Here is an 893,554-nt window from a genome sequence, read left to right on the forward strand (position 1 = left end):
AGAGGGGAAGGGGGTGGAGAGAGGGGAAGGGGGTGGGGAGAGGGTTTGGAAGGGGGTGGAGAGAGGGGAAGGGGGGTGGAGAGAGAGGGGAAGGGGGTGGAGGGAGGGGAAGGGGGTGGAGAGAGGGGAAGGGGGTGGAGAGAGAGGAAGGGGGTGGAGAGAGGGGAAGGGGGTGGAGAGAGAGAGGTGGAAGGGGGTGGAGAGAGAGGGGAAGGGGTGGAGAGAGGGGAAGGGGGTGGAGAGAGAGAGGTGGAAGGATTGGAGGGAAGGGGAAGGGGTGTAAACTGAACGACTGACGGGCATGCAGCTGGGCCAGCCGGAGGGCAGGACGCAGCGCTAGCGACGAATGGGGCGAGAGGAGGCGGGCCTGTCGGCATCTGGGGAGCCCCTGGTTTGCCGAACATGACAACCAGCGCCGCTTGCGGAGCTTGGATCAAGCGGTGACTTCAGCGCTGAGAGTGGAGGCAGCTTTTCGCCTTGGTTCCTCTCCCCCCCCCACCCCCCCACCTCATCTTCTCGCTGTTCCCGCACGAAGCACAAGAGGGGGAAAGATCTCACCATTTCCTCACTGGGTGAATGACTCTCTCTACACCCCCCCCCCCTCCACCCCCCACACTCTACACCCGCCCACCCCCCAGTCACTTGCCAAGACATCGAGGAGAGTGGGGGGAACTCAGTGCAATTTAACTTCCCAAACGCCGAGGGGCTGTGAACATACTCCCTGTGTTTGACAGAAAGCGGAGGGGATGGGGATTGGGGGGGCTGACTTTCAAACTTGACTGAAACCTTTGGCTTTTCATTTTGCGTTTACTTATTATATGGGGTCCAATTACTTTTTCTCTTTCGCACTGACCAGCATCTGCCGAGTCGCAAGGACTCAAGAGGTAGAACGAGGAGCGGCGCCCGGCGACTGACTACAACCGCGATGTGTGATATGATTTCAGACCAATCGGCTGAGAAAATCAGCAGAATGAAAAAGTTGAGGAGAACTTTATCGGAGAGTTTCAGCCGTTTGGGTGAGTGAGTGAGTGAGTGAGTGGGTGAGTGAGTGAGTGAGTGTGTTAGTTACTCAAAGCGTAGAATTAAAAAGACCAGACTTCACAATTTACTTCCGCTTTCTGAAAAGAAAAAAAAAATGTGTTCATTAGTTTTTAAATGATCTTTTCTTGGGGATTTTTTTTCTTTTCCGTTCAAAGAAAGACACTTTCACCGAGGTAAAGCTAGCTGGCGCAGTAATCACAGGGTTTAGCGGGCTTGGATTCTAATGCAAGCTCACAGACTGATGTGTAGCAACGTTAAATGAAGATTATTTTTTTGTAAAAAAATATGCAAAACGCTTATTATGTACGTTTTGATCTCGCAGCATCGTTAACATATTTCAGATCATTGTTAGGGTCATTTGGTATCGCTGGAAAAAATGTTCTATAAGATATTTCCAAAAACGAGAACACATACAACAAAGCAATTTAACCACTACAGTTTAATACTATTGCAAACGAAGTTTACAGTTGCGTTAGATTTATAATTTTCTTTTGTCTGTTTTTTTTTAAAGCCTTGAAGAAGGAGGACAATAGCTTCGATGAGGTAGGAATCCACCGAAACGGCACAGTGTGTGGGTTTGTAGTGATAGTGCTGAAGACAAGTTACTGGCTAGAATCTATTCTCTTTGTGCAATTGGATAAAAAGACGCTGTTATTTTGCCTGAGTCACCAAGGTTAAAAATTGGAACAGACTTTTATTACCTGAAATTATTTTGAGTAACACAGGCCATGTTAAAATGATCTTTAGAATAACTTTTATTGCAGCATTTAACCATCAGCACCAAGGGATGTTAAATGTAGCCATTCGTGCATTTAGTCAGTGAGAGTGCTTCAATGTAAATCCTCTTCCTTTCTACACAGTGACTACAAAGTGTAATCAAAACATTTCTCAGTTGCAAGCAAGTCTCGTTGCAAATAACAATGCGTTGACACCCTAGATTATTTGCAGATGGAAATTTATAATAGACTTGTAGTGGGTGCCGCCACAGACTCATGAGCAGTGTGTTTTACAGAATGTTCTGTTCAGATACTGGGACTGAGCCAGAATTGTCTTGGTTCCATATGAATCAAGAGATGATATCAATAGGATGCAAGAACACGAGGCATTTTTGTGCATATCATAAATATTAACTGTCATCCTCCTGAGAGAATCTGCATTCAGAGCTAGATTAAGTATAATTACTAGATTGTCAGTCCATATTTCAGTTTACCATCTTCATGACAATGTAACCAAATGGATAAGATAACACAAGTTCATCATGATTGAAATACTTATAGCAGAAAACGAGAGTGTTAATTTTAAGATAAAATAGTAAAAATGTTGCCTGTGGATAATTAAATTCATGAATAAAATGCACAAAATGCACAGAACTTGAATACAGTGAAACAAAAGTTTGTAAACATAGTTTGTTTACTGCTAACATGTGTAAACGTGGTCCAAAGTTAAAAGGTAAATAGTTTTTGCTCAGTGAAATCTATGATGGAAATAAGGTATACAAATATTATATATGCAACATTATCTTTCTTGGAAATGTATTAATATTATGACATTATTCAATGGGTTCAAAAACTAACACTTCGTGTCAATGAACTGAAATTAGAAGCAATGTTAATTTAATGCCACAAAGGGATGCCCCATAATACTGGGTTCAGAATGACTTTTTAAAATTCCATGCATGAGCCGAGTTTGTAGATTTGATAGATTATGGTGAGCTTCCATGCAATGGTCAGCAGGATAGTGTATCTATGCTATCTTGTATGGTGAGTTGAATACTCATCAACTATGTGTGCACTTTTGTTTTTTTATTGTCGGGACCCAAAAACATTAGTCACCGTGTAAAGTTGGTAACTGGCCTCCTAGGTGTAGAGATAAAGTTTTTGTTTGGAATGCTGGTGGCTTGTGGATTATCTGGTTGCTAATTGAAAATTGATTCAGAATCGAGACTTCCTGTGGAATTGTAAGTTGATACCTGATGCGGCCAGGTCTGCTGTTCTCCAAGGTAATGATGATGGATTAGTCACCCCTGGCTGATTGATGGAACCTGGTGGTGTTGAAATATCACTTTGAGGTCGGATTCTTGCTGCTCATCTCTTGTAAGGTGACACAGTGACACGGCTAGTTGAGCTGCTTCCTTACGGCTCCACTGATCCACGCCCAATCCTGACCACGGGTGTAGTCTGTGTGGACTTGGCGCATTCACCTTGTGACCTGTGGGTTCCCTCTGGGTGTTCTGCTTTCCTATAATATCCCAAAATATGTGGGTCGATACGTTAATTAGCCTTCATCATTTCCTCCTAGTGTATAGATGAGTGTTAGAATCTGATGGGAGATGATGGAATTGCGGGATGAGTAAAAAATGATTGCTGTAGGATTAGTTTACAAGCTTAAGGAGACAGAGTGCTGGAGTAACTCAACGGGTCAGGCAGCATCTCTGGAGATGTTTGGGGTTGGGATCCTTCTTCATTGTTTGTGTCCTTTAGAGCAAACCAGCATCTGCAGTTCTTTGTTTCTATGCTCTATAGTTTTACACACTTAATGGTCGGTGTTGACTCAGTGAGATGAATAATCAATGATTGCCAGTGCTTGAGTAATATTCTTTGAGGATCACTCAATGGGTTGGTTTGGTGAATTTTTAAAAAAAGGATCTTTTTGATTTGTCTTTTCTATGAAATTGGATATGTATAGGAGATGACTTGGAGCAATTGGTGTAGCCAGATGGAATAGTTAAACTTGCTGTGTTTGAAAAAAAAATTGTTTTGGATACAAAACTTGCCGAACATATTGTAACGTTCTTGATTTTTTGCAAAAGGACACATTAATTAATAGCTCTAAAGTTGCAGGTGCAATTTGTATTTCAAATCCCATCTCCCATGTGTAGATAAAACTCAAATAACATTTGATTGGTGCTATCTCCAATCTGCATTAGGTACTTGGATTATTAAAAAATGTGGATTTTTCCAAATACCTTCCTTTGTGCATCATTATTTAAGTGTAGACTTCAGCACAGCATGCTTTCTATTTTGCAGCTCTAGTACAGTTTTAAGGTGAGGTTTATTTTCCCCTCTTTTAAATCTTGCGTTAGAAGGGGATGTTGTGGAATAGTTTTAAATTTTAATATCCTTGAAAAAATCTTTTTTTTTCCGATGTCTTTTTTTGACATTTTAGAATATCAGAAATGGTACATCTAAGTCACTTTCTTCTTTGCAAACTTGCCAAATACAGCCGTTGTTGTTGTTGGAAGTTGTCCAATCAGCTTCCCATAGAATCTGAGTTTAAATATTGCCGAATTGTTTTGCAGCAAAGTGTTTCCAAGGTAGAACAGCATTTGGAGGTCTTAAGGAAAGTTATGTCTTATCTTTAAGGCAATTGTTTATTAGAGCCGTTTTTGTCATTGGTTAGAGATTTCTTTGTGACTTTGATTTTCACCACCAGTGCAGAGAAGCTGCTGCTGGTGGCCTTTTGTTCTAGCTGAGCATGACTCGTGCTTCCTTTTCAATGAGAAAACCAGATAGAGAGAATAAATCCCACATTTGTAGTATAATATTTCAGATCTGTGAATTAAAACTAATTTGCTTGACATTTATCTGTACATTAAACATTCTATAAAATGCTTGTATTAGTGATCAAAACAACGCTGTAGTTGGTATAGTATGCAAATATTATGCAAATGAGAGCAGCATGAAAGCGGTATCCAATCCAAGGTCTTGCATGTGATGAGAATATAATGATTTCCTATGTAGATCTCTGCCAAGACAAGGAATTTGAGATATAGATCACTTAAATAACATTATGTATTCTTTGTATGACAAGTTAAATCAAATTATGGAACTCATCTGTAGTTCTACATATTTGCTTTGCAAGAATATGGTGCACATTTCTGATTTGATTGTCAAATTTCAATTTTGTCCATAGACCGCATCTCAGTCTTACTGCTTCCATGTTACACACACATTGGTGCTTGTTGAAAAGTGCCACTAATTTAACATGTGTTATTCACTGTCCTTTCAGAAAATGGTCATGCCAATAATGCCTAAATAACCATGTTTTAGATATAAATTCAAGAATTATGGTGGAAGTGTTTGATTATTGGTAATTGTGTGAACTGTTCAAAGCAAGGGTAGTTTAAATGGAATGTATTTTGTTGTTATTCTATTAGTGGTTTTAAAGTGTTTTTGATATGGGCATGGTATTAAACAATTGTTTTAATATTTACCTCACTTGATAACATTCTATTTGGTAAGGTACATTCCAGTACAAATAATTTGTTTGAGCGCTTTTGATACAATACTTTTGCAAAATAGGTAATTCACTATTTTGTTTGAAACTTGAATTGATCTTTAATCTTAACAAATAAAACGTCAACAGGAAGCTCTGATTTATTTTGACTTCTATTACCGTGTACAGTTCTGAATATGTCAAGTTTTCACTTTTTTAAATTATATGCAGAGTTGGGATGTGGCAATTCTTGAAGGGTAGAATAAAGATAATTAAATTGTTCAATATTGTACTCTACTCAAAAAAGATTGTCTAATATACAGAGCAGTAATCTGTCAATGATTAAATGTTGATTTTAAAACTATGTCCCTCGTGTAAATAAAGCTGACATAGTCTTGAGAGGAAGTGCCAAAGGAATGTCAGCAATCCCCTGCTTAGGCAAAAATGTAAAGAATTCAAACAGATGAAAGATAATCTTACCATGGTTGTGTATTTGCTGCTTAAACTTGCTGAAGTCTCAGTCGAGAGTTTGTCCGCTTTTTCAAATATATTTCTCCATTATAATTATGCACTAGACACATGCAAATCTAGTCACAGGTGAGGTCCCGGTGGACTGGAGAAATAAACATTGTCCTTCCTTTGGCAAGAAAGGAAATAGGAATTTCAGGGCAAGCCATGTCTTACAAACACAATTGAGCTTTTTGAGGATTGGATGAGTGCTTGATGGGTGTAGGGCAGTGGATCTTGACTACATGCAGTTTAGTGAGGCATTTGACAATGTCTCTCATAGCAAGCTGATCCAGAGGATTAAGATACATGGGATCCACGGTGACTTGGTAGCTTGGATTCAGAACTGGCTTGACCATGGAAGACAGAGGGCAGTGGTGGAAAGGTGTCATTTTATTTGGAGGTCTGTGACCATTGGTGTTCTGCAAAAATCAGTACTGGGTCCTCCATGATACATAAAAATAACTTGGATGAAAATGTAAATGGGCTAGTTGGTAATTTTGCAAATGACACAAAAAAATCAGTCTAAGGTAAGGGGAAAACATACAATTAATAGTTGGACCCTTCACAACATTGTATAGCTGGATTTTAGGACCCAAGTATATAGAGCCCTGGAAGTAGCAACATAAGTAGAAAGCATGGTAAAGAGGTGTATGGTGTGCTTGCTTTCATCAGTTGGGTCATTGAGCACAGTCGTAAATCAAATTGCAACTTTAGAAAATTTTGGTTAGGCTGCATTGGGTGTATTATGGTTAGTTCTGGTTGTCATATTACAGGAAGGTTGTGGAAGCTTTGGAGAGGATGCAGAAGAGGTTTACCAAAATGCTACTTAGATTGAAAGGTCGTACCTATGAGGAGAGTGCGTAGACAGGAACTGCAGATGCTGGTTTATACCAAAGATAGACACTAAATGGTGGAGTAACTCAGCAGGTCAGGCAGCATCTCTGGAGAAAAAGAATGGGTGAGGAACCCTTCCTCAGGCCCACAAGGAGAGAATGGACAAACATAGATTGTTTTCTCTGGAGTGTTGGAGGCTGAGGGGAGACCAGGTAAAATTGAGAGGTAAAATGTTCAGATTCTTCTTCCCAGGGTGGTAATGTCAAAGAATAGAGTGCATAGCTTTAAGGTGAGAGGAGGAACGTTTAAAGGAGATGTGTGGAACAAGATTTTTGTGACGGGTAGTTCCTGGAATGTGCTGCCATGGGTGCTGGTGGTGAAGGAAGGTACAATAGTGGTGTTTAAAAGGCATTTTAATAGATACATGAATATGCTGGGTTTGAAGGTTATGGATCTTGTGCTGACAGAAGGTATTGGTTTAATAGGTATCGTATTGAGCAAAGACGTTGTGGGTCTGAAGGCCTGTTGCTGTGTTGTACAGTTCTACAAATCGGTACCAATGCTGGTCAACAGAAAACATCACCTATACCTTTTCTCCTGAGGTGCTCCCTGACCCACTGAGTTACTCCATCATTTTGTGTCTATTTTCTCTGCTGTTATATCATGTTGCAAAAAATGCATTTTAAAGTTTTATGTTAATTTTTAGTTGTTTTTTAATTTGTGTGCCTTGAACGGGATCTCCTGCAGCATCATGATAGACAATAGACAATAGGTGCAAGAGGAGGCCATTCGGCCCTTCGATCCAGCACCGCCATTCAATGTGATCATGGCTGATCATTCTCAATCAGTACCCCGTTCCTGCCTTCTCCCCATACCCCCTGACTCCGCTATCCTTAAGAGCTCTATCCAGCTCTCTCTTGAATGCATTCAGAGAATTGGCCTCCACTGCCTTCTGAGGCAGAGAATTCCACAGATTCACAACTCTCTGACTGAAAATGTTTTTCCTCATCTCAGTTCTAAATGGCCTACCCCTTATTCTTAAACCGTGGCCCCTTGTTCTGGACTCCCCCAACATTGGGAACATGTTTCCTTCCTCTAACGTGTCCAACCCCTTAATAATCTTATACGTTTCGATAAGATCTCCTCTCATCCTTCTAAATTCCAGTGTATACAAGCCTAGTCGCTCCAGTCTTTCAACATACGATAGTCCCGCCATTCCGGGAATTAACCTAGTAAACCTACGCTGCACGCCCTCAATGGCAAGAATATCCTTCCTCAAATTTGGAGACCAAAACTGTACACAGTACTCCAGGTGCGGTCTCACTAGGGTCCTGTACAACTGCAGAAGGACCTCTTTGCTCCTATACTCAACTCCCCTTGTTATGAAGGCCAACATTCCATTGGCCTTCTTCACTGTCTGCTGTACCTGCATGCTTCCTTTCAGTGACTGATGCACTAGGACACCCAGATCTCGTTGTACGTCCCCTGTTCCTAACTTGACACCATTCAGATAATACTCTGCCTTCCTATTCTTACCACCAAAGTGAATAACCTCACACTTATCCACATTAAACTGCATCTGCCATGCATCCGCCCACTCACACAACCTGTCCAAGTCACCCTGGATTGGCCAGTGCAGCTTAGCATGTGAGATAGTAGTTGCAAACCAACAGTGTGGTGCAACATCTCAATACTCCAATGTGTAGGTCTCCACTTCGTGTTCCCAGGAGCACAACATTTTTAAAGTCGCCAGCAAAATAAAGTGATTTAGATTATGGTGGACATCAAATAATATTGTAATTGAGAAAATTACCACAATGTGAAAACTGTTTTGGAGGTGCTGATACTGAGATACTGAGATTGTTAACCAATTTCTAATTTGTTCTAATTTCTAATTTGTTTCATTGGGTTGTTTAAATTAATACTGATTAGCTAATTGATTTATTGCATCGTATGGGAGGCGCATTCCCAATCTCGCTGTACCCCTGTACAATGACAATAAAGATATATTGTATTGTATTGTATTTGTGTAGCAAAGAAAACTCAGATGCTGGTTTAAATGGAAGGTAGACACAAAATGCTGGAGTAACTCAGCGGGTCAGGCAGCATCTCTGGAGAGAAGGAATGGGTGACATTTCAGGTCGAGACCCTTCTTCAGCCGTTTCGGGTCGAGACCTTAAAGAAGGGTCTCTCCAGAGATGCTGCCTGACCCGCTGAGTTACTACAGCATTTTGTGTCTACCTTGTTAACCAGTTTGCACAGTTCTAAAATTCCTGTAAAGAGTGAGTGAGCAAGGGAGGGAGAAAGAGCAGGTTATCATATCCTCGTTTTGTTTAAAGCCCAATCTTTCCAAAGTTATATGCTTTGATCACTATGATACACGGAAGTAGTTCAAAGGAGGAATTTTTCAATCATTTATTAAAATAAAGCCTCATCTTGGATGAAGGCAAGAGATTCAATGGCACTGTTCAAAGAAGAGCATTTTCTTGGTGTCATTTTTCCCTCAATGGCATCAAAAAATGGATTAATTTGCTGGTAATTTAATTTACTGTGACAGTAACGGTTAATTTAAAAGTAGCACACCAGATTTCAATTATTCCAAGATACCATGACTTAAATGCTTTTCCAGTGACGGTGGGAATGCGATGTGTTTACAGATGAAATTCCAGACAATCTGTCACCACCAGTTGGCTCAGAAGTGTGCTGTGAGGCCTGAGTTGCAGAAAGATTTGCTGTTATTGTTAATGGCTTTGGTGAACATATCATTTGAAAAACTTCTTGTTCATTTTCCGTTTCCATTTATCTTGGAGTAGGTTCATTGTAAACTCACCAGACACATACCCCCTCCCCCCCCCAATCCTTTCCAGTCATGTATCTGTCAAAATATCTTTTCAATGTTGTTATTATATCGGCCTCAATTACTTCCTGTGGCAGCTCATTCCATATACATTTTACCTTCTGACTGGAAAAGTTGCCTGTCAGTTTCCTATTCAATCTTGTCCCTCTCATTTAAACTAATGGCCTCTAGTTCTTGATTCCGCAACCCTAGGTAAAAGGCTGTGTGCAGACACCCTATTCATGCCCCTCATAATTTTATTCATCTTTATTAGATCATCCCTCAATATCCTATGCTCCAATGAATAAAGTCCCAGTTTGCCTAACGTCTCTCTATAACTCCTGACAACATCCTCGTAAATCTTATCAGCACTCTTTCTGCCTTAATCCTATAGAAGGGTGACAAAAACTGAATACAATGCTCCAAGTGCAGTCTTACCTATGTCTTATACAACATAATGTCCCAATTTGTATATTCAGTAGCCTAACTGGCAAAGGCCAGTGTGCCAGAAGCCTTCTTCAACAAACTGTTCACCTGTAAACACACTTTCAGGTAATTATATACTTGTACCCTTACGTTCCTCTATTCTGTACCATTTTTTGGCTGTATTTCGAAAACAAATATACCAATAAACACACCCACAAATATACAAGATGAGAGTTTTAGTAATATATATAGATAGATTACATATTCTAGGACGGTGGAGCTGCATTCAACTTCAATCTGAAAAACATGAACTTTTTACCATTAAAAGAGCAGGAATATGGGAAAATAGGAGCAGGTCAGGATCATTTGGTCCTTCAAGCTTGCTTCATCGTTCAATAAGATCATAGCTGATCATTCAAATTTAGTATTTGTGTCAGCGTTCTCACTTTGTCTCCTCATCTCTCCAGCCCCAAGATGAATATCTACCTCTTGAATACGTTTAATGATTTTAGCCTTTAACTGCTTTCTGTTGCAGCAAATTCCACTGGTGCACTGCTCACTGGGGGAAGAATCCTTTCTTCATCTCACTCTTTTATGGCTTAACAACTATCCTTGACCCATGAGTTCCCTTACACCCCTAGTCTTGTACTCATTCACTATCAGGAACACCATTCATCCTCCAACCAATCCTGTAGAATTTGGCAGGTTTCTCTGTGAACCCCTTTTTTAAACTCTGGTGAACGGAAGTCTAGTTAATCCAATCTGCCTTCATACATTAGTACTGCCTTCGCAGAAAGCAGTCTGGTGAACCTTCAATGAACTCTCTCTTTAGCAAGGGCATTCTTCAGATAAGAAGTTTAAAATTGTGCACAGTAGAGATTCACCAAGGCTCTGCACAATTACAATGAGACGATTCTACTCCTCTGGTCAAGTTCTCTTGCTGTGACAATAGACAATAGGTGCAGGAGGAGGCCAGTCGGCCCTTCGAGCCAGCATTGCCATTCAATGTGATCATGGCTGATCATTCTCCCGTTCCTGCCTTCTCCCCATACCCCCTGACTCCGCTATCCTTAAGAGCTCTATCTAGCTCTCTCTTGAATGCATTCAGAGAATTGGCCTCCACTGCCTTCTGAGGCAGAGAATTCCACAGATTCACAACTCTCTGACTGTGACGGCAAGCATACACCCTTCTGCCTTTTCCTGCTGCTTACCTTCAATAAACGGTGTTCAAAAACACTCTGGTCTCTTTACACCTCTGTCATTCCCCATCTATTGTGTCAGATAATCTGCATTATTGTTATTGCCACCAAAATGGATAATCTCATACTTATCCATATTATGTGGGCACCCAGTGGGGCAGCTAGTAGAGCTGCTATCTCACCTCCCGTGTTCAGGTTCGTTCTTGACTTTTGGTGCTCTCTGTGTGGGGTTTGTATATTATTTTTGTGACCATGTGGATTTCCTCCCACATCCCAAATATGTACACGTTGGTAGGTGAAATAAGTTGCCCCAAGTGTGCAGATGAATGGTGGAATGTTGGGAGAGTTGATGGGAATGTGGAGATAATAAAATAATATTAGTGCAAATGAGTATTTGATGGTCAACATGGGCCATTCTTCCTGTTGAATGCCTCCATGGTATACTGCGAACCTCCTCAAGACTTGCTCTTAAACTTGTATTTTGAAATATTACGTTGAATTCCCTCTCATTCAAATCATTGAGAAATATTTGAAAGATCTGGAATCCCAGCATTGATCCCTGTGACATCCCATTATTACTGATGAGGTTGACTTGTTTTGTTTCGTACATGCTCCTATGTGCAAAGTTGGTGAGGCTGCTGCCACACTGTTCCAGAGCCTTGGGTTCGATCCTGTCCTAGTGCAGGAATGCACAAACTTCCTGCCACATCCTAAAGATGAGCTGGAAGGTTAATTGGCTTTGGAAATTACACCTTTGGTGTTGATAGGTAACAAAATAATTGTGTTTATGGTTATGTGAGATAGAATATGTTGCAGAATACAAGGAAATAAGGAAGAGAAGGAATGGGATTGACTGGGTTGCCCTGCTGGGATCTCGCAAGGCCCCAATAGGCAGAATGATAATAACTAAGTCAGTCAAGTTGCATTGTTCGATGTTATACTTTAATGTAAGACAAAACCATCTTCAGAGATCTGGGGGTGATATGTTAAAAACAAATATCTTCATATGCATTCACAGTAAGCTGCATCCTTTGTGCCAAATTTACCATTCTACCTATTTTGTTCTCAGGTCTTGTCATAGACATATTTGCTATTGACAATGTTGCCAAGGTTTTGTATCATTTGCATTCATCATAATGCCATAAGACATAGGAGCAGAATTAGGTCATTCAGTCCATTGTGTTTGCTCTGCCATTCAATCATGACTGATCAATTTTTCCCTTTCATTCCTATTCTGCCTTCTCTCTGTAGCCTTTGATGCCCTTACTAATCAAGATCCTATTAATCTCCGCTTTAAAACTACTCAATGACTTGTCCTCTACAACTGCAATGAATTCCACAGATTCACCCTCTGGCTAAAGAAATTCCTCCTCATCTCCATTCTGGGGATACGCCCATGAATTCTGAGGTTGTGCGTTCTGGTTCTAGACTCTCCCACAACTGGAAACATCCTCTTCACATCCATTCTATCTGGGCCTTTCATAATTCGGTAGGTTTCAATGAAATTCCCCCTCCTAAACTTCAGAGAGTACAGGTGCAGAGCCATCAAATGCTCCTCATGCATTATCCCAATCTCCCAGGATCATTATTGTAAATCTTCTCTGAACCCTCTCTAAAGCCAACATGTCCTTCCTAACATATGGGGCCCAAAACTACTCAAAGCTTTCCACGTATGTTACCTTAAAAAACCTCAGCATTACGTCCTTGCTTTTGTATTCTAGTTCTCTTGAAATGAATGCTAACATTGCATTTGCTATTGACTCAACTATTGCTTACTATTGACTCAACCTGCAAATTAACTTTTTGGTATCCGGCACCAGCACTCCCATGTCTCTTTGTACCTCCGATTTCTGAATCTTCTCCCCATTTGGAGAATAGAGTCCCTTGCCCAGAGTAGGTGAATCGAGGACCAGAGGACATAGGTTTAAGGTGAAGGGGAAAAGATTAAATAGGAATCTGAGGGGTAACTTTTTCACACAAAGGGTGGTGGGTGTATGGAACAAGCTGTCAGATGAGGTAGTTGAGGCTGGGACTATCCCATCGTTTAAGAAGCAGTTAGACAGGTACATGGATAGGACAGGTTTGGAGGGATACGGACCAAACGCAGGCAAGGGGGACTAGTGCTGCTGGGACATGTTGGCCGGTGTGGGCAAGTTGGGCCAAAGGGCCTGTTTCCACACTGTATCACTCTGTGACTCTAGGACTCTAATAGTCCACACCTTTATTCTTTCTACCAAAGCGCATGGCCGTACACTTTGCTATACTGTATTCCATTTGCCACTTCTTTGCCCACTATCCCAACCTGTTCAAGTCCTCTGCATTCTCCCTGCTACCTGAATATTTCCTGCCGCTCCATCTACATTTGGATCATCTGCAAACTTGGCCACAATGCTATTAATTCCTTTATCCAGATCATTAACATATATATAATGTGAAAAGTAGGGTACCCAACAATGACCCCCGTGGAATACCACGCGTCACAGGCTGCCAACCAGAAAAGCCCCCCTTTATTCCTTCTTTTTGCCTTCTGCCATTCAGCCAATTTTCCATACATTGACAGTACCTCACCTCTAATACCATGAATCCTACTTGTTTAGCAGCCTCACATATGGCACCTTATCAAGGGCCTTATGAAAATCTTGGTAAACAACATCCACTGACTCTTCTTTGAGTATCCAGCTTGTTACTTCCTCAAAGAATTCCAACAGATTTGTCAGGCAAGATCTCCCCTTCACAAAACCATGCTGACTTTGGGCTATTTTATCATCTGCTTACAAGTTCCAAGTCTATTCACCATGATCTGTGCAGATGTTTTTAACTTCCTGCTGTGTATGTTTTTTGACACTTATGCAACCAAGTCATTAACTGTTGACTGCAAAGGTATAATTTTGGCAAATTACACGATGAGAAACATGCCTGTGCATACAGTATAAATATAGGAGGAACTTGTCATTTGTAAATGCAAGTGACGTATGAGTCATGTTTCTGTACAGCAGTTCTTTGAATTGCTACTGGGTTATTCTGTCAACCCCTTTTAAATAGACCTTTCTTCCCCAACTGATTCATGGTGCTTTTGAAATTTTAATAATAAACGCCGTAATCATAATCAAGTGATTGTGCTTCAGTTTGTTGTGCCTGAGTCTCATGGCCTTGACTGTTGTATGTGTTGTTTCCTACAGTGCCCTCCATAATGTGTTTCTGTTCACAAAGTCTTCTGCGGACAGTGGTCATTGAGAAATTCACACCTGACTCCTGAAGAGCGTTTCCGATCTGTCGGACTGGTGTTTCAGCATGTAAAATCTGACCAAGTGCACTTTAACCACATGTGATTTTTTCTTTTACAAATCTCAAATTGTGGAGTACAGAGCCAAATAAATAAATTATATGTCTTCGTCCCAAACATTATGGAGGGCACTGTATTTTGGTGCCAAGATAACAGCGTGCTTTATGGTGCTCATCATGACTGATGCGTTTGTCATCCGACAGTTGGTGGCAAGGAAAAAAGAACCCGTGAATAGGAAATTGGCAGAATTATGGTCATTTGATCCAGGGCAAAAAACTAAATTGTCTTGAAGATAGGAGAGGGGCAAGGTAAGTAGGCTCAGAGGTTTCCCCAGGGTAGGAGAGTCTAAAACTAGCAGACATAGGTTTAAAGTTAGAGAGGAAAGATTTGATAATAAATTGAATCACACACAACAAGCTACCAGAAGAAGTGTTAGAGGCAGGTACAATTGCAATATTTATGTCATACTCGGACAGGTAAATGGACAGGATAAATATAGAAACACAGAACTGCAAGTGCTGGTTAATACACAAAAGGACACAAAGTGCTGGAGTAACTCAGCAGGTTGAGGCAGCATCTCTGGAGAACATGGATAGCTGACCTTACAGGTCAATACTCTGCCTCAGACAGGATAAATCTGGAGAGGATTGCTATGGGCCAGGTGCATTCAAGTGGGATTGGCTCATTTTGGCAAATTAATCGGCATGGACCAGTTGAGCTGAAGGGCTTGTTTCCATACTGCCTAGCTCTATGACTCAGTCAGATAATGCAGCCCTCCACAATCAAGCAAATCATTGGATTGTCCTAACTAGTCCCGTTTACTCATACTTGATCTGTAGCCTTCGATATCTTTCCACTGTACACGTGACAATAAATTAAACTAAACTAATTCAGGTGTTTGTTTGGGTGCTGTTTCATTACTTCATTCGTAACAGTACTTACAGTTAAACCGAGCACAAAGTTTGGCTTGTTACTTAATGCATCAAGTACAAATTAAGGAAATTTATGTTCTTCCAATGTTTCTCATCTTTTTTTCAGCCCAGAAAGGGAACAGCATAAAAAGGGAATGGTAAAATTAACAGCATGGAGGGCCTGTTTCCATGCTGTATACTTTGACTCTCGTATTGTTCGACAGGTGCATGGATAGGAAAGGTTTAGAGGGAAACGGGCTAAACGTGGGCTGATGGGACTAGTGTAGATGGGGCATCTTGATCAGCATGTTGGGCCAAAGGGCCTGATTCCTTGCTGTATGGCTCCATGACTCTAACTGTGAAATCACATATATTATGGCAGGTGGATTCTCTAGATGTTTTTGTTTCTTGCAAACATCCTTTCTCTCTTTAGTTAGTTTCCTTAATGTGTATCTATTTTTATTTCTTACCCCAATCTTCCGAATCTATTGCCGAATCTTCAATTGGTATCATTATTTGAGACCAAAAGGCAATATTACTATTGCTACACTATTATTAGTTCATGGTTTTAGTAGCTAACAGCACAAACATTTTGAGCTGAAAGGCTGAGGGAAAAAGGATAAAGGGCAATGTGAGATGCCCTGTCCAGCAAGTTACATGTCGATATGGGATGCTTGTTTCACTGTCAGCATCCTCTGTTATCCCATGTTGGTTGGTGATGTATCAACAGTTTGGGATTGTAAGAGTCTATAATATGTTTCTGTTGGTTTACAGAATTGAATTCTAAGATTTTATGAGAATTCTCTTGTTGTAACAATTCAATTGTTGTAAGAGCGCCGAACAATCCCGAATGGGAACAGGCTGGCACCAGATCCACTGACCACCCATCAGTTATGGCCAGGAGATGAAAACCAAGCATTGGACTCCCTGCAGATATAAATGAGGGTTAATGCCAGACTTAGCAGCATTTTGATTGTATGCAAAGTCATTGTTACAAAGTCACACCAGCATTGTGTCAGTCAGTTGTTGAATGTCGTCAGTCCAATTTGCAGACTGGAAAACATACACAATAATAGGGCAGCTTCTACTCTGCCAGATCAAACCATTTGAAGCAATTACTGCTGTAGAAAGACTTTGAATTTAGCTTGCATATATCAGTGGAAGAGGGGTACAGTATTCTAAAATACTGCTTTTTTTGCTTCAAAGCTGTAAATGTTTTCAGTTTTTAACAGTTTAAAATGGTAGTCAGCTGAAATCCAAATTTCTAAATTTAAAATATTAATCCAAAATAAATAAATATATTTTTATTTTAAAAGATTTGCCTTTCCACGTCCTCCGGCTTAGTAATTCCCATTGAAATCCAGCACAGAATATGAGACCAGTTTTGTTTTCATCCCCACACCTGCATGAACTGCCACCCTCACACCTTTTCCACCCCAACTTAACCTTCCTCCTGTGGCAGCAAATGAAATTATTTGTCTCAATGATGCTTTGCACTGCCGGGAGGCTGGCCACCTGGTGAAGGAATGCACTCATTTTCCACAGGGAAAATGATAAAAGTGTTCCCTCCAGGAAGAAGCTTGTTTGATGCTTTGTGCACAGAGAATTTATTTGACATGTGTGTGTTGCGCAGTAATGCAACACTTCAGTCGCCTTCATGGCCGCTGGGTACAACTGGCCAATGGTAAAAATGTATTGGGAGGTTGGGCTAATAACCCTCATGAATCATGCACAATTAAGGTAAGTATCTTCTAACAAACTTTAGGCAAATGCTTTTGGGCATGAACACGTAATTGCTGGCACAAATACGTGAGGTGCAATTACACCTGTGTTTTATTCACCTGCTTTAGTGGTTCTTTTAATTCTCTCCAAGTCGTGTGTGGAAAGTGGATTGAGTTGAATCTTGTGGGAATGCTTATTCTGAGCAATCTGCTTGCTGCGATATAACGGCATCAACAACAGACTCTCACAGGGAAAAGAAATAGGGTGAAACTGTTGCAAAAAGATTTCACTAAGGATTTCACGAGAAGCAAACCAAATTGTAGAACTGTTATTCAAATGTAAATTTAAGTTATCATATCATATCATATATATACAGCCGGAAACAGGCCTTTTCGGCCCACCAAGTCCGTGCCGCCCAGCGATCCCCGTACATTAACACTATCCTACACCCACTAGGGACAATTTTTACATTTACCCAGCCAATTAACCTACATACCTGTACGTCTTTGGAGTGTGGGAGGAAACCGAAGATCTCGGAGAAAACCCACGCAGGTCACGGGGAGAATGTACAAACTCCTTACAGTGCAGCACCCGTAGTCAGGATCGAACCTGAGTCTCCGGCGCTGCATTCGCTGTAAAGCAGCAACTCTACCGCTGCGCTACCGTGCCGCCCTTGTGATAGACCAGTAAATAGTACAAGTATTTATCTTAATAGGATAGTGGCACCAGTCGACTGAAAAAGCTGCTTTCTGCCTTGCGTCCAGTTAGCAACCTGGCATTAGAAACAAAATATTAAATAAAAGGTATTATGTCAGAACTAAGACCCGGTGGCTGAACGAACGAAGAGCTAGCGGGCTGTGGCCTTTAGGGGGAAGCCGCCGAGCCCCCCACTATCACGCACGGTGGCAGGCTTGGCTCGCCGCCACGAAGAAAAAGCCGGCAGGCCACTGCCTGTTGGGGGAAGCTCAAAAGCTGCCGAGCTCGGCCCTGAAGACCAGAGAGTTGGGGAGGAAGGAGTCGCTTCGCACAAGGAGAGGGCTGGTAGGAGAGGGACCGGGGCATTGCCTTCAGCGCCTTCAAGTTTGGCTGCAAGAGGCCTCCTTGCAACATGAAGGTGGTTAGACGAGAGGACGGATGTCGGTTCGCAGGTCGAGGTCAACGGAAGAGGTCCTGCAGCAGCCTGGGGCTTACCTGTAATGGGAGCTGCCCCAGTGCATTGAAAGTGTGGACGGGACTTTGGAAGTTTTGTAAATGGCGCCAAAATATAGCGATTCGCGCATGTGTGATCTCTGCAAAAAGTATTTCACTGTTCAATGCACACGTGACAATTAAGCACCATTAAACCAATGCTAAGTTCGGTAAACATCCTGGGTTATAAGATTCCACATGAGTGATTGACAGCAAAAATTAGCTTGCAGAGAATTGAAGGGAATGGGGTTGTGGGGAATTACTAAGGAAGTAGGAAATTAGGAGATGAGCAATATCCCCAGGCAACAGACCTAAATAGTTTTTCACTGTTCATTCACAGATAGCAGTTAATCTGTTTCTAGATTACATTGTTAGATGGGAGGGAAAAAATAGGGTATTATGAAATAGAAAGTGCAAAGGGGCATTGATAGATTAAGAAAAACAGTGCAGAGAGTGCTGGAGATGGGACACTTAGGACTAAAAGGAGATAACATTACATAAAATTGGAAGGAGCTAGAAACTCTGAGCAGAGACAAATAGTGGCTGAAGGACCAAATTGCTAATCAAAAAAGCCGATGGTACATTAACTCCATGCAATTTGCAAATACTATTTGAACAATTAAGTAAATTCATATTTCCTTGAGCACAGAAAGTTAAAGGTAAGCTGAAGTACTTAAAATGAATGAAGTATTCATCACAGCAAGTAATAATAAATACTACTTTTGGGAAGGTTAAATAGGTCAATGACAGAACCTAGATATTGGAGCTAGGTTCTGTCATTGACCTATTTAACTTTACCAAAAGTAATAATTTATTGTTACTGCGATGAATACCTCATTCATTTTAAATACTTCAGTTTACCTTTAACTTTCTGTACTCAAGGAAATATGAATTTACTTAATTCATACTTGATGATAATTTTTTGAAGACTTTTCTTCACTTTGGGCACTGGCTTTGCAACAGGATGTGGAAGAATGTAAGAGCTTTGATCTCAGCTATTAAGATTATGTTAAATTATTTATGATTTACACCACCATCTCTGTGGTGTTCTTATAGCTTAGAGTGCCTTCATCACCTCCCGTCTGGACTACTGCAACAGCCTCCTCTATGGCGCACCCTCAAAAATCATCAATAAACTTCAATACATTCAAAACTCCGCTGCCCGTCTACTCACACACACCTCGATCCGTAACCATATCACCCCCGTCCTTTATAAACTCCACTGGCTCCCCATCCCCCAGAGAATCCAGTACAAAATCCTCCTCATAACCTACAAAGCCCTCCATAACCTGGCCCCATCCTACCTGACCGACCTCCTCCACAGGCACACTCCCACCTGCACCCTCCGCTCTGCCGCTGCCAATCTCCTATCCCCCCACATCCGGACTAAACTCAGATCCTGGGGGGACAGGGCTTTCTCCATCGCTGCTCCCACCCTATGGAACTCACTACCCCAAACCGTTAGAGACTCCCCCACACTCACCACATTCAAAACATCGCTGAAGTCTCACCTGTTCAGTACTGCCTTCAACCACTGAAGGTCACCTCACCTACTGTCTCCTTTCTCTGTTCATTTATTTATTTACTTATTTATCTATTTATTAATTTCCCTATGTTCTCAAAATCTCTGTAAAGCGTCTTTGAGTATATGAAAAGCGCTATATAAATAAAATGTATTATTATTATTATTATTATAGAGTGCATGTAATCCTCTGTTATATCTTGACCAGGTGATATTTCCTCTTTATGCGCGATCTTTTGCATTTCTCATTGAAACAATGTCCAACAAAAATGCACATCAAGAGCTTGTGGAATGACACTTCTACAGTATCTTCTTACTTGCACAATAGTTACCAAGCATTTTGCATTCTCGGAATGGGCTTCTGTTTCTTCTGCAAGACATCATTTATAATCCTGCTGGCTGGGTCTGGTTCCTGTGAAAGCAGTAGTTCTTGTCTGGATGGAAACGTCTGGGTGGAAATGTCACAGAGAGGCAATCTACTGGCTTGAAAATAAGACAAATAATCATGCTTGACTCGTAACTATGGGCCGTGAGGTTAGAGGTTGCGGAGGAATGCAATACTGCTGCTTGTGGCTGTGCCAGTTTTGAACTGCTGGATCTATTCTGGATTTCTTCAGCACAGTGCCGTGCGGCACAGAGCCTGCATGAGGACCTTGGGTGGATGGTCATTTCTATCGGTATTGTCAAGAACAGTTCCATGTTCCTAAGGATGAAGTGAAGTATTCTTTTCCCCATCATGTTGATTTTTCCATCATTTATTGGAGGACCAGTTTGATAGTTGTGTGCAATCTGGGTTTTGGCTAGGTCCATCAGTCATTCTGTTCATTTGCAATGAACATTGAGTTCCATCGTTCAGAGTACATTGTGTAACCTGTCTTCTCTGTGGGCTTGAGGGGACACTGATTTTGTTACGTATTTACGGGGACTGTGCGGGTCGGTCGGGGACGAGCTGTCTGTCCGTGGGCGTGGGGAAGAGAGGGGAAGTTTTGTTGCCTCCATCACAGTGAGGGGGTGTTTGGAGTCACTGTGATGGACGTTTGTGTTGGGGTTATGTGTCTCGTGTTCTTTTTTTTTTCTTTTTTTTCTATGACTGCTATGTAGTTTCGTTCGGTACTTCGGTACCGAACGACAAATAAAGCTGTTATCAGCAGGAGATTGAACTCATGCCATGAACCTTTGTGTATATTGAACAATTTCATTCATCCCAGGTCAACTGCTACCTGATTGTATATTGCAGCCTTACTACTATGACATGTATGTATTGCCATTGTATAGGATGTATCAAGGAGTTATGACGATGGAGCCAAGAACACTGGCTGAAAAGTAAAGCTGTTGCTTGACCAATTTGAGATTGGTCTGACAATTCAGCATGTATTTGGTTTAAAAATAAACACAATTTTGTAGAACTATATGCCTTGCTTGTGCTCAAAATGATTGCTGACATAAATGTTGAGTCATTCTTAGAGTTTTATGATAGTATTTTATACTCGTGCAACGTAATGGCTTGCTATTAACTCTTAACTATTAGTTAAGTTACTACGAGTCTTACTACGAGTCTTGCATCCTGCATCATCAAAATCAGGTAAAATTGCCCAAGTTTTCACTATAATACACTTATAATTGACTTTAGAAAAACCAGTGTAGATTACGACCCACTCTACATCAATGGGGTCTGTGTGGAAAGGGTACCAGCTTTCAGGTTCCTGGGTACGCACATCGCAGAGGATCTTACCTGGTCTACCAACACCATCACCACAGTAAAGAAGGCACAGCAGAGACTCCACTTCCTGAGGATCCTCAGGAAAACCAACCTGCAGGAGAAGCTCATGTTGTCCTTCTATCGCTGCTCCATCGAGAGTGTGCTGGCATACTGTATAACCACATGGTATGCCAGCTGCTCAGAAAAGGACAGGAAGGCCCTTCAGAGGGTCATCACGACGGCCCAGAAGATCATCGGCTGCTCACTGCCCTCCCTGGAGCACCTGTTCAGCCTACGCTGCCTCAGTAGAGCAGGCAAAATAATAAAAGATCCATCCCACCCCGGCCACCGTCTGTTTGTTCATCTGCCCTCTGGTCGACGTTTCAGGTCGATCAAATCCCGAACAAACAGACTTAAGAACAGTTTTTACCCCAGGGCCATACGAGAACTGAACACTACCTTTGCACTAGGCAACACCGTTAAAAAATTTTGTACTTAATATAATTGTATTTAATTGTATTTATGTATTTATTTGTTTTTGCATTTATTGCATATATGTTTGCACGCACCGTCAGGATTGGCTATTTTTTAATTTCGTTGTACTCGTTGCAATGACAATAAATGAATATTATTATTATAACACATGACTTATTCTGATCATCCTGCAAATATTTAGCTGCTTTTAATGAATCTAGATATTTAAAAAAATAATAAACCTAATTAATGAATTCAGCTGCAAGACCTGAATTTCATTGTTATTCTAGACATCTGGATTAGTAGACCAGGAACATCTATTATGCCACCATTCTCTATTACCAGAGCCTGCACTACTTAAAGCTAGCCAGTGCCTCTCAACAGGGGCACATTGTGGCTGAAGTAGTTGCTTGGTATCATTCCACTTTTGTATCTAACCTGTCATCCAAAACTATGCAGCCTTGTCTAATAAAGGGCAGCATGGTGGCACAGTGGTAGAGTTGCAGCGTTGGAGACCCAGGTTCTACGGGTGCTGTCTGTATGGAATTTGTACGTTCTCCCTGTGACTGCGTGGGTTTTCTCCGAGATCTTCAGTTTCCTCCCACATTCGAAAGACGTATGGTTTTGTAGGTTAAGTGTAAATTGGTATAATTGTAAATTGTCCCGAGTGTGTGTGGGATAGTGTTAATGTGTGGGGATCGTTGGTCGGTGCGGACTCAGTGGATCGAAGGGCCTGTTTCCGGCTGTATCTCTAAACTAAAAAAACACACAATAATTGAAGCTGAAGGGACAGCATTACCCAATTCCACAGTTGCAGTCATTTACCACGATAGTGACATTGTGTAATTTTGATGATATCTTAGTAGTAACTGTTGATGATATTCTGTTCTGAGTGTCCTGCACAGAAAACAGGAACAAGAATGGTACATTAATCAACTTTCCAGAGGATTATACATCACGTTGTTTTTAGCAGAGGATTTTGATGGAACCGTTGGGAGAAGAAGGAAGCCTATATTTCAATGGTAAGAAAATGGATGAGTAGAGCGCGAACATTACACGTGACTTTGTGCAGAACATAATTCCATACTTTCTAGGTGGAAGTGAGGCCTAGCTTTGGTTTCTCATTTCTGAACCGAATCAGGATACAGAGTCTGATGGTTGCCATTGCAACCTTTACTGTGACGTTGTACATGTGTGGTGGTATATCAGAATCATGGACTGAGGCCTTGAGGTTTTAGTTATTTAAAATATTTAGTTATGGGAGGCGGATAAGCACAGTTTTGTGTGAAGGTGTGGCATTCTGTATTTGTCTCCATGAAGTGTCTTTTGAAAGCAGTTTTAAATGGCTAGTGTGGTATGGGACTATGCACAGATCAAGAAGGTTCAACAGATCAACAGTTCAGAGCTTTATTTGTCATTCGGTACCAAGGTACCGAACGAAATTACATAGCAGTCATACACAAAAAAGAATACAAGACACATGACCCCAACACAAACGTCCATCACAGTGACTCCAAACACTCCCTCACTGTGATGGAGGCAACAAAACTTCCACTCTCTTCCCCACGCCCACGGACAGACAGCTCGTACCCGACCGACCCGCACAGTCCCCGCAAGGGGATGGAAGTCCCCGCGGCCGAGCCGCACCGGGCGCTGAAACATCCCGCGGCCGAGCCGGGCGACGGAAGGCCCCGTGGCCGAGCCGTGCGCAGCTAAGTCCCGCGGCCGAACCGCGCCGTGCGATGTTAAGTCCAGCGGCCGAGCCGCGCCGTGCGATGTTAGGCCCCGCGGCCAAGCCGCACCGGGCGATGTTAAGTCCAGCGGCCGAGCCGCACCAGCGATGAAAAGTCCCGCAGCCGAGCCGCGCCGTGCGATGTTAGGCCCCGCGGCCGAGCCGCACCGGGCACTGTTAAGTCCAGCGGCCGAGCCGCACCAGCGATGTTAGGCCCCGCGGCCGAGCCGCACCGGGCGATGTTAAATCCAGCGGCCGAGCCGCACCGGGCGATGAAAAGTCCCGCGGCCGAGCCGCACCGGGCGATGTTAGGCCCCGCGGCCGATCCGCTCCGGGCGATGTTGCGCCCCGCGGCCGAGCCGCACCGGGCACTGTTAAGTCCAGCGGCCGAGCCGCACCGGACGATGTTAAGTCCAGAGGCCGAGCCGCACCGGACGATGTTAAGTCCAGCGGCCGAGCCGCACCGGGCGATGGAAGGCCCCGCGGCCGAGCCGCGCCCCGCACCGTGAGGAAGAGACCTAAAAGAGAAAGGTTTCCCCCCCCCCCCCAACACACCCCCCCCACCCACACCACCACCTCCCACACATACACAACCAAAACAAAAAAAAAATCATCCCAACACCGACACACAACAAAAAAAAAAAGGAAAAAAGACGAACAGACTGCTAGCGAGCCGCAGCCGTTAGGCGCCGCCACTTCCACCACTGGAGGCAAAGAATGTTGACCTGGTAGAGTAGTCAGTTGTGGTTTTGCCCTTTTCAAACAGTTAATTGCAGTTTTAAGCTGCAGTTTTGACCATGAGATCAACGATTTTGATAATGTAAATAGGAAAAATAGTTTCTACTTGTGGGAGAGTCAGTAACCAATAGGTATAGAAGAAAATTTGCAAAGAGGCAGTTGCAGGTGGGGGATTGGGAAATAATATGTTTTAATGGTCAGAAAGGGTGATTTGAATCCTCTTCCAAATCTGTTTGAAAGGGTTGTGAAAGCAGATTTGCTTGTTGGTATTGATTTATTATTGTTATATGCACCAAGATGCAGTGAAACACTTTATTTTGCATACTAATTAGGCCCATCACACCATATGTGAGTATAAAAGATAGTGCAAAAGAGGAAAAAACAGAGTGCACAATATAGAAACATAGAAAATATGTGCAGGAGTAGGTTATTCGGCCCTTCCAGCCAGCACCGCCATTCAATATTATCATGGCTGATAATCCAAAATCAGTACCCCGTTCCTGCCTTTTTCCCATAATCCCTTGATCCTGTTAGCAAGGTACAGGTACAGAGAAATTGTAGATAAAAAAGTGCAAAGGGCGCAATGAGGTAGGGAATCCAGCCTTAGCATTTGAGGGGACTGTTTAAGAGTTTGATAACAGCACAGAAGAAGCTCTTTTGAATCGGTGGTATGTGCTTTCAAGCTTTTGTATCTTCTGCCTGATGGAAATGTGGAGAAGAGAAAACGATCATGGTGTGAGCGGTCCCTGATAGTGTTGTTTTCCTATTACTTTTGTGAGCAGTGTGGATTGAGGGGGGGGGGGGGGGGAGGAATTAGGGAGGAGATGGGGATGGTTTGTGTGATGCATCAATGACTCAGCATTTTCTTGTGGCTGGTCAGACCAGTTGACATACCATGGATCTGGATAGTCTCCTCACATGGTGTATGTGTACAAATTGGTAAGTGTGTTTGGGCGACATGTCAGTATATTTAGAATGACAGCATTGCACAGTGTATTTACTGGCTTTTCACCTCACTGGTCTATACTGACCATTATACCTATTATGTTAACTCCACCTGCCTGCCTTAACTCTACATCCATCTATGCTTTGCTCGTTCAAGTACCTGTTCAGGTGCCTCTTAAATACGATTATTGAACCCACCTCTTCCACCTTCTCTGGCAGCTTATTCCAGATAACATCTGCTCTTTATGTGAATTATTTATCTTTCGGTTTCCCTTTAAACTTTTGCCTTCAAGTTTTAGATTCTCGGTTAGCTACCTTATCTACGCCTTTCATAATTTTGGATACCTCTTTTATGTCGTCTCTCGGCCTCCTTTGATCCAGGGAAAAGAGACCAAGCCTATCCAAACTCAATTAGACTTTTTTGAGGTCCTCAGCCAAACATTGTGGAATTTGTTTAAGATGGTTTTTTCTGGTTGAATCTTGTAATCACAAAGTGCTCTGTTCTTTCCCATCACTCCCCAAACTTGGTGCTAGTATCTAACTCCTTATTTATCCAGAGCAATGAAACTGAGCATCTCATTACTCAGTGCTGCAGTGATTCCACATGCTACTATACTTCGACACCTTTCAGTTTATTAGCAGCTTTCCACATTATTATATATCATTTTTGAGAAAACCTATGAGGCATGGTGCATAAGCAATGGATAATGTTTCGATAAACTTCCTCATAAGGTAGTTAAATAGACTGGAAATGAGATTGAAATCAAAGCCAGGTTTAGAATGAGATCATCTATTTCAGATGACATGATGGCTTAGAATTCTTAAGGATGGATAGCCGTTTTATTTCCTTGTGCAGCGAAAGTCTGACTTTGCTTCATTACAGGTTAGACCAACTAGTAGGATGTCCCCATATTTTTGTGAGTAGAGGTATATTGAATGGCCAGATGGCCTTTTCTAGCTTGATGCCATTCTATTTGGTTTGTGGATTTACTGGCTGAACACATCTGATGATTATAAAAGGAAAATTATTGATTGCAAGTAGTGCTGCACTCAGATTTTAGCAGAGCCTTTAAACTGAAAGTTTCTTAAAAGAACAAATCTCACTTTTGATTCAGTATTAGCGAGTTTAACTATTGGAAATCTCATCACGTTTGCCAAGAGTTGGTTGATTTAGTCAAGGCAAGAAAGTAAGTCAATATTCTTTTTGTTATATAGTGTTTTTCATGATCCTCAAACAATACAGAACGTTCATCTCCAATGAAATGAAGTTCTTTTAAATTTAGGAAGCAAAGTACACAATTTATCCACGGGAACTACCTCCAATCAGCAATGTGATAATAACCAGGTTAGTCGGTTTGATGAAGGTTAAATTCACTAGCACTAGTTGCCGTCTCTTCGATATTTTACATTCACCACGGACAAAAGACGGGATCTTCTGTAGATTGGGATTTCTAACAGTGCATCTCTCCCTCCATCCTGAACTGGAATGTTAGCCTAGGTTTTTGAACTTTGATCGTTGGAGTGCGATTTGAACCTACAACTTTTTGATTTATAGCCCAGCGTGTTACCATCTAAACAAAAGCTAGTAATGTCACTGTTAACTTCAGTACAGACTTTTCATGTTAGCACAAATGGTATATCAGACCAAAGCAATCCTTTTGGTTACAATTTATGTTTCGGCTGCAGCAATGCTGCAGGGTTGCTGCTATAGAAAACATTTACTTTGGCCGATATTTATATTTACCCAAGAGATCTAATTACATGGTGTGAAAGTTATGACTTGATACAAGTCAGTACATTAATGGACTGAGTCCTTGTGAGACAACATGCTGAGCATAATATTTAAAAAATGCCTTTTTTGTGGGAAAAAAACCTGAGCACTCTTCTCAGTCTGTGGGAATTTTTGTCTGGAGGACCAAGTATACAAACCCATTTATACCATTAAGTAGAAGGGCTCCCAGAGCCAGGATACAGACTGAATGGAAGTGAACAACTGTCTGTACATGACCAGAACTCATAACATGAATCAAGTCCTTTTGGAATTGGTTGCCATGCCAACAATTTGAATTTTCAATACACAGTTGTGAGCACACAAGCTTTCTTTCCATTGCAACTGACATAAACACGCAGAAGAGTGGTGACTGCTGCTCATGTGTTGATTTGAAAGCTTGCCTATAATGCTGGCATTATTCCTCTATTGTGAGTCATTACCTTCAGCCAAGCAAGTGCAATTCAAATTGCTACATTAGGAAGAAGTGGTACCATTAATCAGTATTGAACTGTATGAAAGGTTGATGCTCAGAGAAGTAAAGTTCTAAATATTTTTTAATAATTGAAGATTGTAATTTTGGAAATAGATTGGTTTAAAATGTGTCATAACCCCAAACAGCCTTTTATTGCTAACAATCTGTCTTGGCTAGCTTCCCCACTTGCACCTTGTGTAAACTTAAGCTTGTGCAAAACTGCCCCTAATCTAATTCCTGTCAGGCCTAATTTTACCCATCGCCCTTCTGTTCCCACTCCTATTGACTCCTATTCCCACATGAGCGTAAATTGTAACATCCTCACCCTTGCTTTGGATCCCTTCATGTCCATGCATTTATTAATGGGAAAGTTCTTGATTTCAGGAGTGTTTTCAGCCAAGCCAGGAAGGGATAATCCTGGATCTAGTTTGGGAAATGAAATGGGGTTACTGATGCACATTTTAGTGGGGGAGCACATGGGCAATGGTGATCAAAAAATCAGGTTTTATAATAACAATGCAAAATAAAAAAATGCACTTATTCATGAAATTACTTCTAGTTGAGGCTAGAAAACTGAATAAGCATCTGACCTGGGTGAGTTGGGATTAAAATTTTGGAGTCAAAACAAATAATTAAATGATGATGAACATTCAAAGAGGAAAGTGTTCTGGTATAATTTATAGGCACATTGTTGAAACAAAAGATGCACCTTCAATGCGGAAATCCCCGGCTAACGACAGAAATAGAGAAAAAGAATGATAATAATTTTAAAAAAAAGAAAATAGGAGCAAGAGATAGATGTATAATTTGTATCTGCTGTATCTAATGTATGTGTGTTGGCTGAGTTTATTTATGTGCCTGTGATACTGCTGCTGCAAGCAAGATTTTCATTGTACCTGAACCTCACCTTATTTGTGCATATGATTATAAACTCGACTTGATTTGCTCTCTTCAAAATTTTTTTCTTCTATTTGTCCCTTTTGAGCTGTTTATCAAGATTATGGCTGGTCTTCTACCTCTGCTATTTACTTGCACTATCCACAGTTAATTGATTCCCAGATGATACAGAAATTCCTTGGTCTCTGTTCAGAGTGAACTGAATGGTGGAATCATTGTGGCTTCCATAGTAGGGGGACATAGCACTCTGCATGGAGAAATTTCTCTTCATTTGCATCCTAAATGGCTACCCCCCCCCTTTTTCTGTGTGTGACCCTGAGTTCTAGTCCTCGCCTAAGTGAAATGTTCTCCCTGAGCTCTGTCAAGCTCTGTAAGAATTTATTAAGCTTCATCTGTCTCTAAAGGATGGAGGCCAAGACTCCTTGTAGGGTAAACCCACTGTCTCAGGAACCACTCTGTTGGAAATGATTGATGTTCCTCACATTTGAAAAAATAGTTTCTCCAGGCATAGGTATTAGTAGCCAGAAGGTACAGTTTTAAGGTGATACCCAAAATAAACACAAATAATTAAACTACAAGTTATTACGTGTATGCAAAACTAAAAGCCCATGAGAACGACAAAAATTCCGGTTCCCCAGAATAAAGTGATCAGCTCATTCAAACTAAGGAATCAATTTGTTTAAATGTTTCCTTGCATTCTGTGGGCATTTTCCCGCAGCCTTGAGAATAAAAACATTACATTTATTTACTTTATCGGGTCAGTAAATGGATGGCAACATCTGTAAATGTGATTGCCTCACAATTCCATTTTCCAGCTTGAATATGTGCACAAGCCTGGAAATTTGTGCAGTGTGCAAAAAATATGAATTGATACCTTGGGAAATGTGAAGAATGTTTTATCGATAATTAGAGAAGGTTAATGTCACCAAACCTATCCTGTAAATTTTAACTTTGTGCAGATCTTCTATATATTGTATAAATCAATATTTATGTGGACTTGATTAGTATTCTATGCATATGTGACCTGTACATTAAATATCTAGTGTTGCATCAAATACATTGAAGTACATTTTAGCATGTGATTGTCTTTTGAAATTTGATGTTGCCTCTGATTAGATGTTTCACTTCTGCTCATCAATGGGAATATTCTGTAGCTGTAAAATCATTTTATTGAAAGTATCTTAACGATATTGTTAAATCAACTCTAGGTTTAATAAACTTAGTTAAATGAATTTGGTGGCACTGTAGTTTAAGAACTGCAATTTGGAGGAAAATTCTAGATTAAGAGGTTTGAGAAGCTAATCTACATAATTGCTGTCAGCACAGGATGTCTGAATTGAGCTAAATTCATTCAACGAAGAAATGCATGTGGTTAAGTAGGTTCCTGCCTGAAGTCTGGTTAACTTTTGGTTTCCCTCTCTGCCACTGGGATCCTGCCAATATTGATATTTTCAAAGTGCGAAGAACACAAATCTGCAGCAGGAAACTAAATCTTGAATTAGTGAGATTATGAATGTTGAACATCCTGTAATTAAAATGGGAAACTATAATTATAATTAAAATTTAACCTTTAATTGGAAATTTAGATTCATACAACATGAAACTGATTTAAAGTTAGTTTTTAAAAATGTATTAATTTTCTTTTATCTGTGCCTTGTTGGCACGACCAGTATTAGTAGCTGCCCTTGATGACGGAGGTGGCAAAGCTGCCTTGAGCTATTGCAGTGCTTCTGGTGAAGGTAGTCTCTCAAAGATGCTGTGCAGGAAATTCTAGGACTTGGTTCGTGAAATGATGAGGGAACACAATATGTCATGGCCACAATAGATGATTTTGTTCACATCCACTCACTTTCCTTGTCCTTCTTGGTTGTGCTGGTACAGTACTATCAATACAATGAAATTTAACGTCGGAGTGTGATCAGGATACGAAGAAATACAATTTTTATTTGAATATTGGATCTAGCCAATATGTAAACCCATCCTGTAACATGTGTTAACAAAGATAAGTTCTCTTTGCTTTGATTGGCACTGAAAAATAATATAATATTTAAGAAAATGGCATGACCTTTCAAACGACTGAGATGGATAAGACGTGTCACGAGGGCCTTAAGTCTTTTAGTTTCTGTTTCAAACTTGTCAGGTCACACGTGGCCCTACACCAATCCCACATGGCAAGTTTAGACTCCCCCCCCCCGTCGTGAACCAATGCTGTGCCCTGAGCCCCTGGAACACAGAACAGCACCGAATATACACATAAAATGCTGGAGTAACTCTGCGGGACGGGACAGCATCTCTGGAGAGAAGGAATGGGTGATGTTTCTGAAGAAAGGTCTCGACCCAAAATTGGTATAAACTAGCATCTGCAGTTCCTTCCTATACATAGAACAGTACAGCACAGGAAAGGGTCTGTTAGCACCCAATGCCTGTGCTGAACATGATACCAGGCAGACGTGATCTCCTCTGCCAGGACATGATCCATATCTCTCCCTTCCCTGCAAATCTATCTTTCTCTTAAATGCCACTATCTTATCTGATTCCAGCACTTCTGATACCCAGTACTCTGTGTTTAAATAAATAAACTTGCCTTGCATATCTCCTTTAAACTTTCCCCCTCTGACCTTAATTCTATCCCCTTTAGTCTTTGACATTTCCATTCGTGAGGGGTGGGAGAAGGGGAAAGGTTATGACTGTCTACTCTCCCCAACCTCTGACGCTGCAGAGAAAACAAACCAAATTTGCTAATCTTCTTCTTAAGCCCTTGGCTCTTCTAGGGAGCATAGGCCATTGACAAATGTCCTCCACCTCACTCGGTTGTTGGCGGTTCTTTCGAGATCTCCCCAGTTGAGCCCATTCCCAGACATTTCTGCCTGGACACCTCTTCTCCAGCTGTTCTTGGGGCGACCTCTTTTCCTTTTTCCTTGGGGGTTCCATTTCAGGGCTTGCCGGGTGATGTTTGTGGCAGGTTTTCTGAGGGTGTGTCCAATCCAACTCCATTTTCTCCTTCAAATTTGTAAGTCAATGGGATCCTGGCTTGTTCTTTTCCACAGGTCCACATTGCTTATTTTGTCTCTCCACCAGATGTTTAGTATTCTCCTGAGGCAGGCGTTAATGAATGTTTGCAGCCTGTTTGTTGTGTGTTGAGCGAAGAAAATTTGCTAATACCTTCTAATCCAGACAGAATCCTGGTAACCTCTTCCCCATTTTTCTCCAAAGCTTCCATATACTTCCTGTAAAGTGGTGGGAAGAACTGCACTCAATTCTCCAAAGGCGGCCAAATCAAAGTTTTAGAAGGCTACAACATGACTTCCTGACTCACACTCGATGCACTGATCGATGAACAGCAGCATACCACACACCTTTTTACCACTCTATCTACTGCCTTGTCACTTTCGTAAAGGCAGCACCCGTAGTCAGGATCGAACCTGGGTCTCCGGCGCAGTAAGGCACCAACTCTACCACTGCGCCACCGTGCTGCCCAAATGATTTTTCTCTGTGATTGCTCACTTGGATCTTTATTGCTTTGCTGCTATATTTCCATTACATTTTATTAAATGTATTTTTCTTGGATACTATGAAGAGAACTTGCTAATGAAAGTGAAGACCTAAAGCAGCTTGTTGTTCTGTTTTTGAAGAATGAATCTCAAATGTCTTGTCCCTGGATTGACGACAACATTTACTGATGTAATTTTCAAAAAACAGTTCAGCAAAGAAATGCAGCTGCTGACTAAGATGCATTTTGATGTGGATTCTCTTAAAATTCTACTGCAAATAAATAAACTGTTGGAACTTGTTGGAAATAAACTTGTTGGAATCTCCAACCTGTATTTGGAGTACTGTACTGGTTTAGCAACTTTAAGGTAATGTTATAAATAATTTATAGTTTATAACATTATCATGAAGAAGGTATGTTATTGAAAATTGCTGTTCGAAGTTTGGGATGAGTTCCGGAATGTAAATTGGTTTTATAGAGTGAAACATTTTATTTTATCGCTATTCAATTAAAAATTATTGCATGTTCAGAGAATTAAGTTCAGAAATTATCCTCTAAGGACTAGTAAAGTATCCGTATTTTTATTGGAAAAACATTTCTAATCTCAGTTCCGCAGTTTATTGGAAATGATAAGAGACATTGACATGTATAATTGATATAATTTGCTCATTCTCACAAGTTTTGAGTAATCTATTGAAACAACATTAATCACCCTGAGGAAAGCAGTTGTATTTTACCCATGAAACAGATTAAGACCACCTCTACTGGAAGTTTGATTTGGTCACAATTTGGATCCCTATGTTCATTAAGTCACAATTCATTAGTGAGAGCTCCACACATTTTACTGTAACTTTTTGTTTGCCGTAAATTCTTAATTCATTGTTCTTCACACAGATGAATGTTTTTACTTACTTTGAAACAACAAACAATGCATATATGGAGAGATATTGACATCTATGTGAATGAACAATACAGCGTTCCTCATTTAATATAGCTTCATCAGCTCAAAACAAAAGCATGCTTTGGAGTGGTACTTGTGATTCAGTAGCCTTTGATTTGATTGTGAAATATGGTGTAAGTGCAAATTGCTACCATTTTGAGTATACAATTATTCTCAGTAAGTGGGCATTGCTTGATAGGCCAGGTCCTTTCTTTCTACATCCCCACGACAGCCCAGTTGTGTGTGTATGTGTGTGTGTACGCACGCCAATTGTGAGAATGTGGGTTGATGTTGAGGCCAAGTTACATTTAGCGCAATGTAAGTGTCATTCCTTTCTTTTCTAAAGGAAAAACCATAAACCAGTTGGGTGTTTAAAAATAATTTAAGTGTTATACTCACTTATTTTTAACTAATACTAGTATCCTTTCCAGGTTTCGTTCTTCAACTGGATTTGGAAAAAAAGTATCAGTGAATTTAAAATAGCATTTTGCCAGATCTCTACATGACCAGTCCAATAACCTAACCATTACACAGTTTGACAGTTATACATGATATTTACGATAGTGGTGGATTAATCTTGTCATACTGTTGTGTCAAAGAAGGCGAAAGGCAAAGAACCGACTAACGACTGTAGTGTAGAAAATATTCCATTCTCCAACGGCTGTCACTTTTTGAAATGTTAAATTAGATCGCTGACAGCAATAGTCAATTTGGAAAGAAAGGCTGACCTCGCAGAAGGCCACTGAAAGTCGAACAGTCAATTTAATCCCATAAATTATTCGTATGTTCATGAAATTGGTGAGAGGTTTGGGTCAGTATCTGCAATGGAATTTCCCCTCATAAGCAATATTTATAAATGCTTAATGGACATCCTTGACAGCTTTGACTACGATAAGTTAAAAAGGAGTTTGACAGCTTTGGGAAGTTGCAAAAATTTGCATGCGGTCAATTCTGCTTTTATTATTCTTAAATAGTTCTTAGAATCGTAGAATGGTTACAGACTAGAAGCAAACCATTCAGCCTATGTTAAATTCATACCACCACCATAGAAGAATAATCCAGCCAGAATTTCTCCCCATAAATGTGCACGTTTCCCTTTGAGGTTTTTGGCCATCTCTAATTTGAATGCCACAATTGACTCTTCCACTGCCACGATCCTTGGCAGTGCACCTTTGACCCTAACTGCTCTTTAGAAGGATGAGGAGGGACCTCGTTGAAACACACAGAATAGTGAAAGGCCTGGATAGAATGAATGTGGAGAGAATGTTTCCACTAGTGGGAGAGTCTAGGACTAGAGGCCATAGCCTCAGAATAAAAGTACGTTCATTTAGGAAGGAGATGAGGAGGATTTTCTTTCATCAGAGGGTGGTGAATCTGTGGAAATCATTGCCACAGAAGGCTGTGGAGGCCACATCAATGGATATTTTGTAAGGCAGAAATTGATAGATTCTTGATTAGTGAGGATGTCAGAGGTTATGGGGAGAAGGTATGAATGAATGGTGGAGTAGACGATGGGCCGAATGGCCTAATTCTGCTCTTATCACTTATGAACTCTTTAAAAAAAAGATTTTATCTTCATTTCAGCATTTTGACAATTGATTTCAGATGCCTCCATCAAAACCCCATAACCACCTCTGTTCTAAAGCGTGTAGGAAGGAACTGCAGTTTACACCAAAGATAGACCTAAAATGCTGGAGTAACTCAGCGGGACAGGCAGCATCTCTGGATAGAAGGAAAGGGTGATGTCGGGTCGAGTCTCGACCTGAAACATCACCCATTCCTTTTATCCAGCGATGCTGCCTGATCCGCTGAGTTACTCCAGCATTTTGTGCCTATCTGTTCTAAAGAGAACAGCCAGCTTCTTTGGTGTATCCACATAACTGAAATCTTATCATCTCTGGAATCAATTTAGTTGCTCCTCAGTGAAGGGCCTGTCCCACTTTGGCGATTTTTTTTAGGCGACTGCCGGCGACTGTCAAAGTCGTAGCAGATCGCCGCAAAAAAGTAACCGTATGACAATGACCACGACAATGACCACGACAAGCTAAGACAACCTAACACATAGGCAACGGCAAGCTGACGAAAACTGGCTACTCAATCTTCGCTACCTAGGACGTCCACTACAAGAGGGACCACGGCAAGCAAGACAACCAACGAAAACCTGCACTTATGTGGAGGTGTCACAAGCACAACTCACACGTGAACAAACTGACAGCAAGGTCCGTCCAGTGACATTTCTAGGTATATTTTGCATTTGTTTGAAGTGCCCGTTTTAAAAAAAAAAAAAAAATTTTTGCATGCAGTTACCCATCTTTCATAGGAATATGTTGTTTTTGAATAAAGTTGATTTTGTTGATTTCTTTAAAAAATAGCTGTCGAAATTTATTGAATTTCTAAGTACTTTTTCATGACATGTCATTCACAGATTCTCTTCGCATTCATTTTGACCATTAAAATCAAACGCTGACACACGCGCTGCGCTATGAGAACTCTTTTCATTCATTCATTTAGATCAATGAGGCAAGCACTTCCACAGGCATTTCACGACGTTTATTAAAAGCCAAAGCTCATGCATAGACAGACACTACTAAAAAGATATACTGAGTTTTGTAGGGGAAATGCTGTTTGTAGGGGAAATGCACGCATGACCATGAGGACAGCAAGGTCCGGCCAGCCCTTTTCACGTGTTAATGCCGCCTCCGAGCATGACTTCTGTGGTCTAAACCCGTCCACTGAAAAGCAGCTGCAACAGTCAAGTGTGCATCGCGGATTCCGCACACAATCCACACCTGGCTGTTGCAGCTGCTTTTCAGTGGACGGGTTTAGACCACAGATGTCATGCTCGGAGGCGGTATTTACGTGTGAAAAGGGCTGGCCGGACCTTGCTGTCCTCATGGTCAGGTGTGCATTTCCCCTACAAACAACACAGCAATAAAACTCAGTATATCTTTTTAGTAGTGTCTGTCTATGTGTGAGCTTTGGCCTTTAATAAACGTCGTGAAATGCTTGTGGATGTGTTTGCCTCATTGATCTTAACAAATAAAGAGTTCTCATAGCGCAGCGCGTGTGTCAGCGTTTGATTTTAATGGTCAAAATGAATGCTAATAGAATCTGTGAATGACATGCCATGAAAAAGTACAGGCGACAACCTTGCATACCTGGGGACAGCATGTGACCATGCCCGCAATAAGCTACGGTACCGGGCGACAAGCCAGCTGTCGCTGAGAAATTTCAAACCGGATGAAATCTTTGCGCCGCGCCGAGATCCACTACGATTCTTTGAAGACTCCCCACGATCATGCCAGCGACACCCTGGCGAACTGTGGGCGACAGCCTAGTCACCATCAGTCGCCTTAAAATCGCCTAAGTGGGACAGGCCCTTGAGTCGCTGGTTTTCGTCAGCTTGCCGTCGCCTATGTGGTAGGTTGTCTTAGCTTCCGCGGCCATTGTCGTGGTCATTGTGGACATTGTCGTACGGTTATTTTTTTCGGTGATCTGCTACGACTTTGACAGTCGCCGGCAGTCGCCTAAAAGATCGCCAAAGTGGGACAGGCCCTTTACTTTCAAAACCTATCCGAAGGTCTGCTGCAGAGAAAATATAATAAATATATACCCCTTGTGATTCAAAATTTCCTGTAGCTAATAAGGTAATCCTGATTTTTCTTGGTTGTATTTGTCAAGTTAATTGAATAGTATTCCATAAGCTCCATTAAACATATAAAATAGAAGAAATAAAATAAAAATGTATTCTTTAAGGGCATAAATTTCCTTTCCTTGCATCTGTTTTCCTGGCGTATCCTTGATTTTATTTGATAAAGCATCTTCCTGCCTCAGCTTTTTTAGATTGTTGCTACTGCGGTTATTGAAAACATTCAAAATAATTCAATTTCCATATATTTGGTCTAGCTTGTGTTATTTGGTCTAGCTTGTGGAATTTAGAAGGATGAGGGGGGATCTTATTGAAACATATAAGATAATTAGGGGATTGGACACATTAGAGGCAGATAACATGTTCCCAATGTTGGGGGAGTCCAGAACAAGGGGCCACAGTTTGAGAATAAGGGGTAGGCCATTTAGAACGGAGATGAGGAAGAACTTTTTCAGTCAGAGGGTGGTGAAGGTGTGGAATTCTCTGCCTCAGAAGGCAGTGGAGGCCAGTTCGTTGGATGCTTTCAAGAGAGAGCTGGATAGAGCTCTTAAGGATAGCGGAGTGAGGGGGTATGGGGAGAAGGCAGGAACGGGGTACTGATTGAGAGTGATCAGCCATGATCGCATTGAATGGCGGTGCTGGCTCGAAGGGCTGAATGGCCTACTCCTGCACCTATTGTCTATTGGTACATTACATCTTTCTTCTATGTTGTGACTTTGCCTTGCACCAAATTCCCTTCTCTTGTGTTTTTTATTCAACTAGAAAAAAAACATATTATCACCAGACAAATGTAGTGAAAGAAAATAACTTTTTGTGTAAAAGTGGTTATCAGATATTATTGTTTCTTTCTTAAATTTTTTTTTTGGTGAGGTTTTTGGGACGAAGGGCCTGTTCTTCCCCTGTACTGTTCTATGAGATTAGTAACAATTGTGGTACATTCATTCAGGTACATTGCTGAGACCTTGAACATTACTTAGTCTACCAACTCCAAGCAGCTACCTCCCCTGGCTAGCTGTTTGCCGTTCTCACCATTGCAGCTCACCGCCTATACACAGGAATATGATAAGTTTTAATCTGCAAATTGAGAGGGAGAAGGTGCTGCAAGGCTCGGTGCTCAATAAATATTATTGATTTAGATGATGGAATTAAAAGTAACACTAGCAAATTTGCAGATGACACAAGGTTGGGTATCAGTGTGAACTGCGAAGAGGATGCTAGGAGGTTGCAGGGTGACTTGGACAGGTTGTGTGAGTGGGCAGATGCATGGCAGATGCAGTATAATAATCTAGATAAATGTGAGGTTATCCACTTTGGCGGCAAGAACAAGGAGGCAGATTATTATCTCAATGGTGTCGGATTTGGAAAAAGGGAAGTGCAACGAGACCTGGGTGTCCTTGTACACCAGTCACTAAAAGTAAACAGCAGGTACAGCAGGCAGTGAAGAAAGCCTTCATAGCGAGAGGATTTGAGTATAGGAGTAAAGAGGTCCTTCTGCAATTGTACAGGGCCCTGGTGAGACCACACCTGGAGTATTGTGTGCAGTTTTGGTCTCCCAATTTGAGGAAGGACATCCTTGCTATTGAGGCAGTGCAGCGTAGGTTCACGAGGTTAATCCCCAGGATTGCGGGACGGTCATATGAGGAAAGATTGGAAAGACTGGGCTTGTATTCACTGGAATTTAGAAGGATGAGAGGGGATCTTATAGAAACGTACAAAATTATAAAAGGACTGGACAAGCTAGATGCAGGAAAAATATTCCCAATTTTGGGGGAGTCCAGAACCAGGGGCCACAGTCTAAGAATAAAGGGGAGGCAATTTAAAACTATGAGAAAAAACTTTTTCACCCAGAGAGTTGTGAATCTGTGGAATTCTCTGCCACAGAAGGCAGTGGAGGCCAATTCACTGGATGAATTTAAAAGAGAGAGAGCTCTCGGGGCTAGTGGAATTAAGGGATATGGGAGAAGGCAGGCGCGGGATGATTGTGATTACTGATTGTGGATGATCAGCCATGATCACAATGAATGGCGGTGCTGGCTTGAAGGGCCAAACGGCCTCCTCCTGCACCTAGTTTCTATGTTTCTATGTTAAGAAGGAGCACAGCCAGGTGGTCTGATTTCCCAAAAATGAGAGCAACACATGGAAAAAATTGGCATAGTTGATGGTGGAGTAATAATGGTTGAGGGTGTTTGTTCCTCTGAGGCTGCAAGACACATGCTGGTGGTGGTTAGGAAATGACTTTCTCAACCTTGCCGTGTTGAAGTCCCTGCTATGATGGGAAAGGCATCGGGGTACGCAGTCTGATTTTTGCTGACTGGAATGCAAATGTATCTTTTTGTAATATATCTACAAAACCTATCAATTCAACCAGGATAAACTATCAAGGTGATTTGGAAATGCTATTCTGTTGAAAAAGATCTAAAGCTTTAAATTTAAACTTCGTGAGAATTCCCTTCTGAAATCTTCTCTCAGCCAGTTTCTTCAAGTGATTCTACTGATTAATTTCATATCAAATTCTGAGATATTTCTTCTAACCAAATACATTAAAATACTGGTTTAGTTCTCGACTTTAGCATAATCTTCAGTATATTATTTATTTTTGTTCATTTCCATTCTATTTTGTTGCATAGTTTTCATCATTGAGCACTATTCAAGCATTTTATTGCAGGCATGTTGAAATTGGAATACATGAAACCCTCGTTTTAACAGACCTCTTTCTAACGCATTTCATTCATGGTGAACCAAATCTGTTGTAGACCGTCTTCGTTGTTTCATGGAATGGCCACTGGATGGATGGAACGAATGGTGTTTTTGAACCATTTTAGCTTTGGTTAGTTTAAAGATACAGCATAGAAACACTGAGTCCGTGCCGACTAACGATCACCCATTCACTAGTTTGATCCTAAGCTGTCGGATAGAACTGCCGATGTGCTTCGATCTTACCTCCCACATAACTACCGTAGTGGTTCTGCTACCTATCGCATTGCAAAGACAACAACATTGTGTACTTTTCTTTACTGTACTTTAATCTAACCATAGGAACAATTGATTAATTTATCCATGTTTTTTCCTTTTGGGAATGATCCAGATCTAGATCTGTGCTTGGAGCAATGATTCTCTTATTAAGGTCAATGGCAAGGGTATCTCAGAAACAATTCCATTGCAATCTTTCTTCGAAGTAGTTAATTTGTTAAAGGAACAAGCATTACAATATTGCACTCTGAAATTCATTTTTCCATTAAAAATATTAAATTTTAATGTATCAAGCATTTTGGACGATAGATCTTTAAATGAAGATGGATGTTTATGTCAAATTGATTTTTCTTGTGCTGCCAAAATTACTGCCACTCTAAACATGATCCATTAAACTAAACCATTCATGTGAAAGTCTTTTATCTGCAGAACATCATGACTTTTTCCAGAGACTATACTTTATTAAACAAAGACTGGTGTCTTGCCAACTAGCTAAATTACTCCTGTAAATATTTATTTTGTTGGATCCAGAGTTTTTGAACCAAATTTTAATTGTTTCTTCATTAGAAAACCACTGTTCCCATTCTCTTACTTTGACCTTTGTGAAAACTAGTGATCACAATTTGCATGTACTAATTTTGAGTAATTATGCCATTCATTTTAGTTCCATATTGGTGGAAGATGTTCAATAATATTACTGAGTTGACACTCTACTGGGTGGCGCTGTCAGCGATGGCAGCCTCGCCAACGGTCTGTCTGTTTTTTCATCTTTTTTGTTATTTTTAGTGTGTTTTAAAAGTTTATGTAAATGTTTTATGTGAGGGGTGGGGGGAAACTTTTTTTCAATTTCTTACCTTGTCGGAGATGCGATTGTTTTCCGGATCGTATCTCCGGTCGCTCTAACATCATGGAGTTGGCGGCCTTGCTTGGGACTGACTTTGAGCCCCACCCCGGGGCCGTGGACTTACCATCGGAGCCTGCGATCCCTTGCCTGGGATTTGCCTACGGATTTCAACATCGAGGAGCTCGCAGTCTCGGGTAGAGACCGTTGTCGGGAAGCTCCAAAGACGCAGAAAATTCGACTAGCCTCGACCCGGGGTCAGATCGCTCGGCGCAGGGGAGCTGAGATCCCCCCCCCCCGATGCAGGAGCTTGTTCGCACCGATGCGGAGGGCTCAAACGCTGCCGGTTATGGGAGTCAAGATTATCCCGTCAACGGAAGGCTCGAGGCCCCCGACCAAAGAACAAAGAAGGCAAAAGATTAAACTTTTTTTCGCCTTCCATCACAGTGAGGAATGTGGAGGAGTCGATGTGGTGGATGTTTATGTTAAAATGTATTTTGTGTGTTCTGTTGCTTTTTATTGGGGGTGGGGGGTGGGGGGGGGGGGCAGTTGGAACAAAGATAGCTGAGGTGACATTCACAGCTCACTACTGTAGAAGTTGGTAAGAGTTGTTGGAGACAAACGAAACCTCCTTAATATCCTGAGGTAGTAGAGGTGTTGGCGTGCTTGTATGGCTGGAGCTTCAATGTTGTTTTTCTAGGGCAATTGTTCACGATATTTAACTTTAAGCTCTTGACCACTTCCATTGATGCTGAATTGGGGCACGTACTCTACATTTCTTCCTGAAGTTAATAACTAGTTTCGTCATCTTGTTGACATCGAGGGAGTCGATGATCAGCACAGATATTGAGCGCTGAAGGGTTTGTCCTGTTCTGTCCTGTTCTATATTTTATGTTGACTGTGTACCCGTGAAATTCTATGACTTGAAAATTTCTGCACTTACCCTGAACAGATCCTTGGGCATCAATGTATTCTGTCAACCCTACCATTGCTAGAAAGGCCTTGCATGGTGCTAAGACCTTGCTTGCAGTATAGTAGTTTGCTGTAAAAAGCTTTCCTTCAGCCCAGTTGGAAAATGCTGATAGCTGGCATTGCTGTTAAACACTATAAATATTTCAAAATGAGATTGTTGTTAAAGCATGCTCTTAAAAGCAAAAATTCAGCAAACCACCTGAACAATACCTTTACATATTGTGCATTTACACTGAAATCCCAACGTTGCTGTTAGTTACTGAAGGATATCTTGGAGATTGTTTTGACCATATGAAGGCCAGCAATGTGTTGCAGAGTTTCTTCTGTAAATGTATGGATTTAAATAAAATTATACTGTTGGCTTTTATTTCGGAAAGTATATTTGGCTTAATGCAGCAGTACTGTGTAGAGGGAAATATTAATAATTTAGGATAAAATATGTTGTTACTTTGAATAGGAAATTTGCTATTCTGAAGATTGCACTGTTTAGGGAATGCCTTTTTATAAATGTAATTTAAATGTACCTAACAAAGTCAATGATTGAAAGACCAATGGAAAACAAATTGGATTTCAGAATCTTTAAAAACCATGATTATTGATTAAATCCAATTTAGCTTGATAAGGAACAGTGTGTTACTTGGGCTCTGTGTGGGTCCATTCCATTAGATGTTTTATACATTTTATTTTTAAGAGTTCCAGCCTAAGGCTATACTTATTGATGGCGTTTCTGTATAACAGATAAAAATGAGGTGAAAGATTACGTACAGATGAGTCTAAAATTCAATCAGAATGGTTTTGCTAAAGGCAGTTTTTGTACTTTTATTTTTTAAAATGGTATCCATTGTAGATCCAAATGTAGATGAAATCTTTCCATTTTAGCTTCGTCATTAAAATAAATGTTCAATCCTTTGACATTCAGTAAGTACTCTTTACTGATAGAAAGGTCATGAGTTTTTGGGCCATGTTCCAAATAGTTTATTTTACTGCTGTTCATCATTTGTAGCCTTCTCTTATACTTAACAAAAAATCCTTAATCAAATGACCAATCATCTGATCATAACTCACTTTGGCAGATATTTTAGCATTACTCAAGTTACGCGTCAGTGTGAAATTAAAGTAGCGCAGAGATGATAACTTCTATAACCTAACGAATGATGGAGTGCAACATCTCGTCACCAATATACAACAGCATAAACTGCCTGTGGGCATGACCTGTGCTTGTCTGTAATTGACCACATGCAGAAACATGAGAAGATGTTACTTTTTTAATACAAGAAGCAATTTGTTATATCCAATCAGTCTATATTAAAACTGAAGGTAGACACAAAATGCTGGAGTAACTCAGCAGGACAGGCAGCATCTCTGGAGAGAAGGAATGGATGTCGTTTCGGGTTGAGACCCTTCTTTGGACTGAAGAAGGGTATGACCCGAAACGTCACCCATTCCTTCTCTCCAGAGATGCTGCCCGTCCTGCTGAGTTACTCCAGCATTTTGTGTCTACTTTCGATTTAAACCAGCATCTGCAGTTCTTTCCAACATATATTAAAACTGATGTAACATTATTCTGAATGACTGGTGGTCCTTCAATATAAAATCTCTGACGTACCAAAAAATTTGCAGAATACTTTGTCACTATTAAATACAATCATTGCAAAACTATGAAATGTGGTGTCTTAACCAATTCTTTACAGATGTTATTTCGCATTCAGAGGCAAGAGCCATCATATTGCACCCAATGATGCACATCCATTTTATTCAAAGGAGAGATTCGCCATTCAGCTCGCGTCATATGGGTATCCATAAAATAGTAAATTTTGGATAATAGAACATAGCACATGTAACACAAGAAAAGGTATGTCAGCCCATGTGCTTGTGCCAATTTAAACTGACTCCATCTTCCTGAAAATGGTCCATATTTTCTGTTCCCTGCCTGTAATGTGGCTGTCTAAATATTCTCCAATATTGCTCTGATCTGCATTGGCAGTGCCTTCCAGGCACCTTTAGAGATGCAGCGCGGAAACAGGCCCTTCTGCCCACCGAGTCCGTGTTGACCAGCGATCACCTGGTACAGTATATTCTACACTTGGGACAATTCACAATTTTTTTATTACCAAAGCCAATTAACCCACAAACCTGTACATATTTTGAGTGTGGGAGGAATCCGAAGCAGGAGGGAAAACCCACATGGTCACTTGGAAAGCATCCAAACTCTGTACAGACATCACCCATAGTCAGGATCGAACCTGGGTTTCTAGTGCTGTAAGGCAGCAGCTCTACTGCTGCGCCACTGATGCTGCCCCTAAATATCAAATATGAGAGTGTACAGGCACTTGGCATCTATTCTCTGTCCAAAAAGAATCTTGCCTTGCAAATCACCTTTTAACTTTTCCCTCTCTCATCTTAAGTCTGTGTCCTCTAGTACATGACATTCTTCTACCCTTGGGTGGGGTAGACTCCAACAATTCTCTAATCTATGCCTCTTATCATTTTATAAAGTTCTATTAGGTTGTTCTTCAACCTCTGGTGCTCCAGAGAAATCAGTTCAAGATTGTACAAATTTCCTTATACCTAATACCTCCAATGCAGGCAATTGTCAGATGAACCTTATCTGTACCCTCCCTAAAACCCCGACATCCTTTCTATAATACGGTGATCAGAATGGCAAACAATACTCCAGCCAAAACCAAAGTTTTCTTATCCAACTGTAACAAAAGATCCCAACTTAATTTACTGCCATTTACTGTTTTCTTTCCTGTTAAATTTGTCCTCCAAATGCAACACCTCACACTTGATTGGATTGAATGGAATTCACCATTTCTCTACCCATATTTCCGACTTATTTATATCCAGCTTTGGCAACCTTCCTCACTATCCTTAACTGTAATTTTTTTAAATTTCAACTGCCAACTTAAAAGAAAATAGCCTGAAACTGCCTATCTGTGCCTGATCTGCAGTTACTGAAGCACTTTTTTTTCTACCTCTCAAAGTAAAAAATTGTTATACAAGGACAAGACTAATGTTACAATTAGACTGCAAAAAATGTCATGAATAAAAGCTTCCAAACATTTCCAGATTTCCTGAAAATAGCCCAATTTGCTATAAAGAATGCCAAATATAATGTGTTAGGTTTTGATGCATTATGATTCATAAAATTACCACAAGGGTAACGTCACTTGTCTCTGTAGTCTGTTTAATCGAGAACACAGAAGACATTAGGTATTGTGCACAGTGTATAAGAAGGGGCTTTGTTATTTTGACCAAATCTCCAGTGCTCCTTGGGAGTCAAATTTCTTCGAAGATGAAATTTATGGAAATGGCATGACTAACAACTTTCAGGAAAGGAATCGCATTTCTGACTCACTGGAGCAGAGCTGGTAAATCAGCTAAGTTGACCATGAATCGGCCACAATTAATATGGTGTTTGAATGTAAATTCAGCTTTGCAATATTCACAAAACATACAATAACTCAACAGTAACCAAATATTTTGAGCTTTCATTGTTTGCTTGTACTTCCCTGGCTACAGCATAACAATTGTTTGGATCAGTTATACACGAGTGAAAGAGCTTTAAATACTAGAGAAGCATATGACTATAGGATTTTTTTCCTCCAATTTTTTTAATTAACGCCCTCTGAAGGCTCATGTGACTGTATGGCGAGTCCGAAACTTGTTGGTTGTAGAAGAAGTTTATTGCAGCCGCAATATTCGAATACAGAGTTAAACAACAAGGTAAAGGACAACCATCACAAACTTACTGTCTTCCTTGAAGACTTCGCCGAACTAACTAAATCGGGCGCCAAACGCGCACATGACATCGCTGGCCAATCAGCGATGTCGCTCCCTGGACCAATCCCCATGGTCGCGTTCCCACGTGACCTCGCTGGCCAATCCGAGGGTTCGACGACCTGGACCATTCTCTATGGTCGCTACATGACCCCCCCCAGAACCCGAGGTGCGGAACCTAACAGGGAGCCGGATTTCGCGACCATAACGAGTACGGAGAGGGACAGCCTGAACCACAGGAGCCGGAGGTTCCGGACTTGGCGGAACAGCCGGGACGGGAGGTTCTGGAGGAACTACCGGAACGGGGGGTCCTGGAGGAACTGCCGGAACGGGGGGTCCTGGAGGAACTGTCGGAACGGGGGGTCCTGGACTGAGCGGAACTAACGGAGGTCGGCCTCTCCTAGGGGTTTGACCGACCAGGACTGGTTGATCCGGATCCAAATGGGCAGGTTTGAGCCGGGACACCGAGACGAGCTCACTCTTGCCGCACATGTCTAAGGTGAAGGTAGCCGTTCCCTTACGCAAAACCCGGAACGGCCCTTGATAGACCCTCTGCAACGGGGCGCGATGGGCATCTTTACGCAAAAAAACAAACTCACAGTCCTTCAGGGAAGACGGTTCATGTACCATGGGACACCCATGACGTGACGTCGGAACTGGAGCCAGGGAGCCCACCCGTTCCCGGAGAGATGCTAACACTGATGGGACTGTAGGCAGCTGGTCTGAAGGGTCAGGAAACAGATCTCCGGGTACTCGAAGTGTCGAGCCATATACTAGCTCCGCGGACGACGCACCGAGATCTAGCTTAGGAGCAGTCCGGATGCCCAAAAGAACCCAAGGGAGTTGGTCTACCCAGTCCGGGCCTTCAAGCCTTGCACTGAGGGACGCCTTAAGTTGGCGGTGGAACCTTTCTACGAGTCCATTTGCCTGGGGGTGATAAGCAGTCGTGGGTTGTAACTTGGACCCGTACAGTTCTGCCAGCGCGGCCCAGAGGGACGAAGTGAACTGTGGCCCTCTGTCAGTGGTAATAACTGCCGGGACCCCGAAACGAGCTACCCAATGAAGGGCCAAAGCCCTAGCACAAGACGCGGACGAAATATCAAACAATGGGAAAGCCTCTGGCCACCGGGTGAACCGATCCACCACCGTGAGGAGGTGGGTGTAGCCCCGGGAGGAAGGTAAAGGCCCGACCAAATCCACGTGGATGTGGAAAAAACGAACAGCCGGGACCTCGAAATCCTGTACGGGGGGCTGGACGTGGCGCTGGACTTTAGCGGTGTGACAGGGCACGCAGGAACGTGCCCACCCCGCTACCTGTTTCCGCAGGCCATGCCAGACAAACCTCGCTGCTACCAAGGCAGAGGTGGAGTGGATAGACGGGTGCGCCAGCCCATGAATGGCATCGAAAACCCGGCGCTGAAGGGAGGGCGGTACTACCGGCCTGGGACGGGGAAGAGAAACATCGCACCAGACTTTCGTGCCCTCCGACCCACAAGCTACCTGGGCCAACTTCAATCCCGAAGTGGTGGACCGGTAAGCCGAAACGGTATCCGCTAGGAGCTGTGCCTCCGCAAGCTCCTGGGGATCCACTTCGCAGTCCACCGCCGAAATAGGGGGAAAAGCAGGTCTAGACAGGGCGTCAGCAACGGCATTAAGCTTACCCGCGACATGACGGACATCGGTGGTAAATTCGGAGATAGCAGTCAGATGCCGCTGCTGGCGGGCCGACCATGGGTCAGACAATTTCAAAAAAGCAAATGTTAATGGCTTGTGGTCCGTAAATGCCACAAATGGGCGGCCCTCGAGGAAGTACCTGAAATGACGAACAGCTAAATAGAGAGCCAGAAGCTCTCGGTCAAATGCGCTATACTTCAGCTCGGCCGAATTTAGTTGCCGGCTGAAAAACACTAAAGGCTGCCAACGGCCACCGACCTGCTGCTCCAGAACCCCGCCCACCGCCACGTCAGAGGCGTCAACCGTCAGGGCCGTGGGGGCGGAGGGGCTCGGATGGACCAACATGGTGGCGTCTGCCAAGGCTGCCTTAGCTGCTGTAAAAGCCGACTCAGCGGTCGGGGACCACAACAACTCTACCGGATTCCCTGCAAGGCATTGGAAGAGTGGGCGCATGACTCGCGCAGCTGCCGGAACGAACCTATGGTAGAAATTAACCATGCCTACGAACTCCTGTAGCCCTTTTACTGTGGTGGGCCTAGGAAATGCCCGGATAGCCTCCACCTTTTCGGGCAAAGGGGAGGCGCCGGCAGGGGTAATTCTGTGCCCTAGAAAATCAAGAGCAGGAAGGCCGAATTGACATTTGGAGGGTTGGATTATGAGCCCGTGGTCTTGGAGCCGCTGGAACACGGTCCGCAAATGGGCCTGGTGTTCCTGCACGGAGGGACTGGCGACCAGGATGTCGTCTAAATAAATAAACAAAAACGGTAAACCCCGGCCCACGCGGTCCATCAGTCGCTGGAAAGCCTGTGCCGCGTTCTTTAAACCGAAAGGCATACGCAACCACTCAAACAACCCGAACGGAGTAATTGTTGCAGTTTTCTGTATGTCCTCCGGTCGCACCGGAATCTGATGGTATCCTCGCACCAAATCGATTTTGGAAAACACCACCGCTCCTTCCAGCCCAGATGAAAAATCCTGTAGGTGCGGTATGGGGTAGCGATCAGCCGTGGTGACAGCATTGAGACGCCGATAATCGCCACATGGTCTCCACCCCCCAGATGCTTTGGAGACCATGTGTAACGGCGAGGCCCACGGGCTGTCAGACTGACGGACAATTCCCATTTCCTCCATTTTCCTGAACTCCGCCCTTGCCACCACCAGTTTGTCTGGCGGTATTCTCCTGGCCCGAGCGAAAACGGGAGGGCCTTCGGTGCGGATGTGATGGACCACACCGTGCTTAGCCGAAGGCGTGTCAAAACGTTGGACGAGCAGCTCCGGAAACTCTGCCAGAATCGCAGCATACGAGTCGGGGGCCGCGACGACGGCCTGGACAGTAGGGCTGGGCGAGGAGGCGATTGTCGGAGCGACGTGCTCATCTTCGGCGGAGGGTCGGAGGTCGTTACCGCGGACATCAGGAACCAGTGAAAAAGCCCAGAAAAAATCTGCGCCCAGGATCGCTTGTTTGACGTCGGCTATGATGAATGGCCATTCGTACGTGCGGAGGCCTAACACAAGGGACATCTTCCGTGTACCGAAAGTGCGAATTGGGCTGCCATTAACCGCGATGAGGGTGGGACCTGTCTTACCCGATCTGGTTTCGAGGTCGGTCGGCGGCACTATGCTGACGATGGCTCCCGTGTCTACCAAAAATTCTGTGTCCGTGAATCGATCATGGACATAGAGGCGCCGGTTCTGGCCAATCGTAACTGCCCCTATGTACGATCGGCCGAGGCATTTCCCGCGAAGGTACAAGGCAAACGGCAGTTGCGGGATTCGTTACCCCATCGTAGGTGATAATAGCACCAGCCGCGCATGTGCGGATGTTTTTGGCGGGCTTTCGGAGATTTGGCGGGAGACGTGGCGCCATCTTGCCGTCGCTGTGGCGTGGTCACTGATGTCGAGACTTTGTTGATCGAACCACTTGCCTTGTTTTTTGCCGCTATGAGCGCGTCCGCTTTCGCTGCATATGCTTCGGGGTCCTTAAAAGAACAATCCGTGAGCAGCAGCCTCGGGAAGTTTCTCGCGGAATGCCTGTTCGAACATAGGGCAATCCGTATGCTCACCGGCTAGCATCATCATTTCGGCCATGAGGACGGAAGGCAGTTGGTCTCCAAGATCTGGTAGGTGCAGAAGTTTTGCCGCACCGCCATGCTTATTAAACCCGAAGGTTCGCAGTAATACTTTCTTCATGGCCTCGTACTTGTTTTCCGCAGGTGGATTCACGATGAACCGCATCACGCGCTTGTTTGTGTCCGGCGATAGAGCGTTGACGAGGTAGTAGTACATCGTGGATTCGTCCGACACCTTCTTTATATGAAATTGAGCCTCGGTGTGGATAAACCAAGTTTGCGGTGCGTGCGTCCAAAACAACGGAAGATGAACGCTTCCGGCGCTTGACTCCGGTGTGCCCGGCTCGGTCATCGTCAACGAGGCGTCGGGTTCCTGCTCAGTCGGTGATCGTCCAGATCACGTCGGGGTCACCAATATGGCGAGTCCGAAACTTGTTGGTTGTAGAAGAAGTTTATTGCAGCCGCAATATTCGAATACAGAGTTAAACAACAAGGTAAAGGACCACCATCACAAACTTACTGTCTTCCTTGAAGACTTCGCCGAACTAACTAAATCGGGCGCCAAACGCGCACATGACATCGCTGGCCAATCAGCGATGTCGCTCCCTTGACCAATCCCCATGGTCGCGTTCCCACGTGACCTCGCTGGCCAATCCGAGGGTTCGACGACCTGGACCATTCTCTATGGTCGCTACAACTGAATGTTTAAAATCAGACCGAGGATTACATTTTTAATGATACCATGGTAGTGGAGTTTTTATTGAAATGAATGTGTTTTTAAATTATCCTAATGTTGATAAAATGCTGTTAAAACTATTGCAGAAAGGAATCTTGTGTAAACTCTTAATCAGTGCGGTTCAAAGAAAATATATTCTCTTAAATGTTGGCAGACTACTCATTGAAAAGACCTTTTCTACCCAACACTACTTTTCTGAAGAAGGGTCTCGACCTGAAGCATCAGCCATTCCTTCTCTCTCGAGATGCTGCCTGTCCCGCTGAGTTACTCCAGCTTTTTGTGTCTATCTTCGGTTTAAACCAGCATCTGTAGTTCCTTCTTACACTACTTTTCAGCAGCTGTTTTGTCTTTTCATTAACAGATACTAAGGCAAGCTGTCGTGTCAGCGCCACAAATTATTTATTACTTATCTTGGGGCCCTTTATTATTCTTTTTTACACTGTTTATTTATTACTCTGTCCCATTAAAGTAGCTTACTTGTCCATATTAAGAGATCTTAATAGATCAAGGTTTCCTTAAAATTATATCCAAAATGGCTACATAATGCAGTATTAATATCCAAAATGGCTACATCATGCAGTGATATCTAAAAAACCCTCTATATCAGGGGTGTCAAACGACTGGCCCGCAAAGGGGTCTAATCCGATCCACGGGATGATTTGGGGGGGAAAAAGTGCTGTTAGATTATACACAGAAAGTGAGCAACATGACCGCTTAAACTCGCAGGAAATATGAATTTTGCGCAGAAGGAAAATGCAAGTCCGATCTGCAGCTGTCACCTCCCTAGCTCCCAGGGGTGAGTGGAAACTACGCCCATATCCGGCCATGTGGTGACGCGGGCAGGAAGAGGCTGGCGCTGGGTAAGGTGGGGAATCTCAGCGTTGTTGTGGACACCGGGAAGTGCCTGGGCCGCCGCCACAGAGACCGTCACCATGTACCTGAGACCCAGTGAGTGCGTGGATAGAGGCTGGTGGGAAGTCACCACACTGTGAATGGAGCCGCAGCCAGCGATCCAAAATCTGAGCTGCTCTCCAGGGTGGGGGCTCTAGGTTTGGGCTAAGGTTAGTTGGGATGTGAAGACGTGCTGGTAGTTATGCGGAAATAGGGAAAATAAGGGAGAAGGTGGTAGTAAAGGAAGGGGAGGGGGAGCAGATGAGGGTAGGGAGGGTTTTTAGGGATGAGGACGGTAAGAGAGGGTGTCGAGGGAGGGGAGTGGGGGAGTAGGTGGTAAAGAAAGGCAGTAGGGAGGGAGGGGGTGAGGAAGGGAGAAGATGAGAGAAGGAATGGCGTTTAGGGATGAGGGAAGGGAGGGGATTTAGGGACAAGGTAAGGAAAGAGAGAGGATAAAGTAAGGGAGGGGAGTAGTTGGAAGGAAGGAAGTGGGGATGAGAGAAGGGATAGGCTGAGGAAAGGGAGAGGGCAGGTGAGGGAGAAGGTGAGGGTAGGGAAGGACATGAGAGGAGAGGGGAGAGGATGTGAGGAAGGAAGAAAGACAGGGAGCGGGGCCTTCAGGTGAGATGATGGACAGACCATCTTTCACCATGACAGGTAGCTGCTCTTTGGCTGTTCACCACCCAGCCAGCCCATTGTGGGCAAAACATAAACACTGCAGGAAGACTATAATTCAGGGGAACAGAATTAGGCCATTTTGCCCATCAAGTCTACTTTGCCATTCAACCACGGCTCATCTATTTTCTCTATCAACCACATTCTATTGTCTTCTTTCTCCCTGTAATCTAATCAAGACCTAGCAGTCTCTGCCTCAAAAATACCCTTGTCTTGGCCTCCACCGCTGTCTGTAGCAATGAATTCCACACATTCACCACCCATTCCTCCTCATCTCCATTTTGAATGTGTGACCTTTTATTCTGATGCTGTGACCTCTGGTCCTGGACTCTCCTGTTACTGGAAACATTATTTCCACGTCCACTCTATCTACGGACTAGATACCAATCATAAAAGTAATGCTTGCTAGGCAATCTTTTTCATAAGAAACAAAATTCGTAAAGTGAAACACTTTGTAGTTATAGCAGAGACTGAGACACATGAGAGCAGATGAAAAAACAAAGGCAACGAAAGGTGTGGGAGCACGAGCACGTGCATTCGTGCGTGCACAACTGATCCGGCCCGCATGAAGTCGCATTTTGCCCATTCCGGCCCCTGACCGAAAATGAGTTTGACTCTCCTGCTCTAAATCAAGCGAAGTTCAGCATTGAGAGAGGATGAGAAATAACTCAGCAGACTTAACTAGCTTATAGTGCCTATGATATTTAGCAGAACAAATTCTATAAAAGGAATTAGATGGAAACACAAGAACAAAAGAAATACTGAAAAGCCATACATGGACATTGATTCGGGCATTTTCCGTGCTTTGTCTGTGTTTGTGGTTAGTGTTGTGGCCTCCAGCCAAAAATTGTGGAATACCTTTCATTGAATTCTGAGTACAGTTAACTTATGGTGATAAGTTTCAAACTGCACCTTCAAACATTCAGTGTAAGGTCGAAATGCCATCAAGAATATTGAATATTGTAGCTGTGTTGTTCTTTACATAAATGTCCATACAATCTGGAGCACAGAAACCAGCCTTTAGCCCTGGTGGTCTAGTGTGAATGTTCCACAGGCTTCCACTTACCCTGTTCTCACTTTGCCCCCATAACTTTTCTCTTCTGAGTGTACATGAAGGTTTCACTTACCTTTTGACTGCTCTATGTGGCAGAATTTGCTGGCTCGAAGGGCCGAATGGCCGACTCCTGCACCTATTGTCTATTGTCTAATTTTATGTTGTTATAATTTTTATTTTTATTATTTTAATATATAACCAAATGATTTCTTAAATCCATCAACTTGCATTGTTTGTTTTCATGCCCTCTCGTTCCACACTTGCATATCAATCTGAAGACCTTTGCTTGCTAGGCAGTGACGCCTGGTAGAAGTAACACAAAGGTGAATGTCACGTGAATACGAGGTTTTGTGACCTCCATGTTACTTGTTGATGCTTGTAACCCAAATTACTTAAAGTATTGAAGGAGAATGAGGATCTGTGTATGACAAGACCAGCTCTGACCAAATAAATGAAGTGGTTGTGTCAAGACCAATCCTGCTGTTATTTACCAATTTTGTTCATTCCTCCTTTGACCAAAAATAACCGAGGATAGCATTCAAATCATGCACACACAAGTCACAAGATGATAAAGAAAATAAAGAAGACCATGTAGTCTTCTCCGATGATCTTCTGTAAAGAACCCAGAGCCCTTCGCTATCATGTTATGCATCTGTTAATTGACATATTAGTTTTGTTAGTTTCTTAAAATTGGTGTCTTCCACATCTAGAAACTTGTCTGTTCTGGCAAAATCATATTTATGGAGACACAAGGAATTGCAGATGTTGGAATTTTGAGCAAAACACAAAAATGCTGGAGTAACTCAGTAGGTCAGCCATCATTTGTAGTAGGATTGGATAGGCAATGTTTTGGGTTAGGACCTTTTAGTTTCAAGAACCCTCCTGGCCCGAAATGTCACCCATCCAAAATCATATTTATGTTAGTGACTTATCTGTTAATTGACCTTTGTGTTATTTAGTTATTGTGTACTTTGCAAGACTTGTTTTTCCTGTTAATGATTGAAGTTAAATCCTATTATGCGGTTAAGGAGGTATTGTTTTTGGAGAATAAAAATATATTGAATTTGAGGTGATGAGTACCAAGTGGCAATGAAATCTTTCTTTCTCATCTTTTGATTAAAAATGACATAGTCTTGTGTAATTTACTGATATGATTTACCTGTGGTACATGATGACCCAGTATTATTGATATTGTACAGAATGTATTCGACACCTGGAGAACAAATGACACCATTCTATACACTTACTTGGTTAAAGGTGGAAACGGGATCACTTCAAATGAGCTGGACCATTTAGTTTCATTGAAGTTTAAATGATTTCAAATGATTTAGTTTCATTGAAGTTTACACCGTTTGTAAGTGTTTGTGCAACTGGGCACATAAGCCAAAACAGTCAATTATTCATTTTGCGTATCACAATCTTGAGCAGATCAAATCTCTAGAAACTTAAAAAAATTATTTCAGTATATAATAAATTGGATTATAAACCCATGAAATAAAAAGAAAGTGACGTTATTTTTACTTGGGCAAGAGAAGAAACATGAAGGGTCTCGACCCGAAATGTCACCCTTTCCTTTTCCCCAGAGATGCTGTCTGACCCGCTGACTTACTCCAGCTTTTTGTGTCCTCTGTTTAAACCAGAATCTGCAGTTCCTTCCTATACGTAAGAAACAGAAAGTCCTTCTATTGACAAAGAACGTGCAGAATTTAATTGAAATTAAGATTTGATTTGATCTCTTGATTGTCATAAGAATTAAAGCTTTATTGGTTGCAAATGTTCTTCTTTTCATCCGTTCTGCCATTTTAGGTTTTTCGTTCAATGTGATGACTTTGGTGGTAATTCTTTACATCTTTCTGTGTAGGAAACAGATTTGTCCAAGTTGTTTGCGGGAATGGAATGAGGTGAATGGGAGAAAAGATTAATTGATTTGAAAACTCTAATCCTTCCCCTTGCTTTGGCATGTTTCTTTTTAATTTCCTTTTGTGTATGTGCATTTAGCAGTATTTAATTTTGTAACATTAAAAACCAATCAGAAGAAGCAAGACAGTATTAAGCTGTCAAACTTTCAGAGGTCAGGAACGAATAACCAGACTGAAGTATTTAGCATACATTGGGAATTCTGAGGAAGCCAGCATTGCTGCCAGATCCCAGTCCCCAAGATGCATCCTGTCCTTTGAATTCAAAGTAGATAATAATTTCTCTATGATTGTAGTGCCTGTGTGAGCACTCTATTCTCTAATGATCATCAGATTGGGAGATGTGGCAGAAGTTTGCTGGAGTTATTTAGAAAGATCCTGGAGCTAGGAAGTTGATTATCAGCATGAGCTTCACCATAATTATCCCTCAATGCCTGGATAAAGATCACCGAATCATTGTGTGTTTAAGATGAGGTGACCTGTTAGACTCACCCAGGTCTGCATTTGGTGGTAGTTTGCCAATTGTTTTATCGTTAATTCTTTCACATAGGTATTTTGCATTTAAAAAGCTATCTTTTAGTTTATGCAGATTTTGCTTTTTCCAGCTATTTATGCCCGTTCCTACTCTATTCCTATTCTCTCCTTCCTGTGGATCTATAATATAAATTGCTCCTCTTCCTTTGCTTCCAACAACATAGCTCTTAGGGCTAAGGGAATCAAGGGATATGGGGAAAAAGCCGGAACGAGGTACAGATTTTTGATGATGAGCCATGATCATATTGAAAGACGTTGTTGGCTCGAAGGCCCAAATAGCCTACTGCACCTATAATCTGTGTTTCTATGTTTCTATAATGATGATAGCAATCTGGCCTCTATTGTCAATTAATGTAGACAATTGATTACATTAACAGATATTGCATAAAATGGCTAAGACAACAAAGAAGTATTTCCAACTGAGTTGTGCAACATCTTGGGTAATTACAAACCCCCAAATCCTTATCACAGTTAACAGAACTTGTGTGGGTAAGATATATTATTGATTTTATAAACCATTAGTTTAGTTAACCAAGCTTAACATCCTCCCTTATTAAAACTTGCAATTATTCACAAATTAAAAATCAAGAGGGGTTCATTGAATAAGCAAGGTTTATTTAAGATAAACATTAGTCTGGCCTCAGCTGGTACAGTGCATTTTGAAAGTATTCAGACCCCTTTTCTTTTTCCACATTTTGTTACGTTACAGCCTTATTTTTAAATGGATTAAATTCTTTTTTTTTTATCATCAATCTACACAAAATACCCCAGAATGAAGAAGCGAAAACAGGTGTTTAGAAATTTTTGCAAAGTAATTAAAAAGAAATAACTGAAATATCACATTTACATAAGTATTCAGACCCTTTGCTATGACACTCAAAATTGAGCTTGGGTTCATCCTGTTTCAATTGATTATCCTTGAGATGGTTCTACAACATGATTGGAGTCCATCAGTGGTAAATTAAATTGACTGGACATGATTTGGAAAGGCACACACAAAGGCATAAGGTTCCACAGTTGACAGTGCATGTCAGAGCACAAACCAAGCCATGAAGACGAAGGAATTGTCTGGGGACCGCCGAGATAGGATTGTGTCGAGACACAGATCTGGAGAAGGGTATAAAACAGTTTCTGCAGCATTGCAGGTCCCGAAGAGCACAGTGGCCTCTGTCATTCTTAAATGGAAGAACTTTGGAACCACCAGGACTCTTCATAGAGCTGGCCGCCCAGCCAAACTGAGCAATCGGGGGAACTGCCCCAAGTTCCTCTGTCCTACTGTAAATACAGAGGAGAAATATTCATTGAGGACCTTGCCCGTCTCCTGTGGGTCCACACAGAGGTGACCGCTTTGATTCCTGAAAGGTCCCTCTCTCTCTCTAGCTACCCTTTTCCCCCTTTTTGGGATTGTCCTTAACACCAGCTGCCAGAGCTATCTCCTGGCCCCTTTTTGCCCTTCTGATCTCCTTTTTCAGTTTACTCCTTAGTGTCCGAAACTCCTCCAGGGATGCACTTAATCCCAGCTGCCTATACCTGTCCCATGCATCCTTCTTGTTTTTGACTAATGCCCCAATTTTCCTCATCACCCCAAGCTTCCTTACGTTTGCCTGCTTTGCCCTTCACTCTAACAGGGATGTACATATCCTGAGCTTTCGTCAGCACACTTTTAAAAACATCCCACTTGGCTGATGTTCGTCTCCCCTGAAATTACCTGCTCCAGTCAACTTGAGCGAGACCTTCTCTCATACCCTCAAAGTTGGCCTTACCCCAGTTGAGCATTTTAGCATGTGGGCCCTCTCTGTCCCTATCTTGTATACACTGGAATCTTGTATACACTGGAATTTAGAAGGATGAGAGGGGATCTTACCGAAACGTATAAGATTATTAAGGGGTTGGACACGTTAGAGGCAGGAAACATGTTCCCAATGTTGGGGGAGTCCAGAACAAGGGGCCACAGTTTAAGAATAAGGGGTAGGCCATTTAGAACGGAGATGAGGAAATTTTTTTTCAGTCAGAGAGTTGTGAATCTGTGGAATTCTCTGCCTCAGAAGGCAATGGAGGCCAATTCTCTGAATGCATTCAAGAGAGAGCTAGATAGAGCTCTTAAGGATAGTTGAGTCAGGGGGTATGGGGAGAAGGCAGGAACGGGGTACTGATTGAGAATGATCAGCCACGATCACATTGAATGGTGGTGCTGGCTCGAAGGGCCGAATGGCCTACTCCTGCACCTATTGTCTATCCATAACCATCTTAAACCTAATTAAACTGTGGCCATTTGTCGCAAATTCCTCCTCCACAAACACTTCATTAACTTGCCCTTCCCAATTTCCCAATACAGATGTTCCCCGCCTTACGATGCTTCGACTTACGATATTTCGACTTTGCGATGGTGCAAACGGCAGCGACCCATAGCGAACTGCAACTCGCTTCCGGCGCGTGATCACGTGTATTCAAAGCATTTCGACTTACGATATCTTCGGTTTCCGATGGGTTTCTCGGAACGTAACCCCATCGTACGTTGATGAGCACCTGTACTAGATCCAGTGTAGCCCTCTCCCGTGTGGGGGCCTCTACATACTGCTTAAGAAAACTCTCCTGAACACGTTTGAGGAATTGCACCCCATTTAAACCCTTCACACTATGATTGTCCCAGTCAATAATGTGAAAGTTAAAATCCCCTACTACAACACCAACCTTATTTGACTTGCAGCTGTGTCTGCAATCTCCTGGCATATTTGTTCTTCTAATTCCCATTGACTATTATGTAGTACACCCCCAACCCGGTGATCATCCCTTTCTTGTCATAATGATTGAAGGGAGAGAGGCAGACTTGATTGAGCTATACAAAATTATCAGGGATGTGGGGCAGATGCTAATCCCATTCTCCTGCCTTCTCCCCATAACCTCTGGCACCCATACTCATCAAGAATCTATCTCTGCCTTAAATATATCCACTGACTTGGCCTCCACAACCTTCTGTGGCAAAGAATTCCACAGCATCACCACCCTCTGACTACAGAAATTCCTCCTCCTCTCCTTCCTAAAAGACACCCTTTAATTCTGAGGCTATTATCTCTAGTTCTAGACTCTCCCACGAGTGGAGACATCCTCTCCACATCCACTCTATCCAAGCCTTTCACTATTCTGTAAGTTTCAATGAGTTCCCCCCCTCATTCTTCCAAACTCCAGCGAGTATAGGCCCAGTGCCGTCAAATGCTCATCATAATTTAACCCACTCATTCCTGGGATCATTCTTGTAAACCTCCTCCAGACCCTCTCCAGAGCCAGCACATCCTTCCTCAGATTATGGTGCCCAAAATTGCTCACAATACTCCAAATGTGGCCTGACCAGCGCCTTATAGAGCCTCAGCATTACATCCCTGTTTTTGCATACAAGCCCTCTTGAAATAAATGCTAGCATTGCTTTTGCTTTCTTTACTACTGATTCAGATGCATGCCTGAAACATCGTGGCATAGAGAGCTACGGACAAATACTGGCAGAGTAATGCGTTGTGTGCAGATAAGTGATGGCCAGATATTGACGGCCAAAGGAATGGTTTCCATGCTGTAAGTCTCCATGACAGTCTTTCTACAACGTTTCACATATATTTATGTAATGATAACCTTGGAAAACCTGAGGCTGTGAATGTATTTATCAGAAAGTCCAGGCAGAGTATAGTGTCTCTGTAAACTAAGTACAAGCTGTTTGCTCTTGGCCATTGGTTTTCCTTCTGCCTGTGGGTCCCTACCCATCCTGAGTGGCCAGACATAGTCATAATGACAGTGGTATTGCTACAGGTGCAACTCTCTGATGAGTGTCTCAGCAGCTATGTATTGGAGGGAGCAATCATTTAGTTTCAACACACTGCTTGACTTGCCTTCTGTTAGTGAAATCCAGTTTATTTCAGGAGAGCGGGAAATGGGATAAGGTCATAAGCTAAATTGGATCATGCTCTGGGAGATGTCGAGAAAGTATTCCAGCCAAGCGAGAGGCTCTATTCAATTAGGCAGGTCTGCGACTGTGGCAGGTCCTGAATAATCATGGGCGACAAGATGAAATCAGGGGCAATCACTGGTAACTACGCATCTCTGCTGGATATGAACTCAATGCCTCTTATGCTTGTATTAAGTAGCCAAGCAAAGATCCACCTTATGGTGTTCCTTCCCCCCCTCCCCCCCCCCCCCCTGATGTCCAGACTTAAGAACAGCCTCTTCCCCACAGCTATCAAACTCCTGAACCAATCACCTCTTTCATACCCCCTTCCTTCGAGGCAATGCCACATGCTGCTATTCTTAACCCTACCCTATTAGTTTATACAGTTATAGCTCTGCCAGCATTTATTCTTAGTCCCAAATTGCCCTAGAACTGTTAAATGGTAGTAATGCGCATAGAATATAGAACAGTACAGTAAAAGGACAGGCCCATCTCATCTGCTTGCACATAATCCATCTTCTTCCATTCGCTGCATATCCATGTGCCTATCGAAAAATCACTTAAATGCCGTTATTGTATCCGCCTCCAGCACCACTCCCATATAATTTTGTATTGCAAGCACCCACCAACCTCTGTGTAAAACAAAAACTTGCCCTGCACATCTTTAAACTTTGCGCATCTCACCTTAAAGGTATGCCCCCTAGTGTTTTATATTTCCACCCTGGGCCGAGAAAAGGTTCTGACGTTCCACCCTATCAATGCTTCTCAGAATTTTATATAATTCCAAGTTTTCCCAACTTCTCCTTATAACTAATGTCCTCTCATCCAAGCATAATTTAGGTTAACCTCTTCCACACCTTCTCCAAAGCGTCTAGATCCTTCCTGTAAAGGGGCAACCAGAATAGCATGCAATACTCCAACTGAAGCCTAACTAAAGTCCTGTAATGCTGCTTCATGACTTCCTGGCTCTTATGCTCAAAGCTTCACTTATTCACCTGTTAATAAAGTCAAATAAATAATGACACAACTAAATGCCAAAATTTGTTGGAGTTGGTGCAGTTCATAAAATAGGTTAATGTTGGGATTAAAAATTAAAATGACCGGTATTTTGTTAGTCAAGCATTTACTTACCTCCTACGCTCTCAACAGCCTGTTCAGGTAAAAAGAGAGCAAGAATTTCTGCCCACTATTTCATCTTTAAAAGTATGAAAAACAATCTTATTTATTCATGTTGATGACAGGAGAATATCAGGGTAATGTGATGGTTGGGGTCCAGCATGGACGACATTTCAATTTTAGCACCTTAATATTTGCATTGCTAATCCCCTGCAACAAAATGTAATGGTGACCATCAGGAAGGGCTCCCATACCTGATTGAATGTGTATGTCCACATTAAATTTCATCTGATATATACTTGTTTTTCATGGATCTTATGTCATTATTAAGAAGGCAGAAACAAGATATCACAAGTATAATTGTAAGATGATCGGTTGAGTTAATTGAGTTACAAAATAACATTCTTAGGGGTATAATTGTCAAGGATAGGCAGTTTTTAACTGGTTATAATACACAAAGAGCTTAATTTAAAGTGTAGCACATCGATTGTTTCAGGAGGCCATTGTGGAATAGAAGATTTTCTGGTTTTTACTTATATTCTTAAACAATTTTTCGGTAATGCATTGCTTATCAAATTTCTTAGTGACAGGAGTTCTATAAAAAAACCTATTAAGCCTCTCAATGTTGACATCTCCCTGTATAATTTTAGTGCCTGTGTGATTTAGAGTATAACTTGAAACTGATGCCTGTAATAATCTGGAGATTATGTGCTTAAATTTCATTTTGCACTAACGTGCAATAACTGGCCTCATGAACAAAGCTTTGATCATTTGTCATTTCATTGAAATCGTGGGGCCTTGCTTGCTATGGCCTCATTTTCTTCTACAACAGATGTACTTTGACTTGAAACAAAATCAATGTCTCCTTCATATGTAGATGGTCAGATAATGAGGTTTAGCACTCATTTAAAGAATGCCACACATGGGTTTTCTCCAAAGGCTTATCCAAATGATATGGAGACTTTCAATGCTTGACCCAGAATGACATGTCAAAATCTGCTAGGTTAAAGGTCAGTTTTGAGAGATTATTCATGTATTTGAAGTAGAAATTTTGAGAAGCACTCACAGCATGTTGGAAAAATAATACAGAGAAAAAATATATAACTTGTGCATTAAAAAGGTTTCTTAAAGCAAAGAATGTGACCTTATAGCTTATTCATTGGTTTCATTGCAAGGGACGTGTTTAATGTTTCATTCATTTAAAGATGCCTTAGGATTTGCAATTTACAAAACCTTCAGATCATTTAAATAGACTATTTGACCCAACAGGTACGTGTAGGTAGATGTGATCCATATGTTTCACATCTGACCAAATATATCAACGGTAAATTGTGAAAGAAATGTATTATTTCATATTTGAAATATTCATTTATGCAAAATAATAAGAACTTGCAGTTATGTATCCTCATCCATTTAGAATGCAGGAATAAATGTCTGGCAAAGAAAACTTGGGAAATGAACCATAAATTGAAGAAGGTTAATTAACTAAGGAGAATAGGTTAGTATAAGTGTTTTGTGATGGGTAGGTACAAATATAATTTCACCGTTCATTTAAAATGTTGGCATTCGTGTGACTTTTTAAAATTACATTTTTTCGCTTCCAAAATGTTTCTCCTTTGTCTTCAAAAGTCTTTAGCTCTTCTCTGAACAGGTAATTGTGTCAGTAAATGCGACATAACCTGATACATGGGCTTCTCTCTATGTGGTGTGCAACTGTTAAGTCACCTCTGCTCTAACACAAACCATCCCAGTTTTCCTGCCTTGTCTTCCTATCGACATGCCTCATACCATACCTTATACCATGTTGCTTCCTGATTTATAGACAGATAATATGGGGATGCAGGTCAGTTAGCAGCTTTGGACAAAGAATCAGAGTTAATGTATCAGGTCGAAGACCCCTGAAAGCTGGAAAGGTGCAAAGACAAGTTGCAGTGAGTGAACGCATGAAGAGAATTAAAATAATGTTTGTGATCGATTCATGTGTCACAATGTTCATGGTGCTATCTAGTTAATAACCGACTAGGGTGACTCTTTCCCCTGACCTCCCCCTCCTCCCCTGCGCCCCGTGTAAACTTGCTCCTTTCCTCTCTTCCGTATGCTCATCCCTTGCCCCCGAGTCCAATATTGCCCTTTTTTCCCCCATTCCTTCCCTTCCCCTAGTCCACATCCAGCCATATCCCTCCCTCTGGCTGTACATTTCACTCCTCTTTACGTATCTGACACCCTTTCATTTCCTTTTAACCTCCAGCCTTTGTTACTTACTCCACTCATCTGCCAGTCATGTCCCCTCACCTGTATCCACCCATCACTTGCCAGGTTTTTCTCCACCCCACCTCTCTTTTCCAGATCTCTTCCCCCTACTTCATCAACTGAAGAAGGTCCCAGTGCAAAACCTCGTCTGTCCATTCCCTCCACAGATGATGCCTGACTCACTGAGTTTCTCCAGCACTTTGGCGGATGCTGGAAATATTGTGTAGATCAGACCGCATCAATGGAAAGAAGAAAATTAACCTATCGAAGGTGGATGATTTGGCATCCGATCTGGAGGATTATCAGTCAAGAGAAGAGGCATGAGTGTATTATTGCCATACGTCCTGAAACGGAACACAACTGTTATGTAAACGTAGTATTCTATAAAACCAATAATAAACAACAACAAATAAGTTCAGTATATTAAAAAAACACACAAATAAATAGACAATAATAGTGCAAAGTCAAAAATAAAGCCCTCAAATCTATGTAGCTCAGAGCCTATTTGGAGGTTGTAGAGTTTAATGGTTGTAGGGAAGAAGCTTAGCTAGGGAAGGACGGCACGGTGGCGCAGCGGTAGAGTTGCTGCCTTACAGCGAATGCAGTGCCGGAGACTCAGGTTCGATCCTGACTACGGGCGCCGTCTGTACGGAGTTTGTACGTTCTCCCCGTGACCTGCGTGGGTTTTCTCCGAGATCTTCGGTTTCCTCCCACACTCCAAAGACGTACAGGTTTGTAGGTTAATTGACTGGGTAAATGTAAAAATTGTCCTTAGTGGGTGTAGGATAGTGTTAATGTGCGGGGATCGCTGGGCGGCACAGACTCGGTGGGCCGAAGGGCCTGTTTCCGCGCTGTATCTCTAAAAGCTGCTCCTGAACCTGAATGTTACATTTGTCAGGCTCCTACACCGTCTTCCCGATGGCAGAAGTGAAATGAGAGCATGGCCAGGGTGGTGTGGGTCTCTGATGCTGGCTGCCTTTTTGAGGCAGTGACTCTTAAAGGTCCCTTTGATGAGGGGAGGTCAGTTCCCGTGATGGACTGGACAGTCCCATCGATGAAGACAGGTTTGTGGATTCCTGTTCTTCCTCTTCCAAAGTCCACAATCAGTTCCTTGGTATTACTGACATTGAGGGCAAGGTTGTTGTTCTGGTACCATTTAGTCTGTCAATTGATCTCCCATGACACAGTAGTGGAGATATATTGAACTGCAGATGCTGAGACTTTGAGCAAACCATAAAGTACTGGAGGAACTCAGTGGGTCAGGTAGCATCTGGGGATGGAATGGCTCGGTGATGGTTTGGGACGGGATAATTCAACTTGGAATAGTTCACAGGTTTTGTGTCAGGCATGTGAATAATGTGATGTGCCATGACAGGCGAAAGTATGTAATTAAAATCTCCATTACTGGGGATGCTGGCCGAGGGGAAGACTCTGACACTGTTTCACTAATCCTTCCAGTTGAGTTGGAGGATTTTGCAGAGACAGCTTTGGTTGTACGTTTTCAGAGGCTTGAGGTGCCCTGGTGTAAAAACTTCAGGTATCAGGAGGGAAAGAAACACTGCTGCCTGTAAACAATCCAAAGTTTGGTAAAAACCTTTTCTATTTTTGAATATTTAGAAAAAATAATGAGGTTGTGGTTTCCGATCTGAATCATAGATGGGGGATTTACAAAAATAAATTTGAAATCCATTTCAAAATAACACTTTGATTAATGAAACAATATTGGTAATATACACTGTAACATAAATTATTGATAAATGTCAAATGTCACCTACCCATGTTTTCGTTGCCTGGCCCATTGTGCTACTCCAATGCTCTGTTCTTTTGTAATCCAACATCTGCATTTCCTTGTTTCCACCAAGCTTATTGACTTCTAAATCGAACTGTCATTTAAAGAGAACTAGAAAGATGCTACCCAGTTTTCACAAAAAGGATGGCGTGTGTATGGAACGAGCTGCCACAGAAGGTAGTTGAGGCATGGAATATCCCAATGTTTGAGAAACAGTTAGACAGGTACATGGATTGGACAGGTTTGGAGGGATATGGACCAAACACAGGCAGGTGGGACTAGTGAAGCTGGGACATGTTGGCTGTTGTGGGCAGGTTGTGCCAAATGACCTGTTTCCGCACTGTATGACTCTATAGGTTGCACATTTGTGCGCGTGCCCAATAACTGTCATTTATCTTCTTTAGCAGTCTGAATGTAGTGTAATGACCTTGAGCTAATTTTTCCTCTTGGCTTAGAATCTTGCCAGAAATACAGTCAAGGTGGATTGGTGCCAGTGTGTCGTTTCTGGTTTTTGACTGGGTGGATCTCAGAGCTCAGCATTGTTAGCAATGATGTTCTGGTGATATTTTGGCTGGCTCTGGATAGTCGGCTATTGAGTGTTGGTGGGATGTGATTAGTTGCATTTTGGGCAGCTGAGGATGTGATTGCAAATCTGCTTCCAAACCATGTAAAATTAAAGCAACTGCTTACATTTGTGACTAGATTTTCACTAAAGCTGTGTTATTCAAGATGGGAAAAATCTTTGACATACTCTACCTGTAGCTGGGCTGACTTGTTCATCATCAGTTCTAAGTAGTGATAAAAATGTGCAGAAGTGCTATGTGTAAATTGTAGTTACAGTTCAAGATGCTGAATGTAATAGCATAATCAGTAGTGGAAGGTTCCAAATAGAAAGAAGAGTTGATCATCAATCAGAAGAAATTGAGTTTAATTGAAAAAGTGCAGCAGGACAAAGATGGAGTTCAGAGTGGTAGTAGGTGAATGGAAATTAAACCATAAACTTGGAAAAGAAAACTACAGATGTTAGAAGCTTTAAATAAAAATAGGAAATGCTGGAGGTAATGAGAAGGTCAGATAGCAGCCTGCTTGAGTATTTCTAGCTTTTCCTGTTTCCATTTTAACAAGTGTTTGAATTCAGTGCCAATGGAGGTGCTAAGCAAAGATATCACCTAATCTCTTGCATTTTCCAATGCAGTAGGAATGGTATTGGGGGATGTCTGGACAATTGAAGTTTTTTGAGGTAATTAATTCATTCCTATCATCTCTCAGTAAATTTGGGATGTTGTGCAGTGCCATTCGGGGAACATTGACATGGAGGTATTGCTGCATGTGAGAAATGTTCCCATACATTTATTCCCCTGTTCTCGTGACCGGTAGAATTTATAGGTTGGGAGTTGCTCTGGTGAATTTTGTACATGCTGCATACCTCAGTCGGAATGCGCTGGTGGTGGAAGGAGAGGAAGAAGGCCCAAATAAGCAAACTGTTTCTTGCTGGGTGATTTTGAGCTTCTTGAACAGCATTCATCCAGTTAATTGAAAAGTCTACCATCATACTCCTGGTTCTTACAATGTTAGAGGTATAGCTTTGAGAGACAGGTATCAGAGATTATGGGGAGAAAGCATGAAAATGGGGTTGAGATAGATCAGCCATGAATGAATGGCAGAGTGAACCTGATGGGCCGAATGGCCTAATTCTGACCCTGTCACTTATGATCTTATGAAAGACTCTTAGTGAGCCACAGGATATCCAGCCTCTGACCAGCTTTTTAGGCCAGTTTTTATGTGGTTGGCCCATTTAAGTTATTAATTGCTGATGACACACAGAGGTTGATAATGGGAACATGCAATGGTAATAGCAACTTTGAATATTCACTGGATAGTTACACACTCTTGTTAGTGAACAGTGAAAGACTTGGATAGAGTGAATGTGGAGAGGATATTTCCACTAGTGACCAGAGGTGAATAGCATCAGACTTAAAGGATGTTTCTTTAGGAAGGAGATGAGGAGGAATTTCTTCAGTCAGCGGGTGGTGAATCTATGGAATTCATTGCCATAGAAGGCTGTGGAGGCTGTCAATGGATATTTTTGGTACAGGTGTCAGGGGTTATTGGGAGAAGGCGGGAGAATGGGGTTGAGTGGGAAATATAGATCAGCCATGATGGAATGGTGGAGTAGACTTGATGGGCCAAATGGCCTAATTCTACTCCTACCACATGAATTTGTTACAGATATTCATTGTCTGGCAATTGTGGTCGGTTATTGTGGCACACAGGCATGGACGGTTTTACTTAATGAGGAATTGGGAATGGGGCTTTTCATTTATCCAATGCCTACTTCTGACTTTACCATGGAAGGGTAGGCACGGAGGAGCATAAATACCTGAACTCCAGGTAACAGTTTGCGATATGATGGCCTGCTGTTTGTTTGTGAGGCCATGGTTAAGTGGTAGGTATGAAATGTTGAATCTTTGCTCCATTTCATTGTGCCTGTAATTCTCTCCTATCTTTATGTGTCTTTCCCCCAGAGACTCTATTTGGCAGTGTGATTTTCATCTCAATTCCAATTACATGAAATTGAGAATAGAGGTTTGGATCTACTTGTCATGGTGCAATCTAGGTCTGTTAATACCATTCTGCTTCAGAGGAGATTTCTTATGTAAAAACTAATCTTGCTGCATATTTTCCAAAGACCTTTTAAAGACTTCTGGGAGTCTTCCAATATAAGCCGGAAGCTATATTCTAAAGGGAATCCAAGACGTTTATAACTAGTTTGTGTGCCAATATCAAGATTAAAACATGTTACAATGCTGGGCAATACAGAGTTATCCAACCTTTTTGTGTCCTCGGGCATTTGGAATACTCTACTGAAAGTCACAGTAAGGTGAAATTGTTTCGTAAAGTTATAAGTTGTAGAAACTAACTGCCAAAATAAATTTTATTTTTAAACCTTCATTGTTTTGTGAGAGGAAGAGATCCAAACACAGATTGACATTAAATTTTCATCTACTTTGTGAAAGGCAGAAATGCTCTCTTAGGCTGCAAAACTGTTTTTTACAGCTTTATTGTGATAAATAAAAAGAAATAAGGTGGAGTCGATCCTATGTATGTTTAAAAAAAAATCTTTTCCAGATGTCTTAAACTGCATTGCAGTTCTTTTATCTTTTATCAGTTCATTTATCTTTTATGTTAACATTCACAAGCAATCTATATGGGTTACATCAGTGAAGGCTGCTGCTGTTCTTCATTCATTTGTGACATCCATATAGGGGTTATGAGTTTATTTGGCAGGATCTTGCTTTTTTCTAAATATTCGCTAGCCCGTTTTTTTATCAATACACTTGTGACTGCTGCAGACTCTTGTTTAATAAATATTTTTTGCTGAATGTTCATTCACATTCGCTTGCTAACATGTACTGTGCTGGTGGGATCTGGGAGTGCAAAGATGAAATTGAGTTTTACCACTAATGTTATCTCAGATAAAGATGGAAAATGCTGGAAATGCGTGGGAGGTCAGGGGGAGTCCAGAACCAGGGGCCACAGTTTAAGAATAAGGGGTAGGCCATTTAGAACGGAGACAAGGAAAACAAATTGCACTCAGAGTTGTAAATCTGTGGAATTCTCTGCCTCAGAAGGTAGTGGAGGCCAATTCTCTGGATGCTTTCAAGAGAGAGTTAGATCGAGCTCTTAATGTTAGTGGAGTCAGGGGGTATGGGGAGAGGGCAGGAACGGGGTACTGAGTGTGGATGATCAGCCATGATCACAATGAATGGCAGTGCTGGCTCGACAGGCCGAAAGGCCTACTCCTGCACCTATTGTCTATTGTCTAGTGTCATCTGTGGAAAAAACAAGTTAAAGGTTCATGTCGATGTTCTGAAAGATGAACCCAGTTCCTCGCTGCTTACTTTACCTGACTATGAAGCATTTCCAGCAATTTCTGTTTCTATTTGTTTTACAGAATCTGAATATTTTGCATTTAGATTTGAATAGTTGTTTTTTTCTGAAGACTGATTGTGTGAACACAAGGTGCTTCATTGCCTGGATTCATTCAATAAATTGCTGTATTTTAATGGAATTACTTGAAATAATCCTGAATCATGACACAGGCAAGTCTTCGGTTTTCTGCTTGGAATAGTTTCCATTACTTATTAAACAATATCTTTTGGAGTGCTTTCTAAAAATAAGGATTGAGGATGTCCAGGCATTTTTATTTCAACCATGCTGATTATTGAGCCAAACACCATTCCATTTCTCTGTGGAATATTGGCATTGTATGTTGGAAATTATATGCATTTATATTTTGACAGGATTGAAGTGGATTTGAACTAATCTGCCTTGTAAAGATAAACATTTCATCTAATTGTAACATAGGAATAGGTTCAGATATTTCAGAGATGCATGTCCAAAACTAGATATGAAAGGTAGAGTTTCCTGAAGCTTGACCAAAGAACTAGATTTTAAAGAGAAAATGGAATAGGGGGAATGGAAGAAATGTATCAGAAATAAATTCATGTTGGGCTCACATATCTGATACCAAAAATGGGGCCAAATGCAGGATTCACAAAAGATCGTTTATATAAATGGGAGGTAAAATCCCATTTTCCTGATAAACCTACAGTTTGGCCTCTTGAGTACATGTCCAAATAGTTTTTACAAGTTCTGAAAAATATTCTCCCAACAACTGCGCAACAGTTCCCGGCCTTAACAGTTGTGTGCCCATTGCTCCTTTTGCATATTTTCCTCCAATTTTACTACCTTGCTTTGGATCTTTGCCAGTTTGTCCACTTTTCATTGGGAGTGAACACATTTACTCCACTAACAAGTGTATTATCAAGTTTTCAGTCAAGTGTGATCTAAGTTCATTTAAAATGATGTGAGAACTGGGAACTGTTTAGAACTGAGATGAGGAAAAACGTTTTCAGTCAGAGAGTTGTGAATCTGTGGAATTCTCTGCCTCAGAAGGCAGTGGAGGCCAATTCTCTGAATGCATTCAAGAGAGAGCTAGATAGAGCTCTTAAGGATAGCGGAGTCAGGGGGTATGGGGAGAAGGCAGGAACGGGGTACTGATTGAGAATGATCAGCCATGATCACATTGAATGGTGGTGCTGGCTCGAAGGGCCGAATGGCCTCCTCCTGCACCTATTGTCTATTGTCTATTGATGTCAGATCATTAATAAATGGGTCATACAGTAAACTAAACCTTGTACATTTTCCTCCTGTAAATACCTCATTCAATATTTAATTTATGTGGCATAAAGAGAGTTGTAAATAACTAGATTGAACATGTCTGGTGAGTGATGGACAGCAATGTAATTCAAGAACATTATGGCAGAGTTGTGAATCCTAGGCAGATAATCAAATCTATGATTTTTGAATCTAAAATTTTGAATCGGCATAAAAATATTTATTAAAAAAAATCAGGAATAGACTCTTGTTTCTCATTTTTCAGGCATCAAAGTTTTATCAAAGATTTAATAGTTTTGAATAAATATCCCTTATGCTTGTGATATGTAACACAAGGTGCATCTTGGAGGGTCAGATGAAACACTAAGGAGGATATAGCAGACAGGGCATTTCCACAAATGTTTGAATGAAAACAGATACTTATAATAGGACAAGGTAATTTATTGTTTTGGTTTATCTTTTAGATATTTTATACTGCAGTAAGTACAAGGTTCAAGAGAAAGTAATTTAAACATGTTGGGTACATGTTGGTGACAAATTTCAAACAAAGCACAAAGTGTGACCTGTTCTCATTTATTTTAAAGATTGCATTAATTTAAAGATTTATTTGTAATAGTTACATGAGACATAATGGCTTTGGATTGAATGTGTCAGAAGGAAGTCAAATGCAGCAGAAGGAAGACAGCAACAGTCACAGTGGGCCTGAGATGTATTCTAAGCACATTGATGCAAACAAGTAAACATTAACTTAAGGGGACGTAACAGCATTAACTTGCAAATGTTTTGCCATCTCAGTGATTGGGGAGACAAGAAAGGGAAAAGAACAAAATAAACTGCATCAGTATATTATGCCACGATCTGCCTGTGTATAATGTATAAATATGTTTTTTCCCTCTTGGCCCACTGCAGGAGATGCAGATGCTAGGCTTACAAAACACTTTGGTTCAACCAATGCAAAGTCACAAGCTGAAATCCCAGCATGGCAGCTGGGGGTATAAAATTATGTTGGTGAAGTAATCCGGAGTGGTAAAACAAGCCATGTATCTATCAGATTGTCATATAGATGAAACAAATTCATTAAATCCCTGAAAGAAGAAAAACTGTCACCCTTAATTTGGCCTTTGTGATTTCTATTAACGTTCAGTAGTCCTTTAAAGTGGTCTGGCAACTATTAGCTATTGAGTTGGCCTTTAAATGGCAGCTGTATTGGTGTAACCCACGTGTTTTGAATGCCAAACAAAGTGCAGAGATTGAGTGTCTGTGATGGCTAAAGACTATTTTTCTGCTCTACACAGTTCATTTCAGTTGGTAGGTGGAGTATTGGTGACCTGCTGTGTGCTTTCAATCTACATTCATAACTGAAAAGAAAAAGTTATTCCTCACCCTTTTTAAGAGCTGGATCAATTGAAATTGTTCTGGAAAGGACTCTTTGTTTTTTGGTCATTTTGGTAGACTTGTGGCTGGAATTTATAATTTTTAGTGTGAAATTGAGAAAGTAAATGCAGGTTTAATTTGTATCCAGAACGGACCTTTGGTTTGGTTATAAACATAGCACAAAAAGTAAGGAAATTTGTGTTTGGTAGATTATTTCTTTGTTGTAACAATGCTTCTTGGCAATAAATCTTATACCGTTGGAAAGCCTGTTTATTTCCCTTTTAAATGGTGCCACATTTGTAAGGAACATGCATTTGTGGGATGAGCAGCAGGGCTGAGTATGTGGGTTGCGCCCATGAAAAATCTGCCAAATCTTCTCTGCCAATGCCAAACAGCTTATTCTGCCATTGACTCTTGTTCGGTGTTGTTTGGTGGATAGGATGATTGAAGTCTGAAGAAACAAGACATATTGGCAATTTAACAATTTATTCATTTAATAAACAGGAGCCTCAGTAGCGTGTGGAAGAACCATACACAGCCACAACAGCCTGGCACCTCCTCCTCATGCTGGTCACCAGCCTGGTCACACACTGTTGTGGGATGGCATCCCATTCTTGTCAGCACCTGGGGGTACCAGAAGCTCAAAACAAGAGTCAACAGCAACAGCAGAATAAGCTGTTTGGCATTGGCAGAGAAGATTTGGCAAATTTTTCATGGGCGCAACCCATATACTCAGCTCTGCTGCTCATCCCACAAATGCATGTTCCTTACAAATATGGCACCATTTAAAAGGGAAATAAACAGGCTTTCCAACGGTATAAGATTTATTGTCAAGAAGCATTGTTACAACAAAGAAATAATCTACCAAACACAAATTTCCTTACTTTTTGTGCTATGTTTTATTTCTCAATTAACATTTTCTTCTGAGTTCTACAAAAAATTGCTCTTTTTGTTATGCGTTTTCTAACATACTGCCTCATGTTTCTACAAACTGCCAGAATTAATATCTGAATACAATTTAAATCACTAAATTATTAAATATATACAAATATTTATTATAGGATATTAAATTGAGTAACCTGAGTAGGTTAATCTATGATGAGCGTTTGTCGGCACTGGGCCTGCACTCGCTGGGGTTTAGAAGAATGAAGGGGGACCTCATTGAAACATGCGGAATAGTGAAAGGCTTGGATAGAGTGGATGTGGAGAGGATGTTTCCGCTAGTGGGTGAGTCTAGGATGAGAGGTCATAGCCTCAGAATTAAAGGATGTTCTTTTAGGAAGGAGGTAAAGAGAAATTTCTTTCGTCAGAAGGTGGTGAATCTGTGGAATTCTTTGCCACAGAAGGCTGTGGAGGCCAAGTCAGTGGATATATTTAAGGCAGAGATCGATAGATTCTTGATTGGTACTGGTGTCTGAGGTTATGGTGAGAAGGCACAAGAAAAGGGCTAGGAGAGGTAGATCAGCCATGATTGAATAGTGGAGTAGTTTTGATGGGCCGAATGGCCTAATTCTACTCTTTATCACTTTTGACCATATGACCTTATAACTTTGCAATTAGTGCAGTTGCAAGAATGCAATCCTTAGTTACATTGCAGCTGCAACATGTTGGTTCTTTCAAAGGCAATGTATTATAGAATATTAAATTGAGGAGTCCTGTTATATTTGCTGTCCATGGCAAATGCAATCTGTGCTTTTAGATCGTGCCACCTAACGATGTACCAGGAGAAACCTGCATGTAAGCCCATTGTTTTGGTACTGCTCAGTTTTCTGAAAATGTATACATAACAACTTAATGCTGATATTTTCATAAAACTAAGATGTATTTTATTTCTAAACACTTCACAGGCTAATTGTGTATAATAGATTTAAGTCTATCATGTATGGTAACCCTTGACTGAGAGTTGGTCTAAATTGTGATTGTGTTGCACCTCCTGTGGTCTATAAATAACTGTGCATCCCTTTTGTGACCTTCCGTAATTCTTTGAGTTTCTGTAAACTGTGTTCTTTTCAGTCCATAGGATCCTAAATATTTTAGGAGATGGCAAGTTTACATTCATTTATTACCTTAATTAAAGTGGAGATACTGCTGTCTCTACAATTTCCGACCGCAATGTTAAAGTAGAACAATAAATTTCTCTCCTCATTTAAATTAATGCAGAGGTGTAGGATTATCGGATGTGACTTTTTGCCAATGTGGCTTAGTTGGCACTTTTGCCTCTGGTCACGCAGAAATTTGAGCACTGAGATTGTACTGCTGTATCTCCATTTTAACAGTCTTTTGAATTGCACAGTAAACAGTAGTTCTTCATAGTGATTTGGTAGTGATTGAACATGCATGAGACTTTTTAAAGACCTTGGGGTCCGTGGTCAGTATTCCTCCCTTAATTAATAGCCCCTGAAATAAGGTACTCCATTAATTCGTTTTGTTTCCTGCTTATGGGTCTACTTTTGGTACAAAACAACAGTGACCTAGGCTTAAAATATTTAATTGGCTTATAGACCTTCAGTGAAGCAATTTTTGACTCATCAGCAGATGGGGCATTATATACAGATGTTGTTTATTTGTTCTTTCCTTTTACCACTCTCTTCTCTCCAGTGGCAAAACATTTACAAGTTCCTGCTGTTATTTCCTCTTAATTTAATAATCGCTTGTTTGCATCAGTCTACTTAGAATACGTCTCAGACCCACTGTGACCATCTTTATCTTCCCTTTGCCTATATTTGACACTTCTATCTGAAGCTATTATGTCTCATGCAACTGTTACATAGAAACTTAGAAAATAGGTGCAGGAGTAGGCCATTCGGCCCTTCGAGCCTGCACCGCCATTCAATATGATCATGGCTGATCATCAGCTCAGTAGCCTGTACCTGCCTTCTCTCCATACCCCCTGATCCCTTTAGCAAAAAGGGCCACATCTAACTCCCTCTTAAATATAGCCAATGAACTGGCCTCAACTACCTTCTGTGGCAGAGAATTCCACAGACTCACCATTCTCTGTGTGAAGAAATGTTTTCTCATCTCGGTCCTAAAAGACTTCCCCCTTATCCTTAAGCTGTGACCCCTGGTTCTGGACTCCCCCAACATCGGGAACAATCTTCCCGCATCTAGCCTCTCCAACCCCTTAAGAATTTTATATGTTTCTATAAGATCCCCCCTCAGTCTTCTAAATTCCAGCGAGTACAAGCCCAGTCTATCCAGTCTTTCCTCATATGAAAGTCCCGCCATCCCGCCATTACAAAGACATTTTCAAATCATTCAATTCTTAAAAACAATTGAGACGAAGAAAAGGTCATTTTTGTGCTCTGTTTGAAAATAGTCATGGAGTCATGGAGTGATACAGTGTGGAAATAGGCCCTTCGACCCAACTTGCCCACACCGGCTAACATGTCCCAACTACCCTAGTCCCACCTGCCTGCATTTGGTCCATATCCCTCCAAACCTGTCCCATCCATGTACCTGTTTAACTGTTTCTTAAATGTTGGGATAGTCCCAGCCTCAACTACCTCCTCTGGCAGTTTGTTCCATACACCCACCACCCTTTGTGTGACCAAACATGCACCTAATATGCTGAAATTACCTTGCTTAATCTTTGTCCTTGTTGCAGTTTGAGCTATCTTGATGGAGCCTTGACACAAACTAATTTAACAGGACCAGAAATGTAATCTTGGGGAAAATTCCCCAACAAAATTACACCCTGTTCTGACCAGTCATGTGACGTCATACAGAATGTGAACATGATGAGAAGCTATTAAGTAAAAGTGTAAATATTTAGAAATTGACCATTCTGGTCAGATATACTTTGATTACTGAGAAGTAATTTACAAAAATTATTGTGAATATTCCTTACATTAATGTTGTCTTTTGGAATCAAAAGAAGTTCTGACACAAAGCAGATACAAAACTACCACATTGCTCAAGTATCATTGACCTATGGGAAGAGTGAAGCTGGAACAGTACCATTGTCTCATTGAACAGTCGCATAAATGGGAACTTGAACTCATTTCATAATTATGGATCAGATCAACAGCAATAGAACCCAAGAAGTACATTATTGATCGTCTTCAAACAATTTGCTTTAAAAAAAATCATTCTGCTGTTCAAGTGTATTTTGGTGAGTCTGGAAGTTGTAATGCACCGAAAGTAAACTATGATTGCTTTGACACTTGAATGACCCATACTTGATTTTTCCATCATTTTTAAAGATTTGATCAATTCCTTGGCTGTATGTACTTCATCAGTTGTCAAGGATAAGCTATACCTTATTATTTCCATCTTTGGTTTGGATTGGTGTTTTTTCAAAGATCGTGTTTAAAAGTTTCATCTTTAAAACTGCCATGGCTGTTCTACTTAACAATCTCACTGCTTAATAAATCTGCCATGGGTTGTGAAGCTATTATTGTACAGTGTAAAGTAACATTAGGAAACTGAGAAAATAAGATCAACTGTCCAAGCATCTAATGGACAGCTCATTATATGACTTTAACAAAGTGTTTGTTGGAGTGTCTCTCCTCCATTAAATACATTTAATTATTTGAATAGGTCAGTTAAAGTGACTGACAAATGAGCACATTTCTGAACCATTTCAGGAAAATGTAATTTTACAGTGTCCAAGTTTTTATAAAAGTTGCCACTATAATGAATAAATTAGATATTTGAGTTTTTATAAGGGGACACATCCATTTTTGTATTGATTTATTGGGGTTGCTGGGATAGTTAATTTCTCGTGAAAATATAAGAAATAGCAGCAAGGGAAGGCCTCATGTATTCATGTAATCATGTACTGTCTTTCTACTGACTGGTTAACATGCAACAAAATCTTTTCACTGTACTCGGTACATGTGACAATAAACTAAACTAAACTAGGCCTTTCAGCAGTCACGTTCTCCCTGTGACTGCGTGGGTTTTCTCCAAGATCCGTTTCCTTCCACACTCTAAAAACATGCAGGTTTGTAGGTTAATTGGCTTGGTACAAGTGTAAATTGTCCCCAGTGTGCGTAGGATAGTGTTAGTGTACGGTGCGGAATCGGTGGCTAGAAGGGCCTGTTTCCGCGCTGTATCTCTAAATAAAACTAAAACTACACAATAGATCATAACTAATCTTTCAGGTAGGCACCATTTTCTTGCACCAACCCACATTTTTTTATGTTTCTTACCATCTAAAAGTCTTTCAATCACTGTCTTGGTCTTGAATGTACTTAGCGTTGCCTTGATATACAAAATGGTTCCGAGAGGGATGACATTTTGCATGGAGCGTGCAGGAGAACAACTGTATGATCACATTTTGACCTTTTAAAATCTGAAATCTGCAGCCAGAGCAAATGGGTTTTTACGCCACGATTAACCCATGGATTCAGCATAAGCACCCTCTGGAATGTGAGCACAGCACGTGGATGTGTCAGGAAGGCTTCCATTGTGCCAGACAACATGGTCAGCGGGTCGGCCATCAGGTAAGACTGGAGCATCTAATCACCTGAAGAGCATGGACAGGTGAAGAGGACTGAAGATTAGGTCAGGAGAGGCAGATGAACAGTTTGAGACTGATTGGAATCGGTGCATTGGGTCATCTTTGAGGTTTATCAGCAGACATGAATGAATAAACCGCTATCGTGGCTGACTTCATATAAAAACGCTTGGGTGAGTGTGCACCCTCAAAAGTATTCTGAATCTTCCCGAACTGGAAGCCCTGGATGAACCCTCAGATTCTTCATCTGGTAAAGGCTGGATCTGTGGCATTTGGGGCTAGTGAGCCAGAGTTATAAAGAAGTCCAGGTACGACATCCTGAATGCCATTGCAACATCACGAGACAATTCCAGGCCAAGCAAGTGTCACCTTTGGACTCTAAGCAGCTGTGACAGGAATTAAAGCATGCTATCACCTCCTACAAGGGGAAACTAAGGAGCATAAGTGGCAATGATGCATCACGTCTGGATGGATCCGATATCATTTACATGCACTTTGAAAGGGAAAACAATGTCACGACTACACAAGCCCCCACAGCCCCTGGTGACCCTTTGATTTCAGGCCGAAGTGGGAACATCTTTCAAGAGGGTGAATCCACATAAAGCATCTAACCCAGACAGTGTACCTGGTAGAATGCTGATGGGCTGCATGGTCCAACTGGCTGGATTATTCAAGAACATCTTCAGCCTCTTGTTTCTGCGGTCTGATGTTCCCACTTGCTTCAAAATATCTATTGTATCGCTGCCCAAAAAGAGCACGATGACCTGCCTCAATGGCTACCGTCCAGTAGTCCTTTCATCCATCATAAAATAGCAGGAAGAATGCAGCTGTGCGTTGGCTGGCTTCCTATATTCTATTACACTCATTACATTAACTTATGCATGATCTTATCTATAGTTGTCTGTAATGGATTAGGTTATTCAATCCAGTCGTCTTGATTTACAGTGCCCTCCATAATGTTTGGGACAAAAACCCATCATTTATTTTTTTGCCTCTGTACTCCACAATTTGAGATTTGTAATAGAAAAAAATCATATGTGGTTAAAGTGCACATTGTCAGATTTTAATAAAGGCCATTTTTATACATTTTGGTTTCACCATGTAGAAATTACAGCACTGTTTATACATAGTCCCCCCATTTCAGGGCACCATAATATTTGGGACACAACAATGTCATGTAAATGGAAGTAGTCATGTTTAGTATTTTGTTACATATCCTTTGCATGCAATGACTACTTGAAGTCTGCGATTCATGGACATCACCAGTTGCTGGGTGTCTTCTCTGGTGATGCTCTGCCAGGCCTGTATTGCTTATGCTTGTTTTGGAGGCTAGTCCCCTTCAATTTTCTCTTCAGCATATAAAAGGCATGCACAATTGGGTTCAGATCGGGTGATTGACTTGGCCACTCAAGAATTGACTATTTTTTAGCTTTGAAAAACACCTTTGTTGCTTTAGCAGTATGTTTGGGGTCATTGTCTTGCTGTAGAATAAACCGCTGGCCAATGAGTTTTGAGGCATTTGTTTGAACTTGAGCAGATAGGACGTGTCTATACACTTCAGAATTCATTATATTAACTACCATCAGCAGTTGTATCATCAATGAAGATAAGTGAGCCAGTACCTTCAGCAGCCATACATGCCCAGGCCATAAGACCCCCACCACCGTGTTTCACAGATGAGGTGGTATGCTTTGAATCTTGGGCAGTTCCTTCTTTCCTCCATACTTTGCGCACCTCTGGCACCTAGAGTATAAAATGTATCATGCTGTTAACTTTCAAATTTCCTGGGGTTGCTCTAATAGAAGTCTGCATGGACTCAATGGGCCAAGTTGGATCCTCCTATGCCGTGGCAGTTTTATTTTATGATCATTGTGGTGCTAGCACTTGTCTGAGCTTGTTGCATGCAAATTAGATGCCATGTTTTCCTATGTTACACTCGTGATTGCCTTCTGAGATTGAGTTTTGAAACACTTTGGTTCATCTTGAAAAATGGAGATTCAGGCAGTTTTTCTCTTAAAGCAATTATGACACAAACGAGTCTTCCACTGTGATGTATTTTGTTGGAACAGGGTCTGAGCACATGAATAAGCTGGCAGAGTTGTAAAAGTTTAAAAGTTTAAATTTTCATGACATTTTGTTTTGGCTTTTGTTTGCAACATGGTACTGATCAGACGAGGTGAAGTGATAGATAGGTATTATTTATAACTTGGCATGATCGTAAACAAACCATCTGTTGTACATTTTGAGTTTGAAAGTTATTCCTGTGAATAGAATGATTTGAAGTAACATTTTAAAACTATGAGAATGGGGATGTTATCAGTATGAACTGCATGCAATACATGTTTTGTGATTTGTACGAAAGGAGGTTCAAATTATATTTAGCAATCGTGTTGTGCATTAATATTGAAAAATGCATTCTAATTTATATTCTTTTCACCTATTTTTTAAACATTGATAAGTTTTTGAATTGGAAAATGAGTGAAAGGATTGTCCATTGCATCGAAGATTCTGCCACATGGATTGCCGTAATGAGTTCTTGGGGCTCACCTATATGCTTGTGTTCAACTTCAAATTTCTGTTGCACTTTCATTGATGATTATTGTGGAATTAAATTGCACACTTCCTGGGTGAAGGGACAAAAGAGACATTGGTGAGAGGAGGGGAAGAGTGAGCATGACTTGAAGACAAATGGTGTAATCATGGCCAAAATAAAAAGTATTAACTTGATTTCTCTTTTTATTTGGACATTCTCTGACCTTCTACCAGAAGGGCCTTCTACCAGAAAGTCTGACTAGAGCTAAGTTTACTGGCTACTCATTGCAAATGTAGGGAAGGGGGTTCAGGAACTAAAAAACGTTCGGTTGCAATTTCAGATTGGATGTTCTTGAGACTGTATTTCCAATTACCGTATCAGAATTTTCTGTACAAACACACTGGTTTATTATGTTTTAAATAAAAGTTCTTTAAATTACTCACACAGTTCAGCTTTGTTCTTTTAAATGTTAATTTTATGCGAAATTATTAGCAAATTCGAAACAAAAGATTAAAGGGAGGAATAAGTGATTGATCCATTGATTCTTATCAGATTGAATAGTGTATGCGAGTTCACTGTCAAACTCTGGAAATTAGGCATATAGCCGTAGGCGAAGAGTGTGGATGAGCTCCTAAGTAACCGTTTAAGCTGCTGAATGCTTTTAGCAAGCTTATTGTAGAAATGGTTTACCATAATTTGCAAGCCAAGCTTTTATTTTAGTTATTCAATACACTCATACTGACCACAGGGGTCTTGGCACTTGCATGCAAATCCATATCTGAAGATCATTTCAGTTCTTAAATTTAAATCATTTTTATTGTATTGTTATATGGAGGATGAATATTGTTTTTAAACTCATCACTCCAAAATAAAATCACCAGGAACTTGTTTCTGGCTAACTGACTTGAGCTGCCAAGACCCAACTGTATATTAAAAAAATAAAATAAAACTGTCGAAGCTGGAAATCTAAAATACACATAGAAAATACTGGAAATGTTAGGCAGGTTGACTTGCATCAGCGGGAAGCAAATTAGAGTTAATATTTCAGGACAATGGCCCTTCAGCAGAAATGGGGAGGAGACAGATTCTACTATGCTGCAGAAAGGGTGGGGGAAGAGAATGTTCCTGATGGTGTAAAACTGGGGTTCCCATTGCGAATGAGCTGCAAATGGTATAATCTGGTCAATGAGCAAATGGTATAATTTGGTCAATGAGCAAATGGGAGCAGTTGGAGAGTGAGAACACGACAAAGGCAGTAGGTGTTGCAAACTGCGGAGCAGGAAGGCATGTCTGGCAGGTCAGGTTGATCATGTTCTTCATTCCCAAAAAGTAAAAAGGATAAGGAAGAAAGGGGGAATACCTAGCAAACTGAACCTTAATGAATGGTACAGAGGGAGAAATCAAGATTTCAGTATTGAATCCAAAAGACTGAATCGTGCACAGACAGAAGATGAGATGTTGTTTCATAAGTGACAGTATAGGAGGCCACAGATCAATAGGTCAGGATGGGATGGAGCATTAATGTGGCAGGCAACAGAAAGCTCAGGGTCACCCTTGGAGACCGAACACGGGTGATCTGCAAAGTGGTCACCTAATCTGCATTTGGTTTCTTCAGTGCAGTGGAGATGGTGAGAGCCAATCAGTCTTTCCAGGTAAAGCAGTGATTCTCTTGCACCTCTTCCAATCTGGTGTTCCACATTCAATGTTCACAATGTGTCCTCCTCTATAATGGAGAAATAAAATGTAGATTGGGTGATTACTTTGTGGAGCAACTGCATTAAATGTCCAGGGTGACCTTGAGTTTCCAGTTGCCATTCTTTGTCCCACTCTAACCTGTAGGAAAGGACTGCAGATGCTGGTTTAAATCGAAGGTAGACACAAACTGCTGGAGTAACTCAACAGGACAGGCAGCATCTCTGGAGAGAAGGAATGGGTGAAGAAGAGACTCCACCCGAAACATGGGATGCTGCCTGTCCTGCTGAGTTACTCCAGCATTTTGTGCCTGCCCACTCTGACCTGTCTGTGGCCTCTTGTACTGTTATAATGAAGCCCAATGTAAGCATGAGAAATAGTCCTTCATTTTATATCTGAGCCCGTTGTAGTCATCTGGACTCCCTATTGAATTCAACTGCCTCGAGTAACTTTATTTTCCGAACCTTAATTCTACATTATAAGTAGAGTGGGTGCATCTACTTGCCTTGGTTGTGATTCTCGGGCCAACTTTGAGTCACAATGTCAGAGTCATCGCAGAATGGAAAGGAGCCCTTAAGCCCAACTCGTCCATGCCAACCACAGTGCCAACCCCCATCTAATCCCATTTTAGTCTTATTTACCTGTGTTTTCCCCCCTATCCCTCTGAACCTCTCTGTGTACCTGTCCAAAAATATCTTTAAAATGTTGTTATTGAGCCTGCCTCTGTCAGCTTGACAGACTACAGGGCAATGATGGTCAAGATTGGAAGTTATTAAACGCTCTTGTTTGCTTGGATTCAGATCAACTGTGGTTTGCTCAGGTTCAGAATGATCTGCAAATTTGTATCTAGGCAGATCATTGTTAGGAAGTAAAGGCAAAAGCACAGTCAGCGATGCTTTGGGACTGCAATGGGTAAAATATATTGAATGGAGTCCAAATGCATTGTGCTGTCTACAAATCTGGAATATAACAAATTCTTTGCTTTTTCTTTCAAGTATGACATTTTGTATGACAAGTTACTGAAATGAAGCGGGGACCTGCTGGACTTGGGCGAGCAGTATAAGCAACTATATATTTCCTTAACTACCAAATATAAAGATTGAGAAGGAAGTGTAAGTTACAGTGTGGAAAAACAATGGCAAATTAGATACAGAGGAAGAAAGTTTGGATTGAGGAAGCAAAGAGGACTGTTGAAAAATCCAATCTGTAAGAGTTGGGATCTTAAAATATGCATATATTTGCTATTTTTGTACATATTGAGTTTGGTGAAAGGGCAGTTGAGTGGTACTAATCAACACTATTATACCCTGAAAAGATAATGAAATTACGGTGCAAATTACCAATGCTACGGTGGTTATGGGAGATTTCAACATGCAGGTAGACTGGGAAAATCAGGTTGGAAATGGACCCCAGGAAAGAGAGTTTGTAGAGTGCCTTCGAGATGGATTCTTAGAACAGCTTGTACTGGAGCCTACCAGGGAGAAGGCGATTCTGGATTTAGTGTTGTGCAATGATCCTGATCTGACAAGGGGACTAGAGGTAAAAGAGCCATTAGGAGGCAGTGATCACAACATGATAAGTTTTACTCTGCAAATGGAAAGGCAGAAGGGAAAATCGGAAGTGTCAGTATTACAGTATAGCAAAGGGGATTACAGAGGCATGAGGCGGGAGCTGGCCAAAATTGACTGGAAGGAGGCCCTAGCAGGGAAGACGGTAGAACAGCAATGGCAGGTATTCCTGGGAATAATGCAGAGGTTGCAGGATCAATTTATCCCAAAGAAGCGGAAAGACTCTAAGGGGAGTAAGAGACACCTGTGGCTGACAAGGGAAGTCAAGGACAGCATAAAAATTAAGGAGAGGAAGTATAACATAGCAAAGAAGAGTGGGAAGACAGAGGATTGGGACTCTTTTAAAGAGCAACAAAAGTTAACTAAAAAGGCAATACGGGGAGAAAAGATGAGGTACAAGGGTAAACTAGCCAATAATATAAAGGAGGATAGCAAAAGTTTTTTTAGGTACGTGAAGAGGAAAAAAATAGTCAAGGCAAATGTGGGTCCCTTGAAGACAGAAGCAGGGGAATTTATTATGGGTTACAAAGAAATGGCAGACGAGTTAAACCGTTACTTTGGATCTGTCTTTACTGAGGAAGATACACACAATCTCCCAAATGTTCTAGGGGCCGGAGAACCTAGGGTGATGGAGGAACTGAAGGAAATCCACATTAGGCAGGAAATGGTTTTGGGTAGACTGATGGGACTGAAGGCTGATAAATCCCCAGGGCCTGATGGTCTGCATCCCAGGGTACTTAAGGAGGTGGCTCTAGAAATAGTGGAAGCATTGGAGATCATTTTTCAATGTTCTATAGATTCAGGATCAGTTCCTGTGGATTGGAGGATAGCAAATGTTATCCCACTTTTTAAGAAAGGAAGGAGAGAGAAAACGGGTAATTATAGACCAGTTAGTCTGACATCAGTGGTGGGGAAGATGCTGGAGTCAATTATAAAAGACGAAACTGCTGAGCATTTGGATAGCAGTAACAGGATCATTCCGAGTCAGCATGGATTTACGAAGGGGAAATCATGCTTGACAAATCTACTGGAATTTTTTGAGGATGTAACTAGGAAAATTGACAGGAGAGAGTCAGTGGATGTGGTGTACCTCGACTTTCAGAAAGCCTTCGACAAGGTCCCACATAGGAGATTAGTGGGCAAAATTAGAGCACATGGTATTGGGGGTAGGGTACTGACATGGATAGAAAATTGGTTGACAGACAGAAAGCAAAGAGTGGGGACAAATGGGTCCCTTTCGGAATGGCAGGCAGTGACCAGTGGGGTACCGCAAGGTTCGGTGCTGGGACCCCAGCTATTTACGATATACATTAATGACTTAGATGAAGGGATTAAAAGTACCATTTAGCAAATTTGCAGATGATACTAAGCTGGGGGGTAGTGTGAATTGTGAGGAAGATGCAATAAGGCTGCAGGGTGACTTGGACAGGTTGTGTGAGTGGGCGGATACATGGCAGATGCAGTTTAATGTAGATAAGTGTGAGGTTATTCACTTTGGAAGTAAGAATAGAAAGGCAGATTATTATCTGAATGGTGTCAAGTTAGGAAGAGGGGATGTTCAACGAGATCTGGGTGTCCTAATGCATCAGTCACTGAAAGGAAGCATGCAGGTACAGCAGGCAGTGAAGAAAGCCAATGGAATGTTGGCCTTCATAACAAGAGGAGTTGAGTATAGGAGCAAAGAGGTCCTTCTACAGTTGTACCGGGCCCTGGTGAGACCGCACCTGGAGTACTGTGTGCAGTTTTCGTCTCCAAATTTGAGGAAGGATATTCTTGCTATTGAGGGCGTGCAGCGTAGGTTCACTAGGTTAATTCCCGGAATGGCGGGACTGTCGTATGTTGAAAGGCTGGAGCAATTAGGCTTGTATACACTGGAATTTAGAAGGATGAGGGGGGATCTTATTGAAACATATAAGATAATTAGGGGATTGGACACATTAGAGGCAGGAAACATGTTCCCAATGTTGGGGGAGTCCAGAACAAGGGGCCACAGTTTAAGAATAAGGGGTAGGCCATTTAGAACGGAGATGAGGAAGAACTTTTTCAGTCAGAGAGTGGTGAAGGTGTGGAATTCTCTGCCTCAGAAGGCAGTGGAGGCCAGTTCGTTGGATGCTTTCAAGAGAGAGCTGGATAAAGCTCTTAAGGATAGCGGAGTGAGGGGGTATGGGGAGAAGGCAGGAACGGGGTACTGATTGAGAGTGATCAGCCATGATCGCATTGAATGGCGGTGCTGGCTCGAAGGGCTGAATGGCCTACTCCTGCACCTATTGTCTATTGTCTATTGTCTATTGTAAATTGAAATGAAGATGGCTTAATTTTCAGCAACATTTCTGTGTATATACAATGATTTGCTGCCAGTCTGCTGTTTTCAAGGGTGAGACTGTCAATGGGATGCTGTGCTGATAAAGATAATGTCAGGACAGCACAGCTTGGTCAACTCCATTTGGATACTTGAGTTGAAGCACACAGCTGTCCTTAAAATGACAATGCTGTCCCATTTACTTGTAAGTATCAGTGAGTGCAATCTGGCACCACTGTTATTTTGACTTTAATTTGTGGCACACTGTCAGAATATTAACATTTGGATGTTAGCCCAGTAGTTGTTACTGGACTGGCAAATTAATGATCTGAATCTTGATCTACAGGCTTGAGTCCCCACTGCTACAGCTGGGGAATTTAAATTTTGTTAGTTAAATCTGAAACCGATATCTTGTTCAGCAAATGGTGACTATGCAATTACCAGATTATCAACAAAAAAAAAGATTCTGGTTCATTCAGGGATGAAAATCTGCTGTGCTTGCACACTCTGTCTTTGTATGTGCACTGACTTAACTGTGTAGCCATCCATTCAGTTGTAATAAATTGATGTGTCAAAACACTGAAGTAAGACTAAACTCCCCAGCATCAAACCGGGTTCTGTAATCACAGAAAGCACAAAGGGTTGTCCTATGCACTGCATGAGTTGTGGAAGAACGTGACTAAATGCTCCCAGACTTGTAACTTGGCAATGTGACAAACCCCGTAATCATGTGTAGGAAGGAACTGCAGCGTGCTGGTTCACACCAAAGATAAACACTGAAGAAGGGTCTCGACCCATTCCTTCTATCCAGAGATGCTGCCTATCCCGCTGAATTACTCCAGAATTTTGTGCCTAACCCCATTATCATATTCAATTTATTTCTCATCTACCTTTTGTATGAGATGTAACACCAGCTAGTATATGAAGCTTGGTAAGACCTATGTCTTCTTCTTGCATTTGAGGCAGCAGAAATTATGTAATGCCCTCCAGGTGCTGTAGCCAATTCAATGTGCTGAAGTCGAGGGCCGTGAGGTCTACCCCTCCACCTGGGGGACGGAGGACAGGGCAGTCGAAAATGACGTGCTGCGCTGTTTGCTGGTCTGCTCCACATACGCAGGTTGCTGATGAACGCAACCCCCAACGATGCATGTTGACATTGAACCGGCCGACCCCTGTGCGTAACCGGTTCAGGGCGACCCACTCTTTGCGGGGCTTGCCCGAGCCGGTTGGGGCTGTGTTGTTCGGTGCGACAGTGAATTGAGGAGGTCGTGATGTCTGTTCCCAGCTGGTTCTCCATGCTCCTAGTATGTTGAAACCGGAGCCACAGAGGGTCGATGCATGACGGGAGAAAGGGTGACGAGATGACAGGCGTTGAGGTCCCAGTTGCTGTGAATCCTGGGCGAGGTGGTGCAAAGGATGTTTAGCGTCCGATGGGGCCTTGCCCACCAGCCTATGAGTGAAGAACTCTCTGCGAAGCTTGGCGGATGCGATACCTGCGAGCACCGGCAGGAGATCCGTTGGAGTAGGGCGTAGGCAGCCAGTGATGATCCGCATGGTGTCGTTGAGGGTGGCGTGTAGCTTGCTGGTATGAGCGCTGGGGCGGCGTACTCTGCGGCGCTGTACATGAGTGCAAGAGCACTGGTTCGTAGAGTAGATGTCCTGGCAGGCCATGACGATCCGGCCAAGCAACGCGGGAGGTTGTTCCGTGCCGAGACTTTAGCATGGAGAGCTTCAAGGTGTTGCTTGTAGGTCACCTGCCGATCTAGTTTCACCCCGAGATATGTAGGAAATGGGTTGTAGGGTAGGGGTGACCCATTGAGGGTGACGGTTAGCTGGCGTTGAGTTTCCTTGTTATTCAGGTGAAAGACCGTTGTGGTGGTTTTTGCCACACTCAGTTTTAGTCTTCAGGTCTTAAGGTAGCCCACGACAAGTTCCATATCCGCCGAGAGCACATCCTCAACATTTGACCAACTCTTGTCCGAGTGCAGTAGGGCCAAGTCATCTGTGTATCCATACTGGCGCGAGGTCGTGCTTGGCAGATCGCTGATATAGAGGTTGAAGAGCACGGGGGCCAGTACTGAGCCTTGGGGGACTCTGTTTCTTAGGCGTCACAGTCGGCTAGATTGTCCGTCGCTGGTCTTGAGTACAAAACTGCATTTGGCAAGGATGTTGGCAAGGAATCGCACTAAATGACAGGGATGGTTCGGAGGAGCTTCAAGATCAGGCCCTGGTGCCACACAGTATCATAGGCGGCGGTGAGGTCCACCAGTGTGATGCCCACCTTGTGACCTTTTTCAAAACTGTCTTCGAGGTCATTGGTCAGCTTGACTATTTGGTGGGTGGTGCAGCATCCACGCTGATATCCGGCTTGTTCAGTGGGTAGTTGAGGGTCAACGATTGGATCGAGCCGGGCCAGGAGAAGCCGTTCGAGGAGCTTGTATGGGACACAGAGGAGTGAGATGGGCCAATAGTTGGTGGGGGTGGGGATGGGAAAGCTGCAGAAGAATGTTGAAAATACGATGCGTAGAAGATAGGAAAATCAATGTTGATAGTGAGGAGACTAGGCACAGGCTTCAGGATGATATTGATGAGTTACTCAGATGGGTAGAGCAGTAGCAAATAAAATTTAATCCTCAGAGGTGTAACTTGTCATACTTTGGGAGGGCTTTGGTAGAGCCTATGCAATAAATAGTGGGGCTAGGGGAGTGTTGAGGAATGGGGGATCCTGGTTTACTAGTTCAAGCGTCTCTGAAGGTAACAGGACAGTGGCTCAATGAGGTGGTGAAGGTGGCATACAGGATAAATTAGTTTCATTAAAGGTTTCATTAGGCAGGGTACAGGATACATGAGTCGAGAGGTTATGGTACAACATTTATAAAACATTGGTTAGGCTCAGCAGGAGCATTGTGTTTAGATCTGATCGCCATGGTGCAGGAAGGATATGATTGCACAAGATAGGGTGAGAAGGAAGTTTACCAGGATGTTGCCTGGGGTGGACCTTTCCAGTTATGAGACATTGTATTTGTTTTCTTTTGAGTGGAGGAGGCTAAGAGAGGTATACAAAATATAGACATATACAAAACTAGAGGATATGGGTTTATGCTTGTAGATAAGAGAGTAGAAGGGGTATGAAGAAGAATATATTCACCTGTGCAATGAGTGGAGTGCACTGCTGAGGGGTTGGGGAGGCAGGCACTCTCCAACATTTAAGAAGTATCTACGTGAGAACTTGGAATTGTTAGGGAACGTAGGACTGTTGATCAAGTGCTGGTACAAAGTTCCATTGTAATAGGAAATTTGTTGTTGGTTCTGAAATGTCTTCTTTCTTTCTGAATCATGACTCCCCCTCAACTAGTGTTAACAAAGCCCTTGCTGCAATTCATTTATTTCCCACACTTCTGCTCTCAATTCTTTCCCTCCAGGCCAGAACAAAGTTAGAATATCCCAGTCCTCGCCTTCCAGCCTTCACATTCAATGTCATCCTCCACAATAGATACAAAATGCTGGAGTAACTCAGCGGGGCAGGCAGCATCTCTGGAGAGAAGGAATGGGTGATGTTTCGGGTCGAGACCCTTCTTCATCCTCCACAATGTTGGCCACCTCGGAGATGCCACCACCAGGCACAACTTTCCCTCTCCTCCCTTCCACTTCCAGAATTTTGTTAAGGATTGTTTTCTTTGTGTCTCCTCGGTCCACTCTTCCATTCTCACCAACTATCCCCTCGCCCCTTATTGTACTTTCTCTGAAGTAGTGATTCACTTGCACCTCTTCCCATCTAGTGTACTGTCCAGATGATTGTTTTGCAGAGGACTTGCGTTTGGTTCGGAGGGGTAAAACTGAATTCATTTGTCTATTACTTTGATGCATCATCCTACTCTCACTCTGATCTTTCTGAGAGTGGCCTCCAGCATTGTTACAATGAGGCCCAACATCAGGTTGCCAAATGGTATCTAATTTTCTATACAGTATTCCAAGTGCAATTTTGCTACATCTTATACAACTGCAACATAACATCCCAGCTTCTATAAACAGTACTCTGACTGATGAAAGCCAGCGTTACAAAAGCCACCTTCACCACAAATCTTTGGTTTGAGCCGATATATTTTTTAAAACCTTTAGTTTCAATAGCACATATGCAGTTATAGTTCCCTCACGGATCCAATTATCATTTGAAGCTTTGGTATAGTCATAAAGGAAGGCAGAATTAATCAGAGCTTTTTCACTGATTTTTGGTAACATGACTGAACAGATGACTGCAGAGGTACAAAGATGTTTTTCTGTTTCACAGCAGGAGGAATAACTCTAAAGTAATTAAGAAAGATAAATGAATGTATCAAAATGACTCTGTGGGCTCATTTTACCCTGTGTTGTACTGCTTGTTAAAAAAAATGCAGCAGGAGGTCTTCCTGCAAAGCCTCATTCACATCAATTATTTTTTATGAATCCAGGCTATTTGAAGTCAAATCACTAAGTTGGTTTCTGCACTGGGATATTGAACAATAACCTTGGTTTAAGGCTGTTGTCCACCTACCTCTCTCCCTTTCTCTCCTCAACAATCCTGGGTCCATCACGCAAAAGAAGCCCAGTTAATGTGAAATATATTGAAGTGGGCACATTTGAATAATTTTCCACTCCATTTAGGAATAAGATTATATTTAGCACTTCTTGTATAATAATTGGTCCACTTTTCAGCAAATGATCAGAATTAGGAGGCTGCAAATTATACAGTATCAACTTCATTTCTCCCAAATTTAAGTTTTTAAGTGGTATTGAATTAACTTGATACCTCTTGTACACAGTTAATTTAAACCAGATAATTTGCTGTATTAAGGGTGCATTCTTGAGTGAATTGAACAAGCTGTTTGGTTGCAGCAAAATGTTGCTGAAAAAGCTTAAATACTGTGTGCAGCTTTGGTCTCCAAATTTGAGGAAGGATATTCTTGCTATTGAGGGCGTGCAGCGAAGGTACACTAGGTTAATTCCCGGAATGGCGGGACTGTCGTATGTTGAAAGACTGGAGTATGTTGAAAGACTGAAAGGCTTGTATACGCTGGAATTTAGAAGGATGAGAGGGGATCTTATTGAAACATATAAGATTATTAAGGGATTGGACACATTAGGGGCAGGAAACATGTTCACAATATTGGGGGAGTCCAGAACCAGGGGCCACAGTTTAAGAATAAGGGGTAGGCCATTTAGAACAGAGATGAGGAAAAACTGTTTCAATCAGAGAGTTGTAAATCGGTGGAATTTTCTGACTCAGAAGGCAGCGGAGGCCAATTCTCTGGATGCTTTCAAGAGAGAGCTAGATAGAGCTCTTAAAGATAGCAGAGTCAGGGGGTATGGGGAAAAGGCAGGAATGGGGTATTGATTGTGAATCATCAGCCATGATCACATTGAATGGCGGTGATGGCTCGAAGGGCCGAATGGCCTACTCCTGCACCTATTGTCTATTATCTATTGTAAAATGTAGTTCTTAAAAGAAAACGATATTCAGTAACTCAGTTATCAAGATAGATAGGAAACATGCTCCTGGGCTCTGCTTGTGGCACTCGGATATCCTTTTCTGTACTCGTTCCGTGAGGTCAATGCTACCATATTGCGTTTTGATATGGTGGTGATGATGGGCCATGTTTGTGAACTAGTGCACTTGTCATGCTGATGGTATGCCCAGAGTGATGCCAGATAGTGATCGTGGGAGCATAACAAAATGTCCACGTCAAATGATAATTTTGAACAGGGTTCTCGATATGGTGATATTCCCATGACCTTGTTGGTATGTGGCTCGTTGTAACTCTCTGGCTCTGATTTTCTCCACCTCTGTGGTTTCTGCTCAGTATTTTGGCCAGAAGGTTTGATTTGTGATTAGGAACGCCAGTGAATTGAAGCAGGAAACACATAAGCACACTGCTGTGCCATGATATAGCTGCAGTATGTTTTATAGTTCAAATGGCGCTGCAGTAATTAAAATGCTTTCCTATTTAAGTCTGCAGACTGCCGTACCTATGAGATTTATTTGTATCTCGCCATCTGTTTTGAAGTCATTTCACATTACATCAGAGAGTCATTGAGCTGTGTCTTTTATCATTATTGGAATAAATAATATTCTTGGGGCAGATTCGAAAGCTCGTCACAGAAACATACTTTGCATAACTCTTCACAGTTGATTGATGTAATTTGAGGTCTTAATTCCTTGCATGATGGGTTTCTGGTTTCAGCCAGACCATTGTGAGAAAGAAGAGGGTGAAAAGGGATGACTTCTGTAGGAGGGAAGAAAATATTGATGAACCTGTCAATTTAGACTCATCATGCATGGTCCATCATCTGCCTGAAGCAACACTCTTCTGTCATCAATCAGAGATCTGACTGGGGTTGGAGGGACCCAAAAGAAGATGCATTTCATTGTTTGAAAGTTCAGATTTTGTTTAATTAATAATACAATAATTTGAATTTTATGAACTTTTCCTGAAAGCGCCCTTGTCTTGGATTTATTCACCTGTATTTCATCTCAAACTCATGGATGTTTGAGGTTAATTTCTGGCAATACGTTATAGTACTGCTTTCCATTCTCACTGCTCAATCATTATGTTGTTAGGAAACTTACAGAATGGGTTTAAAAGCTATATGTCTATTTGTATTTTGAACAAGAAACTTGCTTATATTTTGCCCGCACAGCAGAATTTACTTTGAAGCACCAACATAGTTTATAAACACACAAAGTATGGTTTCAAATGTATGCGTATACCAGCACTAGTAAGTTCTGATGTCTATCCACCATAACCTGTATGGAAGATTGTCAGGAACTGCAGGGTAACCACTTAACTCATTATGTATCTCATTTAACTACAGTATGTTTTACTCAGTTTGCTCAAGTTACAATGGGTGATTTGTGATCTTCCACAGAAATTCACTGTGGACCTCATTGCCACATTGCGTTTCGGGTTGAGACCCTTCTTCAGACTGACTCGAAACGTCACCCATTCCCTCTCTCCAGAGATGCTGCTTGTCCCGCTGAGTTACTCCAGCAGTGAAATGTTGACCAATGCTTCCGGTATTTCCCCATACTACTCATTGAAGAAGCCACAGCATGTCTGTCTTCAGTAAGGAATTTCCTATCTTATCTTCCTAAATTTTCAATGAAGGGGTTGGTGAATGTCTGGGATTGACACAAAAGAGGAGATGAGGCCTGTGGCAAGTCAGCCATAATCATAATGAATGGGGAGGGGCAGTCCTGTGGCCAAGTGACCTACTTGTGTTCTCAAAAGCACCAACAAGACCATGAACAACTCCCCCACTTGCAGGTTGCCTTCCATGTTGTGCAACATTCCAATTTGTCATTTTTTCATTATCACTGGGTCTAAATTCCAGTACTCCCCACGCAAAGGCACTTGTGGTTAATGACGAAGGATGTCTAAGACTGCAGTAGAAAATGGATCATTTGGAAAGTTGGGTGGAACATTGACAGATGGAATTTAATCCCAAAGTGTGCGACACGATGCATTTTTGGAAGTCAAATAGGATCAGACATTTGCAGGAAATAGTAGGGAGCGTAGGAATATTGATGAACAGAGAGAACTACATGTCAAAGTAAATAATCCCTGAAAGTGGTCAATGAGGGAACAGAGAAGGTACATGGCATGCTGGCCATCACAGATCAAGGCAAAGGATATAAGAGTGAGGATATTTTGTTGCGTTCACAAATCACTTATTAAGCTATATTTGGAGAATTGTGTGCAGAGTCTGCCACCACACAATTGGAAGGATGTACCTGCACTGGAGAGAGTGCAGAGATGTTGGCTAGATTGGAAGACTTTATGAGGAGATATATTGTCGAATGGGCATGTTTTCCCTGGGGTGAAGAAGGCTGAGGGGCAACTTGATAAGAAACTTAGAAACAAAGAAAATAGGTGCAGGAGGAGGCCATTCGGCCCTTCGAGCCAGCACCGCCATTCATTGTGATCATGGCTGATCATCCACAATCAGTAACCTGTGCCTGGCTTCTACCCATATCCATTGATTCCACTAGCCCTCAGAGCTCTATCTAACTCGGATAGAAGTATATAAGAAGTATAGATAGGGTAGATAGTTAAAATCTTTTCCCTTGGTAGTGATGTAAAACACAAGAAAACAGAGGTTTAAGGTCATTTAAAGGGGATTTAAGAAGCATTTGTTTTACACAGAATGGTTGATATCTGGAATGTGCTTCCAGCGATGGTGGTGGATTCAGGTAGAATTACTGACTTTTACATTGACTAAATGCCTCTCCAATTAAAGAGACTTTAAAGAGTCATAAACTGTGCCATTTTTTCCTAAATATTCTCCTTTTTTTTCTTATTCTTATGAGCATTGGTGTAGATCAAGAGCCTCCAAACTTTTCAGCACGAGGGCCACATTATATATTTGGCACATTTTTGCGGCCCGTCGGAAAAAATAAAGAAATGTCAGTTTTATAAATTTAATGAGGTTTATATGGCAACAAATAAATAATATTCAATTTTTTAAAAGAGCTTGAAATATTGGAATATATATATATACCGTAGGTGTACAATTATTAATAAAACAGAAAAAAATACAGTGACCACCAGTGGGCATGCAGACAGTATAGAAATATCATATATAATGGCGGAATGACCACATGAGCGTCACCGTCACAGTGACTCACGGGTGGGCACTCCGCTAAGAAAGCATTAAAATTTAAAATGATTATTAAGTCGGCAGCTGCATACAAACCCTCAACGCGATAGCCTGCCTGACGTGTAAGTTTGGAAACTGTTGCGATCGGCCCTGAAGACCGGAGAACCGAGGAGGAGGGAGCCGCTGGCGATGACGGAGACGATGAGTGGGTCAGTAGGAGAGGGGTAATGCCTCCAGCGCCTGCAAGGTCGGCTGCAGAAGGAATTTCCCCCGGGACACAGAGGTGGTCAGTCAGGCCAGGAGAGGGATGTCGATCGACGGGCTGAGCCAGTCGAGGGCGACGGAGGAGGCCCTGCAGCAGCCTGGGGCTCGCCTGGATTGGGAGTCCTCCAGTACATCCAGTGCGCGGACCCGACTTTGGACTTTTTGTAAACGGCGCCAAAATATGGTGGTGATTCGTACATGTGATCTATGCTAAAATAATTCCATGGTGCAGTGCACACGTGACAATAAACCACCATTCATATAGGCTGCTAAAAAATATATATATATTCCCACGCTACCACAGAACCCGCAGCACGGAACGTGTTTGCTGCAGGCCGGATAAAATCTTGTGGCGGGCTGGATGTGGCCTGCGGACCACAGTTTGGAGACCGCTGGTGTAGATGATCAAAATAAGGGTTTGTTATGTTAATAGTGGCAGGGATCCATCGGGGTGTAGCATCCCATGAAGGCTGGGAATCTGTGCTCCTGTATCCCACACCCTAAACACTGGGCACCAGACATAATTGAAATAGTATACATCAGGGGGAAGAGGGGGGTATACATCCGAATTCTGAATACTAGTCTCCAAATTGTATACATCTGGGGGAGGAGTGGGTTGCCATGATCAATGCAGTGGTGCGTGGCCTACTGCAACCGTGAAGGAATGAAGGAGTTTAGGACAAAATGATTTAGTTCCTGCTTTTTCTGATGTACAAAGAGATCATGGCTGATTCATGACTTTATGTACTTTGCCATAAGTATTGTTTGGTTTGTAATGTGAGCTAAATGTTTATGATGCCTACATGCGATTCTTCGACTTTGTGTGGGAACTCGAGTCAGCAAAAAATTGCCAAAGAATTTTAGTGACTTATTATTGCTGAGAGGCCCTGAATATCTGATGAGAAACGTTTTTTAAAGCTAATAATTCTGCAGCGATAAGGTAATGCAATAGACGTTAAGTCCCTTTGGGATATATCTTGGCCCTGATATTGAATACTTGCACCCGGAACACATGGTGGTTATGACTGAAGCAGATGTTTCTTGCCATTGATCTGTGCACCATTTACTTGAAGTTCCTTACATGAGTCCCACTCATTGTAAAAATCACGTCTGCAAAGTAAAGAAAATATGATTAATGCAACAAATCCAGAAACACATTCTCCAATTTGCTACTGTAAGACTCCTTGTAAATTAACTCCAAACTGGAACATGCACACCATGTGTAACACTATCTCTGGTTCCTCATGAACATCACTGTGGGTGATCACTTAGCATTTATCTATCCATCTTGTTCTATCCTTTATTTTTGCCTCTATTGCAATTGTCTGGCTGTTGGAAAGGATGCTTGTTTTTCTTGCAGGATAAAGATAGCATTGTTAATTCCCTGCCACCCAGGTCGATGTGCAGAATGCATCACTGGAATGAGAGTGCTATTGGAATCTGCACTGAAGGCCATTGAGAAGCATTACTGGCAGCACCTCTGTGCAGGAAAGCGGGCACAAAATGCACAATGGCTCATGAGAGCTGGTGTTGGGTGGGACTGGCATGTGGTCTGGCTGTTCAGTGCTGAGAAGAAGAGCTCAGAGTGTGGGCCATTGCTGGGACCATCACTACCTGTGCCTTCAGTACACAGACTGCCTTGATCCTACAGTCTCTACCATCACCTTCTGTTGTTTGCAGGGGAAGCCATTGCTCTTTCCATTTATTTGCAAGGCCACACAATTCTCTTCAACTCAGAGATTTTTCTGTGGTAAACCAGTCCAATGGCCACCATTGATCTTGTTACAGTAGATAAATTTCCAGACTGGGGAGGGAATATTTCCATCACAGGAGGTGATGAGAGGGGACGTATGATCTGGGCGGTCTGGTGCCTCTGGTCATCCCTCACTGTGCTGGCCAGGGTTACGCGGTGGTGGGGAGGGCTTTTAACGGTGGAATGTTTGGACCCTGTTACCAAGGACACAGCAACAAACTTGTGCGATAATGTTAAGTGGGATGCCAGTGCATCGAATGTCAGTGAAAGCCTTGCCTACATGGGATCTTAAATATTCCTCCCCTCCTGTGAAAAAAAAAGATGGGGTTGCAAGTCCTTGAGAAAATAGAAGAGTAGCACAGGAATCATCTCTTCAACCTGTGATGTCTCTGCTGACCATGATGTCAATTTTAGTCAATCCCATCTGCCTGCACACACTCAGGGTATCCCTCTATTCCCTGATTGTTCATATGCCTGCCTAAATGCCACTTAAATATTCAGGGACTGATGTGTAAGAACTTAGAACTCGGAAAAGAATTCCAGATATGAACGGAAAGTATTGGTTTAATAAAAGCGTTGCAACAGAAATATTTCACAACATTTGAATGTTTTCCTTAGTTCTTTCTTGATTTTGTTAGGTTAGTTTCCAGTTAGTACTTCTGTTACCTTGTTATGCAGCTTTTAAGATTGTGATTTCATATTATTTCACAACCTTATGTTTTCTGTGAAATGCACTGGAAAATAATACAATCATTTACAGATTGTTAATTTTTTTTGTGGATGATATAATTTATATCCATGTCCTAAATTGTACAAATGCTGTAATGCTGTAAATTATTTTATTTGTACCTGCAGAACATCGCTAGTGTTTATTTTGACAAAAATTAACATTATTGGGTATAAAATGTTAAAGCTCAGTTTAATTTTATCTGTGTCTTTATATGACACTGCAATTTAAAATGTAATCCCAAAGCAGTGATTAAATGTACTAGAATCAGAAAATGTCAAAATACTCAGCAGGTCAGGCAGCTTCTGTAGAAAGAAAAATGGAGTTAACGTTTCAGGTCAAAAACTTTTTGTGAGAATCGATTAAATGATTTATCAGATTTGTGCATATCTTCTGGTACTTTTCATTTTGCATACATTTTGTACAGGCGTCCTTTACTTTTCGTTTGGAATGAATAGATTTTGAAGCTTCCTGATATAAATTCAAGCTTTTATTTGGCTGTTTGTGATTTATTCATAAAGCAAATTTAATGCAAAAAAATCAGTTGCCAAGCATGATTGCAAGAGATAAAGCTGCCAGAGGAGATCCTCTTAGATTACAAATTTCCAGTTGCACATAAGATTGTTCGATGTTTTGTGGCGTGGTCATGCTTGATTGGAAGTTAGTAACCAATTGTATTTTTGGCTGCTGATATTGCTTTCCAGTTGCTGACAAAACTAATCTGCCTTGTTCTAATGAGGAGAGTTTTATTGTAAAAAAAATATTGTTGTACGCATTTTCAAATATAATTGCTCGCCACAAATAATAATATATAAAATATATGCATTACTCATTACTAATGCATATGTTTTTTTTTACAAAATGGACTGTTGTGAAGTTATGATCAAGGTCTGAAAGGATATTAGTCTATTAATGGAACACAAAGAGCACTTGCATTAATTATTTCCTTATTGGCTTTGACATAATTTGATATGGATTCAGATATATAGAGGTGAGTGGAGTCAAAGGCATTTTAGTTAAGCATCTGTTAGCACTGGCAACCAAAGAGACATTCTCCCTCACATTCTCATAAATAAATGTCAATACACTTATCCCAGAGAATTGTAATTGTTGGGAACAAATAATTGTTTTGTGTATTTCAGAGAATCTCACTTTGTGTCTACCATATGAATTGTGAACAGGAATAAAGTTACAGAATTCTTGACTATACTTGCTGTGTATTAAAGAGCATTTTACTGTGCTGGAGAGTGAGGTGGTCGCAGAGACATCAAGACAGAATCTCTTTGGTTAGTACTAAGAAATGATAGTGGGAGCATGACACTGCTGAGTGTTATCGATAGGTCAGCAATGAGTGGGAGAGAATAGCAAGAGCTAATATGCACAGTAGTTAAAGTAGTTATGCTAAACTTTAGTTACCCCAATGTAAAGCAGAATAATAATAGTGTGTGTGTGTGTGTGTGTGTGTGTGTGTGTGTGTGTGTGTGTGTGTGTGTGTGTGTGTGTGTACTTCAGCAGATAGGATGTGTCTATACACTTCAGAATTCATTATGCTACTACCATCAGCAGTTGTATCATCAATGAAGATAAGTGAGCCAGTACCTTCAGCATCCATACATGCCCAGGCCATAACACCCCCACCATCGTGTTTCACAGATGAGGTGGTATGCTTTGGATCTTGGGCAGTTCCTTCCCTCCTCCATTGCTCACCATCACTCTGATATAAGTTAATCTTTGTCTCATCTGTCCACAAGACCTTGTTTCCAGAGCTGTGGTTGCTCTTTTAAGTACTTCTTGACAAACTGTAACCTGGCCATCCTATTTTTGCGGCTAACCAGTGGTTTGCATCTTGCAGTGTAGTCTCTGTATTTCTGTTCATGAAGTTTTCTGCCGACAGTGGTCATTGACAAATCCACACCTGACTCCTGAAGAGTGTTTCTGATCTGTTGGACCTGTGTTTGTGGATTTTACTTTATTATAGAGAATTCTTCTGTCATCAGATGTGGAGGTCTTCCTTGGCCTGCCAGACACTTTGGATTGATAAGGTCATCAGTGCTCTCTTTCTTCTTAATGATGTTCCAAACAGTTGATTTTGGTAAGCCTAAGGTTTGGCTGATGTTTCTAACAATTTTATTCATGTTTCTCAGTCTCATAATGGCTTCTTTGACTTTCATTGGCACAACTTTGGTCCTCATGTTGATAAACAGCAATTAAAGTTCCTAAAGGTCATGGAAAGACTGGAGGAAAGACTAGGTTCATAGAGCTCTCTTATACCTGCATGAAAGAGGAAATTAAACACACCTGAGCAATTACAAACGCCTGTGAAGCCATGTGTCCCAAACATATGGTGCCCTAAAATGGGGGGACTATGTATAAACACCGCTGTAATTTCTGCATGGTGAAACCAAAATGTATAAAAATGGCCTTTGATAAAATCTGACAATGTGTACTTTAACCACCTGTGTTTTTTCTATTACAAATGTCAAATTGTGGAGTACAATAAATAAATGGTGGGTCTTTGTCCCAAACATTCTGGAGGGCACTATATATGAGCTTCTGGTACCCCCAGGTGCTTCTTGGCAATAAATCTTATACCGTTGGAAAGCCTGTTTATTTCCCTTTTAAATGGTGCCACATTTGTAAGGAACATGCATTTGTGGGATGAGCAGCAGAGCTGAGTATATGGGTTGTGCCCATGAAAAATTTGCCAAATCTTCTCTGCCAATGCCAAACAGCTTATTCTGCTGTTGCTATTGACTCTTGTTTTGAGCTTCTGGTACCCCCAGGTGCTGACAATCAGGTGCCTGATTGGCACCTGATTGGCAGCATCTGTGAGCATGGGCCCTGCTACAGTGGTCAGTAGGTGTCTGCTCCAAGAATCGGCATGCCACGTTTGACTGATAGGGCCCTTGTGATAGGGCAACTTCAAGCTGGTGTTCCGCAAAACCAAGTTGCGGCATTATTTGGAGTGAGCCCTAGTACCATCTCCAAAGTGAAGGCCAAGTTCCATATAACGGGGGATGTCAGAGACAGGCCGCGAAGTGGGCGTCCCAAGAAGACGACACCCGAAGAAGACCGTTTCCTCACCCTGTCAGCACTTAGGAACCGTAGGCTGTCTTCTACAGATTTGCAGTCAAGGTTTGCAGGACGATATGGCCGACGGCTCTCTGCCCAGACAATTCGGAACAGACTGCAAGCAGCTGATCTCCGGTCTCATAGGGCTACCAGGAGGCCTGCCATGACTGCCCTTCACCGTCAGGCCCGTTTGCGCTGGTGTCGGCAACACGTGCACTGGAACCTGAACATGTGGAGGAACGTTATGTTCAACGATGAGTCCAGATTCTGCCTACGGCAGTTGGATCATAGGGTCAAAGTGTGGAGAAGACGCGGAGAACGCTATGCTGATTGCTGCACCGATAGAGTAACATCTTTTGGTGGAGGCAGTGTGATGATGTGGGGCGGCATCTCCCTCACTGGAAAAATGAGGCTTGTCATCATTGGAGGCAATCTCAATGCAGAGAGATATCGAGATGAGATTCTGCAACCAGTGGCAATCCCATATCTCCATAGACCGAACTCTATCCTCCAAGATGACAATGCTCGCCCCCACAGAGCAGGGTTTCTCAGAGACTACCTCCAGAATTTGGGAGTGGAGAGGATGGAATGGCCTGCCAGCAGTCCTGACCTCAACCCCATTGAACACTTGTGGGATCAGCTTGGGCGTGCTGTTCGTGCCAGAGTGACCAACACAACCACGTTGGCTGAATTGCGACAAATGCTGGTTGAAGAATGGGATGCCATCCCACAACAGTGTGTGACCAGGCTGGTGACCAGCATGAGGAGGAGGTGCCAGGCTGTTGTGGCTGTGTATGGTTCTTCCACACGCTACTGAGGCTCCTGTTTATTAAATGAATAAATTGTTAAATTGCCAATATGTCTTGTTTCTTCAGACTTCAATCATCCAATCCACCAAACAACACCGAACAAGAGTCAATGGCAGAATAAGTTGTTTGGCATTGGCAGAGAAGATTTGGCAGATTTTTCATGGGCTCAACCCACATACTCAGCTCTGCTGCTCATCCCACAAATGCATGTTCCTTACAAATGTGGCACCATTTAAAAGGGAAATAAACAGGCTTTCCATCGGTATAAGATTTATTGCCAAGAAGCATTGTTACAACAAAGAAATAATCTACCAAACACAAATTTCCTTACTTTTTGTGCTATGTTTATATTAGACCAAGTGGACCCGTTGGACCTGTTGGGCCCAAACCTCTCCTGCATTGGTGCAGCACCCTCTCCTCCCCCTCTCCCTTCCCCCCACCCTCCACCCCTCGCCTTCCCCTCTCCCCTCCCCCATCCTCCCCTCTCCCATCCTCCCCTCCCGCCTCCCCTCCTCCCTCCCTCCACTCCTTCCTCCCTCCTCCCCCCTCGCCCTCCCCCTCTTTCCCTCCCCCACTCCATCTCCCTCAACCCCCCTTATACTCCCTCCTCCCCCCTCCCTCCACCCCACTCCTTCCCGCCTCCCTCCCTAGGAGATAGATTTAAACTTTAAAATGTGAATAACTTAAAAAATATAACACTGATTTCAATGAAATTTCTTCCATTAGCACCAAAGGGATGACGGTGAGTAAGTTGGGCCTAAAATTGTTGCGCTATCGTGCACCGTTTTGACTGTAGTTCAAGAACAAACAAACAAACGAGAGTTTTAGTACATAGACACACACCACACACACAGATACACACCACACACACACAGACACACACAGACACACACAGACACACACACACACACACACACACACACACACACACACACACACACACACACACACACACACACACACACACACACACACACACACACACACACACACACATATATACATATATACATATATATATAATATATAAAATAACTCAATTTAGATATATTGAGGGTGATGAATTGGGGAACACTGTTTAAATTATCGGGATTGGGTTGGTTATAACACAATGTCGATCAAGATCTAGTGCATCATTTAAAAGTTACTTTGGAAATTGACAATTTAAAAAAACTGTCTTGGATTTAAATAGTACAGTGGAAAAAAACTATTTCCATGTAATCTTCCCACCATTGTCTCTTATGAACGCAGCTGCTGCTTAAGTAATCGGTGGCCATAGAGAAATTCACAAACAATCACTTCTATTGTCACTTGTGCAATGATACTCTATTGAACAATGTAATCCACCATCTTTAGTGTTTTGAGTTTGCAGTAAGAAAAGTGCTATTTCTATTGATAAGACCATTATTTTTGGAAATCCTACAGGGAAAATAACTGTTAAATCTGTCTTAAACTCGCAAGCCCCTGATCCCTTCCTCCCCTTTGACATCATTGTCCTTACAATGTGATTTTCTAGAACATTTCTTAAGAATGCAACTGTTGCGTGATAGCAGAACTACTTGTACTAGAGTATGTTTTTTTTGTCCAATGAGGAAGGTGGGATTGGTGAATCTGATGCAAGCAACAAACTGCTAATAGAACTCAGCCGGTCAACCAACATCTGTGGAGGTACAAGGTTGCATTAGCGTTTTGGGTCGAGATCGTATGTCAGGAAAGGATTACTGAATTGGTTCTGGGAATTGAGATGGGCCAAGTGTACAAACTTTCAGGAGAAGCAGTGATCATCACAATTTAAGAAAAGAAACAGAAAGCCAAGACAAAGTAATAAATTTGGAGGAAGACCAATTTCAATGGGATGTCAGTGGATCTGGCCCAGTTAAATTGGAAGCAATATTTTGACAGGCATCAATGTGATAGAATAACAGGCTGCCTTTAAGGCTCAGGTGTGGCTGAGGCACATTCCCGTGAGGGCCAAAGGATGAACAAACAAATCTAGTGTTCCCTGGTTGATGAAAGAGACTTGGAGGAAGATGGAGCAAATAAAAGAGTGTTTCTGGTAAGTGGTTGTAATGACAGCAAGAACCTTTCTGTTGGAAAATGAAAATGAAATTAAGAGGCATAAGTGAATATTATCTATGCCAGCACAAATGAAAATTGATGTGTCCTTTAGACATATGTGGTAAAATGGCAGGAAAGAGAGGAGTGGGGCTGTTAAAACTTAAAAATAGGAACTTGTGCATGGATGACGAGGCGACATCAAAGTACTGCATCTGTTTTTTACCAGGAAAAAGTATTTCCAGAATGATAGTGAGTGTTGAGATAAATAAAAAAATAATAGTATGGAGGTTTTAGGAAAGTGACTGAGTTTAAAGTATGTTTGTTACCTGATGGGGATGCATCAGAGAAATTTGAAGGAAGATTGGGAGGAACCTCCAGGGGCACTGACTATAATCTTTCAGTGCTCTTTGGATGCAAGGATGGTGTCAGGGCTGGAGAACGGTTCCTCCCTTGTTAAGATAAAACCCAGCAACCCCAGCCAGTCAGACCTTCCTTTTAGAGGAAAATGGGTTAACCTAGCAAGCTAACGTGGATTTGGTATTGGTTTTGGTTTATTATCATCACCTGTACCGAGATACAGTGAAACTTTTTTTTGTATGCTATCCAGTCGAATTATACATACATAAATACATTCTGATAAATCCACAGGGCCTGATGGTCTGCATCCCAGGGTACTTAAGGAGGTGGCTCTAGAAATTGTGGACGCATTGGTGATCATTTTCCAATGTTCTATAGATTCAGGATCAGTTCCTGTGGATTGGAGGGTAGCTAATGTTATCCCACTTTTTAAGAAAGGAGGGAGAGAGAAAACGGGAAATTATAGACCAGTTAGTCTGACATCAGTGGTGGGGAAGATGCTGGAGTCAATTATTAAAGACGAAATTGCGGGGCATTTGCATAGCAGTAACAGGATCGTTCCGAGTCGGCATGGATTTACGAAGGGGAAATCATGCTTGACTAATCTTCTGGAATTTTTTGAGGATGTAACTAGCAAAATTGACAGGGGAGAGCCAGTGGATGTGGTGTACCTTGACTTTCAGATAGCCTTCGACAAGGTCCCACATAGGAGATTAGTGGGCAAAATTAGAGCACATGGTATTGGGGGTAGGGTACTGACATGGATAGAAAATTGGTTGGCAGACAGAAAGAAAAGAGTGGGGATAAATGGGTCCCTTTCAGAATGGCAGGCAGTGACGAGTGGCGTACCGCAAGGCTCGGTGCTGGGACCGCAGCTATTTACAATATACATCAATGACTTGGATGAAGGGATTAAAAGTACCATTAGCAAATTTGCAGATGATACAAAGCTGGGTGGTAGTGTGAACTGTGAGGAAGATGCTATGAGGTTGCAGAGTGACTTGGACAGGTTGTGTGAGTGGGCGGATGCATGGCAGATGCAGTTTAATGTGGATAAGTGTGAGGTTATCCACTTGGTGGTAAGAATAGGAAGGCAGATTATTATCTGAATGGTGTCAAGTTAGGAAAAGGGGACGTACAACGAGATCTAGGTATCCTCGTGCATCAATCACTGAAAGGAAGCATTCAGGTACAGCAGGCAGTGAAGAAAGCCAATGGAGTGTTGGCCTTCATAACAAGAGGAGTTGAGTATAGGAGCAGAGGTCCTTCTGCAGTTGTACAGGGCCCTAGTGAGACCGCACCTGGAGTACTGTGTGCAGTTTTGGTCTCCAGATTTGAGGAAGGATATTCTTGCTATTGAGGGCGTGCAGCGTAGGTTTACTAGGTTAATTCCCGGAATGGCAGGACTGTCATATGTTGAAAGACTGGAGCGACTAGGCTTGTATACACTGGAATTTGGAAGGATGAGAGGGGATCTTATCGAAACATATAAGATTATGGAGGGGTTGGACACGGCAGGAAACATGTTCCCAATGTTGGGGGAGTCCAGAACCAGAGGCTACAGTTTAAGAATAAGGGTTAGGCCATTTAAAACGGAGATGAGGAGACGAGGAAAGACTTTTTCAGTCAGAGATTTGTAAATCTGTAGAATTCTCTGCCTCAGAAGGCAGTTGAGGCCAATTCTCTGAATGCATTCAAGAGAGAGCTAGATAGAGCTCTAAAGGATAACCGAGTCAGGGGGTATGGGGAGAAGGCAGGAACGGGGTACTGATTGAGAATGATCAGCCATGATCACATTGAATGGTGGTGCTGGCTCGAAGGGCCGAATGGCCTACTTCTGCACCTATTGTCTATTGTCTATTGTCTAAACCATACACAAGTTCAACAGGGAGTGCAAAGAAACAAATAAATATATAGAGTGCAGAATATAGGGTTAAAGCTACAGAGAAAATGCAGATTAAAAAAGTGCAAGGGCAGCAATGAGGTGGATTGGGACTGTTGCTTATGAGAGGTCCATTCAATAGCCTGATATCAATGGGGAAGAAGCTAACCCTGAATCTGATCGTGTGCTTTCAAGCTTCTGTATCTTCTGTCTGACGGGAGAGGGGAGAACGAATTACTGGGGTGAAAAAAGTTCTTGTTTGTTTGCTGCTTTCCCAAGGTAGAATGAAGTGTGGATGGATTGGATGGGGAAAGCTGGTTTGCATCATGGACGGGCTGCATCCACACTCTCTGCAATTTCTAGTGGCATTGGACAGAACAGTTGCCAAATTAAACTGTGATGCATCCAAACAGGATGTGTTCTATGGTATATCTTTAGAATTTTTTAATAGTCATTGGAGACATGCTGAATTTCAATGGATATTTCAATGGATATTTATTGTCACATATGCAATTAAACATTACATATTGAAATACCTTTTTGCATATAATGCCGGTTCCGCCATGTTTGGCGCCATCACGCCTGGCGGGTGTCCTCCGCCGCTGTTCCCCCACTGTAGGCCGCATCCGGTCCACGTGCTCGGCCTCTTGGATCGGTGCCTGGTCCAGCCGAGCCCCAGGCTGTTGCAGGGCTTTCAGCGGCCCACTCCACCATCGAGGCACTACACTGCATCCCGCAGCCGGTCAGCTTATCAGCCCTCCGTCCAACTCCTTACACTCTAGACGGGCGAGCCGGGCTTCCAAGTGGGTCCCCAGTCAGCTGCGGGCGAGTTCCCATTCTGCGGCGGGCGAGCTGGACCTTCTAGGCAGGTTCTGGTCACTAAACATACTGAGGAGGAAGAAGAGGTGTTGATGTACTTTCTTAGCCATTGTGTCAATGTGGTTGGATCCGAACAAATTGTACGCGATATTTAGACCTGGGAACCTGAGGCTGATATGCAAGGGCAAACGGTGTTTAAGCGATTTGATAGTATTTTTTGAGGATGTAACAAATAGAATTGATGACCATAATGCAAACACTGTGGTGTACATGACATTCTGCAGCCCCTTCCAACATATTTTGAATTCTGTACATGAGGTGCTACGCTGCAGACTTAACAGCAAAGTTAAATCATATGATACAAAAGGGACATTGACAGCATGGACATCAAGTTGCTGTGTGGTAAACAATAGAAGATTGGGGTTAGACACAAGAAGCTGGAATAACACAGTGGATCAGACAGCATCCGTGGAGAAAAGGAATAGGTGACGTTTTGGGTTTTACGTTTTGACCCTAAAAGTCACCTATTCCTTTTCTCCAGAGATGCTGTCTGACCCGCTGAGTTACTTCAGCTTTTTGTGTCTACTGTATCTTCGATTTAAACTATCTGCAGTTCCTTCTTACACAGAAGATTGAGGTGAACGGCTGTGTTTTGGACCAGTAGAAGGTGATTAATGGCATTCCCCAAGATTCAGTGTTGGAGCTATTCATTTTTTTCATCTATATTAATGGCATGAATGTCAGGGTGCAAACCATCATTTCTAAATTTGATGATGACGCCCAACCTGGCAATATTATGAATTCGGAATTTGATGGTGGATTGTAGTAGGATATAATTAGCATGGTGGAATGGGCAGATGCGGTGAATTGTGAGGAATGAGGATGAGACACTGTTCTAAAAGAAGCAAAAGAGGACCTGGGCCATAAATCAATGAAATTGGCAGGGCAGGTTGAGAAAATGGTTAAGGCATACACATCCATGGAACAATTCAGCACAAGAACAGGCCCTTTGGCCCACAACGTCCTTGTCAGATATGATGCCATGACTAAATCTTATCTGCCTGCACATAATCGATATCCTCACGGCTGGGCCTTATCAATGGAGGCACAGTGCAGAAAATGCTGAACTTTATAAAACACCAGTCTGCCCTCAGCTGGAGTATTGTGTTCAATTGTAGTCATAACATGATAGAAAGGATATAAAGGCAATAGAGTGAGTCAAGATAAGATTTGTGTGAATGGTTCTTAGCAAGAGGGACTACAGTTACAAGGGTAGATGAGTGATTTTTCTTTGCTTCTTTTAGAGAAGGCTGGGGAAGATTTAACAGCATTTCAGTAAGTCCTGTACCGTTCTTGAAACCCATTCATGAATTGATTTGTTCACAAGCTGGAACATGTTGTGAATGTCAATGTTCTGTTCTCCAACAAAAGTAGTACTGAAGTCGAAAGAAGTATTCTTGTATAAATAATTTTAATAATGTGTTGCACTTAATTAAGCAGACCGTTTTAATATTTGTACAGGAATTGAGGGATGCAGTAACCCTTGTGGAAGAAGGGATGCAGTAACCCCTCAAAAAGGCACAAAATGGTGCCAAAACCAATCTGTAAACAATACTTGGTTGTACACACCTTGGCATTGTATTTCCAGATAAGTGGAAATTAAGGTTTAATGATGCCCTTGAGAGACCTTGGGTTCTGCGCAATGTAAACAAGGAAAGGTTTTAATTTGCAATTGACAAACTGTTGAATGGTTTAGAATTAAAGCGTACCAAATAACTGACAGTATTTGACCTTGGTCATGTTGATTTATGATAAATGTTTCATTTTCTATTTAAGGACACAGCATTTCTTCCATTTAATTCACCTTTTCACATTTGTCTTGCATTGTTGGGAACAGTACAACAAATTAGCAGCAAACAAGACACTGGTTTTGTGAATCCATTTTGTGAATGCAGCATTTTATATATCAATCCACTGTGCAAACTAGCTTTTAATTTTCAGTTCGAACTCGTGGCTAAAGCACTCGTGAACTAGAATGGCGAGGTTAATTAATGGTTTCTTATGGACACCTTGTTCAAAAGTGCTGGTGATCATATATCAGACATTCATATGCCAAGGAGTGAGTTCACATAAAATAATGTGGGGTCTGGACAGAGTAGATAGATGGGTGCTGTTTCCTTTGGAGGAATCAAGAAGAGATTGTAGGAGTAAGTAAAAGGGATGAATTGAGAATGAGAAAAAACCTCTTTACATATTAGGTTGTTAGAATTGGGAAAGCATTGGCTGCAGATCTGGCAGCGACTGATTCCATTTTGCCCTTTTAGAGGCAATTGGATAAATGTATGGATATCAAAATTTCGGAGGCTATGGAGAAAGGGCGGTTGGTGCAACTAGAGAGGGGCACAAAATGCTGGAGTAACTCAGCGTGACAGCCAGCATCTCTGGAGAGAAAGAATGGGTAATGTTTCGGGTCGAGACCCTTCTTCAAACTAGTGAATTGGTTTGGTAATGAGCTGCTGCAGACACGATGGCCATGTGCCCTCGGTCTGTGCTGCAATCAATGTTCTGGGCTTCTGACAGATTTGTGTTGCAATTATTTTCTATGGTTACATATTACAGTGAAAAATAAATAAGCGGGTATTTGGCAGACAAAGATAGTTATGATAATAACAATTATTTCTCAGATGTGCCTTGTGCATATCTTTCAGGAGTTGAACATCCTTGTCCACCATTTGTTCTTATATTTTTCTGAAACTCGATAAATCTCTCTGAAAATGTTCCAGTCAGGTAAACCCCCATTTTAACTGACTTCTTTATAATGGATTTTGGTTTAACGGACGGACCTGCCGACCCACCCTGTCTCGCACTGACTCCCCAGCCCCCGGCTCGCTAGGTGCACCAGCGAACCCTCCTTCACACACAGGGTGCCCTTCTTCACCCACCGCACGGTCCAGTTGACGTGGCTGTTGTTGCTGCTCACATTGTAGCCACTGGGGGCAGCGCTTTCTTCAGGCTTCCACCACTATCAAGATGCATTTGGTCACCAAGGAGCTCCCTCCTCCTCACTAGGTGCTGCTTCTTCCCCTCACCCGTCGCTTTGTTTCTCTATTAAGACCCATGCAATAATTCTCCTTGAAAGAAGCAGCAGCTGGTGAGAGAGGAGGGAGCCCCTTGGTGACCGCGCGCATTCTGTCCGCGGCGGCACGCTGAAGGAAATGCTGAGCCCAGGGGCTGCAACGTGAGTCACAACACAGCCGCGTCAACAGGCTGTGCGGTGGGTGAAGAAGAGCTCGCTGGTGCAGACCAGCGACATTGGTGCCTCGTTTTAATGTGCAACAACTCAAATTGCTGGTGTAACTCAGCAGACTGAAGAAGGGTCACAACGTCACCTACTCATGTTCTCTACATTATGCTGCCTAACTGACCACTGAGGTGCTCCAGCACTTTGTGTCCTTTTGTGCATTAACCATCATCTGCAGTTCTTTGTTTCAACTGCATACAATGATAATACCTTACTGGGTTGTGGTGGACAATCGGCAATAACGGACACCTTTCCCCTCCCATTGTCCATTATAATGAGGGTTTACTGCATTTTCATTCTCGGGGTATTCATTTCCAGTGATTTTTTGTGAAGTTTGCCTTGAGCTGCATCATCCTAATGTAGTGCCGAAAAGATTTTTAAGTGTTGTATTGCAACAAATCACAATACAGGGAATGAAGGAATTCAACAGAAATAGTCAAACCTAATTCACAAAAAGAATCAATAAGGATTCAAAAAGATGAGGATGGATTATCAGGGGGGTTGACTAGAATAATAATGAGCAAGAAAAAAGGAACAGGTATGAAGAAGGATTGCATGAACACACCTGGATGAGGATGGTCTGGAAGTGATGCAAATGAAGATGTGTAGAATGTATGGGATGAAATGGCTACAACTTTACATGTGACTGGAAATACTGACAAAGTGTGAAGCAGAAGACCTGTGGGGAAAATACAACTCCTAATTGCTGCAATGAAGAAACTATACCAGTGGGCCTTAAATATAAAGTCATTGAGTCAGAGAGTGATACAGTGTGGGAAACAGGCCCTTCGGCCCAACTTGCCCACACTGGCCAACAATGTCCCAGCTACACTAGTCCCACTTGCCTGCGTTTGGTCCATATCCCTCCAAACCTGTCCTATCCATGTACTTGTTTAACTGTTGTCTAACCAGCCTCAACTATCTTCTCTGGCAGTGTGCTCCATACACCCACCACCCTTTGTGTGAAAAAGTTACCCGTCCAATTCTTATTAAATCTTTTCCCCTTCACCTTGAACCTATGTCCTCTGGTCCTCGATTCCCCTACTCTGGGCAAGAGACTCTGTGCATCTACCCGATCTATTCCTCTGATGATTCTGTACACCTCTATAATAATAATAATATAATAATAATATTCATTTATTGTCATTGCAACGAGTACAACGAAATTAAAAAATAGCCAATCCTGACGGTTCGTACAAACATATATGCAATAAATGCAAAAACAAATAAATACATAAATACAATTAAATACAATTATATGACCGATTTTTTAACGGTGTTGCCTAGTGCAAGGTAGTGTTCAGTTCTCGTATGGCCCTGGGGTAAAAACTGTTCTTAAGTCTGTTTGTTCGGGATTTGATCGACCTGAAACGTCGACCAGAGGGCAGATGAACAAACAGACGGTGGCCGGGGTGGGATGGATCTTTTATTATTTTGCCTGCTCTACTGAGGCAGCGTAGGCTGAACAGGTGCTCCAGGGAGGGCAGTGAGCAGCCGATGATTTTCTGGGCCGTCGTGATGACCCTCTGAAGGGCCTTCCTGTCCTTTTCTGAGCAGCTGGCATACCATGTGGTTATACAGTATGCCAGCACACTCTCGATGGAGCAGCGATAGAAGGACAACATGAGCTTCTCCTGCAGGTTGGTTTTCCTGAGGATCCTCAGGAAGTGGAGTCTCTGCTGTGCCTTCTTTACTGTGGTGATGGTGTTGGTAGACCCGGTGAGATCCTCTGCGATGTGCGTACCCAGGAACCTGAAAGCTGGTACCCTTTCCACACAGACCCCATTGATGTAGAGTGGGTCGTAATCTCCACTGGTTTTTCTAAAGTCAATTATAAGTTCCTTTGTTTTGGAGGAGTTCAGGACCAGATTGTTCACTGAACACCATGCTGCCAGCCTTTGGATTTCATCCCTATAGGCTGTCTCATCTCCTTCTGAGATGAGTCCAACCACAGTCGTGTCATCCGCGAACTTGATGATGGTGTTGGTGGGATGGGTGGGGGCGCAGTCGTGAGTGTAGAGGGAGTAAAGGATGGGGCTCAACACACAGCCCTGTGGTGAGCCGGTGCTCAGTGTAATGGTGGAGGAGAGGTGAGGGCCTATTTTGACTGTCTGGGGGCGGTTGGTCAGGAAGTCCTTGATCCATTGGCAGATGGTTTGGGAAAATCCAAGGTCGGAAAGTTTGGTGACCAGTCTGCTCGGGATGACCGTGTTAAAGGCAGAGCTGAAGTCGAGGAAGAGCATCCTCACATAGCTCCCCTGGTGTTCAAGGTGGGTCAGTGCAGTGTGAAGAGCAGTGTCGATGGCATCCCCTGTAGACCTATTTGCTCTGTAGGCAAACTGGTGTGGGTCGAAGGTGGGTGGGAGGCTGGCTTTGATGTGCTGCAGGACCAGTCTCTCGAAGCACTTTGTGATGACCGGTGTGAGTGCTACCGGACGGTAGTCGTTAAGACCGCTGATGACAGAGATCACCCCTCATCCTCCTGCGCTCCATGGAATAGAGACCCAGCCTACTCAACCTCTCCCTGTAGCTCACACCCTCTAGTCCAAGCGCATCCTTGTAAATCTTTTCTGAATTGTTTCAAGCTGGACAATATATTTTCTATAACATGGTGCCCAGAATTGAACACAATATTCTAAATGCGGTCTCACCAACATCTTATACAACTGCAACATGATCTCCCAACTTCTACACTCAATACTCTGACTGATAAAGGCCAAAGTGCCAAAAGCCATTTTGACCACCTAATCCACCTGCGAATCGACTTTCAAGGAACCATGCACCTGTAGTCCGAGATCCCTCTGCTCTACAACACTACCCAGAGGCCTACCATTTATTGTGCAGGCCCTGCCCTTGTTCGATGTCCCAAAATGCAACACCTTACACTTCTCTATATTAAATTCCATCAACCATTCCTCTGCCCACCTGGCCAATCGATCCAGATCCGGCTGCAATCTTTCACAACCATCTTCACTGTCTGCAAAACTGACACTTTTGTATCAAAGATTGTATATTTGTGGACGGAAGGTGTTTTTCAGTGATGGTTCAGGATCAACATAGCCAACCAGTTCGGAGATCAGTTGGCGAGTCGGTGATAAAATGCCACATTGACCAGTTTGTCAAACATCCTGAAATGATGATGCTCTGGGATTGTTTCAGCCACTAAAGTGCATCCAGTTGACGGAATTATGAGATTGGCGCAATACATTAACGTATTACAGAGAAGAGCGGTGTAGGAGATAATGAAGACTTGTCCAGATAGATCTGGGATATTCCAGCAAGACCTTGCACCGTGTCACACAACAAAAATGGTGACACAATTTTTCTAGCAGAAGATTATTTAGATTATTTTCTAAATGGAGAGAGAATCCAGAAATCAGAGGTGCAAAAGGACTTAGGAGTGCTGGTGCAGGATTCTCAAAAAGTTAATCTGCAAGTTGAATCGGTAGTAAAGAAAGCAAACTTAATTCTAGCATTTATTTTGAGAGGGCCTGTATGCATAAACAAGGATGTAATGCTGAGGCAGGTCAGGCCGCATTTGGAATATTGTGAGCCATTTTGGGCACCATATCTGAGGAAGGGTGTGCTGGCTCTGGAGAGGGTCCAAAGGTTTACAAGAATGATCCCAGGAATAAGTAGGTTAACATATGAGGAGTGTTTAACGGCACTGGGCCTGTACTCCCTGGAGTTTAGAAAAATGAGAGGGGACCTAATTGAAATGTATGGAAGAATGAAAGGCTTGGATTGAGTGGATGTGGAGAGAATGTTTCCACTAATGGGAGAGTCTAGGACTAGAGGTCATAGCCTCAGAATTAGACGTTCTTTTAGGATGAGGAGGAATTTCTTTAGTCAGCGGGTGGTGAATCTGTGGAAGTATTTGCCAGAGAAGGCTGTGGAGGCCAAGTCAGTGGATATATTTAAGGCAGAGATAGATTCTTGATTAGTACAGGTGTCATTGGTTATGGGGAGAAGGCAGGAGAATGGGGTTAGGAGGGAGAGATGGATCAGCCATGATTGAATGGCAGAGTAGATGACGGGCCGAATAGCCTAATTCTGCTCCTATCACTATCACCTTATCTAACGTTTCCAATCACACCAGGAACCGCTAGTACATGTCCATATATCGCTGCACAGATCAGGGCATCGTCATGATGGGAGCAAATTCCATCCTTTGAGCCCAGATTAAGTATTACTGCAGTACTATTTTCAAAATAATAAGTAATTGGATATGTTCATCAATAGAACTACATGTGCATATTTTTAATAACAACGTTTTCACCCTGCCTTTCAGAGATTTTGATGGAATGGTTCATTTTAGTTCAAATGTTACTCAAACTATTTTTTTTAGGAACAGCCATATAGATGATGAATTATTATTGATTATTTGATTTCAGTGTTGCTCTGTGTTTGCTTGGAAGCATAGCATAAAAATCACTGTGGCATATAATTGTAGAAGCTGGCCATGACCTCCTTGAATGTGTTTTGCTTTTTCATTTGCTCCTGCTGGTTTTTGCCTCATTTATGCATCTTTATCCGTGTGACCTTAAATACCCCTGCCTTACAAAGATCTGTCCTTCTTAGTCCAATTGACTGTACCAAAACACTTTCCCTTTTCACGGAGGTGTATGGGTGGAGGGAAAGGGGACAGTTCTTTCTTCCACTACCCTCAGTATGAATAAATGTTTTCTGACATCCGCCCTGAATGTCTCTACTCTTACTTTAAGCTTGTGTCTCTTGTGTTCAGGACTCTCCACAGAGAAATGTTTTCAATCAATTTATTCTTTCATTTCCTTAATTCATCGTAAATAGCTTAGTTAAACCTCCTCTTAATTGGCTATGTTCAGGGGAATGGAAACCCGGATTTTACAAACAGCACACATAATTTAAACTTTGTTAGTCCTGGTATAATTTTAATGAATGTCCATTATGTTTCCTGTGAGGCTAGTGTTCTTCCTGAACTGTGGTACCTAGAGCTGAATGTGGTACTCTCTTCACTGTTTTACATAACTATAACCTAATTTCCACTTTTGTATTTCAGGATTCATGAAATAAAACATTTCACTTGCAGGCATTTTTAGGTCATGCGAGTTCTATGTTATTTCAATAGACAATAGACAATAGGTGCAGGAGGAGGCCATTCGGCCCTTCGAGCCAGCACCGCCATTCAATGTGATCATGGCTGATCATTCTCAATCAGTACCCCGTTCCTGCCTTCTCCCCATACCCCCTGACTCCGCTATCCTTAAGAGCTCTATCCAGCTCTCTCTTGAATGAATTCAAAGAATTGGCCTCCACTGCCTTCTGAGGCAGAGAATTCCACAGATTCACAACTCTCTGACTGAAAAAGTTTTTCCTCATCTCAGTTCTAAATGGCCTACCCCTTATTCTTAAACTGTGGCCCCTTGTTCTGGACTCCCCCAACATTGGGAACATGTTTCCTGCCTCTAACGTGTCCAACCCCTTAATAATCTTATACGTTTCGATAAGATCTCCTCTCATCCTTCTAAATTCCAGTGTATACAAGCCTAGTCGCTCCAGTCTTTCAACATATGATAGTCCCGCCATTCCGGGAATTAACCTAGTAAACCTACGCTGCACTTTCTCGTCCACTCTTTACACACTACGGGCAATAGACCTACAAACCGGCACATCTTTGGGACGTGGGAAACGGGAACACCCGGAGGAAACACCCGCAGTTGCTGGGAGAACATGCAAACTCCACACTGACAGCACTCGAGATCAGAATCAAGCCCAGCTCTCTAGTGCTGTGAGGCAACAGCTCTACCAGCTGCACCACTGTGTCGCCCTGTCATGTAATTAATCTTCATTCCATGCCACAACCTTATGAACCATTTTTAATGCAGAAACACTTCACAGGGCACTGCTTCCACAGAGTCCATAGAGTTATGATGCACAGAAAGAGGACCTTCGGTCCACTGAGGCCAGGATTTGACCAGATTCAAGAACTGTTTTTACCTTCCATTGTCAGACTCTTGAACGACCTGTCATATGCTAAGGATGAATTTCTGATCTCTCAATGACCTTCCCATCAGCACCACTGTGCTAGCCTAAAACAGCACATTGTGTTCCTTTTGAAAACTCGTATTCTGGGTTTCCCTCGTCCACATTCAAAGGACTTCAGTTAATTTGTTGACAATTAATACATTTCATAAAGTAAGGCAGCACGGTGGCGCAGCTGGTAGACTTGCAGCGCCAGAGTCATAAGTTCAATCCTGACCTCGGGTGCTGTCTGCGTGGAGTTTGCACGTTCTCCCTGTGACTGCATAGGTTTCCTTTGGGTGCTTTGGTTTCCTCCCACATTGGTCGATAGGTTAATTGTTTTTTTTAAAATGCCTCTAATGTGTAGAGAGTGGATGTGAAAGTGGGGTAACATAGAACTAGTGTGAATGGGTGATTGATAGTCAGCATGGACAGAAGGGCCTGTTTCCATGCTGTATCTCTGAACTAAACTAAAGGTGTGCTGACTTTGCCTGGTCTTTTTATAGTTCCTTAAATGCCTGGTTCTTCTGTCAAAATAATTATCTACACCATTTTCTGTGTATGTAGTCCACTATACTTTTTCTCCTACTTTTTAAGGTTACATATTCAATCCAGTGAGTCTTTTCCAGAGTTGAGGTCATGTTGGGAGATCACCATTGTTCAGTGATCATTTCTGCAAGGACCTTTGTTTCACCCTAGTCTGGGGCTTGGGTCAGGTCCCTGGGATTGCCTACCTTCATACCATTCATTTCTCCAGTATATCGCCTCTACAAATGTAAATTCCTTTTCTAAGTTTCTCATTCTTATTTGATAAATGGTTCCTTGCTATTTCAGGATATTTGTGACTTCTGCTGAGAACCCAGTTACAAAATAATGGTTTAATATGCAAGTTATATCTTCACCACCTAGACATTTCAGTCTTTGCCTGAAAGGAACCCATGTTTACATTTGCCATTCAGCCTTGTGTAGAAAATAACTGCAAAAGGAAATCATTGGGATTAAGAATGGAAGTAAAATGGAAATCCATATACATGCAAAAGAGTTGTTGAAGAAGATACTGGATAAATTTAGTGCAGGCTTGTTAGCTAATTCACTGCATTTGCAACAAGTTGTGGCAGTGGAGTTACGTTGGGCGTATAGGTCTTTTTTCATCCCTCAATATTAATTGCTGTACCAATTTAAACACAGATTATACAATGAAGCCTAATTATTCCTGGAGTCAGTTTTATCGGAGTGAAGAATATTTGCATTGAAAACCCACAAAATTGGATTTTTAATTAACTGATAGAATATGTTGAACACTAGCCAGTTGACTGTGTGGGTCACTTTTAGCTTCCAGCTGGAAATTCAGCAGTTAGACCAGTAATGAAGGGGACGTGATTAATCTTACAGCTGCTAACCCAAGATGCTGAGACACGTTCCTGGTTTAATTTCAGTCCTACTTGGGAGATTAGCTTCTCCTTATGTCATTACATACCATGGCAAATTTTCACTCGAATTAGCATTGTTTATAGTGTTTCGAAACAAAAATGACTAACCTTTCACATGTGGTACAATTCCACTTGAGCAAGACAAGAGAGTCAAGAGTGTCCTATTGTCATATGTCCCGAAACAAAACAATGCCATTTTTACTTGCAGCACCACGGGTTTTTAAACATAGTACTCAATTAATAATATAATAAAGAAACATAAGAACAGAAGTTCAATAAATTTTAAAAAAAACACAATACAGTGGGAAAAACAAAGCAAAACGCAAAGTCCCTTGTGCAACTAAGGCAGTTTGGAGTTTAGTTGGAGTGAGTAGTGTTCAATAGCCTAATAGTTGTTTGGAAAAATCAGTCCCTGTACATGGACGTTCCAGTTTGCAGATTCCAATACCACCTTCCCGATGGCAGGAGTGAAATGAGAGCATGGCCAGGGTACTGTGGGTCTTTGATGAAGCTGGCTGGCTTCTTCAGACAGTGCTTCATCCCTTTGATGATGAGGAGGTTAGTACCTGAGATCGACTGGGCAGTGTTCACCACTTGTTGTAATTTCCTTCAATCGTGGGCAGTCAAATTGCCGAACTAGGCCATGATGCAACCAGTCAATATGCTCTCTATCTTACACCAGTGGAAGTTCAAAGGAATATTCGTCAACATGCCGAATCTGCTCAATCTTCTCAAGAAGTAGAGGCGTGGGATTTCTTTATGATTGCATTAATGTGCTGGGTCTTTAGCGATATGCATGCCCAGGTATTTGAAGTTGTTGACACTCTCCACCACCGACCCACTGATGAAGACAGGTTTGTGTATCCTCGGCCTTCCGCTTCTAAAGTCAGCAATCAATTCCTTGGTTTTACTGACATTGAAAGCAAAGTTATTGTTCTGGCATCATTCAATCAGTCGATCGATCTCCTTCCTATACTCTGGCTTGTTATTATCTTCGGATTATTCACCTTGTTGTGGTGAAGAAGGTTTTGTGCCTCCATGATTCCGAGAGCGAAGCCATCGGAAGCACTAACTTCTGGTGCTTGGCGGTAAGGTCGAGGATGAGGGTCCAGACTAAGAATGATCCAATGAACAAAACCTCAAAGGCGGACCAGGCGGACAAAGTTATCTTGAACTCAACGGCTGTGAAGGCGGATGAAGGCTGCAACAAATCTATCAGCTCCAATCGTCTTGGTTCCCTTGCCATTGGAATTAGTTGTTTGATTTGTGAAGGACCGTGTGCCTCTTGGAGTGCAACATCAAGTACACGTTAAACAAACACACGCACAGGCATCTTCGTTCTGACATCGGAACGTAGACCATCATCCTCAACCTCGAGGGACAACCACGACGATTATCTGTAATTTTTCCATCAATGGTGGTGTCGCCTGCGAATATAAAGGAGTTGGAACTAGGGTGGCACAGTGACGCAGCGGTAGAGTTGCTGCCTTACAGATCCTGAGACCTGGGTTCGATCCTGTCTACGGATGCTGTTTGTACAGTTTGTATGTTCTCTCTGTGTGACCGTGTGGGTTTTCTCCGGGTGCTCCTGTTTCCTCCCACACTTCAAAGACGTACAGGTTTGTAGGTTAATTGGCTTTTGTAAAAATTGTAAAATTGTCCCTAGTGTGTAGGATAGTGTTAGTGTACGGGGTGATCGCTGGTCGGGTGTGGACTCGGTGGCCGTAGGCCCTGTTCCCACGCTGCATCTCTAAAGTCTAAAGTATCTGCCTCCACTGGCATGGGTGCAGAGTGATTCGAGAAGGGGGGTGAACACACAGCCTGAAGGTGCCCCTGTGCTGGTGGTTATCAAGGAGGAAATGTTGCCAATTCATACCGTATGTGTTCTGTTGATGAAATTGAGCTGCAGTTTTTGAAAGGATTTTAGAATTATTTATTTATTAAATTAAGTTTCAATTCGACCCCCATAAGAGAAAAAGTTTGGCTTAATCAATCACTTGAATGCCGAGTGATTTGTGTGTATGAATGGGACAGAAATCGGTTCACAAATTTGAACAAGATTAGTGTTGATTATTCCTTGGTATTACTTCATTCACACACACTACATATTACAACTAACCACAGGAATGTCAGCTATGCACTGAATGCTCATTAGCTGAGATGTTTATGTTGAATTGTTGAAATGTGGTTTTGTGTTAGCTAATGGTAGCTAAAGGGAAAATAAACACTGCTCAAAGCAACTTTATGCAAGTTTCAGTGATGGTAATTTTTGCTAATGGATCCTTTAATGTATATGCAACCTGTCAAGAGAAATGAGCTTTTAAATGGGGCTATTTTAATAAGGGAAAACTTAATACTGCTTTTCAGCAGTGTCTAGCCAGAGGGAAGGGCAGAATCAGAAATGGTTCATAGAAACATAGAAAATAGGTGCAGGAGTAGGCCATTCTGCCCTTCGAGCCTGCACCGCCATTCAATATGATCATGGCTGATCATTCTCAATCAGTACCCCGTTCCTGCCTTCTCCCCATACCCCCTGACTCCGCTATCCTTAAGAGCTCTATCTAGCTCTCTCTTGAGTTCATGTAGTTCTTGGCAACATTTTGACGAAATTGATTCAAGTGTGAGTGAATTTTACAAGGATGAGTAATGCTTTTGCTTCTGAGATGAACTTTTATCTCACTAGTTTCTGTGAGACTCCGGCCTTAACTTTCAATAGGCTTCTTACTGTAAGTGAAATGTTCAACTTGCATTCCTCTGTGCTTCAGTGAACATATTGTGGGTTCAAACAATCTTTTTGCGTTTCTACGATACCACAATATATCCTGACCATTTCAGTGCTAGTTGCAGCTGCTGCTGATGCTGGAAATCTTTTCTCTGTTGAGATTGTGAGCAGTGTTCCTGACCCCATGCTATTCATGTGCCAGCTTTGCTTGTAGGTTTCCGGAAAGCTGATGCCCATTTCACTGCACGGGGTGTGTTCTGCTTTATTTTGCTGCAGATATTTCCCACATTCTTACATGATTACTATAAGCTGTTTGACGCTGTGCTGCAAATTGAGCTCTAATTGAATTCGGTAAATGAGTGAATACTGTAGAGTGGCTGTCGGGGCAAAATCCGCATGGTTACTTCTGGCTGCATTCACACTGCAGAGCCAGATTCTCAGCTTTCCTGCAACTGTACAGACCAGCTCATCTGATCACCGGGTTGATTTCTTCAGAACATAGTTGCAACGGATGTTATATTTTTTAAAAGGTTGTGTTCCTTCTCTAATGCATTTTCTATTGATTGTGTTTGCTGGCTTGTAAATTAAGCTGAACTGGGGTTGATTTGACTTCAGAGAGAATGTTTAGTTCGCTCTCTTTTCCCCCCCCCCCTTTGCAAAAGTAGTACAACCTGCACTAGCAAGCTGAAATGGTCCAGGAGATATTTTGAGTTCATTTATTGAACGTGATTGGCCTGTCTAGGTTTCTGCAGAATTCCTAGATATTGGAGTGCATGCGAAGGAACCTGGTAAAGTATCTGGGACTTAAAGGTAAGACAGATGGCTGTTTACAATGTGAAGCATGACTGTAATGGAACAGCTTGAATCAGCATTCCCAACGTAGATCACAAGTGCAACACCTGGGAATGCTGTGATGTTGATGCAGTTCATGCCTCTATCTTTGAACTGGTATTGATCTCCATTGAAAGCAAAATTCTGCATTGATTCCTAATGCAGAGCTGGAGATGACACTGGTGTCCTGTTTTGATGGGTGAAAAATAAAAATACAGCGCTTGTTTTGCAAGTATGCTTTGTTGTGGTCTGTTTATTCTCAAAATCTGTTGATATGCTGCTTGAGACTGCATTGCCAGGGGATGTTTAGCTAAATCTACAGTGGGTTAAGGTGGCTAAGTAAATGAGGGGACACTTTCCAATACAATATATACTGTATGATTTTTATCTATGAAATGAATACTCTGCATATACATTGCTAATCAGCATAAAGTTCTGTTTGCAACATAATTATGATTTGAATTAACTGCATTTGAGGAGAAGATTTGAAATGACAGAAGCTGTCACTGGAGAGTTGCTACTGTTGAAGCAGAATTAAGCAGAGACAGCAGCTGCTGCCCAGTATTATGGCTGACTTCTCTATGATTGCTCAGCAAGTTGAAGTCAGACTGCATCATTTCTATCCTATTAAAATCATATCCACAAGTTTTTGATGCAATGTGCGGTGCTGACAGAACTGTTCTTAAATAGTTAATGTTGTGGTATTAAGACCATTAAAAAATATGAAGTAAAATAATGCTGCACATCGCTTCTACCCAATTGAGTTGCAGTTTCTAAGATAATGATTCGGTCTGTGCCCTCATAGAGCTCAGCATTCAGGCATTAACTGATAAGTACCAAATGCCATATATATATATATATATATATATATATGAATGTGACTGTGCCTTTAAGAACTATGTGTATCCACAGGCACAATCATAAGATTGGATGGCACAGTGGTGCAGCAGGTAGAGCTGCTGCCTCTCAGTGCCAGCGAATCAGGTTTGATCTTGACCTTGGATGCGACCTTGTGGAGTTTGCACGTTCTCCCTGTGATCGTGTGGGTTTCATCCAGGTGCTCCAATCTCCTCCCACATCCAAACGATTTGTGTATTTGTAGGTTCATTGGCCTCTGTAAATTGCCCCTAATGTGCAAGGAGTGGATATGAAAGTGGGATAACAGAGAACTAGTGTGAACTAATGATCAATTGTCGTTGTGGGCTGTAGGGGCTGTTTCCATGCTGTATCTTTCAATTAATCAATCAATACGATGATGCACACAAGTGCCAGCCAATGACAATATTCAGTAAGAAATTGTCTAATCATTTTTCAATAAAACATTAGGCAGTGTTGCACAGGACCAAGTTCATGAGTTTATAGGAGCCAAATTAGGCCATTCAGCCCATCAAGTCTACTCTGCCATTCAATCATGGCTGTTCTCTCCCTCTCAACCCCATTTTCCGGTCTTCTCCCTATAAACCCTGACACCCATACTAATCAAGAATCTATCAATCTCTGGCTTAAAAATATCCATTGATGGCCTCCACAGCCTTCTGTGGCAATGAATTCCACAGATTTACCACCCTCTGACTAAATAAATTACTCTTCATTTCCTTTCTAAAGGTACATCCTTTTATTCTGAGGCTGTGGCCTCTGGTCCAAGACTCTCCCACTCGTGGAAACATCCTCTCCACATCCATCTTTCCAGGCCTATCCCGGCCTTTCATTATTTGGTAAGTTTCAATGAGGACGCCCCTCATCCTTCTAAACTCCAGTGAGTACAGATCCAGTGCCTTCAAACGCTCATCATATGTTAACCCAATCATTCCTGGGATCATACTCGTACAGGGCGGCACGGTAGCGCAGCGGTAGAGTTGCTGCTTTACAGCGAATGCAGCGCCGGAGACTCAGGTTCGATCCTGACTACGGGTGCTGCACTGTAAGGAGTTTGTACGTTCTCCCCGTGACCTGCGTGGGTTTTCTCCGAGATCTTCGGTTTCCTCCCACACTCCAAAGACGTACAGGTATGTAGGTTAATTGGCTGGGTAAATGTAAAAATTGTCCCTAGTGGGTGTAGGATAGTGTTAATGTACGGGGATCACTGGGCGGCACGGACTTGGAGGGCCGAAAAGGCCTGTTTCCGGCTGTATATATATGATATGATATGGTAAACCTCCTCTGGACCCTCTCTAACGCCAGCACATTATTCCTCAGATATTGGGCCCAAAATGGCTCACAATACTCCAAATGCCGTCTGACGTGCCTTATAATGCCTCAACATTACATCTCTGTTTTTATATGCTAGTCCTTTTGAAATAATGCCTTGGCCCAACATGTCTGTGCTGACCATGATGCTAATCTAACTGATCCCATCTGCACATGGTCTGCATCTATCTATTCCCTGTCTGTTCATGTGTCTGTCCAGATGCCTCTAAAATATTGCTATTGTATCTGATCCAACCAACTCCTCTGGCAGAACTGTGTGTTTAAAAAAAAAATACTTTGCACATCTCCTTTAAACTTTCCCCCTCTCACCTTAAACCTATGCCCACTAATATCTAACATTTCCATCCTGGGAAAAAGGCTTTGGCTATTTATCTTAGCTTTGCCTCTTATCATTTTATACACATCTATCAGATCTGCCCTCAGCCTCCACTCCTGAGAAAACAATCTAAGATTGTCCAATCCTTTTCTTATACCTATACTCTCAAATCCAGGCCACACCCTGGTGAGACTCTTTTGCACCCTCCCAAAAGCCATCCTTGCTCAATTAGGGCAACTTGAACTGCACACAATATGCTAAATGAGGCCCAACTAAAGATTTGTGCAGCTCCAACATGACTTGCTTACTTTAATATTCAATAAAATGCTATTGATGGATGCAAGCAACTGGAGATGCTGGTATACAAAATAGACACAAAGTGCTGGAGTAACTCAGCGGGTCAGGCAACGTCTCTGTAAAACGTGGATGATAGGTGACGTTTTGAGTCGAGACCAATATTCAGACCGAGTCTGAAGAAGAGTCCTGATCCGAAATGTCACCTATGCATGTTCACCAGAGATGCTGCCTAACCTGATGAGTTTTTCCCAGGACTCTGTCTTTTAAAAAAAAATGCTATTGATTTTGTTTACTCCCTTCCCTTTACCCCCACCCTTTCCCCCCTCCCCCCTCCCCCATATTGTTGGCAGCATGGTGGTACAACTGATATAATTGCTAAGTCACAGCACCAGAAACTTGTGTTCAATCTGATCTGACCTCAGATCCTGTCAGTATGGAGTTTGCACTTTCTCCCTGTGACCACACGAGTTTCCTCCAGATGCTCTGGTTTCTCCCCATGTTCCAAAGACTTGCAGATTGGTAGGTTAATTGGCCACTATCAATTGCCAATAATGTGTTCGAGAGTGGCAGAATCTGGGAGAAATTGATGAGAATGTGGGTAGAATAAAAAAGTGTTTTATGTCGGTGTAACGTAAAGGGCAGTTGATGGTTGGCACTGACTTGGTGGACTTGAGACCAACTTCAGTACTCTGATATCACCAGTAAACTCTGTTATCACCAAGATAACCACTTATGAGGTGTTTGCGCAGTAATCAACCAGAACCAGAACCAGAACCCACCGTTGACCAAAACATAACTGGACCACCCATTTTAATACAGTGGTTGGAAGACTAGGCAGAAGTTGGGTATTATATCACTTGTTATTCATTAATCTGCTATTTTAGAGTTTAAACCAAATCACTAATGCTTTCAACTTAGGTTATGAGGTTATTTTACTGTATGTTCTGTGCACATTTTTGATTTGTGTATTATGCAGATCTTTATGACAATAGACAATAGGTGCAGGTGTAGGCCATTCAGCCCCTTGAGCCAGCTTCGCCATTCAATGTGATCGTGGCTGATCATTCACAATCAGTACCCTGTTCCTGCCTTCTCCCCATAACACCCTAACGCCGCTATCATTAAGAGCTTTATCTAGCTCTCTCTTGAAAGCATCCAGAGAATTGGCCTCCACTACCTTCTGAGGCAGAGAATTCCACAGATTTACAACTCTCTGACTGAAAAAGTTTTTCCTCATCTCCGTTCTAAACGGCCTGCCCCTTATTCTTAAACTGTGGCCCCTGGTTCTGGACCCCCCCAACATTGGGAACATGTTTCCTGCCTCTAACGTGTCCAATCCCTTAATGATCTTATATGTTTCAATAAGATCCCCTCTCATCCTTCTAAATTGCAGTGTATACAAGCCTTGTCGCTACAGTCTTTCAACATACGACAGTCCCGCCATTCCGGGAATTAACCTAGTGAAATTACGCTGCACTCCCTCAATAGCAAGAATGTCCTTCCTCAAATTTGGAGACCAAAACTGCACACAGTACTCCAGGAGTGGTCTCACTAGGGCCATGTACAACTGCAGAAGGACCTCTTTGCCCCTATACTCAACTCCTCTTGTAATAAAGGCCATAATGCCATTAGCTTTCTTCACTGCCTGCTGTAACTGCATGCTAACTTTAAGTGACTGATGAATAAGGACACCCAGATCTCTTTGTACTTCCCCATTTCCTAACTTGACACCATTCAGATAATAATCTGCCTTCCTGTTCTTTCCACCAAAGTGGATAACCTCACATTTATCTGCCATGCATCTTTGTGTCATCTGCAAATTTGCTAATGTTACTTTTAATCCCTTCATCTAAGTCATTAATGTATATTGTAAATAGCTGTGGTCCCAGCACCAAGCCTTGCGGTACCCCACTAGTCACTGCCTGCCATTCTGAAAGGGACCCGTTAATCCCTACTCTTTGTTTCCTGTCTGCCAACCAGTTTTCTATCCAAGGCATCACAAAATGCTGGAGTAACTCAGCAGGTCAGGCAGCATCTTGGAGAGAAGGAATGGGTGACATTTCGGGTCGAAACCCTTCTTCAGACTGATGTTTTTTATTTGGATCCATGTCAGCACTCTACACCCAATACCATGTGCTCTAATCTTGCCCACTAATCTCCTATGTGGGACCTTATCAAAGGCTTTCTGAAAGTCCAGGTACACTGCATTCACTGGCTCTCCCTTGTCCATTTTCCTAGTTACATTTTCAAAAAATTCCAGAAGATTCGTCAAGCATGTTTCCCCTTCATAAATCCATGCTGACTTGGAACGATCCTGTTATTGCGATCGAAATGTTCTACAATTTATTATTTTATAATTGACTCCAGCATCTTCCCCACCACTGATATCTGGCTAACTGGTCTATAATTTCCTGTTTTCTCTCTCCCTCCTTTCTTAAAAAGTGAGATAACATTTGCTATCCTCCAATCCACAGGAACTGATCCTGAATCTATAGAACATTGGAAAATGATCGCCAATGCGTCCACGGTTTCTATAGCCACTTCCTTAAGTACCCTGGGATGCAGACCATCAGGCCCTGGGGATTTATCAGCCTTCAGTCCCATCACCAACACCATTTCCTGCCTAATGCGAATTTCCTTCAGTTCCTCCATTACCCTAGGACCTCTGTCCACTAGTACATCTGTGAGATTGTTTGTGTCTTCCTTATTGAAGACAGATCCAAAGTACCTGTTCAACTCATCTGCCATTTCCTTGTTTCCCATAATAAATGCACCTGCTTCTGTCTTCAAGGGACCCACATTTGTCTTAACTATTTTTTTCCTCTTCACATATAAAGAAGCTTTTAATATCCTCCTTTATATTCTTGGCTAGCTTATTTTCGTACCTCATCTTTTCTCCCCGTATTGCCTTTTTAGTTATCTTCTGTTGCTCTTTAAGATAGTCCCAATCCTCTGGCTTCCCGCTCGTCTTTGCTATGTTATACTTCTTCTCTTTTATTTTTATACTATCCTTGTCTTCCCTTGTCAGCCACGGTCGCCTCATACTCCCCTTAGAATCTTTTTTCCTCTTTGGAATGTTTAGTCCCATTGCAATCTTTAGTCCCATTGTTTTTGCATTGAGTTGTCTGAATCTTGTTTTTTGCCAGCATTGCTCAGGATCTGTCTTCCCGAGGGTCCCAGCTTCCATCTCAGTGAGAATCAGGGCCACTCCTAAAACAAGTGGCCAACTGCAGTGACAGCATGGTGTCCTTACTGCTGCGGTCTCACTGCTGAGGTCTCACTCCTGAGGTCTCACTGCAGACTTGAAAGCTATCAAAATTGTTGTTTAAATTGAATTTACAATCAATTGATAATCATAATTAGCTGTCCAAATTAAAAATGTCACTTAAATTATAATGGTTTAAAGATAATTTAAAGTGTGTGTGTGTGTGTGTGTGTGTGTGTGTGTGCGCAGGCTCACATCCATTTAAAATATTGCAGCCCTTTTCTTATTTTCTTCCAGAACTTGATTTATCCACTGATTCAACTTGGGTGGGGTTCTCTTGGTGTGGGATCAGATTTCCTAGTGTGAAAGCACAGAAGTCCTTCAGGTCTGTTGATAAGTGTAGGAAATATTAATATTTCAGTAATTGAAAACCAAAACACTGGAAATTGAAATAAAACTGGAAATGTTGGGAACAATCAGCAGGTCAGCCAGCGAATGTGGAAAGAGAAACAGAATGATTATTTTGGGTTAAAGACATTATATCAGACCCTGTATGTAGGTAAACCAGTTGAATTCAAGTTGTGGAGAGGATGAGTGAGCATTGACCAGGCCAATGTGATATCTCTGATGGGATGAGGCTGAAGCTGCTCAGGTGATTCTAAGGTTCCAAAGGTCATTTGTTCATGAGGTTAATGAGAGAATTAGGGAGAGAGGGAACAAAGGCTCATGTTTATTGCTGGAACCAGTTATCAAAGGGAGAATGTGTAGAAAAGGAACTGCAGATGCCAGTTTATACCGAAGATGGACACAAAGTGCTGGAGTAACTCAGCCGGTCAGGCAGCATCTCTGGAGAAAAAGGATTGGTGACGTTTCGATTCGGGATCCTTCTTCAGTTTTGAGTCTGACAAAGAGTCCCAACCCAAAATGTCACGCATCCTTTTTCTCCAGAGATGCTGCCTGACCTGCTGAGTTACTCCAACACTTTGTGTCTATAAAAGGGAGAATGTTGGAAATGCCCAGCAGATCGGGCAGTAGCTGTGGAGCGGGAAAAAAACCGGAACTAACCTTTCAATTATTGACAGTTTTCCTGAACTGGCAAAAGCATTTGGCAACCAAGGCAACCTTTTGAAGTGCAGGCTCTGTGGTAAGACCACAGGCAGTTTGTAAACTGCTATGTGTAACAGATGGCAAAAACATGAATTGAAAGACAGAGACACAAGAGACTGCAGATACTGGAGTCTAGAGCAAAAATGAAAGTGCTGAGGGAACTCAGCAGGTGAGGCAGCAAGTGTGGTGGGAAATGTACAGTTGCTGTTTCAGGTCAAGATCGTTCCTCTGGACTGAAAGAGTGGAGGGGAGATGACCAGTGCAAAGACGTGAGAGGTGTGAAGGCAATAGCTTGCATGTGCTTCGTGGATCTGCATGAGGAAATGTGGATGGAGTTAGAGGACAGGGGAGTGAAGATAACAACAGAGGCTGGGATGTGATAGGTGGAGGTACCAGAGGCTGCAGATGATAGAATCTGATGGGAAAGGAAGAGAGAGTATGGAACCAAGTAAGGCAGGTGGGGTAGGTAGATGAGAATGTGGGGGGAGAGGACCCGGTGGGATGACAATGTGGGTGATGGAGTGGGTGGGTGAGAGAGGGCAGGTATAAGTAGGTGTTAAATGCAAGATAAATCTGCTTTTTGCAATAAGGAGACAACCAGGAGATATTCTGCCGAACCCGATCAGATCTTTTATGAAGTGGGGTCCTGACCTGAAACATCACCTATAGACAATAGACAATAGACAATAGACAATAGGTGCAGGAGTAGGCCATTCAGCCCTTCGAGCCAGCACCGCCATTCAATGCGATCATGGCTGATCACTCTCAATCAGTACCCCGTTCCTGCCTTCTCCCCATACCCCCTCACTCCGCTATCCTTAAGAGCTCTATCCAGCTCTCTCTTGAAAGCATCCAACGAACTGGCCTCCACTGCCTTCTGAGGCAGAGAATTCCACACCTTCACCACCCTCTGACTGAAAAAGTTCTTCCTCATCTCCGTTCTAAATGGCCTACCCCTTATTCTCAAACTGTGGCCCCTTGTTCTGGACTCCCCCAACATTGGGAACATGTTATCTGCCTCTAATGTGTCCAATCCCCTAATTATCTTATATGTTTCAATAAGATCCCCCCTCATCCTTCTAAATTCCAGTGTATTCAAGCCCAATCGCTCCAGCCTTTCAACATACGACAGTCCCGCCATTCCGGGAATTAACCTAGTGAACCTACGCTGCACGCCCTCCATAGCAAGAATATCCTTCCTCAAATTTGGAGACCAAAACTGCACACAGTACTCCAGGTGCGGTCTCACCAGGGCCCGGTACAACTGTAGAAGGACCTCTTTGCTCCTATACTCAACTCCTCTTGTTACGAAGGCCAACATTCCATTGGCTTTCTTCACTGCCTGCTGAACCTGCATGCTTCCTTTCATTGACTGATGCACTAGGACACCCAGATCTCGTTGAACTCCCCCTCCTCCTAACTTGACACCATTCAGATAATAATCTGCCTTTCTATTCTTACTTCCAAAGTGAATAACCTCACACTTATCTACATTAAACTGCATCTGCCATGTATCCGCCCACTCACACAACCTGTCCAAGTCACCCTGCAGCCTTATTGCATCTTCCTCACAATTCACACTACCCCCCAACTTAGTATCATCTGCAAATTTGCTAATGGTACTTTTAATCCCTTCGTCTAAGTCATTAATGTATATCGTGAATAGCTGGGGTCCCAGCACCGAACCTTGCGGTACCCCACTGGTCACTGCCTGCCATTCCGAAAGGGACCCATTTATCCCCACTCTTTGCTTTCTGTCTGTCAACCAATTTTCTATCCATGTCAGTACCCTACCCCCAATACCATGTGCCCTAATTTTGCCCACTAATCTCCTATGTGGGACCTTGTCGAAGGCTTTCTGAAAGTCGAGGTACACCACATCCACTGACTCTCCCTTGTCAATTTTCCTAGTTACATCCTCAAAAAATTCCAGTAGATTTGTCAAGCATGATTTCCCCTTCGTAAATCCATGCTGACTCGGAATGATCCCGTTACTGCTATCCAAATGCTCAGCAATTTCGTCTTTTATAATTGACTCCAGCATCTTCCCCACCACTGATGTCAGACTAACTGGTCTATAATTACCCGTTTTCTCTCTCCCTCCTTTCTTAAAAAGTGGGATAACATTTGCTATCCTCCAATCCACAGGAACTGATCCTGAATCTATAGAACATTGAAAAATGATCTCCAATGCTTCCACTATTTCTAGAGCCACCTCCTTAAGTACTCTGGGATGCAGACCATCAGGCCCTGGGGATTTATCAGCCTTCAGTCCCATCAGTCTACCCAACACCATTTCCTGCCTAATGTGGATTTCCTTCAGTTCCTCCATCACCCTAGGTTCTCCGGCCCCTAGAACATTTGGGAGATTGTGTGTATCTTCCTCAGTGAAGACAGATCCAAAGTAACGGTTTAACTCGTCTGCCATTTCTTTGTTCCCCATAATAAATTCCCCTGCTTCTGTCTTCAAGGGACCCACATTTGCCTTGACTATTTTTTTCCTCTTCACGTACCTATCCATGTTCTCCAGAGATGCAACTTGACCTGTTCAGTTACTCCAGCACTTTGTGTCTTTTTTTGTAAACCAGCATCTGCAGTTACTTGTGTCTTGATCTTTTGTGGACTTCTGAGTTGGGGTATAGAGTCTTGATTAAACAAATCAAAATCCGAAAGTATAGCAGCATGACATAACTGTGCGTAATTATTCATTTTTCCAGAAGATTGTAAAGTTAAACGACAATAACCAATATATTTAAAAAAACATAAACTTGCTGCATCAATATGTAGCAGTGGTTCAAAACAAAAGTTGTGCTATTTTGAAAAATAGATATGTGATTGGGGCTTAAATGGTTTCTGCAAACGGAAATTGATAGGTTAGCAGATACAAATGGATTAGAAATGGTATGAAAAAATAACTGAGAAACTGTAAATATATCCAAATAGCAACATTTCATAAAACAAAACTTTGGAGTGTTGGTTGATTGAAAACAAGTGTGGGGGAAATCTCTGCTTTGAGTTGGTAATGTTTGTGAGTGTGTGATGAGATAACTGGGAAAATATGGTTGAAGGTTTACGAATAAATAGACAAGCAAAGAAAGCATTTTGTAGGCAGCATTGACATTCCTATGGAGATGTGAAGTGAAGTGAAGCCCGGCAAGTAATGGGAATTCAATTTAAAAGAAATATGTGAATATCTGACAGAAAATGTGACAAGGTGTTGGCCAAATTGATTGAAAACTCCACAGATCAATGCTGCTGAGAATACAGTAGGTAGGGGAATAGTTTATAGAGCTAACCAAGGATGAGCAGTTGAGATGTATCATTGCTTCCTTTCCATTTATGAGACATCTTTAATAAATGTGCTTCTTCAGGATGACGTTTACTTATTGCCTTTGTGGGCATACTTCTGCAGCACATTATGTAAATCAAAGCACTGAGGCCACAGCCAGGTTTTGTGTGGTGTATTAATGTTGCGGATAATGTGCTGACTATCTTTTTATTCTGTAATTTTTCTATCCTGCTGCTTGGTATTTTATAGTTTAAACGATAGTTCATCCGAATGAACTGTAAGATTACTAATCTTCAATTGCTTTTCACTGTACCTCCGTACACGTGACAATAAACTCAAACTCAAACCCAATTACGCTGGAGAAATAACATTTCCAGAGCATGAACCTGTCCAAATTTCTTTTAGAAACTTGCTAAGGTTGCGCCAGAGTGTGGCGACTGTTTGTGAACTGGTTCCTGTGGAGTATCTACTATTAACCTAAACCTAAAGCATTCTGTCCACCTTTGTCACCCTTTTCAGGGAACTATGGACATGTACTCCCACACCTTTTTTCTACGACACTCCCTAGGGCTCTGTCATTTACTGTGTATATCATGCCCTGGTTTAACTTCCTAAAGTGTATCACTTTGCATTTAATTGAGTTAAATTCCAACTGCCACTCCTTTGCCCAAATTCTTAGTTGATCTAAATCCATTTGTAATCCAAGCCAACCTTCTTCACTGTCCATACACCATCTATTATCTGTGTACTTACTAATCATGCCAACTATAGTTTCATCCACATTGTTAATATATGTGACAAGCAAGAGGGGACCCAGCAATAATTCCTGTGTCACACTGCTGGTCACAGGCCACCAATCTGAAAATCAACCCTCCACTACAACTCCACTACACTCCAAAGACGTACAGGTATGTAGGTTAATTGGCTGGGTAAATGTAAAAATTGTCCCTAGTGGGTGTAGGATAGTGTTAATGTACGGGGATCGCTGGGCGGCACACACTTGGAGGGCCGAAAAGGCCTGTTTCCGGCTGTATATATATGATATGATATGATAACACCTTCCACCAAATCAATTATGTACATATACATTTAGCTGGCTCGCCCTGAATCATAAGATTTAAATGATCAGAAGATGAGTCACTCATTGAAGAGCACTTATTTTCTCCCATGGATAGGTCCATATTCTCCAGTGATACTGTCTGATCTGTTGAATTACTCCAGCTCTTTGTGTCTTTTTGTTTCAAGTCAAGTCAAGTCAATTTTATTTGTATAGCACATTTAAAAACAACCCACGTTGGCCAAAGTGTTGTACATCTGATTAGGTACTAAGGAAAAAATGAAACATACAGTAGCACGCAAACATAACTGCACATACAAAACAGTTCACAGCGCCTCCTCAATGAGCCTCAAACGCTAGGGAGTAGAAATAGGTTTTGAGCCTGGACTTAAAGGAGTCGATGGAGGGGGCAGTTCTGATGGGGAGAGGGATGCTGTTCCACAGTCTAGGAGCTGCAACCGCAAAAGCGCGGTCACCCCTGAGCTTAAGCCTAGACCGTAGGATAGTGAGTAGCCCCAAGTCGGCCGACCTGAGGGACCTGGAGTTAGAGAGGTGGGTTAGAAATTTTTTGATGTGGGGGGGGGGGGATGTCCATTTAGGGCTTTATATGTGAATAGGAGGAGCTTGAAGTTGATTCTGTACCGTACAGGGAGCCAGTGGAGAGAGGCCAGAATCGGCGTGATGTGGTCCCTTTTACGGGTACCCGTCAGGAGTCTCGCTGCGGCGTTTTGGACCAGTTGCAGGTGGGACAGGGAAGATTACCATACCATACCATACACATACAGCCGGAAACAGGCCTTTTCGGCCCACCAAGTCCGTGCCGCCCAGCGATCCCCGCACATTAACACTATCCTACACCCACTAGGGACAATTTTTACATTTACCCAACCAATTAACCTACATACCTGTACGTCTTTGGAGTGTGGGAGGAAACCGAAGACCTCGGAGAAAACCCACGCAGGTCACGGGGAGAACGTACAAACTCCTTACAGTGCAGCACCCGTAGTCAGGATCGAACTGATTGGCTGATCCCAGTGTATAGGGAGTTGCAGTAGTCTAGGCGGGAGGAAATGAACGCGTGAATGATTTTTTCAGTGTCATCGAATTGGAGGAAAGGTTTGATTTTAGCTATGGTACGAAGTTGGAAGAAGCTGGCTTTTACCACAGCGTTGACTTGCTTGTCAAATTTTAATGCAGAGTCAAATATCACGCCAAGGTTTTTCACATGCGGTTTGACTAGGCAGGATAGGCTTCCAAGACTGCCTGTTATCGATTTGATGGATTCGGGGGGAGGGGGGGGGGGGGGGGGGGGGGGGAATAGGATGACCTCAGACTTGCTCTCGTTTAATTGGAGGAAGTTCTGTGCCATCCAACATTTTATGTCCTCAAGGCAGTGTAAGAGGCTGTTTAAATTTGACTGGTTGTTGGGTTTCAGGGGGAGGTAAAGCTGAGTGTCATCGGCATAGCAGTGGAAAGAAATGCCGTGCCTTTGAATGATTTGGCCAAGGGGGAGCATGTATAGAGTTTGTCTTAATAAAGTTGGCTCAGTTAAGCTTTTGGTCAATGATGACCCAAAAAGAGTTAAACGTGGAAGATTCAGCAGTAATGTTACTGAAAATTGAGAGGTGATACCTGGGTGTCCTTGTTTTCCAGATATTTACACCCTACCATCAACATGAATGTAACCTGCTATTTGTTGCCTTGAAACTGAATGTTTTCTGGATGTGGTAATGACTGGTTTATTATCTGATGAACTTTGCAAAGAACTAAATGCAGGAATTGTCAACAACTAGCACCAATCAATGCCATGAATGAAAGGTTCAAATATGCTGTGGCTAAGGGTTTTCTTGCTGTAAAGTCATGAGGCAGTGATGCTTTTCCTTGTAGTCATGAATATATATTTTACTCTGTGTGATTCCAGTCACTACAGAACTCCTCATTTAATACCTACTGATTTCAGTTTTGCTCTGCCTTATTGATGTTTCAGAACAAATATGAAGGCATTCAGCCTGTCCCTTCCTGCAGGTGGGGTTTGTGTTCTTTTAGTTTGGACCAAATTATTTCCTCCTCTGATTGCTGATGGCCATTTAAAGTGGTTTAAATTGTTGCTGTTTGGGTCATGCACCTCTACCATATATACCATAGCGAATCATAGCTTCATACAGCACCAAAACAGGTCATTTGGCCCAACTCAAAATGCCCCATCTAAGCTAATCTTAGGCCTAAGACTAAGACCTATATCTCTTTAAACCTTTCCATCCATGTTCCTATTCAAATGAATTTTTGAGATGTTATAGTATCTGAAAATGTGTGAAAATGTTGTTCTCAGGTTCCAATTAAAATTTTCCCCTCTCACCTTAAACCTATAGTCATAGTCATAGTGCTGGAGTGATGAAAGGCATCAGGAAGAATCATAAACTGAGCAGTCTCCCTCAACCCCATCACGGCCATCTGTCAGTCATATCAATCACATCCTGCTACCTAACAAATTGTTTGCAGCACTCTTTACAGGACAGCTTGACACATTGAGTCATCTATATTGCTTTGGTTGACTATTGTTTGGTATGGAATGTGGTTGTGAATCATAGCTTCCCTGCTGCTGACTGTGAATTTTCATAAACTCATCATCAGTTAATACTCTCCACTTCTGTTGCTGTGCGCCCACCACAGGATTGTTACAGATTTCCTTTCTCATGCTGACTCTTCCTCCCTGGCTGTCTCTTGTTTAGCTCAGGCAATTTAGTTTTGCAGCAGCTGATTGCAACAGTGTTGTGATGAAAAAGATCCTGCTTTACTGGCACTGTACCCTATCCCAAACCATTCTGCATTGGTGGTGGTGGTGATAATATAATTCAAGTACTTGCTCTGACTTCCGATCATCAAACTCCACTTCTTAAAGTTGAACCTACCTGAAGTTAGAACCTGATCTCCCGGTTGCTAAACAATTTAATTCTGCTTCCTATTCCAACACTGACCTTTCTGTCCTTGGTCTTTTCCATTGTCGGAGTGAGGCTAAATGCAAATTGGAGGAACAGTATCTCATATTTTGCTTGGGCAGTTTACAGCCCAGTGGTATGAATATTGATTTCACCAACTTCAAGTAACCCCGGCATTTCCTCGCTCTCTATTCCTTCCCCACCCAAGTCGCACCAGCTTCTCGTTTTCACCCAACAAACTGCTAACAATGGCCTGTTTCCTTTATCATAACTTTTTTGCATATCTTTAGTTGTTCTTTATTTCTCTACATCATCGTCTATATCTCTCATTTCCCTTTCCCGTGAATTTCAGTCTGAAGAAGGATCTCAACCCGAAATGTCACCCATTCCATATCTCCAGAGATGCTACCTGTCCCGCTGAGTTACTCCAGCTTTTTGTGTCTATCTTCCATTTATTAAAGGCAGTTTTTGGTTTCCCAATATGGTCACTGGCTCCATTAGATGTCACATTGAATCATTCCTGCCAGTGGGCCACGCAAAGTTCAGTTGGTGGCTCCACACTCGGTGCAAGAGAATTTTGGGGTAGTGCTGGTGGCCTACTTCAGCTTTCTTGAAGGTATTTGCTTCTGGTGACTTTTTTCCCAATTTGGAAATTTCAACTGGAGTTCTGAGCAATATCTTGTCCTGCAAAAAAATCATTCATCCACTCCTATTGGAAAGAGGAGGAGCAATGAAAAAGCAGCAGCAAAGTGGATGGGGAAAACTTCAAAAATAAGATGCGATGAGAAGAGTAGTAACACCATTGGAGATATGAGTAATTGGTGGATCCTTTATTACTAATTGTCCAAGAAATGTTGCCCTGATGGAAGGTCTGCTTGCAAATTAAAGTTGGCAGGATTGATTATTCTGCACAGAAGGGGGAAAATTAAGTCTACTGTCATGAAAAAATTAAAAGTGCATTATCTAGTCCTTTATTTGCAAATTATAGGCCACCTCAATGCTCCTTCCCAAACAATTGATAAGAGCAGCGGTAGAGTTGCTGCCTCACAGCACCACGCACCCGAGTTCGACTCTGACTACGGGGTGCTGTCTGTATGGACTTTGTACATTCTCCTTGTCACCCTTTAGGTTTTCTCCGGGTACTCCGCTTTCCTCCCACACTCCAAAGACGTACAGGTTTGTAGGTTAATTGGCTTCTGTAAATTGTAAATTGTCCTAGTGTGTAGGATAGTACTAGTTTACAGGTGAACAGCTAGACTGTGGGCCAAATGGCCTGTTTCCATGCTGTACCTCTGAAGTCAATTGTCTAATCCTGAAGCACTGAAGACCTGATGCAGCCAGATTTGAAAGGAGTGGACCACCAGTTCTGCATTGTAATGAGATATCCAGGAAGTTGTTAAGTGATTCATTTCTGGAGAATGTACAAGTCTTGTTTATTTGATTACAGCTAAGCATCTTTGTCCATTTATGAGCATTTCACTGTCAATTTCAATTAGTAATACATGTCAACAATTGAAGGACAATTCTGGTTTTGAGCTTTATGTGATGTATTCAAAGGAACTTTTGATCTTTAAAGTACGTGTTACAGGAATACAATCCTCCAGCACCATCAATACATTAGTGAATGCAACATGTTGGAATTTTTGCTCCTAATCACCATTATCTCGTGACTTGTACTTGAACAAAGCACGAATACTGATTGGGACCTCTGTGAACACATGATAGCATAACTGCAAAGTTAAATCTAACAAACACAACTGCAAAATTAAGAGCATCATCTTTACTCATATTTTGCACTACTTTGCATTGAGAAAGACACAAAAATTGGGACAGCAAATTTGTGTTCACATTCGTTTCTATTATATTTATACACATTAGCACCCGCTGAGTGCATTTTCGTTATCTCCATTGTTTTCTTTCATTTATCTCTCTTTAATGGGATAATTATGTTTCGGTAAGGCACCACGGATGCCCATATTTTGTAATCCAGATCTAATTTTCCCCTGAAATACAAAAACAAACTGCTAAATTCACAAAATGTAATGTGTACCTTGGCATATTATTGTTTGCAGTCAGTTATCATTCTAATTATGTGATTTTCTAGAAACAAATTTAAGCCTGTGTCCACTGAGCCTTTATGAGTGGAGCTCAAAAATAAAAAGAGGCACAATCGCTCTAATGGGATTAAACTATCAGCCTCCCAATAGCAAGTGGGAGATGGAGGAATAGATATGTGACAGATAACGGAAAGATGCAAAGGCAATAATGTTGTGTTCGTGGGTGACCTTAACTTACCCAATATTGACTGAGACCTATTCAGTGCAAAAAAAGATTAGGTGGGGTAGAATTTGTTTGGTGTATCCAAAAAGGTTTTCTGAAACAGCATGTGGATAGTCCAATTTGAGGAGGAACCATTCTGGATCCTGTGTGCGGGAAAGAACTGCAGATGCTGGTTTAAACCGAAGATAGACACAAAATGCTGGAGTAAATCAGCAGGACAGGTAGCATCTCTGGAGAGAAGGAATGGGTGATGTTTTGGGTCGAGAACCTTCTTCAGACTGATGACGTTTCGAGGACGAGACCCTCTTCAGACTGAGTTCTCAGTCTGATGAAGGGTCTCGACCCGAAACGTCACCCATTCCTTCTCTCCAGGGATGCTGCCTGTCCCACTGAGTTACTCCAGCATTTTGTGTCTATCACACTAGATCCTGTACTAAAAGTGAGCCCGGCCAGGCAACTGGTGTTTCAGCAGAAGAGTATTTTGAGAACATTGATCATAAGTCGATATGTTTTGAGATAATCATGTATAGGGTTCACTCTGCACCATGGCGGAAGGTACTACATGCAAGAGTAATAGTCATAATGCACGGAAATGGCCTGTCAAGCCCATGATGGCCAAGCAGCAGCTCCACTGGTTACACCATTGTACAGCCCACATTGCCAGATTGATAAACTGCATGTGGTCAAATGACTGGCAGTTTGGGATTCTGAACACAAGTATACTTGTGGAACAAATACATCTTTAATTAGCAGCGTTAAGTAATTTTGCTATGTTAATCTTTTCAGATCCACATGAGATAATACTTTGTGACTGTCAAATGTGCATATTGAATGACAGTGTTACACTATCTGTGAATTGGATCAACCTGATGTGTTAAATCATGCATGATTTAACATAATTCTTAAATATTAACAATTGAAACTCGAATCGTTTTTGAACAAGGCCTGTAGCAATGTCAATGTTTCCTAATTTGGTGGAATGCAAACCTATCGCTAGACCAGGCCTTTGCTCATTACCATTGTTTAGATCATCATTCTGGAAGAGTAATTGAAGGCTGTTATTCCATAGCAGCCTATTGTATAAATTATAAATATTTTATACTGAAGGAAGCTCCGGAGGACTGGTAAGGTTTTAGTTTTCACACAGCTACTGGCAAGCTGTGTAGTACCAGAATCTGAATGTACGACTACACAATAGAGTGAACAAACGACAACTGTAACATGTTAACCTACTGCAAAATAATTGTTTTTATGCAATAAATATCTAAATTTTTCCACAGATATGCGTCGCAAAGATGTCTACAAGAAATTCTCAGGCTGTGGATTCTCTCATCAAACCATTGGATACCATTCCTGAAGACCGAAAAGTCAGAGTACAAAGGACTCAGAGCAGCTTTGATCCATTTGACAAGCCAACAACTCAAGAGAAAAGGGTCCATTCCGAGAACAATGCGTGCATTAACTTTAAGAGCTCTTCCAGTGGTAAAGAATCTCCAAAGTTCAGACGACATTCCAGCCCCAGTTCAGTAAGTCGTAGTTTCTGCAGTGCTGCCCCTCTTTATTGGTATGGATTTGAAATGCATTGTTTTATGTTCTTGATGTGGTTTTCATTTAAATGCTTTTTTTTTGCTCTTTGGGGAATGAATATCTTTTCAATATTTATCGATATAATTATGCTTATCCTTTGCGCATTTTATTTCTTGAGTTAGTTCTAAAAGATCGGCAATATTATGGCGAGTCTGGAGGCTCGTTCTTTGTTAAAGAAGTTTATTGCGACAGCAACATTCGATTACAAAGTATAACGAACGAGATTACAGACAACCATTAATTCTAACTGTTCACTTCGAAGAACTCTCCTAACTGACTGGTTTTGGGCGCCAAAACCACACGTGACGCCGCTATCCAATCAGCGGGCTCAACTCCCTGGACCAATCCCTATGGTCGCACCCACACGTGACCTTGCTGGCCAATCCGAGGGTTCGACTCCCAGGACCAATCGATATGGTCGCTACAATATCTTACAGAAATGAAGATTCTGAATCAGTATTTGTAGTGTTGACCTTTACTGGGGTGGGCACACGCTACTCATACAATGAGTAGATGAGAGGTGCATCATAAGAGAATGTTGATAAATGCAGCGGTAGAGCCGCTACCTCACAGCACCTGGGTACAGTCCTGACTACGGGTGCTGTCTGTGCGGAGTTTGTACATTCTCTCTGTGGTTTTTCTCTGGGTGCTCCAGTTTCCTCCCACATTCCAAAGAAGTACGCGTTTGTAGAATAATTGGCCTCTGGAAATTGCCCCTAGTGCGCAGGATGCAAAAGTGGGGATAACATGGAACTAGCATGAACTGGTGATGGATGGCCGCCGTGGACTGAAGGGCCTGTTTCAATGCTGTATCTTTGAAGTAAACTAAAATATCTTGGTTTGCAGCAACAATTATGTTGTGCATTTATAGCTAGATTTGATTTTAGTTTCTCAGTGAATTGTTTCTGTTTGCAACTTTCAGGTGGCATGAAATTGTCCTCAGTGATGTAATTATTACTTAAATTCTTTCTGTGCCATTGAAAATTAATAATATTCACAGTTAGAAATTTGGATTAATACAAATTAAAACATTAGATTAACTGCATTGTTACAGGTGGATAGTTACATGGAATTAAGAAAGTCCCAAAGTAGTTGGAGTTAAATTTCAGCTTGAATGAAAGTCAGTAGATAGGTCACATTGGGAAGTCATCTTTCACTTTAATTAATTTCTCTCATTCATATTCATGTAATGAACTTTCTCACTTGTTTGCCAAAGCGCTCATAAATCCTTAATACATTTAATTCCTCTATTTCATTGATGTTCTTTGCACCAGACTCCTGAAACATGCATTCTATTCCCATTGCTGTCATGGGGAGAGATTACCAGGCAGTCAGAGAAGATTCAAGGATGTGTTCAAAGCTTCCTTGATGATATGCCCCACTGGCTCCTGAGGATCGCTGGCATACGACTGTTCAAGATGGTGAAGGAACATATGATATGTATAGATTCCTGATTAGTACGTGTCAGAGGCTATGGGGAGAAGGCAGGAGAATGGGGTTAGGACGGAGAGATAGATCAGCCATGATTAAATGGCGGAGTAGACGATGGGCCGATGTGACTCCTATCACATGACTCAAGGTGGTGAAGAGAATCTCAGGCTCATGCATTGGGAGCATACGAAGGCCGCAAGAGGATCACAAACTACCGACACCGTTGATCACTACCTGCTCCAGCTGCGCAAGAGTTTATGATCTGTTCCCAAGATGAGATATTCCATACTAGAACATCAGAGATGTCCTAATACTTTAGGGAACAGGGGTTACCCTCTTCAACTACACCACCATTGTTGGACCAGATGGTGATGAGTCAGAGTACAGAAGTGAGATCGATCAATTGACCAAATGGTGCCAGCACAACATCCTGGTTCTCAATGTCAGTAAGACCAATGAACTGATTGTGGACTTTGGAAGAGGAAGGATGTGGACCCACAATCCTGTTTATAGCAACAGAACGACGGTGGAGAGAGTCATAAACTTCAAATTCCTGGGCATGCATATTTCGAAGATCTTTCCTGAACCCAGCACACTGATGCAATGATAAAGAAAGCACATCAACGCCTCTACTTCATGAAAAGATTACGGAGATTTGGTATGTCAGAGAGAATTCTCTGAAACTTCTACAGGTGTACAATAGAGAGCATATTGACTGGTTGCATCACGGCTTGGTTTGGCAACTTGAATGCACAGAAGTGAAGAAGACTGCAAAAGGTTGTGAACACTGCCCAGTCCATCACCAGCTCTAACCTATGCATCATCGAAAGGATTTCCCTGAATCGCTGCTTCAAAAAGGCAGCGAGCATAATCAGAGACCCACACCACACTGGCCACACACTCATTTCACCCCCGCAATCGGGAAGAAGGTGCAGGAGCCTGAAAACTAAAGTCCAGGTTCAGGAACAGCTTCTTAGTGAGGCCACACGCAAATTGGAGGGACAGCACCTCATATTTTGCTTGGACAGCTTACAACCCAGCGGTATGAACATTGATTTCCCTAATTTCAAGTGCCCTTTGCATTCTCTCTGCCCCTTCCTACGCCCACCTAGTTGGCCTACAACTTCCACTGTTCACATCCCCGTATCCCTTCATTATCACCACTTCCCTAGCTAATATTGTTCCATTATTTGCTCCACCCTTCCTTCCATGGTCTGTTGCCAGCCCTGCTTTGTTCTGGCCTTTTCGTACCTCCAGTTCCCTCCCCTCAACTTTCAATCTGGAGAAGGGTCCCTACCCTATCCAGAGATAATGCCTAACCCGCAGAGTTGCTCCAGTACTTTGTGTCTCCCTTCAGTGTACACCAGCATCTGCAGTTCTGCAGTTCTGCACATTTATGATTTCCATATTGGCCTTGTTAGCCATCTCAGAACCAATAAGCCGTGTGGAAGAAGGCCATCATCTTCGATCTGGAAGAACTTAAATAGACAATAGACAATAGGTGCAGGAGTAGGCCATTCAGCCCTTCGAGCCAGCACCGCCATTCAATGCGATCATGGCTGATCACTCTCAATCAGTACCCCGTTCCTGCCTTCTCCCCATACCCCCTCACTCCGCTATCCTTAAGAGCTCTATCCAGCTCTCTCTTGAAAGCATCCAATGAACTGGCCTCCACTGCCGTCTGAGGCAGAGAATTCCACACCTTCACCACTCTCTGACTGAAAAAGTTCTTCCTCATCTCCGTTAATTCATTGTTCATATGTTGCTCCGTTGTTCATATAATAACAAAAATATTTTTGCACAAGACCATAGTTGGACCTAATTTGGAATACTGTTTTCAGTTTTGCTTCTCTTACACAGTGGCAGGTATTGATAGTTTGGAAAGGTTGCAAAGGAGGAATACATGACTAAAATACCTTATTCAATCTGTTAAAGAGCTGAGGCCACATAGTTCAGAAGACGTGTAGTGTTGGGGGCAATCTGATCAATTAAAAAAGAAATTATGAACAAATACATAATTATTTAAACTGGGTAGGTTAGCAAGGATTGGAGGTCAAGATCTCAAGTTATATCAATGTAACACTATAAGGAGTTAGCACTTTTTTTGTAGAGTAGGAGATTGTGGACAGCAAGAGAAATAACTGCAGATGAAATAAAAATTGAAATAAAACAGAAAATGCTGGTCAGCAGATCAGACAGCATGTGTGGAAAGAAAAATTGAATTTACATTTCAAATCAAAGATCTTTCGTCATAATTTATTTTCTCATCATACAGAAGCTGACTGATGTGCTGTGTGCTTCAAATTTTCGGCATCAGCTGTTTTTAGATTTCTTTCCATATTCTGTTTACTTGTATCCAGTTGTGTTGAAGGCTTCGTTCGTAGCACTACTTTATACATTGATTTAAGTTAGTATTAGGCATATTTAAAACCCAAGTCAGGTATCTGTATTTTCTTTTATTCTATACTAGCTGGATTTTAGTCCTTGGAACTTCTAGTTTTCTCCCCAAATTGGAAACCTCACTAACAGTGTTTGATAAAATAAAGCTTGCGTTGGTTTGCCAAATGTTGAGAATAAATTTGATCTACTTTTGAATCTCCCATGCATTTTAAATCAAACTAAAGAAATAAATTGCTTTATATTGGATTTTTTTTCTTGCGTTGTATCTGGTTCGAGCTCGTAAATGGCAGGAGTTTCAAAATAAAGGGAAAAAGTATTGTAGACACCTGATTAAAATGTATTTTGGTGGTGTATAGAAACTGCAGTTTTACAAAAACTGTGGAGGATTGCAGGCTGCAATGTCTGAATACATGATGAGATCTTTTTCATCCTCCTCCTTTTCCAAATCTATACATCCATTGTAATATTGTACTTTTAACTTTAAAAAGTATCTTTCAGGCACAGAGTATAAATATAGATTTCCTGTTAAACAAGTTGAAATATTAGCAAATTAAAGGACGGATATGGGCTGAAGTCAACATCCATATTTTCCTGAAGATGCAATTGAAAATGAAGTAAACATTATAGCATTGATTCAGTATTGATCACATGGCAGTAGTCCATTTTCCACCACTGTATGTGCCAAAAATTAACAGATGAGACATACCTATCAGCATGAAATTTTGAAACATGAAGGTGTGAACACTCTGATAATTGGAATAATCACGTCAATGGTGGAAGTTTTGGGAAGTAATTTTCCTCAATTGTGACTTGGTGTCTTCCATGTGAAGGTGTAATTATAACAACAATTTTATGTATGCATTCGTATATGTCCCAGTCGCAGCTTTGTAATGAGTATTTTTAGCAAAATTGCATAATGAAAGCTGGATTCCAGTTTAAATAATTGTTTTTTCATGTACTGGATGTTGTGGTACACATATCTGACATGGTAAAAGCATTAAAAAATATATATATAAATTATAGAATTTAGAAAAAACTTGTGGTTTTCTGTTGTCTTGTAACGCACGTTTTTACTTATTGTCTATCTGCTGAGATGAACTTGCTGAATCTAAGCAGCTTCACCCTCAGCAGTCAGACTCTGAGCTGTGGCAGGTCCCTTTGTGAGTAGATTCTATTGCGTAGATGGGCCAGGGAAAGAGATGGGCATCACAGCCCTGCACACAAGTGTTGACAAGCAGCTGTCATATTCCATCTATTTAAAAGTATAAATGCTTCTGAATATTTCTGATGTTTAGAACTTTCAAGATATTGAATAAAATTAAATGCTAAACATCATAAAAGTTAATAAATCAAAAATATGCATAAAAATAACTTTTATTTCCGCATCTTTCTATGATGAATATTTCTGCTACAGTTGGTTAATCACCATATAGCAATGGCATTGATACCTTATTGTGCGATAAATTGTATGACATTTTTTATTATGGAAGAAGACATCCTGTCAATTACTATAAGGGACAATTCCAAAGCTTACATTAGTTAAAGCAAATGTTTCTGTCACCATTCAGGAATAGGGAAATGTAAAGCCTCTCTTTTAAAATGTTTAAAGATGCTTTTCAGCAATGGAAGTATTCTTATTGTGGGTCCTGTGTATGAATTAATCCAGTGTTTCAACAGCAGCTCCACTTCAAAATCACGAGGGATAAATCTTTATAACATTTTATTTTCCCAAAGCTTCAGATAATTTGGTAAAATCAATAAGAGCAATGAACAAATGTAAATGTAATGTAATGTTTTCCTTCAGCGGCAAAATATTGTGATTCAGATTCAGATTAGTTTATTGTCATATATAGCAGGTGCAATTAAATTCCTTGTTCACATGACAGAGTAAATAGTATACATACAGTAATGATAAATGCAACATCTATCCTTCTAATATCAGAGCCTTTGTGTCGATGTACTTTTTGAAATCAAAATGAGCAACACATACGCTTTCATGTCTGTCAATGTAAGAAGCTCTCGCCAGCAGATATTTTAGATTTATTGTGCCTTAAATGCGTACTTCCCTGATAACTGGAACATTTGTGAATGCAATAAGTATCTTATGTTTATGGAAGTAGTTCAGTGGCTTAGGCATCCTGAGGTCCCATCCTGGTAAATTGTGAAATGGATTTAAATGAATCTGATAATTTGCTGGCAGACGTGAGAAAATAATAGCTTTAACAGCTGCTGTTCTGTTTTAAAGAATGTAACTAGTTAATTTATTGCTTTCAGAAAAAAAAAACTGTCACCCCTTTCTAGTTTACCTACACATGATTTCAATTCCAAAGTATATGATTTTGTTGTGAATCCTTCAGGGAAACTTGTAATAGGAAATAAATACTGCATTGCTGCCATGGCCTAGATCCCAGAAAAAAATAAAGAGGTGACAAATGGTTTCTGGTATATCTTGGTGCAGATAAAAGTATCATTTAATATTATTTTTCGTTGTTTTTTCCCCTATGTTTTGCCTGTAATTTAGTTTTTACTTTATTGGAACAAAATGAAAAATATCTAAGTATTGTAATATTTATCTTTGATGGCACAAAATAACATTGAATTTAGTCTTGTTTGTCTCAATTTGTATTAATTTAAATTTTAAAAGATTATTTTGCAGTCATTTCTTAATTGATTTTAGTCATATGGCAACTGAAGATTATTTATTAAAGCCAAAACATGTCTCAACTCCAAACACCTCACCAATGTAGCATTGATTGCTTACAGCCAAAAACACAAAGTACTGGAGTAATTCAGTGGGTCAGGCTGAAGAAGGGTCTTGACCTGAAACGTCACCTGTCCATTCCCTCCGCAGATGCTGCCTGACACACTGAGTTCCTCCTGCACTTTATTTTTTGCTGAAGATTCTAGTATCTGCAGTTTCTTCTGTCTCCATTGAATGTGAACTGTTTGGGTTTTTTTTTGCATTATTCCATCTGAAGTTTGTACATTATGGTAAATTCACACCGATTTCTTGTAAATATTTAAAAAACAAACAACTTATAAACTTATCAGTTAGGTTTCATGTAAACTTAAATGTGGTCTGAAAATGTGCATTTTATAGGATAGCTTTCAAAAATTGCCCTTTATAGAAAAGAACAGGTTAAACAGATCACCAAAAATAATGAGCAATTAATCCATTTTCTCAAAAGCATTTTTTACAGTTTTCTCTTTTATATATTATTGCAGGTAATTGGTCATGCAGATGAATCTGTCTATTTATTTTGATTTTAAATGCTAGAATGTTTTTAATTTATTTTTATTAAATGTCTAAATTTAATGTTTTTACTCCCTATATTACCCAAAGTACATCTATCTATAAACCCTGTGGCAAAATCTGTATCGAGATTACAAAGGCTCTGATATTAACTAGTTAAGCACTCAAGGGTTTGGAAGAAGTAGACTTTGCTCATGAGCAGTGATAGTTCTTATGCATTGTCAACAATGTGTAAGAAGGACCTGCAGATGCTGGTTTACACTGAAGATAGACACACAAAGCTGGAGTAATGCAGCTGGACAGGCAGCATCTCTGGTGAGAAGGAATGGGTGATGTTTTGGGTCGAGACCCTTCTTCAGACCCTGTCCAGAGATGCTGCCAGTCCTGCTGAGTTACTCCAGTACTATCATCAGTGATGGATTTTATTTGTTTCTCTCCACCCAAACCCTAATTCACATCTCTATTATTCCTAATCCTTTTTGCTAGCTCAACTACCCCTTTAATATCTCTCCAAACTCAACCTGCTTTCTTGGCTGATATTGATTCCAAAATTATAATTGATCAGAATAAGTAAGATTTTCACGTTCACAAGTTCAGGAGTAGAATTCAGCCATTCAGCCCATCGAGTATATTCTGCCATTCAGTCATGGCTGATCTCTGCCTCTTTATCCCATTTTCCTTCTGCTCCCCTTATCCCTTGACACCCGTTTTAATCAAGAATTTGTCTATCTCTGTCTTAAAAATATCCACTGACTTGGCCCTCCACAGCCCCCTGTGACAATGATTTCTGCAGATTAACTATCCTCTGACTAAAGAAGTTCCTCCTCACCTCCTTTCTAAAAGAGTGTCCTTTAATTCTGAGGCTATGACCTCTGGTCCTAGACTCTCCCACCAGTGGAAACATCCTTTCCACATCCACTCTATGCCTTTCATTATTCTGTAAGTTTCAATGTACCCCCTCAACCTTCTAAACTCCAGCGAGTAGAGGCCCAGGGCTGTCAAACGCTCATCATTTGCTAACCCACTCATTCCTGGAATCATTCTTAAAAACCACCTCTGGACCCTCTCCAGAGCCAGCACATCCTTCTTCGGATATGGGGCCCAAATGTGCTCACAGTACTCCAAATGCGACCTGACCAGGACCTGATCAGCATCACATCTCTGTTTTGGTATTCCAGTCCTCTCAATAAATGGTAGCATTGAATTTGCCTTCCTTACTACCAATTTTCTAGTGGTCTGATAACATAGCCTCTCTCATTATGGAGTGACGGGATGACAAAGGTACACAATGTTTTTCTGATCGCCAAATGCTTGTGCAATAATAATTGGATTCTAAGATGGTGTCCTAAGTAGCCTTCTCTTTGTTTCTTATGATCTGCCGCTCCAATGAAGCTATTATGGTAAGTGTTGGCAGGATATATTTTGTGTCTGCCAAAATCTAAAAGGAGACAAGATGGGTTTTAGTTTTGATTCTTTTGACATCTTCGTAGTTAGTTTTGGATGTAGATATTGCATTAACATTGTATGGGCAATGAGTTATTTAGTAAAACAGCAAAATAAAATGTGGGAAGGGATGGTGAGTTGAATGAGCTGGTTTAAATAGCTGTAAATTATGAACAATATGGTGTGTATATGTGTGTGTAGGTGTGTGTAGGTGTGTGTAGGTGTGTGTGTACGTGGTGAATTGCTTAAAATGTATTAATTAAAGCAACAATACCTAAGTGAAGAAGTGAATTAATGTGAAGAAAAATCTGAGGGAGCGACACCTAGTTGCATCTGAAAATAAAATACTGGCATCTGAGATAATATACCAAAAGTGCTTTCTAGTTGAATACCATTAGGAATCTGCAGCGTTTATTAAGAAAAGTATTTTTTGTGTTTTTTTGAAAGATTTATTTAATTTGGCAGACTGAAACTCAACCTCTGATGAACCAACAACAGAGCAATTACACTATTCAGCTTGAATCAGTTCGCCTAAAGGGCCTGATTCCATGCTGTATGTCTAATGGCTCAAGTAGCCAGTTTGTGGACCAATTTGCTAACTTTGTTATAGTCATTGACACTCTCAGAGTAGTTTCTTGCATTTTTCATGTGCTATATGGCAGCACCTTCAGCCATCTGAACCAAAACTTTCTATATTGTTGTTTTTCTGAAGGTCCTTTAAAAGTTTTGAACTACTTTAACTTTGCTTTTGGTCCTTTCTTCTGACACCGAACAGGTTAACATCAATACTGATGTGAAGTTTGTTGAAATACTTCATTATATGAATAAAGGTGCAAATAATTATTTGATTGTAAAATGATTGTTGTTATGTGATTCAATGAGCCTTAGTACTGAATAAAATATAATGACTCTGATATTACTGACAGAATCACTAAGTAGTTATATGGAGCACAGATGTGAGTTGAAGCCGAATTCTCTCCAATGTCAACTGTATTCTGAGTTATTCATATTCACAAGAAAAATTAAGGATATGGCAGGCTGCCAAAAGTGTAACCCACGCCAAATCAACAATTATTATCCCAGTTTCTCTTAACTCTTCCTCTTGCGATTTGGCATCAACTCTTCGATTTACTTTTGTCTGCTGCACCTTAACTTCCATCCAGTAGGATTAAGTCAGTCATAGAGAGATATGGCACAGAAATAGCCCATTGATCCAGCAACCACGCACTGACCATCAACTAACCATTTACACTGATACTTGATTGATTCAATTTTTTTAAATTCTTCCTCAATTCCCCTCAGATACTACTACTCACTTAAACACTTCGGGCAATTTACAATGGCCAATTAACCTACCAATTCTCATGTGTTTGGGCTGTGGGTGAAAACTGCAGCACCAAGGAGGAACCCACGATTCACAGTGACAATGTGTAAGCTCCACACAGACGGGACCTGAGGGCAGCATTGAACCGAGGTTTTTGGCTCTGTGTGGCCGCGGCCCCATTGGCTGATCCACTGTGCCACTCCACTGTTGCTATTGTACTCCAACTAAGTTGCTACTTTTTGATGCGTTGAAAAAAGAATTCAAAGAGGAAAATGTTATGATGCCCAAGGGTGCAAGTTTTATAAAAGACTAAAAACACATCGTGGCCGTGGCCGTGGCCTCAGTGAAGTTGACAGGTCTGCAGTATTGCAAGCATAGGTGTACATTTCTCTCAACTTGAGAAAATTGGCCAAAGATACAGAACGAAATATGAGCTTTGAAATACAAACCGAATAAATTTTAAGAGTGGATTCTAGCTCTCTGCACTTCAGTGTTTGCACCTCTAAGAAGGATTACGCCACATATATTTTTGCACTCAATACACAATTCTTTGAGTGTAAATAGGATGTTATTTCCTCCACTCTTTTCAGTACTATTAAGCCACAATGATTTGATGGTAATCCTTGTGTTGGGAGCTTGAGATTCTCCTCTAACTCGAAATGTTACCACTGTTTCTTTGTGCTTTGTGCTTTGATATTCCATTAGTCAAAGGGTTGTTGGGTTATATCTTGAAATGTTGAGATTGTGCTTCCTGTGCCTGGATCCCACTGTCCAGAATTAGCGATTGCAAATCAAAGCAAGGAACAGATGTACAGTATCACTGATAATACTCTAAACTTCTGAAATTACATTGACCTGTTCATGCATGACTGCTTCATGTCTTTTAAAATCCTTCATAATCTAAGTGGAAATGTTAACCTGGTTGTTTTAAATGGTCTTAATGCTTCAATTAAAGTAGGAAGGGAAAATTAAGATAAATGTCTTGATAATTTTAACTTTAAAGTGAAGATGGATACAAAATGCTGGATACCAAACTCAGTGGGACAGGCAGCATCTTTGGATAGAAGGAATGGGAGACCCTGAAGAAGGGTCTCAACATGAAACATCACCCATTCCTTCGATCCAGAGATGCTGCCTGTCCCGCTGAGTTACTCCAGCGTTTTGTGTCTATCTTCGGTGTAAACCAGCATCTGTAGTTCCTCTCGACACATTTTGTCTAACTTTAAAGTCATTGACGACTGGGTTTACAAAAGAGTTTCTTAAATGGCTTATTTGACTGATTTTCACAGTTGCAACATTGGGACCTTGTTCTCATGTGTACATGGTTTCTAACAGATGTACATCAGTTATGTAATAACAAAAGTGCAATGGGGGAATCTTCTTAAATTTACACTTGAATATACAATACACATCGACCTTAAAAAAAAAAACTGCCTTCACTGATATGTGGAATTTCCTTTTCTCATGGTGAACTTCTATGTTCTCTGAACAAGATTTGTGAATAATTGGCAAGACTTTGATGGTTTTTGAGCTGTGGATGTTATGTCTAGCAGAACGTGTAACTGAGACAATATAAAGCCTTGAGATCCGTGACAACTAGTAGACAGTGGATATCTGTTCTATTGAAGCAGCCGAATAGAAACCCAGATCCCAGCTGTGGCTTATATTTTGTTCCACTGGCCAATTAAGTTCCTTCACAACCCATTTAGTGGATAAATGACATCCAGATTGTGGCACAGTATCGATAGCAAAATGTTGTAGGATTTTAAGATCTGAAGAAGGGGATAAAGTTATATAATTCCAACAAGTCATCTGTTTGATATGTCTTTCCCTTTTAATGTATATAATGTCAGCAGTACTCATATTTCACTACAGCAAGAATGAGAATAAACTAGGTCTTTTGGGACCCCTTTGCTCTCAATGATAAAAACACATTCTTTGGCAATTGAATGTAGATGTGTTTTGGAACCGGATGATCACTTTTACTTTATTTTTTCCTTCCTCCACCTCTACCTATTCTTCATTCGACTGTTATTGCTTCTCAGGCATTGGGGAGTATTTTCTCATTTGGGGCCATAACTCTATTGACAGAACCCAGTGATATATTTATTTGTGTATTGCCATTGCCAGTTGTGATCTATGTGGAGGGGAAAGAGAGAATGGGTGTGGATGTGCCAATTGAATCTGATTCTGTCTGTCCTCATCTGACTTCTTGCATATGCACTTATGGAGTAGTTAGTACTGGATTTCTATTGGCAGAATGGACAGAGCGCAAAGACAGATGGTATATTTGTGAAATAAATCATTGTAATTAAATGTTAGATTGTAAATTTAGGCATAGCATGTTACTTGCATGGAACTATTAACACTCGCACAATTGTAATATAGATACATAGGAATTTTAATTAGAATATTTTAGTGCTGACTTACTTTTTATATTAGCTTGACTGGCAATGGTGGTATTGCTAGAGGTTTGTACTCTGATATGTAATGGGATTTTGACTCTTTCTCATTTCAAAACCAAATTTCTAAGCCCAAACTCCATGGGCAGCTGTTATATTCGTGTGTGATTAACACACGCAGTCAAGGAAACATTTCTACCTTGTTTGACTCTTGCTGAGTGTGCTTGCATGGATGTGAGATGAGAACAGAATTTGCTCAACTGTGATACCTGCTGCAGTTGAAAAGCTTGCCGACATTCATTGATTCCTCTTATCAATGTCTTTGCATCAACGTGGAATAGTCCAGTGAATGACGTGTCTTTGTGTGTACTGATCAACTCAGTCATGTTATGTGAATCTGTGGAATTCTTTGCCACAGAAGGCTGTGGAGGTAAAGTCAGTGGATATATTTAAGGCAGAGACAGATAGATAGATTCTTGATTAGTGCGGGTGTCAGAGGTTATGCGGAGAAGGCAGGAGAATGGGTTTATGAGAGAGAGATAGATCAGCCATGATTGAATGGTGGAGTAAACGTGATGGGCCGAATGGCCTAATTCTACTGCTATCACATGATCTTATCCTATGAGACAGGTTTGAAGAGTTGCGGATTGTAAAGGCAGAGAGAGAAAACTGGCGGGGGAGTAGGGAGAGGGTGAGTGGAGGGGAGAAATATGTTGGAGTCCAGGTGGGGCACATGAGGGAAAGGTGGGGGGGGGGGGGGTGTTTGAGGCAGAAAACGGGGGAAGATTGTTTTGTGAGGTAACCTAAAATTGGAGAATTCAATGTTCATACCATTGAGTTGGAAGCTACCCAAGTGGAATATGTGCTGTTGTTCCTCCAGTTTACATGTGGCCTCACTCTGGCAATGGAGAAGGCCCAGGACAGAGTGAGAATGGGCAGGGAGTTAAATAGTTAACAACCGGGAGATCCAGCAGGCTTTGGCAGACTGAGCACAAGTGTAGGCAGGAATACCCCCAAAGAATGTCATTTTCAAATACTCAGTTATCAATTCATTTCACAACCATAGTCTATCTTCACTTAGAATCATAAAATTAAGTTCAATAGTTGTTGCAAAAGGTTTACAATGTTTAAATGTTAAATTACCTTTATAGCTTTCTGTTCAAACAAATCCTATATTAAGATTCTGTGGCGGCTCCCATGGGTCGGGCCATACTTCTACCGACCCCTCGGCACGGGAATGGACCAGTCCAGGGAGGCGGTCCGGTACCAGGTATATAAGGACAAGGTTTTGGGCGCGAAGCCATTCCAGCAGACTCGACCCGTCTGATAACCGAGGTACAATAAAATATAACGTCCCCGAAATACCTGGCTCCTTGCCTTTATTTCGGGCCTTTATCGACGCGCCACAATTCACTTTAGCAGATGATCTGCTACCTTTTTGGAATTTGATTTTACTAGATTTGCAATTTTCTTTCTACCCAGAGCATTTTAGCAAGGCACTGTTTTGTGTGCGAATATCTTATAAAATGACAGTGGAAAAATGATTCATGCTGATGAAAAATTCATGAAAACCTGAACCACACAGCCCTCCAAGGAACTACCAGGTCACTACAAGTCGTAATTTTCCATTAGGATTCACTTTCACTCAATCAAGCTGTGATTCGTGTGGATTGTAATGAAATGGATCGGTGTTACACTGCAGAAAATATTTTGTACTGTGATTGCTATCAAAAGAATGACTATATGTCAAAAATATCTACTTCTATAACAGCGTCTTCCAAAAAAAGACATGTTGACATTTAGCTCGCTGCTGATAATGTGAACAGTGAAAGTGTGCTGATAACATTCACTGCTGAAACTTGACAGTAGGTCTATATGATCATACGATCATAAAAGATAGCAGCAGAATTAGGCCATTCAGCCCATCAAATCTACTCTGCCATTCAATCATGGCTGATCTATCTCTCCCTCCTGACCCCATTCTCCCCATAATCTCTGACACCCATACTAATCAAGTACTAGAAACATAGAAAGTAGGTGCAGGAGTAGGCCATTCGGCCCTTCGAGCCTGCACCGCCATTCAATATGATCATGGCTGATCATCCAACTCAGTATCCTGTACCTGCCTTCTCTCCATACCCCCTGATCCCTTTAGCCACAAGGGCCACATCTAACTCCCTCTTAAATATAGCCAATGAACTGGCCTCAATTACCTTCTGTGGCACAATCAAGGTTGAATCAAGCAAACATTTTGGGAATATTTTGAACGAGGAGTTGGAAATTACTGATTTTCATTGCATTCTGATCACGGTGTTATTTGGATCGAATTACTGGTACATCTAGGGAGTGTATTTTTTAACCAAATTATAGAACATGCAAGATTACATTTGCTCTTTATTGCAACTCCATATGGGATCACCTCTTTTTAATGTGTACTATTGTTAATGGGTTAAATTGAGGCAAAGGGATGGTAAATGTTTCAGGTCAAGACTGTGCATCAAGTTCTTTTGCTTGCCTCCGCAGATGCTGCTTGAGCCATTGATTTCTTCCAGCAGTTTTTATTTACCCAAGATTATAAAAGGGTTTAAATAGGATAAATAGTGGAAAGCTTTGCCATTAGTGGATAGCTCAAGGACTAGGGACACAGGTTTAGAATTTGGGAAAGAGAATAAAGCCATTCCAATTGATCAAGATCCATCTGTAATCATAGAGATTACTCTCTATGTCTGCGCTCATGTCTAAGTTGTTAATATAAATAATGAACAACAGTGGATCTAGCACTGATACCTGTGATACACCACTTGTTACTGGCATCCAATCTGAAAAACAACCCTCTACCATCACTTCTGTTTCCCAGTCTCAAGCCGATTTTGAATCCAATAATCAAGCTTGTCCTGGATCCCATTTGATCGAACCTTCCAGACCAGCTATCCATGTGGCACCTTATCAAAAGACTTGCCAAGGACCACATAGACAACGTCTACCACATCGGCCTCATCAATCTTCTAAGTCACCTCTTCAAAAAACTCAATCAAATTCATGAAATACAGTTTCCCAAGCACAAAACCATGCTGCCTATCCTTAATCAGTTTTTATTTTTCCTAATGCATATATTGTGGCGGCTCCCAAGGGTCAGGCCACTCCTACATCGAACCCCTCGGCACGGTGATGGACAGGTCCGGGGACGGCCCCCAGCTATGGGGTTAAGTAGCAGGGGTTTTGGCGCGAGAGGTGTCTTCAGTCTCTCACTGAAGCAGAGAGTAGTGTGTTCATGAGCAATAAAAGCTTTCACGGAATTTACCTGGCTCCTCGCCTTCATTCTGGGCCCTTTTTGCTCACCCACTACCAATGGTGACCCTGACGCTCCGTTATTGTAATGATGGAGCCGAACAAGACGCTCGCCAAACCATCCCGCCGCGCCGCTCGCCACAACCCACCGCGCCGCCCGCCTCACCAGCCGACCAGGCCCAGCTCAATGCGATCGCGTTGAAACTACCCACATTTTGGACCGCCCAGCCTCACGTCTGGTTTCAACAGGCAGAGGCTCAATTTCAACTGCGGGGCATTACTGTGGACACCACCCGGTACAATTATGTGGTCGGCACCTTGGTCCAAGAAGCGACCAGCCGCGTCGTCCCTTACTTGCGCGACCCCCTGGCCGACGACAAGTACCACCGCCTTAAGGAGCTCCTGCTCCATACTTACGGGCTCCTCCGGATGGAGCGCGCGGCCAGAATCCTAAGGATGGACGGGCTAGGCGACAGGCAGCCATCAGCCCTGCTCAACAAGATGCTCGTGCTGCTAGAGGGGCGCACGCCGTGCCTTCTCTTTGAATATGTTTACCTGCAGCAGTTGCCGGACGACATCCGCCTGCAGCTCGCCGAGGCCTCCTTCGCCGACCCCCAAGCGGGCGGCAGGCGCGCTGACACGCTGTGGATGGTGCGACGGAGGGACGTAAGCACGCTGGCTGGTAGCCAAGCGGCATCCGATGTCCATCAGGGCGGGGGAGCCGTGGATGGAGTTACGGCCGCGCCCCGAAGGCCCGTGCGACCACCCCTCGCGGCTGCCACGAGTTCGCCCTCCGCAGTCCCGCCCAAGCAGGCTCCGGGCGCTGGTGCTTTTTCCATGCTAATCCAGCATCCGCAGTTCCTTGTTTCTAGATTTTAATGTTTTCCTTTTCCTTGAACGTGATAGGACAGGTAGTGCTCCGATTGATTAATTGTATCACTTAACTCAAAGATTGTTTATCTATATTTTTGAATTCCCCCCACACAGAAACAGCGTTTCCATGTCATTTTTTTTTGTCTACCACTATTATTTGGAATTCTGTGTTGTAAAATAATTTCAGAATACCTATTGCAGTTAGAGTGTGGATGAATCTCCTGGACTGAAAAATTGTTGGAAACATTAAAAAGATGATTTGGGATAACCATTGAATTCTTTTGGCAATCTGGATTTACTCTAATATTTTGAATATCAACCTTTAAGGTTCCCCAGATCCTTGGGTTGGTAATCATTTTCTCTAAAATCATTATTCTTGAACTGGAGTCAATTTTGTTGCTCTCCTGATGTGTTTGCAACTTTACAACATACTGACCATATTCAGATGTAACATCCCAACCATAGCCCCTCCAAAGACACCATATGTATAGCTTTGTCGTTACCTCTGTGGATATCTATTTAACATTTAGTGTCCACGCTAACCGACCATCACTCCTGTATGCAAGCATTATCCTACACACAAGGGACAATTACGATTTTTACCAAAGCCAATTAACCTACAAACCTATGTGTCTTTGAAATGTAGGTGGAAACCGGAGCGCCCGGAAAATGTGGGAGGAAACCGGAGCGCCCAGTTTATGGGATTTTAATTTTTAATTTCCACTCCACACAACAAATTGCTGAAAGCTTATCTGAAACGCTTTTCATCAGTTCAGACTCATTTGTTGAGCACTCATGACAGGCACTTTTGTGGCTGATGTCCGTTTCATCAGTTTATATAAATTTAAATGATCATTTGTCCTCCCAGTTATATGACTGATTTGTGTTCTTCAGTAAATTGTTCATTAGATTATCTACTTGTGCTCCTCCCGCTCTTATTAATGCCCTCACTTTTTCCACACTTGCACTGATTTTCCTTGGCTGGATCAGCAGATGGTTTGTGCCCATCCAGGTTGCATTGTTTAATTTGCAGACCGACCACTTATTCGCAGGAGGAACTACTTTACATAATCCACCTGACTAAATCTACCATTCGGAGACACAAAATGCTGGAGTAACTCAGCGGGACAGGCAGCGGGAGATGCTGCCTGTTCTGCTGAGTTACTCCAGCATTTTGTGTCAACCTTCGATTTCAACCAGATTCTGCAGTTCTTTCCTTTAAATCTACCGTTCTCTCAGTCCACCTCACTTAAATATGTAATAATATCCAATTGTATTATGTAAACAAAATATGTATGTGGGAACGAGTAGAAAATGTGTGTAAGATAGCAGAGAAATTACAATGCCATGAGTAATGGGATTTGTAATAACCAACTGTTCACCTTCAAATGTTGACAGAAATGCAGTATAGTCCAAACATTTTATTTTTCCTCCGCAATTCTAGAACTTATAATCTGCCTTGCATTTATTTTACAGTACTATGTTATCTTTCACGTGCCAACGATTTTCATATTAACTAAAGTGCATGAATGTTAATGTCGGCACAAAATCACAAAACTAGTGCCCTTGCAAACAGTTCCTCTGGTTAGTAAAAAAAACTGATGCTTTTAATTAATTATGATGCTCTGTGTTTATTTTTAGCCAACAAGCCCCAAATTTGGAAAAGCCGACTCCTACGAAAAATTGGAAAAACTTGGCGAAGGGTCCTATGCAACGGTGTATAAAGGAAAGAGCAAGTAAGTGTTCTGGCATTATATCATTATTAGAGTAAACAGCATTTTGACATTACTTTGTTTTTAATCACATTTGATCTCAAATTTTAATTTATTAAGATGATCAGCAAATCATTAGTGGAACGTACAGGTAGTTCCTAGGTTATAAAAGCCTGACTTAAGAACTTTTGACTTTATAAACATTTTCTGATACATTTTTAAACAATTTTGTGAAACAAATTAAACTTTCTGAACTTTATGGCAGAGCTTCACAGGTGAGTCTACGAGTTGGGGTTAACCAGTGTGATTGGCGTCAGATCATGAAGTTGTATCCTGCTGAGGTGGAGGTGGTATTTTTGGCTCGAATTAGTGGTTTGAGAAGCTGTGCCAGCTGTTCAGAGGTCTTTATGGGGATTGATTTGCCAGCTGCAGAAGGGTTGCAGTTTTTTTTAGGTTGAGCTAGGTATTTCCCTGGACATTTGAGAGATTGGCAGGATTCAGTTTGGTTTATTTTTGAGATACAGTGTGGAAACAGGTCCTTTGGCCCACCGGGTCCGTGCTGACCAGCGCTCACCCATACACCAGTTCTATCCTACACGCTAAGGACAATTTAAAGAAGCCAATTAACCTACAAACCTGCACTTTTTAGGAACGTGGAAGGAAACCAAAGAAAACCCAAGTGGTCACAGGGAGAATGTACAAACTCTGAACAGTTAGCACCCATAGTTAGGATCAAAACGGCGTCTCTGGTGCTGTAAGGTAGCAACTCGACTGCTGAGTCACTGTGCTACACTAAGGATGGATTTTCTGGCTGCTGCAGGGCAGCACACATCTTCTGCTGTATGGGAGAGGGGCATTTCTGCATGCCCTCTCTCTCTACAACCATCAACTCATTAAGTCACAACAGTCGGGATGTTGGGGAATGGAACCTCTTTTGTAACCCAAGGACTGCTGTGACAAGAAAAATATCATAGTTGTGAACTTCTTCAGTCTGAAGAAGGGTCTCGACCCGAAACGTCACCCATTCCTTCTCTCCCGAGATGCTGCCTGACCTGCTGAGTTACTCCAGCATTTTGTGAATAAATCATAGTTGTGTTGTTTGTGCATGTTGGTTTTGAAGTATTGGCAATAACAATGTTTAAATGTCAGTGTCAACAGTACTAAAAAAATGTCAATGAATTCTAGTGCTTATGTCTCGAAGTATTTCATTGATATGCAAACACAATGGAAACATCAAGTAAGTAAATTAGTTAAACTGAAACAGAAATAGAAATCTTGGAAGTCTGAAGTGATTATAAAACAAATCAAGGTAAAAAGCAGAAGAAACAATTCTTACAAAAACGTGATTTCCTTTCAGGTTGAGTTTATTGTCATATTCACAAGTACAGTGAAGTACAGGCACAAAGTAAGCATGCAGGTACAGCAGGCAGTGAAGTACAGGCACAAAGTAAGCATGCAGGTACAGCAGGCAGTGAAGAAAGCTAATGGCATGTTGGTCTTCATGACAAGAGGAGTTGAGTATAGCAGTAAAGAGGTCCTTCTGCAGTTGTACAGGGCCCTAATGAGACCACACCTGGAGTACTGTGTGCAGTTTTGGTCCCCAAATTTGAGGAAGGACATTCTTGATATTGAGGGCGTGCACCGTAGGCTCACTAGGTTAATTCCTGGAATGGCGGGACAGTCGTATGTTGAAAGACTGGAGCGACTGGGCTTGTATACACTGGAATTTAGGATGAGAGGGGATCATTGAAACATATAAGATTATTAAGGGATTGGACACATTAGAGACAGGAAACATGGTCCCAATGTTGGGGGAGTCCAGAACCAGGGGCCACAGTTTAAGAATAAGGGGTAGGCCATTTAGAACGGAGATGAGGAAAAACATTTTCAGTCAGAGAGTTGTTAATCTGTGGAATTCTCTGCCTCAGAAGGCAGTGGAGGCAAATTCTCTGGATGCTTTCAAGAGAGAGTTAGATAGAGCTCTTAATGATAGCGGAGTCAGGGGGTATGGGGAGTGGGCAGGAACAGGGTACTGGTTGTGGATGATCAGCCATGATCACATTGAATGGCGGTGCTGGCTCGAGGGGCTGAATGGCCTACTCCTGCAGCTATTGCCTACTGTCTATTGTCTATAATTAAAATCTTGCTTGCAATATTTTATTGCAAGGCATTGGCATCTGAAAAACAATCAATTTTCAATTGCATGTAACTGGGGAAAATCCTTGTTATATAATGGAAGTTTTTGCCAGTAGTATTCCCTGGTGCTTTACGGGGGTTACGAGGTTAATCCCTGGGATGGCGGGGCTGTCATATGAGGAAAGATTGGAAAGACTGGGTTTGTATTCACTGGAGTTTAGAAGGATGAGAGGGGATCTTATAGAGACGCATAAAATTATAAAAGGACTGGACAAGCTAGATGCAGGAAAAATGTTCCCAATGTTGTGCGAGTCCAGAACCAGGGGCCACAGTCTAAGAATAAAGGGGAGGCCATTTAAAACTGAGGTGAGAAGAAACTTTTTCACCCAGAGAGTTCTGAATTTGTGAAATTCTCTGCCACAGAAGGTAGTGCAGGCCAATTCACTGGATGAATTTAAAAGAGAGTTATATAGAGCTCTAGGGCTAATGGAATCAAGGGATATGGGGAGAAGGCAGGCACGGGTTACTGATTGTGGATGATCAGCCATGATCACAATGAATGGCTGCGCTGGCTCGAAGGGCCAATTGGACTCCTCCTGCACCTATTTTCCATGTTTCTATGTTTATCTGGGTGGAACATTCTCACTTGGATGTTGTTGAATTTAGCATAAGTTTCCTTAGCTCAGAATTATTGAGATTACTGATAACCCTGCACTCCAAATCAGCTAACTCTTCAGTCTTTCAATTCAGTCTTTACAGATCAGTTTCAAACTGGGATTATCAGGTAAACCATCAGAGAAAGAGATTCATTTTTAATTACAGTGAGCTCAGTTTTATTTACACGGTCGCTGCAGTGATCATGGATATGGTGAACTACCGTTGGTTGTAAGAATAATTGACAAGCAAAAATGCACAGACATCTGGTTCTCTGAACTCTAATTGCAGTTTTCAGCAAAGAGATGGACTTGGAGTTTGGGGAAGACACATACTTATCCCATGTTGTTATCTCAGAGAAAAGTGGCAGAGTTCACTGTTCATCACCCTGAAGCAGCAGATCTAAGAACTTTCTCGGTCTTTCTAGGAAGGTTGATACCTTATTCAATGGTCAGAAAATAATGAATTGTTATAGCCTTAAACAAAGAATCAGAGCAGTGAAAATCAGTGAGGTAGTTATGTTGCTATCTGTGATGTCTAAAGTGTGTTTTCTCGTCTATAAATTTAGCTTTTGATCTTCTCAATGGGAGATGAAAGCCAGAAATTACAGTTGTTGGTAAGATTGAAAACCTCCCCAGCAGATGAGCAATTGTAATTGGATTAAATTGTAATTGGAAAATGTAGGGAAGAAAGATTGAAAATTTAGAACCTGTTGCCATTGGAAAGTAGGAATTATTAGATTTCTTAGAGGGCAGGACCAGAAGAGATGTCTCATTGGTTGCTATGGGAGGCAAATGAAATGTCTGGGCCCTGAATGATTTTTCAATCATTACTGACCACAGATAAGGTTTGGAGCCCATGTGATCCAAAGCTAAATTGGGGTTGTATTAGGAGTTTGAGGATCTGGGTGGGAGTTTGGTTTTGTGATTGGGAGTACTTGCTGGAAAGGCTGTGTTTGTTTTCCTTTGAGTGGAGAAGGCTGAAAAGGGGACTGATAACAAAGGCATACAGAAAAACGAAGGGCATTAAACGTGGAAGATTGCAGGAAACATTTCCTCTTAATAGAGATATCTAAAACTACAGGGTGTAGGTTCAGTGTAAGGAGCAAGAGGTTTACAAGGGATTTGAGGAAGAACTTTCTCATCCATAGAGTCATTGGAGTCTGGAAGTGGGGGAGGTTAGTATTCTTTCAACATTTAATATCTAGACGTGCTTGAATTATGAAGGCTATGGACCTAGTGCTGGTAAATGGATGTTCATAGATAATGTATTTGATGGTTGGCATTGACATGATGGGCGAAGGGCTTGCTCCCGTCTCTCAGTGATCACAGAGAAGTAAAGGGTCCTCTAAAGGGGCTTGACAGGGTGGATATGGGAGAATCTAGAGCTAGTGTCACTGTTTAATATTAAGGACCTACCCTGTTGACACAGAAATGAGTTGTTGAGTCACTGGAATTCTCCTCTTTAAAGGACAGATAAAGCAGAATCTTTTTATGGCAGGTTTAGATGATACTTGGTGGGAGTGAAAGCTTAGTGCAGGTAGATGAAAATGTGGAAATCTAGTTATGGTCAGATAAGTTAGGACTGAGCAAGCTCGAGGGACCAGACCATTGCCTCCTCCCAAAATCAAAATGCTGGAAACAGGTCAGGATGCATCAGTAGAAAGAAGTATCAGGCTTCAAGGTGATGTTGATGTATCAGGGCTTCAAGGTCTTTTATCAGAACCGCTGCTCCTTGTTCATATGTTCATAAATCTGACAAAAAGGGGAGTGAATTGAGCTGGATTTTCATGATTAGTTCTTGATTAGAATAAGGCAAGGAAATGGTGGAAAATGCAGCAGCAATATTCGTTGCAGTTTGTCCCACCCTAAGCACCTATCTCAGTCCTAAGGCATATGGATGTACTATATGGGAGCAAATGTCAAGATTTATAGTTGTCAGCTGCACAATTTCATCATGAGGGCTCAGTTCTCGCCCTTGCTACCTGTGTGGAGAGATTGGCCTTGCAGTAGGGAGAAGAACACCAGAAGAACTGGCCTCTTCCTGGGCAGGTGACATGTGACCCACTTCTTTGACTCCTCTATCATGTTCCGTTCAGTTCAGCTTTGGTTTATTGTCACGTGTACCGAGGTATAGTGAAAAGCTTTTGTTGCGTGCTAACCAGTCAGCGGAAACAAAAAACGTGATTACAATTGAGCCATTTACAGTTTTTTGATACATGATAAGGGAACAACGTTTAGTGCTAGGTAAAGCCAGCAAAGTCCGATCAAAGATAGTACGAGGGTCACCAATGAGGTGATGTCATGATAGCAGCTCCCCATATTCCAACAGTTCCACATCTTGACTTCCCTGTTGCTGATCATCACAGCCTCAGTTTCGGCAAATTAAAACCACCACAAAATAAACATTTCACACTAAATTTACAAATGAAATCACGTCAAACTGCACACAAAATGTGAACAAATTATCCTTGTGCATTCTATTAGTGCTTGTTTCCTGTACGTTTTTACCTGTCTTAGCATTTCTCAATGCTATCCCTGCCGGAGTCTGCTAGTGATTTGTGTAGGAAGGAACTGCAGATGCTGGTCAAGACCCGAAACATCACCCATTCCTTCTCTCCAGAGATGCTGCCTGTCCCACTTAGTTACTCCAGCATTTTGTGTCTATCTTCGGCTACCGATTTGTACACTGCAGGTTTTTGTGAAGGATAACCTCGAGCAATTCCGGGTCCAGAAGCCCAGTGTTTGGATTGTACTTTCTCAGTGAGCAGCAACATCAAGGCAGGCTGGCTAAAAGAAAGCAGGTGATGTTCGTGGGGGAGGACAGTAGATTTGTGATTCGTTAACCTGCAACAACTCCCCTGAATGATTTCTGTGGAATCCTGTTAGTACTTTGCAAGATCAATTCCTTTCCAACTGTGACACTTTCCAAACACCTTTCATTGATATTCATGGAGATGCTGTCTGACCCGCTGAGTTGCTCCAACGCTTAGTGCTTTAATTTTTGTAAGACAGTATCTGTAGTTCCTTGTGCCTACCTTTCATTGATGTGATCAGCCATGATGGGAGCATTCTGAGCCCCCACTGCAGCACCCCGATGTTACATTATTTCAGCAAGCACTCCGTTGGAAGCAAGGAAGTTAACTAAAAGATGCTGCAGGATGGTTAGGCCTGATTGCGTGTTACCTACCCCTCTCCAGCTGTCAGGGTTAGGTTTCAAGCTCCGTGCAAAACCCACTGCGATGCTGGTGCTCTTCTCTCTGTTTAGTTTTTGTTTAGTTTAGATTAGAGATACAGCACAGAAACAGGCCCTTCGGCCCACCAAGTTCTCACCGACCAGCAAATCCCACATATTAACACTACCCTACACACATTAAGGGCAATATTTTACATTTACAGGAGAGAAGGAATGGGTGACGTTTCGGGTCGAGACCCTTGGTTATGCGCGTTTATCTTGCAATAAGTAGAATTAGGTGAGCTGCCTGTATTGGCAGCAATGGATGTTATATTTGTGCGTAATATTTTCCTGTCTCTTTATCATGAGCTAGCCAATTTTATCTGAGAATCACAGTGTTTACAGTACAGAAACAGCCCAGTGCATTTATGCCGACCATCATGCTCCCACTCACCTGAATTAATTCCCTATTCCTCTGTGTCCTGCTCATTTAAGTGCCTGTCCTGAAGCCTCTTAAATGTCATTACTGTTCCTGTTTCGACCATCTCTGGCAGCTCATTCCAGCCACTTGCTACTCTCGCTGTGAAAAATCAACCCTTTGCCAGTTACACCTTTGCCCTTTAGTTTTAGATCCCTCTACTCTGGGGAAACAGACTCTGACTATCTACCTTGTCCAGGCCATTTTAAGATCATGTCAATTATGTCAATCATGTTACTTCTCAACTTCCGTTGCTTCATGGAAAACAGATCTGGTCTATCCGATCTACTGCAGTAACTCAAGCCCTGAAATCCAGATGACATTCATGCAAATCTTTTCTGTCCCCATCTTTTATGTCCAAATTGATTTTCTTTGACAAACTTCATAAAACAAAAATGAATTATTTTGGGTCTACCTATTACATACACAATGTATTTGTTTCTAAGGTTGAGATCCTCTACCAAGAGCATAAGGAACTATAAAGAAAGTATTAACAAAGTGTAGATGTTAATAAAGAACAGATGTGTTGTTTGGCAAAATAATCCTTTCATTAAAGGCTTTTTTTTTGTTCCTGCATGACTAATCGTCCTGTTTTCTTCTTAAATCAGGGTGAATGGGAAATTGGTAGCTCTGAAGGTTATCAGACTGCAGGAGGAAGAAGGAACCCCTTTCACAGCAATCAGAGAAGGTACAATTTTACTGTTAACCATTGTTTTTCTGGGGGAGATAGTACATAAAATACCAGACAAGCTAATTATGTACTTGTGTGCTGTTTAGTTCGGCAATTAAAGTAGATACAGTCTCATCTGTTATGGAAGTTGAAAATAAGAGAGGTGATTACAGTCATTTAAAAAATATATCAGCAATTAGAATATTTCAGGTTGTAATAGGTGTGCAATTAACTCAAAGCTGGGTTCTGTTACTGATGATGCAGATGGTTGGAAAAGTAAGAAACACATTTAATTAATCTCAACTAATCCAAATAGAGGACAAGGAACAAATAATTTTGAGATTTATATCTTTGGTTTTCATTAATCTTCGACTCTGCACTCGTGGAAAGGAATCATTCCAACATTTATGTAGCTCAACAAACTCTGTTCCTCTGCATTTCTGTAAGTGAGGGGTGTTTGTAACAGTTAAAGAAATTACCTTGTCCATATGATTTAGGATGGGGTGAACATCCTCTGCAGCCAAAAGCTGGAGTTCTTGCTTCAATGCATTTCAACAGTGGAGTAGTTGCGCCATAGTTCTTTGGCTTTGGTTTCAGAATCCCAGTGCTAACTAGTTCAGTAAGATGGGCAATATAATTAAAAACCCAAATAGAAGAAATTACAAAGTGAGCAAGAATAAACACGAGAGAGACACAGGAGTGACAACAGTGATGTATAGCATTTAAGGGCCTGTCCCACCTAGGCGATTTTTTAGGCGACTGCTGGCGACTGTCAAAGTCGTAGCAGATCGCCGAAATGTTCTTTTGCCCGACGACAATGACCACGACAATGCCGAGTCAGGTCGAGATTACAGCGTCTTCGGAAACATCGCGAAATTCCAACGCTGTCAATGCTTCTCCGGCATCCTAATTTTCGCTGAAATCACTGACAAGTCGGTAAGTACTTGAGAGTTTTGAACTATAACATCTTGTATGGGTTACTTAAAATCCAAGCTTCACGGTAACAAGGCATAAACTGGATTGACTTCCAGTTTACTAATGGCAGTATTAAGAAATTTAATTTTAAAAGTGGTTAAATGGATTTTTGTGAAAAGTGGGTGGGCATTCTTTGAAAATGTACGGGAGATGCAGATCTGGTTTCTGGGTTGCATATCTGGGTTGGGAGCCTACTTTAAATGTGATCGCTGATGGCCATAAACATCACGAAAATTCCCACGCTTACCTGACCATCAAACTGTCGCCTCCAATCTACCTGTCAAATGCCCTGACGGTAAGTAAATTGGTTAAACACAAGTATTTTAGGGTATCTTGAAATAACTTTACTTATTTTAATATTATGTGCTTCTAAATGCATCTAAGAGAAACTAACAAACCTGGGGACAGCATGCGACAACGCCCGCAATAAACAACGATACCTGGTGACAAGCCAGCTGTCGCCGAGAAATTTCACTCCGAATGATTTTTCAGCGACGCGCCGAGATCCACTACGATTCTTTGAAGACTCCTCACGATCATGCCCGCGACACCCCCGTGAACTGTCGGCGACAGCCTAGTCACCGGCAGTCGCCTTAAAATCGCCTAAGTGGGACAGGTCCTTTAGTGTACGTGATTCTAATATACAGCACATGGGAATAAAAGTAGGTGTGCACATCATGGTAAAGGTTGAACCGATTCAGAATAGATTTTGAAGAAGTCTGAAGGTTTTGGTAGGTTCAATAGTTTGTGGTGCAAATTCATTATCCCCTTTTGCAGTTTAATGAAATCAATCGTGTCACACTGAGGAAACAACTTAACCTTCTTCAAACAAAATCAAATCAAATTACATTCAAACAGCATCCACAGTGATATGTTTCTCCCTGAAGGACCTTTCCTATTCCACCATTTCCATCACTATTCCAAGAAATAACCAAGGTTGTTCGTGCCCAGTAATTGGTGATTTAAAAATTTTGATGACAGCAATTTTTTTACCAAAAATTGTTTGGTAAACAGATTCTCTGTTATAAACATTGTTAGTACAAGTTTATGAATTTTATACCAACACTTCCAAAATCTCTCATATTGCTGTTTCACAATCACCATCGAAGTGCCTTGCTGCAGATCAACTTCAGGGGTGTTGCTTGTTTTGACCAACCTATGATCACCAATACCATGTCCAGAAAACCAAAACTTCGCTTCATATCTTCAAATATGAATTGTAGTTAACTGGAGTGGTTAAGAAAAATGCTTGTGGAACCCACTGTCGATCCATTGCTGGGGATGTGTGTGTGGGGGGGGGGGGGGGCGGAGGGGGGGAGTGGGATGGGGGGGAGGGGGGAAGGGGGAGGTGGGGAGGGGGATGGGGATGGGGAGGAGGTGGGGAGGGGGAGGAGCAGGGGGGAGGGGGGAGGGGGGATTGTCCTGTATTAGAGGTCAGGGAGCAAGCAAAACATAAAAAATATATTTCAATTAACAAGTGTAAATGTGACAAAAACATTTCAAAGTGGGTCAAAGAATAGAACTAGAAACTTGATTTATGTTGTCGAATGGACTTCCATTTTCTTGGCTTTTCGCATGTATCCTGATGCTTCACTTTGCCCCTTTTTGCCACATTTTTTAAAGGAAACTCGACGAATAATAGTAGTTTAAACAAAAAAAAATCACGAATAAAAATATTTGTAATCTGTTAAGATTAATGTAAATGATCTTTTCTGGGGGTTTAAGGAAAGGATATAATTAAGAAAGGAAAAAGATATCATTAAGAGTTGAGTGTTATTGATCCACAAGACTTGATCGTAGTACATGGGTGTCCCAGTGGTTCAAACAAATCAGAGGTCATCAAATTGATTGTTATTATTTTTTTGTGTCATCACACAACTGTTTGCCAATAGCGAGCAAATTTTAGTGCCACGTCGTTGGCCTCTGCAAAGTCCTTTACAGTGCATGTGTCATGCAGCATGTCACAGCTCAGAAGATGTTCCATAGTCTGGAGGCCCCGTCTGCACTCGCAATCTGCCGCATCCCCACTTCAGCATGTTCGATTTGCTCCTCCCCATGTCTGTCCGCAGTCTGTTGAGACTGCGCCAGGTTATCCACGGTTGGGCGTAACCTGGTGGGAGTTTCTCAGAGGGATCGATTGCCATGTGAATGTCTTCCGGAGATTTCTCTAGTCTCTCTTCCCAGTGTTTGAGCCTTCTGGATGATGCACTGCAGTCTAGGGGATGGATAGAAGAGAGGAAACTTCTGCGTGATTTCAAACGCTGAGGTAGCAAAAGGTGGTCTTGTAGCGGGTGTCTTTCATCCTTTGATTGTCTGAAGCGTTTTTTATGACTGGCTACAGCTCTTCAAACACTCTTAACCACACACAGTATCCATCAAATTGATAAAATTGGTAGATTTGCCAAGCTATTGCATTTGACTGACTTTGTTCTTTTGAAATAAAGTTATTGACTATTGATTTGATGATGTAAATTATTAAGGCTTCCACTCTATCCACGTATTGATAATCTCTGATCTTTGAAAGGTTCTACTAGCTGAAAATATATCCTATGGTCTATCCCACAATACTTTCATATCAGTCGATATGCTCGTGTCACTGGAAGTCAGCCTGCAGAAGTACAACTTGAGATCATTGATAAAAAAAACACACTGCAATACACAATTTCAGCTGAACGCTGGAGATGTTGGTTTTGGAGATTTAAATCTTGCCTGCTTTAAGCACACACAGAGCATTTTTTGTCTGCACCAGTAAACATCTAGAAAAGGAAAAAAATCCTAATAATGGCACGAGATTAGTAATCTTTCATTGGGGCCTTAATACTTTCATTCATTAATATTTAACAATATTTTGTGCAGTGTTTGATCATTTCGGATTCACCTACAGCTTGACATTGCTATCATTGTTTAAAAAGAAAATCGAATCTACTATGTTCATTTGTTTTACAAAACCCTGAAATTTGGGAAGACATGCAGATATAGTGTATATACATAAATTGTGGAGTCTAAAGGGCCTGTCCCAGTTAAGCGATTTTAAGGCAGCTGCCGGCAACTAGGCTGTCGCCGCACGTTCGCCGGGGTGTCGCGGGCATGATCGTGAGTAGTCTTCAATGAGTCGTAGCAGATCTCGGCTCATCGCGGAAATAGTTACCTGTTCAAACATTCCTGCTGATTTTTTTGAAGGATGGACAACATTAGCGATTCTCCAATCTTCTGGGACTCTGCTATGGTGTACAAAGAGACAGCTCTTTCTTTTCTTGCTTTCTATTACATACAATCATACTATAACATACATTGGTGATGGCTTACGATTGTCATGTGTACCAAGGTGGAAAAACTTTGTATTATGTGCTGTCCAGGCAAATTATACCATACATGTGCACAATCAACTCATACACAAGTCTAACGGGTAGTCCACAGAGAAAAATAGAGTGTAGAATATACTTGTTTTTTTTTCATCTTCTGGAAGGAGTTGCAGACCGAGGTTCTTTAGCAATCTAAATGCGAGAACCTTTTCATGACCTTGGAACAAAAAGAAATTCAGCAATAATGACAATGTAAATAACTTGAACAGAGAGACTTCATTATAAATATTAATTGTTTTGTTTTAACAGCATTTTGGCAGCTTTAGGTGACAAAAAAACAAGTCCTTTTACTCAAACTTCCAAACACTTCCCCTATCCTTAATTAGAAATATAAGTTTTTGAGGTCTATTTTGACCAGCGAGAATATGCACATATAAATAATGGACGACTGGAGAGCAGCTAATGTTGTAGCTTTGTTTAAGATGGGAAGTGGAGATAATCAGGAATTTATAATCCATTGAGCCTCGTGGCAGTGGTTGGAAAGCCATTACGGAGGATTCCTTGGGATAGGATTTACTGTCATTTGATAGAGATCAGGACAATTAGGGATAGTCACCCAGGTTTTGTCCATGGCAGATCATGTCTTACCAACTAGATAGAGTTTTTTGAGAAGGTGACAAAGTGATTTCCACAGAGATCTATACTGGGACTTGTGATACAATGACTTGGATGTAAATGTTGATGGGTTGGTTAGTATTTTTTCAGACAACGTCAAAATTGATAGGGTTGCAGACAGTGAAAAAGGCTATAAAAGGCGATTTTGATTAGTTGCAGATCTCGGCAGAGAAATGGCAGGTGGAATTTAGTCCGAGCAATTGTATACCCAATATATTCCCAATCTATACCCTATAGATTCCCAATCTCGTTGTACCCCTGTACAATGACAATAAAGATATATTGTATTGTATTGTATTGTACAGTTAATATAATTCTTAACAGAATTGCTGCATAGTGGGTTCTGGGATCCAATTCCATAGTACTCTTAAAATGGCAACACAAGTAGAAACCAGAACCAGAAAGAGTTGTGAAGAAGGTTTGCATTGAGTATAAGAGTCAGGAAGACAGGATGTAGCTCTTTTTAAACTTTGGTTAGGCTGAATATGGAGTATTGTGTGCAGTTTTGTTTGCCCAATCACAGGAAGGATGTGGATGTTTTGGAAGAGGGTGCAGAAGAGCAATGCTGCCTGGATTAAGGGATATTAGCTATAAGGAGAGGTGGGACAAACTTGGATTATTTTCTCTGGAGCTTCAGCAGTTGAGGGGAGATTTAATAGAAGCAGGTAAAATTATGAGAGGCATAGATAAGGTAAACAGTCAGAACCTTTTTCCCGGGATAGAAATGTCAAAGACAATTAAAGGAGATGTGCGGGACAAGTGTTTTTACATAGAGTAGTGGGTGCTAGGAGCATGCTGCCAGCAGTGGTGGGAGAAGCAAATGTGACAGTGGCATTTAAGAGGATTTTAGATAAACACGTGGATATGTAGGGAATGCAAGGACACAGAACACGTGGAGGTAGAGGAGATTAATGGCATCATCTTCAGAACAGGCATTGTGGGCTGAAGGGCCTGTTCCTGTGCTGTACTGTTTTATGTTCTATGTAAATGCCTTTATGGAAAGTGCTGGAAACAAAATATTGTAGACGATCAGATCAATGGTGGCTTGAAAAATACATTTAATGTCTGTCCCCAATTGTCCTTCGATGTGCTTGGCCATTCCAAGTGGCATTTAAATGCCAATTGCTATGTGGGGCGGGAGGTGGAACAGGTCACTATCCTTGGAGGAGGTTAATAAACCATTTGGAATTTTACAACAATTGAGTTGTTTTATGGTCAACTTTACTTCTAGCAACGCTTTATTCCAGGTTTAGTTAATTATTTGAATTGAAGACAGCTGCACTGAAGTCAGATATGGAGATGAGGCAATGTCAGATCAGAGAAGAAAATGTAAAAAAAAGAGAAAAAAAAGAAAATGCTGGAAGAACTCAGCAGGATATCCAATCAGATTCAAAGGACACAGTTTATTTTTGAAGAATTAGTGCTTAAGCATTTCTTAACATGCCTTTCTACAAATGAATGCATGTGCCTAAGCAGTTTTTGCTGCCTGCACGAATCTAAGCAGTTTTTGCTGTCTGCAAGATATTTTACAACCAATAATGTACTTTTGTGGTTTTACAAATACATGGTACAGCTAACTTTTATTCAAAAAATCAGATACAGTGAGTGAATTAACATGGAATATTAAAGTTGAAAATTTCAAAGCTGCGCAAAAATATTGCTACTAAATAACCAACGCAAATGTATTTCAGAAATTTGATTTACAACTTTCTATCTCAAGACAAAAAAAGGTGATCTGCCAACCAAAGTGAACAAATGTGTTTGCAGAACATATAACAAAATAATATCCAGCCAAAACCAGAGTACTGAGAAAACATCAACAATATGCTTCATATGTTAAAACTATGTATAGTCATAGTTTGAATCAAAATGAATCAAAATTTCATGTGAGCCGTTCGAATTAATAATTTAATTCCAAATGAAATTGGACATTCTCAACAAATTAGACAATAGACAATAGACAATAGGTGCAGGAGGAGGCCATTCGGCCCTTCGAGCCAGCACCGCCATTCAATGTGATCATGGCTGATCATTCTCAATCAGTACCCCGTTCCTGCCTGAGAATGATCAGCCATGGTGATTTTTTTTTTCTGTCCTTAATTTTCATCATTACTGACAAATGGCATTTTAGTAACTGCCAAAAACTAATTAAGAGACAGATGGAAGTATAATGGAATACCATTAGTCAACACAGTCTAATTTGGTGAATCATGCATTGCTTTATCATTTCTGGAAGTGATGCATCAAAAATTAAGATTTCATTATTGACTACACTCTCACAGATCATGTAGTGTTCACAATAGAAACATCCTGCAGATAGACCCAAAATGCTGGAGTAACTCAGCGGGACAAGCAGCATTTCTGGATAGAAGGAATGGGTGAGGTTTCGGGTCGGGACCTTTCTTCAGACTGACGTCAGGGGAGAGGGAGTTACTGAGAAAAGGAAGCGCAGGAGATCAAAAGAGATGCAGATCAAGGAAAATGTAGAATTGACCATTGTTAGCGAGGAGAAGGTGACAACAAAGCAAACAGAGATATAATGTAATAAGAGGGCCTGCCAGACTGGTTGGAGAACTGGGAAGGGGGAGGGATGGAGAGAGAGAGAGAGAGAAAGCAAGGGTTTAGACTGTCAGGGTCCTTGGACAGAATCGAGGGAGGAGGTATAGGGACAGGTGTTGCTGTGTATCTCACAGTCTATTTCCTGTGATGGAGACGGTGAGATCAAGAAAGAGTAAGGAAATGTCAAAGATGGTCCAAGTGAATTTGATTGCAGGATGGAAATTAGTAGTGAAGTTAATGAAGTCAGTAAGTTCTGTTTGGTTGCAGGAAGTAGCCCTATGCAGTATCCAGACTATCGACTGACATTTATTATAAGCCTCCTGACTCCCACAGCTATCTAGACCACACTCAAATTAAAGTGTTGTATTTAAATGCGCGAAATGTAATAGAGTCCCCTATTACTACTGCTCTCCTCTTCCTTTCCCTACCCTTCTGAGCAACAGGGCCGGACTCCTTGCCAGAGGCCCGGGCACCGTCGTTGCCCCCAGGTAGGCTGTCCCCCCCAACAGTACTTAAACAGGAGTACTTATTTCCAAGGGGTACAGCCACCGGGGTACTCCCTAGTCCCTGCCTCTGTTCCTTGCCCCCCCTAACAGTGACCCACTTGTCTACCTCCCGTGGTCTAGGAGTGACCACCTCTCTGTAACTCCTATCTATAACCTCCTCACTCTCCCTGATCAGACGGAGGTCATCAATCTGCCGCTCCAGGTTCCTAATACGGTCCCTTAGGAGCCCCATCCCGTCACACCTGGCACAGATGTGGATGTCTGGAAGACTATCAGACTCCCAGATTCCCCACATCCGACACCCAGAACAAAAAACTGCCCTGGCAGTCATACTCTCCAAACAAAGCCCCGCGCTCGGTTACTAAACCTACCGCCCGGCCGCTACTCCAAACGCTCCAACCGCCCACCCAAAAGAACTGAGTGATCTCCTGGGAGAGGCGAAAAACCGGATAAAAAACCCAGGCCAATTTGGGAAAAAATCCGGGAAATTCCTCTCCGACCCCAAGCTAGGCGATCGAAACTAGTCCGCGAGATCACACAGGTCTTACTCCTTACTATCCCCACACAATCCCCACTCACTACTTCCCAAGCAACACAGCTTGGTGCTGCTTGCTGCTGCTTGCTACTGCTTGTTGTTGCTGCTGCTGCTACTGCTGATTGCTGCTGCTACTGCTGATTGCTGAAAAAAAATAAAAAATTGGTCCATTAGAGAGTCAGAGTGGACAGCTATGTGCTGAGCCGGAAGAAATGGGGGAGATATTAAACAATTTCTTTTCTTCGGTATTTACCGAGGAGAAGGATATTGAATTATGTGAGGTAAGCGAAACAAGTAGAGTAGTGATGGAAATTAGGAGGATTAAAGAAGAGGAGGTACGAACACTTTTGAAGAATATAAAAGTGGATAAGTCTCCAGGTCCTGATAGGATATTCCCTAGGACATTGAGGGAAGTTAGTGCAGAAATAGCAGGGGCTATGACGGAAATATTTCAAACGTCATTAGAAACAGGGATGGTGCCGGAAGATTGGCGCATTGCGCATATTGTGCCTTTGTTTAAAAAAGGTTCTAAAAGTAAACCTAGCAATTATAGACCTATTAGTTTGACGTCTGTGGTGGGAAAATTAATGGAAAAGATACTTAGGGACAATATATATAATTATTTGGATAATCAAGGCCTGATTAGAAACAGTCAACATGGATTTGTGCCTGGAAGGTCATGTTTGACTAATCTTCTTGAATTTTTTGAAGAGGTTACCAGGGAAATTGATAGGGGCAGGGCTGTGGATGTTGTCTATATGGACTTCAGTAAGGCATTTGACAAGGTTCCACAAGGAAGGTTGATTAAGATGGTTAAATCGTTGGGTATTAATAGTGAGGTTGCAAGATGGATTCAACAATGGCTGAATGGGAGATACCAGAGGGTAACGGTTGACAATTGTATGTCAGGTTGGAGGCCAGTGTCTAGTGGAGTGCCCCAAGGATCTGTGTTGGGTCCACTGTTGTTTGTCATTTACATTAATGATCTGGATGATGGTGTGGCAAATTGGATTAGTAAATATGCAGATGATACTAAGATAGGTGGAGTAGTTGATAGTGAGGTAGATTTTCAAAGTCTACAGAGAGACTTGGGCCTTTTGGAAGGGTGGGCTGAAAGATGGCAGATGGAGTTTAATGCTGATAAGTGTGAGGTGCTGCATTTTGGTAGGACAAATCAAAATAGGACGTACAGGGTAAATGGTAGGGAATTGAGGAATGCAGTGGAACAGAGGGATCTGGGAATAACTGTGCATTGTTCCCTGAAGGTGGAATCTCATGTGGATAGGGTGGTGAAGAAGGCGTTTGGTATGCTTGCCTTTATAAATCAGAGCATCGAGAATAGAAGTTGGGATGTAATGTTGAAATTGTACAGGGCATTGGTGAGGCCGAATCTGGAGTATGGTGTGCAGTTCTGGTCGCCAAATTATAGGAAGGATGTCGACAAAATGGAGAGGGTACAGAGGAGATTTACTAGAATGTTGCCTGGGTTTCAGCACTTAGGCTACAGAGAGAGGTTGAACAGGTTGGGTCTTTATTCTTTGGAGCGTAGAAGGTTGAGGGGGGATTTGATAGAGGTTTTTAAAATTTTGAGAGGGACGGACAGAGTTGACGTGGGTAGGCTTTTCCCTTTGAGAGTGGGGAAGATTCCAACAAGGGGACATAGCTTCGGAATTGAGGGACAAAGGTTTAGGGGTAACATGAGGGGGAACTTCTTTACTCAGAGGGTTGTGGCTGTATGGAATGGGCTTCCGGTGGAAGTGGTGGAGGCTGGCTCGATTTTATTATTTAAGAGTAAATTGGATAGGTATATGGATAAGAGGGGATTAGAGGGTTATGGTCTAAGTGCAGGTAGATGAGACTAGGTCAGGGAGAATGGTCGGCGTGGACTGGTAGGGCCGGACAGGCCTGTTTCCATGCTGTAGTTGTTATATGTTATATGTTATATATGAAGTATAAAAATAAAGTGGATGAGCTTGAGGCTCAGTTAGACATTGGCAAGTATGATGTTGTGGGAATCACTGAGACATGGCTACAAGAGGACCAGGGCTGGGAACTGAATATTCAGGGGTACACAATGTATAGAAAAGACAGACAGGTGGGCAGAGGGGGTGGGGTCGCTCTGTTGGTGAGGAATGATATTCACTCCCTTGCAAGGGGTGACATAGAATCAGGAGATGTAGAATCAGTATGGATAGAAATGAGGAATTGTAAGGGTATAAAGACCCTAATGGGAGTTATCTACAGGCCCCCAAACAGTAGCCTCGACATAGGGTGTAAGTTGAATCAGGAGCTAAAATTGGAATGTCGCAAATGTAATGCTACGGTGGTTATGGGAGATTTCAACATATCATATCATATCATCATATATATACAGCCGGAAACAGACCTTTTCGGCCCACCAAGTCCGTACCGCCCAGCGATCCCTGTACATTAACACTATCCTACACCCACTAGGGACAATTTTTACATTTACCCAGCCAATTAACCTACATACCTATACGTCTTTGGAGTGTGGGAGGAAACCGAAGATCTCGGAGAAAACCCACGCAGGTCACGGGGAGAACGTACAAACTCCTTACAGTGCAGCACCCGTAGTCAGGATCGAACCTGAGTCTCCGGCGCTGCATTCGCTGTAAAGCAGCAACTCTACCGCTGCGCTACCGTGCCGCTAACATGCAGGTAGACTGGGAAAATCAGGTTGGTAATGGACCCCAGGAAAGAGAGTTTGTGGAGTGCCTCCGAGATGGATTCTTAGAACAGCTTGTACTGGAGCCTACTAGGGAGAAGGCAATTCTGGATTTAGTGTTGTGTAATGAACCTGATCTGATAAGGGAACTCGAGGTAAAAGAGCCATTAGGAGGCAGTGATCACAATATGATAAGTTTTACTCTACAAATTGAGAGGGAGAAGGGAAAATCGGAAGTGTCAGTATTACAGTATAGCAAAGGGGATTACAGAGGCATGAGGCAGGAGCTGGCCAGAATTGACTGGAAGGAGGCCCTAGCAGGGAAGACGGTGGAACAGCAATGGCAGGTATTCCTGGGAATAATGCAGAAGTTGCAGGATCAATTTATCCCACAGAGGAGGAATGATTCTAAGGGGAGTAAGAGGCACCCGTGGCTGACAAAGGAAGTCAAGGACAGCATAAAAATAAAAGAGCAGAAGTACAACAAAGCAAAGAAGAGTGGGAAGCCAGAGGATTGGGACTCTTTTAAAGAGCAACAGAAGATGACTAAGAAGGCAATACGGGGAGAAAAGATGAGGTACGAGGGTAAACTAGCCAATAACATAAAGGATGATAGTAAAAGCTTTTTTAGGTATGTAAAGAGGAAAAAAATAGTCAAGGCAAATGTGGGTCCCTTGAAGACAGAAGTAGGGGAATTTATTATGGGGATCAAGGAAATGGCAGACGAGTTGAACTGTCTTGATCTGTCTTCTCTAAGGAAGATACAAGCAATCTCCCAGATGTTCTAGTGGCAAGAGATCCTAGGCTGACGGAGGAACTGAAGGAAATCCACATTAGGCAGGAAATGGTGTTGGGTAGACTGATGGGACTGAAGCTGATAAATCCCCAGGGCCTGATGGTCTGCATGCCAGGGTACTTAAGGAGGTGGCGCTAGAAATTGTGGATGCATTGGTGATCATTTTCCAATGTTCTATAGATTCAGGATCAGTTCCTGTGGATTGGAGGGTAGCTAATGTTGTCCCACTTTTTAAGAAAGGAGGGAGAGAGAAAACGGGAAATTATAGACCAGTTAGTCTTACATCAATGGTGGGGAAGATGCTGGAGTCAATTATAAAAGTCGAAATTGCGGAGCATTTGGATAGTAGTAACAGGATCGTTCCGAGTCAGCATGGATTTACGAAGGGGAAGTCATGCTTGACTAATCTTCTGGAATTCTTTGAGGATATAACTAGGAAAATTGACAGGGGAGAGCCGGTGGATGTGGTGTACCTCGACTTTCAGAAAGCCTTCGACAAGGTTCCAATTAGAGCACATGGTATTGGAAGTAGGGTACTGACATGGATAGAAAATTGGTTGACAGACAGAAAGCAAAGAGTGGGGATAAATGGGTCCCTTTCAGAATGGCAGGCAGTAACTAGTGGGGTACCGCAAGGTTCGGTGCTGGGACCGCAGGTATTTACAATATACATTAATGACTTGGATGAAGGGATTAAAAGTACCATTAGCAAATTTGCAGATGATACAAAGCTGGGTGGTAGTGTGAACTGTGAGGAAGATGCTATGAGGTTGCAGGGTGACTTGGACAGGTTGTGTGAGTGGGCGGATGCATGGCAGATGCAGTTTAATGTGGATAAGTGTGAGGTTATCCACTTTGGTGGTAAGAATAGGAAGGCAGAGTATTATCTGAATGGTGTCAAGTTAGGAAAAGGGGACATACAACGAGATCTGGGTGTCCTAGTGCATCAGTCACTGAAAGGAAGCATGCAGGTACAGCAGGCAGTGAAGAAAGCCAATGGCCTTCATAACGAGAAGAGTTGCGTATAGGAGCAAAGAGGTCCTTCTGCAGTTGTACAGGGCCCTAGTAAGACTGCACCTGGAGTACTGTGTGCAGTTTTGGTCCCCGAATTTGAGGAAGGATATTCTTGCTATTGAGGGCGTGCAGCGTAGGTTTACAAGGTTAATTCCCGGAATGGCGGGACTGTCATATGTTGAAAGACTGGAGCGACTAGGGTTGTATACACTGGAATTTACAAGGATGAGAGGGGATCTTATCGAAACATATAAGATTATTAAGGGGTTGGACACGTTCGAGGCAGGAAACATGTTCCCAATGTTGGGGGAGTCCAGAACAAGGGGCCACAGTTTAAGAATAAGGGGTAGGCCATTTAGAACGGAGATGAGGAAAAACTTTTTCAGTCAGAGTGTTGTGAATCTGTGGAATTCACTGCCTCAGAAGGCAGTGGAGGCCAATTCTCTGAATGCATTCAAGAGAGAGCTAGATAGAGCTCTTAAGGATAGCGGAGTCAGGGGGTATGGGGAGAAGGCAGGAACTGATTGAGAATGATCAGTCATGATCACATTGAATGGCGGTGCTGGCTCGAAGGGCCGAATGGCCTCCTCCAGCACCTATTGTCTATTGTCTATAATTAAAATTTTGAAATACAAACAAATAAATACCAAATGAATCAGGTTCTTGAATACTCAAAATTATTGCGATACATTGGATGCTACTGTAATTTGTTCTGGCATTCTGCTGCTTCATATTAATCTCAAAATCTGCTCATTGTTGCGTTCGTGATGTGGAGTATTTATTTTTGGTTGTTTTAAGGGATGTTTTAATAGTTATTGATGCGATAAATCAGCAGAAATTGCTGCTGCTATTAGGATCGTTGCTAAGATGTTGATTTTATATAATTAGCAAAACAAAAATCTGAAGAGTTAATCTGTACTGCATGCTTGGAGGTGAAATACAAGACTTGAAAGTGCAGTGAAAGCAGATTCAACAATTGGTTTCAAAATTGATTTTATCCACTCACTTTTTTCGTTTGCCATCTTTCTGTTAAGATGCGTGGAATAATTAATGCATCATCTTTGCTATTGTCATCTTTGAGAATTGAAGTGGCTGAAGGATTGTAATCTTTGTTGAAAACGCTTTACGGAAATCTATCTCTTGTTCCTGGAGACAATCTAAAAAATGAGAGGAAAAGATCTTGATAACAATTTTCCAAAGGTTGTGAAAGAATATTAAGTGAAACTGGATAGAGCTCTTAAGGATAGCGGAGTGAGGGGGTATGGGGAGAAGGCAGGAACGGGGTACTGATTGAGAGTGATCAGCCATGATCGCATTGAATGGCGGTGCTGGCTCGAAGGGCTGAATGGCCTACTCCTGCACCTATTGTCTATTGTCTATTGAACCAATGGTAAGGGCTGAGCTTCAGGTTAAAAAAGTATTCTGGAAATCTATCATTATCTGTCAATTGTTTTAGGCTTTAGAGATGCAGTGTGGAAACAGGCCCTTATGCCCACTGAGTCTACAATCGTCAGGGATCACCCAGTACACTAGCACTATCCTACACACTCGGGACAATTTACAGTTTTACCAAAGCAAATAAACTACAAACCGGTATGTCTTTGGAAAACGGAGCACCCGGAGAAAACTCAATCGGTCACAGGGAGAGTGTACAAATTCCGTACATGCAGCACCCGCAGTCAGGATCGAACACAGGTCTCTAGTGCTGTAAGGCAGCCACTCTACCGTTGCACCATTGTGCTGCCTGATTTTAAAAAGGAAATGGTAAGAATTTTTACAAGTATATGGAATTTAGTGTGTATCTGTTCAATAATAGTAGTCGATTTTAATTCAGATATAGATTATTTTGTTGACATGTACACCAGGGTGCAATGTTGTTAGTATGATACTCACAGTTTACAGTGTACATGATAATGACAGATACAACAATAAATGCAATGACAAATGCAAAACAGCAGAATGGTGCAAAGATTGTGGTGCAATCTGAAGTAGTGCAATAAAAATACTGATCGGAATGATGGAATAACCAAATAAGTGGAGTTAAGAGTAAGAATACATGGCAACACCTTTGGGAAGGGGGTGTGAAAGAGGTGATCAATTTAGGAATCTGATTGCAGTAAGGAAAAAGCTGTTCTTAGGTTAGGCGTCTGGACTTTCAAACTCCTGCTTCTTCTCTCAGAAGGCAGAAGAGAAAAAAAGAAATAGCCAGGGTGGCAGGTGGCATGCCACCATTTTCCATCATAATTTCCACAGGGTTCAAATCTGCAGTTCCTAATGTACAAATGAGTCTGGCCATAGAAAATGTCCATTAGAATTATTTTGTTTTACAAATGGGGATAAGACAGCAGTAAAGAAGACAAAATTATCCAAAGCATATTCTCGGAATGAATTCCTGATTTTCCAATCTACCTCATTGCTGCCTTGCAATTTTTTAATCGGCACTTTCTTTGTAGCTGTAACATGATATTCTGCAATCTGTTTTTGTCTTTTACACTACCGGATGTACTTATGTACGGCATGATTTACTTGGGTAGCACATCAAACCATCAAGTTTTTCCAGTGTCTCTGTGGAAACATCACCTATCTGAACCTGAAGAAGAGTCCTGACCCAAAACACCACCTATCCATGTTCTCCAAAGATGCTGCCTGACCTGCTGAATTCTTCCAACACCAAAACATGTCCAATGGACATGTCCTGTCCAAAACATGTTTTCAAAAGCGTTGACTGGTCAATCCCTAATTTTTTGTTTCTTTCCAGTAGGACTTTTCTGGAACTCAAAATTTTAATAACCAAAACAGTCTTGAGTTTTAATCAATGATTTTTGATTATTTTTCATGATTTCTGTATTACAATGCAGTGGGGAGATTTAGTGAGTTTTAAATAGGCACTAATTACTCCAGGTTTTGTTCTTCATTTGCAGTATTGTGGGAAATTTGTAATGACCAGGTATGTTGTGGCATTCAATAATGTTACAGGGTATTTTTGTTGGTGTCATCATAAATATCACAGACAAATTTGTGGGCTTAAATAACGAGTTCATCAATTGAATAGAGTTAAGACGCATATTTTTGTATGTTGGAAATGTTTAAAACATCTTTTGCAATGTATGAGTATCTTCCTTAATGCATGGGATACTTTATTGGGAAGAGGGAACTTTGAAGGGGGCCATAATTAACATTGTGCGTGGTGTGTGAGATGCATTGCAGACAGTGCCACAGTGCTGGGAACTAATGCAAGCTTCTACCTAACCGCTGCTGTGCCAATTAGCTCGTGCTCTCACAGCACTCGTGCCTCCATGTGGAGAGGCTGCCAATGAGAGCTGGTCATGGCAGAGTTGGAGCAAATATTTACTGCTGTTCAGCAGTGAAACGTGGGACTCAGGGCTACACCCTGGCCACAGGATCAGTGCAGCCATTGCTGAGAACTGGCAGGCCGGATCCACTCGTTGACATGCTGCTCATATTTGACGGTCTCTCTCCTGTTGGATGTTGTGGAAGTTGTTGTCTCCCTCTATTTATTTGGCTATAGGGTTCTCTCTTGCCCAGCCAGAGATTTTGCTATGGTAACAAGCTCAAAACTGGTTGCTGGCCTTTGAGCTTGGCAACCAAATAAGGAGAAGAGGCAACGGCAGCTTGCATCACATCCAGCAGAAGGCAATGAGAGGGGTGGTAGGATCCAGGTGGTCTGTCAATATGTGGTGCAGGTGCTGCCAGTCTCCAGCAATGCCTGTGTTCACTGTGCCAGCCACGATGCAGCCCTGAGCCCATTGTCTCTACATTGAGCAGCCAGACTGTTCATCTTGGCACATCCAACACCACAGGCAGCCTCTCTGCAAAAAAACAACCATTGGTGATTCGGCGTGGTGAGAGTGGCAGCAGTGGGCAGGGTTTCAAGCTCGGTTCCTGACTCGGCAGTGTAGAGCTTGCATGGATGATGTTAAAGAAGAGTTGGGGGTGGCACAATGGCGCAGCGGCAGAGTTGTTGCCTTACAGCGCCAGAGAGGTGGGTTCGATCCTGACTATGGGTCCTGTCTGTACAGGATTTGTCCCTGTGACCATCCGGGTTTCCCCGAGGTGCTCCCGTTTCCTGGTTAATTGGCTTTGGTAAAAATTTGTAAACCGTCCACAGTGTGTGGGTTAGTGTTAGTGTGCAGGGGTGATCACTGATCGGCGTGGTCTCGGTGGGCTGAAGGGCCTGTTTCTATGCTGTATCTCTAAAGTTTAAAGTTAAAAGTTGGGTGCATACCTGTGAATGCTTGGACTGGAGGAACAAGAGCGTTACAACAAATCTGTACTTTGCAGGGGACTAGCAAGAGGGGTGTTTATGTACAATGAATAGTGTCAAACTTGAATAAATTTGGTCAATGATACTACGGGAATAATAGATTTGAAAATAAATGGTTATGTTAAAGCATGAGTTTTTCATTTGTTGGCTATTCTGTTCCCTGCTTAAAAATGGTTCCAGTGCTCAGCGCCTAGATGGGGTAGGTAGGAACAAACTACAGGTGGCACAGGAATAGAGCATTTTGCCTACAATGTCTGTCAAACATCATGCCAAAATAAACTACTTTCATTTGGCTGTACGTGATCTACAGTGCCCTCCATAATGTTTGGGACGAAGACCCTTTATTTAATTATTTGCCTCTGTACTCCATAATTTGAGATTTGTAATAGAAAAAAATCACATGTGGTTAAAGTGCACATTGTCAGATTTTAATAAAGGCCATTTTTACACATTTTGGTTTCACCATGTAGAAAATACAGCACTGTTTATGCATGATCCCCCTATTTCAGAGCACCATAATGTTTGGGATACAGCAATGTCATGTAAATGAAAGTAGTCATGTTTAGTGTTTTGTTGCATATCCTTTACATGCAATGATTGCTTGAAGTCTGCGATTCATGGACATCACCAGTTGCTGGGTGTCTTCTCTGATGATGCTCTGCCAGCCCTGTATTGCAGCCATCTTCAGCTTCTGCTTGTACTGGGGGCTCGTCCCCTTCAGTTTTCTCTTCAGCGTATAAAATGCACGCTCAATTGGGTTCAGATTGGGTGATTGACTTGGCCACTCAAGAAATGGCCATTTTTGAGCTTTGAAAAACTCCTTTGTTGCTTTAGCAGTATGTTTGGGATCATTGTCTTGCTGTAGAATGAACCGCCGGCCAATGAGTTTTGAGGCATTTGTTTGAGCTTGAGCAGATAGGATGTGTCTATACACATCGGAATTCATTAGTATAAGAAAATAACTGCAGATGCTGGTACAAATCGAAGGTATTTATTCACAAAATGCTGGAGTAACTCAGCAGGTCAGGCAGCATCTCGGGAGAGAAGGAATGGGTGACGTTTCGGGACCCGAAACGTCACCCATTCCTTCTCTCCCGAGATGCTGCCTGATGTAAGGGGTTTCTGCGCCGAGCTTTCGCCCGACCTAAGGTCCCCGTGCCTTGCTCTGATCCCTTGACCAGGCCGTGCACACTGGTTCCCCGTGAGTGGTTCGACCCACTCACCCCTTACGGTTCTAGACACTGGACTTAGATGCAGGAGCTCTTATAGTGCAGAAAAAATTCAACCAGACCAGATTTGAAAACCAGGGTTTAAATGAAAAGGCTTTTATTCAGCACTTGGGACTATTGTCCATGAATACTTATACAGTTCTATAATACCTGTCTATGAAACACATACCGAATCACACGAATACTTATAACCCGAATGCCTTTTTCGCTGATCTTTTGAAACACACAGTTCCACAAAACATATACACGAATACCCTTTTACTTATGAATTCTTAGACACACTGTTCTACAAGACATACACACGACTGTAAGATGGGGAACGTACGACGCATCGCAACCTTGACCAACACATATTTTAATACACACCCAACGTTTATTCACAGCCACCCTCCCCTCTACACTAAACTATGTCCAGGATATGTAGGATTTGGAGTACATGCTCACCATGGGGCTATTACTGGGGTTACTGGCTGTTCGTTCTGCAGTATTTCTTCTCGAGTTGCGTGCCTGTTCCTCTCTCTTGCATCCGTTCTTCTTGCCTGTCGTTTCTTCCTCCTGTATTCGTTTGACTTCCTTCTGACTCTCTTCTTGACTTCAGTTGACTTCAGTTCCGACTCCCCTCCGACTTAACTCTTTCACCCAAAAGTAGTGGCCAGTTATACTATTTCTGACCCGTCCTATCTCCCGCCAGATCTTGGAATCTCTTTGTTCAAAAAGATATGTATGAGGTTTTCTTCTGATCTGCGCTTATGTTCGGGGATACCGGGGATGGCCAGACGGTGATAATTGGGATTTCGTTGTGAGGTGATGGGTGTTAACTGGTTTCCCATCACCTACCACGTAGTTTTCTATGGGCTATTGTGCCCCCTCAACGAGATGAACTGTTTAGGTCGGCTTTGGGGCATTGTGAGTATGCTGATGTCAGCGCCCCAGTGTCTGGACTCCGACCTGGTTTCGTAGGTTTCTGCATGGCCAATACCCATCCTTTGTTCTGGCCATGGCTTTGCAGAAAACCTAGAGACTGGGATGTAAGGTTTTTACCTTTTGTGGCTGGTCACGAGGTCCTGCGGCCATTTTAGGATTGTGACATCCTTTGTTAATCTGACCGCAGCCTTTCTCCGCTATCAGCCCCAGTCTCTTGTTTAAAATGTCCAAACTGCGGCTCTTTGGTTTGGTGTTGCTTTCCAAATGAGGGAAAACTTCTCAAATCTTACACTGACCTGCTGAGTTACTCCAGCATTTTGTGAATAAATACCTCAGAATTCATTATGCTACTACCATCAGCAGTTGTATCATCAATGAAGGTAAGTGAGCCAGTACCTTCAGCAGCCATACATGCCCAGGCCATAACACCCCCACCACTGTGTTTTACAGATGAGGTGGTATGCTTTGGATCTTGGGCAGTTCCTTCTCTCCTCCATACTTTGCTCTCACCATCACTCTGATATAAGTTAATCTTCATCTCATCTGTCCACAAGACCTTCAGACCTTTTTTTCCAGAACTGTGGTTGCTCTTTTCAGTACTTCTTGGCAAACTGTAACCTGGCCATCCTATTTTTGCAGCTAACCAGTCATTTGCATCTTGCAGTGTAGCCTCTGTATTTCTGTTCATGAAGTCTTCTGCGGAAAGTGGTAATTGACAAATCCACACCCGACTCCTGAAGAATGTTTCTGATCTGTCGGACAGGTGTTTGAGGATTTTTCTTTATTTTCGAGAGAATTCTTCTGTCATCAGCTGTGGAGGTCTTCCTCGGCCTGCCAGTCCCTTTGCGATTAGTAAGCTCACCAGTGCTCTCTTTCTTCTTAATGATGTTCCAAACAGTTGATTTTGGTAAGCCTCAAGTTTGGCTGATGTCTCCGACAGATTTATTCTTGTTTCTCAACCTCATAATGGCTTCTTTGACTTTCATTGGCACAACTTTGGTCCTCGTGTTGATAAACAGCAATAAAAGTTTCCAGTGATGGAAAGACTGGAGGAAAGACTAGGTGCTGAGAGCTCTCTTATACCTGTATTAAGGAGGTATTTATTATGCACCTGAGCAATTACAAACACCTGTGAAGCCATGTGTCCCAAACATTATGGTGCCCTGAAATGGGGGGACTATTTATAAACACAGCTGTAATTTTTACATGGTGAAACCAAAATGTATAAAAATGGCCTTTATTAAAATCTGACAATGTACACTTTAACCACATGTGAATTTTTCCTATTACAAATCGCAAATTTTGGAGTACAAAGGCAAATAAATAAATAATGGGTCTTTGTCCCAAACATTATGTAGGGCACGGTATATGCTTCTATTCCCTGCCTATCCAAAAACCTCTTAAATGCCACTATTGTGTCTGCCTCCACCACCATCCCTGGTAGCGCGTTTCATGCACCCACCACCCACTATATAAATAAAACGTCCCATTCATCGCCTTTAAAGTTTGTCCCTCTCATCTTAAAGCTAGGCCCTCTAGTCTTTGATAAGTCCACCAATGGAAAATGGGTCTACGCCTCTTATATTTTTATAAAACTATAAAGGGCCTGTCCCACTTTAGGCGATTTTAAGGCGACTGCCGGCAACTAGGCTGTCGCCGACAATTCGCCGGGTGTCGCGGGCATGATCGTGAGGAGTCTTCAAAGAATCGTAGTGGATCTCAGCGCGTGGCTGAGAAATCATCCGGAGTGAAATTTCTCGGCGACTGCCGGCTTGTCGTTGCTTATTGCGGGCGCTTTCGCCTGCTGTCCCCTAGGTTCTCTTAGATGCATTTAGAAGCACATTATATTAAAATAAGTAAAGTCATTTCAAAATACCATAAAATGCTTGTGTTTAACCAATTTATTTACCTTCAGGACATTTGACAGGTAGATTGGAGGCGACAGTTTGACGGTCAGGTAAGCGTGGGAATTTCGTGATGTTTATGGCTATCAGCCATTACATTTAAAGTGGGCTCCCAACCCAGATATGCAACCCAGAAACCAGATATGCATCTCCCGTACATTTTCAAAGAATGCCCACACAGTTTTCACAAAAATCCACTTAACCACTTTTAAAATTATTATTTTTAATACAGGTATTAGTACACTGGAAGTAAATCCAGTTTATTCCTTGTTACAGTGATGCTTGGTTTTTAAGTAACCCATACAAGATGTTATAGTTCAAAACTCTCAAGTACTTACCGTCTTGTCAGTGATTTCAGCGAAAATTAGGACGCCGGAAAAGCATTGACAGTGTGGGAATTTTGCGATGTTTCCGAAGACGCTGTAATCTCGACCTGACTCTGCATTGTCGTGGTCATTGTCGTCGGGTAAAAGAAAAGTTTGGCGATCTGCTACGACTTTGACAGTCGCCGGCAGTCGCCTTAAAATCGCCTAAAGTGGGACAGGCCCTTTAGTCTCCCCTCAACCTCTGGCACTCCAGAGAAAACAATCTAAGTCTGTCCAACCTCGTCTTGTAGCCAACACCCTGTAATCCAGGCATTATTCTGGTAAACCTCTTCTGCACCTTCTCCGATGCCTCCAATCCTTCCTGTTTTGGGGTGACTAGAACTGCAAGCAATACTCCAAATGCAGGCCTAACCAAAGTCCAATAAAGCGTTCATCATGACTTCCTGATTCTTATGCTCAATGACCCGACCGATGAAGATAAGCATATTGTAAGCCTTCTTTTACTTACTTGCGCTGCCTCTTTCAGTGAGTTGTGGACTTGGACCAAGATCCTTCTCTACATCAATGCTGCTGAGGGTCTTGCATTGTCCTTGTAGACAACAAATAAGGCCCTACACTCATCATTCATTTTTGTCACCTCCTCAAAAAACTCGATCAGATTAGTAAATTCATTTTTATTTGGTTCACCGTGTGATATCAGGTTGGTGCAAGAGTAGGGAATTACCTACTTCATGTAGAAAATGAGGAAGAAAGGGTCTGATGATGAGTTCCGACCTAAAATGTCGCCTATCCAATTTCTCTCAAGATGCTGTCTGACCTGCTGAATTACTCCAGCATGTTGTGTCTATCTTTGGTATAAACCAGCATTTGCATTTCCTTTTATTACATGAGGAAGAAAAGTTGCGAGTGAGGATTTGTGGGTCAGCTCTGCAGCTTTCCTCATCCACATGGTCAGTGCCCTTCAACACAAATAGGTCAATGATTTTCCCTATGGACACAAACTGCTGGAGTAACTCAGTGAGACAGGCAGCATCTCTGGATAGGAGGAATGGGTGACGTTTTGGGTTGAGACCCTTCATCAGACCTGAACTTCCCTATTACCCTGCAGATTTTGTTTAAATTGCACAACATTACATTTTTGTACATTTTTACGAATTATTAATCTTTTCCATTCGTTCAAAATCTGAGCTCAAATGGCATTGTTTATTGCTGATCCCCCATTGTCCTTGAAAGGCAGGTGCTGAGGTGATGATTGAATTGATGCAATCAGTTATTATTGTTTCTCTGGAAGTTTAATGCATCAGATTGAATCACAAGGTCATTATGAAGAACAACAAAATTACCCACTTGGCTGGTTAGTACTCAGTCTGGGTACACAGGACACATTTCCTTCCCTAGGAAAAATGTTATTACAAGAATGCAGTAATCGTTGGTATCTTTTTTATTCCAGATTTATTTAATGAACCCAATTTAAGTTCCCCAGCTGTTGTAGTGAGATTTGAACGTGTCTCCAGATCATTAATTCAGCCCCCTGGATCACAATACCAGAAGCATAACCGCTAATTAACCGTGCCCTTGAGTAAATTGCTTTATATCATTGAAATAATGGACTGTAGGCTGATTGTTTATGGCCTTGAAGAGGAATTAGTCATAATGTATTTAGATTGAATTTAATGGTACAATTGTTTTTGAAGAAGATATCTTAATCCCAAGTTAGTCGCAACAAGCTGGAGTAACTCAGTGGTCAGATAGCATCTCTGGAGGAAAGGAATAGGTGATGTTTAGGGTCGGGACATTTCTTCAGCAGGGGAAAGGGAAACGAGAGATATAGAAGGCGATGTAGAAGTGTTTGGTGCGGGTGGGCAATTTAAAGGCATTACAAGGGAATATAGCCTCACAAAGGTTCTACAGTGCAGTCATGTTCAGCACAAGCATTGTGGGCCAAAGGGCCCTTTCCTGTGCTGTACTGTTCAATGTTCTAGTACACTATTTCATGTTCAAGGAATGTATGCAGTTGCTCCCTCGGTTACAACAGCTCTCTGTTCCTAAGAGCTATTCGTAATCTGTTTGTAGCTGTTTGTAACAGTGTGTAGTTAAACCAAGGTAATTAATTCAACTATTCAGATATTGCCATGAACTGTGTTTCCCACATGGCAGATGATGCATGCAGCCCCACAATGTGCAGGCCAAGACTGTGCCGATACTGAGGAAGAACGTGGTTTATTTCAGTCACAGAGTTACACAGCACGGGTAAAGGTCATCAGGCCTAACATCCATGTCGACCAAGTTATCTAACTGACTTAGTCTCATTTGCCTGCGTCTGGCCCATTTCCTTCCAAAGCATTCTCCCAAATGCTGGTTCCGGTTATGTTCAGGCTGTACAAAAGACAGGCTTTTATAATCTGGGGAGGACTTGCATTGGGAATTTGGGTGTGAATCTGTTCACTTTACAGAATGGTCTATTTTTAACTTTTGTAAGATCATCAGAGAATGATATGTTTATCAATTCCATTTCTGTACATAGGGTGAAGCCCTGCCAGATCTCAAATTTGTAAAAGTGGACCTATAATGAAATTAACTTTTTAAATGTTTTATTCTGTTTTGTTATTTTCTTCTAAGTATATAACATCTAACCATGCCATGTAAACACCATGGTATACAGTGTATGCACGATGCCATTAGTTTAAGCAAGGATTGACCAGCGATTACTTCATCTTTTCCAATTGGAAATCTTGAATTCAATGTTAGCTGTCATCTACGTCTAGCTCAGAACTGATAAATTAGGCAATTAATTACAATGATAGGCAGCTGGAAGATTCATAATTCACATGGGATGATCTGGAAGAATTCAGAACTGGGAGGGGAGGGGGGAATGTGTTCTCTTTAGGATACATGACAACGTAATGGCATCTTGTGAACTCAACTGGAATTCCCTTCTGTTTATGCGCATAAATCAGGATAATATCAAACAGAAGCAGTATATTCATTATTCAAATTATGAATAATGATTCGTCATTTCAAGACCGAGTTAGATTTAGGGCTAAGGGAATCAAGGGATATGGGGAAAAAGCCGGAACGGGGTACTGATTTTGGATGATCAGCCATGATCATATTGAATGATGGTGCTGGCTCGAAGGGCCAAATGGCCTGCTCTTGCACCTATTTTCTATGTTTCTATGTCATTATTCATGACAAATTGCGTGCATTTCTTTCGATACTATTTTGTGCATCTGCACTGTTTATTTCAATGGAAAGTTGTGAAAATTATGTACGACCATATAGTTAAAATAGACACAAAGTGTTGGAGTAACTCAGTGGGTCAGGTAGTATATCTGGAGTACATGGATATATGACCTTTTGTCATCAATCTGAAGAAGGGTCCCGACCCAAAATATCTCCAGAGATGCTGCCTGACCCATTCAGTTACTCCAGCACTTTGTATCTTTTCTTATCATATGGTTAAATCCTTTAAACAGTTCACTTATTGTTTTTACATTAATTGATGGCTTTGATTGCCTAATTGATTGTTTGGGCCAAGTCTAACAGTCTGAAAGTTTTCCCTTGGTTCCTTTGCAGCTTCTTTGTTGAAAGGGTTGAAACATGCGAACATAGTACTGCTCCATGACATCATTCATACCAAGGAAACCTTGACTCTTGTGTTTGAATATGTGGTAAGTACTTTCCTCCTTTTAAGAGCAGCTGGTTGCTGATGGAACTGTTTGGATTATAATTAACATGCAATTAAATTTATGAATGATTTTACCTTCAATGCAATCAATCTTTGTCACAGTCAAAGTATGTTTTCCTTGTGTCTACACACATCATAAGTGCAGACTACATCGTCTGGGGCTGACCTCATGGATTTAAAACATTGACTGGTGGTAGATGAGAGGATCAGTAACCTGAAGCTGCTTTATTTCTGAATCATTTTAACCAGTTTGATTTTTAGTTGTGTTCTAAATCAGAAATGGTGTTTTCATTTGGAAAAAAAATCAACTAATACAATTCAAATTTTCTTTTTTGGATTGGTTTGCCAATGTGTCAATTTAATTCAGACTGATTACCAGCAAAAAAATCAACTATGGTGGCTAATGCTGCATTTTGCTTTATTTTTTTAAAGAGGTCATCTCATTAAAATGCTCATTTTTAAAAAAAAGTTAAATTAACAATTCTACTGTTTTCTTTTGAATCGCTAGTTGGAATTCAGTCATTTTAAGTTAGGAAATAACTTGCTAAGATATTCTGCTATCATTCTGCTATGATGTTTGGGGTTTGGTACTGGTTGTTTCTGGAGATGTATTCCTGGAGATATTGTCCTGTGACTATAAACAAAATATATATTTCCTATATCCTTGTCCTGCTATACAGGTAGGAGGTTGTGTTTGAATTTGGACCTGAAGGAATACTCCTGAAGAGCATTGCAGGTGTTGAACAAAAATGTGCAGTAATAAGCTGGTTTTCTTAGTTTGATAGTTTTTAACCACTGCTTTGAGCTTCAGTTGGGGCCTCGCCAGTCAGCATCCTCTAGGAGTATGTTCCTAAGGCCAGTGGGTGATGTACAATGCTTTCCAACTCATGTTTCATGTCAGACTTTTGGATTGATGCAGCCACTGTACTATTATGTTTTCAGAACAAAATGTGATGTTTCCTTCAGGCAATGCTCTGTCATGTAGTAAATAGCCACGAATTATTAACATGAAAAGTGACTGACCCATTCATTTGCTGTTTTATTTTACTTGAAAACCTGATTTATTTCTGTTATATTTTTCTTTGCTTTAATGCTGCTTCGTTCTAGTCACTGTATGTATACTGTTGAGCTTTGTAGTGATATCTGTTAGAGGATTTTAATATTCTGATTAAAATTAGATATTCAAGAATTACCCAGTCATTTTCTGATGATAATAGCAACGTTTGCAGGTATAAAATACTAACGCACTTAAGAGGAGTGAAATCAAACAAAATTTGACATTGAGCCAGATATTAGGTCAATTTTAAGAGGTTTTTAAACAGTATCTTAAGAAGACAAACAAGTTTGTGGTCACATTTTCTTCCGCCTTGAGCGAAGGACACTTTGGCCAGCAAATCACTTAGACGAGCAAATCACGGAGATGCTACAAGATGAGGAAAGAGATTTTAAAAAATGAGCGATTGTCAGAACGGGAACTAATGAAACTAAATGTGCGTGGGATAACGATGAATATGGCGGTGCATCGTGGAATATTGGCATTGTGTTTCTGAAGAACCTCAGTTAACAAGTGGTGGAATGAAGGAGGCTCCCAGGAAAAGCTGAATCTGCTTGTTGTGTTATGACTTTAAGGTTTAAGAAATAAATGTGACCAAACATTATGAATATGGGAATAAAATTATCCCATTATGAATTTTTGTATTGTTAATATGTGTACTGTTAAAATAGAATAATCAGTTATACAAACATAGGTTAAGATATAATATTAAGATTAAGGGAAATATCGTAAGAATTTAATTGCTCCATTTTGGTAGAGAAGACAAAACACCCTTGACTCTCTCTTGACTCGAGATTCTAAATCATTGGAATACATTAGGGATCTGTAGGATATGAAATAAGGAACAATGTAGCAAGAAATTTAAAATCACTAAGAGAATGTTATTTTCCCCATTTCTAATTCAATGCACTTTAACGAGTTCTGGTTTTATTTGACTGCAGCAAGTCATTGATCATCTTGCTACAAACAGTAACTTTTAATACAACTTTGTATGGATTTCATCACAATGGATTTTTCTGAAAAATATTCTCTCAGTAATATTATTTGGGTACATTAGGTGCATAAAACGCATTGCTTTCCTTAATATGTGCTCCTTTTGGGTGCTGTTTTAATTCTTTGCCTTCCATGTGATTTTTATTCACTGTACTCGCGTTCTGTTGCTCATTTCTTTAATTGCCCATCATGCTCTCACTTTTCCTGTTCTGATAGAGGATCATTGACCAGACATTTTAAAATTTCTTATCTGATCCCACCTGACCTGCTGAGTGTTTCTGGCTCTTTTTAAAATTAATTAAGCTTGTCCTGCCACTATATATTGTTTTATAGAGGTGTTTGTGGGGTGCGGGGAGGATGAGATGGGAAGGGAGGCGAGGAAAATGACAAAGAGACACCTATTAACGACACTGAAGAAGGGTCTCGATCCAAAACATCACACATTCCTTCACTCCAGAGATGCTGCCTGACCGCTGAATTAGTCCAGCTTTTTGTGTCTATCTTTTCCTATTAACGACACCCAGATTCCACCACTCAGACACATTAAGAGCAATTTGCAGCAACCAATTGAGCCACCGATCCGCACGTCCTTCGGATGTGTGTGCAAACTGGAGCACCTGGGGAAAATCCAGGGAAAAAATGCCAATTGCACATGGACAATATTGGAGGTCAGGTTTGAACCTGGATCACTGGAACTCTGAAACAATGGCTCTACCAGTTATACCACACTGTTACCCACATTCCGATTGTGCATGACTGCATTTAAACAGGCAGTCTGATGAGGTAGTGTTTTCCGGTGGTGTTGTATCCTGATGACATTGTGTAAACAGACAGGAAGATGCTTGAATTGCTCAAGCTCCCCACAAACACCTCTGTACAACAATTTATGGAACTGGAAGATCAACCATTATGACTGGTTAATGCAATGGCTCATCTAAACAGACTCTAGTATTTCCACAAACATCACAGAAAACCAAAGATAATCAACTACACAACATTGTATTTAGACGCAACAGGTGTTAGATGCAATAGGGTTTAAACTAAATAGTGGGGGGGGGGGGGGGGGAAGAGACAAGAGACAAAGGATGGAAATACAAGAATGGAGTCAAAGGGAAAGAGAGTATAGGAAAAGTTAAGAAATATGCCAGAATTGACAGCACAGAAAGCTCACGAAGGGATAGGAAAGAATGGCCAAGTGAAATAGGAATAGATGTGAAAGGTGAGGTGAGTAATGGATTAAAAGTATTATATAAAACATAGCACAAAAAGTAAGGAAATTTGTGTTTGGTAGATTATTTCTTTGTTGTAACAATGCTTCTTGGCAATAAATCTTATACCGTTGGAAAGCCTGTTTATTTCCCTTTTAAATGGTGCCACATTTGTAAGGAACATGCATTTGTGGGATGAGCAGCAGAGCTGAGTATATGGGTTGCGCCCATGAAAAATTTGCCAAATCTTCTCTGCCAATTCCAAACAGCTTATTCTGCTGTTGCTATTGACTCTTGTTTTGAGCTTCTGGTACCCCCAGGTGCTGACAATCAGGTGCCTGATTGGCACCTGATTGGCAGCATCTGTGAGCATGGGCCCTGCTACAGTGGTCAGTAGGTGTCTGCTCCAAGAATCGGCATGCCACGTTTGACTGATCTGGATAGGGCCCGTGCGATAGGGCAACTTCAAGCTGGTGTTCCGCAAAACCAAGTTGCGGCATTATTTGGAGTGAGCCCTAGTACCATCTCCAAAGTGAAGGCCAAGTTCCATATAATGGGGGATGTCAGAGACAGGCCGCGAAGTGGGCATCCCAAGAAGACGACACCCGAAGAAGACCGTTTCCTCACCCTGTCAGCTCTTAGGAACCGTAGGCTGTCTTCTACAGATTTGCAGTCAAGGTTTGCAGGACGATATGGCCGACGGCTCTCTGCCCAGACAATTCGGAACAGACTGCACGCAGCCGATCTCCGGTCTCATAGGGCTGCCAGGAGGCCTGCCATGACTGTCCTTCACCATCAGGCCCGTTTGCGCTGGTGTCGGCAACACGTGCACTGGAACCTGAACATGTGGAGGAACGTTATGTTCAGCGATGAGTCCAGATTCTGCCTACGGCAGTTGGATCATAGGGTCAAAGTGTGGAGAAGACGCGGAGAACGCTATGCTGATTGCTGCACCGATAGAGTAACATCTTTTGGTGGAGGCAGTGTGATGGTGTGGGGTGGCATCTCCCTCACTGGAAAAACGAGGCTTGTCATCATTGGAGGCAATCTCAATGCAGAGAGATATCGAGATGAGATTCTGCAACCAGTGGCAATCCCATATCTCCACAGTCTGGGACCGAACTCTATCCTCCAAGATGACAATGCTCGCCCCCACAGAGCAGGGTTTCTCATAGACTACCTCCAGAATTTGGGAGTGGAGAGGATGGAATGGCCTGCCAGCAGTCCTGACCTCAACCCCATTGAACACTTGTGGGATCAGCTTGGGCGTGCTGTTCGTGCCAGAGTGACCAACACAACCACGTTGGCTGACTTGCGACAAATGCTGGTTGAAGAATGGGATGCCATCCCACAACAGTGTGTGACCAGGCTGGTGACCAGCATGAGGAGGAGGTGCCAGGCTGTTGTGGCTGTGTATGGTTCTTCCACACGCTACTGAGGCTCCTGTTTATTAAATGAATAAATTGTTAAATTGCCAATATGTCTTGTTTCTTCAGACTTCAATCATCCAATCCACCAAACAACACCGAACAAGAGTCAATGGCAGAATAAGCTGTTTGGCATTGGCAGAGAAGATTTGGCAGATTTTTCATGGGCGCAACCCACATACTCAGCTCTGCTGCTCATCCCACAAATGCATGTTCCTTACAAATGTGGCACCATTTAAAAGGGAAATAAACAGGCTTTCCAACGGTATAAGATTTATTGCCAAGAAGCATTGTTACAAAAAGAAATAATCTACCAAACACAAATTTCCTTACTTTTTGTGCTATGTTTATGAATGCACAAAGTATAAGAAGTAAAGTGGTTGAGCTTGAGGCTCAGTTAGAGATTGGTAGTTATGACATTGTGGGGATTCCAGACATGGCTGCAGGAGGATCGGGATTGGGAACTGAATATTCAGGGTTATACGTCCTATAGAAGGGACAGGCAGGTGGGCAGAGGAGGTGGGGTAACTATGTTGGTGAGGGATGAAATTCAGTCCCTTGGGAGGGGTGGCATTGGGACTGATGATGTAGAGTCGCTGTAGATAGAATTGAGGAATTATAAAGGTAAGAAGACACTAATGGGGGTTATCTACAGGCCCCCAAACAGTAGCATGGATATAGGGTGCAAGTTGCAGCAGGAGTTAAAATTGGCATGTAACAAAGGTAATGCCACTGTGGTTATGGGAGATTTCAATATGCAGGTAGACTGGGAAAATCAGGTTGGTTCTGGACCCCGAGAAAGGGAGTTTGTAGAGTGCCTCCGAGATGGATTCTTGGAGCTGCTTGTACTGGAGCCGACCAGAGAGAAGACAATTCTGGATTTAGTGTTCTCTAATGAACCAGATTTAATAAACATAGAAAACATAGACATAGAAAATAGGTGCAGGAGGAGGCCATTTGTCCCTTCGAGCCAGCACCGCCATTCATTGTGATCATGGCTGATCATCCACAATCAGTAACCCATGCCTGCCTTCTCCCCATATCCCTTGATTCCGCTAGCCCCTAGAGCTCTATCTAACTCTTTTTAAAATTCATCCAGTGAATTGGTCTCTACTGCCTTCTGTGGCAGAGAATTCCACAAATTCACAACTCTGGGTGAAAAAGTATTTTCTCATCTCAGTTTTAAATGGCCTCCCCTTTATTCTTAGACTGTGGCCCCTGGTTCTGGACTCCCCCAACATTAGGAACATTTTCCCTGCATCTAGCTTGTCCAGTCCTTTTATGATTTTATACGTTTCTATAAGATCCCCTCTCATCCTTCTAAATTCCAGTGAATACAAGCCCCGTCTTTCCAATCTTTCCTCATCTGACAGTCCTGCCATCCTTGTGAACCTACGTTGCACAGTCTCAATAGCAAGAATGTCCTTTATCAAATTAGGAGACCAAAACTGCACACAATACTCCAGCTGTGGCCTCACCAGGGTACTGTACAACTGTAGAAGGACCTCTTTACTCCTTTACTCAAATCTGCTCATTATGAAGGCCAGCATGCCATTAGCTTTCTTCACTGCCTGCTGTACCTGCGTAAAGGAACTCAAGGTAAACGAACCGCTAGGAGGCAGTGACAATAATATGATAAGTTTTAATCTGCAATTTGAGAGGGAGAAAGGTAAATCAGAAGTGTCAATGTTGCAGTTGACCAAAGGGGACTGTGAAAGCATGAGAGAGGAGCTGGCCAAGGGTGACTGGAAAAGGATCCTAGCAGGAATGATGGTGGAACAGCAATGGCAGGAATTTCTGGGCATCATCCAGAAGATGCAGGATCATTTCATTCCAAAGAGGAAGAAAGATTCTAAGGGGAGTAAGATTCAACCGTGGCTGACAAAGGAAGTTAGGGATGGAATAAAACTAAAAGAAAAGGTGTATCACATAGCAAAGAGTAGTGGGAAGCCAGAGGGTTAGGAAACATTCAAAGGACAACAGAAGGTAACAAAAAGGGCAATACGGGGTGAAAAGATGAAGTACAAGGGTGAGCTGGCCAAGAATATAAAGAAGGATAGTAAAAGCTTCTTTAAGTATGTTAAAAGAAGAAGATTAGTAAAGGCAAATGTGGGTCCCTTGAAGGCAGAAACAGGTGAAATTATTATGGGGAACAAGGTAATGGCAGAAGATTTGAACAGGTACTTTGGTTCTGTCTTCACTAAGGCAGACACGAACAATCTCCCAGATGTACTATAGGACAGAGGATCTAGGGAGACAGAGGAACTGAAAGAAATTTGCATTAGGCGAGAAATAGTATTGGGTAGGCTGATGGGACTGAAGGCTGATAAATCCCCAGGGCCTTATGGTCTGAATCCCAGGGTACTCAAGGAGGTGGCTCTAGAAATTGTGGATGCATTGTTATCTTTTTCCAATGTTCTATAGATTCAGGATAAGCTCCTGTGGATTGGAGGGTAGCTAATGTTATCCCACTTTTCAAGAAAGGAGCAAGAGAGAAAACAGGGAATTATAGACCAGTTAGCCTGCCATCGGTGGTGGGGAAGATGCTGGAGTCAATTATTAAAGAGGTAATAACGGCGCATTTGGATAGTGGTAAAAGGATTGGTCCAAGTCAGCATGGATTTATGAAGGGGAAATCCTGCTTGACTAATCTGGATTTTTTTGAGGATGTGACAAGTAAAATGGATGAAGGAGAGCCAGTGGATGTAGTGTATCTGGACTTTCAAAAAGTCTTTGATAAGGTCCCACACAGGAGATTAGTGGGCAAAATTAGAGCACATGGTATTGGGAGTAGGGTATTGACATGGATAGAGAATCGGTTGGCAGAGAGGAAACAACGAGTAGGAATAAACGGGTCCCTGTCCGAATGGCAGGCAGTGGCGAGTGGAGTGCCGCAAGGCTCGGTGCTGGGGCTGCAACTATTTGCAACATATATTAATGATTTAGATGATGGGATTAAAAGTACACCAGCAAATTTGCAGATGACACAAAGCTGGGTGGCAGTGTGAGCTTCTCAGAGGATGCTAGGAGGTTGCAGGGTGACTTGGACGGGTTGAGTGAGTGGGCAAATGTATGGCAGGTGCATTTTTATGTAGATAAATGTGAGGTTATCCACTTTGGCAGCAAGAACAAGGAGGCAGATTATTATCTCAATGGTGTTAGATTAGGAAAAAGGGCAGTGCAACGGGACCTGGGTGTCCTTGTACACCAGTCACTGAAAGTAAACATGCAGGTACAGAGGCAGTGAGGAAAGCTAATGGCATGTTGGCCTTCATAACAGGAGGATTTGAGTATAGGAGCAAAGAGGTCCTTCTGCAGTTTTACAGGGACCCGGTGAGACCACATCTAGAGTATTGTATGCAGTTTTGGTCTCCTAATTTGAGGAAGGACATCCTTGTTATTGAAGCGTAGGTTCACGAGGTTAATCCCCGGGATGGCGGGACAAAGATTGGAAAGACTGGGCTTGTATTCAGTGGAATTTAGAAGGATATGAGGGGATCTTATAGAAACATATACAATTATATAAGGACTGGACAAGCTAGGTGCAGGAAAAATGTACCCAAATGTTGGGGGAGTCCAGAACCAGGGGCCATAGTCGAAAATTAAAGGGGAGCCCATTTAAAACTGAGATGAGAAAAAACTTTTTCACCGAGAGAGTTGTGAATCTGTGGAATTCCCTGCCACAGAAGGCAGTGGAGGCCAATTCACTGGATTAATTCAATTTAGATAGAGCTCTCGGGGCTAGCGGAATCAAGGGATATGGGGAGAAGGCAGGCACGGGTACTGATTGTGGATGATCAGCCATGAGCATAATGAATGGCAGTGCTGGCTCGACGGGCCAAATGGCCTCCTCTGCACCTATTTTCTCTGTAAAACAAGCATTACTACATAACTATAATGTATCCCTTTCATTACAAAGGAAAAGAAAAGTTACACATGTTTATGTTACTAAAGTTACATATGTACATTTGCAAATGTTTCGGCTCACTCACCTCACTGGACTTTGCACTCTGGGACCTTCTCAGTGATGTCGGTGTGACTGACGTTGCGTCAGCATACAAGATGGATACTGACTGATGGTTTAATTCAAGGTTTTGTGAGATCTCTGTCTGGCTCTGTACAGCTGTTCAATCTTATCTTTAAAAATACTCAATATCTTGGCCATCACAGCTGTCTCACAGATTCACCAGCCTCAGGCTAAAGAAATTCCTCCTCTTTGCCATTCTAAAGATAAGCCTTTTTATTCTAAGGCTGTGCCCTCTGGTTCTAGACTCTCATATTACTAGAAACATCCTTTCCATGTCCACTCTATATAGGCCTTTCAAGGCATTTCAGTAGCTGGTAGGTTTCAATGAGATCCCTCTCATCCTTCTAAATTCCTGCAAGTGCAAGTCAAGTCAAGTGCAGGCCCAGAGCCTTTAAAAGCTCCTTGTATATGAACCCAATCATTCTCGTAAACCTCCTCTGGACCCTCTCCATAAACCGGTACATCTTTTCTCAGATATGGAGCCCTAACTGTTCACAATATTCTAAATGTGGCCTCATCAGCACTGTATAAAACTTCAGCATTGCTTCCTTGCTTTTATATTCTAGCCCTCTTGAAAACAATTCTAGTGACAATAATCAACCTAAACCCAAGGATGATCAAAACTGTACACAATACAATGCAAGTGTGGCCTGACCAATATATTGTAGAACTGCAATATAACGCCCTTACTCCTATACGCAATGCCCTGACTGATGAAGGTTAGCATGGCAAATGCCGCCTTCACTACCTTGTCGTCTTGTGAATGAATGAATGAATGAATGAATAAGTTTATTGGCCAAGTATGCATATACATGGAATATGCCATGTAATGCCATGTTCAGCAATACTTGTTCTTGTTGGTCCCTCTGGTTCTACAACACTCTCCGGGACCCTATCATTAACTGTAAAAGTCTACCCCTGATTTACCAAAATGCACGGGCTCACACATCTGAATTGAACGTGATTTGCCATTCCTCGACCCACTCGCCTAGTTGATCACTATATTCTCTGACAACTTTCTTCTTTGTCTACAAACCAGCTACTTTAGTATCATCTGCATACTTAGTAACGAGGTCTTGTACACTCTCATCCAAATCATTTAAATAAACAATGAACAACAATGAGCCCAGCACTGATCCCTGTAGCACACTACTAGCCACTGGTCTTCTGCTCGATAAACAACCTTCCACCATCACCCCCTGCTTCCTCCCATTAAGCTAATTCTATATCTGAAGGAGGGTCTCGATCCAAAACGTCACCTATTCCTTTTCTCCAGAGATACTGTCTGACCTGCTGAGTTGCTCCAGATTTTTTTTGTCTATCTACTATATCCAGTTAGCTGGGTCTCCTTGGATCTCGTACAATCTAACCACCCAAGCCAACCTACTGTTTTACCTTTCTAATTTCCATATAGACAATGTCCACTGCCCTGCCCTCATCAACCATCTTGTTTATGTTTTCCTGTGCGCAAATCCATGTTGACCATCTCTTATCAGTTCTTGTTTATCCAAATACTAGCAGATCCTGTCCCTCAGAATCCTCACCATTAAAAGGCCCACCACCTGCTTTGGCTTGTCATTGCTCTCCTTTTGAAATAATGGTACAGTATATTAACCACTCTCCCATCTCCCGGAACTTCACCTGTGGTTAAGGATAAAGCAAATGACTCTGCAAGGACCTCGACAATTTCTTCCCTAGGCTCCTACAAGTTGCGAGGATGCACCTGGTCAGGCCATGAGGCCTTATCCATCTTAATGCACTTTAAGACTGACAAGACCTCCTCTTTGGCAATTTGTATGTGGTCCAAGACATCCCAATTAATTTTGCCTCAATTCTTCAGCTTCTATGATCTTCACAGGAAAACTGATGACAAATCTTCATTAATATTCTCACCCAAGTCCTTTGACTCAACGCATAGACATCCATGATGATTTTTAAGAGAAGCTGTTCTATCCTTGGCACCATTTTAATATTACTATGTTGGGATCGCTTGGGATTTTCCTTTACCTTGTCTGCCATTTCCATCTCATGCCCTCTTGTGTTCCCAATGTTGGGGGAGTCCAGAACCAGGGGCCACAGTCTTAGAATAAAGGGGAAGCTATTTAAAACTGTGAGAATGAACTTTTTCACCCAGAGAGTTGTGAATGTGTGGAATTCTCTGCCACGGAGGGCAGTGGAGGCCAAATCACTGGATGAATTTAGTTTAGAGAGTTAGATAGAGCGCTGGGGGCTAGTGGAATCAAGGGATATGGGGAGAAGTTGGGCACAGGTTACTGATTGTGGATGATCAGCCATGATCACAATGAATGGCGGTGCTGGCTCAAATGGCCGAATGCCCTCATCCTGCACCTATTTTCTATGTTTCTATGTTTTGGCCTCCTGATTTCTCTCTTAAGTATATTCCTACACTTATATATTGAGGGGTTTTCTTGATCCTGATTGCCTAAACCTGAAGTATACCTCAATTTTCCTGATCAGAGCCTCAATATTTTGTGGCAGTCTTACCCTTCATCCTAACCGGATTGTGCTTTCTCTATTGCACTTTTAAAAGCCTCCCTCTTGTCATTACTAGCACGTGGCACTGGGAGTAATCCAGAGATTACTGCCTTTGAGGTGCTGCTTTTTAACCTCTTTCTACCTCCATATCTTCACTCCGCAGAACCTCAGCCATTTCTCCACCTATGTTATTGGCGCCAATGTGCACAACTACCCTTGCTGCTCCCTCTCCCCCTTGAGAATGTCATGTAACCACTCTGAAGCATCCTTGACCCTGACACCCAAGAGACAACTCACTATTCCGGGTCTCATTTGCAGCCACATAATCTTCCATCTGTCCCCCTATCCATTTAATCTCCTATCACTATTGCTTTGTCTGACTCCACCTATCCTTGCTGAGCCTGAGGAGTCACTGTGCTGCTTTAAAGTCATTTAGTCAACCCCGCCCCCTCCCTCCCAACATTATACAAAGGCACACCATTACTGAGAACACTACATTGTCTGTCTGCCCCGTCTACCTTTCCTGGTTGTCACCAAACTACCTGGAGCCTGTAGCTTTGTTGTGACCATGACACTAAAACTTGCATCTATAATGCTCTCAGCACCCTAAATGTTCCAGCTCCAGTTCCACTTCCATTTCCTTGAGGCAGCCAAGGAAATGAAGCTGGGCACACTTCCTACAAGTGCAGTCACCAGGGACAGAGGAAGTTTCCCGAACCTCCCAAATCCCACAGGAGGTGTACACCATTCCCCTAATTGCCATCCTGATTGCACTGCCTGAAGAATAAAGTTAAAAGATCTTACCTGTTTTTATCTATAACTCTGCTCAGCATCTTTGCTGATGCCTCACAAGCCAAAGTCTTAGTACTTATTACTCAAACACTGCACTTGCCCTCACACATGGCCATTCTTGCAATGACCACTCCACAATGGCTGTACCACTAAAGTCTAACTCCCTTTTACTCTGATGCTACCAATGCTACCCTGACCTTAATGGCTGTTTTTTCAAATATCCCGCACCCGTCCTCTTAGTTTTAGTCTCTTGGGAAATTATCAAGCCCTGATCTTGACCAATGAGTCAGTTTGTCATCAATTTTTGTATCTTAGTTCTTTCTGTTTTTGGATCTCAAGAGAATTGGCGACTGTTCAAGGTCAGCATTACACTGGGTTCACATTATCAGAATCAGAATAACCTTTATTGTCATCCAAAAAAAACAAGTCTTTTGGATGAAATTCCGTTACCCACAGTCCAACAATAAGAGCAATAAAAATAAGCAATAACACACACAATCACAAACCAACACAAAACAAAAAAAAGAAACATCCATCACAGCGAGTCTCCTCCAGTCACCTCCTCACTGTGATGGAAGGCCAGAATGTCTTTCCTCTTCCCCTGCCGTCTTCTCCCGCGGTCAGGCTGTTGAAGTTGCCACGTCGGGGCGGTCGGGGCTCCCGACATTGAAGCCCCCGCCGGGCGGAGAAATTCCCGCGGCCTGTTTCAGGCCGCGCCGGACGGTGAAAGGTCCGCAGCGGGCCGACACAAGCCCCGCGATTCGGGGCGGGCAAAGACGCTGCCGCTGCCGGAGCTCCCGATGTCGGCCCCCACCCAGGGGCCTGCAAGCTTCCGATATCCACGCGGCCCACGGCTGAAGCCTCCGGAGCCTCCAAAGGCTACTCGCAGCCGCACTCGCAGCGCCACCACAGCCTCCGAAGGCTGCCAGCACCGCAGATGGTAAGTCCGGTCCGCGGGCTCTGCGAACCAGAGCCCAGGTGGTCCCAGCTGGAGGCCGCCAGCTCCAGGTGTTTGGCCAATGGTAGGCCGCAGCGTAAACGGAGACACGACTTAGAAACAGTCGGGTCTCCGTTCGGAAGAGACAATTTTACATTTTTCCCTCCCACACATAGTACACAACCACAAATAACACTACATCACATCTAAACATTACAATTAAGACAAAAAACAACAAAAAACACTAAAGACAAACGGACTGCAGGTGAGCCGCAGCTGCTGCGCAGCGCCGCCACTTCCATTACGCTGGATGTGGACAAGGGTCTAATTGACTTTGATGTTCTGTAGGAATCGTTGACTGGGTCTGGATATCAGAATGATATCCAGACAGGGATTCGGTATTTCCATTTTTATTTTACAACAGAGGTGGCGGTAATTTGGCCAATCAAGTCTTTGCTGGCTCTGAGTATTCCCCATTCCCCCACTTATTTCCCTTTTAGGCTATTCGCCTTTACATACCCATCAACACTCCTTAATTTCCCAGTCACAAACCAAACTCCAGGAAATTAAAGACTGCCAATTATCCTGGCAGCAAATCTTTGGGTTGTGGGAGGAAATTGGAGCATGTGGAGGAAACTTGTAGTCACAGGGAGAACATGCATGCGGAGGTCAGGATTGGCATTGAGCTGCTCAAGCTGTGAGGCAGCAGTCTAATATGAATAAAATCTGGTAAGGAGGCTGGGACAGGAATCGTAATTAAAAAAATTTAACAGCCTGTCGTCCGATAATAGCTCGTGTAGCTCATGAGAATTCAGCTCAAAACGTCTGAAAATGCAGTTAGTATTGCTGAGTGGCCTGCCCAGACACAATTTAATCTGTGATGCTTACACTTCACGATGCACCATCTGATAGGTTCCAAAGAGTGGACAGACAGCAGAAGGACGTGAGTCCACTGCAGAGGTTCTGTGCCACATCTTGTGATGTAGGGCTTCAGAGTAAATTGGATCATGACCCATCATCTTTTTTAAGGATCTATGGCCATCCTTAGTATTCCTGGCCTGCGTTCATGATGTTGTTAAAAATCTGGCATCCTGTATCGTTATAATACATGACCACCAATTTTACTTTTGGGTGCTTGCAATCTTCTGCAATGTGAAAAATGACAGTCAAACTGCCCTTGAAGAAGTCTGAAGAAGGGTCTCGACCCGAAACGTCACCCATTCCTTCTCTCCCGAGATGCTGCCTGACCTGCTGAGTTACTCCAGCATTTTGTGAATAAATGCCCTTGACTAATGCTTAGTCATGCAACCTAAACCTGCAATCTGGAAGTCCACCAAATGAGCCTAACGCTAGAAGTACCAAACTCCTGGACTTAGAACTCTTCCCTTCATCCACCCCCACATTGCTCACAGACCAGACACTCAGCTGGATCTTCAACCTCATGACATAGACCACAATCAGTAAGGACAGGCAACAAAACATCCCCCACAATGATTCTCTGCACTAGTGCAATGAAATTTTGCTCTGTGCCCAATTGTAAGATTGCAAATGATATGACCATAGTGGGCCGGATCTCAAACAATAATGAGAAGGTAGTACAGGAAGGAGAAAGAGAGCTTACTAGCATGGTTTCAAGACAACAACTTTAGGAAGCCGAGTGGATAATGCCCAATTCTCTATCAATGGTGCAGAAGTGGAAATGAAAAGGCAGCCAACATCATCAAGGACCTGCACCACCCTGGCCAAGCTCTCATTTCACTCTTGGCATCAGGAAGAAGATACAGGAGTTTGAAGCCCATAACCTCCAGGTTCAAGAACTGCTTCTTTCCAACAGCCGTAACACACTTGAATACTACAAACACCAAACAAACACCACCAACCAAACATTGTTGCACAATGGACTTCAGGGTTTCGTATTGCATTGATTTTGTATAGATTTTTTTACCTTTATTGCTTTTTCTATGAGTACTGTGTTTACAGACCTGTTTTATAAGCAATAATTTCATTGTTCCATTTTCGGTACATATGACAATGAATCATTCTTGACTCTTGCTGATCAACAGCTTCAAATTCTTATGTGTAAATATCACCAACAATCTGTCCTTATCCACTACATTGGTACCATGGCCAAGAAAGCACACCAACACCTCTACTTCCTCAGAAGTCTAAGGAAACTTGGCATGTCTCCAATGACTCTTACTAATTTCTACAGATACTTCATAAAAAGAATCCTATTGCGATGCATCACAACTTGGTTTGGCAATTGCTTTGCAAAAGACTGCAGGATATTGCAGAGTGTTGTGGATGTAGCCCAGTCCTTCGTGTTGCTTTGGGAAAGCAGTCAACCTAATCAACAACCCTATGTATAAGAAAATAACTGCAGATGCTGGTACAAATCGAAGGTATTTATTCACAAAATGCTGGAGTAACTCAGCAGGTCAGGCAGCATCTCAGGAGAGAAGGAATGGGCGACGTTTCGGGTCGAGACCCTTCTTCAGACTGATGTCAGGGGGACGGGACAAAGGAAGGATATAGGTGGAGACAGGAAGATAGAAAGAGATCTGGGAAGGGGGAGGGGAAGAGAGGGACAGAGGAACTATCTAAAGTTGGAGAAGTCAATGTTCATACCAGTGGGCTGCAAGCTGCCCAGGCGAAATATGAGGTGCTGTTCCTCCAATTTCCAGTGGGCCTCACTATGGCACTGGAGGAGGCCCATGACAGAAAGGTCAGACTGGGAATGGGAGGGGGAGTTGAAGTGCTCAGCCACCGGGAGTTCAGATTGGCTATCGCGGACCGAGCGCAGGTGTTGAGCGAAGCGATCGCCGAGCCTGCGTTTGGTTTCGCCGATGTAAATAAGTTGATATCTGGAGCAGCGGATGCAATAGATGAGGTTGGAGGAGGTGCAGGTGAACCTCTGTCTCACCTGGAAAGACTGTTTGGGTCCTTGGATGGAGTTGAGGGGGGAGGTAAAGGGACTGGTGTTACCATTCCCTCTTCCACCCCTTTCCCATTGGGCAGAATATACAAAAGAAATTGAAAGCTGTACCACTAGATTCAGAAACAGTTTCTCCCCTGCTGTTGTAGATTCATTGTGTCAGCTAAGGATGTAATCCCGATCTCCCAACTTACTTCTTTGCAGCCATTTCACTTTTTTTACCTGCACTTTCTCTGTAGCTATACACTGCTGTTTATTTTTTCTTCGCGTTAGCTGTTGTACTTGTGTACGGTTTGCCTTTACTCATGTATGGTATCATATGACTGGATAGCATACAAACCATACAATTTTTTCACTGTATCTTGGTACATATATTCCAATAAAACAATATCAATACTGAAATGTATTGCAATAATGTAAACTACATGGAAACAAGTAAATAATCTGTGCATTTTAGTTCGAAGAACCATGCTGAATTACTGTACTCTTTGCCAAGGTCTCTAAAAATGTTGGGTGTATATCTTGGAGGGATGCATGGTATCTTCCAGCTAAGAGTTAGCTGTATGTGATGCTGACTTGTTCCGGTGGTGTCAAAAATTGAAGAAAAATCACTGAGCCGCCATAATTGACTGAAATGTTTGAAATTGCTGGAAGATGTCAAATTTACTATAATGAGAAAGGAACATTTTTGGTGGGCTGTAAATATTATGCTCTCTTGGGTGGATCCATTGAAGTTTGCAGGGCTGATTGAATTATTGAAGAACATATTTTGTCATTGAATTAGTCTTTTAATAATTTTGATGCATTCATTGCTTCAGGCAGTTTCCTTTTGCTTGTTTTCTGTGTACTTTTTTCTTGTTGGAATTGTTAACGTGATGGTTGTCAAAATACGAAAATGGAATAAATTCCCATTGTTCGCAACTGTCAGCTCCAAGTTCAGTCTTAATGCAGAACCTTCCAACCTCAATTCATCAACCCCATTCTCATCTGAGTAGCAGGAAATGTGAAAGCTTCTGGCACTGAGCCAAATACAAAACAAAGGCTGTTCTACTGGCCCTTTAATGATATGTGCTCCAGCCTTCCATACACAAAGCCAACGAAAGCCTTTATTATTATACAGCCGCTTGTTTTGCAGACGTTTTGAAGGCAAATTCAGCAGCTCCAAACAGATCCCTCTATTCTTATTGTAATATTGGAAATTCTTCCATTAAAACATATAAAAGCATTGGTTGAAACAATACAAATTAGGTGTCCGTTAGTACTGAATTCTGGCTTATTTTGAGGAATTGGTTGACAACTTTAAAGGAATTTAGTTCAGTTGAGTTTAGTGATAAAGTGCGGAAACAGGTTCTTCGGCCCACCGAGTCCATGCTGACCAGCAATCCTCGTTACACTAGCACACACTACAAGCTAGAGAAAAAATACCGTTTTTTTCCATAACCAATTAACTTACAAGCCTGTATGTCTGTGGAGTGTGGGAGGAAAACAGAGCACCCTGGAAAAATCCACGCGGTCACGGGGAGAACATACAAACTCCGTCTATTGACAGTACCCGTAGTCAGGATCGAACTTGGGTCTCTGGCGCTGTAAGGCAGCAACTCTACTGCTGCACCACCATAATTTTCCATTGGCACAATTATAAAAGTCTAGATGTATAAGGAAAAACCTGCAGATGCTGGTTTAAATCGAAGGTAGATACACAACTCCTGAAGAAGGGTCTCGACCCGAAACGTCACCCATTCCTTCTCTCCGGAGATGCTGCCTGACCCGCTGAGTTACTCCAGCGTTTTGTGTCTACCTTCATTATAAAAGTCAAAATTTGTAACTTTCTCATCCAACTAATACCTCAGAAGGGTTCAAAGTACTCCTGTTTCTCATCAATACGGTATGCAAAAGGAAATATACTTCACAGAAAACAGGAACCAAAATCTAAATAAAATTACAGGTTAAACGGGAGTTAATTAAAATATTTCACTTTAATGTAAAGTTTATTTTACTTTTTAAGAGTTCCTTTCAACAGTGCAAACCCTTTAATTAGAAGATTGGTCGGGGACTTGTTTATGCATTAAATATGCATCGTGAATTCCTCTTTCCTTTTTCTTTGTTTCCTTGTCATCCTGCCACAGCTGGTACTGGAAAATCAGGGGCTGAAAACAATGAGCTGCCACTTTACAATTAAAAAAAAAAGAAAATGATGAAAATACTCAGCAGCAAAGGTATTGGAGAAGGACAGAAGTGAGTTAACAGAATGGCGGATAGAGGCGGGTGCAATTATAATGATTAAAAGATATTTGGATGGGTACATGGATGGGAAAAGTTTCGAGGGAAATGGGCTAAACAAAGGCTAATGGGACCAGCTCACATTGACATTTTGTCGGCATGAATAAGTTGGGTCCCAGGGTCTGTTTCTGAGCTGTATAATTCATACTCAGTAAATGAGTTGTACTGTGCCCTTCCCAAGTATCAACATTTTCAGAAGGTCCCAGTCTGTACATTGAAATACAAATCTACTAAAAACACAAGAGGTCAAAAGAGAGTTAGATAGAACTCTTCGGACTAGCGGAATCAAGGGGTATGGGGAGAGGTCAGGAACGGGGTACTGATTGTGGATGATCAGCCATGATCACATTGAATGGCGTTGCTGGCTCGAAGGGCCGAATGGCCTTCTCCTGCACCTATTGTCTATGTATCTATGTATCAGCCATGATTGAATGACGGAGTAGGCTCGATGGTCCGAATGGCCTAATTCTACTCCTATAACTTATGAACTTATGAATGTCAGCCATTCTTTCTGTCCAGAGATGCTGCCTGTCCCAGTAAGTTACTTCAACATTTTGTGTCTACCAGAGTGATGTGTTTCTGGATGATATTATAGGGAGGGTTTGATCAGACAAACCGCTCCGCTGGATGCTGACCTCTGCAGCTGTCTAATCGCTGCACGAACAGCAGCCTCAAGTTTACAGTGGTCATCCATTGACATTCTGGACTGTAGCCACTGCCCGCACAAAGCAGCAATTCATTCACTCAAATGTTTCTTTTTCTTTTGCATTGCCGACAATCCTATCAAGAACGATTGAGAAAACCAAGAATAACTCATGGTTTGGGAAGTGCGACATATTCTCGTTTGAGGAGCAGCTCCGGTACAAGTTACAATGCAAAAGAAAATCGTCATGATCTCGCTCACTCACCGAAGCATAAAGCAATAAAACCGACAAAATCATTGTATTTTTTTACAAATTAACCATAAATACACCTAATTAATAGTTTTGAAAGCAGTATTTTCTTATCTCAAAGAAGCAAAACTGGAAAATGCTGATGAAACGCAGGTCTGTATAAACGCAGCAGCTCTGCTGGCGAGAATGTTTAGCACAAGTGACCTATGACCTGCGCATATGCGGTCGAGATACCAAACTCGCTTGCTGAAGGATAAATATATTTTTTAACTTTCATGGTATAAAATTAAGAGGGGCATAGTAGGATAGGCAGTCACAACCTTTTTTCCAAGGTAGAAGTCACAATTTGGAAATCTTCAATCCTTTTGTCTTGCATGTATCAAAAACCCTGAATCATCTGGAGAAGGGACACAACTCGAAATGTCACCTATCCATGTTCTCCAAAGATGCTGTATTACCTGCTGAGTTATTCCAGGACTTTGTCTTTTTTTGTAAGCCAGCATCTGCAGTCCCTTGTGTCTCCGTGTGATAACAATAAATATATAATGAACATAACACAAACAATTATCAATAATACTAAATAACCAGACCATATGAGAGCAAACCATAGTACCTTGGGCAAACTGCTACAATTAGGAAGAAGGTGTAGGAGCATGAGAATGAGTATCTCCAGGTCAAAGAACAACTTCTTTCCATCAATCTCTTGACCACACTGTACAACCTCAGCAACTATGGACTTTATTTAGGTGGAGCTGCATACTTCGGATTCCACTATTGTGGTCTGGTTACCAAGTATTGCTGATAAGTTAGTTACTTTAGTCTAGTGATAGGGCATGGAAACAGGCCCTTTGGTCCACTAAATCCACATCAACTACCTATTCAAACTGGTTTTACGTTATTCCTCTTTTGCATCCATTCCTTACACATCAGGGACAATTTTACAGAGGCCAATTAACCCATATGTCTTTGGGATGTGGGAGAAACCAGAGCTCCCGAAGGAAAACCCCATGCTCACAGGCAGAATGTGCAAACTCTACACAGCATCCGAGGTCAGATTAGAACCTGGGTCTCTCGAGCAGTGAGGCAGCAGTTCTACCAGCTGCGCCACTGTGTCGCCACTGTATTGTTGATTATTGCAAGGCTGCAGCAGATAAAAAAATAATTGCTCCATTCCCAGTGCAATTAAATTTGACTCTTGGCCTTCTTCAATCAGATTATTGGTCTCCCACCTGTTCTCTAACTCATCATTACCTGTTATTCGTCTAAGAATGGACAACAAATTTAAAACTGGTGTTAGAGCTCTGTCTGGCTACACAGTCATGGATATTGAGAGAGCAGAGCAGGGGACTGAGCACACAGCCTTGAGGTGCTCCTGAGTCGATGGTCAATGAGGAGAAAGGGTTGTTGCCAATTCATACTGATTATGGTCTGCCCAAAGGAAAGTTGAGGATCCAGTTGCATAAGAGATGCGTAGAGACCTAGTTCCCCGAACTTGATAACAATTTTGGAGGGGATGATTGTGTTGAACACTGAACTGCAGTCGATGTACTGATATTTTCTTATTGTCCAAGTGGCCTTGTGCAAAGTGGAGGGCCAGTAAGATTGTATCTGCTGTTGAAGTATTGTGGCAGTCGGCAAATTGCAGTGTGTCCAAGTCCTTAAGAAAGTAGGAGTTTATATGCGTCGTAACCGAACTCACAAAATACTTAATCGCAATGGATGTTGGTGTCCTTGTCCGCAGTCATTGCAGCGTGTCACCATTACGGGTGAGGAGGTAGCAGCTCTACCTGTTGTGCCACCAACACGGGTGCCAGGGGTTATGGGGAGAAGGCAATAGAATGGGGTTGAGAGGGAAGGATAGTTCAGCCATGATTGAATTGTGGAGTAGACTTGATGAGCTGAATGGCCGAATTCTGCTCCTGTGACTAATGAACACGAACCTTTTTTTGGGTCCTCATCGTGGCTATCCCTCGAGGTCGAGGATGATGGTCTACGTTCCATTTTTATGAACTCTCAGGTGGCTTATGAGTCCAAAGTTGAGCAATTGAATCAAGTATTCACCGCTTCCATGCCGGTTCTTGACTAGGAGCTTCCAGCCACCACGTAACCTGCTCCTGTCACCCTTCCCCGATCGCCGAAAGTCTTGAGTGAAGTTTTGTGCTGCTCACAGAATGTGTGTGTTTGTTTAACGTGTACTTAATGTTGCACTCCAAGAAGCACACGGTCCTTCACAAATCAATCAACTAATTCCATTGACAAAGGAACCAAGACGATTGGAGCTGATAGACCTGTTGCAGCCTTCATCCGCCTTCACAGCCATTGAGTTCAAGATAACTTCGTCCGCCTGGTCTGCCGTTGAGGTCTTGTAGGTTCGATCGTTCTTAAGGGCCTGTCCCACTTAGGCGATTTTAAGGCAAAAAATTTTGCAATGTTTCCGAAGACGCTGTAATCTCTACCTGACTCGGCATTGTCGTGGTCATTGTCATCGGGTAAAAGAAAAGTTTGGTGATCTGCTATGACTTTGACAGTCGCCGGCAGTCGCCAAACAAATTGCCTAAGTCTGGACCCTTATCCTCGACCTTACCGCCATGGGTGGCCCTACCAGAAGCTAGTGCTTCCGACGGCATCGCTCTCGGAATCATGGGGACACGCAAGCCTCTTCACCATGACAAGGTGAACGATCCGAAGATCGTTTTTTGGGTACTGTCCATTTAAAGCAGTTGACAGGCATAGGTTACAGGTAAGGAATAAGAGGTTTAGTGGAGATTTGAGACATTCCTCGTCTCAGCACAACACTGCTTGAGATGAGTCACTGTTGAGGTTATGCTATGACTCGCAGACACCTTCTGGGCATGGAGGGTCAACTACAAGTATTTTGTCATTCTGTTGTTGGCACCATTCATGTCCTTTATTAGAAACTTGACATCGCTGCTATTTTTCATGCCAGTGCCTGTGGAGAGACTAGATAACACAAATTACATCCTGTGGAGCTTTATGCTCCATTGAATGCTTCCATTCTTGTGGTCCAAACTTCAGCCAGACAGTTTTGTTTAGTATGTCCATGTCAATGTGCAAATGAAAGAAAATTGGAACTTTGAGCTAAAGTAATTTTTTAATTTGCAAAGTATTCATTTGAGATTGTTGTTCAGTTTTGCTTTTGAATGCTGCACGGAGCCTTCTTTTCTTACAAATTAAATGTTAATCATATTTCACAACAATGAAATCTTCTGGTTAAATAATGTCACTGACTGTTTGGTATTGACAAAGAAGAATGACCTCTCTAGTGTGATTCTGAGTTAGTGCCTTTGAAATTTTAGTCCAGAATGAGTCAGTCCCTCAGGAAAAATTTTGTCAGGAGAAATACTGGCAGAAATAGGATTCAAATTCAGATTAATATTTTAATCAGTTTTCATCAATGCTACATATCCGAGACCTAGCTATTTAAGTTAAATGGATTATCACCGATACAATAAAAAATGTCTGAAATAGAGAAATAATTGAAGATAAACGCACATTTTGTTGTTAAAAGCCTTATAAAATCACAGCTGCTGTGGTGAACCTTTGGGAGCGATCTGTTAGTTAGGGAGTAAAATAAAGTAGAACAGTGACTGAAACTGATGGGGCATGAATGATCTGTGCATTTTAATGGAAGAAAATCTAAAGCAGGAAAAAAAACTGCAACATTCTCGGTTTTCACTGAGACTGTTGCCATGAAGTCATTGCCAGAAGCCAAATAGCACTTCTTGGTTTTATTGAAAGTGCGTTTCATGTTACTGTCTTCATGATGGGAATGAGGTTAGAAGGTTCTGTAGCCCATTGGGAAGCTTCAGGCTGTTCGCCCATTTGAACCTTATAAGTGGTAGTTAAACAGAATTATAAGCAACTGGATTGAAAGTACTTTACTCAGACATTGGACAGGGGAGTGATTTGGATCTGATTCTGTTGTGAAAATGGCATTTAATATGTGCATCCCATGATTTTGTGATGGTCTTTAAAAAAATATGTTCTGCAAAGAGGACAGTGAAAATGAACCAGGACAATAAAGTAACCGAGAGAACACATTCTGAATGAAAGTCACAATGGAGCACAATTCACCTGTGGCATTCAAAGGGACACGTTGTTCTTTTCTGTGAAATGTTTGATTTTTTTTGCTGCAGCATTACTTTGCCCATTGCAAAACAGTTTGCCTGCATATTTACTATCCTAATGATGTCACACTCCATTTAATCTAACATTTAAATCGTACTCATTTTAAATCGGCTTACGCTAGCATATTTTTGTGAATAGAAAAATATTCTGGGAAAATCTTGAAAATCAGTGTTGCCATTTAGAGTCAACCTGCCTCTTTTAAAATTAAGGTGAATTGTTATTGTTCTGAGTTTATGTCAATGGACACATTATAAGTAGAACACAATGAGCTGGAGTATCTCAGTGGGTCAACATATAAGGGCAGACATTGTGAATGGTGCAGGGATTCTGTGATACACCGTGATAGAGTAGATATATTCACTGCTGGGTCAGGCAATTTGTCTTAAAGCTCAAAAAATGCATCTGAGAATGGATATATCACCTTTGACATCAACTAATCCTGCTGCACCACGTCCTCCACTCGCATCTGGAGCTTCTGGTGCCCTGACTGATGGCTGATCCGCCAGAGTATGTGGTATGATGGAGGTTGCTGTGGTGATTGCATCCTCCTGTGATCCACCAACTCAATACTTGAAAGTCACCGTGACATATGGCCTAGATTCCTGGAAATGATATGAGGGTAGACTTCAATCAACTGTATGTCATCTTGTCTGCTCCACACAATCTGTGTGGTGTTTGAAGCTATTATCAGATTCAGCTAAATCACTTGATATAAATAAAGCAGCTATGAATTTGGTCAAAAGTGCTGGTGCTTTTCTGTGGGATTAGTTGATGTGGTAGTGACCATTGCTGGCTGGCTGCCCCTCTCTGGGTGATTTGCGGGATTAGGATAGCAACTCACCTGCCCCATCAGGCACCTTCTGACCTATCTCTGAAATTCAGAGTCATACAGCACAAAAACAGGCCCTTCAGACCAAGATGCCCTCACTACACTAGACACACCTGCCTGCATTTGGCCTGCATCCCTCCAAACCTCACCATAAGATCAAAATTAATTGGGGGGGGTGTAGAGGAAGAGAGGTCTGAAGAAATTGAACATTTGTTATGCCCTTCATTAATTATACATTGAAACTATGTTAAATCATCATGAGCTTGCACATTGAATACGGGAACTTAATAGTTTGGGTAATAACCATATAATAGACAATAGACAATAGTTGCAGACGGAGGCCATTCGGCCCTTCGAGCCAGCACCGCCATTCAATGTGATCATGGCTGATCATTCTCAATTAGTACCCCGTTCCTGCCTTCTCCCCATACCCCCTGACTCCGCTATCCTTAAGAGCTCTATCCAGCTCTCTCTTGAATGCATTCAGAGAATTGGCCTCCACTGCCTTCTGAGGCAGAGAATTCCACAGATTCACAACTCTCTGACTGTGCACATATGTCATATGCTCTGTTTGCAGAGGAAGGCAAACCAAAAATGTACCACACTCACACAAAATGGTTAAATTGGTCACTAGCAATAACAATTCACCCATTCCTTCTCTCCAGAGATGCTGTCTGTCCTGCTGAGTTACTCCAACATTTTGTCTATCTTCAGTGTAAAACAGCATCTGCGGTTCCTTCTTACACATAATAATTCATACTTTACTTAAACATCATCTCATATGCAGAAACATTGTGACCAGTTTTTTGACAAGGAGACATATGCAGACATGTATCAGCATCAGAGATATCCTCATTCTTCAGGAAACGGGGCTTCTCCTCTCCCATTATAGATGAGGCTCTCACTAGAGCATCCTCTATATCCCGCAGCTCCGCTCTTGCTCCCCCACCCCCCATTTGTAACAAGGACAGAATCCCCCTTGTCCTCACCTTCCACCCCATCAGCCTGTGTATCCAACAAATCATCCTCCAATATTTCCGTCACCTCCAACGGGACCCTACTACTGGCGCATCTTCCCATCTCCTCCCCTTTCTGCGTTCCGCAGAGACCGTTCCCTCTGTAACTTCCTGGCCCACTCGTCCCTTCCTAACCAAACCACCCCATCCCCGGGCACTTTCCCCTGCAACCGCAGGAGATGCAACACCAGTCCCTTTACCTCCCCCCTCAACTCCATCCAAGGACCCAAACAGTCTTTCCAGGTGAGCAGAGGTTCACCTGCACCTCCTCCAACCTCATCTATTGTATCCGCTGTTCTAGATGTCAATTTCTCTACATCGGCGAGACCGAACGCAGGCTCGGCGATCGTTTCGCTCAACACCTTCGCTCAGTCCACCTTAACCAACCTGATCTCCCGGTGGCTGAGCAATTCAACTCCCCCTCCAACTCCCAGTCTGACCTTTCTGTCATGGGCCTCCTCCAGTGCCATAGTGAGGCCTACCAGAAATTGGAGGAACAGCACCTCATATTTTGCTTGTGCAGCTTGCAGCCCAACGGTATGAACATTGACTTCTCTAACTTTAGATAGTTCCTCTGTCTCTCTCTTTCCCCCCTCCCCCCCCCTCCCCCCCTCCCCTTCCCAGTTCTCCCACTGTCTTCCTGTCTCCACCTATATCCTTTCTTTGTTCCGCCCCCCTGACATCAGTCTGAAGAAGAGTCTCGCCCCGAAACGTCAACCATTCCCTCTCTCCTAAATGCTGCCTGACCTGCTGAGTTACTCCAGCATTTTGTGATGCCTTTGATTTGTACCAGCATCTGCAGTTATTTTCCTACACAGGCATATATCATTCTCATTTGAGACCTGGTTGATCGTGAAGGTTATTGAAAAACATGGACTAGAGTGGACTGTTTGGCCTCCTTGTTGAGAGGTGGAAGAATCTATTGTTGATTGGATCTTGTTATGAGAGCTGCTTTAACAATTGGCAAATATTTGCAGAAAGCCATGATGTAAATCAGTGTACACTTATTCAGAATAAATTTGGAAATTGATATGCATAGTTCTGGGATACAGTAACAGTAATCTTAGTAACCTGTGAAAAAGCTGAGATGTATCGGCCTACATGAGCATGCACAGCATCCTTGTGGTGTGAGCACATCAGACTGCCAGGAGCTTGGTATGTGCATTGGCAGAAGATGTAGAAACAAGTTGCAAACTCACCTAATGTTGTATGAGTATTTTATTTAAGGACCTACTTGTAAGTAAAATGAATGCAGAGTGAGAAAGGGTTGTTGGTATCTAACAAGAACATTTGTGGAATGTCTTATACTCAAGGTTGCCACCTTTGCTATTTTGCTTGAGTTAGGCAAGTTACCATAGAGAATGATCGTTCTTATAATTGGATTTTGCTCACATGGAAATATCTACCTTCTCATTGCAACACCCATTTGGTTGGTAAAATAATTTCTTCCATTGTAGAACCTCGAGTCATATGATCACACTTGTGAGCAAAACCTTCCTGATATTAGTCCTAAATATGGCGACTGTTGGTTTGAGACCTGCTTATTTTTGACCTGTCCTTCTAGTTTAATTTAAACTAGTTTTTCAGATTTATTTCTACCTCTAGGATATCTATAGACATCATGGGTGCCTATTTTAAAAGCTCCAAATCACTACTTTTCTGTGTTTTCTCCAGTGCTGGGGACCTTTACATGCCTTCCACCTTTTGTTTTAATGCTTTTCTTGGTGAAAAAATTAATCATGTCCATGTAAACTTTCCTGAAAGGTAATAGCCCAGCAAAATTTAGGACAGCTTATCAATATTTTATGTCAGTAGTAAGATTAATTGATAACCTTCATAACCTTTAAAAGGCACGTGCGTATAATATATGCCAAAAACATGTGGTGATTAAGATTATTAATGATATGTGCCTTTTACGTTTACCAAAATCTTGATATATTTCTTTTTTTAAATGTTACATAATGTTTTTTACATTTTCAGTAACATAGCAGTTTAGCAAACAAATAGCATGTAATGAGCTCTCTTATATTAACTTTTGACATGTAATTATGGAAGTAATAGAAGCAATAGACCACTAATTAATATATTTTAATGATATTATTGTGCATGTCATGCATGTGAAACTATTGCATAATAAAATGCTATTTGCTCTATGATGACAAAGTGGCATTATTCATTTTGAGAAATGTATCATCAAGTCACCTCACAATCACTACTGCCTGAAACATTCAGCAATCTGTGTGTGTGTGTGAGGGGAAGAGGGGGAAAAAAACTTTTTTTGTTTGGGTTCAGTTCTGATTTAACCTTGAAACCATTAAATGAAAATTAATTTGAATTATTTTATTTGTGAAAAATGTTTTTATTATTTGTTCACATTTTTTTTTAAAGTGAAAAATAAAACAAAATGCTGCAGATTGTAGGATTCCAAAGTAAAAACAGTCAGCCACTATTTATGGAAGGAGAAAAAGATAATGCTTCAAGTCAAATACTCGGTCACAACTGGGAAAGTGACTAAATGAATTTGAATTTGGAAAGAAGGTAGGGATTAGGATTAAAAAGAGACATAAAGTGTCTTTCCCAACCTGAAATGTCGCCTTTCATTGTTCTCCCGAAATGCTGCCTGACCCTCTGAGTTACTCCAGCACTTTGTGTCCTTTTTTTAAAATAAACCAGCATCTGCAGTTCCTTGTATCTCAGGTATTGGTGCATTATTGCCATGTACCAAGATATAATGAAAACTATCGCGTGTTCTGCAGTCAAGTCATACAATACATGAGTAGGATCAAGCTATACACAAGCACACCTGGTAGTGCAAGGAGAAAAGCACTATAACACTATAGTGTTAAAGTATCTGTAGGAAGTACCTGCAGATGCTGGTTTAAACCGAAAATAATCGCAAAATGCTGGAGTAACTCTGCGGGACAAGTAGCATCTCTGGAGAGAAGGAATGGGTGACGTTTTGGGTCGAGATCCTTCTTCAGATGTCTATAGTGTCTATAGATGGTATATGTCTATATGTCTATAGTGTTAAAGTGTTACAATTATAGAGAAACATGTGCAGATAAGTGGAGGGATGGAGAGAACAAAGAAAATGACTGTTCGTATGAGGCCAAGGTTATTAAGAATACTCTACCTGCTTAGCGGTCTGGTTGTTAGATTAAAGTGGGAAGTTAGTAAATGGAAGAGAACAAACTGCCAAATTGTAGACACTGTGAAATGCAGATCAGAGTTGTTGCTAAAACCTGAAACCAAAAGAATAATGTTGAAAGTGCCCAGCAGTTTGGCAGGTCAGTTGAGAGAGAATAAAACTGGGTTAATGTTGTGGATGGGAAAACGATGCAGACCAACTGGCCAGTTCTGATGCAGACAGAAAAAGCAAATTATCTGAAAATTTTGAATTTGACTTTGCGTTTCAAATGAAAACCATTAAATTATAATAAAAGTGAATTAATTAAATTAATTAAAATGAGCTCAGTCTGAAGAAGGGTCTCAACCTGAAACGTCACCTATTCCTTTTCTACAGAGATGCTGTCTGACCAGCTGAGTTACTCCAGCTTTTTAGAAACAGAAACATAGAAAATAGGTGCAGGAGTAGGGCATTCGTCCCTTCGAGCCAGCACCGCCATTCAGTACCCTGTTCCTGCTTTCTCCCCATATCCCTTGATTCCGAATCTTCGGTTTAAACCAGCATTTACAGTTTATTCCTGCACAAAATAAAAGTGAAATTGTATACCCCATTTGTATTGAGAAAATCTAGTGTCTATTAATCACATATGAAGTTGAATATAGTTCATTTGTATTCCAACTGCATACATGGAAATTAATGCTACATTAGGGAACTCCAAAACAAAAAAACTCAAATCACTTTAACTTCAGGGCTTGCATTTCCCGAATATTTCTTTGCCGGTTAAATTTGATTTTATAGTTAGGCAAATTGACTACTGCACATGTCTCCTATTATGCCAATGAGTGGTGGAATCTGGGGGGGGGGGGGGGGGATATAATAAGAAAATGGAGAAAATAGTGTGCAGGGAAAATTAACAGGGAATGGAAATTTTCTTTGAGCGGGCATTTATTTAATGGCGAGACTCCACGATTGTTTTCCTGATGCTAGGGTCAAGACTATCTCCGGGCGTTCTCAAGGCAATCTGAGGGAAGAGTGAGCAGCCATAGGTTATGGTCCACATTGACACTGATGACATGCATTCAAAGGAAGACGAGGGCCTACTCCTGCGTTGTACTGTTCTATGTCAAGAAATAGGGTCGAGCACAAGATTCAGATGAAATATATTCTAGGAAAGGGGGACATTGTGGGGGCTTTGCCCCCACAATGTCCCCCTTTCCTAGAATATATTTCTTGACATAGAACAGTACAACACAGGAGTAGGCCAAAGGACTGGGGATCTGCAAGCATCATGCTGCTCCTTTAAAAGAGAAGAGGAGATAAGCCAAGTAATTAGAAAGCTGTTAGTTAACTTTGGCAATGGAAAACATATTGGAATCCATTCTGGGAAAGGGTATAATGCTTTATTCAGATTCAGATCAGTTTATTGCCATATACATCAAATGCCATGAAATTCTTTGTTAACATGGAGCTCATAGAGTACACACTATATATAGTGAAGGAGCAACATGCAAAGCCTTGCCACTCTTTTGCACCATTTCTGGTCATTTAAAATGTTGCCAATTAATAAAGGACTGTCAGAGAAAGATTTCTTAAAGAAAGAACATATCTGAGTAACTTGATTGAACGTTTGGAGAAGGAGACTTGGAGAGTTAATTGGGTCTGTGTATTTGACATAGTCTACATGGATTTTAGTAAAGTTATTGACGAGCTCTCACCTGAGAGGCAGGTCAAGTTGTAAATATCCATCGGATTCAAGGAAGAGTGGGAAATTGGATCCAATATTAGCTCAGTGGTAGGAAACAAAGGCTCATCGTAATTGATTATTTACATGAATAGAAGGCCATTGCTAGTGGAGTTCCATACAGGTTCGTACTCAGTCCCTCGCTTTGTGTAATGAACATTAACAATTCAGATTTGACCTTGGGTTGATTGTGTGAACTGCTTTAGACTGCAGGAATGTATAGGTGAGCTGTCTGAACAAATTAAGAAGGCAAAAAAGATTGCAAGGTTTAAGGGGAAATTGAGTATAGATTAGGTTCACCATAGCTTGAGCACTGCACGCAGTCCTAGTCAGATTACAGAGAAGATATAATCGCAGGATACCGTGGACATTTAGGAAAATGATGCCAAGGTTGGAAGTTGTAGCAACAAGGAAAGATTGGATGAATTGGAGTTATTTTCTTCAAAACTGAGGAGATCGGAGGGTAACTTAACAGATGTTTAAATTTATGAATGACCCAGATAGATTAAAAAGGAAGGACCATTTTCTGTTAAAAGATAGGCCAGAAACCATAGAGCTTAGATAGAAGAATTAGAGGGAATTCCATATCTTCGGTTTGAACCAGCATTTACAGTTTATACCTGCACAAAATAAAAGTGAAAATATACAAGGAAATGGATTTCACATAGAAGGTGGTGGGGGTCTGGAACTCTATACCAGAGAAAGGATCATGGAGGCGCAAACATTCAAAACACGCTTGCTATATGTGGATGTGTTCTTGAGCAATCATGACCTGTAGGGTTATGAATCTGATGCTGCATGGTAACGGTGGGATGGACTGGATAGCTTATTTACCCCCCCCCCCCCCCCCCCCCCAAGGTCATGGTTATGAATTTTTATGGTACAGTTGTTTTTACTGTAATGTTAGCCTGGGAAAGATTTTAATCAAAACGGTGGATCAGTCATTAATAAGGCTATCAATCTCTATTATGTGGAGGGAACTCTGCAGCCATTTCTGGATACACACATGTACAAAAGCCATTTGTGATGCTCGGACACTCCACAGGTTGTGCTGCTGCAGTGTTTTTGGTGTAATTGCCAGTCGGTGAATTAGAACTTTATTATATCTGCATGCTCACCAAGCAGTGACCTGGATATGTTGGACATTTATTGAATGAGCTGTACGTACGCTTTTATCAATAACCTGACTCTGTAACCGCATTTCTTTATATATTTAAAGAAACAAGGAACTGTAGATGCTGCTTTATTTTTAAAAAACACAGTAAATGGCTTTCCATTGGAGGATATCAGAGGTGTCCACTTTCCTTAGTAAATGTAGTTCCCCCATTGCTGTCATTGATGGAACCACTCACCCATGTCTCCTCATTGTGCTGAGTTACTCCAGCCATCTGTGTCTTTTTTTCGTTATATGCATATGTTTTAAATGCCAATAGTGTAACTTACATACTAATATCAGGTGCGTACACCAGGGCACATGTAAATGTTGTGTATAATATGTAGAATGATGGAACTGGATGCTTTGTCTGTAATTGTTGCATTAAGGCATTCCATCTATATATGGTAGATAAGGTGGTCAAAAAGGCCTTTGGCACATTGGCCTTCATCAGTTAGAGTATTGATTACAGAGGTTGGGAGGTCATGTTGCAGTTGTATAAGATGTTGGTGAGACCAGATTTATAGTATTGTGTTCAGTTCTGGGCTCCATGTTATAGGAAAGATGTGGTCAAGCTGGAAAGGGCACAGAGAAGATTTACAAGGATGTTGCCAGGATTAGAGTGTCTGAGCCATAGGGAGGTTGACTATGCTGGGACTCTATTCCTTGGAGCACAGGAGGATGAGGGGTGATCTTATAGAGGTGTATAAAATCATGAGAGGAATAGATCGGACAGATGCACAAAGTCTTGCGCAGAGTAGGTGAATCGAGGACCAGAAGACATGGGTTTAAGTGAAGGGGATAAGATTTACTAGGAATCTGAGGGGTAATGTTTTCACACAAAGGGTGGTAGGTGTATGGAACAAGCTGCCAGAGGAGGTGGTTGAGGTTAGGACTACCCCAACGTTTAAGAAACATTTAGACAGGTACATGGATAGGACAAGTTTGGAGGGATATGGACCAAGCGCAGGCAGGTGGGACTAGTGTAGCTGGGACATGTTGGCCAGTGTAGGCAAGTTGGGCCAAAGAGCTTGTTTCCACATTGCACCACTCTATGACTCAATTTCCAAATAAAGACAATTTTCATAAATTAATTCTGTAGTGCACAAGAAAGACTACTTGTTAAGCTTCATGATTTTAGAAAGGTGTACACTTGCTGAAAATGTGTATATGCTGATGAATATATATATAATATATATATCCAATGTAACCATAGAGGCTCAAAACTGGTCAAATAATTATGCCAAATCACATGTAACCTAAGTTGAAAATGCTAAGTTATCAAAACCTAATACGTGTAAAATAATTGCCCTTTCTTCTCTTCATTGTCTAGCATACAGATTTATGCCAGTACATGGATAAACATCCAGGAGGGCTTCTTCCAGATAATGTGAAGGTAAGAAACATACTACTTAACGGGCCAGGACCAGTGACAATCTCATGCTAAAGGTTTGTTCCAGCTGGGATATGGCTCCATAGACATACTGTTGATCCCGGAACTTGTCCAGCTGACCGTTAATTATTTGTAAAACTTGGCAGTGTGTGGTAGGTTACTTCACATAGAGTGTACCAGTATTAAAATTCACATGCTGTTTGAACAGTATTAATTGGATAGTGTTTGGGTTTGAGAGTTTTGTTTTCTCGTATCCCTTGGATACTGAGATCTATTGAGTTCACTCATACTTTCAGTGGGATCAGTTAATGAGGTACGTAGTAAAGTTTTAACGGAGACTTTAGGCCATTTGGTAAATCGTCTTTGATTTGAACAATGCTCAGTTTTATGTCATCTATGAAATTAAGTTATTTAGCGTCATACAGTGTGGAAACAGGCCCCTCGGCCCAACTTGCCCACAATGACCAACATGTCCCATCTACACCAGTCCCACCTGCCTGCATTTAGCCCATATCCCTCCAAACCTGTCCTATCCATGTACCTGTCCAAATGTTTCTTAAACTTTGAGATAGTACCTGTCTCAACTAGTATAAGAAAATAACTGCAGATGCTGGTACAAATCGATTTATTCACAAAATGCTGGAGTAACTCAGCAGGTCAGGCAGCATCTCGGGAGAGAATGAATGGGTGACTACCTCCTCCAGCACATTGGTCCATACAGCCACCACACTTTGTGTGAAAAAGTTTCCCCGCAGGTTCCTATTAAATCTTTCCCCCCCCCCTCCTCGCCTTAAACCAATGTCCTCTGGTTCTTAATTCCCCCTCGATTTTGTTCATGTTTGGACAAAGAATTGAGTGAGCAATGGAACTGATTTGGTCCTGACAAAATTAAAGCTAAGCATCAGTGAGCAGGTGAGTAAGTGTTATGTGATTGCACTGTCAACAATACCTTTCTTCAGTTTGCTGATGATTAATAAGTGCCTGGAAGGGTGGTAAATGGCTGGATTATATTTGTCTTTGTTTTAATGCACAGAATGCACACTGGATTATTTTAAATTGCATTTTGGTAAAAATAAACCAGGGTAGGACTTGCTCTTTAAATAGCAGGGCCTTTGGGAGTGTTGTAGAACAGAGGCCTTTGGGTGAAGGTACATAAGCCAAAGGAACATATTCCTGTTCTTAATTTGTATGTTTCTCATACACTCCTCACTGCACCTCAGTTCCTGCCTTCTGTTCTACAATATTGCCATTAACATTGTATGGTTTACAGAACATAGAAGGATAATTGAGAATGCAGTTACAATTGATACCGGGTTATCAGAAGTGTTTCTTATATTATATGAGTATCCAGAATGAGAAGATGGAGGGGGAATTAGAAAGAAAAAAACGACAGCAGTGTGATTATTGTCCATGATTGGCCTCATGTTGGGGTACGGGTGTCAGGCGTTATGGGGAGAAGGCAGAAGAATGGGGTTAGGAGGGAGAGATAGATCAGCCATGATTGAATGGCGGAGTAGACTTGATGGTCTGTATGGCCTAATTCTGCTCTAATCACTTATTATCTTATGATGTTCCTTTTCTAAAGATGGAGACTGCAATTTTATGCATTTTCTTCTGGCAGGCAGCAGCTGTTGAGATAATAGACAATAGACAATAGGTGCAGGAGTAGGCCATTCAGCCCTTCGAGCCAGCACCGCCATTCAATGCGATCATGGCTGATCACTCTCAATCAGTACCCCGTTCCTGCCTTCTCCCCATACCCCCTCACTCCGCTATCCTTAAGAGCTCTATCCAGCTCTCTCTTGAAAGCATCCAACGAACTGGCCTCCACTGCCTTCTGAGGCAGAGAATTCCACACCTTCACCACTCTCTGACTGAAAAAGTTCTTCCTCATCTCCGTTCTAAATGGCCTACCCCTTATTCTTAAACTGTGGCCCCTTGTTCTGGACTCCCCCAACATTGGGAACATGTTTCCTGCCTCTAATGTGTCCAATCCCCTAATTATCTTATATGTTTCAATAAGATCCCCCCTCATCTGGGGAAATCTACAACAGTTTGTCATTGCTTTGTGCTTTCCATGGGAAGTTCCAAGACCAGTTCTGCATTGACTTGTATTTTTGTTTGCTGAAGATAGTAGAAGCCCCAAGGGAGGCAGATTTGCTGATAGAGCTGCCAAAGATTCATCTTCCTGTGACTTGAGTGATTGGTTATGACTGTCACACATGAACAAATATAATATTAGAATGTGACAGCTGGGCAGAAGGGAACCTGTTGCTGATGACATTTGCTCATCTTCATATTTCATTTCATTGACTGAAGTCAAAATGCGATTTTAAAATATTTAAATGGCCCCAGTAATGCATTTATGATTCTTTTTATAATGTGGAGGAAATTGCGGTGTTATTTTTTTGTTTTTGCTGCAATGACAAGGGTTGAAATTATGCAAGTATTTCCCGTAAATAATGGAGTGTTTGCTCACAGAATTGCGCAGGTACATGGGTGAGAGAAGTAGGACAGAAAGTTGAAAATAACGACTTGAATATTAATTTACTGCTGGTTTGATTTAGCAAATCTGAGGTGATGATTGTTTTGCTTTGAAATAACGTAATGAATAAGTGTAAAGGTGGAAATTTACAGCTAATGGCATGTGTATCTTTACACAAAGCTGATCCAGCAAGGCAGCTTATAGTTGGGGAAGGAACACCATAGAACTAGTGTAGGGGTGATCGTTGGTCAGTGCGGACTTGGTGGCCTAAAGGGCCAGTTACCACGTTGCATCTCTCATCTAAACTAATCAGTAATTTGCCATGGATAGTAATTGTAGACAGGCCAAGAGACATGAGCTATTCAGAAAACAACACAATTTCTCTATCTTCATGAATTTACAGCTTATCCTCTGATAGAAATACTTGAATCCATGTCAATCCCTAGCTCTTTATAATGTTCTTTCTATCTCTTGGCAAATTAATGTTTAGTTTAGTTTAGCTGCAATGGTTGCAAGTTTCTTGACAGCACAAAATTTCAGTTCAAATACAGGCTGGAGATATGTGGAGAGAAAAGAAATGCAAGGTTCTGAAGCAAGCTCAGAGTCACAGAGTAATACATCATGGAAACAGGCCTGTCAGCCCAGCTCTTCCATGCCAACCATGATGGCCCATCTAACTTAGTCCCATTTGCCTGCATTTGGCCATTTAGCTTCAAAGCATTTCCTAACATGTACCTAATATCTACATGTTAGGAAACATGTAGATATTAGGTGTCTTTTAAATGTTGGTGTCTTTTAAATGTTGTTATTGTACCTGCCTCAACTACCTCCTCTGGCAGCTCATACACACACACACACACACACGCACATGCGCACGAGCATGCACAGATGTGTGTGAATGTGTATGTGTATGTATTTGTTTGTGCATATTTATATTTTTTCAGGGGAGGGGAGTGGGGATTAGGGGTGGGGAGGAGGGAATGGGGGTGGAGGCAAGGCTTGGGGGGTGGGGGCAGGGGAGGACCAAGTGGGGGTGGGAGGAGGGGGGATAAGGGGGATTGAGGGTGCTGCACCAATACAGGAGAGGCTTTGGATCCAGGGCTCACTCAGTCACACCCTCTCCCCTTCGCTGTTCCCCCTCTACGAGGAATGGACCCAACGGGTCCACTTGGTCTAGTAACAATTATAAATGTCTGTATAATTATTATCTATAACCTAATTCCAAATCTATTAATTCAAATATTTTGAACATTAAACTCAGCCCTACGATGATTAAGGATTTTTTTTGATTAATTTAACAATTTCTTATTCTCGTGCCAAATATCCTGAGTAGACTACACAAATTTTATATTATCTGAATAATCTACAATTATGTACTTTATATTGAGCGCGTGTTTGACAGAAACATTTGTTTCTGGATTTTTCGGAGGGAACAAATGAGGCATTGATGGAGCAGGCAGTCAGAACTGTTTTTCCCGGATGGAAAAATAAATTACTGAAGGTCATAGCATTAAGGAGACAAGGGCAAAATTTAAAATAGAGGTACAGGGCAAGTTTTTTACACAGAGGGTGGAGGGTGCCTGGAGTTTGCTGCTGGGGATGGTGGTGGAGGCAGATACTATAGTGTCATTTAAGAGTCTTTTCGATAGGCACATGGATATGCAGGGAATGGAGGGATATGAATTATGTGCAGGCAGATAAGGATTAGTTTTGGCACCATGTTCAGCGCGAACATTGTGGACCAAAGGGCCTATTCCCTGCGCAGTAATTTTCTGTGTTCTATGTTAAATAATAGAGCAATTCTGATATCCTCAAAATAATGCACTACTTTTAAGTGTTTAAAAAGGGAAATGTAGCAAGCTGTATGGAGCAATTCCCTACAATTTGGTGTTGGTTGAGGGGTAGGTTGTGGCTAGGGCAACAGTGCATCGTGATAGCTGAAGAAAACCTTAAAAAATCTTTGGAAGAGTGGATTTAATAACTGTTCTGAAGGATGGCACCTCCAGCAACACACCGTGAGTTTAGTATCGGTGGTGAGGTGAAGTCAGGTAGGCCTCAAGTTGGTTTCTGTATGTGTGTAGTTTATCGTATCAGATACCATGCATATTATTTTGTTAAAGAAAAAGTTATAAAACCTGATCTGAAAATTTAAAAAGATATTTAGTTGTCTGAATATGCAGAAATGTTTCAGATCAGGTTTTCCGAGATTGATTCCTGGGATGCCAGGACTGTCATATGAGGAAAGATTGAAAAGACTAGGCTTGTATTCACTAGAGTTTAGAAGGATGAGAGGGGATCTTATAGAGACATATAAAATTATAAAAGGACTGAACAAGCTAGATGCAGGAAAAATGTTCCTAATGTTGGGCGAATCGTAGTTTGAATGCCCGTTAATCTCCAACCTGCATATATTTGATAATTCCATCACCAAAATTTGCAACAGTAGAAAATTGCTGAGTTACAGCCGTTGCCAGACAAAATCCTCATCTCCTTCGGAAATGGCCAATTTCTATTTCCAGATAACTGCACTATGGAGACCTGCTCTCTCAGTGCTCACCCTGTGAATCATACATGTTTCAGTATGATCACCTCTCTTTTTTCCTAACTACAACCTGTTGGACATTTCTTTGCATAGTAATCCCTTCAGACCAGGGGAATTAACCTGGTGAATAATTCCTGTATCACCCCCAGTGCAAGCTCCTCCTTCATTAAATACAAAAGGCTGAAAATGCTAGCATCTGCAGCAAAATTCAAACTAATGGGGAAACTCCAGTAATTTTGTTTAGTTTAGAAATACAGCGTGGAAACAGGCCCTTTGGCCCACCAAGTCCGCGCCGACCAGCAATCCTTGCACATTAGCACTATCGTACACACACTAGGGACAATTTACACTTGTACCAAGCCAATTGACCACAAACCTGTGCATCTTTGGAGTATGGGAGGAAACCGAAGATCTTGGAGAAAATCCATGTGGCCACGGGGAGAACGTATGGACGCATACAGGCAGCACCCGTAGTTGGGATCGAACCCGGGTCTGTGGCGCTGCACGTGCTGTAAGGCAGCAACTCTACTGCTGCACCCGCCCCTAAGTAGTCAAGCAGCATCTGTGGAGTCATGGGACTGGTTGCCATTTTAGGTCAAGACTGTATCTGGAGTAAGGGTGTAGAGTAAGAGTGTAGAGGGCAATGCAGTTAATATTTTTAATAAATTTGCAGATGATGCCAAAATTAGTGGTATTGTGGAGAGTGAGGGAGGATATCTAAATTTACAAAATGGTCTGGATCCAAAATTCTAACAAGTGTGATGTCTTGCACTTTGTTATGTCAAACCAGGCCAAAGCTTACACAATAAATGGTAGAACCCTGATGAGTGTGGTGGAACCAAGAGATCTAATCATGCAGATGTGTCAAAAAGAACTGCAGATGCTGGTTTAAATCGAAGGTAGACACAAAATGCTGGGGTAACTCAGCGGGACAGGCAGCATCTCTGGAGAGAAGGAACGGGTGACGTTTCGGGTCTGAAGAAGGGTCTTGACCCGAAACGTCACCCATTCTTTCTCTCCAGAGATGCTGCCTGCCCCGCAGAGTTACTCCAGCATTTTGTGTTTGGAGTGCAGGTGTATGGTTCTCTGAAAGTGACAATCCAGGGGAACACAATGGTGAAAAACGTGTTTGGCATGCTTGCCTTCATCAGTCAGGTCATTGAGTACAGGAACAAAAACCAAAGTGCATAATTGTGAGGAAAGGTGGTTGATGTGGGTACAATTTTAACATTTACACATGGGTAGGAAGGATTTGGAAGGATATGGGCCACGTGTAAATGTACTTATCGGCTTCCAGCCTCTGTGTTGAATTTTTTCCTCCTCTCTTCTCACCTGCCTTTTTTTGGATGAATCTGGACTACTTATTTCCCGCCAGACTTTGTCCTCCTCTACCTGGCTCCATCTGCCCACCGTCCCCCAATTAACCTCTTTCCACCTACCTGCCTCTGTGTAACCCCTCATTTGCACCTCTATGTCCTGGTTATCTTCCTTCCACATCCTCAGTCCTGAAACATCCCTTTCTCTCCACAATTGCTGCTTGACCCACCAGCATTATATTTCCTTCCAACATTATATTTTCCTCCAGCATTATCTTGTCCCTCCAGCATTATATTTTTGGCTGTTTTGAGCATCACTGTGCCACTGGTGCACATTAATACATCAAATGACACAGTGATCCAGATAGCAAAGTGTTGGGAGATCTTTTGGCGATTATGTTGTTTGCCAATGTCACAGAGATTGGAAGGAAATTTTGATTATCATCATGGAAGCAGCTGCAGTGATAGTGATATAAATCTATCTTTGTGAACTGACCCAAAGCTTATTGATTAACTGCTCTGAAAAAGTTGCTTGGATAAACGACACAAAACCTGGAAAGTCGGATAAATTGTTTGGGCTAATTAGTTTGCTTCACCTTTTAAAATCTTTGTCAAGCATTTCCCAAGCAATTTTGAATTTCCTCTTGATCTGCTATCTGGCCAACATTGCTCTATTTACTTATGAAACAAAAATTAGTCCATTTATTTTTGAAATGTTCATTTTGCTGCTGTTGTGGCAGCTTTGTACAAAGTTAGCAGGAGGGAATCAAGTTAATGTATTTTTATACATTATCCCTTTTCAGTCAGGTGTGTACAAAAGGTACATTTTATTATTTTCAATCATGGCTTCAAAAATAAATTTTCTTCTGGTTTTACAATTTTCCAAGGATAAGTTGCACTATATTAATTTGTTGTCTTCTTAACAACAAAGCCTAACGGCACTTTTTTTTAACAACTATACTTGCAAATGGATTTGTTTAAATTTCTGATGTTGCCACTTGCAGTGTTGAAATGCTGAGTGATGACCATTATTTTCGCCTGGAGCAGACGTGGAAGATGGTGGAGGTGGTGGGAGAAACCAAATCTGAAAGCCCATTATAATTGATGTCTGCAGGTGTTGAACAAATGTCATTGTCCTTTCAAGACATTGCTTGATTGCCTCAGAGACCAGGAGAAGTCGGCAGAAATTTATTCTGAATGTACGTCAGAGACTTTTCCCTTTTATTGATTTTTCCAGGCCAATGTGTGACTGCACCATGTTCGAATGATTAGGGCATGATAGACTAAATTATCACCCTGCAGAAAGAAAAGATTTATATTTATATCACACCTGTCATGTCTTTTCAGAAGCTGAAAGCACTTTAAGGCCAATTAAGATTTTTTGATTTATCACTTCTGTTGCACCGGGGGCCACATAGCATCCAATTCTATACAACAAGGTCTTTTAAACTACAATGTGAATGGTTGGTGAATCAAATCAACCAGGATTCCAGGGGTCACTTTCTTGCTTTCAGAATAATGCTTTAAAATCTTCTGCCGTCACTTGAAGAGGCAGTTTGGCCTTGATGCAAGGTCTTGTGTGAATGTCAAACTTTTGACAATGTAGTTTTCACTCATTACCACATTGGACGGTCAGCTTAGTTATTGTGCTCAAACCTCTGGAGCAAGACATCAACCCAGAAAGTTACTTAAACCATAAGAACATTATCAACAGAGCTATGGCTAAGGCATAGTAATTGAACCTGAATAACATTCTAAGTCAGAGAATAGTAATTTTAACACAGTTTGGAGATGGGACACACACCAGGTGGACTAGTCTGGACTGGAAGACTTTGGTCATGAGGTGAAATTTGATAGGCTGGGCTTAAGTAAAGGAGATGATCTGATAAAGAGGGATAAATTTGATAGGGGTAGATAGCCAGAATCTTGTTCCCGTTGAAGGGATGCCAAAAAACAAGAGGGCATAGCTTTAAATGAGAGGGAGGAATATCAAGGGGGATCGGAGGGGAATGTTTTGCATAAGGTTTGTTGATATCTGGAACACGCAGTGTTCTGGTGGAGGCAGTAAAAATGAACAAAGTTTAAAAGGAATGTAGATAGGCACCTGAATAGGCTAGGCATAACAGAATGGAGACCTAATGTGGGCAAATGGGATTCCCGTAAATTTGGCATGGATGTGTTGGGCCGAAGATCCTGTTTCTGTGCTGTACAATTCTAACTTGATAATAAGTCCACTGGCATATGGAAGTTAATGTAATCTGTGACCTCTACAATGATGGTCAATGAATGGTGGCATTCTGTTGCGTACAAGGCCAGATTCAAAAAGTAGTGGAAGGAAAGATGTCTATTAACCAAGGAGCCGGTGCTGTGAATATGAGTAAGAATTTCAAATTTTCAAATTTCAAATGACACAAGTATTATTAAGATGGATTGGCTAAAAAATCTTTTTTGGAAAAATAATCTGAAATTCAAAGTTTGTGTACCCAAACAGCTAAATCTGACTTGATGTATGAACATTGCAAAACATACTTTTAATGTTTTAAGAAAAAAAATTGTGACTGACATGTTGAAATCCCACAGTGTGGAACCCACAGTTTTCTTATTTGTGATGCCAGAAGACATCCATGGTGGTTTGAAGTACAAAATAAACACACAACATGTGGCATGGCCAGTAGGTCAGACACTATTTGTGGAGGGAGAAATAACCAGTATTTCAGGTGAATAAACTCTCATGGGAACTACCGGAGAAAGGTTCCCAAATCCGAAGCATCAATTTCCCTCCACAGATACTGCCTGACTCGCTGAGATCCACCAGGAGTTTGCTTTTACTAAAAAGGAGAAAATTCATGTAAGTTCCAAATGTGATCAAATGTAAGTGGAACTGCAGGCCAGGACAGCACTGAGATAGAGTGGTTTGTTGATTTTGGAGGAAGCAGTCTAGAGAATTCAATGGTTCAATTATTTCTTTCTTGTCAGGTGTACGAACATACAGTGAAATACTTGTTCTGCATGCTATCCATGGGATCTAACCTTCCGGAACAGCCTACCATGCGGAATCTTGTTGAATGTCTCACTAAAACCCATGTATACAACGTCTACAGCTCTGCCTTCATCAACCTTTTTGGTCACATCCTCAAAATCAGATTTGCCCTCCCATGTACAAAACCATGCTGACTATCCCTAATCACCCCGTGTTCATCTAAGTGCTTGTATATCCTATCCCTCAGAATGTGCTCTTTAGTAGCTATCTGACCACAGATTTTTTGTTACCAGTTACCTGTTTTCCCTTTATGTGCTTATAAAATCTCTTGGGATTATACTTAATACTATCTGCCAGAGCTATCTCCTGTCCACTTCTTGCCCTTCTGATTTCCTTTCTTAGCTTACTCCTTAGTTCTCGAAACTCCTCCAGGAATACGCTTGATCCCAGCTGCCTATATCTGCCCATGTCTCCATCTTACTCTTGACCAAAGCTGTAATTTCCCTCTTCATTCAGGCTTCCTTACATTTGCCTGCCTTGCCCTTCATTTAACAGGGACGTGCATGTCCTGAACTCTTGACAGCATGATGAATAAGTGGCTGGAATGGTTCAGTAAGGAAGGATAAGTGGCCGTGGAAGACGAGCCTGTTTCCGCGCTGCCTTACTCTGACTCTAAATTGGGAATGTCAGCTCTCTCTTTGTGGTTTCACAAGTCCTCTTAAGTAACATGGTACTATTATGAGTTATCTAAAATATCTGAAATCAATTCCATGCTTCAGGTTATTTAAACCTCCCAGCCCCTGAGAGTGATCCTCAGTTGATTGCTGTCTTTCTCCAGGTGTTAAGTTGCAGAACACCTTCGCTTTTCATTTACAACAAAAAACAGATGCACAGGAGACTAAGAGCTTAGAATATTAATCATTCCCGAAGCAGCAACACTCAAAAGAAAACATGAAATTACAATGCTATTAGTCAACATGATGCTTTGTGCCATAAGCGCATTAACTCAAATACATTTTATGAACTTGAATTAGAATTGCATTATGAAGGATCATCCAGGGGTACGGGTCCATAGTTTGTTGAAAGTGGAATCACAGGTAGATAGGGTGGTCAAAAAGGCTTTTGGCTCATTGGCCTTGAACTTGAATTAAAAAAGCAATTAAAATTGCTTTCGAATATTGACCGTATTTTTCAAGTAAAGGATATGAAAGGCATAATTTGAGCTGCAGCATGGTGGCACAGCAGTAGAGTTACTGCTTTACAGTGCCAGAGACCCGGGCTTGATCCTGATTACGAGTACTGTCTGCATGGAGTTTGTACGTTCCTCCCGTGACCTGCATGGGTTTTCTCCAAGATCTCTGGTTTACTCCCACACTCCAAAAGCGTAGTGGTTTGTGGGCTAATTGACTTGGTAAAAATTGTAAATTGTCCCTTGTGTGTGTAGGATAGTGTTAGTGTGCGAGGATTGCTAATCAGCACAGACTCGGTGGGCCAAAGGGCCTGTTTCTGCACTGCATCTCTAAACTAAACTAAACGAGAGCTGATATAAACAGGCACTACTCTTCACAGTTTGAGGTTTAAAAAAAACCTGTTGTTCAAGATTGCAAATTGCTTCTGTGCAGAGTGCTTAGCTCCACTGCCTTCTGAGCTGAACAACTTTGATGGGAAGTTATATCTGACCAAGCATGAATCCAGTCTATTTTGGATTTTATTTGCTTCTTGAATGGCCTTTCCAGACACATTTTGAAGCTGTCATTTTATAAATGGAATGCATTCATTTATGTCTTGACACCATTGATGTACAGAGGGATCTTTGGCTCCATAGTCCAACTCCATAGTCCCCCAAAAGTAGCAATACAAATAAACAGAGTGGTAAAGCAGGTGTATAGTATGCTTGCCTTTGTTGGCCGGGCAATGAGTATCAGAGATTGGAAATCATGTTGCAGCTTTATAAAAGTAGCTCTATGGAGAATCTTGACACACTTGGATTGTATTCTCTGGAGCGCCAGAGGGTGATGGTAAACCTGAAAGATATTCTGAAAATTCTGTTTAAACACCGTTCATTATCTATATCCTTGCTTAAATATTCTTTATCTATAAGGTTGATGGATGGCTATCTTGTCACCTAGTTATCGTCTGTGCCTTCTCATTGTGTACAATCCATGGGTTGAAAGCTGATAGAATTCAATATATCTGTTGGATTCAGAGCAATCTAACATAGAGATTTCAATACATAATTACAGTGAGAGATCTGAACTGATGACAAACTACTGTAAAACTTGTATTAGATATTTTCGGGTTATCCACAACTTAATCTTTCATCGTGTCCAATTCAGCGTAACCTTCTGTTTTAACTTTTCAGGATTAAAATTTGTATTTTTCATAATAAATGAACGTTATAATGCAATTTGGAATTAGAACATATTTGACCCTTATGAATACACATTTAACAGCTTGTGTGTTTCTGTTATTCATGGTTCCTTTATTGCCTGGAGCTCTAAGAGTTGCACCATGCTATAAGCCCACATAATGACTGGAACATTTGGCAGATGGGGCATATAATGAAATGGCAGAGTGGGTGCTGGAATGGAACAACCTTTTCCCTGATGCAGTTGATATGCTAATTGGCCCTCATAGCAGTTAAACAAATTTCTATTTTTCATTCACAGGCCAGGGAGCAAGCAGGTGTATTACCCGTAAATGAATGTCATGCCAAATTAAGGGCCTTTTTTACAGATGGTGGAGAGGGAAGATTAGAAAATGAGACTCTCATTGGGTGGTACAAATGCTGTTAGAATTAAATGGCATTTCATTTCCACATTGCTTTAAACCATAAGATTGTCTGCAGTCTTTCCTGCCTCCCTCTCTACATTAGGTCATTTAATGACAACTTTTGGGATATTTGCTTTTGCTAAATATACTCAATTAATTTATTCAGTACTCATTTTTTTCAGACTGATATATGTGGTTTGCAAATGCCTTTTTGCACTTAAATAATCTGACAAGATTTTGTTCTTGTGCATTGATTAAAATTGTTTATATTTTTAATTACCTGACACCAGAAGTAGAAAAATAAACAGTTCTGAAAATTGAAACTTCAGATTTATAGTTTGTAGCTGGCAGTTAGCATAGTAGTAAAAAATAGTTTCCAGCACAGCTTTATTCATGTTGGCATCAACTGTAGGTGCTGGTCATAGCTATCGGTTACAAATTCAGGTAGAAGATTACAATGATCTGAATTTATTTATAAAACATTTGCACCGGATGCTGCTCGGCTAATTCTGCAGTTCCTTTCACTTGACAGCGAGGTGTGTCTGGAAGTAAATGTAATAAAGTGAAGATTTTCTGATATAAATGCAGATCACAGTTATGGAAGGGCTGAAAGGTATAAATACGATTATTTTTATATAGCAAGTCAAAGAGTCATGCAGCATTGAAACAAGCCCTCTAGCCCAACTTGCCTACACCGACCAACAGGGTCCATCTACACTAGTCATCAGGTCATAAGGAATAGGAGTAGAATTAGGCCATTCGGCCCATCAAGTCTACTCCGCCATTCAATCATGGCTGATCCATCTCTCCCTCTTACCGCCATTCTCCTGCCTTCTCCCTGTAACCTCTGACACCTGTACTAATCAAGAACCTATCTATCTCTGTCTTAAAAATATCTACTGACTTGGCTTCCATAGACTTCTGTGGCAAAGAATTCTACAGATTCACCACCGTCTGACTAAAGAAATTTCTCCTCATCTCATTCCTAAAAGAACGTCCTTTAATTCTGAGGCTATGACCTCTAGTCCTAAACTCTCCCATCAGTGGAAACATCCACTCTATCCATGCCTTTCACTATTCTGCATTTTCAATTAAGTCCCCCCTCATTCTTCTAAACTCCAATGAGTACAGGCCCAGTTTTTGCCGACAAACGTTCATCATAAGTTAACCTACTCATTACTGGGATCATTCTTGTAAACCTCCTCTGGACTCTCTCCAGAGCCAGCACATCCTGGTGAAATCTGACTTGGCAATTGACCAAACTGAACAGATGCCTACGTTAACAATGGTGAACTGAGGACAATTATCTGCACGATCGAGATTTATTGAAATAACAATCTTTAATAGGAGAGAAGAAGTGGTATTGACAAGGTTGGCTCTGCCCAAGTCAGTTTCAATACACATCATTGAATGATTTAACTTCAAGGGAAACATGAGGCATATGTCACAGGTAAATTGTTTGGGCAAATAATATTGCTTCAATCAGCATTTCCTCAACGTTTAAGAAACATTTAGATAGGTACATGGATAGGGCAGGTTTTTAGAGGGATACACACCAAACGCAGGCAGGTGGGACCAATTGTAGATGGGACGTGTTAATCGGTGTGGGCAAGTTGGGCCAAGGGGTCTGTTTCCATGCTGTATATCTTTATCACAAGGTTAACTATCTTGTGCATAATAGGTTGCAATCTAAGGCTTCTGGGTATGGATGTCATTTTACTAAAATCTTGAATCCTCGGAGATGTGCAAAACTAAAAATTGTCTACAGTACTCTTTTCTTTTAATCAAAGTAACTGTCCCTTGAGATTTTGTTTTTCATTAGTCAGAGATGTACAAACACACCCTGAGAAGTTTAATTAGTATTTGAAATACCAGTTCTCGTGAGACGTTTGCATGTCCGGTTTACGATCAAAGAGCTCTCTGTAGCAAGTGCAAAGCACACTTGGTCTTTTTCTTACTCTTCAATTGTTTTATACATCATCTCGTGAAGATATCAGATGATGTTCCTCACCCTCACACCAAAAACCTGGAGACTGATGGGAGCAGAACGTGGGGGGGACAGCAGTTAAGGCCAGAATCACTGGTCTAATGCCGGTACAGAATCCCAAGGAAGGGGAACCTTTGCTAAGTGCCTGCCTTGGATCATAAGATACTTGCCCAATACATCCATTTAACAGAGCTGAAGCTGGCCAGATGTTTTAATAGATGAGTTTATGAAATGGACCATTGCAATTAATAGGCTTGAAGTCTGATTTTCAGTCAAATTAGCCAAATGCAAATAAAATACACCACTGGATTTGAATTTGGAAATGTATACTGGCAGGTTTCCGCAGGTTTGTATGTGAGAGATTCCATATTAATATTGTGAAATTGGATTGATAATTGACATTTCCACTTGCTATATTACAGTTGGAAATACCAACACATAATGTTGAGTTAGATTGACCTGTTTTCCTTCCGAACATCTTATTAAAGAGAATATAACTTGAGTGACTGAAGGAAGTGATTTCCTTTTTTTTTGTAAATACTACGTTCTGTAATAATTCAGAACCTTTTGTAATAATGTATCCATGAACCTGCATGAATTCCAGAGTCAAGAGTGTTTTATTGTCATATGTCCTGAAACAGAGCAATGACGTTTTTACTTCCAGCAGCACAGCATTCGTACACACATAGTACTCTGTAAATACCATAATAATACCATTAAAAAGATCTATATATATAAAAAAATAAACAAACAATAACAGTGCAAAGATAAAAACAATTCTCCCCAAGCCTATGGAGTTCCGAGCTTAGTTGGAGGTTGTAGCATTTAATAGCCTGATGGTTGTTGTGAAGAAGTTGTTCCTGAACCTGGACGGAACCTGGACATTAGAGTTTTTAGGTTCCTTACCTTCTTCCCAATGGCAGGAGTGAAATGAGAAAGTGGCCAGTGTGGTGCGTTTCCCTGATAATGCTGGCTGCCTTTTTAGGGCAGCGACTCCTGTAGATCCTTATGATGATGGGGAGGTCAGTACCTGTGATGACTGGGCAGTGTTCACTCCTTTTTGCAATTCTCTTGTTCCTGGACATTTGAGTTGCCAAACTAGGCTGCAATGCAACTAGTCAATATGCCCTCTACTGGACACCTGTAGAAGTTCAAGAGAGTATTCAATGACATACCAAATTTCTTCAATCTTCTCTGGAAGTTGAGGCATTGATGGGGTTTCTCTATGATTGCATCAGTGTGCTGGGTCCAGGACAGATCTTCAGAGATATGCACATCCATGAAATTGAAGTTTTTGACATCCTCCACCATTGTCCCATCGATAAAGATAGGTTTGTGGATCCTGGGACTTCCACTTCTAAAGTCAACAATCAGTTTGTGGTTTTACTGACATTGACAGCAAGGTTGTTGATCGGGCATTCGATCATCTCCTTCCTATACTCTGACTCGTCATCATCTGTAACTCGTCCGACAATGGTGGCAAATTTGAAGATGGAGTTGAAACTGTGTCTGGCTGTGCAGTCATGGGTTTAGTGTGAGTGGGGCAGGGGGTTGAGCACACAGGCTTGAGGTGCTCCTGTGCTGATGGTATCAAGTAGGAAATGTTGCTGCCAATTCGTACTGATTGTGTTCTGTTGCTGAGGAGGTTGAGTGTATTCTGTGCACTATTCTGTGAATGTAGAACAGTGAGAGTGGGGACCGGGGAACACTGAATGACAAAAAGGGATTGGCTTGTCAGAGGGAGAACGGTGAATGCTTATTTATCCCAGTTAATCTTTCTGGAAGAATTGTAAATAAAAGGAGATTAATGAGGATAAAGCTGGAAATTTGAAATAAAATTGGGCCTTGCTTGAACAGTGTAAAAGGCCAAAGAGAGAGACTAGATCTTTCAATTTCCTGTCAACTTTAATTTTCCACCCCAGTCTCACACTGATCTCTGTCCTTGGCATCTTACACTGTGCCAAATAAGCCTAATGTAATTCAAGGAACAGTCTTCCAGTCAGGCACATTAGAGCCTTCTCGACACTGACTTCAATTACTATAGATAAGCAGTGACCCAAAACATCACCCATCTGAATCTGAAGATGCACCCCGATCCAAAATGCCCATGTTCTCCAGAGATGCTGACTGACCCGTTGTGTTACTCCAGCAATTGGAGTCTTTTTTTTGTAAACCAGCATCTGCAGTTCCTTGTTTCTATAGATAACAAGCCTTTTGAGTATTTGTCACATAGGACAGATAGTTGGTCAGCGTCTTTTTTTCTCATCGTGGGGGTATCAAAAATGAGAGAGCACAAGTGTTATAGGTGAGAAGCAGGTGCTTTAAGGGGATTTGAGGGGACAGTTTTATTTATAGACAGTGATTGATATCTGGAATTTGCTGCCAGAGGAAGAGGTGTAATCAAATGCAATCATTGTGTTTAAGAGACATCTAGATAGGCATTTAGGTAAGCAAGATGTAAAAAGAAAATGTGTCTAATGTGGGGAAGTGGGATAATGTGGATGGGTGAAAAGATTGGCATGGAAGTGGTGGGTAAAAGGGCCAATTTCTTTGCTGTACAACTCCATGATTATAACTGGGCAGCTCTGGTCAAAATTAATCCATCTGTAACTTGAAATTAGTTTTTCTCATTCCACAGATGCTGCCTGACCTGCTGAGTACCTCCAGCATCCTTTTGTTTCATATTTCCAGCACCCACTATGTTCTCCAACTAACAGTTGCAACCTTGTTTTCTTTCCCCCTCTCCTCTGTTCTCATGCACCTGCTTCTGTTCACACCTTCTCCAGACAGAATAGCTGCTTTTGCTAAGTCACTACCATCTTCTTTAAGCTTTGATCTGGGGAGAAAGCAGGAACCGGGTACTGATTTTGGATGATCAGCCATAAATGGTGGTGCTGACTCATAGGGCTGAATGGCTTACTCCTACACCTATTTTTTGTATGTTTCCGTTGACTGGTTAGCATGCAACAAAAGTTTTTTAATGTACCTCAATGTACACGAATAAACTAAACTCAAAATTATTGAAATAAGGTTTACTGTGCAATTACCAGAAAGGGTTTTCCAGTTGGCCTGGTTTCTAAAGCTACAATTAGACACATCTAGCTTCCAAGGTATTACAATTACTCGCACTTTTGTATGCAAAAATGACCACGAATACAAAAATATCCACCTTAAGCGATTTATGATCAATTTTGCGCAAATTTACACAAATCAATCAATTTACCAATTCAAAGATGTCCCTTGCTAGGGTAATAAATTATTCTAAAAAAGGACACAAAGTGATGGAGTAACTCAACGGGTCAGGCAGCATCTCTGGAGAACATGGATAGGTGATGTTTTGGGCTGGGAACCTTCCTCAGACCTTTCTGATGAAGAATTCTGATCCGAAATGTCGCCTTTCCATGTCCTCCAGAGATGCTGCCCTGCCCGTTGAGTTAGTCCAGCACTTTGTATCTTTTTTTGTAAACCAGCATCTAATTGATTTTTATTTTTCCCTTTGTTACATTTCTAATATGTTTTGTAAAAGAGTGAACGCATGCCTGTAAAGAAGTACAATTAAAATAGTATCCATGTCAAATATTGTTATTGCAATGCATTCCCAGTGAATTTGAAGGCAATGCCCAATAAATCTGGTTAGAATGGATGATGGTATCGCAAATGCCTTCAGCATCTGTATCATCTACTGCAAGCACACCCGCTTGTTTATCTGCCTCTGACAACCATCTGTCCTGACTCTTTAACAGGATGAAGTGGGTAACAAAGTACCTGGAAATATTTCCTCAGGCTGAATGCTAATTAGTGTAATGACTGTAGATCAGTCTCTTTAAATTAGCAGTTGTACATTTTTATGTTTGTATGGGATTAATTTGTTGGAGATTCTTTTGTATACAGCTTGGACGATTTATCAATAAAGCTTTTCTACCATTGTCTCTGCACCTGCATAATAGGAGGGCATCAGTAAATAAGGATAAGGATCTTGATATTTAAATGTTTTTGTTACTGAGCAACTGTATATCAGTCTCGAGAAACAGTTATCTCTATTTCTAAACTAGCATGGATAAATTGGTAGTTTGTGTTGTCAAGGTAACTGGTACAAATGTTAGTGATCTTAGTATCTTTTAACCTTTGCACATTCCTCTCCCAGCTCACTTTTTCATCGCGGCTAATGGACAGATGGAATAATAATGATGTGCATTGGAGGGGTGACTATAGAGTGAGAGGGTGGGGCGCATAGGGCATGTAAGGGGTTTTCTGCGCCGAGCTTTCGCCCGACCTAAGGTCCCCGTGCCTTGCTCTGATCCCTTGACCAGGCCGCGCACACTGGTTCCCCGTGAGTGGTTCGACCCACTCACCCCCTACGGTTCTAGACACTGGACTTAGATGCAGGAGCGTTTATAGTGCAGAAAAATTCAACCAGACCAGATTTGAAGACCAGGGTTTAAATGGAAAAGGCTTTTATTGAGCGCTTGGGACTATTGTCCATGAATACTTATACACAGTTCTATTAGACATATGCACAACTACACGAATACTTAGACACAGTTCTAAACGACATATGCATAACTACACGAATACTTAGACACAGTTCTACTAGACATATGCACACTTACACGAACACTTTTGACGCAGTTCTAAAAGACATATGCATAACTACACGAATACTTAGACACAGTTTTATTAGACATATTCTTGACTGTAAGATGGGGAACGTACGACACATCGCAAACTTGACCAACACATATTCATTTACACACCCACGTTTATTCAAACCACCCTCCCCTCTACACTAAAACTATGTCCAGGATGTGCAGGATCGGGGTACATGCTCACCATGGGGCTATTACTGGGGTTACTGGCTGTTCGTGCTGCTTCTCCGCTGCTTTCCGTGAGGGTCGTGCTTGTCCCGTGAGTTTCTTCCTTCCGTTTCTTGCGTTCCTGGCCAGTCGTTGCGAGCGTTGCTGTCCCTGTTGCGAGCGTGTCTTTCTTGCCCGTCTTTTCGTCTTCTTCCTCCTGGCTTGCGTTCCTTGCAGGTTTTCTTGCATTATTTCTTCTTGAGTTTAAAACCCAAAAGTCGTGGCCAGTTATACTATTCTGACCCGCCCTATCTCCCGCCAGATCTCGGGATCTCTTTGTTTAAAAGATATGTATTGAGTTTTCCCTTTGTCCTGCGTTATGTCCGGGGGTACCGGGGATGGCCAGACGGTGTTCATTGGTATTTCGTTGCGAGGTGATGGGTTTAACTGGTTTCCCATCACCTACCAGGTAGTTTTCTATGGGCTATTGTGCCCCCTTAACGAGATTAACTGTGTAGGTCGGCCTGGGGCATTGTGAGTATGCTGATGTCAGCGCCCCAGTGTCTGGACTTCGACCTGGTTTCGCAGGTTTCTGCATGGCCAATACCATCCATTGTTCTGGCCGTGGCTTTGCAGAAACCTAGAGACTGGGCTGTAAGGTTTTTGCTTTTGTGGCTGGTCACGAGGTCCTGCGGCCATCTTAGAACCCACGGATTGTGACATCCCTTGGTAAACTGACCGCAGCCTTTCTCCGCTATCAGCCCCAGTCTCCCGTTTAAAATGTCCAAACTGCAGCTCTTTGGTTTGGTGTTGATTGCAGAATGAGGGAAAAATTCTCAAATCTTACAGGCACAAAAGGTTTGTGTTTGTGTAAGAAGGAACTGCAGATGCTGGTTAAAACCGAAGATAGACACAAAAAGCTGGAGTAACTCAGCGGGACAGGCAGCATCTCTGGAGAGAAGGAATGGGTGATGTTTCAGGTCGAGACCCGAAACATCACCCATTCCTTCTCTCCAGAGATGCTGCCTGTCCCGCTGAGATATTCCAACTTTCGGGTCGAGACCCTTCTTCACTCTGAAGAAGGGTCTCGACCCGAAATGTCACCCATTCCTTCTCTTCAGAGATGCTGCCTGACCCGCTGAGATACTCCAGCTTTTTGTGTCTATCAAAGGTTTTCATCTATTTTGTGATGGACATAACCTCAAGTTTTCAAAAAGATTTGCAGCTGATTGAGTACTTTTGAACGGTGGTTATTTTTATAACATCGGAAAATTGGCAGTCGATTTGTAAACAACAAATTGCAATGGAATGCTGAGTCAAAAATATTTTAAAAGTTATTTTACATGAGTAGATGGGACAGCATGGAACAAGTTCTTGTCCTGATGGCCAAAAAAGTAAATTACCATTCCTGAGCAAAATGTTCAGTTGGTGTGATGAAGATGTGGAGTGACCTCTCACAAGTGAAGTTGATAGTCTTGTCTGCAAATCCAGCAGATGAACATTGATTTTTCTAACTTCAAGTAACCTCTGCATTCCCTCCCTCTCCTCCCTCCTCCACCCCAGTCAGTCGTTCCACTGTTTGCATCCCTGTATCCCTTCGTTACCACTGCTTCCCCAGCCAACTCTGGGTCATTATGGGCTCTACCCTTCCTTGGTCTTCTGTTGCTGGCCCTGATTTGTTCTGGGCTCTTCCTACCTCCAGATCCCCTCCCCCCTCCCTCCCCCCTCCCCGTCCCCACTCCACTTTCAGTCTGAAGAAGGGTTCCAACCCGAAGCGCCACCTGTTCTTTTTCTCCAGACATGCTGCCGGACCCGCTGAGTTGCTCCAGTACTTTATGTCTAAATAGTTAATACAAGTTTGAATCCTTGGTGGACATGTCACAAATTAGGTTTAAATTCATGGTAATTGTTCTACCATTCAGGAATATCAAAATCTCTAGATCTTTCCAGAATTGTTCCTTTTTATACATTGTATTTTGCACGGATGTCAATGATAACCAAACTGCATATTTCTAATTCCCATTGAGAAAAGGGAAGTGAGACTCCACTTTGAACCTCTGGTGAAGGAGCATACAGTTGATGTTCCCATAATATTATTGAGTGCTTTTCAAATGCTCTTGCGTTTCCAATATTTGCTGTTTTGAAAAGTTAGCCTTCCTCGTGTCCTTATGTTTCTAGGCTTGCAGTTAGTTGTAATATGTCCACACTAGCACGAGCTGCTGTGTACCATATTTGATAAAGTTAATTAGGTGTAAAATTTAATTTGATTCTAACTTTCTTCAATATTGTAACAGACCTGTTACTGAGTAGCTACAAGAATGGGCTTTTGTGTGACCAGCTGAAGTTTGTTGAAGCAGTTTGTGTTTCCATGATTTATTTAGAGCATGGTGATGTTTTAATATAAATCATAGGCTTTCATGTGGTTGGAAAGGAATTTTCAAATTTATTCAGACTGTTTCGAATTACATGCTGGATGAACAACAATGCTGTATGTAATCCGGTCTGATTATTTGTGGCTGCAACATTTCAGTGATCAGTATAACTATGTCTCTCGAAAGCACAAAATGCGTTACAAACTGAACCAAATCCGGTGAAGACAGTTCCTACAATTTGCCAAATTATTTGTATTCTTCACAATTTGGTCTTCTTAAATATTGAAATTTCTGGAATTTGTGGAATAATAACATAACTTTAAACAAAAGATTAATAGGCAAATAAGAAAGCAAAACCATTTTCCTTGCCTAAGTGATTCCCTTTATTGCCATTTAGTTCACGTGGCAATCATCATGATTAACTGGATGGTATATAAAAGATATCAATACCTCAAAGAAAGAAAGTGACCCATTTTGAAATTTTGAGACACAGCGTGGAAACCATGCCGACCAGCAATCACCCCACACTCTAACACTATCCTGCACACACCCAAGGAAAAATTTACATTTTAGAGAAGCCAATTAACTTACAAACGTGTACATCTTTGGAATGTGGGAGGAGACCGAAGCACCTGGAGGAAACCCACGCAGATCTGTGGGAGAACGTACAGATTCTGTACAGACAGCACCCGTGGGTCAGGATTAAGTCCGGGTCTCTGGCTCTGTAAGGCAGCAACTCTACCGCTACGCCACCATACTGTGGTGAAGACAGATACGATAGTGGCATTTAATAGGCTTTTAGATAGGTACATGGATATGCAGGGAATGGAGGGATATGGATTACTCCATTCCCCGTATATCCATTCAGGCAGAGGAGATTAGTTTAATCATGTTCGCGCAGACATTGTAGGCCAATGGGCCTTTCCCTGTGTTGTACTGTTCTATGTTGTAAGTTCTATGTGCTAAGACAATCGGACCTGTTCCTGCATGCTCTTTGATTAATCATACAGTCTGTTGGCTACTCACAATAAAAGTTCACTCTTATAGGGTAGTGAGTCAGCATACATGTCAAATGAAGAAAAAAAAGAATAAAACCGAATGTTTAATGGAAAAACTTTGTTTTAATGTATGATAAGTACATCTACTGGTACGAAGTGATTTGAATTCAAACATATGACATGAGTATTTTTGAATATGTATCATTGTTTACAATGTTCAATTGAATGATGAAGATTTCTGATGATCTTGACATTTCGTGCCATATTGCTAAGTATCCTTTTCTTGCCTTTTAGCTCTTTCTGTTTCAACTGCTGCGGGGTCTCTCCTACATTCATCAGCAATACATCTTGCACCGAGACTTAAAGCCTCAGAACCTGCTGATCAGTGATACCGGAGAACTGAAACTGGCAGATTTTGGTAAGCAATTACATTTTGCCAATTGGAGGCAAATAAGATGACAGTTACTTTGTCAGATGATTAAATTAAAAAATAAATACATTGCCGTGTGCTTTGCTACTTGTACTGAAAGCAGAGTACTGTGTATAGTTCATATAATCTAATCAGAGGGGAAAAAAGTCCTTGCAAGAAAAGAGAAGCTATGTACCTAATGCTGCATATCAGGAACTTAACTTATAAGACGTTGCAAAAAATGTTGGGATTGTTTTCTATGGAGGAGTATATTATGGCTGGATCACCACTGATCCAGCCTTCAAAAGCTTGCAATTTACCTGCCTTTAGACCACGCTCTGTCTTTTGGTGTGGTTTGTAATGCTCTTATCCCCAGGGGGGCTACCACAATGCAGGATGTCACTGAGCACCTGGTCTCCTCTGACTCCAGAAAGGTCACGACAGCCTGGTGCTCAGTCCTCAGAATTGGTTCTGTAGCCACTGAGATCAAATGTTTATGAACGTCTTTGACATTTTAGAAATCCTTTGGTCCACAGTGTCCCTTTTAGGCTCAAAGCAGCTCAATGTTGTCAGGCCAGCAGTTAACTGGAGCAGAAGACTGCTCTCTGGTTTGCTTTCAGGAAACCCAAACTTCTGCTCAACTAAGTGCTTAAAAGTATTCAAATCCAAGTAGATGTATTGGGCTTCAAACTCTAAACTAATGATTAAAGGTAGGTGGAAATCAACAAAATGTTGGGAATCTCAACAAAAAAAAATAAAAACAGGTGAGATGCTCAGAATATCAAACCGTGTCTGTGGATAAACAGTCAGCTTTAAAAATAAAAGAACTTTCATTGGAATGGGAAAAAAAAAGAGAAAAAGGAGTTTTCTTTACATTGCTAACAAGGGGGGGGGGGGGCTGGCGGTAGATGGAACAGCAGGCGTGTTTGTGATTCGGATGGAAACTAACAGATGCATGCTGTTGGTGCTATCTAAAAGCAGGTGGTGAAAGCTTGTTAATCAAAGCTAGTCTGGAGAAAGTTTGAAGAGGTATAAGGGGAGAGCAGACAAAACAGGCAATAATATCCATGGAATGGGTGTATGGAACATGCTGCCAAAGGAGGTAGTTGAGGCAGGGACTATCGCAACATTTAAGAAACAATTAGACAGGTACATGGATAGGACAGGCTTAGAGGGATATGGGCCAAATGCAGAGGCAGGTGGGACTAGTGTAGATGGGACATGTTGGCCGGCGTGGACAAGTTGGGCCGAAGGGCCTGTTTCCACGCTGTATGACTATGACTCAATGAATAGAAGTATGAGGTGCAGGTTATTGTGGTTGCTGGAAATCTGAATGGAAAGAAAAGAGAATGGTGGAAATGTTCAGCAGGTCAGGTAGCTTCAGTGGAGAAAGAAACTGAGTTAATGTAGCAGAGAGTGTTTAACTGTTACATGCACCAGGAATGGAAGAATAGAATTCTTACTTGCTGGATTTTTACAGGCACATTAATGCAACATGCTAAATAAAAATACAGTAAACAATAATACAATAAATCTGATACAAACGCCAGAAAAGGACTGGCATCTTTAGCTCCTGGGTACAAAAAAGGTGTTTGTGGCAGGCTCTGTAGTCAGTTCATAACATAAACAGGAGTGGTCCATCTTTATGTTGCTTATGAATTGAATTTGTATTCATTTATTTTTGAGTTTCTTTTTACCAAATAAGCACTGGACATGACAGAGTTGAACATTTACCGAGGAAATCTTGGAAAATGATTGACTGTTTCAGTATTAGTTCATTGTTTGAAACCACCGTGATCATCGGCTGTGTTTACCGAGTGCGTGGTATGAAATTATGGTTTGCAGAACTACAATCTTTGTGATGCTAATTGCTAAATTGCAGAGAGTGGGATAGGCATTTGATGACCTCGTAGAACTTTCTCTACAGTTGACTGAGTAATAATTGAATTGTATTTGCCTTTGTGGATTATAACATTTGCTTTATGTTCTAAAGGTGCTGTAATATTTCAAAAAAGTAATGTTTTTGTGATGAGAAAAATGTGGCGTGAAGGTGTTACACACGATTGCAATGTGTGGGAGAAAATCATCTCCATTTCCATCTGCCTGCCTGAAAATGTTCCTTTCCATTATAAAAAAACACAAAGTACTGGAGAAACTCAGGGGGTCAGGCAGCATCTCTGGAGAGAGGTGGGGGGAGAGAGGAGGGGCAAGATGGGATGGGCAGGACAAAGCCTAGAAGGCAATAGGTGGATACAGGTGAGAGGGGGATGGGGGGTGGGGGGGCGTTGATAGGCAGATGGTTGGATAAAGGCTGCCAGAGGTGCTGAGTTACTCCACCACTTTCTGTCTTTTTTAGAGTGAAGGGCTAGGGAGGTAGGAGTAAGGAACCTGGATGATGAGAGAATTGAAGCTCTGGCCAGGAAAAAGAAGGCGTGGTTCAGTTATGGGCATAGACGAAGTGTATCCCTGGAGGAGTTCAGGTACTAAGGAGCATACTTAAGAAGGAAATCAGAAGGGCAAAAATAAGGGCATGAGAAAGTTCTGGCAGACTAGAATAAAGGACTCCCAAAGAGATGTTATAAGTATACTAAGGGAAAAAAGGTAACTCAAGAGTGATAGGGTCCCTCAGAAACCACATTGATCATCTAAATGTGGAAAGATAGATGATTCAGCTCATTCATATTCAAACCATCCTTTGTGTGAAAAAGCTGGCCATCAGGTTCCTATTAAATCTTTCCTCTCTCATCTTAAACATAAGATGCATCAGATGCATAAGAAACATAAGGAAGACATAACATGCAAGCAAAGAATTTCACTGTGACTTGTCACATGTGACATGAAAGTATTCAATTCAATTCATATGTCCTCTGGTTCTTGATTCCACCACCCTGGGGAAAATACTCTGTGCATTCACCCTATCTATTCTCCTTGTAATTCTATACATCGCTACAAGATCACCTCTCAGCGTCGTGTGTTCCAAGGAATAAAGTCCTAGCCTGCTTAACCTTTCCCAATAGCTCAGAAACATAGAAACATAGAAAATAGGTGCAGGAGTAGGCCATTCGGCCCTTCGAGCCTGCACCGCCATTCAATATGATCATGGCTGATCATCCAGCTCAGTATCCCGTACCTGCCTTCTCTCCATACCCCCTGATCCCTTTAGCCACAAGGGCCACATCTAACTCCCTCTTAAATATAGCCAATGAACTGGCCTCAACTACCTTCTGTGGCAGAGAATTCCACAGATTCACCACTCTCTGTATGAAAAACAGAGACCTTGAGTCCTGGCTACATTTTTGTAAATCTTGCCTGTACCCTTTGCAGCTTAATGGTATCTTTCCACTGTGATCAAAGCTAAACACAATACTCCAGGTGCAGCCTCACCAGCATCTTGTACAACTGTAACATAACGCTTGTATACACTGGAATTTAGAAGGATGAGAGGAGATCTTATCGAAACGTATAAGATTATTAAGGGGTTGGACACGTTAAAGGCAGGAAACATGTTCCCAATGTTGGGGGAGTCCAGAACAAGGGGCCACAGTTTACGAATAAGGGGTAGGCCATTTAGAACTGAGATGAGGAAAAACTTTTTCAGTCAGAGAGTTGTGAATCTGTGGAATTCTCTGCCTCAGAAGGCAGTGGAGGCCAATTCTCTGAATGCATTCAAGAGAGAGCTAGATAGAGCTCTTAAGGATAGCGGAGTCAGGGGGTATGGGGAGAAGGCAGGAACAGGGTACTGATTGAGAATGATCAGCCATGATCACATTGAATGGCGGTGCTGGCTCGAAGGGCCGAATGGCCTCCTCCTGCACCTATTGTCTATTGTCCCAACTTCTGAAGAAGATCCTGACATGAAATACCACCTATCCATGTTCTCCAAAGATGCTGCCTGACCCGTCGAGTTACTCCAGCACCTTGTGTTCTGTGCAAGATTCCAGCATCTGCATTTCCTTGTATCTCAACTTCTATTCTCAATTTGCCTGACTGATTAAGGCTGGTGTTGCAAAAGCTTCTTTCACCACCCTAGCAACCTATAAAGCCACTTTCAGGGAACTATATATGTGTTTTCCTTGTAATCAACCCCAGTCTTTCCAAATACACAAATGTCTTATCCCTCAGAATACTGCCCAGTGACCTTCCTATCATGGATGCTAGGTTTACTAGTCTATTATGCCAGCTTTTTCTTTGCAGCCCTCCTTAAATAGAGGCAGAACATTAGCCATCCTCCAGACCTCTGGCACTTTACACATGTCTAATGACGATTCATATATCTCAGCTGGGTCCATTGCAATTCTTTAGCGTTCCACGGTGTCCTTGGTATATATGATGAAGCCCGGGAGATTTATTTTCATTTGTAAATCTTAGAGCATGCAGCGCCACCTCCACTGTAATATGAACTGTCTCCAAGACATCACCATTCAATCTAGTAAGCTCCATCTCATGCTGCAGAGTGACCTGCATTCATTGATACATACTGTGACCGTGTTGCAAATGGTAGTTGGTGTCCAAAAAAATTATTGATTCATCATTTGGATGGTGCGGCCAGTAGCAGTCAAAGCAGGACTTCGTTTTTCAATGCCCTCGCTTGCCCACTTTTTGTTGTTCTAACCACAGAATGTGTAAACCTATTGTTTACTGCCTGTGAAGAGAAACTTGACTCCCTGTAGTATCAAAAGACACGTTGTAAAGCATAATGTCTCGGCACAGTCATTGGGGGTCAATAGGGTCTGTTTCTGTGCTGTACTGTTCTATGCCTTCATTAAAATGTGATACATATTGTGTGTGGAGTGGTTTGATCCACACCACTGCAATATATTCATTAATAATTCTAATTAAAAATAGGAAGACATTTTGCTGAATGGTACAATGTGTAGACTCCTCCTAATAAGATATGTAAATGATTGAAATATTGCAAGGACTTGTCACTAAAACTGAAGTTTGCCTGACTGCTATTATTGGAGGCAGACTCGTTATTTAAGCAGATGTATGAATACATTTAGAATGAGAATGAAATATCAAGGGACTTTTAATAATTTATACATTAACATCATACAGCATGATTGTTGGATCTAGGTGGAAAAATAAACAAATATGCATATCAAACAATAAAACTGCAAACTCTCTGACAGACACATAGTTCTTTTAGTTTACCCTCTTTAAACCCTGTTTTATTAACTTACATTTATTCCAGAGATTTTAATTTGGTTAGAACCTTTACTGTTTTCTTAGGTGACCTGTCCATCACTTGTTTCAATAGTCAATAGTCAATAGTCGTTTATTTGTTACATACACATAAATGTGTAGTAAAATGAAACATTACCCGCAGTTGAACAATAAGACCAATAAGATTAATCAATAAAAATGCAATAACACATACAATCACAACTAACACCAAACAAAAAGAAACATCCATCACAGTGAGTCTCCTCCAGTCCCTCCTCACTGTGATGGAAGGCCAGAATGTCTTTTTCTCTTCCCTGCCGTCTTGTCCCGCGGTCAGGCTGTTGGAGTTGCCACGTCGGGGCGGTCGGGGCTCCCGATATTGAAGCCCCCGCTGGGCGGTGAAAAAAAATCCCGCGGCCTATTTCAGGCCGCGCCGGATGGTGAAAGGTCCGTGGCGGGCCGACCCAAGCCCCGCGATTCGGGGCGGGCGAACACGTTGCCTCTGCCGCTGCCGGAGCTCCCGATGTCGGCCCCCATCCAGGGGCCTGCGGGCTTCCGACGTCCACGCGGCCCGCGCCGGAGCCTCCGGAGAAGAGTCGCAGCCGTTCCCGCAGCATTCGCAGGCAGCCAGCGCCGCAGGTGGTGAGTCCGGACCGCGGGCTCTGCGAACCAGAGACCCAGGTGGTCCCAGGTGCATGGCCGGTGGTAGGCCGCAACGGGAACGGAGACACGGCACAGAACAAAGGTCGCGTCTCCGTTCTGGAGAGAGAATGTTACAGTTACAGTTCCCGTTCCCTCCCACCCCCCCCCCCCCCCCCCCAAAACATAACATACAACACTACATCATATTAACACTACAATTGAGACAAAAACAACAAAAAACACAAAAGACAGACGGACTGCAGGCAAGCCGCAGCTGCGACGGCAGCGCTGGCTCCTCCATATATTTAGCAAGACAATAAATGTAAGGAGAGAGAGATACAGAGAAGACCGACACAAAATGCTGGAGTAACTCAGCGAGTCAGGCGGCATCTCTGGAGAACAGGAATAGGTGACGTTTCGGGTCAAGACCCTTCTTCAGACCCGAAACATCACCTGTAAGAAAAAAAACTGCAGATGCTGGTTAAAATCGAAGGTAGACACAAAATGCTGTAGTAACTCAGCAGGTCAGGCAACATCGCGGGAGAGAAGGAATGGGTGACGTTTCGGGTCGAGACCCTTCTTCAGACTGATCAGACTTCTTCAGTCTGAAGAAGGGTCTCGACCTGAAACGTCACCCATTCCTTCTCTCCCGAGATGCTGCCTGACCCGCTGAGTTACTCCAGCATTCTGTGTCTCGCTTGGTGTAAACCAGCATCTGCAGATCCTTCCTACAGAGAATGCAGAAGCAAGAATCTTGAGTGATAAACAAAGTGCTGGTGGAACTCAGCAGTTCAGGCAGCATCTGTGGAGGGAAGGAACAGACAATATTTCAGGTGGGGAACTTTTTCAGAGTGAGCAGTCAAAAGAAGCGTCCCGATCCAAAACGATGTCTGTCCATTTCCCTCCACAGATGCTGCCTGACAAGCTGAGTTCCTTCAGCACTTTGTTTTTTTCGTTCAATGAGTATGAGGAAATATTCTAAATCAGAAAAACACAAAGTGGTGAAGGAACTCAGTGGGCCAGGCAACATCTGTGGCAGAAATGGACAGGTGATGTTTTAGGTCGGGTTCCTTCTCAGCTATTGTTATAATCTTCAACACTACCTTTTACAGTATCAGTGTAATGCATCTTAATAAATAATTAATTCATAATCCCACATCATTGACTTGAAAATATCACTAATCTGCATTGTGTCCACTGTAACATAGAACATTACAGCATAGGAGTAGCCCTTCGGCCCATAATGTCTGTGCCGAACATGATGACCATTTCAACTAATCTCTTCCTGCGTGTGATCCATAACTCTCTATACCCTGCATATCCATGTGCGTGTCCAAAAGCCTCTGAAATGCCACTAGCATATCTTTCTCCACCACCACACCTGGCAGCACGTTCCATGCATCCACCACCTTCTGTGCAACAAGTCTTGTCCTGCATATCTCCTTGAAACTTTGCCCTCTCTCCTTAAAACTATGCCCTCCTATCTTCGACATTTCCACCCTGGAAATAGGTTCTGACCATCTAGCCTATCCATGCTTCTAATAATTTTTCATACTTTCACATTTCTCCTCAATCTCCAAGGCTCCAGCAAATAAACAATCCCAAGTATGTCCAACCTCTTCTCACGAATACGTTTCAATCAAGGGAGCATTCTGGTAAACTGCTTGTACACTCTCTCCAAAGCCTCCATATCATTCCTCCAAACAGTGAATGGATGCTGTGTACTTCAGATAAGGATGATACGAATAAGAGACTGCACAGGGAAGGCGATGCATATTAAATAACTGCTTGTTTTATTTTTTGAGCGTGCAATAGGAAATTACATCATGTGAAATTAATGACACTGTCATTAACATAAATTGATATTTGCAATTCTATTCTTTGAAATTTTCTGCCACAGATAAAAATCTAAACCAATATACTCAATGGGCTGGATCGTGTTGGCTACTTTTGGCAGTTCTGATTGAAACTAGTCGTGTTCATCCATTGAAACCACAATAGCATAGAGATTTTCTTGCCTTTGCCATCAAGATGTGGAAGTCTGCAATTTATTGTTGGATGTGGATGGCTGCATCTGACAACCCATTCTACCATTGGTCTTTATGTCCAGTGTCTCTAGAATTCCTTGCCCATGATCCATTATCCCTTTGATCTTAATGGTGATGGTTGAGTAAAGAATTGAAGCAAAAGGAAAATAAAGCAAATTGCCTTTTTCTTTTGGTTTATATCATTTTACGGGTATTTTTAGGTCTTTGTGGTAGATTTTTATTTTGAAAACAATATTTTTATCTCAATAGTTTTGAGCTTGTAACAAAGTGTATTAATTACAACAGTGTAGTAGGTGTTGTTTACATGATGTAGCAGGTGTTGTTTACATGGACATTGGTAAGGCCTTTGACTAGGTCCCACATGGGAGGTGGGTCTGATCCATGGTATTGGCAAATTTATTTTGGTCATAGACAAGACAATAGACAATAGGTGCAGGAGGAGGCCATTCGGCCCTTCGAGCCAGCACCACCATTCAATGTGATCATGGCTGATCATTCTCAATCAATACCCCGTTTCTGCCTTCCCCCCATACCCCCATATCCTTAAGAGCTATATCTAGCTCTCTCTTGAATGCATTCAGAGAATTGGCCTCCACTGCCTTCTGAGGCAGAGAATTCCCCAGATTCACAACTCTCTGACTGAAAACGTTTTTCCTCATCTCAGTTCTAAATGGCCTACCCCTTATTCTTAAACTGTGGCCCCTTGTTCTGGACTTCCCCAACATTGGGAACATGTTTCCTGCCTCTAACGTGCCCAACCCTTTAATAATCTTATACGTTTCGATAAGATCCCCTCTCATCCTTCTAAATTCCAGTGTATACAAGCCTAGTCGCTCCAGTCTTTCAACATATGACATGGGTCCCTTGAAGACAGAAGCAGGGGAATTTATTATGGGGAACAAAGAAATGGCAGACGAGTTAAACCGTTACTTTGGATCTGTCTTCACTGAGGAAGATACACACAATCTCCCAAATGTTCTAGGGGCCGGAGAACCTAGGGTGATGGAGGAACTGAAGGAAATCCACATTAGGCAGGAAATGGTTTTGGGTAGACTGATGGGACTGAAGGCTGATAAATCCCCAGGGCCTGATGGTCTGCATCCCAGAGTACTTAAGGAGGTGGCTCTAGAAATAGTGGAAGCATTGGAGATCATTTTTCAATGTTCTATAGATTCAGGATCAGTTCCTGTGGATTGGAGGATAGCAAATGTTATCCCACTTTTTAAGAAAGGAGGGAGAGAGAAAACGGGTAATTATAGACCAGTTAGTCTGACATCAGTGGTGGGGAAGATGCTGGAGTCAATTATAAAAGACGAAATTGCTGAGCATTTGGATAGCAGTAACGGGATCATTCCGAGTCAGCATGGATTTACGAAGGGGAAATCATGCTTGACAAATCTACTGGAATTTTTTGAGGATGTAACTAGGAAAATTGACAAGGGAGAGTCAGTGGATGTGGTGTACCTCGACTTTCAGAAAGCCTTCGACAAGGTCCCACATAGGAGATTAGTGGGCAAAATTAGGGCACATGGTATTGGGGGTAGGGTACTGACATGGATAGAAAATTGGTTGACAGACAGAAAGCAAAGAGTGGGGATAAATGGGTCCCTTTCGGAATGGCAGGCAGTGACCAGTGGGGTACCGCAAGGTTCGGTGCTGGGACCCCAGCTATTTACGATATACATTAATGACTTAGACGAAGGGATTAAAAGTACCATTAGCAAATTTGCAGATGATACTAAGTTGGGGGGTAGTGTGAATTGTGAGGAAGATGCAATAAGGCTGCAGGGTGACTTGGACAGGTTGTGTGAGTGGGCGGATACATGGCAGATGCAGTTTAATGTAGATAAGTGTGAGGTTATTCACTTTGGAAGTAAGAATAGAAAGGCAGATTATTATCTGAATGGTGTCAAGTTAGGAGGAGGGGGAGTTCAACGAGATCTGGGTGTCCTAGTGCATCAGTCAATGAAAGGAAGCATGCAGGTTCAGCAGGCAGTGAAGAAAGCCAATGGAATGTTGGCCTTCGTAACAAGAGGAGTTGAGTATAGGAGCAAAGAGGTCCTTCTACAGTTGTACCGGGCCCTGGTGAGACCGCACCTGGAGTACTGTGTGCAGTTTTGGTCTCCAAATTTGAGGAAGGATGTTCTTGCTATGGAGGGCGTGCAGCGTAGGTTCACTAGGTTAATTCCCGGAATGGCGGGACTGTCGTATGTTGAAAGGCTGGAGCGATTGGGCTTGTATACACTGGAATTTAGAAGGATGAGGGGGGATCTTATTGAAACATATAAGATAATTAGGGGATTGGACACATTAGAGGCAGATAACATGTTCCCAATGTTGGGGGAGTCCAGAACAAGGGGCCACAGTTTGAGAATAAGGGGTAGGCCATTTAGAACGGAGATGAGGAAGAACTTTTTCAGTCAGAGAGTGGTGAAGGTGTGGAATTCTCTGCCTCAGAGGGCAGTGGAGGCCAGTTCGTTGGATGCTTTCAAGAGAGAGCTGGATAGAGCTCTTAAGGATAGCGGAGTGAGGGGGTATGGGGAGAAGGCAGGAACGGGGTACTGATTGAGAGTGATCAGCCATGATCGCATTGAATGGCGGTGCTGGCTCGAAGGGCTGAATGGCCTACTCCTGCACCTATTGTCTATTGTCTATTGTCTATTGACAGTCCCGCCATTCCGGGAATTAACCTAGTAAACCTACGCTGCACGCCCTCAATAGCAAGAATAATGGTATAATGGTAGATGGGTGGTTTTACGACTAGATGCCTGTGACTGGTAATGTTTCACAGGGATAGACGCTGGGCTTTTGGTGTTTACAATATATGTGGATGATGTTGATGTGGTTGCAGGTTGCATGATTAGTAAGTTTGCAGATGACATGAACCAGAACTGGTGCAGCAACATCACGGTACCGTCTAACATCTGTTCCCCCAATCTAGAATCTTTCTTTATCAACTGCAAATCCTTTTATTCTCCGAGGGATTTTACCTCTTTTATTCTCGCTGGAGTTTACATCCCCCCCCCCCCCAAGCCTGTATATGTGAGGTGCAAATGCAACTCGCTGACCAGGTATTGAGGGTAGAGAGTGACTTCCTGGACTCCATGGACATTGTTTTGGGGGACTTTAACAAGGCTAACCTCAGTCGTGAGCTCCCAAAGTACAGACTTCATGTTACCTGCCCCACCAGAGGGGAGAGGACACTTGATCACTGCTACTCTTCAATCAAGAACGCCTATCGCTCTGTTCTTTTGGCGGCTCTGGGTCTCTCCGATCATTGTTTAGTTCACCTTATTCCGACCAACAGGCAGCAACTAAAATGTGCTAAACCTGTGGTCAGAACAACGAAAAGATGGACAGGCAAGGGCATTGAAAAACTACAGTCTTGCTTTGACTGCACTGATTGGAATGTGTCCAGGGAAGCAACCACAAGCCTCAATGAGTACACAGACACTGTGACATCCTATGTCAGCTTTTGCGAGGACAGTTGCATTCCCACGAAGACCCGGATCTGGTTCAACAACGACAAGCCCTGGTTCACAGCAGAACTCAGACAGCTCCGCCAGTCAAAAGACGAGGCCTACAGGAGCGGGGATGCAGACCTCTGCAGGCAGGCCAAGTACAAGCTGAGAAGAGGAATCAGAGCTGTCAAGGAAAGGTACTCTGAGAAGCTGAGGAGCAACTTCTCAGCTAATGACACTTCTTCAGTTTGGAAGGGCTTGCAAGAAACCAGCTACCAGAGGACCCCCCCCCCACCAATCGTTGTTTGATCAACGACCCGAATGTGTTCTACTGCAGGTTTGAGAAACATAACCATGGGATCCCTGCCCCCTCCCCCCCCCCCCCCAATCGCCACTTCACACCTACACACAGCCTGACTCCGTTCTGCAAAGACTGGCCCCTTCCCCCACCCCTCTGCACCCCTCTGCAATCACCACTTCACACCCACTTACAGCCTGACTGCAGTCTGTAAAGACTGAAAGACTGGGCCCTCGTCCATTACCCACCGCCTCCTTGCTGCCCAACATCAGTCTGGCCACTTCTCCATCTCCAACAATAGAAATTGCGGAGGTGGAGAGGCTATTCAGGAGACAGAAAAGCCGGAAATCTCCAGGACCGGACAATGTTTCCCCCTCTACCCTCAAGCTCTGTGCTGAACAACTGGCCCCAGTCTACACAGATATTTTCAACCAGTCCTTGCAAACCTGTACTGTCCCTGCCTGCTTCAAAGTCTCCACTATTGTCCTTGTACCCAAAAAGACATGGATCACTGGTCTTAATGACTACAGGCCTGTCGCACTGACCTCTGTAGTCATGAAGACCTTTGAAAGACTTGTGCTGGCACAGCTGAAAAACATCACAAGCCCCCTGCTGGACCCTCTGTAGTTTGCATACTGGGCCAATAGATCGGTGGATGACGCAGTCAACCTAAGCATGCACTTCATCCCCCAGCACCTAGTCCGCCAATGGACCTATGCAAGGATTTTGTTTGTGGACATCATCTCTGCATTTAACACCATTGTGCCAGAACTACTACACTCCAAACTCTCCCAGTTGACTGTGCCTGAACCCCTCTGTCAGTGGATCATCAACTTCCTGACAGACAGGAAGCAGCATTTACCCCATTTTTGTTCAGTATTTGGGGCAGCACAGTGGTGCGACGAGTGGAGTCTCAGCCTCACGCAGCCAGAGACTTGGGTTCAATCCTGACCTCTGGTGCTGTTCATGTTCAAGTTTGCACATCCTCCCAGTGACTACATGGATTTCCAGCTGCACCAGATTCCTAGCACATCCCAAAGACATGGGTTGGTAGGTTAATTGGCTGTTGTAAATTGATCCTGTGAATGATCAAGTGGAAAAATCTGTACGAAGTTAATGAGAATGTGGGCTGAACAAAAAGTAGGATTAATATAGGATTAGTGTCATTCGGTGGTTGATGGTTGGCTTGATAGGATGAGCCAAAGGATGTATTTCCAAGGTACATGGAGCCTGTAACTCTATGACTTAATTTTTTTTTATAACAATCAATTATAATTTTACAGCTGATTAAGCTGTGCCTCCAGCTTCTTTGTCCATTAGAAGTCATTTCAAGGAGATTCTCCATATTATTTTGCTAGAAACTCAGTTGTCGCACGGTGGTGCAGCGGTAAAGTTGCCGCCTTACAGCGCCAGAGACCCGGGATTGATCCTGACTACTGATGCTGTCTGTAAAGAGTTTGTACCAGGAGGGTTTTCCCCGGGTGCTCTGGTTTCCTCTCATGCACCAATGATATACAGGTTTGTAGGTTGATTGGATTTGTTAAAGATTGTAAATTGTCCCTAGTATGTAGGATAGTGCTAGTGTAGATTGCTGGTCGGTGCAGACGTAATGGGCCAAAGGGCCTGTTTCCGCGTTGTATCTCTGAACTAAATTAAAAACGAAGTTACATGCTAGACATCAGGACACCCCAGGGCAGCAACATAGAGCCTCTGCATTGAGAAAAGCTCAAGGAGGGCATAAGGGAATATGGATGGTGATTTCTGAAGGGGGAATGGGAAAACTAGGCCAACAAGGTCTATCCCGTTGTAGAAAAGATATTGTGGTCTTGCAATGGATTTTGCAGCAGTTAGCTTGTCAGGAAGTAAGAAAGAAACTCAAAACAATGTTTGACAATAGACAATAGACAATAAACAATAGGCAATAGGTGCAGGAGTAGGCCATTCAGCCCTTCGAGCCAGCACCGCCATTCAATGCGATCATGGCTGATCACTCTCAATCAGTACCCCGTTCCTGCCTTCTCCCCATACCCCCTCACTCCGCTATCCTTAAGAGCTCTCTATCCAGCTCTCTCTTGAAAGCATCCAACGAACTGGCCTCCACTGCCTTCTGAGGCAGAGAATTCCACACCTTCACCACTCTCTGACTGAAAAAGTTCTTCCTCATCTCCGTTCTAAATGACCTACCCCTTATTCTTAAACTGTGGCCCCTTGTTCTGGACTCCCCCAACATTGGGAACATGTTTCCTGCCTCTAATGTGTCCAATCCCCTAATTATCTTATATGTTTCAATAAGATCCCCCCTCATCCTCCTAAATTCCAGTGTATACAAGCCTAATTGCTCCAGCCTTTGACCTGTAAATATTTTCACTAACTTCTCATGTATGCCTTTATCACATACAATGCTGGTGGCATATAGTCTGAGGTTTTGGTTTTGAGCAATAATTTATTTCCCCCCAAAAAGATGTAAAGTGTTGGAGTAACTCAGCGGATCAGGCAACATTTCTGGAGAACGTGGATATGTGAAGGAGGCTACCAACCTGAAATATCGTCTATCCATGATGCTCCAGAGATGCTGCTTGACCTGTTGAGTTACTCCAGCACTTGTGTCCTTTTTTGTAAACCAGCAGCTGTGGTTTCTTGTTTCTACATTTATTTTCCCATATTTTCAAGTTTGTTGGAGAAAAGAAATGGTAAGTTTTCCTATAAGCTGCTCGTTAAATGTGCTTATGCTCCAAAAATATAAAGTGCAACAGTATCGTTTGCCTCGGTAGGGGTCGAGCTGCCTGTCCGTGGGTGCGGGGGGAAGAGAGGGGAAGTTTTGTTGCCTCCATCACAGTGAGGGGGTGTTTGGAGTCACTGTGATGGATGTTTGTGTTGGGGTCGGGTGTCCTGTGTTCTTTTCTTTTTGCTGTATTTTGTGTGACTGCTGAAATTTCGCTCGGTGTTGTGCCGAGTGACAATAAAGTGTTGTTATGTTAAATGTTCCGTATATTTGAAATATTCAAAGTAATTACATTGGAAAAAGCCTCAAGCAAGTACAAACACTGTACTTTAAGAAAATAGAACTTGATTTCCATGATTATGTGAGTGTACAGTGAATTATCTAATTTTGTTAACTGCTTTAAAATATATCAGCTTTTTAATTTATTACAGTACAAATCACATTAAAGGCTTGAAGCATTTGGCTGTTCTATTGCTCTATTTTGAAGTCAATGCTTCAAGAACAGAACATCTGGAAGTTTATATCAGGCATTGTTTCAATTATATGAGGCATGGTTTAGTTTAGAGATACGGTGTGGAAACAGGCCCTTTGCCCCACTGAATTCGTGCCGACCAGTGATCCCTGCCTGCACACTAGCATGATCCTACACACACTAAGGACAATTTACACAATTATATCAAAGCCAATTAACCTGCAAAATTACAGGTCTTTGGTGTATGGGAGACTGGAGCGACTAGGCTTGTATACACTGGAATTTAGAAGGATGAGAGGGGATCTTATCGAAACATATAAGATTATTAAGGGGTTGGACACGTTAGGGGCAGGAAACATGATCCCAATGTTGGGGGAGTCCAGAACCAGGGGCCACAGTTTAAGAATAAGGGGTAGGCCATTTAAAACGGAGACGAGGAAAAACTTTTTCAGTCAGAGAGTTGTAAATCTGTGGAATTCACTGCCTCAGAAGGCAGTGGAGGCCAAGTCTCTGTATGCATTCACGAGAGAACTAGATAGAGCTCTTAAGGATAGCGGAGTCAGGGGGTATGGGGAGAAGGCAGGAACGGGGTACTGATTGAGAATGATCAGCCATGATCACATTGAATGGTGGTGCTGGCTCGAAGGGCCGACTGGCCTACTCCTGCACCTATTGTCTATAAACCGGAGCCCCCGGGGAAAACCCCACACAGTCACCGGGAGAACGTACAAACTTCGTATAGACAGATTGAACCCAGGTCTCTGGCGCTGTAAGGCAGCAACTCTACCATGCTGCCGTTTTAGTTGAAAGCTATGGGTGATGGGCTTGACGATGCAGATGATTGCTTACCTCTGCAATTTTTGTACATGTGGCCTTTAGAATGAATGGAAAATACCCTCATTTGTCTTATATCAGGATAAATGATTTTTATTTTTACTTTGGATAAAATGAGACCTTTTATGTATCTTTCAAGAGACCTTTCAATTCAAAAGAATGTGATTTAAGCACAATGTTTCAGCACATAATTGAAGTTACACAGCACTAATGACAGTTCAGTGGGCATTGGAAGCACTGTGAATTATGTAAACATAGTCTCAGAATTTGTAGGCTGGGATTAAAGTAAAAAGGAATCCATTGATATTTATTTTTTAATTTGAAAGTGTGTGAGTGTTTTTATGAAGAGTTGGCAATATTTTTTGTTTGCATCTGCTTAGTATGATTTTAAATTATATCAAAATCCATAACTTGTGAGATTATTTGCTCATTTTAAGATGATAACTTGTTGACTTCATTATAAACAGATGCATTATTTTTCTCCCTCTTCCATTCAAACTAAATGAAAGTTAGCAAAATCATTTTTTTCTATGGTCACAAGGTGAGATCTGCACATCTCCAGAAACCTTTGTAAAGATTATCAAATGTATTAATGCTGATTGCATGTTAGAAAACATCACGAGCTGCACTAGCGTTTCCTTAACAAAAGGGCTCAGTGAACCATCACTTTCATATTTTGCTTCTGAAAAGTTTTGTGAGTTATGTGTTGCATTTGCCATTTACAGTGTGCAGATCCTTGATTCTTTGTGGAACAAAAGGAATTTCACGGACATCTATAAATAGTATAATTTCTTTATTGAAACAATTAGTTAACTTTCAGAAATTCTGTAGGTTTCAAGTAATATTTATTTAGATCACTTTTCAGTAATTTTCCTCAATACAATATGTCCAGAAATTTATTTGTCAGGTATTTTAAACTAATATGAAAGCCGAGCTCCATAACATCTACAAATTAAAATTATTTCAATTTTGAGGCAGAGAAATATTTGCAGAGGGCATTGTTCATATATATGATAATATCTTCCAAAAGCAATAATAATACACACACATTTGAATTTTCTTTATTTCATTAGGCTTATGACTAAATTCCATGTCCTTTATTATTAATATTGTGATAAATAGAAGTATATTATGCCCTCTGAGTGCTTAGAGTGAAGTTATCTTGATGCAGTGCAATTATACCAAATAAGTAATGCACTCAAATTTGGCCTCATTTGCAGTCTCTACTATTTCCCTGTAGATTTGAGATTAATGGCTGCATGTTGTGTTTTATTGATACGGTTTCCTGATGGAATACTGCCGAGATGTTCAGCCTTGTAATACTGTATACTTGTAGTACAAAGCAGCTCAATTGGAAATACACTCTGAAGCTTCCCCATCCCCATTGTTCTATCTATTTGCTTGAGTTTGAACTGATTGTATCCATGTATAGTATATCTGTTCTGTTTGGATAGCATGCAAAACAAAGCTTTTCACTGTGCCTCGGTACATGTGACAACAATAAGCCCAAACCTGAGATGTCTTCTTCACCATTTCCAGGAAATTTTAAGTTTCTCTGGATAAGTATTGTGCATTTTAAGGCATGAATTCAGCCAGCATACCAAATGTGATTTTCTTTATACGTCAAATGCTTCCCTAATGATATTATTACCTATTTCCCCATACAAGTGTTTCTGTGGAAATTAATGCATATTATCCAAGGAAGACCAGTCTTTGGGCATTCCTGGTCAACTAGGGTTTTGATGCATAGTGCTAAGTTTGGACCCCTCAAAGTTAAACCCATCTTATTCTGTCACATCACTCATCAATTCCCCTTGTTACCAATCATTATCCCACTGCAATCACCAATCTCATGCCCTGATGGAGATCTTCACTCCCCCACTTCTCAAATCATCAACCACCATTCTGACAATCATCACAACCCCAACCCTTCTGTCTCAACCAGTTTCCAGTGTACAAGCCCCTTCCCCAACCAGCTGTCTGTGAATTTTCTTGGCTGTTGTGCCAGCTAGTTCATATTGTAGCTGCTGGATCATCTTGAAATGACACCTGACAATAGCAAGTATTGGACAAGGGAAGTGCTTGTAGCAACGATTTTAGATTTTTAGATTTAGATTTTTAGATTTAGAGATACAGTGCAGAAACAGGCCCTTCGGCCCACCGGGTGCGCGCCGCCCAGCGATCCCCACACATTAACACTATCCTACACCCACACACCCACTAGGGACAATTTTTTAAAACATTTGCCCAGCCAATTAACCTACAAACCTGTACGTCTTTGGAGTGTGGGAGGAAACCAAAGATCTTGGAGAAAACCCACGCAGGTCACGGGGAGAATGTACAAACTTCGTACAGTACAGCACCCGTAGTCAGGATCGAACCTGAGTCTCCGGCGCTGCATTCGCTGTAAGGCAGCAACTCTACCGCTGCGCCACCGTGCCGGTGCAGATTGCTGGATCTGTCTGCCATCCTTTCCTTCTGCTAAATCATCGGCTTTGCCACTAACCATAAATTCTGAATCATTAATTAATTTGAATTTTCACCTGTTTTTTCCTTTTTAATATTTAAGAAATACTTATAGAGAAATACCTATGCTTCCATGTTTGACATAAACTAATATATGTGCATTCTCTAAATATTAGTAATACTTATGCAATTACAGAATAAAGCCTGAGATTATTGAGCAGTTATTTAAGTCTTGTAATTATGTTCCTATGAAGCAGTCCCTTCTCTTACTTTTCAAATATGACAAGGAAATTATAGTTTATGAAGTTAACTATATCTAAGAAATACAGAAAGGACACCAGTTCAGTTTAGTTTAAACTAAACTAAATTAAACAAGTGTCCATTCAGTATTATTTTGATATAGTAAACTTAATAATTTCCTTCAGATCCTGTATGTCAAATGTCTGCCTTTTGCAATAAATTGATGAACTGAGGAAAATGTACACCATATGTTTTGCCTCAATGGCTATTGTGTTGGTATGCAGCGTGACCATATTGATGTCAGCCTCGATCAACTGGATTGTTGCACATCCATTTTAACTTAAGTCGAATGTGACAGATTGAAGATTATTTTAGGCAGTCCATTGGAATTGAGAATGACTAGCTTCGACCTTCACTTTGAGGACACCCTTGAATCATTTCAATCAATTCACCTATAGGACTGTGTTCAAAATGGATGGACACTTTCTGTTAAGCAGAACAAAATGGTATCAGCGGTGAATGCAGGAGGATTTGAGATATAGAAGAGGTGAGCTGGTTGAGTTGCCCGGAAAGACAGAGGGTGCCAGTTGCCTATTATGGTACAGGCCTGAAGCATGTGCCAGCAATCGCAGATATAGATTAGATTGAATTGATCCATTTGAGGGACCATATATCAGAAAGAATCACAGTACTGGGCAATAAAGAGGGAACCAGGAGCCACTTGTGCTTTAAGGTGGATTGGCCCTGTCCAAACATTACTGTCAGATGGGCATGGCTGGTCCCAAGAAATCAATAGCTGACATACTGGTAAAGTTGAATTATGGGCCACAGCGCCAAGGAAATAGTTAGGGACAAAGAGGGATTGATGCACACCATATCAGTGCCTCAAACACTGCAAGGAATTGTAGCCTAGGATAGAATTGGAATGAATACAAGCAGTTCTCTCTGCATGGGCAGACATATTGACCAAAGTACAGATAATGAAGCATTAGCACCATTGCATGTAGAACTTGCAGACTATTGAAAGAGGAATGTAAAACTTGGTCTAAGAGTAAAAATACATAATTAAATGAAAGAACATCCTGATAGGATGTAAGCCAGTTGTCTGGCTTATGCAGGCAGAGATTGCAAGTTAACAGGATTAAGAAAATATTGAGCAATTACGGAACCAAGGGTGGTGTTAAATGGGAACCAATGGGTCCAATGGGTCTGATTACCTATTTAAATTGTTCAATAACGTGGAATGGTAATAACAATCATAGTAATATAAAATGCATTTGTAATATTTGTAATATTAACCACCCTTCATATTTGGAGTAATTGACAACTCTAGTTATTGTCAATTACTTTTTATGAAATAATTTATTGTGTTATTATTGAAGTGTGTGGTGCATATTGGGAATCAAAGAATATTAATCCTCTATTAAAATCTGAAATATTGTTTCTGCTATTACCAATATATATATTATATCTTTTCTATTTTCTATTATATATTGTACAATTTTACCTCTCCTGGGGACATCCTACATACTGCTTTTGTTTTGAACAATCCTGTGTTCAGTCTCCCTTTTCCCCCCCAGGATAGTCTGATCATTGTCACATTGAACCAGGTGGTCTACATATTTTTGATGGTAGCAGGAAAAGGATGTGTAATGTTGAACTGAAGGTTCATTCATTCAAACAAAATTCACCTTGAATTTTATACAGTGATTTTGCATCTGTCAGAATGTAGGAAACAGATTGAGCCTTTCAAATGACTTGCCACTATCAATATCTGTAAGTGATTTATACAATGTAATCTCCTATGCCGAGCTCCTAATTTTATGATAAACTGCATAATTTGTAACAGGTACAACAAATATGTTAAACAAGTCCTGAAAGGAACACCTGTATTTATATACCAGGTACATTATTTCATGACCTCTTGGTGAGGCCTTAAAATCTCCACTTCTGGGGTATCACATCAATTGTCAACTGTTTAAATCTAATCTGAAGAATTTCACCATTATGCAGTAATCATCTGAAGAAGAAAGACTATTTCAGAATTTGCAAATGAAAGCAGCCAGCCGATAAAGCAATTTACATACAAACCTATAGCGCTATGTATCAAATTGGCGTGACTTTTTAAAAACAGGTACTATCTCCAGTATTTTTAAACGATTTTATTACCCTGTGCAATGATAGGAAGCATCTCAAATTTTGATTTTTTTTTTGCTGTTAAATATTTCTGGTTGGAAGAAGCACAGATGGTATTTTGCATATTGTGCAAATTACAAACATATGAACCAGAGTAATAATTCAGCCCATCAAGACTGCTCTGCCAAGTAATGAGATAATGGTTGGTTAGCTTACATCTATGACACTGTCTTCACATTCTTTCGCCCTCTTACTTGCCCTTAAAAATAGAGAGTTTAGCAAATGACAAGGAAGACTGTGAAAGATTTATAACTGCACTGAAACTTTAGTGAAAGGGCCAGGCAGATGGAAGATAGAATTAAACAGGGCAAAGTAAGGTCAAATCTTAAGGGAGCAAAAATCCCAATTGAAAGACAGTGAAGAATGAGGAGAAGCACTGAATTTGATATTTAAGTACATAATTCACCAAAATGACAACTCATGGTTTAGAAAGGCATTCAAAAACACTAAAATAATTTTTGGTTTATAAACGTAGGTATTGATTGCTGGAGCAAGGAAGTACGTTGTTTGTGAAAGCAATGGTTAGATTATGGTTCAAGTTTCGTAAACAATTTTGACCTTTCAATTAGAACAAGGAATTAAGATCATAGAGAGAACTTGGCATATACTCAGTTGATTGCCTTCATAAATGAAAAATGATACAGCTATGAAGAAGGAATTATGTTATTGAGACATTTCTAGTAGGAAAGAAGCTCATTTGAAAGTATACAATGATGTTTAGATTATGAAGGACAGAGGAAAAGATTCTCATCTGACGGAAAGATATGTGGGGAGGCTTCCTTAATTTGAACTTGGAGATGGTGGTGGGAGAGGGTGAAGGGGGAGGGTGTTTAGAGTTTAGAGATACAGCGCAGAAACGGGCCCTTTGGGCCTCTGATATCGGACTGACCAGCGCTTCCTGCACATTAACAGTATCCTACACAGAAGGGACAATTTACAATTATGCCAAGCCAATTAACCCACAAACCTGTATGTCTTTGGAGTGTTCGAGGAAACTGGAGTTCCAGGAGAAAAACTACTTGGGTCATGGGGAGAACGTACAAACTTTGTACAGACAAAGTCAGCAAGACAAAGTAGCTAATTATCGATCTCAGGAAGCATGGTTAATTACATGGCCCAATCAGCATCAATGGTACCGATGGTGCTGATTTAACCAGTGGAGATGGTTGAGAGCTTTGTTCAATATTACCAACGATCTGTCATGGACCAACCATATTGAATTGACAGACAATAAAGACAGACCAACACCTCTGCTTCCTCAGAAGACTGAGGAAATTCAGCAAGTCTCCAAAGACTCCAACAAACTTCGACAGATGCACCATAGAAAGCATACTTTCTGTTGGCCAACTGTCAGGTTGCATCTCAGCTTAATCTGACAACAGACTGCAATAAATTACAGAGAGTTGTGGATGTATCCTAGTCCATCACACAGACCAGACTCCCCACCATTGACTCCATCTACACTTCATACTGCCATGGAAAAGCAGCCAACATGATTGGAGACTTGTTCCACTTCAATTAAACCTCCTCCTCCCTGCTCCCATGAGGCAGAAGATGCAGAAGCTTGAAAGCGCACTCCATCAGAACCAGTAACAGCTTCTTTTAGTTTAGTTTAGTTTAGAGATACAGGGCAGAAACAGGCCCTTCAGCCCACCGAGTCCGCACCGACCAGCGATCCCCGCACATTGACATTATCTTGCACGCACTAGGGAAAATTTATACATACACCAAGCCAATTAACCGACAAACCTGTACGTCTTTGGAGTATGGGAGGAAACCAAAGATCTTGGAGAAAACCCACGCATTCATGGGAAGAACATACAAACTCCGTACAGGCAGCACCCGTAGTCAGGATCGAACCAGGGATGCAAGCGCTGTAAGGCAGCAGCTCTACCGCTGCACCACCATGGCTGCCCTTCCCATCTGTTCCCATCTCTTCCCATCTGTTATGATTCTGAATGGTCCTTCCATAATCTAGGGCACTGTCTGATTCACCTTTACCCCTTTCCAGACATTAGTCTTTGTCTCTGGAACTATACCCATTGTACTTGGGTTTGGCTTGATTGTATCTATGTTTAATGTTATCTCATCTGAATGCGTAGCAAGCGAAACAAAGCTTTTCAATGGACCTTGATACACATGACAATAATAAACATAAACCTAACCTCTAGCTTATTTAGTTATTCCGTTATTGCACTTTTTGCACCATAAACACCATAAGTACACCATATTGAATGACACAGTGGCACAGCGTGAGTGTCACAGTGGTAGAGTTGCTGCCTTACAGCATCAGAGACCCGGGTTCGATCCTGACTACGGGTGTATGGAGTTTGTATATTCTCCCTGCGACCGCGTGGGTTTTCTCTGGTTTCCTCCCACACTCCAAACACCTTCATCCCATACTTCATTGGCTTCTGTAACTTTTAAATTGTCTTTAGTGTGTAGGATAGTGCCAGTGCTCAGGGTGATTGGTACTCGGTGCAGACTCGTTTGGCCGAAGGGCCTATTTCCATGCTGCATCTCTAAAGTTATAATCTTGCCCCTTCCTGCTGCTTCTCGCCCATCATTGTATTTATTGTATTTGTCAGAAATAGTGATTTACTGTGTGTGATTGAAATTGTCTTTTTAAACTTGTTAACTTTATTTTTTTTTAGAAATATAGCATATCCACTTCCACAACTCATTCTAATGTTCCTTTCTGGAGAGAAATTATTATCTGAGAAGATTTACCTTGCCCTGAATATAGTGTAGTTATGTGACATTTTCCCTCAAGCAGTTCCTATTTATCTCAAATGTAATTTCCATTGATTATAGTCCTCTCATCATTTTGAAAAATTAAATGTCTCCCTTCCATTTTCTAATGTTAATGGCGAGTGATATGAAGCCCTGCTAAATTCTATCTTCCATGCATTTCCATATCTGTCAAAGAAACTATGTTAACAGAGACCTTGAAAATGAAATGCCTCAGCCCGATTACAGCAGGAAGGCATGGAAGCTAAAGAATATAAAATAAATAGTCTTGGGGGATGGGGGGGATGGGGGGGATGGGGAAGGAGAGAGACCTGCAAGCCAGGGCAAATCTTTGATACTGGTCCTATAACATGCTGAAATCTGGTGGGAAATTAATCTACCTTATGCCGCACATGTTCATCCATAAATATTCAATTCTATCACAAAAGTGCCAAAAAATACCTCACTATATAATATTATGCTGTCAAAAACGGATTTGATAAATCAAGGTGCACAGTGAATGTTGGCAATAGTAAAGATAAATAGGAGGTTTCATTTTGCAGAGAACCAAGACTGGATATGCCTGTGATGATCAATGGACAGACTGACCAATATAATAGTTTAATTGACTGGAGGAAATCTTGGTTATGGCACAAATGAATAGCGCTGTTTGGAGCTTTTGTATGTTGTTCTTGCACTTTTTTTAGTTCATGTGAACCCTTAAAACATCAATTTCTAATGTCAGCTGAAGATCTATCTTTTCAACAGATAAAGCGTATTCTCCTGCAGTGTCGTCATGGCAACAATTCATGAATCAGGGTGCGATGTTACTGCACCTACTGTGCAAAATAATCACATTTTTTGCTCACCTGTGGCCAGGTGTTTTGTTTTGAGTAGTAGCTTGTGCTCCACTCTTGGATGTTTGCTTAGCTGTATGGACAAAAGGTGTGTGAGATAAAGTCAGCGTCTGCATCTGTTAATGTTATTGCAATTTAAATGTATAAGATCTTACAGCCTGAATTGTCAGATGTCAATTGGCACAAAGGGCCATGTTGGAGTCTGGAAAATCTCAAAGTAGGACTGCTATTACTGATTCATTCTTTGACCTTCAGATGCTTTTTGATGTTATATGTCAGCAAGATTTCGTATTCTGCAGTTATTGATTATAGTTGTGTGTCCCAGCAATGAACTATTGCCCAAAGGTTACAGAAGTGATTTACATTAAAAATATGAAAGAGGAATTGAACACTTTAAGCCTGGTCTGTCACCTGGGTGTGAATCATCTGCTCTGAAATGGAGAGAGAAAGACGGTAAATCTCTCTCAGAAAGCACTTTTTGTAAAATGGAAATGTTTTGATCCATCCTCTTCCAGGGTGGCACAGCGGCACATTATTAGAGTTGCTGCCTTACAGTGCCAGAGAGCTGGGCTCGATCTTGATGATGGGTGTTGTCTGTACGGAGTTTCTACGTTCTCCCTATGACCGTGTGGTTTTCTCCAGGTGCTCCAGTTCCCGCCCACATTCCAAAGATGTGCAGGTTTGCAGGTTAATTAGCTGCTGTAAATTGCCCCCAGCGTGGAGGAATCATGACTGGGGTAACATGGAACTAGTGGGTGGTTGATCGTTGATCGGCACGGACTTGGTGGTCCGAAGGGCCTGTTTGCATGTTGTATCTCTAAACTAAACTAAAACATCCCAATCAGACTGACACAGACACGTGAAAATCAAAGCATGTAGCAATTTGCACTCCAAATTGGAAAGGTTTGGAAGTGTGGTACAGAAGTGATACTGTCCTATAGTGAATGGATATTATTGTTTAGAATATTATTTGGAGTTATGGATGAGTAATTCAGAAAACATAAATTCGAATTTGGTTTTTTTCCAGAGAATATCAGTAATAATTGGGAATGAGAAGCGGCCTAATTGTTTGAAAATCATACCTAGCACGCTTATGTCATTTAGGAGGGAGACCTGCTCTGGACAAGTATGTCTTTAGCCCAGAGCAGTATACTTTTAGTTCAGTTTAGTTTAGAGCACAACGCAGCGACAGGCCCTTTGTCCCACCGAGTCCGCACTGACTAGCGATCCCCTCACATTAACACAAGCCTGCACACACATGAGGGACAATTTACATTTATACCAAGTATACAAACCCAAGCCAATTAACCTACAAACCTGTACGTCTTTGGGGTGTGGGAGGAAACTGAAGATCTCGGAGGAAACCCGCGCAGTCACGGGGAGAACGTACAAACTCCGTGCAAACCACACGTAGTTGGGATCGAACCTGGGTCTCCGGCGCTGCAAGCTGTAAGGCAGCAACTCTACCACTGCGCCACAGTGCCGCCCATGACGTTTAACTGCCAATTAAGGATATCTTAAGGAATTCCTGGACCCAGGAGTCAGCAGTCCCCTCTATCACTGGAGTGTGGTAGAGTGTTGTGTGAGAACCCACCAGGGCCTTGCCAACTGGAATCAGAGTGCAAACAAGTTTGGTATCGTAACAAGTTAATATGGGAGGGAGGCTGGGGAGAGAAATAAGGTGTTTCAGCAACAACTGAGGAGAGACCACATTCCAGAACAGTGATTTCTCTCCAGTCTTTTTGTTTTGTGGAAAGGATTGGGGATATGCAAAGATTGGGGAGGGGAGTCAGTCTCAATCTATCCCATGACAGAAGGGGGAGGAGTTGTACAGTTTTTATAGCCACAGGGAAGAAGGATCTCCTGTGGCGTTCTGTCCTGCATCTTGGTAAACCAGTCGGTTGCTGAAGGTATTCCTCAGGTTGACTAATGTGTCATTGGAGGGGGTTGTCCAGGATGCTCTGCAGTTTGAGGAGCATCCTCACCTCCAAGACCACCTCCCATGAATCAAACTCCGCCCCAGGACAGGGCTAGTCTTCCTGATGTGTTTGTTGATCCTATTGGTGTCCGCGGGCGGCCTTTGCCCTGCTGCCCCAGCAAACGTCAGCGAAGAAGCTGGCACTAGCTACCACCAATTGGTAGAACATCTGCAGCATTTTTTGTATTTCTCAAAAAATACAGTAGGTTCTGTCCCTTCTTGTTCATGGCCTCAGAGTTCATGTACCAGTCCAGTTTACTGTCCAGGTACACTCCAAAGTATTTGTACTCCCTGGTAAACAGCACATCCAGACCATTGATGGGGATAGGGGTGTTCCTCTCCTAAAGTCCACCATTATCTCTTTAATGGGGTTAATGAAGGACGGTGGCCTCTGTTTACTCTTCCTAGGACAATGATTAATTGGCATCAGTAATAATTGTTAAAATTGTAAATTGGCCCTAGTGTGTGTAGGATAGTTTTAGTGTGCGGGGATCGCTGGTCGGCATGGACTTGGTGGGCTGAAGGGCCTGTTTCCACGCTGTGTCTCTAAACTAAAAATCTAAACGGATTGAGATAGAGTTAAGAGGACGTGGCTGATCCTCCAGGAAGGGTTGCCTTCTCTCAAAGCAAAACCTCCTTCACGTCTTTTTAACAAAAAGCTGGAGTAACTCAGGCCCCCTTCCTACCTGCACATTCCTTCCTACACATCATGTCTATTTCAAATCTTTCACATTCAGGACATTGGGGAACTATTGCAACTTGAAATAAATGACTTAAAAAATATTTTTTTAAGTTATTTATTTACATATACTTTGTTCAGTGTTTCTCATGATTTCCAATTTAATTTCCTTAACTTTAAAAATATTTTTCAAAGTAAAGGAAATTAAATTGGAAATCATGCGAAACACTGAACAAAGACAAAAGCAACATACTTTTCCCTTTTACTTCGAAACTCCTGGCCTAGAATCCTTGCTGAATGCATTGGCATCTGCATAATAATTCCCCCAGGATACAAAGTCCACTGAATTGCTCCTTGGTGGAGAATCGGCAGATGTGTTTGAGTCTGGATTAACTTCACCTCTAATGGCTGAATGCCATATCATCCAGCACAATTCTACAAAATATAAAGGATATATTAGTAGGTCTGCAAAATTATTATTATGGATCTAATTAATAGACAGTTAATTAGATATTTAAGTAATTAATCGGCTAGCACAAAAAAAAAGGATTGATTCAATTTGTAAATATTTACAAACCTTCATGTCGTCTTCCTAAAACTTCAAAAAACACAAGCAGTATATGTGATAGTAATGAAAGTTAAATATTTCTGAGGCTTGATGACATCAATTTATATTGTGGTTTATAAAATCAAGTTTGTGAATTGCATCTCTGTTATGAATGGAATCTCAGCTGAATTTTCATGATGAATTTTTACTACAGTGGAATAGTTAAAGGGGTATGGGGAGAAGGCAGGAACGGGGTACTGATTGAGAGTGATCAGCCATGATCGCATTGAATGGCGGTGCTGGCTCGAAGGGCTGAATGGCCTACTCCTGCACCTATTGTCTATTGTCTATTGTCTATTAATAAACTATTTATTTGATACTCCATCTTATTCTTGAGTTACATTTTGTTGAACATTGCTGCGAATGTTCTCAGAACAATAATATAAGAGCTCTTCATTAATGCATTATTATTATCACATGGTTGAGAAACAATTGACAAGTATGAGCTTAGGTTTCAGTGCCCGTACAATTTAAATGCAGCATTTTGGATGAACCCTTTTTCAGAGGTGCAGCTGGAAAACATTATTTCCATTTGGGACATAACTGTCATGAACAAGAATGCTTTATTAAACTTCTGGGAATATGCTTCAGCCCCTTAATTCATGTTTAATTTGAGGCAATGTTTAATTAATTAAAATCCTCTAAGCATATTATATAGTGCACTACCAGGACTGCTATGGTGGCTAAGCGCTGATTAGTCCTGTTTCAGAAGCAGTGCCTGGTTTTATATGAAATGTTAAGAAAAGCAAATCTCCTTGAGAATAACGTTCACTGAGCTCACATCTGATTTTCCATTTATTTTCAGGACTTGCCCGGGCCAAGTCGGTACCCAGCCACACGTACTCCAATGAGGTAGTTACCCTGTGGTATCGACCTCCAGATGTCCTCTTGGGCTCCACAGAGTATTCCACCTGCCTCGACATGTGGTAGGTACAGTGCCCTGCGCAAGTGTGATCCCTTTACCTGCATTTCTTTCTGCTCTTTGGCTTGCCAGGTTAGCATTACAATCGTCATAATGTCAATGTATAGGCATACGTGAAATGGTTCACAGAGATCACAGGTTTATTCATATGACCAAAACTTTTTTGTAACACATTACAGACAGATCAGAGAAGAGGACAATTATTCATTATTTCCATTATTATTTAGTCTTAATGTGTGTTGATTATTCTAGTTGTTGTAATGGACATTGCCAAAAGTTTTACCATTCAACATTTGCTTGCTTTAAATATATTTACTATTTTCAGTGGCTTTAGGAATTTTGTGTCACTCTTGAATGAGAATTTTCTATAACTGATTTTCTTAACAACTGTGCAAGTAGCAGTTTGGAAGGTACTCATCTGAGATGAACAGTGCATGTCTGGGAGGAGACTTGAGGGATTTCCTAGATACATGATGGATGTAGTGAGAGAGTATTCAAGGCTGGGGCACTGGTACATTTCACCAGCTGCTCAAAACTGCAATTAGTGACTGCAGGGAAATGGCGGGACACGACTAGAATATGGCTAGAGGTTATGTTTATACTTCAGTGAGCCCTTCAGAGAATTTAGACAGTAACTAAAGACTAATGTTCCTTAGCTAATGATGTGTAGATCAATCAATTAGTCTGTCATATTTGCAGACAACTGGTTTTGAAGTGAAAGTGGGTAAACAATTACAAGAGTACAGAAATGTTAACAATTCCTCCCTCATCGCAGTTAGTTATTCTTTGGCACTATTCCTGAGGATATCCAAGAAAAAAACCCAAAATTGAGTGCTGTTAAGAATTTTATTACATCTGCTGCATTCTGCCCTAAATAGTAGGAAGTATGGATGTGGGTGAAATAGTGTCATTCAAATGGCCAGATTTGTGCCAAAGTTCAGTTTAGTTTCAGTTTCAGTTTAGTTTATCGTCACATGCACCAAGGTACAGTGAAATATTTTTGTTGCACGCTAACCAGCCAGCGGAAAGACAATACATAATTACAATCGAGCCATTCACAATGTACAGCTACATGATGAGGGAATTATGTTTAGTGCAAGGTAAAGCCAGTAAAGTCCGATCAAAGATAGTCCGATTTTTCGCAGCTGGTGTAATGTAAAAAAAGATTAATGTATAAATATTGAATATTTGGCTTATGACCTGAAGGCTGCTTAGTTGCCATTTTCTGTTTAAAGGGCACATGCTTATTTCTTTTTTTTCTCAAATTTAAAAAACAATCTCATTCTCTTGCTGTTCAGCAGTGCTATGCATTACCGCTTCTTGTCTGAATATTTATGTTATTAATAGTTGATTAACTGTGCACATGGGATCCATCAAGCAGGTTGCATCTGTGCTGAGATCTAGAATAGTTTACAGAAAATTCCTATGGTATCTATTTTCTGCACTATTCTATCTTATGCTGTTATTGACCCATTTCCTTTCCTGAGTCCAGACATTAACTTGGAGACATAAGCAACTGCAGATATTGTCATCTGGGTCGAAAAAACAAACTTCTGGAGGAAATTGATGGTCAGACAGCATCTGTGGAGGCAGAGGCATGGTCAATGTGTTGGGTCAAGACTTGAAGCAGGATCTTGACTTGGAATGTAATTCATTCCTTTGCCTCCACAGATGCGGTTTGACCCATTGAGTTCCTACAGCAGCTTAGTATTTTCTCCAGACATTAATTTTCTTGGCATAATACAAACCAATACAGAAAAGTATAGTATAAGAAAATAACTGCAGATGCTGGTACAAATCGATTTATTCACAAAATGCTGGAGTAACTCAGCAGGTCAGGCAGCATCTCGGGAGAGAAGGAATGGGTGACGTTTCAGGTCGAGACCCTTCTTCAGACTGATGTCAGGGGGCGGGACAAAGGAAGGATATAGGTGGAGACAGGAAGATAGAGGGAGATCTGGGAAGGAGGAGGGGAAGGGAGGGACAGAGGAGCTATCTAAAGTTGGAGAAGTCGACGTTCATACCACCGGGCTGCAAACTGCCCAGGCGAAATATGAGGTGCTGTTCCTCCAATTTCCGGTGGGCCTCACTATGGCACTGGAGGAAGCCCATGACAGAAAGGTCAGACTGGGAATGGGAGGGGGAGTTAAAGTGCTCGGCCACCGGGAGATCAGTTTTGTTAATGCGGACCGAGCGCAGGTGTTCAGCGAAGCGATCGCCAAGCCTGCGCTTGGTTTCGCCGATGTAAATGAGTTGACATCTAGAGCAGCGGATGCAGTAGATGAGGTTGGAGGAGGTGCAGGTGAACCTTTGTCTCACCTGGAAAGACTGTTTGGGTCCTTGGATGGAGTTGAGGGGGGAGGTAAAGGGACAGGTGTTGCATCTCGTGCGGTTGCAGGGGAAAGTGCCCGGGGTTAGGGTGGTTTGGGTAGGAAGGGACGAGTGGACCAGGGAGTTACGGAGGGAACGGAATCTGGGACGAGTAACATATTCGCTTAACTGATTTAAGATCTGATTTTAAAGGTTACTGCTGTTTTTGATCTTTGTGTAAATCGGTGTTACATAAATATGATCAGGTTTTTGATTTTCATGCCTGCAATGCCACATGATGCTGATATCCTAAATTTTCTCTTTCACTGCTCACGAATTTACATTCGTTTTGGTTGAGGTTAGCGAATTAAATGTTAAAATCATAGCAATTCAATTCCATTCACAGTGAACAAACAATTTGCTTTCTATATCACATTCCTGGATCACCTGGAGTGCAGTTTTTCATCTTTTCTTTTGGGTTGAAAATGTTCAATTATATCACTATCTGACATCAACACAGATTCATTGCCAGACTTATTAAATGAATTAGGAAATACTGTTTGTTGTTATCTGACATCTCCACAGACACAAAAAATATTTGTTGTGTATTTGGAAATACTTGTTTCACGGCAGTTCAGCTCTTGTTTGGTGAAACTAAACAAATCTGGCTCACATCCTTTACGTCAGGCAGAATCAAACAACATTGATCTGTGTTCTGATGGCGACATCCGAAGTAGAGAAACATTGTGTTTCATGCCATTCAAAAGTAGGGATTCTGATTCCATTGAAATATTTCTGAAAGCTATTGGGATTTTTTTTAAAAGTAGAACAAGTTATTATGGAATTTCTGTTGCTTAATTTTTGACAATTGTGCCTTTGAAGTCTCTGGGCCTGTAGTCACTGGTGTTTAGGATGCGGGGGATTCTCAATGAAACCTACCAAATAATGAAAGGCCAGTACAGAGTGGATGTGGAATGGATGTTTCTAGTAATGGGTGAGTCTAGAACCAGAGGGCACAACCTCAAAATAAAAGGATGTACCTTTAGACTGGAGATGAGAAGGAATTTCTTTAGCCAGAGGATGGTAAATTTGTGAAATTCATTGCCACAGACAGCTGTGGAGGCCGACATTGATATTTTTAAAGTGGAGGTTGATAGGTTCTTGATGAGTAATGGTGTCAAAGATTACGGGACGAAGGTAGGAGAATGGGGTTGAGAGGGAAAAATAGATCAGACATGATTGAATGACAGAGCAGACTAGATGGGTCAAGTGGCCTAATTGTGTTTTGTGTCTTCTGGTCTTGTCAATAGACAATAGACAATAGGTGCAGGAGTAGGCCATTTGGCCCTTCGAGCCAGCACCACCATTCAATGTGATCATGACTGATCATTCTCAATCAGTACCCCGTTCCTTCCTTCTCCCCATACCCCCTGACTCCGCTATCCTTAAGAGCTCTATCTAGCTCTCTCTTGAATGCATTCAGAGAATTGGCCTCCACTGCCTTCTGAGACAGAGAATTCCACAGATTTACAACTCTCTGACTGAAAACGTTTTTCCTCATCTCCGTTCTAAATGGCCTACCCCTTATTCTTAAACTGTGGCCCCTGGTTCTGGACTCCCCCAACATTGGGAGCATGTTTCCTGCCTCTAACGTGTCCAACCCCTTAATAATCTTATATGTTTCGATAAGATCCCCTCTCATCCTTCTAAATTCCAGCGTATACAAGCCTAGTCGCTCCAGTCTTTCAACATATGACAGTCCCGCCATTCCGGGAATTAACCTCGTAAACCTACGCCGCACGCCCTCAATAGCAAAAATATCCTTCCTCAAATTTATCATGGTTAAGAATCTCTAAAACATATTTAAACTGGTTAAAAATGATATTAATTTTATGAGGTGTGCCCATTTATTTCATTACAGACAGTTAATTTAGTTACAGACAGACAGTTCGTAAGTTAATTTAATCATGTGCAGACTATATCTGCCAGGTATTGTTGCCATGTTGTTTGTGCAGAAGCAGGAGCAGTAAAGACATAAGATTAAAAGTCATTAAAATAAGGTCATTCAATTAAATGTGATTAGATTAAGTTTGTTGTTAGAATAATCTGAACTTCACATTTGTGCAAATTAGAAAACTAGCACAATTCTCACACAACTCTCTAAAATGTGACTGCTGTAAAATATTGTTAAAGCTGACCTTGTAGCTCATGAAGTAAGACAATATAAAACGGGATGTGGGATTGCTATTGTCAGCTGCACATTTGTCCAACCTCTCTTCGTTGCTTAAAAAACTGCACTGTATTTTGTGCATTGCTTAAAAAGGATATATTTTTAACCAGTTTAAATATGATTCTAACATCCTCAACCATTACATTATTCAATTTATTTTTGCTCCATAATACTATCATGCAGTGTCAATTGTCAAAACTAGAACTGCCTTATACGTCGGGGAAATAAAAGCTTAAATTCTTTGGTAGCCCAATTTGATTTGTCCAAAAAGAAGTGTAACCTGATTTATTCCTGGTAATGGACTGTTGAATATGAGTTATAAGGTCCATCACTTCTGGATGCTCTTCCAAATTAATACATTCTTTCCAACTCCCCTGTTTGTATTGACCTTGTTTTGACTTGCCACAGGAGTAAATGTTCTGGCCTCCTTGGAGAATCAAACAAATGTATAAATGAGGAGCAGGAAGAAGTCACTTGGCCCTTCAGGCCTATGCCTCCATGCAATAAGATTATGGCAGATCTGATTGTAATGCTAATTCTGTATTTCCTATAGTCCCAGTAACTTTTCACATCCCCATTGTTAAGAACCTATCAACCTTTAAAATTGTTCCAAGTTTCTGCTTCCTCTACACTTTGAGGAAGAAATACTTTCTCCTTATCTAAAATGGTGACTTCTTACTTTTGAACAGTGGGTCCTTTGTTTTAATCAAGTCCCTTCTCACTCATAAACTCCTGCAGATACCAGCCTACACAGCCCAACTTTTCCTCAGGATAAAGCCGCCTCTAATCTGCTCATCAAATCCTCGGCATATTCCCAGAATAAAGGACTTTTATTTTCATTCCATTTCTACATTCCATTCCATTTCCTTAGCTTTCTTAGCAGGAAGAAATTGGGCGCCTTATTTTTTTATCTTTATCCATATTCAACCTTTTCTAAATTATGTTATCTAAATTGCCTTTTTTTTGTAAATCCCTACATGGAAAATCATTTTGACATTCAATTGCATTGCCATCCTTCCCAAACGTGCTAAAAACTGTAAACAGCAAACTATTTATATTGCCACAACAATAGCTGTCAAACTGTTCAGAAATGTACAAACGCACCAATCCTTTTTCCTTCCTCCTTGAATCCAACATTCTATCCCCTATAACCATATTTGACGATACAAGGCCCTACATATGTTCTTAAACTTGTTCACTCTATTTATGCTGGCATGATTAAAAATTAGATAATGCGCAATGAAAATGTTTCCCATTGTTTCCATATTCTTTTGGATGGGGAAGAATATTTAGAATATGTGATATTAATCATATTATTGGAATATCAAAGTTAAAGGAACCATTCCAAATATAACAACCAATGTCTGAAATGGACAAAATGCAGATTCTGATATTAAATACTGAGTACGATTGATTTTCTCTGTCTCCCATTTAAAATGTTTAATGAAAGTAAATGATGTGTAGCAATTTGGTCGATAGATCCTCCTTTGTTTGTTGACAACATGGACACATTCTAACTCTAATAATCCCTTTTGTCCTATATAACTATTCAAGGGGTGTCATAATGATCTACCCTGTGCATGCTGTTCAGTACAAATTACGATAATGGTTTGTCCTATGCACAATGCTAAATACAAATTACAATCATGATTTTTCTTCATGACATTCAATTAAAAAATGCTGAAAATTTGATACGCTTTTATTACTACTTATACAATGGTGCTATAAGGGAGTACACTTGTAGTCAGTTCCGCTTCTGTTTTACTGTGCCTTTAATTAAAAGCTGTTGTATTATTTAAAACGTCACATTTGGTCTTTCCTTCTTCAATGTACTCGTACTTGACTAATTTAAAGTGAGCTGTTCATCAAATACTTGTTGTCCTCTTTTCCAGGGGTGTGGGTTGCATTTTTGTCGAAATGATTCAAGGAGTCGCTGCATTCCCTGGAATGAAGGATATTCGGGATCAATTGGAGCGAATATTTTTGGTCAGTATTTTTAATCAGAAGATTTTGTATGCAATTAGCATATTAAATAAGGGAAGATAGTCACAAAAAGCTGGAGTAACTCAGCGGGACAGACAGCATGTCTGGAGAGAAGACCTTTCGGGTCAAGACACTTCTTCAGACTGGTTAGGGATAAGGGGAACGAGAGGTATAGATGGTGATGTGGAGAGATAAAGAACAATGAATGAAAGATATGCAAAAAAAAGTAACAATGATAAAGGAAACAGGCCATGGTTAGCTGTTTGTAGGGTAAAAATGAAAATCTAGTGTGACTTGGGTGGGGGAGGGATGGAGAGAGAGGGAATGCCGGGGCTACCTGAAGTGAGAGAAATCAATATTTATACCACTGGGCTGTAAGCTGCCCAAGTGAAATATGAGATGCTGTTCCTCCAATTTGCACTGAGCCTCACTCTGACAATGGAGGAGACCGAAGATGTGGTCTCTTATACATCGGCAAAACCAAACGCAAATCTGGGCGATTGTTTTGCGGAACACCTTCGCTCAGCCAGCCTGAACCAACCTGATCTCCCAGTTGCTAAACACTTTAATTCTCCTTCCCATTCCTACACAGACCTTTCTGTCCTCAGTCTCCTCCACATCACCATCTATATCTCTTGTTTCCATTGTCCCTAACCAGTCTGAAGAAGGGTCTTGACCCGAAACGTCACCCATTCCTTTTCTCCTGCTGAGTTTCTCCAGAACTCTATCTTCAGTTTAAACCAACATCTGCAGTTCCTTCTTGCATATTAAGTAAGGGAACTGGTACGTCTTTGTAATGATGGTTTTACCAAGATGAAAGTTATGGCCTTGGTCTTTGTGAGTGGGACCAGTTGCTCGTGTTCCCTGAATTTATCTCTTCCAGGCCCAATCTTGCTGATGGCGAGGATACCAGCAGTATGAGGTGACATGAGTGGGGCAAAACAAAATTCACTGGAAAACCCTCTCTCCACCTACCCCTCGGCTTTGCTGTCAGTGATATCTGACAAAGAGATTCAATGTCTCTAAATGTTTGAAGTGAAAGAAAATATTAAATTTAAAATTAGCTTTTAAATATCGCTTTTGAACAATGAAGTAGCTCGAGAGTCTTGACCCGAAACATCACCCATTCCTTTTCTCCAGAGATGCTGCCTGTCCCGCTGAGTTACTCCAGCATTTTGTGTCTACCTTCGATTTAAACCAGCATCTGCAGTTCTTTCCTACACAAGTAGCTCGATTGTTGTGTCAACCTCAGCTCAAAATTAGCATTCTTAAGAGTGCCTCTTCTGAGCATTTGGACTCATGGTTTACACATAAATGTACAGATACTTTAAATAATTGAAAATATTAAAGACACACCTTTCAAATAAAATTTTGGAAATATATCATTTTTCCTCATGATCTTTTAATCCCCGATGAAGTCGATGGGCTTTCAGATCTAACTCATTTGGACCAAACTTGGTGTCACATTGAGAAATGGCAGCAGTCATGTGCTTACATTTTATGACGTATTGTTTTGAAATGTGGTCTTCTTTAGTCTGATAATAGGAAAGAAACGGAAATGTTTCTATTTTTTAAAACAGCTGATTAAATGGGAAGAACCTGGAATGAAAATCTTTTCTGTGACGTGTTAATATGGTTTGGAAATTACTTGACATAATGCATATATTATGTGGATTGTGATACTGAGATATCTGATGCAATTTAATAGTTTTATAATCTGGGATTATGGTTCATAAGATTCAGTTATATAGGTGCAAACAGAGAAGAACGGCAGTAATGGTGTGATTCTCAATGATATGATATATGAGTATGTTTTCAGATATTCCTATGAAATATCACCTGAGGGCAACTGCATTGATTGAGGCTTGTATTTCACTCAGCTGAAACAAAACTATAATCTGAACAAAAATAAACAAGTTTTACACAAAATGTATAATTTGAAAAATCCATTGTCACTGTGCACCCTCTGTACCTTGAAGTTAAGATTATCAGGATATGACTGATGAGAAAAACCATTCTGGAGATCCTTTCAATAGCCACAGTATAATAATAATAAAACCACAAAATGTTGGCATTAGCTCAGTGGGTCAGGTAGCATCTCTGGAAGACATGGATAGGTGATGTTTTTGGATGAAAGCCCTTCTTCAGACTAATTGTATTAGGCAGGAGAAAAATATTATTTTCAAAAATTTCTTCTGCCGGTTTGAGCCAATATACTCACATCCACAAGTTTTGGGCAGTTGTTATGTTTAGTTCAGCCTTGAAGTGTATGTTCAAGAGAAAGAAAGGAGACAGCACAGTGCCGTAGTTCTCTTTTAACAGTCCCAACTATAAAATGACTTCTACAGGCTTCTAATTCTGCATTTGTTCCCACTCTCTCGATTACATGACCTCACTACACCATGCCACATACTAGTTTCAATTGTAAAAATATAACAGGCATCACCTATCTGAGTGTAAATCCCCCACTCCAGTATTTTATCACAACCCAGCCTGATGTTCCTTCTCTGACTAGATGTATTATAAGTCTGTAGTCTCTCCAAAGTTAAACACAGTTTGAACATTGCCTCTTATAACTTGTATTCTGCTTAAGAAGGGTTTGAAGAAGGGTCCCAACCCGAAAAGCCACCTATCCATGTTCTCCAGAGATGCTGACTGACCCGCTGAGATACTCCAGCCCTTTGTGTCCTTTTGTGTAAACCAGCATCTGCAGTTCCTTGTTTCAACTATTTGCATTCTGTTGTTATGGCTATGTCATTCAACACCACGTAGATTTTTTTGATCACCTTTGTGCATTCGTTGTAAAGTCCCCCAGTTTCTAGGCTGCTTCAGGTACTTAGATACTTAACACTTTGGTCCAGCCTGATGACATACCTGGATGCCCATTGGGTTGATACTTATTAGATTATGCAGGAGGGGCCTCTGCTTTTAGATTATGAGTTAGAAATATGGTTATGATTTTAAAACTATTTGTAAGAAATTGTTGAATTCTATTGTAATAAATGAAATTCATCAATCCCATACAGGGGAAACAAAATATTTTTGTAGTTGTTGATTTACAGCTTGTTGCCTTTCTAGTTTTCAGCAGGTGGAGTGACTCAGTGTAGCATTGTGTTGTTGTAGCCATCTCACTTTTATTTAGTTTAACTATGGCAATTCCTCTGCAATCCAAGGAATATGATTGGAGGTCGGTATCCGAATGTCTCTTCCTACTACTCTGTCAGCAAGTTTCATTTCATTGCCCATCCACTCTTTAATAAAATTGATTCTATAATCATACCACACTCACGTTGAATTTCTGTTTTGGAAGTGAAGGTTCATTTAGCAAACAGATGTTACAGCTGATTAAATGTACTACTTCGGCCCCAGAACTGTTTAATAGTAAATACTAGTAATCATCGTTCCACTCAAAGTTGTCAAAATTTAGAAGAACTTTTGAAAAGAACAAAAGAACATATGTTGCCTTCCATCATATGCTTTGAATCAACATACTGTTTTGCTTTCATTTTGATTACCTCTGTTGAATATTGATCATGTTGATTGCCAGGAAATGGCCTCTTCCCAGCCACCCAACATTATGGTTAACACTGCTCACTGCTGATCCATGATGCAAGAGTCCAAAACGCAGGAACAGAAATAGGCCACCTGACTTCTTACAACTGCCCACTGAGTCCGCACTTACCAACGATCACACTAGTTCTATCCTACACTCTAGGGACAATGTACAGAAGCCAATTAACCCACAAACCCGCTCGTCTTTGGAATGTGGGAGGAAACCGGACACCTGGAGGAAACCCACGTGGACACAAAGAGAACGTGCAAACTCCATACAGACAGCACCCTCGGTCAGGATCAAACCCGGGTCTCTAATGCTGCAAGGCAGCAACTCTACTGCTGTGCCACTGTATCGCTATTCCAATTCTCCATAGCACTCAGTTCTCTAATCTTTGAGGAATTTATAGACCTCCTTTAAATGCCCCCAATGATGTAACCTTCATTATCCTCCAGAGTATCGAATTTCTGAGTTCACCACTCTCCACAAGTAGAGATTTCGACCTCATTTTTAAATCACTGCATACTCATCTTGTAACTGTATCACCTTATTTGAGATTTTCCCATTAGTGGAAACTTTTCACTATTGGTCTCCACTGCCTTCTGTGATGGAGAATTTCACAGATTCACAACTCTCTGGGTGAAAACGTTTTTCCTCATCTCAGTGCTAAATGGCCTACCTCTTATTCTTAAACTGGGACCCCTGGTTCTGGACTCCCCCAACATCGGGAACATTTTTCCTGCATCTAGCCTGACCAATCCCTTAAGAATTTTTTATGTTTCTATAAGATCCCCTCTCATCCTTCAAAATTCCAGTGAATATTAGCCCAGTCAATCCATTCTTTCATCATATGTCAGTCCCGCCATCCTGGGAATTAACCTGGTGAACCAACGCTGCACTCCCTCAATAGCAAGAATGTCCTTCCTCAAATTAGGAGACCAAAACTGCACACATTTCTCCAGGTGTGGTCTCACCAGGGCCCTGTACAATTGCAGTAGGACCTCCTTGCTCTTATACTCAAATCCTTTTGCTACGAAAGCCAACATGCCATTTGCTTTCTTCACTGCCTGCTGTACCTGCATGCTTACTTTCAGTGACTATGTACAAGAACAACCAGTTCTCGTTGCACCTCTTCTTTTCCTAATCTGACACCATTCAGATAATAATCTGCCTTCTTGTTCTTGCCACCAAAGTGGATTACCTCATATTTATCCACATTATGCTGCATCTGTCATGCATCTGCCCACTCACCCAACCTTTCCAAGTCACCCTGCAACCTCATAGCATCCTCCTCACAGCTTACTCTGCCACCCAGCTTTGTGTCATCCGCAAACTTGGAGATGTTAGGTATAATTCTGTATATTTACATGATACATTTAATTCTGTATATTTAATATAGTTAACTTTGGAAGAAATAGCCTTTTACCCAGAGTAGGGGAATCAAGAACCAGAGGACATAGATTTAAAGTGAGAGGGGAAAGATTTAATAAGAACCTGAGGGACAACCTTTTTACACAGGGTGGAAGGTATATGGAATGAGCTGCCAGCAGAAGTAGTTGAGGCAGGTGCATTTAAAAGACACTCGGACAGGTACATTGATAGGAAAGGTTCAGAAGGATTGGGCCAAAAGTGGGCAAGTAGAACTAGTATAAATGGAGCATCTTGGACGGCATGGGCAAGGTGGGCCTTAGGGCCAGTTTACATGCTGTGTGACCCCATGACTCCAAGAGAAGGCACCAAAGATTTGATATTGAGTAAGATATTACTTAAAACCAAAACGGAAGGGTAAAGCTGTGTACTGGTTAGAACAAAGTATTGCATCATGTCAATTCTTCTACAAAAGACCTGTGAGTTTCATACCATAGTAATCAAAAACAAGTAGATTAATTTCAGAATTTGTGGATTATGTGCAGACTTAGCGAATGAAGTGTCAAAATGATCAAGACTAAATATTTAAAAATATGAAGCTCGGTTGGGTCAATTATGATCAAAAGATACTTTAGTGGATAATGAAAAGTAATCCATTTAAATGTGCATAATTTGAAAGGTTAGGTCAGAATAATCTGCAAGAAATGGAAACCAATCTTTAAAAATCTGTCTGCAGTATAACAAGGCAACTAATAATATAAAGCATTGTTAAATTGCAGTACATGAACCAGGGTGTGCTGTTAATGTATAACTGAAACCAGTGACAACTGTATTCAGTTTATCCCTGTTCCCTCTGGCAGCATATTGATACATTGGTGAGGTTTGCAGGAGTGCAACAAGAGGGTTGCCTGCAGAAAGAAAGAAACAGCGTGGGAGATCAAAGAAATTTAATACAGCAGTTTTTTGTCTGGAAGCATGTTAATTATCTGGTGGTCATATTGGTAGTGTGTAAAAAATTGATGCATGGTTACAATCAAATAAGTATTCTTGAAAATATGTCCCCTCTGGGTGTACGTTTTTGAAAAGGTAAACTGCCTCTGGCTCCTATTGTTCCTTGTGAGAAGCAATGTTCACTCACCTTAGCATGATTAGAAATGGAACCTGGTTTCAGAAAAAAATAGCTGACATATTGTGAATCGAATGGCAACTTACTGTCCAAAACACCTTTTACTGTTACATTTCTTTCTTTCATAAAACCAATGTCTTTTCTGGATGAATAGGTGTACTGCAGCACAGTGATTTAATTTATCCTCTACCAGGATAGTTACTCTGCAAGACATACTTTGCAGTAAATTCAATGAAATTTAGCATGACAAAAGTTCTGGCACATTAGAAAATGTATTGTTGTAACATATTTTTATCCGTACAAAAATCAGACCATAAATGATCTGTTTATGCGTATTGTGTGTCGTATGCCAAGCTTTCCGGGATTTGGCGGCATATTTGTATGCCTTTATTATTTTTATTGATTTAGAGTGGTGTGATTACAGTGGCAAATTATGTCACTTTAAATATAATTATTGCTAACATATAATTCACCCAGACATTTAATTAATCACTCTTATACTACACTGAGTTAATAAAGAAGAGTGAATTATGCTTTAATTTTATCTCTGGGTGAATTAAGCCATGTATGCTTTGTTAGTGATGGCAGAATACTGCGGTGACAATGCTATCAAGAAGAATCATTTTGATCTAACAATGGTTCTGCAATTGGTAAATCCATCTTATCTTGTGCATGCGCATCAGCACACATTTGACAGTTTTGTTAAATCCCTTTGGCTCTGCAAATGGGATATGCATCCCTGGCATGTGATGTTAGCAAACAATCTGCCTTTCTTTTTCTAGTTGCCACCAATGTCTTTACTGCTTGAATTTAGTTATTTGCAGCCTGAAGATTTCAGGCTTCAAATTGGATGAATTTGGGAAATGAAAGTGCAGTTATTCAACTGCAACAAAATGTGATCCCTCACTATTAATCACATCTACTTTGATAGCCGTGCATCTGCATTGAACCACATTACATCTGCACCATTGAATAAACTCTTACTTAAGACGACACAGTCAAACTCTCAAGTCATGTTGGCCTTCATGAGTCAGAGTATTGAGCATAGACGTTGGGATGTTATGTTACCATTGTACAAGATACTTGTGAGGCAACACTTGGAGTATTGTTCAGGAAAGATGCCATTAAGCTGGAAAGAAGACAGATAAGATGCATGAGGATGTTGCCTGGACTCAAGGGCCTGAGGTGTAGATCGAGGTTGGGCAGACTAGGACTTTAGTATGGAGCACAGGAGAATGAGGGGTGATTTATAGAGGTATATAAAACCATGAGGGGATGAGTGAGTGAATGGAGTATCTTTCCCAGGGTAGGGGAATCAAAAACTAAATGACTTGGTTTAAGATAAGAGAGGAAATATATTTAATAGGAACCTGGGGTCCAGCTTTTTCACATAGATGGTGGTGCGGATATAGAATGAGCTGCCAGAGGAAGAGTTGAGGCAGGTAAAATAACAATGTTTAAAAGATGCATTGACATGGATAGGAAAGGTGGAGAGTGGGCAAATGGGTCTAGCTTAGATAGGACAGCAAGGACAAGTGAGGCCAAAGGGACAAGTTTCCGTGCTATATTACTCTATGTTAATGTCCCCAAACTCTTTTCCAATCTCTACCTTTATTTTCTGGATTGACAGTAGAATCCTTGCCCTCTTCAAACTGAGTCATTCTCTCTGTTTCTCCCTTTACTGCATCCTTGAATGGAGATTCGATATGGTTGGTTTATTCATCAATTTCTGATCTGACTGGACCTTTGAGGTTTTCTGCAATCTGTCTTAATTCCTTTGAATCAAACTAATCCTTGATCCTTGATTACTTTCTCACCTCACAGCCGGCTCTTGAAAGCATTCTTAATTGCGTGTTCATCCTTAACTTTAAGAGACAAGTGAAAAGACAGCCTTAATGAAGCTGTTAACACAAAGATTGCAAGCAGCTTTCGGTTGCTGCAAAATCATCTTGCCCTTAGCCTTAAATCTCACTTATTTGACATACTCCTCTGCCCAATTTAAACACAACTTATTTTCATAGCCACGTACTAGCTGATAAATAAATGGGTTAACCTCCTAGGACACTGTTCTATTCTTTCAAACCCCATGTCGTTTCCCCATTCTTAAAAATATAACCTCTCTTGCCTTGCAAACACATCTTGGCATGGGGGTGAAGCTGGTACACCTATCGGCACACCAGTGCAATTAACCGATTTTGATCCTGAACTCATCTGCTGTTGCTGTGGACTTTGCCCATTCTCCCCTTGTCTTCCCGGGGTCTCGTCTGTGTGCTCCAGTCTTCTCTTTCCCCCCTCCCAAAGATATGCTTGTTATTTGCTGTTCTATGTTACCCCTTAGCAAAGGGAAGCAGAAAGAGAATCAAAGGGGAGTGAATGGGTGTGTGAGAGGGAATACGTTCAGTAGGAATGGGACTAATGGGATCGATCTGGGAGCTGCTGAGGATTTTATGGGCCACATAACCATCTTCTGTGTTGTGATAAGTAAACAATCACCTAGTTATTCTGGCCTCCCTTCTCAAGTCCTTCAACATTTATATTTCCTGTATTTCATGTTTTGGTTTTTGAAATGGAGAGTCCAACTCTGATATTGTGCTGAGGCACCCCAATTAAATCTAAAGTAACATGGACAGATTGTAACTCAGATCCTGTGCACATTAGTTTCATATTGTCTCATGCCACTATGCAGCCTTTCATACGAATGCACATTTTACATCTGTCTTTTCATCATTGTCACACTCAATGGTTTTCCCTCACTTGATTCCACATGATTGCATCATAGCCCTTTCTGGAGTTCCCAAATATCTATCACTTACACAAGGGTACTTGGGCAGTAGTTGCTCGTATCTGCCAGCATAATAGCACCATGGATTCTCATGGTCGACATTGTATTATCCAATTGCTTGAGAAAACAGCCATCATCTTTGGTCATATCAATGGTTCCAAACACCTCACGCCAGTACCATACTGTCTGTAACTTAAGCAATGAATTTGAGTTCAAGCTGAATGAGACTATTATGAAGAGCTGAAGCTTTATCTTTGTTAAAAGTGGAGTAAAAAGGAAAATCATACGATTTTTGACAATAGTTGAATGCTTGATACCAAGTCCTCTTTTAAAAATAATTAAATATTTTAGATAAATGTTGGATTAAATCCAGTGGTCATGATAGAGTTAGCTTTTATTATTCTATGCTAAGTTAGTTTGATATTCGGATTGCTCACCTTGTCGTGGTGAAGAGGCTTGTGTGCCCCCATGATTCAGAGAGCGATGCCGTCGGAAACGCTAGCTTCTGGTAGGGCCACCCATGGCGGTAAGGTCGAGGATGAGGGTGCAGACTAAGAACGATCGAACCTACAAGACCTCAACGGCGGACCAGGCGAACGAAGTTATCTTGAACTCAACGGCTGTGAAGGCAGATGAAGGCTGCAACAGATCTATCAGCTCCAATCGTCTTGGTTCCCTTGCCATTGGAATTAGTTGATTGACTTGTGAAGGACCGTGTGCTTCTTGCAGTGCAACATCAAGTACACGGTTAAACAAACACACGCACAGGCATCTTCGTTCTTCGGAACGTAGACCATCATCCCCGACCTCGAGGGATAGCCACGACAACGAGTTTGACATTTTTCATCTTTTAATTCACCAAGCAAAATAGAAAATCTGAGCGATTACTGGTAACTTTTATCTAACTCACCTTCACTGGTTTTTGGGAAATAGTTCTCTCAATAGAGATCCAGAATTATGTGTACATTATATCACAGCATGTGGATGGCGATAGGCATTGCCCAGAGAATGATGTATTCGAGGAACAGCTGCAAGCAAACACTTCCTAGTTAAACTGGTGACATAAATGATTTGGAATCCTTTCATTTAACCAAACCATTTGCCTGGCACATCGCAGAACTAATCAAAGCTGTAATTGGATTGGTAACAAGATAAAATAGCTAAAAATGCAGGGAAGACACATTGGTATTAAAGGTGATGCATAAGTGCTTCCAATTCAATTAGATTTCCTTGCAGACAGTCATTGTGGACATTACCAGATTGTGTTGTTTAGTTTTTAACAAAAAGGTTCACATTCCATTCTGATCCTGAATGTCCCAGCCCAGAGAGGCCAGTAAATCTGTGGTGTTAAAGTTGCAGCATTCACGATGAAAATAGATATTTCCACGCCTCAGCAACTCTGATAATCATAAGGGAGTGTGAAGTCGGAAAGGTCTCAAAGGGAAAAATATCCAGCATTGATGAGAGCTTAAAGAACAGAACAGAGCATTCACTGCAGATGTTTCATGGTTATGTGATGTAGCTTACAATTATCCCAATGGAAATGACAAATGTAGGTAAAAGTCCACTCTGGGGACTTAAGCTTATAATTCCATTTGAGAAGTGCCATCGTGAGGGGGTGATGTAGTGTCAGACATCCAATTCTTTAGGAGAGAAATAATCAGGAGCCCCACCTGCTCTCTCAAGTAAACCATTTAAAATAACTCAGTGACCTGGTCAATATCTATTCCTCAATCAAGATGGCAAACACAGTTTGTCTGTTCTTTTCCATTTTGGGGAGTCTGGTGAGCACACACTAGTTTCCATGTTTCATACATCACAATGCTGTCTATACTTTGAAAGAACATTGTTGGCTGTGAAGTACTTTATGCACCTGGGTCTGTGAATGATGCTTTAATGTTCCTTTAAATTCTGTTAACATTGACAACTCAATATTTAAAATAAAAACAACAAATTTCCTTCCAATAAATGCACGAGTTACGTAGAACACAGACACAGGAACAGGCCCTTCGGCCCACAATGTTTGCGCCGAACATGATGTCAGGTTAAAGTGATCTCATCTGCCTGTACATGATCCACATCCCTCAATTCTTTGCACTTCCACCTGTCTATCTAAATACCTCTTAAACGGTGTTTGATTTCAAAACAACTACAACTTGCGTCTTGCCAAGACAATGGTTTGATCAAATGAAATCTATCCTAATCATTTATGTCATCAGTTTAACTAGGAAGTGAGTCTGAAGAAGGATCTCGACCTGAAATATCACATGTCCCTTTTCTCTAGAGATGCTGCCTGACCTCCTAAGTTTCTCCAGCATTTTATCTTCCGTGTAAACCAGCATCTGCAGTTCCTTCCTACAACTTCTTGAGATGTCCTAATTAAGTTGATCATTAGTCAGCGTGGACTTGGTGGGCCGAAGGGCCTGTTTCCATGCTGTACTTCAAAACTAAACTAAAAGATGCAAAGTTGTTTATTTTGTTTTGTTATGTTTTGTTACATTGCCATCCACAGTATGATCTCTTTTTAACCTGCAGAAAAAAATCAACGGACTCCCTTATTTAGAGGGAAGCTGAGATTGAGAATTTGCTCTCCAATTAAAGCTGGAAAAAGATGCATCTTCTGCTCCTGCACTGGAGATTTATAGCCATTATCCAAATCAGGCCACCTGCATCTTTACTGTGTGAGAGCAATGGACCTTGACATTGCCCTCACTATGTAATTACTTTCAATGCAATGCTCCATCTGGTGACCGAAACAAGAACTAAACCGAGACACCAGGAATTGCAGATAGTGGAAAGCTTGACCCGCTGAGTTATTCCAGCTCTTTTGTGATTTGCTAAACAGAATTACTTAAATAAGCATTGATATTGAAATATTAACTCGTATGGGGGAAAACAGTAAAACCAATTTTCTGTGTTAAGCGGTCCGTTAACTTCACCAGTCAGATTACTTCCCTCCTCAATGTGTATATTTACTTTAGAATCCAGATTTTCTTTTATTTTTATATCAGTATTCAAAAGATTTTTTGTTCAAAATATTTCTGGCAAGTTGAATAGAATGAGTAAATGATCCATTCATAGTTGTTCAACTCTGGTTAGATCCCTGGTAAGGACCAGACAAATACTTACATGGCACAGAAAGAGACCATTTCACCCTTTCAGTCCATGTCTGTTCCAAGGGCGCAATCCCGTTAATCCCCTTCCCTCCCCCTTATTTCCAAGTATTGCTGCAAGAGTTTCTATCTTCCCTTTGATACCTTTAGGCATTAATTGCACTAATGTGTACTTTACAGTAGCCAGTTAACCTCTCTGTGTGCCTTTGGGGATGCATGAAGAAACTGGAGCACCTAAATGAGCAGTAATGGAGACAAATTCTGCCCAAGCACCTGCGGTCAGGATTGGAAGAACCCAAGTCCTAAGAGCTGTGAGGCATTAGCAAATAGGTTGGCAGTACTTGTTAAATGGAATATGTGTCGGAAGGAACTGCAGATGCAGGTTTATATCGAAGATAGGCACAAAATTCTGGAGTAATTCAGCGGTACAGGCAGCATCTCTGGATAGAATGAATGGGTGACATTTCGGGTTGAGACCCTTCTTCAGACTGAGAGTCAGGGGAGAGGGAGACACAGAGAAATGGAAGGGTAAGGTGTGAACACGAGACATCAAAGAGGACGAAGCTTAAGGAAAATGCAGAATAGATCATTATTAGCTAAGGGAAGGTGACAAAGCATATAAAAGATAACATTTAATCAGGAAGATAGTCAGACTGGTTGGAGAACTAGGATGGGGAGGGATGGAGAAAGATGGAAAGCAAGGGTTACTTAAAATTAGAAAAGTCAATTTTCATACCCCTAGGTTGTATGCTGCCCAAGCAAAATATGAGGTGCTGTTCCTCCAATTTGCATTGGACCTCGCTCTGACAATGGAGGAGGCCCAGGACAGAAAGGCCAGTATGGGAATGGGCGGGGAGTTAAAGTGTTTAGCAATTGAGAGATCGTGTAGGTTTAGGCAGACTGAGCGTAGGTGTTCAACGAAATGATCGCCAAGCCTGCGCCGAGACTGCCGATATGTAGGAGTCCACACCTGGAACACCAGATGCAGCAGATGAGCTTGGAGGTTAAATGGAATGATAGTAATGGGAATATAAAGAAATTAATTTAATTGGAGGAGATTAAAGGAAAGGAAATGGGGAGAAGGTGATAATGTATGTTGTGGGGACACGGAGAATGAAAAAAATCTTTTTAAAAAAATTAGAAAATACAGGAAAGATTTGGATTTGTCTAACATCAAAACAATGAATAGATGATAGCAAATATTTCATTGCTAAATACACATTTTTTCCTATCTAAAATTTTCTCAGCTGCAGGAGAGATAAAACGTATTGAATTATTTAAGTATTCACCTTACTTACAAATGATTGCAAACTATGACAACATAATGGTTCATCAGTGTTTCAGAAATAGTGCAAATTTCATCCGTTTTAAATGTATTGCAGAGATTTGACTTCCTTTTGGTTATTTTTCAAAATTATGTAAAGGAAAGCTTTTATGAAGATAAACATGAAGATTTATTTATCTAGTTAGGTGGCTTCAGAGCAGAAATTCCAAATTGAATTATATAGATGTGAGAGAAGGATGAGCTGTTTGCATATGTAAGATGAGGATAGTTATACAGGAGACCTTCACACAAACATCGTTTTTCAAAACTGAGTGAGCTCAAAGCACAGCTTTCAATAGAGACTTCAATGCAGTCTGGAAGTGAGGGGGAGCAAAATAATTTAAGCTCGAGGATCTTACAAAAGAAAACGATAATTGTGGATGGATGCAAAAGATGCAATAAGGATGAGAGAATTTTCACAGTAAAATAGAAGATTTTCACTAATCTCAGTGGAAAAATACAGATCTCTTAAGACCCCAAATAATTTCAGACTCTGAAGGTAGACACAAAATGCTGGAGTAACTCAGCAGGTCAGGCAGCATCTCGGGAGAGGAATGGGTGACGTTTCAGGTCGAGACCCTTCTTCAGACTGAAGACTCTGAAGGTTGGCTACAGAGCTTCAGATAACAGTATTGTATCCACAGAGAGATTAGGAAAACATACAGCAAAACTTGTGACACAGATTTGGTGAAGCAGAAAGCAGAATAGCTCAGGCAGTAATGCCAATGATTTTCCAGAATATATTTAGGACGATCATTTAAAACCAATCTTTTAGAAGTGGCAAAGAGAGCAGTCATACTAGATTAAGTGATAGGTAACAAATTACAATTAGATAACATTTCAAGATTTGGAGGGCATCATGAAAACAATGACCATATTATGATTAAATTTTATATTTCGTTTGAGAAGAAGCAGAGAATGTCTTTAGTAAATGTTTAATATTTAAACAGGCCAACATTTAAAAGAATAAGGCTATTGATAGGGAACTATTGATAGGGAAAGCTGCAAATAAACAGTGGGCAGTTTTAAAATATTTAGTATAAGGCAAAAGATTCACTCTTGCAGTTGTGCATTGTCAAATGCTTACAAATGCGATAAGTATTGATTCTTGATTGGTACAGGTGTCAAGGGTTATGCAGAGAAGGCAGGACAATGGGGTTAGGCGGGAGAGATAGATCAGCCATGATTGAACGGCGGAGTAGACTTGATGGACCGAATGGCCTAATTCTGCTCCTATCACTTATGACCTTATGACCTATGACCTTATAAAATTTAAAACTTGAGACTGAACAAAATGGAAAGGTAGAAAACTATTAGAATTGCAGGCTATTAAAAAAATCAGGGAAAACAGAAATATGTGGCATTAAAAAGCAGATAATAAAAATAATTTCCAAGGTAATTTCCCCTCCCCCAAGGTGTCCCCCAAGGCTCAATCCTTGGCCCCCTCCTCTTCATCCTCTACCTGTTCCCCCTTGGTCAATTAATCCGCCGTCATGGTCTCAACTTCCACTGCTTCGCCGATGATATCCAGCTCCTCATCTCCACCAAGTCAATCTCCCCCACCACACACTCTACACTGACAAACTGCATCACTGAAATAAAATCTTGGCTTCAATCAAATTTCCTCAAACTCAATTGCAACAAATCTGAAATCATCATCATTGGTCCAAAAACGCTCACCAAATCCACCCAAAACTTCATCCTCAACATTGATGGTCTCCCAGTATCCACCTCACCTCACATCCGGAATCTTGGAATCATCTTTGATCAAACCCTCTCCTTCGACAAACACATCAAACACATCACAAAGACAGCCTTCTTCCACCTCAAAAACATTGCCCGTCTCCGTCCATCCCTCTCCTCCACAGCTGCAGAAACCCTCATCCACGCCTTCATCACCTCCCGTCTGGACTACTGCAACAGCCTCCTCTATGGCGCACCCTCAAAAATCATCAGTAAACTTCAATACATTCAAAACTCCGCTGCCCGTCTACTCACCCACACCCCGATCCGTGATCATATCACCCCCGTCCTTTATAAACTCCACTGGCTCCCCATCCCCCAGAGAATCCAGTACAAAATCCTCCTCATAACCTACAAAGCCCTCCATAACCTGGCCCCATCCTACCTGACCGACCTCCTCCACAGGCACACTCCCACCTGCACCCTCCGCTCTGCTGCTGCCAATCTCCTATCCCCCCACATCCGGACCAAACTCAGATCCTGGGGGGACAGGGCTTTCTCCATCGCTGCTCCCACCCTATGGAACTCACTACCCCAAACCGTTAGAGACTCCTCCACACTCACCACATTCAAAACATCGCTGAAGTCTCACCTGTTCAGTACTGCCTTCAACCACTGAAGGTCACCTCACCTTCTGTCTCCTTTCTCTGTTCGTTTATTTATTTACTTATTTATCTATTTATTCATTTCCCTATCTATATAATACTAAAACTCTGCGTTCGTATGTATGTATGTATGTGTGTATGTACGGAAGATTCCGAAGTTTAACTTACAAACCCTACTCCTCCAAGACGGTACACCAAACTTGTGACGGCTACATTGTTTCGAAAAGCTTCCAAGAAGTCTTTTTTGTTATTGCAAGTCAAGTCAAGTCAAGTCAAGTCAGTTTTATTTGTATAGCACATTTAAAAACAACCCACGTTGACCAAAGTGCTGCACATCTGATTAGGAAAAAAAAAAAAAACATCTGATTAGGAAAAAAAAAAAAAAATGAAGGCTATAGTGGTCACTTGACATACACAGATCAGGAGGACGGGCCCAACGGGCACACTTGGAGAGTAAGAGTGGGGCTGGGGGAGGAGAGAATGGGGGGTGTGGGGACGGGCCCAACGGGCCCTCTTTTCTAGTGTTCTCTAAATCTCTGTAAAGCGTCTTTGAGTATATGAAAAGCACTATATAAATAAAATACATTATTATTATTATTATAAATAAGGTTTACGGTAACAGCTTTTAAAAATATTAAAGAAAATGACAGTGATCTGGTGGAATGTGGTTCCATTATAGAAAGAAGCAGCCAAGACCATAACGGACATGGAGCAGATGACAGACTTGCTAAATTAAAAAAATCTAAATGAATAAATTAGTCTAAAGAAGGGACCTGACCTGAAACGTTGTCTGTTCATTCCCTGCACAAATGTTGCTTGATCTGCTGAGTTTCTCCAGCACTTTGTTTTTAGCTGAAGATTCCAGCTGAGGGTCCTCCGGTTTCCTCCCACATTCCAAGGATATGTAAATTGTCCCCAGTGTGTCGGATAGAACTCGTGTATGGGTGTTCACTGGTCAGCATGGACTCAGTGGGCCGAAGGGCCTGTTTATCTAAAACTAAAACTAAACTTGACAAATTTCACCTCAAGGCCACTAAAGGAATTGCAGATGTAATGGGCTTAATTTTCAGGTGTATTAAACATTTTAAAAAAGTGCATTTTTGATTGAAAGGTTGTGTGTCAATTCCATTGATTGAGGATAAGTTTGATAACTACAGATCTGCAAAAGTATTATTAAATACAGGAAAGTTTCTGAAATCTTATCAAGAATAATGAGCATATGTATCAGCCAATCAAAGTGAGCTGGCAAGGATTTGTGCAGGGTGGGTTTTGACTGACTAATAGATGTGTTTATTGATTAGCCTATCTTGGCTCCCAACCAATATTCCATTCCACGTCATAATGTTACCTTGAAATCTGAAAGCATAATTTCAAGGTTTCAAGGTCAGTTTATTTTCACATGTACCAATTAAGGTACAGTGAAATTTGAGTTACCATACAGCCATACTAAGTGAAAAGCTACAAGACACACACCCACATAAAAGTTAACATAAACATCCACCACAGTGGATTCCACATTCCTCACTGTGATGGAAGGTAATAAAGTTCAATCCTCTTCCTCTTGTTATCCCGCGGTCGGGGCAGTCGAACAATCCGCAGTCGGGGTGATCAAAGCCCCCGCAGCCGACGATCGAAGGCTCCGTCAGAGTGATCGAAACTCCTGCGTCGGGGCGGTTGAAACTCTCTCTGCGGCATGGAGCTCCCGAGTCAGCCTCTTCTTACCAGAGACCTGAGGCTTTACGATGTTAAAGTCTGCAGGATGGAGCTTTGATCCCCGACAAAGGGATCACAAGCTCCGCGATGTTAAAGTCCCGCAGCTTGGAGCGGCCATCGGTCTCCAGGAAAGGCCTCCAACTCCACGATGTTAGGCCGCAGTGAGGACGGAGATACGATACGGAAAAAAATCGCATCACTGTCGAGGTAAGAGATTGAAAAAAAAATTCCCGCAACTCCCCCCACCCACCAACCAAGGAACACAAAAACATACTTTTTAACACATACTAAAAGTAACAACAAGAAGAAAGGACAGACAGACTGTTGACGAGTCAGCCACTGCTGGTGGCGCCACCCGGTGTCAAGCTAAAACCTCTTACTAGGAGATTAAGTAAGAGAATGGACAGATGATGTTTCGGATCAGGACCCTTCTTCTGAAAAAGCCTCCTGACCTGAAACATTGCCTATGCATTCCCTCTAGAGATGCTGCCTGACTGATTGAGTTATTCCAACACTTCCTGTGATTACTGCAGTTGGACGTTTTAAACTTTAAAATGTGAATAACTTAAAAAATATAACATCAATTTTAATGAAACTTCTTCCATTAGCACCAAAGGGACGACGGTGAGTAAGGTGGGCCTAAAATAGTCGTGCTATCGTGTACCGTTTTGGCTGTAGTTTAGGAACAAACAAACAACCAAACGAGAGTTTTAGTATATAGGCAACAAGCCTGAACTGGAGAAACACAAGGTTCTTGAAGAGTTGCATGACAGGAGGAGGTTAAACATAAGGAGGGATGAAGTCATGGCAGGATTTAAAAATTAGGAATAGAATGTTACATTTGGCATGTTGCTGGATTGGTATCCAGGCCATGTTTGTAAACCAAGGCAACAGTTGATGAGGGCTGGCTGTGGGCAAAGATATAAGTGGCAATGATTTTGGATAAGCTGAGGATAACCTTAACTCAAATGATTATGGAAGATGAATGATGAACAGAAACCTGGGAAATTATTGGAAAAAATTAGGGGACAAATCTTCCGAACTTCCCACAGATATACCAGAGCCAGGAACATCCATTAGAAGTTCCCAAGAAGGAACCCAATAATTCCATTATTCAGTTCTGGTCAACGCCAGATATCTACCTCCAACTATTATAAGTTTCACAAGGCACTTTTGTCTCTTAGACTGAATATCTCTAACTAAAAGAATTTGTGGTATAAAATGGAAGGATTATTGGTGACTTGGCAGAATAATGGAACTAATTCCCAGAGGCGCAAAAATTCATTCATGCAATTTAAAGTAGTTGGAGTTTGACTGATTCAGTCACTCTATCAGTGACCCTGAAATTATCCCCTACATGTTATAAAACTATTGTAATAAGCAGTCTGTCCTTCAACTCTGCTTGAAAATATAATAGCTAGTTCAAGGGTCTCCACTAACTATGGGTTTCAACTGATGACAACAATCTGCTTGAGATTGTTCTTTTGTTTGCCTTTGTTTAAATCCTCAATTACACTGCACCCCTTGTGCTTCTCTCCTCAGTGTTCATTATTTTATTCAAAATGTGAACAAGGATCTTTAAATAGAGCATCCACCTGCTCATAGCAACGTGATCTCTTCAAATAAATGCTTTTGTTTCTGCGCAAGGAGCTGTCATTCTCAAACTTGGAACATTCTGTGCTATGTGCCTTGTAATTATCATTGCATAGAAAAAATACACTCAGCGTGGGTACGGTTTTTAAATTATTGCATGACGGTATTTTTTCTCCCTCCCTAATCCTGAAAGGGAAAATTGCTACCTTGGATCCAGTTGTCATACAATGATTTATCCTTTTAAAGTCTGTGACAAAATACAGCAGAAAACACAATTCAAATGGGGCAAATTCTTATTCAAATAAGAATTTTGTCTAATTAAGTTTTATAAATGTAGGTATTAATATTCACAAAATAAATGTGGGAAAACTCTGAACTATATTAATCACGCCAATTGCAGGATTGTCATATTTCAGGAGTGTTGGCTGGTGAATCAGGGATCTGGTTTGCAAACCATTTAAGCATAAGATCTCTCCAGGGATTTTCTCCTCCAAATAGGAAAATCTACCCCTCGTGTGAAAGCTCAAGTACTATTGAGTGCTAAAAGGGTCAAGGGAAATATATCGAACTTGTCAACTGTTTGACATGAAAATGAATAAGCAGAGGCAGATAAGTGATTGAGCAAAACTTCTCACGTAGATCCAGGGCAACAAAGGAAAAAAAGGTTATTCTTTGATTTTCTGCACATATTTTTCCTGATAATTAAGTACATTCATTGCTGAGCGCTTTCATTGTGTAGAAAATATACTCATGGTTATATAATTAGCCGTGGACACCACCGTCACTTTCAGGATGTTCATTGAGGATAAAGATAATCTTCATGGTCATACCTAAATATCCATTCCAGGCTGTTGGGCTGACAGCACTGCCTGAAAATCAAGGGCTGCATGTGACTGACTTTGGCTTTCTTTAAAAAAGAACATTATTTGCTATCTTGACAAGCAGGGTTGATATATAATTGGCGGCAGTAAATGACATCTAAAAGATATTGATCAATTTAGGTTGTGAGCAGTCAAGTGTGGTGCAGTGTATGCAAGTAATTAGTCAATCTCCTGTGGCAGCACAAAAGAGGATCCCAATGAGAATTGCAGGAGAGGAGTAAAGAGGGAATATTAGAGTAAGGGGACAATTGGGTCAGTGCAAAGAGCGAAAGGTGGGGAAACGTCAATAAAAATGAAATTAGGTCTTAAAAATGGGGAACGAATGACAATTTAAAAATAGGAAGTGTAGGAAAATAACTGCAGATGCTGGTACAAATCGAAGGTATCACAAAATGCTGGAGTAACACAGCAGGTCAGGCAGCATCTCAGGAGAGAAGGAATGGGTGGCGTTTCGGGTCGAGACCCTTCTTCAGTCTGAAGAAGGGTCTCGACCCGAAACGTCACTCATTCCTTCTCTCCTGAGATGCTGCCTGACCTGCTGAGTTACTCCAGCATTTTGTGATACCTTCGATTAAAAATAGGGAAGTAAGAAAAAAAAAATTGTGAAAAGAATAAAGAGATCATCAGTTATGTTCCCAATTATATTTTGATGAGGCAAAAAGGCTTCAAATAAGGCAATAGACAATAGGTGCAGGAGTAGGCCATTCGGCCCTTTGAGCCAGCACCGCCATTCAATGTGATCATGCTTGATCATTCTCAATCAGTACCCCGTTCCTGCCTTCTCCCCATACCCCCTGACTCCGCTATCCTTAAGAGCTCTATCTAGCTCTCTCTTGAATGCATTCAGAGAATTGGCCTCCACTGCCTTCTGAGGCAGAGAATTTCACGGATTCACAACTCTCTGACTGAAAAAGTTTTTCCTCATCTCTGTTCTAAATGGCCTACCCCTTATCTTAAACTGTGGCCCCTTGTTCTGGACTCCCCCAACATTGGGAACATGTTTCCTGCCTCTAACGTGTCCAACCCCTTAATAATCTTATACGTTTCGATAAGATCCCCTTTCATCCTTCTAAATTCCAGTGTATACAAGCCTAGCCGCTCCAGTCTTTCAACATATGACAGTCCCGCCATTCTGGGAATTAACCTAGTAAACCTACGCTGCACGCCCTCAATAGCAAGAATGGCAAGGCAGTATTTTCTTGAAGGGTGTAAGTTGAATGTGATTGATTTATCATGTCGACTACTACCTTATGGAGATGGGAGGGCGTGGAATCAGAGTTTTGCTTGTTTGCAGAGATCTCAATAAATCAAAAGTTCTGGAAACTAATTGCTATTGGTATTTATCATATCAGAATAATTACACAAGGAGAGATCCAGAGACAGGGGCAGCTTCATTCCCAGAAACTTGTCATAAAACAGGAAATGCTATATTTACAGAGATCCCTTTGAATATAATAATCTTGAAGCTAATGGGACTTGACCTGCCCCTTGATCTCCCTGATAACAGTGACAAACATCCACCAGTAACTGAAATCTCACATTAATTCCCCAGTTCCGCCCCATCTCTTTCTTTCGTAGTTGCTCTAACGACTTGTCTTTTCCCAAGTGACAGCAGTAGCTCAACTGGTAATTACTTTATGATGTCTACTCCAATGACCTATGCACAAAAACATAAGTTGCAAACTCGGACATTTCTGTGGGAGTGCATTTTTAAGCCCATTTTGACCTTTTAAGCCACAGTCTCGTTTTAGGAAAACCAAAAATATTTAATTTAAAAGTCTTAAAGAAGAGCATCGGATTTATCCTAATATTCTGGCCCATTTTTATCACTGAAACAAAGTTATTACAACAAATTGATCGATCATTTTTTATTTGCAAGAACTTGCAACACACAATGAATTATCACATTTCTTACATACAAAAGCAACTGTACATCAGAAGTGTGTCTTTGGCTGAAAAATGCTTTGGAATCACCTGATGTTGTGAAACTAGCAATATTAATGCAAGTCCATCTGTCTTTTAACTCCAAATTATATCAGATCAAATCTGCACATCTACTTTCATACTTCTGCAACCCCAATAGTCAAGCAGATCTGAGTTCTATCAAGTGGTAATAAAATTCAGGATTGTTATGAATTGTGCATATTTCGTATCCGTGTGATTCCCAGTATTAATGATATCCACTATTCATCCCCAGTCTCTATGCTTTCCACCACTATTCTGTCATATAGCCAGTCCACCTTTGAATTAATATTTTTTGAAAAAAGTACATGAAATTCTTTCATTTACGATTTTTACAGATAGACAAATTAGCAAAATCAAATCTCAAAATGGCAATAAAGTCAATGTTATTTGATAAATTAGCTTGACATTAGTGTAAATAGACAAATATATCAGCAATGTCACGATGACTGTGGAGCTCTTTTCTGTGCAGTAGGTTTAGGCTTAAGTTTCTTATTGTCAGGTGTACCAAAGTACAGTGAAAAGCTTTGTTTAACCAAACACATCAGGTATACCATAAATATCATCAATTGGAATTCAAGTAGAGTCGATAGAGCAAAGGGGAAGGTACTGAATGCAGAATAGAGTGCTCAGTATTGTTTTGCATTGAGGTGTATCAGTTCCAAAGACAGATGGGGTAAAGGTGAATCAGACAGTACCCTAGCTTATGACTTAATGATACGTTACTGTAAATACATATGTATACCTTTCTGGCAAAAAGCATCCATGTTTTTCAAAGATGGTGAATGGTGACTACATGAAATGCCACCTGAAATCCTGTAATGTATTAATATTGTGTGTGTGTCACTCGTGTCATCTTTTACTTCTAAAGGTTTCTATGTTGAAATTTATCTCAGAAACTGTTAATTTGTGGGAAATGCACTCTGCGTCCATCACTGGCTGAATGTTGGGTGGGATTCATGTTGATTTGTTGATTAATTAACTCTTCGTGCTTTTCCCACAACTGCAGTTACCTTTTGTAGCTTCATGGAATCGATTGGGCTGGAGCTCTACATTGTCTCTAGAATGCCCCAAAGGCCATTTAATGGCTTGTGACTACAAAAGCTCTATTCATCTGTTTCTAAATGCCGTTGATAATGATTTAATATTTTAACTCATTAGAAATATTATTAAACATCAGTAAGTTTACTTAAGTACCTTAAATTGCTGAAAATTAATTAACAGCCAAAAGAGAATGAAAATAAACAACGTGGCTCTGTGATCAAGGGCGACACCCCATTTCAAACAGGGAGCATTACCCTAATTATACCAGCCATGGATGAGTTGAGGCTAAGAGGCTGGATATGATGTGTAGCCAGCCCCTCAGCATGGTTATACTTTGCTGATGGGTTTGGTGATTGGTCCCTTGGTGGAGTGGAGGCCAGATGTTTCAGCTGTAATTAAACAAGGATGATTGTACAGCCGTTTCTGTTGTAAATGCGGATGTAGAACTTACAATGAGAATAGTATTCATCTGTCTTTGAGAACTGGAAGGTTATCGTGAAGGTTCATCAAGCCTACTAATTTGAAGAATTTTAATCTTGCGTCATCTGCCTGCATTTTCATTATACCCCATGAAGGTTTAATTTTCAGTTAACTTATATTGCTTCTCGTGGCATTCCTGGAAGCCTGTTCCAAAACGATGTTACATCTTTTGCGTAAAGAGGTTCTGGCTAACTTCCCTTCACAGTCCACATTTTTAAAGCTCTGTCCCTTGTAAGCACTCTCTGCTATATCGATAAATTCACTCAGTTCATACTTTTCTACTTTTTTTATGGTCTCAAAAACTTAATTAAGTTACGTTAAAATCTCAATTTCAAAGATTATTTACGTGGAAGCTGGTTTGTAATGACCAAAGCAACTATTTAGCCACATGGTTCGAATGACATCAGAGCATTAAACACATTATTTGGACCCTATGGATATCAGCAGGATATTAAGCTTGAGCCTTAATCACACCGGCACATAAATGCTCTGTTATAATTAATTAATATTCTTAATGGTTTATCCACAACCATTTAACAAATGAAGAAATTCCCACCCCATGACCCACTGTCTGTTGCTCACTGTGATGGCTGTTTGTGTTAAAATTGTAATTGTGTGTCTTGTGTTCTTTATTGTCTACTGCCGGACCCTGACGTGAGAGGACGCTGGCGCTATTTGTTCGCCGCTTCTCCGTCAGGACAGTTCGTTTGTTTGTTTTTATGTCTTGATAGCGGAGTGAGGGGGTATGGGGAGAAGGCAGGAACGGGGTACTGATTGAGAGTGATCAGCCATGATCGCATTGAATGGCGGTGCTGGCTCGAAGGGCTGAATGGCCTACTCCTGCACCTATTGTCTATTGTCTATTGTCTATTGACTGTATTGTAAAGCGTCTTTGAGCATTTGGAAAAGCGCTATAAAAATTAAATGTTTATTATTCATTGTAGTTTATCTTTCACCTTGTTCTCTGTGCATCTCTTTGCCATCTATGTCTCTGTATCTTTGTCACATCTGTTTGTTTTCTTTCATTCATTACGTGCTTCCATTCACAGGCAGATGTTTATTTGCCTTTAGCACATCAAGGTAACTGGAGGTTTGAAACAGTTGTTGCTTTTATAAAACAAAATAACTTTTTTTTCCCCACAAGAATTGCCAAATGCTTATTTTGTATTTATTTGACTTCTGTTTCTCTGTTCTTCTCTCCAACATTGAATTTTTCATTTTCTTCTTAATCATGATATGGAGTGTAATGTTATGTTAATCATGTTATGGAGTGGAACCTCCTACCTTTTTGGTTCATGTAGTTATAGTGTTTGCAGTTTTGCCTGGGTAAGCTGGTTCAATGAAGGCACACAAAGGTTGCTGACAATATGTAAATAACAGGATGAATTGAGCAAAAGCCTCAGGAATACCAAAAATAAAAGTAAAATGTGAATATTTGGGAGCACATTGAGCAAAGAATTCTGAGGCAGACTCTCAGGCCACACAACAATCTTAAAATAAATATTTTTTTTTGCTCTCATATTAAACCTCATTGAAGCACTAGCTCCTGGGAACTTGAGTGCGTACGTTGGAGATGGATTCCTGCACATTTTTTAGTTTATTTTGAGAACATTTTTCTTGCTTTGTCAGCTGTCTGGCATGAATTATGAGGCATGCAGAGGGAGATACAAGAGCGTTCAGGATGTTTAGAGACCCAATGAGGTATATCATACCAAAAGAGGAGTTTCAGGGAAATTATTGTTGCCAAATCCAATGTTTTTTTTTCCTGAATTAGTGATTTATTTGTTTCTTGCATACTTTTTTTGGAATGCTTATTATCGAGATACTTGAAACTTTGACGTGGCTGTGGCACTACATTGATTTTTTTAAGTAAAGTTCGAGTTTAGTGTAGTTCCCCAAAATCCTTTGGGGAATATGAGATCTGATCTGTTTAAAGTGATAGCAGCCTGAAATTTCTGGAGTATTCAGGAAATGATTCATGGGTTTGTACAGGTAGACCACATGGCCATGCCATCTCATGTCTCATTTAAGTTAAAAAGATTTTAAATATATAAGAGGATTTACGAGGATGTTGCCAGGACCTGAGGGTTTGAGCTATAGAGAGAGGTTAGGCAGGCGAAGACTTTATTCCTTGGAGCGGAGGAGGCTATGAGTTGATCTTGCAGAGATGTATAAAATCAAGAGGAGAATGGGGTGAATGCAGTGTCTTTTACCCAGGATAGGGGAATCAAGAACCAGATATAGGTTTAAGGTGATAGGGGCAAGATTTTATAGGAACCTAAGAGACAACTTTTTCACTCAGAGGTTGATGGGTCTACAAATCGAATTGCCAGAGGAGGTAATTGAGGCAAGTACTATAACAACATTTAAAGCTTGGACAGGTTCATGGATAGGAAAGGTTTAGATGGATATGGGACTAATGCGGGCAGAGGGGATGAGCTTAGATGGGGCATCTTAGTCATAACGGACAAGTTGGGTCGAAGGGCCTGTTCCCATGCTGTTTGATTCTATGATTCTATAATAATAATAATAATAATATATTTATTTTATATAGCGCCTTAACACATGCACAAAGCGCTTTACAAATACAATTAACATAGAAACAAACAGACAAACTATCCTGACGGAAAAGCGGCGAATAATCAACGCCAGCGTCCTCTCACGTCAGGGTCCAGCAGCAGACATTAAAGAACACAAGACACACAGATACAATTTTTTACACAAAACAGCCATCACAGTGATTGCTCTAGGCATACCCTCACTGTGATGGAAGGCAAAGTCTTATCTCCTCCTCGTTCTTCTCCCGTGGCGCCACGAGGTGATCGAGGCTCCCAACCCCTTGAAGCCCCCACCGGGCGATGGAAAGTCCCAGGGCCGAGCCACGCAGGCCGATGAGAGTCCTGAGCCCCCACCGGGCGATGTAAAGTGCTGCGGCCAGGCCACGCAGGGCGATGAAGGGCCTGCGGGCGGGTTGATCGTGCCTCGTGCTTCGGGGCGGTCGAAGCTGCTACGGCTGGAGCTCCCAAAAGCCGGTCACCAGCCAGGGACCTGCGAGCTCCCGATGTTGCGGTCTACAGGGCCCACGGCCGAAGCCTCCGAGATGGTAAGTCCAGGCCCTGCGACCGGAGTCTTCGAGGTCGATCCCAGCTGGAGGCCGCCGACTCCACGATGTTAGGCCGTTGCGCGAACGGAGATACGACACGGTAAAGGTCGCATCTCCGTTGAGGAGGAGATTTAAAAAAAGGTTTCCCCCAACCCCCCCCACCACCCCCCTACATACACAGAATTAAAAATAAAACAAAACGTACATTTAACATCAACAATGACAAAAAAACACCAAAAAAAAAAACGGAGAGACTGCCGGTGAGCCGCAGCTGCAGAACACAGCCACGCCCCTCTATGACTCTGTCAACTATGGGGAACTGCTTGGCATCATCCCACAGTGAAGATAAGTGCATACATTTGAATAACAGACAATGGGCAATTGGTAAAGAAAGGGAAATTAAGAGTTGTGGAAGGACGAGGGTGGAAGAGAGGTAGAGATTGGGGATTTGACCATTTGGTGGGAGCCGAAAAGATGGGACAGCCTGCAATAATCCCCTGGAATCCATGGGCACCATTTCAATAAGATTTCAGATGTTTAGCTCTGCACCAAAGCTGTAAATGGTTGACTGTCAGGAAGTCTATCAAATTTCCATCTCCCTTTTGCTGGCTAATGGAAAAAGTGAATTACTGGCCTCGTTAAAGCTTTCTGCTTCTAATTGAACTCTAACTCAAGTTTAGAAAAGAAAACTGCAGATGCTGGTTTAAATCGAAGGTAGACACAAAATGCTGGAGTAACTCAGCAGGTCAGGCAGCATCTCTGGAGAGAAGGAATGGGTGACGTTTTGGGACGAGACCCTTCTTCAGTCTGAAGAAGGGTCTCGACCTCAGCTGCATGACCCGCTGAGTTACTCCAGCATTTTGTGTCTACCTTCTAACTTAAGTTTCCTCGTCCTACCCTCACAAATTTCACATTTAACATATTCATGGGTTTTACAGTCAGTTGTGATGACTGTTGGCCAGACACTTCACTGACCTGTTAAGATACACATTAGAGAAGCTTGGGGGAAACCATGAGGAGATTCTGTGTGGCATGTTTTAGGAAGCAATAAGTGGGGTGATCAAATCTGTCCACATACACTAAATTCTACTCTTGCTCTTCTTTTCTTTGTTGCTATGGGATATGATGAGACAGCGGGAATAAAGCATTGAAATAGATGATCAGGTCTGACTGTATTCAATGGTGGAGCAGTTTTGAAAGGATGTATGGTTTACTCCTTCTCCATTTTCTTTGTTGCTAAGAGAAAAGGAGCATGTGACACAATGTCCATCACACAACCGAATATCAAAATTATTATAACAATCAGTGATCTCGATTGCAACACAATAATTCTTGTGGAATATGCCAACAGTCTTTCTTATTCTACTTGCTGTTAATTTTGAGATCGTATGCAACTGTGCTGCAACTATCTTAACTTTCTCCAAGTGCTGTTTCTTCTCACCAGACCTTGTGACCATTGATAACATATGAAACCATAAGATTCCCAACAAACAGCCAACAGAAATAATAATTTTAAAACAAGAAAATCAGCTGTTGAATCAATAACAATGTATATTGATGTGTTTTTATCCATTTGTTTTAGAAAGTGAAACGTTTAACTACCAAGGCGATAATTTCACAAAGTAAAAATGGTATATCAATAAGATTTATTAATTGATAAATCTAATGATTCTATCATTCTTTGGTCTAATTTCCCTAATAAATTATTGGAATTGAATATGACATTCTTTATAAGCGGTGAAAGGTTGGCTGAAGGCTGATTCTGCCAGATGAGGATATGCAGTGAAATTTCACATGATGCCAAGGCAGCATGAAGTGATCGAAACTGCTGCAAATGTGGTTCTTAAAAGGAGGTTAGAAAAAAACATATAAACATAGAAAAATAGGTGCAGGAGTAAGCCATTCGGCCCTTCAAGCCAGCACAGCCATTCAATATTTTCATGGCTGATCATCTAAAATCAGGACCCCCTCCCTGCTTTTTCTCCATATCCCTTGATTCCTTTAGCCCTGAGAGCTAAATCTAACTCTCGCTTGAAAACATCCAGTGAATTGGCCTCCACTACCTTCTGTGGCAGCGAATTCCACAGATTCACAATTCTCTGGGTGAAAAAGCTTTTCCTCATCTCAGTCTTAAATGGCCTACCCCTTATTCTTAAACTGTGACCCCTGGTTCTGGACTCCCCCAATATCGGGAACCTTTTTCCTGCATCTAGCCTGTCCAATCATATCATATATCATATATATACAGCGCGGAAACAGGCCTTTTCGGCCCACCAAGTCCGCGCCGCCCAGCGATCCCCGTACATTAACACTATCCTACACCCACTAGGGACAATTTTTACATTTACCCAGCCAATTAACCTACATACCTGTACGTCTTTGGAGTGTGGGAGGAAACCGAAGATCTCGGAGAAAACCCACGCAGGTCACGGGGAGAACGTACAAACTCCTTACAGTGCAGCACCCGTAGTCAGGATCGAACCTGAGTCCCCGGCGCTGCATTCGCTGTAAAGCAGCAACTCTACCGCTGCGCTACCGTGCCGCCCTTTAATCCTTTAAGAATTTTATATGTTTCTATAAGATCTCCTCTCATCCTTCTAAATTCCAGTGAATACAAGCCCAGTCGACCAATTCTTTCATCATATGCTAGTACTGCCATCCCGGGAATTAACCTGGTGAACCTACGCTGCACTCCCTCAATAGCAATAATGTCCTTCCTCAAACTAGGAGACCAAAATTGCACACAATACTCCAGGTGCAGTCTTACCAGGGCCTTGTACAACTGCAGTAGGACCTCCCTGCTCCAAAACTCAAATCCTCTCGCAATGAAGGCAAACATGCCATTAGGTTTCTTCACTGCCTGCCTTACCTGCATGCTTAATTTCAGTGACTGATGTAGAAGCACACCCAGGTCTCGTTGCACCTCCCCTTTTCCTAATCTGACCCCATTCAGATAATTATATTATTCACAAAATGCTGGAGTAACTCAGCAGGTCAGGCAGTATCTCGGGAGAGAAGGAATGGGTGACGTTTCGGGTCGAGACCCTTCTTCAGACTGATGTCAGGGGGGCGGGACAAAGGAAGGATATAGGTGGAGACAGGAAGATAGAGGGAGATCTGGGAAGGAGGAGGGGAAGGGAGGGACAGAGGAGCTATCTAAAGTTGGAGAAGTCGACGTTCATACCACCGGGCTGCAAACTGCCCAGGCGAAATATGAGGTGCTGTTCCTCCAATTTCCGGTGGGCCTCACTATGGCACTGGAGGAGGCCCATGACGGAAAGGTCAGACTGGGAATGGGAGGGGGAGTTAAAGTGCTCGGCCACCGGGAGATCAGTTTTGTTAATGCGGACCGAGCGCAGGTGTTCAGCGAAGCGATCGGCGAGCCTGCGCTTGGTTTCGCCGATGTAAATAAGTTGGCATCTAGAGCAGCGGATGCAATAGATGAGGTTGGAGGAGGTGCAGGTGAACCTTTGTCTCACCTGGAAAGACTGTTTGGGTCCTTGGATGGAGTTGAGGGGGGAGGTAAAGGGACAGGTGTTGCATCTCGTGCGGTTGCAAGGGAAAGTGCCCGGGGTTGGGGTGGTTTGGGTAGGAAGGGACGAGTGGACCAGGGAGTTACAGAGGGAACGGTGTCTGCGGAACGCGGAGAGGGGAGGGGATGGGAAGATATGGCCAGTGGTGGGGTCCCGTTGTAGGTGACGGAAATGTTGGTGGATGATATGTTGGATCCGCTGGCTGGTGGGGTGGAAGGTGAGAACGAGGGGGATTCTGTCCTTGTTGCGAGTGGGGGGAGGGGGAGCAAGAGCAGAGCTGTGGGATGTAGAAGAGACCCTAGTGAGAGCCTCATCTATAATGGAGGAGGGGAAGCCCCGTTTTCTGAAGAACGAGGACATCTCAGAAGCCCTAGTGTGAAACACCTCATCCCGGGCGCAGATGCGGCGTAGATGGAGGAATTGGGAGTAGGGGATAGACTTTTTGCAGGGGACCGGGTGGGAAGAAGTGTAGTCCAGATAGCTGTGCGAGTCAGTGGGTTTATAGTAAATGTCCGTCACTAGTCTGTCTCCTGTGATGGAGATGGTGAGGTCCAGAAACGGGAGGGAGATGTCAGAGATAGTCCAGGTATACTTAAGGGCAGGATGGAAATTGGAGGTGAAGTGTATGAAGTCAGTGAGTTCTGCATGGGTGCAAGAGGTAGCACCAATGCAGTCGTCGATGTAGCGGAGGTAGAGTTCGGGGATGGGGCCAGTGTACGTCTGGAACAGGGATTGTTCGACGTACCCGACAAAGAGGCAGGCGTAGCTAGGGCCCATGCGAGTGCCCATTGCTACGCCTCTGGTTTGGAGGAAGTGGGAGGAGTCAAAGGAGAAGTTGTTGAGGGTAAGAACCAGCTCTGCTAGGCGGAGAAGAGTGTTGGTCGATGGGGATTGGCTGGTTCTACGGTCGAGGAAGAAACGGAGGGCTTCCAGACCATCCTTGTGGGGGATGGAAGTGTAGAGTGACTGGACATCCATGGTGAAGATGAGGGAGTGGGGGCCTGGGAACCGGAAGTTATCAAGGAGATGGAGAGCATGTGAGGTGTCTTGGACGTAGGTGGGGAGGATTTAACCAGAGGGGGATAGGATGGAGTCGAGGTAGGTATAGATAAGTTCGGTGGGGCATGAGCAGGCAGAGACAATGGGTCTGCCGGGACAGTTATGTTTGTGGATTTTGGGTAGGAGGTAGAATCGGGCCTTGCGGGGCTGGGGAACTATGAGATTGGAGGCACTGGGGAGTAGATCGCCGGAGATGATGAGGTCAGTGATGGTGCTGCTGATAAAGGTCTGGTGTTTATCGGTGGGGTCATGGTCCAGGGATAGGTAGGAAGAGGTGTCCGATAGTTGTCGTCTGGCCTCGGTCCAGTAGAGGTCAGCACGCCAGACTACCACAGCCCCTCCCATTCAGATAATAATCTGCCTTCCTGTTCTTGCCACCAAAGGGGATAACCTCACATTTATCCACATTATACTGCATCTGCCTTGCATCTGCCCACTCACCCAACCTATCCAAGTCACCCTGCAGCCTCATGGCATCCTTCTCGCAGCGCATACTGCCACCCAGCTTTGTGTCATCCGCAAACTTGGAGATGTCACATTTAATTCCCTCGTCTAAATCGTTAATATATATTGCAAATAACTGGGGTCCCAGCACCGAGCTTTGTGGCACCCGACTAGTCATTGCCAGGTTAGCTGTTTCTGTGGGAGACAGAAAAATAGATCAATTTGCAATGTTGCTGACTCTGCTGAGCGCACTTTATTGGTTTTGTCTGACATAATTGGCCAGATATTTCCACAGATCACTTCATTCTCATTAACTGCCCATCTGCTAAACCCACTGGACATGAATGGTTCCAGCAGCAAACCTGTCAAAAAGCTTGATTGTTTATCAATGTCATTCAAAAAATCTACAAAAAATTATATTTTTCATAATTAAAAGTTAGACCAACAGTTAAAGGTGCAAATCAATACCAAGCTAATAACCACAGTCAAATTAACAATTAAATCATGAAGATTTAGATCACCTGAATCTATCTTCTATTTTTCACATTAGTTCCTTTCCATTTAACTGACTGCATTTTCTGAAGTGGTGACAGGTTTAACCTGCCACAAATTTAGGAGACAGATTCTGCATCAGAAATTTATCTTGCAGGATTAGAGAATTGGCATTGACAGCAACAATCACTTTCTGCACACTTATGTGCATATGTGTGCAATTTATGTGCATATTCACGGTCATTTTCTTTGCCATTAACTCATACAGCGCAGACACCGGCCCTTGAGATTCAGTTTTTATTTTCTTGTCACATGTACTGAGGTACAGTGAAAAGCTTTTGTGTGCCAAACAGTCAGCGGAAAGACAAAACCCAGCCAAGATGCTCCATCGTAACTAGTCCCATTTGCCCACACTTGGCCCATATCCCTCTTAACATTTTCTGTCCATAAACTTACCAATGGATTATGTTTTTCTGGAATTTCAGTTTTATGTTGTGAAGATCTGGATGTCGTTTATAGTTGTTATTTTATGGGTCAAAACAAAGTAAAACCATTAGAGGATGGGAATGGGAAGAAGTGCTTATTAAAAGCAGACTATTTTGTGTTACATTTTTAGAGTGCTTAATCATGCAGGAAATAGTCAGGAGGTCAGCCAGACAAAGAATTAATATTAAGAATTAATATCAGCCAGAGTTAATATTTCAGATCAATAATGTTTGTTTCTTTATCCCCAGATGCTGCCTCAGTATTTCCAGAATGTTATCATTTTTATTTGGGATTTCCAGCAACCACAGTAATATCCTGTGATCTTGGTCATTCACTTAAATGCAGTAGTTCTAGTTTCTCCACTGTAGGGGTATGACTGTATAGAGTTTGGGATAGTTACATTCTGCATCTAAATGGAACTTTTGCAATGGTGCAGCAACAATATAGCCTTTTGATACTACTTTTTAAAATACCCAGTAATCTTTGGCAAGGTGAGCATTTTCTGACCATCTCTAATAACCCTTGAAAAGGCAGTGGTGATCCACACACTTGACCTGCTGCAGTTTGCTGGCAAAGGAACCCCCCACAGAGCTGTTTGGAAGGGAACTCCAGGAGCCAGCAAGCCAAGACCTTGCAAGTAGCCTTGGGAATTGTGCTGGTAAAGTCTTTCCAGCTGCCTGCAGTCCTTCCCCCATCTTGGTGGTAGAGATAGCAGGTTTTGGAGATGCTACCTAAGTAGCCATCGGTTGAGTAATTACAAAGTATTTTGTAGATGGTACACATTGCAATCACTGTGCACTGTTGGTTGAAAGAATGAATACCTAGGGTCATTGATGGTCAAAGCTGCTTTGTCCTGGACAGCGTTGAGTTTCTTGAAAGCTGTTGTTCCACTAATAATGGGAAATAGAGTATTCCTGACTTGTGCCTTGGGAAGTAAGATATTTACTGCAGGCTACCCAAGCCTTGACCCGCTCATGTAGGGTTGCCAGCTGTCTCGTATTAGCCGGGACGTCCCGTATTTTGGGCTAAATTGGTTTGTCCGTACGGGACCGCCCTAGTCCCATATTAGGCTTGGGGAGCACTCTAGATCCAGATGCTGTAGGTCTGGACACTGTAGGTCTGGACACTGTAGGTCTGGACACTGTAGGTCCGGACAGTGTAGGTCCGGACAGTGTAGGTCCGGAGGCCCAGATGCCGTCTAACAGAGGTTGCACAGCAACCCGCCTCCTGGCCCGGGCGGCCGCCATTGGTGAAGCGGGAGCATGTGGCTGCTGGCTGGTCACGTGGGCCGCGTGGCGGTGACATCACCTTGTCCCTTATTTGGGAGTGAGATAGGTGGCACCCCTACGCTCATGTGACCATGCTATCTCTATGGCTGATTCAGTTGAGTGTTTGGTTTAATGATGATGCTCAAGATATTGATGATGGGGAACTCAGCAATGAAAATGCCATTGAATGTCAACATAAGTGGTTAAATCTTCTTGTTGGAGATGGTCAAGGCCTGGAACTCTTTGTGTACGAATGTTGCTTGCCATCTATCAGCTCATGCCCAAATGTTGCTGAGGCCTGGCTGCTAGCAGGCACTGTCTGTTTTATTTGTTGAGCAATTGTGAATGAAATTAAAGATTCCGCAAACATTTCCACATCTGATCTTATGATAAAAGGAGAATCATTACTGAACCAGCTTAAAATGGTTGGGCCTACGGCAACTATTGTGACTGACAATCATTGCAGTGTATCACTTGAACCACGCTGGTGCTTTTCCCTTTGATGCCCACTGACTTTGGTTTTACCAGGATGCTTTGATGTCACACTCAGTCAAATGCTGCCTTAATATCAGGGTCAGACACTCTGACCTAACCTCCAAAGATGTATATTAAGGCATGTCCTGTGCATTGCTCTTCGATTCACTGGAAGGCAAATAATGATAGGCTTGGACAGATATGAATTACAAAGCTACACTTCACAATGCATGAATATTAAATCACCAATTTTATACAACTCACTCTTTCTGTTTTTATCAGAACTAGCTATCAGGGCAATTTACAGAGGCCAATTAGCCTACAAATCTGCCTGTCTGGTATATGGGAGGAAACTGGAGCACCAGAGAAAACCCACGTGGTCACAAGGAGAACATGCAAACTCTGCATAGACAGCATCCGAGTCAGGATCGAACCCAGGTCAATGGAGCTCTGAGGTAGCAGCAGCTCTACCACTGTGCCTCGGTGCCACCCTATGCCAAGCAGAGAACAGCTTTATTTCTACTCATTGAACTAAATGAATAAGATCTTAAAGTGTTATATGCTAGCTGACATCAGCAATCTGGATGGATTGATTCAAACTGTATTGTTCGTCCTGCATTTCTACCTTCTAAGCCCAGCCTGAATGAACTGAGCAATTTGCACCACATGGGTCGATTCTGATTTTTGCTGTCCTGGGCATTAACCTGCTGAGTTGGATCAGCTTGATTTTTATTTCATTGATTTTAATGCATTGATCATCAAGTAGGATACACAAATGCAATGATTCATCTTGCCAGAATATTGCCCAAGCAGTCAAGATGAACATCTACTCTTAAACTACATGAAAACGGAGTAGTTTATTATAATTTCAAACACTTACGACCTCAGGACATCTTTCTAACCTTGAGTGAAAGTCCTTTTTCAAGGAAAAGATTCTGAAACATTGAAACGCCACTATCGTAACTGCCTCCACAACAATTCCTGAAATACCGAAAACGTGATAGGCAATATGAAATGTTGTTTTCAGAAACAAATCCAGTCTAAAATAATGAGGCTTCTTATGTTTCCCCTGTCAACAATCTAGGCATAGATTTGGAATAGCCTCTTGCATTGTGAAGCAGCAGGTTTGTTGTCAAAGGTCTCTAGCCAAAAGATTGTTCACAGTATTAATTGGCAGCTCAGCAGGTGAACGTCAAACAGATCACAGAAGCAAATCAGCAAAAGCACCTATTCTTACCCCCCCCCCCCCCCCCAGTGATTCAAAAAGAACCATTCCCAGTTCACCTAAGTCACCTTCCATGGATCTACCAAGCTTGAGATTAAACTTCACAATGAAACATTTCCTGTCTACTGCCACCCTCCCATCTCAAACAAACATTCTAGCTAATACAATATCTACACCTTCCTTGAAGGATGCAACCTGCAATTCAGCTTGCGATAAATCTCTACATCAAAAGCAGTAGTAGAATAAAAATCAATAAGTAGTTATGGGAATAGATCGAAACTAAATATCACCTGTTCCTACAGGAAAATGGGTAAAAATTGCACTAACAGTCTCAGGATAACGTACCACAATTTGTCCTCCCTCTGATTTGCATGTTGACCTGTCTGAAAGTGAGACTGTGGAGTTTGGATCCATGATCCATAAATTTATTGGAGATGTTAAGGAGGGAAAAGTATGTCTCAATACATCAGGTTGAAATGCAACTGATTTCATGTAAATGAAGTTTGAAGAAATGCATAGATTGTAGGGTTTTCATAACACAAAATGCTACAAATAAATATTTCTGTAAGGGGTAAAAACATTGAAATAAATCTAGAAATTGATTTATTGAGAAAGCAATACTCTTACTGTAGAGTTACAAAATGTTTTTAAATGGACAAAGCCTTATTATGGCTTGGAAATATTGAAGCAAAGCTAAATAAAAATATATTTAATGATTGATTGAAGGAGATATGCGTGCAAAGTTTTTACATAGAGGGTGGTGGGTTCCGAGAATGCACTGCCAGGGATTGTGGTGGAGACATTAACGATAATGGCATTTTAAGAGGCTTTAAGAGGTATGTGCAGGGAATGGAGGGAAATGGATCGTGTGCAGGCAGATGAGATTACTTTATCTTGGCAGCATGTTCTGCACAGATATTATGGGCATAAGAGCCTCTTCCTGTGCTATACATTTCCATGTTCTTTGTTCTAACAGATCTATAATTTAACAACACATCTTGGAGAAATGACTTCGCTCTGAAGCACTGAAGCCAGTAGGCAAAACACTGGAAACATTATCTAGTAATACAGGGTGTTTAGAAAATAGAGTTGAGCAGAGTCCATATCGATGTATAAAAGGAATATATGTTTAACAAATCCATTTGCGCTTTTATGTTGTAACTAGCAGAATAGCCACGAGGGAATATGATGTACTTGGACTTTTAGAAGACCCTCATGGAGGTGCCGCATAAAAGGTTATTGGTGCAAACATGGATTGAAGCCTTGGTTACTGGCAAAAAACAGCATAGGAATAACCAAGTCAATTTCAATTTGGAGGTTTTGATTAGTGGTGTGCCACAGGGATTGGTGCTGAAATCTCAACCGTTCACAATCTGAATCAATAATATGGACAATGGTACCAAATCGAATATAATCCAACTTTGATGATGATATGAATCAGGGTGGCAATAGGGGCTTGCAGAAGAACAGTAGAGTATATTTGAAGTGATGATGAACTGAAAGGTGTTTTGTGTTCAGAGGGATCTGTGTGTCTTTCTACATGAGTTACTGAAGGTTAATGTGCAGTACAGCAAGCAGTTCAGATATATTGACTTTTATTGCATTAAATATAAATGTACCGTACTGCATTTATTTAGGGTCATGGGAAATTCATTTGGAATAAGGGAGGAAATATTTGCAATGGAGGGGCAGGCATAGATGTGCCAGATTGATTCCTGTGTTTATGTATGAGCACAGATTAAGCAAACTGAATGTATATCCCTCCCCCACCCAAGTCGCACTAGCTTCTCGTTTTCACCTAACAAACAGCTAACAATGATATACACAAAATACTGAAGTTACTCAGCGGGACAGGCAGCATCTCTGGAGAGAAGGAATGGGTAACATTTCAGGTCGAGACCCTTCTTCAGACTTCAACAGCTAACAATGGCATGTTTCCTTTATCATTACTTTTTTTGCATATCTTTCATTCATTGTTCTTTATCTCTCTACATCATTTCATTGCCTATATCTCTCATTTCCCTTAACCATAACCAGTCTGAAGAAGGGTCTTGACCCGAGGCGTCACCCATTCCTTCTCTCCAAAGATGGTGCCTGAGTTACTCCAGTTTTTGTGTCTATCTTAAGCAAACTGAACCTGTTCTTTTGTGTTTAGTAGAAGGATAGGTGATCACATTTGAAACATGCCCACTTTTTACAGGGCTTGATAGGGTAAATGTAGAGTTGATACTTTCCTTGAAAACCAAAACAAAAACTGCAGCTGCTGGGAATCTCAAATGCAAACATGCTGGGATTTCTCGGCAGGTCAAGACATCAGTGGCAAGAAAGACAGAGTTATTGTTTCAGGTGAAAGACGCTTCATCGGAACTGGCAAGCTTGTTAAACTGCAGAGGGGAGAGATTTGATGGGGTGAAACCAGGGTGACCAGGGGGATAAGCTGTCAACAAGACGACCTGGTGAATGAGTGAATGGGATCATTTAGACAGCAATTTTTTTCTCTGGCTGCGGTATTTCACACTGTCTTGAATTAAGGTCCTTTGTGACTGACGGGGAATTTGTTTTGCCAGAGCATTATAATTCGTAGAATTTCCCTACTGAAGGTACTGTGGAACCTCAGTCACCAAGGGTTCAAGACAGAACATTACAGAATTGGATCTTTAGGAAATCAATGGAGTTAGTGCAGTTAAGTGGCACTGAGGTAACACATCGCATTGAATGGCAATGCAGCAGTGAGGGGCTGATTAACCAACTTTTGATTACATCTTAGATTTTCCAGGTGCAACAGGAGGTGGTGAAATATTCAAGTTCTGCAAACCATATAAAAGGTTTAGATAATTTTATTTTATTTAGAATGCTGTGATGATTACTGCGGCAGCTGTTTTATGAAATGGCATGAAATTGCGTTATTTACCTGAGCGGAATTGAGAAACTCATCATAGGTGGCAGCAGGGGTTGAACATGGAGCAATTTTACAAATATTCAAATGTGTAAAACTGAATGCAATTATCCTAAAGAGTTACCAACTTCGTTCACTACAGCACGTCTCCCTTTACTATTTCAATCTGCATCCCACTGCCCAAAACCATGTTTATTCCAATTATTTTCTTTTTCCAGTTCAGATTTGTAATCTGATATCCACACATACATATTCCGAGCAAAGTAAGCTGGGTTGGGATCCTTGGCTTTCAACTTTCTCTTCTCAAAGCTTTTGTGGTCCTGAGGAAAATGACTTGCCTAATTCCCGAAAGGTTTTCCACTTTCAGCAAGGTAAACTCACAGCTGTGAATGAATACTCTTCACTTGCCTTGGGGTGTGCAGCTCTGAATCTCAAGAAGCTTGACATAATCCAGATGATAAGACTGGCACCATATCTTTCAGCAACATACATTGGCTGAAGTATGCATCGTATGTTGAAAGGCTGGAGCGATTGGGCTTGTATACATTGGAATTTAGAAGGATGAGGGGGGATCTTATTGAAACATATAAGATAATTAGGGGATTGGACACATTAGAGGCAGGAAACATGTTCCCAATGTTGGGGGAGTCCAGAACAAGGGGCCACAGTTTAAGAATAAGGGGTAGGCCATTTAGAACGGAGATGAGGAAGAACTTTTTCAGTCAGAGAGTGGTGAAGGTGTGGAATTCTCTGCCTCAGAAGGCAGTGGAGGCCAGTTTGTTGGATGCTTTCAAGAGAGAGCTGGATAGAGCTCTTAAGGATAGCGGAGTGAGGGGGTATGGGGAGAAGGCAGGAACGGGGTACTGATTGAAAGTGATCAGCCATGATCGCATTGAATGGCGGTGCTGGCTCGAAGGGCTGAATGGCCTACTCCTGCACCTATTGTCTATTGTCTATTGTCTATAATAGAGTGACAGAATCACACTGCTTGGAAACATGCCATTCATCCCAACTCGTCCATGCCAACAAGTGGGCACCATTCCATATTAATCCCGTCTCCCAGGATGTGGTCCATAGCCTGCTGTACCTTGAGGATTCCAGTCTCTTCCAGACATCTGGTGTCAGCAACCCAGCATCATGTACAAGATATGGTAAAGAAGGCGTGTGGTATGCTTGTCTTCATCAGTCAGGAATATGAGTCAGGAAATCATGTTACAGCTCCACAAAACTTTGATTAGGCTTCATTTGGAATATTGTGTGCAGTTCTGATTGGCCCATTTTTGGAAGGATGTGCAGGCTTTGGAGAGGACGACGAAGAGGTTGACCAGAATGCTGCCTGTCTTGGACGGTGTTAGCTATAAGGAGAGATAGAACAAACTTGAATTGTTTTTTCTGAAGCTTAGGAGGTTCAGAGGGAAACCAGATAGGGTAGATAACCAGAGTCATTTTCCCCAGGGTGGAAATGTCAAAGACTAGAGTCTTTAAGATTAGAGGGGGAATGTGGTGGAAGCAGGAATGAGAGGGACAAGTAAGAGGCTTAATATGCAGGGAATGGAAGGATATGGATTACAGGCAGGCAGAGGAGATTGGTTTGGCTTGGCATCATATTTGGCATGGGCACTAGGCCGAAGGGCTTGTTCCGGTGCTGTGTTGTATTGTTCACACTTCATCTTACTGAGGATTTATTTTAACAAAAATATATTTTAATTATAGTTAGGCTTCAAATAGTATATTTATCAATTATGTTTACAAATTAATTTCTAAAACGTTGTGTCTGACAACTGCATTGTTCTTCCTTGTTATAGAAAGTTACATTCCTGACTCTTGATAATTTCAGTGACAATACTTCATTGCTAGTAAATTGTCTGTCTTTTTTTTAAAAAAAGACATGGTGGCCAAAGCCTCTGAATTGGACATTGAAACATTCTGACTAGTTATGTCAAAATAGAAAGGATGTGGAAGGATGAGAAGGTGGTGGAAGGTTTGTAGAGGGCGAGGAAGAGGATCACCAGAATGCTGCATGGATGGGATGATATCAGTTATAAGGAGAACAAACTTGAATTATTTTTTCTGGAACATACGAGGTTGAGGGAGAGCCTTGACAGAAGTATATAAAATTATGAGAGGCATCGATACGGTCGATAATCAGAACCTTTTTCCACTGGGTGGAAATGTCAAAGAGTGGACATTATGGCAACTGCTCTGCTTTAGACTGCTCGAACCTGCAGAGTGTAATGGACATACCCCACTGTATGATGCTGGTCACTTCCTTCTATCCGGTCATTGCATCAGGATGGTGAGAAATATTCCTTGAAACATAGCCATTCCCTTTTCTCTCTTCTATCTTCTGGGAGAAGATGCAGGAGCTTGAAAGTCTACGACATACAGACTGAAGAACAGCTTCCTTCCCACTGCTGTCAGACTCTGAACCAATCACCGCTTTCCCACACCATTCCTGGAGGTGCTGCCACACCACTGTCACGGTGGTGCTGACTTCACACATCATGAAGTCCCTGGAGAGGCTGGTGCTCACTCACCTGCGACCCCTGGTTAAACCATACCTGCACCACCTGCAGTTAGCTTAGCAAACAAAGATAGGAATTGAGGACACCATGCTTCATCCACCTGCTTCATCGTTCCTATACTCACTTGGATAAGCCGGGAAGCATTGTGAGAGTCATATTTTTTTTACTTCTCCCGTGCTTTTAACACCATCCGCCTGCACTGCTAGGGAGCAAACTGACGAAGACGCGGGTGGATGCTCCAATGGATGCTCCATTGGTGTCCTGGATCACCAACTACCTGACTGGACGACCACAATATGTGAGGCTCCAGAACTGCATCTGGGACAAGGTAGTGACCAACACAGGCCCCCACAGGGGATGGTCCTCTCTCTCTCTTCCTGTTCCTGTTCAGACTAAGGAGTTCATGGTGGATTTTAGGAGGAGAGGAACACCCCTGTCTCCTGTCTCCATCAATGGTGTGGATGTGCAGTTTACCAGGGAGTACAAATACTTTGGGGTGTACCTAGCCAGTAAACTGGACTGATCCAGGAACGCTGAGGCCCTGTACAAGAAGGGACAGCGCCGGCTGTACTTTTCAAGAAGGCTCCGCTCCTTCAACGTCTGCAGTAAGATGTTGCAGATATTCTACCAATCGGTGGTAACCAGTGCCATCTTATTCGCTGCCATGTGCTGGGGCAGCAGGGCGAAGGCCACAGTCACCAATAGAATTAACAAACTCATCAGGAAGGCTGGCTCCATCCTGGGGGCAGCGATGGATTCTTGGGGGTTAGTCTTGGAGGGGAGTTTGCTCCTCAAACTGCGGAGCATCCTGGACAATACAGCTCACCCCTCCAAGATACACTAGTCAACCCAAGGAGTGCCTTCAGCAACAGACTGGTTCCATCAATATGCAGGACATAACGCCACAGGAGATCCTTCTTCTCTGTGGCTATCAAACTGTACAACTCCTCCCCCTTCTGTCATGGGATAGACCGAGACTGACTCCCCTCCCCAATCTTTGCACATCCCCAATCCTTTCCACTCATCACTTTAATTTCATGTTTTATGTATTTTGTGTTTTTATGACTATTGGCTAAACTTTGCTTCCGTAATAGCTCACATAAATAACGTTGGTCTCCATCATGACGTTCCGGGGATTTAGTGCGAGCACGTCCCTGCTCATCCCTCGGTTCATGAAACCCTGTCTTCCTACCTTGATGAGGATGTGGGGCAAAGAGTGCCGTACCACTAGCTTTTACCAATGGTTTCCAGGTTGTTTGCTTTGATCTAACAACCTGTGGCTCCCATTCAGGCCAGGGTTCAGTCGCGGATGGTTCCCATCCAACTGGCCACTGGCTTTGGACAGCTCCTCGTCCTGAATAAGAACTCATCCTATCGGATACTATCGAGCTGCTTCTTCATCTTGGGGCGCTAAGTACACTGAGTTTTGTCTTGGCTGCTGCCATTTTAGACTCCAGCTCCAATCGTTCTTTCTCTCTTTTCAATTGATCACTCCTCTTGTAATCTAATTGTCTTCTCCTCTGTTCTTCTTCTTCTCTCAGTTGTCCTTCTTCTTTCAGTTGTCTTCTCTTCTGTTCTTTTTCTCCTCTCTTCCGTTCTTCTTCATCTTTCAGTTGTCTTCTCTTCCGTTCTCTTTCCCCTCTCTTCCGTTCTTCTTTGTCTTTCCTTTGTTCTTCCTCCATTTGACCTTCTAGCTTCTCAATCTCGTGCTTCTGTGCCATGAACGCAGCTTTGTTCAGCAAGAACAGCCAGTTCCACCTCAGTCTCCTTACGAACAGAAAGCGTCGAAGATGCACGAGATTTGATGCTCAACCTAGAGGTCGAAATATTTGAAGCACTATCTCCAGGTTTGATGGAGTCTACATCATCGCCACCCCTCGCATAAGGCGCCCTCAATATTGGAGGGTGCGGCCTCATAACCTTCTTTGCTTAGCCATTCAACAACATCTTGGATAAATCCATCTAAATTTTCGACCACCTGCTGCATCCATTTCTCTTGCGCATCCTTGTCTTCTGGTGCTAACTGTAGCTCTCTCAATGTTCCATAGATGCTGTAGATTTCGTCTTTGAGGTGGTTAAGTTGATCCAGATTGAGCTCCACCTCTGCCCTCTTTCCTAATTTTATTAGCTTTTTGATGTTTTCCATGGTCTTCACAACCATCTTATATTTACGTTTCTTCAGCTTCTCATTGTTTTCATAAGCCATTTCTTTGCCAATTTGAGTAAGCTTAATGGCCCTTTTTTCCACTTTAGGCCGTGTTACACTATCGCCACCTTGTGACTGAACATCGGATTTAATTTCAGACATTCTGTGGTTTGTAACATAAGCCAGATGTGCTTTCCTTTCCACTATCTTGGTATATTTTTTAAACAAGACTTGGTAACCAGGGACTCCCAAGGTCGTTGCTACGCTGTCCGCATTCCAAGCTCTTGATCATTTGAAAACGGCCTTTGTTTTCTCATACAGAAAATCCAAATTTAAAGCAGACTACGATTTCTGCTGTTTGTTCCCACAGTCTCTTTCCAAGAGCTAATTCTCTTCAAATAACTCTAAGAGACAGATATAATCCTTCAACTTTTGACAATAAATCTCTCCCAGGTCAGTAAACTTTTGTAGCCTTCATCTCTTGCGAAGATAAACTTTCTGAACTTTCAGAAGAGTAAATTCCGATAAATCGTTCCAGCTTAGGCAGATTTCACGATGAATCACTCCAGTTCACATAAGATCTCACACTTCATCTCTTGCGAAGGCAAGTTCTCTGAACTTTCCGAAGGAGTAGATTCAAGCTGATCGCTTCAGCGAAGAAGGAATTTTACACGATGTAGCGGCCAGCTTCTCGTCTATCAATTAGCTCCCAAGCTGCCACTTGCATAGACTACGTGAGCGATAAGCATAATGACTCGAACAAATAATAACAGAGATCCTCCTCGACATTTGATAATTAGTCTTCTTTATTTGAAGGTGCAATAAACATATTGGCATATCTCTTGTCATCGACTGGTTATTAATTTGCTAGGTAAAATTCCATATCTTATCACAGTCTATGCGATCGAGACGAATTGCCAGATATAACTTCGACACAGTTTGTATTAATCTTCTTGTTAATAAAACAGGCGATTACATCTTGGCTAATATCTATTGGCGGAGCCTCTGTCAGCACCTCCTTGGCTCACACAAAACTCTCTATCCCCACCTGCCCGCCCTCTAGCTCCGTCCAGCCCCTATGTAAGCATTGCATTCACTCTATAGTGTCCAGACTACAGCAGGATACAAGGTAATAATATTAATAAGAAAAAAAACCTAATAACTGCAAAATGGCTCCTACAAATTTCATGTTTTATGTATTTTGTGTTTTTATGACTATTGGCAGATCAATTTCCCTCCTGGGATAAATAAAGTTCTATCGCATTGTATTCTTAACTCTGCCTCATTCTATTCTTACATTATTGTATTTTAATTTTTTCCTTGCTGCTTCAGATTACACTGCAATCTTTGCATCATTCTGTTGCTTTGCATTTGTATTTATTGTTGTATTTATCATTACTGCATGAATGCTATTTACTCTGAGAGTGTCATGTGAACAAGGAATTTTATTGCACTCTGTTGCAAACTCACATGAATCTGAAGGAATCTGAATCTAGCTGGACTGGATCTATACCAAGTGAAATTCATGTCAGATTAATGCAAGGCAATGCACATTATCGACAAAAATGCGAGGCCTGTTTGAATAATGCCGTTGAATAGACCCCGAGATATCTGTGAGTGATGTTCAACTCAACACTAACAGTGCCGTTGACTGACAGAGTCGTAGTCAATGAACCAAATCACGCTGGCCTATATTGCTGTCGGTGGAGTACAAATTGTCACTGAGTTTATTTTGTGCTCTTAATCAGTTTGTGTTGAATATTGTATTGAGTTGTGGTCAGTGCAGCTCAACGGAATTGATGCATGGAGGAGCCTCTCAGCTAATCTCTATTGTCACAGCAGTGACCCATACATAAAGATATTAATAAAAGACTAAACACTAATCACCATTGTGCCAGAGTAGTCCTTGAATCCAATCTTGTGCCTCAGATGTACTGAATTTGCACACACTACTATAAGATTAGCACACACTACTATAAGAAACCTCTCTGTCAGTTTCTATGTGCAGTTAGACTTTAGAGATACAGTGCGAAAACAGGTGCTTTGGCCCATTGAGTCCATGCTGACCAGTGATCACACTGTACACGAGCACTATCCTGTACACTGGGGACAGTTTAATTTTTTTACCAATGCCAGTTAACCTACAAACCAGTATGTCTTTGGAGTGTGGGAAGAAACCGGAGCACCTGGAGAAAACACAAGTGGTCACAAGGAGGATGTACAAACTCTGTACAGACAGCACCCATAATCAGGATCGAACCTGGGTCTCTGGTTCTGTAAGGCAGCAACTCTACCATTACATCAATGTGCTGCCCGCTATTTGCTTGTCACAGAACCCCCCATCCATGGGAACCGGGGTATCTTGTCAAAGAGAGGATGCTTCTCTATCTGGCTGAGCATACATTGCATCTTGGCTGAAGTACATCGACACACTGTGGACAAATACAGGTCCAACCCACCTGCAGCAATGGTGGAGATGTTCTTAAAAATGCCAGCAACCCAAATCTCTGGAAAGTATATGTCAGTGGATGTTCCTACTGAACCAATCCAAGAAGTTTCACTGTATCCTAAAGCTGCAACTTAATGACAGTCTCTGATTGCCCTTCCCAAATGACATCTGCATCACGTGTACAAATACGACCTCTCTCTCTCTCTCTCTCTCGCTCTCTCTCTCTCTCGCTCTCTCGCTCTCTCTCGCTCTCTCTCGCTCTCTCTCGCTCTTCCATTTTATCCTCAGCCATGACTGGGGCTGATTGATTCCTCCTGCAACGGAGATCAGTCAATTCAATGCAGATTTTAGAGTAAGTACCAATTGGGATAATCAAGTTTGCCAATTACTTGTAAATTGATCAGAGGGCATGCTGTGATGAGATTACTTGCTTCTATTTCAGGATATAGATAGGTTGAGTGAGTGGCTGGAAACTTGCCAAATAGAGTAGAATGTGGGGAAGTGCGAGATCATGTACTTCTATAAGAACAATCCACTCGCTGAACCGAAAAACATTTCAGATAAATGAAGTACAGTGAGGTCAAAGTGTTCTTTTGCATGAACCACAAAGCGTTAGTAGACAGGTGTAGCAAGTAATTAGGAAGGCAAGTGGCATTTTGGCCTTCATCACAAGAGGGTTAAAGTTTAGAATGGGGAAGTATTGTTACAATTGTACAGGGTAAAGTGAAGATGAGATGAGAAAACATTTCTTCACACAGAGAGTGGTGAGTCTGTGGAATTCTCTGCCGCAGAAGGTAGTTGAGGCCAGTTCATTGGCTATATTTAAGAGGGAGTTAGATGTGGCCCTTTTGGCTAAAGGGATCAGGGGGTATGGAGAGAAGGCAGGTACAGGTTACTGAGCTGGATGATCAGCCATGATCATATTGAATGGCGGTGCAGGCTCGAAGGGCCGAATGGCCTACTCCTGCACCTATTTTCTATGTTTCTATGAAGGCATCATCTGGAGTATAGTTATGTAAGAAAGGATACGCTGACCATTCTGTTGATTTTAGAAGAACGAGAACTGGACTTATTGAAATGCGCAAGATCCTGAGGGGGCATGATGGTCCAGTGACAAGATGCTTCCACTTGTGGGAGAACCTCCAATAAGGGAACATCAGAACAAAATAAAGGAGCAGTCATTTAAAACTGAGGAGTCTTGGAATTTGGAGTCATAGATGAGAGAGCAGGGAAACAGGCCCATTAGCCCAGCTTGCCCATGCCGACCAAGGTGCCCCATCTACATTAGTTCCCACCTGTTCACCTTTTCCCTATCTATGACTTTCCTTTCCATGTCTTTTAAATGTTATTATAGTTTCTCCCTCAACTACCTCCTCTGGCAGCTCATACCATGTACCCACCCACTTCTGTGTGAAAAAGTTACCCCTCCAATTCCGATTAAATCTTTTCCCTCTCACCTTATCTTTCCGCTCTCACCTTTCGTCATGCAGTGGGTGGTGAATTTCCGGAATTCCTTATCCCAAGGGTGATGGAAGCCAGATCATTAGGTCTGTTGAAAGAGGAAATAGTTAATTTTTTGAAAGATCAGGTTACTGACACAGACAAGATGTGGTCTGGAGAAGATTAAACATAATCACATTGAATGCTGAGGCATTCTCCTACTCCCAGTTTCTTATATAAAATATATAAATCTGAATTATTTGAGAAGTGTATTTTTACGCAATAAACCTGTGGAGATGGTTACTTCTATCACTTTTGTGCCTTTACGTGGCATGCTATTTTTATAACTCCAAAACAATTTGTGTTAGGTTTTATCTCTGGAAGAAAATAGAAAATATTGCATTTAGCATTATATTTAATGCAACAATGCTGCAGAATTTCTATAACTTGTGTGGGTCCAGGATTGAAGACTATTATTTGTGTCTTGAAAACATTTGCAACTGATTACATAGGAACCACTGTTATCGATGAAGGTGACAAATGCATTTGGATCATGGAAATAATTATATTTAAAGTTCCATTCTATCATGGTGTTAATCATTTGTTTGCACCGGATCATTTTGTTTGATTTTAATCTCATGCCACTTTTAAATCTAGAAATTTATCTTCTGTCTGAAATTCCAATTTATTTTCATGAAATTGATTTAGTTTTCTTAAGTCTCTTATTTTATTGTCACATCTGTTTCTCGCTCTGGTTTGCTCTTTTGCTCTTTCTCTCACTTCCTCCCTTGGTGACTGTTGGCCGAGGTTCAGTTGTTGAGGCTTTCGTTTTTTTTTTTCCAACGAATCTGACATCTGAGATTAATTTCCTGACTTGAAAGTTTGATTGCTGTTAAAGTTTTGGTTGAGTCAGATGTTTCTATGTTTTAGTTTAAATGAAAGTTTCTTGAATAAATTCTGGCAGTCCAAATGCTTATTGATTTCCTGTACCCAAACCCTCAATTCGAGTGAAATAAGTGGCTGGTCTGAGGTCAATAACTTTTCCAGCTGACACAGAGCTATTGTTGTACTTGCTCTAAGTATTTTTTTATTGTTGCTAATTACTAAATTGGTAAAACTATCACCGTGACTGCCTTCGTGCCTGAAGTACATCACTTTAGAGTATATTTATTCACAAAATGCTGGAGTAACTCAGCAGGTCAGGCAGCATCTCGGGAAAGAAGGAATGGGTGACGTTTCGGGTCGAGACCCTTCTTCAGACTGATCAAGGAACTGCAGATGATGGAATCTTGAGTTGATCACAAAGTGTTGGAGTAACTCAACGGTCAGGCAGCTTCTCTGGAGGTCATGGATAGGTGGGTTTCAGACAATTTATCCACTGTCAGAACAAGCAAGGCAGTTAAAATGTAGAAACAAAGAACTGCAGGTGCTAGTTAATTGCACAAGGACACAAAATGCCGGAGTAACTCAGCAGGTCAGGCAGCATCACTGGAGAATGTGGATAGGTGACGTTTCAGGTCGAGACTCCTCTTCCGGCAGTTATGTTGTTTGTTGTGCCGGTAGTTTTTCTGCTCATTTTTGTAACACCATTTTACTAATTCTATTTTTGCAAAAATGGGTTAATTGGTCAAGTAAACAAAAGTGTCAAAAGTGATATGCTGTGGTTGTTGACTGAATGGATTGTTAAGTCACTTGATGGACTGGTCGGTAGAACACATGATGAGATTAAGGCAAATAGTCTTGAAGGAAATTGAGATAGCATTAAGAAATTCGGCATAATATAAAATCCTAATGCGAAGACAAATAACACTAACAGAAAAAGTTAGTAGACCCAAGGTTGGATAGTGGATAGGCTGAATGGCCTCCTACTGCTTTTTTTCTATGCTTCATTATTCCTTGCTGTCCTTAAGAGCAATTTGATAATGTGGACTGGTGCTGGATAGTATTACAGCAGATTAATCTATTATAGCAAGATCGAGTACCTCTCAAGATCTGAGATCTCTCGTACCACAGCCGGAAGTCGATGAGGAGCCAAAGAGTGGAACTGGCTGAAAGTGTTGTTCTGCATGGCCGATTAGTTTAGTTTGGTGATATAGTGCGGAAACAAACCCTTCGGCTCACCAAGTCTGCACCGACCAGTGATCCCCGCACATTAACACTACCTTACACATACTTGGGACAATTTAGTTGTACCAAGCCAATTAACCTACAAACCTGTATGTCTTTGGAGATGTATGAGGATGTTGCCAGGACTAGAGGGTGTGAGCTATAGGGAGAGGTTGAGTAGGCTGGGTCTCCATGGAGAGCAGGAGGATGAGGGGAGATCTTATAGAGGTAAACAAAATCATGAGAGGAACCGATCGGGTAGATGCACAGAGTCTTTTGCCCAGAGTAGGGGAATCGAGGACCAGAGGACATAGGTTCAAGGTGAAGAGGAAATGAATTAATAGGAATCCGAGGGGTAACTTTTTCACACAAAGGGTGGTGGGTGTATGGAACAAGCTGCCAGAGGAGGTAGTTGAGGCTGGGACTATCCCATCGTTTAAGAAACAGTTAGACAGGTACATGGATAGGACAGGTTTGGAGGGATATGAACCAAGTGCAGGCAAGTGGGTAGCTGGGACGTTGTTGGCCAGTGTGGGCGAGTTGGGCCGAAGGGCCTGTTTCCACACTATATAACTCTATGACTCTATGTGGGAGGAAACCGAAGATCTCGGAGAAAACCCACTCAGGTCACGGGGAAGACAGCACCCTTAGGGATTATTGTGGATCAAGGAGAAAGTAGTTCATTTCAATGTTTTCATCAGATGGGTTAAAACAGCCACATGATATGCAGAATTAAAACCTACATATTAAAAGTTTGGTTGCTAATAATTTCCAGAATTTGAAGCATTGTCATGGAAATGTTGCCAGCTACTTTACAGGTTGAAATATTAATTAGCTCTTTGACTTGTCTCGTCAGTTTCAGAATGTGAACTTCTAAGGAATTAACTGGTGTGGAAAATGAGGCTTTATAATCTGGACGTTATATTCCATCTCTCTGCTACTTGTCTGAGAACCATGTTGTTTCTTCATAGCCCTTGTTCATGTATATTAAAAACCATGATTGTCCTCAACCGTCAATGGGATTATGGCTGTGTGCATCATAATGAAGATACATGAATATTAGTCAGCTAAACCAGAGATGTTTTAATTGTAGTCTCAAACGTAGACACGAGCAAAACCACCGGGTGGCGCCAGCAATGTCTGCCTTGCCAACAGTCTGTCTGTCCCTTCTCTGTTGCTTTACAGTATGTGTTAAATGTATGTTTTAGTGTTTTTTGTCTTTTTTTTTGTCAGGGGAGGGGCTTGGGGAAACTTTTTTTTGATCTCTTACCTTGACGGAGATGCGATCTTTTTCCCCATATCGTATCTCCGTCCACACTGTGGCCTAACATCGAGGAGTTGGCGGCCTCTGCTAGAGACTGACTTCGGGAGCTCCAACCACGGGAGCCTGCAGGACTTAACATCATGGAGCTGGAGATCCCTGTCGGGGATCGACTTCGGGAGCTGCAACCGCAGGAGCTTCGACCACCCCGAAGCGGGAGCTTCGACGGCCCCGAAGCGGGAGCTTTGATAGCCGGCTGCAGGAGCTTCGATCGCCCCGACTGCGAATGGTTCGATTTCCCCGACCGTGGGAGAATAAATGAAGAAGAAGATTGGACTTTATTGCCTTCCATCACAGTGAGGAATGTGGAGAATCCGCTGTGGTGGATGGTTGACTTTTATGTAGTTGCGTGTCTTGTTGCCTTTTCTTTAGTATGGCTGTATGGTAAATCGAATTTCACTGTACCTTAATTGGTACATGTGACAATAAACTGATCTTTGCACCTAACTGGTGATGTAACAATGTATACCGTAACCTTTACTGATGGTTTGTAAATGTTTTTCTTTATGGGCAGTGCAATACAGCTGCTTTCATGTTTCCCTGGTCCCAGTTAGGTAGCAGGGCTCCAATTCCAACAAAGGGATCTACAGGAGGCTCTGTCTCAAAAAGGCAGCCAACATCATCAAGAATTCACCTCACCCTGGCCACACTCTCATTTCACTCCTACCATTGGGAAGAAAACAGTGACCCCAAGGTTCAGCTTCTTCCCAACAAATATCAGGCTCTTGAACACTACACACACCAAATAAACCATAAACTACAAACTGTCTTGGTTGCACTAAGGACTTAGGGCTTTTATACTAATATCGGGGTTTTTAATTTATTGTTTTTTTAAATATTATGTTGTGAGTACTGTTTACAGACCTGTTATGCTGCTGCAAGTAAGAATCCCATTGTTCTGTTCTCAGTACAGATGGTAATTAAACATTCTTGATTCTCTCCTGCTAACTTTACCCTTTTTATTTAACAGCAGAATTGCATTAAGATGCTGCCCCTCCATGCCCAATGTCAATTCTACTGCTAATCCCCTGCTGGCTTGTTGGTCTGGCAACCTACTGGCTTGTAGGTCAGGTGTGAATTCCTTCTCGGAATTCACACCAGGCCTGAGCGCATCAGAAGGAATGTGTAGGAAGGAACTGCAGATGCTGGTTTAAACTAAAGATACAAAAAGCTGGAGAAAAGGAATAGCTGACATTTTGGGTCAAGTCCCTTCTTCAGACTTCCTTTTCTCCAGCAATGCGGTCTGACCTGCTGAGTTACTCCAACTTTTTGTGCCCAAACCTTGCGTCAGAAGAAAGCTAGTTGCTGCTGCTCCATCTGCCCTCCACTGCTTAGCATCCCGGGAATAGTTTTGCTGTTCCATCATTTTCCTCAATGTGTACTTGATTCATTCATTTATTTTGATATTATTGTTGGTGCTGTGTGAGGATCGTATTAATTTGTTAACTCCATGTCTTTACTGAATTGCATTTCATTATATTATTCCCAGTCATTGCAAACTTATTTACATGGTGCATTTCTAACATTGAAATTATGAAGTTTTGTAATGTGGATGAATAGTCCCTCATACTTCAGTTTAGTTCATTCCATTTTATTCTCGATTGCCCCATTCTCTACCGTTGCTTGTGTTCTCATTCATCACACCCATCTGCTGCTTTTGTACCTTTGTGGTTCTGTCCTCTACCCTCCTCCCTGTTCTCATTTTCCATTTTCATGCTGCCATTTCATCACTATTCCAATTATTTCCATCCTCTAACACTCCTTGATGTGAAGAATGCTTTGAGTTGAGATACCTGATCTGAATAGCCAACGAGGATCAAAGAAATGGTTTTGAAAAATGAAAATAATATTATGGGACATACATCCTATCTTACATGTCCCTTACTGAATCAACAGATGCAATAAATATGAAATAGAAATGAAAAAAGTAAAACAGAAGGAAAAGGAATGAAGAAGTAACCTCATGAAAACAAAGACGTTAGTTCCTCTGCTCCACTGCGAGAGATGAGTCAAGAGTGTTTTATTGTCATATGTCCCAGATAGAACAATGAAATTCTTACTTGCTGCAGCACAACAGAATATGTAAACATAGTACACTATAAACAATATAATAAACGAGAGAAAAAAAGGTTCAGTGTGCATTTACACACATACTCACAAGTACACACACATATGTGTATATATATATGTATATATATATATATACACATGCACACATACGTACACACAAGAAACAAACAATAGTAGTGCAAGAATAATAATAATAATAATAGTCTATTGTAGTTAAGAGCTTAGTTGAGGTTGTAGTGTTTAATAGGCTGATGGCTGTAGGAAAGAATCTGGACGTTCCAGTTTTCCGGCTCCTGTACCTTCTTCCCGATGGCAGGGGTGAAATGGGTGTGTGGCCAGGATGGTGTGGGTCTCTGATTATGCTGGCTGTCTTTTTGAGACAGCGACTCCGATAAATCCCTTTGATGGTGGGAAGGTCAGAGTTAGTAATGGACTGGACTGTGTTCACAACTTTTTGCAGTCTTTTTCGATCCTGGGCGTTCAAGTTGCTGAACCAGGCCGTGATGCAGCCAGTCAATATGCTCTCTACTGTACACCTATAGAAGTTCAACAGAATCCTCTTTGGCATACCGAATCTCCGTAATCTTCTCAGGAAGTAGAGGCGTTGATGTACTTTATTTATAATTGCATCAGTATGCTGGGTCTAGGAAAGATCTTCGGAAATATGCGCACCCAGGAATTTGAAGCTTTTGACTCTCTCCACCATTGTCCTGTTGATATAAACATGATTGTGTGTCCTCATCCTTCCTCTTCCAAAGTCCACAATCTGTTCATTGGTTTTACTGATATTGAGAGCCAGGTTGTTGTGTTGGCACCATTTGGTCAATCGGTCGATCTCACTTCTATACTCTGACTCATCACCACCTGAAATTCGGCCAACAACGGCGGAGTCGTTGGCGAACTTGAAGATGGAGTTCGCATTTCAATTATATTCAAATATAAATTAAATTTGTTTTCTTTAGCAGTCCTTTCAAGTCTGTCCCTGTCTGATGTGGGTTTTCTAATGGATCTGTAGCTCCATCTTGTATTTTTTTCAGTAGTACCATGGTACAAAATGTTTCTGCAGATGAAAGGGAATGATTGCTGCGGATATAGTCTGCTGACCAATTTGGTACAATAGCACCCTCTAGGAGTAAATGGGCCATCCTACAAATGAATGGAAGTGGGTGTGTAAAGCATACTTCTATGTTTCATTGCTTGATTTCATTTGTTTCCTATCAATTTATTATCCTGCATCATTTCTTATTTTGTTTTGTGTGCATTTGTCTATTACCTGGCATTTGGAAGATGAGAATGCTGGAAATATTCAGCAAGTCAAGTCAATATGGTCAGCAGTAAGCAATTGAAGGTGGCAAGTGCTCTAACATTCTCTTAAATCTTTTCAGGAATATTTCAATTATATATTGAATTATAAAAATTATATTTATTTATTCCATTTTCATGATGCAAAGGCCAGCATTTTAGTTTGGAGATACAGCGCGGAAACAAGCCCTTTGACCCACCAAGTCCACATCAACCAGCGATCCCCGCACATTAACCTACAAACCTGTACGTCTTTGGAATGGGGGAGGAAACCGAAGATCTCGGCGAAAACCCATGGGGAGAATGTACAAACTCTGTACAGACAAGCACCCATAGTCAGGATCGAACCCAGGTCTCTGGCGCTGTAAGGCAGCAACTCTACCGCTGTGCCATCATGGCCGCCACATTTATTGCCCATCCCTAATTGCCTTTAAGAAGGTGGAGGTGAATCAAGCAGTCCTTCTTGTGAAGCGACTCTCACAGTGGTGCTGGGAAGGGAGTTCCAGGGGGTAGACGAAACGAAGTAACACATGTCCAAGAGAGAATAGTGTGTGCTTTGGAAGGGAACCTGCAGATGGTGCTGTTTCCATTCACCTCCTGCCCATGTCCTCTTCAGTGGTAGTTTGCAGCGTGGAAGCACTTTCAATATAAACAGATAAGAATTAATACACAAGAAACTATGTGACTGGAATGCTCACTCCATCTCTTCAATTTCTTCAATTTAATCAGGTCAATGAATGGTAGAAGAATTGATGCCAGTATCACAAGGATATTTCTGATTTTTTATTGTCTTAAATTGTACTTGATGTTATGGACATGTTGATAGCAGCATGCAAGTTTTGAACTGGCTAAATGTTTTAACTTCCGTGGTAATGTAAATTTATAAAGCATTATTATAAATACAGTAAAATCCCCCAAATTTGTTTCTTGAATATTGTGACGAAAACATGGAAATTACTGAGAATGCAAAGTGCTAGAGTAGACACAAGAAATTACTCTTACAATTTAAACATTAAACCATGAGAAAGCTGCATATATAACTAAGCTGGAAACAAATACCTTGCATGTAAGTAGCATGGGTGGCTAACCAATGTTATGAAGTGTGAAAGATGTAATTATAGATGAATAACAGCTCTTTCTTTTAATTACAGGTTCTGGGAACTCCAACAGAGGAAACCTGGCCTGGAGTTAGCTCTTTACCGTACTTGAAAACAGGTATGCACTTACCAATTTGCAGCAATCAGAGACTACTTCCATTTTAAAAATTCACTCTGAAAGCAGCTCACCAGCTTTGCGATACCTATGAAATGCTATGAAATGTTGGAGAAGGGATAGAATGTGTTCGGGAGAGAATCTAAGAGCATATAGAAACATAGAAAATAGGTGCAAGTGGAGGCCATTTGGCCCTTCGAGCCAGCACCGCCATTCATTGTGATCATGGCTGATCATCCACAATCAGTAACCCGTGCCTGGCCTTCTCCCCATTTCCCTTGATTCCACTAGCCCCTAGAGGGCTATCTAACTCTCTCTTCAATCCATCCAGTGATTTGGCCTCCACTGCCCTCTGTGGCAGAGAATTCCACAAATTCACAACTCTCTGGGTGAAAAAGTTCTTTCTCACCTCAGTTTTAAATGGCCGATCCTTTATTCTAAGACTGTGGCCCCTGGTTCTGGATTCCCCCAACATTGGGAACATTTTTCCTGCATCTAGCTTGTCCAGTCCTTTTATAATTGTATATGTCTCTATAAGATCCCCTCTCATCCTTCTAAACTCCAGTGAATACAAGCCTAGTCTTTTCAATCTTTCCTCATATGACAGTCCTGCCATCCCAGGGATCAATCTCGTGAACCTACGCTGCACTGCCTGAATTACAAGGATGTCCTTCCTCAAATTAGGAGACCAAAACTGTACACAATACTCCAGATGAGGTCTTACCAAGGCCCTATACAACTGCAGAAGAACCTCTTTACTCCTATACTGAAATCCTCTCGTTATGAAGGCCAACATGTCATTAGCTTTCTTCACTACCTGCTGTACCTGCACGCCAACTTTCAGTGACTGGTGTACAAGGACACCCAGGTCTCGCTGCACTTCCCTCTTACCTAACCTGACACCATTGAGATAATAATCTGCCTCCTTGTTTTTGCCGTCAAAGTGGATAATCTCACATTTATCTACATTATATACTGCATCTGCCATGCATCTACCCACTCACTCAACCTATTCAGGTCACCCTGCAACCTCCTAACATCCTCTTCGCAGTTCACACTGCCACCCAGCTTTGTGTCATCTGCAAACTTGCTAGTGTTACTTCTAATTCCTTCCTCCAAATCATTAATATATATGGTGAATAGTTGTGGCCCCAACACCGAGCCTTGCGGCACTCCACTCGCCACTGCCTGCCATTCTGAAAATGACCCGTTTACTCCTACTCTTTGCTTCCTGTCTGCCAGCCAATTCTCTATCCATCAACACTCTACCCCTAATACCATGTGGTCTAATTTTGCTCACCAATCTTGTCTCAAACCTTTTCATTGAGTTCTCCATTTAAACTTTATGAAGACCTCAGTCACAATTTCCAGCCCCAGCACAAACTGTTTACCATCCTTTCCCTTTTCAGAGCAACAACTCAAGCTAACTAGACTTTTCACTACCTGAAACTATTATTTGACCTTGAGTTAAACTTCGGACCCCACATATTCCAATTCACAAACCCTGGTTATTTCTATCTTTGTTAATATTGACTGTCCTCTGACCTCTTCAGCTCTTCTCTTCCAATGCCCTCAGGCATGCCTTCATCACCTCCTGCAGTGTTTTCCTGTGAATCTGAACATCTTCCTGTTTGCATAAACTTTATCTCTGCCAAAACTCTGCTGGCAACAAATTATACACAAAAACATTCCTCGTCTATTTGTTGGCTAACTGCGCCATAGTCAAATTTCCAATCTGTGGATTTGTATTTAAGTCTCAATATGTTTTTGCACCTCCATTTCACTGTGACCACAGTCAACTCTTCAACCCTTTGCATCACTGCTGTCATCCAGCTTTGGCCACATATATTTCTTTCAATCACCACTCTCAACCTACAAAACATGACAGACCTCACTGAGGCATGAGCAACTATAACCTCTGGAAAAGCAGTCTGAAGAATGGTCTCTTTGCCAAATCCTCCTCAGGCAGCAAAGCTCTCCCCCGCTGGCTCACCAATTTCCCCTGACTCAGGGCACTGTTCCCAACACCTAGGGATCATTTACAATTGCCAGTTAACCTTCCAATCTCTACATCTTTACAATGTGGATGGAAACCCACACAGTCATGGAGAAAATGTTCAAACCCCTCACAGCCAGCACCCGAGATGTGGTTTGAAAACGGATCCTCTTCTCCAAGAGACAGCCCCACCCAAAATCTGTTTGCAGTGTTCCATTATGGACAAGATGGCAGCTGAGAGTGTTGCTGGAAGAGTGTGTGCCATTCGCGATTGTAACATAGTGGCTGCCTTAAACAATGACAGTCAGCCAGAACACCTGTTTTATGAGTGAACAGCCTTACAGAGGTGGGGGGGAGGGAGGGGGGGGGGACTACAGATAAGTGGTCTTTGCACATCCGCAAGCTAAAAAATCTGCGGGTGGGCAATTGCTAAGAAAGGTCGTGAGCAACAGGAACTATCTTTGACTGTGTTTCCAAGTGCTACTATCTAAATTAAAGCATCTCCTGCTGACTGAAAAAGATTAAAGTATCGAACTCAAGCTAACTTAAATCTATTCCCATCTTAATTGAATCAAATTTCAAACTATGACATGGTTCCTTTCCACAATACAATCCTCCTTATTTCGCTGGATCCCTGTGACTTACTTTCTCTAGGCATAAATATAGAGTAATAAATGTCAGTGTAATGTCATATCAAAATGATTAAAAATCATGGTTTTTTTGTATCGCCATGGGAAATGTGTTAATTATGCTGCAGCAGAAGAGAATATTCCCAACGTTTTGAGTGAATGCCCCAGTGGTTTTACATTTATGTTTATAAACCTAGTTTTGCACTACGTGAATATTTCTGATTCTGATGGTGTCCCTGATAAATATTTGGTACAGTGGCACAGCTGGCAGATCTGCTGCCTCCCAGCACCCGAGCCCAGGGTTTGATCCTGACTTTGCATGCTGTCTGTGTGGAGTTTTCACGTTCTCCCTCAGACTGCATGGGTTTCCACCCATATCCCAAAGATGTGCGAGTTTGCAAGTCAATTGGCCTGTGCAAATTGCCCCTCGTGTGTAGGGAGTGGATGAAAAATTGGGATAACAGAGTACTAGTGTGAACGGGTGGCTGATGTGGACTCAATGGGCCTTTTTCCATGCTGTATCTCTAGAACTAATTCCTGGAAATGGCATAACATGTAATAACTAGGAACTGCAGTTGTTGGTTTATACCAATGGAAGATACATTGAAAGGTCACCGATCCATGTCCTCCAGAGATGTTGCCTGACCGGCTGAGTTACTTCCAGCACTTTGTCTCTTTCCTGGAAATGGTGTTGCCAACAATCTGGGAACTGTGCAGTACCTTATATTAAGCAGCAGGTGGCGAGAAATACCATAAAATTCAATAATTTAAAACTGATGCAGCATTAAGAGTTTTTGATTTTGTGATGAGTTCTCAAAAATGTCGTTTTATCATTAAATGAATTGAAGATGAAAGTTACCTTGAGTGTCAAAACAGTTTGTTCTGTATAAGCACTTACAAATTAAAATTGGAATCCAATTATCTTAAAACAACTGTTTTTTTAATTGAAATTTCTTGAATAATTGAATAATTCTTCAAGGTCTCGCACCTTCATTAACTATTCACCAAATCCTAACGTTCTCTGTTTATTAGGTTCTTTCCCACTTTCCCATGCATACACACACATTTTCCATTTCTATTTGTACTCTTCTGATGATGGTTCGATTTGTCTAAATGACTCTCCAAAGGAATTCCAAAGTGGTGTATCTATGGCTTTTGTCAGGGAATCTGAGGTATAGCATTATACTGTGCAAAAATAGACAGGAATTCATTGCAGTTTTGTTTTCTATTTAAAGTCAAATACATTAAGGCATTACAAATTGTATCATTATCCATGGGGCTCCAATCTTCTTCACTGATAAGTGGAACACTTGAGATGCCGTGCTGGGTTTCAGCATACATGCAAGGCAATCGTGTGGAGTCTCCTCTTGGATGTGGTGAGTTTCATTTTTAACAGGTGAGCACCTGTGAAAATGGTTCAGAAGGCACTACTGGGGTTATGGGAGAAGGCATCTCTCAGACTTTATTCTGAACCATGATTTGGCTGTATGTTAGCTGTTATCATGATTCATTTCTCAGCAGGCCACAGTAGACACAGTTTCCATGATAGCTAATATTCAGTACAGCACTCTACCAGATATCCATGCAAGATGTAAATCAAATGAAATGTCTGCAGTGCAGAGTACTGGACTATTGACTAGTGTGACTACCGGCAGGGTTGGAACTGAAGGAGTTGCTCATTCACAATTGAAAAATATACAACCCCAAAGGGAAATATAGTTTCCTCCTCTACTGGGAACAACACTCTATGTAGAGAGAGCTTATAATGTTTTACCAATTTTTATTTTGTCATTAGTTTTTGCAACTCTCTCTTGGTGGTATTCTGTTCCCATTTAATCAACTCAAAGAGAAAAGGTAATGGAAAAGTATTCCTTATGTTTCTTACCTTATAAAAGGCCAGTGCAATGTTTCCTCTTGTGACTTCTGTCTGATTGAGACCAGGATGATATCATACTTTCTTCTGAATCTTATTTTCTTTCAGTCAGAGTCTATTAACAAAATGGTGGCAATATCAATTTGCAGGCAGGGTTTTTTTTTTCTTGGTTTTACTTGTATGAAGGAATCAAGGTGCCAAAATTTAGTTCCTACCTGGTGTTGAAACAAAGTATAACTTAGTTCTCCAAAAACAATTGATCCTTGAGATTGGAATGTTGTTAATTTAGGCTGTTCCTTATTTCTTCTTGTGCTTGTGGGGAAAACATTTGTCTGGCGTCAAAAGCGTTGTATAGGCACTTTGATAGAGAGGAACTGGAGACAGCAGATCACTGTTGTGTTTAGTTTATTGTCATGTGTACCGAGGTATAGTGAAAAGTTTTTGCTGTGTGCTAACCAGTCAATGGACAGACAATACATGATCACAAACGAGCTAGGTACAGCATACTGCAGATGCTGGAATCTCATGCCAATAGAGGAGAGTTGTTGGAGGAACTCAGTGGGGTGGGCAATATGCGTGGAGGGATGTGGACTGTCAACATTTCGGTTGGAGACACTTCATCTGGTCTGAGAGAGTAGAGGGAAAATAGCGAATATAAAGAAGTAAGGGAGTGGGCTTGGGGGTAAGAACTGGTAAGTGCAGGTGGGTACAGGCAAGGGGGGATTGATTGGCAGATAACACTCAGGAGGGAAGGGAAGGGTAAAGGTAGTAACAGAAGCTGGGAGGTGATCATTGAAAGGGAGGGAGAGCATTGGGGGAGTATGAGAGCATCCAATACGAGGAGTATTTGGGTGATGGAATAGTTGGGGAAGGTGAAACAAACAGGACGATATGGGGCTGGTTGGTATTGTGAGAAGAAGGGAGTGTGCGTGGTTGGGAGGAGGGAGAAAGAAGCAGAGGGGATGCAGGTTACCTGAAAACAGAGAATTCAATGTTCATGCTATTGGGTTGTTGATGAGGCAGAATACGAGGTGCTGTTCCTCTAGTTTGCATTTGGTCTCTCCCGGGCTGAGAACGGGCAGCTTGGTGTGGGAATGGGAAAGGGAATTAAAAGGGCTGGCATCCAGATGACCACAGCAGACATGGCATTGCTGCTTGGCAAAGCAGTAGCCTGGTCAGCGTTTGGTTTCACTGATGTTGTAAATGCCCCATTTAAAAGCACCAAAAACAATAGACAGGGTGCAGACAAGTCTCTATATCACCTGGAAGAACTGTTTAGGTTTTTGAACGAAGGTGAGAGGAGAGGTGCAAGGATGGGTGTTACGTCTCATTTGGTCACAGGAAAAAGTCCCCAGAAATGGAAAGGATTGGACAAACCAACATGTCAATGAGAGAGTAGACCCTGTGGAAAGTGGAAATGGGGGGGGGGGGGGGGGGGGGGAGAAGATGGGACTGATTTTGGAATCATGTTGTCGCTGGTGGAAATTTCAAAGAATAGTGTGAAGGATGTGGAGGCGGAAGGGTGAAAGTAAAGATGAAGGGCACTCTACCCCTGTCTGTCTAGTGGGGGGGGGGGGGGGGGGCTGGTAGAGTTGGTGTGAGAGCAGAAGTGCAGGAAATAAATGAGATACCAATCAGGGCTTGGTCAATGTGGGGAAGCTGTTCTTTCTAAAAAAGGAGGACATTTCAGATATCATAGAGTCATACAGCATGGAAACAGGCCCATTCGGTCCAACTTGCCCACACTGACCAATATGTCCCACCTACACTATTCCCTTCTGCCTGCATTTGGCTCATATCTCACCAAACCTGCCCTATCAATGTACCCATCTAATTGTTTCTTATATGTTGCATTAGTCCCTGCTTCAACTACCTCCTCTAGTAGCTCGTTCCACACACCCACCACCGTTTGTTTGAAAAAGTTACCTCTCCGATTCCTATGAAATCTTTTCCCCCTCACCTTAAAAAAAGACAAAAATTCCAATGTCCTACACAGGACAGCAATGGTTTATGGGGCTCTGATCTATTTTAGACAATAGACAATAGACAATAGGTGCAGGAGTAGGCCATTCAGCCCTTCGAGCCAGCACCGCCATTCAATGCGATCATGGCTGATCACTCTCAATCAGTACCCCGTTCCTGCCTTCTCCCCATACCCCCTAACTCCGCTATCCTTAAGAGCTCTATCCAGCTCTCTCTTGAAAGCATCTAACGAACTGGCCTCCACTGCCTTCTGAGGCAGAGAATTCCACACCTTCACCACTCCCTGACTGAAAAAGTTCTTCCTCATCTCCGTTCTAAATTATTTCAACTAATTAAGAAAAACAGAAAATGTTGAAAATACTCAATAGCATCAAGTAGCATTAGTGGAAAGAGAAATGAAGTTAACAGTTCAGGTCAAAGATCCTTCGGCAGTTCTATCAATTCTGCCTAAACTGTTCAGAATTGTTTTAGATTTCCAGCATCAGCATTACCTTTTTTAACTAATCATTCAGTTGGTGAGCAGATAAATCTATGTCACCCAAGAAGAGTAGCAGCCAATTTTAATATTTTTGTAGATAATTCGGAGGTATTAATTGATTGAAATTTCAAGATAATAAGAAAGCAGTGTCAGATTTGTGTTTCTAAGATCAGGATTGACCAAGACACCTGGGGAATTGTATGCGAGTGCTGATAAATTCAGCCCATCAATAAACCATAAACAGCATTGCTATTGTTGTCAATGGCTCTGTGCGCTCTTGTATTTTACAAGATAAAAACAGAAAATGGTGGAAGCACACAGCAGGTCAAGGTGCATCCGTTTGGCAGTAACTGCTGGACCTGCATAGTGTTTCCAGCAGTTTTTGTTTTGTGTCAGAATTCCAGCATCTGTGATATTTTGCTTACATTTTCTAAGCAAAACTGATGTTTAGTTCAGTTTATAAATATAGTATGGAAACAGGATCTTTGGCCCTCTGCGTCCATGCCAACCATTGACCACTCTAGTTCTATGTTATCCCAATTTCTCGTCCACTCCCTACACACTAGGGGTAATATACAGAGGCCAATTCACCTTCAAATCTGCACATCTTTGGGATGAGGCAGGAAACCAGAACACGCGGAGAAAAGCAATGAGGTGACAAGGAGAACGCACAAACTCCACACAGACAGCACCCGAGGTCAGAATCGAACCTGTGTCTCTGGCGCCGTGAGGCAGCAGCTTTACTAGCATCGCCACTGTTTCTTCACATTATTTCTTCGAGTCCATTCCTATAAATTCTAGAAACATAGACGAGTAGAAAAAATGGGTGCTGGAGAAGGCCATTCGGCCCTTCGAGCCTGCACCGCTATTCAATATGATCATGGCTGATAATCTAAAATCAGTACCCTGTTCCTGCTTTTTCCCATATCCCTTGATTCCTTCAGCCCTAAATCAATCTCTCTCTTGAAAACATCCAGTGAATTGGCCTCTGCTGCCTTGGCAGAGAATTCCACAGATTCACAACTCTCTGGGTGAACATTTTTTTCCTCATCTCAGTCCTTATGTAGCTTCAAATAAAAACCTCTGAGATACAGTCTTATTTGGATGAAAATATATACACAATTAATTAGAACAACATTTTAAACATTTAAGAGTAGCTATCCATTAATTTGAAAGTTTAAAAAAATGCAAAAGCTGGAAATCTTAAAATAAAAATGGAAAATTATGCAAATTCTCAACAGTTCAGCCACATCTGTGGGAATAAACCGCACCAGATGACCACACAATCTTATTTACGCCTTAGTCACCTTGTCAGAGACACAAAACAGTACAGTGCAAGAACCAATTCTTTAGCCCACCATATCTGTGCTGAACATGATGTCTCGGCCATCACTCATCTACCGGCACATAACCCATATCCCCCCAATACTGCATATCTATATGCCTATCCAAAAGTCTTTCATATGCCACTAAACGTATTTTCTTCGAACACCACTCCCGGCAACATGTTCCAGGCACTTGCCACCCTTTGTGCAAACTAAAATGCCCTGCACATGTCCTTTAAATTTTGCCCCTTTCACCCTCTCAGCTGGAAGCCATGCCCTCTACTATCTGATTTTTCCATCCCAGGAGAAATGTTCTGACAGTCTACCCTATCTATACCTTACATTATATACTACTGGACCAAGTTGGGCCCAAACCTCTCTTGCATTGGTATCGCACCCTCTCCACCCCCACTCCCCCCTCCCCTCTCCTCCCCCTCCCTCCCTCCCTCTTCCCTCCTCCCTCGATTCTCCAAGATTCTCCAAGATTGTTCTTCAGTAAAATAATCAATATGTGGATGAATAATTTCAAGGATTCGTCCCAGTGGTAGAGTAGGAGTCAGACTGTGTCAAGTTTAAACTAACAAAATTACACATTGCTCATCATTGCAAACAGAAGACAAGAATGATGATCACAATTTTTTTTTACCTGATGTAAGTAACAATCTCTCAGAAACCCAGTCAATAGAATGAGTTCTTATTAGAAAAAAACCCTATTCATATGACTCTTAAATTAATGTGATGAATTGTTAAACCACATTTGAACTTTGACAATAGAGAACTTTAATCAATAATTCCAGTTTGTCAATCACTGCAAATTAAAATTCAGAGCACATGCAATACTGAAACTGTTTCCCACAAGTATATTGTTGCATGCCATGAAATCAAGAGAAACTTTAAAAAAAATGAAATTATAGAGGAAATAGTTGTGTGATAGATCTGGTGTTTCACTTAAACTGAAATGTAATACTAGACTATTATTTACTGTGGATTATAATTTCGCATATTGACTTTGAAGGTCACCACTGCTTGAACCTGTCATTGGTACATGGAGATTTGTTCACGTTTACAATAGTAATTATTTAGGCATAGAACTATTTTGTTATCCAACTTTGAATTACTTTCTGTTGCTTGTGTTAGTGCCATTTGGTTTGGACGACAGTCAAATTATAATGTGATTCTTGGGTGAATGTAGAAGAATCTTTTTCCCAGGTTAGGGGAATCAAGAACAAGTGGGCATAAGTTTAAGGTGAGAGGGGAAAGATTTAATAGGAACATGAGGGGCAAGTTTTCACACAGAGGGTGGGGAAAATATGGAATGAGCTGCCAGAAGAAGTAGTTGAAGCAGGTAAAATAACAGCTTTTTAAAGACATTTGGATAGGTACATGGATAGGAAAGGTTTAGAGGAATATGGGTAAATGGGATTAGTTTAGATGGGCAATCTTGGTCGGCATGGTTGATTTGGGCCAAAGGCTGTGAGACTCTGCAAGGCCTAAATAAAATGGAGAACTGTTCTAACGTTGTGGAGGGGTGGTCAGTATCACCATCACAGGTATTTTCAAATGCGTTCAAGTTACAATGCAGTTTCAACAAGGGCCCAGATTGTGTAAAGTGGATCCAAACTCTGTCACGAAATCCATCTGATATTTTCTTCCTTTCCCCTCCATGTCTTTCATTGAATTGGGGTCGAGTTAAACATTTGCATGGAATTGTGGTTTAACAATGGCTTCCGTGTGTGTTTGGAATGTGGTCAACTAAACAATTAGAAAACTCATTATTACAAGGCTATTTTCATTGCACTAAACTTGTTAGGTGATTATAAAGTTGAAGAAAAGAATTGTATTTGGGCGACAGCTTGTCACCGAGAGCCTCATGCAATTAAATACTTATAGTTTGGAAGCAGTTTTGGGTAGCTTAGAAACAGCAACAATACACAAAATTATTTACAGTTGAAATTCTAGTATATAACTACTCTAAAGATTTAATTAACAACTTAGTAGTGCATAGTTTAGATTAAATTAATTATTTTTTTTACATTATGGTGTTTACACTAAAAATAACTGAAGAAATATAAATAAGCATGCAGTCCAATGATTGACCCATTAGAAACGTATATTATTTCCAAGTTAACCTCAACTTGCAAAGATTTTTATGATTACATAGTTCCCAAAAAATAATATTTTAAGAGTGAATGCATATATTTTTTGAGTTTTAGACAAATCAGAAAATCCTGCTTTATATGTGTACTGGTGTTTTGCTGGAAAAAAAATCAACAAGAATATGCTCAACCCCAATCAACAGAATGGTCCTACAATGACGATGTGTGGAAGTTAATAAAGATTGAATTGTGAATTTAGAATTTAGGGTGGCACGGTGGCGTTGCGGTAGAGTTGCTGTCTTGCAGCGCCAGAGACCCAGATTCGATCCTGGCTATGGGTGCTTGTCTGTACAGAGTTTGTATGTTCTCCCCATGACATGCGTGGGTTTTCTTTGAGATCTCCGGTTTCCTCCCACACTCCAAAGACGTACAGGTTTGTAGGTTAATTGCCTTGGTATAAATGTAAAAGACATTGTCCCTAGTGTGTGTAGTGTAGTGTTAATATGCGGGGTTCACTGGTTGGTGCGGACTCAGTGGGCCGAAGGGCCTGTTTCCGCGCTGTATCTCTAAACTAAACTAAACTTTATTGAAAAGAGAAAAAAATAATTAATTGCATTGATAATTTGAATGTTCTGAGAATCTTGTGCAAGGTTCAGGTCACTTGTGCATGTTAGCACTAATGCACAGCAATGAACTGCCTTCATCTGAGGATCAGTGGATTAGTAAGAGACCCATTGACCTTCTTGGAGATTATTTACTGTGGTAACCTTACACAGCAGTTCATAGCAAAATCCTAACTTCATCAAAGGATAGTTATACGAGTAAAATAGGTTTGTTTCTGGAGATTATTTTCTGCCAGTTGAAAGTCAATGACTCTGTTCAACATCTCAATGGAGTCTTTCACTTTACTTTGCAATCCATTGGCAAACAAATAGCTTGGGATGAGGCAAACTCAAACTATTTCTTTGGTACATTAATAGTTTTCACGGCATTAAATTGAATTTCATCAATGAAATTTTCCATATTTTGGTTTGATCAATGTGATTTTCAGAACTATTGAGTTGTTAACATTTTGAATCTTATAACATTATTTTTTTCTTTTCTGTAGAATCTCTCATTCTGCAGAAATGCATCAGACCAAGAGCAAGTGATTTTCTCCCAGGCTCTTGCTCTGTAACTGGGCAATAGAAGCAAGTTAACTATCCATCTGAATTCAAATTTGTTGTTTCCCAGAAAACACAAATTTGCTCAACTTGCTCAGCATGAATGGCTACATTCTAGGTCTGTGCCAAGAGTAAATTTTAATCCTGCATTCTTTTCCCAAATTTACCCACAGTGAAGTTAAATAACTTGATTTAGGGTTTCTAATGCAAATGTACATTTGTCACCATGAACTTTAGTATTAAAATGTGTTTCTAGGCATCTCCTGTCTAAAGCTAGCAAACTTTAATGAGCTAAGGAAGAACATGGAAAGATAACACTCATTTCCTGGAATGTCAGTTGTTATGTTATGAAGTTGAAAATTAAGAGATGAACGGATGGAAGCCATCAAGGGTGTTTAAAGTTGTAATAATTTATTAATAGGTTGTTGGCACCGTGTTATAAAAATATACCTTTAATTGGGACACCAAAAGAATTCTAGGGAATATTAAAAAACATCCTTTACTAGGAGGATTAGCATGTTGGAACTCTTAATCACAAAGTGCACTGAAGCAGGCTCCATGAATTATTTTCAGGTCAAGTTAGTTGCTTTTAAATAGAAATGTTGTTAGAGTTCGAGAATTGGATTAGACTAGATGGCTCACTTGGTGAAAACATCAATTTTGAAATTACAAACCTAATATTCTACCCCTGTGATCCCACAATGTGATTACAGAAGTAACTACTTTCAGATTTATTGCGCATTCCTCTCTTCGACATCAAGCATTTCCTGTTAATAGTTAATCTGAAAAATGCATAAGCAAGTACGTTTTAATTTGTAAAACGTCAGTGATGAACTTTGTAACAGTTCAAGAAAATTCCAAAGCTTTTTCTACCGATATTAGAAACAAGAGGATAACAAGGGAGAAAGTAGGGCCAATTAAGGATAAAGGAGAGAATTTGTGCTTGGAGTCTGAGGATACAGGCTAGCTACTAAACAAGAACTTCGCATCTGTTATGCAAGGGCAGTTTAAGATCAAGGAGGAGATGGTGTTGGGGCTTTTAAGGGGCAGTAAGGTGGATAAATTCTCAGGACCTGATGGGATTTATCCCAGATTATGGAGAGAGGCAAGAGAGAGATTGTGGGAGCCTTGACAAACATTATTGCATCTTTTCTGGCCACAGGAGAGCTTTTGGAGGACTGAAGAGTACCTAATGATGTTCCATTATTTAAGAAGGAAGTAGAGAGATCCCAGGAAATTATAGTTATTTGGCTCTTGGAAATGATTCTTTGGGATAGGATTTACTCCCATTTGGAAGAAGAATGGGTTAATTGAAGAATGGGTTAATTAGTGACAGGCAGCTTGGCTTTGTACCGAGCAGATCGTGTCTTACTAACGATTGAGTTTTTGGAGGTGATGACTGAGATGATCAATGAGGGTAGAATGGTGAATTATATATGGATTATGGTACATGGATTATAGCAAGGCATTTGATAAAGTTTCCCATGGTAGGCTGATCCAGAAGATTAAGATGCACAGGGTTAACAGTAACTTGGTCATATGGATTCAGAACTGATTCATTGATAGAAGACGCAGGGTTGTGGTGGAACGATAGTGGAGTTCCACAGTGATCTGTGCTGGGACAACTGCTGTCTGAGGTTTATATATAAATGGTTTGGACGTTAACGTAGACGGGTTGGTAAGTAAGTATGTAGATGACACCAAGATTGCTGGGGTTGCGGACTGTGAAGAAGCCTGTCAAGGTACACAGCAGGATATAGATCAGGTACAGAAGTAGCCAAAGATATGGCAGATGGGGTTTAATCTGAACAAGGGAGAGGTGTTGCACTTCAGGGGGTCAAATGTAAGAGGAAAATATACAATTAATGGCATGACCCTCAACAGCATTGATGTATGAAGGGATCTTGGGGTCCAAATCCATAACTCCCTGAAACTAGCAAGACAAATAGATAGAGTGGTAAAGAAGGCACATGATGTGCTTTCTTTGATAGATTAGGGCATTGAATACTGTATAAGAGTCAGGAAGCCATGATGCAGGCTTTATGGGCTGCATTTGGAGTATTGTGTGCAGTTCTGGTCACCCTATTGCAGGGGTGGTTTACCAGAAATATGCCTGGATTAGGGGATATTAATTTCAGGGAGAAGTTGCACAGATTTGGATTGTTTTCCCTGCAACGCCGGAGGGAACTTTTTTCTCAAGACCTTTTTCCATGGATGGAAAAATCAAATATTAGAGGGAATAGCTTAAGTTGAGAGGGACAAAGTTTAAAAGAGATATGCAAGCTAACACAATTTTTCACAAAGGGAGATGAGTGTTTGGAATGCACTGGCAGGGTTGTGGATGAGACAGATAAAATAGCGGCATTTAAGATACTTTTGTAGAGGCACATAGAAATGCAGGGAATAGAAGGATATGGATTACATGCAGGTAGATAGGTGATAGTCTTGGTATCATACTCGGCATAGACATTGCGGGCCGAAGGGCTTGATTTTTGTGCTCTATTCTTGTATAGTTTTATAGTCTTAACACAGCCCAAGGACGTGATATCAGTAGTTGGTTGATTGTGCTACTTCCCAAGAATATATTCATGGGCATAAACATTTTTACGGGTACTTAATGTAAGCTAACATTTTATTTAAAAAACTATGGAGCGAGATCTGCTTCAGAGATTATGGTGCAACTACCACAAGAAAATTAAGAACATGGAAACACCAACAGTTATTAAAATGTTCCAAGAATGTCGAAACAGGATAGGCAGAATAAATTCAATCTGACCAATTACTGCACCATGAGCTTATTTCCAATTATTAGCAAAGTAATGGAGAGAGTCAACAAATGTGATCATACAGATGGATATTGAGTTTCAGTGCTCTGGCTTGACTCCTGATTACTTCCTTACTACAATGCAGAACAAGACCATTGTCCATCAGGGTCACATCAGCTCTCAACAAAGCAACCCCATCAGTGTCATTCCTCTTCATTCCCCTCCCCTCCCCCATGCGATTTATCCTGTATTGCAAGCCCACCATTGCCCCTTGTGCTCATTTGCCATTGCCCTATTTTGCACAGTTACTTTAGATGTTAATTTAGCCCACTATCCCAGCTTTGTAATGTGGGAGGAAAGGGGAACACCCAACCGAAACCCACTGTGTGGCAAAGACATTAAGATAAAACATAGTAAGGTACAGCACAAGAACAGGCCTTTTAGCCCACAATGTTTCTGTTGAACATGATGCCAAGATAAACTGAATTCATCTGCCTGGACATGATCCATATCCCTCTATTCCCTGCACTTCCATGTGCCTATTTAAAAGTCTCTTAAATGCCATTATTATTGCATCTACCACACCACCACCCGGCAATGCATTCCAGGCCCCCACTACTCTCTGTGCAAACAACTTGCCCCGCACACCTCTATTGAAGTTCATCCCCTCTCACATAGCTATGCCCTCTCATGTTCAACATTTCCACCCTGGGAGAAAGGTCTGACTGTCTACCCCGGCATTTCTCAACCGGGGTTCCCCGGAACACTAAGGTTCCGCTAGAGGTCGCTAGGGATTCCGCGAGAAACCCCCCCGCGCCCTGGCAGTCTCCCCAAAAATGTGGCACCCAGGCTGGGCAAGGCAGCCAATCTCGACCAATGGAATGTTGGCCTTCGTAACAAGAGGAGTTGAGTATAGGAGCAAAGAGGTCCTTCTACAGTTGTACAGGGCCCTAGTGAGACCGCACCTGGAGTACTGTGTGCAGTTTTGGTCTCCAAATTTGAGGAAGGATATTCTTGCTATGGAGGGCGTGCAGCATAGGTTCACTAGGTTAATTCCCGGAATGGCGGGACTGTCGTATGTTGAAAGGCTGGAGCAATTAGGCTTGTATACACTGGAATTTAGAAGGATGAGGGGGGATCTTATTGAAACATATAAGATAATTAGGGGATTGGACACATTAGAGGCAGGAAACATGTTCCCAATGTTGGGGGAGTCCAGAACAAGGGGCCACAGTTTAAGAATAAGGGGTAGGCCATTTAGAACGGAGATGAGGAAGAACTTTTTCAGTCAGAGAGTGGTGAAGGTGTGGAATTCTCTGCCTCAGAAGGCAATGGAGGCCAGTTCGTTGGATGCTTTCAAGAGAGAGCTGGATAGAGCTCTTAAGGATAGCGGAGTGAGGGGGTATGGGGAGAAGGCAGGAACGGGGTACTGATTGAGAGTGATCAGCCATGATCGCATTGAATGGCGGTGCTGGCTCGAAGGGCTGAATGGCCTACTCCTGCACCTATTGTCTTTTGTCTATTGTCTATTGACCTCATCAGTACATCTATGGCCAATTTGTCAATTCGGCCGCTAGAGGTCGCTAGGGGTTCCGCAAGAAATCACCCCGCCCTGGAGGTCTACCCGAAAATGTGGCACCTAGGCTGGGCAAGGCAGCCAATCTCAACCTCATCGGGACTTCCATGGCCGATCGGTGGGTTGAATTCGCAACCTGCTGCCGGGGTTCTGGAACTCCAGCCCAGCTGGAGCCAGCACATGTATCCCCGTAGCCGACTTCCTTGGCCGGCTTTGCAGACCGATATCTTCCGCCCTCCCCCCCAGCAGCCTAGGTGGACCGTTCCGGTACCGCTGTACCCCTATCGGAGGCCGTGACCTCCTTTGGTAAGGTAGAATGGATAAACCATTTTCTGATTTTCTGGAACCAAGAGTGCCGGAAAATCAGTGGTGGAACTGTAATGAGTAAATATTAAATTTAAGTGCAAGATTATCTTTATACTAAAACTCTCATTTGTTTGTTTGTTTGTTCCTGAACTACAGCCAAAACTGTACACGATAGCGCGACAATTGTAGGGCCATCTTACTCACCGTCGTCTCTTTGGTGCTAATGGAAGACGTTTCATTGAAATCGGTGTTATATTTTTTAAGTTATTCACATTTTAAAGTTTAAATCTATCTCCTAGGGAGGGAGGGTCTGGAGGGAGGGGGAGGGTGGAGGGAGGGAGGAGGGAGGGAGGAGGAGGTAGGATAAGGGGGTTGAGGGGGGAGGGGAGGGGCAGGGGAGGGGGAGGAGGGGTGGAGGGAAGGGGGGAGGGGGAAGGGGAAGGGGAGGAGGGGAGGGGGAGGGGGGTGGAGAGTGTGCTGCACCAATGCAGGAGAGGTTTGGGCCCAACGGGTCCACTTGGTCCAGTATAACTATATTAATTAATTAAGACGTAGTTAAAATATAAAACACAGCAGAAAAGCCAATTGCTTTTTTGGGCTGATTATCAATTTATGTGCAAATTTACTTCAACAAGTACTTCAATATGTACTTCAATAAGCAAGATGACATTAAACTCTAAATTACTGCAATTAGTGGTCATATGTGGGTTTGTTTTCCCCAGGACCAGAACCAATGTAGAGCAGAAATGCCCATCCCTGCTAATCATATGTAAATGCATTTTTGAGTCATTTTTGTGTTTAATTTCATATTTGTAATTTTATTATACACGTACGGCATATTCTTGGAAAATTCTTGGGTATTATAATAGTCTTCAGCCTGTTATGACATTTAAAATTATAATAATCATAGGGAATATATTTAGTGACGTCTATATGGCGCCAGTGTGAAACGGCCTTTAGTGGTCAGTGGACAGGAGCTGGACGTGACGGATTTTTATGTAGGGGTTCCCTGAGACATGAAAATAATTTCAAGGGTTCCGCAAGGGTAAAACGGTTGAGAAACACTGGCCTACCCCATCTATGCCCCTTATGCTGCTGTATTGCATAATGAATCATGAATCATGAATGCAGGAGCCGAATGGCATATCAAAGGTTAGAGTAACTTCACTCAATGCAAGGGCAAAGTTTGCAAATAACATTGTGAATCTACATCAAATTGTATTCAATAGAATAAGTGGGTTAAGAGAAAAATTGAGCCCTGAAGGAAATGAAATCTGATACAGCAGAAGTTGGCCCTTCAGCTCAGAGTGCCTCTGCTGTCTATCAAGTACCTAACTAAACTGATCCTATTTTCTAGCTCTCAGGCCATGGCTTTCTTAGCCATGTTCTGTGACTCGTGAGCTGTTAAAGGCTTCCCATTGAGTCCTCAAGGCTCATAGCAGGTGTGTAAAGGATCACTTGTCATTGCTGTGAATGACATTAATGCAATTACATTACAGGGGCAATTCCTAACAAGCTGATGCCTGGAGGGAAATTGCAAGGCTTGGACATGGAAGAAATGCCAATCAAGTAACTCCGGCAATACAATGGGCCAAGGAAGTGAAGTTGTAATTATGGAAGGTAGACGAGGAGATGTCATGAGGGAAACTACCCAAAGGAGATATATTGTGCAAGGTTGACTGGGTCTGGTGTGATGGCACCTGTGTGTATGTGTCATCAAAAATGGCAGTAAAGGATAGCAGTACACATGTAAATCTGCAGTAAAAGAGTCAGAGCAACAGGAGGCAGCTTAGCCAGGACTAGCCTCGAGGAGAGTGTTAGCAAATCACAGGCTAAAATAAGGAGATGGGTTATTTCTATTCTTATGAGAGGACACAGTCTAAGAATAAAGGGGAGGCCATTTAAAACTGAGGTGAGAAGAAACTTTTTCACCCAGAGAGTTGTGAATTTGTGGAATTCTCTGCCACAGAAGGCAGTGGAGGCCAATTCACTGGATGAATTTAAAAGAGAGTTAGATAGAGCTCTAGGGGCTAGTGGAATCAAGGGATATGGGGAGAAGGCAGATACAGGTTACTGATTGTAGATGATCAGCCATGATCGCAATGAATGGCGATACTGGCTCAAAGGGCCAAATGGCTGCCTCCTGCACCTATTTTCTATGTTTCTATGTTTCTATGACCAATGGTGTACACCAAAGTGAGAGTGTAACTTTGTAATCAAAACCCATTCATTTTGTTGCTAAGCCAGATACAAATACACCTGCATGAGTTTAAGAACGCTATTTCTGTTGAGGACTAAGCTCTTGTATAACAACTCTACCTTGGAACTCAATGTCTATCCTGTAATTGCATTCTTCACTATCAACCTGGTGAACAACAGTATCTCTAACCATTTAGGACATACATCACAGTACAAGAAAAGGCCATTCTGCCCACAACCTCCTTGCCATCCAGGATGCTAAATTATACCAACCTCATCTGCCAGCACATGGAATGTATCTTTTAATTTCCTGCCTGTTCATGCATCTGTCTAAATGCCTCAAAGATGTTGCTGTCATATCTGCCTACAGTTCGTTCCTAGTACCTACCACTCTGTGTACAATATAAACTTGTCTCGTGAATCCCATTTAAATAAATCCCTTGCCCCTGTAGTACTTGAAATTTCCACCTGGGGAAAAAAAGACTCTTAACTCTCTACATTATTTACTTCTTTCAGTGCAACCCTCAGTCTCTGATGCTCCAGAAAAAACTATCTGAATTTGGCATTAAGGTTGGAAAATAAGTGAGTGGCTTTGTCCACAAAGATGAATGAAAAGAAAATCTTGAGATAAAACTGCTGAATTAGTCACAAGTTAAACTCATCTTTTTCATACCTCTCGCTTCCCTCTCTCCTGACTCTCAGTTTGAAGAAGGGTCTCGACCCGAAACGTCACCTATTCCTTTTCTCCAGAGATGCTGCCTGACCCGCTGAGTTATTCCAGCATTTTGTGTCATCTTTTGCAAATTTTGGGCACACAACATCCCATGCACCATTGATGTGTCATAGGGATCGGTGCTAGGGCCTCAGTATTTTACACTTGTGAAAAGACCATAGGAGACCATTAAGAAATATAGACAGGTTAAGTGAGTAGGCAAAGATTTGCCCAATGAAGTATAGTGTTGAAAGATGTGAAATTGCTGAGTTTGGCAGGGAAATTAATCAAGCACATTGTCAAAATGGTGAGAAATTGCAGAGCTCTGAGTTGCAGTGAGTTCTGGATATCTTAACAAAAGAGTAGAATGTAGGTACAGATAGAATTTAGGAAAATTCATCAAATATCATTGCTAATGCGAGTAGAAATTAGTGTATAAGTAGAGAGCTTGCGCTTTGCTTTGGTTACATTAAGCATTAGTGACGGCACATCTGGAGTTCTAGGTTGATTTTGGATTTCTAGCATCCGCAGGTTTTGTTTGATTTTCACATTCAGGGTGCTGTACTGATCTCCTTATATAATGAGACATCTTGATGCTTTGGAAACAGTTCAGGGAAATTTATATCGATTGATTGATACCTGGAACAAACTAGTTGAACAGGCTCTTCAGTCCATCACATTTATGCCATCCTTCATTCCTATCTGCACTAATCCCACTTGCCCACATTAATCCATATCCCTCTAACATAACATTGTGCGTCTAGATGGCCCTGTCATGGGAAATAGAGCCTGACTATCTCCCCATCCATGCTTTCATAATCTTATATACTTATATTATGCCACCTCTCAGCCTCCTTCTCTTTGAGGAAAACAGACCCAGCCAATCCAAGATCTTCTTATAACTCAAGCCCTTCAATCCAGCCAATATCCTTGCAAATCTTTTCTGCATCATCTGTAACATAATCACATCTTTCCTGTGGTGTGGCAACAGAACTGCACACAATACTTCAAGACCAGCTTAACCAAGTGCAGCTGAGCTTTCTGTCATTTTCTGTTTTTGTTTTGGGTCCAGCATCTAAGGTTTTGTTGCTTTAATCAGCGTCTTATGATTACTACTCTACCATCCAGTTAATGTAGTCATATCTATCTGCATTTTAATCCTGGACTGAATAATATTCGAGGTAGAGACCGCATGATAAGTCTTTGTAAATTGGAACCTTCATCAGATGATTAACGTAACTGTAACACCTTGCATTGAACACAAAATCAACATTCTGTAAAAAGTACCAGCATTTGAATAATAAAAGCTAGTGAGAAAATAAACACCACTCCAAAAATTGTTAAATAATACCTGGGAAGAGCAATGTGCAAATAATGATCCAGCTGCATCTGGCTCTGGTGAATTGTGCAGGATAAATTAATCAGATTTACATAGAGAGTGGCAGATGATAATAATCAAGTCAGATAATTAAAGGCATTGAATTAAACACCTGCAGATATAAGGGTAAATCTGTCTCATGTTTCATTTGCTGTGGCTTCTCATTACATGTGATAATTGTATTTGTAAAGTGCTTTATCATATTAAAAAAATGTTTTTATGCAGCTTTTATTATAGCCTAAAAGCATCCAAGATATGGTAAATGTCATAATATAGAAAATATAGCAGTCAGTTTGCATACATTAAGGTTCTATAAACATCAATACAATTAGGTCCCTTGAACAGCACCATGATAATTATTTTGATAACTGATACTAATTGAAGAATAAATAATATTCAATTCACAATTTGTAAATTCTTCCTTCAAATGTGGCATCACAGTTAGATAGGGTGGTCATAAAGCCTTTCAGCACATTGGCCTTCATCAATCAGAGTATTGAATATATAAGTTTGTAGGTCATGTTAATAGACAATAGAACAATAGGTGCAGGAGTAGGCCATTCAGCCCTTCGAGCCAGCACCGCCATTCAATGCGATCATGGCTGATCACTCTCAATCAGTACCCCGTTCCTGCCTTCTCCCCATACCCCCTCACTCCGCTATCCTTAAGAGCTCTATCCAGCTCTCTCTTGAAAGCATCCAATGAACTGGCCTCCACTGCCTTCTGAGGCAGAGAATTCCACACCTTCACCACTCTCTGACTGAAAAAGTTCTTCCTCATCTCCGTTCTAAATGGCCTACCCCTTATTCTTAAACTGTGGCCCCTTGTTCTGGACTCCCCCAACATTGAGAACATGTTTCCTGCCTCTAATGTGTCCAATCCCCTAATTATCTTATATGTTTCAATAAGATCCCCCCTCATCCTTCTAAATTCCAGTGTATACAAGCCTAATTGCTCCAGCCTTTCAACATACGACAGTCCTGCCATTCCGGGAATTAACCTAGTGAACCTACGCTGCATGCCCTCAATAGCAATGTTGTATTTATATAAGACATAGGTGAGGCCACATATTGAATATTGTGTTCAGTTTTGGGCACCATGTTATAGGAAAGATGTTGTCAAGCTGGAAAGGTGCAGAAAATATTTACGAGGATGTTGCCAGGACTTGAGGGCCTGCGATATAGGGAGAGGTTGTACAGGCTAGGACTCTATTCCTTAGAGAGCAGGAGGATGAGAGGCGATCCTATAGAAGTGTACAAAATCATGAGAGGAATAGATCAGATAAACGCACAGAATCTCTTGCCCAGAACAGGAGAATCAGAACCTTTTTTACACAAAGGGTGGTAGGTGTGTGAACGAGCTGCCTGAGGAGGTAGTTGAGGCAGGTACTATCGCAATGTTTAAAAAAAATCATTTATACAGGTACACGGATAGGATGGATTTAGAGGGATATGGGCCATGATACCCAGGTTCAATCCTGACCACGAGCGTTATATGTTTAGGGTTTGTACATTCTCCCCTTGACCGCATGGGTTTTCTCTGGGTGCTCCGGTTTCCTCCCACACTCTAAAGATGTACAGGTTTGTAGGTTAAAAATTGTAATTTGGAAGTTATCTCTAGGGTGTGTGTTTCAGACAGTGCTAGTCTACGGTGTGATTACTGGTTGGAGCAGACGGTGGGCCAAAGGGCCTGTTTTTTTTGCTGTATCTCTAATACTAAACTAAAACCTCAGTATAGCATTGCATCTGAAAAACAACATCTGATGCTGCAACATCCCCTCAGTACTGCATAGGAGTATGAGTTTAGATTTTGGTGGACTTGAATCTATCTCGAAAAAGGTTTGAGTTCAGATCTTAATTTAATTTGTAAATTGGTAGCTGCCTGCTTAACGATACTCGTCTTCATCTTTAAATTGTCTAACAGCTGTTTTCATATTCAAGAATGATTAATGATCCTAAACTGGAAATACTCATTGTATCTCCTTTTTCTTCCAGATCGCCTCACACAGTACAGTTCCAAAAAACTTAGACAAGCATGGAATAAGTAAGTCTTTTTGTTGACGATAGTTCTTTACATCCTGTTCTATTCGGGGTCTATCCTTCATGTACTTTTGTGTTAGTGACTGTTGTTCTGAAAATGGTTTGCTTTGTAAAAGAAGACGAGTGTGTATGGATGTACAATTTTAACCATGATAATAGTTTGCTACCTATAATGTGCCTTCTATGCACAATTGGTATTGAATATATTTGTAGAATTGTAAATCAAAATTAATTGCCTCTGTACAGTTAATTGCTGAAGTTTAACAGAGCAACTTTAATATACAAAAATTAGAATTTGTGCAGCAGCCTGCACCTTTTAGCATGCTTAAAATATTGATACAAGTTTTGAATTAATTGAAAGATACAGTATGGAAAAAGCCTTTGTGCCCACTGGGTCCACGCTGACCAGCAATCACCCGTTCACATTAGTTCCATGTTATCCCACTTTCACATCCACTCCCTACACACTAGGGGCAGTCTTAAAGAGGCCAATTAACCTCTCAACCCACATGTCTTTGGGATGTGGGAGGAAACTTGAGAATACCTTTGCTATCACAGAGTAAGTGCAAACTCCACACTGATAGCACCCGAGATCAGGATTGAACATGGGTTTCTGGCACAGTGGGGCAGCAGGTCTATCGATTGCGTCACTTTTAAATTAGATATTTACCACTTTTCACTTTTAACTTTTGTAAAACATTGATAGAGCAGTTACAGGAATGTCTCAGCCAATCTGAATGCTGTAGGCCGACATTAACAGTGAAACACCTTCTCTAAAGGGGGGTCCCAACCCAAAATGTTGTTTGCCCATTCCCTCCACTGCTCCATTGAGTTTCTCCAGCGATTTAGTTTCTGCTGAGGATTCCAGCGTCTGCAATTTTGTATGTTTCCAAACACTTTATCATGGAGGGTGCAGCAATATCTCCTATTTTTCTGATCTTGATCAGGTTCATGTTCGAATTTTGCTTCATTACACACAGATCACCACAAAACCAAATGTCATTAAAGCAGGAATAAAGACAGTGTACAATTACAAGAGAAAGGCAACTTTGGTTGCTTAAGCAAACATTTGAAGTAGCCCTGGATTTAAAATGGAGTTACAGCTAGACTATTGCACTAATTAGTTTGAATTCGAGTAATCTTGATAATATTGCATTTAGATCATTTGGCCATACTGTTCCTTAGAAGTGTATCACGCCTTTTTTCTGAAGAAACAGGGGTATTCTTTAGTTGTCTTCTACAATGATTTGAAGGATGATCATTATATGGCATTTATTTTTTTTCTTCTCTGAGAGTAAAGTGTCAATTTCTTTCAATAAATTTAGGATAATCTTTAAAAAAGTGTAAATGTTTGCGAGAGAAATTAAAAGGTGCATTTTCCCAATTTACTTATAAACTTTGAAGATATTTTGTATTCTTAGAAAAAGATGCAGCATTTATATCTTCTGAACACAAAAGGATCATTTTTATCTTATTTTAAATTCTGTGACTTCTACAAATAAAAACAAAACAAGGAAAATTGAGGGGATGGTGTAACGATCTGTGCGACATAAAATTGCCAGTACATTTTTCCTAATTTATTTGTAACCCTATAACAGAAGGTAAACCTTATTTATTTCTGCTTCCATTCATTGTCCAGTTTTATTTCTTTGTATTCATAGAATATAGAACAGTGCAGCACAGGAATGGGCCCCACAGCCATAATGTTTGTGCCAAACACAATGCCTTGTTAAACTGATCTCATCGGCCTGCAGTTAATTCATATCCCTCTATTCCATGCATTTCCATGTGCCTATTTAAAGATTCATAAACGGCACCATGATATTTGCCACCACCACCACCCCGGCAGTGCGTTCCAGACCACACCACCCGCGGTGTAAAAAATAAACGTGCCCCACACATCTCCATTAAACTTGCCCCCTCTGATCTTATAAAGTCAAGAGAGTCAAGAGTGTTTTATTGTCATATGTCCCAGATGGAACAATGAATTTCATACTTGCAGCAGCACAACAGAATATATAAACATATTACACTGTAAACAATATAATAAACGAGAGAGAAAAATAAAAATGTTCAGTGTGTGTATATATATACATACTCAGAAAAACACATATATAGATCATTCTATATATATATATATATACACACACACACACACACACACACACACACACACACACACACACACACACACACACACACACATGAGCACATACGTACACACAAAAATCAAACAATAATAGTGCAAAGATAACAATAATAGTCTATGTAGTTCGGAGCTTATTTGAAGTTGCAGACTTTAATAGCCAAATGGCTGTAGGGAGTAGGGAAGAAGCTGTTCCTGAACCTGGACGTTACAGATGGCAGGGGTGAAATAAGTGTATGGCCAGGGTAGTGTTGTTCTCTGATTGTGCTGTCTGCCTTTTTGAGGCAGCGACATCGGTAAAAACGTTTTGCAGTCTTCTTCGCTCCTGGGCACTCAAGTTGCCGAACCGGGCCGTGATGCAACCAGTCAATATGCTGTCTACTGTACACCTGTAGAAGTTCAAGAGAATTGTCCCTGACATACCAAATCTCCATAATCTTCACAGGAAATAATGTGCTTTCTTTATAATTGCATCAATGTGCTGGGGCCAGGAAAGATCTAAGGAAATATGCACGCCCAGGAATTTGAAGTTTTTGACTCTCTCCACCATTATGATATATATATTATATTATAACTCTAGTGTTGGACATTTACAACCTGGGGGAAAGGCTCCGTCTGTCTACTCTATCTATGCCTCTCATAATATGATATACAAGTTGATTTATAATTTTTCTATCATCTCCCCTAAACATCTGACGTTCCAGAGAAAACAATCCAATCACAATCATATGTGATTAGCCAAGTATGTTTTGCATCATACGAGGAATTTCAAGTCCATCCAACCTCTCCCTGTAGCTGAAATCCAGGCAGCATTCTGGTCAGAGATATTGGGTCCTTAGAAGAGATACAGAATCCTAACTCTTCAAATGCTTTAGAACGTGTATGTTATGATAATTTTCATTTTTGATAAGACCCAGTCATATCTTTGTTGTCACACATCAACTTCACTATCTACTTCACTGAACCTTAGTTGTTTATTGTGACTTTACCTTTTTTCTGATGTTGTGAAATTAATTAGCAAGTAAACAGATCTATCATTTGAGCTTCGGTGGGCCCTGCAACATATTAGTGCTGCTCATTCGTTGCCTTGCATGTGTATCTGTGTGACTACATCTGGAGGCTCAATGTATTTTAGTTGTGTCAAATATTTAACTCCATTTCCACAGGTATATTGCATCTTAATGGAATGGATTCAGTTGTCACAGATGATAGGGCTATAGTGGTGTGGAATTATGGTATCTGGGTTAACTATAAAGATTCAGTGATTAAAATAATGAATCAACAAGCAACTTTATTTTCTCATGGATTGACTAATTTGAGTGCTTGTTTCTGGTTATTTTTATTTATAATTTAACATTATTAGGCAAGATCTGAATCATTGTAATTCACAACCATTTGATTTCCCCCCCTTTATTTGAAGGACTATGATGCTACTGCATGGCTATAAAGGTTCCAGCAGTCACTTTGTTCGCCTAAATAATAAGTCAGCGGCTATGCCACAGTGGATTGTCCCATGGATAAACATGACATCTTATTTTCCCCAATGTTTAGTTTAGTTCAGGGATGCAGCGCGGAAACAGGCCCTTCGGCCCAATGGGTCAGCGCCGACCAGCGATCCCCGCACATTAACACTATTCCACACACACTAGGGACAATTTTCACCTCTTCTGAGCCAATTAACCAACAAACCTGTACGTCTTTGGAGTGTGGGAGGAAACCAAAGATCTTGGGGAAAACCCAAGCGGTCACGAGGAGAACGTACAAACCCCGTAAAGACAAGCACCCGAAGTCAGGATAGATCCCGGTCTCCGTAGCTGCAAGCGCTGTAAGGCAGCAACTCTACCGCTGCACCACCTATATATATACACACATATATATATATATATATATACACACCTATATATATACACACATATATATATAGTGCCGCCTTCATATACTATATTCTGAACAACAACCAAGCTCGAGCCAACAAATGTGCGTATATACACATATATATGTATGTATATTTATATATATATATATATATACATACACATATATACACACATGTATATACACATATATATATTATCATGTAGCTGCGAAGCAATGACTGTGCAGTGAGAACAGCCAGTCACTGTCATGACCTTCAACCACATGTGCATCATCAGTACTTCCCAACTGCATCATTTCCACAAGGTCAAGAACAGTGGAAGTACCGACTCATTCAATTCATACATTATTCGGATTTGAATATACATTGTTGTCCTTTTGTGATCAATATAATCATAAAAGGCCAACATGATCACCACAAAGGCCACATTGGCTTAGGATGTGTGGCCTCTGCTGTCATCTGAATTTATTCTTCAGGAAGCTAGAGGATAAATGCAGCCTTCCCTGCACTGTCCACGTCTACACACAAATGAAAGGACTACACAGCTTAATTCTGGGACATTACATTCAGGGATGTAAAGCTGAGGTTTTATAAGGCAGGGATTTAGGTCTAAGGCTTTATATGGCACTGGTCAGACCACATTTGGAGAATTGTGTATCTGGAGTATAAGGTTTCCAAGATGGCGCCCAACACAGGCGACTGCGTACTAGCCACAGAAGCAGATCTACAAACTCATATTACAATTGCTCCACACTCTCTATTCCTACAGCAACATTTCTTACTTTAACTATGATCTTCTCAAACTCCTTTCAGATCTTTCCTGAGCTTTGCACTAAACCTTATCATGTATCAAGTTTGGAGGAGGGGGAGTTCAACGAGATCTGGGTGTCCTAGTGCATCAGTCAATGAAAGGAAGCATGCAGGTACAGCAGGCAGTGAAGAAAGCCAATGGAATGTTGGCCTTCATAACAAGAGGAGTTGAGTATAGGAGCAAAGAGGTCCTTCTACAGTTGTACCGGGCCCTGGTGAGACCGCACCTGGAGTACTGTGTGCAGTTTTGGTCTCCAAATTTGAGGAAGGATATTCTTGCTATGGAGGGCGTGCAGCGTAGGTTCACTAGGTTAATTCCCGGAATGGCGGGACTGTCATATGTTGAAAGGCTGGAGGGATTGGGCTTGTATACACTGGAATTTAGAAGGATGAGGGGGGATCTTATTGAAACATATAAGATAATTAGGGGATTGGACACATTAGAGGCAGGAAACATGTTCCCAATGTTGGGGGAGTCCAGAACAAGGGGCCACAGTTTAAGAATAAGGGGTAGGCCATTTAGAACGGAGATGAGGAAGAACTTTTTCAGTCAGAGAGTGGTGAAGGTGTGGAATTCTCTGCCTCAGAAGGCAGTGGAGGCCAGTTTGTTGGATGCTTTCAAGAGAGAGCTGGATAGAGCTCTTAAGGATAGCGGAGTGAGGGGGTATGGGGAGAAGGCAGGAACGGGGTACTGATTGAGAGTGATCAGCCATGATCGCATTGAATGGCGGTGCTGGCTCGAAGGGCTGAATGGCCTACTCCTGCACCTATTGTCTATTGTCTATTGTCTATCTATACACTATAAATGGACCAATTGTAATCATGTATTGTCCTTCTGCTGACTGGTTAGCATGCAACAAAAGCTTTTCATTGAACTGAACTAAACTGAACTGATTGTGAACAGTTTTGTGCCCCATATCTGAGGAAGGATGAGCTGGCGTTGGAGAGGGCCCAGAGGAGGTTTACGAGAATGATTCCAGGGGTGATTGGGTTAACGTATAATGAGCATTTGATGGTGCTGGGCTTGTTCTCGCTGGAGCTTAGAAGTATGAGGAGGGGCCTCACTGAAATTGACGAAATAGTGAAAGGCCTGGATAGAGTGGATGCGGAGAGGATGTTTCCTATAGTGGGAAAGTTTTCCTATAGTGGGAGATTTGAGTACAGCAGCAAAGAAGTTCTTCTGCAGTTGTATAGGGCTCTGGTGAGACCACATCTGGAGTACTGTGTGCAGTTTTGGTCTCCTAATTTGAGGAAGGACGTTGTTGCTATTGAGGCAGTGCAGCGTAGGTTCACGAGGTTAACCCTGGGATGGAGGGACTGTCATATGAGCAAAGATTGGAAAGACTAAGCTTGTATTCACTGGAGTTTAGAAGGATAAGAGGGGATCTTATAGAGACGTATAAAATTATAAAAGGACTAGACAAGCTAGATGCAGGAAAAATGTTCCCAATGTTGGCGGAGTCCAAAACCAGGGGACACAGTCTAAGAATAAAGGGGAGACCATTTAAAACTGAGGTGAGAAGAAACTTTTTCACCCAGAGAGTTGTATATTTGTGGAGTTCTCTGCCACAGAAGGTAGTGGAGGCCAATTCACTGGATGAATGTAAAAGAGAGTTAGATAGAGATCTAGGGGCTAGTGGAATCAAGGGATATGGGGAGAAGGCAAGCACAGGTTACTGATTTTAAACAATCAGCCATGATCACGATGAATGGCGGTGCTGGCTCGAAGGGCCAAAATGGCCTCCTCCTGCACCTATTTTCTTTGTTTCTATGTTTAGACCTGACAGCATAGCGTCAGAATAAAAGATAAAGAGTTTCTGTAGTCAAATGATCGTAAATCTGCAGAATTCTTTGCCACAGACGGCTGTGGAGGCCAAGTCATTATGATTTTAATGGCAGAGATTGACAGATATTTGAATAGTAAGGGTGTCAAAGGTTATAGGGAGAAGGCAGGAGAATGGGGTTGAGAGGGAATGGTAGATCAGCCATGATTGAATGGCAGAGTAGACCCGATGGGCCTAATGGCCTAATTCTGCTCCTATCAACATATGAACATGATAGACTTTGAAATCTGCACCCTGCCACTTGAAGGGAACTTTTTCTGTGATTGCCTGTCTTATCCTGGAAGGTGAAGTAAGAACAAGTTTGCATTAAAAACTTGTTCACCTTTTTTGAGCATTGCCTCTGAAGGTAATTAGGAGCAATGTATGGACAGTTGGAAGGGCAAGCTTTTAGTGGATGATGCTCCCAATAGTTATGCTTGGGGAAGGTGCATTGTGCAAAAAAGATTGTGGGAGACACATTGGGAGAATATGGATATCCACGGGAAGAAAATTGATTACAGAGAATACATGATATAATAAAGATAAAAGGAATAAAGGGACGTGCCTTTAGAAAGGAGATGTGGAGGAATTTCTTGAGTCAGAGGGTGGTGAATCTGTGGAATTCATTGCCACAGACGGCTATGGAGGCCAATCATTAGATATTTGTAAAGTAGAGATTGACAGGTTCTTGATTAGCAAGGGTGCCAAAAAGATTATGGGGAGAAGGCAGGAGAATGGGTTTGAGAGGGAAAGGTAAATCAGCCAAGATTGAATGGCAGAGCAGACTCGATGGTCCAAATGGACTAATTCTGCTCCTGCTGACTTAAGATGACCCAAGGTGATTCAAGACCCGATACCTTTGAGAAAACATGGAGATGTTTGTAGGATAGTGCTAATGTGTAGGATAGTGCTAGTGTACGGGGATCGCTGGTCGGCATGGACTCGATGGGCCGAAGGGCCTGTTTCTGCTTTGAATCTCGAAAATAAACTAAGAAACAATCCTTGCAAAGCTATCAGTTTTGCATTTGGTCATTTTGTTTATCACTTCCTGCCATTATTTGTCCCCCTTAGCACGATGTGGATGGGAGTGGTCTCCTGCCTTTAACTTTCTGTGCCTCATCTCAATGTTTGATACGGCAGGTAACCCGACAGCTTACTGGACTTTCCTCGGACATAACCCTTTTTAACTAAAGTAACAGTTTCAGTCAGATGAAGAAACAAACCAAAACAAAGAGGCCCAAAATAGAGGTGAATGCTTCACTAACACAGCCAGATTACAAACAGCATTGCCTGAAGCAGTCAATATACAGACTGAAACTTGCAATGATCATCATCAATTCAGCCACAGGAAATGCTCCACCTAGCCACTTCAAGGCTTGCAATGCACCTCAGCTTCCTAGATCCTGTCATCACATGGCCACCTGCTCCATGTATAACTGTCTGCAGAACAGCGCATACGTATGTGTTCTCGAGTGCTTGCTAATTCCTTTTTTCCTGTCTCATTTCTTTTTGTGCTGTAATTTACTTTCAATTATCTTCCTTTTAAGGGGATCTTGGCTTACCTGTCTGATTCTGTGCTGTACACAATTGTCTTTATATACTGTATGAAAGATCTAACAATGTTTAGCCCCTTTTAAAGAATAAAGCTGCACTAATTTTTGGTCTATTTTAAAGAATAAAGCTGCACTAAGTGCAACTATAGAATATGCTTTTGTTGGAACAAAGCTTATGACAGAAAAAATATATACATTTCAGACAAACTCATTCACTGCTCTCTGATGTTAGAATTTCAAAGAGAGCAATTAATACTTGTCCTTAAGCAGCAGATTGGCCACTACCAGTTTCTTGCTTGAACTTCACCAATAGTATATGACCTTCTATTTACACTGAGAGTAACTGCAATAAGCCTACAATTGTTCGTACTTTATCTTTTCTTGAGCAGTAAGATACATGGAATAAATTAAAGATCTGTGACAAGGTTATGCAGATCCATTAATGGAGCTTAATGTTTAATGTTTTTGCACCTGTCATTGCCAGAGTTTTGAATGACATGATGTTTCAAAAGGATTTCTACTTACTCTCTGATTGTCAAATCCCAAATCCTCTGGCAAGAAATTTGTTCAAATTGCAACACATTTTGCCTGGGTTACAGTATTTAAATAAGTGTAAAACCAATAATGTTTTACTGTCCACTAACTTTGTTTCCCCCACAAGTTGGTTGTTAAAGTACTGTATAAAAAAAGGCCACTAATTTTGAGTTGAGTACTTTTTGATTTTTTTTGTTTACATTTAAAAAACAGGTTAAAATTGTTCATTCTAAAATTTAAACTTTAAAAAACTTGGCAATAATAAAGCATGATTGACAGTTTTCTTCTGTTATGCATCTCCTATCACAACGTTCAAGAAACAATTAGAAGGTCCATGGGTAGGACAGGTTTACAGGGATATATGGGCCAAATGCAGGCACGTGGGATTCGTGTAGGTAGGACATGTTGGCCAGTGTGGGCAAGTTGGGCCAAAGGGTCTGTTTCCACGGTGTAAGACTCTAAACATAGACGCATGGAAAATAGGTGCAGGAGTAGGCCATTCGGCCCTTCGAGCCAGCACCCCCATTCAATATAATACAATATACAATACAATACAATACAATACAATATATCTTTATTGTCATTGTACCCAGGGGTACAACGAGATTGGGAATGCGCCTCCCATACGATGCACTAATTTAGGTAATTTAGACAGCAGCAACCCAACGAAACGAACAGTTGTAACAGTTTTGGACAGGGTAAAGTGCAAGTTGATCTATGCGTTGTGGCCATCCGGCTCAGCAGGACCGGTTCATAGCAGCTATGGCCCTGGGGATGAAGCTGTTCCTGAGTCTGGAGGTGCGGGCATAGAAGGCCTTGTATCGTCTGCCCGATGGAAGGAGTTCGAACAGACTGTTGCAGGGGTGTGAAGAGTCTTTGTGGATGCTGGTGATCATGGCTGATCATCCAGAATTAATACCCCATTCCCGCTTTCTCCCCATATCCCTTGATTCCGTTAGCCCCTAAGAGCTATATCGAACTTTCTCTTGAATACATCCAGTGAATTGGCCTCCACTGCCTTCTGTGGCAGAGAATTCCACAGATTCACAACTCTCTGGGTGAAAAAGTTTTTCCTCAACTCAGTCCTAAATGGCCTACCCCTCATTCTTTAACGGTGACCCCTGGTTCTGGACTCCCCCAACATCGGGACCATTTTTCCTGCATCTAGCCTGTCTAATCCCTTAAGAATTTAATGTTTCTATAAGATCCCCTCTCATTTTTCTAAATTCAAGTGAATATAAGCCCAGTCGATCCATTCTTTCATCGCGTCAGTCCCACCATCTCGGGGATTAACCTGGTGAACCTACGCTGCACTCCCTCAATAGCAAGAGTGTCCTTCCTCAAATTAGGAGACCAAAACTGCACACAAGACTCCAGTTGCTGTCTTACCAGGGCCCTGAAAATCTGCAGTAGGACCTCCTTGCTCCTGTACTCAAAACCTCTCACTATGAAGGCCAACATGCCATTAGCTTTCTTTATGCTTACTTTCAGTGACTGATGTACAAGGAAACCCAGGTGTCATTGCACCTCCTCTTTTCCTAATCTGACACCATTTAGATAATAATCTGTCTTCTTGTTCTTGTCACCAAAATGGATAACCTCGCATTTATCCACATTGTACTGCATCTGCCAGGCATCTGCCCACTCACCCAACCTATCCATGTCACCCTGCAGCCTCATATCATCCTCCTCGCAGCTCAAACAGCCACCCAGCTTTGTGTCATCCGCAAACTCAGAGATGTTATGTTTAATTCCTTCGTCTAAATCGTTGATATATATTGTAAACAACTGAGGTCCCAGCACAGAGCCTTGTGGCACCCCACTAGTCACTGCCAGCCATTCTGAAAAGTTAATTTGTTAATTCCTACTCTTTGCTTTCCATCTGCCAACCAGTTTTCTATCCATGTCAGTACCCTACCCTCAATACCATGTGCTCTAATTTTGCACACTAATCTCTTGTGCGGGACCTTGTCAAAAACTTTTTGGAAGTCCAGATACACCACGTCCACTGGTTCTCCTTTATCCATTCTTCTTGTTACATCCTCAAAAAATTCCAGAAGATTAGTCAAGCATGATTTCCCCTTCATAAATCCATCCTGACTCCGACTGATCCTGTCACTGCCTTCCAAATGTGCTGCTTCTTTACATCTTTAATAATTATAAATTCACCTGTCTCTGACTGTAAGGAACCTACATTTGTCTTCACTAATCTTTTTCTCTTCATATATCTATAGAAGTTTTTTCAGTCAGTTTTTATATTCTCCGCAAGCTTTCTTTCATGCTCTATTTTCCCCATTTTAATTAACCCCTTTGTCCTCCTCTGTTGAATTCTAAATTTCTCCAAGTCCTCCCGTTTGCCACTTCCTCTGGCCAATTTATATGCCTCTTCCTTGGATTTAACACTATCCCTAATTTTCCTTGTTAGCCACGGTTGAGCCGCCTTCCCCGTTTTAGGTTTACACCAGATCGGAATGAACAATTGTGATTCAAGAATCTAAGAATATAACTCTATAACTCCAAGAAATAGATTTGGGCGAACAAATTGCGATGTGCAAGTCGGTGTTTGTTCGAGTGGAGTTTTATTGAGAGGTTGTATGTGCTTGGTAGATGATGCATTTTGATAATAAACATGAGTTCTAGCTAATAAATGATCTGATAAAACAAGACTTGGAAACTGTCCACAAGGAGAAAAACAAGGGATAATAATAAATTGAATCAGTTTGTTCTGATAAATTCTGGGACAAATTAATTTACCTTTAATGTGACGTGGAATGCAGGATCACCTGGGAATTTTGCATCAAACACAAAATGGATTCCCTAAAGCATGGCAGAACGTTATAGCAACTTCTGTTGTATGTTTTCCGTAGTGCTAGAATATAGACCCTAATGTACAGCCACGAGGTTTACTAAAACAAGTAAACCCCCAACCACAAATTTAGACACAAATCCTGGAATAACTCAGACCTGAACAAGGGTTTAGACCGAAACATCACTTATCCATGCTGTCTGATCCGCTAAGTTCCTCCAGCACTATGTGGCTTTTTTTGTAAACCAGCATCTGCAGTTCCTTGCGTCTCCAACCACAAATTTCCTGTTTCTAATTTGAATCATTCTCTTGTAGGATTTAAATAAGTACTTAATTATATGAGATTTCAGTAGAATTGGAGAAGTGGAATTTCTATTTGAAGCCGTAGTAGACTGAATTATATTTAATTCTGGTAGTTTTCTAAGTGACCTTCATGATTCACAGGACAACACAACAGACTTCGTACGGAGATCTCTGGCTTGTGACCTGCTTTTCAGAATGGAGGAATGGATGCATGTTCACCCAGTCCAGAGGGGAGTAATAATTCCTGAAAATAGTTTAGCCTGTCTCAGAATTTACACATTTTCAAGACTTGTGACAAAAGCTTTAAATCAATTGAGGCTAGAAACAAGATTTATTCCATTTATGCAGGAGGAATCAAAGCAGAAAAATCGAACCTTGAAGTAGCTTTTGATATAATGCACAGTCTTCAGTTTTTGGCCTTTAAGTTGTTCACCATTAAACTTGAATATGTGATGTAGTGGTGTTCAGATCAGGCTGCCGTTCAAATGAGTCATGATCCGTCTTGGTGTCATCATCTGCCTTGTGATTTGAAGCTGCATTTTTATTCAAATGTGTTTTTTTTCGTAAATTGTAATTAATTATGATTTAATCACCACTAAAGATTAAAATCACAAATCAGTTCTTCAACATAACATTACGTGATGTGTGTTCAATTTAAAGATACTGAACATGCAGGAAGAGCTTGTTGCCATGGTGAAAATAAAACAGCTTTGTTAGGAAATCTCCTGTATTGCCTAAGGAGGAAATGTGCAATAATTTTGCAGATGTAAGCATTTGTGGAATTTCTTTGGGATTTCTGCCGAGAAAATGGCTGCAGCCACAAACAGAAGTTAAAACACAATCTTTCTTCATTTTTACTTTGAGGAGGAAGGAGGAGATATTTACAAATTATTGCAAAATGTCACTAGCTCCGCAAGTTGCAAATGGAACAACATGAGGCTGGATCAATAATTTTTTGGGGCTTTTCCTGTGGCTTCACTCACTTTCAGTGATTTTTTTTTTTAGATTTAGAGATACAGCGCAGAAACAGGCCCTTCGGCCCACCGGGTACGCGCCGCCCAGCGATCCCTGCACATTAACACTATCCTACACCCACTAGGGACAATTTTTACATTTGTCCAGCCAATTAACCTACATACCTGCACGTCTTTGGAGTGTGGGAGGAAACCGAAGATTTCGGAGAAAACCCACGCAGGTCACGGGGAGAACGTACAAACGCCGTACAGGCGGCGCCCGTAGTCAGGATCGAACCTGAGTCTCCAGCGCTGCATTCGCTGTAAGGCAGCAACTCTACCGATGCGCCATCGTGCCGCCCTTATATCTCGTATAACCAGTCATTGTGGAGGCCCTGCAGCTGTAGTTATGGAATAGGGGTGGAATAGTATGAGTGACAACTAGGCCTCAGGAGACATATCCTGGTATCCAATACCCTGAATACCCTGATGGCCTTTTGGCTGTCGACAGCTGTCAAAGGACTTTGAACAATTTAATGGATTTAAATAGTTGAAAAAAAAATCATTACTTGAACACCTTGAAGTGCTAGTTTTACGATATGATACGATACGATAGAACTTTATTTATCCCAGGAGGGAAATTGATCTGCCAAGTCATAAAAACACAGAATACACAAAACACAAAATACATGAAGCATGAAATTAAAGTGACAAGTGGAAACGCTCGGGGGATGTTGGGGAATGTGCAAAATATAGGGGGGGAGTCAGTCTCAGTCTACCCCATGACAGAAGGGGGAGGATTACTTCTGATGAAAAGCCATGGACCTGAAATATTAACCATTTCTCTCACCACAGACGCTGCTTGGTCTGCTGAGTGTTAGCAGCATTTTCCATCTTTATTTCAGACTTTCAGCATTTGCACTTCAGTGTTCTCAGTTTAATTCTTCTGCTTTGCTTTTATATTCTTATGACTAGTTACAGCATTGAGAAATCAAAAAGTGAAGATAACTAAGTTTGTATCTGCTCACCGAAATATTGGTAGAATTGGTAGGGAAAGGAAAGCAATTTCTTAATAGCTGTTACTGCCTGGCTAAATGTAAATGAAAGTTCAAAGTGAAGATTATTCTTTAGATACCTACATTGCCACACAGTGGCATTTCTGCTTCACAATTCAGCAGTTAGTGTGTCCTTTCTTATGGATTATCAGTCAAAATAACCAGGTTCTGCGGGTAACCCATGGCAAATGCTTCATACTCTTTATGAGTCAAGAGTGTTTTATTGTCATATGTCCCAAAACGGAACAACTAAATCCTTACTTACAGCAGCGGCACACAAATGTAAACATAGTACTCTGTAAAACCTGTAATAAACAACGGCAAAAAAAGTTAAGTGTATATATTTGAAAAACAGACAAGTAGATAGACAATAATAACGCAAAAAAATAATATCCCCAAGTCCATATAGTTTGGAGCCTATTTGGAGGTTGTTGTGTTTAATCGCCTGATGGTTGTAGGGAAGCAGCTGCTCTTAAACCTGGAGATTACTGTTTTCAGGCTCCTGTTCCTTCTTACCGATGGCGATACTTTTTAGATGTGTTTTATCTGAAAATATCACTTTCAGAGTGTCATATAACGAGATATCATTATAATGAGAGTGTCATATAATGAGACTAAAAGTGAATGATTAATTGAAATAGAGACTCGTGTGTTAACTTATGAACATATGAATTACAGTCGGAGCAGGACTCAGCCACTCAATCAATAAGACCTGCCTGAACTGATTGCAACTTCAGCTCTGCATTCCACCATTCCCAGTAACCATTCAGGAAGGGTCTCGATCCGAAACGTCACCCATTCCTTCTCTCCAGAGATGCTGCCTGTCCTGCAGCTAACTCTAACTTCAGTCTATCTTCAGTTTAAACCAGCATCTGCAGTTCCTTCCTCCACATTCACCTTCCTTGCTTATCAAGAATCTATCTATCCCTATCTTAAAAATATTCAAGGAATTTGCTTCCAACACGCCTTGAGGAAGAGAATCAGAAAATTATACAGTGTGGAAACTGGTTTCATGGCCTAAATCATCCATGCGGATTGAAATAGCCATCTGAGCTCAGCCCTTATCTCCATTTAGTCCAAACCTTTCCTATCCATGTATCTGTCTAAATGCCTTTTAATCATTGTTGGGGCTTTACCACTTCCTCTGGCAGCTCATTCCATACACCCACCATCCTCTGAAAAATGTACCCATCGTCTCCCTTTTAACTCTTTCTCCCCTCACTTTAAATCTATGCCCTCTAGTTCTAGAGCCCCCTACGCTGGAAAAAAAACGTTGTGACCATCCACCTTATCTATACCCCTTATAATATTACATATCATTATGCTGTCATCCCTTAACCACCGACACTCTAAGTACAAGAACAATATAGTACAGGAACTAGCTCTTCAGTCACTATCCATGCTGAATATGATGCCTGGGCCTGCACGTCCTTCATTCCCTGCACATCCGTGTGCCTATCTAAAAGCCTTCGAAATGCCACTATCTCATTTGCATCCACTGCTTAAAAGTGCAGAGTGTGTGTCTGTGAAAAAAATGACCCAAGCATCTCCTTTGTCCTCTCACCTTCAAGATATACCCTCTAGTCTTTGACATTCCAACCAGGGGGGAAATGGTTCTGACTGTCTATCTTGTCAATGCCTCTCTTAATTTTATATATATCTCTATTAGGTCTCTCCTCAACCTCCAACACTTCAGAGAAAACAATCAAGTTTGTCCAACCTCTTCTAATGCCCTCTAATCCAGGCAACGTCCTGGTAAACCTCTTCTGCGCTCCCTACCAAAGCCTTCACATCATCCTTGTAATGGGGTGACCAGAGCTGCACACAATACTCCAAATGCGGCCTACCCAATGTTTTATGAAGCTGTAACATGACTCCATCGAGTCATGGAGTGATACAGTGTGGAACCAGGCCCTCCGGCCAAACTTCCCCACACCGGCTAACAGGTCTCAGCTACACTGGTCCCACCTGCCTGCGCTTGGTCCATATCCCTCCAAACCTGTCCTATTCATATACCTGTCTGACTGTTTCTTAAATGTTTGGGTTAGTCCCAGCCTCAACTACCTCATCTGGCAGCTTGTTCCATACACCCACCACCCTTTGTGTGAAAAAATTACCCCTCAGATTCCTATTAAATCTTTTCCCCTTCACCTTGAATCTATGTCCTCTGGTCCTCAATTCCCCTACTCTGGGCAAAAAACTCTGTGTATCTACCCGATCTATTCCTCATATGATTTTATACACCTCTATAAGATCACCCCTCATCCTCCTGCGTTCCAAGGAATAGAGACCCAGCCTTCTCAACCTCTCCCTATAGCTCACACCCTCTAGTTCTGGCAATATTCTCGTAATTCTTTTCTGAACCCTTTCAAGCTTGACAATATCTTTCCTATAACATGGTGCCCAGAACTGAACACAATATTTCTAAATGCGGTCTCACCAACATCTTATACAACTGCAAAATGACCTCCCAACTTCATTACTCAATACTCTGACTGATGAAGACCAATGTGCCAAAAGCCTTTTTGACCACCTTATCTACCTGCGACTTGACCTTCAAGGAACCATGCACCTGCACTCCTAGAACCCTCTGCTCTACAACAACGACTTCTTGACCCTTGTACTCACTGCCCTGACTGATAAAGGCATGTGTACCATATGCTTTCTTTACCACTCTATCTACTTGTGTTACCACTTTCACAGAACTATGGAATTGGACCTCAAGATTCCTCTGTACATTATTGCAGTTAATAGTCTTGCCATTAACTATGTACTTGATGTTCACATTCAACTTCTTAAAGTGCAACACATCGCACTTGCACGGATTAAACTCCACCAATTTTGGTGTTATCTACAAACATTTTATTCGTACAAATTACTTTCCAAATTTTCAATGAAAATGTGAATTTCCTTCTGCCAATTCCCAGTTACCCAGTTTGAACAGTTTCTTCTATTTGGACTGATTTAGCTTCTACAAATTACCTGTAATTAGTATAAACTTTAATTTTATTACACTAGACCAGATTGAATAGATATTCTGCTGATTTTTTTGTGTCTTATTGTTGTATTAGTTCTGAAAGATTTTTGCTGTTTCTGCAGAACTGAGGTTTCTATCCTCTTACTTTTTGTTATCAGCTTTGGAGATATTTGCTAAGTTACACAGAGCCTGAGCTTGATCACAAAGTAACTGCCCCTCGTTACTGTTGCAGTGGCGAGGAAAGACTTGTGAGATGGTAACTAGTTGAGACCCGCCTGATGGCAATCCATCTTCAAAGTGAAATTAAGTCAATTCACTGGTTAGATCCAAAACTGTAACTGTGCAAGGTAGGCCAACAATAGTGGCAAGAACTGACATTTACATCAGTTGGAAGAAGAATTTTTCTTTCACTGCTCGAGCAGACTTTTGACGAAGTCAAATGAACTCATCGACATTTTTCAAAAATTCAAATAACCAAGTAAATTACTACTTAAATTTAAATGAGAAAAGAACTGTGGAGTCATAGAATCACAGAGCTATACAGCATAGATACAGGTACTTCGCTCCCACTTGTCCTTGCCCATCAAGTTGCGTAACGGAGCTAGTTCTATTTCCCTACGTCTGGCCCGTATTGAAATTCTCAAAGATTGAAAATATTTATTGTTATATCTAATAACCGAAGCAATCTTCTTGTATCTGAATAATGAAAGGCCTAGACAGAGTTGATGTGGGGAGGATGTTTCCAGTAGTGGGAGAGCCTAGGACCAGAGGTCACAGCCTCAGCATAAAAGGACATACCTTTAGAATGGAGAAAAAGAGGAATTTCTTTAGCCAGAGGGTGGTGAATCTGTGGAATTCATTGCCATGGACAGCAGTGGAGGACAAGTCATTGGGTATTTTTAAAGCGGAGATTGACAGGTTCTTGATTAATAAGGGAGACAAAGGTTACAAGGAGAAGGCAGGAGAATGGGGTTGAGAGGGAAAAATAGATCAGACACGATCTAATAGAGCAAACACAATGGGCCGAATGGACTAATTCTGCTCCTATGTCTTATGTGTGTCACCAAATTAAAATATATCACACAACTAATAGTTGAAATGGAATTTGGTTATAATTAAATATATGTTGTATATATGTACATTAATGATAATTAGATATGATATATTGCAATAATTAGTTGTGTGGTGTGTATTAACCATCACACCCAAGAAACAATGGCATATGTAGTCATGGCAGGTGACACAATGTTAGAAATGATAGATTTATGACATTTTACAGATAATACGTCTGACAAAAATGGTGAGAAATTTGTCATTTATAATAAACACATGCCATGCCTTTGGTTGTGCTTGCCTGGCAAAATTTGGTGCCGTTGGCTGTAATGGGCATGGAGTGCATGTGATGGCTGATACTCATGTACTTTAGCTACCATTTCAAACCTCAGCGTAGAGTTGCAAAAGAGTAAATTTGGGGAAAAGTCCAATGCAACTGGCTGTCTGAACAGAAGCTCATGTTTTGTGCTGCTGTCATTTTACCTTCTTTTCCAAGATCATTAGAAAGGCTCGAGCCCAACTAGAATGTTAAAGAGAATCTTCAAAGAAATGAGTGGTAAGGAATGTTCCTGGCACCACATTTGTGATAGCAGAAGGACAGGGAAGAGGTCGATCTTGCACACAGTGCAGATGCTATCAATAGCAATACTTGACACTTGATGTTAGTCATGGGTAATTGGCTTGTTGAAATCCCTTCAAGGGCATTAGAAGGAAAAGATTTTCTTTTCATTTCTAGATTCTGACCACTAGCCAACAGTTTTGGGGTTTTTTAATCATTTGATCTTTCATCAGCTCAAGGGAACACAGAAATGCTCTTGGTGATTTAATTTGAAAGACAGCTATATGGTAACTTATTCTAATTAGACACTGCAATTTATTTTACATTGGAATTCAGCTGAGCTATGCTGCTGGTTCCTAGAAGTTGATGTTCTTCCTTTGCGAGTTCAAATCTCACACAGCTTTATATTTCTTTGCAGTTATCACTAGAAACATTGATAAACTTTGGGGTTTTTTTCTAATCCTCATATTGTACAGGACTCTGAGGGTTCATCTGGTTGATCTGGTAAGCAGCATATCAACAAGTTAAGTTTATATCCCAGGTAATACTTGTCAGGCCACATTTGAGGTATTCTGGTTATTCTTTTTATCCTCTGAGTCAGGAAGGGGAAAATTAGTGACTTTTTCCATTTCTTTGTCAACAATCTGCCAACATTCAGGAAACTGACACTTACCAGTGAGCGACACAAACTACTGGAGTAACTCAGTGGGTCAGACGGCATCCCTGGAGAACATGGATAGGTGACGTTTCAGATCGGGACTCTTCTTCAGACTCGAAGGTGACTTATTGGGTCGGGAATTTCCTTCAGACTGGCTGAAGAAGGGTCCCGATCCGAAACCTTGTAGAGCGAGGAAAGGTGCAAAAATGCATATGCACATGAGCATCCATACATGCAAACCAAAAAAAACTCTTCTTCATTAGATTAGTGATTCCAACCAAGAATCCCCAAAACAGGAATTAATAGAGTCAACATTTTATCCAATGATAGGCAACTGCAAATCAGTTTATTTTCACATAGTGCAGCTTTAGTTATCAGAAATCTGTCTATATATATATATATATATATATATATATATATATATATATATTTATATATATATTTATATATATACTAGAACAAGTGTCCCCACACCCCCCATTTTCTCCTCCCCCAGCCCCACTCTTACTCTCCCCACACCCTCCCCTTGGGCGGAGTCCCAGTCCCCAGTCCCCATTCTCAGTCCCCCCCCATTTTCTCTCCCCCAGACACACTCTCAGCATCATTTTGTGAGAGAGGAGAGAAGCAAGGAGAGAGAGGAGAGGTGTCACGCTGAAAGCCTTCAATAAATCAGCAGGAGGGGGCTTGGGCGAGTTTTTTGACGTCACACGCTGAAGGCAATTGAAGAAACGGCTTTTTTAATTTTTGTTTTACTAAAACCTCTGTAACTTAAAAAATACGAGTCCGAATCAAATAAAAAAATCATTTTCCAGCAGCGTTCAGCGTGGTGATTAAGGCGGTGCAAAAATCGTTCCGCTACTGTTCACCGTTTTTGCCGAAATCAACGGAAATAACTGAGAGAAAAAATATTTTGACTTTTAAACCTCTGTAACTTAAAAAATAAACGACCGAATAAAATAAAAAAATCATTTTCGGCAAGCGTCCAGCGGTGTGATTAGGCGGCGCAAAAATTGTTGCGCCACGGTTTATCGTTTTGCCGTAATCAGCCGAATCAGTGAAATATATGTACAAGTGAGGAGATGCCGCGCATGCGTACTGAGCACAGCCGCACCGCAGCGCCCCCTATAGAAACTTAAATAATGGGGGGGGGCATCGCTTTAAAACCTCTGTAACTTAAAAAATATGCGACCGAATTAAATAAAAACATCATTTTCCAGCAGCGAACCGCGTGGTGATTACGGCGGTACAAAAACCGTGGCGGTACGGTTCACCGTTTTGCCGAAATCAGCCGGAATCAGTGACATATATATACAAACATACAAGATCTGAGTTTTAATAGTATATACTAGAACATGTGTGCCCGTTCAAAGCGGGCCCGTTGGGCCCGACCCCACACTCTTACTCTCCAAGTGTGCCCGTTGGGCCCGTCCTCCTGATCTGTGTCTGTCAAGTGACCACTATAACTGTCTTTTTTTTTTTCTTCCTAATCAGATGTGCAGCACTTTGGTCAACGTGGGTTGTTTTTAAATGTGCTATACAAATAAAACTGACTTGACTTGACTTGCAATAACAAAAAAGACTACTTGGAAACTTTTCGAAACAATGTAGCCGTCACAAGCTGAAAACTAAATCCTTTTCTGGAAACTTTTGGAAACAAATGTAGCCGTCACAAGCCACAAGCTGAAAACTAAATCTGCACCGCAGCGCCCCCCTGAAAAAGGGGGGGGCAGCGCTTTAAAACCTCTGTAACTTAAAAAACACGCGACCAAATTAAATGAAAATATCACGGCCGAGCGAGCGCGAGATTGGCGATTGAGGCGGTGCGAAAATCGTCGTGCTACGGTCCGCCGTTTTGCTGCAATCGCTGTTACGTATAAATATACGATATATTCAGGTCAAACCCAAAATATATATATATATACTAGCACAAGTGTGCCCGTTGGGCCCGTCCTCGAAGGGTTTCCATTGTAACTGGGAGGGGAGTGGGGGGGGAGGGGAGTGGGGGGGGGAGGGAAGGGGGAGGGTGGGGGGACGGAAGGGGGAGGGTGGGGGGAGGGAAGGGGGAGGGAGGGAGGAGGGGAGGGGGAGGGAGGGGGGATGGGAGGGGGGAAGGGGGGGATGGGGGAGGGAGAGGGGAGGGAGGGAGAGGGTAGGGAGGAGGGAGGGGGGAGGGAGGGGAGGGGAGGGGGGAGGGAGGGGAGGGGAGGGGGAGGGAGGGGGTAGGGGGGGAGGGAGGGGGAGGGAGGGGGAGGGGAGGGGGGGAGGAAGGGGGACCTTTTCCCAGTACCCCTCTTTCCCCGTTGGGCCCGTCCTCGTAGGGTTTCCATTGTAACCGGGAGGAGGGGAGGGAGGGAAGGGGAGGGAGGGGGAGGGAGGGAGGAGGGAGGTGTGGAGGGAGGAGGGGAGGGGGAGGGAGGGGGGAGGGGAGGGGGAGGGAGGGGGGGAGGGGAGGGGGGGAGGGAGAGGGGGGGTGAGGGGGAGGGAGGGGGGAGGGAGGGGGAGGGAGGGGAGGGGGAAGGGGGGAGGGAGGGGGACCTCCCCTTTTCCCAGTACCCCTCTTTCCCCGTTGGGCCCGTCCTCATAGGGTTTTCATTGTAACCGGGAGGAGGGGAGGGAGGGAAGGGGGAGGGAGGGAGGAGGGAGGTGTGGATGGAGGAGGGGAGGGGGAGGGAGGGGGGGAGGGGAGGGGAAAAGGAGGGGAGGGGGGAGGGAGAGGGGTAGGGGGGAGGGGGAGGGAGGGGGGAGGGGAGGCGAGAAGGGGGGAGGGAGGGGGACCTCCCCTTTTCCCAGTACCCCTCTTTCCCCGTTGGGCCCGTCCTAGTAGGGTTTCCATTGTAACCAGGAGGAGGGGAGGGAGGGAAGGGGGAGGGAGGTAGGAGGGAGGTGTGGAGGGAGGAGGGGAGGGGGAGGGAGGGGGAGGGGAGGGGAGTGGGGGAGGGGGAAAGGGGGGGAGGGGGGAGGGAGAGGGGTAGGGGGGAGGGGGGAAGGGGGGAGGGAGTGGGACCTCCACTTTTCCCAGTACCCCTCTTTCCCCGTTGGGCCCATCCTCGTAGGGTTTCCATTGTAACCGGGAGGAGGGGAGGGAGGGAAGGGGGAGGGAGGTAGGAGGGAGGTGTGGAGGGAGGAGGGGAGGGGGAGGGAGGGGAGGGGTGGGGAAGGGGAGGGAGAGGGGAGGGAGGGGGGGAGGGGAGGGGAGTGGGGGAGGGGGGAAGGAGGGGGGAGGGAGAGGGGTAGGGGGGGAGGGAGAGGGGTAGGGGGGGAGGGGGGAAGGGGGGAGGGAGGGGGACCTCCACTTTTCCCAGTACCCCTCTTTCCCCATTGGGCCCGTCCTCGTAGGGTTTCCATTGTAACCGGGAGGAGGGGAGGGAGGGAAGGGGGAGGGAGGGAGGAGGGAGGTGTGGATGGAGGAGGGGAGGGGGAGGGAGGGGGGAGGGGAGGGGGAAGGGAGGAGATGGGGGAGGGAGAGGGGTAGGGGGGGAGGGGGAGGGAGGGGGGAGGGGAGGGAAGGAGGGGGACCTCTCCTTTTCCCAGTACCCCTCTTTCCCCGTTGGGCCCGTCCTCATAGGGATTCCATTGTAACCGGGAGGAGGGGAGGGAGGGAAGGGGGAGGGAGGTGTGGAGGGAGGAGGGGAGGGGGAGGGAGGGGAGGGAGGGGAGGGGTGGGGAAGGGGAGGGATAGGGGAGGGAGGGGGATAGGGGGGAGGGGGAGGGGAGTGGGGGAGGGGGGAAGGGGGGAGGGGGGAGGGAGAGCGGTAGGGGGGAGGGGGGAAGGGGGAGGGAGGGGTACCTCCACTTTTCCCAGTACCCCTCTTTCCCCGTTGGGCCCGTCCTCGTAAGGTTTCCATTGTAACCGGGAGGAGGGGAGGGAGGGAAGGGGGAGGAGGGAGGTGTGGAGGGAGGAGGGGAGGGGGAGGGGAGGGGGGAGGGGGGAAGGGGGGAGGGAGAGGGGAGGGAGGGGGGTAGGGGGGGAGGGAGGGGGGAAGGAGGGGGGAAGGGGGAGGGAGGGGGACCTCCCCTTTTCCCAGTACCCCTCTTTCCCCGTTGGGCCCGTCCCCGTAGGGTTTCCATTGTAACTGGGAGGCAGGGGGGAGGGAGGGAGGAGGGGAGGGGGATGGACGGGGGGGGAGGGGAGGGGGGAAGGGGTGGGAGGGGAGGGGGGAAGGGGTGGGAGGGGAGGGGGGAAGTTGGAGGGAGGGGGGAGGGAGGGGGGGAGGGGAGGGGAGTTTTAATAGTATATAGATAGATATTCACAAGATCTGAGTTTTAGTATTATAATAGAACAAGTGTGCCCGTTCAAAGCGGGCCCGTTGGGCCCGTCCCCACACCCCCCATTCTCTCCTCCCCCAGCCCCACTCTTACTCTCCAAGTGTGCCCGTTGGGCCCGTCCTCCTGATCTGTGTATGTCAAGTGACCACTATAACCTTCTTTTTTTTTTTTTTCCTAATCAGATGTGCAGCACTTTGGTCAACATGGGTTGTTTTTAAATGTGCTATACAAATATAATTGACTTGACTTGACTTGCAATAACAAAACAATCAGTGCTTTTCTGGAAACCTTTCGAAACAATGTAGCCGTCACAAGCTGAAAACTAAGTGTGCCCGTTCAAAGCGGGCCCGTTGGGCCCGTCCCCACACCCCCCATTCTCTCCTCCCCCAGCCCCACTCTTACTCTCCAAGTGTGCCCGTTGGGCCCGTCCTCCTGATCTGTGTATGTCAAGTGACCACTATAACCTTCTTTTTTTTTTTTTTTCCTAATGAGATGTGCAGCACTTTGGTCAACATGGGTTGTTTTTAATTGACTTGACTTGACTTGACTTGCAATAACAAAACAATCAGTGCTTTTCTGGAAGCTTTTCGAAACAATGTAGACGTCACAAGCTGAAAACTAAATCCTTTTCTGGAAACTTTTCGAAACAAATGTAGCCGTCACAAGCCACAAGCTGAAAACTAAATCTGCACCGCAGCGCCCCCCTGAAAAAGGGGGGGGCAGCGCTTTAAAACCTCTGTAACTTAAAAAACACGCGACCAAATTAAATGAAAATATCACGGCCGAGCGAGCGCGAGATTGGCGATTGAGGCGGTGCGAAAACCGTCGTGCTATGGGTCCGCCGTTTTGCTGCAATCGCTGTTACGTATAAATATACGATATATTCAGGTCAAACCCAAAAAATATATATATATATATTCACAAGATCTGAGATAGATAGATAGATAGATAGATAGATAGATAGATAGATAGATAGATAGATAGATAGATAGATAGATAGATAGATAGATAGATAGATAGATAGATAGATAGATAGATAGATAGATAGATAGATAGATAGATAGATAGATAGATAGATAGATAGATAGATAGATAGATAGATAGATAGATAGATAGATAGATAGATAGATAGATAGATAGATAGATAGATAGATAGATAGATAGATAGATAGATAGATAGATAGATAGATAGATAGATAGATAGATAGATAGATAGATAGATAGATAGATAGATAGATAGATAGATAGATAGATAGATAGATAGATAGATAGATAGATAGATAGATAGATAGATAGATAGATAGATAGATAGATAGATAGATAGATAGATAGATAGATAGATAGATAGATAGATAGATAGATAGATAGATAGATAGATAGATAGATAGATAGATAGATAGATAGATAGATAGATAGATAGATAGATAGATAGATAGATAGATAGATAGATAGATAGATAGATAGATAGATAGATAGATAGATAGATAGATAGATAGATAGATAGATAGATAGATAGATAGATAGATAGATAGATAGATAGATAGATAGATAGATAGATAGATAGATAGATAGATAGATAGATAGATAGATAGATAGATAGATAGATAGATAGATAGATAGATAGATAGATAGATAGATAGATAGATAGATAGATAGATAGATAGATAGATAGATAGATAGATAGATAGATAGATAGATAGATAGATAGATAGATAGATAGATAGATAGATAGATAGATAGATAGATAGATAGATAGATAGATAGATAGATAGATAGATAGATAGATAGATAGATAGATAGATAGATAGATAGATAGATAGATAGATAGATAGATAGATAGATAGATAGATAGATAGATAGATAGATAGATAGATAGATAGATAGATAGATAGATAGATAGATAGATAGATAGATAGATAGATAGATAGATAGATAGATAGATAGATAGATAGATAGATAGATAGATAGATAGATAGATAGATAGATAGATAGATAGATAGATAGATAGAAGACTTAAACTAAAGGTAATATGGATCATACCTAAATCTATAAGCATGGAGCCAACAAACCATAATTTGCTTCTGCCTTAGTATAATTAATATAACTGATGACAAGATAAAGATTGTTTCGGCTGATTAAATTCATCTCACCTTCGTTTTGACGTTTACTGACATTTTCCGTTTGGCATTCCATTTGTAGGAACATTCATGTGAAAAATTTGCAGCCAATCTTAAATAAAACTTTATTAGGGATTATAAAGGCGAAGAGTACAAGGAAATAGTGTCAAGTATCACAATTGCTCAGTTCTATAGCTTTGAAGCCTCGGCTGTCGGTTAGCACTGGAAAAGACTTTTTGGCATGTTGCTGATTGAAAATTTATGGATTTTGTAGATGCGGCTGTTTTTGAACCTAGCCATAGATAAAATTCCAACAGTCTGCAACAAAGTCTCTTTCATGTGGAAAAAAACACGTTCTCACAATTTGGAACATGTACAGATATTATCAAAGGATTGGGGTAGATTGCAGGGCGTGTAAACACATGGAGGAAAATAAATCCAGGGAGGAGCACTGATTGGCAAGGGGAATGTGGGAATATGTAGAAATTCAGGATTCTGCTTTAAAGTGCAGATAGGTGGCCAAAGTGAAAACAATGTCCTGTGAACTACCTCTGTACTTGATGTTACCTTTCTAGGATTGTGAGGTAATTTATTTTGATGTCAAGTTTAAAAACAGAACTGCTTTTTTACCATGTGAGATTTTCCCTAATAGCCTTATTTTATAAACTAGCTTAAAAATGATACAAATCAGTCAAATTCATTATTAGGGTTTTTTTATTGCTTGTAAAAAAATATGTATTTTGTCTTCTAACAAACTTTTCCGGATTGATTAATATACAAAATACTGTTGGAAGTTAGGGAGCTGCATTTGTCCCTGCAGGTTTTGGTACTTTTAAGATACAGTAATATAATTTATGCTTTTGAGGTGCTTTGATAACTTAATATTACGACATTTTTACTTGTCTAAATATATATTTTTTATACATAAGTAATATTTGCACTGCACTTCATTTGTGTTTTAATTTCTTGTAAACTTTGTAGTGTCCACAGTTAGTTCCATTTTCAGAGAAACCATTGTATTGGTTGACATTCTTCTAATGTTCTTTTGCATTCTTACATTTCAGACTAGATTATGTGCCCCATGCTGAAGATCTTGCCTCCAAATTTCTACAGTGCTTCCCAAAGAAAAGACTGTCGGCTTTATCGGCTCTAAACCATGAGTACTTCAGTAATCTTCCCCCACGGCTGTGGGAGCTCTCAGATAGTAAGTGTTGTGTATGAGAACGATTTAATATGAAATGACTTGCACGATTGTACGTATGCGCAGAGATATTTACGATATTACATTAATGACTTAGACGAAGGGATTAAAAGTACCATTAGCAAATTTGCAGATGATACTAAGCTGGGGGGTAGTGTGAATTGTGAGGAAGATGCAATAAGGCTGCAGGGTGACTTGGACAGGTTGTGTGAGTGGGCGGATACATGGCAGATGCAGTTTAATGTAGATAAGTGTGAGGTTATTCACTTTGGAAGTAAGAATAGAAAGGCAGATTATTATCTGAATGGTGTCAAGTTAGGAGGAGGGGGAGTTCAACGAGATCTGGGTGTCCTAGTGCATCAGTCAATGAAAGGAAGCATGCAGGTACAGCAGGCAGTGAAGAAAGCCAATGGAATGTTGGCCTTCGTAACAAGAGGAGTTGAGTATAGGAGCAAAGAGGTCCTTCTACAGTTGTACCGGGCCCTGGTGAGACCGCACCTGGAGTACTGTGTGCAGTTTTGGTCTCCAAATTTGAGGAAGGATATTCTTGCTATGGAGGGCGTGCAGCGTAGGTTCACTAGGTTAATTCCCGGAATGGCGGGACTGTCGTATGTTGAAAGGCTGGAGCGATTGGGCTTGTATACACTGGAATTTAGAAGGATGAGGGGGGATCTTATTGAAACATATAAGATAATTAGGGGATTGGACACATTAGAGGCAGGAAACATGTTCCCAATGTTGGGGGAGTCCAGAACAAGGGGCCACAGTTTAAGAATAAGGGGTAGGCCATTTAGAACGGAGATGAGGAAGAACTTTTTCAGTCAGAGAGTGGTGAAGGTGTGGAATTCTCTGCCTCAGAAGGCAGTGGAGGCCAGTTCGTTGGATGCTTTCAAGAGAGAGCTGGATAGAGCTCTTAAGGATAGCGGAGTGAGGGGGTATGGGGAGAAGGCAGGAACGGGGTACTGATTGAGAGTGATCAGCCATGATCGCATTGAATGGCGGTGCTGGCTCGAAGGGCTGAATGGCCTACTCCTGCACCTATTGTCTATTGTCTATTGTCTATTGTCTAAGATGGCGATAACATGACCAAGGCACGTTTAAATACGTGTGTTCCGAGTTTTATTCATAGTCCGATTACAGCACAAAGACATAACAATTTGGTGACGAGGATGGGATTCCTCTAACAGGAACAGATTGATATGAAATGACTTGCACGATTGTACATATGCGCAGACCATAGAAGTTTTCGCACGACCGAACATGAAGTTAATGTCGCGGTATGTAATTGGAAAACATGGAACGCACGATCGCCGAGTGCACGTCAACCCCTCGATGCAACCTACCATACAAGCTGTGCTGTAGCCGTGCAGCGCAGCTCATAGAGGCAGCTATAGCCAGCAGAACATCAATCGTGTTCGCTTGCCAGTAATATCTAAGCCACCAGACGTAGGTGTCGTGCAGCCCAGCCGCCGCCATTTTGTCACCAGCAACCGCCACCGACTATGAGAAGCCGAGTATCCGAGTATCCGAGAGCAGACCAGCGACGGTGATAACGTTTAAATAGTGTTGTTGTGAAACCGAGTATTAATAGTGTAACCATGGCTAATCCAATCATTGGGAATGGGCCCCAGTTACAATTTGCTTATACTTTTGAGGAATGGACTGAAGTCTTAGCTTGGTTCACTTCAAACGATATCACGTCAGAAGAGAAGAAAAGAGCATTGTTCCTTACAGGTTTAGGAAGCAAGGGTTACCACACCCTTCGAGCATTGCTGCAGACAGCTAAGCCCGCAAGTAAAACGTATCAGGAATGTAAGGATGCTTTAATTGCTCATTTCTCGCCAAAACCAACAGAAATAGGCCAAAGGTATCGATTCTATACCTGCACACAAGCAAATGAAACAATCCCTCAGTTCCTAGCAAAGTTTCGACAGTTAAGTGATGGGTGTAATTTCAAGGAACTGTAGAATATGCTGAGAGACAGATTGGTGGTAGGATGTGCAGATGTGAACATCCAGCGGAAACTGTTGGCTACACTAAAATTAACCTTTGAGAACGCAGTCAATATTGCGACAGCGATGGTTGCCAAACAAGATGTAGAGCAGATCCAGAAGATCGGAAGGCCTCAAGAGGATACTACCTCCGTCAATCAGCTTCAAAGGAAGGCGTCTGAACAGCAGAAGACAAGTAGTCAACAAAGGACAACCAAAGACAAGGGTCACTACTCTAAGAAATGCTGGAGATGAGGTGGCAGCCACGAGCCAGCGATGTGCAAATTTCGAGGGTAGATGCTTCAGGTGTTTGGGAATGGGCCACACTAAGAGTCAGTGTGAGGCTGTTAGAGCCTACCAGCGGAGGAGAGGACAATCTCAGAAAAAAGCAAACCACTTGGAGGAGGCAGCTTCGAATTCATCAGTGGAAACAATGAGCCACTTGGACGATGAATCGATCAACAAGTTGACGAACTCTGACCCGTATACAGCCACTTTGATAGTGAACGGCAGTGAGGTGCAACTTAAAGTTGACACTGGAAGTCCATGGACTATCGTACCAGAAGAAGTCTTCAGCAAACTCAGTCAAGACCCTAGACTAGATCCCAGTAGCATCAAGCTGAAGTCCTACACTGGGGAGAAGGTTGACATCTACGGATAAGCAGCGGTACAGGTACAGCTCGAACCTCACAGTAAGCCAGAAACGCTGACCCTAGTGGTAGTAAAGAAAGGTGCAAGCCTAATGGGAAGAGACTGGTTAAGGAAGTACCGTGGATTGTTGTCAAATCTAGCCAGCCAGAACACGCCAGAGTCAAGATTGAGCCCACCGAGTAGTATGCACAGTTTGCAAGATGCCATGGACATAGTACTCAACAAACACACCAAACTGTTTGATAACAGCAACCATGGAGTACTGAAGGGATACCAAGCCAAGGTATATCCACAAGCTGAAAATAAACACCTATTGTTTATTGTCTATATTGCATCGGTTCCAGTGATGATGTCAGTAAAGGACCATGAGATTGAATGATACGACCACTAAGGAGGAGAGGAGCCAAGGCTGGAAGCAGCTGCACTGGCTTTGGATCAGTTACCTGCATATCTCTGAGGGGAAGTGTAACTTGTAGGATTAGATCCAAATGGCACCTGATTTTGACGGGTCCTCAGTGACTCCAGATGTTCTGGTACTGTTTGCCAAATTGACAGCTTTTTTAGTCATATCAATATTCAGAGTTCTTCTTTTCCCTTGGCAACTTGAACAATATGTTAACCTGCAGGAAAATGATGACTGTTGCGCTGTTCCAGAGGAGAACCCATGTCGCAGTCCTCCTTATGATACACTCTATCCTGAACAACCTTGCATATGAATTACATCAATGTAAGCCTCAGAGAGGAAGTCTTGTATGTGGTGTTTGTAGATTCTTTCATGTTGCTATTCCAAAAAGCAAATAATAAGAATAGAGTTGCACATGGAATGTATTTAACTAACAATGGTGTCTGTTGTGCTGGTATATCAAAGGTCAGACTAAATTATACACATAATGCTTCAGGACACCTACACATACAACCAAAAGTGGTCTAGCTACAAAGGGATCTAGAAAATAAATCAACTAATCTATCGCAAGGGTGAATAAGGTTTAATGCATAGAAACGTAGAAAATAGGTGCAGGAGGAGGCCATTCGGCCCTTCGAGCCAGCACCGCCATTCATTTTGACATGGCTGATCATCCACAATCAATAACCTGTGCCCAACATCTCCCCATATCCCTTGATTCCACTAGCCCCCAGAGCTCTATCTAACTCTCTCTTAAATTCATCTTGTGATTTGGCCTCCACTGCCCTCTGTGGCAGAGAATTCCACAAATTCACAACTCTCTGGGTGAAAAAGTTTCTTCTCACCTCAGTTTTAAATGGTTTCCCCTTTATTCTAAAACTATGGGCCCTGGTTCTGGACTCCCCCAACATTGGGAACATTTTTCCTGCATCTAGCTTGACCAGTCCTTTTATAATTTTATATGTCTCTATAAGGTCCCCTCTCATCCTTCTAAACTCCAGTGAATACAAGCCTAGTCTTTTCAATCTTTCCTCATATGACAGTGCCGCCATCCCAGGGATCAATCTCGTGAACCTATGCTGCACTGCCTGAATTACAAGGATGTCCTTCCTCAAATTAGGAGACCAAAACTGTATCCAGTATCCAACTGTATCCAAAAATGCAGATACACTTTGGTACAAATACATACTTGAATGGTTAAAATACCAGTTTTTGAATTGTACAGTGAGTGTGTATGTTTGTCTGTCGTTTCCCCTTTATTCTATCTTCCTGCTTCATCAAATTTATTAAATTCCCATTGATGTAATTTATGTAAAGAATATATGAATTATTGAATGATCTAGAAAATAGCATGAGCTTTTATTGTTTATTCACAACCTAAACTTGGGTTGTTATTGACTTCAGACTAATGAAATGAGCATATCTTATGAGTGCTACCAGAGTTGAACAAATGTGGACATGTGGATCATTGTACTAGTAAAACGCCAAATGTTGTATATACTTTGATACTCCAAGATCCTCTCAGAAGTTTAAAATTAGCAAGGTTATAAAAACATTTGGAAGGCTTGCATTACTTGCCTTAGATATGTTTCTCCTTAAGAGTTGTTCAAACTGAGTGGACAAATAGTGGGAAAAGTGACTCTTTACTCTTTGAATGTCAGATTTTAATTAATCTGTGCATTTAGCTGCTTGCAGGGAGTAGGAGCAATAACTAATATTTGTGGAAATTTCTCCAACATGGCAGAACAAACAGTGAAGCATAGGGGTTTGGCAGCAGAAAGTGGTATTGGTGGAGTATGAGGGGAGAGGGAGACACAGAGAGAAGAAAGTGTAAGGTGTGAAAATGAGACATCAAAGGGGATGCAGTTCCAGGAAAATGTAGATTAGATCATTGTTAGCTAGGAGAAAGTGACAACAAGGCATACAGAGATAAAAATAAATCAGGGGGACGGTCTGACATCAGGTAGGTTTAGGCGGACAGAGTGGAGGTGTTCAGCGAAACATCTAATGCATCTTTGATTACTACCACATTTTCTGCTGCAATGAAGAGAATTTGCTGTTAAATTTATCTTACTTTGGTACAACCTTACATGATCATTACATGAAATGGAGCGAAGCGGTTTGCATGCCATCATCATAACCTATCTAATTTTCTGAACATAGAAAATAGATACTGGAGTAGGCCATTCCACCCTTCGAGCCAGCACCGCCATTCAATATGATCATGGTTCATCATCCAAAATCAGCATTCTGTTCCGGCTTATTCCCCATATCCCTTGATTCCCATAGCCCTAAGAGCTAAATCTAACTCTCTTGTGGAAACATCTAGTGAATTGGCCTCCACTGCCTTCTGTGACAGAGAATTCCACAGATTCACAACTCTCTAGGTGAAAAGGTTTTTCCTCATCTCAGTCCCATATGGCCTACCCCTTATTCTTAAACTGTGACCCCTGGTTCTGGACTCTCCCAACATCGGGAACATTTTTCCTGCATCTAGCCTGTCCAATCCTCTAAGAATTTTATATGTTTCTATAAGATCCCCTCTCATCCTAAATTCCAGCGAATACATGCCCAGTCGACCCATTCTTTCATCAAACGTTAGTCCCGCCATCCTGGGAATTAACCTGGTGAGCCTACGCTGCACTTCCTCCACAGCAATAATGCCCTTCCTCAAATTAGTTTGGTCCATATCCCTCCAAACATGTTGCTATTTCTTTGTTGTATAAGATGTTGCCACACTAAAACTCGGTGGGAAAGGTAATCTAAATTTACCATCGTCTTCAAATTGGCACTATGCCAATTGAACCCTGAGCTTTCTCCAAACTGGCAAGAGTTAAAGATCAACCTTCCAGTAGACAAGACTTCCTACTAGTAAATCAACACTTTGTTATCAGTTTCAGGCAGGCTTCACACAGGTAATATGATACTTTGGTTTGATGATAGAAAGGAATGAGTACATGTGCACAAGCTTGCAGTACTGTATGTCTATTTTAGCTGAACAATGCTCCCACCAGCAGCTTTGAGAGAAAATTCCTAATGTGCATATTAACCCATGTTATACCTGCAAGTAGATGGTGCTTGATGATGAAGCTAGATCTACTTTATTCATTTTAATACAGTGTACCCTTGTGCACTTTGTGTCAATATGACCGAAACTTGAAAATACATACTGGCAAGTTTATAAACAAAAGCAAAACATTGCATTGTTACCTCAAAGAAATTGGATTCAGAATGCGGCATTGGTAAGCCCTTGTTTTGAACTGTTCCCAAAATCTATTTGCTTTTATTTTTCATGTGGTCCAGGTCTAGAAATCAGCACGATCTCCCTGACATATCTGTTGTTGAAGTTTTGCATTGGATCAGTCGTGTCCCTCTTGTCTGTCACTTTAATTGTTTGCCTGGAGCATTAGTAGAAGAGAGCAACCTGCTCAGTCCAGCTGTTTGGACCGAGTGTTGATGGGCTATTAGTCCAATTGGAGATCTGGTGCGTTCAGCATTTACCTTTCAAAGGTGCAGCAAATAACAAATGATTTAAAAAAAACAAAAAACATTTTATTCAAATAACAAGGTTTAGCTGAAGAAGTTATGACAATTTTGAGATGTATATTTTATTTCTTTTGAAGATTAATGCTGTTAAGCTTTTACTACATACATCATTGGTTGACACACCGGCAGTATATGTTTTATTTATTTTGGTTGGGGCTACTGGAAAATCAAACTTTGGAAAAATTGACATATTTCATTTAAAATTGGATGGGGGGGGGGGGGGGATTGCATTCCAGATATCAATCATCATTGAAGTCATTGTGTGTACATTTTTGTTTTGGAAGCCTCACTTGTCAGTTCCTAAGGTGCCTTCTGCAAAATGAGAGACAGCTCCAACAGACAGATTTTTTACTGTCAACCCATATGCAACACTCTGGAGAGATGGTGCATTCCAGACAGTGAAAAGAAAGCAGACAATGAATTAAACGTTTGCAGGTTTTTTGGACAATACTTCCCAATTCTCAGCAGTCTGATCTTCATTAATTTTGCTAAAATATCAAGATTTATAAGTACAATACCAAAAGATATTTGCCTATAAATTGAATTGGAATTTATTTTGTGCATAAAGACATGTTTTTGTTCAGTACAAATCTAGTCCTCTTCAAAACTTCATTCCAAACTTCATCATGAAATCATTGAAGATCTTCTAGGAAATTGGCTTTCAGATTTGGCAAATAAAAGCTTATTGTTCCAGTCTTAATTGCTTTTACGACCCACGTTTCCTATTCTTCCCTCCTCTTTCCCTGAGAATTTCATAACTTCCCCTTGGGTTGTTATTACTAATCCTTTCCCTTTCAAGTGGGAATCTGCTGGGATGAATGATTGGTCTCCTGAGCATTGTTGCTGGCAACCCGGGGGAAAAAAAATCCTATTCTTGAATATATAATTGCACACGAGCACTAATCTCCTAGCTGTTGTGGTTTATAATCATCCCACACATTGTGAACCTTGCAGGGTCCATCCTTTCACTTTACCTTCCTATCACATCCACCTTTCTCCTCCAGCCACTCACTGTCCCACACAACAGCTGACAATGAAGCTGACTGTACCAGACCAACATACCTCACCAATAGGTTCCAAGAATTGAAAGAAGCTAAAAGGATTTAAAAAAAAGGAACCATGAAAAACTCATTGGAGTTGCTGGTGGGGGAGAAACAACACACAAGAAAATAGGAGCAGGAGTAGGCTACTAGGCCCCTCAGGTTTGCCCTACCATTCAATAAGGTCGTGGCAGATCTATGCTGCCCTCAGTCCTCAACCCGGAAGTTAATAGATCAGCTATGTGAATATTGTGACTATAAAAGTAGATCAGGGGCTGGGGACTCTGCAACGATTCATTTTCTGACTGCTCAGAATCCTAAGGTATCCTAATAGTGTGCTGGAAGACTACTGCCTGGGTAAGGACAACTCTAAAAAGACATGAAACCTGACACAACAAACCGCATAGACACAAACAGCTAACGTAACTCAGCGAGCCAGGCAGCATCTCTGGAGAGAAGGAATGGGTGACGTTTCGGGTTGAGACCCTTCTTGACCCGAAACGTCACCCATTCCTTCTCTCCAGAGATGCTGCCTATCCCGCTGAGTTACTCCAGCATTCTGTGTCTATCTTTGGTTTAAACCAGCATCTGCAGTTCCTTCCTACACACAACAAACTGCATGGTTGGTACCCATCCATATTGAACATATTTTCTCATTTCATACTTGCAAACCATAGTTATAAAGTGAACTGCAGCACTTTGCCAAACCTTGAACACACCCTCCCAACAATTTCATCTTCATTTCCAAGAAAGACAATGGTAGCAGGATCACCATTGATTCCTATTCAAATTATATGCCATCCTGAGTTAGAAAAATATTGTCTTTCTCATTGAGCTGTGGGAATACCTTATGTTGTAGCGACCATAGAGAATGGTCCGGGTCGTCGAACCCTCAGATTGGCCAGCGAGGTCACGTGTGAACGCGACCATGGGGATTGGTCCAGGGAGCGACATCGCTGATTGGCCAGCGTGGTCATGTGCGCTTTTGGCGCCCGAAATGTTCAGTTCGGCGAAGTCTTCGAAGAAGACAGTAAGTTTTTGATGGTTGTCCTTTACCTTGTTGTTTAACTCTGTATTCGAATATTGCGGCTGCAATAAACTTCTTCTACAACCAACAAGTTTTCGGACTCGCCATATTGGTGACCCCGACGTGATCTGGACGATCACCGACTATGCAGGGACACGACGCCTCGTTGTTGATTGCCGCGCCTGGCACACTGGAGTTAAGCGCGGTAAGCGTTCACCTTCCGTTGTTTTGGACACATTCACCGCAATCTTGGTTTGTCCACACCGAAGCTCAATTTCATATAAAGAAGATATCGGACGACTCGACGATGTATTACTACCTCGTCAGCGCTCTATCACCGGAGACGACCACACGCGTGATGCGGTTCATCGTTAATCCGCCTGCGGAAAGCAAGTACGAGGCCATGAAGAAAGTGTTACTGCGAACCTTCGGGTTTAATAGGCATGATTGCGCTGCAAGACTTCTGCACCTACCGGACCTCGGAGATCGACGGCCTTCCGTTCTCATGGCCGAAATGATGATGCTAGCCGGTGAGCATACGGATTGCCTTATGTTCGAACAGGCATTCCGAGAGAAGCTTCCTGAGGATGTCCGACTGCTGCTCACGGATTGTTCTTTTAAGGACCCCGAAGCATATGCAGCGAAAGCGGACGCGCTCATAGCGGCTAAAAACAAGGCAAGCGGTTCGATCAACAAGGTCTCGACATCAGTGACCACGCCACAGCGACATCAAGATGGCGCCGCGTCTCCCGCCAGTTCTCCGAAAGCCCGCCAAAAAGATCCGCACAAGCGCGGCTGGTGCTATTATCACCTACGATGGGGTAGCGAATCCCGCAACTGCCGCTCACCTTGTACCTTTGCGGGAAATGCCTCGGCCGATCGTACATAGGGGCAGTTACGATTGGCCAGAACCGACGCCTCTACGTCCACGATCGATTCACGGACACAGAATTTTTGGTGGACACGGGAGCCATCGTCAGTATAGTGCCGCCGACCGACCTCGAAACCAGAACGGGTAAGACAGGTCCCACCCTCATCGCGGTTAATGGCAGCCCCATTCGCACTTTCGGTATACGGAAGATGTCCCTTGTGTTAGGCCTCCGCACGTACGAATGGCCATTCATCATAGCAGACGTCAGACAAGCGATCCTGGGCGCAGATTTTCTCTGGGCTTTTTCACTGGTCCCTGATGTCCGCGGTAACGACCTCCGACCCTCCGCCGGCGAGGAGCCCGTCGCTCCGACAATCGCCTCCCCGCCCAGCCCTACTGTCCAGGCCGTCGTCGTGGCCCCTGACTCGTATGCTGAGATCCTGGCGGAGTTTCCAGAGCTGCTCATCCAACGTTTTGACACGCCTTCGGCCAAGCACGGCGTGGTCCATCACATCCGCACCGAGGGCCCTCCCGTTTTCGCTCGGGCCAGGAGGCTACCGCCAGACAAACTGGTGGTGGCACGGGCGGAATTTAGGAAGATGGAGGAAATGGGAATTGTCCGTCAGTCCGACAGCCCGTGGGCCTCGCCGTTGCATATGGTCTCCAAGGCATCTGGGGGGTGGAGACCATGTGGCGATTATCGGCGTCTCAATGCTGTCACCACGGCTGATCGCTACCCCATACCGCACCTACAGGACTTTTCGTCTGGGCTGGAAGGAGCGGTGGTGTTCTCCAAAATCGATTTGGTGCGAGGATACCACCAGATTCCGGTGCGTCCGGAGGACATACAGAAAACTGCAACGATTACTCCGTTCGGGTTGTTTGAATGGTTGCGTATGCCTTTCGGTTTAAAGAACGCGGCACAGGCTTTCCAACGACTGATGGACCGTGTGGGTCGGGGTTTACCCTTTTTGTTTATTTATTTAGACGACATCCTGGTCGCCAGCCCCTCAGTGCAGGAACACCAGGTCCACTTGCGGACTGTGTTCCAGCGGCTCCAAGACCACGGGCTCATTATCCAACCCTCCAAGTGTCAATTCGGCCTCCCTTCTCTTGATTTTCTAGGGCACAGAATCACCCCTGCCGGCGCCTCCCCTTTGCCCGAGAAGGTGGAGGCCATCCGGGCATTTCCCAGGCCCACCACAGTAAAAGGGCTACAGGAGTTCGTAGGCATGGTTAACTTCTACCATAGGTTCGTTCCGGCAGCTGCGCGGGTCATGCGCCCGCTTTTCCAGTGCCTTGCGGGAAAACCGGTAGAGTTGATATGGTCCCCGGCCGCAGAGTCGGCTTTTACAGCAGCTAAGGCAGCATTAGCAGACGCCACCATGTTGGTCCACCCGAGCCCCTCCGCCCCCACGGCCCTGACGGTTGACGCCTCTGACGTGGCGGTGGGCGGGGTCTTGGAGCAGCAGGTCGGTGGCCGTTGGCAGCCCTTGGCGTTTTTCAGCCGGCAACTAAATTCGGCTGAGCTGAAGTATAGCGCATTTGACCGAGAGCTTCTGGCCCTCTATTTAGCTGTTCGTCATTTCAGGTATTTCCTTGAGGGCCGCCCATTTGTGGCCTTTACGGACCACAAACCATTAACATTTGCATTTTTCAAATTGTCTGACCCATGGTCGGCCCGCCAGCAGCGGCACCTGACTGCTATCTCCGAATTTACCACCGATGTCCGTCATGTCGCGGGTAAGCTTAATGCCGTTGCTGACGCCCTGTCTAGACCTGCTTTTTCCCCTATTTCGGCGGTGGACTGCGAGGTGGATCCCCAGGAGCTTGCGGAGGCACAGCTTCAAGCGGATACCGGTTCGGCATACCAGTCCACCACTTCGGGATTGAAGTTGGCTCAGGTAGCCTGCGGGTCGGAAGGCACGAAAGTCTGGTGTGATGTTTCTCTTCCCCGTCCCAGGCCGGTAGTACCGCCCTCCCTTCAGCGCCAGGTTTTTGATGCCATTCATGGGCTGGCGCACCCGTCCATCCGCTCCACCTCTGCTTTGGTAGCAGCTCGGTTTGTCTGGCATGGCCTACGGAAACAGGTAGCAGGTTGGGCGCGTTCCTGCGTTCCCTGTCAGACCGCTAAAGTCCAGCGCCATGTCCAGCCCCCCGTACAGGATTTCGAGGTCCCAGCAGTTCGTTTTTTCCACATCCACGTGGATTTAGTCGGGCCTTTGCCTTCCTCCCGGGGCTACACCCACCTCCTCACGGTGGTGAATCGGTTCACCCGGTGGCCAGAGGCTTTCCCATTGTCTGATATTTCGTCAGCGTCTTGTGCCAGGACTTTGGCCCTCCATTGGGTAGCTCGTTTCGGGGTCCCGGCAGTTATTACCACTGACAGGGGGCCGCAGTTCACTTCGTCCCTCTGGGCCGTGCTCGCAGAACTGTACGGTTCCAAGTTACAACCCACTACTGCATATCACCCCCAGGCAAATGGACTTGTAGAAAGGTTCCACCGTCAACTTAAGGCGTCCCTCAGTGCAAGGCTTGAAGGCCCGGACTGGGTAGACCAGCTCCCCTGGGTTCTTCTGGGCATCCGGACTGCTCCTAAGCTAGATCTCGGTGCGTCGTCCGCGGAGCTAGTATATGGCTCGACACTTCGAGTACCCGGAGATTTGTTTCCGGACCCTTCAGACCAGCTGCCTACAGTCCCATCAGTGTTAGCATCTCTCCGGGCACGGGTGGGTTCCCTGGCTCCAGTTCCGACTTCACGTCATGGGTGTCCCATGGTACATGAACCGCCTTCCCTGAAGGACTGTGAGTTTGTGTTTCTGCGAAAAGATTCCCATCGCGCCCCGTTGCAGAGGGTCTATCAAGGGCCGTTCCGGGTTTTGCGTAAGGGAACGGCTACCTTCACCTTAGACATGTGCGGCAAGAGTGAGCTCGTCTCGGTGTCCCGGCTCAAACCTGCACACTTGGATCTGGATCAACCAGTCCTGGTCGGCCAAACCCCTAGGAGAGGCCGACCTCCGTTAGTTCCGCTCAGTCCAGGACCCCCCGTTCCGGCAGTTCCTCCAGGACCCCCCGTTCTGGCAGTTCCTCCAGGACCCCCCGTTCCGGCAGTTCCTCCAAGTCCGGAACCCCCGGCTCCTGTGGTTCAGGCTGCCCCTCTCCGTACTCGTTATGGTCGCGAAATCCGGCTCCCTGCTAGGTTCCGTACCTCGGGTTCTGGGGGGGGTCATGTAGCGACCATAGAGAATGGTCCGGGTCGTCGAACCCTCAGATTGGCCAGCGAGGTCACGTGTGAACGCGACCATGGGGATTGGTCCAGGGAGCGACATCGCTGATTGGCCAGCGTGGTCATGTGCGCTTTTGGCGCCCGAAATGTTCAGTTCGGCGAAGTCTTCGAAGAAGACAGTAAGTTTTTGATGGTTGTCCTTTACCTTGTTGTTTAACTCTGTATTCGAATATTGCGGCTGCAATAAACTTCTTCTACAACCAACAAGTTTTCGGACTCGCCATAATGTCAACTAACTGCAGCAGGAAAGTAGCATTTTGATGGTTGTGCTGGCAGAGCAACCCCGAACCCCCCCCCCCCAGCCCCTCCCATCTCCCAGAGTATAGAAAATAGTTGAACTATGTGACTGTAGTCGAGAAGGTAAAATATTCATACTTGGCCTCCCATTTCACTTATGTACTCTGTGCAGTCTCTACAAAGGTGCAAATAAAATGGTGGTATTGACAGAAAGATTTATTATGATGCCAACAGGCATGCTAACGAATTGCATGGAGGTCTCATATTAAAGTCTTTATGTACGCTTATCCCTAAAGGATTGAATTGGGACTTTCGAATAGGCGATTTCCATCAGCTTCTGAAAACTCCCTATTACTGTGGATAAATTTTCAGCTGAATTCCTTAGCTCTCCCAGATTACCCGGGACCCAAACTTTGCTTGTCCCTGCCAGTGGCAGGGAGCAGCTGAGGTGTGCTGTTACAGTGTAATGTCTGAATAGTGGAGGCCAGGGAAAGGTCTTTACAACATCACATGGAAGGAGCTCTGTGTCTGAAACTTAAGACTGCAGTTGCAGGCTATTTTTTTCTGAGATCATTAGCTGGAGAATGTGAAAGGCAGCTGTTCTATTGCTTGCAACCTGTAATATGTCAGGAGAGAATCTGCATGTCTACCACACCCAGATGCCTTCACAAAAGAGGGAGACAAGGTAGGGAGTCAGGACACAGCCTCTCTAACCAATTATTATCTGTTGGCAACTCCCATAATCCCTTAAAGCCATGGGACATTTCACTGCTTTCATTGTGATATATTAACCGTAAGTTTAAATTTAATTTAGGCCACCTTTTGGAAGGATGCCAGTCCCATAACGTTAGGGGGAAACATGTACGTGTATGTTTACGACATCCCTTTGCTGTGATTACGTTACGATAAACTTTATTCATCCCTGGAGGGAAATTGGTCAGCCAACAGTCCTTGTGTGTTGTGACTGTCGGCAGACCAATTTCCCTGTGGGGATGAATAAAGTTTATCATATCATATCGTATCGTATCACAATGAAATCAGTGAAATGTCCCATGGCTTTAAGGGATTATGGGAGTTGCCAAGCAAGAGTATGGTCAGAGGCAAGTTTTAGGAAGTGCCTTAAAGGAGGGGATTTAGGTAGAGATATTTAGGGAGGACAGCTCAGAAAGCGGAAAGCACAATAATTAGTATAGACTGAACACCATTCCTGCAGCTATTTGAAATTTTGGTTTGACAAAGACAAATGAAAGTTATGGATCTCAATTAGGTTTCCAAGCTGTAACGTGTGCACATGTGATATCCATTTGTGTACAATAAAAATTTTCCTCATGTTCCTCATTTGCAGATTGTTTCTTGTGAGAGGCTGATAGCTGGTGTTGCAGGTGGAATTGGTAAAGAACGAGGGTGTTAGAAAGCAACGATAAGAATGCTGGCTCGCTCTAATCCGTTTCATGAATGAAGTACCTTTGTTGACACTTTGAAAAATACTATTTCTAGAGAGCATGTTTCAGAGAGTAGATGATGGGAATATTGAGATATAGTGCCACAATGTATTTCTTTAAAGTTTAGTTTAGTTTAGAGATACAGTGCAGAAACAGGCCCTTCGGCCCACCAAGTCCACACCGACTGGTAATACGTGCAAATTAACACTAATCTACACACAAGGGACAATTTACAATTACACTATGTCAATTAACCTACAACCCTGTAAGTCTTTGGAGTGAGGGAAGTGTGCCATAATTATAAAGCTTCAGATAAGGCCCTGGATGTTGCCTTCAATGCATTATCGACACGTTGCAGCGTACCTGGAAGTGAAACAGTTAAAACACTACCAGTTCTTTGCATGGAACCAGGATCAGGAAGAATCATTTGATGCTTTTTAAACAGTTATGATTAATACCAGATAATTTTTGCAGATTTGAAGTTCTGACTCATGGATTATATATGCAGCTAGAAGGAGTGTCTACTACATGAGAAATTTAACTCAAGAAATGTGTACAGACATACAAAGCAGCATTACTTTCCAAAGGTAGACCAGAAATGTGGTAGGGCCTGTAGATGGAAGTACATGTGGTGAAACACGAGGCAGGTGACACAAAAGTTAAAGTATAGCCAAGATGGTTTAGATCAGGGATCTCCAAACTGTGGCCACATCCGGCCTGCCACGAGATTTTATTTGGCGGCAAGCTCTCAGAGAGCGGGGAATGGAGGCAGAAGCTGCCGGCGAAGGTTCGCCAGAGAGCTGATCGCCACCGACCCAGAGCCGGGACAAGGCGAGAGATCGCAGCGCCCCCTCGCAAACAACAAACGCAAGGAAACATCCCTCCTCGCCACCGCTGCCGCCGCCAATCACCCCGGAGAGAGAGAGTCGGGGTAGAGGAGCAGCGGGTGAGAGCGGGAGCGCGGGGAGGAGGAGAGTGTCAGAGGGTCTAGTGAAGGAGCGCCGCCACCTGTGGGGCCTGCTCCCCCCCTCCCCCCCTCCCTCTCTCCTCTCTCCCCTCTCTCTCCCTCCCTGCCTCTCTCTCTCCCAGAGCCAGCGAGATCTGTGCCGTTGCTCCACTCTCTTCTCCGGCCCCGTCTCCCTCTAACGCAGCGAAATGAGAACAAACACAAGCAAAACTTCCCTCCTCGCCACCGCCACCGCCACTCACCCCGGGGAGGCGGGGCTTCTGAACAACAACGACACTTGTGTTTGTTCTTATTTTGCTGCGTTAGAGGGAGGCGGGGCCGGGGAAGAGAATGGAGGAACGGCACAAATCTCGCTGGCTCTGGGAGAGAGAGAGAGAGAGAGGGAGAGAGCAGCCCCCACAAGTGGTGGCATTCTGACACCCTCCCCGTGCTCCCGCTCTCACCGCTGCTCCCTCTACCACGACTCTCTCCCCCACTCTCTCTCCCCCCCTCTCCCCCCCACTCTCTCTCCCCCCACTCTCTCTCCCCCCACTCTCTCTCCCCCCACTCTCTCTCCCCCCCTCTCCCCCCCACTCTCTCTCCCCCCACTCTCTCTCCCCCCACTCTCTCTCCCCCACTCTCTCTCCCCCACTCTCTCCCCCCACTCTCTCTCCCCCCCACTCTCTCTCCCCCCACTCTCTCTCCCCCCACTCTCTCTCCCCCACTCTCTCTCCCCCCACTCTCTCTCCCCCCACTCTCTCTCCCCCACTCTCTCTCCCCCCACTCTCTCTCCCCACTCTCTCTCTCCCCCACTCTCTCTCCCCCCACTCTCTCTCCCCCCCACTCTCTCTCCCCCCACTCTCTCTCCCCCCCACTCTCTCCCCTCCACTCTCTCTCCCCCCCACTCTCTCTCCCCCCACTCTCTCTCCCCCCACTCTCTCTCTCCCCCACTCTCTCTCCCCCCCACTCTCTCTCCCCCCCACTCTCTCTCCCCCCCACTCTCTCTCCCCCCACTCTCTCTCCCCCCCACTCTCTCTCCCCCACACTCTCTCCCCCCCACTCTCTCTCCCCCCCGCACTCTCTCTCTCCCCCACTCTCTCCCCCCGCTCTCTCTCCCCCCCCCCGCTCTCTCTCCCCCCCCCGCTCTCTCTACCCCCCACTCTCTCCCCACAACCCTCTCTCCCCCGCACTCTCTCTCCCCCCTCCACTCTCTTCCCCCCCCCCACTCTCTCTCTCTCCCCCCCCCCCCCCACTCTCTACCCCCCTCTCTCCTCTCTCCCCCAGTGCTGGCACTGTATTTGTTCTGTTTTATAAATAATTGTATACCTACGGTATATATATATTCCAATATTTCAAGCTCTTTTTAAAAATTGAATATTATGCCATATAAACCTAATGTGAACTAAGCTAATCTAACCTAACCTAGTTTAACCTTTCCTAATCTAATCTAACGTAACCTAGTCTAAACTATTTTGAGTTCATTAAATTTATAAAACTCACACTTCTTTATTTTTTCCTACGGCCTGCAAAAATGTGCCAAATATATAATGTGGCCCTCATGCTGAAAAGTTTGGAGGTCCCTGGTTTAGATGACTGAAGCCTTATAGACTACAACATGCTTAGCTGAAAGGAAAAATCCCCTGTTTATGGAAAGGGTGTGCCTAATGTACATTGGAAAATCAGTTCAACAAACGGGCCACATTATCCACGGAGTGGATGAGATGTACCATGCAGATACCTAGACTAGATCAGATTCAGATCACCAGTTGAAAATAAGATACCTGGTGCTACATAAAGTTAATTCAGTAAAAATGAATTTCCATTAGATGTAGCTAAGCTAAGATACTGATGCAAGGGAAACCAATAATATTGCACATTGCCATCTTGCACATTTTGAGACTCATTTGGACATTCAATTTGTAATTATCTAAATATTCAACGTATTTATTGGAACATTTGTTACCATACTTTTTGTGCCTCTGTCCCTATGATTTGCTCATGATATCTGTTGTGTTAGCTGATGGTTATTGTGTTTATTTGTGCACATTTTCAATACAGTAAAGATATCTGAATTTGTTGCAAAGCCTAATTAATATCATGCACAGATAAATCACGATTTTTAGCATGTATGTGTTTGCACATTTGTGTAATTAGATGCATTGTGTATTTTTTAATGCTTTAATGTTATACAGAAAATACTAGAAGTTGTGACCTGTGTAATTCATCTAATTAAATTCCATTTGTGTAGCAAAATAAACGTTTATAATTTATTATTTTGACCAGTTGAACATTTGATTTTAATGGAAATTGTGTTGAACAGGTCTGATAAATGGACATATTAATTGCCATTGGAGCTGGATTTTCCCATTTCAATACAGCAATGGTAGTAAGGGACATGAGGTTTTTGCATCTCACTCAGTGAAAGACAGTGAACAAATCCATGCTTTGTGGTGACATCTCAATCCTCTTCTCAGGAGGGATGGCTATGAATTCCCAGCAGTAGATAAACTCATGGGGCCTCATGCATTTTGAATATGTTGCAGTGAGATCTGGGTTAATTTGGACATTACACAGTTACCAGTTCATTATCATAATGTGGATAAATCTAGGATCTGTCAATATATATTGTATTTTTTTTTTCAAAAATATGCCCCATATTATCATACTGGAACAGGCTACCAACTGAGAAATACTTGTTCAATCATTAACAGACACAATTTATGCAGTACACCAGAGGGGAATTAAAATTGGGAAAGAAAATACCTTAAGGGTGGTAATTTTAATATGAGAATTTAATTTGTTATTTTCCATATTAAGAATTTTGCAGTATTAATCCTTTTATCAGTGCTCAGCAGGTTATTTGCACAAGCACAACTGTAAGGTGATATTCATTTCCAGAACGGGTCTATGTGGAGCTCCAAACAGTGACTGATGAAAATCCTTTTGAAGGCCAGACCAAAGATGAAAATCTACATAGTTTTAAATAAAGCCAGTGCTGCATGCCTAGAGAAATGTTTAGATGTCATGAAGAAACATCCTGCTTCCTGCAGATAATTACAGCAAGAAAATACAACGTGACAATATTTAACTATACATATGCCAAATTATTTCTGCATTCAATTATTATAACTCTTTCACTGGGAAAGATACAGTATACCACATGTGATTTCAACCACTTCCCTCTCATTTAGTATCCTTCTTCTTCTTGCGTTTGAGGCAGTAGAAGTTATGAAGCTGCTTCTGCTTCTGCTGTCTCTGTTTGTTGTCGTTCGCCTGACTGAGGTCAGTTGACAGGGCTCACCACGGGGAGGTCGACAACGTGAGCCCCTTTAGTATCCTGATCCTTTCTTTATATATAAACGTATTTTAGTGGGAGTCATAGTATAATTCACTATGCAGCACACGGGTAATTAACTGTGACGTGCTGGCATTAACTGCAATGGTCCTTCTCATGTTACAATGTCCAACTGATGTACACCTCGTACATACGAACAAGCATTTGGGAGACCTGCAGGAAGGATTTGCAGACTGCTGTGGGGCCGCAGGCATCTTTTGCTGTGTGTAAACTTAGTTTGTGGCAATATCGGACGAGTTGAGTTTAACGTCCCTGGTTAAACCACACAGTGCCTTTGTTGGCCTGTGTCTTTTATTTCAATATATTGCCAGGGAGCCGTTTTTCTGATATGCAAAACATTCAGATTACAAGCAGTTCTCAGGAAAGGGTTCCTGTTGTAATCTGCGGAAGACCTGTATACTCAGGAATAGTTATCTTTAAGGAGATGCAGGAACTGCTGATGCTAATTCATACAACAAAACAGACACAGTGTGCCGGGGTAACTCAGCAGGCCAGGCAGCATCTCTGGAGAACATTGATAGGTGACAATTCAAGTTGGGATCTTTCTTCAGACTGATTGTGGTGGGGGGGAGGGGGAGAAGAAAGCTGGAAGAAAGGTTGGGGCAGGCAATGTCTGGTGGATACAGGTGAGGTGAGATTTTCGAGGCAGATGGTTTGGACAAAGGGCAGAGATGAAAGGACAAAAAGTGTGAAATGAGGATAGAAGGGGTGAGAATTGCGAAGCCAGAGGGAGGAATATAGGTGGGAGGGGAGGGGGGAAAGGGAGAAATCTGTGCGATCCAGGTGGGATGCAGGAAGTGGGGGGGAGGAAAAAGAAACTTTTATGGGTATATTTGTAGATTAGTTACTTAAAATTGGAGCATTCAATATTCATACGTAAGGTTGAATGCTACCCATGCGGAATATGAGGTGCTGTTCCTCCAATTTGCCAATTTGCATCACTCTAACAATGGAGGAGGCCCAGGACAGAAAGGTCAAGATGGGAATAGGAAGGAAAGGCAAAATGGTTTGCAAGCAAGAGATCCATCAGGCCTTGGTGGAATGAGTGCAAGCGTTCAGCGAAACGGTCACCTAGTCTACGCTCGTTATCAGCGATGATACCACATAGGAGGCCACGTCAAGGCCATATCAAGAACACCAAATGCAGTGGTTGGGGCTGGAGGAGGTACGTGTGAATCACTGTCTCATCTGGGAGAAATGCTGGGGATCCCGGATGGATGTGAGGGAAGAGATCTCCTGCAGCTGCAGAGAAAAGTACGTGGGGAGGGAGTGGTTTGGGTGGAAAGGGATGAGTGAAACAAGGGGGTGTGGAGGGAGCCTTCTACATTTAAACTGAAATATAACCGTCTGTTCCCCTGGCAATTCGACTTTTTACTTGACGTCAATTGTGATTAAACTTAGAAGGGCTGACTCCTGTGGCCTAAATAAGAAATATGAATGGTAATTTTCTCCTGCTACTTCTATTATGGGATTTCTTTGTCTCTACTTTGAATCCTGTTTGAAGTAGACTGACTGAAATCAACAACTCCTAGTGTGAAAGTTCACAGGCGTGGACTATCGTGTTGTTCTACACCAAAGGATCTGCCTATTATGATGTGTAATATTTTTTTTCTCAAATGGTAGAAACATCCTATCTTGTTCGGCATGGACATTGTAGGCTGAAGACCTGTTCCTATGCTGCACTGTTCTATGTTCTAAGAAGGGTGCAAAGTCATATTTTGAATATTGTGAAAATGAGCAAATCTTGCAAAAGGGAGTGCTTCTGTGGTTTATTACAATACAAAAATCAGAATGGTGTCAATCTGAAAGGTGGGTTTCATAGTAATGGATGCGATAAATATTCTAATATAAAGATTTTGTAAACATTCTTGGTTCTGGTAGAGCCAAGCATCGTTGTGACATTGCCTATGAGCAACAAAGTGATGTAAATGCACTTCCCGTGAAATATGATTCTAACTAAAACAAGCAATTATTTGTGACCCGAGGGATCTTCATTCGGCTGAACTTAGGAGTGGTGAAAACTTCATAGGATAAACTGAATTTATTAGTGACTGATTCTGCTATGAATTGTGAAAGTGAATCACCTTTATGTTCAGAAATGGCAATGGATGTTGCAATTTTGACTCTGTGTTTCTCCTCACCCTAGTGTCTTCTGTTTTCGCCGTGCCCACTGTGAAACTACAGGCCGAAGTGGATGATAGTTTAAGGGTTTTTGGAAGAAGCAACAGTCATGGAAAAGGCTTTCTGAACCATAAGCATTGAGGCGTTCTGAACCCTGGTACCAATGTACCAACGCAAAGGTAATAAAATAAAAGGACTGATTCTTTAAGAGGAGTATTTCTATACAAACAAAAAATTACTTTGGCGTGGTGTATTTAATTTTTAAGGATGACAATATATATAACGTGGAAATAATTTTTTTCCACCTAAAATCAATCTCATTATGAGAGGCTATTAAAATTAAAAGTTTTGAATGAAGTACAAATTTCCATAGTGTAAGTCACAAATGCCATTCTTCAGATTGTTAAAAGTACAAATGAAAACTACAAATTGCTACTCCTATCCTAGACTGGTCAATGCCTTCCACTCTCCTTCCTCTATTGTATTCCTTCTCCCATCCACTTCCTCTGAACCATCCTCGCTCCCCCTTCTTCCTTCATTCTCCCATTTCCTTCCTCTGCCCTCTGCCTCAGATCCTACCTGTTTTTGTTTTTTTCTCCTTCCATTCCGTTGCTTTTCCTCCTCCAATTCCCCACCCCACGGAAGGTAACTGACCAACATAGTGCAAAAATGTGGGGAGATATGCACAAGGTTGCAGCTTTAAAATTCTCTACCTCATTAACATCTTTTGATTGCCTGGTCTTAGATTATTTTTAAGACTAGAATTGATGGACATTTAGACATTGTGGGGATCTAATGGCAAAGTGGACTTGAGGTATACTTAACCAGGTGTGAGCAGGTTTGTGGGGCTGCAGAGCCTAATTCTACAATGTCCTTGCTAAGTTTCCAGGAGTGATACTTTTTGTTCGGGCTGCTTTCACTGTGGGTGAACTATATTGTTGGTTGATATTATATCACTTAGTCCTAAACACGCTGCCCTGACTTTTTTTGTTTGAACCATTAAATCTAGAAGTGAAAATGTACATTTAGCGATAGGCTGAAAGATTTGCAAACTTGCTTTTGTTGAACTACCTGTTGTTCCTCAAAAACGATGTTCCTTTATAAACGGGATACCCTGCCCACCCTTATCCCTCGCCCAGTCAAAGGAGGTTTCCAAAGTATTAAAAACTATTAGAAGCTGAAGAGAACAGGGCTAAATGGAGTCATACTGGCATGCAAAATCTTTTTCCAGAAATGTATCCTTCACAAATGAAAATGTATGCACAGTTGTCCAGAGTTTAGATTGTAGAGTTAGGTGAAGGAAAATTGGTGGGCAATGGAGGAACCTGGGATATATTTTACATAATCATTTTTGGGATGTGGTTATCATGGTCAAGCCAGGATTATTGTACATTCCCAATTACCATCTTGAACCTTACATCCTTTGCTTGCAGTGATGTTGGGGAGAGAGTTCCAGAGGGTGTACACAGTAATCATAAGGAAATGCCAATATATTTCCAAGATATATTGCACAATTTGGAGGGGAACCTGCAGGTGGTAATGTCCCAATGCACCTGAGAGGAAGCATCACAGCTTGGTTAGGGGACACCTCCTGCAGAAAAATGAAATTGCAGCAAATTGTGGATGTTACCCAGACCATCACACAAACCAACTTCCCTCCCATTGACTCCATTTACACTTCACGCTGCCTCGGTAAGGCCAGCAGCATAATCAAGGACAAGTCACACCCTGGCTACTCCCTCTTCTCCCCTCTCCCATTGGGCAAAAGGTACAGATGTGTGAAAACGCATACCTCCAGATTCAGGGACAGTTTCTTCCCAGCTGTTATCAGGCAACTGAACCATCCTATCGCAACTAGAGAGCAGTCCTGAACTACTATTTACCTCACTGGTGAACCTCGGACTCTCTTTGATCAGACTTTACTAGCCATATCTTGCAGTAACCAATATTCCCTTATCATGTATCTGTACATTGTGAATGGCTCGATTGTACTCGTGCGTTGTCTTTCAGCTGACTGGTTAGCACGCAACAAAAACATTTCACTGTAACTCGGAACACGTGCCAATAAACTAAAGTAAACTGAAACTAAGCCTGCTGTCCTTGTCCTTGGGGAACCAGCAGAAGTTACAGATTTTGTTGGAGCTGGGTGAATAACTGGGTGCGTGATGCAAAAGTGATGAAGGGAAGTAAATATTTAGTGTGCGCTTATCAGGCACTGTTCCTTTACCTACGAAGGACACAAAATATCTGGACCACAACTTTAGCAACAAATTACACCGACAAAGGAACTTCACTGCTCTTCAACTGCACATCACTTCATCATATCAAAGAAATTCCTTCTGTTCCACCCATTGCACTCCGTCAACATGGGTGGTATCTATATCAACCCGTTTCACTCTTTCTTATTTCTGATGAAGGATCCCGGACCTGACCCAATTATTTCTATCTCCACAGATGCTTCCTGACCTGCTGAGTTCTTCCAGCATTTTGTGCTTTTATTATGGCTAAAGGCGCAGCTAGTTTTGAAATATGGTCACTTGGACCACAGGTGGGATGTTGTCTGGGCCCATAGCCTTTGCTATATTTCCTGCTCTCAGCCATTTCTTGACACTTATGTGGAGTGCTTTGACTTGGCTGAAGACTGGTGTCTGCGATGTTGGGGATCTTGACGGATCACTTATTTGGCACTTGTGGCTGAACATGATTGCAAATGTTTTGGCTTGGTTCCCTTGGCATAGATTGTAGCTAATTGTTTCAAAATTAATTAAAATGGAAAGAATTGCAATTATTGGGACATATTAATTTGATTTCCAGTTCAAAGTGGAATGAAAATTCTATTTTCTTTGACTTTGATCAAGCCTACCTACAAGCGTGTCCCTCCCACAATGAACACTTGCCAATTCTTTTCCATAGAAGTCTGTTTGTTCTTCACCTTGATCTGAACACGAACACCAGTGAATCAACTGGTATCAATGCTAGAAATCACCTGAGTCTGACCACAAAATTTTAATTAATTTTCATCAAAGGTTTTTGGCAATGGATGGTGAGACATTTGGCCTTATTCCAGAGCTGTCATTGCTTACATTAGTTTTTTGTTTCGATAGAAAGAAAAACACCATATTAAAAATATGATGGAATACCTTTGGGGGTGAAAAGGCCTTTTTTTTTTGTTTCAATTATTTGACACTGGAATAGTTATTCGTGACTGGAAAAAAGGAAATGAGCATCTATGAATTGGATGCCATGAAGCATAAACAAAATGAACTTTTTGTAAATTTATTAGTTCATCAATGAAACAAATCTTGATGCATGCCATAAATATAATCACAATCACGTTTTTGTATTGTTACAAAGTTAAAGTATAAATGAGATTACTATTTCTCCATCAAATAGTTATTTTTGAGTGCTGTGGATGTGACTTTTAATATTAATGGGTTTTTTTTTGCATATGCTCGTGTTAGACATAAACTAGTTTCTTCCTTTTAACATGTTACCATTTGATAAGTGGAATTCACTGCCTCAGAAGGCAGTGGAGGCCAATTCTCTGAATGCATTCAAGAGAGAGCTAGATAGAGCTCTTAAGGATAGCAGGGTCAGGGGGCATGGGGAGAAGGCAGGAACGGGGTACTGATTGAGAATGATCAGCCATGATCACATGGAATGGTGGTGCTGGTTCGAAGGGCCGAATGGCCTACTGCACCTATTGTCTATTGTCTATAAATAGTTTTGAGTTTTTTGCAATATTGCTCATCAGTTTGCAATAACTGCATAACTCTGAACCTTGTGAAGATTTTTTACATGCAATTCTTCCAATTTGACTGTTTGCTTAATCTCTAGTTGTCAGTTGGTCAAGTGTTGCGTTCTGAACTGTACCATTTATGCATTGGTCTTGTTCCATTTACCTTTGCTTTCAACCATCTTTAAATCCTGTGGATTATGACAGGCAGTATCTTTGGAGAGAAATTGTCTGGCAACGTTTCAGATTGGGACCATTCTTCAGACTGATGGAGAAGAGGAGATATAGCTGGCAGTTAGCTGGTACTCCATCAGTCTGAAGAAGGGTCCAGACTCATAACATCATCTGTCCATTTCCCTCCACAAATGCTGCCAGACCCATTGAGTTCCTCCAGAGGTTTGTTTTTGCTCAAGATTCCAATGTCTACAATCTCTTGTAATTCCATTCTCTCTGTATCCCTTTCCACATTTACTCTGCGACTTGCTGAGTGGTGCTAGCATTTTCTGTTTTATTTATTCTTTTGACAAGTGTCAGGGCTGCATATTTTAACAAAAAGGAAACCCTAGTGCCAACTTTGGTCAGGAGACTAATGGGATCAATGCATTGAAGATCCAGGTGTTAAAAAAAAATCACAGATGTCATGCTTTAGAGGACCAGATTATTTACCAACCTCCTGAGCCCCTGTATCGTGGTGTTAATGCTCTCTCATTATAAAGTGTCATTGACCCTAGTGTCTACATGGTACAAATATTACCTTCATTCAAGTCCCGCTTGAAACTTTCCTTTTAACCTGTTGAATGTGCGGGTGTAAACATCGCCATCATAATTTTTAATTTTTAATTTTTAATTTATTTGAGCTTATACCACCTCATTGTGTACAAAATCATGAGAAGAATAGATCGGGTAGATGCACAGAGTCTCTTGCCCAGAGTAGGGGAATCGAGGACCAGAGGACATAGGTTCAAGGTGAAGGGGAAAAGATTTAATAAGAATCTGAGGGGTAACTTTTTCACACAAAGGGTGGTGGGTGAATGGAACAAGCTGCCAGAGGAGGTAGTTGAGGCTGGGACTATCCCATCGTTTAAGAGACAGTTAAACAGGTACATGGGTAGGACAGGTTTGGAGGGATATGGACCAAGCACAGGCAAGTGGGATGAGTGTAGTTGGGACATTGTTGGCCGGTATGGGCATGTTGGGCCGAAGGGCCTGTTTCCACACTGTATCACTCTATGACTATGACTCTATGTTAAGCATATAGCTACTTTTTACACAACGTATTTTGTTTGTAGTCAAATCATAAGGATTTTTTGTTGCTATGGTAGTTTGAAAACTATTTGCAATAATTTTGAAATGATTTTACCTTAATTTTGGAAGTGGGCATTTCTGGGCATTTTGAAATTGAAATGGCCCACTTCCAAAATTAAGGTAAAATACTTGATAATACCACAGTCACCAAACCAACTTACCACAAAAAGATTTCATATGCGTTTCTCTGCAGTGAAAGTTATTGCAATCTTCAAAGATGATGATTGCAACATGCAGCTCTGCATTAAATGTGATGCCTTGAAAGAAAATGCTGTGCGTTGCTATAAAAAATCTTATCAGATACTTGTGCGGATATATTTTAAAGTATTTAAGTTTTTTTGCCCAAAATTATTGAGCTCAGAAATACAATCAAAGTTTATGTTTTTAAACTAATGGTATTATCAAGTTGGTTTTTTTGCTCCTCTAATGATCTCTGTCATTGAAGCTCTAACAGATTTTCAATCCAAAGTTATCGCCATACATTTCCAAATACTCTTCCATGTCATTCTGGTCTATTTCATCAAACCCAGCCTCATTTGCCAACTTGCCGTTATCTTCTCAGAGATATTTCTGATATCTGATAAATGCACAGGAGCTATGTACACACATCCCTTATGTGGACAACGTGTGAGTGGATTATCTTCCAAAAGAGCCCTGTTTTGTCCTGTTAAGAACATGTTTAGATGAGTAGCTTGTCTCTTCACTTCCTCACACAGGCGAATGTTATGCTGCCTCACAGATTTGTTGAAATTGATCTTGAAAATATCGGCACTTTTAAAGGTTCAACACCAGCCTTATATTTTTTCAAGTCTTGCCAGAAAGGCCCTTGCTGTTTCCTCAATAACCATTAACCTCACGGATTCATGCCTTTGATTCTGATCTTCCAACCACATCCTTAATCTGTTTTTTTCATTCTCTCCATTCTAACACCTCAGTCCATTATAACAAATTGTGCACTTACAGGAATAAGTTTTTATTCTTACCTTTACCCTATTTGTTTGCACTGTTGATACTTCAAGATTTAACTATCCAAAATAATGCTAATCTTTTTCACTTCCATTGATTGCATCCAGCTTAGTATTAATGATTATGACATGATGCTATCACAGAGGAGGTGCAGTTCTCAAAATTAATGGGGTATTTTGAAGCAATTCCGAAGTGTGCGCAGAAGAATGATAAATCAATCAAAATTCTTCTACAATTTCAAAGAAGATAAAATTGTGTGGGAGAAATTCCAAGCTGCATTATCATTGATGATTAGCAATTTTCAACTGTAATAGTAATAGAATCCTTGTAAATTGAGGACTCATACCATATAGCTACAGTGGTGTAAGGGACAAATTTGTAACGTGAGCAATACCTTTATTTATTTAATGTACTATTTGGTAATGTACCAAAGACATACATTTGTGAATTGCAAAATGTACTGAGGGGTAAATGGCTCCAAAAAAGTTTCTATGATAGGGAGGTATTCGGGGAGTAAGGAAATGAACATACGGGAATGATTTTGAAATTGAAGCGTTCTTCGACAGGAAATCAATCTAAGCCATTGAACAGAAGAACGATGGGCGAGTAGAGACTTTTCTGCAGAAGGCTGAGCCACATCATCGTGGAAGTTAATGAATTTGCACAAATTGAATTTGAAAAGTAGATAACATCATGAGAAAGTGGAAAATTCTCAGAGTATGTGCAGCTGGAAATCATCTCTGGTTTCAGAAACCACACGATATACAATAATGCTGGTAAATGAAGTTAAAATTACAGCATTTAGGTTTAGATTAAGTTTTAAATGACTTGGAAATTATGAAAGGATTTAAAGGTTTTAGAGGCTTTGGTGGATTTATGCAAAATTCCCGCCAAATCTTAAAACGTGAGCACTGGATCATAAGGATATCCCACTGTGTTTGTGTTCAAGGGGAGGGATTAGAACTGGTTTCAACCAGAGAGATTTATAATTGAATTTATTTAAACATGGAACCATGCAAGTTCAGAACAGGATGTGGCTATCTCTTTGGAAAATGATAAACTTTAGGGGACAAATTTCATTTCTCATCAATCGATGGTTTAGTCTATTTTGTTCTTGAAGCATCACTGTATTGAATATACTGAAATATACTGAAGGAGCACAACAATCAATTATTTTAAGATACCTTCATATATTGCCACTCAATTTCCTACTCTCATACTTCATGTGGTCCACTTTTAATTATTGTACAACCTCCAATGTATAATTGACAACCTCCATTGTATTGAAGCAGATCCTAAAAGCTAAATAATTCTCACTTAAGTAATTACTTTGTGCTTCGAGTTGCGGTTTATTATGATCAGTATATTCGTCGTTCTGAGAGGATATTCGACACATGACTGAATTAGACCAAGATTGGCTTGCATCAATTACAAGAAGACTTTTCCCTAATCAGCAATCATGATCAACAAACCATTTGGTTTCTGATCTGTTTTGATTTGACTTTGTGTGAATTGTAGATGAAGGCAGCTCCCCAGTAAGTTAAATAAGGCATAAAGCAAGTAAAGTAACAAGAAACCCAACCTATCATTACCAATTGATGTGATCATAACGGGATAGGTTAACAAAAGATTATATCTACCCTGGTTCATTTGATAACAGTTTCACCTTTGTGCAATGGTTATGGTTTAAACTTCATTTAAACTCACCATGGAAATTCAGGCTGACTCCCCACTGCAGTACCGATAACATATAACACCAGAGTTCCTCCGTTACAACATTTAAAAAGAAAATAATAAATACAAGCAAGTCTAAGCCATTAAGTCCTTTGTGCCTCCTTTACCTTTAAGCAAGAACATGGCAGATCTTTTACTTCAGCACCTCTGTCTTGTCCCAACCCCACATTGCCTAATTCACCGAACCCCCAAATATCTATTAATCTCTCTATTAATACACTCAGTATACTCAGCAACAGATTCTCTGTACCCTTCTTGGGTAAAGAATGTAAGGATTTACTGCCTCTGGGTAAAGTAAACTCTCCCTATCTCAGGGCTTGTTGGCTGATCATTTATGTAAGACGTCACAAAATGCTGGAGTAACACAGTCACTCCAGGACCAGACATGCCAGCCAGAGGAAAGGTCATCCTTGCAACTGGCCCGCCAACGCTGCGAAGAATTTTGCGTGCTTCAGTAAGATTTCCTCTCATTCTAAAGTCTAGAGAGTAAAGGTACAGCCTCTTTAAATGCCCTTCATAAAACAATTCCCCCCCACCCCCCAGAAATCTGTCCAGTGAACCTTCATTGCAGTCCTTGCATTTTTGAATACAAGGACACCCTGGTCCCTCTGAACACCAACATCTTTCAGCTTCTCACCATTTAAAACATTCTCCGCTTTTCTAGGGGTCGGGGGAGCGTGAGCGGTTTGACCAAATTTGACGATTTTGTATTCCAAAATTAATTGACTATAAAATTTCGACCAAAAATCTAACCTTCCAATAGATTTGTAATGACATGCAGCGTTACATCAGCCAGTTCTATGTATGCAGGTCAGCATATAGGCAATTTAGTCATTTCCCTAAACTGTAAGGATATAGAAAATAGAAACATAGAAAATTGGTGCAGGAGGAGGCCATTTGGCCCTTCGAGCCAGCACCGAGCCAGTTATTTTTTTTTAACATTTCACTTCCAGCACCAGGTTTAGCTGCTGAATTTTAAGGAACAGAAAATCGAAGTTGAAAAAGGAATCTGGTATGCTGACCTCCTGAGAGGATAGTTTTTAAAAAAACAAAACTCCATGCCCAGTGCAAGCTGCATACAATTTACAGTGCCCTCCAAAATGTTTGGGATAAACACCCATTATTTGTTTATTTGTGCCTGTACTCCACAATTTGAGATTTGAAAGAGAAAAAATCACAAGTGGTTAAAGTGCATATTGTCAGATTTTATTAAAGCGTATTTTTATACATTTTGGTTTCACCATGTAGAAATTGCAGCAGTTTTTATACATTGTCCCCCCATTTCAAGGCACCATAATGTTTGGGACACATGGCTACACATGTGTTTCTAATTGCTCACTTAAATGCCTCCTGAATGCAGGTATAAGAGAGCTCTCAGCACCCAGTCTTTCCATCACCTTTGGAGACTTTTATTGCTGTTTATCAACATGAGGACCAAAGTTGTGTCAAAGAAGCCATGATGAGACTGAGAAACAAGAATAAAACTGTTAGAGACATCAGCCAAACCTTTGGCTTACCAAAATCAACTGTTAGGAACATTATTTAGAAGAAAGCGAGCACTGGTGAGCTTATCAATCGCAAAGGGACTGGCAGGCCAAGGAAGACCTCCACAGCTGATGACAGAAGAATTCTCTCTAAAATAAAGAAAAAATCCCCAAACACCTGTCCGACAGATCAGAAACACTCTTCAGGAGTGGATTTGACAATGACCACTGTCTGCAGAAGACTTCATGAACAGAAATCCAGAGGCTACACTGCAATATGTATACCACTGATTAGCTGCAAACATAGGATGGCCAGGTGACAGTTTGACAAGGAGTACCTAAAAGAGCAACCACAGCTCTGGAAAAAGGTCTTGTGGACAGATGAGACGAAGATTAACTTATATCAGAGTAATGGCAAGAGCAAAGTATGGAGGAGAGAAGGAACTGCCCAAGATCCACAGCATACCACCTCATCTGTGAAACACGGTGGTGGGGGTGTTGTGGCCTGGGTATGTATGGCTGCTGAAGGTACAGGCTCGCTTATCTTCATTGATGATACAACTGCTCATGGTAATGAATTCTGAAGTGGATAGACAAATCCGATCTGCTCAAGTTCAAACAAATGCCTCAAAACTCATTGGCAGGCAGTTCATTCTACAGCAAGACAATGATCCAAAACATACTGCTAAAGCAACAAAGGAGTTTTTCAAAGCTAAAAAATTGTCAATTCTTGAGTGGCCAAGTCAATCACCCGATCTGAACCCAATTGAGCATGCCTTTTATATGCTGAAGAGAAAACTGAAGGGGACTAGCCCCCAAAACAAGCATAAGCTAAAGATGGCTGCAATACAGGCTTGGCAGAACATCACCAGAGAAGACACCCAGCAACTGGCGATGTCCATAAATCACAGACTTCAAGCAGTCATTGCATGCAAAGGATATGCAACAAAATACTAAACATGACTACTTTAATTTACATGACATTGCCGTGTCCCAAACTTTATGGTGCCCTGAAATGGGGAGGGGGGGGGGGGGAGGGGAAACTATGTATAAACACTGCTGTAATTTCTACATGGTGAAACTAAAATGTATAAATAAGGTCTTTATTAAAATCTGACAATGTGCACTTTAACCACGTAATTTTTGTTCTATTACAAATCTCAAATTGCGGAGTACAGAGTAAATAAATTATGGGTCTTTGTCTCAAACATTATGGAGGGCACTGTAATTATGTGCATATTAAGTAGGGTTCAGGCACATTTGTTGTGCTAAATGGATGGTGCTTATAGGATTAATGCCAACTTGGAATTTGAAAACAATACATAACTATTGAAGTATGTTTTCTCAATGCAATTGTTATTGTGGTTTGTTCCCTTTTAAGTGAGTTAAAATGTGAACCAATCATTTTGCAAGGGGTAGCTGCACGTTAGGCTGGCAGCTACGCTGTCCTTACATGCTGAGCCATGGTAAGGGGGTGGCATAGTAAAAGCAGTCTCTCAATGACAGCCCATTGGGAGGGAGAACATGAGAGGGAAATCCAGGGTGGGGTAATCATCTATAAATGGGCCTCCCTTCAACTGATGGAACAGGTCGATTGTGCCCCGCGACTGTAGGCCTCATGTTCAGCATAACCACCAAAGCCACAGATCAATGTGTTTCTGAGCTACATTGAGCACATCACAGACTTCCTTGATCTTTGCAGACGTCTACTAGCACCAGTTTTTAAAATAAAAATTACAAGGCTATATGCACATAAAAGCAACTTTCTGGTGGAAGAAAGAGTGGGGATAGATCGCACAATGCTTTCAAGTTTAGTTGACTACTTTCAGCATGATATCTTATTTAGTTTTAAGTTGTTTACAAAGGCTCCAAGTCGCTACCTTTTGATTCAATTTCTCTTGTTAAGTAATTAACATAAGCCGCTCATAACAATGATGCCACCATATGCCAGAAATAAAAAATTATATTGAAACTTATATTAGAATGAACCGTTATAAGAAGTGCTTGTCCAATTTCCAGATGAGCAGGACTTCCACAGCAACTGGACGCAAATAATTCAAAGAAACCACAATCACCTTTTCGTGAATAATTTACGCATAGAAAAGGTACAGGTTGATCCAATTTCCTGGCATAGACCTGTATTCAAGAATAGAAATTGGTGTTAGTAGCTATTGCATATGAAAGCCCTGCACATTTCTCTGGCCACTTTTTCAATGTCTGCCACCTGCACTAAGACCACCAGACACACATCACCTCAGCATTACAGCCTTCCAGGCTCCCTGGTTCATGCTTCTGTCTCTTACAACCACATTCCTTCTTGTGGCACTTGCTCTTGCAACCACAGGGGATGCAACACCTTTCCCTTTACTTTGTTCTCTGCCTCCTTCCTGGTGAAGCAGTGATTCACTTGCACTTCATCCAATCTATTGCACTGCATTTACTATTCACAACAAGATCTCCACATCAGCCAAAACACATGCAAACTGGCTAACTGCGTTTTGGAGCACCTGCATTCAATCTATAGAGATTGATTCCTGTTGCCTGTCACTTTAATTCTTCAGCTCACTCCCACTCTGATCTCTTTTCTATGGCCTGTACTGTTATATCCCAGCCTCGAGGAACAGCACCGCCTCTTTTGACTGGGTACATTTTCATTTTATGGACTGAATATCAAATTCTACAACTTTAGTTAACTTGCTTTCTCTTTTGTAATGAACTGCCAATCCATTTGAGATGTTGGCTCAGTGTTCCCCTCTCCATTAGAATGACCTGACCAACTGGGCATGTGCCACAACTCTGTATTTTGCATCTTTTATGCCCTTGTTTTATAGTTTTTGTGTCCTTTTGTTCAGGACCGTCTGACTATCCTAATAATGCATCGATTCATTTACAGCCCATCTCCAGGCCAAGCCTGACCTCAGATACTCCCTTTGCACTTTTTATTCTCTCTCCCATGCTCTCTGCAACTTAAAAGTAACTGAATTCATTTCTTACCCCAAAAAAAGACACAAAGTGCGCGACTTACTCAGTAAATGAGGCCCACTAAGTTACTCCAGCAGAGGTCTGGTGTCTTTCTTTATAAACCAGCATGTGCAGTTCCTTGTCCCTCTCTTTCCCAATTCTGCAGAAGAGTCACAAATCTAATATGTTAACTGAGTGTTTTAAGCATTTTCTCTTTGTATTTAATGTCTATACATTAATTCAAGATATTTTTCAAAATATACACCACAAACATAACAAGTATTTATCTATTCTAATGAACAATAATTTCTAATTGTATCTTTAGTCAGATGTGGGGATACTCAAAGATATATAATTTCTTCAATTTCCTTTTATAGCACGCTGCTGCTTAATGCATTAAACAATTACACATTATAATGCTTTTGTGCAGCAGTCTATTGTGCTTTTTATTAATGTACCTTTAACTTTAAGGTAATTCGGTTCATGCCTGATAAATCTTTCAAACAATCCTGGTTAAGATGACTTATTCAGTGAAGTTAAGAACAACAGTGCCTCTGATACATCAGTTGACTTCATGCAGTGGTTATAATATAGAATGACACGTTTCACAGAGCTATTTCTAGAAGTTGCAAGGTTTATCCTGTGAACAGGTAGCATCTTGCTGCTGTCAGTCTTTTTCATTCTCTTGTGTAAATAAAAATCTTTAATGTAACAAAAAGCTGTCAACAATGAAGCACAAAAATAAAGCTGAGGAATTGAAAATGTGCTGCTGAAAAGCCTTTGTGAATATCTCTTTAATAAAAGTAATTAAATGCAATTAATGATGCCAGATGATGGAAATATGTAAAACGCTATCAGTCAACACTTTATTCTTCTTCATCAGTGCATCGGTTGAGCTCCATCTTAATATATTTTTACTTTCTTTGGATAACTATGTTGTTTAACCAATTTGAAAATTTCAACATCAAATTGATCTTAGTATCCATGAGCTGTAGAACTGAATATTCATAGGTTATTTAACAATGGTGCTAATTTGAAATCTGCTTCTGTTGAACATGCTGTGTACCATGCATGTAATACACTTTCAATTGGAATTTAAAAGCAGTCACAATTCTAATTAAGCTTCTGCATTGTCACTGTATCTGAATGGATGTAACATCTTAATTGGGAATATTTCCAATAAAGTATTTTTAGATCTGGTCCATTGCTCTGTACATTGCTTCTGATGTAGAGATTAGAACTGATCACATTAAGTGTGATCTAGCAGAGGTTGTATATACATTTCTGAGAACAAGGCCTAAATTTCTCAGTTCCACGTACATTAATTTTTTTTTTTAAATCTACATTCTGAACCTTATCAAATAATGTTTTCTTGAGTAATGTCCTTCCTACCAATGTGCTCTGCACTGCAGAAACCCAAAAAGGCTGCTTACTACCACTTTCTCACGAGCAATTGGAGATGGGCAAGTAAATGCTAGTTCGGCCTGCGAAGCAGACATCTATTGAATGTCTAAATAAAGAGAAACTGAGGCTTCTGGGTGCCCTTCTGCATGATGTGCAAAAAGCAAGTGTGCAGATATTGCATGTTATTAGGAAAACTAACCAAATTAGCATTCAGTGGTAAGGAAATTGAATTTGAAAGTAGGGGAGATTAGGCTTCAGTTATATGGAGCATTGAGACCATATTGCTCTCCTTATTTAAGGAAGAAAGTTAATATGATCAGAAGCAATTTAGAGACAACAACTAGAATGGATCGATTGTCCACTGAGGAAACGTTGGGCAGGCTAAGCTCATTTCCATGAGAGTTTAGACGTGTGAAAAGACACGATTGGAAAGTAAAAATCAAGAGTGTTTAATTGTCGTATGCACTGGTAATGGAACAATTGTTGCTACAGCTTTACAGGCAAATATCCAATGATCAATAATACAATAAATTATCAGTAAAACCAGATCCTAATTGTGTAAACTGAATAGCGCTGAGGGGTCTTGATAGGAAAGATATTGAGAGGATATTTGAAGTTGGTCAAAAATTTGATAGGCAAAGGGGTGAACAGTCGCTGAGAGTACAACATTGAAATTACAGTCAAATCAGCCAGGAATTTATTAAATGTCAGTGCAGGCTTGAGTGTGCTATTGCCTTGAATGGCTATTGCCTTGTTCATAAAGAAATTGAATTTTCTAGTTTTGCTTTATATTTTCCTATTCCAACTGCATGCAAGGTAAAAAAAAAAACATTGCATGAGAAAATTCCGGAAATGATGGCAACCTGAACTAAATTACAGCAATATGGAAACAAACAGCAAATCAAACAACCTCTGAGGTGAGAGAAACGGTCAATGTTGGTCCATTGACCTTCAACTTTCATTCAATTTCTCTCTGCATTGCAGCTGCACGGCCTTCTGAATGTTTCACATTAGCTATAATTAAATATAAATTACTCTTGCTTTTACCATTTATAAAAATTCATATATTATTATGAATGAATAATATACTTAATTGCTCATGACAAAAACTTGAGAAGCTACCCAGGGGGTTAAAGTTGAGCTATGGTTGTTTCACCATAGTAGAGGCACTCATTTATAAGCACATTATCCAAGCTGACACGAAGTAATCATTGTTAAACTCCGTGCCCAGAAATTTATCCTAGGCCAGTCGTGCTAAAAGTGCTACATAGAGGCGTCAGTGTGTTATACTTTGCCTCTGAAATTCTTTCCAGTGGCTACACTTGAAAGTATTTTGGAGGTGAAGCACAATGTACTGTCATTTCTATATCCATCATTTAGTGCTACTAACGGTGAATTCATAAGTCAGGCTGTCTTTCTGTGCAGATCAATATGAAAGGCCCCATGGGCGTTATTTGAGGAAGAGCGTGTATGTTTTCCCAGTGTCCCAGCCAAAATTCCTTCCCCAACCAGTGCCAACAATAATTGATTAGCTGGTCAGTTATTTTATTTGCTGTTAGTGGGATCATGTTGTTTGAAGATGGGTTGCCCAAATAACATTCACCTTGTTTCAAAAATAATTCAGAGACTAGTAAGAATTGGGTAATTGGATAAACTTTTGGAATTTGGATTTACATGTAATCTTTTTCTGCTTTATTTAGATCTGTATGTGCATTTTGAGCTGTGCAATGGGAGCGGGTAAAATAGATGTGTAATTCTACCAGGGCCCGGAGTGTTTTCTTGTATTATTTATACGAGGATATCATCCAAGGAAGGTTCATTGCAAAGTCCCTGTAGGCACGAAACATCAGCCTTTTGTGTGTTGTTGTGAGAAGTGCCTCAGTGTAAAAGGCTGCTTCAGCTGAAGGGGCTGACAGTCTGCACCGACACATGAATGCACCATGGACTACACACGGAAATGACTGCACTGAGAAAACCCGTCCGTCCTCTTCTCTGAAGGCTGGGCACTTCACTTTCGAAGCTGCTGTCGTGTGATCCCTGCTACCCTATTCTTAAAAGTGAAAATCACTAAAGAGAAGAAGCTGATCTAAGCCAGGAACACAGCTGCTGTGCCGAAACAGGACCTGTACCCATGGTGACGGGGCCGTCTGATGAGCTACTGTCTTCTGCAAAAAATCAAAGTGCTGGAGGAACTCAGTGGGTCAGTCAGCATCTGTGGAGGGAAATGGACAGATGACATTTTTGGGTCAGGACCCTTGTCCAGTTAGGAGAAGAGTCCTGAGACAAAATGCCATCTGTCCATTTCCCTCCACAGATGTTGCCTGACCCATCAGCAGTTTGATTTTTTGCTCAAGATTCCAGCATCTGTAATCTGTTGTGTTTCCACGCTACTGTCTTCTGTTAAATGATAATGGTAGCTATATGGTAAAAGGGACAGAGTTTAAATAAGATGTGCCAGGCAAGTTTGTTTACACAGAGGATGCTGATTGCCGGGAAAGTACTGCCAGGGTGGTTGTGGAGGCAGATACAATAATTGGACATACAAGGAATGATGGTCATAGGGCCTGTTCCTGTGCTGTACTTTTCTCTGGACAGATGGTTAAATATGTGAGAGCTAGTTGGAGCAAATGGAACTTATTTAGTTATTAACTAAATCTTATTTAGTTTAGTTTAGTTTAGAGATACAGCATGGAAATAGGCCCTTCAGCCCACCGAGTCCGCATCGACCAGCGATCCCAGCACATTAACACTATCCTACACACACTAGGGACAATTTACTCTTATACCAGGCCAATTAACCTACAAACCTGTAGGATTTTGGATTGTGGGAGGAAACCAAACATCTCGGAGAAAACCCACATGGTCACGGGGAGAACATACAAACTCTGTACAGACAGCATCTGTAATCGGGATCGAACCTGGGTCTCTGGCGCTGCAAGCGCTGTAAGGCAACAACTCTACCGCTGCGCCACTGTGCCACCCTTAAATCCATATCTTTCTTCGATGAGGTTTAAATGTCATATATACACTTATCTTGAAATAAAAGTATGCCAGTATTTAGACATTGTAATTCTGTTCAAACATGTTCCCCCCTGCCACTTCAGAATTTGACTTGTCTCGAAGTCCTCAAGGGGCTTTCAGCTGACAACTGCAGGCAGCTTATAATTCACATTTTGTAGCCCTGTTTCACTTGGAAAGCAGGAACTGCAGATGCTGGTTTATGAAAAAAGAGACAAAGTGCTGGAGTAACTCAGCGAGTCAGGCAGCATCTATGGAGAACTCGGGGAGGCGACATTTTGGTTGAGATCCTTTGAAATGCTGCCTGACCCACTGTTACTCCAGCACTTTGTGTTTATTTTTTCCCCTTGGAAAGTGGTTGTTCCAGCTAGTTTCTCGATTTGTTGACCCACAAACAGTTTAACGTGTGAAGTAGAAAAAAGGTTTCATTTAATCTAATTTATAATTCCAATAGTTTATAATATATGCACACACACATGGTGTGCCCGCAAGGGGAAGTGCAAGGTACATTATTCTTGGAAATGGAAATAAGTGTGTCCATGGAACTGGCAGGCAGTAGTAAATGTTGCGAACCATTGCAGTAAGCAGAAATAGCTCAAAGCCTTTTACTATGCCAAATCAGTTTTGTTTGGTTTAGAGATACAGCGCAGAAAACGGCTGTTCGCCCCATCAAGTCCACGTCGACCAGCAATCACCCATACACTGGTTCTATCCTGCACACTGGAGACAATTTACAGAAGCCAATTAACCTACAAACCTGCACGTCTTTGAATGTGGGAGGAAACCGTAGATCCTGGAGTAAACCCAGACAGGCACAAAGAGAACGTACAAGCTCCGTAGAGACAGCAGCCGTAGTCAGGATCGAACCCGGGTCTCTGCCGCCGTAACTCTACCGCTGCACTACTGTACTGCCTCTTTGGTGAATTGGATACATTGTACAATCTATTGAGTATACTTTTATTACACATAGTCACAAGAAACTAGGAGAAGGAGCAGGCCACTAAGCCCTCTCAAACAAATTCCACCATCCAACATGCTCATAGCTGATCCATGATGGCCTCAAGTTCTATTTTTTCCCATTTCCCCACAATCTTCAATTCCTCGGCCTTTCAAGTATTTACCAATCTCCACTTTAAAATTAATCTTGGGGACCGAGAACTCCAGAGATTTACTATCCTCTGGACCAGAGGTGTCAAACTCATTTTAGGTCAGGGGCCGGAATGGGCAAAATGCAACTTCATGCGGGCCGGATCAGTTGTGCACATGCACGTGCTTCAACAGCCTTCGTTGCCTTTGTTTTTTCAACCTGCTCTCATGTGTCTCAGTCTCTGCTATAACTACAAAGTGTTTCACTTTACGAATTTTGTTTCTTATGAAGAAGATTGCCTAGCAAGCATTACTTTTATGATTGGTATCTAGGCCCTAGATAGAGTGGACGTGGAAATAATGTTTCCAGTAACAGGAGAGTCCAGGACCAGAGGTCACAGCATCAGAATAAAAGGTCATACATTCAAAATGGAGATGAGGAGGAATGGGTGGTGAATCTGTGGAATTCATTGCTACAGACAGCGGTGGAGGCCAAGACATTGAGTATTTTTGAGGCAGAGATTGATAGGTCTTGATTAGGTTACAGGGAGAAAGAAGACAATAGAATGTGGTTGATAGAGAAAATAGATCAGCCGTGATTGAATGGCAAAGTATACTTGATGGGCTAAATGGCCTAATTCTGTTCCCCTGAATTATAGTCGTCCTACAGTGTTTATGTGTTGCCCACAATGGGCTGGCTGGGTGGTGAACAGCCAAACAGCAGCTACCTGGCATGGTGAAAGATGGTCTGACCATCATCTCACCGAAGGCCCCGCTCCCCATCCTTCTCCTTATGTCTTTCTTCCTTCCCCTCACATCCTCTCCCCTCACCTCTCATATCCTTCTCTACCCTCCCCTTCTCCCTCACCTGCCCGCTCCCTTTCCTCAGCTTATCCCTTCTCTCATCTCCACTTCCTTCCTTCCAACTGCTCCCCCACTCCCCTCCCTTACTTTATCCTCTCTCTTTCCTTACCTCGTCCCTAAATCCCCTCCCTTCCCTCATCCCTAAACACCATTCCTTCTCTCATCTGCTCCCTTCCTCACCCCCTCCCTCCCTACTGCCTTTCTTTACCACCTACTCCCCCACTCCCCTCCCTCGACACCCTCTCTTCCTCATCCCTAAAACCCTCCCTACCCTCATCTGCTCCCCTCCTCTTCCTTTACCACCACCTTCTCCCTTCGCTTCCCTATTCCCGCATAACTACCAGCATGTCTTCACATCCCAACTAACCTTAACCCAAACCCAGAGCCCCCACCCTGGGGAGCAGCTCAGATTTTGGATCGCTGGCTGTGGCCCCATTCACAGTGCGGCGACTTCCCACCAGCCTCTATCCACGCACTCACTGGATCTCAAGTATACGGTGGCGGTCTCTGTGGCGGCAGCCAGGCACTTCCCGGTGTCCTCAATAACGCTGACACTCCCTACCTTCCCCAGCGCCAGCCCCTTCCTGCCCGAGTCAGCGCATGGCCGGATATGGGCGTAGCTTCTACTCACCCCCCAGAGCTGGGGAGTGGGAAGGTGACAAAACATCCCCCGGGCTGGATTGGACGCCTTCGCGGGATGCATCCGGCCCGCTAGCTGGTAATTTGACACCCCTGCTCTGGACCTTCCCATTAAAAGTGGCAAATTACCGATGTATGCTGAAGGAGCTGCATATGTCTTCATTGACTGATATGCCCACACATGCAGAATGTTTACTTGGGGATGTGCAAGGTACCTTATTCTTAGAAATGTGAATAACTGTGTCCATAGAACTGGCAGGCAGTAGTAAATGTTGCAAACCATTTTCAGAAGTCTGATTGTTGTGCAGATTCCAATGTTGAGTCTCATCATAAACAAACTATTACACAGCAATGCAATTGACATCTAAACTACCAAATCATGCTGGTGCACAGAAAAGATAACAAGGCAGTTTGCATCAAAGGCAGCCCATAAAACGATTGAAAAATATTTTTATATTACAGCTATTTGAGGGCGAGAATTTTTAACTCACCAAATTGCTACAATCTGTGGAACATTATTTCATGTGCACACTGTGAAAGTCTGACACTATTCAAATGATGGATCTGCTCCAGAAGTGCTGTGCGGCCAGATACAAAAGCTATCTAGTGGATTGTGCAATCCCTCCTCCATACCCCATAACTACTCCACCCCCTCGCCACCCTCACCTCCACCCCCAGACATTGATGATTCTGAGAGGAATAGCAGACCAAATATCAAAGGAATATAAGAAAATAACTGCAGATGCAGGTACAAATCGATTTATTCACAAAATGCTGGAGTAACTCAGCAGGTCAGGCAGCATCTCGGGAGAGAAGGAATGGGTGACGTTTCGGGTCGAGACCCTTCTTCAGACTGATATCAAATATCAAAGGAATGCAGCCTTTTGTCTGCAACTGTCTTCTTCCTTTTAGTAGAAACAAGGAACTGCAGATGCTGGATTACAAAGAAGGATACAAAGTGCTGGAGTAATTCAGCAGGTCTGGCAGCGTCTCCGGAGAACATGGATCCATGGTTTCCCAGGGATGCTACCTGATCTGTTGGGTTACTCCAGCGCTTTATGTCCTCCTTCCTTTCCGTGTTGAAAATATAGAAATGTTCTCAACTGTGACATTATCTGAACTGTTTTCATAGAAACGATTAGTTTTAAAGTCACTGTTGTTTGAAATGCTTGCCTCTTGAGCAGAAGGATTTAAATGCATTGTTGCTTGTTAGTTGAATATGCTTTCCCCAACTAATGCTATCAGATCTCAGTTGTATCATCTGTTGAATCGCGGGGTTGATGTTACATAAGTAGAATTATATATTCAGGATCCAAATATATTTTAAAACGAATGTACCATCATTATTTTTGATAGGCATAGCATTTTTTTTGAAGAAGCAAGTTGTTAGGTTCTGGCAACTGATGATGCTTCCAATAAATAAGGTTATTCTGACAACTCTGAATAAATTGCATATATTGAACAGACGGTTGGAATAAGTGCAATGACCCACATATGCTGTAACAGAGATAATGAAGCTCATATCAATAGATAATGAAGCTGATAATACAACATCAGAATGTTAGTAAAGAAACTCTGTTGTTCTGAATGTTTACTGTTAGTAATTGAGATCGAGAATTCAATTAACTCATATTTCTGGAATATATGCCACATTATAATTCATTTTTTCATTTTGCAATCTCGACATTTGATGCAAAATGATTTATTTAAAACACTTTGGCTGATGTCCAGTTTGCTTCTGCATTGCCATATGTCCATTTGTTCATCCTAATATCTACATGCCTATGTTTTAGACTAAACTTTCATTCTTCCCACCCATTTAATCTTTTTCTCAACTAAAATTCTGTCACCCACTCAACCAATGATTTTGATCTACTTTTACAATGGTTTTACTTTTGTTCAGCTCATTCCAACATTGCCTGGAAAAATTTACACTAAAATTGATAACCTGAAGCAAATAAACAAGAAAATAAACAAGAAATCTATAAAAAAACAAGGAAAAATGAAAAAAAATCAAAATCAATCATAAAAAATTGTATTGTAATGCTTATAGCTTTTTTTGTGTGTCCTAGCAAAAGCAACCACATGTTTTCAAGTGAAAAAAAAAATGATCATGATCTGCAATTTGTTTTGGTACACCAAAGTTGAATTAATATAATTCACTCTTAAATGTGCACTCAAATCCTTTTTCCTCACCCAAAATTGGGGATATTTGATACAGAGATGAATGACGAATACAGGATTTGACTGGATGTCTCCCCTTTGTCAGCAGGTCAAGAAGGCTAGTTAGCAATAGCTGCCGATTAAAAATACCCGTGGCATTCAAAATGGGATGTGTCATGACTTCGAGGCAGGTGGTGCTCTCTGGAATGGGACTCCCTTACCTCATTTGCAAGTTACAGGATGCAAATTTAGCTAGAGGAAGATAAAACCCAAAGGGGAAAATTATTGTGACAATCAATGGATTTTCAGTAGAATTTGTTTATCTTAAAAGGGGCCCCAAATCCTGCCCATCCCAAATGTGAAAAGCATGTGGGGAGGTGGGAGGTTTTGGATTTGGCTTTAAGGGAAACTGATTCAAATAAAATTTAAAGTAAGGTTTAGTTCAAACTATCATGAATCCTAGGAGCCATAGAAATGACAGCTTGTTTTGTTCACATTGTGTCTGGTTAGAATTCTCATGTAAGTCAGAACTATCGATGTTATGAAGTGAATCGGCTGCAGTAAATATTGTTAGGAGCTCTATAACATCATTTTTCCCCCCCTCCAAATGTTAATTAACAAATGGAAAGGAATGATAAATTACAACAATGCAGATTTTATCTTTTCCACTTGTGTAGTCAATTCTACCCCAAGATCCATCTGTACATTAATGTACTTCGGGGTTTCTTTCATTTACTGCATACTTTCCTCTTGCATTTGACCTCCCAAAGTGCAACACCTCATACCGGTCCAGATTAAACTCCATCGGCCACTTCTCCATCCATACTTTCATAGATCTATATCCTGTAGTATCCTTTGAATATCTTCCTCACTATCCACAACTGTGCCAATTTGTGTCTTCTGCAAACTTACTAACCAGCCTGCTTATATTTTAATCCAAATTATTTATTTATTTCACAAACACCACTTGTGAAATAGATAAATGGTCCCAGCACTGAGGAACGTCACTGATAAAGAGCTCCAGTCAACATTCCTCCAGTTACTACCCTCTGTTTTCTATGGCAAAAACTGTTTTGAATCCAGTCTACCAAGTGTCCATGCATCCCTGTACCTTAATTTTCTGGATCAGCCTATCAAGAGGGAATTTGTTGAATGTTGAATTCCATGTAGTTAACATCCTCTGCCTTTCCATCATCAATCATCTTTGTCACCCCTTTAAAAAATCTCATTCGAATCATGATTATCCTGCATAAAGCCATGCTTACTATTCCCATGCCTATGATTTTCTAGATGTGTGCATATCCAATCCCTCAGAATCTCCCCCAACAGTTTTCCTACCATTCATGTAATGCTGATTGGAGTATAATTTCCTGGTTTGTCCCTTTCCCCTTTTGCAAGCAAAGATACAATGATAGGTACTCTCTAGTCCTCTGGGGTTTTGCCTGTACCTAAATAGGATGTAAAGATCTCTGTCAAACCCTCCAAAATCACCTCTCTTGTCCCTCTCAATAACCTGAGTTATTCCCTTATGTTTGAAGTTGTGGTTTGAGAATAAACGGTGCAAGAGGAGAGAAGGAGTGGAAAGTCTTTGGCTTTTGCTTTAGAGATAGGTGGAAACTTCCTGCATGTAGGTAATTATTTTTTTAAAAATTTATCGTTTTGCTGATAGATTTAAATAGTTCCAACTAGAAAGTTGATGGGGGTTACAAGTACATTTCTATTTCTCAGCATTTGGCATAACTTTGCAAAGGAGATCATAAGCAGATTTTATCTGAAACAAAAACAGAAAATGCTGGTGAAAGTCAGCAGGTCAGGCAGCATCTGTGGAAAAATAAATAATTATTGTTTTGTACCAGTGACCTTTTGTCTCAACTGATCTGGTTATTAGTTTAGGTTTGTTGTCACTTGTACCGAGGTACAATGAAAAGCCTTTTGGTTGTGTGCAATCCAGTCAGTGAAAAGACTATACATGATTACAATCAAGCTGTCCCCAATTTGTCTTTTTCCTTGGAGCCGAAGAGGCGGTGGGGAGATCTAAACAGAATTATACAAAAATTATATAGATAAGAATGATGGTGGGGGAAATACTGGAAGAACTCATTGGGTCACGCAGCATCTTGGAGGCAAAGAGAGAAACAAAGTTTGAGGTTGAGACCCTGCATCACAGTAGGAATCTGAAATGCATTGATGGAAGCAGAGATTTAAAAATTACTAGACCAAGTGGACCCGTTGGGCCCAAACCTCTCCTGCATTGGTGCAGCACCCTCTCTCTCCTCCCCCTCCCCCCTCCCCTCTCCTTTCCCCCTCCCCTCTCCTTTCCCCCTCCCCTCTCCTCTCCCCCCTCCCCTCCCCTCCCCCCCTCCTCCACCTCACCCCCTCCCTCCAACCCGTCCCCTCCCCCTTCCCCTCCCCCCTTTTCCTCCCCCCACTCCATCGCCCTCAACCTCCTCCCCCTCCCTCCCTCCCCCCCCCTCCCTCTCCCTTCCTAGGAAATAGATTTAAACTTTAAAATGTGAATAACTTTTAAAATATAACACCGATTTCAATGAAACTTCTTCCATTAGCACCAAAGGGACAACGGTGAGTAAGGTGGGCCTATCGTATACCATTTTGGCTGTAGTTCAGGAACAAACAAACAAACAAACGAGAGTTTTAATATATGGATTATAAGATCTATACAGATGAGCATTGGAATCAACAAGGCAGAATAGGTCATGTACCAGTTGCTCGGAAATGTAACGTTGCAAACGTTAAGTATGGACATAGTGGACTGAAGGGCCTGTCCTGTGCTGTATGACTCTATTAGAAAATACTAACACAAATAAGCAGTTGTAACCATTGCATTCCATCTTATTGTGTAGCATGTGATGGGTTTTGCTCTGATCTTTTGTTTATTACACTTTTAATGAATGTGGAAGTTTGTGGTCAGAATGGTGCATTCATTCTAAAATCATTACGCATGAATTTTTCACCTACGGTTTGTTTACTGTTTGATCTGGTGATAATGAATGGTTTCCCAGTTCAGATTTTCTCGCTTCTCTGCTGCTGGATTCTTCAAAAGGATTGAGTTCAGGTGCCAGAATGATGCTGCATGAATGCAGCAGAGTGTAACGAGTAAATGTATGTTCGTTATTATGCTCGACACTGACGGGCATCGGCATGTTAAAGAAACATCATCCTGGCGTCTTCTACACTTAGAATTAAGGTCCGTTCATCCTGCCAAATCATTGAGCTACCTGAAGAAGGGTCTCGACCCGAGACATCACCCATTCCTTCTCTCCAGAGATGCTGTCTGTCCCGCTGTTACTCCAGCATTTTGTGCCTATCTTTGAGCTACCTCCAAAGATAAAATATTTTGAAGGTGGACGATCTCTTCAATACTTCTATTCATCAGTCATTCATTCCCAGTAGAATTAGTGAAATTTTCAGCCATGAAAATATGCTGGTACGGTGTAAGTAACTAATAATTATTTTTGTGCGTTTTTAAAGGTGCACTTTCTTAAGAACTGGCCTACCCTTAGAAGACCGAGGGGAATGGTGGAAGGGTGTTATTCTGGCTGGAGGTCACTCTCGGGGTTATTCCGTGGTGATCCATGCTGGGATCTCTTGTTAGTGATTTATATAAAGGACTTGGACAAAAATGTAGATGGGTCGGTTAGAAAGTTTGCAGGGAGCATAGCAATTGGTAGAGTTGTGGGCAGTGAAGGAAGCCATTAGCTGATGCAAGTTATAGATCAGTTAAAGAAATGGGCAGAGAAATGGCAGGTGCAGTTTAATGCAGGCAAGTGTGAGTTGTTGCAATTTGGAAGATCAGATGTAAAAGATAACTGCACAATTAATGGCAGGATTTTTAACCACCTTGATGCACAGAGGGGTCTTGGGATCCAGTTCCATGCCTCCTTGCAAGCAACAATGCAAGTAGATAGAATGCTAAAGAAGCCATATGGCTTCCTTCCCTTAAACGGTCAGGGCATTAGGTGTAAGTCAGAAGTTATGGGGAGAAAGCAGGAGAATGGGGTTAGGAGGGAGTTGTAGCGACCATAGAGAATGGTCCAGGTCGTCGAACCCTCGGATTGGCCAGTGAGGTCACGTGGGAACGCGACCATGGGGATTGGTCCAGGGAACGACATCGCTGATTGGCCAGCGATGTCAGGTGCGCGTTTGGCGCCCGTTTTAGTCAGTTCGGCGAAGTCTTCAAGGAAGACAGTAAGTTTGTATTGGTTGTCCTGTACCTTGTTGTTTAACTCTGTATTCGTGTATTGCGGCTGCAATAAACTTCGTCTACAACCAACAAGTTTCGGACTCGCCATATTGGTGACCCCGACGTGATCTGGACGATCACCGACTGAGCAGGAACCCAACGCCTCGTTGACGATGAGCGAGCAGGGCACACCGGAGTCAAGCGCGGCGGGCGTCCATTTTCCGTTATTTTGGACGTACGCATCGCAAGCTTGGTTTATCCACGCCGAGGCTCAATTCCATATAAAGAAGGTGTCGGACGAATCCACAAAGTACTTCTACCTCGTCAGCGCTCTATCGCCGGACACAACCAAGCGCGTGATGCGGTTCATCGTAAATTCACCTGCGGAAGACAAGTACGAGGCCATGAAGAAGGTATTACTGCGAACCTTCGGGTTTAATAAGCATGGTGGTGCGGCAAAACTTCTGCACCTACCGGATCTTGGAGACCAACTGCCTTCCGTCCTCATGGCCGAAATGATGATGCTAGCCGGTGAGCATACGGATTGCCCGATGTTTGAACAGGCATTCCGCGAGAAACTTCCCGAGGATGTCCGACTGCTGCTCACGGATTGTTCTTTTAAGGACCCCGAAGCATATGCAGCGAAAGCGGACGCGCTCATAGCGGCAAAAAACAAGGCAAGTGGTTCAATCAACAAAGTCTCGACATCGGTGACCACGCCACAGCGACGGCAAGATGGCGCCACGTCTCCCGCCAATTCTTCGAAAGCCCGCCAAAAAGATCCGCACAAGCGCGGCTGGTGCTATTATCACCTACGATGGGGTAACGAATCCCACAACTGTCGTTTGCCTTGTACCTTCGCGGGAAATGCCTCGGCCGATCGTACATAGGGGCAGTTAAGCAAGCGATCCTGGGCGCAGATTTTCTCTGGGCTTTTTCACTGGTTCCTGATGTCCGCGGTAACGACCTCCGACCCTCTGCCGAAGATGAGCACGTCGCTCCGACAATCGCCTCCTCGCCCAGCCCTACTGTCCAGGCCGTCGTCGCGGCCCCCGACTCGTATGCTGCGATTCTGGCAGAGTTCCCAGAGCTGCTCGTCCAACGTTTTGACGCACCTTCGGCTAAGCACGGTGTGGTCCATCACATCCGCACCGAAGGCCCTCCCGTTTTCGCTCGGGCCAGGAGACTACCGCCAGACAAACTGGTGGTGGCAAGGGCGGAGTTCAGGAAGATGGAGGAAATGGGAATTGTCCGTCAGTCTGACAGCCCGTGGGCCTCGCCGTTACACATGGTCTCCAAGGCATCTGGGGGGTGGAGGCCATGTGGCGATTATCGGCGTCTCAATGCTGTCACCACGGCTGATCGCTACCCCATACCGCACCTACAGGACTTTTCATCTGGGCTGGAAGGAGCGGTGGTGTTTTCCAAAATCGATTTGGTGCGAGGATACCATCAGATTCCGGTGCGACCGGAGGACATACAGAAAACTGCAACTATTTCTCCGTTCGGGTTGTTTGAATGGTTGCGTATGCCTTTCGGTTTAAAGAACGCGGCACAGGCTTTCCAGCGACTGATGGACCGCGTGGGCCGGGGTTTACCCTTTTTGTTTATTTATTTGGACGACATCCTGGTCGCCAGCCCCTCAGTGCAGGAACACCAGGTCCATTTGCGGACTGTGTTCCAGCGGCTCCAAGACCACGGGCTCATTATCCAACCCTCCAAATGTCAATTCGGCCTGCCTGCTCTCGATTTTCTAGGGCACAGAATTACTCCTGCCGGCGCCGCCCCTTTGCCCGAGAAGGTAGAGGCTATCCGGGCTTTTCCCAGGCCCACCACAGTAAAAGGGCTGCAGGAGTTCGTAGGCATGGTTAATTTCTACCATAGATTTGTTCCGGCAGCGGCGCGAGTCCTGCGCCCGCTTTTCCAATGCCTTGCGGGGAATCCGGTAGAGTTGTTGTGGTCCCCGACTGCAGAGTCGGCTTTTACAGCAGCTAAGGCAGCCTTGGCAGACGCCACCATGTTGGTCCATCCGAGCCCCTCCGCCCCCACGGCCCTGACGGTTGATGCCTCTGACGTGGCGGTGGGCGGGGTTCTGGAGCAGCAGGTCGGTGGCCGTTGGCAGCCTTTAGCGTTTTTCAGCCGGCAACTAAATTCGGCCGAGATGAAATATAGCGCGTTTGACCGAGAGCTTCTAGCTCTCTATTTAGCTGTCCGTCATTTCAGGTACTTCCTCGAGGGCCACCCATTTGTGGCATTTACGGACCACAAGCCATTAACATTTGCTTTTTTGAAATTGTCTGACCCATGGTCGGCCCGCCAGCAGCGGCATCTAACTGCTATCTCCGAATTTACCACAGATGTCCGTCATGTCGCGGGTAAGCTTAATGCCGTTGCTGACGCCCTGTCTAGACCTGCTTTTCCCCCTATTTCGGCGGTGGACTGCGAAGTGGATCCCCAGGAGCTTGCGGAGGCACAGCTCCTAGCGGATACCGTTTCGGCTTTCCGGTCCACCACTTCGGGATTGAAGTTGGCCCAGGTAGCTTGTGGGTCGGAGGGCACGAAAGTCTGGTGCGATGTTTCTCTTCCTCGTCCCAGGCCGGTAGTACCGCCCTCCCTTCAGCGCCGGGTTTTCAATGCCATTCATGGGCTGGCGCACCCGTCCATCCGCTCCACCTCTGCCTTGGTAGCAGCGAGGTTTGTCTGGCATGGCCTGCGGAAACAGGTAGCGGGGTGGGCACATTCCTGCGTGCCCTGTCAGACCGCTAAAGTCCAGCGCCACGTCCAGCCCCCCGTACAGGATTTCGAGGTCCCGGCTTGTCGTTTTTTCCACATCCACGTGGATTTGGTCGGGCCTTTGCCTTCCTCCCGGGGCTACACCCACCTCCTCACGGTGGTGGATCGGTTCACCCGGTGGCCAGAGGCTTTCCCATTGTTTGATATCTCGTCAGCGTCTTGTGCTAGGACTTTGGCCCTTCATTGGGTAGCTCGTTTCGGGGTCCCGGCAGTTATTACAACTGACAGAGGGCCACAGTTCACTTCGTCCCTCTGGGCCGCGCTGGCGGAACTGTACGGGTCCAAGTTACAACCCACAACTGCATATCACCCCCAGGCAAATGGACTCGTAGAAAGGTTCCACCGCCAACTTAAGGCGTCCCTCAGTGCAAGGCTTGAAGGCCCGGACTGGGTAGACCAACTCCCTTGGGTTCTTTTGGGCATCCGGACTGCTCCTAAGCCAGATCTCGGTGCGTCGTCCGCAGAGCTAGTATATGGCTCGACACTTCGAGTACCCGGAGATCTGTTTCCGGACCCTTCAGCCCTGCTCCCTACAATCCCATCAGCGTTAGCATCTCTCCGGGAACGGGTGGGCTCCCTGGCTCCAGTGCCGACTTCACGTCATGGGTGTCCCATGGTACATGAACCGTCTTCCCTGAAGGACTGTGAGTTTGTTTTTCTGCGTAAAGATGCCCATCGCGCCCCGTTGCAGAAGGTCTATCAAGGGCCGTTCCGGGTTTTACGTAAGGGAACGGCTACTTTCACCTTAGACATGGGCGGCAAGAGTGAACTCGTCTCGGTGTCCCGGCTCAAACCTGCCCATTTGGACCCGGATCAACCAGTCCTGGTCGGTCAAACCCCTAGGAGAGGCCGACCTCCGTTAGTTCCGCCCAGTCCAGAAACCCCCGTTTCGGCAGTTCCTCCAGGACCCCCCGTGCCGGTAGTTCCTCCAGAACCTCTCGTTCCGGCTGTTCCTCCAAGTCCGGAACCTCCGGCTCCTGTGGTTCAGGCTGTCCCTCTCCGTACTCGTTATGGTCGCGAAATCCGGCTCCCAGCTAGGTTCCGCACCTCGGGTTCTGGGGGGGGTCATGTAGCGACCATAGAGAATGGTCCAGGTCGTCGAACCCTCGGATTGGCCAGCGAGGTCACGTGGGAACGCGACCATGGGGATTGGTCCAGGGAACGACATCGCTGATTGGCCAGCGATGTCAGGTGCGCGTTTGGCGCCCGTTTTAGTCAGTTCGGCGAAGTCTTCAAGGAAGACAGTAAGTTTGTATTGGTTGTCCTGTACCTTGTTGTTTAACTCTGTATTCGTGTATTGCGGCTGCAATAAACTTCGTCTACAACCAACAAGTTTCGGACTCGCCATAGAGTGATAGATCAGCCATGATTGAATGGCGGAGAAGGCTTGATGGGCCGAATGGCCTAATTCTGCTCCAATCACTTATGATCTTATGATGAGTGTCAGGCGGTCATTTTGACGTTTAATAAACATTTGGTTCGGCTGCTTTTGGAGTATTGTGGGCAGATCTGATCACCCTATTTCAGGAAAGATGTGAATGCTTTGGAGGAGGTGCAGAAGAGATTTACCAGGACACTGCCTGGATTAGAGGGTATTCGCTATAAGGAGAGATAGGACTAACTTGAATAGAGCATCTGAGGCTTAGGGGAGACATTATAGAATTTTAGAAAATTAAGAGTGGGTGTAGGAGCCATTTATGCTTAATTCAGTTATTGTCATTGTGTTATGGCTACGTTTTAATATTTCTAGTTTATGTCTTTTTTGCCTGCTTGTGGGTGTGACTTAATGCGTAATGGGGAGTGTCTAGATGGGAGGAGGCTAGTGTGTGTCGACAGAGGTTGTGGGTCAGTTTAGACTCGGAGGATGGTGAGCATACAGTTCTTTACCATGCGCTCGCACCGGTTATATTTGTAAGAACCATACGGTAATAACTGCAAGAATTTCTAGATATTGTTTGAAAAAGAAACAGTTGATAAAGTACGGGAACTGATTTATTACTCTATGATTTGTGCTACTTTAATAAAACCAATTAATGAAGAAAAGGAGTTTGGAAGATTCGTTTTGCCATATCAGGGTGTGACGTGTGGGTAAGCTATAACTACATTGCATCCCCTAGAAGTAATGGCTATCGAAGTGGGATTTCGAGATGGTATAGAAACTGCCATTACAGTGGGAAAGATAAGGTTCATGGTCAGAATTATTTTCCCAGGGTGGAAATGTCAAATAGCTCCTAAATATGTTAAGATGTGTGGGCCTTTTTTACACACTGTCCTATTGCCTGAAACATGCTGCTAGGGCTGACGGTAGAAGCAGATATGTTGGCAATTAAGAGGCTTTTCAATATGCGAGTGAGTATGCAGGATGCTGAGGGATTTGGATCAGATGCCAACCAAAGGGATTAGTTTAATTAGCCATTGCGGTCAACATAGACGTCGATAATTCCCGGAATGGTGGGACTGTCGTATGTTGAAAGGCTGGAGCGATTGGGCTTGTATACACTGGAATTTAGAAGGATGAGGGGGGATCTTATTGAAACATATAAGATAATTAGGGGATTGGGCACATTAGAGGCAGGAAACATGTTCCCAATGTTGGGGGAGTCCAGAACAAGGGGCCACAGTTTAAGAATAAGGGGTAGGCCATTTAGAACGGAGATGAGGAAGAACTTTTTCAGTCAAAGAGTGGTGAAGGTGTGGAATTCTCTGTCTCAGAAGGCAGTGGAGGCCAGTTCGTTGGATGCTTTCAAGAGAGAGCTGGATAGAGCTCTTAAGGATAGCGGAGTGAGGGGGTATGGGGAGAAGGCAGGAACGGGGTACTGATTGAGAGTGATCAGCCATGATTGCATTGAATGGCGGTGCTGGCTCGAAGGGCTGAATGGCCTACTCCTGCACCTATTGTCTATTGTCTATTGACGGCTGAAGGGCCTGTTCCTGTACTGTACTATTCTATAGAACACACAAAGTGCTGGAGCAGCTCAACAGGTCAGGCAGCATTTCAGGGCGACACGGATAGGCGATGTTTCGGGCCACGATGTCACTGGCTGACCCGTTGAGTTACTCCAGTACTTTGAAAACCAGCATCCACAGTTCCTTATTTCTTCTGTACTGTTCTATGTTCTGTGTAAAACTTTTTATAAAGAGGCATCTACCTGTAATCTGTTCACTTCCAATGTACTTCATGTAGCTTTAAAATTATAGACACTAGTTACGTTTATGATAACTTACCTTTGCATGCTCTGATTTGCTTACTGTATAGTTTTATGTTGGCTCAACCAGTTGTACCAGTTATGTCACAGTGCGACATAATGAAAATATAATGAGATTTAGAGAATTTTTTATAGACCTAGACAAATTAAAATGTGTCAGTTCACATAGCCTCAACTCTCCAATCTCCCAAAATGTTTTCTACCTCCTCCTTAAACATCTCTAATGATTTAGTCTCCACAATTCTCTAGGAGAGAGAGTTCCAGTCATTCACCATTCTCTGCAAGAAGAAATTCCTACACATCTCAATTTTAAATTGCTGCTCCCTTGTAAATATGTTTTCTCATTATAGACTCCCGCACTAGTGGAAACATTCCAACATGACACCTTAAGATCTTGTGTGTTTCAGTAAGTTCATTCCTCATTCTTCTCAACAAAGGGCGGAACAGTGGCACAGCGGTAGAGTTGCTGCCTTACAGCGAATGCAGCGCCGGAGACTCGGGTTCGATCCCGACTATGGGTGCTGTCTGTACGGAATTTGTACGTTCTCCCCATGACCTGCGTGGGTTCTCTCCGAGATCTTCGGTTTCCTCCCACACTCCAAAGAAGTACAGGTATGCAGGTTAATTGGCTTGGTAAATGTGAAAATTGTCTCTAGTGGGTGTAGGATAGTGTTAATGTGCGGGGATAGCTGGTCGGCGAGGACCCGGTGGGTTGAAAGGGCCTGTTTCCGCGCTGTATCTCTAAACTAAACTAAACTAAACTAAATTGCAAAGACCACAGATCCAGCTGTTCACAAAATTCCAGGTATTAGCCTGATGAATTTCTTTTCATTTAGGTTTAGGTTTACTGTTGTCACATGTACTGAGGTGCAGTGAAAAGCTTTGTTTTGCATGCTACCAATCAGATCAAATAATATTATACATAAATATAATCACGTCAAACTCAAGTACAATCGGTAGAGCCAAGGGGAAGATACAGAGTGCAGAAGAAAATTCTGAACATTGTAGCACACCAGTTCCATGGACAAAGTCCAATGTCTGCAATGGGGTAGAGGTGAATCAGTCAATACCCAATTTATGAAAGATAACAGAAGAGAAGGAGCTGTTCCCGAGTCTGTTGGTTTGTGTTTTCATGCTTCTGTACTTTTTATCTAACGGGCCGGAGAAAAAGGAATGACTGGGGTAGGATAAGGCTTTGAATATGTTGGCTGTTATTCCAAAATAGCTTGAAGAGTAGATGGAGTCAATGCTGCGGAGTGTGGTCTGTGTGATGGACTCTTCTACATTTACAACTCACTGCAATTTCTTGCGGTGTTGGGCAGAGCTGTTTCCAAAGCAAGCTGTGATGCCACCCAACAGTATGCTTTCTATGGTGATCGATAGGTTTATGAGAGACATTGGAGATATTGCAAATTTCCTCAGTCTCCTCAGGAAGTAGAAGCATTGGTGTGCGGCTTCAGCTACTATATCAATATGATTGGTGGAGCTATAATCAATTAATAGAAGTCTGATGTAGGAGTACTGTTGTCTAGGCATTCAAGGGATGTTTAGTATCAAATGCTTATATATATATATATATATATATATATATATATATATATATATATATGTATATGTGTGTGTATCTCTCTCTCTCTCTCTCTCTCTCTCTCTCTCTCTCTCTCTCTCTCTCTCTCTCTCTCTCTCTCTCTCTCTCTCTCTCTCTCCCGCTCCCCCTCCCCCTCCCCCTCCCCCTCCCCTCTCCCTCTCCCTCTCCCTCTCCCTCTCCCTCTCCCTCTCCCTCTCCCTCTCCCTCTCCCCCTCTCTCTCCCCCTCTCTCTCTTCCCCTCTCTCTCTTCCCCTCTCTCTCTCTCACCCTCTCTCTCTTCCCCTCTCTCTCTCTCTCACCCTCTCTCTCTCCCCCTCTCTCTCCCCCTATCTCCCTCTCCCCCTATCTCTCTCCCTCTCTCTCTCCCCCATTTCTTGATTACGAGGACCAGAACTCCATGCAATATTCCAAGTGTTGCTTCATCAACATCTACAATGATAGCAAAATGGTGTTGATGGGGCCACACATTTCTACATTCCAGCCTCTTTGCATTGTAGTATAATAAGAAGTGAGCAAGGAACAGGCAATGCTGGAGAGCAAAGCTTGACAAAGGCATGTCTTCCCCTTATTAATTTGCTATGAACAAATGTGTGGCCAAGCATACTGTATGTAGAGTAGTGTTAAGCTAAAGTCATTTGCTGTTTCCAGTGAAGCTAATTAAATTACTCATTTTGGACATTCTATTTAATATATATTTTAAATTTTAAAATAAAAATGTATTCTAAACACCTAACATTCCGCATCATTTTTGATTAATTAACTATTATGGTCTAAAAAGAAAAAAATGAACCGAAAGTCAAGTAGTACATCTGTGGAGGCAATGGAATGATCCACAATTCAGATTGAGACCCTGCATCAATATGTATCTATGCTGAAGTAACTAAATTAAATATGATTCTAAGTATGTTTTCCATCCCTGTTTCTTTCATCCCAAAATTTGCTCCCTGTTCTTGTTGTTAATATATACAGTTGTTTAGTACAGAATGCACAATTTCTGTCACAAGATTGTTATGTTAACAACAGTATAGGCTGACATGCAACGATGTCACAAATGTACATTCTACCCATCTTCATTCTCCCCGCTGATCTTCACGAGTCTGGTTAATGTAGTGATCAATATCTGCAAAAATGTCTGATGAATTGTCTGGTTAAGTAATCCCTTTAAAAAGAAATGAAGATACCTTTAAAAAAAAAAGAACTTCTCTTCCTGTAACCTACTTTCTCTGTGAAAACTGCTGATGGAATTTCAATCATTTACATATATAAAAATGTATAGTGGGCAAACTTGCGTGTTTAAACTAGAATAAATACTTAGATTCCAGCAGGTTAGAGCTATATGATGTTGAATGTTGGCAGGAAGCCAGTTTAGGGGAAAAATAATTAAAATGTTTGGAAATAGTTTATGAGCAAATCTGGTCTTCATCATGATCAGTATATTTACCGATATGCTGTTCCATGGGATCTTCTCAGTGGAGTGTGTCTGATGACAGTGTAGTGAAGTGAAGTTTAGCAAAACTTCAATTTTTTTTAAATAGCAGCATGGTACCAAGAATCTCAAATCGCATGTTTTTATCCACATTAGAAATAATGCAGATTTGCAGTGTCGGCAGCCCCTGGGTTACAAATATCTGACCTTTGCATGCCTGTATGTACAAAGAAGCTCCATTAATATTATTACATTCAAAAATCTGGCGTACTAACAAATGTTCATAAATTCCTCTTTTCTTTCTCTCTGTCCTCATGTTTAGTAATTGTCGTTATTTATCAGTCTGGTGTGCTTTTGCTGTCATTCGTTACAATGCAGCGTATATAAGGTTACTATTTCAAATCATTATTGTGCATTTTTTGAATTACGAATCATATTGACTTATGTACATCTGTAAAAACTGAACCTGTTTGTTACCTGGGGACGGCTTGTAAGGAAATCAGTCTTTCAAAATTGTAAAGGGTGCTTTTTTAATCTTTATCAAACATTTCGATAACTAAGTTTAATTTATTTTTGTGAAATCTGAATTTTTTCTTTTGTTGTTGATCTGAATTGCTCATGGTTAGACTTTCTCACTTGCAAAGTCCCCAAGCATTCATTCCCCAGACTCATGATTTATAATGCCTCCGAGTGCTGAAAAGTATCACCCTTTTAGTGGCTGTGTATTTGTGTTGCCTCTCACATCGTGGAGATGAAAAGAATGACCCTACTGTGGCCTCTCTTTCCCCTTTCATGCAGCAGTTTGCACAACAGTGTCCCCATTTAAATCATAAATGACAACAAGGCTTATAAACATGCACAAAAAGTTGCATTAGGAAATTTTAAATGGGAAGTCTGTTGCCGTAGGCTATCTAGATGAAGGGGAGGGCCAGTATATTGAGTAACATATGTTCATATTAAGATCAGAAAAAAAATGTGATGACTTTTTAGCTAACTTCATGCTGTGCTATAAATTCATGCCTGATTGATGCAACTTTGCATTTCTTATGGCATAGTGTTTTTTGGCCCATCTGCCATATGAAGTATTTACATCCAGGATTTTGGTGCCACCTTGTCTCCACCCAGATTCCACCACAGTGCTTGAAATGTTACTCGGGAGGAAGCATGAAGGGGGAAAAAAAATAAGGCCGCTGTGAAAAAGTTTAAAAGAAATGCAGAATGAATGCTTCAGTTGTTGGCTTTTTTTGAACAATTAACATACCTAGACGAATATGCAGGGAATAGTTAATTATCACTAAATGAGTTCTTTTAAAGTCAATGCCAGGCCTCGAGTTTCAACTGTCAATGCTATGAAGGATATTGAATTGGAAGGCTGGTCTCCTTGTCAGCCAGTGGGATGGGCCACTTGAGATGTAAAACAAGACAGTGAAAAGATAGCTATTCTCAGAGCAGCCTCAGTTGAAGGAACAGAGCAAAGCATTTGCATACTTCTTCTCTAAAGGGGTTTAATCCAAAGAGGGAAAGAGATTTCCATATTGTTAGCTGAAGCTTTGTTAAAGGATGAAGAGTGAGAGAGAGAAAAAAAAATCTGATGAAGGGGCCTGTCTGGAGCCCGAGTCTTCGCCTTGAATTACTCTACTCTCAAGGCATGTTTAAAACTGCTTATACCTTATCATCATCAGTCTCTTTTCAGAGCATTGGGGTGTTGCTCTGGGGTTTTCAGCCTTATCCCATCTCTCAATACCAGGCTACTTTGCATACAAACTTTTTATTCCCCCTGAAGTGTGTATAAAATGTTGACTACTGTTGTTAGGATTACTTCCTGATTGATTTTTCAAATCAATGTTTACAGCCTCTTTTTTTTAGAAGCATCATTTTTATTTTTTATGAAGACTGGTCAGGATGTCAGGTGCATTTAATCTGATTTATTGTAGTAAATTTGTTTCAGCGGAATTACGTGAAGTTGTTTTAACATAGATGAGGTAGTTTTTTTTCCCTTTGTTTATGGATCAAATGGCACATCAAGCAAAACAGTGTAGTAATGCACAACAGGCTTCTACAGTTTATTCCATTGATGTATCCTGTGAAAGATTGAATGGATTGAAAATTTATTGGAAATGTTAATTATTATATTTTGAAGCTTTTTTTTTACAATGAACTTACATTTTTCTTTCTGCCAGGGTACAGAATTATGTTCAAAATAATATGAATGCCAAACAATGTTGATTTACTAATCACAAAGAAACCATTTGCTTGTAAAATTCATAGATTTCATTAGCATTCACGAAAAATTTCCAGAAAACTGAGCACTTAAGAAGTAGATAATTTCCTCATGGAAAGGAACTCTTTGTACTGTGCGTCTTGTAGAGTTCTTACACAATGAACAATATGCCTTGACTTTGGAAGCTGTGGTCCAGAAATTCATCAGCAGCAGTGGAAGCGTGTAATGCGGACACTGCCAAAGTGCCAATGATCATTTTGTCATGACATTCTGCGTGCAAATTCAGTTGCATCTGCGACCTGCGTCCCAAAGTGTCTGGCACAACTCAATTGGTTTTACACTGGGAAACACTATCTCTTTGTGATTTACATCAGTGCAGGATGCTCAAAGGGAACTACATAACCGTTGAATTATGGGTAAAGAGGAGGAGAGCCTGAGGCTAGAGAGAAGGCTGTATATGGACATTGATCAGAACGGCGCTCAGATGCTGTCAGGCATCACATTTGTGTTGTACCGATTGGGCCTGCACTTGGAGGAGAATGAATGGTACTTAGTTTAGTTTAGTTTAAAGATACAGCATGAAAGCAAATCCTTCAGCCCACCAAATCCACGCTGGCCATCGATCGCCTGCTCACATTAGTTCTGTGTTATCCCATTTTCCCATTCACTCCCTAATAACCAGGGGCAATTTCACAGATATCAGTTAACCTACACGTTTTGGGGATGTGGGAAGAAACACACGGTCACGGGGTGAATGTGCAAACTCCACACAGACAGCACCTGTGGTCAAGATCAAACCTGGGTCTCTAGCGCTGTGAGGCAGCAGCTCTACCAGCAGAAGCTCTGCTAGCGTAGAGCTGTGAGGAGGGAATCGGGAGCCTGGTCAGAGGGGTGAAGCAAGTTGGTGCTTGATCAAGAGCTGTTAACCTGGAATTAGGGTTCAACATGCATTGGGATTTATGATGAAAGGGAGTGAGGGGGCTACTGGTTCTGGTGGCCTGTGATCGAGAGGGAGAGGGAGAGCAGTTGTATGGATATGCAGTCAAAGGAGGAAGTGACCTTTTGAATCGTTTCACTGTGGAGCATCAGTACTATGACCTGGGTGAAACAGAACCTGGATTATTGTGCAGTTTTGGTCTCCTTACCTAAAAACGGGCATTGATTTATTATTGTCACATGTACCGTGATACCATGGAAACATGTGCTTTGCATCCTTATGCAGGCAGATCCTTCCTTACATGAGTACAATCAAACCGTAGGTGAAAACAACAGGCGGTGCAAAAGGAGAAAGAAAACAGAGTGCGGAATAAAGTGTTACAGCTACAGAGAAAGTGCAGATAAACAAAAATGTGCAAAGGCCTTGACAAGATAGATTGGGAAATCATTGGAATTTTGTGGAGACTCAGCCATTGATTCCATTCAATGGAGAGATTGATGAATTTCTAGATACTAAGGAAATTGAGAAACTTGGGAATAGGAAAAGAGCAGTGAGATGGAAATTCAGCAACAATCTGAGTAAGTGGTAAAAGAAGCTCAAAAGGCTGGGTGACCCACTCCTGATCCTAATTCTTATGTTCCCTTGAACTTATATTGTGGCAATCCAGGAGCCTTGTGTTGATTTCTTGGTCTATTCCTGGTAAATTAAAAACTTGTGGAAATGTTCCTTTTATCGACAAAGATGATGAATTCCAAAGGAGAGTGGAAGGAATAAAGGATAGTAATTGGGGACAGAGTACAAGGGAAGAAAGCAGAATGTGTGGAGGTTGACGTACAATGTGCAAGGGAAAGAGAATTTGAATTTTACAGGGGGGCAAGAATGGGAACGGAATCTGACTAAATGGACAGAAGAGGGAAAGAAAATAAAGACAAAATCAATGGCATTATAATAGTAAGAGATCGACTGTAACAAAGGTGGAAAAAGTTATAAAATGGACTACATGCCACAAGGCACAATGAGGAGGAACCATAAGATGCTAGCAGGGATAACCTCTTCTGGCTCTTTTTCATTGCTCCACCCATCTTTCTAAGCCAGAGACCAGTGCTGAACAGCTATCTGCCTCAGTGGTGACCCTCGGACTATCCTTGATTGGACTTTGCTGGCTTTACCTTGCATTAAATGTTATTTCCTTATCATATATTTATGTACTGTAATCATGTATTGTCTTTCTGTTGACTGGATAGCACATAACAAAAGCCTTTCACTGTATCTCGGTGCATGTGACAATAAACTAAACTGAACTAAACTGAAGTTAAACAGTCCCAAACTCAGCTGTGTTCCTAAATATTAATTCATCAGCATTTTGGCTGAAGAATATCCAGTGCTGGAGAATGGGGTGTTCTTTGCATTAGCAGAAATTATGCCAACGTATGGGCCACTATGTCCAACAACTGCTGCTTTATTTTTTCATTGAATAGATGATTCATCCTCCCTTTGGACACCAGATGACATGGGAACCTTACGTTATGTCAGATTCTGTTAGAGTGAAGGAATTTGACAAACGTGCACTTTCTCTCATTTTCTGAAGCCAGTGCCACAAGGAGGCCATAGGTTGCAAAACCTAACTTCAAAGGTTCTGTTGTCCATTCCGTTAAGGTGCATGATTGGAACGGCAACACTGTTAACTACTTGGAGTGGCGATGACCCAACCTAAAGAACGTTCTAATGAAGAAGTCAATATTGTGTACAGCTCTGGTCATCGCTTCATAGGATGGATGTGGAGGCTTTGTAGAAAACGGAATTATAGCCCAGTTAGCCTGATATTGGTGGTGGGGAAGATGCTGGAGTCAATTATAAACGATGAAATAGCGGCACATTTGGATAGCAGTAATAGGATCAGTCCAAGTCAGCATGGATTTACGAAGGGAAAATCATGCTTGACTAATCTTCTGGAATTTTTTGAGGATGTAACTAGGATAATGGACAAGGGAAACCCAATGGATGTAGTGTACCTGGACTTTAAGAAAGCCTTTGATAAAGTCCCACATAGGAGATTCATGTGCAAAATTAGAGCACATAGTATTGGGGTATGGTACTGACATGGATAAATAATTGGTTGGCAAACTAGAGTACAGGAAACAAAGAGTAGGGATTAACGGGTCCCTTTCAGAATGGCAGGCAGTGACTAGTGGGCTCGGTGCTGGGATCGCAGCTGTTTACAATATACATTAATGATTTAGATGAAGGGATTAAAAGTAACATTAACAAATTTGCAGATGACACAAAGCTGGGCAGTAGTGTGAACTGTGAGGAGGATGTTATGAGGATGCAGGGTGACTTGGAAAGATTGGGTGAGTGGGCAGATGCATGGCAGATGCAGTTTAATGTGGATAAATGTGAGGTTATCCACTTTGGTGGCAAGAACAGGAGGCAGATTATTATCTGAATGGTGTTAAATTAGGAAAAGGGGAAGTACAACGAGATCTGGGTGGCCTTGTACTGTCACTGAAAGTAAGCATGCAGGTACAGCAGCCAATGAAGAAAGCTAATGACATGTTGGCCTTTATAACAAGAGGAGTTGAGTAGAGGAGCAAAGAGGTCCTTCTGCAGTTGTACAGGGCCCTGGTGAGACCACATCGGGAGTATTGTGTGCAGTTTTCGTCTCCAGTTTTGAGGAAGGACATTCTTGCTATTGAGGGCGTGCAGCGTAGGTTCACGAGGTTAATTCCCAGTATGGTGGGACTGTCATATGTTGAAAGAATGGAGCGACTGGGCTTGTATACACTGGAATTTAAAACATATAAGATTACTAAGGGATTGGACACACTAGAGGCAGGAAACATGTTTCAGATGTTGGAGGAGTCCAGAACCAGGGGCCACAGTTTAAGAATAAAGGATAGGCCATTTAGAGCGGAGATGAGGAAAAACCTTTTCACCCAGAGTTGTGAATCTGTGCAATTCTCTGCCTCAGAAGGCAGTGTAGGCCGATTCTCTGGGTGCTTTTAAGAGAGAGTTAGATAGAGCTCTTAAAGATAGCAGAGTCAAGGGATATGGGGAGAATGCAGGAACGGGGTATTGATTGTGGATGATCAGCCATGCTCACCGTGAATGGCGGTGTTGGGTTGAAGGGCCGAATGGCCTACTCCTGCGCCTGTTGTCTATTGTCTATTGAGATGCTGCAAAAGAGGTTCACCAAATGTTGCCTGGATTAGAAACTATTATCTGTAAGGAGAAATTGAACAGACATCAGTTGTTTTCTCTGGAGCATTGGAGGCTGAGGGTGGCCTGATAAAAGCATATTAAAGTATTTTTCCCCAGATGGAAAATGGTTGAGGACTTGGGCTTAAGGTGAGAAGGGGAAAGGTAAAGGAGATTTTTGAGGTATGGATTTTTACACTGAATGGTACGTGACTGAAATGCACTGCCAGGGGAGTTGGTGAACGCTGAAATGAAAGCAATACATAAGAAGCTACGAGGCAGACATCTGATAATACAGAGAATAGATGGATATTATCATAGTCAGCAAGTATTTTGAGTAAAGGGCCTGTTCCTGTGCTACATATTCTCTGTTCTGTGTATCCATTGAAGGACAAATTCAGCAATGATTCTGCAGCATTCTAAGGAAAGATTGAAGCTTGGTCATCTTAGTTGGGTTTCGAGCATTCTGTATGCATGCCACCATTCACTGGTCAGGTCTCTGCACATTTCTTCTCAGGTTTGAGCTTCAAGTGGGTAACTTTATGCTGGAGAAAGCCACATTTGTTCTTTTGCAGTGAATTGTGTTCGTGTCATCTGCCAAATACCTTGTTTTGAGTTTCTATTCAGCATCTGTGTCAGTGTGGCTAGCTCCCTGATTGCATAGCCCTCTTGGCATTCTAGGCAGCATTTTATCTATTGTAAATATTTTACGACAACTTAGTATAAGCATATTGCTTATACTGTCAGGGGTTATGGGGTGAAGACAGGAGAATGGTAGAGTTGCTGCTTTACAGCGAATGCAGCGCCGGAGACACAGGTTCGATCCTGACTACGGGTGCTGCACTGTAAGGAGTTTGTACGTTCTCCCCGTGACCTGCGTGGGTTTTCTCCGAGATCTTCGGTTTCCTCCCACACTCCAAAGACGTACAGGTATGTAGGTTAATTGGCTGGGTAAATGTAAAAATTGTCCCTAGTGGGTGTAGGATAGTGTTAATGTACGGAGATCACTGGGCGGCACGGACTTGGAGGGCCGAAAAGGCCTGTTTCCGGCTGTAGATATATGATATGATATGAATGGGGTTGAAAGGGAAAGATAGATCAGCCATGATTGAATGGCGGAGAAGACTTGATGGGACAAATGGCTTAATTCTTATGAACTTATGAACATATAACCTTTGTGAATGCTAATTGTCGGAAAGCGCTGACTTTAGGGCCTATTATTGTCATGTGTACCATGTGTTGCATGCTATCCAATCCAATAAGAAAATACTTGACATAAATAAAATCATGCAAACTCAAGTACAATAGGTAGAACGAAGAGAAAGGCAGAGTGTAGAATATAGTTATTCATGCTCATTTGTCATTGGCATAAAGGTCCTGCTTATGAACCTGCTGAATTTGCAAAGAAGTCTTGCAAGGTCAGCAACTGATGTGGCTCATCATCAATGGTTATGCTCCAGGGGAACTTTGTCATCCCCATATAATCGCACAATTTTGTGAGCTTTAGAGATTAGAGCACGGAGTTACCCTCTCGCTATGTTGAACCATCACGTGTGAATGTTTAAATTAGGAGCAGGAGTTGGTCGCTTGGCTCTCAAGCATGCTCTGCCATTTAAGGAAAGCCTGCATAAGTCAGTCTCGCTAACATACAATACAATACAATACAATATATCTTTATTGTCATTGTACCCAGAGGTACAACGAGATTGGGAATGCGCCTCCCATACGATGCAATAATTTAGGTAATTTAGACAGCAGCAACCCAACGAAACGAAACAGTTGTAACAGTTTTGGACAGGGTAAAGTGCAAGTTGATCTATGCGTTGTGGCCATCCGGCTCAGCAGGACCGGTTCATAGCAGCTATGTCCCTGGGGATGAAGCTGTTCCTGAGTCTGGAGGTGCGGGCATAGAAGGCCTTGTATCGTCTGCCCGATGGAAGGAGTTCGAACAGACTGTTGCAGGGGTGTGAAGAGTCTTTGTGGATGCTGGTGGCTTTTCTGAGGCATCGTGTGTTGTAGATGCCCTCCAACTCTGGTAGCTGTGTTCCGATGGCCCTCTGAGCTCTATGGACTACCCGTTGTAGAGCTTTCCTTTCTGCCTCCGTGCAGCTGAGGTACCACACAGGGATGCCATGCGTTAGGATGCTCTTTATGGTGCAGCGGTAGAAGGTCGTCAGCAGCTGTTGGGGTAGACCAGACTTTTTCAGTGTTCTTAAGTATCTGCCATCCCTACTGCTTCAGCTAGAGACCGCACCAATTTTTCCAATACACGGAAAGATTGGAGATGTCCCAGGGAGTGAATATCATTGTTGAGATTCTGGCAGAGGACCAGTAGTCAGTGGAAAGTGATATACTAACTTAAAGTAGGGCTGGAGACATATTCGGTGTCGACCATTGCTTGGACTACAGACAAGGTTTCTTACAAAGACATTCTCTATCATTCATACTTGATTACTGCCCTGCAGATCCCTCATGCAGAAACATCCTAAACTCATTGATAATGAAGTGTCCTTTTATGTTGAAGATAGACACAAAAAGCTGAAGTAACTCAGCGGGACAGGCAGCATCTCTGGAGAGAAGGAATGGGTGATGTTTCAGGTCCTTTTATGTTGCTGTCCAGTAAGATAACCAACAAGGATAAAGTTACCAACAAAACATCCTTTATTGCAGATAGTCAACATTCAGATAATGTAGAAGTGCTGGAGTAACTTCAGCAGGTTAGGCAGCATCTCTGGAGAACATGGATAGGTGATGTTTTGGTTTGAGATCGTTCTTCATACTGATTAACTGGTTGGACCAGCAATACACCAGATATTGTACCTCATCGTCATCTGGTTCTTATAAATATGCTGATATTCATAAGTGCTACAAGGAAGACTAAGAGTGTCAATATTAATTGAGAGGAAAAGAATGGGGAGAGGAAACACCGGTATGAACCCTGTTAAGCATTCTTTCCCATATTTGCTCATTCTCTGTATTCCTTTTCTAGTATCTTTGCCCCCTCACCCACTGTCCTTTTCTCCCTGCATCCTTAACCATTTTCCCTGTTAATCTGACTCCTCCTCTTCCTCTCTCACCTTTTCACTACCAACTTGCATTTTCCTATCCCAACATCGTGATTCCTTTCCCTTCCAATTCTCCTCTTCTTTTCATTTTCCTCCTGAGTTTTGGAATCTTTCCCTCCCCCACCCAGTCATACCATTCACATCCCGCTTCAGTTATATGCCATACACTCCCCCTCACCATCGACCCTTGCCATCCGTTCTCATTTCCAGCTCTTCCACTTCTTGAGTCATGCCATTACCCCAGACTTCAGGCCAGCATGTCATTGTTGTAAAACAAACATAATCTTCAAGGAATTAAATTCTACCGAGGAGCTTCTTCACAGTGTTGTGGGGTAGAGAAGTGTAGAGGTTTGGAGAGGAAGTTTAAGAGCTCAGAACCCTGGGAGCTGAACACACAGCTGCCACTGGTGAAAAGAGACTTGGAAATTGTGGATGTGGATGAAACCAGAAATGGAAGGATGCAGAGATTTCAGAAACTTGTTGGGTTGTAGAGACGTGAATAAGGAAGGAATTAAAATTTAAAAATTAGGTTTTGCTACAGTTGAAACTGATGTGGGTCAGTAAGCTCGGGAATGATAAGCAATCAAGATTCAATGCATGTTAGGATGCGTGCATTGAAGTTTAAAATGTGTAAAAGATGAAAAGAGACTGTGATTGAATGTGTGGGTAGCCAAAACGCCATCAACGGATTCAGCACATAAAACACAGGCAATGAGGCAATGCCAATGTAGTGAGATTTTACAAAGATACCAGAATGAGAAGATGCAGAAGTTCATTATACATTTTTCTACCTTATGACTAAGATAGTGTGAAGGATTATTCTGTACAGAAAGTTAAAACTCTTCGTCCATGGAGTTTATATTTTCTATCCGTGTTCACTTTCCCATGATGTTGTTTTCTCTGATTAAATTAAAAGTCACAAAACAACACAGATTGCAGGAGAAATGCGGGTGGAATTTGTTGAGGTGAAGGATCAGTTCACAGTAAACATCGGCATTGTGTGGGGACAATATCACAGAAGTAAGTATTGGAGCTTTCTAGAGACCAAGACAGGAGTTGTTAGAAAAATCAAAAGGAAAAGCATCCGAGGTCAGAGGTGTCAGTGAGAATAGAAAATGCGGATTGTGAAACTGTCAGGCAGAAGGGGCAGCAGAGAAAGAACCACAAAGATCAAAGCATTCTCGGGTGGGGGAAGGATCGGCAGAATAAGTCAAGTACAGCTAAATCCTGATAAACACATAACTAGATTACAGGATTTTAATACTTGAGGCAGGTTTTCTATCAACTCAGTATAAAAATAACCAATTTACAAATCACCGTTCAGCAGACCATTTAATTGTTGATTCAGCAATTCATTCAGAGCACTGGAAAAATGTACATGTTATACAAACGTGATTAGACTTCTGATGTGTGCTGCTGTCTCCCAGTGCACTTTCACAATGGAATGATTATAGTTGGGTGAAACAAAATTTACAAAAGGAGACAAATAGGGAATATTTAAGTATACTTTTTATATTTAAATTTATGCTTGGGTCACAAAATCTGTACAATGGGAGTAATGGAAATGGTTTATTACTTTAACTACCTTTCCCTGAATACCATTCCTTCAGGTATGCATTTAATTAGAGCCAATTATATTTAATAGAAAGGTATAAGCTTAAACTGCTTCTTTTCAGGTCACTATTTCTTGTCCAAATTGAGATGAGAAGCATAAAATTAATGTAATCTTTCCCTGGCTGCGCACTCCCCCCCTACACTGCCCTACCCCCCAGTGACTGGTAAAATGAACAAAACATGTTTGCATCGGTCTTTATGGACAATAAAATCTGTTTTTCGTTCAAAGAACTGTTAAATTAAATATGTTGAAGATGCAACATGAAGCTATTTTATGCACTAAAGATTTTTTTTTATGCCCCATATCTTCTGAAAGCAGAAATTCATTTTATGGTTGTTAAAAATTCTGGTCGACCATACAAACCTTTCTCAGTGCTGTGGCATCAATTGCTTCACAAGTTGGGTTTGGGCACCTGTGCTTATCGTGCTCGGTTGCACTGCCCAGCATTGATTGCCATAGTAGTATAACTTGAACTTTATAAATGACATTTGCATGTTTTGTCATTGTATGTTTATGTCTCTCACAATTTTCTAAGCTGTCCAAAATGGACAATGCAACATTTTGTAGATTGAAATTAGTGTTTTCGATGTTTTATTTTACTTTATTGGACACGCAAAGCACTAGTTATACTCGTTTTCATTTAATTCATACACATAACAGAAAATGATAAACATACTATCGCTAAGTCATCTTGTTGGCTTTAAGCAAAGAAACCCCTCTGCATTCTGGCCTTTAGCCCAAGCAGACGTTTCCCTTACCGGAACCTGCTGTCTTCCTTTCAATGAGTGTTTGACTTCAGTGTCAGCTTTTTGACAACCTGCCTACCCACCACTCGAGTGGAATCCACGAACATATCTTGGCAATGACCCATGCAGAGTTCACATGAATAGAGTTGTCACAGATCTGATGAGGGTAAACGATCTCTAGAATATTAATCCATCGTTCTTTGTCTCCAGCACGCAAGTACAGATAACCAGAGTCCTAATCTGAATCATTATACTTATGGAATGCAACATCCTGTGAGAAAGGTTAGGTTTATTAGTAACATTTTAAATAATAGCACCCCGGATTTGTCTTCATATTGGCATAATCAGAAATCCTCAGCTACTTATTTTATGAATCAGGTGGTGGCTACTGGTAGATTAGGGGAGGCATGGTGGCGCAGCGGTAGAGTTGCTGCCTTAGAGCGCAAGAGACCCAGGTTCGATCCTGACCACGGGTGCTCTCTGCACAGAGTTTGTATGTTCTCCCCGTGACCTGCGTGGGTTTTCTCCGGGTGCTCCGGTTTCCTTCCACACTCCAAAGACATGCAGGTTTGATGGATAATTGACTTGGTAAAAAATTGTAAATTGTCCCGAGTGTGTGTAAGATAGTGTTAGTGTGCGGAGATCGCTGGTCGGCAAGGACTCATTGGGCTGAAGGGCCTGTTTCCGTGCTGCATCTCTAAACTAAACTAAACAAAATTGGTTAAATTAGGCAATACCAAGTTAAACCTAAATTTGTCTTCATCTGACACTACAGTTAGCACCCTTTCAGCAGGGTTATTTGATGGCTGATTATGTTCATTGCATTTTGATCCATGGGGCATGATTTCTCAACACTGGGGTGCAGACAAACATTTCCATAGGCTCCTGAAGAATATGCTACATGGCTCAGCATTAAAAATGGAAGGGAAAAAGGAAGATCCCTTGAGCTTAAGAGAGGGCAGGTCCAGGCTATTAGGCTCTACCTCTTCAGCTATAATCTACCTATCCAATAAGATCATGCTTGCTATTGAGGGCGTCCAGCTTAGGTTTACTAGGTTAATTCCCGGAATGGCGGGACTGTAGTATGTTGAAAGACTGGAGCGACTAGGCTTGTATACACTGGAATTTAGAAGGATGAGAGAGGATCTTATCGAAACATATGAGATTATTAAGGGGTTGGACACGTTAGAGGCAGGAAACATGTTCCCAATGTTGGGAGAGTCCAGAACCAGGGGCCACTGTTTAAGAATAAGGGGTAGGCCATTTAGAACAGAGATGAGGAAAAACATTTTCAGTCAGAGAGTTGTAAATCTGTGGAATTCTCTGCCTCAGAAGGCAGTGGAGGCCAATTCTCTGAATGCATTCATGAGAGAGCTAGATAGAACTCTTAAGGATAGCGGAGTCAGGGGGTTATGGGGAGAAGGCAGGAACGGGGTACTGATTGAGAATGACAATAGACAACAGACAATAGGTGCAGGAGTAGGCCATTCGGCCCTTCGAGCCAGCACCACCATTCAATGTGATCATGGCTGATCATTCAGCCATGATCACATTGAATGGTGGTGCTGGCTCGAAGGGCCGAATGGCCTACTCCTGCACCTATTGTCTATTGTCTATCACTGCTGCTTTGCAATCTCAATGACACTCTTCCCATATTAACTTTGTATATTTTGGTTCCTTTATTATATAAAATCCTATCATGGCCTTTTCTTTTGTAACAAGCTTCTTAAGTAGTGAAATAAAATAATTAACATCATAAGGCCACCAACATAATCAAGGACGAGTCTCATCCTGCTCACTCCAACTTCACCCCTCTCCCATCAGGTAAGAGGTACAGAAGTGTGACGCACCTCCAGATTCAGGGACAGTTTCTTCCCAACTGTGATCAGCAAAATGAACCATCCTATCAACAACAAGAGAGGGGTCCTGATTACTACTGTATACCTCACTGGGGAACCTCAGACTATCTTTAATCGGACTTTACTGGATTTTATCTTGCACTAAACATTCCCTTCATCATGCATCTGTACACTGTGGATGGCTCAATTGTAATCATGTATAGTCTTCCCGCTGACTGGGTAGCAGGTAACAAAAGCTTTTAACTGTACCTCGGTACACGTGATAATAAACTAGACTAAAAACTAAACCACACTAATCATACCACATGTTTAATTTACTTCTTTTGGCAAATCCATGCAAATGGAGGACAGTTCTTGTAACGGATTGCTGAACTGATACTATAATCCATACATCCTGGATTTTAATCATTGTTATAGTCCAACTAAAGCAACACTGGTCACAGGAGAAACTGTAAACTGTGATCTGGCTGTTGAGGGCAAAGATTGCAACTTAAGGGCAGAAGGTTGATTCAAATCCAGATATTCTTGGGATTCATAGAAACATAGAAAATGTTGGAGTTGGCCATTCGGCCCTTCGAGCCAGCACTGCCATTCAATATAATCATGGCTGATCATCCAGAATCTGTACCCCGTTCCTGCTTTCTCCTCATATCCCTTGATTCCGTTTGCCCTAAGAGCTATATCCAACTCTCTCTTGAATGTATCAAGTGAATTGGCCTCTTGCCTTCTGTGGCAGAGCCAATTAGGTTATCAATTAGGTAGCCTAATTTCAACAGGAATTGTTGAACAAGAAAAGTCCTAGTGCAAGTCTGAGTTGAGGCTTTGTCATATGCGCAAGTAGGTGTAATATGTTTAGAACAAAAATCTTACTTGCAGATGCATCATAGGTACATAGACTCAGACACACACAAAAACATAATGGAAAACATAAATTATCCAAGACAAAGATAAGAAAAAGACTGTGCAGAGACAAGACATTGGTGCAAAAAGTTAATTCGAAAAAAAATTCTACAGTGGCGTCAGCGGTAGAGTTGCTGCTTTACAGCGAATGCAGCTCCGGAGACTCAGGTTCGATCCTGACTACGGGTGCTGCACTGTAAGGAGTTTGTACGTTCTCCCCGTGACCTGCGTGGGTTTTCTCCGAGATCTTCGGTTTCCTCCCACACTCCAAAGACGTACAGGTATGTAGGTTAATTGGCTGGGTAAATGTAAAAATTGTCCCTAGTGGGTGTAGGATAGTGTTAATGTGCGGGGATCATTGGGCGGCACGGACTTGGTGGGCCGAAAAGGCCTGTTTCCGGCTGTATATATATGATATGATATGATATGATATAAGAGGTGGGTCATAGTGTTCTATTGTCGAAGTAGGATTAGGAATTTGTACGTTGTTTCAAGTACTTGATAAATGTACGACAGTAGGCGTTAATAAGCCTGGTGGTGTGGGATTTTAGGTTTCTGTGCCTCTTGCCTTAGCAGTGAGATGAGGGCATAGCCCAGATGGTGGGTATCCTTGATGAGAGATGCCACCTTCTTGAGTCAGCACCTGACGTTGATGCTGTTGATGGAGGGGTAAACTGTGCCCATGATGGACCGGGCTGAATCCACCACTATCTGAGGCTTCTTGTTCCTTGTAAACTTGTGCATTGTAAACTTCTAAAAAAGTTGAGATGCCTTCTTCAGTTTTAAATCTATTTGCTGGGCCTAGTTCATCTGATGTGTTATTGCCCATGAATTTGGTAGAAAATGTTAAATGCATGAAAAGGATGCTATTCACTTTTCCTTTTTTAAACAATTTATGTTTACTGCAGCACATCCTTTATACGTACAGCATAAAGGATAAACATCCTTTATTGTGTATTATTGTAGATTGGTAATAATGGCATGAATCAACCGATGCCAGGTGTAGTCATGTCTTAATAATACTAACCATTACTACCCTATTGAAGTAAGAAAGTTGTAATTATAATTAAAACTGTCATTTTCTTTTCAATGTTCGTTATTACACAAATTGGGGTGTTGTTAATGTAAGTGAATTCAAGCAGAGGAAGAAGGTGGTGCATTATCGCTGTGAGAATAATGAATAAAGAGGAAAAGTTCACCAGCTGCATTTATGCTCTGCATAGAATGATGTCAGATAATAGGGTCATTATGTCTGTAATTAAGTTTAGAATTGGTCTTCAATTCCTTTATTTTTTCACTCATCAGATTTCAAATGCTTCTGTTTAAGTACGTTCAAATCCTTTCATATTGCCATTCATTACAAGAGTTTGTACCTAAAGTTGAATGAACACCATTAATTTTAGGACATTGAGCTAATTTGTCAAAGTTGCCATGCCGAGCAATATAGATTTCCACTGTTGGTAAAACTCAATCAGAATTAGATCTACTTAAAGAATAATGCCGAAACATTTCCAGATTTTTTTTACACATAAGGATTAAAATCTTCATCCTCCTTGATGGCTAAATTTGCAGCATAGGTCCAACTTTGTTTGTTCAATTTGATCAAAATTACTTTCCATGGACAATGGCAGGATTTGTCTTTTTCAAAAACCTGCACTGTTTAGTCAGGCACAGATTTGCTTGCAGAAGTGATAAATCGAAGGAACCAAATTTATTTTGGAAAACTGATGCATGAGATTTTATTTGTTTTTGCAGAAAATATCCATGCAGGGAAAAATCCACAACAGCACAGTTTTTATTTCCTATGTCAATGAACAAAATTTCACCACCTTTTCTATTTGAAAACACCGCAGTTCGAACTTTCACTCTAATCTATTTTGCCTGCAGGAAAGGGGTAAATCCTTTCTTAGAGTTGCTTTTCCTGTAAGAAGCGTGTCTGATTTTGGGGGGACTAAATATGTTTCTTTGTTGTGAGTCCTGTTGAGCACTGTGCCAGGTTCTCTTTCCCACCAGGAAGGTCAGCTGTTGAGGACCAGCCTATTTTATGTCATGATCCCTACTGTCTGTCTAAGCTACTAGACCAAATTGAAACAGCAGTTGCACATGCCATTCTCTACATTCATTGTGAAGCCTATGAGATACAGTTAGAGATCTGGATTTTGAGGCAGAGCGAGTCTGAACGCGCACACACGCACATGTACATGCAAGTCTAATTGCACAGACGCACAAGACAGCCAGACCTGTCATTGATATGCATGCAACCAATGGTCTCTAGATAATAGAGGTAATGGAGTCTTCACCAACGCTAATACAATTGAACTCTGTAAGCCACAAACAGTAGCTAATTATTGCTTGGGAATTACAAGCTGAAACCAAACAGATGAAAATATTCTTTGTTGGAATGGGACTCGAGTCTATTCATTATTTGGCTTTTGATAAGTTTTAATTAAACTGCACCTCACATGTGTGATTCGAATGAATGTGCTTATTTTCCATAGTATGCAATTTATTCACTCTGGTTATGCTTCAGCAATCAAAGCCAGCACAAATTTTTGTTCATACAGTGTGCAGGAGGAAATAATTGCTCAGAGGCATGGCTGTCAGAATGTGTGAATGCATTGGTGACAACTCTTTGGATGAATTTAGTGATGATGTATATTTCAGTAGTTGATGGGTTTTAATTTATTCACAAATTACTTTTAAAATAATTTGTTAATGTATTCATTAGAATTGTGAAATTTTTAATTTTAGTAATTAAGTTGCATTGTTCATGAAGCAACTACACTTGATTTTTATCATTTTGCATCTAGGTTTTCTGTTTGATTTTAAAATTAAAATATGCGACATTTTTATTACTATAAAGAATAATAGGTGCTTTGGTCTTTCAATAGGTGATGCAGTAATACTTAATTTATACATAATAGAGATTTCATTCTTCTTATTCCTACTATTTCTTTATTTGTTTTTATATTGCTCCTACTCAGAAAGTCCTCATGAGAAACCCCATCTTGTAGGCAGTTAATGGAGTAAAAATGAACAGAAAACCTATTACTTCCCCTCCCCCCAGGTACATCTTCGTAATACAAAAAAATCTGGATTGACTCATAGCAAGGGGATCGCTATGTAGTGATTTCATGCTCGGTTGTTGGCTAACAAGATGCTCCAGTCTTTATGTAGTGATGCCTGATTGCAAGATGCACAGAATTGTATAAGGCTGAGCTGCCAAGGTTACAGATCATACAGCTTAAGGGGATGCTGGGTTCTGAATGTAAGGAGGATTGTCTCTGCCCAGTAGGTGAGGAATGGATCTGCGTTGAAGATGCTGTGCACAAGATGTTGGCTTGCCTTTACCAATTCATAAAGCTGATAAATTAAAACATTCTTTCCAGTCCAGGAAATCGAACAGCCAGTAACAGTCATTAACCCATAATATGCTACTCACTTGTTGCAACTTGAAACAGAGCAATTGATTTTTCAAACTGATTTAATGCTGCTTCTATAATAGGATTTATTTTGGCAAATAAAGTAGTGTGTTTTATGTAGCAATGTGCAAACATTGATAGATTCAAAGGAAAGCTGTCCAACTGGATATTTTGGATGGAAATAGTTTGAAAAAACTTTGTTGAGTCAGATATAGAGTCACAGAGTCATGCGACGCAGAAACAGGCCATTTGGGTGATTCAAGTGTTTGTCTAGTTACTTAGATTTATGCTACATCAGTTTGCCAATGTAAAGTGGTTTTGGCTTTCTACAGAACTGATAATAAAACATCATTGGTGACAGAGCAGCCGTATGCCAACATTCACAGCGATGTCAATGAATTGACTCGTGTTAAATTTCTTCACAAGTCACAAGGTAGGTAAGGATGATGAAGGCTATTTCATTAAAAGGAAGAAATTGGTCGGATTTTGCTGGTCCACTCAATTCCAACAGTGTTCTCATATTCAAACTTATTGTGTCCAGAAGTGGAAGCCTACTTTGCTGGCCCAAAGAGTCCTGGGCATGATCAACAAGGCCCTGGCTTCCAACCTGCCATGTAGAGGTTTGGAATGAGAGTTCTAGCAGGCTGAGGGTTGTAAATGAATGCTTTGCTCTCAGTGATAAAATGGAGAAATGGCGTAAGCCAAAGGTAAGAATCAGGAAGATTACAGTGAAGCCGGAGGTGCAGAGAGAAGTGGATTCAAAGAGAATTTAAAAATTAGTAGTGAGCTGAGGAGATTTGGGGCAGCACGGTGGTGCGGCTGGTGGAGCTGCTGCCTCAAAACATCAGAGACCTGATTCTGATCCCGACCTCGGGAGTTTGCACATTCTTCCTCTGATCGCATAGGTTTCATTTGGGTGCTCAGGTTTCCTCCCACATCCCAAAGAGGTGTGGGTTTGTAGGTTAATTGGCCTCTTTAAATTGCCACTAATGTCTAAGGAGTGGGGAAAGTGGGATAGTATTCAGCTAGGGTGTGGATGTTTGGCGTGGACTCAGTGGGTTGGAGGTGTGTAGGAAGGAACTGCAGATGTTGGTTTACACCAAAGATAGACACAAAATGCTGGAGTAATTCAACGAGACAGTCAGCATCTCTGGAGAGAAGGAATGGGTGATGTTTCTGGTCAAGAAGGATCTCGACCTGAAGTGTCACCCATTTCCTCTCTGCAGTGATACTGCCTGTCCCACTGAGTTACTCCAGCATTTTGTATCTATCTTCAGTGGGTTGGGGGGCCTGTTTCCATGCTGTATCGCTAAACTAAACTACTTTACTACTCTAAATGGATTGGAGTAGAATTATTATGTGATGGTCTACACAGATAAAGTGCCTGTTTCAGAGTTGTATCTCTCCATGATTGATTATACACAATGTTAAATAGATAAAAATGGGATCGCAGAATCACAGCATTATCAGCAGATAATACACTGAAAGAGACCTTTCGTCCCACCATGTCCACATTGACTATTTACACAATAGACAATAGGTGCACGAGTAGTCCATTCGGCCCTTCGAGCCAGCACCACCATTCAATGTGATCATGGCTGATCATTCTCAATCAGTACCCCGTTCCTGCCTTCTCCCCATACCCCCTGACTCCGCTATCCTTAAGAGCTCTATCTAGCTCTCTCTTGAATTCATTCAGAGAATTGGCCTCCACTGCCTTCTGAGGCAGAGAATTCCACAGATTTACAACTCTCTGACTGAAAAAGTTTTTCCTCATCTCTGTTCTAAATGGCCTACTCCTTATTCTTAAAGTGTGCGCCTGGTTCTGGACTCCCCCAACATTGGGAACATGTTTCCTGCCTCTAACGTGTCCAACCCCTTAATAATCTTATATGTTTCGATAAGATCCCCTCTCATCCTTCTAAATTCCAGTGTATACAAGCCTCGTCACTCCAGTCTTTCAACATATGACAGTCCCGCCATTCCAGGAATTAACCTAGTAAACCTACGCTGCACGCCCTCAATAGCAAGAATATCCTTCCTCAAATTTGGAGACCAAAACTGCACACAGTACTCCAGGTGCAGTCTCACTAGGGCCCTGTACAACTGCAGAAGGACTTCTTTGCTCCTATACTCAACTCCTCTTGTTATGAAGGCCAACATTCCATTCGCTTTCTTCACTGCCTGTTCTACCTGCATGTTTCCTTTCAGTGACTGATGCACTAGGACACCCAGATCTCGTTGTACGTCCCCTTTTCCTAACTTGACACCATTCAGATAATAATCTGCCTTCCTATTCTTACCACCAATAACCTCATAACCTCAATACCACCTATAACCTCACACTTATCCACATTAAACTGCATCTGCCATGCATCCGCCCACTCACACAACCTGTCTAAGTCACCCTGCAACCTCATAGCATCTTACTCACAGTTCACACTACCACCCAGCTTTGTATCATCTGCAAATTTGCTAATGTTACTTTTAATCCGACACTAATCGAGTTTATTCTATCCATATTCCCATCAATTCCACCCCCCTGCTCCCATCCCTCCAGATTTTCCCAATCATCTACATGCTAGAGGCAACACACAGTGGTCAATCAACCAGTCAAACAGCACCTCTTTGGGGATGTGGGAGGAAGCTGCAGACATAAAGAAAACACAAAACCCAGCCTGAGATCACAGATGACTGCAAAATAGCCATTGCTGTTCCACTATTGTTGTGCCCCCCCAGTGAGGGCAGTAGAGACAAGCCAGGAAATTATAGGCCAATTAGCCTTACACAAGTGGTGTGGGACATTTTTGCAGAAGATTCTTGGGATAGGATCTACTTGCATCTGGAAAAACATTGAACTATTGGGGGCATTCAGCATTGCTTTGTGCAGGGGAAGTCATATTTTACAAACATGGTTAAGTTATTTGAGCAGCTGGCAAAGGTGATTGATGAGGGTTGGGCAGTGAATGTTATTCACATGTACTTTCGTAAGTCAAGTCAAGTCAAGTCAATTTATTTGTATAGCACATTTAAAAACAACCCACGTTGACCAAAGTGCTGCACATCTGACTAGGAAAAAAAAAAAGAAACATACAGTGGCAGGCAGCCAAACACAACGGCGCGGCCATCTTGAACAAAATGTTAATTCAATCACCCACAGTCCAACAACAAAAGCATTAAATAAGCATCAAAATTACACCCCCAAAAAACCCCCCAAAAACACAGTCCAACAATAAAAGCACTAAACAGGCACCCAAATTACCCAACCCCAAAAACCCCCAAAACACAGTCCAACAATAAAAGCATTAAATAGGCATTCAAATCACACAACCCCAAAACCCCCAAAAACACAGTCCAACAATGAAAGCGCTAAACAGGCATTCAAATTACACAACCCCAAAACCCCCAAAAACACAGTCCAACAATAAAAGCATCAAACAGGCACTCAAACCACCCAACCCCAAAAACACACAAAAAAAGAAACATCCATCAAAGAAACATCAATCACAGTGAGTCTCCTCCAGTCCTCTCCTCACTGTGATGGAAGGCCACAATGTCTTTCCCTTCTCCCGCTGTCCTCGCCCGCAGTCAGGTTGTTGTGGTTGCAGGCCGCACCGGACGGTCCACAGCGGGCCAAGCCTAAGGCGCGTCGCGTCGCAGCCGCTCCCGCAGCCTCCGAAGACGGCCGGCTCCGCCGATGATAAGTCCGATCCGGGGCGGGCGAACACGCTGCTGCCGCTGTTGCTGCACGTCGGGGCGGTCGTGGCTCCCGACATTGAAGCCCCTGCCCAGCAGAGAAATATCCCGCGGCATATCTTAGGCCGCGCCGGACGGTGAAATGTCCGCGACCCAAGCCCCGCGATCCGGGGCGGGCGAACCCGCTGCCGCTGCCGGAGCTCCCGATGTCGGCATCCACGCGGCCCGAGCCTAAGGCGAGTCGCAGCCGCTCCCGCAGCCTCCGAAGACGGCCGGCTCCGGTGGTGGTCAGTCCGATCCGCGGGCTCTGCGAACCAGAGCCCTGGAGGCCGCCAGCTCCAGGAGTTGGGCCGATGGTAGGCCGCAGCTGGAACGGAGACACGGCCCAGAAAACAAAGGTCGGGTCTCCGTTTGGAAGGGACACATATTTACAATGTTACAGTTTCCCCCTCCCCCCCACATACACACATAGTACACAAACACAAAAACACCACATCACAACTACAATTAAGACCAAAAACAACAACAAAAACACAAAGACAAATGGACCGCAGGTGAGCCGCAGCTGCTAGGGCAGTGCCGCCATTTTGCAATGCAGAACCTCTCATGGTTGGCAGCTCCAGAAGATTGAATCCATGGAGACTTGGTTGATTGGATTTTTAATTAGCTTGGTCAGAGAAGATTGGGAGTAATGGTGGAGAGGTGATATTCCGACCAGAGTCCAGTGACCAATGGTTTTCCGCAAGGATAAGTGCTGGGACCTCTATTGTTTGTGATCTATAAAAATGATTTGGATGAAAATTTAGGGTGGGCTGATTAGTAAATTAGCAGATTACGCAAAAATTGATGGAGTTTTAACAATGTGGAAGGTTATCGAAGGATTCAGCAGGATATAGACTAGTTGTAATGGTGGGCAAAGAAGTAGCAGATGGTGTTTAACCTGGACAAGTATGAAGTGTGGCACTTTGGAAGATCAAATGTAAGAGGAAAATATGCAGTAAAAGGCTGGATGCCTCGCAACATTGACATATAGAATGATCTTGAGTCCATCCATAGCTCCCAAAAAGTGGGAACACAAGGTGGTAAAGAAGTTTGCCATTAGAGGTCGTGGCATTGATTATAAAACTCAGGAAGACATGATGCAGCTGTATAAAATTTTGGTCGGCCGCATTTAGAGTATTGTGTGCAGTTCAGATTTTTGCAATACAGAAAGGATGTCAAGGCTTTTCTGGGAATGCAGAAGAGATTCACTAGGATGTTGTCTGCATTGGAGAATATTAGCTAATGTAAGGAAATAACTGCAGATGCTGGTACAAATCGAAGGTATTTATTCACAAAATGCTGGAGTAACTAAGCAGGTCAGGCAGCATCTCAGGAGAAAAGGAATGGGTGACGTTTCGGGTCCTTCTTCAGACTGATGTCAGGGGGGGTGGGACAAAGGAAGGATATAGGTGGAGACAGGAAGATAGAGGGAGAACTGGGAAGGGGGAGGGGAAGAGAGGGACAGAGGAACTATCTAAAGTTGGAGAAGTCAATGTTCATACCACTGGGCTGCAGGCTGCCCAAGCGAAATATGAGGTGCTGTTCCTCCAATTTCCGGTGGGCCTCACTATGGCACTGGAGGAGGCCCATGACAGAAAGGTCAGACTGGGAGTGGGAGGGGGAGTTGAAGTGCTCAACCACTGGGAGATCAGCTTGGTTAAGACGGACTGAGCGAAGGTGTTGAGCGAAACGATCGCCGAGCCTGCGTTTGTTTTCACCGATGTAAAGAAGTTGACATCTAGAGCAGCCAATGCAATAGATGAGGTTGGAGGAGGTGCAGGTGAACCTCTGTCTCACCTGGAAAAACTGTTTGGGTCCTTGGATGGAGTTGAGGGGAGAGGTAAAGGGACAGGTGTTGCATCTCCTGCGGTTGCAGGGGAAAGTGCCCGGGGATGGGGTGGTTTGGGTAGTAGAGTATAAGGAGAGTTTGAAGAAACCTGGTGGGTTTTTGTTATAGTGTTGTAGACTGAGGATATTGATGGAAATACATAAGGAATAGGAGTAGAATTAGACCATTTCGCCCATCATGTCTAGTCCGCCATTCAGTCATGGCTAATCTATCTCTCCCTCCTCACCCCATTCTCCTGCCATCTCCCCATAACCTCTTACACCCGTACTAATCAAGAAACTTATGAGAGGTACAAGTAGCGCAAACCTTTTTTCACTGGATGAAAGAATCAAATACTAGAGGGTATAGGTTTAACGAGAGAAAATTTAAAGGAGATTTGCAAGGCCGGTTTGTTTACTCTGAGAGTGGTGAGGTCTGGAATGCACTGCTTAGGGAAGTGGTCGAAGCAAATACAATAGCAATATCTATGAAGCATTTAGACAGGCACATGAACAGTGAGGGGATTGAGGAAATGGATTCCATGCAGGCAGATAGGGTTAATTTCGGTTGGCATCATGGTTGGCACAGACGTTGTGGGCCAAAGGGCCAGTTCCTGTGCCTGTATCATCCTATGTTCTATCTCTAATTGAAAAATTATGGTAGGTACCAAAATTTAATTGCATACATTCTGTTTTGTTGATTTTTTATGTTTTCCCTCCTGCATGCTTGTCCATTAAACCTGTAAGGTCCCCTGAGTTATTTGGGTCTGTATTTCCTAGCAAAAGACATAGTGTCCTAATGGTTGGTATGAAGATTTTAATTTTGATAGCTTTTGCATAAGGCCCACAGAGGTCAGAGAAAGGACACTTTTGCTTTGAAATGTCAGTGAAGTTATGCATGAGTTGAGGACAGTGTAATGAGAATTTCCTCATTGATTCACCAAACCAAGGAACAGAATTCTATTCTAAATTAAATGGACTTTTCCAATTGAATAATGGTTTAATCTAAGTATTCTGCTTCAGTTTTGGTAATTTATTATAATCTCATGGTTTGCCTTGGGCTGTACTGCCATCCTTTAATTAATTCATGTTTAGTTATCCACTAGAAACAGCCACAATTTTTTACATGTTTGGAAAATTGTGTTACAGAAGTAATTTCCTGGGGATCTTTGTATATTCTGAAAAAGAATTTAAGCAAATGTGAAGAATCAGTGATTAGAGCGATTAAGGTTTGCATTCCTCATTGCTTTCCTTTCCCCTCTGTAGCGGTGGATTTATTACTGTACTGAAGGAAAGTATATCTGATAAATGACTTGCCAGACCTGGAGTTTGAGGGAATTAATGGAGCAGACCAAGCTTTAAAAAAGCACGCAGTTCACTGCAGGTAGTGACATTAGGTCGTTATAAATTGTTCAAAACTCTTTCTACCTCTTTTGGCTGAGGGATGATGAGAGTGAAGGATACATGAGCTGAAAAACCAAGAAGCAAGAATGGCACATGATTGCCCATCTGATTCATAACTTGAGAGGGGGTCGAGCAGGAATCTACAAGGGGCTCAAATGTGGCAAGGTCATCTGCCGTGAATGGTAATTCTGTTTCCCCAAAATAATGTATGCATTCAGAACGTCTACATACTTTGCACCAAATCCTCCGGATGTAAGAAATGAGTATTAATTACAAAGTAATAATCAGTGACTGGAAGTGCAGTGTCTGGCAGCAATTATAGTCATAAATTTTTATCAGACTGAACAACTGAATCAATCCCTTTCATTGCACAAACATAGTGTACTTAAATATATTTTGCATTAACTTATCTCCTTAAGATAATGTTATCTTTTTTTTTGCCACATAATCAAATGTTATCTGAATTGCAGAAATACCAGACTTACATGACACTATTGTTGATGTATAGCCAATTGCAATCCCATACATGGCCCAGGATGTCATCAGGCATGTAAGAGCTAAGGTGTTGGGTACACTCTACAAAATTTCAGTTTACAAAACAAAGCAGGACACAGATTCCAGAACATAGTAGCTTGCTTAATTGGCAACGCATTCACAACTCTAAAGACTCATTTCCTTAACTGCCAGCACATAACGACTGCAATGTATATAATTTATAACAAGTGTTGCAGTTGCTCTTCCAGGCCACTCCATTAGCACTTCCCAAACCCAAGACATCTACTATCAAGGGCTGTAGGTGCATGGAAATACCAGCATCTGAAGCCAAAGAATTTGAAGCTGCTAGCTCTCTCCACTGCAAACTCACCAATGAAAACTGGCAGGTGGTCTCCCATCTTCCCCTTCTTGAAGTTAAAGATTACTTGGTTCCATGGTTTTGTTGCCGTTGAGCGAGAGGCTTTTGTGCTGGAACCACTCAACCAGGTGCTCTATCTCTGTCCTGCTCACCCATTCGTTACCAATGGTGATTCAGCCAATAGTGCTGCCATGAGCAAATTTATTGATGGCATTGGAGCTATGCTTAGTCACACAGTCGTGGGTGTAAAGAGAGTCGAGCAGAGCGGTAAGCAAGCAGCCTTGAGGTACACCTGCGATGACGGTCAGCGAGGTGGAGATTTGTTACTGATCCACACTGATTGAGGTCAACTAATGAGAAAGTCAAGGATTCAGGTGAAAAGGCAGAGGCCGAAGTCTTGGAGCTTGATGATGACTTTGGAGGGATTGAGTGTTGTTGAGCGGCAAGCTGTAGTTGATGAACAGCAGCCTGACCTATGTGTTCTTTTTCTCCAGGTGGTCTAGAGCAGAGTGGAGAGACTGAAACAGCATCTGTTGTTGACCTGAGATGGTGATAGGCAAATTGAAGTGGATATAGGTAATTTCTGAGGCACGAGTTGATTTGCACAATAACTAACTGCTTGAAGCACTTAATTGTCGATGTAAGTGCTATTGGATGGTAGTCATTGAGGCAGGTCGCCAGTGTCTTCTTGCACACTCGTACAATTGATGCCTTTTTGAAATGGGTGGGAAACTACAGAAGCAAGAGGTTGAAGCTGTCCTACACTCCACCCATTGTCCACACAGGTCTCTAACACCCGGCTAAATACGCCGTCTGAGCCATGTGCTTTGTGTGGATTCACCTTTATGACCAGTGCACTGATCGTGATCTCAGAGACTGAGTTCTCATGGCTGTGGGGGCTCTGTAGATGTGTCATTGTTTTTCCCTTTCAAGGTGCACGTATAAAGCTTTGAGCACATACAGAAGTGAAGCATTCTTATGTGAAGCAAGCCGTTTATGCCACCTTGTAAGAAATAAGCGTGTACATCCTCCAACTTAGCCAACAATTGTCTCTTGGTGTTTGCGATGGCCTTCAAGAGGTTGTACCAGGACCATCTGTATGACTACCAGGTCGCCAGAACTAAATGGCATAAATATAGCCTTGAGCCAATTAAAGATCTCTAAATTCGTCCAGGGATTCTGGTTGGAGAAGACTCGGAATGTATTTGTAGGTACACACTTGTCCATGTATTTCTTTATGAAATCTTTACATGACAACTGTGGCATCTGTATTCAGGTCCACTAACAAGTCCTGGATTCAATACAAATCCAGAACTGGTCCTCTGCCTCCACTGACCAGTTCAGATAAGAGTCATTTGAAAATGAACCAAGCAAATGTTAAGAAAATCCAAATCATGCAAAGGTCAGCATAACTAAACAGACTTTCATTTCCGATGGTATGTGAAATTTGTTACTTTAGGAAAAACTAGACCAAGTCTAGTTGGGCCCAAACCCCTCCTGCATTGGTGCAGCACCCTGTCCTCCCCCCTCCCCTCAACACCCCTCCCCTCTCCCTTCTCCCCCACTCCCCCCTTCCCCCTCCCTCCCTCCTCCCCTCCCCCTCCCCTCCTTTTAAACTTTAAAATGTGAATAACTTTAAAAATATAACACCGATTTCAATAAAACTACTTGCAATATCACTAAAGTGACAATGATGAGTAAGATGGACCTAAAATTGTCGCGCTATCGTGTGCCGTTTTGGCTGAAGTTCAGTCACAAACAAGATAACAAACGAGAGTTTTAGTATATAGATAATAAAAGCGCCGTGACAGGATTAATAGTTAGCTGGTGATAGGCCAGAGGATCATAAACAACAGACTTTATTTCCTACTTTGACAGATTTAAAAACTAAACACAGGGCAGCACAGTGGCATAGCGGTAGAGCTACTGCCTTACAGTGCCAGAGACCCGGGTTCGATCCTGACTACGGGTGTTTGTCGATACAGAGTTTGTACGTTCTCCCTGTGACCAGCTTGGGTTTTCACCAAGATCTTCGGTTTCCTCCCACACTCCAAAGACGCACAGGTTTGTACGTTAATTGGCTTGGTGTAAATGTAAAATTGTCCCAATGTGTGTGGGATAGTGTTAGTGTCGGTGTGAACTTGGTGAGCCGAAGGGTCTGTTTCTGCGCTGTATCTCGAAACTAAACTAAACATTGTTAAAAAATATATGCTTCTGTAGGCATCAAGTCAAATATTAATTGTGTTTTTAATATTGCTCAAGCAAAGAAACTATATATTAATTGAATTGTCCTCATTTCACTATCTGTAATTTATTTTAGAATTAATTAATACTGGCAGTATGATCCATCTGATTTTAGCTTATTACTGTAATTATTACTGTAGAACACCAGAAATTATTATTGTAGAACGCCAGAATTTTATTCCACAACGGTACATGCAGGTCAAGTTTGTTTTCATGAAAAAGGGTGGATTTCAGAAAAGTGATCAGAGCATCTAACTCTCCCGCATTTTCATTCAATGATAAAATGGTATCAATATGAGTTCACTCTAAAATGAACCCTGATATGGTCCTAACATCATGATGCTATATCACAAAATTCCACAAGGTTTGAAAAATGGTACTGTGTGTTGGCAGCCAGAGGCAAAACCAACAGTATAAAAACAACTCAGAAACCTGATGAAAATATGAGCTAGCAATTTTTATCAGCTTATATGGTGCAATCTCAGTGATGAATGCCCTAGTTTGAGATTGTAAGCTTCAGTTATTTCAAAGATTGGATTTATAAAGTCATACTGCATAAAAACAGGGCCAACTTATCAAAGCTGATCAGGATACCCATATAAGCTTGTCCCATTTGCCCACATTTGACCCATATCCCACTAAATCTTTCCTATCCATGTACCTGTCCAAATCTGTTTTAAATGTTGTTATTGAATCTGCCTCAACTACTTCCGTTTTGTGTCGGAACACTTCTACTGCCTCCAGAACGTCACCTATCCATGTTCTCCAGAGATCCTGAATGACTCGCTTGAGTTACTCCAGCACTTTGTGATTATTTTTTGTTGTTGTAAACCAGCATCTGCAGTTCCTGTGTCTTTGTGCAGCTCATTCATTCTACCTACCATCCTTCTCCTAACACCCACTGGTATAAGTGAAGGAACCAGTTCTGCTCCATCTATTCTGGCATTTTACCAGAAAGATCCCAGTTATTGATTAAAGGACCCTTCCCCCTCATCCACATGTCGCACAGCCCCACTCCCTCTCCTCAATCCCCCCCCCCCCCCCGACCACCAAGCCCGGACTTCACCTTTTCTGATTGCTATCATCATGACTCTCTAACCAACGGCTTAGAGTCCACAATTAATTAATTTGGAACATTCAGTGTACATGGTAAGTTCAGAAAAGAAACAAGCTGCAGGCTAATTGGCTTGGTAAAATCGTAAATTGTCATAGGATAGTGTTCACTATTTGGCATGGATTAGGTGGGTCGATGGGCCTGTTTCCGCACTGTATCTCTAAACTAAACTAAAAGGTAGCCTGAAGATTTCTTTGAGAAATCCAGATGTCTCAATAATTTTGGAAATCAAGTTTTGAGAAAAAGGATTTGCATTTCCGTTGATGTCAGATGATAGAGCATGGAACGAGACCACCGAGTCGGCGCCGACCAGCGATCAACCTGCACATCCGCACAATCTTACAAACTAGGGACAATTTACATAAGCCAATTAACCTACACAACGGCAAGTCTTTAGAGTGTGGGAGGAAACCGGAGCACCCGGAGAAAACCCACATGGTCACAGGGAGAACGTACAAAGTCTGTACAGACAGCACCGGTTGTCAGGATCAATCCTGTATGCCTGGTGCTGTTAGGCAGCAACTCTACCTCTGCCCCAATGTGTCACCCCAAAATGTTCCAAAATGTTTTGCAGTCAATGAAGTACTTTTCAAATAAGGTCACTGTAGTAATATAGATGCCATAACACAGTGCGCTGTGAAGAAACAGATCTCTGGCAATGACCAAAGAGGCTGTGTGGGGATGTTTGAGGAGTATGTAGCTACTTTTATTTCATCTGTTGGATGCAGGCAATGCTGGAGCAGGCAGCAATTATAATAATGATCCAAGCTCGTTGCTGTGGATTGGCTCCCAGTCCGACAGCATCTCGGTTTTTAAATTCTCATCCTTGTTTCTGAAACCTTCCACAAACCTCCCTCGTTTCCATCCCAGAACCCTGTACCAGTCGCACCATCCTCCGAGACCTCTGCATTCCTCAAATTCTGCCCTCTTCCACATCACTGATTTAATTGCTCCACCACAGGCAGCCGTGTCTCCAGCTGCCTCAGCCCTGAGCTCTGGAATTCCCATATACAGGAGCTTTTGAACTTTTTTTAAGGTAAACAACTTTGGGGGGAAAAGAGTTCTGTGTTTCTGCTGCACCAGTGCTGATGAGGTTACTTTCCATACCAATTGCTTCTGATACCCCAGTTTTTACCACAGCAACTGATCAATGAAAGGGTTCTTTCCACCATTTGCATTGAATTTCCCATATTTGGCTCTCCCTTTCCCTTCCCCTTCCTCTCCCAGCTTCCCCACTTTCACATAGGTGATCATCACCACCAAGCATCTCCCCAGCTCTTCTGTCACAATTCTAACCCTAACCCTGTGCCATTTCCTCCACAATATCTTGGGCGGTGCCGGCTCGAAGGGCCGAATGGCCTACTCCTGCACCTATTGTCTATTGCCTATTGACTTCCCAATCACCCACATCACTCTTTCTTCCCATAGTGTATTTCAAGCAATTGAAACTAATAGAGAACTGGCATAGAAGAGAAGTTGAGACAGCATAGATTAGTCATGATCATGTTGAATAAAGAGGTTGACTTGGGGGGTTGAGTGGCCTACTCCAAAAAGGCCTCAACCCAAAACACCATCTGTACATTCCCTTCCTAGATTCTGCCTCACCCGCTGAGTTCCTCCAGCGCTTTGCATTTCACTCAAGACTCCGGCATCTGCAGTTTCTTGTGTCTCCAGCCTACTACTTCTACTTTCCTGTGATCTTATTTCTCGTGTAACGTCAGGAAGGGTCCTTTTCCACTTCTGTGTGATGGGTCAGTGTGGAGGCTGAATCATTGAATGTACTTAAGTATGAGTTAGACTGATTTTATGGAAAATCAAATGGTATGGGGATTTGGCAAGAAAGTGGAACTGAGGCTAAGACCAGTCTTATTGAATTGCAGAGCAGACCCCAAAAGCTATATGCCCTACTCCTGCTATTTCTTATATTGTCCACCTTCAGAACCCCGAACACCTTTTCTGGATGAAAGAACAGCTGTACTGGGACCAAGCATTGGAGAGATTAAGATCTTACATAGAACATTGAACATAGAATAGTACAGTACAGAAACAGGCCATTTGGCTCACAATGTCTGTGGCGAACATGATGCCTAGAACGCCGCGGTAGAGTTGCTGCTTTACAGCGAATGCAGCGCCGGAGACTCAGGTTCGATCCTGACTACGGGTGCTGCACTGTAAGGAGTTTGTACGTTCTCCCCGTGACCTGCGTGGGTTTTCTCCGAGATCTTCGGTTTCCTCCCACACTCCAAAGACGTACAGGTATGTAGGTTAATTGGCTGGGTAAATGTAAAAATTGTCCCTAGTGGGTGTAGGATAGTGTTAATGTACGGGGATCGCTGGGCGGCACGGACTTGGAGGGCCGAAAAGGCCTGTTTCCGGCTGTATATATATGATATGATATGATATGATACTAACTCTTACCTGCCTGCACATACTCCATATTTCTGCATTTCCTGTATATCCCATGTGCCTATCCAAAAGCTTCTTAAATGACCTAAGAGTTAGAAGTAACAGTAGGCCATGTTGGTGAAAACTTTCTTTAACACTTTGCACCAGTTGCACTCTGGCTGATCATTTGTTCCATCCTCTTCACTGTCCATTCTCTTGTGCCCTGTCCAATAGTATTAAAAAAATATTTTCATCTCAACCTCAATCATAAAAAAAATCAATCTGATATCTTGGGATTATACCCTCGGATTCTAACTATTTAGATAGAGGAAACAAGCTCCTGTGTGAATCTTGACAATCCCTCTTAGAATCTTGTATGTCATAATGAAGATGTGTCTCATTCATCCAGTGAGTCTAGTAACAGGAAGAACATGGATGGTGAGAGCGGGCATATTAGTCCAGATGGAATATGATTCAATCCATGTCCGAAATACTCATTAGATCACAGCTAAATATTGTCTTTTCTGTGCTGTCACATTACAAGAAGCTGTTAGCACGAGCAAGATTTATAAGAATGTCCTTAGGGCTTGAGAAGTTTAAATATGGGGAACGATTAACTGGACTGAGGTTGTTCATTTTAGAGTAAAAGGATTGAGGCAAGATGTAATCGAGATGTGTGGAATTTGGGTTAGAATCTTCACCAGCGGTCAATAATTAGGTGGTGTAGGTATAAAATGACAGCTGAATGGATTAGTGAGGAACTGATTTCCATCCAAAGAATAGGAGGTGCCTCGAGCTTACTTGTGAAAGTGGTGTAGGAGGGAAAAACATTCTCCCAGCTCTGATGAAGGGTCACAGGCATTAAACATTAACTGTTTCTCCTTCCACAGATGCTGCCTGACTTGCTGAGGGTTGCTAGCTTTTTGTGTTTTCATTTCAGCATCTGCAGCTTCATGATTTGCAATTATAAGGGAACTGGATGAGCATGTGATGTGCAATAATCCGCAAGGCTACTGCTGTAGCTTTTGGTGTAACTTTGATTTGGTACGATGGGGATGGCGGTGCACATAATTCAATATTCACACGCATGATGGGTGATCAGTATGTAATGAATTAGAAATTTGGGTAACCTCAGATTTAAGGAGTTTAATGACCAGCATTTACATGAAGGATCAAGTCTGGGAGTAATGAGGGATAAGAGTTTAGTAGGAGGTGGATTCACACAGCTGAAAGACATCCAGTAAACATAGAAACATAGAAAATAGGTGCAGGAGGAGGCCATTCGGCCCTTCGAGCCAGCATCACCATTCATTGTGATCATGGCTGATCATCCACAATCAATAACCCGTGCCTGCCTTCTCCCCAAATCCCTTGATTCCACTAGCCCCTAGAGCTCTATCTAACTCTCTCTTAAATCCATCTAGTGATTTGGCCTCCACTGCCCTCTGTGGCAGAGAATTCCACAAATTCGCAACTCTCTGGGTGAAAAAGTTCCTTCTCACCTCAGTTTTATATGGCCTCCCCTTTATTCTAACTCTGTGGCCCCTGGTTCTGGACTCGCCCAACATTGGGAACATTTTTCCTGCATCTAGTTTGTCCAGTCCTTTTATAATTTTATATGTCTCTATAAGATTCCTTCTAAACTCCAGTGAATACAGGCCCAGTCTTTTCAATCTTTCCTCGCATGACAGTCCCGCCATCCCAGGGATCAATCTCGTGAACCTACACTGCACTGCCTCAATTACAAGGATGTCCTTCCTCAAATTAGGAGACCAAAACTGTGCACAATACTCTAGATGTGGTCTTACCAGTGGCCCTATACAACTGCAGAAGAACCCCTTTACTCAAATACTGAAATCCTCTCGTTATGAAGGCCAACATGCCATTAGCTTTCTTCACTGCCTGCTGTACCTGCACGCCAACTTTCAGTGACTGGTGTACAAGGACACCCAGGTCTCGCTGCACTTCCCCCTTACCTAACCTGACACCATTGAGATAATACCTGACACCATTGAGATAATACTATGTATCTATGGAAGAAAATTTAGATGAATTTAATTCATGGAAGATTATGGGTTACAAAAGGTGTACTCAGTGCCACAAAGGACATCAAGGTGATGAATTGTTTTGTGAACCTCAAATTGGGAAGGGGTTGGAACTGAAGGAACGGAATTAATGTGTTGGGATGTTAGCATTCCCAAGACCCAAAATACATTTTTGCTCATCATATACAGAATGCAGAACGAGCAGTATGGTCATTCAGCGACGGAGACATTGGGAGAGGTGGTGGTGAGCTTCTTGTCAATGGTCACATGAACTTGAAATTATAACATTTCTTTCTTAGAGTTTTGAATATTTCCATCATTTTTTGTTTTTATTCCAGAGATAGATGTACCATGGTGGTCTTAGGGAGAATGGGAAAGGATCGGGGAAATTTGATGAAAGTCATATTGCAACATTCATCTGAATTTTATTCTGGCTCCATAACATATTCTTTTGCATGCTAATGTTAGAAATCCTGGTATTGTCAGAAATTGGGTCATTACCAAGCACTGGGAGATAAGATTAACCTGGAAGGGTGTCCGCTGGTCAGCTTGGACAAGTAGGGTCAAATGGCCTGTTTCCACGTTGTATTCTTCTCTGATAATTCATGTAAATAGTGGAAAGTAACTAACAGTATTAAGTGTGCCGCTTAATTAACAACATTCAATTTCATTTTGAAATAGTGACAATAAAAGAAGTATAGATCATGGCTGACTTTTGTAACATCACTTGCCCTTTTTTAAATTTGATGCTTTTCAAATATGTTTCACGATATTTTTCCCATGCCTTGCGGAGGACATTGGTTCATGCTGGGTTATTGGTCCATGGCTTCTGCCCAAGCTTCCAACCAGTCAACCAAGTGGTCCTCTTCTCTGCATAAAGATAAAGAAAGATCTTTGAAGTAAAGCCAAATACTGCTCCCTTTTGCCATTTTCTATGTCATGTACATGTACTCTTGCTCATTCACACGATAGTGCATTTTAAAGAAGGGGTTGCTGCTGTGAAATTTCTGTTCAGTCTACACCTTACTCATCAACGCTTAGTGCAAGAAACTCATCCTCATTTTATCATTCCTGTCTGCAAATTTGAGAGTCAGCTGATAAAGATCACATTTGAGGTCTTCAGAACTAGACCATGTTACGTGGCATTATTCCCCTGATTCCTAGTGCTTTCCTGAGAAAGGTCACATTTCGGGTCTCCAAAAGCAGACCACATTACATGGCATTATTCTTCAGATTCCCAAGGGTTTCTAGGAATTTTCCCCTCAAGCTTTAAAAAGACTGATATGATGGTCACCAATTAACATACGACTTCAAATTGTTGATGAAGAAGTGGATGACTAATTTAAATTGTTATGTAAAAGTACCCATAACACAAACATTCTGTTCAAAATTAAATATTGGTACAGTCAAAAAATATAAAAATGTTCTTATAAAATGAAAAATCAGATCAGCTCAGGATTTTATTTTTCACTCTTAATGACACAATGATGGAATTGCCATGATGGAATTAGACTGGGATATGTCTACAATAATACATGAAAATAGAATTTTCCCTTGTCCCTCCAAAGATTTTACTTTAAAATTACATTGTAATAGCTTGCTTTTAGCAAAAGCATTCTGAGTTTATGTTGTTTTGGTGTGTGTATTGATGCATGTATTTCTGACTGGAGTTGCAAACCATTCTGCTTTCAGTCTAAAACAGAGCTAAGTGAAATTGTTGGCAGCGCAGTTAATCTATATGCAGCGGACGGCCTTGCACAGTTCAAAGTCTAAAGACTTCAACTTCAAAGCCTCTGTTGTTATGCATTGCAGCAGCAAAGCCCTTGGTGAAGTTGCCTGTTAGCAACACTGGCTGCCCACCTTGTGAAAACATTAAATTTCTGCAGTAAATCCTTTTCACATATTCCAATAAGCGTGGTGGGAATATGTTTAATTCTTATTCCGCAGCAGGTGCTCATTCAGTGATTGAGGTTTTAATGCTTGATTTTTTAGTGATGTTCAAAATGGGACCATTCTTTCCAGAATAACTCTCAAAACAGGAATTTCTGACCTCACAGCAAATCTGTGAACAATTTCACGGTAAATGAGTCCCAGACCTATAATAATTCCACAATTGAGCTTCAATAAGCAAAACAAAGGGCTCTGAAAACATTTTGGAGCTGGCGTTGGCTTTATAACCAGCAAGAGAAAGTCAGATGTTATGATTTTTTTTTAGTAATGAGTTCTTTTGCAAACTACAAATCTTTAAACTCTGTGATTTATCTTCAGATGTTCTTTCAATGATTAAATGAATATCCGATTCAGCTTCTATGGCGGCGTTATATAGACTCTGGAGTTGTCACTGGAATGCAGGATGGAAATGATATACGGGGCCATTTTCCTCTCCTCGCCCCTCCCCCGACTGTTGCCTGGCTTTCACATTTTCTCTGCTTCACAATTTTTTTTTTTTAAATGACTGCACATACTTTTTATGAGAGCTTCAGTGAATATTATTTTGATAGCAAAGCTTTTGCTGAAACTAAACAATGGGCCAGAGTTTTTATTACAGATGCCCTGTCACACCAGCTGAAAAAACATTTTTTGTTAATACAGCTCTCTGGTCTGAGCTACTTATCACAGCCTGTAAAGATAATTTGTGGAATTGTCTTTCAAAAATGTTTAATTACATTATTTAAGATGACTACTCTAATTGCCTTCTTTCAAAAAGTAACTCTTTGATTCACAGTCAGCAGGTATCCTTAATGAAAAGGAAGGATGCAAGTATAATTATCATTGAAAGCACTTTTACCCATTCTTCTTTAAAGTGCAGTTTTTTAATGGTTATTTGGGTTAGGGTAAATGCCTTAATTTAACGGTGTATATCAGCTGCTGTTGGGACCATGAACCATTGTTGCATGTAAGCTCACCGGCCAAGAGTGTGAACTTTGTTTTTCTCTCTCGTCAGATACAGTCTAACTTACTGAGTATTTCCAGCATTTTCTGTTTTCATTTAATCTCTAATTAAATTAACTTTCTGATGTCACACTGAGAGATGGAGCCGAAAAGCATTTAATGCAATTATCTGAAACCTCTGTCATTGTGAGCAAGCCAGCGGGCCAAGTTGCACTGATCTCGGCCCACACTTGCAACTAACTGCTTGCTGGTTTCACGCGCCCTGAAACTGCCCTGAATTGTTCTGGCACCCCATCTTCAAGATGCAGCAGGAAGCAAACAGGGAACTGGCTACACATACGGTAAAGCAGGACACAGCCCACAGATCATCCCAACAACCATCTGACAGCTGGAACTGTCAGAAGACCTTGTCACCACTTCATTTATTTCACTTGGGCCAGCAGCGTTATGAATATTAATTTCTCCAACTTCAAGTTACCCTTGCATCCCCTCTCTCTCTATCCCTCCCCCACCCGAACCGTCGTACTAGTTTCCCTGTCGTCCTGTTGAGTTCCACTGTCTGTATAACTCGTTATCACCTACCCCACAGCCACCAATGGACCATTGTGGGCTCCACCTTTCATTCCTATTGTCCTATGTACCTCCTCTACAGTATCTCTCGGTTCCCGTTCCCCGTTCCCCGGACTAACAGTCCGAAGAAATGTCTCGACCCAAAACGCCACCTACTCCTTTTCTCCAGTGATGTTACCTGACCCGCTGAGTTACTCCAGCTATTTGTGTATATCTTTGGTTTAAACCAGCATCTGCAGTTTCTTCCTACACCATTTCCAAATGACTCTGATCACCACTATTTGGAAACCAGTGAGAAAAGAATAAAATTTTGTTTCATTCAGAGATACAAAATGTAAAACAGGCCCCATCTGCCCACTGAGTTCACGATGACCTTCGATCACACATTCACACAAGTTCTATGTTATCACACTCACCACACATTAGGGGCAATTTCACGGAGGCCAATTAATCTACAACCCACACATCTTTGGCACTGGCTCTCTGGTGCTATGACGCCCAACAACCCCACCCCCAACAAAGCTTTTAAAAATTGTGTGTTCATGAAAAGCACATGAAACCAACTTAATTAATGAAAGCATTAATGAGCATTGAACCTAAGAATATTAAATAAAAACCTGGCCTTTTCTTACCTTTAAAATGCAGTTGGACAACCTCATGCAGGTATTGGTCCGTGTTCAGTTCAGCCGCTTTAGCTGGTGTTAAGATGTGAAGTGGATCTGTGTCTTCACTATTCAAATTTAAGCAACGTCCTGGGCTCAGTGGTATGTCCAACACACTGAAGACCAGACAGACTAAATATAGCACTTTCACGGTGATGCCCAACCAGATGACTCTTTGTGTGATAGTCACAGTAATGGATCAATAATCACACATTACAATTGATCCACTCTTTTAAATCTCTACTCTGATAGCAATATTTCTTCCCTTCATCGTGTGTCTGTACACTGTGGATGGCTCGGTTGTAATCATGTATTGTCTTTCTGCTGACTGGATCAATAGACCATAGACAATGGGTGCAGGAGGAGGCCATTCGGCCCTTCGAGTCTGCACCACCATTCAATGTGAACATGGCTGATCATTCTCAATCACTACCCTGTTCCTGCCTTCTTCCCATACCCCCTGACTCTGCTATCCTTAAGAGCTCTATCTAGCTCTCTCTTGAATGCATTCAGAGAATTGGCCTCCACTGCCTTCTGAGGCAGAGAATTCCACAGATTTACAACTCTCTGACTGAAAATGTTTTTCCTCATCTCTGTTCTAAATGGCCTACCCCTTATTCTTAAACTGTGGCCCCTGGTTCTGGACTCCCCAACATTGGGAACATGTTTCCTGCCTCTAATGTGTCCAACCCCTTAATAATCTTATATGTTTCAATAAGATCCCCTCTCATCCTTCTAAATTCCAATGTATACAAGCATAGTCGCTCCAGCCTTTCAACATACCACAGTCCTGCCATTTCTGGAATTAACCTAGTAATCCTACGCTGCACGCCCTCAATAGCAACAATATCCTTCCTCAAATTTGGAGACCAAAACTGCACACAGTATTCCAGGTGCGGTCTCACCAGGGCCCTGTACAACTGTTGTACAACTACAACTACAACTACAACTACAACCACTTTGCTCCTATACTCAACTCCTCTTGTTATGAAGGCCAACATTTCATTGGCCTTCTTCACTGCCTGCTGTACCTGCATGCTTCCTTTCAGTGACTGATGCACTAGGACACCCAGATCTCGTTTTACGTCCCTTTTTCCTAACTTGACACCATTCAAATAATAATCTGCCTTCCTATTCGTACCACCAGTGGATAACCTCACACTTATCCACATTAAACTGCATCTGCCATGCATCCGCCCACTCACACAACCTGTCCAAGTCACACTGCAACCTCATAGCATCTTCCTCACATTTCACACTACCACCCAGCTTTGTATCGCACACAACAACGGCTTTTCACTATACCTCGGTGTATATGACAATAAACTCAACTCAAATTTTACCAATGGCTGGAGAGAAGTTAAGGATTTCCTATTTAGAAACAAGATTGGGAAAATAATTTAATTGAGATGGTGGTGAACCTGTGTAATTCTCCAGCACAGAAGGAAGTGAAGGTAAGGATCTGTGGAAAGAGTTATAGTGAATATATCAGGTTGAAGTTCACTCCCAGTTGTGATGAACACACTCCAAAATGGTAGATAAAATGGTAGCTCAGTTTCTCTTACCACAGATGCTGCCTGACCATGTGAGTTTTCCAACATTTTAGTACAGTAGTGAATAATCTGCCATGATCATATTGCATGTTGGAGAAAGACAAATTAGCCAAGTGGCCTACTCCTGCTCCAGTTTTCCAGGAGTTCAAAAGCGGAACGAGAAGACAGATGCACATAAATCAGCACTCCAACATGTTACAAACATCCACATTATAATAATAATAATAATAATAATGCATTTTATTTATATAGCGCTTTTCATATACTCAAAGACGCTTTACAGAGATTTTGAGTTCAGGCTCAGAAGTCTGGAATATGTTACAGAGTCATAGAACAATACAGCGTGGAAATATGCCCTTCAGTCCAACTTGCTCACACTGGCCAACATGTCCCAGCTACACTAGTCCCACCTGCCTGCATTTAGCCCATATCCCTCCAAACCTGTCCTATCCATGTACAGGTCTAACTGTTTCTTAAAAGTTGGGATAGTCCCTGCCTCAACTAACTTCTCTGGCAGCTTATTCCATACACCCGCCACCCTATGTGTGAAAAAGTTGCCCTTCAGATTCTATTAAATCTTTTTCCCTTCACCTTAAACCTATGTCCTCTGGTCCTCGATTCACCTACTCTGGGCAAGAGACTATGTGCATCTATCTGATCTATTCCTCTCATTATTTTATACACCTCTATAAGATCACCCCTCAGCCTCCAGAGCTCCAAGGACTAGTCCCAGCCTACTCAACATCTCCCTATTGCTGAAATCCACCAGTCCTGGCAAGATCCTTGTAAATCTTCTCTATACCCTCTCTAGCTTGATATCTTTCCTATAACATGGTGCCTAGAATTGAACACAATACTCTAAATGAGGCCTCATCAATGTCTTATACAACTACAAAATGACCTCTCAACTTCGATACACAAGACTCTAACTGATAAAGGCCACTGTGCCAAAAGCCTGTTTGACCATGCTATCTACCTGCGACTCGACCTTCAAGGAACCATGCACCTGAACTCCAAGATCCCTCTGCTCTACAACACTCCCCATAGCCCTACCATTCACTGTGTGGGTCCTGCCCATGTTAGACTTCCCAAAATGTAACACCTCACATTTCTCTGTATTAAATTTCATCAATCATTCCTCAGCCCACCTAGCCAATCGATCAAGATCCTGCTGCAATTTTTCACAACTATCTTGACTATCTGCAAAACCCACTTTTGTATCATCTGCAAACTTGCTAATCTTGTCCTGTATGTTCTCATCCAAATCATTGATATAGATGAAAAATAGTAACGGGCCCAGCACCGAAACCTAAGACACAACACTAGTCACAGGCCTCCAGTCCAAGAAGCAACCTTCCACCATCACCCTCTGCTTCCTTCCATGAAGCTAATTTTCTATTTACTCAGCTATCTCTCTATGGTTCCCATGCGATCTAACCTTCCAGAGCAGCCTACCATGCGGAACCTTGTCGAATGCTTTGCTGTTGTTGCATCCTCTGTAGTTGAATGACAGCATGAAGTTTTCCTGGAAGCACCATTTTATTTACATATCCCAAAGATTTGCTGATTGATAGATTCATTATCTATTGTAAATTATCCCAAGTTTGGCAGGAGAACCAGGCTGGAATTGATCGGCAAGTGCAAGAGGATAGGTTCCAGGATAGTAAGTATGGGGGTTTGGGATTAAGGTCCGGTGAGTTAACATAGTCCCAACATCATGGGTGATATCCATCCATGGATCTGCTGGCTATCCATCAACATGATTTGGACCATTAATTCATGTAAATAGATAATTATCTGCAAGTTACGTCATTGTGTGAGGGGCTAAGGATTTTCTGATGAAGCAGTTAAGGATTTATCGGAATATTACATTTCCGGCTTTAGAATTTAACTCTCCTTTTTGAGGGCTTTTCATTTTTCAACTTCCATGACATATGAGACATTTTATTTGTGATAGCTCTTCCCTTTATATATTTGCAGATTTTTTTTTAAATTGTTCTACCTTGACATACCTTAAGTTGCATAAAATGCAGTTTCACTGATGGTGAGACAGATTGTGTGTGAAAGGATTGAGGAAATGTCACCACTGATAAATCATACTAACATATATTTAAGAAAATATTAAAGGGAGTTATTTTTAAAATGTATAAATCGGTCATCATATACCATTGGGATTATGGCAGAGGTGATATCTGTCCTGGTCAGGTATAGTCCAAAAGAAGGTTATTGGCAGTGTTGCAGTGCTAATTTTTTAGGTGCCGGAGCTGTCACTGCTGCCGGAGCGGCCGCTGTTAAATTCCCTGCTAGTTAAAATTCCCCGCTGTTTATTTTTGTCTTTTAATTACAGAGCTGCCGGTGAGCTCCGGCAGCACTGCACTCCTGGTTATTAACCATGACTGAGCTGAACATGTTGCTAGGGCAACAGAAATAACGTTATACTTCTGGTTTTGAGTTAATTGAAATACAGCATAAGCATAACCAAAGACACAGGAACTTATTTACAAGATAGCACACAAATTATTTTCATGTTGAGTTCCAAAGCTGTTAATGCGAATTGCATTTTGGTAAAGTTACCATGTTGTGGAGAAACAGATGTGTTATAACATCTTCCTGTCCAGCCAAGAATACTGTATGAACACCTAGATTCACACAGCATCTTGCTCACATCAAGATACATGCAAAATTGGACACTGCTCTACAGTTTAGATATACAGCATGGAACAGGCCAATACACTGGGTATGATTTACAAAGGCCAATTAAGCTACAAAGCCACATGTTTTGGGATGTGAGAGCAAACTGGAACACCCAGAGGAAGCCCACACAGACAGAAGCAGAACATACAAACTCCACATAAATAGCAGCCAAGGTCAGGATCAAACCCATGTCTTTAGTGCTATGAGGCAGCAGCTCTACCAGCTGCCCTACTGTGCTGCCCCTTAAAGGCAAGAGTTATGAGAAGTCAATTCGTTTTTATAACTTGTGCATTTCTTCAGTATGCAAGAGTTTTGGAGAAATTAGTAAGCTTACATTTCAGAATGCTTAGAGAATTCTGGCTTATGTTAGTGCGTAGCAGGTGTGGGTAAAGTCTTGTATAATACCAAAAGTTTTGTTTGGGTAATGTTAGCATAGTTGAGGTTCTTTTGATATTTTGTTCTGTGCATCATGTTCCACTTTCAAATCAACATGTTGTTTATGATGGTGTTTTGATTTGCAATTTTTAAAAACTTGGGTTGGGTTCCTTTGAAGACAAGACAGCTGAGTGATGGCAGGGAAATGTTTTACTGTAGCTCATTTCATGTCCTTGGGGTTGAAAGTTGAATAATTACGTTCGAAAGGTATTCATTGTAAGGCAATTTGCACACCTCAAGATTTTAAAAGGTTCCAATGAGATAAATGTTGAGTTTCAATTTTGATTGAGAGGTGTGTTTTGCCAAGAAACCAAGGGAAATCCTTTTACTTATTTGAAAACATATTATGGTATTATTTATTTGCAAAAAAGACACAAAGTGCTGGAGTAACTCAGCGGGTAAGACAGCCTCCCTGAAGAACATGGATGGGCAACATTTCAGGTTGTGATGCCTGACAGATCAAACGCAAGTGTTCAGCAAAACAGTAGCTTAGTTTCCGATTGGTCTCGCCGATGTAAAGGAGGCCATATTGGAACACCAAATGCAGTAGGTGAGGTTAGAGGAGATGCATGTGAACCTCTGTCTCACCTGGAAAGATTGCTGGGTGAATGTGAGGGCGGAGGTATAGGGACAGGAGTTACATCTCCTGCGGTTTCAGGGCAAAGTACCTGGGGAAGGGATGATTTAGGAGGGAAGGAGTAAGTGAACCAAGCAGTTGTGGATGAAGTGATCTCTGTGGAAAGGAGTAGGGATGGGAAGATAGTGGTGGTGGGACCACGTTGGAGGTGATGGAAATGTCGGAGAGTGATAGGTTGGATGGGGAGTCTGGGGGGTGAAAGGTGAGGAACAGGGGAACTCTATCCTTGATCCGTCTGAGGGAAGTGAGAGCAGAACAATGGGACACAGAGGAGACTTGGGTGAGGGATCCATTTACAACAGCAGGGGTAAACCATGCTTACTAAAGAAATACAACATCGCTGATGTCCTAGAATGGTAAGCCTCATCTCCGGAGCGGATGTGGTGGAGACGGTGAAATTGAGAATATGGGGATGGTGCCTTTACAAAAGGCTGGGTTGAAGGAGGCGAAGTCCAGATAACGATGGGAGTCAGTGGGTTTTTATGTCTACTGAACTAACAAGGTCAATTTAATTCTGCTTCAGAAAAGTAGGGTTCCCTCAAAAATAAGCTGCAGTTTAAACCTACTGTATGTGTTGATGTTGGATATGAACCTTCAAACTTTGGATTCAAAAGTAAGAACTCTTTAGCTTTACAAAAAGAATGATACCAAACTCCGTGGCGTGTAATCACTGCTTCTTATCCCTTGGTACACCTCTGTCTCAAGCTTTGAGAAGGCAGCTAACATAATCACGGACCATTTACGCTCTAGCCATTTTCTCTTTTCCCCTCCCCTAAGATCAAGCTAAGATGCAGAAGCTTGAAAGCATGTACCACCAGATTCAGGAACAGCTTATTCCCCTATTCAGACTACTGAATAGTCCTCCCATAAGTTAAGTCTAATTCCGATCTCCCAACCTACCATATTGTGGCCCATGCAATTTTTTTAAATCTGCACTTTCTATGTAATTGTCGCACTGTATTCCGCATTCTGTTTTTTTCTCTTTGCACTACATGTTGTGCAATGGCTCTTTTACACGTGTACAGTATGACTTGATTGGCTGGCACACACACAAAGTGTTTCACTGTAACTCGGTACATGTGGCAATAATAAAACAATACCAGGTATTTGATGTAATGCTGTCACGAAGTATCAAATAAAGGCTGCATGGTTGGAAGTCCCAAAATTCAGAAGTCTGGTGAGGCTAAGAGTTATTTTTCAATAGACTTGCATGCAAAAAAAAAGCGTTAAGAGCTATTTTAATGATTGTCAACATTTCTCTCGGCCAACATTCCCAATGAAAGATTAAATTGCCATTTATTTTTATTGCTCATTATGCGTTATACACAACAGCATAGTTACATACAAAACATTATATTTTAAAAGCATGCAGGTACAGCAGGCAGTGCAGAAAGCCAATGGAATGTTGGCCTTCATAACAAGAGGAGTTGAGTATAGGAGCAAAGAGGTCCTTCTGCAGTTGTATAGGGCCCTAGTGAGACCGCACCTGGAGTACTGTGTGCAGTTTTGGTTTCCAAATTTGAGGAAGGATATTCTTGCTATTGAGGGCGTGCAGCGTAGGTTTACTAGGTTAATTCCCGGAATGGCGGGACTGTCATATTTTGAAAGACTGGAGTGGCTAGGCTTGTATACACTGGAATTTAGAAGGATGAGAGGGGATCTTATCGAAACATATAAGATTATTAAGGGGTTAGACACGTTAGAGGCAGGAAACATGTTCCCAATGTTGGGGGAGTCCAGAACCAGGGGCCACAGTTTAAGAATAAGGGGTAGGCCATTTAGAACGGAGATGAGGAAAAACATTTTCAGTCAGAGAGTTGTAAATCTGTGGAATTCACTGCCTCAGAAGGCAGTGGAGGCCAATTCTCTGAATGCATTCAAGAGAGAGCTAGATAGAGCTCTTAAGGATAGCAGAGTTAGGGGGTATGGGGAGAAGGCAGGAACGGGGTACTGATTGAGAATGATCAGCCATGATCACATTGAATGGTGGTGCTGGCTCGAATGGCCGAATGGCCTACTCCTGCACCTAGTGTCTATTGTCTATAAAATCACCTTTGATAATTGGGTGGAGTTCTTTATGAGACAGTTTTATTGTCTTTATTTCTTTCAGTATATGTTTTATGGACCAATTCTGAAGTTCCACATGTGATCAAAATATTTTAAATAACTATGTTTTGTAAGATGTTTTCAGTTTATAAAATGTAGCTTGGCAAGTTTTTGAGGCATACATTTCTAAACACTGAACAGAATGAAATAAACAAATCTTTAAATGTTAAAGGTACTGCTTAACATTGTTTTGTAGTTTAGATGAATCTGATTTAATAGACCACAGAAGTTAAAGGTCCTATTGACTAACACTGTTGATGTTTATCTGTACAACTTCGACTGTGTGTTTTCATATACTCTATACACCTCTGTGATATTGCCCCTAATCACCGCAACACCCATAACCTTCCGCCCCCACCCTCTGCTTCTGCCATCAAGCTGGGTTCTGTATCTAGTTAGCAAGCACTCTCTGGATGTCGTGATCTCTAACTTTCCAGAGTGGCCTACTATGCAGAATCTTATCAAAGGCCTTGCTGAAGCCCATTTAGACCACATTCATGGCCCTGCCCTTATCAACCTTCTTCCAAAAACTCTAATTTATGATTCACAATTATCCATGCACAAACCATAATGATCAACCCCTGTCTTTCCAAATGCTTGTATATCCTATCCCCCAGAATCCTCCCCAGTAACTTACCTACAACAATTATTACCGGTCTGTATGTCTCAGGTTTTTCTAGAAGCCATTCTTAACCAGAGGCAAACCATTTGCCACCCTCCAGCCTTGCGGCACCTCACTCGTGTCTAACGATGATTCATAAATGTCAGCAGTGGTTTAATAACAAGAAATGCCGGCTTTGTAAGCAGTGCATACATACAGTATGTGAATAAGAAGATGTGTCTTCTGAGCATATCTTTTCCTATGTCATGATGCAGATTTTGCCCTCATCGAACTATAATACGTCAGCTTCATGAACACCTCCCCGCATTTTATTTTAATAAATACAATGATCAAGTTGTGCAGTTTCCATAATGATAACGATGATGTTTTTACTGAGACAAAGAAAACAGTTTTTTGAACAACGTAATGGCTACCAGTGAAATAAACATATTTTTCTTTCATTTGGCTCCTTTACTTGCACAAGACATTGAGCCTAAAATGAAGTCAGGGCATCAAACATAAAACTTTACCTTGACCACTCATTATTACTCCATTAAACTGCAAATGGTGATTTATTTTCCTTGAGGCTTATCCCATAACCATTCCATTTTGTTTTATATATTCAATAAATCACATTCACCAATTCAGAATGATTTATTCTGACCGGAACTGGCACCCTCTATTTGAAAATGAATCACAATAGGTAAAAGGTAAAAAGTTCTTTGCAGTGACAATTAGATTATTTTCTCTGGTTGGATCTCAAATTTGCATCATTGCAAAAGCGATTTATTTCTAGCTGTTGATACTATATATAAAGTTGTCATAACTCCACAAGATATTCCTGTTCGCTGACAATGAGTTGAAAATTACTTCTGAATGCGTCGCAAAATATACATTGTAGCTATTAATGAATTCCCATTCATTTATTGCTTATGGAAATCAGATAGAAACTGTTGGCTAATAATGTAGACAATGAGGTAGTGCTTCTATTTTCAACATAATTGGCAATCTGGATCCAATTAGGTAGATGAGGATGCAGTCAAGTAGAATTTCCCCTTGTGTAGCTTCTCTGACCACCTGTTGCAGGCCCTGTATGTAGCTACGTTCTTCAGGGCATCATTAGCCAGTGACGTCAATGTTGGTGATGGGCAATGAAATCCCCCATACTGAATCACCACCACATCTGTAATTCCTGCATCATGAGAATGCATAAGAATCAGAGGATTACTGTTTTTTTAGCTGAAGGAACTAGATGACTTCTCTAACTTCAGATAGTTCCTCTGTCCCTCTCTTTCCCCTCCCCCTTCCCAGTTCTCCTACTAGTCTTCCTGTCTCCTACTACATCCTACCTTTGTCCCTCCCCTGACATCAGTCTGAAGAAAGGTCTCGACCCGAAACGTCACCCATTCCTTCTCTCCAGAGATACTGCCTGATCCGCTGAGTTACTCCAACATTTTGTGTCTACCTCCGAACTAGATGTGTGGTAAATCTGCAAGAAGTTTTCTTTTTAAGGCAGAGATAGATAGATTCTTGATTAGTATGGGTGTCAGGGGTTATGGGCAGGAGAATGGGGTTGAGGGGTAGATAGACGTGATGGGTCGAATGGCCTAATTCTGCTCCTATCACTTATGAACATGAACTTGCCCATGTTTGACTATATGTCATGAGTGTCATGAGAACTCTCTCCCTGTGATGGAGTTGCACTTCCAGAGTACAGGTCAGCAGTTGGGCCCAATGTCCGGCTTGACCTTGAATGATGTATGCGGAAAGTTTGAACATTCTCCCCTTGTTCATGTGGGTTTTCGTTAGATGTTCCAGTTATCTCACACATCCCAAAGGCATGCTGGGAGCTTAATTGGCTACTCGCACTCTCTTTGGGACGTTGTTGGACTCGTGAGAGAGAATGAGTTTTGGGGGAAAATGGGATGGGGAATGGGACCAATATGATAATTCCACTAGGAGCTAACAGGGATCCCATGGATCAAATGACTTATTAATATCTCTGAGCCTAAACTGCTCAGAATTAAGTGTCTATATCGAGAATGGCACCGAGAAACTCAAAACAAGCATGGAAAAGCCCAGTAAAATTGATACAATTGGTACACTGCTACCTGCACATCAGCCAACACTGCTTCACCTGCTCTATTAAGCTTACATTGGCTTCAGTGACCACCTAGAACCACATATGTCGAGCTCAGCTGTACTGTAAAGGTTTCTGCAGGGTTTCCTTCCACACCGCAGAGACATGCTGCCAAGTTAACTGGCTGCTGAAGTTGCTTCTGAGTGTAGGTAAGTAGCTAAATAATTCGAAGAGGGAGTTGATGGCCACGGACAGAAGAATAATTTGCAGGGATACTGGAAAACCAAAAAAATTGAGGGAATGGGATTGCTCAGCTGGGAGCTGGCATGGACTCAATGGTGGGAGTGAGCCACCTTCTGAGTCATAATAAGTAATTTTAAGTTGTGTACTTCCATTGGGACAAGTTGGACCTGGAATGAGGAGGGAGGAATCTGCAATGTTTGCTTCAGGGTGTGATTGTAAGTGTGACTACGTCAGGCTGTTGCTTGGCAGGTTTCTGTAGTGGCTCTCCCAATTTTGACACAAGTCTCTAGATATTGGTAAGTGACTAAAGTACATCTGACCCATCAGGCTTCTTGTATTAAATTAAAAGGCAAATCTTCACTCCCCAATTTGCCTCATTGATTTCAGAGGCGTGAGACAGAGCTCTCAATCCAATTTTATTCATTCCAATTGAATTCATAACACCTTATTCTTATTCACCATATACAGGAAATGTGACACCCCATTCTTTCACAACTTTCTAGCCTTGGAATTTGCTGATTTCTTGTTGGTAATATTGCAGATGTGCAGGAATGGATTCATGTAACTCTATATCCACATTATGAGACTTTTATTTGTATCTAGTTGTTGCATTTCTCAGAGCAATAAACATCTCTATATTGCTACCCAAAGATGTAATAAATCAACAATACATTTTATGACCAAACCACAAAAGTGCAACTAGAGTTTAATAACATCCCAGTGCAATATATTTTGCTTGGTTCAGTACTATTATCTGCCAGCCTTTTCATTAAAATTGGCAAACGGACCAAATTATACCCTAAAGATCTCTCCACCTCACTTCATATCAATGTCACAAGTATATGCCTCAATCAGAACTCAGTGGCATTAGTATTGATTTATTATTGTCATGTCTACCAAGAACTGCTTAACAGAGGTTTGGCTGAGAGAACTTGAGGGTTCTGGTGCCATTCTGAATCATGGTGCAAGGTGAAGTCCAGTGAATTCACTCACAACATACACTTGTGTACACACTACGCCCACGGTCCTTCCCCAATCCATCAACTATGCTTTTAAAACTAGGTATCCACAGTGATGGGAACAGAGGTTATTTATTATATCAAGATCGAGCTGATCTCAGATGTCTCTGGGAAGAAATGTTTGTCTTAACATGAATTTCTGTCCTTGGGACTGCATGGTCTGAGGCCTTGTTATTTACTGGTTATTCCAAGTGAGCCCAATAATTTTCCGAAGAGAGTTATTTTTCTAAGTTAGCCTATGAAATCGAAACTCTCGACCATCTCCACGTTTTTACCATTGATTCAGACAGGGGTGTGTAGTCCACCCTGCTTTCAGATGTCAATGTCCAGTTTCTTCATTTTGTTGACACTGAGGGAGAGATTGTTGTCTAGACACCATGCTACTAAGCTCTCTACCTCCTTCCTGTACTCTGAACCATCATTGCTTGGGAACCATCACATTACGGTGGCGCTGTCTGCAAACTTGCATATGAAGTTAGAGTAGAATTCGACCACATGGTCATGAGTGTATAGGGAGTATAGTAAGAAGCTGACAAAGCAGCTTTATTCTGAAGAAGGGTCTCGACCTGAAACGTCACCCATTCCTTCTCTCCAGAGATGCTGCCTGACCCGCTGAATTACTCCAGCATTTTGTGTCTTCCTTCGATTTAAACCAGCATCTGCAGTTCTTTCCTACAAAAGCAGCTTTATTGTTCACTGGTGTTGAGAATTGTTGTGGTGGATGTTCCATTGCCTATCCTCATATCAGATTCCTATTTATGGACTAAAAATCTTGCTAGCTAAATGTTCAAGTGATGAGTGTAGTGCCAGGGAGATGGCGCCTGCTGTGGACCCATTGTGAGGGTAGGCAAAATGGTGTGAATCAAGGCTGTTTGGACTTAGTGTGCATCGTGACCAGCCTCTCGAAGCATTTCATGATGCAAGAATGAACTCTGAATGTAAAAACTTGAATTCGTTTTTTATATAAAATTGTACTTATAAACATAAACTTATGAATTGACATGATGTATCAACATGTGACTTATAAATAACCCATTTAAGAGAAGTTTGGACAGGCACATGGATAGGAAATGTTTTAAAGGATATGGGTCAAATGCAGGCAAATGGACTAGCACATATGGTGGGACTGTCATATGTTGAAAGACTGGAGCGACTAGGTTTGTATACACTGGAATTTAGAAGGATGAGAGGGGATCTTATCGAAACGTATAAGATTATTAAGGGGTTGGACACGTTAGAGGCAGGAAACATGTTCCCAATGTTGGGGGAGTCCAGAACCAGGGGCCACAGTTTAAGAATAAGGGGTAGGCCATTTAGAACAGAGATGAGGAAAAACTTTTTTAGTCAGAGAGTTGTGAATCTGTGGAACTCTCTGCCTCAGAGGGCAGTGGAGGCCAATTCTCTGAATACATTCAAGAGAGAGCTAGATAGAGCTCTTAAGGAAAGCGGAGTCAGGGGGTATGGGGAGAAGGCAGGAACGGGGTAGTGATTGAGAATGATCAGCCATGATCACATTGAATGGCAGTGCTGGCTCGAAGGCCGAATGGCCTACTCCTGCACCTATTGTCTATCGTCTATTATGGGCATTTTGTTCGACATGGGTGAGTTGTTTCTAGACTGTCTGACTCCATGGCCCTGTTCTTTTCATAATGCCAAGAGATGTACAACGAGGGCTCTATTTTACATATCAACAGAAGGATAGCACCAGTAATGTAACAAAGCATTCACTCGATATTACATTTGAATTTTCATTTGAATTCTAATGCTCAAAATATGGTCTGGGCCATCAATGCCATTCTACTGATTCTGATCTGAGAACATTGCAAGATCCAGGAATGCACTATTCAAAAGTAAATTTAAGTTATTTTCAAAGCAATCACTATATATCATACCCTTTGCTATTATAGCTGTGGCATTTGGAAACAGAAAGCAGTCTGCAAATTTCATTTTGGAGAGTCTCAGTCACCCCCAATGCTTTACAGCCACGAGATACTCCACCTGTAGCCAAGCTAATCGCTTTGAGGGTGCCAACAGAAACCAAATGACCAGAACAATAGACAATAGACAATAGGTGCAGGAGGAGGCCATTCGGCCCTTCGAGCCAGCACCGCCATTCAATGTGATCATGGCTGATCATTCTCAATCAGTACCCCGTTCCTGCCTTCTCCCCATACCCCGTGACTCCGCTATCCTTAAGAGCTCTATCTAGCTCTCTCTTGAATGCATTCAGAGAATTGGCCTCCACTGCCTTCTGAGGTACAATAACACAATATTAAATTGAACAGTGCAGTGATGGACTCTGAGCTGTTTAAATTACATTCCCCATCAATGCACTTGGAATGAATTTAAGTATTTTGCATTTAACGTTGGCTCCAGCAGACCATTTGTCACTGAACAAAACAACAACAAAAATTTCTGAAGTTTGTGAGGTTGCGTAGAGACTATTTGTGAATGTTATTATTCTGCTAACATGGAGAGGGAGCACACAATTATTTCTACTGTGTTTGTGTGGCCACTTCATAATTAAAAGTTCTGTTTAACTATAGGCTACCCACCTCTGGCTATGAGAACTTAAAATTCTAATTAACAGTTTGACAGTGTTTAGATGTGAATTCTTTAGGCTTTTCCTGCTGCAGTCTGTGCATTATTTTGACTATTGCTTTCTGGTGCCGTTTACTGTTGCCTTTTGGCAACCAGGACGCCTGCAGAGAGTTTTTATGTTGACAGTAGCTGCTTGTTCAGCAGTGATCACAGTACTCAGCACACCATTCAGCTGCACCAAGGCAGCTACAAGGTACAGAACGAACCAACCTAAACTCAGAAATTTTAATGTGCAAGATGTAAGTGAATATTCTGGTTCCTTAATGCTGCACCATGTTGATATGTTTTAGGCATAACAAAATGTGAGATATCAACTACTTTGGCACTGTCGGCCTAGACAATATATTTCTCACCTAATCCCTGACTGGGAAACAGCCTGCACTGATTGTGATAACCACTTGCCACAATAAATGAATTTAGCATCATTAAATAAATTACTCTCTGTGGCAAGAATGGATTTTTTCTGTCGCAAATCCAACAAAAAATCCAGTGCATCCTTATTGAAGCATATTATGCTAGTTGAGATTCAATATATCCAAAGGGAAAAATTAAACTTTTTCATACAGAAAAAAAACTAATGCTCTTACAGTTGGCCACTTGATGCTCCCTGCTCTTGCAAAGATTGGTGAGAGAGCATATTTAATTTAAATTGGCTCTTTTTGAGATGGTGATGTCTGCTCTTCACTCTGATTGTGTGTATTGTGATTTCAGAAGGATTCTGTCTCGAATTGTGCAACTGGTCTTAATGTTTGCCTCACACACTTAAGAAAGGGGGTGGTCTTGTCTGTGCTATAATCCAACGCTCCTAGCTAGTCGCCTCTCTGTTGGAATTCATGACTTGTCGATGAAGCCTGATGATTACATAAGACAGCTGTATTGGCCTTTGACCCTTGCCTCTTCCCCCAACCCCCACCCATCCCCCTTCACTGATGCTGACAGCTGCCTGCCATGTGTAGAGGAAAGCTCACAGACAGAAAACAAAGACCAGAGATAAACAGACAAGATGGACTATGGGACATGAAAGCAGACAAGCAATTGTTCAGAACTATCTAGTGCATTTGGATCTTGACTTTCTACACCTTTACAGCCAACGATTAAATGCTTCTTGTTGATAAATAATGGGAAGTAATATCCTTTTAAATGCAAGGCTGTTGATTATAATTCTTTTATTGTTTATTGTCAGGTTTAAAGGACAAAAAATGAAAATACTTAAATAGAACTGCATAATCAATACGTGATTCAGATTTTGAAAAAGTATTAGATGATAAACTGAAATTGGTAATTACCATTAATTCAGAGAGTTTTAGATCTGGCTCATAATGTATACAGGACAAAATATTGATCAGGCCATAGTTCAAATGAATATTAAGCATTATCCGAAGAAAACTGTTTAATTCTCACATCTGGTAATGCAAAACACAATGTTCCCATATGAACTGCTTTTCCAAGATTACAACTGAACATTCAATTAATTGCCGTGTTACGAAGAGACCCCTTCAGAAAAATGTGATAAGTTTTCAAAGAACCTTTGGCCTTCAGTTAGTAACATGGATTTTGAAACAGTACTATTCTTGGCTGATTTTGGAAGGATATAAACATTTTATTAAGCAAGTACATTATTTTAATGAGAAGGTTTGCCAGAATGATGCCTTCAGTACGGGTTATTAGCTACAAGGAGAGGTTATACAGATTTTAATTGTTTTCTCTGGAACGCTGGAGGATGAGGGGAGACCTGATAAAAGTATATAAAATTATGACAGGCATAGATTTAGTAGACAGTCAGAACCTTTACCCCAGGATGGAAATATCAAATACTAAAGGGCAGAGCTTTAAGGTGATGTTTAAAGGAGATGTGTGGGGCAAGTGTTGTAAAAAGGGTGGATACAATAGTGGCATTTTAGAGACTTTTGGATAGGCACATGGATATGCAGGGAATGGTAGGATATGGATTATGCTCTATGTTTTATGTCCTATGTGATACTTTTATTGTTAAAGAATAAATCAACATTTTCTCATTAAGGGTTTACAGTTAAGAATTTCCTGTGTTGCTTTTCCTGAAGAGAGTAGACAGCAACTTTGCATTATTCATGTCATCATTTTATGGAAGCTTAATTTTTGACCCAGTGAACCTCTCTCCTCAGAAAACAAAAGCAAAGTTCCAATGCATAGGATAGTAACCTATCGGATTCCCCAACTGAAATTAAATAACTCTTCAAAGACCAGGGATCAACCTTGAACCCTGCTGATTTTTTATGATTAAAACACTTTTTTTCAATTATTTCAGGATCTGAGCATTGTTGACAGGGCCAATTTCTATTGTCCCATCTCAAACTGCTACAGTCCTTCTGCTGGGGAGTTCAATGATGTAGACCCAGCGACGAGGAAGACACTCGTGGCGTGTAAGTTGGAGGTAATCATCATGCAGGTGACAGTGCTCCCATTTGCCTGAAGACTCTGTCCTTGGTGGTGGAGGTCACAGGTTTGGGAGGTGCTGTTGGAGTGTCTTAGGCAAATTTCTGCAGTGCTTTTTGTAAATGGTACCTTCTGAGTGAATGGGATTATGGGTAAGTGACCGCTTTAGCTTGTAGGTGATTCATTACACCACAGGATAGAAAAAGGTTAAATTTAGATATTTTTTTAAACTGTGAAGTTATTAGTTATTTTAAGAGTTCCCCATAAAATTTAATTTCTTTTTAACTGTGAAGTTTTTTTATAATTTTAAGTGTTGCCTTATAAAATTAGATTAATTCTAGGCAATGGATCAAATTAGCAGACTATTTTACTCACTCCTTAAAGTTCCATTGAATTCCTACCCAATCAGTATGTAAAAACAGTAAACTGCAGAAGCAGGTTTACTAAACAAAAAGACACAAAGTGCTGGAGTAACTCAGTGGATCAGGCTCTCTGGAGGACATGAATAGGTGACGTTTCGGGTCAGGGACCCTTCAGACTGCGAGGGGATAAAAACGGGCAGATTAAAATTAGGAAATGGTAAGGTTGGAGGCTGTGGAGGGGAGATTGCCAGAGGTGAAGAGGTCAGAAACAGTCCGGGAGATGATAGTCTGGTGTTCGCCTGTGGGGTCATGGTCAAGGGGTAGACACGAGGAGCAGTCTGAAGAAGGGTCCTGATCTGAAGTGTCAATTATCCATGTTCGCCAGGGATGTTGCCTGATCCGCTGTTACTCAAGAGTCAAGAGTGTTTTATTGTCATATGTTCCCAATAGAACAATGAAATCCTTACTTGCAGCAGCACAACAGAAGATGTAAACATACTACACTGTAAACAATATAATAAACGAGAGGGGAAAAAAGTTCAGTGCATGTATATGGACACATACTCACAACACACACACATATATATATATATATATATATATATATATACATACACACGCGTACACATACGTACTCACAAAAAACAAACAATAATAGTGCAATAATAACAATAATAATCTATTACGTTCAGAGCTTATTTGAGGTTGTCATAGAAAATAGGTGCAGGAGTAGGCCATTCGGCCCTTCGAGTCATGTTTAATAGCCGAATGGTAGTAGGGAAGAAGCTGTTCCTGAACCTGGACATTACAGTTTTCAGGTTCCTGTACCTTCTTCCCGATGGCATGAAGGTGAAATTATATGCCACCATTTTGTGTCTTTTTTTTTCTACACAGTCAAGCCTGCTTACTCAATTTGGAGCTCTTAGTGAGAATGTTAGTTGGGTAATGCAGGTTCGCATTTTCTATCCATTATTGTAAGCATTCTTCCCTGTCAGCCACACAGCAAATATAAATACCAATAACGCTTGATGTATTCTTGTTACATGCACTTATTGACATGATGACGATCAATACATTCAACTTTATCAATATTACTTTCATCTACCATTACTACATGGCAATAAAAAATAGGTAGTCATTACTCATTTGTTTCTTTTTTTATCCCTGTTGATGTTTCATCTCAACTCTTTCCCGTATTGCCATAAGTCCATAAGTGACAGAAGCAGCATTAGGCCATTTGGCCCATCAAGTCTACTCCATCATTCAATCATGGCTGATCTATCTTTCCCTCTTAACCCCTTTCTCCTGCCTTCTCCCCCTAACCCCTGACCCCTGCCATCTCTCCCTATGCACCATATCAGGCACAAAACTCTACAAAGTAAATGCTTTTATTCTTGTTGAATAATTATGACATTGGCTATTAAACATTACAACCTCAAATAAACTCTGAACTACATAGACTATTATTATTATTATTGCACTATTATTGTTTTTTTCATGTACGTATGTGTGCGTGTGTGTGTGTGCATATATATATATATATATATGTATATGTATATGTGTGTGTGTGTGTGTATTTGTATCATCTATCTACGGAACAGAACTCTTTCACACCAGGAGAGGCCGGATTGCACTGTGAGAATCATGTTTTTTCATTTCTCCAGTGCATTCAACACCATCCAGCTGGGACTTCAGGGGGGCAAGCTGAAGCGCACAGCAGTGGATCACCACCTCACATCCTGGATTCTGGACTACCTCACCAACCGACCACAGTATGTGAGGACAAAGGACCTGGTCTCGGACAGGGTGGTCTGCAGCACTGGGGTTCCGCAGGGAACAGTGCTAGCTCCATTCCTGTTCACCCTGTACACTGCGGACTTCAGGCACAGCTCTGCAAGCTCCTATCTACAGAAGTTCTCTGACGACTCTGCCATTGTCGGCCTCATCACAGGCGACGAGGGCAGGCCATACAGAGAACTGATCAAGGAGTTTGTGGACTGGTGCCAGCGGAACCGCCTCTGGATCAACGCGGGGAAAACCAGGGAGATGGCAGATTTCCGCAGGCGCAGCAAGGTCCCCCCGACACCGGTGAACATCCAGGGAATGGACATTGGGAGGGTGGACCTGTATAAGTACCAATAATAAATTGGACTGGACTGAAAACACCGATGCGCTATACAAAAAGGGCCAGAGCAGACTTTATCTGCTCAGGAGACTCAGGTCCTTTGGAGTGCAGGAGGCACTCCTAAGGACGTTCTACAACACGGTGGTTGCATCAGCCATTTTCTATGGAGTGGTCTGCTGGAGCAGCAGCATCTCAGCGGCAGAAGGGAGGAGACTTGACAAGCTGGTCAGGAAGGCCAGCTCTGTCCTGGGTTGCCCCCTCGACTCAGTGCAGGCGGTGGGAGAGAGGAGGATGATCGCAAAGTTAACATCGCTGCTGGACAACGACTCCCACCCCATGCAGGACACTGTCACTGCACTGAGTAGCTCCTTCAGTGACAGACTCCTTCACCCCAAGTGCGTGAAGGAGAGATATAGGTGGTCCTTCCTTCCCGCTGCTATGAGACTGCACTACCAGCACTGCTCCCAGCAGACGAGTCAACAGTAACAGCTAAGGAATACAATATATCCTTGTCTCTACTTTTATTTATAATGAATGATCTCTTGCTATCCACTTTGCTGCTGTAATACTATATATTTCCCCGGTGTGGGATGAATAAAGGAATATCTATTATACTACTAAAACTCAGATCTTGTATATATATAAATCCGTATCTATCTACCTATCAGTGATTTCGGCAAAACGGTAAACCGTTGCGCCACAATTTTTGACGGTGTCAGTGGCTCCCTCTCCCCTTTCCCCTATCCCACCCCATTCCTCCCTCCTCCACCCCATTCCCCCCCCCCATACCCACCCCTCCCCTCTCCACCCTCCCCCTCCCCCCCCCCCCCCCCCCCCCCCATTGAGATTCATTTAATTTATTTTTAACACAATTTATTTTAAAGAAAAAACGCGTGAGGAGGAGGAGGGATGAGAGAGTGGCGGTCAGGGAAGATGGGAGAGTGGGGGGTAGGGAAGATGGGAGAGTGGGGGGTAGGGAAGGGGGGGATAAGGTGGATTGAGTAGGGGGTTGAGAGTGCTACACCAATACACCAATACAGGAGAGGCTTTGGGTCCAGGGCTCATCGGTCACACCCTCTCCCCTTCCCTGTACCGCCTTTAATTGCGCTCCCCCTCCCCTGGAGGAGCACGGCACCACAGTGAAGGAGAAATTAGATGGCCGCTGGCAGGACGGTGTCAGTGTCTCCCCCACCCCATTCCCCCCTCCTCACACACCCCTCCCCTCTCCACAACCCCCCCCCCCCCCTCCTCTCGCCCCCATTGAGATTCTTTCTTTTTTTTTAACAGACAATTTATTTTAAAGAAAAAACGCGATTTCCCCAGGTTACAATGGAAACCCTCCGAGGAACGGGCCCAACGGGCCCACTTGGTCTAGTATATATATAAAAGTCTGTATATATATATATATATATACACACATTGGATTTTTTTTTCTCATTTATTATTGTATATTGTGTATAATGTTTACATAATCTGTTGTGCTGCTGCAAGTAAGAATTTCATTGTTCTATCTGGGACATATAACAATAAAATACTCTTGACACTTGATGATTGATTCTCAGTTCCCAAATATGCTTGATTCCCAGTTTTAGTTCCAGACTCTTATAAACATATAAGATAATTAGGGGATTGGACACATTAGAGGCAGGAAACATGTTCCCAATGTTGGGGGAGTCCAGAACAAGGGGCCACAGTTTAAGAATAAGGGGTAGGCCATTTAGAACGGAGATGAGGAAGAACTTTTTCAGTCAGAGAGTGGTGAAGGTGTGGAATTCTCTGCCTCAGAAGGCAGTGGAGGCCAGTTCGTTAGATGCTTTCAAGAGAGAGCTGGATAGAGCTCTTAAGGATAGCGGAGTGAGGGGGTATGGGGAGAAGGCAGGAACGGGGTACTGATTGAGAGTGATCAGCCATGATCGCATTGAATGGCGGTGCTGGCTCGAAGGGCTGAATGGCCTACTCCTGCACCTATTGTCTATTGTCTATTGTAAAGCCTGTTCAAAGTAGAACCACAGCCTGCTATCCCAACCAATTGTGGTCAATCCTCAAAGTGGATCAGGATTGTCAATGGGCTAGGATGTTGTATTCGATTTGCCAGCTGCCCAGTCTTCACCTCAGCCTAGGGGAGGGCAGTGGGAAGGCCGGTGGATCGAGAATGGGGAATCGTGGCTGTAAAGCCACCATGATACATGAAATCCCATTGTTTCTGTGATTTAAGATGGTTCCAGTACTCATAGAGTTAGCCATAATTAGAGACTGAATCAGTTTTTTTCTGAATATGGAAACAAATGGTGAATCAAAGGACTAGCTAGGGTCGTAGCATCAAACATCACCACTGCTGGAATGTGTTGGCTGTGCCATTGTATGGAGTTGATTAAAATTCAACTGTGGTGCTTCACTTAATTTCAGGTAAAACAAAAATGCTATTCTAATTAGAATGATGACAATTATGGCAGATGCACTGAGCCCTTCTGATTTATTTATGCATTTTCCCCCTGGCTACTACTTTTGTTTGTCCTTGTGTGCATAAAGAGCATTCTGCTGTTTCCAGCTGGAGATACTTAACAGAAAATTGTCCAATAGACAAGAAAAACTTTTTCCTGGTTTAAAGTTACACAGAGGGATCCAACAACTAATATTGACTCAACCCTTGATGTTATGAGAATACTGCAAAAGCTGTCATCTGCTCTGCTTGGTCAGTTAATGAACTAGAATTGCAGAGCTAGCCTCAGGAGACCCAAATGTAGCCATTCTCATTAATGGATGCATGGCAGTGAATTTAATCATTTATTTACAGCTAAACCTATCTCCAGTTATATTGTGGTCTGCAGTTATTTCCATACTGTAGAAATTTGAAATATATCTGATAAAATTATGTAAATATGTAGTTCCTTACATTGATATTTGAAATTGTATGAAATATTTTTGACATCGAAGGAAAATTATATTATTTTTGTCAAGATTATTTTAAATAGCATGTAAAAATAAAAATTGTGAGCATGAACATGAAGAGAAATTGGAGTTAGAAGCTTTTTTTTAATCAATCAGGCAAAGTAGCTTTTTTCCTCTTTTACCATCAAATGTTGCCATCAAACTAGCATCAAAGAAATTTTGACAAACAGGAAATTATTCTGTTGCAGAGAAAGTCTGCTTAATCAGCAGTAAATAAATAACACATTTCCTTGTCCAAGCAATGATTTCTGAGCAGTTGTGGGTGATGTGAAAATGGGTGATGGGAAAATCATCGTATTGGTAATTTAAAATACAGCCTCGATCTTCAGTTATTTAATGTTTCAAATGTGTGAAATGTTTCATATGTTGAAAGACTGGAGCGACTAGGCTTGTATACACTGGAATTTAGAAGGATGAGAGGAGATCTTATCGAAACGTATAAGATTATTAAGGGGTTGGACACGTTAGAGGCAGGAAACATGTTCCCAATGTTGGGGGAGTCCAGAACAAGGGGCCACAGTTTAAGAATAAGGGGTAGGCCATTTAGAACTGAGATGAGGAAAAACCTTTTCAGTCAGAGAGTTATGAATCTGTGGAATTCTCTGCCTCAGAAGGCAGTGGAGGCCAATTCTCTGAATGCATTCAAGAGAGTGCTGGATAGAGCTCTTAAGGATAGTGGAGTCAGGGGGTATGGGGAGAAGGCAGGGACGGGGTACTGAGTGAGAATGATCAGCATTGAATAGCGGTGCTGGCTCGAAGGGCCGAATGGCCTCCTCCTGCACCTATTGTCTATTGACTATTGACAAATTACGAGAATGCTTCTCTCAAATACATAGCCTATATTATACCTTGGAGACACAAGAGACTGCAGGTGCTGGAATCTTGAGAAAAAAAGAAACAAACTGACAAACAAGCACAGTGTGTCAGGCAGCATCTGTGCAGGGAAATGGTCAGACAACATTTTCTAGGGTCCTGAACCGAAAGATCACCTATCCAAGTTCTCCAGAGCACTTTGTTCCCATCTTTGTAAACCAGCACCTCCAGTTCCTTGTTTCTGCAGCTAACATTTTGATTGGGACCCTTCTTCAGAACGATGAAGATAGACGGTAGAAAGAAGTGAAGAGAAGGAGTGGGGAAAGTGATAGGTGGATCCATGTTAGATGGGGTACACTGGCAATGAATCAATTAGGGGAGACAATGGTAGAGCTGATAATCAAGGCTGGAGGTGATGTGGAGAAGCCAAAGGGGTGAAAATGGTAGAATCTGATAAGCAAGGAAGGTGGGGAATGAAATGTGATACCAGAGAGAGTAATGACAGGTGGAAGTGAATGGGAGGAGTGGGTGGGCAAGTAGGGAAAACAAAATAGTGAGCCAGAATAGGTAGAGGTGGGTGATGAAGGGATAAGGAGGAGGAGGAAGGAACTGGGTCACAAGCACAGGGTAGTGAAAAGAAAGGTGGTGGTGTTACCTGGAAGTAGAGAATTCAATATTCATGTTGTCACATCCTCCCCCCCCCCCCCCCCCCCCCACTCGTTTCTGCAATTTCAGGTAAGCCCTATGACTGCCTTCCCATCTCCTAAGTTTCCCCTCATCACCCCCTCCTCCCAGGCACACATTTCTTTCCCCCCTCCCCCGACCACCTTTCCCTCACCTGTGTCTTTTAGCTGCTCATCTGCCAGCCCGCCTTACGTAGGGTCCCCCATTTCATCCCCATCTTCCCCATTCCCATATACCAATCTTCCCTCCCTCTGGTTCTACATTTCACCTTCCCACTATCCTTTCTCATCAGTCCACCATTCGTACCCTTTTATCTTCTTCAAGTTACCTGCAGCTTTGTTTACGAACTCCAGCTTTCTCTCCCCCACCTAACTCATCTGCCAATTAATCCTTCCTTACTTGGATCCACCCATCATGGTCCATGATCATGGTCTGAAGAAGGGTCTCAACCCGAAACTTCACCCATTCCTAGAGATGTTGCCAGTCCCGCTGAGTTGAGTTGCTCCAGCATTTTGTGTCTACCTTCGATTTTTGTGTCTACCATCTGCAGAACCAAAAGTATGACTGTTTCTCTTGCCACAGATGCTGTCTGACCTGTCGAGTTCTTTCCTACACATCATGACATCGAAGGAAAATTATATTATTTTTGTCAAGATTATTTTAAATAGCATGTAAAAAATAAAATTCGTGAGCATGAACATGAACATGAAGAGAAATTGGAGTTAGAAGCTCTTGCTCCACCCCTTTCCCTCACCTCTTTCTACCAGGTATTTTCCCCCAACCCCACAACTTTGAAGAAGGCACCAATAAATCAAAATCTGTTCATTCCCCTCTACAGTATCATACCTTCCTAGTTTTGTTGTGCTCTGCCGAACAGTTGGAGAAGTGATTATGATTAAGTGCAAGACATTTCTGTTTACAGTGGTGATTCTGATTAGTTCAACCATGTCATTTCATTCTATTTAATTTATTTGCCTTGTTATCCATAATGAAATCCTAAGGCTTCCCCGCCCAATTATTCCCATTTAATTGCATGCAAGAATGTAGTGAATCAGCAAGCTATGAATCAAAACCAAAATCTAATAGAAGGGGGAAAAAAAAAAAAATCATGACTGAATGCTTCCTTTTGATTACATCAGCAGTTTTTACTTACTTTGATTGAAATCTGTATTTTGTAGTGATAGAAGATTAATATAAAACAAGGAACTGGGGAGGCTTGTTAACAAAAAAAGGGGAAACAAGGTGCTAGATAACTCAGCAGGTCAGGCAGCATCACTGGAGAACATGAAGTTCTCCACTTCACTCAGAATGGGCGGCACAGTGGCGCAGTGGTAGAGTCGCTTCCTTATAGTGGCAGGGACCCGGGATAGGTCCTGACTACAGGCGCTATGTGTACAGAGTTTGTATGTTCTCCCTGTGACCACGTGGGATTTCTCCAGGTGCTCCGGTCTCTTCCCACACTCCAAAGACCTACAGGTTTGTAGGTTAATTGGCTTCTGTAAATTGTAATTTTTCCCTAGTGTGTAGAATAGTGCTAGTGCACGGGCTGATCGCTGGATGGTACGGAACTAGGTAGGCCAAAGGGCCTGGTTCCACTGTGTGTCCGCGCTCTATCTCTAAAGTCTAAGTAAATTTCTTGTGCACCTGTTTTCAGAACGCTTGTGTGGATCCCATCATGGATCAAAGGCAATTTCTCTCCAGTGGAATATTGAAAAACCACAGCCAGAGTTTTCTTTAGCTCCCACTACAACATCCAAACATGCAACATCAGTTCTATCTACCAAAAAGACAGAAAGTGCCAGAGTAATTCAGTGGCTCCGGCAACATCTCTGGAGAACATGGATGCTGCCACCTATCCATGTTGTCCAGAGATACTGCCACCTATCCATATTCTTTAGAGATGCTGCATGACCCACTGAGTTACTCCAGAATTTTGTGTCTTTTATTGCAAAACAGCATCTGCAGTTCCATTTGTCTTCAGTTCTATCCACCACCTATGCAAAGGTTTCAGGACAATGAAGAGTCTTGACAAAAACAGCATCTTACTCAATGTTGAACTGGGGTTCAGATCCCATTTCATCTTCATCTCCTCTGTAGAATTGCCCATCTTTGCCAGTCCTCAGTCCACCTGTTGTAAGGATCTATTTATTACAATGGACATTTGAAGTCCTGTCCAGATGTTGCTATTGCAGACTCCATAAACTTCAGACCTTGTAAAATCTATTCAAATTTGATCAAGACTGATACGAGTTATAGAGCTAAACAGCACGGTAATAGGCCTTATGCTCATCTTATCCATACCAACCAAGTTGGCATACTGTGCTAGACCTATTTTCTTGCATTTGGCCCATCTCCCTCCAGACCCTTCCCATCTATATCTGTCTAAATGTGTAGGAAGGAACTGCAGATGCTGGTTTAAACCGAAGATGGACACAAAACGCTGGAGTAACTCAGTGGGACAGGCAGCATCTCTGGAGAGAAGGAATGGGTGATGTTTCGGGTCGAGACCCTTCTGAAGAACATGGAAACGTCACCCATTTCTTCTCTCCACAGATGTTGCCTGGCCCGCTGAGTTACTCCAGCTTTTTGTGTCCATATTCAGGTCTATTAAAAGTCATATTTGTATCTGCTTCTACAGATTCGTCTGGCAGCTTATTTCAGACAAGGAGTACCCTTCAGTGGAAGACATTGCCCCTGAGGTCGCTCTTAAATCCCCCCTCCCTCTTTAAGCCTACGCCCTCTAGTTGTAGAATACTTTGATCTGGGAAAAGGACTGAGCGTTCACTTTATCCATGCCCTCCAAAGAAAAATGTCCAACTTCTCACTATAACTCAAGCCTGCAAGTCCAGGTAACATCTTGAAAAATCTTTTATGTACACTTTTGAACTTAATGGCATTCCTCTACAACTGGACAACCAGAACTGCACACAGTACTCTAAGTGTGGTGTCACCAAGAATTTGTACAGCTGCATCATGATATCCAATTTCTGTACTCAATACCCTTTCCAATGAAGACAAGCATGCCAAAGGTCTTCTTCACTTCCATTTCACTTTAGAGAACCATGCACCTATATTCCCAGATCTCTCAGTTCCATAGCATACTCCAGGACTCCACCATTTATCTTGTAAATCCTGCCCTGATTTGACTTCCAAAGTGCAATACCTCACACTTAGTTCAGTTTAGCAATACAGCATAGAAACAGGCACTTCGGCCTACCAAGTCCACACCAACCATTGATCACTTGATCACACCCGTTCTATGTTATCCCACTTTCACATCCACTCCCAGCACATTAGGGGCAATTTACAGAGGCCAATTATCCTACAACCCCACACATCCTTGGGATGTTGGAGGAAACCAGAGCACCCAGAGGAAACCCACATTGTCACAGGGAGAATGTGCAAACTCCACACAGAGAACATTCAAGGTCAGAATCGAACCTGGTTCTCTCGCACTGTGAGGCAGCAGCTTCACCAGCTGTGCTACTGTCAGAGTTAAATTCTATTTATCATTTCTTGTCCCGTTTTCCAACTCATTTGCTCATCATCCTTGTTCGGTTTTTTTTAGTCTCTTAATATCTCCATTTTTTAATTATTCTCAGAGTTAAATCTCACTATTTTTTTTTTTTTAAATCAACAGTTACTTTTCAGACTTTTTGTTCTCTGGATCTAGGGAAGCAATTCGTGATTTCTCCCCATATAGTTTTCAGAAATAGAATGCCTCTATTGTACCATCATGCCCAAAATAAGATGCAGTGGTTGTGTGATCTGACCAGTACACTATAGAGCATCCTCAACTTCCTCTGATTTGATTTTCTCTGATTTGATTTTTATTGGTCTGACCACATTCAGTTTGCTTTGTTGGAAGCTGTTGTGGTTGAACATCAAATCTGCTAAAACCAACATCACCAAAATTGATTATCTGGACATTTTGTTGTTTGTCAAATTTTGCTGTGAAAATTAACTGCATTATTTGATGATGCATCAAAAAGCATTTAGATTCATAAGGTATGGAAACAGGGCCCATGGGCCAATTCGTCCATTCCAACCAAGATGCCCCATCTAAGCTCCTGAAACTGAACCCATATTCTGACACCTGAGGTAAATGGAGGAAAAGATTCAAACATGTACACATGAAAGAATGCAATATTCCTGTAGGCATTTGAAACTTGCTGGACACTCAAAATACAGAAGGTATATTTGGGTTGATATCAAGAACTTTGAGTCCTTGCATCAGGAACACACAGAAGTCCAATGTCAATAGCCAAAGGTGATCACCACCTCAATCTACGCACCCACCAGCACCTCCTGCTTCATTTGTGGAAGTATCTGCTCCCACTCTGGCATCCAGTCATCTCAGATCTTTAAAAACCAGAGTAGAGACTAATCATCCATGATTCTCAAACACTGCCTGAGAAGAAGACAGCTTCATCACTAACTTGGGAGTGGCTTAGTTGTTACGGTCAGCATAGATTTTAAATGTACAACCGATGCCCTGTTCATTGCAGCTATGCTGGAGGGCTATTGCCTCATTTCTAAACGTGTTGGCATTAGAGAGCTACCCACACAATGTCTTTTTCTGCCTTTCTTCAAGGAACGTAGAGAAAGCAGCCTAACACTTTCTGAAACCACTGGAAAAATGAATGCAAGCTGGTGTGGGGTGTGCACCCACAGTATCTAGGATACGATTTATTTATTTTTGTTTTATTTAAAATCGTTGAAGACATTAGCGACGCAGTGGTGCTGGTTTCCGACGGGCACGGTGACAGACGCACCACACATACTAAGATGCTAAGCATGCTAAATTAATTCAAGTTCTATTTTCATTGAAAAGCAATCTATCAAAAAAGCTATTTTTATTTACCTAAAGATTCACAAATGCGCACCACATTTTCCTGATGTTCTTTTAGAATCGACATATAGGTCCTCTGCGGCAGGGATTTCTACCGTATTGCAGCTTGAGTTGAAGCATTCAAATCCATAAAATCATAAGACATAGGAGCAGAATTCGGCCATTTCACCCATCGCCTGCTCCACCATTCAATCCTGCCTGATCTATTTTTCCCTCTCATCCCCATTCTCCTGCCTTTGACACCCTTACTGATCAAGAAGTTATCAATCTCTGCTTTAAAAAGTCTTTCCTTTGCATGCCAGTATTTTGAAAGAGCTATCTACTTGATCCCATTTTCTATATTTATTGGTGGCCCCATAAAAGGCCAGCGATAGATTCTTCTTCCACTGTTGGGCATCTGACAAGAAATGTCCTCAAGCCACTCACTTTGCTCTTTTGGTGATTTTTCTAAACCCATAGGCTATCGACACTGACATACAAAAACATGGAAATAATTTCCCTGCATTTACCTTGTCAAAACCCCTCATCATTTTATATTTCAAAGAAAGAATGTTGCTTCTGATTATTACAGAGCATAGCAAATCAGTTTTATTGTATCCAGTTTTAGCTTATGTGTTCACTTGGATACCACAAATATTTACCCACCTTGGCCAAAAGAAAGAAAACCCATACCTCCATTATGGGAAGACTATCAGCTATTTCCTGGGTGGTGGCTCTCACCAGATGATGAGTGCAGCATCAATAACTCTCACAATTCCACACATCCAGGACAAAGCAGAGTGGTTGATTGGCCCCACATCTACCACAATGAAACATTTATTACTTCAACACTGGTGCACAGTGGATACAGTGTGTAACATCTAGAAAATACTGCAGTTATTCACCCAGCCTACTTTGACCATACCTCCCAAACTTGCAACTTCTACCACGAAGAAGGACAAAAGGAGAGCAGATGCACTGGAACATTAGGAGGGTAACCTGCACTAATTGCCGGTTTTCCTCCATATCGAGCACCATCTTGATTTGGACATTTATTGGCAATTCATCGTTGCTGATTTCCACGTGTCGCTATAAGAAAACAATGCAGGGGTTCAAGGTGCAAATGAATTGCTACTTCACATGGAATGATTGTTTTGGTCCTTGAATGGGAGGAAGGAAAGATTTGAATGAAAAAGTGTTATGTTTACTCCAGTTTCATGAGAATGACCAGTGGGATGGGCAGTGGTGGATGAGGGCAAAAAAATTAGACGAGGGAGTCATGAAGTCCCTACAAAATGCTAAAAGTGGAGAAGAAGAGAAGATATGACTGGTGGTGGGATCATGCAGGAGTTGGCAGAAACTGTAATGTCAAGAGGGTACTGATAATGGAACAATGAAATTCTTACTTGCAGCGGCATTATTGGCCTATAAACACACTACATATAGATAATAAATAATAAACAATAATTCAATAACCCTAATACAAGTGCAGAGAATATTCCCTTTGTTCCATCCTTTGCCCTTCTCCACTTATACAGCTACTTATTCCAACTCACTTTATCTCTCTCTTTTAAGAACGAGTCTTTGACCTAATACCTTAACACCCAACGATAGTTCATAGTTGAGGTGTTGTGTAGTGTTCAAGAGTCTGATGGTTGTTAGGAAGAAGCTATTCTTGAACTTGATTGTCATGTTTTTCAGACCCTTACCTTCTTCCCGACAGTAGGACTGAAATGAGAGCATAGCCAAGGTGGTGTGGGCCTTTGATGATACAGGTGGCCTTTTTGAGGCAGCACCTCCTATCAATCCTTCCGATGTTGGGGTGGTCAGTACCTGTAATGCACTGGGCTGTGTCTACCACTCTCTAACTGTCACCTCCTTTGTTACTGGGCATTCACAATGCTGAATCAGGCTGTGATGCAACCAATTGATTCGCTCTTTACCGTACACCAATAGAAGTTCAACAGAGTTTTCACCGACATACCAAATCTCCTCAATCTTCAATGAGGTAGATGCATTGATGGCCTTTCTTTATGGTTGCATCAATGTGTTGGGCCCAGGGCAGGTTTTCAGAGATATCCACACCCTAGAAGGTGTTGACTCTCTCACCGGCAACCCATCAATGAAGACATGCTCATGGACAATACGTTGATGTAAAGGCTGAAGGGGTGGAGGTGAATACCAGGGAAACGTTATCTTTGTTCTGCCTTCTCAATCCTTTCCCCTGGGTATACCTTACTACCGACATTCCCTTTGTTCCAGCCATTGCTCAACTCACTTTCCCTCTCTCTTCTAATGAAGAGTCTTTGACCTGATACATTAACGGGCTTCTCTTTCCGTGGATACTACTTAACTGGCTGACTTCTTCCAACATTTCTGTTTTTGTTTCTGATTCGAGCATCTGTAGTTTTGTTTATTTTCCATTATTGGCATTGTAGATCTTACCCTGAACTGAAATTGCTTTTTGTGGGTGCAACATATACCAAATTTCAGTGAGTATATATTTGAAGTATAGAAAACTTGAGCATTGTTCCCCTCTGAGGTCTTGAACAGAGAAATGTTCCTGTAATACTTTGGATGTATGTAGTCTGTCATTTAAAATATCTCTCCCTATCCTCCAATCTTCACAGAGCTTATCCTGTCAACCTATCCTCTATTCATTTTATTTGTACACTGGATTTCAAAGGCATAAGTCCATTAATCAGTCTTTTCCTGGGAACAACAAATTTATGTAAAAGCTTTGAAATCAGCATAAAGATCAGTCATGATTGAGTGGTGGAATAGATTTGATGGCCTGAATGGCCTAATTCTGCTCATGTCTTAAAGAGACTTAAATATTCACCAGACCTGTAGACTTTGTGACTTGAAAATACTCTTATTAAAATAAAATACCAAACACATGATACAATCCCAGCATCAATCAGTTGAAATTAACCAGTTGGTTAATGATGAATTTTAAAATGGGTAATGGTAGGGGGTTCTTCTTGTTTCTTATTCAGCTGTGCATGGTTTAGAGAGGGCATTGTCTGAAGGGTTAAGTTGCAAAATGGCAATGCTGAGATCATATTAGTGTTGGCATCATTATGGTTCTTTCCCTGAGATGTTATGCCGTGAAGATAGTGAAACGAGTTCACATACATGATTTAAGCATTGATAAACTATCATAGATTTCAGGATCACAGTTGGTGAAGAGATAACAATTGATTTTGATACCCAACCACAGCCAGTAGTATGAGCATACTTCTGGAATGGGTCCCTCTTTAATGTACAGCAAATGAAGTTCAAAACAAACTCAGTGCACAGACTAAAATGTTAATTGTATGTTATACAATTCACTGTGCACTGTGGTTACCAAATAGAAGCAGACGGTGAGTTTTTGAGCTTGATGGCCTACTCCTCCTACCTATCCTCTTTGACGCCCTTACTAATCAAGAACCAATCAATTTCCGCCTTAAAAATGCACTCATTATTGACATGGTTTTAGTTCATAACATACTCACAAGCCTTGCTACTCTGTGGCACATAACTTAAGCACTGGCGTACTTTAAAATCAAACATCTTTCCTGATTTAGTACTTTCCAAATACACCAATTAGTAGATTTGGAATGTATTCTTGTTTTGACACAAAATTAGAGCTAAGAATTTCATACTGTTGTTTTCATGCAGTTTGGTAATGTATATGTCCTCAATAAGACATTCCATTTATCATATTTAGGTGAGATGTGATGCACGATTTTAGTAATTACAGTAAGAGTTCGCACGTAAAGTGCTTAGTGAAACCAGATGCATGTCTGAGCAGTTAATTTTAGAAGCAACTAATTAAGTCAGCAATGGCCAACTAAATGGAATAATTTGTGAAATGAGGTTTCTGTTTTGAAATTTCACAGACCTTTTCAATGGCCAGGGCAATGAGCATTTCCCAGTTTCTGCAGGAACTATGCACTATTTAAGGCATCTCTTGCTTATTTGGTGGTGCAGACAACAGCTGTCTGAATTGGGCATGCCACACCCCAAATCCTCCCACAATCCCTCCCACTGATTCCATCTGGGTTTGAGTCATGCTTCTCTTTGATCACATTGCAGCACAGATTCTACATCTGTTCCTACTAGGTTAGCCCCTGAAACAACAAATTCCATTGTTGATTTTCTCAATGTGAGCTACTGTATTCCACCAACACTACACCAACACCACCTCCTCCCCACCCCCCACCTCACCCCCAGCCTACCTTACAACTTGCTGGCGGCTCTCGACAATCATTCTTCTGTTAGCTCGAGGAAATGAATGTAATTTATGCAACGTGTTATTTTAAATATTGAGCTTCATTTGTTTGAATTTTGATATATGATGGTTTTGATTTAAAAAAATGGATGTGCTGCATCATTTGGCAGATTAGAGCATCATTATGTTTTTAAAAAGAATATATGTCAACCAACCATTTAGAAGTGAAAATTCTGAGTATCGTCAAGAGAACAGTGACATTGGACATTGACCTCTTTGCGATCTGACATGGAGAAGGCCAATCAAAAATTATCTTTCTTAGCAATTCAAGAACATAAGGCAAAATGAAATTGTTTTTGAAGTTAGACACAAAATGCTGGAGCAACTCAGTGGGACAGGCAGCATCTCTGGAGAGAAGGAATGGGTAAAGTTTCAGGTCAAGACCCTTCTTCAGACCTTCTTCACCCATTCCTTCTCTCCAGAGATGCTGCCTGTTCCGCTGAGTTACTCCAACATTTTGTGTCTATCTTCTGTTTAAACCAGCATCTGCAGTTACTTCCTACACATTTTGTTTTAGAAGTTGTTTTTATTAATTTTCCAAACTAAATAAACAGATTTCTGTAAGATGAATTGCAGTTCAAAGAACACAGGAAAATGGGAGCAGGAACAAAATGCCATGAGGGCCGTCGAGTCTGCACCGCCATTCAATATGATCATGGCAGATCCATGCTGGCCTCAACTCCTCTTCTGTGCCATTTTTCCACACCATTTGATTCCTCAGTCTATCAAATATTCATCCTCCTCTGCTTTTAAGTACCTCAAATGATACATGAACACAAGACATAAGGAGGAGGAGTAGGCCATCAAGCTCAAAAACTCACCGTCTGCTTCTATTTGGTAACCACAGTGCACAGTGAATTGTATAACATACAATTAACATTTTAGTCTGTGCACTGAGTTTGTTTTGAACTTCATTTGCTGTACATTAAAGAGGGACCCATTTCAGAAGTATGCTCATACTACTGGCTGTGGTTGGGTATCAAAGTCTTATATGATCAAGCAGTATCATTTACAACACTTCTGAACATGGCAGCCTTCAATCGTTACTTTTGTGATGGCTCTGTTTTAATGTCACCATTCCAGAGCAAGATTAATAATTTAGATGTCGGCACTAAAGGAAATACATTTTGTATTGCAATTAAATAAAATACAAATATGAATATATGAATATATTTTTAAATCTGCACTTTCTCTTGGGTGTAATGTTATATTCTGCATTCTGTTTATTTCCGCTTTTGCATTACTTAAGTACTCGTGTGTGTTATAATTTTCCTGGATAGCATGTAAAATAAAGTTTTTTCATTCTATCTCAGTGTACTTGACAATAGTAAACCAGGGTGGGGGCTGCTTTACGTCCTCATCATCCACCCTGGGTATGGAACTGGCAAAATTTGCAGCAAAGCGTCAACTACGGTACTCTGAAGCACCAATTGCCACTTTTGATTGTTGTAGTTGACATACGAAAGAAAGAAAGAATAGTAAACCAATACCAAAATTAAACTGGATTCCATAAATATATAAATACCAGCCAGTAGTATGAATTTTTTGCTAAAGGCTTTTTCAACAATAGACAATAGGTGCAGGAGTAGGCCATTCGGCCCTTCGAGCCAGCACCGCCATTCAATGTGATCATGGCTGATCATTCACAATCAGTACCCCGTTCCTGCCTTCTCCCGTTTTCGCAAGTTAGAGACAGCAGTAGGCACCCCCACATCTCCTGCAGACAACAGGGCATGGGGAAAACTCGAGGGAAATACCAGGACGGTTGACCACACTTGTCCTTCCTCTAAAGCAAGGAGGGCTTACTTGGAACATCTGGAGATAACTGCACTATCAGAGAAGATGCCAAGATCGACTCAACAACAGTGACGCAGACGCAGATCATATCTTTACCCTACAATTGTGGAGGCTTTCTGCTTCCCATGAAGATCTACATTTTGATTCAAGACCAAACTGATACCATCAGCCAAAATGCTTGCTTTATCTCAGCAGTAACAAGATCAAATGTGCATTATGTTGACTGAGAGTACTGTTCGATTCCAGCCTTCTCTGCATACAGGTGTGTCTTTGGCAGAGATCATGAATTAAAGTTTCACGATGATCTTTGCATTTCTTGATGGACCTTCTGCTTTGAATCTGTTCCACAATGCATTACAAAACGTACACAATGTGATAAACATTTCTGGCTTGTGATCTTTCAGAAGTCTGGAATTTGGGACAAGTCATCTGCTTTATTGGAATAGTTTTTGACAGAATAGATGCACTTCCTAAATTCTTGGCTTGCTTAAGGATTAGAAAGTGATGATGAGACACAAGCAGTCATTTATTCTGAATTTATGTTTCTAAGATTTAGAAATTATCCTTTAGACTGCAGCCTTTATCTGGGAGATACTTTTTGATATTTTGAAAATAAAATGGTACTTCCCTTGTTCTTTGATGAACCTTATTGTTGATATTGAACAATAATTGAAATAACAATGAATATTTCAAGAAATATTTTCATTAATTAACAAAACCCCACATAAAACATTTTCAGTGGTTAACTGTTATAGAGAGTCATAGAGTGATATAGTATGGAAACAGGCCCTTTGGCCCAACTTGCGCACACCGGCCAACATGTACCGGGCCCTGGTGAGACCGCACCTGGAGTACTGTGTGCAGTTTTGGTCTCCAAATTTGAGGAAGGATATTCTTGCGATTGAGGGCGTGCAGCATAGGTTCACTAGGTTAATTCCCGGAATGGCGGGACTGTCGTATGTTGAAAGGCTGGAGCAATTAGGCTTGTATACACTGGAATTTAGAAGGATGAGGGGGGATCTTATTGAAACATATAAGATAATTAGGGGATTGGACACATTAGAGGCAGGAAACATGTTCCCAATGTTGGGGGAGTCCAGAACAAGGGGCCACAGTTTAAGAATAAGGGGTAGGCCATTTAGAACGGAGATGAGGAAGAACCTTTTCAGTCAGAGAGTTGTGAAGGTGTGGAATTTTCTGCCTCAGAAGGTAGTGGAGGCCAGTTCGTTGGATGCTTTCAAGAGAGAGCTGGATAGAGCTCTTAAGGATAGCAGAGTGAGGGGGTATGGGGAGAAGGCAGGAACGGGGTACTGATTGAGAGTGATCAGCCATGATCGCATTGAATGGCGGTGCTGGCTCGAAGGGCTGAATGGCCTACTCCTGCACCTATTGTCTATTGTCTATTGTCTAACATGTTCCAGCTGCACTAGTCCCACCAGCCAGCATTTGGTCCATATCCCTCCAAACCTGTCCTTTCCATGTGCCTGTCTAACTGCTTCTTAAATGTTGGGATAGTCCCAGCCTCAACTACCTCCTCTGGCAGCTTGTTCCACACATCTGTTCAAAGTTTATTTTTAACAACAGGCATAAGCCTGGAGGTTTGTTTGATCCCAATGCTCGGCTACTGTGAATTAAGATTCATGTTGATTCCACGCATTCTGCATTTATTGGGTCTGCCTTTCACTCTCAGTAAGCAACGATTCAACCTGCATTTTTTTCGCTTTGTGGCTATAAAAGAAAAATACTGGAAGAGCAGAGGATTTTAAAGAAAATTAAAAAATGGTAGAAATACCCAGTATTTCAGGCAGCAACTGTGCAAGAATAAACAGAGTTTATTATTCAGTTTAATAGCTGTTTATCACGTTGAAAGCATTGTCAACTTGTCAATCATAATGGATAGTGATATAGTGCCATGTCAACTAACATTGCAACCCTGCTGTAGGTCAAAAGCCCTGCAATACGTGCTCCAGTAATGACTTTAGGGCGGCACTGTGGCGCAGCAGTGAAGTTGCTGTCTTATAGCGCCGGAGACCCGGGTTCGATCCCGATTACGGGGGGTACCTGTACGGAGTTTGTACGTTCTCCCCGTGACCTGTGTGGCTTTTCTCCAAGATCTTCGGTTTCCTCCCAAACTCCAAAGACGTACAGGTTTGTAGGTTAATTGGCTTGGTATAAGTGTAAATTCTCCCTGGTATGTGTAGGATAGCGCTAATGTGTGGGAGTCAATGGTTGGCGTGGACTCGGTGAGCCAAAGGGCCTGTTTCTGCACTACAGTGCATTCAGAAAGTATTCAGACCCCTTCACTTTTTCCACATTTTGTTACGTTATAGCCTTATTTTAAAATGGATTAAATTCTTTTTTGTATCATCAATCCACACACCATACCCCAGAATGAAGAAGTAAAAACTGGTATTTAGAAATTTTTGCAAACTAATTAAAAAGAAATAACTGAAATATCACATTTACATAAGTATTCAGACCCTTTGCTATGACACTCAAAATTGAGCTTATGTTCATCCTGTTTCCATTGATTATCCTAGAGATCTTGCTACAACTTGATTGGAGTCCACCAGTGGAAAACTAAATTGATTGGACATGATTTGGAAAGACACACACCTGTCTATATAAAGTCCCACAGTTGACAGTGCATGTCAGAGCAAAATCCAAGCCATGAACACGAAGGAATTGTCCGTAGACCTCCGAGACAGGATTGTGTTGAGATACAGATCTGGGGAAGGGTATAAAACAATTTCTGTAGCATTGCAGGTCCTGAATAGCACAGGGGCCTCTGTCATTCTTAAATGGAAGAACTTTGGAACCACCAGGACTCTTCATAGAGCTGGCCTCCTGGCCAAACTGAGCAATTGGGGGAGAAGGGCCTTGGTCAGGGAGGTAACCAAGAACCCGATGGTCACTGACAGAGCTCCAGAGTTCCTCTGTGAAGATGGGAGAACCTTCCAGAAGGACATCTATATCTGTAGCACTCCACCAATCAGGCCTTTATGGTAGAGTGGCCAGATGGAAGCCACTCCTCAGTAAAAGGCACATGACAGCCCGATTGGAGTTTGCCAAAAGGCACTTAAAGGACTCTCAGACCATGAGAAACAAGATTCTCTGGTCTGATGTAATCAAGATTGAACTCTTTGGCCTGAATGCCAAGCGTCACTGCTCATCACCTGGCCAATACCATACCTAAGGTGAAGCATGGTGGTGGCAGCATCATACTGTGGGGATGTTTTTCAGTGGCAGGAACTGGGAAATTAGTCAGGATAGAGGGAAAGATGAACGGAGCAAAGTACAGAGAGATCCTTGATGAAAACCTGCTCCAGAGTGTTCTGGACCTCAGACTGGGGCAGAGGTTCACCTTCCAACAGGACAACGACCCTCAGCACAATGCCAAGACAACACAGGAGTGGCTTTGTGACAAGTCTGTGAATTCCATGAGTGGCCCAGCCAGAGCCCGGACTTGAACCCGATCGGACATCTCTGGAGGGACCTGAAAATAGCTGTGTATCGACGCTCCCAATCCAACCTGTCAGAGCTTGAGAAGATCTGCAGAGAAGAATGGGAGAAATTACCCAAATACAGGTGTGCCAAGCTTGTAGTGTCATACCCAAGAAGACTTGAGGCTGTAATCACTGCCAAAGGTGCCTCAACAAAGTACTGAGTAAAGGGTCTGAATACTTATGTGAATGTGATATTTCAGTTATTTCTTTTTAATTACTTTGCAAAAATTTCTGGTTTTGCTTTTTTATTATGGGGTATGGTGTGTAGTTTGATGATAAAAAATAAACCTAATCCATTTTAAAATAGGGCTGTAACGTAACAAAATGTGGAAAAAGTGAAGGGGTCTGAATACTTTCTGAATGCACTGTATATCTCTAAACTAAACTAAACTAAACTAAAGATTTGCATTTAGTCGTAGAGCCATACAGCATGGAAACAGGGCCTTGGCCCAACTTGTACATGCCGACTAAGACATCCCATGATGTCTTAGACATCCCATCTGCGCTAGTCCCACCTGACTCTTTTGGCCATATCCCTCTAAACCTTTCCTATCCATGTCTTTTAAATGTTGGCATCGTGCCTGCCTTAACTATGTTCTCTGGCAGTTCAATCCATATACCCACCACCATCTGCGTGAAAAAAAATTGCCCATTGGGTTCCTATTAAATCTTTCCCCTCACACCTTAAACCTATGTCATCTGGTTCTTGATACCTCTTCTCTGGGTAACAGACTCAGTGCATTTCTCCACCATGTGGAGCCACAGTCAACAAACGTGTCTGCTCCTGCCCTATAGGTGCTGCCTACTCCAGGAAAAGAGGGACTATTTGGGATTGTCGAATATATGTGCAGGTAACCTGCACTGATATGGTTGAATATCTGGCAGTCTGTGCAAGCTGCACGATGTGGGTATGCAGTGATGATAAATCAGAGCATAAAATCGTTGGAAATGGGAGCAGGAATAAGCTATACTGTTCTTCAAACTTGCTCTGCCATTCAATCAGATCGAATTTGATTTGATTTTTGGCCTCAAATCCACTTTTGCTGCCTGATCCCATAGATCTAATTTCTCCAGTGATCCAAACATCTGTCTCTCTCTGCCCTGAATATATTCAATGTTTCTGCCTCCACAGCTCTCTGGGGTAGAGAATTCCAAAGATTCACATCTCAATAAGATAACCCCCTCATCTGGTTCAGAGCTGGTTAATAGCATATCCTGTGATTGTGCTGCCTAGTTCTAAATTCTTGTGGCAACATCCATTCTACACAAAAAGAAAAATGATCCATCCTGGTGCAAGAGGTGGTCTACAATGTTGCATTGCCAAGGTAGGATTAGGATTGTGCATGTTGGTTAAAGAACCTGATAGTTGTGGGAAAGTAGCTGTTTGTGAGCTTATGTGTGAAGGGCTTTATGCCTCTGTACCTCCTGCCTGGCGATTGTAGTGAGAAGAGAGCTTTCCAAGGATAGTGGTAACAGACGCCACCTTATTGACTCAGTACCTTTTGTATACATTGTCAATGGTGAGGAAGAATGTGCCGATGATGGTTCAAGCTGAGTCTATCATTCCATGCAGCCTCTTGCATTCCATGCAGAATCTCTTTAAAATTTCGAAGAAAGTAGAAGCAGTGGCAGACCTTCCTCATGATTACTTCTATGTGTTGGGCCTAGAACAGATCATCCCAGATATCAATACCCAAGAATTTGAAGTTGCTAACTCTCTCCACCAAAAATGAAAACTCGCACATGGTCTGCTGACTTTCCCTTTCTGCAGTCAACGATTAGCACCTTGGGTTTTGTTGCCATTGGTTGCAAGGTTGTTGTTGTGCCATCACTCAACCAGGTGTTCTCTCTCTCTCTCTCCTGTACGCTAACTCATCACCAAATGCAGTGGTGTGGTCAAAACAGTTATGGGTGGCATTGGAGCAGTGCTTAGCCATACAGTCATGGGTGTACATAATCGAGTGCAGAATTTTGATCATCTGGGGTAATACTGGGTACTCTATACATTCCTCAACCACTGGATAGCCTTTGGGGAATTGGTTTGCATATTCTATGGCTTGGCTTCAATGGGAAACATATGGTTACAGAAAAGGAAAGAAGAGGGAAGATAAGTTATTTTGATATTTTGTTGTTTTAATTACATGTTTTTACTGGACTTTTTATTTATTTAAAAATTGTAGTTTTCAAAAGATTCAACAATATTTCATTTCATTAGTTTTTAAATGTTTCTATACATTTTGGATTTTGTTAGTGGTCAAAGATTAAAGATTTTCCAGGGGTTCGTTGAGAGACTGAGGGGAAACATGATACAAGCTTATAAACTTATGAGAGGTATAGATGGAGTAGACAGTCAAAACCTTTTTCTCAGGGTGGAAATATCAAATGCTCAACAGTATAGCTATAAGGTCAGAGGGGGAATGTTGAAAGGAAATGTGCAGGTAAAGTTTTTTACACAAAGAGTGAAAGTGCCTGGAATGCGCTGCCAAGGGTGGTGGTGGAAGCAGATATAATAGTGGGGCTTATGAGGCTTTTAGATAGGCACATGGATATGCAATGAATGGAGGTATATGGATCAAGTGCAGGGGGGAGAGATTAGTTTAATTTGGTCCACACACACATTGTAGGCTGAAGGGCCTGTCTCTGTGCTGTACCATGTTCTATATGACAATAGAGATAACATTTAACAATAATCCACCATCATATACAACATTATAATACGATGCCACCATCCACCCTTTCTCACCCCTCCCCACCCCCATTAATCCCTTTTGGAACGCTTGCCTATTCTTAACATTTTTAGACAGGACTTTACATTCTGACTGAAGTGTTGGCATGTTTGTTCATTCTCCAGCTTGTTGAACTGCCCTTTGCCACTAAAAGATATTGAAATATCTCCATAATAAAACTCAAGTTGACACAAATTGTGCCTTGACAGACCAAATGGCCTTTTCAAACTCCATTCTCAATGATTTTTCAAAAAATATTTCAAGGACGGATAAAATGGACCTTTACAAACTACTAAAGGTTCAATAGCTCCATCATTACAGCAGTTACATTGTGATCGGATGCTTTTGATTTTCTTACTGGCAGTATCGCACTTAAAGAAATTATATATGTTGGTAGTAATAGATAGATAATGAGAATGCCTGTTTAGCCTACTTTTCAAAAACAAAATAGAAATTGCAGGCGAAGATATTGGATAACTGTGGGACAACTGTGTAATCATTGTTAAGGGTAATTTTTAAACCCCAGCATACTCTGTTCACTGTTAGGCATCCTGCTTTAAAATTGAATCTAAAATGTGAGCCATATATTTTATTCAATATTGCAAGCTGTTCCAGTGAATCACGGAGTTCGATTTTGACATCTGTCAACAGATTAACTTTTAACATTTATTTGGCTAACCTGTATCACTTGCATTAAAACACTGATGAGGCCATTTATAATTCAGTCATTTTAAGGGGGTAGAGAGCAGTGCTCATCTCTTACCTATAATGTGAGGCAGACATGAGAAACGACGGCTGTTGAGATAATTCAGGCTCCCTCGTGGCTGCAGCTGAGCAAATTTGGTGTCAATGGGGTATCTGTGCAGGCAATGCTCTCTTTAATTAGTCTCTCGAGCCTGGTTGGTGGCAGTTCCTCAAACTAACTAATCAATTTGTAGCTGTCTGATGCTAGATGCAGAGATCTTCTCCGGCTGAGTTTTCTCCCACAGGTCACTCACCTACCCTCCAGGAGTGCTCGTTTTAATTTTTTATCTTTTCCATCATGTGGTGCTGTCATCTGGTTTCAAGAAAAAAGGAGACAAATTTTTTTTAATTCAAAGTGCATGTAGGTCAGGATGGGAATGCATTATGGGTACTGATGGATCAATTAATTATTCAGGACTCAGTGTTTGTTGAGCTGCAATAGGATAACAGTTGAATACAAATGTTATAAAATATAGGTAACAGCAGTCGCAGATTCAGATGGAATATATTTGTGATGAAAGTACCAAAATTCTGCAAATGTTAGAAAGCCATTTGAGACATGATTTAGGATAAGCAATCTAACAACAAAAGGCCTTGTGATCATGTAGCATCGACCTAAGTGAAATTACAGCCACAAACAAAGATAATTTTCATTTTGAATTATTATATTTTGGGGAATAATTGAAGTAGTCAGTCATTTGCTGATTTCACTCGATTGTGCAAAACAGTTGATTCAACATTGACTTTCGATTAACTTATAATACCAAATATTATATTTTCAAATATTCAAATTAAACTGTGAAGCTGAGAGGTGAAACTCCCAAGAGACATTTATTAAATAATTTGATTGCAAAAATTACGTAATCAATAATATTCAATATTAATTGGTGCTCTTAATGTGGCTTTCATGTGATCTGTTTGCATCTGACTGAATGTGTCAGTATGCTGTGACTGCAAATCTATTGTGATATGTTTGAAATATAATCCATTTAAAATGTTTTCCTGAAGATATTTTTTTCTGTAATTGCAAAGAAATCAACAGGGGCATTATAAATCAAAGTGTTTATTTAAATGGTGTTTCTTTAAAAGTGAATTATCAAGGCAGTACATTTGGAATTTTGTTAAATGCATTGACTATTTTTTAAACTTTTTGCTCACCTCACTCGCTGATCACGATAAAGATGCATGGATAAAGATATCACTGTAATTACAAACATTGTATTTCCATCTTACAGCAGTCCATGAAATGTTGATTAAGTCCAGATTATTAAGGAGAGAAAGGAATAACACTATTTTTTTAATTCATCATTTTGAAAATGTTCATGAAATGATAGTCCATTAAATGGACAGAACTATTTTCATCATAAGTCTTGTGACTGTCATGAATAATTGTAAATTTATTCGTCAAATTATAAGCATATTAATTTAGGCCATTAGTGCCAATTATCTTCTGTTTTCCCCACATATCACAGGACATTAATAACCCTGATACTTGGACATTAATAACCCTGATATTTTGACTTGATATTTTACATCTCTGCTGTAACAACAATGCTGTTCTGATTGTTCTTATTTTTATATTGTAGGTACCTTCATCATCAGTTCCAAAGAGCAGCTAAAGAAACAGGAAAGCAAAGGAACTCAAGCACCTATGTTGATAGTCATGTTAGCGGATGACTGCCGTTGTTAAGACAATTCTTGCCATTTGCATTGTGTGGGTTTATTTGTGGTTGTGCTCTGAATTTGACATCTTGAATGCAAATCTATGACATGCAAGAACCACCTCTTTTTTAATAGTTTGTTTAGAGATTCACTTTGCTGATAAATGATCTGTGCTGCTTTACAGGGTCTTGTCTGTCAGTCTTTTGATTTTCTGTGGTAGAGTAGCATTCTTGTACAGCACATTCAGATTTCACTGGCAACATTGAAATTCTGAAGATTTTTTTTTGAAACTATCTTGAGCATGCCAGGAAACCCTGTGATGCCAGCATTACAAAGCAATCAACAGTGGCATGAAAGACATTGCATATGTTTTACAAAAATCAGCATACCTTTGTATACAATTGAAATGAAATAGCTTGTGAGGCACTGTTAACATTTGTGACAGTGCTCCAGCTGGGATCTTGCAAGGAACATAGATAAGTCCACAGATGATGAGGTGAACTGCGGTGTTTAAAATAGCGTGCACTATCATGAGGATCACTGGCTTAGCTTTTTAAAAGAATATAAAAAGCATGGATATAATGGGATCTCTTTAGCCCCTATGTATTCTTGAGTTAGATTTATACCCAATTCTTTGTTACTGCAGATCCTGGATAAGCATTATTACCGAAAGTCTGTTCTTGCTATAAACTCCATTATGAGGTAACTAATTTAAAAAGCAGAGCTAAAATCTCAAAGCAGGAACCATGGGATTCTTCAAATACCACAGGTGGCCTTTTAACCTTATGGCCTCAATCCACCCATTTTTTTCTGTACTAGTTAGAGCACTAAGTTCTACAATTGAGACAAACACTTGATTTTATTCCAATTTAAATGTTATGGATAATTTCTACTAATATTCTATTTGGAGTAAACCTGCACTCACTATTTACTTCAATAAACATCTTCATGAATTATTTTTGGTAATTATCCACAATTAATTCCCATTTGTTATCATATCTTTTTTTTTATTCTTCATAATCTTCCTTGTGCAAATAAATTTTCATTATCGCTCACAGACCATAGGTTACTATTGCCCTTATAAACATCATATTTTTCCTGAACAATGAGATTTTATTCTGTTCTTCAGATTAAATATATTTAATTTTCAGACTTGTGATGCACTTATTTCTATATGCATTTCCAACAGTCCTATTTCCAATTGTAATAACCCCCCACCCCTGTAAAACATAACAGAATATTAAGAAATCTTTGAGATGAATTTAAAATCAAAGTGTGCAATTTCAGTTCAATTTAAATTATGCTTCAATAAGAAAGAAGATGTAAAATAAACCTTTGGGTTGTAAATCATTTTAAAGTATATTGCTATAAATGATTTGGATTAATTCAGGAAATGTGTGCTGATAAATAGAATGGATTGAAATTGAAGATTAAAGGTTGTGCGAAAGTACAATATTTGCTTAATATTGTTATTTATCATTAAAACAAATATATTGCAAAACATTCCTGATTTTTTCCAACTCTTATCCAGTTGCACAGCAGAAAGGTGTTACTTGCAGTTGCTATGTGTACGAATCAGTCCTTTCTGTGCTCTGTCCAACATTATATTCACATTGCATTCACTGGGCCCTGAATAAGTACAATCATTGATTTTAAGGTAACTGCCCAAAAATAAATAGAACCTATGTTAGCACTTAGCATTATGAATGATAACTTTCAAAATTGTAACTGTGATTCTGATTATTAATCAAATCTATCAAGAATAATTGATCGTCCACTTTGTTTTATGAATTATTAGAAACTAAGGGTAATTTTAAAACAAAAATCTATTAAAAGCATTTTGGCATGAAGCTAACATCATGGAAGATAAAGTATTTTTAAGCAATTTATGAACTATATATGATTATGGCATCAAATTGAATGGAAGAGTTTCACCTTTGAAAAAGCTTTCATGAATCCACTCAGTTTGTCTATTTAATTCCAACGTTATTTTGATTGGTATTTCTATTTTAAAACACAATTGTCAAACCATTTTAAGTTAAAAGCACATTTTAAGTTTAAGCATCTATTCTATTAATTACACTGAAGAGCTTGGTGAGTGTGCGCACTCTGAAAGATAATCACAAAAAATATCTTCAGTTCATTTTGTTTTAAAGCCTGTTAATGCGGACATGGTTCTTCAAGATCATTACAATGGCGAAGCCTGTTTATTGTACATGCATGTAGTATGGCCCCCATTCACTTTATCAAATGTTAACCTCATGATTAATTTGTTATTAAATAATTTTCACAACTAATCGCATGACAATTGCAATTAGTTTGTGCTTTGTGTTGCTAAATGATATGCAGTTGTGACATTTGATTATTATGTTCTGTTTTTATTTATCAGATGTTCTATAAAAAATAGGTTGCAGTGTTATGCTGGCTCTATAATCACTGAAATTCATCATTTTGAATTTTAGAGGAAATTCATAGTGCACTGAGTACTTCAATTATGTCAGCGTTTGCACAAGGTGAAAGCAAAATCCAGGACTTTTGAAATATAATATGAAGTGAACACATTTATTACTTTCCTTTGTAAATATCCATCTTCCATGTGCATAAGTAGCACTGATTTTGGCACACAATATTTTTTCTTCAAGCTTTTGTGTGGCACCAGTAGATATGAATGAGCTTTATTTGAATCTCGTTTAAACAGATAATTCTTAACTGAGTAAACATTGATACATAGCAAGAATACATAAATTCATAAGCAATCACTGTGCAGATCTGTGATAATCCGAGATTATCTGTTCAAATTGAGGAATCTCACCTCTTTTTTATACTTCTTAAATGTCCTGCGAATATTTATGCTTTTTTGTAAAAAAAATTACTTATATAATGTTTGTTCCCTTCCAACTCTTTACAAAAGAAGAATTAAAAATTAAGTTGTTCCCTTCTGAGGACAGTTACATAATTGAGGTTACCATGATACCTTGCAAATTAGGTATTGATTTGATTCTACAGGCATATATAAGAGAACCTCTGTATGTTTAAATGCTGTACCACCATGTAAATTCATTGAATATTGGAGCCCGGCTGGTATCTCAAACATGTATCTGTAAAGTGCTGTTCAAAGAAACTGCACTTGTATGCTTCAATTGATTTTGCAGGATGCATCTATTAAAATACGTCTTATTGATATGCTGTTGTTTGGTACGGAAACAAAAAATATACATAAAATAAATGACACAAACCTTAAGAAAATCTAGAATGTAGAAATAGTGTAACTGTTGCATTATTTGTTAAACCTATATGTAGTGTATTATTGCAGATGTATTAATTGTATGTCCTTCTGTAACTGGTTTCTTGTTACATGAAAATAAAATATAGTGCAGCTGATTATTTTAAATGATTGAAAATTCATTATCCAATTTATTTAGGATTAATACATGTATCACAAACCTTACTAATGTGACATGAAATTTGGTAGACTGTATCAAATTGATTTTGTTAATATCTAGTATGATATGATGAAACCTCTTCTCACATTGTTGTTCTATTTTACCATGGTTAAGTAAAACTTAAAAGTAAGTGTATAAAATACTGTACTGAGGCAAGAAGGTGGTAGATGATACAGTGAGCTAGTGGAGCAAAAAAAAAAACACATTTTGGAAATATGAAACAAACAATAAGTGCTGACATCCAGAAAATCATGAAGTATCTATGGAGAGAGAAACAGATTTGACACCTCAGGTCTGTCCCTTCATCAGAACTGATAAAGTGAGAAAATCTAACTATCTTTAAATTGCAATAGAGGGGAAGGAATGATCTGTCACCAGAGCAGAGAGAAGTGGATAAACTAGAATAGAAGGGAATCTTTCAAAGAAACAATGGGAGGAGGTGCATTTGAGAGTTAGAACATTGAAGAGTACAGCACGTGAACAGGCCCTTCGGCCCACAATGTCTGTGCTGAACATGAAGCCAAGAGAAACTAATCTCAACTGTCTGCACATGATCTATACTCTACCATTCTGCTTATCCGTGTGCCTATCTATATGCCTCTTAAACACTACCATCATATCTGCCTCCACCAGCACCCCTGGTAGCACGTTCCAGGTGCCCACCATTCTCTGTGTAAAAATTTAGCCCTGCAAATCTTTTAAACTTTGTCCCTTTCACCTTAAAGTTATGCCCTGTAGTGCTTGCAAAAGCATCTCACTGTCTACCCTGTGTTTGTACCTCATAATTTTATAGACTAAAGTCAGGTCAATTTAGAAAAAACTATCCAAGTCTATCCAACCTTTCCTGCCCCATAATCAAGGCAGCATTCTGCACCCTCTCCAAAGCCTCCACATCTTTCCACTAAGGGGCGGTCAGTACTGAATACTATACTCCAAATGCAGCCTAACCAAAGTCCTATAAAGCTGCATCATAACTTCCTGACAGTTATACTCAATGCTTCAACCAAATGAATACCATATGCCTTCTTTACTATTTGTGTTGTCATTTTAAGGAAGCTATGAATTTGGACCACAAGATCCCTCTGTACATCAATGCTGTTAGGAATTTTGCCATTAACTGTATACTTTCCCCTGACATTCAACCACCCTAAGGGCAACACCTCACAGTTGCTCGGATTAAACTCCATCTGCCATTTTGTAGCCCATTTTGGTAGCTGATCTATATCCTGCTGTATATTTTGATAGCTTTCTTCACAGTCTGCAACTCCAGTAATCTTGGTGTAGTCTGCAAATTTAATAACCAACACATCTACATTTACATCCAAGTCATTTATACATATCACAAACAACAGAGGTCCCATCACAGATCCCTGAAGAACTTCACTGGGCACAGAGATCCAGCCTGAATAACAACCTTTGCACTGCAACCCTCTGTATTTAATTGTATACCAGTTCATAATCCATTTGACCAAGTTAGTTAAATCCTGTGCATCTTGATCTTCCAGATCAGCTTTCCATGGGGGACTTTATCAAGTGCCTTACTAAAATCAACACAAACACCACCCATCCCCCTCTCTTCATTGATCACCTTTGCACTTTTTCAGAACACAATCAAGTTAGTAAGACATGGCATGCCTCGTGCCTCGACATGCTGACTGTTCTTAATTAGCCCATTCCCTTCCAAATGGGAGTAAATCCTATCCTGAAGTATCCTCTCTAGAAACTTCCCTACCACTGATATAAGGCTTACTGGCCTGTAAGTCTCTGGATTCTCTCTACTTAAAAAAAAAGCTGGCTCCTCTCCAGCCCTCAGGACCTTACCTGTGGCTGGGAAGTTACAAAGATCGTCATCAAGACTCCTGCAATTCACTTGCCTGTCATTTTGATTGTCCATCCCACATTCACTCTGTTTTGGACCCACATCCAATCTGTCAGATTAGGAGAAAGGGAGGTGCAACGAGACCTGGGTGTGCTTGTACATCGGTCACTAAAAGTAAGCATGCAGGTACAGCAGGCAGTGAAAAACGCCAATGGCATGTTGGCCTTCATTGCGAGAGGATTTGAGTTTAGGAGCAAGGAGGTCCCACTGCAGTTGTACAGGGCCCTGGTGAGACCGCACCTGAAGTATTGTGTGCCAATTTGGTCTCCTAATTTGAGGAAGGACGTTATTGCTATTGAAGGAGTGCAGCATAGGTTCAAGAGGTTAATTCCCGGGATGGCGGGACTGACGTAAGATGGAAGAATGGGTTGACTGGGCTTGTATTTGCTGGAATTTAGAAGGATGAGAGGGGATCTTATAGAAACATTAATTTCTTGGACAGGGTAGATGCAGGAAAAATGTTACCGATGTTGGGGAAGTCCAGAACCAGCGTTAAACAGTTTAAGAATAAGGGGTTTAGGACTGAGATGAGGAAAAACTTTTTCACCCAGAGTTGTGAATCTGTGGAATTCTCTGCTACAAAAGGGAGTGGAGGTCAATTTGCTGGATGTTTTCAAGAGAGAGTTAGATTTAGCTCTTAGGGCTAATGAATCAAGGGATATGGGGAAAAAGCCAGAACGGGGTACTGATTTTAGATGATCAGCCATGATCATATTGAATGGCGGTGCTGGCTCGAAGGGCCGAATGGCCTACACCTGCACCTATTTTCTATGTTTCTATACTGTTCCAATAAAGCCACACATAAGCTCAATAACAGCACCTCGTCCTCCATGTGAGCACAGTGCAACTCTTTTGACATGATCAAATTTAACAATTACAGGAAACCACCAACTTTCTCCCTCCCTCTTTCTCTCTCTCCTCTTTCTGCCTGACCTACTCCAGCAGTTGGGTATCCTTTTTTGTATTAACAAGCATCTGCAAATCCTTGTTTCTACAAATAATCCATCTGACTACCAGTTCCATGGTCCACATTTTCTGACCTTATCCAGGAATCAATTATGGATCACCTCACCAAAGACATAGATAAATAATATCTAATATTATACCATATTTGTTTTCTCTATTATCCCTTCACCTGATTCCATGCTGGTCAAGCAAACTTTTCACTCACTGATTATTTGTTTTAATACTTTTTGTTGTTGGATAATCTTTTATTCTCTTATTGAGATATCACTTTTTTTTTTCTTAACAGGGAGTGACAAATAAATAGTAATGTGCTAAACTTAATGTTCAAACATAAGAATCTATCAGTGTTTGGAACAGTTTTAATAGTTCTGTCATTGAAGTGCAACATTGCTGGCCTACACTGCTGAATTGTGTTAATTAATTTTACCCAAATCTGTAGAAAAGAGCGGATGTCTTTATCTTTCACAGATTAACTCTGCAGTTATGTTTGAAGTTCATTGTTTTCATCAGCAGTTAGTTTCTAGATCAGATGTTGGTCCCATCTGTGAATTCTATGCTTACTCTACATTTGCATGTTTTTGCCATTATGGTTCCAACTATGAGGATAAAAGAAAACGTATCAGAAAACCCACTTGTAATCCTTCAACAGCCTTGCAACTCAACTACATTCAGGGGATGGATCATAATGTAGGCATTTACTACCAACATGCCTGTTGTTAAGACGCTTAACATTATGTCAATTCTATATTTAGGACCAGGTGTGCTATTCAATACTACCATACATTTAACCTAAATCAGGCTACTTCCATCTTACCATCTCTCTTAGCAGATATTCTAATCCACTTTCCCATATCTACTGGTTTAGAGGGATTAGCCACTTGAATCCATATGATTTATTCATCCTCTTGATCAGGGAATGGTGCTTTGTGTAAGTGACATAATGTGCTGGTATTTACCTCAAGTGGTAAGATGCCCCATGTTACCGCTGACCAATGTGATAACTGCATTTTTGGCCTATGCGGATCAGTTGGTGTTGAATTGTTGCCCCAAATGATCCTGATTTGATATGCTAAGGGATGCAGAAGCATCTAACACAACATAAAGTTGTCACATGGGTGGGTGAGAATAAACATTCTGTTGTTTATGTCGAGAAACTGTTGTAAAACATGTCAAGACCATGAATGGTTCTGAATGTTCCTGGTATTCAGAGAAACTTCCAGATAATTTTGAAAGGTGAGTTATTAAATATTAAAAGTTAAATTCAACATTAAAAAACCCCAATTCAATACATTTATTCAAACTGAATTCATTAACAAAATATACATTACCAAATACTTATCTAGGTCCTTTGCAGTTGTTCCTATCAATTCAAATTAATAAACCTGCTATGGCATTTAGTAGTCAAACTGCTAACCACACTCCAAAGTTGGAATAACAAGAGTGTGAACTTGCTGGTAATTGCACCAACTTCATACTTTCTATTCCAACTTTGGATTCCAGTTGGCAAAACCCCAGCGATGAACAACCAGCAAGTTAAGTATTTTTGTGTCTGTGAATGCTTGTGTGGGAATTCAATACTTTCTGACATTTAAGTGGAGAAATACCATCTGATTGGAGTAGAAATCATGGCATTTCCCAGGACATTTTGGACCATTGTAATTGAGAAATTAGTATGATATATCATATTTGAAGGTTCAGAAATCCTTTATATAGACATAATGCTTCTTGTTTGTGGATCAATTATAAAATATTTCAGCAATGGAAATGAAGGCATCAAATTACTATTCTATAATCAGTAAGTCTTTAATCACTGTCTACCTTATTGACATGTGTAAAATCTGAACTAACCCATGAAAACATTTTCTCACTGATGGATATGATCCTGTTTTATTGGATTCTGAAGGTTCTTCAACCTGGTGGATTTTACTACTAATTCAAGAAATTGCTAAGCAATTTCTTCTGCTGTGAGGAAATCATGTCAAAGATTGACCTTGTTAATTCAGAATTCATGACAAATCATTATTGTATGTTACAAAATACTCAACTTCATAACAGCATTGCAAATGAATATGACCATACCTAAAGCAAGCTGGATTTATGACCCAGAAAAGGGATTTATGGAGTTTAGATTTTCCAACAATGGTTATTCTCACTGTGTTAAAACAACATTCATTCTGTGGGTACGAAAAAACAAGGGTCAAAAAGTCCAATTTTATTTTACAGTCCTGGCAGGAAATCTGTGGTCTGGATTTTGCTGTTGTAAAGATAATATCCGTCTTTGCTGTCATTAGTGTGAAATCGGCAACAACTTTGGGATTTCCACACACGCATATTTCAATGCTAAAATCTCAAAGTTACTGTCAGTGATTCAACAGTTCCCATAGCCTTTGCTGTTTTGCAGTCGTCTTCGATGCAATCAAAGGGAATTGGTGATTTGATAGATTTCGCTCTGTAAAATATCCTCAAAAGGTTACACTTTGTTAAAAGACATGAATTCTGAATGACATACCATGTCATCACTGCTGCAGAGCAAACTCTCTAGCCCATAAAAACTACTCTCATGCATATGAATTGCAATTCCATCAAATATTCCAAAATAATTTGCGTTTTTGGAATTTTGACTTCGCCTTTAATAAAATATGTATGTTCCAATAGGGAAAAGGTATAGGTGATATTTCAGGTCGAGAGTGATGCTGCCTGACCCGCTGAGTTACTCCAGCATTTTATGTGTCTATCTTCCGTATAAACCAGCATCTGCAGTTTCTTCCGACACATGTATGTTCCAATCCACTCTATAAAACATGTAAAAAATGGTGCACAGTACTATTGTACAGGTGTCCTGTACTTGTTGCCCAGCAGCTCCCTGAGGTTTGCTTCAGTCCTACCTGGCCATTCACCACACCAGTTGCCTAAGCAGTTTGGTGACCAGCAATCCACCTGATATGGGTTTTACAATAGCTAAAAAGGAAATTAGCTGTCCCATTTGATGTTGATCCAGGAAATTAAATTTTCTACAAAACTAAAAGAATCCCTGAGAGCAAAACCTGGGATCCCCAGGCTAGTTCCAATTTCTGAAAAGGAGCGGCCTGTGTCATCATCAGGCAGAAGCAAATGGGGACCTGCAAGAATGCCTTGGAAATCATGGCTACAAAGGGGTGAGAATAACTCCAACCCTACCACTCATAAGTCATAGGAGCAGAATTAGGCCACTTGGCCCATTGAGTCTACTCTGCCATTCAATCTTTGCAGATCTCTTTTTCCCTCACAAGCCCATTCTACCTGCCTTCTCCCATAACCTTTGGTACCCTTTCTAATGAAGAAACTGTCAATCTCTGCTTGAAAAATACCCAATGACGGGCTCCACAGTTGTCTGTGGCAATGTATTCCATAGATTCATCACCTTCTGACTAAAGAAATTCCTCATATTTCTAAATGAACGTCCTTTTATTTGGAAGCTGTACCCTCTGGTCCTAGACTATCCCACCAGTGGGAACATCCTCTCCACATCCACTCTGCCCTGGCCTTTCACTAATCGGTAAGTTTTAAAGAGGTCCCCCCTTATCCTAAACTCCAGCAAGTATAGGCTCAGTGCCAACTGGTTCTCTCGCTCACATCAGATCTACTTTGTTTTTCTGGGTCTGAATCCAAATAAGATCCATATTAAATTCCAGACCTAGATGTGCTGCGCCACCAAAGGTCTGTCACTCTAATATAACATAACATAACATAACATAACAAAACTTTATTGTCACTCGGCACAACACCGAACGAAATTTCAGCAGTCACAGCAAAAAAAGAAAAGAACACAGGACACACGACCCCAACACAAACATCCATCACAGTGACTCCAAACACCCCCTCACTGTGATGGAGGCAACAAAACTTCCCCTCTCCTCCCCCCGCACCCACGGACAGGCAGCTCGACCCCTACCGAGGCAACCGACACGCACAGCTCCCGCAAGGGGATGGAAGGCCCCCCGGCCGAGCCGCCCCGGGCACTGAAACGTCCCGCGGCCGCACCGGGCGATGTTAAGTCCAGCGGCCGATCCGCACCGGGCACCGAAACGTCCCGCGGCCGAGCCGCACCGGCGATGTTAAGTCCCCCCTCACCCCCCCCCCCGCCCCAACACACCCACCCCCCCCCAACACACCCACCCCCACCCCACACATACACAGCCAAAAACAGAAACAAAAACCATCCCAACACCGACACAAACAAAAAAAAAGAAAAAAGACAAACAGACTGCCAGAGAGCCGCAGCCGTTAGGCGCAGCCAACTCCTCTGACTGAGATTACTGAAATATTACTGAGGGATTCCCAGCTGAAATAATGCTATGAAGTACGATGGTTATTGAGAGTAGAAATTGAGTAGATTTGTCCAACTTTATGCTTAGCTAAATTTGAAATATTTGCCATCAGAGAAAGTTAAACCCTAGCCGATTTTTTTTTTAAATGACCTTTTATGTATTTTTTAATATACTTGGAGCATTACCTCTGTCTTGAGAGTACCAGAAGGTTCCAGTGCTGTTAACTTTTGATTAAATTATATAGATAAACATTTCTGCTCCTTACCAATCCAAGGATTAGGTACTTTTTTTAAAGTGCATGGGTGAGGTTGAGAATCAAAATACTGCAGATGCTGGAAATCTGGAATAAGATAGAACTTCTTGCTTATGCAGTTTGAGGTTCCACCAACTTCAAAAGTGCATCTGTGATACCAGTTCCCAAAGAAGAGCATGGTGACCTGCCTTAATGACAACCATCCAGTTTAAAAAGGGAGGGAGAGAGAAAACGGGGAATTATAGACCAGTTAGCCTAACATCGGTAGTGGGGAAAATGCTAGAGTCAGTTATTAAAGATGTGATAGCATCACATTTGGAAAGTGGTGAAATCATCGGACAAAGTCAGCATGGATTTACCAAAGGCAAATCATGTCTGACGAATCTTATAGAATTTTTCGAGGATGTAACTAGTAGAGTGGATAAGGGAGAACCAGTCGATGTGTTATATCTGGACTTTCAGAAGGCCTTCGACAAGGTCCCACATAGGAGATTGGTGTACAAACTTAAAGCACACGGTATTGAGGGTTCAGTTTTGAGGTGGATAGAAAATTGGTTGGCGGACAGGAAGCAAAGAGTAGGAATAAACGGGTCCTTTTCGGAATGGCAGGCAGTGACTAGTGGGGTACCGCAAGGCTCAGTGCTGGGACCCCAGTTATTTACAGTGTATATTAATGATTTGGACGAGGGAATTGAATGCAACATCTCTAAGTTTGCGGATGACACGAAGCTGGGTGGCAGTGTTAGCTGCGAGGAGGATGCTAGGAGGCTGCAGAGTGACTTGGATAGATTAGGCGAGTGGGCAAATGCATGGCAGATGCAATATAATGTGGATAAATGTGAGGTTATCCACTTTGGCGGCAAGAACAGGAAAGCAGAGTATTACCTGAATGGTGACCGATTGGGAGAAGGGGAGATGCAACGTGACCTGGGTGTCATGGTGCACCAGTCATTGAAAGCAAGCATGCAGGTGCAGCAGGCAGTGAAGAAAGCGAATGGTATGTTGGCATTCATAGCAAGAGGATTTGAGTTTAGGAGCAGGGAGGTTCTGCTGCAGTTGTACAGGGCCTTGGTGAGACCGCACCTGGAGTATTGTGTGCAGTTTTGGTCACCTAACCTGAGGAAAGACGTTCTTGCTTAGAGGGAGTACAGAGAAGGTTCACCAGATTAATCCCTGGGATGGCGGGACTTGCATATGAGGAAAGACTGGATAGACTGGGCTTGTACTCGCTGGAATTTAGAAGACTGAGGGGGGATCTTATAGAAACATATAAAATTCTTAAGGGGTTGGAGAGGCTAGATGCGGGAAGATTGTTCCCGATGTTGGGGGAGTCCAGAACCAGGGGTTACAGCTTAAGGATAAGGGGGAAGTCTTTTAGGACCGAGATGAGAAAACATTTCTTCACACAGAGAGTGGTGAGTCTGTGGAATTCTCTGCCACAGAAGGTAGTTGAGGCCAGTTCATTGGCTATATTTAAGAGGAAGTTAGATGTGGCCCTTTTTGCTAAAGGGATCAGGGGGTATGGAGAGAAGGCAGGTACAGGCTACTGAGCTGGATGATCAGCCATGATCATATTGAATGGCGGTGCAGGCTCGAAGGGCCAAATGGCCTACTCCTGCACCTATTTTCTATGTTTCTATGTTTTCTATGTTTCTATGTAGCACTTACATCCACTGCAATGAAGTGCTTTGAGAGGTTGGTTACGGTGCAAACGAACTCCTACCCCAGAAATAAACTGGGTACACTTTATTTTGCCTCAGGTCAATGACAGATGTGATCTCACTGGTTCTCCACTCTGCTCTGGACCATCTGGATAACAGGAACACAAACATCAGACACCTGTTGATCGACTCTAGCTCAGAGTTCCATGCTATTATCCCCACCAAACTCATCTCCAAGAGCTGGTCCTCTGTACCTCCCTGGCTCTGTGACTTCCTCTTCAGAAGACCTCAATCAGTGCAGACTGTAACAACATCTGCTCCTCACTGACCATCAACTCAGATGCACCATGCAGCAGTGTGATTAGCTCCCTCCTCTACTCTCTTTACACCATAACTGTGTGACTAAGAACAGCTTCAGTGCCAAGTATAAATTTGCCGACAACACAACTGGTGTTGATCGAATCATGGGTAGTGTAAGTCTGCATGCTGGAGAAAATCAGAACACCTAATTGAGTGGTGCCACAATAGCAACTTCTCGCTCAACATCAGCTAAACCAAGGAACTAATCATTAACTTCAGAAAGGAAAACCCAGGACACCATGTGCCAGTTTTCATAGGTTGATCAGATAGATAGGTGATCTATAGTCAGTCTGAAGAAGGGTCTCGATCCGAAACATCAGTGTGCTGACATCAGTCTGAAGAAGGGTCTCGACCCGAAACGTCATCCATTCCTTCTCTCCCGAGATGCCGCCTGTCCCGCTGAGTTACTCCAGCATTTTGTGTCTATCTTGGTGATCTATACTACAGATTTAAATCATACTTGACCTAGTAAGTTGCTGGAGAATAGAGTGCTGCACCAGACAGTTTCAACCTGTTTAAATATTGGAACAGTTCAACAGGTAAGAACAGCATGGCTTGTGGTTTAAGAGATAATCTATAGAGGGTTGCAGATGGACAATAATGCACAGTTAGAATCAATTGATCTTGGTGATAGAGATTATAAAATCATGATCAAAATATAAGAACAAAGCATTAGCAAATTCTTGGCATCTAACAGTGGTCAAGGAGATGTAATGAAGGGTGATGTCTTTGGTATTCCCAACATCTGTGGAAATTCCTACATATCCATTGCTGTATGCATGGAGCACAAAATAACAAAATCACTGGATGGGTTCAGAAATGGGTGAGGCAGGAAATAAATTGGCAGTTTTAGCTTATTAACTTAGAAGTAGTCTGACATCATCACCAACATTCCCAGATATAAGAACCGTTGGTGAAGCATCAACTCATAATGTCTACATTTATAGAGGTGAGCACAATAGACAAAAGGCCTTTTCAAATAAATATATAGGCTGTATGTCTCTTTTGTAATGAAATAGGCATTTCCAAACAATGAATGAAAGGCTATATTAGAAAAAAAATTGAAAAGCAGATGCTGGAAATCTGAAATGAAAACAGAAAATGCTGGAAAAACACTGCAGGTTTGATAGCATATGTGGAATGAAAAGCACAGTCTATAGACCTGAAACGTTGATGGTTTCTCTTTCTTATGCTGCCTGACCTGATGAGTTTTTCCAGCATTTCAATTTTTTATTATGAAAGACAGGGTTAAGATTGACAATCATCTAATAATTCTTTAATAAACTGCACTCCCTTTTGGTGACATGACAATGGCCAAAAAATGAAGCTATGTGTTGAATAATGTGTGTTGACATCACTTAATTCTACCTTGGCTTAAATTTATCAACCCATTTCTTTGCTAATGCACAACGATCCTTGAATGATTAAAAGCATGTTCTTGGCTCGTCAAATCAACGTTACTTCTGAATGAAGTCTTGCTTTTGAAGTGCTGTCAGGGTTGATAAAAAATGGCCAAAATTTGTACAAGCAGCAAATAGCTCATTATTTCAGTTTAGTTTATGTGCAGTTTTGTTTATTGTCACGTGTACCAAGGTACAGTGAAAAGCTTTTGTTGCTGCTATCCAGCCAGCAGAAAGCCAGCAGATTTCAATCGAACCGTTTATAGTGGAAAGATGTAGATTTCAGCACTAAATTAATAAAATGAATAAAATTGGGGGGGGGGAAATCGCTGACTTATCTGTAATCACACCTATAAAAGGTAAACCATTCAGGGGCAAACAACAGAGACTGCAGATGTTGGAATCATGAACATAATAAAAACAAAGTGCCGAAGGAACTCAGGCGGTATCTGTTGAAGAAAATGGACAAATGACGTTCCGGGTCGGGCGTTGAGGGCATTGTCAAACAATGTGTGGCGGCTTGCAGCGTGAAGCCTGGAATTAGTTTGCCGTAAATGAATTTGGGGATTTTTTTTATTGCTTCATCTTGAAGATGTGGTAATGACTGAAGTGTTAAAAACACAAACTGACCGATCCAACTCCCTGTTCTGTCTTTCAACAACAAAGTTAGTGCACTATTTTTCGACGTGCATGGTAAATGCTGAAGCGCAAACTGCCGCCATTTAATGCAATATGCCTTCCGCGAGTTTTCTCATGAAAAAATAATGTTTTGGGTTTAAACGGAATTTCGAAGGCAACAACACAACTCGGTTCAGCCGCAGGTACAGTCATAACACCTAATCTCCATGACTGCAAGTGAGATCTGCAGCCCTTAATTTCCTTTGCACTCCCTGGGAAGCAATAAAGGAACTTTCACTTGTACGTCCTGCAGGGAGAAATAATGCAAAAGAGTCCCGAGGATTATTCTCGTGTAACTCCTCTCCTCGGGCTCCCCTCCTCTCTCGGTTTTAGACTATCCTGGCACATCAAAACAACTTACGGGAATTTCGCAGTCCCGACCACTTCAATTTATTTCCGAACCTGCCTGGCTTAAACGTTTGTACTGTAGCGAACTCAGAGCCGGATCTCCTTGTCATTGTCCCATCATCTCAAAACTTTTAAATCTCCCAACCCTTTTACTTTCCGAAAATGTGTTTTTTTTAAAGTAGCTCCCTCTAGGCTCGGGAGTCATCCGTGCTTTCTTTCGTGTTCGTGTTAACAACCTCCGCACCATCATTGTGGATAGGTCCCCTCCCCCCCACTAAAAGAAAACCCTGACTCCGTCCACAGCCCCCATGGCTGTGTGGTTCAATATTAATACCCCAGTGAGCAAGTTTCCTGGAATTCAACAGCCTGACCTAAGGAGGCCAAGGGTCCTTGACGCCAGCTGGGGATTTGACCTCTTGAAATTACGCGTTCTCAACAACACTGAGCACTGCCCCGGCGGGGGAATGAGAAACCGCCGGTCCCCCGGGGGTGGGGGTGGAGAGGAGAGCGGGGTAGAGAGGAGAGGGGGAGTAGAGGAGAGGGGGTGGAGGTGGGGATAGGAGAGGGGGAGGATAGGATTGTGAGGGGGAAGATAGGAGGGGGAAAGAAAGGAGGAAGGGGAAAGTGCGGAGGGGAAAAGGGAGAGCAGGAGATTGGGAGGGGGATAAGATAGGAGATAGGGAAGGAGGGGGAGAAGAGAAAGGAACGGAAGAGGGAGGGAGAAGGATAGGGGATGAGAGGTGGAAATGGGAGGGGGTAGGATGGGAGAGGGGCAGGGGAGTTTGTAGGTGCCTGTAGGGAGGTGGATGGGAGAGGGGCAGGGAAGGTTGTAGTTGTCTGTAGGAGGGATGGAGGTGGGTAAGGTGGAGGTGGGGTCGGGAGGGGAGAGGGGAGGCAGGTAGGCTGTAGTTGCCTGTTGGAGGGGAGATAGGTAGGCTGTAGTTACTTGTTGGAGGGGAGAGGGGTAGGCTGTAGTTGCCTGTTGCATGGGGAGAGGGGTAGGTAGGCTGCAGTTGCCTGTTGGAGGGGAGATAGGTAGGCTGTAGTTGCCTGTTGCAGGGGAGAGAGATAGGTAGATAGGCTGTAGTTACCTGTGGGAAGGGGAAGGGAGAGGGGGAAGGGGAGGGAGGTAGGTAGCTGGGTGGGTAGGTGGCTGTGTGGGTAGTTGGGTGGCTGGGTAGGTAGGTGAATGGTTGGGTAGGTTGGCGGCTGGGTAGGTAGGTGGGTGGGTGGGTAGGTAGGTATGTGTGGGAGGGTGTGTGGTGGGTGTGTGAGTGTGGGGTGGGTGTTGGGTGTATGTGTTGGGGGGGGTGTGTTGGGTGTGTGTGTGTGTGTGTTGGGTGGGTGTGTGTGTTGGGTGTGTGTGTGTGTGTTGGGGGTGTGTGTGTTGGGTATGTGTGTGTTGGGGATGTGTGTGTTTGGGTGTGTGTGTTGGGTGAGTGTGTGTGTTGGGGGTATGTGTGTGTGTTGGGTGTGTGTTTGGGATGTGTGTGTATACGGGGTGTGTGTGTGTGTGTGTGTGTGTGTGTGTTGGGGGGTGTGTGTTGGGGGTGTGTGTGTGTGCGTCGCCAGTCTACCAGCCCCACTCTCCCGCTCTCTCCAACAAGTGCTGCCAATTATTTAAAGTTGCCCAGGGCTGCCAGCCAATGGCAGCGGCCGCCGTGGCTGCGCGCGGGGATTGGCTGGCGCGGGCGGTTGTAAGGGGCCCGGCTCTGTTTCCAGGCGCCTCTGGTCTTCGCAATGCGCCGCGGACGGCGCGGGGCTCCTGGAAACGGGCGGCGGGGATCTGGGATCAGGGATCTGGGATCCGGGGCAGCGACACCAACACCAACACCAATGGCCAGCGGAGCCGGAGCAGCAGCAGCAGCGGCAGCAGCAGCAGAGCTCCTCCACTTCACGCTGCTTCCTTTTGGCATCTGAACCGCCTCAAATTAACACTCGTCTTCTCAAACAAAGAACCGTAAGTTTTAAAAAGAAAATCAAAACTGCTCTACTGAATGCAGTAAGAACAACAAAAAAACATTCTCTTTTTTTTCTCCCCGGAGTTTGAAGAGATGGGAAGAGCCAGGGAAAGTATGGCAGTGTGTAATTGTTTCCATCTGGATTTATGCAAACTTGTGAGCTCTCGGTGGCTGTTTGTGCTCCATCTGTTCCTGCAAAGTTTGGGCTCCGTGCGTCCACAGGGGCAGTACAATGGCGAAAGAGGCATCTCGATCCCTGACCACGGCTTCTGCCAGCCCATCTCGATCCCTCTGTGCACGGACATCGCCTACAACCAGACCATCATGCCGAACTTGCTGGGGCACACCAACCAGGAAGACGCCGGCCTGGAAGTTCACCAGTTCTACCCGCTGGTGAAAGTACAGTGTTCGCCCGAGCTGAAGTTTTTCCTGTGCTCCATGTACGCGCCAGTGTGCACCGTGCTGGAGCAGGCTATCCCCCCGTGTAGGTCGCTGTGCGAGAGGGCCAGGCAGGGCTGCGAGGCGCTCATGAACAAATTCGGCTTCCAGTGGCCCGAGAGTCTCCGTTGTGAAAACTTTCCCATCCACGGATCTATCGACCTGTGCGTCGGGCAGAACAAAACGGAGAAGGGCAGCCCTACCTTGGATCCCACTCAGTCCTTGCCAGGCGTCGGCACCATTCGCCCGCGGGAGTACCCCAGCCGGGACCAGTTTATTTGCCCCCGGGTACTGAAAGTACCCACTTATCTCAACTACCATTTTCTGGGGGAGAAGGATTGTGGCGCTCCTTGCGAGTCTTCCCGAACCAACGGGCTGATGTATTTCAGCCAAGAGGAGCTGAAGTTCGCCCGGATCTGGATCGGCATCTGGTCGGTGCTGTGCTGCGCCTCCACGTTGTTCACGGTGCTCACTTACCTGGTGGACATGCAAAGGTTCAGCTACCCCGAGCGCCCCATCATTTTCCTGTCGGGCTGCTACACTATGGTGGCTATCGCCTACATCGGCGGCTTCCTGCTGGAAGAGAAAGTAGTATGCAACGAGAAGTTTGCCGACGACGGCTACAAAACGATGGCACAGGGCACCAAAAAAGAAGGCTGCACCATTCTCTTCATGATGCTGTACTTCTTCAGCATGGCCAGCTCGATCTGGTGGGTGATCCTATCGCTGACCTGGTTCCTGGCCGCTGGGATGAAGTGGGGTCACGAAGCCATCGAGGCCAACTCCCAGTACTTCCACTTGGCCGCCTGGGCAGTGCCGGCCATCAAGACCATCACCATCCTGGCCGTGGGCCAGGTGGACGGGGACGTGTTGAGCGGGGTCTGCTTCGTGGGACTCAACAACGTGGACGCGATGCGAGGCTTCGTGCTGGCGCCGCTCTTCGTCTACCTGTTTATCGGCACCTCCTTCCTGCTGGCCGGCTTCGTGTCGCTCTTTCGCATCCGGACCATCATGAAGCACGACGGCACCAAGACGGAGAAGCTGGAGAAGCTAATGGTGCGCATCGGCATCTTCAGCGTCCTGTACACTGTGCCCGCCACCATTGTCATCGCCTGCTACTTCTACGAGCAAGCATTCAGGGAGCAGTGGGAGAGGAGCTGGGTCAACCAGGCTTGCAAGAGTTACGCTATTCCCTGCCCTCGGAACCACCAGCCGCCCATGACGCCGGACTTCACCGTCTACATGATCAAATATCTCATGACACTAATAGTGGGCATCACCTCCGGGTTTTGGATCTGGTCCGGTAAGACTTTACATTCATGGCGCAAGTTCTACACTAGACTCACAAACAGTAAGCAAGGAGAGACGACGGTGTGAGTGAAAGAGAGACGTTCTTCCCTCTGCAATTTTCCTTCCCGAAAAGAGAGGCGTGAAACACATAAACACAGTGAAACCCTGGCTTTCGGATGCAACAGACTATATTTCAAGTACTGTATGATGTTGTAAATAGCACCTGTAAATTGTTTTTGTAATTATATATTTGTATTTAAAATATCACCTCCAGAGGTGTTATCTTGTTTCCCCAATTTGTGGAGGTTATGTTTTGCTTGGAGGGGGTTGGGGAAAGAGCTCTAGCTATTTCAGTGCTCGAAAACCGCAGTAACTCAACTTATGCAGTCGGACGCGGAGAACGAGCCTGCAAAAAAAAAAGTCAGACTTGAAAGTTGATCCTGGTGCCTGCCAACTCGCATGTCTGAATGTTGAACCTTTCGAGAGATAAATTGGACCTGGAGGCAATTAGTCTTACCCCGGAATGAAAGACTTCCCTTGGGTCCTAGCGCGAACCAAGTTACTCTTTACACAACCTTGGAAATGTAGAACTTCGAATGAGAGAGGAAAAATAGTACGTGTTTTTAAAAAAGGCGAAGTAATAGCGTACTTTTATTTTGGGGCACTCAGATTACAATTTAACACTTTCTGCGTTTAATTCGTGAACTGCTTCCCGAGTAATAAAACTCATACATTCTGACTGTTTTATCCAAAGTAAACATTCTACAAATACTGGCTGAAAGCAAGAAGGGCACAAAAGTTTTAGTTTTTTAAAATTAGATGCCATAATGGTAGACAATAGCATTTTTATTGGCTGGCGTATTTATGTTATGCTGATTGATCCTGTTGAAAGATCTTTCTAAGTTTGCTTTTGTTATGATTTGGCATTGCTTTCGCATTTTGTTAGCAATACAGCAAACATTTTTACAGCAACGCGTAAAGAAATTGTTTAGAAGACTGAAACCGGGGGGAATGTTTGTTCTCAAGAGACATTGAACAGCTGAATAAGGCAAAGTTAACACTCCTCGGTAGTGTGTTTTTTGTCGTTTTCTTTGGCAAACGGGAATGTTGAACTTCAAAAGCATGGGAACTGAATAGAGTTTGAGCTGAGGGTAATGTTCCGACCCATAGGTAGTGGTTGGTGTGGGTTAGAGCAGAATATGGTTCAGTCAGTGTTTTATTAGAACTATAAAAATCCATTCCATTTCAAGTGAGTGGACCACAAATTATCTGTAGAAATATTGTGTAGTACCAAATCCAGTATCTGCTGATTGAAATGTGGATTATTTCTGTCAGAATATTCCAACCCCTTTTTTTCCATTGTACTATATTACAAGCATTTTGGTACAAACATTTTAAGGCACCAGAACTGCACACATGCATTTTAAAAAAATTGTGTACTGTATTTTCAAATAATTTGCATGATTGTTATCAAATAATTAATAGGAGTCTGTAGCCATAACGACGTACAAGCCTGTACTCGTGGTTCACATTCATTATTGGCTTAAGTCCCTGATGAGCAAAAAAATGTCTGAACTTGGTATTCATTTATTCTTGTTCACCATTACAGAATCCTTTATATTTATAGAGCAATAGAAAGTTTATATATTCCATATTTTTAATTTCTCTGAAATAAAACTTCCAAGTTTTTGTACAAAAATTGTGTCTGCCTTAAAATAAGCGATGTGTCCTTTAAATAAAAAGGAGCACACTATTATGTAGTGTCATAACATATTATACACACAGCTTGGTATTAAATTCAGCCTTCCAGAGGAAAAATATTGTTTGGTTTGCTGTTTGCTAGATGGTGGCTAGTGACCAAAAATACATTTATTGTGCTTATTTGCTCCTTGCAATCAGAATTATTACATAATGTTTTAAATGAAATTATTTTCATAATATTAGTCCATATGCCAATGTTGCCTATTATTCATTGATCTAAAATTAAACAAAACAATTGACATTAGTTTCTATGGTTTCCAATAAACGGATTACTCTTCATAGATCATCCAAATAGTTAAAACACATTTTAGTAGTCCTTCCCTTCTAAAACTGTTATAAATCAAGGCATTTGTATTTCTGCATTTATACAATATTTGAGGATTTTTTAATTTGTTAACTTGATAATTTAAGGTTAAATTTTAACCTTTCAAAATGCTTGAATTAAACAGTAGAAAGTCATTTTGGAATTTTAAAGACAATTGCTAGTTATTTCTTAAGGGGTAAGCAGAAAATGCCAGCATTTATGGGGCTTTTTGAATTTCGGATCTTGTATAGTTTATGTATTGGAACATTAGAATATTTTGCAAATTAATTTGGAAAATTCCGGGATTTGTTCTGCATTATTTTCTAGTTCTGCTTTTATATTTAGAGTTAGTTTAATCAAATGCAATTTTAATTAAGATAAATTATTATCTAAATTCATAACGCTTTCCTAATTTTGAATTGACAGTACCATTATTAAACTCAAAATTTTGGAAATTGAAATGGTAAGTCATTTAATTATCTGAATGTCTTTTAGCATATAACATACTAGAATGGTCTTGCATTCTCTTTCATCTGTGATACAAACTCAGAATGCTGTAATTGATAATAGTCCATGTATCTAATTTTACTACAATAGCCATTATGGTTTTATGAAAAAATCTGTATGCATTTATCAAGGTCATACATGCCAGCTACTTTGTGATGCATTTCTAAAAGCGGTAAACCATTTTAAATTCTTTAATCTTTGGATATATTTATGCATATTCCACGCAGGATGAACAATCTAATCCTTGTTTATTTCCTCTGGGAGTGGCAGATTATTCCTTGCATGTGTCAAATTACAGGAACAAAAATTCTGGTACACCATTTAGATCCTAAATTTGGAAGTTGGTCATCAAATAGTATTTCCATAAGCATGATTTATCCTTCATCTTTAAAGAGTCGGGCACACTCGTGGTTCATTTTTGCATTTAAGACGTAATTTTAAACTTGTTCAGTGCAAATTGCTGAAAACCGAATTACTCTGTACGAAAGCGATGCATGCAAATTTTTAGAGTAGTACTCACATGTAAAATTCATCCAAATTATAAAAGCCGAGAAGACATTGTAGAATTAGCCACATTTAAGTCCATTTATTAACTATATTTAAAAAAATACAAATTACATCACGGCCTTTACAAACATTTGGAGAAGAACAGCTAATTAGTATTCCAACTTAATTGTCGCATATGTTTCATAGAAATTTGATGTATAACATAGAGCTCGCCTTATGTTTAAAAAATCTTTTGTTAACTCAATAGTTACATTAAATATTACTAAACAATTCACATCCATGACTTTTTATTCATTGTGATGTAAAGCAAACTATTAACGTATATTTACATTTTCAATTAACCTGGTTAGTTTTTTTTGTTTGGAATAATATTATTAAACAACAGATGCTAAAATATTTTAGTATATTGTGAACTAGTGAGACCTGGAATTTTATTCATAAGTATATTAGTTAATATCAAATCAGTTGAACATTTTCAAAACTGGCACAAATGCGTCTGTCTTAACATAAGCTATGGGTTACTGCTGTCAGATAAGGTTGTTGGCCCTGAAACAAGTGACAATATATGACTACATTTGGGACTGAAATCAGTAGATAAAAAAGAATTTTACTCCCCTATCAATCAAATTAACACATCAGACAATATAACTTTGTGCGATAAAGAGCATCAATTCTATGCAGTAGTATTTTGCACACAGAATGCGGTTAGTCGAATGATTTGTAGAGGAGAACTAGTTGACATAGTAAGTGCCAGGAGCAAGAATTACAGTGAATCGTGGTTTCATAAAACTTTATGGTACACAAAAAGGGCATTCAAGCCATTGTGTCCGTGCTGGCCAAAAATGTACCAACATCTGATTCTACTTTAGTTCCATGTGCCCATACTATGGAAATTTAGTAGAATTATTCTATGAATAAGCAGTCTTAGTACAAATCTCACAAGATGATCATGCGTAGGAATACTGGAAATTTTTCCTTTTGTGTAGTCAAGTTCTCCAGTTAGAGCATACGTTTATAAATCTAGCTGATTAACATGTTAAACTACTGCGTCTTTATGGGGAAAGAGTGGGTTATTCAGTCGAGTAATTAAGGCTGAAATTATTAAAAATCCTCAAGGCAGTCTCACTGAAATATACCTTCAGCATCGATCTGATAATTTATCGGAACAAAACTTAATTTGTTACAGCCTTAAAATTAATTTCAAGGCAACTTTTCTGTATTTTGCGAACTTGCACTTGGGACTAGCAAAATATACACAGAGTAAATGCAGTAAATAATTGTTAACATTTGGAAGAGAACCCAAACAAAGCCATTGAGTAAATGATTAGCGTCTCATGCCCCAGATTCATAAGTGTTGATACAAATAAGATCATGACTTGGGGACACGTGACTATAGGAATTGGTGGTAAGAAGTTTGTATTTAAAACATTCATATTTTTCCATATATTTTCTCAATTTATTCCAAGTTAATTCATTGAAGTGCTAGTATGTTATAAATCTGGCCAACAAGGTTAATGTAGCCTCAATCCTCTGAACAAATAAAAAACTAAGAGAAGTTAGAGTATGAGATACAGTGCATTCAGAAAGTATTCAGACCCCTTCACTTTTTCCACATTTTGCTATGTTACAGACTTGTTTTAAAATGGATTGAATTCTTTTTTTTTATCATCAATCTACACACAATATCCCATAATAAAAAAGTGAAAACAGACATTTAGAAATTTTTGCAAAGTAATTAAAAAGAAATAACTGAAATATCACATTTACATATGTATTCAGACCCTTTGCTATGACACTCAAAATTGAGCTTATGCTCATCCTGTTTCCATTGTTTATCCTTGAGATGTTTCTACAACTTGATTGGAGTCCACCAGTGGTAAATTAAATTGACTGGACATGATTTGGAAAGGCATACACCTGTCTATATAAGGTCCCACAGTTGACTGTGCATGTCAGAGCAAAAACCAAGCCATGAAGATGAAGGAATTGACCGTAGACCTCCAAGACAGGATTGTGTCGACATAGATCTGGGGAAGGGTATAAAACAATTTCTGCAGCATTGCAGGTCCCGAAAAGCACTCCATCATTCTTAAATGGAAGAACTTTGGAACCACAAGGACTCTTCATAGAGCTGGCCCCCCAGCCAAACTGAGCAATCGGGGGAGAAGGGCCTTGGTCGGAGAGGTGACCAAGAACCCAATGGTCACTCTGACAGAGCTCCAGAGTTCCTCTGTGAAGATGGGAGAACCTTGCAGAAGGACAACTATATCTGCAGCACTCCACCAATCGGGCCTTTATGGTAGAGTGGCCAGACGGAAGCCACTCCTCAGTAAAAGGCATATGACAGCCCATCTGGAGTTTGCCAAAAGGCACCTAAAGGAATCTCAGACCATGAAAAACAAGATTCTCTGGTCTGATGAAACCAAGATTGAACTCTTTGATCTGAATGCCAAGCGGCACCGCTCATCACCTGGCCAATACCATACCTACGGTGAAGCATGGTGGTGGCAGCATCATGCTGTGGGGATGTTTTTCAGTGGCAGGAACTGGGAGACTAATCAGGATCGAGGGAAAGATGAACGGAGCAAAGTACAGAGTGGCCCAGCCAGAGCCCGGACTTGAAACCGATCGAACATCTCTGGAGGGACCTAAAAATAGATGTGCATTGACGCTCCCCATCCAACCTGACAGAACTTGACAGATTCTGCAGAGAAGAATGGGAGAAATGACCCAAATACAGGTGTGCCAAGCTTGGAGCATCATACCCAAGAAGACTTGAGGCTGTAATCGCTGCCAAAGGTGCCTCAACAAAGTACTAAGTAAAGGGTCTGAATACTTCTGTAAATGTGATATTTCAGTTATTTCTTTTTAATTACTTTGCAAAAATTCTAAACATCTGTTTTCACTTTTTTATTATGGGGTATTGTGTGTAGATTGATGATTTAAAAAAAAAGAATTTAATCCATTTTAAAATAAGGCTGTAATGTAGCAAAATGTGGAAAAGGTGAAGGGATCCAAATACTTTCTGAATACACTGTATGTTGAAAGGATGTTATAAATTTCGTGATCAAATGCAGAAGGGCTAAGAGGAATCGAAAAGGAACCTAGGCCTCAGTGAGTAAAGATGCAGCAGGGCTAGTTATCACATGACTATTCATGTGCTGATTATGAAATCTCCATGTATCCCTGAAACCTTTTCATTGATTTATGTGCAGTGACAGGAGATCCTAAAGAGCAAACCTTCCCCCATACTCGCAGTTGCTGCTTCCAACTTCAGTCCCTAGCACATAGTACTGAGTCTTAGACCATGCTAGAATGCAGCACTCAATTATGGGCAACAGCATTGTCCAGAATACCAATGTATTTTAGTGATAGTAGAGGTTGAATTTCACTGTATGATTGGAACAGTGGTAAGCTGGAGTCACACAGCAAAGAAACAGACCCATTAGCATACCACATTGAAGTGTGGCCTTATCTCCTCAGGAAATTGAGAAAGTATGGCATGTCTTCAACAATTGAATGAATTAATAAGTTTATTGGCCAAGTATGTGCATATACAAGGAATGTCCCTTGGTGCTCCGCTCACAAATGACAACACAAACACACAGTTAACAATTAAGAATAAGGCATAACCACATCAAAACAATATGGATAAAACATTACGGTCTAAACATGTGGGTGAAAATAAACCAGAGCAAAAAAGAGACTACAGACTTTGGTTATTGAGTAGAACTATCACTCGTGGGAAAAAAAGCTGTTTTTATGTCTGGCTGTGGCTGCTTTGCGTCTGAGCAAATAAAGGTCAAGTTGTTCATGTAAGGGGAGGCTTCGACCTGAGTGTCTTCACTGCTTGGATCATCACCCTCTTGTATGGGCATCCTTCCTGAGGGACTCAGTAAAAGGCTTTATGCACACACAAACAATACAGATTTTGATCATGAATTTTTACATTGATTTGGACTACTTTACTACAAAATGTCCTTGTAGAGCGTTCAATCTGATTACAGATTCCCGCCACCATAATGATGAATGCAGTCATGTCAAAACTCTTCTGATCTAAGCTAACTGGTCAGGAGTTTATCTTCCCATCCTGTACATAGACAAACATAATCCTGAACACCGTATGGCAATCGGAGAACTTACTGACCACTATGGCACAGGCCGTATCTACGTGGATCAGTTGTTAGATGGGAGTTGATGGGCAATGACCTTGGACAGAATCTTGTAATTCGCATTTAACAATGAGTTAGGTTGCCATTTTCTGAGTCTTTACCTCTCCCATCTCTGCTTGAAGCTAAGGGTGATGATGCCCTTCCTCATGGATTCTGGTATGTATACAATTAGATGAAAAGTGTTCTTTGGGCTGACCCAGTCCCATTTACCCAAGCATAATGTTGAGGCCAATAGAGTTCAATCCCGACCTCTGATGCTGTCTGTGTGCTGTCTGTATGTTCTCCCTGTAACTGCTTGGGTTTGTACTAGGTGCTCTTGTTTCTTCACATATCCTAAAGACATGCTGGCTGGCAGATTAATGAACTATTATAAATTGCCTCAGCGTGAAAATTAATAGGTGAATCTATGGGGCGTAAATGGGTATATGTAGAGAGTGGGTTACAGGAAAATATTAGTGAGGGAAGTGGATTGCACTGTGAAGTGATAAAGACTCGATGGGCTGTCTGTCATATCTGATTAGTGAACATGCAAACTCAACAGGGAAGCGTTTTCTTCCAGGAATTTTAATTCCCACACAGGAGTTAGCCAACATTGTCAGCTTGCCCATGGTCAGTGTTGGTCCACATTCACCAGCCTGCTGTCATCTAAATTCTCCAAGATGGAAGAGAAAAAGTTGTGCGAGGCTGCGCTGTATCTAATCCAGGATTTGCAAATCCTTAAATTTTAGAATGCATGCATGCTAAATATGCATTCTCTTCTGGCTGCTGATCACAGAGCTCCATCTGCAAACCTTTTAGAGGAAGAAGTAAAATTACACTTCATCCAGCTTCATAGGTCAGAAATTTATTTTGACTGGTTCCAAAACAGGGTGCTAGGTTTGCTGGCTCTTTACGTCTTAGAACTCTTCCCAAAAACCATTCCCATTGGAAACAGAAGAAGCAAATTCTGCATTCTTTCCTGGAATTGGTGCTTCTCTCTCCAACTTGTATTCCAAAAGAGAGGATGAATCTCAATGTTTCCCTGGATTACTTCTCATCATCAGAGAATCAAAGAGGGACTCACAGGCTTCAGAGAGTGCCAGTTACTGAGACTAGTCACAGAGCTCCAGTCCAAAAAACAATCATCCTAACATGAAGACAATTCTGTGTCCAGTTAGCTAGCTTTTCCAAGATCCCATGCGATTTAACCTTCCAGAGCAACCTCCTGAGTGCATTTAGACCAAGGAAGAACTAGAATATAAGGTCTAGCCTTATTTTGCCATTATCCTCTGCTCAATCTCTTCACCAAAGCCTCTTGAGCCAAAGCCTCGGCACTTACTCTCATTCACAGCACTTACAATTCCCCAAAATGCTACTCCTGAATGCACTGCGCTAGTGCCTGCCTTCCTTTCATACACCACTAGGAGTAGTCCCTGATGACTACTTTTTAAATCTTCCGCACGGATCCTTCTCTCATCTGCTCACGCGTTGCTGAGCCTGGAATAAATTGGCTGAATTAAATTCTACTTGCCATCTGGGCAGAATGGTGGCAGATAATCTACGACTCCACCACTCCAGCCAAGTCAAGTGAAAATCAAAGGTCCCAGTGCTGATCCGTGTGGTACACTACATGGAACAGAATCCACTCGGAAAAACATCCATCCATCACTCTCCTCGGCTTCCAATTTTGGATCTCATTCACTAAGATGCGTTGGATCCCTTCATGGAGATTTGGCTTTCATGCTTCTCAATAAAAACAACGGTGCACATGACATATAATAATAATAATAATAATAAGTACTTTATTCGTCCCACAACGGGAAAATTTGCAGGGTTACAGCAACAATCTGGATAGCAAAAATAAAGAAGCATTCATTAAAATAATAAAATAACAGTAATTATCTTTATTTACTGGTCTGCTGGGAGCAGTGCTGATTGTGCAATCTGACGGCAGCAGGAAGGACCTTCGATATCTCTCCTTCACACACTTGGGGTCACTGAAGGAGCTGCTCAGTGCAGTGACAGTGTCCTGCATGTGGTGGGAGGAGTCGTCCAGCAGTGATGATAGCTTTGCCATCATCCTCCTCTCTCCCACCGCCTGCACTGAGTCGAGGGGGCATGCCAGGATAGAGCTGGCCTTCTTGATCAGTTTATCCAGTCTCTTCCTGTCAGCAGTTGAGATGCTGCTGCTCCAGCAGACCACTCCATAGAAAATGGCTGATGCCACCACAGTGACGAAGAAGGTCCTCAGGAGAGCCCCCTGCACTCCAAAGGACCTGAGTCTCCTCAGCAGGTACAGCCTGCTCTGGCCTTTCTTATACAGTGCATTACTATTATCAGTCCAGTCCAGTTTATTGTTCAGGTAAACACCCAGGTACTTATAAGAGCACTTAGATACTTACTCAGGTACTATAATTCAGGTACTTATAAAAAAAATCTCATACCAACACAAAAAACTTGTCCATAACCCATGCATATCCATAACACCCGTATTTGTTTAAGCCCGTCAACTTGTCTTCTGGGCAGAGTGAAGACAGGATCAGGCAGAAGTGTTTTTTGCTTTTTTTTTAACGGGAGCTGGAGGAGATTCTCCACACTCAGTGGTGGCGAGGAATGTACTGCCTGAGTGGGTGTTGGAGGTAGATACGCTCACAATATTTAAGAAGCAACCAGATGAGCATTGGAATCACAAAGACATGGAAGCTGCAGACCAAGTGCTGGGAAATGGGATTAATATAGATCAGTACTTGAAGGGTATCATAGGCAGGCTGGGAAGAAGAGCATGTTTCTTTGATGTTTCCAAGTTTTGACAAAGGGTCTCTGCCTTCAAATGTTGTCTGGTTCTCTTTCTGAAGTCTGAGTCTGAAGATGTGTTTCGACCCGAAACGTCACCTATTCCTTTTCTCCAGGGATGCTCCCTGACCTGCTGAGTTACTCCAGCTTTTTGTGTCTATCTTCTTTTTCCTCAGATGCTGTCTGATCTGCTGAGTGTTTCCATCATACTATATTTCTAACAAGTACAGATTTTTTGATTTTCATTTCCGTCTGCTTACTGCTCTCCCCCAAGGATATCAGCATCCACAAACAGTCATACACCAAGAGGGAAATCTTGTAGCTCCAACATCTTTGGTCTGATGCCATAAACATCAAGCAACAGGACATGCATGAAGATTCCTCTCTCCCAAGGTGCTGCATCTTTAGCAGACTTCACACAGGCACGAATGGTGTTTCCATGGGAGTCAGGTATTCCCTGACACGTAAGTACCATCTCATGAAGGGACGATTCGACCTGGTAGATCACAGTCTCCTGCTTCACCCTCCCTTGGAGTACTTTGAAGTACTTTGAAACCTATGTTTGCCATGTTGGCCCATGAAGTGTGATCCTATTCAATTGGATGAAAAAATCCAATTGAAGGTATGGAAATGGGCTTTTCTCTTTACCTTTATTAATATTAACCTTTACAAACAAATTTAACTTAGTTATGGATATTATTTTTGCTTGATTATTTGACTGCTTTGACTGTTTTTGAACATCTCTGATTGCCAGGTTGGAATGGGTTTGACACCAAGGCCTGGATCTCAATTTGTACCACTGTGCCACAATAATTAGTGTGTGTACAGGTCTTGAGCAGGGAACAAACTTGATGCATGGGTCTAGTCTAGCATAATTCTGCACAATATTCATGCTCGTATAATAGGCTTTAGAGTGGCTAGCTTCAGACTTAATTGGAACTGTATAGGCCTGAGTAGGATTAGAATAGCCAATTAAATAGGCACGGCCAAGATGCACAGTTGTTCAGCAAGGTTTTTTCTCAATTCCTGCTTGAATTTTGAAATGCAGCAAAATCCAGAAACAATGAAATGATTTGGTTTTGATGTTATGCTCCTGCCACTCAAAATTGATGGTGGTTATTTCTAACAGTTCAGTGTGGTTGTCACTTTCTGCTGTGGATATTGTAGCTTCACAAGAGCAGAGTGAAAAGTATATTTACCATCATATTGCTTTCAGAAACATAGAATCTTTGTTTATTTCGCTTCTGGCTCTCTGGTGCTTTTCCACCAGCTAACAATGAACTATCTTGTCAAGCCACATAAGGTATTTTTGATCATAGACTCATTGAATTGTACATCACAGAAATGGGTTATTTTGGCCCTTCTCATCAATACTGACAGATGCCTATCTACACTAAACCCATTTCACCACATTAGGCCCACATCCTTCCTATCTAAGTATCTCCTGGAAGCCGTTCAAATGTTAGAATTGTATCTGACTCTCCCAACTTAATTTAGTTTATTATTGTCACATTTTGTTCAGTTTTGTTTAGTTTATTATTGTCACGTGTACCGATGTACAGTGAAAAACGCTTTTTTGTTGTGTGTTATCCAGTCAGTGAAAAGACTGTTCATGATTATAATCAAGTTGTCCATAGTGTACAGATACAGGATAAAGGGAATAACATTTGGTGCACGATAAAGTCAAGAAAAGTTCAATTAAAGATAATCCAAGGGTCACCAATGAGGTTGATGGAAGGTCAGGGCTGCTCTCGAGTTGATGATAGGATGGTTCAGTTGCCTGATAACAGCTGAGCAGAAATTGTCCCTGAATCTGGAGGTGTGCATTTTCACAATTCTGTACCCCTTGATTGATGGGAGAGGGGAAAAGAGGGAGTGATCGGGGTGAGACTTGTCCTTGATTATGCTGGTGGCCTTGCCGAAGCACCTTGAAGTGTAGATGGAGTCAATGGAGGAGAGCTTGGTTTGTGTGATCGTCTGGGCTATGTCCACAAGTCTGCAATTATTTGTGGTCTTAGATGGAGCTGTTCCCAAACCATGCTGTGATGCATCCTGATAAAATGCTTTCTCGGTGCATCTGTAGAAGTTGGTGAGAATTGGTGAGAGATGTGATTGGTGAGACAAACTCGTGGCATAAGCTGGTACCAGATAGCCACCTTGTGTGAAAATCATACCCTTCAGATCTCCTTTAATTTTTTTTCCTCTCACCTTAAACCCATGGCCTTTAGTTTTAGACTTCTCTGCCATGGGGAAAAGATTGTATCTGTCTTATCTATCTCCTCATTATTTCATAAGCCTCAATAAGGTCACCTCTGAGCCTCATAATCTTCATTTTAAAATCTCTATAAAATTAATTACATTGCTCACATGTTTCCTAGCAGATTGTAAATGATCTCAATTATTCACAAATGCCTGTCATCAGTTAAAATGTTAATTCCAGCAGACAAATGACAACGGTTTACCCACATCAGAAAAAAATACTGGGTTGCAAGACTGATGTCAGGGGAGTGGGCAGGACAAAGATAGAATGCAGTCGGAGACAGTAAGACTGGTGGGAGAACAAAGGGGGAAGGGATGGGGAGAGAGGGAAAGCAAGGGCTACATCCTCTTTTTTTTGAGATACAGCGCGGAAACAGGCCCTTCGGCCCACCGACCAGTGATCCCTGCACACTAACACTATCCTACACACACTGGGGACAATTTTTACATTTACCAAGCCTATTAACCTACAAACCTGTACGTCTTTGGAGTGTGGGAGGAAACCGAAGATCTCGGAGAAAACCCACGAGGTCACGGGGAGAACGTACAAACTCCGTACAGACAGCACCCATAGTCAGGATCGAACCCGGGTCTCCGGCCCTGCAATCGCTGTAAGGCAGCAACTCTGCCGCACCGTGCACCGTTTTGTTTTTGCATTGCGGCTTGATGACTGAAGTTTTAGATCAGGAGTGCAAGTACTGAAAATTGAAGAAACACTCATTAATATTGTAGGTTAGAGTTGAAGATAGAGTTATATGGCAGTGAAACTTGCCCTTCAGCCCAACTCGTCCAGCTTCTTCTGGCAGCTCATTCAAGATATACACACTACCCTCTGTGTGAGAGATTTATCCCTCAGCCCCCTATTAAATTTTACCCCTCGCACCATAAATCTATATTTTCCACACCCTAACTGGGAAAACGTATGTGACCATCAACTTTACCTGCACCTCTCATGATTTTATGTACCTCTATAAGGTACAAGCCCCCAGTTCCAGGGGAAAAAGTCCCAACCAATCCAACCTCTCCTTCTAATCCAACCTCTCCAGTCGCAATAAATTCCTTGATTCTTTTCTGTATGCCTTCCAACTGAATCTTTCGTATAGCTGGGCAACCAGAACTGCACAAAGTAATCCACGTGTGGTCTCACCAATAACTAGAGTTGCAACATAACATCCCAACTGTATTCAGTGCCGTGACCGATGATGATTAGAGTGACTGATGAAGACACCTTTGTCACTACCCTGTCTACTTTCAGGGAACTATGTTCTCATATTCTGAGGTTTCTCAATTCTTCAGAAGTCTCCAGGGTCCTACAGTTTACCGTGTAAAGTGCTGCCCTGGTTTAATTTATCAAAATTCATCACCACACACTTGAGGTGAGTTCTTGGTCCAATTTTCCAGTTCATCTTAATCTATTTATAGTCCTAGTTAACCCTCTTCACTGTCCACCACACTCCCATGTTTGGTGTCATCCGCAAATTTGCCAACCACATTAACAACATCCAAATCCATTAATATGGACCTAAACATCAGTGGGCATCGGACCGATTCCCACAACACCACTGGTCAGAGGCCTCCAACTCAATAACAGCCCTCCACCACCACTTTCTAACTCCTTCCACAAGCCAATTTTGTATCCAAAATGTAATCCAGATTGTTGGAGGAGAGCTACAATGTTCAGCAAACCTGAATGTATTGCTCTCTATATAGTGAACATAATAGAAACATAGAAAATAGGTGCAGGAGTAGGCCATTCGGCCCTTCGAGCCTGCACCGCCATTCAATATGATCATGGCTGATCATCCAGCTCAGTAACCTGTACCCACCTTCTCTCCATACCCCCTGATCCCTTTAGCAAAAAGGGCCACATCTAACTCCCTCTTAAATATAGCCAATGAACTGGCCTCAACTACCTTCTGTGGCAGAGAATTCCACAGACTCACCACTCTCTGTGTGAAGAAATGTTTTCTCATCTTGGTCCTAAAAGACTTCCCCCTTATCCTTAAACTGTGACCCCTGGTTCTGGACTCCCCCAACATCGGGAACAATCTTCCCGCATCTAGCCTCTCCAACCCCTTAAGAATTTTATATGTTTCCATAAGATCCCCCCTCAGTCTTCTAAATTCCAGCGAGTACAAGCCTAGTCTATCCAGTCTTTCTTCATATGAAAGTCCCGCCATCCCAGGGATCAATCTAGTGAACCTTCTCTGTACTCCCTCTAAGGCAAGAACGTCTTTCCTCAGATTAGGAGCCCAAAACTGCACACAATACTCCAGGTGCGGTCTCACCAAGGCCCTGTACAACTGCAGTAGAACCTCCCTGCTCCTAAACTCAAATCCTCTTGCTATGAATGCCAACATACCATTTGCTTTCTTCACTGCCTGCTGCACCTGCACGCTTGCTTTCAATGACTGGTGCACCATGACACCCAGGTCACGTTGCATCTCCCCTTCTCCTAATCGTTCACCATTCAGGTAATTCTCTGCTTTCCTGTTCTTGCCGCCAAAGTGGATAACCTCACATTTATCCACATTATATTGCATCTGCCATGCATTTGCCCACTCGCCTAATCTATCCAAGTCACTCTGCAGCCTCCTAACATCCTCCTCGCAGCTAACACTGCCACCCAGCTTCGTGTCATCCGCAAACTTAGAGATGTTGCATAATGAGTGGTTGAGTCCCCAATGCAGATTATTTTAAAACAAACGGATAGTGTACCACAATGATCAGAGCTTGGGCCACATCTATTTACAATCTATATTGATGAATAGGCTGAGAGGAATTTTGGAATTACATAGGGCCTTTGTGACACTGTTCTCTGTGCTACCTGCCATTCAGTGTATGGATAGAGAATCAGCAGACATGGTTCCAGGGATGCTGGGATGGCAATGTCAGAAAAGGCTAAGAGAATCTCTGCATTCTCATTCAGTGAAGGATGTGAAAATTTGATTATTGAATCATTCAAAATTGAAAACAATGGGCAACTAGTTATTAAGGGAACAGAGGAATATATGGAGTGTGCTCAAAAATAGCATTAACGTAGAAGATCAGCCATGATCTTGTTGAATGGTGGAGCAGGCTCAATGGTCTGAATGACCTTCTCCTGCAGCTAATTCTCATGTTCTTGTTGTTATTCTTAAACTCCATCTTAAACACTAAATCAGGCTCTGCACCAAGTCAAAAATTGGTATCAATTTTATGAATGTTAACTTTTTAGCTCACAGTCTATTATGCTGAAGCCCATGGAACATTTTCTGTGAGTGTGTATTAACTACATTTAAGAATAATTCTCAGTCTGTTGCTTTTGTGACTTCTTGAAATTATTCAATTGTGTTGAAACAAGAAACTACAGATGCTGGGTTACAAAAAATGTGAATAGGTGATGTTTTGGGTCAGGATCCTTCTTCAGTCCTTTTTTATTCAATTATTTTAATTGGATGTGAACTTACATTTAAACATCTATGTTAATACTTCCTCACCAAGTTAATGACTCCATCTTTAAATAGCTGTCTTGACCTCTCCAATGTTGATTGCAGTCTGTGTGGTTCCATCTGCATGTTGGCACAATACTTACTGTTGCTGCTTTACAATCCAGGAATCCAGGTTCAACCCTGTCAGTGTGGAGTTTACACTGGTGCAGATACACAGTTCCATGAAAGTGGTGACAAAGGTAGACAGGGTGCTGAAGAAGGTGCTTGGCACTTTAGTGTTCATCGATCAGGGTATTGAGTACAGGAGTTACACATATACAAGACATTGATAAGGCCATATTTGGAGTACTGTGTACAGTTCCGGTCATCTATTGCATGTTTCATTTGTGGACACTTATTGTCCACTCCCAAGTGCACTTAAAAAGGTGGTTTTTGAACAGGTTCATCCTTCTGGTGAAAGTACTCCCATAGTCTTGTTGCACAGGAACGTCCAGGATTTAGTATCAACCATGAAAGAAGGATGATACACTGATCAGCCAAAGCATTATGACCTGATGAGCCAAAACATTATGACCACCTGCCTAATATGCTGTTGGTCCTTCGTGTGCAGCCCCATACGCAGCAGGGTGCGATGTACAGTGACACATTCCTCCCGTGATCACCATTAACATTTTCTGTGACTTGTGCCACAGCAGACCTTCTGTTGGTTCGGACCAGACAGGATAAATTTGTTGCCCTCGTGCATCAATGAGCCTTGGGCGCCCAACACCCTGTCGCCAGTTTGTGGTTTGTCCCTCCTCGGACCACTGTCGGTAGATACTCACCTGTCGGAACACCCCGCAAGCCTTGCCGGTTCAGAGATGCTCTGACCCAGTCGTCTGGCCATAACAATTTGGCCCTTGTCAATGTCGCTCAGGTCTTTACTCCTGCCCATTTCTCCTGCATCCAACACATCAACTTCAAGAATTGACTGTTCACTTGCTGCCTAATATTTCCCACCCCGTGACAGGTGCCATTGCAACAAGATAATCAATGTTATTCACTTCCCCTGTCAGTGGTCATAATGTTATTAATTCAGAATTGTGCAGCTTGCAAGAGATCTAACGGGTATCGGTGGCCTCTTCATGTGCCTGCTGCCCATGCTCTTCTTGTTTATAAACCCGTAGGTATGGGAGATGCTGTTGGAATAGCCTAAGGAAGTGACTGCTATGCATTTTGTAAATGTTACACACTCCAGGATGGTTAAGGTGGGGAATGTGTTATTAGTTAAGCAACCAGGTTCTTTCCAGATGACGTTGAACTTTGTCAGGTTCACATATTACATGACATAAAGCCAGATGATGAGCTAGCCAAACAAGATTATTATGATTAAAACATACTTCAAATTCCATTATATTTTGAAATATTTATGTATGGGAGTTGGTTTTTACATATAAAATTATCTTATAGGACTAGAAACAAATGCTAAGATCGTGCATTATTAAAACTTCAACTGCCTTGCTATCTTGTCAATGGTTATATTTAGAGCCACTGCTTTTGAACTTCTGTTGTGTCAAGCAACTACTTCCTTTTGCTGTTCCTGATCATCAGTCATCGCTTTATTATGTTGCTCTGAGGCACCGGAGAACACAAATCAACTTCCTTCATTCTGACATAGATTACGCTTCAAATGCATTTCATTTGCTGTCACGTGTTTGGAATATCCTGAGGTCATTAAGGCATATATTCTTGCATTGTGACTTGTTTATGAGTTTGGTGTGAATGCTTTTCATAATAGTTAAGTTTAGTTTTGAGATAAAGCATGGAAACAGACCCATGGACCCGTGTTCACATTGATTACCTGTACACACTCGTTCTATGTTATCCCACTTTTACATCTACCACTTGCACACTGGGGGTAATTTACAGAGGTCAATTAAGCTATAAACCTGCATGACAATGGGATGTGGGAGGAAACTGGAACACCTGGAGGAAACTCATGCAGTCACAGAAAGAACACTGGAATTTAGAAGGATGAGGGGGGATCTTATTGAAACATATAAGATAATTAGGGGATTGGACACATTAGAGGCAGGAAACATGTTCCCAATGTTGGGGGAGTCCAGAACAAGGGGCCACAGTTTAAGAATAAGGGGTAGGCCATTTAGAACGGAGATGAGGAAGAACTTTTTCAGTCAGAGAGTGGTGAAGGTGTGGAATTCTCTGCCTCAGAAGGCAGTGGAGGCCAGTTCGTTGGATGCTTTCAAGAGAGAGCTGGATAGAGCTCTTAAGGATAGTGGAGTGAAGGGGTATGGGGAGAAGGCAGGAACGGGGTACTGATTGAGAGTGATCAGCCATGATCGCATTGAATGGCGGTGCTGGCTCGAAGGGCTGAATGGCCTACTCCTGCACCTATTGTCTATTGTCAAAGCCCATACAGACAGCACCTGAGGTCAGGATCGAGCCAGCGTCTCTGGTGCTGTGAGGCAGCAGCTCTACAAGCTGCATCACTGCGCCACCTCTTTATAATTCCACTTGTTATTGTGCAAAAACAATTGCATATGGAAATATGTCTCCCTCTTTAAATTCAGAATGTTGAGTTATTTAAGTGATACTTAAGTGAACAGTCTCTCTGTTCTGAATTAAACTTTCACATTTTCAAATGAATAAATCCTGAATGGGTAAGCATTTAATTAATTTAGTAAATCTACAAATAACAAAAATACATTCATTTTCTGGAGGGTCACTTCCTCAAGAAGTAAGGGATTTTTCAAACTTCATTCATCTCTGCCCATGTCTATATTGAATCATCCTTTTGCCCTAATCCAAAATTTGCTATCATCCGTAAATTGAACTATTCGTTTGTTAGGAATATCAACAGCAGAGTGAGGCTCAACGCAAATTGGAGGAACAGCACCTCATATTTCGCTTGGCCAGCAAGTAACTTCAAGTAACCTTTGCTTTCTCTCTCTCTCCGTCCCTCCCCCATCCTTGGTCTCTGACTAGTTCTACTGTCCTCTTGATTAAATATTTCTGATTTTATGCCTCGTTGCCACCTTTCACTCATCTAATAATGAACCATTCTACATTTCCATAACAACATCTGCTTTGATCTGTCATTTTCACATCTTACCCTTCCATATCTCTAGACCCTCTCCCCTGACTGAAGAGAGTCTGAAGAAGGATTTTGACCCGAAACCTCACCCATTCCTTCTCTCCAGAGATGCTACCTGTCCTGCTGAGTTACTCCAGCATTTCGATGTAAACCAGCATCTGCAGTTCCTTCCTACACATATCAATAGCACAATTTAATATGCGTCCCAAATTTAATGTGTCCCACATTTAATATGTGTCCCAAAATAATATGGTTTGTGTTATTGTGTCCCAAAATAATATGGTTTACTGTAAATATGTCCTTTTTGTTAAGATATCTGTTATTATATCTGTGTAGATCTAAAATGTGACCTTAAATGGAATTCAATTATTTGTCCTTTAGAACATTTACTGGGAATCACTTCCCAACCAAATCACAAAAATATTTATCATTATGACTATTACAATTCTTTTTCAAGTTTTGCTTGTAAAGATTAGGTCACAAGATCTGTAAAATGTATGATGCTTTTGATTTCTCAATCTATGAAGGAGATGTCTTGTATAAGAAATACATCATACATACTTTCATACAGTTATGTTGTGATTATATTGAACTAGGTTTGTTTCTTGCTAAAGAAAAGACATAAAGTGCTGAAGTAACTCAACTGGTCAGGCAGCACCTCTGGCAAACATGGATAGGTGACGTTTCAGATCGGGAGCCTTCTTTAGACTGACTGTAATAGGGGAGAAAGCTGGAAGAGAGGTCGGGGTAGGACAAAACCTGACAAGTGATAGTGGGGGGCGGTGGGTGAGTGGAAGGGTAGGGTGGTATTTGTAGATTAGTTACCTAAAATTGAGCATGGCCTCATTTTGGTAATAGAGGAAGCCTGTAGCCCTATTGAATTCTCCAATTTTAGGTAAATAACCTACAAACACCCCCTCCCCCCTTTGCCCTGGCTGTTCCTTTCCCCTCTGCCCACCTCCTATATTCCTTCCTCTGGCTTTACATTTCATGCCTCTTCTCTACTTAAATTTTATCTCACAATTTTTGAATTTTCATCTCTGGCCCATGTTCAACTATCGACCAATCAAAGTAAACCCTCATCTGCATCCAGGTTGTTTTTTTTGCATCTTTTTTTGTAAACTAGTATCTGCAGTTCCTGGTGTCTTCATCTTAATTGATTGCCATATACACCAGGGTGCAATGAAATTGCTCATTCATATGAAGCTCACAGTAAACAATATACATACAGTAATACAACACTACATACATTGACAAGTGCAAAACAGCAGAATGGCACATGATTGTAGTGCAAACTGAAATAGCTTAAAATTATCTTATAGTAATATATAAAATATGAAGAAATAAATGGAAACAGATCCTTGCAGTTCTTTGTAACATATTGGCTATTACTGTCTTTCACATGACACTAGTTTTTAAAAAAATTGCATTGAACACACTTTTTAGATTACATTCAAGAAACATTTTGCAGGGAACTTTAATGACAACCTTATTTGCAAATGCAAAATGGTTTTCCTTTCTCTGTAACCCTACAAAAATCCTGGATCTGGCTTTATGGAAGGAAGCAGAAGGTGGTGGTGGAATGTTTTTCGGTCTGGAGGTCTGTGAGTAGTGGTGTGTCTCAGGGATTGGTGCTGGACTCATTGCTGTTTATTTTTTATGTCAACAAATTGGATGAGAGTATTCAAGGCATGATGAATAAGTTTGCAGATGACACTAAAGCAGCTGTATCATAGACAGTGTAGATGGTTATCACAAATTATAGCAAAATCCTAATCAGTTGGGCAAGTTGCCTGATGAGTGGCTAATGGAAATTAATGCAGATAAGTGATACCAGATGCAGATACCAGAGGGCATGGATTTATGGTGAGAGAGGAAAGATTTATTCGGAACTTAAGGGGTAACCTTTTTACATGTAGGTTAGTGGGTGTATGGAATGAGCTGCTGGAGGAGGTAGTTGAGGAAGGTATTATCACAATGTTTAAGTAACATTGGGTTCTTAAGGTGCATGGATAGGATAGGGTTAGAGAGATATGGGCTGAACACAGGCAGATGGGACTAGTGTAGGGATATGTTGGTTGGTGTGGGCAAGTTGGGCCGAAGGGCCTGTTTGCACGCTGTGGGTTTATGATTCTGTTCGAGGTGGTGTTGCATTTTCGGAAATCAAATCAGGTCAAGACCTTCACAGTAAATAGCAGGCCTTGTGGAGTGGAGTGCAGTAGAAGGATAGCAGAGGAGTGCAGGTACATAGTTCCCTGAAAATGATGTCACAGGTAGAAAGGGTGATCAACAAGACTTTTGGTTCATTGGCTTCCATCAGTCAGGGTATTGCATATAGAAGGTGGTATGTTATGTCACAGCTAGTGAGACTGCATTTGACATATTGTTTTATTCACAAAATGCTGGAGTAACTCAGCAGGTCAGGCAGCATCTCGGGAGAGAAGGAATGGGTGACGTTTCGGGTCGAGACCCTTCTTCAGACATATTGTGTTCAGTTGTGATCACCCTGCTATAGGAAGGATATCATTAAGCTGGAAAGAATGCAGAGAAAATTTATGGCAATGTTGCCAGGACTCATGGGCCTAACCTAAAAGGAGAGTTAGGCAGTCTAGGTCTTCATCCTTGGAGAGCAGGAAGCTAAGGGATGATCTTATAGATGTGTATAAAATCATGAGAGGAATTGATATGAAAAATGCAGAGAGTCTTTCACCCAGAGTAGGGGAATCAAGAACTAGAGGAGCATTCTTCCGTGGGAGAGAAGAGAACTTCAAAATAGGGTTCCGACCCGAAACATCACCTATTCCTTTTCTCCAGAGGTGTTGCCTGACCTGCTAAGTTACTCTAGCATTTTTGTGCCTATCATCGGTAAGAATTAGAGGACATAGGTTTGAAGGTTGAGAGTGCTGTGTAATCTGATCCCATTGTGTCAGGTTTTGCAGTATGACTGAATCCCTGTGCTTTCCTAAAACAATATTAAATGATGAATGGAGCTGCTGAAAGTGAGGAAACCTAGGATAATTTAATACTTACAGCAGCAGCAGTTAAACAAAGTAGAAACAAGGAACTTCAGATGCTGGTTTACAAAAGAAGACACAAAGAAATGGAGTCACTCATCGGTGAAGGAGCATCTCTGCAGAACATGGATACTACAATCAGTCTGAAGATGAGTTCCGACCCAAAAACTCACCCATCTTCAGACTGATTCTCTCCCACGGAAGAATGCTCCTCTAGTTCTTGATTCCCCTATTCTGGGTGAAAGACTCTGCATTTTTCATATCAATTCCTCTCATGATTTTATACACATCTATAAGATCATCCCTGTTCTCCAGGGATGCAGCATGACCTACTGAATTATTCCAGCACTTTGCAAAGAATTTGACAGATTCACCACCCTCTGACTAATGAAATTCATAGAAACATAAAAAATAAGTGCAGGAGGAGGCCATTTGGCCCGCAAGCACCACCATCGAGCCAGCACCACCATTCATTGTAATCATGGCTGATCGTCCATGATCAATAACCCGTGCCTGCCTTCTCCCCACTTTGATTCCACTAGCCCCTAGAGCTTTATCTAACTCTCTTAAATTCATCCAGTGATTTGGCCTCCACTGCCCTCTGTGGCAGAGAATTCCACAAATTCTATGTTTCTATTAAATTCACAAGATGTGAAATTCCTTCTCATCTCCTTCCTAAAAGAACGCCCTTTAATTCTGAGGCTATGACTTCTAGTCCTAGACTCTCCCACTAGTGGAAACATCCGCTAGTGAAGGCGAATGAGCTGCTGATCATGCAGGCTGCACTGTTATGTTGTTTCATTTGAACTGGATAAATGTTGGATAAACTTTGGGGAACAAGAGAAGAATTAGTCACTGCAGAATATCCAGTGAATGACATGTCCTTATACCAGTTTTATGCAACTTATTCCATAAATGATCTCATTGAAACCCTTACCGTACCAATGGTGAGGTCTTTGAAGATGGTTGTTATACTCCCAGTCTGACCTTTCTGTCATGGGACTCCTCCAGTGCCATAGTGAGGCCCACCGGAAATTGGAGGAACAGCACCTCATATTTCGCGTGGGCAGCTTGCAGCCCAGCGGTATGAACATTGACTTCTCCAACTTTAGATAGTTCCTCTGTCCTTCTCTTCCCCTCCCCCTTCCAGGTTCTCCCTCTATCTTCCTGTCTCCACCTATATCCTTCCTTTGTCCCGCCCCCCTGACATCAGTCTGAAGAATGGTCTCGAATGGTTTCTTATTGAAACATATAAGATAATTAGGGGATTGGACACATTAGAGGCAGGAAACATGTTCCCAATGTTGGGGGAGTCCAGAACAAGGGGCCACAGTTTAAGAATAAGGGGTAGGCCATTTAGAACAGAGATGAAGAAGAACTTTTTCAGTCAGAGAGTGGTGAAGGTGTGGAATTCTCTGCCTCAGAAGGCAGTGGAGGCCAGTTCGTTGGATGCTTTCAAGAGAGAGCTGGATAGAGCTCTTAAGGATAGCGGAGTGAGGGGGTATGGGGAGAAGGCAGGAACGGGGTACTGATTGAGAGTGATCAACCATGATCGCATTGAATGGCGGTGCTGGCTCGAAGGGCTGAATGGCCTACTCCTGCACCTATTGTCTATTGTCTTGACAATTTACAATTTTTACAGAAGCCAATTAACCTACTAACCTGTACGTCTTTGGAACCCGGAGCGCCCGGAGAAAACCCGGGTCACAGGGTAAAGGTACAAACCACATAGTCAGCACCCATGGTCAGGATCGAATCTGGGTCTCTGGCGCTGTAAAGCAGCAACTCTGCCTCTTGCGTCACTGTGCTGCAGCATCCGATGGGGAAGGTGTGGGGTAAGGAGAGGAAGCAAGCAAGCCTGCAGGCAAGTCAAAATATAATGAGCAGCAGGTGCCACTTCTCCACTGTTGAGTTAAGAAGGCAGGAACGGGGTACTGATTGAGAGTGATCAGCCATGATCGCATTGAATGGCGGTGCTGGCTCGAAGGGCTGAATGGCCTACTCCTGCACCTATTGTCTATTGACCCGAAACGTCACACATTCCTTCTCTCCTGAGATGCTGCCTGACCTGCTGAGTTACTCCAGCATTTTGTGAAATAAATACCTTCTGTCAAAGATGGTAATTGCCTGACAGTGGAGTAATGATTAAGCTCGAACATTCTCTTATTGCATGTGGAAGAGTGGCAGAATAAACTGAACATTGTCCAATCGTCCCCGTTTCTGGCTTTATTATAGACAAAAGGTGATTGATAAAGGAGGTAAAGAAGATTTGGGTTGAGATATTACCCGATTAAGCAATAAAATCCCATTGAGAGCAGATCACTAAATGGATTGGACAAAAACAAAATAAAGCTGCTTTTGGAAATAATATCCATGAAACCGTGAATGCAGACACACCCTTCTTAGTCAATACTGGAATTTCTAGTTGTTAATAGGGAATAGATACGACGTTTGCTCTAATGTAGTAAATCCTATGGAGGGTGGAGGGTGCATTAGTTTGACAAGAACACACCTGCACTTACTGATTATTACATTTAATTTACCTGGACAGAGGATGTTACCAATATGTCATATTTTCAGGATTATGAAAGGGTTCCGACCCGAAACGTCACCTATTTCCTTTTCTCGAGAGATGCTTCCCGACCCGTTGAGTTACGCCAGCATTTTGTGTCTATCTTTGTCATATTTTCAATTTTCCTTTTTAATTGTGTGGCTTCAGTTGTACTGTACGTTGTGATATATTACTTGAAATTATATTCAAGAATATGATAGGCTGGGGGCTGTGTATACTGAAACACCTGTGTTTTTTAATGACTGTCAAAGCAATGGTAATCTTGAACATTCTCACATTGCCTTGCTATCTCATCAAACTATTTCCTTCCCACACTTATATAAAATAAACTATTAATTCATTATGCATTTCATAATATTGTGAATGAAACATTGCCAGAAACTGTAATAGATTTTGAGAGTCATAGTTAAGAATTTCCATAAAGATGCATCTAAAAGTGCTAATGTTAAGAGCTAGGTAAAATAGAAACAAGGTGAAAAGAGCAGAAAGGAACTGTTTTATATATTCATTTATATTAGGGCCAACATTTACTGCGCATCCCCAATAGCCCTTGAGAACGTTGGTGACCTGCCTTCTTGTTCCCCTGGAATACTTCATATGTGATATTGTAGGGAATATGAGTAGAATTAGGTCATCCAGCCCATCAAGTCTATTCTGCCATTCAATCATGGCTGCTCTATCTCTCCCTCCTAATCCCATTCTCCTGCCTTGTCCCCATAACCTCTGACACCTGTGCTAATCAAGAATCTATCTCTGCCTTAAAAATATCCATTGAGTTGGCTTCTACAGCCTTCTGTGGCAAAGAATTCCACAGATTCACCACCCACTGACTAAAGACACCTCCACCATTCAATCATGGCTGATCTATCTCTCCTAACCCAATTCCTGCCTTCTCCCCATAACCCCTGACACTCCTGTCAAATGGGTTGGTGCAGTAGTTCTGGGTATGGATTACCAGGATTTAGATACAATGATAATAAAGGAAAGGTGATGGATGGAGAGTTGACTTGGATGGAAATTCAGGATTCAGGATATCTTTATTTGTCATCCAAAAAACAAGTTTTTTGGGCGAAATTTAGTCACCCACAGTCCAACAATAAAAGCAGTAAAATAAGCAAATTACACAACCCCAACCAACACAAAAAAAAGAAACATCCATCACAGTGAGTCTCCTCCAGTCCCCTCCTCACTGTGATGGAAGGCCAGAATGTATTTTCTTCTCCCCTGCCGTCTTCTCCCGCGGTCAGGCTGTTGTCGTTGCCACGTTCCAGGCCGCGCCGGACGGTGAAAGGTCCGCAGCGGGCCGACCCAAGCCCCGTGATCCGGGGCGGGCGAACACGCTGCCGCTGCCGAAGCTCCCGATGTCGGCATCCACGCAGCCCGAGCCTAAGGCGAGTCGCAGCCGCTCCCGCATCCTCCGAGGACGGCCGGCTCCGCTGATGGAGGCCGCCAGCTCCAGGAGTTGGGCCGATGATAGGCCGCAGCAGGAACGGAGACACGACCCAGGAAACAAAGGTCAGGTCTCCGTTCGGAAGGGACAAATTTACAATTTTACAGTTTTGCAAATCTGCAGGTGGTAGTATTCCCAAAAGTCAGAAGCTCTTGTCCCCCTCCGTGAAAGAGGGCACAGTTTGTTTGGTGATGTTGCAGCAGTTGAATCAGTGTGATTTTAGGATAAGAAAGAAATTATCATTTAACTAGCTGTTTTGACTGACAATGGTTACAAATGAGTCAGCCTAATCAGAAGCTGATCTCTGCCTTTGTTACAGATGGGAATGAGCTTGGAATTTCCACTTCCAACCAGCTGTTTAATTGTGCATAGGTATTCACTATTGTGGTGGCAGGCTGCAAAGATTTCATCTCATCTGTTGTTTACATGTATCTGATTAGATTAGTGGAAGACAATATATCTGAGCATCTCAACAATGGTATTAATTCACAACTTGTAAACTCATTTACTACAGGCCACAAGCATTGGCTGAGACCACTGAAGACAGCACAAACAGAAAAAAGGATGGTAAGGCAATGTGCAAATGTTCAACCCATTATGGAGCTGAGGTTAAATGGGTGGGAGATTTGAATGGGTGTAAAGGGATGATCTGACAAAGCCTTGGAACTGCAGAAGATCTCGGGTCTTGGGTTTAATTGGATCTTTGTTAATGCACTTAACATTGAAGTAGTCTGGGCTAGAATATGGGACTGTGTCTGTCTATCATTACTTGACAGACTTCAGTTGACCTTATGCCATTTCTCTGGGATTTTTGCCAATTTCCAAAATTTTAACAGAAGATTACTGTACACCAGCAACTGACGAGTGACGAGATTTAGCTGCGGAGCCAGGAAGTCATATGGTGAGTTTCAAAAATGATGCTTTTACTCATAATGACAACTTTGCTACATGCTTGTGACCTTCGAGCCCAAGCCTGCACCGTTTGCTGGAAACCAAGCTGAACTGAATGATGACAAGCTGAGCTGCAACAGCCTGGAGCCGATCCTTGTCAGGCTCCTGGTTGTTAGGGTACCAACCTAAGCATCACACAGACTGTGGTATCTCTTCACAGCTTGTACTGCAGTCATTAGGAAGCACCATGTCGAACAGGAAGCATTATTTCATTATTTTCAGACACGAAGAGCTAATTGGAGGGAAAAATAGAGTTGTGGGTTGTTTATATCAGCAATTGCTGTACATGGAAATCAGCTTTCTCAAAGTGCACCATGTTATATGAAACCATCATCAAGTTCGCGGATGACACGACTGTGGTTGGACTCATCTCAGAAGGAGATGAGACAGCCTATAGGGATGAAATCCAAAGGCTGGCAGCATGGTGTTCAGTGAACAATCTGGTCCTGAACTCCTCCAAAACAAAGGAACTTATAATTGACTTTAGAAAAACCAGTGGAGATTACGACCCACTCTACATCAATGGGGTCTGTGTGGAAAGGGTACCAGCTTTCAGGTTCCTGGGTACGCACATCGCAGAGGATCTTACCTGGTCTACCAACACCATCACCACAGTAAAGAAGGCACAGCAGAGACTCCACTTCCTGAGGATCCTCAGGAAAACCAACCTGCAGGAGAAGCTCATGTTGTCCTTCTATCGCTGCTCCATCGAGAGTGTGCTGGCATACTGTATAACCACATGGTATGCCAGCTGCTCAGAAAAGGACAGGAAGGCCCTTCAGAGGGTCATCACGACGGCCCAGAAGATCATCGGCTGCTCACTGCCCTCCCTGGAGCACCTGTTCAGCCTACGCTGCCTCAGTAGAGCAGGCAAAATAATAAAAGATCCATCCCACCCCGGCCACCGTCTGTTTGTTCATCTGCCCTCTGGTCGACGTTTCAGGTCGATCAAATCCCGAACAAACAGACTTAAGAACAGTTTTTACCCCAGGGCCATACGAGAACTGAACACTACCTTTGCACTAGGCAACACCGTTAAAAAATCTTGTACTTAATATAATTGTATTTAATTGTATTTATGTATTTATTTGTTTTTGCATTTATTGCATATATGTTTGTACGCACCGTCAGGATTGGCTATTTTTTAATTTCGTTGTACTCGTTGCAATGACAATAAATGAATATTATTATTATTATTATTATTATTAAAAGATTTACGAGGATGTTGCCAGGACTAGAGGGTGTGAGCTATTGGGAGAGGTTGAGTAGGCTGCGTTTCTATTCCTTGGAGCTTAGTAGGATGAGGGGCGATTTTATAGAGGTGTGCAAAATCATGAGAGGAATAGATTGGGTGGATGCACAGAGCCTATTGCCCAGAATAGGGGAATTGAGGACCAGAAGACAAAGGTTCAAGGTGAAGGGGAAAAGATTTAATAGGAATCTGAGGGGTAATGTCACAGAAAGGGTGGTGGGTGTATGGAACAAGCTGCCAGATGAGGTAATTGAGGCTGGGCTATCTTAACATTTAAGAAACAATTAGGTACATGGATAGGACAGGTTTGGAGGGATATGGACCAAGCACAGGCAGGTGGGACTACTGTAGCTGGGACATGTTGGCCGGTGTGGGCGAGTTGGGCGGAAGGGCCTGAATCCAAACTGTATCACTCTATGACTCCACGACTCTACACTTCTTGTAACATTTGACAAATTCATCAAAACAAGAGAATGGGCTTTGGTTAGCCTTCCTACACATTTTTAGTTCTTCCTGTTTATATGTGTTCTGTAAATAATCAGTGCACTTCCTTTAAACTCATTGACTGAGTCACATAGGAATGTGATTTTAATGCTGGTATTTAATAAAAACAAGTGACAGTGCATTGTCATCAGTATAGATAGAAACATAGAAAATAGATGCAGGAGGAGAGGAGGCCATTCGGCCCTTCGAGCCAGCACCGCCATTCATTGTGATCATGGCTGATAGTCCCCAATCAAAAACCCGTGCCTGCCTTCTCCCCATATCCCTTGATTCCACTAGCCCCTAGAGCTCTATCTAACTCTCTCTTAAATCTATCCAGTGATTTGGCTTCCACTGCCCTAAGTGGCAGAGAATTCCACAAATTCACAACTCTCTGGGTGAAAAAGTTCCTTCTCACCTCAGTTTTAAATGGCCTCCCCTTTATTCTAAGACTGTGGCCCCTGGTCTGAACTCGCCCAACATTGGGAACATTTTTCCTGCATCTAGCTTGTCCAGTCCTTTTATAATTTTATAAGTTTCTATAAGATCCCCTCTCATCCTTCTAAACTCCAGTGAATACAATCCTAGTCTTTTCAATCTTTCCTCGTATGTCAGTCCCGCCATCCCAGGGATCAATCTCGTGAACCTACGCTGCACTGCCTCAATTACAAGGATGTCCTTCCTCAAATTAGGAGACCAAAACTGTACACAATACTCCAGATGTGGTCTTACCAGGGCCTTATACAACTGCAGAAGAACCTCTTTACTCCTATACTGAAATCCTCTTGTTATGAACGCCAACATTCCATTAGCTTTCTTCACTGCCTGCTGTAACTGCTCGCCAACTTTCAGTGACTGGTGTACAAGGCCACCCAGGTCTCGCTGCACCTCCCCCTTACCTAACCTTACTCCATTGAGATAATAATCTGCCTCCTTGTTTTTGCTGCCAAAGTGGATAACCTCACATTTATCTATATTATACCGCATCTGCCACGCATCTGCCCATTCACTCAACCTGTCCGGGTCTCCCTGCAATCTCCTAACATCCTCTTCACAGTTTACACTGCCACCCAGCTTTGTGTCATCCGCAAACTTGCTAGTGTTGCTTCTAATTCCCTCTTCCAAATCATTAATATTTTCATTTTCCCTCTTGCATAACATATATTTATTCCAAGACAAAAGTGTGCTGGGAAAACTTTTGAGAGACTTCTGATAGCAAGTGGTGGAAAATGCTGTACTGTGCTCAGGTGGTGTGGATGTAGAAATTAGTGGGAGTACAGAAATTACATAATCTCCAATTTCTTTTGGCATTTTCTCATCATGAAAGTGCTAGTCTCTTCCAGGGGTGGAGTATGACAAATCTTCATGTTGTGATCACATTCACAACACCGTGGCTTAGCGATAGAGCTACTTACAGGCTTACACCGCCAGTGACCTGGGTTCGATCCTGACTGGGTGCTGTCTGTACGGAGTTTGTACATTCTCCTCGTAACCTGCGTGGGTTTTTTCCGAGATCTTCAGTTTCCCACACTCAGAAGACGTACAGGTTTGTAGGTTAATTGGATTGGTATGAATGTAAATTGCCCGAAGGGCCTGTTTCTGCGCTGTATTGCTAAACTAAACTAAAAAAGTGATGAATCGAAATGCCGCAAAACAACAGCATGCATTTGCAATTAAAGTGTGGTTTAAATTTTTGGCCTGTGACAAACCTTTCATATCATTTCTAGATGCAGAAAAAGTCCAAAAGATTTACATACATGCCGTGCCTTAATAGTTAAATGAATATATTTTGAAGACATAAATGTTGACCCAGCTACAGAACATATAAAATGCCATTGAGCTTTATCATAGTGCAAGACACGAGAACACTTGGAAACTCCCCAGAGTGTAATTGGTACTTGGCTAGTCAGTGAAATGACTGCTCTGGGGCTCATTATGCATAGATTGCCGTCCACTGTGGCAAGCATGCTGCCACTGAATAAGGCTGATTCAACAATTACAAGAAAAATGTAAGGGATTAAAGAAAGAAGTGAGAGAGAAAACAGCGAGTGAAATTTAATCGACTACGCTGAAAATGTTTTCTCTTGCTTTCATTGAAAAACAGCTGCTGAGCACAACAAATGAACATGCTCAGCACTCTGAATCCTGCCAGCAGATTCAAGATTCAGTAATGTTTGGAATAGGAACAGATAAAAGTTCCCTTTTAACACATTGATGACTCAAATCTCTACTGCTGAACTCTCTTCACTAATGGGATATAACAAACAGGCCAATGCTCAGCAATCTTCCAATTCCCATGGTATTGGTGAACACCCGCATCCAACTCATACCCCCTCCCTCAGCTTCTGACTGCAGTTCCTCTAAAGAATATTAGAGACATCTGGGCAGCACGGTGGCGCTGTGGTAGTTACAGCACCAGAGACCCAGGTTTAGTGCTGACTACGGGCAGGGCCGTCTTAACGCATGGGCCTGATGGGAACTTGCCCGGGGCCCCACGAGCATAGGGGCCCCATGCTGATCTGTGTATGTTAAGTGACTTGCAATAAATAAATACTACTTTAAAAATGTAGGTTCAATAAGTGCTTTTTTCGCAACATTTTCCATCCCTAAGTGCTTCTCACAGCGATCTGTAAGTGCTTTTCGCAACAATGTAGCACCCTAAGTCCATCGCTAAGTGCTTTTCGGTAAGTGCTTTTCGCCGGCACGACAGGGGGGGGGGGCTGGTAGGGAAAGGGGGGTGGGGGAGAGTAACGGTAGGGGCCCCAGTACACTGCTTTGCCCGGGGGCCCATAATGCTGTAAAAACGGCCCTGACTACGGGTGCTGTCTGTACGGAGTTTGTACGTTCTCCCTGTGAACGTGTGGATTTTCTCTGGGTGCTCCAGCTTCCTCCCACATCCCAAATACGTGCAGGGTTGTAGGTTGATTAGCTTCCGTAAATTTCCCCTACTGTGTAAGATGCAAAACTGGGATAACATAGAACTAATGTGCGGGTGATCGTTGGTTGGCAGGGACTCAGTAGGGCGATGGGCCTGTTTGCATGCTGCATCTCTAAACAAAACTAATCATCGCTTTCCCACAATGCAAACTGGTTTCAGCTAATTCATGGGATTAATATGCCTACAAAAGCAGGACAAACGTTGAGTCATCCTTGGCAACCAATTGATGTTTTGGCAACTTAAACATTTTCTCCAACTACAAGTATCACAATATATAGTCTCCATGTGCCTTGGTGAACGCATTTCCAACAAAACACAACATAGCAGAAAGTATCCCTCTGTGTTAACATTTCGTTCACAAGTCTTGGTGTTCAGCCTCTCCTTGTCTGCAGTGTGTTCTGTTGACAAATGCACCATTAGAAATAACCCAGGTTTCCTTCACAGGATCTCAAAAAGCCCTACAAACTGTATCATCATAGAGGACAAGAAAACCAGGCACATGGAAACCTCAACACCTGCATTTTCCCTTCCAAATCACATACCATCCTGACATGAACCTTTTTTTGCCATTTCTTCAGTCACCGAGTCAAAATCCTATACAACAGTACTGTTGAAGTATTGCAGAGACTGCAGAAATTCAAGTAATAAGAAACTCAACATCTTCTCAAGGCAAATTATGGATGCATCTGATGCCGGCCTCGCTTATGACATCTGCACCACTTAATGATTAAAAAATATTCTGTGCCCACAGCAATACCAGCTGAAGAACAATATAATATACATGGCAGAAAAAAAGGGGATCACAAATTTGCAATGAGTGGACAAAAATATTAGACAATAGACAATAGATAATAGGTGCAGGAGTAGGCCATTCAGCCCTTCGAGCCAGCAGCACCATTCAATGTGATCATGGCTGATCATTCTCAGTCAGTACCCGTTCCTGCCTTCTCCCCATACCCCCTAACTCTGGTATCCTTAAGAGCTCTATCTAGCTCTCTCTTGAATGCATTCAGAGAATTGGCCTCCACTGCCTTCTGAGGCAGAGAATTCCACAAATTCACAACTCTCTGACTGAAAAAGTTTTTCCTCAAGTCCGTTCTAAATGGCATACCCCTTATTCTTAAATTGTGGCCCCTTGTTCTGGAATCCCCCAACATTGGGAACATGTTTCCTGCCTCTAACGTGTCCAACCCCTTAATAATCTTATACGTTTCGATAAGATCCCCTCTCATCCTTCTAAATTCCAGTGTATACAAGCCTAGTCGCTCCAGTCTTTCAACATATGACAGTCCCGCCATTCCGGGAATTAACCTAGTAAACCTACGCTGCACGCCCTCAATAGCAAGAAAATCCTTCCTCAAATTTGGAGACCAAAACTGCACACAGTACACCAGGTGCAGTCTCACTAGGGTCCTGTACAACTGCAGAAGGACCTCTTTGCTCCTATACTGAACTCCTCTTGTTATGAAGTCCAACATTCCATTGGCTTTCTTCACTGCCTGCTGTACCTGCATGCTTCCTTTCAGTGACTGATGCACTAGGATACCCAGATCTCGTTGTACGTCCCCTTTTCCTAACTTGACACCATTCAGATAATACTCTGCCTTCCTATTCTTACCACCAAAGTGGATAACCTCACACCTATCCACATTAAACTGCATCTGCCATGCATCCACCCACTCACACAACCTGTCCAAGTCACCCTGCAACCTCATAGCATCTTCCTCACGGTTCACACTACCACCCAGCTTTGTATCATCTGCAAATTTGCTAATGGTACTTTTAAACCCTTCATCCAAGTCATTAATGTATATTGTAAATAGCTGCGGTCCCAGCACCGAGCCTTGCGGTACCCCACTAGTCACTGCCTGCCATTCTGAAAGGGTCCCATTTATCCCCACTCTTTGCTTTCTGTCTGTCAACCAATTTTCTATTTACAAACATAAAATCATTAACAGTTTTGAAATTACCATTGTGCTTGCACCATATATTAACTTAATTAAGCATTGTATGGTGGATAATGTTTGTGCGATTGTTTTGAAAGATTTGCACTGTCGCACTGTTTCAGATGTAGCACTTTTAATTTCGTTGTACTGCTTGTACAATGACAATAAAGGCATTCTAGTTCTTCTAATGTTGGTTGGAGTCAATGGTTTCAATTGGATTCTGGCTTTCTGCTGTTAAAACTTCAGCCAATCTTGGATTTCCATGCATGTCGATTTCAATGGTAGAGCCCAAACTTGCTGGAAGTTTCCAGTATTTTCCTGGTTAATTTTACTCACATACCATACCATCCTGGCTTAGAATAGGAGACCCCACTCATTCTATGCCTGCAGAATAGGGGCAAAAATAAACTATTTCTAAAATTTATTTAGGTTTATTATTGTCACATGTACCAAGGTATAGAGAAAAGTTTTGTTTTGCATGCTATCCAATTATGTCAGATTATACTATATATAAATACAATCAAGCCAAACTTAAGAAAGATAGGTGGAGTGAAGGGAAAGATACAGAGTTCCAGAGACCACAGTGGTGGAAAGGTGAATAGCGTAGCTTATGTAAGAACCATTCAGAAGCCTATCACAAAATGCTGGAGTAACTCAGCAGGTCAGGCAGCATCTAGGAGAGAGGGAATGGGTGACGTTTCGGGTCGAGACCCTTCTTCAGAAGCCTGATAACTTAGCAGAAAATATTTTATTTAGGTTAATGTTTCAATATTTTCAAGGTTTATTTTAATTAAAACAATAATAATTTAAACTATTTTAATTTAAAAAAATCATTTACCACTATTTATTTTTTACAAATCTGTATCAGGGATGTTTAGTTTTTAATATCCTTAACAGCTTTTATAGGAGACAAAACTCTTTTCCCAATATTGCCTGCCTGCTGCCATTGCCTTTCAGGGATAGTGCAAGAGTTGAGCTACAGCATTCTACTACTTGAGACATGGCTGCCTGACTGCAGGGGCAGAGGACCAGCAAGATTGGTCATCTTCAACTGGCCCAGGTGAGTGAATGCAGGTGGAGAACATGGATGTGGGCTGTGGGTGATCTGTGTATGAAGGAACTGCAGATGCTGGTTTAAACCGAAGATGAACACAAAATGCTGGAGTAACTCAGCGGGACAGGCAGTATCTTCTGAAGAAGGGTCTCGACCCGAAACATCACCCATTCCTTCTCTCCAGAGATGCTGCCTGTCCCGCTGAGTTACTCCAGCTTTTTGTGTCCAACTCTGGATGATCTGTTGGGTTCAGCATGATCCAACCCCAAGGTGTGAGCATTGAGTGGTCTGTTTTTGTTTGCCTTTGATGTCTTGGATACTTACAAAGAATTAATAACATTGGTCAAGGTATCAGAAAATGGGTCATTTCTGCAGAATTAAAGTCTAGCCAAGTGCCACAACCTTCAGAAGGATGTGAACAAAATTGCCAAGAAAAAACTGCAAACGAGAATAACTTGGTACTACAAACTTCTTTTAACTCTTACTGTGACATTCGCTAAAAGCTTACGACACTTGCCTATATAATTTTTCCAAACATATATCATGAGTCCAATCATCAAAAAAGTACTTCACTTGTTGGGATGCGAAATATAATTCACAGCATTTAAAATGTAAAATGTCTCCTGATAGGTAAGAGGGAAATGGACATTAAAAGGATTAGGACTGATCACAATGTAGAAACAAGGAAGTGCAGATGGTGGTTTACCCAAAAGGACACAAAGTGTTGGAGTAACTCAGCAGATCAGGCAACATCTCTGGAGAACTTGTATAGATGGCGTCTCAAGTTGGGACCTTCTTCAGACTGGTCCCAACCTGAAATGTCTCCTATTCATGTTCTCCAGAGATGTTGCCTGACCCGTTGAATTTCTCCAGCACTGTTTTTCCTTTTAGGACTGATCACAATAATTGGTGATGGAAAGGCGGATGTTACGAAAGGTTTTTAAAAAAGTGATAGAGCAAAGTTGAAAAGGAAGGAATTCCAAAATAGGGCTTTGGAGGCTGTGGGTTCTGCCACTAATCCAGGTATAAAGTTGACCAAAATAAAATGTTGCTCTCTGATACAGTTCATTTGTGCATTGTCAAAGATTACAGTAATTAGTTGTACCATAATATCAATTCAACAGCAACGTCTAAAAATATAGCCTGAAGTGCAGTATGTTAATAACATCATCAGATTAGTAATAAACGCTTTATTTTCCTTTCATATTGAAAGATATTACTGTGAGCAAAATGTAAGAACAGCTTCATACCTCGATCAAATGCATTACATTCTTCCTTTATTTATATGCCAACAAATGAAAATTGATGCTTGCTCAAAACAAGACCCCACAAGTAACAAGAGCCTTTGTCTGTAATTGAAATTCTTGCTGCCAGCATATGTCTGCCATATGATACCACCGCAGGGGAAAACTGCAAGGAATGCCATATAGGAGCAATTGGAATTTGTCTCCACACATTACAGGAAGGCATTGCAGAAAATCCACAGAAAAGTGAGGAGAAAGTCTGAAACAAATGGCGCCAAAAAATCACTGTTTATCCCAACAGGTTGCGAGACCAGAAGTCGATCCCTTGGTATCAGCATTCCCTCACAAGTGTCCTCTGTCATGTGGATTTAATTTGACCGCCTACAGGTTGTAAACTGTATCCCCAGACGCAGGGAGGAAAAAGCTGAACTTTCATGCCTCCCCATCCCATCCCAAGAAAGCACATATACCTTTGCCCTTGGCCTTCTTGGATAGCAGCTGGGAAGCAAAAATATCCTCCTCAAGTGGACCCAACCAATGGTACTAAGCAGGATTAGACGCTTTTTTTTCACCCAGTTCAGTCTGATGAGGGTTGTCAACCCGAAACGTCACCCATTCCTTCTCTCCAGAGATGCTGCCTGTCCCGCTGTTTCTCCAGCTTTTTGTGTCTATCACCACCTTTACCCAGGTTCACCGACAAGACCAGTGGCATCTAGGACCTCCTGACCAACTATTCTCACTGCATTGACCCAGCTACATGCGTGGTCACAAATCATCAGCCTCTCCAGAGTTTAAGGGAACTGAAATTATACAATCAAGTTACGGTACGTCCACCTTCTTCAATGAGAACCATGTGTTGGAATCTGAAAAATATACAAGAGTTGAAATCATACCAAGATCCTTGTGACATATTTCCAATTGGTAGGAGAAGAGACTGAACATGCCGGTAAGAAGATATATTGGTGGACTAAACATTTGAGACACAGAATAGGAGGGTTTCTTCCAGTGCAAAGGTTAGAACTGTCATTCATTTCCACTGCAGCATTCAAAATGGGATGCACATGCGACTGCCAATGTTTAAGAAACATTTCAACAGGTATGTGGAAAGGGCAGGTTTAGAGGGATATGGACCAATGGCAGGTGGGACTAGTGTAGATGGGGCAAGTTGGTCGGCGTGGGCAAGTTGGGCCGAAAGGCCTGTTTCTGCGCTGTATGACTCTATGACACTATGATGGAATATCAAGGTTCTGGGATATTCAGAGTGAAAGTTCTGGTTATAGCAGATGGTAAAGTCTGTCAGGCTGCAAAACAATTAACTGCCTCCTTTAGATTGTTGCTCCCAGAAATCAATGGATACATTATTTTGCTTCCAGTTGGATCATTGGAGACAATTTTCCTCCATGATTGTAGCATTGGGAAATATTTCCGTTTTTCTCTTTGAATACCTTACTAAAGAAGTATTTTGGTTGGGAAAACCAAACTATAGATGACCCAATTTCAGAAGAAATCTTTTAGTCAAGTTCAAGTCAAATCAATTTGAGTTTATTGTCATGTGCAATGCACAGTGAGGTACAGGTAAACTCTAAGAGAGCAGTGGTGCTGGCATAGCTTCCTTGTCATTATGTTTACATGCTGGGCCCAAGACAGGTTATCCAGGATGTGGACACCCAGGAATTTGAAGCTGCTAATTCTCTCCACCAAAGAAACTTACTGCATTATAGATAAAGGCTCTCTGGTGTCACTCAAAAGAAAAGTTAGGATCGCACAGGAACAATAGGCTTGCGGAAGCCAAATGATATTGTTGTTAATAGGTTAAATAAGTCACCAGACTGATTCATAGAATGACTAATAGATGTTTGGCTTATTTCTGAGACTGAGGTATGAGCAGTATAGTTCTTATTTTGTGACAGGCGTTTTCTCTGTCATCTCCTGATGTAAGAAACTGGTTTCACCTTGCAAGGAATTTGTTTGTTGGAAGGAAGTTGATGAAAGATCTATGATTTGGAAGGTTAACTCTATTCCTCTACCCACTGATCCAGCCTGGCTCTGCTGAATAACTCCAGCTTTTCTGCTTTCATTTCATATTTCCAGCATCTGCAAATTTTTGATTTTTCATGTTTTAATCATACAGCACAGAAACGGGCTCTGTGATCCAAATCGTCCATGCCAACTAAGATGTCTCATCCAAGCTAGATTAATTTGCCTGCATTTGGCTCATATCCCTCTAAACCTTTCTTATTCATGTATCCGTACAAGTGCCTTTTAAATGGTGTTATAGTACTTACCTCATCTACCTCCTCTGGCAGCTCGTTTCATATACCCACCATCCTCGAAGTGAAAAAGTTGCCCTTAAGGTTTGTATTAAATCTGTCCCTCACACCTTAAACATATGTTTTTTGATTCACCCAATCTATCCAAGTCATGATTGCATATGCTTCTATAAGATAACTCCTCAGCCTCCAGTGCTCCAAGGAGTAAAGTTCCAGCCTGCCCAACCTCCACCCTCAGCCCCTGAAATCCTGGCAACATCCTCATAAATATCCTGTGCACTCATTTGTGAAAGATTTTATTAGGCATTCACAGAGGTTGTATTACTGCGCTGACTGGTCGCTATAGCCTGAGAAGGATTTTAGTAGGAAGGCCAAAGAACATGAGTGTTGTTTCTTAGTGAAGTGAATAATTGAGAAATAACCTATTTATTCACAGAATGTGGATGCCACTTGCAGGTTTTGCATTTATTATCCATCCCTAATTCCCCCTGAACCGAGAGGGTGCTGAAGAGTTAACTGCATGGGCAGAGCAGGTAGGGATGACAGGTCCCTGACCATGAAAGACACTCGTGAATTAGATGGTTTTTATAACAATCTGTCCGTTCTGTGGATAGTATTACTAGCCTTAGAGGGAGTACAGAGAAAGACATTCTAGCCTTAGAGGGAGTACAGAGAAGGTTCACCAGATTGATCCCTGGGATGGCAGGACTTTCATATGAAGAAAGATTGGATAGACTAGGCTTATACTCGCTGGAATTTAGAAGACTGAGGGGGGATCTTATAGAAACATATAAAATTCTTAAGGGGTTGGAGAGGCTAGATGCAGGAAGATTGTTCCCGATGTTGGGGAAGTCCAGAACCAGGGGTCACAGCTTAAGGATAAGGGGGAAGTCTTTTAGGACCGAGATGAGAAAACATTTCTTCACACAGAGAGTGGTGAGTCTGTGGAATTCTCTGCCACAGAAGGTAGTTGAGGTCAGTTCATTGGCTATATTTAAGAGGGAGTTAGATGTGGCCCTTGTGGCTAAAGGGATCAGGGGGTATGGAGAGAAGGCAGATACAGGTTACTGAGCTGGATGATCAGCCATGATCATATTAAATGGCGGTGCAGGCTCGAAGGGCCGAATGGCCTACTCCTGCACCTATTTTCTATGTTTCTATTACTGATAGACCTGATTTAATTATTTCATTTGAAATACCACAGCAGTCAAGGTAAGATCCAAACCTTTGTCTTTAACCAATGGGTCCATGTCTCCAGATGCTAATGGAATAACCACTAGACTGCCATACACTAAAGGGCCTGTCCCACTTAGGCGATTTTTTAGGCGACTGCCGGCGACTGTCATAGACGTTGCAGGTCGCCGAAAAACCGGCGACTGGACCCCCCCATGACAATGTCTACGACAAGCTACAACAACCTACCACCTAGTCGACGTCAAGCTACCGACAACTGGGGACCCAATCGTCGCGACTAGGACGTCCACCTACGACGGCACCTACGACAACCTACGACGACACTCTACGACAACCAACGACCACACAGGCGACAACCTACGACAACCGAAGTCAACCTACGTCCCCCATTGACAAGCTACGACCCTGTCGGCGACAACTGAAAACAACTGAAGACAATTCATGTCATCTTGGCCTCCAAAATAATGGAATCACCCAGTTTCCCTATAAAAGGGGGTGTATGGTAGGGTTTCCATTCATTCTGCATTATGACTATTTGAAAGTGATGCCATGAGACACTACTCTGAAATACAATAACTTCATACATTAATTTGCCATCAAAATGTCAAGCATTTCCTTTATCGGTATTGCTCAATAAAGTGCTCCTGTGGTGTCTGGAGCTGTGTCATGGCCTGTCTGGCCTCCCTGGCCTCTGTTGCCTGTTGCATGAGCTGCAACATAAATGAGTATGATACAGGTAAGTAAATTTGGGGAAAAAAAGAGGATGGATGGATGGATGGATGGATGGATGGATGGATGGATGGATGGATGGATGGATGGATGGATAGATGGATGGATGGATGGATGGATGGATGGATGGATGGATGGATGGGTGGGTGGGTGGGTGGATGGATGGATGGATGGATGGGTGGGTGGGTGGATGGGTGGGTGGATGGATGGATGGAAAGAGAAATCTGCCAAAAAAGTTCCCCAAAAGTACTTACCGTCTTGATTAGCTCCTGCTGACTTGCCTCTCTCTCTTCTACCTGATTTGCTGTTGTGGTGGAGCCTGCAGTGGGGCTGGCAGTGATCCTGCTCCTCTTGCTCTGCTGCTGACTGGCGGAGGGGGTGGATCCAGAGGTCCCTCAAGTGGATCAAACTCCTGTTCACTCAACATACTAGGCAGTGGCTTCTTCTTGTCCATCTGGAAGAAAATAAATGTGTTTCAATTTTTCAAGACCATCAGGACAAACTTTCAAGACCATCAGGACATGGAAAGCAAGATAACAATCAAATGATCAATTTCACAATAACTATTTTGTAATAATTACCTTCTTGGTGCTCCGTCTAGTCTCAACTCAATAGACAATAGGTGCAGGAGTAGGCCATTTGGCCCTTCGAGCCAGCATCGCCATTCACCGTGATCATGGCTGATCATCCACAATTAGTACCCCGTTCCTCGTACTATACTCGTACTATATGTGAATGGATAAAACCCCATTTGTCGATGAGCCACTGCTGCCTCTGGGTCAATGTTTTGCCACCAGACCCTGACTTGTTTCACAATCTGAGACAGCTTGCCATATCTTGTCCTCTGGCTTTTAAGCCACATACAGAGTTGAACATCTGTAAAAAAAAGATAAATAAAGACCAGTGTGAATTGCCTGCCTGCAAGAGAATGGAAGAGCAACTGCTAGAAACTTGCAAGTTTTTACCTACAGTACATGTTAACACATATGAAAAAAAAACACAGAAAAAAAGGACAGTCAAGGACAGTATAAAAATAAAGGAGAAGAAGTATATCATAGCAAAGAAGAGTGGGAAGCCAGAGGATTGGGAATCTTTTAAAGAGCAACAGAAGATAACTAAAAAGACAATGCGGGGAGAAAAGATGAGGTACGAGGGTAAGCTAGCCAATAATATAAAGGAGGATAGTAAAAGCTTTTTTAGGTATGTGAAGAGGAAAAAGATAGTCAAGGCAAATGTGGGTCCCTTGAAGTCAGAAGCAGGGGAGTTTAATATGGGGAACAAGGAAATGGCAGACGAGTTGAACCGGTACTTTGGATCTGTCTTCACTAAGGAAGATACAAACAATCTCCCAGATGTTCTAGTGGCCAGAGATCCTAGGGTGACAGAGGAACTGAAGGAGATTCACGTAAGGCAGGAAATGGTTTTGGGTAGACTGATGGGGCTGAAGGCTGATAAATCCCCAGGGCCTGATGGTCTGCATCCCAGGGTACTTAAGGAGGTGGCTCTAGAAATTGTGGACGCATTGGTGATCATTTTCCAATGTTCTATAGATTCAGGATCAGTTCCTGTGGATTGGAGGGTAGCTAATGTTATCCCACTTTTTAAGAAAGGAGGGAGAGAGAAAACGGGAAATTATAGACCAGTTAGTCTGACATCAGTGGTGGGGAAGATGCTGGAGGCAATTATAAAAAACGAAATTGCGGAGCATTTGGATAGTAGTAACAGGATCGTTACGAGCCAGTATGGATTTACGAAGGGGAAATCATGCTTGACTAATCTTCTGGGATTTTTTGAGGATGTAACTAGAAAAATTGACGGGAGAACCGGTGGATGTGGTGTACCTCGACTTTCAGAAAGTCTTCGACAAAGCTTTTAATAGGAGATTAGTGGGCAAAATTAGAGCACATGGTATTGGGGGTAGGGTACTGACATGGATAGAAAATTGGTTGACAGACAGAAAGCAAAGAGTGGGGATAAATGGGTCCCTTTCAGAATGGCAGGCAGTAACTAGGGGTACCGCAAGGCTTGGTGCTGGGACCGCAGCTATTTACAATGTACATTAATGACTTGGATGAAGGGATTAAAAGTAACATTAGCAAATTTGCAGATGATACAAATCTGGGTGGTAGTGTGAGCTGTGAGGAAGATGCTATGAGGTTGCAGGGTGACTTGGACAGGTTGTGTGAGTGGGCGGATGCATGGCAGATGCAGTTTAATGTGGATAAGTGTGAGGTTATCCACTTTGGTGGTAAGAATAAGAAGGCAGATTATTATCTGAATGATGTCAAGTTAGGAAAAGGGGACGTTCAACGAGATCTTGGTGTCCTAGTACATGAGTCACTGAAAGGAAGCATGCAGGTACAGCAGGCAGTGAAGAAAGCCAATGGAATGTTGGCCTTCATAACAAGAGGAGTTCAGTATAGGAGCAAAGAGGTTCTTCTGCAGTTGTATAGGGCCCTAGTGAGACCACACCTGGAGTACTGTGTGCAGTTTTGGTCTCCAAATTTCAGGAAGGATATTCTTGCTATTGAGGGCGTGCAGCGTAGGTTTACTAGGTTAATTCCCGGAATGGCGGGACTATCATATGTTGAAAGACTGGAGCGACTAGGCTTGTATACACTGGAATTTAGAACGATGAGAAGAGATCTTATCGAAACGTATAAGATTATTAAGGGGTTGGACACGTTAGAGGCAGGAAACATGTTCCCAATGTTGGGGAAGTCCAGAACCATGGGCCACAGTTTAAGAATAAGGGGTAGGCCATTTAGAACGGAGATGAGGAAAAACATTTTCAGTCAGAGAGTTGTAAATCTGTGGAATTCACTGCCTCAGAAGGCAGTGGAGGCCAAGTCTCTGAATGCATTCAAGAGAGAGCTAGATAGAGCCCTTAAGGATAGAGGAGTCAGGGGGCATGGGGAGAAGGCAGGAATGGGGTACTGATTGAGAATGATTGGCCATGATCACATTGAATGGTGGTGCTGGCTCGAATAGCTAAATGGCCTACTCCTGCACCTATTGTCTATTGTCTAAAATAACCCCCAAAAATACAAAAAGCAACAGGTTGGCAGAATGTACAGGCAATCTTGCTGGTGGCTTATGGCACTATTATCTGTCCACAATTTCATGTCATGGCAAACAAGATGACAAACAAATTTTTGTTTTCGTTATATTTATTCTAGATAAGGAGACAGCAGCTGCCACACAACATGAAGTTGATACTTACAGGTGCAATCAAGGAACTCCTTGGTCTTGGTGTCAAGTATTTTGTTCTTCCCGGCCTTGTTCCTATACTGATGGTGGTTCTTGTCTGCAACTGTGGGTATGATTGATACCACAACCAGCTCACCTTCCTGTTCCCCGCTGAACTCGTAAGGAGCCACCTTGGGTCTCCTTACAATTGAGGCATCACCAGTCTGGGCTGGGGTGGCGGTGGGGAAAAGTCTCCCCCTGGGCCTCCTCCTTCTGGACCTCCTCCTCCTGGATCCCCTCAGTATCCACCTGCCTGGTGGGTGGGTATGGGGGTTGGACCCTGCCCTTGGGCTGCCCCTTCCTTCTCCTCAGAGCCATGTTGCACTACTCAGTCCACAAGGCAAGACGAACAATGTCCACGCACTATAGTCACATGACCACGGGCATTCACCACGGAGGCGCCACTGATGTAGCCTGGCATAGCTAGTCACGTCAACTGTCGCCGATGGTTGCCAGCTGTCGTAGGTTGTCGCCGGTATGGTCGTACCTTGTCGTCGGTATGGTCGTACATTATCATAGATTGTCGCCGATATAGACATACATGGACTTCATTCATCAGCATCGCGACTGGTTGTTGTAGCTTGACTTCTGTGGACTTCTGTGTACTTGGGTTTTCCCAATGCCTGTCGCAGCTTGACTTCTTTTGACGCCGGTACCTGTCGCTGGTTGATGTAGGTTGACGTAGGTAGTCGCCAATCGAATTCACCAAAGTCAGCACCAGCAACAACCTAAGTCACCAGGCGACAACCTACGACAGCACCTACATCAGGAGACGTCAAGCTACGCTCATTGGTGTCAAACCCACTGTCGCCGAAGATTTTTCAACATTCTGAAAATCCAGTGGTGACCAGAAAGATGCTATGACTCTTTGGCGACTACTCACGACCAGACAGGCGACACCATGTGGCGACAGCCTAGTCGCCTTTAGTCGCCTAAAAAATCGCCTAAGTGGGACAGGGGTTTAACCATCTGAACCTCCCAACAACTGAACAAAACAATTCCAAACAAAGAGTAACATGAAAGGACACAAAGTGGCTGGAGTAACTCAGCAGGTCAGGTATCATCTCTGGAGAATATGAATAGGTGGCATTTCAGATTGAGACCATTCTTCAGACTGTTTAGTTTAGTTTTTAGTTTAGTTTAGAGATACAGCGTGGAAACAGGCCCATTGGTCCACCGAGTCCGCGCCAACCAGCAATCCCTGCACACTAACACTATCCTGCACACACGACGAACAATTTACAATTACACCCTGTACAACTTTGGAGTGTGGGAGGAAACTGGAGATCCCAGAGAAATTCCACGCTGGTCATGGGGTTAATGTACAAACTCCATACAGACAAGCACCTGTAGTCAGGATTGAACCCGGATTCTGGCACTGTGAGGGTGCTAATCTATCACTGGGCCACCATCAACAGGACTGAAGTAGCATAGCCTGTAAAAGGCAATGGCCTTTCTTCTGTCTGGTCCAGCGTCATTTCCCACAATCCCTAAATACACTCAATAGATTTTTTTCAAAGCATTTACCCAACTCTCATTTGAATTTGCTCGTTCAAATATCCGCACTGTTCCTTTAGGTCTATGCTATGCATTCATTACAATCTGTGCTCATTAGTTAAATTTAATCTGTCATTTCACCTTTCCTGCTTTATGTTTGACGATAGAAATACAAGCTGTTGAAATTGTTATCCAGTCAAATAGACTGTAACAAGTTTTCTACTTCTGTGCTTGGGTATAAATAATCAAATACTGAAAACTCCAAAGGATTGCATGTCTTTAGTAGAGTGCATGAGTGTTCCACTTTTTGATTGAAAATCAAACAACTGCAGATGCCAGCGATCCATTTATTGATGTTTATTTTGTCTATCTGCGTCAAAAATCTTAAATACTTAAATGAGATTACTCTTGAATGTTATCTTCACAAGTGCTTCTCAGGTGCTTAATTCCAGTTTTCAATTGTCCTCTTTTTGCTGCACCTTCTCCAATCCCTGCTTGTGAGATTCATGACGCTGAGCCATGCTTCAGGTTGGCTGGGCTCGTGCATTAACTCAGAATCACTTCCTATGTTTGAAGTGTATTCCTTTGGTTATGTGGCTTTAGATTCTATATGCTCTTTTTACTGCAGCCTGATGCTGAATGATGGCTACAGTAATCTTTTCAGCAGTACCTCAAACCCACTGCGGTGATTTAAACGCGGTGCATAAATTATTAATGTTTACTGGTAGGAAAGATTGGAAAGCACTGGAAAATGTGTGTTGGAATCGGGATATGTGTAATTATTCCATGTCCAGTTGATCCAGGGAAGGTAGCATCAGGAACATAGAACATAGACAGCACAGGAACTGGCTCTTCAGCCCACAATATTTTTGCCACTTATGATGCTAAATTAAACAGATCTAATCTACCTATACATGATCAATATCCCCCTATTTTCTGCACTTCTATGTGCCTATCCAAAAGTCTCTTAAACACAACTGTCATATCTGCCTTCACCACCATCCCTAACAGTGCTTGTACAGCTGGGGCTGTAGAGAGCATCCTGTCCGGCAACATTACAGTCTGGTTTGGGAACAGCTCTGCCCAGGACGGGATAGCCCTGCAGAGAGTAGTGCGTTCGGCAGAACGCACCATGGGAACTACACTCGTCCCCCTGCAGGACCTACACATCAGGAGGTGCAGATCGAGAGCAAGCAAGATTATGAGGGACCCCTGCCACCCCAGCAACAGACTGTTCCAGCTGCTACGGTCAGGCAAACGCCTCCACTGTCACGCTGTGAAAACGGAGAGGATGAGACAGGCCATCAGGACTGTTAACTTTTATAACTCCAGGGACTAAATTTTGTCTTCTCTGTATTAACTTTTATTTATATGCTGTAAGTGTAATTCTTTTTTTTGCACAATCCGCAGGCATTGCCACTTTCATTTCACTGCACATCGTGTATGTGCATGTGACAAATGAACTTGACTTGACTTGTTCTTCACGGCGGTCCTCCTAGGCCAGGTCCCCATTATCTTTCCTTCTCCCGTCACTCTCATCGACCGTGAGGCCCCACCGCCACCGAGACTCCCATCGCCGCCACCACTGAGGGTCCTTCGGCCCAGACAGACTTCGCCACCTGGCTTCTCCGCAGTCCCCTGGGAGGCCTGTGGGGTGAGTTGGGCCTACCGGGGCTCATTCCGGTCTTCGGTCAGCGCTCCAGCTGTCGGCTGCGCAGTTGTTCGGTGGGTGGATCGGGCCCGTGCAGCTCCCCGAGACACTCCCGCCCCGCGTGCAGCTCCCCAGGACACCTGTACTAATCAAGAATATACCTATCTCTGCCATAAATATCCACAGCCTTCTGATGCAAAGAATTCCACAGATTCACCACCCTCGGACTAAAAGATCTCCTTCCTAAAAGAACGTCCTTTAATTCTGAGGCTATGACCTCTAGTCCTAGACTCTCCCACTAGTGGAAACATCCTCTCCACATCCACTCTATCCAACCCTTTCACTAGTCTGTATATTTCAATGAGGCCCCCCATCATTCTTCTAAACTCCAGCGAGTACAGGCCCAGTGACAACAAAGGCTCATCATAAATTAATCTACTCATTCCTGCGATCATTCTTGTAAACCTCCTCTGGACCCTCTCCAGAGCCAGCATATCCTACCTCAGATATGGTGCCCACAATTGCTCACAATTTTGCATTAGTGCTTATCCATTAATTTTGAGAGTTGCTCACACCATTTGTAACTAGCCAGTGCTGATTGATGTCTTGTCTGAACTATAAAAGAAGGTGGTCTTTGCTTCCACTTGCAGCTGGAAGGCATTTCAAAGAATGAGCTTTTTTTAAAGATTTGGAGTATGAATTGTCTCTTCCCCATCTGAATGACATCGTTTGTGATCCTACTATTCCTACTCCGTCAATGTCTTTGCTGTTACCTGTTAACTCGGGCTTTCACTACTTGTGGCAAACTGGTGCAATCCAAACCCCTGAGCTGCTTCGGGTCAACCCATAGGCTTATCTGAAGCCACATCCAGCCTGAAGCATTGATGCTGAGAAGCCTGGGAGCACTCTACAGGACCAGGAGGAAAGGAAAAGATGTAGGGAAAACAGGCCCCAATTGTATGCTCAAGGGCTATTATTGGTACTGATTTTGTCTTGATTAAATGCATCAATATGCTTTGTCCAGTGAATTGGTTGGGCCTTGCATTCAAGAATTGTTGTTGAAATAGGTAACGAGGGGGTCAGCAAAAGAGTGGATGACATGGCAACTGCATTGGGATGAGAAATTAGTTTTTATTTAAGAGAGGTTTAGGAGAGCTCCCCCTCCCCTCCCCCCACTCACCATCAACAACACCACAGTCACATTTGTGGAGTCATTTATTGTAAATAAATTGTAAGGGCAAGAAGACACTAATTGGTGTTATCTACAGACCCCCAAATAGTAGCCCGGATGTAGGGTGTAAGTTGCAGCAGGAGTTAAAACTGGCATGTAAGAAAGGTAACGCCACTGTGGTGATGGACGATTTCAATATGCAGGTAGACTGGGAAAATCAGGTTGGTTCTGGACCCCATGAAAGAGAGCTTGTAGAGTGCCTCCGAGATGGATTCTTAGAGCAGCTTGTAATAGAGCCTACCAGAGAAAAGGCAATTCTGGATTTAGTGTTGTCCAATGAACCAGATTTGATAAGAGAACTCGAGGTAAAGGAACCGCTTGGAGGTAGTGATCATAATATGATTAGTTGTAATCTGCAATTTCAGAAGGAGAAGGTTAAATCAGAAGTGTTGCAGTTGAACAAAGAGGACTATGAAGGCATGAGAGAGGAGCTGGCAAGGTAGACTGGAAAGGGATCCTAGCAGGATTGACAGTGGAACAGCAATGGCAGGAATTTCTGGGCATATCATATCATATCATATCATATATATACAGCCGGAAACAGGCCTTTTCGGCCCTCCAAGTCCGTGCCGCCCAGCGATCCCCGTACATTAACACTATCCTACACCCACTAGGGACAATTTTTACATTTGCCCAGCCAATTAACCTACATACCTGTACGTCTTTGGAGTGTGGGAGGAAACCGAAGATCTCAGAGAAAACCCACGCAGGTCACGGGGAGAACGTACAAACTCCTTACAGTGCAGCACCCGTAGTCAGGATCGAACCTGAGTCTCCGGCGCTGCATTCGCTGTAAAGCAGCAACTCTACCGCTGCGCTACCGTGCCGCCCCGTGCATAATCCGGAAGTCGCAGGATCATTTCATTCCAAAAAGGAAGAAAGATTCTAAGGGGAGCAGGAGGCAACCGTGGCTGACAAGGGAACTTACGGATGGAATAAAACTAAAAGAAAAGATGTATAACACAGCAAAGAGTAGCCGGAAGCCAGAGGATTGGGAAACTTTCAAAGGACAACAGAAGGTAACAAAACGGGCTGAAAAGATGAAGTACAAGGGGAAGCTGGCCAAGAATATAAAGGACAGTAATAGCTTCTTTAGATATGTTAAGAGAAAAAGAGTAGCAAAGTCAAATGTGGGTCCCTTGAAGGCAGACACGAGTGAAATTATTATGGGTAACAAGGAAATGGCAGAAGAGTTGAACAGGTACTTCGGATCTGTCTTCACTAAGGAAGACACAAACAACCTCCCAGATGTACTGGAGGACAGAGGATCTAGGGGGGTAGAGGAACCGAAATAAATTTTCATTAGGCGAGAAATAGTATTGGGTAGACTAGTGGGACTGAAGGATGATAAATCCCCTGGGCCTGATGGTCTGCATCCCAGGGTCCTCAGGGAGGTGGCTCCAGAAATAGTGGATGCATTGGTGATCATTTTCCAATGTTCAATATATTCACGATCAGTTCCTGTGGATTGGAGGATGGCTAATGTTATCCCACTTTTCAAGAAAGGAGCGAGAGAGAAAACAGGGAATTACAGACCAGTTAGCCTGACTTCGGTGGTGGGAAAGATGCTGGAGTCAATTATTAAAGAGGTAATAACGGTGCATTTGGATAGCAGTAAAAGGATAAGTCCAAGTCAGCTTGGATTTATGAAAGGGAAATCATGCTTGACTAATCTTCTGGAATTTTTTGAGGGCGTGGCAAGTAAAATGGATAAAGGGGAGCCAGTGGATGTAGTGTATCTAGACTTTCAGAAAGCCTTTGATAAGGTCCCGCACGGGAGATTGGTGACTAAAATTAGAGCACATGGTATTGGGGGTAGGGTATTGACATGGATAGAAAATTGGCTGGCTGACAGCAGGGCCGTCTTTACGGCATTATGGGCCCCGGGCAAAGCAGTGTACTGGGGGGCCTACGACAACTACTCACAGGAATAAAAATGTAAATGGTCGGTAAAATGGGGCCCCTATGCTCGTGGGGCCCCGGGCAAGTATCCATCAGGCCCATGCGTTAAGACGGCCCTGGCTGACAGGAAGCAAAGAGTAGGAGCAAACGGGTCCTTTTCAGAATGGCAGGCAGTGGCGAGTGGAGTGCCGCAAGGCTCGGTGTTGGGGCCACAACTGTTTACCATATATAGTAATGATTTGGAAGAGGGAATTAGAAGTAACACTAGCAGGTTTGCGGATGACACAAAGCTGGGTGGCAGTGTAAACTGTGAAGAGGATGTTAGGAGGTTGCAGGGTGACCTGGACAGGTTGAGTGAGTGGGCAGATGCGTGGCAGATGCAGTATAATATAGATAAATGTGAGGTTATCCACTTTGGCGGCAAAAACAAGGAGGCAGATTATTATCTCAATGGAGTTAGGTTAGGTAAGTGGGAGGTGCAGCGAGACCTGGGTGGCCTTGTACACCAGTCACTGAAAGTTGGCGTGCAGGTACAGCAGGCAGTGAAGAAAGCTAATGGAATGTTGGCCTTCATAACAAGAGGATTTCAGTATAGGAGTAAAGAGGTTCTTCTGCAGTTGTATAGGGGCCTGGTAAGACCACATCTGGAGTATTGTGTACAGTTTTGGTCCCCTAATTTGAGGAAGGACATCCTTGTAATTGAGGCAGTGCAGCGTAGGTTCACGAGGTTGATCCCTGGGATGGCGGGACTGACATATGAGGAAAGATTGAAAAGACTGGGCTTGTATTCGCTGGAGTTTAGAAGGATGAGAGGGGATCTTATAGAAACATATAAAATTATAAAAGGACTGGACAAACTAGATGCAGGAAAAATGTTCCCAATGTTGGGCGAGTCCAGAACCAAGGGCCACAGTCACAAAGTGCTGGAGTAACTCAATAGTTCAGGCAACATCTCTGGAAGATATGACTAAGCGACCTTTCAGGTTGGAACCCTTCTTTAGACGTTACTCCAGCACTTTGTGTTCTATGCAAGATTTCAGCATCTGCAGTTTCTCTTGATCTTCTGTACTATTTTAAGTTCTAATATTCTACAAACACTCATCCAGTACTTTTTGGATGCAATTAGGCTTTTGCCTCCTCCAACTTGTCAGGCAATGCATTTAAGACTCCATCAGGTGTATTTTATTTCCTCAACTCCTCTGTAATCTTTTACTTATTAGACCTATGTCTTGCTGAAAGCTTTATTGAAATCTTAATGTTATTTGTCTGTCTCTGACAGAGCAACTGGGAAGGAACACTTTACTACTTGGCACCTCCTGATTATACAGGTAATGGAATCCACACTTAATAATGCCAAATGGAAAGAATGTAGGAAGAATGCACCCAAGTTGCACCAGCTTCCCGTTCTCATCTAGCAAACAGCTAACAATGACCTGTTTCCTTTATCATTGTTACTCTTTTGCATATCCTTCATTCATTTGTTCTATATCTCTCTACATCACCGTCTATATCTCTTGTTTCCCTTTCCCCTGACTAGTCTGGAGAAGAGTCTCGACCAGAAACGTCACCCATTCCTTCTCTCCGGAGATGCTGCCTGTCCTGCTGAGTTACTCCAGCATTTTGTGTCTATAATTTATTTATAACATGTGTAAAATAAATTCCTTACTGGCGTAAAAATTGCACGGTGCACAAAATGTGAATAGAGCCCCTCCACTGGTTTGAGGCACGTCAGTTTAATGCTAACTAATAACCTGTTTTCAGCTCCTAATCATTTATTAGATCTATTGGTAAATTTACTTCTGAGTACCAAAATTATTCTTTGGAAAGACGGAAGGTTAGTAGACGTATATCGCTAAGGCAACTCTAAAGAGGTTGGTGTCACTTTTGATGTTGGGAGTCACTCCTGTAAGCTTCACCCATGATTAATGAAAAAATAGAAGCAAGAAGTCAAAGGAAGCTCCTCAGGATGTTGAACAGGAAGCATTTATTGACAGCAGGTGATGGAATGAGGATTACTTTGAAGTACTGACTACAGGGAAGGTTAAAATAGATCTGTGACAACATGGTGATATTGGTCAATATTTTGCTCCATGTCTTCAGCCCTTTGAAAGCAGGCTTTGCTTCTTTACAGTAATATCATCCAATTTGAAAACCTATAAATATCAATAATAGTTGCCTTTATAACATTGAAAAACAAGGTAAGAAAATAAACTGATTTGTCAGAATAAAGCGGAAAAAATGTATCAAAGTTTAGTTTGTATCAAAGCACTTCAACTCCCACTCCCAGTCTGACCTTTCTGTCATGGGCCTCCTCCATTGTCATAGTGAGGCCCACCGCAAATTGGAGGAACAGCATCTCATATTTCGCATGGGCAGCTTATGAACATTGATTTCTCTTACTTCAGATAGTTCCTCTCTCCCTCTCTTTCCCCTCCCCCTTCCCAGTTCCCCCACTGTCTTCCTATCTCCAACTACATCCTATCTTTGTCCCGCCCCCTCCCCTGACATCAGTCTGAAGAAGGGTCTCAACCCGAAACGTCACCCATTCCTTCTCTCCTGAGGTGCTGCCTGACCCGCTGAGTTATCCAGCATTTTGTGATACGTTGAAAGTTTAGTTTAGTTTAGAGATGCAGCATGTAAACAGACCCTTCAGCCCACCGAGTCCATGCTGACCATCAATCACCTGTTCATATCAGCTGCATGTTATTCTACCTTCGAACCCCCTCACTACATACTTGAGATAATTTATAGAGGCCGATTAACCTACAAATCGGCACGTCCTTGGGATGTGGGGGGAAACCAAAGCACCAGGGCAAACGTTCATGGGTACCAGGAGAATGCACATCCTTCACACAAGTTAAGGATCGATCCTGAATCTCCGGCAATGTGGGGAACAGCTCAGCCAACTGTACCACCGTGCCACCTATCAGTCCAAATGTCTTTTAAAAGTCGTAATTATATCTGCTTCCATAGCTTCCTCTGGCTTATTTATTATTATTTGTCTGCATCTAGAGTGACTTGCCTGAGAAAAATACTTTAAGGTGTGCAAGTGATTGACCACACCTTATTTTCACATGGTAATCAAACTTAGTTCACAATTAATGGAAGCTCATAGTCCTCATTATCTGAAAACTTTATGTAATAAATTTGTACTGCCAGAGAAAATACTTTAAACAAGCACATTTTAAAAGTTACAGAAGAGTAATTAGGTGTTACATTAATTAAGACTGTACCTTTTTGCACAATCATCAGGCCACTAATGTTTCTTGTCAGAATAATTATTTAATTAAAATTTTAACCTTTTCTTTTGCCCCCTCCAGTCATTTAACATCAGTTATAAAAGAGCAATTTTATTTACTCCAGTGATTTGGCCAACTCAGTTTAAACCACACTGGGCTAATTTTTTATCCTTCATTTCTAGTTAGCATTCAGATTTGCAAACCTTGGAATATTGTGTACTGCATAACAGATGTGTATGGGCTCTAAAGGGCCATGGAGAGAGGACTGTAAATGGCACTGTGGTGGGATTAGAATTTTATGTTTAATATCACCTGAAAAGATAACCTCAATATTGGCACCAAGTCATGGTAATTGTAATTGTTCCGTCCCAGCAACTTACAATAACCATATATTTATTCAACACATAAAGAGGGAAATACTGTGTTCAGTTTTGGTCACCCTGCGATAGGAAGGATGTCATTACCTGGAAAGAATACATAAAAGATTTACGAAGATGTTGCCAGGACTCGAGGGACTGAGTTAGAGTGAAAGGTTGGACAGGCAAGGACTTTATTCCTGGGAGCACAAGAAGAGAGAGGTGTTCTTACAGAGATGTACAAAATCAAACATAGAAACATAGAAAATGGGTGCAGGAGGAGGCCATTCGGCCCTTCGAGCCAGCACCGCCATTCATTGTGATCGTGGCTGATCGTCCCCAATCAATAATCCGTGCCTGCCTTCTCCCCATATCCCTTGATTCCACTAGCCCCTAGAGCTCTATCTAACTCTCTCTTAAATCCATCCAGTGATTTGGCTTCCACTGCCCTCTGTGGCAGAGAATTCCACAAATTCACAGCTCTCTGGGTGAAAAGTTTTTTTCTCACCTCAGTTTTAAATGGCCTCCCTTTTATTCTAAGACTGTGGCCCCTAGTTCTGGACTCGCTCAACATTGGGAACATGTTTCCTACATCTAGTTTGTCCAGTCCTTTTATAATTTTATATGTTTCTATAAGATCCCCTCTCATCCTTCTAAACTCCAGTGAATACAAGCCTAGTCTTTTCAATCTTTCCTCATATGTCAGTCATGCCATCCCAGGGATCAATCTCGTGAACCTACTGCTGCACTGCCTCAATTACAAGGATGACCTTCCTCAAATTAGGAGACCAAAACTGTACACATTACTCCAGATGTGGTCTTACCAGGTCCCTATACAACTGCAGAAGAACCTCTTTACTCCCATACTGAAATCCTCTTGTTATGAAGGCCAACATTCCATTAGCTTTCTTCACTGCCTGCTGTACCTGCACGCCAACTTTCAGTGACTGATATACAAGGACACCTAGGTCTCGCTGGACCTCCCCTTACCTAACCTAACTCCATTGAGATAATAATCTGCCTCCTTGTTTCTGCCGCCAAAGTGGATAACCTCACATTTATCTATATTATACTGCATCTGCCACGCATCTGCCCACTCACTCGACCTGTCCAGGTCACCCTGCAACCTCCTAACATCCTCTTCACAGTTTACACTGCCACCCAGCTTTGTGTCATCCGCAAACCTGCTAGTGCTGCTTCTAATTCTCTCTTCCAAATCATTAATATACATGGTAAACCGTTGCGGCCCCAACACCGAGCCTTGCGGCACTCCACTCGCCACTGCCTGCCATTCTGAAAAGGACCCGTTTACTCCTACTCTTTGCTTCCTGTCTGCCAACTAATTTTCCATCCATGTCAACACCCTACCCTCAATACCATGTGCTCTAATTTTAGTCACCAATCTCCCGCGCGGGACCTTATCAAAGGCTTTCTGAAAGTCTAGATACACTACATCCACTGGCTCCCCTTCATCTATTTTACTTGTCATGGCCTCAAAAAATTCCAGAAGATTAGTTAAGCATGATTTCCCTTTCATAAATCCATGCTGACTTGGACTTATCCTTTTACTGCTGTCCAAATGCACCGTTATTACCTCTTTAATAATTGACTCCAGCATCTTTCCCACCACCGAAGTCAGGCTAACTGGTCTGTAATTCCCCGTTTTCTCTCTCGCTCCTTTCTTGAAAAGTGGGATAACATTAGCTATCCTCCAATTCACAGGAACTAATCCTGAATATATTGAACATTGGAAAATGATCACCAATGCGTCCACTATTTCTAGAGCCACCTCCTTGAGGACCCTATGATGCAGACCATCAGGCCCAGGGGATTTATCATCCTTCAGTCCGATTAGTCGACCCAATACTATTTCTCGCCTAATGAAAATTTCTTTCAGTTCCTCTACCCCCCTAGATCCTCTGTCTTCCAATACATCTGGGAGATTGTTTGTGTGTTCCTTAGTGAAGACAGTTCCGAAGTACCTGTTCAACTCTTCTGCCATTTCCTTGTTACCATAATAATTTCACCCCTGTCTGCCTTCAAGGGACCCACATTTGACTTTGCTACTCTTTTTCTCTTAACATATCTAAAGAAGCTTTTACTGTCCTTCTTTATATTCTTGGCCAGCTTCCCCTCGTATTTCATCTTTTCAGCCCGTATTGCCCGTTTTGTTACCTTCTGTTGTCATATGAAAGTTTCTCAATCCTCTGGCTTCCGGCTACTCTTTGCTGTGTTATACATCTTTTCTTTTAGTTTTATTCCATCCCTAACTTCCCTTGTCAGCCATGGTTGCCTCCTACTCCCCTTAGAATCTTTCTTCCTTTATGGAATGAAATTATCCTGCGTCCTCCGGATTATTCCCAGAAAATCAAGAGGGGAATAGATAGGGTGAATGCAGTGTAGGGGACTCGAGGACCAGAGGTTTCAAGTGAGAGGGGCAAGATTTAATAGGAACCTGAGGGGCAATCTTTTCACTCATTTTTTCACTCAAACTCTGAAATACAAATAAAATGGCATAAATGCCCAGCAGGTCAGACAGTATCTGCTTAGAGAAAATCGAAGAGAAACCAGTTTCATGAAAGGTTCTTCTGAAAGCTGAACTCTGCGTCTCTGACTGTTTTGATGCTCCCTAACCTGGTAAGATTTCATAGCACTTTTCTTTTTCTCAAGTCCAATCTCAATTTTGCAGTTTTGCTTTTGAATCATTATCCATATCTGTGCTACCCTCCTGTCCATGGTCACGGGTCAAGAGTGTTAAACTGTCATATGCAGTGGGAATGGAACAATGAAATTCTTACTTGCTGCAGCGTTACAGGCATGAGGACACAACAAATATATTTACAATAGAAAATAAAACAATAAATTATCAGTTATGCTGGGTAACCAGACCATAATAGTGCAAAAGGTTTATACTGCAAACTTATATAAAGTCCATAATAGTACAGTGTGGTTAGTGCTATGCACTATATTTCAAGAGGTCGATGGTTGAAGGAGGAAGCTGTTTTTGATCGTGGAGGCAATGGTTCCAAGTCTCTTGTACCTTCTTCCTGATGGTGGCAATGAGATAACAGTGTGGCCAGAGTGACGTGGGTCTTTGATGATATTAGCTGCCTTCTTAAGGCTGTGCTTTCTGTAGATCTCTCACGTCATTTCACTTACCCCTATCCTTCCCTCAGCACGGGCGGCACAGTGGCGCAGCGGTAGACTTGCTGCCTTATGGTGCCAGTGTCCCAGGTTCGATCTTGACGACGGGTGCTGTCTGTACAGAATTTGAACTTTCTGTGATTGCGTGGGTTCTCTCCGGATGCTCTGGTTTCCCCCCTCACTTCAAAGACATACAGGTTAGCAAGTTAATTGACTTCAGTAAAAATTGTATAGGATAGTGCTAGTGGAGTATGGAGTGAGCCAAAGGGCCTGTTTCCATGCTGTATCTCCAAAGTCTAAAGTAGTCACACCTGATGCTAAAAGCCTCATCCATGCCTCTGTTACCTCAAGACTTCTGTAATCTCCTTGGCCTCTCACCTCTATTCTTTGTGAAACTGAGCACCTTTGTAACTTTGTGAAACTGAGTACCTTTGAACTCTGAACTCCCTGAACTTGCACCTCTGAACTCCCTGAACTTGCACAATCCCATTTACATGATCTTGGTGAATCTGTGTTGTATGCCACCTGGTAGGACGGCACAGTGGTGCAGTGGTAGAGCTGCTGCCTTACTGTTCCAGAGACCCGCGTTGTTTTTGTACGGAGTTTCTACCTGTGACCGCATGGATTTTCTCTGTGTGTACTGGCTTCCTCCCACACTTCAAAGACGTGCATGTTTGTAGGTTAATTGGCTTCTGTAAATTGTCCCTTGTGTGTAGAATAGAGCAAGTGTTTGGGTGATCGCTGGTCGGCAGGGTCTCGGTGACCTGAAGGGGCTGTTTCCATGCTACATTTCTAAAACAAAAGTACTAAAACTAGTACTTAAACGTTCTGCTTATCGTGGGTGTTCAGAATAGAACAGTATTGTAGTCCACAGCAAAGAACCCAGCAGAGATAATCAGAGAGGAACATTGAACTAATTGCGATCTGACCAAATTCATAATTGTTGCCTTGGATTTATATTTAGTGCTGGTTGATAGAAACCTTCCTTTAATTATGGGTCAAAATCAAAAAGCTCAGAAGATAGGGAATGATATGAGCTAGCTCCACTCGTAAGTCTCATAGTATAGCATATTTTTTATAATGTGATTCATCTGTATCATTTTCTCTAGCTAATTCTCAAAACCATTCTGGGGTGGATTTATCTGTGATTGTGATCACTGGGTTTCTTGTTCACAGAGATCCTTTCTCTATTGAAATCTTGGTACACTACATTATTTTAAACATATGTGGCTGAATAATCAAGCATTAGGGTTCATGTTTATTCAAGAGAAACTGCACTCTCTTAGGATGATTGCAGGCTCATCTTTATCTGTCACCTGCGTAAGTTTGGATTGAATCCTCAATTTTTTTAACCAGTTTAAACTTGTCAGACCACACGAAAGGGCATTATTCATTGGTACCCTGCCTTACCTTTCTGGAGTCATGGAGCCACACAGATGCTTCACAGTTTTTTCTTGGCAATGTGTCAAATTATAGTTGTTCTGGCCTTCCCCTGGTAGTTTTTTTGGCCGGATAGTCTACAGTATTTTTTTTCCCACTGTTTTTTCCACAGATTTGATCTTTATAAACCTCCTGCCAGGGCCATCTGTACATCAAGATTAAATTCAGTCACTTTGATATTTATTCCAAAATATGTGGATTCAATGGGCGTTCTTCATTACAGCGCCATATATACAAGGAAGACCACTCCAGCTGTCTACAATTCTTTGAAAACTCTCTGAACTGTACTGTAACATGCCTCAATGTTTCTGCATGCCAAAGGTCTCTCTCATGTCTCTCCGATCCATAGCTTGTGTCTGTTGCAAGAGTGCTGAAAGGAATACATAACAAAGCAGTCAATTATAAAGCGAATGCAACAATTTTGAAGACTAGACTAAATATACCGTTAACTCTTGTTGCTCCTGTATATAAATGATTCAGATATAAATGTAAATGGGTTGGTTAGTAAGTTTGCCAACGACACCAAGATTGCTAGGGTTGCAGATTGTGAGGTAGGCTGTCAAACCATACAGTGGGATATGGATCAGCTATAGAAATGGAGTCAAGATTCAAGAATGTTTAATTGTCATATGGACTGACAACATAATAGTGAAATTCTTACTTGTGGTAGCATAATGGGCCTGTAAACACAGTACTCATAGATAACAAATAAATACTGAAAGTTCAATAAATTAAGAATCCTAATATCAATACTAAAACCAAAATCCCCAGTGCAACCAAAACAGTTCAAATGGGTGGAGAAATGGCAGATGAAGTTTAGTCCAAGCAAGTGTGAGGTGTCGTACTTTGGGAGGTCTAAAAGTGAAGAGAAAGTGTACAGTTATTGGGAAGACATTAGTGTACAGAGGGGTCTCAGGATCCACGTCCACAGTTCCCTGAAAGTGGCAACACAATAATATAGAGAGGCAAAGAAGTTGTTTGGTATGCCTTTATTGATCAGGGCATTAATTATAAGAGCCAGGATGTCATAATGCAGCTTTTTTGGGGCTTTGGTTAGGTTGCATTTGGAATATTATGTGTATTTCTGGTTGCCCCATTACAGGACAGATGTGGAGAATGCAGAAGAGGTTTACAAGAATGCTGCCTAGGAAAGAGGGTATTAGCTATAAGGAGAGGTTGGACAGACGTGGAGTGTTTCTCTGGAATGCTGAAGGCTGAGGGGAGTCCTGAAATAAGTATATAAACTTATGAGAGGCACAGAAAGGGTAGACAGTCATAACCTTTTTCCCAGGGTGGAAATGTCAAATACTAAAGGCCTTTGCCTTAAGATGAAAGGGGCAAAGTATATAGGAGATGTGTGGGGCAGGTTTTTTTACACAGAGGGTGATGTGTGCCTGGAATGCACTGCCGGAGGTGGTGGTAGAAGCAGATATGATAATGGTGCTTTGGATGGGCACATGGATATATAGTGGATGGAGAGATATGAATCGCATGCAGGCAGATAGATTAGATTATCTTGACATCATCTGCTGCACAGACATCATGGGCCGAAGGGCCTGTTCCTGTGTTGTACTTTTCAATGTTCTATGTGCTGTGTAAACAGTATATCTAATAAAACTGGTGGGTGAAGCCTTGGACACTTGGGTGAAGTCCAAGTTGGACTGTGACAAGTTGAGGAAGGGAATCGTGAAGTCTTTATGATATAACAGGCGAACAAGTGAACGTATTGTATACAAATGATGGCATGTAATATTTGCGCAACAATAACTTTACATTGCCATTGATCACATGTTCTTTTCTATCTCAGAGCTACAGGAAGACAAGGTGTTCCCCCTCTTTAATATGTCTCACCACGGCACAAATCATAGAAACATAGAAACATAGAAAATAGGTGCAGGAATAGGCCAATCGCTACTTCCAGCCAGCACCGCCATTCAATATGATCATGGCTGATCATCCAAAATCCTGCTTTCTCCCCATATCCCTTGATTCCGCTATGAATCTTACTACAAATCATCCGCCTTCAGTCTGAAGAAGGGTCTCGACCCGAAACGTCACCCATTCCTTCTCTCCCGAGATGCTGCCTGACCTGCTGAGTTACTCCAGCATTTTGTGAATAAATCGAAATGTTAACTCTGTTCCTCTCACCAATGATGCTGCCTGATTTTCTGGTTTCATTTATAAAATGGGGGATATTTGATAAAATAAATGAATGCATCAGTTGCTTGGTCATTTTGCAGGTCCGACAACAATCTGTGATCACTGTATTTTTGATTTTCTCATTCAGCAGCATAGGTCTATGCCAACACCAGGAGAGTCCAAAGAAGCACAGATGGTGAAAAAGAATTGGAGCATCTGTCAGGAATGTGCCACAAATGGTATCAAGATGTTGAGGTGCACATTCAATGGCAATGAAATGAACATTCTCAATATATTTGGGATCAGATTCCTGGAGCATGCTTCTTTTGTCTGCAGCTTATGTTATTACAGCACAGAGAGGGTCTGCAATTAGTTAATGTTGCCCTCATTACCGGTCAGTATTTGGCAAAAAAAAAAACACCGGGAGAAAGAGCAAAAGCATTGGAATAGGTGGGAGACTTTTATTTTAAAACTAGACCAAGTGGACCCATTGGGCCCAAACCTCTCCTGCATTGTTGCAGCACCCTCTCATCCTCCCCCCCCCCCCCCCCCCTCCACCCCTCTCCCCCTCTCCCCCTCCCCCCCCCCCTCCACCCCTCTCCCCCTCTCCCCCTCTCCCCTCCTTCCCCCCCTTCTCCCTTGTCCCCCCTCCCCCTCCTTCCTCCCTGCCCTGCCCCCTCCCCCCCCTCCACCCACCCTACCCCTCCCTCAGATCACTCCCTCCCTCCTCCACTGAATACACTCCTCCACTGGATCCCATTTATCTATTCTACCTGTTACAATGTCAGAAAACTAACGTTTTTCAACAAATTAAGAAAATTAACAAAGTTGTCAAACAAAGTTGTCAAACATGGCGGCACGGTAGCGCAGCGGTAGAGTTGCTGCTTTACAGCGAATGCAGCGCCGGAGACTCAGGTTCGATCCTGACTACGGATGCTGCACTGTAAGGAGTTTGTACGTTCTCCCCGTGACCTGCGTGGGTTTTCTCCGAGATCTTCGGTTTCCTCCCACACTCCAAAGGCGTACAGGTATGTAGGTTAATTGGCTGGGTAAATGTAAAAATTGTCCCTAGTGGGTGTAGGATAGTGTTAATGTACGGGGATCGCTGGGCGGCACGGACTTGGTGGGCCGAAAAGGCCTGTTTCCGGCTGTATATATATGATATGATGATATGATGATTTTTGTTTCATAAATCTATGTTGATACTGCCCTACCTTAGTATTATTTTCTGTGTATGCTATTACCATTTCCTTGATAATAAATCCTTGCTTTTTCCCTACCACTGATCCATCTGTAATACTTAACCATTTCTCACTCTATTCTATTAAACAATGCTTTTACGTCTTCTATATTCCAGTCTTTGAGACCCATTCCATGGGGAATTTTGAACAACAAGCATCTCTGGCTTTTGTTCAGCCATCTGTCAATTGATCCTTCCCCACTCTCCTCCTCACCCCCGTATCCACTTATCACTTGCCTAGCTTTGTCCTGCCCGTACCTATCTTACTGTTTTCTACCCCTCTGTAATCGGTCTGAAGAAGAGTCCCGACCAGAAACTTTGCCTATTCAAGTCCTCCCGAGATGCTAGAAGAAGTAGAAGACTTAAGTACAATTACAGCATGTAAAGGACATTTAGAAAAGTACTTGGTTAAAAAAGGTTTGAAGGGTTATGGGCTAAACAGTGACAAGTGGGACTTGCTTAGGTTGGTAGCTTGTCGGCATGGATGATTTGGGCTGAAGTTTGTTAGCATTTCCTTGCTGTATAACAATGACTAATATAATTCTCTGAGTATTAGTCTCAAATTAGCTTTCGCTACTCATTTCTCTCTTAGATAACTGTAGAAGGGTTTATAATCTACGTATATAAATTTCTTGGTGTTTGACAACAGTACAAGTCTGAAAAGGGTACAGAGAAGATTTACGAGGATGTTGCCAGGACTAGAGGGACAGAGTTGTGGGGAGAGGTTGAGAAGGCTGGGACTCTATTTCTTGGAGTGCAGGAGGATGAAGGGTGATCTTATAGAGGTGTAAAAATCATGATCGGTAACATGCACAGAGTCTCTTGCCCAGGGTAGGGGATTCAAGGACCAGAGGACATAGGTTTAAAGTGGAGGGGAAAAGATTTAATAGGAATCTGACGGGTACCTTTTTCACACAAAGGATGGTGGGGGTATGGAACAAGCTGCCAGAGGAGGTAGTTGAGGCAGGAACTATCCCAGCATTAAAGAAACAGTTAGACAGGTACATGGATAGGACAGGTTTGGAGGGATATGGGCCAAAAGCAGACAGGTGGGATTAATGTAGCTGGGACATGCTAGCCGGTGTGGGCAAGTTGGGCCGAAGGGCCTGCTTCTACGTTGTGTCACTCTATGACTCTAAGTCGTTTACTTTCACCTAAAACCATCATTAATTTATTCGCCATGTTTAGACCTATTCTCCTGTTATGTTTTTAAACCTTAGAAGGATACATATTTGTCGTAAATTACTTAGTAATTCTTTAAATGAATTGAGTTTAGTTTATTGTCATGTGTACCAAGGTACAGTGAAAAGCTTTTGCTGTGCGCGAATCAGTTAGCAGAATGACAAAACATGACTACAATCGAGGCATCCACAGTGCACAGATACATGATAAAGGGAATAACATAAATAACGTTTAGTGCAGGTTAAAGTCCAGTAAAGTCCAATCAAAGATATTCCGAGGATTTAGAGATAGTAGCTCAGGACTGCTCTCGAGTTGTTGGTAGGATGGTTCAGAAGGCAGTGGAGACCAATTCTCTGAATGCATTCAAGAGAGAGCTGGATAGAGCTCTTAAGGATAGCGGAGTCAGGGGGTATGGGGAGAAGGCAGGAACGGGGTACTGATTGAGAATGATCAGCCATGATCACATTGAATGGCGGTGCTGGCTCAAAGGGCCGAATGGCCTCCTCCTGCACCTATTGTCTATTGTCTATTCAGTTGCTTGATAACAGCTCAGAAGAAATTGTCCCTGCATCTGGAGGTTTTCACACTTCTATATCTTTTGCCTGATGGGAGAGGGGGAAGTGGAGGCCTTGCCGAGGTATAAATGGAGTCAATGGAAGGGAGGTTGGTTTGTGTGATGGTCTGGGCTGGTCCGTACATGTTAGCATTTGCTTGTTTACTGTCATATCTCGTTTACGAATGAACCGTAGTTATCTAACATTGATACCTTGTTGAGAGTTATAGATTCTCGTTTCACATGAACAGAATAATTTCTGAAATGAACTACGATCAGACTATGATCACTCATCACTGAGGCCTCTGGAACTTCTAGATTATTAAATAATCCTTTCTCATTGCACAATGATAGATAAAATAGCCTTTTCATTTGTAGGTAATTTACCATACTGATCTAGAAAACCACCTCATAACAACTTCATGACCTTCCACTATTACTGGTTTGCTACCCCATTTGGAGTTAAAAGTATACTCTGGTTATTGTCTTCTTGTTACATCGGCCTCTAATTTCTTGATTTATATTCTGCTCTACATTGCCACTTGTTTTGGCAGCCATTAAAGCTTTCTACCCCTTATTATTTTGTAGCTCCTCTCAAATCTATCCTGCTTCTTGATTTCCAAAACTGAAATCTTATCTCTCTTCAGCCTTTATTATCACCCAACCCTATTACCCTACTTTATCATTTTTCCCAATCTTTCCTAAAGGTTATGTTTCTTGGACTATTTAAACACCACCTTTGGTCAATTAAATTGTCTTGATTTTCTTGCCTTTGTGTCTTAAATGTGTCATTACTGCAGTTGTTGTGACTGGATAAAAATATTACCAACGAGGAAATCAGGTCTCGAAATCCTATGAAATGGGCAGCTACCGGAATTCAAGGGGATCTCTAACGAAGTGCTGACTGATTTACTAGGCAGTACATTATTTGGAATCAGTACACGGGTGGACAAAGAGGAAAGGAAAAACGAATGCTGGATTAAATCTAATGGCACCATAGCCATTTCCATACTGGGTTACCAAATCTAATTTGATTTTTTCCTAGGATTCGGGTTGCATTACATTTGATTGAGTAACATTGAAGGTAAAAAAAAAAGGGCAATTGCTGAAAACTGAAGAATAATTCTTTAAAAATCCAATTGAACCATGATAAACATTTTTTTCTTAAAAATTGTGAGTGCTCAATATATAAATGAGAGTTAGCGCAACAAGAAGATATTTCGTGTTTATTAACTGAACACTAATCAAAAGATCTATGCTTTTGTGGGAGAAAGTATAAGCTTTATTACACCAAAATTACTCCAAAGCCATGAATGCAATAAGCAAATCCTATCATTTCAAAGTTATTTATGTGGCAGTAGTGCATATGCAGGGTTTATTCATTAGTAAATAGTAATATGTGGACCATTACCCCAATGTTTGACAATCTGGAATGGTAACCCACTGGATACCACTGGGTCTCAACATTATCACCTCTTATCCCATAAACTGAAAATTGTATAAAATGTTTAGGAAGTAACTGCAGATGCTCGTTTAAACCGAAGATAAACACAAGCATTTTGGAGAGAAGGAATGGGAAACGTCACCCATTCCTTCTCTCCGGAGATGCTGCCTGTCCCGCTGAGTTACTCCAGCATTTTGTGTCTATCTATGGTATAAAATGTTGTTCCCTTTGTGCAAAATCATTGACGTGTGCATGTAATGTACTCATTGAGAGGTTCTCACTGCAGAGGTGCCAATTTGGAAAGGAAAACTGTTATCTATGATATCTCCCATGCAAATGTGTTACCTTCACTATACTTATACTGCCCTGGGATACACCAACACACTCCACCTTCAAGTACACAATCTGAAAGGGGTGAAAAAGAGAAGGCTGAAAAGTTGGAAAAGGAGCATTTTAATCTTCATAAAAGTGAAAATTGTCCAATGTATTCAGTTTTGGGAATCCAGGCATATTGCGCAACCCCTAATTCCCCTTGAGAAGGAGTTGGTGAGTTGCCTTCTTGTACAATGGTCCACATAATCCTATTTACACCAACCAGTTCTGCTGCTCCTCGTCCTTATCCATCAACGGGGACATCCCGATGGGATGCCATACCTATTTGAAATTCTGTTAGTGAGAAGCAAGGTTATGAATCTGCAGAAGAATGCAAAGATGCAAGGGTACCATTGTAACTAAGAATTATTTGAAGAACATGACAAAGATGGCCATTGGCAACAAAGCCTGATGCCCCAGTGCCATCCAAAAATGCATTTGCAGTGCAGGCATAGACAGTCAGTCATGGTCATTATCCCTTGGATATTGGTCCATATCACATTACAGAGAAGACACCATTTGAAATTGGGAAGAGCATTAGATTTTAAACTAGAGAAACAGCGTGGAAGCGGGTCCTTTCGCTCATTGAGTCTGCGCAGACCAGCGATCACCCCATGCACTAGCACTGTCCTATACTCTAGGGATACTCTAGAATACACTGGAATTTAGAAGGATGAGGGGGGATCTTATTGAAACATATAAGATAATTAGGGGATTGGACACATTAGAGGCAGGAAACATGTTCCCAATGTTGGGGGAGTCCAGAACAAGGGGCCACAGTTTAAGAATAAGGGGTAGGCCATTTAGAACAGAGATGAGGAAGAACTTTTTCAGTCAGAGAGTGGTGAAGGTGTGGAATTCTCTGCCTCAGAAGGCAGTGGAGGCCAGTTCGTTGGATGCTTTCAAGAGAGAGCTGGATAGAGCTCTTAAGGATAGCGGAGTGAGGGGGTATGGGGAGAAGGCAGGAACGGGGTACTGATTGAGAGTGATCAACCATGATCGCATTGAATGGCGGTGCTGGCTCGAAGGGCTGAATGGCCTACTCCTGCACCTATTGTCTATTGACAATTTACAATTTTTACAGAAGCCAATTAACCTACTAACCTGTACGTCTTTGGAACCCGGAGCACCCGGAGCACCCGGGTCACAGGGTAAAGGTACAAACCACATAGTCAGCACCCATGGTCAGGATCAAATCTGGGTCTCTGGCGCTGTAAAGCAGCAACTCTGCCTCTTGCGTCACTGTGCTGCAGCATCCGATGGGGAAGGTGTGGGGTAAGGAGAGGAAGCAAGCAAGCCTGCAGGCAAGTCAAAATATAATGAGCAGCAGGTGCCACTTCTCCACTGTTGAGTTAAGAATCCAGGCTAGTTTGTACTAGCCACAGTATATACAACCCACAGCAGGACTGAACAGCAGTGGTATAGTATCCATCAAGATCAGTGGAATAACTTTGGCATTGACAGTGCTTTGTCGCCCTGCAGCACAGGAAGCAATGACTTCATTAAGGCGGATCTGCCTCCACTGTCGCGACTGGATCTGCTCCATTCATACAGCTGGGCTCTCTCCAGCAATAGTGTTGGAATAACAATCAGGTATATTTGCTGAAGCTTGTCAATGTTTGACAAGTTAGTACATGCCAGCTAATACTAGGCCCTCTGCCTGCACATTTGAATCTGCTTGCCAGTATTAAATGAATCAAACGAATTCATTCATATTGGTTCGTTCTACGATTATAAATGCAAACGATGAATAAAAGCTACAACAATTGTTACTTTGTATTGTTACTGTGGTAAATATATGTAAATTATTCAACTTTAATCAGAATTAACATCAGGTGTAGTAGTGGTGGACTGTTGCCATGGATCCCCTACAGGTGGGTCCCATACAGCTCGTGGGTGCCTTAAAGCAAACTAACTGGTAGTTAAGTTGGAAAGGAAACCAAGTACTGCCTGTTCATTATTATGATTACTGCATGCAGACAATCCTAATTGCACAATTCATTGGCTTATTACCTTTGTGTGGGACCCACTTTCATTCATGCCTAGTAACAATTAAAGCCAGCCTGTACTGGTTAAACCCATCCTGGACTTATTAAAACAGGCCTGCGCCTATTAAAAGTCGGTGGATAATAGCAGGTGATCTACAAATCAATCTGACCTGAGAGGCATAAAAAAAATTGCATGATAAAAGAGAGAATGGGGTTCATGGTCTAGATGTGTGGCACAATAAGTGGCGGTAAAGGAAGTGGAAACAGACCCTCCAGAAGGAGAAGCAAAGGATGACCAAGAACCCAGTACTGACAGTATTTAATCACCTCTATGCATAAAATGCCTCCTCAAATGGTATATTCTACAAGCCTCAGTTTGCTCATTTCTCCACACTCCATCATTCACTATCAGCATTCTCTATCAATCACAGTTGCCACACTTGTGCTCTGATACATGGATAGGACAAGTTTGGAGGGATATGGACCAAATCCAAGCAGATGGGACATGTTGGCCGGTGTGGGCAAGTTGGGTTGAAGGACCTGTTTCCACACTGTATCACTCCATGACTCTATGATACAAAATATTCTCAGAGTTAGCACTGCTGCAAAGAGACTAAGATAAGTATTGAGACTTCTGAAATGTCCTTCATCTTCAGGAAGTGTGGCCTTCCCTCCGCCACTGTTGATGGAACCCATACATGCATTGTCTCCACTTCCTGCACATCTGCTCTCAACTCCCCTCTCCCCTGACAAATGAACTAGCATACCCGTGATCCTCACCTCACCCCACCAGCCTGCTCATCCAGAATATATATTATCCTTAGGTTTAGGTTTATGTTTAGGTTTATTATTGTCACATGTACTGAGGTACAGTGAAAAACTTGTACCGCTGGGTCCGCTGGGTCCTACTGCCCACCCTCTACTACAGGGAACCACAACAAGGTCTCCACTGGATCTCCCCCTTCCCCCTCTAGCCAGGCGACCCTAACTACTCCCTACATCGGTCCTCATGCCCCCCTCTGCTCTGTCAACCCACCACCCCCTCACCATACATCCCCTCCCCCTCCACCTGCCCCCCTGCCTCCATCCGACCCCAACCCCCACCATTGCCGGGTGTTCACCATCCCCCCTGACCTCCCCCTTTCAGACACCGAACGGTCTGTCCTCAGCAGAGGCCTCACCTTTGTTCCCCTCCGCCCCCACATCAACGAGTTCCGGGTCCGCCATGAAGTGGAGCTCTTCTTCCATCGCCTTTGCCTCCGAGCCTTTTTCCATGGGAAGGAGTCCTCACCCCCCACTGACGACCCCTTCTCCCGTCTCCAATGGACCCCCTCCTCTTGGACCCCCCCCGGTTGGCCAGCTCCCCTCACTAGAACTTTTCATCTCCAACTGCCGGCGTGACATTAACCGCCTCAAATTCTCCACTCCCCTGACCAACTCTAACCTCTCCCCTCCTGAACGTGCAGCCCTCCACTCACCCCGCAACAACCCTGACTTAGTCATCAAACCCGCTGACAAGGGAGGTGCTGTGGTAGTCTGGCGTGCTGACCTCTACCGGACCAAGGCGAGACGACAACTCTCAGACACCTCTTCCTACTTATCCTTGGACCATGACCCCACCGATAAACACCAGACCTTTATCATCAGCACCATCACAGACCTCACCATTTCCGGCGCTCTACCCTCTAACGCCTCCAAACTTATCGTTCCCCAGCCCCGCACGGCCCGATTGTACCTACTACCTAAAATCCACAAACATAACTGTCCCGGCAGACCCATTGTCTCTGCCTGCTCGTCCCACCGAACTTATTTCCACCTACCTCGACTCCATCCTATCCCCCTCTGGTTAAATCCCTCCCCATCTACGTCCAAGACACCTCACATGCTCTCCATCTCCTCGATAACATCCGGTTTCCAGGCCCCCACTCCCTCATCTTTACCATGGATGTCCAGTCACTGTACGCTTCCATCCCCCACAAGGATGGTCTCGAAGCCCTCCATTTCTTCCTCGACCGTAGAACCAGCCAATCCCCATCTACAAACACTCTCCTCCGCCTAGCAGAGCTGGTTCTTACCCTTAACAAATTCTCCTTTGACTCCTCCCACTTCCTCCAAACCAGAGGCGTAGCTATGGGCACTCACATGGGCCCTAGCTACGCCTGCCTCTTTGTCGGGTACGTCGAACAATCCCTGTTCCGGACGTACAATGGCCCCATCCCGGAACTCTACCTCCGCTACATCGATGACTGCATTGGTGCTACCTCTTGCACCCATGCAGAACTCACTGACTTCATACACTTCACTTCCAATTTCCATCCTGCTCTTAAATATACTTGGACTATCTCCGACATCTCCCTCCCGTTTCTGGACCTCACCATCTCCATCACAGGAGACAGACTAGTGACTGACATCTACTATAAACCCACTGACACCCACAGCTATCTGGACTACACTTCTTCCCACCCTGTCTCCTGCAGAAAGTCTATCCCCTACTCCCAATAACTCCGTCTACGCCGCATCTGTGCCTGGGATGAGTTGTTTCACACTAGGGCATCAGAGATGTCCTCATTCTTCAGGAAACGGGGCTTCCCCTCTTCCATTATAGATCAGGCTCTCACTAGGGTCTCTTCTACATCCTGCAGCTCCGCTCTTGCTCCCCCTCCCCCCATTCGTAACAAGGACAGAATCCCCCTCGTTCTCACCTTCCACCCCACCAGCCAGCGTATCCAACAAATCATCCTCCAACATTTCCGTCAGCTCCAACGGGACCCCACCACTGGCCACATCTTCCCATCCGTCCCCTTTCTGCGTTCCGCAGAGACCGTTCCCTCCGTAACTCCCTGATCCACTCATCCCTTCCTACCCAAACCACCCCATCCCCAGGCACTTTCCCCTGCAACCGCAGGAGATGCAACACCTGTCCCTTTACCTCCCCCCTCAACTCTATCCAAGGACCCAAACAGTCTTTCCAGGTGAGACAGAGGTTCACCTGCACCTCCTCCACCTCATCTATTGTATCCGCTGCTCCAGATGTCAACTTCTCTACATCGGCGAGACCAAACACAGGTTCGGCGATCGTTTCGCTCATCACATTCGCTCAGTGTGCCTTAACCAACCTGATCTCCCGGTGGCTGAGCACTTCAACTCCCCCTCCCACTGCCAGTCTGACCTTTCTGTCATGGGCCTCCTCCAGTGCCATAGTGAGGCCCACCGGAAATTGGAGGAACAGCACCTCATATTTCGCTTGGGCAGCTTGCAGCCCAGCAGTATGAACATTGACTTCTCCAACTTTAGATAGTTTCTCTGTCCCTCTCTTCCTCTCCCCCTTCCCAATTCTCCCTCTATCTTCCTGTTTCCACTTATATCCTTCCTTTGTCCCGCCCCCCTGAAACATCACTCATTCCTTCTCTCCTGAGATGCTGCCTGACCTGCTGAGTTACTCCAGCATTTTGTGAAATAAATACCTCTGGATGCTTTCAAGAGAGAGTTAGATAGAGCTCTTAATGATAGCGGAGTCAAGGGATATGGAGAGAAGGCAGGAACGGGGTACTGATTGTAAATGATCAGCCATCATCACATTGAATGGCGGTGCTGGCGCGAAGGGTCGAATGGCCTACTCCTGCACCTATTGTCTATTGTCTAATCTCAGATTACTCAACATTAGTTCTGAAAGTCAACTCCATGTGTAAGGGACAATATTGGAGGGTGTCAGCACCCTACCCCCAATACCATGTGCTCTAATTGGAGTGAGTAGTTCCACAATATTTCTTCATTAAAAATCAACAGCATTCCAAGTAGTACTATATCCTTTGCTGTAGGAAAATGAGGAATGTCAAAGGTACATGGAAGACCTTTGATCCATCGACAGGAAGTGGCAGCGCTGTGCAGCAGCTGCGGCTCACCTGCAGTCCGTTTGTCTTTTGTGTTTTTGTTGTTTTTTGTCTTAATTGTAGTGTTTAGATGTGATGTAATGTTTTTTGTGGTTGTGTACTATGCGCGGGGGGGGGGGATGAAACTGTAAAATTGTCTCTTCCGACCTTTGTTTCTGGGTCGTGTCTCCGTTCCCGCTGCGGCCTACCATCGGCCAAACACCTGGAGCTGGCGGCCTCCAGCTGGGACCACCTGGGCTCTGGTTCGCAGAGCCCGCGGACCGGACCTACCATCTGTGGAGCTGGCTGCCTTCGGAGGCTGTGGTGGTGCTGCGAGTACAGCTGCGACTCGCCTTCGGAGGCTCCGGAGGCTTTGGCTGCGGGCCCGGGCCGCGTGGATATCGGAAGCTCGCAGGCCCCTGGGTGGGGGCTGACATCGGGACCTCTGGCAGCGGCAGCATCTTCGCCCGCCCCGAATCGTGGGGCTTGGGTCGGCTCGCTGTGGACCTTTCACCGTCCAGTGCGGCCTGAAATAGGCAGCAGGATTTTTCTCCGCCCAGCGGGGGCTTCAATGTTGGGAGCCACGACAGCCCCGACGTGCAGCGGCAGCATCTTCGCCCGCCCCAAATCACGGGGCTTGGGTCAGCCTGTTGCGGGTGCGTGGCCTGCAACAGGCAGCGGCAGCGGCAGCGTCTTCGCCCGCCCCGAATCGCGGGGCTTGGGTCGGCTCGCCGCAGACCTTTCATCGTCCGGCATGGTGTTTCAATGTCGGGAGCCCCGACCGCCCCGACGTGGCAACTTCAACAGCCTGACCGCGGGAGAAGACGGTAGGGGAAGAGAAAATACATTCTGGCCTTCAGAGTGAGGAGGTGACTGGTGGAGACTCACTGTGATGGATGTTTCTTTTTTTTGTTTTGTGTTGGTTTGTGATTGTGTGTTTTATTGGTTATTTTTATTGCTCTTATTGTTGGACTGTGAGTAACGGAATTTTGTCCAAAAGACTTGTTTTTTTGGATGACAATAAAGGCTATTCTGATTCTGATTCTTCTGATCAACTATTAATCCACAGACCAGGAATTCAAATCCCACCATAGCAGAGGGGTATGTAGATCATGTTATTAAAAAGGTTCCACGTCATACAAGCCCTCAGGTCACCATCAGACAACATATTCCTTCCAACTTGCACATATTCACACCTTTTAAAACATAGGAAATAATTCTTGCATGGCCCACAATTTCAAGGTTTTATATTCTGCCAGGTATACCAGCCCAAAATATGATGGAATCATGAATTGATTGGGAACGTATGTAGTGCAAAGACCAATAACAGCTTTAATGTTCCAACCTTGATTCCCTAAATCCCAAACCAAGCTGGCTGCCACTTCCCTCCATGCTCTCCCCACACATAAAATTATCAATGGAGCTTTTACTCCTTGTTCCTCCTTTGGATGCTGCCCTGGTGCATCATTGTCAGGATTTCCCTCAGGCATATGATTCATGATGTTTCAGTAACACTCAAACGGGCTGCATAGTGTTGCGGTGGTAGGGTTGCTGCCTTACAGCGCCAGAGACCCGGGTCCGATCTTGACTATGGGTGCTGCCTGTATGGAGTTTGTACATTCTCCCTGTGACCACGTGGGTTTTCTCCGGATGCTCCGGTTTCCTCCCACACTCCAAAGATGTACAGGTTTGTAGGTTAATAGGCTTTGGAAAAATTGTAAATGGTCCCTAGGATCGTGCAGTGCGCGGGGTGATCACTAGCTGGTGAGATTTTGTGGGCCGAAGGGCCTGTTTCCACGCTGTAACTTTAAAGTCTAAAACATGGTGTGCATACTTCCCATCCGCAGTGGTGAAAAGGAGTGGTTCAGCATACCATCCTGCAAAAACAGAAATACAAAGAGGAAAATCCAACTCCTTATATAATTCTAGAGCAACCCAGGTGATTCTGAACTCTCAATAGCTGCAGTCCCCTTGAGTTACTCCAGCACTTTGTTTTTGTTCAAGATTCCAGCAGCTGCAGTTCCTAGTGTCAAAGGTGTTTTTTCTGCTCTTTCCAGCAGGTGCCATCTAGAGGCCAAAGTCTCAAGCTGCAGAACTACCTCACTCATTCAAAATCAGATGCCATCGACTGGCTAAGAAATTATGTAAAATAAACATTAGTGGCTGTTCGTTTAGGAAATCGTCTTATGGTTATAGATTTGTCCTCTCCAGCTAACTGAGGGCTCTTGGAATTCTAAAATAATGTTTATCATATCACTGAAGACTATTCCAAATGACAGTGTGATAAAATTAACTCAAATAGAAAAACTTAATAATATTGAGATTTCTTTAAAAATGTGCTTAAACAAATTCTGTTTAAGGAAGCCAACAATACAAATAATAAGCAACACAGTGTCACAAAATCGCAGAACAGCTAAGGGAAAGGTGAAATTATCATATTAATTATGTTATGTTCTGAACCCTTCCAAGGGCAAAGTTCAGCAAGATGACTTAAATAGTCATTTAAGATTGAGCATGGGAGGTGGGTGGGGAGTGATCGAGAGGACACATTAAATAATGGATTTTAATGAAGTAATTGAAAGGTGAAATTTGCAAATTGAAATAAGTGACATGTGACAAAGTTATGGCAAATAATAACAAAAATGGTTATGGTAAGTATATAAACTCAAAATGGAAAGGAGATTAACATTTATCAGCATGAACATGTGACTGATATGTCTTATCTGTTCTAGGATATAAACTCAAAATGGAAAGGAGATGAGCATCTATCAGCATGAACATGTGACTGGTATGTCTTATCTGTTATAACAGAAGGCTTTATAAATATGTGCAAAATATAACAGTGGTGAGAAAAATCAAATTTGAGGAAGGACATTATTGCTATTGAGGGAGTGCAGAGTAGGATCACGATGTTAATTCCCGGGATGGCGGGACTGCCATATGATGAAAGAATGGAGTGACTGGGCTTGTCTTCACTGGAATTTTGAAGGATGAGAGGGGATCTTATAGAAACATACAAAATTATTAAGGGATTGGGCATGCTAGATGCAGGAAACGTGTTACCGATGTTGGGGGAGTCCAAAACTAGGGGCCACAGTTTAAGGATAAGGGGTAGCCCTTTTAGAACTGAGATGAGGAAAAACTTTTTCACCCAGAGGGTTGTGAATTTGTGGGATTCTCTGCCTCAGAAGGCAGTGGAGGCTAATTCACTGGATGCATTCAAAAGAGTGTTTGATAGAGCTCTTAGGGCCAGCAGAATCAAGGGATGTGGGGAGAAGGCAGGAATGGGGTACTGATTGTGGATGATCAGCCATGACCACATTGAATGGCGGTGCTAGCTCGAAGGGCCGAATGGCCTACTCCTGCACCTTTTGTCTTTATGTGTGTGTATCTATGTATAAGAGGATTTTAGACATGCACAAGTATTATGCAGGGAATGGAGGGATATGGATCACAGACAGGCAGAGGAGATTGGTTTAACTTTGCATCGTGTTTGGCACAGACATTGTGGACTAAAGGGCCTGCTTCTCTGCTTATTGCTCCATATTCTGTATGAAGCTGTTAAATTACAACATATGGCTCCTTGGCAATGAGTACAAAAGAAAGAAAGTGGTGCAAAATCTGTAGTTCTTTGTTTCCACATGGTAATCAAACGTGTTGTGGTATTGGTATGTTGATATATAGTAGATCCGTGTTGTATATCACTAGATACTCATTTTGTATCTCCGCTACAGTAAGGATTGGAGGCATGAATAAAAATAGAAACAGTAGAATTTATGAGGCACGCAAAAAGTTTGTTTTAAGGATAGTAAATCAGAGAGAGAGAACTGCTTGATGCATTTGGGCACAGGATTTTGGGAGAAAATGCTATATTACTGGAGAGACACTTTTTAATGGGAAGGTGGCATATAAGATAACCAAAATAAAAACATCCACATAGTTGAGATAGAAACGGGAAGCTTGAGTAAAATTGGAAACAGTTGGACTACTGAGAACAAATTAATGAACCCAGAGCATTTTAGGAGGATAGAGCATTATTGAGTCATTGAGTCCGTCCTCACCTTCTCCATCATGGTCTGGTTTGGCTCAGCCACCTAGCACGACATCTGGAGGCTGCAACGGATCGTTCGATCAGCTGAAAAGGTTGTTGGCTGCAACCTTCCCCCCATTGACGAACTGTACACTGCAAGGGCCAGGAAGCGAGCGACCCCTCTCACCCTGGCCACAAAATCTTTGAAGCACTTCCCTCTGGAAGGCGACTCCAGACTGTCAAAGCAGCCACAGCCAGACATAAAACCAGCTTTTTTTTCCACGAGTAGTAGTTCTACTCAATAACCAAAGTCTGTAGTCTCTTTTTTGCTCTGGTTTATTTTCACCCACATGTTTAGACCGTAATGTTGTATCCTTATTGTTTTGATGTTTTATGCTTTATTCTTAATTGTTAACTGTATATTTGTGTTGCCATTTGTGAGCGGAGCACCAAGGCACATTCCTTGTATATGCACATACTTGGCCAATAAACTTATGCATTCATTCATTCATTAGTAATTAATATAAATAGCATGTGTTATAAAATGCGATTGTTTCTGTTTTCTACTGATGGAAACAAACGATGAGCAAAAAAACATGTTTAAAAATGTTTTTTAAATGTTTAAATGTAGCAACTTTAATAAAGAAATTCAAGAATCAAAAGATGAATCCATATGTTGGAACTGTGAGGAGACAAATTAATGGGTCCCAGTGGCTAAACAACCCATCACTCTGCAAAACACATTTGTCACATAAAAATGTAATATCTGCTGTCTCTTTTCTGCTGTATGAAATATACCTCCTCTGTGAAACAATTTTACTGGACCATCCTAGGCTGCAATAACAGATGGCCAACAAATGCAGGGCCGGTGAACATAATCCTCTTCCTGGAAGTAATTCATATTAAAATATGACTTTTGTTTCTCAGTCAGCAACTGGAGATCACAGGAAAATCTGGCACCAAAAATAAATGAAAACTGTAGCGTGGTTTTAAATCTCCCTGTCCCACCTGAGTTGCAATGACGTGGTGTGCCTTCTGATATGAATCTCAGGTGTACAATACCAGTGCCTTCATCAAGCTGACTAAGCAGTCAATTCTCCTAAAGAATACTCACTCACACCAAGCAAGGAAGCAAAAAACATTAATTTGATCAAATTTTTAACTATTTCACAGAAACTGGAATAATAGTCAAAAGCAATACTGCCATGTATGCACACTTTGGATTAAGACAGAAATGAAACAGAATAAACTTAAATAAAATAAAATATTCTAAAACCCTAGATTTGGAGATGTTAACCTGGCGACTGACAATCCACCCTTGCAAAATCAATCTCTTTGGATTGATCTGTAGTGTAGTTATTCTTTTATTTGCTCCAGAATACATTTTTCTGCTGTTTAGAAAATATCAAGCAATGTTTACGTACAAAAGGAGTCTTAATACCTTTCTCTGGTACCTAACAGTATTCTCACCAATTTAAAGTCACCAATAGGCAGAAATTTAAGTTGACTGGTCAATCATTTCAAGAATGAATAATCTGCAACATTTTGGGAGTCTGTTTATTAATCTTTGCCATTATTTTTATACTTATTTAATCAATAGTTGAACAACAAGCTCTCTTACTGCCTCTATTATTTAAACTTGCTTTAATGGTTGACATTGAATTATTTTTCAGTTTTCTCCATGGCTGTAATAGATTTTGCTTCTCTCCAATTTGTTCAGGTCGAGTCCCGTTCCATCCATTTGTAGTTTAATTATCTTAACGCAATCAAAATTCAGCACCAACCTTACATTCTTTATTTTAACCTAAAAGCCTTTAATCTCAGTCACTCTGTGATGTTTTTCTCCGGTTTTCATCATGCCAAAGCCCCTTACAAGAATCATTGCAAAAGCATTTCTTTGAATCATTATGACTTGTGTATTCCAGGATTCAGAGGCAAGAAAAGATTTGTGAGGTGTTCATGTCTGAAGTTCATGTCTGGTCTTATAAATGTTTGAGTTATAAGACTTTGAGGAAATTCACACACATTATTTATTTCTATAAATATTTTATAATGTAGCCCACAGGATCTTGAAGACAGGGAAATGGTGATAATTAAAACCTCGGATAATGGAAAATTGTTGAAAACATTGTGGATCATTCCTAAATTCTTTGCAGACTAATTACAAGAGATAGCTTTGGCAGATAAGGTAAAGGAAAATCCAAGGAGATTTTACAAGTATATTCAGGGCACGTGAGTAACTAGAGAGAGAGAAGGGCTTCTTAAATTTCAATGAGATTGTCCATGTCAGGAGATACGGGGGATGGGAGAGGTGTTAAATTAATATTTCTCAGCAGAATTTAACGTGGAGAAGGACATGGGTGCTAGGGAACTTGGACAAGTTAATAGTGATGTCTTGAAGAGAGTCCACGATGCAGAAGAGGAAGTGCTGGAGGTCTTAAAACATATAAAGTTAGATCTTTATGGTGTGTCTTAAAGGTATGTCTGAAGAAGGGTCTCGACCCGAAACGTCACCCATTCCTTCTCTTCCATGATGCTGCCTGTCCCGCTGAGTGACTCCAGCTTTTTGTGTCTGTCTTAAAAGTAGATCTTGTCAGGTGTATTCCAGGGTGTTGTGGGAATCTAGGGAAGAAATTGAGAGGCCTGATGGTCTGATTCATTGGAATCAGATGGCACGCTATGGCCATGTATTTTTTCCGCCAGGGCCATTGCCTAAGGGGGGCTTTGCGGCTACCGGTGGCGTGCATCAGTCGACCCGTCACACGGGACATGCCAAGTTTTTACCGCGATGTGCTAAGAGTGAGGAATTTGGTCATCTTCAGTCAGCTCCTCAGGGGGAGGGGGGTGCAGTGGCAGCGAGGAGGGTCGGTCCATTCGCCATTCGAGGTACGAGGGTAAACTAGCCAATAATATAAAGGAGGATAGCAAAAGTTTTTTTAGGTACGTGAAGAGGAAAAAAATAGTCAAGGCAAATGTGGGTCCCTTGAAGACAGAAGCAGGGGAATTTATTATGGGGAACAAAGAAATGGCAGACGAGTTAAACCGTTACTTTGGATCTGTCTTCACTGAGGAAGATACACACAATCTCCCAAATGTTCTAGGGGCCGGAGAACCTAGGGTGATGGAGGAACTGAAGGAAATCCACATTAGGCAGGAAATGGTTTTGGGTAGACTGATGGGACTGAAGGCTGATAAATCCCCAGGGCCTGATGGTCTGCATCCCAGAGTACTTAAGGAGGTGGCTCTAGAAATAGTGGAAGCATTGGAGATCATTTTTCAATGTTCTATAGATTCAGGATCAGTTCCTGTGGATTGGAGGATAGCAAATGTTATCCCACTTTTTAAGAAAGGAGGGAGAGAGAAAACGGGGAATTATAGACCAGTTAGTCTGACATCAGTGGTGGGGAAGATGCTGGAGTCAATTATAAAAGACGAAATTGCTGAGCATTTGGATAGCAGTAACGGGATCATTCCGAGTCAGCATGGATTTACGAAGGGGAAATCATGCTTGACAAATCTACTGGAATTTTTTGAGGATGTAACTAGGAAAATTGACAAGGGAGAGTCAGTGGATGTGGTGTACCTCGACTTTCAGAAAGCCTTCGACAAGGTCCCACATAGGAGATTAGTGGGCAAAATTAGGGCACATGGTATTGGGGGTAGGGTACTGACATGGATAGAAAATTGGTTGACAGACAGAAAGCAAAGAGTGGGGATAAATGGGTCCCTTTCGGAATGGCAGGCAGTGACCAGTGGGGTACCGCAAGGTTCGGTGCTGGGACCCCAGCTATTTACGATATACATTAATGACTTAGACGAAGGGATTAAAAGTACCATTAGCAAATTTGCAGATGATACTAAGTTGGGGGGTAGTGTGAATTGTGAGGAAGATGCAATAAGGCTGCAGGGTGACTTGGACAGGTTGTGTGAGTGGGCGGATACATGGCAGATGCAGTTTAATGTAGATAAGTGTGAGGTTATTCACTTTGGAAGTAAGAATAGAAAGGCAGATTATTATCTGAATGGTGTCAAGTTAGGAGGAGGGGGAGTTCAACGAGATCTGGGTGTCCTAGTGCATCAGTCAATGAAAGGAAGCATGCAGGTACAGCAGGCAGTGAAGAAAGCCAATGGAATGTTGGCCTTCGTAACAAGAGGAGTTGAGTATAGGAGCAAAGAGGTCCTTCTACAGTTGTACCGGGCCCTGGTGAGACCGCACCTGGAGTACTGTGTGCAGTTTTGGTCTCCAAATTTGAGGAAGGATATTCTTGCTATGGAGGGCGTGCAGCGTAGGTTCACTAGGTTAATTCCCGGAATGGCGGGACTGTCGTATGTTGAAAGGCTGGAGCGATTGGGCTTGTATACACTGGAATTTAGAAGGATGAGGGGGGATCTTATTGAAACATATAAGATAATTAGGGGATTGGACACATTAGAGGCAGATAACATGTTCCCAATGTTAGGGGAGTCCAGAACAAGGGGCCACAGTTTGAGAATAAGGGGTAGGCCATTTAGAACGGAGATGAGGAAGAACTTTTTCAGTCAGAGGGTGGTGAAGGTGTGGAATTCTCTGCCTCAGAAGGCAGTGGAGGCCAGTTCGTTGGATGCTTTCAAGAGAGAGCTGGATAGAGCTCTTGAGGATAGCGGAGTGAGGGGGTATGGGGAGAAAGCAGGAACGGGGTACTGATTGAGTGATCAGCCATGATCGCATTGAATGGCGGTGCTGGCTCGAAGGGCTGAATGGCCTACTCCTGCACCTATTGTCTATTGTCTATTGTAAGGTGCCAGCAGACAGGAGACTTGCTAATGTTGTACCTCTATTTAAGGAAGTCTGCAAGGAAAAGACCGGTAAGTCTAACATCAGTGGTGCATAAGTAATTGGAGGTGATTCTGAGAAAGAGGATCTGCATGCATTTTGAAAGGCAAAGATTGTTTAGGGATAATCAGCATGGCATAATGCGGGTGAAATAGTGTCTCACAAACTGATTGAGTTTTTTGAAGAGATAACCGAGAAGAATAATGAGACCAGTGTAATAGACTTTGTTTACATGGACTTCAGCAAGGACTTTGTCAAAGTGCTGTTACAATAGGAGCTTAATCGATTGGGTTTCATGGGTCGAGGAATGGCAGATGGAGTTTAATTCAGATAAATTTGAGGTGTTGCATTTTAATAAAGACAAACCAGGGTAGGACTTACACAGAGAATGTTAGGGCTCCAGGGACTGTTATAGAATATAAAGACAGTGTGGCAGGTTTAGTATCACAAAGGTGGCAACACAGGTAGGCAGGGAGGTTAAAAAGTGTTTGGCATGCTTGCCTTCATCAGTCTGTGTATTGAGTTTGGAGTTGGGTGGTAATGTTACATGACATTCCTAAAGCCACATTTGGAGTATTGTATGCAGTTCTGGTGATCCTGCATGGAAGGATGTCAGTAAAGATGGAAAGATTGCAAGAAAGAATTACAAGAATGTTACCGGTCTGGAAGCCTTGAGCTACATGGAGCGGCTGGATAGGCCTAGTGTTGCACCTGGGAGCATAAGAGGCTGCTGGGAGGCCTTTTATAAACATTTATAAAATCTATCAGGCAACTGAACCATCTTATCACTAACTAGAGAGTGTTCCTTACCTACCATCTATCTCAATGGAGACCCACGGATTATTTTTAATCAGACTTTACTGGACTTCATCTTGCATGCTATGTTATTCCCTTTATCTTATATCTGTACACTGTGGACTGCTTGATTGCAATCATGTAAAGTCTTTCCGCTGACTGGATAGTGCACAACAAAAGGTCTTTTCATTGTACCTTGGTACATGTGACAATAAACTAAACTAAACTAAACTAAACTAAACTAAACTAAACTAAACTGATGGGCATCTACAAGGTGAATAGCCATTGCCTTTTCCCCGGGGCAGTGGAGTCTAATACTGGAAGGCAAAGGCTTAAGATGAGAGGGGAAGATGTAAAAGGGACTTGAAGGGCAACGTTTTCACACAGAGAGTGGTGAATATATAGAGCAAGCTGCTAGGGTAACTGGTAGGGACAGGTACAATTACATCTTTTAAAAGAAACTTGGATAGGAACATGGATAGGATCTGGGCCAGGTGCCTACTAGCTCAGTTAGGCACTTTGTCAGCTTTGACAAGTTGGGCTGAAGGGCCTGCTTCCATGCTATGTGTAATGGAATCAATGACCACAGGTTGCAAATGGAACGACAAATCAGAAATCATCTAGAAGAAGATGAAAGAACTGAACAGAAGTAGCAATTCTGAGTGAAAAGATCCATACAGAAGTACAAAAAACTGAATACATCAAAGTATGCTGCATATAATACTTTATAATAAACTGTGTTTTTTTGTATTGTCTACTTTGAAGCCATTTTAGATATCTGTTTTTAAATGTTATTTAAGCTATTTGATTATTCTGGCTAATTGAGTGCCATTTATTCCTAAAGTTAAAATATACGGAAATCTTTCTAAATTTGAAAACAACTATTTTAATTAGATTAATTTCAATGTTTTTCTATTTCCCTTTTATGTCCATTTATTTCCCCTCTTTTAACTAACATTTCTTTCGTTTAAACCAGCTAAAAAATATAATTTTAATATCAGAAGTAATCATATCAATCTTTTTTTCTTATGAATCAGTAACATATTGGATTAAATGCTTGTTATGTCATATAGTGTCTTATACATATATATATATATATATATATATATATATATATATATATACGATCTTATATTTTGTTCCAGATATGAAACAATCTTGAAACAGAGAGAATGAATGCCAGAATCTGATGTTCACACATGATGTTACACTATCGGGAATTTCATTCCTTTGATTTTTGGTCCAGTTTTATAAAATTGTGTATTTCAAGATTCTCGTTTGCTTTCTAGGTTACATTTATTCTTTTAATCATCAACCATTCCCATGAAATCTCAATTAAATTTCTTATTTATTCATCTTTTCTTTTTTTTGATGTTATGTTTTCCTTTGTTATTGAACATCTAAATTCGGTAAAAGTAGGGTACATTCCCAAATGGAGCAAAGAACAGGAACGAGGATTGATGACGAAGAACTGTATACGCACTGGTATACGCACTAAGACATTTCACACTGCAGTGTAGTAGTAGGGATGCAATATATTTGTCACAGGAAACACAAGAAATCATGGAAACTGAAATACAGGCACAATCATTAATTTTTTAGAGCAGATCGGAGAGTGGAGTCCAATTTGGAGAGCTTGAATTTGTTCAATGTCATTCATTTGCCTCGAGCTATGTTTAAATAGAATTGTGGAAACAGCTAACAAATTGCTAATGGATTTCAGAAGCAAAACTGCTTATTTAAGATGGATTCTAATCTTTTGAACAATTGTCTCTACTTTTCAGTTTAAAGCACTGCTGCATTTTAGTTTCTGTCTGCACAACTTTTCTCTCTGATATGCCTCAGGAACTTTATTTCGCATCAGATTTCAAATGATAATGCCTCGGATGCATGAAAAAACACCATCCCTAATTGCCACTTTCATTTTTCACCTGAAACAGACACAGATGTAGTTTTGTCCTTTCTTGTCATTGGAATGGCAACACAGAGAGGATGTTGTTCTGACACAGGTGTTGTACCTGGGATTTATATTAACCTAAAAAGCCCTGTGCATGGACTGGTGGATATCAAAGCAAAATATTTTGAAAACTAACTCCAAGCATAATATCTCATTAAACATGAACACTGGTCCCATGCAGGATAAAAGTAATTTTCCTGATTAATTACTGTATGTCATGTGTCCACTTTTGGTGTCCTCACATGGCATTGGACATTGAGCTCCTGGAAAAGGTTCAAAGGAACATTGAAACAACATTGAAGTGTTGGCCTAGATTGTGCCCTCAAATCTTTGTAAGAAATTTAAATCTTGCAGCCTATTGATCAGTGGTGAGAAAGTTTCCACTGTGCTGAGTCTGACATGTAAAAGCAAGTTTATTATGTGGTAAATCATTCCAGTTGACCATGTTTTGTTACATTTGAACTGGATCAATGCTAATTGCAGTTGACAATTTTTAATGTCTTACACAATTAATAACAGATTGTTTGAAGTTTACTGGAGAACTTACGCACCAAATGGATTCCCATCCAATTAATTATCTGTAATGCTCTCATAATGTCACAGTGTGCAGATACATATGCATAATCTTTCTATTTTGATCTTGTTTATTGTTCCTGGTAAAATGAGACATTTGCAGGTGTCTCACTTCTGATGCATTAGAGCTATTGACATATAAGTTGATTGTAGAAACATTGATGTTATTAGACAAGCAAGTGTATTGTTGTGCCTCACACCTCCAATTTGGAGTGTTCTAGACTGCAACGACTGGCGTAATGAAGATGAATAGGTATTTTACAGACAGGTAATTCCATGACATTACATCTTTGCTATTTAACACTGTCTAAGTTATTTTCAGTGGTGTTGAAACTTGTCTTTGAGTACCAGTATTGAATTTAGCCATGCAGTGATCTGTGATGTGTACAGTTCATTAATTTTGTGAGACCAGCTGTCACTGTCCGCTTTTAGATCAAATTACAGGATGTGATTAAACAGCGTTCTACATCTGTAAATGAATCGAGTCATTACCATGAGTTGCAGTCATAATTCTTTTTGTACAAAGAAATCCAGATGGCAAAATAGCATCAGTCTAGAAAATCCAGCTTGACTAAACTAAGTACAGAGAGCTGGAAGCATTCTATCGGTAGCTATCAAGTTTATTTATAGCAGATTTTCTTAAATTCCTTTTGTATTAAGAAATAACAATAGGTTTGATGAAAATGAAGCAGCTGGTTGGGTATCAATTGTTTGTTTGATCTTCAGATACCAATGACAATGGTGAGACCAAGATTAAATTGTCTGATCATATCAGTATAGGTGTGGAAAATTCCTCAATCTATTCCTCCTTCTGCAGACTGTACATGCCAATTTACATTTGTGCGAAATGTTCAACAAAGCTTTTAGTTTCTTATTCATAGTCATCGAGTTATACAGCATGGAAACAGGCCTTTCAGCTCAACTCGTCTATGCTGACCAAGGTGTGCCATCTACACTAGTTTCACCTCTCCGCATTTGGTGCATATCCCTCTAAACATTTCCTGTCTGTGTACCTATCCAAATGTCTTTGAAATGTTGTTATACTACCTGCCTCAACTATCTCCTCTGGCAGTTCACTCCAATTTCCCCCAACCCTCTGATCAAGGTGACCCTAAGGTTTCCCAAAGCATAATCAAGTAAAATTCCACATTAAATAAAACATCCTTAACTTTGGTTTAACATGAATGCTACTCCAATTGGTGGTTAGGTGAGAGGGATTTCAGCTCACTGCATGACATTGCTGTTCACCTTCTAATTAGCTGTACAGGAGGGATTTGAGGCATGAATATACACCTCATTAGGCTTCTGTTGCTGGGGTAGGTTGTGTAAATTGAGTGACTTTGCAACCCTTAAGAGGGAGAAAATCAATGGCAAGTGTTTGCATATTGTTTCAATGTATTGCAGGCCGAGATCCAGGCAAGTAAGGAGTCCCTAATGAATATCGAGGAACAGCGAGTCTAGACAAAGGATCATTGATAATGTTAGGAAAGACATTATGAATTCACTTACCAGAAACCATGACCAGACTAAGAGGAAAGTAAAGGCATTCTCCCCAACCATGTCTTTCACTCACCTATATGCCACGCAGGCATGTTCTGTTGTAAATAGTGAAACTCCCTTATTTAATGATGAACTTTTGCTACAGTTCATGTAGTTTTTCTATTATTTATTTTTATTATTACATAAATTAATGTTGAGAAAACTTGAAGAAAATACTTATTTTATGCTTTACACTATGCTTGCACAATTATTGTACTCAATTCAAATTACCTTGATCCACTTGGTATATATATCTTATGTTTATCAGAACTTTAAGATTTCATCTATACTCTGCAAGCATGTTGAATTTTTCTGGCTTTTTTCAGTCCCTGCATTAAATGTCATTTTACACCCTCATAAAACAGCCTAACAGTTTATCGTTGTATTTCAAACAAGAGCAAATGAGAAGTAAATCACAAAAAGCTAGCAGGTCCAACAAGAAGGCAAACAGTATTTTGGTCTTCATTGTAAATGCCATTAAAAACAAAGAGGTTTTGTTGAAATTGCACAGGTGTTGGTGAGACATCACTTGGAATACTGCCAATAACCCCCTTACTTAAAAATAGATATAGTAATATTGGAGGCAGTACTAATGAGATACACCAGGCTAATTCCTGGGCGAAAAGTGTTGTCCTATCATGAGAGACGAAATAGTTTGGGGCTGTGTTTGAAGTTAAGAAGGTTTAGAGAGATTTGAACCAAATGCTGGCAAATGGTACCAGTTCATGAAAACACCTTCATCAGCATGGAGAAGTGGAGCTGAAGGGCCTGTTTTATGACTCATGGAAACTTAGAAACATAGAAAATAGGTGCAGGAGGAGGCCATTTGGCCCTTCGAGCCAGCACTAGCTCCTGCAACATCTAACACCAGCCCTACATTTTACCTCTTTCACAGTAAATATTAGCGCTCTGTAGAGTGTTGTGGAGCAGAGACACATAGGAAGATAGGGAGACATTTCCCTGAAAATGGCGACATGGGTAGCCAGGGTAGTGAAGGAGGCATCCAGCACATTTACCTTCATCAGTAAGGTCATAAGTACAGAGTTTGAAGAAGGGTTCTGACCTAAAAAGTCGCCCATCCTTTTTCTCCAGAGATGCTGCCTGACCCGCTGAGTTACTCCAGCACTTTGTGTCCATAATGAGTACAGGAGTTGGGACTTTGGTGGGTCCATGCTCTGAATACTGTATGCAGTTCTGATCACCCTGCTGTAGGACGTTGGACAGGGTGCAGAACAAAATCACCAGGATGTTACGAGGACACAAGAGCTTGAGTTTTAGGGGAAGGTTGAATGAAATAATGAATAATACTTTATTATTTCTGGGGAAGGACTATCCAGAAGGCTTAGGGTTGAGGCAGCATATAGTATTAGGGCATTATAGAGTTACTGTAATGGGGAAAGTGCACATAAAAATACTGTATGATCCACAAAGAGGTAAACTTGAATATCGGGACTACGCCCTTGGTTAAGAAAGGACCTGTTTCTGTGCTGTATCTCTAAAGTCTAAAGTCTATAAGTCTCAAGAGTACCAGTTAGACATAATTGTTATTCAACAGTGTATCTGTGCTTCTTACATACTGTCGGACTGAAAATATAGTTTAGAGCCACACAACGTTGCAACTGGGCGAGCTGCTGCCTCCTCACAGTGCCAGACACCTGTATTCAATCCTGATCTCAGTTGCTCTCTGGGTTGAGTTTGAACATTCTTTTGGACCACGTTGGTTACTTTGGGGTGCTCCAGTTTTCTTCCATCTCACAAAAATCAAACGGCTGGTAGGTTACTGATCACTGTAGATTGCCTTAGTGTGTAGGTGCGTGGTCAAATCTAGGGGAGTTGAGAAGAATGGGAGAGAATAAAGAAATGGGATTAGTTTAGAATTTAATAAATTCATACGTTCTAGGAGCAGAATTCGGCGATTTGGCCCATCAGGTCTACTCCGCCCCATTCTCCTGCCTTCACTCCATAACCCCTGACGCCCTTACTAACCAAGAATCTGTCAGTGTCTGCCTTAAAAATATCCATTGACATCCTCCACAGTTGTCTCTTTCAAAGAATTCCAAAGATTCACCACTCTTTAGGACTAATTTAGGATTAGTGTAAATGAACAGTTGATGGTGAGTGGGGATTTAGTGGACCAAAGAGCCTGTATTCTGTCTGAAGAAGGACCCTGACCCAAAACATCACCTATCCATGTTCTCCAGGGATGCTGCCTGGCCTATTGAGTTAGTGTCTTTTTTTGTAAACCATCATCTGTAGTTTCTTGTTTCTACAGAGCCTGTATTCATGTTGCATGTCTTCATCAATCAATGTCACTAGGGAGCACAGTTCAGGCTTGAGGGACAAGAGAACAGGCCTGCTTCTTGGATCAGGCTTTGGATGTCCCGTTGGAAGATGTCCAGAGAAAGAACAATGTTCTATACCCACTGAGATATGGAACACCAACTAAATCTCCTTCCCATCCCCTGTGCCCATTTTGTTAACCTTCATTCTTCATTCAGAACAAGCAGATCTGAATATGCGCTGACCAAGCATTCTCCTTCGCCCGGAGACCCATGTAAGTACATACATTGGTAAGAGAAGGCCACAAAGCCCTTGGAACTTGCTCTGCCATTCAAGATACTTGCTGATCTAATATTAACTTCAACTCCACTTTCCTGCCTAATGCAGCACTCGCCGTTTATTTAACAAAGTCCTCAAAATATTTTGTTTTTGGTACAAATGTTGAAATTGGCAGTCTCCGAATGTGTGTTCAGAGAACATCTTCACAGATCCCACAGAGAGTGAACTTGCAATGTCAAGTAACCCTTAAAATAACAGTTGAAATCAATGTTAACTGTGTACCTGCTTCCAACAGTTGGTTATTGTTAAGAGAGAGCACTCGTAGGATGTAGTGCCATTGCTAAAATACCGAATAATGAATTCTAGCAAGAAACTTTAACATAATCAGCCGTTTAATGAATCTCAGCCAACTATGCCAATCTCTAACTTGAACTCCTGAATAAGATTACATCCTTAATTTGGGCTAAATTTGGGCTAAATTTGTTTTGTAGCTTAGGACCTTAGTTCAGAGGCCATTTGCTGCTTAAAATACTTGGTGTAAATTCATGCCAATAAGTTTTGGAGGTTAGCCCGTCCAGATATTTTTTAAATATATGAGCTATCCAGTTATTGAGTAATGATAGAAAGACAGAAATACTGGGAAACTCAGCAAGTCAGACAGCAACTTCAGCAAGATCTTGAATAATAATTTTGCTTTTCCTCAACGAGGAACTCGTGTTGGATACAAAGAGTAAGTGTTAGTGACAATTTGCTGAATGTATCTGGAGTCCATTTTTAATTTTGATAGTAAAAAGCACAAAGTGCTGGAGAAATTCAGCGGGCCAGGCAGCATCGTTTGAGAACATGGATAGGCAATGTTTTAGGTCAGGGCCCTTCTGAGTCTGAAGAAGGGTCCCAACCAGAAATGTCACCAATTCATGTTCTCTGGACATGCTGCCTGAACCAGATAGTTACTCCAGCACTTTGTGTTTTTTGCTCAAGATTTCAGCATCTGCAGTTCCTTATGTCGAATTTAATTTCGTCAATTTTGTTTGTTTTAAATAAATTGCTTGCAACTAATTTTTCAGGGTTTTTTTTAAAGTTTAGAATTAAAGATTCCATTGTTTCTGTTTCGACGCAGTGAACATGAAAGGAAATATTTTCTAAGTGCATCTAGACCTGTCACCAGACTCCAGTGGTTTCAACATTGGTACTGAAAACGTGTGGGAATCACAACACAAAGAACAGCCTCTCCACTCATATCATTTCAGAAATCTTTCAACCCATACTGCAGCAATCTGACATGGGTTGCATTTTACAAGTCACAATTAATTGAAGTAATTAAAGTAATTTTATATAATTTTCTAGTGATGCAGCATTTTAGAAAAATAGACTTTTTGTTATCATACAGTGTTATTAATAGCCTAAGTTGTGCATGAATAAAATATTCCTGTAATTGTAATGTACTGAGATTACTTGATGAAAATGGAGGCAAAGCCTGGTGCCAATTCAAACGGAGTTCAAATAAGTATTTTCTTTAGGGGCCAAGCAAACGATGGTGCCAATTACTTTTTTCTGCCTCAGTTTTGGATTTATTTTCTAACCTGATCATTGAATCTTTTGCATCTCACTCCACTTCGCAGTAGAGTTGATAAGAAGGAATATTTTCCCTTACCTGATCCAACTTTAAGTGCCAATCTGCAGCTTTGAAATGTACCACAGCAGCTCAGGGCCATTCATTCTCCGCCAATTGTAATATATTATTGATTCAAAAAGCACCTTATCCCTTCATTTACCCCTTCCCTTTGATCATCCTTGTATGATGAAAAACCTCCATAAGCTTTGTTCAATTAAGTCATGGGCAGACATATTCAAGCATTAATTTTCTTTAACATTCAACTTGTTAATTCCACCAATCTTAAAAATCTTTTATATAATATTAACTGCATAATTAACATAAAGAAAAACCTTACAAACCAATTTAAAATCCAAATCAAGAAAGTTGGGGTTGGTACAAGTGTTGCAAATAGTATTTATAGTCATTTCAAACACTTTGGAATGAGGAAAATAATTGGGTAGAGGGGATATATTAGATAGCAGCGGAAAATAGGTGCCAGAATCACAATTAACCTGCAGTACAATCATGAAGTTTATGCTTAGGTCTCTTTAATGTGACCATGTTAGTGGAGTGTTTATTGCCTTTGAGGCATGAGGTCAAGACAGGGAGATCAGAGTGGAGTAAAATGGAGAATTAAAGTGACAGGCCTGACTAATATGTTCTCAGCCTCTGACAGTGTTCCAGTGAAGTTTGATGCGAGTTCAAGGAACAGCACCTTGTGCACTGGGCAGGCATATTGCAACTACTTGTATGAATTCATTTAATTCAATTATTTCAATTTTTGGCATTTTTACATTTATATTTCAACACCTGCATTTTAAATGTTAATCACTCCCATTTTACTTCATAGGTAAAGAAAATGGATTATATCCTTAATCCCAATAGCTCAAATATCATAAAACCACGCACCATTTCTCCTACCATGTTTTAAAATGAATAAGCTTCCTGTTTTATACTTATCAGTAAATGGCTATTCTGAGTTATGTTGCAGTTACCTTTTTTGACATTCTGTCTTTTAAAAAAAATACTTGCCATTCTGCGACATTGGGGAACCTCAGCTCTTTTTCTACCCCTTTCATTGGTTCCACTATCTCCGGATTTATTGCTGCAGAATTAGTGAATTATTGAAAGATATGGGCCAAAGATATGGTCCCAGGCAGGTGGGACTAGGGCATCTTGGTCAGCATGGGCAAGTTGGGTTGAAGTGCCTGTTTCAATCCTGTATTACTCTATGAAGCACAAATGAATGAAGTAAAGATCATGGCTATGACTGTTCGTGGTTAAGGCCTTGTATGTTGCTGCACATTGAGTTTGAAAGTGGGGAATGGAAATGAAGTCATGAGGGGTGGAGCCTTGGGTCAATGCCTTGAGGCTGGGGTTTGCAAACTGCTCCTACAGTTGCTCAGTGCTGCAAGTGGTAAATCGTTGCTTGCAATATATTAAGCATCTTAGCTAATGTACATAGAATATGATGGTGACTCATCTTGATGACCCTACGAGATGAAGAATTTATACAACTGTATTCTTGCACTGCAACTTTGCAGCTTAGTGTAACATGCATCTTGATCAATGTTTTGATTTATTTTTGGAGCAATGAACTTCTGTATTTTTCCTTACTTCTCTGCCATTCATGCCTGGTTTCCTTATTATATGACAGGAGGATGTAACAGAGATATTGGCCAGTATCACAGATTAATGCAACACCATGTAGACAGAGCTAATCATTTAAAGTCAGCTAAAAATGTTCAGACTGGTGGGGATCCTTTCACTCAATCAAGAGCCAAAAACAATAGGCTAGAGGTTAGAGAAAAAAATGTTTACTTCTTTGTTTAAAAAAAGCAGCAATTATCCATGGCAGCTCGATGATCTTGGCTGGGAACTACAGGAGAGCTGAATGTCTGTGGAGGGTACATTATTGGAGAGATAGGGTCTGCATGCATTTGAAAATGTAAGCAGTAATTAGCAATAGTCAGCAGGCCTCACATGTGGGGGGAATTGTGTATCACAAATTTGATCATTTTTTCAAAGACATCACCAAGAAAATTGAGGAATGTTAGTATACAGCAGATGTGGTCTGCATGGAAATCAACAAGGCCTTTGACAAGGTGCTGAATGATAGGCCAGTCTAGAAAGTTAGATCACATGGGATTCAGGATAAATTAACAAACTGGATACAAAATTGGCTTGAAAGTCAGAGGTAGTGTATGGTGGTAGAGGATTGTTTTTCAGACTGGAGGTTTGTAACAAGTGGTGTGCTACAAGTATTGCTAATGGGTCCAGTGTTGTTCATTATTTATATTAATGATTCAGATGACAATATTGGTGGCATTGTTACTATTTTTGCAGGTGTCACTAAAATTGGGGGTATAGTGGACAGTGAAGAAGGTGATCTGTGATGATAATGGATCGTGATCAACTGAGCTAATTGGGAGAGGAATTTCAGATGGAGCTTAATTCAGATAAATGCAACATATTGCATTTTAATAGGACAAACCAGTGCAGAACTTGCACAGTAAATGGTCCTGGAGACTGCTGCAGAACAGAGCGAGACAAAGGGATAGAGAATTAGAGGGAGAGAGCTAATCATGGAAAGTAGATGCCCGAATTAAGTAAATTGCTTGTCCTTCTCTGTGACTGTTGCTGCACTGACACCATTTGTGTTGATGGTGAATAGTTTATTCTAAGGAGTTGTTCATTAGTCTCCAAACTAGATGGGTTTGTATTTGATCAAACAGTTGGCCCCTGAAATCTACTATTCCTGGACCATGTACAAAGCCAACATTGACGGCTAGCCATGCTTCCATGATCTGTAAGCTTAGCAATCAGAACCCAATCTGCTCCTGAGCATTGAACCATCTCCAACAGTCCCTATCTAATGTAAAACCAGTATGTTCAACTGTACTGGTCTCCAGGTGATGCAATATTTTATCGGGGTGCATCACAGCATGGTTTGGGAACAGCAAATTCCAAGAAATTGCAGAGAATTGTGGACGCAGCCCAGACCATCATGCAAACCAACCTGCCTTCTATTGACTCCATCTAAACTTCACGGTAAAGACACCGGCATAATCAAGGACGAGTCTCACTCTGGATACTCCCTTTTCTCCCATCTATCAGGCAAGAGATACAGAATTGCGAAAATGCACACCTCCAGATTCGGGGACAGTTTCTTCCCAGCCGTTGTATGGCAACTGAACTATCCTATCAACAATGGGAGAGCGGTCCTGAGCTACCATCTACCTTATTGGAAACACTCGGACTATCTTTAATCGGACTTCATTGGACGTTATCTGGCATTAAATGTTATTCCCTTTATCCTGTATCTGTGCACTGCGGACAGCTTGATTGTAATCTTGTATAGTCTTTCCGCTGACTGGATAACGCACAACAACAAAAAAACTTTTCACTGTACTGTTTATTTGACAATAAACTAAACTAAATTAAACAAATCCAGCCCCTCATCCCACTCATAACCTACTTAATAATCCTAACCCAACAAGTATAATAGTGATGACCTCTTTTATTCATGTCATGGTCATCACTGTGACCAAAGATGTGATAGTTGTGGAGCCTTCTGTTAGTTGCCCACTGGATAGATGGAAAAGGGCTACATTGCTCTGAACCTCTTGCTTAACTGGGCTTGCAACTAATTGTTGCAGAAAATAAATTAGAATGAAGGGTTGGAATAATTATCCCAACAAGTAACATGTGCAAAGTTTGTATTCCAGCAAAGATGACTAACCTAGCAGAAGAAAGAGAGCAAGCAGTCAGCAATATTGGATTGTGTTAAATGAGACACATAAGATCAAAACAGCATAAGATAGCAACGTAAAGTCCATAATGGATGGTTTCAGCTGAACACGTCTGACATGAGGGAAAATCATGGAGATTCTCTTCTTATTAAATTTAATGTTTTCACTGCATGGTGATCATCTCCACTGAAATATCTCCTTTTTGAAATCTGAGAGATAAGTTTCTAACAGAGGTAATGTGGTGCCAGAGGAGGTGATATATGCAGATACGATTACAATGCCTATAGGGAATTGGACAGGTACTCAGATAGGAAAGATGTGAAGGGATAAAGGCCCAATTCAGACAAATTGGAATTGCATAGATAGGCATCATGAGAGGCATGGATGAGTTATGCTGAAAGGGCCTGTTTCCGTGCCTTTGACGATCCAATTATTTAGATTCTTAGCTCTTAAGTAAATATCCAAAATACATGAATTTGGGAAGGCAAATATTAAACTAATTAGCTTCAACCAGCATTCATCTTTTTCATTTATTACTGAAATTAAGGCTCAGTCAAAACCTTCTTCTGGACTTGAACAGTGATGCTGTCCTTCCAAAAATGAAGACTGTTGTCTTTTGAGATACGTTGAGAGGTTGATAGAGGGTACATTTAGAATATATTGCAAATTGTAAAAATCACCGCCAGGTTATTCTCTGCTTTTCAATTTTCTTAGTAGCGTATCTTGTACTTTCTTACTGAATTTTGTGCCTTTACAGGTGACAGGATAAGAAATATATAATATACAATTTCCTTTTCAAATTTACTGTTTTTGATGCATAGTATAAGTAAAGCATTCAAAAATGCCTTTGCTTATAAAGAGGCAAGGGACTGCTGATGCTGGAATCTTTAGCAAAAATCAAACAGTTGGAGGAGCTGAGTAGGTCAGGCAGCATCTATGGAGGCAAAGGAACAAACCTGATGCATGGTCTCAACCTGAAACATCAATCACCCCTTTGGTTCCACAGTTGCTGCCTGTCCTGCTGAGTTGCTCCAGCAGTTCATGTTTTGCTCTAGCTTCTTTAAAAGTATAGTATGCAATAATTTCCCTTTAAAATACGGGAAAGGCGCAGTTAGTGAACATAACACCTGTAAGCTATAAACTGACCTTCATCCATAAAACTAAATCAGTCAGTGTAGATGTACGTGTAAGTTTGGAGCCAAGTCTATCAAGTCACGTCAAGTCAAGTTTATTGTCACATGCGCAAGTATGGTGAGGCAAAGCTTCAATGAAAACCTGGCTTACAGTAGCATCGCAGGCATATAGACTCAGATAACACATAAAAACTTCAACTATATATAAATCCCCATACAATCTGCAAGATACTGAAAGAAAAAGACTGCCAAAAAGGACATTAGTGCAAAAATACACAATTAGAGTACAGGTATATGGTAATGCAAGGTCTGTAGTGATTCCAAGAGAGAGTTGGACATAGCTCTTAGGGTTAACGGAATCAAGGGATGGGGAGAAAGTAGGAACGGGGTACTGATTCTGGATGATCAGCCATGAAGGGCTGAATGGCCTACTCCTGCACCTATTTTCTATGTTTCTATGTTTCGTCGAGGAGATAGGATTAGGGTTGTGCAGGTCAGTTCAAGAACCTGGTGGTTGCAGGAAAGTAGCTGTTCCTGACCCTGGTGGTGTGGACTTCAGGCTTCTGTACTTCTAGCCGAAGGTAGCAGAGTGAAGAGGATTTGGTCCTCGATCATTGATGCCATTTTTGAGTCAGTGCCTCATGCAGATGCTTCTGATGGTGGGGAGGACTGTGCCTCTGAAGGCCCAGTCTGAGTCCAGCACTCACTGCAGCCTCTTGCATTCCTGTCAGTCTGAATTGCATCCGGGAAGCATCCATCTACATTTGAAATCAACGCGACCTTAATGGACAAAATGTACAAATTAGTAGGAACAGTGTTCAGAAAAAGTACATCTGTAAAAATATAATGCGTATAGTTAATTTTAGTTTATTCCATCTGTCAATGTAGCCTCATGGACTGATAGGATGAAACATGTTTTGGGTGCTGGGGGTAGTCTTTATTTAAGTGAAGCAAATACTTGTAGTTGACAGCTCTGATTCTCCAGTGTCGAAAAGGCATTAAAATGATCAAACAAGAAAGTTGAATGAAATAATTCTGGCAGCTGGTCAGGATCGAGTGGTATGGTGGTATTGACAAACGAGTGGTATGGTGGTATTGACAAATGAGAGAAAGTGAAACTTTCTCGACTTATCTCTGGAGTTACTGTACTATATGGGTGTGGGGAGCATGTTTCCGTTAGTAGGAGCGTCTAAAACTAGAGGTTATAGCCTCAGAATTAAAGGTCGCTCTTTTAGGAAGGAGATGAGGAGAAATTTTATTTAGTCAGAGGATGGTGAATTTGTGGAATTCTTTGTCAAAGAGGGCTGTGGAGGCCATCAGTGGATATCTTTAAGGCAGAGATAGATAGATTTTTGATTAGTACTTGTCAGAGGTTACAGGTAGAAGGCAGGAGAATGGGGTTAGGAGAGATAGATCAGCCATGATTGAATGGCAGAACAGGCTTGATGGGCTGAATGCCTATATTCCTAGTCCTTGTGACCTCACCTAGGCCGTACACAAGCGTCGCTACGTTTTGGTGGTGACAAAATTACAAAGGTTCACTGAAAAGTCCTATCTACTGCCAGTCCTATCTACGGCTGCACCCCCCCCCCCCCCCCCCCCCGGCCGGGTCCCCCTTCGTTCACATAGAACACATAAATGTCATCATAACTGTGAAGGGACCTCTGGGCTTTTTGTGCCGCGATGATCTGAGCAAAAGTATTTTGGCAGTTCACCTTGCAGCCACTTGTTGGCAAATTCTGGCCTTTTGCAGAAGCCTGTGCAATGTTAATTAACAGCCCAATGGGACTCAGCAAAGTTGTTTGAGAGCAATACGTGCCAATCCAAGGAATTAACCAGCAGCAAGTCTATAATGCGAAGCAAGCTTAATGACTGAGAGGTGAATTTACAACAAAGAATATCTGGCACAATATCAGCCACGAATTTCTTCCTTTGAAAACTCTCAGGAAATGACAGGTCTTTATTTTTATGTCTAAATAATAATATTGTGTTTGTGTTTTACAGGAGAAATACAGTGTTGTTTCTACTCTGAATTTATTTAACCTCAAATAATGTTGCTACAGCACCTCCACTGGCCAAAAGGTCAGATTGCAGCAGTGTTGAAGGTAACTTAATAGTGTGGATGGAAGGTTGGGGAGCAGAGAATGGCAGAAACTAGCTATCATCCGGATGACAAGGTGTAGAGAGTTGTGTATCATGGGATTCAGAACTGGGACACCTATTATTACAATTTTTATAAATGACTTGGATAAGTGCATTGAAGGTATGGTTGCAACTGTGCTGATGCCACCAAGATGAGTAGCAAATGAAGAGGAGAAATTGTCTTTTTTTTAGTTTAAGTTATAGCGCAGAAACAGGCCCTTTGGCCCACCGAGTCCGCACCGACCAGCGATCCCTGCACATTAACACTATCCTATTCACACTAGAGAAAATTTACACTTATACCAAGCCAAAAACCCTACAAACCTGTACGTCTTTGGAGTGTGGGAGGAAACCGAAGATATCGGAGAAAACCCATGCTGTCACGGGGAGAACGTACAAATTCCATAGGGACAGCATCCGTAGTCGGGATCGAAACTGGGTCTCTGGCGCTGCAAGCGCTGTAAGCCAGAAACTCCACCGCTGCGCCATTATGCCATTTCTTGTGGGAGAATCTATAACCAGGAGTCACTGTGTAAAAACAAAGGGTTGCCATTTTGAATTATTCTATTTCTGCCTGAGTGTCTTGAGTTTCTATGCCAAGAAAACTAGCATTTAATTGCTGGATTATGTGGTGTGCTTCGGAACTCCTGCAAGATTTAGATGTGTGAATTGGTGTCATATTGCAGAGTTTGTAGAATGAGAGTTGAATTCTCCATTAGCATAAACCGCTTCTCTTTGCTCGATCATCATTTTAATTTAATCCTGTCCTTCTCTGCGTGCTGAGGCTCAATTTCTGCATCAATTGAACAGTTTAAAATACTAATTCTGTCTTTGAACTACGACTTTTCTGATTTTCATTGAGTGCAGGAGCTGTTATTACGATAAATGTGAGATATAATTACGACCAAATGTCAGTTTTCTTCCTGTGAGTCATGGCAGCAGCCTTAATGTCTGTTGGCTGGTTTTATTTACTGATTCCTTCATCATTCAATCATAGCTGATTCAATCATCATCTTTCCCTCTCAACCCAATGCTCCTGCCTTCTCCCCCTAATCTTTGAATATCCCAACTACTGTATTCAACGTCCAGACTGATAAAGGCCAATGAACCGAAAGCTGCCTTCACCTCCCTATCTACCTGCTCTGCACTTTCAAGGAAATGTCACCCATTCCCTCTCTCCTAGATGCTGCCTGACCTGCTGAGTTACTCCAGCATTTTGTGATACCTTCGATGATGAAAGTGAGTTACCTTTCAAAACCACAAGAATCAATTCTCTTTGAGCTCGTTATTTAGTCTGCACTGGCTCCAAATGATTGATAAGTGGTACCAATCCGACTTGAAATGTCAAATATTAATGCATTTCAGTTTCATAATTCCTTGAAGGTACATACTTCCTTGAAAGTGCAGAGCAGGTAGATAGGGAGGTGAAGGCAGCTTTCGGTTCATTGGCCTTTATCAGTCTGGACGTTGAATACAGAAGTTGGGATATTCAAAGGTTAGGGGGAGAAGGCAGGAGCATTGGGTTGAGAGGGAAAGATGATGATTGAATCAGCTATGATTGAATGATGAAGTAGACTCGATGGGCCGACTGGCCTAATTCTGCTCCTTTGATTTATAATTCATCATAGAATCAAATACAGAAATATGTCTCCAAGGGTGGAGAATCATTGAACTCTCTTGACGCCATGCATCCTTCCAAAGCAAAAAGAGGGTGGCACTGACGCAGCAGTAGAGTTGCTGCCTTACAGCCCCAGGGGCCCAGGTTCAATCCTGACTGCTGTTGTACACCGTTTGCATGTTCTTCCTGTGACAGCTTGGGTTTTCTCCAGGTGCTCCAGTTTCCTCCCACATTTCAAAGACATGCAAGTTTGTAAGTTGATTGTCTCTGGTATATAGGATAGAACTAGTGTCTGGGTGATCATTGGTCGTCATGGACATGGTTGTCCGAAGGACCCGTTTCTATGCTGTATCTCTAAAACTATACAAAATCAAAAAAACTAAATTAAGGGACAGATTGGCGGAAAGAACATAAAAATGTGGGTACTTCACAACTCATGAGAATTGTTTGACAAGTATCTTGACAAGTATGTAAGATAGAGATAAAATTGCAGAAAATGTTACATCTGAATGTTACCATAAATTGAAAATTAAAACTCTTTCATTTGATGCAGAATGAAACTAGAGCAAAATAACATGAAAACAGGCTTTACATTGAGGATCAATCGAAGGAAAAAAAATTCCAGAAGCATTCATGGAGCCAAAAATACCAGCATTTATCAGTACCATTTGGTAAACAATTGAATACTACAATGAGATTGAATGTAGGTTTTCCATCTCGCTCATTGAAAATCTTTTTGTCCTTGTATTGAGAGAAGAAAGGTCCAAAGTGGTAGTGTATGCTTATGTAATAATCGGCACACTGTAATGCTGAACATACTTGATACATGGCAGGGTTTCTCATCCAGTATAAATTCATCCAAATACTTAGAGTCATAGAGTGATACAACATGGATACAGGTCCTTCAGCCCAACTTGTCCATACCGATCAACATGTCTCAGCTACACTAGTCCCACCTGCCTGCATTTGACCCATGTTCCTCCAAACCTGTCCTATCCATGTAGCTGTTTAACTGTTTCTTAAATTTTGCAGCACTCCCTGCCTCAACCACCTCATCTGGCAGCTTGTTCCATACACCCACCACCCTTTGTGTGAAAAAGTTACCCCTCAGTTTCCTATTAAATCTTTTCCTCTTTACCTTAAACCTATAACCCTTGGTCTTCAATTCCCCTACTCTGGGCAAGAGATTCTGTGCATCTGCCTGATCTTTTGCTCTCATGATTTTGTACACCTCTATAAGATAACCCCTCACCCCTCTGCGCTCCAAGGAATAGATTCCCAGCCTACTCAACCTCTGCCTGTAGCTCAGACCCTCGAATCCTGGCAACATCCTCGTCAATCTTCTCTGTACCCTTTCCAACTTGATTGAAAAGATCCTCCTCTAATCTGTAATTATTCTAAACTCTGATAATACTCACAACATGGGATAAGGCAACGTAATAAAAAGTAAAAGCAGATTTTAAGGAAATCAGGATCGTGGGTGCAGGTATGATACTGCAAGCAAGGGAGCTGTTCCACAACACAGCAGCGCACCACCGATAGATAATAGACAATAGGTGCAGGAGGAGGCCATTCAGCCCTTCGAGCCAGCATCACCATTCAATGTGATCATGGCTGATCATTCTCAATCAGTACCCCGTTCCTGCCATACCCCCTGACTCCGCTATCCTTAAGAGCTCTATCTAGCTCTCTCTCAAAAGCATTCAGAGAATTGGCCTCCACTGCCTTCTGAGGCAGTGAATTCCACAGATTCACAACTCTCTGACTGAAAAAGTTTTTCCTCATCTCCGTTCTAAATGGCCTACTTCTTATTCTTAAACTGTGGCCCCTGGTTCTGGACTCCCCCAACATTGGGAACATGTTTCCTGCCTCTAACGTGTCCAACCCCTTAATAATCTTATATGTTTCGATAAGATCCCCCCTCATCCGTCTAAATTTCAGTGTATACAAGCCTGGTCGCTCCAGTCTTTCAACATATGACAGTCCCGCCATTCCGGGAATTAACCTAGTAAATCTATGCTGCATGCCCTCAATAGCAAGAATATCCTTCCTCAAATTTGGAGACCAAAACTGCACACAGTACTCCAGGTGTGGTCTCACTAGGGCCCTGTACAACTGCAGAAGGACCTCTTTGCTCCTATACTCAACTCCTCTTGTTATGAAGGCCAACATTCCATTTGCTTTCTTCACTGCCTGCTGTACCTGCATGCTTCCTTTCAGTGACTGATGCACTAGGACACCCAGATCTCGTTGTACGTCCCCTTTTCCTAATTTTCCTTCATGCCTCATCTGCTAATGGGCATGAAGTGAGAAAATCCATGCAAAAATTGGCAGAAACCTGGTAGGACTCCCACCTTTCAGAAAAAAAAATCTAAATACTTTTTTCAAAATCAGGAAATGAATAAAAATTAGTTATTGGAGTAATCAAAAATGATAAAGAAAATCAGTGGATTGTTTATCACAGGCTGTAGAATAGAAGTTGGGTGAAAGAAAAACAAAATATTTTCAGAGAGGTTGTGGTTTTGATGGATGGAGCTGTTACTTTGTGTGATGATATAAAATGAGCAATAACTAAACCTCAGAAAGTTTTACCTTTCTCACCATTTTCTTATTTCATTGATTTCAAATCACAAAGTCAAGGCATGGCCTCTATAAGTCAATGTCTGACTTTGCCCATGCACAAAATATAAAGGCTGTTTTATTTAATTTTTGTCGCTTTGCAAGTCTTGGGAATACACAGAATGAATAATCTCGGTTGAATTACTGTGAAGAACAGCCCATGATTAGCTCTATAAAAAATGATAATTTATTAAATATGCAGGATGTTTAATGTTTACTTTTTGTATTCAGCTTGCTTTTGTATGTGTGGGTGTATTATCCATCATTTTGACTAGCAGTCTTTAGGCAGTTTTGTTTGGAAACAACTCCAAAGAGTTCTACATATTTTATTCTGAACTGATGGCATGTTGCCATTTTTATATTTTGAAGCATCCAAAATGAACACTTTATTGCACCATTTGTACTCTGGGAATACCAGAATAGATTAATTTAATTCCTGTGAGGTTTCCTCATTTTTATTGAAAATCCCTTTGTTCTTGTATTGAGAAAGGAAAGGACTAACGTGGTAGTGTATTGTTATGTAATATTTGGCACACTCCAATGCATACAGTACTTGATTTCATGGCAGGATTTCTCATCCAAAGATTTTTGGACATTTTCAGCACATCATTGTGTGCCTTATTTTCTTATTTATCAGATCTAATGCATGCACACACCAAAATGTAAACCTGTGCCATCTACAGCACATGCTTTTTATTTCCCTTCTTATTTGTCTGATTACGAGAAATGCAGGTATAAGATAAATAGAAGTGAAGGGTATGTATGTATGGTATATCTGAGCTGGTTAGATAGCATGCAAAACAAAGCTTTTCACTGTACCTCAATACACAGGACAATAATAAACCTTAACATCAGAAGCAGTCACAGAGTTTTAAAGAAACCTCTACAATATTATTGCAATACAAATGAATTTGCTGGCTTTTCCGCACAAGGTTTTGGAAGATTTCTTGCAAAATATTCTGAAGTATTTGATAGCCAAAGGCAACCCAGAAAAGAAATTATTCTTAATCTTCTTGATCTTGGATACAAGAGACTTAATTACTGTTGAGGCAGCAGGCAATGTTACTGGGTCATATGGTTTCAGGATCTGACTCAAGCAAGCCTGCTGAAGTTGTATTGACAACATGAATAAGGAACAGGTTTTCATACTCAAATGACCTTCTCTGATTGCATACTTTGTCCTGTTCTATTTGATGCCTAGAAGAGCTGACATAGTCATAAGTAAACTATAATTAACTTGACTAAGTACAAACGTGAATTATTTCACCTTCAGTATTTTGAACACAAAGTTTCAGGAAGAGTTTCAGCACATGTCGACCTGGGCATGTCCCAATGTAAGGATAACTTCAAGAAGAAGTCGGTAACAATATATTTATACAGTCCTTTATAAAGTCAACGCTTCTGCCGTCTTGTATTCCTCCTTTCTTTTCCGTCTACTGTGTTCACATTGCAATTATATAGAACTACATTATTGTGGGTGGATGTATCATGGAAGGCAAATATACTAAGCTGCTTCCACCTTTAGTTTAGAGAGGCAAGAAAGTATGTCCTTTAGTGGATTTGAGGGAAAGATGGCTGAATAATTCAGTCAGGCAGTGAACCAACATGGAAAAAATACTTAAATTGAGGAGAATGAAGATTTCTCCTGAACTATTTTCAAGGGAAGTTTTGAATTCTGATATGTGGACTTTTGCAGCACCACCAAAATTGCACTACCAAACAGGAAGCAATATAGCTCTAAAAGATCTCCAAGGGTTCATCAATCATCTTTCAAGGAAACCTTAGGATGGTAAAATTAGACTGGTCCATTCTGCATTTTACTCAAGTGAATGGAAGGCCAGTGATCATTTGTGCATGTGCTTGAGCAATGAATTTCATGAGAAACTCTCTGACCTTTTGACGAATGCAACTCTGTCAGGTGATCACTTGGAACTCATGATAAAGCCAAGGATAGAGCCTTTTCCTGCCAAGGTTACATCAGTTAATCCCTGAGGGATACTGTCAACAAAGATGTATCCTGTCATCTTGCAAAATGGCTTGAGAAACATTTTAGCCCACGACCTTAAATTCTTTGACGGGGCACAGGTAGGTGCACTCCCAGACATATTGAAGAATGCAAGGCAATTTTAATATAATCAGTGTAGCTCATTCGCAATATACGTGTCTGACCCGCTGTACTGCAGTAATTATGACTTCTGGAGAGAAAGGGTCCAACCTCAATCGGACATTCAAATTTAATTTAGACGGTCGGTAACCCGATAGATGCAGCCTGCAGTCCAAACTGACTGGATCATTGGTGTCTGCCTCTCCTCTCTGGGTTGATACTTCTAAGGTTTTTATTTTTTTAATATCATCCCAAGGTCCGGTATGTGTGGGTTTAAGCTGTGAAGTTTTGAGTAGTGAAGTAGAAGATTTTGTGATTCCCTTTAAGACAATGGGAGCTAAAATTGATATCCTTCAATAGGACGGTTTAAAGGTGAGAGGTGCCTGGAACACACTGCCGAGGATGGTGCTGGAGTCAGATTACAATAGTGCCACTTAAGAGGCTTTTAGAAAGACATGGTGAGGCACATACGATAGTGGCACTTAAGAAGCCATTAGATAGGCACAAGGAATAAAGGAATGGAGGGATATGGAGCTGAGAAGATTAGTTTAACTTCACATCATGTTCAGTACAGAGATTGTGGGCCGAAGGGCCTATTTCCTGTGTTGTACTGTTCAATGTTCTAAAAATGGATGGTGGGATTGTGACATGTGATTAATCCTTGCCAATTGGTTGAAGAGCATTTAAAAGTGTGCTGCCTGCTGATTATAACTCCTGCACACAAACAAGACTAACTGAACCCTGAAGATTTTACATAGAGCTGCAATAGCTGCAATAGCTTTTCACTGGACCTCGGTACACGTGACAATAAACTAAACGGAATAAACGGAATAAAACATTCATTCAGCTCTCCCAAGACCTTTGGTCCAAGTCAGTGAATGTGTCTTCAGATGTCATATTCCACCATCCATTAGCTATTTCCATTGCGTAGTTCACCACGATTCAATCACTCGCCGCCAGCAGTAATAAAGATGTGTATGCATCACCACCGCTTTCCCTGCTTGGCTTCATTGCAAACCTCACACTCAATCTAATCATTTGCACATTCTACCATCCAATCAGCTGCAAAAACTTTCCAGAGTTGCTGCCACATACTCTTACACATAACCCCATCTCTGGTTATTCAGCTGTTTACCATTCAGCTGTTTTGCATTCATCGCTGTACTTATTGTCGTTATTGTGTAATCTGTGAGCCTGGTGTCCAGGGGTCAATAGCATTTAGCATCCATCCCTGCCACTCCGACGGCGTTTTTGCCTTTCATGCTTGGGGATGTGGTATATTTCTTGCTGCACTTTCTTGGTCCAGAGCCTTTATTGAGTTCATCCTCAAGGTATCTGCACTGAAAGTCAGCAGCCTTGCGCCAGCCATTTTCTAACTTCAGGAGCAAACTTAAGCAGACAGTGGTGCATCAGCTCATTACTGCACAGTGATCAATATAATGCCCACTCTGCTCTGCATGCATTAGCTGCATGTGTGCTAATACAGTCACCCATGATGCTAAATAGCAGTTGCAGTGCTCAACATAGTTGCCAAGGACGCCTAACATTGTCAATCCTTTTGCTCCAAAACTTAGTTACGCAATAATGTCTCTTTTAACTTTCACAAAAAAACATGTTGATTTTGTTGTTAAAACTCAGAGCAATGATGTGGTCCATGGCATCAGCAGCTGCTGATTTAAAAAATAATCTTATTTGAGGCAGAAGACGTGAGCTATTTTGTTGACTTTGTCGCATAATCAACAAGCAATCACAGCTCATGCCAGATTAATCATTGCAATCTCTATTGTTTTGCAGATCAAACATCACTATTATTTTGTGCTGATTATCCAGATTATTTATTAGTACCATACTGCAGACATTACCACCATTCTAATGTTTTACACGTGTTTGGCTTTTAAACATACTACTGTACTTTTAAGTATTGCCAACTTTCCTAAAAGTCCACAGCACGTCATTCCTACCTGCACTGTAACCAACACAGTCTATTTCTTAAACTGAAAAAAAAACATCCTGTTTGTGCATTTCCATGAACACATATACAATAATTTTTTCCTCGTAATTTTTTTAAACCTTTGTTCATTTCTCTTTAGACTTGCCTGGCCAAGTTTTTGTTTTCATTAAAAACCCCTTGGTGGATTTGTTTCCAACCCTTTATGGATACATTATTCTCTTGTTGCATGTTCTGCTCTGGTAATTTACTTCTTTATTTTGAAGAATGGGCAATCCAGACACTCCTTGCCCTCTATTAATTTTTTCCAGATCCCACGTCTCTTTGGAGACATTTAGTATGATCCCATCAAAATGATTGCCCTTTTTTTATTTCTACGTTCTACCCATATAGTTTCTTTCACCCCCCCCCCCCACTCCTCTTCCCTTGTCCCCTACCACCTGCATCTCCCCCTCTGTCTTTACATTTCACTCCTCTTCTCGCCTTGTCCAATGCCCTTTCCATCTCTAGCCTTTGTCCACCTACCTGCTAATCAAATGCTTTTCACCTGTATCCAGCTATCGCTTGTGTATGAAGGAACTGCAGATGCTGGTTTACACCAAAGATAGACACAAAATGTTGGTAACCCTTGGTTTCCCTCTCTCTACGTCTCTCCCATTCCTAGTTCTCCGACTCGTTTCACTGCCCTGATTAAATATTACTGATTGTGTGCCTCATTGTCACCTTGAACACCATCCCCTTTGATCTGTGTTTCCACACCTTACCCTTCCATATCTCTATGTCTCCCTCTCCCCTGACTTTCAGTCTGAAGAAGGGTCTCAACCCAAAAAGTCACCCATTCCTTCTCTCCAGAGATGCTACCTGTCCCGTTGGGTTCCTCCAGGGGAAAATAGCAGCAGAAGCTAGAACGTGGTGCTACAGGATAGAGAACGTTGAATAATGCAGCACAGGATTGTACATGCCCCACAATTTTCAAGTTAAACATGATGCCAAATTAAGCTAATCTCCTCTGCCTGCACATGATCCAGTTCCTTCTATTCCCTACACAGCTATATGGCTGTCTGAAAGCCGTATCTAGTTCTGCAAGTCAAGTCTTGTCAAATTTATTGTCATATGCAAAAGTACAGTAAGGTACATGGTCAATGAGAATCTTGTTTGCAAAAGCAGAGACATAAGGCAATGTGCATACATGGCAATATACAGAAATTACGCAAGACTGGGAAAAAAAAGACATTTAGTGGAAAAATACATAATTAGAAAACAAGTCCATGATAGTCCAAGAGGTGGTCCATAGTGTTCCTTTACCAAACCAGGATGAGGATCTTGCAGATTGGTTCAGAAACCTGACAGATGTAGGAAAGAACCTGGTGGTGTGTGACTTCAGGCTTGTGTACTCCTTCTCGACAGTAGCAGTGAGAAGAGGGCATGACCCAGATGGTGGGGATGCCGCCTTCTTGAGTCAGTCTCATTTAGATGATCTCAAGTATGGGGAGGGATGTGCCAGTGATGGATTGGGCTGAGTCCACCACTCTCTGCAGCCTCTTGCATTCCCGTACATTGGAATTTCCGTATCAGGCCATGAAGTAACCAGTTAGGATTCTTTCCATATTACAACCTTAAAGGTCTTTTGGAGTATTTGGTGACATGCTGAATCTCTTTAAACTTCTAAGAAAGTAGAGGTTGTGGTGTACCCTCTTCATGATTGCATCTATATGCTGGTTGCAGGACTGATCAACCAAGGTTTTAATAGCCAGCAATCTGAACATGCAAGGTGAAGTAGATAACATGATATACATAAATGTTAGCAAGGCTATTGACAAGGTCACAAATTGTATTGGTGTTGGTTTATTATTGTCACAGGTACCTAGATACAGTGAAAAGCTTTTGCTTGTGTGCTATCCAATTAATTCAGGTAATACAATTCAAGAATACATTCAAGCCATACCCATGTACAACAGGTAGAGCAAAGAAAAAAAATACCAGAGTGCAGAATAGTTTGTAGCAATGTAGCACTACAGTTCCAGAGAAATAGTCCAAAGTCCGCAATGAGATAGGTTGGAAGATTGGGACTACATTCTAGGCTGAGCACCTCACATTTGTCTAAACTTCAGTGAGAATTTTCCAATGTTACTCAGTTTTTCCTCAGAGGTCAACTCCACATCACAGAAATCTATCTTGTGCATCCATGTTATATAGCGTCATAAGCAAGTATACTTTTCTTGGTTATGGAAAGGAAAACACATCGTATTTCAGTAGTTGTCCCAGTGAAATTCTATCCTGTTTCTTATATTCTTAAGTTTTTTGTAATATAGGTCAAAATGATTTGGTCCTTTGAATTTCATGCTGAGCCTGCCTTTTTACACCAACATTAACTAGTTTCTTGAAGTTTTTATCAATGTTCTGCTTTCCATTCTTCCTACCCAGAGGTAACTTTCCTATTTATTATTTGTGAGCGTGTTCAGCTTTTTATTTGTATTCACCGGAGAGTTTTACTCTGCACCACAAAAGATTCGCTGAAATCTGATGCACATCACATCTGCCCCTGAGGGATTCTGTTAGCTTTTCACCACATGGAGGATGAGAAGGAAAAGACCCAGCTGAAATAGCACAGACAGGTGCACCTACACCACAGGACTCGGGTGATGCAGAAGAAATGCCGGTGAGCAGAACAAGTGTTTAACCAAATTACTTCAGCTGTTACTTACCAATCAATGACACAGTGTGCTTTTTGTCATATTTTACCATCTATTTATATATCTATCACCTGCAAATGTTGAATCCTAGATACAGAGCTGTTAGACACTGGAAACTATTTAAAATGTTATGACTTCTACTTGCTGGTACATTTGCAGTAGAAATTAAAAATGCATGGAATGATTTGGTTGACTGCATAAGCCACCTTGGAGCCATGCAGTCCACAGATGCCCACCATGTTACTTCGTTAAGTGATAATTAATTATAACACCGTAAGAGAGACAGTCTCTGAGATAACTCTTTTTGTGCAACTATCACATTTTTATATTTTTTAGTAATTAAAAAACCTACAAGATTTATTTTTCTTTAAACAACATTACGACTTAAGATGGTGGTGTTCTATGTTATACAATCCTTGTAAAACTGTTAGCAGTAATGTGGTGAGTAAATATAGAGATCTTTATTTCTATTACTATTGGATGTTTGCAGTGCTTTCCCAAGATACCTCAAATACAGGGAAACACAAGGAATTGCAGATGCTGATTTTCCAACAAAACGCAAAGTGCTGGAGTAAGTCAGTGGGTCAGGCAGCATCTCTGGATGACATGTCCATGTCCTGCAGAGATGCCTCCAGACCTGATGACTTGCTCCACACTTTGTCTTACTTCAAATACATTATTTAACATGATCAACCTCTTGCAAAGTTCCAATAACCAAAAAAAGAACAAACATTGTGAAATACAATTTCTTCCAATTGTGTTCTGAAAAGATTGTCCATGGTTGCATGGTGGTATAGCAGTAGAGCTACTGCCTTACAGCGCCAGAAACCCAGCTGGAACCTAAATATGGGTGCTTGTCTGTACGAAGTTTGTACGTTCTCCCTGTGACATGCGTGGGTTTTCCCCCTGATCTTCGGCTTCCTCCCACACTCCAAAGATGTACAGGTTTGTAGGTTAATTGGCTTGGCATAAATGTAAAATTGTCCCTAGTAGGGTAGTGTTAATTTGTGGGGATCGCTGGTCGGTGTGGACTCAGTGGGCCAAGAGTCTGTTTCCGCGCTGTATCTCTAAACTAAACTACATTAAATTGGTGGTAGTCTTTGGAAAGAATGACATGCAAGTTCCCAGGGTAATTACATCTGCATTCATAGGATGCAAATGTGATTGAGGGCCGTTGAGGGTCTGAGCTCTTAGTAGAGGTTGGACAGGCTAGGACTTTATTCCTTGGGGCCTGTTTCCACACTGTATGACTTTTTGCAATCTTTTGTGTGAAAAATATGCAAATCAAGCCTTTGAGATATCAGTTCAGCCTGGAAACTTCAGCAACAGTGAGGGGGTCAAAGAAGTAGCAGAGGAAAAGATTATGATAAAGCACCACACAAGTCAAACCTTTCACATTGAATTCTCGGCAGAGGAATTTCACCCCCAACTTGAACAAAAATGTTGAGAAGGAGCACACCATTCCTGCTCGCACTATCCTCCTTAATCTTCTTCTGCCAAAACCTTCTGCACCTGTCTCGGGTAGTACAGTGGTGCAGCTGGTAGAGCTACTGCCTCCACAATGCCAGAGATTGGGGCTCAATCCTGATCATGGGCGCTTCTGTGTGGAGTTTGTACGTTCTCCCTGTGACCGAGTTAGTTTCCTTTTGGTGCTCTAGCTCCCACACACATCCCAAAGACATGCGGGTTTGTAGGTTAATTGACCTCTGATAATTGTCCCCAGTATATCGGGAGTGGATGCGAAAGTGGGATAACATAGAACCAGTGTGAAAGATGATTGATGGTCAGCATGTACTCGGTGGGCCAAAGGGCCTGTTTCCATGCTATATCTTTCCATCATTGGTTAATGCATTGGAAAGGACATATATGCATTTGGATAGACAGGGGTTGATTAGGAAGTGTCAGTGTGGTTTCACAAATCTGATTGAGTTTTTTGAGGAGTTTTTTGAGGAGGTAACTAAAACGATTGAAGAAGGCAAAGATAGACATTGTCAATATGGACTTCAGCAAGATATTTGATAAGGTTTCACATGTTAGGTTGCTCTGGAAGGTTAGGTCACATGGGATGCAGGGAGAGCTAGCTAACTAGATAGAGAACTGGCTTCATGGAAAGAAGCAGAGGGTGATGGTGGAGGGTTGTTTTTTGGACTAGAGGCCTGTGACTAGTTATGTGGCTCACGGATCAGTGCTGGGGCATTTGCTGTTTGTGATTTACATCAATGATTTGGATGAGAACATACATGGCATTATTAGTATGTTTACAGATGACATGAAAGTGGGTAGTATCGTAGATAGTGAAAAAGGTTATTAAAAATTGCAGTAGGATCTTGATCACTTCGGCAGCTGGGCAAGTTGAGTCGAAAGCTCTGTTTCCCCTTTGGCTGCCTCTATGACTATGATTGTGACATGTTGTATTTGCTACCTGCAGCAGAAGCTCCTCTCAGGATTTACACCTGATGCATCCTTTAGGAAGCTAAGGAGAAAGTTGCCAAGTCTTTGGACCCAGAGATCATGTTGATAGATTGAAAATAACGCTCTATAACATAACTACTGTTTACACACCCAGAACTCAATCTTTGAGGAAAAGTGGTAACTATCACAGAACCTACCAATGATCACTCAATGTGTCCATTCACAAAATGCTGGAGTAACTCAGCAGGTCAGGAAGCATCTCAGGAGAGAAGGAATGGGTGACGTTTCGGGTCGAGACCCTTCTTCAGACTGAAGAAGGGTCTCGACCCGAAACGTCACCCATTCCTTCTCTCCTGAGATGCTTCCTGACCTGCTGAGTTACTCCAGCATTTTGTGAATAAATACCTTCGATTTGAACCAGCATCTGCAGTTATTTTCTTACACACTCAATGTGTCCATCTCCCTTGACTGCTATTTTGGAAGTAAGAGGAAACAAAATGAAACTGAACACATACAGCACCTTCCAGACTGAGGTGACTACTGTATCTCAGGAGTTGTTGAATTGGAAAGCAGCCATCAGACTAGTTTTCCAGCTGACGAGCAGAACGAGAGGTACACAGCCTAGTTCGAGTCCATCTACTTGGTATTGGCCTACCTCAGGATATCAATACAGGTCAAGCCCCTGGTCTTCTCCTGTAGAACATCATGTTGTCATGGAATGGAAGATGAGACTAACAACCCTGGAGCTAATAAGTTCCAGAGATCCAACAACCAGTTGCTTCCGGACAACAAAATGCTACAGAAAACGAGGCCAGCTGCTGTACCAGGAACATGAGAAGGAAGCTATCACCCATAATCTCAACTTTGAACAGTGTGAGCCATTGCAGCACACATCCAGTAAATCTTTGAAGTGGTGGGACAAATTAACAAAATGACTAAATAAGGGATGTATTTCCTTAGGTATATAAATAGAGGAATAAAATATAAAGAGATGAAATCATAATAGGACTTCATTAACTACTTGTTAGATCTCAGCTGGTTCTTCAGTTTACTTTATAAATGATTTTTTTTAAATACAGAAAAAAATTACCAGGGTTGAGATACCCACAAAATTCCTCAGAACCTAGGACTAATTGGCCAATATGGCAAAACCAAATCCAAAAATTATTTAAAATATATACATTAGTCCATATTCAAAATGCTCAGCTTCTTTGGTATTAGAGAATCTCAATTCCATCTGTATTAGCTACTCCTGGCATCCATTACATCCCACAAATCCAAGAAATCAGCAACAGAGAAGGCAAAAGAGATGACTTATCAGAATCAGAATCAGAATAACCTTTATTGTCATCCAAAAAAACAAGTCTTTTGGATGAAATTCCGTTACCCACAGTCCAACAATAAGAGCAATAAAAATAAACAATAACACACACAATCACAAATCAACACAAAACAAAAAAAAGAAACATCCATCACAGTGAGTCTCCTCCAGTCACTTCCTCACTGTGATGGAAGGCCAGAATGTCTTTTCTCTTCCCCTGCCGTCTTCTCCCGCGGTCAGGCTGTTGAAGTTGCCACGTTCCAGGCCGCGCCAGACGGTGAAAGGTTACATGTTTTCACATTATGGTAGGTCTTTGTGAAGTGGAAGACAATAACCAGATGCCTTAGATTCCAAAGCAATAGCAAAACTAGCTCTTGATTAGTATGGGTGTCAGGTGTTATGGGGATAAGGCAGGAGAATGGGGTAAGAGGGAAAGATAGATCTGACATTATTGAATCGTGGAGTAGACTTGATGGGCCGAATGGCCTAATCCTGCTCCTATCACTTATGAATTTATGAACTTATAAAAAGATCCAGAGGGAAAATGAAGAGAATTCTGCATTCACAGAGTTATTGAGAGCTGGAAATTACTGCTTGAAAAACTGGTGAAAATGAATTCCATTTATAATTAAAGGGTTACAGACATAAACTGGAATTGTGAAATTAGGCATGACTTTTCATTTCAAGGAGATAGCATGGATATACTGGTTTGAATGACATGTGTTTTAAACCTTAGATTGTATTCTAACTTTAAAACTATGCACAGAAAACTCCCCCACAAAAGCCATGAATCAGGATCCTCGAGTCAAACAATGTAAAGAATAGTTTGGTTGTGTGCACTTTGAAACTCATTCTTTGAAATAAAGGATGTATTTATGTGGTGCTGACATCTTCACTGAGGTAATGATTATTGGCACAATCATCTACAGGGAAAGGGTGGTGCAGTATTTCCTTGTGGTCGGATGTGCAGTAAATTGAGGGAAGGCCCCATTATTTGTAAGTAGAGACGAGCTTGTGGTATCAAAGAACAACTATGTTCCGCAGAAGAGGAGACTATGATGATCACATGCACTGATATATGAGGCAGTGTTTCCTATCCATGAGTGCTTCCTGACTCCTTGCTTTAGCTTGTGGTATTGTTCCTCCACATAATGAAAATATAACCTGTTCGTATATTTTTAAAAACTGATTACACATAGGAAGGTTGGTGAGTGGGAGTACTATGTATCTGGTGTCCTGACTTTACATGAACAAACTCCCAATGTTTTTAAGTAATATGGCAAAGCAAAATCCCAAAAATACTTTAAACATCTACATTGGTCTATATTCAAAATACTCAGATTCTTTGGAATTTGGAAATCTCAACTTCCCAATTCCAACTCTATCAGCATCTATTACATCCCTCATCCAAGAAATCAGCGACTGCCTGAATACAATCTGCCCATGTACAGACACCACGGGATGTGCAGCAGTGAACTTAAGGTGGATGTAGTGTATAAGTGACTTGGACGCTGCATATTGTAGAATGATTGGTCTCTTAAGAAATGGTATGCAAACATAGAGATTGGGAGAAAGCAGGCTGGTCAGTCACTTCAGACACAAGGAACTACAGATGCTGGGATCTTGAGCAAAACACAAAGTGCTGAAGTAACTCACTAGGTCTAGCAGCATCTGTGGAGGGAATGGAGAGGTGATGAACGAGATTGGAACCTTTCTTCAGTCACTGAGGCTGCTGCAGCATGTCAAGATAATCATAACTAATCTATCTGTAACCTGACTGGCATAACTAACCTCACCTACAAGCTGCACTGCAGTTCATAAAGTCTTACTTGACATTACTTGACATTACTTCCCAAACTCAAATTCTTGTGTCTGAAAAGACAAAGACAGTATGTGAGAACACCACTACCTGGGTATCCTCGTTCAAGTTGCAGATGATTCTAACTGTAGGAAGGAATTGCAGATGCTGGTTTAAACTGAAGGTAGACACAAAAAGCTGGAGTAACTCAGTGAGTCAAACAGCATCTCTGGAGAAAAGGAGTAGGTGGCGTTTCGGGACGAGACCCTTCTTCAGACCCATTCTCACCGTTGTTTATTAATCGGAAGGAGGTGATGCAGCTGGTAGGGCTGTTGCCTCATAACACCAGAGACCCGGGTTCGATCCTGACCTCGGGTGCTGTCTGTGTGGAGTTTGCATGCTTTCCCTATGATCACTGGGTTTCCTCTGGGTGCTCCAATGCCCTTCCACAACCGATAAATATGCCAGTTTATAGGTTAATTGACCTCTGTGAATAGCTCCAGGTCTGTAGGGAGTGGATGAGAAGGTGGGATAACACAGAACTAGTGTGAATGGGTGATCGATGGTCAGCATGGATTCGGTGGACCAAAAAGTCTGTTTCTGTGTTGTATCTTTCAATCAAGATCGTGGAATTCTGCACACAGTGAGAGCTCACCACCATCTTCTCAGGGGTAATGATGGACAGGCAATAATTGCAGGCCTGCCTGCATCGTTTATTTTCCATGAATGAATTAAAAGCAAATAGCTATTTAAGTTTTTTCAGCAAGGGTCTCTGTGGAGCCAGCAAATGATAGGGTGGTGTAATTATAATGGCATGAGTTACTCATGCCATAATTTCCTAGATTGAAAATATAGGAATTTGGGATTTCTCCATAAAGGCTGTGCATAATGACATCACTGCTCCTGGTGGAATGGGAATGATTCCACTGATGATCAGACCTGGAGGCCACATTGCTCCAAGTATTTGGGATTGCTTTAATGCGCTGTGTCCAACTGTACGCGATTCTTTGAATTTTGCTTGCAAATCTACCAAAGGGAGGCATTGTTGCATTTGCACTCGTTTCTTTGGTTTGTTCTGCAGTTCATTTGGACACTCTATTGACAGACAATTTAAACAGGATTTGTCTGTTTTGCGTCAGGTAAATAAACTGGTAAGTGTATTGCAATCAGCATCAAAGCGAAGGCGCTGACCGAAGACTTCAAAGAAACCTGCACACGAAGATCCAGTGGTCCCTGCAGACATCTCTGTTCTCAGCCTCAGCTTTGGACAGGTATTAACCGTGGAATATCTCTGCTATCCTCCAACAATAATGCCATCCATTTGACTGGAACAGGCAATCAACCTGAAGAACACACACAGTCAGCAAACCAGCAACCCACAATTTTTATTCTGCATTTTAAATACTGGCAAAGGCAATATTAAGATTTGAATGCACATTTGGGATTAACATAGCAGCTGAAAAAATATAAAACTCATATGTAACAAACTAAAAGCTGATCCTTTTATTACTTCATGCAACAGAACATTTTGAAAGCATTGTTTGAAGAAATGACAATCTTCATGTAAAAATGTATTAAAAACCAGAGGGATGTTAAAAATTATTGATGGCTTAGCATGTCATTCAAAACACACTTAAATCCCATTCAACAAAAGTTTTTACAGATTTTTACAGTGAGAGTATTTTGTACCTGAAGTTCTCATCAGTGTCCTGATTTCTGAAGATTATGGCAGATAAAGTCTCAAGGCAGCACAGCATGTGAATGAACAGGACATCACCGACAACAATGTTTGGATTTTTCTGTTTAACTGTGCAAATGCACTCTCCTGAAAACCTTTTAACTATATCTAGGTGCATGTGACAATAAATTAAACTAAACTAATCCTGAAGTTGCTGACGCTTCAGAGTGCAATGGCAGCAACCATTGTCATCACAACTGCAAAATCCAAGCCCATGCTTGCTGTAAAATGTACAACTTACTGTAATTCCTGCCATTAAATTCTGCCCTGCCTCCACCTCATTAGATGACATAAGACAATTCACTGGTTGACACACATATTCGCAGTGAAAAAACTACTGAGGACTAACCAGTAAACATTGACATAGTTCCATAATACAGATAATATTGCACCATTTAAGAAACATTTGGACAGGTACATGGGCCAAATGCAGGCAGGTGGGACGAGTGTAGATGGGACATGTTGACCGGTGTGGGAAAGTTTGGCTGAAGGGCCTGCTTCCACACTGTAAGACTATGACTATGACTCAATAACATAGGTATTAACAAATATTAGCAACCAAAATCGATCAAATAATTTGCAGAACTGTCATAAGGAAGGTTATGTTTCTTTGAAGGTTTGGAAACCAAGGGTCTAAAGTTATTCTCCTAAGCATGTTACACCTGCCTTATGTCATGTCTGAAATTATATTGTGTTATATGGCAAAGGTAATGTTACATACCTTAAACTTATTGAATACAGATACTAATGTTATGAACATATTGGAAGCATTTATAATTGCTTAACCGAATAATAGCCTATTTCATAGCCAAACCTGTAAGTCATTATTAATGGAGATGAACGATATTATGGTTATGTCAAAATGTAGTTTGACAGATAAACATGTTTATCTAATTACACAAAATAATAGTTAGAACAGATGCAGTTTGCTGTAGGTCATTTTATAATGACTAAACCCAGTTCAATCAATCTAGAATTTCTAACGTTTTTATTGAACACGTTTTAATAATTTTAGAAACTGTTCGTCCATCTATTGTTTGCTCTTAGGTTCGCATGATTCAATTTTAGCTGATAGAATCAAAATTCTGGCTGAAAAAATCAAGTCCAGGTCCAGGGAGAGACTGAAATTGAAGAATTAAGAACTGCAAAGGACATCCATCATATTGCCTTGCGAGTGTCTTTGTGAACATAGAAACATAGAAACATAGAAAATAGGTGCAGGAGTAGGCCATTCGGCCCTTCAAGCCTGCACCGCCATTCAATATGATCATGGCTGATCATTCAGCTCAGTAGCCTGTACCTGCCTTCTCTCCATACCCCCTGATCCCTTTAGCAAAAAGGGCCACATCTAACTCCCTCTTAAATATAGCCAATGAACTGGCCTCAACTACCTTCTGTGGCAGAGAATTCCACAGACTCACCACTCTCTGTGTAAAGAAATGTTTTCTCATCTCGGTCCTAAAAGACTTCCCCCTTATCCTTAAGCTGTGACCCCTGGTTCTGGACTCCCCCAACATCGGGAACAATCTTCGGGATCATCGGGAACAGATCATCGGGAACAGAGCCCAAACTCTCTACAGACTGAGCAGAGGAAAACAGGTGGCTGTCTGTCCATATTACCAGTTCAGATGGCTGGGCAGATTGTGGGATAGAAAGGTGTCATGATTTGTGTGTGTTTGAGGCAGGGGGAGAGTTGGTTAATTGGGTCGACAGGTGGGGAAAATGTTGTAGGCTGAGTCGAGGCAACAATTAGGTGTGAGTTTGAGATCATTATAAAAGTGGGATGACTAAGGGGCCCCCGAAAGGGAGCTGCCCTGAGAACAAGTTCTTTACTGAATGTGCTCTCATCTGAAACCACTTCTTCACACTGGACTCCTGGGAACTCGGAGCCTGCTCAGGTACTGTTGTACATCAGTCTGCAGGTCTGAGTGATGATGTGTGAAATCCCACCATACACATGGAAGACTCAGAAGAAAAATTGCAGTCTTCCGAGCATGCAGCATGAGTATCCAAGTGCACCTGGCAAACAAATCCCATCACATAATATATATCACTCTGACACTTGGTGTGAGAAAGTCTTGACGTTTGGTCTCTGTAGTCTACTAAATATTTGATTAAAAATGCTGATAGCATCAAACCTCTGCTACACCAACATTGAATGGGATTGCCAATATAGGATGGGACTGCCATCTTGCCAAGGGCTTAGGTGGAACGGTCAAAATGTAGAAACAAGGAACTGCAGATACTGGTTTACAATAAAAGGCACAACGTGCTGGAGTAACTCAGCGGGTCTCAGCAATATGAGGATGGGAATGGGGGTTAAAATGGTTAGCAACTGAGAGTTCCGGTAGCCTTGCCAGACCCAGTGCATGCTTGGCGAAACATTTTAACTTCCCTTCCCATTCCCATACTGACCTCTCTGCCCTTGCCCCCTCCATTGCCAGAGTAGGCCACACGCAAACTGGAGGAACAGCAGCTCAGATTTTGCTCGGGCAGCTTACAACCCAAATGTATGAACATTGAATTCTCCAATTTTAGGTAACCTCAAACCACACCCACCCCATCCCCATTCTCTTTCTCCCCCACTGCCCCTTTCTCCGCCCCCCTCCCCTTCCTCTGTGACACAACTAGACATGCACATATTTCTCTCATCCCCCTCCACCTCCACCTGCATTCCATCCTCTGACTTCACAACTTGCAACTCTTCAATCCCTTTGTCTCACACCTTTTTCACATCTCTGGCCTTTGTCCAACCATCTGCCTATTAAAAACCCCTTTCACCTGTGTTTACCTCTTAGCTACCATGCTTTGTGTGCAGCACAGAGGCGCAGTGGTAGAGTTGCTCCCTTACAGCGCCAGGGCCCCATGTTCGATCCTGACTACAGATGTGTGTATGGAGTTTGCACATTCTCCCTCTGACCGCGTGGACTATCTCTGGGTGCTCCAGTTTCTTTCCACATTCCAGACATGCAGGTTTGTAGGTTAATTGGCATATGTAAATTGTTCCTAGTGTCTAAGACTAGAACTAGTGTACAGGTGACTGCTGGTTGGTGCACACTCGGTGGGCCGAGGGGCATGTTTCCATGCTGTATCTCTAAAATTAAAACTAGGTGAAGGTGGATAAATAAACTGGGCCAGATGGATTGCATCTTAGGGTTCTAAAAGAGGTGGCTTTAGAGATTGTGGAGGCATTGATAATGATATTTCAGGAATCACTAGAGTCAGGAATGGTCCCAGATGATTGGAAAATTGCCAAAATTACCCCGCTGCAAAAAAAAGGGAGCAAGGCAGAATAGTGGGAACTATAGGCCGGTTAGTCTGACTTCAGTGGTTGGTAAGATTTTAGAGTTCATTATAATGGATGAGGTTACGAAGTACTTAGAAGTTCACGATAAAATAGGCCGCAGTCAGCATGGCTTTGTGAAGGGGAGGTCTTGCTTACCAAATTTGCTGGAATTCTTTGAAGAAGTAAATAGCAGGACATACAAATGAGAGCCAGTAGGTATTGTTTATTTAGATTTTCAGAAAGCCTTTGATAAGGTGCCACATTAGGCTGCTTAGGAAGATGAGAGCCCACAGTATCAAAGGGCAGATACTAGTATGGATAGCAGGTTGGCTGGATGGCAGAAGAGTGGCATTAAAGGGGGCTTTTACTGGTTGGCTGCCAGTGACTAGTGGAGTTCCGCGAGGATCGGTGCTGGGGCCACTAATCTACACGTTGTATATTAATGATTTGGACAAGGGGATTGAAGGCTTTGTGGGAAAGTTTGCAGATGATACAAAAATAGGTTGAAGGCTGTAGAGGTCAAGTCAGTGGATATTTTTAAGATAGATAGATTCTTGGTTAGTACAGGTATCAGAGGTTATGGGGAGAAGGCAGGAGAATGGGGTTAGGAGGGAGAGATAGATCAGCCATGATTGAATGGCAGAGTAGACTTGATGGGCCGAATGGCCTAATTCTACTTCTATTCCTAATGATATGATCATAAAAACTAAAACTTTGTCCTGCCCCTTCTCTCTTCTAGCTTCCCCCTCCCATCCCCTTCAATCAGTCCAAAAAAGGGTCCCAAAAGTTGATTAGGGCAGGTTCATTGAGGCTGTCTCAATGGACTTCACTGAGGTCTTTGATAAGGTTCCACATGGTAGTTTGCTCTGTAAGGATAGAAAGCAAATGATCCAAATGATCCAGGGAGACATAGCATACTGGATCCAGAATTGGCTTAATGGAAGGAAGTTGAAAGTGGTAGTGGACGGCTGATTTTCAGACTGGAGGCTAGTGACAGTAGTGAGCCTCAAGGATCGGTGCTAAGCCCATCACTGTTTGTCACTTTTGTCAACAATTTGGATGAGAATGTACAAGGCATGATTAGTAAATTTGTAGATAATACTAAAATTAGTGGTACAGCAGGGAGTGAAGATGGTTTTCAAGAATTATCAAATGACCTTGATCAGCGGGGCAATTAAGCCGAGAAATGGCTAATGGAGTTTAATACAGATAAGTTTGAGGTGTTGTATTTTGGGAAGTCAAGCCAGGGCAGGGCCTTCAGAGTGAAAGTGATATCGCAGGTAGATAGAGTAGTGAAGAAAGCTCTTGGCAATTGGCCTTCATCAGTCAGGGAATTGAATTTAGAAGTTGGGACATTATGTTACAGTAGAACAAGACACTGGTGAGGCGGCATTAGGAATATTGTTTCTTGGTCATCCTGCTATAGGAAAGATGACATTAAGCTAGAAGTAATGCAGAGATGAATTATGAGGATGTTGCCGGGATTCAAGGACCAGTGGAAAGTTCAGCAGGATAGGACTATATCCCTTGGAGTGTAAGATGCTGAGGGCTAAAGTTATAGAGGTATATAATATCATGAGGAGAATAGATAGGGTGGATGCACAGTCTTTTTCAGCAGAGTAGGGGAATTAAGAACTAGAGGGCATAGGTTTAGTTGAATGGAGAAAGACTTAAAAGGAACCTAAGGGATACTTTTCACACAGAGGGTGGTGGGTAAATGGAACGAGCTGCCAAAGGATGTAGTTGAGGCAGATACAATGACAACATTTGAAAGACATTGATCAGGTACATCGATAAGTTTAGAGGGAAATTACCAACTACGGGCAAATGGGATTAGAATGTGTCAAATGAGACATCTTGGCCGGCATCGATGAGTTGGGCCAAAGAGCTGGATTTCATGCTGTATGACTCTATGCTCCAACCTACGAAGGCAAGTGTGCTATATGCCCTCTTCACCTCAGTATAAACCTGCATTGCCACTTTCTGAGAACTATGACCTTTTAGGACCTCTACATTAGCCTCCTATTAATTAACTGCAATTTTGCCTTTAAAACCATGTCTAACCAAACTCATCTCCAAACTCCTGGACCTAGATCTCGGCAAACCCCTCTGCAACTAAATCCTTGACTGCATTGACTTCAATTAGTAAGTTTAGGTGACAAAACATCCTCCAGCATAATTCCCAACACTGGCACCCCGCAGGACTGTATTCTCAGTCCCTTACTATACTCCATATACACTCACAACAGTCTGGCCAAAAGCTGCTCGAACTCCATTTACAGGTTTGCAGATGACACCACCATAGTAGGCCAGATTGGATGGAGTACAGGAAGAAGATAGAGAGTTTACCAATATGATGTTAGGACAGCCCTCTCTCTCAACGTCAGTGAAACAAAGCAGCACACCATCGACTTTAAGAAGTGGGTGGAGTACACACCCCAGTCTACATCAATGTGCTGAAGTGGAGATGGTTGAGAGCTTCACGTTCCCTGGCATAAATATCAATTACAATTTGTCCTTGTCCAAACACATTGACTGTACGACCAAGGAAGCACACCAAGCCTCTACTTCCTCAAAAAACTTAGGAAATTCAGCATGTCTCTACTGACTCTTACCGATTTCTATAGACGCACTGTAGAAAGCATCCCATCAGGCCATTTAAAACTGAGATGAGAAAAAAGGTTTTCACCCAGAGTTGTGAATTTGTGGAATTCTCTGTTACAGAAGGCAGTAGAGGCCAATTCACTGGATGAATTTAAAAGAGTTAGATGGAGCTCTAGGGGCTAGCGGAATCAAGGGATATGGGGAGAAGGCAGGCACGGGTTACTGATTGTGGATGATCAGCCAAGATCACAATGATTGGGGGTGCTGGCTCGAAGGGCCAAATGGCCTCCTCCTGCACCTATTTTCTATGTTTCTATGTTTCAATGTAGCACGTACCACATCTTCATTTGGCAACTGTTTTGCTCAAGACCGCAAGAAATTGCGGAGAAATTGCCCAGAACATTAAATAGCCTGTTTCCCTCAACTCCATTTACACATCATGTTGCCTCTGGAAAGCAGCCAAATGAATTAAGGACCACTCATTCTCTCTTCTCCCCTCTCCTGTCAGGCAGAAGATACAGAAACATCCCTTCACCCCACCCCCAATCTACCTCATTGTGGACCTTGCACTTTCTTTTATCTGCACTTTCTCTGTAGCGAAAACAGTATATTCTGCACTTTGCTTCTTTTCCCTTTGCACTACCTGTTAAACTCATGTATGCTTTTGATCATGTACAGAAATATTTCACCTGGATAGCATTCAAAAACAAGGTTTTTCACTGTATCTCAGTGCACCTGTCAAACTGATACCATGTCTATGAACCTGGACCCTGGGAGTCTCTGTCTATCAACACTCCTTGGTGCCCTACCAATTACTGTACGGCTACCCTTAACTGACATCCTCCCACATCCCAAAAATGTATTGATTTATAAATTAATAAACCACAGTTGATTAATGCTCTTAGTGTGTGATTGAGACATAGAATCCAGGGGTGGTTGGGGTGGGGGAGAGGGGGGAGGGGGGAGGGGGGGAGGTAATTGATGACAATGCAACAACAGCAAATAGGATTAGTGTAGGATTAGTCAATGTGATTGCTTGATGGTCAGTGTAAATCAAGAGTCAAGAGTGTTTAATTGTCATATGTACCTGCAACAGATCAATTCAATTCTTACTTGCTACAACTTAACAGGCCCATAAATGCAATAGCTGAAGGACTCACTATATGACTCTTTGACTAGATGACCAAAACATTCAATACAGAAAGAAAACGTGTTTTAAAGTTCAATTTGGGTATTTGAGAAGTTTATATTTCAAAATGCCTGATTTTCAAAAAGAAAATCGGAAAGGGACCCCAAGAATAAAATTAGCAACAGCTGTTTGGCGTGTTCAGAAAGTTGTTAGGTTTCTCTTCAAGGCTTTTTCATTAGTCTGACAGCTTCAAAGCAAAATAACATCTCATTCTTTTTTATTTATGTTTTTCCCCGATAAACTACTTGACAGAGAATGAATTATGACCTAATTCCCAGATCTCCGCTGGATAACATCAAAGAAGATGGTGATGGGGGTCAGGTGAGGGGTTTCGCCTGAGTGTGTGTACATGACGATGTGAGAAGGGATCTCTCTTTTTTCACTTACCATGAACTGCCAAATTCCAGTAAACTTCACGCTGCTGAGCCTTCAGACAAAGAATATTACATCGTGTTCCTGCCTGGTTGAAAATCTATGGCGTTGTGAATAGTTTAAAAAAAACTATTCATTCTGTTGTTCTCATCAAATGATTATTGAAGCAATTAAATATGGATAGGAAGTATGTTATTTGGGAGTTATCCCCAGCAGTGAGGTTAAAATTACTAATAGTTGATTAGCCTCATCAATGGGATATTTACAAACAGTTTAAATGATCTGCTCTGCATTATTGGCAAGCTGCATTAATGAGTGGCCTTAATTAAAAGCTGATTGAGAACTTTGTAAGGGGTGGTACAGTACAAACGATGCTTTGGCATTAGTTTCACTAATAAATCCATTATTTATTACTGGTGATCAACATGAAACAAGACTCCATTTTGCTGTGTTCACTATGAATAATGCTCTCAGAAACACATCATACTTAAACTGGTGAAAGTACCAGGAACTGTTTACCAGTTAGGAGATATTAATGCCTTATACTCCAGTCTGCAGGATGCAGGAAATACTTGGTTTAATTGGCAAGCAATGCCCAAGGCTTTATGGGCTCAGCAGACAGCTCATGAATGAAATATGTTCGCTGTTGCAGAAGAGTGAACAGTTCACAGTCATTTCCATTTTGGTCATATTTTTGAAAGTCATTTCTTCAAAGTGAAGGGTGTCTAAACTGAGGATTGAAAACTCCTTTCCACCTTTAACATCCTGTGTCCAGATAATGCATTGCCTGGTCATAAATAGCACACCTTATTGAGACCAAAGCTCTCTTCACTCTATCTCAGCAATACGGCTTAACTCCATTGAAGAAACAAATGCCCAATTTATTTTTGTGAATTTTCTTTTTACACTCTTGCAACTTCTCTGGAGTGTCAGAGGCCGAGGGGAAAGCCAGATGGAAGTTTATAAAATTAAGGGAGCCATAGATGGGCGAGCAGTCAGAGCTTTTATCCCGTGGTGGAAATGCCAAATGCTCGAGGGCATTGCTCTAAGGTGAGCAGAGGAAGATTTACAGATGTACATGAGGGTTTACACAGAGGATGGTAGTAGCCTAGAACAAACTGCCCGGGAGGTGGTAAATGCAGACACAATAGTGGTGTTTAAGAGGCATTTTTACAGGCACAGGGTATGGAAGGATATGGACAATATTGAGGTGGATGGGATTAGTTTATTTCGCTATCGCAGTTGGCAGAGACATCAAGGGCCGAAGGTCCAGCTCCTGTGGTATTCTACTTTTGCGTATACCAAGAATGTTAATAGAAATGAATGCTCTCTTGATGGATTAGATAATTCTATCTTTAACACTTAACAGTACTTGATAGCTCTCATTTATTATTGTGGATCTAAATCCCACCTGGTATTGTGTATGAGACCTTAAAACTAAAATACCAAGAAATCCATATAGACAAAATTTAGCTGAATCTGCACCAATTGGTTCGGAGATAATAAATAAACACACAACTTAACAACAGTAAAAAATATTCCATTAGTTGTCTGCTCTATCATCTTGAAGACAGAACTTGCAAGAGTCCAATGTGCGTTTACCTACAACATTTCATGTCTTTTATGTAGTTAAATGCAATTCAGGGCCAGTGACTAACCTGCAAAATGGTGTCCCTACTTTCACAAATAACAATACCTAAACAGCAAAATATATAAATGACTATCTACTCATTTTAACTGACGGTGTTGAGGAAGAGACGTTGGCCAGGTGAAATCTCTTGTTTGACTTTAGTTTAGAGATAAGCATGGAAACAAGCCCTTCAGCCCACCGGCTCCACGCCGACCAGCGATCACCCATACACTAGTTCTATCCTACATACTAGGGAGAATTTACAGACCCAATTAACCTACAAACCCGCATGTCTATGGACTGTGGGAGGAAACTGGAGTACCCGGAGAAAACCCACGGGGAGAACGTGCAAGTCTACAACTGCACTACTGTGGGGCTCAAAATTTGTTCTTCAACAAATTGCACCCTGAAGTCTTATGTCTCTTAACTGGAAAATGTTTTAACATTGTCAAGACAGTCATCTCTGGCAATGCAACAATGATTCAGAAATGATCAGGTCCTGAACTAGAGCTGAACTGGAGCTGAACTAGAGCTGAGGTAAGAATATTTTCCTTCAGACAATCCATGCCAATCTTTCAACAATCCTCTTGTTAAACAGAGCCACCTTGATCCCGACAGAACTCGGTTAGATCTCGTTGTCTAGTTCTCACCAAGGAAACAATGGTCCAAAGGCAAATTACAGCAAGAACACAGGAGTCAAAAAACATATTATGTTATTCAAATTAGGGAGCATCTTGATATAACATCAGGAGACCCTCCACACATCATATCTGGTACCACGATAGCTCGAAATTATTTTAAACCTGAAAAAAAAGTAATACTAATAGATATACAAATGTCTTCCATTGCAATATTTAGGATGATGTGTTCAATTAGTCAATGTGTTCCACATTCAGTGTTAAATTATATGTAGTTTAAAACTGTGATCTCTCAGCCTCTATTTTAAGAATGTCCTCATTTAAATCTGTTTGTCGAATTTCAACATATGGCTGTGAGTTCAAGGTATGGAACTGCATGTAACCCAGCAAGAAATGAAAAACATAATATCCTAATTGATCACATATCCTACACAATAACAACAATCTACATTGTGCCCCGGATATGTGTTTCCTTTGTGCTGTTGCTATTCTGCCATAACCTTGCAGCAGGTGCAGTCGAGGTAACAAAGAAACATTTTTTTCTCCCTCAATCTCGTGATGTTACAACTTGATTCTTGAGGCGGGATGGAAGATGAATGAATAATGAACAACATTTTTATTAGCCAAGTATGTATACATACAAGGAATTTGCCTTGGTGCTTTGCTCGCATAAGGATAAAAACACGATAGACAGCAGACAATTAATAACAAAACATTATAATTTAAACAAGTGAAAATAAAGTACCAGAGTAAAAAGAGGCTACAGACTTTTGACTATTGAGTAGAGCTACTGCTCGTGGAAAAAAACTGTTTTTATGAATAATGAAGATAGAGTGGTGGATCTTGTCTGCCTGGATTTTAATGATGCATTTGTTAAAATCCCTCATGTTAGGCTGATCCAAAAAATTAAGATGCATGGGATCCATTCAGACTTGTTAGTTTGGATTCAGAACCGGTTTACCCATAGAAGGTAGAATGTAATGGTGGAAGGGCATTATTCTGGCTGAAGGACTGTGACGAGTGGTGTTCTACAGGGATGTCAGGAGTCGAGTGTTTAATTGTCATATGAACTGGCAATGGGACAATGAAATTCTTACTTGCTGCTATTGTAAAAGCCCATTAACACAATAACACACAAATAGATATATAATAATCAGTAATACAAGAAACTGATAATCAGTAATTCTAGGTAACCAGACCATAGTAGTGCAAAATCGAAGCATGTAGTGCAACCAGTGGTACAGTGGTGTAGTTGATGGAGCTGCTGCCTCACAGCACCAGAGACCTGGGTTCAATCTTGAGTTTGCACATTCTCCCTGTCACTGCATGAGTTTCCTCTGGGTGCTCCTGTTTCCTCCCACACCCCAAAGACGTGTAAGTTTGTAGTTTAATTGGCCTATGTAAAGGCCAATGGCGGTGAGGTCAATACCCGTGATGGACCGGACAATATCTACCACTTTCTGCAGTCTCCGTTGTTCCCCGGCATTTGAATGACCAAACCAGGCTGTGATGCAATGATTCTGTACCATACACTCTCTACAGTATGCCTAGAGTATGCCTAGAGAAGTTAAGTGCACATTCAGCAACATCCTCAATCTTCTACAGAATTGGAAGCATGAAGAACTTTTCATCTGATTGCATCAATGTACTGGGTCCATAACAGATCTTTGGGGAAATGTGTGCCCAGGATCTTGGGTAACTCTCTTCACTGGCATCCCATCGAGGAAGACAGGTTCACGGATGCTCATCTTTCCCTTCCTGAAGTCAATAATCAGCTCCTTGGTCATGCTAACATTGGCATCATGATTGTGGGTCTGGCACCATCAATGTGATTCAACTGCAGATGCTGGAGTTTAAAAAAAGACACAAAGTGCTGGAGTAACTCTGTGGGTAAGGCAGCATCTCTGGAGAACATGAATAGTCTGAATAAGGGACCCGACCTGAATCGTCACTATCCATGTTCTCCAAAGATGCTGCCAGACCCATTGAGTTACTTCAGCACTTTGTGTCTTTGAATGAGAATGTATAGAACATGATTATTAAGTTTGCAGATGACATTAAAGTGGGTGGTATCATTAGATAGAGAACATAATTTGCATATAACTGTACCTTAATTAGTACATGTGACAATAAAAGACCTTTGAAACCTTTGAAACTCTTGAAACATGGTTATAAAAAATGACAGCAGGATCTCTATCAGCTGGGCAGGTGAGCTGAGGAATGCCTGATGGAGTTTAATGCAGATAAGTGCAAGGTGTTGCATTGTTGGAAGTCAAACCAGGCAGACCATTCACAGTAAATGATAGGGCCCTGAGGAGTGTTGTAGAGCAGAGGAATCTTGGAGTACAGTTACATATTTCCCTGAAAGTGAGATCAAGAATAGATAGTGCGGTCAGAAGGCTTTCAGTACATTGGTCTTCATCAGTCAGGGTATTGAGTCTAGAAGTTGGGATGTTATGTTACTGTTGTACATAACATCAAGATCACAACAAGATGTTGGTAAAGCCACATTTACAGTATTGTGTCACATAGGAAGGATGTCATTAAGCTGGAAATAGTGCAGAGAAGATTTACAAGGAAATTGCCAGGTCTCAAGGCCCTGAACTATAGGGAGAATTTGGCCACTTTGTTCCTTGGAGCATAGAAGGTTGAGTGAGGGTGCTCTCATAGAGGTGTATAAAATAATGAGAGAAATAGATAGGGTGAATGCACAGAGTCTTTTACCCAGGGTTAAAGACTCAAGAAACAGAAGGACATAAGTTTAAGGTGAGAGGAGAATGTTTTTGTTGGAACCTGTGGGGCAATTTCTTCACACAGAGGTTGGTGGGTATACGGAACGAGCTGACAGTGGAGGTAGCTGGGGCAGATGTTATAATAACATTTAAAAGGCATTTGGACAGATACATAGATAGGAAAGATTTAGAGGAATATATGCCAAAGGCAGGCAGGTGGGACTAATGTAGATCGAGCATTTTAGCTGACATGGGCAAGTTGGACTGAAGTGCCTGTTTTTGAGCTGTATGACGTTATAATTATATGAGAATAAATCTTCAGCCAGGGAGTGGTGAATCTTTGGAATTCTCTATCCAAGTAACTGCGAAGGCTCAGTGACTGAGTATCGTCATTGCAGATAGATTTTTGGAGTAAGAAATGTGCAGATTGGCCTTTTGATTTTAACTGCCCATCTGCACAAGTTCTTCCAATCTACTTTGATTAATATCAAATGCAAGTTTCAAGTTCATATTATTTACTTTCCAATAGATGCATTTTGTAATTTTTTTGTAATATGCCAATTGTTGCACAAAGTAGATATCTGTATGAACCATGGGTATATAAATTCTTAATCACTGCAAGTATTTATCAAGCTTTGTAAAATCTGCACTAAATTTTAGAAAACACTTGACCAAGTGGACCCATTGGGCCCAAACCTCTCCTGCACTGGTGCGGCACCCTCTCCCCCCTCCCTCTCCTCCCCCTTCTCCCCCCTCCCCACCTCCCCCCCTCCCCTCCTCCCCTCCCTCCTCCCCCTCCCCCTCCCCTCCACCTCCCCCCTCCACTCCCCTTCCCCCCACTCTCCCTCCCCCTTCCTCTCCCCCCCTTCCCCTCCCCTTCCCCTCCCCCCTACTCCATCCCTCTCAACCCCCCTTATCCTCCCTCCTCCCCCTCCCTCCACCCCCCTCCCTGCCTCCCTCCCTCCCTCCCCCCACCCTCCCTAGGAGATAGATTTAAACTTTAAAATGTGAGTAACTTTAAAAATATAATACCGATGGCAATGAAACTTCTTCCATTAGCACCAAAGGGACGACGGTAAGTAAGGTGGGCCTAAACTTGTCACGCTATCTTGTACCGTTGTGGTTGTGGTCCAGGAACAAACAAACAAACAAACAAACAAGAGTTTTAGTATATAGATTTTAGGAGAGGGAAGCACCAATAGAGGAAAATGTATTGCTGCTCAGAGACATACCAGTACCAGTGAACAGTGCAAGCCTTTTTATTGATCTGCTTGCATTGATTATTCTAGGTTTTTTTCAAATAAGCATGTGTTTAAAGATATGAGTTGGTAATGTATACAAAAAGCCTCATGTTCCTGCCTTCACAACTAGAGGGAAAGACAAAGACCTAAAGTAACACAACCAGGTTGTTTGGCCTCCTGTAGAGGTTAGATCTCATTTGGGATGAAATGAGGCTCCAACTATGAGGGGATGGGTGCTATTGCAGCAATGATTTCATTTGAAAGCATCAGGCTAGATGTGTTTAGTTTAGTCTCGTTTAGAGATACAGAACAGAAACAGGCCCTTTGGACCAAGGAGTCAATGCCGACCAGCGATCCCCGCACACTAACATCATTCCACATACACTAGGGACAGTTTACAATTATACCATGCCAATTAGCCTACAAACCTGTACGTCTTTGGAGCGTGGGAGGAAACTGGACATCCCAGAGAAAACCCACGCAGATCACGGGAGAATGTACAAACTCCGTACAGACAGCACCCATAGTCAGAATCAAACCCGGGTCTCTGGCGCTGTAAGGCAGCAACACTACCGCTGCACCACCATGCTGCCGGCCTCTGTTGGGCTTGGTCTGCTGTTCATTGTCCCTATATTCCCACAGTGCCAGAATGTAAGGGGCAATATCAATGGACCGCAAGCTCAGGTAAATGATCAAGATCTAAGTGAATGCTGGACCTCATGTGTTGCAACATGGAGGACAACCCTGAAAAGCTACTGACACACTCAAAGGGAAAGCAGAGGTGCAGTTAAGACTTTGCTGTGAAGTCTGCAAGCAATTTTACATTTTTGAATATCTCTGCTATTCAGGCACATTTAAACAACACGGTTAAAATTGAAGTAAACTGATAAAACTAATTTACCATTAAGATACGAATTTCTAAAATTGATTAGATAATTTAGAAATAATCGCACGCAGTTAAATGGAGTCAAATACTTTTTGTGAACTTATTTTTTTGTGACAATTGTCTCCTAATTCAGAGACACAAGAGGCTCGATTGAAGTCAATAGGGTCTTGGATTTTAGCCCAGGCCTGACCTGACATGAGGTCTGTGTGGTGATTCATTATCATCATGCAGGGAAATCCCATTACTGGAGTTCTCTGCATAGAGATCGTGGCCATAGCTGTTGGAAGCTGGCAGTTCTTCATCCTACTGTCTTCCATTGAGCTGTCCTGTAGTACATTCCCACTTCTTTCAGGAATAGGGATTCTTTTCACCATGGCCACTTTAGGGATCTGAAGTATTTCCTGAAAACTCAAGATCCCTACTCCACGTGCCAGATAAATCCTGAAAGTATTCCTCGATATAAATCTATCCAGCAATATTGAAAGTGCTTCCATACAAAGGGTGGTGGATGTATGGAACAAGCTGCTAGAGGAGGTAGTTGAGGCAGGGGCTATCCCAACATTTACGAAACAGTTAGACAGGTACATGGATAAGACAGGTTTGGAGGGAAATGGATCAAATGCTGACAGGCGGGACTAGTGTAGCTGGGACATGTTGGCTAGTGTGGGCAAGTTGGGCCGAAGAGCCTGTTTCACACTGTATCACACTGTGACTCTATACACCTGGGTGTGATAAAAAGCTTTGCTAACCCGAACACAATTGAAATCTTTCTGCTCCAAATCTACCTGTGTGCAGTCAACTATGACTAGTTATTGGGATTTTTTTTCCCCATTTGTTCCTGTAAGACAAGGCAAAAAGTCATTACTGAGACAATTTGGCTTTTCATTTCTAAGTACAAAAAGCAGAAGGTGAAGGAAGGAGAAAACTGCATAATTTACAAAAACATATAGATAATACATTGTGTAGAGTACACAGAACTGATTACCAAAATACAAGCTCTCGAATAATATTTGGCCAGAAAACGAATAAGTTCGAAGGGTTGTTTTTAGTGATCTGTTTTTTTTTCCTTAACCATAAAATTCATCTATATATTTTGTTTACTTTACAATTGAGTTTTGAAACAATAAAATAAGCTTTACAAAGTATAATCAAAAGCATATTATTTTGCCAAAAGAATTTTGCAATATTTTTCAATGCCTCATATTGAATGATTGAAGCAACCTGCATTTATATCAAAGAGTTTTCTTAGAATGTGTCTTGGTTTCTTAGAATGTGCTGTAAAGATTTTGAGTTTTCAGGAACTAAAATCCAAAAAAGCCAGCTTCTGAAATGCATCTGTATTCTAGGAAAACAAACTATTGAGGTGTAGATGGATTTATATGAATTATTACAGAAATGTTGCAATTATTAAAGTTTTTTAATATTGATCTGGCAGTGGGTCTAAGAAACTTCCTCCGGCTTTGTATGTAATCCTTCATGACATTAATGTCTGTGGGCCCAGAGAAAAATGGGAAAAACCTTGTGGCCCTTTACAAATGAAAAGTAAATTGAATGTTTGTCAATTTCTATCCATGATGTTAAACTAAAGGCACTTAAACACCTCTGATTTTAATCACTTCACCCCTGGAAACCTTGAGTTCTTCAAGTTCTCAGATTCCTTCCATTAACCCCACTCCCTCTCAATGCCTCTTTCCTTTGTTTGAGATGCCCCATAATCCCTCTTTATATGCAAGATGTGAATCTTTCATAAATTGAGTTTGTTGCTTTATTGTTGGAGTTAATCGATAAACTTGTGCAGGATATTGTACTGGAAACTGACTGCTGCTGAACATTGACACCAGTGAACAGCCTAAGAATTTCCTTGGTTTGTTTCCCTTTACTTTTCTCATCTCTTTTCATTTATTGTATGTTGACCCAAAATTAAAAGGCCAGTATCTTGCCACCATCCTTAGATCCAAAGCCTGCATTGCTGATGAAGTGACCATTCATCAACGGGTAAGAAAGAAAACAAATAATTGGAGGAACAGCATAGGAGTGGCATGGTGGTGCAGCTGTAGAGTTGCTGCCTTACAGTGCCAGAGACTCGGGTGCTGTCTGTATAGAGTTTGTACGTTCTCCCCATGACCATGTGGGTTTTCTCCCGGAGATCCAGTTTCGTCCCACACTCCAAAGAAGTACAGGTTTGTAGGTTAATTGGTAAGATTGTAAATTGTAAAGATAGTGTTAGTGTGTGGGCATTGCTGATCGGCGTGGACTTAGTGGGTTGAAGGGCCTGTTTCTGCCGAAGGATCTGTTTCTAAACTAAAAAACTAAAACTCAATGGGTCAGGCAGCATCTACGGAGGGAAATGGACAAACATCATGTTGTGTTGGGACCCTTCTTCAGACTGAGGGAATAGAGGGGTGATAGCTGGTAGAGAGGTGAGAGGAAATAGTGGGGCAAAACCTAGAAAGTGGTAGGTGAATGAAGGTGAGGAAGGGTTGACTGGAAGATAAGTTAGGTGAGGGAAGAAACCAAGGGTGGACGTGATAAGTGAAAGATTCTGCATCTCTCTACATGAGGTGGCCAAATGTCTCGTGTGCCAGAAAATTGCCAACTCATTGCAACTCATTTAATATGAAGCATAGGGAAGCAAAATAGAGATGATTACTGTAGACAAGATTCCTTGGGTTCATTTCATTGTCATTAACTCCCACTTACTCAATTTTAAACACTCATCCTACTCTGGTTCTGTTCTTAGTTATCAATATTTGCTTTTAGAACATAGAAGAGTAAAGCAGAGGGACATGCCTTTCAGCCCACAACATTTGTGCCGAACATGGTCAAGTTGAACTAATCTCCTTTGACTGCAGGTGACTCATCTGTCCATATTCATGTGCCTAATTAAAAGCCATTTAAACACCACAATCGTATCTTAAGTTTTAGTTTATTTGAATACTTTTTATGAATGAACTTTCATAAGTATTAATAAAGTGAAAACAAAATGTGACTACATGACACTACAAACTTAAAGACATCACTACAAGTATTCGAGAGAGAAAGGAGTGACTCCTTCCTCAGTTCCCTGTGCTGGATTTCCCTACTCTGTTGAAGATACACGGGTGTTTCAATCAGCCTTGGCAACAATGTTTACATCCCAAGAATGATCAAAAGGACTGAGGTGTACACTAGGGCCATGCTTAGTGGTGTAATTTGGGAGTACAGTCATTTATGAATTAGGGGAAAACATGATTGATTTCAGATGTACGTTAATAGCAAGTTCAAAGAAAATAAACTGGCCTATTCATTGATGTATAAAGATATTATGGAACTTCATCTTTGAACCCTAGCCCACCAGTCCCAATCAGGGACAGATGTTTATTGTAAAACAGCAGCAAATCTAGACAACTCAACAAGCTGGGAGACCTCAGTATGTACATTTTGTTATTGGCAGATGGCCAAGATTCTTCTTCAAAGTCATATGCACAAGTAACAAAATGAGGGCAAGAGGGATATTTTGGAGAAAGTGTTGGATCAGCATGTGGGGGGCCGAATGAGAACCCAAACGTCACAGAGCTGCTGCCCTACTCTGTACATCTGCAACACATCACTCTCAGCGCTCCCCACAAACTCTCTGAGACACAGATTCCACATTAAAGTCAGTCAGCAATATTACCGCCTAAATACAGTAACTAGTTAATTTGTCTACTTCCAAATGATCCCCAGAGCCTGTTCCCTCTCCCCATACCACATTGGGGTATTGCCTCCAGTATTTGCAAGGTTGGCTGCAGGATGTGCCCTCTCCCCCCCCCCCCGGGACACAAAGGTGAGGAGAGGGACATTGGAGCCAGTCAAGAGCTCCTCTCTCTTTCTTCCATTCTCTCTCTTTTTTTTATCATCTCCACAGTTTCTATGCTGATCACACCACCTTCACTCTACTTGTGCTTCCAATACATTTTGAGGTTTTTTTAATCTCAATCAAAGATTCTTCCCCACTATGAAAATCAAAAACATACTGACTGACACAGGATATCTGAAACAAAACTAGAAAATGCTAAAAACAGAAACAACAGATCGGACAGGATCCATGGAAGGAAAGAACCCAAAATATTAACCCTGTTTTGCTTTACAAAGATGCTGCCTGCTCTGTCGAGTGCTTCCAGTGTTTTCTGTTTTTCTTTCTTCTCCATTATGTTCACCAGGACCCTTGTCCAAATCCATTACATCATATGCAATTCTATTTGTACCTCTTTTCTCGTCTACCGGAACCAAGATAAGTTCCTCAATACTTCCCTTTCTCCCCATCGGCCTAAACAATCAATAGATCATCCTTCACAGTTTTTGTTGGTTCAAGCTTGATGCCACCATCATAAACATGTCCCTCCCTTTTCATTCAGCACTCTAAAGGAACTGCTTCCTCTGGGAAGACCAAGATACTGATTGTTGACTTTAGAAGAAAAGAGCTGATGATCCACACATCTGTCTTTTTTGACGGGGTGGAGGTGCAGAGAGTCAACAGCTCAAAGTTCCTTGGTGTCCATATCTCTGAAAATATGTCCTGGGCCCAACACATTGATGCAATCACAAAGAAAGCTCATCAACTTCTCACTACCATAGAAGATCGAGGAGATTCAATATGTTGACAAATACTCTCTTGAAATACTGCAGATATATAATATAGAGCATATTGACTGGTTGTATCACAACCTGGTTCAGCAATGTGAACACCCAAGAACTAAGGAGATTACAGATAATGGTAGATGCTGCCCGGTCCATCAGGTACTGATCTCCCCACCATCAAAAGGACCAATAGAAAGCACAGCCCCAAAAAAGGTAACTCATAAAAGACGCACATAACCATGCCCATGCTCTTATTTTGCTCCTGTGATGTATTGCATTGGATGGATACATGCAACAATATGTAAAGCTGCACCCGCGCATTGCGAAAATACACAGAGAGTTAAAATGGCGATCTTGTGTCCAGATGTGTCCTGTTCTGGTCTCCAACTTAAAGCGTGCTTTTGAGAATGATACTGAGTAAAACGTATCAGCTCCCATCATCAAGAAGGTCTTCTCTTAGGCCCCCTCGGTCATGGCTGACCATGGGTGATGCATCCTAGTTGGCTGCTTGCTCCACACCTCGGCTAGAGCAGCGTCGCATAGAAGAAGGTACAGGAGTATGAAATCCGTGACATTCAGGTTCAAGAATAGCTTCTACAAAACACTAACCTTAACTATGAACTTCTATGGACTATCTTTGGACTTTCTAGTTTAGTTTAGTTTCATTTAGAGATACAACGCAGAAACCGAGTCCGCATTGACCAGCGATCCCCGTACACTGACACTATCCTACAGACTCGGGGCAATTTACAATTATACCAAGCCAATTAACCTACAAGCATTGTATGTCTTTGGAGTATGGGAGGAAACCGGAGAAAAACCACGCAGGTCACAGGGAGAACATACAAACTCCATACAAACAAGCACCCGTATTCAGGATCAAACCCAGGTCGCTGGCGCTCTAAGGTAGCAACTCTACTGCTGCGTCACTGTGCTGGCCCAAATGAAGACTTTAAGTTTTTGGACTAGTGTGTTTATTACTTTATTGTATTTTTGTTTATTATATATTATCCACGTGTATCGTGTTTACAAGCTGTTAGGCTGCTGCAAGTAGGAATGTCACTGTTCTGTTTTCAGTACATATGACAGTTAAATGTTCTTGACTCCTGACTCTAACTGTGTGATATATAACTGTGGTGCATCTGCAGCAGCGCGGTGTAGTTGGATAGAATGAAATAAATACGTTGCATGTGTTCCAGCAGTTCTTCCAGTGATTCATTGGATTCCTGGCACTACGTGCAAAGCAGTCAGAACCGACACATCTGTTACAAATTAGCAATAAGGAAGAGGAAAACAGATCTTGAATGAAGTAATATTAGAAAGTAGATTTCATGTCAAGCAAGAAGACTATTCTCAGAGATGACGATGAAAGTGGCCGCGGAGGCAGTGATGCTGAGTATAGTGGTAGTTAAGGTTGAATGTTAACAGTGGAGGAAGTACTAGCCAAAACTGCATGTGAGGAGGGAACAGCCGGGTATAAAAGACTGCTGGGCCTTTGTACTTTGGGTCAGGACTAGAGTAAATTTTGTGAAGGAAAGCAGGACTAGGTAGATGCCACTACAGCTTGTGGAGCAACTTCAGAGGGTGTGGGTGACGCAGAGGGACAGCAGAGGGACAACAGATAGCTCCAATGACTCGGGGAGGCGGTTGTGATAGTTTAATGAAGGACAGTTGCAGCCAGTTCATGAAGTGATGGTCAACCCCAGCATCCTGTGTGACAACTCTGATTTGGCAGGAACAGAACAATCGGATGACTGCTCAGACTCAACTGTTACATTGAAAACCTTTGTGTATGCGTTTTGGCTACTTGAGACTTTCAACTAATGCATAAAACATCTGGAAATGGTTTTCGGAGCAAATAACATAGAGGAAATTGATGGCAGTGTGAGAATGCTGCTGCACAGAATGATGCAAAATGATAATGCAAGAAAGCTTCTCTATTAAGTGAAAAGGCTTCAGTAACTTACAGTACACAGTAGGGTTCCCTTTGTCTTCATCTTTCACTCGACCAGCCTCCATATTCCAAGGAATACCATCTACTATTTCCACTTCCAAACATATCTCTGCGTTACCATTCACCATTCCAAACAGATAATTTATTTAATTACACCTTAGTTAACACTGTATGTACACTCTTACCATCCTTCCCTTTCCCACACCTCTTCCCACAGGCACATAGAAACATAGAAAATAGGTGCAGGAGTAGACCATTCAGCCCTTCGAGACAGCACCGCCATTCAATACGATCATGGCTGATCATCCAAAATCAGTGCTCCGTTCCTGATTTTTCCCGATATCCCTTGATTCCTTTAGCCCTAAGAGCTAAATCAAACTCTCTCTTGAAAACATCCAGTGAATTGGACTCCACTGCCTTCTGTGGCAGAGAATTCCACAGATTCACAATTCTCTGGGTGAAAAAGATTTTCCTCATCATGGTCCCAAATGACCTACCCCTTATTCTTAAACTGTGACCCCTGGTTCTGGACTTCCCCAACATCGGAAAAATGTTTCCTGTATCGAGCCTGATGTAAACAGTACAAGATGCAACAGTAACTGACAGTGCATTAAACAAATCTAAACCAGGAAAAAAACACCTTCACTAGTCATCCCTGCTTTCCACCCTTTCATAGATCTTCCATTTTGTTTAATTCTTTCCTTCCCATTTCATATGCATGTTAATTCCTTTATCCCTGACTTTTCCAAATCTGATTATCCTGAGCTATCAACTTTGCCTTGCTAAATAGAGTCATAGAGTTATAGAGTGATTACATGTGGAAAGAGGCCCTTCGGCCCAACTTACCCACATGGGCCAACATGTCACAGCTACATTAGTTCCACATGCCCGTGTTTGGTCCATATCCCTCCAAACCTGTCCTATCCATGTACCTGTCTAACTGTTTCTTAAATGTTGGGATGGTCCCCTACCTCCTTTGGCAGCTTGTTCCGTGCATCCACCACCCTTTGTGTGAAAAAGTTACTCCTCAAATTCCTATTAATTTTTTTCTACTTCACCTTAAACCTAGGTCCTCTGGTCCTTGATTCCCCTACTCTGGGCAAGAGGCTGTGTGCATCTACCCCATCTATTTCTCTCATGATTTTGTACACCTCTACAAGATCACCCCTCATCCTCCTACGCTCCAAGGAATAGAGTCGCAGCGTACTCAACCTCTCTCTATAGCGCAGATCCTTGAGTTCTGCCAATATCCTTGTAAATCTTCTCTGTACCCTTTTTCAATGTTTTTTAACATTTTCTGATTTGCTTTCAGGAATATTTCGCATTTGGAATAAAATATATAATTTTCTTTGGCTTCCTCGACACTTCCACTGGCATCCTACAGAATGGTTGCTACCAAGCAGGTTGCTCTGCATCATGGGGTGGTTCAATGGCATGCCTGGTATAGGTGCTGCCGCACAGCACAAAAGACCTAGGTTCGATCCTGACCTCGGATGCTGCCTGCGTGGAGTTTGCACATTCTCCCTTTGATCGCATGGGTTTCCCCCGGGTGCTCTGGTTTCCTCCCACATCCCAAAGACGTGTGGGTTTGCACATTAATTGGCCTCTATAAAATTGTTCCTGGTGTGTAAGGAGTGGATGAGAAAGTGGGATAACATAGAACTAGCGCGAACAGCTGATCGATGGTCAGTGTTGACTTGGTGGACCGAAGGACCTGTTTCCATGCTGCATCTTTCAATTCAATTGATGTCAACTCTCTCAGAGCCAAGGTAATCAACAGTCTGAAATATTTAGGAAGTACATTTAAAGCACCTGTTCCTTGTAGTGAAGTCAAGAGTCAAGAATGTTTTATTGTCATATGTCCCAGATAGAACAATGAAATTCCTACTTGCTGCAGCACAACAGAATATGTAAACATAGTACACTGTAAACAATATAATAAACGAGAGAAAAAAAGATCAGTGTGTATAGAAACACACACTCAAAGTACACACACACACACACACATATATATATATATATATAGAATAGTTCCTTTATTGTCATTGTAACATGAGCCATGTACAACGAAATTGTAAAATGTCAGCCAGTCAGTGCACCATTCAAACATTTCTAAAACTAACGATACATACAAGGTAAAATATTTTAAAAAAGATAAACAACTAAAATAAATATCATGAAAATAGCACGCATAAACACCCAACCCTACATCCTTCTGTCGATTTCACAGTCTCTTATTATGTATCGCCCCTGCGTTCCTTGGCGGCTACATTTAGTGCCTTTATAGCAGTGGGGTAAAAACTATTTTTAAGTCTGTTTGTCCTTGTCCTTGTAGATCTGTACCGTCTGCCTGACGGTAACAGTTCAAACAGGGAGTGTCCGGGGTGGGAAATGTCCTTTATAATACTCTGGGATTTTTTGATGCAGCGGGAACTGTGTAAGTCCTCCAAGGTAAGTAGAGGGCAGCCGACAATCCTCTGGGCGTTGTCAATGGCCCTCTGGAGCGCTTTCCTCTGAGCCGCTGTGCAGCTGGTGTACCATACGCATACACAGTATGTTAGGATGCTCTCAATGTAGCACCGATAAAAGGACAACAGCAGTCTCTGAGTGATGTTATTCTTCCTGAGCACCCTCAGGAAGTGCAGTCTCTGCTGGACCTTTTTCAGCAGCGCAGAGGTGTTCACGCTCCACGTCAGGTCCTCCTCAATATGGATTCCCAGGAAGCGGAAATCCGCCACCCTCTCCACACAGTCCCCTCTGATAGTTAATGGTACCATGTCCGTTTTATTCTTTCTGAAGTCTATTATTATTTCCTTTGTCTTTAAGGTGTTGAGGAGCAGGTTATTTTCTCCACACCACACTGTCAGCTGCTCCGCCTCATCCCGGTAGGCGTACTCGTCCCCCCCGGTGATGAGTCCCACCACCGTAGTGTCATCACACATACATATATATATATGTATATACACACACACTTACACCCACACATATATACACACTAAAAACAAACAATAGGAGTGCAATAATAACAATAATAATAATAATAGTCTATTGTAGTTCAGAGCTTATTTGAGGTTGCAGTGTTTAATAGCCTGATGGCTGTAAGGAAGAAGCTATTCCTGAACCTGGACGTTTCAGTTTTCAGGCTCCTGTACCTTCTTCCCAATGGCAGGAATGAAATCAGTGTGTGGCCAGGGTGGTGTGGGTCTCTGATGATGCTGGCTGTCTGACTGACATAAGGCAATTGTGGGCTGGAGAGATTAATGAAAACCGATGCCCTGGACTGACCAATTCATGAAATCCGTAAAAAGAAATGTACATTTTTGTAAAGATCATATTACTTAGATATTCTTTTTTTTTTTAATAAGAATTATATGCCATTAATCTCACAACACCCACAAAGAAACAAGCAGGAATGAATCACATTGCTAACTGAGCGTGTAGGAAGGAACTGCAGATAGACCAAAGATAGACACAAAATGCTGGAGTAACTCAGCGGGAACAGCTGAAGAAGGGTCTCAACCCGATACATTACCTATTCCTTCTATCCAGAGATGCTGCCTGTCCTGCTGAGTTACTCCAGCATTTTGTGTCTATCCACATTGCTTACTGGTGTGGAACTATTGTAGCGCAATTATTGAGAGAATGGTGGCTGTCAGCAATATCAAAGTCTCAGAAAGTAACTAGGTGTTCTCTTGCTCACTGTGAATACTCATTCGATAGATTGGCAGAGAAACAAGCAGACAGCCACTGTCACTTTGGGAACACCTTAAAATTAATGGTTGGAGGATTACCAGTAGTACACACCCATATTACTGATATGCATTGGCAGGGATGAGGTCGTCTGCCAGTACCATAAAGGTGTGGCAACCCATCTGGAATTTTTAATATGGAGTAAACTTACTAATCACTCGAAGATATGTTTGGGCAGACGGTAGGTTGTGCTTGACCAAATTAATTGAATACTTTAAAGAAATTAAATAATAGATAAAGAATTTGCTGTCATTGAGGTTTACGTGGTTATCAAAATGAAATATTTGAGGAGGTGCTGCATTAGAGACAATTGTCCACAAGAATGATGCATAAAATCAGGGCAATGGTGTCAGGTACAGTGCATTCAGAAAGTAATCAGGCCCCTTCACCTTTTCCACAATTTGTTACCTTACAGCCTTATTTAAAAATGGATTAAATTCTTTTTTTTTTATCATCAATCTACACACAATACCCCATAATAAAAAAGTGAAAACAGGTGTTTAGAAATTTTTGCAAAGTAATTAAAAATAAATAACTGAAATACCACATTTACATAAGTATTCAGACCCTTTACTCAGTACTTTGTTGAGGCACCTTTGGCAGCAATTACAGCCTCAAGTCTTCTGGGGTATGACGCTACCAGCTTGGCACACCTGTATTTGGCTAATTTCTCCCATTCTTCTCTGCAGATCCTCTCAAGCTCTGTCAGGTTGGATGGGGAGCATCGATGCACAGCTATTTTCAGGTCCCTCCAGAGATGTTCGATTGGGTTCAATTCAGGGCTCTGGCTGGGCCACTCAAGAACATTCACAGACTTGTCACGAAGCCACTCCTGCATTGTCTTGGCTGAGTGCTTAGGGTCATTGTCCTGTTAGAAGGTGAACCTCCGCCCCAGTCTGAGGTCCTGAAACACTCTGGAGCAGGTTTTCATCAAGGATCTCTCTGTACTCTCTCTGTACTTTGCTCCGTTCATTTTTCCCTCGATCCTGACTAGTCTCCCAGTTCCTGTCGTTGAAAAACACCCCCACGGGATGATGCTGCCACCACCATTCGGGAAAATGGGATTATAATAGATGGGCAAAAGGGTTGGCATGAACATGGTGGACTGAAGGGCCTGTGTCTGTGATGTACAACTCTATGATTCACTACTTTAGGAAGTCTTGAGTATAGTAAAGGAAATGGTATTTTGGCACAATATAGTTTTCCGCACATATTTCAAACAATATGGTCTCCCGCGGTGGCACAGTGGCACAGCTGATAGGGCTGTTGCCCCACGGTACCAGAGACCCGGATTCGATCCTGATCTCGGGTGCTGTCTGTGAGTTCACATGTTCTCCGAGCGACGGCGTGGGTCTCCTCTGGATGTTCCGATTTCCTCCCACATCCCAGGCATGTGGTGTGTAGGTTAATTAGTCTCTGTAAAAGATTGCCCCTAATGTGTAGGGATGGATGAGAAAGTAGCATAACAGAGATTGCATGTGATTGATGGTAAACCTGACCAAAGTGCCTGTTTCCATGCCAAACCTCCCAACATTTGATTTTACAAATTCATAATTTTGATATCCAGAATTCATAATTTTACATCAAAATTCATAATATGGCGCGTGATGCAACTTGTCAGCAAAAAAAAAGTATGCACGCCAAATGCACATACGAGTTGCGCTACATGCATGTGTTCTTGGGCTACATGTACAATATCAGGCTATGATGAGTATATTCTGCTATTTATAGAAAGGTTATTGAACAGAAATACTTTTTACAACACAAAGAAAAATCTGTTTTGTTTTGTTTTTTCTATTTTGCTTTTTCCTTACACATCCCAATTCTATTGAATAAAAGAACAATGGTCATAAAATGTATGACTAAGTTATGAAGAAAGAGTTTCATTTAAAACTGCACATACCTAATTTCATTGAAGATACTTGATCCAGTGGTTTTCAACAGCAAATCACAATGGTCCATGTCCCCCCCCCCACAGCCCCCACTACCCTCCCCCCACCCCCACTCTACCCCCCCTCCCCCCCTTTCCCCCCACCTCCACTAACCCACCCCACTCCCCTCCCTTCCTCTTCCCCCTGCCCCCCACACCCCCTCCCCCGCACTCCAACCCCCACTCCAACCCCCACCCATTCACCCACCCCATCCCCTCTCAACATCAATAGGCCTCACACTACGCAGCGAGGCCAGGCCAGTGGCAAGTCGAGGCTAGGGGTGAGGCCAAGCCAGCGGCGAGAGGCCGGGCCAGCGGCGAGAGGCAAGGCCAGCGGCGAGAGGCAAGGCCAACGGCGAGAGGCCGGGCCAGCGGCGAGAGGCCGGGCCAGCGGCGAGAGGCAAGGCCAGCGGCGAGAGGCCAGGCCAGCGGCGAGAGGCAAGGCCAGCGGCGAGAGGCAAGGCCAGCGGCGAGAGGCAAGGCCAGCGGCGAGAGGCCAGGCCAGCGGCGAGAGGCAAGGCCAGCGGCGAGAGGCAAGGCCAGCGGCGAGAAGCCAGGCCAGCGGCGAGAGGCAAGGCCAGCGGCGAGAGGCAAGGCCAGCAGCGAGAGGCGAGAGGCCAGGCCGGCGGCGAGAGGCCAGGCCGGCGGCGAGAGGCCAGGCCGGCGGCGAGAGGCCAGGCCGGCGGCGAGAGGCCAGGCCGGCGGCGAGAGGCCAGGCCGGCGGCGAGAGGCCAGGCCGGCGGCGAGCGGCCAGGCCAGCGGCGAGAGGCAAGGCCAGCGGCGAGAGGCAAGGCCAGCGGCGAGCGGCAAGCGGCCAGGCCAGCGGCGAGAGGCCAGGCCAGCGGCGAGAGGCAAGGCCAGCGGCGAGAGGCAAGGCCAGCGGCGAGCGGCAAGCGGCCAGGCCAGCGGCGAGAGGCCAGGCCAGCGGCGAGAGGCCAGGCCAGCGGCGAGAGGCAAGGCCAGCGGCGAGAGGCAAGGCCAGCGGCGAGCGGCAAGCGGCCAGGCCAGCGGCGAGCGGCCAGACCAGCGGCGAGCGGCCAGACCAGTGGTGAGCAGAGGAGCTGGGCGAGCAGCGAGGCATGTGTTTTGCGGAAAAATGTGATGCAAAATCGGAATGGCAGAAATTAAATAAAAAAGCGGAAACTTTCCGCCAAATTCGAAAGGGTTGGGAGGTCTGCCATGCTTTATCTCTAAAATAAAATGATGCTTGTTCAGTGAGAGAGAGAAATGGGTCTTGTAGATTTTCATTCGCAATAATCTTGTTTCAAACTTTTTTAATTCCTGGGAACTTCCCAAGTTAGATGAGTTGATTACATGTAAACATTTAAGAGTTGCATATATGATTGATAGATTAAAAGCAAATTCTGTGAAAGTAAATTTTGTGAAAGTTACACATCATTTAATTGTCCATTCAAAGACCACCACATATGATTTGACCGCTGGCTACAGTTAAGTTATTAAGCAGAGAGAAGACCAAAGGTGTAGTGGAGTTTCTTTGAAAACAAGTAACAATCCATGTCCGCAATGGAAAAATACATTTCTTCTATTGCAACTTTAACATAGCAAATAATTTCACTTCTAATGAGTTATTATCTTTTGTCTCTACTTAAACCGAAATGTTCAACTTTAATAATTGAAAGTTACATTTTTTGCATGTTGGAAAAGGGCAATTATACATGTGGGATTTCTCTGTTCTTAGTCCTTTCCCTCAGTTTTCTTTACCATTTATGTGAAATACTTTAAATAACAACTTGCTAAATATGTCATGATATAATTGGCAGTTAGGGTAAGGAGGAAGCTAGCTGTCTTCTACTTAATTAATGCCTATGGGGGCGATGTTCTTATGTGCACATTTTTTACAAGCAAAACCAGTTATTGTAAACAGGTGAATAATTAAAAAATAATGACCAAGGACTTTTTACTTCTTTAACTTAGATTTAGACTGACACTCCCCCCCCCCACCCCACCCCCCCCCCCCAACCCCCCCCCCCCCCCCCAACCCCCCCCCCCACCCCCCCCCCCCCCCACCCCATAATTAAAAATATATATATATATTTCTCAAAACAAATTCTATTAATCTGGCATGCTTGAACTTTAAAGGCAAATTTTCTGGACTATTGGATGTTATTCTAATTAACATATTCCAACACACTTTTAATGCACTGTTTTTAATATTGTAGTAGTAGAATAACTTTTCCAGCTAATTCAATTGGAACATGGAAATTTAACCCCAGAAATTTTCAAGGAAACGTAGGACTTGGGGCCCCAGTGGGATTAAAGGAAGCAGAGGGATAGGGGAGCCCAATGTGTCCATGGAAATATAGGAACTGAGGCCCAGATATGTCAATGGGAGCATGGGAACCAGAGCCCCAGTGTAGTAAAGGGAGCAGAAGGACAAAACCCCTGTGGGTTTAATGGGGGTGTGGAAATCAACAACCTATGACCCAGATACCAAACCATTGGAATTTACAAAACAATCAGATGGCAGATTATAATTGACTGAAATGTGCTGAAAACAGCGGCATAGAGCATCGGCGGTGGTCACCAACAGTTAGGCTTGGCCAGGCCGACCCTGCAACACCGCCAGGACAATGGCCTTCATGGTCAGGTGAAGAACAACCACTGGTACTTGAAAATGGCGCCAAAAAGGCGAATCTGTTTACTGTCTCAGTGAATTACTGCTGTGCACTAGTACTGTATCTGAGATGCTTATTTAATATGTATCTAAGTTCTTATGTATAGTAATACTTGTACTGATCGGGGTACTGATTGAGAATGATCAGCCATGATCACATTGAATGGTGGTGCTGGCTCGAAGGGCCGAATGGCCTACTCCTGCACCTATTGCCTATTGCCTATTGTCCATTGTCTTCTGAACTGTGTACAAAAATGAATTTCATTGTACCTCAGTACTTGTGACAAATAAAGAACCATACCTTTGCGTTAATCTAACTTTAGAATGAGTGATGTAGGGAGGAAGATGTCACCCTTCAGACAGGTGCCTAATTGAGAATTGGAGCTGATTTAAAGGAAATATTCCTTATTAAGATCATAAGGAATAGTAGAATTAGGCCATTCGGCCCATCAAGCCTACTCTGTCATTCAACCATGGCTGATCTATCTCTCTCTCCTAACCCCATTCTGCCTTCTCCCCGTAACCTCTGACACTTGTGCTAATCAAAAATCTTTCCATCTCTGCCTTAAAAATATCCACTGACTTGGCCTCCACAGCCTTCTGTGGCAATGAATTCTACAGATTCGCCACCCTCTGACTGAAGAAATTTCTCCTCAACTCCTTCCTAAAAGAACATCCTTTAATTCTAAGGCTATGACCTCTAGTCCTAGACTCTCCCACTAGTGGAAACATTCTCTCCACATCCACTCTATCCAAGCCTTCCTCTATTCTATATGTTTCAATGAGGTCTCCCCTCATTCTTCTAAATTCCAGCGAATACAGGCCCAGTGCTGACAAATGCTCATCATAGGTAACCTACTCATTCCTGGCATCATTCTTGTAAACCTCCTCTGGACCCTCTCCAGAGCCAACACATTCTTCCTCATATATAGAACCCAAAATTGCCCACCTTATTAACCTGATTGACACCAGTACCATCCAAATCTATTTACTTTAATGTATTTTACAAATACATACCAATGCTGAGGAACGGCAACCAAATGAAAATTATATGGCAATGCATCCACCATTTCCAACATGAATTAGAAGTGAATTAGTTCAGCAGAAAATGATTGACACAAAATTAAAGTATGAAAATGCTTTCCAACAAATCCACACTATTCAGTTTATCAAACACAGTTACATAGTTTTATTATAGTAGAAAAGTTTTGTTCAGTTTTAGTCCAGCTAAAATAATGCCATGTGGAGCATTTTTAGAATCATAGAGTCTTACTGCGTGGAAACAGGCCCTAAGATCCAATTTGCCCACACCGGCCAATATGTCCCATCTACACTAGTTCCACCTGCCTGCATTGGGCACATATCCTTCTAAACCTGTCCTATCCATGTACCTGCCTAAATGTTACTGAAACAAATGTTTCTCAACTACCAATTCCAGCAGCTCGTTCCATACACCTACCACCCTTTGCATGAAAAAGTTACCCCTCAGGATCCTGTTCAATCTTCCCCCTTTCACCTTATCTAAACAAACTCCAATTCATGAAACTAAAAAAAATATTTTCCTTCTATTTCTATGAAAGTAGACACCTAGTTTATTTTTCAACTAGCGATGTCATTTCTTGTCAGTTTTCGTCATCTCTCTTGGGCTCTGTCATACTCTCTGAGTACAAACAACCAACGCTGAAGCAGTCCACAGCTCCAGATGTTCGCAGCTGAAGACCAGTAACCTGACAGATGGCCATGTCAAAAAGATATGCAAAGCTTGCAAATGTAGAAATTCTATTATGCAATTCAGCAGTTCAATGCACCACATAATGGATATTAATTGAAGACCTAATCTTAATTGTGATTGGGAACTCTCTATATACATTATATATATTTTTTAATTGTAGCACATTCCTTCATATTAATGGTGTGTTTACGCATGAATGCTGCAAGTTGCATTTAAGTGAAGTCGGCAACATATAATTAATGTCAGTCCCTTAACTTTCAAATGTGAATATGTGGTTTCCAAAATGATTGAGCCTTGAACCCTGGAATGTGCCTCAGCTGGATGCTGAAAATTACTCTTTTATTCACCAGAGCATCAATTCCTCTTTGGGTCGGTGCTGGAAAATTCAACAGTGAAGATTTTAGTTTAGTTTGGTTTAGATATACAACGCAGAAACAGGCCCTTCGGTCCATGGAGTCCATGCCGACCAGCGATTCCCGTACACTAACACTGTCCTACAAACACTATGGACAATTTACAATTATACTATGCCAAATAGCCTACAAACCTGTATGTCTTTGGAGTGTGGGAGGAAACCAGAGATCCTGGGGAAAACCCACGCAGGTCACGAGGAAAACATACAAATTCCATACAGACAGCACCCATAGTCAGGAATGAACCCGAGTCTCCGGCGCTGTAAGGCAGCAACTCTACCGCTGTGCCACCGTGCCACCATTTACTTAATTATTCCCAATTTCTCATTGGGAATTGCTGTTGTATGAACTCCCGGCAAAGAGGCAAATTGTTCCATGCACATTTTATGTGTGGCTGTATGCAGAGGGCTGTCAACTCAGCATTCTAACGCACACGAGGAGCCTTGAACACTTTGCCATGTGTGCCATGTGCACTATTATTGTACCTTGAACAATCTCTTGAGCATGGAGTTACAAATTGTAGCAACACCTCAATCAAAGTAAAACCTTAATTAACTCTCACTATGCTAGTTTAATAACAAGAGTTTGTCTTTGTATGGTGCTTATTCCAGCCCATATTGGCTTAGTGACAAAATAATTTTTGACAGGTAATCACCACCATTATATCATGCTCTTGCTCTGGACCGTCCAACCTGGCGTAGCAAGCTCACCACAGGAGCCCGTGCAGCAGAGAACAGACGCACTGCAGAGGCCCAGAGGAAACGCACCGCGCGCAAGGCCCGGGCTACCTCCACTTCCACTGCAGCAGCCATCCACTTGTGTCCTACGTGTGAGCGTGCCTTCCGGGCCCGGATTGGCCACACCAGTCACTTCCGGACCCACAGTCACCAATCCTACAAAACAGAAAGTGAAGTCATGGTCATCTTCGAACCCGAAGGACGAACAACAACATCATATACTTTGTGCATGCACAGCATCTAATTTTCTTATGTACCAGCTTAGATACCAGCAGCAGACACTCCTGAGCCTCGGATAGTGGATAACAAGATTTTAAAAAAACAAGCTACACTCTTTGGTCTCTTTGCAAAAATCTGTCATCTCAGTTGATATAAAATACCACATAGATGGTGAGTAACATGAAGGCACTGCCAAAGAGGTCAAACAAACCCTCATAATAGATGCTGGGAACTCAAACAATTTAATCAAACTTTTGCTGACCGTAACCGTTTTAGGGGATTTGTCTAAAGTTTTTTTTTAAATACCCATGTGAAACGGTTATTTGAACTGGGTAGGTTAAGGAAGAAAAAGGAGCATAAGTAAAAGTTTTGCAGCCATTAAGCTGGGTTGGATGTCAGGGTGGTGCTCCTTTGGAGAGACACACCTCAAGTTCTGTGACATGTTGGCAGCCTGTGCCGTGAGAAACTGGGAGCAAACAGTGAACAGAGTGACAGAGTACAACCAACGTTACTGTGTGGAACATAGGCGAGTCACTGAGAGGCTTGGCTATCTGCCAACTCCTTGCTCGATTCTTTGCCATGACAGTCTTGACAGGTCAGATGATCTTTGCGTGTTCTTTTTATTCCATGCGTTTGCATTTTTTAGAGATATTTTGACAAATGGTTTTGATAGAAGGTGTGGCTCACCTGGAATGATTTTGTCTGGTAAATAGAAATATAATAGTTATTCTCAGTGAAAATATTCAAAAGGGTATCCACGAAGGCCATTTCCTCAACCCTGAGAAAAGGCAAGTAAAAATAATTTGATTTTTTGAATCCCACACCAAGTGAAAGTAGAAAATCATACCACCCACTAACTGTCAAATGCCAGGAATTGATTTCTTCTTGATATTTGTGAAATCAATTTCATTCAAAGCAGTTGATGTTCTGTTAACAGCTCAGCCAGTGAAACGGTGAAGGAATCGGGTCAGTTTCTCACTTTATCCCCTGATCGGCTTTACTTGACACCAAAATGCATTTGATATATTTAGAATAGTTGATCCCATCAGTTTTCCTATGGTTAATGAGGTGAGAATTATCCCGTTTATATCTTCAAAAGCCCAAACTGAATAAATTGGTGGATTAGAAACATAGAAAAATAGGTGCAGAAGCTATTTGGCCCTTTGAGCCAGCACCGCCATTCAATATGATCATAGCTGATCATCTAAAATCAGTACCCCGTTCCTGCTTTTTCCCCATACCCCTTGATTCCTTTAGCCCTAAGAGCTAAATCTAACTCTCTCTTGAAAACATCCAGTGAATTGGCCTCCACTGCCTCCTGTGGCAGAGAATTCCACAGATTCACAACTCTCTGGGTGAATTAGAATGGCCCAAGAGAGATCTGAGTTGATTTTACTTTCTATCTTCCTTTCCACAGAGACCAAATTAAAAGGAGCTGGTTGGTCTAGATCAGATGAAAAACAGGTCGAAAGGTCCAAAATCATGGAAAAGTTTCATTCAGTTTGCAGCATGCTTTGTAAGCATTGTTGTCTAGAGTTATCACCTGATAAGTCCATTAAATGAGGAAAGTGGGAATCAATGACTAACAAAGCAGGTGCAGAAGCTGTTTGTGCTGCAGTTTCCCAGTTGAGCAGCAGACAAAGCAGCAGCTGTCAACTAATTTGTTTCTCCGAAAATACAGATAGGAGTTGTGACATCCTCACATGTTACCTGTAGGGGACCGCGAGAGTTTTAGAGTAATGTGGGAGTTTACTTCCAATTAGTGAGATCCTTCAGAGGATTGACATAATTGGATCGAATCCATGGATATACAGTCTGTAGATTGGAAAATAAATAAACTTTAATTTGTCAGATTGCCTTCCTTCAGGCCATCGTTTCTAACAGTGTGATTGCCCTACCTAAATTTATTTATACATTATCTATGTACCAAGAAATATCATCCACTTTTCACTTGAAAGAAAGAAATTTCATTTTAATCGCCAGGAAGTGAAGAATCTATACAAAATTAACTTTCCATTATTTAAAATAAATGTATTTAACTATATTTTAAATGTTCATTCTATTTTTGCCATGCTTCATTAATTCGGGAATAACTTATATCTTTCTCCTGCTTTTGGCCCAAGGAAGGAATTCTCTTCTCCTCTAATGCGTATTTTCCACTCAGATGATTCTTTCATGGGACCAACATAATACTCAAGATATGCAATAATACTCAAGAAATGCATGGAGCAATAAAACAGCAGTGCACGATTCATCATCAATGTTGACAGCACAGTGTAATAGTCAACCTTTGGTTTCAAATGGAAGCTGTTGAGTGAACTATAGTGATGATAATTAAAACACAATGCAGATGAGATATACTGTCACAGAAACAACATTGGGTTGAACATATGTACCCCAAATTAAAGCACATGTGTTTACTAAAATCTTTAATGAAGCTTTAATAAATTATGCGTTAATACATCAGATAATCAGGCTATGGTTTTGTTTAGTATAGTTTAGTTTAGTATTGTTCCATGTACCAAGCTGCAGTGAAAATCTTTAGCTTGTGTGCTACCAACTCACAGAAAAATCTATACATGATTACAATCAAGCCATCCATAGTGTTCAGATAAAGGATAAAGGTTACGACATTGTGTCCAAGATGACTCCAGCATCTTCCCCACCACTGATGTCAGACTAACTGATCTATAATTTCCAGTTTTCTCTCTCCCTCCTTTCTTAAAAAGTGGGATAACATTAGCTAACCTCCAATCCACAGGAACTGATCCTGAATCTATAGAACATTGGAAAATGATCACCAATGCGTCCACAATTTCTAGAGCCACCTCCTTAAGTACCCTGGGATGCAGACCATCAGGCCCTGGGGATTTATCATCCTTCAGTCTACCCAAAACCATTTCCTGCCTAATGTGAATTTCCTTCAGTTCCTCCGTCACCCTAGGATCTCTGGCCACTAGAACATCTGGGAGATTGTTTGTCTTAGTGAAGACAGACCCAAAGTACCGGTTCAACTCGTCTGCCATTTCCTTGTTCCCCATAATATTCCCCTGCTTCTGTCTCAAGGGACCCACATTTGCCTTGACTATTTTTTTTCTCTTCACATACCTACAAAAGCTTTTACTATTTATATTATTGGCTAGCTTACCCTCGTACCTCATCTTTTCTCCCCGTATTGCCTTTTTAGTAATCTTCTGTTGCTCTTTAAAAGAGTCCCAATCCTCTGACTTCCCACTCTTCTTTGCTATGTTATACTTCTTCTCTTTTATTTTTATGCTGTCCTTGACTTCCCTTGTCAGCCACGGGTGCCTCTTACTCCCCTTAGAATCTTTCCTTCTCTTTGGGATAAATTGATCCTGCAACTTCTGCATTATTCCCAGGAATACCTGCCATTGCTGTTCCACTGTCTTCCCTGCTAGGGCCTCCTTCCAGTCAAATCTGGCCAGCTCCTGCCTCATGCCTCTGTAATCCTCTTTGCTATACTGTAATACTGACACTTCCGATTTTCCCTTCTCCCTCTCAATTTGTAGAGTAAAACTTATCATATTGTGATCACTGCCTCCTAATGGCTCTTTTAACTTGAGTTCCCTTATCAGATCAGGTTCATTACACAACACTAAATCCAGAATTGCCTTCTCCCTGGTAGGCTCCAGTACAAGCTGTTCTAAGAATCCATCTCGGAGGCACTCCACAAACTCCCTTTCCTGGTCCTCTTGTAGCCATGTCTCTGTAATTCCCACAACATCATACTTGTCAATGTCCAACTGAGCCTCAAGCTCATCCACTTTATTTTTTATACTTCGCGCATTTAAATACAGCACCTTAACTTCGATATTCACCTCCCCTCTCACACCGGTTCTCTCTTATCCCATCTAGAACCTTCCTTCCCATTTATCCGAGAGTCCTTTGCAATTTCTCCTGTATTCGTTTCCCCTTTAACTCCATCTTCATATTCCCAATTTGTCAACCCTTCCCCCCACTACTTAGTTTAAACCCACACGTGTAGCACCAGCAAACCTGCCTGCCAGAATGTTGGTCCCCCTGCTGTTAAGGTGTAACCCGTCCCTTTTGTACAAGTCACCCCTACTCCAGAAGAGATCCCAGTGGTCTAGAAATCTAAATCCCTGCTACCTGCACCAGCCCCTCACCATACATTCATATTCCCGGTCTCCAAATTTGAGGAAGGATATTCTTGCTATTGAGGGCGTGCAGCGTAGGTTTACTAGGTTAATTCCCGGAATGGCGGGACTGTCATATGTTGAAAGATTGGAGCGACTAGGCTTGTATACACTGGAATTTAGAAGGATGAGAGGGGATCTTATTGAAATGTATAAGATTATTAAGGGGTTGGACACGTTAGAGGCAGGAAACATGTTCCCAATGTTGGGGGAGTCCAGAACAAGGGGCCACAGTTTAAGAATAAGGGGTAGGCTATTTAGAACGGAGATGAGGAAAAACTTTTTCAGTCAGAGAGTTGTGAATCTGTGGAATTCTCTGCCTCAGAAGGCAGTGGAGGCCAATTCTCTGAATGCATTCAAGAGAGAGCTAGATAGAGCTCTTAAGGATAGCGGAGTCAGGGGGTATGGGGAGAAGGCAGGAACGGGGTACTGATTGAGAATGATCAGCCATGATCACATTGAATGGCAGTGCTGGCTCGAAGGGCCGAATGGCCTACTCCTGCACCTATTGTCTATTGTCTATTGTCTCTCTGTTCCTGCCCTCACTAGCACGAGATACAGGTAGCAATCCAGAGATAACCACCCTCGACGTCCTACTTCACAGGCTTCTTCCTAACTCTCTAAACTCACATTGCAGTATCTCCTTCCTCTTCCTCCCGACGTCGTTCGTGCCCACGTGCACAACTACTTTCGGTTGATCGCCTTCCCTCGCTAGGATGTTCTGAAGCCGGTCCGTGACATCTTGAACCCTGGCACCAGGGAGGCAACAGACCATCCTCAAGTACCGCCTGCCGCCACAGAATCTACTGTCCGTACCTTGGACAATGGAGTCACCCACTACTATGGCTCTTCCTGACTTCGGTCTCCCCGGTTGAGTCTCCTTGCCTGGATTAGAGCCACCAACCTGTCCGCCGCTCGGACAGGAAGCGTCTTCTGCCCCAACAGCTCCCAATAGGGTGTACTTGTTTGCAATAGGCACAGCCACCGGGGTCTCCTGTAGTCCACATTCACTCACCTTTGAAACGGTCTCCCACCTTCGCTCGACCTAGACCCTTGGCGTGACAGCCTCACAATAGGTCCTGTCCAGGAAACTATCGCATTCATGGATAGCCCTGAGGTCATCCAGCTGCTTTTCCAACTCCACCACACGTCCATTCAGGAGCTGCACCTGGACACAGTTCTTGCAGGTGTAGCTCCCAGAAGCTCCAGCGGGGTCTCTACCTTCCCACATCCTGCAGGAAACACACTGCACCAACTTGTCCACCATTACTTTAGTGCCAAAAAACAAATCAGGCCCAAAAACAAGTATATCCACCTCACCTCAGCCTCCTCGCCAAAGTACTCGCGGCCAAAGTACTCGCGGCCAAAGTACTCGCGGCCAAAGTACTCGCGGCCAAAGTACCTGCGGCCAAAGTACCTGCGGCCAAAGTACCTGCGGCCAAAGTACTCGCGGCCAAAGTACTCGCGGCCAAAGTACTCGCGGTCAAAATACTCGCGGCCAAAGTACTCGCGGCCAAAGTACTCGCGGCCAAAGTACTCGCGGCCAAAGTACTCGCGGCCAAAGACACGCACTTTTCTCACAGGACACTCCCCTCGACAGGGCCACACCCCTTGTGCAAGCCTTGTTTATATCAGTCACTAAATGGACTAATTGACCAATTTACCAGACTTTTAATTTAAATGATCAGCCATTCCCCGCACTCACTCCTATCCTGCCTTCCTCTGACTAGCTGGGAGGTATGCGCTTCACTGAATGACTGCTAGCGTCCCTTTGGCGCTCTTTACCTGCAATTCACACTTACTTTCAGCCTACGGTCTTCCTTGCTGCTGCTGCTGCTGCTGCTCTCCCAACCTAGTGCATCAGTCACTGAAAGGAAGCATGCAGGTACAGCAGGCAGTGAAGAAAGCCAATGGAATGTTGGCCTTCATAACAAGAGGAGTTGAGTATAGGAGCAAAGAGGTCCTTCTGCAGTTGTACAGGGCCCTAGTGAGACCGCACCTGGAGTACTGTGTGCAGTTTTGGTCTCCAAATTTGAGGAAGGATATTCTTGTTATTGAGGGCGTGCAGCGTAGGTTTACTAGGTTAATTCCCGGAATGGCGGGACTGTCATATGTTGAAAGACTGGAGTGACTCGGCTTGTATACACTGGAATTTAGATGGATGAGAGGGGATCTTATCGAAACATATAAGATTATTAAGGGGTTGGACACGTTAGAGGCAGGAAACATGTTCCCAATGTTGGTGGAGTCCAGAACCAGGGGCCACAGTTTAAGAATAAGGGGTAGGTCATTTAGAATGGAGATAAGGAAAAACCTTTTCAGTCAGAGAGTTGTGAATCTGTGGAATTCTCTGCCTCAGAAGGCAGTGGAGGCCAATTCCCTGAATGCATTCAAGAGAGAGCTAGATGGAGCTCTTAAGGATAGCAGAGTCAGGGGGTATGGGGAGAAGGCAGGAACGTGGTACTGATTGAGAATGATCAACCATGATCACATTGAATGGTGGTGCTGGCTCGAGGGACCGAATGGCCTACTCCTGCACCTATTGTCTATTGTCTATAGGTTCGAGAAACAGAAACATAACCCTGGGACCCCCTTCCCCCCCACCCCCAATCACCACTTCACACGTACTCAAAGACTGACTCCAGTTTGCAAAGACTGGATCGGTCCCCACCCACTCCCCCCGCCACCCCTCTGCAATCACCAATTTACACATCCTCACAGAATGACTCCAGTTTAACAATTGAAATTGCGGAGGTGGAGAGGCTATTCAGAAAACAGAAAAGCCGGATGAAAAAATATGACATTAGCAAATTTGCAGATGATACAAAGCTGGGTGGCAGTGGAACTGTGAGGAAAATGCTATGAGGTTGCAGGGTGACTTGGACAGGTTGTATGAGTGGGCGGATGCATGGCAGATGCAGTTTAATGTAGATAAGTGTGAGGTAATCCACTTTGGTGGTAAGAATAGAAAGGCAAATTATTATCTGAATGGTGTCAAGTTAGGAAAAGGGGACGTACAACGAGATCTGGGTGTCCTAGTGCATCAGTCACTGAAAGGAAGCATGCAGGTACAGCAGGCAGTGAAGAAAGCCAATGGAATGTTGGCCTTCATAACAAGAGGAGTTGAGTATAGTAGCAAAGAGGTCATTCTACAGTTGTACAGGGCCCTAGTGAGACCGCACCTGGAGTACTGTGTGCACTTTTGGTCTCCAAATTTGAAGAAGGATATTCTTGTCTATTGTCTATTGTCGATTGCCGGAAATCTCCAGGACCGGACAATGTCTCCCCATCTACCCTCAAGCTATGTGCCGAACAATGGCACCGATCTACACAGACGTTTTCAACCAGTCCCTGCAAACCTGCACTGTCCCTGCCTGCTTCAAGGTCTCCACTATTGTCCCTGTACCCAAAAAGACAAGGATCACTGGTCTTAATGACTACAGGCATTTCACACTTACCTCGGTCGTCTTGAAGACCTTTGAAAGACTTGTGCTGGCCCAGCTGAAAAACATTACAAACCCCCTGCTGGACCCCCTGCAGTTTGCTTACAGGGCCAATAGATCGGTGGATGACGCAGTCAATCTTGGCCTGCACTTCATCCTCCAGCACCTAGACCACAAGGGGATCTATGCCAGGATTCTGTTTGTGGACTTTATGCTCTGCTTTTAACACCATTGTGCCAGAGCTACCACACTACAAACTCTCCCAGTTGACTGTGCCTAAACCTTTCTGTCAGTGGATCATCAACTTCCTGACAGACAGGAAGCAGCATGCGAGGCTGGGAAAGCACATCTCAGACCCGCAGACCCTCAGCATAGGAGCACTGCAAGGCTGCGTACTCTCCCCTCTCCTTTACACTCTCTACACCAATGACTGCACCTCCACAGACTCCTCTGTCAAGCTCCTCAAGTTTGCGGATGACACAACCCTGATTGGACTGATCCAGAATGGGGAGGAATCTGCCTACAGATGGGAAGTGACACAGCTGGCATCCTGGTGCCATCGCAACAACCTGGAGTTCAATGCTCTCAAGAGAGTGGAACTAATTGTAGACTTTCGATGAGATCTCCCTCCCCTCCCCCCACTCATCATCAACAACATCATAGTCACATCTGTGGAGTCATTTAAGTTCCTTGGAACCATCATCTCCAGGGACCTTAAATGGGGGGCCACCATCGACTCCACAGTCAAAAAGGCCCAACAGGGGATGTACGGCAATTGAGGAAACACAATCTGCCACAGGCAATGATGGTCCAATTCTAAACTGCTATCATTGAGTCCGTCCTCACCTTCTCCATCATGGTCTGGTTTGGCTCAGCCACCAAGCACGACATCCGGAGGCTGCAACGGATGGTTCGCACAGCTGAGAAGGTTGTTGGCTGCAACCTTCCCCCCATTGACGAACTGTACACTGCAAGAGCCAGGAAGCGAGCGGGCAAGATCATTTCTGATCCCTCTCACCCTGGCCACAAGCTCTTTGAAGCATTTCCCTCTGGAAGGCGACTCCGGACTGTCAAAGCATCCACTGCCAGACATAAAAACAGCTTTTTTTCCACGAGTGATAGTTCTACTCAATAACCAAAGTCTGTAGTCTCTTTTTTGCTCTGGTTTATTTTCACCCACATGTTTAGATCGTAATGATGTATCCTTATTGTTTTGATGTGTTTATGCTTTATTCTTAATTGTTAACTGTGTGCTTGTGTTGTCATTTGTGAGCGGAGCACCAAGGCACATTCCTTGTATATGCATACTTGGCCAATAAACTAATTCATTCATTCATTCAAGTGTTGATGGAGTCAATGGAAGGGAAGTTGATTTGTGCGATGGTCTGGACTATGTCCACAACTCTCTGCAATTTCTTGTTGACTTGAATGGAGCTGTTCCCAAACCAGGCTTTGTTGCATCCCAATAAAATGCTGGCTATGGTGCATTCTGTAGAAATTGATAATGGTTGTTGGGGACATGCCGAACCTCTTAAGCCTTATAAGGAAGTAGAGGCATTGGTGTGCTTTCTTGGCCATAACTTCGACGTGGCTGGTCCAGAACAAATTTCTGATGAGATTTATTCTTAAGAATACTTACTTCGATGTTTACCAATATGTGTGTACTGCTTTGCTTCCTGAAGTTAATCACAATCTCCATTGTCTTGCTGACATTGAAGGAGAGGTTGTTGTCTTGGCATCAGGTTGCAAGGTTCTCAATCTCCTTTTGGTACTCCGTCTAATCATAATTTGATATCCATCCCACTGCGGTGGTGTTATCTGTGAACTTGTAAATTGAGTTGGATGGTATTTAGTTGTACGGTCATGAGAGTACAAAGAAAATAATAGGGGGGCTAAGAATACACTCTTGCAGGACACCAATGTTGAGGATTTATCATAGAGTATCATAGAGTGTGATTTGTCACCTATCCTCATTGATTGTGGTCTGTTGGTCAGGAAGTCAAGGATCCAGTTGTAGAGGGAAGCACTGACTTCAAGTTCCATGAGTTTGGAGATGAGCTTGATTGGGATAATGGTATTGAAATTGAATAAATTGCCTTGATTTAAATTAAAGGAACAGTCCTCATCTGAGTCACTGTTGGAGAGTATAGCAATGAAGAGAAGCATGGAACCTCTTCCAGAAGATCATTTCTCTCCAGGCATTTTGGAGAAGGCCTCCTAGCACCTATGGAGGATCACTAAGCAATTTTAAACATGCTTTTTTTCTAACTTTTCACATTTCAGATGAAAGATCACTGACCAGAGACATTAACACATAGATGCTACCTGACTTGCTGAGCCTCTCCAAAATGTTCTGTCTACTTTTCAGATTTCCAGTATCTGCAGTTGTTGCCTTGTCATGCATGGTCTTGGAGAATCTTGATTAGTAAGGGGGTCAGGGGTTATGCGGTGAAGGCAGGAGAGTGGGGTTGAGAGAAAGATAGATTTGAATTGGAATACATTTTATTAGCCAAGTATGTATATGTACAAGGAATTTGCCTTGGTGCTTTACTTGCAAGGATAAAAACATGGTTTACAGTAGACAATTAAAAATAAAACATTATAATTTAAACATATGAAAATAAAATGTCGGAGCAAAAAGAGGCTTTTGGCTGTTGAGTAGAGCTACTGCTCATGGAAAAAAGCTGTTTTTATCATATCATATCATATCATATCATATCATATATATCTGGCTGTGGCGGCTTTGATAGTCCGGAGTTGCCTCCCAGAGGGAAGTACTTCAACAAGTTTGTGGCCAGGGTGAGAGGGTCCAAGATGATCTTGCCCGCACACTTCCTGGCCCTTGCAGTGTATAGTTCGTCAATGGGGGGATGGTTGCAGCCAACAACCTTCTCGGCTGATCGAATGATGCGCTGCAGCCTCCAGATGTCATGCCTGGTGGCTGAACCAAATCAGACCACGATGGAGAAGGTGAGGACAGACTCTATGATGGTAGTGTAAAACTGGACCATCATTGTCTGTGGCAGGTTGTGTTTGCTCAACTGCTGCAGGAAGTACATCCTTTGTTGGGCCTTTTTGACTGTGGAGTCGATGGTGGCCTCCATTTAAGGTCCCCAGAGATGATGGTTCCAAGAAACTTAAATGACTCCACAGATGTGACTGTGGTGTGGTTGATGGTGAGTGGGGGGAGGGGAAGGGGATCTCTCCTAAAGTCTACTATCAATTCCATTGTCTTAAGAGCATTGAGCTCCAGGTTGGTGCAAAGGCACCAGGATGCCAGCTGTGTCACTTCCTGTCTGCAGGCAGATTCCTCCCCATCTTGGATCAGTCCAATCAGGGTTTTGTCATCCACAAACCTGAGAAGCTTGACAGAGAAGTCTGTGGAGGTGCAGTCGTTGATGTAGAGAGAGTAAAGGAGAGGGGAGAGTACACAGCCTTGCAGTGCTCCTATGCTGAGGTTCAGCGGGTCCGAGATATACTTTCCCAGCCACACATGCTGCTTCCTGTCTGTCAGGAAGTTGGTGATCCACTGACAGAGGGGTTTAGGCACAGTCAACTGGGAGGGTTTGGAGTGTAGTAGCTCTGGCACAATGGTGTTGAATGCAAAGCTAAAATCCACAAACAAAATCCTTGCATAGGTCCCCTGGCGGTCTAGGTGCCCTGGATCAGCCATGATTGAATGGACGAGTGGACTTGATGGACCAGAGGTGGTGTGGAGGCATCATGTTCAACATAAACATTGTGTGCCAAAGCATTGAGGTTCCTGTGCTCTACTGTTCTAGGTATGCTTCATTTGCTTCACTTTTTTGAAGGGTAGTTACCCTACAACCTAAGGCAGGACAACAACATGTATCCACAGAATTTCCTCAGCGTTACATACAACATTCAGCCCTATTTTCAACACAGTCCAAAAATGAATTGTCTTCAGTCATTTCCAATAACTACAAAAAATGTTTATTAACCTAGCCTAATAAGGAACTCTCACTCTTATGGAAAGGCAATATTAAGATTTAGTACTATGTATTATATGAACTATTTGAAGTAAGAAAAGGCATGCAATTGTATTACATATCATTCTCTTTACTGTTAAGTTTTTGTGACAACAATTGTCACTTGGCCTCTCTACCTGATCCTTGCATATTACATTTCACAAGAAGTAGGTGGCACTTCTTAAATATCAAGACTGTCAACGATAAAGAGGCTGCTGAGCATCTGATCTTAAGCTGTTATGATGTGCAAATTATACCCATCATACAATATAATTTACATCCAAAGGAATTTTTGAAATGCTCAGGGATCAACCTCACTGGTTTCATCTTATTGTAGAGCTAATGGCTGTAAGTGATGGAGAATGACACCAAGGATGATATTTTAAAAATGGCTGATAAACCCTTGTCTGGGGAGTCATAACATAACAACAACATCATAACATATTTGCACCTGGTATGAAAATATTTAAACTGGTGATGCCATCTCTGCCAATTTCATTAGAGCAGCTTAATTGTTCCACTGCATTTTGTGGTAATTTTCTTTCATAATTTATTCAATTTTTGACGATTAACTCCAAATGGTTTTGGGCAAGGAATAAAACAAATGTTTCATATCACCTCTAGACTGCATTCTCTAATAATTACTCATGCAACCAGCCTGCTCATATTTTACCTTGTAATATTTTACCTGGCTGTCTTTAGCAAGGCCCTGAAGGTAATGTACACTTAAGATTTACCTGTCTGGCTGGCATCTCTCCTCTAATCTATTGGCAGCTCCTGTATCCTTCACTTATCTCCTTTTCAACTTAACTAGCACTTAATGCAATTTAATTGTGAAACTTGAAAGAGCACATTTTACAACTCATCTCAATTAATGCACACATGAATTGATGTAATAACATGGAGAGATGGGCAAATTTGCTCTATGCTGAAAAAAATGGCAAATTGTATTCTCAATCTGTTTCGTATTCTCTCTCTCCCTTAATTCTCTCTCCCTCCCTAATTCATTCTCTCTCGATCCAAACATAGTATTGATCGGCTAAGATAAAAATTGATTTTATGTTGCGTTGTCAATCAAGTTAATCATGGTTTTAATGGCCGAGTTAAGCAAATAATTGAATTCCAATATTTTGAACGATCCTGTGGAAAATGTTTTTCTTTGACGACCTCTGATGGCGTCATTTATAAACCTCAGCATGTCCAGGTCTTCCAGTAGGTTTTCCTCTAGCCTCCTTCAGGTCCACAAACCTCGGCTCTCTGTGTTTCTCCAGATGCTTCTGTATGCTTGCATGATCCCATTTTGCAGTGAAGATTTATGGCTTCTGGAAAACATTGATGGCTTAAAGAAAATTATTAAGCAGTTTGGAAATACAGAAATATTCTTTCAGTGCTTTGGGAATTTACAATATTTATGCTGCGTGCACGTGTCTTGCAAAATATAAGGTTTTTTTTAAATAAGATGTCAGTCTGAAGGCATCAGTGTAGTGAAAGTAAAAATAAATCAAAGCTCCTTCAATGTACATGCACCCACGGGAGCCTGGGAGCTTTCAGTCATCAATACCATGCTGAACTTTTGAACAAAATCTCCTAGAATTCAGACATTTCCTTTGTTGATACAGTTTCATATATATATTGTTAGTCTACTGCACTAAGCATGTGGAATTATAAACAAATCATATAAAAACAAAATATATAGAAATATGCAATTTCTAAACAATTGAATAACTTTTGCAGGCATGATTTTTTTTTAGAGAAGAGCATCTGATCAATTTATTATATCTTCTAGTTGCAGGCCACACTTATCGACTCATGAAAACTAATCCCTGGATGACAGGGATGAGAAAGCATGTCTTAGAAACTGAAACAAATACCAGGATTACTGCAAAGTTTGAACTGAAAAACAGGTGCCTGCAAAGTACAGACACTCCCTGACTTATGCAAGAGGTGACATACACAAACTCGCTATACTCAGTATATTCTATTCTCAGTCCCGAGTCCAATCAAGGCAGTTTGTAATTTCTACAACACTGTACGACCACACAAGTTTACACCGGAAACAAGGCAGCAATGGCAGCGGTGCTTACCCAGGATGCCTTGCGCCACAGAAAGTGCCCCAATGACATGACAGAATTCAAGCTGGCAATGCCGGCAGTACTTAACCAGAAGGCCACACGTCATAAAAAATGCCCCAATGGCGAGATATATTCAAGAGAGAGTTAGATATAGCTCTTAGGGCTATGGGGGGAGCAGGAACGGGGTACTGATTTTGGATGATCAGCCATGATCATATTGAATGGCGGTGCGGGCATCAAAGGGCCAAATGGCCTACTCCCGCACCTATTTTCTATGAGATGGAACACAAGTAGGCAATGCTGCCAGTGCGTACCTCGAGGACCATGCACCACAGAAAGTGCCCGCGATGCAGCTGGGCGTCACTGAGACAGTTAATACTCTCAGTAAATTATTTTGAGCAGGGGTTGGGGATGGTGATTCGGACTTGTAAAATCTGAATTATGTAAGGGTTCACGGAACATAACCTTTACGTAAGTCAGGGAGTGCCTGTACTACCATATGAGTCATTGAGAATATCACCAATAATCTGAATGATGCCTTTTTTAATGAGTGGCTGGCTCTTAAAATCCCCAGCCTGCAGTCTTTCATGCTGTGAAGCTTTTGGGAAGCTGTGAAATTCCCTAGCGGTTATCAAAGAACTTTAAAATATTAAAAAAACAAGCTGCTATGCTGTCTCCAGGGGAAGGCAATGCCATAACGAGTCAGGGAGTCCAAAGTCATTACAGTTATTACAGCTCTAATGCCAAGGTTATGTCAGTCCATATCTCTAAGGAGAACCCCCTATCAAATGTCTTGAGCAAATAATTCACCAATTAAATAGAGGCCTGAAATCTCCATACTTCTCTGATTCATGCAATTTTGATTTAAAAAAGAAATGGGCTCTTTCCAAATGTTGATAAGTTGCTCTTTGAGCACGGAGCTCAAAAAAGTCCTAACCCGCAAAGGAATGTAACCTTACCACAGAGTGACTTGATGCAAGGTTGTTGCCCAGTGCTCAGCATTGCCATGCTGTGAGAATGCTGGTGAAGCTCAAATGCTTTCCCACAGGACAGGATGGGAATCAGACAGGAAATTTATATCAATCACGAGGGAACCCCTAGCAGTAATCTGGAAATACCTAACTGACCAATAAACATTTGTGCTATGTGAGCTCATGAGGAAGTAGAATACATAGAAAGGAAAAGAAATAAAAAACAAAATGAAAGAGGGCAGTGTTATGTAATTGTTATCAATGACACATTGAAACTCACAGCAAGGCAATGTAATATTTTATGTGGAACCTGCAGGCAAGCTCTGTAGCAAGTTGGTTGCTTTCATCTATTACTGTGCCAGTAACCTATAAGCCGGTTATTATTGTCAAGATTAATGCTGGAGGCCCACTCTGCCTAATACATCCAGACACTCAAGGCGGCTGATGGATGGCTAGTTAAGTGGGATTTCACTTAGCTATTTCCTCTATGGGCATCATCAGGCTGCAAAACTATTTCCAGTGGGGATGGAAATTCTCCTTTGAACCTGGAAGTAATTGAAGTTTCCACCGCTCATTCATCAAATATTGGTGGCAGCACACAAAACAAAAATTTCCTCTGCGAGCAACGTAGTTCAAATTCTAAAGATACTGGGACCTAGATATTTGCTACTTAGTAAGCTGAAGTGGAATATGGGAATAGGATTGGTTGACTTCATTGAGGAGCTCAGAAGCCAGTGTTTTCTGCATGCAATGAAGTTTGGTGCTGGGTTTGAATGGGGCAGAAGGAGGGAATGGGTCTCTGGTGCATGTCCTCTCATCGGTAGTGATAGTGGTTCCAATCTCAGAGATAGGACTTCTTATGCCCAAAGAGGTCCCATAGTGAGGGAGCTTTGAGGGCACAGCGAACATACACCTCAGCACCAATCTGAACTGTAAAGATGTTTATCTCCTGCCTGAAGTTGTTCTCATCTCATTGTAGTTACTGTACAATATTGACAGAAATCTCGGAAACCTGGCACCCAAGAGTAAAAATGAACCCAGTTAAATCAGAGGCTGATATCATTATTAGCATGCCCACATCAATCGCTTAGCAGCAGAGTGATTGACTGCTCCTTGTCCTGCTTCAGTAGAAACTGAGAATCAAAGGGTTGGGGTTGATTTCCCAAAATAGTATCAATTTACTCATATTAACACTTTCATTCAGACAAGGAACTGCAGATGCTGCAATCTTGTGCAGAACACAAAGTGTTAGAGGAAATAAATGCGTTTGGTAGCATCTCTGGAGGACATGAATAGACATTGTTACTGGTTGGGACCCTTCTCCAGAACGACTTGTCTGAAGAAGGGTCCCGACCTGAAAAGTTGCCTATCCATGTTCTCCAGCGATGGTGCATGGCTCTTTACAGCATTAGTCTCCACTACTGCAGCACTTTGTGTTCAACATTTTCATTCACGCTGGGGTGACATTAAATTGCAACTCAGTGAAACTACCAGCTTTCAACTTTTGTAAGAGGACAGGAAGTATAAGACTTAATGAAAAACTGTATTCATTTTTTTAATTATTAGATATTTTTAGAACAGTAGTTACTCGTACTCAAAATGTTGCAGTCCAATATTTTGATTCAGAATCAACTTAAATAAGGATTTTTCGGAAATCACCTGAACTCACATTAAATCTTTTTCTGATGTTTTTTCTGTGTTCTGTTTATAAAGAGACATGGCAAAGCCAACAACAGTAACTCTTTCGAATACTTCAAAATATACATTTAAAAAATCCAAAAACCAAGTTCCACTTGCACTTTCAACGTCATTGGTTTGAGTATTACCTTTGAGTAATGGGTGGCAGCGTGTAAAGTCTTGTAATTATGCACTTTGAAGCAAAAATATTGAAGGATGCATCTTCCTTACTAGACTGCACACCAGGTGCAAAATGAACGAATTACAAAGGATTTGTAGAAGCCAAGCTAGAGTGAGTTTGCTAATATGCAACATGGCAGTGCAGCTGGTAGTGTTGCTGCCTCACAGCTCTCGGAGCCAGAGTTCGATCCTGACCTCGGATGCTGGCTGTGTGGAGTTTTTGTGCGTTCTTACTGTGACTGACGTCATGGAGCTATCCACCATGGAAACAGGCCCTCTGGCCCAACCCAGCCATGGAGACCAAGTTGGCCAACCATGTTAGACCCATTTGGCTGTACCTGCCCCACATCATTCCAAATGCGTGTATCAGTTTCTGAAAGATGTTCCAGATGATTAACTGGCTAGTGTAGATGAGCCTTTATTGAAGATCAACAGCAAGAGGAATCAGAGGCGTGTCAATGAGAGTTAATAAATTGCAGGCCACATGAACTAACAAAGGGGGAAGAGGATTGATGGGATCACTCTGTGGAAAGTTGGCATGGATTCAACAGGCTGATTGCTTTCCACTTGTGCCACAGCAAGTACATAACTTGACCACCAGAAGTGGTGAAGATACAATGAAAATTATAGGGGCATTCACCAAAGAGGCATATATTTTCATTTGCTTTGAAGAATTTCATTTATTAGTCTCAAGATATTGGAGATTGGGAAAATAGATGCTCCTACTAATAGTCAAATGAATGCAGTGAGCTGACAAATACAGTCAGTTCATTCTCCTGTTGACCAGACTGGGTGATGGAACGATGGCAGGGAGAAGCTCGGTGGCTTCCGTGCTTCCCCCTGCAGGCAGCGGCCATCCGGGTCCTTCTTCATTCGGCTCCACGTGCATCCCGGGACCCCGGGAATAACAATTCCCTTTAGTCAGAGGGAGGTGAATCTGTCGAATTCTTTGCCACAGAAGACTGTTGAGGCCAAGTCAGTGAATATTTTTTAAGGCAGAGATAGATAGATTCTTCATTAGTACAGGTGTCAGAGGTTATGGGGAGAAGGCAGGAGAATGGGATTAGGAGGGAGAGATAGATCAGCCATGATTGAATGGCGGAGTAGACTTGATGGGCCGAATGGTGTAATTCTACTCCTATTCCTTATGAACTTATGACCTTAATTGTATTTTGGAAACAGTCTATTTCTTATGAAACAGTAGTCATACATATATTTATTTTGCATCATGATCATTGCACAATTTAACTTTTGGACTCTGCAGGATTAAAAAAAATGTATCTAGGGTTTAATATTGGAAGATATGGCATTCTGATAGGAAAGCTTCAACTTCCTGTGTGACCTTTCAGGCAAAAATTTGCAGCAAAGGAAAGTATTGCACAAGTAGTCTGCAATCCGAATGCACAGAATTAATTCCCTTAAGAATGATTCCGAAATGACAACAGATAATGCAATTTCTTCGGAGATTGCACAACCTCTCAGCAAACAGATGTAAGAAGCAGAATCCTTATCAAGCACGTATTTGACTTGCCGAAGCTTCTACAGGATTTAAATAGCTTTCCACTCTTTAGCTGCTTGAAGGATCTGTGCACTTGGTAAGGAAAGAAGAATTTCACGATATACAGCGAGATATATTTTACGGAAAATGATGATTGTTCATTCCGAGTTAAATCTGCTCTTCCACTAAGTTTTCCCATAAACCATGTGAGACTAATGTGTACCTTATTTGTGCATGAGATATTGCCGGAGTCATTATGCTCGTATAATCTGGAGAGGTCTGCCAAAGGCAAGCTTGGGATTCAGCTGGTTGCTTACTTCTTCTGTGCTGCAGACTCTGACAGTACAGTGCGTGTGTCAGAAATCTGGTTCCTTTTAACTGTGGGAGCTTGCATGGTCCTGATGACCTTTAAAGGCTGCTCCAGACATGTGGCAGGCAACCTCCCCACCTGCTAGTCTGCCAGCATTCCCCTACTGGAGACTGATTCCTCTTCATCTGCAACTGATTTGTTGTAACACAGAGTCTTACGCAATGGCTGGCCTTACAATGCACCAAAATGCCTCTTGCGTGTGGACTGAAGCATCTCTCAGTGAGAGTGTTTACAAGGGGTCAGTAACTTACCTACAGCTTCAGGCCTGAGCTCCCTCCTATATCGGCATTGACTCTGAACCTCTTAAGTGCTGCATCATTTGATAATTCTCTGATTCATAAGCAGTTGACAGAGCAGAGAACAATTGCATCATGGCGTTTCTGGAGTGCAAACAAGGCTAAATCTCTTGCAGTATATTATGAGCGTATAACCCTGCAAGGTGCGATTTACAAAAGGACTCGATGTAAACCTCTGTGATGATGAGTATCTGTTCAGCAACAGGCAATCAATTTTTTAACCTTCACATCTTCCTGCAAGAGATGACTTAGGCATGAATATCATCACTTGGAAGCAGAAAGATCACATAAGCGAATTCATTACTTATTTCATACCTTTCATGTTCAATGCAAAATCATTGGACATGAAAGATAAAGGAGGTCAGTTCCGCAAAGCATTTTTATGCTTCTGGTATAAATACTGGAAGTACTCAGCAATTCAGACAATATTAGTGAAGTACTGGTGTTTTTCCCTGGCAAAGGGAATAACACATTGCTTAGCAAGAAACAAACTGCAGGAGGAACTTAGGGATCAGGCTTTATTGGTGGAGCGGGACGGGAGCGGGACGGGACCCTTCAGACTGTACAGAAGTGTCCCGACAAAAAACGTCATCTGTCCGTTTCCTTCGACAGATACTGCCTGACCCACTGAGTTCCTCCAGCAGTTTGTCTTTTGCTCAAGATTCCATCATCTGCAGTTTTTTTGTGCCTCCATGTTGTTTTTCAATCAGCGCTAAATTCACTGCTTGCCCATTCTGAATCATTACGTAACTTCACAGCCCGGCGGTTACAACTTAGATGGAGTGACTGCTGCAGGGGACATTATCAGTATAATATGTCCATACATGCCTTCTGAAACTTTCACACACCAAGCCAACATATCACAGACACAATCATATGATGACAACAAGAAGAACAGGCCGGCCCCAACAGAGATCAATGTCCTAGGATGCATCATGGAGGAATTCAGAAAACTGAAGGCAAACCAAAGAAAGAGATGGGAGAAAACGGGGAGAAAATTGGCAGTGTTTTAAAAAGGACAGAGAGAGTGGAGAAGCAGGAAAGGAATTCAGGAAAGTGGAATGTTACAGCAAAGGGCAGATAGAGATCGAAAAATGGAACGTTTGACATAAGAATCAATACAGGAGTGGCAGAGAATGTAGGGAAATGAGGAGGAGTGAGTCCATTAGTGGATATAAACGCTGATGCTGCACACTGTGTCAACATCAATTTAACTCCCCCACAAATTATATGGAAAATGGCCACATCAAGCATGTAATCTGATAACCCTGAGGCCGTAGAGAAAGCTGGTAAAGTGGGAGATTTGGATATTACCAGCACACATGTGGGCAGTGTAACCAAGCAAGTAGTGCTCCAATAGTTACCCCTCAACTGAAAGCAAAGGACAATGTAAACGTAGGCTCTACAGCGCACATACCTTTACACGTAAACACTTGCACGCAAGAACATTTTGAGTAGTAGGTACTCCAGCTGGATAAAGGGTTTGCACACCTGTAATAAACAAAAATTGGCAGCATGTAACACATGTAGATCATACTATCAACCAGTCTGGCATCGATGTTTCACTGAAGGTCCAGTGAAGAACTAAGTCACAATCCCTGGTTTATAAGACAACAGTAATGGATCCAGCTGCATCCTCTCCCAGATCAATATCCCCACCATGAAGACCCTGATCACATCCAACCATGTCTTCCACTATTTCTGAAGGATAGTAGGGAATCTATCAAAGTGTTACGTCCAACTTCCTCTCCTTCGGGAGAGAGCAGCTGACAGTGAGGACTCTTGAGAAAAGGCTCTTAATGATAGCGGAGTCAGGGGGTATGGGGAGAGGGCAGGAACAGGGTACTGATTGTGGATGATCAGCCATGATCACATTGAATGGCGGTGCTGGCTCGAAGGGCCAAATGGCCTACTCCTGCACCTACTATCTATTGTCTATTGAAACTTCCCAATGGGTCAAGAAGCTGCCATTTAACAGCAGGTCAAATTAACAGCAGGTCTCAGAAGCCTGTACAATTACAGGACCCAAAAGCAATTTCACTCTTGAAAGTACATCACTCACAACCATAACCATAAGACAGCTTGGCCAAAAGCTGGTATCCAGTTAGCAGTTATGAATTATCAATTCCAGAAATAGTCCCCTGTGCTGTTTGTTTTTGAACCATTGTGTCAGGCCACATGGTGTCCACTGGGAACAAGGTTTATTTTGTGTTCTTGTTCTATGTCTGTATGAAACTTTGCAAGTCTTCAGGGTACAACAGAGGACTTTATTACATTAACTCAATGCTGGCAGCAAGACAACTAAAATGGCTGCAACTACACATCTGATTGCACACTCCACACTGTGTACAGCCAAGATAACTATGTACAAAAAATCTCCCTTTGTCCTGTGCAGCACCACCTGCTGCACGGGAGGAGCAACGGGTCCTCCCACCCCACACAGTCCACCAAACATCACAGTTTATCCCCTGAAGGTTTGGTTTCTCATGCAAAGCTCATATACCAATGAAGGAATATTCTGATAACAAGCACCACGTTATTTGTCAAACCATCAAGGAGCAAACCATTGTACAGGTTTGTAGGTTAATTTGCTTGGTATAATTGTAAATTGTCTTAGTATGTGTAGAATCGCATTAGTGTGTGGTGATCGCTGGTCGGCATGGACTCTGAAGAGCCTGAAGGGCCTGCTTCCGCACTGTACCTCTAAACTAAACTAAGCTAAACTAAACTATAAACCTGCACATCTTTGTAATGTGGGAGGAAACTGGAACACCCGGAGAAAGCCCAATCTCCCACAGGGAGAATGTACAAAATCAGAACAAACAGCACCAATGTCAGGATCGAACCCGGGTCTCTGGCACTGTAAAGCAGCAGCAACTCTATCACTGTACCACTGTGCCACTCTAAAAGCAGATGCCTATCCCTGATTGGTTATGTACCATGTCCTTAAACCTGCTATCAATTTTGTTGAATCCTCCTGAAAATCAAGATAACTTTTCAAGAAGCAAAAAAAGTGAACATGATGCTGCAAATAGTGCCGGACCAAAACTTGGTGGAAAAAATAGCTTGTTACTCACATCAGTATTAATAGATGGGTGCTGTGGGTGTGGGTATTAGCTACAGGGGGGAGGCATAGAGAGGGTAGACAATCAGGACCTTTTTCCCTGGATGAAAAAAATCAAATACTAGAGGGGAAGTTTTAAGGTGAGAGGGGAAAGGTTGAAAGGAGATTTGCAGGCTACATTTTTTTTTGTAGTAATAGTGGTGAGTGTCTGGAACGCACTGTTAGGTGGTGGAGGAGGCAGATATGATGGTGGCATTTAAGAGACTTTTAAATAGGCAGATTGATATGTGGGGATATGGATTATATGTTGGTCTTGGCATCTTATTCGGCATTGACATTGCAGACCAAAGTTCCTGTGCTTTATTGCTCTATGTTCTATCATCAAATTTAATATTAACAATTGAACCGGCAAAAACCGCCAAAACTGCACTGGGGAGATCTCAAAATGACCACTGTGTCTGGTAGAAGGTTTCTAAATTCCCTCCTGCAAGGCTTGGCTCTAACTTTTAGATGCTGGCTTTTTATCAAAGATTCCCCAATCTGTGCAAATACATTTTCTTATCTATCCTGTTGAATCCCCTTATATATTTAAATAATAATCAAGTCATCCTTTTACATATTAAATTCCCTGGAATGCAATTGTAATTTGTGTAATCACCCCTTCATTTATCCCTCGGAGGATAATTATCATTGTGATAAATTTATGCTGCCTCTGTCCGATGGGATTATATCTCTCCTCGAATGTGGCACCCAGCATGTTCACAGTATTCCTAGTGTTGATTAATCAATGCTTCCCATAGGTTTAGCATTACCTCAACCCTTTGTATTCTAAACATTTAGAAATAGTGATTTGCCTCATTAATCATAATAGTGTTACACTGTTAAGTGCTAAACAGACATAAAACTAGACTTACAACATAAAGGTCTTCCTTCCACTAGTCTTTTTGATGATTTTCTGTAAATGTGCCAAAGCATTTCAATGATATTTGTATATGGGCCCTCAGTTTAGAGTGAGAGAGCTCAGAGAGAATTAGATTTAGCTCTTCGGGCTAATGGAATCAAGGGATATGGGGAGAAAGCAGGAATGGGGTACTGATTTTGGATGATCAGCCATGATCATATTGAATGCCGGTGCTGGCTCGAAGAGTTGAATGGCTTACTTCTGCACCTATTTTCTATGTTTCTATGTTTAGCTGCATCGTTTCCTGCTTTTCACCACTAAGAAGGTACTCTGTTCTCTATCCTTTGTACTCTGTCCTTTTTAAGTCCAAAATAGCTTATCTCGTATTTGCCACAGTTTTGTTCATTCCTTGTCTCTTTTTTTTAAAATGATAACTTAGTCCTGTTTACTATACTGCATCAGATGCAACCTGTCTTTGTGTGATTGTAAAACTAGGTTTTGTGGCTTTCCATTTGATCATAAAAACTGATTATTAGTATTGTGAATGGTTGTAGAAACATAGAAACATAGAAACATAGAAAATAGGTTGTAACCCATCACATTACTTTGTCACTTCCTGCCATTTTTGCCCACTCATGATCTCTTGATACACAGCACTTTCTTAACCAGGTCAATAATTTACCTCCAATTGCATTTACTTTACTTTTTTAAATCTTTTTGAATGCCTTCTGGAAGCCAATATAAATAACTTTGTTAGATGTTCTCATCCTCCACTTTAGTCTCATCTTCAAAAGATTTAGTCAGGATTGTTAGGCATGGCCTATCGTCTACAAATGTCTCTCCAATTCAAAAAGATTCAAAATATTCAGTATCTCTATCACACTCCTTTAATTTCAATTCTTGTCATTAAGTTAACTGGTGAATAATTCCTTCATTTCTCTTTCACTTTTCTTAAACAGCAGAGAAATGTGCACTACTTTTCCAACACATAGGATTGCTTCCTGAACTGAGAGAGCATTAGGTAGCAGTCGTTTAACTAAGATAGGTAAATGTGTGCCACTTCTTTCATGGTCTGTATAATTTCAATCAGAAATAGGGGCACAGTCGTGGCATTGGAAAGCAGGAGCAGGATCTGAAGGTTGCTTTTGAATACCGAGGGACATAGTGTGTTGCAGAGATAACGTGGATGAATCAGGTGTGTGAAGTCATTATCTATCAAAGTGGATCGCAAATCAGCTAGATATGAATTGTTATCTGAAAGCAATATACATTGTTTTAAGTGAAGGAAATATTATAGATGGAAGGGAAATTAATGTGGGCCAACCTTCATGTAGATGGAAAATTATTAGTGGTCATTTATGCCAGCCTGCATGGCTGGATATCTGTTTGAATAGTTTGGCAATCTTAAATTGAATCAATAATATGTTGCAAAGCCATAGGAAGAAGATTGGCAATAATGATGGTTGACTGCTTTCAAAATAGCTCACCCATGCAGAATGAATTGCTGGAGATACTCAGCAGGACAAGCAGCCTCTGTGTAGAGAGAAGCCGAGTTAACATTAGAGTCAAAGACCCGTTGTCAGTACAAGAGTGGAGCTATCCTTTCATTTGACACTGATCCATATTAATGCAGATTTAAAGGAACTGTGAATGATGAATTAAGCTTCTTAGAGACCAGTTATGATGAAAGATTATTGATCTGCAAAACTTTTTTCTCCTCCACAAATGCAGGCTGACTTGCATGAAGAAAGGTCTCGACCCAAATCGTCACCCACTCCTTCTCTCCAGAGATGCTGCCTGACCCGCTGAGTTACTCCAGCATTTTGTGATACCTGCCTAGTGTTTCTGGCACTTTTGTTCTTCTTTCAGCTTTCCAATATCTGCAGTATTCTTATTCAGGACTAAAAATAAGTGAAGTGCACCTAACGGCATTGCATTCATACCAGTATGCAGGCTAACAGTGCTGAGTAAAAACAAGACGAAAATGTCTATTTTTGAGTAAAAGACAGTGCAGTTTCATATTTAATGCATCATTTCCAAAAAAGTAATACAAAAAGGAATGTTAAAAATCTGAAAATCAGATGTTAAAAATCTGAAAATGGAACACACTGGCCAATTTAAGGTCTTGAAAGGGGCGGAACACCACAATTAACAACCTGCTCCCAGGAGGAAATGATCATTAAAGCAGACTGCAGGCTTTAGTTTAAAAAAGGTTTCTATTGTTCAGCTGTATTAGCCAGGTTTCTCTAGCTTTAGAAATTACATAATTTCTGCTGCCTCAAACGCAAGAAGAAGAAGCTTTAGAAAACCCAGAAAGGGAAAGGGAGATGAGAAAATGCAGACAATGTGAGTGCCTTCTTAGAGTTGCTGATGTTTGAAGAGCAACAGAGATATTCCTTCCAGGCCAACTCTGAAAAATATATAATTGCTCAAACTACCCCATCCCATCTGCCATCCCTAATTCCTGGATGGGCCCCACATGCCCACGTCACCCTGATCAGCCATGATCGCATTGAATAGCGGTGCTGGCTCGAAGGGCTGAATGGCCTACTCCTGCACCTATTGTCTATTGTCTATTGTCAATTAGGTATAAAAGGATGATGCTCTTCGTGACCTCAAGTTCCAGGAAGAGAGAAATGTGAGAAAAAAGGAAACATGAAGGCTGGATTGTCGCTTTACTAGTGAAACGGAGACAGTACCTGTAAACACCAGACATGATGAACAGGGGAGAGAAATGCCTACAGAACACATTCCTCGCTGACTGAAGTGAACATGGAGCCTTCACTTACAGTGGACCTCTGACCTCTGGGTAGACTTTGGCATTCTGGACTGCGGAAAGCAGAGAGTAATTATTCTCTGGTGCCTGAAAAAAGCCCACAGAGCAGGAGCTCATGCTGTATGTAATGCATTTGTTATCAAAGGAAGTGACTCGGGATCACAATGTAATGAACCTGGCATATGTCAGTGAATACATTTTTCCTGAGGTGGAGAAAAAAATAAAGACATTGCTTTTCTGTCAATGTCAAATAGTTTTTGTCCTGTAAATTCTCTCAGAAGGTTAATTCTTCATCATTCCCTGTCCGCCTTCCTCTGATCCTTCTTTGATCCTGTTCAGTGCCAAAAGAAGGGATAATTCTACTCTCATGAAAATGCTTGATTACTTAATAGCACTTCTTTAATGAAGAAGTCATTGAATGGAATGAAATATAATAGATGGATATGATAAGCCATAGCTGGCTCCAATAACCTGACTAATTGGTTGATGGAGGATTTTTTAGTATAAAAGGGTTTAATGAAATGTCAAGCAATGCATTAGGGAAGCAACAGGGCTAAAGGCCTGGGGGTCAGGGTGGAGGTGGGGGTGGGGGTGGGGGTGGGGGTGAATGGACCAGTAAAGTAACATGGAGATGCCTTCAATAGTAATAACTACAGAGAAATGTTGAATCCAGAATGCGGGAGGAAATTAAATGGAAAACATAGCAACAAAATGCGATCAAAGACACTAAACCATAAAAATGAGACATATTTAAAAATGCTGTGTTCTTATGCAAAGAATCCACACACCAAAAATGAGAAAAGTACAAAAAAATGAACATAAGGAAACAGAACCCAGGAAATCTTTAGAAATGAGACGAGGAGTGATTTCTTTAGTCAGAGAGTGGTGAATCTGTGGAATTCATTGCCACAGAAGGCTGGGGAGGCCAAGTCAATGGATATTTTTAAGGTGGAGATTGATAGGTTCTTGATTAGTAAGGGTGTCAAGGGTTATGGGGAGAAGGCAGGAGAATGGGGTTGAGAGGTAAAGATAGATCAGCAGTGATTAAATGGCGGAGTAGACTTGATAGGCTGAGTGGCCTAATTCTGCTCCTACAACTTATGAACTTATGTATTTATGAACGGGAGTAAGCATGTCACACAGTCCTCCGTGGCTGGCAAAATGAATGGATGGAGCAAAAGAAAAATAGGCCTTGAGCAAACAGGAGCAAGTGGACCAATACATCCAATTAACCAGATATTGATCAAGAAAGCCAATGAGGTACACAAATACACCAGGAACAATTCAAGAGGGTCAGTGATAAAGGCATCAAAACAATCAGTCGAGTACCTAACACATGAGCAGAATCCTCTTTCTGTGCTTCTGTGGTTCAGTGAATAGTATGATTCTCGGTTGATGTGATAAGATGATTCGAGGACCAGAGCACATAGGTTCAAGGTGAAGGGGAAAAGATTTAATAGGAATCTAAGGGGTAACTGTCACACAAAGGGTGGTGGGTGTATGGTACAAGCTGCTAGAGGAGGTAGTTGAGGCAGGGACTCTCCCAATTTTTAAGAAACAGTTGGACATGTACATGGATAGGACAGGTTTGGAGGGATATGGGCCAGACACAGGCAGGTGGGACTAGTCTAGCTGGAACATGTTGGCCGGTGTGGGAAAGTTGGGCCAAAGGGCCTGTTTCCATGCTCTATCACTCTCTAAGAACCACCACAGGTGCCCAAATTACTTTGAGAAGCTGACCAGTGCTTCTTGCCCTATCACACATAGAAGTATGTCCAGATGAAGGAAATTAAATGAATGGCATCAGTAAGCCATGTGTCACTCTCCTGCCTACTGCAAGATTTGGCCACTCGTTATAGAATATCGTAGAAAACAACACCACGCTGCAGAAATTGGGTTCATGCCCAATTTTGGGACAATGCATATCATATGATCTGCTCTGAATCTTCCTGTGTAACCTTCTTCACAGGAAAGGCCTCAAGGGATATGAACCAAACACAGGTAGGTGGGTCAAGTGCAAATAGGACAACTTGGTCACCATGGGCAAGTTGGGCTGGAGGACCTGTTTCCAAGCTGTAGGATTCTTTGACTCTATAACTATCAATAAGTAAAAAATCCATAAAAGTCCACACAATTTGGTGGCTTTGTCCATCTCAGCAACCTTTGATATAACATTTTGATTCTTCTACCTATTTCCTCCACGTGAAGAAATGCCAAACAGTTAAAGATATTGAAAATCAAAAAAAATTGCAGATGCTGGAAATCTATAATAATTGAGAAATCAGTGGAAAGACAAACATGGTTAATGTTGAACCTTTTGTTAGAGCATTTGAAGGTGTGTTTCTGGCATCCCAAGAATAAATCAATTCTAAGAATCAGTGCAATCCTTTAAAATCTCTTCCAACCTGACTTCACATCTTCAAGGGGCAGTAATAATTATCCTTCAGAAATATTACTTCAGCTGACAATGGCTCCCAGGGTATATCTCCCTTTAAAGAAGTTCATTGTCACATCACGCCTCATAACTCAGACAAAGAAAACCTGACACCTATTAATGTAGGAAAATAACTGCAGATGCTGGTACAAATCAAAGATATCACAAAATTCTGGAGTAACTCAGCAGGTCAGGCAGCATCTAGGAGAGAGGGAATGGGTGACGTTTCGGGTCAAGACCCATCTTCAGTCTAATGTTAGGGGGGCGGGACAAAGAAAGGATATAGGTGGAAAAAGGAAGACAGTAAAATAACTGGGAAGGGGGAGGGGGGAAAAAGAGAGAGACAGAGGAACTATCTAAAGTTGGAGAAGTCAATGTTCATACCGTTGGGCTGCAAGCTGCCTAAGCGAAATATGAGGTGCTGTTCCTCCAATTTCTGGCGGGCCTCACTATGACACTGGAGGAGGCCCATGACAGGAAGGTCAGACTGGGAGTGGGAGGGGGAGTTGAAGTACTCAGCCACTGGGAGATCAGGTTGGTTAAGGCGGACTGAGTGAAAGTGTTGAGCGAAACGATCGCCGAGCCTGCGTTTGGTCTCGCCGATGTAGAGAAATTGACATCTAGAGCAGCGGATACAATAGATGAGGTTGGAGGAGGTGCAGGTGAACCTCTGTCTCACCTGGAAAGATTGTTTGGGTCCTTGGATGGAGTTGAGGGGGGAAGTAAAGGGATAGGTGTTGCATCTCCTGCGGTTGCAGGGGAAAGTGCCCGGGGAGGGGGTGGTTTGGGTAGGAAGGGATGAGTGGACCAGGGAGTTACGGAGGGAACGGTCTCTGCGGAACGCAGAGAGGGGAGGGGATGGGAAGATATGGCCAGTGGTGGGGTCCCGTTGGAGCTGACGGAAATGTTGGAGGATGATTTGTTGGATACGCTGGCTGATGGGGTGGAAGGTGAGGACAAGGGGGATTCTGTCCTTGTTACAAATGGGAGGAGGGGGAGCAAGAGAGGAGCCCTAGTGAGAGCCTCGTCTATAATGGGAGAGGGGAAGCCCCGTTTCCTGAAGAATGAGGACATCTCTGATGCCCTAATGTGGAACACCTCATCCCGGGGGCAGATGGGATGGGAAGAGGTGTAGTCCAGATAGCTGTGGGAGTCAGTGGGTTTATAGTAGATGTCAGTCACTAGTTTGTCTCCTGTGATGGAGATGGTGAGGTCCAGAAATGGTAGGGAGATGTCAGAGATAGTCCAAGTATATTTAAGAGCAGGATGGAAATTGGTGGTGAAATGTATGAAGTCAGTGAGTTCTGCATGGGTACAAGAGGTAACACCAATACAGTCATCAATGTAGCGGAGGTAGAGTTCGGGGATGGGCCCGGTGTACGTCTGGAACAGGGATTGTTCGATGTACCCAACAAAGAGGCAGGCGTAGCTAGGGCCCTTGCAAGTGCCCACAGCTACGCCTCTGGTTTGGAGGAAGTGGGAGGAGTTAAAGGAGAAGTTGTTGAGGATAAGAACCAGCTCTGTTAGGCGGAGGAGAGTGTTAGGAGATGGGGATTGGCTGGTTCTACGGTCGAGGAAGAAACGGAGGGCTTCAAGACCATCCTTGTGGGGGATGGAAGTGTAAAGTTACTGGACATCTATGGTAAAGATGAGGGAATGGGGGCCTGGAAACTGGAAGTTAAAAACTCATTTCCACCTACCTCAACTCCATCCTATCTCCCCTGGTCAAATCCCACCCCACCTGCATCCAAGACACCTCACAAGCTCTCCGTCTCCTCGATAACTTCCGGTTGGGGAGGAGGAACTACTCATCCTTCGGCCCTAATATATGATATAGGTCGGCCCCCTGCAACCTAAACACTGGGGGGCATGGGAGGAAGGTCAGGTGCGGGGCACGCCAGTACGGGCGCTGGTCCTCCTGGTAGTCCTCCCGGCGGGGGGAGTGCATTTATTAAAGTTTATTTGGTAAATTGTTTTTAAAAAGTTACAAAAGTGGGTTTATTCAGAACACGGGAAAATGGTGAGTAGAGTGAGCCTAAAATTGTCGTGCTGTCATATACAGTTTTGGCTGTGTAGAGGGCATGGTACACATTTAAACACATAAACATATACACACAAACTAACCGAGGGTTTTAGTAATATATCGATTGATAGATAATGCCATTGCAGTAAATGGTGGCATCAGCACATTGTATTCTGCTTCTGAAATTCTATTTGGTGCATTTAATTTTATCAACCAGGGATGAATCTTTAGACATCTTTGGTGTACAGAGTACAAAGTGCTTTCTGTATTCAATGCCATGAGAGTGCAAAACATTACCAACACTGCCAAGAGAAATTGGATTGTGGATAATATCATCCATTCGTTGCAAGAGACCAGCATTGACAAAGTCGTTTTTTGCTGGAGAAATTACTTCCATTAGTTATGATGTTCCTCATAATTAATCCATCATTACACTTGCGAATTAAAGTTACAGCAAATGTGGAGTAACACAATCTTTAATTGTAGAAACTGCAGAGCCGAAATAAAATCTTTGCATAAATTAATTTTACAGGAACCATAAATGGTTCTAATTGATTACATATTCTCAGTTATAAAACAAGCAACCACCTCAAAATTATTCATCATCACAGGATTTATTTTGCGATTTACTGTGCTTTAAGTCATTCTTCCCAAATACTGTATGTCAATTATTTTTATATGTTGAAATAAAGACATTATTAAACACAAAGTCAGTGAACCCTCCTGCCTGGAAATTTTTCCGTAAATGGTGGCATCAGCACATTGTATTCTGCTTCTGAAATTCTATTTGGTGCATTTAATTTTATCAACCAGGGATGAATCTTTAGACATCTTTGGTGTACAGAGTACAAAGTGCTTTCTGTATTCAATGCCATGAGAGTGCAAAATATTACCAACACTGCCAAGAGAAATTGGATTGGTGTTGGCTAATCTGTCAAGTATTTTTAGCATTTTCTATTGTTATTTCAGATTTGCAGCATCTGGACCACTTTATTTTTAGACTTTTCTGGATAGCGCACAAAACAAAGATTTCACTGTATCTCGGTACACGTGACAATAATAAACCAAGCTCCTAATAATATTGGGTAAAGGATAAATGGCCATGACACTAGGGTGAATTCCTCTGCTGACGTTGAACAAAGTCAGGTCCCTTTATGTCTATTTGCGAGACAGGCTGAGCTGAGTTTAGTGTTTCAGCCAAAAGAGACTATCTCTGTCAGTGCAGCACCACACTGCTTACATTTTATGCTGATGTCTCTGATGTGAGTACTTGATCCCTTGGCTTTCAAATTTCAGTTCCTGCACATGTCTTTAATAACGTAACTCTCCCCTTTTTCCCCTCCAAGCACCATCGACACTTCTCAATATGGCACTTCTGACGCTGTAAAATCTCACAAAGGAGCAAAAATAATGTGGGAAAAACATTTCACAACAAACCAAATAGGCTTGGTCTGAAGGGATAACTAATGTATGGCCGGAAATATATTTCATGGCAAGAATACTTGGTGTAGAGAGAGAATCGTAGGAAGGGAATCCAGAGCACAGTGAGCAGCAGAAGCGATGGTTAGCAACGGTGGGGTGCATGGAGTACTGGGGATGATGAAGTACAGAATTTTCTGAGAGTTTCAGGTTTAACAGGATTTTGCAGTTGTCAAAAAGACTAGCTCAAGTTTAGAAATATGTTCCTAATGGAGGGGAGTCAGTCCACCCCACGACAGAAATAAAGGAGGAGGAGTTGTACAGTTTGATAGCCACAGGGAAGAAGGATCTCCTGTGGCATTCTGTACTGCCACTAAAGTTTGGTAAAATTCAGTGACTGAGTGAATAAAAAGCGTATGGCGAGTCTGGAGGCTTGTACTTTATTAAAGAAGTTTATTGCGGCAGCAATATTCAATTACAAAGGATAACAAACGAGATTACAGACAACCATTAACTCAAACCGTTCACATCGAAGTTCTCTTCCCACTGCCTGGTTTTTGGGCTCCAAAACCACCACGTGACCTTGCTGGCCAATCCGAGGGTTCGACTCTCAGGACCGATCCTATGGTCGCACCACCATGTGACCTTGCTGGCCAATCCGAGGGTTCGACTCTCAGGACCAATCCCTATGGTCGCTACAAGCGATAGAAATTATAAGTTCTACCTCTTTTCCTATCTCTACAAACTCACAAAAATATTTTTTGCTTGATTTATTCATTCTTCTTCTTTGCGGATTTATTTCTAAAAATCTCAGGCTGCTCAGATAATCTTTGGTAAATGTCTGCCTCTATTCTAATGTAACTCTTTTTTCCTCGGCTGCTGGGCTACAGTAACCATTTTTAAGAAGTCTGGATCTTATTTTCTGTGCACATAATTAACTTCTTAAGTGAGCCTTATGTAATATCCTGGCCTGTCTTTCTTCAAATCCTTTCACCTTCTTGACAGTTCTTGAGTGCACATTTGGGATAATAATCTTTATTTGTATGTGAATTGGAAACTATTTTAACCCCATTGTCAAACAGGCGCATGCAAGACACAGTGAAGAACACAGCACAAAGGCATTTGCACAGACTATATTGCTGTGTTGGTCTGAGATGCAACAAAGGAAATTTGTATATAGTTTTGTAAACAGCTCACATCAGTTTTAATGGCTTTCATCTATTAACTTCCTATTAGGCTTGGGCATTAACTAGCTAAAAGCTAGTGAGGATGAGGGGTGATCTTACAGAGGTGTACAAGATCATGAGGGATTTAGATTGTGTAAATATACTGAGTATTTTGCCCAGAGTAGGGGAATTGAGAACCATAGAACATAGGTTTAAAGTGAGGGGGAAAATATGTAATAGGAACATGAGGGGTCACGTTTTTACACAAAGGGTGGTGGTATACGGAACGAGCTGCCAAAGGCGATAGTTGAGGCAGGTACTATCATAACATTTAAGAAACATTTTAACAGGTACATTTATAGGATAGGTTTAGAGGGCTAAGAGCCAAATGCAGGCAGGTGGGACTAGTGTGGATGGGGCTTGTTGGTCGGAGTAGGCAAGATGAGTCAAAGGGCCTGTTTCCATGCTGTATGACGCTATGACACTATATAAGTAATTTAATATTAACTGATTCAGCTGAGACATTCAAGTAGAAATTGCAATTAACCATTTATTTGTGTTCATTGCCCTCTAACTCCCAATTGAGTGTCAGCATAAGAATAATCATGGAACTGACATAACCTTGCTTTAAAAATATCAATATTACAGTTTGCCACTTTAAGAATTGTTAAAAACTGACCCTGTAAGCAGGCAGCTGCCACATCTGTGCTCTGACTCATAGAACGGATGCATCATAGAAAGCATACTATCAGGTTGCATCACTGCTAGGTTGGGGGAACAGCTCTGCCCAAATTACCAAGAGGCAGCAGGGAGTTGTAGACATAGCCGAGTCCATCACACAGACCAGACTTCCCACCATTGACTCGAGCTACACTTCATGCTGCCTTGGAAAAGCAGTTAACATAATCAAAGACTTGTCCTGTCCCCCCCCCCCCCCCCCCCCACCCCCCACCCCCACCTCCTTCTCTCCACTCCCATCAGGGCAGAAGATACAGTAGCTTGAAAACAAGCATTACCAGATTCAGCGACAGCTTTGTCATCTTAATTCTCAGGCTTGTGAATGGTCTTTCTATAAGCTAGGGTATGGTCTGATTCACCTCTACACCATCCTCAGGTCAACAACCTTCATGTTGCTGATATCAAGGGCTAGGTTGTTGTTCTGACACTATGGTACATGATTCCCTCTTTCCTGTAGTTCATCTCATCATTGTTGCTGATCCAGTTGACAAGGGTGATGTCATCGGTGAATTTAAAGTTGGCGCTGTACTTGGCCACACAATTATGGGTGTATAGGCAGGAGACTGAGATTGCTACTTTGAGGAGCACCAGTGTTAAGGTTCAGGTTGCAGGAAGTGGTATGACCAATCCTAACTGACTGAGTGAGGTCTGCTGGTCAGGAAGTCCAAAAGCACCAGTTGCAGGTGGGTGGCCCCAAGACCAAGGTCCAGGCGTATAGAGATGACCTTATTCCATATTATGGTGTTGAAGGCCAAGCTGTACTCACTGAAAGCATCTTGCTATAGGTATCCTTGTTGGCAAAGTGATCCAGAGCTGAATGTAGTTCCAGGAAGATGGTGTCCTTAATTGAATATTATCATTAATTAAGAGGGGAATTGAATAGAAATATGTGGAAGTTATGCATCAGTTATATAGAGTGTTGGTGAGAGCACAAATGGAGGTTTACTAGATTAATAGCAGTATGTTGTCTTCTGAAGGATGTTTGAGCAAGCTTGGCTTATATCAGCTAGAATAAGAAGAATGAAAGATTGCATGATTGAACCACATAAGAACTGGTGGTGTGTTACTAGGGTGGATCTGCACAGGGTGTTTCTGTTTATAGGAAAATCAAGAAATAGAGGTGAATAATTACAAATAATGAGATGCCCTTTAAAGATCAAAATGAATTATTTTCTATGTGAATCTTCCTCACAGGACAGTGGAAGCATAGACCTTGAATATATTTAAGGCAGACGTAAATATGTACTTAATAGTAAGGGCTGGAAGGTTACTCTGGGTCGATTGGAATGCAAAATTGAGGTTATAATCAGATTAGCCATGACATTTGTAAATGGCAGAACAAGCTTGGGTGATTGGGCGGCCTACTCCTTAAATCTCATGTGTGCATTCTCGTATTTTCTGATGTTTGTATGTTAGAAAATAGGACAAATGAGAAAAAGGTAAAGGTAGAAGTGATTACTAAATCCTTTAACTCAAATGTGAAACAGGTAATGCTGTATGGATCAGAGACATGGAAAACAACAAAACACACAACAAACAGGCTGCAAACATTCATTAACACCTGCCTCAGGAGAATACTAAACATCTGGTGGAGAGACAAAGTAAGCAACGTGGACCTGTGGAAAAGAACATGCCAGGATCCCATTGACTTACAAATTCGTAGGAGAAAATGGAGTTGGATTGGATACACCCTCAGAAAACCTGCCACAAACATCACCCGGCAAGCCCTGAAATGGAACCCCCAAGGAAAAAGGAAAAGAGGTCGCCCCAGGAACAGCTGGAGAAGAGGTGTCCAGGCAGAAATGTCTGGGAGTGGGCTCAACTGGGGAGATCTCGAAAGAACCGCCAACAACCGAGTGAGGTGGAGGACATTTGTCAATGGCCTATGCACCCTAGAGGAGCAAAGGTCTTAAGAAAAAGAAAATTACTAAATCATTGCTTAAAGTGGGGCAGGACTGTAAGCTCAACATTCCCAGTTACAGGACTCACAAACGAGATAGGGAGATGGGGGAAAATGGTGGGAGTGCAGCAACATTATTAAAGAAAACCAATCACAGCTGCAAAAAAATGATATATTAAAAGACTCATTAAATGTCACCATATGGGGTGAACTAAATAACATTAAAGGAACACATACACGTTTGGAATTGTGCTAAAGAGTTTCAAAACAGCTGATGAAGTAGGGAAACAAATCTTGTCATGTTTCCAACAAGACGTTGGTAAAGTAACATTCAGAGTACTCTGTACAGTGCCAGTCACCCTGCTAAAGGAGGAAGGTCAATAACTGGAAAGTGGGCTAAAATGGAGGATGTTAATGGCCCTGGAGTTATAAGGAGAGACTGGATAGGCTGAATCTTTCTCATCTGGGAGGCTGAGGTGATATTAGAGTCATAGAGTCATAGAGTGATACGGTGTGGAAACAGGCCCTTTGGCACAACTTGCCCACACCGGCCAACAATGGCCCAGCTACACTAGTCCCACTTGCCTGTGCTTGGTCCATATCCCTCCAAACCTGTCTAACCGTTTCTCAAACGATGGGATAGTCCCAGCCTCAACTACCTCCCCTGGCAGCTTGTGTGAAAAAGTTACCCCTCGGATTCCTATTAAATCATTTCCCCTCCACCTTGAACCAATGTCCTTAGGTCCTCGATTCCCCTACTGGGTAACTCTGTGCATCTACCCGATCTATTCCTCTCATGATTTTGTACAGATTATATTCTCTCATTATAATCTACAGATATAAAAAATCATGAGGGGCTGGATAAGGTGAATAGACACATTCTCTCCAGGGTAGGGGAGTCTAAAACTAAAGGGCAGAGGCTTTAGGTGAGAGGGAAGAGGTTTAAAAGGGGGCCTGAGAGTTATAATTTTAACACAGAGGGTGGAACAAGCTGCCAGAGGAAGTGGTAGAGGCGGGTACAATTATGTTTAAGATATTTGATCAGATATATATATCTGGGTCAGGTGCAGGCAAATGGGACTAGCTCAGTTAAGCATCCTGGTTGGCATGAATAAACTGGGCTGAAGAGGTCTGTTTCCAAGCTGCATATATCTATGATTCTGTGACTAAGTGCAAAAGCACCTAGGTAATAGTATTGTGTTGGAAGGAACTGCAGATGCTGGTCTACACTGAAGATAGACACAAAATGCTGGAGTAATAGCGGGACATGGGTGATTCTTCAGACTGATTCCTTCATTCATTCATTCCTTCTATCCAGAGATGCTGCCTGTCCCGCTGAGTTACTCCAGCATTTTGTGTCTATCTTCAAGTAATAGTATTGCTGGATTGCAATGACATGAATATTAACTAGTGTACAATCATTATAAAAGTTGTATAGGTCAGAGCATTATTAATTTCTACATAGCAGAATTGTTTTAAACAGCATGTAGCAAGTCCATCGAATGCAGAGGAGTTGGTGTAGCTGCGTGTGGATGTTTCTGAACCTAGTCTAAAGAATTAAGCTTGTCAGAAGGAAGGATCTAAAACATTTAGTGGTGGTGAGCATAAATACTAGATTGCATAGTTACAGAAAAGAATTAAGAGAAAATAAAAGTATGGAATGCTAACCAAGGTAAGGGCAATTGCACTTGGTTAAAGAATGATTTAGTAAAACTCAGTCTCAGGGTAGTTGGAAGGCATTCAAGAAAGAGATTGAAGAATTCATGGTGAATGTATTCACATAATGGAAGAGAAGGATTATCATGTCAAGAGCTTGCAAAATGTATAAAGAGTCAGAGAAAACAAATAAGGGTTATTTCCTTCCACCATATATTGAGAGCACAATGCAGCAGGCGCGGAAGATTATGCAAAGAGTGAAATGAAATGTTAGAAAGCAAAGTAAAGCAACAAAAAAGCATTTAATTAAAATCAATAAAGATTTGCCTGAGTTTGGTGGAGGCAGGTAATTTCACAGCATTTAAGAAATATTTAGATGAGTACTTGAAATGTCAAGGCAGAGAAGGCAATGGACCAAGTGGTGGTAAATGGGATTAGCAAAGTCGGGTTTATAGTCACCATGTACTCGATGGGTCAGAGAGCCTTTTTATGTGCTGTATGACCCTGACTCCATGACTCTATGGAATCCCAGACATTTCAAAAGTATATAAAGACCAGCAAAATTTAAAAATGTGAGATTTTATTGGAGACCAAAAGATCAATTATATGTGGAGTCAGAAGATATGTAGAGGTTTCAATGAATATTTCATTGCAGTCTTCACAAAAGCAGGGGTTGATGGCAATATTGTGGTTTAGGAAGAAGATGGTGAAATAATTAGATGCATTAAACATGACAGGAAGTATTAAGGGGTTTAACATCTTTGAAAATTAATAAATCCCAAAGATATCACAGGCTATTAATGAAACTAAGGAGGAAATGGCAGAAGCTCTGATCATTGTATTTTCAATCTTCCCTTGCTACAGGGCTGATTCCCGAAGATGAGACAACTACTAATGCAGAAATTAATAATGCTCTGATCTGTACAACATTTATAATGATTGTACAGCTTCTCATATTCTGCTTGGTTAACTTAAAACTCACACGATATGAACATTGAATTCTCCAATTTCAGGTAATACTCGCCCGCCCCAACCCCTCTTCTTTTTTTGCCCTCTCTTCTCTGCACCCCACCTGGGTGGGCACTCATTTCTCCCACTATCACGCTCCCTTTTCCCTTCACCCCATCCGCTTCCTTTGGCTTCACATTTTACTCCTCTTCTCCCCTTATCTTGCATCCCTTTATCTCCTTTTTCTCTCTAGCCTTTGTCAACCCTTGTGTCAATGAAACCACCCTCCCTTGCCTATGTCCACCTATCACTTGCCAGGCATTGTCTTACCCCCACCCTTTTTCCAACTGTACCCTCCCCCCACCCCCCCCACCACAAAACACTGAAGAACGGTCCTGATCTGAAATGTAATCTATCCCTTTTCTTCAGAGACGTTGCCTGACCTAGTGAGTTACTTCGGCACCTTGTGTATTGTTTTAATAAACCATCATGTGCAGTTCCTTGTTTCTTCCTTTCAATATATTCAACCTGTTTGACAAACTTTGACGAGCTATCAAGGGCCAGAGCTGAAATCAGTAGAATTGACATGGCCTACTTTGAGTTGGAAATGTTTTTGACAAGGTCCTACAAGACAGTGTGGGCAAAAAAGTAAAACTTGTGATACAAGCCATAACTGGGTCAATGGCAGGATACCAGTGATTGAGGTATGCATTTTTCACTGCAAGGATGTTACTATTGTGGCTCCACCGGGGCTCTGTATTTGGCCTCTTCCTCTCTGCAATATGTTTTAATGATGGACTAAATGTTCAGGGGCACAATAAAGACATATGTGGATGAGACAGCAGAGTGGCACAGCTGGTGGAGTTGCTGCCTCACAGCTCCTGTAACTTGAGTTAAATCCAGATTCCATTGCTGCCTGTGCAGAGTTTGCATGTCCTCCCTGCAATAATGCAAGTTTACCTTGAGTGCCCTGGGTCCCTCCCAAATCCCAAACATGCGTGGGTTATTAGGTGAATTAGCCACTGAAAATCACCCCTGGTGTAAGTGAGTGGAGGGGAATTGAGGAGATAAAATTATATTCATGTAAATGGTACTTGAAGGTCAATGTAGACCAAGTATTCCAGAGGACCTACTGTATTTCTGTGCTGAATGGCTCACATTAGATACAAAATAATGGGTGTATTTCTGAGGGAAGCCTTAGAATGTAGGAAGATATGGATGGTCTGGTCATCTGGATAAGTAAGTGGCAAATGGAATCCAATGCAGGGAACTGTGAGACAATGCATTTGGGGAAATGCACAAGGAAAGTGAATGGACAATAAATGTGAAGATACTTTGAAGTTGCAGAAAAAGAGAGACCTTGAAGTGCAAGGTAATTGGATCTATGCAGCAGGAAGGATTTACAGCCTCCTACATTCCACACCAATAGCTGATGGGATGCGTGAAAGGGCCACCATAACACAGGTTTTCCCAACAGGAACTCCAGTCTCCATTACAGAAATCATCGACAGCACGGCTTGTAACTTGCTCAAATTTTTCTTTTCCCCCCTGACATCAGTCTGAAGAAGGGTCTTGACCCGAAACCACCCATTCCTTCTCTCCCGAGATGCTGCCTGACCCGTTGAGTTACTCCAGCATTGTGTGTCTACCTTCAATTTAAACCAGCATCTGCAGTTTTTTTCCTGTACCAAACTTTTCTTGGCCTCAGTATCACTACACAATTCTATTAGCACACCTTGGTTCCCGAAGCACTAGATTATTCTGTCCAGTTAAATGTAATGCGAGCCATTTTAAAAATGTAATATTCTCCAGCTCACTGCAATATGCCTTGATATTGCTTTGTAGGAATAGTCACAAACTCCCCTTGTAAATTTTTAAGGAAATTAAGACAAAATGCAGTAATGGAACTTTCACATTAAAAAGATGCAAAAGACAGGAGTAAGTCAATGGTAGGCAGCATCTCTGGAGAACATGGATACAAAAATTGGGATAGGTGATTATTTCGAGTCAGAACCCTTCTTCAGACTGATTGTGGTGGGAGAGAGAAAGCTGGAAGAGAGGTGGGGGCAGGACAAATCCTGGCAAGTGATGACTTTGGGCTATCTGGGACTGCTTTGCCAGAGCAGCTTCGGACATACTATTCCAACACAGCCAGGGTACTATCCAAATGTTTCTTTGAAGTAATCTCATAATAAATGAAATTATAAATAATAATCACATTGAGGGATCAGACATTCACAGAATTCTAAATGGAATTAACATATAACATATATAACATATAACAACTACAGCATGGAAACAGGCCTGTCCGGCCCTACCAGTCCACGCCGACCATTCTCCCTGACCTAGTCTCATCTACCTGCACTCAGACCATAACCCTCCAATCCCCTCCTATCCATATACCTATCCAATTTACTCTTAAATAATAAAATCGAGCCAGCCTCCACCACTTCCACCGGAAGTCCATTCCATACAGCCACAACCCTCTGAGTAAAGAAGTTCCCCCTCATGTTACCCCTAAACCTTTGTCCCTCAATTCTGAAGCTATGTCCCCTTGTTGGAATCTTCCCCACTCTCAAAGGGAAAAGCCTACCCACGTCAACTCTGTCCGTCCCTCTCAAAATTTTAAAAACCTCTATCAAGTCCCCCCTCAACCTTCTACGCTCCAAAGAATAAAGACCCAACCTGTTCAACCTCTCTCTGTAGCCTAAGTGCTGAAACCCAGGCAACATTCTAGTAAATCTCCTCTGTACCCTCTCCATTTTGTCGACATCCTTCCTATAATTTGGCGACCAGAACTGCACACCATACTCCAGATTTGGCCTCACCAATGCCCTGTACAATTTCAACATTACATCCCAACTTCTATACTCGATGCTCTGATTTATAAAGGCAAGCATACCAAACGCCTTCTTCACCACCCTATCCACATGAGATTCCACCTTCAGGGAACAATGCACAGTTATTCCCAGATCCCTCTGTTCCACTGCATTCCTCAATTCCCTACCATTTACCCTGTACGTCCTATTTTGATTTGTCCTACCAAAATGCAGCACCTCACACTTATCAGCATTAAACTCCATCTGCCATCTTTCAGCCCACCCTTCCAAAAGGCCCAAGTCTCTCTGTAGACTTTGAAAATCTACCTCACTATCAACTACTCCACCTATCTTAGTATCATCTGCATATTTACTAATCCAATTTGCCACACCATCATCCAGATCATTAATGTAAATGACAAACAACAGTGGACCCAACACAGATCCTTGGGGCACTCCACTAGACACTGGCCTCCAACCTGACATACAATTGTCAACCGTTACCCTCTGGTATCTCCCATTCAGCCATTGTTGAATCCATCTTGCAACCTCACTATTAATACCCAACGATTTAACCTTCTTAATCAACCTTCCATGTGGAACCTTGTCAAATGCCTTACTGAAGTCCATATAGACAACATCCACAGCCTTGCCCTTATCAATTTCCCTGGTAACCTCTTCAAAAAATTCAAGAAGATTAGTCAAACATGACCTTCCAGGCACAAATCCATGTTGACTGTTTCTAATCAGGCCTTGATTATCCAAATAATTATATATATTGTCCCTAAGTATCTTTTCCATTAATTTTCCCACCACAGACGTCAAACTAATAGGTCTATAATTGCTAGGTTTACTTTTAGAACCTTTTTTAAACAAAGGCACAACATGCGCAATGCGCCAATCTTCCGGCACCATCCCTGTTTCTAATGACGTTTGAAATATTTCCGTCATAGCCCCTGCTATTTCTGCACTAACTTCCCTCAATGTCCTAGGGAATATCCTATCAGGACCTGGAGACTTATCCACTTTTATATTCTTCAAAAGTGTACGTACCTCCTCTTCTTTAATCCTCCTAATTTCCATCACTACTCTACTTGTTTCGCTTACCTCACATAATTCAATATCCTTCTCCTCGGTAAATACCGAAGAAAAGAAATTGTTTAATATCTCCCCCATTTCTTCCGGCTCAGCACATAGCTGTCCACTCTGACTCTCTAATGGACCAATTTTATCCCTCACTATCCTTTTGCTATTGACATATCTGTAGAACCCCTTGGGGTTTACTTTTACATTACTTGCCAAAGCAGCCTCATATCTTTTTTTCGCTTTTCTAATTTCCTTTTTAAGATTCCTTTTACATTCTTCAAATTAGTGAAGCTGGCAGTGGGGATGTGGACTGAAACTTTCCCACAAGTGGCTTGAATGACTGGGAGGTAAGAGAAAGATAAATGTGACTGGATGATAGTTTATAATGGAAAAGCTACGAATATGAGGTGGATTGAAGTATTGAACAGCATTCGCCAAGTCTGCAAACAATAAAACACTGAATTTAAAGTTTAGTTTAGTTTAGAGATACAGCATGTAAACACAGAGTCCATGCCAACCAGCAATCACCCATACACAAGTTCTATCCTGCACACTGGGATCAATTTACACAAGTCAATTAACCTACACACCTGCGCGTCTTTGGAATGTGCGAGGAAACTGGAGCAAGAAAGCCAATGGAATGTTGGCCTTCATAACAAGAGGAGTTGAGTATAGGAGCAAAGAGGTGCTTCTGCAGTTGTACAGGGCCCTAGTGAGACCGCACCTGGAGTACTGTGTGCAGTTTTGGTCTCCAAATTTGATGAAGGATATTCTTGCTATTGAGGGTGTGCAGCGTAGGTTTACTAGGTTAATTCCCGGAATGGCGGGACTGTCATATGTTGAAAGGCTGGAGCGACTAGGGGATCTTATCGAGACATATAAGATTATTAAGGGGTTGAACACGTTAGAGGCAGGAAACATGTTCCCAATGTTGGGGGAGTCCAGAACCAGGGGCCGCAGTTTAAGAATAACGGGTAGGCCATTTAGAATGGAGATGAGGGAAAACCTTTTCAGTCAGAGAGTTGTGAATCTGTGGAATTCTCTGCCTCAGAAGGCAGTGGAGGCCAGTTCTCTGAATGCATTCAAGTGAGAGCTAGATAGAGCTCTTAAGGATAGTGGAGTCAGGGGGTATGTGGAGAAGGCAGGAACGGGGTACTGGTTGAGAATAATCAGCCATGATCACATTGAATGGTGGTGCTGGCTCGAAGGGCCAAATGGCTTACTCCTGCACCTATTGTCTATTGTCTATTGTCTATTGTCACCCGGAGAAAACCCACATGGTCACAAGGAGAACGTACAAACTCCATATAGACAGCACCCATAGTCAGGATCGAACCTGGGTCCTTGGTGCTGTAAGGCAGTAAATCTACCTCTGTGCCGCTGCGCCACCTCAAAAGGAAAGTAAACTACAAAGCTCTAAATACCATAAGTAAAATCTAGTATGTATAACAAACAAACCAATTGGTTGTTCAATGCATGGTTGTACAAGCAGCACTGAGGAAAAAATGTTGACCAGGTCACTTTTGTTAGATAAGTGCGGGGAGACATTCTACATTAAACTGAGAGGGAAATGCTATCACATTAGATCATAAGATCATGTGATAGGAGTGGAATTAGGCCATTTGGCCCATCAAGTCTACTCCGCCATTCAATCATGGCTAATCTCTCTCCCTCCTAAACCCATTCTCCTGCCTTCTCCCCATAACCTCTGACACCCATAATAATCAAGAATCTATCTCTGCCTTAAATATTTCCACTAACTTTGCCTCCACAGCCCTCTATGGCAAAGAATTCCACAGAGAATTCATGATCAGAGAGTTGTGAATTTGTGGAATTCTCTGCCACAGAAGGCAGTGGAGGCCAATTCACTGGATGAATTTAAAAGAGAGTTAGATAGAGCTCAAGGGGCTAGCGGAATCAAGGGATATGGGGAGAAGGCAGGCACGGGTTACTGATTGTGGTTGATCAGCCATGATCACAATGAATGGCGGTGCTGACTCGAAGGGCCAAATAGCCTCCTGCACTTATTTTCTGTGTTTCTATCTATGTTTCAATGTAATCATAATCATAATCATAATCGTACTTTATTAGCCAAGTATGTTTTGCAACATACGAGGAATTTGATTTGCCATACAGTCATACCAGTAAAAAGCAATAAGACACACAAAATACATTTTAACATAAACATCCACCACAATGACTCCTCCACATTCCTCACTGTGATGGAAGGCGAAAAAAAAGTTAAATCTCTTCCCTTCTTTGTTCTCCTGCGGTCGGGGGCCTCGAGCCTTCCATCGCTCTTGGCTCCCATAGCCGGCGGTCGGGCCCTCTGCGTCGGGGTGATCAAGCTCCCGCATCAGGGGGATAGAGTTCCACCAGTTGAGCCAGCATGATTTGGCAAGCAGTGATCCATTAAATAATTTTCCATTCAGATGATATGCCACAAAGCTATACAAAGGTCACAGTGAATAAGTACTGACGTAGCCAGTCTTTACCTATGTGACAATGATAGAGCTTTGGTTGATCACAGCATTCTGGGTTATTGCTGCAGTGAGTATCTGTAGATGTGAGGATGAGGTCAGACTCAATCAAGATACCCTGTGTCAGGTATGTCTAACAGCTTGAGTATCATGTGTTCCTAGACAAGCAATCATTCCTCCAATTATCTCAAAATACTTCCAGAAGTCAATCCCCACAACATCGACTGGTTCACTCTTTTTCAATAGTGTGAGATACTCAACCAGTTAAATGAATGGGTCAATCATGCTTTGGCTCCACAAACACCAGGAAACTGTCATGAGGATGGGATGACTTCTGATGTGCAGCCAATTTATAAAGTCCAGGCCATCTGCTTGGGAAATATTTCATATAAATCGGAAAAACTGAGTCATATGTCAGAAGTGAGCCAGCTCCTCTCAGAATCAAGTTCATCACAATGAAATATGTCTTCCTGCTTCAGTTTTTGATTGTAAATGTTCCATATTATAATGTGGATTGGATTGAGCAGCTAGTTCTTCAATCAGGCTTTCTCATCCATGCTAAAACTGTGGTAAAAATCAATTCAATGTGAATGATTCTGAACCATTCACTAAATCCAACTAATGGTGAAAAGTGCAGGAAATATTTAAGGAAACTTGAGAGGATTCACCTGATTGTATATTTGCAATGCTTTTCAGCAAATTTCTTTTTTCCTGTATCCTGTAATATGTGGGATACTCAGTGAAAAGGACAGGATGGAAACACTAACCTAGGCTGATTACAATTGCTTTAAAAGTACAAGGCAATTAATATGTATTTACAGCAATGGATTAAGCATTTCTGATTGGTCTTTAACAATGTACTTCCGTGAAGATGAAAGGAAACATTACTTAATACAATATTGAAAAATCATGAGTAAATCTTGAGTAAATTTTGTAGCATAATGATTGCCATTAGGACATTCCTTTGACAGAAATGTTGGTATATTTTCAAGTATGTGCCATCCAGTTCAATTGGAAACTGTTTCACATCAACCAGCTGTCAAAAGAAACTTGGAATGCTGACCAGAGATCCTCCAAAGTGAGGGGTAAATATCAACTTAGATCTTTATTCATATTCAGAGAATGACTGGAGATTAGAGTGGTGAAAAAGTTACCCTGCCACTATTGATTTAGAGTATACTTATAGAAACCTGAAATTTTTGTAATCCCTTTAAAAGTGGAGTTTTCATTGGAGACTACATCCACGAAATTCTGCAAGATATATCACTAGTTTATCTCATCCGCTTTGTTTTCCCATCTTCCAATTGCCATTTAAAATCCTCCCAGTGTTTTGCCACTACTTTCCCATGTAAAGTCTAACTCAAGACCTTGTTGTAAAATATCCTGGCATCAGTAAATGTATCCTTCACCAATTTTACTCCCTGCCTTCAAAACCAAAACTGTAGACTGCAGAAATGTAAAATATAAACAGAAAATGCTCAGCATATCAGGCAGCATTTGTGGAAAGTCCATGGAAAAACAAGATTAACTTTAAGAAAGGCACAAGGAACTGCAGATGCTTGAATCTTGAACAAAACACAAAGTGTTGGAGGAACTCAGTGGGCCAGTAACATCTGAGGAATGGACAGGTGACATTTCGGGTCAGGAACCTTCTTCAAAGGATTAATATTAACACTGTTTATCTTTCTGCTGCTGCTGCCTAATCTGCTGAAAATTCACGACATTTTCTGCTTTTAGTTTATGCTTCAGTTTTTGGTATCACAGTTTGTGAATGAATTGATACCTCAGCTTTAATTATGACCAAATTTGACTCTAACTCCATCTACAAGTTGGCAGATGGCACTATTGTGGTGGGCCAAATCACAAACAATGTTGAGACGGAGTACAGGAATGAGATAGAGAACATAGTGACAAGGTGTCAAAAACTAAAGCAGGAAATCACCTCTCCCTCCATGTTGGCAAGATGAAGGAGCCAGTTATCAACTTCAAGAAGCATGGTGGAGTACATGCCCCAATTAGCATTACAGGTGCAGAAGTGGAAATGGTTGAGAGCTTCTAAGTTCCTTGACATTAATATTACTAATGATCAGTCGTGGACCAACTACATTGATGTGACAGCCAAGAAGGCACACCAATGCCTCAACCTCCTGAGGAGACGGAAGAAATTTGGCATGTCTCCATTTACACTGGCATAGTTCTACAGATGCACCATAGAAACCAAACTGTCGGGTTGCATCACAGCTTGGTTTGGGAACAACGCTGCCCAAGACCACAGGAAATTGCAGGGAGTTGTAGATGTATAGCTCAGTCCATCACACAGACCAAACTTTCCACCATTGGCTCCATCTATGCCATGCTGCTTTGGAAAATAGCCAACATAATCAAATAATGTGGTAGCAACAGAGAGAGTGTAGAAGAGATTCACTAGGATATTGCCTGGAATAGAGATGATAGAAACATAGAAACTTCGAAAATAGGTGCAGGAGGAGGCCATTCGGCCCTACAAGCCAGCACCGCCATTCATTGTGATCATGGCTGATCATCCACAATCAGTAACCCATGCCTGCCTTCTCCCCATACCCTTTGATTCCGCTAGCCCCAAGAGCTCTCTCTAACTATCTTTTGAATGCTTCCAGTGAATTGGCCTCCACTGCCCTCTGTGGCAGAGAATTCCACAAATTCACAACTCTCTGGGTGAAAAAGTTTTTTCTCATCCCATTTTTAAATGGACTCCCCTTTATTCTTAGGCTGTGGCCCCTGGTTCTGGACCCCCTCTCATCCTTCTAAATTCCAGTGCATACAAGTCTTTCCAATCGTTCCTCATATGACAGTCCCGCCATCCCGGGGATTAACTTTGTGAACCTACGCTGTACTCCCTCAATAGCAAGGATGTCCTTCCTCAAATTAGGAGACCAAAACTGCACACAATATTCCAGATGTGGTCTCACCAGGGCCCTGTACAATTGCAGAAGGGCCTCTTTAATCCAATACTCAAATCTTCTTGTTTTGAAAGCCAACATGCCATTAGCTTTCTTCACTGCCTGATGTACCTGCATGTTTACTTTCAGTGACCGGTGTACAAGGACACCCAGGTCTCATTGCACTTCCCTTTTTCCTAATCTGACACCATTGAGATAATAATCTGCCTCCTTGTTCTTGCCGCCAAAGTGGATAACCTCACATTTATCTACATTATAGTGCATCTGCCATGCATATTTGCTCACTCACTCAACCTGTCCAAGTCCCCAGCTACCTCCTAGCATCCTCTTCGCAGTTCACATTGCCACCCAGCTTTGTGTCATCTACAAATTTGCTAGTGTTAATTTTAGTTCCATCATCTAAATCATTAATATATATTGAAAATAGTTGCGGCTCCTGCACTAAGCCTTGCGTCCCTCCGCTCGCAACTGCCTGCCATTCTGACAGGGACCCGTTTATTCCTACTCTTTGTTTCAATAGACAATAGACAATAGACAATAGGTACAGGAGTAGGCCATTCGGCCCTTCGAGCCAGCACCGCCGTTCACTGTGATCATGGCTGATCATCCACAATCAGTACCCCGTTCCTGCCTTCTCCCCAGATCCCTTGACTCCGCTATCTTTAAGAGCTCTATCTAACTCTCTCTTGAAAGCATCCAGAGAATTGGCCTCCACTAGCTTCTGAGGCAGAGAATTCCACAGATTCACAACTCTGAGTGAAAATGTTTTTCCTCATCTTCGTTCTAAATGGCCTACCCCTTATTCTTAAACTGTGGCCCCTGGTTCTGGACTCCCCCAACATCGGGAACATGTTTCCTGCCTCTAGCGTGTCCAATCCCTTAATAATCTTATATGTTTCAATAAGATCCACTCTCATCCTTCTAAATTCCAGTGTATACAAGCCCAGTCACACCATTCTTTCAACATACGACAGTCCCGCCATCCCGGGAATTAACCTTGTGAACCTATGCTGCACTCTCTCAATAGCAAGAATGTCCTTCCTCAAATTTGGAGACTAAAACTGCACATAATACTCCAAGTGTGGTCTCACTTGGGGCCTGTACAACTGCAGAAGGACCTCTTTGCTCTTATGCTCAATTCCTCTTATTATGAAGGCAAACATGCCATTAGCTTTCTTCACTGCCTGCTGTACCTGCATGCTTACTTTCAATGACTGATGAACAAGGACACCCAGATCTCGTTGTACTTCCCCTTTTCCTAACTTGACACCATTCTGATAATAATCTGCCTTCCTGTTCTTTTCACCATAGTGGATAATCACACATTTATCCACATTAAACTGCATCTGCCATGCATCCGCCCACTCACACAACCTGTCCAAGTCATCCTGCAACCTCATAGCATCCTCCTCAGTTCACACTGCCACCCAGCTTTGTGTCATCTGCAAATTTGCTAATGTTACTTTTATTCCCTTCATCTAAGTCATTAATGTATATTGTAAATAGCTGCGGTCCCAGCACCGAGCCTTGCGCTACCCCACTAGTCACTGCCTGCCATTCTGAAAGGGACCCGTTAATCCCTACTCTTTTTTTCCTGTCTGCCAACCAATTCTCTATCCATGTCAATACCCTACCCCCAATACCATGTGCTCTAATTTTGCCCACTAATCTCCCGTGTGGGACCTTATCATAGGCTTTCTGAAAATCCAGATACACTACATCCACTGGCTCTCCTTCATCCATTTTACTTGTCACATCCTCAAAAAAATCCAGAAGGTTAGTCAAGCAGGATTTCCCCTTCATAAATCCATGCTGACTTGGACCAATCCTTTTACTGCTATCCAAATGTGGCATTATTACTTCTTTAATAATTGATTCCTGCATCCTCCCCACTGATGTCGGGCTAACTGGTCTATAATTCCTTGTTTTCTCTCTTGCTCCTTTCTTGAAAAGAGGGATAACATTAGCTTACCTTCAATCCACAGGATCTAATCCTGAATCTATAGAACATTCGAAAATAGACAATAGACAATAGACAATAGGTACAGGAGTAGGTCACCAATGCGTCCACGATCTCTAGAAAATGATCACCAATGCATCCACGATTTCTAGAGCCACCACCTGGAGTACCCTGGGATGCAGACCATCAGGCTCCGGGGATTTATCAACCTTTAGTCATTCCTTCTTCTCTCTGTTCCCATCCGTCAGAAGGAACTTTGACAGCAAGTACCACCAAACTTAGGAACAGCTTATTCCCCTCTGTTATCTGGCTTCTGAAAAGTCCTTCCAAATCTAGGGTACTGTACGATTGACTATCCCATTGTAGACATTGTACTTTTTCTATAGAACTAATAAGCTACAATGCTGAGATCTACATTCTGCACTCTGTATCTCCCCCTTTGCTTTATCTATTGTACTCGAGTTTGGCTTGATTGTATTTACGTATATTATTATCTGATCTGTGTGGATAGAATGCAAAATAAAGCATTTGTCAGTGACTTGGCCCACATGACAATAATAAACCTAAACTGAAACATATGAATGACTTGGATGAGTATGTAGGGGATATGATTACAAATAACCCAAACATTGCATGAACTGTGGACAGTGAAAAAGTTTATCAAAGGACACAGATTAGCTGGAAAGTTGGGCAGAGCCATGGCAGATGGAAATTAAACTGGACACATGTGCGGTAGTGCATTTTGTGAAGTCGAATTCTGGTCGGACAAAGAGAGTACATGGCAGGGACCTCAGGAGCATTGATGTACAGAGAGAAGTTGGAGTGCAAGTCCATACCTCCTTGAAATTGGCCACCTCCTTGGTGGATAGGTTAGTGAATAAGGCATTTGGTATGCTTGCCTTCATTGGCCACAGCATTGGGTATACAAGTTGGGACGTCATGGTCCAGTTGTATAAAACATTGGTTAGACCACACTTAGGGTAGAGTGTACAGTTCTGGTCGTCATGCTACAGGAAGAATGTGAGCAACGGAGAGAGTGTAGAAGAGCTTCACCAGGATATTGCCTGGAATAGAGGGCCATTGTAAAAATAAGGGGGCATAGGTTTAAGGTGAGATTTGAAGGGGTTTTTTTTCACATAGAGGGTGGTGAATACTCTGCCAGAGTGGGTAGTGGAGGGAAATACAATTATACCATTTGAAACTCAATTGCACAGGTACTTAGTTAGGAAAGGGGTAGAAGGATCTTGCTCTAATGCAGGCCAATGGGATCAGCAGAGATACGCATTACGGTCAGAATGGATCAGGTGGCCATAATGGTCCTTTTTTGCGTTGTATGTGCCTATATGATTTAACCAGGTGATTATGAGAAATCCACAGGAGAAGTTGGTTGGTAAATTAAAGACGTCAATTGCAGTTAATACAGGTTTCTCAAGATTCGGTAAACTTGCCAATGAAAACCTAGTGTGGCATTGAAGGCAGACAGTGGAGTTGACAAAGTGATCTTACGATAAATACTGAAGCTTTAGAGCTTTTCCCTTGAGTGACATTAAATGGAGCTGCGTTTGTTAAAGGGAAACTGTGCTGACTTTGTAGTTCAACTGACACCTTGCTTAATGAGATGAGCAGGTCTATACTAAAATCTGGAGTTGGACACTCTTCATATTTCCTTATCCACATTAGTCCATCTTCACTTTCAAGCAAACTTGAAACTTAACCCTGTAGCCTTAGTGAGGAGATTCATAGAATCATAAAATGGTTCCAGCACAAAAGGCCGCTCAGCCCTTCCTGTCTGTGCCAGGTCTTTACCAGAGCAGCTCCTTAGTGTACACCTCCAGCCCTTTCTCTGTAGCCTCACAAAATTTATCTTCTCCATATCTTTATCCAATTTCCTCTTGAAAACCACAATGAAACCAGCTTCCATCTCATCCAGATAGTTCATTCCAGATTCTAACCATGTGCTGCATAAGAAGAGTTGCCCTTATGTTACCCTTCGTTACCTTATTATTACCAAGATGCTGCAATAGATCAAGGCTTTAAAATTTTCTAGAGCAACATTAATTGAAATTCTCCATTTAAGAGAGAATTTTTATTTTGCACACTTAATAAAAGTACACTCAATTTGCTGAATGTACCAATTGGAGATCTTTCTCTATAAGATATTTCAGATTGTAGCATCTTTTACAAGTTTCCATTGAGGGAACAGTATTATACTGCCATTTGTAAGCAACGCATTAAACTGAAGTAATTTATTTGGTTCATGTGCTTATACAGTTTATCCCACTTTTCAGGCTTGTATACACTGGAATTTAGAAGTATGAGAGGAGATCTTATCGAAACGTATAAGATTATTAAGGGGTTGGACACGTTAGAGGCAGGAAACATGTTCCAAATGTTGGGGGAGTCCAGAACAAGGGGCCACAGTTTAAGAATAAGGGGTAGGCCATTTAGAAATGAGATGAGGAAAAAAAAATTCAGTCAGAGAGTTGGGAATCTGTGGAATTCTCTGCCTCAGAAGGCAGTGGAGGCCAATTCTCTGAATTCATTCAAGAGAGAGCTAGATAGAGCTCTTAAGGATAGCGGAGTCAGGGGGTATGGGGAGAAGACAGGAACGGGGTACTGATTGAGAATGATCAGCCATGATCACATTGAATGGCGGTGCTGGCTCGAAGGGCCGAATGGCCTACTCCTGCACCTATTGTCTATTGTCTACAGCATTTAGTTTCAGCAGTATTTTGTCAAATAATGTTTTTGATGCTTACTTTAAAAATACAATGCTTGGAATCTGAACATAAATACAAAGTGGCTATAGCTGTGTTAGACCCGACTAGAGGTCAGTCATATCTCACAAATTGGAATCATTGCTATTTATAAGTTACACAGATGATCTGGAAATACATGTTGAGAAAACCATCTCTAAGTTTGATCAGCATATTTCAGTTAGGCCAAGAGAAAGTGCCCCACCATCATTGGAAGATCTAGATACACTGGAGGGCTGGGCTTGACATTATTTAACAAAGATGAAATATCAGTGGTCTCAAAGCACATTAAGATGGATAAATATTCTAGGGCTGGACCAAGTGCATCCTGAATACAAAGGTTTGGACATTATGCAGCAGCTATACTAGTGAGGCCACACTTGGAACACTGTGTGCAGTTCTGGTCATGCAAGTATAGGAAGGATGTCATCAAGTTGGAGTGGGAGCAAAAAAGAATCGCCAGGATGTTACCTAGACTTGCAGCCATCAACTGTAGGGCGAGATTAGATAGGCTGGGACTTATGTTTTGGAATATAGGAGGCTGAGGGGTGATATTATTGAAGTGCATGAGGGGCATGGATAAAGTGAATGTTCACACTCTTTTACCCAGGCTAGAGGACTGAAAATCTAGAGGGCTTAAGCTGAGATGGAAGAGATTTAAGAGGAACCTCACAGGCAACATTTTCACTCTGAGATTAGTCCATGTCTGGAATGAGCTGCCAGAGGAAGCTATAGAAGTGGTTACAATTATGACTTTCAAAAGACATTTGAACTGATTTTTGGATAGTGTTTAGAGGGATATGGACCAAATGCAAGCAAATAGGGTTTGCCCATAATGCCATCTTGGTCAGCAGGGGCAAGATGTGCTTTAGGGCCTGTTTCTGCGCTGCACAGCTCTATGATTCTGTGACTCTGTCTTAGAAAAGTCCAGTCTTTCGCATTGGAAAAGGTTAATACTCAAAAGAATTAGAGCTAAAGCAATGGAGAAAGGAGGGGATTAGTGTGCTCTGGGTGACTTGATATCAAATGGTTTATGACCAATGCCTTGAAGGCACATTTGAGGCAAATTGGGTGCAAATATATTTAACAGGATAATTCGCAACAAACATCAGGGTAACATGATCACAGGAAGATAGAATTTCAACTCAGTTGGACAATAACTACTTAAATCAGGTACTAAATGGCAAAACATTACCATCATATCAATCACCTGTCAATGGAAGATGCTTAATATTTCAAAATTAGATTTATAATATTTGCCAGGACCCAAAAGGCAAAAGTAACAAAGAATCATTCCATAATACTCAATGACACAACACACTTAATAGAAAAATTAGTTAGTTATCCATAACTAACTAATACACTTATGGATACTCTTGGATTGAAAGAAGATACTTATAATATTGCCAAAATGAATGGTCAACCAAGGATCCGTGGAGAATATCTGGTCACTGATAATTTCTTGACACTTCTTCAACCCCACTCCCCAACATTTTGTTATTTTCAAAAGCTATCTCTCAAACTGTTAGACGTTAAACTTTAGTCTTCAGTCTTTAGAGGTACAACGTGGAAACAGGCCTGTCAGCACACTGAACAGTGATCACCCCGTACACTAACACTATCTTACACACCAGGGACAATTTACAATTTCACCAAAGCCATTTAACCTGCAAACCTGTATGTCTTTGGAGTGTGGGGGAAACGAGAACACCATAAAAAACCTCACGTGGTCACTGGGCGAATGTACAAACTCCATACAGACAGCACCCATCGTCAGGATCGAACTCCATTTCTCTGGCGCTGTAAGGCAGCAACTCTACCGCTGCACCACTGTGCCACCCCTAATTGAACATAATTGATGGCAGTAAACATTCAGCAAATGGCAGTTTCTAGTACAACAATAACATACCACAGAATAAATACCTCTTAAAGATAGTTATGAATCTCCAAAGTAGTCGATAGTACAGCCCATCAACACATTTGGCATCATGGAATATCTGCACCATTATAATGTGTTGACTTCACATAGCTTGACTATGTTAATTCATGGAGTCATACTGCATAGAGCGATACAGCGTAGAAATTGGCCTTCAGCCCATTGAGACTGCACTGACCCATTTTACACTATTCCTACATTCATCCCACTTTATTTTATACTCACCATACTCTCTTCATCTATCCATGGATTCTACCACTCATCTACTTACTGGGGGCAACTTCAGTTTCAATCCAATTCAGATCCAATTAATTTACCAAACCACAGGCGTTTGGGGTATGAGAGGAAAGAAGAACTCTGAGTAGGAGGAGCTTGCAAACTCCACAGAGACGGTGCCAAAGGTCAGGATTGAACCAGGCTCTCTGGCACTGTACCACTGTGCTGTTATCCTGGAATGAGACATTGAATAGGATGAGAATATACTCGCAGGAGGTTATAAACATCGGAGGCAATTTAAAATATGTAGGATTAAACTGGATAGTTTGTTCCTGTGGCTTGAGATGCTCGTAAGAGACACTTTCTCAAGAAAAAAAGCATCTTCCATGTCGGGCAAAGACGAGAAGAAGTGGCCTTGCAAGAAGAAATGGACGGTTGTGAATTATTGATTTTTTTCTCATGGGGGTACGGATACCCAATCACTCAGTATATTCAGAAGGGAGGTTAGTAAATCTTTAGGCACAAAAGGAGTAAGGGTGAGTGGTAATCAGCCCAGAAATGAGGTGTGATGGTGTGTTGCCTTCCTGCTGCCAGGGTCATGAACATCACAGAATGGTTGCAAGGCATTCTCAAGGGGAGAGACGTGATAGTCAGTGGATGCGGTTCACATTTCTGTTAAATGGAGGTAAAAGGAGCATAAATATAGGAAAGAAAACTGCAGATGCTGGTTTAAATTGAAGGTTGATACAAAATGTTGGAGTAACTCAGCAGGTCAGGCAGCATCTCTGGAGAGAAGGAATGGGTGACATTTCGGGTCGCGACCCTTCTTCTGACTGAAGAAGAGTCTCGACCCTAAACGTCATCCATTCCTTCCCCCTAAAAGGAGCATAATATAAATTTAGAGAGCTAAGTCGCAAATGAAAAAGCAGAACCACTAATGTAATGTTTCGATCATTTTGTGATAATTTATGAGCTTTTGACTGGAGTACAAAGGAGATCCAGAAGATTAATCCCATGTTCAAAGCAGCATAATTGCCAAATAGATTCAAAGGCTGGGGTCCTCATGAAACAGAATCTGGAGGGATTGGAATGAAGTTCACACGATGATGAAAATACCAGATTGTGTTTTTGTGGACTGTTTCTCAGCAATATACATTAGTGGAATCAGGAATCGCAATCTCAATGTATGTAAAGGGGAGGAAGTAGGTTAGATGCTAAGAGGTGGTTCTTTCTCCAGAGGCCACTGAACCCATGGAACAGATGTGACAGGAAAATCCATTTTGTGGTTTCTTTCAAGTGAAAGTTGAACTATTATTTGGCTGAGCGGAGATTATCTCCACAAGGATGAGACACTGCACAACACTCAGCAGTGCCAGAGTGATTTCCGAGACAAATTCCTAGCGCTTAAGGAAGATGGGAGAAACAATTGCAGATTTAACATTTTAGGACATTAACATTTCATTCAAATTGTTTCATCTAGCACTCTTTGTTATTATTTTATCATGTACTTCTCTTAGTGAGCGTGTTCGCTATAACCCCCCCCCTAAAAATCTTCATCATCATTCCTGAATGGCCGGGTGCTAATTTTAAGGTTATGTCCTTGGATCACATCCACCTTAACAGCAGAGAACAGTTTTATTTTCCCATCTTGTCAAAAAAAATGTAACCATCTAACCAAATCACTGAATAATTTTCAGATTCCAGATAATAGAAGGTCATGCGATCAGGCACAATAAATTAGTGACAAGGAAGTAGATTTTGATATCCAATAATTTATTACTATGTGTCCCTGTTAGATCCATTATCTTCTCAGTCATTTCATCTATTAATTTTAATTAGGATGATGTTTCCTCCTCTCTCCATTGACCACTATTTAGAAGCATTTTTCCAGTTGTAAAATCAGTAAAACAAATATGTTCCATACATATCATGGTTTTGATGTCCTCTCTATAGAGCACCTTTTATTACAAAAAAATGTACGTAAGTGTGTTCAAGTAAATGAACTATATTTGAAGCCCTGTCAGCTGCTTCAGTCCAGGTGCCATTTAGTGTGAAATAGTGAATTGTTATCATTGTGCAAGTGTTGTAAAATCCAGTTAATATCAGTTTATTTTAAATACTAATACAAAAACACCAGTAGTTGTTAATTTTTGAAATAACAATTCCTTGACTAAGATCGTAAATATTTGACTAATTAAATCAAAAATGCAGGACCATAACTTATCATTGTTTCGGTGTGAAGTACAGAAGTAGTGAGCAATCATTACCATCACTGAATCCTCCAACATCAATAATCTGGGGTTACCATTGACCAGAAACTGACTTGGAGTAACATATACACAACGTGGCTGCAAGAGCAGGTCAGAGGCGAAGAATTCTGTAGTGAGTAACTCATCTCCTAACTCTTCAAAACCTGTCAACCATCTACAACATTCAAAGTAGGCCTACTCCCTGCTTGCCTGGATAAGTGCAGCCTAAACAACACTCAAGAAATACAACAGGCACTTTATAGGCACCCCATCCAAAATTCCCAGTCACTCGAACACCAATGCACAATTGCAGCGGTTTGTACCATCTACAGGATGCATATCAGCAACTCACCAAGACTCCTTAGACACCTTCTTAACCCAGAACCTCTAACAGCTACAAGGACAAGGGCAGCAAAAGCAAGGGGACACATCCACCTGGAAGCTGTCCTCTTAGCCACATACCATCCTAATTTGCAATTAACATATGATAAGCATTTGACGGCACTGGCCCTATATTTACTGGAGTTTAGAAGAATGAGGGGGAACCTCATTGAAACGTGCAGAATAGTGAAAGGCTTGGATAGAGTGGATGTTTCCACTAGTGGGAGAGTCTTAGACTAGAGGTCATAGCCTCAGAATTAAAGACGTTCTTTTAGGAAGGAGACGAGGAGTTTCTTTAGTCAGAGGGTGGTGAATCTGTGGAATTCTTTGCCACAGAAGGCTGTGGAGGCAAAGTCAATGGATATATTTAAGGCAGAGATAGATAGATTCTTGATTAGTACAGGTGATTAAATTAACCTATAAACCTGCATGTCTTTGGAATGTGGGTGGAAATCGGAGCACCCGGAGAGAATCCTCGGGGTCACAGGGAGAATTCTACCACTGTGCCACTGTGCCGCCTCAACTTATACATCTAAGTGGACCAAATCTACATTTTGACCTTGCCAGGAGTTCTTTGGCTGCTGGGAGGAGAGGAATAGGGAGGATCCTTGTGAAGACATTGTTAAACCATTAAAAATGAATAACTGATGAAAATAAGAAACAAGGAAATGTCCAGCCACTTTAATCTTTAAACAGAGAAAAATAAGCAGCTCTTTGAAAGGTAAGGTTAAACAAGTTATTAAGCATCACTTAACTTGGTTTCAAGGTGATTAAATAATAATTTGAGTTGCACCCAGAAAATGTCTGTCAAAGAGTAATACAGCTTGTAGGGAAGGGTTTACTGCTGTTTGGAACCTGGATGGAACAAAGTAACCCTGTTTTCAATGAGTAAACATTTCATTTTGCTGTCATTGGGAAATGCCTGAAGCAGCAGGCAGTGACTGATTATCAAGGCTTTCATCAGACAGAGTATTGAATCTTAAATGTCTGTTCCCAAATCATAAATAGCCATCTCGACAGCTGCACTGCTGTGAAAAAAATGTTCACTTATCAGATGTTGAATCATGCCAGTGTGCCAGCGAACACCAGCAAGTGAAGAGGATGCTAATTAATGGTATGTTACTTTGTCTGCTCAAATCTCTGTCCACGCACGATCATTTCTTTCAAATTGATGTGTTGATAAAACGCTGCTCCATCATTTTCCTAAGCATTGGCATAAAGCAAGTTGTTTATCTGGTTAATAGCAGCAATAATGGCCAGAAATTAAACAATACAAAGCCTATTTTTCCATCAGGAAGTGATGAATTCCTAGGCTTCCAAGATGACAGAGATCATTGGGCGGTGAAGGTAAAGAAATCAGTGTCCAAATAACATATAAGCAGCAAACACATCTTCATTGAAAGGTGCGCTGCAATTTTAGGTAGCTATGAAGCAAGAAGGCCCAAACTTAATAAATTTGGGAAAACAGGGAGTACTTGTAGTTTAATGTACAGTGGTTAAATGAACCACTATAGCCTTTATAAGTGGTTATAAGCCACTTATAAAGGTTGCAGCGGTTCCCTTAATCATGATTCATTAAACTGGAAGTTCACTGGGCACTGCTGGGCACATGCAGCCTGCAGAACTCAATATTGTATTCTTAATCTTTAAACAGTATCCTCTTTCTTTCGGTTTGTATCAGGAGCATGGGTAAATGGGACTAGCTTACAAGGGGCTTGGTTGGCATGGACACATTGGACCAAAGGGTCAATCAACAAAATAACTGTTACTGTTATCTTGCAATAAGATATTACAAGCTATCTTGCCATCAGCAAGGTAGCTGATAAAAATATGCTCACCGGAATGTAGAATGTTCCCTGAGACCACATTGAAACGGCATAACCTGCCAATACAGACAACACTCCCAAAATTGCCATTGGAAAATAGTTTTGAACCACATCCTAATCAATACCACAGCTTTGAATTGCAAGGAGGGAAACGCTGAACCATCAGGAGGTAGTGACAAATGTATTTGGAGTGGAATGAAAATAGTGAGGTCGCAAAAGGGATCATGAATCGCTGAGCAAACTGAAAGAGTGAATGAAAGGATCCCCTGATTGCGAACTATTTTAACTCCCTTCCCCATTCCCATACCAATCTTTGTGGCCTGGGCCTCCTCCATTGCCAGTGTAAGGCCACACCAAAACTAGAGGAACAGCATCTCATTTCTGCTTGGGTAGCTCTCAACCCAAATATATGAACAAAGGAACATAGTGAACAAAGGAACATAGTTCCTTGAATAGGTGCATAGTTCAAGAGAGAGCTGGATAGATCTCTTAAGGATAGCGGAGTCAGGGGGTATGGGGAGAAGGCAGGAACGGGGTACTGATTGAGAATGATCAGCCATGATCACATTGAATGGCGGTGCTGGCTCGAAGGGCTGAATGGCCTCCTCCTGCACCTATTGTCTATTGTCTATAGTTCCTTGTAAGTGGCGTCATGGGTATGTAGGCTGGTCAAGAAGGCTTTTGGCACAGTGACCTTCATTAGTCAGAGTATCAAGTACAGAGGTTAGAAGGTTATGTTACTGTTGTACAAGATATTGGTTAGACCACATTTAGAGTACAATAAGCCTCAGTTATTACGGACCTCTTTATAATGGATTTTAGTTATAGCAGACCAACCTACCGATCTTCACCACCAGGCAGGACAGCTGGCCAGCACTGCCTCCCTGGCCCCCACCACTCCCCAGTTACTTCCAGGCTGGACTACCAACCTTCACCACCAGGCCAAGCTACAGACGCCAGCCCTGGCCTGCACCGCCTCCCCGGCTACTTCCAGGACGGACCTACCAAACCTCACCTGCTGGCCTGGGCTGCCAATGCCGGCCGCACCACCTCCCCGGCTGCTTCTAGGCTGGACCTACTGCCACCACCACCACCAGCCCACACAACTTCCTCAGCCGCATCCAGGCCGTGCCTGCCGCTGCTGCTGCCGCCAACCCTTACCTGCACCCTGCCCACCTGTGGACTCCAGATTCTCGCCTCTCCCTGGCCACCAGCAGGCCGAGCCCATCACTCACCTGGATTCCAGGCCCAGTTCCAGACAAAATGTCTGAAGAAGGGTCTTGGCCCAAAATGTCACTTATCCATGCTCTCCAGCAATGCTGCCTGACCTGCTGTGTTACTCCAGCACTTTGTGTTCTTTTGTGTATTAACCAACATCTGCAGTTCCTTCTACTTATACCATGATAATCCCTTACTCAGTTATAGCGGACAATCGACAATAATGGACACCATTCCCCCCCTTATGGTCGGTTTTAATGAGGGTTTACTGTGTTGTGTTCAGTTGGTCACGCTGTTATAGTGAAGATGCTAGTAAGCTGCAACGGGTGCAAAGAAGATTTACGAGGATGTTGTCAGGGCTTGAAGGCTGGAGCTATAGGGGGAGGTTGAGCAGGCTAGGACTATATTCCTTGGAGCACAGGAAGATGAGGGGTGATCTGAAAGCAGTGTATAAAATCATGAGAAAAATAGATAGTGTAAATGCACAGTCACTTACCCAGAGTAGGGGAATTAAAAACCAGAGGATATATGTTTATGGTGAAGAGGGGAAGATTTAATAAGAATCCAAGGGACAACTTTTTTACAGAAAGGGTTGCAGGTGTATGGAACGAGTGCTGGAGGAGGAAGTTGAGGTATGTACTACCACAATGTTTAAAAACATTTGGACAGGTACATGGATAGAATAGATTTAGATGGATATGGGCCAAATGCAGACAGGTGGTACTAGTGTAGATGGAGCATGTTAATTGGCATGAGCAAGTTGGGCTGAAGGGCCTGTTTCTACATTGTATGATTCTATGACTCTATGACTATGAACATTAAATTCTCAATTTTTAGTCGCAACCCACCCCCCCCCTCCCCCCCCCCCCCCCACCCCCCGCGCCTTATTCCCTCCTCTCTTCCCTGTGTCCCACCTGGTTGCACAACTATTCTGTACCCCTCTTTCCCCTTCCCTCTCATCCCCTTCAACATATATCCCTTTCTCTGGCTTCACATTTCACTCCATTTCTCTCTTTATGTTACACCTTCTTCACTCCACTTCATCTCGAGCCTTTGTCCATCAATCTACCAACAAACAAAAAAACTTAAGTGGATCCACCTATCACTTGCCAGATGGCTTTTGTCCCATTCCCACCACTTTTTCAGCCTTCTCCCTCCCAACTGAAATCAGTCTGAAGAAGTCCCAATCTTAACCTCATCTATCCATTCCTCCAGGAGTGCTGCCTAGCCTGCTGAGTTCCTGCCTTAATCTTATAAACAATCTGAAATTAAATCTTCCTTCGCCTCTCTACACCCATCTAACACTTTATAAAATGAATCCGTTACATAAAATACTACAAATAAGCAGGAAACAAAGTAAAATGCACAGAAATGTATCCAAACCACACTTGAGAAGAAGTGTTGCAAAAGATCTCGTTGGCACTGAGTGAAGAAATAATAAAAGATACACATTTTTGGATGGTTTTGAAGGGAAAGGTAAATATTAACTGGCTGTGACCTTTGAATCAAAAATTCCTGTGTCCAAAATTCCAAGTGATCAGACTATAGCTTCAAATTCCAGCTGCTTTGCTCAGCTGGACACAAAAGCTTCTTTCATTTTAATTCCCCCTGTTTAGGATTATGGATGTGCGAAAAGGTCATGCTGCGTTAAACTGAAAAAGGCTTCTTGCATCTGACTGAGCAAGACTCACACATGACAAGTTTTTTGTTTTGAAAGCTGTTGTGCCTCATTAGCAGTTGTGATATCAGTGGGCCGGAACATGCTGATGTTTAAGCAACAGCTCTGCAGAGATCCGCCACCTCATTGCAGTGAGCAGGACAACTCTTTCTGATTTCTGACCCTTTGCCTTGCAGGTGGCGAACCAGCTGAAGGTCAGGTGTCTGTCTGTACATCTGCTCTCTCGCTCTCTACCTGAACAATCTCTCCACCACTGACGGCAGAGATGATTATTGATGCAATCAGGTAGATAAAGAGGGATCATGCTGTGTCTTGTTTCTGAATCAAAGGAATAGATAATTATTCAGGAAAAAACCCATAATTTCAATGTTAAAGATACATATAGAATCTCCTACCTCAACCAATAAGCTCCAGTCTTGTAATCTTCACAATAATCAACTCATTCCCAATTATAGACTCACAGCCAGTCTCAAATTTAAGGACTTCACCGAGAGATATGAATGTAGCCCAGTCTATCAATCAAACCAGCCTCCCCACCATGAGACACCATCTCCAATTTATACTCCCTCGGGAATGCAGCAAACATAATCAATGATCGCTTGCACCCTAGTCATTCCCTCTTCTCCCCTCTCTCACAGGCAGAAGATACAAAAACCTGAAAGCACGTCTCACCAGATCCAACAGCAGCTTCTTCCCTGTTGTCATTAGACTACTGAATGACACTTCATTAGTTATATAATATAAGAAAATAACTGCAGATGCTGGTACAAATCGAAGGTATTTATTCACAAAATGCTGGAGTAACTCAGCAGGTCAGGCAGCATCTCGGGAGAGAAGGAATGGGTGACGTTTCGGGTCGAGACCCTTCTTCAGACTGATGTCAGGGGGGCAGGACAAAGGAAGGATATAGGTGGAGACAGGAAGATAGAGGGAGATCTGGGAAGGAGGAGGGGAAGAGAGGGACAGAGGAACTATCTAAAGTTGGAGAAGTCGATGTTCATACCACTGGGCTGCAAGCTGCCCAGGCGAAATATGAGGTGCTGTTCCTCCAATTTCCGGTGGGCCTCACTATGGCACTGGAGGAGGCCCATGACAGAAAAGTCAGACTGTGAATGGGAGGGGGAGTTGAAGTGCTCGGCCACCGGGAGATCAGCTTGATCAATGCGGACCGAGCGCAGGTGTTGAGCGAAGCGATCGCCGAGCCTGCGCTTGGTTTCGCCGATGTAAATAAGTTGACATCTAGAGCAGCGGATGCAATAGATGAGGTTGGAGGAGGTGCAGGTGAACCTTTGTCTCACCCGTAAAGACTGTTTGGGTCCTTGGATGGAGTTGAGGGGGGAGGTAAAGGGACAGGTGTTGCATCTCATGCGGTTGCAGGGGAAAGTGCCCGGGGATGGGGTGGTTAAGCATGTAGCCCTGATCTCCCGATCAACCTCGATGCTGAACTTGCACTTTTTAAAATCTGCATTTTCTCTGTAGCTGTAACACAATATTCCACACTATCTTTCTCTTTTTGCATTACCTGGTGTGCTCATCTACAGTTTGATTGTACTCATGTACGGTATGATTTACCTGGATAACATACAAAACAAGTTTTTCACTGTATCTCAACGCGCATTGCAATAATAGACCAATACCAATATTGAATGGTGCAGCAAGCTCAGGGTGCTGATTACACAATTCACTCACTGGTATGTTCAAATGAATCAACGTCTGCCAATGGCTTTCACTCTGGAATTTTCTCCTTAAATCTCTCTACATCCCACATTCCTTCTCTAAGCCACTGAAACATATCTGGACAGGTTTTGGCATCTATTCTAGAAACTCATTATGCAGTAAGGCATCAATATTTATTTGATAACCCGTCTACAGGTTTAGTGTACCATCAGCTGAGTTCTAGGTAAACCCATACAACAACCTGCCTGGAAGCTGTTGCTGTATGCCTGGGTAATCCTAGGCCTCAACTGATGGCAAACCAAAGCTAAGTGGGAAAGTAAAAGTCTCGTGTCTAACTGCTGGGACCTACTGCTTTTTAGAAAATACTTTTATTTTCTCTCAGCTTTGGTGCAAGAGGCTAATCAAGTAGTTTAAATAATAGATTACAGTTGCAGAGAAGTCTCGCGAGAAAGAGTACTGGAAGATTAATGATGGTCCTGAATGTACATTTCAGTTAACTGCTAGACAGAGGCATTAATTATTTAGCACTCTGTAAAGCAGTGTTACTTTTTCAAAATTTATTGCAGATTAAAGACATCAACATCCATCAATCAATTGCATGTCCTAGTTATTGATTATAGCAGAGCATTAAAAAGACCAGCTTTAGTTAGTTTAGGTTAGTTTAGAGATATGGCGCAGGAACAGGCCCTTCGACCCACCGGATCCGCGCCGACCAGCGATCCCCGCATATTAACACTATCCCACACTCACAAGGGACAATTTTTACATTTAGAAAGCCAATTAATCTACAAACCTGTAAGTCTTTGGAGTGTGGGAGGAAACCGAAGTCTCGGAGAAAACCCACAAAGGTCACGGGGAGAACGTACAAACTCCCTACAGACAGCACCTGTAGTCGGGATCGAACCCGAGTATCCTGACCAACTTGTCCTATATACATGAGTCCCACCTGCCTGCTTTTGGCCCATATCCTTCTAAACCTATCCTATCCAAGAGACGAGCGAAGCGATCGCAGAGCCTGCGCTTGGTTTCGCCGATGTAAATAAGTTGACATCTAGAGTTGACATTAAGAAATGTCTAAACATTTCTTAAAAGTTGCAACAGTACCTGCCTCAACTACCTCCTCTGGCAGCTTGTTCCATATTATTGGCAAATTTGTTGACAAAGTAATGACAGGTTTAAAGAATGTCCTGCTATGAGTGCGTAGCTAATCCAGCCCCTGCTGTGACGGGTAAAACTCCCGATTCTTGAACATTTTGCAGGAAAGGGGGAAGCGATTGCTACAATTTTTGTGTAGGAAAATAACTGCAGATGCTGGTACAAATCGAAGGTATCACAAAATGCTGGAGTAACTCAGCAGGTCAGGCAGCATCTCTGGAGAGAAGGAATGGGTGATGTTTCAGGTTGAGACCCTTCTTCAGACTGATGATGTTGCTCTTGTCCTGTTGTTGCAAAAGTTTAAGGCAGCAAAACTATCTAAAGTGCAACACAAACCATGTGCTGATGAGCCCCATCGAATTCTGTGCCTTTATTTCCCGTCTTTTCATTCACCTTCTGTAACATAGAGATTCATCAAATCTCTTCATCCCATCATTAGCCCTGAGGGTCTGGATGTTGCTACATTTTGGCAGCATTTCACATGGAACTGTTTGCATTTATTCAAGTAATGAGCTGCAAGCTTTATTTAAAACTGGGAAGCCATGATCTCAAAATATCACTGGCAGACAGGATTAAGGTTAATCCAAAGGCACTGTATATCATATCATATCATATCATATATATACAGCCGGAAACAGGCCTTTTCGGCCCTCCAAGTCCGTGCCGCCCAGCGATCCCCGTACATTAACCCTATCCTACACCCACTAGGGACAATTTTTACATTTACCCAGCCAATTAACCTACATACCTGTACGTCTTTGGAGTGTGGGAGGAAACCGAAGATCTCGGAGAAAACCCACGCAGGTCACGGGGAGAACGTACAAACTCCTTACAGTGCAGTACCCGTAGTCAGGATCGAACCTGAGTCTCCGGTGCTGCATTCGCTGTAAAGCAGCAACTCTACCGCTGCGCCACCGTTATACATTACAGGCAAACTGTGCATGGAGCCAGAATGTATACAAACTGTTCTATATGAACACTTCACAAGTTCACAAGTTATAGGAGTAGAATTAGGCCATCCAGCCCATCGAGTCTACTCTGCCATTCAATCATGTCTGATCTCTGCCTCTTCATCCCATTTTCCTGCCTTCTCCCCATAACCCTTGACACTCTTATTCAAGAATTTGTCTCTCTTAAAAATATCCACTGACTTGGCCTCTACTGCCCTCTGTGGTAATGAGTTCCACAGATTAACTACCCTCTAACTAAAGAAATTCCTCCTCACCTCTTTTCTAAAAGAGCGCCCTTTAATTCTGAGGCTATGACCTCTGGTCCCAGACTCTCCCACCAGTGGAAACATCCTTTCCACATCCACTCTATCTATGCCTTTCATTATTCTGTAAGTTTCAATGAGGTCCCCCCCCTCAACCTTCTAAACTCCAGTGAGTAGAGGCCTAGTGCTCTGTGCACTAAGGGCACTAAATACTAAGGGCACAGACTTTGTAGGTGGAGAATTTAATCATGATGCTGATGCATTTATTAATGCTGATTGGGGCATGTACTCCACCGTGCTTCCTGAAGTCAGCAACTGGCTTCCACATCTTGCTGAGTTTGAGGGGGAGGTGGTTGTCTTGACACTATGCTACTAAGCTCTGTTTTTCCTTGGGAGAATGGGACATAGGTTCAAATGATTCAGATGTTTGGTGAAAATTTTTCTTGTACAATTGTGTAAGATAAATTTACATAGTTCATAAAAAATATAGAATTGCACAGTTAACACCGATGACAAAGAGTATTTGCATTTAAATGTTCCTCTTGTTTCAGTTTTAATTTCTGGATGTATCTTTAACACTTGTGATCAGAATCACCATAAATCGTGTATGACTGGGGTGTCAAATGGGCCGCATCCGGCCCGCAAAGGGGTCCAATCCGGCCCGCGGGATGATTTGGGGGGAAAAAAAAGTATATTCACGACTATTTATTATGTATCTGTACAACAGCCGCTCTCTCGCCACTCACACTCTCTTGCCGCGCTCTCTCTCTCACAGCTCTCTCTCCCTCTATTGCCGCTCTCTCTCTCTCTCGCCGCTCTCTCTCTCTCCCTCGCCGCTCTCTCTCCCTCACCTCCTTCTCGCCCAGGACAGGCCATGCGGTGATGCGGGCGGGAAGGGGCCGGCGCTGGGTAAGGTGGGGAGTCTCAGCGTTATTGTGGACACCGGGAAGTGCCTGGCTGCCGCCACAGAGACCGCCACCATGTACCTGAGACCCAGTGAGTGCGTGGATAGAGGCTGGTGGGAAGTCGCCGCAGTGTGAATGGAGCCGCAGCCAGCGATCCAAAATCTGAGCTGCTCCCCAGGGTGGGGGGTCTAGGTTTGGGCTAAGATTAGATGGGATGTGTAGACGTGCTGGTAGTTATGCGGGAATAGGGAAAGGAAGGGAGAAGGTGGTAGTAAAGGAAGGGGAGGGGAGCAGATGAGGGAAGGGAGGGTTTTTAGGAATGAGGAAGGGAAGAGAGGGTGTCGAGGGAGGGGAGTGGGGGAGTAGGTGGTAAAGAAAGGCAGTAGGGAGGGAGGGGGTGAGGAAGGGAGCAGATGAGAGAAGGAATGGTGTTTAGGGATGAGGAAAGGGAGGGGATTTAGGGACGAGGTAAGGAAAGAGAGAGGATAAAGTAAGGGAGGGGAGTGGGGGACTAGTTGGAAGGAAGGAAGTGGGGATGAGAGAAGGGATAAGCTGAGGAAAGGGAGCGAAAGGGAGAAGGGGAGGGTAGAGAAGGATATGAGAGGTGAGGGGAGGAGATGTGAGGGGAAGGAAGAAAGACATAAGGAGAAGGATGGGGAGCGGGGCCTTCGGTGAGATGATGGTCAGACCATCTTTCACCATGACAGGTAGCTGCTGTTTGGCTGTTCACCACCCAGCCAGCCCATTGTGGGCAACACATAAACACTGCAGGAAGACTATAATTCAGGGGAATAGAATTAGGCCATTTAACCCATCAAGTATACTTTGCCATTCAACCACGGCTCATCTATTTTCTCTCTCAATCACATTCTATTGTCTTCTTTCTCCCTGTAACCTAATCAAGACCTAGCAATCTCTGCTTAAAAAATACCCAATGTCTTAGCCTCGCAATGAATTGCACAGATTCACCACCCATTCCTCCTCATCTCCATTTTGAATGTATGACCTTTTATTCTGTTGCTGTGACCTCTGGTCCTGGACTCTCCTGTTACTGGAAACATTATTTCCACACCCACTCTATCTCGGGCCTAGATACCAATCATAAAAGTAATGCTTGCTAGGCAATCTTCTTCATAAGAAACAAAATTCGTAAAGTGAAACACTTTGTAGTTATAGCAGAGACTGAGACACATGAGAGCAGGTTGAAAATACGAAGGCAACGAAAGGTGTGGGAGCACGAGCGCGTGCGTTCGCGCGTGCACAACTGATCCGGCCCGCATGAAGTCGCATTTTGCCCATTCCGACCCTTGACCTAAAATGAGTTTGACACCCCTGGTGTATGACATTCCCACTCGTGAATCATTGTTTCCACATGCACTCAGCCATGATTTTCTTCCTATCCTCCGATGATATTTGATTTACCAACACACTGTGGTTGGATCTGCCCACACAGAGGAGGGATGACTGCTATTCATGAGAAATCTTCCTGCCCATTTCTGCAGTCACTGTGGTAACCATATTACCAGTTAAAAATGAATAATTCCACAATTGACTGATCACATCCGTGACCACCTATGGGTCAGGGGATGAAACATCACATTCAGCTGTGTAACAATAGATAAGGGCAAAACCAGGACTCGCTCAAAATTTAAATATTTGGGACTTTATCTTTTAATGCCAAGCAAAGTTGATTCCTCTCAAGTGCATAATCTATTTGTCACACTCCACTCCTTATCAGGAAACTAAACATGTGGCTCCCAGCCTGACGTCTTGGATTACTCCAGAGATCAATATATAAGACCAGAGTGAAATCCCTCCCCTGAAAACATATCATCTCATTAGTCACCAGCTCCTGGGCAGTTACGCGCTGCACTTGGTGTTTTTGTTTGACTCAACAAGAACCCAGGGCTTCCTTGTAAATATAATATATGCTTAGCTGCTTAACGCAGAGAAAAGGGAACAGAATATACATGCTGCTTATGATGCTTGAAATGGTCAATTGAAGTAGACGCACCAGAATGTGTTTTCCAGGAAAATTCATACTGTGATCTCTTCAGACGAAAAGCAAATCATAACATTCCATTCCATAGATGCTCAACTTGAAAATAATCCTCACTTAATTTTGACTGTAAAATGAACAATGAGTGAAATTTTATAAAGAAGCTTTTGTAATTCTTCTTCAGATTTTCTGAAGGAAACGGATTCGTCTTGCTTCCATGTTGGCGCCACTTTCCTTAAAGTGGGTTAAGATTGAAATCGGGGCAAGGAAAATTAAAAACCACCATCCCAAGCAACCACCTGCTAATATTTACCACACTATTTTCTCAGCTCTGACTGCAACACCCACGGAGCTCATATAAGATTATTAAATTTATTGTGGTCTTTATACATGATCTGTATGAAATAATTATTTTGCACATTGTATAATTCAAGTACCAAAGTTTGTCCAATCCTGAAGAAAGCTGCATTAAATAATCTCACAATTTCTTTGATGCAGATTTCTCTTCTCTGGTGTCAGTTGCTGACTATCCTTGATAGACAATAGACAATAGACAATAGGTGCAGGAGGAGGCCATTCGGCCCTTCGAGCCAGCCAATGTGATCATGGCTGATCATTCTCAATCAGTACCCCGTTCCTGCCTTCTCCCCATACCCCCTGACTCCGCTATTCTTAAGAGCTCTATCCAGCTCTCTCTTGAATGCATTCAGAGAATTGGCCTCCACTGCCTTCTGAGGCAGAGAATTCCACAGAGAATTAGTTGACAGAAAGGACATAGAGAATATTAAAAATGACAGGCATTTTTCCAGGTGTTAGTTAGTTACTAGGATGGTGTCGCATGGATCAGTGCATGGACCCAGCTGTTCACTATATATATATTTATTTATTTTTGGATGACGGAACTGAAACGTAATATCTCTACATTTGTAATTGACACAATGTGGAGGGGTGGCTGAGCATTGAAGAGGGTGCAAAGAGCTTCAATGCGATGTATACAAATCTCTTTTTAAAACGTGATTTACAGGCACTCACTTTTTTCATTTTGAATTGATCTTTCCTGGCCTTACATGCAATAAGTTCTTTATTCCTTATTTAGTCCCAATTGGTAGATTACTCACGGTGAGAAATGTTGATGCATATCAGCATTCCCTTGAACCTTGAACCTGAAATAAAGACATAAGATGTCATCTAAATTATGTTTGGTCTTTCAAATATTATTCTGATATCCATTGCCCTCAAGTTTTATAAAACGCAGGAAAGATGACTGTGAGCTTCCAAAAATCATTTTGTAAAGTTTCAGCAAAAAGCATTATTAATTAAACTGAAATCTGTAAGGATTTAAGGCAAAACCAGCTGAAAAGCAAAAAAATCAATAGCCACCTTTGGAGAATTTATTGATTTCTCAAGCATTCCCTGCTAGTCTCCCATCATCCATCTTACATAACTCTTATACGAAATACATTGCCAGTAAATTTATTTCTCGCACTCAGCCCACGTTCCTGTCTAGAATGTCCTCCATTCCTCTAATGCATGGAATTTAAAATACTCACCTTAGTCAAAACCTTCTGTTCTCTTCCCCTTCCACGTCAAATGATATGCATTCCCTTTCTCACATCTCACTGTTAATGGCCAAGCCTTTAACGTACTTTGATAACAAACCTGTAAAGTATCTTGAGATATGTTTCATGTTAAAGACACTCCATAACTAGGGCAACACATTGGTGCAGTGGTAGAATTACAGCACCAGAGACCCAGGTTCAATCCTGACTACAGGTGTTGTTTGCACGTTCTCTCTGTGACCTCTTGGGTTTTCTCTGGGTCTCCCATTTTTTCCCATATTCAGAAGACGTGCAGGCTTGTGAGTCAATTGGTTTCAGTAATTTGTTCCTAAGGTGTAGAACTAGAATTAGTATATGGATGATTGCAGGTCAGCGTGGACTTGGTTGGCCGAAACCTGTTTCCACACTGTAGCTCTAAGTTAAACAAAATTAAACTAAAGTACAAATTGTAGATGCTGTAATTTTGGCTGGTACATTCATTCATTGGGAAGGATGATTTGGAAGAATTACATTTTGCAAAGAAATAATAAGTTATTCAGAATCTCATTAAAACGCTATAAACAAGGAAAATATAATGCAAGAACATACACAGAAGCAGAGGTAGGCAATTTGGCCTTTGAACCTGCGTTTTATTAAGATCATGGTTGATCTTCTCCCTCAGCTCCATTTTCCTGCACTGTACTTCTAGATTATATCAGTACTCTTAATAAAAAACATCTTCTTAATCTCCTAACTCTGATGTGAGGGACCAGACTGCACAGAGAAATGGCAGCAAGTTTTGGATTTTGATGCATGAATATGGAAGTCTTGCTCTTACTGGTAGCTGTTGAATGAGTGGAACGAGACCTCGCATTCAACAGACCAGTGATTTCCCAACAGCACTCAAATACAGTGCAGTGGTCTCGGTGTTTTGCGGGGACATCGTTCCATGAGGACATCCGTGCGAGTGTGGATGGCTTTCTGACTGTTCGGGTGGACAGAGACTGCAGAGAGAGTGACAGCGGTCGGTACAACTCTGGTCACATCACGGTGAATGAGCGTGTGTGTGGCCCGGACATTAGACAATAAACAATAGACAATAGACAATAGGTGCAGGAGTAGGCCATCCGGCCCTTCGAGCCAGCACTGCCATTCAATGTGATCATGGCTGATCATCCACAATCAGTACCCTGTTCCTGCCCTCTCCCCATACCCCCTGACTCCGCTATCATTGAACTGACGGCTGTGGGTCTCTGCTTATGCTGTGTGCCTTGAGGATTCTCACATGCTGCTGTTTAAGTCTATGTTTAATTCTTATGTGGTTATGTACCTTGTTGTTTTTTTGTATGACTGTTGGCAAATCAAATCCTTGTACGTTTACATACTTGGCTAATAAATTAATTACAATCACAAATACGATTACATGGTACATGGACAGGACAGGTTTGGAGGGATATGGGCCAAACGCGGGCAGGTGGGACTAGTATAGCTGGGACACGTTGGCTGGTGTGGGCATGCTGGGCTGAAGGACCTGTTCCCATGTTGCATGAATCTATAACTCTCAATCTGGATGATGGGTTGTGTGATGTGGCACACAGGGGCAGCAAATCACCAGAGCTATCTACTTAAAAATCTTGCACTGGGTTAGAGCTGACGTAGAGAGAGCTCCTCCATTGATTAACATTTTTATATTCTTTTAATTTACATGATTTAGTTCAGTTAATTAATTCAGTTAATTTACATGATTTAAGGGGAGGTTATTTTTTTACATTTTCAAACTTTTTAATGCCTTGAATAGCTTTTATTCATTTTCACATATTTTGAACGTTTCTGAATTCCAGAAAAAAATCAGAACTATTCAGAGTGTTTTGATAAAGCTATCAAAACAGTCTGAATAGTTCTGAATAGTTCTTAGCAGCCAGTTAAGCTGGGGGTGTTTCTTAGCCAAATGTCAAATCTTTAGGTTTGACTGAGTAGGTTTGTCCTGCCCTCTCCTGCTCGGCTTCGAGCTGGCATTTTGCAGCAACCTCCAAAAAAAATACTATTTTATAGGCCACAGACATTGCCACTGACAGAAGATTCTAGGCCAATAATTAAACAAATAACAGAGGAGCATCCACTGAGCAGCTTCATTATCCTAATAAAAAGAAGAAACAAAATTGGTCATTGAATTAACACAGTAGGCCATGTCTATTGAAACATAAGGCTCATGAATAATAGACAATGGACAATAGGTGGAGGGGGCCATTCGACCCTTCGAGCCAGCACCGCCATTCAATGTGATCATGGCTGATCATTCTCAATCAGTACCCCGTTCCTGCCTCCTCCCCATACCCCCTGACTCCGCTATCCTTAAGAGCTCTATCTAGCTCTCTCTTGAACGCATTCAGAGAATTGGCCTCCACTGCCTTCTGAGGCAGAGAATTCCACAATAAGACAAAGAGCCTGTAATGTAAATAATAAATTGTCTTATCCCTCAATGACAACAGATATCCTTACCATGTGCAATATTTTCTGGTTTTAGTAACAGTTGTGTTTGAATATTCTGACACATTTACAATACCTGCAAAGTGTCTGTAATATGTAGAACATATATTTACGAAAGGACAATAACTTTAATAACATAGGATCTCCAAAGTGATAAGTGGGAGATAGAAAGTTATAACAAAAGCAGTGATGCTGGAAATACTGAGCAGGCCAGTTAGCATCTGGAGATAGAATTTAGGTTGAAATTTCAGATTTGTAACCCTTCAGCAGAGGAATACCTTAGTTTCTATTTGCTCGTGTTGCAGATTTGCTATAATAGGTTACCAAAAATGAATGTGGCTGTGAACGATATTTTCTTTTTTCGGTTTTGAGGTTTATCTCTGACAGGAATTTGAAGCAGATGAATCTAAATCATTCACCTGACAAAATATGAGTTGAGAAGAGTGAAGCGGCAAGTTAGTACTTGATCATGTGATCAATCTTACTCTGGTAAAACCAGTCAAAGTGTCATCTCTCTGGTATTCCAAGCTGCTGCTGGAACCAGACCCATTGTATACATTACAATAGGCTAACAAAGTAGGTTCTTTAATGAACAGGATTCGTTATAGTCTACCACTATTGTTATGAGCTCATCTTTATTCGAACGCATTGGTGAGAAACTTATGCCAAAGGCACACTCAGTCACAATGAATCTCTTCTCTTCACTGAAATTAAGAAGGCATTATCTTTATGATAAATGTGATCCGCAAATCTTATAACATGCAACAAAGTAAGAATGGAAGTAATCTGCAGCTATTATAGGAGTCCATTTTTCAAGGCAAAGACCTTTCTTTGATCTGAAATGTAAACTGGTTTTTCTCTTTAGATGCCACCTGAAATATCAAATTTATCCAGCAATTCAGAGCTTCAGCAGTTCCAGTTTTTTTGCGTTTCAATATTTCCCTATAAATAGATTTGCCCTCATTTAGATTTGAAATTTTGTGTGTGTCATATTGAAAGCTGCACAATGAAGAAAACAGGGACATGAATGAAAGGGAAAGCATATTTCTTTGACCTATTGTATTTATGGACTAAAATAAATAATTGAAGGCTAAAAATTAGTGGATGGATTCCATTTCAAATCGGAAATACATATAAAGAAAGGGAAATAAAAAGAGATAAAAATGACAGAAAGTAAATATTAGATTTATTTTAAACAACAATTACAGCTTGAAAGATTGAAGCTCACCAATAACAATGGTTGATTTGCAGAGCAAGAGTGGTTTATTGGCAGCCATCTAAAATGAATCATACTAAGATAAGACTTAATCTTTGTGGTAGGTTTAGTTTAGTTTATTTTTGCTGTCCAAATACAACAACTTTAGTTTAGTTTAGTTTAGAGATACAGTTTAGTTTAGTTTAGTTTGGAAATAGGCCCTTTGGCCCATCGAGCTCGCACCGACCAGCGATTTCCGCACATTAACACTATCCTACACACACTAGGGACAATTTTACACATACACCAAGCCAATTAACCTACATATCTGCACTTCTTTGGAGTGTGGGAGGAGACCGAAGATTTCGGAAAAAACCCACGCGGTCACGGGGAGAACGTACAAACTCCCTATAGACAGCACCCATAGTCGGGATCGAACCTGGGTCTCTAGCACTGCAAGCCTTGTAAGGCAGCAACTTTACCGCTGTGCCACCACGACCGCACTAAACTTAGTGGTGTTTAGTACATTTAAATGATGCCACTTCAGAAAAGTTAACAAGGAGGCAATGGTTTGGACAACCAGTTTGAAGTAGTTATCTAGACATTAGCCCAATTACCATTTATATGGAATCTAAGAAGGAATAAGTAGCATTAGATGCAGTTTTATGTTGGCAGTAAAATTTGTTTTTTTCTTTTGGAAAACCATCCTTTTAATTGATGTATCAGCGGCCAACTTATGATGGTGTTTGAGAGAAATGATTGCGTTTTTTTAAAAACTCATTTTACATATCAATCCATTGAAAACGAGGATTATATTAAATCCAGTGGTCTAAGGAATTTTCACATTAAATTAAAAATTAAATCTGTGCAGTTATTCTAGGATAATAGTAATAGGTCAGAACTTAATTAAAACATTATTACAGTTTCAATTGACCAATCCTGGGGATCTTTAAAAAGAGTTCTAGAGATGTGTCTGCAAATTCCAGTAACAGTTGTAACTTGTGAGCAAGGAATGTAGCTAATTCTAATATTTCATTCCTCATTTGATGCTTTCTAAAAGACAGATTATTAAAACTTGTAAAGAACATCTTTCATATGCATTGGATTCAGACCTAATTACTAGCTATGGGAGAAGGGGATTATCTACAAAGGTAAAATAGGACAGATAGAATTTGAACTTTCTCAGTGAAAGTCAAAGTATGGAAATAATAATGCTGAATAAGCCCGATAATAGATCATTGAATAGTCACCTTGCCATTTGTCATGATTAAAGCTTTGTCGTTGTAATACAGTTTACAAATGAGGAACAAGTCATTCTCAAAAGTTAACACTGGGCACATTCCTTCAATTTGTTTGCATTTTTACTTTGGCTTTTTCAACATTGGCTGCAATAACTACATCTCTCCCACTTCCCAGCCAATTCCAAGTTTACAGAAGAGTTCACAGAGTTGAGAGAGGGTGCTGCAGGAGAAGGAGACAATATATCTTGTTCCTTGGCCAACTTTAGATACTAGCACTGACACATTGAACTAGCAATTAGAAACAAGACACAATAAAAACATTTGGTGTGAGATGGGAAGACTCCGACATGGAGTGGCTCATCAAACAGGCTTTTAATGAACTGAGTAGAAAGGAACCGCAGATGCTGTTTTTTCATTCATTTTAATGAAATGAATTTAACTGTCAGAAATGGACAACGTAAAGAAAGCAAAATTGCATATCCATACCATCAACAGAGGAAAACAAAGACTAAAAATATTTGGGAACTGAAAATGTGGTGGACCCAATCCAAGGGCATGATAGTGGTACCAAATTAATATTTCATATCATTATTTATCAAGGAAGAAGACACTGCAATAGTATCAGCAAAGGGAGATGTAGCTAAGCTGAATAATAAAATGAGCTAAATTTGATAAAGAGGGAATACTAAAAATGGTTGGCTGCTCTAAATAAACCTGATTTTGTTCCAAACATCTAGATTTAGGATTAGTCCTTAAAGACTGGAAAATACCATATTTTACACTCTTGTTCAAAACAGAGTGCAGGGATAAACCCAGTAACTATAGGCCAGTCAGAATTAACAGCCATTAGGACAAGCACCAACTGGTTAGGAATAGAGAGCATGAGTGGTTGAAGACAAATCATGTCGAATTAATAATGGAGTTTCTGATGAACTATCAGAGAGGTTGATGAGGCCCTCCCTTCGTGCCTGCTCCTCTACTCAGTAAGATCAATGCTGATATCAATGCTTTTCTCTATTATCTATGTGCCTGTGGATAAACATTGGTAGGAGGTAATTGAGGAGAATACCAGCAAAGACTTTCCCTATGGCAGAGAGAAAGGAGACACACTTCAGTAAACACATTTAGAGCTGAACTCTTTCTTGAAGCTGTACATGGTGCAATGCTTCAGAGTAACTCTGCTACACTTCTGAGATTTGACATATTTACAGCAGGCACCACAAAGCACTGGAGAGATCCCATCAGTGCTGCATCTACAAAACCCTTCACTTCCACAAGCGCAGTAACGGAACAAATGTCACCATCCTTTCTCAAGCAAATGTCATCCTGCACTAATTACACTCAATTTGCCTTGCTGGGTAGACCGCATTGCTTGCATGCCTGATACCAGGCTATCAGTACAACCATTCCACTCCACGCTTTGTCAGAGTAAGCAATTACCATGCAGTCATGGAAAAGATTCAAGGGTGTTTTCAAAACGTTCTTGAAAAAAATTGCAAGATCCACATTAAATTCCGGAAACATCGGCTCACTGTCACTCAAAGTAGAGAAGGAGTGTTTGGGTCAACACGGAGAGCCTCAGATTCATGTATCTGAAGCATGCAGATGCTACTTTCTGTCAAGTTAGCCACCCACCCACACACCAAGTACCTCCTGCCCACCTGTGGCAAAACCTGCCTGTCCCACACAGAAACATACCGTGAGAAACATGCACAGTCCAGAGGGATGACGAAAATTATTACTTTTCTCACTCTGTGTAGCTTGTAGATGGTGTTGGTCCCATGCAGCCGATGCATTTGACATTGTTGGTGGTAGAGGTTGTAGGTTTGGGCCAATTTCTGCTATGCATCTTGCATCTGGTGCACAGTGCATCTTGTACATTGTACACGTCGTCAGTTAACTGGTGTTCCAGGCTAACAGTTCCTGGAAGAGGAGAACCAAAAAAACTGCAGATGCTGGAAGTCTGAAATAAAAAAGCAGACATGCGGACAAAACTCAGCAGGGCAGGCAGAAGAGAAACAGAGTTGACGTTTCAGGTCAAAGATCCTTCATCAAAACTGGGAATTAGAGAAAATAAGTTTGACTCTCCTTGAAAATAAATTGTGAAACAATACTTCAGTTTCTCAGAGTCAGAGAGTGATACAGTGTGGAAACAGGCCCTTCAGCCCAACTTGCCAACACCGGCCAACATGTCCCTGCTACAATAGTCCCACCTGTCTGCATTTGGTCCATATTCCTCCAAACCTGTCCTATTCATGTATCTCTTTCCCAGACATCCTGGATAAAATCATCTTCTTGAGAGTCATCAATCAGTGCTGACATATTGAGATATTTGTCAATGAATTTTATACATAACTGCCAAGGTTCATGATTCATGTCTGAGTAGAAGATGAAGGCAAAAGAAATTGGACCTACCTGGCCTAAAGGAAACAGTTTGGAGATTCTTCTTAATTATATAATTGTTTTTAAAATGTGATAGGAATATTGTCAGAGCAATCAGCTACTTTGAAAAAAACATGATCCTCTAGGTGATACATTGCAAGCAGAATAGCCACACGCAATAAAGACCAGTTAACATTAAAGCATTTCCTGTGCGCCAACAATATTTATACACATTATTATATAATGAATCGTCTGAGCTTCAGGGTATACTTAAAAATGCATGCATTCTGTTGGGTCACATATATAACTATTAGTCATGTTGCAGTATGTAAATGGATAATAGCACATTGTAGAACTGATTTAGTAAGCTAATGAGGTGTCTGGGAGAAAACTGAATACAAAACAGACATTCAACACATCATGAAGTCTCAGGACCAGACTGAAATGGTTCTTCGTCTACAAGCAAAAATGAGTGCTTGAGGTGTTATACACCGATTGTGTCCTGTTCTCATCATGTTTCTGCAGTGAAGGTTACAAAGTAAAGAATATTTGAAACCACATAAAGTATTGGAGCTGACACTTTCTCCGTATGCTTTGAAATGAATTAGCACCTGCTAATTCATCCTGGTCTCGTTTCACCTCAGCAAAGGAATGTGCTGAAGAAAAATCCTTAATTATGTGCTACAAGTTTTCTGAAGCTATGGAATGCACAAGATCTCCAAATATATTGGAAAGAGTCCAGCTCAGTATGAAATTAATTCTCCAAGTGGGACAAGAAAGGAGTTTGAATAACATGAATTAAACCCCAAGAATTTTGTTTTACTTGGCTTTTAACACAATAAAAACCCTGCACATAATTTCTGCTTTGTAAGGAATTCCAGATTCAACAGGTCTGTCCGGAGGAGACATTGTCCTGTTCACTCATCATCACTGTGCTGACTCAGCTTGGACTTGCTCCAAGATAAGGAATGTCTCCCTGGCATTACCTCTCCCTGCATTTGTGATCTTATGATTAAGCTGGAAAGAATGTGATAAAACTGGAAAAGGCGCAGAGCAGATTGGTACGGTTGTTGCACGGACAGGAAGGCTTGAGTTACATGCTGAGGTTGGAGAGCCTTGCACTCTGTACCCTGGAGCAAAGGAAGCTGAGAGGTGACCTGGCAAATTCCCCGAGAGACTGAGGAGGTGAGAACAGGAGGAGCATAGGCAATTTTTAAAAAAACTATTAAGGTAAGGGCATGAGTGGTAAGTGATGAGGCTTTTGATTTGCGGATTTGGCAAGGAGGCAGAGGGGAGTTGTAGGTAGGTTAGGTAAGGTCTTTTAACTTCACTTTGGACTTCATGCAGTCTGCATGGCTTGGGACACTCCTCTTGCAGGGTGTGGGAGTTCAGAGCCTATACCTGTGGGAATTGTGTCTATCTGCAGCTCCTGACTGATCTCATCAAGGAACTGGAGCGGGAGCCGGACGCACTCAGAGTCATCCAGGATATTGAGAGAATCACAGATAGGAGTTTTACTGCTGTATGGTTTAAGGTGCAGGCAGCAGATCGTTAGTTGTGTGACCACCAGGAAAGGTAAAGGTAGTGGGCAGACAGTACAGGGTTCTCCTGTGGCCATTCCCCTCAGTAACAGGGATACCTCTTTGGACACTGTTGAGGGTAATGACCACTCATAGTAGTAGCAGTGGCCAGGTCTGTGTCACAGTGACTGCCACTGAGGCTCAGCAGGAAAGAGTCTAAAGCCAAGTCAACATTGTTTAATTGTCACATGTACCAAACACAGAACAATTCAATTCTTACTTGCAGCAGCATAACTGGTCTGTAAACACGCTACTCATAGATAACATAATAAATCAAAACGGTTAAATAAATTTTAAAAAATAATGTTGCTAAAAATTAAAAGCTGGATATTCCTAGTTGCACTTTGTAGTTCATAGCTTGGTTGGTGTTTGTAGTGTTCAAGAGCCTGATGTTTATTGGGAAAATGCTGCTCCTGAACACGGAGGACATAATTTTCAGACCTCCTGTACCTTCTTCCCAATGGCAGGAGTGAAATGATTGCATGACCAGAATGTTGTGGGTCCTAGTTGATGCTTGCTGCCTTTTTAAGGCAGCGCCCCCTATAGATCCAGTCGATGGTGGGGAGGTCAGTACCCATGATGCACTGGGCAGCGTCCACCACTTTTGGTAATCTCCTTTGTTTCTGGGGGTACAAGTTGCCGAACCAGGCTTTGAAGCAACCAGTCAATATGCTCTCTGCCGTACACCTGTAGAAGTTCAAGAGAGTATTCATCGACATACCGAATCTCTTCAATCTTCTAAGAAAGTAGAGACGTTGATGAGCTTTCTTTGTGATTGCATCGATGTGCTGGACCCAGGACAGATCTTCAGAGATATGCACACCCAGGAATTTGAACTCGTCGACTATCTCTGTCATCAACGCGTCGATGAAGACAGGTTCGTGGCTCTTCGGCCTTCTTCTCTTAAAGTCAACAATCATCTCCTATGCCTTTCTGACATTGACAACAAGGTTATAGTTCCGGCACCATTCAATCAGATGATCAATCTCCCTCCTGTTTTCTGACTCATCATTACCCGTAATTTGTCCAACTATGGTGGGGTTGTCGGAAAATTTAAAGGTAGAGTATGTGGAATTGACTTGACCTCCACAGCCTTCTGTGGCAATGAATTCCACAGATTCACCACCCTCTGACTAAAGAAATTCCTCCTCATCTCCTTCCTAAAAGAATGTCCTTTAATTCTGAGGACCTCTGGTCTTAGACTCTCCTACTAGTGGAAACATCATCTCCACATAGGTAAAAAATGATAGTAGTCACTGCTTTACTCCCAGGGCCATGTGCTAGTAAGGGCAGAAAAAGAAGAATAAGACAGAGGAACTGATGCAAGAACTCAGGTTCCTCAATCATTGGTATCTTTTCTGGCCCAGAGGTGACTTGGACAAAAGGCACAGGTTGCACCTGAACTGGAGGAGGACCATTACCCTTAGAGAGAGTTTTGCTAGTGCTTCTTGGGATGGTTTAAACTAGATTGTCGAGGAGTACCAGAACCTACTTCCTTGAAAGTAACATTGCAGATAGACAGGGTATTGAAGAAGGCATTGGGCACATTGGCTTTCATCAGTCGTGGCAGTGAGTGCAGGAGTTGGGATGTTACGTTGCAGTTATACAAGACGCTGGTGAGTCTGCACTTGAAGTATTGTATACAGTTTTGGCTACACTGTTATGGTATACATATCCTTAAGCTTGAAAAAGAGCAAAGAAGATTTACAAGAATGTTGTCAGGACTCAAGACCCTGAATTACAAGGATAGGTCGGGGAGTCTAGGAGTTCATTTCTTGGCGCCGAAGACACTGAGGGGTGACTTTATAGAGGTGTATAAAATCATCCAGGTCATAGAGAGGGTGAATCCACATAGTTTTTTTCCATGGGGTCAGGAATCAAAAGAGCATAGTTTAAAAGTGATAGAGGGAAGATTGCAAAAGGGCCTGCGATGGAACTTCCTTACACAGTGGGTGGTCCATATATGGAAAAAGCTACCAAAAAAAGTGCTTGAGGCAGGTATTATAAAAACATTTAAAAGATATTTCAACAGGTACATGGATAGGTTTGGAGATGTGGCAATTTCACTGTGATGTGTCACATGTGACAATAAAGTATTTATTCATTCATATACAGGCCTAACACGGGCAAATGGGATTAACTTAAATGGGCAGCTTGATTGGTGAGGACGGGTTGGGCTAAAGGGTCTGTTTCCATACTGTATTATTTTATGACTCTATAACTAGATGAGGGGCGCAGATAAGGTGGATAGTCATGGACTTTTTCCTAGGGTAAGGGAATCTAAAACTAGAAGGCATATATTTTAAGCGAGTGAGGAAAGACTTAAAGGGTACCTGAGGGGAACTACAGAGACTGGTGGCATTATGAATCGAACTGTCAGTGGAAGTGGTAGAGGGATGGGGCACAATTGCAATGTTTAAAAAAGCATCTCGGCAGGTATATGGGCTAGAAAGATAAGAAGGATAGTGGGAAACGCAACCACATGGGATGAGCTTGGATGGGTTTCTTGGTCGAGTTTGGCCAATGGACCTGTTAATATGCTGTATGGTTCTATGAATCTCTGAATCTATTTTCTTTTGTTGACGTTCATTTGTATTCATTCCTCCTCTGGCAGCCAGACCCACAACTGCTAAATGCTGAACCTTTCCAAATCCTTTCCCTACCACCTCTACCTTTCTTAAAATGCTTCATAAAACGTAATCCATTGAATGTGCTTTTTGTCTTTGTTTCGTATTAATTAATTTCCCCAGTACCATATTCCTTTTCATAACAGCCAGGAAGTATGCAGGATTTTTTTTAGCATGTTTAAAGGGCCGCATCTCTATAAGTAGTTTTGTAGCATTGGAACATTGACTGGGAGAAAACAAGAAGGCTTGAGGGCAAATGTTTAATGTGACCAGTGAGGTTCTACAGGAAGCTGTGCGGAGCTGCACCCACTCAGTTAAATTTTTAAATGAGATAGATAATGGGACTTAAACTCATTTCTATGAATGGCAACATTATAAGCAGTATGAATGTATGAATTAAATTACTAAGATATATTAACACATTAAACAAATGGGCAAAACTGCGGTAAATGGATTTCATTAAAGAACTTAAAAAGAATGGAAGAGAATTAAGTTCTAAGTGGTGAAAAGCTGGAAGTCTAATTGACGCACCTTAACATGTGACAAATATGTGCAGACTATAATTTTTAAAATGAACAGAATGCTGCCTGAAAGATCAGAGTACAAGTGGTATGGTTAGACAATAAATGGAGGACTAAGCAATTATAGTCACCAAGTCATCCAGCATGAAAACAGCCCATTCAGGCCACCTCTTTCATGCTAACCAGTGGTCACCCATCCATATTAATCCCCTCTTCCATCACTTGGCTAATAGTGGCTCGGTAATTCAAGTGTTTGTCTAGACATTTTCCAAGCCAACCTATCCTCACAGCTTCCACCAAGATGCGGTACAGAACCCCACAGGAGATCCTTCTTCCCTGTGGATATCAAACTGTACAAGTCCCCCTCCTTCTGTCGTGGGGTAGACTGACTCCCCTTCCCCTATCATTCATGGTGTTTACGTCACCTCAAATTTATCAAGATTCAAGTGCAACTGACATTTTCTCAGCCTATTTCATCCATGTGTTTGTCAGCCCAGCTATAGGCAAAACCCATTTGAAAAGATACATTGGCCTCAGGTGTGAAATGGCAAAGATAGGTATTGATCAGATACTAAAATTAGGAGAATATAGTCTAAAGATCAAAGTACAATCCTTCAATCATGGTTATGAAAGAAATCTGCATGGAAGGCATGCCAATTGTTGCCCAGTTAAATCTTGAATTAGAGTTAAATAGATTTTTATTTACCAAAAGAATTAATGCTCACAGATACGTAATTAGAGTTGTGTCACTGATCTGCCAAGATCTTATTGAAGAATGAATCTGGCCAGAGAGGCTAAATAATTTATTCCTACTCCACCCCCCCCACTTTTAAGGGTTACTTAACTGCAAGTAATTGGATCTCAGGATAGTTCAGTTTAGTTTATTGTCACGAGTACCGAGGTACAGTATAAAGCTTTTGCTGCATGTTAACTGGACAGCAGAAAGACAATACATGATTACAATCGAACCATTTACAGTGTAAGGAAATAATGTTTCGTGCGAGGTAGAGCCAGCAAAGTCTGATCAAGGATAGTCCGAGGGTCACCAAGAGGTATATAATAGTTCAGGACTGCTCTCCTGATATGAGTGCCATGGTGTCTCCTGATTTGCCAGAAGGTTTTCCAATTAGTGGATCACTTTCTTCTCACATTTTTTGGCTCATGAATCCAACCTCATAAAAGCTCAGCCAAGCTGTCGTAATATTGTTGCCGACTTGGAGAGAGAACAGGAGCAGCAGCTTCAACACCCAGCAGCAGCCACATGGTGGAATAAACTGGGATGCGATAACATTCAGGCAAGGGTGGGGGAGGGGAGAGAGCCACCAGGTAGAGGTTAAGTCTGGTCATTTAGTCACAAAGAAGAGTAACTTGATTGGAGAGGGCACTTAGTGCAGCTACAGTGATTGAAGAGGCGTCTAGAGGCACTGGTGGAATTTAGAAGAGTGAGCGGGAGCCTGATTAAAATGAGAGCAGTGGGTGTTTCCTCTTGTGAGAGAATCTGGAACTAGGGTTCACTAATTGAGCCCAACTAACTATGGACTGACTATAGACTCTTAACAGTCTGAAGAAGGGCCTCGACCCGAAACGTCACCCATTCCTTCTCTCCAGAGATGCTGCCTGACCCGCTGAGTTACTCCAGCATTTTGTGTCTACCATGGACTCTTAATAGTTAGTTAACTATGGAGTGTGTACGTTGTCCCTGTGACCTATGTGGGTTTTCTCTGGGTGCTCTGATTTCCTCCCACACTCCAAAGACATACAGGTTTGTACACTAAATGGCTTGATATAGTTGTAAATTACACACTAGTGTGTGTAGGATAGTGCTAGTGTGTGGGGATAGCGTGTCGTCACGGACACAGTGGGCTGAAGGGCCTGTTTCTGCACTGTATCTCTAAACTAGACTAAACCCATTTAATAATGTGATACAGTGATTTTCTTTCCTCTCAGAGGGTTGTGAACCTTTGGAAGTCTTCCTCAAATAAAGGTGGACACAGAGTTGCTGAATATTTTTGAGGTAAATGGGTGAAAGGTTATCAGTAGAAGACAGGAATGCAGAGATGAGATTAGAATCAGAGCAGCCACGCTCCCACTGAATAGCAAGAGGGCTCAAGGGGATTAATAATCTACTCCTGTTCCTAATTCACATGTTCTCATGCAATTAGTTCACGTACAAGGTTAAGGGCAACAGCAGAGTTGAGCATTGTTGGAATGTGGAGATGGGACGGGCATTCCTGCTCTTCGTGGCCCCATGTTCAGGAAAAGCATTTAAACAACTGTAAACAAGGTTCAGCCTGCAGCAACCCCTTTATTGACCGACTGTTAGGCTGTGTGGCCAGCTGGTTTCCCTGAGCACAGCTGGTCTACAGCTCCTCAGCCGAATATAAAAAGGCCTTAATGGCTACTTGTTACCTTCACCGGTGTGACAGGCCGCACACTTTCAGCTCATAATGAGCAGGCATCTCCGAGGCTTAGGTGGTTATTTAGTACTCAAAACGAGGAGTGATGCAATTCCCTTTCTATGCCATTTTCCTCAGCCATTCCTTATACTGATTAATATTTTTCTCAGAGTTTACATCACATGGGCGGCACAATGCTGCAGCTGGTGGAGGGAGCATTAGGGACCCAGGTTCGACGCGGAGAAAGCAAAGTTGCCACTATTACCGCAACATCATTTGTGGGAGCTTGCTGAGTGAAAATTGGCTACTGTGTTTCCTACATTATAACAATGTCGACATTTGTCTTTCATTACCTGTAATGCATTTTGAGACAGCCTGTGGTTGTGAATAGGACTGAGAAGGTGTGTTCTCTGCAGCACAAAAACCATTTACTAACAAAAAGTGATACATGCTCTTAGTTCCTGTGCGACAGTAAAATAGCTTCTAGAGAAAGAAGGACAAACTGGTATTGATGGAACAGTATGAACATTTCAAAGTCCTCTTTCCCATGAAAGTACTTGAAGCCGTTAGGAGGAAGATAAAAAGTATTCATGTCACACCTTACAATCACATTCTGCCAGCTTTGAAGTGCGACTTGATTTACATTAAAGATAAACTGTGTTAATATACTAAGCTTTAGATTAGAAATAATACTACAAAATATAATAGTACACTTTTCAACATCAACAGAATAGGCAATGTGAAATTTATGCAATGAAATATAGTTCTTCCATGTGTTATTTTACAATTCCAATTTTAAGACATTGAACCCATTAAAGAAGGCATGATGAATTTAAAACTTCTTGAATTATATTTTACACCCTCATTATATAGAAGGACTGAACACTTTTTCCTTGCAAAACATTGCTGTTGTATGATCAAATTTTGTCTAGCTTTGATATTTAAAATGATCACTTTCTCTGTGAACTCATGACTGGAAAGAAGGTAAAACACAGAATGACATAAATGGAAAATCTGATTTAATCCTACGTCAAAGAAAGTTATTCAATAACTAATAAATTGTAGATTTGAGATGGCAAACCTATGCAAATCTGTAAAACCAATGTTGCATTAACCTAAATGAGGTTGGATTTCAGAATCATGAAGCAAATTTCAGCTGTATTTCTGCCTGATACTTTGATCTGAAATGGGCAGGATGCAAGATGCACACTAGAAACATTGCCACGGAAGTTGGCAGAACTGCTTTACAAAGAGCCTAATTGGAGGAGAAAATATATAGGCCTGAAATGTGTGTAAGATCATGAGGGGATTAAATATAGTGAAAGCACAGTCTGTTACCCAGGTAGGGAAATCAAGAACCAGAGGACCTAGGTTTAAGGTGAGAATGAAAAAAATTAATAGGAACCCGAGGGGCAACTTTTTCAGACAGAGTGTGGTGAATATATGAAACAAGCTGCCAGAGAAGATAGTTGAGGCAGGTACTATAACGACATCTAAAAGACATTTGGACAGGTATATGGATAGGAAAGGTTAGACGCATAAAGGCCAAACTGTGGCAGGTGGGACTAGTATAGATGGGGTACGTTGGTTGGCATGGGAAAGTTGGGCTGAAGGGCCTGTTTTCGTACTGTATGACTTTACTACTAAATGTACTTCATTTTTTGCAGACATTTCTCTGTGGAACTAATGACAATGATTTCTAGAACATAAAGAACGACTAGTGCTGGTTCACAAAAAAAGGCACACAGATTTCTAGTCATAGGCATCCTTGCCTGGGCACTGGAGCACACCTGAGTTCTCACTTCGTCATTCCGCTCAGCATTATTTAGCAGAACATGAATGTCCTGAGTTGTGGGCTAGATGCACTTCATGCTGGGCTCCTGATGAGTGTAACACCGCCCCATTACCTTTAAATGGATTGCTTGCTTTTTACAAAAAGGTGAGGAGTTTCTTTTTCCTCCCGAATTATTCTAATCTTAATGTTTTCATTCATTTGTGGCACTTAACATTGAAGTAGCAAATTCTCCTTTCTATTGGGAGAATATTCACATTTTGTTTGCAATAACACTTCCAAATAACTAGGTTGCCACCTTTGTTTGGGTGGCATGATGTTCTGGCAACATTATAGCTGAACACATGCTATGCTGTGTGATCACCCAGAGTCAAGTTAATAAGTTGACAAATTTATTTTGAGAAGCATTATTTACATGTAAGTTCAATATGACATAAATAATACATTTGTTTTATTTTTTGTGCACCATCTGAGGAGAGTAAAGTGATCTCTGGCTGCTCCATGTTTTTTTTAAATTCAAATATCAGTTGGCGCTCAGGGCTTGCTTGCAATGGCCTTAGTACCAATTCTTGCATCAATATTTGTATGATCTACCCTTTATCCTATTGATTGTTTTCCCTTCCACCCCCTTCATTGAAACACTTCAAAGAAGATGAAGTTGCTTTAACTGCTTCGACAAGGTCCCACACAGGAGATTAGTGGGCAAAATTAGAGCACATGGTATTGGGGGTAGGGTACTGACATGGATAGAAAATTGGTTGACAGACAGAAAGCAAAGAGTGGGGATAAATGGGTCCCTTTCGGAATGGCAGGGAGTGACCAGTGGGGTACCGCAAGGTTCGGTGCTGGGACCCCAGCTATTTACGATATACATTAATGACTTAGATGAAGGGATTAAAAGTACCATTAGCAAATTTGCAGATGATACTAAACTGGGGGGTAGTGTGAATTGTGAGGAAGATGCAATAAGGCTGCAGGGTGACTTGGACAGGTTGTGTGAATGGGCGGATACATGGCAGGGCGTGCAGCGTAGGTTCACTAGGTTAATTCCCGGAATGGCGGGACTGTCGTATGTTGAAAGGCTGGAGCAATTAGGCTTGTATACACTGGAATATAGAAGGATGAGGGGGGATCTTATTGAAACATATAAGATAATTAGGGGATTGGACACATTAGAGGCAGGAAACATGTTCCCAATGTTGGGGGAGTCCAGAACAAGGGGCCACAGTTTAAGAATAAGGGGTAGGCCATTTAGAACGGAGATGAGGAAGAACTTTTTCAGTCAGAGAGTGGTGAAGGTGTGGAATTCTCTGCCTCAGAAGGCAGTGGAGGCCAGTTCGTTGGATGCTTTCAAGAGAGAGCTGGATAGAGCTCTTAAGGATAGCGGAGTGAGGGGGTATGGGGAGAAGGCAGGAACGGGGTACTGATTGAGAGTGATCAGCCATGATCGCATTGAATGGCGGTGCTGGCTCGAAGGGCTGAATGGCCTACTCCTGCACCTATTGTCTATTGTCTATTGTCTATTGCTGTGCTCTTTATTTAGTTGAGTTTAGAGATACAGCATGGAAATAGGCCCTTCAGCCTACTGAGTCCACGCAGATCATCAATCACCCATTCACATTATGTACATGAAGGAACAGCAGATGCTGGTTTAAAACAAAGATAGACACAAAATGCTGGAGTAACTCAGCGAGACAGGCAGCATCTCTAGCTCCCTTCCTGCTCTCCAGTGATGCTGCCTGTCCCGCTGAGTTACTCCAACATTTTGTGTCTACCCGTTCACATTAGTTCTATATTATCCCACTTTCACATCCACTCTCTGACATAAGAGGCAATTTACAGAGGCCAATTAACCCACAAACCTGCATATTTTTGGGATGTGGGAAGAAACCACAGCCGGAGGAAACGCACTCGGTCACGGGAGTTTGTGCAAACTCCACATGGACAGCACCTGATGCCTGGATTAAAGCCAGGTCTCTAGTGCTGTGAAACAGCAAATTTACCAGCTGCATCACTTGAATCATCAATTAAAATCATACCAGATGAACATTTAGTAGCCACTTATACTCAATTCAAGCCTTCTGTTCCTTGCATGCATGCATCCAAGATAACAACTTGCATCCAAAAATGATTCGGTGTAGTCAGCAGAGGAAGAAATGCATCTCAAATTAGTATGAGTAGGAAAATAACTGCAGATGCTGGTACAAATTGAAGGTATCACAAAATGCTGGAGTAACTCAGCAGGTCAAGCAGCATCTTGGAGAGAAGGAATGGGTGACGTTTCGGGTCGAGACCCTTCTTCAGACCCCATCAGACCCGAAACTGCTTAAGCCATCCCTGACCCGCCCGCCACCACGGCTGCTTGCAAGTCAGGCTGCCAACGTTACCCCTGGCCAACGCTACCCCTGGTACTGCTGACCTTCACCATCAGGCCGGGCTGCATCGCCTTCCCGGCCACTTCCTGGCTGGGCTGCTTATGCCACCGCCAGCCCACACACCTTCCTCGGCACCTTCCAGGCCTAATCTGTAGCTTTGGGCAGGTACGGCTTTGGTTCAATGTTACCGTTGTAAAAAGGCACCACTGTCCGTGCAGGCCTTGCTCAGCCTAAATTTTGTTGTTGGGTCTCTACACATGAAATGCCATTTATTACACTCTGTTATAGCAGACAACGAGCACTAATTCCCCTCCCTATGGTCAGTTATAATAAGAGTGTATTTAACGTTCGAATATCCAGTCATCTCGGACAGTGAATTAAAATGTTTCACAACCCATTACCTCACATTCATGTCTAGATTCTGACCCTAAATCTCCTGGTCCTACATTCGTCAAGTAAAGAAAACTACTCAGTTGTTAATTTGTCAATTCATCTCACAACCTTATACATTTCAGCAAGGTTCCTCACATTTTTCTAATTCCTTTCTCTAGATGACCATCATGTATTTTATTGGACACCTTCAAGTTTCAACCTGGTGAAACTAATCTGGATAAATTTCAAAGCAAATATGACCTATTGCACCAAAACCAAAATGATGTGTATGGCTTTGTTAAATCCCTGTTCAGCCGCAACAATACCATACTTCCTTATTCCTTGTCCTCAACCTTTTTATAATGAAGTCCAAAAATACATTGGCTCCCTGTTTGCTATATCTATGTGTTAATCCTGCATCTTGTTTATACAAACACTCATATCCTTCAATTTCTGTTCTATAAAACCAAGTTGAATTTGCTTATTCATTTTAAGTTACCACAACAATAATAGATTCCAGCTTTTTACCCAACAACAGATGTCTGGTTAATTGACCTCTAGGCTCCTATTTTGGTTGAACCTGGGTTGTTGCCCGAGAGGAATGATTCTATGAATGCGGTTCTGTTAGATTGTTGCTTAATGTGTCTGAGCAGCAACTGTGTCAGGAGTTATGGGGAGAAGGCTGGAGAATGGTGTTAAGAGGGAAAGGTAGATCAGCCCTGATTGAATGGTGGCGTAGACTTGAATGGCCCAATTCTGCTCCTACTACTTAAGAATTTATGAACTTGTGAACTGTGGTAGGATGTGGGCAAAAGCACACAGCTGTACATCTCAGCAAAGTCAATTGTGTGGGTCATCGAATCTATTGCATAGGCCAATTCCACCTGGTCTTTCCAGTTTGATTCTTATTATACTTTCCAGTGGTATTCTGGTTCAATGGAATGGCTTTCTTTAAAGGACAGTGAAAAATCAATTACTTTGCTGGAACCATGCCTAGGCATTTGGTGAAGTGCCACAAGAAAGGTTGTTAATGAGATAGGGGTTCAGGTCAGCATGAAAAGTGTACTGATTATTTTCAAAAAATAGAGACGAGGAATAAGAGGGACATTTTAAGACTGGCACAATAGTGGGATACCTTAAGGATCAGAGCAAGCCTTTAGCTATTCAAACGCTGCATTGATGAAAGGTTAGAGTGGCCGATATTATTGTGTGATGGCCATTAGTAAACCAGATAAATCTTTACAACTGTTCAATTCCTTCATGCTCAACTTTACTGATACTTTTTATTCTAGATTTTTATTTGGTTTATTAACTGTGTTTACTTCCCCATTTGCCATGGTGGAATTTGAACTCGTGATGTGTGCATCACCGCCCAGGCCTCTGCGTCATTAGCAATGAAACATGACAAGGCCTCAAAAAAACCCCCAAAGAAAGGGAGAGAACGGGCTGAAAGAAATATTGATTATTCTAGTTCAGATAGAGCCAACCAGGGCACGTGTTGTGAGTGGACATGGCATGTAATGGTGCCCTAGCTATGTTTAAATTGTGCGTAGAATATTGATTTGATTGATTATAGAAGGTCAGCACCATGAATGAAGTGGGAGAAATGGAAACAGAAATCTTGGCAGCTGGAATTATGAATAATAGACCATTAGGAATTAGGGTTGGCAATTCTTCAGGAATTTACAATTAGGGATCTACAATTCTGGGAACAATTGTATGTTTTTTGTATTGTGTTCGATCGCTATCAATGTAACACAAAAAGCATAAGCAGGCGTAAGCCACAGCCCCTTGAGTCTAAACACAGAACATAGAATAAAGACCACAGAGCAGTATAGCACAGGAACAGACTCTTCGGTCCACAATGTCTGTGTTGAACATGACGCCGTTAAACTAACCTCCTCTGCCTGCATGTGACCCATGACCCTCCATTCCCTGCTTCTACACGTCTGCTCTGCATTTCAACAAGTTCATGGCTGATGTGATCCTTGCTTCTACTTACTTTCCTACCTTGTCCTCATTATCCTTGACCCTCTTTTGTTAGTTATGATAATACTGAGGATGTGAAGAAAGACTTTTCATTGAATGGGTGTTTAGAGGTAGATCATGTACATAGATCATGTTACATAAATAGGACAGGTTTGGAGGGATATGGACCAAATGCATGTAGGTGGGACTAGTGTAGCTGGGACATGTTGGCCGGTGTGGGCAAGTTGAGCTGAATGGCCTGTTTCCACGCTGTATCACTCTATGACTATGTGATGAACCCTTAATGAAAATGCCCAAACACAATTGGCAACAATGACAACAAAATAGGTATGAAGGAACAGCAGACGCTGGTTTACACCTAAGATAAACACAAAATGCTAGAGTAACTCAGTGGGACAGGCAGCATCTCTGGATAGAATGAATGGGTGATGTTTCGGGTCGAGACCCTTCTTCAGATTCAATGGGTGACGTTTCGTGTCAAGACCCTCCTTCAGACCTTCTGTGAGGAAGGATCTCAACCCGAAACATTACCCATTCCTTCTATCCAGAGATGCTGCCTGTCCCGCTGAGTTACTCCAGCATTTTGTGTCTATCTTCGACAACAAAATAGGTGAGGGTGGAAAGGAAGTGATGATAATCTGGTCACAGGATTCATTGCAGTAGTATAATAGGAATGAAGTAATTATTTGCAATTTAGTTAGGAGATATACGTTTAATTACTAGACAGTTGACCAACTCATAAACTGGAGCCTGGACCAGCTTGAATCTTGGAACGTGCAGCTGCCTGCAATGGATCAGTGTGTACAAGGACATCCAGAACCTTCTGCATGGCAAACTACCTACTACTTTCTGCTATCAACTCACCTTTATGTACTTTTAGTTTATTTTGACAAAACGGAAAAATTGCAGTGTGGGCTGTGGAAGCGGAGGACTCTTCCAGGGAAATGTGTGACCAATTCAAGATATATAATTTGCCCCCATTCAGTGATAAATCAATACATTATTAAATCTAACCATTCCTCTGTTTACCAGGTTTTTTATTGAACTAAACAACGGAACTGAGGCAAGAGCAATGGCAATTTGTGGGACCTGCGTTCATTACAGTACTCACTGGTGATTAGAGAAGCATGATTTATTTCCTGATTAGAGGTTTGGATGACAAGGAGATAATTCAGTTGTAACGAACATGAAGAAACTTGAGATTCAACGGGATCTCAGGCAGGCACCAGGAAATTCCGAGGTTAAGTAGATTGCAAGCTGGTGCTCTGAATGAATATTGGGAAGAGATCACATTTTTATTTGGATAACATACAATATAAATTGCTGTCTATTACAAAGCAAATACAAGGTGGCAGAAGGGGTTGCAAGGGTCAGATGCGCTCTTGGGGATGACAGGGGGAATACTTGAAAAACATATTCTTCTCTGTAATTCCACTTACTACATTTCAAGAATTAATTATCGGTGAAGGAATGTGTGCACTTGTGAGGGGTGTAATAAAGGCCACCCTTTCATTCTCTATAATGATGGGAGGCAGGTGCCATGAATATTAATTGGAAGAATTGGGTATGGATCAAATGAGTTTGTTTATTGAGAGCCAACATTTAGGCATTTAATAAATAGGGCCTTGTGTCACTCCCAGACAGCATGCATGTTGAAGAGGTAACAGAAGGCATCTTCGTCTCATCTGCCACTTGATTTGGGGCATTACCAAGTGAATAGAAGAATAGCCTGTGACAAGTCACGATAACTGGAGAGACCTTCACAGAAAAGGTGCATGCTTCACCCACTTAACTAAATCTTATAGTATGATTTAGACAATGGAGTGAAGGATGAGAAACATAGGAGCATAGAAACATAAAACATTGGTGCAGGAGTAGTCCATTCGGCCCTTCCAGCCAGCACCACCATTCAATATGAAGAGGGATACCAGGCTGATCAGCCACCACAGGAAGCATTTGATGGCTGCCAACTGACATTTTCATACCCACTGCCAAATAGCTGCAGTACAGCTCCATCAAACAAGGCAGAGAAGCTCCGAGGATGAATCCAGGGTACACCCTTCTTCCTGCAGCCCCTCAGGAGGGCACGTCTGACCTAAAGAAAGTAGTATGTGAAAATGCTAAATTTAGGCTTCACTTAAAGATTCTACTAATTATAATTGAGAATTGAAGTTGTAATTATTAAGAATCAAAATGGGTAAATGCATGTTCGCCTATGGGGAACTGCCCAGTAAAGCCAGAAATAGTGTGTTTTTTGAAGGGACTGCTCCTTACAGGGGTGCGTATAGAGAGTTGCAACCTGCAACTTATTCCCTCTCATATGCACATTAAGGAATTTGCCATTTTCTCGCAGTAGCCAATTAACCCACCGGCTGGCTACACCTTGGAATGTGAGGGGAAACCAGAGCATATGCTGGCAGCACATGTGGTCACAAGGAGAAAGTGCAAACTCCAGGTGGGCAGTATGCAAGGCCAGGTCCCTGGAGCTTTGAGGCAGTAGTATTGACTGCTGTGCCACTACAACAATGTTTCATTCAACATGTCTTAAAAGAGATGGAAATGTTTATTGCAAATGTCCTGGAATTGCTATTTTGAGGCTTCTACTGCTGTGACTAAAAAGGACTTAACAGGGAAGTAAAAAGACAAATGGATTCAGTACCTTAAGTATGTTAAAAAATTTAGTTTATTAGTTTCGTTTATTAGAACAAGTTGTGGCAAATCAGAAGAAGGGTCCCACCTAAAAAGTCACCGATCCATGTTCTCCAGAGATGCTGCCTTACCCGCTGAGTTACTGCAGTACTTTGTGCCTTTTCTTTCGAGAAAGACCAAAATAGCTAAGAATGGAAGAAACTGATGACAATGTAACATCAAAAGGTATATCTGTATCTTTGTGCTTGGCAAGCTGATCTGATCATTGATATCATCATCATCATCATCCAGCACTAACTTGTGATGATAGAGTTTGTGGATGAGGCACACTGATCTCAGGTCAGTTTCATTGTCTGCTACCTGTTTTCACCTAGCCCTCAGCTTTATCACCATTACTTTTTTTGCATATCATTCATTCATTTGTTCTATATCTCTCTATATCACCTTCACGTGGTAACACTCACAGATTGTAGGTTACTGATTCAGAGCCAGCTAGTTCGCCAACATTGTTCCACATTGTTCCACATGGTCATGATGCTTGATCTTGTAAGATTAAGATATTTTCTGCACACCCCACCACAATTATGCAATATTGCAATGTAACCTGCGGTGCATGTCGGAGACAATAAGCTACTATAAAAATAAATATCATTAAATTAGCCCTCACTTCAGTCTCACATGGAATTAATAAAATGTTGAATTACTTCAATACCAAATCACATTGTGAACAGTTTGGTACAAGAACCACCTGGAGAAATGAATAGTTCTTTATGAAAGATATTATTTCATATTGGCAATCTTAGCGGCTAGATTTGTATATTGTCAATAAATCAGTATATAGTGTTTTGTACTGTTGTAAACAGATGAGTATATTGTGTTTTGTACTATTCATCCAGGGCATTGAGTTCAAATAGCCATTGGAGAATTTACCTTCATGAAATTAAATAATCCTGAATTTCAAAAAAATGAATTTAGAACTGATGACGGTGAAACAACTGAGTTTTTGTCAAGAATGGATCAATTGGGCTTATATTCACTGGAATTTAGAAGAATGAGTGGGGATCTTATAGAAACATAAATTTCTTAAGGGATTGGACAGGCTAGATGCAGGAAAAATGTTCCCAATGTTGGGGGAATCCAGAACCAGGGGTCACAGATTAAGAATAAGGGGTAGTCCATTAAGGACTAAGATAAGGAAAAACTTTTTTTACTCAGAGAGTTGTGAATCTATGGAATTCTCTGCCACAGAAGGCAGTGGAGGCCAATTCACCAGATGTTTTCAAGAGAGAGTTAGATATAGCTCTTAGGGCTAATGGGACTACGGGTGCTGCACTGTAAGGAGTTTGTACGTTCTCCCCGTGACCTGCGTGGGTTTACTCCGAGATCTTCGGTTTCCTCCCACACTCCAAAGACGTACAGGTATGTAGGTTAATTGGCTGGGTAAATGTAAAAATTGTCCCTAGTGGGTGTAGGATAATGTTAATGTACGGGGATCACTGGGCGGCACGGACTTGGAGGGCCGAAAAGGCCTGTTTCCGGCTGTATGTATATGATATGATATGATATGAATCAAGGGATATGGGGAAAAAGCAGTAACAGGGTATTGATTTTGGATGATCAGCCATTCGAAGGGCCAAATGGCCCATTCCTGCACCTATTTTCTATGCTTCTATGTTTCTGTCCATTCTGTTTCACTAATGTCCCTCAGGCAGATGAATCTGCCATATACTGTATACCCAGCCTTGGTTTCTATGTGACTCCAGGCACACCACAATAGTTGACTCTTGACTGCCTTCTCTGTTCAGGGTGATCATGGAAGGATAACAAAAGATTCCAGCATCTGCCGTTCCTTGTGTCCCCATTTTACTGCACCACTGTGAAATCTCCCCAAGGTATGCCTACTTTGGAGAAGTTCTCCTCCTTTCGTCAACGGGAGTTATGCAAGATCCTCTTTCACTGCTCCCCCTTCATGTTTCCTGTTGCTCTCCTACTCTCCAACCATGTTCTGACCCAGACTCGCTCACAGAGTCATAGAGTGATACAGCGTGGAAACAGGCCCTTCGGCCAAACTTGCCCACACCGGTCAACATGTCCCAGCTACATTAATCCAACTGCCCCCATATTCCTCCAAACCTTCCTATCCATGTACCTGTCTAACTGTTTGTTTAAACGTCGAGATAGTCCCAGCCTCAACTACCTCCTCTGGCAGCTTGTTCCATACACCCACCATCCTTTGTGTGAAAACGTTACCCCTGTTGCCAGGTTTTGTCCCATTCCCCCCAGCTCTCTTCACCTTTCTCCCCGCACGACAATCAATCTGAAGAACGGTCCCGACCGGAAACAATCACCTATCCATTTCCTCCAGAGATGCTGCCTGACCTGCTAAGTTACTCCAGCATATTGTATTTTCAGTATCTGCAGTTCCTTGTGTGTCTAATAAATATCAGCATTGCTACTGCATCCCCAACTGAAAAAGCAGAAACAGACTGCAGTGATGGCTGTATTTAGTAACACTACCATTCCGAGCACATAGCTGGTGTACAATAAAGATCTGAGATAGATCTTGACCTGAGGCCTAAAAGTAACTTTTGAAGCAGAGTGTAGTGTACCTCATTGACATTAGAGTATCGCCAGCAATGAAATGTCAGGGATGACAGACCTGTATACTTCATCCTTGCAGTTATTTTCCCAGAAAATGATGAGGACCCAGCAATAAACACTGGCACAAAGCAAAGAGCTGTCAAACTGAATTTAATAAGTCTCTCATTTTGCAACATCATGGCAGTAAAAGCTTCCAATATGTCACAAGAACACAGCTCGTGTGCTAATGGTCTTGTCACAAAGGACTGGCCTTTCCCACTTGGTTTTGCCCTATATATGATTTGTCTCTATTGCATGCTTAATTTGTAATGGAACCAGCAATTATTTGAAAGTTCAGGGTAACCAGGGATGCACAATCAATTTGGCCTTGTCAGTGTCAACATATTGCAAACAGAAAAAAAATGTTCAGAGCAACATTGCTGAAAAGGAATGCTGCTCTCAAAAGCAATGTAAGTGGAACATTAACAAAAGAATTAAGCAATGTTCTCCCATCTTCATTGTTGTTGTTAATGCGTCTTCTGGAATCCATCTCCTTTTTGAATAGCATTCCAATTAATGCTAACATTAGATATTACCATTAAAACAATTTGATTTTGCATCGCAAGAAAGAGAATGCTGTTAAGAATAATGTTAGAAATGTGAGTAGTTTGCTTTCCTGTCTGATGTTTTATTACTGAAATCCTAAGTGCATTAGTGGATTGAAAAAAAAACCTGACAAGACTAAAATCACCTCAAGAACAGGCTGTACTATTTTGCTGCATGACTTTCAAACACCTCCACAAATTTGATAACTGTCACATGTCACTGAGCAAGCTAACATGAAACAGGATGCATTATAGTGCTCATAAAGGCTGATATCTTTGTAAGGCATGACATTTTGGCAGATGGAATTGTTTAGGAGTCATAGCTGAGAAGGTGGGGCATTGCATCATTTAATGTGGATGACTGGAAGGAAAGATCCTTATCATCAAGAGGTTTCATTTATGTCTTTCATGCTGCATCTAGAATCTTCCGATCAACTTCACAAAAGACACACTTGTGTATACAGGGGTCAGGGAGTTGATCTTTGCACCAGGGCTGCAGGCCACGCCAGAAAATAATCTCCAGAATGTGTTACATTGAGGCACCGATATAATGTTAACATTCAAGAGAAATCTACCGATGGAAAACATGTTGTGTCTTAATTGTAAATAAATTAGACCCATGTCACGGAGCATTTAGATTCATCGAGTCATAGAGTCGCACATCATGGAAACAGGCCCTTCGGCCCAACTTGCCCATGTCAACTAAGATGCCCCATCTACACTAGTCCCACTGCCACATGTTTGGCCTCTATCCCTCTAAACCTTTCCTTTCCATGTACTTGTCCAAATGTCTTTCAACAGTTGTTATACAACCACAACCACCTCCTCTGGCAGCTCATACTATATACCAACCACTGTCTGTGTAAAAAATGTTGCTACTCAGGTTCCTACTAAATTTTTTCCCCCTCTCACCTTAAACCTATGACCTTTGGTTCGTGATTCCACTACTCTGGGTAAAAGACTCTGTGCATCTACCCTATCTATTAGTCATAGAGTCATAGAATCATACAGCATGGGAGTAGGCCCTTTGACCCAACTTGCCTACACAGACCAACATGTCCCATCTGCATTAGTCCCACCTGCCTTCGTTTGGCCCAGATGCCTCTAAACGTATCCTATGCATGTATCTGTCTAAATGTTTCTTAAACATAGCGATAGTACCTGCCTCAACTACCTCCTCCGGCAGCTCGTTCCATACATCCACCACCCTTTGTGTAAAAATGTTACCCCTCAGGTTCCTATTAATTATTTCCCTCCTCACCTTAAACCTATGTCCTCTGGTTCTCGATTCCACTACTCTGAGCAAGAGATCTATGCGTTTACCTCAATCTATTCCTCTCACGATTTTGTACACCTCTATAAGATCACCCCTCATCCTCTTGCATTCCAAGGAATAGAGTCCAAGCCTACTCTGTAGCTCAGGCCCTTGATTCCTGGCAACACCCTCGTAAATCTTCTCCGCACTCTTTTTATCTCAACAACATCTTTCCTATAGCAGGGTGACCAAAATTGAACTTAATACTCCAAATGTGGTTTCACCATCATCTTATACAACTGTAATATAACATCTCAACTTCTATACTCAATATCTTGACTGATGAAGGCCAACGTGGCCTTTTCTTGGGTGCCTAACAGAGCGGTTCATAATCATGATCCAGAGTAGGGTCGCAAAGACCACTCTGACGTGTTGCAGGTTAAGCAAAGGGTGCTGCTGGCCTCTCTCTGTGCTAAAGGATTCCCTCTGCATCCACCATCTGCACATAACACACCACTGGCCATTGACCACCGACTCCATGCACCAATGGCACTGGGCACCCGTGGAAGGGAAAGGCTGTAGGCCTTCGATGGCACAGTGCCCAGGCCCAAGATGGGGGTAGAGTAGGAAAAACTACCGGACGTTGAAGAGCGGCTTCAACCCAGGAGGAAGCAAGCAGCAAGAGGATAGTGGGAAGAGGGGCATGAATGGAAAGTGACGAGCAAGCAATCTTGTACGCAGGGAATTGCAATGGCCAGAATCCATTGACTGAAAGGATGAAGAAAACCACTTCCTAGAAAAATGTTGACATATCTTCAAAGGGAGAGAAGCGGGATAATGTTAACATTCAAGAGAAATCTACCAATGGAAAACATGTTGTGTCTTAATTGTAAATAAATTAGACCCATGTCTGATTCCGGCTGTATATATATATGATATGTCACGGAGCATTTAGATTCATCGAATCATAGAGTCGCACATCATGGAAACAGGTCCTTCGGCCCAACTTGCCCATGTCAACCAAGATGCCCCATCTACACTAGTCCCACCGTCACATGTTTGGCCTCTATCCCTCTAAACTCCTTTCCTACTTCTAGCCTTAGAGGGAGTACAGAGAAGGTTCACCAGATTGATCCCTGGGATGGCAGGACTTTCATATGAAGAAAGACTGGATAGACTAGGCTTATACTCGCTGGAATTTAGAAGACTGAGGGGGGATCTTATTGAAACATATAAAAGTCTTAAGGGGTTGGAGAGGCTAGATGCGGGAAGATTGTTCCCGATGTTGGGGAAGTCCAGAACCAGGGGTCACAGCTTAAGGATAAGGGGGAAGTCTTTTAGGACCGAGATGAGAAAACATTTCTTCACACAGAGAGTGGTGAGTCTGTGGAATTCTCTGCCACAGAAGGTAGTTGAGGCCAGTTCATTGGCTATATTTAAGAGGGAGTTAGATGTGGCCCTTATGGCTAAAGGGATCAGGGGGTATGGAGAGAAGGCAGGTACAGGTTACTGAACTGGATGATCAGCCATGATCATATTGAATGGCGGTGCAGGCTCGAAGGGCCGAATGGCCTACTCCTGCACCTATTTTCTATGTTTCTATCATATCATATCATATCATATATCTACAGCCGGAAACAGGCCTTTTCGGCCCTCCAAGTCCGTGCCGCCCAGTGATCCCCGTACATTAACATTATCCTACACCCACTAGGGACAATTTTTACATTTACCCAGCCAATTAACCTACATACCTGTACGTCTTTGGAGTGTGGGAGGAAACCGAAGATCTCGGAGAAAACCCACGCAGGTCACGGGGAGAACGTACAAACTCCTTACAGTGCAGCACCCGTAGTCAGGATCGAACCTGTGTCTCCGGCGCTGCATTCGCTGTAAAGCAGCAACTCTACCGCTGCGCTACCGTGCCGCCCTATGAAGAATGAGTCAGGGAGATGTGGAATGGGATTAATTGGATCACCTCCATTGCTATATTTATTGCTATTATTGCCTCAGGAGTTTGTGGTGAGTAATACAACCAGGACTGTTTTTCAATGGGATAAAGGATCATTGAGGAGATAAGGGTAAGGTAAGCGATCTGTTTAACTTGGATAATATTCAAAGAATTTAAAGACATGATTGCACAACTCTCAGGCAAGTATAAAATATTTTTTCAATGTAATAATAGAGGTGAATACTAAAAAATCACTCAACCCTGAGTTAATTAATGCCCTTAAGAAAAGTTCAGGAATAATACGTATCAAACCATAACCGATTGTTATAAAATAATTTCTTCTTCTTAGGCGTTCTCCGAGGATTGAGGATGGCTTGTTTCTACTTGGTTTTGTCTACACTGAGATGTTGATGAAGCCCATGTGAGAACCACTGATCCTTCACTGGTAGGGCAGAAGATGCTGGTCAGAAGTGGCAAGTGGGTAGGGTCATGGAGTCATAGCATCACGGAAACAGGCCCTTCAGCCCGACTGGTCCATGATGAAGACACAAGGAACAGCAGATGCAGGGTTACCAAAAATGATGCAAAATGCTGGAGTAACTCAGCCGGTCAGACAGCATCTCTGTAGAACATGAACAGATTATGTTTTGGGCTGGGACCTGTCTACAGACTGATTGTTGGGGCAGGGGTTTGGGACGAAAACTGACAGAGAGGAAAGGCAATTACAAACCTGGCCAGTAATAGGGTGAATGTGTAGGAATGAACTACAGAAGCTGATTTAAACTAAGATAGACACAAAAAGCTGGAGTGACTCAGCGATTCTGACAGCATCTCTGGAGAAAAAGAATAGGTGATGTTTCGGGTTGAGACCCTTCAGATCTTTAGGGTCTTCTCGGATTTGACCCGAAATGTCACCTTTTCAGCTTCTCCAGAGATACGGTCTGACCCGCTGAGTTACTCCAGCCATTTGTATCTATCTTAGGTAATAGGTTGACACAAGCGAGGGGTGGGGGTGGGGGTTGATAGGCAGATGGTTGGACAAAGGACAGAGATGAAAAGACGAAAGGTGTGAGATGAGGATAGAAAAGCTGCAAATTGTGAAGCCAGTCAGCAATCCAGGTTGAATGGAAGGGTGAGAATGGAAAAATAGTTGTGAGTACAGGTGGGGTTCAGGAAGAGAGGGAAGTTAAAAACAAATGAGGGGCAATGAAGTAGTGGGTGGGGGGGAGATTGTAGGTTAATTACCTAAAATAGGTATTAGTCCAGGTGGTGCATGGGGGAGAGAGGGGAGGAAAAGGATGGGAGGGGGGAATATATGCTTCTATATAAATTAATTGATCTGTCTGATTCACAGTGAGGCCAAGAAGTGAATGGAGAAATCTCAGGTCAAGGAAAGAGAGCTCAACCATTGAAATCATCATCATCATCAGCGGTCACTCGAAGCAAGTATGACTGTCCTCTCCATTGGTGACTTTGTTTAACGTGGGGAGACTGGTGCACAGACAGCAACCACATGGTCCTTGACAGATCTGGGTCAGGATCCAGTGGTGTGGAGTCCAAGACAACCGGGGACCCTTTTCTGTTGCAGCCTTCATCCGCCTTCCCAGCCGTTGTGACGCTCCACTAAAGTCAGCCATCATCCTCCGCCTGTTCCACCATTGAGGTCTTGGTTGGATTGCTCTTTGTCAGGGACCTCCCCCTCGACCTTACCGCCACGGGTGACCCGGCCAGGAGCATGGCTCCAGATGCCATCACTCTCAGGATCTCAGGACCACACAAGTTTCTCCACCATGACAAGGTGACAATCCGCGGAGAAGTCCATTGAAATAGTCATGCATGGAATGTGCATGTGTTGTGCCTTGCTTAATATCGCAAGGTTTTCAGAGTGAACGTAGATTAGGACAATTAATACTTGAGGGTTTCTTTGCCGCTGTAATAAGGAACATATGTTATTACAGAGTCACGAAAGATGCGGGAATACTAAGCAGGCAGAATGCAAGCCGCTGTTGCCCTTGTTTGCGCTTGGCTCAGTGGCGTGTCTAGGGTATGGCAGTTATGGCACGTGCCTTGGGCGCCACTTGAAGGGGGGCGCCAGTGACACAAGGGACAATTTTACATTTTATACCAAGCCAATTAACAAACAAACCTGTATGCCTTTGGAGTATGGGAGGAAACCGGAGCACCCGGCGAAAACCCATGCAGATTACGGGGAGAACGTACAAACTCCATACGGACAGCGCCGGTAGTCAGGATTGTAAGGCAGTAGCGCCACCGCTACGTTGCCGATAATGAGTGCTTTAGTCCAACTAATACCATTAACCCTTTTCACAAGTCATAGCAAAATATTAAATGGTGCTTTGTAACTGGAGGTTTTGTTCCACTCCACAGTTATACACATATAGACTTCTCAAAGGCTAGCAGATCACCTCTGATCTAGGCTGTTGATGGAATACAGGTCCACCACCACCTTTTCTGGCACCCTTGGTTCCAGAGCCTTGTCAAATTATCCGTTTTGTCAGACCAACAGAGGTCACAGTCTTATACAATACAATATATTTTATTGTCATGATGAGGTCGGGATCCGCCGCCTCACCCAGCCTGGGCACAACATTTTCGGGGGGGGGGGGGGGTTGGAAGAGGACTTCCAGGGGGAGATTTCAAGTGCGCTCTCTGTCTGGATTAAAGGGGGGAGCTGGACCACTGGTTGCTGGGAAATCGGCGGTGGACCTGTAGCACCTGTAGGACCTGTGGGGCAGAGGTAGAGTTGCTGCCTTATAGCGAATGCAGCGCCGGAGACCCGGTTTTAATCCCGACTACGGGCACTGTCTGCACAGAGTTTGTACGTTCTCCCCATGACCTGCGTGGGTTTTCTCCGATATCTTCGGTTTCCTCCCACACTCCAAAGACGTACAGGTATGTAGGTTAATTGGCTTGGTAAATGTAGAAATTGGGTATAGGATAGTGTTAATGTGCAGGGATCTCTGCTCAGAGCGGACCCGGTGGACCGAAAGGGCCTGTTTCGACGCGGTATCTCTAAACTAAACCCCCAAACACGCACAGGATGGGCCCTACCTGGTCCGTGTCAGATGTTTGGACAGGGGCACAATTTCAGTGCTTGCCATAGGCGCTATTTTCTGTAGATACGCCCCTGGCTTGGCTTCACCCTGGCAGTGCAGAAGGCTGAGGACTGAGAGGGTGGTGTGAGAATAAGAAGAGAAAGTAAAATGGTTTACAAGCAAAAGCTCTGCATGGCCAAAGTGGATAGAGTGTAGGCGCTCAGCAATGCGACTGTGTATTTTGTGCTTCATCTCACCGATGTGGAGGAAGACACGTTAACATCACCAAATGCAATGGGTAAGGTTAGAGGAGATGAAGGTGAACCTCAGCCTCACCTGGAAGGGCTATTTAGGTCATTGGGTGAAGGCGATGGAGGAGGTTGTGGAGACAGGTGTTGCAGCTCTTGTGTTGCAAGGGAAATTGACTGGGAAGAGATGTAAATGGGAGGGGAGGGAAGGGCAAACCAGTGAGTCACGGACAGAGTGATCCCCACCCACTCCATCTATCCACCACCCACACACTCCTCCCACTGAGTGCCCTCCTCACACTGTTTCCATCTATCCACCACCCACACACTCCTCCCACTGAGTGCCCTCCATCTATCCCACACACTCCTCCCACTGAGTGCCCTCCATCTATCCCACACACTCCTCCCACTGAGTGCCCTCCATCTATCCCACACACTCCTCCCACTGAGTGCCCTCCATCTACCCCACACACTCCTCCCACTGAGTGCCCTCCTCACACTGTTTCAATCTATCCACCTTTCCTCCCTTTTCTGGTTCCATCCTCTAACTTCTTTTCTTCTCAGATTCCATCAACTGTCGCCTTTGGTTGCCTGCACCAATCACCCCCCAGCCTCTATCTCCATTTCCATTTCCATTCTTCTCTCCCCCTCCTGACACCATTTGATGATCAACCCTTCGTCTCCTGGATCCACCTGTCACTTGCCAGCTCTTGCCCCACCACTCCTCCTCACATCCTTATACTTGTTATTTCTTCTCCACTCTTACGGTCCAAATGAAGTTCCGAAGGTTAACTTTCCATTTACTCCACAGATGCTGCCTAACATGCTGAGCTGATTGCTCATTGCTATATATTATTGTTGTTGTACCAGAAAATAGAACATACAGCACAGGAACAGGTTCTTTGGCGCACAATGTCTGTGCTGAACACAATGCCAAGGCTACCTCTTATCTGCCTGCACCTAATCCTTATCCCTCTATTTCTTTCATATGTATGTGCCTAACCAAGTCTTTCAAAATCCACTATCATATCTGACTCCACAACCACCCCCGGGAGAACATTCCAGGCACCCACCACCCTCTGTGTAAAAAACTGACGATGCACATCTATCAATCTGTCTGTCTGTCTGTCTGTCTGTCTGTCTGTCTGTCTGTCTGTCTGTCTGTCTGTCTGTCTGTCTCTCTCTCTCTCTCTCTCTCTCTCTCTCTCTCTCTCTCTCTCTCTCTCTCTCTCTCTCTCTCTCTCTCTCTCTCTCTCTCTCTCTCTCTCTCTCTCTCTCACTCTCTCTCTCGCTCTCTCTCTCTCTCTCTCTCTCTCTCTCTCTATCTATCTATCTATCTATCTATCTCTAAAACTCTTGGTTTGTTTGTGCGTATATGTTTATGTTATGTGTGTACCATACCCTCTACATAGCCAAAACGGTACACGACTGCGTGACAATTTTAGCACCACCCCCCCCCCCCCCCCCCCCCCCCCCCGTGGTCTGAATAAACACACTTTTGTCACTTATTAAAAACAATTTACCTAATAAACCCACCCACCCCCAGGAGGACCAGCGGGAGGACAGGCGCCCGTCCCGGCGTGCCCCGCGCCTGACCTTCCTCCTGTGGCGCAGCGCGGCGGCCGATAACCCACAAGATGGCTGTCCCCGCCGCTCGCAGCTGAGCTGCAGGAGAGGCTTCGGCTCCACGCCTGGCCCGCAGGAGAAATGGGGCTGAGGTTAGTGCCTTCCCCCTGTCCACTCTCGCCCACCCACAGTCCCGGGAGACACTCCCCGCCCGGCAACGGGTCCATACCGTCGCCGCCGTTCCCCGCCGCAGATTGCAGCCGAGCTGGAGGAGATGCTTCGGCTTCACGACTGGCCCGCAGGAGAAACAGGGCCGAGGTCAGTGCCTTTTCCTTGTCCCCCCTTGCCTGCCACTCCCCGCCCGGCAACGGGTCCACAGTTGGGCCGAGGGGGAGGGAGGGGAGTGGTGGAGGGGAAGGAAGGGGGGAAGAGGAGAGGGGGAGGGGAAGGGAGGGAGGGGGGATGGGGAGGTTGGGGGGGGGGGGAGAGGGGAGGGGGGAGGGCAGGGGAGGGAAGGGGAATGGCGGGACACGTGGAGGGGGTAGGGGGATGGGGAGGGGGGGGAGAGGGGAGGGGAAGGGGAGGGATGGCGGAAGGGGTGAAGGGGATGGGGAGGGGGTGGGGGAAAGATAGGGGACTTGGGCGAGGGGAGGGAGTGGGGGGAGGGGTGAAGAGGATGGGGAGGGCTGAAGGGGAGGGGGGAGAGGGGAGGAGAGGGTGCTGCACCAATGCAGGAGAGGCTTGGACCCAATGGGTCCACTTGGTCTAGTCTCTTTAAACATTGTCTCTCTCCCCTTAAAACTATATTTTCTAGAATTTGATATATCCTCCGAAAAAGGTTCTGTCAGTCTCCCTATCTGTGACTCTTATAACTTTATGTACTTCTATCAGGTCTCTCCTCAACTTTCAGCTTACCAGTACTTTTCTTACTAACCTCGATGAATCAAAATTAGAATACTTTTGGCCATATGATTTCACTTGAAGTCTTAAAGGCTAGATCTTGGAAAACTTAAGTGGTGTTTTTTGAAGAAATATCATGTTTTTGGTAAGGCATCAGCACTAAAGTTGCAGCATGATATTGGATAATTGGATCAAATGTCTTCCCTTGCAAACATCACTTACACTTGTCTTAAACAATGCATGTCTTGTTATACCAAAAATGCAGACCATTTTACGGTGTGTACACAGTGGAACTGACACCAACTCAAGAACACTCCCCAATGTCTGTGAATTTCTGAGATATATAGTGGAAACGCAGATCTTGTTACCAAATAATATATGAGCCATTCATCTTGAGAAAATATCTAGTTTGCAAGCAATAGGTGATTTAAAGGCATTTTACAATTACCCTACTCAGATCAACGCAGGACTTTTAATTACCTGTAATTTCATGATTGTTGTGCGTGTAGATAATTGCGTCTCCCACGTTTTAATGCTATAATCAAATAACATAGTTTTGTGTCAGACCTCCAGCAGGATGAACAATTTCAAGCAATAACCTTGTGCACAATGGCCCAGAGCGTAGCACTTCAATAGCAAGATGGAGTGGAATTCTTCCAATCAGTGCTTCAGAAAGGAATGTCAAAGATCCTCTAAAGCAAGCAGACATGAGAATGATGATCAAAAACCCATTGAATACAAACTGGAGTCTGAAAAACTTAATATTAAAGATTAAACTCGGGGTCTATGGTTTAACTTTTCAGCCATTCAAGCATGTAGCAGCCTTAACTGACTAGATAATATTTAATTACAAGATAGATATAATTAATTTGGGTGGATTCAGAAATCAGCCGTCAGTCAGGCAGTAGTTGGCAGTGGTTCAGGAGGGCCTGAGGCAGGGCTGGATTAAACTAATGCGGGGCCTGTAACATATGTTATAAAGGGGTCTGAAATACGGGACAAGGTGACGTCACCGCCCACGCCCCACGTGACCTCACCCAGCCAGCGGCCATATGCTCCCGCTCCACCAATGAAGGACGCCTGAGCCGGGAGGCGGGTTGCAACCTCCGTCCGGCGAACACACTCGGCCCCGCTCCCCAAACACACTCGGCCTCGCACCTCGAACACACTCGGCCCCCCCCCCCACCGCTCCCCAAACACACTCGGCCCCGCTCCCCGAACACACTCGGCCCCCGCACCTCGAACACACTCGGCCCCCCCCCCCACCGCTCCCCAAACACACTCGGCCCCGCTCCCCAGACACACTTGCCCCCCCCCCCCCCGCTCCCCGAACACACTCAACCCCCCCCCCCCTCTCTCCCCAAACACACTCGGCCCCGCTCCCCGAACATAATAATAATAATAATAATAATAATACATTACATTTATATAGCGCTTTTCATACACTCAAAGACGCTTTACAGGGATTTAGAGAACATAGGGAAGTGAATAAATAGATAAATAAGTAAACGAACAGAGAAAGGAGACAGAGGGTGGGGTGACCTTCAGTGGTTGAAGGCAGTACTGAATAGGTGAGACTTCAGCGATGTTTTGAATGTGGTGAGTGTGGAGGAGTCTCTGACGGTTTGGGGTAGTGAGTTCCATAGGGTGGGAGCAGCGATGGAGAAAGCCCTGTCCCCCCAGGATCTGAGTTTGGTCCGGATGTGGGGGGATAGGAGATTGGCAGCAGCAGAGCGGAGGGTGCAAGTGGGAGTGTGCCTGTGGAGGAGGTCGGTCAGGTAGGATGGGGCCAGGTTATGGAGGGCTTTGTAGGTAATGAGGAGGATTTTGTACTGGATTCTCTGGGGGATGGGGAGCCAGAGGAGTTTGTAAAGGACGGGGGTGATATGGTCACGGATCGGGGTATGGGTGAGTAGATGGGCAGCGGAGTTTTGAATGTATTGAAGTTTATTGATGATTTTTGAGGGTGCGCCATAGAGGAGGCTGTTGCAGTAGTCCAGACGGGAGGTGATGAAGGCGTGGATGAGGGTTTCTGCAGCTGTGGAGGAGAGGCATGGACGGAGACAGGCAATGTTTTTGAGGTGGAAGAAGGCTGTTTTTGTGATGTGTTTGATGTGTTTGTCGAAGGAGAGGGTTTGATCAAAGATGATTCCAAGATTCCGGATGTGAGGGGAGGTGGATACTGGGAGACCATCAATGTTGAGGATGAAGTTTTGGGTGGATTTGGTGAGCGTTTTTGGACCAATGATGATGATTTCAGATTTGTTGCAATTGAGTTTGAGGAAATTTGATTGAAGCCAAGATTTTATTTCAGTGATGCAGTTTGTCAGTGTAGAGTGTGTGGTGGGGGAGATTGACTTGGTGGAGATGAGGAGCTGGATATCATCGGCGAAGCAGTGGAAGTTGAGACCATGACGGCGCATACTCGGCCCCGCTCCCCGAACACACTCGGCCCCACTTCCCGAACACACTCGACCCCACTTCCCGAACACACTCGGCCCCCCCGCTCCCCGAACACACTCGGCCCCCCCCCCCCGCTCCCCAAACACACTCGGCCCTGCTCCCCGAACACACTCGGCCTCGCACCTCGAACACACTCGGCCCCGCTCCCTGAACTCCATTAACGTTAACGAGCTCCATTAGCCTACACTGTCTGGGCCTAAAGTGTCGGGGCCTACAGCGTTCTACAGACCTAATACGGGACTCTCAGAGAGTGTGTGATGGAGGGGTTTAGTTTAGATATACAGCGCGAAAACAGGCCCTTTGGCCCACCGTCCGTACCGACCAGCGATCCCCGCACACACTAGGCACAATTTTACACACACACCAAGCCAATTAACCTACAAACTTGTACGTCTTTGGAGTGTGGGAGGAAACCAAAGATCTCGGAGAAAACCCGCGTGGTCACGTGTGGGTTTTTTTCCGGGTTCTCCAGTTTCATAAAGGCAGGAAGGCTGGCTCCATCCTGGGGGCGGAGTTGGATTCATTGGAGGTTGGCTTGGAGGGGAGGATGCTCCTCAAACTACAGAGCATCTTGGACAATACGGTTCACCCCCTCCATGACACACTGGTCAACTTGAGGAGCACCTTCAGCAACAGACTGATTCCACCAAGATGCAGGACAGAATGCCACATGAGATCCTTCTTCCCTGTGGCAATCAAACTGTACCACTCCTCCCCCATCTGTCGAGGGTAAACAGACTCTCCCCCCTCCCCAATCTTTGCACATCCCCAATCCTTTCCACCCATCACTTTAATTTAATGTTTCATGTATCTTGTGTTTAATGACTGTTGGCAATTTCCCTCCTGGGATAAATAAAGTTCTATCATATCATATCGTATTGGATCGTATAAGGTCATAGTCAAAGAGTCATAGAGTGATACAGTGTGGAAACAGGCCCTTCGTCCCAACTCGCCAACAATGGCCAACAATGTCCCAGTTACACGAGTCCCACTTGCCTGCGCTTGGTCCAAATCCCTCCAAACCTGTCCTATCCTTTCAAGAGAGAGTTAGATAGAGCTCTTAATGATAGCAGAGTCAAGGGATATGGGGAGAAGGCAGGAACAGGGTACTGATTGTGCATGATCAATCATGATCACGGTGGATGGTGGTGCTGGCTCGAAGGGCCGAATGGCCTACTCCTACACCTATTGTCTATTGTCTATTGTCTATGATCCATGTACCTGTCTAACTGTTTCTTAAACAATAGGATAGTCCCAGCTTCAACTACCTCCTCTGGCAACTTATTCCATACACCCACCATCCTTTGTGTGAAAATGTTACCTCTCAGATTACTATTAAATCTTTTCCCCTTCACCTTGAACCTCTGTCCTCTGGTCCTTGATTCCCCTACTCTGGACAAAAGACTGTGCATCTACCCGGTCTATTCCTCTCATGATATTGTATACCTCTAAAAGATCTCCGCTCATCCTCCTGCGCTCCATGGAATAGAGACCCAGCCTACTCAACCTCTCCCTATAGCTCACACCCTCTAGTCCTGGCAGCATCCTCGTAAATCTTTTCTGAACCTTTTCAAGCTTGACAATATCTTTCTTATTACTTGGTGCCCAGAACTGAACACAATATTCTAAATGCGGTCTCACCAACGTCTTATACAACTGCAACATGACCTCCCAACTTCTATACTCAATACTCTGACTGATGAAGGCCAAAGTGCCAAAAGCCTTTTTGACCACCTTATCTACCTGCAACTCGATCTTCCAGGAACAATGCACCTGTACTCCTAGATCCCTCTGCTCTACAACACTACCCAGAGGCCTACCATTTACTGTGTAAGTCCTGCCCTTGTTCAACGTCCCAAAATACTACACCTCACACTTCTCTGTATTAAATTCTATCAACCATTCCTCCGCCCACCTGGCCAATCGATGCAAATCCTGCAGCAATCGTTCACAACCATCTTCACTATTTGCAAAACCATTAACTTTTGTATCATCAGTAAACTTGCTAATCTTGCCCTGTACGTTCTCATCCAAATCATTGATGTAAATGACAAACAGTAACAGGCCCAGCACTGACCCCTGAGGCGCACCACTTGTCACAGGCATCCAGTCTGAGAGGCAACCTTCCACCATTACCCTCTGCTTCCTTCCATGGAGCCAATTTGCTATCCATTCAGCTATCTCTCCTTGGATCCCATGAGGTCTAAACTTCCAGAGCAGCCTACCATGCGTAATCTTGCCGAACGCCTTACTGAAATCCATGTAAACAACATCTGCAGCTCTCATCAACCTTTTTGGTCACGTCTTCAAAAAAATCAATCAGATTTGTGACACACAACCTCCCACGTACAAAAACATGCCGACTATCCTTAATCAGCCCTTGCTCATCCAAATGCTTGCGTACATATCCCTCAGAATACTCTCCAGTAACTTACCAACTACAGATGTTAAGCTATCCGGCCTATAGTTCCCAGCATTTTCCCTGCAGCCCTTCTTGAAAAGAGGTACAACATTTGCCACCCTCTAGTCTCTCCTGTATTTAAGGATGACTCGTAAATTTCAACCAGGACTTTTTCCTCTCTAGTTTCCCACAATGTCCTCAGATATATCTGATCAGGCCCTGGAGATTTGTCTATCTTCATACACGACAGTACCTTCAGTACTTCTACGACAGTAACCCTGACTCCTCTCAAGCCACTTCCAGTGACTGCTCCAATTTCCTCTGTCCTACTGTCTTTCTCCTTGGTAAATACAGAGGAGAAATACTCATTTAGGACCTTGCCCATCTCCTGTGGCTCCACACAGAGGTGACCGTTTTGATTCCTGAGAGGTCCCACTCTCTCTCTAGTTACCCTTTTCCCCCTTATGTATTTATAAAATCTTTTGGGATTGTCCTTAATGATACCCGCCAGAGCTATCTCCTGGCCCCTTTATGCCCTTCTGATTTCCTTTTTTAGTTTAATCCTTAGTTCCCAAAACTCCTCCATGGATGCACTTGATCCCAGCTGCCTATACCTGTCCCATGCATCTTTCTTGTTTTTGACTAGCGTCTCAATTTCCCTTGTCAGCCAAGCTTCCTTACGTTTTCCTGCTTTGCCCAAAACTCTAATGGGGACGTACACATCCTGAGCTTTCTTCAGTACACTTTTAAAAACATCTCACTTGGCCGATGTTTCTTTCCCCTCTGATAACCTGCTCCAGTAAACTTGAGTGAGACCTTCTCTCATACTTTCAAAGTTGGCCTTACCCCAGTTGAGCATTTTAACACGTGGACCCTCTCCGTCCCTATCCATAACTATCTTAAACCTAATCGAACTGTGGTCACTGGTCCCAAATGGTTCTTCATCTGAAAGGTTATTACTGTTTCTTTATTCATAAATGTTCCTGACTTGCTGAGTGTTTTCACCACTTTCTGCTTTTATCAGCTGCAAAATTTTTAATGGGCCTGATTGTGTTGAAAGCCGAGCAGGCGGCAAGGTGGTGTAGCGACAGAGTGCCAGAGACCCAGGTTCAATCCTGACTATGGCTGCTTGTCTGTATGGAGTTCATAAGATCATAAATGTTAGGAGTAGAATTAGGCCATTTGCCCATCAAGTCTACTCTGCCATGGCTGATCTATCTCTCCCTCCCAACCCCATTGTCCTGCCTTCTCCCCATAACCTCCGGCACAGTTGGTACGTACTGCCCGTGACCAGCGTGGGTTTTCCCTGAGATCTTCGTTTTCCTCGTACACTCCAAAGACGTCCGGGTTTATAGGTTAATTGGCTTGGTATAAAAGTTAAATTGTCCCTAGTGTGTGTGGGGTAGTGTTCATGTGCGGGGATCGCTGGTCAGCACGGGTTTGGTGGGACGAAGGGCCTGTTTCCACGCTATATCTCCAAACTAAACTAAACTAAACAGAGGTTTGAAAATGAAGGAACAGATCGCAAGGTAACTGAATCTACCCCTTTGTTATTCACCTCCCCTCTCCGACTTAGAACTTAGAGAGAAAACAATCACTAACAAAGATATGCAGTGGATGGAGGGATATGGATCACATGCAGGCTGAGGAGATTAGTTTAATTTAACATTATGTTCGGCACGGACATTGTAGGCCAAAGGGCCTGTTCTGCTGCGGTACTGGTCTACGTTCTATGCTGGTTGGTTCCAACAATTTCTGTTTATATTGCATATTTCCATCTTCCGCAGGCATTTTTTATTTTCATAACCTTACCACAATCTTTGGTTCAGTAGTTCATGATCTTTGATGCATTCCTTCTTCAAGGAGTCATAATGCTTCAGTTCCCCACACAATAATCCATCAGCTGAAGTGCAGTAGATCCTCATTAAAACGGATTTCAGTTATATATCGACCTTCACCTCCGGGCTGGGCTGCCGTTGCCAAACCCTGGCCCGCACCACCTCCCCGGCTGCTTCCAGGTTGGGTCTACAGCCACCTCTGCCGGCCCACACATCATCCCCGACCATTTCCAATCTGCGCCTGCCACCGCCATCACCACAACCTCCGCCAACTCTTACCAGCATTCTGGCCTCCCGCGGGCCACAACCAAGAGCTCTGCCAATCCTCGCCTCTTCTCACCTGGAATCCAGGCCCAGTTACAGACCAAGAGCCTGAGAAGGTTCTCGGCCCGAAACGTCACCTATCCATGTTTTCCAGAGATGCTGCCTGACCTGCTGTTATTCCAGCACTTTGCGTCCTTTGGTGTATTAACCAGTATCTGGAGTACTTTGTTTCAAGTATTCAATTCAATGATACTTTAATGTTACATAGAGTCATATACCTGTATCTCACGGAGGTGGTGGGGATGGCGGTGGCAGGCGCAGATTGGAAATGGCCGGGTATGGTGAAATTCTTTGTTTTTACATACAATCTGGTAAAATCATACAGCAGACTTCACCTAGACAATACACAAAGAGTCGTTTTATTCACAAAATGCTGGAGTAACTCAGCAGGTCAGGCAGCATCTCGGCAGAGAAGGAATGGGTGACGTTTCAGGTTGAGACCCTTCTTTAGACCCTTCTTCAGACCCTTCTTCACCAAGTGTCTGAAGAAGGGTCTCGACCCGAAACGTCACCCATTCCTTCTCTGCCGAGATGCTGCCTGACCTGCTGAGTTACTCCAGCATTTTGTGAATAAATCGATTTGTACCAGCATCTGCAGTTATTTTCTTACACAAAGAGTCGTCACGTTTCTGGCGCCGACAAATTTCTTAGTACAGTCTTATCTTCTCGCAGCAGAGAAGCAGGCCTGTCACCTCATGTGGTCGCAGGTGGTCCTACAGGTCCCTCTTTGCTCTCAGTTGTCTGTCCGCCGGGTTGCTCTCAGCGCCCCCCTACCAGGCACCTTTTTGTTCTCGGCGGCCCTTTGGCCATTCGGCTCTGTGGTGCATTCCGGGAGTCCTGTGCCACGGCGCGGCGCATACTTATACAATGATATGGATTACTCAGTAATCCCTCGTTCAGTTACAGTGGACAATAGACAATAATGGACAACCCCCCCCCCTTGGTGTGTTTACTGGAGATAGATTGGAATTCTTAATTTCTCCATTCAAATTCCAACGCATTTTAGTACTGCTCTTAAGCTGTCAATTTGTCATGCTATAGAAGAGCAGGTGACGTTATGTTATTTCAAGTAAAAATAGGATTAGCCTTGGACCAAAAAATGTGACCAGTCTTTGCTGAACTGATCATTGTACAGAGATGGAACAGTTCGAGTAAACATCTGGTTAGTTGCTAATCTATGGTTCAACGAATAGGTAAAAACCCCTGCTGTGACAATTTACTGTACATCTGTGTCCAATAATTTATTGGCAAAGAAGCATCAATGCAAAGCAAAAGGGTTCTTATTCATCTCATTCCAACAGGACTTAATATTTACTATTCACCAATTAGATTGGGGGCTATTGTGTTATTGAAATTCAAACCATCTGCTTGGAGCTGCTATGAAAGCAGGTTCTCTATTCTATCCTTTATCGACCTATTAATGGATGTAAGATTACAATAACACTTTCTCACACTATTATTTATCCTCACCTTTAAGATTTCCAGTGAACTGCCCATGCCTGACCTCTCAGCAGAATGTTCAGTCATATGGTAGATTGAAAGGAACTTTAGAGACATCACTTTCCTCGCATCTGGCTAAGATTAAACATATGAATCCAAAGATAATTGGATAGATTCGATTAGGAAAGAGACTCACTTATCAGTGCGGAATTGCACCAAGTGCATATGAATAATATATCATTCGAATAAATTGATTTATCTGTATTTGTTTTTATGGACAAGGCAACATATGGGATTCTATTTAGTAGGTGAAGCATCTATGCCATTCTATCAGTTAGTGCGAGATTTCATGCTGGGAGAACAAGCATTTATATTCAATACTGCAGCTCCAAGATAACATAAACTATCATCCCAATTTTTTGATTAGCAAGTACATAACTGTGTTAATCCCCACAACTATTTTAGGTGGTGATGAAAAAACAAAATAATCTCTTATCAGCTCAACTTCCCAACTAGTGTAGTTCAGTTTAGTATAGTTTAGTTTTCGAAACAAAGAACTGCAGATGCTTGCTAATCCACAAAAGGATGCAAAGTGCTTGAGTAATTCAGCAGGTCAGTAGCATCTTTAGAGAACATACTGTAGATAGGTGAGGTTTTGGGTTGGGACCCTTTTTCGGACTATATCAGTTCAGTTTAGTTTAGTCCCTATACAGATCTTTGATACCAGTTCTCACTTGTTCTACGTTATCCCAGTTCCTCCTCCACTGCCTACACATTTGGGCTGTTATTTTAAGAGTCCAATTAACCTATAAACCCACACCTCTTTGTAATGTGGGAGAAAACCAGAGGACTCTGGGGAAACCCATGCAGTCACAAGGAGAATGTGCAAATTACACACAGATAGTACCCAAGGTCAGGATCGAACCTGGCTCTGTGGCGCTGTGAGGTGGCAGCTCTACCAGCCACGCGTGCCACTGTGCTCCATAGCAGGATAAGTCAGTGTGGTCAAAGTCACGAACCGTTACCAAATATTACTAATTAAGCCTCTGTGTAAACGAGAGTGCAGTCATATGTTAAAATCGTAAAGTGATGGAGTCACAAAGTACAGAAACAGGCCCTCTGGCCCACCGTATCCGTGCCAGCTATATCAGTTAATCAGTGATTCTCTCCATTCTCCAGCTGTCGGCCCAGGTGATTCTACGCCTGGGTGATTCAAGCACAAGTTATTGTATATTTTGTGAGAGTCTCTGCCTCCACCAGCCCTTCAGGCAACATGTTCCAGATTCCAACCAACCTCTGGATGAAAAGAAAAATATTTCCTTACGTGCCTTCTATACCTTCTATTCTCACAGCATTAAAGCTACATTTGCATGATCCTGCTTTTCCAGGTGTAAATTATTCCGTCCCTCAGGATTTGGGGACAGGAATGGTTTCCCTACCACTGAAGTTAGACTCACAGCACGCTCTCCCCGTGACTGCATTTTTTCCCTCCAGGTACAGGTTGTTTCTTCCTGTTGTAGGACTGAGAGACCCAGAAGTGCAGGTACATAGTTCTATGAAAGTGGCGACACATGTAGACAGGGTAGACAGGGTGGTGAAGAAGGTGTTTGGCACACTTGCGTTTATCAGCCAATGTATTGAGTACAGATGTTGGAACGTTATGTTATAATGGTACAATATATTGGTACGGCCACATTTGGAGTATTGTGCACAGTACTGGTTGCCCTGCCGTTAGTAGGATGTCACTAAACCTGAAAGGGTACAAATAAAAATTACAAAATGTTACTGAAACTGGAAGGTTTTCGGAGGCTGCGGGAGCGGCTGCGACGCGACGCGCCTTAGGCTCGGGCCGCTGTGGACCGTCCGGTGCGGCCTGCAACCACAACGGCCTGACTGCGGGCGAGGACAGCAGGAGAAGGGAAAGACATTGTGGCCTTCCATCACAGTGAGGAGAGGACTGGAGGAGACTCACTGTGATGGATGTTTCTTTGATGGATGTTTCTTTTTTTGTGTGTTTTTGGGGTTGGGTAATTTTAATGCCTATTTAATGCTTTTATTGTTGGACTGTGTTTTGGGGGTTTTGGGGTTGTGTAATTTGAATGCCTATTTAATGCTTTTATTGTTGGACTGTGGGTGACCGAATTTCGTCCAATATTGGATGACAAATAAAGCTATCTTGATCTATCTTGATCTTGATAAGGAGATGCAGGATAGTCTGGGTTTTTTTTCCCCCTGGAGTGTTAGAAGCTGAGAGATAACCTTTTGAAGGTACATAACATTATGAGGTAGATCGATACGATGAATGGTCACAATATTTTCCCCACGATACGGTAGTCTAAAACTAGACGGCATAGGTAGAAAGTGAGAGGGGAAAGATTTAAAGGGGACCTGAGGGGCAACTTTTTCAGACAGGTTTATGGTATATGGAACAATCTGCCTTCCGAAGAGGTGGAGGCATATGCAATTAGAATATTTAAAACCTTTTTGGACAGGTACATGGATAGGAAATGTTAAGATGGATATGGAACAAATTCTGGCAAATGCAACTAGCTGAGGTTGGCTACTTGGTCAACATGGATGAGTTTGACCAAAGGGGTTGTTTCCATGCTACATAACTCTGACTCTGTCACTTAAACAAAAAAAAGTTGCCATTTTAATTTAGACTCTCAATAACATCAGGCACGATGATTTAAATAGCAACGGTGCTGTTCCATTCTTGCTCAGTTCCATTGGGGTGATCAATTCCTTCATTCCCATTGCATGTGAAGATGTTTTACCCTCTAGGCTTAAATGGATCTTCCAGGCCAGCAATGTGGTATCAGGTAACAGGCAAGCCACAGCTGGATGGCAACAGTCAATGTAGTTCACACGTTCACTTCCTTTTGCATTAAACAGCTATCCTTTGTCACTTCATTGGTCCCTTTCACAAAGTACCAGTGAATTTCAACAGCTGCTGTTTAGCCAAATGAATCCTGCATGTCAGTAACTGAAAATGTCTCTCCTTTCATGAAATGCTTTCAAGAGAGAGCTAGATAGAGCTCTTAAAGATAGCGGAGTCAGGGGGGTATGGGGAGAAGGCAGGAACGTGGTACTGATTGTGAATGATCAGCCATGATCACATTGAATGGCGGTGCTGGCTCGAATGGCCTACTCCAGCACCTTCAATTGCTATTTTCCTTCAAAGATGCCACTGCACAACATGAATGTAGTCAGTCTGCTGATGACTATTGCAATTGATTTTATGAGGGAGTAGTAATTTCCGAAGTGTATGGCTGCTAATGGAGAAGATAGTGACATGCATCAATTCTCAAATTCCTTATTCAATACACATATTCTCAAGTCCCTTATTCAATACATGTAACCTTGCCCAGCTCCTTAAAGAGTGACATTTTTCTTCAGTAGTTGTTTCTCGATGCTGCAGCCAACATTGAGCCTGCTTGCTATTTGGTGCCAAGTATAATTTAACCTCAAGGTGGCGCAATGGTGCAGCCAGTAGAGCTGCTGCTTCACAGTACCAGAGGTTTCATCCTGACCCGAGGTAGTCTGTGTGGAGTTTGCAAGTTCTCCCTGTGAATGTGTGGGTTTCCCGCAGTGCTCTGGTTTCCTCACACATCTCAAAGGCGTGCATGTTGAGAGGTAAATTGGTCCTAGTGTCAAAGTCCTAGAGTCATACAGCATGAAAATAGGCCCATCAGCCCATGCTGACCAACTTGCCCCATCTACACCAGTCTCACCTGCCTGAATTTGGCCCATATCTCTCCAAACCTTTCCTATCCATGTACCTGTCCAAATGTTTCTTTAAAATTGTGATAGTACCTACTTCAACTCCTTTGGCAGCTAGTTCGAAATACCGACCACCCTTTGTGTAAAAATGTTACCCCTCAAGTTCCGATTAAATCTTTACCCCCTCAAACATGTGTCCTTGGGTTCTTGATTCCCCTACTCTGTGTAAAATACTTAATTTACCCTATCTAATCCTCTCATGGTCTTATTGACCTCTATAAGATCACCCCTCATCCTCCTGTGCTCCAAGGAATAAAGTCATAGTCTGCTCAACCTCACCCTATAGCTCAGGCCCTCTAGTCCTGGCAACATCCTCATAGATCTTTTCTGCACCATATCTAGTTTAACAACATCTTTCCTATAACAGGGCAACCAAAACTGAACACAATACTCCAAACTGAACACAATACACCAATGTCTTGTACAACTGTAACATGATCTCCCAACCTCTATGTCTGTAAGGGGTAGAATCTGGTAGAGAATACAAATGCGATTAATGTTAGATTACACCAAATGGCAGGTTGATGGTCTGCACTGACTTGGTAGGCCGAAGGGGCTGTTTCCATACTGCATTCCTCTCTCTCTCTCTCTCATCCTCTCACGAAGATGCTCTGGAGTTTCAAACAGGAAATTCAGATCCATTTAAAGCAGCATCATCATTGGTGTTAATAATTGGTGTTGCTGTCGAATTGCCCATGTAACATCCTTGGAATAATTTTGAGAAAGACATTATCTTTCCCTTTCACTTGCATTGTTGTAATGTTGTTCAATTAAGATTTATATGATGTTTTATGTGTGGTATCTAATTTTGTCCTTTACTTTGGGCACAAGTTGTTTTTTCTGGACTCCCATGTCTAAATAAATAAACAAAGTAATTAGATTTGGATATACTTCACTAGGTTGCTTTGAATATTCCCTCCATGTTCTACATGTGCCCAAAATTCCTTTGATGATTTTAAGCACAAAACAAATATTCTCTTGATAAATGGTTAATGTGCTCACACTGAGATTATCATTAAGCAAAATTTAATTTTCTATATTCCCTCCCAGGTAATGTGCAAAAAGAGATAATTCTGCAAATGAAAGTATCTATAACACATCAATTGCACTTCAGTGATATTCTGAGCCACAAGATATGTTGTCAGACATATGCAAGATTTATTAAACTGCCAGAGGCAATGTCAGACAGTATTTTTGAGTTTGACTAGCAGTCAAAATCTGAAAATGAAAATATACCAAGCAAACGTCATGTTTCATTCCTATAAATGATGCTTAAAACATTGACGATAAGCAATTATTAATATGTAAATATACCATAATTCTAACAAAACTATTTTATCATGCCTTTTCTCAATGACTGTTATTCGGATTTCCTCAGTCAGTCTTGCAGTATTGACATGTTCCATGCTCTGCATAAAAAGATCAATATAGCACGTGTAACCTACATTAATTCCCTTGTCAGCAAGGCAATCGCATTTAAAATGACAAAGCCTTGAAACCTGAATACTTTTATGATGAAAGCCTGAGTGAGTGAAGGAGAATATTTTCAACACAGGTTAAAGAAGCATTAGAATCATACGAAGAATAAAAAAAATGTAACCTGAAGTCTGGTAAAGGCTTTTAGTAACAAAGTAAACAAATCAACCTTCCTATGTCAGAACCAATTACACATTTCTGTTTCAATGCTTTCGGGGTCACTTTGCAAAACATCAATGAAGTTTAGAGGTGTGTGAAGACCTGGCCTTATTTAATTTCACAAGGTCAACTTATTCGTGGACTGCTGGACTCAGACTTTGAAATCACTTTGAGAACAAAGATGCCTGTTGAGGACTTTCAAGATAGCTGTTGACATGACTTTGTTTCGCCACGATTTCTTTCTAAGCAACACAAGAGATTGCATTAAATTTGTATTTGATCCTTGTGCTAAATATGCACCATGGTTGAGTATCTGGGAGTGCAGGTACATAGTTCCTTGAAAGTGGTGACCCAGGTAGATAGGTTGATTAAAAAGGCTTTAGGCACTTCATCAATCAGCGTATAAAAGTTGGGAGGTCATTTTACAGTTATTTAGAACAATGGTAAGATCATATTTGGAGTATTGTGTTCAGTTTTTGGCACCACGTTATATGAAAGATGTTGTCAAGCTAGAAAGGGGCAGAGAAGATTTATGAGGATGTTGCCAGGACTCGAGGACCAGAGCTATAGGGAAAGGTTGAGCAGGCCAGGACTTTATTCGTTGGCGTGCACAAGGATGATGGATGATGTTATAGAGATGTACAAAACCATGAGAGGAACAGATTGGCTAAATGCACAGTCTTTTTCCCAGGGTAGAGAGATCGAGAACCAAAGGACAAATGTTTAAGGGGGGGGGGGGGAAGATTTAATAGGACCTTGAGGGGTAACTATTTTACACAAAGGCTGGTGGGTATATGGATCAAGCTGCTGGAGGAGGTAGCTGAGGCTGGTACTGCTGTGGAGGTGCTGCTGCAGCAGACGCCTTCTAGAGGTGCCACTGAGAGGCCTAGGCTGGAGCTTCACGGCCCAGGCCTTGTGGGTCGGAGGTGGATCCTCGTGGGTTGACGAAACCCGCGGCCATCGGTGCCTGCGTCTGCGAAGCCCGCGGCCATATGTGCCTGGGTCTGTGAAGCCAGAGGCATCCAGAAGAGACCCGGCAGCATGAGTGGAGAGGTCGGTGCGGCGGTCGATGATGGCGCCGGACGAGGACGAGGACGGACATGAAAAAGTGAAGACACTGCTGCCGAGGGAAGGGACAAAGGAGGACCCCGTGTGGGGGGAATCATCAGAGGATGAGATCATCCCTCATTCTGGTGCACTCCATGAGGGAGGGATGAGGGGGGGAAGAATTTGTAACTTTGTAAGCGCCCTTTATGAGCGACTATTTGCATACCTTGGGTATGCAAGCAAAGAATTTCACTGTAACTTGTCACATGACAATAAAATATTCAATTCAATTCAATTCAATTCAATACTATCATAGTGTTTAAGAGACCTTTAGACAGGTACTTGGATTGGATAGGTTTGGACGATGATAGGCCTAGCACAGGCAAGTGGGACTAGTGTTATGGGGCATGTTGGTCAGCGTGGACAAGTTGGCTGAAGGACCTGTTTCCACATTGTATGACTTAATAACTCTATAACCTTTGTAAAACTCAGGTATCTTGTGAAAAAAGATGGCGACTTTGTGCTGAAACTTGTGCCTGAACAATTGCAATGAACATTTGAATGGCATTCATTAGAGTCATTAGAGTAAAGAATAGACCAAAAAGAGAAAGGATGAGACGGGATAAATGCAAGACAGTTTTTGGATGTAAACAACCAGAGCTGAGTAAATTGAGCTGAGGAACTGCAGGGCGACAAGGTGGTGCAGCGGTAGAGTTGCAGCGCTTACAGTACCGGAGACTCGGGTTCGATCCCAACTACGGGTGCTGTCTGTACGGAATTTGTACGTTCTCCCTGTGACCTGCGTGGGTTTTCTCCGAGAACTTTGGTTTCCACCCACACTCCAAAGACGTACAGGTATGTCGATTAATCGGCTTGGTGCATATGTAAATTGTCCGCAGTGTATGTAGAGCATAGTGTGAATGTGCGGGGATAGCTGGTCAGAGCGGACTCGGTGGGCGGAAGGGCCTGTTTCCGCACTGTATTTCTAAACTAAACTAAAATATGCAGAAGGATTATAATGTAATGTTTTTAACACCATTGGAGTGATATATCTAAAGACAAACTCGATTTAATTATAGCACCAGTTCAAATTAAAGAACCCATGTGAATCCAAGCTATTCTGTCACTTTGTTGACTGCAAGCAGCATTTCTTATTTCAGTCCTATCCAAGCTTCTCCCTCATCTCTAGTTCTATTATATCAATGCCTGCAAAGTGTACTTTCTTTCCTGTGTACAATACTTGGAAGTTCAATCACCTTTATTAACAGATTCCACTCTGGTCTCACTTTCATGTGGTCTTTCTGAGATTCTTCCATTCCTCTTCTTAGTTTAGTTTAGTTTAATTTAGAAATACAGTACCGAAACAGGCCCTTCAGCCCACCGAGACCCCGCCGACCAGCAATCAGATATTTCATCCACTTCTGATCTCCATATGTTCTGGTCGGCATTCATTTATTTTGGGGAAACTGAACTTCCCATTCACCCCTATTGCCCCTGCCCTTTCCTCTGCAACTTTAAACATATTTCACATTTCATTTTTCCCTGTTATGATGAAAGCTCATTAACCTGAAATGTTAATTCTTTTTCTATTTCCATAGATGTTGCCTAACTCATTCCCAGTATTTTCTATATTTATTTCAGATATCCAGCGTCTGCAATTTTTTGATGATCATTTAAATCGGTGATCACACGATCATTAGGTTTAAAGTAATTATGAACAAAGACAAAACAAAATAAATTAAATTCAAAATATTCATTTGGGCGAAGACTAGTTTCAGAGAGTTAACAGTGATGTGGCTTGGGTGGAATGGAATCAAATATTTTTTGCTTAAAACATATTACATTTTTCACTCTTTCTGATGAAAGGTCATCAATCTGAAACACTAATTATTTTTCTCTTGTTACTCAGGTGCTGCTTGATCATTGCCAGCATTTTCTGTTTTTATTATGATAAACAATGATAGTGGGAGCCTGGCATCATTGATGATTTATTGCCTTTAATTGCACACTGTGATTGTCTTTAAATGATGTATTAATGTGCCCCTTGATTTTGGGACGTGTTGAAAGATAGGTTCTCTGACTATTTCATTGTCATTTCAAAGAAAATGCTCTTGTTTGCGATCCTTTTTAAAACAAAAAGTATATCAACCAAGTTTCATTTTATACATTGATTAATCTGCTTTTTCACAAACCTGTTTTGCTAACAGGTTCCCCGAAATAAATAAGTGTCAAACAGGACGATGCTCCAGTTTATTGCACAAATCATACTTCATCTGCAAGCAGTGAAGGTGCACAGAGTGGGCTGGAAGTTATGGCCAAAACTCTCACTGGAGAATTACCAGAAGGTGGCAAATGAGAAACAACAGACTACAACTAGACTAATCCAAGCAAATGTGCAAGAAGGTATTTGCAAAGAAAATAGACCATTTTATTCATCCAATTTCAGATTCCTCTTTGGAGGAGGGAAAAATAAAATCATCGCTCTACAATGTTCTGTTATGATTTTTGGATATTAAGGAATCCAAGGACTGGGGGTTAGAAATAGAAAGTGGTGCCGTGTAAAATATCATGACCTTGCTGAATGGCAGAGCCGGAACAAGGGGGCAATAGCAAACCCCTACTTCTATTTCTCCCGTTCTTACACTTTACATTCAATGGATTGCAGCATTTTAGGATAAATTTATGCTATTAGGATACGTGCCTCAATATTTCAAACCCCACATTTGTTCAGGCTTATCCTCAGATCTCTATGTGCTTCCAATTTTGAATGCACGTATTATTTACTCTCACTTGACTGCATTGTTAAATTGTTTCCACATGTCTCAAACTCTCTTGTGCGTAATGAAACGCTATTAAATGAACTTAATGCCTGGTTTGTTGTAACATTGAAAGCAATAAAGTATGCGTTATTTTGATTTGTCACAGGCAGAAAGGATGCTTGCAGAAGAGCAAATAAAGAATATACAAAATAACTAATAAACAATATGGATGGACACAGGCCAGTCCTTCACACATTCATCATTTACTTTCATCCGGTTTATCTTCATGATACATTGCATCAGGAAGCCTAAATGTATCATCACCCTGGCCATTCCCCTTTCCCTCCTCGATCTCCTTCCAGAAAGATACAGGAGCTTGAAAATGTCCAGACTTAAGAACAGTTCTTTCCACTGCTATCAGACTCCTGAACCAATCACTCTTTCATACCCTCTTCTTGGAAGTGCTGACATGCATTCATAAATCGACCTCATTCATTTATTCTGTTATTGTGCTTTTGTTTATCTTTTGTGCATTACTTCTGATTGCACGACAATACTGGCACGATTCTGCTGTTTTGCATTCATTGTTGTATTTATTATTATGTCTATCATTTTCATGGATAGGAGGTACTCAATGTGTTTCAGGAATTTATTGCACCTTGGTGTACATAACAATAAACAAAAATAACTAACTAATGGCATAGAAACAGATCTTACCGTGATTTTACATGGGTCTAAAGGAAGAATGTTCAAAATTAAAGTTCTATCATTATTTTTCATTTCTTTATGATTATGAAATAGTATTTATAAGGTCATAAGATCATAAGTGATAAGAGCATAATTAGGCCATTTGACACATCAAGTCAAATCCACCATTCAATCATGGCTGATCTATCTCTCCCTCATAACCCCATTCTCCTGCCTTCTCCCCATAACCCGACACCCTTACTAATCTATCTCTGCCTTAAAAATACCCATTGACTTGGCCTCCGCAGCCTTCTGTGGCAAAGAATTCCATAGATTCACCACCAAGCATCAGATACAAGCATTTTATTGCTCTTTATAATTAAATTCTCATTGACACAGATGTCACCAGCAAGATCTGCATTTATTGTAGACCTCCAAGGTAAGTGCATGATGACGAAGCCACCTCAGTTAAGGTCCAGCGGAATCAAGGGATATGGGGAGAAGGCAGGAACGGGGTACTGATTGCGGATGATCAGCAATGATCACATTGAATGGCGGTGCTGGCTCGAAGGGCCAAATGGCCTCCTCCTGCACCTATTTTCTGTGTATCTATGTATCCTGTTAGGAACAGGGGACGTACAACGAGATCTGGGTGTCCTAGTGCATCAGTCACTGAAAGGAAGCATGAAGGTACAGCAGGCAGTGAAGAAAGCCAATGGAATGTTGGCCTTCATAACAAGAGTTGAGTATAGGAGCAAAGAGGTCCTTCTGCAGTTGTACAGGGCCCCAGTGAGACCGCACCTGGAGTACTGTGTGCAGTTTTGGTCTCCAAATTTGAGGAAGGATATTCTTGTTATTGAGGGTGTGCAGCGTAGGTTTACTAGGTTAATTCCCGGAATGGCGGGACTATCATATGTTGAAAGACTGGAGCGACTAGGCTTGTATACACTGGAATTTAGAAGGATGAGAGGAGATCTTATCGAAACGTATAAGATTATTAAGGGGTTGGACACGTTAGAGGCAGGAAACATGTTCCCAATGTTGGGGGAGTCCAGAACAAGGGGCCACAGTTTACGAATAAGGGGTAGACCATTTAGAACTGAGATGAGGAAAAACTTTTTCAGTCAGAGAGTTGTGAATCTGTGGAATTCTCTGCCTCAGAAGGTAGTGGAGGCCAATTCTCTGAATGCATTCAAGAGAGAGCTAGATAGAGCTCTTAAGGATAGCGGAGTCAGGGGGTATGGGGAAAAGGCAGGAACGGGGTACTGATTGTGGATGATCAGCAATAATCACATTGAATGGCGGTGCTGGCTCAAAGGGCCGAATGGCCTCCTCCTGCATCTATTTTCTGTGTATCTATGTATCTATAGCAGGAGCTGGAATCACATTTGTCAGGAAAACGATGGCATGCTTCCTTCTCTAAAGGACTTCAGAGAGGCAGTGAGTTTTTAAGAATGACATGGGCCAAATGAAGGCAATTGGGGCATCTTGGTCGGCATGGGCAAGTTGGGCCAAAGGACCAGTTTTTGTGCTCTATGACTATGACTCGAACAATCCACCAGCGTAAGATTACATTTTTGATACAATTTTAACAAAAGGCTTTCAAATTCCCAATGACTTATGGTGGAATTTAAGCTCTTGTTCCATATTATAGTCAAAGTTCTGCAAGATTAATCCACCAACAGTAACATTACACCAACCTAACCAACTGTCCAACGTTCATTATGTCAGGGCCCCGTGTGCCATGGACCAATAGCCCTAGAAGGCTTTCCAGGATTGGGAGAGAATCCTACTTTTTTCACTGGAGAATATTACATGAAACATAGAACAATACATAAGAGGTACAGGCCTTTCAGCCAACAATGTCAGTACTGCACATGATACAAAGAGCAACCCTTATCTGCCGGCACATAATCAATGCCCCCTCCATTCTTTGCATATCCATGTGCCTATCCAAAAGCCTCTTGTCATCATTTTTCAGTCTGCCTCAACCACCACCCGGCAATGTGTTCTAGACACCCACCACCTTCAGTGAAAAAACAGGTCCCACTCATCTTCTTTAAACTTTGTTCCTCTCACCTTAAAGTTATTCTCTCTACCATTTGATATTTCCATCCTAGGGTAAAGTTTTTGTCTGTCTTCCCTATATTGACCCCAACAAATGGCAGAAATAAAAATATAATATAAGACCACAAGATGCAGTGGTGTCTTTCTGGAATTCAGCAAGTTTTGAGAAATATCAACCAAGGACTCCACTATATCTCCAGCCACTTCCTTCACAACCCTTAGAGCAGGCCATCAGGTACTGGCGATTAGTCTGCCTTTGGATCTGAGCATTTTTCCAAAGCTTTCTTCCTCATGACTGAGATTTTTTTTCTTACAAGTGTTTCCATGGTATTTAAAACTAGCCTGTGTTGTTTTTTTTGGATGTAGAATGAAACGTGGTGCACTTATCACTGGACAGGCTGCCCAAATTAGGTCGGTTGGAGGTCAGTTTAAACCCACCTGTGTAGCATTAGTGAACCAGCCCACCAGGATGTTGGTACCCCTCCAGTTAAGGTGCAACCCGTCCTTTTTGTACAAGTCACACCTGCCCCAAATGTACGCCAAATGTGGCCTCACCAATGTCTTGTACAACTGTAACATAACCTTCCAACTTCTATGTGTAGGAAGGAACTGCAGATGCTGGTTTAGTTGTGTCTACCTCCCAACTTCTATACGCAATGCTCTAATGAAGGCCAATGTGCCAAAAGCCTTTTTGTTCACCCTACTTACCCATGCCATTTATTTACTTGCATTCCTAGATCTCTCTGCTCTACAATACTCTACAGAGCCCTGCCTTTCACTGGGTAGGTCCTGCCCTGGTTTGACTTCTCAAAATGCAACACCTTGCACTTATCTGTATTAAACTCCATTAACTATTCCACAACCCACCGGCCCAATCAAGATCCTGCTGCAATTTTTGATAACCATCTTCGCTATCTACGACACCAAATCCAGAGGGGAGAGGTGTGGCAATCAACCACCCTTCCATGTGTATGTTCAGCAGAGGCAGAGGGTAATTTTTTAATTATCAGGAAAGTGAATTTCAGTTCCTGTGTGATCCCACAAGATTACGATAACAGGCTACATTTTGAGAGGTCAGAAATAATCGTTGCTGAACAATAGCTGGTAATATTTCTCAGTGTCCTGGATAACATTTATCCCTCAACCAACATAAAAAATGTTTTTTGCCCATTTATTTCATCATTATTGATTGAACTGTAAGTGAACAATTAGCTCCCACACTTAGTATATTACAATAGTGACTATACTTTAAAAGTACTTAATTGGGTGTAAATTACTTTGGAAAGTCTGCAAGCAATAAGTGAGTGAAAAAAATCAAATCAAATTGGGTTTTAGAAGTGTGAAAGTAGTGTTATGGAGTTAAATTTGTCCGTGCCAACAAACATATCTGAATATCCAAGCTAGGCCCATTGCCTGGCCTATATCCCTCCAAACCTTTCCGATCCATCTACCTGTAGAAATGTCTTATAAACTTTGTTATTATGCCAGTCTTCCCAACTTAAATATAGGCCTTTAGTTTAAGATTGCACTACTCAAGGGAAAAGACTGTGACCCTCCATCTTATCTACCCTCCTCATGAATTTATTTTCTGTACCGTTGTAAAGTCACCAATCCGCCATCTGCGTTCTGGGGAAAAAAGTCACAGCCAATCTAACATATCTCAAACTCTCCAGCCCCAATAATATCCTCATGAATCGTTTCTGCACAATATCCTTCCTATAACTTGGCATCTGGAACCGCGCACAATGTTCCAAGTGAACACAATACTCATCACCAGCTTATTTGAAAAATTAATTTGTTTTTCATGCCAATTCTATTTTTATATGCTATCAATAAATTTAATTTCACTTTTAAAGTTTAGGCTTTTATAAAAAAAAGAAATAAAGAAATGAAAGATAATAAAGACCGGCATGGTGGCACAGAAGTAGAATTGCTGCCTTACAGCACCAGAGACCGGGTTCGATTCTGACTATGGATGCTGTCTGTACGGAGTTTGTACGTTCTCCCCTTTCCCAGCATGGGTTTTTTTCCAGGAACTCCAGTTTCCTTCCACACTCCAACGACGTACAGATTTGTAGGTTAATTGGCTTGGTAAAATTGTAAATTGTCCTTAGTGTGTGCAGGATAGTGTCAGTGCGCGGGATCACTGGTCAGCGTGGACTCGGTGGGTCGAAGGGCCTGTTTCCACGTTGTATCTCTAAACTAAACTAAATATAAATCTGATAAACGTACCAGCAGTTGTTTTTTTCTGCAGAATGTTTCCCCTTCTACTGAGAAGAACAAGTCTAGACTGGCGAATGAGTTCTGCCCTTGCAACCCTGCATCCCTTAAGGCTGAATAGTGAGTTCAACAACTTCAGACCTCAGCTGCCTCTCTCAATTTCCTGACAAATTGTCCTTTTCAGGGTCAATTCTCTCTTCCACTTTCAAGCTGCTTTACATGCCTTCGCCTCGGGTTTCCACAGAGGCTCCCGTGATCTTTTGGCGTGTCTTTAATCAGGATGAGTGCTGGAGAAGTATTTAAAATGACTGCTTTAGCCATTTGGACTGGGTTTTCCCTGACTCCTACCAAATTCATAGTGAGTGATCAAGAGAACCCCTTCCTGTTCCATGGTCAAAATATTAGCTTTACCTTTCCTCTTGTCAACTGCTGGGGCACATGCCAGGTTCCTCTGCCGTTTCTTGTTTATACCACAGTATTTCAGTTTCTACACTTTTAACTAGACTATTTTCTGGGATCCTTTTGGATTTCCCCCCAACTGGGTAATTCTGATGTGAAGGCCAGGATGATGAGTACCAGGAACATTTAGAATTCCTTACTCAATAAAGCTCTGCCACTCCTGGCCCATTCTTCCCCCCTGCAGTTTATCTGCACTGACAATTAGCATTCTTTACCTAAGCACCAGACAAACACTCCATTGTGTGGCTGTCTTTCCTGTTCATGAATGTCGCTAATGTGTTAACAGGAGATTTCCTTCGATCTACAAAAGGGACTATTGAAGGATTTGAATGATAGGTTATTATCCACATGAAACATTATTCCTTTTGGTGATAGTCATGTTTCGTACACATTCAGTATTATCGTCTCTTCTCCCTCAGATCACCATTTCTTCTGCTGCATGTCCCGACGTAAATCCCGAGAGGTTAAAAGAATCAATGCAATACTGTACGTCATCAGTAAGAAAAGCCATCAGAAACATAGGAATGCATGAAGATGGCCATTGTGTCAAATCCTGATGGTTGTGACCATACCAAATAAATTGAAATGCAATATATTAGCTGCATAAAGTTTCAATCAAATCTTATGCTGCTTGTTCAAACTAATTTAATTATTTTTTTGTTTCAAAGAACGAAAGGATTCAACTGGCTTCAAAATCAAAAGTATACTTTCATTGGAAGAATACCACATCTTAAACCAATACTAATCAATTTCAAAAGACATTAAACTTCCAATGTAAATCTACATATTAAGAATGTTAAAGAGATAAATATATTTGAACAATTCCTACAGGCAGCAGAAACAAAAAAAACTCTTTCAAAATATAACAACAATGGCAGAATAAAGTGTTGTATCTATTTTGAGCATTTTTATTTTTAAATGAGAATTAAGTGGCTTGAATCGTGCAGAAGGAAGTGGAAGTGGGAACACTTTCAGTGGTGCAACCATTAAATTCAGAGAATATCCCCTTTCTCCCTGCATTGCTCTCTGTGTAAGTTTCTCTTCTCGACCAAGCACTCTCACTCTACAAGCAAAAACATACTGCTCGAGGGACTGTTTAACAGAGACGTGTCTCACCCCGTCTCACCTGACCGTGCCATTCAACCTGAGGGCTCCTCGCTACACCAGAGGGACCACCTCAGGCAAGGTAATGGACTGAAGGGTCTGCTTTATAATTAATGTTCACACATAAATTGTGGCAAGGTTCACACACTATAATGGGCTATTAAGTGAAGGCAGGCAGTATCGTTGGCAATAATGGTCCCTCCCTGATGAACTCAATGCACTCTATGTGAAGGGAGCCTGCCTTAAAGACTGTCATCCAACGGCCCTGGCATGCACAATCATGAAGTGCTCCCAGAGAATAGTGATGCAGCACATTAACCCCAGCCATCAGAACGCTTACCGTCACAACAGGGTCACCAGCAGACACCATCTCCCTAGCTCTAAACATACCTCTGAAACACCTAGACAACAAGGCCTCCTACATTAGATTCCTATTAACTGATTGTAGCTCTGCCTCCATAATCCCATCCAAACATCTTCATACTACTGGATCTAAGAATCAGCAACCCTTTCTGCCATTGGATCCTCAACTTTCCGACCAGACCACAATCAGTGAGGATAGGTGACAGCACCACCTCCACAATAATTCTCAACACCAATGTCCTGCAATGATGCATTCTTAGTTCCCTACTATACTCCCTATGCACTCATGACCATGGAGCCAGATCTGGCTCTAACTCCATCTACAAGCTCGCAGATGACACCACTGTGGTGGACTAGATTACGAACAATAACAAAACAAAGGACAAGAGGGAGATAGAGAACTTAGTAACATGGTGTCAGTACAATACCTTTCCTCTGGTATTGAAAGGTCTGAAGAAGGGTCTCGACCCGAAACATCACCTATTCCTTCCATTCAGAGATGCTGCCTGTCCCGCTGTTACTCCAGCATTTTGTATCTATTTTCAGTTTAAACCAGCATCTGCATTTCCATGCTACCCTTCCCCTCGATGTCAGTAAGAAGGACCTCGTTATTGACTCCAGGAGGTGTGGTGGAGTACATACCCTAATTAGCATTAATGGGAAATCAGCCAAAGTGAAAATGGTTGAGAGCTACAAGTTCCTTGGCCTACAAACTGTCGTGGATCAACCACATTAATGCAAAAGCCAAGAAGGCATACCAACAGTTTAGTTTAATTTAGTTTATTTTGGTTTAGTTTGGTTTAGTTTAGTTTAGTTTCAGTTTATTATTCTAAGGTGATCCCACAATAAATATAAGTAAAAATGAAGTCTTACAGTCATGGGCATTTTAAATCCAGCATCACTCATCACGAAAAGCATTTTATTCCTCAACTCAAAATCAAAAAAAGCAGACCACTTAACTGCCTATTAAAACTATATCATGCAGTACATTGCCATTGCAAACGTATATTGCTTTTACACTAAATGTTGAAATGTTTATATTTTTGCATAATGCAGTCTTTAATATTCAGATCAAATATTGAATGGTTTAATTATTGGCATAATAAATATATGGTAGGGGAAATGATTGTTTGGCAGCTTGTAAGTAATAATTAGACTTTATCTCCTTAGAAGGATCCTCAATGATTAAATACACCACCAGGTATGAGGCTGAGCCTCACTTAGTTTTTTATCTTCATGTCCGTGCTTAAATGGTTATCCAGCACCAACATCAATAGCTCTCAAGGTGGACCACATGCTTCCTGTGTGTGTTATGAAAACTTCATTCCTGACTCTTAAGTGCATAACAGGAGCAGAGTAGGAAACATGGTCTTTCATGCCTTCTCCACCTTTTAATGTCACGATTAATCCGATCGGCCTCAACTTTTTCCTGTTTATACCCCACGACACTGGACACCCACATAATCCAAAAATATGTCTACTGTGGATTTGAGTATATCAGTGATTCTATTCCACCGTTTTCTGGGCTAAGGGAATTCCAAAGATTCGTGAACTTCAAGGAGAGGACATTTCTTCTTATCAATGGTTCAGATGGACAAACCCTTATTCTGAAACTTCGCTGCTGAATTCTACAAATCGCCACTAGGGAAAATAAGCTTTCAATCTGTACTTTGTCAAACTCCCCAGTCTCTTGTGTGTTAGAACAATATGCCAAATCTGCCCAGTTGTCCTTACCAGACAATGCCCTCAAATGAGAACCCTCGCTGAATGGCATCCAATGCAAGTGCATCCCTCCATTTAAGGAGACATCAACCTATACACAGTATCACAGGTGTGGTCTCATCAACATCCTTCAGAGATGTAGCAGAATTTCCCTACCTTGCAAGAGCCCACCGAGTCCGCGCCGACCAGCGATCCCTGCACTCTTACACTATCCTATACACACTAGGGATAATTTACAATTATACCAAGCCAATTAACCTACAAACCTATACATCTTTGGAGTGTGGGAGGAAAATGGAGAACCCGGAGAAAACCCACGCCGAGAGAATGTACTTGCACCGAACAGACTCCTGTAGTCAGGATCGAACCTGGGTCTCTGGTGCTATGAAGGCAGCAACTCAACTGTTGCAGCACCATGCCACCCTGATGTGGAAAGACTTCCCTACTCTATCCTTCTTGAAATAAAGGCCAACCTTCTATTTGCGTTCCTAATTATGTTTCACCTTCATGCTAAGCTTCTCAGTTTCATGTGTGAGGAATCCAACGATTCTTGCTGGGTGTTACAGATTAATTGCATGATTATGAACATGCTAGAGTGTCACCTTAAATGAGCTCTGAAGAAAAAAAATTCTCACTAAATTGCATGGAGGAACCCATAAAGAATTCATAAAGTTCACATGAAAGAATTGTCACACCAATCCAAAATTATGTTTTATTTTACCTGCACTTGTAATTCTTAGCTTTCCTAGGCTGCATTGACATAGATTAAAATGTAGTTCTTAATTGCTTGACTAAACCTTGGAAATTATATTGTTAAATAATAATCAAAAATAGTTCAACAACAAATTATGGGGTCACAACACCACAGTCACATCTGTGGAGTCATTTAAGTTCCTTGGAACCATCATCTCCAGGGACTTTAAATGGGGAGCCACCATCGACTCCACAGTCAAAAAGGCCCAATAGAGGATGTACTTCCTGCAGCAGCTGAGAAAACACAATCTGCCACAGGCAATGATGGTCCAAATCTATACTGCCATTGTAGAGTCTGTCAGCACCTTCTCCATCATGGTCTGGTTTGGCTCAGCCATCAAGCACGACATCTGGAGGCTGCAACGAATCGTTCGATCAGCCGAGAAGCTTTTTGGCTGCAACCTTCCCCCCATTGACGAACTGTTCACTGCAAGGGCCAGGAAGCGAACAGGTAAGATCATTTCTGACCCCTGTCACCCTGACCACAAACTCTTTGAAGTACTACCCTCTGGGAGTTGACTCCGGACTGTCAAAGCCGCCACAGCCAGACATAAAAACAGCTTTTTTTCCACGAGCAATAGCTCCACTCAACAGCCAAAAATCTGTGGCCACCTTTTGCTCTGGTATTTTATTTTGTTCTTCACGTGTTTAAATTATAATGTCTTATTTTTAACTGTCTACTGTATATCATGTTGTTAACCTTGCGAGCTAAGCACCAAGGCAAATTCCTTGTATGTATACATACTTGACTAATAAAATTTATTCAATTCAATTCAATTCAAATGTAATACAGGTCTCAGTGAGGCGAATGTGTTGGAAGTAAAGACCATATAACACCATAAATATGACTCGTACTCAAGCAATGCCTGAAAGTTTCAGTGGATGATTTCATCCCATTTTGATCTATTGTATTCACAGAGATCTCCACTAATCTTTTGCATGAAGGGAACAGCTAAGGCACTCAGGGACAGAGAGTTCTGGTGTAAATTTCACTAAATAAAATAATGGTGTTCATACCAGCATAAGTAACACAAATGTCTTTAATCTGAAAATTCAGCATAATACCACTGTGAAGTTTCAGTAGCTTCTAAAGATATTATAAATGCAGCCGTGAGCTGCATTAAATTTTGCACAATTTAAAAGACATTTTCTGAACAGTGACTGTTGCCACACAGTGGATAGTTAACTCAGTGGTAAAATAGCTTGAGATCTAGTTAAGATGATTCCCCCATTGTTATAAGGACATGTGGAAAGGCCTGTTGTGATCTGCAGATAGAAAGCCACTCCAATTACTCAATTCTGGATTGTATTGGCTATTGTTTAGGTCAAATAATGCAAATAAACTAACCATTACTGTTAAACAAAAACTGGGCACCAAATTGATCCTCATCCATGTGGTTTTTTTTAGAATTATATATGCTACAAGCGATTAATTTCCTGGTGAATTCTTCACACCCATTCATCACTGGAAGTGGGTTGGATGTCAAATATCTGTCAGCAACTGCAGAGTGCCAGCTGCTCGCCTTAAGCAGCCAGTTAAACACGCTAATCAAATGCTTGGTGCCAAATTAAGCATGTATGCCATACTTCATTTCTTCCGATCAGGGTTAGCCTAATCTGTTCTTAAAAAGAGAGCCCAGGGCCGCATAAGAAAGGTAAATTATTTTTTCATTTTCTATTGTTTAGGAGTGGTCCTGAGGACCACATTCTGACTCACATTCACTCTCATAGGTCTTACCTATGGGTTGTCTCTGCAAACCAAGCCATTCAGTGAAGTACTGCTCTAGTGAGCCACATTGCTGATTGCAGTTGGTGATTGCAGCTTTTGCATGTTGGGCCGATCAAAACTCCTGCGTCGGGGTGGTCGAAGCTCCAGCGTCAGGGCAGTCAAAGCTCCTGCAGCTTGGAGCTCCCGAAGTCAATCTCTAACCAGAGACCGCGAGCTCCACGATGTTAAAGTCAGCAGGCTCCTGCGGTTGGAGCTCAGAGGTCAATCCCTGGCAAAGGGATTGCCAACTCCACGATGTTAAATCCCGTAGGCTCCTGTGGTTGGAGCTCCTGAAGTCGTTCTCCAGCAAAGGCCGCCAACTCCATAATGTTAGGCCGCAGTGCAGACGGAGATACAATACGGAAAATAATTGCCCACAATATGTAAGGCATTCCACAATTCTGTGCATTGTATGCGGATGGTTCACAAGTAACAATGGCACATTCCTATTTTCAGATGAACACTTCCATAACTATTATGATAAATTGAAATCTACAGATCCATTAATTATTCAAAATAAAAGAAATTGCATTTAAGTTTAATTTTTCCTGAGGCTTTTCACAAATCTGTAATTAAACCACAGCAAAATCAAAGTGGGCTTCTCCTGCATGAAGTGTTGACACTGTGCTTCACAGCAAATTCATTTTAATTAAAAAAAGCATTGTTATTTCCAACATTTCTTTGCACAGGTCTGAAGAAGACTCTGGCTGGTTAATTATAAAGTGGTCACACTTAGGTCCTAAAACGTGATAATGAATTGCTAAGATATATTTTCACTTTGTAATGCTTCTACAATTTTTTGACAACTTCACAGAGATTGTAATTTGCTTTCTCTATTCGCCAATGATAAAGCTCTCCTGTTCTTATATATAAAACTGATTAAAATGGCAAAGTATCATTGGGATAATGAGTCATTTTGTAATTCATGTTCGGATGTCTTTAACTATTGATAGCTTCATGTATATTAACAATCCTTAAAAATAAAATCCCATATTGCAAGTACTACCCTGCATTAATTAAGTTTGTGGTATTTGATTCAAAAATTACAATCGAAGGAGTAAATGAGCAGAAAGTTAGATTTGTTACAGCCACAGAAGTAAAGGTGTTCATCAGCTAATTTGTTCATCCATCATTATATATTCAATTTCTTTCCACATCGGATAATTATAACGTCAAATTATTTCTCTGCTTATAATAGAATGACATGTAGAGTAGAGGGGGCCAGGACCTCCAAATACCTACAGCTATCTCCTCTCATTGTCTGCATGCATCTCGAGTGCCTCTTTCCCACTCCCACTTCCCCTGTGGATACATTTCTTGTTTGCCCATCCTCCACATGGCCTCGGCTCCTGCACTGAGTCATTGGGTCACAGAACCATAATATCATACAGCATGGAACCAGGCCCTTCAGCCCAACTCGTTCATGCCAACCAAGATACTCATCTAAGCTTGTCACATGTGTCTGCATTTGGCCCATACATCTTTAGGCCTTTCTTATCCATGTACCCGTCCAAATGTTTTTTCAATTGTACCTGCCTCAACTAATTCTTCTGGCTGCTCGTTCCATATACCCACCTTCCATGAGAAAAAGTTACCCCTCAGGTTATTATTAATTCTTTCCCCTCTGAACTTAAACATTTGTTCTCTAATTCCTGATTCCACTACAACAAAATGACTCTATGCATTCACCCTAGTTACTCTCCTCATGATTTTGTACACCTCTATAAGGTTGCCCCTCAACCTCTTGCGCGCCAAGAAATAAATTCTTAGCCTGCCTAATCTCTCCCTATAGCTCAGGCCCTCAGGTCCTGACAATATCTTAATAAATCTTCTCTGCATCCTTTCCAGGTGGCATCTTGACATCTTTCCTACAGCAGGGTGACAAAAACTGATCACAATATTCCGAGTGCAGCCTCACTAACATCTTGTCTAACTGTCACATAATGTCCTAACTTTTATACTCAGTTAGATACAAAAAGCTGGAGTAACTCAGCGGGATAGGCAGTATCTCTGGAGAGAAGGAATGGGTGACGTTTTGGGTCGAGACCCTTCTTCAGACTAATTAGGGATAAGGGAAACGAGAGATACAGATGATGCTGTAGAGAGATAAAGAACAATGAATGAAAGATATACAAAAAAGTAACGATGATAAAGGAAACAGGCCATTGTTAGCTGTTTGCTAGGTGAGAATGAGAACCTGGTGTGACTTGGGTAGGGGAGATAACAGTGAAGCTAAAAAGAGTCCTGATTGATAAATACTATTAGTAGGACTGATGGAGGTTTGAGCAAAAAACAAAAGTGCTGGAGTAACTGCACAATATTCCAGTATCTGCTGTTCCTCGTGTCTACTGATGGAAGTTTGGTGAATTCCACCATGCTTCAGGCTTCTAGAGCAGTAGGTGGAATACAACCTTTAGGGATGCATTCAAAATCTCTGATTTTCAGACTTAGACAATCTGCTCCAATGCCCTCTCAGCGTGCTTCTACATGGTCCCCTACTTCTTGCTGAGTCTCTCCTCCATTAAGATCTCCAAGTCAAGTCAAGTTTATTTGTCACATACATATACAAGATGTGCAGTGAAATGAAAGTGGCAATGCCTGCGGATTGTGCTAAACTACAAAACAGAATAGAAAGAAAATTTTTAACACAAAAAATAAATTAATACAGTAAATTAAATTAGTCCCTGGTGATATGAGAGTTAACAGTCCTGATGGCCTGTGGGAAGAAACTCCGTCTCATCCTCCCTGTTTTCACAGCATGACAGTGGAGGCGTTTGCCTGACTGTAGCAGCTGGAACAGTCTGTTGCTGGGGTGGTAGGGGTCGCCCATAATGTTGCTGGCTCTGGATCTGCACCTCCTGATGTATAGATCCTGCAGGGGGGTGAGTGTAATTCCCATAGTGCGTTCAGCTGAACGCACCACTCTCCGCAGAGCCTTCCTGTCCTGGGCAGAGCTGTTCCCAAACCAGATTGTGATGTTCCCGGACAAGATGCTTTCTACAGCCCCAGAGTAGAAGCACTGAAGGATCCTCAGAGAGACTCCAAATGTCCTCAACTGTCTGAGGTGGTAAAGGCACTGTCTTGCCTTACTCACCAGTTTGGCAATGTGTGTTGTCCATGTCAGATCCTCCTGTGATGTGGACTCCCAGGTATTTAAAGCTGCTCACCCTATCCACAGTAATCCCATTTAACTCCAATGGTGTGTACGTCCTCAGTTGTTGAGCCCTTCTAAAGTCTACAATCAGCTCCTTAGTTTTTGTGACATTCAAGAGGAGGCTGTTGTCCTGACACCAGAGTGCCAGATCAGCCACCTCCTTCCGGTAGGCCTTCTCACCGTTATCGGAGATCAGGCCCACCACCACAGTATCATCAGCAAACTTGATGATGGAGTTGGAGCTCAACCTGGCCACACAGTACACCAGATAACAAGCTTGTAGCCCATGTCCTCTCCTACTGTTACAATCTCCACTTTTTTTCTCAAATTAGATGCAGATCCTACAAAAGCCAGCAGTTGTGTGGAACCATACACTGCCCTTTAAACGGGGAAGTCTGGCTTTAAGCGGTGAACATTGGCTTTAATAGTATTGCCATTTACAGTATTGGCTCCCTATGAAGCACGCAGGCATTGAACTGCACAATAAAAACTAGCTGGATGATGAAATCACCTAAATGAGCAGACAACACAAAGTTGGCTTACTGCCTACATTGCAATCAATGGACAGGGAAATGATCGGAAGATGCACCCCGAAAGTTACTTCTGAAGGCCTATCAAAACCCAACAATTACCTGTCAGTGGCCTTGCCAAAAGTGCTTAATGTCTTCAATTATTCTGTTTTTATATATCATTGAGCCAACAGAGGCACAATGCAAAATGACCTCCATCTGTACTGAGAATCCTTATAGCTTGTTTCTTTATTTCTTGTTATTTCTGGCACTGTAATGTGCCCCAGGCACACTTTTAGATGAGGTTTCCAGGTTTTGTTCCAATACATTAATCAATCAGTATTGTTATTCTTCAATGTTTGGCAACTGAATAATTCAACTTTAGAATTTCCCACAAATCATTTTTTTAAAGTGCAATTACTGCAATATAAATTCAATAATTAAGTTTTCTTAATTTTTCAAAAGCAAATTATTTACTTCTACAATGAAGAAGTTAATGTGTGTGATTGATACACTTTTATATATGATTTTGCATTTATTGATTAATTAATTTATTTTGTTTGGCTTTAATGAGTGAAGTCTGTTTTTGCTATTTCAGCTGCTAATAATCACTGAAATGTTCATCTTAGTTCGTTGAGGGGAGAGATCTATATTCTTTTCCAACATGCAAAACCATTTGGGAATGGAACCAGGAGTAGGCCATTTACAGTACTCTGCGGCATTTACAGTTACATCATGCAACCCCTTGTGCATGGTCTGTCATTCAATAAAAGCATGATTGACTTTTTACCCCAGTGCAACATGACTGCTTTGGCCCAATAACCTTAAAATCTAAAGGTCTATCAAAGCCTGAGTTGCAAATACTGAGCCTCCACATACCCCAGGTAAAGAAGTCGAAAGATTCACTACTCTCTGGGTAAAGAAATTTCTTCACTCCTAATTTTGAGACGGCAACATTTGCTTCTTCATCCCCTACCGGGGAAAACATCAAATCTGCATGTCCCATGTGAACCTCTAAAATAACTGTGTATGTTTCAATAAAATTACATCCCCTAAACTCAAGAGTATAAAGCCTTCTGGGTAATGGAAGAGGCCCAGGACAGAAAGGTCAGTAAGGGAATGGTAAGAGGAGTTAAAATGGTTAGCAACCGGGAGATCCAGTAGGCCTTGGCAGATCATGTCCAGGTGTTCGGCGAAACAGCCACCGCTGGTCTCACCGATGTACTGGAGGTCACATGTGGAACACCATATGCAGTAAATGAGGTTAGAGGAGGTGTACATGAACCTTCTCTCTTACCTGAATGGTCTGCTGGGGTTCCTGGATGGAGGCAAGGGACATGGTACAGTTCATGTGTTTGTTCCAGTTAATGCAATGAGAACCTTTTCCGTTGTCATTTCTGTGAGTATCTGTAATTTTCTGATTTTCTTACAACTTCTACTGATAGACTCCTACTCCAAGTAATTGACTTTAAATGCAGTTCAATATGAATCTGAGGCAATTTGTCATTTGGTGTTTCGTTTCTTCAAATGCAAATTTTGTGTTTGCCTATGGACAGATTTCTCTCTTTTTCTATTCTTTTCCTCCTCCCTCTCTGCAGTCAACCCCCCACTCTCCCCCCCCCCCCCCCTTGCCAGTGCACACCCATACTCCCAATAGCCCGTGCCCTTCCCCCACCCACCCCACCATCTTCCATCTACATCACTCCCTCTGGCTATACATTTTCACTTCTCTTTTGCTCCTTTTCTCTCTTTATCTGAAAATCTTTGGTCCCCTTGTCTTTTTGTCTCCAATACTCTCCTTCTGACACCCTTTTGCTTCCTTTGCATCTCTAGCCTTTGTCCACCCATCTGCCAATCAACCCCCCCCCCCCCCCACCCCCCACCCCCCACCTATATCCACCTACAGGCTTTATTGCGTCCCCCTTTTCTAGCTCTCTCTCGCCTACTACAATTAGTCTGGTGAAGAGTCCAGATCTGAAATGTGGCCTGTCCCTGTTCTCCAGAGATGCTGCCTGACCCGCTGAATTACTCTAGCACTTTGTGTTCCACACAAGATTCCAGCATTTGCAGTTCCTTGGGTTGATAGATTTATGACAGTTGCTGTATGTCATCAAAAGAACAACAGCTGTAATGATAATGTCAACTCTGTTCCCCTCTCTGTGCATGTTGCCTGGTCTGCCGAGAATTTCCAGTTGTTGCTACTATAGCAGCAGGAGAGGACTGCTATAATATATAAACTATAAAGCACACCTGCTTTTGGTCATCAGTGGCAGCGAGAACGATCTGAGTGCCAGGTAGTCAAATGAAGGAGATGGTATGCACTCCAGCCCCCTTGTTTGAGTAGGTTTGTGAAGACAGATTATTTCAACTCAACGTATCAATGTGATTCACAACACAAATTCATGAGGGTTAGTGTGAGCCATAATATATCAATTAAAGAATGAGTCATAACAACCCAGCTAAATGAGAATATGTGGGCTGGAGCTTTGGCTTCATGGCTGATTGAGTAAAAACACCTTTATTGAGTTTGGGGTTAATCACTTTTACATAGTGAATGGATACTTTTACCATACATAACATTTTCCATTATGCTTGTGTACTGTTAAACAGTGAATAGAAAACTGATATGATGCTCAGTGGATCAAGAAACACCTGTGGAGGTAAACACTGTATGGAGATGTTTGAAAATAATTTTTAAAAAGGGTGGCACAGTGGCAGAGTTGCAGCTTCACAGCACCAGAGACCTGGGTTCGATCCTGACCTCAGATGCTATCTGTGTGGAGTCTGCACACATTCTCCCATTGCAAGGGTTGCTTCTAGGTACTCCAGTTTTCTCCCACATCCCAAAGACGTGCAGGTTTGTAGGTTAATTGGCTGCTGTAAATTGCCCCTTGTGCACAGGGAGTGGATGCAGAAGTGTGATAATTGAACTAGTGTAAATGGGTGATCAATAGTCGACGTGGGTCCAAGGGCTTGTTTCCATGATATATCTCTAAACAAAACCTAAAATGAGGCATATACTGCCCAAATCAAAACATGTTGGAATGCACTCTAAAATCTGGATTTTTCAAGACAAATAATTAACATTTCAGGTCAATGAGTCTCATTGCTCCTGGAAGGAATACCACAAATGCAAAACCATTTGCAACTTATTAGTTCATCTTCATAACCAATTCTGATTGCTTTTTTTTAATCTGCATTTTTCCTATGAGTTGCGTATGATAGTTAGCTTGTGACCCTTGACAAACTGAAGCAGTTAAATCATAACCTTTCTCTACTTCCTCAAGTTGTTTTCAAATATATATCTACAATTGCGTTTTTGCTCCCTGTACTGTAGTTTACTGAGATCCTTGGCTCCTCTTTAATTATTTGTGGCTCGAATGATTCCATAGAAATTCTGTACAATTTCATCTGATACAATTTATGTCCACTTAGGACAAGGTCTTTGAACAACCTCAACACATCAGTGATTTTTCTCAGGCTATCCCTTGAGATTGAATGTGAGTTGTTTCCACTCCAGTACTATATTTTCTGAAGCCACTGTGGACACCACAGGGATTGATATGATACGATACAATAGAACTTTATTTATCCCAGGAGGGAAATTGGTCTGCCAACAATCATAAAACACAAGATACATGAAACATGAAATTAAAGTGAAGAATGGAAAGGATTGGGCATGTGCAAAGGGAGGGGGGAGGGATGAGGGGGCAGTCTACCCCACGACAGAAGGGGGAGGAATTGTACAGTTAAAATCACTCTAAAATCAGGATTTTTCAAGACAAATAGTTAACATTTCAGGTCAATGAGTCCTATTGCTCCTGCAATGAATACCAGAATGCGTGGGTCTCAGTTATTCATGATGTAAAACAGTGTTTTGGATGAGGGAACAGAATATGATATTTCAAAGTTTTCCAATGACATGAAACTAGCTGGGCTTGTGAGTTGTAAGGAGGACATAAATAGGCATCAGGCTATTAAGACACATTGAGTGAATGGGTAAACACATCACAGATACGGCATAGCAAGGATAAATGAGAAGGCATCCATTTTGGTACAAAAAACAGTAAAGCAAAGTATTGTTTGAAGAGATAGATTGGAAGATGTTGACGTTCAAAATAATTTTGTGTCCTTGTCCACCAATCACTGTAACCAATCTTTTAGATGCAGCCGACAGTTAAGATGGCCCTCATTGCAATAAGTTTTAAGTACTGGAACAGTAAAGTCTTGCTAGAAATGTACCGAATCTTGGTGTGCACTGTGTGCAGTTTTGTTCTTTTTTTCTAAGAAATTATATTCTTGCCTCAGAAAAGTGTTTAAATGGTTCATCAAACTGATTTCTGCATCTGTAATATAATTATAAGTGCCACAAAAACAATAAACCACAAATTCTAAAAATGCTGAAAAGGTAGGCCAGGTAGCACTTGCCAAATTTAAAGTTGAAGTAGTTCCAGCAGGTTCAGGCTTTTTGTTACTTGTGCCACTATGCACCAGAGTGAAAAGGGGAAGAGTTTGTGGGAGCAAACTTGCACAGGACTCATTCCATTCATCCATAGGCATTTTTAAGAATTAAATATTTTTTTCTACTGAAATTAAAGCAAAAGATTTGGATTTCCCACCACAAAAGCTGCCTGACCCATGGATTTCCTCCAGCAGTCTGTTTTTTGCTCAAGATTCCAGCACCTTCATCTCTTGTGTTTCCTTTTTATATGCGTGTCAGTTTGCTGTGAGGAAATTAATAGAAATCTTGTCATTATATTGCTGAAAACAAGGAAACATGAAAATACTAGTGAAAAGTATGGATCTTTCTAAGTCAATACTTTAGAATTATATTTTTACTATACATTGATGGGAGAGTAAAGCACTTCAAAGAAAGCACAACATTGTGTGAAAAGTTTATAAAAGTTACAGAAAAATTATGTATACTCCAAAAGGCTATTACTAGAACATCTGCCTAGATGAATTATTAAACATTTTTAATTAATTCTGTGAAATACAAAAGTTTCCAGAAACATAATTTATCACGGTGAGTGGAACAGTATGTATTCCAGAACTAATATAAAGTAAACAATGCTTTAGCAATCACTAAGTACATAGGAGAACAAGGCAAACCAAGTTGTTCTTCATCCACAGGATATACAAACCAAGAAAAACAATCAACTCTTATTTATTATCTAACTTATTGGAAATTGCTGATTCACAATTATTCACTCCTAATATCTGCCAGGGCAATTATTACCCGTCATATTGACCCAGCACAATCATAAAGAAAGCCCATCAATGCCTCTACTTCCTTAGAATAATGATATTTTATAAGTCGATGATTAATCTCTTGAACTTCTACAGGTGTATGGTAGTGAGCATATTGACTGATTGCATCATGACATGGTTCAGCAACTCAAATGCCCAGGAACGAAGGGGATTATAAAACATTTGTGGATACTACCCAGTCCATCATGGGTAGTTCCCCACCATCAATGGGATCTATAGGGCACTGCCTTAAAATGGCTGTCATCGAGGACCCACGCCACCCTAGCCATGCTCACATTTTGCTCCTGCCATCCAGAAGAAAATATAGGAGTCTGAAAATCATGACCTCCAAGTTCAGGAACAGCTTCTTTCCAACAAACCTCAGGCTATGAAACACTACAAAAACTAACTTACCTTTCAACTATGAACTGTCTTGATTTCAGTAAGGACTTTTGTTTTAGAGTCATACAGCACAAAAACAGGCCCTTCGGTCTAACCTGCTCATGCCAACCAAGAAGCTATCTGCACTAGTCCTACCTGCTCACATTTGACCCATCGACACAAAATGCTGGAGTAAATCAGCAGGTCAGGCAGCATCTCGGGAGAGAAGGAATGGGTGACGTTTCGGATCGAGACCCTTCTTCAGACTGACCGAAACATCACCCATTCCTTCTCTCTCGAGATGCTGCCTGACCTGCTGAGTTACTCCAGCATTTTGTGTCGATTTGTACCAGCATCTGCAGTTATTTTCTTACACATTTGACCCATATCTCTTTAAACCTTTCATATCCATGTACCTGCCCAAATGTCTTTTAATATAGTTATAATACCTGCCAACCACCTCCTCTGGTAGCTCGTTCCATATACCCACCACCCTCTGTGTGAAAGAGTTGCCCCTCAGGATCCTATTATGTTTTTTCCCTCTCACCTTAAACAAATGTCTGCTGGTACTTTATTCCCCTACTCTGAGGAAAAGACCCTATCATTCCCTTCTTGATCTTATATGCCTCTATAATATCACCCCCTCAGCTTCCTGCACTCCAAGGAATACAGTCTTAGGTTACCCAACCTCTCCCGATAGCTCAGGCCTTCCTATCCTGGCAACATCCTCGTAAATCTTCTCTGCACTTTTTCTATCTTAACAACATCCTTCCGATAGCAGGAAGGCCAAAACTGAACACAATTATAAATGTGGCCCCTCCAACGTCTTGTGCAACTGTAACATATCATTCCACCTTCTAAACTCAATACCCTAACTGATGAAGGCATTTACCTGCATTAAACTCCATTAACCATTCCTCAGCCCACTTACCCAACTGATCAAGATCTTGCTGTAATTTTTGATAACCATCTTCGCTATCTACGATACCACCCACTTTAGTGACATCTGCAAACTTACTAATCAGACCTTCTACATTGTCATCCAAATCATTGATGTCAACGACAAAAAGAAATGGGCCTAGCTCCGAACCCTGAGGCACACCACTAATCACAGGCCTCCAGTCATAAAAAAACAACCTTCCACCATCATCTCCTCTTCCTTCCATGAAGCCAATTCTCTATCCAGTCAGCTAGTTCTCACTGGATTCCATGCAAGTTAACCATCTAGAGCAGCCTATCATGCAGATGCCTCGACAGTCAATACAGACAACATTTATACAGCTTTGCCCTCATCAATCTTTCTGATTACTTCCTCAAAAAATTGTCAAATTCGTGAGATACAATCTTCCATGTACAAAACCATGCTGACTATCCCTAATCAGCCCTTTTTATCCAAATGATTATATCTCTTATCCTTCAGAATCCTCTCCAGTAACTTGCCTACCACAGATATTAAGCTCACTGGACTATTGTTCGCAGGCTTTTCCTTGTAGCCCTTATTAAACAGAGGCACAACATTGGCCGCCCTCCAGTCTTCTGACACTTCATCCATGTCTATTGGTGATTCGTATCTGAAAGGGCACCTGCAATTTCTTCTCCAGCTTCCTAGTGTCCTCAGATATATCTGTTCAGGCCCAGGAGATTCATCTACCTTTATGCACCTTGGGATGTCCAGCATCTCCTCGACCATAATACAGACGGCCCTCAAGAATCTCCATTAACTTTCTCAAGTTCCCCAGTCTTCAAGTTCTTCTCCACAGTAACGAGAGAGGAGAAATACTCATTGAGGACCTTGCCCGTCTCACATGCGGCTCCACAGAGATGACCACTTTGACTTTTGAGGGGCTCTTTTCTCTCTCTAGTTACCATCGAGGTACTGATAAATTCTCTATGGATTTTCCTTAATATTATCTGCCACTATATTTGTTTACAAATCTGTTGAACTGCTGCAAGTAAGAATTTAATTGTTCTGTTTCAGTATATATGAAATATTCTTGACTCTTGATGCAATACCATCTGATGTTTATAATTTAGCATTTGTCTATTCAACCATGGAACAGAATGAGGAAGGAAATACATTTTAATTTTGGACACTGGGGAATCAGAGATAAGGAGATCTGGTGAGAATATAAATGTTATAGGCTTGAGGTTCAATATGGTGCATGCTTCTGATATTACTGCCACACAGTAATTTGAGCTAACAGTGACCTCTGGAGGACTTATTTGGTAAATCCCAGTTGCTGCCTGTTATGTTCAACATCCATGTACGCTGAATTATTTCACACTGCAATTTTGAAATTGAGATGCCCATCGTAGCAAAGTAATTACCTCCAGGTCTCAGCTTGATTCTGTTCCATTATCATTCAAACACCTACTTGCATCAATCAGACTCGACCTGGACTTGGTAAACAAAAGTTGTAATAACAAGCAGCTTTTATTGATCATACAACATGTATTCAAAACATTTACTATTCAAATTTCAGTATCTCATGAGTAAAGTAAAAAATGTCCAGAGCAACGTTTAATTTGTTTAGTATTTATTTCAAAATTGTGTTTTCCAGTACTCCACAGTATAATTGATGCTTGTAGTGTTACTAATTAATCACTATTGTAACATCAGTATAATATTGGAGCAGTTCTGAAATACTATTCTGATAGCAGATTTCTTGCATAACTATTCTGATTCCAGATTTCTTGCATAACAATCATTGCAACGGGCTGAACCGATGACGTACAGGTTCTGACAAAATGTATCAGCCTGAGTGTGCGCAAATTAAATGCAAAATTAATGTCACCCTTGGAATAACACATCAATTCTTACCTAGGTTTCCCATTGCTGTTTCCATTATCCTTTGGGAGTTACCTTAGCTGTATGCATTTAGATTTGAGGTAGCTTGTTCCAGAAATTCTCTGCAATAATACTAACTGTTCTGACAAGATGAAATAGAAGCTGCCCATTATTAATTTCCCTAGTGTCTTTTGGAGTGAAACTGTAATTCAATAAAATACAATTTTTTGTGGTTTTTATAGTCCTTTTATTGAGGTGGTGGGTGGTGGCACAAGCTCTTGTTCCAAGTAATTATGTTCCGAATTCCTGTTAAGTTCCTTTAAATCAATACTTCTAATATCACTGAATAACCTTTCCAAATGGAAACTGTCAGCTCAAGACTTTGCTTCCTATCTTCCCAAAGGCTCATGATACCTTTGCTCCCTTTTAAAAAATTATGTTCGAGAGAACTTCGCTTGTAACAGATTTCATTTCAAAACAAAAAAAATGATAATGAGATATTAATAATCCCACGAATTAAAGTTTATTTCCAATTCTTGATCAAATGGTGAAAGACATAAAGAAATGCAAAAAGCCACTGGCAAGAGTTTTGTAATTAGCTTGATTATCTTCAAAGTATGCATCTGACCTCTGGTATGGCCAAGCATAACTCAAATGTTCATTCATGATCAATGTGGTACTTCCTAATTTTAAATAATTAGCTTTTCTCCATTTCTGTTAACAATGCTGTTCTCAAGGCTGGAGAAACGGTTATTGGGCTTTATGTCCTAGATCAAAACAATTATGTCCTAGATCAAAACAATGGCTACATGACAGAAAATGTCAGGAAACTGGAGACGCGAAAGACAGTAGTTGCTGGAATTTGGGTTTTGGGTCAGGATCCTTCCCCAGAACTGAAAGAGTATAGGGGGGATAGCCAGTATAAAGTGAGAGGAGCTGGTAAGTGATAAATGTATCCAGATGAGGAGGGGCTGAGTGGCAAATTATGTCAAGTTGTCAAGCAAAGCGTGGAGATAGAGGCAGTGGCGATAGGTGGAGGCAACAAAGGGGTGCAGATAATGGAATCTGATGAGTAAATAGGGTAGCACCAAATAAGGGAGGTACAGTGGGCAGATGGGGAAACTCTCACTGGATTCCCTCCCACGACTGTTCACATCAGGCCAAGCTGCGTCCCTTGTTTGGATCTACCTTTCTTTTCTATCATCTGGTGAACCAAATGCCAAATCATTGGCATTTCTGAATAGTTGTTTTGCAGATTATTGAGGTTTTATTGTATAACAATGATTTGAAGAGTAGAATAAATGTCAAATTACCAAGCATGATGATGACATTAAACCAAGTAGGACTGTGAATATGTCAGAGCATGTGAAGAGTCCTCAGAGAGATGTCAACAAGCTGAGTGAGTGGACAAGAACATGGCAGAGGGAATATAATATAATATGAAGTTATTCTCTTTGGTACACAAAAAAGTAAAGTAGCTTGCTTTTTCAAATGTTGAGCGATTGGATAATATTGATGTTCAAAGAGACCTCGGTGTCCTTGTATCGAAGTCAGCAAAAGGCAAGAAATAGATGCAGCATGCAACTATGAAGGCATGTTAGTCAATAAAAATCACAAACAACCTTCAGACTCCAGAAATCTGAAACAAAAACAGAAAACGCTGGAAAAAAATTAAGCAAGTCAGGTGACATCCACAGAAATAAATAAAGGTTATTGTAATTATAAAGTGCATTGGTGTGACTTAAACTGGAGCATCTGTATAGTTTTTGTCTCACTACCCAGGAAAATATGTATATGGCAGACAGAAGTGCAGCAAAGTCTTAGTTATTTTTAGTTTTAGAGATACAGGCCCTTCAGCCCACCGAGTCCACAACGGCCAGTGATCCCCGCACATTAACACTATCCTACACACACTAGGGACAATTTACGCATACACCAAGCCAATTAACCTACATACCTGTATGTCTTTGGTGTGTGGGAGGAAACCAAAGATCTCGGGGAAACCCACATGGTCACAGGGAGAACGTAGAAACTCCACAGACAGCACCCGTAGTCGGGATCGAACCCGGGTCTCCAGTGCTACAAGCGCTGTAAGGCAGCAACTCTACCATTGTGCCATCATGGCCGCCCTGAGATTCAGTGGACTGGCTCCATGGTTGGCAGATTTGCTTTATGAACAGAGAATGAGTAGAGCTGTCATGTGTTCACTACAATTTACAATGAATAGATCTCATTGAAATGTTAAAAATTCTTGCAGGATTCAACAGGCTAACCAGGGAGAAGGTTTTCTGAGGAGTTCACAACAGGAGTCACAATCTCAGAAAAAGGGATAGGCTGGTTGGGATTAAGATGAGGAAAAATTTAGTTATGAAGAGCGTGTTAAATCTTTGGGATTATTCTGAGGTAGAAGATCAGCCAGACTAGAAGAACCAAATCACCAAATCCTCCTCGTATTTCTTATGTTCTTAAATTCCTGTCGCAGAGAAAACAGACAATGCAGATATGTAGGGAAAGCAACTGAGGGACAAGCTTACTGGAAGAGGGCACTGTCCCCTTTCTAGTGGTGAATGTTTCTTGGTAACCGTAACCTTTATATCTTAATCTCAAGTTTCAGAAGAAATGAGTAAGATATTCCAAATAATATAATGAAACGATTTTCGAACACAATGTTGAACAAACGATATCAAGTCTAGTGAAACAGAAGTTCTTAAATTAATCACTTACTAAGAACATCAGAATGGATACATATAACATAGTAAATTTAAAACAGTTAAATATTTATGAATATTTGTCCAACTCCTTTGCTCTCAACCAATCTGTAAAATAACTTGGACATTGAAGATAATATAAAATAAATCATTATTAAATTATATTAAATAAATATATTATTATATTATTATTATTAGCAGATTGAAATTGCAAATGTGTGCATGTTTTTATAGCATATTAATATAATAATAAAGGAAAAGATGGAACTGCAGGTCAAACTGATCATATACTATATTGATAAAAATCAGCAAGCGAAGCAGAGTTAATGAACAATTTAAAGGATCAAAGGAATTAATTATGAAAGTTTGATAAAATTACTCATTTATATGCAATTCATGTTCCTTTCTTTTAATATAATTCCTCTGGTTATATTGTGAACTAAGAGAAAAGTTTATGTGCCTAGGTTTAAAAAGTTACTTTGCATCTCTATAGCACTTCTCATATGATACGATACGATAGAACTTTATTTATCCCAGGAGGGAAATTGATCTGTTAACACTCATAAAACACAAGATACATGAACATAAAATTAAAGTGATCAGTGGAAAGGATTGGGGATGTGCAAAGATTGGGGGGGTGGGGGGGGGGAGGAGTCAGTCTATCCCACAACAGAAGAGGGAGGAGTTGTACAGATTGATAGCCACGGAGAAGGATCTCCTGTGGCGCTCTGTACTGCATCTTGGTGGAATCAGTCTGTTGCTGAAGGTACTCCTCAGGTTGACTAGTGTGACATGGAGGGGGTGAGCTGTATTGTCCAAGATGCTCCACAGTTTGAGGAGCATCCTCCCCTCCAAGACCATCTCCCATGAATCCTACTCCACCCCCAGGACAGGGCCAGCCTTCCTGATAAATTTGTTAATCCTGTTGGCGCCGCGGCCTTCGCCGTGCTGCCCCAGCACACAGCAGCGAAGAAGCTGGCACTGGCTAACACCGATTGGTAGAACATATGCAGCATCTTGCTGCAGACGTTGAGGGAGCGGAGCATTCTCAAAAAGTACACCTGGTGCTGTCCCTTCTTGTACAGGGCCTCAGCGTTCCTGGACCAGTCTAGTTTACTGTCCAGGTACACTCCAAGGTATTTGTACTCCTTGGTAAATTGCACATCCAAACCATTGATGGAGACAGGGGACAGGGGTGTTCCTCTCCTCCTAAAGTCCACCACTAATTCCTTAGTCTTATGGGTGTTGAGTTGCAGGTGATTCAGCCCACACCACTCAACATTCGTTGACTACACCTCTGTATTCAGCTTCCCTGCCCTCACTGATGCAGCCCACAATTGTAGTCATCCAAAAATTTCTATAGGTGGCAGGAGTCCGAGTTGTATTTGAAGTCCAAGGTGTAGATGGTGAACAGCAAGGGAGAGAGGACAGTCCCCTTTAGGGCCCCGGTGTTGCTCACTACCATGTCTGAGACACAGTTCTGTAGCCTGACATACTGTGGCCGTCCAGTCAGGTAGTTGATGATCCAGGACACCAATGGAGCATCCACCGCATCTTCGTCAGTTTGTTCCCTAGCAGTGTAGGCCGGACTGTGTTAAAAGCACTGGAGACATCAAAAACATGACTCTCACAGTGCTTCCCGGCTTATCCAGGTGAGCATAGGATCGATGGAGTAGGTGGATGATAGCGTCCTCAACCCCCATCTTTGTTTGGTAAGCGAACTGCAGGGGGTCCAGGTAGGGTTTAACATGGGGTCACAGGTGAAAGCACTCGGGTGTTGAGTCTGGAGTCTGCAGTGACTGTATGGACGATGTCACTCACATGCAGCAGGTTGGCGGATGGAGGAATGTAAACAGCCACCAAAATGGCGTGTGAGAATTCCCTGGGCATTTAGTATGGACGGAGACCCACAGCCATCAGGGGGCTACACACACGCTCCTTAACCTTGATGTGATCAGGATTGCACCATCTGTTGTTAATGAGAATAGCAAGTCCCCCACCCTCACACTTGCCACTCTCTCTGCAATCCCTATCTGCCCGAACAGTCTGAAAGCTGTCCACACTTGCGTTGGACTCAGGGATGTTCTTGCGGAGCCATGTCTCCGTGAAACACATCACAGTATACCTCAGTATATCCGAAGTCATCTGCGTGATAATATAATTCTGATGTGTAGTCACTGTTGTACAGGGAAAAAAACATGGCATCTAATTAGTACACAGCAAATTTGAAAACAGCAGCCTGGTATGGTCAGAAATGGCTTTTATTGATTTGATTGAGGATTCACCACTATTGTTCTTCAAATTAATACAAGGACCCTCCCTTCACCAGTCCGCCAATAGCAGATGCATCTGTTCACAATAGCATTTGCAGAAGAAACCAAATCACAATAATCGGGGAGACAAAGTTCTGTCATAGGTGCCATAAACAATAGGCAGTTGGAGAAATGTCCAGCAGCACATTCAAAAAATCTTGTGGAAGGGTATATCCCTCATTTTTTCATCATTAACAGCAGTCAATCAATGAGAAGTGGAAGAGAGCCTCCTGGGAGCAGAAACAGGCGATACAAGTGCCTAGTCAAGCTGCAATGCAAGACCACCAAAACTAACATACGACGGATACATAGATACAGACAATAGGTGCACGAGTAGGCCATTCGGCCCTTCGAGCCAGCACCGCCATTCAATGTGGTCATGGCTGATCATCCACAATTAGTACCCCGTTCCTGCCTTCTCCCCATATCCCTTGATTCCGCTAGCCCTAAGACATCTAACTCTCTATCTAACTCTCTTTTGAATGCATCCAGTGAATCAGCCTCCACTGCCTTCTGAGCCAGAGAATTCCACAAATTCACAACTCTGTGTGAAAAAGCTTTTCCTCATCTCAGTTCTAAATGGCCTACCCTTATTCTTAAACTGTGGCCCCTGGTTCTGGACTCACCCAACATCGGGAACATGTTTCCTGCATCTAGCGTGTCCAATCCCTTAATAATTTTATAAGTCTCTGTAAGATCCCCTCTCACCCTTCTAAATTTCAGTGAATACAAGCCCAGTCACTCAATTCTTTCATCACATGACAGTCCCACCATCCCTGAAATTAACCTCGTGAACCTACGCTGCACTCCCTCAATAGCAAGAATGTCATTCCTCAAATTAGGAGACCAAAACTGCACACAATACTCCAAGTGTGGTCTCACCAGGGCCCTGTACAACTGCAGAAGGACCTCTTTGCTCCTATACTCAACTCCTCTCGTTATGAAGACCAACATGCCATTAGCTTTTTTCACTGCCTGCTGTACCTGCATGCTTACTTTCAGAGACTGATGTACAAGAACACCCAAGTCTCGTTGTACTTCCCCTTTTCCTAACCTGACACCATTCAGATAATAATCTGCCTTCCCGTTCTTGTCACCAAAGTAGATAACCTCACATTTATCCACATTATACTGCATCTGCCCACTCACCCAACCTGTCCAAGTCATCCTACATCCCCATAGCACTCTCTTCACAGTTCACACCCAGCTTTGTGTCATCTGCAAATTTGCTAGTGTTACTTTTAAATCCTTCATCTAAATCATTAATGTATATTGTAAATAGCTGCTGTTCCAGCATCGAGCCTGGCGGCAACCAACTAGTCACGGCCTGCCATTCTGAAAGGGACCCGTTAATCCCTACTCTTTGTTTCCTGTCTGCCAACCAATTTTCTATCCATGTCAATACCCTACCCCCAAAACCATGTGCTCGAATTTTGCCCACTAATCTCCTGTGTGGGACCTTATCAAAGGCTTTCTGAAAGTCCAGGTACACTATGTCCACTGGCCCTCCCTTGTCCATTTTCCTAGTTACATCCTCAAAAAATTCCAGAAGATTTGTCAAAAGATTTGTCCAAAGACGTACAGGTATGTAGGTTAATTGGCTGGGTAAATGTAAAAATTGTCCCTAGTGTGTGTAGGATAGTGTTAATGTACGGGGATCGCTGGGCGGCACGGACTTGGTGGGCCGAAAAGGCCTGTTTCCGGCTGTATATATATGATATGATATGATATGATTTCCCCTTCATAAATCCATGCTGACTTGGACCGATCCTGTTACTGCTATCCCAATGGGCCGCTATTACATCTTTAATAATCGACTCCAGCATCTTCCCCACTACTGATGTCAGGCTAATTGGTCTATAATTCCCTACCTTCTCTCTCCCTCCTTTCTTGAAAAGTGGGATAACATTAGCTCCCCTGCAATCCACAGCAACTGATCCAGAATCTATAGAACATTGGAAAATAATCAACGATGCGTCCACAATTTCTTGAGCCACCTCCTTGAGCACCCTGGGATGCAGACCATCAGGCCCTGGGGATTTATCAGCCTTCAGTCCCATCAGTCTACCCAATGTAGCGACCATAGAGAGTGGTCCTAGTCGTCGAACCCTCAGATTGGCCAGCAAGGTCAATAAACTTCTTCAACAAAGAACAAGTTTCCAGACTCGCCATACCAACACCATTTCCTGACTAATGTGAATTTCCTTCAGTTCCTCCGTCACCCTAGGACCTCTGCCCACTAGTACATCTGGGAGATTGTTTGTGTCTTCCTTAGTGAGGACAGAACCAAAGTACCTGTTCAACTCGTCTGCCATTTCCGTTTCCCATAATAAATTCACCTGTTTCTGTCTTCAAGGGACTTACATTTGTCTTAATTATTTTTTTCCTCTTCACATACCTAAAGAAGCTTTTACTATCCTCCTTTATATTCTGTTGATTTTTAAAAGTTTCCCAATCCTCCGGCTTCCCGCTCATCTTTGCTATGTTATACGTTTTCTCTTCTATTTTTAAACTGTCCTTGACTTCCCTTGTCAGCCATTGTTGCCTCTTACTCCCCTTAGAATCTTTCTTCCTAAGACAAAGCAAATGAATCTCACAACCAATACTCTATCACATCCGGTTGTAGAAAGTGGTTGACAATTAAGCAGCTGAAAAGAAGGGGAGGCTCCAAGAACATCCCTCAGCAATGGGTTGTTCCAGAACGTGAATGCAAAAGACAAGACTAAAATATTCACAATCAAGTTCAGACAATAATCCAAGACAGCTTTCCCTGAAGGCCTTCCCCAACTCAGTAGCCCCTCTCCTTGGGAACGTGGAATGTAGTAAAAACTATGGGGCTGGACAATACCCCAACTGCAGAACGAGGTTGGACGCACTTGGATCATTTTCACTGGAGCGTTGGAGGTTGATGGGTGACATGATAGAACTACAGCACACTCTCATCATTAACAGACCATAGTGGGAGGAATAGTGTCCATTATTGCCGATTGTCCACTATAACCGAGTATGGTATTATCTGTATGTTGTTGAAACAAAGAACTGCAGATGATGGTCATTACACAAGATGACACAAAGTCCTGGAGAAACTCGGCGGGTCAGGCAGCATCTCTGGAGAACATGGATAGGTGCCGTCAAGACCCTTCTTCAGACTGATTCTGTCTGTTGAGTTACTCCAGCACTTTGTGTCATTTCATTTTAATACTATGGGTGCTGATGGCCTGCACCAGCGAGCCCTTTTTTACCGGTCAACATGGCTATTAATGTGGCTCGCGTTGCGGCTCCAGGCCGGTAGCACTTTCTTCAGGCCGCTACCACCGACAAGTTCACTTGGTCAGTGGGGCTCCCTGCCCTCTCACCTGCTGCTGCTTCTTCCTTCCCTTTGTCCACTCCCTCCTCCTCCTTCAGTCGGCAGTGAAAGGGGGGGTGGAAGTTGACAGGAAGAATCAGCAGCTGGTGAGAGGGAAGAGAGCCCCATGGTGACCGAGTGCCTGCTATCGGTGGCAGCAGCCCGAAGCGGTCATCAGAGGTTACAATATGTGCCACAACAACAGGCGTGTCAACTGGACCGTGAGGTGGGTGAAGAAGGGCTCGCTGGTGCACCTTGCGAGACTGGGGTGGCATCAGAAGCTTAAATATCAAATACCAGGGAAATGCATGATACAAGTGGTGGTGCAGCGGTAGAGTTGCTGCCTTATAGCGCCAGAGACCAGGGTTCAATCCTGACTACGGGTTCTGTCTGAACAGAGTTTGTACATTCTCCCCGTGACCTGTGTGGGTTTTCTCCAAGATCTTCGGTTTCCTCCCACACTCCAAAGACATACAGGTTTGTAGGTTAATTGGCTTGGTATAAATGTAAATTGTCCCTAGTATGTGTAACATCCTCATGTGCGGGGATCGCAGGTCGGTACGGACTCGGTGGGCCGAAGGGCCCGTTTCCATGCTATTTCTCTAAACTAAGTATTCTTTATGCGGAGTGGTAGAAGCCGGGAACGCACTGGGGGAGGTGGTGGAAGCAGATATGATGGCAACAATTAAGAGGCATTTAGACAGGCATATGAACAGGCAAGGAACAGAAAGATAAATGTGTGGGCAGATGGGATTAGATTAGCATCATCATTTACGCAGACATGATGCCTGTTCCTGTGCTCTATTGTTATTTGTCTTGTTTTCTGTCCATCAATCAATCCTCAATCCAACCTAGTATATTACTCCAAAACTATGTGCATTGATTATGTTATGGAATCTCCTAGGCACCTTTTTAAAGATCCTCAGAAAGTCTAAATACAAATCAACTAATTATTTATTCTGGACCAAGCATGGTCAGTTGACCAACCACAGCCTGCAGTATTCATATCTTGAACTGCTGAAGGGGCACTCTTGAAGAGGAGTCTCAGCTATTCCGCTGTGTGTGAAGTTCAAAGCAACGTGCACAGTAGAATTAACCTTTACCTTTGAGATCTACCTTCATTAAGAGAGTAGATCATGAAGGAAATGAGTTAGAATAGGATTCAAAATAGCATGGGGCAAGTTATTGTGAAGGAAGCATAAAAAATAATGGGACCAGACAGGGTAGGGTATCAACGAGACCATTACAAAAGCAGGTTTGAGCAGATTATGCCGGATTTGGGCAAGGGATGAAGGATGGAGTTGGTTATGGAAGGTGACTGGAACAGAAAGTTATGCAGGTGGCTGGATTAGGGAAATGGTGGAGGAAAGGAAGAAATAGGTACAATATTTGTAGTTCAGGTAAAAGATCAGATTGGATTTTAGAAAGAGATCAAAGCAGATTGTGGGGGGGGGGGGGGAACAGAGTTTTGGGCGTGTCTGAAAGGGAAAAAGCAGATTAAACAATTAGGAGGTGGGCAGGATGATGGCGGCAAGTAGTTGGGACAACAAACTGCAAAAGTTAGAGTCAGATTGAATGGGGGAGGGAGAGGGGAATCCACCCCCATCCCTTCCTATTATCAATGATTTCCCCGCTTCCCTCTTTGATAGGTGATTAGGATTATTAGCAGCGAAAGAGATGAGGATTTTCAATAGTGTAAGGCACCACTCTCTGGCAGTGACTCAGGTAGAGTGAAAAGGTTTAATCAATGTCAAAGTAGGTCTTAATCTTCCAGTCAAGCCTTTTTAATGCTCATCTGCTTCACAGCTTAGTAGAATTTTGTACAATTGTCTTCTAAAAAATCTTTCATCATTTGACATCACTGTGTATGCCCAATAGATCCCTCTGTACATTATTTCATCCTGCAATTTTCTTCTCCAATATGAAAATGGGGTTCTTCACTAAATATATATGCACCTCTGTTGCAGTTTTATTTCTTCGTCACTGTAAATCTGTTTTTTTCAAGTTCAGCAATAATATTGCTTCGCTAGCTGCATTACTTTATACTTAGGTGGCTGCAAGGTAATGCTTAGTACATGGTACAATTTCACAAATTCAGATTTATTTCCATATGTACGGGTTGCACAGCGGCAGAGCTGGTAGAACTGCCGCCTCATAACATCAGACCCTGACCCAGTGTTTTCTGTGTGGAGTTTGCATGATCTCCTTGTGACCATGTGGGTTTCCTCAGAGTGCTCCGGTTTCTCCCACATCCCACAGATAAGCTGGTTTGTTCTTTAATTGGTCCTGTAACTTGCCCCAGGTGTGTGAAGAGAGTGGATGTGAAAAGTAGGGTAAATTATAACCAGCGTGAATGGGTGATCGATGGTTGGCGTGGACTCAGTGGGCCAAAGGACCTGTTTCTATGTTGTATTTCTAATCATTCAACTGGACGTGCAAAATTATAATCACTGCTGATAACTGGAAACTTTCTTGTTTGACACTAGCTATCAAATGAGTTATCAATGCAAAATTTGTTGTTTTTTATTTGGACGTCATTCAGCAATTCATTGTACAATAAACAAAAAGCTAAGCCAAATTATTTTTAATAATAATCAAAGAACAACTATTTAGGATATATCGTATAAGCCAAGATATATTGTGGCAGGAGACTAAAACTATTTGCCTGCATTTAGCTTCTTTAATTTTGCTTCAAATCTTCTTCTACTCGAATCCAAAATTGTAATGCCATGTTTTCTAAAGTCATATCTAACCTTTTCTAATTCCTCTATGCGATTTCTCAAATTCTCTGCACTAAATTCCAGTACTCTGGGTTTCTTTAATAGTTGTTTAATATTAATTTCTTTTTCCAGGAAACAATCTATTTTATTGGAAACTTTTTCAAAAGAAGCAAAAAATGCTGGTGGATAGTCAATAAAAAATTTCTTCACTTCTTCAGGTGTGCACCCTAATGACTGTAACTGTTCACTCATATTTTTGAAATTTCTTTTCATGTAATCGCTGGAAAGGTCCAAAACCTCAGCACCATGTCCTTTAAGTAGTTTTATAAGTTCACTGTTGCTTAGTTTCAGTGCTTCAGTGAAAAATTCAACGTTTGTTTTTATCCGTCTAGTGCTTCTTATAAGTACATAGGCATTTTTAGTGATGATCCGTTTAACAAATTCATATGGATTCTGGTCACCCAAACTAACAGCAAGATCTTGGAGAAATGTTACCATCTGCTTGTTTAGTTCCAAACTGTTCGAAAATGTTCGGGGAGCAGTAGCCAACATACGATGCAAGTCGGCTGCCGTCAAACCAAGAGAACGAAGAAAACTGATATTTTTTTCAAGATTTTCATTATCACTTGAACGAAAATACGATTCTGGAGAACGTTGAATGATAGTTATGATTTCAGAGTCAGTCTTAAAAATACTTCGCCATAATCGCCATCTTTCGTCAAGGTGATTAGAGGATCGTGTAATGGCTCGAGGGTATCTTGAAATAATACTGGCAATGTCATTGTTGTTGGCACCTTTACTTCTCAAGAATTCCACAACACATTTTTCATTTGTAATCAATTTTCTCAACACTCCTGGCTGTCTCCTCCTGGCCATCTTAATATCCACACCCAAAACAGTCAAATTGTCTATTAAAATTCCATTTTCTGGTTTTTGGAGTGTCTCCGTTGGTTGATCATGACTGGACGTGCTCAGGTAAGTTATCTTCAAAAGTGCAGCAGGAAAAATATTAGGTGTAAAGAATGAATATCTTACCCCTGGGCACAAACGCATCGCTTGTGTTGCCACCCTACCAGCCATTATTTTCCAACACCTCCAGCTGACATACAACCTGGTCACAGTCATTCAAACCTGCACACAGAGGAAAGAAATAGTAGTTGCATTGGTATTGTAAGGCAACTCTAACAGGCAGACATTTACTTTTTCCTCACCCAGTCAAAAATTGCCATCACTTTGGACCTGTCTGAATTCCACAAGCATAAAGGAACTCGAACATATGAACTATTTGGCCGACTATGCTTTAGGTGCATTACATATTGCTACTCATTATTGGCAGGATGTCTATATAAAAAGGGGGAAGATGTACAATGGTGATAACTAACAAAGAACAATTCTTAAATAAATGTGAACCAAAGAAAAATATTGGAAGCGTATGTAAAGACATGTTGTTGGGAAAAAAAGCTGAAAACGTATCCATGGTTAACTAATTTATCAGTTAAAATAACTGGCAATTAGGAAACATGCCCAATATTTTGTCCCATTAATGACAACAAACCTTTTCCCCAATGTTTATCCTCAGACTGGAGAGAGAATCAGGCTGCAAAAAGAGGCAGGAGGTATATAATCATCACCAACTTCATGGAATTTTCCAACCTATGATCTACCCAGCCCTCCAGACACTTCCCGCCCTCATTTTGCGTTTCAGCCACCTCAAAACTGGAGTGGAATCAAGTCAGTCACAACTTCCAGCAATTCTCAATGAGAATTCAAAACTTGCAGACATTTTACATTCTCGAATGAAAACTACCTGGACTGCATCTGTAATGAGAGAAAACAAAATCGCTCTCAGATACATTACAAAACCACTGATAATAACAACGAGATACAAAAAAACTGAAGATGCTGTAATCTTGAGCAAAACACAAAATACTGCAGGAACTCAGCAGGTGAAGAGAAGAAAGGTCTCGACCCGAAATGTCACCTATCCATGTTCTCCAAAGAAGCTGCCTAACCTGCTGAGTTACTCCAGCAATTGTGTCCATATGTGGAGTGAGAGGACAGGAAGAGAACATCTGCAGGGTCGACATGCTTTGAGATCTTGTAGTGGAACCGTAAAATGGAGACACAAGAGAATGGTCTGAAGATGGGTCCCGACCAAAGATAATAGAGGAGCAAGATAGACCACTCGACCCCAAAAACCGTAGTAGGTCATGGTTAAATTTCAGCGCCATTTTAGTCAGCAGATTCCGTGTGCTAAACTGGGCAGTGTTCATAACTCTCTGCGATTTCTTTGTATATAAAATGTTTGCAAACAATTATTTTTGTTCAACTTCTTGGATAAGTTGACAGTTGACATTTATAACTATTTCTTGAAGAGTTGCTGCTTCGTGATCTTTAAACTTTGGATGTTACTGATTGGATATTTGCACTAAAGATCCACTCTGTCTGTCTCAGGCCAATTGATCATATTTAATGAACTGTTCTTTGCTTTTTCTGTTAATTTTAATTTCACCTCCACGAGCTGTATCTCTTTTTGTTTTATTTTAAAAAGTCATGGAAGCAGCGATTAAGCATTTGCAAACAATAGAGCTCTACTGTATCCACAATATAATTGAAAAGACATTTAACTTTATACTTAGAGCCAAGAAAATTTGAATTGGTGAATTGATTAGTTTAAAGCCACTAAAATGACCAATGCTGCCTGACGTGGTACAGAAGCACAAATCCAATTCAAATAGTCACAGTGGTGGAGTACGTCACCGGGTCAGGCAGCATCTCTGGAGAAAAAGGATGGGTGATGTTTCAGGTTGGGACCCTTCTTCAAACAAGTGGGGGGGGGGGGGGGGGAGGTGAAGAGTTGGTATAAATCAGGACCTGATCTTTTCATTGGTTAGCTGACATGCGACACAGTGCAACCCTGTATATCTCGCACACAAAATGATGTAAATCTTACCATGAATGACAGAAATAAAAAGTGTTATCCTTGTTTATGAAGTTCATTTTTGAATGATGTAAAATTGAGGGGGTTGGTGCAATATACTGCTAACCCACAATGTGTGTCGTTCTGAGATATTCATATTTGAAAAATCCATAAAACACACAAAAAAACAAGAAGGTGCCTATGTTATTTGAACGACTTATCGGTTGAATTTAAATATGATTTTTTTTTTTACAGGTTGTAGGGTAGTGGGTAAGGATCATGTTAATGCATGTAACTCATTTTTCACAAAAGTGAGGGTGAGCACTATATTGCACTGACCCCCTCAATTATATGTTAAATTCAAAATTAAACTATGGTAGCAATGTACATTATTCATGTCTAAAGCTAGCACTTTAGTATCAGTGGATGCATTTCATTTTATTACACTAATATAGAATGAAAAAATATCTTGACATATGTTCAGTTATTTTATTCACAATATTAGGATTTCTGGAAATGTTTGATGTCACGGATTGTGAATGTGTATGGGTAGGCCCGAATGAAATGTATTTGAGAGAACAGTGATCATGATAGGGAGAACCATGTGCTGAGAAGTGTGTGCATGACTGATTTTAAATATATATATGAGAGAGAGAGAGAGATTGAAAGAAAATGGTTGCTAAACAAATAATTAGAGGAAATCACAAGAAATAAACTAGAGATATATACATGTGTATATATATATATTCGATCTTTATGGTTTACGTGTATTTATATATATAAATACACGTAAACCATAAAGATCGAATCGCCTTTATGGTTTATGTAAATCATGTGAAAAATAAAATGGAAAATTATAGAGCGTTGCTTTAAATCAAAGTTGCTTCTGATCCATGAGAAGGAACTTTGAGATCAATTTATCTTGACTCTACCTTGCCTCTCACACAAAAACACGCACATATAGAAGTTAAATTTGTGCAGAGTGTGTGTTTGAGCAAACAAGGGAAACTGCACAAGAGGGGGTTGGGGTGGAAGGATGGGAGGGAAATGGGCAGAAACAGTGAGAAATAATAAAATCAGAGAAATTAAGCAGGGGGAAAACATTTTAAAATAAAAATAACAACAAAATGTGAGTTGATAGATGAGATATATTCTGCATTTTCATGGTATCATCACACATACTGTTGTTCCCCCACAACACTGATTACACTGCGAGAAGCAGAAACAACGGAGGGTTTGCTTACTAAAATGGCGGCCGTTCCGTTGCGTGCTACACTTCAGTACAGGCGATCTCGACGAAGTGGTCCACTTGCTCCTCTAGTATCTTTGGCCCCGGCCCGAGTTCCAGGGTGCACAAAGCGCCCGTCCACGCTTCCTCCACGGCTGCTGCCTGACCCGCCGAGTTCCTCTCGAGCACGTTGTTTTTCTGCTCGGGACAATGTAATGTCTCCGTTATTTTCTCCACTCTCCGCAAATCTGCCGACGCACCGTGAACATAAAATAAAGCAGCGAACAAAGACCCGTTCCACGGCACGGTAAACATTGAAAGATTACAACCTGCACGTTTGCATCCGCGGCCCCGCTGGTGCAGAACCGGCGGCTTCCGGGAAGCGCTCGCGAGGACGGCTGGGAGCGGCTGCGGAGGTGGGACTAAAGACAAACGTCTCTGAATGTCCATCCATGCAACACAGTCCCAATTAAAACAAACCTCACCAATGCTTACACATCTCCTTTGTGCGCCTGTAACTGAATCAAACACAGATGATGCACCATGCAGAGGAATATGTGACAGAGGGGTTGATTTTTTTTCTTTTGGTCAAACTGCAGATCCACTACGCAGCCTACTCAATAATTGTACAAAGAAATTAAAGTGACTAAGGGTCTCGACCCGAAACATCACCCATTCCTTCTTTCCAGAGATGCTGCCTGTCCCGCTGAGTTACTCCAGCATTGTGTGTCTATCTTCGATTTAAACCAGCATCCAAGAAATTAAACTAATACTTAAGATTGAGATCTCCAGGCAGAACAATACATTGAAGATATAAATGGGCAACACAAGAGACTGCAGATGCGGGAATCGTGCAAAATGATAAATTGCAGTTGGAATTCAGCAGGCCAGGCATCAGGACTGAGAGTGGGGATAGTGAGTATAAAGATGTGATGAGGGAGGAGAGTAGGAAGTAATTGCAGATGCTGGTTAATACAGAAGATAGACACAATATGCTGGAGTAACTCAGCGGGCCAGGCAGCATATCTGGAGAAAAGAAATAGGTGACGTTTCATAGAAACATAGAAAATAGGTGCAGGAGTAGGCCATTCGGCCCTTCGAGCCTGCACCGCCATTCAATATGATCATGGCTGATCATCCAGCTCAGTAACCTGTACCTGCCTTCTCTCCATACCCCCTGATCCCTTTAGCCACAAGAGTCGGAACCCTTCCTCAGACAGGGCAAGACTCATTCAGAGTGATGTGATGACAGTGGGAGATAGGTAGAGATGGATGAGAGAAGAAAACAGGCAGATAGGGCCAGATCAGGGAGGGCAATAAACTGGGAGATGGGTTGCTGGAGAGGGGAGGTTGGGAGAACTTGGGTGGATCAGGAGAGAGAAAGGAACACAAAGGGTAATTTAAAAATTCAGTGTTTATACCATAAGGTTGTAGGCTACCCAGATGGAAAATCAGATGTAGAAACAAGAATCATTATGATTACAATACTTGAAACGTATTAACTGCATTGCCCTTCATTTGCTATTGCGTTGCACGTTCAATTATTTTCCAAAATATAATATTTCAGACATAACTAGAATACCAAATCTAATTGTATTCAGTTTGGTTTTCAGTTATACAAGTAACCAATGTGGAGCCAAATGGAGACACAAGGACTTACAGATACTGGAATCTTACGTAGGTGCTGGAGAAACATAGCAGGTCAGGCAGCATCTCACGAGGATATGGATAGGTGGCGCTGCAGGTTGCGACACTTCTACAAGCGGATATAGGTGGAAAGGGACAAAGGAAGGGGATGGGATAGTGAGGGAAAATGGGTGAGCACCAGGGTGAAGGAGGAGCAGAGGAAAGAGATAGGGGGAAAAAGTGGGTTGTTATCTAAAATTTTAGAATTCAATTCAATCTAACCAAGTAGAAAAAATAGTGCTAATCCTCTAGTTTGCATTGGTCCTCACTCTAGCACTAAAGGAGATCAAGGACAGAAAGGTCATTAAGAGAATGGGAAAGAAAGTTAAGATTATGAGCAACTGGGAGATCCAGAAGTCCTTGGCACAGGTGTTCGGCAAAATGGTCGCCTCGTCTATGCTTGGTCTCACGGATGTAAACAAGGGCACCAAATGCAGCAGATGAGTTTAGATGTAGTTCCAAACTGCTTTGAAAAATGTAACCAAATTTATTCTTAATGCCATTCTGGGTCTCCGTCTAATCAGCTCACATGTAGACTTTACACAAGATCAACACAAATGCTGGAGTAGCTCAGAGGGACAGGAATCATCTCTGGAGCGAAGGAATGGGTGATGTTTTGGGTCGAGACTCTTCTTCAGACTGAGAGTCAGGAGAGATGGACACTAGAAATATGAACGGGTAAGGTGTGAAAACAACAGATCAAAGCAAACGATGGTCAAGGAAATATAGAATGGGTCATTGTTAGCTGAGGGGAAGGTGACAATGATGCATACAATCTAAAATTAATCAGGAGGACAGTGAAACTAGTCAGAGAGGTAGGGTGGGGGAGAGACAGAGAGAGGGAAAGCAAGGGTTACTTGAAGCTAGAGAAATCACATTTCATATCACTGGGTTGTACGCTGCCCAAGAGAAATATGAGGTGCAGTTCCCCCAATTTGCATTGGGCCTTACTCTGATAGTGGAGGAGACCCAGGACCAAAAGGTCTGTATGGGAATGGAAGGTGGAGTTAAATTGTTTAGCAACTGGGAGATCGCCTAGGCATAAGCAGACTGAGCGAAGGTATTCAGCGAAACAATTGCCGAGCCTGCGCTTGGTCTCGCCGATATATAGGCGTACACACCTGGACTTTAGAGGTACAGCGTGGAAACAGGCCCACTTGAATCCATTGCAACCAGCGATCAACCTGTACACTAACACTATCCTACACACTGGGGACAATTTATAATTTTACCAAATCCAATTAACCTACAAATCTGTATGTCTTTGGAGAGTGGGAGGAAACCGGAGCACCTCGATAAAACCCAATGGTCACAGGGAGAACGTACAAACTCCATACAGACATCACCCACAGTCAGGATCGAACCCTGGTGGTGTAAGGCAACAACTCTAACTGCGCCACCGTGCTGCCCCGTTCAAGCACTTGGTCACTTACTGCTAAAGTCAGAATTAGTAGTTTCCTTATGATTAAGCCAATGCTTAATAACAGTAAAAGATACATTTTTAAGATTTAGATTTTGTACTAATGTCTTAATTGTTTCTTTTAAATTGTATTTCATTTCTAAATGTCATTAGTTGCTTTAACATATGAGAATAAGATAAAGGGCCAGGAGTAAAGCCTTTGAGCCTGCTCTACCAGATATCAAGGCTAAGACTGATCTTCGAACTCAAGGCCATTTTTTGCAATATATTCCTTGATTTCTGGTCTCCTCTGGCAGGGGAAACATAATCTCCGCATCCAGTTTGTCAAGTCTTGTAGGAATTCTGTAGGTTTCAATGAGATCTTCACTCATTCTTCGAAATCTAGAGAACGTAGGTCCAGCTTCCCTAAATTCTTCGTAGATGACAAATCCAGTGTTCCTGGAATCAGTGAATCTTCACTGCACTCCTTCTATAGCAAAAGTATCCTTTCTTAGATAAAGGAATCAAAATTGCACATAATACTCTTGTAGTCGTCTCACCAAGGCTCTTGACAAGTGCAGAAAGTCATGTTTTCTCAAGAACTCAAATGCTCTTGTAATAAAAGATAACATACCATTTGACTTCTTAATTGCTTATTGGACCTGAATGTTGACTTTCAGTTACACGAGTAAAATCACACCTTATCTGGTCCCTCTGATCATCAAAACTACCCACTCGCTTGGGTATTGAAAAAAATAGTAACTGTTATGTGCACCAATATGAATATCCTCACATATTTTCAAATTATATTCTGCCTGCCATGTTATTACCCACTCACTCAGAAAGTCCATATCATTCCATCCTTTGTGCAAACTGGACATCTGATTTAGCATTTATATGCATAAGCAGCAGCTTTGGCTTAATGATTTCTTGAATGTTCTTCATGTTTTTTTCAATTAAGCTGCATTGCCTTACAACTATTTGCTTAAATTACAGAACACGATACGCTATTTCACCTTTAAAATGAATAATTAATGGAATAAACTTTTAATTTTGTATAGACTATACATGGCCACTCCTCCAATCATGAAAACAAAACTGTATTTAGGAGTAGTATTCTTTATGATCTCTGTTAGCTGAAGTACTATAATTTTCCAATTGTTGCATCTCTAATTAAACCTGAAATAACTTGCACTAGCAGAGCTTTGTTTCAGAACCTTAGGAGACTCTAAAACATTGTTGCCAGACTCCAACGTAATGTTGCATATGCAAGGCAGTTGTCAATTTATAAGAAACAAGGCACCAGAAACAGTAACAGGAAATATGACCAGATGAGGTATGGTTAATTGAAAGATTAATTTGAACCAAAAAAGTATTCCCTTCAAACAATGCCATTGGGTCTTTTATGCATAATACACATAGTGAGTCTTCATTTAACATCTCATTCAGTAGATGAGATCTAAAATTGCCCCGCACCCACATTCTACGACTGTACTGCAGCATCGACATGGCTTTTGTACTGATTTCATAGGATCAGATATAATCTATTAATCTTGAACTTGAGGTAAAAATACTTTTCCTTATCTCAATATACATTTATTCATTAAAAAATGTTTAAGTATCTAAAACAAAATATTTCCATCAACATTTCCATAACATAAATCGAGTCTTGAGCCAGAGATTCCCAGGAGTGAGTGGGGATATTGAAGGAGACTGAATATATTCATGGGTTTTTTCTATTATCCATCTGCTAATCTCTCACTTCAGAACACTACAGAAATCTTGTGTCATGCATGCAATGTCACCTGCCCAATGTGGATAACTATGGGGGACCAGGGCTTCAATACTGAGGATGTGGTATGGGAATGTACATTTCTGTTGGTTAACTTATACTTTCCATGAATTTGAAGTAATTTATGACTGGCATACAACCTTTGCTCCTTTGAGGATGAGGGAATTTAAAGATCAAAACCTTAGTCCTTGCAATTGGGATGTATCGTCCAGCAGTTAACCATGCCCACCCATATGCTTCTGAGATTTGGATTACCTCCAGCAGGCTCCTCAAGGCACTAGAAAAATACCACCCATGCTTTCTCCAGATTACTAAATGTAGTATGTTAAGATAATCAAAAAGGATGATGAAATGTTGAACTAAAACAAACTTTGAGATCGAGGGGTGGTGTATTGATTTGTGCTGCTGCTTTGGCTCGAGAGACTGGAATTTTTCAGTTGCCTCAGAATTGCTGGTTATATAAATTAATTAGAGAATCTGGAGGAGTTAATGGAGATGCAAGAGGAGAAAATGAGATTAATATAATTGGTGTTTGAGGATTGGTCAGCACAGAAAAAAGACCCATGGCTCTTTTTTCATATTATATAATTCTATAAAACTTGCTACAATTTAAATGTCAGAATTTAGAATACATTTCTAGTGTACATTTTAATGAACTATGATCGATCTTTAAGGATTTTACAAAATAATTGATGAAGATCACTTTCGTCTCGCGGGTGTGGAATAAATAGGAATACGAGCTTGTAATCAGAGCCACGCTAGCGAGTGCACTGCGTCTATACACGTAACGTGGCAGAACTGGCATAGTGCTGGGGGGGGAATGAAGCAGAGTAGACCCTTGATGTAATAGACCAGAGGGGAGGTGATGTTGTCCATTATTGCCAATTGATGTCTATAACCTAGTAAGGTGTTATTATTGTATTAGAAACTGCAGATGCTGGTTAATACACATGAGGACACAAAGTGCAACTCAGCAGGTCAGGCAGCATCTCTGGAGAACACGGATAGCTGAGGTTTTAGGTCGGGACCCTTTTTCAGACTGATTCAATCTGCTGAATTACCCCCAGCACTTTATGTTGTTTCAACTTAAAACTAGGCACCGATGCTGCTGGTCTGCACCAGCAAGCTTTTCTCCACCAGCTGCCTGCCGCACGGTCCAGTTGAAATGGCTGTTTTTGCGGCTCACCTTGTAGCCCCTGGGGAACGAGCATGTCCTATTGGTGGCAGGCAGCAGGGCAACAAAATAAAAAGGCGAGGCGAGGCGAGGCGAGGCGAGGCGAGGCGAGGCGAGGCGAGGCGAGGCGAGGCGAGGCGAGGCGAGGCGAGGCGAGGCGAGCCGAGCCGAGCCCAGGCCCGGGGTGGGGTGGGGTGTTGGCAGGTCAGTCCACTATAACCAAAATCCGTTATAAAGGTTCTGTCAAAATGAGGGTTTACTCTGTGATGCTGTTTGGAAACACAAGGGAACCGCAGATGCCGGAATCTTGAGCAAAACACGAAGTGCTGGAGTAACTGAGCGGTTCTCTCTGGCAGCGTCTGTGGAGGGGAATTCACAACCGAGGCCTCTGATCCCTTACTTTAGACTAGGATACCGATCAGAAACGCCGCCGGTCCATTCTCTCCACAGACGGCCGTCTCCTGACGCGGGGAGGGGACGGGAGGGGACGGGACGGTGTCACCTCGGGACCGGCCTGCGGACGAGGCCTCCCGAGTTACCCGCTGCTGTGGTAACGAGGCGCCGCCCCTCGTTGGCGGGGAGAGCGGAGGAGGTGAGAGCGTCGGCAGGCCGGCCATGCTGCCTGGGCCCGGGCCCGGGCCACCGACAACGACGGCCCCTCACACCCTGCAAACAAACACGACCGGCCCCCGACAACACCGGCCCCGCACACCCTGCAAACAAACACGATCGCCCCCCCCCCCCCCCCCGACAACGACGGCCCCGCAGGCCCTTCAGTCAACACCGGCGCACCAAACAACGTCGCCGGCACTCCCAAACATGGCACTGACTCCCAGACTATGCTAGCCCCCCCCCCCCCCCAAACATCTCCCCCCCCCAAACATCTCCCCCCCACCCCGCACTTCCAGACTATGCTAGCCCCCCCGCAAACATCCCACCCCCACTCCCAGATTGCTAGGGGCACCAAACATCTCCCCCACCCCCCAATCCCAGACTATGCTAGGGGCCCCAAACATCTCCCACTCCCAGACTATGCTAGGGGCCCCAAACATCTCCCCCCACTCCCAGACTATGCCAGGGCAACCCCAAACATCTCCCACCCCCCACTCCCAGACTATGCTAGGGCCCCCCAAACATCTCCCCCCACTCCCAGACTATGCCAGGGCAACCCCAAACATCTCCCACCCCCCACTCCCAGACTATGCTAGGGCAACCCCAAACATCTCCCCCCACTCCCAGACTATGCCAGGGCAACCCCAAACATCTCCCACCCCCCACTCCCAGACTATGCTAGGGCAACCCCAAACATCTCCCCCCACTCCCAGACTATGCTAGGGCCCCAAACCTCCCCCCACTCCCAGACTATGCTAGGGGCCCCAAACCTCCCACCACCCCCACTCCCAGACTATGTTAGGGCCCCCCAAACATCTCCCCCCACTCCGAGACTAGGCTAGGGACCCCCAAACATCTCCCCCCACCCCTACTCCCAGACTATGCTAGCCCGCCCCCCCCCAAACATCTCCCCCCACTCCCAGACTATGCTAGCCCCCCCCCCCAAACATCTCTCCCCCCACTCCCAGACTATGCTAGGGGCCCCCAAACATCTCCCCCACTCCCAGACTATGCTAGCCCCCCCCCCCCAAAACGTCTCCCCCCACCCCCACTCCCAGACTATGCTAGGGCCCCAAACATCTCCCCCCACCCCCACTTCCAGACTATGTTAGGGCCCCCCCAAACATCTCCCCCCACTCCCAGACTATGCTAGGCCCCCTCCCAAACATCTCCCCCCACTCCCAGACTATGCTAGCCCCCCCCCCCCAAACATCTCCCCACTCCCAGACTATGCTAGGGGCCCCCAAACATCTCCCCCCACTCCCAGACTATGCTAGGGGCCCCAAACATCTCCCCCCACTCCCAGACTATGCTAGGGGCCCCCAAACATCTCCCCCCACCCCCCATTCCCAGACTATGCTAGCCCCCCCCCCAAACATCTCCCCCCACTCCCAGACTATGCTAGGGCCCCCAAACATCTCCCCCACCCCCACTCCCAGACTATGCTAGGGCCCCAAACATCTCCCCCACCCCTACCCCCAGGCTATGCTAGGGCCCCAAACATCTCCCCCCACTCCCAGACTATGCTAGGGCCCCCAAACATCTCCCCCCACCCCCCATTCCGAGACTATGCTAGCTCCCCTCCCCCAAACATCTCCCCCCACTCCCAGACTATGCTAGGGCCCCCCAAACATCTCTCCCCACCCCCACTCCCAGACTATGCTAGGGCCCCCCAAACATCTCCCCCCACTCCCAGACTATGCTAGGGCAACCCAAAACATCTCCCACCCCCCACTCCCAGACTATGCTAGGCCCCCCCCAAACATCTCCCCCACTCTCAGACTATGCTAGGGCCCCCCCAAACATCTCCCCCCACTCACAGACTATGCTAAGGCCCCCAAACATCTCCCCCACTCCCAGACTATGCTAGGGCCCCAAACATCTCCCCCCACTCCCAGACTATGCTAGGGGCCCCAAACCTCCCACCACCCCCACTCCCAGACTATGCTAGGGCCCCCAAACATCTCCCCCACTCCCAGACTATGCTAGGACCCCAAACATCACCCCCCACTCCCAGACTTTGCCAGCCCCCCCCAAACATCTCCCCCCACCCCCAGACTATGCTAGGACCCCAAACATCCCCCCCACTCCCAGACTATGCTAGCCCCCCCCCCCCAAACATCTCCCCCCACTCCCAGACTATGCTAGGGCCCCAAACATCTCCCCCCACCCCCACTTCCAGACTATGCTAGGGCTCCCCCAAACATCTCCCCCCACTCCCAGACTATGCTAGCCCCCCCCCCAAAACGTCTCCCCCCACCCCCACTCCCAGACTATGCTAGGGCCCCAAACATCTCCCCCCACCCCCACTTCCAGACTATGTTAGGGCCCCCCCAAACATCTCCCCCCACTCCCAGACTATGCTAGCCCCCCCCCCCAAACATCTCACCCCCCACTCCCAGGCTATGCTAGGTCCCCCAAACATCTCACCCCCCACTCCCAGGCTATGCTAGGGGCCCCCAAACATCTCCCCCCACTCCCAGACTGCTAGGGCCCCAAACATCTCCCCCCACTCCCAGACTATGCTAGGGCCCCCCAAACATCTCCCCCCACTCCCAGACTATGCTAGGGCCCCCCAAACATCTCCCCCACCCCCACTCCCAGACTATGCTAGGGCCCCAAACATCTCCCCCACCCCCACTCCCAGACTATGCTAGGGCCTCAAACATCTCCCCCACTCCCAGACTATGCTAGGGCCCCCCAAACGTCTCCCCCCACTCCCAGACTATGCTAGGGCAACTCCAAACATCTCCCACCCCCCACTCCCAGACTATGCTAGGCCCCCCCCAAACATCTCCCCCACCCCCACTCTCAGACTATGCTAGGCCCCCCCAAACATCTCCCCCCACTCCCAGACTATGCTAGGGCTCCAAACATCTCCCCCCACCCCCACTTCCAGACTATGCTAAGGCTCCCCCAAACATCTCCCCCCACTCCCAGACTATGCTAGCCCCCCCCCCCAAAACGTCTCCCCCCACCCCCACTCCCAGACTATGCTAGGGCCCCAAACATCTCCCCCCACCCCCACTTCCAGACTATGTTAGGGCCCCCCCAAACATCTCCCCCCACTCCCAGACTATGCTAGGCCCCCCCCAAACATCTCACCCCCCACTCCCAGGCTATGCTAGGGCCTCAAACATCGCCCCCACTCCCAGACTATGCTAGGGCCCCCCAAACATCTCCCCCCACTCCCAGACTATGCTAGGCCCCCCCCAAACATCTCCCCCACTCCCAGACTATGCTAGGGCCCCCAAACATCTACCCCACTCCCAGACTATACTAGGGCCCCCAAACATCTCCCCCCACTCCCAGACTATAATAGGGCCCCCCAAACATTTCCCCCCACCCCCAGACTATACTAGGGCCCCCCAAACATCTCCCCCCATTCCCAAACTATGCTAGCCCCCCCCCCAAACATCTCCCCCCACTCACAGACTATGCTAGGGCCCCCAAACATCTCCCCCACCCCCACTCCCAGACTTGGCTAGGGCCCCAAACATCTCCCCCCACTCCCAGACTATGTTAGGGCCCCCAAACATCTCCCCCCACTCCCAGACTATGCTAGGGCCCCAAACATCTCCCCCACCCCCACTTCCAGACTATGCTAGGACCCCCCAATCATCTCCCCCCACTCCCAGACTATGCTAGCCCCCCCCCCCAAACATCTCCCCCTACCCCTACTCCCAGACTATGCTAGCCCGCCCCCCCCCAAACATCTCCCCCCACTCCCAGACTATGCTAGGGCCCCCAAACATCTCCCCCACCCCCACTCCCAGACTATGCTAGGGCCCCAAACATCTCCCCCCACTCCCAGACTATGCTAGGGGCCCCAAACCTCCCACCACTCCCAGACTATGTTAGGGCCCCCCAAACATCTCCCCCCACTCCCAGACTAGGCTAGGGACCCCCCAAACATCTCTCCCCCCACTTCCAGACTATGCTAGCCCCCCCAAACATCTCCCCCACTCCCAGACTATGCTAGGACCCCAAACATCTCCCCCCACTCCCAGACTATGCTAGCCCCCCCCCAAACATCACCCCCACTCCCAGACTATGCTAGGGGGCCCCAAACATCTCCCCATCCCCACTCCCAGACTATGCTAGGGGGCCCCAAACATCTCCCCCACTCCCAGACTATGCTAGGGGCCCCAAACATCTCCCCCCACTCCCAGACTATGCTAGGACCCCCCCAAACATCTCCCCCCACTCCCAGACTATGCTAGCCCCCCCCCAAACATCTCTTCCCCCACTCCCAGGCTATGCTAGGGGCCCCCAAACATCTCCCCCACTCCCAGACTATGCTAGCCCCCCCCCCCCAAAACGTCTCTCCCCCACCCCCACTCCCAGACTATGCTAGGGCCCCAAACATCTCCCCCCACCCCCATTTCCAGACTATGCTAGGGCCCCCCCAAACATCTCACCCCCCACTCCCAGGCTATGCTAGGTCCCCCAAACATCTCCCCACTCCCAGACTATGCTAGGGGCCCCTAAACATCTCCCCCCACTCCCAGACTATACTAGGGGCCCTAAACATCTCCCCCCACTCCCAGACTATACTAGGGCCCCCAAACATCTCCCCCCCACCCCCAGACTATACTAGGGCCCCCCAAACATCTCCCCCCACCCCCCATTCTCAGACTATGCTAGCCCCCCCCCAAACATCTCCCCCCACTCCCAGACTATGCTAGGGCCCCCAAACATCTCCCCCACCCCCACTCCCAGACTTGGCTAGGGCCCCAAACATCTCCCCCCACTCCCAGACTATGTTAGGGCCCCCCAAACATCTCCCCCACTCACAGACTATGCTAGGGGCCCCAAACATCTCCCCCCACTCCCAGACTATGCTAGGGCCCCCAAACATCTCTCCCCACCCCCAGACTATGCTAGGGCCCCCCAAACATCTCCCCCCACTCCCCATTCCCAGACTATGCTAGGGCCCCAAACACCTCCCCCCACTCCCAGACTATGCTAGGGTCCCCCAAACATCTCCCCCCACTCCCAGACTATGCTAGCCCCCCCAAACATCTCCCCACTCCCAGACTATGCTAGGGCCCCAAACATCTCCCCCTACCCCCACTCCCAGGCTATGCTAGGCCCCCCCAAACATCTCCCCCCACCCCCCATTCCCAGCCTATGCTAGCCCCCACCCCCCAAACATCTCCCCCCACTCCCAGAATATGCTAGGGGCCCCAAACTTCCCACCACCCCCACTTCCAGACTATGTTAGGGCCCCCAAACATCTCCCCCCCACTCCCAGACTAGGCTAGGGACCCCCCAAACATCTCTCCCCCCACTCCCAGACTATGCTAGCCCCCCCCAAAAAATTTCCCCCCACTCCCAGACTATGCTAGGACCCCAAACATCTCCCCCCACTCCCAGACTATGCTGGGGCCCCAAACATCTCCCGCCACCCCCACTTCCAGACTATGCTAGGGCCCCCCCAAACATCTCCCCCCACTCCCAGACTATGCTAGGGCCCCCCAAACATCTCCCCCCACTCACAGACTATGCTAGGGGCCCCAAACATCTCCCCCCACTCCCAGACTATGCTAGGGCCCCCAAACATCTCTCCCCACCCCCAGACTATGCTAGGGCCCCCCAAACATCTCCCCCCACTCCCCATTCCCAGACTATGCTAGGGCCCCAAACACCTCCCCCCACTCCCAGACTATGCTAGGGTCCCCCAAACATCTCCCCCCACTCCCAGACTATGCTAGCCCCCCCCAAACATCTCCCCACTCCCAGACTATGCTAGGGCCCCAAACATCTCCCCCTACCCCCACTCCCAGGCTATGCTAGGGCCCCCAAACATCTCCCCCACTCCCAGACTATGCTAGGGCCCCCAAACATCTTCCCCCACTCCCAGACTATGCTAGGGGCCCCAAACATCTCCCCCCACTCCCAGACTATGCTAGGGCCCCCAAACATCTCCCCCACTCCCAGACTATGCTAGGGTCCCCCAAACATCTCCCCCCACTCCCAGACTATGCTAGCCCCCCCCCCCCAAACATCTCCCCACTCCCAGACTATGCTAGGGGCCCCCAAACATCTCCCCCCACTCCCAGACTATGCTAGGGGCCCCAAACATCTCCCCCCACTCCCAGACTATGCTAGCCCCCCCCCCAAACATCTCCCCCCACTCCCAGACTATGCTAGGCCCCCCCAAACATCTCCCCCCACCCCCCATTCCCAGACTATGCTAGCCCCCCCCCCCAAACATCTCCCCCCACTCCCAGAATATGCTAGGGGCCCCAAACCTCCCACCACCCCCACTTCCAGACTATGTTAGGGCCCCCAAACATCTCCCCCCACTCCCAGACTAGGCTAGGGACCCCCCCAAACATCTCTTCCCCCACTCCCAGACTATGCTAGCCCCCCACAAACATTTCCCCCACTCCCAGACTATGCTAGGACCCCAAACATCTCCCCCCCCACTCCCAGACTATGCTAGCCCCCCCCCAAACATCTCCCCCACTCCCAGACTATGCTAGGGGGCCCCAAACATCTCCCCCACCCCCACTCCCAGACTATGCTAGGGGCCCCAAACATCTCCCCCTACCCCCCATTCCCAGACTATGCTAGGGCCCCCAAACATCCCCCCCACTCCCAGACTATGCTAGGGCCCCCCAAACATCTCTCCCCATCCCCACTCCCAGACTATGCTAGGGCCCCCCCAAACATCTCCCCCCACTCCCAGACTATGCTAGGGCCCCCCAAACATCTCCCCCCACTCACAGACTATGCTAGGGGCCCCAAACATCTCCCCCCACTCACAGACTATGCTAGGGCCCCCAAACATCTCTCCCCACCCCCAGACTATGCTAGGGCCCCCCAAACATCTCCCCCCACTCCCCATTCCCAGACTATGCTAGGGCCCCAAACACCTCCCCCCACTCCCAGACTATGCTAGGGTCCACCAAACATCTCCCCCCACTCTCAGACTATGCTAGCCCCCCCCCAAACATCTCCCCACTCCCAGACTATGCTAGGGCCCCAAACATCTCCCCCTACCCCCACTCCCAGGCTATGCTAGGGCCCCAAAACATCTCCCCCCACTCCCAGACTATGCTAGGGGCCCCAAACATCTCCCCCCACTCCCAGACTATGCTAGGGCCCCCAAACATCTCCCCCCACTCCCAGACTATGCTAGGGGCCCCAAACATCTCCCCCCACTCCCAGACTATGCTAGGGCCCCCAAACATCTCCCCCACTCCCAGACTATGCTAGGGTCCCCCAAACATCTCCCCCCACTCCCAGACTATGCTAGCCCCCCCCCAAACATCTCCCCACTCCCAGACTATGATAGGGCCCCAAACATCTCCCCCCCACTCCTAGACTATGCTAGCCCCCCCAAACATCTCCCCCCACTCCCAGACTATGCTCGCCACCCCAAACATCTCCCCCCCACTCCCAGACTATGCTAGCCCCCCCCAAACATCTCCCCCCACTCCCAGACTATGCTAGGGCCCCCCCAAACATCTCCCCCCACCCCCACTCCCAGACTATGCTAGGACCCCAAACATCTACCCCCACTCCCAGACTATGCTAGCCCCCCCCCCCCCAAACACCCCCCCCACTCCCAGAATATGCTAGGGCCCCCCCAAACATCTCCCCCCACTCACAGACTATGCTAGGGCCCCCAAACATCTCTCCCCACCCCCAGACTATGCTAGGGCCCCCAAAACATCTCTCCCCATTCCCAGACTATGCTAGGGCCCCAAACACCTCCCCCCACTCCCAGACTATGCTAGGGTCCCCCAAACATCTCCCCCCACTCCCAGACTATGCTAGCCCCCCCCCAAACATCTCCCCCCACTCCCAGACTAGGATAGGGGCCCCCAAACATCTCCCCACTCCCAGACTATGCTAGGGCCCCAAACATCTCCCCCCACCCCCACTTCCAGACTATGCTAGCCCCCCCCAAACATCTCCCCACTCCCAGGCTATGCTAGGGCCCCTAAACATCTCCCCCCAATCCCAGACAATGCTAGGGGCCCCAAACATCTCCCCCACTCCCAGACAATGCTAGGGCCCCCAAACATCTCCCCCCACTCCCAGACTATGCTAGGCCCCCCCCCAAACATCTCCCCCCACTCCCATACTAGGCTAGGGCCCCAACACCTCCCCCCACTCCCAGACTATGCTAGGGCCCCCCAAACATCTCCCCACTCCCAGACTAGGCTAGGGCCCCAAACATCTCCCACCCCCACTCCCAGACTATTCTAGGGCCCCCCAAACATATCCCCCACCCCCTGACTATGCTAGCCCCCCCCCCCCAAACATCTCCTCCACCCCCACTCCCAGACTATGCTAGTGCCCCCCCAAACATCTCCCCCCACTCCCAGACTATGCTAGGGCCCCCCAAACATCTCCCCCCACCCCCACTCCCAGGCTATGCTAGCCCCCCCCCCCAAACATCTCCCCCCACTCCCAGACTATGCTAGGGCCCCCCATACATCTCACTCCCCACTCCCAGGCTATGCTAGGGGCCCCCAAACATCTCCCCCCACTCCCAGACTATGCTAGGGGGCCCTAAACATCTCTCCCCACCCCCACTCCCAGACTATGTTAGGGGCCCCAAACATCTCTCCCCACTCCCAGACTATGCTAGGGGCCCCCAAACATCTCCCCCCACTCCCAGACTATGCTAGGGGGGCCTAAACATCTCCCCCCCCCTCCCAGACTATGCTAGGGCCCCCCAAACACCCCCCACTCCCAAGCCTATGCTAGGGGCCCCAAACATCTCTCCCCACCCCCACTCCCAGACTATGCTAGGGGGGCCCAAACATCTCCCCCCCACCCCTACTCCCAGACTATGCTAGGGGCCCCCAAACATCTCCCCCCACCCCCACTACCAAGACTATGCTAGTGCCCCCAAACCTCCCCCCACCCCCACTCCCAGACTATGCTAGGGGGCCCCAAACCTCCCCCCACTCCCAGACTATGCTGGGGGACCCCAAACCTCCCCCCACTCCCAGACTATGTTAGCCCCCCCCAAACATCTCCCCCCACCCCCCACTCCCAGACTATGCTATGGGCCCCAAACCTCCCCCCACTCCCAGACTATGCTAGGGGACCCCAAACCTCCCCCCACTCCCAGTCTATGCTAGGGGCCCCAAACATCTCCCCCCCCCCCACCCCCTACTCCCCTCCCCTCCCAGGACAACGCGGGGACTCTCAAACATCGCCCTGACACCCAGACATCTCCTGGACTCCCAAACCATATGACCATTGACCGAATGTCAACGGGCATCGTCCCTGTTTTTACGTTCTATGTTCAGCGCCTTTGTAATTTTAATGCAGTGCCAATAAGTGGGATATACGCTAATTTGTAACAGGACGAAATGTGAAACCGGGCGGTTTTAAAAAAAATAGTTTATTGCATTTCAGCTAAAGGGAGAGTGAAACCTGTTGATGGATTTTATTAACAGCATGAAGTGGTGGCCATCCTCAATTGATAAATAGTTCAAAACTCAGACCAGCAATGGGCCAATGTCAGGGTGCGTTCTTAATATTTTATCGAAAACAAACACAGAGAGTGGTGAGTCTGTGGAATTCTCTGCCACAGAAGGTAGTTGAGGCCAGTTCATTGGCTATATTTAAGAGGGAGTTAGATGTGGCCCTTGTGGCTAAAGGGATCAGGGGGTATGGAGAGAAGGCAGGTACAGGTTACTGAGCTGGATGATCAGCCATGATCATATTGAATGGCGGTGCAGGCTCGAAGGGCCGAATGGCCTACTCCTGCACCTATTTTCTATGTTTCTATGTTTCTACCTATACTGTGGGGTGAAAGTGCTGGAAGAAGTCAGCAGGTCAGGCAGCATCTGTGGAGCGAAATGGACAGACAATGTTTCGAGTCGAGCTCTTCTTTAGATTTTGTCGGTTTGCTCAAGATTCCAGCATTTCAAGACTCTTGTATTTACAGATGCTGGAGATCTGAAAAAGGCTCTGAAAATGATTTAAGTACTCAGCAGGTCAAGCAGTATATATAGCAAAAAAAATCAATGAACATTTTAGAGAAACACAAGAGACACAAATGTTGGAATCTTGAGCAAAAACCAGGGGTCACAGTTTAAGAATTCCAGGACAAGGGGTCACAGTTTAAGAATAAGGGCCATTTATGACTGAGATGAGGTAAAACTTCTTCACCCAGAGGGTTGTAAATCTGTGGAATTCTCTGCCACAGAAGGCAGTGGAGGCCAATTGACTGGATGTTTTCAAGAGAGAGTTAGATTCAGCTTTTAGGGCTAAAGGAATCAAGGGATATGGGGAAAAAGCAGGAATGGGGTACTGATTTTAGATGATCAGCTATGATCATATTGAATGACGGTGGTGGCTCTAAGGGCCGAATGGCCCTTCTAAAAAACAAGGTGCTGGAGGAATTTAGCAGGTCAGGCAGCATCCGTGAAGGACAATGTTTCTGGTTGAAACACTTCTTTGGTTCCTCCTTTGCTCAGTTAATGAAACACATTGATGACCTATCACCAGTTCTGCAGCTACTATCGTCTGAATACATTCTGCTGCAATGTTACGCTGTCCACACAAACCTGATCTGAAACTGATCAAATTAGAGCAGACTGCATCTATAACTGGGTCTCTGGAGGCTGATCTTGAGGCACTAATTCTGAAATGCTCACTACTATAAAAGCACTTTGAACAGATGTAGATAGAAGACCATTTACATTTCAAAGATAATTGAATGCAGTAAACCCAGTTCAAATAGTGTTAAAAAACTACCTATTTCATATATAAAACAAAGGAATGTTTTAATCTGTAATTTTAATGCAGTGCCAATAATCAAGAAATGCCTCAAGTGCACCTGATATGCTCTTTAGTTCCATGAATTACCCCAGTGCCAAGCATCCTTCCAGAGGAGGGTAAAAGATCTTTCAAATGCATTAAAAATAATTAAGATTAAGATTTTTTTATTTCAAATTTAAATTCACTTGCGATCTTTCTATTTTAGTTATGATTTCATTTCTATTTTTAGTGTTTTCCACTGATAAACAAGCAACTCAAACTAGTCTCAACAAACCTGAAAGTGAGTGAAGAATAATCAAGAAAAGATGACTGAAGAGTTCTCACAATTGGATGAAGAAACACTTGAGAAAGTTACACATTTTCTTTTTTCGGGAGATGATGATTTGCAAATTGATCAAAATCTAGTGGCTAAAGTTGAAAACATACTACTTCATGGAAGGAAGTTAAGCTCAATTCCATCAAATCTCTACCTTTTTAGAAAGCTAAAAACATTAGATATTAGTTATAATAACATCACATTCATTCCAGAGGAAATTGCTGTACTTAATGAAATGATTAACCTTAATTTTAATGGAAATAATATTTCAAAGTTACCCATTGAAATTGGACAACTGAGTAAATTGGAAACATTAAATTTGAAGGGAAATCAATTAACCAATCTACCAGAAACCGTGGCCAGGCTGAAGAATTTGCAAGTTCTTAGACTAAGCAATAATAGGATATTTGTCTTCCCAAGAATTATATGCTTGCTTCCAGAGTTAAGGAAACTTTATCTTTCGAAAAACTCACTTCAAAGTCTACCCAAGGAGATCTCTGAGTTGAAAAATTTAAGAATTCTGAACTTGAATAATAACAAGTTAACATTTTTGCCATTGCAGTGTTATGATTTGTACTCACTTGAGGAACTAATGTTGAATGGAAATCAGTTGACAGCACTTTCTGAGAAAATAGAGAAATTGCAGGAACTACAGGTTCTGCAAATGAAGCATAATCAATTAGAAGAACTCCCAAATGAAATTTCCAGTTGTATAAACATTAGACAACTTTTATGTGACAGCAACAAGATCACTCACTTGCCTCCAAAGATTGGAAATTTGTATCATATGACTGCTTTCTCTGTTAGCAATAACAAACTAAAAAGTCTGCCAATTGGCTTGTCACATATCATTAACTTGACAATTTTGGACATTTCTCATAATATCATGGAAGAAGTTCCTATTGAATTCAAAAACTGTTTTAAGGTCACGACCATCAACTGTAGCCACAACAATCTTACCCAATTTCCCGGTGCATTTTGCTTGATTGCTGGATTGCGGTATTTAAATCTTAGTTGCAATCATATCACTGAAATACTTGCAGATGTATGCTGCATTAAGGACCTGGAAACTCTTGATCTAAGTGCAAATAATTTCACTATGTTTCCCATTCATATATGCCATCTTACAAACATGGAATATTTGGATTTGAGTAAAAATAATATTGGAAATGTTCCAACACAAATTTATGGTTTATTCCAACTTAAGTTTCTTTACCTTCAAAATAACAATTTTACTGACTTTTCCAGCAATTTATGCCGACTAGCTAGTCTGAAGACACTTGACATATCTGACAACAAAATACAACATATTCCAAGGGATATTGTAAACCTTGAACAGATTACAGAAGTTAATTTTTCGAATAATCATTTTGACTTTTTTCCAATTGAAATAAGTTATCTGACAACACTGGAGAAACTGATAATCAGTCAGTCAGATGGTTTTAAGGTAAGAAAATATAGAACAACAATTAAAATAATTTGTACAAGGAGTCTTTGGTATATTGACAGTGGAGGGTGAAACCATTACATTTTTCGAGGGATAAATATGTGAATAGGAAGGTAGTCAGTTGACTTTATTGTCATTTGCAACCGAGGTACAGTGAAAAGCTTTTTGCTGCATGCTAACCTGTTAGCAGAAAGACTACATGGTTACAATCAAGCCGCCCACAGTGTACAGATACTTGATAACGGGAATAACGTTTAGTGCAAGATAAAATCCAGTAAAGTCCGATTAAAGATAGTCCAAATGTCCCCAATGTGCCTGGGGGTCACAAATAAAGTCCAAGGGTCTCCAATAACACTACAGTGGGATTACAATAGTATGATACCATGCATTGAAATGTCAGGAAGCACTCCATTAGCCCTTTGGTTAAAAATGTCTTCCTCTGACTTGAATGGTCCATTTCTGAATGGGATAAAAATATTTATTTTACAATATCTTGGTAAATGGCTGAAAATCAGCTAACTAGGTGCAGTGCTGATAAGGAATGCTCTTTGAATGTCTAGTTTTACCATACATTTCTGGTCATAGTTGTTTATTACAATAATTTGAATTTGCCTGGAGGTGCTACATCAAAGACAATTGCAGGTTGAATATTAAAATGCTGATAGGACACAAATTTCGTGGTGTAGGGTCTACCCATCGACCTCCACTGTAGGTCTCAAATATACTGGCTGACATATGGAGAGACATTTTCAGGATATGTCGAAGATTTGAGACAGGCATATCAATTTTGAAGGCATCATTAGAGTTCTTGGTGGAGAAGATCCTGAGAAAGTGGGATGGTCAGGACTTCATTTCCTCCCTCTGGTCTTCCTCAACCACCAACTCCGCCTTCTCCTATTATGTCCTCTGACGTTGACCCTTGGAACAAGTGCAGATAGCAACAACTAATCTCACATGATCATCAGATTTTGGATCAGGCAGCATCATCAATTAATCTAGACTGCTCCTTGCGCTGCTGTCCTGCTCTCCACATGCACCCGATTCTGCTCTGCTCTACCTCATCTTTCACTCTCTTTCAAAGCTCTAACAAAATACCAATGACCAAGCACCCTCTTTTAGTTGCTCCTGACACCTATAAGATGCCAAGTGGAATTTAACTGCAACAGTGTGAAGTTTTGCATTTTGGTAAGTCAAACCAGAGAAGGTTTTACTCAGTAAATGGTAAGGCCCAAGAGAGTGTTGTAGACACACTGGTAAACAGGGTGGTGAAGAATGCTGCCTTTAATGGTAAGGGTATTGAGTATAGGAGTTAGGACATCATGCAACAGCTGTGATAAGCAACATCCTCCCATTTAAACCAAGGCCATCTCACTAATCGGGAATGGGCTGCCAAAGGAAAACTAGAGGGGGTACAATCGTAATATTTTAAAGACATTTAGTCAGGTACATGGATTGATAAGATTTGGAGGGATAAGGCCAAATACTGGCAAATGGGATATGCTCAGTTATTTATAAAACCTATCATCATGAAAGAGTTGGGTGAAGCCCCTGTTTCTGTGTTGCATGATGCAATAAGTAAGATAGCATACAACTGCTTTATTAAATGACCTCTGAATATCCAGACTAATAATTGGCTTTCCCTGGTTAAAAAAAAATCTGTCAATAAGATATATTTTGTTTCTAACTAATTTGTACTAGCTCCTGACATGCCTCTCTATGCCCAACTATGGAATCTTTTCCCTGGCAATGCAATCATCAACGACTTCGGTAGGAAAATAACTGCAGATGCTGGTACAAATCGAAGGTTTCACAAAATGCTGGAGTAACTCAGCAGGTCAGGCAGCATCTAGGAGAGATGGAATGGGACTTCTGTAACTATCTCTATTTTCTCCTATTCCTTCTTTGTGCAATGGTGCTCTGTTCTGGAATTCATTCCTTTGAAGTATCTTCACCACCATTACCAGTCTTAAAAGCTGAGCACTAATTTTAGATAACCGTCATCCTGAAGATTCTTGCAATTATTACCTTTGCCTTGGCTTTTAAATGGCTACCCGTTTACTGTCCTGTGCTCCTTGAACTTGCAGGATAGCTACGTCGTATAACTTTCAACTAGAAAATCTTAGCTTTCGCTGTTCCCTTTTGGAAATGGTCATTGGTCCCTTGATTACCTACTGCTATTTGTGCTGAATATGATGCCTACTTAAACTAATCCCTTCATTCTGCACATGATCCATATTCCTCCATTCCTTGTATATTCATTAACCCTCTTAAAACTGAAACTCTATCTGACTTTTGACACGGAAAGATATTATCCAGGTGGACAGAAGAAAATCATCCACGAGGAATTGCAACATCCCCACTGACTCCTGGGAATTTCTGGCCCCTGACAATTTTAATTAAAAGATGACCATTCGGGGTGGTATTGAGACCTCTAGACCCACTACACAATCAGAATAGGCGACAAAACATCTTCCACGATAATTCTCAACAAGAGAATTCTTGCCCAGCAAGAATGAGTTAGCAGCCTCTGACTCTACTCCCTATCCACTCATGACTGTTGCAAATTCCATTTACATTTGCTCTAACTCCATTTACATTTGCTGCTGACACCACCGTAGTAGGGTATAATTCAAACAATGATGTGACAAGAGTACAGGAAAGAGTTAGAGGGCTTGGTAACATGGCGTCAAGACAACAACCTCCTTTAATGTCAGCAAGAAAAAAGAGCTGGTCATTGACTTCAGGAAACAGGTTAGTGTACATGCCACTAGTCAGCAACAATGGTGCTGAAGTGGAGATGGTTGAGTGCTTCAAGTTCTTGGTGTAAATATCACAAACAATTTGGCCTGATCCAACCACAATTACACTACCGCCAAGAAAACGCACCAACTAATGGAGCTGCTGTCTCACAGCACCAGAGACCCGGGTTCGATCCTGACCCTGGGTCTTGTCTGCACGTTCTCCATGTGGCTGCATGGGTTTTCTCTGGATGCTCCGGTTTCCTCCCACATCTCAAAAGATGTTTGGGTTTTCTATATTAATTGGCCTTTGTAAGTTGTCATGTGCACCGAGGAACAGTGAAAAACATTGGTTTACGTTCCGTCTAGTCAAATCATTCTACACGTGTCTAACCATGAGCAAATACAACAGATAGTGCAAACAGAAAAGTGACAATTTCTACAGATGCACTGCAGAAAACATCTTAATGAAGATGTACCACAATTTGGTCTGGCAAGTGCTCTGTGCAAGACTACAAGAAATTGTAGAATTGTAAATGAAGCCCAGTACATCACCTAGACCAGCTTTCACACTCATTGATAACATTTACACTTCCCCGAGAAAGCAGCCAACATAATCAAGAACCACTTGTACCCCAGTCATTCTGTCTTCTCCCCTCTCCCGATGTGCATGAAAATAGATACCACTATATTCAGCAATAGCTTCTTCCCTGCAATTATTAGACAACTGAAACTACCTCTCAAACGCTAACGATTAGATGGGGCACCTTGATTGGTATGGACAAGTTGGGCCGAAGGCCCTGTTTCCATGCTGCATGACTATGACTCTATCCTTCTTGAAAGCCTCGGATCTGGACTTTAGCACAAAGTGAATCTGTGTTTATTCAAGGTTTCTGATTAAGGCAGACCCTAATTGTGTTTGTCTGAACAGAGTAATCAATGCACTTCTTGATGAAACTCATTCAGTCTGGTTGAAGTGGTCTTGAAAATATCCAGTTCCCTGATGCAAGACAGCCCTGAAGTAGACCTAGGCCTCCTCAGACCACTGCTGTATTCCTCATTATGTTGGTGCCTCACACTTCAGTCTCTGACTGTAAGCCAGCAGGAGCAGCACTGACAGATGATCTGACTAGCCAAGATGAGGCCGAGGGAGGGAGTAATAGGCTTATTTGATGATGGTGTAGTAGTGGTATAGAGTGTTAACACCCCACATGGGGAAGGAAACATACTGATGATATTTGTGGAGTACTTTCCTGAAGTTAGCTCGATTGAAGTAACTGACAATGAAGAACAGGACATCAGGATTTGCTGTTTCAAGATGTCTCTTGCTTTTGTGGAGATAATGGAAAATGAGATTGGGGAGAGTGTCACTCGTGTAGTTGTATCAGAAAAAGGATTGTCAGAGGTGGTTGGATGGGAACAAAAGCATTGGTTGGGGATGGAGAGAAGATTGTTCCTGGCTGGAACGGTGGTGTGGGGTGAAGGGTCAGGCATATGAGGTTATGAGGAGTAGAATGGGGCAAATTGTTCAGATTAATGGGAGGAGTTGCAGTTAATGGAGTGGGGGTGGGCAGACATTCGGCATACAGATCATTTTTATAAACTTCCATAATTTCTGATTATGATCTCCTCTTACAGCCAGCGTTTTCAGCAATGCTACCCAATCATCTTCCAAACTTACCATCTCAATCATCTGACTAAGTCTCCACAATAGTTTGCATTTTAAATATTCAAGAATAATTTTAAAATATCTAAATTAAATACTATTTTGTTCTTCATTACTATTTCCCGCCTTTGTTGAAACTGGAAATGTAAATTGGTAACCCTGACATGCAGGTTTCACATTATAATGATGAATAATTGCTGTAACTTCAGACTTCATTTCTGGGAATGTAAAATGTGGGAGATGTTCACAGTTACTCAAAGTCATCTGGCAAATATTAGCCGTTTCACCACTACCTTCCTACAAATTTGGGCTTTCATAATTAATGTGAACGCGCAAATCCAGATCAGCAGCTAAGAGTGGTGAAACCCAGCTTATCATTTTGTGTACACTGTGGTTAAGGGCCTTGATGAAGTGCTAGAATGACAGAAAAAGGGTACAGGGAAGTTACCAGCATCAGGTCTGACTAGCTATGTTATGTGATGTGTATTAATCACCACACACTGGGCAAAAATAAATCAGCTTTGCTGGTACATGAACGAGCAGTTTGAAACCAGTTTGAAACCTCGCAGCATGATCATTCCATTAATAGGGCCTTGTATGCCATTAACAGTCCTCCAAACGCAAGCTGTCTGGACCATGCTCTCTTTTATTTTAAATGGAGTGTCTTATTTCATTCTTCTGAAGGTGGTCACTATACCCTAAACTCATAGAAATGTAGTTGATTTCCAATTGCGCTCTGAAATGGTTATTCTGTTCAACGGTATTTAGGGATAGGCAATGGATGCTGACCTTGTCAGTGCCGACCACAACCTTTGTATGAATTAGAAATATTACTGCTCAGTACTGGAGGAATTCAGTTTGCTAATTGTATAGTATATCATTCTGGAATTATTAACAATTAGATTGCTCTATCCAGGATGATTTACTTTCTGAACAAATCTTAGAGAAATAGAAATCCATGTGGGAGAAATGATTCCGGAGAGTGTGACATGCAGGAGATGTTTTCAGTTACTTGTTATCAGTACAGGTATAATGGGATTCCCTTGAAGAATAATACAGCAGAGTACACAGAAATGTCCCTAATTTTCCAGTGTATCTTTTTCCTTTCGCAGATAAAAGATTTACCCAATGAATTATGTAATTTGACAAATTTGAAAGAACTGGACATATCAAACAATGCGCTGATAACCCTTCCAACCAAGATTGGAGACATGAAGAATCTGGAAAAGCTTATAGCAGCATATAATAAGATAACTCATCTCCCCAAATCCCTGACAGAACTTAGCAAACTCAAATCCATCAACATGACAGGTGAGACTACTGTATAAATACAATGTTCTTTTTTTAAAGAGCTTTGTTTTAAGATAAGGTTGTTCCTTCAGTTGGTAGTGTGGTATATACAAATAAAGTGCAATTGATTCCTTTCGGAAATAATACGGTTGGCCATATTACTCAGAACTGCAGCTTGTGACCAATGATGGCAATAGCCAGTCTTCACCATTATTATAAAGATAATAGGGAATATTACATTTAAAGTAGGAAGCTGCTGTTAAGCATTTTATACCTCTACATCTCTGTGAGGACTGCTGTATTGTGCCCTTTTCCTGTACACCACCTTAATCTTAAAACATGAGGACTTTGAGTATTTTGAACTACTTTTACTGTTGTAAAGATGCTGTAAACATATTGAAAAACAAAAATCATCACCACAGAGATTTCAAAATCTTCAAGGGGAATATTTTCTGATGTCATCAATGAGTTATATTAATTCATTGCTGATTGTGAAATACAAGACACTTTGCAGGAAAGCAATGGAAGACCGAATACTGATATCAGGAATGACTCCCTACCTCTGTCAATTGGTGCCAAAGAGATGTGAGTGGAATAGATCCGGATTACCTTGTAATTTTAGGTGCTTGTGCTCCACCTCTTCAAAAGTTGAGGAACGAGCTGGCGAGCAGCCATTTTGAGAGGAGAGAAAGCATTTTTGAAAAGTCTGCAGTGGACGAGAGAAAGAGCTGTTTATGATTGTAAAGAAGCCTTTTTTAAGTGAAGGAAGGACATTTAAAAAGCATGTGTTTGGCTCAGAGAAGGACACATCAGGCAATAAAAGGAGAGGAAGGTTTAGCAGAGTAGCAGATTGGCACCAGCTGGGTTGGGAGAGATGCTGTGCTGAGGGGAAGTGCTATGTTTGAGGGGAAGTGCAGAACTGAGGCTTTGGCTCAAGAGGCTTATCGGGAAGGCTGAGCAAAGGGTAACAACATGTTTTTCTGCGTAATTTTTCCTAGGTTTTTGGTGTCATGGAGATGGTAGGTGAGATAGTGGAATGCACCTCCTGAAGGATGTTGGAATTCAGGGGAACTAAGGACTACACCTATAGTAAGTGCATTCAGCTGTAGCTCCTTACATACCATTGTTAAGGATCTGGAGCTGCTGCTGGATCACCTCAGGATTATCTGAGGGTGTGAGGTTGTCAAAGATAGGAGTTACAGTGAGGTGGTCATGACTAAGGTGCAGGCAGGAAATATATGTGTAACCACCAGGAAAGGAATGAGGCATCGCCCTGCTTGACTCCAGTTTAAACGGTAAAGTGTTTCATAGCAGATCAACTGAATGGGATGGAGGCAGTCTTTTGAATTTGTGTTGAATTTCTTGGATCAGGTGAATTTATCATAGTCATGCAGTTCATAGAGTCAAAGATTATGGTCAAACCAGTCAGGATGGAAAATCATGTTCATAGTATCTCTGGGTGATCTGCACCCACATTGGACAGAGAGAAGTTCGTAGCCAACAAGGCACACTAACACCAGTAGGATTTTATAGACAATAGACAATAGGTGCAGGAGTAGGCCATTCGGCCCTTCGAGCCAGCACCACCATTCAATGTGATCATGGCTGATCATTCTCAATCAGTACCCCGTTCCTGCCTTCTCCCCGTACCCCCTGACTCCGCTATCCTTAAGAGCTTTATCTAGCTCTCTCTTGAATGCATTCAGAGACTTGGCCTCCACTTCCTTCTGAGGCAGTGAATTCCACAGATTTACAACTCTCTGACTGAAAAAGTTTTTCCTCATCGTTCTAAATGGCCTACCCCTTATTCTTAAACTGTGGCTCCTGGTTCTGGACTCCCCCAACATTGGGAACATGTTTCCTGCCTCTAACGTGTCCAACCCCTTAATAATCTTATATGTTTCGATAAGATTTTGACACAATTTTGAGAACATCAGGATATCATATCCAGAGTAATAATTTACCAAGTGATTCCTCTAGCTGCTATAATGCTGCTGCCGTTACTTGTTCTTTTGGCTCTTGGTTATAGTCTTTGTTTGTTGCTCATATGCTTAAAGGAGAATAAAAATTTGACGTCTGAAAATTCTGCAATGAAATATGAAACTGGCTAAGTTTTATTAATGATATTGCTAGTTTGTATTTGCATGCCAGTCATATGTTAGAGTCTGTTTTGTAATATTTCTGCATTGTTTGTTTATAGAGATATGATTGAGTGATTTTGCCAAGATGGCAACAGTTAAATTTGGTGTCCCAAGATTGAATCCATGATTTGCAGGATAACTACAAATAATGAATAGTCTGGTCACAAGCACGACCAGACTATTCGCTGATGATTGTTTGCTGTACCGTCCAATTAAGTCAGCTGATGATAAAGATGCTCTCCAAAAAGATCTCGATACTATGGTTGAGTGGTCACAACAATGGGGGATGCAGTTCAATCCTCCCAAATGTGAAACTATGTGTGTCACCAGGAGGAGTAAACCAGGCGAAACATCATATAATATCCTTGGTGCCACCATTGAAGAATCCAAACAGACCAAGTATATTGGCATCAAATTACAGAACGATCTACGTTGGAATGGTCAGACTCATCATGCAACGGTGAAAGCAACAGGTGTCCTAAATTTTCTGAGACGCAACTTTTATCATTGTTCAACTTCTATCAAGGAGAAAGTTATACTTCACCCTTGTTAGACCACATTTGGACTACGCAGTTGCAGCATGGGATCCATACACAAATAAAAACATTTCTTCCATCGAACGTGTCCAAAGACAAGCAGCTCGTTTTGTTACAAATATCTATGAGAGAGAAGCAAGTGTTACCGAACTTCTAAATTCATTGGGGTGGAACACTCTCCAAGACAGACGTAAAGTCCACCGTTTGACCTGTTTTTACAAAATGTTAAATGGTCAGCTTGACATAGATTACCACATCTACACCAAACCCAAACCTATCAAGAGAAGTTGAGGGCATTCGATTCAATTTGAGATACCAGCTATCAAGACAGATGTGGATAGCAATTCATTCTTCCTTCGCACAATTAAAGCATACAATTGAAGCTTCACCCTACTATAGTTACTCAACCAGACGCAACTAAATTTAAGGCAGCTCTTCTTCTCCAAGAAGCCCTTCTTGCTTAAGTCCATACTCCGCCACCTCCAGTTTAAATTCCATTTGGAATATTTTGGAGGACCAAGAACCAATGATTGCATGCAGGGTTGTTGAAAGCTATCAGGAGATATGCAGAATCCATGCAATTGTAAATGCCACATTGATAAATTAGGAGCTTTTTAAAAGCATTAAACTGCATTGAAGATAAGTCAATTAATTTGTGTCAACTATGTAAGCTTTCCTCCAAGTAGTAAACATTTAGTGGGAATCCAAATATGATGCCTATTGGTAAGGTTGGAAAAAATATATTTAACCTGATAAACTGCATGCAAAGAGTTATTTTTGCAACAATAAACATTTTGGTTAAAATTGTTCAAAGATGCTTTCTCAGATATAACATGTCTGTTCATTTTGGACATGGCCTTATATGACTAAGTTAAAAGAAAGAAGCAACTTCATAGTATAGTAATTGAGTCATAGAGCTGTTCAACACGGAAACAAGCTCTTTGACCAACCTCTTCCATGTCAACAAAGTTGGCCTTCTGGGCTTGTCTCATTTGCCTGCATTTGGACAATATCCCAATATCCCTCTTCACATTTCTTTTGAAAGTTGTAATTGTATCCGCTTCTATAGCTTCTTCGAGTACCTCTGAGTGAAAAGCTTGTCCCTGAGGTCCCTCTTAAATCTCTCCTCTTACCTTAAGCCTAAGCCCTCTAATTTTAAAATCATCTAACCTGGAAAAAAAAACTTTGACCGTACACTTTATCCCTGATCATGTACACCTCAATAAGATCATTCCTCAACCTCCTATGTTCCAAAGAAAAAAGTCTCAGCCTATCCAGCCTCTTCCTATGATTCAAGCCTGCAAGTCCAGGCAATATCCCGGTGAATCACTTCTGTACCCTTCCAACTTAATGACATCCATCCCATAAATGAGCAACCAGAATGGCATATAGTTCTCCAAGTGTGGTCTCACCAACGACTTGTACTCCTGTATCGTGATATCCCAAACCTTGTAATCAATACCTTCTTAAAGAAGGCAAGTGTGCCATATTCCATTTGCCATTCCTTCGCCCACTTTCCCAACTGATCTAGACCCGGTTATAAATTTAGCCATCCTCTCTCACTGCCCACAATACCACCAATGTTGGTGTCAGCTGAAAATTTACTAAATTGTCATCCAAATTGTAAATGTAGGTAACAAACAACCCAGCACTGACCCCTGCAGCTCTTCATTGGTCACAGGCCTCCAATCAAAAATAACAACCTTCCACAACTACCCTTTGACTCCTTGCTCCAAGCTAATTTTGAATTATCTAGCTGACCTTGGATTTCATACAATTTAAGGTCCAGACTAGTCTACCATAACTTTGTCAAAGGCCTTGCTAAAATCCATAGATAATTTTCACTGCTCTAGCCTCGTCAATCCTCTTGCTGACTTCTTCAGATGACTTTATCAGATTTATGGAACAAAACTTTCCAAAAACAAGGCTGACTATCCCTAACCCATCTGTGTCTATCCAAATACTGGCAGATCCTGTCCCTAAGAATCCTCTCCAATAACATTCCCACCACTGATGTCAGACTCACAGGCCTGTAGCTCCCTGGCTTATCCTAGCAGTACTACATTAGCCGTCCTCCAGTTTTCTGGAACTTCAGAAGGTGACATATATTTCTCTGTGAGGTCTCCTGCAATTTCCTCCCACAAGGTTTGAGAATCTTAGTCAGACCCTGAAGATTTATTCACCTTAAAAATAAAAGCATATTATGTAAGACATCACAATATAATAATTTTGATCATTTCATGGTCAAAATAATGGCCATCTCCAGCCCTTCTAAATTTAAATCACACCCCTGCACTTACAGCAGGCAAAATCTTATTGCTTAGAAACATCGAAACATAGAAAATAGGTGCAGGAGGAGGCCATTTGGCCCTTCGAGCCAGCACCGCCATTCATTGTGATCATGGATGATCGTCCACAATCAGTAACCCCTGCCTGCCTTCTCCCCATATCCCTTGATTCTGCTAGCCCCTAGAGCGCTATTTAGTGGGGGAGGGGGGGGGGGGAGACAAATGGGATAAACAAGGATGGAATTAAAGGGAAAGAGCATATCGGAAAAGTTAAGAAAGACCCCAGAATTAATGGGACAGAAAACTCAGGAAGGGATAGGAGATTATGGCCAAGTGAAAGAGGAATCGATGTGAAAGGTGAGGCGAGTAATGGATTAAAAGTATTATATATGAATGCGCGATGTATAAGAAGTAAAGTGGATGAGCTTGAGTCTCAGTTAGAGATTGGTAGGTATGTCATTGAGGGGATTACAGAGACATGGTTGCAGGAGGATCGGGACTGGAAACTGAATATTCAGGGTTATAGGTCCTGTAGAAAGGACAGGCAGGTGGGCAGAGGAGGTGGGGTAGCTCTGTTGGCGAGGGATGAAATTCAGTCCCTTGCGAGGGGTGACATAGGGACTGACGATGTAGAGTCACTGTGGATAGAATTGAGGAATTGTAAAGGTAAGAAGACACTAATGGGGGTTATCTACAGGCCCCAAACAGGAGCCTGGATATAGGGTGTAAGTTGCAGCAGGAGTTAAAATTGCCATGTAACAAAGATAATGCCACTGTGGTTATGGGCGATTTCAATATGCAGGTGGACTGGGAAAATCAGGTTGGTTCTGGACCCCAAGAAAGGGAGTTTGTAGAGTGGCTCCGAGATAGATTTTCGAGCTGCTTGTACTGGAGCCTACCAGAGAGAAGGCAATTCTGGATTTAGTGTTGTCCAATGAACCAGATATAATAAGGGAACTCAAGGAACCGCTAGGAGATAGTGACCATAATATGATAGTTTTAATCTGCAATTTGAGAGGGAGAAGGTTAAATCAGAAGTGTCAGTGTTGCAGTTGAACAAAGGGGACTGTGAAGGCATGAGAGAGGAGCTGGCCAAGGTCGACTGGAAAAGGATCCTAGCAGGAATGATGGTGGAACAGCAATGGCAGGAATTTCTGGGCATAATCCAGAAGATGCAGGATCATTTCATTCCAAAGAGGAAGAAAGATTCTAAGGGGAGCAAGAGGCAACCATGGCTGACATGGGAAGTTAGGGATGGAATAAAACTAAAAGAAAAGATGTATAACATAGCAAAGAGTAGCAGGAAGCCAGAGGATTGGGAAACTTTCAAAGGACCACAGAAGGTAATAAAAAGGGCAATACGGGTTGAAAAGATGAAGTACGAGGGTAAGCTGGCAAGAATATAAAGAAAGATAGTAAAAGCTTCTTTAGGTATGTTAATAGAAAAAGATTAGTAAAGACAAATGGTCCCTTGAAGGCAGAAACAGGTGAAATTATTATGGGTAACAAGGAAATAGCAGAAGAGTTGACCAGGTAGTTCAATTCTGTCTTCACGAAGGAAGACAAACAATCTTCAAGATGTACTAGAGGACGGAGGATCTAGGGAGACAGAGGAACTGAAAGAAATTAGCATTAGGCGAGAAATGGTATTGGGGAGACTGATGGGACAGAAGGCTGATAAATTCCCATGGCCTGATGATCTGCATTCCAGGGTACTCAAGGAGGTGGCTCTAGAAATCATGGATGCATTGGTGATCATTTTCCAATGTTCTACTGATTCAGGATCAGTTCCTGTGGATTGGTGGGTAGCTAATGTTATCCCACTTTTCAAGAATGGAGCGAGAGAGAACGGGGAATTATAGACCAGTTAGCCTGACATCGGTGGTGGGTAAGATGCTGGAGTCAATTATTATAACTGCGCATTTGGATAGCAGTAAAAGGATTGGTCCAAGTCAGCATGGATTTATGAAGGGGAAATCCTGCTTGACTAATCTTCTAGAATTTTTTGAGGGTACAGCATTACTCACCTCACCTTTCACATCGATTCCTATTTCACTTGGTCATACTCTCCTATCCCTTCGTGATGTTTCTGGTGCCTTTCTTAACTTTTCCTATACTCTCTCTCCCTTTAACTCCATCCTTGTATTTCCAATTTGTCTTCCCCCCCCTCCCCAATGATTTAGTTTAAACCCCACCTATGTAGCAGTGGCAAACCTGCCTGCCAGAATGCTGGTCCCGAGCTTCTGTAAAATATTGATCTGTGAATCTATAATAAAAACATACGTATTGGAATAGTTCCTTACTGCATCCTGTTAATTGTTGGTTCAATGTAAACCTATTCCCAATTTCAGCATAATCATCTCAATAGTAAAATCTTTTATTGTTTTGACTGTGATTAATTAAAATAGACAGACACAATTCCAACCTTTGAAAAAACTTATTTTGTTCTGTATAGGAAATAAATTGACCTCACTGCCAAATGATTTTGGACAGCTGCAGTCTCTGGAAAAGATAGATCTGAAGGAAAATCCACTCGCAAGGCCTCCTGTGCTGGTTTGTGATGGGGGAAAATACATTGAAATAGAACAGTATTTGAAATATGCATATGCCAGAGACAGTAAGTATATAATGCTGAATAATATATCAGGCAACATTCATTATCTGGTTATTATTAACAGTGCAAAATCTAATTCTGTGACAATGGCTTACAGGTTCTTTAATTCAATCAGCGTCATTTGAATTCTAAATCCTATGACGCTGATTGAATTAAAGAACCTGTCTGAGCTTTCATGAGGCTGAACGAACAACACTATCTCACCTACTATCTGGGCTCTTGAATTCTTCAACTTTAGGTGACTCACTCACTCTGCTGCATCAGGACTGGTCATTTATATGTGACATTGACTTAATTTTTCTCTCTCCATTATCTGAACCTAAGGTTCTGGACATGTCCCACAGCCCTCCTAATAGCAATACAAAACATAGATCAACAAGCATAGTCACCACTAATCCATTCGATCTAGCATCAAACTATCACAGATGTTCCCTTTGCCCTATCCATACCTGTCACCACTTTCTTTGCTACTTAAACGACTTTTTTAATCTCTTTCGAAACAATAAACTGCAGATGCTGGTCTAAACAAAAAGTGCTAGAATAACTAGCTGATGTGATGTTTTGGGTCTGGACCCTTCCTCAGGACGTTTCAGGTCAGGAGAAGAAAATCCTGAATCCAAAGACGTACAGGTATGTAGGTTAATTGATTGGGTAAATGTAAAAAAATTGTCCCTAGTGTGTGTAGGATAGTGTTAATGTGCGTGGATCGCTGGGCGGCGCGGACTTGGTGGGCCGAAAAGGCCTGTTTCCGCGCTGTATCTGAAATATGAAAATAAATAATAAAAATAAGGGTTTCGGAATGTCATCTATTCACATTCGCCTGACGCCACTTCAGCACTTTGTGTCTTTTTTTGTATAAACCCTTTCCCAGATCTGACAAAGTGTAAACCCGGAACGTTTAACACTGTTTCTTTTTCTACAAATGCAGCCTGACCTGCTGAGTGTTTCTAGTATTTTCTGTATTAATTTTATTACTCCTTTATTTCAGAAAAGTTTATGGAGAATATGTTACAATTAGTACCCAAAAACATTCCTGCTGACGACTTTGAACATTTCTGTAAAAAGCTTCATCTACCTACTGCTGATATTAATTCACTTGTAAAATTAAGGTTTGTCATTTTGACTTTATTTAAAAGTAGCATTGATCCAGTTTGCATGGGAACATTCTGATGAGACCTGCTTTTAGCATAAGATCTATGAGGAAATCCTTTGTTTGGTGATTTGATTGTAATTGATTAAAATGACAGACACAAAGTACAACAAATACTTTCCCTCTAGACATTCTTAAATTTTCATTTTACTGAAAAGGTAGTAGTCAACCATAATGATGGGTCTGGAGTCATGAACAGGCCATAGCCAGGACTGTAAGCAGAGCAGATTTCCTTCCCTGAAAGCCATGAGTGAATCAAGTGGGTCTTGACAATCCAGTATTTTTACATTAGCCGTTACCAGGAATACGTTCCATTAATTTCCTGATTTTATTTAATTATTTGAATTTAAATTTTGCAAAGTTCCATAGTGGGATTAAAAGCCACTCTTCTAGTTCTGTATCTAGATCACTAGCTTCAATCTAGTATCTTTAAACACTGCTGCACCCCTCTTGCAGCAAGAAGCACAGAATGAAAAAACACCAAAAAGGACATTTTAAGTCTTAAATTTCGATGGATTTGAATCATATGGATATAAAAATGTAAAAGGGAAACTTAATCCTAATAGTATGTTCACTTTTAATGATAAAATGATTGGGGAATTAGGATGTGGACTGGTTTATGGGACCAACCTGCTCTTAGGATACAAGTTGGTCCTTTAAATGTAATGAAGGGGTGTTACATTTGGCCAGAGTTTAACTGGGTAGTTAAAGACATTATCCCATAATAGAGCCAAGTACTTTTCTGGCATCGCCTGTGTGGCAGTTGGAACAGAACTGCATCCTTCCTATCGGCCAAACTAATCCCATATGATAGGGACCAAACCCACCACACATCCCTGCTCTCCTGCCCCCTCACAGAGGATCAGCTAGCCAACTTTCCTCTCCTATCATTACTCATTTTAATCAGGCTTGCGTTTCAGGAAAGGAATGTGCTGGGAAGAAAAGACCCATTCTGTGAAATTAAAACTCCAGAGAGAGGGAATGCATGAACTTCCAGCTTTCCTGACCACAGTGCCTCCCCAAATTCAATCTAGCTTGGCCTCATAGTTTCTGCTAGACTTTTCAGCAATTAACTAGGACTTCTTAAGATTTCTTGAGATGGACATCGTGGAAACACTTAGGGTGGCACAGCAGTAGAGTTGCTGTCTTACAGCACCAAAGACCCAGGTTCAATCCTGACCGATTGCTGGCTGTATGGAGTTTATATATTCTCTTTGTGCCACGTGGGATTTCTCCAGGTGCTTCGGTTTCCTCCCACATCCCAAAGACATGCAGGTTTGTAGTTTAATTGGCTTCTGTAAATTGTCCCCAGTGTGTAGAATGCAAAACTGGGATAACATAGAACTAGTTTACGGGTGATCATTGGTCCGCATGGACTTGGTGGGCCAAAGGATCTGTTTCCACACTGTATCTCTAAACTAAACTAAAACACAAAGTACAGAGTTATACAGTATTATAATACATTCCAATTAGTGTACTGTGAAATAAATGAAAACTTGTAAATATATCAGTAATGACAAATCTGACAGAGCCAGAAAAATACAGATGCAAAATACAAACAGAATAGAGACACAATCAACAGCAGAAGCAATAGGGATCAGGAATTGGCCAAATGCAGTTTAGCAGAATCTACAGAGTGTAAATGATCTAAAAATGCCAGTTTCCTTATCTCTGACCTGGGAGACTGCATCGCCTGCTGTAGATGGATGAGGCATGAGAAGCAATATTGATTGATTCATTGAACGTGGGAGGGAAAACCTGGCTGTTTAAAATTATTACTAATAGGTATTTTCCTTTTATTCAGGGTACCATTAGAAGAAAAGGTGAATTCAGCTCTAACATGGTGGCAAAGTCATCATGTGACTGATCGAGAACCTGCTGAGGCAACAGAAGAGTTAATTCGAACACTAGATAGAGCAGACTTGTACAGTCTAGCTTCTAAAATCAGATTCTTAAGAACTTGTACACAAGCTATAAAATTATAAAGCCTGTTCTAGATGTAATGATCCTGCAATGGCATAAAAAATAATATTTTTGTTTAGTTTATAAAAGATTTCTGCAAAAAGTTAATAAAAATTAAGTCATTCTACCTGGCGGATCAATCTATTGTGAAAATGATACCACATTTGAAACTAATATCTTGTAAAAAGTTTGATTACTTGTGTTTCTTGGCTATAATGATTTTGAGTAAAGTTTCCATGCATTCGTGTTAATACAAGAAAATTGAGCAACAGATTGCAGAATACAGAGATCCAGAGTTTATCCAGTTTTAAAAAAATAAAAAATTGTTCATACCAGAAAATAAATAAAATTGTTAGTTGATGCCTGGAGGTATGTTAAATTAAACTGTTGTTACATTAATTATGTTGCAGTAAATTATTTAATTAGGATGCTTAGATGTTGGATTTTTATGGTTCCTTAAATTTGCATGCTGTTTCGCAGTTGCATCATCAGATAAGAACCAGCACCAAGCTGAAGAAAATGTTAGGATAGAATAGAGAAGGGCACCGGGACAGCCTTTTGGTCCACGATGACTGGGCTGATCATAAAGCTAATTTAAATTATACATCTGCCTGCATGTGATCTATATCGGTCCATTCCTTACCTGTTCATTTGTCAGTCTAAATGTTTCTAAAATGTTGTTATCGTAACTGCTTTTATCACCCCCCATGGCAGAGCGTTTCAAGCATCTCGCACTCCCTGTGTTAAACAAAAACATCCCATAAACCTTTAAACTTGCCCCCTCTAACCTTAAAGCTGTACTGTCTAGTATTTGACATTTCCAACCTGGGGAAAATACTCTGACTAACCATGCCTCTCCTAATTTTATACACTTTAATCAGGTTGTCCCATAGCCTTCGATGTTCGAGAAAAAATAGTCCAAGTTAGTTCAACCTCTTCTTATTACTTATTAATTATCTGTAATCCAGGCAACATGCTGGTGAATCTTTTCAGAACCCTATCCAAAGCCTTCACATCCTTCCTGTAACATTGTGATAGAACTGTACACAATACTCCAAATATGGTGGAAAAATATATAGGAAGGAAATCTTATGACCAATTGTAACTGACTGGGGTCTGCCAGTCGTGAAGTGCAGAAGCCAGTTGCAGCTGGAGGCCCAAAGACCAAGGCCCAGAAGTTTAGGGATGAACTTTTTGGGCATAATGGTGCTAAAGACTGAGTTGTGGTCAATGAATAGCATCCTGACAGAGGTTTTGTTATTGCCAAGGTGATCCATAGGTAAATATTATGCAAGAGAGATTTATTTGGTCTGGAGTGTTGGAGGTTTCCTTGAAGCAGATGAGAACAGTACACTGTGAAATGAGAGGTTGAATGGTCATTGTTTTGGGGGACTTTAATAAGGCTGACCTCGGTCGTGAGCTCCCAAAGTACAGACTTCATGTTACCTGCCCCACCAGAGGGGAGAGAACATTCGAGAACGATTATCTCAATGGAGTCAGATTATTATCTCAATGGAGTTAGGTTAGGTAAGGGGGAGGTGCAGCGAGACCTGGGTGTCCTTGTACACCAGTCACTGAAAGTTGGCGTGCAGGTACAGCAGGCAGTGAAGAAAGCTAATGGAATGTTGGCCTTCATAACAAGAGGATTTCAGTATAGGAGTAAAGAGGTTCTTCTGCAGGTGTAAAGGACCCTGGTAAGACCACATCAGGAGTATTTTGTACAGTTTTGGTCTCCTAATTTGAGGAAGGACATCCTTGTAATTGAGGCAGTGCAGCGTAGGTTCACGAGATTGATCCCTGGGATGGCGGGACTGACATATGAGGAAAGATTGAAAAGACTAGGCTTGTATTCACTGGAGTTTAGAAGGATGAGAGGGGATCTTATAGAAACATATAAAATTATAAAAGGACTGGACAAGCTAGATGCAGGAAAAATGTTCCCAATGTTGGGGGAATCCAGAACCAGGGGCCACAGTCTAAGAATAAAGGGGAGGCCATTTTTCTCTGAGGTGAGAAAAAAACCTTTTCACCCAGAAAGTTGTGAATTTGTGGAATTCTCTGCCACAGAGGGCAGTTAGATAGAGTTCTAGGGGCTACTGGAATCAAGGGATATTGGGAGAAGGCAGGCACGAGTTATTGATTGGGGACGATCAGCCATGATCACAATGAATGGCGATGCTGGCTCGAAGGGCTGAATGGCCTCCTCCTGCATCTATTTTCTATGTTAATTGCAAGTAGGGTTATAGAGTGACATAGTCATATATTTTAGAAACAAGCTATTCGACCCACCATGCCCATGCTGTCCATTAAGTATCTTGCTATAATTAATCCCATTTCCAATACTTATCCATAGCCTTCTGTGCCATGGCAGTTCAGTGCTCCAAATAGCTATCAACTGTGTGGGGTACATTACATCACTCATCTAGGCAATGCATTGTAGATCTCAACAAGTCTTTGTGCTGAAGGTTCTTCCTCCGATCTGTTCTACGTCCTTCACCCCTTACTCTCAATTTGTGCTCTATCATTTTACATACCTCTGCTAAGGTAAAAAATAATGATAGTGCACCTCATCTATGCCTCATAAATTTGTACATCTTCATCAGTTCTCCCCTCAGCGTCCTCTGTTCTAGAGCAAAAAAACTTACCTATCTAGTCTCCCCTCATAATGAAAGCACGACATCCCAGGCAATATCCTGGTGAATCCCCATTGCAATCAAGTGTTTCCTAAAATAGACACAAAAAGCTGGAATAAATGAGCGGGTCAGACACCATCTCGAGAGAAAAGGAATAGGTGACATTTCGGGTCAAGACCCATCTTGACTTGAAACGTCGCCTATTCCTTTTTGTCCAGAGATGATGTCTGATCCGCTGAGTTACTCCAGCTTTTTGTGTCTATCTTCGGTTTAAACCAGCATCTGCAGTTCCATCCTACACAAGTGTTTCCAAAAGTCTGGCAGTCAGGATTGTATTTAATATTCACCTGTGGTCTAATGTTTTACTAAATGGTATACTAAGCCAAAATAATTGCCTAAATATCTTCCTGGTCAAACTAAATCGTGCACAATTGTACCCATCCCCACCAATATTGTACCCCAATGTTATACAGTGTTTGACCTGTCCCATCAGCAGTGTACCCCAGCGGTATACAGTGAAAGACCCGTCCCCACCAGTACTGTACCCCAGAGTTATACAGTCACAATCCAACAGTTTGTATAATGGAGAGCCAATTTAAGTTGTCATCTGGGCAGCAGGCTAAAACTCTTCTCCAGTAAATCAATAGTTTCCTGGATATTTTAGTTCTTTCAAACTGAAACTTTAAACTTTATATCAGATCTTTCTGATTACAATTTTAAGAATTATTTACAACATAATTAGAAACAGCATTTGTCTCTGAAGAATTCTCTCAAGCCATAGCAGGGGAGAGGCTCATAGTATTATCATTTTTTCCTTCACACATTCCAGACAGTGGACACGCTTAACACTCTTTTCAGTCAGGCAGCTGGCATGACTTATATTACAAAATATGCTTTGTGCGTCAGCATGTTAGAAACATTTCAGAGGGAATGGTAAAAAAGATTGCTAATGGTACATGAGTTATCAGTAAGGAGAGAGGTTTTATACTCCAAGGAGATGGATGGTATGGTCAGTTTTAGGCTGAATTTATTTCAAAGAAGTATGAAATAATGCATTTGTGGAGATGCAAAATGACAAAAACATTAAAATAAAGGGTAGATATTGAGTTGTGTGGAGAAACAAAGGTCTTTGGCGTTTACATCCAGACATTCTTAAAAGTGGTAGGACAGGTTAGCAAGGTGGTTAAATTGGCTCAAGGAATACTTTCCATTATTAACTGAGACATAGAATGTAAGTGCAAACAAGAATCCTAATTAGTCATAGAGTGAAACAGTGTGGAAACAGGCCCTTCGGCCCAACTTGCCCACACCGCCCAACATGTCCCAGCTACACTAGTTCCACCTGCACGCATTTGTTCAATATCGCTACCAAACCTGTCCTATCCATGTATCTGTCTAACTGTTTCTTAAATGTTGGGATAGTCCCTGCCTCAACTACCTCCTCTGGCAGCTTGTTCCATACACCCACCACCCTTTGTGTGAAAAAGTTACCCCTCAGATTCCTATTAAATCTTTTTCCCTTCACCTTAAACCTATGTCCTCTGGTCCTTGAATCACCTACTCTGGGCAAGAGACTTTGTGCATCTACCCGATCTATTCCTCTCATGATTTTATATACCTCTATAAGATCACCGCTCATCCTCCTGCGCTCCAACGAATAGAGTCCCAGCCTACTCAACCTCTCCCTATTGCTCAGACCCTCTAGTTCCGGCAACATTCTTGTAAATCTTCTTGGTACCGTTTCTAGCTTGACAACATCTTTCCTATAGCATCGTGCCTAGAACTGAACACAATGCTCTAAATGCGGCCTCACCTATGTCTTAAACAACTGCAACATGACCTCCCAACTTCCATACTCAATACTCTGACTGATGAAGGCCAATGTGCCAAAAGCCGTTTTGACCACCCGATCTACCTGTGACTCCACCTTCAAGAAACCATGCACCTGTACTCCTAGGTCCCTCTGTTCTACAATGCTCCCCAGAGCCCTACCATTCACTGTGTAGGTCCTGCCGATGTTAGACTTCCCAAATACAACATCTCACATTTCACTATATTAAATTCCATTAACCATTCCAAAGCCCACCTGACCAATCGATCAAGATTGTGCTGCAATTTTTCACAACCATCTTCATTCAATATCTGCAAAACCACCCACTTTTATATCATCTGCAAACCTGCTAATTTTGCCCTGTATGTTATCATCCAAATCTTTGATATAGATGACAAACAGTAATGGGCCCAGCACCAAACCCTGAGGCACACCACTAGTCACAAGCCTAGAGCCAAGAAGCAACCTTCCACCATCACCCTCTGCTTCCTTCCATGAAGCCAATTTTTTATCCATTCAGCTATCTCTCCTTGGCTCTCATGTGATCTAACCTACCAGAGCAGCCTATATGTGGAACATTGTCGAATGCTTTGCTGAAGTCCATATAAACAACATCTAAGGCCTGCTCTCATCGACCTTTGTGGTCACATCTTCAAAAAATTCAATCAGATTTGTGAGACAGGGACCTCTTTCGTACAAAAACATGCTGACTATCCCTAATCAGCCCTTGCCCATCTAAATGCCTATATATTCTATCCCTCAGAATACTCTCTAGTAACTTTCCAACTACAGATGTTACGCTCACTGGCCTATAGTTCCCAGCATTTCCCCTGCAGCCATTCTTCAATAGAGGCAAAACATTTGCCATCCTCCAGTCTTCCGGCACCTCTCCTGTATTTAAAGACGACTCATAAATTTCGACCAGAGCTCCGGCAATTTCCTCTCTAGTTTCCCGCAATGTCCTCGGATATATCTGATCAGGCCCTGGAGATTTGTCTACCTTCATACACGACAGTACCTTCAGCACCTCTTCGACCGTAACACTGACTGCTCTCAAGCCACTTCCATTGACTTCCCCAAGTTCCTCCGTCCTCCTGCCTTCCTCCTCGGTAAGTACAGAGGAGAAAATACTCATTGAGGACATTGCCCATCTGCTGTGGCTCCACATAGAGTTGAACGGTTCCTGAGGGGTCCCACTCTCTCTCTCGTTATCCTTTTCCCCCTCATATATTTACAAAATATCTTGGGATTGTCCTTGATGCTATCTGCCGGAGCTATCTCCTGGCCCCTTTTTGCCCTTCTTTACTTTTTTACTTTGCTTCTTAGTTCCCAAAACTCCTCCAGGGATGCACTTGATCCCAGCTGCCTGTACCTGACCCATGCATCCCTCTTATTGACCAATGCCTCAATTGTATTGGAGACTTTCCCATAATCCTGGGTGCCCATGACCATATGCACATCACTTTGTAGACAATGCATGCCAACTCAAAGATGAGTTACAACCAAAATAAATTCCTTCCCCTCAGCAATTTATTGGTGTGAAAGTAAACCATCATACATGTCTGCCTGAAATATGCAGGTAGCAGTCATAATACACTCATTCTGCAACAGTCTGCTGTATCACCTGCATTTGAGATACTATATGGTAGCTACTGGAATGCAATAATTATTTTCTTATAACAAGACTTACAGGTCAACCCATACACAGAGAGGAACATGATTAGTATGGGTGCTAAGCAGGTGCATGATATAGGATGGAGCAGACTGCCAGCATGTGGAAACAAGAGCCCACTGTCTTGAATTCTCTGAGGAAGTCCCATGGTAGTTTTAGAATGTGTATCAAGATTGATGGTGATCTGCTGCTCATTCATTATTAGTTTTTGCCACCAGTTAGCAACTGATGAGCAGAGGAAAAGCAGCGATTGTATGAAGAGGAGAAGAGCGAGAAGAAAGCAATGTAAAGGATGGGCTCCAAACCTTTGACAAAGTTCCGAGCAAGCTTGGTGTCAAACAGATCCATGTGCAATACTCCGTGTTTTGTAAAGTTCCAACAGAAACAAATATATATTCAATGGCCTAATCCAAAAGACAGGGTGCAGAATGCAAAGATTTACAAGGATGTTGTCATGAGGGCCTGAGCTATTGGGGGAGTTGGGCAGGCTTGGATTTTATATTGTGGAGTGTAAGAGACCGAGGGGTGATCCTGAGAGGTGCATAAAATCATAAAGGCCATAGATAGTGTGAATGCACACTTTTTTTTCATCAAGAGCTGGAGAGCATGTTTAAGATGAAAGGGAAATGGAACCTGAATAGGAACCTGAATGGGAACGTTTTCACACAGAGGTGGTGGATTTATGCTCCCAGCTGCCAGGGGAGGTAGTTGATGCAGGTACAATAAAAGCATTTCAAAGTCATTTGGACAGATACATGGATAAGATTGAGAGAAATATTGGTCAAAAACAGGCAGGTGCAACTAGTTTAGGTGAGGCATCTTGGTCAGCATGGATGGGTTGGGCCAGTCATCTATGCTGTGTGATTCTGAGACTATGACTAGCATGCTCTGTGCTTTCTTCACCACACTATCCACCAATGTTAACACTCTCAGAGAAATATGGACCTAGAATCCCAAGGTTCCCTGTTCGTAGATTTTCCTTGCTGTCCTACAATTTAATGTACTTACCTAACCCCTATCTGACTTCCCAAAATGCATCACCTCACACTTTAGCTTAGCTTAGTTTAGGGATACAGCGTGGAGACAGGTCCTTCGACCCACTGAGTCCGCACCGACCAGCAATCTCCGCACATTAACACTATCCTACACTAGGGACAACTTTTACATTGATACCAAGCCAATTAACCTACAAACCTGTATGTCTTTGGAGTATGGGAGGAAACCAAAGTTCTCGGAGAAATCCCACGCAGGTCTGGGGGGGGGGGGGGGGGAGAACATACATGCTCCGTACAGACAAGCACCTGTAGCCAGGATCGAACCCGGGTCTCTGGTGCTGTAAGCACTGTAAGCGCTGTGAGGCAGCAACTCTACCGCTGCGCATCCGTGCCGCCCCACTTGTCGAGGTTAAAATAACATCTGCCAGTGCTCCACTCAGCTTTCCATCTGCTCTACATCCTGCTGTGGCCTCAGACAAATTTCCTCGCCATCCACCAACAATATTTGTGTTATCTGCAAATGTATTAACTCTGTCTCCTACATTCACATCCAAGTCATTAATAGATATCACAAACAACAAACTTCTCAGCATTGTTGTGCATCCAGTTCATTGCCATATGCACAAGTACAGTGAGGAACAGGTACAATGAAAATTATGTTTACAGAAACATCACCCTGCTTAAACGCATTGAGCTAATGAGATTCTCAATGCATTTAAGCAGTAGACCTATAGGGAATTGAACAAAACTATCATGTTTTTCCTAGGTAGAGATGTAATTTTGTCAATCCTTTGCAAATCAGACTTGTTAGAGTTTCAAGATATTTATCAACTGCCTCTCTTAAATATTGTCAGTGCTAAATCATTAAATGTTGCTGTGAACAACGTCCTTAGAATCAAGATTTTTACTTCATAAACACTGCATGTAATTCTACTGAACTTCACTGTCCCACTTCATGAAACAAAACAGCCCAGACTTGCATAATTCGGTCATGTTGGTCAGGTGGTACAAATCATACCTCATGTTGTTTCAGCAAAAGCTGAACAGTGGCAATTAAATTATATGCTGACATATTAAACCTTGAAATGTCCTGGGAATTATAACATTTAACCTTTCTGGATATCCAACAATAAAAATCCATAAGTTTTTTTATAACTGACGAAGAAATCTAAAATCTAATCATATAGCATAGTGACAAAATATGTAACAAAATATCAAGATCTGTGCATCAAGAAACAATGTTCACTTGTGCTTCTTAATCAGCTGTATTACCTAATTGCTGCTACTTAAATTACAGTTTCTGATATGCTACCCTTCCAATCTGAATAATTTATCATTAGACTTTGAAATCTGAAACACTGAGGCTTTCCTTTCCAAAGGCATTTCAAGCTAGCACGGCGAAAAAGCAGACAGCTATTAACCACAAAAACTAAAGGTTCTAAAATGTCCAAAAGGCGGTGTGTGGAGGTAAAAATCAGCCAAACGATCAGGTGCACAACACCATATTCCAGGAGAGAGAAGCCATCCATGGACACTGGTAATGCATTGTTTTATAAGTTGTTTTTAAAGTTTCATGGATGCTTATAGAATGTCTTCATATACATGGTGTCAATAGAACCTAATAAATCGATTACCATTGACGTTTTTTTCATACTATCTTCAATCGATAACAGTCATTTATAACAGTCTATCTTAAAAGTCTCTGTTCATTAAACAATAAATTTTATGAGCAGAAATTAAAACATTAACTGCATTCAAGAGAGAGCTAGATAGAGCTCTTAAGGATAGCGGAGTCAGGGGGTATGGGGAGAAAGCAGGAACGGGGTACTGATTGAGAATGATCAGCCATGATCACATTGAATGGCGGTGCTGGCTCGAAGGACCGAATGGCCTACTCCTGCACCTATTGTCTATTGTCTATTGTCATAGCCATTGATTAAATTATATAAAAACTCATATCATCAGTTATCTAGCAATCCGCATTATCTTTCACTCCTATAGTTATAACAGATTAAAGGCATAGTAGTGGTTGTAATGAGATGATAACTTCTTGGAAAACTCAACCATTGACCAAATGTTTTAATGTTCTTAAATCAAATGTTTAACTTCATAAGCTCCATTCTTCTGCACAGCAACAACTGCAACAATTTATAGTTACAGTACAGTACTACAGTAACCTGTATTTGATTAGGACAGGTGTTAGAGGTTATGGGGAGAAGGCAGGCAAATGGGGTTAGGAGGGAGAGATAGATCAGCCGTGATTGCATGGTGGCGTAGACTTGACGGGCCGAATGGCCTAATTCTGGTCCTTTCACTTATCAACATGAAAATATCCAAAGCCACTCAACTAGAGTTTTTCAAGAGAAGTTTGGAGGGAAAAGACAGAGATAGGCAAAAAGATTTAAAGAGGGATTGTGAGTCATAGCAGCTGAAAGCATAGTCGTGAACCGTGAGGTAATTCAGAAGAAAGAATAATTGGAGAAGCCCAAAAATCTTGGAAGATTGAAGAGTTCACGTACCTATCCAAACATCTTTTAAATATTGTTATTGCATCTGCCTGAACTACTTCCTCTAGCAGCTCCTTCCTTATACCCATCAACCCCTGTGTGAAAAAGTTGCTCATTAGGTTTCTATCAAATCTTTTCTCTCCCACCTTAAATTTATGCCCTCTAATTCTGATTCCTTTATTCCAGGAAATAGACTCTCAGCATTCATTCTAATTATTTCCATCATGATTTTATACACCTCCTGAAGAAGAAGCTGCTCACACTTCTCGAAACATAGAAAATAGGTGCAGGAGGAGGCCATTTGGCCCTTCAAGCCAGCACCCCCTTTCATTGTGACCATGGCTGATCATCCACAATCAGTAACCCGTGCCTGCCTTCTCCCCATATTCCTTGGTTCCACTAGTCCCGAGAGCTCTATCTAACTCTCTTTTAAATCCATCTGGAGAATTGGCCTCTACTGCCGTCTGTGGCAGAGAATTCCACAAATTCACAACTCTCTGGGTGAAAAGTTTTTTCTCACCTCAGTTTTAAATGGCCTCCCCTTTATTCTTAGACTGTAGCCCTGGGTTCTGGACTCCCCCAACATTGGGAACATTTTTTCTGCATCGAGCTTGTCCAGTCCTTTTATAACTTTATACGTTTCTATAAGATCCCCTCTCATCCTTCTAAATTCCAGTGAACACAAGCTCAGTCTTTCCAATTTTTCCTCACATGACAGTCCCGCCTTTCCGGGGATTAACCTCGTGAACCTACGCTGCACTCCCTCAATAACAAGAACGTCCTTCCTCAAATTAGGAGACCAAAACTCCACACAATGCTCCAGATGTGGTCTCACCAGGTCCCTGTACAACTGCAGAAGGACCTCTTTTCTCCTATACTCAAATCCTCTCGTTATGAAGGCCATCATGCCATTGGCTTTCTTCACTGACTGCTGTACCTGCATGTTTACTTTCAGTGACTGGTGTACAAGGACACCCAGGTCTCGTTGCACTTCCTTTTTTCCTAATCTGACACAATTGAGATAATAATCTGCCTCCTTGTCCTTGCCACCAAAATGGATAACCTCACATTTATCTACATTATACTGCATCTGCCATGCATCTGCCCACTCACTCAAACTGTCCAAGTCACCCAGCAACCTCAGCAACCTCTTCACAGTTCGCACTGCCATCCAGTTTTGGGTCATCTGCATATTTGCTAGTGTTACTTTAAATTCCATCATCTAAATCATTAATATTCAGTGTAAATAGTTGCGGCCGCAGCACCGAGCCTTGCGGCACTTCACTCGCCACCGCCTGCCATTCTGACAGGGACCCGTTTATTCCTACTCTTTGTTGTCAGTTTGCCAACCAATTCTCTGCCCCCAATACCAAGTGCTATAATTTTGCCCACTAATTTCCTGTGTGGGACCTTATCAAAGGTTTTCTGAAAGTCCAGTTACACCACATCCACTGGCTCTCCATCATCCATTTTACTTGTCACAGCCTCAAAAAAATCCAGAAGATTAGTCAAGCAGGAATTCCCCTTCATAAATCCATGCTGACTTGGATCATTCCTTTTACTGCTATCCAAATGCGCCATTATTTCTTCTTTAATAATTGACTCCAGCATCCTCCCCACCACCGATGTCAGGCTAACTGGTCTATAATTCCCCATTTTCTCTCTTGCTCCTTTCTTAAAAAATGGGATAACATTAGCTACCCTCCAATCCACAGGAACTGATCCTGAATCTATAGAACACGAAAATGATCACCAATGCGTCCACAATTTCTCGAGCCACCTACTCGATTACCCTGGGATGCAGACCATCAGGCCCTGGAGATTTCTCTGAATTAAATTCTATTAGTCATTCCACGGCCTGCTTGCCCTGCGGTAATTCTCAATAACCATCTTCATTATCTATACCACATATTTTAGTGTTATCTGCAAACTTACTAATCTTGGCTTGTACATTCTCATCCAAAGTTTAGAGGGATAAGGGTCAAATGCAGGCAAATGGAACTTGCTTTTGGGGCATTTTGGATGAGTTGGGTCGAAGAACCTGTTTCCATACTGGCTTCTGTACTTTACGACTAAATCATTGATATAGATGACAATCAGCAATGGGTTCAGCACCAATCTCTGAGGCACACGAGTCATAGACATCTAGTCAAAAAATCAACTTTCCACCAGCACCCTCTGCTTCCTACCATAATGTTAATTCTGTATCCAGTCAGCTTGCTCTCACTAGATTCCACCTTCCACTCCATCATTCTGAACTTTGAAAAGCTCCTGGAAATCTATCTTCTCTTCTTTCACTTCTCTGAATCATTATTTTATGCTACTGTTGTACAGACAGCAGTTGTTGTTAACGTTTTCCTGCTGTTGGTGCATTCTTAATCAAATGCAAACCTCTTTGGCCATAATTAATGTACAAATGGCTATAATTCATTATTGTTTTTAATTCTATTGTTGAATAATCCCAAATAGAACCTCAAATCAATTTGTGATTGTTCTAGGAAGGATGAAAGGATATTTTGAAAAAGGGAAAGCGTGCGGGAAAGAAAAGCTTCCCTATCTACCCAATAACATTTGTATTTAAATGATATAATGAATTGAAAATAGTCTGTCAAAGAGACTATTTTTCTAAAATGAGTTACATTATTAAATAAAAATTTCATGAACATCTGTTAAAGTACATTAATTTTTTTAATAATTGCTACCAAATTTAAAAGCACTGGACATTTAAAAGTATGATAATTTACTTTTGGAAAATGTAAGGTTTCACTGAAAAAACAGGCAAAACTTGCCAGCATTAATTACTCAGATTCAGTAATGTGTGAGTGGTTAGATGAAACTGATGCAGGTTAGATCGGAGCTATTTTATGTCTAGAGGCTGCTTTTGATTTACATTCAGAGGATTGGCCTTTTCATTTTTATATTGCTTGTTAGATGCTGATGACTACTAATTAAATGCTGTATAATTAAAACATATAAACCAGATACTGTAGAAGCTGAAAATCTGAAAATGTAAGAAATACACAAATCAGCAGCAACTATTGAGAAAGAACATATTTTTGAAGACATTTCTTGGCATGTTGACTACATAACATTTTCTTATTATATTCGGCAATATTACACCTCCAAAATATAGTTATTGAAGGAGGATAATTCTATTTAATATATTCAATCAGAAAATGTGATATTTGTCAATGTAGATATCCTTCGTGCAAATACGCACTTATCATTCTGAAATCACTAGAAACAATCTTATTATATTCTCTTTCCTTTTTCGTTTGTCCCACTTGAACTGCTGACTTTTATGCTTCTCCTCAGCATCTTGCTTTTGCTAATCTCTCACTACCTGTTGAGTAAGACATCAATAACACACCTTTCAAAGAACACAATGGCCTGAAAAATCGTCTTTGATGATACTTGTCTTTACATCTTTTAATGTCACACATTGCCAATGTCATAGAGTTATATAGCACGGAAAAGGCCCATCCAGTCCACCACCCAGCAAGTGCCTATCTACGCTAATCCTGGTCTATGATCTATTATGCCATGGCAATTCAAGTGCTCATCAAAATAGAGGTTTTTTAAAATAGCGAGAGTATTTGCTACTATTGTCCCTTTGGGTAGTTAGTTCCATATTCATATGGCTGAAAAAAATCCTCCTCAAATCAATCTAAAACTCTTATCCTTTACTTTAATCCTATGCACTCTCGTTAAAGACCACTCTGCTAAGGGGAAAAGTTTCTCACCATTTTGTATTATCAATCAGATTCTCCCCTCAGCTTCCTCCACTCAAAAGAAAACAAGCCCAGCCTATCCAGTCTCTCTCACCACTGAGAGGCTCAGTTCCACAGCTTCTCTGCAACCTCTCCAGTAAAATCACACCCTTGCTACTGGAAGTGCGCACAGTATTCCAGCTGCGGCCTGCCAATTTGATAGTATCAATGCCATAACCTCTTTGTTCTGGTATTGTATGCCCGAGTTCGTGGAGGCAGATGTCCCATTATCTGTAGGAAGGAACTGCAGATGCTGGTTTAAACCATGAAGATAGATACAAAAAAGCTCACACCAGTAGGGCAGAGAGTGGCAGCCAGTGAAGCCGGCTCGATAATGGGACACAAAAAGCTGGGGTAACTCAGCGGGACAGGCAGCAACTGGAGAGAAGGAATGGGTCGAGACCATTCCTTCTCTCATAGATGCTGAGTTAC

General features: G+C 42.2%; 3 protein-coding genes across 9 annotated transcripts; 2 read left to right on the forward strand and 1 right to left on the reverse strand.

Moving 5' to 3' along the window:
- The first annotated feature begins 395 nt into the window (after positions 1-395).
- cdk14 (cyclin dependent kinase 14) lies at positions 396-520,802 on the forward strand. Of its 5 annotated transcripts, none has more exons than XM_078417377.1 (16): positions 396-440; positions 857-1,016; positions 1,553-1,584; positions 136,441-136,686; positions 154,803-154,897; positions 161,924-162,003; positions 187,278-187,372; positions 219,780-219,842; positions 242,379-242,502; positions 270,695-270,815; positions 277,244-277,337; positions 332,112-332,175; positions 354,647-354,695; positions 381,245-381,384; positions 402,323-402,476; positions 517,352-520,802. In XM_078417377.1, exons 2-15 carry the CDS (start codon positions 926-928, stop codon positions 402,436-402,438), a joined length of 1,410 nt encoding a protein of 469 aa, XP_078273503.1. In that variant the 5' UTR covers positions 396-440; positions 857-925; the 3' UTR covers positions 402,439-402,476; positions 517,352-520,802. The 5 variants fall into 5 exon arrangements, with proteins under 5 accessions (XP_078273503.1, XP_078273495.1, XP_078273523.1 ...); XM_078417369.1 differs by lacking the exon at positions 396-440 and adding an exon at positions 471-572; XM_078417397.1 differs by lacking the exons at positions 396-440; positions 857-1,016; positions 1,553-1,584 and adding an exon at positions 118,034-118,164.
- A 13,556-nt stretch (positions 520,803-534,358) lies between these two features.
- Positions 534,359-539,793, forward strand: LOC144603730 (frizzled-1-like). The gene has a single exon (XM_078417418.1). It carries the CDS (start codon positions 534,777-534,779, stop codon positions 536,496-536,498), a length of 1,722 nt encoding a protein of 573 aa, XP_078273544.1. The 5' UTR covers positions 534,359-534,776; the 3' UTR covers positions 536,499-539,793.
- A 294,003-nt stretch (positions 539,794-833,796) lies between these two features.
- mterf1 (mitochondrial transcription termination factor 1) lies at positions 833,797-844,727 on the reverse strand. Of its 3 annotated transcripts, none has more exons than XM_078417451.1 (4): positions 844,628-844,727; positions 844,159-844,340; positions 841,659-841,812; positions 833,797-841,125 (listed from the first exon to the last, which is right to left on the reverse strand). In XM_078417451.1, the coding sequence occupies exon 4, from the start codon at positions 841,117-841,119 to the stop codon at positions 839,932-839,934; it is 1,188 nt and encodes a 395-aa protein (XP_078273577.1). In that variant the 5' UTR covers positions 841,120-841,125; positions 841,659-841,812; positions 844,159-844,340; positions 844,628-844,727; the 3' UTR covers positions 833,797-839,931. The 3 variants fall into 3 exon arrangements, with proteins under 3 accessions (XP_078273577.1, XP_078273568.1, XP_078273558.1); XM_078417442.1 differs by lacking the exon at positions 844,628-844,727 and adding an exon at positions 844,472-844,525; XM_078417432.1 differs by lacking the exons at positions 841,659-841,812; positions 844,628-844,727 and having other exon boundaries at positions 844,159-844,461.
- Between the last annotated feature and the right edge of the window lie 48,827 nt (positions 844,728-893,554).

The sequence above is a fragment of the Rhinoraja longicauda genome, chromosome 2, assembly GCF_053455715.1.
Source record: "Rhinoraja longicauda isolate Sanriku21f chromosome 2, sRhiLon1.1, whole genome shotgun sequence".
Taxonomy (NCBI): Eukaryota; Metazoa; Chordata; class Chondrichthyes; order Rajiformes; family Arhynchobatidae; genus Rhinoraja; species Rhinoraja longicauda.

Coding starts and splice junctions, on each gene's coding strand:
- cdk14 (XM_078417377.1), top strand. CDS start 926: ATGTGTGATATGATTTCAGACCAATCGGCTGAGAAAATCAGCAGAATG. Junction 154,898..161,923: donor GTGTATAAAGGAAAGAGCAA/GTAAGTGTTCTG, acceptor TTCTTAAATCAG/GGTGAATGGGAAATTGGTAG. Junction 332,176..354,646: donor TTTACCGTACTTGAAAACAG/GTATGCACTTAC, acceptor TTTTTCTTCCAG/ATCGCCTCACACAGTACAGT.
- LOC144603730 (XM_078417418.1), top strand. CDS start 534,777: ATGGGAAGAGCCAGGGAAAGTATGGCAGTGTGTAATTGTTTCCATCTG.
- mterf1 (XM_078417451.1), bottom strand. CDS start 841,119: ATGACTGTGACCAGGTTGTATGTCAGCTGGAGGTGTTGGAAAATAATG.